The 926,481-nt window shown below is 35.9% G+C and overlaps 2 protein-coding genes across 5 annotated transcripts; one reads left to right on the forward strand and one right to left on the reverse strand.

Annotated features, from left to right (window-relative positions):
• Positions 1 to 4,877: 4,877 nt before the first annotated feature.
• LOC150092573 (uncharacterized) lies at positions 4,878 to 288,188 on the reverse strand. Of its 2 annotated transcripts, XM_090414417.1 has the most exons (15): positions 287,773 to 288,188; positions 219,103 to 221,708; positions 198,173 to 198,268; positions 195,569 to 195,685; positions 193,322 to 193,543; positions 130,835 to 130,969; positions 117,504 to 117,783; positions 108,008 to 108,154; positions 94,241 to 94,354; positions 80,811 to 80,884; positions 62,192 to 62,305; positions 30,497 to 30,612; positions 28,236 to 28,374; positions 16,850 to 16,970; positions 5,539 to 6,240 (listed from the first exon to the last, which is right to left on the reverse strand). In XM_090414417.1, the coding sequence occupies exons 1-15, from the start codon at positions 287,870 to 287,872 to the stop codon at positions 6,149 to 6,151; spliced, it is 4,473 nt and encodes a 1,490-aa protein (XP_090270543.1). In that variant the 5' UTR covers positions 287,873 to 288,188; the 3' UTR covers positions 5,539 to 6,148. The 2 variants fall into 2 exon arrangements, with proteins under 2 accessions (XP_090270544.1, XP_090270543.1); XM_090414418.1 differs by lacking the exons at positions 5,539 to 6,240; positions 16,850 to 16,970 and adding an exon at positions 4,878 to 5,378.
• An 84-nt stretch (positions 288,189 to 288,272) lies between these two features.
• On the forward strand, positions 288,273 to 872,025 carry LOC150092574 (terminal uridylyltransferase 4-like). 3 transcript variants are annotated; one of them, XM_090414413.1, is made up of 25 exons: positions 288,273 to 288,299; positions 335,929 to 336,892; positions 350,925 to 351,073; positions 375,129 to 375,239; positions 406,394 to 406,571; positions 419,638 to 419,790; positions 453,003 to 453,196; positions 506,188 to 506,301; positions 528,965 to 529,027; positions 556,476 to 556,647; positions 575,964 to 576,179; positions 585,359 to 585,822; positions 623,766 to 623,816; positions 637,124 to 637,220; positions 655,623 to 655,709; positions 666,124 to 666,224; positions 675,649 to 675,822; positions 718,334 to 718,423; positions 746,833 to 746,946; positions 756,656 to 756,730; positions 797,773 to 797,950; positions 801,965 to 802,012; positions 826,771 to 826,850; positions 857,023 to 857,221; positions 870,800 to 872,025. In XM_090414413.1, the coding sequence occupies exons 2-25, from the start codon at positions 335,935 to 335,937 to the stop codon at positions 871,333 to 871,335; spliced, it is 4,602 nt and encodes a 1,533-aa protein (XP_090270539.1). In that variant the 5' UTR covers positions 288,273 to 288,299; positions 335,929 to 335,934; the 3' UTR covers positions 871,336 to 872,025. The 3 variants fall into 3 exon arrangements, with proteins under 3 accessions (XP_090270539.1, XP_090270538.1, XP_090270540.1); XM_090414412.1 differs by lacking the exon at positions 288,273 to 288,299 and adding an exon at positions 288,477 to 288,610; XM_090414414.1 differs by lacking the exon at positions 288,273 to 288,299 and adding an exon at positions 288,477 to 288,610 and having other exon boundaries at positions 528,965 to 529,012.
• Positions 872,026 to 926,481: the final 54,456 nt, after the last annotated feature.

Genomic DNA, 926,481 nt, shown 5'->3' on the forward strand with positions numbered 1-926,481 from the left:
TCCCAAGTGTATTTTTTTTAGTAAATTTATTTTTTACATAGTCTGGAAACCCTGCTCTATAGACCAACCGTGGCACTCTTTCAAGGCACTTTGGGCCTCCGATAAGTGAGATGTGCAAGTCATTTCCAACCTAACCTGTTTCCAAAAACAATGGCTAAATTTTGAGAGGATAATAGAGGTGATGTATGATGGTCAGTACTATGTAAAAATACTAACCAAGATTTCAATAAAATAATTTAAAACTCACAATTCTGTTTATCCATTATTTGAAAACAAATTGCCTAGTTTTGTATGTTTTAATTTTTTTATTTAAATTAAAAGAAAATTGTATCAAAGGCTTGAAATGTGGAAAGGCAGCAGGAGTAGATGATATTCGACCAGAAATGCTGAAGTAAAGTGGTATAAGAATCTTACAATGGCTGCACTGCATAGTTCAGAAAGCCTGGACAGAGGGATGAATTCCTGATGATTGGAGTAGAGCTCTCACAATACCCATATATAAAAAGGGAAATAAAACTGAATGTGAGAATTACAGAGGTATTTCCCTACTGAGTGTTCCTGGCAAGATCTATGCAAGTATACTTGAGAAACGGTTGAGAAGAATTGTGAAAGAAAAGCTTGGCGAAGAACAAGCTGGATTCAGGTCAAATAGAGGCTGTCAAAATCAGATCTTCACTTTACGACAAATAGTCAAGAAAGCATGGGAATATAACAGAGATCTGTATTTAAGTTTTGTCGATTTGGAAAAAGCATATGAGAAGGTGTCAAGAGAGAAGCTATTCAATACGCTACAGTTATATGGTGCATTATATCAAGCAATACTTAGTCTTTATTTGACTTGTAAGTCAGCAGTTAGAATTGAAGGAAGTACAGGAAGATGGTTTAATGTTAAATCTGATGTGAGACAAGGATGTACATTATCCCCTCTATTATTCATTATCTATATGGATCACATTATGAAGGAAAGTGGTATTAAATGATATCAAAATTGGAGATGTTAATGTCAGCTCTTTGCTTTATGTGGATGATGTTATACTTCTAAATAAATCTGCTACAAGTCTGCAAGATTCTCTGACTAAATTGAATAGCTGTTGTAATAGATATGGTATGAAGGTCAGCAATAAAAAGACAAAGACAATGAAAATAGGCAGAATCATTGAAAATGTTGACTGTGTTGTGAATGGAGAACCTGTGGAACAAGTAAGACATTTCAGCTACTTAGGCATGATTTTTACTGAAGATGGTAAATTAAATATAGAAATAGACAACAGAATCAGCAAAGCTGGTATGGTGGGAAGTCAATTGAATAAATTCATATGGAATAAGAGAGAAATTAGTCGGAACACCAAATTAGCTGTATACAAGACAGTGTTCAAACCAGTTTTAACTTATGGATCTGAGAGCTGGGTCAGAAGTAAAACACTTGACCCAAGACTAGAGACCGCAGATATGAGTCCTGAGAAGGACTAGAGGTGTGAACAGATGGCATCAATGGCAATATCATATTAAAAACAAGGATATTAGGAAAGAACTTGACATTGTCAGCATACAGGAATGCATTAGCAGAGCTAATCTCAGGTGGTATGGTCACTTAAACAGAATGGGCAAGGATTAGCAAAACAAGTGTTCTCTGCCAGGTTGGCAGCAAAATGACCCAGAGGAAGACCAAGATATAGGTAGATTGATACAGTACAAAGTACCTTAGACGATAGAAATATAAGATCTGATAATGCTGGAGTCTTGACAAGTAACAGACTGATTTGGAGGAAAATTGTAGATAGGAAGTTAGTAATGATGTAAATTTTTCATGTAGTACTATCATATCCTGTACACCCCTTGAGGGTACATGGCAGGAATTTGATGATGATGAAGAAAATTGTGAAAACATGCTGGCAAAGAGGGGTTTCTCAGCATGAAAAGTTTAAGTAGCATTATGGTTTTTCTGTCATTATTTTCATTGGTGCTATTCCACTAAATCTGACATCACCATCTCTATCTCCACTTTCCTCCAAATATGCATAGACACAAATAGCTGTTGGTCAGCATCCATATGCAGTTCAGCTTCAAACTTAACAAGCCACTTTTTCATCCTCCTTTATCATCTGTCCATTATGTGAAACAACCTTTCCTAAACTGTTTCTTTCTAACAAGCAGCATCATCTTCAGTGGTGCAAAGAGCATGTACAGTGGAAACAATACATGCTCTTTGCACCACTGAAGTGATGCTGCATGCTGGAGCTTGCATATTGTGATTCTACCATGGAAACCCATGTTGCGAGCCTCAGTCCTAAATGTTTTTTGTGCAAATTAGTGTTCCAGTTGATGCCCAGAACTTCACGTTCAACATATCGGCTGATGAATGGTGGTTTTTACATATTATCTTTGTAGCACCCTATGGTCACATTCAGTGAGTGTGGTGAGTTGTCCACTGCAGGTAGCACTTACAGTTAATTCCCTGTGCTTCGAAATAGTATGGTATCATTGATTGTTGACCTGGGATGGTTCAATTTGCTGAACAGGCCTACAACATGGCATCCTATCACAATGACTCTTTTAAACTCTGCCAGTTACTTTCTCACAGCCATTTCACCTGGACACAGCAGCACTGATTTGGGAGCATCACATTCCTCCAATTTACACCAGCTCCAATTTATACGTGACTTGTTACATGACACGTGCACCTTGCACATGGATGTGTGTTTGTTGACCTCTTTCCAAGCAGTGTGTATCAGTAGTCCACAATGAATAAGCTGAGGAAGATCTTCGTTGCACACTCCATCTGAGACACATTTCAACCACCCCCTTATTCCGTTAAATAATTTTCATAGATAACTAGCATAATAAGTCTTTTATTTATCTATCTAGATTTAATAACTTAATACAGCTTAGGAACAGTATATATAAAGATCAGATATATAAAAGTTCATATACTGCATATTTCAAATAATACAGTAAGACTAATTACATTTACAATTTACAGCTTTAAAAAAATATATATCTAATGAATGGCCTTGTTTTTCAGCAAGGTACTTTCTCATCTTGGCATATTATTGCAAACTCACACATTTCATAATGTAATGAGATGCAACATTATACAATAAAATGTTATAATGTATGAAACCCTGAATAATTTAATGAGTACCTCCACAGACCTATGTATAAAACCAAGTTCAAATCTTAGTAAACCAGTCTTATATGGATGACAGGATTTTCCCTGAAAAACAGATGACTTGACACGCAAGAGCTATTCTTATTAAAAAATCAAGCTACCTGGCCACAAAGGAAGACAAAACTGGAATAATTTATAACATATGCAATAATTTACAAATTATGGCATATTTATAATGTTCCCTTCATCAAAATGTGGTAATGCATTTGTATAAATTCAGATGTGTATCTATATATGGTAGATGGCTTTTCAATATAACATAACATTACATGTTACTGAATAATTTAATACTCAAAACTCATTCCATTTCAAATTATGTAGCATGTTCAGAAAGATTTCCATCATAAAAAATGGGATCCTAACAAGGAACAAGAAAATTTTAATATGCTTACTTTTTTAGAATGTAGCAATGCAGTTACATCATGTTTAAGATGTTATTTTGTTATATAATTATGTTACTTTGAAGAAGAGAAGTAGACACTGTGTGTTGCATGATAGAATGCTCTGTTTTGATGTGATTGTGTCCACATTATATTTACTGCAGATGTATCCACCGATAAACAGACATTCAATTCAGAAAGGGGACTGATTCAGTTAATTATATGTGGATTTAATGTTTATTAATGCTCAGTCATAATGTTAAAGAGGATAGCTACAGATTATTCATGAAAGCTTTGTGATCCACTATATGGTTAGGAATTTCAGCCCACTTTTGACAAAGACTATCAAGAAGATTTACAGAAGTGTATAGTTAGGTTTGGAGCATGTTTGATAAATAGTTCAACTACAGAAAGTTGCCAAACTGCTACAGGTGCAGGAATGGAATCTAACATGTATAAAACTATTCATGCTGGTCAATGCTTTAAGTCATAGGTGGCCAACAGCAGGCCTGCGGGCCACATGCAGCCCGTAACGTGATTTTGTGCAGTCCGCGACAGGATAAAAACTATATTAAATTATATGTATTATCAATTTAGCTATTAGTTTCGACCGCAGATTTTCTGATTGATATACTAGTTATATTCATTATTTCTGATGACGGAAACAATTTATATTCTCAACACGGAATCAAAATTGCTTTAAAAAGATTACTCAATTTATAAAATCTACTGCTTCTCTGTGCAAGTTGTAATAGTGGGAGTGGTCGATTTCTATGCGCCTCAGAGTAATGCATCACTGAAAGTCACTTGCTTGAGGGAGTTGATGGAGGAGAGCCATGACATTGACTTCAAGTTTTCTGTGCCAATATTAGACCAACTTTTGGAGCAGTTCAGTAAGCGATTTTCTGACTTCAGTGACATGCGGCCACAACTAGCATTATTTAACAACCCAATGAAATGCGACATTTCAGAGCAGCATGCCACTATTCAATTGGAGTTGTGTGACCTTCAAAGTGACCCCTTTTTCCAGTCAAGGGTAGAGATAGGCATCGAATTTTGGAAACTCGTACCAAAGGAAAAATATCCTGCATCGAGTGATTTCAGCTTTAAAATTGCATCTATGTTTGGAAGCACATACATATGTGAATGCATATTTCTCAACTATGAGGGTGGTTAAATCGTCACAAAGAAGCAGACTGACTAACCACCTTCAGGATTTGTTACGAATATCGTCATCATCGTTGAAAATAGACTTTGATGAACTTGTTGCCGCACATGAATGTAAAAAACCAGAAATATGTAATTAAATTTAATTTAACTTATATTTAAATGAATCAAGTATTTTATATTGTTCTCCCAGTAGTAAAATGATTTAACAAATATAGTAATTGAATACATATAACTATTTCCTTGAAAAAATGCAGAGTTTAATTTTATTTAAGTTGTCTAAAAGTGTGTGGCCTGTGACGCTACCACTCATCATTGGCCCTCATATAGAATGAAGTTGGCCACGCCTGCTTTAGTGATCTAAACTATTTCAGGCAATGTTGGGTCACTTGTAGTTCACATCATGATAAGAACACAGAAGAGTTCTCTAAACTTAGACATGCCCATCTTTGGGGAAGAGAGAGAGAATCTGGACTCAACAGAGATGGACACTTCCTTCAAAAGGATGAGGGCTACAGCATATCTCCATTTCTCTGATCATGAACAAGCCTTTAGTACCTTAATTATCTTGTAAAACAAGTGAGCCATCTCTGTTTACTTATTGAAAGGTTATCTATTTCATCTTTATTCAAAATTTCCAACAGCCATCTTGGAGCAGATTCCTAGAAGAAAAAGTGAAATAGACCAATTTCATTTTCCTCTCTGTTATATATTTCTATTAAAAGAATAATAATAAAAACATGATATGCTTTTTTTTTTTTAATTGTCATTAAGATATATTGTGAAATCAATGAGGAAAAAAAAAAAAACAGAACACAGAAATAGCAAAGATGGCTTTTAATACATTTTCTGAACGTTTGAAAATAAATAATCATTTACAGTGAAATGAGTGCAACAGTTTTACTCATGTAGCTATGTACATTTCAATCTTCAGCTGCCTTAACATAACATACTTCATATAAACATTGCCACTGGGACATAACATGTCTTACAGTAAAAAAATAGCAAACAAATGACATATAATACAGGAAAAATAAAACACAAACAAACAGCAACAATGAAAAATTTATATATAATACTCAATAGAATGTATTATGTCAGCCTGCAAACATTTTTCTCGATACTTACTTAAATTCGACATCTCAAGCTCACAGGTGGGAAATAAAACTGACTTGGATTTTCATTGAGCATTTTATACACTGAACAACAAACATGGAGCAAATAATGAGACGGATAAAGGGTTCATTTTTAATTCAATTTTATCAACTTGTGGAAATGCAGTTCAGAGAATATAAAATAGCAATTTTTCCCAGTTGGCATCTCAGTTTTGCTATCATTCACAGGAAACAAAGAGGTTTTTTTTTAAAAAAAAACTTGTTTCTGATGTTCTATCATACTGGGCATCAGCAATTTGCAGGCATAATTGTTTTCATCACCTTTTTGATGCTTTAATATCTTCTTTTACTTTCCACAACATTAATTCCATACATGCCAAAGCATCCTCTTGACTATCATGTCCATCAACTGAAATAAGAGTAAATTAAAAACAGTTCATTTTAATTATTTACCATAGATAAAAAAGAAGAGGAGAGAGAGAGAGAAAATAAAACAAATGAGTTTAGTAAGCACAGATTAGCCATTATATTAATATTTAAGTATAAAATATCAATAATGATCCTAAAACAAATGAAATATACTAGTCACTTAATAAAACCCATTGGCACATCTTGCAATATGCAGCAAATCACTAAAATCCACCTGATGAAAGTATAATTCACAATAACTATTTCAAGCAATGACATGGAATTTTCATATTCTCAAAATGATAATCTTCCTGGTGTATCCTCAAGGGGAAGAACTAAATATTATGTAAGCATAGCAATTGCAAGAGTTCTTACTAGTTTCTGATCAACTAATAAGGAAATTGAGCCAGGAAAATTTAATTTTGTTGATGTTAAACACAATGCTGATGAGTCTGCAATGTGTTTAAATTATGAATTTCAGTATTTAAATGTGTCAATGCTTTCATAAGATATTACCACTTTTGAAATATATGGGTAGTGCTTGGAAGAAACTATTTTAGGCAAGGCCAGATTATTCAGGCTCAAGATTGAACAATCTGGTCTTGCTGAACATGCCATCTCTACTAGGCTACTATGAATTTCTTTCCATCTTTGCTCTATGAATCCTCTGGAATAAGACTACCCTAGACAAGAAAAGATGAGAGATTTGAACATGTGTAAAAATTTGGTATAGCTTCAAAATGACAAAGCATTTTCATCAATTTTTATAGAGGTCAAGTCCTATAAGATTGTTACAAAAATGACCTTGTATGTCTGTATATAGTTAAAGCTAAATGTTAACGTAAATAATCCTAAGGGAATTGATTGTGCTTACTGCTCTAAGAAGGAAATTTCTAGAATGTCATGAACTAAGGCAATACCTTGCCACCAGAAAACTTTTGTATGACAGCTCCTTATAAGGACATATGAAAGTTGTTTGCGAACTCCACTTGTAAACACCTTGAATGTCAGTGTCAAATGGACCGACTACTTCAGACGAGCTTCCGCTGCCCAACGAAATAGGATTAAAGGAGTGCAGTAGGAGAACAAAGAAATGGTCAGTGCTAGTGAAAGATCAAGAGATCAAAAACAGATATCGGTTTTCCATTGGTTGTCTAGTGGAGGTCCATCAGATGTCAGCCATCAAGGACGCGACTCCCTGGAGAAGTCATGCCAGAAGTCTGAAGGGATGATGACAGGAGCCGATCTGCCAGACAGAGACTAGACATGATGACAATCTTCGTCGGGAGCTACTTTTTGAGGAGAGGAAATTTCGAGCTGGAAGGAACTGCTCCATTACGTTAACGCGCACGCACTCCTCATGCTGAAACCTTTTGCCCGAAGTGCCGGAGAGACAGCGTCCCAAAAGCCGTCAGTTGTCGATAATCTAATGCTGGTGTACGAAGGGAGTCAAAACCTGACACGGAAGGAAAAGTCAGAACTCCAATTTGAAGCCAAGGAATAAGTATGCACAGTGGGTAGCAGCCCTAAAGTGAGTTTGACGCTTTTATTCTGTTTTATGAATTATACGAGAACTTTAATAGTGGACTGTTAAGAAGGTGCTGAATTTTGGGCAGAGTTAATGAGTGAATTTTAATGCTTGATAAGTGATTGAAGCTCATGCATGTACTAGTTGAAGGTTAGCAGTTTGATGGCAGTACAATTTCCTAGGATAGTAACGGTTTGTTAATAGTATATTTGCCTAGGATATTAATTGGATGTTAATAGTAGAATTACCTAGGATAGTAATTTAGTATTGGAAAGGAATAAATATTTATGTCATGATAATCTTGAATTGAAAGTGTATTTTAACATGATAGTTTTCTATTAAGAGTTAAACTGAGAATGTCTCTTTAAAAGAATTATAGTGTAAATTGTTTAGTTGTAAATAAAAATGTGTTTTTCAATTGTCAATAGAGTGTCGCCTGAATTTTAATTGTATGATGCACTGTTCCAAAAAAAATTAGAGCCTATTTGTGGGAACCCAAGAGAAAGATAGAGAGATTAATTAGTGGACCATGAATGTAAACTATAGTTAATCGGAGGTAATTTGTGTTTAAAGGGAAAACTACTGGATGCACTTACCATATATTATTGCTAGGAAACGAACATCGGTGGCGCAGCTTATCAAATAAATTTTCCGGTGTTTGAGGAATAAGAAGGGAAGTGAGGAAGGCAGTTAGTAGAAAAAGAGTTTATGCATTAAGGGAAAACATATATAGGAAGAAATAGAAAAAAAACAAAGGCACAGCCGACTGAGAATGTCTCTTTAAACTCTTTATAGTGAATGTCTCTTTACAGAGTAAAGTTAAAGATAGCAAAAGGTAAAGAAAGATAACGGTATACAAGGATAGAATACCGAGATTAAAGGGGATAAATTAAAGAATAATAAGTAGACTCCCCTATTTACACATGCATCAACATCACTGCCAAGATCATTCCCCCATCTCTTGACTTCTGACCAGAAGGAGCACTGTGTGAACATCTGTCAGGATCTTCGTCAAAAGGCCATTGATGACCGAACATTCATCTCAGGGATCATCACAGGGAATGAGACTTGGGTTTATGGCTATAACCTGGAGACAAAACAGCAATCATCACAGTGGACGAGTCCACTGTGATGATTGCTGGAAGTTATCCCACCAAAGAAGGCAAGTCAGCAATAAAGAGTATGTCGATCGTCTTTTTCTACATTAAGGGGAATTTGAGAATTTGTAGCACCCGGTCAGATGGTCAATGTAGAATTCTACTGCAACGTTTTAAGACAGTTGAGAGCAGACATTCATTTCAAAAGACTGGAACTGTGGTGAAACCAAAACTCGTTTCTCCATCACGGTAACAATGGGAGAGTTTTTGTCGGCCAACAGCATGGAAGTCATCCTGCATCCTCCTTATTCACCAGATTTAGACTCTCGTGACTTATTTCTGTTTCCAAAAAATGAAATCGAAGCTTAAAGGGCAGTGGTTCGACACCATTAAGGAGATCCAATACCAATCACGAGTGGTGCTTGATGTGCTTCAACAAAATTACTTCCAGGAAGTGTTTGGAGCATGGCAAAAGTAGTGGGATCCCTGCATGAACATGGAAAGGGGCTATTTTGAAGGGGGTTGAGTACAAATTTAAATTAGGTAAGTTGTGAAGATTTTATTAGCATAATCTCATTTCTTTCTTGATAACACCTTGTACAGTGTATACTGTATATCAATATTTAAATAATATCAGACTGCATTTTGCACTCTTTCTATTGCCCTGACGGCCTATTTTAGTTCTCTTTTTGCTACTTCTTAGCTACGTGTAATTGTTCATGGCTATAAAATAATAACTGACGCATGGCAAAAGTAGTGGGATCCCTGCATGAACATGGAAAGGGGCTATTTTGAAGGGGGTTTGAGTACAAATTTAAATTAGGTAAGTTGTGAAGATTTTATTAGCATAATCTCATTTCTTTTTTGATAACACCTTGTACAGTGTGTACTGTATATCAATATTTAAATAACATCAGACTGCATTTTGCACTCTTTCTATTGCCCCCCCCCCTGCCTATTTTAGTTCTCTTTTTGCTACTTTTTAGCTACGTGTAATTGTTCATGGCTATAAAATAATAACCGAAGCTTTTACTATGGTGAATAATAATATTTGCCATTTAATTTAGTTTTTTCTTCTTATCCACCTGTTGTGTGGCTAGTTTTATATAATAGTTTTCTTTTTCGGGTCAAAGCTGTATAAACTGAGTCGAGACCTCCACATAGTCTTTAAAGGAATGCAGAGAACCAACCTAATATCCAATCCTCACATTCTCTTGGTGACCTAGGTACCTACCTGTATTCTTATCCAAATTGTATTCTTATTGTCTTAAACCACAATACAGCATGATGGTACAACATGCTGTATTGTGGTTTACAATACAGCATGAAATTCTGTCATGCTGGCTGGAGCATCGCCTAGTTAAAATAGGCCATCATTGTTTTCGCAAGGGAACCAGGATGAATCGCAAAAAGTCAGCTACTGGAACAAATCCTAGCACACACCCTAACTCAACATCGACAGAGTTCAAGATCGGTACTATCCACATAAGAAGCCTGAATGGCAAAGAAATGGAGCTAGCTGAGGAATTGGATAAGTACCAGATTGCCATAAAAGGGATGACTGACACAAAGAAACAGTAGTGAATATACTGATTTAAATTTGTCAACAGGTTTGCAAGAAAATATACTGGCCTAGAGATTGGAAAACATCAATATTCATCTCGATTCCCAAAAAATCAAATGGCAGAGATTGTAATAATTTTAGAACCATCGCTTTAATTTCACATGCAAGTAAAGTCATGCTGAAAGTGATCCAACAAAATCTGGTGTGAGACAAGGATGTACATTATCCCCTCTATTATTCATTATCTATATGGATCACATTATAAAGGAAAGTGGTATTAAACATGATATCAAAATTGGAGATGTTAATGTCTTAGCTCTTTGCTTTATGCGGATGATGTTATACTTCTAAATAAATCTGCTACAAGTCTGCAAGATTCTCTGACTAAATTGAATAGCTGTTGTAATAGATATGGTATGAAGGTCAGCAATAAAAAGACAAAGACAATGAAAATAGGCAGAATCATTGAAAATGTCAACTGTGTTGTGAATGGAGAACCTGTGGAACAAGTGAAACATTTCAGCTACTTAGGCATGATTTTTACTGAAGATGGTAAATTAAATATAGAAATAGACAACAGAATCAGCAAAGCTGGTATAGTAGGAAGTCAATTGAATAAATTCATATGGAATAAGAGAGAAATTAGTCGGAACACTAAATTAGCTCTATACAAGACAGTGTTCAAACCAGTTTTAACTTATGGATCTGAGAGCTGGGTCAGAATTAAAGCACTTAACCAAAGACTAGAGACTGCAGATATGAGAGTCCTGAGAAAGATTAGAGGTGTGAACAGATGGCATCAATGGCAATATCATATTAAAAATGAGGATATTAGGAAAGAACTTGACATTGTCAGCATCCAGGAATGCGTTAGCAGAGCTAATCTCAGGTGGTATGGTCACTTAAACAGAATGGGCAAGGAAGGATTAACAAAACAAGTGTTCTCTGCCAGGTTGGCAGGAAAACGACCCAGAGGAAGACCAAGATATAGGTGGATTGATACAGTACAAAGTGCCTTAGACGATAGAAATATAAGATCTGATAATATTGGAGTCTTGACAAGTAACAGACGGATTTGGAGGAAAATTGTAGATAGGAAGTTAGTAATGATGTAATTTTTTTCATGTAGTACTGTCATATCCTGTACATCCCTTGAGGATACATGGCAAGAATTCGATGATGATAGTTGGAGCCACATGTGAACAGAGAAATTCCACAATAACAGGCAGGCTTTAGGAGAGGTAGTGGAACTTGAGACCAAATAACAAATATGAGATGGATTATGGAAAAAAACAAGAGAATTTCAGAAGTTCATCTGTTTTATTGATTATAAGAAAGTTTTTGATTGTGTGGATCACAACAGACTGTGGATTGCAACGAGGTCAATGGGAATACCTGAATATCTAATTATCTTGATAAGAGAGCTGTATGACAACCAAGAAGCTTCAGTTAAAAACAATCTTTGAAGAAAATGACAGTGTTCAAGAGGGAAAAGGGGTGCAGTAGGGTTGTATGCTGTTGCCTACCTTTTTAATATTTATAGTGAATATGTTATGAAGACAAAGTTCCAGCTGTGCAGAAAAATAAATTAAGATATGCAGATGATATTCTGCATATCTTAATTCTGCATAGCGATGTTTTTTCACTGGTGCAGGACACTAGAGTGTACAGAGAATTTGAAATTGGAAGTGATCACCATTTAATCTTGAGCAGGATATCGAAAAGAAGAACATGTAAGAAAGTTTTAAAGCGAATAAAAGTTGAGCAGCTCTCAGACGTGAACTGGAGACTAAAACACACAAACATTATTCAAGAAAAATGAAAGAGCCTTGAGAACAGGAACCAAACCTTGGAGATTCAGTGGTAAGCCCTCAAGAAAACATTGATTGATTCAGTGAGAGAGCCATGCGGTGAGGTTGTCTGCAAGCATAGAAAAATCAAAACTTCATGGTGGGCACAGGAAGTTAAAGAGGCAGTGAAGGAAAAGAAGAAAGCATATCAAAAGTTCATGACAAATAAGTCAGCTTGTGCTCTTAGAGAATACAGAGACAAATGTAAGAAAGCTAAACACTATGTAAAACTAGCTAAACAAGTCATGGGAAGACTTTGGTAAGAACATAGAAAATAACTATCAAGAACATGGCAAGATATTCTGGAGGTTGTTGAAGAAGCTCAGAAATGGAGGAAAGGAGTGCTTTAATAGGAATTAGAGATGATGAAGGTGACATAAAAATTGGAGAAAAAGATATCACAGATATAGAAAGTAATTACTTCGGAAAATTGCTAAATGAAACAAGCAGTGACAGCACATTGGAAAAAAAACACTCAACAGGCATGCAGTCAGGGATACACATCCGTACTTGAAGTAGAAAAGCCATCAAAAGCCTAAAATGTGGAAAGAAAGCAGGAGTAGATGATATGCTCTAGTATGGAGGTATAAAAGTCTTGCAGTTGCTGCATTGCGTAATTCAGAAGGCCTGGACAGAGGGACGAATTCAAGATGATTGGAGAGAGCTTTCATAGTACCAATATACAAAAAGGGAAATAAAACTGAATGTGTGAATTAAAGAAGTATTTCTCTACTGAGTGTTCATGGTATTTTATGCAAATATACTTGAGAAATACTTGAGGTATTTCATGTAAATATAATTGTCCTTGGTGAAGAACAAGCTGGATTCAAGCCAAATAGAGGGTGTCAAGATCAGAATTTCTTTACAACAAATAGTTGAGAAATCATGGGAATATAACAAAAATCTATATTTAAATTTTGTAGCCTGCAAAAGGCATATGACAAGGTGTCACGAGGAAAGTTATTCGACACACTACAGTGATATGGTGTCAATGGGACATTATATCAGCAATACTTTATTTGAGTTGTAAGTCAGCAGTTAGAGTTGAAGTACAAGAAGATTGTTTGATATTAAATCTGGTGTCAAATAAAGATGTATATTAACCCCCTCTGTTATTCATTATCTATATGGATCACATTCTGAAGGAAAGTGGTATTAAACCTGATATCAGAATCGGAGATGTTAATCCCAGTTCTTTATTTTATGCAGGTGATGTTATATGTTTAAATAAATCTAGTACAACTCTGCAAGATTCCCTGACTAAATTGAATAGCTGTTGTGATAAATTTGGTATGAAAATCAGCAGTTAACAAGACAAAGACAATGAAAATAGGCAGAATCATTGAAAATATCAATTGCATTGTGAGTGGAGAACCTATAGAACAAGTAAAACATTTTAGTTACTTAGGTATAATTTTTAATGAATATAGTAAATTAAATATGTAAATAGATAACAGATCAGCAAATTCAGTATGGTAAGAAGTCAAATGAATAAATTTATATGGAATAAGACAGAAATTAGTCAAAACACTAATTTAGCTGTATACAAGCCTGTGTTCAAACCAATTTTAACTTATGGATCCTCGAGCTGGGTTAGAAATAAAACACTTGACCAATGACCACATATATGAGAATCCTGAAAAAGATCAGGGCATGAACAGATAGCATCAATGGCAATATTATATTAAAAATGAGGATATTAAGAAAGAACTTGACATTGTTAGCATCCAGGAATATGTTAGTAGATCTAATCTCAGGTGGTATGGTCACTTAAACAGAATGAGAGAGGAAAGATTAGCAAAACGTGTTCTCGAAAAGGCTGGCAGGAAAAAGACCTAGAGGAAGACCAAGATATAGGTGGATTGATACAGTAAAATGTGCCTTAGAAGACAGAAATATAAGTTCTAATTATATTGGAGCCTTGACAGTTAACAGATTAATTTGGAGGAAAATTATTGATAGGAAGTTAGTGGCGATATAAGTTTTTCATTTTTCATGGTACTATCATAATATCTTGTGCACCCCCCCCCCCCTTGACGGTACATGCCAGGAATCTGATGATGACATTTCCTTTCTGGCAAAAACAAATTATGTCCTCTTTTACAGGATATTTGTGAGTAGAAATCTATTGTATATCAATACCTTAATTTGTGCAGTTAAACAATTTTGATTTCAGATTTACTTCAAAAGTTATTCCATTAATGAGTTAGATTTATTCTAAGAAAATTCCAGTTTTCATAGTCAACTGACTAATGAGGTAATGTGATTTTGCAAAGACATTTTTGTCCATGCCATGAGGAGATAATACTCCACGCAGACTAAACCACCTTCCTACTTAATTGTGTTAATTTCTTTGTGATTAACTCTTACAATCATGAGTTAAGTACAAACGATGACGATACTTGGTACTGTCTGTAAGAAAGACCCCACACAAATAAGGTTTTTTGTTTCTGGTATGAACCTAATTCTAATGTACCGTAATTATGTTTAATCAAAAAATGTGTGTTTGTGTCTATGCATGTTTGTGTGTGTATTGTGGGAGAGAATTAAATAATATATTCTAATAATATAATAAATTTTACTTAAATATAAAGAGCCAATAGGCTTCATTTCGGCGATATAAACATTATTTAAATTAAGGGGATATTAAATCCCACATTGTTTTAAAACCGAATAAGAAACTCAAAGATTGGAATCAGAGAGCTTCATGCCGAATATAGTATAATAAACTATAAAAGTATCGGCGATTACTAGCGTGAGCTAATGCAAGTAGTCTTAGTACGTAGTACAAACTCGGGCAACTCGCAGCAAAGGTGGTAAAGTTCTGATCGCTATTCTTGGTATTTTCCATAATGTAAAAACACATTTCCTAGGAAATGTATGCTGTTATTACATTATAACAGATCTGATCCCACCACAATGTAATAACCGCATACATTTCCTAGGAAATGTGTTTTTACATTATGGAAAATACCAAGAATAGCGATCAGAACTTTACCACCTTTGCTGCAAGTTGCCTGAGTTTGTACTACGTACTAGGACTACTTGCATTAGCTCAAGCTAGTAATCGTCAATACTTTTATAGTTTATTATACTATATTTGGCATGAAACTCTCTGATTTCAATCTTTGAGTTTCTTATTCGGTTTTAAAACAATGTGGGATTTAATATCCCCTTAATTTAAATAATACAGTCTGCAAAAGCTACTTTTTTTTTTTTTAAAACTTTCCTATTTGATTGCTGCTTATGAAAACTAGACAGCAATGGCAAAATTGTGACGCTCTCAGAAGAAAATGGCTTTGTTAAGTGCATTTTGATCTTAGATGAGTAACATGAACAAATCAGTCAATGAAAAGGTCTCCTGAAGAAGTCCCTCCTCAATAGATTTTGGGAATCTTTCCAGTCGTGCACTTTTCCTGTCTTCATGTTCCACAGAGCCTGGTCATCAAGAAGAATTAGGCAAAAGTCTTTCAAATGATTCAAAATAGATAAAATGCAGGCAACAGAGTCAAAAGCCACAATGAGTATATAAAAATAATGAATGTGACCACCTTTAAACCATATAATAGTACAGATAAACTGTTTGGGAAGGTATGCCCTTGCTAAGAATCTGAGAACCACTACTACCAAACTGAGATCTCTATTGATCTCCACTAGGACAAACAAGAATAGAAGAGTTATTATTAGAAGTAGAAAAGGTGGAAAACACTCTACTGGGCAGAAGCCAGTAGAATAGACATTTACTCTATGTTAATGGAGATAATTCAAGATTCCAGGGAGGAAGTAGTTCCCAATTAATCATTCCATAAAAGATAAAACAGAAGAGGGAAAAAACATCATAAACAGGATTGCAGATCTTCACCTTAGATTTAAAAATATGCTACAAACTGAAGTTAATGCACCAACTACAGACTACACAGAGGAAGAAAGACATACATTTTATGAAACACCAGACCAACTACGAAAAAGCACTGACTTTATAATTTTAATGGGAAAGTTTAAAGCTAAATTAGCCAAAAAAGCAATTTACATACAACAGTGATTGGAAAATACAAACTGGGATAAAGGAATGAAACTGGAGAATAATAATGGACAGCTTTTAATGAAACACTATTTATTAACAGAAAATACATTGCCCAAGACAAATACAATACAAGTAGCAATTGACTAGTGAGATCAAAAACTGTAATCAACAAAACATGGAAAATGAAGGAACTGATTAAAAACGACTATCTGCTGACCTAGTTGGCTGAATTGCTAGTGTATCCACTTTCCATCTACAGACTGGATTTGCATCCTATCTAGAGATGGATATTTGTGAATGTCTTTAGGTGAGGGATAAATTTCATTGCTTGGTGTGAGTCACTGCTCTACTTACTGGACGCTTGAAGTGGTCTGAAAAGTTCCATGTTTGGTCTCTAGAGCAGGGCTGGTTTCCTGGTTATATAAAAATAAATATGTAAAATTAATAAAACAGAAAAATCTTTAGTTCACCCACAGTACTAATGAGGTGAACTAACAAATATTATATATCTAAATATACTCAAGAATTAGAAACAGCTGGCACTCACCACTGTTCTGGATAATTTTGTTGAGATATTCTGCCATCAAAGTACGAAGAGCCCGTTTAAATGGCAAGCCCATTTTGTGTGGAAATACAACAGAAGTGTCCACTACTGTGTTATGAATGAGCTGAGAATAAGTATAATAATTATAAATATTCTGATTATCACAATTTTTTTTCACTCTTTCAGAATGAAAAAGAAATTACATCTTATTACAGTAATTTATATTAACATTCTTCTGCTTAATAATAATGATACAATGAGTATGCTTTATGACCACATACGTGAACAGATTTTCTGACTATATGTGATTAGATTTTGAAGAAGTATGACTATTGCAACAAAGCTCAATATATATATATAATTTCTATGCTAATTTAGCCACATCCACACAGCATATCTGGCAGAATTACCACAAATAATCAACTGATGTATTTCAGCAACTAATAGCTTTCACGCACAGATGCAGTTTATTATCAAACGTTAGCTCCACATGCACAGATCTGTCTTTCAGTGGATATATGCAAGAGCTGCTCAGATGGCTAGCCTGATAGACATTAAAATGCCAGATGTTTTGTAGTATGTCCAGTGTGCTGGAATAAAAATCAGATTGTTTGTCAATACATTTAGTTCACTAGAATGGAGTATACTCTGTATACCATAAAAAAAATTTAAAAGGATCATATATGGTGAACTAAAAGCTCAGTAATGGGATCTATCATGCTGAAAGATATAGTCCCTGTATCTATCTGAAGAAATGAATAATTTTGTTAGATCCTGAATAAAGGAATCTTGAAAAGAACTCATTCATTCAGAATCCAACATATTAAAAAAAAAAAAAGAAAAAAAAAGAGAAATACCTGCACATCAGCTAAAATTAAAAGTGAAACTTCTTCACTTTATGTATAAAATTTGCATTCCTTATTTCATGTACGATATATTTAATCTCTTGTGTTCATATTAAGATTTTATTAGAGTATGTTTTATAAGAGGGATAATCTGACTTAATTTAAGCCTCACTTAAGCTGTGTAAAATTAACTGTGAGTCATCAAATAGTTACTAAATAATAATTCTTGGAAGGTATAAAACTACATGTGTACAGCGTAACGCTGGCGGCAGTTGCTTAAGCGGAACGTATATTGATGTGAATTCTGGGAATACAAGAGCATAACAGCATCAGGAAAAAGCAAGGGATGAACCCAAGGGGTGAAAAGATATGGGTCGTGTGCAAAAAGGACTGAGAAAAAAAGAGGGTGCGCTAAGGAGAAATATAAGGGGACGAGCGGCATATCGAAGCCATCTCTTGTCGTATCATTTTCTTGTTTGGTGGCTCGGAAGTTAGTGGGAGTTCGAGTAAATGGGGGATGAAGCATCTGTGTTAAGATAAGATGTTGGACAGCAGACTTTCTTGAAAATGGAGAAGGATTCTATGCAGAGCTGAAGGTAAAAATTTCCAGTCCCAGCAGAATCAAGCCGTCGCTGAGAAGTCCCATTGAGTTGTTCCTGAAACGCAAAGATTTAAGTCCGTTTTCGGCAGAAATAATGAAGATAGCGTAACCCCTATGTTGCCGTATGGACAGCCAATAGAAAAGAAGTAACCAGACGTACACGTGGTGCTGAAAGACGTGGAAAAAGTTCAGTAAGGTAAAATTACTCTAATTTTGTGTATAAAATTCATTAGAAGAGAGAAGATTGTTTACGAATGTGAAATTAAGAATAGTATTCTAAAGAACTCTGTGGACAGTCTCTAATTAGAAAGTTAACCTCCTTTGAGAGAGTAAGAAAAATTGTTTGGAAGAGATCTTTTGTAATTGTATGTGATAGGATTAAGTTAATGAGATCAGAATTGTGGATTTTAGTAACTGAGTAACATTAGAATGTTTGTTTATATTATCTTATGAATAGCATTACAGAAAGGAATTTTAGTTTAACTTCATATAATTTGCTGTCTATCCCAATATGTAGTTATAGTGTTTTGCATGTTTTATGACCTTTAATTAATTTAGAATATGTTAACCTCTTAACTTGAGTTTTCATTTAGTATTGAGCCATAATTGAGTGTATGAATTTTGTATTCTGTTTAGATATTCCAATAAACTTGTCATATTTTCCTAAACCTGAGTCATGCCTGATTACGATTCCAAACTACCACTTATAAAAATAGAACCTATTTTGGCGGGAAGGAATTAGAAAGTGTATATAATTATAGATTTAGGTCACGACTGCAATAATCTAAATCTATACGGGTGTTAAAGTAAGATAATGTGTAAGAAAGCCTCAGAATCTAGTATTGTCTCCCTGATCAAGGATCCTTTTCTGCTATAGGATACTGGCTGGTGCAGCAAAATATAAATTCGCCAGTATCCGAAGAGGGAACAATCCTAGATGTAAGCCTATTAGGCCCGATATCTGACAAAGTAAAATAGCAATAGAATAGAAGTAAAATATAGAGAAAGCCATGACTTAACAATAGAACAGCCGGTAGGATTTTAATTGAGTAAGGTTTTAAATGAGAAAGGATTTAAACGAGAAACAACTAAATAGAATAGATATATATAACATATAAATATTTTACAATTTACATCATATTCAGGTACACTCTGTTGATATGGCTTCTGAGAGGAATGGTCCAATCATGGAATGCTAAGCTGCAGTACATCACAGTCAATTTGGGAGTGTTGTGTGGTTGTTCCATTAAAAATATTGATATTCATCTCCCAAAATTCAATAATTTGATGTATGCTGGCAGAAATGTGAAAGATGACTTCAACAGAGAAGGCAACATGGTCAAGTAACACATATCTATCTGAAAGAACATAACCAAAACTAATGTTTCCTCTAAATTTTGCTGGCCCATTGTGTGCAGGAAAAACGTTTTATGTGAAAGTTTCCAGTTTCAGACTCAGTTTGTGCATTTTAATTAAGACCAGAGAGTTTAACACACTAAAAACAGTAATGTAATATTTCTCATATTAATGACTTTTTTGTGTGTCTGGCTATAATATATAAATTGTGAGCACTAAATAAATTTGCTTAAATCTGGTCATATCACTGCTTGCAGAATTCCAGTGACTGTATTGCCTGGACCAGTGTTTTGCAAACTTTTCTGACCACAAACCATAATAAAAATTTATTTAAGTTAAGGATATTACATCCCATATTGTATCTTAGCTGAATAAGAAACTCAAAGAGTTTCATGCCGAATATAGAAACTATATAAGTTTGGCGATTCCAAGAGTAAGCAAATACCTGGATAGTGCAACACCTGACCCATTTGATAGTGCAAATTAAGGCAACTCATAGTAAGGGTGGAGCAAGCTCTGATCACTATTCTTGGTATTCACCCATAATGTGAACTTAGCTCCTAAGAGCTATATTACTGTTCTACATTATGAGAGAAGGTCACTACCCAGACCAGTTTCAACCTTTATTGAGGTCTCATCAGTGAGTAGGTACACCTAGTTAATACCAAGTTTGTAGCGGACAGAACTTGCATCCCTTCTATAAGAAGGGATGCAAGTTCAATTCTCATAGAAGGGATGTAAGTTCTGTCCGATAATACAAACTTGGTATTAACTAGGTCTACCTACTCACTGATGAGACCTCAAGAAAGGTTGAAACCGGTCTGGGTAGTGACCTTCTCTCATAATGTAGAACAGTAATATAGCTCTTAGGAGCTAAGTTCACATTATGGGTGAATACCAAGAATAGTGATCAGAGCTTGCTCCACCCTTACTATGAGTTGCCTCAATTTGCACTATCAAATGGGTCAGGTGTTGCACTATCCAGGTATTTGCTTATGCTTGGAATCGCTGAACTTTATATAGTTTCTATATTCAGCATGAAACTCTTTGAGTTTCTTATTCGGCTAAGAAACAATATGGGATGTAATATCCCTTAGCTTAAATAAGTTCATGTGGCCGAATTGAAGCCTTTGGCTCTTCATATAATTCATAATAAAAAATACATTTTACATCTCAACCTAACATACACAATATATATGTTAAAGATACCAAGAAATTTTATATACTTGGTTTTAATCCTTTTCCCAAGTAAGCAAAACAAAGTTTTGCACGTGAAATATATTCACGTCTGAGCTTTATATATATATATATATATATAGACTGAGAAGCGATACCCCCTAGGAGACCGAGGTGTTGTACAATACCAGGCAACTCACTGCAAAGATTAAGCAAGTCCCAAGCACATCGCTGCCTTCCAAAAACAGTGTAATATCAACTCATATCAGATATTAAGTTGATAAGACTAATACTGCACTCAGTCAAAAGGCAGTGAAGGAAAAAAGTGGAATATCTTGTTCATTATGTTGAATTTTTTCTTGACAATTATTCATAAGACTATTACACTTTTTTTATAAAATCTTTATCAAGTAGCTTTATTTTTATCCTCTTACATGTTTCGCCAATCTGTTTCTATTGGCATCCTCAGGGAATACAAATCAGTAAGCACAAAATGAAGGTTACAGACTAGGTTATAACCGATGGTTCTAAATCATACAAAAATTGGTATTGTGCATGACAATGTGCGTGTCTCGTTAACGTGATTTATTCGTGATGACTCATGACATAATTATTATGAAAGTTCATTTCTTTGATATTTAATGATCTGATAAAAGTTTTCCAAATTTCTGGTAAAATTAGACCTTGATTCTTGTTTAGGTTTTCAGTTTTACGGACGACTGTAGCTGCTTCTTTAAAGGTTCTTGAATGGTAGTTATCTTCTATGTATGGCATAGGGCTCTTATCCCACTCAATGTGATGGTTAGTAGAGGCAAAGTGGCATGAAAGGCCTGAAATGTCTTGTCTGTTATTTCTGACATATCCTATGTGTTCTTTCTTTCTCGTTTCGAAGCTTCTAGATGTCTGACCTACGTAACTAATACCACATGAGCAAGGAATATTATATACACCAGAGTATTTGTAGAATGGGCGAGGATCTTTCGGTGATCTTAAAAATTTCCGAATAGTATTGATTGGTTTGAATGCCACTCTGATCTTGTATGGTTTTAAAAGGTTAGCTAATTTTTTGGAAAGGTTGTTGACAAAAGGAATTGTAATTGTACTGATGTATTGGACGTCATCACGTTGTCGATGTGGTATATCAGTAAATAGAATCTTGTTATAGAGTCTTTTAGGGTAACCGTTTAAAGAAAGTTCTCTGGATATTGTGGTTAATTCCGTTAGTAGGTCATCCTTGTCTGTTTAAATAGTTACCCTAAAAGACTCTATAACAAGATTCTATTTACTGATATACCACATCGACAACGTGATGACGTCCAATACATCAGTACAATTACAATTCCTTTTGTCAACAACCTTTCCAAAAATTAGCTAACCTTTTAAAACCATACAAGATCAGAGTGACATTCAAACCAATCAATACTATTCGGAAATTTTTAAGATCAATGAAAGATCCTCACCCATTCTACAAATACTCTGGAGTATATAATATTCCTTGCTCATGTGGTATTAGTTATGTAGGTCAGACATCTAGAAGCTTCGAAATAAGAAAGAAAGAACACATAGGATATGTCAGAAATAACAGACAAGACATTTCAGGGCCTTTCATGCCACTTTGCCTCTACTAACCATCACATTGAGTGGAATAAGAGCCTTATGCAATACATAGAAGATAACTACCATTCAAGAACCAGCTACAGTCGTCCATAAAACTGAAAACCTAAACAAGAATCAAGGTCTAATTTTACCAGAAATTTGGAAAACTTTTATCAGATCATTAAATATCAAAGAAATGAACTTTCATAACAATTACGTCATGAGTCATCACGAATAAATCACGTTAACGAGACACGCACATTGTCACACACAATACCAATTTTTGTATGATTTAGAACCATCGGTTACAACCTAGTCTGTAACCTTCATTTTGTGCTTACTGATTTGTATTCCCTGAGGATGCCAATAGAAACAGATTGGCGAAACACGTAGAAGGATAAAAATAAAGCTACTTGATAAAGATTTTATAAAAAAGTGGAATATCTATTCTTATCAGTTTAATATCTCATGTTGCCCCACGGTATTAAACTGATTTTTGAAAGGCTTCAAAATGTGCAACTTACTCCAACTTTCTCCCTGGTATTGCACTACCTCTAGAGAAGAAATGAAAAAAACACACACGAGAAATTGCTATACAGCAATCCCTCGATTAATGCACCTCCGAATAGTGAGCCTCTAAAATTTGATTAGTGTGCCTATATACATCTTAAAAACAAATGTTACAGATTTTAAAAATTTTCTATCATACATTTTTTGTGGCTAACTATTTAAAAAAAACCACTCACCAGGATGAAATAATTTAGTTATCGATTTAAAACATTTTACAAAGTTATTTTTTAATGGCATGCTACACTATTTCCATGTACACTATGTTCCAAATTTACTGACAAAATTTATGTCGTCTGCTAAATGTCATAGCATTTTGCTGATCATATCTCGTGCCTCCTTGGCAATTGTTTTCCTCACTTTTATATTTTAAAGTATTTCCCAACCTTTTGCTCATGAGTAAAAGGTTTAGTGAGCAAAAAAGTGGAAGTGTGAAAATGATCCGAAAAGTAATCTCATTGGAAGAAAAACTTGAAAAAAAAAAAAAAGGAAAAAAAAAAAGAACAAGGCGAGTCCAGAGGGAAGAGTGAGTCCAGAGATAGGACGAGAACACAAAAATGGGTGAATTACAGTATACGAGCAATTTAAGCAAAGCTGCTGAATACAAAGAGAAAGGTAAGGCTACTTCAAGTTCATCATGCATACACTTGAATTCAAAGTATTATACAGTAATTGAATTAGAAAGATTTCTTTCTACATAGATCGAAGATTGCAACCCGAAACAGATCCCGCTAAGCATTGACCTTATTAAATCAAAAGAATTAAGTATCTTTGCAACCCTGAAAGAAAGGGCTATTAATGATGGAAAAGAACAAGAATTCCACACTAGTGCAGGGTGGTTTGAGCATTTCAAAAAGAGAAATAGCTTACACAATCTTCTAATCACAGGAGAGGCTGCAAGTGCAGATAAGGATGTGGTCGACAATTTAGCCTGGTTATAAAGTCACAAAGTCAAATGAAATTACTGCTAGCAATATGCGAGCTGTTTGGAAGCACATTCTTCCACATTGTGCAAATGATTTTAGAGGCTTTTCATATGTATCTAAATTAATTAAATCTCATTCTGAGAAATTGAGTGATTCCGACTTGCTAAATGTAGATGCACAGCAGGAAGATCCTAAAGAATATGAAGAAAATTTAATCACTGACAAGCCCAAAGAGATTTCACAGAAACAATTTGAAAATATTTTCCATACAATCGAAGTTTTTAAACAGCAACACATAGAGGATGACCCTAATGAAGAAAGAAGCAGTAGAAGAGGCAATAGGGCCATACCGTCAGTTGTATGAAAAATAGAAACAGAATGCAACCAGACAACGTTAGCTCAATCCCTTGTTAAGTAGAATAATAAATTTATATTCTGAATATGTTTTATTGTCTTTCAGCTTCATGGTTTTCCTTTAACTATGCCCTGAGATATACCCTAATTCTTTTATGAAAAAAATTAAGAGTCAAAAAAGTAATTTGAGCAACGATTTATATTTTTTCCCATAAGTTATTATATTTGATTAATGTGTCTGTTTTAAAGACACACTAATCGAGGAATTCCTGTATATACTAAAGTAAAAACAAAACTCAAAAAGTTAATATCAAATATGAATAGTATTAACATCATCATCATCATCAAATTCCTGCTATGTACCCTCAAAGGGTGTACAGGATATGATAGTACTACATGAAAAAAAATACATCATTATTAATTTCCTATCTACAATTTTCCTCCAAATCAGTCTGTTACTTGTCAAGACTCCAACATCATCAGATCTTATATTTCTATTGTCTAAGGCACTTTGTACCACATCAATATACCTATATCTTAGTCTTCCTCTGGGGCGTTTTGCTGCCAACCTGGCAGAGAACACTTGTTTTGCCAATCTTTCCTCGCCCATTCTGTTTAAGTGACCATACACCTGAGATTAGCTCTGCTAATGCATTCCTGGATGCTGACAATATCAAGTTCTTTCCTAATATCCTCGTTTTTGATATGATATTGCCATTGATGCCATCTGTTCATGCCCCTAATCTTTCTCAGGACACTCATATCGGCGGTCGCTAGTCTTTGGTCAAATGTTTTACTCCTAACTCAGCTCTCAGATCCATAAGTTAAAACTGGTTTGAACACTGTCTTGTATATACAGCTAATTTAGTGTTCTGACTAATTCCTGTCTTATTCCATATAAAATTATTCAGTTGACTTCCAACCATACCAGATTTGCTGATTCTGCTGCCTATTTCCATATTTAATTTACCATCTTCAGTAAAAATCGTGCATAAGTAGCTGAAATGTTTTACTTGTTCCACAGGTTCTCTATTCACAACACAGTTGACATTTTCAATGATTCATTGCTGACCTATTTTCATTGCTGACCTTCATACTATATCGATTAAAACAGTTATTCAATTTAGTCAGGGGAATCTTGCAAACTTGTAGCAGATTTATTTAGAAGTACAACATCATCTGCATAAAGCAAAGAGCTGACGTTAACATCTCCAATTCTGATATCATGTTTAATACCACTTTAGTTCATAATGTGATCCACATAGACAATGAATAACAGAGGAGATAATGTAATCCTTCTCTCACACCAGATTTAACATTAAACCATCTTCCTGTACTTCCTTCAATTCTAACTGCTGACTTACAACTCAAATAAAGACTAAGTATTGCTTAAGTAATGCCCCACGGACACCGTATAACTGTAGCGTATTGAATAGCTTCTCTCTTGGCACCTTGTCACATGCCTTTTCCAGATTGACAAAACTTAAATACAGTTCTTTGTTATATTCCCATGCTTTCTCGACTATTTGTCGTAAAGTGAAGATCTGATCCTGACAGCCTCTATTTGGCCTGAATCCAGCTTGTTCTTCACCAAGCTTTTCTTCCAAAATTCTTCTCAACCGTTTCTCAAGTATACTACCATAAATCTTGCCAGGAACACTCAGAAGGGAAATACCTCTGTAATTCTCACATTCAGTTTTATTTCCCTTTTTATATATGGGTGCTATTAGAGCTCTACTCCATTCATCGGGAATTCATCCCTCTGTCCAGTCTTTCTGAACTATGCAGTGCAGCCACTGTAAGACTTTTATACCACTATACTTCAGCATTTCTAGTCGAATATCATCTACTCCTGCCTGCCTTTCCACATTTCAAGCCTTTGATGGTTTTTTCTACTTCAAGTATGGATATGTATTCCTGACTGTATGCCTGTTGAGTGATTTTTATCACTGCTTGTTTCATTTGGCAATTTTTCGAAGTAATTACTCCATACTTCTAGAATATCTTTTTCTCTAGTTTTCATTTCACCTTTATCATCTCTAATTCCTTTTACAGCACTCTTTCCTCCATTTCTGAGCTTCTTCAACAACCTCCAGAATATTTTGCCTTCTTGATATTTATTTTCTATGTCCTTGCCAAAGTCCTCCCATGACTTTTGTTTAGCTAGTTTTACACAGTGTTTCGCTTTCTTACATTTCTCTGTGTTCTCTAAGAGCAAAAGCTGACTTATTTGCCAGGAACTTTTGATATGCTTACTTCTTTTCCTTCAGTGTCTCTTTAACTTCCTGTGTCCACCATGGAGTTCTGATTTTTCTATCCTTGCAGACAACCTCACCATATGCCTCTGGCTGAATCAATCAGTGTTTTCTTCAAGGCTTGATACTGAATCTCCAAGGTTTGGTTCCTGTTCTCAAACTCTTTCATTTTTTCTTCAATAATCTTTGTGTATTTTAGTCTACAGTTCAAATCTGAGAGCTGCTCAACTTTTATTCGCTTTAAAACTTTCTTACATGTTATTCTTTTCAATATGAAATTCAATTTTATCCTGCTCAAGACTAAATAGTGATCGCTTGCAATTTCAAATCCTCTGTACACTCTGGTGTCCTGCACCAGGGAGAAAACATCACTATCAACAATAACATAGTCAATGAGACTTTTCTTATTCCTTGCTTCTTCTCTCCATGTGAATTTGTGCATATTTTTATGTTGGAACATGGTGTTATTAATAACCAGTCCATGTCCTGAGCAGAAATCCAACAGGTATTTGCCATTATTATTATTATTAGCTTTGCTCTTTTCTCCAAATTTTCCCAAAATATTTTTGTATGTCTAACAATCATTTCCTACTCTGCCATTTAGATCCCCACCAAGGATCAACTTTTCCTTTTTCATTCTGTCAGTTGCTTTCTCTAAAGCTTCAAAAAATTCTTCCGCTTCTACATTAGTAGAACCTTCTGTGGGACCATAGGCACCAATAAGTCTCACAGTCCAATTCCCCATTCTGATATTTGCTCACACCACTCTACTTGAGACTGCCTGCCATTCAAGAAGATTAGCCTCGTATTTTGTGTTGAATACTATGGCTACTCCTTCTTTTCCTTGATTGTCATTGCCTGAATATAACATTTTGTATTTATTGCTCAGAAAGATCTCACCAGTTTCTTTCATTTTTGTTTCAGTCACCCCTATTATGTCGATCTGGTACTTATCTAATTCCTCAACTAGTTCCATTTCTTTGCCATTCAAGCTTCTTATGTTGATAGTACCGATCTTTAACTCTGGTGATGTTGAGTTGGGGTGTGCTTTCAGATTTGTTCCAGTCGCTGACTTTTCGCTGTTCGCCCTGGTTCCCTGACAAAAACAACGGGGTCCTTGTTTAACTGGGCGACACTCCAGCCGGCTTGAAATTTTGACATGTTGTACCATCATTTTGTATATTGGTTTAAGCCAATAAGAATACAATTTGGTCAGCTAAATTGCAAATTGTCAGTTTATCCTCGTTCGTTCAGTATCCAGGTAGATACCCAACAGGGTGCATCATGAGAAGATGAGGATTGGACATTAGGTCAGAAGCCCTGGTCAGTTCTCAGCATTCCTTTAAAGGCCATGTGGAGGTCTCCTCTCAGTTATACAGCTTTGACCCTTAAGCATCCCTGCTATTATATATAATACAAAAATAAAAGAAAAAAAAGTGATATTCTCAGTTTTATAATAATTTATATGAGCGTATGTACAAAACTTCAGCAGATTCCTACTTTCCCCATAACCTTTTACTAATCTCCCATATAGCATGGATATAATATAAGTTTACCAACCTCTCATGTGCAAGCTAATATTGAAAAACAGCTTCTGACAATTTTTTTAACTGGAGAAACAGTAAATACTTCTTAATTAGCTATTTATATATATAATACAAAGATAAAAAAAAAAAGTGACATTCTCAGTTTTATAATAATTTATGCACTTACTTTTAAAGCTTTAAAATCACTTTCTAAACTATGTCCTATTAAAATAGTTTTGTCATTAAACATATTAAGAAGTACCGCCTGTACATCTCTTAGAGTAGTTGTGATACCTTCTAGATCATCTTCAGTGATGCCACTGAATCTACAATTTAAAAAGAACAATATTATTACAAACAGACATAAAAACAATGGAATAAACTTTCCATATTTTATAAACAAAAAAAGTATTTCGGATTTATCATAGAACTCTGCTTTGGAATCTTTATCAAGAAGTAGTTAATATTTTAAATAATTAAAATATTAAATACTAACAGATTTTAAGTTAACTCAATCAATTTCAGAGTACAGCCAGATAAGGCTCAACATATGTATGTTAAGTTTAGGTGTTGGTGGCTATAATAGTACTTCACAGTATGAACACCAACAGAAGAACAAAATCAATAAAAGGTTCCGATTTATATCTGGAGTATAAGATAACTGCTGCTTGCAGCTTTTTTTTTTTTTTTTTTTTAAACTTAAAATATTGTCTTATAAACTGATATATATGGTAAATTAAAATTGTATAATGCCATGAAAATTGGTTTTCATCATATTCTAATAGTACTAATAAATAAGTCCTAAACAGAGAAAATTGGACAAATGACTAGAAAGCAGGAAGACAGTTTGCACATTACCCCAAGATTCCCCGGAGAGAAGAATGCTCCACTTGAAAAAAAAAAGAAAGCACGAAAAATAACAGAATTAGAAAGGGAGAGATGACTGGAATAGAGGATATTGGACATATGTGGAGCCAAGTAAGAACAACTTCCTCTGTCCAAACCCTGTAGAGACTGTCATAATTCAATTTCAGGCTTAATTTAGTAGAACTTATTACCTGTCTCTCTATTCCAAACTCACAGCCACTGAGATCAAAATTTCTGTCTGATAATCTGCTAGTAATCAGTGGTATAGGCAAATGGTGGATATTTGAGAAATGAGCTGACCTAGCTGCAATATCTATTGTCTAATTTCCATTAATCTCAGCATGGCTTGGAATCCAACAGAAGTGTACATCTAACTGTATCTTCCATAACTGAAAAAGGTAGTGATGGATTTGAGAGAGCACTGACTGTTTCAAGTAGCTCTAGACTTCTTATTGCCAGAAGAGAAATTTGAGCCTTAACATATTATGCACCTTTGGTAACTATATGATCTGATGCATTTTAGTACAAACTCTATTGCATACAGCTGAGCTGTATGCAATAGAGCTTGCACTAAAACACAAATCCTACTAGAATGTTGTTACACTCTAGTAGGATTTGCACAGAGATATAATTAATATTATATTATAATATCCCAATTACATAATGTTTGGAAAGATGGCAAAAAATCCCACTATGCCTTCTGATTCTGAGTCATTTATGTAGACAGGCACAACATCAAAGTACTCTGGTCTGAGAGATGCTAGTAGTCGACAGGAAGGGTGGAAATTTTTGGTAGCCTGCTAAAAGAAAAGCTACATGCTTGCATGTATGACTTCTATGGTGGAAGTGTGTTTGGTCGCATCTGAGCTATATTGTCTACTGCAATCTCTAGAGCTTGTAGAATAGCTTTTATCTCCAAACCAAAAGGTTTTATGGCAGTCTGTCAAGTGTTACAAAGATTCTTCAATTGTGGACAAAAAATATAGTTGGCCACATGGTGATTTGGCAGGAATTTTATTTTTGTTGCATATAACAGATAGCTGTTGGTGTCGAAGTCTTAGTTAACGAGTCCCTAGTTGAACTTCTGGATTAGGATGAAGACCACACCTACAGCAAATTTGTACATAATTAATCTGTACACAAACTGTCATTTCTGTGAAAATCTAGCCCCATTTGCAAGCACCTGTTCAGGGAGCTGGCCAACAGCTTCCTGCAACTGTGAACATATTCCATACTGAAATGCCTCTCCAAATAGCATTCTGTAAGCACTGTACATTAATTCCTTAACTAGGTCCTTTGGAAATTTGTAACACATTTGTGTAATATAATTTATTAGTATGCTGGCAATAAATTTATGTCCACATTTGGCTGTAATCATGAAAATTTTTTCATATACTGGTAAAAAATGTACTTCGTCCTTAGTAAAAGCATAATGACTATTTTTGAATTACTTCAGTTATTGGTCATATCTAGAAATGCATGCTGATCATAAATCAGCATATTAAGATTTCTTTCTCTCTGTACATACTTTAGTTATATCTACAGCAAAAAAAAACAAACATTTTTTATGATTGCACTTACTTTGTATTATAATCTAGAATAGGATTTTCAGGGTTGACTAATGATTCATATACTGACTTGAGATTGGAATCTATAACTGTTACTCTAGACAATTCTATTCCTCCAGTGGTGTAACACTGAAAGACAAAAACAAAAAAAAATTGAAAATAAGTGACTGCATAGTAAAAAAAAAATAAAATAACCTAAGACATAAATATTTATCTATTTACAGCTGAATAATATGGTATTCATTTTAAAAATTTATGGAATTTACAACCGTGTTAAAAAAACTTTTTTTATTATCCCGACGTTTCGATCTTCACATCAAGATCATCATCTGAAGCATACATCAATATACAAGACAAGTTGAGTTACATTATTAACTGTAAGCTAAAGAAACAACGATTTGATCACATGTTATTCTACTGGCATGACCTCTAGTGAAGAAAAAAAAAATTACATGAAGCTAAATTCTATTTATGATGACAGGAATAAACATTCTTTCAGATGGTTTTCTTTCAGAAACAATGATGTCCTATTTTTAGTATTACAATTCTTATTTTTGCTTTTAAGATACTGGATTTTCTACAGTCCTGTTTGTAGTTGTTCTTAGTGAGGAACATTCTGTGGGTCGAATATATACCTTCCATATTTTTGATTGTTTGGGATTTTTAGACAATCATTATTGTTCAGGTTGGGGTGGTTGATAATAATCTCGCATGCTTCCTTAAATTTCCGTTCATACCATGTTTTAGTGCGATGTAGACAGCTAGTGCTTTTCCAGTCAATTCTGTGTAAGGAATTCAGGGCATGATCAGAAAGGCCAGCTTCACCATAATTATTATATTTAATGTGTCGTTTATGTTCTTTTTGTCTGATAGAAATTGTCAGTCCTGTTTCTCCTATATATGGTATGTTGCAAGTACAATAAACCCGATATACTCCAGGGTGGGATAGTGGAGGGAGTGGGTCTTTGGATGCGTTGAGTAAGCTTTTTAATTTTGCAGGAGGTTTAAAGGCGGCTTTGAGGTTGTATTTTTGTAGTACTCTGTTTATTTTGTCTGATGTTCCTTTAATGTATGTATGGAATGGTTATAGTTTTTACTGTAGTCTGGTTTGTCTTTGTTTTTTATTGAGGTTTTGTAGAGAATTTTGTTAATAGTGTTTTGGCTGTATCTGCTTTTTGGAAAGTATTAAAGATAATTTTAAATTCATCTTTTAGTGCCTGTTCGTTGGAACAGATCGTCTGTGTCCTGATTTTTAGCATGTTGATGACACCTAGTTTTTGTGTTGGGTGGTGGTAGGAGTTTATGTGTATATATTGTCCCATATGTGCCGGTTACTGGTAAACAGTGAAGGAAAGATTGCCAGAGGGAAGACGTGTGACAAGTGTATCCAGAAACGGATGTATGCTGTGTTTTTCAATTTCAATTATGGATGCTGTTGGCTAGCCTTAGCTTTTGGACAAAAGAGCTAAGAATTCAAGTTTCCCAAATCTTGGGAACTTTAACATATCCATATTTATTAAAATTAAGCTTGTTTAACAAATCTGCTGCTGGCTCTAAGAAAAGTCTTTCATGCCTATATTTAATGCAGTGAAATATAATAGTTTTTCTCCATTTGATTCTATGCAAGGTATCCAAAGCATAGTCAGCTAGAACACACTGACTATATTTATGGTCAGTGTGTTCTAGATGGTATTTTTTGTGTTCTAGGTGCATGTTTTGCAAATCTCTCAACTATGACAATAAAATAATCTGCAAGAACAGGGAACCTTGTAAAAGGAGAAAGAAGGGGGTGGATTCACAGGAGAGCAGAAAAGGGCATCTAGCTTCAGAAGAGGTTTGAAAGCAGTAGATATTACAATGTTAGAGTTATGGCTATTTTTTCTAAGGTGCCCAAGATATAGAGAATAACAATAGCATTACTATAGTCTGTTGGTAGACTGATGTGAAGAGAAAGGAGGAAAAAACCAATGTGTTAATCTTTTTAACACTGTAACTACTGGATAGGAAGGTCTGGAGATGCAAGTTCAGCTGAAATGAATTCAAAGGTGGAACAGAGGTTGGAAGCTCTGTTGACTAAGGTTTTGATAACACCATACTGTTGAGAAAGGGGAGATGGCAAAGTTAATGTATGTACCTATATGGGTGGATTTTCTGTAAAACCACCCATATAGGTACAGAAAGAAAGGAAGCCATTTGGAAGATGATGAATGATTAGAGTATCTAGAAAAGGCAGCTTATGGTGCCCAGAATCCAGTTCTATGGTGAACTGGATTCTGGGGTGCTGCCTGTTGAAGTGGAAGAGGAAGGAGTCTAATGTAGCTGAGTCATGTGGCCAAACAGGTTTGAGAATGGCAGTCAACATGTGTTTGAAAATGTTCCATAAAGAAATTGGCAAGAGGGGAAGAGCCTATGGCTGTACCCTCTATCTGTTTGCATTGTATCCTTTCAAGTGAAGTAATCAGCATTGATAGCAAAATGAAACAGAACAGTTATATTATTGGGGGGAAGCATTTTTCAGTAAAGATAAAGGGGAATATTGGTAAATAAAGAGCTGACATCAAAGCTAACCACAATATAATTATTTAAAACTAAATTTTGAATTAAAGATTTGAACAGAATGGAATTTTTAATATAAGAAGATGTGTGATCAGTAAGTGTAGTTAAAGATTTAGTTAACTGTTTCATTACCTTAAAAGAGTGGAGTCAATAGTATCCATTTTTATCTTGGGGAGGGAGAGGAGGAGAACTAAATGTTTTTTTTTTAAATATTTCAGAAGGTCAAGAAGGAATTTTTTTAGAAGCCTTTTTAATGTTTTCCCCTGAGAATTAGTAGGATTACAATCCACAGGTTTATAAGTAATTCAGTCACTGAACAACACATGCATTTGTAATTATAATCAGTAGCACCGATGACTACCAGAGCATTATGCTTGTCAGCTCTGGTGGTTATGTTTTTGTCTTTACGTAATTTATGGAGATGATTATGATTTAGGAAATGACTGTGAGACATACAAAAATATTTTGGGAAAATTTGGAGAAAAGAGCAAAGCTAATAATAATGGCAAATATCTGTAGGATTTCTGCTCAGGACATGGACTGGTTATTACTAACACCATGTTCAAACATAAAAATGTGCACAAATTCACATGGAGAGAAGCAGCTAGGAATAAGAAAAGTCTCATTGACTATGTTATTGTTGATAGCGATGTTTTCTCCCTGGTGCAGGACACCAGAGTGTACAGAGATTTGAAATTGGAAGTGATCACTATTTAGTCTTGAGCAGGATAAAATTGAATTTCATATTGAAAAGAATAACATGTAAGAAAATTTTAAAGCGAATAAAAGTTGAGCAGCTCTCAGATGTGAACTGTAGACTAAAATACAGAAAGATAATTGAAAAGAAAATGAAAGAGTTTGAGAAAAGGAATCAAACCTTGGAGATTCAGTGGCAAACTCTGAAGAAAACATTGATTGATTTTGCCAGAGAGGCATGTGGTAAGGTTGTGAGCAATGATAAAAAAATCAGAACTCCCTGGTGGACACAGGAAGTTAAAGAGGCAGTGAAGGAAAAGAAGAAAGCATATCAAAAGTTCCTGGCAAATAAGTCAGCTTTTACTCATACAGAATACAGAGACAAATGTAAGAAAGCTAAACAGTGTGTAAAACTAGCTAAACAAAAGTCATGGGAGGACTTTGGCAAGAATATAGAAAATAAATATCAAGAAGGTGGCAAAATATTCTGGAGGTTGTTGAAGAAGCTTAGGAATGGAGGAAAGAGTGCTGTAAAAGGAGTTAGAGATGATAAAGTTGACATGAAAACAAGAGAAAAAGATATCCTTGAAGTATGGAGTGATCACTTTGAAAAACTGCTAAATGAAACAAGTAGTGATGACAGCACAGTGATAAAAAAACACTGACCAGGCATGCAGTCAGGAATACATATCCATACTTGAAGTAGAAAAAGCCATCAAAGGCTTGAAATGTGGAAAGGCAGCAGGAGTAGATGATATTCGACCAAAAATGCTGAAGTATGGTGGTATAAAAGTCTTACAGTGGCTGCACTGCATAGTTCAGAAAGCCTGGACAGAGGGACGAATTTCCGATGATTGGAGTACAGCTCTCATAGTACTCATATATATAAAAAGGGAAATAAATCTGAATGTGAGAATTACAGAGGTATTTCCCTACTAAGTGTTCCTGGCAAGATCTATGCAAGTATACTTGAGAAATGGTTGAGAAGAATTGTGGAAAAGCTTGGTGAAGAACAAGCTGGATTCAGGCCAAATAGAGGCTGTTAGGATCAGATCTTCTCTTTACGACAAATAGTCGAGAAAGCATGGCAATATAACAAAGATCTGTATTTAAGTTTTGTCGATTTGGAAAAGGCATATGACAAGGTGCCAAGAGAGAAGCTATTCAATACGCTGCAGTTATATGGTGTCAATGGGGCATTATATCAAGCAATACTTAGTCTTTATTTGAGTTGTAAGTCAGCAGTTAGAATTGAAGTACAGGAGGATGGTTTAATGTTAAATCTGGTGTGAGACAAGGATGTACATTATCCCCTCTGTTATTCATTATCTATATGGATCACATTATGAAGGAAAGTGGTATTAAACCTGATATCAAAATTGGAGATGTTAATGTCAGCTCTTTGCTTTATGCGGATGATGTTATACTTCTAAATAAATCCGCTACAAGTCTGCAAGATTCTCTGACTAAATCGAATAGCTGTTGTAATAGATATGGTATGAAGGTCAGCAATAAAAAGACAAAGACAATGAAAATAGGCAGAATCACTGAAAATGTCAACTGTGTTGTGAATGGAGAACCTGTGGAACAAGTAAAACATTTCAGCTACTTAGGCACGATTTTTACTGAAGATGGTAAATTAAATATAGAAATAGACAACAGAATCAGCAAAGCTAGTATGGTGGGAAGTCAATTGAATAAATTCATATGGAATAAGAGAGAAATTAGTCGGAACACTAAATTAGCTGTATACAAGACAGTATTCAAACCAGTTTTAACTTATGGATCTGAGAGCTGGGTCAGAAGTAAAACACTTGACCAAAGACTAGAGACCGCAGATATGAGAGTCTTGAGAAAGATTAGAGGCGTGAACAGATGGCATCAATGGCAATATCATATTAAAAACGAGGATATTAGGAAAGAACTTGACATTGTCAGCATCCAGGAATGCGTTAGCAGAGCTAATCTCAGGTGGTATGGTCACTTAAACAGAATGGGCAAGGAAGGATTAGCAAAACAAGTGTTCTCTGCCAGGTTGGCAGGAAAACGACCCAGAGGAAGACCAAGATATAGGTGGATTGATATGGTACAAAGTGTCTTAGACGATAGAAATATAAGATCTGATAATGTTGGAGTCTTGACAAGTAACAGACTGATTTGGAGGAAAATTGTAGATAGGAAGTTAGTAATGATGTAATTTTTTCATGTAGTACTGTCATATCCTGTACACCCCTTGAGGGTACATGGCAGGAATTTGATGATGATGATGAATTTATGGAGAATATGCGTTTGGCTGCAGGTGAGATTTCTTATAGGCAGTGATGCTTGCATAAGGATGCTGGCTACATTGGCCTGATGCTACTGGTAATACGTAGGAGGCAAGTGACAGAAGTGCAGTTTTACAAGCAGCATGATATCTAAAGATGGAACCTGATGAGACACTACTGCAAAGTTCTGGCTGAGACTAAGGACACTAACAGATGCTTCACCGAGTCTTTTTTGAAGAAAGATTAACAACTTGAAGAGGCTGACTATGTAGCTGAGAAACAGATCTATCATGGTTGTGATACAGTTGTGTTAGAAGAAATGGATGCAAGTTTTTAAATGTCTGGATCTGACAAAAAAAAAAATACCTGTATAAGAGGGACAACCTTCACTTGAATGGATTTGATATCAGTTGTCTAGAAAAATTACTTGCTCAGATGAGCCCTGGTGCAGAGTTGTGGAAACTAGCTCATCATGGGAGGGATGGTGAGAATGTGTGTGAAAGTTTGGCTATGGTATGGCAAACATGATAAAGATATGAATGACATCGAACACAGTTATGCATCTCGTGAAGAGATGGAAATGTAGGCTTTGGACCTTTGAGTGTGTTTGGTGAGGGAAAAGAGAAAGGTGTACAACAAGGCTGAGCAGATTGCATATTTAAGTGTAAAAAAAGGCCATGTGATAATTTGTTATGTCTATACAAAAATGCCAGGAGCATCAGGATTGAAGGGGTTGAGTCCATTGTTTTATTGAATACGTTGTGGTCCTGAAATTGTTGGCATTAGTGAAACCTGGCTATCAGAATCATATATTGTAACTGGGATCGAGTGTAAAGGACATAGTATTTTTATGGATGACAGAAGGGATAGGAAGAAGAGTACTAATAATGATATCAGATGACTTGTCCAGTTAGGGTAGAAACATATGAAAGCAATAATGGTAATTATATCCCATGTAGCAGTGAGTTTGAGGCTATCTGGTGTAAAATGGAGACTAACAGGGTGAAATATATGGTGGGGTGGTGCTAGATACCTGGTGATTCAGTTGCAGAGAATGATGAAACACATCACCAAATTACCCCGATGTGTACCAACTGAGTTTTCTCAAGCAGCATGTGAAAGAAGAAACTCAAAGTCAAAGAGTATTAGATTTGTTCATAGCATCAGAAGAGGTCTCTGTTAAAAATTTGACTACTTTACCACCAGTTGGTGACAGTGATTATGCTGTACTTTCTGGGAGGTTGCTAAATATATTGATGTTCCAATTAGGACAGAGTTACATGCTGAACTATAAAGCTGGAAATTATTGACCAACTTAAAAGAATACCATATTTGGTCCCATGGTATCAGTTACTGAATGAGAAAGACATCAGCAATGAATGGGAATCTTTGAAAAAGTGCTTCAATGAGGCAGTATCTGATTGTATCCCTAGAGTTCAAAGAATAAATAGGATGGGAGTGAAATGGGTGTGCAACCTTATTAAGCAAGAAATTCATAATAATAAGATTATGTGGAAGGAATATAGTGAGAGAAGTTATGAAATATACAAAGCAAAGGCCAGAGAAGTAATGAGTTGTTCAGAAAGCTAAATCAGAGTACGAAAAGAAACTGGCTTAAGCTAAAGGCAACCCTAAAGAATTTTATCATTATGCTGCAAGTAAAAGGGAGAATGAATATGGAAGAATAACTTTAATGAATGCAGATGGTACTCTAGTGTCAGAGGCTAATGACTGTTCATGAAACGAGGTTGAGGAGCTGTTGCATAACATGGATAAGAAGTCAACAATAGAGACAGATGAAATACCAGCATATATGCCAAAAGAATGTTCATCCCAGTTGGTTAGGTCTTAGACATGCTTGTATAACTTGAATCTAAGCTCAAAAAATATACCTTAAAAACAGAGAGAGAGAAAGTATGACAGTTCCACTCTACAATGATGGTGCAAAAACCGATGTGTCTAATTACTGACCTATCAGTATCTCTGGTGTGATCATAAAGATTTTAGAGAAATTGGTAAGAACTTGGATATGGAAATGGGTAGAAAAACAAGCTATACTCTGCAAGGAGCAACATGGGTTTACTGAAGAAAGGTCATGTTTTAGCAGTTTGCTCATATTTTATAACAAAGTTATGGCTGAGGTGGATAAAGAGAATAGATATGATACTGTTGGATTTTACTAAGGCATGGATGATAGGAAACTGCAAGAAAGGCTATTGCATAAACTGAAGAATATGGGTTTGGAATATAAACTTAGATAAGTGGATGGGTGACTGACAGATATCAAAAAGTGGTATAAGGCAGGTGTGAATCTGCCAGATTTAAGGTAACCAGTGGTATACTCTGGAATTCAGTCCTTGGACCACTGTTGTTCAATCTGTACATTAATGACATCAGGAAGGTGGGTGATGTTCAACTGTTTGCTGATGATGATGATGATGTAAAGATAGGCAAGACAATCAGGGATGCTACTGATTACCAGCACTTACAGAATGGTTAAAATAGGCTGAAAATTTGAGCAAATGAAAATGTCTATTACTTTGTTAGACACATGTTATACACTTTGGAGTGATGAGATTTCCAATGGCATATTTTATTAACGATGTTATTTTACAAGAAAATAATGAGGCTAGGGATCTTGGCATAATGGTAGATAGGAATTTGACATTCTAATATAGCAAAAACTGCAAATACAACTCGGAGGATAACTGTGATGTTGAAGCAAACATTGACATGTAGGGATAATGAAGTCATTTTGACCCTTTATCATGATAAGAATACAGGGCACCTGGACTATTGCATGTGTGTAGATTTGGTCTCCTGGGTTCCAAGGGGATAAAGAAGCTATGAATAGGGTGCAAAGAAGAGTTATTATTATTATTATGGCAACTCCAAGGAGTCCCTAGACTCATCAAGGGAGGCCCTGAACATCATGTTCATCAACTATTCAACATTTACACAGTATTTATCATACTTTGCCTCAAACTCATTCACAGTCATAGCACCTACAACAGAGTTTGATAGCTTATTCCACTCATTTACCACTCTAAAAGTAAAGAACACAGCTCTAACACCCTTGCCCAGCTTCCATGGATGGCCCCTAGTCCTCCCACCACCACCAGTCCTGTTCTCAAATATATCCTCTGAATTAATCTTATAGAAACCCTTCAGTAATTTGAATGTCTCAATCATATCACCCCTCTTCTCTGCCTATCAACCAATTTCTGCAACCCACAAATCTTCAACCTGTTCTCATAAGGTTCATTCCATAGCCCTGCTATCATCTTGGTCACTCGCCTCTGGATCCTCTCCACCTCCTCCCCATCAAGAAGAAATCCTGGCGGCCAAATCTGGGCACAGTAGTCAAGATGAGGTCTTATCAAGGCTCGATACAGAGGAATAATAACTTGCTTGTCTCTGCTCGTCAAAGTATTCTTCAGTAACCAAGTGATTTGATGAGCTGATTTAGCCACTTTTGCAATGTGCCCCTTAAACTTTAACTCCCTATCCGCCAACACTCCCAAATCCCTGGCCTCATCGATCTCCTGGAGTACCGTTCCATCAATGTGGTATACTCCATGTGGGGCTATTCCTCTAACAACTGGGATGGTAATAATCTAGCTAACTGGATGGATACATATAACTTGTATTTTGAATTATGATGCCAAGCAAGATGGCACTCTTTACTCAGCCAGATGGAACAGAACCTACACCTAGATCTGCACAGTCACTAAAGACTCCGAAGACCACCCTCTACCATCAACCAGAACCACCCTTAACAGATTCCCTAATAGTCAATATTGTCCTACATTAATAGAGATAGGAACATCAATCCCAGTCATCAGCGGAACACCAATCATTAGATGGAATCTCCGCAGGTCCAACTGGACTGCATTTAAGAAACAAATTGAGCAAACCATTAGAGAAATTCCATCCACTCCTAATTGCTATCCTAGATTTGTTAAACTACTCAAATCTGCAGCTACAGAAAACAATATATATCCCATGTTGGAGTAAAGAAAGTGAGGAACTCCTAGCCAAATATAAGGAATCTGAAGATCCAACTATTGCTAAGGAGCTCGCATCAACCCTGGATAAAAACAGAAAGGAAAGATGGATCTCAACCATCAATGAACTCGATTTCATCACATCTAGTTGGAGAAGCTGGTCACTTCTGAGAAAATTAGGTGGAGCAGAGCTAACAACACACAAAACAACAGAGATAACACCTGATCAAATGGCTAACCATTTATTGAAAACCTCCAAGATTCATCACAGCTCTACCAGGAAAATTGCTGTACAAGCTTCCAGACAAATCCTGAGGATGAACCTGAGTTTCCTGAACTCGTATACCCAGTATCTCGGGAAGAGGTACAAATAGCCTTAAAACTTATCAAGAATGGCAAAGCTGCAGGAGTGGATGGTATACTCCCTGAGTTCCTAAAACATCTTGGTCAACATGGCCAAACATGGCTGGCTGCCCTTTTCTCAGAAATCATCATGACTGGTAAACTACTAAAGCTGTGGAGGGAAGCCAAAATAATTGCCATGCCCAAACCAGGGAAAGATCCAAATGATGTGAAAAACCTGCTCCCTATCTCCTTGCTTTGCACCACCTTTAAGCTCTTTGAAAGAATTCTCCTTAAAAGAATTTCACCACTCATCGAAAGAGCACTTCTGACTGAACAAGCTGGCTTCAGGCCAGGAAGAAGTTGCTATGACCAGGTCCTAGCCCTGACAACTCAAATTGAAGCAGGCTTCCAGAAGAAACTTAAATCTGGAGCCACTTTCATTGACCTAACATCTGCTTATGACACTGTCTGGATCAGGGGCTTCCTCCTAAAACTAGGAAATATTATAAAGTGTAAAAAAACTTTACAACTTTTTGATTCTATTCTCTCCAACAGTAAGATCCGGGTCCATATTGGTGGAAAAAAGAGCAGGCCAGATTCCTTCACAACCGTCTTCCTCAGGGCTCTGTGTTATCCCCTATACTTTTTAACATCTACATGTATGATCTACCTCATATCAGATCAAGCAAATATATGTATGCCGATGACCTAGCGATCTTATATCAATCCACCTCCTTTACCAACGTAGAATCAACCTTGAATACAGACCTGAACACCCTGGAAGAGTACTTTAAGCAGTGGTACTTGAAGCCAAATCCAACAAAAACAGTGTCCTCAGTATTCCACCTGTACAATTCAGAGGCGAAGTGACAACTCAACCTTTCTTTCTGTGGAAAAATGGTAGAATACGGGCCTCGCCCAAAATACCTTGGGGTGAGCCTGGACAGAAGCCTAATCTATAAAAGGCACATCATCAACCTCTCCAATAAAATTAAAACCAGAAATAATATCATTTCAAGGCTTGCTGGAACAACCTGGGGTTATGGTGCAGAAGTTCTAAGGTCGTCTGCACTAGCCCTTGCATTCTCTGCAGCAGAATATTGTGCCTCTGTCTGGGAAAGAAGCGCACACACACACACTAACATTATAGACACCCAGCTAAACTCAACCATGTGCACAATTAGTGGGACAGTGAGAGCACCCCTCTCTCCTGGCTGCCTGTTCTATCTAACATTGCTCCACCACACATACGGAGAAGACAAGCCTCCATTAAGGAATTTAATAAAGCAGCGAGCAACCGACTCCTGCTCCTATATCAGACTCTCATAAACCCACTTAGTCTACGCCTCAAATCTAGAGCCTCTCTGGTACATGGACGAACTCTCTTAAGCTGCACTGCCATCAATATCTGACATATGGAGAGGACACTGGTTCAACAATCTACCAACAAACGGCTTCTTGGTAGAAGTTCCCTGTGCTCTGCAGCCTGGTTTTGATCTTCCTAGGAAGATTTGGTCACCAATAAACAGGATCAGAACTAGTCAGGCAGATGTGGCTACCTTCTACATAAATCTCACACCAAATAGCCTCAAATAAGCTCATTTCACTATCCTGCAATTTAACTTCTATTCTCCTTGGCTGCAGTTCATCAGCTATCATCAATAACACCCCCCCCTTTTATTCTCTCTGTCCCTCCCGAACACACTATACCCTTCACATTCTATCCCGCTAACTATATCATCTTCTGTCAGCCATGTTTCACTAATGCCAATAACCTGTGACAGAGGAGCCAACCAAAGCCAAAAATTCTTCCTTCTTGTTCCTAATACTCCTGGCATTAGTATACATGAAATGCAGAGGTCCATTTGTCCCACCCACCCACCCCTATCTTGATGCATTATACTAACTATCCCATTCTGATCTCTTGTCTTTCGTACTAGCTCAGGCACATCATATACATTCTTACACTCAACTGCCTCACTGATGCCTGCACATCCTCTTCCCCCCCCCACCCTCTTAATGGTTCTAATTTCCCTGATTTTGCACATCCACTTTCACTTCATTCAGCAACACTTTCCAGTCTCCGCACACCAAATCCATTCAGATGCAAGCCATCCATCTTGTACAAATCCTTTCACCCATCAAAGTCACTCCACACGTCCACAAACCCCACACCATATCTTCTGCATAACCTGCGCACAGAGTCATTTGCAATTATGGTCCTCCTAAACTCTTCTCTGTCATACCACAGCAGCAGACTCTCTCACTCTTTTCTTTTTGCTACCTCTAATAATTCCTCTCTCATAGCAATTTTATCTCCTTTCAAATCATTTGTTCCTGCCATGACTATCATTTCTTTCACCCTCTGCTTTTGTACTCTAATACTGTCACATACATCCTTAATTTTCGCACCTGGTAAGTACGATTTCGTCAAACTCTCATCTAATACACCTCTTATTAACGAGTCACTATACAATACTAGTTCCTTCATTTTTCTTACACTCTCAATCGTATGCTTATTTTTCTTTTCACACACTTGTCTCTTTCCGTTAGCTGATGCACTCGATTGCAAAGAGTTTTGCAAACGAGTGCATCAAGAAAAAAATTCCTAATTTTTTTCATCATTCAAACCATTCTCTCTCTCTCTCTGTATAATTATTTTCTTTCTCTCTTTCATCACCGTTCTCAATGCTATCTGGTACATCATCACAATTACCTATCAAACCACTATTTTCTGTTACATTCTGTCTTTCTTCCAAGACAACAATCTCACAACCTGACACATGCTTCAAATTCTCATTTTCCTTACACTTTCGGCACACTCTCCTACCATTATCACTATCTGACCAAACTCCAGTCTCTTTCAGGAAAGCATACATCCCACAGACATTGCACTGTACAAACTCCCTTATGTTAAAATTTTTGAACAAAGACAGCGATGATTTCGTCGCCATTGTCTTCCTTCTCATTGGCGCCATGTGTTACACTATCTGTCGTATCTTCAAAATACTGATTTAAATAATGATGAATAATTTACAGAATAATTTAAATAATAACGAGTTAAAAAGATTTAATCTGGATTATGGAATGTAGATTATGATGACATATTGTGAGGATGCAGACTACAGACTCTGGCTAACAGAAGAAAGAGGAGCGATACGATACAGGTTTTTTAAAGTTATGAATGGTAGGATATCAACTGATGAAATAGAGCCTCTGTAGCTCAGTCAATATAGATGAAGTCCTATGGTTGAAAAGACCTGGATTTGATTCTTGTCTATGACATGAGAAACCTTTATCTGGTCTCTTTCGACTAAAGGTGAGTTAGCCAGTCTCATAGAGGTAGAGCGTTTTTTTTTTTCACCCTGAAACTCTGGATTTTTGTCCCTCAGAACAGCAGGCAAACTGGTCCCATGAACACACACGGATTTACAGTTATAAAAAAAAATATACCTAATCCCTCATTAGGAGGGCTCAACCTGCTTTCCCAAAGGGATGGAGCAGAAAGGGGAGGGAGAGGGAAACCCCACCTGAATAAATAAATAAATCTGACCAAATTTTTCATTATATGGAAGGTGAGGAGAGAACACGTGGACATCTGTGAAATGTAAGTTTTTTTGCAGTTAAGAATGGGGAAAGAGATAGATTTTTCTTTCACAGAGCAGTGAACACATCAAGTGTGAATGAATTTAAGGGAAGGTTTGACTAGTTTGGATGATGCATAATCTTCCTCGACGAGTCCTTGACTCCCTGTAGGTTTCAGATAGTAATAATTATACTTTTTTTGATGTGTTTATCCTTAACTTTTTGAAATTCCTTATGGACAGATTGTTTAAGAAAATGACAATTGGACAATGAATGTGTTTCTCAAAGAACCTTTACATATCAACTTCAGGATTATGATCCTCCAATTCTCAGAAAAAAAAAAAAAAAACATTAAAAAGGCTTCTAAATGGCACCTTTTACTCTCCTGAAACAGTTAAATTGAAACCATTTAGTCCCTCTCTCAGATATCCAGTTCATCTAAAATTCATAAACTTAATAATCTTCACTGTCCCATAGTGCAAGCTACTGATTGCCCACCCTTATAAGTTGGCCAAACAGTCTGTAATTTCTCTTACTGGTCATACTTCATCTTACATTAAAAATTCCACTCAGTTCAAATCTTTAATTCAGAATTTAGTTTTAAATAACAGTGATATCATAGTGAGCTTTGATGTCAGTCCTTTATTTACCAATATCCCACTTTCTGACACTTGACTGAAAAATGCTACCCTCTGAGTTTGTGGTTCACATTCAAAAGCAGTTGAAACTTAAAAATCTTCATTTAATTTTTCAATATGAAATGCATTTTATCCTGCTCAAAACTTCTTCAATCGATAACCAATATGGTGAATCACTATCAACAATAACAATGAACAGGACATTTCTTGTGTGGTTTCTCTACATATGAATTTGTACATATCTTTATTCTTGTATGTTGAAACAAAAATCTAGCAGGTACTTATCATTATAATTGGCTTTAAACTTTTATGTTAGCCATCCTTAGAGAAATGACAAAAATTCTCAAGGGATGTTCAGGCTACTATGACAGCAACAGATCATTAAGATTACATTATTCATAATCTTCTTTCAACAATTTTTGTCCAAATTAGGCTATCACTTGTGAGAACTCCAATACTCATATTCAACATTTGGTTCTTCTGACTCAATCAATCCACCTGGACTTTTGTTTTCCTCTGGGTGTTTTTCCTGCCATCTTGGCATCAAACACCTGTTTTACTAACCTTTCCCCTCTCATTCCATTTAAATGACCATACCACCTTAGATTTGCACTGCTCACTCATTCTTCAATGCAAACAATGTCAAATTTCTTCATAATCTCTTCATTTTTAATATGATTTTGCCATTGATATCATCTGTTTACTCCTGTAATCTTTCTCAGAACTCTCATATCTGTGGTCTCTAATCTTTGATCAAGTGCTTTATTTCTAAACCAACTCTCAGATCCATAATTTAAAATTGGTTTGAACACTGTCTTGTATACTTATAGTTTAGTGTTTTCACTAATTTCACACTTATTCCATTTTTTTCATATCAAATATTTCTAATCATAATCAACTACGGATAAGTAATCTAATGTATTTCTCTATATTATTTTATGATTTTATTTATGTTGGTAGAATGTTATTTATTCCCAATTCACTGTCTGTACAGAACTGCAGTAATTTAACTCCATTTTTATTCTGCACTGGTGCATTAATTTTTTGGCATATTCCTTGTATTATCTGGTTCCCAATTTATGCATTTAAATCCAGCTATAATGTAATTCCTGTTGGCTTTATTTTATCTAGATTTTCTTGTAATTTTTCTAGAATGTATTTATTTCTGTTTCTGGTTTTCCCTCTTCAGGACTATAAAGGCTCTGAAATTTATTATATGCTCTATTATCTTTAATCACATATGAATGATTCTTCCTGATTTTGTTGTCTATTTTCAAATTTAATTTGATATCATCACTAGAAACTGAGCCTAAAGAGTTGAAATATTTTACTTGTTCTATAGGCTTTCTATTCAGAATGAATGTAGTTGAAGTTTCTATGTTCCAGCCTATTTTCATAGTTTTGGTCTTTTTATTGCTGATTTTCATGCCAAATTTGTTACAGCTGTAATTCAGTTTAATTAGAGAATCCCGGAGACTTGGAATGGATCTGTTCACAACATTATCTCAACCTTCTTTCATGTGTGCCCTATTTTTCATTTTTTTAATATTAGTTTTTGTGTGCCACAGAAAAATAAATTAAGATATGCAGATGATAACAATCCTCATAGCAGAAACTAAAGAAGATCTGGAGCAGTTGATTCTATTGATTAAGATGGAAAGTAACAAAGTCGGGGTGCTTAAGGGTCAAAGCTGTATAACTGAGAGGAGACCTTGACATAGCCTTTAAAGGAATGCAGAAAATCGATCAGGGGTTCTGACCTAATGTCCAATCCTAACCTCTTCATGGTGCACCCTGTTAGGTATCAACTGGATACTGAACAAAAGAGGATGGGCTGACAATTTGGGATTTAGCCAACCAAATTGTATTCTTATTGGCTTAAATCACAATATAAAATGATGGTACAATATGACAGAATTTCATGCCAGCTGGGACATTGCCCAGTTAAAATAGGCCCTTGTTTTCATCATAGAACCAGGGTGAACAGAAAAAACTCAGTTACTGGAACAAATCCTAGAACATGCCCCAACTCAACATCGCCAGAGTTCAAGATCAGTACTATCAACATAAGAAGCCTGAATGGCAATGGATCTAGCTGAGGAATTGGATAAGTACCAGATCGACATAAAAGGAATGACTGAAACAAAAAAGACAAAAACTGGTGAGATTTTTCTGAGCAATAAATACAAAATGTTATATTCAGGCAATGACAATCAAGGAAAAGGAGTAGCCATAGTATTGAACACTAAATACAAGGTTAATATTCTTGAATGGCAAGCAATTTCGAGTAGAGTGATGTGGGCAAATATCAGAATGGGGAACTGGACAATGAAACTTATTGGTGCCTATGATCCCACAGGAGGTTCTACTAATGTAGAAGTGGAGGAATTTTTTGAGGCTTTAGAGAAAGCAACTGACACAATGAAAAAGGAAAAGTTGGTCCTTGTTGGGAAACTAAATAGCAAGGTAGGAATTGATTGTCAGACATACAAAAATATTTTGAGAAATTTGAGAAAAGAGCAAAGCTAATAATAAAGGCAAATACCTCTTGGCAATTTCTGCTCAGGACATGGACTGGTTATTACTGACACATTGGTCCAACATAAAAATGTGCACAAATTCACATGGAGAGAAGAGGTAAGGAATAGGAAGTCTCATAGACTATGTTACTATTGATAGTGATGTTTTCTCAGTGATGCAAGACACTAGAGTGTACAGAGGACTTGAAATTGAAAGTAATCACCATTTAGTCTTGAGCAGGGTAAAATTGAATTTCATATTGAAAAGAAGAACATATAAGAACGTTTTAAAGCAAATAAAAGTTAAGCAGCTCTCAGATGTGAACTCTAAACAAAAATACTCACACATTATTCAAGAAAAAATGCAAGAGTTTAAGAACAGGAACCAAACCTTGGAGATTCAGTGGTAAGCCATCAAGAAAACATTGATTGATTCAGCCAGAGAGGCATGCGGTGGGGTTGTCTGCAAGCATAGAAAAATCAAAACTCCATGGTGGGCACTGGAAGTTTAAGAGACAGTGAAGGAAAAAAGAATGCATATCAAAAGTTCCTGGCTAATAAGCCAGCTTGTTTTTAGAGAATACAGAGACAAATGTGAGGAAGCTAAATACTGTGTAAAACTAGCTAAACAAAAGTCATGGGAAGACTTTGGCAAGAACATAGAAAATATATATCAGGAAGGGTGCAAAATATTCTGGAGGCTGTTAAAAAAGCTCAGAAAGGGAAGAAAGAGTGCAGTAAAAGGAATCAAAGATATCATTGATAAAGGGAGTAATTACTTTGAAAAATTGCTAAATGAAACATGCAGTGACAGTACAGTGGTAAAAAACACTCAACAGGCATGCAGTCAGGAATAACATCCATATTTAAGTAGAAAAGTCATCAAAAGCCTAAAATGTAGAAAGGTGGCAGGAGAAGATATGAAATGCTCAAGTATGGAGGTATAAAATTCTTGAAGTGGCTGCAATGCATAATTCAGAAGGCCTTGACAGAGGGAGAAATTCCAGATGATTGGAGTAGAGCATTCCTGGCACCCATATACGAAAAGGGAAATAAAACTGAATGTGTGATTTACAGAGGTATTTCTCTACTGAGTGTTTCTGGTAAGATTTATACAAATATACTTAAGAAATGGTAGAGAAGGATTGTGGAAGCACAGTGAAGAAACCAGCTGGATTCAGGATAAACAGAGGCTGTAAGGTTCAGATTTTCAAGTATGGAGGTATAAAATTCTTGCAACAAATCGTTGAGAAATCATGGGAATATAACAAAAATCTGTATTTAAGTTTTGTAAAATTAAAAATTTTACAAAAATTTTTTTAAATTTTAAACAAAAATTACTTAAAAATATAATTAGCTCTATACAAGAGTGTTCAAACCAATTATAACTTATGGATCTGAGAGCTGGGTTAGAAATAAAACACTTGACCAAAGACTACAGACTACAGATATGAGAGTCCTGAGAAAGATTAGAGGCATGAACAGATGGCATCAATGGTAATTGTCATATTAAAAACGGGGATATTAAGAAAGAACTTGACATTGTTAGCATCCAGAAATGTCTTAGCAGAGCTAATCTCAGGTGGTATGGTCACTTAAACAGAATGGGAGAGGAAAAATTAGCAAAATAAGTGTTCTCTGTCAGGTTGGCAGGAAAAAGACCTAGAGGAAGACCAAGATATAGTAAAACGTGCCTTAGAAGGCAGAAATATAAGATCTGATGATGCTGGAGTCTTGACAGGTAACAGATTGATTTGGAGGAAAATTGTAGATAGGAAGTTAGTAATGACATAAATTTTTCACATAGTGCTATCATATCCTGTACATCCCTTGAAAGCACATGTCAGGAATTTGATGACGATGATGAGTAATATAGTCGGGCTGAATTTAAACATCAGCAAAACAAAGGTGATGGTTTCTGGCAATTTACATGAATTTATAATAGAATTTTTGAAAGTGATGATTTATTGGGGTCCAGAATCAGAAATAATGATAAATATGAAGATGAAATTAAAAAAAGGACAGTCATGGGAAAAAAAAAGCGATGTTATTCCTTATAAAAATTATGAAAGATAAAGGTGTGAATAAGGACACGAACACAATGGTATTTCCAGTAGTGATGTATGGATGTGAAAGCTGGATTATTATGAAGAAAGACAGAAAGCAAATTGATTCATATGGAGAATATTCATATGGGTATGGAGAAGACTATTAAGAATCTCTTGGACTGCAAGAATGACCAATAAGAAGATTTTAGTGAATATAACGACAAAATGCTCCTTGAAAGCAATGATCGCTAAACAGAAGTTGATGTACTTTGGACATATTATGCGAGCTGATGAATCATTGGAAAAGGCAGTTATAATGGGGAAAGATTGAGAGAATGAGAAGAAGAGGAAGACTACAAAAATGTTGGATGGACAACATAAAATAATTTACCAACTTGAATTTACAATTACTGAAAGAAATGACAAGAGGCTGAGAGAGAGAGAGAGAGAGAGAGATAGAGAGCCTTTATTCACAGGATCACCAAGAGTCGAAAACAACTGAATGACACATAATAACAATTTGATGATGATACAAAGCTGGTAATAATATGTATTATCTATGCATGCAATATTCATCATATTCTGGAAAATATTCATAAGTTTTTGATCATCTGCTAAGGGATTCCCAAAGAGGTTCATTGCACAAAAATTTTTGAAGTTAAAAAAAAAAAGACAAGGGTCTGAGTTTAATTTTTTTTATATTACTTCCACACATGAGAAATTTTCCAAACTTACAGCAAATTCATGTAACGTCTTCAGGTGGTAAGAGAGAATTTGCTAATGTTGTTATCAAAGAGTAGGAGGTTGCAGTCTTTGGGAAATACTTCACGAGGGAAGGCTGTTCCAGAGAACAGAGGTAGAAAAAATGAAAAATGAGTGGTAATAGGGTTCAACAGGCTAGCAGTTGAACTGTAAATGGATTTTGGGTAGCTGTTGAACACGACACTGCAGGCTTAGTAGAAATGGGAAGAGGAAGAGACTGGATGCCAGTTGTATGGAACAGTGTTCATGGAAATACTGACAGTAAAAGCTCAATGCATAAACATCCCACCTGTAAAACAGTGGCAGGACAGTCTGTAAGAGAGGGATCATCAATCATCCAAGTGCTCACTTTTTAGGATGAATTAGGAACCTTTACAACAGCTTGAATTTAATTTCAAAAGGGCAGTATTCTAAGGTAGAGCTTGCTTGTTTGTTTTTGAATTTAATGGTGTAAAGATATTGTTAAATTGTGAATGAAACTATGTTGTGTAATTTATTTTTTTTCATTCACATTTAACATTGATTATTATGTATTAATCATGATTTGTATAAAAATTATTTATTATTCCTTAATTTAGGATTACTATTTAAATATTTATTCTAAACTTAACCTACTATTAATTTATTAAATAATAATATGTGTAGAAATTTATGATAACTAAAATATACATTTAAAGTAACGAAAAGTGTATTATAAATAATTGTATACGTAATGAAAGAGCTGATTAAGTAGCTCAAATATTCTGTTTATTCTTATTTGTGAAAATTTAATGTTATGTAATCACTTATGTAAGAGTAGAGCGTTGTATTACATTATTTTTATTATGTATTAATCATGTGGAAGAGCACTGCCAAGCTGAGACAACCTGTAAGAATTACTTCTCTCTCAGACTCAAACTCTGTGGCATATGAAAAGCTTCGAGCAAGAATATACCTACCAGAATTTGGACTGTACGTGTGGCAAGACCTACTTGTTGTCCCCACTACTTCCAATCTAAGTTCTCACATTATCTTGGGAACAAACTTCTTAACAAGATATCAATTTTCTTGTGACTTTTCTAAGAAGGAAATATCCCTGATGAACAAGAGGAGATATACCAGAAGAAATGAAATTCATGATTGTGATAAGACTAAGTATCAAACAAAACAATTTAGATTGCAACTTGAATCAGGACCATCTACTAAGGAAAGGTCGACTGTGAATCAATCATCTAAAAGAGATAGTGATGATAACGCACATGTGCACGTTCAGTCTGACACACCACTTGTCACGGATGAACAACAAGTGGTAGTGACAAAGCCTAAAGCAGAAATTACCACTAATAGTGAGATAACAGTTGAAGTTAATTTTGGTAAAATAAACAATCTGTATAATGGAACAAATCACCAAGTTGTGAAACAGCTAAAACTTGATTCTGGTGATAGAAAACGTGAATTTAATTCAGAAGAGAAAATCTCATACTACAGACATAGAAGACACAAAAAAATTGATAATGATAGTAATGAGAAATTTAATGAGAATGTAAAAGAGAATAAATACACTAAACATAATAAGGAACCAAGTTTCAGTCAAACTAGGTACTACTTGAGGAATCGGAAAGGAAATATGTAATCCAGTCCTTCCGTGAAGGAGCCTAGCATAAAAAAAAAATTTTTTTTCTTATAACAAAAATTTTTTTTTAAAAGGAAGGGTGAGCCTATGTTAAATTGTGAATGAAACTATGTTGTGTAATTTATTTTTTTCATTCACATTTAACATTGATTATTATGTATTAATCATGATTTGTATAAAAATTATTTATTATTCCTTAATTTAGGATTACTATTTAAATATTTATTCTAAACTTAACCTAATATTAATTTATTAAATAATAATATGTGTAGAAATTTATGATAACTAAAATATATATGTAAAGCAACGAAAAGTGTATTATAAATAATTGTATACGTAATGAAAGAGCTGATTAAGCAGCTCAAATATTCTGTTTATTCTTATTTGTGAAAATTTAACGTTATGTAATCACTTATGTAAGAGTAGAGCGTTGTATTACATTAGCGAAATGTTTACGTTCATGCGTTGTCATGGAGACGCATGAAATAAACAAGCACGAGTCGAAGAGTGCGTGACCTTGGAACGAGAAAGGAGGCAATAAGAATTTTATAGAGAGAAAAGGGAAGAGTTTTGCGGAGCCTGAAGGAAAGTAGGATATAAGCAAAGAAGTGAAAGAAAATTAAAAATTCTTTAGGGTAGAAATCCAAGAGCATAGTGTTTAGAAGTAAGCAAGAAACGTAGTGAATCTTATACTCAACTGCAAGTGAAATCAGCTGTTGTTATAGAGGAAAATTGATGTCGTAATCGGATAAATAAAGAACTGGACATTCAATGGGAAATTCTGATTAGTTCCAGTTAATCTAGGATTATGTCTTAATTCTATATTGCCCTGAGAAGAATATAATGAATTTATTTAGTTGCAGAAAAGTAAACAAGGAAGGATATCAGTACCTTATTGCTGTCGTTTAGAGTAGTGAAGCGCGATTAACAGTAGTTCAGTTAAAGCGTTGGAGAATTTTATTTAATGTGTTCCGCTAGCTCAAATAAGTTAATTTATAAGTGTGCTCGCAATAGATTGATGTATTGAAGATTATATCTGGTAAGAGTAGTCATACATGTTTATTTATTCTAACATTAACTATAGCGTATCTCCGAAGTTCAAGGTCCGGAATAAGTTTGCTTGGAATATTGTCTACCTTGATTAGTGCCTGCTGTGAATTTAAACATTAAGTACAACTGATAGATGTGTGCAGACTGATCAAATGAGAAGCTTTATTTTATTAACTTGAGTTAAGAAAGCTTGTAATTTTGAAGCAGTGAATTGTATGTTAAAGTTTAGGACATTGAATTGTACTGATTGACTTAGTGAGATGTATTAAGTTAATTGTATTGTTTCAATTAAAAGTAGAATTCATGTATTTGCTATATATCATATATTAAATGTTTTATTTTGTTAGTCTAAATATTGTGTTTGCCTGAACTCCCTTTTATTGCACCGTTCATAAAAAATTCGAATCTTGCGGGTGCCCCAAGTAGAGTAATAAATAATTCGGCCTAATAAGAAGACTGCTAACTTAATTAAGAATTGATCCTACTATTTTATATAGACTAATCTGGAAATAGGGTGGCACAGTATAATTATAAATTTCCCTACTTTTGGATCGGTGATCAATTCGCAATTAGTTGTTTTATTTATAAGAGTGACTCGAAACAAGATGGTAAATTAGAACACAACATGAAAATAGAACGTCACGACAACATCTATGGTCATGCTGCATCAGAGCACATGCAATAAATAAGCAGCTTATAAAGGTCTAAAAACTAAATATAAAAGTCAATAATAATCATAAATGAAATATTTCTTTAAAATATAATAGTTAATAAATAAGTAAACAGCACAAAATCAGTGATAAAAACATGCAAAAAGTATAAAAAAAAAGAAAAGTATTAAAATTCATAAAATGTACATAAAGCAGAGGTTTTTAAAAGCATATTTACAAGTTAGACTAATAAGTATATTTATGATTTGGAAAAAATTAATACTCAAAAATTAAAACACTAGGTGACAATATTGATGACTGATAAAAACCTGCTTGAGTGTACAAGAGCTCAGACATAAAAGTGGCTAAAATAATGACTGCACTTGGCAAAATGAGGATAGCTGATTAAAATATGAATGATGAACAGTGCAACATCATAAAACTGACAGAGACATGTCATCACCCTTCAATAGGAAGGAATGTGTATGATGGCTATAACCTATGTGGAATCGACCAAGAAAACTTCTTCCATTCGAACCCTGAGAAGGCTTAATTTGCAGAGCTTATTATTGGTCTCTGTTCCAAGATCTGTTGAAAGGTTCCAGATGCAATTCTGATGTAAGGATGAATAGGATCTAGCCATTGCAGTGTACTGTCTCTGGCAGAAGCAATGACTTGGGACCAGTGGCGTAGCTAGAGCTGTTACCACCCGGGGGGGTCCCTGAGTTTGCCACACTGCTCAATACACAGCAAAATACTACAAAAAGTCAAAACGACATATAGGGTAACAAATTAAAACACTACGTTTAGTTTTGAAGTAAAACTTTAATTTCAACATTCTAAAATGTTATTTTTCTTGCTTTTCTGTTAGCAAAATCGATGACATTGGCGAAGCTATTTCATAGTAATGTAGGTAATTCTTAATCAAATTTCATTTAGAAAAACTCCTCTCACAACTAGCAAAACTTACAGCAATTGTGAGGAAAATTCGCAGTAGTATTACAATATTTGGAACTGAGTTCTCGAGACTGTATTTTAGAATTAACTGCAAAAGTTCGAAAAGGTTCAAAGTGCCACCCGGGGGCAGGCCGCCCCCTCCACCCCCCCTAGCTATACCACTGCTTGGAACCCATAATCAAGTTGGATTCAATGCCCTGTACAAACAAAGCAAAGAACATCTGTCAGCAATCAAAAAGGTAGAAGATAGGTTGCATAGTTTGTTCATTGCTTTATAGCATTTGTCTCACGACTGACATATATGAGAGAGGAAAGTGAGTTTGCTATCAAATATTGAGTCCAAGGAACTTAGCTTCAGGTGCAACCGGAATCAATGTTTGAGAATTGTCAGAGTTCTGGATCAGGATGAAGAACATGTCTGCAGCAAAAATGCATAAATTGTCTTCTGCTACTGTGAAAATCTGAGTCCATTTGCAATTGCTCATTTTGAGAGATACTCAATGGCTTGCTACAGCTGTCTTTCTATTACTGTAGAACCCCCCCACACACACACCCCCATCCACGGTCAACCCTGATTCAAAAATATTAAATGGAAAATTCGAGAATTTCTGGTACAAAGGGAATCAATGTTTGAGGATTTGAAAATTTTCACCAGAAAATTCCAGAAAAAAGTGCCTCCATAGTGCAATTGGAAGAACGACAGTATGCTGCACCCTTCGATTAAAAAAGGCCTAAGTTTGATTCTCATAGTGATGGGAGGAATCTTCATATGGGTATTTTCAACTGAAGGTGAGTTAGCCATTTTCATATGGAGGCAGCAGGTTTTTTCTCCAAGAAATTTGGTTTTTCATTCTGCATACATAAAAATCGATCTTCAGGAAACATGCAATTTACAGACAAAAAATACTAATGGTGGTGGGCAGTAAATGGCATTGATGTAGATGATGGAGAGTTGTGGAGGGGGTGTCCTCTCTCGACGAGTCTTTGGACTCCTTGGAGGTGTCATGAAATAATAATAATAAAAATAAACAATTTATAAGTTTTAAATTGCATGCCATTCTGAGTAATGTGATAAAATCTTGTGCCGTCCCACCCGAGATGTGAATCACCCCTTTGTCCAGTATATCCACACTGTATACGCCTGCCTGTTAGTCACTTAGTAGCTGTAAGAAAATATTGAATGGAAAATTCCAGAAATCAACATTTCATAAGTTTTAAATTGCACACCATTCTAAGTGTTCTCAGATCGACTATTGTGGTATCGCAATGCTTGTGTTCAAGCACTCCTTATTTTACTTAATAATGGGCAGGTAGCGTATACAAAGAGAAGGATCTTTCTATTACTAGTGTTTCTATTTATTTATTATTTTATGAAATCAAAAACTTTCATCTTTTCACTTAAAAGGAAGCACTTCGCAGCTTCTCTTTGGCATATCCGAATTGCCAGCATCAATTGCGCTTTGGATATGCAAAGAGAAGCTGCGAAGCTGCTAAGGACAAGTGCTCCTGCGGAGGGAAACTACTGTAATCTCATATTACAGGAATGGCAGAAGATGCTTAAGTTGTCAACATTGAGGGCAATACTTACTATTGGAGTAAGTTGTTCTGTTATCGAGTTGACCTTGATTGCAAAAAGTATGACACTTAAGACTGAGCCTTGTGGGACTCCTTCCTGTTAGTTATACAGTTGGAAGAGAGCAGTTCCCACTCAAACTTGGAAGCTCTGGTTAGAGGGAGATTTTTTTTTTCATAAGTGCCATATGCGTTTTCCATATAAAAAAAAAAAAAAACTGCTATCACATTTTAGGAAGGCATCTCTAATGATTGCCTCAGACCAGAATAGATGATCAGCAGAATAATACTTTGGGAAGTCAGATTGTGTTCTTAAAAAAAAAAAAAAAAAAGCTTCTCTCCAGAAACCAGAAAAAGTTGACAATTTTTTCAAGAATCTTGCACAAGCAGCTGGTCAGAGCAATTTTGTAGCTATCTGAGGAATTTGAATCTTTCCACGACTTAGGAAAGGTGACATCTTTCTGCCAGGTATTTGGAAATATGCTCTCACTGAAAATTCTATCTGACAGCATTTAAGCAAAGCAGCATTCAGTTCTTCTTTGGTAAATGGCCTGTGGTAGATTTGTTACTTTTCTAGCCAAGGAACTTAGGGGTAATAAGAGATGTCGCTGATGTTTCTGGAAAAATTTTCCTAAAAAGGATTTTTTTAGTTTAGTTTTTATAGTTTAGTTGGATTAGCAACTCCACAACCAAATCTGCTCTTCATTTTCTGGATTTTGTTCCCAGACATCTTTAGTGTTGGTTGTTGTTTTTATGCTGAACACATACTGCAGCCAATATTCCCCTTAACTCTAATGCTGAATCTCATATGAGCAAATGAAGTAGAAAGCAGGACATAACTTTCAGGGATATTATAATTGTTTGAAGGCAGAACTGACATATGGGTCTGGATCCCTATTAAGGCTTTTTTACAGCTGCCTTCTTGGCATAAGAGGGTTTATTAGACACTGTCACTTTTGTAGCATCATGCCTTGCTAACTCCTGATAAATAACCCATTGCTCTTTTAGCAATATTTTGGAGATTTTTGGATCTCCTCATCCATCTTACTCCCACTCGTGGGAGTAATCTGAGTGGACTTCATCACAGAACATTTTGGTGTTGATTTTACAATCTTTATTACCATATTGGGCAAAGATTTCAGAACCATGACAGGCAGTTTGAGAATGACCATACTTCTGACATTAAAGCTGCACAAAGGATTTGGGATGTAGAGTCCTTACTGGGCAGCTGAGATATCCAGTTTGACAGATGTTAGTGGTTTTGGTTTGTTGAAAGTAAGATCTGCTTCTAGTGGGAACCAGATGCCCATCCCTACATATCAGGATAAAGAGAAGTGAATATCTCTTTATCGAAAACATTAAGGAGATCCCTCTCTGATATTACACCTCAAAATAAAAAGGTTCTGTGGAGGGCAACTGTAACTGGTATTCTCCCAATAGATGTTGCATCGAGTAATTTTCTGATTGTTGTGATGTGGCTGCTTCAATAAGGATATCTTCTGAATGCAGTTTCTTTACAAGTTTTGGAGATCCTGCTAACCCTTCCAATTCCTTCTGGACGAAAAAGGATGGCATTTTACCAATTGGGCATTCAAGTGTTGAATGTGTGTAATTAATAACAGTGGGGTATTTATTGCAGCATCTGATACCCCCCCCCCCCCTATTGATATGGTTTCTGAGCCTGGTTGGCTGAGAGCCTGATAAACAAGAGGATGAAGAAAAATAAATTTTTAGGAGGAGTTTGGTTTGCTGAAAGTAAGGATGATGCTTCTAGTAAGAACCAGATGCCCATTTCTATATCAGGATTCTTCTTGTGGCTTTCACTGCTCTATCTCGAGAAGTAAAAGCCATAAGCCATACTTTACATTGTATTATTACCATACTCTTCTCTCTTAATTCAAGTTTTTTTACTCTAAAGTGACACCTTTTTGCTTCTTTTTATCATTGGTACTTGCTATTTCACTCTTGCTTTTATTCACAGTCAACTGGGAAGGATAATTTATCATTCATCTTCAAGGCCCACCTTTCCTAACTGGGTTGTGGGGGCAGCAGCTGCAAGAGGAACTTCCAATAGTCATGATCCTCCACCACCAAGCTCAGGTGTTCTGGTGGGACTCCCAAACGTGTCCACCCAAGGTTTTGAATATAATCTATCCAGCGAGTCCTTGGCCTTCCACTCTTTGGCTTGGCAAAGAGGGCCTGCTGGGGGAGCCTCTCTTGTGGCATTCTGACCAGGTGCCCATACCAACATAACTGTGATCTCTCAACACGGAAAAGCAATGGTTGAGTATTGAGGGTTCCCAAATTGCAGAGCTTCTGACTCTGTTGAGTCTTGTCAGCCCTGCAACCTCTCGAAGGAACCTCATTTCAGCTGCTTGGATTCGAGTCCGCATTCTTTTGGTCATTACCCAACTCTCATGACCATAGGTGAGAATGGAGACATAGATTGTATTGAAGACAGCCAGCTTTGCCTTCTAACTTAACTCCTGCTTCAATACTACCGAACGGCCAAGCTCCCACAATATTGCGCTTGCTGAGCCAATCCGAGTATCTAGCTCTTCGTCCCACTTTCCATCACTTGTGAATATGGACTCAAGGTATTTAAACTTCTCCACCTGCCTCAGTGAGGTTGTCTTGAGACCACAAATGTTTCAGTTTTGGCCACACTGATCTTCATTCTGGCTTCTGCACAAACAGCTACAAACTTATCCAGGGTCCACTGGAGGTCATCTGTGGAAGAGTTAAGCAGAACTAGGTCATCTGCAAAAAGCAGATGTCCAAGAACTAGTGACAATTATTTAATTAAACAAGAGTTTTAGATCTCTTTTTAAACTAAGCTTTTATAGACACCTTATTACTGTGTATTTCATATAAATACTTATAAAATGACTATTCAGATATTTAAAATGTAGGAATCCCTTATTTTACACATTTTCTAATAACATACCTTACAAATTAACATAGGTAATAAATGGATAAATTCTGCCATTGTCAGTCCCAAGCCTGGATGAGAAAGGAGGAGGAACAATCTCATGGAAAAAACCTGGGTTCAGCTGGCCCACTTATCAGGGTTATTACGCAAAAGAAAAGAAGCCAACAGCCATTAAATCAGATGAAGACCTTGAGTCTCAATGGTTGACTGAACTTTCTTTAGTGATGTCTGTACTCCAGAGGGGCAGTCACACAGGTGTCTGTCTCCACATTAGGAGTAGCTTCTTAAAAGGCTGGCAGAAGCAGAAAAATGCATTTCCCAAGATGTCTGGTCAGCAAGGGAAATTAGATCATCAACTCCTCCAAATGCCACAAAGAAGAAAGAAAGGCTGTACTGCACAAGACCAAATGGGGCGAAGACTTAATTTGACTACTTCTCAGCAATAACAGTGCTGCTTTAAACCATTCTTGGAGGGCAGAACGTGATGAAGCAGGGAAAACAATTCAACAGGACAATAAATTCACAAACAAGACAAAATACCACAAAAGGAAATACTACTTTATAACTTTAAACATAAAATGTAAAGTCACTTCAAGAAGAGACCCAGAGACCCAATAGAAGACGGACTTGGCTGAGCGCAAATGGGACAACAAAAAATGGAATAAGTTTTATACTTTCTTCAAGCATTCATATCTTCAAAGATGTTAGTGTTTTAAACCACATTGGCATCACCTCTGATCATGGAATGGTGAGACGGAAAATAAAAATACCAGTGAAAGTTAAAGAGAGTTGTATAGCAAAAAAGGAAAAATATTATAAAAGCTGAAGCACTTTAAGGGATACCTTCAAGGTAATAGTGGAAAAGAAACTTAAAAGAAAATATACAAATGATATCAAATACAGGAATAAGCATTGACCAGGAAGAGGAACATAACACCATCAAATTTTATTAAATCAGCACAAAATTTAAAGGAAAACAAAAGGAGCTGGACTAGGAAACTATCAGAAAAAAAAAACAATAAACCTCATTGAAAAGAGAAAACAGTTGATTGCAGAAGGGAAAAGAGGAACTACTGAAATAACAGTATTAATTTTAAGAAATAATCTTTCATCTGGAAGAAAGAATATTATACAAGGGTGGTTCCATAAGTTTCTGGCCTGACTAACTTTTAGAGGTGATAGAAAGAAATCAACTGTCACTTTTCAACATAATCTCCCTTTACTTCAACACACTTTTCACATCTTTGAATTAACATTTCTATGCCTTTGAAAAATAGTCTGCACTTTTGTCTGCAAAATGGCTTAAAACTGCATTTTTTACTTGATTGTCATCTGTAAATTTTCTTCCTCGAAGGTCCTTCTTCAGTTTTGAGACAAAGCAGTAGCCACTGGGTGCTAGATCTGGGCTGCAGGGTGGGTGTTCATTCCCTTGAAAGCCACAGTCCTTACTGCAGCCTTCACAACAATAACTGCATGGACTGGAACATTGCCATGAAGCAGGTAAACACCATGCCTCAGCATTCCTCATCTCTTCTTGTTTATGGTGTTGCACAGTTTGTGCAGGAGTAAAGCATAATATTCTGCATTCATGGTGGTATTCCTTTCCTTGAAGTTAATCAAAAGAATTCCCTGGCAATCCTAAAAGATTGTTGTCATGATCTTCTTGGTGGACTGAGTGGCCTTGGCTTTTCTTGGTAGTGCTTTGCCTTTGTGCCACTCCATAGATTCCCTTTTGGAAAGAGGATCATAATCAAGGACCATGGTTTCATCCCTTGTGACAATGGATTCCAGCAATTCTCTCTGATTTCCTTGGCAAAGCTCTAAAAATTTGTGGGAACAGGTCACACGATACTCCTGAATTGAAGAGAAGTCAGGGCACCCACCATGCACAGACCTTTGTCATGTGAAGCTTCTCATGAATGATACAAAATACAGTTGAGTTGTTATAAAAAGCCCCAACCTTGCTGAGATTTCTTTGTGCGTCAGCCATCTGCCATTGAGCAGTTCCTCCTCAACAAGAGAGAGATTTTCCTCAGTCATCACTTCCACAGGCCGACCATCACAAAGTCATCTTTGATACTCTCTTCCTAGGTGAAACATGAAGGAGAAGCTTCTCCATAAACACAATCCAATTGCCATTCAATTTTTAACATTACAGGCACTTGGCATGCCACATGGCCTAAAATTGCATCTTTCACCTTATTGTCATCTGCAAATTTTCTTCTTCAAAACTCTTCCTTCAGTTTCAAGATAAAGCAGTAGTCACCGAGCGCTACATCTGGGCTGTAGAGTAGGTGTTCAATCTTCTGAAAGCCACAGTCCTTCACTGCAGCTTTCACAACAATAACCATATGGACTGCAGCATTGTCATGAAGCAGACGAACACCATGACTCAGCATTCCTCATCTCTTCTCCTTTATGGTTCGCGCAGGAGTGAAGCATAATTTTCTGCATTCACGGTGGTATTCTTTTCCTTGAAGTCAATCAAGAGAATTCCCTGGCAATCCCAAAAGATTCTTGCCATGATGTTCTTAGTGGACTGAGTGATCTTAATCAAATAAGTGCCTCCAACTAAATGTTGCTGAAGAACTCTTTGAAATTGGAAAAGCATTAAAACAAATGAAAAACAAAGCTGACAGAGAGGATGGTTTAATACCAGAGATTATTAAAGAAGGTAGGATATTCTAAAACAAGAATTGAAATTCCTTTTCAATAAATATTTGAAAAGGATTACATCAAAAAAGATTCCTTTTTTGATGTAGCAAATGCATCAAAAAAGGAGAAACACCCCCAAATATGGAATAATGCAAACATTATTTTACTGCAAAAAAAAAATGAAGTAAATTAAAAAGAAAACTACAGACCAATTAGTTTGTTAACTCATATTCATAAGCTTTTCACTAGAATTATAACCAGTGTATTAGAAACAAGACTTAATTTAATACAACCTTCTGAACAAGCTGGTTTCAGAAAGAACTTCAGTACAATATATTATATTCAATCAATAAGCTTGCTTATTGAAAAATGCAATGATAACCTTCCTCTTTACAAAAGGATAATAGATGGACAAAAGTTTTACTGGAGTGGCAGCTATATGAAAGTAAAAGATCTGTGTGAAGACCTGAAAGAAGATGGTCAGACTATATAAGGAAAACAATTGGAATTCACCTGGCACCAACAAGCTCAGGATAGAAACAGATGGAGAGAACTGGAGGACACCTATAGCTAGAAGTGGCTATAAAAAGGTTTAAAATAAGAATAAATGGATACTGCAATTTGTTTAATATGGGTTGAAAATTCACTTAACACTGTTTTTGCTGAAAGTTGCTTTATAATCTCAAATTATGCACATAACTTGTAAGCAGCCTTAGCTTGTAATTGAAGCTAAGGCTGCTTACAAGTCAATTACAATGGTAACAGCATGAACAACATACATATATATTGTGAGCATAGTAAACATGCCAATGGTTCACTCTTCTATAAAGATTAAACAAAAATATTAAAATACTTACCATTTCACAATCAAGAGAAAACACGCTATAATTGCCATCAAATGGAGGAGTTTTGGGTAGTGTTTTCACAAAGCCTGTATAATTATCTGGGTCATTTCCTTCAAAAACATGGCCCTAAAACAAAATTGTATATTGTATCACATATATATAAGCACATAGACATACAATAATATGTAGAAAGAATAGAGAAATTTAAAATATAACACCTTTATTCTAATATCTGACTACATAATATGCAGTATACTTGTATTATTAAGGGACCAAAATTTCAAGTTACAGCAATATTATGTTTACTGATAAATATCTAAAGCTGAAACACTGAATGCAGCAGGACTGATGACTTTGTACTGCTGTCAAAGAAGGTTACTAATGTCTGTAAGCAAATCTCTAGTTTAAAATATTATAAAAAATTAATTATTATTTTTTTTTAATTTTCTGATCCTGATACAATAAAACATTTTATGGGTGAAAATCTGTGCCTTCTTCTTATAACATGTTATGTAATAATCAGTCGATCTTAATCATTAAATTTGAAATTATGGTTGAAACAAGGATAGTATCTTATGTTAAATGCATATTCTCTTGCCAGTCTGATTTGTAGGATGAAAAATCCACGTTCCCCTGTAATAAAAAATAGATAAATAAAAAGTATCATGCAATTTCTTTTCAGGTTTTTTTTTTTTATAGAAAATGTATGTGTAAGGTTCTCTGCACAAGCAAAGTATTTGATATGAACAGAGATTATGAAAGCTGTTGAATGGAGACATACAGACTACAGAGGAGAGTATACAAAAAAAGCATGAAGGTGATTTATGTCTGTACACACAAATATCAAGAGTATAAGGAACTAAGGGGTTGAGTTTGTTGCTGTAGTGAATATGTTGTGACCTCAGATTATAAGCATTAGTGCCACTTGACTCTAAGAAGCAGATGTTCTAACTAGTACTAAGTGTAAAGATTACAGTATTTTTTTTTGGAAGGAAAGGCAAGAGAGGAGAAGAGGATTGTGATACTAAGGATATCAGATGATTTGATTCCAGTAAGGGTAGACAGCTATGACTGCAATATTAGTAACAGTTTTCCATGTAATAGTGAGTTTGAAGCTTTATGGTGAGTCTAACAAGATCCAATGCATGGTAGGGTGTAGGTACACAACTAGTGGATCAACTGCTAGTGATGAAATGCATCATCAAATAAACCTAATGGATACTAAATGAAAAATCATCATGGATGACTTTAATTATCCAAACACTGATTGGATAGCAATGAAATCTCACAAGACGAAATTCTTGAGCTGCTGAGTGATAACTACTTTAAGTAGTTCTCACATGATGTGACAGAAGGAACTCCTGTCACATGGAAGGAATTCCATTTAGAAGGCAAACTAAATGTGAGTTATGAAAAGGAACTTGGCTCTGCATACTAAACACAACTCAAAATAATTCAATCTTTATGTTGCAAGTAAAAGAAATAATGAATATGAAAAAATAACTCTCATCAATGTAGATGGTATTGCAGGTAGCAGATACAGTAGAGGTTATTCAACTAATGAGTGCCCATTTTGTAAAGAACTGTGAACTAGGTGTATACAACACTGAGCATGATGCTGCTGACAGTGAAGTAAGATATTCAGCTATATGAAGGTGTATGTGTGTGTGTGTGTGTAGGGGGAGGGTTACTAGAGCCATTGCATAACCTGAATATGAATTCAGCAATAGGGACTGATGGGATATCAGCATGGATGTTAAAAGAGTGTCCAGCTGAAAACTGGCTGTCCCTTTGACCTGGCTGTATAATTTGAGTCTAAGCACAGGGTAGATTCCACATGAGTGAAAAAAAACATACAATAATCCCACTGAACAAGGATGGTGCAAAGAGTGATGTATAACTATCAACCTATCAGTATCTCTGGAGTGGTGGTGAAGGTTTTTGGAAAAGTTAGTAAGAGCTCACATACAGAAATGAATGACAGAAAATCTATACTTTGCGCAATGAACAGCATAGGTTTAATAAGGGAAGGTCATGTTTAAGTAACTAGTTCACATTTTGTAATATCATAGCTGAGTTAGATAAGAACAATGAATTTATCACAATACTTTTTTTGACTTTGCTAAAGCTTTTAACAGAATTCGGCATGGAAGATACTCCTGTTAACATTCCTCAAGAATATTTTCTACCATTGTTCAGTCATTGCTTGTTTTATTTAACAGTCTTGCAAAGTTAATTACTCCTCAATCTAAAATATTCTTATCTTCGGTTTTCATGTCATCTTTATCATCTGATTCTTTCTGAAGTCTTTTTTCCCTCCATTTCTTAGCCTTTTCAATAGCCTCCAGAACATTTCGCCACCTTCCTGAAATTTAACTTCTGTATTCTTATTGTTGTTTATATATTTTTACACATAATTAGTTTTCTTACAATTTTTTTGTATGCTTTCTTCCATCAGAAATCTCAGGTCATTTAAATAGAATGGGAGAGGAAAGGTTAGCAAAGCAGTTGTTTAATGCCAGGATGGCAAAAAAGAGACCAAGAAAAAAATCAAGATAGAGATGGATTCATGCAGTTAGAAGACCAAAACATAAGAGATGACAATATTAGTTCCAACAGCTAACAGACTAATTTAAAGAAAAGTTGCTAATAGGTTGACTGATTGATTTATCGTTTAGTGGCTTAAGGACAGTAAAGGTCACACTGTACGATACCAAATGTTACAGCAGTGCACAAAGTATTAACGAATAGTTATAAAGAGATAAATTAGTAATATGTATGTACAAAATATTATTTTTATTATTATTATTATTATGTGACACCTCCAGGGAGTCCAAAGACTCATCGAGGGAGGGCATCTACTCTAAAACTATGTCTCCACCACGCAAATTCACCGACTACAACAAACTGCAACTAGACCAATGCCATCTACCTAGTATAAAATAAAATAAAATAGACAGGCTGTATTTAAATGGGTCCAGTGTTTGACATTTGAACTGAGTGCTGCTTAAGAGAAAGCATTATGCACAGACAGGATAAAGCGAGCATGTAAGGATAGATAGAGCAGCAGGTTGTCAAAGGAGAATATGGGGGGGGGGGGGAGTTAAAGTAATTACAGTGAATCAGATCGATGGATTGCATGAGATGGGGGGGGGTAATTGAGTATAACACAATGGAAGAGGCTAGAACAGGCAGAGAGGTATAGTACAGCAAACAGATGAGGAGGGAGTTATGGTAGGATGGCTTCCAAGAGAATGGGACCAGTCATGTCTGGAGAAGTATAGTGATGGAAAGGAAAAGTTTGCAAGGTCATGGATTAGTAAGATAGTGAAAGGGAATAATGATATGATCATATTTAAATTAAGGGATATTACATCCCATATTGTTTCTTAGCCAAATATAGAAACTATAAAAAGTTCGGCAATTCCAAGCAAAAGCAAATACCTGGATAGCGCAACACCTGACCCATTTGGTAGTGCAAACTGAGGCAACTCACAGTGAGGGTGGAGAAAGCTCCAATCACTATTCTTGGTATTTACCCATAATGTGAACTTAGCTTCTAAGAGCTGTATTACTGCTCTTAGAATTATGACAGAAGTGACCTTCTCTCATATCTACATTATGAGAGAAGGTCACTACCCAGACCGGTTTCAATCTTTATTGAGGTCTCATCAGTGAGTAGGTAGACCTAGTTAACAAGTTTGTAGCGAACAGAACTTACATTCCTTCTATGAGAATTGCTAAGAAGGTATCCTAATAAATTACTAATTATATGAAGAGCCAAAGGCTTCAATTCGGCGACATGAACTTATTTAAGTTAAGGGATATTACATCCTATATTGTTTCTTAGCCGAATATAGAAACTATATAAAGTTCGGCGATTCCAAGCATAAGCAAATACCTGGATATGATCATGATTTATGGTATCGTATATGAACTTATGTTTATATATTAATGGAAGGAGTACTGAAAGAGGAGGTAGCTAAAATTGTCACACTAAATGAGTCAGCATACCCTCATATATTTGATATAAGCAAAACTTGGGCAATGACTCTGCAGTCATTAACAATACTGGAAAATTGCAATACATGTAATGGATTGCAAGAAATTTTGAACAAGACTAAAATAGGCAGAGTTTGACAAATTATGCATCCCAACTCACCATGCAAAAAATGTACTCACCTAAACACTCCTCATTTTTTTAAAAATGGCATGTCCTAATAAGTCAGGAGTTCTATGAAGTGATTAGTGGTGCTGAATCTGTGTTTCCTTAAAATTAAAAATGTTGTGTTTAGAAAAGTTATTTTTTTATAAAAATAACTTATTTTGTCCAGTGTACAGCTACTCATCAGCTGGCAAAATCTACTTGCCACAGGAGAGTGCATGAGTGTATTTGTTAAGCCCTAGTCATAGATATAGTCCTGGAAATGTAGAAAGCAACAATTGTGAGATGTTCAGACAAATTAGTTGAGAAAGTAAAAGGAGGATGATCCTAATGAGGGATTTTAATTACAAGAATGTGGACTGGAAAGAGAAAGAGATTATGTGCAAAAAAACCCAGAATGAATGAACTGGTATGGCTTCTGAGGGAAAACTATCCTACCCAGCATGTGATGTATGCAACGTAAGGTTTTAGAGGCCTGGATAACTGTCACCAACTGGCAACACATACTCACAGGATGTGCTGCAGCTGGTAACGGTTACCTTGAGATACAAAGTCGGAAGGTGGTAACACAGGGAGTATATCTGGAATTATAAATCAGGTGATTGTGGGAAGCTACATAGTCAACTAACATCAATACCACAGTATGATGAGCTATGGAATAAAAGAGACTGAGAGAGTATGAAAATTATTCATTAAGATACATCTGATACAAGAAATGCGTAATTGTTTATTAAGAGTTAGGTGAATAAATGAATGAAGAAATGAACAATGAAATTAGGTCACACATAAGTAAAAGTTATTGTGTAGAGGATAAGAAAGTTCGTAATAAGATGCGCGAGGAGAAAAAAATTATCAGGCTACTCATTAGAAGACAGTGAGTAGCCTGATAAATGCAAATATCAAAAGACATTGGCCAGTTAGGCAAAAATTCAAGGGAATTTTCTAATTCCCTTGAATTTTTTCCCTTAAATTTCCTCATGCTGACCATATAATCTAATATGTGACAAGCAAAAGAAAGAATAATTATGGAAAGTTAACGCTGGCAGATGGTTATGGTAACAAGGCAGCTATGACAAAAGATGTATAGGAATTATTTAATGAGTACTATCAGTGTATATCAGACCAACGTGAATGATAGTATGCAACATGGAAGGAAATGTAAGAAACCACAAGTGAAAGCACCGACGTATAAAGTGTATAAAAAGTAAATGCAGTGTAAGATAAATGTTAATAAGGCTGTGGAAATTAATGACATAACCAGATATCTCATTGTGTAGGCTTCTGTGGAGAAAGGACACATTAGAATAAAGAAAAAGTTCATAAGACTATTACACTTTTTTTATATAACGTTCATCAAGTAGCTTTATTTTATCGTCCTACATGTTTTGCCAATTTTTTTCTATCGGCATCTTCAGGGAATACAAACTAGTAAGCTATATGAAGGTAACAGACTAGGTTATAACTGATGGTTCTAATACATACAAAAAATTAGTATTGAACGAGGCAATGCACGTGTCTCGGGAACGTGATTTATTCGTTATGGCTCATGATGTAATTGTCATGAAAGTTCATTTCTTTGATGTTTAATGATCTGATTAAAGCTTTCCAAATTTCTGGTTAGGTTAGACCTTGATTCTTGTTTAGGTTTTCGGTTTTATGGGCAACTATAGCTGCTTCCTTGAAAGTTCTTGAATGGTAGTTATCTTCTATATAGGGCATAAGGCTCTTATCCCACTCAATGTGATGGTTAGTAGAGGCAAAGTGGCAAGAAAGGTCAATAATAGTCAAGAAAAAATTCCACACAAAGAAAAAGTTTGTTTCACTTCATCAGGAAATAGCATAAATAAATTAAAAAACTAAAAGCAAAGTAATAATGATTCTAATAAAGAATATTTGAAAACATTTAAACAATGGAGAGCATGCATTTGCTGTTAATCTGGCTGTTGGTTCGTGGGTTTCTGGATATATGAAAAGTAAAGGCAGTGCAAGATAAATTAAAAAACGAAAGTTTTTTTTTTAATGTAATGGTGTAGATTTTCATAATATTTTCATTCTTATACAGTGAAAGTAATATTTTATTGCTCAGTGAGTTTCCTAATTTCTGTTTCATAGATAAAAGTGTGTTGTGATGGATCAAGAAAGAAAAGATATCATGCAAAATCATCCCTTGTTTTTTTGTTCCACTGTAGGATACTTCACCATTTCAACTAATCTTTGAATAGTCTTGAGTAAAAGCAGAAATCAATGTGGAGCATTTAAGTTTGTTGCCATTCTACTAGATGTTTTGTATGTGCTGCCAGTCCTGATTTGTGCTTTCTTACAATCTCAACGTTCTTGATCTGTTCCGATGGATCTCTACAGATCTGCCAATTTATAGGTTCACAGACAATTCATCGTGCAAAATATTCACCATGGACAAAATTTGTTGAAAATGTTATTTGCTAGGAAATTGAAAGGATATTGCATTGATACCGATATACGAAAAGTAAATGCAGTGCAAGAAAAATTAAAAAAAAAAAAATACTTTTGATGTATTTATTTAGATTTTAATTAGATTTTCATAATATTTTCATTCTTATACAGTGAAAGTAATATTTTATTGATCAGTAAGTTTCCTAATTTCTGTTTCGTCTTAAAAGGTTGCAATTATTCTTTCTTCCTTAGATACTACAGGTTCTGTTGATGGAATATTAATATTTACAAAACTGGAATAGGGTGGTTTAAGAAGAAATGGCACCGTATTTAAGAATATTTATTCTGTGAACTGCTCACAATTTTTCTGCATACTTAGACACCCATCCAGATGTCTGACATATATACATTTTATCTGAACTAATTCAGAATATGAGGTGTTTCAGCTATTGAATATATGTGTATTTTGAAAATGACTCCATTTTTCCTGCATAGAAAAGACAGATTGTATGTTGTTATCATTTAGAAAGCTAGTTTAAGATCATAGGTGCACTTTTGAGTAATTATATCAAAGAAATTATAATAAAATTACACAAAATGCTATCATAATAATGTAAATCAGCATAAACTAAATTGCCATTTGCGGCTGCAATACTACTCTTTATCTTTCACTCCAATAACAGAATTTTATGACCCTAAGAAATTTTAAATTTTATATTTAATTCTCTTTCTTCTCAGTGAGAGGGTGCAGCACTATGTCTTTCCAGTTCTCTCTGTTGGTGGCTTTCCTTTTTGCTTCGGAATAGCCATGTGATTCTGTCCATGATCTTATATCTTCAAACCATGTCTTTTGTTTATTTTGCCTCTTGATCCTTTTCCCATAATTTTTCCTTCTAAAACTGTTAATATCCTCTGTCCTGCTGAACCTCTCAGTACATGTCCTGCCAATCTCATCTATCTTTCTCTGGGTCATTTCCTGTAATAAAGATCTCCGTGTTCTCATTCTCTGTAGGACATATGTATTTGTTACATGTTTTGTCCATGGGATTTTCAGAGCTCTCCTATAGCACTGCATTTCAAAGGCCATTATCTATTGCCTTATTCTCTTCTTGAATATCAGGTCTCACTTCCATATGTAAAAATTGGCCACACTAATGTTCTTATCATTCTTTTCTTTGTCTCGATACTCACAGAACTTCTGAGCAGATCTTTATTTTTCCAGAATGCATCTTTAGCAATGGCTGTTCTTATTTTTATTTCTTTATCTTGCTTTCCATCTGCAGTAAAGTAGTGCCTAAATATTTGTATTCTGTTGTATGTTCAATTTTCATATTGTTTATGAATATTTCTGGCTCGAATCTGCCTTCTTTTGAGATTTTAATAAATTTTTTTTTTTTTTTTTTGCATTAATATCTAATCCAAATTCTTTACCTTCTTCAATTAGTAGCTGCAGTAATTTGATTAATTTGTTTCTTTCTGTTTTCTGCTATTAGAATGGTATCATCAGCATATCTAAGATTGTTTTATTTTATACCATTGATACTGTTATACCTTGATAAGTTTAGAATGTCATGATTCTACTTATCATTGTATAGCAGAGTATAAACTATATACAATGCTTACTGAAAATACTTGTCATCTACGTAATAGTAATGTGTACTTTAATATCAAGTGTATTAACATGATAAAGAAAGGAAGAAATTGTAAAATATTTAAAGGAAGTGTTATGAACCAGTGTAAAAGGAAAAAGCTTGTTGACTTTAAGACAAGGAAAGAACATTTAAGAACGTATGCTAACGTTATATTGATAATAATACTTAACCTTTGGTCAAATTGTCTTATTTATAAAACAACATAAGAAAAACCAATCAAGAAAGTTTTATGTTTACGTATGCTCTAAGAGAAGAAGGGGGGGGGGGGAAAGCAAATTGTTACCCCATACAGTCCCTTGCTGGCGAGAGCGAGAGAATCGGACGCTGTGATGTCACAAGCATGTTCGTGCCTCGGGTGAACAGCCAAGTTTACGGTAGCGGCCTATAGGAGAGTGGTATAAAAGGGTTCGACCCCCCCGAGGTCTTTTGGTCTTAGTCCTGTGTTCCTGAGTTGTGCCCCTGAGATTCTCGTGGATGACCCGGGTTTTTTTTTACTTCGTGGTCGGCCGCGTATCTAGGTGCCGATTCCATCGCTAGCATGTGGAAGGAACGGTTGTTGGCGAAGATTCTGATTCCAAACTTCCACCAAATAGTAGCAGGCTATACAGCATGAAGTGGTAAGGGCTAAGAATAGTAAAAAATAAGGACTGTAGGAAAGTGATTAATTTGATTTAAAGAAAGTTTTAAATGAATAGGCACTGTATGGTTGAAAATTGTTAAACTTGTCCAAGAATATTATAATAGAAATTTGATCATTGGAGTGAATGCTTAAAGAATAAAATTGTTAATTCTAAAATTAGTGGTGTATAAAGGATATTTTGTATGGAATAATTAAGGTTAATTGAATGGTGCCTGTACGATCCTTTGTGACTAAGAGTGTACGATTTTCCTATAGAACGTGTATGAATTAAGAGCTTAATCTCACATAGAATTATTGTAACAAAGAACAAAGAGGCAATTATTATGAGGACTTTAGGACAAAAGGGAAACAAGTGTGTGGAATATTATGAGTAATCTGATGAAATGTGTATTAGATTAATGTCTGCTTATAATAGGAATTATAAGATTATGTCTAGCGTGAGGATATAAAATTAGGGATTGTTTAATTAAGGTTCACAGTGTTAAATAGTTGTATCAGGAGAGATATATATAAGGCTTATTGAAACTTCGTGTGAATTTCATTTCAGTGACTTAATACTGTTAAACTTGATTTAATTCTTAACCCTTATTGGATGAAAAACTTTCTTTGTGTAAATAGTATTGTATGTCTTATGTTAAATAAATGTTTGCTATTCTTTAATAAAATCCTGTGTCTGTATGGAATTTAATGCACCACTTGTGAAAATAATACGGATCTAAGTGGGGAACTCATTCAGTGTATATTTTCGGTCACGATTGCAATTATTTGTGATACTTTGGCGAAGCTCTCTACCAACTACTTGATTAACAATTAGATTAATCTAAGGGTCCTAAGTGGCGCAGCAAAAAATAAATATTCTTAGGGCTTAACGAGAGGTTGGTTAGGAAGAATCATCCACATAGGTTTTGGCTCGACCCTCAGGCTATTCCTTTGTGAACCAGAGATATCACATGTCACACATAAGAGATCACTTTGAGGTTACACAAACTAACATATAATGAAAATAAGGGACATAACAATACTAATTCCAGTTTTTTGTTTTTCAATCTTTTTCATCAGTGTCTCACTAGATATTAAATAGATTTGGTGAAAGGATACAACCTTGTCTAACTCCTCTTTTTATTTTCACTTCAGAAGTCTCAGAGTTAAACAGCTGCATTTTCTGTTTGGTGTAAATCATTTTTATAATCTTAAGTACATGATCTTCTATGTCTAATTTATCTAATATATTGAACATTTTATTATGTTTTACCTGGTCAAAAGCCTTCTGAAAGTCTATGAAGCATATGTAAATGTTCCAATTTCTTTCAAGTGATCTTTCTATTAGTATTTTTAGTTCCAGGATAGCATTAATGGCTCCCATTCCTCTTCTGAGGCCTTTCTGTCATTCACTCAATTCACTGCTTATGGCTCTTTCAATTTGTTTGTTAACGAAGGTTAAAATAATTTTAGATGCATGGGATATTAGGCTCACAGTTCTGTAATCCTCACAATTTTGTGCATTATGTTTCTTTTGAAATTGGTATACAGATAGATGTTGTAAAAACTTCAGGTAATGGTACTGTTTTATAGATGTCCTGAATGGATTCCACTAAACAGTTATTATTGCCAGTCAAGGCTTTCAGCAGCTAAGCCGGAATATTATCACACCCAGGGGATTTATTATTAGGAAGATTCTTAATTATATGTTCTACCTCCTTTCTTGTGGGTAGAGGTATCTGCTGTTACATTTAACTTAAGGTGAATCATCCAACATGTTACCATTATCATCATCATAGAGATCTGATAAGTACTCCACTCATCTTCCATTTACTTTTCCTTATCAATGAGTATGTTTCCATCTTTGTCCTTGATATTATTAGACAGTGTGCATTTTGTTTTTCCATTAAGTTCTTTCACTTTCAGGAATAGTTCTCTGGTTTTGTTCCTATTTTGTAATTCTTCTGTCTCAGTGCACTGCTTATTTATCCAGTTTTCTTTCAATCTTTTACATAACTGTTTGATTCTTTTATCCAAAGTTTTATATCTTAACCTTTCTTCTTCATTTGCTCCTCTTTTCCATGTTCTTCTTTCATCAATAAGGTTGATTTACCTCTTGAGTTATCCATGGTTTTTTCTTTCTCTTTACTAAATATATATATATACATATATATATATACACACACACACACACACACACACATATATATACATACACGCAGGTAGTCTGAGAAGTTCTCGGCCTAACAATGAAAAACGAATTTATAATTTCAAAATTATTTTTATTTTTCACATAATCTCCCTTAAGACTAATACATTTATTCCAGTGATGCTCCAGCACCATTATCCCATCCCTGTAGTGGTTCTCAGTAAGATCTGCAAAATACTCCTCTATAGCTGCAATCACCTTTTGATTCAAAGAAAAACGTTGACCAGTGAGGAAGAGTTTTAGTTTTGGGAAGAGACAGAAGTCAGAGGGTGCCAAATCTGGGAAATAGGGTGGATGTTCGAAAAATTCACAGTGCAGATCCCTTAATTTTCCCAATGCCAAAGCACTTTTGTGGGCAGGTGCATTGTCCTGATGAAAGACGATTTTTTTCTTCTGCAAACCGGGTCTTTTCTCACGAATTTTTTCATCTAGTTTGGTTAAAAGATCGGAATAATATTCCAGGGCTATTGTTTTACCCTTTTCAAGATAATTAATAAACAAAATGCCTTTAGCATCCCAAAACACCAATGCCATGACCTTTCCTGCTGATGGAACCGACTTTGTCTTCTTTGGCACTGAACAACCGGCTCCTGTCCACTGTTTTGACTGCTGTTTGGATTCTGGTGTGTAATGGTGAATCAAAGTCTCATCCATAGTAATAAATCAATGCACAAAATCAGTTTTATTCTTGTTAAAACGCTCCAAGAACGGTTCAGAGATTTTCATTCGAGTGGGTTTTTGCTCTGCTGTGAGCAAGCATGGCACCCATCTTGCATCAAAGCTTTTTCATTTGCATTTCTTCATGCAAAATATATCCTACATGTTCTTTTGAAATGCCTATAGTCTCAGCAATTTCACACACTTTGACTCGTCGGTCATTCAATATCATATTGTGCACTTGATCAATGATTTCTGGTGTTGTTACACTTTTTGGACGTCCTTCACATGAATCATCTTCAAGGCTGGTATGCAAACATTTAAACTCTGCAGCCCATTTCTTAATTGTCGAAAATGAAGGGGAAGAGTGCCCATAAACTTTTATGAGCTTCAAATGAATTTCCTTTGCCGCTAAACCTTCCTTTACAAAGAATTTTATAACTGTGCGATACTCAGTTTTGTCCATTTCAATGAATACAGACAACACTTTTGCTTCAGACAGCTGTATAAAATAAACTACTTCATAGAATGACTTGCAATTTCATATGGATGCTTATGACAGATATACCAACTTAGAAAAAAAAAATTGTGCCAATAGTGTTGCCATCTATGGTCGAGGCCGAGAACTTTTCAGACCACCCTCGTGTGTATATATACAGTCATCCCTCGATTATGTCAGGGTTCCGTTCCATCTGGCAGGACATAAGTCGACACATTAAATCAACAGAGTTATAGGAGTTAGGGACTTAACCGTAATAATTATATTGTCATTTAAAATTTTAAACCTTATTATAAAACTGTACTATGTGTTACCGTCACTATAAAACAGGAGAATAATCACCCAAATCTTCCTCTACAATCATTACCTTCCCTGTGGAAGGTAATGATTGTAGAGGAAGCCACAGGCTGTGGCTCCTCTGGTAACCTTTTTTTTTTTTTTTGTGATGAAAATGTCCAATGTGCTTTGTTTATTCGTCTTCTTTTCATCATAAATTTGTTCATAGCAAGCAAATGCATCATGTACTTTCATTTCTATTATTAAGTAGCATTCAACATTGGGGTCCATGTCTTCAGCCATTTTGAGAACATCGCTAACTGCAAAGAACATTTCTGCAAGACCCTTCACTGTAAATTATTTAACTACCTCTTCCTGTTTCTCTTTTCCCTCTTCCTTTTCTTGTTTTTCCTCATCTGCAACAGTTTTTCTTCCAGTTCGACCAATTCTTTGTCAGTCAACTCTTCAGAGGAATTTTCTATGAGTTGAATAATGTCGTCATCATTCACTTCGAGATTCAGATTGTTTGTTGGACCCACTATTAGAAACTTCCAAAATCATGCACAAAATTTTTAATGTATCTTTCCATATGCCACTCATACATTGAAAGGTCACTTTGTCCTAAGCCACAGCAATATTTCTAATAGCATGATAAATATTAAACGTTTTCCAGAATTGCATGAGTCTGGACATTTCCTTCAGTAGTAGAAATGGCTTGTGAAAAAGCTCTCCGTAGATAATAAAACTAAAACACTGCGAAAATTCCCTGATCCATTGTTGGAATCAATGAAGTATTGTTACTTCATTGATCACCTAAGAAGTATAAGACAGATGATCTGGAGCAGTATCTAGAATTAATAAAATTTTAAATTCTACATTTTCTTTCACACAATAGCTTTTTATTTCACTCGCATAACAGTTGATTAAGGCATCCTCAGACAATTTTTGTGTCATCCACAACTTCTTATTGCTCTGATAATGAACTAGGAGCATGCTTCCTAATGTTTTTGAAGATTCGTGGATTCTCACTGTGCTATATCACAAATGGTTTCAGTTTATATCCAGCCACATTACTCTTAACAGAATCATAATGCAGGCATTAAGCGCTTTGAAACTAGGTATAGATTTTAGCTTTTTGTGGATGAATGTTCGATTGGGCATTTTTTTCTGAAAGAAGGACATCTCATCCATATTAAATACTTGCTGTGGCAAATAATTTTCGTCCATAATAATTTTATCCAAATTTCTCACAAACTCCTTGGCAGCCTTCTAAGCACTTGTAGATTCCCATACATTTTTACATTATGCAGGGCAAAAAGCTGCTTGAATCTCATGAACCAACCGGAAGAAGTGTTGAATTTGCAGTCGTAATCGGGTCCTATTTTCTTCCTCTTCAACATGTTGAAGAGACTTAGTGCCTTAGCGGTTATGATCATAGTGATAAGGGGTATGCACTTTTGGTTCAGGTCCTCTATCCATGATGCAAGTAGCTTTTCCATATCACCGATAGGACCTTGTCATTGATTTAAAGGAAGCAGATCCTTTCACATCCTCTATGATTTTATCCTTATTTTTCAAAATGGGCGTTTCTGTAGAATGAGACTATCCGAAGTCATGTGTGATCACATTGACGGGCTTACCAGCTTCATGTTGTTTTATAACTTGCAACTTCATTTCAAGATCAATTGCTCGTTTCTTTTTCTGTAATTCTTCACTAAGTTATTTGATTGTGCGTGTAGGGGCCATGATGCACAAAACAACGCGAAATAGTTAAACGATTAATATACAAATAACCCATTTTTCAAAAACAAAATCAACAGAGGAACTGTTGAAGACATGTGCTGACTACCGAGGGAGGTAGCCGCTGAAAGAGCTGTTGCCCCTGTGCGTGCTTTACTTTACGCTCACTTGCGTCTTGTTCGAAAGTACAGCCGAAATTGTTATTTATTCCCTTATGGGATCACGGACGTAAGTCGAAGGATGACTGTATATATATACACATATATGCATGTTCCCAAAGTGAAATATATAATTAGTTTCTTCTCTTATGAACTGTTCAAAAATAAACTGTAACCAGAAATATCATGTTGTTAACAACCGACTAGATAGCATACCTTCTCCCACCAATGAGCTGTGGATTTGAAACTCTCAGTGGGCATGGATGCTTGTAATTATTTTCAGGTAAAAGAATGAATTTTGATGTCTAATGTGAGACCATAGCAGCACTGCTTATTAGAGTTCTGAAGTGTCTTGAATGGTTTCCATGTTTGTCTCTAGAGCAGGATTTTAAGATCATGCTAAAATGAATAAAAATTACAACAAAAAGTAAATAAAAATAGATTTCATTTTATATTTTCGTATCTAATATTGTTGAAGGTGTTTTTTTCCTATTAAAATAAGTCTTGATTATTACAACTGCTGACGGTTGCATTTCTGAAATCTTTAATAATATATATAATAATCGTTTCTAGTTACTAGACAGAAATCCTTAGATATATACTAGATAATCCTAACAAACACCAGGCTGAGAGTTACATGTGATTATTAATCACAATTGTGATCTTAAGATGATACAATTCTCAGAAGTCACACTAAAGAGCTGCAAGTAATAACTAGTTTAAGTCAGAAAATTCCAGTTACATTCTTTTAAATAATTCAGAACAGAAAGGCTGATTTTTCTTTTATAGGTGGATGTAGTAATTTTGTAAATTAATTCTGCTTAATTATCCCAAATCTCACAAAATTTCTGATTCATAATAATCACTTTTTTTATTATCAAAAAATTATAAATTATCTGAAGTGGTTGCTTTGTACCTTTAATGTGATGAATCACCTTTTTGGGAAGAAAACAAAACACAGCTATGTTGCATGGATATTCCACTACTGTTTAAGGGGAGTGATATATATATATATATATTTTATGGCTACTACTGACATGTACTATAGCTGTACAACATTGCACGGGGAGATTGCAAAATTGAAACCATGGAAAAGAATGTTCATTTCAGGATCAGATAACTTTTCTGAGGACTTGTTTATAACTATTTTATTGAGTGGTAATCTATCATTATGGTTGTTTCTTTCAATGATAAGGTTTGAAAGCTTCTACTTCATTCTTTCTTTACTTACAGTACTAATGTGTTCTGATTTTTCATATGAAAGTCTGTCCAACTATTCCAAATGTTTGCAGGAAAAGAAGAAGATAAATCTGTATGAAGACTGTATGTTAGGTTGTCTATTTCTAAAAGCTCATACCTTGTGTGCACTATATGTTCTTTGAGTAATGTGACTTCCATGTATCAGTAAATTCTTAATGCACGCTTAGTAGTGAACTGCCGCACATACAATTTCAAAAAACAAGGGATGACACCATTGTTTCTACACCTTAATAGAAATGTTAATCTATTGCAGAAAAGTCGCTTTATTCCCAATCAACAAAATCTCCAATCATCTGAAACCTCCTAAACCAGCACATTCACCACTTAAAAAACCAGGTGTCTACAAGATCAGTTGCAATTGTGGGTGACACTGACTCTCTATTACCCAAAATCTTTACAGCAGTCCTTCAAGAAATATTTAATAATATAAACTGGACAAACCTTGGTATAAAAATTAATAACAGAAACTTAACACATCTAAGATATGCAGATGATATCATAATTTTTGCAAACACTCCAGAAGACCTTAATATAATGATAGAAGACCTATGACACTACATAGAACAAACATGCAGATCAGAATACATCAAGGACATTGAGAATGAAAGAAAGCACATACAGATACAAAACATCTAGTAGTAATGGTAACAAACTGAAACACTCCACATTGATTACTGCTTTTACTCAAGACCATTCAAAGAATCAGCTGAAATGGTGAAGTATCCTCTGCAGCATAACAAAAAACAAGGGATGATTTTATATTACATCTTGTCTTCCTTAATCCATTATGACATACTTGCATCTACCAGCAGTATATAGCAACTCACGAACCAGCAGCCAGTGTAACAGTGAATGCACACTTTCCATTGTTTAAATGTTTTCAAATATTCTTCACTAGAAATAGAAATGTTAATTATTACTTTGCTTGTAGTTTAATTCATTTGTGTTATTTCCTAATGAAGCGAAGCAGTTTTTTTCATGAAACTAGTCAAATTACAACATAATTTCTTTTTGACTTCTTTGTGAGTGGTTTAATACTGGAAAATAGTAATTCTAATATATCACCAGATATTTTTAGAAAATGTGCAAAAGAGCTATGTCCTTGACCGGGTTGTTGAATGGATGGTATTCCAGCAAGAGGGAGGGAGGGAGGTCTCTAAGAGGGGAAGGAAAACAAAATATTGCTGCTACATCAAAATGATGCTTCCAATTAGACCTATCTGTGTATCTGCACAGATCTGTAAGACAAACAGAAGCAATAAAAAGAAAGATATAGCAAGGTTGGATGGCTTTTGAAAGGATGAAGGGTATCTTCAAGTGATATTCCAATTAGTTTGAAGGGGAAAGCTTTCGATCAGTGTATCTCACCTATAATTACATATGGTAGTTAAGCCTGGAATTTAACTCGAAATGATTCACAAATTGAAAGTTATTCAGAAGAATAGAAAGGAATATGCTCAGTGTGACATTTACAGAATGGATACCCTACCATTTGATAAGATCGAGAACATGTGCACAGGACACCATCAGTTATATTATGCATTCAAAATGGAGATGTGCTGGACATATTGCACGACATAAGAATGCAAGATCACCTAAATTATTGAAAAAGGAAAAGACCAAGGAAGAGATGGCAAGATGAAATTGTTAAGATTGCCAGAATGCAATGGATGAGGAAAGCTGAAAATAGGATGGAAGGGAGAAAATTAGGGAAGACCTTTGTCCATCAGTGGACTGATCCTGGTTGAAGAAGTGTATTTGCAGTTATTAGTGAAAGTACTTGAGTAACTGGCTAGGAATAGAGTATAGGAATGGATCAAGAGATATAGGGCTCTCTCTGGTGGTCAGAACGGATTTGTGTGCGGTAGGCATTGCTTTGCCAATGTACTTGCATTTCATGATAAACTAATAAATATGATGTATAAAGGAGATGCTATATGGCGTTATTCTTGGACTTTGAAAAGAGTATTTAATAAATTACTGCATGGCAAATTGGTGGAAATATTTAGGACAGGGGATGGATAATAAATTGATTAGATGGAGAAAATGGTTATCTTAATGATACCAGCAATTTGTGAAAGAATGCAACGTTCCAGAAGTAAAGTGACACAGGATTCTGTTCTGGGGAGTTTTCATTGTTTAACTTATTTTTTAATGATACTTAATGTTGAGCAAAAGGAGATATTCAATTGTTTGCTGATGATGAAAAGTGATGTTGTTTAGTCTCTCAAGAAAAATTTAAGTAGCTGTTGAACTTTGCTTCAGGAAAAGGATGAAATTTGGCATTTGGAGTGATGGTTGATAGACTCAAAAGTTCATAGGGTGCAGTGCTGCTTAAAGTGGTAAAGACTAGCTAGCATCAGAAAAATACCGACAAGCAGGAATACGTGGGTAGTTATATAACTGTACAAGACATTGGTCAGTCCATGCATGGGCTATTGTGCACAAATTTGGTTCCCTAATTTCCAGTGTGATGAGTGATTAAAGCAATATCAAGACGAGGAGATATTATGAAATGATATGACAGACATTTCAACTTCCAATGGGATTTTGGAGGATCAGTACAAAAGCGATAATACGTGGAGCATGAGAACGATAAGCCTGCTCATTGGCTTGCTAGTATTATTGGTGTAAGAAAACTAATGTTCATGACAAATTTTACTGAACTATAAAAGGCAAACAAAAACTGGATGTTGCATCATTACTGTATGAAATAATGTCAATTAATCCAATCTGACTTTGGATTAATAATGCTTAATGAAAACTGAAGAAAGCTGTGAGTTATGTTCTTACAATCACATTAAGTGAGTATGCCTGCAATCCCTCAAGAGAGTTAAAGAGATCTGTGTACATTCCATACTCTGATGGTATTATAAAGCTTTGCAAAGAAAATATTTCACAAAGTTTTCAAAAGTTTTTCTGATTATAATCCAATGAATTATTATTTAATTATTACTTTTTTTTTTTTTTTTTTTTTTACTTACTGGTGCAAGACAACATCCTTCTGTTTGGGAATCACCTTGACAGCAATTATATCGGGTTTCTAATGTACCAGCAACTGAAATTAAAATAAATAAGCTCTTATTTCCAATCTTGTGCAAATGGAATTGTGGCATTTTTGCAATCCTAATGGTAACTATTCACCTCTTACAAAAAATCAAAAATACTCAAGGCATTATATGCAGAAAATTTTTTAACATACTTTGTGCTGATTTCACAATTCAACAAAAGAAACTATTGATTTTATGGCTTGGATAATACAATTGCAAATAGAAATCTATTTCTGTGTGTTTTTTCAAAATTCAACAAAAAATTATTTATTTTAGGATTTGGATAATAATATTGCAAATAGAAATATATCTGTGTGCATGTATACATATCACACACTTTGATGATTTTTAGACATTTCGTTTATACTTATAGATAATGAGAGGGCCACATGTAGGGTAATATTTACAAGGTACACAGTCAATTTAGTATGTTCAGTTTTAGTTACGTCAAAGAAATAACTGTCTTCTTTCTATTGTGATGTAATAGCTGAGTGTGCAGCATCATTAATGAAACATTTTACAGCATTATCACCCTCCAGATATTGGAATCCTAGAAGTGTCAGAAACAGACATAATAAAAATGTCATTATAAACTTTTATTATTAAACCGAATCGATAGCCAGTTGTACACACTTCATTTCAGAATTATCTTCCTTCTTACCTGAGAATATTTGAAACAGTTTAGACAGGCTCATCTATGAAAAATTGGAACACATATCTACAGTTAGAAAATACTACAGATATGTGTAAGAATGAAGATAAAACTAACAAAACCTGATCAATGAAAAAAAAAAAAAAAAAAAAAAAAAAAAAAAAACAGTGTCAGTGATCACTTATCCTATAACAAAATAGTTGTCAACATGTCTCCCCATGTCTATTATCCAATTCTGAACTCAACATTCTTTCATGAGGTTTCAAATTTTGCATTATCACCAAGCAGGATTCCAAAACTGGATATCATAGCCAATGAAAGGCCTTCACAAAGAGTCCCTAAAGATATAGTAGATTTTTTCTGCCTTCAGCTTCTACACTTCTTCAAGCAAAACCACCCAGTAAAAACAATGCAAAAATAGATTAAATAGTTCTACTAAATATTAGATAGGATAAGAGCATCATTGTTCTGAATTCTGCAGAATACAAAGATGACAGGCAAAATTTTACGGAATGATGTGAACACTAATACTAAACTTGATCACGACCTAATGAATCATTCTCATAATAAGACAAATAATATGATTAAAAAAGACATGCAGAACTGATCCAAAGACCCTTCCCCCAATCCCAAGGAATCATGGTGTTCCAAAAGTACAGAAGCAGGACTCGCCACTAAGACCTACTGTGGATGCAAAGTTTTCTTCAATAACAATACTATCTAAGTATATAGCAAACCTGGTAAGCCCTCACAATGGTAACGCGTCTAATATAAAGAACACGTTGCATTTCATAGAATGCAACAAAAACTTCCAATCAATCTACTTGCAAGCCTAGATACCACTAGCCTTTCACCCATGTTACAAGAGTGAAACTGTACCACTACTACAGGACCTATTTCAACCAGACACCATAGATCTCTTCAAACATTGTGTATTAATGACACATTTTTTAAACTCCAAGAGGAATATTTGGAAAAGGAAGGAAGGGCTGGCAATGGGTTCTTCCTTTTCTCCTCTGCTAGAAAATTTGTTCATGAAGTGGTTTGAAGAGAAAACCTTACAGTACCAAAATATAACCTAAAGTTCGGCTCAGACATGTAAATGGCATTCATCACTTGGCCCAGCTCTATTACCCATTTGTTACATACCTGAATAATATTCAACCTCTTATTAAATTCACTTTTGGAGTGAAAGTGAAATTATTGTTTTTAGACACACTCCTGAGCAGAATATACTCAATTTTTCAGTTTACAGGAAGCCAACAAACACTGGGCATTACTTTCATGCCACTTCTCATTATTTTCTGGCATAAAAAAACATTCATACCCTATGTGATAGAGCTTACAAAATCTCCAATACCACAGACTAAAGAAACCAAGAGTTTGATTTCCTCAGTATCATTCCTGATAAAGAATGGTTACAACAGTTCACTGGTCAACAAAATTCTATATCAACTTCCCACACATTGGATGAACATGAAGCATAAGGTTTCAGAGGAACAGTGATTCTCTGCTAAATACAGTTGCTCACAGATATGGTATTGTGGCTACTATGACAACAGAGCATAAAGGTTCTCTTCTATTCCCTCAACAAGATCTCTAATCTCCTAAAACCTGCAAAGCCTCCCCATTCACCACTAAAAAAAATCTATTGCCGATAAGATCGACTGCAGCAGTGAGTTGTGCTACGCTGGACAGACAAGCAGGTCAAGAGACATGCAAGTTGAAAGTTTTTCTACTTGATTATGCAATAAATAAAGATGCTAAAAAATTATATTCTTGGTTTAATCATTTATTCAAGTGTGGGCAAACAAAGTATGTGCACGAAGTAACTTCATGACTGGGTAACTCGTATACAGAGGCTCATGACTTTACATCACTTGCCTTAGTATCCCATAATGAGGAGCCAGACCCAGAAGTGATACTAAGGTTGAAGTAACACAGAAGTCATATTTCCATATACAAGTATCCCAAAGGTATCACACCTTATTACTAAAATACTCCGAATTAGAGATAGATGTTGAAAGATTTTTTTCACTTGGTTAAACTATAAGTTAAACATGCCGAGAAATTATATTCTTGGTTCAATCCTTTATCCAAGTAGAGCAAACAAAGCTTGTGCGTGTAGTAACTTCACAACTGGGGAACATGTATATAGAGACTAATGACTTTGCATCATTGCCTTACCAGTGGAAAAACTTTCAACATCTATCTCTAATCCAGACTAATTAATAAGGTATATAACTACTTGTATTATGGAAATATGACCTCCGATTTACTTCAACCTTAGTATCACTTCTGGGTCTAATTCCCACTGAGACCTCAATAAAGGTTGATGGGTAGTGACCCTTTCCATAATGCACAGCATTATACATATCCTTATGGATATGTATAATGCATTATGGGATACCAAGGCAAGTGATGTGAAGACATTAACCTCTATAATCGATGTGAACTCATTAGCCTCCATAAGCCTCTATAACCAACCAATTAATTAACAGCTATAAAGAATTACTCTTGATCCACGTGTGTCCAGCTTATTGTTTTACTGGTAAGTGCAGAGAAGTACTGTAAACACATTTCCATATTTATCACAATACAATATTTATGTACAATACTGCATACAGAAATTTTATGTTATCATTTGTACACTGTATTATTTCACCATAAAACAAAGAGAGAAACCAGTAAAAATTATAACAAAACAAAATACATTTTAATATGTGAGCACGATACCTGTTAACATCTGTATGGTTCATATAGTAATTTCTGAATTATGATGGGATCATCAGAATGGAACCCCTTTGTAAGTGAAGGCTGTAATCTCTATGATGATAGGCTGTTAGGTGACAGGCAAAAATGAGGGAAACATGTGACAGAAACATACAACTTACTGAAAAGGTTTTACAAAGTAGAAGAAAAAGAAATTTTCCAATGCATGACATAAGAGAACAAGCAGACAACTGAGGAGTTATGTAATACCATTAGCAAAGGAGTGCAAACACTAGATTTTTTGTTTGGAGAGTGGTGAATGAGTGGAATGCATAGCTGGAAGTGATCTGAGTGCTTTGTTGTCAGTGAATGAGTTCAAAAAGATATACGACAGGCACCATGTGAATAATGCTAGTGTGGATTGGCCACAGTAATTCTTTAGACTCTGAGGATGTTCCCAATGTAGTAATAATATTATCATTAGGATTGCTTTGGTATTTAATGAGAATTTTCGATGTCTTAAGGTTTCTACTTGGTCTCTGAAGAAAACCAACCAGTTCAAAAAATGCTCCTGTCTTTTAAATGGAGCAACCAAGGTAACTCCAATGCCAAGGATTGCATTCACATAAGCTCTCTGGCCAAAATTTTGAAACTTTCGAAGTTTCTACATGTATTCGGCTTTAAAATAAGGTTGGATCTTTAAAATCTCCATTTCTATATAATTATTTCTTTTATTATGAATACCTTTTCTAAATTGTTTATTATTGTTTATTAGTTATTGCTCTTTTAAAGTCCTTTCCTTCATGCTTACATAATCAGCACTCATTATAATAAATTATGGAGACAACTACCATGTTAGAGTAATAATTTCAATTTAATATAAATCTAATCACCATATGTTTTGAACTTCATATAAAGGTTATCATTTGGAGTATGTGCGCACGCACACACACAAAGGGATCAGCTACACTACAATACACATAGTATACTATAGTCACAATATTGTTGGAAGTTTGAGGTTGCACCTGAAAATACCTTCAAGACTGAGGCAAGGTGGTACATCCATAGGCAACTCATAGCAAAGGTGGACCAAACTGTCATCACTCCTAGTCTTAGTATCTCCCATAATGGATCGAAAGATCGAAACCCAGACCGGTTTCGATCTTTATTGAGGTCTCATCAGTGGAAAGCAGACCCAGAAGTGGTGATACTAAGGCAGAAGCAAAGGAGAGGACATATTTACCTATACGAGTTGCCAAAGGGTGTACCACCTTATTATTAAATTACTCTGGATTTAGAGAAAGTTGTTGGAAAGAAAAATGTCTCTAAATCTAGAGTAATTTAATCATAAGGTGGTACACCCTTTGGCAACTTGTATAAGTAAATATGACCTCTCCATTGCTTCTGACTTAGTATCACCACTTCTGGGTCTGCCTCCCGCTGATGAGACCTCAATAAAGGTCGAAACCAGTCTGGGTAGTGACCCTCTCCTTAATGTCCACAGGGAGATGTGCTTTGCATTATGGGAAATACTAAGACAAGGAGTGATGACAGCTTGATCCATCTTTGCTACAAGTTGCCTATGGATGTACCACCTTGCCTCAGTCCTGAAGATATTTTCAGGTGCAAACTTTGCTGACACTTGGATAAAGGATTAAACTAAATTTATTACAGTCACAATAATTTGGTCAGCTGTTTAACATTAATGGCCTGACCTCTGGTGAAAATAACTACTACATCAAATCAAGAGTCCTATTATCTGTTTGGCCAGAGATTACTCACAGATAAATTAAAACCAAAACAGTAGTGATGGTGGCCAACATATGAGAGATTGGAATTTACCATTTCTAAAGTGAGGATTTGCTGGAGAACTGGAAGTTATATGGGCTGATTGTGTGGCATCTATATCCTTAGAATTTTAAGGCTAGCATTATTGTTTAGATTAGGATGGTTGATCAAAATTTCAGAGGTTTTGTTAAATTTTTGTAGGATGTAAGGATCAGGTTCCTATCCAATCCTATTGCTGGCCAGGATGGCTGACTGGTTAACATACCAGCTGTCCAAACAACAGGCTGCAGGTTCAAGTCAAATTCAAATTGTGATTGTCTTTAAGGTGGGAGATGAATTTCATTGCCTGGTGTGAAACCACTATCATGCTTATTGGAGGCTTGAAATGGCTTGAAAAAAGTTCATGTTTGGTCTCTATAGCAGGGTTCCCAGATTATGTGAAAAATAAATTAAAAATATATATAACTGATAAAAATACAGGAAAGAAATCCTTAACCCACCCACAGTGCAAAATGTACTATAGGTTTGCAAATAACCTTTCATCATGGGTGGAGGCAACACACACATATTAAAAAAAATCAATTTGGTGGACATTAATAGTATGATGGAGAAGCCCAATTTACCAAAATTGTTAAATTTGATGCATTGTTTATGTTTTTTGTTACAGGGTGCACTAGATTTAATATACAATGTAGTCTTGGGAGGGGAAGCTACCATAGCTCTTATATCTGTTCTCTTTCAACTAAAGGTGAGTTAACTAGTGTCATAGTTAACTAGTGCACAATCACATCGGTATATAAGCCACCTAATGAAGATTTCGTCTTCAAAGAATTTGCCAACTTTAATGCCCAGAAGATTAAAATAATACTCGGAGACTTTAATTATCAGAGTTTAACATGGGGCTACAAAATGCCTGACAGGAATGGATGTACCTATGGATGTACCACCTTGCTGGGCTGGGCTGAGCTGAGCTGGAAAATTGGGCTAAGAGAGGACTGAAACTTATCCACAATCCCAAGTTAAGACCATCATTCAATAGTGGAAGGTGGAGAAGAGGATATAATCCAGATAACATCTTTATCAGTGAGCAAGTAGCCGTGCAAGATAGTAGAAGAGCCGATACCAAGAGTAGAAGATGACGAAGATAGTAGAAGAGCCGATACCAAGAACTCAGCACAGACCTGTTACTTGTGAAGTCAGAGCCGTTATCAATCCAGAGATAGTACCTTTTAGGCAACTGTTTAATTTTAAAAAAGCAAAATGGAATGGATTTGCGAAGGAACTCGATCAGACAGTAAACACTCTTGAAGCGGATCCAAGTGACTATGAAGAGTTTGTGAATACCATCAAAATAGTATCTCGGTGGCACATACCACGAGGGTGCAGAACTCAATATATCGCTGGGCTTAATGAAAACCAGACGGAACAACTAAAAGAATATAAAATCAGATATGACAAGGATCCTTTCGCTGTAGATACAATTGAGGCAGGCGAAAAACTGATGGACAAACTCATGGAAGGTAGAAAGAGAAGATAGATGAAGCTACTGCAGGATATGGATATGAAACAGAACAGCAGACGAGCATGGAAACTGGTGAAGAATTTAAGCAACGATTCAACTAAAACTCCAGTTTACGTAACAGAGGTCACGCCAAACCAGATCGCTCACCAGCTATTATTGAATGGTAGGACAGATACTGAAAACCAATCTTACGCACATTAAAGAAGATGAGACTAATTCATTAGCCTCTCCGTTCTCCGAAGAAGAACTAAGAAAAGCTATATGTCACCTGAAAGAGAATAGAGCTGCTGGCCCGGACGGCATTCGAACAGAACAGATAAAGCGTTTCGGTCTGGTAACCATCCAACGGCTGGTGAAATTGATGAATATGTGTGTAGAATCTCTTCAGTTGCCCAAATTATGGAGGAAAGCTCAAGTGGTAGCTTTACTTAAACCAGGAAAGGAACCTACAGAGTCGAAGAATTTTTGCCGGAAAGTCCTGCTGCGGCCAAATTCTGAATCTCACGCAGCACATTGAAGATGGTTATGAGAAGAACTTGTGACTGGAGCAGCATATGACACTGTTAATCACAAGAAACTGTCGGTCAAGCTGTACCAAATAACGAAAGATTTTCACCTCATGAATGTAGTTAAAACCATGCTCCAGAATTGACGATTCTATGTAACTTTGCAAGGAAAGAAGAGCAGATGGAGAAATCAGAAGAATGGTTTACCTCAAGGAAGCGTATTGGCCCCGATGCTCTATAATATTTATACTAACAATCAGCCAACCCACCCAAAAGTGAGGAGGTTTATCTATGCTGACGACACAGTTATATGCAGTCAAGCAAGGAATTTTGAAGAAGTTGAGAAGAGGTTGACAGAAGCCTTAGAAATACTCTCCAATTACTATGACACCAATTGCCTGAAGCCTAACCCAAACAAGACTCAGGTATGCGCTTTCCATCTGCACAACAGGGAAGCAAAATGCCAGTAGAACACTGCAGCAATCCCAAATATCTTGGAGTTAAGTTGGATTGTACCTTGTCGTATAAAGGTACATTGCCAGGAACTAAAAGGAAAAATCTATGCAAGAAATAACATCATAAGAAAAATGACCGGCACGACGTGGGGAGCTCAACCAGAGGTACTTCGCTCGATGGCTTTGGCATTGTGTTTTGCTGCAGGGGAGTATGCTGCCCATGCGAAACACGTGGATGTGGCTTTAAATGATACCATCAGGATCATAACCGGATGCCTAAGACCAACCCCAGTCAACAAGCTGTATCCCTTAGCAGGCATAGCGCCACCAGGCATAAGACGTCAAGTGGCTGGTGAGATGGAGAAAAAAAAGCAGATGACGGACGAAAGACATCCAATGTACGGCCATATCATCACGGCTTCTTGACTCAAATTGAGGCATAACTTTATGCAAAGAACTAAATCACTGATCCATAAACCTGAGGAGTGACAGCTTGTTCTATGCAAGGAATTGGTTCAACTTCAAGAAGCCCCCATAATTAAGGAAGAGTTAACCAAGGTATACCACCTACCCTATAGCACCTGGAGGACTCTGAACCATCTTAGAGTGGGAGTGTCCAGATGCAGAAGTAACCAGATCAAATGGGGTTATGCAGATGATGATAGCTGTGACTGCAGAGATGCTCAAACTGTCGAACATCTTTTATGTTGCCCAGATCTAATCGATGTGTGCTCCACAGACAACATTCTGATGGTCAATGACAAGGCAATACAAGCCGCTGTTTTTTGGATGGAGAGGATATGAATGGTGTTCCGGACTCAGAAAGTAAGTAACTAGTGTCATATGGAAATGGAGGGTTCCCTCCAGTAATTTGGGTTTTTCATCCCTCAAAACAGGCAAAACTGGTCTCGTGAACACATGTGGCTACAGTCATAAAATATACTATGGCAAGGAAGGCAATGGGAAACCACCTTGCTCATAATAATCTCCCTAGTATGGTAGCATACAGCTACCCCACCAGTCATGTGGCTGAGGGAATAGGATTGGATAGGGGGGAGAAGGGAAGAGATTTTTGGAAAAATTGAGTATGTTTTTTATAAATTTTGCACGTGGTTTAAAAGTCATATTAAGGTTGTAATGGTGTAATGCAGCTTGTCTCTTTGTATGTGTATACTCCAGATGATCACCTTGATATGAGGGTTGAAACGTAGGGTGATTATTTTGATTTTTATTGAACTGAAGTTAAAACTTTAACAAGGTAGTTAAAGTATTAACTAGTCCACGCTAAACTTTCATACCCTGGCGCTTGGTAGGCTTAGTAATAACTGTGTTGTAAATAGCAGTGCTCTTTATATATTTTGATTAATTTCTACATAAATTAATGGGTGTAATTTGCATAATCAAGTGGGCACCCTTGATTATGCAAATTTTATAAAACACTATTATTGCCATTTTTGAGTGAACAAGCGTATATCAATGATTCATAATCAAGAATGTAAGAATCCAGACTTCTTACTTACTTCAGTAAGAATTTTAATTGATTTTATTTATAAATTTTTTGCAAAACTAATTCAGTACATGGGACAATGTCAGTAGAATATAAAATCAGCAGTTAAAGGGTTAACATATACAGTCAATACTGGAATTATGATATATATGCAACTTATGACCACTTATGATAGGCCATCCATTAAAATGTTCATTGAATACCACCTCATTTCTGCAACCCAGAGACCAGGATGTTACTGCTATCTTCAATGCATGCAATTTAAGAATATATTTTTTTCTTTTACCTGTTGCTGCTACTGAGGGCAAGAAAACCCTTAGACTTTGGAAAGGATTCATGCATTCTGTCACGTCATTCATGGAGTGAGGTGACAGAGATTGTTGAAAAAAATAGTGCTGAAGATCTGGAGGTTGACGCTGAAGATGAACACTATTATTGCCATTTTTGAGTGAACAAGCGTATATCAATGATTCATAATCAAGAATGTAAGAATCCAGACTTCTTACTTACTTCAGTAAGAATTTTAATTGATTTTATTTATAAATTTTTTGCAAAACTAATTCAGTACATGGGACAATGTCAGTAGAATATAAAATCAGCAGTTAAAGGGTTAACATATACAGTCAATACTGGAATTATGATATATATGCAACTTATGACCACTTATGATAGGCCATCCATTAAAATGTTCATTGAATACCACCTCATTTCTGCAACCCAGAGACCAGGATGTTACTGCTATCTTCAATGCATGCAATTTAAGAATATATTTTTTTCTTTTACCTGTTGCTGCTACTGAGGGCAAGAAAACCCTTAGACTTTGGAAAGGATTCATGCATTCTGTCACGTCATTCATGGAGTGAGGTGACAGAGATTGTTGAAAAAAATAGTGCTGAAGATCTGGAGGTTGACGCTGAAGATGAACAGCAGATGGTGGAAACTGTGGAAGAATAGCTCGCAAATGAAGACCTTATAGAACTAGTAGCACAGAACAGTTACAGAAGAAGAGAAAAAAAAGCAGATCATGAAGCCTCCCCCCCCCCAACAAAAGATGTTTACAATAAAAAATTGCAAAAGGCATTTGACTCTATTCATAAGGTAATTCAATTGTATAATGAAATGGACCCTCATAATATAGAGATTTTGCAAAGTAGACAGAATGAAGCAAACTGTGAAAACTAAGTTGGACATAGCATACAAATTTTTAAAGAAGCCCACTCCTGCTGCCATCTCATCCCTGAGGACCAGCCTAGACCTTAGACATGTTATGCATCTGGTGAATCATCCTTAGAATGCTTTGGTACGATTTTTGAATTTGAAGAATTTGCTGTTGTTGTTACTAGCCTGCCTACTCCAATGAATTATCCAATTAATAAAGCAGTAGCTTTTAAGAATTATTCTTGTTTCATGTGTTTCCAGATGATTATTTTAAACTCACAGAAACACTGGACACTTATGATTCATTATTTATTCAAGTACAGCACCATATATACAGAAATATTATAATTTGTACTTTGTGTGCTATGAACAAAGAGTAATTTTTGGTTAAAAATATAACAAAACAAACATACACATTTTAACATGTCCTAAATTGTAAAATGTTCTTCTGGTTCATATCGTGATTTCCGAGTTATGAATGGATCATTAGAAAGGCATTGCATCGTAAACAGAGGAGTGATTGTATTTTACTGACTTATTTTCCGTCAGGAAAGAACTAATATTTTGCACTGGATTAAGACCATTATGTAAGTTTGCTAATGTAATAATCACATATATGCCTTAGGTATTTGTTATTAGATCAGAGTACCTTTTAAGCAATTTTAAACCTTTTAAAGGTGATCAGGAATCTTTTAATGAAAATTATGATTTCTAATCATTTGAATGGTGGAATTAAGGAATGTTGATATTTGCATAGTTAAAGGTAATTAATTATAGTATAACAGCATTTAAACATTTCTTGCTAATGCTGTTATCATACCATCATCTTGTTTTCTGTAATATTATTATGAGCATATTTCTATGTTGTTTTGTCTACATCCTTGATAATTACTATTTTGTTCATCATCCTCAGAAATTTCCTCATAGACATCAAAGGATAGTTTAGGCTACTATAATGCCACCACATGATTAAGTTTACATTATAATTAATCTCCTAGCAACAAATTTCCTCCAAATTAGTATTACAGGTCAGCACTCCAATACTGTAGTATCTAACATTGCATTCTTCTCAGGCACTTCTGACTGAATCAAACCATCTAGAATTTTGTTTTCCTCTGGTTCTTTTTCCTGCCATCTTGGCATCAAACACCTGTTTTGGTAACCTTTCTTCTCCCATTCTCTAAGTGACCATACCAGTGGCAGCCAGTGAAAATTTTAAGTGTGGGTGCTGCATATACAAAATAAGAAAAAAATAATTCATTTTTTCCTAATCAGTAACCAATTTATTAATAAGTAAATTTACATATTACAAAAATTGCTTTATTAAAAATATTTCACCCTCACTACGAACACACACGAATAGTAAAAATTTCGTACACAGAAATAATGCAAGCAAGCATACAACGTATCTGTAGTGACACTGCTCAACAAGCAGTGTCAGTTTCCACATTCCAACACTGCGTTAGATCGCAGTGCATTTGTTTTGTGTAACGATAATTGAGAAAATATAATTTTTTTCATATTTTCAACAGTGACACTTGTCATAATTCAAGCCTTGTATTTATAATAAATAAATAATTATACGCTATTTACAGCATAAAATAAGATTTACCAAAAATATTTCACCCTCACCACGAACACACACGAATAATAAAAGTTTTGTACACAGAAATAACGCATGCAAGGATACAATATACCTGTAGCAACACTACTCAACAAGCAGTGTCAGATTCACTTGTTACGTGCAGTGACAAGTGCAAACGAATATTGGTGAGTCTAGCCAGAACTGACCAAACATGATAATTCCGACACTGTGTTAAATCGCAGTGCATTTGTTTTGTAATCTAAAGCATTAATCGAATAATTCCAATTATTAACTGTTCAATCAATGTCAAAATATAAGCTGTAACCTTTAACATGCTGTATTGCATTTATATAATGTTGTAAGCATTGTTATTATTTATAAACACAAACAAAATTTAATTTTTTCGTTTTTTTCCTCGGGGATGCTGCAGTGTCGCAGTGCTAATGTACAAGCCAACACCGGACCATACCATCTTAGATTAACTGTGTTCACACAATTTTGTTGATGCAGCATCCATCACCACCTGGCATAAAAAGCAGGCATTATCTATTCCCCACATGATAGGGTTTATAGAATTTCTACTAATATAGATAAAAGAAACCAAGTGTTAGAATATCTGTACTCCATCATAGCAAAGAATGGTTACAACAGAACATTAATCAAAAAATTCTTAAATCAACTTCCAAGACAATCAGATGAACAAGTAAACTAAGACTTTAGAGGAGCAGTACTTCTCCCATATATACATTTAGTCAGACAAAATAGCAAGGCAGGCTGGTCAGGAAAGGAACGTCAAAAACAAAAGAAAACACAAAACTGGTAGCACATACAAATGAAACAAAACACGAAATATTCATGTTATTCATGTTCAAATATTTTCATTGTGTATATTCACTGTTATGTTTTTTAGTTTATTCATATAATTTTCCTCATGATGTGAAACAAAAGCTTTTCATGAAACTGAGTAATTAATAAAATTAGTTTACTATTATTTAAATTAAGGGATATTAAATCCCACATTATTTCTATCCTATTTGATTCGTTAATTATGGAGATGGGTCAAAAATATTCCTAGCACAGAAGCCTATTCAACAATAGTGAGTAAGACTGTTTGTTATAATGGTGCTTAACAAAACAAAACATCAAGTATTCATGTTATTCATCAAGTTATTCATCAAGTTATTCATGTTCAAATATTTTCATCATGCATATTCACTGTTATTATGTGTAGTTTAGTTTATTCATGGAATTTTCCTGATGATGGGAAACAAAAGCTTTCACAAAACTAATTGAGTAATCAATAAAATTAGTTTATCCGATCTGATTCTTTAATTATTAAGATGGGGGCAAAAACATTCCTAGCATGTCCTCTGACCACAGAAGCATATGCAACAATAGTGAACAAGAGTGCTCATAATGGTGCTTACTAGAGTGAGATCTGAAAATGTTTAACTAACTTTAAAAATAAGCAAAACTTACTTCTTTTCTTCCATAATCGTCCCCAATGATATTCACATTCTTCTCTTGTAACATAATTGCCTTTATGAGTCACTCGATACTTCTTTTGACAACGACAACATGTTCTTTCAAGTGCTGCAAGTGTAATATGAGTAATTTTAAAATTATTTCTAGCATTAATAGTTTTTATTGATAATTAAAAACTTCTAAATTAAAAAAAAAAAATTATTCCCAAATACTGTCTTTTGAAAGAGAGCAAATTCTCTCCACCACTTAGCTGACGACACTGCATAACATTGTTTACTAGAACAAGTTCCAGATCATTCTCTAATGGAGGAGAGAGATTAGCTGACCTAGTCAGTTTCATCTCATCTCTTCAAAAAAATTTCTCCATCTAATACCTTTGAACTGATCTTTCAAATAAAATATGCACTAAGTTTTCTTAACAGAAACAAACACCTCTAGCAATCTCAGCCTCCTAAAAAAAATTTTTTTTTTTGTACTAGTTACTGCTTCAACGGCTATTTATTATTATTCTTTAGAAACAAATCCTGTTAGGAAGTACTATTCTATTCGTTCTTGAAACTTCTTGGAACAGATGGCTAATGATCTGACATTTGTTACTGAATGTACATCACTTATCTGAGTTGAATCTATAATTCTGCTACGCTATACAAAACTGGTCAAAATATGAGAAAAACTATACTGGTTTTGATAAATTAAGGAACAAAGAGAAAAATCATGAAAACTCAAATATTGTGTCATGAATTTTTGCAATTTGTTGAAAAGCAGTATAAGATTGTGAAAGAAACATCAACAAAAATTGTTACTAAATATTTAATTCAATAACAAATGGATACATGAAGCCAATGACCAAAAATTAGATTGTCAAAGTCGCAATAAGGAATGTGGTAACCCCCTCAACATTTTGTACTGTTTATAATGTGCTCAGGAGTTCAGTTGGTAATAACAACTGCTCCTGCAAAGCTCTCCAAAGTCCCTCAAGGTTTTGGGGAGGGGGATGAGAGAAGCAACATATCTACCTAGAGTACCCCAGACATGTTCAATAGGATTAAGGTCAGGAGACCTAGCTGGCCAATCCATACAAGAGTCTTTTGAGAGGTGACCACACTCCTTGACGATATTAGTCCAAACGCTTCACTCGATGAAGACGAGCATTATCATCCATCCATCTGCTCACTGGGCATCCACAGATGCCGTATGGTCACTCCAATGCTCGGTGATGTGCCACACCATGTCTTGCCATGTAGTCCTGTTGTATGCTTTTCTGGAGGCTTCAACTCTCTGAAGATCAGTCTCTCTCTCTCTCTCTCACACACACCATCCATCCATCTCATTGATGATCTACCTCTTCCACTTTTTCCAGGAACTTTACCTTCTATTACTGTTCTGAGAAGTCCTCTTTCCATCCTTTTAATGTGTCCAAAATATTTTAACTTTCTTCTGTCAATATCCTTAAGGAGCCTTCAAGTTCTATTGATCTTTTCTAACACCCATTCATTTGTACACCTTTCAGTATATGATATTCTCAACAGCCTCCAGCAACACCACATCTGAAAAGCAGCTATCCTTTTCTCATCTCACTTCTTTAGGATCCAAGTCTCTTGGAAAAACAACTGCATCTAAAATCCTCAACTTTGTTCCCATGGATATAGAACCATCCTTCTAGATTTTAGACAAGTCTCTGACTGTTGTTTTAGCCATTCCTAATTTTCTTCTGGGGTCATCTGAACAGCAATTTTTCACATTAATAATTAAGGATAAAACTGCCAAAGTTTTACAACCGCCAGTACCATAAACTCCCAAATCTGCCCAACCTTGGAATACTTTTTTTTTTAATGCCGTACACCAAAAAATTAAAACACAATTCTGACAATCCCAATTTGGCCTGGACTCAGCTACTTCTTCCAACAGTCTCTTTTCCATGATAATTCTTAGCCTCCTTTCAAACATCATCATCAGTGCCAATGAATCCAATGTCCACTGGTGTCTGATGGTTGTTTCACCATTCTTTGCCATTTCTCTCTGTCCATTGCTAAGTGACTCAAATCCTGCAAACTCTCTGCACACTACCCGTTCACATCATCTACCCATTCTTGTCTCGACAGTCCTCTTTTGTTTATGCCATCCACAGTACCAAGCTCCAAGGTTTTGATCTTTCTACTGTTATCCATTCTGCAGATATGTAATAAATAAATCAAAACTCATTATTTTCTTTTGAATTATATTATGTATTATATTCTCTTTGTAGTTTACTTTGATACAGTTCTTCATTTGGTCCCATCCTGTTTGTAGTATCTTTCTATAACATGTTCTTTCAAAAGCCAATATTTGTCTCACAGAGTCATTGACCATTACCGATGTCTCACAACCACAGAGAGCATTTGTGAATATGCATGCTTCCAGCAGTCTCAGATTTATGAAACGCTCACCAATTTATTTATTATTCCATATCTTGTCTATTGTCTGTAGGTTAATGTTTGCTTTTGTTATCCAAGATCTTACCTCTTTTTTTTATAGTCTAAATTGTATGTCATGTTGCTCCCTCCACATGTGAAGTTTCTAACCTCTTCAAGGTCTTGTCTAATGACCATTATTTGCTTTTTTTCATCCTCTTCTCTCCGAATGCAGTGGCGCACTCAGGAATTAATCTTGGAGGGGGCCGAGCACTCAAGATTTAATCTTTGGGGTGGGGGGGGCGCCGAGTTGAGTAGACGATTTGAGAATACACACTACGCATCGCATACGATCTACGACTGAGCATCTGCAATGATCGCTAATTCATAAGTAGTATAGAAATAGAAGACACGACACAACAGAAATTAAAAAAAAATGAATTTTAATTAGGAAAAGATTTTTGGAAATTTTTCTAGTGTTTTTTTCCTTTTTCTTTTGGAGGGGGCCAGGGCCCCTTGGCCCCCACCCTGGGTGTGCCACTGTCCGAATGTAATGCTTTTTGTTTTTTCAATGTTCATTATCAACCCATATCTCTTTCCTTCTTCACTTAACTTCAAACATTGTTCTTTCTAATTCCTCTTCAACTTCTTCAACAATGACTATGTAATCTGCAAATCATAAATTATTTATTTTAGCATCTTGAATTGAAATATCCCTTATATTATTCTTAAGGACATCTGCTGTTCTTTCCCAAAACATTATAAAAATGCCTGGAGATGTTGGATCTCCTTGTCTTGTGTCCCTTGTTATCTGGAACCATCTTGTTTCTGCACAATTTCTCACAGAAGGGTCTGGATTGTCACTGATGTTTTACAATTAACATATCAAGTTCCTATTCACTCCATAAGATTCAAGTGCAGCCCATGCCAATTATTGATCTATACTGTTGAATGCTTTTTGAAAGTCATTGAAAGGAATTTATGCAACTACCTTTCATATGGTATCCTGTCAAATGGTTTGCCAAATTCCAGCAGTATTTGGCAAACCATTTGCCAAATTCCAGCAGTTTATCCATTCCCTTTATTCAATTCAACCATAACATTAATATCCCCTTAATTTAAATAAATTAACCATAACATTATTATAAAATGAGTAAATTACTCGGACGTGACCGCTCTTTAGTAAACATATGCTGTTCCTTGCAAAGTATAGCTTGTCTGTCAATCTATTTCTGCATGCATATTCTTACCAACTTTTCAAAAATCTTTATCACTCCTCTTAGATGCTAGGTGAGTACTCATGAAAAATTAGGGATACACATGGTAGAGTGTATCCGTAATTACTTCATTAAAGTAAAATTGTTACTTCAGATCAAAATAAAATTTGATGTCTTGACCTTTACATCAAGGTCATCCTCAGGAACACACACACATACACAGGATCACAAGTTACATTAGTACATGCTACAGTAGGCTAAGGATAACTGCTTTGGTTAATCACTGACCATTAACCAATGAAGTGAAAAAATAAAATAAAATATTAAAAAAATATTAACACAGTGGCAAAAATACACAAATGCACAACATTTCACAAACAAAATACATCAACAATAAAAATATAGAATATCAGTTTTGACGTAACTACCTTTTTTCCAAATGTCTCAATTGTTGACACTGTTCTTCTCTAACAAGACAAATTTCTTCCTGACATTGATGACTCACTTTGCCCACAAACTCCGGTCCAGTTACTTCATATGCCAAAACTATATCCTCCAACAAAACTTTGTCTATTTTTCTGCTAATTTTTTGCATCATGTCTCAGTTTTTCTAGATATATCAACTTCTTTTAATTCTTGCATCAAATGTCTACTATGTTATAACACAAATATGCTGTCATATACCTATGCTCATTCTAATAATGTATTATGGTGTAGTCCTTTCTTTTATCCACTCAGTCTCTTATCATAGAAAGTGAGTTAATTACAGAGACAAGACCTTCTCTTCACAAAACAATGCTGTCTCCACAGAATATCATATTCCTATCCACACATTCTTGAATTCTATCCTTAAACGTTTCCAATACTTAAAACACCATCATCATCATCAAATTCCCGCATGTACCCTCAAGGGGTGTACAGGATATGATAGTACTACATGAAAAAAAATTACATCATTACTAACTTCCTATCTACAATTTTCCTCCAAATCAGTCTGTTACTTGTCAAGACTCCAACATTATCAGATCTTATATTTCTATCGTCTAAGGCACTTTGTACCGTATCAATCCACCTATATCTTGGTCTTCCTCTGGGTTGTTTTGCTGCCAACCTGGCAGAAAACACTTGTTTTGCTAATCTTTCCTCGCCCATTCTGTTTAAGTGACCATACCACCTGAGATTAGCTCTGCTAACGCATTCCTGGATGATGACAATGTCAAGTTCTTTCCTAATATCCTCGTTTTTAATATGATATTGCCATTGATGCCATCTGTTCATGCCTCTAATCTTTCTCAGGACTCTCATATCTGCGGGCTCTAGTCTTTGGTCAAGTGTTTTACTTCTGACCCAGCTCTCAGATCCATAAGTTAAAACTGGTTTGAACACTGTCTTGTATACAGCTAATTTAGTGTTCTGACTAATTTCTCTCTTATTCCATATGAATTTATTCAATTGACTTCCCACCATACCAGCTTTGCTGATTCTGTTGTCTATTTCTATATTTAATTTACCATCTTCACTAAAAATCGTGCCTAAGCGGCTGAAATGTTTTACTTGTTCCACAGGTTTTCCATTCACAATACAGTTGACATTTTCAATGATTCTGCCTATTTTCATTGTCTTTGTCTTTTTATTGCTGACCTTCAATACCATATCTATTACAACAGCTATTCAATTTAGTCAGAAAATCTTGCAGACTTGTAGCAGATTTAAAAACACCAATCAGAAGATATTAACTGGTCCATAATTTGTAACCTTTGTCTTGAGGCCCTCTTTATGTAATGGTACTGTCCTATTCTCTTTAATCTCCCTTGAGACTCTGTCAGATGAGACTTATACTAAAAAGTCTAGTAAGTGGCAATCTCTTGGATGTTGTAATTTTGTTGTTGTTATGTTCCATTGAGTTGTTTTCGATTCCTGGTGATTCTATGAACATACACTCTCCCTTCAGATCTGTTCCTGGCCATATCTTTCAGAATTTCCAGGTACATTCCAGTTGCTTTTTTAACTCAGGCTGATATCCCATCAATACCATGGCCACATTCACATGGATATTTTGTAATCTCATATCCTACAGTTCAACTCATTCTATTCTCATATTAGTCTGTCACATTTGCCACTGCAATATCATTGCAAGTGATCACTAAATAATTTAACTTATTTCTTCTGTTTCTGACACTTCCTCACCATTAGCTTTCATTAAAGTTATTTTTCCATAATCATTCTTTTTTACATGCATTAAAAAACTTAGTAATTTCTTTTGGCCTACTTAGCTAATTACCTCTTATAACTGTAAACAATTATAAGTGGCACTAGTATCGTCTTGAGTAGTGGAGGCAGTAAACGTGTTGCTCAGCTAAGTTATTTTTTTTTTAGTAGATATTAGTTAAATTATTATTTTAGTAGATATTAGTAATATTCTTTTCAAAATTGGTTTTTGTTATGCACTGATACACAGTGACCATGAGAAAAATGGTGACGAAGACATTGATGTTGCAAGATATCAAAGTGTGTGATTTAGTTCAATATATTGCATGTTTGAGGTATTCGTTGCCGAGAGTGAATGGCTTGTGATAGAAGGGTGAGAATGGAGAGAATGTTTGGCATAAATGTTTTATAAATGAATATCAGAAATGCGAGATGTGAAAGAATGAAGTGACTGATGATAAGGATATAAAGCAGACTGTCAAGTGCTGTGGAGAATGCAGTAGTGGAAGCAGTAAGTGATAGTGCACAAAATATGGCTGAGAGAGTGAATGAAGTGTTGAAAGTAATATGGATGATGCAATGTTAGCAAAAAACGAAATTGCATGCTTACATGGCCTCCTTCACAGGACAAAATGTGAGCATGAGCGACTGGAGAAATGATTGGCGAGTGATACGAAAGGATGGAACATGAAAGAAATGGTGAATGGGAAGAGCATAAAAGTGCGAGAAACTGGGAAAAAAACATTTAGTGTTGTATGGGGGATTCAATGATAAGAGGTTTAATTAATGATAAAGTGACAAAAGCATGTTTTCCAGGTGTAAAGATAAAGGATGTTGGTGAATGAGTTGATTGTATTGGCTGGAACAAATGATTTGAATGGTGAGAAATATGTAATGAGAGAAAATATGAAAGAGTTATTATTGAAAGCGAAAATGAAGAGCAAGAAAGTAAATATTGTCCGTCTGCTGCCTCAGTATGACAGGATAGAACTAAGAAGAATGACCATTATTGCCAATGAGAAGATTGTGCAGTAGGAATGGTGTTCAGTTTATTGACGTATGGAGTGAGTTTGATAGATGAAAAGATTTGTATGTGCCTGACAGACTGCATTTGAATGGTTTTGGATTAGATGTTTGGAGAAAGAGTTGTTTAGTGAGAATGCAGTAGTGCAAAACCAGAGAAACTAAAGATATTAGGGAGGATGAAATCAAGCATGTGTCTGGCCATCCCTGTGATAAATGAGCATAGATACCATAATGATTATGCAATGGGGAATGGGATTTCACAGGGTCTCCAATTTAAATGGGTTGGTAGTGGCATCACACGAGTAACTATAGGTACAAAAAGACATTGAAATGCACGTAAATGAATGGAAGAAGTATCAGGAATAAGGGTAAGGAGTTTAGGGCATTGGTAAGCTCAACTTGGCCAAAAATTATAGGCATCAATGAGATGAAAATGATATAGTTACAGGGATAGAATGTAAAGGGTATGGTATTTTCAATGAGGATAGAAGGCACAGGACAGGAGGTGGGGTATTGCTGACGACAGCTGCAGAATTACAACCAACAAAATTAGAACTTAAAGAGGATATTAAGTCTGAGGGAGATGTTCATTTGAGGCTGTCTGGTGAGGGATAGAGACAAATAGGACAAAATATGTTGTTGGGTGCTGCTATAGACTGGGAGGTCCACAGGAAGATATAGATGCCATGTATCGGCAAATCAGCACAAGTGTAGGCAGAATGATTATTATGGAAGACTAACTATGGGGACATCGACAATGAAAGGGGACATAGCAAGATGGAAGTGAGATTTATACATTTGCTAAGGGATAATTACATGAAATAACATGTTACAGAGGGAACAAGAGTGTTGGATCTGATAACAGCAACAGAAGATGTATTCATAACTCAAGATAGACAGACACTGCCTCCAATTTGGGAGAGTGACTATGCTGTCTTGTTCTGGGAAGTTGACAAACACATGGAGTTCTCTGTCAAGAAGGGGTTTATGTACAACTATAAGGCTGGTGATTATAAGACTCAGGAGTCATATTGGAGCAGTGCCATGGCTTGAGAAGCTATAAAGAAAGAATGTCAGTAGCGCATGACAAGTGGTCAGAGATTACTTGAGGTAACAGTATCAGACTGCATACTAAAGGTCAGGAGGATAAACCAAGTTAGAATTAAGCGGATGAGTAGGGATATAAAGCAACAGATGCGAAAAAAGATAACATTGTGGAGGAAATATAAAGATAATTGTTATCAGCATATTCATGAGCAGTACAAAGTGCAAGCAAGATGGGTGACTAGTATGGTATGGAAAGCTAAATCAGACTAGGAGAGAGAGAATTAACAGACTAAAGTAAACCCAAAAGAGTTATTTCATGTAACAACTATGGTAGAATGACTAAACAATGCTCAAAGTAAGAAGGTGACTGAGCCAAAGGAAATAGTTGAGTTGCTGAGTGATCATTTTGCAAAAGTGTTTCATCCAAGTACAGATTATACAGAGACACATATCAAAATTGAGGTAGGTGTTCAGCATATTAAAAAATATGAATGTGAACACAGCAGTGGGAATGGATGGCATATCAGCCTGTGTACTATGTGAATGTGCAAGAGAAATGGCATTTCTTCTGACGAAGTTGTTCAAGCTAAGTCTTATCTCTGGCAGGATTCCAAAGGAGTGGAAAAAGGGTAAGATGGTACCAATGCATAAAGGTGGCTCCAAGACAAAACAACTAAAGACCAATTAATAGATTGGGAGTTAAAATATTGGAAAAATTGGTGAAAGGTAAAATACAACAGTGGGTGGATAGGGATGCGATACTCTACAGTGGGCAGCATGGCTCTGTAAAGGACAGGTCTTGTCTTAGTAAATTATTCACATTTTATAATAAACTGACAGCAGAATTGGGTAAAAGTAATGGCTACACTATGATACTGCTTGACTTTGATAAGCATTTGTCGGAATACCACATGGAAAACTATTACAAAAACTGGAGAGGATGGGAATGGATATGAGGCTAGTAGCATGGATAGGGGGATGGCTGATGGACAAACACCAGAGTAGTATATGGTGGGGATGGAGTCTAGGAGAATGATGGTGGCTAATGGAGTACCTCAGGGTTCATTACTAGGGCAACTACTGTTTAATTTGTATATTAATGACAAAGGGAAAGATTTAAGAGGGGATATTCAGTTGTTTACTGATGATGCAAAGCTGGGAGAGAGCAATAGTTGAAAAGCAAAAACTTCAGGTTGAAAAGGTTGCATATGGTGTATCGTATTAATGGCATTGGTTTGCAGGATATTGATGAGGCTAGGGACTTGGGGATAATGGTGGACAAAGAGTCAAAGTTAAGAGGGTATATTGCAAAAGTTGATAAAATAGCTCAACGAATTAGTTGGATGTTGAAAAACACACTAACAATTAAGATAAGAAAGTTATTATCCCTCTTTATAAGGCTATGATTCAGCCGTATCTTGACTACACACAGATTTAGTCATCTGGGTTTCTTGGGGACTATGAGGTGGTCAAAAAGATTCAGAGACGAGTGACTAAGATGGTAACAGGTCTGTGGAATACTCTCTATGAGAGTATGTTGAAGGTTAGTGGATTACAAAGTTTAGTTGATAGGTGGAAAGGGGAAGAAATGCTAGAAACTTTTAAGATTTTAAAGGGGTTTTATAAAATTAATGCAAATGAAATTTTTCAACATATGACAAATATGTTAGAGAACTAGGGACCACTGTGGAAGTTGTGTAAGAGTGTGGTTTGTAGGGGTGTGTGGACCAGATTTTTTTTTTGTGAAGAGTGGTGAGTGGAATGGATTGTTTTCTTGCTTGTTTTAGATAACTATAAGCAGATGCATAAATTCCATTTCCTTTTTCCATTTTTTCTCCATAACCGAAGTTCCCTATAATAGTTACTTGTTTTGTGCTCACTGAGCTAATATGGCGATACATCATTCAATTTTTTCAATTTTTTTTTTTTCACCCTACAGCAGCAACAACTATATATTTCGTTCTATTAGCTTTTATCTTATATCACATAGTTTCAACTCCACTGTCTCCCTCAACCCTACCTTCCTGCTGAAATACTTATCTGGTTCCAATTCTTCATATCATTAAATAATCCTCTCCCCCATCACATTCTCCCTAAAAAATGCAGTATCTGTTACATTCTCTTCTGCTATCAACTAAGTTTCACAAATGACTATAATATCTAATGAAGTCAAGCCATCCAATGCCAAAAGCTTCTTACTTTCATTCTTGATGTTTGTGGTATTATAGTTCGCCCACCGATTAGAGATCCTTCGACACTTCTGCGCATCTCAAAAAAAGGAGAATCCATTCCGATAATAGGGTAATCAGTCCGTATTGTGGGATGAGTAGTTTATTATTACCGGTCGGAAAATTAATTTCTCTTTTATGATTACTGTAGTTAACTATGTTGCTTGCATAACAGTTGGAAAAGTTTACCTATAAAGCACATGAATTCGCATGTTGGCGACCGATTTGGAAGTCCTTCATTTCTTTCTCCCCTTCAACATGAATCGACTATTCTTGGAAAGATGCGAAGCAGAGACCTACAAACGGTGGGCGAACTATAGCATACATGTATTGAGATATCTTCTTAGACATGAAGGCACCTTACATCTTTCATTAAGTATCACATTCAATTTTGAGACCTGAGAAACTGCATTCAGTATTTTTTAAAATTTCTCATTTTTTCAACTGATAATCATTTTTTAATCCACAGACATTCCCTACATCACAATCCTGCTTTCAGTACAAACACCTGTAACATAATGGCTTGCCATTTCTGTTTACAACTTGCAAATATACTAAATTTCACATAATGTTAAGTGACAATAAATTCCAGTTTAATATATAGTAATACATAATTGGTAGAATTAAGTTTAAAAAAATTAAAGAAAGAAATTATTACATCCTACAATCACACTACCAAAATAGTTCCAATTTCTCTGACTTTGTACTTGCATTCTCTCACTGAATAAAATTAGGACACACACATCTTACTTTAAATCAAATCAAAGGTCTTTTCATCCATCAAAAACAGCTAAAAACTGGACACCATTCCTTCTACACAGCACCTATATACGTTGGTTATGCATTATTAAAACACTTAAGGAATTGAACAATGTAGTTAAGGATATAAATTAAATTAAACTTTAATAAATATTTTCCGATATTTCGGCAATGTCATGTTGCCATCTTCTAAAGGAACTTACAAAAAAAGTTACGTGCACATAGGCACTACAACACAGAAACTGGGAATGAAGAGATGAAGCTATTGTTCTCCTAACAGTCCTGATGGTGCCCTCTAGCGGGCCAAGTAGGTGTTCTTGGCTGTTGGGCTGAAGGTCTGCTGATGTAGGCCTCCCAAATTTGGGGCAGTCGCATACAACCAAATTTGTTGAGGTTTGGAGAATTTCTTAGGGCTGAGGCTGATTCCATAAAGAGTCTTTCAAATTTGTATTTGCTACGGTGTATCACAGTAGCTTTCTTCCACCGTATTCTGTGGCGCGTATCCAGAGCATGGTCCGCAAGCCCAGAATGACTGTATTTGTGAAAACGGATGTAGTCCTTGTGTTCCGAAATTCTGATATTCGCTGTCCTGCCTGTTTGGCCAAAGTAAGACCGTTTACAACTGCAAGGGATCTGGTAAACACCAGGTAGGTCTAGGGGAAGTGGTTATTGACATAATGGTCAGCTTTGATGTCTCCTCTTTATTTACAAATGTCCCACTCAAGGAAACTTTAGAGCTAATCCAAGCTAAATTTTCTCCCGATATCTCAGCCTTATTTCAGTTCACAATGAACTCAGGCTATTTCGTTTGGCAGGGAAAATTCTACAAACAAATAGAGGGGACAGCCATGGGTTCACCACTCTCCCCACCCTTGGCCAATTTCTTTATGGAGACCTTTGAAGAAAAAGCCTTAGCCTCTGCCCCACAAAAACCAACCATATGGCTTCGCTACGTTGATGATGTGTTCGCTATTTGGCCACATGGCTCTGAAACATTTCTCTCCTTCTTAACACACTTAAACAACCAACACCCCAGAATCAAATTCACTCTGGAAAAAGAGGAAAACAACAGCCTCCCTTTCCTAGACACACTAGTCACCAGCCAGCCTAATGGAACCTTGGTTTTCTCAGTTTACAGAAAACCCACCCATACAGGCAGATACATTCACCAACAATCCCCCCCCCTCACAACAATATGGAGTAGTGAAAACACTATACAACAGGGCCAAACTAATCTGTTCAAATGACTTGGCCCTAAACACTGAACTAAATCATATCCTCAACACTTTCTCAGCCAATGGCTACCCCCCCCCCCCCAAAATCCAAAAAATATTAGAACCTACAAACCACAGATCCCCTCCCCCCCTCCACAACAAGGATTACTCTAAATCCATCACCATTCCCTACATCAGAGATTACCAAAATCTTAAAAAGATTTTTTTAAGATTACCAAAATCTTAAAAAAACATGACCTGACCTCCTGTTACAAACCTTACAGAAAACTGGCATCCCTTATCCGCTCCACTAAAGACCAACCACTTCCCCTAGACCTACCTGGTGTTTACCAGGTCCCTTGCAGTTGTAAACTGTCTTACTTTGGCCAAACAGGCAGGACAGTGAATATCAGAATTTTGGAACATAAGGACTACATCCGTTTTCACAAATACAGTCATTCTGGGCTTGCAGACCATGCTCTGGATACGCGCCACAGAATACGGCGGAAGAAAGCTACAGTGATACACCGTAGCAAATACAAATTTGAAAGACTCTTTATGGAATCAGCCTAAGCCCTAAGAAATTCTCCAAACCTCAACAAATTTGGTTGTATGCGACTGCCCCAAATTTGGGAGGCCTACATCAGCAGACCTTCAGCCCAACAGCCAAGAACACCTACTTGGCCCGCTAGAGGGCACCATCAGGACTGTTAGGAGAACAATAGCTTCATCTCTTCATTCCCAGTTTCTGTGTTGTAGTGACTACGTGCACGTAACTTTTTTTGTAAGTTCCTTTAGAAGATGGCAACATGACGTTGCCGAAATATCGGAAAATATTTATTAAAGTTTAATTTAATTTATATCCTTAACTACGTTGTTCAATTCCTTAAGTGTTTTAATAACTCATTTGTAATCATGGCCCTTCTCAAATACACTCCAATCATACCTTGTCAACAGACTTAAAAAACCTTATTCTTTTAATCTTCCTTTTTGCTTCTTTCAAGTCATTCATATCCCTTTTTATTCCATATTTATCACCTTTTAAATTATTCATTCTGGACCAAAATTATCAATACTTTCATATTACCTCTTTGCATTCTAATGTCATACTGTACATCTTTAATCTTTAAGGAAAGCATGATTTCATTAAACACTATCATCAAGCATACTCTTAATTATATCACCATACATATTGTTTTGCTTTACTCTTCACCCTCCACCTCCTTTTTTTTTTAAAATTTAAAGTCTACTATACCACTTGCCAGATGCTTTTCCAATTGCTAGCCCATGCTGCGTCCTGTGTGAGATGGCTTAAGCATGCTATTTCTTTCATTAAAGCTATCGTGCTATTCTGTAATTTTCTACTACTTCTGTGTTATTCTTTCTTTTGACACACAATTCAATTCTTTGTATTTTGTTCACTTTCACTCATTTCTAATAATCCTCTTTCTGCTCTCTACAACATTTATTTTTTAATCCACAGACATTCCTTACACCACAATCCTGCTTTCAGTACAAACACCTGTAACATAATGGCTTGCCATTTCTGCTTACAACTTGCAAATATACTAAATTTCACATAATGTTAAGTGATAATAAATTCCAGTTTAATATATAGTAATACACAATTGGTAGAATTAAGTTTAAAAAAATTAAATAAAGAAATACTCACAACTTGAATCATCTTGCTTTTTATTGTATATACCCCCAATTACTGCCTTTCCAGGCTTATCAGGATCTGGTTGAGGAAAACCATTTTCCACTAATTCCTTTGGTGACAAAATATAGTTTTTCAGTAGATGCTCATACAATTTTGATCCTAAATGTAAATGTAGTGATAATTAAGTTTTAAAAAAAGCAAACTGTAATCAAATAATATTTTAGAAATAAATTGTTAGTACTCAACTTTAGTTAATAAACCATGAAAAGTATCATGCAAAGTCCTGCAGCACAGTGCTATTTTAAATGAAATTCCTTATATACTAAAGTAAAGCAAAAGAAATTAACATTTATATGGTAAGGAAAAGCAATGCAACATTCTAATTCAGAATTCTTTTAGTTTTATATTTATATTTCTATTCCTTTTTTCATATATCCATTATTACCAGTCATATTGGTAGTGTGTTGACTTATTAGTTATGTTATGCTGATGATGAAATACTAATATCTTCATAATCCACCACCTCGCCTATACCCTGAACGATGACTAACGAATGTATTGAAAAGGCATTTCTTTAAGATTGGCTAAGACATACATAACCAATATGCTTCTAACACTGATGGCAGTAAAGCTTGGGCACTTACAAGACAACACGTAATACATGTGAGACAAAGAGATTTCGAAAGAACTCAAGAATACTTAATTTAATTAAACTTTGTGACTATTCAAAATTTTAGTGCATTCTTCCTCTACTCTAAAAACAAACATTATGAAATCATGTTCTTTTCAAAATTATTGCTTCTCTGATACTTATGTTCCTTTAAACATGTACCACACCAAATTATTTTATTTATTCCATTAAACCACAAGTATGAGTATCTTACAGCACTTACAGTTTGAACAGCAAAAAATAAAATTAATAAATAAATACATTTAAAAAAATAAAAAAATAAATATATATATACAAAGTGTCTCAAAAAATGTATACACACTTTGAATGATCATAAAGTTGGTATTTATTATAATACAGTTAACTTTCACATTGTAAAGTACACTACATAAATGTACTTTTCATCCCTCAACGTCTGTATTCAAACTGATGACTGTCCTGGTCCAGGCACCACTGATAACGTGCAGCAATGGAATTGCAAGCACTGAGAATCATTTCATCTTGTTGCTGAGCGCATTATCTTTCGATTGCTGCTTTCAAGTCATCGACTGTTGCCAGTTTTGAAGTGCAAACTTTATCCTTGATAAATAATCTCCATAAGAAGAAGTCCATTGGCATGAGGTCTGGTGAATGCGGGGGGGGGGGGGGGTATTCTACAGAACCTCTTCTTCCAATCCATCTGTTGGGTAGAGTCTCATCAAGATAGGCCCTCACATCTCGATGGTAGTGTGAGGATGCCTCATCTTGTTGAAAATAGAAGTCCTCATCCTCAAAGTCCTCTTGAATATGTGGCATGACAGCTTCATGCAGCAAGTTCAAGTAATCGGCACCAGTTACAGTACTACCGTCGAAAAAGAACAGTTCAATTAATCCGTGTGCTGATAAGTTGCACCACACCGTCGCTCCTAGAAAATTTACATGATGTTCCTCCATTACATGCATATTCTCAGGTGCACAGTAAGTACAACTGTACCGGTTAATTGACCCATTTAATTTAAATGTGGCCTCATCACTCCATACAATTCGTCTTGGAAATTGTGCATCCTCTTCACATTTTTCCAAGTATCACTCACGAAACTCCATTCTCCTATCCGGATCATCTTCGCTGAGAGCATGTACTCCTCTTGGAATGTAACTTTTCCAATGATTGTGCTTCAACATGCGATGGAGACACTTGATTTTGATACTTCTATCTCACGAGACGCTTGTTGCACAGATTTCCTTGAACTTTGACGATATATTTCAATCAACCTTTCTTCTATTGCGGGCCTCGTAGCTGTTCGTGGTCTTCCTGAACGTTGCTTATGGACATTTTGAACAGTTCCATCTTCTTCAAATTTATCTCTAATTCGAGTGATAGTAAGTCTCGTAGGTGGATCTCGTTAAAATTCTCTTCTAAACTGTCTTTGCACTTCCACTACGTTTTCATACTTCCAGTAGTGTTTTAGGATAAATTTTCTTTCCTCAAAGCTTAGTCTGGTTTCAGTTTTATTTTATTTCAAATACGTTAAACCTGCAAAATAATGAAAATTAAGTGAGTTATCAGCTGTTGAAGTGTGTATATACATTTTTTGGGACACCCCTGTATATATACAGGGTGTTCGGGATAAATTTGACATATTTATAATTAATTATATTTTTCCGTAAGTTACATGTATTAACACACACTTCTCTTCATTTAAAAGTTTGGACCCTTCTTCATTCATATACAAGATGTCAGAAAGGATGGATAGCTGGAACCCACCTGAATCATGGAAGAGAATAACTTGTATCATGATGATTCGTGCCCGCCATCAAAATAAGGATATTACGACTGCTGCCCAATGCTCCCTGAATACAGTAAAAACAATCAGGCATGAACTAGAGACTTGCAATGGTGACTACGAGGATGTAGCAAGAAGAAAGATCCCTAGCAGACGATCTGATTGCGTTCGTACAGCAGAATTCCTCGCAAATCTGCAGGAACAGGTGTTGAAGAACCCTGGCATTGGAATTCGGGCTTTGTTCGTGGAGTTGCTAACTGTAGTCAAGCCCTGGATAACAAGGGTAGCCAATGGTAGGCCGTATGTATGGCAGCAGGATTCGGCCCCTTGCCACACCTCTGGGAAAAGTCAAAAATGGTTGTCTGAAAATTTCTACGACTTCACCAGTCCAAATGTTTGGCCTCCAAACTCCCCAGACCTTAACCCCATGGATTATTTTGTATGGGGCGCAGTTGAAAAAGACACCAATCGCACTTCCAGTAATACAAAAGCCCAGTTAATGGATAAAATTAAAACAGTTTTGGCGGCCCTTCCCAGGGAGACTGTAGCATCAGCTTGTTCGAGGTTCCGAAGCAGAATTGAAGCTGTGATCGATGCTAATGGTGGTTATTTTGAGTAAATCTTGTTGATAGTATTGTAATTAACTCTGCCTGTAATGTTTTTTTGTCAATTCATTAAATTTAATAGATACAAAGAAGATTTTCTTTTTCCTTACGAAACTGTCAAATTTATCCCGAACACCCTGTATATATATATGGTAGAGATATGTGGGCCTTATAATGATGGAAGACATAAAAAGTGCAGTTAGACATTATGGCCAACCGGTTAAAAAGCATGGGCAGATAATTCTTACTTATGCTATCAAGTAATGGAAATATCTGTATAAAATGCTTTTTAACAAGCAAAACTGAATAACTGAAATGATATGTTGAATTGGATTTAAACGGTATTGATGTGAACACAGATTGATAAGAAAATAACTATTTATTAACTTAAAAGCTAATACTTCTCTGGTATTATATCCAGCATCTTCAGAGCACATAAACAAAGTTTGTTACAAATGCGAGATAACCACAATTCGGTGTAACAGTGGGGCTAGTATAAGTAATTGCAGCGTGCAACACGAGACTAAAGTCCTAATACAGTGCCATCTAAGTTATAAAGTCCTACATATAAACTAGCTAAACATTTAGCCAAACTACTAGCCACTTGCACAAACAATTCTCCCTCTTTTGTTAATAATTCTTCCCACCTAAAAAGTATTTTAGAAAACCGCACCTTAAATAGTTCAGACCTAATGGTGAGTTTTGATATCACCTCATTATTCACTAATGTACCATTGACTGAAACACTTAACTTACTAAATTCACAATTACCCCCTGATATATTTCAGCTATTTAAATTCACAGTACAGGCAGGTTATTTTACATGGAAAGGGAAAATATACAAACAATTAGATGGGACAACTATGGGATCCCCCCCTTTCTCCCCCCTTAGCCGACTTCTACATAGAACATTTGGAAAAGCTAGCTATCAGCACAGCCACTCCCAAACCTAGTCTCTGGCTATGCTATGTTGATGATGTGTTTGCTATTTGGCCACATGGCCCAGACACATTGAATACATTTTTAGTGCATCTAAATAGCCAGCACCCTCAACATATGTGACGAACACATAAGCCTATCCACACGTTTAAACTGAAATGATACTTGGGTTGAATAAGTATTAAGATTATTCAGTAAATAAATGAAGAGACTTTTCGAAATGTTCAAAAGAATTAATTCTGTTCCACCATTTTTAAAGGGATTAAGAATCATTATTATTATATGTTTGGGGGTATCCCCATGGAGTAAAAACACTCGTCGTGGGAGACCCACACTAATCATTCACAGAATATCTATCATAACTCTTCTTAAACTCATTCGCTGTCATGGCACTCCCAGCTACTACCTCTGGCAATCCATTCCACTCATTCACCACTCTCCAAGCAAAAAAATAGTCCACAAATTCTAGGGAGTTATCTCTAGAAGTTGTACAAATACCAAAGTCCATATATCCTTACTAACCACACCCAACACCCAACCTTTTCCCACTTGTGTATCCCTTTTAAACCCATTTCTATAAATTGTATCCCTTGTTTTTAAAATAGCTGTTTTTAAATACTGACATTTATTGTTCCATAACTAACGTTTGAATTTTATTTACTTTACTTGTTTTTCCGCCATTACTGATTATTTTTCGTGTACCCCTGAATGGACCAGAATGTACCCCCAGGGATACGTGTACCACCAGTTGGGAACTGATGCTCTAGGGATTAACCCCTAGAAGTTGTGTAAGTGTGATTCTATTAGAGGGACACAAAAGAAATTTTGTATCGCTCTTATAGACTTCCATTAGTAACTTATTCAGTTTCTATCATGTTCCTTCTCCTGGCCTGTCAAATGAACTCAGCAACCCATACAACAAAAAATTTTTCCTTAATTTGATGTTCTGTTTAGAACTAAAAGTAAAATAAATAAAATATAATAAAAAAAAAAAAAACAGTTCACTAAAGTAGCTCACATTCTTAAAGAAATGAGTACACATTTTTTATATATATATATATATATATATATATATATATTTTTAAGGAGAAAAAACATGAGAAATTATATACAGTAATCTATTGATTAGTGCGTCATTTTTTTTCGATACCCAAATTAGATTAGTGCACTTATATACATCTTAAAATTAAATGTTACAGATTTTAAAAATTTTCTATCTATACATTTTTATGGCTAACTATTTTAAAAAATCACTCATGAAAATGAAATAATTTAGTTACTGATTCAAAACATTTTACAAAGCTATTTTTAATGGCATACTACACTACTTCCATGTACACTATGTATACTATGTTTAAAATTTTTACTGCCAAAATTTATGTCGTCTGCTATAGTACGCCCACAGAATCGAGACCCTTCAACACTTCTGTGCATGTAACAAAAAGGAGAATCCATTCTGATAATAGAATAATCAATCTGTTTTCTGGGATGAGTTGTTTATTATTACACGTCGGAAAATTAAATTCTCTTTTATGATCATTGTAGTTTTTAAAGTGGTAACTATTTTGCTTGTATAACAATTGGGAAATTTTATCTATAAATAACGTGATTTTGTGTGTTGGCGACCAATTCGTACGTCCTTTATTTCTTTCTCCCCTTCAATGATAACGTCCAAGAGTTAATTAGATCTTATTCTGAAGAATGATTCCGACCTGCCAGATTTAGATGCACAGCGGGAAGATCCTGAAGAATATGAAGAAAATTTAACCACTGATATTCAGCCAAAAGAGATTTCACAGAAACAATTTGAAAACATTTTTTTTACAAGCGAAGTTTTTAAGCAGTAATGCTTAGAGGCTGACCCCGATGAAGAGAGAAGCAGTAAAATTTGCAGAAGAGGCAATAGGGCCATACCGTCGGTTGTATGAAAAAAAGAAACAAAATGCCCGCCAAACAAAGTTAGCTCAATTCTTTGTTAAAAGTAGAATAATAAAATTTATATTCTGAATATGTTTTATTGTCTTTCAGCTTCATGGTTTTCCTTTAACTAGGCCCTGAGACATGCCTTAATTCTTTTAGAATTAAGCTATGTCTCATGGCCTTGAGCAACTTGAGCAAGTTACTGATCTACCCTTCAGAAAGCCATGCTGTCCTCCGTACAGTATCTCATTTTCATCAATCCATTCCTGTATTTTTCCCTTGAATATTTTCTCCAAGACCTTGACAATGACTCCAGATATGCTGATCGATCGGTAATTTGCAACAGTAGTCTTGAATCCTCCTTTGTGCAGTGGAACTATTTTCCCCTCTTTCCGCACCTTTGGGACTAACCAGACCCGAGACTCAGATTAAACAACATTGTCAAGGGACTGATAATTGTTTAGCCACTTCACGTAAGACCCGTACCTGTATACCATCCAATCCCACAGATGTATTCACATTAAGGTTCTGTAATTAATTATGTTGCAGAAATTAGTTGATAGGTGGAAAAGGGGAGATATGATTGATACATTCAAATTGCTAAAGGGTTTCTATAGGATTAAATCAGAGGATATTTTTGACATCAGGACTGGTGGTGGGAGAAGTAGGGGACACCTATGGAAGCTGGGCAAGAGTGTTAGAGCCGAGTTCTTTACTTTCATCATCAAATTCCTGCCATGTACCCTCAAGGGGTGTACAGGATATAATAGTACTACATGAAAAATTTACATCATTACTAACTTCCTATCTACAATTTTCCTCCAAATCAGTCTGTTACTTGTCAAGACGCCAACATCATCAGATCTTATATTTCTATCGTCTAAGGCACTTTTTACCGTATCAATCCACCTATATCTTGGTCTTCCTCTGGGTCGTTTTCCTGCCAACCTGGCAGAGAACACTTGTTTTGCTAATCTTTCCTCTCCCATTCTGTTTAAGTGACCATACCATCTGAGATTAGCTCTGCTAACGCATTCCTGGATGCTGACAATGTCAAGTTCTTTTCTAATAATCTCGTTTTTAATATGATATTGCCATTGATGCCATCTGTTCACGCCTCTAGTCTTTCTCAGGACTCTCATATCTGCGGTCTCTAGTCTTTGGTCAAGTGTTTTACTTCTGACCCAGCTCTCAGATCCATAAGTTAAAACTGGTTTGAACACTGTCTTGTATACAGATAATTTAGTGTTCCGACTAATTTCTCTTATTTCATATGAATTTATTCAATTGACTTACTACCATACCAGCTTTGTTGATTCTGTTGTCTATTTCCAAATTTAATTTACCATCTTCACTAAAAATCGTGCCTAAGTAGCTGAAATGTTTTACTTGTTCCACAGGTTCTCCATTCACAACACAGTTGACATTTTCAATGATTCTGCCTATTTTCATTGTCTTTGTCATTTTATTGCTGACCTTCATACCATATCTATTACAACAGTTATTCAATTTAGTCAGAGAATCTTGCAGACTTGTAGCGGATTTATTTAGAAGTATAACATTGTCTGCATAAAGCAAAAAGCTGACATTAACATCTCCAATTCTGATATAATGTGATTCATATAGATAATGAATAACAGAGGGGATAATGTACATCCTTGTCTCCCTTGTCATATGCCTTTTCCAAATCGACAAACAGATCTTTGTTATATCCCATGATTTCTCCACTATTTGCCGTAAAGTGAAGATCTGATCCTGACAGCCTCTATTTGACCTGAATCCAGCTTGTTCTTCACCAAGCTTTTCTTCCACAATTCTTCTCAACCGTTTCTCAAGTATACTAGCATAAATCTTGCCAGGAACACTCAGTAGGGAAATACCTCTGTAATTCTCACATTCAGTTTTATTTCTCTTTTTATATGTAGGTGCTATTAGAGCTCTACTCCAATCATCGGGAATTCGTCCCTCTGTCCAGGCTTTCTGAACTATGCAGTGCAGCCACTGTAAGACTTTTATACCACCATACTTCAGCATTTCTGGTCGAATATCATCTACTCCTGCTGCCTTTCCACATTTCAAGTCTTTGATGGCTTTTTCTACTTCAAGTATGGATATGTATTCCTGACTGCATGCCTGGTCAGTGTTTTTTTATCACTGTGCTTAGAGTGATAAATGAATGGAATAAGCTGCCAGTCTGTTGTGGGTGCTATGACGGTGAGTTCAAGGCAAGGTATGATAGATACTGTGAGAATGTCATATAGTTGTGTGAACATGATGTTTAGGGCCTCCCTCAATGAGTCTAAGGACTCCCTAGAGTCGCCCGTAATAATAATAATAATGTCTGTTCAGCCATCTTCTTATCCATATCACTAACTTCAATATCTACTCCAATTTATGTAATAAAGATTTACATGTAGTATTCCTCTACAAAGTAAAGCAGGACCATTGTATACTCATTTTCATTATCCATCTCAACACTTTATCATAAAATGTGAGGAACTGCTACAAGATCTATCCTTCACAAAAGTGTGAAGGATATATCTCTTTTCACATTTCTCTGAGTATTGCCTTTTCTTTTTAAAAAAAAATGTTTTAAGAGGACAATTTTACCACAAGATCAGCTTGAAGAATTTCTAAATGTGAATTTAGAAATACTTCAAGGGTTTGTAAATTCCCAATTATTTTAGGAGTTGGAATTTATTTGTAAAGATTTGAAAACTAGAAAGGCATTTCAGGTTACCAATTTCTCAAAGTCACTTTCTTTTCTTTTGTAATTTTGTAGCATATTTTATATTTGTAACTATTCTTCTGCAGATACATAAATAAAAATGATCCTGTAACCAGTGATGATAAACTATGCAGAGACTTAAAAGCATTCTTTGGGGAAAAGCAAGAACACTAAGAAATCTACATTATTAGAGATAATTTTCTAATTCTAATTTGTGACATATACCATCACTGGATTTATCACTTGAGAATTAACCCTTCATGAATAGATTCCTATCAATTTTCATGGTCTGTTATTTGCTAGGTGTCTAATTTGAGTTTTAATTTTAATATAACACTACTAATAATTCACATTAATTTTTTTTGTTAGTTTTACTTGTTGTGCTAATCTTTCATTTTCCACTCTATTTCAACAGTTATGCTATCTTAAATTAGCTCTAGTTATACATTTTGAACATAAATAATTTCAACTTCTTTTCTGATAATACTGTTCTTCCAATGATGAAATTGCTTACCTTGTCACTTTGTGACTAACAAAGTGACAACTTTCTGAAGCAGCTATTAGTGTAAATTCATGGTGACCTAATTACGCTTCCAGTATTTTCCAAATCTTCTAGGAGGAAAAACAGCCATGTCACTGCCATACCAAACTGGCCAACTCGCACACATTAGAGAGATCCCTTCTTTAAAGGGAATTACTGATTTTCCAGCCAATCTTCATGAGCTGAAATCAGCCTGGCTACTAATTTATTTGATGTATGTTTTTAAGTGAAGTTTTGAGAGATGTTATTCTTAGTCATGTAAAAGTCATTTGTATAATCCTGTATTATTTCATGATGGGAATAAAGTAATGAAAGAGGTTTATGGAAATTAATATTACTTACCTGATAAAATATCTACTGGTGTCTTACAGCGGTTGCGTTCAATACTGAAACTAGTTTTAGTTGCAAGCTTTCCGCCTAGTACATACTCGTGTGAAATTGTTTTAATTTTCTTTGCTGGTTTATCATCATCATCATCATCATCACATGGGTGAATAGAATTTTCTAAGTGGTTTTTATTATGTACTTTCTGCCTGAGACGTTTCAAGGTATTAACAGCAACATTCAAATACACTGTTTTATTAGAGCTGCGACTATAAGCATTTTTTTCTTCCTCTAAAGCCTGAAAACATAAAATGTCACTTTAATTTCATTTTGCATGGAATGATATGAAAATACATATGAATTTAATACCTAATGATTTTCTTTGGCTACAGGCTTAATTCACATCATTAAATAAGGAGATAATGCTATATAAATGATCTTGAATAAAAACAATGCACATTTCCTTTTTTATGCATACATATCCCATTTATCACAAGTGATTCATTCTAGATAAATATCTGATGAATGGAGACTGATATTTATACACATATATAAAACTACATGAATAAATAATATACACATATCTAGTGACACATCCATAAATATTACTACTATTAAACCTCGATGAAGTCAGACTCACCCAACCAGCAATGCACACTGATCAAAGATATTCAGAGACCAAAGACTCCTTTGTAGTAGGTGTGGCTAAATACATAATAACTACAGTCCATATAGGTATAAAAGGAAGTGCACATTATGCAATCTTTATAGAGAAACTAACAATAAAATAGGTAGTACTGAAAAGCTTGGTGACTTTTGATGTGGCATTATTTTATAAGATACAACCATTGCAACAATTCACTTTGGGAAGTTGCTGTCCTGCAAAGAGCAACTGTAAGCAATGTTATTGTGAAGTGGAAATGCCTAGGAGAAACAATGGCAAAATTATGACCTGGAAGGCTACATAAAATTACAGAGATGGAACTGCCGTGTTGAAGAGCATGGCACAAATAATGCATATCCTCACTATTGAGTTCCAAAATGCTTTTGCAAGCAATGCCAGTACCACAGCTGTTTGTCAGGAATGGAAAAACATGGGTTATCGTGGCCATGTAGCCACACACAAACCTAACATCAGCAAGGACAATGTCAAGTGTTGAGTGGAGTGATGTCTCATTGCCAATGGACTCTGGAACATGGAAACATGTAGTCTGTGTGATGAATTATGCATCATCATCTGGTAGTCTGAGTTTGGCAGATGCCAACTGCCAAAATGAGTTGTACCAATGTGAAGATTAGTGGAGGAAGCATTATAGCCAAGGGCTATTTTTCATGGTTCAGTTTGGGCACCCTAGTTCCAGTGACAGGGAATCAATGCTGCAGTCTATAATGACATTCTAAACAATTTTGCTTCCAACTTTATGGAAATAGTTTGGTGAAGGCCCTTTATCAACACAGCAATGCCAAACTGCTGGCCTGAGTGGTTAAGATCCATTCTCCAACCAGTTGTGAGTCTGATTCCCATCATGGGGATCAAGGTTGGTGTAAATATTTTTAGATGGTATATGAATTTCAACATTCAGTGTGTGTGACACTACTAACCTGCTTAATGAAGGTCTGAAGTGGTTTGAAAAAAAAAAAAGTTCAATGTTTGGTCTCTAGAGCAGGGTTTCTGTATAACTTAACATTTAGTCCACTAAATATCTGTTGTTTTATTATCTGAATTGTGCAGTGCTGCTTTCTTACAACTCATTTATTTCAAGACTATTTAAGTGAATTAACAATTAATTGTTTCACATTTTTTTCATCTAATTCTATAGCTTCATCAACATGTTTATCTAACACTTCAGACATCCGTGATTTGTACACTTCTGGTCCACATAACACATCTCCTTTCAGGTGTTTCACAGCAACATTCACATCTCTCTCTCTATGAAATACACAACAAAAGCTTTCACAAAATAACAAAAAGTGGATTTTGCCACTCCATATAACTTTTCTTCTGTTCTGCAATTTCTCTGCCCACCTTAGCTATAGCTGTTGGCAGATACAGTTCTCTAAATGGTATATACTACTATACCTCCATTCTGGACAATATCATACACAATGAATTCAGACACTTCTCTACACAATCATCAATCTAAACTGTAGAGTGTCTAAAGGACTTTTCTTGTTAATAATTTGTCTGATTTTTTGTAAACTGCTAACAAAAACGCAACACTAGAAGGTAAAGATGTAACAAACCATAAAGAAATATTGAGGAAATAATGAAAGGAAAGTTGAAGGGAAAAAACATATGAATAAATCAGGTTTATCTGATAAAGGGAGGAAATAACTTCAACAATAATTGCAATTCCTAAAAGTTAAGGAAAATCATTACTAGCAAACGGAACTTCTAGAGAAAACCTTAATTTACAGACACTTGATCTAATCAAAAAGGAGCCACAGAAGTAACAAAAATAACATAGAATTTGTGGAAAGGCAAAAGTTAGAAAGAAATCAAACACAACATCAGAAAATATAATTTAAGAAAAATTCCAAACATAATAGAAAAAAAAAAAAAAACCCTGAAAATGATCAACGGGATAGAAGGAAAAAATGTATTCCAAAACTGAAAAATAAGTAAGGAATAGCACAGTACAATACAGAAAAAATAATCAAAATATGTACTGAGTTTTATAGCGCCCTATACACAGGCAAGGAAACAGATACAAATCCTCGACTATATTTAGATGAAGCTCAATACAAAACCATCCATCGTGATGGAAGAATCTATGATGGTATGAATAAGAATATATGATGGTATGCTCTCAAGTCAGCAAAGAATAATAAAAAGTTCTGGAGCAGATGGTATTAGATGAGTTGTTTGAGATTATTTCAGAGAACTCATAAAATGAAGAGATTCACAGTTTCAAAAAGCTATATTGGATATGTTCAATCATATTTTAACTACAGAAAAAAATGTTCATTTCAGTGCAGTGGCATAAATCCTTGATTATCTTATGGGCAGGAGATGATATCAATAACTATAAGCCAATCGAATTGTATCATAACTGCACGAAATGTTCATATCCATTATTTTAAATAGGATCAAGATTTTTGGATGATGCAAGATTCTCTACAACAGATTAGATCCATACTAGTAACAAAGTAATTGAAAAAGCAAATGAATATAATATTTCTGTATATTTAGTTTTCATAGATTTTGGAAAAGACTGATTCTTTATATGAGTCAGAAATAAACAGTTTAAAACAACAAGCCATCAACAACAAATATCAGATTATTAAACACTATACATCAAAACTCAGAAGCCAGTATAAAGCTAGGACATTAGGAAAAGGAATAAAGCAAGGAGATCCAATAACACCAAAATTTTCTGCTATACTCAAAGGAATCTTTAAGAACATCTCATGGGAAAACTATGAAATTAGCATCAATGGAAAAATCTCAATCCCTTAACATTTTACAGATTAGAACTGTTCTTTTAGCAAAAATAAAGAAGTTCAAGAAATGCTAAATGACCCCTGCTAGAGAAAACAGGAAAAAAGTTCAAAGATTAGTCTAAAACCAACTTGATGAAAATTCAGATCATACCAAACTAAAATGAACAGATAATAGCACTGAAATTGTGGAGGACTGTATTTACCTTGTTCAACTAAAGATATAGAAATAAGTAGAGGAATCACACAAGGAAACAAAGCATTTTGTCCATATAAAGATAATCTATTAGAAGTTTAACTATATATTTATAAGCTCTTTAATATATATGCATTATTCCAACATTTGCCCATGGAAGTGGGACATGGGTGACAACTAAAAAACAGGAAGACAGGTTGCATGGAGAGAAGGATACTCAACATAACAAAAAAGGGATAGAATAAGAAATACTAGAATTAGAAAGATGAGACTGGAGTAGATGATATGGTGAAATGTTGTAAAGCATGCAACTGGAGATGTGCTGGCCATATTAGTAGAATTCCAGATGAAAGGTGGACAAAATTAAGTGCTGAGTGGATACAAGAGAAGGAAAGATTGTCAAAGAGCTAGATGGAAGGATGATCTACAAAGATTCGATACAAGATGGTGGACATTAGCTAAAAACAGACAAAACTGGGAAGTTAAGGGGGAGGGGGCTATATTTATTTTATTTATTTATCGTATGGCTTGTACACATGGTTAAAAGACAATAAGATATAATACACATGAGTATAGATAAGATACACATACAGGGTGTTCGGGATAAATTTGACATATTTATAATTAATTATATTTTTCCGTAAGTTACATGTATTAACACACACTTCTCTTCATTTAAAAGTTTGGACCCTTCTTCATTCATATACAAGATGTCAGAAAGGATGGATAGCTGGAACCCACCTGAATCATGGAAGAGAATAACTTGTATCATGATGATTCGTGCCCGCCATCAAAATAAGGATATTACGACTGCTGCCCAATGCTCCCTGAATACAGTAAAAACAATCAGGCATGAACTAGAGACTTGCAATGGTGACTACGAGGATGTAGCAAGAAGAAAGATCCCTAGCAGACGATCTGATTGCGTTCGTACAGCAGAATTCCTCGCAAATCTGCAGGAACAGGTGTTGAAGAACCCTGGCATTGGAATTCGGGCTTTGTTCGTGGAGTTGCTAACTGTAGTCAAGCCCTGGATAACAAGGGTAGCCAATGGTAGGCCGTATGTATGGCAGCAGGATTCGGCCCCTTGCCACACCTCTGGGAAAAGTCAAAAATGGTTGTCTGAAAATTTCTACGACTTCACCAGTCCAAATGTTTGGCCTCCAAACTCCCCAGACCTTAACCCCATGGATTATTTTGTATGGGGCGCAGTTGAAAAAGACACCAATCGCACTTCCAGTAATACAAAAGCCCAGTTAATGGATAAAATTAAAACAGTTTTTGCGGCCCTTCCCAGGGAGACTGTAGCATCAGCTTGTTCGAGGTTCCGAAGCAGAATTGAAGCTGTGATCGATGCTAATGGTGGTTATTTTGAGTAAATCTTGTTGATAGTATTGTAATTAACTCTGCCTGTAATGTTTTTTTGTCAATTCATTAAATTTAATAGATACAAAGAAGATTTTCTTTTTCCTTACGAAACTGTCAAATTTATCCCGAACACCCTGTATATGATTAAAAAAAAAAGTCTGCATTCAGGCAAATACAAATTTGAAATTTATGACAAGCATCAGGCAGAAGATTAGTCATATTTTAACATTTAGGTTTTTGATCCAGTTGATCGCCTCTGGGGATAGGTCAAAGATGTCCTTAAAGTCACCTGGATATGCTGTAAACTCGCATTCCTGTACTATATGGTAAATGGTTTGGGTCTTGGCTCCACAGGGACAGTGGGGATTTGGTATCTTACCCCACTTTGAAAGTAAGTCTCCACATACACCATAGCCTGTACGAATCCTGTTAGCAGTCATCCATATATTCCTGGGCAGGTCAAATCCAGATGGTTTTTGGAAGATGTTTATGCGATTGCGAACTTCAGGTGATACTGCTTGGGACCACAGTACATCCCACCTACTCACCATAATGTCATTCTGGCTAAGAAGATTACGGGCGGTTTTTATGGCAGGTCTTCTGGATTTTAGTCTATTCGATAAAGCATCTGGAATAAATTCATGTATTAGGAGATTTTGGTTATTTAAAATTCTTTTATATTCATGAAGCAAGGCTTCCTGTCGTCGCAGAGGGGCTATAACTAGCAATGGATAGAAAGAGGTTAAAGACTGGAAGGACCTATCACAATGAAAATTATGAGGTAATTATGATCCTTCCCATAATGCATAGTATTATACATGTCTGTAAGGATATGTGCTTTGCATTATGGGATACTAAGGCAAGTGATGTGAAGCCATTAGCCTCTACATATGAGCATGTAGCTCTAAAGTTACTTCAGGTGCAAACTTTGTTTGCTTACACTTGGATAAAGGATTAAACCAAGAATATAATTTCTTGGCATCTTTAATTTATGCCCCTTAGCTGCATTCTTCAACAGACAATCCACTAAATTCCATGAAGAAATGACTATCGCTCAAATTTGCATTGGTGGTGAAGACATGTCCACCACTAAAGAAATCCTTGACTCCTTTCAAAAGGACTACAAAAATCTGTTTGAAGACAATAGCACTGTGGAAAATTATAACTCTTGGAACATTAATGGCTTTCCTATTCATATCCAAGATGGCTTTACAGCCTCATTACATCATCTTAAGTTACCACAACCTATAAAGACTGCCAGACAAGAAAATCCCCAGCACCTGATGGTCTAGAGCAGGGTTTCCCAAACTGTGTTCTGCAAAAAGTGAATAAGTGTTCCGTGAAAAATTATCAAAATTAATACGACCCTGGAATGGTTTTAAATGATGCAACAAGTTCAAACATGTTTGAAAATCAGGATTGTGCTATTAAGGCTAGTGCATGCTGGCCTTCACTCAGCTGCTGGCTAACAGCCACCTGTAGTTGTCGACACTTCCGAGCACGAGTGAAGTACAGAGATATCTATTCTAGGAAACGTGCGGTCACAAGTAAAGTCAATGTGATGCAATGCGGCCCAACATGCCTGTAGTGTGCAGTCGCATTTTTGCGATGAGATACAGCCTGCTTCAGCGATAATGTGCGCTTAGCTTTACATTGAATACGAGACCAATGACACTCGATTCTAACCAAGGTGTTCCATTAAAATTTCAGGATTTGTGAAGTGTTCCGTCGTATGAAAAATTTGGGAAATGCTGGTCTAGGGATAGAACTTTACTGTGAGGCCAGGGATTTTATTCTTCCCATTCTAGTTATACTGTTTAATTTATTTCTCTCGTCAGGACACATATCAAGTGAATATGTAGCAAGCCATACCATTCTCACTCCAAAACTGGAGATCACACCTTAATCAGCAGCTGGAGACCTATTTCTCTATCTAATACTGACTATAAGATATTTTCTTTTCTGGCATCCCTTTATGTTCCACATCTTCCAGCAAACTGGTGTAAGTAAAAAGCAGCTATCCATTATAAAGGAGTCTAAGCCAATTCAATTAACTGCCTCATAGTTAATGAGTTCCTGTCAGATCCGGAAAAAATTCGAAAAGGAGTCAAGCAAGGTTGGCCTCTTAGTGCATTGCTCTTTGCATTTGAATCTTTCTTATAGGAAGAAGAAGACAATTCATGTGCTGTGCTAGGAATAACAGTTCCTTCAGCTATGAAGGAAAATAAGGTAATAGCATATGCCAATGATGTAGACAATTTGAAGGATAATGATTCTATATACCGTATTTTCCGGTGTATAAAACGCACCAAAGAAATTTAATACAATTTTCTGGAAAAAACCTCACAGGCTACTTTGACTGCATGTGTACGAATCATTTTTGTTGAAATGGCAATGCCATTTTGCCGATTTTCTTGCACCAATTTCAAAACTTCAGTCTCTAGTTCTGGCCACTTCGCAATTTTTCCACGTTCCGCATGCTTTTCATTACGCAAATTGTACAAGGATAATGATTCTATATACTGTATTTTCTGGTGTATAAGACGCACCAAAGAAATTTAATACAATTTTCTGGAAAAAACCTCACAGGCTATTTTGACTGCATGTGTACGAATCATTTTTGTTGAAATGGCAATGCCATTTTGCCGATTTTCTTGCAACAATTTCAAAACTTCGGTCTCTAGTTCTGACCACTTCGCAATTTTTCCACGTTCCGCATGCTTTTCATTACACAAATTGTACAAAATCTCCTTCTGACCATGCCAAGTTCTAATCATTTTTTCTGTAGGTGGAGGTCCAAAATGTCTTCCAGCTTCCCTATTTCTGTGTTCTTCCGCATATTTTACAACCTGCAATTTGTAACTTGAAGTATATGAATGTCGCCTGTTTTTTTCCATCACTAAAATCTACGGGGAAAACACGTCAACTCAATACTGATAAACAGCGGTAACTGATTACTCGAATAAGATATTATGAAACTTGAATAGGGACTCCCCGTTCTTAGCCAATGATGCACTAGAAGTCACGTGAAGGTCACGCCTCAATTTGATTGCACCATTAACCGCCTACAAAGATCTCGGAACATAAAAGGGAGTGCGTTTTGAAAAGAGGAAACAATCTTTACCTTCATTATATAAGACGCACACCATTTTTAAGATGAATTTTTAAGGTAAAAAAGTGCGTGTTATACACTGGAAAATACGGTATATCTTTTTTGGTATTTTGAAAAATTCAGCAAGATAGTGGATTAACTACTAATGCAGACAAGACAAAATTAAAAGTTTTTGTAAAGTGGGATCTTGGAAGCATTCCTTTTGGACTAACCCCTCATAACACTTGGAATTCATTTCTTCACTTACACAATATTACCAGTTCAAGAACTTATATACAACAATTTTGAAACCTCAGAAGATTGGAAAATAGGGCCATTTTCCTTTTCTTCTCAAGCCATAGTACTCAAAACCTTAATCTTTCCTGCTCAAGTTGTACATAATAAATATTACAGACATCACAGAAGCTGAAGAAAAGCAATTATATAGTAAGCCTGTGCAAATTTCTTTTTGTCAACTATCAAAGAAGCATGGAGGATTCAGGCTTCCATCTCAAAATACTGTTCGCAACACAGCTTCACAAATCCATAAAATATTGCAGACCAATCATACATCTGTAGATCTTCTCCGGCACTATGTGGATTTTCATCTTCTCTTGTTTGGAGTAAATGATTATAAGGTTCAAAAGCTGACATTGTTCCTGAATAATACACGATTCTGTGCTTAACTCTAACACTGGTACAACATTCTGGCATTGACATTCTTTCCATTAAAAAAAAGTAACATTTGGTATAAAGAAATCTTTAATCTCTTTTGCCGCAAATTTCCACAGTTGGGTATTGACAAGACCACTTTGTTTCATAACTTATTGAAGTTTCAAGGATACCCCCTAACAGGAGGGATCATGCTAAGAGAATTACATATGGTCGCTGCCTTCCAATCAATATTATCAAATGGAAGTACTTTAAACCGGAGATCCAATCTATGACATCTGTTACCAATTGGAAACAGTAGAACATGCAATCTAGAACTGCTTTCTTGCCTTGTGTATTTAGATCAGATTATTTTTTTTGCAATACCCACCACCTGATTTTTATGATTAATGAATTAAATTATCATTTATGGAAGATTAGAAAGAAACATGGATTTGAAAACCAGCAATATGGCATCCAAATGCTTTATAATATTGTATTGTGGAAATTTTATTGTTCAATCAGATGACTTTTGTATTTAGAAAGAAGCATTCTAGGAGATGTCAAATTTTTGGCTAGGTAGTGACAAAATGTATGGGCAGTATATCTGTCACTTCTCACTGCATGCACCACAACCCAAAGAAATGCGATTTTACTGTGGATCTCAAATATTCTCCCAGAAAAATATAGTTAAAAAAAATAAACCCATAAAAAAACAAACAAAAAACCCAACCTTAAAAAAGCATCAAAAATTCCAACCAAACAGCCCTCCAACACTAATTCTTACAAAAAAAGTGTCCACATCCATGACGGGAGGAATCTTTATATATATGGACTTTATCAATTGAAGGTGAGTTAGTCGATCTCATATGGAGGCTGCATACGGACAAATCGGCCCTTCAGAACACACGCAATTTACAGACAAAAAATACTAGCTGTGGTGGTGGTGGTGGGCAATAGATGGCGCTGATGTAGATGATTGATAGTAGAGGATCAGTGTAGTGGTGGCAACAGAGAGGTGTACAATAGGTGTCCTTCCACGATGAGTCTGACTCCTTGGAGGTGTCACGAATAATAATAATAATAAAACCCACTTCAACATCTGTGGCCTAAACAGCAACATAAACATTGTGTTCCACCATCTACAGTCATCTAAACCAGAACTACTATTCCTATCAGAACCCCAATTGGCAACCACAACAGCCACTGTCCACCTCAATTGCCCAAAACTACACATTACATAGCTCTTTCTGCTACAAGGACAGTACTTGGACATACTATGCCTAAGACTGCAAACCCTTCAACTGTTTGAACTGCTTTGGCTCAAAATTACTCTACCAAATCAACAATGTTAATCCATTCAGTCTTTGAAAGGGCCAAATACTGCAAATTCGCCTCCTGCCCAAATGACACTCAGTGTCCTTCTGGTCCCTTGTCAAGGCCATTGGGTACAACTTCTGCCCACTCAAGTTTCCACCACTCTCACATCCGGACGGTACTGTAGTTACCTCACCTACAGACAAGGCCAACTTACTGGCTGGCATCGCTTCCAATTCCTGCATTGATCATCCCTCCAATAAACCAGGAATGGCTTCCTTCATGTCTCCCATATTCTTCCACAAAAAAAAATCTGAAGAATCCTTAATAACCTGAACACAAACAAGGCATCTGGTCATGATGGTATCCCATCTATTGTGTTAAAAAATTGTGCCCCAGAACTAACAGTTATTCTGTATCACCTCTTCAATCTATCCTATTCAACTGGCATGTACCTTCTAACATTGAAACAGGTCTGCATCCAGCCCATCCCAAAGACAGGTGATAAAAGTCAACCAACAAATTACTGTCCAATTGCTCTCACTTCTGTTCTCTCTAAAATTATGGAGGTCATCAACAACCAACTCTTGAACCACCTAGAGACATACCAACTAATCAGTGACCAGCAGTATGGATTCCACCACTCGTGATCTACAGCTGATCTACTTGCTTTCACCACCCACCCATGGACTCGGGTGATGAAAAAATTTGGAGAAACTCAAGTGGATGCCCTAGACATTTCAAAGGCATTTGATTGGGTTTGGCACAGAGGCCTACTGCCATCCTATGGTCTGCTTTCCTCACTCTGCAACTGGATCACCAACTTTCTCACTAGTTGCTCACTACATGTCATGGTGGATGGTTTACTCTCCTCCGATTCTCTCACCAATGCAGGAGTATCCAGGGTGCTCTTCTTTCACCCACTCTCTTCCTCTTGTATATAAAAGACCTGCTCTCATGGACGTCCAATCCTATCCATAGCTTTGCTGACAACAGTACACTCCATTCCGCCTTTTCATTCAACAAACCTGTTAGTGCTCAAGTATTAGAATCTTCAAGGTCTACCACAACCATGGACCTGAACAACCTCGTAAACTTCAATGCCACCAAAACTCAGTTCTGTCTGATCTCTTGTAAAAAAGAGCTTGCATTCCCCCCCTTCTTCCAGTAATACTAAGATATCCAAACATGATCAGATTTCTCTTCTTGGAGAGACCTGCACCACTGATCATTCTTGGTGCAACCATATTTCAACTATAGCTTCTGCAGCCACCAAAAACCTTAGTGTACATATTTGCATAAGCCACTACTTCACAGCTGTTAACTCTATATAAAGCCCAAATCGCCAACCATATAATATTGCTCCCATATTTGAGATGGTGCACCAAAATACTATCCAGATGCAATCCAGCTAATTAATAATCCCTCTCTCACAGACATTCAGTGTCTGCCTTGTGCCTCTTCTACAGATACTTTCATAAATGGTCTTCTGCTGAATTGCCAACTATTATTCCTCTACTCTCCTCCCAAATCATAAAAACAAGAGCCACTGCTAATCAACACTCTTTTACAGTCCATCTTGAAGCTCACCGAACCAACTTCACTGCCTCCTCTTTCATTCCATCTACTTCTGTCCTTTGGAACAGACTCCCCCCTCCCCCCACTTTGCCTTGCCCAAATATTACAAATATTACAAAATGAGAACAGATTCCTTCTTTGTTCCATTACTCTTGTCCACATGGCACTAATGTGCCAGGTCTTGTCACCTTTCATGCATGTATCAGATATAAAAAAAAACACAAAATCAATGGATCAACCTAGGTGAAACAGTACTTCCAATCCCAATAAGAGTTCCGTTTGAAAACAATATCCAGTACAGTTTGGTGCAATTTGAGGATGGTACTCAATTTAAACTGGTTCCAGCAGGGTAGTGTTGGCATTCATAGTATATGAATGCCAACCTCTCTTCTTAAACACTTAAGTGAATGTATAAATGCGCGTTATTCTCTACAACCACTAATGAGTGTCCCTTCAACAGGAACGCTGGACCATATAAAAGTAACTTAAGTGCAAAAAATCAGAACAATGGCAATGGAGTTTCTTTTTCTCAGTTCAGAACTGGTATCATTTACTGTCACTGTTCCGACTAATAACTCACTTCTGGTGTGAGTATTGTTTGAACCTGTATTTATGTATATCAAGTTTTATACTTCCAACTGTACAGGTAGCAATTATTTTATCCTTTTAATACCATGCCTAGTATTTTCACACTGAAGATATATGAATGAAATGTAGTGATAATAACTGACAATATTTTGTTCAATAATAATGCTCTTTGAATGTATATTTATCAAGTCATAATAATTAAAAAGTATAATTCAAAAAATAAGAAAAACTTGTTGAGAATTAAGGAATTAGTTACCAAGGTGATAACAGTAAATTTTATTCAAATGAAAATTTAAGTTAGAAATGAGATGTAATAAATTACAGAGGTACCACAAGTGTTCAACAAAATATAAATTAAGCTGGTTCAAATCCAACAAAAGGTATGATGTTTGTAAAGCTCTGATCTCAACAAGTTTGAGTCACAATGACTTTTTTTTTATATAATAAAATAAAATAAATCTTTATGAATCCTTATAATATTTGAGATAATGGAAAAGTGTAGAAAGTTTTTTTTTTTTTACAAAGTATATTATACTTTCTAAAGATATTCTATTCTTGTTTTAATCTTTTACAAAGCATAAGCAAACAAAGTTTGTCAACAGCCTTCTATGCAAGAGAGGTGTGAAGATAATTCAAGTGCAAACTTCATTAGCTTACACTTCGGGATTAAAACAAAAATATAGAATTAAATTTATGAGCAAAGTTTTTTTTTTTAAGAACAGCAAGCCAAATCGTCTTGTACCAAGTTATTTACCACCTTTATGTTCAAAAATGCACATGGGTATATCAAAGTAATAATCCTTTACTTAAATGTGATAAAGGAACTGCTCCAGTGCCAAAACAGCTTTGCTTTTAAATTTAATTTCATTAGGAGAATCAGAAAGTTAGATGACTTTTAAGAATACAGAATTTCTTTTCAGTATAGTATAAATGGAGAAATATGTATATAAAAGCTGAATCTTCAAGGAACCAGTCAAAATTCACATTAGACTGTAGAAAATTAATCTGTAATAACAAAAAAACTAACATATTGATGCCACTGGCATCACAACATACATGCCCTCAACAAAACATGCTACGGAATATTACTAAATATTAAAGGAACAAGTTTCTACATACTGTTTGAAATGCTTTATCTTTGGTTATGCTGAATTTGATGCATTCATCAATGAAAAGATTGAGATATCTTTGACGTATATTGGAAGGAACTTTGCTACCATACTCAGAAGGAATTGTGGGACGTTCACTTAAAACCTGAAAAAAACTGTTATCCTTTAATAACATAAGTAAGAGTGTCTTGTAAAGTGCGATGGATTAGATTAGAAAGTTGCACATATTTAAGATAGGTAAATTTTTCATATAAACATGATAAACTTTCATGAAATTTCTTTTAAAGAAAGACAAACTATTTTTAAGTGATACAAATGGTAATTGCAACTGATATGAATTAAAAGAAACTCATTTACAATACTAAGGATAAAACTGCCTTAATTTTCTGGTAAGGACATAGCCGCATTACAAAAATCTAAACATGTTCCCTCTCAGCATCAATGGCCCTAGGATGCGGATCTCCCTCAACTTTCCCGTCAGGCTTACATAGCAATGAATCTCATAAACACCTGATTTTTTTCATGGGATGATGTGGAGGTTTTGATGGATGTAAGAACCTGGAGATTTCATGCAATGATAAAAAAGCTACTTTAATGTTGTGCTCATAGAGCAGCAGTGCCAATATATCTGGAACATTCTTTATGTAAGGTAGCTATAGTCACATAGAGATTCAAGTTTGGATATAGAGTATCACTCTCTTTGAATAAAAATCCAATTTAAACCAACATCTATGTAAGAACATGTAAGAAACACTCCATCCTGAAGAATTTGAGGTCAGTGTGGACTCCATGCTGAGTCAGACCAGACATGTGAGTTTTCTTACAGTGAATGCAGGACTGATGTTCATGAGGTATCTTCAACAAGAGAATCTTACTGTTTGGCCAAAGCATGAAATAACAATGACAGGAAACTTTATGAACATCTGAGAGGGAAAGTGGAAATGATTTTCCTTAACAAAAAAAGACACAAGATTATATTTTCTCAGGATTCATGAAATCGGTTATGAGATATCAGTAAGAGAACATTGGAACTACGTATAAAGATTCTTAAGATTAAGCTCATATCAATGATATGCTGGATCTTCTTTAAGTTGAAGCTATTCTGTTGTACAATTCTTTTTATAAAGTCCAGTTCATGTTTAAGGTTATCAGGGCTGGAGCAAATGACACATGCACTAATGAGTAGGGTTATAATAATATCATGTTTTTGAGATAAATGATGTGCTGAACTCTGCTGTATGAATCACCTACTGAAAAAACTGACTTTATTATATAAATTAAAGATACCCTAAAAATTATATACTTGGTTTAATCCATTATCCAAGTGTAAGCAAACAAAGCTTGCATCTGAAGTATCTTTCACGACTGGGGCAACTCGTGGCAAAGGTGGTATGACTTCACATCACTTGCCTTAGTATCTAATATTCCATAATGCAAAGCACATCTCCTTGCGGACATGTATAATGCTATGCATTATGGGAAGGATCACTACTCAGACTGGTTTTGACCTTTATTGAGGTCTCATTAGTGGGAGCCAGACCCAGAGGTGAGATACCAAGGTTGAAGTAATGCAGAAGTCATATTTTCCTATTAGGTTAAGGGAGTGAAGTAACGTTTCACGTTTCTTTGTAAAGCAGTTCCATGAGGAATCGACTTTTAAGTTGTTGTGCTTCAGCATCCTCTTCAAATACAGAAGAAACAACGCATATACCTATCCCCCATGCGCAAATGCATAGCTAAAGTGTTAAAACCACTAAATATTTGTGTTGTCTTTTGACCCATCAGAAAAATCTCTACATTCCTCATGTCTCCAAAGGACAAGCTCCCACATCTCAACTTAAAACAGATCGCTGCTCTTGTGGGTTATCATATTTCGGACAAACAGGAAGATCTGCTCTGATCTGGCTAGAAGAACACAAGTCATATATTCAGTACCTTGAACCTGAACAGTCTGAACTTGCAGAGCACGCTTTCAACACTAGACATAGAGTTCAGTGGAAAAAGAGATTCACAAAGGGTGGTTCCTCATGGAATGGCATTACAAAGAAACATGTGAAACGTTACTTTACTCCCCTAACCTAAACAGATAAGATGGTCTATGTCTTTCCCCCTTGTGGGAGATAGAAAAGTTTTGCTGATTTATAGAGTACTAACTTTTGTAATTGTATACACACATATATAAAATTTTTTATTTATTTATTTAATTTAATTTAATTTTTATTTTTTTGGAAATAAATTTAAGAAATTTAACCTTAGTTACTTATGTGGCGCTTCGTGAATATATCAGTTATTGTTTAATTAGCCTTTGTACTTGTACTGATGATGCTTGTGATACTCGGGCAAAAATTCTACTAATAAAGAATATTTTACATGAATTAATTCCGTTATTATAATAGTAAGTAAATCAAGTATATAATTTCTTGGTATCTTTAATTTATAATATAACCAGGTGAAAAACTTTCAACAACTAACTTTATTATATAATACACTTGTTATATGATACCAGATGGCAAGCAGGGGGGGATGTCAAGAAATAGTAACACCTCTTCTTCCATGGTGAATTTGATATTTTGCAGTACAAAAATGTGCAACTGAGATGCATATAAGCCTATATAACTCCAACTTTATATGCAAAGTCCCAAATCCCCTAGATTACTCTAATTTCAGCACCTATTTCAAGAATCCTATGAAAACACAACCTTTGTGCCTACCTTTTTTTTTTTTTCCCCACCCTTTCGGTGAACTGCCCTCCATGTTACCTTCCTAACGCTGTCTACACTCTCCCTCTCTCTTACTATAGACAAACAGTATATTCTGTTAAGAAGACAATTCAGGAACACTGATCCTACACCCATTAAAAGTAATTCCATAATTCTGTTAAAATGCCCTTCTCTTACATAGATGCCAGTTTGAATTAGAGAGCTTATTGTAAGAGTGCTAAATCACTACCACATCATCACACTTGAATATGAAACTGTTTCCTTTGTATTAGTAATTGTGCATATATACATATATTAGTTATTTTTGTCACCTTCAGATCAACTGTAAATACCACTTTAAGCAAGCATATCTTAAAAAAGCATGCTTATTAAAAACTAGCATTATTATTATTATGTTTTAGCTGTCCTAAATATTTAATTATACAAAACTATAGCATACTGGGCTGTGCTTGAATCTCACTATAATATTGGTATTTGTGAAAGTTTTTAGGTGGTAGACTGTTTTCTTTGTCCACTGTGAGATCATTACTTTGAATACTAAATGTCTCAAGTGGCTTGAAAAAGTTTTACATATGGTCATTCGAGAGTTTCTCAGATTATGTAACCTTCATCCAGTCCCATGGCATTAATGTAAGACTAGATTAATGCCATGGGGTTAGGTAAGGGTTTGTATGTTTAGCGGTGAATACTATAGCTATCCTGATGTTTTTTATAACTCTGAAGAAACTAGAGATATCACTATGTGAACCTAGTTGGTGTAAGTTTTTCAAAAATTGAATGATAAATGCACGTAAACACAAGAAAGATATTTAATTAACCAAATATTTTGGTCTGGAAATAGCAGATCATCTTCAGTGGTATTACAAGAACAGTTTTAAAAAATACAAGCTTGAATATTAACAATAGATCGTTAAAAATAGAACACGCCACGTGATGTTATATCACTAAGTATTAAGTATAAAACGGAACATTTTGAAGTAGAGACATGATTGGGAAAAAAAAAAAAAAAAAAAAAAAAAAAAGAATAATCTTGATTAGATTTTCCCAGATTTTTGATATAGATATACAGTCATTACGATTCAGGCCTCCACGCATTCCTTGAACAAACATTCGAACCTATAACGGGATCTATGTAAGAGGCGAGTCCTGGACCAAAAGATGCTGTGGTCAGTTTCAATCCCATGTTGAGCCAACCCAGATCCAGACCCCCCCCCTCTTCATATCTCTATCATAATCTCTTTTTAACCTGCGGTTCCTGTTTGATAATTTTTGTCATCCACTTTACACCAAATTGTGTACTCCTCTTCACTCATGGTATATAGCTTACTATTGCTCCTAATAAATATTCTTTCACAATTTCCCAAGCACTAATGATATCTCACTCTTCCAATTCCTCCCTCCATGGAACTGCCCTAAGCTGATATCGAAGACTATTATTATCGCCTGCCTTATAATTCCTCTCTCTTTGATACTCCTGCATGTCTATTCAACATCCAAGTTAAAACCACATAGTCACTCTCTCCAACTGGATGACATCGCAGTTATTATCAGCTCTTCTGATGATATGACCAAATCCAAAGCTCTTGACCCCGTGTTCCTTCTACTACATGTTGCCTAAGACATTCATCCCTCAAGAATTCTAGAAATTCCATTCCCTTATTACTGCATGCAATTTCCTCTTCCAATTTATACTGCTGTTGTTAAAATCTCCCATAACAATCATTCTTCTTGCACTTGCTCAACTGCCTAAACATCTCCTGCTCCTCACCCTCTATGCTCCCTGGCTTGTAGCAACACTGCACTAAATATCCTGTCTTACCCACCTCTACCTCACACCATATACTTTCAAAACCATTAGTGCCGCTGCCCTCAAATTCTTCCCTCTAAGAGGACATAAGTCATCACTTATCATAATTTTGTTTGGTTAGTATATCATCTTGTCAACCACATCTCAGAGATCACAATAATCTTTGGACTGGCTAATGCTATCAAAGCTACCAATTCAGCTCCTTTATTCCAGATACTCCTAGCATTAGTATAAAGAATAAAAAGGTCCCTGTTTTTTCTATACCTATCATTATCCCCTCAAGACTACACCGGATTCAGCATTACCGAATGTATTCCTCCTTCTTCCAAGCACCTATTCCCACAAGAGGCCACACTTGCTACCATCCACCCTGATAATTCTAGTTTCCCAGCATTGACACACTGACTCAGCTGTCTAACCTACAATTTGAATTATTCCTTCGACACGATGGTGACATTGTCCAATATGTTATTCATGAAATGATGTAAAATCTAGGATCCCTTCCCCTTTATCCTTTCTGCTTTAAGTTTTCCTTGTTCTATTCATTCTTCTGTCTATCACTATCTCTTTTGACTTCTCTGTAGCTTGATTATATATAGTCTATCAAACACTAGCTCACTTTCTAATTCCATTAACCCAGCTAGAAGTATCTGAATGTGATGTTGAAATGCAAATCATACATCAACACTAACCAGAAAAGCATTTCCACTTTAACCCCCCTCTTCTGAACTGTATAAGTTTCCCCTTCTACAGAATGTTTTTCTTTCAATCATTTTCAATCTTTCAACTATGGAACTTCAATGAAAGTGGGTTGACTACCAGGACTTTTCATAGTGAAATTATTATGAACTCACCTGATCAGTTGTGAGTGAGAGTGAGGTACAAGGGCTGTTTGTCCTTCCTGCTCTAATTCAACCTGCTCACCCATTATCAAACCCATGGTTCAATAACAGGTCTACCAAGGGAATCAAACAAAATTTCAATATTATTATTATTTGACACCTCCAAGGAGTCCAAAGACTCATTGAGGGAGGGCACCTGCTCTACAGCTCTGTCTCCACCACCACTAATTTTTCCATAGACAATCACAAACATCCATGCCTACGGCGAGATTCAAACCTGCAGCCCTTTGGTTGGAGAGCAGATATGCTAACCACTTGGCCAATACCACAGGTAACATGAGACAAGAACTCCAGACTCATTCTCAGTCCTAAAGCAAAACTAACCATAACCCATTAATCCAAATCTGACTTTAAAAAGGCCAAATGAAGAATACTAGCCTACTATACAAATAGAAATTTGTATAGTAGGCTAGGTTGGCTGAATTGATGGCATACCCACTCTCCAACCAACAGGCTGAGGGTTCAAAATTCGACCTTGGGCATGGATGTTTGTAAAAAAAAAGCCTGTTTTATACGAGCATGATTATATTGATATTTAAAAAAAAACTGGGCCTTCTGATACCCTGCAAAAGCCACTGAGTTCATCTGATTCCATCTCTTTTTCTTTATCCAGATAGCATCATTGCAATAACACCTGAAGATAAAGAAGACATCAAAACTAGAATAAAGAAGACATCATTCTTCACTTGAAGCTTCAGCAGATGAACAAAGTAAATTACCTCTTAGCATACTGAAAGTTTTTCCACTTAGTTTTTATATTTTAAAGATGCCAAGAAATTTTATTCTTGGTTTCATCCTTTATCCAAGTGTAAGCAAACAAAGTTTGCACATTAAGTAACTTCACGATTGAGCAACTTGTATATACAATCTAATAACTTCACATCACCTGCCTTAGTATCTTATAATACAAGGCACATATCAATACGGACATGTATAATACTATGCATTATGGGAAGGGTCACTACTAAGACCAGTTTTGATCTTTATAATTTCGAGCCTCTACATACAAGCTGCCCAGTTATGAAGTTACTTCACATGCAAACTTTGTTTGCTTACACTTGGGTAAAAGATAAAACCAAGAATATAATTTCTTGGCATCTTTAACTTATAGTTTAACCAAGTGAAAAAAAAACTTTCAACATCTATCTCTGCTCCAGAGTATTTTAGTACTAAGGTGCACACCTTTTGGGTGCTTGTACATGGAAATATGACTTCTTGGTCTGGCCCCCACTGATGAGACCCAGTCTGAGTTGCGGTCCTTCCCATAATGCATTATACATGTCTGTAAGGATACTTGCATAGAATTATGGGATACTAAGGCAATTGATGTGAAGTCATTAGCCTCTACATACGAGTAACCATGAGTTACTTCTTGCGCAAACTTTGTTTGCTTATACTTGAATAAAGGATTAAACCAAGAACATAATTTCTTAGCATCTTTAATTATAGATGTTGAAAGTTTTCCCACTTGGTTATATTATAAATTAAAGGTGCCAAGAAATTATATTTTTGGTTTCATCCTTCATCCAAATGTAAACAAACAAAGTTTGCACCTGAAGTAACTTCAGGACTGGGCAACTCTTATATAGAGGCTAGTGACTTCACATTAATTGCCTTAATATCCCATAATGCAATACACGTATCCTTACAGACAGGTATAAAATCATTAGCCTCTATATATGAGTTATCCTGTCATGAAGTTACTTCATATGCAAACTTTGTTTGCTTAGATTTGGATAAATGATGAAACCAAGAATATAATTTCTTGACATCTTTAATTTATAATATAACAAAGTGGAAAAACTTTCAACATCTCTCTCTAATCCAGAGCATTTTAGTAATATGTTGTGACACCTTTTTTGGCTACTTGTATATAGAAAAAAAAACTTCTGCATTATTTAACCTTTGTATCACTTCTGGGTTTGGCTTCCACTGATGAGACCTAAATAAAAGTCGAAGGTTGATTTTGAAGACATGTCCACCACTCAAGACATCTTTGACTCCTTTCAAAAACACTACAAAAATATGAAAAGCCAAACGGCTATTTTTTCTGGCGAAGTAAAGTTTTCTGGCGATAGTTCTTAGACATGAAACTCTTAGATCGTAGTTTTCGATCTCAGAGTTTCGCATACTGGATGTAAAATAATAAGGGATTTTTATCCCCTTAATTTAACTACAAAAATATGTTTGAAGACAATAATACTGTGCAAAATTATAACTCTTGGAATATTAATGGCTTTTCTGTTCATATCTAAGATGGGCTTGACAGACCTATTACAGCATCTGAAGTTACCCAGCCTATAAAGATTTTCTAGCAGGAAAATCCCCAGGACCTGATGAATTAGGGATAGAACTTTGCCCCTAGGTCTGAGATTTTATTCTTCCCATTCTAGATATACTGGTTAACTCTTTTCTCTCATCAAGTGAATTTGTAGCAAGCCATACCACAATCTCATTCCAAAATCTAATAGAGATCACATTTGGATTTCTCTATCTAATACTGACTACAAGATATTTTTCTGTATTTTTAATAACAGGCTCAAAGTGGAAATGAGATACGTAATTACGTAAAGGTTCTTGAACCTAACAGGAAGTTCACAATACACGTGCTGTGCAAGGAATAACAGTTCCTTCAACTATGAAGGAAAATAAGATATTAGCATATACCAATGATGTAGTGGGCACTCTGAAGGATAATGATTCCATAGAGATCTTTTTGGTATTTTGGAAAAATTCAGCATTATTAGTGGATTAACTACTAATGAAGACAAGTTAATTAAGTTTCTGGAAAGTGGGATCTTGGATGCATTCCTTTTGAACTAATCCCTAAGAGAGAAATCCCTCATTATATAGTAGAATCTGCTTATTGTGATCGTAGATAATATTATCAACTGGCTATTGTTTTCAAAATCCTCAAAAGCCTTTTACATCTCAGAATTCTAAGAAATAAGGGTTAATCAGGAGAAAATTTGATAAAGAACATTTATTGAAATCTGAATGTTTTGTTACTCTTCCTTTAGTGTTATTCTTCTATAAATCTTATATCTTCAAGGCAAATGCAGGTGGGGAAGATTAAGATTGAAAAAAGATTAAGCTTACCCACCTGCATTTAATTTAATTAAATCTTAAATCTTCCAGGCAAATGCAGGGAGGGGTATAAATACAGTCTAATTGTGATTTTGAGTTTATTTTCGTGCTCTCTTTCAGTAAGTGAATTTGACTTTAAGTACACATTAAAACAGCCTTTAGCATTATGGCAGAAGCAAATAAAAAATGTAAAGATTTATCTTTTCAAGAAAAGAAAAGCATTTTGGAGTGCTATGATAAGTTGCCCAAAATGAGTCAACATAGTGAGGCTGTATATTTAAAAATTTATTTAAAATTACACAAATTTTTAATAAATTAAAAATTTGTGTAAGATTTTAAAAAATAAATCAAACATTGAAACTTCCATGAGAACTTGGATCAGAAGAGAGCCCAATCTGGTAAGAATACTCAAGTTGAATCAGCATTAAAAATTTGGTTTAGTAGTGTTCCTGAAAAGAATGCTTCGATTAATGGGCCTTTGCATCAAAGCAGAACTTGCAAAAACAATGGATAAAGAAAATTTCACTGCAACTGATGGATGGTGTAACAGGTGGAAAAAGTGAGAGAATATTGTGTAAAAGTGTATTTATGGTGCAGAAAAAAGTGCTGAGTTTTAATTAGCTGATGCATGGATTAAGACTGATGGCCAAAAATTACTGCTGAATATTCTCCCAAGGATATTTACAATGTAGACAAAACAGGACTATTTTCGTGCAATGCCCGAAAATTTGTTTAAAAATGAAAGTACTAAAGGATTTAAATCTTCAAAAGCACGAGTGACGGTTCTTTGTTGTGCTAATATGAAAGGCGTGAAACAAGAGCTCCTAGTGATTGGAAAAAGTAAAAATCCTTGGTGTTTTAAAGGTGCCAAAAGTTTGCCTGTTGAATACTGTTCTAGCACAAATGCTTGGATGACTAATGACATTTTCAACAATTGGTTAATTATGTGGGATCTTAAAGCAAAAAATGGTCTTGTTAGAAGACAACTTGATTGCAGCCACAAACAATTTATCACTAAAAAACATCAAAGTAATTTTTTTGCCTTCGAACAATACATTGTTAATTCACCATGTGACCAAGGCATCATGCGAGCTTTTAAAGCTTATTATCACAGGGAAGTTCCCGCATTTGCAATTGCATGGAAGCAAGTCTCAGAGAAGAGTATTGAAAACTGCTCACAAAAAGGTGGATTTTTTAAGACAAACTCTGAAATTCCTTCTCCTGAAGAATTTGAATATCTTAGAAATGAAAGTTCATAAAACCCCAGACAGTATGTCAAAAGAAGAATTTGAAAATTAGTTGGATATTGATAACAACATTGAAGTGGTGGCTACAACGACAGTGTTGGAAATATGTCAAGCTGCTTCCAACGAGAACTTCAAACTAATAGAAGAAAGCGAACTTAATACAGGTATAGAAGAACAAATTTTAGAAGCTGCTCCAACCAATGCCTAGATGCAAGAAGCTCTACGATTACTTCGTCGCAGCGTGCAAAATACAATGACAAACTTCAAAAGGCATTATGAATATGAGCAATTTATTCATGAACTATATTCAAAGACACAACAGACAACACTAGATAAGTTTTTAAAATAAATTTTATATTGTTACTGAAATAAGAGCCACCAGGCTCTTAATTTTAAATTTAAGTATATATTAAATATAAATTAAATAATGTTCTTAACAATAAATTGAAATAAATGATGCAATTTTTTTTTATATCCTTTGCTTAATGTTTCAGCCGGTTATTGTTATCGAAAAGCGACTGTCCCAAAAATCACAATAAGCGGCGTCTACTGTACTTGGAATTCCCTGCTCCACTTACCCAAGATTACCAATTCAAGAACTTATATACAAGAACATTGAAACCTTAGAAGACTGGAAAATAGTGCCAGTTTCTTCTTCTTCTAAACTAATAGTAATGAAAACCATAATATAAAACATAAATATTACAGCTCTCGGGGGACCCTGTAAACCCTAGAGTGCGCGTCCCCTGGGTGGCGGATAGGGGAGCCCACCGTGTGTGCGTGCGTGCGTATATGGTGGGATGGTCCGAATATACTGAATAAGGACTCGTGGACCAACAGGGCCATAAGGGCAATCATCTTGATTGTAAGGGAAGCGGCACTCCCATGGATCCCTAGCTGGATCTATCTCCTCTCCTTCTACTACTCTGAGGAAGATCCACTTACTTTAATCTTTCCTATAAGGCCTTTTTAGCCAACTCTTCTTATTTTATGACCCCTATGCTATTAGAGTACTCAAGGGCCACGGGGTCTTTTCATTTCTGGCCTTACAACTATGCCCTCTTTATAAACCTTACTGTAATTCTTCTATAATCTACTCTTTCCCCCTTCAATATACCCTATTCCTCCTATGGGTTTAAATTTGGAAGAAGGCTAGTTCAGAAGCCTCAAGGTAGCAGTCCTACCACTGAACTATTCCATTGTCAGGCTAGTCCCCTGACATGGAGAACATAACTCTATGAGTAAGCTGACAGAAAAAGATAATCGGATCGAATCTATAGGAAACAACCCCGGAATGGAAAAGGTAAAACAAAAATGGAAACGACAAAATATAATACACATAGCAAACTGGAATGTAAGAGAGAGGAATAGAATTAGACCAATTATTAAATGAAAGAAATTTTAAAATAGCAGTAATCACTGAAACAAAAAAAGAAATTAAAAGGAACCATGAGAACTGAAAATTTTAATGTGATATACAGTGGAGTTGACAGAGACCAAAGAGCACAAGCAGGAGTCATGATTTGGATTCATAACTCCCTTTCAAAACAGTTAAAACATTATCAATTATGGAATGAAAGAATAATAGAAGCTAGAATAAAAATAGATAGAGGCTATTTAACAATAATTGGTTTATATGCCCCAGAAGAGGGAAGAAAACAAGATAATATGGATTTTTATAATCAGCTACAAAACATATATAATAAAATAAATAAAAATGATTACGTAATTTTAGCAGGAGACTTAAATGCAAGAATTGGAAACACGAAAATTAATAATAATATACGAATACATGGAGAACATACTCTAAACAGGAATGGTAAAAATTTGATTGACTTTGTAGTTTATAATAACCTAAAAATAATGAATTCCTTCTATAAACATAAAGACATACATAAGTATACTTGGGCAGCAAGAGGATGGAAATCAATATTAGATTACTTTATACTAAATGAAAAGACATCAAAATTTTCACTAGATGTTAGAGTTCACAGAGGATATGAAATAAACAGTGACCACTTCCTTGTTAAAATAAAATTAAGATTACCACCTAAATAGCTACAAGTAACAAGAACAGAATGAAAAATTGAAACATTTGTTTATAAAACTGGACTATTAAATGACATAAATATACAATGGCTATATGAATAAAGAATTAACCAATATCTACACAAAATAAAACAAAATGAAGAAATAGAAATAGAATGGCTTAATATAAAAACAATACTAAATGCAGCAGCAAATGAAAGCTTAGGAAACACCAAAAAATTCAATAAAAGAAAACAACTGAAGATCTGGGATGATACAATGAAAGAAATAATCAAAAAGAAAACAGAAGCCTATCACAAATGGTTAAGCAGTAAAAGATTAGAAGATGAAATAGAATATAAAATAATAAGATCCATAGCTAAAAGAGAAGTCAGAAAAAGATATAGAGAATCATGGAATAAAGTTGTTTCTAATTTAGAACATGATTTATATAAAATAAGATCCAATGTATATAAAATTTTGAAACACTTAAAAATGCAGATACCAAAGAAAAAGTGAAATTAAAACACTGAATTGAAATTAGAAGAATTTCTAAATTACTACACAGAATTATGGACAGACAAATATTTTAAAAAAGACAACTGGCAAACAATTAATGAAAATGAAAAGGAAATAACGAAAGAAGAATTAGAAATCAGCCTGAAAGAAACAAGAAACAGAAAATTACCTGGAGAAGATAAACTGGGTTCAGAACTATATAAATATGCAGGAACTAGAATCAAAGAAAGACTCTTATTATTTTTAAATAAAATTTATTCAACTAGTATCCCCCCAATAGAATAAAAAAAAGTAATTGTGATTCCTATTTTTAAAAAAGGTAATAGAGATGACCCTAAAAACTATAGAGGTATCAGTATACTAAATTCCTGTTACAAAATATATAGCAGAATCCTAAATAGCAAACTAATGAAATATTCTGAAAACTTTATTTTAGAAGAACAGAATGGATTTAGAAAAGGACGATCATGTATAGACCCGCCCTTTTGCCTAAAATTAATAATAGAGAAGAGAAGAGAATAAAATTTAGAAACACATAGTGCATTTATTGACTCTGAAAAAGCATTTGACAAAGTTAAAAGAAACATATTATTTAACATATTAAAAGGCCTAAATCCTTGATATGCATGATGATGATGAAATATGACAGATATCATAGAAGCTGATGAAAAGCAATTATATAGTAGACTGTGCAATTTTTTTGGTCCAGCCAATACCAAAAAGTTAAAAAGGAATTTCTTCAACTATCAAAGAAGCATGGAGGATTTGAGCTTCCAGGCTTAAAATTCTGCTATTTAAGCAACACAGTTTCAAAAATTCATAAAATATTGCAGACCAATCACATATGTGTAGACCGTCTCCTGTACTACCTGGTTTTCATCTCGCCCATTTAGAGTAAATGATTATGAAGGCCCAAAAGCTGATATTGTTCCTGAATAACGCAACATTCTGTGTTTAATGCTAAGACTGCAACAACACTCTGGCAGTGACATTCTTTCCATATTATTGAAGTTCCAAGGTTACCCAAACAGAGGGATCTTGCTTGGAATTTTGCATATGGTCACCTTCCAGTCAATGCCATCGAATGGAAGTACTTTAACATCGAAGATATCCGATCTGTGACATCTAATACTGATTGGAAACAGAGGAACATGCATTCTGCAGCTCCCTCTGGCCTGTGTATTTGGAACAGATTATGTAAAGCGTTTGGGCATTCCATTACTTGCAACAGAATGGGTTAATTTTTTTTGCAGTACCCACTACCTCAGCAATAGGAACAGAATTTCGGTTTTCATGATTAAGGGATTAAAATACGATTTATCATTTAGGTAAATGGTATTAAAATACCAATACAATTAACATTTAGGGTTGCTTAAGGGTCAAAGCTGTATAACTGAGAGGAGACCTCCACATGGCCTCTAAAGGAATGCAAAGAACCGACCAGGGCTTCTGACCTAATGTCTAATCCTAACCTTCTTGTGGTGCACCCTGCTGGGTATCTACTTGGATACTAAACGAACGAGGATGGGCTGGCAATTTGGGATTTAGCCGACCAAATTGTATTCTTATTGGCTTAAACCAATATAGAAAATGATTATACAACATGACAAAATTTCATGCAGGCTGGGGCGTCGCCCAATTAAACAAGCCCTCTCCCCGTTGTTTTTGCCAGGGAACTAGGGCGAACAGCGAAAAGTCATCTACTGGAACAAATCTGTAAGCACACCCCAACTCAACATCACCAGAGTTAAAGATCGGTACTATCAACATAAGAAGCCTGAATGGCAAAGAAATGGAGCTAGCTGAAGAATTAGATAAGTACCAGACCGACATAATAGGGGTGACTGAAACAAAAATACAAAAACTGGTGAGATCTTTCTGAGCAATAAATACAAAATGTTATATTCAGAAAATGACAATCAAGGAAAAGAAGGAGTAGCCATAGTATTCAACACAAAATACGAGGTTAATCTCCTTGAATGGTAGGCAGTCTCAAGTAGAGTGATGTGGGCAAATATCAGAATGGGGAATTGGACAATGAGACTTATTTGTGCCCATGGTCCCACAGAAGGTTCTACTAAGGTAGAAGTGGAGGAATTTTTTGATACTTTAGAAAAAGCAACTGACACAATGAAAAAGGCACAACATACAATAATATTTTGGGAAAATTTGGAGAAAAGAGCAAAGCTAATATAATGGCAAATACCTGTTGGATTTCTGCTCAGGACATGGACTGCTTATTACTAACACCATGTTCTAACATAAAAATGTGCACAAATTCACATGGAGAGAAGAGGCTAGGAATAAGAAAAGTCTCAGTGACTATGTTATTGTTGATAGTGATGTTTTCTCCCTGGTGCAGGACACCAGAGTGTACAGAGGATTTGAAATTGGAAGCGATCACTATTTAGTCTTGAGTAGGATAAAATTGAATTTCATATTGAAAAGAATAACATGTAAGAAAGTTTTAAAGCAAATAAAAGTTGAGCAGCTCTAAAATACACAAAGATTATTAAAGAAAAAATGAAAGCGTTTGAGAACAGGAACCAAACCTTGGAGATTCAGTCGCAAGCCTTGAAGAAAACGCTGATTGATTCAGCCAGAGAGGCATGTGGTGAAGTTGTTTGCAAGGAAAGAAAAATCAGGACTGCATGGTGGACACAGGAAGTTAAACAGGCAGTGAAGGAAAAGAAGAAATCTTCCTGGCAAAGAAGACAGCTTTTGCTCTTAGAGAATACAGAGACAAATGTAAGAAAGCAAAACACTATGTAAAACTAGCTAAACAAAAGTCATGGGAGGACTTTGTTAAGAACATAGAAAATAAATATCAAGAAGGTGGCAAAATATTCTGGAGGTTGTTGAAGCTCAGAAATGAAGGAAAGAGTGCTGTAAAAGAATTAGAGATGATAAAGGTGAAATGAAAACTGGAGAAAAAGATATCCTTGAAGTATGGAGTAATTACTTCGAAAAATTGCTAAATGAAACAAGCAGTGATAGCACAGTAGTAAAAATCACTCAACAGGCATACAGTCAGGAATACATATCCATACTTGAAGTAGAAAAAACCTTCAAAGGCTTGAAATGTGGAAAGGCAGGCAGGAGTAGATGATATTCGACTAGAAATGCTGAAGTATAGTGGTATAAAAGTCTTACAGTGGCTGCAATGCATAGTCAAGAAAGCCTGGACAGAGGGACGAATTCCCGATGATTGGAGTAGAGCTCTAATAGCACCTACATATAAAAAGGGAAATAAAACTGAATGTGAGAATTACAGAGGTATTTCCCTACTGAGTGTTCCTGGCAAGATTTATGCTAGTATACTTGAGAAACGGTTGAGAAGAATTGTGGAAGAAAAGCTTGGTGAAGAACCAGCTGGATTCAGGCCAAATAGAGGCTGTCAGGATCACATCTTCACTTTACAACAAATAGCCGAGAAAGCATTGGAATATAACAAAGATCTGTTTGTCGATTTGGAAAAGGCATATGACAAGGTGCCAAGAGAGAAGCTATTCAATACACTACAGTTATATGGTGTCAATGGGGCATCATATCAAGCAATACTTAGTCTTTATTTGTGTTGTAAGTCAGCAGTTAGAATTGAAGTACAGGAAGATGGTTTAATGTTAAATCTGGTGTGAGACAAGGATGTACATTATACCCTCTGTTATTCATTATCTATATGGATCACATACATTATGAAGGAAAGTGGTATTAAACATGATATCAGAATTGGAGATGTTAATGTCACCTCTTTGCTTTATGCGGATGATGTTATACTTCTAAATAAATCCGCTACAAGTTTGCAAGATCCCCTGACTAAATTGAATAACTGTTGTAATAGATATGGAATGAAGGTCAGCATTAAAAAGACAAAGACAATGAAAATAGGTAGAATTGTTGAAAATGTCAACTGTGTTGTGAACGAGGAACCCATGGAATAAGTTGAGCATTTCAGCTACTTAGGCATGATTTTTACTGAAGATGATAAATTAAATATGGAAATAGACAACAGAATCAACAAAGCTGGTATGGTAGGCAGTCAACTGAATAAATTCATGTGGAATAAGAGAGAAATTAGTCAGAACACTAAATTAGCTGTATACAAGACAGTGTTCAAACCAGTTTTAACTTATGGATCTGAGAGCTGGGTCAGAAGTAAAACACTTGACCAAAGACTAGAGACCACAGATATGAGAGTCCTGAGAAAGATTATAGGTGTGAACAGATGGCATCGATGGCAATATCATATTAAAAACGAGGATATTAGGAAAGAACTTGATATTGTCAGCATCCAGGAATGCGTTAGCAGAGCTAATCTCAGGTGGTATGGTCACTTAAACAGAATGGGCGAGGAAAGATTAGCAAAACAAGTGTTCTCTGCCAGGTTGGCAGGAAAACGACCCAGAGGAAGACCAAGATATAGGTGGATTGATATGGTACAAAGTGCCTTGGACGATAGAAATATAAGATTTGATAATGTTGTGGTCTTGACAAGTAACAGACTGATTTGGAGGAAAATTGTAGATAGGAAGTTAGTAATGATGTAAATTTTTCATGTAGTACTATCATATCCTGTACACCCCTTGTGGGTACATGTCAGGAATTTGATGATGAAATACTATTTATGGAATGTTAGAAAGAAATATGTATTTGAAAACCAGCAATATGACATCGAAATGCTTCATAATATTGTATTGTGAAAATTTTATTGTTCAGTCAGATGATGTTTGTATTTAGAAGCATTCTAGGATATATCAAATTTTTGGCTAGGTGTATCAAATTTTTGGCTATTTTTGCTATGAGAGATTTTTTAAATTGCTCCATCCTCTTATTCAACATGGTCTTTAATTACAGGGATGACTGGAGAGCAATCCCAGAGAGAGAAATCCAACTCAATGTGGTAAACTCAGATAAGACTAACCACCTGGGTATCAGTTATCTTTAAACTTTAGTTTCAACTGGTCTTTCGGGCATTCATCTATATGAGATTGGTGAAAAGGAAAACTGATAGCCTTTGGCTATATGATGATATAAAAGGAGCTGAGGAAGTTTCTCTATCTCTCACACAATCTATCTGTCTTTTCTTTCTCCTAATGCTATCAGGATCTGTTACACCCCTATATTAACTACTCTAGGCCTCTGATGAGCATCTTTTTACTATTTCATCTCAATAAGGGTCGAAAGCAGTCTGGGTAGATCCTTCTCATAATGCCTAGCATTACATCCTTTATTTTAGTAATTATGAACTTTACAATCGTGTTATAAATAACTGTTTTTATTTCACGACGTTTCATTCTTCATATTAATGTCATCATCTGGAGTATATATAAATATACATGGACAAGCTGAGTTACATTTCACACAGTATGCTAAAGAGACAATGATTTGATCAACAGTTATTCTACTAGAATGACCTCTAGTGAAAATATAATATATTAAAAAAAATAGGTAAAATTAAAAAAATAATTATTTAGAAACTACATCAAAGCTAAATTCTTTTTAAGATAACGTAAGAGAAATATTCTTTTATATAGATAGTTTTCTTACAGTAACAATGATGTCCTAATTTAACATGACAATTCTTATATTAGATTTAAGATTCTGGATTATCTACAGTTCTGTTTATGGTTAACTCTTAGGGAGAAAGGTTCTGTGAGTAGAATATGTGCCTTCCATATGCTTGGGATTTTTAGACCATCGTTATTGTTCAGATTAGGATGGTTGATAAGAATCTCACAGGCTTCCTTAAATTTACATTCATACCATGTTTTGGAGTGATGTAAACAACTGATGCTTTTCCAGTCAATTCTATGTAAAGTGTTTAGGGCATGATCATAAAGGCCAGTTCACCATAGTTATTATATTTGATGTGTCGTTTATGTTCCTTTTTTAAATAACGAAACCTGTGGTGCCTTCATAATTAGAAGAAACACACGTATAAACCACAGTGAAAATTATTTAATTGTAAATATTTCATCCTAAGTATCTTAGGACATCATCAGTACAGTATTTAAACAAAAATTAGGAATAACATACAGTTAGGGCACATGATTACAATAGAATCTCATGAAAACGTGCATAACGTGCTAAAGTAGTACCAAAAAAAAAAAAAAAAAACGTTAATTATTTAACACAGTTTTGTATGATAATTTCCCATACTTTAGGAATAGTAAGAACGTCATTACGGTTTAGGTTTGGTCTGTGTAGTAGGGCTTCAGAATTTTCTTTATATAAACGTTCATGTTTAAATATAGATCTATGTAAAAGTTTAGCCTTTTCCCAATGGATCCTATGGTTTGGATTTTCAATTCAGTGTTGAGAGAGGCCAGATTTCTGCGGTTTAAGAAGACGAATGTGGTCTTGATGTTCCGAGATGCGTTTCTGAACAGACCTACCTGTCTGTCCAAAGTAAGATAATTTGCATGAGCATGGAATCTCATAAACACCAGGTAACATCAAGGGTGAGAATTTGTCCTTAGGAGAAGGTAATAAGTTGTAAATTTGGTTGATAGGTTTGTAAGTAGTGGCAAAATTGTATTTCTTCATAATTTTAGAAAGACGTTCTGAGATGCCTTTAACGTAAGGTATGGGAATCCTATGCACTTCTTCCTGTCTAGTTTGATGTATGCAGAAGTGACTGATGATTTTTTGAGTTGTTTTGGGATTATATCCATTTAGGATGGCTGTATTTTTGATAACTTCTAATTCCTGGTTTAAAGATTCTTCAGAGGAGCAGAATTAACTTTCTTCATCATCGCATCAACTTTACGTTAGAAAAAGAATCTCCACAGGGTATCTCTTTTTTGGATTTACACATCAAAAGAAAAGAAGACGGTTCCATCGCCACTTCTGTCTTTCGCAAGCCTACATTCTCAGGTCGCTACATTCACAATTCTTCTGCTCATCATCCATCTCAGAAATCTGGCATTATTAAATCACTAGTTTCCAAAGCACACAAATTCTGCTCCTCTGAAGAATCTTTAAACCAGGAATTAGAAGTTATCAAAAATACAGCCATCCTAAATGGATATAATCCCAAAACAGCTCAAAAAATCAGTCACTTCTGCATACATCAAACTAGACAGGAAGAAGTGCATAGGATTCCCATACCTTACGTTAAAAGCATCCGAGAACGTCTTTCTAAAATTATGAAGAAATACAATTTTGCCACTACTTACAAACATATCAACCAAATTTACAACTTATTACCTTCTCTTAAAGACAAATTCTCACCCTTGATGTTACCTGGTGTTTATGAGATTCCATGCTCATGCAAATTATCTTACTTTGGACAGACAGGTAGGTCTGTTCAGAAACGCATCTCGGAACATCAAGACCACATTCGTCTTCTTAAACTGCAGAAATCTGGCCTCTCTCAACACGGAATTGAAAATCCAAACCATAGGATCCACTGGGAAAAGGCTAAACTTTTACAAAGATCTATATTTAAACATGAACGTTTATACAAAGAAAATTCTGAAGCCCTACTACACAGACCAAACCTAAACCGCAACGACGTTCTTACTATTCCTAAATTATGGGAAATTATCATACAAAACTGTGTTAAATAATTAACGTTTTTTTTTTTTTTTTTTGTACTACTTTAGCACGTTATGCACGTTTTCATGAGATTCTATTGTAATCATGCGCCCTAACTGTATGTTATTCCTAATTTTTGTTTAAATACTGTACTGATGATGTCCTAAGATACTTAGGATGAAATATTTACAATTAAATAATTTTCACTGTGGTTTATACATGTGTTTCTTCTAATTATATTCCTTTTGTCTGACAGGCATTGTGCGTCCTGTTTCCCCTATATATGGTAGATTACTGGTACAATAAATACAGTATACTCCAGGGTGGGCCAGCAAAGGGAGTGGATCATTGGATGAGTTGAGGAAGCTTTTTAATTTTGCAGGCGGTTTAAAGGTGGCTTTAAGGTTGTATTTCTGTAGTATTCTGTTTATTCTGTCTGATGTCAATTTAATGTAAGGAATGATAATAGTTTTATTGTAGTCTGGTTTATCTTTGTTTTTTATTGAGGTCTTATACAGGGTGTTCGGGATAAATTTGACATATTTATAATTAATTATATTTTTCCGTAAGTTACATGTATTAACACACACTTCTCTTCATTTAAAAGTTTGGACCCTTCTTAATTCATATACAAGATGTCAGAAAGGATGGATAGCTGGAACCCACCTGAATCATGGAAGAGAATAACTTGTATCATGATGATTCGTGCCCGCCATCAAAATAAGGATATTACGACTTCTGCCCAATGCTCCCTGAATACAGTAAAAACAATCAGGCATGAACTAGAGACTTGCAATGGTGACTACGAGGATGTAGCAAGAAGAAAGATCCCTAGCAGACGATCTGATTGCGTTCGTACAGCAGAATTCCTCGCAAATCTGCAGGAACAGGTGTTGAAGAACCCTGGCATTGGAATTCGGGCTTTGTTCGTGGAGTTGCTAACTGTAGTCAAGCCCTGGATAACAAGGGTAGCCAATGGTAGGCCGTATGTATGGCAGCAGGATTCGGCCCCTTGCCACACCTCTGGGAAAAGTCAAAAATGGTTGTCTGAAAATTTCTACGACTTCACCAGTCCAAATGTTTGGCCTCCAAACTCCCCAGACCTTAACCCCATGGATTATTTTGTATGGGGCGCAGTTGAAAAAGACACCAATCGCACTTCCAGTAATACAAAAGCCCAGTTAATGGATAAAATTAAAACAGTTTTGGCGGCCCTTCCCAGGGAGACTGTAGCATCAGCTTGTTCGAGGTTCCGAAGCAGAATTGAAGCTGATCGATGCTAATGGTGGTTATTTTGAGTAAATCTTGTTGATAGTATTGTAATTAACTCTGCCTGTAATGTTTTTTTGTCAATTCATTAAATTTAATAGATACAAAGAAGATTTTCTTTTTCCTTACGAAACTGTCAAATTTATCCCGAACACCCTGTAGAGTTACTACATGGCCTGAATACACTGTCAAAAAATTACATCGGCACAATGCTCATTCTCTGAGAATTTACAGTCTACCAAAGATACAAAGATAAAAAAACACACCACTCCAGCCGATAGTCAAAGGTACAGACAGCCCGAATAATCACCTAGCCAAGAAATTAGCGGCAACACTCAAAGAGTTGGTAGGTCATTCCCCCGTCCTATATCAGAAACACACAACATTTCATAAACATAACCAAATACATTACATTAGAAAAAGATGATTTATTAGTGCTTGGACACGTCTCTGCCCTCTTTACGAATGTCTCAATCAACAACACAATCCTTCTTTTACAGGACAAATTCCCTCCAGATATCATGGCACTCTTTGCACATGTATTATGTTCTGGTTATTTTGTATAGCAAAACACTTTCTACCTACAAAAAGAAGGCACAGCCATGGGCTCGCCATTACCTGCCACCCCCATTGTAAACTTTTATATGGAACATTTTGAGCAACATGCTCTAGATTCTTCTCCTTTAAAACCCAAAGTCTAGCTGAGGTACATTGACGGTGTTTTCACGATCTGGCTCCATGGCCGCCAGACACTAGACACTTTCCTTAGCCACCTAAACAACATAAACGCATACAGTTCACAATTGAGATTGAAAAGCAGAACACACTTCCGTTTCTAGATACACTTGTCACACGGCTTCCTTCTGGCAATCTTCCCTTCACTGTTTACCAGAAACTGACACATACTGGCCAATATATACACATAAACTCCTACCACCACCAAACACAGAAACTAGGTGTTATTAATACTCTAAGAAACAGGGCTTTGAAGATTTGTTCCAATGAACAAGCACTTAAAGATGAATTTAAAGTTATCAGCAATACTTTCCTAAAAAATGGTTACAGTCAAAACACTATAAACAAAATTCTCTACAAGACCTCAATAAAAAAACAAAGATAAACTACAATAAAACTATAACCATTCTTTACATTAAAGGGACATCAGATAAAATAAACAGAATACTACAGAAATACAACCTTAAAGCCACCTTTAAACCTCCTGCAAAATTAAAAAGCTTACTCAACTCATCCAAAGACCAACTCCTACTCTGGAGTATACCGTATTTATTGCACCTGCAATCTACCATATATAGAGGAAACAGGATGCACAATTCCTATCAGACAAAAGGAACATAAACGACACATTAAATATAATAACTATGATGAAGCTGGCCTTTCTGATCATGCCCTGAACACTTAACATAAAATTGACTGGAATAGCATCAGTTGTTTACATCACTCCAAAACATGGTATGAATGTAAATTTAAAGAAGCCTGTGAGATTCTTATTAACCACCCTAATCTGAACAATAATGATGGTCTAAAAATCCCAAGAATATGGAAGGCACATATTCTACCCACAGAACCTTTCTCCCTAAGAGTTAACTAAAAACAGGACTGTAGATAATCAGGAATCTTAAATCTAATATAATAATTGTCATGTTAAATTAGGACATCATTGTTACTGTTAGAAAGCTACCTATATGTAAGAATGTTTCTCTTATGTTATCTCAAATAGAATTTAGCTTTGATGTAGTTTCTATATAATTAATTATTTTTTTAATATATTATATTTTCACTAGATGTCATGCTAGTAGAATAACCATTGATCAAATCATTGTCTCTTTAGCATACTGTGTGAAATGTAACTCAGCTTGTCCTTGTATATTTGTAAATACTCCAGATAATGACCTTCATTTGAAGTTCAAAATGTCGGGAAATGAAACGTTGTTTGCTTACACTTGGATAAAGGATGAAACCACGAATATAATTTCTTGGCATCTTTAATTTATCACCTCTTAGCATATCATAGCATTATACATCAGAAAGAGCAAACTTCATCCCAAGTTACTTACAATGTTTCAATTTTGAATTGAGCTCACTTTTCTTATCTTGAACTAACTTAAATATTTAGCTTAATTTGAAATAAACATATTACACCCATAGTCTCATTATGTTTTGAACTGGCCAATAAATCTATCCACAGTTTTGCTGATAATACATTCCGATCCTCCCGTTCATTTGACAAATCTCAAAATACACAAAACACGTCAAGCTTTATGATTTTCCATGACCACCTTAAATACAGACCTCTCCACACATACCATTCTTCAATGGTACAAGGATAAACTTAAATCCTGCTTCCTCCACCACAAAATGTAATGTATTTGTAACCTTCCTTTAGCTTTGATAATAAAGAAATCACTAGACAGGATCAATTTCTTTTTTCAGAACAACATTCCTAACAAAAACACATCACATCAGTTGCTTCATCAGTCTGTAAAAACGAGGTGTGGCCTAGTGAATATCTCTTTTGAATAAAAGTAGCAGATCAGATCAATATTATTCAAAACCTCGAATAGGAGTTAGAGTAGATCAAATTCTGGCACTAATGATTCTTTTAATAAATGCTGTCAGTGACTTTCATCAGTGCATGACTCAAGAACAACTCCTGTGATCACTAATATCCGGCTATATTTTAATGTGCAAACGGTATATGGGGGTACTTTTAACTGAAAAGTTTGAAAATTTGATACTGAATTAAATCTCTCATAACCATTTTTAAATAGCCTAATTACAGAATAAGCATAATAAATCCTTCACTCCCAAAAAGACAATGAAAAACTTGTTCAGATTTCAACAAAAATTTATGAACAGATATTTGTCTTTCCACTGTACATGACTATTTTTGGTCAGCTTTTAGAGCCGGTTGACCTATTTGAAGGCTGTCCTGCTTGATTCACCTCCCCTTTAGGAACATTTTATGGTTTATATATTAATGAACAATGAGACTGAAGAAATCATTCACACTGTTTAACACTAAGGTAAACTAGAGATTGTAGTCACAATGAAATAATTTTAAGTAAATAGATCACCATCAAATTCCTAGCAAATATCCTTTTTGAGGTTACTCATTAGGTACCCTGAAAAAAGTTGTTTATTATTTTAACGGTATAATAGAACACAGAAACTAAGTAAATAATTAATTTATTAACTTGATGCTGATATTTCGCTGGTATTATAACCAGCATCTTCAGAGCACAAAAACACGCGTATTTGTCACAATACGCGAGACTAAAACATCATGGTGTACATTAACAAAATTGTAGCAGCAACACAAAGACTAGAGTCCTGATTTTGGCACCCTCTATCTGAAAAAAAAAAAGAAAAAAGAAAAAGCTATCATATATTGCTAGAGTCCTAGAAAAGTGCTAGTTTTTCCTTAACATGACTGTCTCCCAGATCTTCGGCAAGTTAATACAGCCATATTTGTTGAGATTTGGGGTGTGTTTTAGGGCTTCTGTCGCCTCTAAGAACAATCTCTCTGATTTATATGGGTTTCTGTGTAGTACTTTTGTGTTTTTCCAGTTGATCCTGTGTGCAGGGGTATCCAGAGCATGGTCTGCTAGGCCCGACTTCCCACAATGATATTTCCGGACGTATCGTTTATGTTCGCTGATGCGGATATTCACAGTTCTTCCTGTTTGACCGTAGTAGGCTTGATTGCATGAGCAGGGTACTTGGTAGACTCCTGGATGTGATAAAGGAGGAATGCTGTCCTTGGGTGAGCGGATGAGGGTGGCTAATTTGCTACATGGTCTGAATGTAGTGCGTAGTTTATGTTTAATGAGAATTCTTGAGATCTTTTCGGATGTGCCTTTAATGTAAGGGATGGTGACTGTTTTGTTGTAGTTCTCTGTGGTGGATGGTGGGAGGGGTTTCTTAGGAGTGTTTAGTATTTTGTTTATTTTTTGTGGATTGTAGCCGTTGGCCAAGAAGGTGTGGCGTAAGTGAGTCAGTTCAGCAGTAAGAGCCTTGTCATTTGAACAGATTGCTCTCGCTCTTGAATTACTGAGGTCTGATAATTATATAAATAAGATCGGTATTTAAGTTTTGTAGATCTGTAAAAGGCATGTGACAAGGTCCCAAGAGAAAAGCTGCTCAAAACACTACATTTGCAATGTGTGAATGAGACATTGTATTGATTGGTGCACAATTTAAGCTATAAGTCAGCAGTTAGAATTGAAAGAGGTACAGGAAGATAGTTTGATGTAAATAAAATCAGCTGTGAGAAAAGGGTACTTATCAGGAATTTGAGCCAAACTAATTTGGAGCAGAGCATACCATGATGGTATTACATGAAAAGTTTACATCATTATTAACTTCCCATTGATAATTTGCTTCCAAATTAGAAGTTAGTGCTCTCTGTTTTGTTAATCTTTCCTCTCCCATTCTGTTCGAAGTGACAATACCAGTGAGATTAGTTTTGCTCTCACATCCCTGAAAGCTAACAATGTCAAGTTCCTTTCTAATATCTTCATTTTAAATATGATTCTGCCATTGAAGTCTGTTCATCCACCACTAATCTTTCTCAGAAATCTCATATCCATGGTCTCCAGTCTCTGATCAATGTTTTACTTCTAACCTTGCTCTCAGTTCCACAACATAAAACCTGCTTGAACACTGTCTTGCATGTTGCTAATTTAGTGTTCCAATTTCTCTCTTATTCCATATAAATTTATTAAAATAGTTCTCCATCATACCCAGCTTTGCTTATTCTGCTGTCTATTTTCAAATTTAATTTGCCACCTTCATTAAAAATTATGCCTAAATAGCTGAAATGTTTTACTTGATTTACATTCAGAATGCAGATGAATGTTTTCCATGTTGCTGCCTATTTTCATAGTTTGTCTTTCTTTCTTTCTTCCTTCCTTTTTTTTTTTTTTTTTTTTTTCATGGCATATTTGATAAAGCAGTTATTCAATTTAGTTGAGAAATCCTGCAAATTTGTGCTGGATTCATTTTGATATCAAGGATTACTGGCTTTCTTTTATACTGTGAGCCAAACAGATGATGAATAACAGTGGAAATAGTGTGCACTCTTGTCTCACAGCTGATTTTATTTACATCAAACTATCTTCCTGTACCTCTTTCAATTCTAACTGCTGACTTATAGCTTAAATTGTGCACCAATCAATACAATGTCTCATTCACACATTGCAAATGTAGTGTTTTGAGCAGCTTTTCTCTTGGGACCTTGTCACATGCCTTTTACAGATCTACAAAACTTAAATACCGATCTTGTTTATATAATTATCAGACCTCAGGAATTCAAGGATTTACTGAGTAAGACAATACATCCTTCACACCAGCTGTCATGCCTTCTCTTAAAATTTAATCACACTAGATGTACTCAATACTCCAACAAACTCACTGTGAGAGTAAAATCTTGCTTTCACTCGTTTGTAAACTGCATGCAGACTCGACTTCCATGGATGTGTCTTTCTCCTCTACCCACCTTCCATCAAACAAAACTTTCATCAACTGATATCCTATAACAACCTTTCAGAACTCTATAGCCCTCTATTAAATCATCACTTTTTCTCCTGTTTACGGGTCTGCAGTCCACATAATCTCAATTTGTTCTCATTATCAACATTCCATAACACTGAAATAATTCAGTAATTCTTCTCTGAAACCTTTCCACCGCTTCTTGAATGTCTCAGAATCAGGAGACTAACTAGAAGTGAACTAATACAGCTCATTTTTATAAGCGAATTCCTACCAACTTCTCTAAAATCTTCACTTCTCCACAGATACCGATTGGTCAGCAGTGACATATCCATCTTTGTATCATCCTTGTGCAATGGGATTATCATACATTCTTTCCATTCCTGTGGGATCTTTTCTGAACAGAGACTCAAATTGTACAGACATGTCAAGAACTAACCACTTCTGCTGAACACTCAGCATACATGCTGATATCAGCAGAACTATCTCCTGATGAGTAGCAGCATCGTGCACTGTTACATACACCAAGTTGATAGATCCTAGTGAAGTGAGCATCCATTATTTGAACAAATGTGTCTACTTCTGACACAAGGATCCTGTCTGCTTTCAGTAGTTATTCTTCCACAATCATTCTCACTTTTACTAGCAGCATGACAACAAATTTCTTTTGGGTTGTCTTTATATGGCACAGCCACATTTTTCATACTCTGACATAGCTTTTCTAACACTACTATTAACTTTTTCTGGCTTATGCTTTACATATTTCATAACTACACTCATCCTTATTCTTGCAATATTCCTTACACATTATAATCTTCTTATGGATCTGTAGGTTTAATGAAGTGGCACATCCATTTCACTCCTCTCATTCTATTTGTTCTTTGAAATCTAGAGACATATTCAGATACCAAATTAAGTATCTTTATGAAGCTTCTCAATGCACTGCTGATATTCTTCCCATTCAATAACTGATACTATGGAACATAACGTTCTCCTATGCTTGTCATAATTTCCAACATTTTATGTCAGCATGTAATCTGTCAACTAGAATATTCATATAGCTGCATTCCAGGTCAGTAGAGCATGATCAGTCGCAAATGGTGACAAAACAGCCACATCCTTAACCAAGATCCTGTACTGATGCTATGATCAAACTTCACTTCTTTGGCTTCAAGGTAGTTTCCTCGCATTCTCCTTCATTTCTTATCATGGGCGTTCACTGCTACAAAGGTTTGAATAATTTAAATCACACCTAATGATTGCTTGTTTAGTATCCATTGGGGTAAATTGGCAATGCATTTTTCTTTATCAAACTGAACTACAAAGTTTACAACAACACTCACCATATATTTCATCCTGTTAGCTTCAAAATTTATATCAGACAGTTTGAAATCCACTGCTGCATGAAGTATTATTATTATTATTGCATTCTTGAGTTTCTACTCTAAAAATTAAAGATACCAAGAAATTATATTCATGGTTTCATCCTTTATCCAAGTGTAAGTGAACAAAGTTTGCGCCTGAAGTATTTTCAGGACTGGGGGAACTCTTATATAGAAGATAATGACTTCACATCACTTGCCTTAGTATCCCATAATGCAAAGCACATATCCTTGTGAACATGTATAATGCTAAGAATTATGGGAAGGGCCACTACTGCAAGGACATGTGCTTTGCATTATGGGATACTAAGGCAAGTGACGTGAAATCATTAGCTTCTATATATGAGTTGTCCCAGTACTGAAAATACTTCAGGTGCAAACTTTGTTTGCTTACACTTGGATAAAGGATTAAACAAGTATATAATTTCTTGGTATCATTAATTTATAGTATAACCAAGTGGAAAAAGTTCCAACGAGTTTCTACCTTATCTGAACCATATTAGGTGATATCAATAACCTCCCTACTAGCCAGGATGTATATATATGTCTAGCAAAATCTGGATAAGATGCATACTATCTGTTGAAAGAACATGGATAAGAAGTGCAAATTAGTTATCATATCTATTACAAGGTGTGATAATCCTTCACACTGAGGAGAACATTTAACCCAATTATTTTGCATTCACAGTTGTGTTCCAGTTGCCTATAGGAAGAAAAGAAGTTCCTTCTCATACGCTTAGTAACTGGAGTCGTATTTGCATTAGATAGACTAAATACATACAAATTATTATTTTTTTCTACTTCTTTTATCATATAATTATAGTTTCTAAAGACAAGACAAAATAAGTGATCCTTTCATACTTTTTTCATTTAAATATTACATCACCTTGGAAAACAAATATCATTATCAATTTTTGGTGCTATTTGTGTTTAAATTGCTTAGTCAACAATAAAATTTATTTTTCAAGAACTCAATTAAAAATAATTATTTTTGTCAAACAATTATTTTATAAATTAATGAAAATCTGAATCGTAACATTCCAAAATTTTTAAGTTTAATTTATTTTTGATTCATAATCACAGCTCAAAGAGTACTTCACAGATTGCATGAAGATCTGCACTTCTACAAAACTTTAGAAGTATCAGTTCTTTCAGCTTCAACTTTTTTGGTTTCCTAGAATTGCTCATTACAAATCGAAATAAATGGTTATGAAGTAAATTGTTATATATATATTTTCTGCTAGTTTAGATATTATGCAGCAGTTTTGAAGAGGCGAGAGTTTCACTATAGTTTATCATTCAAAATATATACAGGCAGATAGGTCAAAAATGAAATTCATTTAATTTTTGACCTATCCACCTGTATATATTCTGAATTTATTTTAATTAATAGAATTAAAATTGTATTTTGTCTAAATGGCTAAACTCCCAATCCCCTGCACAACAATACCACTCACATTTTTTGAAATTTGCATTGAAATTGTTTTTAATAAATAAGAATGCAGTCTGCCATTAGCAAAACTTTGCTATCTGTGGACTGCATTCTTATTTATTTTGCTATCGGCAGACATTTCAAATTAAATTTTGAAAAGTCAAAATTTAATTTGACTTTTAAATTTTCATAGCAGTGTGTGCCACAGATGAAAAAAATTTCAAAAAGCACCAAGGATATATTTTTTTTATTACAAAATAGCAAAGTAAAAAAATAATGTCTTTGCATATGCAAAAAAATAAAAATAAGAGCCGAACAGTATGAAAAATTATTTCATACTGTTCAGCTTTTTCCGTCCTTTCTTTATGGCAGAAAATAACATTAACATTCATGTCTAACTTTCATGACATAAAGATGACTTTTTAAAAGTACAGACAATAACAGGTAATCTATTTGTAAAAATTTAGCTCATCATTATTCCATATTATGAATATTCTCATATTATTTCATTATTCTCATATTATGGAATAATTAAATTGCAAAGAAGAATCATTAGTTCGTTTCTTGACGGAAAAAATGAAGTTATAGATTTCAAATAGCGAAATATGAAATACATGCTATGAAAAGTACGAAATACGAAATTAGAAGAAAGTAGATATTTATAATTAAGTTACTGTGAGAAGTCATGGTGGTTGGAGTGGGGGGGGGGAAGGCATTTGTGATTGGAATACTTTGAAACACACATAAAATTTAAATCGATCTATATATGATATGTCTCAGATAATTTCAATATATATTTTATAATGGCTATGAAGCAGATTTAATATTAGTGAAATGAGCATGCTACAAATAATAACAACAACAATAATAGTGTTTCATTTAATTTTTCAACTGCAAATTCATTTGAAATACTACTGAATATAAATTTGTGATTTTTAAAAAAAGTAGCCTCAAAATAAGAATGTAATGCAATTTAACATATTTTTCCATAACTTGTTCATAAAAGCAAAAAGAATTGTTCATAAACAACGGTGTATCTAAATCTGTAAGCATTATGATATGACAATTCCATAAATTGGAATAATGCAAAAAAAAAAGAAAAGTAATGTTCACACCATATTTATTTCAATAAATGTTGCTTCCCAATCCCCAAAATAATTCCCACAAGTGAACATATCTTTTGAAAACAACCAAAATATTTACTTGGAATTTCCTAATAGAGGAAATTCCAGGTAACAGTTCACTCTTCTAAGTCAAGAGGTCATAAAGGTTGCATTGGTAGAGCTTCTGCTACTAATGGCTCACGCAAAAAGTTAAGCAAGTTTGAGCGTGGTTAGCAGTTGGAAGGTGTCGATCGTTCAATACCGTTGGCACACTCTCCCTTGATGAGTCTTTGGACTCATCGAGGTGTCACATAATAATAATAACTTTTATTATTATGTTTGGAGGTGTCACATAATAATAATAACCTGCTACATTTATGTTAATATGTTTCTTATACTTATTTTAGATATTAAGCTAGAAAAAATATCAAGAACATAATAAGTGCACTTGCTTTTCAAAAAACAAAGAAAGAAAACACTAAATTCATCCCGATGAAACAGAAAATACTACGTATTTTTCTTCCGCCTATTATTATTATCTGTTTTTTGTTGTAGCACTAATAACAAAATCATTGCACATTTGAAATACACATTTACTGCTAGTTGATATGTGGAATTTTTGAAATAGTTATACTTTCACTATTCTTATAGAAAGGCTTATATGCTGGTTAAACATGATTATTAAATACTTAAGGAATTGACAGTATATACTAGAAATATAAATTAAATCAAACTTTAAAATATATAGCCCGCTAGGGGGCACCATCAGGACTTCAGGAAAACAATAGCTTCCTTGCTTCGCTTCTCATTTCCTGTTATGTAGTAATTGCTTACATGCATCTTTATCTTAAGTTCTCATGAAGATGGCAATGTGATGTTGCCGAAATATTGGAAAGTATATAATTAAAGTTTGATTTAATTTATATTTCTAGTATACGCTGTCAATTCCTTAAGTATTTAATAATCACTTTCACTATAATTTACATAAAATAGTATGAGAATGTTCCCCAAGTAATTTACGTTTTAACAATTTTTGTAACAAATTTTGTTTATAAAATAAATTATCTGAAGTATGTGTAAGTTTGAATATGTGGATAAATCCCCTAAAAAGTTAAACAATTATGCAACACATATGCACTTTTTTTTTAAAAAAAATTCAAAATATTTTCCCCTAAGATAATTGTATCAAATAATTTATAATTTTTTGATAATAAATATGAAATTATTATAAATTAAGAAATCATTCTGACATAAATATTGTATCATACTGTAAAAGAAATATCAGCAATTCTCTTTAGGGATCTACTAATCAATGACTGAAAACAAAACAAGACATTGCTGTATCATGCACTACTGCTTGAAGCTCATGTGACTGAGGAAGTGCTCTCTTTTTTCTTTCTCAACAGTAACGAGTTTAATCTAAGCGTTTAGCCTTTTCCAACGGTTGACAGAATTATTATTTAGTATTCTAAGACAGCTTATTTCAGAAATGACAACTAGCAGTAATAATAGTAATAATATATGGATTTTTTTTTAAAGAAAAAGAAATAAAGAAAAATGAAAAACACACTATGGAACTTTATTTTTTTATAGCATGCATATAAACAGTTTCATATGGCGAAAATATAGCATAATAAACTTAGAATAATTTCAGCAGACAGCTAAACAACTGTAAACTGTTGAAGAAATAGTCCAGAATTAGAAGTACCTACTTTGACAGATACAACATATTACGTGGGTGGTCTGAAAAGTTCTCGGCCTCGACCATAGATGGCAACACTATCAGCATAATTTTATTTTCTCTTAAGTTGGTACATCTGTCATAAGCATCCATGTGAAACTGTAAGTCATTCTATCAAGTAGTTTGTTTTATACAGCTGTCTGAAGCAAAAGTGTTGTCTGTATCCCTTGAAATGGATAAAATTGGGTATTGTGCAGTTATAAAATTCTTTGTAAAAGAAGGTTTAATGCCAAATTCGAAGTTCATAAACGTTTATGGGCAATCTTCTCCTTCGTTTACGACAATTAAGAAATGGGCTACCAAGTTTAAACATGGCCATACCAGCCTTGAAGATGATCCACGCGAAGAACATCCAAAAAGTGTAACAACACCAGAAATCATTGATCAAGTGTACGATGTGGTATTGGATGACCGGCAAGTCAAAGTGAGTGAAATTGTTGAGACTGCAGGCATTTCAAAAGAACCTGTAGGATATATGAACAGTGCTTGGAATGTTTTAACAAGAATAAAACTGATTTTGTGGGTCGATTTATTACTATGGATGAGACTTGGATTCACCATTACACACCAGAATCCAAACAGCAGTCAAAACAGTGGACAGAAGCTGGTTGTTCAGCACCAAATCCAGTTCCATCAGCAGGAAAGATCATGGAATCAGTTTTGGATGCTAAAGGAATTTTGTTTATTAATTATCTTGAAAAGAGTAAAATAATAACCGGGGAATATTACTCAGATCTTTTAACCAGACTAGACAAAAAAATTCATGAGAAAAGACCTGGTTTGCAGAAGAAAAAAATCATCTTTCATCAGGACAATATACCTGCCCACAAAGGCATTTTGATAATTCGAAAATTAAGGGATCTGCACTATGAATTGTTGGAACATCCACCATATTCCCCAGATTTGGTTCCTTCTGACTTCTATCTCTTCCCAAAACTAAAACTCTTCCTTACTGGTCAGCGTTTTCCTTCAAATCAAGAGTGATTGCAGCTGTAGAGGGGTATTTTGCAGATCTTACTGATATTCACTACAGGGATGGGATAATGGCACTGGAGCATCACTGTAATAAATGTGTTAGTCTTAACCACCTTACCGGCCATTATGGATCAAATACACATCCTCATACGCTTCGTATCCATCATATATTTCAATGTAATATCAATGGTATTACAATTTTAATATGCATTTCGCATCCATGGAAACTTGGAGGTATATACCTGCCCACGTCCTGGCAGGTAGTGTTGTTAAGGAAGATTATATTGAAACATAAAAATAATTTTGAAATTATAAATTCGTTTTTTCATTGTTAGGCCGAGAACTTCTCAGACCACCCTCATATTTCCTTATTTCTTTTGTCAAAACAGTAAGAGATTTTGAATACTGCCTGATAAAACTTTCAAACCAGTAGGAAAAATAGATAGAGTAGTTATTTATAATTCAGTTGCAGGAGTGGAGAAGGGGGTGGGGGATGCAATTGGAGATCTTAAAAAATGAGCATACATTTTGAAACAGTCTGTATAGATTATCTTTCATATATTTTCACCATACCTACAGAGGTTAAGCACTGGATATTAATGTGCATCCTAAAAAAACATATGTTGCTATTTTAAGCAAAAGGTGAAGGCAAATGAGTTCCTGCTGAATCATCATCAAATTCCTGATATATACCCTCAGAGAGTGTACAGGATATGATAGTACTATATGAAAAATTACATCATTACTAACTTCCTATCTACAATTTTCCTCCAAATCAGTCTGTTACCTGTCAAGACTCCAACATTATCAGATCTTATATTTCTATCTTCTAAGGCACTTTATACTGTATCAAACTACCTATATCTTGGTCTTCCTATGGGTCTTTTTCCTGCCAACCTGGCAGAGAACACTTGTTTTACTAATCTTTCTTCTCCCATTCTGTTTAAGTGACCATACCACCTGAGATTAGCTCTGCTAACCCATTCCTAGATGCTGACAATGACAAGTTCTTTCCTAACATCCTCGTTTTTAATATGATATTGCCATTGATGCCATCTGATCATGCCCCTAATCTTTCTCAGGATTCTCATATCTGCGGTCTCTAGTCTTTGGGCAAGTGTTTTACTTCTGACCCAACTCTCAGATCCATAAGTTAAAATTGGCTTGAATACCGTCTTGTATACAGCTAATTTAGTGTTTTGGCTAATTTCTCTGCTATTCCATATAAATTTATTCAGTTGACGTTGACATCCTACCAGCTTTGTTGATTCTGTTGTCTATTTCCATATTTAATTTACCATCATCACTAAAAATTGTGCCTAAGCAGCTGAAATGTTTTACTTGTTCTATAGGTTCTCCATTCACAATGCAGTTATATTTTCAATTTCTGCCTATTTTCATTGTCTTTTTAATGCTGACCTTCATTCCATATCTAGTACAATAGTTATTCACTTTAGTCAGGGAATCTTGCAGACTTGTAGTGGATTTATTTAGAAGTATAACATCATCCGCATAAAACAAAGAGCTGACATTAATATCTCCAATTTTGATCAAATCCGGTTTAATGCCACTTTTCTTCATAATGTGATCCTCATATATAATGAATAACAGAGGAGATAATATACATCCTTGTCTGACATCAGATGTAATATTAAACCATCTTCCTGTGCTTCAATTCTAACTGCTGACTTACAACACAAATAAAGACAAAGTATTGCTTGACATAATGCCCCATTGACACCATATATCTGTAGCGTTTCGAATAGCTTTTCTCTTGGCACCTTGTCATATGCCTTTTCCAGATCTACAAAACTTAAACACAGATCTCTGTTATGTTCCCATGATTTCTCAACTACCTGCCGTAAAGTGAAAATCTGATTCTGACAGCCTCTATTTGGTCTGTATCCAGCTTGTTCTTCACCAAGCTTCTCTAACACAATTCTTCTCAACCGTTTCTCAAGTGTACGTGCATATATCTTACCGGGAACACTCAGTAGAGAATACCTCTGTAATTCTCACATTCAGTTTTATTTCCGTTTTTATATATGGGTACTATGAGAGCTCTACTCCAATCATGTAAAATTCGTCCCTCTGTCCAAGTCTTCTGAACTATGCAGTACAGCCACCAAGACTTTTATACCTCCATACTTGAGCATTTCTGGTTGAATATCATCTACTCCTGCTGCCTTTCTACATTTCAGGTTATTGATGACTTTTTTTTCTACTTCAAGTATTGATATGTATTCCTGACTGCATGCTGGCTGAGTGTTTTTTTACCACTGTGCTGCCACTGCTTGTTTAATTTAGTAATTTATTTAAAGTAATTACTCCATACTTCAAGGCTATCTTTTTCTCCTGTTTTCATGCCACCTTTATCATCTCTAATTCCTTTTACAGCATTCTTTCCTCCATTTCTGAGCTTCTTCAACAACCTCCAGAATATCTTGCCACCTTCTTGATATTTATTTTCTATGTTCTTACCAAAGTCCTCCCATGACTTTTGTTTAGCTAATTTTACAGTGTTTAGCATTCTTACATTTGTCTCTGTATTCTCTAAGAGAACAAGCTGACTTATTTGCCAGGCACTTTTGATATGCTTTCTTCTTTTCTTTCACTGCCTCTTTAACTTCCTGTGTCCACCATTGAGTTCTGATTTTTCTATCCTTGCACACAACCTCACTACATTCCTCTCTGGTTGAATCAATCAATGTTTTCTTCAGAATTTGCCACTGAATCTACAAGATTTAGTTCCTGTTCTCAAACTCATTTTTTTTTTTTTTTAATAATGTTTGTTTATTTTAGTCTACAGTTCACATCTGAGAGCTGCTGAACTTTTATTTGCTTCAAAACTTTCTTACATGTTCTTCTTTTCAATATAAAATTCAATTTTATCTTGCTTAAGATTAAATCATGATCACTTCCAATTTCCAATCCTCTGTACACTCTAGTGTTTTGCACCAGTGAGAAAACATTACTATCAACATAACATAATCAATGAGACTTTTCTTATTTCTTGCCTCTTCTCTCCATGTGAATTTGTGCACATTTGTATGTTGGACCAATGTGTTAGTAGTGTCAGTTGCTTTCTCTAAAGCCTCAAAAATTCCTCCACTTCTAGTAGACTTAGTAGAACCTTCTGTGGGACCATAGGCACAAATAAGTCTCATTGTCCAGTTTCCCAGTTTCATATCTATCCACATCGCTCTACTTGAGACTGCCTGCCAAGAAGATTAGCTTCATATTTAGTGTTGAATACTATCGCTACTCCTTTTCCTTGATTGTCATTGCCTGAATATAACATTTTGTATTTATTGCTCAGAAAGATCTGATGACAGTTTTTGCCTTTTTTGTTTCAGTCACCCCTATTATGTCAATCTGGTATACTTATCCAATTCCTCAGCTAGCTCTATTTCTTTGCCATTCATGTCGATAGTATTTTTACTAAATAGCTTAAGGAAATTACAACGTATACTAGGATATACATTAAAATAAATTTTAATACACTTCCAATATTTCGGCAACGTCACATTGCCATTTTCACAGGAATATTTAATGTATATCCTAGTATACGTTGTAATTTCCTTAAGCTATTTAGTAAAAATGTATAACCAAAGTCTGATCCACGAGAATTATGTTGATAGTACTGATCTTGAACTCTGGTGATGTTGAGCTGGGGTGGGTTTTAGGATTTGTTCCAGTAGCTGACTTTTTGCTGTTTGCCCTGGTTCCCTGGTGAAAACAATGGGAGCCTTGTTTGACCAGGCAACGCCCCAGCTGCCATGAAATTCTGTCATGTTGTACCATCATTTTTTTATATTTTGGTTTAAGCCAATAAGAATACAATTTGGTCGGCTAAATACCAAATTGCCAGCCCATCCTCATTCGTTCAGTATCCAGGTAGATACCTAACAGGGTGCATCATGAGAAGTTGAGGATTGGACATTAGGTCAGAAGCCCTGATAGGTTCTCCGCATTCCTTTAAAGGCTATGTGGAGGTCTCCTCTCAGTTATATAGCTTTGATCCTTAAGCACCCCTAGACGCTTATCATTGAATACAAATTTTTGATATTAAAAAGTCTCACAATGAGAAACATCATTCATAAAAATAAAACAAACAACAAAAATACAATAACTTATTTCTAAAAGTGAAGTGTTGTGATTCATATAATGGTATTTTACAAGTAAAGAAAGCAAAAGTTCATATGTATTTCAATAAATGTTATTTTAAAATATATATATAAACATTTAACATAATCATTTTCAATGTAAGTATTTGAAAATTGTGTGAAATAATTTCTGCCTGCAATAATGTAAACTTAAAATGAAATCACATGCATTATTTTGTTCCACTGAAATAATTTGTCAATTTTAGTACTACTAAAGAAATTCATTACAAAGGCAGATCCATGGTCATTTCAGGATTGATCATTTTTATTTAGGGAAGAGATGCAATAAATAAATTGTGCATAATAATATTTGGTTAACCGATCAAGTGTTGATCAATATTTTAATTAATTAACTGGACCAACTAGTTTCGCCACACTTATCTGTTGGCTTCTTCAGGGCACTAACATATAGGTTTAAACACTCTCACAATTATGCGTAACTGCAAAACTGACAAGAATAAAAACTGACTATAATAATTGTATCGCGTGTACAAGATCAGCTAGCTGTTGCTGAGGAACTTTCTGTAGTTTGTATTAAAGTTCATTTCTTCCGTTTTTAAGGCTCTGATTAGGGTTTTCCATATCTCTGGCAGTATTAGGCCTTGATTTCTGTTAAGGTTCACAGTAGAATGGGCGACTGTGGCTGCTTCTTTGAACATTCTTGAATGGTAATCTTCCTCTAAGTAGGGGGAACAGCTTTTGTCCCACTCGATGACATGGTTAGTTGTGGAGAAATGAGACGATAGCCCAGAAATGTCCTGTCTGTTGTTTTTGACATAGCCAATGTGCTCCTTTTGCCTGATTTAAAACGTTGCCGTGATAACTGCATAATTCCTAAGTTTTTACTTCTTAAACCTCTTTTCAATACTAGACAAGCTAAAAATATTTATTTCAAGACATCGATGCTCCTCATTCGTGAAAGGTTACATCACACAAGATTTGTGCTTAGTCAAATTGACTCACAATGTTATGAACTGTTCATGGATCTATCCAGCTCTTTAGATGAGGAAATTTGGCAAGTGTTAGATAAAATGATCAACACCAGTTTCACCAAAGCTTTTAACAAAAGCAGACAGACCCAGATTAAAAAAATTTAACCACCTCTATACTACCCACAATGAGTCTAAACCGTCTCTACCAGACAACCAAGTTATTCTTAATTTTTCAAACCACATCTTAAAGAAACCTGAAATCGACATTCTCAAAAAGGGTTTCAACTATGCAATAGCTCCACAACAGATTCCCAAGATAGATTTCATCTGTAGTCTAGAAAAAGGAATCTCATTATTACCGCCTCACACAGCAAATGATCTAAGATTAAAAAGTTGCATAATACTTTCCGCGCCCTATTCCACAAAACAAAACTTCTCATCACTGGATAAAAGAACTATTCGTGATTTAAAAAACAACAAAGACATCATAGTACTTAAAGCAGATAAAGGAAACAGTACTGTGATACTGAACTCAAAGGACTATGAAGACAAAGTTAACCATCTACTTTCTGACTTGTCTGTTTACCGTCTTTTAACAAAAGATCCAACATTAAAAAATCACAATGATACCAACAAATTACTACGCAATTTATCTAACTGGCCAACAGACTTGATTAAAAAACTAAAATCGATGCATCCCTTAACTCCGAGACTCTATGGAGTTCCAAAAGTGCACAAAGAGGGTATTCCTTTACGCCCAATCGTTGATGCAATCAACTCGCCCACCTACTTATTGTCAAAGCATCTCTCGAAACTCCTACAGCAATACATCCACAACTCAGAGAGTTACATCAAAAACTCTGGACATTTCGTAGAAAAGCTAAAAAACATCAAGATATCGGATAATGATCTTCTAGCCAGCTTAGATGTCACCTCTCTCTTTACAAACGTTCCCATAGTAGAGGTCATTGACATCTTAAGTACCTTATTCCCACAAGATATAACCGTATTGTTTGCTCACTGCCTAAACTCCAATTATTTTTCTTGGAAAAATAAAATCTATCAACAGTTAACAGGCTTGGCAATGGGAAGCCCACTCTCACCTTCATGTGCTGACCTCTTTATGGAAGACTTAGAAAACAAAATCCTATCACAAATTTTTCCTAGACCTAAAATTTGGTTTAGATACGTGGACGATATCTTCATCATATGGAACAACAACAAAGATGACCTATATGATTTTCTCAAAAAGATCAACGCTTTCCATCATTCTATTAAATTCACTCTGGAACTTGAAAGAGAAAAACAACTTCCGTTTTTAGACATCTTAATCAAAAAACAAACTGATGGCAGTTTAAATCTATCGGTCTACAGAAAACCGACCAATACAGGTCGCTACCTACATTTTAACTCCTCTCACCACATATCACATAAACTCAGCATTATATACATGTTAAAGAAAAGAGCTATTTGCATCTCAACGGACAACAAGACCCTTCAAGATGAGTGAAAATTTATTTCCAACAATCTGTACTTGAACGGCTATCCAAGACGACTAGTCAATAAAATCCTTTTCTCTGAACCACCACAAAGAGAACAAGAAGAGATTCAATATATAAAAACGATAGCAATTCCGTATGTAAGTGGCATCTCCAACAAGCTCGCCAATCTCCTCAAACAACACAAAATAAGAGTAGCATTTCAACCTATAGATACTATTCGTAAACTACTAAGATCTCCAAAAGACAACCATCCTTTCTACAAATATGCTGGAGTCTATAATATTCCATGCTCATGTGGCTCTAATTACATCGGACAGACTTCGAGAAGCCTCGAAATCAGGCAAAAGGAGCACATTGGCTATGTCAAAAACAACAGACAGGACATTTCTGGGCTATCGTCTCATTTCTCCACAACTAACCATGTCATCGAGTGGGACAAAAGCTGTTCCCCCTACTTAGAGGAAGATTACCATTCAAGAATGTTCAAAGAAGCAGCCACAGTCGCCCGTTCTACTGTGAACCTTAACAGAAATCAAGGCCTAATACTGCCAGAGATATGGAAAACCCTAATCAGAGCCTTAAAAACGGAAGAAATGAACTTTAATACAAACTACAGAAAGTTCCTCAGCAACAGCTAGCTGATCTTGTACACGCGATACGTGTTTCACTTACGTTCGATACTATTTCATTTGTAATTATTCTAGTCAGTTTTTATTCTTGTCAGTTTTGCAGTTACGCATAATTGTGAGAGTGTTTAAACCTATATGTTAGTGCCCTGAAGAAGCCAACAGATAAGTGTGGCGAAACTAGTTGGTCCAGTTAATTAATTAAAATATTGATCAACACTTGATCGGTTAACCAAATATTATTATTTACTATTTATGATCAAGAAAACAACCTTCATGATAAATAAATTGTGCAGCAAAAATTGAAATACATAACAAGACCAAACAGATTGCATATATCTAATTATAAGAATAGGCTAGGTGGTAATTTATTATGTCTATACATAAATGCCAGGAGCATTAGAAACAAAGGGGTTGAGTTCGTTGCTTTACTGAATAGGATGTGGCCTAAGATTGTTAGCATTAGTGAAACCTGGCTATCAGAATCAGATATGGTAAGTGGGATCAAGCGTAATGGGTATACTATTTTTAGGAATGACAGAAGAGATAGGAGAGGAGGTGGACTGCTACTAATGATATCAGATGACTTAATTCCAGTTAGGGTAGAAACACAAGAAAACAATGATGGTAACCATGTCCCATGTAGTGGTGAGTTTGAGTCTGTCTGGTGTAAAGTGGAGGTTAACAGAATGAAATATGTGGTGGAGGTGTTGCTACAGGCCTGTTGGCTCAGTTGCATGGGACAAAGAAATGCATCACCAATTTAGTCTTATGGGTACCAAATAAATGATCATTATGGGGGTGACTAATTTTCCAAACATTGATTGGGTAGAAGAGAAATATCATGATAAGAAAGAAGAGGAATTTACTGAATTGTTGTGAGACAATTTTCTCAAGAAGCATGTGAAAGAAGAAACTCGAGGTCAAAGAGTGTTGGATTTGCTCATAGCGTCAGAAGGGGTCTCTGTCAAGAATACGGCTATTTTACTACCAATTGGTGACAGTGATCATACTGTACTTTCTTGGGAAGTATCTAATTGTATTGATGCTCTGTTTTTGCTCTGATTAAAACAGAGCATCATTACATGCTTAACTACAAAGCTGGAAATTATGATCAGCTTAGAAGAATACTATCTTTGTTCCCATGGTATCAGTTACTGAATGGGAAAAACGTAAGCAATGCATGGGAATCTTTGAAAAAGTGCTTAAATGAGACGGTATCTGAATGTATCCCTAGTGTTCGAAGAATAAATAGGTTGGGAGTGAAATGGATGTGCAACCTTTTAAGGAAGAGATCCACAAGAAGAAGATAATGTGGAAAGAATATTTTGAGAATAAGAGCAAGAGGAATTATAAAATATATAAAGCTCAGGACATAAAAGTAACGAGTATTGTGCAGAGAGCTAAATCGGAGTACAAAAAGCTATGCAAGCTAAAGGAAATCCAAAAGAATTTTACCATTATGTTGCAAGAAAAAGAAAGAATGAATGTGGAAGAATAACTTTATTGAATGCAGATAGTACTTCAGTGTCAGAAGCTAATGAGATTCTTCACTTAATGAGTGCTTACTTTGCTAAGATATATCAACCAGGTGTATATAACATGGTGAACAGTGCTACTGCTACATTAGATGAAGAGTTAGAGGTTCATACAGCTTTTGCATAACCTGGATAAGAATTTGTCTACAGAGACAGATGGAATATCAGCCTATTTACTAAAGGAATGTTCAGTCAAATTGGCTATGCCCTTCATGTTTCTACAACTTTAATCTCAGCTCAGAAAATGATACCACAGGAATGAATGATAGTTCCATTACACAAGGGTGGTACAAAAAATGACGCGCCTAACTACTGACCTATCGGTATCTCTGGGGTGGTAGTGTAGATTTTAGAGAAGTTGGTAAGAACTTGCATACAGAAATGGACAGACTAACAAGCTATACTCTGCAAAGAACAGCATGGGTTTAATAAAGGAAGTTCATGTTTTAGCAATTTGTTCATATTTTATAATGTTACAGACGAGCTGGATAAAGGAAATAGATACACTATGAAAATGTTAGATTTTTCTAAGGCATTTGATAGGATATCACACGAAAGGCTGTTGCATAAACTGGAGAATATGGAATTGGAATATAAACTCTTGACTTGGATCAAGGGATGTTTGAAGATAGATCAAAAAGTGGTATACAGAGGGTGTGTATCTGCCAAATTTAAGGTGACCAGTGGAGAACCTCAGGGTTCAGTCCTTGGGCCATTATTGTTTAATCTATACATTAATGACATCAGGCAGGATCTAACATCACATGTGCAATTGTTTGCTGATGATGTGAAGATAGGCAGGGAAATCAAGGATGTTAATGATATTCAGCAATTATAAAATGATTTGAATAGACTTGAAATTTGGGCAAATGAGAATGGCTATCAGTTTCATGTTAGTAGGTGTAAAGTTATGTACTTTGGCGTGATTAGAATTCCAGCAGCATATTATATTAACGGGTTTATGCAACAAGAAACTGAAGAGGCAAGGAATCTTGACATATTGGTAGATAGGAATTTAAAGTTGAAAGGTCACACAGTCTTTCACTATACGTTATTCATCCTTCCTATGCAGGGTCCGCGTGTTACTTAGATGCAACTTCTTGTTAGTACCACTCCCAACCGACCTGTCGCCGGGGAATATATTTTGACTGCAGTAGCATATGTTCACGGGGCCGGTTTGCCTGCTTGCGGGATGAAAAGCACCAGATAAACTGGTGAAAAAACCCTACTGCCCGTGCCCAAGACCGGCTAACTTGGCTATGGGTGAGGAAGATCCTCAAATTCCTCACGTCTTTGACGGGAATCGAACCTGGGACACTCCTTTCCCTGAAGCGCAAAGCCACTAGGCTAACCGCGTGGATACCTCGAAAGGTCACATAGTAAAAGTTGCAAATACAACTCAGAAGATAATTGTGATGTTGAAGCGAACCTTGACATGTAAGGATAAGGAAGTGATTTTGCCTCTTTATAAGGCTTTAATGAGACCACACCTGAATTATTGTGAACAGATTTGGTCTCCCAGGTTCCAAGAGGTTAAAGAAACTGTGGAAAGGGTACAAAGATTATATCAAGATTATGGGATTTAGATTATGAGGACAGATTGCAAGTATGTGGATTGCAGACTGGTTAACAGGAGAAAGAGGGGTGATATGATAGAGGTCTATAAACTTTTGAATGGGTGTTACAGGATATCAACTGATGAAATTTTTGGAAGGTGGGAGAGAACATGAGGGGCATCCATGGAAGTTAAGTTTGTTCACAGTCAAAAAAGGGGTAAGAGCTAGGTTTTTTTCCGAGAGAGCAGGTCAGTTAGCGGAATAATTTGACCTTAGGGGTAAGGTAGTGATTTGGATGATTTATAGATTTATAGTATGAGTCCTTGAGGTCTCATATAATAATAATAATAATAATAATAATAAAAGGACAGTCAAGGAAATTCCAAGTAGACTAATCAAGTGGCACAAAGGTCACTCCTTCATAGTTAATCTGCTTCTCTACAATCACCATTAAGAGATTAATGGCACAGAAGGGTAACTGTGTGATAAAAAGTAGAATGTTGATGTTCTGATCTACGAAAAATGATACGGTGTTCTGACTATTTCATCCACCTTGGTTGGTAGAGAGGTTAACAGGGCTATCTGCTTCTATCACTTCTATAGTTCCTAAAAATACTATACCTTTTACACTCAATTCTAGTTAGTTAATGCGACTTCTGTGAGCCAGGTTTCACTAATCACCACGATCTTAAGTCATAATGTATTTACTAAATCAACAAACTTATACACAAATCCCACAAGCATCAGAAACCTTTTGTTTCTGATGCTTGTGGGATTTGTGTATAGGCATAATAAGTTACCTCCTGACTTTTTATGTATCTTCATGTCTGCAGTGTGTTGGGGCCCTCTTCTTCAGATTCATAACCATGCTCACTGACATTAGTATCACTGTTGTGTTTGTGTACCTTATCTAAACTTACACGTTTTCAGCATTCCTTCAACAATGATTTAGTATTCCTGACTTGCCACATTGGTTTAATTCCAATTTCTCCAGGCTACTAATGCCAATTCATTCAAGTGCATGGCAGCCCTCTTATACAAGTCTTTTTCACTATCAAACTCACTCTACACATCCAAAAACTGAAACCTATTTCTTCTACACAGCTTGTGCATTGAATCATGTGCTATCCTAATCCACATTAACTCAGTACTATTGCATCTTAGTAATGGCACAATTTTCACTCTCACTTTCTCGCTTCTTCTGGCAATCCTTTTATATTCTCTCTCATACTACACATGCCAGCCACTGATTTAGAAACTTTGCAGAAATCAGCAGTTTTCATATAGGCATGTGGCTGTCAATATCAATCCTTTTCAATTTATCACACACAGTTCGTAGAGATATAGGCCTTCATTAAAATGCTTTGATCAACAAGTCTTGTACAGACTAACAGAACTTCTGCAAGAAGTACTTAGTCTGTACAAGCCTTCTCAGACGACGATGATCTCGTTCCTGTCAGACTGTTTTAGGACCACAGTTTTGCCTCTTAGACTAGCAATGAAGATTATTTTTCTACTGATTAAGCACCCAGGATATCTCACCTTTTGAGAAATCAATCAGCTCTGCTGTTTTCAAATTCTGTCAGACTGTTTTAGGACCACAGTTTTGCCTCTTAGACTAGCAATGAAGATTATTTTTCTACTGATTAAGCACCCAGGATATCTCACCTTTTGAGAAATCAATCAGCTCTGCTGTTTTCAAATTGTGGCTACATCCAGATAGGCACCCACAATAATCCCTTTATTGAATTCCAAAAGCTCCCTTGTTTTCCTCCATTGTGATCAACACTATTGCAGATTACTGACCAGCAGCAGTCTTAAATAGTTAGAACATGTTGTGATGAACATGACCAAGTATTTTACAGATACAATGTGTAAGTAATGTTTATGCATATCTGCATAAAGGTAGGTTTCTAAATCAGAAACTTATGAAGTGCGTCAAAGTAATTTAAAAATTACTTTGATGCATTTCATAAAATGCCTTCAGATCTACTTCTTATTTATCATATTTTAAAATTAATGCTGCAATAAAATGCTTTGACAAAAAATTTGATACCATTACTCAATCTACATAATGAACATCGCTGTCCAAACATAAAAAAACAGGCCATAAATTAAGCACCATCTCATGAATTCAACAATGTCACTTACAGATACAATTGCTAAGAAGAGTGAGACACTTTACCTGGGGTCCTGAGTGCACACACACATACCATGCAAGGGCTGATGAACACTATAGAGACCATGTTATGTGTCTACCAAACAAGAAAAGAAAGAAAAACAAATCAAAAGATAAAACCAGAACAAAGAAACAAAACAAACAAAACACACTACAGAAATGGCACCACATGCCCAAAACTAAATTATATTTTGAAGATACATCAAACACTGATTATAAAGTGTGAGATATCTTAAGTTGTAGTTCTCAAACATTCAATGTATACTAGGAAGCAGAATCCAAACACATGCATGATATAATCTATATTCCTGTCTGCTTATTTTAGCTACTTGAATTTCTGTTATTTCTTAGAATTGCAGATACAGATTATGTCATGAGCAGGGAAGCAGAATAGCACAGCATAAGTTTACTATATTATACTTATCAATAATGTGTACTGTCAAGCCTGAGTTTTCCAGAAAGAAGAATCTGAATTCCTATTGGTGCTTTTTCCCTTCTTATTTTCAGGGAATGCTTGGCTCTGTCATTCTAGAGCATACCACAATTACAAGGTATTTAATAAATACCTCTATTTCTTTCAGTTTTCTCACTGCCATACTTAAGGCAAAATATCAGTTTTAAGTCTGAACAATGTATGGTTCTAAAGGAAATGCATTTTTCATGGTGCCTGTTCTGTTGCAAATTGTATGAAAGTACTTTTGTAACTTCAAGTGTAAGAACTATTTTCTATAATCTTGCATTGTTGTCTTTGAAAGTTGTCATTATTAACACATCTTTCAGCTATAGTGAATAAGGCCTGGAGCATTTTTCTTTTCTGCACAATATAATGATCTGCTGAAAATTTTTAAGGTGTTTGGCAATGAGAGTGCATCAACTTTCTCACTTCACATGGTAAACTGAATTTTTTGAAAATATGCTATGAATATGACTCAAACTCTCCAGGTGGATGGCTTCATTTTCTCATAATGCAAATATGTTATCAATATAATTTTGGGATTTTCAGCCTTTTGTCAAAAGTAACTATTCAAATATTGTGAATGGCAGAGAATTACCCAATGCTAGCTGCTTTTAGTTATAAAGCTGTCCATGGAATTCCAAATAACACAAAGAGTTGTAGATTGAAATAGTTTAATGATTTGTGATAAAAAGAAGTTTCCTTCTAGGAGGGCTAGGTCTTCTGATGCAGATATGTGAAATAATTTCGTCAATGTGATTTCACATTTTGAATTTATACTTTTCATACAAGAAAGAAAACATGCAAATAATTCTTGATAAAAGAACTTGTCTGGTTGATAGATGACTGCAATAGCTGTGGCAGAACAAAGAAATCTGTAGGTTGACATATCCCACATTTGTAACTGGATGCAACAGAATTTGCTCTCTAAGTTTCTGGTAGCCTAGAAAACTATGGAACAACCAGATTTATAATAGAGCCTAACACTATCTAGCTATTCTCTAGTGTTTTGGTGCTAATTTCACATAACTTTCTTTTAGCAGAGATCACTTTATATTTCTGATGAGTGTATTATTACTCTTATCTGCATTAGTGACAATAAAAGTTTTGTAGATTCCAAATTGCCTGGTGTTTGATTTTTGAAATGTTCCTATAGAATTCCAGCTTTTTAGCATGCTACTATATTCAAGTAGAGAGTTTGATAAGGAAATTATGTAAAATGCAGGAGAAGTTTTTAAGTTTCAGATTCTATCATTCATGCTAAATTTTGGATATTTCCTAGCAAGGTCATTCATATGTTCTACCAACATATGCTTGAATTTTTTAAAAGATGTGTGGTTTGGGTTTTTCAAAGCTGCAAGTTCAAGATGGCTGAATGTGATAACAAGTGAACTGTGTTTATTAGCTTTGTTATATCTGTCCATCCATATAAAACTTCCAAATGGATAAAATGACTTTGATCAAAAACTTAATAACTGTTAAAATCTGATAATAACTGCAACTTCACATGAAGAGCAAAATACATCGCTGCACAAGTGATGCATGTAGTGGAGTTATTCTTGGGTACCACTGATTTTAATTATACTCTTGTTTTTTTTTTTTTTTTTTTTTTTTTTTTTTTTTTTTTTTTTTTAAGTACCTGTCATTAAGAAATATTTTAATACTGATATACCTGTAACATACCCATCTATTTTAGGCCCTCTTGGTGTTGTCTGTCCCCCCCCCCCCCAACACATTTTGATGAAGGATATTTTGTAGGAAGTTTGGCAGAATACACTTCTCTGAATTTAAAAGCTGCATGCTGGCTTGGCATGGATGGTAAAGACAGTGATATTTTTAAAAAAGGTGTAAGGATGCATAATTATTGCCATTTTACATACAGAAAGATCAGTCCTAAAGAAATAGATCTGGATGAGGTCCACATACTTTCCATGGTGGGCATGTGGCATGAGATACTATTTGATGTGTGTGTCTTCAAGTGAATGTGTTCAAGGAAAGATATGACAAGTATTTCAATCAAATCAAATTGCAAAATAAAATCAGACAGAATGGAGAGTTACATTTATTTAGGATAACCAATCAAAATATAGTGATATATCAGATGAAATAAACAGACAAAAAAAGGCTGCTTTTAACCAGATAAAAAAGCCCATTGCAAACCAAAAAATAGATATCAAAATAAGATCAAAACTTTTAACAGTATTATTCTACCATCAATGACCTACAGTAGTAAAACATGGAACAACAAAAAAAGGAAGAACAAAGCCTAATAACAACACAAAGAAACAGAAGAAAGAAGGCAACAGAAAGAAGAGTCTGTAATATAAGCAAAAAAGATCACATAAGATATGTTGAAATAACGAAAAAAATTGGAATTTAAAGAAATGGAAGAAGCTAACTATAACAAAAAATGGTGAGCAGGACATATAACAGGTATGAAAGAAAACAGATGGACTTCAAGAATAACAGACTGGTATCAGACACACAAATTTAAAACTTGTTGGTAGACCAACGAGTTTTAAATTTTAGTGTAGACCAACTAGAAAATGAAAGGATCCTATATTAAAGTCAACAGGAAGGGGAAATGGAGGCGAGTGGCTCATGATAGAGAAAGAATTGGCATCATAGCAACCTGCAGTTGTGGAGAAACCAAGACTGAAAACACAGGTCCATCAAAAAAAATCATGGAATTGCCTTGATCAAAATGCAGTCAATTTATCTGATAACTGGCAGAACATTTCTACAATTACAGTGATTTTAACAACAATCCTCCACAGCCTCATCATGAAAGATAATACTAATCAAGAATTCCACGACAAAGTTAGTCATGGGACACTTGATCATTTCTGTCCCCTGCTCTATTAATTTTTTTTCCCAGAAGCTTATTGCTCTTGAATGAAATTCTAGACCTCTCAAAAGTCACCAAAAGCAAAGTTAGAGAGAGAGGAAAAAAAGCAACAAGCTGTTGCTTTTCACTCACTCACAAACACATGCACGCTTTGTGTATTATTCTGAGGCATCTTCTGCCTAACTTAAATCAAAATTTATAAGTACTGATTTTTTTTTTCTCACATTTTATGTAATGAATCATTTTTAGCATATCTTGTTTATTGACTGAAAAGATTAACAGAAAGTCAGCAAAATGCTACTTCCCTCCTTCATTCACTAATAGACAGCACAGCTGAGATCCTATTCATCCAATTTTCAGTGAGTCATTCCTATAACTGCAACAGATTAAATGATATTTTAATGATCATATATAGGTGTTACCTCCTACTTCTACTGTACTTTTGACAGTAACAATCTTTGAAATTTGGAGTGGAGACTTCAGGAGGTGATGAATTAATATATTAGTGATAGGTATCACAGTAAGATTCATGTCATGGATTTTTTTTTTTTTTTTTTTTTTTTTAAATTCTGTTTAGAATCATAGGTGAAAACAATTTTATAATCAGAATGTGTTTTATAACATAATATATACATATTCTGTATGTATGAAAATGTTAGGATTTTATTATAGGAAATATTTACTTTCTCTGGAGGGTAGCAGCTCTAATATTAATTAACATAGCTGATTAAATGTTTATCACTTCCCTTGTCAACAAAATTGCAATGCCACCTATATTGAGTTTATGATCACATCACTTCATTCCCACTTGTACAAGCATTATTGGGATTGTTGCATAACATTACCTGAATTTTTCCAAAAGAAAAGAAAAATGCAAAAATCCTTAACTGTAGAAATAGCAACACATGCATTAGAATACAATCACATTCCACAAACAGAAAAAGTAACCATTCTTACCCCCCCCCCCCAATGAAAAGTTAAGAACATCAAAAGCGACTGAAATAAAAACACTGCAACACGATCGATGTCTACTGCCCTACATTATATCTGTGGTTTGGCAGCTACTCCAACAACAAAAAAATCTCCAGCCAATCAAATTGCCTCTACAACATTGACATCGCTTTGCAGGAATCCAACTCCACATCCAAGGCATCACTCCCCATGCAAGATGTAAGTGGTAAGAAGTACGGGATTGCTCTGCAGAATGAAGCAAAGTGGGGACTTTGAGGACTCTGAGCAGATACAGTGGCTGTGAAGGCCTGCAAAGAACCCTGAAAATTGCTGTTATGCAGCAATTTTCAGGGTTCTTCTATTCAGCAATTTTCTAGAAGCTCTTCAATGGATTCATCAACAACCATACAATTTGTTCTTTTTTTCTGATTATGGTTTTCCTGAAATGGCCTTACCCTGTAAACCAGTTTCATCTTTTATCATATATATTTTTGTGTGTGTATTTTGAGGCCTTCACATTAGTCTTGTGAAGGCCTCGTTAAGGGGTCATTATCCTTTACAATTTTTTAGTTCTAGATTTTAATCTTTAAATATTTTGCATTCATAAATTTTATAAGTTTATAGTGTATTTACTATTAATATTATATCATTCGTTATTACTGAAATTATTCTCATCTTCTAATAGTATCCTAATATTTTATGCTTTAAAGCCTTTTATTCATATCGTAGTTTTTAAATTGCATACCATATTAATGATAAGATGAAACTGATCACTAATATATGTCCATCACCTTCTGCAATCTCCACTCCAAATTTCAAAAATCATTATTGCCAGAAGTGCAGCAAAGGTAGGCAATAACACCTATATATGATCATTTCATTAAATCTTTAATTTAAAAAGAGTTGCAGTCAAAAGATATATTTTGATCCAAGAGTGCTCCATAACATAAAAGCTTTGTTTATTTCTTTATATCAAATATTACAACAGGAGTAACATGAATCATAAGTTGAGAGACAATATAAGGTCCTCATTCTTGATGTTTTGTGGTAAACAATGAATAAATTCAAAATTTATTTCTCTCTCTAAAACAACTTCCATTTAACTTAACCTATCCAGGTATTACAGAATTATATTTTCAGAAAGCAAACGCTGCAATATGGGGAAATGATTTGGGTATGTATATATTCTGCTTACGTCATCAAGCATATTTAAAAAATGTAACAACTGTTGTTGTGCTGTTTAAGTAAATTACAACAGTACATGTGTGGCTGTGATATCACAAGCAAATAGCAGAATAATCAACACTAATAGCTGCTGACAATGTAAATAAAGATTCTCCTCTTGTCAGTCTACAATCATCCTGGAATAAAAAAAAAACTGTTTCTTTTTTTATATATACAGGTAGCCCTCAAATAATGTGGTCTACAAATTGTAGTAACCCTTTATCTTTTCATATATTTTTCACCGTGTGACTTAAAAATCAAATTTTATCTTTGTTAAATTTCTGTCTGCCTGTTTATAGTGTATTGTGCATGTAGTTATAAGTAGCGAATTTATATGAGGGGAAATACCCTTTAGCACACATCTAAATTTTTTTTTTTTGTGTAGAGTCAACTGTTTACCATATAAAGTGTTTATTGTTGTGCATGTAGTTATAAATGGTGAATTTATATTAGGGGAAATACCCTTTAACATGCATTTATGACAATTGTTTGCTATATAAAATGCTTATTATTGAAAATTATCTTCGTTTTTTGCCAGGAAAGTGCATTAAAATCATAAGTGTGTTAATCTCAAGCTGAGCACTTTATTTTCTGGGGAGTTACATAAATAATTAATATGCAATGCTTTTTTTTCATGTAAAAATTTATTTTTATAATAATGGCCACTAAAACTGTAACGAAAGGGAAAAAACCAACATTGAAAAGAAAATTCATTTCTCTCAAAGAAAAAATTAAAATCTTGGATTAGTTGAAAAATGAAGAAAAATCAGGAGTTATTGCAAGGACTGTGAATTTAAATGAATCAACAATTCGAACAATCAAACAAAATGAAGAAAATCCGAGAAAGTGTTATTGCTGGGTCAACAGTAAGTGCAAAGCGCATTGCTCATGTACATGATATTCTAATGGAAAAAATGGAGAAATTTCTAATGATCTGGATAGAAGACTGTACTCAATAGAAAATTCCTTTGGATGGAAATCTTATTAAACAAAAAGCTCTCAGTTTCTAAACATTAAACTGCCTGGAGAACCATTAAAAATCATTGAAGAAGTGGAGACCAGGTGAATCTAGGTTATATTGGAAAAATGCCAAAATGCAACTATATTTAGAAAAATGAAAGATCAATTCCTGGATTCAAAGTTTCCAAAGATAGAATTATGCTGTTTTGTAGTAATGCATCAGGTGATTACATGACAAAACCAATTAACTGATCCTCAATTCCTCATGCTATGAAAGGGCACGACAAGTTGGCAGGCCAACAAAAAGGCATGGGTTACAGCTAGTATGTTTGAAAATTGTTTTTTTTTTCAAGTGTTTTGTACCCAATGTAGAAAGTGTTACACAAAGAAAAAGAATATCAACTTCAAAATTCTAATTTTAGATAATACACCAGGCTGCCCAACAAATTTGAGCCATCCGAATATTAAAATAACTTTTTTTGCCATCTAATACTACTTCACTTATTCAATTACTCAACCAAGGAATATTATCAACATTTAATTCATCGAACATTCCAATTAATTTTGGAAAAATTGGAATCTAATCCAAACATGACACTGACTTAAGCATGGAAAGAGTTTTCAATATCGAATTGTGTAAAAATTATTTATCTGTCCATTAAGGAATTACAATCCTCCACACTGAATGCTTGCTGGAAAAAAATATGGCCTGAAGCCATTCTGGAACAAAATTTCGTACCTCCAGTGGATGTCAAGTCGTATAATAGACGTCGCACACATTTTTGGTGGAGAGGGCTTTTGCAATATGGTTGAAAATGAAATTAGTGAATTAACTGATGGGGAAACAGATTTAAATGAGGAGGAACTGGTACAATTAATAGATGACGTCAAACCAAATGGCAAGGAAAGTTCTCTGAAGAATCTGATTGTGTTGAGAATCCATTAAAGAATTCAGTTTAAAGAAATTAGCAGAAGGATTGGATTTGGCAAGAAAGTTAGGAAGTTATTTTATGGAGAATGATCCCTCAATGGAGCGTTCCGGAAAATTCGTGAAACAATTGGATATTTGTTTAACTCCATATTATGAACTTAATAAAAAAATTGCAGAATAGTGCTAAGCAAGGTCTTATTACCAAATTCTTGATAATTAAACCAGCCAAATTATACAATGAGAATTATACAAGTGATGTCCAAGCGATTTCAAGTGATGACGATGTCCAGTCACTCATCAATTAAATATGCACTTTATTTTATTTTGCCAAAAATATGTGTGAATTATGTGTAATGAAGTTTACATACAATTTGTAATTTTTATAATTTTATACTATGTATTTGTTTCAGTTCATTTTCTTAACTTACATGAATTACCTGAATTTCAAAAAAAAAAAAAAAGATTTTGGAATATAACTACCTTTTCTATGTGATCTGAGTCTGGCATAATACAATTTATATAACACAACATTTCTATGGAACCTACAAGGGTTACCTGTAATTTTATACATATATGCACCACACACACACACACACACACACACACACACACACACACACACACACACACACACACACACACACACACACACAAGAGAGATCCCAAGACCTATGCCAAGATAGTAATGGATGGGCAAGTGCTTAAAAGAAGAAAGGAATTTGTCTATGTGTTTCTTGAAAACCTGAGGGTCACTGGGAAAAACATTATGGGGAAGACCTGTTCAAAGAGCAGAGGTAGTGGGAATGAAGGAGATCTTAGGTGTGCCACCTCAAATGTGGGACAATATTCTAAGGTCAGACAGATTTGAGTTTTATAGTCATGAGTTGAGTAGTAGAGAAGTAGTTTAGAAACAAAAAGAATATTACATTTTTGGAGGCAGAAGAGGATATGGAACTGATGTGCTTGTACCAAGACAAGATTGATGTTAAAGTCAACTTAAGAAGAGAAAATTCATCATAGTTGGTGATCAGGATATTGTTAGAAGTGAGGGAAAGTGAAAGTGGTCTTTCTTCCAGGTTATCCTAACCCCCACTTGAGAATGGCAAGAAGATCATTGTCTAAAACATTCGTTAAAGATCTTAAAGCGAGAATTATTTGAGCATTACAAGGTGTGCCACTTCAGCAAAGCTAAATAGCAGTGGATGTCAAAAGGTGGCAATCCATTCACAAAAGGAAGGAGGAATCTTGTAAGATGGTAGTGTGGTAAGAAGGCCACATGATAGACTCAATCAAATGTCTTGCAATTATCAAAAAGTGATATTTGAGTTTCTCCAAACTTTTCTGTGGTTTGTGTTCAAAGTTTGGAGAGGTTGGCTAGCAGATATGTGGATGACGAATGACGAACTCCAAGTAGTGAAGAAGTTGGATGTCGATATTTTTGAGAGCGATTAAAAAGCTTGCTTCCAAGCTGTAACACAGACACTAAATGAATATGATACATTCCTACCAAGAGGTTCAGAGATATCAGAAATATAAAGGATCGGAACCCTGCAGTCTGTTAAAGAATCTTTAGGTGTTGGAACATAAAATTTTGAAGAAGTAACACTTTAATCCTACACATTTTCATATCAACAAAATATCTCATCCATTGCCATCTGTAAAAGACAAACTGTCACCTCTGTCATTAGCTGATGTTTACCAGATCCCTTGTAAATGTCATTTGACATACTTTGGGAAAAAAGAATTCACGAAATCAGTACTAGTTGAATACACGAAGCCTCAAGTTTGGTCTGGTGCAGCATAGTACTGACATTAAACAGTATCCTGTGGGATAAAGCTCGTCTTCTCCATGGAAGCAGTTTTAAATATAAACAGCTTTTCAAAGAAAGTTGTGAAGCCCTTTAACAACGGCCTAACCTGAATCGAAACAACTGTCTTTCCCCCTTTCCAAAGTTTGGAAGATTCTCATTTTATGTAAACATCAAAAATAGTTCTAGAAATTTATGAATATAAATTTCTAGAACGCGACAAATGTTTTTAATTGTATGTACTTGTATTCCTGTTATATTTTCAGTATGAAATATTTATACTTTCATTACAGTCTATTACTCTGGTTATCATACAATTCTGTTGTTTTTAAAATTTACTTACTTTTTCAAAATATCACCGTTCAATAGATTGGATAAGATTTTTTCTCAGAAGTCAAAATATGATACTGAATATGAGTGAACTATAATATTGGGAATTACAAGGCCATTGCATTAATTGTTACTGATACTTTTCTGTACCCTTTTATTTTGTAAGTTGAACCTAATTATTAGTAATGACTGTTGACTCGAATTAACAGTATTTGTGTTTGAACTACATCATGAAATTCTTGAGCAGCTGTAGTTGTAAATGTCACTGATATGTTTATTATTATTATTCAGGCCTCCATGGAATCGAAAGACTCTTCATGGGTATCATACCACTACCTTCTCACTGACCGTTCTTGCTCTCACCACTCTATCCGGCAATGCATTCCATGGTTCAACCATCCTCCAAGCAAAGAAACCTTTGTTATATTATTATTATATCTTTATTATAGAAATTTAAATAACTATTTTAACATATGAAAAGTTCCTTTTCTCTTCATATTAAAACTAAACAAAATGTTTCAATTTTTGAGAGATATCACTTTAGATTTAGAATTATAATGCCAAATCTATTAAGATTCCTAAGTTCCAGAAGCACTAACTACTTCTTGCCATCTCTTTTAATGGCTGAAATAGGAGCATAAACTTTAGAGTTTCTGCAAATCAAGCAAAATGGCCAGAGGAATGGATTTTTCACAGCAAACAATGCAGATATGATTAACTGCCTCTCTGTCATAAGCACAGGTTTATAAGACCTGAGCCTAACATGAAAAGGGAAAATCTGGAATGGGAAGTTTAGAGGCTTAATATAGTCTAGATGAATATTCTGTGGTTACCCAATTAAACAAAATATTCATTTAAGTCTTGTACCTTTCCCCAAGCTCAGTTTTATCGTCTATGTCTTCATTCTTTTCATCATTATCATGTTTCTCATCCTCTATTGTTGTTGGATTGATAACCATTACTCAACTGACTTGTCAGTTTGTGCAGTAGTAGCAATATCATTGCTCAATCAACTAGATTGTCAAACATGCCAAATTGTAATGCCATGGGAGGATCTCCCCCCCTTCCCCCCTCCCCCAAATGTGAGTGAACTATGATATTAGGAATTACAGGGACACTGCATTCTTTCTAATTCTTATAAATATAATGCTGCCAGTGTGAGCCAAGTTCTAATACACATATACTCTAATGCAGATATTACACAAAATTTACAAAACATTTCCTACTGTATCTTAGTGCATTGCAAATTACTTTTGTTCAGTTGCAGCAATTAACAAAATAGTTTATAAAATAATTTACATAGATATTTCTCAACCAAACAAAGTTAACTAAAATTTCGTTTCGTGTTATTAAAAAGCTCTGAATGCAGAAATCACAGTTTCAATCAATTTCATAAAAAAAGTAGATAGTTTTCATGAAATTTAATTAATGACTGGCATATTAAGCATCTGATCTATGTAACTGATCACCTGATCAATTAACACTATTCCTGTGAGTGAACTATAGCTATCATTTTCAAAATGGTGTATGGTCCATAATAAAGCTTAACAGTAAGACTAACACCAAGAGGTAAAATACATTTATTACGCTCACTAATATTTCACTATTTTTCTACCCAACACCATCAGAGCACAATGAAACTGTGACAGGCCCACATCACTAAACCAACTAAGTGTAGAAACAATTCAAAATATAACTGATACCTAATGTCCTTACATGGCATCCTCTGTGGGTCAGATAACTGTGAAGTTAATTCAGAGAAGTATGACTATTAGATCTTAAAATCATAGTCTCCCAGATCTTTGGTAAATTAATGCAACCATACCTGTTGAGGTTGGGAGAGAGTGCTTCATAGCTGATGCTGATTCTAAGAATAGCCTCTCAGATCTGTAATGACTTCTACGTAATAAAGACATTTTTCGCCATCTGATTCTCTATGAAGGAGTATCCAGAACATGGTCTGCCAATCCTGACATGCCATACAGATGTTTCAGATGTAATTTTTATGTTCTTAAAGGTTATATTTATGTTCATATGTTAACTGATCTACCAGTCTGTCCAAAGACTCTTGCAGGCTTCCTGGATGTTCAAGATGTAGTCAATCTTTAGGAGAACATATAAAAGTAGCTAGTGAATGAAAGGTTTGAAAGTGGTATGGAGATCATATTTGCAAAGAACTTTGGCTATTTTTTAGGATGTACCTTTAAAATACGGAATGGGAATGGTTTTACTGTGATTCTGTGTGTTGAGTATAGGAGGGATGGGGGTGCATGTAATATTTTATTGATTTTATATGAGCTGTAGTCATTGGCTAAAAAGGTGTTGCGAAGGTCCCTAAGCTCAGTTTCAAGGGCTGTGTCATTTGAACAAATAGCCCTGGTTCAGCGAGTAAGAGTTTTGAGGATGCCATACTGTTTTGAGAAGAGTGGTGGTATGATTGTTTATGTAAATAAACAATCATACCAGAATCCTACCAGAATGAGTGGGTTTTCTTAGATAGAGAAGGATAATGAGTCATTAGGAATTCGTGTCACTAGTGTATCTAAAAAGGGAAGACTTCTGTTCTTTCTTTTTCTATCATCATCATCAAATTCCTGCCATGTACCCTCAAGGGGTGTACAGGATATGACAGTACTACATGAAAAAATTACATCATTACTAACTTCCTATCCACAATTTTCCTCCAAATCAGTCTGTTACTTGTCAAGACTCCAACATTATCAGATCTTATATTTCTATCGTCTAAGGCACTTTGTACCGTATCAATCCACCTATATCTTGGTCTTCCTCTGGGTCGTTTTCCTGCCAACCTGGCAGAGAACACTTGTTTTGCTAATCTTTCCTCTCCCATTCTATTTAAGTGACCATACCATCTGAGATTAGCTCTGCTAACGCATTCCTGGATGCTGACAATGTCAAGTTCTTTCCTAATATCCTCATTTTTAATATGATATTGCCATTGATGCCATCTGTTCACGCCTCTAATCTTTCTCAGGACTCTCATATCTGCGGTCTCTAGTCTTTGGTCAAGTGTTTTACTTCTGACCCAGCTTTCAGATCCATAAGTTAAAATTGGTTTGAACACAGTCTTGTATACAGCTAATTTAGTGTTCCGACTAATTTCTTTCTTATTCCATATGAATTTATTCAATTGACTTCCCACCATACCAGCTTTGCTGATTCTGTTGTCTATTTCTATATTTAGTTTACCATCTTCAGTAAAAATTGTGCCTAAGTAGCTGAAATGTTTTACTTGTTCCACCGGTTCTCCATTCACAACACAGTTGACATTTTCAATGATTCTGCCTATTTTCATTGTCTTTGTCTTTTTATTGCTGACCTTCATACCATATCTATTACAACAGCTATTCAATTTAGTCAGAGAATCTTGCAGACTTGTAGCGGATTTATTTAGAAGTATAACATCATCCGCATAAAGCAAAGAGCTGACATTAACATCTCCAATTTTGATATCAGGTTTAATGCCACATTCCTTCATAATGTGATCCATATATATAATGAATAACAGAGGGGATAACGTACATCCTTGTCTCACACCAGATTTAACATTAAACCATCTTCCTGTACTTCCTTCAATTCTAACTGCTGACTCACAACTCAAATAAAGACTAAGTATTGCTTGATATAATGCCCCATTGACACCATATAACTGCAGTGTATTGAATAGCTTCTCTCTTGGCACCTTGTCATATGCCTTTTCCAAATCGACAAAACTTAAATACAGATCTTTGTTATATTCCCATGCTTTCTCGACTATTTGTCGTAAAGTGAAGATCTGATCCTGACAGCCTCTATTTGGCCTGAATCCAGCTTGTTCTTCACCAAGCTTTTCTTCCACAATTCCTCTCAACCGTTTCTCAAGTATACTTGCATAGATCTTGCCAGGAACACTCAGTAGGGAAATACCTCTGTAATTCTCACATTCAGTTTTATTTCCCTTTTTATATATGGGTACTATGAGAGATCTACTCCAATCATCGGGAATTCGTCCCTCTGTCCAGGCTTTCTGAACTATGCAGTGCAGCCACTGCAAGACTCTTATACCACCATACTTCAGCATTTCTGGTCGAATATCATCTACTCCTGCTGCCTTTCCACATTTCAAACCTTTGATGGCTTTTTCTACTTCGAGTATGGATATGTATTCCTGACTGCATGCCTGGTCAGTGTTTTTTATCACTGTGCTGTCATCACTGCTTGTTTCATTTAGCAGTTTTTCAAAGTAATTACTCCATACTTCAAGGATATCTTTTTCTCCTGTTTTCATTTCACCTTTATCATCTCTAATTCCTTTTACAGCACTCTTTCCTCCATTCCTAAGCTTCTTCAACAACCTCCAGAATATTTTGCCACCTTCTTGATATTTATTTTCTATATTCTTGCCAAAGTCCTCCCATGACTTTTGTTTAGCTAGTTTTACACACTGTTTAGCTTTCTTACATTTGTCTCTGTATTCTGTAAGAGTAAAAGCTGACTTATTTGCCAGGAACTTTTGATATGCTTTCTTCTTTTCCTTCACTGCCTCTTTAACTTCCTGTGTCCACCAGGGAGTTCTGATTTTTTTATCCTTGCACACAACCTCACCACATGCCTCTCTGGCAGAATCAATCAATGTTTCCTTCAGAGTTTGCCACTGAATCTCCAAGGTTTGATTCCTGTTCTCAAACTCTTTCATTTTCTTTTCAATAATATTTCTGTATTTTAGTCTACAGTTCACATCTGAGAGCTGCTCAACTTTTATTCGCTTTAAAACTTTCTTACATGTTATTCTTTTCAATATGAAATTCAATTTTATCCTGCTCAAGACTAAATAGTGATCACTTCCAATTTCAAATCCTCTGTACACTCTGGTGTCCTGCACCAGGGAGAAAACATCACTATCAACAATAACATAGTCAATGAGACTTTTCTTATTCCTAGCCTCTTCTCTCCATGTGAATTTGTGCACATTTTTATGTTGGAACATGGTGTTAGTAATAACCAGTCCATGTCCTGAGCAGAAATCCAACAGATATTTGCCATTATTATTAGCTTTGCTCTTTTCTCCAAATTTTCCCAAAATATTTTTGTATGTCTCACAATCATTTCCTACTCTACTATTTAGATCCCCAACAAGGACCAACTTTTCCTTTTTCATTGTGTCAGTTGCTTTTTCTAAAGCCTCAAAAAATTCCTCCACTTCTACCTTAGTAGAACCTTCTGTGGGACCATAGGCACAAATAAGTCTCATTGTCCAGTTCCCCATTCTCATATTTGCCCATATTACTCTACTTGAGACTGCCTGCCATTCAAGAAGATTAGCCTCGTATTTTGTGTTGAATACTATGGCTACTCCTTCTTTTCCTTGATTGTCATTGCCTGAATATAACATTTTGTATTTATTGCTCAGAAAGATCTCACCAGTTTTGGTCTTTTTTGTTTCAGTCACCCCTATTATGTCGATCTGGTACTTATCTAATTCCTCAGCTAGCTCCATTTCTTTGCCATTCAGGCTTCTTACGTTGATAGTACCGATCTTTAACTCTGGTGATGTTGAGTTGGGGTTTGTTTTCAGATTTGTTCCAGTAGCTGACTTTTCGCTGTTCGCCCTGGTTCCCTGGCGAAAACAACGGGGGTCTTGTTTAACCGGGCGACGCCCCAGCCGGCATGAAATTTTGTCATGTTGTACCATCATTTTTTATTTTGGTTTAACCAATAAGAATACAATTTGGTCGGCTAAATCCCAAATTGCCAGCCCATCCTCGTTCGTTCAGTATCAAAGTAGATACCCAACAGGGTGCACCACGAGAAGGTGAGGATTGGACATTAGGTCAGAAGCCCTGGTCGGTTCTCCGCATTCCTTTAAAGGCTATGTGGAGGTCTCCTCTCAGTTATACAGCTTTGACCCTTAAGCACCCCTTTCTTTTTCTATTGTGAAGTTAATACTTAATTTGATATACAACTTCCTCTTATAAAGAAGATTCCTACTGGGATAAGGGCATCATGGTGAAACGAAAATGCACAACACATCACAATTTAGACCCTAATATCTTCTGTGAATACATCCTACTATTACTTTAAATGTAAAAGCATGATATTAATGCTGTAAGCTGCATATGTGAGTGCTTCCTTCTTTATACTTTTATATCACAAGAGCACTGTCTGAACTACTGGCTCTTCTCAGTGGTATGTCACACCTAAAAAGTAGCAACTCTGTAGTCAAAGGCTATAAGTGAAATCTAGCAGAACAAGACAGTGGTAGTAATAACAAATTGCATTATATTTCTATCAGAGGAATTAGCCTCATGCTATAGTAAGAATCATATTAACAGCATAATAAAAAGCAAATGTATTCAATAGTGCCTGTTAGTATAACTTTAAAACTGAACTAACAAAAAAAAGATAATTACACGGATTGTTCAGGAAGGTGTCTATTAATTCAGTATTATGACTTCCAATTTTCAGGATTGCAAGCATATACTGAGTTCAAATAATTACTTCATGCTAGTAAAAGATGGATATGGTTAAAGATCTTAGAATCCCAAATGAAATTCATAACTTAAGATATCATAATGGTTTCACTTCTCATATCTTCCTTTGTGGGTTAGCTGAACTTGTGGATTTTATGTAAAGGACTATCCTTAGCGGTCTACTTATGGAATATAGCTTCCTCTTCATTATAACTTTAAGCTTTTATTATGCCCCCATCTCCTCTTGTATCTTGGAAGCTGAATTAAATTGTTTCAATTTCTGGTATACTTCTTCACATGCTTTAGTTTTTGGTTTTAAAATTTCGAGTTTCCTTTCCATGATACTATTTACAGTACTTCTGCTCACAATTGGAGATCTAAATATTCCAAATAACTGGTTTTCAACAGCCAACTACTGAAAACATCAGATTCTAATATCATCTGATCTAAAGAAGGATGGGGATTAACTCTTGATTTTTTTTTAATACGATTAATATGTTTTCAGATTTGGTTAAAAATTAACATGTCTGAATTTAACCAATAAACAATTTCAATTAACTATAAAGAATTTTTTAAACTCTAGATGAGTGTTTAATATTGCATTCTTGCTATGGGTCTTCATCAAGGAATTGGCAAATTAATTATAATTTTATTAAAGAAGTGATTGATACATTGTGAACATTTACATTATCATAATACAATTATTACAATTCTATTATATATTAAGGGTATTTCTGTAAAAATCAAGATGAATACTCACAACAGCAGGAATGTGTGCAATTCGTTTCGTTCCTTTTGCTATAGTAGTAGCTAGTGTAGGTGCTAAAGTAGTAGACTCCTTTCCTTCTGCAACTGTCTTATTATATTCTTTCTGTTTCTGAGCAATTGCAGCTAATAATGATGCATTAGGTACATGGGCAATTCTTCTTTTTCCACTATCAGAATTACTGAAGGGATTAATAAATGCACTGGAGAGTGATATCTATAAAGGGGAAATTAAACTATTTTCAACAACTTTGCTTAGAATTAAAGAGAGCTAATTTCCAGTTAATCTGGCAGATAAATTGTCAGTTATAAATGTATCACAAAGACCTTTAAAAATGGTTGCAACAAATTTTCCCTGAGCATTCCATAGTCAACTTCTGATGGGTCAGAGACAGGTCTAAGCTTTTACAGTATCAGCCAACATGATCATAAACACTGAAGTTTTCAGTATAGTAGTATTAAACTAATGCTAATTTATTTACAAAAGTCTGCTACACATGTGCACAACTATATTACAATGTTAATAATAATAAGCTGGAGTCCAAAACCTAAGGAGATGAACTATTTCTGAAGATTACAACCACAAATTCAGACGAATCAACTTATGACAATTTGTATGACTGATGATTCTGAGTAGAAAGCGGGTACACATGGTAGCACTCAGCAGGATAAAAGGCAAAAGGCTGCACTAAGCAAATTGTGTTTGAAGGAAGCACTTTTCGTGAAGAAATAAAGTTGCAAGCTTGAATGTCTTGTAATGTCTCAAAGACATCATCTAGATGATTTCACGTGGGGAAGAATTATTGGAAAGCTTGAAGAAGGCTGCAGAATTAACAATATTGCCAGAGAGTTTGGAATCTCAAGTAACATTGTAACCTGGCTCTGGGAAGCATTTCAAACCACTGGAATGTGTTCCAGACATTTGCTACGAGGTCACCCTCACTCTACCATGGAGCATGAAGACAGATTTATGGTTAGAACAGCAAAATGTAATCAATGCACCACAGCAGGTCAGATTGCAAGTTGGCCCCATTCAAGTACAGGTATGTGGATATCTCGATAAACCGTGGCAAGACATCTGTGACAAGTAAGCCTATACGGCCAAAAGCCTGTAGGCGTCCATTTATCCACAGCACATCGTACAGCAGGTCTTCAGTGGTGTTGTATCCATAAAAATTAGACAATGCACCAATGGGATAATGTACTTTTTACAGATGAGAGTCATTTTAGTCTTTCCTCCGATTCTAAACGTCACTCAATCTGGTGTAAAAGTGGTACTGGGGGGTCATAGTGTAGGGGAGGCATTATGCTTAATGGACACACCAAGCTATAAGTGCTGGAAAAAAAAGAATATGACTGATGAACGATATTGCAACAAAGTTCTTCAAAATCATGTTTGATTATGCTGTAGGCAAAGAATTCATGGATGACAATGCCACACCACATTGTACATGGGAAGTGGAGTATTTCTGGAGACTGAAGATCGAAGCAAGTGGACAGCATGCTTCCCAGATCTCAACCCCATGGAACATGTTTGGGACACGCTGCTGTTCAAAATTCCCCTCCAGAAAACAAAGAAGGCATTATTATTGCTCTGAAGGAAGAGTGGGCCAGTTTGTTTCCTGAATTACTTGGTGATAACCATAATACAACATTATGAGAGCTGCATCACAGTTCGGAGTGGATATATTCCATACTGAAATGTCTCTCTGCATAGTTTTCTATGTAAGTAGTGTACATTAATTCTTTAACTACAACTCTAACTTAGGAAATTTGTAACTTTTGACAAAAACATATTGCAATTTAATTTGTACAAAATTAAAACACATTTTTTGTGTAATATAAATCAATAGTATGCTGGCAATAAATTTATGCCCACATTTGGCTGTAGTTATGAAAATGTTTTCATATAGAAGTAAAAATGTAGTTCATCTTTAGTTTTTGGACACCAGTGTAAAGTCTTTTTTTTTTTTTTTTTTTCAAAATCTCTCCTCTCTCCCTCTCACACACCCAACTTCTTGATATATACCCCTCAGGAGTAAATGAAAATATTACATGATTATGTTACATTACTAGTTGCATCCTATCAACAGTTTTTTTTTTTTTTAATTAATCTGTTACCTCTCATAATTATATTTATTCAAGAAGAAAAAGAGAACATGATATAGATATTTCTGAAATGGAAAACAAATACATAAAACTTGATGGAAACTACATAAAAGTATAATAAACTTTTTAATACCTTTTTCTGACTTTTAATCTCCTCGTTCAGTTCTGAATGAATCTTCTGTAAACTCAGAAGACGATTATGCATAATCTGACCTGGAGATTTATGAGGATATAATAAGGTAGCTGGTTCCTGCAACATACAGGTAAGAGACAGGGATAAATATATTATATAATATAATATAAAGCAGCTACAAATGAGATTCATAATAAAACATCCAACAATTGAAACAGTGTGAATATTAAAGGAAACAATATGGCACCTACTTTACTCTACCTCAAACTGTTAATTTCAATATGGAAGATACCGAGTTTTATAAGTATTTATAAAGGAACAATTCCAAAATATTCATAAGTTCATTACCATGTTAACCCTTATGTGATCAATGCAACATGTTTGAAAATAACAGCAGAGAGAGAGAGAGAGAAAAACTTTCCATAAAATGAAGAAATAAAATGGAAGTTTTATTAAGAATTACACAGAAATATAGTCTTAATGGCCACTGATATGCTGATACTTTTTAAAGTATTTCTCACATGAATCTCATTAGTAATTAGAAGAGAATTTATTTCAATATATATGTATCTCTTTTGCACAATGTAAGAAATGTGATTTCTTCATACTGAACCAAAGTAATAAGCGTTTTGTTTATGAATACTACTGGAAGGTAGGACTATTTTGTTTCTTTCGTTGAATTCTCTTTGGTTGAAAACAGAAGGATGAATGAGAAAAATTGATATTTCAGTACAATGACATAATTTACCTGTGCTGCTTAATCTGCTCAGATAAATGACAGTGTTGAAAATTTACTTGAAGTTTTGACTGGAATGCAGTTTGATAGCTTACTATGAGTTTGTTAAATTTAGATTAGTGTTTATTTGAGTTCAATGCACAACCACCTTTGTTTACTGTACAGCTGAAACTGAAAGAAATTGTGTGAAAGTGAATGAACATTAATTATAATTTAATGACTCCTGTATATATGTTTACCAATGAGTTGCATATATTATTTATTTTGATATACTTTGAGTGGGAGCCAGACCCAGAGGTGGTGAAACAAAGGTGGAAGCAATGAAGAAGTCATATTTCCATATAAGAGTTGCCAAAAGGTGTCACATCTTATTATTAAAATTCTCTGGATTAGAGATAAGTTGATGGAAGTTTTTTCACTTGGCTATGCTACCAATTATATATTTGGTGTAATCCTTTATCCAAGTGTAAGCAAACAACAACCTCTGGGTCTGGCTCCCACTGATGAGACCTCAATAAAGGTTGAAACCAGTATGGATAGTGACCCTTCCTTAATGCATAGCATTATACATGACTGCAAGGAGATGTGCTTTGCATTATGGGATACTAAGGCAAGTGATGGGAAGTTATGCCACCTTTGCAACAAGTTGCCCCAGTCCTGCAAATACTTTAGGCACAAACTTTGTTTGCTTACACTTGGATAAAGGATTAAGCCAATTATATAATTGGTAGTATAGCCAAGTGAAAAAACTTCCATCAACAATACTAGTTGTGAGACAATAACAGCAATCAACAGCAAAAGAGCAGGTTAAGGGTCAAAGCTATATAACTGGGAGAACTCCACATAGCCTTTAAGGGATGTGGCAAACTAAGTGGTAATTCTGACCTGATGTCCAATTTAACTGGATGAGGTGTGCTGTACCTTTAGTAAGCATCCTCTGGATACTAAATGAACAAGAAAAGATTGGCAATTTAGGACTTAGATGACCAAACTATATTCCATATTGGCATGTTGCCCAGTTAATAACAAAGATAGTATTTGCTGGAAATCCTAAGAAAAAGGATCAAAGTAATCAGGTAAAGCATTCTTGATAGTTAGTTCCCCACATATACACAGTATTTACTAAAAAAAAAACATTGCATGCAGCTATTGTAAATACACAGTATTTACAACAGGTGCATGCAATATTTTTTTTCCCCCTTAAATCGTTTCGGAAAGGCTGTCTTTATAATATTTGTAGATAAAAAAAAAAAAGAGGATATAGTATGGGAATGGATAACTCAGTACCGTTCTAAAAGACATATTCTATGTTAGTAACAATAACATGGTGTGCACTGTGAAATTCATTAAAAAATAATGAAATATGAAATATTCTCTCCGTCAGGTATTCCCATTCAAGTGCTGTTTCCTATCCAGGAGGTTGACTACCATGATGTGACTCATGGTTAACAATGGGCATAACAACATGCCGTGAGCATCCTATCTCTTCCACATACTGTCATAAGTATTCACAGCTGTAAATCTCGTGATATTACAGTGAATAAAAAACGTGAGTTTCCAGGTGAAAAAACCTTTTACCTTCGTATAAGACCAGCTAACTCACCTCTAGTCGAAAGAGACCAGATAAGGTTCCTCGCGTTACAGACAGAAATTGAACCTAGTTCTTTCCAATGAAAGGGCTTCGTCTATACCGACTGAGCTACAGAGGCTTTCCATCAGACATTATCACTATATGAAGAAACATCTCAATGATATTCGTGTATGAGAACCAGAAATCCTCTAACAGACAACAAATCTGATCACACTACAGGAAATTTTATAAAACATTTCATAAAAATACTATTCAAAGAGAAAATAAAGATTCTTACCCTGGTCAGATTTGGTTGATGAGCTATTCTTTTCTTGATCAATGTTTCACAAGTCTTAGTTTCATCAGTCTGCCTTTTTTCTTGAAATTTTATTGCCTGAAAAATAAGCAAATGATATTTATAGGTTAAAGAGAGAGAATCATATATATAAAACTGTCTCTATTTGATGTGTTCCAGATGAAAATTCCATTAAGTAATATATTGTTTTTAGTAATTATAAAGCATAATTTATGCAATACTTTATTTTTGTGTCTATAAGGCATAGATAACATTAATTATCAAACAAAAATAACTAAAATAGAAAATAAACTAACATGGTGATAAAAAGACACTAATTCTTCTAACTATTTAACTCTTGACACTTGGTTAGACTAACATGTTCAAGCTGGACATTATATTGTGTCTTATTTTCACTAGTCAGTCCAAGACACACCTTGGCATGAATACAGAGATTAAAACAATATAGTCTACACAAAAACCTTTTTTGAGTTGGGTCGACATAAAAAAGTCATATCAAGGATTATGATGGATTTAATGATTTTTTTATTTGTGGAAGTTTAGAAAATAGAAGCCATAAATGAATATATTCACTTCTTAACATCTGGTGTTTTTTTTTTGTGAAATTGTTTCGGAAAGGCTGTCTTTATAATATTTATAGATAAAAAAAAAAAAAAAAAAAAAAAGGATATATTATAGGATGGATGACTCGGTAGCATTCTAAAAGATATAATCTATTTTAGTAAAAATAACAGCGTGCACTGTGAAATTCATTAAAATAATGAAATATGAAACAGTACATAGTCTTTACACTCAAATTATTTAGCTCAGGTTGTCTAATTACTAACAAAAAAAAAAAAAAAAAAAAAAAAATCAAGAGGGCGAGAAACTTGGCTGCACAATTTTTCCTCTGGTAAGCTCAGATTCAAACAATAAAACTGAATATTTCAATCGTAAAAGTTACTTATAAAAGTGTCCCTTAATAATTACAGTAACAAACACTAAAATTCACCATAGAAACCGAACAAGACAAATCCATCAACTTCCTAAACCTGACATTAGTCAGAACAAACAACAAAATAGCCATGAAAATATCACAAACCCACATATATAGAAAACTACCTCCATTTTAACTCACACCATCCTTATTCGATTAAAAAATCAGTTATCCTAACACATTTCATGAATGCTTACAAGTTTTCAACTAACCATAATTATCTCAATGCAGAAATAAAGAAGCTAACACAAATTTTTCAAATCGGAATTACCCAACACAACTAATAAATTACGTCAACGAAACAGCAAAAACTAGGCAAAAGAAACTTCACCAACACAAAAAATTATTAAACTGCCATACATCCAGAACACATACAAAGCCTACAAATATTTTCAAACACACTGACAATAAGCTGGTGTTCACCACGAACCAAAAATTGGCAACACTGCTAAAACCTACAAAATTTCTCACACACAAAGAAATATTAGAACACCACAACGTTGTTTGCAAATTTCCTTGGCAAAAAGACTGTGACATCACCTATGCAGGTTCTACTATCAGGTCTTTATGGGCAAGACTACAAGAACAAATCCCTGACTAACATCCCTATTCCCAAACATTTAAACAATAAAAAATGCAACAATGAAAAGAAAAACAGAATACAAAGTACATGCAAAGCAGAAAGAGTAGTCCACGCCCTTGAAAAGAAACATAACCCGCAAATCGACAAGGTCATAATAGATATACAACACAACAAAACAATGCTTAGAATATCGGAAATGATAGATATAAAATATGACGAAAACTCAATAAATGTTCACCGACTCTGCATAATCTCTGAGAGTTGGAAGCCCAATAACATAAAAATTAGGTCACAACTCTGACTAATAGGAGATAACACAAGCACACCAAAGACAGAAACAGCAAGCCAACAAACATGACATAGCCTCCACTTTCCTCATGAGTTCTGAAGATGACACACTGTCAAAACGGTTCCAACCCCGTTACTCCCACCCCTGACCTTTTCCCATCAATTCTTCCTCTTCCCCCAAAAAAGTTTCAATTTGCAGATCCTTCTCTCACCCCCCCCCCCAATAATAATTTATTTACTTTGTGTGTGAACTACAGAAAATGCAAGAGCATACATATAAATGATTAAACGTATACATTTAAAAAAATAGACATTAAAAGAATAGGGATTAAAAGCATACATTAAAAGATAAAAATGCCACTTGCATGAAATATTAAGCAATAACATAAAATGTCAAATTTATTTTGTACCATCATTTTTTAGTTTGGTTTAACCAATAAGAATACATTGGTCGGCTAAATCCCAAATTGCCAGCCCATCCTCGTTCGTTCAGTATCAAAGTAGATACTCAAAAGGGTGCACCACGAGAAGGTGAGGATTGGACATTAGGTCAGAAGCCCTGGTCGGTTCTCCGCATTCCTTTAAAGGCTATGTGGAGGTCTCCTCTCAGTTATACAGCTCTGACCCTTAAGCACCCCAGTACTATCAAAGATTGGTACTATCAACGTAAGAAGCCTGAATGGCAAAGAAATGGAGCTAGCTGAGGAATTAGATAAGTACCAGATTGACATAATAGGGGTGACTGAAACAAAAATGAAAGAAACTGGTGAGATCTTTCTGAGCAATAAATACAAAATGTTATATTCAGGCAATGACAATCAAGGAAAAGAAGGAGTAGCCATAGTATTCAACACAAAATACGAGGCTAATCTTCTTGAATGGCAGTCAGTCTCAAGTAGAGTAATGTGGGCAAATATGAGAATGGGGAACTGGACAATGAGACTTATTTGTGCCTATGGTCCCACAGAAGGTTCTACTATGGTAGAAGTGGAGGAATTTTTTGACACTCTAGAAAAAGCAACTGACACAATGAAAAAGGAAAAGTTGGTCCTTGTTGGGGATCTAAATAGCAGAGTAGGAAATGATTGTGAGACATACAAAAATATTTTGGGAAAATTTGGAGAAAAGAGCAAAGCTAATAATAATGGCAAATATCTGTTGGATTTCTGCTCAGGACATGGACTGGTTATTACTAACACCATGTTACAAAATAAAAATGTGCACAAATTCACATGGAGAAAAGAGGCTAGGAATAAGAAAAGTCTTATTGACTATGTTATTGTTGATAGTGATGTTTTCTCTCTGGTGCAGGACACCAGAGTGCACAGAGGATTTGAAATTGGAAGTGATCACTATTTAGTCTTGAGCAGGATAAAATGAATTTCATATTGAAAAGAATAACATGTAAGAAAGTTTTAAAGCGAATAAAAGTTGAGCAGCTCTCAGATGTGAACTGTAGACTAAAATACAGAAAGATTATTGAAAAGAAAATGAAAGAGTTTGAGAACAGGAATCAAACCTTAGAGATTCAGTGGCAAACTCTGAAGAAAACCCTGATTGATTCAGCCAGTGAGGCATGAGGCGAGGTTGTCTGTAAGGATAAAAAAATCAGAACTCCCTGGTGGACACAGGAAATTAAAGAGGCAGTGAAGGAAAAGAAGAAAGCATATCAAAAGTTCCTGGCAAATAAGTCAGCTTTTACTCTTACAGAATACAGAGACAAATGTAAGAAAGCTAAGCAGTGTGTAAAACAAGCTAAGCAAAAGTCATGGGAGGACTTTGGCAAGAATATAGAAAATAAACATCAAGAAGGTGGCAAAATATTCTGTAGGTTGTTGAAGAAGCTTAGGAATGGAGGAAATAGTGCTGTAAAAGGAGTTAGAGATGATAAAGGTGACATGAAAACAGGAGAAAAAGATATCCTTGAAGTATGGAGTAATTACTTTGAAAAACTGCTAAATGAAACAAGCAGTGATGACAGCACAGTGATAAAAAAACACTGACCAGGCATGCAGTCAGGAATACATATCCATACTTGAAGGAAAAAGCCATCAAAGGCTTGAAATGTGGAAAGACAGCAGGAGTAGATGATATTCAACCAGAAATGCTGAAGTATGGTGGTGTGAGAGTCTTACAGTGGCTGCACTGCATAGTTCAGAAAGCCTGGACAGATGAACGAATTCCCGATGATTGGAGTAGAGCTCTCATAGTACCCATATATAAAAAGGGAAATAAAACTGAATGTGAGAATTACAGAGGTATTTCCCTACTGAGTGTTCCTGCAAGATCTATGCAAGTATACTTGAGAAACGGTTGAGAAGAATTGTGGAAGAAAAGCTTGGTGAAGAACCAGCTGGATTCAGGCCAAATAGAGGCTGTCAGGATCAGATCTTCACTTTACGACAAATAGTCGAGAAAGCATGGGAATATAACAAAGATCTGTATTTAAGTTTTGTCGATTTGGAAAAGGCATATGACAAGGTGCCAAGAGAGAAGCTATTCAATAAGCTACAGTTATATGGTGTCAATGGGGCATTATATCAAGCAATACTTAGTCTTTGAGTTGTAAGTCAGCAGTTAAAATTGAAGGAAGTACAGGAAGATGGTTTAATGTTAAATCTGGTGTGAGACAAGGATATACATTATCCCCTCTGTTATTCATTATTTCCTTCATAATGGATCACATTATGAAGGAAAGTGGTATTAAACCTGATATCAAAATTGGAGATGTTAATGTCACCTCTTTGCTTTATGCGGATGATGTTATACTTCTAAATAAATCCGCTACAAGTCTGCAAGATTCTCTGACTAAATTGAATAACTGTTGTAATAGATATGGTATGCAGGTCAGCAATAAAATGACAAAGACAATGAAAATAGGCAGAATCATTGAAAATGTCAACTGTGTTGTGAATGGAAAACCTGTGGAACAAGTAAAACATTTCAGCTACTTAGGCACAATTTTTACTGAAGATGGTAAATTAAATATAGAAATAGACAACAGAATCAGCAAAGCTGGTATGGTGGGAAGTCAATTGAATAAATTCATATGGAATAAGAGAGAAATTAGTCGGAACACTAAATTAGCTGTATACAAGACAGTGTTCAAACCAGTTTTAACTTATGGATCTGAGAGCTGGGTCAGAAGTAAAACACTTGACCAAAGACTAGAGACCGCAGATATGAGAGTTCAGAGAAAGATTAGAGGCGTGAAATGATGGCATCAATGGCAATATCATATTAAAAATGAGGATATTAGGAAAGAACTTGACATTGTCAGCATCCAGGAATGCGTTAGCAGAGCTAATCTCAGGTGGTATGGTCACTTAAACAGAATGGGCAAGGAAGGATTAGCAAAACAAGTGTTCTCTGCCAGGTTGGCAGGAAAACGACCCAGAGGAAGACCAAGATATAGGTGGATTGATACGGTACAAAGTGCCTTAGACAATAGAAATATAAGATCTGATAATGTTGGAGTCTTGACAAGTAAGAGACTAATTTGGAGGAAAATTGTAGATAGGAAGTTAGTAATGATGTAATTTTTTCATGTAGTACTGTCATATCCTGTACACCCCTTGAGGGTACATGGCAGGAATTTGATGATGATGATAAAATGTCAAATTTCACTCATACAGTGACTAATATATTTTAAAGCTGTTTCATTACACTGCATCTTCTCAGGTACATATATTATTAATGTCAATTAAGCAGCTTTGCAGAAGATGATCCATGGTTTGTGTTTCATCATATGAGCAGCTGTCATTGTCTGTGTAGACCCATCTGGTCATATTCTGCTTTGAATATGGCCAGATGGGGCTACACAGGCCCATTCTGGAACGAAGTCTAGCCAGGAGGAAGAGATTCGTTTAAGTTCAGAGCCTCTGGAGATTGTTCTTGCCACATTGGTGACCTTGTAGCTTTATCGAATCAACCAACAGTTCTACTGAGTGAATAAACTTTTCCTTGATCTTAGCCTCTTATATACCACAACATGTCCATACAAGGGATGCCGTTTATCGTTTAGTTGTTGTTTCTGCTCATATCTACTCTGTGCAGTCCTTCTGATGTGAGGAGGTGCAATATCAGACAGTGAGTGGAGATGGTCAATTTTTGTAGGCTTAAGGCAGCCGGTAATGTGCTGACATGTTTCATTAAGAATCAATTGAGAATTGATTCTCAGAAATGTGTCATCAATAATTTTGATATGTGATAATCTTTCCAAAACAGGGCTAGCATACTTGGCTGTCGAAAAGTAAAGTGCCAGTGCAGAGGTGCGCAGTACTTGTGGATTTGCACCCCACCAAGATGATGTTAATTGGAGCAGAATATTATTATGTGTTTGAGTTTTAGTTGCAGTCTTCTCTATGTGTCGCTTATAATTTAAGGTCCTATCTAGTGTAACACCTAGGTAAGTTGGATTTGGTTAATTGACCAGTTTCACACCATTTCATTCTATATTCAACTCTCTCCTTGCCTCCCTATTATTGAGATGGAAAAGACACATTTTGGTTTTACTGGGATTTCCTTATAGTAAACTGTAAGGGTTTCTAGCTGCTTCTCAATATCATCAAAGGATTTTACTTGATAAGCTATTGCCCAGTCATCTGCATATAAGAAGGTTCTTGACCGTGGGTTTATAGGTTGGTCATGAGTAGATATATATTAAAGAGGAGGGGAGATAGCACACTTCCTTGAGGTAGACCATTTTTCTGGATACACCATCTGCTCTTTTTTCCATGAAAATCAACAAAGAATCTCCTGCTGAACAGTAGTGACCTAAATATCTCCACTAACCGATAGCTGTTTGTCATGCTGTAAATTTTGACTATAAGCTCTCTAAGATTTAGTGTGTCATATGCTGCTGTCAAATCTATAAAGACAGCTCCTGTTGCTTACCTCCTTTCAAAGACGTCCTCAATAAACTATGTTAATTTTAATACTTGTCCAGTGCATGATCTTCCTGGTCTAAATCCTGCCTGTTCTTTTATCAGCACTTTCTCTATTTCTGGACTTAGTCTGTCCAAGATTAACCTCTCATACAACTTCAGTGCTGTGCATAGGAGAGCTATAGGCCTGTGGCTCTTTGGAACCTCAGCAGGTTTACCTGGTTTCAGGATAGGTATTACTTTCATTTGTCTCCATATGCTGGGTATTTTAGCAAATTTCCAACAAAAGTTGAAAAATTCTAACAACCATCTGTTGCCTTTTCTCCCAGATTCCTTAGTATCTTGTTTCTGATATCATCTATACCGGCAGCTTTTCCTGGTTTTAAGGCTTTTAGAGCATTTTCTAGTTCCTCTTTAGTAAATGGTGCTTCGAAGAGATTATTTTCTGAATCCCAAACTTTTTTAATATAATCTTTAGGTATTTTTTCTTCGGTACTTGGTTTACCATTCAGAGATAGCTGAGTTGAAATTTGGTTTGCATTTATATTAACTTCGGTTGCAGCTGTTGAGGGGTCACCAGATAATTTTTTGAGTAAGAGCCAGGCTTTCCTGCTACTGTGCTTCATATCTAAGCTTTTAATTTTCTGCCCATTATTGACTTCTTTTTTCAGACAGTGCTGCTATAAGTTCCTCTCCTGCATCAATTGTTTCTGATGAAAATGGATTTTTATCATATAGGTCACAATATCTTTCATATATTTCCACGTGCTCTGTAAAACCTGGAATGCAATATGTTCTACAACCTCTTGGGATGTGCCTGGTAGCAGACTGTCTAACAGCTTTGATGAACTTTCCATAATTTTCTGGTCTGGGTGAAATGTTGGTCAGGTTTATGTCTAATTCTCTTGAGAACTGTTCCCAGTTAGCGTTTTTTAAAATTAAAGCGTTTTCTAAGTGGGATCTCCTTAAGTTGGAATGGTGGGAAAACTTGCAGCATTATTGGTCCATGTTGTGAACTTGGGATTGGTGCAAGTACCTGTGCACAGATTAGCTATTCTATTACTAACAAATCCAAGGTCAGGGTTATAACCTCTTTTCCATCTTCCACTGTTAAATGATGGCTGTTTAGGATCATGTATAAGATTCATTTGATTACTTTCAGCCCACTGTTCAACTAACTCTCCATCCTCATTTGTTTCACAATAACCCAACTGTGTGCTATGACTGTTAAAGTCACCTATAATAATAGCAGATTTCCTTTGTGTCAAGTACTGTGGCATTTCAAAAGCAAAGGTTATACTAGGTGGCTTACATACTGAGAAAACACTGATGTTATCCAGATCTATTCCAAGGATTTCAATGTTATTTTGTTTGCGATTGGTCATCCTATAACCTGGAGCTCCTGCCGAGCGAAGATAGCACTTCCATACTTTCTATGTGGTATTTCTTTTATGAGCTTCATTCCAGCAATTTTAGATCTGGAGAGGTCCTTTGTCTCCTGTAGACATAAAATATCACATTTTTGTTCTTTACACATTTTTGCAATAAGATCTTCTTTTACAGAGGAGAGGGCCTCTGTAATGTGTGAGATGATTGTCAGGGTTGGTTCCCATAAGGGCCGTTGAGTTTTAGTCATTGTGTCTCTGATAAAGAAGATGCTAGTTGCACTATAAAACTGTATTGCACTATGCTATACTGTAGATCGCTGGTAGCAGAATTCCAGGCTTGTAAACAAGCCGACATAATAATATTATACATATAAAAAAACCCGGTTTTTTTTCAAATAATCCCCCCCCCATTACTTTACCCGTTCCCAAAACTTCCTTCCTTTAATAGCAGATGTATGCATGTTGCTGGGATAAGGAGACAGCCAACAACATCCAAAAAATAATAATATTTGGTTAACCGATCAAGTGTTGATAAATTTTATTAACTGGTTCAGTTAATTAATAAAATTGATCAACACTTGATCGGTTAACCAAATATTATTATTTACTAATTTATGATCAAGAAAACAACCTTCATGATGAACATCCAAAAAAGGTATGTCCGACTTTTCGTCCTATATTATTCTTCATATATTAGTTTTATAACACATCAGTAATGCCCTAAGATTTGAGTAAAGAGCCAATGACATTGTAAAAAAGGGACACTCCAAAATGAAAGTAGGCTATCTTAGCCATAAAAATAATATGTAAAAGTTATGTTATTAGAATAATATTAATTATGCTTTTCAAATATTCTGATTATTATTATTATTTTTTTTTACCATGATTTCATTTTACAAATCTTATATTATTTCAGAATAACTATCTCCACTCTATAAACTCCTGTCCATATTAACTTGCTAAAATTTGAAGAGCAAGAAAGTAAAGATTGTGAGTCTGCTGGCTCAGAATGACAGGACAGAATTGAGAAGGGCCATGACTATCAATGAATCCATGAGAAGATTGTGCAGGACAAATGGTGTGCAGTTTATAAATGGGTGGAGTGAATATGATGGATGTAAGGACTGGTATATGCCTGATTAACTCCACTCAAATGGTTCTGGAGTTAGGTGCTTGGAGAGAGTGTGTTCAGTGAAAGGTTGGAAGTGCAAAACCAGGGAAACTAGAGATATTAGTGAAGAAGTAAAAATGATGCATACATCTGGCCAGCCCTGGGACAAATGAGTGTGAATGCAAGAATGACTGTGTGGAAATAGCTACCCCTTGAATAGATAAGTGTGTGCAGGAATATTATGAAGAGATGGTGAAGTTGCAAAAGTTTGAAATTTGAATGGGTAATTAATGACATTAACTAAGGGTAATTGTGGACACAAGAGGATGCTGAAATGCACGTACATGAATGACCCAAGTATCAGAAATAAAGGAGGAGAGTTTTTAGCATTGGTCAGCTCCACTTAGACAAAAATTTTGGCATCAGCAAGACCTATTTGTCAGAGAATGATGGAGATAGAGGGATAGAATGTATTGTATTTTCAGAGATGATAGAAGAAATAGGGCAGGAGGAGGGGTATTATTAATAATACCTGAAGAACTTCAACCAAAAAAAAAAAAAAAAAAAAAATTGAGGCTGTCTGGTGTGAGACAAAAGACAAATTTGTTGCTGGAATTGACTTATGCAGACCAGAAGAACATGTGAACAACAAGCATCAGCAGATTACCACAATGAGTGCAAGCCAAGCAATTACCATTGGGAAGCTTCAACTATGCCGATATATATTGGAAGGAGATAGCATATAAAGAATCAAAGGCTTTTCCAAAATCTATGAACACTAAATATACAGAAAGATTATATTCATTAGCTTTTTCCATTACTTTGTTACTAGCATGGATCTGATCTGTTGTAGAGAATCTTGCTCTGAACACTGCTTGTTCATATGTCTGGGCATTACCAAAAACCTTGTAATACTATTTAAAATAATGGATATAAACATTTTGTACAATTATGATAGAAATCAATTGGCCTATTATTGATATCTCTGCTGCCCTTTTATGGAATAAGATAATCAAGGATTTAATGCCAACGAACTGAAATTTTTTATGTAGTTAAAATATAATCCTCCCTAAAAATATGCCTCTGTAGCGCAATTGGAAAACAGTATATTGCAGCCTTTGATTGGGAAAAGGACTGAATTCGATTCTCATTGCGAATTAGCAGGGATTTCCCTCCCTGAAATTTGGGATTTTCATCCCACATATGAGAACACACACAATTTGCAGACAAAAAAAAAAAAAATATATATATATATATATATATATATATATTAGTGGCAGTTCAGTATGGTAGGTGATTGTGGTGGAGTCAGAGTTGTAGAAGTAGGTACCCTCCCTTGATGAGTCTTTGGACTCCTTGGAGGTGTCACACAATAATAATTGAACATATCTAATATGGCCTTATGAAACTGTGAACCTCCTAATTTTGTAACTTAAACATACACACATGACCACAGTACTTAAATTATTTAATAAGTAAATATTTCATCTTAAGTATCTTATGACATCATCAGTACAGTAATTTCAAACAAATACTAGGAATAACATACAGTTAGGGCACATGTTTACAATGGAATCCAACTATGCGTGCCATAGCATGATATACAATGAAATTAAAATAAAATAACATACAAATTTATTTTACACAATTAAGGATGGTAATTTCCCAAACTTTAAGGATAGTAAGAACGTCATTATGGTTTAAAATGGGTAAGGCTTCGGCACTTTCTTCAAACGAACGCTCATGTTTATATAAGAATCTATCTAGAAGTTTGGTGTTTTTCCACTGGATCCTATGGTTTGGGTTTTCAACTGCATGATGTGTCAGGCCAGATTTGTGTGGTTTGATAAGACAGATATGGTCTTGATGTTCAGAGATGTGTTTACTAATAGATCTCCCCGCCTGTCCGCAGTAAGACATCTTACAGGAACATCATCAACACCAGGTAGCATCAAAGGTGAGAGTTTATCTTTAGGAGAAGGAAGCAAATTATAGATCTTGTTGATTGGTTTATAGGTGGTAGCAAGTTTGAATTTCTTCATAAGTTTTTGACAGACGTTCGGAGATACCTTTGACATACGGTATGGGAATCCTAGGGCTTGTTCTTCTCTGGTTGATGTGTGGGGAAGTGACTGATGATTTTTTTTCAGTTGTTGTCTGGATGCAATAACAAATTTGAATAATTCAACAATATTGGATAGAAATTTTGGAGTTAACAAGTCTATTGTTTCCTTGTGGGGGATATTAGTGAAGAGGGAGACAATGTCGAAGCTAATTAGCATGTTTGTTTCTGACAGTTGAATGTCTTATTTTTGTGTGAAACTGCGGAATTTTTAATTGATGAGGCTGAGTGATCTATGAGAGGACGGAGAAGGTTAGACAAAAATCTTGATAATTTGTAAGTTGGGCTGCTAACAGAATCCAGAACGGGTCTGAGTGAAACGTTGTTCTTGTGAAGTTTAGGTAAACCATATATTCTAGGAGGCTAGCATGGTATGTTCTGAGTTTGTCTTTTTTATGGTTTCTTTATCTAAGGAAGTGATTTCATCTAGTAACTTGTTGAGTTTCTTGAGCTGTCTTTTTGTAGGATCATAATCAGGTTGGGTGTATGTATTTTGATCAAGAAGTAATAAATTCATTTTACGGTCATATGAATTGGTATCTAAGACAACAGTGGTATTTCCCTTGTCAGCTCTGGTGATGACTATGTTTTAATTTCGTTTTAAGAGCTTTGAATTCTGATGGTGGGATATTCAAGTCTGAAGGTTTGGCATCATAGATTATTTTTGCTATTTCAAAACGAAGCCTGTTGGCTTCCATATTGGACAGATGGCCGATGTTTCTTTCAATGTTGTGTATGAAATCTAGATATGGAATACATTTAGGCAAAATGGTAAACTTATGACCTTGAGCTAATACATTTATTTCATCTTCCGTTAATGGACGTTAGATTGTTAGAACAATCTAAAAAAAATACAAATTACCGACCGAAAAATGGGTTGTCAACTTATCTAACCATTCGTTAACGGAAGATGGTACTAATTTGTATGACCATAAAATGAATTTATTACTTCGAGATCGAAATACATACACCCATCTTGATTATGATCTTACAAAAAGACAGCTCAAGAAACTCAACAGGTTACTAGATTAAACCACTTCCTTAGATAAAGAAACTATAAAAAAACACAGAACATACCATGCTAGGCCTCCATTGTAAGCATGCGTCCTAACTGTATGTTATTCCTAGTACTGTTTGAAATTACTGTACTGACGATGTCCTAAGACACTTAGGAAGAAACATTTACTTGAATTAAGAAACAAATATAAGTGTTAATAAAACATCTTTGTGATAAAAGTGTGTGGTGTTGTTGTTAATACCGTGAAAAATAAGTCATGAATAACCATCAACACCTAAGCTTATCTGTTAGACAGGGTAAATCACTTTCAGCTTTACTCTGAATGCTGCATCACATACCTCCTGTGTTCTTCCTTTAGAAAGTCATCAAAAGAATCCTGAAATTGGCTTCTGGTCATGGTGCATCTCACCTCTTGAGCTGAAGAGGTGAGATACATCAGATCCCTGAACTGATATCTGTACTTTATCATTTCTGTACAATTGCCCTCAACCAGCACTCACCCACACACCATGGATGCAAGTTTGTGTGCTTCCAGTTCCAGAAAAAGACAAGTGTCTGCCATCAAACTAACCAGCTATTGCTCTCATCCATGTTTTCTTAATGGAGAAAGTCATCAACTAACAGCACAGGTGCTAACAGCTTTGTTAGCACCTGTTAAAATGTCAACTAATCAGTGACTACCACCATGTATTCCATCACTCAAGAATCAAGATACATAATAGGTCTGACCTATATCACTTACCTCTGGACATGTTCCGTGGAAAGTTTTTGAGAAACATGTGCTGTTGCACTTCACATTTTCAAAACATTTGATAGGGTTTATCATCAAGGGCTACTCAGCAAACCGCTGTCCCTTCTGCATTTTGTAATTGGACTGGTCATTTTCTCTAGGATTATTCATGATACGTTGTGGAGGGTGAGGGTGTTCTCTCCCTGTTTTCCCACAGGTGTTTCTCAGGCTTCTTGTTTCACTTATCACCTACCATCTTTCTTATATACATAAATGAGCTGCTCCCACTAACCTCTATCTTGTGAACATAACTGGAGGTCAGTAAGAGTGCATAATAACACTCCTCCATTTCATTCATGTGTCAAATCTCGCATTGCTCAAACATCTTAAGCTTCAGGATCATCTATCAGTGCCATAAATACTGATCTCTGTACCATTTTGATTGTCTCATTGTAACTTTTTAAGCTTAAAACTTAGTTTTCTCCCTTTTCATTTGATATTTAAGGCTAAATCTTACATTACCACACCATTTTTGTATTATCCTCAGCCTAAATTTGTCATCTTTCTTTTGCTCAATCATTAATTATTTAAATAAAATAATGACTGAAATTATGGCCTGTACAATTGCACAGTAAAATAAGGATATCTATTAAAGATGTGCTGAAGATTTGGTTTTGCTTCAGTATTTGGGCGATTTGAAAAACATGTTGTTGCTCAAGCATGTTTTTCAGATATTTGGATTTGGCCAAATCAGTAAAAAGATCCACTATTCAGCTGGATGAAGCGGAAAAATTCTTGTTCATGTCAGAACAAACAAAGATTGGGGGAAAATCCTCCCCTTATATTGCATGACCGTTTAAATAGAAGGGGTTTCCAAGGCTAATGAATAAATTTATTCTGCAGTACAATTTCTCAGGAAATTTTCTTTCAGCACTAGTTACCAGCTTATTCCTTGAAAGAGTTTTTTTCATAAGTTGGAAACATTTATGAAGAAACTGGATATATGCTACTCCAAAAAATGTTGAAACATTTATTTTCCTATGTTTTCCCTACGTCATGAAGCTTGTCATAATTTATTGCAGTTTGATTTTGAAAGTGTACAACATTCTCTATGAAATTAAATGCTAATTTTATTATATTGAAATGGAGAATATTATGTATCTATATTTTATAACCAAATGTAGAAAGAAAGTAAAATTATGAAAATTTAACTGTGAGTTTATGAGAACAACATCAGAATTGTTGACTTGGCTGCACTATTTAAACACAAACTCTACCCACAACCCATATATTCATCTTTTAATACTGAGTAAGCTTCATTAGCCTGAAACACCAGATGTCAAATTGACCAAGTTCAAAAAAAATTAAAAGCAGAAGTGAAGGCAAAAACTCATTGAAAACTGTAAGCTATATCAGAAAGTTAAATTCATAAGTGATCTCTAGGTGTTCATAATAAAAAATTAAACTATAGAGCTGAGAAGCTTATATTTGTCTTACATAGATATTATAATAGACAACATTATAGATTCATCTGTGTTTTATAGCAAAACCATGTAAACAAGTAAAAATGTAGAAAAATTTTCTTACTTTCAAAAATTTACTAGAAAGCTTATGAAGAAACTTTCTGGTAATTTTTTTAGAGTTTTAAGTTTCTTTTTACATTTGGCTATAAAATATGGATGAATCCATAAGACACATGCGTATTTAGGTGGGAGGTGAATTCATCATCCAGTGTGTGACCACTGCTCCACTTATTGGAGGCCTGAAAATTGTTTCATGTTTGGTTTCTGAACTAGGTAAAAAATACATTTAAAAATGTAAAAAAAAAAAAAATAAATAAATAAATAAATAAAAAATACACATAATTGACAGTATGTCCACCCATAGTATAAAATGTACTATAGGTGTGCAGATAACTTTTCGTCAGTGGGAGCAACATAAAAAATATCCTCCATTACCATATCTCACTTATTTGAAATTGAAGAATCTCGGCTCTATACTTAAATATTTAAGAGTTATTATATTTATGGGAAAACTCTTCAATTTGGCAACAGGAGATATTAAAGATAAATGTTATTTTGTAGCCGAATATATATATATGTAGAAAGTGTTTTACCTTGGGTATAATAAATGTTAAGAATACCAAGCAATTTTTAAACCTGGTTTTACTCCATTTCCCAAGTAAACAAACAGACAATAAGTCAAGTTTGCGCCTGCAAATGATGCAAGTCTAGCTGATCCTACAGGTAGCGCAAGACCAAGGCAACTCGTGGTAAAGGTGGCATAAGCGCTGATCACTAATCTTAATATTTACCCTTAATGCCAAAATACATCTCCAAGAAGGGGATACATGCATCCCAAAATACAAATAATGCCAAAATACATCTCCAAGAAGGGGATACATGCATCCCCTTCTTGGAGATGTGTTTTGGCATTAAGGGTAAATATTAAGATTAGTGATCAGAGCTTATGCCACCTTTACCACGAGTTGCCTTGGTCTTGCGCTACCTGTAGGATCAGCTAGACTTGCATCATTTGCAGGCGCAAACTTGACTTATTGTCTGTTTGCTTACTTGGGAAATGGAGTAAAACCAGGTTTAAAAATTGCTTGGTATTCTTAACATATATATATATATATATATATATATATAGTAACTTGGAGTTTCCAATAAAGAGAGCTTATGAAAATACAATCCATGGCATCAGAGTTTCCTTATCTTGCACTACTTAAAATGCTTTCTGAGTTTCTTAAATATTGCATGAAATATGGATTTATCTGTTTATTTTATAATACCAAAATGAATACATTTAGCCTCTTCTGTGATAATTACTTATAAACACTGACTGCTATTCACTAATGAAAAATACATGGTAATCCAAATGTTGCATGCATCAAAGTATTTCGATGCTAATTTTTTGTTTTGCCTGTAATGGCACCCTAGGACTATTCTCAAATATTGTGCAATCTATCCACCACATGTTGGGTATTGAGCATCCATTGCATAGTTTTGTTTGAGGAAAGCGAAATGGTACTTTACAAGGAGCAACAAACTATTTTGGAATGTTATTTTGAAAGTTTATTTTTCACTTAGTTAGACTATCATAAATTTAGTTTAATCCTTTATCCAAGTGTGATCAAACAAAGTTTGCGCCTGAAAGTATCTTCAGGACTGGGGTAAGGTGGTACAACACTGGGAAACTCGGTGCAAGGTGGAGCAAGCTCACAACACTCCTATCTCAGTATCTCCCATAATGCAAAAAACATCTCCTTGCAGATATGTATAATGTTATGCATTAAGGGGAGGGCCACTACCCAGACTAGTTTCGACTTTTATTGAGGTCTCTTCAGCGGGAGCCAGGCCCGAGTGGAGATACCAGGCAGAAGCATTAGCAAGGTCATCTCTGCAAAGTGAGGTCAGTTTTGGTTTAACACTGTGTTATGTAAAGGTGTGTGATATTTCATAGTAAATTGTATCTGAGAGATACCGCGACCTCCTATGTCAGTATAGTATTGGTTTAGTTTTTTTTATTTATTACTTACTGTTGAAAATGGCTGGAAAAATATATCGATTGGATAATCCATCAGATGTTGAAGAGATTCAGCGATTTTGTTACTCAAGTCCAATGATGAGAATGATAGAGTCGAATGCGAAAGTGATATTTGATAGTAAATTGTATCTGAGAGATACCACGAACTCCGATGTCAGTATAGTATTGGTTTAGTTGTTTTTTTTTCTTTGTTTAATAATTTCTAGATTGTAACTGAAAATAAATAAACCATCATGTATTACACTTGCAGTGTTTTTTTTTCAAGTTTTATCACATTTTAACACATACTAGTAATGAATGTATCTCTCAGATACAAGCGACTTACGCTGCAATTTTTTCGACCACGACCTCCGCAGAGTTAACAAAATTTATTTGACTTTATGTGATATGATGCTCGAAACAAAATTCTCTTTTAGAAATTACAAAATATAGAAATGTCAAAAGATATATTTTAAGCAAATTTTCAAGAACATTCTCAATGTGAATAGTAAAAGGGAAAATACAATAACAGAAATAACAAATGAAAATTTTAGTGGGTGATAAAATACATGATATTCACTGCAAAATGAGAGCTTATCTTTAAGCATTAGAATTCAAACAAAAGAGACTGAAATGATTATCAACTAATAAAGAATTTCAAATAATCATTATTAGCATCAATTGAACTTTTTCAAACAGACTTAAATCTTCCTGAAAACTGAGAAAGTTCAAGGGTCAATTTTGTTTAAGTTAGAATGATGAATGTGGGCTACATATCTCTATATACAATCTTTATAATAAAAATTAGCTCCTGTGTAAAACCACAGTCTTATTTCAATGAATCCTGTGTCTAGTAGATATGGGGCATAACTAGCAAGACTTGAGTTATCAGAATCAGAAAGCTGAATGTAATCCCAATGTTCTTCTTGATAGACTGACCTATCTGCCCATAAGAGTGGTTACAAAACAAGGAGTTTTGAAAACTTCTGGATAGGAAAGGTGAGGATATTTATCGTTAGGTGAGTGTAAGAATGAATTTAGTTTGTGAAGAAGACATGAAGGTTAATATGGCAAGCTTTCTCAACACACCGTTTATATATGGAATGGAAACACTAGAGACTTCCTCTGAAAAAAAGGTCATAATGTTGGGATTATAGCCATTAGAGATGAAAGACAGTTCTGATTTCAGATGAGAGGAGTATAAGGTGTGTATGCATCAGGTTTTGATGATACCCGACTTCTAAGATGAATAATGATGGTGGGGGGGGGGCGCATTGATCTATCTTGTTTACTTGTTTTCTTCTTTCAGAAGAAAGAGATGGAGGTTAATGTTGGGATTATAGCCATTACAGATGAAAGACAGTTCTGATTTCAGATGAGAGGAGCATAAGGTGTGTATGCATAAGGTTTTGATGATACTTGACTTCTAAGATGAATAATGATGGTGGGTGGGGGCAACTTGTTAACTTGTTTTCTTCTTTCAGAAGAAAGAGATGGAGGTTAATCTGGCAAGCTTCCCTGACACACTGTTTATATAAGAAATGGAAACTCTGAAGACTTCTTCTGACTGAAGGAGGTCAAACTGTTAGGTTATCAGAGCCAAATTAGAGCCATTACAGATGAAAGTATCTGTAATGAAACAGTTCTGTCTTCAGACAAGTTAGTAGAGCATAAGGAATGTGGATAAGCTTTTGATGATGCATACCTTCTAAAACAAGTGATGAGGAGGCAGCATCAATATCTTGCTGTATGTAGAAAGTTTTTTTACCTTGGGTATATATTATGTTAAATTATGTTAAATGCATAGCATCATACATGTCCGCAAAGAAATGTGCTTTGCATTAGGGGAAAATTCTAAGGAAAGTGATCAGAACTTACTCCACCTTTACAACGAGTTGCACTACGTGCAGCCGCTAACTTGACTTACTTAGGAAAAAGGATTAAAAACCTAGCTTATAAAATTGCTTGCTATCTTTAACATATCTTGCTGATTTTGTTTTCTTCTTTCAGAAGAAAAATATGGTTCTCAGAGAGATAACAGTTCTGTGAAAATGTCATTGATATCGAAGCCACATAGAAGGTAGTACGAGCTGTTTTAAATATTCAGTGCATTAGTTAGCTAAGGTGTGTGTGTGTGTGAGAGAGAGAAACCTGTTACTATGCCTTCGATGTGTTTGTCAAATTGATTTTGGCAGGAAAAGTATCCTGTGTTTACAGTGAAGTTGAATAATTTTACAATATCACAAGTGAATAGTGTTGGTAACATATTTGTTAAAAAGGGATATTTATAAAGAGTGAAAGTACATCAAAACTAATTAAAAGTTCTGTTGGTAGTAATGCACATTCAGAAATGTTGCTCTCAAAATCTTCTCAGTTTCTAACAAATGGAGTACTTCCAATAAAATGAAGAGAGAGCTTTTAATAGATGTTTTGAACATTTGTGTGTTAGAATATAAACAGAATCTACAACAGGTCTTAAAGGGACACATTCTTTATGGATCTTCAGAAGACTATAGCCTTGTAACTCATATATCCTCTTATATTATAGGCAGACTGAGAAGTTGGCTCAAATAATGTCTAGAATCAAATACTGCAAGGGATCTGTTAAACTCCAGTGGCTGTATTGGTGGAATCGGATGTAGTCCATGCATTTGGAACTACAAGGGACCTTGCAGTTGTAAACTGTCCGACTGTGGCCAAACAGGTAGGACAGCCAATATCAGGATATCTGAGCACAAGGACTACATCTGGTTCCACCAATACAGCCACTCAGGACTTGCCAACCATGCACTGGACACCCACCACAGAATACACTGGAAGAAGGCCACTTTATTACATTGCAGCAAGTATACAAGTACAGAAGATTATTCCTCGAATCAGCCTCAGCTCTGAAAAACTTCCCAAACCTCAACAAATTTAGGTGCATGAAACTGCCCCAAATTTGGGAAGCTTATATTCTAAGATTGTCAGACCAACGGCCGATCTCAGGGGGCACATTTTAGTACTCTAGGACCAACTTCGGTTGCCTTTCTTCAGCCTCATTTGCTTAGTGCCTTTGTGCACATATCATTGTTTTGTGATCCCTGAAGATCACAATGTAACATTGCCAAAATATAGGTAGTTTTTAAAGTTTTTATGATTAAATAATTTAGTTTACGCTGTCATTTCCTAAAAAATTAGAAGTATCCATTCTACTCCTCACAGTTCTTCCCATTATCTATAAACAACTACACTTCACTTCAAATTACACTTATAAAGAAATTATATCCTTGTTTAATCCTTTATCCAAGCATAATCAACTGGGTGCCAGCCCGATTGGCCAAGTGAGTAGCATATCTGCTCTCCACCCAAAAGGTTGAAGGTTTGAATCCTGCCGTGTGCATAGATATTTGTGATTGTCTGTGAAAATACTAGTGGTGGTGGGCAGTAGATGGCGTTAGTGTAGAGGATATGATTTGCTGTAGTTGGTGGACTGAGTGGTGGAGACAGAGTTGTAGAATAGGTGCCCTCCCTCGATGAGTCTTTGGACTCCTTGGAGGTGTCATGTAATAATAATAATAATAATAATCAAACAATGAATGTGAAGTATCTTCAAGTCTAGGCCACTTATATATAAAGACTGAAGAATTCCCATCAACTGCCATAGTATCCCATAATTCAAAGCACACTTCCTTTCAGAAGTGTACAACACTAAGCAGACCAATTTCAATCTTCATTGAGGCCTCATCAGTGGGAGCCAGACCCAGAAGAGACTATTAAAATACTCTGGTTCAGGGATAGTTGTAGAAAGTTTTCTTCCTTGGTTAGAAATTAAATTACAGGTGCCAAGAAATTATATCCAAGTGTGAGCAAATCAAGATTGCAAGTCATCAGCCTCTGTTTACAATCTCCCTATCCAAAATACAAAATTTATTTAATTTTGTATTTTAGGTTAGGAAGTGGAGAAAGAATTTTTCTCTGTCCAACAAAACTACATGATAATAATAATGTATTAAATTAAAGTTATTATTTATTATTATATCATATTATTATATTTATATTATTATTTTATAATAAACTCTAAAAAAGTTTAACTTAATTTTGAATAAACATTTTATATATCTGAAGCCTATGATGTACAACCTTAACAATGATATGTATCACAACTGAATTTACTTCAAAGATTGATTAAAATCTGACTTTTCTTTCTGAGAATAATTTAAAAAAAATCTTTAACTGAAGGAGGTCATAATAAAAGAAAAAAATATGAAGAATAACTCTTAAGACATTAGCTTAATATTACCTTTTTTATATTTTGTCCTTTACTCGAAATGGCTGATGTTTCATTAAATATTCGCCAGCATTCCTCATAAGTATTATCTTCATCAAGATCACTTTCAACATCTGGAACATCTAATTCATCTGATTCACTAACTGATGTTGAATTTTCTAGATGATTGTCATGTGCACGACAAACAGAATCAGCAATGAATTCACTATTCTCTACAGTATAATCTATGACTTTTTCACTATTTAATTTTGATTCACCTTTTCGGTTCTTAGTTTTAGAAACATTTACCACTTTACACACCTTTGTATCATTTTTTTCTTTTTGCTTTTCTAGAAGTTTTGATTTACTAATTGGATGACTTCTGACTTTATTTGAGGTATAATTTTTTTCATTATCTGTTTTTTTTTTGCTCACATAGTGTTCACTCAAGCATATATCATTCTGAGCAGTTGTTTTAGATGCAGGTTTGGAATCTCTTTCTTCTATTTTGTTAGTTTCTTGATTCTTTCTATCTTTAGTTTTCATTTTCTTATCTTTGTGAACTTTATGTTCACTAGATTTCATTTCTTTTTTATTGATGGATTCCAACTTGGACTTAGGTAATTTTGCAGAAATATCTTTTTTTATTAACAATTTTACGACAGGCTGATCTACTACTGATGACTTCTGTTTATGGTCAGGAGTATTATTTCTGTGCAATGCATTTATGCCTTGGAGACTACCTTTTTTTTCTTTTTGTGGAATAGATAATTTTTGTTTTACACTGTCACTGCTACTTTGCAAATCAATGAACGGTGACACTTTAGAAGAAGAAACCTGATTCTTTCTTTTATTCGATTCATGACTGAAGTTATTATGGGAGTTTTCCTCAGCCAGGGTGAGTTCGAGTTTAATGTTTTTGCTACCATATAGTGCATCTGTTTTTGAGTTACTTTCCTTTTTAAGTTTCTGTGATAACAAACACTTTGAAATATCCTTTAACTTTCCAGTGTCATTTTGATTTGTATAATCAACATCTATCTGTTCACTGTTTTTTACTAAGGAACCATCACCTCTATACTTATGTTCAGAATTACTGGTACTGTTTTTGTGAAGAATATTTTTTCTTGTGCTATTATCTTTCTTCATCTTTTGTGATACCAAACAATTTGCAGAATTTTGTATATGTTCAGAATTGTTCTGATCGTCTATTATAATATTATCAACTGATTTTTGTTCATCATATTGTTTCTGTGAGGCATCAAGATTATCAGATTTTTGTTCTGTATTACAGACTGCTGTCTTATTCACGTTTCTTTTTAAGACATTACCTATTTTAGTTTTTTGATGGAGATTATTTGCTACATTTTCTGTACCTATTTGACTCTCAGGCACATTATTTATAACTTTCTGCTTGTTGGTTTGTTTTGCTAAGGCACAATTATTGCTAAGCTTTTGTTCAGCACTAATGTTTTTATGAAGGCAATGACTTTTTAAATTACCAACATTTCTCTTTTTCTTCAAAGCCATGTCATCTTTCAGAATTCTTCTTTCATTTTCGACTAAACAATCAATAACATTACTATAACTCTCTTGCTTGGCCAATGAACTGCCAACAGTAGAATTCAGGTTATTACTAGAAGACTTGTTTCTAAGAAGAACATCTTTTTCATGGCTAGTTTTCTTTGACTTGTGCTGAACTGGGCATTTTATAATATCTATTATGTTTTCATTAGCATGTTGTTCCTTATTTAACGTGCAGTCAACAACTGTTTCATGCCCTTGATTTATTAACGCATCTTGAGACTTCTGATCAGCAATGCCATTTTTACACGCAATTTTTTTTTTATGGTTACTATTCTGTTCTTCTCGTTGTTGCACCGAACACTTTGTGAAATCAAAAATGTTCTTATTTATTTTCTGTCCTTTTGTGAACAGCTGATTATCTGTATGTCTATCATCCTGTTGTCCCAAGTTGCTATCATCATCATCATCCAGAGTCTCCTGAGAGCTTAAAACCGATTCATTATCACTGTCATCACTGAAGTTAGCAACAATGTCATATAAGTGGTTAACAGGCTGCTTAGAATGATTGCTAAGTTTAACATCAAGTGGTGAAATTTTGTTGGAACTATAGCAGTCATATGTATCTGTTAATGAATTTATAATTGTTTTCTTATAAGTACATTTAACTTCAGTTGGATCATATTCTTCAGTCTTTTTCCGCTTTCGGTTAGCTGCAAGATTAGTAGTAGGATAATAGTCTACATTATTAGCAGTGCCATCATCAGTATGATCACTGTCTTCATAATTCAAAACAAAATCCGACTGCTGCTTATGCAGTTTTTTGAGTTCTGCAATTGGTGTGGGTTTATATTCAGGTATTGCAGATACAAATTTCTTTGAATCTCCATCAATGCTTAATTTACCTTTGGAAGGACACTTGGAAACTGGAGTAGGAATGTAAGCAGAAGAAAACATATCATCTGAAATATCAGATGTACTCATCAGTGTAGCTCGTGTGACATCTGCTTGCACTCGCTGAAGAGCAATATTTACTCTAGCCAGCAATTCCATTTTGTTGTCACTACAAGTTTCCTCTACAGGTGTACGAAGAGCTGGTTGCCCACCTGGTACATCTAAAAATAAATACTTACATTAAAATTATAAGAAATTTTACAATACTTATGGAATGAAAAGAATATCAGGGTTTTATATAACTGTATAATGAGATGGCACTTTCAAAAAAGATTTGTCATCTGTGTATAAAATTTCTTGTATCAATCTTATCCTTTTACCTGCAAGTAAGTTTCTACCATGTACCCTCTTGTCTTGCCTGTCAATTAAACTCTGGAACCCACACAACTTCAATTGAAGTTGTGTGAGTTGCAGAGGGAGGATCCACAGACGTGTCACCAGCTTTATCACTTGTCTCTGAATGCTCTTCACAACATCCTGATCACCAAGAAATCCAGGTGACCAAATCTATGCAAAATAGTCAAGATTTGACTGAATCACATCCTTAAGAAAGATAATAATCTTCCTATCTTTACTTGTTAATGTGTTCAACATACAAGTAATCCTTTGAGCTATTTTGCCAATTTTTACAATATGTTCTCTGAACTTTAAACCTCCATTCACTTACTTCCAGATCCCAAGCCTCATCAGTTTCATGTAATCCAGTACCAGCAATATAATACAAAGTATATAATCTTTTCATCCCAAAGTGCATTACCTTACATTTTGCAACATTAAATTAACAACCGGTCATCTTCCCACACTACAAAATTATTTAAATCATCTTGCAGGATATCTACATCACTTTTATTAACTGTTGCCCTCCCCAGTTTTCTATCATTAGCAAACACTTAAATATCCCCTCCCGAAATCTTTCATCATATCATTAATATACAAATTAAAGAGAGGTGACCCTACTCCAGAACTCTGGAGCACTCCACTAGTCACGCTCATTTACTATGATTTCACTCCACCATACACTAACCTGTGCTGCCTATCTGTCAGCCAACCCCGAAATAAACTATGTCATGATCCATTCCCATTTGCTCCAACTTATATAATAGTTTTCCATGCAGTATTCTGTCAAATGCTGCAAAGTCCAGCATAATCATGGTGTACCCATTTCCCTTATCTAATTCTGCTGCCACTCTAGTATAAAATGTGAGTAAATTATGGAAGAAGTTTTTTCACTTGGCTATGCTACTAATTATATATTGGGTTTTATCCTTTATCCAAGTGTTAGCAAACAAAGTTTGAGCCTGAAGTATTTTCAGGACTGGAACAACTTGTGGTGAAGGTAGTATAAGTTCTCATCACTTGCCTTAGTATCTCTCATAATGCAAAGCACATCTCCTTGCAGACATGTATAATGCTATGCATTAAGGGAAGAACCACTACCCAGACTGGTTTCAACCTTTATTGAGGTCTCATCAGGGGGGAATCAGACCCAGAGGTGGTGATACTAAGGTGGAAGTAATGGAGAAGTCATATTTACTTATAATGTCCTGAAAATACTTTAGGCACAAACTTTGTTTGCTAACACTTGGATAAAGGATAAAACTCAATATATAATTAGTAGCATAGCCAAGTGAAAAAAACTTCCATAATCTTTTCTCTAATCCAGAGAATTTTAATAATAGGGTGTGACACCCTTTGGCAACTCGTATAAGTAAATATGACTTCTCCATTACTTCCACCTTAGTATCACCACCTCTAGGCTCCCACTGATGAGACCTCAATAGTCGAAACTAGTCTTGGTAGTGGCCCTTCCCTTAATGCATAGCATTATACATGTCTGCAAGGAGATGTGCTTTGCATTATGGGAGATACTAAGGCAAGTGATGAGAACTTATATCACCTTTATCACGAGTTGCCCCAATCCTGAAAATACTTCAGGCACAAACTTTGTTTGCTAACGCTTGGATAAAGGACAAAACCCAATACATAAATGTGAATAAATTACTAAGACAGGACCTACCTTTTACATAGCCATGCACCATAAAGAATCATATTCCTATCCACCATATGCTAGATTTTACCTTGAACAAACTTTTCCAATACTTTAACCACCACTCCTGAGATTTTAGCTACTTGTCTTGGAGACACCTTTACATAATAGAACTATCTAACCCTCTTCCCAATCCCTTGGAACCCTGTTAGAGGTTAGACTTAGATTAAAACTGTCAGAGGCACTGCCAGTTCTCTTGCACATTCTCATAGAATATACGAGCTAACATACCATGCAATCTCACCACTGCATTCACATTGTTATTTTTCACTATGTTGAGTTACCTCCAGTTACCTCAATTCTCGCATCGGCTTCTATCACATTAGTAACTGTAAAGTCTTCATCTGGATGATACACACTTGCAAAGTGATCACTTTAACTCAACGTCTTTTCTGATACCTTCCTACCATCAGCAATAAGTTATCCTTCCATAATCAATCTTCCTCTTACTTCCTACATACATGAAAAAAAAAAAAAAAACTCTTTTGGATTTATTTTGGCTGGCTTAGCTAATCATCTCTCATAATCTGTTTTAACCTTCTTACCATACTTGTTGTTCTTTCCTGCACTTATAATGCTTCTGATAATACTGATCACCTTTTCATTGGTATCCCTTTTGCAATGCTTTTTTTCTTTGCAGCTCTTGCTTTATATTGTTACTCATCCACTTAATCCAAACTTGGTTGTTTATCCTCTTTACCCTGTGTATGCAGTGTGATAATGCTTCTTTCAAATAATCCCTGAGTACTTCCCATGCACTATTGATATTCATTCCTTGTAGCTTCTCAAGTCACACTGTCCTAGCTATCACCTAAGTTTGTCATAATTGCCAACTTTGCAGTTCCACATATTTTCTTAACTGAGAATTCCGCATGTTGAGCAACCTTCTCAGAGCAAGAATGCATAGTCACTTTCCCCATTTCGTGGTAGAGTTGCTACTGTAGTTGTATAGTTCTTGTGATGCAATTACTAGATTCAACACTCTCAAACCCCTTCTGCCCTCCATCATGGGGCTGTTTCAGGTAATTATCCTTTAGTAACTATAAATTTCATTTCCATCTTGCCATGTACCTTTCCTCCTTCCAATATCCTCCATAGTTGAAATCTCTCATGGTAGAGAGATTTCAACTCGGCCTGCAATCATTGTGCTAATCTGCCAATGCATGGCATCCACATCTTGGTGGACCTCCTAGGTCTATAACCAGTAACCAACAATATATTTTGTCATACTAGCCTCTATCTCACATCAAACCACCTCAAATTAACAATCTCTCTCAGATCTACAATGCTCCTTAACTTCTAATTTTGTTGGCCAAAGTTCTTCAGCTACTGCTAATAATAGTCCTCCTCCTGAACTATTCCCTCTACCTTCTGTGAAAATACATTATCCCTTACATTCTATCCCTGCAACTATATCATTTTCTGGAAGTTTTTCCACTTGGTTATACTATAAATTAAAGATACCAAAAATTATATACTTGGTTTAATCCTTTATCCAAGTGTAAAGCAAAGTTTGCTTCTGAAGTATTTTCAGGACTGGGGCAACTCGTATATAGAAGCTAATGACCTCACATCACTTGCCTTAGTATCCCATAATGCAAAGCATTATGCTGACATGTATAATGCTACGCATTATGGGAAGGGTCACTAACCAGACCGGTTTCGGCCTTTATCGACCTGGCTTCCAGTGATGAGACTTCAATAAAAGTTGAAACCAGCGAGACCTGGATAGGATACAGAAAATATTTGATAATTATCATTCCTCTTCCAGATTGGAATCTGATGTTAAAAGGATCGGCATACTCTACTTTAAAGGAACATCTGAACAAATGGCAAGGACCCTTCACAGATATAATTTGTACACCAGCCTATAAGTTGTCATCTTTCTTACTACCTAATCAAAGATACATTATCATCTTTATCTTTGAGTTTAACAAATATCCTGTTCTCGCCATTCGCTACTTTGGACAGACTAGCTGTTCTGCTGTTATTAGAATCTAAGAACATCAAGATTATATAAGATTTTTAAATTTTCAAAGTTCAGGCCTTGCTTTCCATGCCATTGACACCAGACACAGAGTTCACTGGAACCATACAAAGATGCTACACTACAGTAGGTTAAAATTTGATTGTCTATTTTTTTTTTTTTGAATCGTGTGAAGCAATACACAACCATATCAATCTTAATCGGCCAGACTCTATGCTATTTCTAAGTTTTGGGAAGTGACTGCTGTTAATTGTTTATATTTATTTATTTATTATTTTTAAATAAAAAATTAATTACAGATCTAATCCCAAGTCTCTGAACTCTAATAACATCTACTCTTACTGGACAGCTGCCACAGGCACATATATTTATGCCTTCTCCCATAATATATTGAGTGAAATATGCAGCAGTAATAAATTATATTTAGGGTTCTCTTACATGTGTGAAGCTGTTATTCAGAAAATATAGTATGCCTAATGTGCATTTCTCTCTATTAAATAACTAGGAGAAGTGCATAAATTCATGTGTAGAGAGCATGCACAAGAAAAGTTACCTAATTATGATAATGTTGATGTAGATTGCATCTAACTTATTTAGGGTACTACAGTGTACAGAGGATTTGAAACAAGATGTGACTACCAGTTTGGGCAGGGAAAAAACTCAGAAAAAGACAAATGTGTACTAGTTTCAAGAAGTATTAGAGTAAAACAACTTTCAGATATGAACTGTACTCGTAGTTGTGGAAAAAATAAGTTTGAAAGTAAGAACCTTATGGAACAAACAGAAGAAATCAATGACTCAGTCAGGAAAGCATAGTAAACAAGAACTGTATGATGAGATAGTAAGATGTCAAAAGATATAATACAGAAATTTCACAGCTGCTAATAATTTAAGAAAATTTCAAAAATTATTAAATTAGGTAAACATGAGAGAAATGACTGAAAATATCCAAGAGAAATGCAATTTTAAATATAATTCAATACTTGAGGTAGAAAAAGCAAATGAGGAAAAAGTGCACCATTTCCATATGGCAGTCATATTTTCTGATCCCTTGCTAAAGTTACTGGATGTCTTTTTTATAACTCAAACTTGAATGGTCTCACTGCATCATAATACAATCAGAAAAGTCAATCCACCTGCTTTTTAACTTTTCTTCCAATTCTTGTTATTATTACTGTTACATTATACCTCCATGGACACATTCCAGTAGGCCATTACACAATTCAGCATTTGTACACACTACCTCCTAAACATTACACAGTATTTTTAGCTATTAAAATATCACCTGCCATTCCTTTTCTTGAATTGATTCACGCTACCTCAGATTTTATTGTCAACATTACAACAGAAACCAAGAGACCAGACCTGTGCATAGTAGTCCAAGTGAGAAAATATCAAGGCCTTGCAAAGAGGAAAAGACTTCCTTATCCTCACACAGCAAAGCATTGTAATTATCCCTGAATTGTATTTACAATCTTTGCTATATGGTCCTTGAACTTCAACTTCCCATTTCCAACATCCTGATCCTGGTCAATTTATTCTAGTATAATCCTACAATATAATATAACAGTGGATATCTCATTTCACTAAATGAGATATCCAGCTACTGCATATCAGCTTCATTCCTGATCACCATGCCTATCTTTGCATCATCAGCAAGCAACTGTATGTCATCTATCAAATCCTTCCAAATGCCATTCAATTCTTCTTCAGCTTCATTCCCACTCAAGCAGGATCACTGCAGCAGATCAAACTTCTCCATTCAGTTCTGTACAAGGCCATTTTTTCCTTTAGTCTGAAGTCTTGGAAATCCCCTTTGTTTAGGTCTCCAATTACTTCTATTGCCTGATGGCTTCATCTCCAGCACTTTCCTTCCCACATAATATGACCAAACCACATCTGCCTTGATACTCGGGTTATTTTCATTGTTTCCTTGGTCAGGTTTTGATTTTTTTGATCTTGTCCAATCTTGTTACACCACTTGCAAGTCTCAGCATTCTCACTTCAGCTATGTCCATTCTCTTCTCCCATTTCTTGGTAATCTGCCCCAGGTTTCATAATCTACATAAGTGCAGGTCTTACTACCATTTATGTAGGTCTTTCCTTTTTAACTTGCTAGACACTTCTGTATCATATCACACAAGATACCTGAAATTTTTTTCCAGTCTATCCGCCCTGATTGAATCCTCCTATTGAATTCTGAGTCCAGGTATTCATCACTTTGGACACATAATTATAGATATGTGAACATAGATACTTGTGGCATGCCTGTGCCCTGCAATGCTATACTTCCTGCTGCTTCACTAAAACACATGTACTGTCTTATTGCTAATAATCCTCAAACCAGTGTCTTCCAACGCTTTCCTCCATTGTTCAAGTCTTTCTTCTGCTTCCAGTTCAGACTTTGTGCAAATTATCACATCATTAGCAAATATTGTCCAGGGTGATTCAGTTCTTACTGAATATGTCAACGCATCCAAGAGCAAAAAATAAGAAGGGGGGCTCAAAGGTGACCCTCGATGAACCCATGACTTTTACTGGGAATGCATAATCCTACCAATATAACATGACTGGATATCTCATAATCATGAGATATCCATCGTGCCTCAGTGGCCTGCTCCACATCTCACCTATGTTTTATGACCATCATACATGTCTTGTACAAGATGTACATGCCTTCCTCGTGCTTCTCCATCTCTCTTTTCTTGGGAATCTATCAAAGGCCTTTTCCAAATCAATAAAGACCAGAAAATGTTCCATGTTACTCTGCCACTACCTTTCTATTTGTTGTTTTAGAGCAAAGATAGTATCAGTGTCATTAACATTGAAGTGAACTGAATAAAAATAGATCAAGAACTAATGACCTAATAAAAATAGACCAAGGACACTGTGGTAACACCACTTGTCACTTTAATTCTTGAAGATTCACACCACACATACAACTGCTTTTTATGTCAATCAACTATTCTCTTATTTATGCTAATATTTTATAATTCAATCTCATATTTTCCAATTCATGCAAATGTCTTCCATGTTATATTCTGTCAAAAGTCTTAGCAAAGTCCACATATATCATGGCATATCCATTCCTCTTGTCTAATTCAATGGTAACTTTATTATAAAGTGTGAGCAAGTTGCTGACTTTTCCTTAGTAAACTCACTGCATTCATAGATTCTCTATCAACACATTTCTGTAGGCAACCCCTCACCAACTTTTTCAAAATTTTCACCACTCCAGAGATACTGATAAGTCAATAGACACACACATTCTTTTGCACCATCCTTATGCAACAGGATTAGCATACATTCTTTCCACTCCTGTAGAATCTTCCCTCTTCTGACACTCAAATTATATAGCCTGGTCAAAGAAGTTTTCATCTTTCATTATCTGTACCTATATCCCAATAGCTATTATTGTCAAACTCTTATTCAGTTTGTGCAGCAATTCTAGTCCCTTCTCATCATACACCAGAGTTTCTTCATTCAGTGAAGAGGCAGCAGTGAGTTCAATGTTGCATGCAGTTGGTTGGCAGCTTTTAGTAAAAATAGGCACTCATTAGGTGAATAGTCTCTTCTGCATGTCACCTGCATACTATTGAATTAAGTAGTTATTCTTTCTTTTACTTGTAGCATAAGATAGAAAATACCAAAAAGTTGGAATAATGCTTTCCTTATTATAGTTTTGAAAAAAGGGAGAGAGAGAAGATATTAAAAATTACTGCCCATTTCAACAATATACAAAAGTTTTACAAAATTCATTACTGTTAAATTGTAAATGAAACTACGTTGTGTAATTTATTTTTTTCATTCACATTTAACATTTAAAAATTATTTATTATTCCTTAATTTAGGATTACTATTTAAATATTTATTCTAAACTTAACCTACTATTAATTCATTAAGCAATAATATGTGCAGAATTTATGATAACTAGAATATATATGATGTAACGAAAAGTATTATTATAATTAATTCTATACGTAATGAAAAAGCTGATTAAGTAGCTCAAATATTCTGTTTATTCTTATTTGTGAAAATTTAACGTTATGTAATCACTCATGTAGTAAAAGAGCATTGTATTACATTAGCGAAATGTTTGCGTTCATTTGTTGTCATGGAGACGCATGAAATAAACAAGCACGAGTCGAAGAGAGCGTGACCTTCGGATTGAAAGGAGAAGAAAAATAATAGAAGATTTTTAATTAGAGAGAAGAGAGGGAGTTTTTGCGGAGCGGGAAGGAAGGTAGGATACAAGCAAAGGAAGTGGAAGAAAATTATAAGTTCTCTAGGGCAGAAATTCATGAGAATAGTGTTTAGAAGTGAGCCAAAACATAGTGAATCATATACTTAGCTGCAAGTGAAGTCAGCTGTGTTGTAAAGGAAAATTAATGCTGTAACCGGATAAATAAAGAACTGGACATTCAATGGAAAATTCTGATTAGTTCCAGTTAGTCTAGGATTACGTCTTAATTCTATGTTGCCCTGAGAAGAATTATATTGAAATTAACTAGTTTGAGAAAAGTAAACAAGGAGAATTATCAGTGCCTTATTAATGTGTTTTTTTTAGAGTAGTGAAGCGCGATTAACAGTAGTTCAGTTAAATCGTTGGAGAATTTTTATTAATGTGTTCCGCTAACGTAAATAAGTTAATTCATAAGTGTGCTCACAATTAATTGATGTATTGAGGATTGTATCTGGTAAGAGTAGTCATACTTGTTTGTTTATTCTAACATTAACATATCTTCGAAGTTCAAAGTCCGAAATAAGATTGCTTGGAATATTGTCTACCTTGATTAGTGCTTCCTGTGAATTTTAAACATTAAGTACAGCTGATAGATATGTGGAGACTGATTAAATAAGAAGTTTCGTTTTATTAACTTGAGTTAAGAAAGCTTGTGATTTTGAAACTGTGAATTGTATGTGAAAGTTTAGAACATTGAATTGGCATGAGTGACTTAGCAAGATGTATTAAGTTGATTGTATTGTTTCATTTTAAAGCAGAATTCTTGTATTTGTTATATATATCATATATTAAATGTTTTATTTTGTTAATCTAAATATTGTGTTTGCCTGAATTCCTTTTTATTGCACCGTTCATAAATATTCGAATCCTGCAGGAACCCCGAGTGGAATAGTAAATAATTCGGCCTAAATAAATGAGGAGACTGCTAACTTAATTAAAAATTGATCCTACTATTTTATATAGACTAATCTAAAAATAGGGTGGCGCAGTATAATTATAAATTTCCCTACTTTTGGATCGGTGAGCAATTTGCAATTAGTTGTTATATTGATAAGAGTGACTTGAACCAAGATGGCGGATTTAGAACATGAAAGTGAGCCTATGTTAAATGTGAATGAAAAAAAAAAAAAAATTACACAACGTAGTTTCATTCACAATTTAACATAGGCTCACCCTTTCTTTGAAAAAATTTTTGTTATAAGAAAAATTTTTCTTTTCACACTAGGCTCCCTCACGGAAGAATTGGATTACATATTTCCCTTTCGATTCCTCCAAGTAGTATCTAGTTTGAATGAAACTTGTTTCTTTATTATGTCTAGTGCATTTATTCTCTTTCACATTCTCATTAAATCTCTTATCACTATCATTATCAATTTCTGCGTGTCTTCTATGTCTGTAGTATGGGATTTTCTCTTCTGAATTAAATTCACGTTTTCTATTACCAGAATTAAGTTTTAGCTGTCTCATAACTTGGTGATTTGTTCCAATATATAGATTGGTCATTTTACCAAAATTGACTTCAACTGTTATTTTACTATTAGTGGCAACTTCTGATTTAGGCTTTGTCACCACTACTTGTTGTTCATCAGTGACAAGTGGTGTGTCAGACTGAATGTGCACAAGAGAGTCATCATCACTATCTCTTTTAGATGATTGATTCACAGCCGACTTTTCTTTAGTAGATGGTCCTAATTCAAATGGCAATCTAAACTGTTCTCTTTGATGCTTAGTCTTATCACAATCAAGAATTTCATTTCTTCTGGTATATCTCCTCTTGTTCATCAGGGATATTTCCTTTTTAGAAAAGTTACAAGAGAATTGATATTTTGCTAAGAAGTTTGTTCCCAAAATAATGTGAGAACTTAGATTGGAAGTAGTGGGGACAACAAGTAAGTCTTGCCACACGTACAGTCCAAATTCTGGTAGGTATATCCTTGCTCGAAGTTTTTCATATGCCACAGTGTTTGAGTCTGAGAGAGAAGTAATCCTTACAGGTTGTCTCAGCTTGGCAGTGCTCTTCCACAGTTTGTTCTTTAAGGTTAGGAAATAATCCATCCTGATGGTAGAGGCATTGCATCCTGTATCTAATAAGATGTCACATTTAGAGCCCAGGATATCACCTCTAATTCTCATCATTCTCTCATTAGATGCTAGATATTTCTGAATTCTGTTATTTCTCCTGTGGGTCACATATCCAAATTTTGAGTTCCATCTGTTGTTATAGTAGTTTTCCTTGTTATGGAAACAGTTCCTGGCATAATGTCCAAGTTTGTTGCAATTATAACATTTAACAGGATTTCTTTGTTTTATATCTGTCTTGGATTGAGGAATAACAGACATTTGTTGTCTAACATTATCTAATCCTCGGATTACTTTATCTAGACTAGTTAAAATAGGTCGACTTTGTTTTTCAACTTCATGTTTGATCATCTCATTAATTTTATTTGTAGTGAAGTTTTGATTTTCTTGAGATCTCAAGGTAACAATCGACAATTGCTTTACAACTTCATCAAGACTATCCATTATTGGCTGATTTAATTTTTTCACTTCCTGGTGAATCAAGGTTTTTACTTCTGTCATTAGTTTCTTGTCCAATTGCTCCTTACTTTCAGTTAGGCAGTTAACATCACTTGAGTTTTCTCCAATATCCCTAGCTTTTCCTTTTTCAACCTTACTTCTCTTTTCTACTTCTGATTGGTTGAAGGAAGAATTAGTCTTATTCACAACATTAACAAGACTTACATTGGTTGAGGGATAAAGGTCTCCCAATATTTGTTCTCTTTCCTTGACAGTTTTGAGACACTCTTCTAAGGTGGAAATTTTCTTCTTATAGGCTGTTTCTCGCAGTTCTTGCCTAAGACCTTGTCGGAATTGTTGGAATACTGCCCAATCCAAGTGAGGTTTATCTTCACTAGTAACATTTAAACTGTTGGCCAATGTTAATAAACGATTGTGAAAATCAGTAACAGTCTCTTTATCCTTTTGAATAATTTTCTGTAATTTCCATAAATTAGGACCTACACTTCTAAGTTTACAAAATTGGGATAACAAAGTTTCCTTAAATTTTGAATACTCAAAAGTTTCCCGAAGTACTGGAGAAGAATATAAGAATGTTTTTGCTTTACCTATTAATTTACTTATAATCAAAACTAGCAATTGAAAATCAGTCCAACTTGCTATTTCTCTAGGTTTTTCAACATAGGTAAAGAAAAATAGTACATCATCCGATTCTTCACCTGAAAATTGGGGAAAAACCTGTTGCGGGTTTACCGTACGAAAGAATTCACTATCATTCATTTCAGAGCTTGATGTAACAGCCATAGTGATTAAGAAATTACTAATTCAATTAATATAATCTTTCTACTTTAAAATAAACTTTTATTTTTGCCTGACTCCAGATTATAACCAGTTCACTGTGATTTATTTAATTTACTTTCTAAAATTTCAGGGAGCATTTCTATGATTGTTATCACTAAAACTAAATTCAATTTCTTAACTTATAGTTGTTAAATTCAATTCCTATCGATTAAATCACATCCCGTTGACTGCGCCATTTGTCGTGATGTTCTATTTTCATGTTATGTTCTAAATCCACCATCTTGGTTCAAGTCACTCTTATCAATATAACAACTAATTGCAAATTGATCACCGATCCAAAAGTAGGGAAATTTATAATTATACTGTGCCACCCTATTCTTAGATTAGTCTATATAAAATAGTAGGATCAATTTTTAATTAAGTTAGCAGTCTCCTCATTTATTTAGGCCGAATTATTTACTATTCCACTCGGGGTTCCTGCAAGATTCGAATATTTATGAACGGTGCAATAAAAAGGAATTCAGGCAAACACAATATTTAGATTAACAAAATAAAACATTTAATATATGATATATATATATATATATATATATATAACAAATACAAGAATTCTGCTTTAAAATGAAACAATACAATCAACTTAATACATCTTGCTAAGTCGCTCATGCCAATTCAATGTTCTAAATTTTCACATACAATTCACAGTTTCAAAATCACAAGCTTTCTTAACTCAAGTTAATAAAACGAAACTTCTTATTTAATCAGTCTCCACATATCTATCAGCTGTACTTAATGTTTAAAATTCACAGGAAGCACTAATCAAGGTAGACAATATTCCAAGCAATCTTATTTCGGACTTTGAACTTCGAAGATATGTTAATGCTAGAATAAACAAACAAGTATGACTACTCTTACCAGATACAATCCTCAATACATCAATTAATTGTGAGCAGACCTATAAATTAACTTATTTACGTTAGCGGAACACATTAATAAAAAATTCTCCAACGATTTAACTGAACTACTGTTAATCGCGCTACACGACTCTAAAAAAGGCACATCAATAAGGCACTGATAATTCTCCTTGTTTACTTTTCTCAAACTAGCTAATTTCAATATAATTCTTCTCAGATCAACATAGAATTAAGACGTAATCCTAGACTAACTGGAACTAATCAGAATTTTTCATTGAATGTCCAGTTCTTTATTTATCCGGTTACGGCATTAATTTTCCTTTACAACACAGCTGACTTCACTTGCAGCTAAGTATATGGTTCACTAAGTTTGGCTCACTTCTAAACACACTATTCTCATGAATTTCTGCCCTAGAGAACTTATAATTTTCTTCCACTTCCTTTGTTTGTATCCTACCTTCCTTTCTGCTCCGCAAAAACTTCCTCTCTTCTCTCTAATTAAAAATCTTCTATTATTTTTCTTCTCCTTTCAGTCCGAAGGTCACGCTCTCTTCGACTCGTGCTTGTTTATTTCATGCGTCTCCATGACAACAAATGAACGCAAACATTTTGCTAATGTAATACAATGCTCTACTACTACATGAGTGATTACATAACGTTAAATTTTCACAAATAAGAATAAACAGAATATTTGAGCTACTTAATCAGTTTTTTCATTACGTATAGAATTAATTATAATAATACTTTTCGTTACATCTTATATATTTTAGTTATTATAAATTCTGCACATATTATTGCTTAATAAATTAATAGTAGGTTAAGTTTAGAATAAATATTTGAATAGTAATCCTAAATTAAGGAATAATAAATAATTTTTATACAAATCATGATTAATACATAATAAGCAATGTTAAATATGAATGAAAAAAAATAAATTACACAACGTAATTCATCTTTCGCTATCTGTACCTATACCTATATCCCAATAGCTATTATTGTCAAACTCGTATTCAGTTTGTGCAGCAATTCTAGTCCCTTCTCATCATACACCAGAGTTTCTTCATTCAGTGAAGAGGCAGCAGTGAGTTCAATGTTGCATGCAGTTGGTTGGCAGCTTTTAGTAAAAATAGGCACTCATTAGGTGAATAGTCTCTTCTGCATGTCACCTGCATACTATTGAATTAAGTAGTTATTCTTTCTTTTACTTGTAGCGTAAGATAGAAAATACCAAAAAGTTGGAATAATGCTTTCCTTATTATAGTTTTGAAAAAAGGGAGAGAGAGAAGATATTAAAAATTACTGCCCATTTCAACAATATACAAAAGTTTTACAAAATTCATTACCAACAGAATAACAAAGCAAACTAGATTTCTACCAACCTCCAGAACAAGCATGATTCAGAAAAGACTACAGCACTATTGATTATATATGTATTAAGACAAATCATTGAAAAGACAAAAGAAGATGCAAAATATCTCATAAGTAAGTTATGTTAACTTTTACATGTTTTTCCAAGGAGACTGCACTTAAAGAAATGTCAATTTCTGTCTGTAATAATCTTGTATTTGCAATAATTTAACCACGGGCCTTTATTAAAATAATGTGGTACACAACATCATTATGTAACCCATGTCCATATATGGCAATTTCAAAAGATGCACAAACTATGACATCATCATGTTCGGATGTCAATACACGATCATACATGGAAGTTTCGAGAGACATATGCCTGTACATGGAAGTCTGGGACTTTATACGGCAAAATGTCGAGAAGGATTGTCTTAGGTTTCTCAATCTTCTCTTACCTGGGTGCGCTGTCAAGTGAGGTCAATTGTTGGTAATCAAAAGAGGAGCGTCTCAAGTCTTAGGATTCTCAATCTTCACTTACCTAGGTCTGCCGCCATGGGAAATATAGTGTCAATCATCAGGATGCCTTGCTGATGACTCAGACAAAGAAGAAACTTAGAGGGGGATTAAGAATGAACCAGCAGAAACAAAGAAAACAAAAGGGGAACTTTCATGTTAATAAAAGATTCATGCTGAAAAAGAATTTAAAGTACTTATATATGTGACATTTCCAAGCAAGACAGTAAATGAAGTGTATCTGTGTGTAGGCGGAATAAGATTGTGTAAATAATATTGAAATAAGCTCACTCTAGGTGCATCTTAATCTCAACTGTGCATAGGTAATTATTGTAAGAGTAAAAAGCTTTTGTTAAAAAGGCTTCTTGCTATTAATATTAAACTTACTATTAAGTTTACAAGGTATGCATTATTTTCAGTTTGTGTATGTATGACTAGCTGGATATTCTAGATTGTGATTTAACTTTAAGGGAAGTAACATAGAACTAAGCATGAATCAGGAAGAAATGAAATTTACAAAGACTTGTAATGCAATTGTATATATATATATATGTTAATGTGGATCCGGATGTGTAAATATTCCTTTTTGATTTAATTAAATGGTTTGTAAACAACACATTGGACTGATTCTGTCAGCGTGCTATCCTGAAAATTTTGAACCTCCATAAGATAAAGTTTAAGTGATCAATAATCAAGCCACGACTAATTAAAAGGTAAAGATTAACATAAGTGGAGAATGCTAACAATGTCTGCTTTGTCTTTAATTTAAAATCTTACAATCTTGCACTCAATACATAATCTAACTGGTGCAGTCGTAAAACAAATTAGACTATAAAGCGTGAGAACATAAGATCTAGTAGAAATAAGTAAATGGCGACAGTCAATAGTTGAGGAAGTCAACCATTCATGATAGTGTTTGAAGTTTCAAGTAAAGAACAACAAAGACACAGGAGGGCTGAGAACTTAATAGAAATACATAATGTTTAACAAACAGGTCTCGCCTTCATTAATTTCGAAAAGGCACTTGATTCCATCTCAATGTTAGCTATTTTAAAAGCTCTAAAAAATCAAGGAATTGAAAAAATTATATTAATATATTTAGTCATGTACATAAATATTCAAACTGTATCTATAAAATCAGGAACAAACAGAAAATTTTCTAAAAATGGAGGTATGGAGATGGCATTTTATCTTTTTTTTTTTCCCCTTTTCTTTTTTACAATAGTACTACAAGAAATTCTTAAAATGGAAAAATATAGTAAATGGGAAAGAATTAAATCATTTACAATTAGTTGATGATGCTATTTTTAGCAAACTCTACAGAACTTCGGAACTTCAATAAATGATCAATGAATTGAATGCAGAAAGTAAAAAGAGAAGATTAAATATAAACAAAGATAAAGCAAAAATAATCTATAATAAATACATAACCTAAAAGCCAGTACATATCGAACACCAAAAAAACTGATGTAGTAACTTCCTATGGCTACCCAGGACAAAAGAACATAGAAGCTGTAAGAAATCCTAAAAGATTTCAACTTAGTGGGATGGCCTTTGGAAAACACTGAAGTACTCAAAGAAAACATTGCAATCTGCCTTAAAAAGAAAAGCATTTGACAACTGTATATGGAAGTGAAAAACGGACTGACGAAAAAACTCCAACAAGTTGAGTAAAATCGAAAGGCCACTGCCTGGTATGACCATTCAAGATAGAAAGCACAATACCAGGATCAAAGTGCAGACTAGGGTGAGACACATAACAGTCATTAAAAGATCCAAATGGCAATGGACAGCAGGTGATGTTGCATGCAAGAGGACACTAAAAAAACTGCACGCTGATACCTGAATTTATACCAGAGATGGAAAGAGAGCTACAAGAAGATAAAAGAGACAGAAGAAGATGAGGCTACTGAGATGGCTGGAACTCAGTGGAACAGAAAATGGCTGATGATATAATTCTTTTGGTTTTTAAGTTTGCAGAGCTAGTTTCTTTTCTTACTCACACTTAGCTTTACATACAACAGTTGTAACTCTTCTGGCATGCTCCTTATAATTTTCATAACTGACCATCCTTATGCACACAGTATTCCTAAAACATCATCTTTTTTGTAGGATCTTTTAATAAGATTGCATATCCATTTCACTTCTTTCTATTTATTCTTCAAATTCTAGGACAACATTAAGATATCTAAATTGTCTCTAGAATACCGATTGCATAGGAAGCATCATTTAAGTAGTTTTTAAACACTTCCCATGCAGCCAATATTCTTCCTATTTAGCAACTGATACCATGGGACAGAAACAAGTACAGGTATCCTTTGATATATGTGACTTTGATTAATGTAGTTTTGATTAGTGCACAAAAAAATTATTGTGACCATAAATTTGATATATGAGGTATCAAATTTGATTAGTGCAGCCCAAAAAGTTTGAAAATAAGCAAAGCGTTAGACTTGGTCAATGAAACCGATCAGATCACGTGGTATGAGTCGTGCTCCAACGTTAGTAACTCACTCTCAGTGCTTCAATTTATCAGCAGAGCATGGCACGTACAGACGTATATGCATATGTATTACAGTGTATGCTTACGGCCTATCCGCATATCACGTAATTTTCAAATTTTGTAAAGCATTACCCTTCGTAACCATGGCCTCGAAAAATAGTAATAAACGAAAACTTATTACTTTGGATACTAAAATTGACATTATTAAAAGGTTTTGCTAACGGGGAAAGCAAAGCAAACATCAGAAGAGCTCTAGGCTTTGGTGAATCAACTATACGAGCCATTTTAAATAAAGCGACTGAGTACTGTATACGAGGCAAAGTGGCATCTGCATCTTTGAGTATGCAGTGTACTAGGAATAGAAGCCCACTAATGATCAAAATGGAAGATTTACTATTTCTTTGGCTAGAAGATTGTAATCAGAAGCGTATTCCCATCGACAGCAATAATCTTAAGCTCAAGGCTTTAAGTCTTTTTTCTACACTTAAAGAAAACAAATATCAAGATGTGACTGCAACATTTTCTGCAAGCAAAGGCTGGTTAGAAAATTTCAAATCTCAATCTGGAATGAAAAATGTAAAATTAACAGGCGAAGCGGCAAGTGCTGATAAAGATGTTGCAGCCAGATATCCAGCTGAATTAAAGAAAATCATCGAAGAAAATGGGTACGACGATCATCAAATATTCAACGTAGACAAAACTGGCCTGTTTTGGAAGAAAATGACAACAAAAACATTTTTAGCAAGAAAAGAACGAACCACACCTGGTTATAAAGCATCCAAAGATCACTTAACACTTTTACTTGGAGGTAATGCCGAAGGCGAGTTCAATTGTTACAGTCTTTAAAAGCCCCAAGGGCTTTTAAAGGCTGTAACAATCCCTTCCAGTAATATGGGAATCAAATAAAAAGGCATTGCTTACCAAACAGTTGTTGAAGAACGGTTCACTTTGCATTTTTGTCCAGCAGTTGAAAAATACTGCAATGAAAATAATTTAGCTTTCAAATTCTTTTAGTATTGGATAATGCCCCTGGACATCCCACCTCACTTAATGAATTAAATAGTAATGTGCAGGTTGTATTTTTACCACCGAATACGACATCTTTGATACAGCCTATGGACAAGGGAGTCATTTCTGCATTCAAGGCTTACTATTAGAACTTTCGCCCGGGCAATTCAAGCTACAACTGGAGACGATCCAATCACTCTAAAGGAATTTTGGAAAAAATATGATATTAAACAAGCAGTTATAAACATTCACAAGTCTTGGGAAGAAGTGACAGCCAACTGTATGAGAGCAGTCTGGAAGAATCTTTTGCCTGAATCTGCAATTAATTTTGGTAGTTCTATTAATCCCATCAACAAAGTTATCGATAATATTGTTTTGATTGGAAGTGCTCTTGGCTTTGAGAATGTCAATTCAGAAAATATTCGGGAATTATTGGAATCACATTCGAAAGACCTAAGTAACGAAGTTCTTAGGTCTTTCGAATCAGTACAGCATGACATGCTTATTATTACTAACCAGGGGCAGAACAGGCAAGTCTATAACTATGCCCCCCCCCTCACCCCAGACACTATCACCAAATCTTGTGCTCTTTGAGCTAGAGTTCCTTCTGTTATATGCTGTAACCTTAAGTTTGGTGCAGTAAGACCTTTGGCATCCATGAGCCAATAAATTCCATACTAACCAAATAGCCTTCTGTTAAATGCTGCTTGAGGAAGTTGCCTCAGAGCAACTAAATAAATTTGGTTTCATGCTTCTCATGAAATTTCACTGCTACCTAATCAATGTTCCAATAATTAAGTCACCTATGGTAATTACTCATTTCATAAATATCATGTTCATTTGGTTATGCATTCAATAGCAACAATCTACTAGGTCTGTAACAACACCCCATTATGTATTTGATCTAGTCAGCTTCCACCTCATACCAGACAGCTTTCAACTCACCACCAAATGGAAAACTGTTAGTGGTATTGCAGTCATAATTTTCTACCCTAACTGGACTCATTATCTGATATTATTAGCTGCACACCCCCCTTTCTCTCCTTTCATGTCTATCCTTTCTTAAAATTCTGTATCCTTTAGCTTTAGGTTCGATACCTGTTAGTACAACTGCCTCTGATAGCCAGGTTTCACTAATGGCTAAAATCTGAAGCCAATATATTCAAACAAGGCAACAGGCTACTCCTTTGTTTCTGATACTCTTGGCATTCATGTACAGGCATCATTAACCTGCATGCTGATGAATGTTTTTTTTTTTTTCTCCCCCCCCCCTTCGACCACTATATACTACATAACATCACATAAAAATTGGATTTAATAAGTTGGAGATTTTGATACAAACTATCAGCCTACTACTTTTGCCACGTTAACTGGCGAAAGTAGTAGATTTCTCTGGCAGCTTCTTCTGGGCCAGAGAAATCTACACATAACAGATCAAAAACAAAAACATGCATAAGTTATGAATTAATACATAACTAAAAGATGAAAAAATATCAAATTCATAGGAACTGTTATACAAATGAGTGGATGTTAGCACTTGGTCAGTCAGTGTTAAGCAGGTGCGTCCAATAATTGGCTGCAAAGGTGAACTCTGATGTGTTGAGAGATCTTAGGAGTGATTTCCAGATATCACATAGAATCATCCCTTGGCTTCTGTCAGAGTGCCCTGTGAGAAGATGACTACTGTGCAGTGGCAGCCCGTGAAATTTTAAGTGGGGATGCTGCCTATACAAAATAATTTTAAAAAAATCATTCTTTTTTTCCTAATTAGTAACCAATTTATTAATAAATAAATCTGTACATTTATTTATTAATAAATTGGTTACTGATTAGGAAAAAAATAATTTTTTAAAAATTATTTTGTATAGGCAGCACCCCCACTTAAAACTTCATGGGCCGCCACTGCTACTGTGCCTTCTTTTATTCCATTCAATGTTGTGGTTAGTGATGGAAAAATGGAAAGCTAACCCAACTTACGTTTCTAAAAAAAATGCAGAAACAACAATATAATTCCAAAGTTTTACTTACCAGAGAACGTTTCCATTCTAGATGGGCCAAACAAATCTACTTGAAAATGTCTTTAGTATTATTATGAGAGAGGATACAATACACAAAGTTCGCCCTAAACCAGGCTGATTCATTATGCCATAATTTAGACTACGTTATTTCAAGCAGCACAGATATTCACCCAAGGTCTCGTTTGGACAATATGATTGATGATACATTTAATAGAACATTCTTAAATAGCAAGAACAGAAATATCAGAAAATTTAACACCCTATATGAAATGAGTTTCAATTCAAGACCTAACCTTCCTGACAATAAAGTTGTTTACAATCTTTCAGATGACAACTTAACATCTGCAGTAGTTAGCATCCTAAAAAAAGGTTTCAATTTTGCAATGTCGAGAAAGCTCTCCATTTTTTCCTTAACCTGTTGCGAATGATATAAGTTTAAAGACTGCAATCCTCTTCTCATCTTCTTGACCTCCAAAAAAGAACATTATCTCCTTAGAAAAAAAGAGCACTGACTAATTTAAAGAAGAACAAGAGATAATTATCCTCAAAGCTAACAAAGGCAATTCTACTGTCATTTAAAATACAAGAGATTATGTATTAAAAATCTCGTTTTTACTTTCTGACACATCCACTGTCAATTAGACTAGGATCCTACTTGGAACCGAGTAGAAACTGAAGTCCATGCATCTGTTAACTCCATGGATCGCCAAAAGTACACAACATCGATATACCTCTTCGTCTGATTGTAGATGGGATAAACTCCCCAACTTATTCTCACGTCTTCTAAAAGCACACATCAGAAATACAGACACATATATCAAAAACACACAAAACTATTGAAAAGCTAAGGACTGTCTCCATATCAAGAACAGACATTCTAGCTAGTTTAGATGTTGTGTCTTTATTTATGAATGTCCCGTGAATGAAGTTATGATTCTCATAGACAATGTTTCTTCAAGACATCGCCAATTTATAGACATTGCCATAATTCGAATTTCTTCAAGTGGAATGGAAAGATCCACAAACAATTTTCAGGTCTTGCAATGGGAAGTCCTCTATCTCCTCCATGTGTGGACTTATTCATGGAAATGTTCGAAAATGGCATCTTATTACATACGGATCCAAAACAGTCAGTGTGGTGGAGATATGTTGACGATATATTTATAATATGAAAACATAGTGAGGTAGAATTATATAATTTCCTAACTTCCATAAATTCGTTTCACCAAAAAATCAACTTCACCTTGGAACTTGAAAATGAAAGGAAATGAACTTTTTCGGACATATTAATTACAAAACAAATGAACGACAGCTTTGGTCTTAATGTATACTGCAAGCCTACACTCACACAGGCCGTTAACTGCATTTCGCCTCATCACACCATGAAGTGATGTGAAGTATCATAAAAATTAAGCATTATACACATGCTAAAAAAAAAGGGCAATCTCTATCATAAGAGACGACATAGTATTAATGGATGAATTAGATTTTATTCTCCAAACATTAACAAACAATGGATATCCGAAAAAAATAACAAAAAGAATACTTTTCTCCAACCCCTCTCCAACAGCAAATCCAAGACACTCATCACAGGACTTCTATTTCCATTCTTTTTGCTGGCACACTTTCACAAAAAATTGGCAATCTGCTAAGGCCTCACGACATTTGAGTTGCCTTTAAACCAATAAAGACAGCACGCAATATGTTACGCTCACCTAAAGACAAAAATTCTTTCAATAAACACCCTGGAGTTTACAATTCCTAGTTATTGCGGCCTGAATTACATCGGACCAACTTCTAAAAGTAAGAAAAAAGGAGCACATCGGAGACGTAAACAACAACAGAGAGGACAATTCTAGTTTAGATTTCCATTTTTCCAACACTAACCACAACATTGAATGGGATAAAAGTACTATGCCATACAAAGAAGAGGATTACAGCTCCTGCAACATAAAAGAAGGCACCCTAAACAGAAGCCAAGGGATGATTCTCTGTGATATCTGGAAACCACTCCTAAGATCTCTCAACACAGAGTTCAACTTTGCAGCCAATTATCGGATGCACCTGCTTAATAAAGACTGACCAAGTGCTAACATCAACACATTTATGTAACGGTTCCTATGAATTTGATATTTTTTTTTTTTCATTTTTCAGTTATGTATTAAGTAACTTAGGTTACTTAATACATAACTGTTACTTTTGGTAAATTAAGCTCGTTTTTGTTTTTAAGCTGTTATATGTAGATTTCTCTGGCCCAGAAGAAGCCGCCAGTTAGCATGGCGAAACTAGTAGGCTAAATATAACTAAAATCTACAATTTGACGTTTCTACCTTTATGTCAAGGTCATCTTCTGGAGCGTACAAATATACACAGGAAACAAGCTACACTACAATCAAACTGGTTCGTTAAAGACACTGACCAACCGCTACCACAATTGTTGGCCTGACCTCTGGTGGAAAAAAAAAAAAATTATACATCAACGCTAGAGTCCTATTATTTGTGTTGTCTACTATATACATATATTAACATTATTCCAGCCAGTTAGAGTGGAATGGTTTCTAATACTAGCGGATTGGCTAGAGTCCTGACTTATGTTGAATCTTTCATATTAGGTTGGCTGAATGTGTGCCATCCAGATCCTTGGAATTTTCATACTATCTTTGTTATTGATATTTGGGTGGTTTATCAGGATTTCGCAGGATTCCTTAAATTTTCTTTCGTACCATGTTTTTGTGCGGTGTAAGGAGCAGGTGCTTTTCCAGTTGATTTGGTGTAAGGTGTTAAGTGCGTGGTCTGAGAGGCCTGCTTCACCATAATGTTTATATTTAATGTGTCCTTTCTTGCGTATAGGGATTGTCCGTCCTGTTTCACCAATGTATGGTAAGTTACAGGTGCAGCGGATGCAATAGACTCCAGGATGTGCTAATGGGAGGAGAGGATCCTTAGAGGAGCTGAATATGGTTTTAAGTTTAGTGGGTGGTTTAAAGGTGGCATTGAGGTTATAATGTTGTAGGATTCTGTTGATTATTTCTGATAACTCTTTAATGTATGGGATGGCTGAGGAATGTGTTTAGCGTTTGTCGCCCGTACGGCCAGATCGTGAACACGTCATCGACGTATCTGAGCCAGACTGTTGGTCTTAGCGTGGCAGAATCAAGAGTGCTTTGCTCAAAGGTTTCCATGTAGAAGTTAGCGATTGGGTGGGGATAATGGTGAGCCCATGGCTGTACCTTCCTATTGTAGGTAGAATTTGTTTTGCCACACGAAGTAACCAGACTTTAGTACGTGGGCAAAGAGGGCCGTAATGTCCAGCGGTCTGCCACGCTACGACCGACAGTCTGGCTCAGATACGTTGACGACGTGTTCGCAATCTGGCCGCACGGGCGACAAACGCTAAACACATTCCTCAGCCACCTAAACAAACAACACGAATGCATACAATTTACCATCGAAATCGAAAACCAAAATTCGCTCCCGTTCCTAGACACACTAGTTACACGTCTTCCTTCAGGCAGTTTATCCTTCACGGTCTACCAAAAACCGACACACACGGGCCAATACATACATGCGAATTCATACCCCCACCCAGCACAAAAATATGGAGTCATTAACACCCTTAAAAACAGAGCCACAACTATTTGCTCTAACCAGCAAGCCCTGAAACAAGAACTAAAAATCATTAGTGACACATTCATAAATAATGGCTATAACAAAATTACTGTCAATAAAATACTCTATAAAACCACAACAAAAATGAATCGAGATTACAGTAAAACCATAGCCATCCCATACATTAAAGGGTTATCAGAAAAAATCAACAGAATCCTACAACATCATAACCTCAATGCCACCTTTAAACCACCCACTAAACTTAAAACCACATTCAGCTCCTCTAAGGATCCTCTCCTCCCATTAGCACATCCTGGAGTCTATTGCATCCGCTTCACCTGTAACTTACTGTACATTGGTGAAACAGGACGGACAATCCCTATACGCAAGAAAGAACACATTAGACACATTAAATATAACCATTATGGTGAAGCAGGCCTCTCAGACCACGCACTTAACACCTTACACCAAATCAACTGGAAAAGCATCTGCTCTTTACACTGCAAAAAAACCTGGTACGAAAGAAAATTTAAGAAATCCTGTGAAATCCTGATAAACCACCCAAATATCAATAACAAAGATGGTATGAAAATTCCAAGGATCTGGATGGCACACATTCAGCCAACCTAATATGAAAGATTCAACATAAGTCAGGACTCTAGCCAATCCGCTAGTATTAGAAATCATTCCACTCCAACTGGCTGGAATAATGTTAATATATGTATATAGTAGACAACACAAATAATAGGACTCTAGCGTTGATGTATAATTTTTTGTTATTTTTATTATTATTTTTTTAATTTTTTTTCCCCACCAGAGGTCAGGCCAACAATTGTGGTAGCGGTTGGTCAGTGTCTTTAACGAACCAGTTTGATTGTAGTATAGCTTGTTTCTTGTGTATATTTATACGCTCCAGAAGATGACCTGGACATAAAGGTAGAAACGTCGAATTGTAGATTTTAGTTATATTAAACTAAAGTTTTTATTCAAACACGGTAGTTGTCTCCATAATTTTCAAAAATGCATTCGGATCACTGTGCAAGCCTAAAAGAAAAGATAGTAGGGTAAAGTTTGTATCAAAATCTCCGACCTATTAAACCCAATTTTTATGTGATCTTATGTACTCTGCATGCTTTTTTGTATATCCACTTCTGAAGCCTGAATGACCTAGCTGGACAACTTGCAGATCTCTGTTATTCTTATTTAATGCTTTACTTTTGCAGACAGGCTTGCAAATAATTAACAAGTCCAAACCAAATGAATTCACAATGGTTCTCTCCTGAACAATTTCCATGCTAATGCACATTCTTATCATTACATCACATTGTTGCACGTATGAATCATAATCCAGTTTCCTTGAATATGTGTTAGGTGTCATATCAATTAATAATTTCTCCAGAGTGTTGATAGCAAACACAATCAAGTGTAGGCTGTCCCTCATATACAAATCCATTCTCTGCTTATACTCACTCTACACATCAATTCATTTGCCACTAGCTTTTTTTAAATTAATTTCAATTATCTCTAGGTAATATACTAACTCCCTTGGGAGAGCATGAAACCCCTAAAAGGCACGTGCCCAAGTGACAGACAGGAGAATGACTTTCAGATATGAGGGGTAGGAAGTAAATGAAATACCTCTCGTGGACGAACAGGCAACAGCAGCATCTGATCCATAACAGGCAGCCACACACAGTGTTTGTTCCCCATGCTAGGCGCAGTTGAAAAAACCATTAAGGTTGATACGAAGAGTGTTGATGCACCAACTGTAAAAACAAAACACAACAGAAATTTGCCGCAATATGGAAATGAAAAGTACAATGTGCTGATTCAGACATATCCCAGATAAAGAAGGTCTGCATACCCAACTGAGTGATCAGGGTTGGATTGACAAGTTAGCTACCAAAAGAAGTGCAATAAAATTAAAACCAACAAGAGATGAGCTATTACTAAGATCCTGGAATGTCCATACTTTATTGGCTCCTGCAAAGCCTGACTTACTTTGCAAGGAGATGGAGCAATACTGTTGATATCCTTTGATTAGCAGAGATGCACTGGACAGAGTCTGGGGAAGATGAGAGATGGAAAAATCATCTGGTCTGGCAATATTATAAAATAAGAAGCAGGAGTTAGATTTCTTCTCATTAAAAGAGGAAGAGAAGTATTATTAGGATACAAATCAGTCACTGAAAGAATAATAATGGCAAGATTTGCAGCAAAACCATTTAACATCACAGCAGTTCAGGTATATTTATCCACTTCAGAAAGTCCTGATGAAAAAATGTAGTTATTCTACAGGAACTTGGAAATAATCTGGAAATCAGTACAAAGAAAAATATACTAATTATTGGAGGAGATCAGAATGCAAAGATTGAAAAGGACAATGAAGGATGGGAAAGAATAATGGCAAATATGGATATGGAGAAAACAAAGAAAGAAGAGAAAAAAATGCTTAAATTTGCTCTGAAGCATATCATGGTAATTTGCAACACGCAACACCAGCAAAAAGACTGGCAGGAAGTGGATATGTCAAACACTAAATGGAAGAACTAAGAACATGCTAGACAAGATACTCATAAGCAAGAAATGGGCCACATCAGGTCAGCAGTATCAATCATTTCAAGGAGCAGACACGGAATCAGGTCATAGATTAATGATTGCAAATATTAAGTTGAAACTCAAGTGAAGGTAGAATATCAGAATCAGAGAGGGATACAAGGACAATGAACGAGGAAATTACAGGGAACATGTATAGGAATGTGCTCGAGGACAAACTGAAATTATTACAGAAAAGAAACTGGAGAACAGAAACAATAAAGTAGTGTCGGCCGGTAAAAATTTCAAGTGGGAGTGCTGCATATAAAACATAAAAAATAAATTCTTTTTTTTTCCTAATCAGTAACCAATTTATTAATAAATAAATTAACATATTAAAAAATTGCTTTATTAAAAATATTTCATCCTCACCACGAACAAACACCAATAATAAAAGTTTCGTATCTTGCAGAAATAACGCGCAAAAGCATACAATACACTGCTCGTTTGGGCAGTGTCGGACTGACTTGTAACGTGCAATCACAAGTGCAAATGAATATCGGCGGCATTGGTTGAATGTGATAATATCGACATGGCATTGGATCACAATGTATTTGTTTCGTAATCTAAAGCGTTAATTGAACAATTCCAATTATTAACTATTCAATCACTGTCGAAACATAAGCTGTAACCTTTAACATGTTGTATTGCATTTATATAAATGTTGTAAGCATTGTTATTATTTATAAACACAAACAAAATTTAGATTTTTCATTTTTTCCCTTTGGGGTGCTGCAGTGTCGCAGTGCTTATGTACGGGTCGCCACTGGTCTGCAATCAAGAAAGCTGTTGGAACATACAGTTACAAACACAGTAAAGCCAAAGAAGAGGTAGATCTCACAGGACACATTAAAGATAATTCAAGAAAAAGGAGAATTAACGATTAGGAGAGAGAGAGATCTCTGTGGAAATGGAAGAATAGTATAGAGCAAAATGCAATGAAGTGTAGAATGTGGTTAAAGACAAATCAAAATGGCTAGACAAATTGTGTCAGGATATCAATAAATGCTATGGTGAATATAGAACAACTGAAGAATATAAGATGATCAGAACAAACACGAAATGGAATTCAAAGCAGAGAATTATAAATAATGAAAATAGTGAAATTATTATTATCTGATACTTCCAGGGAGTGAAGGACTCATCGAGGAAGGCTGTAAATAATCCAAACCAGCTGTCATACCTTTGCTTAAATTCATTCACACTAGATGCACTCACTAACCCTAAGGCAAACTATTCCACTTTCACTCTCTGAGAGAAAAACCTAGCTCTTACCACATTCTTGACTGCGAATAAACTTCTATGGATGTCCCCATGTTCTCTCCCAACCGTCCGTATAATGAAAATTTTCACAGGATATCCTATACCACTCATTCAGAAGTTTATAGATCTCATTAATATAACTCCTCTTGCTCCTGTTAGCCTTTGTTACTCTTCTTTGCACCATTTTCACAGCTCCTTTGTCACCTTGGAACCCAAGAGACTAAATCTGCACACAATAATTCATGTCTTATCAAGGCATTATTAGAGGCAAAAGGACTTCCTTATCCTTAGATGACAAGACTGACTTTAACATCACAATTATCTTCCCCTGTTGTATTTGCAACTTTTGATGTATGACCTTTGAACTTCAAATTCCTATCCACCATTATGCCAAGGGGGTTCCTAGCCTTATCAGTATCTTGTAGCATAATGCTGCTAATATAATATGCCACTGGAATCTCATCATGCCAAGGTGCATAACTTTACACTTTCTTCTTCTTCGCTTCTCAGCCTTTGGTAAGTCCACAGCTGGACAAAGGCGTCTCCCTTTTTTGACCACTTTATCTTCGGCAGTCTTCTTCCACTTCCTGTCAAAGTTTCAAAGGTCATCATTCCATCTAGTCCTTGGCTTTCCTCTGTTTCTTCTTTTGGGTGGTATTCAGTTTGTAAGCGCCTTGGTCCAGCATCCATCCTCTCTTTTCATTACATGACCTGCCCACTTCAATTTTCTGGTCTTAATATGAGTTAGAATGTCATTTATCTTGGTTTGCTCTCTAATCCAAGAGTTTCCTATTTTATCTTTTAAAGAAATCCCTAAGATGTTTCTTTCAAATTTTCTTTGAGCAATCTTCAATTTATTATCCAGTCTGTTTGTTAGGTTCCAGGTCTCAGTATACAATAAGCCATGAATGGTAATAAGCATTGATCAATTATTTTCCTTTTTTAGGCACAATGGGGTACCACTCTTAAGAATGGAACTTAGTTTTCCAAAAGCTGTTCATACCAACTGTATTAGTATATTGATTTCTGATTCAATGCCTTTATCTAAACCAAAGAATGCCATAGATAGATAAACTGATCTACAATATCTAATGGATTATTTCCCAGGGTGATGGGTGATTTTATTGCTGACTTGCTGAACATTAGTTTTCCCAGTATTTATTTTTAGCCCTTTTCTCAGACTTTCTGTATTAAGTTGGTCTTGGAGTTCTTTAGCTGTTTCAGCCATTATCAAAATATCACCTGCATACTAAGTGTGAGCAGTATTTCTCATATATCTTTATACCTTTACTGTTCCAGTTATGAAGAGAGTGTCCCCTTGCCCAGCTCCTCTCTTTTGGTTGAATTTAGATTTCTTGTTCCATATCTTTATAGTTGCAGTAGAATTGTTATAGATATGTTTTAGAAGATTGATATACTGGGGCTCAACACCTTGTTTCTCTAGGGCTGTTAGTAGTTCATTTGTCTTGACTATGTCAAAAGCGTTTTCATAATCTATGAAAGCTAGACAAAGGGGCATGTTGAATTCACTACATTTATCTAATAATTGTCATAGTCTTTGGATACTGTCCACAGTGCTGAAACTGGATCTGAATCCTGTCTGTTCTTATTGATTGATTTTCTAATATGTGCTATTCTGTTTGCTATGATTTTTGTGAGGAGTTTATAGAATGTTGGTAAGAGGCTATTGGATGGTAAATTTTTATTTCTTCCTTGTCTCCATTTTTGTGCAGTAACATTAGGCTGGCGTTGTTCTATTCATCTGGGATTTTTCCTTCTTCTAGACATAGATTGAGAATATTCAGGTTGTAAGGGTATATTATCGCACCTCCATATTTTATTAATTCAATGGTGATACCATCATTGTCTGATGCTTCTTTGTTTTTCATTTGTTTCAGTGTTTCCTTTAGTTCCTTAATTGTTATAACTGAGGTAAGGTTGAAGGGTATCTCTGTGTCGGGTGGGGGGTATTAGTTGGTATTTTTGTCATTTAATTCTCTATAAAATTATGTAATTCTATTGAGTATTTTTGGTACGTCCCTGATGACTGTACAATTTTTGTTTTTGACATCAATGTTATGTGTTTGTCCTGTGTTCATGCTTCTTAAAAATTTCATGTTTTTGTTTTTCTCTTTGTTTCTTTGATTTTTTGCATGTTATATTCATGTATGTTAGATCTTATTTTCTTTCTTAAGGTTTTGAAAATTTCTGTATATTCCATATTTGAAAGTTTGTTTTGATCTTGTTTCATTTTTTTTTCTTTTGTTCAGAAGTTCTATGGTTTTAATTTTTAGCTTGCTTGTCTTGGTACTTTGATGTGAATGTCGCTGCTCTTGAAATTGCTTTAGCTATTTCTGTATTAGCTTTCTCCACGTTCTCTTCAAATAGAATAATATTGTCTAACTCCTTTAACTGTATTCTCTTAGAGAATACAGAGACAAATGTAAGAAAGCTAAACACTGTGTAAAACTAGCTAAACAAAAGTCATGGGAAGAACATAGAAAATAAATATCAATAAATGGCAAAATATTCTGGAGGTTGTTGAAGAAGCTCAGAAATGGAGGAAAGAGTGCTGTAAAAGGAGTTAGGGATGATAAAGGTGACATGAAAACAGGAGAAAAATCCTTGAAGTATGGAGTAATTACTTCGAAAAATTGCTAAATGAAACAAGCAGTGATAGCACAGTGGTAAAAAAACACTCAACAGACATACAGTCAGGAATACATATCCATACTTAAAGAAGAAAAGCCATCAAAAGCTTGAAATGTGGAAAGGCATCAGGAGTAGATTATATTCAACTAGAAATGCTGAAGTATGGTGGTATGAAAGTCTTACAGTGGCTGCACTGCATAGTTCAGAAGGCCTGGACAGAGGGACGAATTCCCAATGATTGGAGTAGAGCTCTCATAGTACCCATATGTAAAAAGGGAAATAAAACTGAATGTGAGAATTATCAGGTATTTCCCTACTGAGTGTTCCTGGTAAGATTTATGCAAGTATACTTGAGAAACGGTTGCATTGTGGAATTGCAATGATATAAAATTATTTTATTTTATTGTGGAATTGTGAAAGAAAAGCTTGGTGAAGAACAAGCTGGATTCAGTCCAAATAGAGGCTGTCAGGATCAGACCATCATTTAATGACAGATAGTTGAGAAATCATGGGAACATAACAAAGATCTGTATTTAAGTTTTGTCGATCTGGAAAAGGCACATGATAAGGTGCCAAGAGAGAAGCTATTCAATAAGCTACAGTTATATGGTGTCAATGGGGCATTATATCAAGCAATACTTAGTCTTTATTTGAGTTGTAAGTCAGCAGTTAGAATTGAAGGAAGTACAGGAAGATGGTTTAATGTTAAACCTCGTGTAAGACAAGGATTATACCCTCTGTTATTCATTATCTATATGGATCACATTATGAAGGAAAATGGTATTAAACATGATATCAAGATTGGAGATGCTAATGTCAGCTCTTTGCTTTATGCGGACGACGTTATATTCTAAATAAATCCGCTACAAGTCTGCAAGATTCCCTGACTAAATTGAATAACTGTTACAATAGATATGGTATGAAGGTCAGCAATAAGACAAAGACAATGAAAATAGGCCGAATCATTGAAAATGTTAACTGCTTTGTGAACAGAGAACCTGTGGAACAAGTAAAACATTTCAGCTATTTAGGCATGATTTTTAATGAGGATGGTAAATTACATATAGAAGTAGACAACAGAATCAACAAAGTTGGTATGGTAGGAAGTCAATTGAATAAATTCATATGGAATAAAAGAGAAATAAGTCAGAACATTAAATTAGCTGTATATAAGTCAGTGTTCAAACCAGTTTTAACTTATGGATCTGAGAGCTGGGTCAGAAGTAAAACACTTGACCAAAGACTAGAGACTGCAGATACAAGAGTCCTGAGAAAGATTAGAGGAGTGAACAGATGGCATATTAAAAACGAGGATATTAGGTAAGAACTCGACATCGTCAGCATCCAGGAATGCGTTAGTAGAGCTAATCTCAGGTGGTATGGTCATTTAAACAAAATGGGCAAGGAAAGATTAGCAAAACAAGTGTTCTCTGCCAGGTTGGCAGGAAAAGGACCCAGAGGAAGACCAAGATATAGGTGGATTGATACCATACAAAGTGTCTTAGATGACACAAATATAAGATCTGATAATGTTGGAGTCTTGACAAGTAACAGACTCATTTGGAGGAAAATTGTAGATAGGAAGTTAGTAATGATGTAAATTTTTCATGTAGTACTATCATATCCTGTACACGCCTTGACGGTACATGGCAGGAATTTGATGATGAACTCCTTTAACAGTTCCATTTGAAACTCTTGTTTGTTTGGAATTGTGTTGCTGTTAATTTGTTTTTTGTGAGCAGCAATCAGTTTCCTTTTTTTATGTCCTCAAGTTCAGCTCTATTTTTACTTTAATCAATCTATGATCACTACATGTTCTGAATTTGGGTATCACTGATATGTTTTTGTTGGTAAGTACATAGTCTATTTCATTTTTTGTTATGCCCTTGGAGCTTCACAAGTTCATTTGCATTTGTCTGGTTTTTTAAAGAAAGTATTCATAATGTAAAGTCTATTACCTAAGGAAAAATATGCTAATAAGTTCCCGCTTTCATTTCTATTACCTAATCCACATTTAACTATTGCGTCCAAAGTATGTCTTGTTTTTCCAATTTTGGCAAATATCATATATTGCTCTTTGTTTTGATCTACTGTTGATTGTAGTTAGTCAATGAACATTTGAATCTCTTCCTTTGTGTAGGTGGATGTAAGAGCATAGACTTTTGCTTATCGTAAGTGTAAGTGTGATGATTCTGTTGGAAATAATTTTAAATTCTTTTATTTTACTTTTTATTCTCTTGTTTATTGTGAACCCTATGCTGACTGTTGCACTTAGGTCCCTTTCTCCATATATATAGAGCAGGTTTCCACTTGTAAGTTCTATCAGGTGCTCTCCTATTTTTTTTTTTGTTTCACTGAGTCCTATGATATCCCAATTTATATTGTTGAGCTCTTCCTCAATCACCACCAGATCTTCCTCTTTCCTAAGGGTTTTGCAGTTATAAGTCCTAATGCAAAGTTTATTGTTGATGATGCGAAGACAGGCAGGGCAATCTGGGATGCTACTGATATCCAGCATTTTGTAAGTGCTGGATATCACATCCCCGATTGTCCTACCTATCTTCGCATCATCATCATCATCAGCAAACAATTGCACATCTCTTATTAGATCCTTCCTAATGTCATTAATGTACAGATTGAACAACAATGGCCCAAGGACTGAACCCTGAGGTACACCACTGGTTACCTTAAATCTGGCAGATTCACACCCACCATATACCACTTCTTGATATCTGTGTGTCAACCCTCCAGTCATCCAGGTCAAGAGTCTATATTCCAATCTCAAATTCACCAGTTTATGCAACAGCTTTTCATGTGGTATGCTATATGCCTTATCAAAATCCAACATTACCATAATGTATCCATTCCTTTTATCCAACTTGGCTGTAACATTGTTATAAAATGAGCAAATTGCTAAAACATGACCTTTTTTTTTTTTTTTTTTTAGTAAATCCATACTACTCCTTGCAGAGTATAGCTTGTTTGTCTACCCATTTCAGTGTGAATTCTTACCAACTTCTCTAAAATCTTCACTAGTTCACAAGAGATCAGTCCTAATACCCACTGACAAAAAAGGACTGCAAAAATTATAGAATAATAGCTCTAATGAGTCATGTGGATAGAGTACTTATATCAATGGGGAAAAATAAGGAAACTAATGGAAGAAAATCTGGAAGATGAGCAAGCAGATTAGAAGAGACAGAAGTACTGTTTACCGAATATTAATGTTAAGAGAGACTGTGTAAAAAGTTCTACATGAAAATGATTATACATGCTTTGTTGACTTTCAGAAACATTCGACAGTATAGATCAGAAAGTGGCATGGGCCGTAATCAAATCTTATGGAGTGCATAAGAACTTGAAATGTCTCTTGCAGAGCATCAATGACAATGCAGTGGCTGCTATGAGAAACTGGAATAATAGGAAGATGGTCCCAATATCCCCAAGTATTTTTATTATGCTTTTTGGAAAGAACAATGGATATCATAAAGGAACAATGGCTAACCACCTTATCCTGTGAACAGTTTGAGGTCCGATGATTAATAAACCCTCGACCACAAGGTAAAAGAGGGTAAAAAGAAGATGAGATGAGAGACAAATTATTTGTTTCTATCGAAACTACTTTATATTATAATCTCTTTTATTTTTTTTTGTTTTGCATTAATTAATTTTTTTTTTTATTTTAGACCCAGAAAACTCGCCATCACAAGCCATCAATTACCATATTTTTCGACAGATAACGTGCACCCCCAACATTTTCATCACTCCTTTTGATGTTAGATAACGTGCATGAGCCAACTAGCAGTAGAGTTAGGAACAGACAAAGAACTGAGGAATCCTTTAAAAGTACATGCGTTGCTAGTAGCAGTGGTCGATTATTCTGTACTTCCTGTTTTAAAATATTTCATAAAGTAAATCATTATTTGTTTATATTTTGTTATTAGATCTGAATTACCCACGGAAGACAGAAGTACTTCTCGGAGAAAATCCTACACAGAGCAGTTCAAGCTTAAAGTAGTAGAAGTAGCAAAGGAAAAAGGGGGTCGTGAAGCAGGTAGATTGTTCAGTGTTAGAGAAAGTAGTGTTCATGAATGGCGAAAGGTTGAAACAGTCCTGAAATGTTTACGTACGAGGAAACGTGCTATGAGGTGAAGGTGCTTGTGGCCAACCATAGGAAAGAAACTGTTTGATTGGGTTGTTAGTGAAAGAGCCAAAAGGTATGAGAATATCTACTGTCCCTGTGTTGCAGAAATCGAAAAGAATTGCACAAAACAATAATATAAAGGATTTCAATGCCTACCCATCTTGGGTTTTTGGTTTTATGAAGAGAAACAATTTAAGTGTGTGCTCCTCCAGTGGTTGGATAAAATTTGCCGTGCGACTGGGAAGCCAAAGTAGCTAAATTTCGTTTGTTTCTGAGAGAAAACTTGTGTGGGGTGATGCTCGTCACTTTGGGAATATGGATGAGGTTCCCATAAGTTTTGACATGCCTAGTTCTAGGACTGTGAATCTGAAGGGAGCAAAAGAGGTTTCAGTTGCTACAACAGGGCACGAAAGGCCTAACTTTATGGTTCTCGGCGTAAGTGCAGATGGTTCCAAACTGCCACTGATGGTGATTTTCAAAAGAAAGACTGTTCCAAGAGGTTGTGATTCCAAAGATATCACTGATGCTAATGATAAAGATTGGATAAATTCCGAGGTTATGAAATTTTGGTTAGAGAATGTCTGGTGAAAGAAAAAATGGCATCTTTTCAACCCAAAATTTTTGTTAGTCTTGGATTCATGTAGGGCACACACGACAGCAGAAGTTAAAACAATTGTAAGTATTCCAAATTGGCAGTCATTCCAGGTGGTTTAACAAAAAAAACTCTAACCCCTTGATCTTGCAGTAAATAACCATTCAAAGACAATATGCAGGCTAAGTGGAAAGACTGGATGATGAATGGCTTCCATGAATATAACAAAACAGAGCAGATGAAAAGAACGTCATATAAAGCTTAGTTACATGGATTGTAGAAAGTTGGGCTGCTGTAAGTGAAAACTTTGTTAGAAGTGGTTTCATTAAAGCACAAGGGAATGCAGTGGTGTGACAATGATTATGAAACTTAAGAAATACCAAACAAAATTTTTAACGCAATTGATTCTTTCAATATTGAGTCTGATGAAGAATTTTTGGGATTTGAATAGTGTAATGTTCAATAAATATTATGTAATACTTCTACCATAGTTTTGTTATTACATTTGATTTACCTCTCATACCTTTCTAATGTATACCGCGCGTGTTCATTTTTAAAGAATTTAAACTTTTTTGTGTAGATAACGCGTGCGTTATCTATCAAAAAATACGGTACTTGTTTTATGACTGAATCACAATTCAATATCCTTTATATTCAATTTTACTCACATCGTTATCTTTACACATTATCTTAAATTTTAATATTCTCCTATTCCATTGTTGTCTATCTTGCAGGATGGAATTTAACCCAACCTTCAATTCTTTCTAAAGTAATGAAGGAAACTAATAATTTAGAAAGAATGCTTTCTGCTGCCTGTAAACCTGAAAAGTAATTGATAGTGCAAATTCCGTCATTATCAATAAGAGGGGATTATTATTATTATTATTATTATTATTATTAAGAGAGACTTCTAGGGAATCGGGGACTTGTCTAAGGAAGCTACATATTACCAGCACCAACTGTCATACCTGTTCCTGAACTCATTCACAGTACATACACTCACCACGTCGAATGAAAATCCTCATTCAGGCATCATTCTATGAGAGAAATCAAGCTCTCACCACCACCACTCCCCTCCTCAACAACATTCATTCTCACTATCAAATGATACCTCTCGTCCTTTGCCCATCCTCCATTATGTTATCCAAATTGCAACAACTGGAAAGTCAGGAGAAACTCAAATGTTTCTTCTTTTTTTTTTTTTGATATTTTGAATGCATTTAATTGGGTATATTATACTTGACAAGGAATTATGTTCTTTTCCTTTATAACCAAGTGGAAAAACTTCCTACGTTTGATTAGATATGGCATAAATGTCTCTTAAACAAGCCCAGAATCTTACTGTCTGCATTCAGCTACTGGATTATTAGATTTTTTTTCTAAAAGTTCCAATTTTATATGAATGTGATTATGGATGAATTTATATCCCAAAACTAAGTACAGAAACTATTACAGGATTGTTCTTTCACTTACTATCTTCCTTCAACACATCAAGGACATTTTCCAAATGAATGCTAATACCATTTAGTCCATTTTATTGATGACAGAATATTGAATTCTTTGCATTTTTGGAAATTATGGAGACAACTACCGTGTTTGAATAAAAACTTTAGTTTAATATAACTAAAATTTACAATTCGACGTTTTGACCTTTATGTCAAGGTCATCTTCTGGAGCGTACAAATATACACAAGAAACAAGCTATACTACAATCATACTGGTTCGTTAAAGACAATGACCAACCGCTACCACAATTGTTGGCCTGACCTCTGGTGGAAAAAAAAAAAAAAAATATATATATATCAACGCTAGAGTCCTATTATTTGTGTTGTCTACTATATACATATATTAACATCATTCCAGCCAGTTGGAGTGGAATGGCTTCTAATACTAGCGGATTGGCTAGAGTCCTGACTTATGTTGAATCTTTCATATTGGGTTGGCTGAATGTGTGCCATCCAGATCCTTGGAATTTTCATACCATCTTTATTGTTGATATTTGGGTGGTTTATCAGGATTTCGCAGGATTCTTTAAATTTTCTTTCGTACCATGTTTTTGTGCGGTGTAAGGAGCAGATGCTTTTCCAGTTGATTTGGTGTAAGGTGTTAAGTGCATGGTCTGAGAGGCCTGCTTCACCATAATGGTTATATTTAATGTGGCTAATGTGTTCTTTCTTGCGTATAGGGATTGTTCGTCCTGTTTCACCAATGTACGGTAAGTTACAGGTGCAGCGGATGCAATAGACTCCAGGATGTGGTAATGGGAGGGGAGGATCCTTAGAGGAGCTGAATATGGTTTTAAGTTTAGTGGGTGGTTTAAAGGTGGCATTGAGGTTATAATGTTGTAGGATTCTGTTGATTTTTTTCTGATAACCCTTTAATGTATGGAATGGCTATGGTTTTACTGTAATCTAGGTACAGCCATGGTGAGCAGATGGCTCTACCTTCCTTTTGTAGGTAGAATATGTTTTGCCACAAGAAGTAACCGGACTTTAGTACATGGGCAAAGAGGGCCGTAATGTTGGGCAGAAATTTGTTCTGTAGTAGGAGAATGGTGTCATTGATGGGGACATTAGTGAAAAGGGCAGAAACGTCAAAACTGACTAATATATAAAAAAAAAAAAAAAAAAAAAAAAAAAAAAAAAAAAAAAAAAACATAACACTCGACAAAGATGACTTATTAGTCAGTTTTGACGTTTCTGCCCTAGACACACTAGTTACACGTCTTCCTTCAGGCAGTCTATCCTTCACGGTCTACCGAAAACCGACACACACGGGCCAATACATACATGCGAATTCATATCACCACCCAGCACAAAAATATGGAGTCATTAACACCCTTAAAAACAGAGCCACAACTATTTGCTCTAACCAGCAAGCCCTGAAACAAGAACTAAAAATCATTAGTGACACATTCATAAATAATGGCTATAACAAAAATACTCTATAAAACCACAACAAAAACGAATCTAGATTACAGTAAAACCATAGCCATCCCATACATTAAAGGGTTATCAGAAAAAAGCAACAGAATCCTACAACATTATAACCTCAATGCCACCTTTAGACCACCCACTAAACTTAAAACCATATTCAGCTCCTCTAAGGATCCTCTCCTCCCATTAGCACATCCTGGAGTCTATTGCATCCGCTGCACCTGTAACTTACCGTATATTGGTGAAACAGGACGGACAATCCCTATACGCAAGAAAGAACACATTAGACACATTAAATATAACCATTATGGTGAAGCAGACCTCTCAGACCACGCACTTAACACCTTACACCAAATCAACTGGAAAAGCACCTGCTCCTTACACCGCACAAAAACATACGAAAGAAAATTTAAAGAATCCTGCGAAATCCTGATAAACCACCCAAATATCAACAATAAAGATGGTATGAAAATTCCAAGGATCTGGATGGCACACATTCAGCCAACCCAATATGAAAGATTCAACATGTCAGGACTCTAGCCAATCCGCTAGTATTAGAAACCATTCCACTCCAACTGGCTGGAATGATGTTAATATATGTATATAGTAGACAACACAAATAATAGGACTCTAGCAATGTCATTGATATAAAGATTAAACAATACAGGTCCTAGTACTGAGCCCTGTGGGACCCCACTTGTAACCCTCTGCTTCCTTGAAACTGCTCCACCATACACAGAGCTCAGTGTTGGGATTGGTCAACTGGATTCAGGATTGGCTGTCTGATACCTATCAGACAGCCAATCCTGAATCCAGTTGACCAATCTGACATCCAGACCCATGTGCTGCAACTTAAATATCAGCTTATCATGTGGCACCCTGTCAAATGCCTTTGCTAAGTCTAAGAAAATGGCAGTATATGCCTTTTTCTCATCTAATGCTCTTGTAACTTTATCATAAAAGGCTAGCATTGCTAAAACAAGAGCGCCCGTTCACAAATCCATGTTGACTCACAGATAACATTACCCTCATCTGCCCAGTGCTGTATACGGTCCCCTCAGTACTTTCTCCAAGATCTTAACTACTGATGACACACAGACTGGTCTATAATTAGACACTTCCAGTCTGTTACCACCCTTATGCAATGGCACTATCTTACCTTCCTTCCATTCTCTGGGCACCTTTGCCGAAGCCAGACTTTCATTGAAAAGCCAGGTTAAAGGCACTGTCAGTTCCCTAGCACATTCTCTCAAAACTAGTGGTGAAATACCATCCAGTCCCAAAGCTTTATTGACATCCAGAGTTCTCAGTATCTGAAACACACTCTCCCCTCTACCTCTAAACCTTGAACCTGCCCTATCCCTCTAGCATTAAAACTGACTCCTCCAGGATGAAATACTTCAATAAAGTGGTCATTGAACAATTCAACTATGTCCTCTGCATCAGTCACTCTATTCCCATTTTTATCCCACAATATCATTCTTCCACAGTCATTTCTCCTCCTACTGGCCACATAGCTAAAAAATTCCCTAGGATTTTCTTTGGATCTTAGGGCCAATCTTCTCTCATATTCCAGTTTAGCTTTTCTTACCATACTAGTCACTCTTCCGGCCTGTGTCTTATATTCTTCATGCATCCTCTCTTCACCTGTCTCCTTATATCTCTTCCATAGCCTCTTTTTCACATGCAATTCCTGTTTAATATTGTTTGTCATCCACTTTACTCCAAATTGTGTCCTCTTCTTCACTCGTGGTATACAACGTACCATTGCTGCTAACAAATATTCTTTCACAATTTCCCACGCACTAACGATATCCCGGCCTTCCAATTCCTCCCTCCATGAAACTTCCCGAAGTTGACGTCTAAGACTATTATAATCACCTGCATTATAATTCCACATAAGTTCCCGTCTCTTTGATACTCCTGCATGTCTATTCATTTTCCAAGTCAAAACCATATGGTCACTCTCTCCAACTGGTGGGAGAGATGTCATCTCAGTTATTATCAACTCTTCTGATGCTATAATCAAATCTAAAACTCTTGAACCTCTTGTTCCCTCTGTTACATGTTGCCTAAGACATTTGTCCCTCAAGAATTCTAGAAATTCCATTCCACTACTGCTACATGCATCTTCCTCTCTCCAATTTATACTACTGTAGTTAAAATCTCCCATAACAATCATTCTTCTTGCACTTGCCAAACTTAGCTGTCTAAACACCTCCTGGTCCCCATCCTCCGTGCTCCTGGGTCTGTAGCAACACCCAACTAAATATCCTGTCTTGCCTACCTCTACCTCACACCATATGCTCTCAAAATCATTTGTCTCACTTCCTTCCAAAGCCTCCACTCTCAGAGGACATAGGTCATCACTTATCATAAGTGGTACCGCACCGCCACACTTTCCCCTCCTATCCTGACGAAAAATGCTATATCCAGCGACTTCTATTCCTGTTATTATATCCTCTTCTGTCAACCATGTCTCAGTGATCCCAATAATTTTTGGCCAGGCTGCTATCTGCACCACCAATTCCTCTCCCTTATTCCGGATACTCCTGGCATTAGTATAAAGCATATAAACGTCATTGTTTCTATACCCAGCATTATCTCTTCTGGACTCCACTGGGCTCAGTGTTACCTGACATCATCTCCCTTCTCCCAAGAGGCCACCCCTGCTATCATCCTCCCTGGGACACACTGACTTGTTCAGAATGCAATCTTTCCAGATGCCTACATCCTTCCTCATTCAAATGTAAACGGTCTCTCGCATACAATTCCTCTCTTTCCTCAAATGCACTCCAAGCATCCACATATACCAGTCCTCTCTTGTCACACATTCTTGCTATTATGGCATTCAATATCACTGCTCTTCTGCTCAGCTCATCATTATCATACATAGGCAACACACACACTATTTTTCCTCTCTCTGTCTTCTTCCATACAGTCTCAAGCAAAAACCTCATTTCTCTCGCTGCCCGACTTACATTACCACTCAAGTCATTCGTTCCTACCATCACAATCATCTCATCCACCCTTTCACCTCTCTTAATTGCCATAGCCATCCTTTCTATTGTTCCTCTTGGCAAACACTCCTCCCGCATCCTATCTTGAACACCACGGATCATTGAGTCACCATACATTATACCTTTTACCATTCCCTCTCTCCTATTGTTTCCATTCTCTCCTCTTCTTTCATTCCCATACGTCTCTCTCATTCCCTCTCCTCTACTGCTATTCTCTCTTCTAGCATTCCCATACCTCTCTCTCCTACTGTTTCCATTCTCTCCTCTTCCAGCACTCCCATACATCTCTCTCTCATTCCCTCTCTCCTGTTTCCATTTTCTCCACTTCTAGCACTTACACATCCCTCTCTCATTCTGTCTCTCCTACTGTTTCCATCCTCTCGTCTTCTAGCATTCCCATACCTCTCTCTCATTCCATCTCTCCTACCGTTTCCATTCTCTCCTCTTCTAGCACTTCCATATCTCTCTCTTTCATTTCGTCTCTCCTACTGTTTCCATCCTCTCGTCTGCTAGCATTCCCATACCTCTCTCTCATTCCCTCTCTTCTACTGTTTCCATTCTCTCCTCTTCTAGCACCCACATACCTCTCACTCATACTCCCTAAATTCTCTCTCTCTCCTACTCTGATTCTCTTTGCATTTATCTCTTCCATTCTCCTAATCTTATCTTTCATACTTCTGCTCTCATTCACAAGACATTCCACCTCCTCTTTCAACTTATCTATCTCCCTCTGCAGGTCAGTCACTCTTAATCTAAATTCACTCTCCCAAACAAAACCATCTCCCTAAACTTTCACAGTCACTCACACCTTCCACACTATCACCTATTATTTTCTCATTCATATATATCTTTTTTTCATTCTCTCCTATCACACTACTTGTCTTCCTACATTCATTCCCCGTTCCTGTAGCAACAAAGTCAGATATTGATATTTCTAATGCACTTATTTCCTCCAACTGCCTGCATTTTGCGCATATACGCTCTCCACTCTCTTTCACAAACCACATATCTAATTCCCGAGATGCATACATGCCACTAAGTCCCTTATGATATTGCTAACAATTGAGTTCTTAAATGGCGAGGACTTGGCGATACGCCACTTGCGACTGCTGCTGAATCCGTCATCATTCCTTACTGCCGATTAGCGTAATCGTTAATTATTCAATTAATAAATTCCGTTAAATAAATAGAAAAAAAAGTACAAACAATTACAAGCAAAACAAAACATTTAAGAACACTAAATAAAATGAAATATAACTAAATACAGTAATGAAAACTTAGCTTCATTTTGTCTTCCACCATTATGCATTCGATTCCAAAGGTAACCAAAATATATTACATCGCGACAGCAACTAACTTCCAAAAAACAACCACTGAAGTACACTCGTATTCAGAGAAACAATTTAGCACTCAAAAACGTAGAAAAACAGAAAAAAAAAAAACCCGAACTATTCATCAATTAAAAATCACTTTCTTCTACATAGCTCAAATTCACCGGCACATGTTACGGCGACGCTAGCGCCTTTCAAGTTAATAAAATTGGTTAAGTTAATAAAATTGATCAACACTTGATCTGTAAACCAAAAATATTATTACTAATTCTCAGGATCAAGAAAATAAACCTTCATTATAATTTCTTTTTATTCATGAATTACACACAAGAGGTGACAGAAGTTATAACATAAGTTGTTGTATGACTACACATACACACGTAACCACAGTAGTAAAATTTTCAATAAGTAAATATTTCGTCCTAAGTATCATAAGACATCTTCAGTACAGTTAATTCAAACAATGCTAGGAATTACTTACAGTTAGGGTGCATGCTTACAATGGAATCCCTCTATGCATGCAGTAGAATGTTGTAGAATTACATTAAAATATATCTGTGTTAAAAAAAAAAAAAAAACATTAAAATGAGATAACACAAATAAATATTATTTTACACAATTTAGGATGACAATTTCCCAGACTTTAGGGATAGCAAGAACGTCCTTATGGTTCAAATTAGGTCTGTGACGTAGAGCTTCAGTACTTGTATACATAAACGTTCATGCTTATATGAAGATCTATGTAGAAGTTTAGTCCTCTTCCAATGGATCCTATGGTTTGGGTTTTCAATTCCGTGTTCGTGCGAGGCCAGATTTCTGCGGTTTGATAAGACAGATATGGTCTTGATGTTCCAAAATGCATTTGCTAATGGATCTACCTGTCTGTCCATAGTAGGACAATTTATAGGAGCATGGGACCTCTTACATGCCAGGTAGCATCAGAGGTGAGAGTTTGTCTTTAGAAGAAGGTAACCAATTGTTATTTCTTCATAATTTTTGAAAGAAGTTCAGAGATGCCTTTGATATAAGGTATGAGAATCCTACGGGTTTGTTCTTGTCAGGGTTGATGTGTGAGGAACTGGCTGATGATTTTTTTGAGTTGTTTTTGGATTGTATCCATTTTGTATGACTGTATTTTTGATTATTTCCAATTCTTGGTCTAAAGATTTTTCGGAGGAGCAGAATCTGTGTGCTCTGGTTACTAATGATTTAATGATGCCAAATTTTTGAGATGGATGATGAGTTGAAGAATTGCAAATGTAGCATCATGAAAAAGTTGGCATACAATAGATAGAGGTGGAGATAGAACCATCTTTTCTTTGGATGTGTACATCCAGGAAGGAGATATCCTGTGGAGATTCTTTTTCTACGATGAATTTGATGCAAGGATGAGGAAGATTGATTTTATCTAGAAACAAGTGTAGTTCTTGTTCAGAATGACCCTCGACAGCAAAAACGTCATCAACATATCGCATTCACATTTTTGGTTTAGGATTAAATGTGAAAATTTTTTCTTCAAGGTGTTCTTGTAAAAGGGTTGGCTAAATTTGGTGATAAGGGAAGACCCCATTGCTGTTCCTTCCTCTAGCTTGTAAATTTTCTCTTTCCAAGTGAAGTATCCAGACATAATAACAAATTTGAATAGTTCGACAAAATTAGATGGAAATTTTTGAGTTAGCAAGTCTATCGTTTCCTTATGGGGGAGTATTAGTGAAGAGGGAGACAATGTCGAAGCTAATTAGCATGTTAGTTTCCAATAGTTGAATGTCTTATTTTTGCATGGAACTCCATAGAAGTTTTAATTAATGAGGCTGAGTGGCCTATGAGAGGACAGAGAAGGTAAGATAAAAATCTTGATAATTTGTAAGTCGGGCTGTAATAGCATCCACGATGGTTCTGAGTGGGACGTTATTCTTGTGAAGTTTAGGTAAGCCGTTGTAAAATTCAATGTAACTTAAAAATAACCAAAGTGCTTTACATCGATTTTTACATAGGTCAAGTTTCACGAGAACTGTAAATAACCTTGTTTGTTTCTATGTATATTTTGCTAAATATTAATTTAGTTAACCCTATGGGATGTGACTGTATTTACTGTTTCAACGTCAAAAACAAAGGCAATGCTTTGTTTTTGACGTTGAAACAAAATCGGAACTTATATAGCTATGTATAAGAGCACAAGAAAGTTGTTTACTATTTTTGTGTATGAGAAAGTTGCTTGTGAGCTCTGCGCATAACACCTTTAAAGTTAGTATCTAAGAGTGCCACTAGGTTTAGAGAAGTTTCTGCAGCCCAAAAGGACAAGCAAAGTATCAAAGAGGTCCGCTAGTTTTAGAGACAAGTTTCCACTGCCCGACAAAATATGATCATAAGAGTGCACGGAGGAAAACAAAGAGCGGGTCGAACTTAAAATAAGATGAAGGAGAAATGCAGATTTTCTTCGGGGTTTACTACCCTCAGTTAAAGATCATGAGATCGCAAAATAAAAGGGAACTGAGCCGAGCATAAGGGCCTTCCAGTCGTCGGCAAAAGAGGCAGTCGGAACCAGAGCAGTGGCAGCGGAGAGGCAAGGCTCCAGTTGCCGAGAGAGGAGTGTCCAGGTCCAGTTGCCGACAGAGGAGAGCTGAGAGAGCAAAGGCGAAGCGCTGTTACCGAAGAGTAACAGCGTTTGAGTTAAAGAGATTATTTAGTGTTGAAGCAAAAGGGTTCTAATTTTATGCTAAAGATTTTTAGATGGGTAGAGAAAGCAATCTCCCTTTTGTTTGATTCATGTATATTTCATATTAATGTAAATAAATGTGCTTTAATTATTTGTTAAAAGAGTGCTGCCTGATCCTTTATTTTACAATGCACTGTTTCTAAAAATAATTGGACTTGTGAGCGGGAAACAACTAAGGCATTAAAAGTGCAGTTTAATTACTTAAGAACCACGACTGCTTATGTAAACATTGTTGAAGGAATTTATGCTAGTAAGAGAGAGAAATCTACCAGAGGCTTTACTGAGTCTTGTGCTGATATTGAAATACTGGATGGCGCAGTCTTAACAAATAAATTTTCCAGTGTTCATAGGCATACGACTAGTAAAATACAAAAGGTGGATAAACATAACATGCAGTAGAGTAAGTGAGAAAGGTTACAAGAGAGAAAGCGCACACTGCTAATTAGCAATAAAGAATAAAAGAAGATATTACAATAATGCAGCAGATAGCTTGTTAACCGTATATTCTAGGAGGCCTAGCATGGTACGTCCTGAGTTTTTTTTTTATTGTTTCTTAATCTAAGGATGTGGTTTCATCTAGTAACTTGTTTAGTTTCTTGAACTGTCTTTTTGTAAGATCATAATCAAGTTGGGTGTAAGTATTATGATCTTGGAGCAGTAAATTCATTTCTCGATTGATCTTGATTATGATCCTACAAAAAGACAGCTCAAGACAAGTTACTAGATGAAACCATTTCCTTAGATCAAGAAACAATAAAAAACTCAGGAGGACATACCATGCTAGGTCTCCTAGAATATAAAGTTTACCTAACCTTTGTCTCCTTCTTCACTAATACTCCCCATAAGGAAACGATAGACTTGCTAACTCAAAAATTTCCACCCGATATCGTCAAACTATTCAAATTTGCTATTACATCTGGATACTTCATTTGGAAAGAGAAAATTTAGAAGATAGAGGAAGGAACAGCAATTTGGTCTCCCTTATCACCAAATTTAGCCAACCTTTTTCTAGAACACCTTGAAGAAAAAATTTTCACATTTAATTCTAAGCCAAAAATCTGGCTACTGTTACGACGTTGCTTTCTCTAAAAATCTGAATGTTTTCCTTAATGTAATTTCCTTCCCAATACTGTGATCTATCCCTTCCAGAATTTTCTAACCTTAAACTCCGAATCACCCTTTTGTAATTTCCCTATGAAAGTGAAAATTAGCCACCAACTAAGAGTGAATTCTCTAGACTTTCTTTCTGGGGCCGTCTCCTTTTCAGACACTGACAAATTTGTTTTTTAAAGCTGCGCCAGTCAGATTCCTAGGACAGAAGAATCCTTGTTCAGAGAGACCTTCCCAGAATCTTAATGCTTATTTTATCTTACTAAAGTTCTACAGCATTTGTAGAATTCTTAGCTTGCAGTCGTGACTCTAATGTTCTAAATTCCCCCTTCTCATTCCCTTTTGCATAGGTTCAGATTTTATGAGTGCGAAGTTGATCTCATGCTCAGACAACACTCACGTTTACATAATGAAACATGTTCATTCGGATCTTAGAGTACTTATTATGAGATTCAAATACACACAAGAATTTAAATTATTAAACACTAAATCAAACTGGCGAATGCAAGTGAACATTCTAATAAATAATCAACAACTCTAGCCTCTAAGTTAATCAATGATACACATAATATTCACAATACAAAATTTCAAAACAGATTCTATCTACAATTCTAGCTCCTCACATTAATTTGGTCTCACACACACACACACATGAGCATAAGTTTTCAGACAACCATCCTAATGAAAACACCAACGAATTGCTAAGCATATTAGTTATTCAAAGTTCCCTAAGTATTTGTCCCTAATTTCCTTTCCACTAGAAACTGATTCACCTTTCCTTCTAATACTATTGGAAAATAAGTAAGAAAGTTCTGTAAGTTACCATCACTGTGTCTGATGTTACCATCAGACACAGTGATGGTGACGTGAGGAGCTTAAGGATCTTCCTCAGACATAGCCAAGTTAGCTGGTCTTGGGAGTGGACAGCAGGGTTTTTTCCGCCAGTTTATCTGGTGTTTTTCATCCAACAAACAGACAAACCAGTCTGAGGACATACAGATTACAGTCAGGAATACCGACCCAGTCATAGGTCTGATTTGTCAGCCTATGCCGGTTCCGGAGCCCGGATAAAATTTAGGGGACTAGATGGTACCGTGAACTCCCGTAAAAATGGGGAACGCAGTATCATCACGGCATTCTTTCTCCTAAGAAGCGCTCTTTTCGGGGAACGTGAGCTCAATTCACCTTCCACGTAAGCCTTCGCACACAGGCATTACGCTAAACTGGGTGGCTAGCATGCAACCCTTGGACTTTTGTTTACACTGAATATACATTTCACATAGAATACATTTTGATTGCTACAACTTACAAAACGAAATTTCTATTTAGACAAACAAAATTAATTTTTCCTTTATACTTCACATTAAAGTTATTCATTTATGCTCCCTTTTTACAATTGTTTCCGTACTATAGTACAAGTATCTCTTAGTTGTTATTTTTTTCTTGTTAAATCTTGAATGAAATAATTTTAATGAAAATTCCTCATTCAAGATCTAACACTACGATATGTTGATGATGTTTTGGCTGTCTGGGGTCATTCTGAACTACACTTGTTTCTAAATAAAATCAACCTTCTCCACCTTTGCCCATTGAGCAAGATGTCTCACTTCCACAGAAGAAGACCTTCAAATAGAGCTTAACTTCCTGAAAAACACCTTCTTAAATAATGGATATTCATCTCGTAACATCACTAAACGTTTGAGACCATGCCAACAACCTCGACAAGAAGATGAATCCAACCCCATCACTCATATACAGTTACCATTTATCAGCTCTCTAACCCCAAAACTATCTAGGATTATGAAGAAATTCAACATAAAGACCAACTATACTACTCTGCCAAAACTTCATTCTTTTCTGAGTCGACCAAAATCAAAACACAACCAACAGCATTTTCCTGGTGTTTATAATGTTATGTGTGACTGTGGTTGACCTTATTTTGGCCAGACAGATAAATCTGTTTCACTTCGTCTTGAAGAACATAGACGTGACATCTCCTACAGTAGAACACGAGTGAGCGCCCTTTCCAGTCATGTTCTCTTCTCCGCAAACTGTAACCTCGAAGAACGGCCACACCAAGTTGATTGAGACCGCACAACCAATTTATATATCTGTAAGGATGAATTTGAAAGATGAATTATAGAATCAAAAGAAATAGTTCTGGACCCTTCACACTTGAACAACAATCTAAGCTACAATTTGCCTGATTCCCATAGCCCAGTAATCCAATACTGGCCCTCTAAAATTAGCTGTCACACACATTCAACTTATGCCAACAGTAGCACGCGGTCACCTATTCAAATATGACTGTTACTATTCTGCTTCTTTTTATTAAGCTGTAAAGTCCATGTTTTTTACCTTGTTATTTTTATAAGTCTTATGTTATTTCTTACTCACCTGAAGAACCTGAACACCGATGAAACCAGTCGTGATTTATTAAAGGATTTTGTTATACTTTCTCGGGTTCTAGTCAGTTAAATTTTAATTTTATAAATGTATACATCCCAAGTCAATCCTAATTACAACAATACACACACACACACACATTTACAATATGATTATACATTTACATTCCAACCAGTTGGTATGGAATGGTTTCTAATACTTGCTAGAAGTTGGATAGAGTCCTGACTTATGTTGGATCTTATATATTAGGTAGGCTGAATGTGTGCCATCCAGATTCTTGGAATGTCCAAGAATCTGGATGGCACACATTCAGCCTACCTAATATATAAGATGCAACATAAGTCAGGACTCTATCCAACTTCTAGCAAGTATTAGAAACCATTCCATACCAACTGGTTGGAATGTAAATGTATAATCATATTGTAAATATATATATCTACTCTATAACATAAAATAAGCCTTTTTTGTAACGTTTTGAAACTAAGGGGCTACACTGAGTGTCGAGTCTTCAAAATTCGAGTCATCAGAATTCAAGAACCGGCCTACCAGTCTGGAACTTGGGGGATTGGGCGGCGTAGGCTCCAGGGGGCAGTACCCCCTTTCAAGTCTTCAAAATTCAAGGAGAACTGGCCTACCAGTCCGGAACTCGAGGGATTGGGTGCCATAGGCTCCAAGGTGCAGACCATCCCATTTGAGTTTTCAAAATTCGAGTCATTAGAATTCAAGGAGAACCGGCCTACCAGTCCAGAACTCATGGGGGGTTGGGTGCAGTAGGCGCCAGGGGGACAGAACCCCCTTTTCGAGTTTTCAAAATTCGAGTCATCAGAATTCAAGGAGAACCGGCCTACCAGTCCGGAACTTGGGGGGTTGGGCATCGTAGGCTCCAGGGGTGGACCGCCCCTTTCGAGTCATCAGAATTCAAGGAGAACCGGCCTACCACTCCTGAACTCGGGGGGGGGGGGGGGGGGGGAGACGAGCAGTAGGCATCAGTGGGGGAAAGCCCCCCCCCCCAGTGTATATATACATAGACTTGGTGTTGTGCCCAATGTAATTCTACAACCAACAGATAATATTAATAATAGGACTCTAGCATTGATGTATATTCTATTTTATTTTATTATTTTTTCACTAGAGGTCAGGCCAACAATTGTTGTAACGGTTGGTCAGTAACTTTAACAAACCAGATAGATTGTAGTGTAGCTTGTTCTCTGTATATAGTGCATATGCTCCAGAAGATGATCTTGATATAAAGGTCAAAATGTCGAATGTAGAGTTTAGTTATATTAAACTAAAGTTTTACTCAAACACGGTAGTTGTCTCCATAATTTTCAAAAATGTAAATGGTTACCTTCTCCTAAAGACAAACTCTCACCTCTGATACTACCTGGCATGTACGAGGTCCCATGCTCCTGTAAATTGTCCTACTATGGACAGACAGGTAGATCCATTAGCAAATGCATTTCGGAACATCAAGACGATATCCATCTTATCAAACTGCAGAAATCTGGCCTCGCACAACAGAATTGAAAATTCAAACCATAGGATCCATTGGAAGAAGACTCAACTTCTACATAGATCTTCCTATAAACATGAACGTCTATATAAAGAAAGTGTTGAAGCCCTACGTCACAGACCTAATTTGAACTGTAAGGACGTTCTTACTATCCATAAAATCTAGGAAATTGTCATCCTAAATTGTATAAAATAATATTGATATATGTTATCTCATTTTAATGTAATTCTACAACATGCTACTGAATGCATAGAGGGATTCCACTGTAAGGATGCACCCTAACTGTAAGTAATTCCTGGTATTGTTTGAATTAACTGTGCTGAAGATGTCCTCCTATACTTAGGACGAAATATTTACTTATTAAAAAATCTTACTACTGTGGTTACGTGTGTATTATTAGTCATGAATGCTCCAGGTTTCATTATACAACTAAGTTGTTGTATGTAAAGTGTAATAATGACTGAGGATGATAAAATCTACAAATATTTTTTGTAAAAAACTGGAAGTTGTAGTCAAGGAGCATTTTGTGAGAAAGACTGATATAGCAAATGGAGGTAAATAGTGCTGAATCCCTACGTCACAGACCGAATTAAAAGAAAAAGAAGAGAAACAAGATGATAATTCTTGTTTTAACAGGTACAATGAAGTGAATGAATGATGAAAGCCAGGTCAGTGAACCAGTATCCATGAAAATACCTGAAGGAAAGACAAATAGCTAAACAGTTTGTGAGTTGGCTGAATTACCCTTCTCTACGTAGCATCAAGAATTTTTTGGGGGAAGTTTTTCATGTCACACCCCCATGCATGGGAATGAAACTGAAAGCTCGGGAAGATGTGAGATTTTTACAATTAGTAGCTAGGCAGGTGAAAAATAACTTCTTGAGAAGAAAAAATACCAACTTTTTTAGAGGCTGAGGAAACAAATGGCAGATCAGGAAGTGAAATCTTCTCCTACCTTTTAGTTTATGTGCTAGGGTAAGGGGTGAAATGAAATCTTTTGCATGAAAGGCAATGGGTCTGTTTTGGTAGCAATGAAGATGATAAGGTCCTCCACACCTAACTGATGAATAGCATGAAGATTGAGTGCAAGACATCAGCACAAGGTTTGTCAAATGAATAGATAAAATGTGTATGATCATCAACAAAACTGTGGACATCATGTTGGAGGCTTAATGGATTTTTTACAACACTCAAAAAGAATTAAAATAGAATTTAATACTTCCTATATTTCTTCCTAGTCACTAGGACATCTATGGGGATTATAAAAACAATTAATGTAACATGCACACAAATATCATACAATACTAAGCCCAACCACATGGGTGACACTAAAGTCCTATCTAGGTGGAGTACCCTCTAAGGGCGGTAGTAGGTGGCCTGGAATGTAAGGTGGGACCTCTGGTGATGAGTGTTTCCCAAATCTTTGAAAGCTTAATGCAACCATATTTATTAAGATTTGGTTGGTTTTTGAGAGTTGCTGCAGCTTCTAAGAAAAGTCTCTCTTTGAGAGAAGCAGCAGCAGCAGCTCTCAAAAACCAACCAAATCTTAATAAATACTTAATAAATAAATATTAAGATTTGGTTGGTTTTTTGAGAGCTGCTGCTGCTTCTCTCAAAGAGACTTTTCTTAGAAGCTGCAGCAGCTCTCAAAAACCAACCAAATCTTAATAAATACGGTTGCATTAAGCTTCCGAAGATTTGGGAAACACTCATCACCAGAGGTCCCACCTTACATTCCAGGCCACCTACTACCGCCCTTAGAGGGCGCTCCACCTGGATAGGACTTTAGTGTCACCCACGTGGTTGGGCTTAGTATTGTATGATATTTGTGTGCATGTTACATTAATTGTTTTTGCAATCCCCGTAGATGTCCTGGTGACTAGGACGAAATATAGGAAGTATTAAATCCTATTTTAATTCTTTTTGAGTGTTGTAAAAAATCCATTAAGTCTCTAACATGATGTCCTCACAGCACTTAAGCCTCTACACATGAAAACTGTGGACACTGTTACTGTTAAGTATAAGAAGATCCTTATATACAGAAGAAAGAGACAATGGTTGTGAAATGAGATTTCACTATGCCTTCACAATGCTCTAATTCTACCCTCTTTCTTCAAAACTATCTCCATATTTTGCAAAAATAAACAATATATGTCACCATCATCATCAACTACTTACTTCAGTCCACTTCTTGAAAAATGCCTCTTAATGCTTCTTCTGTTTTGGCCTAACATACCACCGCTCCACTTGGTTTCTGATATCCAATTCTTGTTAGACATTCTCATCACATGTACTGCCCAGCACCATTTGTTGCCTTTTATTACTAATGCAATGTCCATTACTTTTGTTTGCTCCTCATCCAAGTATTATTCTTTTTATTTAACTAGGCTATTCTCAAATCGGCTCTTTCCACGTTTCTTTATGTTGTTTTCAGTTTCTCTAAGTGTTTTTTAGTCCAACTCCAGGTTTCACTAGAGTTAGACAAGTCACTGTTGGGAGTGAACACTGATTGTAGATCTTGGTAAAATGTTTTTAAATATCGCTATAATTATTAAAAACCTCCCACCCTTCTGTTATTCTAGCTGAAATTTCATTATCAAGTTTATGGTTGTCTGTAATGATTTGTACTAGATATTTGTATGAATTCACTCTTTCAATCTGTTTTCATTCTAGTATTTCTGCTATAAATTATTTTTGACTGATTCATATTTATTTGTAGTCCTATCTCCAGACTTACTGCATTTAATTCAATGATCATGTGTTCTAGTTCTTCAAGGGCTCATGTCAGTGAGTATGGGAGTGGCAATCCCAAGGTAGCTGATGCTGGACCATGCTTTACTTCATTAATATGTATCTGTTGTATTATCCATTCTATATTATATTCTCCCTAGCCCAGATAAAATTGGGGAGTTGGGGAAAGCAATGGTGAACTACCCTATAAAAATTTCACCATGAATACTTTGTGGGCAATGCCTACAAAGTCACCTACGGTTGGAAACGAGTGAAAGGGAAAATCAGATCAGATCAGTTATATTATCAGTATACTGGTCCTTTCCCTTCTTTCTTTTCTTTTTACTCCTTCCAATCAATGCTATTCGAGTATTTGAAGGCCAGGGGTGAATCTTTCCTATTTCATTTTGTCTTATGCAGTGGGAGTCTGCCTTCTCTAATAGGAATTTGCCTCATCTACTAGGATGAAGTTTCAACCCACCTGGCCAACACGGGATGACTGGGACCAAAACCTCCCAGATATTGGAAAGGGCCTCTGAAACCCTACAGTGTTTTTTTTTTCCTCTTCTAGTGACTTCACTTCAAATTTCTAACATGGTTGTGCCTTATAATACATCTCATGCTGCACTGGTTGTCACCTAGAATAATCAGAGCTGCATTCAGGGCTTAGGCAGAGGGTCCTGTTCCAGAAGAATATTACATTTTCCAACAAAAGTCAGTGATATTGTGAATGAGGAATACAGAAGATATGGGATCAATCTTAGATGGGAATTTTACACAGGCACATGGAATTTACTAGGTCTACAGATAGGTCTTGGACAGGTATAAAATTGATATCAGTTACAGAGAAGAGTAGGGATAGAGAAGGTAACATCAAAAGACAGGATGGTAAACTAGTTGTTTATTCAGGAAGTGACTCGAAGCATCACAGGATAGCTGTGACACTGAAGTCAGTTCAAGCAGGAGCCCTTCTTCGTTATAATCCCATTAATGACAGGACATTTTGTATTAGGCTCATGCTACCAATGTGATAGTCATTTATGCACCCCACACAAATAGGCCTGATGAAAAGAGTAAGGAGTTCTATGAAAACCTACAGACTGTTTTGGATTGCCTACCAAGGAGAGATGCACTTTACATCTTAGGGGACTTTAATGCACAAGTGAGAAAGAGTATGAAAGTTAGGCCTGAGCATGGCATGTTTGGTCTGGGTGAATGACTGTTGGAATTTGCCCATGCTAACAGATTAGTTATTACCAATACCTGCTTCCAGAAACACCCACAATGGACCTATACTTGGATTATCTAACATCGATAGGTCAAGGCACCAGACTGATTACATCCTGGATCCCCAATGATGGAAGATGAGCATCTGTGATGTGCATACTTGTCCTGGAGCAGACTGTGGTACAGATTATCAGCTAGTAAGAGCTAGAAGTAAGACTAAGACTCCAAACCTTCCAAGTTAGCCACATTACACTAGATTGGATGTCACAGTAATTCTTAGTGGGTTCACAGAAGAAATATTGGTTTGGGAAAGAGTTAAAGTATAACACAGGATACAGCCAATAAGTACCTCTACCCAACTAGAAGACCAAGAGACCCATAGGTATCACACAACACGGGATCTAATAAAAAGAAGGCAGTTGGAGAACCAAAGACATAGGAACTGAAAAATATAAGAAATTACTGTATTTACTTGAATATAACATGCCCTCGCATATATCTCCCACCCTGATTTTACTTTACGAAAAAATAAATTAAAAAGTTTCACATATACCTGCCACACGAAAAAAAGTTTAAAGCTTTAAGAAATAGATATGGCAGTTTCAGATATTTTGAAATTCAGTTGAAGAGAATTAGCATTTCAACTCAACAATCATGAGCTATAAGATTTCGAAGAAAAAGTGATGGATTTTCATTGCTATGTGATTCAACTTAGGAATAGCAATAACTATATATTATCACAAACAGCCAATGCAGATCAAACGCCTCTCAAGTTTGACATGCCGCACCAAACAACAAAAAGTGACGTAAAAAGTGCGATAATGCATGCAACTGGAAGTGAAAGATCGTAATGCACAATCACGCTGCCAATTACTGCAGATGGAAGAAAGTTGTCTCCTTACATAATATTTAAAAGGAAAACAGTGCCGAAGAGGAGGCTTCCCCCCTGAAATTTAGTAAGAGTTCAAGAAAAAGGGTGGATGGACACTACCATGATTCAAGATGGGATTAGAACAGTTAGGGACAAATAGTCAGGGCCCTTATTTAGATGCCCAGCTCTTCTCGTGTGGGATAGGTTCCTCAGACGCTTATTCAAACAACTTTCGGATGTGAAGACCGATGTATTCATATACCTTGTCTAGAGTTCTTGGATGTATCAGTTAACAAACAATTCAACAACTACATATGAAAATTCTACATAGAGTGGATGGCAGCTGGTGGTTATGGTTTGACTCCAGCAGGGAAGATTAAGAGACCATCATTAATACTGTTGTGCAACTGAATTTTGAGAGCTTCAGACATGATTTTGTCAGAAATAATTGCCAAGAGTTTTTAAACACTGGCAACAGTTAAATAATGCTGATAATTAAATTTAAATGCATTCATTTTATAAATAATGTGAGCAATTAAAAATTATAATCAATACTGAAGATTTAATTATAAAATGTCAATTTAGTTTTTTCTTGAAAATCCCTGGATATATCTCGCACCACAATTTTTTCACTTCAATTTTGGGGGAAAAACTGCGAGTTATATTTGAATAAATATGGTACATAAGTTGTTGAAAGCTTTTTTTTCACTTGGTTTAATCCTTTATCCAAGTGTAAGTAAACAAAGTTTGCATATGAAGTATTTTCAAGACTGGGGCAACTTGTGGTAAAGGTGGTATTACTTCACATCACTTGCCTTAGTATCCCATAATGCAAAGCACATCTCCTTGAGGTTATGTATAATGCTATGCATTATGGGAAGGGTCACTACACAAACCTGGTTCAAGCTTTATTGAGGTATCACCTCTGGGTCTGGCTCCCACTGAAGAGACCTCAATAAAGGTCGAAACAGGTTTGGTTTAGTTTTAGTGACCCTTCCCATAATGCACAGCATTATACATGTCCGCAAGGAGATTATTATTATGTGACACCTCCAGGGAGTCCAAAGACTCGTCGAGGGATGGAACCTACTCTACCACGTGATCCACCAAGTACAACTATCTGCAACTACACCAATGCCACCTACCGCCCATCTCCATCAACACTAGTATTTCCACAGACAATCACAAACATCCATGCCCATGGAAGGATTCGAACCCACAGCCTTTTGGCTGGAGAGCAGATATGCTAACCATTTGGCCAACCAGGTCGGCAAGGAGATGTTCTTTGCATTATGGGATACTAAGGCAAGTGATGTGAAGTCATATCATAACCTTTACCAGGAGTTTCCCCAGTCCTAAAAATACTTCACGCGCAAACCTTGTTTGCTTACGCTTGGATAAAGGATTAAACCAAGTATATAATTTCTTGGTATCTTTAAATTATGGTACATAAAGAAGTCAGAGTTATCAGGGAAGGCAAGAAAAATTTTATATTAATAAATGTGGAGAGATAGAGTTCCAGATGAGGAGGCATAATTATAAAAGGATGTTTCATTTAGTTTGTGACCTGAAGCACAAGTTTAAGCTCAAATTGAATGTCAAATCATCAAAACACAGGAATGAAGCAGTACCAACAGAAGAACTGGAATTCAAAAACAGATGGAAAAAATACTGTAAAGCAGAAAGAAGGAAAATTGGAAGGAGTCCTCTCGTCAGAAAATTTCTGATTTGGAACCTATTCCACTTATGCATTAGGGTGAAAGAGCAGTTAAACAGCTTAACAGCAATAAGAACCTGGGGGGCAGATGGAATTCCAGCAGAGCTAATTAAGGCCACAAGGAATGGAGGGATAAGAGTGTTTCGTAAATTGATTGCAAGGATATGGGAAACAGGTTCATTGTCTACACACTGGAAAAAGTCTGTTTTCATACCATTACATAGGAAGGGAGAATTCTATGTTTAAATTTCTGCAGAATGTTAATTTTAACATTTAATATATTAAAAGAAAGACAAATACTAAATAATATTCTAAAAGCTATCATAAGTACATATGAAAATAATCAAATACAAATAAGATTAAATCATGAACTATCATATATGAGAGAGATAAACCAAGGAATCCAACAGGGATGTCTCCTTTCAGCAACTTTTTAATATTTATCTAAAAGAAATAATAGACTTTGTGTCTATCTAAAAGACTTTGCGATAGTCTAATAGACTTTGTGTTTATCTAAAAGTATGATAGACTTTATGTTTCTTAGGGGGAACCTCCCCTCGATGAGTCTTGACAGACTTTATGTTCTTAGGAAGGACCTCCCACGATGAGTCTTTTGACTCCATGGAGGCCTGAATAATAATAATAATAATAATAATAAAATGGAATAAAAACTTCCATCAAGGTATTAAACTTTCACCTACTATGAACTTAAAATTTGAACTTACACATTCTCCTTTTTGCTGATGACCAAATAATAAATAATTAGAAATTCTGAAGATAACTTACAGAAAGATATTTTAAATTTAAATGAGATAGCCAAAGATTATGAAATTTAATATCGACAGAAAAATAGAAAACAATGGCCTTTAAAGGACAAGATCCAGTAAGAACTAAAATAGTAATAGATACCAGGAGATGTTCAGACAGTTGAGCTTGGCAAGTGCAAGAAGAATGATTGTTATGGAAGATTTTAAGTACAGAAGTATAAATTGGGGAGAGGAGGATGCATGTAGCAATAAGGGAATGGAATTTCTAGAATTCTTGAGGGACAAATGTCTTAGGCAACATGTAATGGAGGGATCAATTTAGGTTTAAGAGTTTGGGATTTGGTCACAGTATCAGAAGAGTTGATAATAACTGAGATGACATCTCTCCCACCAGTTAGAGAGAGTGACCATGTGGTTTTGACTTGGAAGATGAATAAACATGCAAGAAAATCAAAGAAATGGGAATATATGTGGAATTATAAGGCAGGTGATTATAATAGTCTTAGATATAAACTTGGGGAAGTTTCATGGAGTGAAGAATTAGAAGGCTGGGATATCATTAGTGGTTGGGAAATTGTGAAGGAATATTTATAAGCAGCAATAGTAAGCTGTATTCCACAAATGAAGAGGGCACAATTTGATGTAAAGTGGATGACATACAATATTAAACAGAAACTGCATGTGAAAAAGAGGCTATAGAGGAGATATAAAGAGACAGGTGAGGAGCAGATGCATGAAGAATATAAGACACAGGCCAGGAGAGTGACCAGTATGATAAGCAGGCAAAACTGGAATATGAGAAGAGATTGGTCCTAAGATCCAAAGAAAATTCTAGGAAATGTTTTAGCTATGTGGCCAGTAGGATAAGAAATGATTGTGGAAGAATGACATTATAGGATAAAAATGGGAATAGTGACTGATGCAGAGGACATAGTGGAATTTTTCAACGAACACTTTATTGAAGTATTTCATCCTGGAGGAGTAAATTTTAATACTAGAGGGATAGGGCAAGGTTCGAGGTTTAGACATGCAGGAGGAGAGTGTGTTCCAAATACTGAGTACTCTGGATGTCAGTAAAGCTGTGGGACTGGATGGTATTTCACCACGAGTTTTGAGAAAACGAACTGACAGCTCCTTTGACCTGGCTTTTCAATGATAGTCTGGCAATGAGTCTGGGAAAGGTGCCCATGGAATGGAAGGAAGGTAAGATAGTGCCATTGCATAAGGGTAGTAGCAGACCGGAAGTGTCTAATTATAGGCCAGTTTGTGTGTCATTAGTAGCTGTTAAGATCTTGGAGAAATTAGTGAGGGGCTGTATATAGCATTGGGCAGATGAGGGCAATGTTATCTGTGAGAGTCAACAAGGATTTGTTAAGGGGCACTCTTGTTTTAATAATATGCTAGCCTTTTATAATAAAGTTACAAGAGCAGTAGATGAGGGAAAGGCATATACTGCCATTTTCTTTGATTTAGCGAAAGCATTTGACATGGTGCCACATGATAAACTGATATTTAAGTTACAGCACATGGGTTTGGATGTGAGGTTGATCAACTGGATTCAGGATTGGCTGTCCGATCGGTATAAGAGAGTTGTGTATGGTGGGGCAGTTTCAAGGAGGCAGAAGGTTACAAGTGGGGTCCCACAGGGCTCAGTACTGGGACCTATATTGTTTAATCTTTATATTAATGACATTGTCACAGGATTGCAAGGGGATATTCAGTTGTTTGCAGATGATGTGAAGATGGGAAGGGTTATTAGTAATAGTGCAGATGTGGTAGCCCTGTAAGAGGATTTGAATAAACTAGACAGATGGGCAAATGAATGGAGGTGTTGGTTTAATGCAGCAAAATGTAAGGTCTTGAGGTTTGGGACACATCGATGGGATACGGTATACTCTATTGGAGGAGCTATACTGGAGGAAGTAGAGGGAGACAAGAGATCTGGGGGGATGATGATTGAAAGAAACCTGAAATTCAGGGGGCATATTGCAAAAGTGGTGAAGGTAACACAGAGGATTGCTGCAATAATGAGAAGGACGCTGACCTGCAGAGATAAAAGAGTTATTATTCCGTTGTATAAGACCCTGATCAGACCACACTTAGAGACTATTTGGTCCCCACAATTTGAAGGGGATAAATTAACTGTGGAAAGGGTACAAAGGCAGATAACAAAGATGGTCTAAGAAGTATACAATGTTAGTTATGAGGATTGGCTGAGAGAATGTGGACTGCAGAGTTTGGTGGATAGAAGGAGAGGTAATATGATTGAGACTTTTAAACTGTTGAGAGGTAGTTACAGGGTTGACACTGGGGAGTTCTTTTGCTTGGTTGAACAGCAGGAAGAAGTGATGACAAGGGGCCATCCCTGGAAGTTATGAGCAAGAGGGTGAGACGTGGTTTCTTTGCATGCAGGGTGGCTGAACTGTGGGGCGCATTGCCTGATAGAGTGGTGAGAGCGAGAATGGCCAATGAGTTTAAGGAGTGGTATGATAGATTGCGTTTCCTATGAGGAACCTCCTGTGATGAGTCTTGATAGACTGTGTTTCCTAGGAAGGACCTTCTGCAATGAGTCTTTTGACTGCATGGAGGACTGAATAATAATAACAACAAGATTTTAGAACAAGTGAATTCATTTAACTACCTAGGATGTATGATTACATATGAATATGAAAAAGATATTAACCTAAAAACTGCAAAATATTTAAAAATAACAGTTGTAATTAACTCTATATTTAAGCCTAACCTAATACAAAAACAAATCAGACTAAAAGTATACAATATATTAGTCGTATTGCATGGAAATGAAATCTGGACAATAAAACAAAAAGACAAACAAAGAATAATAACAGCTGAAATGAAGTTTATGAGAAAAACTGTAAAGTATACTGTATTTGATCAGAAAAGAAATTATAAAAGAATTAAACCAGGAATCAGTAATAAAAAAAATATAAACATAAATGGTTGGAACATGTTGAAAGAATGAAAACAGAAAGATACCAAAACAAGCCTTAAATTACAAACTATTAGGAAGAGGAAAACCAGGACATCCTCTTAAGAGATTCACTGATGACTTCTAAGGTCGGAACAGGCCACTCTAGGCCTAAATCCTTGTCAAGCATGATGATAACGAATTTCTGCAGCTGTTGCTGTTATTCATGTCAAAGTTTCTTGTTATCTAGGTGATTTTAGTTTGTCTTCACTGATTGTGTAGACTGGGCACTTCTGATAATTGCTGTAAAATATCGGTTGTAAATAATTAATTTAAGCTAGTAAATTATCCATTTACATTCTAGCGTCTATGTAGTTTTATGTTCCAGAAACTCAGACATGAATAAGAAGGGAAATATGAATGATTGCAAGAACTATAGAACTATTAGTTTAATCTTTCATGCAAGCAAGATTTTATTAAAGATCATTTTAAATATGACTGAGGACAAAGGTTGAAGCAGAGATGCCTGAGGAACAAGCAGGTTTTAAGAAAGTTGGGGATACCAGAGATCAGATCCTTTGCCTCAGACAGGTCATAAAAAAGTATAAATTTAGACTCCTTGTAGTATTGTGGTTCACAGACTAAAGCTTTTGACTATGTTCAGCATGTGAAACGGTAGGAAGTAATATAAATAATGGGTTTGACTCAACACGGTATCAGGTTGATAACTAAGTTGTACAGTGAGCAAGAAGCTATAGTAAGAACAGTTTGAGTAACTGATTGGCTTCAGGTTGGAAAGGGAGTTAGACAAGGATGCCTACTTTCTCCTCACCTGTTTAGTATCTATGCTTAGGACATCAATGCATGCAACCCTGAATGACTTGAAGACAGGAATTAGGATAGGAGGTAGACTGATAAGCAATCTAAGGTACACTGATGATGCAATACTCCTTTGTAATGACAAATTTTTGACAAAGCTAACAAGATCAGTAAGACTAGAGGACTTCAGCTCAGTCCAAGCAAGATAAAGATTACAGTTCTCAAAGGAAAAACAAACAGGGAAGCTCCTTAGAAACAAGTGCACCTTAATGGAGAAAGAATTGAGGAAAGTCAGCAAGTTCAAGTACCTGCGATGCATTATTAATGTGAAAAACTGCTATTCAGAAGATGGCAGAAGAAGATTAATAAGAATGGCTAAAGCAACAGTCAGAAACTTGTCTAAAATCTGAAGGATGCATTTATTTCTACAGGAAGAAAGTTGAGGATTTTGGATGCAGCTGTTTTTCCAACAGCATCTTATGAATGTGAGACTTGGAACCTAAAGAAGTTTGATAGGAAAAGGATAGCTGCTTTTGAGATGTGTTACAGAAGGCTGTTGAACATATCATATACTGAAAGACAGACAAATGAATGAGTGCTAGAAAGGATCGGCAAAACTTTAAGGCTCCTTAGGGATAGTGACAGAAGACAGTTGAAATACTTTGGGTGCATTATAGTAATAGAAGGTAAAATTCCTGAAATAAGAGGATATGGTAGACTGTCAATGAGATGGATGGATGGAGTCTGGATTGATTGATCTTCAGAGAGTTGAAGTCTCCAGAGAAGCATTCAACAGGTTCACCTGACAAGGACATCAGATGCTTGGTGATAGGCCACCTGGTGTGGCACATCACTGAGCAATCTGAGTGACCATACAGCATCTGTGGATGTCCAATGAATAGATGGATATGTTCTAGTTCTTTCGGTGATGTTACTATTAGAATGATATCAGCAAATCGTACACTGCTTAAGTATTCTTCATCAATATTCAGTCCTCTTTTCTTCCAGTTCAATTTTCCCATATTCAAAGGCTGTAGCAAATAATTTTTGTGAGATAGTCTCTCTGTGTCTGGCTCCTCTTTTTTATTTCTCTTTATCTTCCATTTAAATATACTACTAATGAACCTCTCATATATATATATATATATATATATATATATATATATATATATATATATACAGGGTGTTCGGGATAAATTTGAGAGTTTCGTAAGGAAAAAGAAAATCTTCTTTGTATCTATTAAATTTAATGAATTGACAAAAAAACATTACAGGCAGAGTTAATTACAATACTATCAACAAGATTTACTCAAAATAACCACCATTAGCATCGATCACAGCTTCAATTCTGCTTCGGAACCTCGAACAAGCTGATGCTACAGTCTCCCTGGGAAGGGCTGCAAAAACTATTTTAATTTTATCCATTAACTGGGCTTTTGTATTACTGGAAGTGCGATTGGTGTCTTTTTCAACTGCGCCCCATACAAAATAATCCATGGGGTTAAGGTCTGGGGAGTTTGGAGGCCAAACATTTGGACTGGTGAAGTCGTAGAAATTTTCAGACAACCATTTTTGACTTTTCCCAGAGGTGTGGCAAGGGGCCGAATCCTGCTGCCATACATACGGCCTACCATTGGCTACCCTTGTTATCCAGGGCTTGACTACAGTTAGCAACTCCACGAACAAAGCCCGAATTCCAATGCCAGGGTTCTTCAACACCTGTTCCTGCAGATTTGCGAGGAATTCTGCTGTACGAACGCAATCAGATCGTCTGCTAGGGATCTTTCTTCTTGCTACATCCTCGTAGTCACCATTGCAAGTCTCTAGTTCATGCCTGATTGTTTTTACTGTATTCAGGGAGCATTGGGCAGCAGTCGTAATATCCTTATTTTGATGGCGGGCACGAATCATCATGATACAAGTTATTCTCTTCCATGATTCAGGTGGGTTCCAGCTATCCATCCTTTCTGACATCTTGTATATGAATGAAGAAGGGTCCAAACTTTTAAATGAAGAGAAGTGTGTGTTAATACATGTAACTTACGGAAAAATATAATTAATTATAAATATGTCAAATTTATCCCGAACACCCTGTATATATAAATTTTACATCTATTGAGTTGAAGGCTTTTTCATAATCTATGAAAAGCAAAGAAACTGGTTATATTATATTCCTTTGTTTTTTCCATTACTTAAGGCTTGTAAATCATCTAAAGTTGAGAAGGATGTTTTAAAACCTGCCTGTTCTTCTGAATGAAGAAAATTTAACATATTGTTTATTCTGCCATCTATAATTTCTTATGTCAGTTTTATCAGCTTTCTTATATAGCAAATAATTTTTCCAGTATTCTGACTTTTAGGGGTTCTTTCTGTTCTTAACAAATATCATATATATATATATACAATTCCACTAGTTTTATATGCAAGAGATTTCAATTTTTTAACATTTTTATTAATATTCCATCAAGTTCAAATGCCTATCCATTTTTCATTTTTGAAAGTTTATGTTTTACTTCATTATCTTTGTATATTCATTATAATTTTCAGTATCCTTTTCTCTACTACTTTCCATTTATTTGTATATCATTCTTGATAAAATTTAGCTATAATCTCCAACATATTTGTTCTGTTTGTAATCAGTATTCCATTTTCATCTTCTACACCTGTCATATAAAGATTACCTGTATTATGAAGAAGTTTTTTTGCTTTCTTTATGCTGTTATCATTTTCATATTAAAATGTCTTATATCCTTTCTTATCTTTCTCCTGAACATTTTGCAAAGTTCAGTATATTCTATGTTTCTTACACCATGTGCATGTTGTTTCATGTTTCTTCTTTATTCTATTATGTGAAAAAATATAGAAGGGTGGTCTGAAAAGTTCTCAGCCTAACAATGAAAAAACGTTATAATTTCAAAATTATTTGTATTTTTCAACATAATCTCCCTTAAGACTAATACATTTATTCCAGTGATGCTCCAGCACCATTATTCCATCCCTGTAATGGCTCGCAGTAAGATCTGCAAAATACCCTTCTACAGCTGCAACCCCTCTTCATTTGAAGAAAACACGCTGACCAGCGAAGAAGGGTCTTAGTTTTGGGGAAGAGATAGAAGTCAGAGGGAGCCAAATCTGGGGAATAAGGTGGATGTTCCAACAATTCATAGTGCAGATCCCTTAATTTTACCATTGCCAAAACACTTTTGCTTCAGACAGCTGTATAAAACAAACTACTTGATAGAATGACTTGCAATTTCACATGGATGCTTATGACAGATGTACCAACTTGGAAAAAAAAAAAAATTGTATATTTTTTTACGATTTTGTTGTGTTGCCATCTATGGTCGAGAACTTTTCAGACCACCCTCATATGTAGCACAGTTTAAATGCCTGAAATGATTTTTGGGGTTTCTGTGAATGGTGTATATGTAACTGGGATTTGCTTGAAACCATTACCAGTAAATTATCTTGTTTCCTATAAATAAAAGAAATTTAATTCAGTTGTTAATAAAAACGTGTTTTACATGGCCTTTTGAAATGTCTTGATTCAGAGTTAAAGCAAAAATATTTACATTAAAAAAAAAATCAAAAGCAATCAAAAGCATTTTTAAAAGGATGTACACTTCTCAAATCACTGATAATTAAAGCTTTTAGTTTTTCTGTCAACTGAAAGGAAGCTTGGCATATTACAATTAATACATAAACTTCAATAGAGTCGGCAATTTCATCATGGGAGGCCTGCTTAACTACCAATATGTTTATCATACTGAATTTTAAAATAATTTATACTCTCCTCACCCAGAAAGCATTGATGCAATGTGTTCCAATCATCCACCACTCTCTAAGTAAACAATCCTTCTTCACCGCACATTCACACCACTTGCAGTGATGGCTCTCATTCTTCCTCTCTCACCTCTGCCTTTTTATAATCCCCTCAATATTAATTGAGCAAAATGCTCTTGCTAATTTAAACATCTCTCAAAGAATATTAATGATGATGGACAGAAGATGGCTTTGTGTGTAGTTGGTGGATTATATACCAGAGGCAGTAAGTTGTGTGTCCTCCTCCTTGACAAGTCCTTGGACTTCACTGGAGGTGTCATGTAATGATAATTAATATCAGCTCTTTCTCTTCAATTCAACAAACTCTGCAAAGTGTTTGAGGGATTTTGCAATCCCTCAAATACTTTGCAAAACTAACACTACAGAGTTCTATTATTTTGGTAATTCATCTCTGGATGCTCTAGCATTTTCACATCACAATGAATACTAGATGAGGATATCTGAACACAACAGTCCATGTGTGATACCAATACCTCATACACTATCTCCTTATCCCTGCTTGTCAATGTATTTCTTATAGTAACAATATGATGTGAAGTCTTTGGAATACTTGCAACATGCCTTCAAAATTTTAACCGACCATTAATCATCACACCCAAGATCCCAATTCTCATCTACTTCCTGAAAAACAGTTCCACCTCCAAAGTGCAGCACCTTACATTGATTATTATTAAAACTACATTCACACTCATATTTCCACACTAAAACTTTATTCAAATCTTTCTGAATGGAATTAACATTAGCAATATTCTTTATAATTCCCTGAAGCTTTGTATTGTCAGGCAAACAATCAAAGATCCAAAGTCAATTCACATGAAATATTAATAAATAAGCACATTAAAGTACACAAGAACAGAATGCTGAGACATGCTAATCGCTACTGAGAATCTTATGTCCATCACCTTCCTCCTTAGGGGCATTGTTCTATCACATATTCCTCTCTAAACAATAAATACTAGAGAATTTCCCTCTCTAAACAATACCAGTAAGTACTGTTTAGAGAGGGAAACCATCTAACCAATCTGTTATTCAATATCATCTTCTGCAGCTATATGCCAAATTGTAGAGTGGCAATCTATCAAATGCCTTTGAAAATTCCAAGAATATCGCATAATATAAACTTCTCTTATCCAATACATTTATCACATCATAAAATGCAAGCTGATTGCTAAAACAAGACTTGCTATTCAGAAACCTATGCTGATCACCATCATCATAGAGAATCCTATGTCAACACAATCCAGTATTCTATTCCAAAACTATTTCTCCAATACTCTGACCAGAAGATTTTATAGCTATCTTACTGAATATTTATTATTAAAGTAATTATTCAGTTTCTGCCTAAGGAAGGATTAAAAAAAATCAAAAACATGTGTACACATTTTCATTTTTTTCAAAACACAGTAATCCCCTTCAAAGAATATACTGCGCACACACACACACTTCTGCAACTCCAAATTTTTATTAATTTATTAAGACTTAAGTAGCATTTAATGTATAATTCAACACAAACTTGTCATTGCTAATTCGTTACCTCGTTTCACATGCCTAAAATGACAGTGAGGTCTTTCACACAGCCCATTGTTGTAGAAAGGGCATGGTACCGATTTAAAATAACCCGAAGATGGCAACATTTTCCCCTTAGAGTGGAAAGCGTGCACTTTTAAAAGCGTATAAACTTCTCCTAAATCATTGGCACTTATAGTTACTTTCTCCGTTCTTCAGCTAACAAGATCTGTATATAATATTCATTTCGGCCCAACTTGCTCTAAGCAGATGAGAAACTTCTTAATTGAAATCTAAAGTTATGATCAATAATCATAAACTGTTTTATCGTATAATATACACAACGTATATGCATTAATCAAAATTCTATACAACTTAATGAATAATTAAACTAAAATATTATTTATTTCACTACTCGATTTTTATATACATCGATACACCTATCAGCAGGCAGACATTTTCAAGTAGTCTCGCACCAGAAACTACAATCTTGTAAAAAAAAAAAAATGTTACGTGGGGGAAAATTATTTATATATGAAAAGAAGGTTCTAACATGTAAGTGATCTAAAATAAGTAATATGAACATTGTAGTTGCTTGATGTAGCCCAAGTTAATTTAGAATATTATCAAAATAACAATTCAACAAATACTCTTGCTCTCATACTGCAAGTTACGTCTTTATAATAATAATAAAAAAAAAAGTTTTGTTTTGTAATGGTTGTTCGAAATATATGCATGATGTAGGCATCGGTCCAAAAGACTTTTAGAATGAATATTTTTTTTTATAGTTTATTTGCTTCGTAAAGCAAAGATTTATAATATTTTTCGTTATAAATATATATAAATCTCTGGCCTTCGTTGCAAAGGTAACGTGTTTTCAATGCCAGTCTGATAACTGCATATATATTTTTGCCTGTAATACACATAACACATTGCTGTTTGTGATATATATATATATATATAGAGAGAGAGAGAGAGAGAGAGAGACTTTTTGTTAAAGTGAATTATATACCTGCAGCGATCGGGTTTGCTCTTCATGTAGAGCAGAATGTTTATAATTATTCCAACCGCCAAAATTTGATTGTAGCTTATAACGGAATAATATTTAACTGTACAACAAGTAAATTAAAACTCATGTTAAAACTTTGTGGTGTAAACACGCGCGCGCCAGTAAAGTGTCTGGTATTATTATCATGCGTTATCACAAAACGGTAGCATCGCTGTCATAAGTGGCTTTCAGTTTTTGTAAGATATGTGTTCACCATCCCCTCTGTAAATCATCCCAATTTCCAGCTTGTGGCGCAAAACATTTATCCCCTTACCCTCAAGTAACATGAAACGCTTTCAGTGATGACCTCTTCATATTCCACCATCTGTTATCTTGTTAAATATCTCTACTCTTATGGCTAATTACATTTACTAGTTTATATCTCCGTCATCTTTTCTCTTGCTTTTATTTGTTATATTCTTCATGTTCCCTTAATCAATATTATAGCTATTATAGAGACTTGATAACACTGGAGGTATTTGCCCTGGACCCTTTTCTGTATATGTTTGTTACCTCAAAACATCTGCATACAGTAGCCAAGTGTAATTTGTATCTGATACAGCAGTTTATCCATCACATTAAGGGTTGGATAACTTAAGATACAATGCATATTATAGTATTAGAAGTTAGCAGAAGGTCACATAATTGAGAGATCATTGTGCTTCTGTGTGTCTACTGAATATTACCAATTATTCATTCAATTATTGCCTTCTGTTTCTTGTTATCAAAACCTTAACACTACACACCTTAACATTTATTGACTCATAATATCAGTCTATTTAAACATTCTCTGGTGCCACATTGCAGAAATTCCTTGTGACACTGTCTCCTCCACAACTCCATTGCCTGCAGCAGTGAACTTCTCAATTTAAACTGGTATTATCAGGACATTTTATCAACATATCAATTAAACAGCAGCAGCTGAAAAATATGTATTTCTTTGGAATTCCACTTAGCTCTGTCTGAAATTTTAGGTTTCATTCAACACACTACTTTATCTTTTAATAAACTATCATTTAATAACTGTTTTCCTGTCCAAATGACAACTGTACGAGGGGGACTGAAAGTTCTGATAAACTCGTATAAGTCATTCTCATTCTCCTTAATTTTATACCAACATTGCTGTACAAGTATTTTTCCTTTTTTTCTAATATTGCTGTAACCATATTTTAATAGTGGAAGCTTTCTACAAAACTGCTAAACCACAGACATATTGACATACTGACATCTGTTGACAACAATATTGTCAACAGATCTAATATGATCTGTTGACAATGTGAGTTCAATATGAACATGTGAGTTCAATATGAACTCGCATGTAAAAGCCCATGCTGTCTCCATAATGATTTTTTCCCCCATTAGTCCTCCTCCTCTATTTATGCCCTAACAAGGTTTTCCAAAATCTTTATCACTCCTCCAGAAACACAAAGTGAACTGTATTTAAAGAATGTGTGTGTGTGTCGGGGGGGGGGGGGAGAAAATGCATGTGTTTAGGCATTTTCCACTCTATATACCAGTTTTAAAGTGAGATGCCATCTTGTTGAATTGTTTCTCAAGCTTTAATATGGTGAAACTAATTGTATGTCTTGTGAAATTTTCTACTTTTTATATAATTTTGGCTAGAGATCATCCCTTGCATAAGAGCAGTTAAATTTTATTTGATTTTATGTTTCTAAAACTTTACATTTTCATCAAATTTGCACTGTATTTTGTTAGTCCTGACTCTGAAATCTCATCCTATTGTGTGTTTCACAGCAATATTTTAATTTTTTTATCCTCTGCATTATTGCAGAGGATAAGATTCTAATAAGGATAAGGAATCAGAACTCCTTACCCTTCTGATTGCAAATATTACATTCTAGAAAGTTATATTTTTAGTTGGGATAGTGCACGATTGTATATTATTATTACTACTGGCACCACTGCAAAATCAGAAGAATCCTTATGGGATGTCTGTACTACCATTATTTTCATGGTACACATCATACCTCCTTAAATTCATTCACTATCTGAACACTCACAACCACGTCTAGCAATACACAGTTTACCAGTTTAAAAATCTAGTCCTTCACACCCTCTACTATCCACACTCTTATACAACTTCCACAGGTGACCTCTGCTTCTCTCCCTACATGTTGTGTTGAAAAATTTCTTTTATATCAATCTCAAACTCCTTTAGTAATTTATAAGTTTCCCTCTTAGAGACAGAAAAGAGTGGCCCCTCTTTTCTGCCTGTCATCTAAACTTTGCAACCTACTCACATATCCCAAATATCCTCATTTAAGCATTCCATATTCCTGCCACTGTCTTGGTCAGTTGTCTCTGGATGACCTATCGCCTTCTCATATTCAGGAAACTCAGATGATCAAATCTGTGCATAGTAGTAAACATGCAGCCATATAGCTTTATAAAGAGGGATAATAACCTCTCTATTTCTACATGTTGAATTAGCATCCAAGTAATCCTTTGAGCTGTTTTACCAACTTTTGCAGTATGCCTTTTGAACCTCAACTCTTTGCCATCACTCCATCTCTAACCTCATCAATTTCTGCAATCCAGTATAATCACTGTAATATGTAGTATGTAATCTTTTCATTCTGAAGTGCATGATATATTTTTTTCACTTTAAATTGACAGCTGTTATCCTTGCCCACACTTCCAGTTTATTTAAATCCTCTTGCAGGATCTTTACATCGCCTTTATTAACTATTGTCCTTCCCAGTTCTGCGGCATCAGCAAACAACTGAATACTCCTCCTTAAATCATGCCCTGTATCATTAATATACAGATTAAAGAGTAATTTGCCTTAGTACAAAGGCAAACTACTCTCTGGTGTCTTTAGGCTATTTCACGGTAATCGTATGAGATGTGACCTACTGCTTAGTATCAAGTATGTACAATTTATATATCAACGAATATACTAATTAAAAGTAATGAAACATTTTATTGTCCTATGTTATTTACATTACACTGTTGGCAGGATTTGTATATATTAATTGCTGAATGTAGCCTTGATGTCTCAAATGAATGCTTCAGATCTGTTTGTTGGGTTAATTCCGTGCCACCAGGTTTCAGTCAGGTACCTTGGCAGAAGGTTGGGGGTTGTCCCATGCATTTTTCTCAACATCTTCAGTTTCAGATCTCCCCACAGCCTTTCGATTAGCTGGGTGAGTGCTCCAGTTATTGGGTCAACAAAGTTTTCAATATAGTTTACAGTTTGGTGTACATAGCCATGAGTTTCTAAGCCTCTGTAAGCCAACCATTCATCAGAATGGAGGGTGATTCCAAGTGCAACTTCCGCCTTGATAATGGAGAGAAGAGTCTGTCTATCTCAACGCCCGATAATCCGATCAGAATGTTTCTGGACCAGCCCAAAAATCCTTGGCCCTTCCATCCTTCTGCCATAATTTCTCCATCCAGGAGGCACTTCCTGAAGGAGAGTTTTCTCGTAACTGCCAACATCTTCCACGTGTGCAGTTTCACAGTCCCTGAGAAGCAATATCTCCGTCGATTGCCTTTTTGCTTTCCTTGCAGCAGAGTTTCATCCATCTGAATAACCGTGCCAGGTCCTCCCATTTTGTCTCTCTTCTCCCAAAGTCGAAAGGGGACATCACGGCAGAGGTTACTACCACTTGGTGGCAGTGACCAGTAAGTTCTTCCACTTGTGCAATAGGCAGGTCGCTACACCACAGAAACGCAACCTCCAAAATACTCCATACAGAAAAGTTGCTGTAAGCTCGGCCATGGCTATCTAAGTAAGTGAAGAAGTTGTTGAAACGACGACCCGATTGTATTGATTAACACCCTTTCCTCTTGCACTTGAACCCAGGATAGCTGGTGATGGTCCCACCTCGCTTTCTCTTCTTTTGAATGACCATCTTTGTCTTTCCACCACATCCCAATCTTGTACACCGAGGTGTAGCAGCTTCATCTTGAAAAACACCCTGTTCTTGAAGCCAGATAACTGCACTCTCCTCACTGTTGATGATTGAGTAAAATACTCGGCTTCACATCTTTACATTTACTATCTATAGAATAGATCCTCGAGTAGCTTTCCCTTATATATATACAGCCAAGTGTATCTCCTCTCATGATGTGACATTTGCTATCATTAGAGTAGATCCTAGAGTAGTAGCTCGCCTTTATATATATATATATATACAGCCAAGTCCATCCCCTCTCACGATGTGTCCTCTCCTACGGTAGGTTACACTTCATACGTGACGTGCATTAATAGATCACATGCCATACAGTATGTCACAAGTAATATTTGATACTAAGAGGTAGGTCACACGTCATACAATTACACATTTCGCTCCCCCTTCCCAATTCATGTCGCCAATTTATATCTATTTCTATTCTACTGAGTTTAACCACCTCACCAGCCATGATGGATCAAATACGCATCTGCATGTGCTTCGTATCCATCATATATTTCAATGTAATATCAATGGTATTACAGTTTTAATATGCACTTTGCATCCACGATAACCTTGACATCTATAGACGTCTTGGCCGGTAGCGTGGTTAATATGTTGTGATAATATAGATGATTAAACTGACTTGTTTTGACACATATGCTAGTGGCTTCTTCTGGGTTAGGAAGAACAAAAAAATACAATAAGATTGTATTTCATGCTTAATAAGATTCATGTATTTACTATATAGCTTTGCTGAAGCTTAGTTACTGTTGTGTGATACACAGTGACTGATCAGTTATCTTGAAGTTTCATTAATACGTATGCAGGAAAAGAGGTCTGGAATATGTGGAACCCTTCAGTATGTTGGAAGAAAAAATAGAACTGTATGCAAGAGATGGATTACATTTGAATGCAGAAGAGCACAGACATTTGGAGAGACTGTTGTTTTCTGAACAAGTGAGTGTGTTGTGACAGGGAGACTAGATTGCACAGGTGGAATGTTGCAGGGATGGGCTCATGTGGAAATAGTGGCTTGAGAAATGACAGGATGTACACTACATTACAGAGCCAGGTGGAGTACGAGGGGAGTAATGATGTCTATAAGAATACTGGCCATACACTGGTTTTTCTGTATACAAATACTAGGAGCATTAAGAATAAATGGAATGAATTTGTGGCATTGACTGACTCAGTCTCCCTTTGGCTGTTGGTATCAGTGAAACTTGGTTAACTAAAGAGGATGTTCTAAGAGGGATAGAAATTGAAGGGTATTATAGCATATGATGAATATATAGATTTTTCGACTAAAAAACGAATGTGATAAATGATAACTAATACTGGGTTTAATATGTTCTGATAATATAGATGATTAAACTGACTTGTTTTGCCACGTATACTAGTGGCTTCTTCTGGGTCAGGAAGAACAAAAAAATACAATAAACACTAAACATGAACCATTACATAACTAAAACTGAATGTGTAGGAACTGTTACACAAAAGTAAAAAAATAGAAACACATAGAAGCTGCCATGTGTCGGGCACTGAAGTTGTCTTCTATGTAAGACATGTAGCTCTTGTTCCATTCGTTATTGTAGTGAGTGTGGGAGAAGTGGAAAGCTAGGCCTGTGAGCTATCTTCTCTGTTTTTTATTAATGTCTCTAATATGTTCTTTTTGTCCAATTTCCAAACTTCTAGATATTTGTCCTATGTAAGCAACCACAAGAACATGCAGCATTGTAAACAAACCCCTTTCAACACACCTGTTTGTTGAAAGGGGTGGGGACTTTAGGTGAACATAACAGAGCTCGTATAATCACAGTGGGCTTGAAAGACACTCTTATGTCATGAGATTTCAGGAGATTGGTGATTTTGAGAGAAAGTTTGCCACTATAAGGGATGAAAACTGAGACTCTGTAGCAATTGTCAGGGATCTGTTGTGGAGCAGTAGAGAATAGTATTCTTTGTACCATTTTCTTACAATATCCATTGCTCACCAATAGTTGTAGTCATAGCATCAGAGGATATAATTGTGACTGAGATGACATAGTTGCCCCCTGTTGGTGAGCATGACCATGAGCATGTAGTCCTGGCTTGGAGGATGAATGCTCATAGGCATGTGGAGGTACCAAAACAGAAGGAAGTTATATGGAATTATAATGCAGGCAACTATCATATAGGATACAGAAGGTAAACATAGTTTATTGTGTTACTCATGATAAGAGATAAATTGTCACTCTCAGAGTAGAGAATCTCAGTGGAAAGACTTTGATAGTGTGAGATAGATGTTTATAAGACAAGATATTTAGGGGGATGTTAGACCAGGAAATATAGATGGTGATAAGCAGGAAATGTTATTGTTGTTATTATCAGAGACTCATAATGGGAGGTACACACTATTGCACACAGCGCTCATCCAACTGTGCCTTAAATTGATTCAGTGTGTGTATGTTCATAACACACTCAGGCAATGCATTCCACTCACCAACCACTCTCCATGCAAAGAATCTGCTCCTCGCAAAGTTGTGTTTTTAGGCAAATTAGTTTGGCAAAGTGAGCGATCATCATGGGGGACCTCAACTACAGAGATATAACCTGGGCAGAGAGAAGATGGCAGAGAAGATGAGAATCATATGTCCAAAGATAAGATCATTCACCTGGAATTGATCTTATCTTTGGACATATGATTAAAAACATGGGAAAAATAGCCAAAAACTGCCTTCTGAAGATATTTAACATAGTATCAGTCAGGAATGAAGGTAAACTACTAAAAATCTGGAAAACATCAGTCATTATACCCTTACTAAAGCCTAACAAAAACCTTAGTGACTGCAATAGCTTTGACTAGCACTCTCTGTAAACTAAATGAAAGAATAATACATACCAGACTCATGAATTGGCTCTTAGAAAACAACAAGATCCACTTCTACCAAACTGCATACAGGTCTCAACACAGTATAGAAGATCAATTATTTTATCTTTGCCAATCAGTCGTAGATGGCTTTCAAGAAAAACCACCAAAGAAGACGACAGCAATATTCTTGGATTTCACAGCTGCTTACGATCGTGTCTGGAGACAAAAATTAATAAAAATTGCATACGATACAGGAATAAGAGGGAATGCATTAATTTGGATTTTAGATTTCATGAAAGGAAGAAAAATGAAAGTAAAAGTTAAGGGATTTATTCCAACATGCATCGAACTTGGGCTGGAGTCCCACAAGGTTCTGTTTTAAGACAAATTCATCTATATGAACAATATCCATCCTCACATAATAAATGACACAAAAATCGCATGCTATACAGATGCTATAGCAATCTGGCATGCAAGCAGTAATCCTCAACAATCTGAAAAAGTCCTAAATAATTCAATAAAAGACTTGGAAAAATGGGCAAAGGAACTTAAACTACAGATAAACCCAGAAAAAAAAAACTGAGCATCTTTTCCACTGATAGAAAAAATAGACACAATTACAACCCACAAATCAAAATATATAATACCAAAATAGAAAAAACAGAGTCTCCAAAATACTTAGGCCTAGCTCTGGATACTGAACTGAGATTTACAACTCATATTACAAATATATCCAATAAAGCTCTTAAAAAGTTTAATATCATCAAAAGGCTTTGTGGAACAAAGTGGGGTGCAAAACCGAAGACAAAACTACATATACGGCACTCATACGACCCACTATGGAATATGCCTCATTAATCTGGGCTCCAGCTTATACTAACTCAAAAGAAAAACTTGACAGAGTGCAATCAGCAGCAAAAATTATCATAGTCTCATCCACAAATAATTTAAAAGCTCAACAAGAGTGTGGGCTTCATATACTAGAAGACAGAAGAAAACTCTCCACAGTTAAATTCATTAACAGATTCAGGAGCCACCAACAGGATCACATCTCACTTAGGACTTTCGATGCCTGAACAAGAAAATCTAGACTAAACAGATCATCTACATTACAATATCATCATGAAATTAGAAAACAGATTGACTTAGAGCACCTATCCATTGAAATAAGCAAAGAGCCGTTCTTTTCCATCTACTAAAAAACACATTTTTGTATAAATATTGATGGCAATGATAAACTTAAATCTCCTCGAACCTTGTTCAAAAAAGGATTCACAGCAAGAAAATAAAAGAAAAGGACTTGATACTATATATCACTTAAACAATCCAAACCATGTCATTGCCTACACTGATGGATAATCTGATGAAGCACTCAACCAAGGAGGTTCAGGGGGGTTTTCTAACTCTACCTGGAGGCGAGGAAATGCAAATCAAAACCACAGCTGGCAGAATAACTTCAAACTTCACTTGTGGATTAACAGCCATACAAACAGCTCTCAAATCCAGTAATAAACATTACAGAAGGAATAACCATCTACAGCGACTCAAAATATGCACTTGAGGCATTAAAAAATGGAAAAACAAAAACTCACACAGGAAATTCATGAACTACTAACAACTTTAAATTTGAAAAATAAGAACTGCACACTGCAATGAATACTAGCCCATGTAAATATTGATGGCAATGAAAGAGCAGACAGACTAGCCAAAGAAGCAAGATACTTACCTCAAAAATTACATCCACTATCACTAACTGATGCTAATGCTGTCACCAAAATAAGATTGGTAAAACAAACTATCAAGAAGAAGAATGAAATCAGTGAAATTAATGAAAATAGAGACATAACCACAGTCATCACCAGACTAAGGATGGGACATTTTAAAGACATGAAAATTCAGCCAGATGGTAGTAGGAGTTATGAAACATGCAAAAACTGTCCAGGAATTGAACTAACACCTGTCCATATTTATTCTTGTCCAGCAATTGCTGCTGCTGCTCCAGAAAATTCACAATAATCCTAGAGAAAAGCTCTACTCCACCAAAGTTAAACAGATTGCCAGAGCAGTTCTACAGATCCACGGTCATATCTAGAAGTTCTTCAGTGGACTCGACAATAACAGAAAGCATTTAGTAATAAGAGAACTGAAATTTTGGATTTCTTGAGGGACAACTCTCTTAGGCAGAATGTGATGGAAGGAAATTGAGGATCAAGAGTTTTGGATTTGGTCATACTGATTGTGACTGACATGACATAGTTGTCCCCCATTGGTGGGAGTGACTTTGTAGTCCTGACTTCGAAGATGAATATTCATAGGCATGTAAAGGTATCAAAACAGAAGGAAGTTATGCAGAGTTAGGCAGGAAACTATCAAAGAGTTAGAAACCAGCTTGCAGCAGTAAATGGATGAAAGAATTTAAAGGAAGGGGAGTCATTGGTGCATGGGGAAATACTTAAGAAAAAATTTAACAGCAATGACATATTGTATACCTCGAAGATTTGAAACAGCTGGAAAGGTGAGCAAATAAATGAGCATATCTGACCCAACTGTATGTAAAGTTTTAAAATTTGGGATCCACAGATGGGATGCTTCATACTCACTTAGTGGAGTTATACTGGAGGAAGCGAGGAATATTGGGGTAATTGTGGATCTAGATTTGGAGACATGATCCAAAGAAAGTATTAGGGAATTTTTTAGCAATGTAGCCAATACGAAGAGAAATGATTGTGGACGAATGACATTGCGGGATAAAAATGGGAATAGAGTGACTGATGCAGAAGACATCGTGGAGTTGTTCAATGAGCACTTTATTGGAATATTTCATCCTAGATGGAGACTCAATGATCCATGATGTGCAAGATAGGATGCCAGAGGAGTGTTTGCCTGGAGGGCGATAGAAAGTGTGGCTATGGCAATTAAGAGGGGTGAAAGGATGACACATTCTGGCTATTATGCTATTCATTATTATTGCTCTTCTGCTCAGCTCATCACTATCACACTTGGGCAGCACACACACACACAATCTTTCCTCTCTGTGTTTTCTTTTGTACAACTTCAAGCAAGAATCCCAGATTCTGAAGTTGTACGACATGATTGTGCATCACAATCATTTCATGGGCATGAATCACTTGAGAGGCAATGTAAATCGGGCAGCGAGAGATCTGAGATTCCTGCTTGAAGTTGTACAAAAGAAAACACAGAGAGGAAAGATTGTGTGTGTGTTGCCCAGGTGTGATAGTGATGAGCTGAGCAGGAGAGCAGTAATACTGAATAGCATAATAGCCAGAATGTGTCAGAAGAGAGGATTGGAATATATGGAAGCTTGGAGGGCATTTGAGGACAGAATGGAAGCAAGAGTTTGCATTTGAATGAGGAAGGATGAAGGCATCTGGAGAGATTGCTGTTTTTTAACAAGTTGGTGTGTTAATGCAGGAAAACTAGAATTCCCAGGGTAGATGGTAGCAGAGGTGACCTCTTGTGGGAATGGGTGCTTGGGAGAAGGGGGATGACATCAGGTAACACTGAGTCCAGTGGGGTCTGGAGAGGATAATGATAAGTATAGAAGCAGTAACATCTTTATGCTTTATACTAATGCCAGAGGTATCTGAAATAAAGGAGATGAATTGGTGGCGCTGATAGCATCAGCCTGGCCAAAGATTATTGGGATCTCGGAGACGTGGTTGATGGAAGTTGATATAATAACAGGAATTGAAGTAGCAGGGTACAGCATTTTTTGGCAGAGAAAGGAAAACGTGGTGGAGTGCTGCTTGTGATAAGTGATGACTTATGTCCTCTAAGATTGGAGGCTTTGGAAGGCAGTGACACTAATGGTTTTAAAAGCATATGGTGTGAGGTAGAAGTGGCCAAGACAGGATATTTAGTAAGGTGTTGCTACAAACCAAGGAGCACAGAGGGTGGGGAGCAGGAGATGTTTAGGCAGTTGAGCTTGGCAAGTGCAAGAAGAATGATTGTTTTGGAGATTTTAACTACAGCAGTATAATCTGGGAAGAGGAAAATACATGTAGTAATAAGGGATTGGAATTTTTAGAATTCTTGAGGGACAAATGTCTTAAGACAACATGTAATAGAGGGAACAGGAGGTTCAAGAGTTTTGGATTTGGTCATGGCATTAGAAGAGCTGATAATAACTGAGATGACATCTCTCCCACCAGTTGGAGAGAGTGGCCGTGTGGTTTTGACTTGGAAGATGAATAGACATGCAGGAGTATCAAAGAAAAGGAATCATATATGGAATTATGTCTTATAATCCCATAATCACCTGTAATTATAAGACTATTATAATTACAGGTGATTATAATAGTCTTAGATATCAACTTGGGGCAGTTCCATTGAGTGCGGAATTGGAAGGCCAGGATATCATTAGTGCTTGGGAAATCGTGAAGGAATATTTGTTAGCAGCAGTAGTAAGCTGTATTCCACAAGTGAAGAAGAGGATACAATTTGGTGTAAAGTAGATGACGAACAATATCAAACATGAACTGCAGGTGAAAAAGAGATTATGGAAGAGATATAAGGAGAGGGGTGGAGAGCAGATGCACAAAGAATATAAGATGCAGGCCAGGAGAGTGACTAGTATGGTGAAGAAGGCAAAACTAGAATATGAGAAGAGATTGGCACTATGATCCAAAGAAAATCCTAGGGAATTTTTAACTATGTGGCCAGTAGGAGGAGAAATGATTATGGAAGAATGACATTGTGGGATAAAAATGGGAATAGAGTGACTGATGCAAAGGACATAGTGGAGTTGTTCAATGAGCACTTTATTGGAGTATTTCACCCTGGAGAAGACTGTTTTAATACTAGAGGGATAGGGCAGGTTCAGTGTTTAGAGGTGCAAGAGGAGAGAGTGTTTCAAATACTGAGTACTCTGGATGTCAGTAAAGCTGTGGGACTGGATGGTATTTCACCATGGGTTTTGAGAGAATGTGCTAAAGAACTGATAGCTCTGTTGACCTGACTATTCAATAAAAGTCTGGCTGCAGGATGTCCTCCCGCGATGAGTCTTCGGACTCCTTGGAGGTATCAGGAATAATAATAATAATAATAATAATAATAATAAACCCAAGGAATGGAAGGAAGGAAGGCAAGATAGTACCATTGCATAAGAGCTGTAGCAGACTGGGAAGTGTCTAATTATAGGCCAGTTTGTGTATCATCAGTAGTTGTTAAGGTCTTTGAGAAATTAGTGAGGGACTGTATACAGCATTGGGCAGACGAGGTTAATGTTTTCTGTGAGAATCAACATTGATTTGTTAAGGGGTACTGTTGCTTTAGTAATATGATTGCCTTTTATAATAAAGTGACAAGAGCAGTTGATGAGAGAAAAGCATATACTTACATTCTTTTTGATTTTGCAAAGGTATTTGACAGGGTGCCACATGATAAGCTGATATTTAAATTGCAGCACATGGGTTTAAATGTCAGGTTAGTCAACTGGATTCAAGATTTGCTGTCTGATAGGTATCAGAGAGTTGTGTATGGTGGGGCAATATCAAGGAGGCAGAAGGTTACAAGTGCGGTTCCACAGGGCTCAGTACTGAGGCCTGTATTGTTCAACATTTATATTAATGACATTGTCAATGGATTGCAAGGGGATATTCAGTTGTTTGTTGATGATGTGAAGCTGGAATGGTTATCAGTAATAGTGCAGATGTAGCAGCCCTGCAAGAGGATTTGAATAAACTAGACACTTTGGGAAAATGAATGGGGGTATCAGTTTAATGCAGCAAAATGTAATGGCTTAAATTTGGGATCCATCAGTGGGAGCCTGCATACTCGATTTGAGTAGCTCTACTGGAGGAAGTAGGGGAGACAAGAGATCTGGGGATGATGATGATTGATAGAAACCGGAAATTCAGGGAGCATATTGCAAAAGTGCTGAAGGTAACCCAGAGGATATCTGCAATACTGAGAAGGACGCTGACCTGCAGAGATAAATGAGTTATTTTTCCATTGTATAAGACTCTGATCAGACCATACTTGGACTATTGCTCTCAAATTTTTTCCCCAGGATTTCAAGTGGATAAATTAACTGTGGAAAGAGTACAGAGGCAGATAGCAAAGACAGTTTCAGGACTGTACAATGCTAGTTATGAGGATCGACCGAGGGAATGTGGACTGCAGAGTTTGGTGGATAGAAGGAGAGGTGATATGATTGAGACTTTTAAATTGTTGAGAGATGGATACAGGGTTGACACCTGGGAGTTCTTTTTACTTGGTTGAACAGCGGGGAGTGATGACAAGGGGCCATCCCAGGAATTTACGAAAGGAAACTGTGAACAAGAGGGTGAGGAGTGGTTTCTTTGCATGGAGGGTGGTTTGAACCGTGGAATGCATTGCCTAATAGAGTGGTGAGAGCAAGAATGGTCAATGAATTTAAGGAGTGGTATGATAGTCTTTTGTGTTTCCTAAGGACCTCCCACGATGAGTTTCTTGACTCCATGGAGGCCTGAATAATAATAATAATAAATAATAATAAATTTGAACTTCCGAGGATATATTGCAAAGGATATGAAGATATCTCAGAGAATTGCAACTATGTTGAGGAGAACATTGACCACGAAAGATATCACTGTGCTGAAGTCCCATTGCATAAAGCTTTGATCAGATCACATCTGGAATTCTCTGCTCAGATCTAGTCACTGAAATTTGAAGCAGACGAAGTACCCTTGGAGAGGGTGCAGAGATGGATACCAAAAATTATATCAGAACTGTACAACATTGATTATGAGGATAGACTGCAAAGTTTGGTGGATAGAAGGCAAAGAGGTGGGGGCAGGATATGATCGAGACATTTAAACTGTTGAAGAGTTATTATTGTATTAACACTGAAGAAATTTTTCATATGGTAAAATGCTAGAAAGAAACAAAGACAAGGGGGCCATCCCTGGAAGTTTCAAAAGCAGTTGGTGAGAAAAGGGTAAGAAGTAGGTTTTGTTCATGGAGAGTGGTAGGAGTGTGAAATGCATTGCCTGAGAGGGTGGTGAATGTGCAGACTGTGGATGATTTTAAGGAGTGGTATGATAGACTTTGTTCACGAGGTAATACTGTGAGTTGTCATGATCACTTTTTATTTTCTCATAACTTCAACCCATCCAGGAATCCTTAGCCTCATCAGTTTCTTTCGTTCACTCTCATCAGTGTAATATACAGCTTGTAATCTTTTCTTTCCAGGCTTCATAATCTTACACTTTTCCTCAATAAACTGGCACTCATTATTTTTTGTCAATTGTTCATTTTGTTTAAGTCATTCTGCATGTTATCCAAAGTCTTCATTAACTATTACTTTACCTAATTTTGCATCATTAGTAAACATGAATATCTAGCCATAAATCCTTTCCTATATCATTAACATGATAATAAGAGCATATGTAGCTCAGTTGGTATAGACGAAGCCCTTTGGTTGGAAACGGCTGGGTTCGATTCCCATAGAAAATGCGAGGAATCTTTATCTAGACTCTTTTGACTAAAGGTGAGTTAGCCAGTCTCATATGGAGGTAGAGGTTTTTTTTTACCCGGAAACTTGGGTTTTTTGTTCCCCAGAACAGGCAAACTGAACACACACGGTTCTACAGTTATGAAATACATACTTAATCCTCATTTGGATGGCTCAACTCATCCTAAGAGAAGGAGGAAATGGAGGCAACCCCTTATGAAATAATGTGATGATAAATAACAAGTCTGGCAGTAAGGTTATACGTTGGCTATTAATAACTGATCTGTATTAAGGAAATTGCAAGTAGACTGATATTATTTACAATAAATATAAATAATATTTTCACTGTTTTTCATGGAATGACTTTGGTAAGAATATAGAAAATTAAAATTAGGAAGATAGCAAAATGTTCTAGAGGCTATTGAAAATGCTTAGAAATGTGAGAAAGTAAAGTGTAAAAGGAATTAGATGATAAAGGTGACATGAAAAACTTAAGCATATCCTAGATGTCTGGAGTAATTACTATGAAAGACTTAAAAGAAACGAGTATTGACAGAATGATACTAGAAAATTTTAAAGAAGAATGTGGTAATGATAGATGATGCAATGAAAAATCTAATGATAAACCAGTGATAATGACCATTTAACTGCTAAAAACTATATTTATGTAAGGTGATGCAGTTTCTATGAACATGTGTGTATATTTGTATGTTAATATAGATTCCTATAAAACAGAATATGATGTAAATGTCCAGTATTACATCTGTTAATTTCTTTTTCTTACTCTATAAATGAAAAAAAAAAAAAAAAAAAAGTAAAACTTTTAAGTGCCTGTTCCCTACAAGAAATAGATTATATATAATATTTGAAATTGAATTGTGTATTATTATTTTTATTATTATTATGATTCAGGCCTCCATGGGGTCAAAAGATTCATTGTGGGAGGCTCGTAGAAAACACAGAGTTTATCATACCACTCATTGACTGTTCATGCTCTCACCACTTTATCAGGCAATGCATTCCACGGTTTTACCACCCTCCATGCAAAGAAACCACTCTTCACCCTCTTGCTCACAACTTCCTTTCGTAATTTCCAGTGATGACCCCCTTGTCCTTGCTCCTTACATCTATTCCACCAAGCGAAAGAATTCCTCACTGTCAGCCCTGTAACCACCTCGCAACAATTTAAAAGTCTCAATCATATCATCTCTCCTCCTTCTGTCCATACTCTGTAGTCCCCATTTCCTCAGTCTGTCTTCATAACTAAAATTGTACAGTCCTGATACTATCTTTGTTATCTGGCTCTGCACCCTTTCTACAGTTAATTTATCCTCTTCAAATCTTGCGGTCCAAATTTAAGAATGGAATGACAACTCTTTTATCTCTGCATGTCAGCATCCTTCTCAGTATTGCAGCAATCCTCTAGGTTATTGTCACCACCTTTGCAATATGATCCCTGAATTTCAGGTTTCTGTCATTCCTCATCCTCATATCCCTTGCTTCCCCAACCTCCTCCAGTATAGTTCCTCCTGCAGAGTATGCAGTCTTCTATCGATGTATCCCAAACTTATTTTAGCTCTTTGTCAGTCATCAAAAAATAACTATCTTTTCAAGAAACTATTATGTATTGCTACAGTATTAACATGGCTCTTCTGTTTACATGTGGTGCAGATGTAATTATATTTATGGTTACTTCTGAGCAGAAGAAATTTGTGGACAAATGGGTTATTCTTAAATAGTGTTGCTCTGTTAAAAGGAATCATATTTTATGAAGTTACAAAATTGATAGATATGATATATCTAGAATTTATATGTGGTCTGAGGTGCAGATGAGGGTTGAGAAAGAACCAGTCTGTTGTCAGTGATGCTGACTCACAAAAGCTGAAGAACTTTCTTAAAAAATTTGGATTTTTTTTTTTTTTTTTTAGATTAGAAACACAGCAGTATTTTTATAAATCTTAAAGATGATGTAAAAATTTTGAAAACTCTTGAACCTGAAGAAAACAAATGATCTGATCTTAACAGTTTTATCTGGAAATTTTAAAGGAAAAAAAAAAAACTTTAGGTGTATAGTTTTTTTTTTTTTTTGCATGATAGAGAAAGAAGGATCTAATATTGGAAATGGAATCTAGAAGCATGTCATCATTTAGCCTCAGAACTCTTATGTGATGTATGAAGTATTGTTAGGAACCTTGATAAAATTTGTAAAAATAATCGCTCTCTTTCTGTTTGTGTGTGTGTGTTTTCATTTAAATCACTTCTTTTTTAAATCCTGAATTTATTATTATTTTTTTTAAATGACATATTTAAAAACAGAAATTCTTCTTAATTTTTGTTTTATGTCAATTGATTGAATGTTTTTTTTTTCACAATTTGTTTCTTTATTGTTATTTATTCTGTTTATAATAATTTGTGCCTTCAATTTTATCCATATATGATGATGACATCAGATAGCTTGCTGATGTTCCCATGAATCTTCTGGTGCTGATGTGTGTGAAGGGCTGATAAGCAGTAATAGTGCTGATGGTGAAAAAGTTGAAAAACATACTGCCTTGATGACTTTTCATGTTTGTTGAGACTAATGTTTTAATAAACACATGCAATGCACCAGAATTACCAAAATTACTGTTTTTCACAATAACTAGATGTTATTTAAAGATAACATTTAGTTATTGTGAAAAATTACTTTAATATTGTGAAAAAAGTAATGTTATTACTTATTAAAGTTCCTTTGTCTTCCATGACTTCTGCAACAGGTTTTCAACTTTCTGTCTGGAGTTGCATCTCTTGAAAGATCTTGAAGGCTGTTGATCTCAGAAGCTTTCTTAATATTGGTGATCCAGTTTATCCTTGGTCTGCCCTTGTCCATTCATGGTTATTGGTGCAAGGACAGCAAATGTCATACTGCAACGAACTAAAGGTTACAGTAGACTCAAGGTAATAATAAATAGTAATGAAAACATTATTACAAAAATATAATATGAAATGGTGGATGGATCTTTTTCTGTGCAGCACTAACTTTGCACTGTTGGCAGAACTGGGTGAGGTGAAATTGGTGCAGATTGTTAATGTGTTAGATGCATTTGAAGGATGGATGGAATTGTATAAAAATGATGAATTTGATTTGGTGGATTAGGTTTGAGTCAGCTGGAGGTTGTTGATAGAAAGGAGTGTAATATGAACAAGAAATCAGAAGAAGTAAAAGGTGATGTGAAAGAGTAAGAGAGTTGAACAGGCGAGATTGAAGTGTTTGTGACTGGAGAGAGGAGCACTGTGAGAGAACATGAATTAAGATAGACAAGGAAATAGAGGTCAATATGCAGAGAGATATGGCATAAGTAGAATGGATTTTGGAGTAATAGTGAAAATGTATATGGGAATAGATCCGAAGATTGGGAAAATATTAACTATGGAATTAACTTAGCATTGACTTCAGCAGGGCACCATCAAGAAACAGACCGTTCTAGAGCAGCAAGTATTCGACAGAATACTTGCTGCTCTAGAACGCACCAAAAATGAATGCAATGATTGCAAAAATTGAAAAGATCTGTTAGGGTAGCAAATGCCAACTGTTCAGAGATTAAGAAGGGACCGCAGATCTGCTGTTCATTTGCTCATCAGAGATTGCTCATACTCACTATAAATAAAGGCTGTCTGGTTGCAAAAGCTGTACACTAGTGTTTGTGTAAGAAGTATGGTTTCCCAACTTGCAAAACTCCTTGAGAACATGAACAGCAGAGAGAGTTGCATCTCTTATGAATGAGAGTAGAAAAAAGATATTGAAAATGAAAATGGAAAGATATTATGAGACTTTCGTTCAAACAGATAATATGCCAGACATTACTATAATTGAAAAACAACACGTGTGGTTTATTGATGTGGCAGTACCAGGGGATAGTAGATTAGAAGGCAAAGTGCATGCAAAATCGACCAGGTAGAGATATGGAGATTGAAATTCAGTGAATTTGGAAAAAAGAGCAACACCAGTTCTCATTGTCATAGGAGTGCTAGGGCCAATAGCAAGAGCATTCATTAAACAACTGGAAAAGCTGAGTCTACCATAACACCATGTCATTCAACTCCAGAAGAACAGCACTATTAGGGAAATCTAACATTTTACAATGTTATTGATTCCTAGACCTTTGGATAAATTTTGAATTGGGAAAATATTAAGATTCGATTATATTGTTACATGTTTCTTGTTATTCTTTCTGTGCGAACTTAGTTAATTGAACATCAAAGTAATAATACTACTGGAATTCCACAGGGCTGTTTTTTCACTTCTCTCTTCTTTCTATACATGAAACCTTTTCATTTGGTGGCAAGCCCAGTCCATAGTTTTGCTGATGACTTTGCATTGCACTGCAGTCCTCTTGTTTTCATTTGCATTTGCATTGTACAAATTGCCAAAACTTCTAGGATATCATTTTCTACAACTCTAAATTGTGGTGTGAAAACCATTCTTCAGTGGGTTCAGTGCTAGTAAAACTCATTTTCATGAAAAAAACATTCTTCATTCTTACCTTTAATAACATTCTATTCTCTAGAGAAGATGAAATTTTTGTTCTTGGGATATATCTTACATCAAATTTTTCATGGTATACAGTTTTTATTGCCTCGTCATCATCATCATAAAATTAGGTTTTTTTTTTTTTCTTATATTCAAGATATTACTTTACCTCTGACCACCCATTAATTCTGTATAAATTGCAAAAATGTCTAGTCAGTGAATTCCTCACATTTGGGGTAGTGCCTCTAAGTGCTCCCTATATACTTGACTCCATGTAGAAGAAAACCAATACTGACTTACTAATGATCCATCATTTACCACTTCATTCTCTTTCACACAGACATTCAGTGTTTTGCTCCTTTCATTTTCTACAGATATTCTATGGTCGTTAGTCACCAAAATTGGCATTAATAATTCTCCCACTCTTTTCTGAATCATTTAAACAGTGTGCAGCATCTATTCAGTATCCCTTCACAGTTTATTTTCATAATCACAGAACAAAGTTTTCTGTTCAATTAAAAAAAAAAAAAAAAAAATAGACGGCTAATATAAAATATTATGTTTTCCATCATGAAGCTTATTTTCTCAATTACTCACCATAGCTGCTGAGATGTTGTTAGAGAATAGGGCACGGGAATGGGGATGCGAATTCAATGTTGAAAAATGTAAGGTTTTAAAATTTGGAAAACAAAGATGGGATGCAGAATTTATGCTTGGTGGGGATATATTGTCAGAGGTGAAGAAAATAAGAGATATTGCAATGATAGTGAATAAGGATCTGACATTTAGGGGACACATTGCCAAAACTGTGAAGACAACAAAGACTAATGGAAATGATGCAGAAGACACTGACTTGTAGAAATAGGGAGATTCTTGTTCCATTGTATAAGGCTTTGATTAGGCCACACATGGACTACTATGCCCAGATTTGGTCACCTGGTTTTCAAAAGGACGAAGAGATGTTGGAAAGGGTCCAGAGGCGACTGACTAAGGTAGTTTCTGATCTCTTGGAATATCGAATATGAGGAAAGATTGAGAAGATGCAATTTACAGAGTCTAGTGGATAGGAGGAAGAGGGGAGATATGATAGAGACCTACAAGTTGGTAAGGGGTTGTTATAGGATCAATGGTGGAGAAGTTCTACAGAGAATAGTGGGAGATCAGGGGAGAACCAGAGGTCATCCCTGGAAACTGTATAAAGAGGGTGTGAGCAGGGGAGTGAGAAGCAAGTTTTTTGCCTGCAGAGTTGTGAATGATTGCAATGCCTTGCCTGAGAGTATGGTGTCTGCAGAGAATTTGAGTGTGTTTAAGGTGCAGTATGATGAGCTGTGTGTATGATAAAAGGGCTTTCTAGATGAGTCTTTGACTCCATGGGGTCTTGGGTAATAATAATATATTGGTAGCAGTATCTGTACTCACTGCTAGTGTGATGCAGTTATCAGTTTTGTAAGCTTATTGTTTTTCTCCCCCCTCCGTCCAGTGAGAGGAGTCTCACAAAGTGACATTTAAGCAAATACAGGTTGAAGTAAAGGCAAGTCACTTTTTCTTTTCTTTTTTTTTTTGTAAATATAGAAGTAAAAATGAGGTCAACAGCTATGATATAAGATATCTTCAGCAATAGGGCCAGATGGGATATCAGCACATGTGCTAAAGGAATGTTTAGATATAAACATTCCTTTAGCACATGTGCTGAAGCCTTGACCCTTGGCATGTTTATATAAATTGAGTCTCAGCTTAGGAAAGATTCCAGAGGAATGGAAAGAATGTATGATAATCCCATCATACAAGGGTGGTACAAAAACCAATGTATGATCTATCACTATCTCTGGAGTGGTGGTGAAGATTTTAGAGAAGTTGATAAGAACTCACATGCAGAAATGGGTTAACAGACAAGCTATACTTTGCAAAGAACAGCATAGGTTTACTAAAAGGAGGTCATGTTTGAGCAGTTTGCTCATATTATTATAATAATGTTATGGTTGAATCAGATAAAGGGAATGGATACACTATGATGCTGTTAGACTTTGCTAAGGCATTTGATAGGATAATACCACATGAAAGGCTATTGCATAAACTAGAGAATATGGGATTGGAATATAAATTATTGACTTGGATAAGTGCGATTGGCTGACAGATAAGTATTTAGAAAGTGGTATATGGTAGGTATGAATCTTCTAGATTTAAGGTAACCAGTGGTGTTCCTAAGGGCCACAGTCCTTGGAGCATTGTTGTTCAATCTGTACATTAATGATATTGGAAAGGACCTGACAGGAGGTGTTCAGTTCTTTGCTGATGATGCAAATATACATTGGGCAATCAGGAATGCTACTGATATACAGTGTTACAGAAATGATCTGAATAACCCAGATTATGAGGACATGTAGATTAAGAGGACAGATTGAGAGTATGTGGACTACAGAAATGGTAAACAGGAGAAAGAAGGATGATATGATAGAGGTCTGTGAACTTCTGAAAGGTTATTATCGACTAATAAAATTTTTCATTATGTGGAAGATGGGGAGAGGACAAGGGACATTCATGGAAGTTGTGTGCTCTTAAGTGTAAAATTATGCACTTTTACATGATGAGATTTCCAATGGCATATTATTTTACTGATGGGATTATGTTACAAGAAATTGCTGAGACCAGGTATCTTGGAGAGTTGTGGTGAATGAGGAAACTGAAGTTCAAATGTCACATTGCAAAATTTTCACATACAACTCAGAGGATAATTGTGACTTTGACATGAACATTGACATTTAAGGATAAGGAGGGCAATTTTGCTCTTTTACAAGGCTGTGTCATGGTGCATTCATATCACAGCCTTGTAAAAGGCTGTGATATGAATGCACCATGACACGGCCACATAAAGATATGAATGCACCATATCTTTATCTCCTCCAAACCAAAGATCTCTTTGGTTTGGAGGAGATAAAGAAGCTGTGGAAAGGGTGCAAAGAAGAGTACCAAAGATGATATCAGGATTATGGAATGTAGATTATGAGGACAGATTGAGAGTATGTGAACTTCAGAAATGGTAAACAGGAGAAAGAAGGATGATATGATAGAGGTCTGTGAACTTCTGAAAGGTTATTATCGACTAATAAAATTTTTCATTATGTGGAAGATGGGGAGAGGACAAGAGGCATCCATGGAGTTGTGTGCTCTTAAGAAAGGAATAAGAGTTAGATTTTTCTCTCGCAGAGCAGTATGTGAGTGGAACAGTTTGCCTGTTGAAGTAGTGATTGCATCCATTGTGAATGAGTTTAAGAGAAGGTATGACATCTGGTTTGGTTGATTTATGCCCCCCCCCCCCCCCCATCAATTATCAGAACAAGTTAAGGGAACATACTGTTCAGTTCTTGACGGATTGGAAAAAGAAGATGAGGAGAGGTAATGTAATTGAGACTACAAGTTGCTGAGAGGAGCCTGTCTGATAGATATAGGAAAGTATTTTGGAGGGCACAATGAATATAGAGGTCATATTCTGTTATGTTATCTTGGAAACTGTTATGAGGGTTATGTAAATATGAGAGTGAAACAATTTTCTTTTTTTTTTATGATTTTAAAATGATAAGCGAGTGGAATGCTTTGCCAGAGTGTAATGAGTGGTGCACCAATATTCAGTGTGTTCTTGTGAGTTATGATAGATATTGTGTAAAGAGATCAGTGCTATACAATAATTCATTTGAATTTATGATGGTCGGAATAATATTCATTGCTGATATATCTATTCTATATATATAAAAAGATAAGCCGAAATTTCAAACGTTTTTATGTCACGTTTTTTATCTCTTCATTGTTTTGAAACGTCTAACAATGTTTTTGCCTTCATGAGACAAACACATTGTTGTCTCATGTCTCGAGTCATCAGAATTGAAGGAGAACCGCCGGCTTACCAGCCTGGAACTCGGGGGGGGGGGCTAGTATCTATATATTTTATTTGAAAGAGAAATATTTAGTTTTCTTCAACCTTTTGGTTCTGTCCACTGCTGGATGAAGGCCCCCCCCCATGGTTTTCCAGACCACTCGGTTTTCTTTCTGTCCCATCCATCTCACTCCTGCAACTTGTTCCAGTTCATCCCTCCACCTTCTTCTCGGTCTTCCTCTTTGTCTTGCTCCATCCATTGGTCTCCACTCTGTTGGTTTTCTAGCCCATCTCCTGTCATTGCATCTGGCAATATGGCCAGCCCATCTCTACTTAATCTGTTTAATGTATATCACAATATCCGTGATACCTGTTTGAGTTCTTATCCAGGTATTTGTCTTCTTATCTCTTAATGTTATTTTTAGCATACTTCTCTCCATGCGATGTTGTGTTGCTTTCAGCTTTTTGTTTAGAGCTTCTGTTAAAGTCCATGTTTCTCCCCCGTATGTTAGGACAGGAAGTATGCACTGGTTGAAAGCTTTCCTTTTTAGACTCATGGAGATGCCACTTCTGAATATGTCTCTCATTTTCCCATAAGCCATCCATCCAAGGTGAATTCTTCATTCAATCTCTTTTCTTTGGCAATCCTCAAAGGATAACAATTGGCCCAAATATACATATGAGGTAACTTATTCTATTTCATGGTTTTCAACTTTGACAGTTCTTTGGTTTATTCATCATTATTTTTGTTTTTTTCTATTTATTTTTAATCCAGTTACTCTGCAGGCTTCATTTAGCTGATTTAGCCTTTCTTCCAGATCTTTAAGATTATTTGCTATTAGGACAACATCAGCTGCAAATTTCGGCTGATGCAACCTTTCTGCATTTATGTTTATTCCTTTTGTTTCCCAATCAAGGCTTCTAAATACTGCTTCTAATGCAACTGTAAATAGAAGAAGTATTTAGAAGCCTTGATTCTAAATACTTCTACTGCAACTGTAAATAGTTTGGGAGATATACACAGTATCACCTTGCCGGATGCCTTTTTGTACTGGAAACTTTTCGCTGTTTTTATATAATTTAATTACAGAAGTTGCATTATTGTAAATATGTTTTAGTGTTTCAATATATAGTTTCTCAGTTCCTTGGGTTTCAAGAGCTTTAAGCATTCAGATGTTTTAACTGAATGAAATGCTTTTTCGTAGTCTATATAGACTAGACATAAGGGTTTATTGTATTCAGTTGATTTTTCATTGAGCTGTCTTAATGTGTGAATATGGTCCAAAGTATTGTAATTCTTCCTAAATCCAGCTTGTTCACAAGATTGCATTCCCTCAAGTTTAGATTTTATTCTATTATTTATAATTTTTGTGAAGACTTTATATATGGTGGGGAGTAGGCTTATAGGTCTGTATTTTTTAATTTCTTCCTTAGAGGTGAATTGTTCATTTATTTATTAGGAATCCTTGAGTTTCTTGCACATTCACAGTGGTAGAGTAAATGTCCATCTTTTAACTGCATGAGAGTTTCTTCTTTCCTTCTTATTTCTGATAGACCCACAACATCCCATTTTATATTTTCCAATTCCTTCATCATTCTTCCATTCTATCATCATCCTGTAGAGATCTGCAGTTATATGTTCCTACTAATATCCTTCTGTCATTGTTCATTGTAGGTGGTCTCATTGTAGATACTGGAAACTAGCATATATTTTGACCTAGACCAGTAAATCAGTATTTATGGTTATTACCTATAGGTATATCGGAGATTTTTCAGCATATGGTAGGTCGTCAGAAAATTTAGAAACAAGGATTCCTTTCTAAATTTTCTGGATTCTTGGATGCTGCTAAGAGTTTGGTAAGCAAAGATGTGAGGCATAGTATTTTATTTTATTTATATATATATTTATTTTTTTTAGTAATAGCAAATTATAAAAATGGAAGAAAACTCATGCTGAAACTTATTTATTTGTAGAATTTTTGCCTAAGTTTGATAGGCATCTTCAGTACAGAATGGCAATCAAACAGTAACAGAAAATTCTAACAAGAACCACCTTAGTAAGTACTTAGTACTAAGTATTTACTAAGTAAATACTAATGTAAGACAACTCAAATGGTCAATAATTTCCTAACTAAATCTATCTGTCTATATATTTAGGAAGGATTAGCAAATTTAAAAAGTACTATCTCCCAGGACAGGTGATAGACAGACCATTTGATCTGTTTAAGTTAGGACAGCAGTGTAATGTTTCTCATTACAACCTTTCATGGCACAGAGTCTGCGCGGTTAGCCTAGTGGCTTTGTGCTTTGCAACCATATGTCTGGGGAAGGAGTGTCCTGGGCTCGATTCCCGTCGCCGATGTGAGAAGCTTAAGGATCTTCCTCAGCCATAGCCAAGTTAGCCGGTCTTGGGCAAGGACAGCTGGACAGCAGGGTCCCCCCCAGTTTATCTGGGGTTTTTCATCCCGCAAGCAGGCAAAGCGCACCGTGAACACACACGTATCTACAGCCAGAAATACTTAAGCCCCATGAGGGGACTCAACTCGCCCTAATAGGGACGGGGGAGGAAACTCCATATGAATAAATAAATAAATGGCACAGAGATACTTGTGCCATCAGAGGTTTCTTCAATTGATATATTTCAGCCTGAATTTTACGGGCCATCATTAGTGGCTATAATAGCTAATTACAAAGTAGAACACGAACAATGGATTGATATTTCACACTTTTCTTTATAAAGATTTAAATCCATGAGCAAATTACTTTTTTTTTTTTTATATATTTTTTTTATTTTATTTTATTTTTTTAAGGGATTCCTGTGTCTAGGTCAAAAAATATGCTATAGAGTCTCCAGTATCTACAATGAGACTACTACAATAAACATTTATGCTTACTGCAAATAGCATGCTCAGCAAGTTGACATTATTAATCTGTTTACACTGAACATAGAGTTTGCTGGAACTAGACACGAATTCCTCATAAAAGTCATCATCATCAAATTCATGCCATGTACCCTCAAGGGGTGTACAGGATATGATAGTACTACATGAAAAAAATTACATCATTATTAACTTTCTATCTACAATTTTCCTCCAAATGAGTCTGTTGCTTGTCAAGACTACAACATTATCAGATCTTATATTTCTATTGTCTAAGGCACTTTGTACCGTATCAATCCACCTATATCTTGGTCTTCCTCTGGGTCATTTTGCTGCCAATATGGCAGAGAACACTTGTTTGGCTAATCTTTCTTTGCCCATTCTGTTTAAGTGACCAAACCACCTGAGATTAGCTCTGCTAACGCATTCCTGGATGCTGACAATGTCAAGTTCTTTCCTAATATCCTCGTTTTTAATATGATATTGCCATTGATGCCATCTGTTCACGCCTCTAATCTTTCTCAGGACTCTCATATCTGCGGTCTCTAGTCTTTGGTCAAGTGTTTTACTTCTGACCCAACTCTCAGATCCATAAGTTAGAACTGGTTTGAACACTGTCTTGTATACAGCTAATTTAGCGTTCTAACTAATTTCTCTTATTTCATATGAATTTATTCAATTGACTTCCCACTATACCAGCTTTGTTGATTCTGTTGTCTATTTCTATATTTAATTTACCATCTTCACTAAAAATCGTGTCTAAGTAGCTGAAATGTTTTACTTGTTCCACAGGTTCTCCATTCACAACACAGTTGACATTTTCAATGATTCTGCCTATTTTCATTGTCTTTGTCTTTTTATTGCTGACCTTCATACCATATCTATTACAACAGTTATTCAATTTAGTCAGAGAATCTTGCTGACGTGTAGCGGATTTATTTAGAAGTATAACATCATCCGCATAAAGCAAAGAGATGACATTAACATCTCCAAATCTGATATCATGTTTAATACCACTTTCCTTCATAATGTGATCCATATAGATAATGAATAACAGAGGGGATAATGTACATCCTTGTCTCACACCACGTTTAACATTAAATCATCTTCCTGTACTTCCTTCAATTCTAACTGCTGACTTACAACTCAAATAAAGACTAAGTATTGCTTGATATAATGCCCATTGACACCATATAACTGTAACGTATTGAATAGCTTCTCTCTTGGCACCTTGTCAAATGCCTTTTCCAAATCGACAAAACTTAAATACAGATCTTTGTTATATTCCCATGCTTTCTCGACTATTTGTCGTAAAGTGAAAATCTGATCCTGACAGCCTCCATTTGGCCTGAATCCAGCTTGTTCTTCACCAAGCTTTTCTTCCACAATTCGTCTCAACCGTTCCTCAAGTATACTTGCATAGATCTTTCCAGGAACACTCAGTAGGGTAATACCTCTGTAATTCTCACATTCAGTTTTATTTCCCTTTTTATATATGGGTACTATGAGAGCTGTACTCCAATCATTGGGAATTCGTCCCTCAGTCCAGGCTTTCTGAACTATGCAGTGCAGCCACTGTAAGACTCTTATACCACCATACTTCAGCATTTCTGATCGAATATCATCTACTCCTGTTGCCTTTCCACATTTCAAGCCTTTCATGGCATTTTCTACTTCAAGTATGGATATGTATTCCTGACTGCATGCCTGGTCAGTGTTTTTTACCACTGTGCTGTCATCACTGCTTGTTCCATTTAGCAGTTTTTCAAAGTAATTACTCCATACTTCAAGGATATCTTTTTCTCCCATTTTCATGTCACCTTTATCATCTCTAATTCCTTTTGCAGCACTCCTCCATTTCTAAGCTTCTTCAACAACCTCCAGAATATTTTGCCACCATCTTGATATTTATTTTCTATATTCTTGCCAAAGTCCTCCCATGACTTTTGTTTAGCTAGTTTTACACAGTGTTTCACTTTCTTACATTTGTCTCTGTATTTTCTAAGAGCACAAGCTGACTTATTTGCCATGAACTTTTGATATGCTTTCTTCTTTTCCTTCACTGCCTCTTTAACTTCTTGTGTCCACCATGGAGTTCTAACTTTTCTATCCTTGCAGACAACTTCACCACATGCCTCTCTAGTGAATCAGTCAGGGATTTCTTCAAAGCTTGCCACTGAATCTCCAAAGTTTGATTCCTGTTCTCAAACTCTTTCATTTTTTCTTCAATAATCTTTGTGTATTTTAGTCTACAGTTCACATCTGAGAGCTGCTCAAGTTTTATTCACTTTAAAACTTTCTTACATGTTATTCTTTTCAATATGAAATTCAATTTTATCCTGCTCAAGACTAAATAGTGATCACTTCCAATTTCAAATCCTCTGTACACTCTGGTGTTCTGCACCAGGGAGAAAACATCACTATTCACAATAACATAGTCAATGAGACTTTTCTTATTCCTTGTCTCTTCTCTCCATGTGAATTTGTGCATATTTTTATGTTGGAACATGGTATTAGTAATAACCAGTCCATGTCCTGAGCAGAAATCCAACATCTATTTGGCATTATTATTAGCTTTACTCTTTTCTCCAAATTTTCCCAAAATATTTCTGTATATCTGACAATCATTTCCTACTCTGCTATTTAGATCCCCAACATGGACCAATTTTCCATTTTCATTGTGTCAGTTGCTTATTCTAAAGTTTCAAAAAATTCCTCCACTTCTACCTTAGTAGAACCTTCTGTGGGACCATAGGCACAAATAAGTCTCATTGTCCAGTTCCCCATTCTCATATTTGACCACATTACTCTACTTGAGACTGACTGCCATTCAAGAAGATTAGCCTCGTATTTTGTGTTGAATACTATGGCTACTCCTTCTTTTCCTTGATTGTCATTGCCTGAATATAACATTTTGTATTTATTGCTCTGAAAGATTTCACCAGTTTTTGTCTTTTTTGTTTCATTCACCCCTATTATGTCGATTTGGTACTAATCTAATTCTTCAGCTAGCTCCATTTCTTTGCCATTCAGGCTTCTTATGTTGATAGTACCGATCTTTAACTCTGGTGATGTTGAGTTGGGGTGTGGTTTCAGATTTGTTTCAGTAGCTGACTTTTAGCTGTTCGCCCTGGTTCCCTGGCGAAAACAATGGGGGCTTTGTTTAACCAGGCGACGCCCCTGCCGGCATGAAATTTTGTCATGTTGTACCATCATTTTTTTATTTTGGTTTAACCAGTAAGAATACAATTGGTTGGCTAAATCCCAAATTGCCAGCCCATACTCATTCGTTCAGTATCCAAGTAGATACCCAACAGGGTGCACCATGAGAAGGTGAGGATTGGACATTAGGTCAGAAGCCTGGCCTAACTTATCTGATGGTCCACGTCTATCTCCTTTATGCGGGATAGTTCTTTTTAAATCTGGTTTGCCTTCCTAACTTTATATATATATATATATATCTGTTCACTACTAGATGAATGCATATCCATGCTTCTACCATTTTAGCTGGTCTACACGCACACATGCACGCACGCATGTATGCGTGCATGCATAATCATTTTTAGTTAGGAAATTATTGACTCATTTGGTTGTCTTACATTACCTACTAAAGTGGTGCTTTTTAGAAATTTCTGTGATTTTTTGATTGCTGTTCTGTAATATTGTACTGCCTATGTGAGTTTTCCTCTGTTTTTATAGTTTGTTATTATTATGCTAACTCGTTCTATTCCAGTGTTTAAACAAATTTTCTTGTAGTCTCTTTTGAATGAGTGGAATAGCTTATGTCATTGAGCTCATAGACTTAGTGAAGTTGCCTGACTTGTAATAAAATGCAAGATAGATCCTCAATTAGAAAGGTGGTGATGTCACACTTCATGATGAAAGTTACTCATCTTCCCTTTGTGTGTTAAGGGAAGATGCTTGCCTGTCACAGACAGGTAACATGGCTTCATACAAACCAAATTAGTCCTTTATGCCTATTGTGCTGACTCTTAATTGTGGCTTGTTTGCTTGTTTTTCTTGCAGGATGAAGAGCTGCCACCTTTGTATAAGATCAGCTAACTCACTTCCTGTTGGGAGGAAAAAGAGGTCCTTATAAAGGTTCTTATTCTTCACATCCCAAATAAGATTTGAATCCAGATCTTTCCAGCCAAGAGGGTATGAATGTAATTGACTGAGCTACGAGGCTCAGGCCATCCAGCAGTTAAACCCGTTATTTGAATGGATAATTAATTTCTTCACAACTGGAATTCATGGAGTAAAAATATTTAAAACTTTGTTTAAAGTTTAGAGACATTACAATGCTTAATTGGATCACACAAAAAACATTAATTTCATAAGGTTATTTTTGGTTATTATTTTGGTTATCATTATTATCAGTCCTCCATGGAGTCAAGAGATTCATTGCAGGAGGTCCCACTCTCACATGCACAGCTTATCCTATTTTGACTTAAATGCATTCACCGTTTCTGCAATCACTACACTTTCAGGCAATGCATTCTAATCCCCCATCACCAACCATGAAATAAATCTACTCCTCACTCCTCTTGCTCCCACTCTTCTTATACAGCTTCCAGGGATGGCCTTGTTTTCTCCTCCTGTCTCTAGACTTTCTATGAATTCTCCTGCTGTTACCCCAGTTCTGAACCCTTGTCCTCACTAACTTCTCCAACACCTTGACCAGACTGATTGGCTTATAATTCAGATCTCTAGTCTTATCAAATCATTTATAAAGTAGAACAGTTTTGTCTTCTTTTCATTCCTTTGGAACTTGGGCCATTCTAAGATCCATGATAAAAAGATAAGTTAAAGCTAATGTTAATTCCCTGGAACATTCCCTCAAGACACACAGTGACATACCATCAAGTCCCATGGCCTTGCTGAGATCAGGTTTACTCAATTCCTCACATACCTTATTTCTACCAATCTCAAGTTCTGCATTATGTCACAATCACAAAGATGGAATACTTTAATGAACTACTCATTTAACAACTGTACTATGTCCTCCTCATTGTTCGTTATTCTCCCATTATCATTGACCAACATCATCCTCCCATAATCATTCGTCCTTCTACTGGCCACATGTCAAAAAACTCCCTATGATTCTTTTAGCCTCATTTGTTAATTGCTGCTCATACAGCAGTGTCTCTTCCCTTACCAAGTGGGTCACCTTCCTTGCTTGCTTTTTGTACTCCTCATGAAACTGATTATTGCCACTCATCTTGTGCTGCCTCCACCATGTCTTTTTCTTCGTGATTGCATTCTTTACCTCTTCAGTCATCCATTTTATACCTACGTTATTTAATCTCCCAACCTTTGGAATACGTTCATTCATTGTCCCTGCGAGATTGTTCCCAAGTAGGGACTAAGCAGCACTGATTTCCTTTTCATTCAATTCCACATTCCATAATATCTCTGTAAGCTACTCCCTAAGTTTGTTATAGTCATCTGCCTTATAGTTCCACATATAACCCTTTCTCACAAAAGTCTTGATATGTCTGGCCACCACTCAAGTGATCACCCAAGTGATCACCTCATGGCTACTTTCACCAACTGGAGGAAGATTTGAAACTTCATTTACAATAATATCTTCTAATGAGATAATCAAATCCAAGAGGACCCTCGATCCACATGCAACCTCTGCTTCATAATGCTTGAGATAGTTGTCCCTCAAACTCAAATTCATTCTCTTTGGTTCCAGACAATGTCTCGTCATTCCAGTCTATATTGGACAGACCAGTTTGCCTAAACTTTTCTTTCTTACTCACTGCCTTCCACATTACCAGTATAGCAACACCCTACTAAACATTTCATCCTGTCTACTTCTACTTCACACCATGCTGTTTCAAAGCCACTGTCACTTGTTGCTCCTTGCATTTCTGCCCTTGATGGGCACAACTCCTCTGCCATCATCAGTAGCGCACTGCTCCTCCATTTTTGCCTTGTCTGTCTTCATGAAAGACTACATATATTTCCATCTCTATTTCTATCAATGCTACAATTTCATTCCCCTGTTTTGAATACGTCCATCATTTGTAAACTTACATGCTAGCTCATTTTTGTTTCTATAACAAGTTCCATTGACCCCACTTCTCAGATATGACTCCTCCACACCTCTCCCCCTCTCTTATCCATTCCTCTCTATCATCACTGATATTACACCCCATCCCAGACCTAAATGTCACCCTCACATTCTTGACTATCTTCATCCTTTCTTGTGTCTTGCACACTCATACAACTATTTCTGGAATCATCTACACTTTTCATGTAGTGTCTCTTTGTCCACTCTGACTCTTCCCTTTTCCCTGTCTGTCTTGTGTTCCTTTGCACTTGTGCCACTCACCTCTCCATTCACAAAATGCTTTACCTTATTCTCCTTTTCTTCCACAAGACCACTTGCTTCCTCAGGTCTTCCATTCATTTCAGTCGTCATAACTTTCTGTTACAGCAACAGTTTCTCCAACTGACTCACGCCAAATCCATTTACATCTTTTTTACACAGCTCTATCTGTCCCTCAGATTCATCTCACACATTCACAAAATAAACTTCTTCTCCTCACACAACTCTGCATTTATAAGTTTTGGCTTGCCTTCTCATAATTATCATACGTGGGCAACATAATGACTACCTTACCTATCACACTGTTATCTTTCACTCTCCTTAACAGCCTCCTGACATACCTCCTTACATTCTCTTTGCTACCAGTCAAATCATTTGTGCCTACTACCGCTACCAACTCTTTTGCTCACAAACTCCTCTTATTCAATGCTTCAATCACCCTGTGCATTCTACCTCCCAGAAAACAAACCTTGTGCACCTTTTCACTCACTCACCACACCATTAATCATTGAATCCCCATATATTGCTACTCTCAAAACATTCAATATTTCTTTCAAATTTTTCATGCCATTTTTCCTTGCATTTCCATGCAAATGTGTAACTCCTCTCAGTTGATTCCTCATATGCTGAATCTCTTTCTTCATCTTTACCAACTCTGCTTTCATCTCTTTCTTCATCTTTATCAACTCTGCTTTCATCTCTTCAATTACTTTCTCCCTGCCATTGCTGTCGCATTTTCACTACCTTGCCACTAACTCTCTGCCAACTACACTCACCATCACTAACTTGCTGCAATCTATGCAAACTACCTTACCCCATTCAGTATCGCTAACTCACTGCAACTTTTTTGCTGTCTTAACGGTTACCATTCAAGCACTCAACCATGCTGTCAGCTCTGCTTACTCCTCTAACTACATTCACAGTCTTGCCCACTGCTACTATCTCATAATCCATAAGCATGCTACACTTCATGCACACCCATGAATGCAAATTTTTAATTGACAAGGAAAATATATATGTATGTAATAAATTTAGTTTAATCCTTTATCCAAGTGTAAGCAAACAAACTTTGCACCTAAAGTGTCTTCAGGACTGATGCAACTCATGGTAACGGTGGACCAAGCTCTCATTTCTACTTGTCTTAGTATCTCCCATAATGCAAAGCACATCTCCTCGCAGACATGTATGATGCTATGCATTAAGGGAAGGACCACTACCCAGACCGGTTTCGACCTTTATTGAGGTCTCATCAGTGGGAGGAAGACCCAGAGGTGATGATACTAAGTTGGAAGCAATGAAGAGGTCATGTTTACCTATATGAGTTGCCAAAAGGTGTCTCACCTTATTATTAAATTACTCTGGATTTAGAGAAAGATGTTGGAAGTTTTTTTTCTCCACTTGGTTAGACTATAATAAATTTAGTTTAATCCTTTATCCAAGTGTAAGCAAACAAAGTTTGCGCCTGAAGTATCTTCAGGACTGAGGCAACTCTTGGTAGAGGTTAATCAAGGTCTCATCACTACTTGTCTTAGTATCTCCCATAATGCAAAGCACATCTCCTTGAAGATATGTATAATACTATGCATTAAGAGCCACTACTCAGACCAATTTTGACCTTTGCTGAATGTTCAAGTATAGGTCAAACTCCAAAAACTCAGCATTGTTCCCCTCAGTAACAGGCTCACCCTGCCACTGAAAAGAACTCTCAAAACTAGTTGGCTCTACACCATGGTAGGCTCACCCGACCACCGAGCAGAGGCGCTCATTTGCTCTTATCTCATCCGAGGGGCAACAGCAACAGCTGTGCCTCAGTTAAAACTTCATGGGCTACACCATTGCCATTCATCACCCAAGCTTCCAACCGGTTTCGACTTTTGTTGAAGTCTCGTCAGTGGGAGCCAGACCCAGAGGTGGTGATACTAAGTTGGAATCAATGGAGAAGTCATATTTACCTATACGAGTTGCCAAAAGGTGTCTCACCTTATTATTAAATTACTCTGGATTTAGAGAAAGATGTTGAAAGTTTTTTTCCTCCACTTGTGGTTAGACTGTAATAAATTTAGTTTAATCCTTTATCCAAGTATAAGCAAACAAAGTTTGCGATAATCTATATTAAGTGGTGATACTAAGTTGCTTCCAACTTAGTATCAACCTTAATGCATAGCATTATACATGTCTGCAAGGAGATGTACTTTGCATTATGGGAGATACTAAGACAAGTAGCGATGAGAGCTTGGTCCACCTTTACCATGAGTTGCCTCAGTCCTGAAGATACTTCAAGCACAAACTTTGTTTGCTTGGATAAAGGATTAAACTAAATTTATTATAATCTAACCAAGTGGAAAAAAAAACTTCCAACATCTTTCTCTAAATCCAGAGTAAATGAATAATAAGGTGAGACAGATTTTGGCAACTAGTATAGCTAAATATGACCTCTCCATTGCTTCCAACTTATTATCACCACCTCTGTGTCTGGCTCTCTCCTTAATGCATAGTGTTATACATGTCTGCGAGGAGATGTGCTTTGCATTATGGGAGATACTAAGACAAGTAGTGATGAGAGCTTGGTCCACCTTTAGCATGAGTTGCCTCCGTCCTGAAGATATTTCAGGTACAAACTTTGTTTGCTTACACTTGGATAAAGGATTAAACTAAATTTATTATAGTCTAACCAAGTGGGGGAAAAACTTTCCAATATATGTATGTGTGTGTGTGTGTGTGTGTATATATATATATATATATATTATTATTGTTATTATTATTATTATTTTGGGCAACTCCAAGGAGTCTACAGACTCATCGAGGGAGGCCCTAACATCATGTCAAGGACAACTATTCGACATTCACACAGTATCTGTCATACCTCGCCTTGAACTCATTCACGGTCATAGCACTCACAACAGTTTCTGACAGCTTATTCCACTCATTCACCACTCTCCAAGTAAAAAACCTAGCTCTAACACCCTTGCAAACTACATTCTTGCCCAGCTTCCATGTATGGCCCTCCTAGTCCTCCCGCCACCAGTCCTATTCCCAAAAATATCTTCTGGATTAATCTTATAGAATCCCTTCAGTAATTTGAATATCTCAATCATATCGCCCCTTTTCTGCCTATCGACCAATTTTTGCAACCCACAAATCTTCAACCTGTTCTCGTAAGGTTCATTCCATAGTCCTGCTATTATTTTGGACACTCGTCTCTGGATCCTCTCCACCTCTTACCCATTGAGAAGAAACCCTGGTGCCCATATCTGGGCACAGTACTCTAGATGGGATCTTATCAAGACTCGATACAGAGAAACAATAACCTGTTTGTCTCTGCTTGTTAAAGTATATTTCAGCAACCAAGTGATTTGATGAGCTGATTTAGCCACTTTTGCAATGTGCTCCCTAAACTTCAATTCCCTATCCACCAACACTCCCAAATCCCTGGCCTCATCAATCTTCTGGAGTACGGTTCCACCAATGTGATATACTGCTGGTATTCTTTTCACCCCAAAATGCATAACCTTACACTTTGCCACATTAAATTGACATCCCTTTTCCATAGCACAGTCCTTCAAACTATCCAAATCATCCTGTAAAATTTTGACATCCTGTGCACTCACAATTGCTCGACCCAACTTTGCATCATCAGCAAACAAGTGAACACTTCCTCTCAGATCCTTTCCTATATCATTGATAAACAAATTGAAAAGTAGTGGTCCAAGAACAGAGCCCTGCAGCACACCACTAGTCACAAGCCGTCTTTTAGACTCCACTCCTGAATAAACCACTCTCTGGTATCTTTCCATCAACCATCCTCCTATCCATCTCACCAACCCTATATCCATCCCCGTCTGTTCCAGTTTACTGATTAGAGTTCCATGTGGTATCAAATGCCTTTGCAAGGTCTTTGACAGGATCACTGTAAACCCATTACCCTTATCCAGTTCAGCGGTCACTGTGTTATAAAACGTGAGCAAGTTACTGAGGCATGATCTACCCTTCACAAAACCATGTTGTCCCCCCATGCAATATCCCATTTTCATCTATCCAATCCTGTATTCTTTTCTTGACTAATTTCTCCAAGATCTTGACAACGATTCCTCATATGCTAATCGGTCTGTAATTTACAACAGATTTTCTCCTCTTTCCACCCACTCGGGACTAACCCAGACGTGAGACTCAAATTAAACAAAATGGTCAAGGGTACTGACAATTCTTTAGCCGCTTCACGTACGACATGAGCTGGTATACCATTCAATCCCACAGACGTATTGACATTGAGGTTATGCAATAGACTACTCACCTCCACTTCATTCACCACAATTCCCATATAATCTATTGGTTCATTCATTTCTGCAATGTCACCACCTGGATGATATATTCTTGCAAAGTGCTCACTCAGTAACTCAACTATATCAACTGATTCAACTACCTCCCCACCATCGGCATTCTTTAAAATCATTCTGCCATATACATTTTTTCTTTTACTTGCAACATATCGAAAAAACTGTTTAGGATTCTCTTTAGCCTGCATGGTCAATGTTCTTTCATAATCCTTTTTTGCTTTTCTTACCACACTCGTTACCCTTCTGGCCTGCGCTTTATACCATTCATGTGCCTGCCGGTCACCTTTCTCCTTAAATTCCCCCCATTGTTGTTTCTTTTTTTGCAGCTCAAGCTTAATGGTGTTATTCATCCATTTAAACCCTAATTGATTTATTATTCAGACTCTAGGTATACAGTCAGCCATTGCTTCATGCAAACACTTCTTAACTGCCTCCCATGCACTATCAACTTCTAGCCCTTGAACTCCTAAGCTTGTCATACTTACCAGCCCGATAATTCCACATGTACCCTGTCTTAATTGTAAATTCCACACCTTTAGCCACCTCCCAAGTCAAGACCCTATGATCACTCTCACCAATTGGTGGCAATGTGGTCATATTTGTTACAGCCAAATCCTCAGATGCAATTACTAGGTCAAGCACTCTCTGACCCCTAGTATTTTCCATTACATGCTGTCGCAGATAGTTATTCCTTAATAACCGCATAAAATCCAATTCCTTCCTCCTGTGTGTCCTCTCCTCACTCCAATCAATGCGACCATAGTTGAAATCTCCCATAATAATTACCCTCCTTCCACTCATTTCTTCTATTTGCTTGTGCATACTATCTCCACCATCTTTTCCATCACCTGGTCTATAGCAGCACCCAATTGTATATTTTGTTCTGCTAGCCACAATCTCACACCAAATGGCCTCAAATGTGCTCTTTTCTCTATCCTGCAATTCATCTTCTATTCTCCTTGGCTGCAGCTCATCAGCTATCATCAACAATACTCCTCCCCCCATTTTATTCTCCCTGTCATTCCTGAACACACTATACCCATCTGCCTGGAGAGAGAGAGAGGTGGAGGTAATTGGAAGGAAAGTGAAAGGTATGATAATTGATTTGAGGGCAATGAATAGAAGATTTTGATACTGAGATTAGTTTAGTTAATGCAACAAGAATTGGAATTGGTAGAAGAAAGAGTCATGTACATATGGAACAATGGGGAGATTGAAGTGACAAGAAGTTGAGATATTAAAAGAACAAGAGAAAGAAAGGTAATGAGACAATGAATTGAAAGTGCAGGTGAAAGGGAAAGCAAGATGAGGGGAAGAAATGAAAGCAATAGAGTAATACGAGAAAGTATGTGAAAATAGAGAGTGAAGGATTCCAGTGTGAGTAGAAATGAAGATGAGAGGTATAACATATGGTGATTGAATGATTTAGGGTGTGTAGAGTAACATGTTTGAAAAGTGCTTTTGTGGTGGAACAATGGAGAGGTGACTTTAGTGATGAAGAGAGGACAGAATTTGGAGAAGGTACTAATGACCTGAGAGGCAGTGTTAATTGGGTGGCAAAAGTTTGAGAACATTGTTGGAGATTGTGCAGCAGAGTGTGAGGGTAGGATAGCGATTGTACTTCCTCACATTGACAATGCAGAGTCAAGTAGAAGAGCAGTGATAGTATTCTAGAATATGCAGGAAGAGGACTAAAATATGTTGATGTTTGGTTTGAATTTGATGCTGGTAGAGTGCTGTATGCAAAAGATGGGTTGCATTATAGGGAAGGACATAAGCATTTGAAGAGGTTGCTGTTTTCTAAGTAAGTGGAAGTGTTTGGACAAATAAACTTGAATTGATAGGGTTGAGAGCAGGAGGGATGGACTTGTGGGGAAGATGTTTCAAGAGACAATGTCGAGTGGATTGAGACTATGGACAATAATAGACGTGGGGCCAAGAGTTCAGACTCAGCTGGCATATATATATAGAGAGAGAGGATTGAGAATGTGGACCTTTTTCTATATACTAATGCCAGAAGCATTAGGAATAAAGGGAATGAGCTACTGGGACTGATTGTTTCAAACTCTCTCAGGATTATTGGTATTAGTGAAACATATTTAATAGAGAATGATGTCCTGACATGAATAAAGGTAGAAGGGTAAACCATTTTCTGGCAGGATAGGTGGAGAGAAATGTGATGCACCCTCTCAGGACGGAGAACTAGAAAGACTCTAATGCACATGGCTTTTTGAGGATACATTATATATATAATATATACAGGGTGTTCGGGATAAATTTGACAGTTTCGTAAGGAAAAAGAAAATCTTCTTTGTATCTATTAAATTTAATGAATTGACAAAAAAACATTACAGGCAGAGTTAATTACAATACTATCAACAAGATTTACTCAAAATAACTACCATTAGCATCGATCACAGCTTCAATTCTGCTTCGGAACCTCGAACAAGCTGATGCTACAGTCTCCCTGGGAAGGGCCGCAAAAACTGTTTTAATTTTATCCATTAACTGGGCTTTTGTATTACTGGAAGTGCGATTGGTGTCTTTTTCAACTGCACCCCATACAAAATAATCCATGGGGTTAAGGTCTGGGGAGTTTGGAGGCCAAACATTTGGACTGGTGAAGTCGTAGAAATTTTCAGACAACCATTTTTGACTTTTCCCAGAGGTGTGGCAAGGGGCCGAATCCTGCTGCCATACATACGGCCTACCATTGGCTACCCTTGTTATCCAGGGCTTGACTACAGTTAGCAACTCCACGAACAAAGCCCGAATTCCAATGCCAGGGTTCTTCAACACCTGTTCCTGCAGATTTGTGAGGAATTCTGCTGTACGAACGCAATCAGATCGTCTGCTAGGGATCTTTCTTCTTGCTACATCCTCGTAGTCACCATTGCAAGTCTCTAGTTCATGCCTGATTGTTTTTACTGTATTCAGGGAGCATTGGGCAGCAGTCGTAATATCCTTATTTTGATGGCGGGCACGAATCATCATGATTCAAGTTATTCTCTTCCATGATTCAGGTGGGTTCCAGCTATCCATCCTTTCTGACATCTTGTATATGAATGAAGAAGGGTCCAGACTTTTAAATGAAGAGAAGTGTGTGTTAATACATGTAACTTACGGAAAAATATAATTAATTATAAATATGTCAAATTTATCCCGAACACCCTGTATATATAGTTGGATGTCGCTATAGGCCTGGGAATGTAGATGGTGACAAATAAGAAGCCATTTTCCAGAAGTATTCTGGCAAAATGGCTTGGTGAGTGGAAAGCAGGTGATCATTATGGGTGATTCAGTTATGGAAATATAGATTGGATAGAGGAAGTAGCTTATGATAATAGGCTACTTTCTCTATCCTAAAATAGCTTTTGAAGTTAATTCTTGAGGGATGAATAATGTCTTCACAGCATGCTAGCATCAAGAGTGTTTGATTTTGTTATAGTGTCAGAGGATTTGATTGTGACTGAAATGTCATACTTGCCTCCATATGGTGAGAGTGACCATGTAGTATTGACTTAGGAATACATAGGCATGCAAAACTCTAAAGGAACTGATGGTGAATTACTTGGGGCATGGACTTAATTCATGTGGTGTTTAGGATTCCTGATAGGTATCCTAAACATTCCTTGAGGATACCTATCAGGAAATTGATATTGTATGATGATGAGCAGGATACCATAAGTATTCAGAATTCTTAAATTATGAGGGGGGTATTGTGCCTTGGCCATCTGTGCAAGAGTTGGATGATGAGTTTATGCCAGTAAGTCAACCCTGTCTCTGGGTAATGTTATAATAGTACTTTCTCCCTGGATGTGAGGGTGGTGGAAACATGGATGAGCAAAAATCGTACCCAATGGCTTTAATGAGTGGACTAGACGGCATTACTGCCATTTGGATGGAAGGCAAGATTGTAGCATTTGGTCCTTTCAGAATCACTATTGTTTATTTATTTATTTATTTTACATTTCTCTTCCTCTAGCTAATTAGGATACTTCTGGTCTATTATTATCAGGTTCACTCCTTGTGTGTTATTTAGCAGCTAGCCTGCAGAACATCAGTTTCTCTTGACATCTTGAATACAGGAGTGTTTAGGACATGTAGTTTCTATGGCATGCCTTTTAAGGGTGTCATAAACACTGCATGTGAGAAGAGGGTGTGAGTACAGAAACTGAAGATGTCACTGAAATCCAAATATGGCAGCATCTACTTAGGACTCCACTAAGCAAGGTGGTGGTGTTTCATCAGTTGATGAAAAACATTTACCAGCTAGAGGTCTATTTGGCATTTTCACCAACTTGGAAGAATATGCCTTTGCAGCAGATACTTGCACTTAAGCAGGTGCTTAAGGGTCAAAGCTGTATAACTGAGAGGAGACCTCCACATACCTTTAAAGGAATGCAGAGAACCGACCAGGGCTTCTGACCTAATGTCCAATCCTCACCTTCTCGTGGTGCACCCTGTTGGGTATCTACTTTGATACTGAACGAACGAGGATGAGCTGACAATTTGGGATTTAGCCGACCAAATTGTATTCTTATTGGTTAAACCAAAATAAAAAATGATGGTACAACATGACAAAATTTCATGCCGGCTGGGGCGTCGCCCGGTTAAACAAGGCCCCCGTTGTTTTCGCCAGGGAACCAGGGCGAACAGCAAAAAGTCAGCTACTGGAACAAATCTGAAAACAAACCCCAACTCAACATCACCAGAGTTAAAGATCGGTACTATCAACGTAAGAAGCCTAAATGGCAAAGAAATGGAGCGAGCTAGCTGAGGAATTAGATAAGTACCAGATCGACATAATAGGGGTGACTGAAACAAAAAAGACAAAAACTGGTGAGATCTTTCTGAGCAATAAATACAAAATGTTATATTCAGGCAATGACAATCAAGGAAAAGAAGGAGTAGCCATAGTATTCAACACAAAATACGAAGCTAATCTTCTTGAATGGCAGTCAGTCTCAAGTAAAGTAATGTGGGCAAATATGAGAATGGGGAACTGGACAATGAGACTTATTTGTGCCTATGGTCCCACAGAAGGTTCTACTAAGGTAGAAGTGGAGGAATTTTTTGAGGCTTTAGAAAAAGCAACTGACACAATGAAAAAGGAAAAGTTGGTCCTTGTTGGGGATCTAAATAGCAGAGTAGGAAATGATTGTGAGACATACAAAAATATTTTGGGAAAATTTGGAGAAAAGAGCAAAGCTAATAATAATGGCAAATATCTGTTGAATTTCTGCTCAGGACATGGACTGGTTATTACTAACACCATGTTCCAACATAAAAATGTGCACAAATTCACATGGAGAGAAGAGGCTAGGAATAAGAAAAGTCTCATTGACTATGTTATTGTTGATAGTGATATTTTCTCCCTGGTGCAGGACACCAGAGTGTACAGAGGATTTGAAATTGGAAGTGATCACTATTTAGTCTTGAGCAGGATAAAATTGAATTTCATATTGAAAAGAATAACATGTAAGAAAGTTTTAAAGCGAATAAAAGTTGAGCAGCTCTCAGATGTGAACTGTAGACTAAAATACAGAAATATTATTGAAAAGAAAATGAAAGAGTTTGAGAACAGGAATCAAACCTTGGAGATTCAGTGGCAAACTCTGAAGGAAACATTGATTGATTCTGCCAGAGAGGCATGTAGTGAGGTTGTGTGCAAGGATAAAAAAATCAGAACTCCCTGGTGGACACAGGAAGTTAAAGAGGCAGTGAAGGAAAAGAAGAAAGCATATCAAAAGTTCCTGGCAAATAAGTCAGCTTTTACTCTTACAGAATACAGAGACAAATGTAAGAAAGCTAAACAGTGTGTAAAACTAGCTAAACAAAAGTCATGGGAGGAGTTTGGCAAGAATATAGAAAATAAATATCAAGAAGGTGGCAAAATATTCTGGAGGTTGTTGAAGAAGCTTAGGAATGGAGGAAAGAGTGCTGTAAAAGGAATTAGAGATGATAAAGGTGAAATGAAAACAGGAGAAAAAGATATCCTTGAAGTATGGAGTAATTACTTTGAAAAACTGCTAAATGAAACAAGCAGTGATGACAGCACAGTGATAAAAAACACTGACCAGGCATGCAGTCAGGAATACATATCCATACTTGAAGTAGAAAAAGCCATCAAAGGCTTGAAATGTGGAAAGGCAGCAGGAGTAGATGATATTCGACCAGAAATGCTGAACTATGGTGGTATAAGAGTCTTACAGTGGCTGCACTGCATAGTTCAGAAAGCCTGGACAGAGGGACGAATTCCCAATGATTGGAGTAGAGCTCTCATAGTACCCATATATAAAAAGGGAAATAAAACGGCATGTGAGAATTACAGAGGTATTTCCCTACTGAGTGTTCTTGGCAAGATCTATGCAAAATTCTCAACCGTTTCTCAAGTATACTTGAGAAACGGTTGAGAAGAATTGTGGAAGAAAAGCTTGGTGTAGAACAAGCTGGATTCAGGCCAAATCGAGGCTGTCAGGATCAGATCTTCACTTTACGACAAATAGTCAAGAAAGCATGGGAATATAACAAAGATCTGTATTTAAGTTTTGTCGATTTGGAAAAGGCATATGACAAGGTGCCAAGAGAGAAGCTATTCAATACGCTGCAGTTATATGGTGTCAATGGGGCATTATATCAAGCAATACTTAGTCTTTATTTGAGTTGTGAGTCAGCAGTTAGAATTGAAGGAAGTACGGGAAGATGGTTTAATGTTAAATCTGGTGTGAGACAAGGATGTACATTATCCCCTCTGTTATTCATTATCTATATGGATCACATTATGAAGGAATGTGGAATTAAACCTGATATCAAAATTGGAGATGTTAATGTCAGCTCTTTGCTTTATGCGGATGATGTTATACTTCTAAATAAATCCGCTACAAGTCTGCAAGATTCTCCGACTAAATTGAATAGCTGTTGTAATAGATATGGTATGAAGGTCAGCAATAAAAAGACAAAGACAATGAAAATAGGCAGAATCATTGAAAATGTCAACTGTGTTGTGAATGGAGAACCTGTGGAACAAGTAAAACATTTCAGCTACTTAGGCACAATTTTTACTGAAGATGGTAAACTAAATATAGAAATAGACAACAGAATCAGCAAAGCTGGTATGGTGGGAAGTCAATTGAATAAATTCATATGGAATAAGAAAGAAATTAGTCGGAACACTAAATTAGCTGTATACAAGACAGTGTTCAAACCAATTTTAACTTATGGATCTGAGAGCTGGGTCAGAAGTAAAACACTTGACCAAAGACTAGAGACCGCAGATATGAGAGTCCTGAGAAAGATTAGAGGCGTGAACAGATGGCATCAATGGCAATATCATATTAAAAATGAGGATATTAGGAAAGAACTTGACATTGTCAGCATCCAGGAATGCATTAGCAGAGCTAATCTCAGATGGTATGGTCACTTAAATAGAATGGGAGAGGAAAGATTAGCAAAACAAGTGTTCTCTGCTAGGTTGGCAGGAAAACAACCCAGAGGAAGACCAAGATATAGGTGGATTGATATGGTACAAAGTGCCTTAGACGATAGAAATATAAGATCTGATAATGTTGGAGTCTTGACAAGTAACAGACTGATTTGGAGGAAAATTGTAGATAGGAAGTTAGTAATGATGTAATTTTTTCATGTAGTACTGTCATATCCTGTACACCCCTTGAGGGTACATGGCAGGAATTTGATGATGATGATGATGATGACTTGCCAAGTATGCCAGAGTCCCATTTGTGTATACAGGCTGCATCAAGGAATGCAAAGTTGATTTGGTTGGGAGTGGCTATATATTGCTTATTGCTAGCTCTTAAGTACACAGTGGATGTGAAAGGGCAGCTCTCTTTGTGGATCTTTGGTACTATATAAACCATGACTAGATTTTTAAGAAAATTACAACATAGACTAATATTAACAACAATAAATTTAATTAAAATTTCCAATATCACAGTCAAGTCAAATTGCCATCATCAGAGAACATAATGCAATATAATATTATACATGCAGGCACTACACTGAGTAATGACACTGAAGTTATAGCAACTTTAAGTAAGCCTAAACACCCCTTAGTTGACTAAAATAGGTGTCCTTGGCTAAAGTACAGAGGATGAGAACTCCCAAATTTGAGTGGGGTTTCATGCTATGAAATTTGTTGAGGTTTGGTTAGTTTTTAAGGCAGAAACAAATTCAAGGAACATTCTCTTATATTTATATTTTCTGTGGTAGAATAGTGGCCTTCTTCCAGCATATCCTGTGGCAGGTGACCAAGGTATGTTCGGTATGTCCTGAGTGGCAGTAGTGGTGGAAATGAATATAGTCCTGATGTTGGCTCTCCTGCCTGTTTGGCCATAGTAGGATAGTTTGAAGAAGCTCTTATCCTCCATACTTCAGCCCAACAGCCAAGGCCACCCATTTTAGCTTATTGGGAGAGGGGGGCACCATTCAGCCTCATTATTAAGTGTAGCACCTGAATGCACATATAATTTTGTATTGTTGACTGCTGAAATATTGAAAATATGAATTAAATTTTTTGTAGCTAATATAGTCTGTGTTGTAATTTCCTTGAAAAAACTACAGTTATGAATAACCCATGTATAAGCCTCCCAACACTGTAAATATGAATAGATTTATTAAAAGTGAGCAATAGATTGTTTCATATACACAAAAGAAACCATACATTGTCAACATAGTTAAAACAGTTAATTCAAACAAGGCAGAATACAAAAAGTTTGCCTGCCTGGTTGGGCGAATGGTTAATGTATCACTCTCCAACCAACAGGCTATGGGTTCAAATTCCACCATTGGCATTGGGGTTTGTGATTGTCTTTAGGTGAAAAATGAATTTCATCCCACAGTGTGAGACTGCCATCTTGTTTATCAGAGGCCAGAAGTGTCTTTAAAGATCCTCCATAGCTCAGTCAGTATAGATAAAGCCCTTTGGTTGGGAAAGAAATTTAGTTGCAGATAAGACCTGGGTTCAACTCCCATCTAGCACATAAAGAACCTTTCTCAGGGCTTTTCAACTGAAGATGAGTTAGCCATTTTCATACTGAGATGACAGTGTTCTTTCCTCATAGAAACTCAGGTTTTTTTTCACACAGCCAATAGAACACATTCAGTTTACAGATGAAGAATATTTATAGTCACAGGAATAACCATGTTATCCTGGAATTATGGTTACAAAATCCAAGGTTACTTGGAAGGTTGTGGGCACAAGGCACTCAACTAAATTTAGTTAAGTGCCTTGTGCTTGTCACATGGAGGGAAGGCCTCAGATAAAAACATTTCAACTGGGGTTGGGGAAGATGTTATACATAAAGAGATAGTGGCAAAACTAACCAGAAGGTCAGTAAACTACAGAACAATGTTATTGATCTTTGGGAGGAAATGTACAAAATTTTTAATAAATGATCTTGGCCATCCAACCTGTGCACTAAATAAACACAAGTAAACTACCTCCAAGGATACACATATCAGTGTCATTTTTAGAGTGGGTCATCTTAAAAGGCAGTCCTCCTTGTAAATCTTCAATAAATTCTATGAACAAAGATTCCTCCCCAAATTAATTTTGTTATAATAATAATTGTATTCTGCTCACAATGCCATCTTATAGAAAGTTAGTTGCTTGATCATTTAGTGGCATTAGGAGTGACTTCTTGATAGGGTGATCATTCCCTTAGCAAGAGAATGATTGTCCAGTTGTAATCATTTCTTTTCATTACCAGTACCTTATATCAATTTTAAAAAAAAATGAAGTTCTGTTTTTTAAGTGAAAGAAGATCCTGGAATTTAGTTGCAGATAAGTTTGGCAGAGGAAGTCATTTCTTAAATAACAAAGAAGCAGCTTCAAAACGATGTCTGTAGACATCATTTTGAAGATGTCAATAGACATTTCCATGAGAACAAGACAAATTTCATTCTTTGTTATGCATAACATCTAGATAAGAATGTAATTTGTCTCAACACAAAATTATGTCATAGGACTAGAATCTTCAGCCAGATAGTGATTCATCAGTTATCTAAATACAGCAGGAAATAAAATTTGCTGATCAGATAATTGTAGGTACAGTTCCATGGTACTATGCTGGGAGTCACATGCATATCCCTTCCATGATCAGTTATTTGAAGGTTGGACAGTTGAGAAATCACTGTATTTCCAATGGAGATAAAAGAAAAACTGTATTGGTTGTGGATAGAGGATTTTAGGAAGAGTCATCAGAAAATAGCCAATTGAAAGAGTAATAGGAAAAGCGCACTCCTTTTACCATTATCAGGATAATTTTCAAATATCATTATGGTGATACACCATTTTGCTAATTGTATATGGAAATATAACTTCTGCCATTGAATTAGTTTTCACTATTTTTACATATCTAGCCTCGACTAATAACTCAACGAAGGTCATCCAGAAGGTGCTTTTTGTGGAGTAGGTGCTTGCTTATCACCAAGGAGACTCATTATCTTGGCATTAGCCAAGAAAGATCCAGTATCAAAGCAATGCAGGTAGGTAGAGCAATGACAGATCTTTTCTGATCATGCATGAAGTTTATAGAACGGTGTGAGAGAGTTAGAGAGAGAGCATTGTTGAACTCTAATAGGTTTCTGGTGGAGAGTTTGAACAAATTTTCGACCTCAGTAAAGGTACAAACTGTGTGGGTAGTGACTCTTTCTATAATGCATTCTATTATATATACTCAAGAAGAGTGGGTGATATGTAATATGGGTTACTAGGACAAAATCATGTGAATCCAAATACTAGATACGAATAGATTAGCTGTGAAGCTACTTCAATGGCTAAACTTTTGCTCATACTTAAGAAAAATTTCTTATCAAATATTAAAAATTGTCATTGATATCAGTATTTCATATAGTTATCAACCTTATCACTAATTCTGATTACATTCTGAGAAAACAGTTTCTTATGTGCTGGCTAAAACGCTAATTAATTAATTTATTTTTAAATTTATTTTAGGTAACTATGGATGAGGAAAAATGCAAAAAAATAGAGGAGAGTCTTAAGAATTTGTTGTTTAATCATGCAAGTCCTGGAAAAACTAAATTATGTACTTCAAAACAGTTTCAGAAATGTGAACAGTTCTGTAAATATTCAAATTTTGAAATGGATTCCACTAAAGATACCAATAAAAGAGAACAGTATGATGATGAATGGCCTGCATTAGGTAGTGATGGTTCAACTTTAAAGCACCAGCCATACCTTAATAAAGGATCCACAAAAAAGCAGTATAGGGAAACTAGGTCAACACAAAAAAAATTTGTTAATGAACAAATGCCTACTGAAAAAAGCAGGTATTCTGGTTCATCACAGCCTGATGCGAAAGTCAGAAGATATCAGAAGAGAAGGAAGTTCCAAGAAAATCAAGGGACTAAATTTGATCCTATAGAAACGATTAGGGATGATGTAAACATGGTTTCAAATTTGAATGTAGCACAGCTATACAAAGAAACTAATGTGAGATCTAAATGTGAAAACCAGCAACTATTAAACAAAACCGTTCTCAGTAATAACATACCAAATGATCATAAATATAGGAACTGTGGAATTAACAGATTAATGTTGCACTCTTCTTACCAAGAAGGGCAGAATCAGTCCATTTCACAAATTAAATCAGAATCAAAAAGAACTGTAAGTTCTACTTTGGAATTTGTTAAAAATTTGGTAGATAATGGCAATGAGTTATTAGATGATAAAACTAATATAGTTTTAAATCAAGTATCACCTCCTGAAAAGCCATTAAAAAAGGATAAGAAAAGAAAAAAAGAGAAAAGGGAAAAAAAGAAAAACAAAGTCAATAGTGAAGTTTTTGAAGAAAAGAGAAATTTTGCAAATAACTTTGATTCATGTGTTACAAAGGAGACATGGCAAACCACTAGCTGCACTTCACAGTTAAGTAGCTTGTCAAAAGTTACACACAAGGGTAAGTAAAATAACTTGATCGTAACAATTTGGTAAAATATTAATGCAAGTCCAGATACTTAGTTATGGTAATATAGCATGTGCACGGGACTTCAAATATATCTATTTTATTTGCTAGTCAGGAAAATTTGCTTATAGTTATCAGTTTTAAAATAGTTTGTATGTTTCTTTTATAGTATAGCTGAGTTATTATAATTCAAATCTTTGTGATATGTGATAACATGAAATAAATGTATTTTCCTATTCAGAATCCATGTCTTTCATGTCAACTTTCTCACTTATGCAAATTTCTGTGCATTAATTATTCACTATGAAGGTGATAAGTTCACTTTATGTGATTTAGCTGAGGTTATTATCATTATTATTTCGAGCGACTCCAGGAGTCCTTAGACTCATCGAGGGAGGCCCTAAACATCATGTCCACACGACTATGCAATTACATTCTCACAGTATCTATCATACCTTGTCTTGAACTCGTTCACTATCATAGCACCTACAACAGACTCTGGCAGCTTATTCCACTCATTTCCACCTCTAAAAGTAAAGAACCCAGCTCTAACACCCCTGCTAACCACATTCTTGCCCAGCTTCTATAGGTGTCCCCTAGTTCTCCCACTACCAGTCCTGATCTCAAAAATATTCTTTGAATTAATCCTATAGAAACCCTTTAGCAATTTGAATGTCTCAATCATATCTCCCCTCTTCTGCCTATCAACCAATTTCTGCAACCCACAAATCTTCAACCTGTTCTCATATGGTTCATTCCATAGACCCGCTATCATCTTAGTCACTCGCCTCTGGATCCTCTCCACCTCCTCCCCGTCAAGAAGGAACCTAGGTGACCAAATCTGGGCACAGTAGTCGAGATGAGGTCTTATCAAGGCTCGGTCCAGAGGTACAATAACTTGCTTGGCTCTGCTCATCAAGGTATTTTTCAACAACTAAGTGAGTTGATGAGCTGATTTAGCTACTTTTGCAATGTGTCACCTAAACTTCATCTCCCTATCCACCAACACTCCCAAGTCCTTGGCCTCGTCAATCACCTGGAGTATTGTTCCATCAATGTGGTATACTGCTGCTAATCTTTTCACCCCAAAATGCATAACCTTACATTTTGTCACATTAAATTGACATCCATTCTCCTTAGCCCAGAACTCCAATCTATCTAAGTCATCCTGCAAGACTTTGACATCTTCTGCATTCACTATAGCCCTACCCAACTTTGCATCATCAGCGAACAAATGAATTGTTCCACTTAGATCCTTCCCTATATCGTTAATGAACAGATTAAACAGCAGTGGTCCAAGAACAGAACCCTGCGGCACACCACTAGTCACAGGTTGTCTTTTTGGACTCTACTCCTGAATAAACTACTCTTTGATATCTCTCCATCAACCACCCACCTATCCATCTCACCAACCCTATATCCATTCCCATATGTTGTAGTTTACAGATTAGAATTCCATGTAGTATCATGTCAAACGCCTTTGCCAGGTCCAGCAGTATCACTGTAAACCCATTACCCTTATCCAGTTCAGCCGTCACCTTGTTATAAAACTTGAGCAAGTTACTGAGGCATGATCTACCCTTCACAAAGCCATGCTGTCTCCCGTACAGTATCTCATTTTCATCAATCCATTCCTGCATTTTTCCCTTGACTACTTTCTCCAAGACCTTAACAACAACTCCTGATGTGCTGATCGGTCAGTAATTTGCAATAGTAGTCTTGGATCCTCCTTAATGCAGTGAAACTATTTTCCCCTCTTTCCACACCTTCGGGACTAAACCAGACCCGAGACTCAGATTAAACAACATGGTCAAGGGCACTGATAATTCCTTAGCCGCTTCACGCAAGACCCGTGCCGGTATACCATCCAATCCCACAGATGTATTTGCATTAAGGTTCTGTAATTGACTATTCACCTCCACTTCATTCATCACAATTCCCGTATAAACTAATGGTTCCTTCATTTTTTCAATGTCACTACCTGGATGATATACTTTTGCAAAGTGCTCGCTCAGTAACTCCACTATATCGACTGATTCAGTGACTTCCTTACCATCGTCATTCCTTAAAATCATTTTACCGTGTACAGTTTTTTTCTTGCTTGCAGCATATTGAAAGAACTGTTTGGGATTCTCTTTAGCTTGCATAACTAGTTTCTTTTCATAATCCACTCTCGCTTTTTTTACCACACTCATTACTCTTCTGGCCTGCACTTTATACCGTTTGTGTGCCTGCAGGTCACCCCTTTCTTTAAATTCCCTCCACAGTTGTTTCTTTTTTTGCAGCTCAAGCTTAATGGTGTTATTCATCCATTTAACCCCTACTTATTTCACTATTCCGATCCTACGTATACAATCAGCCATAACCTCCTGTAAATGCTTCTTGACCCCTTCCTGTGCTCTGTCGATATCCAGCCCTTGCAGTTGTACATGCCATGGCACTGATCCAAGCAATCTCCTAAGCTTGTCATACTTGCTAGCACGGTAATTCAACACATACCCTGTCTTAACCTGGCAACAGACTCACCATTCTAACTCTGTCACTCTTTTCTTTCGCTACCTTTAACAATACTTTCAAGTCCTCTCTAATAAAAAATATATCTCCTTTCAATTCATTCGTACCCACCACAACTATCAGTTCTTTCACCCTCTGTTTTTGCGCTCTAATACTTTCACTTACATCCTTAAATTTCGCACCCGGTAAGTACGATTTAGTTAAACTCCTGTCTATCACTCCTCTTAATAGCGAGTCACCATACAACACTCTTTCCTTCATTTCAGAAACTCTCTCACTCTTACGCTTATTTTTCCTTTCACACACTTGTTTATTTATGTTTGCCGAATCACTCTGGAAAGAGTTTTGCAGGTGCTCTAATTGCTGCTACACATTTTGTATCACTGCACCCAACCTAGCGATCTCACTTCCTACAAATAATTCCTCATTTATTTTATCATTTAAACCATTTTCTCTCTCTGTATAGTTGCTTTCACTCTTTCTTTGATCACCACTCTCATTGCCATCCTGTACATCACAATTCCCTATCAAGCCACTATTTTCACTCACATTCTGGCTTTCTTCAACCATAACTGTCTCACAACCTGACACATACTTCAACTCCTCACTTTGCTTACACTTTCTGCACATCCTCCCACCACTGTCACTTTCAATCCAAACTCCATCCTCATTCGGGAATGCATACATCCCACACATATCACATTGGACAAACTCTCTCTCTCTCTCACATTACAGTTTTTGAACAATGGCGTCGTATTTTTGGATGCCATTATCTTACGTCACATTGGTGCCATATTGAAATCTATGAAACGTATCGTTAAATACTAAATTAAATAACGGAATTCACACCAAAATCACACAGACACAAGCTACCAAAATTAGACAATATTATGTTATGATTTAAACTTATATTCTAATTTACACTCAAAATTATACCTTTCGGGAGCTCTCTGAAAACACTACTGACCGTGTCCAACGCTTTCTTTTTTTTTAGTTCTTTGTATTTCCGCATAAACCTTTTTTTGATTGAAATTTCCAATATTGAACAATCTTCCAAGAGAAGACTACATTGTCACTTTCCCTGATTGGAGGTAGAGTTACTGCTGCAGTTATAGTTGATCTTCTGATGCTGCTACCAGATTCAACACTCTGAAACGCTTAGTCCCTTGCATCAGTTGCTGTTTCAGGTAATTCTCCCTTAATAACTCTATAAATTTCATTTCCATTTTGCCATGTGCCCTTTCCTCCTTCCAATCTGTATCACCATAGTTACAGTGTTCCATGATAATTGCTCTGCCTGCACGTATTGTGCTAATCTGCTGATGTATATTGTCATATCTTCTGGACTCCCCCCCCCCCCCAAAGTCTATAGCAGCAACCAACAATATATTTTGTCCTCTGTCTTACACCAAAAAAAAATTCACATTTGACGTCCGTAGACACCGTTTGGTTACTCCTGTAACTCACCGGGTTTTGGGGATAAACCTTCTCTGCTAGAAAAAGTGGTAAGGTCATAGATGCCCCTCAGATGCCCCTCCACAAAGATTTGGTAGGACAATCACAAACATCCATGCCCATGGTGGAATTCGAATCTGCAGCCTCTTGGCTGGAGAGTGGATACGCTAACACTTGACCAACCAGGTCAACTATCTCACACCAGATACCTTCAAATGAATCATTTCCATCAGATCTATAATCTTTCTTAACTTCTATTTTTGTTTGTTGACGTTCTTCAGCTATCATTAATAATACCTCTCCTCCTACCTTATTTCTTCTATCTTCTCTGAAAATGTAATATCCATTACATTCTCTGACAACCGGGTCTCACTGATGCCAATAATTTTTGGCCAAGTTGAGCTGACCAATGCTTAAAACTCCTCTCCTTTATTTCCAATACTTTTGCATTCATGTACATACATTTCAATATCCTTTGGCCCACAGTTACTTTACATAATGTCATTACCTGCCCGTTCAGATTCGAAACCAGGGAAACTGCACCGAGCTCTTTACAATCATTCTGGTACTCATATTTATCAATCCCAGGAGTGGCTATTTCCACAGTCATTTTTCTGTTCACATTTCATTCTATCACATTTTCTCACAAATTCAATCTTTCCATAGTGGTCATGTTCCAATCTCTCTGAAGGTGAAATATAGGCATCAGTGAGACTTGGTTGACTGAAAATGGCATAGTTACAAGGATGAATGTAAAGGTTATGGTATTTTCAGGGAGGATAGAGGGAACATGACAAGACATTAGGTGTTGCTGATGACAGCTGAAGAATTAGAACTAACAAATTTAGAATTTAAGTTTGAGGAGAATAGTTCATTTAAGGATGTCTGGTGTGAGATAGAGGCAAATAGAACAACACACGTTGTTGTGTGCTGCTATAGACTAGGGGTCTATAGGAAGATACAGATGCCATGAATCGGCAGATTAGCCCAACGAGCATACACCAAATAATTATGGGAGAATTTAACTATTGGGATATCAATTACAGAGAGGAAAGGGGGCAAGACAAGATGGAAGTGGGATATATACAGTTGCTAAGGGATAATTATCTGAAACAACATGTTATAGAGGGGACAAGAGGTTTGAGAGTGAGTCTGATAATAACATCAGGAGATGTATCCATAACGAAGGTAGGCACTCTCCTCCAATTGGGGAGAGTGACCATATGGTCTTGTTCTGGGAAGTTGCCAAACACGTGGAGTTCTCTGTCAAGAAGGGGTTTATGTTCAATTATAAGGCTGGTGGTTATGAGAGACTCAGGATTCATCATGGAACAATGCCATTCCTTGATAAGCTACAAGGAAAGAATGTCAGTAGTGCATGGCAAGTGGTCAGAGATTGCTTGAGGATAGCAGTATCAGACTGCATACCCAAGAATAGGAGGATAAATCAAGTTGGAATTAAGTGGATGAGTAGGGATATATATAGCAAGAGCTGAAAAAAAAAAAAAAAAAGAAACCCATTGTGGAGGAAATAAAAGATAAAAGTGATCAGCATACTCACGAGCAATAAAAAGTGCAAGCAAGAAACAGGCCAAAGTAAACTCAAAAGAGTTTTTTCATTATATAGCAAGTAAGAGGAAAAATTACTGTTGGTTGATGCCTTTAAACAAACTCATTGTTGGCAGGTGAATGAGCCAAAAGAAATAGTTGAGTTGCTGAGTGATCATTTTACAAATTTGTATCGTCCAGGTGGAGATTTCACAGTTGCTGATGTTACAGAGACACGTATCAACATTGAGATGAATGAGCAGGATGTGTTCAGCATATTAAAAAATATGAAAGTTAACATAGCAGTAGGACTAAATGACCTATTAGCCCGTGTACTATGTGTACTATGTAAATGTGCAGTTATCATTGCTTGTGATGAAGTTGTTAAATCTAATTCTCAGCTCTGGCAGAGTTTCAAGGGAATGGAAAGAGGGTAAGATAGTACCATTGCATAAAGGTGGCTCAAAGACAGTGGTATCAAACTACAGAAATTAATATATTGGGAGTGGTTGTTGAAATATTGGAAATGTTGGTGAAAGGTAAAATAGAACAATGGGTGGATAGAGATGCGATACTCTATAGCGGACAGCATGACTTTATAAAGGGTAGATCCTGTCTCAGTAACTTTTTTTTTTTAATGTTGGGTCCATATACGAGAGGGTGGCTGGTCAACCTATAGTATGTTAGTACCGTATATGGGTGGTGGGTTGGGAAAGGAGAAACTTCTTTACATTTGATTTAAAAGCCTGTATGTTGTATTCCTTGGGAAATACCTCAGGGGGAAGACTGTTCCACATTAATGCAGTAGCAGGGATGAAAGAGGAGGAAAAGAAACTTGTTTTGTGGGTTTCAAGGTGTACTGTGAAAGGATGGGTGGCAGCTGTACGTGTTCCAATGAGCTTAGTACAGAGTGAGGGAATTATTGTTTCAGATGAACATTTCCCATGGAATATTTATAGAATATACAAATTGCAGAGACCAAGCGTCTATGTGAAAGTGAGGGGAGCGAGTTGGTGAGAGATGGGTTATTTATCAGTCTAATTGCTCTCCTCTGTATCGAGTCAAGCATTTTGAAGGTGCTTTTAGGAACCCCACTCCAAATGTGAAAGCAGTATTCTGTAACTGGGCGAATTTGCATAATGTTAACAGTTGTTTAGAAGTGAAGTAGCGTCTTGAGCGAAAGAGAAAAAGTTTTTGGAAGCTGAGGATGCAATGGTTGTGATGTGTTTATGCCAGGAGATGCTAGATGTCAGGATAATTCCGAGAAGAGAAATCTCATCTTATCTGGGAATTTGAGTGTTATCAAAAACAATGCTGGGGTAAAATGGTTCTTTTTGTAAGAAATAAGACAGAACTGGGTTTTACTAGCATTGAAGCTGATGAAGTTATCTGAGCCCCATTGGAGGATGGCTTGGAGGTCGGAATTATGGGCTGTGGTGGTTGATGTTCTGTGAGTTAAAGTGAGTTGTGTAGAGTAGGGTTTGTCAAATGAATGGGAGGAGTGCAATGTGCTGTCGTCTGCAAAATTGTGTATTGGGTTTGAGGTCAATTGAAGTAGGTCATTGATATACAGATGGAAGAGGGTCGGTGAGAGAACTGAACCTTGCGGGACCCCAGCATCAGTTGGATGGTGAGAGGATAGGGGAGCCGTCTACCATCACACATAGTGTGCGTCCAGACAGAGAGCTGGCAATCCATCTGCAGAAGTCCTGGGACAGTCCAGATGATGGAAGTTTGCTTAGTAAGCTTTTGAGCTAGACCTGGTCAAAGACTTTAGAGATATCAAGAGCAACTACTTGGGATTCACCAAATTTCTCCATAGCATTTATCCAGCAATGGGTGATGTATGAGAGTAGATCTCCTGTTGATCGGCTTCAATGGAATCCATACTGGTGGTTATTTAATTGCCAGGTACCTTCAAGGTAGTAGATTAGGAGTTGAGAGTTGATGGTTTTCTCCATCACTTTAGATAGGACTGAAGTGAGTGAGATAGGCAGTAGTTAGATGGCAGTGATTTGTCACCCTTTTTAGGAATGGGTTGAATATAGGCCAGTTTCCAGGCTTTGGAATATATATACCAGTGGAGTAAGAAAGTGTGTACAGACAGCATAGGATAGGAATCAGTTCTGGTACACAGACCTTCAGGACAATTGGAGGAATGTCGTCAGGGCCAGGAGACTTTTTTGTGTCTAATTTAGACAACAGGTTTATGATATCTTTTTGGCAAAAGGATACAGGGGGCATTGTATGTTTGGCAGTTGGAATGACTGGAGGGCATTTGGCAGTCAGTTATGTGTGCATTGGAGGCAAAGTGTGAAGCCAGGAGGTTAGCTTTTTCTGTGGATGATGTTACAATTGAGCCACTATGATAGAGGTGGGAATAGTGTAGGGCAAAAGTTACGACCAATTAACATAACATATTAATTGTTATGTTAATTTTACAATAGCTGGACCAAATGGGAATGGATCTGAGGCTAATATCATGGATAGGGGAGTGGCTGACAGATAGACACCAGAGACTAGTATATGGTCGAGTGGAATCTTCGAGAATGTGGAATCGTGGAGTATGGAGTACCTCAGGGTTCGGTACTTAGGCCACTTATCTTTAATTTGTATCAGTGACATAGGGAAAGATTTAAGAGGGGATATTTAGTTGTATGCTGGTGATGCAAATGTGGAGAGAGCTATAGTTAATAAAGGCAATGTAGACATCCTGTAGGATGATTTAAATAAATTGGCATTGTGGACAAAGGATAATGATTGTCAATCTAATGTTGCAAAATGTAAGGTTATGTACTTCGGGTTGATAATGTTGCATATGGTGGATCATATTGATAGTATTGGATTGCAGGTAATTGATGAAGTTAGGGACTTTGGGTAATAGTGGACAAAAAGTTGAAATTCAGAGGACATATTGCAAAAGTTGGTAAAATAGTTCAGAGGATTGCTTGGATGTTGAAAAATATGCTAAGAAGTAAAGATAGGAAAGTTATTATTCCTCTTTATAAAGCTATGATTTGGCCACATCTTGACTCTTGATAGGTTGAAGGTTTGTGGGTTACAAAGTTTAATTGATAGGAAGAAAAGAGAGGACATGATAGAAACTTTTAAGATATTAAAGGGGTTTTATAAAATTGATGCATGTGAAATTTTTCAATATATGACAAATAATTAGAGAACTAGGGACCTTTCATGGAAGTGTGTAAGAGTTTGGTTAGTAGGGATGTGAGGACTAGATTTTTTGCGTGGAGAGTGGTGAGTGAGTGGAATGGATTATGTATCTAAAATGTCGTTTTTACTTTCCGACACATCCACTTACTGTCAATTAGACTAGGACCCTACGTGGGCGAACCTTATAGAAACCAACAATGTTCTGCATAACATGGACACATGGCCAACAGACCTTAAGAAGAAACTGAAGTCAATGCATCCTCTAACTCCACGTTTATATGGATCGCCGAAAGTACACAAAACCGATTGTAGATTGAATAAACTACTGAACTTATTTGTTATCTAAACATCTGACAGTCTTCTAAAAGCACACATTAGAAATACAGACACATATATCAAAAATACACAACACTTTATTGAAAAGCTAAGAAATTTCTAGCTAGTTTAGATGTGTCTTTATTTATGAATGTCCCAGTGAATGAAGTTATGACTCTCATAAACAATCTGTTTCTTCAAGACATTGCCTCAATTCAAATTTCTTCAAGTGGAATGGAAAGTGGGAAGTCCTTTATCTCCTCCATGTGTAGACTTATTCATGGAAATGTTCGAAAATGGCATCTTATTACATACGGATCAATGTTTCCATATTATAAATATGGAAACATTGTGAGGTAGAACTATATGATTTCCTAACTTCCATAAACTCCTTTCACCAAAAAAGTTCACCTTGGAACTTGAAAATGAAAGGAAATTACCTTTTTTGGACATATTAATTACAAAACAAATGCACAATACACTGGTCTAAATGTATACTTCAAGCCGACCCACACATTCTGTTACCTGCATTTTGCCTCATCACACCATATTTCATAAAAATTAAGCATTATGCATATGCTAAAAAACAGGGCAACCTCTATCATAAGAGATGACAGAGTATTAACAGACAAATTAGATTTTATTCTCCAAACATTAAAAAACAATGGATATCCGAAAAAAATAACAAAAAGAATACTTTTCTCCAACCGCTCTCAACAGCAAATCTAAGAAACTCATCACAGGACTTCTATTTCCATTACTTTTGCTGGAACACTTTCACAAAAAATTCCAACCTGCTAAACCCTCATGACATTCTAGTCGCCTTGACAAGAATTCTTTCAATAAACACCCCGGAGTTTACAATTCCTTGTTCTTGCGGCCTGAATTACATCGGACCAACTTCTAGAAGTAAGACAAAAGGAGCACATCGGAGACATAAACAACAACAGAGAGGACAATTCTGGTTTTGCTTTCCATTTTTCCGATACTAACCACAACATGAATGGGAATAAAATACTATGCCATACATAGAAGAGGACTACAGCTCCCGCAACATAAAAGAAGCTGCAGTAGTTATTCGCTCACAAGGTATCCTGAACAGAAACCAATATCTAGTAATCACTCATAAGATCTCTCAACACATCAATGTTCAACTTCGCAGCCAATTATAGGATGCATCTGCTTAACAGTGACTGACCAAGTGCAAATGACTGACTGATCCACATTCCATGTATTTGTGTAACGGTTTTTATGAATTTGATATTTTTTCATCTTTCAGTTATGTATTAATTCGCTTAAGCCCGTTTTTGTTTTTAAGCTGCTATGCATAGATTTATCTGGCCCAGAAGAAGCCACCAGTTAACGTGGCGAAACTAGTAGGCCAATAGTTTGTATCAAAATCTCCGACCTATTAAACCCAATTTTTGTCATCTAATGTAATATATATAGTGGTAAAAAAAAAAAAAAAAACATTTATCAGGAATGGATTACCAGTGGTTGTGAGTTCCCTGCTGGTGAATGGATTTAATTAGAAGTATGATATGATTTGTGTGTATGATGGTTAATTTGGGTCAAATTAACCATCATATGTCACACCTTAAGGATTAAACCAAATATATAATTGGTAGCATAGCCAAGTGAAAAAACTTCCATCAACTATCTCTAATCCAGTGAAATTTAATAATAAGGTGTAACACCTTTTGGCAACTCGTATATGGAAATATGACTTCTCCATTACTTCCACCTTAGTATCACCATCTCTGGGCCTGGCTTCCACTGATGAGACCTTAATAAAGGTCGAAACCGGTCTGGGTAGTGACCCTTCCCTTAATATCCACAAGGAGATGCGCTTTGCATTATGGGATACTAAGACAAGTTATGAGAAGTTATACCACCTTTGCCATGAGTTGCACCAGTCCTGAAAATACTTCAGGTGCAAACTTTGTTTGCTTACACTTAGATGAAGGATTAAACCAAATATATAAATGAAGTAAAAAATTTAGTGACATGGAAGAAAAAGGAAGCAGGATTGAGAAAATGGATGACAGGTGTGGCAGAATGAGAGATAGTGAGACCACAGGAGTGGCAAACAGTGAAATTGCCAGAATGGAAGAGTTGTTAGGAATGAAAAACGAAATGAGAAATGTCTATAGTGATGTTAGATATTTAGTGGAAACAAGTACAAAACAATAGAATGAACGAAAAAAAAAAGAATAAGAGATGATTGACTCAAGAAAAGCATTGTATGGAGATTTTATTGTTAGAGAATTGGTTAATTTTCTCACTAACCAATCAACTGTTTGTTCATAAGGTCTGCTATTCAGACCTCATGCTAAGTCCTACTTGCCCATGTTTATAACCTTTTAGCCCATATATCTTTAAATATTTTACTACTCTTCATGCATCCCTGGTAATCCCATTCCATTGCAAACCATCCCCATACATGCTTTCATCATTGATTCTAGAATCCACTTTCTTTGCACTACGTCTCCCTGACCACCCCAACTCTTTCAAACTTAAATTTCTTTTCACGTTCTTAACTCGCACTACTCTCCTCTCCATTTACAAACACTTCGATGTCACCTTTTTCCATTGCATGCTCTTTCACATCACTTCTGACATCCATTGATGCCTTGTTCACAGCATTAATTTTGCTTTCATCCTATCAGTTATTCTTTTCATTTGATTTAAAATCCATTAAACTTATTCCATCACTTTTATAAAATTCAATTCATGTCTCAAATTCTTTTCACACTTCAACAAACTGTGCCTCTTTGTTATCACTTAGCTCTGCTAGCATACTGTTCATAATTTTGCATGCTGTCTCAATTCATCTGCATCATACCTCAGTAACATAATAACCTCTTCTTCCTGTTTATAACGCTTTTATCCCGCTTTTTAGTGCAGGGTCTGCTACGATTATGCAACTGTGGGAAATCCCAACCAGCTTGTTGCAGAGTCTGGTGTTGGGGGGGGGGTTTGTTCACAGGACTGGTTTGCCTGTTCTGGGGGCAAAAATCCCCATTTCTCCATGTGAGACTGACTAATTCACTTTTAGTTGAAAGAGACCAGATAAAGGTTCCTCACATCTTATATGAGAATCAAACCCAGGTCTTTCCAACCAAAGGGCTTTGTCCAAACTGACTGAGCTATGGAGGTTCCTGAGTAACATAGTAACTACCTTTCAGTAATCACCTGATATCTGTAATCACATTTTTTCTGTGCCCAACCAAATCATTCATTCCTACAACCACTACTAATATCCTCAGTCATGTACCCCTCATATCCAGAGCATCAGTCACCTTGTTCATTATTGCTCCTGGTAAATAGACCTTGTGCACATTCTTATCCAACACAACCTTAGTAATGGAATCTCTACACAGCACCACTCTAGAGTTAATTGCCTTCTCTTTTTCTTCATTGCCTTTCATTTTATTCTTTTTGCCCTCTGCTCTTCATATCCACCAAATATCTAATTTCCTTACGTTATCTCTTTTTTTATTTTAATCATCTCATTCTTCAATTCTTGCATTCCAGCAGTTGTGTTTCTCTTTTACATTGGAAACATGCCCACTTACATTTTCACAATTGCTTTTCCTTTTGCTCTGTCGGTTGCACTTTTTTTTGTTGTTTCAGCATGCTCACTTTTGTTCCTTCAGTCATGCTTTCTTTTCTTCCTGCCATCATGCTTCGTTTTGCTCTTTCACTCTCTTCCATAATCACAATCATAATCTGAGCACTCATTCTCTTGCCGAGAGAATATGAGTGCTTCTGCTGATACCATTCTCAGTCTTATTCTCCTACCTGCCTTCCACAATCTGTCTAATATTCACCTCTCCTTCTCAACTCTCATTAGAAAATTCATTTTTTAAAAACTTTCCTGAACAGTTAGATAGTATCAATGCTTTTATCGTGTTTCAGACTATTTGTATGGTTTTTGTATCTCTAATGATGGAATGAGTTATTCACTCCGAAATATTTGATGTTTTAAATTTGATAGTGAACAAATAGTGAATTTTTACTGTGAACTTATGTGTACTTATACATGTCTGAACTGCAGAGTTCTTTAAAATGCAATGTCGACAAATTAAGTATGGAAATAAATAATGGAATAAATGAGACTGCAGTGGTGTGAAATGATAAATTTATATGAAACAACCATTCAAAGATGAAGCTCGCAGTATAGAAGACAGTGTATTCCTGAAATCATGAATCTTGTATTAGAAGCTTGAGGAAAATCTATAATATTAGAAATCAGTTTGGCATTATTAATATTTGAGAATATGTATACAGAACTAACATACTCAGTTAAATAGAACAGGAGATGATTGATTAGCAAAATTAAGCATGTGAAGCAAAAATAGCAGGAAGAAGACCTGTAAATCAAGATATAATAGTTAAGTTGATGCAGTTAAGAATACTTTAAAAATGAAGATAAGAACTAATATCAAAGATCTGTCACAGTCTGGATAGAAGTTGTTAGGAAAGTAGTCAAGAAATATTGTGTTACACTGTCATTCTATTTGGTACCCCCTTCTTTGGGGGTTTATTCTAGAAACACAATGTGCAGACAACTTAAGAGAGTTTGCTACATCACTAAAGTCCACTGAATTTATTGTATTTTTTGTATTTTATTTTATCAGTGACAGTGATAAATATGGTAATCTGTGTATATGTGTATGAGAGAGAGAGAGAGAAAAATGAAGTGATCTGAATGAATTGAATTAAAAGTTAATTCTCTTTGAACAGTTATGAATTGAACCTATTCCCAAAAGTCAATGACACTTTTCTTTTTGAGTTTAGGACATGCAGGTCTTGAGGAGGAAACAATTCTTAGAAGCTCATAATGGAGCTATAGTGAATTGTTGCTGAATATTGGTATCATCTATTTCTGAACAATTTTTTTATGTTATTATTCAAATGATGTTCATCTCATTTATACTTAAAATTAATGTTGAGTGTCAATATTATTATTATTTTTTAAGTAATTCATAAGATTTGATTCATATTTTCTGTATGCTAGGTTCTGAAAGTCTTCATCTTCAACAGATTTTAAAGAAATCAGTATCTGTAGACGGAGGAATGACAGACATGCAAGATCAACCTCGTGCTGTATGGCACTCTGAAGAAGAATTAGAGCATTTAGACAGAGAATTTATTAGCTATAAAAAGGTTTCTTAATATTGAAATTTTTAAACCATTATAATAGTATTTCTCATTATTTCATCATTATCAAGGTGTTCAGGCTGCTATAATAACACTACTTGATTAAGTTTACATTATTCCCAATCTCCTATCAACAAATTCCCTCCAAATTAGTCTGTTACTTGTCAGCACTAGAATATTGCCATATCTAACATTTTGTTCTTCTATGGTACTTCTGAGTGAATCACTCCACCTAGATCTTGATCTTCTTCTGGATCTTCATAGTGAAGAATTTATGGAGACACAACACACACATGTTAGAATAATTACTTTACTTATCATTAAGAAAGTAACATTTGACTTTTCGACCACTGTATTGAGGTCATCATCAGGAAAACATACATGTGTACAGGATACAAGCTACTTGACAATACACTACACAAAAGCAAGATGGATCTAAATGTTTGTTAATCATTTACCTTAGCTTGACCTCTGGTGGAAAAAAAAAAAGGAAAAGAAAAACAGAACTGAACTACATTAAACAATTTCTAAAATCCTCTCGTATTAAGAATTTCTTCTGTTTGGGGTTGTTCTAGTTGCTATATGGGTTGAAGATGGGTCCTCCACATTCTTGGAATAATTAATCTGTTATTCTTGTTCAGATTTGGATGATGTTTCATCATTTCACAGGCTTCTTTGAAGTTTTTGTCAAACCAGGTTTTGGTGCAGTGTAGGAACTTTGCCTTTCCAGTCAATTCTGTGACATGTTTATGTTTGGAGTGTGTGGTCTGAGAAGTGTTTTTAACCATAGTGGAGGTATTTAATGTGGCATTTGTGTTCATCTTTTCTAATTGGGATGGTGCATCCTGTTTTTTCCCCTATGTAAGGTTGGTTACAGGTACATTGAATTTCATAAACCCCTGAGTGGGCAAGGTATGGAAGAGGATCTTTGGAAGAGCTAAGTAAATTTCTTAATTTTGCAGGGAGTTTGAAAGTTGTCTTAATATTGTATTTAAGTAGTGTTATCTATTTTTTCTGAAATGATCCTAACGTATAGTGTGGCTATGGCATTCTTATAATCTTTTTTTGCAAATCTTTCTAATCTTAAAGCAAAAAATGGCACAAATGATTTGAAAGGTGAGAAATCAGAAATGAGAGAAGATATGAAAGAGTTGTTAGTCAAAGTGAAAATGAAGAGCAAGAAAGTAAAGATTATGAGTCTGCTGCATCAGTATGATTGGACAAACTGAGAAGAAGGCCATAATTGCTAATGATTCAATGAGAAGATTGTACAGGAGAAACGGTATGCAGCTTATTGATATATGGAGTGAGTTTGATGAACGAAAGGACTTGTATATGCCTGATGGACTTAAATGGTTTTGGAGTTAGATCTTTGAAAAAAAAGTGTTGTTTAGTAAGAGTGTGGTAGTGCAAAACCAGGGAAACTAGAGATATACAGTTGATAAGGGATAATTATGTGAAACAACTTGTTATAGAGGAGACAAGGGGTTTGAGGGTGTTGGATCTGATAATAGCATCAGAAGATGTATCTATAACCAAGGTAGATACTCTGCTTCCAATTGGGGAGAGTGACCATGCAGTCTTGTTCTTGGAAGTTGCCAAACACATGGAGTTCTCTGTCAAGAAGGGAGTTTATGTTCAATTATAAGGCTGGTGATTATGAGAGACTCAGAAGTCATCTTGGAACAGTGCCATGCCTTGAGAAGCTACAAGGAAAGAATGTCAGTAGTGCATGGCAAGTGGTCAGAGATTGCTTGAAGATAGCAGTATCAGACTGCATACCCAGGGACAGGATGATCAGCCAAGTTGGAATTAAGTGGATGAGTAGGGATACAAAGCAAGAGCTGCAAAAAAGAAAACATTGTGGAGGAAATATAAAGAAAAACGTGATCAGCATACTCATGAACAGTAGAAAGTGCAAGCAAGAAAGGTGACTAGTATGCTAAAGATTGTCAAATCAGACTATGAGAGAGAATTAGCTAAACAGACCAAAGTAAACCTGAAAGAGTTTTTTTGCTATATAGCAAGTAAGAGGAAAAATTACTATGATAGGATGACTAAACAATGCTCATGATAGGGAGGTGACTGAACTAAAAGAAATAGTTGAATTTCTGAGTGATCATTTTGCAAATGTGTATCATCCAGGTGGTGATTTTACAGTTGCTGATGTTACCAATGTTCCAGAAATGAATATCAACATTGAAGTAGATGAAAAGGTGTTCAGCATATTAAAAAAAAATATGAATATGAACACAGCAGTGGGACTGGATGGAATATAATCTCATGTACTACATGACTGTGCAAGAGAATTGCCATCGCCTCTGATGAAGTTGTACAATCTAAGTCTCAGCTCTGGCAGGGTCCAAGGGATAGGAAGGAGGGTAAGATAGTACCATTGCACAAAGATGGCTCCAAGACAGGTAGCAAACTACAGACCAATTAATATATCAGGAGAGGTTATTAAAATATTGGAAAAGTTGAGGAAAGATAAAATACAACAGTGGGTGAATATGAATGCAATACTCTATAGTGGACATTATTTACTAAGACAGGATCTACCCTTTACAAAAGGTAGATCCTGTCTTAGTAACTTATTTACCTTTCATAATAAAGTGACAACTGAATTGGATAAAGGTAATGGCTACACTATGATGCTGCTCAACTTTACCAAGGCATTTGACAGAATATACTACATGTAAAACTATTACAAAAATTGAAGAGGATGGGAATGGATATGAGGCTAGGCATGGATAGGTAGATGACTGATGGACAGAAACCAGAAAGTAGTATATGGTGGTCTTTCCTCTAAAACGTTCTTCCTCTGTTAGAGGAAAGTAAACTTTCCTCTGAAAGTTTGTCTTTTTGTTGTTTGTTGCTTTTGAATTCGTTGGCTGCTGAGATTATTACTTCCATTAGGTTTCTGCTTATTTTATTTAATTTTCTTCAAATGTATTTATTAAGTCTAGTTTTCGATTGAGTTTTTCTTCGTAATCCTTCATCTTGTTTTCAATAGGTTTTAAGTCAAAACTTCTTGATTTTTTGTTGTTTAGCCATTTTATTCTTTCCAATTTGGGGTTTATTTTAATTTTAGCTCTCACCAGTCGGTGGTCACTTCCTGTTTTTACTTGATTTAGTACTGACGTATCTTGAACTATTTCTTTATTGTTACACAGTGTATAATCTATTTCATTTTTTATTTCTCCGTTTGGACTTCTCCATGTCCATTTTCTTTTGAGGGCTTTCTTAAAAAATTTATTCATAATATAAAGCTTGTTACTGATAGAGAATTCTGTAAGAGCTATTCCTGAGTTGCTGCTTGTACCATATACATATGGTCCTATTGTGTCTATTTGGTGAATGGGATGACCTACTTTGGCGTTAAAATCGCCCATTACTATAGTAAAGTTTTGATTGCTATTTCTTTTTTTATCTAGATATACTATACCCTATATATACTATGTTTTTTCATACCTATCGACAATCAATCAACATTCGAACCTATCGAACCTATTCGAATCAATCGAACCTATGTACGGTTCAACCGAACCTATGTACGTTTGGTTGAACGTACATAGGTGTCTGATACCATCTTGATATGATTCTTCCATTGCATTCTGTTTTTTGCAAGATGGCTCAGTTTGTGTACAAAGTTTCCACTATTTGACAGTGTGATTGTTCCCATTCTTTGTTTGGTCTTTCTCTTTTGTTCTTTCCTTCAGTCATCCCATACATCAGCATATGTCATCCCAGATATCAGCGTTTTTCTCGTAGTTTATTTTCTGGATCAGGTTTTCTTTTGGTTGTATTTGTCTATATATTTCCTCATTGTTCACTTTATGGATCCAGCTTATTCTCAAGGTCTTTCTATAGCACTTCCTCTTGAATGCTAATATCCTCCTTTCAGATTCTCTCAGGGGTACCCAGGCCTCACATCCATAGAGCATGCTGCTGAAGATAGAGGTTTCCACAATACACAGTTTAGTGTGTATCTTTATAGCTCAGCTCTTTGATATTTTGTCCATGGCTTTTAAGATAGCTTTTGCTCTGACTATTCTAAATTTTACCTCTTTTTTTGGGTCCAAGTCATTCGTTATGTGGCATCCAAGACATGCGAAGTGTTCCACATTTTCTAGTTGAAATCCTTCCATGGTAACTTTCTTCAGTAACTCCTGTTGTCCGAATATCATTGTTTTAGTTTTTTCAAAAGTGACATTTAGCCCATATGTTTTCCTTCTGTGTATAGTGTTTGCAGTGTCCGTTCCCGACGTGCTGCGTCCTCTTCAATTAAGACGATGTCATCTGCAAAGTTGTGGTAGTTTATTCTCGTGCCATTTATTGAAATGCTTCCACATTCTTCTTTAATCTTATCTAGTGTTCTTCCCAGATGTGTGATGAAGATTATTGGTGATATTGGGTTCCCTTGTCTTGTGCCTTAACTAGTGGCAATCTCCAGTCACACCTGCTATCCTGACTGTTGCTTATGCTTGGCTGTTTATATCTTTCAACAGGCAGATCAATTTATTGTCCACACCATAGGATTCCAAGACTGCTCATGTTATATTTTGGTCAATATTATCAAAGACTTCTTTGGAAGTCCACAAAACAGCAGTATATCTTTTTGTTCTTTCTTTGAGCTTTCTCTGCTATTAGTCTTAGTGTGAGTATTTGTTGCACTATACTTCGATCGTTTTGAAATCCGGCTTGCTCATCAGGAAGATGCATCTCCATATGACCCTTCAGGCATTCTGTAAGTATTTTCATCAACACTTTGCCAACATGACTCATTAGTACAATAGTTCTGTAATTGGTACATTCTAAAGCACTGCCTTTCTTATGAAGAACAACCAAGACTGATTTTTTTCCACTCTTCTGGGTCATACCCTGGTCTCCATATTGCATTACATAGCTTATGCGTTTCTTTTACAACTAATTCTACCCCATATTTTAGCATCTCGCCCATCATGTTATCATTTCCAAGACACTTGTTCTAGAGATGTTTAATAGCCTTGCTCACCTTCTCTTTCGAGATGTCATTTTCAAAGATCTCTGCTGGTGGAGAGATTGATTTTAGTTTTTTGATTACTTTTATTGCAGTATTATTTAGTTAATTTTTATATAGTTTGCTGCAATATCTTGTCCATCTATGTATGATTTCGGTCTTGTTCATCAATGCTTTATCATCATCTTTGACTGCCACTGATCTTGTTGGCCACTTCCTATTGACATTTCTTATAAGTTATAGATCTCTAGTTTTGTGTTCTCCATAGTACTGTTCAATGTCTTTGTATTGATCCTCCATGTTTTACATGTTTTAACTGCTTTATGAAAGCCATTCATCATATGTAACTGTAGCCTTAGTTTTTATTACACTTTGTAAAAAATTTCTTGAACTTTTCGATATAGGCACTATATGAGTAAGGCATTTCCATCTGGTTATATGTAACATTATGTTTCATCCTCATTGTATGAGAGACTGAATCAGTTTGTGTACTTTTGCACGTGTGTGTGTGAAAGTGGCCACTGTTCTAGGAAATTTTTTTACAAGGAAATACACTTTACCAATATCTAGTGCATAAATCCAAACATAAGTGATGTACACTTTCACTTACAGACTTCTAGTCCAGACCTCCACTTCTTAGCAAAAACACATATTGAATCTTTCAGCAACCACAGTCTGCTTTCACTATCCAAATTACCCCCTACACGATTCCTTTCACCACAAAGGTTTCACCCATACCTTTGTGAGATTCAACATTGCTTGTCAAAGAATATCAAATTTATAATCATCTTTTCACCTGCTCTGGCTTAAGGTTTCCTTGTCATCACCATTTGTCAACATTTATTTGCTGTATTTACTGCTCTCCAAATTTTGGAAACTCTATTCTTCCACACCTCCCAGTAGTACTACTTTCAAAATGTACCATGGTGGTGACCTCTCCTCTTTCTCTTTCTTTAACCCAGAATCTTTGTAAGTTTTCTCTCTCATAGAATTCCTTCCAACATCATGTCCTTTGGCATTACACAGTTACAGAGGGACAACCTCTAGAACTTTTACTTTTCATTTTTGTAGGTAGACTACTGCTTCTGCTCCACTGAACAAAAATCTGCTCTGAGTGAGTCGTAGTAATTCTTATTCTCACCAGCATGAAGGCTTTTCTTCTCTCCCATTTCATCCAGAATTCCCACCCACTTTCTAAGCCATGATTTAACAGTATCAGTGCAATTGAAAAAAAAATTCAGCACACCACAGGTGGCATGCAACAAGAACCTCAGCTTTATCCTCAACTTAGACAAAAGCATGTAATATTGCAAAACAACCATCAGCATATCCAAATCTAAATCTGACTCTATAATGGCCAATATCAGGAAACTCTCCTCCTCTTCAAATGGAAGTTTTGCCTTCTAGGTCCTTGCAAAGGCCACTGAATATAATCTTTGCTTACCTGCACTTCACATCTCTCTCATCTAGATGGTTCCATTGTTACACCACCTAAAGATAAAGCTAACCCCTGTTTCTCCTCCCTTCTGCATAGATAAGTAAGATGAACTGCCTCCTGTCATACAGAAACAATGTGTTATATGTTTCTGTTGGTTTTTCAGAAAGAAAAAAAAAAAAAAGACACCAGAAAGAATACTAAACAGTCTTACGGTTTCTGGTATCTCTCCAGTTGTACTCAAACATTGTGCTCGAGAACTAACACCGTTCCTACATCATCTCTTCAATCTTTTATCTATACTGGCATTTATACCATTGTTTGGAAGCAAGTTTATATCCATTCTGTTCCAAAAGAGTGAGATAAAAGTCTACCTTCAAATTACTGACCAATCTCCCTTACCTCAGTCCTCTTCAGAATAATGGAATGATCAGCAGTCAACTTCTCCACTACCTAGAAGTTCACAAGTTAATCATTGACCATCAGTATAGATTCTGATCTTTGATCTGACTTTTGATCTAATGCTTATTTCTTAACCTATATTGCCCACCCAATGGTAGGCTGATGCCATGGAATGGTTTGGAGAAACATGTACTGTCACTCTTGTCATTTTCTGAGCATTTGATGGTGTTTGGCATTAAAGCCTCCTCAGTAAATTCCATCCTTCATTCTTTCTTCTACCTTCTATCATTGGGTAGCTAGCTTTCTCTGTCATTGTTCACTGTATATCATGGTGGGCAACTCCCTCTCTTTTAACTTCTCCACCAGTACAGGAGTACCACAGAGCTCTGTTCGTTTGCCTACCATCTCTCTATTTCTCATTTGTACATGAATGACCGCTCAATTACCAATAATCTATCCACATCTTTGCTGATACTAGCACACTTCATTCATTCTGTTCATTCAATAAGCCATGCTCTGCTCAAAAATCCCAAGCTTCAAGGTCATCTGCAACCAGTGCTTTAAACAGTGATCATCATATCATCCATTAATGGGGCTAGGATAATTTAGTCAATTTCAGTGGTATGAAAATGCAGTATTACTTTTTCTTCTCACAATAGAGATCTCATCTGACCTGTCCTTATCCTTAGTAATACATAAGTCACTAGGCAAGATCAGATCTCTCTCTTTGGACTGATGTGGCTTCTCCTCCAGCCTGGCACAAGAGTAAGCCTCCTCAACTTCCAAAAAATACTAAACATGGTTTTCTATTCTAGATGCACTTTTTCCCATCCAGCTACCTAATTATACAAATGCCAAATCTGCCCTTATAAAGCCCTTAGAATACTTTGTTTTCTAACAGAGTATTCTAAGGTAACAGAATGTTTGTAACATTCTAAGTAAATAAGTAATTTATTCTAAGTAACAGAATGTTTGGGGTGATGCACCTAAAACCTCCATAAAAATTCGTGATGCTCTCCAGAGAAGAGCAATTTGGTAGTGTTATGTCCCTATCTTACGATTTTGTTTGTCTTACAAACTGCCTTCGTCTATATTCTCCTAACTTCTACTTTCAAGACATCACCAAAATTTCTACTAATATCTGAGCTATTGTTCCCCGTAGTATCCCTAGTATTTGTATTTTAACTGCGCCCTTTGGGATATTTAGTTTAAGATATTTTATACATAAACAGAGAAAAGGAACTCAAATATCTGAAAGTGTAACTATTGCAGTCATGACACTATTTCTTGTTACTCAACATTAATTCCCTACGTGGTTAGGCTCGAATGTTTCTAAGCGGTGCATTGGATTAGCAATATTAGACAACTTTTTTTATCATTAAACAAAAGGTTTATTACTTCTCTAAACATGGTACATATCACAATACTCAACTAAATTACTTATACACTAAAATTAGCTTAATACAAGTAGTTGGGCTATGATTCGACAAAAGTTACTACGATCATGCCGCCACAAAATTTCATACAAAACATGAATTCACTTAACATGGAAAAATTAGATCACCACACGTTATTAGATTATTCAACCTCAAGTACACTAACAAAATCATTAACTACTCTAGCACATACTTATTACAATTCCGATTCTATACACATCACACTAGGCATTCAAATTCCTCAGGCTACTTGATTACTCAGTTTACACTAATCAAACTCACTATTAATAAAACCATTTACTTCATTAACACACAACTATGCCATTAACTTTCCTTTTACAATATAGTAGGCACTCAAGATTCTTAGGATAATTAATTATTCACAAATTATCAACACTAGCTAGCTTACTTTTAACACTCTCTATCAAACTCTAAAGTCCTATTATAATTTCTCCCTAATCACTTTAACAGTTCTGTATTATGACAATGGTACCTATCACAAACACCTTCTAGTTAACATAAGACAAAATTCACAATACCTTTCTTTAGCTTCACTTACGGGCCTTTACCTTCTACTGAACGAACTTGCTTGCATAACTTCTTGCAATTCAGGGCTATATAAACCTCTGCGCCATCGGCTGTACTATCCGAAACGAGGACATCGATATCTTCACAGTTTCCTATGACTCTATGATATATTTCGCTTTCTACATAGGAATACGGGAATAGCTTTCCCGCTCACCTTCGATTCCTTGTGACATGAGGATATAAGCCATATCTCTCCACTCAGGAGCACCGTGAAATCCACTAGAAAACCAAACTAAAACCACCGCGACTATCCAAATGTTTCTTCTCCTCTCACAAAAGGCAAAAAGACCTCAAGCCTTCTTGGCTATCTTCCCCAAAAACCAAAAGAGCCTACTCTTCGAAAAAAGCCTCGGGGTGGGGGGGGGGTTACCAACCCTTTTATAGCTGCTCTCCTAACGGCGCCCTTTCTTACTTCCTTTTTCCCACCTCCTACTTGTTTTCCGTCTGTCTACCAATTGGGTAGCATTTGGCCGCCATACGTCATTTTGATCGGCAACTCGTAACGAAGTTTCTATCCGGGTACGGGCCCTAAGCGATATTCCGTTATTTCTCTTGTTAGCCTCTATCTTAACCCCCTTTTAAACCTTTTCTCAGAATTCTACTTAATGCTTAATCTGTAGCCTCTTACATAGCATATTTCATGACTCATTCTTTTATACTTATGCACTTAACTCTTTCATTCTTAATCGCATTACTATATTAATTCTTAGTTAGCTACTTATTTAATACAAATTCCTTGTTTAGTCATAATACATCTTAATACATTCTTTTCTTTTGTTATCTTAACTAAACAATAGACCTTTACATTTCACTCAATTTATACTGGATGCAAGAATATTTTATTAATTAAATTATCCTTTTTATGCAGGGGTTTTTATTTATGTTATTTATTTTTCATGTTACACCATGATAACTAAGAATACTATATTCTCAAGATATCAGGTGTAACAGTAGATAGATGATCCCTCAACCACTATCTCACAGATGCACTTTTTCAGCTCTGTGCATTTTTACAGTACCTCCATGGACACTGCTCCACCAAACTGACATCTGTCATTCCTTCACTTACCCCTGGGCCTTAAAACATGAGCAGCAGTGACCAACATCCCTTTTCAGTCCAACTGCAAATACACCAAACCTGTTTTTTTTTTACTTACTCCATCCTCTGGAATGGCCTTCCCCCATGAAGTATTTCCTCAATAACTACCCTCCAACTCTTTAAGAAAAATATCATTAGATTTCTTCTTCTTTTGCAACCCACCTTACATCTGACACGTCACTGATGTACTGATGATCATTTACTTCTCATGTATGGAATCATTATAGCATATAAACATAAAAATGCTGCTTCTTTTATGGTCACTGAAATTGTCAGCTTGGTTGGCTGGCTCTCCAACCAGCAAGTTTCAGGTTTGAATCCCATTGGTTACATTGATGTTTGTCATTGTCTTTAGATGGGAGGTAAATTTCATTGCTTAGTGTGAGACCACCATCCAGCTTGCCATCAACTTTTCCAAGCCTGAAGGGGGGGGGGGTTGAAAAAGTTCCATCTTTGGTCTCTAGGGCAGTTTTTTCCCCTAGAGTATTCAAGAATCAACCCCTTAACTTATCCATGCTGTAATATACAATAGGATTACTGCATATATGGGTGGGATTCACATAAAAAATGCATCTTTGTATGTTATGCTTTTTTTTTTAAAAAAGATCGATACTCTTACACATATCTTCGAGTGTTGATTGATGGTTTCTGTGTTGTTGAAGTTTTCTGGATTGTTTGAATGGTTTCCTAGATTACTGTAGTGTGTAATTTCTTTCTTTATTTCTTCTTTTTTATCACTCAACTTGGCATGTACCCCTTCTTCTGGGATTCTGATGATGTACGTTTCTCTGCTGGTATAATGTTGACCATAGGCATCTTAATGTATTTGTTTTTCTGTATAATGTTTTTGTGTGTGTGCATTTTCATTAAAATAATCCTGAAAAAGCAGATGAAAGAGTAGAATGAAATAATGCCAAAAGAAAAAACAACATGTTATTGTGGATATAATTTTTGAACCAAAATTGTGGGTGAAAAATATTCTTTAGAAATAAGATATCTGATTTCTGATAAATACTCCTTGTTTGCATTGTGTACTCATATTTGCACAGAGAACTGTTTCTGTTTATCCCATTATTTTATTATTTTGATAGCTTTTTTTTCCTCTGTGCTCTTCATGCTTTACTTTTTTTCTTCTCTATTTAATAGCCATGTTATTTATCTTGTATATCTGAGAATGCATTCCATTGTTATTTCATTCACTCTATTCAGATATGCTTTAAACTGTTTCCCATGTCCAGGTATACTGCATCAAGCTATCTTCTAAGTTTTTAAGCAAATATCTGCATGTAGTGTACATATACTGCCTTTTAATACACTGCATGTACGATTTTGACCAAAACTTCTACTTTATAGTTGCTCTATTCACAGTTCAGTGTTATTTGTCACACTTTGTTTATGGTCATAGCTTCAGGTGCAATCACCATAATCCAGTATTTTTTCTCTTTGAGTTATTTCCATCATATGCTGCTGAGATAATTATTTGTCAGTAGCTCTGAGAGCCCTTTCCTTGCTATTTTCTTCTTCCATCACATTTACTTCTTTCATCATATAATTCCCTACAGTTAAACTTGCCTATAATGATTGCTCATCTTGTACCCATTATGATATGCAACCTACATAGTATATTGTCCTCATCTTCCAAAGCCCATGATCTATAACATTTATGTATTTTGTTTTAGTTTTCCTACCTGAAGGACTCAGGTAGTCAGCTGTCTCTCTCTGATTTAATTCATCTGCTGTCATTAGTAGTTCTCTCTCTTCCCTCCTTTATTTGTCTGACCTCACTGAACATACTCTGCCCATCATGTTCTGTTCCTGCAGGTATATCCTTTTTTGTTTACCAGAATTCTCTATTGCCATTTATTTTTTGCCACTTCATATATATCACTGACATTCCTCTCCTTTCTGTACTAGGCTTTTAAGTACCTCTGTAGCCATTATGCCCTAATTTGGACTGACAAGTGGGGGATTGTAATGAGTTCTCAACTAGCTTTCTTTACTGTTGAAAAGCTCAATTTTCACATAAAGTGTATCTGAACTCTTTCCCTGCCCAATTTTCAGAGTTAACCATCTCACTCAATTACTTTTTATTATTATTATTATTTTTTTCACATAAGGTGTATCTGAACTCTTTCCCCATTCAATTTTCAGTCAACCCTCCCACACAATTACTTTTTATTATTATTATTTTTTTTATGGTAATTAGAGTTGCATTGATTGATGACTTTCTTGTTCCTGTTGCAGTCACTTATTCATGTGCTCAACCTTAACACTTTCAATCCTGATAGTTTTTTTTTTTTCCCTGATACCTTTTATCTGCAACAGTGACAGTGACTCTGACAGAGCCTCCATAGCTCAGTCGGTTTCAGCAATGCCCGTTCATCGGAAAGATCTGGGTTTGAATCCTATCTAGGATAAGAAGAACCTTTATCGGAACTTTTCAACTCGAGGTGAGTTAGCCAAGTTGCATATGGTGGTGACAAGTTTTTTTCATTTTGCAAAACAGACAAATCAGCCATAAGAATGTACACAATTAATAGACATAATACGCTGGTCTCATAGCCTCTGTTCTTCATCCATAAATCCAAAATAACTAATCTTCATCACATAACAGCAGTTTATAAAGATTTAACTTGGAATTCATTCAAGTCCAACCTATCTTGCAAGTTTTTTATATATATATATATATATATATATATATGAGGGGGTCTAGGGACCTATAGACACATCAGTGCCATATGTGAGGGGCAGAAGAGGACTGAGATAGTAGTTTATTGTTGTATTTTTTTGAAGAGTTGCAGGTTGTAGTTATTTGGGAATACTTCTTGAGGAAGGGGTTGTTCAAGAGGACAGAGATGGACAGAATAAAAGAGGATGACTAGAAGATTTGGTGTGTTTTCAGTTGTGCAGTAAAGGAGTACTGGGAAGCTGCAGCTCTTGTATTAATAGATGCAACAGAAAGTGGAGGAATGATGGTTGTCAATTCACTGCAACAGTGACTGTGGAAGTGCCTGTAAAATAGACAGTGCTGAAATATTGCACATATGAGATAGAGATTGAAGTGAATCTGTGAGAGAGGGATCATCTATAAGCCTAATTGCAAGCCTCTGGATGGCATCAAGGATTTTAAGGGAAGTTTTAAATGCACCATCCCAAATGTGAGTAGTAGTGTAAACATGGACAGATTTGGAATTTGTATGTAGTGAACTGTTGGTTGGGTGTAAAGTAGGCTCTTGAACAAAAGAGAATGCCAAGTTTCTTGGAATCTGAGAAGGCTATTGATGTGATGTGTTTATGCAAGGAAAGACTGGAGGTAAATGTTAGCCCAAGCAAAGAGATCTGATTTTTCTAGTGATTTGTGTATTACTGAGGATAAGGGTAGTCAGCTGGGATAGTCTTTTGTGCAAGAAATGACAAGACCGTGTTTTGATGGCATTGAACATAACAAGGTTGTCCTTGCCTCATTGGAGGATAGTATGTATCCTCCAGTGGGACAAGATCAATGTTTAGGGCACTAGTTGCAGATGATCTTGTAGCCTGGGATGTCAGAGTACTGCATGATTTGTAAGATAAGTAGGATGAGTGGGGAATTATATCATTTGCAAAGCTATGGATGGGATTAGTGGTTATTATGAGTAGATCATTTATCTGCAGGAGAAAAAGAGTAGGTGATAAGACATAGCCTTGAGGCACTCCAGCATTGGTGATGCAGCTTGAAGAGAGGGAGCCATCTACCATGACTCGCAGAGAACTGCCAGAGAGCGAGAGCGAGAGCTACTGAATTATGGACGGTGTAAGGGAGGCCAACGGATGGCAATTTGTTTATTAGGCCTTGATGCCACACACACTGCCGACAAGTTTAGAAATGTCAAGGGCAACATCACAAGTTTCTCCGAACCTTTCCATAGTACGTGTTCTATAGTGGGTGATGTAAACTACTAGGATAGCTGTGGATCTTGAATGGCGGAATCCATACTGGTGGTTGCTGATTAATTCGTGGGCCTCTAAGTAGTGGAGGAGTTGGCTATTGATGACTTTCTCCATTATTTTGGAGTGGACAGAGGTGATGGCAATTAGTCAGTAGTTTGGCAGTAGACTTCTATCACGCTTTTTTGGAATAGCATGGATATGAGATTGCTTTCGTGCATTGGGATAAATACTGGATATGTATAATAAATTATAGAGATGCCATCAGGGCTAGAAGCCTTCTTAGTATCCAAGTTATTCAGCAATTTTCTGATGACTTTTTTGTTGAAAAACTGTAGGAAGTACATGATGCTTGGATTAGGAGGTGAATCACATGTAAATAGGAAGCGATTTCTCTTGGTCATCTATGCAGGAATTTTGAGGAAAAGAGTTATGCCAGGAGGTCAGCTTTATTTTGGGTGAGTAACATTGGTGCAATCAGGTTAAGACAGGTGGAAGTGCAGGAGAACAGAAGTTGTTTCCAACAACCTTAGCAAGCGACCAGAAGGCACAGCTTCCATTTGGATAGGAGTTGAGTTTTCTACTGGAGGCTTTATGAAATCAGATTTGGATCTGCTGATGGCTGATTTGCATATATTGCATTCTTTGGTATAAAGCAGAGTATGAATCTGGAGTTCTTGATGTGAGCTGCATGCGGCATGCTGAATTTTTTTTTTTTTTTTTCCTTTACTGCTTTGGCACATTTTTGGTTGAACCAGGATTTGGAAAGTGGATGTAGATTATGGGTTGAATGGAGAATGAAGGCCTTCATACCAGTAAGGATAATTTCCATGATTCGTTCACAGCAGCTGTTAGGGTCAGGTGAGTGGAAGCAATAGTCAGACCAAGGAAAAGAGGTGTAGAGATTCCAGAGGTTATCCCAGTTTGCTCCTTTCTAGTGCCAGAGGAGGTGAGGTAGGGAGTGGTTGGAGGAGGGGCATTTTCTGAGAGAGGAGACATGTATGAGATTGTGGTCTGAGTTGCCAAGAGGAGAGGTGGCCTCTGTGGTGTATCCGGAAGGAGAGAAATGGTCAAAAAGTGATCCAGAATATTTGAGAGTGAAGAGAGTTATCAGGGATTTGAGTGGGTAGATTACAGTTTGTGTTAGGTCATTACTTATAGCAAAGACTTGCTTCTCATCTTGTTGCCTGGTTGGTGATGTTGGAGTAAGGAAGCCAGTATTTGACCTCACTATTTGGATAGCTGGATTTCAGCTGGTCAAATTTCATTGAAAGGAATGTAAAGACAGGGTGGTTATTAGTGTTCGAAGACCAGTAAATACAACAAATAAAAGTTACTAAATGGGACAAGGAAACCTTGAGCTAGGGAAGGTCAAAAGCAGGGGATTCTAAATGAGCTATTCTCTGGCAGTCTATGTTGGATTTCACAAAGGCACAGATGCCACCTTTGTGGTGAAAAAGAATCATGAAGTGTCTAGTATGGACACTGCAGGCGGACAGTAGTAGATGTAGCTGAAGTCTGGGCTTCTTTCAGAAATAAGATATCTGATAAGAGATCACTTTACTAACATCTATGGCATTAACATAAACAAGTGTTTATGTTAATGCCATAGATGTTAGTAAAGTGAATATGAAAGTGAATATTGAAGAAATTCTGGTATGGTTTATGATGTGACCTTTGATGGGATTAGTTTATGTGGGAGATTTGCATTTATCACAGTGTCACTGTTATTGTTTGTGAAAGTCTTCATATGTTTGACTCTAAGTTGGATTAGATGGAAGGTTATAATGGGGACATGCAATGAGAGAAGATACACTCTTGGACATGATTTCCATACAGAGAGATAAATGTCTCTGTGCTATGATGTGGCCCTGACAAGCCTCCTTCCCCATACCATTACTTGGACTCCCTCCCCTGGCACAGTATATGGCAGCTGGATTATGTACCAGTTGATCAGTAAGCCTCCTGACTCATTACTGACAGGTTCAAACCAATGCACTAACTGGCAGCTGGCCTGCACCACCACCACCACCAATGTTTTAACTACTGTGCTCTCGAAATAGGGGAATTTATGGTCTCTAAATATGTTTGTCATTGCCTTGCTTGCTCTGGAGACCAAATATGGCATTTGCCACTTCAGATGTCCAATAAGCATCACCGGGCTATGAAGAGCATCTACCGTATAGTGTCTAGTTGGTATTTCCATCAACTAAGAACGTATCCCTTTGTAGCAGGAATACCTGCTGGTTTGCCAAGAGTCCCTTTTGTGGAAACAAGCCACACCACAGGAAGGCTGTTGACTTGACAGGGAGAGGCTGTATATTGCACATCCCTGGCCATTAGTTGACCAGGAGTACAGAATGAGTGATATTTCTATCACTCATTCTGTACCCTGGTCAACTCATACTGCATACATTCAGCATGCAGTATCTGAACATACCCCAAATAACCATGTACTGCATACTACTTCTGTGCAAACCTACACATCAAATTATTTGCAACCATTGCTCTTTATTTTAATTCTTTTTATTGTGACATGGCAACAGATTGAAAATTCTGACTCTTTCATGCCTATTTTTTTATCTTCTTGCAATGGTTCCCACTAACATAACCATTTCTTCCACTTGTTTCAATATCTTCCTTGTAATATGTAACATGCCTTTATTACTCACTAACCAACTATACCCTAAATAGTTTGTGCTTGGGAAATGCAAATGTTCTTAATTATTGTGTTATAGGTCCTAAGCTTTCTGCTATCCTGAAAAAACATTGTTAATGAAGAACAGATAGTTTTGACAATAACATCTGCCAAGAATGATTATATATAACAATATTATATAACATATTAAATACCATTTGTGTATGGGCTAAGGATTAGATAATTCAGGAAAACTTGCATTATAAACAAATATATTATGGATTAACATATGTTTTTTTTATTCATCATAACATATTAATAACAATCACATTAATTTAAATGTCTCTGTAAAATTTTCAGCTAAGTTTCATAGCCATTGTCAGTACAATTATAAGAAAAAACATAAAAGAGAACAATAATTCAGTTGAGAGTGTATGATATTATGTGCACTATTGGCCGCAGCACACATAATCAGCTGCTATTAGATCATCATCATAGTTTATTTACAATATGATACAATGTGAAAAGGGAAAAGAGATTTACATTAAAAATTAAAGATTGCAAATTATGGTCTTCCAAGTCTCTATATCTTGAGCTAACTGGTAGATGTCAGATGGAGTTTTACAGTTCAGCCTGTTGATGGTTTCACATATGTATTGGCTAATAGATATGTGATAAATAAAATAATTTAGTTAATAAATTATATTTACAAATTAAGGAACACATGAATGATGAGTATTAGTCAGTACATCTTCCCAAAATTGAGAAAGTTTTAGGCAATCATTTTTCAGGTTTGTTGTGAATGTGTGCTTCACAGCTTTCTTTGCAGTCTTTCCAAAAGAAAATAAAGCTTATATAATAACATTGTTTTGTTCCGCTGAATCTTGTGCTTTGTAGATAATGCGTGGCTTGCTAAACTGGATTTGTTGGGTTCTTTAAGTGAAATGTCTTCTCAAATGTTATGATGAATTCTTCCTCTTATGTCTTGATTTTTAGTACATTTTTTTTTCCCCCTATTGATCCTTTTTTGTTGTTGCTTTTACTTACTGGTTTATTCCCCTCCACATCAGATACTTATTCATAGTTTAGAAGTCTATGAATAAGTATATCCGTGGCCCTTTTCATTCTTCCTGTTTTATGTATAATTTTCTTCTTGTATCCTTTTCTCTAGTTCTTCTCTCTTTTTCTTACTCTCCTATCTTCTGAACCGCCATCACTGAGATCCAATTCTTTAGTGCTGTGTTTGTTGTGTGCTGCCTCCCATCTGGTAAAGGGATCCTGGTAGTCTAACACTGATGGTCCCTTCTTTAGCAGGATGGACAGTCATGAATAGCTGGGTCAGGATCAGCCGACTAGTGTGCTTACATGAAAGGGTCAGTGATGTTATAATAAGTTTCCTTTCCCATGGTTGAGGGATAGAATTCATGGCTTGCTACATTGCTTGTATAGCAAATAAGTAACCCTGACATTCCAGTTCAAAGTACATTTATTTTATTTGCTGGGTGATGGACACATGTTTGGCTGTGTGCAGGCTGCAGATTTCTGCCATGTACCAAAACAAAAATCCCTTAAAGATGAACCTTCATCCTGAAATTTTTTCTGGAGCTCTCAAGATTATACCAAGTACTAATACCATAACATCACAGGATAAAAAAAGAGAAATAAGAAATAGACAATGTCTGGCACACATAATGAAGTGTGTTTATCATCATCCGTATAGCAGATGAAAGGCCAATAAGGAAAATGCCACCCTTCTTTTTCAAAAGGATTTAGCAGAATTGGCTGGATCTTCCAAAAAGTTAATAAAGTACATTTTGGTGATATTCCTGTGGAAATCTCAGGTGAGCAGCACTCAGAATAACTACTGCGAGCAACTTTCTTTCTTTCTTTTTTTTTTTTTTTTTTGGATGCAGGGGGAGGAGAATCTAAATTATGGTATTACCTTATGAAATATTCAACTATTCTAGCTGTGTGATATTTGAATGAAATTTACTCAACATTCCAAATGAGGAGATATGTTCAGAAATTAAAGTTCAAGCAATGATAGGCAGGGCTTGCCTGTGGTGAGTTTTTGCAGACTTGAAAAATGGAGTAGTTTTTATTTAATAACTAAAATAACTTCTTTCTAAATAAAACCCTTTTTTAACTTTATGAAAACACAGAAGATTGTGCATCATATAAAGGACTGTGCTACTAACAAAAATTAATGTTACAAATTATATTTTCCAAAAAAAAAAATCAATTTTTTTATATTTTTTTAATAACTCTTCTTCCTATTCTTATTATTTATTGACTTCTCCTTCTTGGAATGTTTCTAATACAAAGAAATTGTTTTCCAAACAACGATCCAGGCCCACTAATCACTTTATACAACTCCTAGTGACTAATTGGGAAATATCATTAAAATGGTGAAGGATGGGGGTTTTGGACAAGTACGTGTTTTTTCTTTTTTTTTTCCCCCATAGTGAATGGATTTTGCATAATTTGTCAAACTCTGGTGATAGGTATCCTAATACAAAGGGGGTAGTAGTTTTGTTCCAATTAAACTGTCATCCTTATCTGAATGACAATTTAATTGGAACACCCATAAATCTCCAGTCCATCGAAGCAATACTTTTCAACTGTTCTGTTAGGTTCTATCCCTAATCCACTAAGATAAATTAAATGTTAGAAACATGGGAATGCCTGAGGTGCTTGTCATGGTTTTACCTGCCTGGTGTGGTAGTAACGAGCATGATATAAATATTGTTTTGCAAAGAGAGGAGACTCTTGGGCTTACTCTAGCCCATACCAAAGGTGGAAACCTTTGGTATGGACTAGAGTGATACAAAAAGATAGATTGAGCAGAACATCTTATATTAGGATGCTAAGAAGAAGTTACTCACCATAATTCCTGTTCTGAAAGCTGCTTATGTTGAGAAGGTGGCAGTTAAGAAATTATCAAAAGTGACACAAACCCATATGTCTCTCCCACCATGTGATAATTTCAGCATACCCAAACCTTGTGATCATTAATGCGTCTCTTTGGAATGCCTAAGCTGTTATAATTTCACTCCTGAAACATCTGTTAAAGTGATCTTGTTAAATGAGAATCCACTTGCCAAGAAAATCATGGAAAGAGCATCAAAGAAAAACTGCCAGATACTACCTCCACAGAAAAAATTACACTTCTGTATGCACTTAAAACACAAGAACTGACCATGACATATCAGTTAATATATTAAACATTTTTTCCAGATAAAGAGGTGGACACTAGGTATCCATTTTTGCAAAAATTAAATGACAAATACAAGCCTGACAAAGGTAAGCTGTCATTCTCTCCGAAAGTTGATAAGTAGGTGTATTCAAAGCCAAGAATAGGCTAATTCTTAGTGGAGATGTTGTGGATTCTGCCAAAATATGGATGATATCAAGTTCTTTCTGTAGAAACACCTACCCACATTTCTGTCTGAAAACATATTTAAAACCTGGTTAGGATTCCCCTTAAGTGATTAGCAAGGTCAGTTTGAATTAACTCAGAACCTAGTGGTAAATAAATGGCACACAGTATAATAAGAGATCCTACTGAGAGGCAAATGGCTATAACTTATACAGTACTGATAATTTTGGCATGCTGAAAAGGAGTATGGTTGCCCAAAGGGTTGCAACTACACACAAGCAGGTCTTCTGCAAAATGTCAAATTACTTAAGGGGAGTCCTAACCGGGTTGCAGTTGCCTTTGTCCATACTTCTTATGCAACTTTAACAGACATAATGCTTTTTGGGATAGTGCCAAGAATGTGTGAGGCCAAATTGTTAAGTATATGCATGACAATAACAACCTCTCCCTTCTTAATAATGAATACAATATCTTTTTTTTTTTTTTTTTTTCCATATGACTACTAGTCAAATTCTTAGATCTTACAGTCTTCCCCCCTGCCATTCTTCCACTGTAAAAATGTCAAAGAGAACATGTATCAGGGCATTGCTTTCTTGTGATTTCCATTTTATCTTCACAAGAGCCATGATCTTCTTAATGGATACCCAGGTGAACAATTAACAAAGTTGAATAGAATATCTTTTCACATTTTGCATAATTAAATCCTAATTTAATTAGGATTTAATTATGGCAGTCAGTAAAACACCTATCAAGGATGCATTGATACATGTTACAGATTGTATTGTTCAAGCAGCAACAGCTTCAATTCCAAAAAACATAATCTTGATTTCCACTCTATCCAAAACTATGGTAGAACCCTAAGTAACAAGGAGCTAAAAAAGGATCAGAAGATCATGGGATATATTTTGGAGATACTGTACCACAGCAAATCTCAGTTTTTGAACATGCTCTTTGCCAAAGCATGTTACGTTAGATATCTGACATAAACAATCTTTGATTCAGTTTACATCTTTTATCAATCATACAGCCAATACAAAAAGTGGTATGGGGTAAAATCCTGAAAATGAAAGGCAGATATGATATTGAAAGTTTTTTCCACTTGGTTTTACTATAAATTAAAGGTGCCAAGATTTTATATTCTTGGTTTCATCCTTTATCCAAGTGTAAGCAGACAAAGTTTGCATGTGAAGTAACTTCACAACTGGGCTATTTGTATATAGAGGCTAATGACTTTACATCAATTGCCTTAGTATCCCGTAATGCAATGTACATATCATTATCGATATGGATAATGCTATGCATTATGGGAAGTGGCGATACCCAGACCAGTTTCAATCTTTATTGAAGTGGAATAGCATGCTCAAAACTTCTGAAGTTCCAAAAACTTGGAACTAGTGACCTTTAGAAGGCCACCGTCCAATATCTGCAAACTTGTCAGTTCCCCCAAAGGAGGATCACTCTCCAAAGTAGCTGACAACTAATCAGTGCACAAGGGGCCATTGTCTGGAATCTGTCATGCTCTACCTGAGAACCAAGCTGAACTTCAGCCCAGCACAACCAGAAGCAAGTCCACTACTGCACCAAGCCTTCACTCAGTGAAGCAGCAGACAAGCCACCAGAGCACTGGCTTACTGTTCTGTGCTCTCGCAGAATCATGTCCCCCTCAGTGGGAGCCAGATCCGGGAGGAAGATCAAAGTTGAAGTAATGCAGAAGTTATATATTTCCCATGTACAACTAGTCAAAAGGTGTCATAACCTTATTACTAAAATACTCTGGATTAGAGATAGACATTGAAAGTTTTTTCACTTGATTATACTATTAATTAAAGATGCCATTTTGTTCTTTATCCAGATTGCATGCTTAATCTCATAATTTATCAATTTTATTCCTACTTTATTTAGCCTGTTTACCTTTAGAATATGCTCTGACATTGCTGCTGTTAAATATCTCTTGATCAGTATCCATGCAGTATCTGTCTCCTTTCTATCCATCCTTATATCCACTTATTCTTATCTTCCTCAAAGTTTTTCATAATCACCGACTTTGCAGGTCCACATATATTCTTTCCTCACAGAAGTTCTCAAGTGGATAGTTACAATCCAGTTAATTACCTCATGGTCACTCTCACCAACTGGATGAAGATTAGACACTTGTTCATCTACAACCTCTGATTATACAATCAAATCTAAGGCCCTTAATTCTTGTGTGACCTCTTACATATTGTCTAAGGCAGTTGTTCCTTAAGAACTCAGATTCATTCTACTTATTTCCTGATGCTATCTCTTCATTTCAGTGAATATTACCATAAATAAAATCACTCAAAGTGATCACCCTCTCTTGCTGTCTAAACCAATTTGCCTGTAAATTTTTTATCTCCTGCTTCCACATTCTACAGCCTATATCCTCATCTAAAATTTCATCCTGTCAACCTTTATTTCACATTATATTGCTTCAAAGCTACTGCCACTATTTGCCCCTGTATCAGAACCTTGTGGATATAATTCCCCTGCTATTATCAACATCACTCTTCCATCCCTTCTTGCTCTTCCTGTCTCACAAAAAGCATTATACTCTTCCATTTCTTTTCTTGTCAAGATATCATCATCAGCCATTTTCTGTCCACCTCTGGATGAAATTATTTTTGACAGGACTGAATGGATGACCTGAAAGTCATTCATTCAGTCTTCTCTTGAGCTTTTCTGTGCCAGTGAGTGGAAGTCATCTCTTTGGTCTTCTCCTTTAGTTCTCTTTCCATCTCTGGGATACCATTCAGATATCAACTTTATACCTTTTTGAATGTTCCCTCTTGCAATATGATCCTCATTGTTATTCAAGATGTCATTCTCATCTATCCATTTACACTTCCTTCTAACAACAGTCTTTCCATTTGATTTTTGTCAAATCCCTTGAAATGTAACTGTCTCTTTTATGCAATTGCATTTATTCCTGAAATCATTGCACACATTAACAAACTGCATGTACTTCTCTTCACACAGTTCTGCTAGCATGCTCCTTATGATTTTTGCTTCTGATCTCAACTCATTGTCATACATGATCAATAGACCAACTGCCTTCCTACTACACTGTTATCTTTCACTTCCCTAAATAATCTTCTGGAATCCATCTTCTCATTCTTACTATGCCCAACCAATTTATTCCTACCAGGACTAATTCCTTTTTACTTTGCTGACTTATCTGCTGATAAAATTCAGCAGTATTTAGGCTCTTTTGGTATACAAATTAATATCTACCAGATCCATTGAAAAGTACACAAGGAAGCAATTCAAAAGGTATATCGTCTTTGATGCACAAGTCTTATTGTTTTAGCCCGTTACATATACAATATGAGAAGTTATAAATATTCTGCTTGTTTTATTTTTATTAACAGCATAATTGATTCATGAAAACCTAAATAATTGCTTAACATAGTTTAAATTGATCATTTAGTTTTCATCTCATATTGATAGAAAGTGAAGTGGCAATGCCTAATCACAACTTCCTAGCCCATGGAATTGTAAAGCATGCTTAATGTGTTTGAGCAGTATAAATGCATAATTAAACATGTTAAAAATTAATATAATTCATCAAACCCATTAGCTGTTATTTTACTGTGTTATTTATGCAGACTTGTTGAGTGCTTTTTCCAAAATTATTTCTAGTGACCTCTGCATGGTTTTGTTTCCAAATTTGGAAATCTTGTTTTTGTTCCACAGATAATTTTTATAAACGATTGGAGTGACCAGATTTTTATGATAGGAATTTTGGGAGTATAATTTTGGCACTTATTTAATATATAATTAAATAATTTAATATAATTTGGGAGTATAATTTGGCATTATTATGAAATAGCAGCTGAGGAGTAAAAATAAAATATCTTTTGCTTTCTGCTTCTCGATGCTTTCTTTATTGTATGATGGTATTTTAATTTTCAGGAGCTAGCAAGAGAGTAAGTTCGAGCATTATGGTTTTGAAAACACCAAATGACATGTTGCATGCACCATGTCATAATGCTGAATAGGTAACAGGTAAAATTGTCATACATTCTGCACACACACACACACATCCATGAAAACAATAACTTATTGCTGATTAAAACTAATTTTTAAAAAAGTGTGATTATTCAGTGATTCAATAGGTATTTCTGTTTCTTACTTTAGAAACCAAATTCCAGACTATCTTTTGAGTGCCATTTATGTTTATATCGTTGTTATGATATGACAGCTGCTTTGAAGCATGCAAGTTCGACAAATCACAAAGTGAGAAAAGAGGTAAATCCTATTTTAATGCATATATAGAGATATAGATACAGTCATCCCTCAACTTATGTCCGATCGAGTTACGTCTGTTCGAAGATACGGCCATGATCCCATAAAGGAATAAACAACATTTTTTACTATACTTTCAAACATGACGCAAGCGAGCATAAAGCAAACAGGTTTCTATTTAGCAATAATGCATCATGCATAGTGGCAACAGTGCATTATGCAGCAACTTTCCTCGGCAGTCGGCACTTGTCTTCAACAGTTCCTCTGTTGATTTTGTGGAGAAATATGTTATTTGTATATTTATCGTTAAATATTTTGAGATATTTTGTGCAATATGGCCCCTACACACCCATTCAATAAACCTAGTGAAGAATCACAGAAAAAGAGGTGAGCAATTGATCTTGAAACAAAGTTGCAAGTTATAAAGCAACGTTAAGCTGGTGAGCCCATCAGTGTGATTGCACATGACTTCGGATGATCTCATTCTACAGTGACGACCATTTTGAAAAATAAGGATAAAATTGTAGAGGCTGTGAAAGGATCTGCTTTCATTAAATCAGCGATAGTGACGAAGAAACGACAAGGCCCTATCATGAAAATGCTATATAATGCTATATGCTATATATAATATGGAAAAGCTACTTGCATCATGGATAGAGGACCTAAACCAAAAGACTGGATAGAGGACCTGAACTGCATACCCTTTAGCACTAGGACCATAACTGCTAAGGCACTAAGTCTCTTCTCATGAGATTCGAGCATCATTTTGCACTGTATAATGTAAAAATGTATGGTGAATCTCGCAAGTGCCAATGAGAAAGCTGCCAAGGAGTTGGAGAAAGTGGATAAAATTATTACGGAGGAAAATAATTTGTCACAGTAAATATTTAATATGGATGAGATCTCCTTTTTTTGGAAAAAAATGCCCGAGTGGACATTCATCCACAAAAAAGCTAAAATCTATGCCTGGTTTCAAAGCTCTTAAAGACCATATTAAGATTCTGTTAGGGGATAATGTGGCTGGATATAATCTAAAACCATTTGTGATATGGCACAGTGAGAATTCATGAGCCTTCCAAAACATTAGGATGCATACTCTTCCAGTTCATTTATTGGAGTCATAAGAAGTCATGAATGACTCAGATTGCTTGAGGATGCCTTAATCAACTGTTATGTGAGTGAAACGGGAAGCTATTGTGTGAAAGAAAATGTGGAATTTAAAATTTTATTAATTCTAGATAATGCTCCAAGTCATCCATCTTATATCAGTGATCTCACCCCAAGATCAAGGTCATGTTTCTCCCTCCAAATGCTACTTCATTGATCCAACCGATGGATCCAGGAGTTCTTGCCATGTTTAAGGCTTATTATCTGTGTGGAGAACTTTTTCACAAACCATTTCTGCCACTAAAGGAAATTATCAGACTCATGCAATTCTGGAAAGCATTCATTATTTATCCTTTGTTTTAGTCTTACACGATGATCCAAATATATTTTGGAAAATTATGGAAATAACTACTGTGTTTGAGTAAAACTTTAGTTTAATATAAACTAAAATCCACTTTTGACATTTTGATCTTTATATCAAGGTCATCTTCTGGAGCATATGCACTATATACAGAAAACAAGCTACACTACAGTCTACATGGTTTGTTGAAGTTACTGACCAACCTTTACAACAATTATTGGCCTGACCTCTGGCAAAAAAAAAAAATAAAAATAAAAATAAGAAATGAAAAATAAAACTATACATCAACGCTAGAGTCCTATTATTAATATTATCTACTGATTGTAAAATTACATTGGGAGCAACAACAAGTCTGTGTGTGTGTGTGTGTGTGTATATATATATATATATATATAGTAACACCATGATCATACATATACATTCCAACCAGTTGGAATGGAATGATTTCCAATACTGGCTGAAGGTTGCCTAGAGTCCTGATGTACGCTGGATACTACGTATTAGATGGGTTGAATGTGTGCCATCCAGATTCTTGAAATTTTCATGCCGCCATTATTGTTGATATCATTATTTATCATGCTATTAAAAATATTGCTGTGGCTTAGGACGAAGTGACATCTCAATGTATGAATGGCATATGAAAAAAGACATTAAAAAGGTTTGTTCACGATTTTGGAAGTTTTGAAAAAAAAAATGAAGACCTTTGTAAATCGAGTGAAGAAATAGTGAGTCTAGTAAACAATCTGAATCTTGAAGTGAATGATGATGACATTGTTCAAGTCATAGAAAGTGCCCCTGAAGAGTAGACCAACGAAGAATTGGTCGAACTGGAGGAAATAAAATAAATAAATAAATAAATGAAAAATAAAAATATACATCAACGCTAGAGTCCTATTATTAATATTATTTACTGGTTGTCAAATTACATTGGGAGCAATCAATCTGTGTGTGTGTGTGTGTGTGTGTGTGTGTGTGTGTGTGTGTGTGTGTGTGTGTGTGTGTGTGTTTAACACCATGATCATACATATACATTCCAACCAGAAGAGGAAGAATGAGAAAAAAAAAGAGAGAAAAGAGAAACAAGAAGAGGTAGTTAAACAATTCACAGGGAAAGGTCTTGCAGAAATGTTCTCTGCAGTTAGTGATGTTCTCAAAATGGCTGAAGACATGGACCCCAATGTAGATTGCTACTTATTAATAGAAAGGAAAGTACATGATGCATTTGTTTGCTATTAACAAATTTATGATGAAAAGAAGAACAAGAATAAGCAGAGAAGATTAGATATTTTCATCAAAAAACAAAGGTTACAGCAGAAGAGCCAGAACCTGGTCCTTCACATAGGAAGGTATTGAAAACGTGATTGTGGAGGAAGATTTGGGTGATTATTCTCCTGTTTTATAGTGGCAGTAATGCGCAGTACAATTTTATAAGGCTTAAAATTTAAACTGACAGTATACTTGGTTAAGACCATAATCCCTATAACTCTGTTGATTTAATGTATCGACGTACATCCAGCAGGACTTATGTCCTGCTGGATGGAACAGAACCCCGATGTAAGTCGAGGGATGACTGTATATTGATATTAGAATTGAGAAAATCTATAAGGCAGTGATTTCTGAAAACTAATAAAGAATTACATTTTTTTTTTAGTACATCCACATATGTCCACACACATTCTCATGTATTTGTATGTATGTATGTGTGTATTTTGCAAACAAAATGTTTATAGACAAATATGTAGCATAATAGAGATCCTGCAGTCTTTCAGGAAAGTATTTGCTTTTACTTAAATTTTGCAAAAGCATAACTTTATTTCATGCATTTGTTTTAATTGAAAATTAAAAAATGATACAAGATACTCTTGAACTTCTTTGCTATCTAAGCTTCTAGCAAACCTACTGAAACTTGATATCAGGCAAACATCATCTTATGTAAAAAATACCACTACACTTCATAAAAAATATCAAAGGCATCACATTGGCTCTTACTGATTTGCAAGCCTGGATATAGTAAATATTTTCACTAATGTTCCAAGAATAAAAACCATACAGTTATTTCAAGACATCTTTCCTCCATACACAATAGACTTCTTTAAACACCTTATAAACAGTACTTTTTTGAAGTTTGAAAAATATTTTTTTTGAACAGAAAAAAGGGTTAGTTATGGGCTTGCCCCCTCTTTCCTATGTTAGCTGACCTGTTCATGGAGTGGTTTAAAAAAATAGCCCTCCTGTATCAAGAAACACTACCAGAAATTTGCTGAAGATACATCGACAATATTTTTGTCATCTAGCCCAATTCTACTGTATAATTAGAAGATTTCGTTATCTTCCTAAACACTATTCATCCTCACAGTTGAATTAGAAAGAAATAGGTCTTTACCATTTTTGGACACTACTGTGTCCAAAAATGATAAAGTTGTTCAGTTGTTCCTTACATGATAGAGCCTACAGAATTTCCACCACTATAGATAAAAGAAAGCAAGAGCTACAGTATCTTAGATCTATCCTTCCAAAAAATCTCTACAACAGAACATTAATCAAAAATATTCTATTTCAATCTCGGGGAAAAAAAAACGAATACAAAGGAGTAGTGATTCTTCCATGCATTCAATCCCAAATAAAATAGCAGGGTTGCTTTGTCAACAAAACTTAAAATTCACATTCTACCCAATCAACAAAATCTCATGTGAAACCTCCTAAACTTCTACATCTACCGATGTTGAAAGTTTATTTTTCACTTGGTTAGAGTATAATAAATTTAGTTTAATCCTTTATCCAAGTGTGAGCAAACAAAGTTTGCACCTGAAAGTATCTTCAGGACTTGGGTAAGGTGGTACAACACCAGGGTACTCCTATCAAAGGTGGAGCAAGCTACCAACACTCCTATCTCAGTATCTCCCATAATGCAAAACACATCTCCTTGCGGATATGTCTAATGTTATGCATTAAGTTTGATAGGATTGATAGGAGTGTCCTGGTGTTGTACCACCTTACCCCAGTCCTGAAGATACTTTCAGGCGTAAACTTTGTTTGCTCACACTTGGATAAAGGATTAAACTAAATTTATTATACTCTAACCAAGTGAAAAATAAACTTTCAACATCTTTCTCTAAATCCAGAGTAATTTATTAAAAAAAGGGTGGCACACCATTTGGCAATTCCTATAGGTAGAGATGACCTGCTAATGCTTCTGCCTGGTATCTCCACTTGGGCCTGGCTCCCACTGAAGAGACCTCAATAAAGGTCAAAACTAGTCTGGGTTGTGGCCCTTCCCTTAATGCATAACATTAGACATATCCGGAAGGAGATGTGTTTTGCATTATGGGAGATACTGAGATAGGAGTGTTGGTAGCTTGCTCCACCTTTAATAGGAGTGTTCTGGTGTTGTACCACCTTACCCCAGTCCTGAAGATACTTTTAGGCGCAAACTTTGTTTGCTCATACTTGGATAAAGGATTAAACTAAATTTATTATTCTACATCTACCACTCATAAAACCAGATGTCTCTACAAGATTACTTGCAGTTGGGGTCTACACTACATAGGACAGACTCTGGTGAGATATGCTGATTGGAACACTTCAGAGATGTCAAGGATGAAAGAAAGCACAAATCAGGGCTGGCAACACATACAATGGAAACAAAACACCTAGTAGAATGGCAGCAAACTGAAATGCTTCTCATTGATTACCATTTTTACTCAAGAGTGTTCAAAGAATCAGCTGAAATGATGAGACAGTCTCTACTGTATAACAAAAAACAAGGGATGATTTTACACAAGTCTAGCCTTCCTTAATCCATCATGACACACCTGCATCTACCAGTAGTATATTACAGCAGCCCATGAACCAGCATAATGGCAAAGGCACACTTTCCATTGTTTAAACGTTTCCAAATATATTTCGCTAGAAATGTTAATTGTTATTACGTGCTTTCTAGTTTTTAGTTGATTCATGTTATTTCCTGATGAAGTGAAACAAAGTGTTTTTTTTTTTTTTTTTCAAAACCAGTTGAAATAAAAACATAGTTTCTATATGACATCTTTGTTTTTGGTTTTATACTGGAAAAAAATAGTTCTAAAATATGTATATTTGAATATATCCAGTTCTAAGAATGTAGTATCTTAGCTTATCTGTACATAACTGGGTGGAGATTTTCCTGTTGCCTTTTAAGGAATGTAGACTAACCAACTGGGATTCTAACATAATATCTAAGGAAATTACAATGTAAACTAGGATATACATTAAAATAAATTTTAATATACTTCAATATTTCGGCAACGTCACGTTGCCATTTTCAAGGAACTTAAGAACAAGACACGTGCACGCAGGCACAACAAACAGTAAGTGAGGAAGAAGCAGGAAGCTATTATTTCTCCTAAAGTTCTGATGGTGCCCCCCTGGTGGGCTATATTGGTATTCTTGGGCGATTGGGCTGAAGGTCTTCTGATGTAGGTTTCCCAAATTTGAGGCAGTCTCATGCAGCCAAATTTGTTGAGGTTTGGATTGTTTCTTAGGGCTGAAGCTGATTCCATGAAAAGCCTTCCATATTTGTATTTACTACGGTGTATTATAGTGGCTTTCTTCCACCATATTCTATGGCAGGTATCCAGTGCATGGTCAGCAAGACCAGAGTGGCTGAATTGGTGAAACCGGATGTAGTCCTTGTGTTCTGAAATTCTGATATTTGCTGTACTGCCTGTTTGGCCAAAGTAGGATAGCTACAAGGGACCTGGTATACACCAGGCAGGTCTAGGGGGAAGGAGGTTGGTCTTTAGTAGAATGGATAAGGGATGCCAATTTTTTATATGGTCTGTAACAAGACGTTAAGTCATGTTTTTTTTAGGATTTTTGTAATTTTTTCCGAGATGCCTCGGATATAGGGTATGGTGATGGATTTAGAGTAATCTTTGTTGTGAGGGGGGGGGGGAATTGTGGTTTACTGGTTTCAATATTGTTTGGATTTTTTTGGGGGGATAGTGTTGAAAAAGTGTTGAGAATGTGGCTTAGTTTTGTGGTTAAGGCATTGTCATTTGAACAGATAAGTTTAGCCCTGTTGTGTAGTGTCTTAATTACTCCATATTGTTGCGAGGAGGGGTGGTGGGATTGTTGGTGAATGTATCTGCCTGTATGGGTGGGTTTTCTATAGACTGAGAAAACCAAGGTTCCATCAGGCTGGCGGGTGACTAGTGTGTCTAAGAAAGGAAGGCAGTTGTTATTTTCCTCTTCCAGGGTGAATTTGATTCTGGGGTGTTGGTTGTTTAAGTGTATTAGGAAGGAGAGGAATGCATTGGAGCCATGTGGCCAGATAGCGAATATATCATCAACATAGCGAAGCCAAATGGTTGGTTTTTGTGGGGAAGAGTTTAAGGCTTCAAAAGTCTCCATATAATAGTTGGCCAAGGGTGGGGAAAGTGGAGAATCCATGGCTGTCTCTTCTATTTGTTTGTAGAATTTTCCATGCCAAACAAAATAGCCTGAGTTCATTGTGAACTGAAATAGGGCTGTGATATCGGGAGGAAATTTAGCTTGGATTAGCTCTAAGGATTCTTTGAGTAGGATATTTGTGAATAAGGAGGAGACATCAAAACTGACCATTACGTCAGTGTGTTTGAGTGTAAGGTTTTCTATGCTGACTTTGAAGTGGGCTGAGTTTTTTATGTGTGAAGGTGTGTTGCCATTATAGTGTGAGAGAGCTTTGGCCAAATGTTTAGCTAGTTTGTATGTGGGGAATCAATGCCATATACTATGGGACATAATGGCACATTTTCCTTATGTATTTTTGGGAGTCCATAAATATGGGGGGGGGGTATGGTGTTAAATGGTTTTAATTTGTTAGTGATTTCCACAGGCCAAGAAGTGACCTTCTTAAGGAGCCTGTGGAGTTTTCTGATTTGTGAGTTGGTGGGATTGTACTCGATAGGGAGGTAAGTAGCCCGATCTAACAATAGAGGTTTCAGCTTACCTATGTAATCCTTTTGGTTAAGCAATACTGTGGTGTTCCCTTTATCAGCTTTGATGATTATTATTTCCTTGTTTTTCTTTAATTCTCGTAGAGATTTAATTTCCTTACTGGGCATGTTGGCTTTTGGTGGTTTAGGTTTGGTCAGAACACAAGCCACGTCCAGTCTAATATCATTGGCGACATGGTGTGGAAGGTGTCGTATCCCGCATTCAATTCGTATCATATCTTCAGCAGGTATTCTTCTGGGCGCAATGCTGAAGTTGTGGCCATGTGCAAGGACGTTGAGTGCTTCAGGTTTCACACTAAATGACGAAAGGTTGACTACCGTTTCGGTAGGAAGTTGTGGTTTCGAGATCGAGTTCTTTTTTAAATTTTCAAATTTTTTGATGTGTCGATCTCGTACTTTTTAAAATTCTTTCTCCGCTGCAGTGCAGGAGAGGCTATTGAAGAGCTTAGGAATGCAGAAAAGAATACTGTAAAAGAATCAGAGATGCTATAGATGATATTATTTTTATTATTATTACTACTACTACCCAAGACCCCACGGAGTGAAAGACTCATCTGGGAGGTCCTTTTATCATACACGCAGCTCATCATACCGTGCTTTAAACACGCTCAAATTCTCTGCAGACACTGCACTCTCAGGCAAGGCATTCCAATCATTCACAACTCTGCATGAAAAAAAACCTGCTTCTCACTCCCCTTCTCACACCCTCTTTATACAGTTTTCAGAAATGACCTCTAGTTCTCCCCTGATCTCCCACTATTTTCTGTAGAACTTCTCCAACATTGATCCTATAACAACCCCTTACTAACTTGTAGGTCTCTATCATAACTCCCCTCTTCCTCTTCCTTAAGATAACTACCTCCAGACTGCAAATTGCATCTTCTGAATCTTTCCTCATACTCGACATTCCAGAAGTTAGAAACTACCTTAGTCATATGAAAACTGAAAATAAAGATATCTGAGCTGTCTGCAGTAATTATTTTGAAAGATAAACGAAACTAAAAGTGGCAGATTGGTGGTATAAAATGTCCAAGAGGAGTGCACATCAATACTTGAGGTAGAAACAGCCATCAAAAACCTGAAATTTCTGAAGACAGCTGTATCAGACGATATTTGACCAAACACGTTGCCATATGGAGAAATAAAAGTTTTACAGTAGCTGCACTGTATAATTCAGAAGGACATACATCTGAAGGGCTTACCTTCAGATGGCAACTGAAAAAAACAGATGAAAATAAAACTTCAAAACTGTAGCGTTTTGAAGAGACCTTATCATATGTGTTTTTCAGATCTCTTCTTCTTCTTCAGCTTGTCCCACTTAAGTAGGTCACTGTTTGTAGTGAGTCTCCTCTCCTCCACATCCTCCTGTCTTGGGCTGTAACCACATCCAAGTTCTTCATCCTCAAGTCTTCCTCCACCATCTCTTCTTTGGCTGCCCATGCTACCTCCTCCCTTGCACATCCATCTGCATGACCTTTCTTCCCATATACTTGTCCTCCCTCCTCATCACATGACCAAACCATCTAAACCTTGCCTCCTGTATCTTTGCTTCTAAGTTCGTAACTTTCACCTTTCTCCTTGCATGGTCAATTCTCAGACAATCCTTTCTGGTCACACCGCACATCCATCTAAGCAGTCTCATCTCTGCTACCTCCATTCTGCTGATGTTATTTTTCCTCAGGGCCACAGTTTCCATAGCATACGTCATAGCTGGTCTGACTACTGTCCTGTAGATTTTGCCGTTTAGATCGATCAGCACTCTGTTATCACATAGTACTCCAGCCATCTCTCTCCAGTTCTTCCGTCCTGCTTGTATCCTGCATCCCACTTCCTTCTCAGCCTTTCCATCCTCTTTCACTGTTGAACCTAAGTTATCTAAAGTCACTGACCTTCCTGATGACATTTCCTTCCAGCTCCAGATCTGTCTCCTGGCTGCCATCTACTTTGTAACACATATACTCTGTTTTACTTCTGCTCAGTCTCATACCTCTCTCTTCCAGTACTTTCCTCCAACTTTCCAGTTTAGCTGCCACTTCTCTTGGATTCTGCACACAGCACAATGTCATCTGCATACATCACAGTCCAAAGTGCGTCTTCTCTCACCTCCTCCCAGATATTAATCTTAAATAACAAATCCTTGTTATATTCTGAAGATTTCTCAACTGTTTGTCTTAACATGAAAATCTGACAGTCTTGACAACCTCTGTTTTGCCAGAATACAGCTTGTTCTTCACCAGATGAAAACATTTAGGTTGCCATCAGTATAAAGAAATAATTTGGGAGAATCAATACATCTTTCTTAGTTTTCATGTTTTAATATAAACTACTAATGGTTCATCTTCTGCATATTCTATCAGTGTATATTACTTTGGCCACTATATGGCATCCATATCTTCCTGGACCTCTTAGTCTATAGCAGTAACCAAGAATATATTTTGTCCTGTTGGTCTCTATTTCTCACCGGATAGCCTCCTCTGAACCATCTCTGTCAGACCTAAAACCGTCTTTAGCTTATAATTTTGTTGGCTAAAGTTCTTCAGGTATTATCAGCAATACTTGGTGTGATGATTTTTCCAATGTCATTATATTGGTGGGATTATGCAGAAGAAATTGATCAGGATAGGGATCCTTGGAGTTTTAGTAGAGAGGAAGTTGAAATTCAAGTGCCAAAGATTGCAAATACAACTCAGAGGATAATTACACTGCTGAAACGAACTTTGACACAAAGATAAAGAATTTATTTTGCCTCTTTGCAAGGCCTTGATAAAACCTCACTTGGATTACCATGCACAGGTCTGGTCTCCGGGTTTCTGTGCTGATGCTGATAAAGCAAAAAGAATGCAAAGGAGAGTGTTAAAAATTATATCAGGATTGTGGAATACTGATTATGAAGACAGATTGATAATTTGTAGATTGCAGACACTAACGAACAGCAGAAAAGAGGGGTGATATGATTGAAACTTACAAACATCAGAAAGTATTATGCAGAATTTTAGTAGATGGAATTTTTCATTTTAAGGAGGATGGGGAAAGGACATGAGGGCATCCTTGGAAGTTGAGAATGAATTCTGTCAGGAAGGAAAGTGAGGACAAGATTTTTCTCTTATAGAGTGTTGTGTGATTTGAATGGATTACTATTGGATGTGGTGTGTGCAAGTAGTGTGAATGAAATCAAAAACAGGTATTACAGCTGTTGCGGATAGTATGTGGCCTCCCTCGATGAGGTGACTCCCTGGAGATCTCTCTTAATAATAATAATATCTCACAACCTGTCCCATTCCCTCTATCCTCCCTGAAAATACAATACCCTTTACATTCTATCCTTGTAAATATATTGTTTTCTGTCAACCTGGTCAGGTCAAACTGAACAATGCCAAAAACATCTCTCCTTTATTTTTGATACTTCTAGCTTTCTTGCATATGCATTTCAACATCTCTTTGGACCTGTGAAACTGCATTCAGCATTGCATGATAATTTCTATATATACACACATACACATTAGTCTCAAGAATGGCTAACACCCCCCCCCCCCCCCTCTCGACTACATGCTACCTAATACTTCTAGTTTCCCTGATGTTGCACTTCCAATTTATCACTAAACAACACTTTCTTCAAACATCTAACTCCAACCATTCAATTGCAGTCCATCAGGCATATACAATCCTTTCATCCATCAAATTCACTCCATACATCTGTGAACTGTGCACACCATCCCTTATGCACAATCTTCTCATTGGCTCATTCACAATCATGGTCCTTCTTCTTAATTCAGTCCTGTTCGTACCAAGGTAGCAAACTCACAATCTTTACTTTCTCATTCTTATTTTTCGTTTCTGTTAGCAACTGTTACATATTTTCTCTCTTTACATATTTCTCACCTTTCATATCATTTGGGCCTACCAGAACAATAATTTCTTTCACTTCTCTCCCTCTGCAAATTAACAGCTTCATGACATTGATATTCATATCTTAGAAACATGCTTTCATCACATTCTTATTAAATATATCCCCTTATTATTGAATCTGCATACAATATCTTCTCCCTACTCCCAGTTTCTCACACTTTTATACTTTTCCCATTCACTTTTTCTTTCATTCTTCCTCCTGATGTACCATATGATAATTGTTTCTCCAGTAACTCTATTTCACTCCATACATTCAGCCACTTCTTTCATATTCTTATTCATGTTTTGTGCACTGTCTTTCATTCCCTTCTACATTCTCTTCTCTACAACATTTTCACTATCATGCCCTATGTTGTTAATATTAGTTACTGGATTTTCCCTGCTTTCCACATGTCTCACATTTCTAGCACTCATATACAAAATATTTCCAACACACTCTCTCTGCTATTGCTTTTGTACCATAAACCATTTGTGTTCTATGTAATGAGTACATAGAACACAATCCTTCATCATCATCATTTTCCTTATATGTGTCAGTGCCACTAAAAACTCTTTCTAAAGACGGTCGCATATTAAATTCCACAAACAAAAATACTCAATTTTACAGTGTCAAGTAAATAAAATACAATTAGAAATAATTACAAGGATTTATATCAGTTGCTTTAATATCATTTCTGTTCTAGGTGTTTATCAGAACATTCCTGCCCCCCCCCCCCCCATCCTTTATTAAAAAGAATAATATTCACTGAAATAAAAGAATTATCTATAAGCCACATACAGCACTTCTTCTTCTACCGTATGTTCTACGTTAGTGCCACAAGTAGAAAAATACAACCATAACTCTGCATCCTACATTTCCTTAATTTATTCTCATAGTTATCATTTAACAGTTCTTTTCCCCTTCCTTTTCCTATAAATTCCAGTACTACCAACCCAGATCTAAACATATTAGTTAAATATGTCTATATATCAAAGCATTTTGCTCTTATTCCAGTGTATCAATGTCCTTCTCAATTTACTGTTGGCTTTACTGTTTTCATACTGCGTTCACTTATCTTGAACTTCCTGTAAATTATTACTTCTAGAGTCCAAATTTCCTTAAATAATATTGCTATAGAGGCCAAGGTGTAAGAGATAATTTACAAGGAAATTGAATGTGCCAGTTCAGTCTTACAATTGTAAGGTTTGCATCATTATACCCTGTCCATCTTCTCAATTCAAAATGAGCAGGTAGTTTTTAACTACTTTTATCTCTTATTCAGAATATCAATCTATTTGCAAATCTACCTTAACTCTCAGTCATTTCTTTTTATCCTTTCCAACTTTTTTTTATCATCAATAAACACTGCATGTGGCCCTTCAAAATATTGTATCAGTATACTGTTAAACAGCAGTATTCCTAGTCCAAATGTAGACTTTATTGGCATGCCACTGGCTATCCTCTTGCACTGTCTCATAATATGGTGTGTCCATTTTGCTTGTCCAACTGTTTTCACTTTATTTATATTATAAAGTATTATAGAAATAACTCTCCATATGTCATTCTTATCATCATCAAATTCTTGAAATATACCTTCAGGTGGGTTACAGGATGTTATAATAGTACTACATAAAAATATTACTTCCAGTCAACAATTTTCCTCCAAATTAATCTGTTATCTGTGAAGACTCCAACATTACCAGATTTTATCATTTCTGTCTTTTAACGCATTTTTTTTTATCAATCCATCTACCTCTTGGTCTTTTTTTTATACCAACCTGGCAAAGAACACTTCTTTTGCTAATCTTTCATTCTGTTTAAGTGATGATTCCATTTGAGATTAGCTCTGCTAACAATCTCAAGTTCTTTCCTAATATCCTCATTTATAATACGATACTACCATTGATACCATCTGTTCACTTCACTAATCTTTCTCAGAACTTTCACATCAGTGGTCTCCATTCTCTGATCTAGTATTTTATTTCTAACCAAGCTCTCATGATCCATAAATTGAAATTGGTTTGATCACTGTCTTGCATATAGCCAATTTAGTGTTTTGACTAATTTCTTTCTTACTCCATATAAATTTATTCAGCTATCTTGTTACCATACCAGCCTTACTAGTACTGTTTTCTATTTCCATATTTAATTGTGACTAAATAGATTAAATGTTTTACTTATTCTATTGGTTCTCCATTCAGGATACAGTTGATGTTTTTAATGTTTCTGCCTATTTTCATTGTCTTTGTCTTTTTATTGCTGATTTTCCAAATTTAGCATAACTGTTATTCAATTTAGTCACTGAATCTTGCAGACCTGCACTGGATTTATTTAGAAGTATGACATCATCTGCATAAACCAAAGTGCTAAGATTAACATTACCAGTTTGGATATCAGGTTTAATACCACTTTCCTTCATATTGTGATCTGTATAGATAATGAATAACAGTGGAAATAATATGCATCATTTTCACACACCTGGTTTAATATCAACCCATTTTCCTCTACCTCCTCCTATTCTAACCGCTGACTTACAATTCAAATTGAGACTGTATATTGCTTGATATAATGTCCAATTTGTTATTATTATTATTATTTCGTGACACCTCCAAGGAGTCCAAAGACTACTCGAGAGCGGGCACCTGCCCTACAACTCACCATCTTCATCATATACACTATCACCATCTACTGCCTATCACCACTAGTATTTTTTGTCTGTAAATTGTGTGTGTCCTGAAGGCCGATTTTTTCTGTATGCGGAATGAAAAACCCAACTTCCCAAGAGAAAAAACCCTGATACCTCTGTATGAGATAGGCTAACTCGTCTTCAGTTTGAAAAAAACCCATATAAAGATTCCTCCTGTCAAGGCAAGAATTGAACTGTCGCACTTCCAGTTGTGCTATGCAGCCGCTAAACCAAATAACTGTAGTGTTTTGAAGAGCTTTCCTCTTGGCACTCCCCTTGAGAGGTCCCCTCCATCACCTTGAAGGGGAACTGTTCGTAATGGAGGGGACCTCCCAGTGATGGTACTGGCCCTTTTCATTCTTATTCTTTTTCTTTGCTTTTTTTCCCGTATGCTTTGCTCTACTGCTCCTGAGTCTTTTTCACTAGCCTTTTTCCAGACTACCATCTCTAGGATCCAACGCCCTGCCGCCATGCGATCCAATGCCATGTGACCTGTGGACATCCGGAAAGGGGGATCCTGATAGTCTTGCACTACTTTGGCCCCTGCTTTGGCAACATGGGTGGTCCTAGATGGCCCAGCCAGGATCAGTCGGCTAGTGGGCTTGCCTGCAAGGGTCAACGATGTTGCAATAAGTCTCTCACCCCGTGGTCCAGAGTCAGGATCCTAGACCTGCTGCAGTGCCGGTATAGCATCCAGGGTAGCCCTGGCATTCCACTCCTGAGCGCAGTCTTTGCTTGCTGGGTAGTGGGCGTCCATGTGTGGCTCCATGATGGATGGGGAGCTGTGGCGCCAAATTAAAAATTCCTTAAGTATAAATTCTTCATAAATGATGGTACAACATGACAAAATTTCATGGCGGCTGGGGCGTCGCCCGGTTAAACAAGGCCCCTGTTGTTTTCGCCAGGGAACCACGGCGAACAGCAAAAAGTCAACTACTGTAACAAATCTGAAAACACACCCCAATTCAACATCATCAGAGTTAAAGATTGGTACTATCAACATAAGAAGCCTGAATGGCAAAGAAATGGAGCTAGCTGAGGAATTAGATAAGTACCAGATCAACATAATAGGGGTGACTGAAACAAAAAAGACAAAACTGGTGAGGTCTTTCTGAGCAATAATTACAAAATGTTATATTCAGGCAATGACAATCAAGGAAAAGAAGGAGTAGCCATAGTATTCAACACAAAATATGAGGCTAATCTTCTTGAATGGCAGGCAGTCTCAAGTAGAGTAATGTGGGCAAATATAAGAATGGGGAACTGGACAATGAGACTTATTTGTGCCTATAGTCCCAAAGAAGGTTCTACTAAGGTAGAAGTGGAGGAATTTTTTGAGGCTTTAGAAAAAGCAACTGACACAATGAAAAAGGAAAAGTTGGTCCTTGTTGGGGATCTAAATAGCAGAGTAGAAAATGATCGTCAGACATACAAAAATATTTTGGGAAAATTTGGAGAAAAGAGCAAAGCTAATAATAATGGCAAATATCTGTTGCATTTCTGCTCAGGACATGGACTGGTTATTACTAACACCATGTTCCAACTTAAAAATGTGCACAAATTCACATGCAGAGAAGAGGCAAGGAATAAGAAAAGTCTCATTGACTATGTTATTGTTGATAGTGATGTTTTCTCCCTGGTGCAGGACACCAGAGTGTACAGAGGATTTGAAATTGGAAGTGATCATTATTTAGCCTTCAGCAGGATAAAATTGAATTTCATATTGAAAAGAATAACATGTAAGAAAGTTTTAAAGCAAATAAAAGGTGAGCAGCTTTCAGATGTGAAATGTAGACTAAAATACACAAAGATTATTAAAGAAAAAATGAAAGAGTTTGAGAACAGGAACCAAACCTTGGAGATTCAGTGGCAAGCCTTGAAGAAAACTCTGATTGATTCAGCTAGAGAGGCATGTGGTGAAGTTGTCTGCAAGGATAGAAAAATTAGAACTCTATGGTGGACACAGGAAGTTAAAGAGGCAGTGAAAGAAAAGACAAAAGCATATCAAATGCTTCTGGCAAATAAGTCAGCTTGTGCTCTTAGAGAATACAGAGACAAATGTGAGAAGGTGAAACACTGTAAAACTAGCTAAACAAAAGTCATGGGAGGACTTTGGAAAGAACATAGAAAATAAATATCAAGAAGGTGGCAAAATATTCTGGAGGTTGTTAAAGAAGCTTAGGAATGGAGGAAAGAGTGCTGTAAAAGGAGTTAGAGATGATAAAGGTGACATGAAAACTGGAGAAAAAGTTATTCTTGAAGTATGGAGTAATTACTTTGAAAAGCTGCTAAATGAAACAAGCAGTGAGGACAGCACAGTAGTAAAAAAACACTGACCAGGCATGCAGTCAGGAATACATATCCATACTTGAAGTAGAAAACGCCATCAAAGGCTTGAAATGTGGAAAAGCAGCAGGAGTAAATGATATTCAACCAGAAATGCTGAAGTATTATGGTGGTATAAAAGTCTTACAGTGGCTGCACTGCATAGTTCAGAATGCCTGGACAGAGGGACGAATTCCCAATGATTGGAGTAGAGCTCTCATAGTACCCATATATAAAAAGGGAAATAAAACTGAATGTGGGAATTACAGAGGTATTTCCCTACTGAGTGTTACTGGTAAGATATATGCAAGTATACTTGAGAAACGGTTGAGAAGAATTGTGGAAGAAAAGCTTGGTGAAGAACAAGCTGGATTCAGGTCGAATACAGTTTTTTAAGATCAGATCTTCACTTTACGACAAATATTGGAGAAATCATGGGAATATAACAAAGATTTGTATTTAAGTTTTTTTGATTTGGAAAAGGCATATGACAAGGTGCCAAGAGAGATGGTGTCAATGTGACATTATATCAAGCAATACTTTGTCTTTATTTGAGTTGTAAGTCATTAATTAGAATTGAAGGAAGTACAGGAAGATGGTTTAATGTTAAATCTGGTGTGAGACAAGGATGTACATTATCCCCTCTGTTATTCATGATCTATATGGATCACATTATGAAGGAAAGTAGTATTAAACATGATATCAAAATTGGAGATGTTAATGTCAGCTCTTTGCTTTATGCAGATGATGTTATACTTCTAAATAAATCCGCTACTAGTCTGCAAGATTCTCTGACTAAATTGAATAACTGTTGTAATAGATATGGTATGAAGGTCAGCAATAAAATGACAAAGACAATGAAAATAGGCAGAATCATTGATAATGTCAACTGTGTTGTGAATGGGGAACCTGTGGAACAAGTAAAACATTTCAGCTACTTAGGCACAATTTTTCGTGAAGATGGTAAATTAAATATAGAAATAGACAACCGAATCAACAAAGCTGGTATGGTAGGAAGTCAATTGAATAAATTTATATGGAATAAAAGAGAAATTAGTCGGAACACTAAATTAGCTGTATACAAGGCAGTGTTCAAACCAGTTTTAACTTATGGATCTGAGAGCTGGGTCAGAATTATAACACTTGACCAAAGACTAGAGACCGCAGATATGAGAGTCCTGTGAAAGATTAGAGGCGTGAACAGATGGCATCAATTGCAGTATCATATTAAAAACGAGGATATTAAGAAAGAACTTGACATTGTCAGCATCCAGGAATGCGTTAGCAGAGCTAATGTCAGGAGTATGGTCACTTAAACAGAATGGGAGAGGAAAGATTAGCAAAACAAGTGTTCTCTGCCTGGTTGGCAGGAAAACAACCCATAGGAAGACCAAGATATAGGTGAGTTGATACGGTGCAAAGTGCCTTAGACGATAGAAATGTAAGTCTGATAATGTTGGAGTCTTGACAAGTAACAGACTAATTTGGAGGAAAATTGTAGATAAGAAGTTAGTAATGTAAATTTTTCATCTAGTACTATCATATCCTGTACACCCCTTGAGGGTACATGGCAGGAATTTGATGATGATGAATTCTTCATCCTCAAATGTTTCAAGGACCCTAACAAAGTCCCAGCCAAGTACTGATAATATAGACACAGCATATGGAAACAGAAGTAAGAAACAAAAGATATCGGATACTAACATAAATGTACCAACCTTTTTAATCATTCATGCAACAAGTGGAAAACCAGTTGGGAAAATGTGACCCTTCTTTATCCAAAAAAGTTTAGGACTGGCAGGACCTCCCAAAACTGTCAAGAAATTGTGTTCTGGTGATATCCTTGTGGAAACAATGTGCAAACAACATTCCAAGAAACTACTGAGAGCAACGACAATGGGTGGAATACTAATTGCAGTAACACCTCACAGAACATTCAATTCCAGTAGAGGAGTGTTACCAGAATGGGATCTCCTTGATGTTCCTGATGAGGAGATAAGTTCAGAGCTTAAAGAGCAAGGAGTGAACGGGTGTGAGGTGCATCCATATACACAGGGATGGTCGCCTGGTTTCAACCAAGAACATCATCCTTACTTTTGATACACTTAGGCCTCCGACATCTGTAAAAGAGGGTATCTCAGCTGTCCTGTTAGAATGTACACATCTAACCTGCCGAGATGCTTTAAGTGTCAAAGATATGGACATGCCCAAACTGCCTTTTGTGGTTCTATTACCTGTGCCCGATGTGGTAGTAAAGAACATGAAAATTAATCTTGCTATGAAAAAAAAAAAGCTAAATGTGTCAACTGTCATGGAGATCATCCAGCATACTCTCGTGCATGTCAGAAATGGAAAGATGATAAAGTGATACAAAAATTAAAACAGAACAAAACATAACATATCAGGATGCAAAAAGTAAGCTGGCCACCATTACACCTGTTCTACAATCCTCTTATGCTGAAAAAGTAACAATTAAAAAAGTGCCAACAGCAACTGAAATATGTATGTCTATTCCACCATTTGATAATTTCAACCTACCTGAACTTTACGATCGCAAGTGCTTCTCTGTTGAGCGCATTAATCACAAGACCTATGGCCTTACTCCCGAGACAACTTCAAAAATGCTCCCATTCGATAAAAACTCATTTGTCAAAAAATTTATGGTGGAGACTTCACTCAAAGATAAACCACCAGACACTCACACAAAAAATGGGTACCTCGATACCCACGGAAAGCAAACTAAGCATACCAACTGACCCTAACACATTTGATGTTTTGAACACTCTACCAGAGGAAGAGAGGGACACTGGCCATCCATACTTCCCTAAAACAGTGGATAAATCTAAATCTGACAAAGGTAAGCCCTCAACCTCTCGAAAACCAGACAAGTCAATAAAATCAAAACAATAGGAAAATTTTTACAAAGGAACTGTCGTGGGATCCGCCACAATATTGACAATATCAAGATGTTGCAAAAACACAAACCTTTCTGTTTCTGTCTACAGGAAGCTTACTTAAGACTCAATGAGGATCCTACCTTTAGGAATTTCACTGTTGTACGTAAGGATAGAACTGGAGATGGTCCTGCTCATGGAGGAGTAGCTATCCTAGTGGGCAGTCATACTCCTTTCCATCAGGTCCAACTTAATACTTCTCTGGAAGCGGTAGTGATTTGCTTATTGAAGAGAACATATATGGAAGTGATCACTTTCCTGTTCTTTGTACAATGTCTTCACAGGAACCATGTTCACCCACACGGATACCTATATGGAAAATGGACCAGGCTGACTGGAACACTTTCTCTCATCTTGCAAAATTTAATGCTGATGCCATCAGTCAAACACCTATCAATGAAGCTGTAAAATATATAACAGAATGCATTGTCCAGGCAGCAACAACCTCCATCCCAAAAACATCATCTCATGTGGGATTCCTTATTACAGTATGTTCAATTTATTTACCACCAAATGCTGAGTTAAATGAAATTGATCTTGATAACCTTATCTCGCAACTGCCTGAACCCATACTTTTGATGGGCGACTTTAACGGTCACAATACTCTATGGGGTAGTGCCAACATTAATAGACGAGGTCGAATCATTGAAAAAATTCTTGATAATAATAACCTTTCCCTTCTAAATAATAAACTCGATACTTTCTTCCATATGCCTACCCACTCATATTCTGCAATCAATCTTACAATCTGTTCCCCTTCCATTCTTCCACTGCTCATGTGGGACGTTGAAGAGAACATATATGGAAGTGATCACTTTCCTGTTCTTTGTACAATGTCTTCACAGGAACCATGTTCACCCACACGGATACCTATATGGAAAATGGACCAGGCTGACTGGAACACTTTCTCTCATCTTGCAAAATTTAATGCTGATGCCATCAGTCAAACACCTATCGATGAAGCTGTAAAATATATAACAGAATGCATTGTCCAGGCAGTAACAACCTCCATCCCAAAAACATCATCTCAATTTCCAGTCTATCCAAAGTCTTGGTGGAACCCAGAATGTCAGGCAGCCAAAAAAGATCAACACAGAGCATGGAGCATATTTCATAGATACCCCACCACATCAAATTTAGTAACTTTCAAGCATGCTTGGGCCAAAGCACGTTTTGTAAGATGTCAGAGTCAAAAACAATCTTGGATCCAATTTACTACATCAATTAATCAAATGACCAGTCCAAAAATTGTATGGGATAAAATCCGGAAAATGAAAGGCAGATATGGCACACATTGTTTGTCCACCTTAGACTATAATGGAAGTGTTCTTGCTGATCCCAAAGCTATTGCAGATACTTTGAGAGAAACTTTTGCTAAAATCTCAGCAACAGCTTCATATTCTCTGGAATTTTTAATACTGAAAGAGCAGCAAGAGAAACAAAGACTTACTTTTTTCTACCAACATTCTTCAGCCATATAATCAGCCTTTTGTCATGGAGGAACTAAAAAGAGCTCTCCTATAATCTCACCCTAGTGCAGTAGGACCTGATGACATCCATTATGAAATGATAAAACATCTACCATCATCTTCTGTGGATCTTCTTCTCTTATTATACAGTAGAACACTTGCATAGGAAGAGTTTCCAAATTCTTGGCATAAGTCAATTATCATTGCTATCCCGAAACCAGGAAAAGATCCAACACAAGCAAATAATTATCGACCCATTGCTCTGACCAGCTGTCTTTGTAAGATACTAGAGAAAATGGTTAATGCCAGTTCTCTAGTATTTAGAAAGCAACAGTCTTCTTTCCAATACACAATGTGGTTTCCGTAGACATCGATCAACTTTAGACCATTTAGTTCGGTTAGAAACTTGTATAAGAGATGCATTTCTGAAGCGAGAACATCTTGTCTCAGTTTTTTTTGACATGGAAAACGCTTATGACACAACCTGGAGATATGGCATATTAAAAGATGCCTATAACCTAGGTCTCAAAGGACACCTCCATATATTTATTAAAAACTTTCTGTCCAGGCAAACTTTCCAAGTCAGAGTGGGAAGTACTCTATCTCGACCATATCTTCAAGAACAAGGTGTTCCCCAAGTCTCTGTCTTAAGTGTAACCCTTTTTGCTATTAAAATCAACTCAATCACTGAACAGCTTCCTCCCACTCTAGACAATTCTCTATATGTTGATGACTTCACAATTTACTGTCACTCACGTAACATGAGGATAATTGAAAGACAACTTCAGCAGGCAATTGATAGTGTCTCTCTGTGGGCTCTTAATAATGGGTTTAGGTTTTCAACAGAAAAAAGTGTCTGTGTACACTTCTGTTGAAAATGCACTCATCACCCAGATCCTGAACTAAGAATGGGACCTACTGTTATTCCAGTAACTACAGAAACCAACTTCTTGGGACTCATCTTTGACAGAAAACTCACATTTCTAGCACACATTCGTCAACTAAGAGAAAAGTGCAAAAGAACTTTGAACCTCCTTCGCACTCTATCCTCTACTGGGCAGGGTGCTGATTGAGCTTCATTGCTCCATCTTTATTGTGCACTTATACGTTCAAAGCTGGATTATGGGTCCCAAGTCTATGGTTCGGCAAGACAGAGTAACCTACGATGGTTGGATTCCATCCATCATCAGGGTATATGGATAACTACTGGTGCTTTTCGCATCTCACCCATTCCAAGTCTCTATGTAGAAGCAAATGAACCGGCTCTATCACTTTGACAGAAACAGTTATCTCTTAATTATGCCCTGAAAATAAAATCTCTCCCAGATCACCCTACATGGAATAGTATCTTCTCTCTGCATTGGGAAGCTCAATATCACACACATCAAACTGCTACATCCTTTTGGTATGCGTGTTAAAGAAACTGTGCAAGCTGTCAGTATAAATGTTGACAACATTAGCTACACTAAGCATAACAGCATTCCTTCATGGCAGGTTTGCACACCATCCTGCAACCTCTCACTTTGTCAGCAAAAGAAATCTTATAACCCATCATCCATTTACTTGCAGTTGTTTAATGCACACTTTTTACCCATCTATACTGATGGTTCAAGAACTAACACCTCTGTTGGCTATGCTGCTGTGTTTCCTGACATTATTATTTCAAATCAGATCCCACCAGACTGCAGTAATTATACAGCAGAGTTATTATTATTATTACCACGGGCTACTCCAGGAGTCCTTAGACTCATCGAGGGAGGCCCTAAACATCATGTTCACACAGCTGTTCAACATTCTCACAGTATCTATCATACCTTGCCTTGAACTCGTTCACTGTCTTAGCACCCACATGCCATTCAGCTTGCACTTGTGCATATAAAAGAAAACTGCTACCAAAAGTGTATAATTTATACAGACTCATTGAGCTCTTTACAGGCTATCTCCTCTCCTATGTATAATCCTCATCCAGTACTCTATGAAGTGCTACACCTGCTTCACAAAATGAAAATCCTTAATTTCGATGTTCAGTTCTTCTGGATTCCCAGTCACATTGGAATCAAAGGAAATGAGGCTGCAGATGCAGCTGCTAAATCAGCCCATACCTTCTCCACATACTATTTGACAGTTCCATATACAGACTACAGACAACTTATAAGATCAAAGCTAATTGGTCAGTGGGAGTTAACATGGCAAGAAACATCAACAAACAAATTATGTAACATTAAACCTGAAATTAAACTCTGGCATTCTAGTCAACGTACGAAAGAAGGGAGGAGGTTGTCCTTGCTAGACTTTGCATAGGTCACAGTCATGCAATCTCATTTACTGAGAACTGATGACCCTCCCATATGTGAAAAATGCAACACACATCTCACTATTCATCGTATTCTGGTAGATTGTCAAAAATTTACACGAGAGAGGAATGAAATTTTCACCTATCTAACCAAGCCATATACACTCAGGGAAATGCTAGCAGACTCAGGCAAATTACATGATGTTTTTAATTTTTTAGAAAGAATTAATTTGTACAAACACATTTGACCATAAATTTGGTTATATGTAAATACTTTTTTTTTTTTTTTTTGCTTAACTTAACTTTTATACATATATATTATTCATTAGGTTAAATCTGACCAATTATGTATTACCATGGGCCTCGATATTTGTATCACCCTGCTGTAATTTTGTTAATATGTAAATACCATAATGCTAAACTTATGCTGTATAATAATTCCTTTCTGACTCTTTAAGTATTAGTATAATAATGTTTGTTATAATCTTACTAGATGTAGACACTGCTTTCCTTGACTTGTTTTGTATATACATGTTAACCAGGGCCAGATTTAGACTTGCTGAGGCCCTAAGCTATACAAAACCCAGAGGCCCCCTACTGTTTTAAATTACATCAGCTGGTCTTTTTGTTTTTTTATTTGAGGCCCTGGCAGATTGCGAGGTCCTAAGCTGTAGCTTTTTTAGCTTATACGTAAATCCAGCACTGATGTTAACCTATAGTATCTATTTATGTACTGCTGAAACCTCTGCAGTAATTTTGTTTATATGTAGATACTGCATCACTTAACATACATTTTGTGTATACATCTTATTTACTACTTTATTTTTTGAATAATCATGTAGTGCTGTAGGACATCTTACCTATTTGTGTACTTTTTCGTAATTCTGTTTATATGTATTCTAAATTCTGTTTCTACTGCATTGCTAAATTTAATTTTTATCCATGCATATTGTATAATAATTCCTTTTTGCCTATTTTTGTACTGCTATAAAGGCATCTATTATAATTTTACATATAATATATGTAGATACATATAATATATGTAGATATAATATATATTTTACATATATGTAGATACTGCATTCCTTGGCTTAATGTTTCATATATTATGTATTAACTTATATTGTTAACTATTTTTGCACTACTGTAATAACCTCTGACCTTGTGTGTTGCTGTGCCCTCTGCAGCAGTTCCGTTTACCTAGAGATGCTGCTTTGTGAAACTAGATTCTTGTACAGACATATTGTTTACAATTTTCTGTAAATGCTAATGTTGTAACCTTTAGTATGGCACAGTATGACCTTTATCGTTTTTGTAAATAAACTATAAACCAAACCTCTTGGCACTTTGTCATATGCTTTTTTCCAGATCTATCAATCTTAAGTACAAATCCTTATTATATTCTGAAGATTTCTCAACTGTTTGTCTTAATATGAAAATCTGATATTGACAACCTCTGTTTTGCCAGAATGTAGCTTGTTCTTCACCAAGCTTCCCTTCCACAATTTTTCTTGGCCATTTCTCAAGCATACATGCATGAATCTTACCAGGAACACTCAGTAGAAAAATACTTCTGTAATTCTCAAATTGAGTTTTATTTCCTTTTTTTTTTTTTTTGTTGATGGCTGCTGTGAGAATACTTTTATACCCCACCACCACTAGTATTTTTTGTCTGTAAATTGCATGTGTCCTGAAGGCCAATTTTGTCTGTATGCCGGATGAAAATCCCAACTTTCCCAGAGAAAAACCTTGATACCTCTGTATGAGATCGGCTAACTCGCCTTCAGTTGGAAAAACCCCATATAAAGATTCCTCCTGTCAAAGCGAGGTGGGTGTGGGGTGGAAAAAGGGAAAATAGTACCACTGCATAAGGGAGGTTCCAAGACTGCTGTTGAAATTATCGACCGATCAGCATATCAGGAGTCGTTGTCAAGGTTTTGGAGAAAGTAGTCAAGAGAAGAATACAGGAATGGATAGAAGATAACGGGATAATACTGTATGGGGGACAGCATGGTTTTGTGTAGGGTAGATCATGCCTCACTAACTTGCTCACGTTTTATAACACAGTGACGGCTGAGCTGGATAAGGGTAATGGGCTTACAGTCATACTGCTGGACCTTGCTGAGGCCTTTGACAGGATACCACATGGAATTCTAATCAGCAAACTGCAGCATATGGGGATGGATATAGGGTTGGTGAGATGGATAGGAGGGTGGTTGATGGAGAGTTAGGAATAGAGTCCAAAAGACGGCCTTTGACTATTGGTGTGTCGCATGTACTGTTCTTGGACCACTACTATTTAATTTGTTCATTAATGATATTGGAAAGGATCTGAGAGGAACTATTAATTTCTTTGTTGATGATGCAAAGTTGGGTAGAGCAATAGTGAATGCACATGATGTCAAAATTTTGCAAGATGATTTGGAGAGATTGGGGGGCTGGGATAAGGAGAACAGATGTCAATTTAATGTGGCCAAGTGTAAGGTTATGCATTTTGGGGTGAAAAGATTAGCAGCAGTATACCACATTTGTGGAACTGTACTCCAGGAGATTGACAAGGCCAAGGATTGGGGGTGTTGGTGGATAGGGAGTTGAAGTTTAGAGGGCACATTGCAAAAGTAGCTAAATCAGCTCAACAAATCACTTGGTTACTGAAGAATACTTTGACGAGCAGAGGCAAGCAAATTATTGTTCCTCTGTATAGAGCCTTGATAAGACCCCATCTTGACTACTGCCCAGATCTGGGTGGCAGGGTTTCTTCTTGATGGGGAGGAGGTAGAGAGGATCCAGAGGCGAGTGACCAAGATCTATGCAGGTCTATGGAATGAATGAGAACAGGTTGAAGATTTGTGGGTTGCAGACATTGGTTGATAGGCAGAAGAGGGGTGATATGATTGAGACATTCAAATTACTGAATGGTTTCTATAAGATTATTTCAGAGGATATTTTTCAGAACAGGTCTGATGGTGGCAGGACTAGGGGCCATTCATGGAAACTGGGCAAGAGTGTGGTTAGCAAAGATGTTATAACTAGGATTTTTGCATGGAGAGTGGTGAATGAGTGGAATAAGTTGCCAGAATCTGTTGTGAGTGCCATGACTGTGAGTAGGTTCAAGGCAAGGTATGATAAATATTGTATGGAAGCTGAATAGTTTTTGACATGATGTTTAGAGCCTCCTTCGATGAGTCTAAGGACTCCTTGGAGTTGTCTGTAGTAATAATGATAATAATAATACCTCCATATTTGGCATTCTTGGTTGAATATCATCTATTCCAGTTGCCTTTCCACATTTCTGGTTTTTATTACTTTTTCTACCTCAAGTATTGATGTGAATTCCTAGTGATGGTTTTCTACCACTGCTTTGCTGTCACCTCTTGTTTCATTTAGCAGTCTTTCAAAGTTATTACTGTAGACACATAAAACACCTTTATGTTCAATTTTCATATCACTATTATCATCTCTGATTTCTTTTACAGTACTCCTTCCTCCATTTCTAAGCTTTTTCAACAGCATTAAAATATTTTGTCACCTTCCTGATCTTCCCATGACTTTTGTTTAGTGAGTTTTACACAATGCTCCATTTTCGTGCATTTTTCTCTGTATTCCCTGCGAGCACAAGCTGACTTGCTTGCCAGGAACTTTGATATGCTTTCTTCTTTTCCTCGATTACCTGTTTAACTTTGTGATTCCACCATGGAGTTCTAATTTTTCTATCTCATACTTCACCACATGCTTCTCTAGCTAAATCAGTGAATTTTTTCTTCAGGATTTGCTACTGAATTTCCAAGGGTTGGTTCTTGTGTTCTAACTCTTTCATTTGTTCTTGAACGAGTTTGTGTATTTTAGTCTATAGTTCACCTCTGAAATATTCTCAACTTTGATTCATTTAAAACTTTCTCACATATTCTTCTTTTCAATATGAAATCGAATTTTATCCTGCTCAAAACTAAATAGTGATCATCCCGTATTTCAGATCTTCTCTCTATGCTCGTATCCTGAACCAGTGGGGAAACATCTTGCATCTTCTCTCCATGTGAATTTGTGCACATTTTGGTTCTTGTGTTTTAACTCTTTCATTTGTTCTTGAACGAGTTTGTGTATTTTAGTCTATAGTTCACCTCTGAAATATTCTCAACTTTGATTCATTTAAAACTTTCTCACATATTCTTCTTTTCAATATGAAATTGAATTTTATCCTGCTCAAAACTAAATAGTGATCATCCTGTATTTCAGATCTTCTCTCTATGCTCGTATCCTGAACCAGTGGGGAAACATCTTGCATCTTCTCTCCATGTGAATTTGTGCACATTTTTATATTGAAACATGGTGTTAGTAGTAACTAGTCCATTCTGAATAGAAATACAGCAGGCACTTCCATTATTATTAGTTTTGCTCTTTTCTCCAAAGTTTCCCAAAACATTTCCCTACATCTGATAATCATTTCCTGCTCTGCTATTTAGATCTCCGACGAGGACCAACTTTTTTCTTTTTCATTTTGTCAGCTGCCTTCTCTGATTTCTTAAAAAAATTCTTCCATTTGTTCCTTAGTAGAATCCTCTGTGTGACCATAGGCAGAAATAAGTCTCACTGTTCAGTTCCCCAATTCTGATGTTTGTCTATATCACTCCACCTGATGTTGCCTGCCATTTAAGAATATTATCCTCATATTTAATGTTGAAATCTATACTCCTTCTTTTCTTTGATTGTTATTGGTTGAATATAAAGTTTTGCATTTGTTTCTTAGAAAGATCTCATCTGTTTTTGTCTTCTTTGTTTCAGTCACACTATTATACCAATATGGTAACTATCCGATTCTTCTGCTAGTTTGATTTCTTTTCCATCAATGCTTCTTACATTAATAGTACCAATCTTGAACTCTCTCTTGATGTTGAATTGGGATATATTCCTGGATGTGTTCTAGTAGCTGACTTTTCACTATTGCCCTAGTTCTCTGACTAAAACAGTGCGGACCTTGTTTAATTGGGCAACGCCCCAGTTAGATTGAAATTCTATCATGTTTTACCATCGCTTTGCATTATAGTTTAAACCAGTAGGAGTACAATTTGGTCAACTAAATTCCAAACTGCCAGACCATCCTCATTCGTTCAGTATTTAGGTAGATATTGAACATTAGTCACAAGCCTCGGTTAGTTCTCTGCATTCCTTAAAGGGCTACAGCGAGATTTCCTTCCAGTTATACAGCTTTTACCCTTAAGCACCTCCTCTCCACATATATATATATATATATATACAGAATGGCCATAAATTATCTTTCCCTCTTTGGAGTTATCTGTAGCTAAAACTAATACACGGAATGAGACCACATTTTATATTGAGACTTTCGAAGGCATGGGGAGATGAATTCCGCGAAAAAAAGATTTAGTACCAAAAGTTGCTGATAGGGGAAATTTTGGCACTGGCAGAGCCGAAAGCAGTCAGATATTTGCAGTAAATGGTAAAAAGGATTATGCAAATTTTACTGTGCACATGTGACAGCAGTGCCATGAACTCCATTTAAAAAGGGTTGGAAACGTTCGAGCAGTTATTCGAATGGCTGACATATTATGCTCAATATGTGTCCTACCTTGCCTCAGCTTGCTTTACTTGTTAAGTTGTTTTACCTTAAACAGTGCAATGCCGTAGCAGTTCTTCGGGAATTTAGAAGGCTTCATAACCTGCGTACAGGTCGTATGTCAGCTATAGCACTGAGAGCTATGATTAAGATTAAGAAGTTGTTTTAGTTTAATTATTATTATTCTTATTATCATTGTAACCCACATATCCAGCTGGGATGAGTGATACGGCTGTCACTTACACCGTCGAAACGTTGTTATTGCATTTTATCTGCCTTTAATGTAATTATCTGCTTGTTTTCAGCTCCACCAGTGCCAAAATTTCCCCTATCGGCGACTTTTGGTACTAAATCTTTTTTTCGTGGAAATCATCTCCCCATTCCTTCAAAGTCTCAGTATAAAATTTGGTCTCATTCTGTTTATTGGTTTTAACTACAGATGCCTCCAAAAAGGGAAAGTTATTTTATGGCCACCCTGTATATATTATAATAATGTAGGAGATAAAGTGATGATATCACCAGCATGAATAATGGTGTTAAGAACTATGTGTGTGTAGTATTATGTTATTTATTTGTTATTCCTCATTTATAGTTCTAATAAAATCTACCCCAAGATATTGTTATCATTACTCCAGAAATACTAAACAGCCTATAATTCACTGTGCAATCTCTCTGATTTTCTGTGTTATAAAAATGTAGAAGACGGAGGAATGCTATCACAGCACAGAAGTGATGTTGCTGAGAATTATTACCTTCACAGAATGTTATCACACTAGCCAGGTTCTTCTTGGTAAAGTAAACAGAATTTACCAAGGCCTTAGTACCACTTTTATAGAAATATTGAATGACCTATAATATGCTTTCCTTTTTTGACAATATTCTTACTCCCTTTCTACTTCTTTGGCACTCTACTAATGTTGTGGCTTAAACAAATTAATGGCATTACCAATTTGCTTAACACTTGTTAATATTACATCGATTTCAGCCAAACTTGTGTCAGTATTTCAATTGTTCTAGCGTGTGCAATTTATTCACTTCATTCTCTTATATTTTTGTTTCATCACCATCATCGTCATATGTCATATTATTTCTGCCCAGATAATATCTCATGAAATAATTGTTTTGATAATTCGGCTTTTTCTTCTGCTGCGGTCACCTTTCTGCATTCATGCATATTGTTGTTCCATTGCCATCCTTTCTTTTATTTACTATGTAGTAGAACTATATATACTTGGTCAGCTGATTTCTATTCAGAATTAGGTTTTTTCTTCCTTAACACACTATTTAAACTATGCTTTATACTGTTCACCATTAATGACTTTTCTCCTACCATCTCCTCCCTACCTAGTTCTTTATTATATATGTTGCTCTTCAATTTTTACCTAAATTTTGAAATGCAGTACAGCATTGATTGCTCCCCTTTCATCTTCCCTTGACTGATTCCCATCCTTTTTTTTTTTTTTTATTCTTATAGTTCCAAAACCATTATCTTAAACAATTATCTTTTCACCACTCTCAAAATTGAGTGAACATAATCTACTGAATTTCAATTTTATCAAAAGACAGTCCAGTCTTAATTTTTAGTAGAAAGATCTTGCACTATCCCATTTACTTTTGATTAAGTTCAGATTGTCATACAAGATTGTCACTTTTCTCTTCATGTTGACTTTTGCATCTAGCCTATCCTGCTATAAACTCATCACTTATGTAGTTTCTTCAGCCTCAAAAAAAATCTTAATTTTTTTTATTCAAGACAGCACTCTTCTGTAGTATTCCTTGTGTTTTGTAAATTCCAAATTCACTTGACCTTAGAATATTGTTCACACATTTGGGGTTGTGTATTCATATCCTCCCATTTGCATTCAGATGATGGTCTCTCACATAGATGATCCCTTCCTTCCTCCCTCTCTCTCTCTCTATCTATTCATTTTCTCTGAGCTGCTGTGTTTCTGTATAGTTTTTTTAATAGGTACTCCACTGGACACTGCCATTCCTCTGCTCTCCTGTAATCATCTCGTCTACCTTGCCATACTGTTTTCTTGAATATATACACCCCAGCTCTTCATGAGGTGTATTAACAGATTCCGTCTTTCTCCTTAACCACTTATTCAGGCAATGCACTGAGTTATGGGTTTTGTGGTTTCTTATGTATGAGGGCAATATGAAGAAAGAAAGAAAAAGTCTAAGCCTCCGAGTTTTTCGCAGTGACCTTCTGTGTTCATTTATGATTTACCAGTCTAATACGATAAATTGTGTACAATTAATTCTTATTACAGCAAGCTTAAGCTCATAGGGTATAAGAAAACATTTTTGTAATAATGGATGATTTGTTATGGAGATTTTCCTTTTGAATGGTATTAATCTTATTGAGCTTTGACCATGATTTTTCAGCAGTTAGTTATATTTGCCTTTATTTAACAGTATGCTGTTTAGATTAATCTTTCTGAAGCTGCCAATTAATTTTTAGTCACTATTAATTTTTTTTCTCCTTACTAATGCTGTTTACTGTTTGATATTTTAAATATTTTGCAGGATCACTTAGCAGAAATAATGTTGAGGAATTTGCCACCACCTTTGCCAAGCCAATGTGTAGCTGTTAGTAAGTTATTATATAAGGTTGCTGATACATATGGCCTTTCAGATTCAGAAGTAGAACAGAGAAAACAACTAGTATTGGAGTTAAATAATAAATTTCAACCAAATTTGCCTGGTAATTAACAACGATGATTATTATAGCTATAAAAATTTTAGCTTTTATTTTAAATTTGAGCATCTCCATATCATTGTTTTCTTGTTGATAATACACTTTGGTTGGAAAGTTTGAGTTCAGAACCATCCAGGATGCAAAGAATATTTATATTAACTATTGAAAAAGAACTTTTGACTAAAGTGGTTGATAATGAAAATTAAGTTTGTTTGGTGATTAGGTTAAAAATCTGTGATGAAAAGAAGAAACTAGTTTCATCACAGATTACTTGTAGCTTCCTCAGGATAAAATAAGTATGTATATATAAATGTAAGGTTGACATATATAAGGTAACAAGAGAAACTGGCAGGAACCATTGTAGTATAAACAGTTGGAAAAGCATAGAGATAACGAAGTGTGGTATGAGGCACCTGGTTTCTAGCAGTTTTTGGAGATTGCAGATTAGCTGAAAAGTTGAAATCCAAATGTCACTTGGGATCAGTTTTTGATTTCCCTGTGACAAAATGATGGTGGTGGATTCTTTTATCTGATGAGAGCAAGTTTTCTTCTAGATAAGACATAAATGTCTTGTTTTAGTCAGTCAGTGTCATGATGTGTGTGTGGGAAAAATGATAAGGCTAAACCTGATCTTTCTTTTCTATTATGGACCATATTACTGAGTTTTTTTTTTTTATTCTGTTTCTTATCTTGAACCTTCTAGAAGTTTGACCTATGTAAGAAAAACCACAGTTACAAGGAATTCACATTATGGTGGTTTCTGCCAGCTTCTCTTGTTAATTTGCATCTTATATTTGTCAACCTTACATTTGCATTTTTTTAGCCTGAGAAAGTCGCACATAATCTGTGATGAAACTAGTCAGCTTCTTCTCATTTAGTATCTATTTCTAATCTTAAAAGAATTTTCATTATTATTTACAATAACTAGGAGATTTTTCATATGGTAGAATAAGGGGAAGGAACAAGGACAAATGGCCATTCCTGGAATTTGTAAAAGAAAGTAGTGAGTGAAAGGGTAAGAAGTAAGTTTTTTTTTTTTGCATGCAGAGTAGCAGGAGCATGGGAGAATGCATTGCCTAAGAGACAGAGAGTGGTGAAAGTGCAAACAGTGGATGACTTTAGTGATTGTAAGATAGACTTTGTTTTGACTACTGTTCATCTTCCACAATGAGTCTTGTCACTCCATGGAGTTCAAGAAAATTATAATAATAATCAGGGCTCAACAAATTATGCAAAATCCTACTTGACATGAAAAAAAAAAAAATACTCACCCAAGAAACACCCCTTCCGTTTTTTTTCTTCTAATTTAAAAATTTTTGCATTATTTTTCTTCTAGATTGGGCCTTTATTATTATGCATATTCTTCTGTTTTCTTAAAGTTAAAAACAAAACAAAACATTTTGTTTAGAAAGTTAATTTTTATTAAATAAAAAAATATTTTATTTTGTCCAGTCTGTAGCATATTTGTCAAGCTCTGATAATAATAATAACTTTTTAATTGAAGGTAAATAAGCAGTCCTCACCTTCTTGTGGTGCACCCTGTTGGTTATCTACCTGGATACTGAACAAACAAGGATGGGCTGAAAATTTGGGATTTAGCCTACCAAATATTGTATTCTTATTGGCTTAAACCAGTATACAAAATTATGGTACAACATGATAAAATTTCATGCCGGCTTTGGCGTCGTCCGGTTATACAAGGCCCCCATTGTTTTCGCCAGGGAACCAGGGCGAACAGCAAAAAGTCAGCTACTGGAACAAATCTGAAAGCACACCCCAACTCAATATCACCAGAGTTAAAGATTGGTACTATCAACATAAGAAACCTGAATGGCAAAGAAATGGAGCTAGCTGAGGAATTAGATAAGTACCAGATTGACATAATAGGGATGATTGAAATAAAAAAAACAAAAACTGGTGAGATTTTTCTCGGCAATAAATACAAAATGTTATATTCAGGAAATGACATTCAAGGAAAAGAAGGAGTAGCCATAGTATTCAACACTAAATACAAGGTTAATCTTCTTGAATGGCAACTAGTCTCAATCAGAGTGATGTGGGCAAATATCAGAATGGGGAATTGGACAATGAAACTTATTTGTGCCTATGGTCCCACAGAAGGTTATGCTAAGGTAAAAGTGGAGGAATTTTTGATGCTTTAGAGAAAGCAACTGACACAATGAAAAAGGAAAAGTTGGTCCTTGTTGGGGATCTAAATAGCATAGTACGAAATGATAGTCAGACATACAAAAATATTTTGGAAAAATTTGGAGAAAAGAGCAAAGCTAATAATAATGACAAATACCTGTTGGATTTCTGCCAAGGACATCGACTGGTTATTACTAACACCATGTTCCAACATAAAAATGTGCACAAATTCACATGCAGAGAAGAGGCAAGGAATAAGAAAAGTCTCATTGACTATGTTATTGTTGATAGTGATGTTTTCTCCCTGGTGCAGGACACCGGAGTGTACAGAGGATTGGAAATTGGAAGTGATCTTGAGCAGGATAAAATTGAATTTAAAAAGAATAACATATAAGAAAGTTTCAAAGTGAATAAAAGTTGAGCAGCTCTCAGATGTGAACTGTAGACAAAAATACACAAAGATTATCGAAGAAAAATTGAAAGAGTTTGAGAACAGGAACCAAACCTTGGAGATTCAGTGGCAAGCCTTGAAGAAAACCCTGATTGATTCTGCCAGAGAGGCATGTGGTGAGGTTGTGTGCAAGGATTGAAAAATCAACTCCATGGTGAACATAGGAAGTTAAAGAGGCAGTGAAGGAAAATAAGAAAGCATATCAAAAGTTCCTGTCAAATAAGTCAGCTTGTGCTCTTAGAGAATACAGAGACAAATGCAAGAATGCTAAACAAAACTCATGAGAGGACTTCGGCAAGAACATAGAAAATAAATATCAAGAAAGTGGTAAGATATTCTGGAGGTTGTTGTAGAAGCTTAGAAATGGAGGAAAGAGTGCTGTAAAAGGAGTTAGAGATGATAAAGGTGACATGAAAACAGGAGAAAATGATATCCTTGAAGTGTGGTGTAATTGCTTTAAAAAATTGCTAAATGAAACAAGCAGTGATTGCACAGTGGTAAAAAACACTCAACACGCATACAATCAGGAATACATATCCATACTTGAAGTAGAAAAAGCCATGAAAGGCTTAAAATGTGGAAAGTCAGCAGGAGTAGATGATATTCAACCAGAAATACTGAAGTATGGTGGTATAAAAGTCTTACAGTGGCTGCACTGCACAGTTCAGAAGGGCTGTACAGAGGGAAGAATTCCTGATGATTGGAGTAGATCTCTAATAGTACCCATATATAAAAAGGGAAAAAAAACTGAATGTGAGAATTACAGAGGTATTTCTCTACTGAGTGTTCCTGGCAAGATTTAAACCAGTTATACATGACAAACAGTTGAAAATAATTGTGGAAGAAAGCTTGGTGAAGAACAAGCTGGATTCAGGCCAAATAGAGGCTGTCAGGATCAGATCTTCACTTTACGACAAATAGTTGAGAAAGCATGGGAATATAACAAAGATCTGTATTTAAGTTTTGTCGATCTGGAAAAGGCATATGACAAGGTACCAAGAGAGAAGCTATTCAATACGGTACAGTTATATGGTGTCAATGGGGCATTATATCAAGCAATACTTAGTCTTTATTTGAGTTGTAAGTCAGCAGTTAGAATTGAAGGAAGTACAGGAAGATGGTTTAATGTTAAATCTGGTGTGAGACGTGGATGTACATTATCCCCTCTGTAATTCATTATCTATATAGATCACATTATGAAGGAAAGTGATATTAAACCTGATATCAGAATTGGAGATATTAATGTCAGCTCTTTGCTTTATTGCAGATGATGTTATATTTCTAAATAAATCCACTACAAGTTTGCAAGATTCCCTGACTAAATTGAATAACTGTTGTAATAGATATGGCATGAAGGTCAGCAATAAAAAGACAAAGACAATGAAAATAGGTACAGTCGTTGAATATGTCAACTGTGTTGTTTACGGAGAACCTGTGGAACAAGTAAAATATTTCGGCTTCTTAGGCACGATTTTTAGTGAAGATGGTAAATTAAATATAGAAATAGACAACAGAATCAGCAAAGCTGGTATGGTGGGAAGTCAATTGAATAAATTCATATGGAATAAGAGAGAAATTAGTCGGAACACTAAATTAGCTGTATACAAGACAATGTTCAAACTAGTTTTAACTTATGGATCTGAGAGCTGGATTAGAAATCAAACACTTGACCAAAGACTAGAGATCACAGATATGAGAGTCCTGAGAAAGATTAGGGGCATGAACAGATGGCATCAATGGCAATATCATATTAAATACGAGGATATTAGGAAAGAACTAGAAATTGTCAGCATCCAGGAATGCATTAGCAGAGCTAATCTCAGGTGGTATGGTCACTTAAACAGAATGGGCGAGGAAAAATTAGCAGAACAAGTGTTTTCTGCCAGGTTGGCAGGAAAATGACCCAGAGGAACACCAAGATATAAGTGGATTGATACAGTACAGAGTGCCTATAGAAATATTAGATCTGATAATGATGGAATCTTGACAAGTAACAGACTGATTTGGAGGAAAATTGTAGAGAGGAAGTTAGTAATGATATAAATTTTTCATGTAGTACTATTATATTCTGTACACGCCTTGAGGGTACATGTCAGGAATTTGATGATGATGATGATGATGATAACTTGAGCAAACTTTGGACTTTTAATGTTTTCTTCACCAAATGCAAAATATAAATTTTCTGTGTACTTTCAGTCTAATATTACATAAATAATTTTAGAATATTTGTTATTCTAAACTTATTTTATTAGATGTGTTCTAAAATTTAAGTATCACATTAGAAGTGTTTCGGTATCATTTTTAATTTTTAAAATGATGTTATGAGTCCGCGCGGTTAGCCTAGTGGCTATGCGCTTCGCGACCATATGCCTGGGGAAGGAGTGACCTAGGTTCGATTCCCGTCGGTGATGTGAGGAGCTGAAGGATCTTCCTCAGCGATAGCCAAGTTAGCCAGTCTTGGGCGTGGACAGCAGGGTTTTTTCCCCAGTTTATTCTGGGGTTTTTCATCCCGCAAAGCAGGCAAACTGGCCTTGAGAACTCAACACTATAAGCCATAGGATGCACCGGGGCATAGGGCTGACCACTTTATCCTGTAAACGGAGTGAGGTCCAATGATCAATGGACCCTCGACACCGCAAGGTAAAAGAGGGTATAAGGGAGATGAGATGAGAAAATGATGTTAACTAGATATGAAAATACTTCATATACATCACTTATTCTTGTTATACCTCACTTATGCTTTGTAATAATAATAATAATCATCATTATCATCGGAGACCCATCTATCCACACATCTGTCGTACCTATTCTTGAACTCATTGTCATGAGTTACTGAGTCAGTTGCACTCACAATAGACTGCAACCCATTCCACTCATTCACCACTCTTCAACTGAAAAATCTAGTCCTCATACCCTGGTTAACCATTCTCTTAATCAATTTGCAGAGATGTCCTCTTCATCTTCTGTCCCTCTGGTCAGGTGTTGAAATATTTCCTCTGCATCAATCCTGTAAAACCCATTTGGTAACATAAATGTTTTTGCCATATTTCATCTTTTTCACCTATCAACTAACTTTTGCAAGTCACAAACCCTCAATCTATCATCACAGTGAGAATTCCACAGACCACTCACCATGTTTATTTCCCTCTGGATTCAATCAGCTACTTCCTCATTTCCATGAAACTCTGGTGACCAGATCTGAGCACAGTGATCTAGTTGTGGAGCTATCAAGGGCTTATAAAGAGAAATGATAACTTCTTTATCTTTGCTTGTTAGTGTGTTCTTCAATAACCAAGTAATCTTATTGGTTACTTTGGCACCCTTAGCAGTATGCTCTCTAAACCTCAGCTGTCTATCTGCTACCACCCACAAATCCCTAACTTTATCAGTTCCCTAGAATGAAGTTCTGTCAGTGCGGTACACAGCATGTATTCTTTTTTTTTTAATTCCAAAATGCACAACTTTTCACTTTTCCACATTCGACTGTATTCATTATATTTTGCCTATACCATCAGCCTATTTCAACTATTCTGCAAGCTATCTATATAACCTTGATTAACTACTATCATGACCAGTTTTGTATCATAGCAATCAACGAAATATTTCCCTTCAAATTATCTCCTGTGTCATTTATGTGTAAATTAAGCAGTAATTGAATCACGGAGCTTTGTGGCACACTGTTAGTCATCTGCTTTCTCTTTATCATTGCTACTTATCACTGTATTCTGCTACCTCATATATTATTTTTATCTGTCAATCAGCCATTCACTTATCAATATCACCAGTTTCATATTCATCCCCCTTTATTCCAGTTTTCATAACAGAATTCCATGTAGTTTCTTGTCAGACATCTTTGCAAAGTTCAGCAATATCATTGTGTAGTTATTCCATTTATCCAACTCAGGCTGTCACTGTGTTATAAAAAGTTAGTAAATTACTAAGACAGGACTGGTCCTTCACATAGCAATGCTGCCCCTCATAAAGTACCATATTCTTATCCACCCATTTTTGAGTGTCTCTTTGACCAACTTTTCTAATACTTTTACCCCCACTCTCAACATCCTTTGTGCACAGGAATTAGTTTGCACTCTTTCACTCCTTTGGGAGTGTATCAGAAGTTAAACAGCCTAGTCAGAGCATTGCCAGTTACTTTGTGCATTCTTTCTTTTACAACTCAAACTGCTATCTGATCTAATCCACAGCCTTATTTCATTGAGATTCTGTGATATCCTGAGTACATCTAATTCATCCACCTCTGTTCTCACATCAGTTCCTGTTATATCTGCCACAGAAATATCCTCACTTGGATGATAGATTTTTGCAAAGTGGTTACTCAGTAACTCAACTATTTTTCCTGTTTCTGTCACCTCGCTACCATTCTACACTTGTTAAAGTTATTGTTCCATAGTGATTTTTCCTTTTGCTTGTCACTCAGTGAAAGAACTCTTTGGGATTTTTTTTGGCCAGCCTTGGTAATTTCTTCTCATAATCTGATTTTGCATTCTTACTGTGCTGATTACCTTTCTTGTCTGAGCCTTGTACTGTTCGTGAGTTTGCTGAATGCCTTTCTCCTTATATAACCTCCACATCATGTTTTTTTTTTATTTTCTTTTGCAGCTCCTGCTTAATGATACTATTAATCCATTAAACTCTTATCTGTTTAATCTCCTGACTTCAGGTGTACAGTGTGATATTGCTTCTTTCAGATGCCACTTATCTCTTATGCACTGGTAACGTTCTTCCCTTACACATTCTTATTCCATGGAACTGCATCAAGCTGCCACCTTAGCTTGTCATAATCATCTATAAGCATACACTTCTTAACTGAAAATTCTACATACTTCACAACATCCCAAGTCAAGGCTGCATGAGCTTTCTCCCAGGTTAGAAGCACTGTGGCCACCTTAGTTATGGACAGATCTGTTTCTCTGACCAGCCAACACTTTCATACCTTGAGTCCCCTCTATCACATGCTGCTTTAAGTAATTATCTCCTAGTAGATGCACAAATTTCATTTCCTTCCTGCCATGTGATCTTTCTTCCTTTCAGTTGCGATGATCCTGTCATGAAGATACTTCATACACAAATACTGGATATAAATACTTCATGCAGAAATACACAATGACTGGATATAAAATATATCCAGTCTTCATGACTGGATATATTTTATATATTTACCTTTTGGGTGAAGGATTAAACAAGAATGTAATTTATTAGCATTCTTAATTTACTCCATCTAATCTGCGTCTTTGTAGTTGAAGTTCTCCATGATAATTATTCAACCAACACTTATTGTGCTAACTCACTCATGCTCATCTTCCACATGATCCCTGACGCCTCTTTGTCTATAGTAGCAGCCACCTGCATATTTTGGCATGTTGGCCTTCATCAACTTCATAATGTAAATTAAAGAAATATGGTGCAAAATGAAGCATTTCTTTAATTCAGAGTTTAATCATAATTGCTGAAGTTAAGATTCTATAAGGTAAAAAACTATTCTGATTTAGAATTTTTGATTCTAATTGTAGTCTGTACATATTTAGTTATTTATAAAGATTTCAGGTAAGTGACATTAATTTATGCAACATATCTTTTTGAAATTTAAAATTAATTTGGATTTCATTTTTATAATGTTGTATGCATATGTAGTACTGTAAAATTTTGTTAATTATTTAATTTAAGATGTTGGCTGTCTGGCTGCACCTTTGTAAAATATTAATTTATTTACTTTCACTTAACTTTGTCTTAACTTCACTTCACTATGTAAAGACTATCAACTGCCCTTACAAAACTTCTCAAGGTTAATTTTACTGTGACCAATTTCTGTCCCCCCTCCTTGCTATTAAACAAACTTTGTGTTATAAGTAAATGTAATATTTCAGTTCCCCACTCTCATACAAATCAAATTAGAAAATTTATTTAATTTTCGACTGCGCCATCTAATTTGAGTAAATATTGTTCGACAGTTAGGGTGAGGAAAAACAGGAATTAATCACTAAATATATACAAATTTTCTATATGCAAGTTGTGACTATTCGTATCTTATTATGCTTGCATGTTTGCATTTTTTTGGAGATAGTGCACTAGCCAAAAGAACAGATTAGGTAATTACAAAAAAAACATTGATTTTAAGACTAGACACAAGAAGACATCACACTCAAGATATTGTGCAATTATCACTTTTAACCCTTTTACAATTAAGTAATGCAACTTAAATGACAAAACTCATATTGCACACTATTACTGGGTTCAATTGTTGGACATAACTTATGCACGTACTTGGTCACTGCGTAAACAGGTTACTGAAATCCTTCCCTTAAATACTGACGTAACAATTGTCTAACCACATACAATATCATAATAGTACTGCTCCCAATAAATTAACTAAGCACACATTCATTACTTAAATATACAAGTTATATATTTGTGGCTTAGTTCAGTGCTTCCCAAACTTCTGGATGTCAGGGCCCCCTTTGCAAATGTTAAAATATTTCACGGTCCCCCCTCGAAAAAAAATCGTAATAGAGAGATATATTATTATAATATTTATTGTATTTATATTCAATACAAAACATACACAGCGAATATTGTAAAAATCAAATGCATATATTACATTTTTTGCCTCTTACCGTTTGGTTCTGAAGACGATGCAGGCTGTTCTGGTAAAATATGAAATGTTGTCCTTTTTTTTTTTTTGAGTCTGTTTCTGCTTCTGATTGTTCGCGGGATTTTTTTAAAATTTTTTATCAGCCACTTATCCATCTCAGGGTTAAATTTTTTAACGTAGAATAGATCAAATAATATCACCACTTACCGATACTGGCACACCGCAGACTGATAACATGAAATTAGTGAATATTACCTGAATAAGGGAATCCCCGGACCAAGAACATTTTTCTCTTTTGTGACTTTTCTCCCTTTATGGTAATTAAGCCTAACGCGAAACAGACAGCAAAGGCAGGTTATTAAAACGTGCATATGATTGGTGCGGTATTAACAAAAGATCACGCAGCCGAAAGATAAAAGCATAGCTGATAATTGAGTTGAAATGCTAACTCTCTTCAACCGAATTCCATATGGGAAACTGCCATAACATTCATTATATATATATATATTACTTAGTTTTAACACTTTTACGAATTTTAACACGTTCGGTTGAATTTTATTGCTGCCTTGGGAAATCGAACTCACACATATCTAATTAATAACAATAGTTTTTAGTTAAGATACTGCGTTTGTCCATGCAACATATAGTTTTGTTTCAGTCTATATAGCATAGTTTCTGTATGAAGGGACATGTGATTCATTAATTAGTGTGTTTTTATTCCAGTTGTCTCTAATTGCACTATTTGTGCAATTACACAGACTGCTCATACCTTATTCACTGGCATAATAAAAGTACTTGTTTTTCTTGCCTCTGCAGTATAGTGGCTTTTAGGGAGGGGGTGTTGTTTACCACTGCAAGCGAGTAAACGTGTCCCCACATGAACTTGTTTAAGCTTTTTTTCATGTGTGAAGTATATGCAAAACTTTTATTGGTAACAGAAAACTAGCTTGGATGACAGTGATAATATAAAACTAGTTTTGATATGTATATAAAGTCAATATCAACAGTCCCTGATTGATGAAAGGGACAGGAAGATTTGGAGCTTCCCTGGAGAGCTTTCAAAGTAAATACAATTAACCACTGCTTTGAAATGAAACATATAAGCAGTATTTACTAATATTGATTAAGCGCTGAAATACGCAGCACCAATGTGTGAATTTTTCCATTAAAATATAAAAAATAACAAAAAAAGAAATAATAAATAATAAAAGTTAAAATATATTTCTTTTAAAATGAAAAAAATCTACTTAGCCTTAAAACATTTTAAATTTGTTTTCATTATTTCACGGCCCCCAAGGGGGCCACGGCCCACAGTTTGGGAAGCGTTGGCTTAGTTGGCACCTGTTTACAATCGATTTCTTGTAATCATATTCACAATACTGAGATACACTTTTTAACAAATGCAAAAACATTGCGTACTTACAAATCTACCATGAATAAAAGTCCAGACAAATTTGCAGCATACTTCATCAGGGTTTTAGGGTCTTTCTGGTTTAACTTCCTTGCTGTAGACATCACAGGCAGTCTCTTGTAGATCTTTCCTCTGTTGGATATTCAATATGGAATCAGCCGTAGTTACCGCTAGACTTGTGTGTAACTGCTCTTTTTCTGGAGACTGAAACTTGAGAGCCATCGACGTGGAGATCGGTCTGCTGCAATCTGGAAACGAAGATCCTACAGCGCTCGATGGGTAGATAACCCAAGACAGGAGAAGATTCTCAGTGACGGGAAGGAGTAAGCCTCAATGATCACCAGAACAAAAGTCTTGGCGACCAGCAGAAGAAACGTCCCAGCAACAGGAACCAAGAGCCAAGAGCCACAATCTCCTTTTATGCAAAATGTCGCTCTTTGTTCTTTATGCTGTCTTTTCGGGATTAGCCTTTAGCAATGACGTCATTCTGCCCTTTCGGTTGCAAGGTCAACCTTTCGGTTGACCTTGCAACCTTTGGTTGCCGTTTTGCCATCGCTAATCTGGCATAATCCCTACTTTACATTTACAGCTTTAGCTTTACATATCATCAATGTATATGCATTCTTACAGTAACATTTTATTTATTTCATTTCACCTTAAATATTACTAAATGCTGAGAAAATAAAAAAAAAAAAAAAGGGGGGAAAATCGGATGCGAAAATTAAGCAAGAAAAATTTTTCTACATGAGATTTTACAGTACTTTTCATGTTGTTTTGCATTCTTCATGTTTAGTTCCTGTGTATTTTCCTTTGTGTATTTTCATCAATGTATGTTTTTCACCATTTCCTTTGTTTTTTTTTCTGCCCTTGTTTATGTATAGTTCCTGCCATACATAGACATTGTTCTGTGATCAGTGTATGATGTCTTCTCTGTTTCCTTTGTTTGCTGATTGTGATGTCATTTAGTAGGAAATTTAATTTGACTGTTCCCATAAAATAATAATGCATAAAAACTCAGATATATATATATACATGAGTTGCCCAGTCCTGAAAGTACTTCAGGCTAAATCTTTGTTTGCTTACACCGGATAAAGGATTAAACCAAGTGGAAATACTGCAGACCATTCTATAGCTGGTTGCATAACACACATCCCCATATCCTTATTGGTCTTTTCTGTTTGCTACGTTCAACAGCATTGTTCAGTAGAACTGGAATCCATTTCTAATGCTTCTGTAATGTGAGTAGCAGCAGCAACTGCCCATTTATAACTTAACTGCTAACCCACTGAAGCTGTGTTTTCTGTTCATCTTTTTTTTTTTTTTTTTTTTTTAGCCCTTTACCTCTGAAGTATTTCCCAAAGACTACAACCTGTAGCTTTTTAATAAATATCAGTGAATTCCTTTCTCTTAATCCCTGCCTATACATGATATCATTACTAGAGGTTGTGTAAACTCTCTTGTTTGGGTGTTTTTTAATTAATACTATTGCCAAATAACATGACATGGAATTCTAATATTTATTAAACAGAAATCAAGAGTAAAATAAGATAATTATATAATTATACATTTAAACATGTTGAAAATATCTGAATTCAAATTAGTGATGCTTATAATCAACATCACACTACCTGATATTAAATGGTAGGCATAAGCTACCCAGCTTAGGTGCAGTAAAATTTCTATATAAATTAAATAGCTAGTTTGTAAACCAATATAGTATAACAGTATCAGACAAAACCATACAGTGCTTTATTTATAGGCCTATAAATAAAGTTAAAAAAATATCAGTATAGTTATACAATAGGAAAAAATCACATGAGGATATAGGCATTCCAGAATAGTTACACAGCAGCAATCATAATATACAGACCAGCAGATCATTACTTGACAGTTTTGGAGCTGCTTGCTAAATTGGAATTGTTGTAGCTGAGTCTAATAAATGCATTACAAAAAACTATAAACAATACACACATAACATTAAACTCACATTGGATAAAATATACAAGAAAGGAATGAAAAAAATTAAAAGTTGCACAAAAATAAGCCAGAATTCCTGGCTTGTAGAGAACACAATTTTAGACATACAAACAAAGGTTGTTCTGTGGATACAACTTAAGCTGTGTACAGATAACACAGCTTTAGATGCTGAATGCAAAACACTTAGCAGTGCATATTAACTGCATTGCTCTCAAAATTAAATTATGTTGCAATGTTGATTTTCAAAACATTCTTTTGAGAATGTCTTCTGATTTTGTATAAAACACTTCAACATAATCGATTAAGATGCTCTGATGGTGGAGGGTGTTGGGTACATAATCTGATATCCAGTCAGTTAATTTGAAGTTGAAATGTTTTCATTTAATTAACCTGAAAGCTTGAATTTATTGTTTTTGCATTTCAGCGTAATTATTTGCAGGATGTAAAATTTTCGACTTACATTTTTTCACCTATATAGGATGTGAATTTCATATTATTGGATCTTCAGTAACTGGCTTTGGTTTAAAGTCATCAGAAGTGGACGTTGTGCTTAAAGTGCCTTCTGAAATCAGTAATTCTGAAGTTAGTGCATCTGATCTGCTGTCAGACACATTTGAACTGCTAAAGAAAGGTTGGAAACATTAAGTAATCTTGGTTTAGGAGTTTCTAATTAGTCATCTGCATAATATTGTTGATTTTTTTAATTAATTTTTTTATAATTTAATAAATTATCAGTAATAATGCACTTACACAGTTGCCTTTGAAATAATTTTTAGAGTTTTCATTTTGATTACTTTTATTTAAAAAAAAATATTGAGACATTCATTGCAATCTTTTCAACAAGAGGCTTCATTTGAATATGAAAGTTATGTGTGTTTATTCTACTGATACTATGTTTTACTTCTTTTGTATAGACAGTAGTAGTATTTGAGCATATTACTCTGTTTATATATTTTGTCAATAACTACAATAAATATGAAGATTATATATATATATATATATATATATATATTAATGTTCATTATTTACTCGGTAGAACTGTATATAAAAAAGGAAATTAAATGACTTTATACCGAGAATGACAAATTTATTGTTAAGATACAACTAGTTTCGTTGAAATACAACTTCTTCAGGTATCATTGGTAAAGAGTAAAATAAAAATAACAGACACATGAAAAAATACATTAACAGATCTAGTATAGAACAAGTACATTTAAAAGGAATGCGTGCTAGAGTTCCAGCTGAAGTTGATTACGTGTGTGAGTTGGTACTAGTGCGCCAGTATTGGACAGTGGCAATGTGTGCATCAGAAATATTATAGCTAAGGCTGCTTTTACTATGAGATGAATCAAGTGATATTTCTTTAGATTCAATTCTTCTTTCCAGTTCATCATAGCACACATGGATATTACAGGTTTTTTGCCAATCAACGATGTGTTGGTGGCCATCATCTGTGTTGACGGAGAAGAGAACATGGCTAGAGAGAACGCTGGCTCTGGTTCTGTTGTAAGAAATGTCTCTTTGATGTTCCTCCATGCGTAAAAGGATGGATTTAGAAGTTTGGCCGTAATATGGCTTGCCACAATCACACAAAATTTTATAGACTCCTGGATACTGAGTAGGAAGATGTTTCATTTTAGGTCTACTTAGTATGGAGCGAAGTTTAGGGAACGTAAGGAAGCAAGCTCTAATGTTGAATTTCTGAAGCATTTTTGCCAGTTTCAGGGTGAGAGAGCTGATGTATGGTAACGAAATAAAACCTCTTCGTGGAGAAGAATCTTCAAGAGCAGTTGAGTGGTGGACAGAGAGAAATTTATTAATCTTTTTAAGAGAGAATCCATTGTTAATGAAAGACTTTTTAAGAAAATTGAGTTCATATTCAATTTCTGTTTCATCTGTTAATAAAGATCTGGCACAATGTGCCAGGATTGAAATAATACCAAACTTCTGTGGAGGGTAGTGATGGGAAGAAGCATGAAGGTATCTGTCTGTGTGAGTGGGTTTTCTAAAAATGGAGATTTTGATGTTCTCAGCGCATCTCGTAAGTTTTAAGTCCAGAAAGGGAAGACATTCGTCGGATTCTAGTTCACAGGTGAATTGATTTTCTGATGAAACTTGTTGAGGTGGTCCAGAAAAAGGTTGAGGTTGTTGATACCGTGTTCCCAGATGAGAAATACATCGTCAATGTAACGATACCAAACTTAAGGTTTAAGAGGTGAGGAATTAATAGCTTTTTCTTCAAAATCTTTAAGAAATATGTCAGCAATAATCGGAGAGAGCGGGCTGCCCATAGCTAAACCTGAGTTTTGTTTATAAATCTTGTTATCGTATTTGAAGTATCCTGAGTTTACACAGTGAGAAAGTAAGGAGAAAAATTTCTTGGATAGTTTCCTCTGGAGAAGGTATAGAACTTCTTGAGTAGGGACATTCGTGAAGAGGGAAACAATATCGAAACTTGCCATTAAATCTGATGTGTTGAGTTTGATGTCTTTAATTTTTGAGACAAAATCAGCAGAATTTTTTACATGAGAAAAGGAAGTACCACAAAGGTTTTTTAAAAAGGATGTGAGGTATTTTGAGAGGTTGTCAGTAGGGGAGTTTATGCCTTCAATGATAGGTCTAAGAGGAGAGTTTAATTTATGGATCTTAGGGAGTCCATATAACCTAGGGATTAGAGGATGAAATGACCTAAGGGAAAGACGGATGTTTCTAGGTAACTCTGAGGTGGCTTTCAGTAAATTGTTAGTCCTATTGTGCAGTTTTATTAGTAGGATCACTATTTAGTTCAGAGTAAGTGTCAGTGTTTAGTAGTTCTAAAATTTTGTTATGATAATCTGATCTATTTAAGATCACAGTAGCATTCCCTTTGTCTGCAGGGAGAACAATGATGTCGTTATTGTATCTCAAACTTTTAATAGCTGATCTCTCAGAATGAGAAATGTTATCAGAAGGTGGTCTTGCATGATTTATGGTGAAAATAGCTTCCATACGAAGAAGGTTTGCTTCTTGGATTGGTAATAGGAATGCAGCTTTTTCTATCTTTGTTAAGAATAGTTCTTTAGGTATTGAAGTAGGAACTATAACAAAATTGGACCTTTAGCAAGTACACTTTCTTCTGCCATTGAAAGTGGATAGGAAGAATTATTAATAACAACTTTTTTTAAATAGGCAGAATTAAGATTGGAAGTGTGACGATCCTGCATACATTTTAGAGAATTGAATTTTCTGATGAGAATAATTTTGTTAGAGTTCTGGATATTAGAAGCTTTTAGAGCGCAGAAATCTTTTAAATTGTTCCAAGATGAAGAGTCTAGAGAAGTAGATAAACGGACTTCAAGAACGTTCTTCTTAGAAAAATAAGCAGCTAGACTACGTTTTGTATCAAAAATCCATTCCGATAAAAGCTCTAGTTTAGCTCTTTGGAAAATTCTTTGAGCTCTGGCTGTTGTAATGGATTCTTTAAAATTAAGAAATCGGGGAATAATAGAATGGAACTTACATCTTTTGAGAAATACTAGCCTATTAATGAATAATCCAATGGACCTGAGATTTTTCTGATAATCTTTGATAAGCAGATGTACTTCCTCGTCATCAGGAAAATTGATATTAATGTTCATTATTTACTCGGTAGAACTGTATATAAAAAAGGAAATTAAATGACTTTATACTGAGAATGACAAATTTATTGTTAAGATACAACTAGTTTCGTTGAAATGCAACTTCTTCAGGTATCATTGGTAAAGAGTAAAATAAAAATAACAGACACATGAAAAAATACCTTTTCTCATGTAAAAAATTCTGCTGATTTTGTCTCAAAAATTAAAGACATCAAACTCAACACATCAGATTTAATGGCAAGTTTCGATATTGTTTCCCTCTTCACGAATGTCCCTACTCAAGAAGTTCTATACCTTCTCCAGAGGAAACCAGAGGAATGCTAGATTATATGAATCCAATTATATTTAATTGGATTCATTTTCATGCTGGAGATAAATAAGTATAACTATTTTTTTGTTGCTAAAGTATATGTACGAGTAAGCTAAGTTGGAGATTGGTGGCTGCTTTTGATTCAAAGTGCAGCTGTGTAAAATGGTGTGCATGTACTTTGATGTATGGTGTTTTGGGAGAAATTGTTGTTCAGTGAGATAGTGAATTATTATTATTGTTATTATTATTATTACATGACACCTCCAAGGAGTCCAAAGACTCATCAAAGGAGGGCACCCACTCCACAACTCACCATTTCCACCACTCAATGCACCAACTACAGCAAACCACAACTACCATCATCATCTACTACACCAATGCCATCTACTGGCCACCACTACCACTAGTATTTTCAGACAATCACAAACATCCATGCGCATGCCAGGATTTGAACCCACAGCCTTTTGGCTGGAGAGTGGATACACTAACCACTTGGCTAACCAGGCTGGCCGAATATAGATACTTAGAGAAATTATTTTTGGAAAGGTGGTTGAATTAGAGTTGAACACACACTAAGATGAGAAATTGAAATCATCATGAGAAAGAGTAAGAGAGAGAGAGAAAATGAATGAATGATACTATAAAAGGGATAATTCTGAGAATGGTGGGATTAGGTTTCTCGGACAAGAAAACGAATGATTGTAGCAGTGGATAGATTGATGAATTAACTCCTGCCTCTAATAAGAATGAGTTGGTTTTATGAGCTATATGAATGTTCATTAACTTAAATGAGTATTTGGGCTTAGGTACTGGTTTATTACATTCATGTTGCACTTTAATGGAATAACTAACAGCACAAAGAGAAATAATTAAACAATGAGTTTAATCAGTTTTAGTATTTCATCTCAGTAATGTGCATTATTCATCCAGAATATAATGTTAAAATTGTAAATAACACACAATAAACAATAAGTGGAAGAAATGTGATTGAATAAATAAAGACTATAGTCCTATGAGGGGCTTACCTTCTATGGTTTGTTGGCTAGCCTTAGATGTTGGGTAGGAGGCCTAAGAATTAAAGTTTCCCATATTTTGTGGAGTTTAATACAACTATATTTATAAAGATTTAGGCTGGCTTTTTAAGTCTGCTACAGATTCTAGAAGAGCACAAAATATGCATCTTCTGCCACAACTATGGTCAGTCAGGTCTAGGAGACCATGCCTTGGATACCTTGCACAGAATCAGATGGAAGAAAACCACCATGCTCCATAGCAGCAAATACAAACTTGAAAGACTTTTTAGAATTTGCAGCAGAATAACAGTAATTGCCCTAAAACAGATCCTAGAGGCCAGGGCTCAAGAAATACAACTAAAATTTACTAGCTGCATAAAAAAATTTTCTTACCCAAGATATCGATGAATATTCAATGTACAAATATTGCATTAGGTTTAAAAACTAAACATTATTACAAAACAAAGTAATACATTTACATTCTTTCTCACTATACATTACACTTAATTAAACAGAAGTATGCTTTTCTGTAATGTGAGTTTGAAATGTAAGCCATAACTCAGTTTGTAGTTTCTTCAATTTATTGTTTGTAATATAGGGTGAATCTCCATATACAGTAATTTATGTAAATACCCTATCCCCACAGAAGCCTACACAACAAGAAAAGACAAACATTAAAATTTACAAAAAAGAAGAAAGTAGGTAGCACTCAATGTGGAGTGAGCCAGACTCGTGTTTCGCGATGCAATCAGTTGCTTGGTTCGGTCTTTGCCTTGTCTTTGCAAGATAATTGAATTTTCTAAGTAACAGTATTAAAAAGCATTTTCATTATGCAACATTTTCAAGCATTTAATTGCACTGAGCTAAGTGATGTTGTGACTTGTGAAAATAAGCTTAGGAAAATACTTTATTATAATTGTGCACCTACATAAGGGATAAATTGGAAGAATAAGATGTACCAGTATTTAATTAGATTGTGGCAATTTTAATTTTTATTTATAATTTGCAGTTTATTTTGTTAATGAAATCATATTGTGCTGAAGTACAATTACTTTTTTATTTAAATAATAGATTTTCTATTTATATATGGTGTGCATACTGTATATACATATAAAGGTCTTCTACTTTTTCCTCATCTAGCCACTTTCTGTGTACTGCTGGACTAAAACCTCCTCCAAAGCCCTCCATTCGACACTATCATATCTTGCACTTTTCTATGCCACTGAGTTCCACCAATCTCTTTATTCTGATCCTCCCACTGTCTCTTTGGTCCACCTCTAGATATCTCTGAGATACCATTCAGATATCAACTTTGTCTATTTTTAAAAGTTATTTCTTGCAATATGACCTGACTCATGCCATTTGGATCTTTTAATGGTTGTTATAATATCTCTCACCTTAGTCTGAGTTCTGACCCAGGTATTGTGCTTTCTGTCTAGAATTGCAATACTGAGTAATGATCTTTCCATTTTCCTCTGGGTAATCTGGTTCACGGACAATTCATCGAGGGGAAAAATCATCACAAAGAAAATTTCTCACACGATGAATAAATAGATCGTGAAAAAATTCACTGAAAATGTTATTCCATAGAAAATGGAAATGATATTGCATTGATGCTGATATATGAAAAGTAAATTACAGCAAGATAAATTTCACCAATATAATTTTATTATGTATCTATATATTAGTCTGCATGGTTAGCCGAGTGCCTGGTTGTTTTGCAACCACATGCCTGGGAAAGGAGTGTCCTGGGTTCGATTCCTGTCACTGGCATGAGGAGCTTAGGATCGTTCTCAGACATTGCCAAGTTACCCGGTCTTGGGTGACTCCCCAATTTATTTGGGGTTTTTCCTCCCACTAGTAGGCAAACCGACCTTGAGAACATAATGCTTCTACAGACATAGGATACACGGGGAGACATAAGGCTAATCACCTTATCCTCGTATAATGATTCCGGTTATAATTTTGTAAATATTAATATTCCATCAACAGAACCTGTAGTATCAAAGTAAGAAATAATATTTTTATTCTTTCACATTATGATGAAACAGAAATTAGGAAAATCACCGATTAATAAAATATTACTTTCACTGTATAAGAATAAAAATATTATGAAAATCTAAATAAATAATACAGAGATCTTTTCCTCTTTTACGGTGTTGAGGGGTTCTATAATTTTTTCTGCAATCAGTAGATCGTGCGATGAATTTTTCTGCAATGAATTTTCCACATGATGATTTTTCCTTGCGATGAATTGTTGTAAAATAATATTAAGTATTTAATTTTGATGTCGTCTGTTGGCTTTGTAAAATATTAACTTAATTTATTTACTTTGACTTAACTTTACTTTGTTCACTTCACTATTAAGACTATCAGCTGCCTTTACAAAATTACTCAAGGTTAATCTTACTGTGACCAATGTTTCCCCCTCTCTCCCCTGCTATTAAACAAACTTTGTGTTATAAGTATATTTAATGTATGCAGTCCCTACTCTCATACAAATCAAATTAGAAATTTTTTTTTTGACTGCACCATCTAATTTGAGCAAATAATGTTTGAAAGTTAGGGTAATGAAAAACAGGCGTTAAATTTTTCAGGAAATGACAATGTATACTAAAATATTAATTACAAAACTTTAATCAATACCTTCCTATATATCAGTTATGCTACAATGCCATCTTCTGGGATCACAAAACTATGATATGTGCATGCAGGCAACGAGCAAATGAGGCTGAAGAACGCAACTGAAGTCGGTCCTCGAGTCCTGAAGGTGCCCTCTAGCAGGCTAAATTGGGATGTCTTGGCTGTTGCGCAGATCTTAGAATGCAAGCTTCCCAAATTTGGGGCAGTCTCATGCATCCAAATTTGTTGAGGTTTGGAAAGTTTTCTTTTAGAGCTGAGGCTGATTCCAGGAATAATCTTTCATACTTAGATTTGCTGTGGTGTAGGCTTTCTTCCAGCATATTCTGTGGTGGCTGTATTGGTGAAACCAGATGTAGTCTCTTTGTGTTCAGATATCCTGATATTAGCTGTCCTGCCTGTTTGGCCATATTGATTAAAGTTTTTCAATTAATATTTCAGTATATGTTGTTATTTCCTGAAAAATTTAAAAGACATGTATAACTAACGTATAAGTTTATCTACAAGGATGCCTGATGTAAGGTCCATTTTCTTCTTCTTCCTAACATGGATTTTAGGCCAGATGGCCTGTTCCGGTCTCATGCCATCTCTTTCTCGGTCTCTTCCAATTCTTCTTTTTTCACTTATTTTATATTTATATAATATTTTCGGTAGTCTGCTGTTGTCCATTTAAAGGTTCTATCCATTTGGGAGATTTGGGAGTGTTAGAGAGTTAAAGTTTAGGGGTCTCGCAGCAAAAGTGGCTAAAGCAGCTCATCAGATAACTTTGTTACTGAAGAATACCCTGATGAGCAGAGACATGCAAGTTATTATACATCTTTATTGAACCTTGTAAAGAGCCCATCTTGACTGCTGCATGCAGATCTGGTCACCTGGGTTTCATGGCAGTGAGGAAGTGTGAGAGGATCCAGAGACAAGTGACCAAGATGATAGCAGGTCTGTGGAATAAACCCTATGATGATGGGTTGAAGATTTGTGGGTTATAGAAATTGGTTGACAGGTGGTAAAGGGGTGATATGATTGAGTATGCAAATTAATGAAGAGTTTTTAGAATAATACACAGGAAATTTTTCAGAACAGGTCTGGTGGCAAGAGAACTATGGACTACCCTTGTAAACTGAGCAAGGGTGTAAGGACTAGATTTTTTGTTTGGAGAATGGCCCAGTACCTATCACACTATCGTGTGATAGGTACTGGGCAAATGTTGGGTAGTGCTTGGCATGATGTTTAGAGCCTCCCTCGATGAGTAACAACTCCATGGAGTAACCCATAATAATAATAATAATATAAATGTTGAAAGTTTTTTCATTTGGTTATACTGTAAAGTAAAAATGATTTCATCCTTTATCCAATTGTAAGCAAACCAATGTGATGCCAATTTAAATTTAAGATGCCAAGAATATAATTTCTTGGCATCTTAAATTTATAGTATAACCAAGTGAAAAAACTTTCGACATCTATCTCTAATATCCAGAGTATTTTGGTAATAAGGTATGGCACCTTTTGACTACTTGTATATGAAAATATGACTTCTGCATTATTTTAACCTTAGTATCACTTATGGGTCTGGCTCCCACTGATGAGACCTCCATAAAGGTCGAAACTTTCTGGGTATTGGCCCTTCGCATAATGCATAGCATTATGAGAAGGATATGCATTGCATTATTGTATACTAAGGCAACTGATGTCAAGTCATTAGCCTCCATATACAAATAGCCCAGTTGTGAAGTGACTTCATGTGCAAATTTCATATGCTTACACCTGGATAAAGGATGAAACTAAGAATATAATTTCTTGGCATCATATCAGAATAATTCTGTTATAACAATAATGACAGAACAATTGTTGGGGAAAAAAAGATATGGCAAGTTGAGTTTTATTGACCATTTGTTTTTTTGCTGCATTTCACATAGAAAGAAAATAAAGAAGATAAAAGAATGGAAGAAAGTGAAGGTGATTTTCTTGAAGAGTTTCCTGCAACTAAAATTGCAAGTGTTTTTGTGATTCTTTAAAGGGAACTATTTGAATTAAGAATTTCAGATCCAGACGTTTTATTTCCAACTCTCTGGAAATAAACTTCTTTAATAAATTCTATCAAATAACTTTTGATAGAATTACTGAAAAATACCTTGATGAGCAGTGACATGCATGTTTATACATCTTTATTGAGTCTCTGGAATTTCTTTAATAAATTCTGTCAAATAACTTGATGAATGAGATGATGTTTTAAAGGGGGTGGGAGTGTAAATTATGTGATGAAAATAATATTTTTGAATACATTTAGAATGAGGCTCAAAATTTACTCTGATAACTTGCCTGAGTGGATTTCTGGAGTTCCCCTTGAAGTACACGACTAGAATATTGTCCCCTCCCCCATACACAACTTACTGATACCTACCACTCACCCCCTCTCTGATCCAGTGCGCTAATCTAATATTCAACCACATCTGGATTCTAGTTTAACTATTGACCTATCATGTGACAATTTATCAGAAGCCTTTGTAAAATCTAAGTATATTATTGTGTATCCATCTACCTTGTCCAATGCAATTGTAACCTTATTGTAATGAGTAAGCAGATTACTAAAACATGATCTTTCTTTAGCAAATCTGCGCTGTCTGTCAAAGAGGATACCACTGTTGTCACCAATTCTGGATCCTCTCTCTCTCTCTAGCCTTTCCATTAATTTAACCACAACACCTGACATACAGATTGCCTATAATTTGAATCTTGATTTCTGTCACCTACCTTATGAAGTGGTACAATCTTGCCTTTCTTTCATGCCTTTGAAACTTGACTCAGTGTAAGATTCATATTAAATGTGTATGCCAAGGCAGATGTCATCTCACTGGCACATTCCCTCAAAGCATACAGTGATATATCACCAAGTTTTACACCCTAATTAACATCAAGTTTACTCTGTATCCCATATACCTTTTGTTCACTCCTAGTCATTCCCTCCTCCTCCTCTGGTGTTTTCAAACTCCACATCACATCACATTCACATGGATGAAATACCTTTATGAACTGCTCATGTAATATCTCAACTATATTCTCTGCAGCAGTTTTCTTTTACCATTTTTCTGTAGCTTTTGAATTGTTCCAGATTCAGTATTATTTGTATTTATTTAGTTTCTAAGACCCATGTATTCAGAAAATTGTTTCCAGATTCAGTATTATTTGTATCTATTTAGTTTCTAAGACCCATGTATTCAGAAGAATAAATAATAATTTTTATTATATACATATAGATCGACCAGAAACTAACTAATCATTCTCAGTGCATCAGCATAATCACAAAGTGAAGGTAGAAGAAAGAATGGTAACCCTATTTATTCTATTTACAGAGCAGGGTCGTGTGCCAGAATGCCACTTTCTGGATGGTTACAAAATAACATAAGATTACAATTCAGGCCAAGGTTAAATTAATTGATTGAAATATAATTAAATCTAGATAACGAATTGAATGATACAGCATTATATTAGAGAAAAAAGTGTGTGGGGGGGGGGAAACATAGGAGGATACAGTATTGCTTGCAATTTATGAGCATGGGACCCTCGTAAATCTTGACAATAGAGAGGTAGTCATTCCAATTTAAATTGGATAGTCTGTTACCTGTTCATGGTGGAGGTGGTCTCCCAGTAATTGTACTGGCCCTTTTCATTCTACCTCTTTTTTTTTTTTTTTTTTTTTTGCTTTCTTCATTTCTTCAAGTTATTGTCTCCATGGCAAACATGGAGACAATAACTTGTCTCCATGTTTGCCATGCAGTGTGACATCTGGAAAGGGGGGGGGGGGGGAGATCCTGGTAGTCTGGCACTACTTTGTCCTCTGCTTCAGCAGGACAAGTGGTCCTGGATCAATCAACCAGTAGGCTTCCCTGCAAATGTCAGCAGCATTGCAGTAAATCCCTCACCCTATGGTTTGGGATCGGGACCTAAGGCTTGTTGTGGTGCTGATATAGTGTCCAGTGGTAGCCCTTGCATTACACTCCTGAGTGCAGTCATTGCTTGCCATTCACTGGGCATCCATGTGTGGCCCAGTGGTGGGTGGTTAGCTCTGGCACCAAACAAACCCCTTCAACATGAATCCTTCATCCTCAAATGTTTCAGGGAGTCTAACAAAATTTCAGCAATTACTGATTCCATAGATATATCATTTGATGACAGAAGTAAAAAAACAAAAGCCACATGATACCAGTATAATTGTAAAAGTTTTCTGATCATTCATGCAATTGATGAAAAGCCAATAGAGAAAATGTCACTTTCTTTATTCTTCTAAACCTTTTTGAATTTCAGGTTCTTTGAAAACAGTTAGAAAATGATATTCTGGTGATATCCTTATAGAAATGTCATGTCAACAACATTTTGAAAAATTGTTCATAGCAACATCAATGGGTGGAATACCAATTACAGTAACACCTCATGAAACACTCAACTCTTCTAGAGGAGTGATCTCAGAATGAGTGAGAGGTGTGAGACACATCCTGATCCATAGGGATGTATTTGGATCTACCCAGAACATCGCCTGTACTTTTGATACACCTGAGCCTCCTCCTCCATCTGCAGAAGCATAGTATCTCAACTGTCCGGTTATACTCTACATTCCTAATCCACTAATATGCTTTTCAATGTCAAATATGGGCATACCAAAACCACCTATCGTGGCTCTACCATCTGTGCGCAATGTGATATAAAGAGCACGATGACAAATCCTGCTCTGTAAAGAAAGCTAAATGTATGAACTGTGAGGGAAGCTATACAGCCTATTCCTGTGCATGTCAGAGGTAGAATGATGAAAAAGAGACACTAAAGATTAAAGCAGAGCAGGCATATAAGCAAAATATATCAGGATGAAAAAGGAAGTTAGCCACTACAACACCTGTCCTGAAATCCTCTTGTGTTGAGAAGATGGCAGTTTAGAAAATGTCAACAGCAATTCAAACTTGTATGTCTATCCCACCATCTGATAATTTCATCCTACCTGAATTTTATGATGATGATTGCTTCTCTGTTGAGTGCATCAATCTCATGACCTACAGTCTCACTCCAGAAACAACTTCAAAAATGGTTCCATTTGATGGGAACCCACTTGTCAAAAAAATTATCAATCAGCTAATGCCTTTTTATTCCTGTATAGGGAGTAGGCGAGGCCGTTTTACTCCTTTCTAACTTTTGGAGACTGAGTGGGCAGTTCAGTCTCCACTGGTATCCAATCAGAGATAGCTGGCCCAAGGCTATCACTAGTTAAGCGGCATGCAGTGAAGAGAATGGCTCAATAAGTGCTGCCATCTTGTAGTCCCTAACCCTAACACAATATATTTTTAATGTCTGAAATAGTATTGGTTCTGCGGTCAATTTTCTTGCGTTTCTGGGAGAAAAACTCGCTTGCCCGTGCCAGAGATTGACTAACTCGGGAACCAGTCAAAAAAAAGGCTTAGAAGAATTTTCTCTAGTTGCCGACTAGACTCGAAACAAAGTCTTCCTTTGTGTGGTCAAGCGCTGTGGTGTGCAAGCACCACAACCACTGAGCTACACAGGCTCCGTTAAAAAAAATTAAGGTAAGAAAATTACTTAAACCACCAAACATCTACCAAAAAAATGGATACTTTGGTGTCCACTGAAAGTAAATTAACCAACTGAACCTGACACATTGCATGTATGATTTTTTTTTCCAGAGCAAGAGATTGACACTGGCTGTCCATACTTCCTAAAGTCAGTTGATAAATATAAACCTGATAAAATTAAGTCCTTAACCTCCTGGAATTTAAACAAGTCTATGAAATCATGATAATAGGAAAATTTTTACAATGGAACTCTTGTGGTTTTGCCAGAATACCAATGATATCAAAATTTTGCTGCAGAAACACAAGCCTTTCTGTTTCTTGCTGGAAACATATTTAATATCTAGAGCAGGGGTTCTCAACCTTTTCCAGTGGCATACCACTATATTTAATTCAAGAAATTAGATGTACCAGTAAGGCAGTGGCTCATGTACCACCAGTGGTACGCATACCATGGGTTGAGAATCCCTGATCTAGAGGATCCTATCTTAAGGAATTTCGCTGTTGTATGTAAGGACAGAACTGGAGATGGTCCTGCTCGTGATGGAGTAGCTATCTTATTGGGCAATCATACTCCTTTCCATCATGTATATTCTTATTACTGTATTTTCAATTTATTTATCACGAAGTTATGAGATAAATAAAATGATATTTGATAATCTTGCAACTGTCTGAGCCTGTACTTATGGGTGACTTTAATGAGCACAACACTCTTCAGGGTATTTCCCCATAAACGGGCATGGTCATATCATTCAATAGGTCCTTGACAATAATGATCTCTCCCTTTTGAATGTTGTACTCAAAACCTTCTTCCATGTGCCTACTTGCTGATATTGTGCACTAGATTTTACAGTCTGCTCCCTTGCTATTTTGCTCACATGGGATGTTGAAGAGGACATATATGGAAGCAATCATTTTCCTGTTCTTTGCACAATGTCTCCACAGGAACCATGTTCTCCTACATGGATCCCCATGTGGAAAATGGACCAGGCTGATTGAAATGCCTTTTACCATCTTTCCAGATTTAATGCTGCTATAGTCAGTCAAACACCTATCAATGAATCAGTAAAGTATGTAACAAATTGTATTGTCCAGGTAGCGACAGCTTGAATTCCAAAAAAAAAACAAAAAAAAAACATATTGATTTACACTCTATCCAAATCCTTGATAGAATCCAGAGTGCCAGGCAGTCAAAAAAGATCAAGACAAAGTATGAGGTATATTTCTTAGATACTCCACCATATTAAACTTAATAGCTTTTGAAGGTGCTCAGTCCAAAGCATGTTATGCAAGATGTCAGAGTGAAAAACAATCTTGGATCCATTTTACCTCATTAGTACTCAAACATCCAGTGTAAAAATTGTATGGGATAAAATCCAGAAAATGAAAGGTAGATACAGAAAACACCCTTTGTCTACCTTGGACCATAATGAATGTGTTGTTGCTGATCCCAATGCTATTGCAGACACTTTGCGAGAAACTTTTTCCAGAATCTCAGCAACAACTTCATATCCTACCGATTTTTTAATATTGAAGAGCAACAAGAAAATGAATGGCTAAATTTTTCTAGCAATGAGAATGAGCTTCAGCTGTATAATCAGCCATTTGTTAAGGAGCAACTAAAAAGAGACCTTTTTTCTCACCTCAGTGCAGTGGGTCTTGATGATATCCATTAGAATCTCTTCCTTTTGAATGATGGACTCAGTATCTTCTTCCATATGCCTACTATACGATGTTAGTATGATGAGAGACGTTAATTTTCTGTAGATCTCCTTTTTTCTGAATATATAACAGAATACTTGCAGAGGTAGAGTTCATGGACTTTTAGCATGAGTCATTTGTCATCACTGTATGAAAATCAGAAAGGATCCAACACAAGCAAACAGTTATTGACTTATTGCTCTGATCAGTTGCCTTTGTAAGATATTAGACAAAATATTTAATGCCAGACTTCTCTGGAATTTAGAAAGCAAACAATCTTCTCTTCAATACTCAATGTGGTTTTTGAAGACATGGTTCTCCTTTGGACTATTTGGTCCATTTAAAAACTTGTATAAGCGATCCATTCCTGAAACAAGAACATCTAGTTTCAGTATCTTTTGACATGAAAAAAGTTTGACACAGCCTGGGGATATGGCATATTAAAAGAACTCTATTACCTAGGTCTCAGAGGACACCTTCCTGTCTAACCAAGTTGTCTTAGTCAGAGTGGGAAGAACGCTATCTCGGCCCTACCTTCAAGAACAAGGTGTTTCTGAAGGCTCTGTCTTAAGTGGTTTTTACTGTCAAACTTAACTCAATCACTAAACAGAATTCTTCCACTGTAGACATTGTTCTATATGTTCATGAATTCACAATTTACTGTCACGTTCTTGTCACTCATGAGGATAATTGAAGACAACTTCAACAAGCAATTAATAGTGTCTCTCCATGGGCTCTTAGTAATGGTTTCAGGTTTTCAGTAGAAAAAAGTGTATGTGTACATTCTGTGAGAAATGCACACTTCACCCAGATCCTGTGTTAATAATGGCACAAACTGTTATTCCAGTAGCAAGAGAATCCAAGTTCTTGGTACTTGTCTTTGACAGAAATCTTACATTCCTTTCACACATTTATCAACAAAGAGAAAAGTGCTTCAGATCATTGAATCTCTTTTACACTCAATCCTCTACTGAATTGCTTGCTGATCAATCCTCATTGCTTTGTCTTTATTGTGCACTTATACATGCAAAGCTGAATTATTGGTCTCAAGTCTGTGATTCAGCAAGGCAGAGTAGCTTGTGGTTGGATCCCATCCATCATCAGGGTATTAGGATATCTACTGGTGCTATTTGCGTATCGTCAACTTAAAGCTTTTATATAGAAGGAAATAAACCAATTCTATCACTTAGTAGGGAACAGTTTTCTCTTAACTATGCTCAAAAATATAATTTTTTTTCCAGAGCATCCTACGCAGACTAGTCTCTTTTCTCTGCATTGGGGGGGGGGCTCAGTATCACTCACGTCAGACTACCGTATGGTCTTTTGGTATGAGTATTAAAGAGATTATGGAAGCTGTTAGCAGGAACGCTGACAACATTATCTCCACCAAACATAACAACATTCCCCCATGGCAGGTTTGCACTCCATGTAACCTCTCACTTTGTCAACTACAAAGGTCTCATACATCATCACCTGTCTGCCTTCATTTGTTTACTGCACAGAAAGCAGCCTGTTCTGATTTCTTGTTCATATCTACTGCTGGTTCAAGATTAGAGATTTCTGGCTATGCTGTTGGGTTTCTTGACATTACTGTCTCCATCCAGGTTCCACTTGATTGCAGTAATTATACAGCAGAGTTACATGCCACTCAGCTTGTAATGGTGCATATAAAAAAAAAACTGCTTACCAAAACTGGGTAATTTATACATATGCTTTGAGTTCTTTACATGCTGTCACCTCTCTTATGTATAATTCACATCCAGTGCTTTATGTGATGTTACAACAGTTTTACAAAATGAAGATTCTTAATTTTGATGTTTGGTTGTGCTGTTTTCCCAGCCATATTGGAATTAAGACTGCAGATGGCTGCTGAATCAACTAATACTTTTTTTTCCATGCACTTTTTTACAATTCCCTACACAGACTACAAACATTTTATAATATTAAAGCTAATTTCCTAGTGGCAGTCATTATGCCAGGAAGCACTGGCAAACACATTGTATGATATTAAGCCTGAAACTAAGCATTCGCAATTTAGTCATTGTGGAAACAGAAGAGAGGAATTTTTTTTTTTTTTTTCCTAAGCTTTATATAGTAAGTCCGGTGATAAGATTTATATGTTTATTATTCATAGCTGTATTTTTAAAGGAAATTACAACATAGACTACTATATTAACTAAAATAAATTTAATTAGTATTTCCAATATTACAGAAAATTTACACACACACACTGGCACACACCACCACCTGTCTCAACAATATGGAATTATTAAAACTTTATATAACAGAGCTAAATTAATTAGTTCACATAACAGTGCCCTTCTTACTGAACTTGACCATCTTTATAAAACTTCTTAGCCAATGGCTAGAATTCCTGCCATATCCAAAAAATATTAAAATCCCCCCCCCCCCCCAAAAAAAAAATCCTGCACCCTCTCCCCTCTCCAAAAAATAGAGATTTCGCCAAAGCCATCTATTCCATATATCCAAGGCACATCTGAAAAACTAACAAAAATCTTAAAAAAATGCAACTTTTCAACCATGTACAAACCATATAAAAAATTCACATCCCTTATCTGCTCCACCAAAGGCCAACCACGGTCTTTAGATATACCAGATGTTTACCAGGTCCCTTGTAGTTGTAAAGTACCCTATTAAAGCTAATAGGGTAGTTTACCAAATTGGCTAAACAAGCAGACAACAAACATCAGAATTGCTGAACATAAAGACTATCTGTTTCCATCACTAGTGTCACTCATACTTTAGTCACCATACATACAATACACATGAAAAAAGCGACATTTGATCACGGCAAATATAAATATGAAAGACCTTTTCTTGAATCTGCTTCTGCTTTACAAAACTATCCTAACTTCAGCAAATTTGATTGCATGAAACTGCCCCAAATTTGGGAATCTCATTCACTTCAGCCCAGCAACCAAGGAGTGTTGGACTGAATTGAGCCCACTAGACGACACTATTTAGGACTTTATGCCCACTGTCAGTAAAAATGCTTCTTCTTCATTATTTAACATAGTGCATGCATGCATTCACATATCTTATGTGTTTTATTCCCTGATGATGGCAATTTGACTTTGCCGAAATATTGGAAATATTAATTAAATTTATTTTAGTTAATATAGTAGTCTATGTTATAATTTCCTTAAAAAATACAACTCTTCATAAGTCACCCTCATCTTTCACATCCTTATTTACTGAGGGCTGATGACCCACCTATGTGTGAAAAATGCTACACACGTTTTACAGTTTGTCATTCTGGTAGAGTGTCTGTACTTCACACAAGAGAGGAATGAAATTTTTACTTACGTTATTTCCTTGAATACAACTCGCCCTCATGTATATCTCACATCCCTGAATTTAATTTACGAAAAAATAAATTTAACTGTTTCACATATAGTTTTAACATGAAAAAAAAAAGTTTAAAACTTTAAGAAATAGATAGCGAATGTTGTTATGACAGTTTCAAATATTTTGGAATTTGGTAGAAGAGAATCGCCATTTCAACTCAACAATCGTTAGATTGCCTTTGTCGTTGAGTCATGCGATCTTTTGTTAATACTGCACCAATCATATGTATAGAGATGGAGGCAACCAGTAGAGGAAATGCAGGAGTAAGAACATTGACTTCTACTTAAGTTTGAATTTCGTGGGAAGGGGGGGGGGATTAAGATTCCGAGATCATCATTAGAATTGTTGTGCAACTGGATTTTGAGAGCTTGGGACTTGATTTTGCCAGAAATAATTAATTTAATTACAGAAGCATTGTCACAAAATAGTCAAATATATCGCATGATGAAGGTGAGTGGCCGATCACATAAATAATGTTGATAATTAAAATTTAAATGCATTCATTTTATAAATAATGTGAGCAATAAATTATAATGAGTACTGAGGATTTAATTATAAACGGCAATTTAGTTTCTTCCTGAAAAACTTTGGTTTCCAAAAATCCCCACATATATCTCGCGCTGCAACTTTTTAACTTTAATTTTGGGGGAAAACAAGTGTGAGTTATATTCGAGTAAATATGGTATCTGGCTGAGCCATATACACTTGGACAGATTTTATCAGACTTAAACAAATTGCATGACTTTTTTTTAACTTTAACTTACAAAGAATTAATTTATACAAACCCATTTGATTATAACTTCTATTTATATGTAGATACCACATTGCTTAACTTAATTTTTTATGCATACATATTATATATTAATGAATCTCTTTATGACTGTTTGCTGTGGTGTAGTATCACCTTTGTTCTTTGTGAACCTTAAATCAAACCAACCACTCTCTTTAAGTAACCATTCAAACCTAAACCTGCACCTATGTGAAAGGCCAGTTTTGGACCAAAGGATATTGTGGTCGTTGTCCACTCCTTGCTGGCCAAGGCCAGATTTAGCAGGTTTATTGTTGCTGATATAAGATTGGTGTTCTTGTAGACATTTTCAACAGAACATCCTGTTTATCCAAAGTGTGAACAGAGTCACTCCCAGTGCGCTTCGTAAACACCAGAGAGGGAGGGAGAGGGCTGTTTATCTTTCATGGATGTGTGGATGGTAACCAAGAGAAGATTTTGTTGATGAAGTAAAATGTAGGAACTGAATTGTATCTTTTCAGGATCTTAGCAGTCGTCTCAGAGAGGTCTATGGTGTAAGGGTTAGAAACTCGCCATAAAGGTTCAGTGTTGTTTGGGATTGTCTTCTGAGTGCCCAGGATGCATTTAAACTTCCTTGAGGTGAAGCTTATTCTATAGTATGTGCTTCACCTCAAGTACTTTTGTAGTACGATGCATTGGATGGTGCTTAGTTTTTGGGAGAGCTTGGGATTTGAAGATGTCTATTTTTTTATTTTTTTTTTTAGATGGATGATGTGCTGAATCTTGTTGTATGTGAATGCAATTTTATGATGAACAGAAGTACTAAGTATTCCAGAAGGGGTACTCAAAAGGTCTGTAGATTAATTTTCCATCTACAAAAGTCTTTGATGCAGATTGAAGAGAATAGGGATTCCTGAAGATGCTTTAAACAGAAATTAGCCAGTGCAGGTGACAAGGAGCTCCAAATGGTGGTTCCTTCAATCTGTAGAAATGGTTTCTGCAGATGAAATAGCTTGTGTGCATGATAAAGTTGAACAGTGTGACTGTGTCTAAAGGGAACTCCTCTAATAACCGTTGAGATTATCATCCATAAGGTCTGTAGGCTAAAGAGCTAGGTTTTTTTATTTTTGTAAGAAATTCTGATGAACCTTTTGCAGAGGCTCGTGTGGCCAATGTTAGGAATTTAGCTAAGTAATAGGATTAGGGTATCTATGCAGTCAACAGTGGACCTGAGTAGAACTTCCTTATGGATTTTTGGTAGGTAATAAAAATATGGGGTTCTGAAAATGGGTCTTGAATATTTTGATAATGTCTTCATCTCAGCTGATCACTTCGTTGAGTAAGGAATTAAATTTGTGGATTTGGTTTTTGGTAGGGTTCTGAGTATTATCCTGGTAAGTGGGTTCATCTTGTAACAGAAGAGAAATTTTTCAGTTGTACTTGGTGGCATCTATGATCACTACAATTTTAACTTTGTCTTCTTTAGTTATAATGAGCTGGTTTTTATTTTCAAGGATTTTATGGCTTTGATTTCAGCTAGAGATAAATTTGGGAAGGGAAATTTATCTCTGAGTAGTACTGAAGAAACTTCTATTTGGAGTTTATTAGTGTCATCACTTGAGAATGAGGTAAGGTTCCTTTCATTGTTATGGAGGAAATTCAAGTATGGAATTCTTTTAGGCACTATAGCATAATCATGGCCTTTCATGAGTACTCCAGTTTCTGTGGCAGTGACAGAATGTCCAGATATATTGACAACCCAACTGTTCATTGCTGTGTTGACCTTGGTTGGTTTTTGCTTTTGAGCAAGCAAGTCAAACTTACAGGTGAGAACAAGTATTTTTATTGTATGATCATTGGAGAGATTGCCTAGATATTTCTAGAACCCAGTTGAAAAGATCAGTGATTAAGATTGAGGATATTGTCTCTTGAAGAAAGGAGATGTTGTGAATGTTGAAGGCAAAATCACATTTGCTGGCTTGTAATTGATTGCATACAGTCGCATGGCTAGCATTGATGTAAATGCGATGAGTACCCGACAATTTGATAATTCCTTTGATTAACAATCTTTGAGTCGTGGCATTGTTTTAAAATAGAAATCCTTGATTATTGCTTAGCTTGTTAAACAGAAAATTTGACATGTTTACTTGTATTGGTCATTTCTTCCCCTTGAAGGATAATTAAATTAGTTTTAATGGTATTTGTGATGGTATAAAGTTTATTAGACACATGCATTCACAAGAATAAGTAATATATTTTATTATAACAAATATTTTGACCAGAAACTAGCTGGTCATCATCAGTGCATGAGCATAATCACAAGATGAAGGCAGAATAAAGAATGTTAATCCTCTTTACCGAGTTGAGCCATTTGCCAGAATGCCTCCTTGTTGGTGGTTAATTAAAGAAGATTAAATTAAGTGATTGAAATAAAATTAAATGTAGTTAATGAATTGAATGTCACAACATTATATTAGAGCAAAAGAAAGGGGATGGGTACACTATTTCTTGCCATTTAATAAGATGAGACTTTCCCAGATCTTAGCAATAGAGAAGTTATTCCAATTTAATCAACAAACTTAATTCATAGCTCAACAAAGTGATCATTTGGGATGAAGACACTATCAAAATATTCAAGGCCCATTTTGGTAGAACCTGACATTTTTATGGCCCACCAAAAATCCATTAGTAAGGATCACTTAGCTAAATTCCTAACTCGTCTTTTAAGCTTCAGTATTGGCCACACACAAGCCTCTGTGAAAAATCCATTAGAATTTCTGAACAAAAAAAAAAAAAAACCTAACCCTTCAGCTTACAAACCTCATGGTCAGCTTTAATATCCAGTCTTTATTTACCAGTAATCATGTCTGATACCATCTGGCTGATACCCTCCAACTGTTATCTGAAGAGTTAACCTAACCCTGTAGACACAGTTGAACTGTTCAACTTTGTCATACACTCGGGCTATTTCATCTGCAGAAACCATTTCTACAAACAGATTAAAGGAACCTCTATGGCAAGCTCCTAGTCATCTGCACTAGCCAATTTCTACTTAGAGCATCTTGCAGATCCTTAGTCTCTTCAATACAACCTCAACCTTTCTTTTAGGTACAATATATAGACAATGTGTTTGCCATCTGGCCAGACGGAAGTATCTCTGCCTACCTTTTTTTAACCATAATCAACAGCCTTCGCCCATGCATCAGTTTCACCATGAAGAAATAAATGGATGGAAAATTAACCTTTGTGGGCATCCTTCTTTTGATTATTCCCCTTCTCAAATACTTGTTACAACTGTTCACTGTAAACCTACCTACCTTCACAGGCAGCTACATGCCACAGGATCCAGCACATCAATCTCAGAAAATAGGCATCTTCAAATCTTTGCTCAAAAGTAGCACATGTGATCTGCTTCAATTTCCACATCCTCCAACAGGAATTGAACATCATCCAGTGCATCATACTGTAGAATGTGCTTCACCTCAAGGAAGATTAAATGCATGCCGGACACTTACTAGCCAGTCCTTAAAACCCCTGAACCTGTATGGCGAGTGTCTTTCTTACATTACAGACATCTCTGAAATGATTGCTTAGATCCTGAAAAGATACAGCAGTTCCCACATTTTTCACGATCAACAAAATCTTCTCTTGGTTCTCATTCATGAAAAATAAGCTACCTCTCTCCTTCCCTTTGGTTTAACAGGTTTATTGAGTGTCTCCACTCATTCTTTAGACAAACAGGATGTTCTGTTAAAATATGACTACAGGAACACCAATCATATATCACCAGCAATAAACCTGAGAAATATGGCCTTGCTCAGCAAGGAGTGAACACTGACCATAATATCCTCTGGTCCAATACTCATCTTTTACATTAGTGCAGGTTTAATTTTGAACAGTTATTTAAAGAGAGTGCTTGAAGCACTTCTACGTATCCCAAATTTAAATGGGAATGATCTCCTCTCCATAGCTAAGATTTGGAAGGGTCTCATTCCTAATTAACGATAAGCAAGAAAGGCCCCCCTTTTTTCAATTCTCTAATATAATGCTGTGTCATTCACTTTTATTATTGAAATTTAATTTCATTTCACTCACATGATTTAATTAATTTTGTTTTGTAACTGCCCACAGGGTGACATTCTGAAATGTGACTCTGCTCTGTAAATAAGATTAACATTCTTTGTTCTATCTTCGCCTTGTAGCTATGCTGATACACTGATAATGACCAGCTAGTTTGTTGGTCAAAATATTTACTATAATAAAAATCATTGTGTATTCCCATGAATACACACTTCTTAATAAACTTTATTATGTCACAAGTACCACTAAAACTTGTATTTTTGTCTTTCATTTTTAGTGGCCCGTTTTGATAAGTTTTTATTAATTCTTTTTATAATTTTATATGCAGTCTTGTTATCAGTATTTCACATGTAGTATATAACTAAGTGACAATTCATATATAATATTAGTGATATTATATATGAATATTATTCATATAAGTGCCACATATTTGTTGAAAAGGCCCAACAATACCTAAATTTAACCCTGAATACCTAAATCTAGCCCTGAAGTATTCAAAGTTTTTGTAGTATGCTAAACAAAGGTGATATGTAAAAAAAAACTCACATAATTGTGATTTACTTATTATATTAATTTTTTTAAAGTAATATAAATATTGAGTGTGCATTTTTTTCATCAATAGGCTTTAAAATTAACTCTATTTAGATGATAAAGCATTTGTTTTGAAATTTGTATGTTTGCATTTAGTAATGTTATGGACCTAGTATTGCAACAGAAGAATGCCAATAGAGGCGAGAATCTCTTGAGAATCACATTATGTATCAATAATAAGTCAAATGGAAGGCTTATAACATGGGATAATAAAGGTTTCGTTCCCAAGCAAGCAAGATTAATTTAATCAAATATGCACCTATTTTTCATACATATTAAGGCATCAGAGTTGTAAATAAAATATTCAGTAGGTATAAAATAAATAACTATTACATTACTTCTTTATTTTCATGATTAATACATTGTGACCATGGTATCTTTATCGCATCTTCTTTATCCAGCATGCTGAGATTGTGGACTCGTAGAAGGCTGAAGGCTACTTTTACAAGAATCTCTCAATGACAACCTGACTTGCAGTTTTCAACTTCAGTATATAAACTCCTTCTTTTATCTTTGTTTTGAAGATAAATTCATGAAATTCTTCAGTGGCAACATGATCTGCAGTTGCAGACTCTCGATTGTTTTTCATCTTTCATAAGATTGTCATACAAATTTTTTGCCTTCCCTTGTATGACCACCCCAGACAAAGATGTGTTCTGCTGTTTCTGATGCTCGATCCATATAGCTAGCATCCTATCCAATTTATCAATTGCATAATATCAAGATTTCATTCATAATCATGGATAATTGAGTGCTCTGCGAATTGTATCAACCATTATCAATGTAGAGTCGCTCAGTTCCACAGCCTTTTGAATGTTAGTGCTATGTTCACCTCTATCAAACTGATTCAGAATTTCCAACTTCATCTCTGAAGAAGGGATTTCTAAGGTCTTTTCTTCATGTGTTCTTCATTTGCATTCTTCTTTTCACTCTAAGTTTCATTTGTTTTTCTCTTGCCAGACATCTTGCTCAAAGGGTGCAGAAGTTATTTACAGATAAAGACAAATATCGAATAGACTGGTAAGGCAGTAGAGACATAAAATGGACACTGGGCCATTGAACACAGTGAACAGGTGAAGACAAAGCTCATTTGTCGAAGCCTCCGCACCTTGTATAGGAAACAGTGATGGATCTTGTGTACCACAAGAATGAAACTGCATATATGTGAAAATGCGAATAACGAAATCACATATAATGAGTCACCTGTATAAAGAAAACTTGTATATCTTTTAAATAGTCAGCTTGCTTATCTCAATGTTGCAATCCTTAGTGAGTTACTTAGAAATGTCATTTATATACATCTTGTCTATTTGTAATATTTTGCTGAACCATATATCATTTTAACGTATAATCACTGTTCTGGAAGTAGCCTTGTTTTCATCTAAATTTTCCTTTGAATCTCAGTAACAGGTAGGCACACTGATTCTGAGTCTTGTAACAGCTGCTACCTTTACATGTCAAGATTCACTTCAGTATTGCAATTAATCTCTTAGTTGTATCTGCAGTCTTTGCTATATGGTCCTTGAACTTCCTGTCTACTAAAACTCCAAGATTCATATCCTTATCTGTTTCTTCTAGTATAATTCCACCAATAAAATGTGACATTATGTATCTAATCACAATCTAGTCATGATTAACATTGAAATGACAGCCATTTTCAAATGCCCACAATGCCAGCCTGTTCAAATTATTCTGCAAGTACTGCATATCAGCACCACTCCTGATTACCCTACCTATTTTGCATCATCATCATCAGCAAATAGCTGTATGTTGCATAAAATCCTTCCCGGTGTCATTATTGTACAGATTGAATAACAGTGGATTATGAACTGAACCTTGGGGCACAACACTGCTTACCTTGAATCCATTTTGTGATGAAATATTCACAAAATATTAGTGGTTTATATTGCATTTGTGATTTCATTATGTAATTTTACATGTATGGTCATTTAATCATGTCTAACAATTACCATATTAATACATTTTGGAAAATTATGGAGACAACTACAGTGTTTGAGTAAAACTTTAGTTTTATATAAATGAAAATCAACACTCCATGTTTTGACCTTCATATCAAGGTCAACTTCTGGAGCATATACACTATATACAGAGAAACATTCTGCACTACAATCTACATGGTTTGCTAAACTTACTGACCAACCGTTACAACAATCATTGGCCTCACCTCTGGTAAAAAAAAAAAAAAAAAAACCTTTACTACATCAACGATAGAGACCTATTATTATCTACTGGTTACAAAATTACATTGGGCTGGAGAGCAACATGTTTATATATATATATATTAAAAAAATACTATGGCTACTCCTTCTTTTCCTTGATTTTCATTGCCTGAATATACAGAGCAAATATGATGTGAGCAAATATGAGAATGGGGAACTGGACAATGAGACTTATTATGCCTATGGTCCCACAGAAGGCTCTATTAAGGTAGAAGTGGAGGAATTTTTGAGGCTCTAGACAAAACTACTGACACAATAAAATAGGAAAAGTTGATCCTTGTTGGGGATCTAAATAGCTGAATAGGAAGTGATTGTCAGATATACAAAAATATTTTGGAAAAATTTGGAGAAAAGACCATCGCTAATAATAATGGCAAATACCTGTTGGATTTCTGCTCAGGACATGGACTGGTTATTACTAACACCATGTTCCATCATAAAAATGTGCACAAATTCACATGGAGAGAAGAGGCATGGAATAAGCAAAGTCTCATTGACTATGTTATTGTTGATAGTGATGTTTTCTCCCTGGTGCAGGACACCAGAGTATACAGAGGATTTGAAATTGGAAGTGATCACTATTTAGTCTTGAGCAGGATAAAATTGAATTTCATATTGAAACGAATAACACGTAAGAAAGTTTTAAAGCGAATAAAAGTTGAGTAGCTTTCAGATATGAACTGTAGACTAAAATACACAAAGATTATTGGGGAAAAAATGAAAGAGTTTGAGAACAGGAACCAAACCTTGGAGATTCAGTTGCAATCCTTGAAGAAAACCCAGATTGATTCAGCCAGAGAGGCATGTGGTGAGGTTGTGTGCAGGGATAAAAAAATCAGAACTCCATGGTGGACACAGGAAGTTAGAGAGGCAGTGAAGAAAAAGAAGAAAGCATATCAAAAGTTCCTGCAAATAAGTCAGCTTGTGCTCTTAGAGAATACAGAGACAAATGTAATTAAGCAAAACACTGTGTAAAACTAGCTAAGCAAAAGCATGGCAGGACTTTGGCAAGAACATAGAAAATAAATATCAAGAAGGTGGTAAGATATTCTGGAGATTGTTTAAGAAGCTTAGAAATGGAGGAAAGAGTGCTGTAAAAGGAGTTAGAGATGATAAAGGCGACATGAAAACGGGAGAAAAAGATATCCTTGAAGTATGGAGTAATTATTCGAAAAATTGCTAAATGAAACAAGTAGTGATAGCACAGTGGTAAAAAACACTCAAAAGGCATACAGTCAGGAATACATATCCATATTTGAAGTAGAAAAAGCCATCAAAGGCTTGAAATGTGCAAAGGCAGCAGGAGTAAATGATATTCGACCAGAAATGCTGAAGTATGGTTATATAAAAGTCTTACAGTGGCTGCGCAGCATAGTTCAGAAGGCCTGGATAGAGGAACGAATTCCTGATGATTGGAGTAGAGCTTTAATAGTACCCATATATAAAAAGGGAAATAAAACTGAATGTGAGAATTACAGAGGTATTTCCCTACTGAGTGTTCCAAGCAATATTTATGCCAGTATAGTTGAGAAGAATTGTGGAAGAAAAGCTTGGTGAAGAACAAGCTGGATTCAGGCCAAATAAAGGCTGTCATGATCAGATTTGTAGTTTAACAAATAGTTGAGAAATCATGAGAATATAACAAGATCTGTAGTTAAGTTTTGTCGATCTGGAAAAGGCACATGACAAGGTGCCAAGAGAGAAGCTATTCAATATGGTACAGTTATATGGTGTCAATGGGGCATTATATCAAGTAATACTTAGTCTTTATTGGAGTTGCAAATCAGTAGTGAGAATTGAAGGAAGTACAGGAAGATGGTTTAATGTTAAATCTGGTGTGAGACAAGGATGTACATTATCCCCTCTGTTATTCATTATCTATATGGATCACTTTATGAAGGAAATTGGTATTAAACATGATATCAGAATTGGAGATGTTAATGTCAGCTCTTTGCTTTATGCGGACGATGTTATACCTCTAAATAAATCCACTACAAGTTTGCAAGATTCCCTGACTAAATTGAATAACTGTTGTAATAGATATGGTATGAAGGTCAGTAATAAAAAGACAAAGACAATGAAAATAGGTGCAATCGTTGAAAATGTCAACTGTGTTGTTTACGGAGAACCTGTGGAACAAGTAAAACTTTTCAGCTATTTAGGCATGATTTTTAGTGAAGATGGTAAATTAAATATAGAAATAAACAACAGAATCCACAAAGCTGGAATGGTAGGAAATTAATTGAATAAATTCATATGGAACGAGAGAAATTAGTCGGACATATACACGACAGTTTTCAAACCAGCTTTAACTTATGGATCTGAGAGCTGGGTCAGAAGTAAAACACTTGACCAAAGACTAGAGACCGCAGATATAAGAGTCCTGAGAAAGATTATAGGCGTGAACAGATGGCATCAATGGCAATATCATATTAAAAATGAGGATATTAGGAAAGAACTTGATGTTGTCAGCATCCAGGAATGCGTTAGTAGAACTAATCTCAGGTGGTATGGTCACTTAAACAGAATGGGTGAGGAAAGATTAGCAAAACAAGTGTTCTCTGCCAGGTTGGCAGGAAAATGACCCAGAGGAAGACCAAGATATAGGTGGATTGATACTGTACAAAGTGCCTTAGACGATAGAAATATAAGATCTGATAATTATTAAAACACTTAAGGAATTGAACAACGTAGTTAAGGATATAAATTAAATTAAACTTTAATGAATATTTTCCGATATTTCGGCAACGTCACGTTGCCATCTTCTAAAGTAACTTTAGGGAGTCCGTAAATATTTACGGACTCCCTGAAATACACAAAGAAAATGTGCCATTACGTCCCATAGTGGATAGCATTGATTTCCCCACATACAAATTAGCTAAACATTTTGCCAAAGAGCACACACACTATACTAGCAACACACCATCACACATAAAAAAACTCAGCCCATTTCAAAGCCAGCATAGAAAACCTTACACTCCAACATACTGACATAATGGTCAGCTTTAATGTCTCCTCTTTATTTACAAATGTCCCACTCAAGGAAACTTTAGAGCTAATCCAAGTTAAATTTTCTCCTGATATCTCAGCCTTATTTCAGTTCACAATGAACTCAGGCTATTTCGTTTGGCATGGAAAATTCTACAAACAAATAGAGGGGACAGCCATGGGTTCACCACTCTCCCCACCCTTGGCCAATTTCTTTATGGAGACCTTTGAAGAAAAAGCCTTAGCCTCTGCCCCACAAAAACCAACCATATGGCTTCGCTACGTTGATGATGTGTTCGCTATTTGGCCACATGGCTCTGAAACACTTCTCTCCTTCTTAACACACTTAAACAACCAACACCCCACAATCAAATTCATTCTGGAAAAAGAGGAAAACAACAGCCTCCCTTTCCTAGACACACTAGTCATCCACCAGCCTAATGGAACTTTGGTTTTCTCAGTTTACAGAAAACCCACCCATACAGGCAGATACATTCACCAACAATCCCCCCCCTCACAACAATATGGAGTAGTGAAAACACTATACAACAGTGCTAAACTAATCTGTTCAAATGACTTGGCCCTAAACACTGAACTAAATCACATCCTCAACACTTTCTCAGCCAATGGCTACCCCCCCAAAAAAAATCCGAAAAATATTAGAACCTACAAACCACAGATCCCCTCTTCCCCTCCACAACAAGGATTACCCTAAATCCATCACCATTCCCTACATCCGAGGCACCTCAGAAAACATTACCAAAATCTTAAAAAAAACATGACCTGACCTCTGTTACAAACCTTACAGAAAATTGGCATCCCTTATCCGCTCCACTAAAGACCAACCACTTCCCCTAGACCTACCTGGTGTTTACCAGTTCCCTTGCAGTTGTAAACTGTCTTACTTTGGCCAAACAGGCAGGACAGCAAATATCAGAATTTCGGAACACAAGGACTACATCCGTTTTCACAAATACAGTCATTCTGGCCTTGCAGACCATGCTCTGGATACACGCCACAGAATACGGTGGAAGAAAGCTACAGTGATACACCGTAGTAAATACAAATTTGAAAGACTTTATGGAATCAGCCTCGGCCCTAAGAAATTCTCCAAACCTCAACAAATTTGGCTGTATGCGACTGCCCCAAATTTGGGAGGCCTACATCAGCAGACCTTCAGCCCAACGGCCAAGAACACCTACTTAGCCTGCCAGAGGGCACCATCAGGACTGTTAGGAGAACAATAGCTTCATCTCTTCATTCCCAGTTTCTGTGTTGTAGTGCCTACGTGCACGTAACTTTTTTTGTAAGTTCCTTTAGAAGATGGCAACGTGACGTTGCCGAAATATCGGAAAATATTTATTAAAGTTTAATTTAATTTATATCCTTAACTACATTGTTCAGTTCCTTAAGTGTTTTAATAATGCATAACCAACTTATATCTTGACAAGTAACAGACTGATTTGGAAGAAAATTGTAGATAGGAAGTTAGTAATGATGTAAATATTTCATATAGTATTATCATATCCTGTACACCCCTTGAGGGTACATATCAGGAATTTGATGATGATGATGATATTAAAAACATGATTATACATATAAATTTCAACCAGTTGGTATGGAATAGTTTCCAATACTATCTGAAAATTGTTTCAAGTCCTCAAGTATGCTAGGTACTAAGTATTAAGTAGTTGAATATGTGCCATCCAGATTCTTGGAATTTTCATGCCACTATTATTGTTGATGTTGGTGGCATGAAAAAAAGACACATTAAATATAACAGTTGTGGTTAATCAGAATTTCGCAGACTTCTTTAAATTTTCTTTCATACCAGGTTTTTGTATGGTGTAAAGTGCAGGTACTTTTGCAATCGATTTGGCGTAAGGTGTTGAGAGCGTGATCTGGGAGGCCTGCTTCACCACAATTGTTATATTTAATGTCTTTTTTGTTCTTTTTTACGTATCGGGATTGTACGTCCAGTTTCACCAATATAAGGTAAGTTACAGGTGCAGTAGATACAATAAACTCCAGGATGTGCCAATGGGAAGGAGAGGATCCTTAGAGGAGTTAAATATTTTTTTTTGATTTTGTCGGTGGTTTAAAGGTGGCATTGAGATTATAATGGTGTAGGATTCTATTGATTTTTTCTGATAACTCTTTAATGAATGGGGCGGCTGTGGTTTTGCTGTAATATAATTTTTTTTTTTGATGCAGTTTTTTGAAGAACTTTATTAATAGTATTTTTGTTATAGCCATTATTTATAAATGTGTTGCTAATAATTTTTAATTCTTGTTTAAGAGCTTGCTGATTATAGCAAATTGTAATAGCCTGAGTTTTTAAGGGTGTTAATGACTCCATATTTTTGTGATGGGTGGTGGTATGATATAGCATGTATGTATTGGCCAGTATGTGTCGGTTTGCGGTAGACCGTGAAGGATAGATTACCCGAAGGAAGACGTGTGACCAGTGTATCCAGAAATGGGAGTGAGTTCTGATTTTCAATTTCGATAGTAAATTGTGTGCATTCATGTTGTTTGTTCAGGTGGCTAAGGAATGTGTTTAATGTTTGTCGCCCATGTGGCCAGATAACGAAAACATCGTCAATGTATCTAAGCCACACTGTAGGTTTTAGAGTGAAGGTGAAGGAATCGAGCACTTTGCTCAAAAGCTTCCATATAAAAGTTAGCAATTGGGGGCGGGGGGGGGATAGTGGTGAGCCCATGGCCATACTTTCTTTTTGTAGGTAAAATTTATTTTGCTACATGAAGTAACCGGAACTTAGTACGTGGACAAAGAGGGCCGTAATGTCAGGCGGAAATTTGTTCCGTAGGAGAAGAATTGTGTCATTGATTGGGACATTTGTGAAAAGGGCAGAAACGTCGAAACTGACTAATAAATCATCTTTGCTGAGTGTTATGTTTTTAATTTTGTTTATAAAGTGTTGTGTGTTCTTTATATAGCAGGGGGAATGATGTACCAATTCCTTGAGTGTTGACGCTAATTTCTTGGCTAGGTGATAATTAGAACTATCGGCCGAAGAGGAACGTTTTGTTTGTGTACTTTAGGAACACCGTATATTCTGGGAAAATGGGCATAATGGGTTATAAGTTTTTTAACAGGGTCTGACAACCAAGAAGCGACGGACTTAAGTAATTTCCCAGTTTTTTCCTTTATTCTGTTAGTTGGGTTTTAGTTTACAAGCTAATAGGTGCTATTTTCGGAGACTAGTTGATTCATCTGATGGATGGAGGTTGACCTGTCAAGGACAACAGTGGCATTACCTTTATCCTATTTTGTTATAATTATATCTTGATTAGCTTTCAATGACTTGATTACTGCTAGTTCTGTTTTTGTAAGATTGCTATGCAAGGTTTTCTTATTATTCAGAATACTGCTGGTTTCTCTTTAAATTTTATCGGCTATATTAATAGGAAGAGACCTGATGCCTCTTTCTATGTGGTATATGAAATCGAATTTATTAACAGTTTTAGGTTCTATTGTGAAGTTAAGGCCTTTATCAAGTAGTGCAAGTTGGCCGTTATTTAAAGTGTGGCTTGATAAGTTGATCACATGACTTTTGCTTGCAGGTGGTTGGTCACTCCTTGTCTCACTTGTTTGTTGTTCACTGTTGGAGCTGTGTACTGTAGAGGAGATCTCCTGATTGGTTGGATTCGTATGATTGGCAGTCACATTTCGTTGTTTCAAAATGTGAAATTTGGCCTTAAGTTTTTCTTTATTATTTTCTAGGATATATTTAGTTGAATTGTCATAGAATATCTGGATTTATATAACTCAATAGTTCGGATTGCAATTTTGAAATATTGCTATTTTTATATCCGGATTTTGAGTTATTGCTAGATTTTTGTAGGCTGTTTGAATTTGCTCTCTAAGTATTGCCTTCTCTGTGTGAGCATAGATACGAAGTGCTTTAGTGGACGAAAATTTCTTTTTCAGCTTGTTGCAGTTAGGAATAAGATTACTGTCTCTGTATCTCTTTAAAAAGGACAGCCGATTGATCAAAAGGGACACACGTATCTTTAGCTCACCGTACCAGTTGCAATGCTTGTGAGTATCATCTCCATAGATGATGAGAATCCTTTCTTTTAGGCTTACACGGTGATCAGAATACATTTTGGAAAATTATGGAGACAACTACCATGTTTGAGTAAAACTTTAGTTTAATATAAACATAAAGCCACACTCAACGTTTACTACATCAACACTAGAGTCCTATTATTATTATTAACTATTGGTTACAAAATTACATTGGGCTGGAGAGCAGCATGTTTACATATATATATATATATATATATATTATTATTATCTATTGGTTACAAAATTACATTGGGCTGGAGAGCAGCATGTTTATATATATATATTATTATTATCTATTGGTTACAAAATTACATTGGGCTGGAGAGCAGCATGTTTATATATATATATATTATTATTATCTATTGGTTACAAAATTACATTGGGCTGGAGAGCAACATGTTTATATATATATTTTCACCAGAGGTCAGGCCAATAATTGTTGTAACGGTTGGTCTGTAACTTTAGAATGCTCCAGAAGATGACTTTCATATGAAGGTCAAAACGTCGAGTGTTGATTTTGGTTTATATTAAACTAAAGTTTTACTCAAACATGTTAGTTGTCTCCATAATTTTCCAAAATGTATTCTGATCACCGTGTAAGCCTAAAAGAAAGGACTGTCATATTAACAATAACACTGATATTGTGTGTGTGCATATGTGCATGTAATAAAGAGAGAGAGAGAGAGAGATTTGTAGAAGAGTAGGAATAGAACATATGATGTCATATTAATAAACTTCATTGTATTGCTGTATGCTTATTTACTATCTATTTTTCTTTTAGTTATACGGATTTTTATATATAGTCAATATCTATTAGGCTTGTTCAGTGATCAATTTTGATAAATGGTACATTGTGATTTATATTCTTATACTTACTTTTTATTAGATGGAGGTTTCATGAAAGTCCATAGTGAATTCCATGAGAAGATTCCTCGGATTCATTTTAATGTTCACAATATGAAATGTAATATCACTTTAAGTAATGGATTATCTACCCAAACTACAAAACTTTTGGCTTCTTATGCAGCAATTGATAATAGAGTAAAACTGTTAGGTGCTTCTTTTCGTTACTGGGCGAAGGTATGATAATTAAGTTTTCATTTATCCAAAATTCCAAGTAAATATTTAGGTAACTTAATTGTTTTATATATTTTTATTTATTTTCAATCGATAAACTGGAGAATGAGAAAGAAGAAACATGTTGATTCTATTATTCACTTTTATTCCTAAAAGCCATTTATTTATTTTTTATACATAGTAATGATATGGTTAATTTTTTTCCTAATATGTATGCATATATATATAAAGTCGATTCTCACTATAACAAACATCACTGTAATAACTGGATATTGGAAATTCCCTACAAAAGCACTAAAGATATAACACTCTGCTAAAAATAAATATTAGACTTTTTCAATATAAAAAACATTCTTCAGATCCCTATGATTTTATTATAGTGAGAGTTGACTATATATATATTATGAGGACATAATTTAAGAAATGGAGTCAGGTATAAAATATGAGGTAGGTTCTAAAAGTTTCAGGCCTAACATACAAAATTCACGCCAATTTTAAAACGCTGTGCCTGACAGATAGCACTATCTATTGGGAGCTTAATGTAATAGTTTCAACTCTCTACCTGAGACATTCAGTTGGAGGCACTGGTTTAACTAATATGTGGCACACTAAGTGGCTGTAATGTTAAAAATTGAGCTGCACTATGATAAAGTTTTTCACCAAAGAATGGCTTTCTTCAAGTGCTATCAAACAGCAACTGGACGATGTTTATATGAGGAAGCTTCTCCTTCATGTTCCACCATGAAGGAATGGGCTAAACAGTTTTGCCTAGAAAGAGAGAGCATCAAAGGTGATCCTTGTGATGGTTGGCCTGTGGAAGTGATGACTGAGGAAAATGTCTCTCTTGTTGAAGAGGAACTGCTCAGTGACAGACAGCTGAAGCTCAAAGAAATCTCAGCAAGGTTGGGGCTTTTTATAACAACTGTCTTTTGTATTCATGAAAAGCTTCACATGACAAACCTCGGTGCAAGGTGAGTGCCTCGACTTCACTCTTCAATTCAGAAGGAGCATTGGGGAGGGAACCTGTTCCTGCAAGATTTTAGAGCTTTGCCAAGGGACTCAGAGAGAAGTGCCAGAATCCATTGTCACTGGGGATGAAGCCAAGATCCACTTTTCAAAACGGAATCCATAGCGTGGCACAAACCAGGTGAAGCACTGCTGAGAAAAGCCAAGATCACTCAGTCCACTAAGAAGATCATGGCAAAAATCTTTTGGGATAGCTGGGGAATTCTTTTGATTTACTTCCAAAAAAGGAATATCACTGTGAATGCAGAATATTATGCTTCACTCCTACACAAACTGTGCAATGCCATAAAGGAGAAGAGGAGGACTGCTGAATCATGGTGTTCGCTTACTTCACGACAATGCTCCAGTCCATGTAGCTATTGTTGTGAAGGACTGTGGCTTCCAGGAGATTGAACGTCCACCCTATAGCCCATATCTAGCACCCAGTGACTACCTCTTCTCCAAACTGAAGAAAGATCTTTGAGGAAGAAAATTTCCAGATGACAATTAAGTGAAAGATGCAGTTTTAGGCCATTTTGCAGACAAAAGTACAGACTGTTTTTTCAGTGGCATTGCAATGTTAATTCAAAGATATGAAAATGTGTTAAAAATAAAGGGAGATTATGTTGAAAAGTGACACAGTTATTTTTTTCTTTCTCTCACCTCTAAAAGTTAGTCAAGACAGATACTTATGGAAGCACCCTCGTAAACTGGAACTTTGAAATTTTTATGTACAGAAAATCAATAGTGTAACTATAATATGCGTGAATGTAACATTGTAGAAAAATTTCTGTGTGTTTCATAAGTGCTCTCTATCATGGCTCTGCAACACGGGGCTCGCAGGCACCGAAGTGCCTGCGAAGCATATTTAAAGTGCCTGTTACTGTGCCAGATATTGAAGCATCGACAAACCTTCAAATTTTTTAGTTCGCATGCGAATCGCACATCACCAGTTATGGGTTACACACTTCTGTGACTGTAAGCTAGTAGCCTGAATTAGAAATTAGAAATTTATAAATATAAAAAAATTATATAATGTTAAAATCACATCAGAATGATTAAACATTCTGGAATTTAGTTGATAAAAATAGCTATTCCTTATTAAGAAAATGTGCTCTTCTTAAAATATATTTGAAGTATTTGAAATCCAAGCATCAATCATGGCTCAATGATTCTCATTTAGATCACTGACTAAGAACTAGAAATTCCAATTACATGCTACATATAATAAGTTAGCTGAACATCTGTAATGTGAAGTATCATGTTAATGGGTTTTTTTTTTTTTTTTTTTTTTTTGGTTTTTTTGAAGTACATACTTAAATTTGTAAATAGAATTTTGTATTAATAAATTCATTTAAAATAAATGTGTATTGAATGGACTTTAAGCTTACAACTTCCCTTCCAGCAAAATTAAGGTAAAGTGCCCTTTGTCATAAGTCAGCCATTCGGGTGCCCTTTTTAGTGAAAAAGTTGCCAACCTCTGCTCTATACTGTTATAGATCAATACAACCAAACATTATTATCTAACAGGTATCATAGATTCTTTTGCAGTTAAAAATATGAGGAGCATCCAGATAATAGAGTGAAACTGTTTTAAGATCTCTTCAGAATTTACCACCAAATAAGATATAGGAAAGGGGTCATGTATGGTAGCATAGAGTGTCAACATAAAATTGTCAACAGCCAGCCTATTAACTGATTGTTGACTGTTTTACTTTTGTCGCATTATTTTTGGTTTTCTATGAATAATTTATAGTGAGTGCTATGATAGAAAATCCCACCAGTTGTGAGGTTTGTGGTGTGATACAGTTTTTTTTGGCAGAAAACAGTAGTACTGCAGAAATTCACCAATGACTGTGTAAAGTTTATGGGCCTAACATAATGAGTGATAGTAATGTTAGGAGCTTTTTTAAAGACGGGCACAACAATGTTCACAATGAAGGGTGAAGTGGCTGGCAAAGTGTGATGACAGACAGTTTTAATGGAATGAGTGAACACGAAAATTTGTGAGAATCGCCGTTTCACAATTACAGAACTTTCTTTTGAATTCCTGGAAGATTCACGCTCAGTCATTCATGAAATTCCAACAGAAAAGCTGGAGTATAAGAGGATGACTGACATACATAGTAGCAATGATTGGAATTAACACAAAAATTTATGGAGTTGTGCCGAAATGAAGGAGATGAGCTTTTTTTCTTTTATCATGACTATTGACAAAACATGGATTTTATACACAAACATCAAGTCAAAACAATAATCATTGCAATTCATCATCTCCGAATGCAAAATTATGGCTACTCTCCTTTGGAACGTAAAAGGGATCTTGCTCATCGATTTTCTTCAGCAACCACAATTAATGTTGACACGCATATTGTGAAACACTGAAGAAACTCAGACGAGCATTTCAGAACAAAAGACAAGGGATGCTATCATAAGGGATCGTGCTTTTGCATGACAGCGTGCAGGTTCATACTGCTGCTCAAACTATCCAGCAAACTCAGAAGTTTGGGTGGGTACTTTCGACCATCCACCCTGCAACCTCAACCTCATGCCCAGCAACTACCTCTTGTTCCTGCATATGAAGCAGTGGCTCCCCTCTCAGTGATTTGAAGATGAGCAACTGAAGAACTGCATGACTCAGTGGTTGAACTAACTGGCATCAGACTTTTTTTTTTTTTTATGTTGGTATGAAGAAGCTGGTGCCATGATATCAAAAATACCTGGAAGTCATTGGCAACTATGTGGAAAATAAAGTATATATATGTTGGTCTTTTATCATATAATGAAGCTTTTTTTTCTACTCTACCAGATTTTATTTTATTTCAATTCTTGACCAGACCTTACTTTCTGGAATGCATATATAAATTCTGTTTAATACTTTTTTTTTTTTTTAATTTTCCAAATCAAAACAGAACACCTGAGTGTAAACATTTCATTAGGGAGTAGATTTGCTTTTCTTTATCACCACTAGATCAAGTCTCTGCCTCTCTTCTTACACTGGTGTGACAGTCAAAGTCTTACCAGTGTAAGCAGATGGTTCACACCTGTTTATTACCTTACCATTGAGATCTATTATTTATTATTATTGAGATCCTTTTGAATGGGCTTTGAAGCCATCATATACATCTTTAAAATAATAACATAACCTTGTAATATCATTATTCTTCTAGCTTAACTGAATCTCTGAGGTTCTTTGCTGCAAGTACCATCTTTATATATGTGTGTGTGTGTGTGTGTGTGTGTGTGTGTGTGTGTGTGTGTGTGTGTGTGTGTGTGTGTGTGTGTGAGAGAGAGAGAGAGAGAGAGATCCACACATTAAATGCCACAAGACTTAGAACACATTAGTGCTGTGTGTGTGTGGCAAGAGGAGGAATAGAAGAAAGGAGGAATCTTTTCACGTGTTGTTTGAACAGCTGAGGGTTATAATCTTTGGGGAAGGCAGAGTGGGGGAGACTGTTCCAAGAACCAAGAACAGAAGTAGATGGAAGGAAGGGGGAGGCAATGAAACGGTTCAATGAGTTTTGAATGGACTGAAAAGGGTGTTTGTTTGTAGTTGCTCTTGTTTTAATGATTTTGGATGAGAGTGTAGGAATAATAGTGGTCAATTCAGCAGAACACTGTTCATGCAAGTATCTGTAGAAGAGGCACAAGGCAGAAACTGAATATTTGTGTGTGTGAGAGAGAGAGAGCGTGAGAGGGATTGAAGTGGGTTTGTATGAGAGAGGGATCATTAAGCTGGATTGCCCTCTTTTGGATAGAATCGAGCAGTCTTCAAGAGGATTTTTGTGCTTCATCCCAAATATAGTAGCAAAATTTTTACCTTTCTGTAGAGTTAACAGCTGTGAAGTTGTGAAGTAATGTCTTTTGCAAAAAAGTGCACCAAGTTTTTTGGTGACTGCAGAAGTTATAGTTGAAATGTGGTTGTGCCAGGAAAGATTGAAGGTGCAGATCAGTGCAAGTAGAGAAATCTGATCATGTTTGGATATCTCAGTATTGCTGAAGGTAAAGGGGAGGAATGTGAGCTCTTTCTTGTGAGAGATCATGCAGGACTGAGTTTTGGTGGCATTAAAGTTTACAAGGTGGTCCTTGCCCCACTGGGATATAGCTAGGAGATCTGAGTTCAAGTCACTGGTCATGGTAGATCTTGAAGATTCTAATACTCGAGCACTACAAGGTTTTTGAATGAAAAGGAGGAATGGAGTGTACTGTCATAGGCAAAGCTATGGATAGGATTGGAAGTTGGAAAGAGCAGGTCATTTATATGCAAGAGGAAGAGAGTGGGTAGTGGGTGAAAGAACAGAAACTTGGGGTACTCCTGCATTGGAGAAGTTTGAGAAGAGTAAACCGTCCACCATGACACATAGTGAGTAGCCAGTAAGAAAGTTAGTGGCCCAGTTGGAGTGAGCAAGGACAGTTCTTTTACTATGTTATCCTTCATTGTTGTTATGGTCTTTTTTGATGCTGCTTTCCACTAATCCTCATCTTGTATGCTTGTTTAACCCGTATTTCCCCACTCATTCTTTCCACTGGTCCAAGTCATCTCAGTCTGCAGGCTCCGATGGTAGTGATATTTTGAACTGCTATAGTTCTTCATTGTCTTCTTCTCTATTCACTTCCTACAGCTCGAAAAATCTGCATGGCTGAATCTTGGTCTGTTATGCTTTCTTTTCTATACAAAACATTAGGTCTAATGATTGTCATATATGTGTCATATAAAAGAATTGAATGACATAAATCGAGAGAAAGGAAAAAGGTTTAATAGTATTACACTACTAGTTTCGGCTTTTTACAGCCTTCTTCAGGTGGTTTTTATACAAAAAGAAACATTAAACACTGTGAACAGCACAGGAAAGTCACTATACATATTTAACGTGAAAACGTTATAGTTAATGTATTCAAAGCTGTTCCTTCGTTGGCCACATTGTTGGGTGAGTGCATGTGTATAGCATCTCGCGAGTGCCAGTATTTGATCACAGCAGAATGACAGTCTGGGAGGTTGTAACTTAAATTATTATTTAAATGTACAGGGTTGAGGATGATTTCTCTAGATTCTACAGTTTTTCTCTCCAATTCGTCATGGCAACGGAAAATGTTGTTAGATCTATCTCAAAGGATCATATGACTATGGTTTTCATCATTAGAATCAGCCGAAAAAAGGATATGGCTGGATAAAGCACTGGCACGTGTTCTCTTGTAAGCGATGTCCCTCCTGTGCTCCTTCATACACAATTCAATAGACTTGTCCGTCTGGCCAAAGTAAGGAATGTCGCAGTCACACCATATCTTGTACACACCAGGATATTTTAGATTTTTTTGGACGGCTCACTAGAGAGCAGAGTAGATAAAGTTCTAATGTTATATTTTTTGTGAACCTTGGCTAATTTTTGAGAGACTGAGCTTATGTATGGAATAGATATATTGCCTTTAACATTATTCATTTGATTAGTATGGCGACCAGGAGGATCAAAAAGGTATTTTTTAGTAATTTTTTGAGAATAACCATTCAGTCTGAAAGTAGATCTAAGAAAATTGATTTCTTTACGAAGTTCATCTGGGTTGTCAAGAAGAGAGTTAGCTCTATGTCCCAGAGTAGAAATAATTCCAAATTTATGAGGAGAGAAATGATGGGACTGACTATGGAGATATCTATTGGTGTGTGTAGGTTTTCTGTACATCGAAATTTTAAGTTTTCAGAAGAATGGGTCAGTTTTACGTCCAGGAAAGGCAGGGAACCATTAGTTTCAAACTCAGCCGTGAATTGGATATTCGGGTGTTGAATATTGAGATGTTCAAGGAAATCCAGGAGAGAATCACGTCCATGGCTCCAAATGAGGAAAATGTCGTCCATATAATGTTTCCAAATTTTAGGTGCTAAGGAATAGGAAGAGATAGCTTTAACCTCAAAATCTTCCAGATAAATGTGATAAATGGATTTTTGGAAGTGGAGTGAACAAAGTTCTGATATTGTATTTTCTTAGAACTTTTGCTAATTTATGTGAAACTGTACTTATGTAAGGAATAGATATATTGCCTTTGAATCTATTTGTTTCTTCTGAGCGATGTCTAAGAGGATTAAGAAGGAATCTTTCAATGATTCTCTTGGAATATCCATTAACTTTGAAAGAAGTTTTGAGATGGTTTATTTCTGTAAGAAGTTCATTTGGGTCATCCAGAAGAGAACGGGCTCTATGTCCCAAGGTTGAAATTATTCCAAGCTTATGAGGAGGGAAGTGATGGGACTGACTATGCAGATATCTGTTGGTATGTGTGGGCTTTCTATATATTGATATTTTGAGTTTACCAGAAGAGCGGGTCAGTTTGACATCAAGAAAAGGCAGGGAATTATCCGTTTCAAGCTCGGCAGTAAACTTAATACTTTGATGTTGGCTATTGAGAAGAAAAAATTCGCTCAGAAGAAACAAATAGATTCAAAGGCAATATATCTATTCCTTACATAAGTACAGTTTTACATAAATTAGCAAAACTTCTAAGAAAATACAATATCAGAACTTTGTTCCCTCCACTTCCAAAAATCCGTTTCTTAATAAGCCACCTAAAACATTATCATCATCATCTTAAATACCCTGGTGCATATAAAATATTGTGTGATTGTGATATTCCTTATTTTGGGCAGACAGACAAATCTGTTGAATTGCATATGGAAGAACATGAGGGACATTACTTACAAGAGATAGCGAGCTAGTGCATTATCAAGTCATATCCTTTTCTCGGCTAATCCTATTGATGAAAGCCAAAGTCACACAGTCTGCTGGGAAAAATCTACTAACATCTTCCATTGCAATGATGAACTAGAGAGTAAAATCTTTGAATATAGGGAGATCATCTTCAATCCTGTTCATCTAAATAATAACTTGAGCTACAACCTCCCAGATAGTCATTCAGCTGTAATCATGTACTGTCGTTCACGAGACGTTACTAGCATGCATTTTCCCAACAATACAACAAACGAAGGAACAGCTTTAAATACAACCACAATGTTTTAATGTCAGTTATGTATAGAGACTCTCTATGTTGTTCATAGTTTATTTAAGCTTCAGTGTTTTTTCTTTCTTTTATAATGTCGCCTGATGAAGGCTGTTACAAGCTGAAACTAGTCGCGTTTTAATATTAAAACCTTTTTACTTAAATCTCGGTTTTAGTCATTCAGTTCTTTTTAAAAAAATATGTATATTAGCCGAGTCAATGATCATTCTTTCATATATATATATATATATATATAATTTATTTTTTTCTATTTTAACACTGCTTAAGTCAATACTTATGTTCTAGCTTGTATGTGGAGGTTTATTTTTCACTTGGTTAGACTATAATAAATTTAATTTAATCCTTTATCCAAGTGTAAGCAAACAAAGTTTGCGGGTGAAAATATTTTCAGGACTAAGGTAAGGTGGTACATCCCTTGGCAACTTGTAACAAAGGTGGACCAAGCTCTCATCACTCCTTGTATCAGTATCTTCCATAATGCAAAGCACATCTCCTTGTGGACATGTATACTGCTATGCATTAAGGGAAGAGCCACTTCCCAGACCGGTTTTGACCTTTATTTAGGTCTCGTTAATGGGAGACAGACCCAGACTGGTGATACTATGGCAGAAGCAATGGAGAGGTCATATTTACCTATACAAGTTGCCAACCAGTGTACCACCTTATTATTAAATTACTCTGGATTTAGAGATAGATGTTGGAAGTTTATTTTTCACTTCGTTAGACTATAATAAATTTAGTTTAATCCTTTATCCAAGTGTAAGCAAACAAAGTTTGTGCCTGAAAATATCTTCAGGACTGAGGTGAGGCGGTACATCCCTTGGCAACTCATAGCAAAGGTGGACCAAGCTCTCATCACTTCTTGTCTCAGTATCTCCCATAATGCAAAGCACATCTCCTTGTGGACATGTATATTGCTATGCATTAAGGGAAGGGCCACTACCCAGACCAGTTTCGACCTTTATTGAGGTCTCATCAGTGTGCTTTGCATTATGGAAGATACTGAGACAAGGAGTGAAGAGAGCTTGGTCCACCTTTACTACGAGTTAACATCTCCAATTCTGATATCATGTTTAATACCACTTTCCTTTATAATGTGATCCATATAGATAGTGAATAACAGAAGGGATAATGTACATCCTTGTCTCACGCCAGATTTAACATTAAACCATCTTCCAGTAATTCCTTCAATTCTAACTGCTGACTTGCAACTCAAATAAAGACTAAGTATTGTTTGATATAATGCCCCATTGACACTATATAACTGTAGCGTATTGAATAGCTTCTCTCTTGGTACCTTGTCATATGCCTTTTCCAGATCGACAAAACTTAAATACAGATCTTTGTTATATTCCCATGCTTTCTCAACTATTTGTCATAAAGTGAAGATCTGATCCTGACAGCCTCTATTTGGCCTAAATCCAGCTTGTTCTTCACCAAGCTTTTCTTCCACAATTATTTTCAACCGTTTGTCATGTATACTGGCATAAATCTTGCCAGGAAATACCTCTGTAATTCTCACATTCAGTTTTATTTTCCTTTTTATATATGGGTACTATTAAAGCTCTACTCCAATCATTGGGAATTCATCCCTCTGTCCATACCTTCTGAACTATGCAGTGAAGCCACCGTAAGACTTTTATACCACCATACTTCAGCATTTCTGGTTGATTACCATCTATTCCTGCTGCCTTTCCACATTTCACATTTCTTTTTCTACTTCAAGTATGAATATGTATTCCTGACTGTATGCCTGTTGAGTGTTTTTACCACTGTGCTATCACTGCTTGTTTCATTTAGCAATTTTTCGAAGTAATTACTCCATACTTCGAGGATATCTTTCTCTCTTGTTTTCATGTCACGTTTATCCAGTGGTGTAGGTAGGGCTTTTGCCGCCTGGGGTGGTCCCTGAGTTTGCCTCCCCTCTCAGTACACACCAAAAATACTACAAAAAGTCAAAACAACGTATAGGGAAATAAATTAAAACACTATGTTTATTTTTGAAGTAAAACTTTCATTCCAACATTCTAAAATGTTATTTTTCTTGCTTTTCTGTTAGCAAAATCATCGATGACATTGCCGAATTCTATTTCATAGTATTGCAGGTAATTCTTAATAAATTTTATTTAGAAAAACTCCTCTCAGAACTAGCAACACTTACAGCAATTGTGAGGAAAATTCGCAGTAGTATTACAGTATTTGGAAGTGAATTCTCAAGACTGTATTTTAGAATTAACTGCAAAAGTTCAAAAAGGTTCAAAGCACCGCACGTGGCTGACAACCCTCTCCGACCCTCCCTAGCTATGCCTCTGCCTTTATCATCTCTAATTCCTTTTACAGCACTCTTTCCTCCATTTCTAAGCTTCTTCAACAACCTCCAGAATATCTTACCACCTTCTTGATATTTACTTTCTATATTCTTGCTGAAGTCCTTCCATGACTTTTTTTTAGCTAGTTTTACACAGTGTTTAGCTTTCTTACATTTGTCTCTGTATTCTCTAAGAGCACAAGCTGACTTATTTGCCAGGAACTTTTGATATGCTTTCTTCTTTTCCATCACTGCTTCTCTAACTTCCTGTGTTCACCATGGAGTTCTGATTTTTCTATCCTTGCACAACCTCACCACATGCCTCTCTGGCTGAATCAATCAAGGTTTTCTTCAAAGTCTCAAACTCTTTCATTTTTTTTTTTCAATAATCTTTGTGTATTTATTATTTTTGTATTATTATTGTATTAGTTCACATCTGACAGCTGCTCAACTTTTATTCGCTTTAAAACTTTTAAAACAATATGAAAAGAATAACATGCAAGTTATTCTTTTTCATATTGAAAATAATAACTTGCATGTTATTCTTTTCAATATGAAATTCATTTTATCCTTCTCAAGACTAAATAGTGATCACTTCCAATTTCAAATCCTCTGTACACTCTGGTGTTCTGCACCAGAGAGAAAACATCACTATCAACAATAACATAGTCAATAAGACTTTTGTTATTCATTGCCTCTTCTCTCCATGTGAATTTATGCACATTTTTATGTTGGAACATGGTGTTAGTAATAACTAGTCCATGTCCTGAGCAGAAATCCAACAATAATGGCAAGTATTTGCCATTATTATTAGCTTTGCTCTTTTCTCGAAATTTTCCCCAAATATTTTTGTATGTCTGACAATCATTTCCTACTCTGCTGTTTAGATTCCCAACATGGACCAACTTTTCCTTTTTCATTGTGTCAGTTACTTTCTCAAAAGCATCAAAAAATTCTTCCACTTCTATCTTAGTAGAACATTCTGTGCGACCATAGGCACAAATAAGTCTCATTGTCCAATTCCCCATTCTGATATTTGCCCACATCACTCTACTTGAGACTGCCTGCCATTCAAGAAGATTCGCCACATTATTTTGTGTTCAACACATCATTTTGTGTTGAATACTATGGCTGCTCTTTCTTTTCCTTGATTGTCATTGCCTGAATAGATGACATTTTGTATTTATTGCTCATAAAGATCTCACCAGTTTTTGTCTTTTTTGTTTCAGTCACCCCTGTTATGTTGATCTGGTACTTATCTAATTCCTCAGCTAGCTCCATTTTGTTGCCATCCAGGCTTCTTATGTTGATAGTACCGATCTTTAACTCTGGTGATATTGAGTTGAGGTATGCTTTCAGATTTGTTCCAGTAGCTGACTTTTTGCGAACAGGAAAAAGTCAGCTACTTTTTGCTGTTCGAAAAGAACGAGGGCCTTGTTTAACCGGGTGGTGCCCCAGTCGGCATGAAATTTTGATATGTTGTAACATCATTTTGTATATTGGTTTAATCCAATAAGAATACAATTTGGTCTGCTAAATCCCAAATTGCCAGCCCATCCTCTTTCGTTCAATATCCAGGTAGATACCTAACAGGGTGCACCACGATAAGGTGAGGATTGGACATTAGGTCATAAGCAATTGTTGGTTCTCTGCATTCCTTTAAAGGCTATGTGGAGGTCTACTCTCAGTTATACAGCTTTGACCCTTAATCACCCCAACTGCAGTTTTCAGTGGATTAAATTGTGATGTAGTTGAAGCTTAGCATGATATCCCCCCTTTAGATAAATTTATATTTAATGTGTATAGTAATTTTTCTTCTGTTTTTTTTTTTTTTTTTATGATATATTTCTTTTAGTCAGTATTTGCATTTCAGGTATTTTATGTGTTTTACACAATCTGGAAAATACTACGTAAGAAATCTTTATATTGACATGCAATCCTTACATTCCTAATTAAAGGCAACCTATTACTACTACTAATTATTATTATTGCTAGTAGTAGTAATAATGATGGTTATTATTATTCCCCTTCATCATCCTCTCTTATCAACCTAATGGTTGGTGGGATAGCAATGTTATATCACTAGCTAATAGTTATAGAAAAACATGCTTTCCTATTGTCTTTCTTGTCTGATAAACATTTTCTGTCTGTAAATCTTTGTGACCATGGTACTGGGCCAGGATAAAAAACCCTGTCATTTCTGTATGACGCCTGCTCACTTGTTTTCAGTTGAAGAAAGGGCTTTGTTTTTACTGAGTGAACTACAGAGGCTCTATTACTAGTAGTAGTAGAAGTATGTGGCTTCTGCATACACACCAGGTATGGGATGAATTTTATTCAGATTTTGTATTTGAAATTTTTACAAAATTTGTCGAATTATTTCATTTGTCAGTTCAACTATATTCGGGATTAAAGTGGGACAATCTGTTGAAATTACACATTCTAATAACTCTCTGACGTAGCGGAATTCAAAGACGTCTGTACAAAAAGTCTCTGTGGTTCAGTTTTAGTTCCAGCTGGATCACTTTTTTAATAACATTTTCATAAAAAAGTTTTGAAATGATATTAGTAAATCTGCTCTATCTGGATGAAATTTTATGGTTAAGAACTATATTAAAGTTTGTTAGTCAGTTCTGATTTCAATCTGACCATTGTTGTTGTGAAAAAATTTGGTAGAACGAAATTTGTTGTCTAAAGTCGGTTCTCTGCATTCCTTTGAAGGCTATGTGGAGCTCTCCTTTCCTCTCAGTTATATAAGTTTGACCCTTAAGCACCCCATGACAGAATTTAATGCCGGCTGGGTTGCCGCGGTTAAACATTCCCCCCTGTTGTTTTCGCCAGGGAACCAGGGCAAACAGCGAAAAGTCAGCTACTGGAACAAATCTTAAAACTTATCCCAACTCAACATTACCACAGTTCAAGATCAGTACTATCAACATAAGAAGCCTGAATGGCAAAGAAATGGAGCTAGCTGAGGAATTGGATAAGTACCAGATGTCCATAATAGGGGTGACCGAAACAGAAAAGACAAAAACTGGTGAGATCTTTCTGAGCAATAAATACAAAATGTCATCTTTTGACTAAATACGAGGCTAATTTTCTTGAATGGTTAGCAGTCTCAAGTAGAGTGATGTGGGCAAATATGAGAATGATCAACTGGACAATGAGACTTATTTGTGCCTATTGTCCCACAGCAGGTTCTACTAAGGTAGAAGTGGAGGAATTTTTTGAGGCTTTAGAGAAAGCAGCTGACACAATAAAAAAGGAAAAGTTGTTTCTTGTTGGGGGTCTAAATAACAGAGTAGGAAATGCTTGTGAGAAATATGAAAATATTTCGGGAAAATTTGGAGAAAAGAGCGAAGCTATTAATAATGGCAAATACCTGTTGGATTTCTCCTCAAAACAGGGACTGGTTATTTTTAACACAATATTCCAACATAAAAATCTGCATAAATTTACATGGAGAGAAGAGGCAAAGAATAAGAAAAGTCTAATTTACTATATTATTGTTGATAGTGATGTTTTCCCACTGGTGCAGGACACCAGAGTGTACAGAGGATTTGAAATTGGAAGTGATCACCAAAAAAAAAAAAAAAAAAAAGTCTTGAGCAGAGTAAAATTTAATTTCATATTGAAAAGAAGAACACGTAAGAAAGTTTTAAGTAGAATAAAACTTGAGCAGCTCTCAGATGTGAACTGTAGACTAAAAAACACGAATATTATTAAAATAAAAATGAAAGAGTTTGAGAGCAGCAACCAAACCGTGGAGATTCAGTGGCAAGCCCTGAAGAAAACACTGATTGATTTAGCCAGAGAGGCATGTGGTGAGGTTGTGTGCAAGGATAGAAAAATCAGAACTCCATTGTGGACACAGTAAGTTAAAGAGGCAGCGAAGGAAAAGAAGAAAGCATATCAAAAGTTCCTGGCCAATAAGTCAACTTGTGCTCTTAGAAAATACAGAGACAAATTTAAGAAAGCTAAACACTGTATAAAACTGGCTAAACAAAAGTCATGGGAGGACTTTGGCAAGAACATAGAAAATAAATATCAAGAAGGTAACAAGATATTCTGGAGGTTGTGGAAGAAACTCAGAAATGGAGGAAAGAGTGCTGTAAAAGGAATTAGAGATGACAAAAGTGGCATGAAATCAGGAGAAAAAGATATCCTTGAAGTATGAAGTAATTACTTTGAAAAACTGCTAAATGAAACATGCAGTGAATGACAGCACAGTGGTAAAAAACACTGACCAGCATGCGTCAGGAATACATATCCATACTTGAAGTACAAAAAAGCCATTAAAAGCCGGAAACGTGGAAAGGCAGCAGGAGTAGATGATAATCGACCAGAAATGCTCAAGCATGGAGGTATAAAAGTCATCCAGTGGCTGTACTGCAAGTTCAGAAAGCCTGGACAGAAGGACAAATTCCAGGTGATTGGAGTAGAGCTCTCATAGTATTCATGTATAAAATGGGAAATAAAACCGAATGTGAGAATTACAAAGACATTTCATTACTGAGCATTCCTGGTAAGATATATGCAAAGTGCAGGTAACCCTCATGTAACGCGGATGTTAGGTTCCACAAAAATGTCGCGTTATGTGAGAGTCAGATCTCTTAGAAAAAGTAGGGTTTGGTTCAGAAATCTTTTTTTTATTTTTTTTTTTAAGATTATATAAACAATGACATATCCAATAAAAATATATTTTTATTTAATTGAGGTAATTCATGTAAGTTACGAAAACATATAAACTATGAAACAAATACATAGTATAAAATTATAAAAAATTATAAATTGTACGTAAACTTCATTGCACATAATACATAAACGTTTTAGGCAAAATAAAATAAAGTGTATATTTTAATCGTCATCACTCTCTTCAAAACTAACATTTCTTAGATGTTCTTTATTTACCAGGCCAAAACGTCGTCATTACTTGAAATCTCTTGGACATTAGTATAATTCTCATTGCACACTTCGGCTAGTTTAGTTATCAAGAAGTCAGTAATAATACCTTGCTTACCAGTGTGCTGCAATTTTTTATTAAGTTCATAATACGGAGCTAAACAAATATCCAATTGTCTTATGAATTTTCCAGAGCTCTCCGTTGAGAGATCATTATCCATAAAATAACTTTCATGCCAAATCCAATCCTTCTGCTAATTTCTTTAAATTGAATTCTTTAACGGATTCATCACAATCAGAATCTACGCACAACTTTTGGTTCGACGTCATCTATCAATTGTACCATTTCCCTGTCAATTAATTCACTATTGAAGAAATTGGAGCACTTATGAAGAAGTTCACAAAGATTTAGTCTCATGTGCTGATCGAAACCGAATGCATCTTCAGTCTTGTTCAGTTGTTACTTTGGCAGTTTACAGTGGGTGGGTTTATCCCTATTAACAAACGCGATATCGCAAAAGCGCTCTAAGTGGCAATTACTATAAAAAAATATTTTTTTTTTACATAAAAAAGAAAGCATTTTACATATTGTATGTAACTCACGAAAAAATAAAGTGCTCAGCTTGAGATTAACAAACTTATGATTTTTAATGCACTTTCCTGGCAGAAAACGAAGACAATTTTCAACAGTAAATACTTAATACGATAAACAATTGACGTATATGCATGCTAAAGGGTATTTCCCCTAATATAAATTCACTTCTTATAACAATATGCTCAATATGGGCAGACGCAAATTTAACGAAGATAAAATTTGATTTTTAAGTCCCGCATTGAAAAATATATGAAAAGATAAAGGGTTACTAGAGTTTGTAGACCGCCTTATATCGAAACCGCGTTTTATAAGTACTGCATTCAACAAGAGTTACTACAATTTGTAGACAACGTTATATCAAAACCGCATTGTATAAGTACCGCATTATACAAGGGTTACCTGTATACTTGAGAAATGGTCGAGAAGGATTGTGGAAAAGAAGCATGGTGAAGAACAAGCTGGATTCAGGCCGAATAGAGGCTGTCAGGATCAATGTCAGGATTTTTACTTTACGACAGATAGTTGAGAAATCATGGGAATATAACAAAGATCTGTATTTAAGTTTTGTAGATCTGGAAAAGGCATATAACAAGGTGCCAAGAGAGAAGCTATTCCAAACTACAGTTATATGATGTTAATGGGACATTATATTAAGCAATACTTAGTCTTTATTTGATTTGTAAGTCAGTCAGCAGTTAGAATTGAAGGAAGTATTGAAGGAAGATGGTTTAAAGTTAAATCTATTGTCATACAAGGATGTACGTTATCCCCTCTGTTATTCATTATCTGCATGGATCAAATTATGAAGGAAAGTAGGATTAAACCTAATATCAAAATTGGAGGTGTTAATTTCAGCTTTTTGCTTTATGCAGATGATGTTATACTTCTAAACAAGTCTGCAAGATTCTCTGACTAAATTGAATAACTGTTGTAATAGATATGGTATGAAGGACAGAAATAACAAGGCAAAGACAATGAAAATAGGCAGAAGCATTGAAAATATCAACTGCAGTGTAAATGGAGAACCTGTAGAATGCGTAAAACATTTCAGTTACTTATCCATGATTTTTAGTGAAGCTGGTAAGTTAAATATGGAAATTGAAAACAGAATCAACAAAGCTGGTATGGTAGGAAGTCAACTGAATAAAAATATATGGAATAAGAGGGAAATTAGTCAAAATTCTAAATTAACTATATACAAGACAGTTTTTAAACCAATTTTAACTTATTGATCTGAGAGTTGGGTTAGAAGTAAAACACTTCACCAAAGACTAGAGACCGCAGATATGAGAGTCCTGAGAAAGATTAGGGGCATGAACAGATCGCATCAATGGCAATATCATATTAAAAACGAGGATATTAGGAAAGAACTTGGTATTGTCAACATCCAGGAATGCATTAGGAGAGCTAATCTCAGGTGGTATGATCACTTATGCAGAATGGGAGAGGAAAGATTAGCCAAACAAATGTTCTCTGCCAGGTTGGCAGGAAAATGACCCAGAAGACGACAAAGATATAAGTAGATTGATACAGTAAAAAGTGCCTTAGAATACAGAAATATAAGACCTGATAATAATGGAGTATTGACATTTAACAGACTGATTTGGAGGAAAATTGTAGATATGAAGTTAGGAATGATGTAAATTCTTCATGTAGTACTATCATATCCTGTACACCCCTTGAGGGTACATATCATCAATATGATGATGATGTAATCTTCACATTCATTTTTGTTTCCCTTTTATATACATAGAGTAGGTATAGCAAACACCACTATAATGGAACAAAGCACTGTAACAAACTGTAGAAAAGTCCCAATCTGAGATCCATAGAACTAATGCTATTTCACCTTCACCAGTTCAATCAGGGAAAGTTCAAAACTTAGAATTGAATTGGCTAGCAAAAGAGTCACATCTCACATCCCAAAATTTCCATTTTCTGAAAATAGATGCATATATTTTTAGTTGAATCTATCCAGCACAAGAGCAACTTGTGGTATCTGGATTCGCATGCCAGTACATCTGAATGCAGATCATCATGTCTTATTCTCTGATTAATATTTACAATGATTGGCTGCTGAAAAGTACCACAATTGGCAGTAATACTGTGGGAAGCATTCAATAAAATTTGTTTAGGTTATATTATTAATATTATTTTTTGTTGTATAAAAAATGCAGTCTTCTTCTGCTACATTTAACTAGAAAATAAATGTTACATCATAAAACTGGATTTTTTTTACTTTATACAATAAATTTAATGCTGTATTTGTGTTACTGGGGAAAAAAAAAAAAAAAAAAATATATATATATATATATATATATATATATATCAAAATTTATACTAAAGTATAGATCCGAGAAACTGATTCCTTGATTTATGTTTGTGTAACCAGCGAAAACAATAAAATTATGCTTGCTATATATAAAATGTGTATGTGGAGGGAGAGAATTACATAGAGGATAAGTCAAGTTAAACTACCATGCAATAATATACAGAATTTTTAACTGTCATAATTTGACATTGTACATTACCACCGAGTATTTTATAGCCATGATAACATAATCTTCTATTGAAGAGTGATAAGCTTTTTGAGAAAATTAGAGCTCAGCTCAGCTTAGCTTGGTAATCATAGGAAATAGTGTGAAATCATGCACTGATGACAGAGCACAAAGTACAGTAATACCCCCGACTTACGCGAATCCGATTACGCAGTTTTTTATATGTACTTATTCCCGTCACGCCTCACTACTAGCCGTATCTTTCTGTGCCGGCCACATTCGCCAGTGTCACACATGATGTGAACAAGCACTGACGTGTTTCGCACGGTCTCCATTCATACACGATTTTTATAGTCTACAAAATCACATAAAAAATAATAATGTCGTCCAAAAGAAGCAAGTACAATTCTTCTACAGCTAGCAAGAAAAGAAAAACATTGACTTTGGAAACAAAACTCAACATTATTAAGGATTTTGAAGGTGGAATGAAAATTTGTGAGCTATCAAAGAAGTTTGATCTACAAGAATCCACAGTAAGAACAATCATGAAAGATAAAGAAAGAAATCTCGCTGCTGTGAAAAATGCCCAATCATTGAATTCAAGCATAATTTGTAAACGTCATGGAATTATTGGTGAGATGGAAATGATGCTTAAATTATGGTGTGATAATCAAGTGAGAGTAAAAAATTTCCCAGTTGATCAAACGACGATATGTAGCCAAGCCAAGCTGATTTTTGAGAGGCTAAAAGTAGAAGATGGAGAAGCAGCCAAAGAAGAAAATTTCATGGCCAGTAATGGTTCGTTCAACCGATTTAAAACTCGCTGTAACTGGCACAGTATCGCAGAGAGTGGAGAGGTAGCAAGTGCTGATAATGAGGCTTCATCTGCTTTTCCTGAGACACTTAAGGCTATCATCGAGGAAGGTAGCTATAGCAGTCAAACCATATTCAGTATAGACGACACCGGCTTGTTCTGGAAAAAAGATGCCTAAGAGAACTTTCATCGCACGTGAAGAAATGCTTTAAGGCTTCCAAAGACCGGTTGACAGTAATGCTTGGTGGAAATGCAGCTGGTGATTGCAAGTTAAAACCTCTCTTAATTTATTGCTCTGAAAATCCAAGAGCTCTGAAAAAAAAAAATCTAAAGCTGGCTTGCCAGTGATTTGGAAGTCAAATTCTAAAGCTTGGGTGACAGCTTCTATTTTTGAAGACTGGTTTGGTCACCACTTCATACCTGAAATTAAACTTTATTGCCAGTTTAAAAAAATTCCGTTTAAAGTTATGCTCATTATAGATAATGCACCTGATCACCCTCTTGCAACTTTAATTGATTTTGATCCACATGTAAAAGTTGTTTTCTTGCCTCCAAATACAACCAGCTTCCTTCAACCGATGGACCAAGTAGTTATCAAAACATTCAAAGCGTATTACACATAGTTTGCAAGTCTGAATGAAGCTATGAGGCAAAATGAGCAACTGTTTGTTAAAGAGTTTTCGAAACAGTTTAATGTTTTATATGCTGTAAGGATTATCTGAGATTCTTGGGGTGAAATTTCCCAAAAAAACCTTGAATGGTGTCTGAAAAAAACTTTGTCCATCCTTTTTTAAATGCGAAACGGAAATGTTGTCAGAAACTGATCAAGTTGCTGAGGCATTAGAAGAAGTTGTCAACCTTGCCAGGCAATTAGATTTAGAAGTCAACAGTGAAGATGTCAGCGAACTTAGACTCATATAACAAGGAGGTTACAATCGACGAGTTCATAGAGATGCGTAAGCAAAGCGTTACTGAAGAGACCGAAACCTCAGATCCAGTTTTACCAGAAAAGCACATGACAATTGCAAAATTAACAGAAGGTCTCAGCTTAATTAAGAAAGATTTACAGATTTTGGAGGACATAGATTCTAACGAGGAACGAATTGTAGCCACAAGGCAAGGAATAAAAAAATCACTAGCTTGCTATGAAGAAATTTTGCATGACAAGAAAAAGACATTATGCCGTCAGACGAATCTATTAGATTTTATGAAACCATCGACATCGAAATAATTTTCTTTTTTTTGTGTACGAAAAACTACACTTATAATTACTGTATATTTCTATACAAATCTGACAACACACCCCAACTCAACATCACCAGAGTTAAAGATTGGTACTACCAACATAAGACGCCTGAATGGCAAAGAAATGGAGCGAGCTAGCTGAGGAATTAGATAAGTACCAGATTGACATAATAGGGGTGACTGAAACAAAATAGACAAAAACTGGTGAAATCTTTCTGAGCAATAAACACAAAATGTTATATTCAGGAAATGACAATCAAGGAAAAGAAGGAGTAGCCATAGTATTCAACACAAAATACGAGGCTAATCTTCTTGAATGGCAGTCAGTCTCAAGTAGAGTGATGTGGGCAAATATGAGAATGGGAAACTGGACAATAAGATTTATTTGTGCTTATTGTCCCACAGAAGGTTCTACTAAAGTAGAAGTGGAGGAATTTTTTGATGCTTTAGAAAAAGCAACTGACACAATGAAAAAGGAAACATTGGTCCTTGTTGAGGATCTGAATAGCAGAGTAGGAAATGATTGTCAGACATACAAAAATATTTTGGAAAATTTTGGAGAAAAAAGCAAAGCTAATAATAATGGCAAATACCTGTTGGATTTCTGCTCAGGACATGGACTGGTTATTATTAACACCATGTTCCAACATAAAAATGTGCACAAATTCACATGGAAAGAAGAGGTAAGGAATAAGAAAAGTCTCATTGACTATGTTATTGTTGATAAGGATGTTTTCTCATTGGTACAGGAAACCAGAGTGTAGAGAGGATTTGAAATTGGAAGTGATCACTATTTAGTCTTGAGCAGGATAAAATGAATTTCATATTGAAAAGAATAACATGTAAGAAAGTTTTAAAATGAATAAAAGTTGAGCAGCTCTCAGATGTGAACTGTAGACTAACATACACAAAGATTATTGAAGAAAAAATTAAAGAGTTTGAGAATAGAAACCAAACCTTGGAGATTCAGTGGCAAGCCTTCAAATAAGCCCTGATTGATTCAGCCAGAGAGGCATGTGGTGAGGTTGTCTGCAAGGATAGGAAAATCAGGATTCCATGGTGGACACAGGAAGTTGAAGAGGCAGTGAAGGAAAAGAAGAAATCATATCAAAAGTTCCTGGCAAATAATTCAGCTTGTCTCTGTATTCTGTTAGAGAATAGAGACAAATGTAAGCGAAACACAAAAACAAAAGCGAAACACTGTGTAAAACTAGCTAAACAAAAGTCATTGGAGGGCTTTGGCAAGCACATAGAAAATAAATATCAAGATGGTGGTATGATATTCTGGAAGTTGTTGAAGAAGCTTAGAAATGGAGGAAAGAGTGCTGTAAAAGGAGTTAGAGATGATAAAGGTGACATGAAAACAGGAGAAAAAGATATCCTTGAAGTATGGAGTAATTACTTTGAAAAATTGCTAAATGAAATAAGCTGTGATAGCACAGTAGGAAAAAACACTCAACAGGCATACAGTCAGGAACACCTATCCATACTTGAAGTTGAAAAAGCCGTCAAAGGCTTGAAATGTGCAAAGGCAGCAGGAGCAGATGATATTCGACCAGAAATGCTGAAGTATTGTTATATAAGAGTCTTACAGTGGCTGCACTGCATAGTTCAGAAAGCCTGGACAGAGGGATGAATTCCCAGTGATTGGAGTAGGGCTCTAATAGTGCCCATATATAAAAAGGGAAATAAAACTGAATATGAGAATTACAGAGGTATTTCCCTACTAAGTGTTTCTGGCAAGATCTATGCAACTATACTTGAGAAACAGTTGAGAAGAATTGTGGACGAAAAGCTTGGTGAAGAACAAGCTGGATTCAGGCCAAATAGAGGCTGTCAGGATCAGATCTTCACTTTACGAGAAATCGTGGAGAAATCATGGGAATATAACAAAGATCTGTATTTAAGTTTTGTCGATCTGGAAAAGGCATATGACAAGGTGCCAAGAGAGAAGCTGTTCAATATGCTACAGTTGTGTGGTGTCAGTGGGGCATTATATCAAGCAATAATTAGTCTGTATTTGAGTTGTAAGTCGGCAGTTAGAATTGAAGGATGTACAGGAAGATGGTTTAATGTTAAATCTGGTGTCAGACAAACATGTACATTATCCCCTCTGTTATTCATTATCTATATGGATCACATTATGAAGGAAAGTGGTATTAAACATGATATCAGAATTGGTGATGTTAATGTCAGCTCTTTGCTTTTATGTGGACTATGTTATACTTCTGAATAAATCTGCTACAAGTTTGCAAGATTCCCTGACTAAAATGAATAACTGTTGTAATAGATATGGTATGAAGGGCAGCATTAAAATGACCAAGACAATGAAAATAGGCAAAATTATTGTAAATGTCAACTGGGTTTTGAATGGGGAATCTGTGGAACAAGTAAAACATTTCAGCTACTTAGGCATGATTTTTAGTGAAGATGGTAAATAAATATGGAAATAGACAACAGAATCAGCAAAGCTGGTATGGTAGGAAGTCAATTGAATAAATTCATATGGAATAAGAGAGAAATTAGTCGGAACACTAAATTAGCTGTATACAAGACAGTGTTCAAACCAGTTTTAACTTATGGATCTGAGAGCTGGGTCAGAAGTAAAACACTTGACCAAAGACTAGACACCGCAGATATGAGAGTCCTGAGAAAGATTAGAGGCAAGTACGGATGGCATCAATTGCAATATCATATTAAAAACGAGGATATTAGGAAAGAACTTGATATTGTCGTCATTCAAGAATGCATTAGCAGAGCTAATCTCAGGTGGAGATTAGCTCTGCTAATGCTAATTTAATCTCACTTAAACAGAATGGGTGAGGAAAGGTTAGCAAAACAAGTGTTCTCTCACAGGTTTGCAGGAAAACGACCCATAGGAAGACTAAGATATAGGTGGATTGATACTGTACAATGTGCCTTAGATGATAGAAATAGAAGATCTGATAATGATGCTATTGTAGTCTTGACAAGGAATAGACTGATTTGGAGGAAAATTGTAGCTAGGAAGTTAGTAATGATGTAAATTTTTCATGTAGTACTATCATATCCTGTACACCCCTTGAGGGTACATGTCATAAATTTTTGATGATGATGATGATGTATATTTCTTAAAAAATATAGGTGTTTTTGTGAACCTTTGTTCGCAATTGTATGTTTGTATATATAAATTACATGCAAAATTATACGCGAGTTATGTGAATTTGACTTACGCACTTTTCGTTTGTCCCATCAATAGCATAACTTCGGGGGATCACTGTATTGGCAGCAACAGGAGCACACAAAAGGGCAACATGATAATACACAAATTTAAACAATTACTAAAAAACGTATCATAATGAAGATAACTAAAATATTATAAAATTATAAAAATGAAAATCCAGAATTAATGTTTAAGTTTTCTCATGTTAATTAGCTTAAATTAACGTCACTCGCATGAAAATTTCTTGAGAGCCAATCAACTTTGTTATTAGTGGCCTGTTATAAAGATGTAGGGGACACAATTAATGATCAAGTGATGAAACTTGTACAAGCTAGCTGGTATTTTTTCATAATGAATATTAAAGGTAATTATTTTGGATATTATACTAGCATAAACATTTTTGTTGGTATATCTATATATATAACTGTAGCATCATCCTTGGGATCAATGAATCATCTTTGCATGTTTTAGGGAAGAAAAGAATCATGTTAATTTGTTACAGAACCTGTTAACCTATATATAGAAAGTATTTTATTTTCACATTTTTTATTAGTATTATAAAGAAAAAAGTTATTTTGTTACTGTAGCAAAGAATAGCTGGCATTTATTTTAAATTTTGTTTAGCTAGTAGACAAAACGGATCAATTAGTTTCATGGTAAAGCCCTGACATATATGCTCTTTTACTTCAAAGTCAAGAGACCAATGGACAGTAGTTGGCTTCTGTTTGAAATGCACAAGATTTCTTTCCTCACTCTGCGGATAAAAAATACCAGAGTTCGTAAGAAGTTTTTTTTTTTTTTTTCACTTACAAATTACATTAAACTTACCAAGAATTTATATTTTTTGTTTAACCTTTATCCAAGTGTAAGCACAAAAAGTGTACACGTAAAGAATCTTCATAACTAGAGGCTGAGGATTTCACATCAGTTTTCTTAGTATCCCATAATGCAGAGCACACTTCCTTTCAGATATATGTCATGCTATGCATTATTGGAAGTGCACTATTCAGACTGGTTGCGACCTTTATTGAGGTACTGTTAAAGTGCAGGGTACTCCCTCAAAAACTCTGAATGGTCTTATGTTGGAAGTTTAATGGATTTTTTACAACACTCAAAAAGCATTAAAATAGAATTTAATACTTCCTATATTTCGTCCTGGTCACAAGGACATCTACGGGGATTACAAAAACAATTAATGTAACATGCACACAAAAACTTACAATACTAAGCCCAACCACGCGGATGACACTAAAGTCCTATCTAGGTGGAGCGCCCTCTAAGGGCGGTAGTAGGTGGCCTGGAATGTAAGGTGGGACCTCTGGTGATGAGTGTTTCCCAAATATTCGGAAGCTTAATGCAACCATATTTATTAAGATTTGGTTGGTTTCTGAGATCTGCTGCTGCTTCTAAGAAAAGTCTCTCTTTCTTGAATTTGCTGTGGTGGAGCATGGTGGTTTTCTTCCATGATACTCTGTGGGTGGTGTCCAAAACATGGTCAGCCCAGCCTGAATGGCCATAGTTGTGTTTAACGATGTACGACTTGTGTTCCTCCAGGCGGATGGATGCTGATCTGCCTGTCTGTCCAAAGTACGCAGCTTACAGGAACAGGGTACTTTGTACACTCTAGGCAGAGAGAGAGGAGGGAGCTGATCTTTTGTAGCACGGATAAGGGTAGCAAGTTTGCGGTAGGGCTTATATGCTGTGTGTAGGTTATACTTTTTTAGTATCTTGGCTATTTTTTCCAAAGTGCCACGGATGTAGGGTATGGTGATGGCAATTTTAAAATCTTGTTGACGAGAGGGATGGGGAATGGTGGAGGAATTGATTATTTTTTTGATACTGTGTTCGCTGTAGCCATTGGAGAGGAAAGTTCTGTGTATGTGGTTAAGCTCAGTATTGAGGGCGGTTCCACTGGAACAAAGATTGTGGGCTCTCTTGGTAAGAGTTTTAATGATGCCATGTTGTTGCGAGGGGTGGTGGTGGAAGAGTTTGTGAATGTATCTGCCTGTGTGTGTGGGTTTTCTGTATACAGTGAAGGCAAGTGTATCATTATGCAGGCGTGTGACTAAGGTGTCTAGGAAGGGTAAACAATTGTTCTTTTCCTTTTCCATAGTAAACTGGATTCTTGGATGTAGGCTATTGAGATGACTGAGGAAGGAGTCTAACGTGTCTGGGCCATGAGGCCAAATAGAGAACACATCATCTACATATCTTAGCCAGATAGAAGGTTTGAGTAGGGCTGAGTCTATGGCTCGTTTTTCGAAATCTTCCATATAGAAATTGGCAAGGGGGGTTGAGAGGGGGGAACCCATGGCGGTTCCCTCTATCTGCTTGTAGATTTTGTTCTTCCAAGAGAAATACCCAGAGTTGATGGCAAAGGAAAAGAGATCTAAGATGTCAGAGGGAAAAACGTTTTCTAAGAGAGATAAAATGTCAGTTAAGGGAATATTGGTAAACAAAGAGGAGATATCAAAGCTTACTAATATGTCTGTATTATTCAAGGTTAAATTTTCTGTCAGGGCTTTAAAGTGGGTCGAGTTTTTTTATATAGGAAGCGGAATTTCCGGTGAGGGGGGACAGAGAGTTGGCCAGCTGTTTAGACAGTCTGTGACAAGGTGCATTGGTGACATCTACTATAGGTTTTGGACACCACCCACAGAGTATCATGGAAGAAAACCACCATGCTCCACCACAGCAAATTCAAGAAAGAGAGACTTTTCTTATAAGCAGCAGCAGCTCTCAGAAACCAACCAAATCTTAATAAATACGGTTGCATTAAGCTTCCGAAGATTTGGGAAACACTCATCACCAGAGGTCCCACCTTACATTCCAGGCCACCTACTACCGCCCTTAGAGGGCGCTCCACCTGGATAGGACTTTAGTGTCACCCACGTGGTTGGGCTTAGTATTGTATGATATTTGTGTGCATGTTACATTAATTGTTTTTGCAATCCCCGTAGATGTCCTAGTGACTAGGACGATATATAGGAAGTGTTAAATTCTATTTTTATTCTTTTTGAGTGTTGTAAAAAATCCATTAAACCTCCAACATAATGTCCTCACAGCACTTACGCAAGAATTCTGAATGGTCTATAAGATCACTCTAAATCTCGCTTAGTGATCCTAAAGGAACTGTTGAATGAAAGTCAGTAAACCATTTTGTTCACTGCTTCATGTGTTTATATAACTGCACCTATTCAGAACCACATAGGTTATTCTCAGGCTAGGTTCGTGCCCCGATTATAATTTAAATGTTTCTGGTTTCTTCCCAAACTATTTGTTTACTTTGAAAACAATACTAGTTTTCCCCAAAATATTAAAACTCATATATTATCTTCACTTACATTTATCTCTAAAATAAGATCCGTAATATTTCTGCAATATAAAAGAAACAGCGTTTCTTTTATATTGCAAAAATATAGTATGGCCACACTTTGTAGAGCTTTGCTTGGCTTGGTGCCAAGAATAGTCAATTCATGCTGAAGGAGAGAAAGAAATGAAGGACATATGAATTGGTCGCCAACACTCGAAATCACGTGCTTTATACATAAAAGTTTCCAACTGTTATACAAGCAAAATGGTTGCCACTTTAAAAACTACAATGATCATAAAAGAGAAGTTAATTTTCCAACGTGTAATAATAAACAACTCATCCCAGAAGACGGATTGGTTACCCTATTATCGAAATGGATTCTCCTTTTTGTGACATGCACAAGTGTCGAAGGGTCTCGAATCTGTGAACATACTATATCACATATGTAGATTGGTGATTCAGGAAAAAGAAGGAACTCATGATGTATTTCCTGTATATGTGTAACTGTACCTAATGGTGTATACAATACCAAGAGAAGACAGTGTAATTAATTTATTGACTTTTCTAATATTCATTATATTTTAATATATCTGCTAGTCTCAACTTGCCATATAAATCACAGATGGAATTTTTGTGTTCTTCAAGGCAGATGTTAACAAATGTCACAATCTTTCCAAAATACCTAAACTCTAGGCACAAGAAACATTATAACACTCCAGGATGTGCAAAAAGATTAAGTTGATCCTTAGAATGGATGAAGGAAGTTATCTGAGTGAGTAGTTTGAATGTCGCCTGAATATATTCATGGAGAACTTTAGCTATCTTTTACAGTGTACCCCAAATACAAGGGATGAGAATAGTTTTGCTGTGATCGTGTATGTTGGCCACAGGAAGTATTTTATCTAATTAATGGGAATTATAGCCATTAGCTAAAAAGTGTTGTGAAAGTATCCAAGCTCAACTTCAAAGACTGTGTTATTTGAACAAATATCTCTGTCTCTCTGCATGAGTGCTTTGAGGATGCCATACTATTAAGATGGTTGGTGGTTGTGTGATTGCTTATGTAAATCATGCTGGAGGCTTAATGGATTGTATACAGCACTCAGAAAGGATTAAAACAAAATTTAATACTTCTTATATTTTCAGGACATCTATACACAATACTAAGCCAACCATGTGGGTGACTCTAAAGTCCTATCTAAGTGGCGTGCCCTCTTGAGGCGGTTGTAGGTGGCTTGGAATGTAAGGTGGGATCTCTGATGATTAGTGTTTCCCAAATCGTAAGGAATCTTAATGCAACCGTATTTATTTAGATTTGGTTGATTTCTGAGAGCTGCTGTGGATTCTAAAAATAGTCTCTCTTTTTTGAATTTACTGTGGTGGAGCATGGTTGTTTTTTTCCAAGAGATCCTGTGGGTTGTATCCAAGACGGTCATCCAAGCCTGACTGACTATAGTCGTGATTGCAGATGTATGACTTGTGTTCCTCTAGGCGGATGGTTGCTGATCTGCCTATCTGTCCAAAGTACTCCAGCTTACAGGAACAGGGTACTATATAAACTCCAGGCACTGAGAGAGGAGGGAGCTCATCTTTTGTAGAGTGGATAAGGTTATTTTCCACTCTACAAAAGGTTATCTTGGTTATTTTTTTTGATGTGCCACGGATGTAGGGTATGGTGATGGCATTTCTAAACTCTTTCTGAAGAGATGGCCAGGGAATGGGGGAGGAACTGATTATTTTTTTAATACGATGATCGCTGTAGCCATTGGAGAGGAAGATGTTGTGTATGTGGTCGAGCTCAGTTGCAAGGGTGGGCTCTCTTGGTTAGAGTTTTAATAATGCCATATTGTTGAGCGGGGTGGCGTTGGGAGAGTTTGTGAATGTATCTGTCTGTGTGCATAGGTTTTCTGTATACAGTGAAGGAAAGTGTACCATTAGGGAGGCGTGTTGTAAGGAATGCTGTGTTATTGTAATATCTTCTTTTATTCTTATTTTACTAATTAGCAGTGCACTTTTCCTCTCGTAACCTTTCTCCCTTACTCTACTGCATATTATGTTTATCTGCCTTCTGTATTTACTAGTCGTATGCCTATGAACATTGGAAAATTTATCTGTTAGACTGGCCATCCAATATATCAATATTCGGCATAAGACTCAATAAAACGTCCGGTAGATCTCTCTCTCTCTTACTAGCGTAAATTCCTTCGACAAAGTTTACATAAACAGTCGTGATTCTTAAGTAATTAAACTGCGCTTTTAATGCCTTAGTTGTTTTCCACTCACAAGTCATTATCTTTAGAAACAGTGCATTGTAAAATAAAAGATCAGGCAGCACTCTTTTAACAAATAATTAAAACACATTTATTTACATTAGTATTTCATACTAATATAAATACATGAATCAAAAGATAAGGAGATTACTTTCTCTACCCATCTATAAAATCTTTAGCATAAAATTAGAATCCCTTTTACTTCAACACTAAATAATCTCTTTAACTCAAAAACTTATTTACTCTCTGCTTACAAATTCAACTTATTAAACTTCTAGTTTACTTGCAAAGAGGTTAGCAAAGTCTCTACTAAGTTATTTTTACAAATTTGATATCAACTTCTAATATGCCAATTTGACTCCCTTATGGACACTTCTTATTACTATTAAACTAATTCTTAACAGTCCATATATTACATATCTCCTAGATCATCATCATCAAATTCCTGCCATGTACCCTCAAGGGGTGTACAGGATATGATAATACTACTTGAAAAAAATTACATCATTACTAACTTCCTATCTAGAATTTTCCTCCAAATCAGTCTGTTACTTGTCAAGACTCCAACATTATCAGATCTTATATTTCTATCGTCTAAGGCAGTGCTTCAGGGTGTCAGGGCCCCCTTTGCAAAAATTAAAATATTTCACGGCCCCCCTCTAAAAAAATCGTAATAGAGAGATATATTATTATAATATTTATTGTATTTATATTCAATATAAAACATACACAGCGAATATTGCAAAAATCAAATGCATATATTACATTTTTTGCCTCTTACCGTTTGGTTCTGAAGACGATGCGGGCTGTTCTGGAAAATATGAAATACTGTCATTTTTTTTTAGTCTGTTTCTGCGTCTTCTGATTGTTCGCGGGATTTTTATTTTTTATCAGCCACTTATCCATCTCACTTTAATTTTTTACATTTTTTAACGTAGAATAGATCAAATAATATCTATTGGGAAGCGCTGGTCTAAGGCGCTTTGTACCGTATCAATCCACCTATATCTTGGTCTTCCTCTGGGTCGTTTTTCTGCCAACCTGGCAGAGAACACTTGTTTTGCTAATCTTTCCTCGCTAATTCTGTTTAAGTGACCATACCACCTGAGATTAACTCTGCTAACGCATTCCTGGATGCTGACAATGTCAAGTTCTTTCCTAATATCCTCATTTTTAATATGATATTGCCATTGATGCCATCTGTTCATGCCTATAATCTTTCTCAGGACTCTCATATTTGCAGTCTCTAGCTTTGGTCAAGTGTTTTACTTCTGACCCAGCTCTCAGATCCATAAGTTAAAACTGGTTTGAACACTGTCTTGTATACAGCTGATTTAGTGTTCCACTAATTTCTCTCTTATTCCATATAAATTTATTCATTTGACTTCCCACCATACCAGCTTTGCTGATTCTGTTGTCTATTTCTATATTTAATTTACCATCTTCACTAAAAATCATGCCTAAGTAGCTGGAGAAAATGTACAAAAGGATGGAACTTACAGAGGCTCTGTATCGCACATTCAGTCAAGAGTCTTGCACTAAAGTTACTATGACATTTCTTTCATCTCAGATCTTAAGCTTCCTTCAGGAATGTCTTGCTTCAGCGGTATCACATCGGGATATTGGCGAGCTTTTGGACTGCAATCTGTGGTACTCGAATAGCACATGCAAGAGGTTTCAGCATATGGGTAATTTCTTCTCTGGATCCTACTTCGGGAACTTCTGCTTCTAACTGCCGACCGCTGATGACTGTAACTGCCGCCAACGGGCTCTGGCTCTCTTTGGTAACAGCGCTTCGGTGGCTTTGCTCTCTTAGCACTTGGATCTTGGTTCTCCTCTGCCGGGACCTGGACTCCCCTGCTTCGTAACTGGGGCCTTGCCTCTCCTCGTTCTCTCCCTCCACCGATCTGGTTCCGACTGCCTCTCCTCTTGATGATCTGCTCAGTCCTCTTATTTTGCGATTTTGGGACCTTGCACTAAGGGTAGTAAACCCCAAAAAATTCAGCATGACTCTTTCATCTTCTTTTAAGTTTGACCCGCTCTTTGTTCTTTTCCATGCAATCTTTTGATCATATTTTGCCGGGCAGCGGAAACTTCTCCAAAACTAGCGGACCTCTTTGATATTTTCCTTGTCTTGTCAGGCAGTGGAAACTTCTCCAAAACTAGCGGACCTCTTTAATATTTTCCTTGTCTTGTCAGGCAGTGGAAACTTCTCTAAAACTAGTGGATCTCTTTGATATTTTCCTTGTATTGTCGGGCAGTGGAAACTTCTCTAAAACTAGGTTTGAAGGTGTTCATGCGCAGAGCTCGCAAAAAACTTTCTCATACACATAACTGTAAACAAATTTCTTGTGCTCTTACACATAGCTATATACAAAGTTCCGATGGCAAAGCATTGCCTTTGTTTTTGACGTTAAAACAGTAAACAGCCACTTCCTGTAGAGTTAACTACATTAATATTTAGCAAAATATACATAGAAACAAACAAGGTTATTTACAGTTCTCATGGGACTTGACCTGTGTAAAATCGATGTAAAGTGCTTTGGTAATTTTAAGCTACATCGAATTTTAAGGTGTCTAGGAAGGGTAAACTATTGTTCTTTTCCTTTTCTGTCGTAAACTGGATTCTTGGATGTAGGCTGTTCAGGTGACAGAGGAAGGAGTCTAATGCGTCTGGGCCATGAGGCCAAATAGAGAACACTCGTTTTTCAAAATTTTCCATATAAAAATTGATGAGAGGGGGAGGGAACCCATGGGAACCCTCTATCTGCTTGTAGATTTTGTTCTTCCAAGAAAAATAACCAGAATTGATGGCAAAGGAAAAGAGATGTCAGAAGGAAAAACGTTTTCTAAGAGTGTTAAGGTATCAATTAAGGGAATATTGGTAAACAGTGAAGAGATGTCAAATCTTACCAATATGTCTGTGTTATTCTTCCAAGAAAAATAACCAGAATTGATGGCAAAGGAAAGTGATGTCAGAAGGAAAAACGTTTTCTAAGAGTGTTAAGGTATCAATTAAGGGAATGTTGGTAAACAGTGAAGAGATGTCAGATCTTACCAATATGTCTGTGTTATTTAAGGTTAGATTTTCTATTAGGGTTTTAAAATGGGTAGCGTTTTTTATATAGGATGTGGAAAGTCCAGTGAAAGGGGGTTAGAGAGTTAGCCAGCTGTTTTGGCAGTTTATAGCAAGGTGCGTTAGTGGCATCTACAATAGGTCTTAGTGGGGAATTAGGTTTGTGGATTTTTGGTAAACCGTATATTCGGGTGGGGACGGGAACAGAAAGGTTTGAGTTTTTTCGTAATGTCCGGAGGCCAGGAAGACTTTTTTAAGCAAGTTTTTTAATTTTTTAACTTCTGTTTTGGTGGGATCGTGTTCTAGTGGGATGTAGGTAGAGCAATCTCCGAGGATAATCTCCATTTGTCGATTGTATTTCGTGGCATGTCTTGGATACAACCCACAGTATCTCTTGTGAAAAAACAACCATGCTCCACCACAGTAAATTCAAAAAAGAGAGACTATTTGTAGAATCTGCAGCAGCTCTCAGAAATCAACCAAATCTACATAAATACGGTTGCATTAAACTTCCTGCGATTTCGGAAACACTAATCATTGGAGATCCCACCTTACATTCCAGGCCACCTACAACCACCCATAGAGGGCCCTCCACCTAGATAGGACTTTAGAGTCACCCACATGGTTGGCTTAGTATTGTGTGGTATTTGTGTATATGTTACATTCGTTTTTTGTAATCCCTGAAGATGTCTCAGTGACTGAGATGAAATATAGGAAGTTTTAAATTCTGTTTTAATCCTTTCTGAGTGCTGTATACAGTCCATTAAGCCTTCAACGTGATATCCTCACAGCACTTAAGCCTCAACACACGCTTATGTAAATGCCTTCCTAAATGTGTGTGTGTGTGTGTGTGTGTGTGTGTGTGTGTGTGTGTGTGTGTGTGTGTTGTCGATAAACAGAAAAGGATAATGAGCCATTTGGTAGTCGTATTGTTGGTTTATTTTTGGATACTGACTGTTTAGATGTGCTAAAATGCATCCAATGTATCTAAAGCATGAAGCAAAATAGTAAACATATCATAACCTGATATTGGTTTAAATGTAGATGCATTGAGTGCTTGGTCTTAAAAAGTTCCTTATAGAAATTGGTTAATGGAGTGGGGGGGCAGAGGTAAACCCATTGCAGTTCCATTTAGTGTTTGTTGCACACATGCTGCTTGGAAAGAAGTCAACAGACACCATACTGAGAAACAAACAGCCATGGCACCCACTTTAATAAGATGTAAGACCGTCTTTTATTACACTTGACTGCAGCAATCCTACTGGACATACTTTCTACAAGTATACAATATGATCAATGACAATTTTTGACTATTCTTCCTGTAAGCATGTGACGAGGTCCTAGACTGTTGTGCGACGGATGTCCTTTGACCTCACGCTATGCTTCAGTTCATCCCACAGATGTTAAATAGAGTTGAGATCAAGTCTCCCCGGAGACCAATCAAGTGTGGTGACATTCATGTCCACAAACTACTCAGTTGCAGCAGCAGCCTTATGACATGGTACATTGGCTTGTTTAAAAGTGACAATGGATGGTCAGTTCCTTACAAACGCCACCATAAAGTAGGAAGCCTTGCATTGTCCAGAATGTTCATATACCTTTGTTCATTGGTCATTCGCCACACTCACAGCTATTCATCTGCTTGGTGTGGCGAATGCCCAATGAACAAGAGGTATATGAACATTCTGGACAATGCAAGGCTTCCTACTTTATGGTGGCGTTTGTAAGGAAATAGCATGATTTGTTGCTCCATAACATAGCTTTCCAAACTTCCACATCCCACTGTATACACTCTTTGTGCCTCTGAAGGTGACGCTGCATATTGGTTCAGGTATTGCGCGGTTTCATATTCCAGTCCTAACATGGAAACCCATGTTGTGAGCTTCAGTTCTCTGAATGTTTTTGTGCAGATTTGTGTTCCATTCCATGCCCCAAACTCAACATTCAGCATATCAGCCAGCTAAATGGCATTTTTTACGTAACATCCTTCATGGCATCGTATGGTCACATTCAGTGAGTGTGCCTGGTCATCCGCTGTGGGTAGCTAGCACTTGCAGTTGACTTCCTGTGCTTCCATCTAACTATCGTATCACTGATAGGCCTACAACATGACATCCTATCGCAATGTCTCTTTCAAACTCCATAATTTCCCTTCTGCATCATGGGGAACATCATATTCCTCCAATTTATAATGGCTACAAGCATGTGACTAGTTACACGTCATGATGCATCTTACCCATGGGGATATGTGTTGACTTCTTTTCAAGCAGTGTATATATACACATTGTTGTCATAATTACTGTTACAACTTCTGAATACCCCCCCCCCCTACACACACACACACACACACACACACGCAGATTTGCATGAGCCGTGTTCTGTTAGTGGTGCTGTGCACAGCCAACATTTACATGTTTATCAGTAGAGAGAGAGTTGTCTAGCCATATGAGTTAACATGCAGTGGGGAGATTATGAGAACCGTGTAGCTGTCATTACGCTTCACAAGGTTGGAATGCAGCCACCTGTTATTTTCAACAAGTTGAAAACACTTGGCATCAGTAGGATGTTTGTGTATTAGACTATTAACCGTAATAACGATACAGAAGGGACTTCCAAATAATAGGTCGACCATGTTGCATTAGGACACAATTTGTGAGGACTGTGAAGGCATGCCTCTGCCATAATCCAGAAGAATTAATTTACTGATATGTGTGTGTGTACACACACACATATATATATTTTATTTATTTTTTTTTTTTTTTTTTCCTCCCATTAAAGATATACATATAGCTAGCTTTCATTCCAGAATAAATGGTGAATCTGTATAATTCAAGAATGTCAGAGAAGAAATGTAACAATGGTTCATAAAAGTTTAATGGAGTGAAACAGCACTTGGAAAACATTAAAAATAGAATTTAAATCTTTCAGTATTTCATCTTAGTTACGGAGACATCACCAGGGAGTACAATATGAAACTTGCAAAACGCACACAAAGGCAGCACAAAACTAAGTGAAACACGTGGATGAAAGACTAGAGTCTTAACTAGGTGGGGTGCTCTTTATGGACATCTTTTCGTGGCCTTGGATGTAAACTAGGATCTCAATGTTTCCCATATTTTGCAAAGTTTTATGCAACCATATTTATTCAAATTAGGTTTTAGGATAAGCAGCAGATTCTAAAAACAGTCTTTCTCTTCTGAATTTCCTGTAATGCAGCATAATCATCTTTTTTGTATTTGACTCTGTGAGCTGTATACAAAGCATGGTGTGCAAGCCCAGACTGACCATAGTCATGACTGCAGATATATTTTTTATGTTCTTCCATGCGATTGGTAGCTGATTTTCCTGTCTGTCCATAGTAGGCCAACTTGCAGGAAAACAAGGAATTCTATATACACTTTGAACTGAGAGAGAGGAGGGAGTTTTTCGTCATTGGAGTAGATAAGGTTAGCTAGTTTTAAGTGGGGCTTGAAAGTGGTGCAAACATTTTATTTCTTTAAGATTCTAGATATTTTTTCTGATGTGTCTCAGACATAGCGGATGGCGATAGCATCACTAAAATCTTTCTGAAGAGAAGGTCGTGGAATGGGGAAAGGATGGGTATACTTTTGCTTCTGTAGGAACTGTAGCCATTAGATAAAAGAGTGTGGTGTATATGATTGAGTTCTACTGCAAGGGAGGTCTAATTGGAATAAAGGTTATAGGCTCTATGGGTTAGTGTTTTTGTGACACCATATTTGTTGAGATGGGTGGGGGTGATAGAAAAGTTTGTGAATGTATCTACCAGTGTAATGGATTTATTGTATACCTAAAAGGACTGGTTACCATTAAGTAGGTGGGTGATGAAGGTGTTTAGAAGGACTAGACTATTATTAGTTTCCTTTTCTGTTGTAAATTGGATTTTAGGAAGAAGACTATTGAGGTGACAGAGAAAACTGTCTAATGTGTCTGTGCCATGAAACCAAATAAAAAAGCACATAATCTACATATCTTAACCAGATAGAGAGTTTTTGAGTGGCTGAGTCAAGACCTTGACACGCTGATAATGAAAATAGGTAGAAAAACAGTGAAATAATAATATATTCACTAAATTAATGATTAATTTAATCATATTAGTGCAGGTGATTGGAGAGTGACCATCTGATAAGTATCGGCAAGTTGTGTTTGGTCAGTAGTGGTGTTACTCAAGGGTCTGTTTTATGACCTTTGCTATTTAACCTGTATGTTAATGATATTGAAGAAGATTTGAATGGGGATATTCAGTTGTTTCCAGATGATGCAAAGTTGGCAAGAATTATAAGAAGTAGAGCAGATGTTGTGGCTTTACAAGAGGATTTGAATAGACTGAGTGAATGAGTTAGACAGCTCAGTGTTGCAAAGTGTAAGGTTTTAAAATATGAAAACCAAGATGGTGTTTGGAGTATACACTTGGTTTGGATATATTGGAGAAAGTGGGGAAAATAAGAGATCTAGGTGTGATGGTGGATAGCAATCTAAAATTTAGAGGACACATTACTAAAATTTTATGATAATTCTTAATGGTATAACCAACACCAAGAGAAAAAGAATATATTTATTAAACTCATAGAAAGGCTTAGACATTGGTTATACATGTCGTAATTACTAAAGGAATTTACAACGTATAAATGATATAAATTAAAAATTAAACTTTAATCTATATTCCAATATTTTGGCAACGTCATGTTACCATTTTCACAGGAACTTAAAATAAAGACACATACATGCAGGCACTACACACAGTAACTGAGGACGAAGCAGGAAGCTGTTATTTCTCCTAAAAGTCCTGATGGTGCCCCCTAGCGGGCTATGTGCGTATTCTCGGCCATTGGGTTGAAGGTCTTCTGATGTAAGTCTCCCAAATTTGGGGCAGTCTCATGCAACCAAATTTGTTGAGGTTTGGCATGTTTCTTAGGGCTGAGGCTGCCGTGAATAGCCTTTCAAATTTGAATTTACTACGATGTATTATCGTGACTTTCTTCCACCGTATTCTGTGGCGAGTATCCAGAGTCTGCAAGACCAGAGTGGCTGTACTGGTGAAAACGGATGTAGGCCTTGTGTTCTGAAATTCTGATATTCACAGTCCTGCCTGTTTTGCCAAAGGACCTGGTATACACCAGGTAGGTCTAAGGGAGGTGGTTGGTCTTTAGTAGAGCGGATAAGGGATGCCAATTTTTTATATGGTCTGTAACAAGAGGTCAAGTTAAGTTTTTTTTAGTATTTTGGTAATTTTTTCCGAGGTGCCTCGGATGTAGGGAATGGTGATGAATTTAGAATAATCCTTGTTGTGAAGGGTGGGAGGGGGTTGTGGTTAACTGGTGTCAATATTTTTTGGATTTTTTTTGAGGGGTAGACATTGGCTGAGAAAGTTTTGAGGATGTGGTTTAGTTCCATGGTTACGGCATTGTCATTTGAACATATAAGTTTAGCCCTGTTGTGTAGTGTCTTAACTCCATATTGTTGTGAGAGGGGGGGGGGGTGATTGTTGGACAGATAAGTTTAGCCCTGTTGTGTAGTGTCTTAATAACTCCATATTGTTGTGAGGGGGATGATTGTTGGTGAATGCCGTAATATTTACATAATAATTGCCGAATGTCCGTACAACATTTACACAGGAATTAATAAAATAAACTGAATGATATTTTAATACAGAGTCCTATCAGTACCGATACATATTTTAGATTAATTAAACAGACTTCAAGTAATTATATGAATAATAATTTACAAGTAAGAGACTAACAACAAATGATATTTACAAGTCTTGCTTATAACATGGTGGATTATGTTAAATGTGAATGAAGAATTAAAACACAAAATAATTTTATTCACAATTTAACACCACTAATGGGTCATCAGATTCCTCATGCAGGGCTAGCATATCTTCAAGCTCTTTGTCACAGCATGGTGTATAATGGGACCAGAAACCATGGAGGATGGTTGCTGTTTTAACAATTCAACAAATCTAGTATAGTTTTTGGGCACAGGCAGGATGGTATTGATGGTTTGATCAATTTTTTTGCCAAACCCTCTCCAATTGACTTTCCATAAATTTCATTGAGGGATTGGAGCCATTTTAATAAGTGGAAGAGATAAACCTATATGGACTTTTTCAATTGAAGGCGAGTTAGTCGATCTCATACGGAGGTAGCAGGGTTTTTTCTCCTGGAAACTTGGATTTTTCATTCCATACAGACAAATCAGCCCTTCAGAACACATGCAATTTACAGACAAAAAAAATACTAGTTCTGGTGGTGAGCAGTAGATGATTGGTAGTAGAGGTTCAGTGTAGTGGTGAAGATGGAGAGTTGTATAGTAGGTGTCCTCCTACGATGAGTCTTCGGACTCCTTGGAGGTGTCACGAATAATAATTATAATAAACCTATCTCCAGAAGAAAGGGGCAATGTTGGAGAGCAGGTCAGGAGTATATGTCTTTCACCATCTGGCAGAGTGTTAAAGGTTCCTGTTTGTTTAGTGTCGAAGAGCAGGTGAAGGTTGTGAATATCCATCCAGTTAGCCAGTTATACTCTATTAAGGTAAGCAAATTGGTAGCTCCACATGGAGTTGTGCAATTTGAAATCTCCTGCATAGATAACTGGGTGTGGGTGGGTGGGGGCTTGACATCTGGTTTGGCCATGGCTGAGATGTTTGAAGAGTGGCCGAAGTTTGTAGGCATTATAGATTTTAAGATTGACCACCTTTATTCCAGGTCAGGTTAATGGCTGAGTTGAGTAAAGCAGGCCTAGGCACACGTAAGTGGCCAAATCATAACTAGGATGGAACCTCTGGGTCACTAAGATGAGGCCAGAGTCTATTTGGGGTGGTGCAGGCACATGGATCTCTTGAAGTAACAGGACATCGATGTTCTTATTCTGGGATATTTATTCAATGACTTTGGCTTTAGATCTTGAGAAGCATTCAATGTTCAGGGAGCAAATCCTGAGATCTTCCCTCTTCCCAAGCAGGCTACCCTTGTTGTTCCTGGCAACAGTTGAGTCTGCATGGGACAGTATGTAACTGAGTTTAAAAAAAAAAAAAAAAAGTCCAGGAGGAATGGTACCCTTTGGAAGCCAGTTTGGAGACAACTTCATGTGTACCCCAAGATTATGGGCACACTACTAACAGAGGGAAGCTGTTCCTTCCCTCCGCTTCTTGAGAGTAATGTGTATGTGAGTAAATTTTTATTTTTAAACAGAAATATACTTTCCTGTATAGTAGCAGGATTGTTGAATAATCCTGCTACTATACAGGAAAGTATAGTAGCAGGAAGGAATAAGATGAGAAATCTCTATCCAAGAATGATTTCAAGGCTTCAAAGTGGTCTTCATGCTCTATCCTTTTAAAGATTGTATTCTTTGATCAAGAGTGATTAGTGCTATCTTCTTGTATTGGCTGTTTATGATGTAGATGAAGTCTCTGATTAAGTATGCATTGTCGTGTATTGATCTTCCAGGCATCTGAATTTTCTTTGACTAAATGTTCATGTTTGTTTGTACTTCTATATAATTGCTTGGTATTTGTTCATATTATTCTGTGACTAGTGTTCACTCTATGTTATGTAAAAACAAGATTTATTATCTAAGTAGCTTTGTGTTTTGTGATCCTCATATTTACTCACTGACTGATTCATTCCAAGTAAGATAAATGGCATGAACCATTTATTTTACTTGTTATGATCCAGAATAAGCAAAGCTGGTATGGTGGGAAGTCAATTGAATAAATTCATATGGAATAAGAGTGAAATTAGTCGGAACACTAAATTAGCTGTGTACAAGACAGTGTTCAAACCAGTTTTAACTTATGGATCTGAGAGCTGGGTCAGAAGTAAAACACTTGACCAAAGACTAGAGACCACAGATATGAGAGTCCTGAGAAAGATTATAGGTGTGAACAAATGGCATCCATGGCAATATCATATTAAAAACGAGGATATTAGGAAAGAACTTGACATTGTCAGCATCCAGGAATGTGTTAGCAGAGCTAATCTCAGGTGGTATGGTCACTTAAACAGAATGGGCGAGGAAAGATTAGCAAAACAAGTGTTCTCTGCCAGGTTGGCAGCAAAACGACCTTGAGGAAGAACAAGATATAGGTGGATTGATACTGTACAAAGTGCTTTAGACGATAGAAATATAAGATCTGATAATGTTGGAGTCTTGACAAGTAACAGACTGATTTGGAGGAAAATTGTAGATAGGAAATTAATAATGATGTAATTTTTTCATGTAGTACTATCATATTCTGTACACCCCTTGAGGGTACATGGCAGGAATTTGATGATGATGATCCAGGTAGGGAAAAAAAAATGGCATTTGTTTATCTGTAATGGATAGCAATAGGCGGTTGATTTTTAAGGCATATTTAGAAACATTGTTAACATGTGGAATGGTGTGCTCTCCATGCATTGGGGAGATGTAAAGAGAGAGATAGAATGCTTGTCTTGTTTTATTTTATTTCCCCTCCCCTCATGATTCTAGGATTATATCACTTCAGAGACATGATGTTATTGATTTTGATAGATATTCAGTTGAAGCAAATAATCCTTGGAATTAAAGAACTAGTTAGAGTACTTCTTAGTAAAGTTTTGAGAATAATCATATGTGGAGAAGTTGGTACACTTTATATAAATATATGTATAAAGATTCCTGATTATTATTATTATTTTAGCAACTTCTATGGAGTCAGTAGACTCATTGTGGGAGGCCTCCCCCCCCCTCCAATCAACAACACGTCCATCATAATGAACATGGAAGTTATTTACACTCCCTGCATTCACAGTACACTCTGTCAGTGCATTCCACTCACCAACCAACAACTTTGCATATTAAAAATCTGCTCCTCACATCCTTCTTTACCACATCTTCATACAACTTTCAGGAATGGTCTCTCATTCTTTCCATCTTAGCACCCACTATTTTTATAATTCCTTCTGTATTAATTTGCTAGAATTCCTTAACTAACCTCAAGGTCTCTATCATATCTCCTCTTTTCCTCCTATCCACCAAACTCTGTAATCCACATTCCTCCAAACACTTCATAACCAACACACCAGAGTCCTGATATCACTTTTGTTGTTCATCTTTGGACCCTCTCTAGTGTTTCCACATCACACCATGTGTGGTCAGACCATTGCCTTATTTAGAGGCACCACTACCTCCTTATCCCTATCAGTGTACTTTTCATCATAGCAGCAATACAATGTGCAGTTTTTGCAACATGTGCAGTGTGCCCTTGAAACTTTAATCCACTGTCTACCATCACCCCAAGATCCCAAATATCATTCACTTCCTGAAGTACATCTCCACCAATACAGTACATAATGGTATATTTCTGTACCCCAAAGTATAACACTTTGCATGGTGCTCGTGAGTCAAGTGTGGCCGACGTGTGTAAGAAAAGCTCCAGATTGAGATAAGTTATTCTTGGAATAATTAAGTATATATGAGTATTTGTTTGAGTAAGAGCTGCTGTAAAAGTTGTGCTCCACCAGTATTATTAGTCTGGGGGATTTTTTTTTTTTTTTTGCCTAAACTTAATTACGAATTTGTTATTCGACCTGAGTAGTAACCGGCAGAGGAAACATGGCGGCAGCATTGTCATTCTATGACTTTTAATTAGATTTCAGTCATTTCATTAAGTGTGAGGTGTGCTATATGTATTCTTTCGATTACATAAATGATTTGTGGATGTTTAGGGAGGATGGAAGGAGGGTGTGTGCGAAGTGTGACCTGAACAAGGAATTGATGAATGCTAATATAAAATTGACGAGAGAAAGTGTTAGTAGCGAGAATGTCGTGGGGAAAATGAGTGCATGTTCGAAAGAGAAGGATGGTGTGAAAGAGAGCCGAAAAAATGTTAAAAAATCAGTAAAAAAGAAAATGAGTGATTTGAAAACCGTAACGGATGTTAAAAAGGACGAAAGTGAGGCGAGAGTGGCGGAAAGAAACGAAATTGAGAAAACAAATGAAACTAGAAATGGCGTGATGCAGTAATCGAAAGAATGAATGATAGCGAAAGTTGGATGCATGTTGGAGCGAAAGTATGAAAATACAGACGGATGAATGAGAGTGAAAGTGAGAAGAAGGGGTCATGAGTTAGAAAAATAGAAAGATTGAATGATAGAATGTGACGCGAGATTCGGAAGTTGAAATGGATGCGGAATGAAATTAAGAAAATGAGGGTAAAAACTATTAAAACAAATCATGATGGCATGAAAGATGAGCAAGTGGCGTTGTATGGCGACTCCATTATTAAGGGTGTGCTGGATGACAGGATGCACAAGGTATCTTTTTCAGGCGATAAAATGAGTAGAGTGATTGAGGCATTGGATATGAGGAGCAAGCGAGCAAAGGAGTCGATTGTTTTAATAGGTACGAATGATTTGACAGAGGACAAAGAGCACGTCAGAATGGATGTCAAGAAGCCGCCTAGAAGGATAAAAGAGAATAGTGTGACAGGAAGGGTAGTCCACGTGTTGCCTAGGTATGACTGTGGTGAGATGAGGCGGAGAGCAAGGATTATGAATTATATGCTGGCGGAAATGTGTGTGGAGATGAGAGTACAGTTTGTTAATGTTTAGAATGAGTTTGAAGGACGAAGTGAACTGTGTTTGAGAGTCTGATGCTAGAAGGTAGAGAAGTGAGTAGAGAGAATGAATCAGATTAAGTGGGAAGTGATGTGGAAGAGCAGGAGAGCAAGATAGGGGAGATTAAAGAAGTGGTTATGAATGGGGAAGTGAGTGGTATGAGCATAGAAAATGAGAGAATGGGGGGTGCAAGAGAAACAGGGAAGCTCAGGGTGGACAAGGGTACACAGCGTGAGAAAGGTGGATGCTCCAAGTGGAGGTGAGAGCATGTGTAGACAGGAAAGGAATGGGATGACCTGGGATCAAAAGGAAACAATTGGAATCGAAAAGAGTTCTAAAATGAATAAGCAGAAAGGGAAATGGCCCCAGTCGAGCATGGAGAGATCACATCGAGTGAGTGGTATCAGTGGAACTAGATGTAGTTCCAGAAATGAGCTGTTGTGTTTGTATACAAATGCTAGAAGTATAAGAAACAAGGCAGATGAAATGGTTGCACTAATTGCGGCTGTTCACCCAAAGATTGTCGGAATAAGTGAGACATGGTTGGAAGAGGACGACATCCTGACAGGAATAGAGATGGAAGGGTATGATGTGTTTCGTGAGGATAGAAGGGGTAAAAAGGGAGGGGGTGCTATTAATGATAGAGAAAGAGTTATGTCCATACAAAGTAGAGATGCAAGAGGGAAATAGTGCCAATGGTTTTGAGGCGTATGGTGTGAGATAGAGGTGAATGAAATCAAATACTTGGTTGGATGTTGTTATAGACCAGGTAATGTGGATGGTGGTGATAATGAAATGTATAATCAAATTAGCCAAGCAAATAAGAAAAGGGTGATCATTATGGGTGATTTTAATTATGGCAATATAGACTGGAATGATGAGATAGCAACTGGAAGTAAAGAAAATGAGTTTCTTGAGTTTTTGAGGGATAACTACCTCAGACAGTATGTAACAGAGGGCACACGAGGATTGAGGGTCTTTGATTTGGTCATCTCATCAGAGGATGTAATTATAAATGAGGTGTCAAATCATCCACCAATTGGTGGGAGTGACCATGAGGTGATTACCTGGGTGGTTGCCAGCAATGTGAGGACACCTGTGAGAAAAGGGTATATGTGGAACTACAAGGGGGGGGGGGAGTGATTATGACGAGCTCAGGAGACAGCTTGCAGGTATAGCATGGAATGAGGAGTTAGTTGGAAGAGAGATGAATGCAGCTTGCGGGATTTTCAAAAACTCTCTAGTAGATGCAATGTCTAAATGTATTCTAAGGGTGAGAAAGTTTAATAAGGTAGGTGTGAGATGGATGAATAAAGAAATTAAGCATGCGATACAGAGAAAAGGGGCATTGTGGAGGCAGCATAAGAGAAGTGGAAATAACCAATTCCATGATGTCTACGAAGACCATGCAAGGATAGTGACTTGGTTGGTGAGGGTGGCTAAAGAGAGGAATGAACAGCACTTAGCTAATGAAGCCAAAAAGAATCCTAAGGAGTTCTTTCGTTATGTATCCAGCAAAAGAAAGAATGATTATGGAAGGACATTAATTGGAGAAAATGGTATAGACAACTGTGCGGAATGTGTGGTGGAGATACTTAATGAACAGTTCATTAAGGTCTTTCAATCTTGTGAATGTGACTTCATGGAGAAATTGAGAGCAGTAGATGATGGGGAGGAGAGACTGACTGTAAGTGAGCAAGAGGTGTATGGGGAGTTGAGCAAACTAGATGTTAATAAGGCTGTGGGGCTTGATAATATATCACCCAGTGTTCTGAAGCAATGTGCCAGGGAGTTGACGCCTGCCTGACATATTTTTTTTAATACGAGTCTTGCACTCGGTCAAGTTCCTAAGGAGGGCAAGATAGTGCCACTTCATAAATGCGGTGATCAAACTCAAGCATCAAACTATAGGCCTATCTGTGTGTCAGGTGTTGTGGTTAAGTTGTTGGAGAAGCTTGTGAGAACTAGGATCCAGAGTTGGGTTGATGACAATGGTATTATCTTTGATGGACAGCATGGATTTGCTAAATTTTACTAAAACTTGTCATGTTTTAGTAATCTATTTACTTATTATAATAAAGTGACTGCTTCCTTGGACAGAAGAGAAGGATACACAGTAATATGCTTGGATTTCGCAAAGGCTTTTGATAGAGTGCCGCATGATAAGTTGACGGTCAAACTAGAGCAGATGGGGTTGGATATAATATTAGTACATTGGATTGGAGACTGGCTATCTGATAGGTATCAACAAGTTGTGTATGGGGGAAGCGATATCCATGAAAAGGAAAGTCACTAGTGGAGTGCCTCAGGGGATCTGTTTTAGGGCCATTACTGCTTGACTTGTGTATTAATGATATTGGTGAAGATTTGGATGGAGATATTAAGTTGCTTGTGGATTATGCAAAGTTGGGATGAACCATGAAGAGTAGTGAAGATGTGGCCTTACAAGAAGACTTGAATAAATTGAGTGATTGGGCACGGAAACGGGCATGTGAGTTCAATGTTGTAAAATGTAAGGTTTTAAAATTTGGAAAACAAAGATGGGATGCAAAATTTATGCTTGGTGAGTATATATTGTTGGAGGTGGAGGATATAAGAGAACTAGGGGTGATAGTGGATAAGGATCTGAAATTTAGGGGACACATAGCCAAAAATTGTGAAGACAACACAAAAGCTTCTGGGAATGATGCATAGGATGTGTAGAAGTAGGGAGATTCTTGTTCCGTTGTATAAGGCTTTGATTAGGCCACACATGGATTGTTATGCCCAGATTTGATCACCTGGTTTTCAGAAGAATGAAGAGATGTTGGAAAGGGTCCAAAGGCGACTGATTAAGATAGTTTCTGACCTCTGGAATGTCGAGTATTAGGAGAGATTGAGAAGATGTAATTTGCTGAGTCTGGTGGACAGGAGGAAGAGGGGAGATATGATAGAGACCTACAAGTTGGTAAGGGGTTGTTATAGGATCAATGCTGGAGAGGTTCTACAGAAAATAGTGGGAGATTAGGGGAGAACCAGAGGTCATCCCTGGAAACTGTATAAAGAGGGTGTGAGTAGGGGAGTGAGAGGCAGGTTTTTTTTGTGCAGAGTTGTAACTGATTGGAATGCCTTGCCTGAGAGAGTGGTGTCTGCAAGGAGTTTGATTGTGTTTAAGGCACGGTATGATGAGCTGTGTGTGTGGGTGTGTGTGTGTGTGTGAGATAAATGGACCTCCCAGATGAGTCTTTGACTTCATGAGATCTTAGGGTAATAATAATAAAAAATAATAATAATAATAACCCTCTCATCTGTCAAAGTCTATTCATATTTTGCTGTAGATGATTAACATCAGCAGTACTCTTTATAATTTTACCTTACTTTGCATCATTAGCAAATATTTGAAAATCCCCACTGCATCCACATGAAATATCATTAACAAATAAGTTAAACGGTAGGGAACCAAGATCACAACCCCTGAGGCACTCTACTGGTCATCTTCCTTTTCTAAAATACTGCTTCATCATGCATAACTTGCTGGTATATTTCAGAAAGACACTCTTCAATCCAACTAACCAATCTGTTATCTAATCCCATCTTCTTCACCTTATATGCCAATCTGTCATGTTGTAATCTTGAATGTTTTTGCATAGCGCTCAAGAAAATCACTGTATATAAATCTCTTATTCAACACATTTGTCCCATTATAAAATTAAACAGATTACTAAAACATGACCTACTCTCTAAAAATCCATGCTGATTGCCATAGAGAATCTTATGCTCATTGACTTATATTTTAGGTGCACCACCCCATGCATGAGAGCAGTATTCTAATATTTGTTGGATTTGGGATTTGTACAGAGTAAGTAACTGTTCAGCAGGGAAGGTACCATCTTGACTGGAAAAGGATGCCAAGTTTTTGGGAAGCTGTTGATGCTATAGAAGTGATGTGCCAGGTAAGGTTTGAAGTGAGTCAGTCCGAGAAGTTAAATTTAGTCTTGACTGTTGATCTCAGGTCTTCTTTGCTTATCAAAAGTAAGCAGTAAAGATCTGAGGACCTTTTTTTAATGGGAAAACAAAGAAAACTGCATTTTGGAAGCATTGAAGTTGACTATGTTATTATCACTCCATTCATGAGTATTGTGAAGACCACTATTCATATGAAATAAAGCATTTAACTTAAATTTATCAAGTTACTCATAGTTTCTTAAATCAACTTATTAGGCATTATTCAGGTGCTCACCGTATTGGCAACTATAGTTAGGCTAAGTGTTCTGTGTTTTCTGTGACTTAATGTCTTGATTTACAGATTAGAAGTGTATACATACTTGAAACACATACACTATGATTTCTTGCCAAACCACCTCATGAGGGGGATGGGGAGGATATTGTTTTTGTTAACAGGAGCATTGCATTGACATTTGCAATTCTCTTGAAGACATTCTTGGGCAAGTTAAATGAAGCCCCCCTTTGTCTTAATTATTCTAAACTTGAGCCATACATGAAACACATACACATGCACCATACTAGAAACACATACACTATGATTTCTTGCCAAACCACCACATGGGGTGGATGTTGTTTTTCTTAACAGAAGCATTGCATCGACATTCACAATTCTTTTGAAAACATTATTCTTGGATGAGAATAATGAGAATAAATGAACCCTCTGTCTTAATCATGCTAAACTCGAGCCAATTCTTGATAAGAAGATTATCTGTTGACCTTGTAAATCATGACCAGTGGCATATTCTTATTTCAGGGAGTGTGTTGACTAGTTAAGTTTTGATTGATGAATCATTCTCTCCTGTAATGACATTTAAGTTTTGTAGTATCTCTCAGGTTTTCTGCTGATGATTCACTACTTCATTACACCTTGTCCTTTCTAGTCATTAAGCCTAATTCTGGACTAGGTCCTCCTTTCCATCTCTCTTTCTTCAACTCTCTGAAAAGAAAAGGAAAGGGTAGGAAGTCTTCCTTCTCTCTCCCCCCCTACTCTTCTCTGCTCTCATATGAATACTTATATTATTTTAACTTCTATATATGCACACGATCATGATTTATATACTACGGCAATTTTGTTTTTCATTTTCATGTGTGGGACTACAATTGTAGATGATTTTCATTTACTGTAAATGTTGTGAAGCATGGAATTCGTCAATCTTCAGACATATTATCCTTAATGTTTTTAAGAGGTTAGTTGTTACAAAATTTGCCTAGCTTGAAACTGAAATGTTAGATGCTATTTACAGAATACTATAATTAGTACCTCACCATAAGTTGATGTTATTAATAATTTCTGGTAACAATTTTCCTCCAAATTAATGTCCATTATTTGATATTGGCAGATTTTATAATTCAGTCTTCTGAGGCATGTCTAACTGCACCAATCCACCTGTTCTTGAAAAAAGACCTAGGGAGTCTTTTTTCTTGTCATCACATGCCTATTCCTCATCCATTCTATAAAGATGACCATATAATGCTATACCCTACATATATGCACTGAGGTAGCTTTGCATTAGGAACACCCACCTAATAACATGTTGGTTGCCCCCCCCCCCAAAAAAAATCCAAAAAATATTAAAAACCTACAAAGCACAGACCCCCTCCACAACAAGGATTACTCTAAATCCATCATCATTCCCTACATCCGAGGCACCTCAGAAAAAATTACCAAAATCTTAAAAAAACATCACCTGACCTCCTGTTATAGGCCTTACAAAAAATTGGCATCCCTTATCCGCTCCACCAAAGACCAACCACTTCCCCTAGACCTACCTGGTGTATACCAGGTCCCTTGCAGTTGTAAACTGTCTTACTTTGCCCAAACAGGCAGAACAGCTAATATCAGAATTTCTGAACACAAGGACTACATCCACTTTCACAAGTACAGCCATTCTGGTCTTGCAGACCATGCTCTGGATACACGTCACAAAATACGGTGGAAGAAAGCTACAGTAATACACCGTAGCAAATACAAATTCGAAAGACTATTTATGGAATCAGCCTCAGCCCTAAGAAACTCTCCAAACCTCAACAAATTTGGTTGTATGCGACTGCCCAAAATTTGGAAGGCTTACATCAGCAGAGCTTCAGCCCAACGGCCAAGAACATCTACTTAGCCCGCTAGAGTGCACCATCAGGACTTTTAGGAGAACAATAGCTTCATCTCTTCATTCTCAGTTACTGTGTTGTATTGCCTACGTGCACGTGCCTGTTTTTGTAAGTTCCTTTTGAAAATGGCAACATGACGTTGCCGAAATATCGGAAATATTTATTTATTAAAGTGTAATTTAAGTTATATTTATATCTACGTTGTTCAATTCCTTAAGTGATTTAGTAATGCATAACCAACGTATAAGCCTGTCTGCGAGAATAAATAGGTATAGCATTAAATATAATGATATAGTGAATAATTTGAGGAGGAATATCAGTTGTTTACTGATGCTAAACTCTGGAGGGTGATAAATATTAATGAAAATGAACTAGACATCCTGCAGAATGATTTAAATAGATTGGTCTCTAGCAAAGGATTATCACTTTGTTGTTATGGTTAATGTTTTTCACTTTATTAAGTTGAAAAGTGTAAAATTACATGCTTTGAGATGACATGATGCTGTGGATTATATGGATATAACTGGACTGCAGTAGATTGAAATGTCTAGGGATTTGGAAATTATAGTGGACATAGAATCAAGTTCAGACATCATTTTGCAAAAGTGTGCAAAATAACTGTGAGGTGTACATGGATATTGGTGAACATGCTGAAGTAGAGAAATAATGCATGGCACAGAGGAATAAAAGCAGGTCACGAAGACAGTGTCAGATCTGTGGAATGATCCCTGTGAGAATAGGTTGAAGGTGTACGGGTTGCAAAGTTTTGTTGATAGGCAAAAAAAGAGGGACTGATAAAAATATAAGCTGCTAAATGAGTTTTATAAGATTAATACAGAAGAAAATTTTTCCATACATAGTAGTATGGTGAGAGAACAAGGGGATCATCCACTAACCACGCTCTTGCACAGATAGAAGTTGTGTGAGAGCATTGTTGGTAAGGGTGTGTGAACTGGATATTTTGCTTTGAGAGAGGTTGTGAATGCTTTGTCACCATTGGATCTTGAGAGGTATGATAAGTATTTTGTGAATATGGTTGAAGTGGCCTCTTGCAATGAGTCTGTACTGCTCAAACTGCACGAAGATGTGTATATAATAATAATAATAAACTTTTACATTGCACTATCCTGCTTATTAGAGGTCTGAAGAAACTTGAAAAATGTGCCATGTTTTGGTCTGTAGAGCAGGGCGCTTGGATAATCTGATCCATCGCTCATTCATGCTATTAATGCAATAGACTTACTTTTCATTTATCATTAAAAAATAAAATAATAAAATCATCTTCTATTGCATCAGTCTGATGACTGGTAGCTCAGCAGCATTTCCTTCCATTCTTCTCTTCTGTTTTGCTTTCCTCTTTATTTCGTAGTATGTTTTTAGTCCAGTGCTTTGTTTTATTTGATCAAAGTATCTTTTCCTTGCTCTTCCGCTTTCTCTTTTTCCCTTGATTTTGCCTTCTATTATTCTTCTTGTCAGACTTTCATGTCTCATGACTTTCATTTATCATTTAAAAAAAAAAAATCATTGTAATGATTATATCAAAACAGAGGATGAATTGATCAGAGAATTTGAAATTATGAGGGAATAGCTCTTTGATTAGGACAGAATATCATCAAGCAATAGTAAGCATTCCATTTTCATAATTATTATTAAAGAAGGTTTATTATTGTAATTAAAATAAAAAGCTAAAAGGCTAGTTTTCTGGCAATTGAATAGATATTAAATGGATAAATTTTTTGACATTGAAACTCATAGATCGTAGTTATCGATCTTGAGTTTCACTTACTGGCTATATAACAATATAGGATTCTTATCCATTTAATAAGGCTTATTATTGTTATTTTGCTTCTGTTTTGTTTTATTTTTTTATATAAAAGAACTTATCTTATATGACGTGTGCACTATGAAATTGAAAAGTTTATGTTGAGCATTTATCAACAAATAACATAAACATTACTAATCACTAGTGCTTTTGTTGAAAAAATAGGTGCTAGTACTCATTCTTTCCTAGGAAAATAAATTAAAAAGAGTTGAAAAGAAAACTAAAAACTGTTCACTGATATTGTTATTTCGTAGTGTGATAATGTTTTTTAAATAAGAATAGAAAATAAGTATAGCACAGTTTATTAAACATGAATTTATTGTACAGGTATATAAAAAAATAAGTAAAATGAAATGATAATTGAAAATAAGGGGATAAACATCCTTTGTTGTTTTATAGCCAGTAAGCGAAACTAAAGATCGATAACTACGATCTATAAGTTTCATGCCGAAAAACTATCGGTGAAGGCAATTCGAAGTAAAGGTGGAGCAAGCTCCCTCACTATTCTTGATATTTTCTCATAATGTAAAACACAGCTCCTAGGAGATGTAATACTGTCATTACATTATGAGGAGAGATGACTACCCAGACCGGTTTCAACCTTTCTTTTTTTGAGGTCTCATCAGTGAGTAGGCCTGGAAGATATCAAAGCTTAGTGGAAAGAACTTACATACCTTCACTATATGAATGCCATAAAGGTGTAATTATATTTTAGTTAAGATAAAAAGCCAAATGGCTAGTTTTCTGGCACCTTAAGCTGTGTTTTACATTATGAGAAAATATCAAGAATAGTGAGGGAGCTTGCTCCACCTTTATTTCGAATTGCCTTCACCGATAGTTTTTCGGCATGAAACTTATAGATCGTAGTTATCGATCTTTAGTTTCGCTTACTGTCTATAAAACAACAAAGGATGTTTATCTCCTTATTTTCTATATTAAGGTGCCAGAAAACTAGCCATTTGGCTTTTTATCTTAACTGAAATGATAATTTTTTTAATAAAAAAAAAATCAAAAGTTGTATTGAGTTCTCATCCTGCACAATATACCAACTTCTTTCATTACTGTTTGTGTTTATTGCTGAATGACATTTCCTAATCAGCCACAAATCAGCATATTTTGCTGGATGAAAGCATGGCAGCAGCTGTGGATCTACAATTTTAAGAAATGGTATCAAAGAAATTGTTTTGTCATCAATGATGGATGGACAGGATGGGCTAATGAATTAGATTCATTTGTGAAAATCCTTCTTTACACTCATCTATTGAAATTGGTATTGTGTTCAGAACATTCATCAAATGCTTCAGTTTTTCTGAAACTGTCTGTTCAGTTAGGTATTTTCCAAATGTACAAATCATTTAACTCAAGCCTAATTGAAAATCTTCTAACCCTCACCCTGTATAGTGACCCCCCCCCCCCCCAAACCACCACAGACACCATACGGTGTAATTGCACACCAAACAAAAACGTTCTAGCACTGAATGCAGTACATTGTGCTAATGATTTATTTCAGAATAGTATATAAGCAAAATTTATTCATTCATATGTCACTGTGTGCAGAAACCAAGCAGTTTATGTAATGCCAATTTTCAGTAGCATATATTTTTTATGACTTAATGTAACATTATTTTTGAGATTTTATATAATATTAAGATGTTTCAAAAATACTAATTTTTAGAAATAAAGTCTGATAAGAAATTAGAAATTGACATGCCATATTATATTTAATAATTTGTAAAAATGTATCTGCCTGATGTGGAAGTGACATGACATGTAGCGAGTTCCCACCTGATGTGCAATTCACATGAGATACAGCCTGGCATAAATATATTAATATATATATTAACAATTCTAACAATTCTAGTCAGTTAAAATTTATGTCAAACATCTTAACAATACATGTAGTGAAAACTACAATTTTTATTCAATAACTTAACATATTTGAATGCTAGATAAATGTGTTAAAAAAAAAGTGCATACTAAAAATTTCTAAATGTACAGCATCTGTATGTCGTACTTGGCTTAATAAAGGAGTCTCATCACACTACATGTTTTCATGTAGTGTGATGAGACTGAATGTTTTCATTTATTTCATTGTACATATATTTGAGTTGATTTACATTATTAGAAATCAGTTATGCATTTAATGTTATATGATCAACTTAGAATTAAGATTTATCATTTATTTAGAATTTTAAAATTTAGTGATAAAGATCAAATAATATGTGGCATTATTTTTTTTTTTTTTCAGCTCTGTGAAATAGATCAACGGAAAATAGGTACATTGCCATCATTTTGTTATCCAATTATGTTAATATATTTCCTTCAACACCAGCACCCACCAGTGGTTCCTGTTATTCATGAGGTAAAATTTGTAGTATTATCAATATTAATTATTGTTTTTTGTATTATTTACCCCAAGAGCCTGGGGAATCAGAAATGATAGTAAATGTGAAGATGAAATTAAAGGAAGAATAGTCATGAACAAAAAAAACTATGTTAAACCTGACAAAAATTATGAAATATAGAGGTGTGAGTAAGGCCACGGAAGTTAGAATTGTCAAAGCAGTGGTATTTCCATTGGTGATGTATGAATGTGAAAGCTGGACATTAAGACGAAAGACAGAAAGTGAATTGATTCATTTGAATTGTGGGCTTGGAGGAGACTGCTAAGAATCCCATGGAATGTAAGAATGACCAATAAGAAGATTGAGAGAAGGCATTTATATATAATGTGTATATATATATATATATATATATATAATAATAAAAAGGCATTTGTGAAGTCTGGATGATAATGAGTATCTCAAATGTAATTCAAATTGATTTCAAGTTATATATTTTCATATCGATCTTTTTGCTTTACATAAATTGTGTGCTTTCTGTAACCAATGATTGCATTATAAACAACTGTTATACGTATTTTCTGGAACTGAAAATTTCAAAGAGGATCTTATGACAAATGTGTTTAGTTAGCTGCTGTGTTTGGTGCTATGATAAATCTGTTTTCTTGCATGCGCACAGCATAGTCTGTGGAAGGAGAATTTTACCCTAATGGGTAAAATTTCTGTTGTCATTTCTGTTGTCTGTAATTACACTAATTATTGTTAATTATAGTATATACACTGTATTTGTCTTTGTGCTGTAGTGATAAACAAAGCTACTTGTTTTTCTTTCTTCTGCAGTATAGCATCTGGTAAGGTTGGAATGGTTTTCAGAGTATAGGAAATTTTTATTCCGGGCTCTGGAAACAATAGACGAGTAACAAATTATCTTTTCGTGAATAAAAATGAATACGTCTATGTATTATTCTTTCATTATATCAACTATTTTATCTCTGCTTCGGTCACCTTGTTAGCATCAGCATCATTAAGGTTAATCTTCCATACTCATTCATCTTCTTATTTCGCACATAACGAAAAAAACTTTGGAATTTCCCTTCGTCTACTCGGTTAACTTCTCATAATATGAATTTGCCTTCTTTACCATGCTGATCACCTTTCTTGCCTGTTTCTTGTACTATTCATGAGGTAACTGTTCACCTTTCTCCTTCATACATAATGTGGAGTATACCCTCCATATAATCTTTTTTTTGCAGCTCTTGCTTAATGATATTACTCATCCATCTAACTCCTACCCGATTTACCCTCCTGACCTTGGGTATACAGTGTGATATTGCTTCCTTCTGATACTCCTCAACTATCCTCCATGAATGCAACATCCTTCTGTTGCAGATTATTATGCCTTGTTACTGCTTCATGTTGCCTTCTAAGTGTATCATAGTCACCTGCCTTGTAGTTTCACATATTCTCCTTCTTAACCGGAATTTCTATATGTTTTGCTACCTCCTAAGTCAAGACTACATATTCACTTTCCTCAGTGGAGGCAATGTAACCAGGTACCTTAGTTATGGACAGGTCTTCTGATCCAATAACTAGGTCCAACACTGTTGTCCTCTGAGTCCCTTCCATCACATTCTGCTTCAAGTAATTATATCTAAGTAAGTGCATAAATTCCATTTCCTTCCTGCCATGTGTTCTTTCCTACTTCCAATCTGTGTCTCCGAGGTTGAAGTCCCCTATAATAATAATTGCTTGACTTGCACTCGTACTAATCTGCTGATGCATGTCTTCCACATCAGTCCTGGCACCCTCCCGACCTGTATCAACAACCAATTTTATATTTTGCCCTGTTGAATGCTACTCTGTGTTGGCTGCAATTTATCTGCTATCATCAGCAGTACTCCACCCCTTGTCCTGTCTACTCCATTCTCCCTGAAAATACTAAATCCATCACATGCTATCTCTATAGCTATGTCATGTGCTGTTAGTAAGTCTCATATATGCCTGTAATGTTTGGCAAGGTTGCACTAACTTGTTCTAAAAATGTTCTAAAACAAAGATGTATAAGCATATACACATGTATACGAGGGTGGTCAGAAAAGTTCTCAGCTTCCACCATAGATGGCAATACTTTAGGCAAGTTTTTTTTTTCCTAGGTTTGTACATCTGTCATAAGCATCCATGTGAAATTGCAAGTCATTCTATCAACTAGTTTGTTTTATACAGCTGTCTGAAGCAAAAGTTTTGTCTGTATCCCTTGAAATGGATAAAATTGAGTATCATGCGGTTATAAAATTCTTTGTAAAAGAAGGTTTAACACCAAAGGAAATTCATTCAAAGTTTCATTAAAGTTTATGGGCACTCTTCAACTTCATTTTTGACAATTAAGAAATGGACTGCCGAGTTTAAATGCGACCGTACCAGCCTTGAAGAAGAGCCACATTAAGGACGTCCAAAAAGTGTAACAACGCCAGAAATCATTGATCAAGTGCACGATATAGTATTGGATGACCGGCAAGTCAAAGTGTGTGAAATTGCTGAGATTATAGGCATTTCAAAAGGACTTAATAACTTAACATGTATTAAACCAACAGTAATAATTTTAATGAATTAAAGGTACAAATATTCACACTAAAAGTAACAGTACATCATCAGTACAGAACAGACAGTTAAAGGAATGGAATACAAAGTACAGAACAGTCGATAGATTGCCAATTAAATTGTTGCTGCATGCCAGAAGATTGATGGTTGCATAAGATGAATATCTCCCAAACTTTTGCGAGAGAGAGACAGTCATCTCAATTCATATTCAGCCGATGTAAAAGGGCTTCGCAACTTTCTTTAAAAAGGCGTTCATATTTAAACCTGCATCTATGGAGGAAACGAGCTTTATCTCACTGGATAATATGTTTAGTGTCAATGCTATGTTGTGCTAGACCAGACTTATGAGGTTTCGTGTATTCGATATAATACTGATGTTCCTTCATTCTATTTTCCACAGAACGTCCAGTTTGTCCAAAGTATGATAAATTACATTCACATGGTATCTGGTAAACACCATCTAATGATAGAGGTGACAGTTTGTCTTTTGTAGATGGCAATAAGTGAGAAATTTTGTTGATAGGGAAAATATGTGGTAATAAGTTGATACTTCTTAAAAATTCTGCCAATAGGTTCTGAAATACCTGAAATATAAGGGATTGGAATCCTGAGGTGTTGGAACATAGGAGTCAATTATCTGCTGGATTTGATTAGGATTGTAACCCTTAGATTCTGTTAACCTTATGTAATCTTATATTCTATTCTATTAAGGAGGATATCCAAGAATGGTAAACTACCAGATTTTTATTTTTCCATGGTGAACTGAATGTGTGGGTGAAGGCTATTTATCTGTTGTAGAAATGTGGTCAGTTCCTCTTCAGCATGTGGCCAAATAGCAAAGACATTATCGACATAACGAAACCAAAGAGAAGGTTGGGGGTGAATGGATTAAAGTAAGGTGTCTTCCAGATTTTTCAAAAAATAGTTTGTCAAAGGTGGATACAGAGGGCTACCCATGGCAGTACCTTCAACTTGTTTGTAGATCTTGTTTCTTCAGCTGAAATATCCTGAATGTATAACAAATTCAAAAATCTTTGCAATATCTGGAGGGTAATCATCATATAGTAAGTTGACAGTGTCAGCTAATGGAATATTGGTAAAAAGGGAAACAATATCAAAACTGACTAACAAGTCAGACTCTTTGATTTGATCATCCTTGATGATTACCCTCCTTTGATGATATTGCAAAGATTTTTGAATTTGTTATAATTCAGGATATTTCAGCTACAGAAACAAGATCTACAAACAAGTTGAAGGTGCTGCCATGGGTAGCCCTCTGTCTCCACCTTTGGCAAACTATTTTTTGAAACATTTAGAGGACATCTTGTTTTCATCCATTCATCCCCAACCCTCTCTTTGGTTTCATTATGTCGATGATGTCTTTGCTATTTGGCCACATGCTGAAGAGGAACTAACCACATTTCTACAACAGATAAATAGCCTTCACCCATGCATTCAGTTCACCATGGAAAAAGAAAAGTCTGGTAGTTTACCATTCTTGGATATCCTCCTTACATGCACATCCTCTAGTACTTTGTTAACAAGTGTCTATCGAAAACCCACCTTTACTGGCGGGTACATTCATCAAAAGTCTGCTCATCACACCTCTCAAAAATCGGCATCATCAAATCTTTAATTAATAGAGCACATAAAGTGTGCTCCTTCCCATTAAGCTTACGACAAGACCTTTTCACCATAAAAAAAAGTTAATAGAATCTAATGGTTACAATCCTAATCATATCCAGCAGATAATTGACTCCTATGTTCCAACACCTCAGGATTCTTCAACAGACTGCATGGTCCCAATCCCTTATATTTCAGGTATCTCAGAACCTATTGGCAGAATTTTGAAGAAGTATCATCTTATTCCCACATATTTTCCTATCAACAAAATTTCTCACTTGTTGCCATATACAAACGACAAACTGTCACCTCTATCATTAGCTGGTGTTTACCAGATACCATGTGAATGTAATTTATCATACTTTGGACAAACCTTGAGAGGTACCTATGCCATAATTAAAATTATTAACTTAACACGTATTAAACCAACAGTAATAACTTTAATGAATTAAAGGTTCAGATATTTCTTACTGAAAGTAACAGTGCATCATCAATGTAGAACAAGCAGTTAAAGGAATGGAATACAAAGTACAGAACAGTCGATGGATTACCAATTAAATTGTTGCTGCATGCCAGAAGATTAATATTAATAAAATATTATTTTATTAATATTAGTTGTGGGTGCTATGACAGCGAATGAGTTCAAGGCAAAGCATGATAGATACTGTGTGAATGTCGAATAGTTGTGATGGACATGATATTTAGGGCCTCCCTCGATAAGTCTAAGGACTCCTTGGAGTCTAATAATAATAATAAACTGGCCATTCTGTGGAAAAAAGAATGAAGGAACATCAGTATTATATCGAATACATGAAACCTCATAAGTCTGGTCTAGCACAACGTAGCATTGACACTAAACATAATATCCAGTGGGATAAAGCTCGTTTCCTCCACAGATGCAGGTTTAAATATGAACGCCTTTTTAAAGAAAGTTGTGAAGCCCTTTTCCATCGGCTGAATATGAATTGAAATGACTGTCTCTCTCTCCCAAAAGTTTGGGAGATTCTCATCTTATGCAACCATCAATGAAATAGTTTTTAAGAATTTTTTTAATAATATTTTATTAATCTTAATCTTCTGCATGCAGCAACAATTTAATTGGTAATCCAGCGACTTCTGTACTTTGTATTCCATTCCTTTAACTGTTTGTTCTACACTGATGATGTACTGTTACTTTCAGTATGAAATATTTGTACCTTTAATTCATTCAAGTTATTACTGTTGGTTTAATACGTGTTAAGTTAATAATTTTAATTATGCCACAGGTACCTCTAAAGATTTTAAAACAACATGTAGGATATATTTTGCATGAAGAATTGCAAATCAAAAAGTTTTTCGCAAGATGGGTGCCATTCTTCCTCATAGCAGATCAAAAACCCACTTGAATAAAAGCTCTGAACAGTGCTTGGAGCATTTTAACAAGAATAAAACTGATTTTGTGCATCGATTTATTACCATGGATGAGACTAGGATTCACCATTACACACCAGAATCCAAACAACAGTCAAAACAGTGGACAGAAGCCAAGTGTTAAGTGCCAAAGAAGACAAAATCGGTTCCATCAGCAGGAAAGGTCATGGCATCGGTGTTTTGGAATGCTAAAGTCGTTTTGTTTATTAATTATCTTGAAAAGGGTAAAACAATAACCGGGGAATATTATTCCAATTTTTTAACCAGACTAGATGAAAAAATTCATGGGAAAAGACCCAGTTTGCAGAAGAAAAAAATCACCTTTCATGAGGACAATGCACTGCCCACAAAGGTGTTTTGACAATGGGAAAATTAAGGCATCTGCACTGTGAATTGTTGGAACATCCACCCTATTCCCCAGATTTGGCTCCCTTTGACTTCTATCTCTTCTCAAAACTAAACCTCTTTCTCGCTGATCAACGTTTTTCTTCAAATCAAGAGGTGACTGCAGAAGTAGAGTGGTATTTTGCAGATCTTACTGAGAACCACTACAGGGACCAGATAATGGCACTGGAGCTTCGCTGGAATAAATGTATTAGTCTTAAGGGAGATTATATTGAAAAATAAAAATAAATTTGAATTTATGTAAGTTTTTTTCATTGTTAGGCCAGGAACTTTTCAGACCACCCTTCTAGCTTGAAATCAGTTAATTGCTAATTTTAAAAATAAAATTCAGCTGAAAAGTTGCAAATAATATATTATTTAAACTTCATTTAAAGGTGCCCACTTGATGGGAAATGATATATATATACATTAAAGGGAATTAATTGCTGCTGTCAGTGATGTGGACACTGCCCATCATAAATGTATTAAATAAATTTATAGTTATTTCCCTAGATCACACTTTATATAGTAAATTCCCGAACTTTAGTATATAGAGAATATATAGAATATATAGTAAATTCCCGAACTTTAGTATATAGAGAATATATAGAATATATAGTAAATTCCAGAAATGATTAGATATTCACTTTATGACAAATAGTTATGAAGTCATAGTAATTTAACAAAGATCTGTATATAAATATCTGTATTTAGATCTGGAAAAAGCATATGACAAGGTGTCAACAGAGAAGCTATTCAAAACTCTACAGTTGTTATGGTGTCAGTTGGGCAATACTTAGTCTTTATTTGAGTTGTAAGTCAGAAGTTAGAATTGAAGGAAGTACAGGAAGATGGTTTAATGTTAAATCTGGTGTCAGACAATGATGTGCATTATCTCCTCTGTTATTCATTATCTATATGGATCACATTATGAAGGAAAGTGGTATTAAACATGATATCAGAATTGGAGATGTTAATGTCAGCTCTTTGCTTTATACAGATGATGTTATACTTTTAAATAAATCCACTACAAGTGTGCAAGATTCCCTGACTAAATTGAATAACTCTTGTAATAGATATGGTGAAGGTCAGCAATAACAAGTGAAAGACAATGAAAATAGGCTGAACCATTGAAAATATCAACTGCATTGTGAACGGGGAATCTGTGGAACAAGTAAAACATTTCAGCTACTTTAGCCATGATTTTTAGTGAAGATGGTAAATTAAAGATGGAAATAGACAACAGAATCAACAAAGCTGGTATGGTAGGAAGTCAACTGAATAAATTTATATGGAATAAGAGAGAAATTAGTCAAAATTCTAAATTAGCTATATACAAGACAGTGTTCAAACCAAATTTAACTTATGGATCTGAGAGCTGGGTCAGAAGTAAAACACTTGACTAAAGACTAGAGACCACAGATATGAGAGTCCTGAGAAAGATTAGGGGCATGAACAGGTGGCATCAATGACAGTATTATATTAAAAATGAGGATATTAGGAAATAACTTGCCATTGTCAGCATCCAGGAATGTGTTAGCAGAGCTAATCTCGAGTGGTATGGTCACCGCCTGAGCAAAGATTAGCAAAACGAGTATTCTCTGCCAGGTTGGTAGGAAAAAGACCCAGAGGAAGACCAAGATATAGGTGATTGATACAGTAAAAAGTGCTTAAAGAAGATAGAAATATAAGATCTGAAAATGTTGGAGCCTTGACAGGTAACAGATTGATTTGGAGAAAAATTGTAGATAGGAAGTTAGTAATGATGTAAAATTTTCATGTAGTACACCCCTTGAGGGTAAATGTTAGGAATTTGATGATGATGATGATGATGACTGCCTCACATTACCAAAAATCTAGGAGACCCTCTTCAGATCTTAATAAGATCCTATTACTACTCCTAGAGCAGGTGCTAGTTATGATTGTAAGATTCCACCTTATTACACTCAGTTTGTGTTCACCTTCCTGCTAGTATGTCTGTGTGCACGTGCTTAGTGTATTTCCTTGTGCCCATAAAGATGCCCTACTGATCAGTGCAAAATATTTACCTAATAATTTAATAGTTGATAAAATTTAGTTGACTAATTATTATTCCTAGACATGAGTGACATTTGCTAAACATGAGCATGAACTTCAATACCAGATTTCTGTATGTATGTATGTATGTTAATGTTTAATAAGTTCAATTATAACTTGGTAAGATATTTTAGCAATAATACATCCATACATATCTTTTTAATAAGTTGTTAGCTGTTGCAACATTTTATTTGAACTGGTATAGAATATTTTACTCTCTAATTTTGAAGATTAAAATATTGTTTGTGTAATTTAACCCCTTTAGAAAATTCAGGTTAAATATGATAATCTGTTAATCAATAAGATCAAGTTCCCCAAGCTAGAAAGAAGAAATTAAATGTTGATTAATTATAAATATAATTTCTGGAAAATTTCCATGCGACTCCTGTAAACTTGATATTGATACCTATGGCTATTTTGCCTCTTTTCATGAAGAGTACCTCTTGTATTACATCATTGGCTTTTTTACTCCAGTTAAATTAAAACATTGATGATATGTATTTTAAACACATAGCTTAAAGGAACACAGAATCGTTCTCAATTCATAATCGTTTCCATAATAATCACCATTCCCATCATTAACACAGATACGTAACATTGTCGTTCATACACACAGATCGATTCACATGATTTCTTCCATCAGAATTCATTTCCCTGACTCTCTCTGTTAGGTCTTATATTAATTAATAATTTTTCAAGACTCCTGATGCCAAACACAGAGTACAGAAAATCTACTCTAATATACCTGTAAAACTCTAATTTTCTAAGGTAAAAAACACAATAAAACAGATAAAAATCACCAATTTTACATGAGCATTAAATTATGCTGGTCACTCTCAATATATCCTCAATACCTCACAGGACTCATAGTGTGAGGCCACACAACTCACTGGCTGCTCTACTTAATCCTCCAACTACACACAGCTACACTACTTCCATGAACAACATATAATGCCTCTGCTGTCCACCACCACCAATAGTTATTTTTGTCTGTGTTCTCTTTGTCGATTTGCTTTTAGATCTTCTGAGATGCAAAGATTTACATTTACAGCCAGATAAACAAAGATTTTGTTTATCTGTTTGTAAATGACGGTTTATTAATATCTTTCACACTTGTTATTTCCCAAATATAACTTTTTTTTCTTTTTATCATGTAGATTATGTTCTTTATAAGTAAGTCTTAATTTCCTATTATGCAGTATCAACCTGGAATGATCCAGCTGACTGCTATATGAAGTATTTTAAAGTATTCTTTAGCAATGAATATTGTTATTTGCATATGTTCGAATTTGATGTTTGATGTTTTAGAATATTATGGGGACTAAACCTATTCTATCACATAGAACATCATATTGCCCATTTTCTTTTGGAGAAATGATAGTGCTAAGTAAATGCTGAGTGATACTTTGAAAAAGTCCATGAGCAATTTAATTCACATTTAATTAATGTATCTAAAAATTACAAATGACCATCAAATTCCATCTCTGTGGTGAAGTCGTGTCTTGTATGGACACAACTTCACCACAGAGATGGTGGTGGTGAAGTTGTTTCTGTATGGACATTGTTGATTTGTTGTTAAAGTGTAAGTTCACTGTTTCAGTGTGACCAGATTACACATTCTTGATCATTGTATCTGAGCACACTGAAGGCTTTTGCCCAGACGGAATTAAGATATGTTTGAAGCAGATGACCCAGGAGGACACCATGGTGACAAGGAATACAAAGTAAAATATCTGACTGAGTCTTATGAATATTCTTCAAATAACAGCTAATTGTTTTAAAGTATCTGCCAAAGGAATATTAGCATACAACCAAGTGGTGTAGTGATAAATGAAAGCAGATAACTCACATGGGAAATTAGCAATATTGCAGGTTCCTCCAAGGAGTTAAGGATTTATTGAGTGAGGACCTATTCTAGGTCACAATTTTTAAACTACTTTTAAATATTTCTTTGAAATCATTCACCTAAGATGAACAATCACACATCAGATGCCATGCAAAGTAGCTGGACCTCATATGCTTCCTAACTGCATGTTTACTCAACTTTCAGGAATAACTCTGAGTTCTTGCCTAACCATGTATGAACTGTAAATTCTCATGTGTTTATGCTTAAAGTTCCTCTTACCAATTTGTATGTTTCTATCATACAAATTTGAACACTGTCTGATTTAATGCTAGTTTAGTGTTTTGGCTAATTATTCTCTTATTTCATATAAATTTATTCAACTGATCCATAAAGGAACCACAAACATAAAGAGCACTAAAATTATCAGTTTTGAGTGTAGAATCCTACTTTGCTAGCACTTTGGTGTAATGCATGGCATATTATATTTGGTGGGATTTTTGCCAGAAGAAACTGACTGAGCTTATGAATCTTGGAGTTTTAATAGATATAAGTTGAAGTTCAGAGGCCATACAGCAAAAATCACAATTCCAACTGAGATTTTAATTGCAACTGAAATGAACATTGACATGTCAGAATAAGTTAGTCATTTTACCTCTTTATGAAGCTTTGATGCGATCTCATCTAGACTATTGTATGCAAATCTGGCCTCCTTATTTTCAAGGTGATGCAGATATAGTGGAGAGGATGCAAAACAGAGTTAAAAATTATTTCAGGACTGTGGAATTAAATTCTTAGGAGAGATTAAGAATTTTGTCATGTTGTACCAAGTACAGGAAGATGGTTTAATGTTAAATCTGGTGTCAGACAAGGATGTACATTATCTCCTCTGTTATTCATTATCTATATGGATCACATTATGAAGGAAAGTGGTATTAAACATGATATCAAAATTGGAGATGTTAATGTCAGCTCTTTGCTTTATGCAGATGATGTTATACTTCTAAATAAATCTGCTACAAGTCTGCAAGATTCTCTGACTAAATTGAATAGCTGTTGTAATAGATATGGTATGAAGGTCAGCAATAAAAGACAAAGACAATGAAAATAGGCAGAATCATTGAAAATGTCAACTGTGTTGTGAATGGAGAACCTCTGGAACAAGTAAAACATTTCAGCTACTTAGGCACGATTTTTATTGAAAATGGTACTATCAACATAAGAAGCCTGAATGGCAAAGAAATGGAGCTAGCTGAGGAATTAGATAAGTACCAGATCGACATAATAGGAGTGACTGAAACAAAAAAGACAAAAACTACTGAGATCTTTCTGAGCAATAAATACAAAATGTTATATTCAGGCAATGACAATCAAGGAAAAGAATGAGTAGCCATAGTATTCAACACAAAATACGAGGCTAATCTTGAATGGCAGTCAGTCTCAAGTAGAGTAATGTGGGAAAATATGAGACTGGGGAACTGGACAATGAGATTTATTTGGGCCTATGGTACCACAGAAGGCTCTACTAAGGTAGAAGTGGAGGAATTTTTTGAGGCTTTAGAAAAAGCAACTGACACAATGAAAAAGGAAAAGTTATCCTTGTTGGGGATCTAAATAGCAGAGTAGGACATGATTGTGAGACATAGTAAATATTTTGGGAAAATTTGGAGAAAAGAGAAAAGCTAATAATAATGTCAAATATCTGTTGGATTTCTGCTCAGGACATGGACTGGTTATTACTAACACCATGTTCCAACATAAAAATGTACACAAATTCACATGGAGAGAAGAGACAAGGAATAAGAAAAGTCTCATTGACTATGTTATTGTTGATACCTGGTGCAGGACACTAGAGTGTACAGAGGATTTGAAATTGGAAGTGATCACTATTTAGTCTTGAGCAGGATAAAATTGAATTTCATATTGAAAAGAATAACATGTAAGAAAGTTTTAAAGCGAATAAAAGTTGAGCAGCTCTCAGGTGTGAATTGTAGACTAAAATACACAAAGATTATTGAAGAAAAAATGAAAGAGTTTGAGAACAGGAATGAAACCTTGGAGATTCAGTGGCAAACTCTGAAGGAAACATTGATTGATTCTGCTAGAGAGGCATGTGGTGAGGTTGTCTGCAAGGATAAAAAAATCAGAACTCCCTGGTGGACACAGGAAGTTAAAGAGGCAGTGAAGGAAAAGAAGAAAGCATATCAAAAGTTCCTATCAAATAAGTCAGCTTGTTCTCTTAGAGAATACAGAGACAAATGCAAAAATGCTAAACACTGTGTAAAACTAGCTAAACAAAAGTCATGGGAGGACTTTGCCAAGAATATAGAAAATAAATATCAAAAAGGTGGCAAAATATTCTGCAAGTTGTTGAAGAAGCTTAGGAATGGAGGAAAGAGTGCTGTAAAAGGAGTTATAGATGATAAAGGTGACATGAAAATGGGAGAAAAAGATATCCTTGAAGTATGGAGTAATTACTTTGAAAAACTGCTAAATTAAACAAGCAGTGATATCAGTGCGGTGGTAAAAAACACTGACCAGGCATACAGTCAGGAATACATATCCATACTTGAAGTAGAAAAAGCCTTCAAAGGCTTGAAATTTGGAAAGGCAGCGGGAGTAGATGATATTCGACCAGAAATGCTGAAGTATGGTGGTATAAGAGTCTTGACGGTGGCTGCACTACATAGTTCAGAAAGCCTGGACAGATGGACGAATTCCCGATGATTGGAGTAGAGCTCTCATAGTACCCATATATATAAAAAGGGAAATAAAACTGAATGTGAGAATTACAGAGGTATTTCCCTACTGAGTGTTCCTGACAAGATCTATGCAAGTATACTTGAGAAACGGTTGAGAAGAATTGTGGAAGAAAAACTTGGTGAAGAATGAGCTGGATTCAGGCCAAATAGAGGCTGTCAGGATCAGATCTTCACTTTACGACAAATAGTTGAGAAAGCATGGGAATATAACAAAGATCTGTATTTAAGTTTTGTCGATTTGGAAAAGGCATATGACAAGGTGCCAAGAGAGAAGCTATTCAATACGCTACAGTTTTATGGTGTCAATGGGGCATTATATCAAGCAATACGTAGTCTTTATTTGAGTTGTAAGTCAGCAGTTAGAATTGAAGGAAGTACAGGAAGATGGTTTAATATTAACTCTGGTGTGAGACAAGGATGTACATTATCCCCTCTGTTATTCATTATCTATATGGATCACATTATGAAGGAAAGTGGTATTAAACATGATATCAAAATTGGAGATGTTAATGTCAGCTCTTTGCTTTATGCAGATGATGTTATACTTCTAAATAAATCTGCTGCAAGTCTGCAAGATTCTGACTAAATTGAATAGCTGTTGTAATAGATATGGCATGAAGGTCAGCAATAAAAAGACAATGAAAATAAGCCGAATCATTGAAAATGTCAACTGTGTTGTGAATGGAGAACCTGCAGAACAAGTGAAACATTTCAGCTACTTAGGCACGATTTTTACTGAAGATGGTAAATTCAATATAGAAATAGACAACAGAATCAGCAAAGCTGGTATAGTGGGAAGTCAATTGAATAAATTTATGTGGAATAAGAGAGAAATTAGTCGAAATAACTCTAAATTAGCTGCATACAAGATAGTGTTCAAACCAGTTTTAACTTATGGATCTGAGAGCTGTGTCAGAAGTGAAACACTTGACCAAAGACGAGACCACAGATGTGAGAGTCCCGAGAAAGATTATAGGGGTGAACAGATGGCATCAATGGCAATATCATATTAAAAATGAGGATATTAGGAAAGAACTTACATTGTCAGCATCCAGGAATGCGTTAGCAGAGCTAATCTCAGGTGGTATGGTCACCTAAACGGAATGGGCGAAGAAAGATTAGCCAGAAGTGTTCTCAGCCAGGTTGGCAGCAAAATGACCCAGTGGTAGACCAAGATATAGGTGGATTGATATGGTACAAAGTGCCTTAGACGATAGAAATATAAGATCTGATAATGTTGGAATCTTGACAAATAACAGACTGATTTGGAAGAAAATTGTAGATAGGAAGTTAGTAATAATGTAATTTTTTTCATGTAGTACTATCATATCCTGTACACTCCTTGAGGGTATATGACAGGAATTTGATGATGATGATGAGATTAAGAATTTGTGGGTAACAGACATTATCAAACTGGAGAAAGAGGGCTGATATGATTTAGACTTAAAAACTTCTGAAAGCATCACACAGGATACTAGTAGGTCAAATTTTCATTTTATGAACGGTGGAGAAGGAGGATGAGAGGGCATCTGTGGAACTTGGAAATGAATGTAGTCAAGAAAGGGGTGAGAGCTTGATTTTTCTCTCCCACAGCAATCCATTGCCTTTGGAGGTTGTGAGTGCAGATAGCATGATTATTGATATGGATTCGAGATTAGATGTGGCCTCTCTCCGTGAGTCCCCAACGGTCTCTTGTGTTAATGATATAATTTACTCCAGCTGTCCTTTCCACATTTCAAGTTTTAATTGTTTTTCCTATCATAAGTATTGATAGTTATGTTCCTCCATGAATATTTTTTGCCACCATTGAGGATTGAGGCCAAAGTTGAAGCAGAGATGCCCGAGGAACAAGCAGGTTTTAGGAAATGTAGGGAAAGGTAGGGGCACCAGAGATCAGATCCTTTGCCTTAGACAGATCATAGGAAAATATAAAGAATCCAGACTCCCTCTGGTAATGTGTTTCTTAGACTACTCTAAAGCTTTTGACTGTGTTGAGCATGTGAAACTGTGGGAAGTAATGAAAAGAATGGGTTTTCCTCAACACACTATCAGGTTGATAGCCAACTTGTATAAGGAGCAAGAAGCCACAGTAAGAACAGGTGTTGGATTGATTTGACTGGCTTCAAGTTGGAAAAGGAGTTAGACAAGGATGTTTACTTTCTCCTCACTTGTTTAGTATATATGCAGAGGACATCATGCTTGAAGCATTGGATGAGCTCAGGACAGGAATTACGATAGGAGGTAGATTGATCAGTAATCTGAGGTATGCTGATGATACAGTACTCCTTTGTAATGACATGGAAGAACTAGGACTAATTCTTGACAAAGTTAACAAGATCAGTAATAACAGAGGACTTCAACTCAATTCTAGCAAAACAAAGATCATGGTTCTCAAAGGAAAAACAAACAGAGAAGCTCTTGAGAAACAAGTGTATCTTAATGGAGAAAGAATTGAGGAAGTCAGCAAGTTTGAGTACCTGGGATCCATTATTAATCTGAAGAATTGCTGTTCAGAAGATGCCAGAAAAAGGTTAGGAATGGCTAAAACAACAGTCAGGGACCTGTCTAAAATCTGACTGTTGGATCTCTATTTGGACCTCCAATAGATCCATCTCCTTTGTTCCCATGGAGATGGATCTATCTCCATGGGAACAAAGTTGAGGATTTTAGATGCAATTGTTTTTCCAACAGCGACTTATGGATGCGAGACTTGGAACCTAAAGAAGTCAGATAAGAAATGGATATCTGCTTTTGAGATGTGGTGTTACAGAAGGCTGTTGAGGATATCATATACTCAAAGGCATACAAATGAATGGATGCTAGAAAAGATTAATAGAACTTTAAGGCTCCTTAAGGATATTGACAGAAGAAAGTTAAAATATTTTGGACACATAGAAAGGATGGAAGGAGGACTTCTCAGAACAGTAATAGAAGGTAAAGTTCCTGGAAAAAGAGTTAGGGGTAGACCATCAATGAGATGGCGTGTGTGGAGTGACTGATCTTCAGAGAGTTGAGGCTGCCAGAAAAGCAAACAACAGGACTACATGGCAAGGCCTGGTGTAGAACATCATCGAGCATCGGAGTGACCATTCAGCATCTGTAGATGCCCAGTGAACATAGAGAGAGAGAGAGATAGATCTTAGATAGATGCTGGAGAAAGATGATGAAAATTAGTTGGACAGAAAGGGAAAAGTAATGAAGAAGTTCTAAATATAGTTCATGAAGAGCGGTCATTAATGAATCCCATCAATAAGAGAAAAAAAAGCCTAATTGGACTTTGAGTCATGGGAGACTGATTACAGAAATAATTGAGGGGACTATAGAAGGAAAGAGGCCACGAGGCAGACCAAGAATTTCATATATAAATAACATAATGATGCTAACTGGCGCTAAGAGTTATGAAGAGATAAAAAGGAGGTCACAAGACAGGATGTTGTGATGTGCTGCTATAATTACCAATCTTCGGATTGATGCACCAAAGAAGAAGAAGAAGATAGACCAGCTGGCATAAACAAAAATCAAAATTGCTGCTTGTTGTAGATCAAAATAGGACATTAGAAATTAATACCAGACTTATACAAATAATTTGAGAAAAAAAATGTTGAAATGAACAGAGCTAATAATAATGGTATAAGTACCTGCTGGATTTCTATTTGGGATAAGGAACAACAGACACTTTGTTCCAACATGAAGACTTGTCTAAATTCACATGGAGAGAATATGCAAGAAATGAAAATTTCACGTTGATCTTATTATTGTTGAATAGGCTATCTTGAAATAGGTTTATGATAGAAGAGTGTATGGGATTTTGAAATAGGAAATGATTATTATATAGTTTTGAGCAGGAGAAAATGGAGCATTACATTAAACACACACACCAAAGAAAGCTATTCTAATGTGGTATAGTTACTTAAACAGAATCGGAATAGAACAGTTACCAGTATAGATATTTCATTCCAGAATAGCATTAAAACATCCAGTTGCAGATCAAGATTTAGAAGTATATGGAGATTTTTTGGTTGGTTACAAAGTAAGTTATAATAGTGAAGAGATTATGTACATGAAAATTATTTACTGAAGTATAAGGAAACAAGAGTTTTCTCAACAGTATCTTCAGGAATAGGCTACTTGTGATGATGATGGAAAGTTAGTTCATACCAGATTTGCTTAATATTGATAATGCATAGCTTACTTCCTTTCAAATGTGTATATTGTCATGCCTTATGAGAAGTGTCATTGCACAAATTAGTTTGACCTTTATTAGGATCTCAGTAGTGAGAACTAGACGTAAAGTACTGAGAGCTAAATCAATGCAGATGACTTCACATCATATTGCTCTAGTATCCTATAATGCACAGCACACTTCCTTTTAGACATGTATATTGCCATGTATTATAGAAAGGATCATTACTCCTTTCTTTTCAGTATTTATTGAAGTCTCCTCAGTGGAAGCTAGACTCATGGAGATACCAAGAACTAAATCATTGTGAAGAATAGTGACTCATCCCATAACGCATAGCAATACACGAGGTGGTCTGAAACGTTCTTGGCCTAACAATGAAAAAATGAATTTATAATTTCAAAATTATTTTTATTTTTCAACATAATCTCCCTTAAGACTAATACGTTTATTCTAGCAATGTTCCAGCACCATTAGCCTGTCCCTGTAGTGGTTCTCAGTAAGAACTGCAAAATATCCCTCTACAGTTGCAATCAACTCTTGATTTGAAGAAAAACGCTGACCAGCGAGGAAGAGTTTTACTTTGGGGAAGAGAAAGAAGTCAGAGGGAGCCAAATCTGGAGAATAGGGTGGATGTTCCAACAATTCATAGTGCAGATCTCTTAATTTTCCTATTGTCAAAACACCTTTGTGGGCAGGTGCATTGTCCTGATGAAAGGTGATTTTTTTTTTCTGCAAACCGTGTCTTTTCTCACAAATTTTTTCGTCTAGTCTGGTTAAAAGATCGGAATAATATTGTTTTACCCTTTTCAAGATAATTAATAAACAAAATGCCTTTAGCATTCCAAAACACCGATGCCATGACCTTTCCTGCTGATATAACTGACTTTGTCTTCTTTGGCACTGAACAACCGGCTTCTGTCCACTGTTTTGAGGTGTGTAATGGTGAATCCAAGTCTCGTCCATAGTAATAAATTGATGCACAAAATCAGTTTTATTATTGTTAAAATGCTCCAAGCACTGTTCAGAGATTTTCATGCTAGCGTGTTTTTGATCTGTGTGGCACCCATCTTGCACAAAGCTTTTTCATTTGCAATTCTTCATGCAGAATATATCTTACATGTTCTTTTGAAATGCCTATAGTCTTGGCAATTTCGTGCACTTTGACTCGCCAGTCATCCAATACCATATTGTATACTTGATCAATGAATTCTGGTGGTGTTACAATTTTTGGACGTCCTTCACGTGAATCATCTTCAAGGCTGGTATGGCCACATTTAAATTCAGCAGCCTATTTCTTAATTGTCGAAAAAAACAGAAGAGTGCCTATAAACTTTTATGAACTTCGAGTGAATTTCTTTTGGCATTAATTCTTCTTTTACAAAGAATTTTATAACCACACTGTACTCGGTTTTATCCATTTCAAGGGATACAGACAACACTTTTGCTTCAGACAGCTGTATAAAACAAACTAGTTGATAGAATGACTTGCAATTTCACATGGATGCTTATGATAGACGTGCCAACTTAAAAAAAAAAAATCTTGCCGATAGTGTTGCCATCTATGGTCGAGGCCAAGAACTTTTCAGACCACCCTCGTAAATGTTTGAAAGGAAGTCTGCTATTCATCGTGGGATACTAGGGCTCCTTGATGTGAAGTCATCTACCTCCATATATAAGTAGCCGATTTATGAAGATATTTTATAGACAAACTTTTGTTTGCTTATGCTGTGCAAAGGATTAAAAGACAAATATAATGTCTTGGCTATTAAAATTTACTTTCTAATTGAGAGAGAGAGAGAGAAATAAAAATCAACACCTATATCCAATTCAGAGTATACTAATAACATAGTGATACATAATTTTATTACTTATATGTGAAAAATATTGCTTCTTTATTCATTTAGCCCTCAGTATTTATTTCCACAGATCTAGCTTTAACTGTTAAGGTCTCAATGAAGATTGCTTATGGTCTTGATAGTGACTTTTGTTTGTTTCTGCTTGGATAAAAGAAAAAAACAAGAAAATAATTTCTTGTTTTTTGTAATGCATAAGATTGAGATGGATTGATGCAGTTGTTAGTGTCTTAGAAGACTGAAATTAAGAGCTGATAATATTGAAGTCCTGACAAATATCAGATTAATGTGGAAAAAAATTATGTTAGTTAAAAAATTATTATGTTAAATTAGTATTATATAGTTATGATGATGAAAGCATTATTTTGATATGCCCTATATATATATATATATATATATATATATATATTTTTTTTTTTTTTCCAAAGTAGCTGACTTTGGTTAGCTAGAAATTGGGAGGTGTAATTAACTCTACAACGTAGTTCAAAAACAAACCAGACTAAAAGTATACAATACATTAGCCCTACCAGTCCTATTGTATGGAAGTGAAATCTGAACAGTAAAACAAAAAGACAAACAACAGGCCATGCTAGGCCTAAATCCTTGATATGCATGATGATGATGACTTCCTTTGTGCATTATCCATGTATATCAAAACAAATAAGTATGCACGCACAAGACAGTGTGGTTGAAACATTGGGACAGAAGTAGCCTTTTTTTCTTTCTGTTCTCTGTTTAGAAAATATGTGTAAATATTTTCTCCAGTTAGTTGGTCTTGATCTTTAATTACGCCTTGGGTGGTAAGGAAGATAAAGGTTGAAAATAAGTGTCATAGAGCAAATTTTCAGTGTATATTTTTTTCTAGATAAAATAAAACAAAATAAAATGAAGAAATAGAAATAGAATGGCTTAATATAAAAATGATACTAAATGCAGCAGCAAATGAAAGCTTAGGAAAGACCAAAAAATTCAATAAAAGAAAAAAACTGAAGATCTGGGATGATACAATCAAAGAAATAATCAAAGAGCACAAGCAGGAGTCATGATTTGGATTCATAACTCCCTTTCAAAACAGTTAAAACATTATAAATTATGGAAGGAAAGAATAATAGAAGCTAGAATAAAAATAGATATGAGGCTATTTAACAATAATTGGTTTATATGCCCCAGAAGAAGGAAGAGAACAGGATAATATTGATTTTTATAATCAGCTACAAAACATATATAATAAAATAAATAAAAATGATTACATAATTTTAGCAGGAGACTTAAATGCAAGAATTGGAAACACGAAAATTAATAATAATATAGGAATACATGGAGAACACACTCTAAACAGAAATGGTAAAAAATTGATTGACTTTGTAGTTTATAATAACATAAAAATAATGAATTCCTTCTATAAACATAAAGACATACATAAATATACTTGGGCAGCCAGAGGATGGAAATCGATATTAGATTACTTCATATAAAATGAAAAGACATCAAAATTTTCACTAGATGTTAGAGTTCACAGAGGATATGAAATAAGCAGTAACCACTTCCTTGTTAAAATAAAATTAAGATTACCACCTAAATGGCTACAAGTAACAAGAACAGAAAGAAAAATTGAAACATTTGTTTATAAAACTAGACTATTGAATGACACAAATGTACAATGGCTATATGAACAAAGAATTAACCAGTATCTAGATAAAATAAAACAAAATGAAGAAATAGAAATAGAATGGCTTAATATAAAAACGATATTAAATGCAGCAGCAAATGAAAGATTAGGAGAGACCAAAAAATTCAATAAAAGAAAAAAACTGAAGATCTGGGATGATACAATCAAAGAAATAATCAAAAAGAAAACAGAAGCCTATCACAAATGGTTAAGCAGTAAAAGATTAGAAGATGAAATAGAATATAAAAGAATAAGAGCCATAGCTAAAAGAGAAGTCTGAAAAAGACACAGAGAATCATGGAATAAATTTGTTTCTAATTTAGAACATGATTTATATAAAATAAGACCCAGTGTATATAAGATTTTGAAACACCTAAATGCAGATACCAAAGAAAACATAAAATTAAACACTGAATTGAAATTAGAAGAATTTCTAAATTACTACACAGAACTGTGGACAGACAAATATTTTAAAAAAGACAACTGGCAAACAATTAACGAAATGAAAAAGGAAATAACTGAAGAAGAATTAGAAATCAGCCTGAAAGAAACAAGAAAAGGAAAATCACCTGCAGAAGATAAGCTAGGTTCAGAACTATATAAATACGCAGGAACAACAGGAACAAGATTCAAAGGAAGACTCCTATTATTTTTAAATAAAATATACTCAACTGGTATCCCCCCCAATAGAATGGATAAAAGCAATTGTGATTCCTATCTTTAAGAAAGGTAATAGAGATGACCCTAAAAACTATAGAGGTATCAGTATACTAAATTCATGTTACAAAATATATAGCAGAATCTTAAATAACTAACTAATGAAATATTCCGAAAACTTTATTCTAGAGGTACAAAATGGATTTAGAAAAGGACGATCATGTATAGACCCAGCCTTCTGCCTAAAATTAATAATAGAGTAAAGAAGAGAATATAATTTAGAAACACATATTGCATTTATTGACTTTGAAAAAGCATTTGACAAAGTTAAAAGAAACATATTATTTAACATATTAAAAGAAAGACAAATACCAAATAATATCCTAAAAGCTGTCACAAGTACATATGAAAATAATCAAATGCAAATAAGATTAAATCACGAGCTATCATATATAAAAGAGATAAACCAAGGGGTCCGACAGGGATGTCCCCTCTCAGCAACTCTTTTTAATATTTACTTAAATGAAATAATAATAAAATGGAGTAAAAATTTACATCAAGGAATTAAACTTTCACCTACAGTTAACTTAAACACTCCTCTTTGCAGACGACCAAATAATAATTACAAATTCTGAAGATAACTTACAGAAAGCTATTTTAAATCTAAATGAGATATCCAAAGATTATGGTATGATAATATCAATGGAAATATCAAAAACTATGGCCTTTAAAGGACAAGATCCAGCAAGAACTAAAATAGTATTAGATAACAAGATCTTAGAACAGGTGAATTCATTTAACTACCTAGGATGTATGATCACTTATGAAAATGAAAAAGATACAAACATAAAAATTGCAAAATATTTAAAAATAACAGGAGTAATTAACTCTATATTTAAACCAAACCTAGTTCAAAAACAAACCAGGCTAAAAGTATACAATACATTAGACCTACCGGTCTTAATGTATGGAAGCGAAATCTGGACAATAAAACAAAAAGACAAACAAAGATTAACAACAGCAGAAATGACGTTTATGAGAAAAACTGCAAAGTATACCCTATTTGATCACAAAAGAAACTAAGATATTATGAAAGAATTAAACCAAGAACCAGTAATTGAAAAAATTAAAAAATATAAACATAAATGGATGGAACACGTTCAAAGAATGAAAACAGAAAGATTACCAAAACAAGCCTTAAAGTACAAGCCATTAGGAAAAAGAAAAACAGGACGTCCTCTTAAACGATTCACCGATGACTTATAAGGCCGGAACAGGCCATACTAGGCCTAAATCCTTGATACGTATGATGATGATATTTTTTTCTACCATATATTAGAGTCTTGACATTTAACAAGCTGATTTGGAGGAAAATTGTAGATAGGAAGTTAGTAATGATGTAAATTTTTCATGTAGTATTATCATATCCTGTACATCCCTTGAGGGTATATATCTGGAATTTGATGATGATGATGATTTTTTTCTGCCAGAAAAAAATTGCTTTGAAACCTCAACTTTAGATCTGTTTAAAGGTTTAATTATGTAATGCTAAATATTTGTGAAGGAAATTTAGGTTAATTAATCTAAAATGATGCTATAATTTTTTTAATTTTTTTTTTTTTTAGTTCCATTGTGATGGTTTGGAATCTGATAATCATGAATTCCATGATGTGGTAAGGTATTCTAAGGTGCTCACTTGCTAGTGTAAAGTTTGATATTCTTTAATTGTATTTTTGTCTATTATTATTATTTTCTTTTTTTTTAATGTTACATTATGTGAGGGGAGAAAAAGGGTAAAATGTTTGGTATTCAAACTTCTGTTGTGGTTTATGATGAATTCACATCAACACATACTTTTCTATCAGACTAATTTATTATGAATATTAATGTAATTATTAGAGATAGTATAGGAAAGTTATATAGAGAAAAAAAATAAAGTATTTAATATGCAAACACTTTTGTTTTGATGAGTATCTTATCACATTGTTAGAGCTAATGGTCCCTAAAAAGAAACAAGATGAAAATGAAACAAATAATGAAGCCACTCTTGAATCAGCATTTTGATGCTCTTAGGAAACTAAGCAACAGTTTCATCAAAGTTAATAATAAAGCATTGAGACTCAGTACCTTTAATAAATAAATAAAAAGTAATTAGTATATTATTAACAGCATTCATGGTGGCAATTTCCCTAAATTTTGAAGCACATTCAGTTCTCAACTTATGACCACTGGTACTTTTGATGGCTATCCCATTATCACATTCACCAAATATCTCCTCACTCCAGTAATTCATAGACTAGGTTGTTGCTGCCTTTGAGAGATATTTTCACTCTTCTTTACGATCTCAAAAAAAAAGTTTACAGCGAAAAAAATTTCTAGAGGCGTTTGTCTCTATTAATAAGGCAAATCAGTTGTTTGAGGAAATAGACCCCAGCATAGAGTGATTGAGCGAAGTCAACAGAATGATGCAAGCAACTACTTGCTACACAGAAAAGAATAGGCAAACTATACTGATTAAATTGAATGTAATGTACAATTTTTTGAAGAAGCTGACTTTTGCGGTTACATTACCCTCTGGAACCTTCCATGAGTTATGCATCTGCTAAACCATCCTCAGAATACATTGTTGCAATTCCTGAATTTGATGTTGATAAACTAGTTCTACCTGCCTCCTCTAATGAATCAACCAATAAATAAAGCAGCAACTTTGAAGAATTACACTTTCTCCATGTGTTTCTGATTATTTTACTGTAAGTATATGGGAGCACTGTATACTATAATGTTATGTTATAATTTGAACATTGTATTATTTAACTGTAAATCAAAAGTAAAATCAGTTGAAATATAACAAAAAAGACACACCTTTTAGCATTCTCTTGTGTTAATTATTAATATATCTGTATGGTTCTTGTAGTGATTTTCAACTTACTATGGGATTTTTAAAAACGAAAATTGTACCCCTTTGTAAGTTAAGGGCTGACTGTATTTAAACTGTATCCAAGTCCCTGCACTTACTTGATTATTGAATTTTTTTTTTTCTTTCTAATAATATCATATCATACCTTTAGCCTCAGTGGTAAAAAAGAATACATTTCGTAAACATTAATTTTCATTTCATTCCTGTTACATGTACTTGTAGTACAGCATAATGAATATGTATGAGCTACTCGTTCAACAAACCCCACAAAGGCTTTCAGATCCAGTTTACAAATATACATAGCCTCTGCTCCATCCTCAACAGCGTCTATTTCCACCTCCAGTCTATGAAATCCCACCTGCTTTTCTGACAGAAACCCCAATTTCAGACTCTCCCAGCACTACTCATGTGACCTTTCTGAAATACACACACTCTTTGACTGCTTTTGGCTCAAGGTGGTTTGTGGTTACACTCACTCTGACATACAATGCCAGAGAGCATTCAACTTAAAATTTCTTGATCACGACCTAATTTGGCTGTAATCAACCATTTGGAAGTCTTTGAAAGTCTATGGCCTACACTCCTAGCAGTGAGGTTGTCTTCTTTTGCAATCTATTTAGGTAATTCAGACCACAACCTTGTGCTTATCTTTTCTTTCCCCCACCACACACACACATCACTAAAGTAATTCTCTCCGGAATGAAAGCAGATATTCCCCATTCTATGCTTAATCTCCATCCTCTAAATAAGCTCTAATTCTCCAAAAGATTTGCCAAAGTCGTACAAATGAAGAACCAATCATGCTGCAACTGGCCATCCTCAAGAACTCTGCCTTCTCTCACCACTTACACCAAAGCCTGAAACAGGCTGCAAGAAAAAATCATCAATGCATCAAAAAATGATTTCCAAAGAATCAAAAGAAAGAAACTTGCATCATGCCCAAATAGCAGTCACACATTTTGATCTCTGGCCAAAGCAGTTGGCTGCAACTTTTGTCCAACACCACTTCCACGACTCTTGCACCCACATGGGTCTATTGGCCCATCACCCACAGAAAAAGACAATCTCCTAGCATCAGTATTTTCATCAAATGCCTGCATAGATGATTTTGGTAAATGCCCCCCCCCCCCACCCCCACCCCAACCATCCCAAACACCTTACATTTAATGCCTCCTCTGACTCCAGGAAGTGATCAGAAAATTCTATCCAAATTAGATACCATAAATTCCCCTCACTCTGATGGCATTCATGTAGTTATCCTGAAGACGTGCACCAGAGTTGACTCCTATTGTATGTGGCATCTTTTCTATTCTATGTGCTATCATATGCTCTCTTATTCCACTGGCATCCACCCTATACCCTGGAAATTGGCCTATTTCACCCCATTCCCAAGAAGGATGATAGATCCATCAAACTACCACCCGATCTCTCTAACATCAGTCCTCCCTAAAGTAATGGAGTGAACCATTAACCATGAACTTCTATGCTATGTTGAAAGCACGCAAGTAATAAATGACTGCCAGTGCCATTCAACAGGGGATCTGTTCGGCTATGTCATAAACCTCTGTATAAACAATATAGAAAAGTTAGGTGAAACCCAAGTGGTTGCACTAGATCTGCAAGGCTTTTGACTGGGTCTGACATATTGGCCTATTAAGTAAGCTTCCATCATTCAGTCTGTCCCATGATTTCTGCAACTGGATTGCTAGTTTTCTCACTGTATGCAGTCTGTGTGTGATGGTTCCATATCTTCTATGCAACTAATGCTGTGGTCCCACAAAGTTCTGCTGACGACAAGAAGAGAAGGAAGAATGTATACTACATTCCTCCTTCTCACTTGACAAACCTTGCACCAAACAAACCACTATAACCCACAGAGCAACTATCTCTGCAAGTCTAAATTCTGACCTCCAAGCTATTCTTTGATGGGGCTCAGATAACCTTGTCAATTTCAATGCTTGCAAAACACAGGTGTTTGGGTCAGAAGAATGGAATCAATATTAGACCATAGAAAGGAATGGTAGAAATTCCATAGATTCGTACCGACAACATGCTATGTCTCACATAGCATGTTCTCGGTACCAAAGGACACAGGTTTAGAGTGGTTGGAGGAAGGACATTTTCTGTGAGAGAGGTGTCTTGCGAAAGATTGTGATCTGAATCACCGAGAGTAGATATGACCTGTACAGTCTGCCTGGAAAGAGAACTAGTTAAAAGTAGATCAAGAGTATTGGCAGAGTGAAGAGTATTATAAATGCATAAAAAGGCTGTTCATTCATTTATTTATTTTTATTAGATTTATCGTCTTATATATTTCAACTTATAATTTAGCTTGTCTTTCATTGCTGCATGTTTTCTTCTTTGTAGTTGTTCAATGGGTAGTCTTTTATTCATTATTATTTCTTTATAATTGTTATAAAGAAATAATAATGTTTGACTTTACAATTATTATTATTTCTTTATTTAATTAACTCATTTCCCACTCAGAGAGTAGCATGTAACGACATAATCAAATCTTTGAATGGTAGATGCCTCCAATTTGGGCCTTATTCAAAAGCTTTGGAATCAACTAGATATCTTTGTAAAATGTGAAATGTCTCTAATAATGCTGTTCTCTGGAACTCAGATGGCATTATATCTGGAGGGGTCATCCTTTCTAAATTTTTCACAAACACTTTTGGTACTGCCCATGGTGTACTTTTCTGGTATATTATCTTCCAAATGTATTTCTATTTTCATTAACTTTTTTCAACTGCTTGTATTTGTGCCTGGGGGGGGGGGGGTTGTGAATTGAGAAGTCATATTACCTACATAAGCTCCACTGTATATCTTTTGCAACCATTGTTTATAGCCTGTGTAAGCAATTTGCAATCATTGTGGATCAGTTCAATCTTTTGACTTGATTGCATTTGCTTGTATTTCTTGTTCTTGAGTAACAAGTATCAGACGTTGTCTAATGGAGTTCCATTGATGCCATTGCCACGTTAAGTGAATGTTAACTATCTCTTCAATGTCCTTTAATTAAAGTAATATATTGATCCGTGTCTGGATCAACATTAAATATTGATCATGGAGTGGTTTACTTTTCCAACCTTTTGGTGATTTTGCTATATTTTCTTATACTGCTTTTTTGAATCTACTCTATTCACTACTTTTTCTTTGTAGGTTTCATTTAGAATATTTTCTGTGCTTACCTTGAAGCAATCTTTCAGCTTCATCCTATTATTATTAAAAGAAATCTTCAGGTAGCCCAAAGAGTTGTCATGGACAACCCACTCAGCTTAGATACTACTGTGTCATTACCTCTCTTTAAATTCATTCACAGAGCATACACTCAATACATTCAGCACATCTAATGTCTATCATTATCACCACTTACCAAAAGAAAAATCTCTTACACACACACTCCTACTCAGGCTTTGGCTTTGATTCCTTTCTATTACGTTCTATTAATTATTTATTGAAAGACATCTCATGCTCACACACACACACCTTACCTATAAAATCATTTCCCCATCATGTCTATCTCTAACATATCACTTTCCCCTGCCTTTTCATCAACATTTATAGAACACTTTCCCTAAATCTGCTGCCACTCCTCTATCATCTGGTTTATTCCACTCTGCCTCCTCATCTCATCTTTCATAATACTGGACAGCAGACAGAATATTACAGATAAAGTTATAGCAAGTGGCTTAGTGATTTCTTGTTCTTAGCAGTGTCCTTTTCAGCTTTCAGCACTGCTGTTACTGTTATCTTTTGTGTTCTTATTTATATCCTTTTGTACTGTGGTTTCTGAAATTTAATTCTTTCTACCATCATCAGGACTCCTTGACTCATCCATGTAGTGATCAGACTTTTTTTTTGACTGCATTCCATCTGCAAAAGTAATGCCCTGAATGCACTAATAAGGGTTAGATCAGGGGTGGGGAACCCCTCGCCCTTGAGCGAAATTTCGCCTACGAGTCTATTTCAATTCGCCCCTTAAGCTGATGTACTCGTATGTACATGTAAATAAAATTTTATAATGATTTAAATTTATTATATTTAAATTTAAATAATTAAATATACAAAACCAAAAATAGCTATATTACATATAATATGATTGTCATACGTCTGGTAAGATATATATTGCACACTACATATACTATATATAAGTGTTAAAATTTACCAGTCGCCCATGGAAGTTTTTGAATTAGCAATTTTCGCCCTTGATGCTAAAAAGGTTCCCCACCCCTGGGTTAGATAATCAGAAACTCTGATCCAGAGACAATGCTTGAAAGAATTCCATCCAAACATGAAATTTGTTCAAGCCGTGTCTGGATGCTGTCTCCAGTAATCAGAATTATGGCACTGCAAGGGTGATGAAAATCATTTACTACCTAAACACATTCATAACCATAGCGTGTTGATTGCAGAGTGTAGGCGCTATCCATTCAGCTAATGAGTCTAGCAGAATCTGTAATATCTTCAACCCAAAAAATGTATAAATTTGCATATGACACTATTGTTCTATCCATTATCATTTTCCTGTAGCAGCTGTCTGTATTGTCCTATCGGCAATGTGTATGTTGTTCTGAGATGATTCTAAGTTCTGAGATGGTTAATGAATTTCATTTCCAAGTGTGTAACCCACCATTTTCATTACTGAGTGCACCTGATTTGATTTAAAGACATTCTGTATTTGGTCTTATGAACTGGATTTTCACATTATCTATCAGGATAAATATTAATAATATATCTGTACAGGAGATAATGTGTGGAAACTGACCATCTATGAGACAGTGATAAGATAGTCTGTGAGAGGAATTTTGACAGTCAGCTGAACTGTCCTCTTCTGAACAGCATATATAACTTTCAGAGAAGATTTAGGTGTGCCACCCCAAATGTTGGAGCAGTATTTTACGGTTTGCATAGATTTGCAGTTAGCATAGCATTTGTAATAAGTATAAGTGGTTGGACAGATGGAAGGTAACATTTTGAGTGAAAAATAATGCCAAGTTTATGGGAAGCCAGGGATATTATAGAAGTGATGTAATCGTGTGAAAAAAGGCTGATAATGAGAGGATTTAGTCTTAGAAGATACAGTTGGTCTTGGGAACTAAGTTGCAAAAGGCAAGGAGAGATAAACTAAAGTCTTTTTTGCAAGGAGAAAGTCAGAGCTGTGTTTTGGAAGCATTAAAGGTCTAAAGCAGGGGTCGGTGGCCTGCAGGCCACATGTGGCCCAAAAGTGGATTTTTGGCTGCCCATAAAAGGTTGACCATACTTACAAGGCATATGGCCAGTATGTTGAATTATTTAAATAATACATTTTACAATATGAATAATAAATTAAAAATAATTTTATACCTATACTTTGTGATATCGCCCGTGCAACAGATCTTGTTGATTTTCATAAAAATGGCATCGAAATGCGATTATATCTGAACCCTTTTAATGTCGACATTGATGACGTACCAAACCAGCTACAGATGGAAGTTTTGGAATTACAACACAATGAAACATTAAAGAACGCATTTTTGTTAGAAAATATCCAAAAATTTTATCTATGCTTACCAAAAAAATTTGAAGTTTGAATCGTTTTTGCAAAGAAGATGATAGTTGCATTTGGAAGCACATACATTTGCGAATAAGCATTTTCTGCCATGAGTTTTAGAAAAAATAAATTTTCTTCTCAACTGACTGACTGATGAACATTTGCATGCTTCGATTCGAATTTGCACCTCTGGTTATAAAGTGGATATAGATAATTTGGCTAAAGGAAAACAATCACAAAAGTCACCTTAAGCACGGAGACACACATATTGTGATGCATAAACTATATTGCTTTGTTTTTATGTGATAATAATTTTTCACGGAGTTTCATTTTCATGCTTGTTTTATATCTCGTACTTTAAATATTTCTGTGTTTTTTTTTTAAATTGATATAATAAAAATTGATAACTTAAGTATTTTTTTCACTCACTATTTTCTCTTGATTAAATGCTCGCCCGATTATTAAAAATAAAAGTTGGATGTGGCCTGCGAGTCTGAAAAGGTTGCCGATCCCTGGTCTAAATCATTAAATTCAGATCCCTAAAGCATTAAACAGTGTTATTTCCTCATTGAAGAATGGCATGGAAATCAGTGTTTAGGGTATTTATTTTATATGACCTTGAAGCTTGACATGTTTGAGCACCACTGCAAGGTTTGTTATAAGAGCAGAATAGAGAGTGCTATCATCAGCTGAAGTGGATGGAGTATAGTAACAGAGCCCTAAGGAACACCTGCATTAATTGCAAAATTTGAAGAGCGATCACCCTTCATTTGATTCTGCCATCCATTGTATGCAATAAATGGACCAAGGGAAAACTGGCGGTGAAATTAGAAAGGAAACCACAAGATGGCAGTTTTGTGAGACAGTTCTCACCGCATCATACACTACCACCAGAGATCAGCTGTATTCATTCATTGCTAAATGCTAGGAGTGTGAGGTGCTTTCCTTATATCTTCATTCTTAATATGATTCTACCATTAACTGCATATTTTCACTTCCGTACTTTTTCTCAGGACTCTCATATCTGTGACATCCAGTCTTTGATCAGCTGTTTTATTTCTAATTCAGCATTCTGATCCATATGTTAAAATTGGTTCAAACACTGTTTGTAAATGTTATGTTTAGCTTAATGTCACTTATGGTTCATTCTAAGGAAAATCATTAGGGAGGTGAAGCTGTATAAGTTTTGATTTTAATTATAGTAAGTTATTCTATCACCCTATCTTACAGATGGTGGAATTTTTCTTGGTATGTTATTAATTATGGCACCCACTTTTATTCAGCAAAACTATGCAATTTTCACAATTTCAGAGGATTTTAAAATTAATCATATCATATTTCCACATTGTTGCATTTCTTATCTTTTCCATATTTGTAAGTTTTTTTAATTTCTTCTGTGCATTTCCAAGCTAATTTTTGCAAGATGCCATCCATCTGCTTTAGATGTTCCAAGTGCTCATTTTCCCCATTTTTTTACTCTACTTTGTAGTTCCTAAGTCAAATTAATAAGTCTGATTTGTATGTGCTTTATTTGTACATGTAATGGAATATGTATCCCAAAATCACCTTGATCAAAGCATCTCTTGTATAAAAAAATCACCCTGAAGTTTGCAAAAGATTATAAACTGTCAAGAGTCTTTCACATAAAAATTTTATGAGAGATACTCTTCATACATAGCTATAAAGCAAAATTGTTTTCATTCTGTTAGCCAAGACCGGTTTTTTGAAAATGCAGGAGGCTAATTTTTTGTTGCCTCTTTCAGCATATATAATACAACCATTTTATATATTTAGTTTAATCCTTTATCCAAGTGTAAGCAAACAAAGCTTGCGCCTGAAGTATCTTCAGGACTGGGGAAACATATGGCAAAGGTGGACCAAGTTCTCATCACTTTCCTCAGTATCCCATAATTCAAAGCACATCTCCTTGTGGACATGTATACTGCTATGCATTATGGGAAGGGTCACTACCAGACCGGTTTCGACCTTTATTGAATGTTCAAGTACAGGTCAATCTCCAAAAACTCAGCTTTTTTCCCCCTCAGTAACAGGCTCACCCTGCCACTAAGAAGAACTCTCAGCATTGGCTCTACCCATGGCTGGCAAACCCACCACCAAGCAGAGCCGCTCATATGTCATCTGAGGGGTAACAGCAGCAGCCGTGGCTCACTTAACTTCATGGACTACAGCATTGCCATTCATTACCCCCCCCCACCACCACCACCACACACATACCCAGGACTTCAGTGACAGCAACAGCCGATCATCAGTTAAAACTTCATAAAACTTCATGGGCTACAGCATTGCATTCATCACCCAAGCTTCCAACCGCTTTCGACCTTTATTGAGGTCTCGTCAGTGGGAGCCAGACCCAGAGGTGATACCAAGGTTGAAGCAATGCAGAACTGATATTTCCATATGCTAGTTGCCAAAAGGTGTCACACCTTAGTATTGAATTATTCTGGATTAGAGAAAGATGTTGGAAGTTTTTTTTTCACTTGGTTAAACTATAAATTATATATTTAGTTTAGTCCTTTATAGAAGTGTAAGCAAACAAAGTTTGCACCTGAAGCATCTTCAGGACTGGGGCAACTCGTGGCAACACAAGTTGCCTCAATAAAGGTCGAAACCGGTCTGGGTAGTGACCCTTCCCATAATGCATTATGGGATACTAAGGAAAGTGATGAAAACTTGGTCCATCGTTGCCACGAGTTGCCCCAGTCCTGAAGATGCTTCAGCCTCAAACTTTGTTTGCTTACACTTGGATAAAAGATTAAACTAAATATATAATTTATCGTCTAACCAAGTGGGAAAAAACTTTCAGTACAGCCATTTTATCAATATATAATTTAAAACTTCCTGAATAATATGAAGTAAGTCAATTGCAGATGTCAAGAGTTTTTACATGCTTCCAGCATTAATATAAAAGTAGAATAAAACATTTAAAAAAATGTAATTTTTTACATCTATGCCAATAACTTAGTAAAGAAGTGCATCGCAGTTTGAAGTGCTTATAAAATGTTCTATTTAACCAATTTTTACTTAACTAGGTAATAAAAAAATGTGTACTCGCTACTCAAATGCAATTTATTTTTCCAAAGGATATGATCTTATTAATTTTAATAGCATTTCTATAGGAAGTTAATTAATCTTCGAGAATATATAATGGAATACACGAGGGTTTGATCATCTTTTATTTAATTATATTATCAAAAGATGTGATTGTGAATGGATGGCTAATTTTCCTCCATTTGGTCAAGAGAACATGAAGTGATTACCTGGGTTGTAGCCAGTCAGGTGTGAGCTTCTTTGAAGAAGAGATATATGTGGAGCTATACAATACAGATACATGACATTTATATTACTTCAACTGTGGTATCTCTCTGCTGGCTCCCACTGATGAGACTTGAATAAAGGTCAATCCAGTTTGAGTAGTAGCCTTTACCATTAAGGTTTAGCATTATACATACCCGAAAGAAGGATGTGTGCTTTGCATTATGGTATGTATACTATGGCAATTAATTCAAAGTCATTTGCTTCTAGTAGCCTAGTTGTGAAGATACTTCATCTTTAATTTAATTTTTGCAGTGCTGGACATGAGAATTTTAGTTATATAATTCTTGTTCATATCCTACTCCTTCCTTGATTAAATAATTACCGTATCTAATTTTAAAACTAAACATGGATCATGTAACCTTCATTGTCATTATTATTTTATCATTTATTTATCAAAATGCTGTTCTCTTTTGAAAATTAAAGACATGAAATACAAAAAAAATAAATAAATAAAAAATAAAAATAAATCATTATCTGCAATATTTTTTGGACATCTTCATGAAGTCCAAGACTGATTGTGAGAAACTCCTCTGACCATTCACAAATATTTATTCTCTCCTGAAACTCATTTGCTGCTGAATCACTCATAACCATCTCAGATAAAATATTTTATCCATTCACTACCTGACAAGCAAAAAATCTAACTCTAACACCCTTGCCAGCCACACACTGTTATATAACTTTCAGGGATGACCTCCCCACCCCCCCTCATCCTCTCCCTTCCTGCCATGTAAAAAGCATTGCAAAAAAGCATTCCTCTAAAACTGCTTTAATAACTTTTATGGTTGTATCATTTCCCACCTTTTTCACATATCAGATAAGTTTTGATACAACCCATAGGTCTCCAATCTGTTCTTATAAGGAACATTCCAGAAACCTGCTACAATTGTGGGCACTCACCTTTGGATCCTCACAACTTCATTCACAAGGAATACAGATCTGCATAGAGTAGTCTGGATTTTGCATTATTAAGGCCTTGTAAAGGGTAATGAAATTTTCAGATTTTTATTTGCCCCCCCCCCCCCCCCCCCCCCCAAAAAAAAAAACCCTTTTGGTTTCAAATTCAGCTGTTTTTTTTTTTCCTTCAAAATTTGAAGCAGCTGTTTTCATAAAAGAAATGCTTCAATCGTGGTGATTTGGGGCATATATTCTCCACACTACATGCATACATAAAACACACAGAAAATCAATCTTGTGAATCACGAGACTCAATGGACTTGAATACCTTCTTCTTCTTCTATATGCCTACCCACTCATATTCTGCAATTAATCTTACAATCTGCTCCCCTTCCATTCGTCCACTGCTCACATGGGATGTCAAAGAGAACATAGATGGAAAGGAAAGGATGGAAAGGATCCTAGTTGTGAAGATACTTCATCTTTAATTTAATTTTTGCAGTGTTGGACATGAGAATTTTAATTATATAATTCTTGTTCATATCCTACTCCTTCCTTGATTAAATAATTACCGTATCTAATTTTAAAACTAGACATAATTACCGTATCTAATTTTAAAACTTCCTTGATTAAATAATTACCGTATCTAATTTTAAAACTAGACATGGATCATGTAACCTTCATTTTTAGTTATATAATCATCCTGTTTTTTGCACAATGTCTTCACAGGAAGCATGTTCCCATACACAGATTCCCATATGAAAATAGACCAGGCTGAATGAATCACTTTTTTTCATTAGCAAAATTTAATGCTAATACCATTAGTCAAACACCTATCAATGAAGCAGTAAAATATGTAACTGACTGCATTGTTCAGATAGCAACAGTCTGCATTCCAAGAACATCATCTCGAATGCTCTGTCCAAAGCCTCGGTGTGCAGCCCAGAATGCCAGACAGCCAATAAAAAGATTGACACAGATGGGGTATATTTTGTAGATATCCCACCACATCACACTTAATAATAGTTTTATGTGTGCTTGGACCAAAGCATATTATGTGAGGTGTTTAAAAAAAAAAAAAAAAAAAAAAAAACAAGCTTGGATCCAATTTACCTCATCAGTTAATTAAATGACCAATGTAAAAATTGTATGGGATAAAATCTGCAAAATGAAAGTAGATATAGAACACACGCTTTGTCTACTTTAGACCATAATGGAAATGTTATTGCTAATCCCAAAGCTATTAGAGACACTTTGAGAGAAGATTTTGCCAGAATCTCAGCAACAGCTTCCATATCCTCCTGAATTTTTAATACTGAAAGAGCAGCAAGAAAAACAAAGGCTAAATTTTTCTACCAATGGAATTGAACCATACAATCTATAATTTCAAGCCACAGCCTTATCACCACCTTTATGCAGTGGAACAATTTTACCTTCTTTCCACTCCCTTGGAACCTGTGCTGTTGTAAGACTTAATAAACAAGCATGCCAATTCCCTGGAACATTCCCTTAAGATGCATGGTGATATGTCATCAAATCCTATTCCCTTACTTTAGGTTATTTATTTCCTTAAATACCTTCTGCTCACTCACAATTAAGCCATCCTCTCCCATGTCCTCTACACTTAAGTTCCTCATGATTCCACCCTGATCAGGATGAAATACCCTTATAAATTGATCACTGAATATCTCAACAATGTCTTCTGCAGCAGTTACCATTCTACCATTTTTATCTGTTAACATCATCTTACCGTGATCATTCTTCCTTCTATTTGCCAAATATCTTAAAAACTCTCCAGAGTTTTTTTACACCTGATTTGCCAATTTATGCTCATATTGCACCTTTGTTTTTTTTTACTAAGTCACACTCCTGGCTTGTTGTTTATACTCTTCGTGAAACTGATTGTTACCATTATTCATCTTGTACTTCCTCCAAACTACCTTCTTCTTCCAGATTTCATGCTTAAGCCCCTCATTCATCCACTTTATGCCTACTTTATTCAGCCTTTTGGTCTTCGGAATATATTCACGCATTAATGCTGTTATGTATTTCTTTGTCAGTTCATTTATTTCCTTACTGCTCAACTCTTCATTCCATGCTATAGCTCCAGGCCGTCTCCTAAGCTTCATAAACTAGCCTTATAATTCCACATATATCCTCTTCTCACAGAAGTCTGCATATGGGTAGCCACAACCCAAGTGATCACATCATGATCACTCTCACCAACTGGAGGAAAGTGTGAAACCCCACTCTCAATTACATTCTCTGACGATATGATCAGATCTAAAACTCTTGATCCTCGCATCCCCTCGTTTACATGCCGACTGAGATGGTTGTCTCTCAAGAACTCAAGAAATTCATTTTCCTTATTTCCAAATGCTATTTTTTCATTCCAGTCTATACTGCCATAATTGAAATCACCCATAATAATTACCCTTCCTTTGTTCACTCATCCAAGTCGTTTATAAATTTGTTCATCACCACCCTCCACATTCCCTGACCACAAGTAGCAACATCCAATAAATATGTTGTCCTGTCAACTTTCACGTTACACCACACTGCCTCATAACCAGTGCCACTATTTTCCTTTCTCACATCAACCTTATGTGGACTTAATTCCCTACTATCATCAGGGAATTAAACATCACTCCCCCTCCCTTCTTGCCCTTTCAAAAAATACTGTATCCTTCCATTTCTATTCCCGTTACAATATCATCTTCATTCAATTATGTTTCACTTATTCCAGTGATTTTGGGGAAAATAAACTCAGTCACTGAAACAATTTCATCCTCCTTATTTCTGATACTGCTGGCATTTGTAAACAAACACAGCAGTTCATTTTGAGTTCTATAACCAGTCTTACCCATGACACTGGTTGGTTGTGTTTTCCCCACCACACTGCCCTTGCCTTATCACCTTTATCACCACTTACATTTGATCATTCTCAACTTCCTCACCCACTTTGCAATATACGAGGAACGTCCAGAAAGTAAGTTCCATTTTTAAACATTTTCATTGCAGCCCTGCAATCGCAATGGTGCACATGCATGTTGAGTTTGTTGATTCGATAACAAGGTGTTGGTGCCATTTTCATACATTATTGCAGTGTGTACACTTCTTGGTGTATGTTTATAATGTCTAAGAAAATTGATTCGCCCGCTGCATGTAAAATCGACTGCATGAAGTGAATCGGCTGGGCAATGCATTAGAATTCTTGACACACTACCATGAGGAGGTGATGCTTTCCTGAGCAGACTTGTCACCAGGGACAAGACTTGGGTGTCACACGCAACCCCTGAATCCAAACAACAGTCCATGGAGTGGAGGCACACCTCATCACTAATCGAGACGAAATTGAAGACAACGGTTTCCACTCGTAAAATCATGTGCACTGTGTTTTAGGACAGACAAGGAATTTTGCTGGTAGACTTCTTGGGTCAAGGCTCCACACAATCAATGCGGGTATGTACCTCCGAACCCTTAAGAAACTGCGTCGTGCAATCCAGAATAAATGACGTGCCATGCTTACCAGGGGTGTTGTTTTGATTCATGATAATGGCCACCCACACAGGGCCAGCATAACACAACAACTTCTTGCCACCTTCAGTTCGGAACAATTCCATCATTCCCCATATAGTCCTGACCTCGCACCAAGCGACTTTCACCTGTTCAAACATCTGAAATCTTTCCTTGGTGGCTGGCAATTTCATGACAATGAGAAGGTCAAAGAAGCAGTCAATATGTAGTATGCGTCACAGGTGGCAACCTTCTACTATGAAGCTATACAACTCTTGGTGCCCCATTATGATAAGTGCCCGAACAATGCCGGAAATTATGTAGAATAGTGAAAAATCTCTTTAATTTCCAATAAAGTTTTTTTTGTAAGTATATTTTTGTTTCTCTGACAGCCCATTGGAACTTATTTTCTGGAACATCCCTTGTACTTCATCTCGAAATGCACGTTCACTGCAAGTTTCAACATCCACTCTCCCTAAGCCATGTCTTCTGCCCACCTGGGGCTCCTCCCATTTCCCTGTTCCTCTTGCATTCCCTTTCTCTCTTCTTCTTCTCTCACACTACCATCATTTCCACTGCCAAGCACTTCCGTCTCTTCAATACCATTCTCCTCCTCTTTCATTTTATCTCTTACTTTTGACAGAAATACACACACTGTACTTCTATTTAGCAACACTTTCTTCAGTACACTTACTCCAAATCCATTTTAATGCAACCCATCACATCTGTATAATTGCATTCTTCTCTCAAACACATGCCATCCACCCAAAAAATTGTACACCCTTCTCCTCACACAGCTCGGTTAACATACCATTCATGATTCCAGCTCTCTGTCTCAACTCATCATTGTCATACTTTGGCAACATGCTGACAACCTTTCTTGCTACACGATTTTCTTTCACTCTTCTCTATAACTTTCTGATATTTACCCTTCCATACTCCTTATGTCCACTTAAATCATTTGAACCCACAATCACCAATACTTCTCTTGCTCGTTTCCTTCTCATATCTAACACCTGAATTATCCTCCTGGATAGCAGACTTTATGGATTCTGTTATAATATAATTATCTAATTATGGAATCTCCATACACTGCTATCTTGGATTCACTCATCACCTCTTTTAACTATTTTCTTTCATCGTATTCTTTTTCACATTTTCATTAGTTTCTACTAAATGTATATCACTCCACATATTCCTCATTTCTTTTTTAACAGTTGTTTCATCAAATTTTGCAGTCTGGCAATTTCACTCTCTGTTACTTCTGTAGTCTTGCAAGCTCTCATTCCACTGCATTGTACTTCCATTTCCTCATCATACTTTCTTTCTCTTCCTTATCACTAACATTCCCTTCTACATTCTTGCTGAAAAGCAAGAATGTAGAAGTGAACTTTCTCTTCCTCAGTTTCACTAGCCTTCGTTTCATTTCATTTATGCCATCTATTTTCTTTTCAGTCTGTTTCGCATTCATTGCCTTGTGGTCTAATAATATATCGCACTTCCTACAAATCCATATCTTCCCTCATCTTCCATCTATTCTCTCGACAAACACATCTCTTATACTCTGCCATGCATACATGTTACACTTATGACATCAAATCAGTTTCGAAAAGTCTATGTCATTAATGCCACTTGATTTTCGCAGTGCTTGCCTAGTAGCACCAGTTGACAACTACGTGATTGACTTCGTGAGTAGCTAAATAATAAACCATGCAGACACTTCATTCTCAAAAAAATAAATAGTACAACACTAAAATTCAAGAAATATTGTCGATTTTTAATCAAAATACACTTAATTTTTTCGGAGCTCCTTACCAATGCTACACACCTTACAGCCCTCTAGTGCCAATATAAACTTGGAAACCTTGCAAAAGAGACCTATACATTATTTTCCAAGCCACTTCAGTGCTTTAATAAGGGTGGTGGCAAAATCAAGTGTCATATAAAGATATTTACAAGCATCTATATTTCAGCAGAACATGAACCACATCCTACAGGGTACAAAGTCAAGTTGCAGTCTATGTGGCTCTGAAAAACAATAAGTTCTCTATTCGTTATTTTTTTTTTTTACATTTGGAAATATTTCCTACCACTTGGAATATTTGTGAATGTTAATATTTCTAATATTAAATCCTGACCTAACTTGTTAGTGTAATTAAACAAAGTTTATTTGTATTAAATTTATTTAACTTATGTATACAGCAATCTCTCGATTAATGTGCATAATGCCTTCTTTAAAACAGGTGCATTAATTGAACTCACACTAATCGATTATAATAACCTATGGGAAAGAGTATAATTCTTTCCTCAAATTTCTTTTTTAACCCTTATATTTTTTTAATAAAAGAATTAGGGTATATCTCAGGGCCTAGTCAAAGGAAAACCATGAAGCTGAAAGATAATAAAACATAATCAGAATATAAAGTTATTATTCTACTTCTTAACAAAGAATTGAGCTAACACAGTTTTGGCAGACATTCTGTTTCTTTTTTTCATACAACTGACGATTTGGCCCTATTGCCTCTTCTACTGCTTCCCTCTTCATCAGGATGAGCCTCTAAGCATTGCTGATTAAAATCTTCGATTATAAGAAAAATATTTTCAAATTGTTTCTGTGAAATCTCTTTGAGCTTGTCAGTGATTAAATTTTCTTCATATTCTTCAGGATCTTCCCACTGTGCATCTAAATTTAGCAGGTTGGAATCACTCAATTTCTCAGAATTAGATTTAGTTAACTTAGATTCATTTGAAAAGCCTCTAAAATCATTTCCACAATGTGGAGGAATGTGCTTCCGAATGACTTGTATATTGTTAGCAGTAATTTCATCCGACTTTGCGACTTTATAACCAGGCTGAGATTTCCCTGATTTGGCCAGAAAAGTCTTGGAAGGCATTCGCTTCCATAAAAGGCTGATTTCATCGACATTAAATATTTGTTGGTCACAATAGTCCCCTTCTTCCACAATTTTTCTTCAAAATCTCTGGATAATTTACAGCCACTTTCTGCACTTGTAGCTTTGCCTTTGATTAGAACATTATGTAGGCTATTTCTTATGAAATGCTCAAACCACCAAGCACTAGTGGGGAATTCTTCTTTTCCATCATTGATAGCCCTTTCTTTCAAGGTTTCTCAGGGGGAGGGTAAGGCCCCCCCCAAAAAAAAGAAAAGAAAAAGGAAAAAACACTAGAAAATTTTCAAAAAATCTTTTCTCAATTAAAATTATTTTTTTTTATTTATTTTGTGTCGTGTCTTCTATTTCTGTACTACTTATGAATTAGCGGTCACATAAGGTGGGAATACCCTATAGCTGATTGCTGAGAGTTGCCCAGTGCTGTACTACCTTACCCCAGTCCAGTGGTATTTTCAGGCACAAACTTTGTTTGCTCACACTTGGATAAAGGATTAAACTAAATTTATTATACCCTATAGCTCTTGGGAATCATGGCCGCTGTGAACGCAAGGTGAATGAAGTAGTGCTCGGTCTGCCCGAGCACTACTTCATTTGCCCAAGCCGGGCCAGAGAAGATCATGGGTATCATGTATCGGCGATCAGTGCAGATGAAATGCATAGTGTGTATTCTCGAGTCATCTACTCACCCCCCCCAAGATTAAATCTTGAGTGTGCCACTGCATTTGATTGTCTCATTACTGGGGTGTCTAGAAAGGGCAAACTGTTCTTACTTTGTATTTCTGATATGAATTGGATCCTTGGAATGTTAGCTGTTTAAATGGGATAGGAAAGTATAAGGTGTCCTGGCTATACTCCCAAATTGCAAACACATTGTCCACATAGCATAGTGAAATAGTATTCATGACTTATTTTTCACGGTATTAACAACACCACAAACACTTTTATCAACAAAGATGTTTTATTGACGCTTATATTTCGCTGATTTTCAACTCAGCATCATCAGAGCACAACACACATGTAAACGCGACAGTGAGTGAGTGAAACAATATAATTGCAAAAGACAAAAGATCTAAAGTCCTATTTTTGGCGCCCTCTAACGGAAAAAAAAAAAAAAAAACAGCAGTTATCCAGGAGTTTTTCTTAGGGTAACCGTCTCCCAAATTTTTGGCAAATTAATGCAACCATATTTGTTAAGGTTGGGAGAATTCTTCAAAGCCATTGCTGACTCAAAAAGTAATCTTTCAGATCTATAACGACTCCTAAATAGCACATTTGTTTTCCTCCATCTAATCCTGTGTGAAGGAGTGTCCAAAGCATGGTCTGCCAGTCCCGACTTGCCATAGTAATAGTAGCAAATGTATCTTTCATGTTCTTTCAGGCGGATGTTCACTGATCTTCCTGTTTGCCCATAATAGGCCAAGTCACAGTCACATGGAACTTCATACACTCCTGGGTGTGCTAAAGGGTGAAGTTTATCCTTAGGTGAGCGGATCAGAGTTGCCAGCTTGACATGAGGTTTGAAGGTGGTGTGAAGGCCATGTTTCAACAATATGAAAACCTGCCACCAATACTTTGGCTATCTTTTCCGATGTACCTCTGATATAGGGAATAGAAATGGTCATGTTGTATTCTTGTGTATTAGGGAAGGGCAGAGTTTTTTTTTTTTTTTTTTTTTTTTTTTTTTTTTTTTTCTGTTAGAGGGTGCCAAAAATAGGACTTTAGATCTTTTGTCTTTTGCAATTATATTGTTTCAATCATTCACTGTCGCGTTTACATGTGTGTTGTGCTCTGATGATACTGAGTTGAAAATCAGCGAAATATAAGTGTTAATAAAACATCTTTGTTGATAAAAGTGTTTGCGGTGTTGTTAATACTGTGAAAAATAAGTCATGAATAACCATCAACACCTAAGCTTATCTGTTAGATTAGTGAAATAGGGTTTAAGAGTGGAAGAATTTAGGCTATTCTTTTCAAATGTTTCCATGAAAAAGACAAGGGATGAAAGAGTGGAGTCCATATCTGTACTTTTGATTTGTTTGTAGAATTTTTCATGCCAAATAAAATAGCCCAAGTTAATAGTGAACTGAAACAGGGCTAAGATATCAGGAGGAAATTCTACTTGGACAAGTGCCAAGGTGTCCTTAAGTGGGGTATTGAGACTGACCATTAAGTCAGTGTTGTGGAGCATATGATCTTGTATACTAGACTAAAAATTGGCATGTCACGAGGTTCTCTCAAACTGCCTCTCGTGTGGGAAACCCTCATTGGCAGAGTGAGCCCAAGAACGTCCAATCTAAGCCAATAGATGGCATAATTATAGGACTTTATGTCCTCCTGTCTCTCTCTTGTTCCATCTTTGTTACTGAAGTGTGCCTGCATGTACCTGATTAATACCAGTGTATTTTTGCCTGAAGATGCCAATTTAACTAAAGTGAAATATAAAAAGTAATAATCATAAATATTTTTAGTTATTATCTAGTCTACATTGTTAATTTCCTTAAACAACGTGATAATGGAGAATCAACGTATAAGCCTAAGCACAAGGATTACTATTATCCACTGAGATGTATTTGCACGCAAAGCCCACAAGTTGGTAAGTTAAAACTGAAATTAGCGAGAGAGCTCAACAGGTTAGCGTTCCTTAAACAGTGTAGGGATAACAAAGTCATTCCCAATTGTGTAAAATTAAAACACTGGTTCCATTCAAACAAGGAGTGCTGCATTTACAAGTGCACTAGCTCTGTCTTACTATGGGAGCAAACTGGAGCAATGCTCTCTGTGCTTGCTGACACCAACAAAGCTATCCATATACTACAAGAACAGCTCTTCACTATGCTAACTGCTGGATAATTCTCTTAGTGTCTCAAATGCATTGGCTGCAAAAGTAAAAAGTGGCATATCAAAAAGTTCAGAAATCTTACAAAAAATTTACAAGTGCCTCGAAGACCACCCGAAAACAACATGGTTAATCTATCCACCACTACTCTTGAAGCAGATGGCATCAATGCACTCCTGCATCGTCATCGCACCCAGACACGTACCAACCAAAGATCCACATTGAGCATGGAATCTACAACCTTCCAACCCATGAGGCAAACAATTTTAGGCTTGATGTAATCAATGTTCTGTCACAGGTGAAACCTCCTGCAAGCAACACAGAATATAAAGCCCTTCTACATGTCAAAAATAACAAAAAAATAATACTCCTGACAGTGGACAAGGGCAGTGCTATTATCCTTTTAAACTACACAGATTATGATGAAAATATGATGGCCCTTCTTAAAGACCAATCCATCTACACAAAGATTGTAACCATCCATGGACTGCTAAGAAATGTTACTTCTTTGCCAGCAGATGTGGCCAACAAACTAAAACCCTACAATTCCAGACCTCCTCCCATATTTATGGACTTCCAAATATCCATAAAGAGGATGTACCTCTACACCCAGTTGTAGATGGTATAGATACAAACTACCTGAACATTTACCCAAAGTGCTTTCTTTTACTAATGGCAATACATTGTCTATATCAAAAACTCGGCCCACTTTAAGTCCAGTATACAAGACCTCACGCTCTGCAACAGCAACACTGACTTAATGATCAGTTTTGATGTCTCCTCCTTATTCACAAATATCCCACTTAAGAACACCTTGGCGCTTCCAAGCAGAATTTTCTCCCGATATCTCAGCCCTGTTTCAGTTCACTATGAACTTGGGCTATTTTATTTGGCAAGGAAAATTCTACAAACAAATCAAGAGTACAGCCATGGACTCCCTTCTTTCTTAGCCCTTCCTTCTTAGCTTGTTTTACTTTTGCATGGAGACATTTGAAAAGAATACACTGAATTCTTCCACCCTTAAACTATTTGGCTATGCTAAGTGGACAATGTGTTTGCAGTTTGGTAAGAATCCAATTCATATCAGAAATAGAAAGTAACAACAGTCTTCCCTTCCTAGTTACAAGACAATGAAATGGATTTTTGACCTTTACAGTCTACAGAAAACCTGCACACACACACACAAGTAGATGCATCCATCAACGGTCATACTGCTCTCCTCCCAACAATTTGGAGCTATTGAAACTTTAGTCCACTGGGAAAAATTAATTTGCTCAGATAACATTGCACTCAACACAGAAATCACTCATGTAAAAAACATCTTTTTAGCCAATGGTAAACCTGCCACCAAATAAAAAGAATTTTAACATCATGTGCCCACAGTCCCCTTCCAAACATAGATTACAGCAACGTGAACAATGTGTTTGCAATTTAGCAGTATGGCCAGCCAACCGCCAGGACAGCTGAGTTGCCCCAATTCTGAAAATACTTCAGGCACAAAGTTTGTTTGCTTACACTTGGATAAAGGATTAAACTAGGTATATAATTTCTTTGTATCTTTAAATTATAGATTACAGCAAATCCATCACCATCTCCTATATTCGTGGATTGTCAGAAAAGGAGGCCAAGATGTTAAAAAAGCACAGTCTCGTGACCACTTATAAACTTCACAAAAAGCTAGCAATACTTATCCAATTCCCCAAAGACCAGCTACAACCTCTGGATTTACCTGGAGTGGACCAGGTAATCTGCAGCTGCAACCATTCATACTATGGACAAACAAGTAGGACAGCCAACATCCATATATCAGAGCACCAGGATTACACCCATTTTCACCTCTATGGACACTCAGGATTAGCAGATCATGCTGTAGCTACCCAGCACAGGATCGACTGGAAACAAGCCACCTCATTCCTCTGAAGCAAATTTAAATTCAAGAGACTTTTCCTCGAATCTGATAGCGCTTACCAACCAAGGTAATCCAATCTAAACAAATATGGTTGTATCAGACTGCCTCTCATATGAGGAACCCTCACCGGCAAACAGTTAGCCCAACAGTCAAGAACATCCAATCAAAGCTAATAGGTGGAATAATTATAGGACTTCAGGTTTTCCTGTATCTTTATTGTTCCATCTTTGTTACTCAAGTGTGCTTGCGTGCACATGTTTAATATCAGTATATTAATCCCAGAAGATGGCGATTTAACTTTGAAATATAGGAAGTAATAATTAAATATTTTTAGCTATTATCTAGTCTACTTTGTTAACTTTCTTAAACATCTCGATGCTGGAGTATCAGCGTATAAGCATAAACAAAAGGATGTGCCACTGGCAGTCATGCTGAAGGCATGACTTCCAGTGGCACATCCTTCATCAAAGCTGTTGGGTTCTACTTTTGTCAATCTGCTTTCTCCTCTTTCTCACCCTAATTTAGCATTGTATCATCATCTAAAGACAAAGATAATGTCCTGGCTTCATTCTTCTTTTCTAACTTCTCCTTAAATGACCAAGGCAAATAACCTCTTTCTTAGTCTAGAACAATGCATCACATACCTTCTGTCATCTTTGGCCAGGAAGATATCAGAAGAATATTGGTAAAACCGGATACCAAAAAAAAAAAAAAAAAAAAAAAAAGGCAGTTGATTCTGATGGAATCATACCTGTTGTACTCATGAGATGTGCTCCTGAACTAACACTTGTTCTTTATCATGTACAGTCGATATACTAAAATTGTGATAAAATCTACTATCAATCTATCGACCTTTTGCTTCAGTTTTGTTCAATGTAATGGAGAAAATTATCAACAGTCAAGTTAAGAAATATTTTCATGGCTATCATCCATTAGTCCCCCATTTCTTCCAGATCAACAGGACTGCATACTTATCGAACCTGCTAATCCCAGTCACCTTTCATTCCATCCACAGTGGAATGTCCAATTTCAATATAAATTCTTTCTGTAACAAGATCACGAATGTCTGGATCTGAAGAATGAAAACAGTAGTCTGAGAAGACCACGTGGCATTCTTGTTGTGTTAGAGTACATGAAATTGAAAACTGGATTGGATTCTATTTCTCAATTACCAAATGGAGAAGTCACCTGAACAGCATACCTGGGAAGAGAACTAGTTGGATGAGCATGGTAAAGAAACTTATTCTGTAATCCTTACCCAGATACTTATTTTATGTAATTCACTTAATGGAGATCTGAAGTTGCATGAAAAATTTTCATGTTTAGTTTCTAGAGCAGGATTTCCAGATTATATGAAATTATTTTAAAAAATTGACAAAAAACCCTCAGCTCATTTACACTACTTTCATGGGTAGGAGTCGCATAAAAAATTAAGTTTATTTTAATTAAAAATATTAAACAATTAAAGAAATAATTTTTATACTCCATATAATAATGAATCACATCACTACACAAAAAATGCAACAACAAACAAATATTATTATTATTAAGAGAGACCTCCAAGGAGTCAGGGACTCATCGAGGGAGGCCACATACTACATGCACCAGCTATCATACTTATTTTTGAATTCATTCACACTGCTTGCACTTACAACATCCAATGGCAGTCCATTCCAATCACATGCCACCCTATGAGAGTAAAATTTAGCCCTCACCCCCTTCTAGCGGTATTCATTCTCAGTTTCTAAGGATACCCTCTTGTCCTTTATCCACCCTTCATAAATTGAAAAATTCCATCAGCTGAAATGCTGTATGACCCTTTCAGAAGTTTGTAAGTCTCAATCATATCATCCTCTTTCTCCTGTTTGCTAGTGTCTGCAGTCTACAAATTCTCAATCTGTCTTCATAATCAGCATTCCACAATCCTGATATCATTTTTAACACTCTCCTTTGCACTCTCTCCACTATATCAGAATTTCAACAGAAACCTGGAGACCAGACCTGTGCACAATAGTCCAAGTGAGGTCTTTATCAAGGCATTGTAAAGAGGCAAAATGACATCCTTTTCTTTACACGTGAACATTCGATTCAGCATTGCAATTATCTTTTGACTTGTATTTGCAACCTTTGCTACGTGCCCCTGAACTTCAACTTCCTATCTACTAACACTCCAAGATTCCTAGCCTGATCAGTTTCTTCTAGCATAATGCCACCAGTATAATACTATGTTGAATATCTAATCATGACTTCACATTTACTGACATTGAACTGATATCCATTTTCACATGTGGACATGGGAAAATGGTTATTTTCCCATGTGGAAATGGACATGTGGCTGATATGCAGTACAAGTACCGCATATCAGCCACATTCCTGATTACCCTACCTATCTTTGCATCATCAGCAAATAGCTATATGTCACCTATCAAATCCTTTCCAATATCATTAATGTGCAGATTGAATAACAGCAGACCAAGGACTGATCCTTGTGGTTTACTGCTTTTTGATATCTGTCTGTCAACTATCCACTGATCCTAGTCAAGAGTTTATGCTCCAATCTGATATTCTCCAACTTATGCAATAGCATTCAATGCTGTATTCTGTCAAAATTCTTAGCAAAATCCAAAAGTATCATAGTGTATCCATTCCCCTTGTCTTGATGAATGGTAACATTATTATAGAATGTGATCAAGTTGCTAAACTATGACCTTCCTTTAGTAAACAAATGCTGTTTGTTGCAATTAGAGACTCTCTGTCAACCTATTTCTGAATGTGAGTCCCTAACCAACTTTTCCAAAATCTTTATCACCACTCCTGAAATACTGATTGATCGATAGTTGGATACATTGGTCTTTGTACCACTCTTGTCCAAAGGGATTAACATGAATTCTTTCCACTCCTGTGGAATCTTCCCTGTTCTGAGGCTCAAATTATTTAGTCTGGTCAAAGAAATACCAAGTGTTTTGAACATTCTTTTAGCATCTGTGCTGATATCCCATCACTTCCTATTGCAGAATTCTTATTCAGTTTTTGCAACAGTTCTAATACTTCCTCCCCATAACTTGAGTTTCTTCATCCAGTGAAGAGGTAGCAGTGTTTTGTACACCAGGTATATAGCATTTAGCAAAATGGGCACTCAGTGCATTTGGTAGAGTTATTCTTTCATATTCATTCTTCATTTTCCTTTCAGCATAATAATAGAATTCTTTGGGATTGTCTTTAGCTTGTGGTGCCAGTTTCTTTTCATACTCAGACTTAGCTTTCCATACAACATTTATGACTCTCTTGGCCTGCTGGTTATAATTGTCATAATGGACATCACCCTTATGCACATGTTATTCCTTCCACATCATCCTTTTCTTATGAAGCTCTTGTTTATAATTTTACCCATCCATTTGACTCCTGCCCTATTTATTCTTTGCAGTCTCAAGACGCATTCTAATATTGCATTCTGATTTTCCCTTTCAGTCGTTTCCGACCGTAGGTGTCTTTGTAGGCATTGCTCACAAAGTATTCCTGGTGAGATTTTACAGGGCAGTTCACCATTGCTTTCCCCAACCCTCCCAATTTTGTCCGGGCTTGGGTCCGGCATATGGCTGGGACATATTCATGACTGTAATCCATGTGTGTTCACGGGGCTGGTTTGCCTGTTCTGGGGGACGAAAAATCTGAGTTTCCGGGTGAAAAAACCCCCTACCTCCATATGAGATCACTAACTCACCTTTAATTCTTGTAGATAAACATACGTTGGTGATACATAACTGTCAGATTTTTAGGGAAAGACAATGTATACTATAATATTAATTAAAAACTTTAATTAATACTTCCTATATTTCGGTAATGTTACATTACCATCTTCAGGGAACATAAAAATAATGATATGTGCACGTAGGCACTAGTACTAAACATATATGGCTGAAGACAACAACTGAAGTCGGTCGTAGAGTCCTTAATGATGCCACCTAGTGAACTAAATTGGGTAGTAGTCTTGGCTGTTGGGTTCATGTTCTAAAATGCAAGCATTCTTAGAACATCAGCCCAACTACCAAGACTACTACTACCCAATTTAGCCCACTAGGTGACACCATTTTGGACTCTAGGACTGACTTCAGTTGTTGTCTTCAGTCATATTTGTTTAGTATTAGTACCTGCATACACATATCATTATTTTTATGTTTCCTGAAGATGGTAATGTAACATTACCGAAATATAGGAAGTATTAAAGTTTTTTAATTAATATTGTAGTATACGTTGTCTTTCCCTAAAAATCTGACGGTAATTAACTCATCTTTAGTCGAAAGAGACCAGATAAAAGTTCCTCACGTCACTGATGGGAATCGAACCCAGGTCTTTCTGGCCAAAGGGCTTCGTCTATACAGACTGAGCTACAGAGGCTCTGTGCACTGTCAATATCCTTTTCATTCAGCAACTGATACCATTGTACTGAACCCAGTATACTTCTCAGTTTTTCATAATTTTCGGCTTTGTAGTTCAGCATGTAACCTTTTCTGAATGGAACATTCATAAACCTAGCCACTTCCCTAGTTAATACTACATGATCACTGTCACCAACCAGAAGCAGAATAGTTATATCTTTCACTAATCTTTTAATGCTATAATCAAATCTAACACTAAAGAGCCAAAAGACTTCTTTTTTTTTTTTTTTTTGGCGACATAAATTATTTAATTAAGGGGATAAAAAATCCCCTGTTATTTTTAAAGCCAAATTCCCCTTAATTAAACAAATCTAACACTCTTTGTCCTTGAGTTCCTTCTGTCACATGCTCAGTTTTCTTATAATATGGATCAAGAGATGGAAATTGACAAAGAAACAGGAAGCAAATGAAATAGTTTTGAAATAACGTGTTTGCATAAAATATTTAAAATTGTTTTTCCATGATGCATAACAAGTGATGAATTATATAAACAGACAGAGCAATGAAGTATCACTGGTGAAATAAAATGCCACTGATGGAAATGAATGATTTGCTAGGTTCTGGAGAAATGCCAAGGGTATCTTTGACATGGTTATTGAAAGGAAATAAGAAAAAGAGAAGGCTTAAAGTAACTTCTTAAAGAATATCAGAAAAAGATAAAGTTGTTTGTTTTGGAGAGCTATAGAGAAGTAGAATTAAATGCAAAAGACAGTGTTAACTGAAGAAGGTAGGTAGGTATTTAAGTTATTTTTCAACAGTTAGTATTCTTATATAAGGATACATGATGATTATATTGTGTTAAGGTGTCTCATGGCAATATATTTCTTCTTTCTCTTTCCAGATAGGAAAATGGAAATCGGACAACATGGATAGTATAGGAGAACTGTGGATAAAGTTATTCAAATATTACTGTTTTGCTTATCGTTGTGGTGAAGAAGTTGTTAGTATTAGAAATTCTAAACTGATAACAGTTAAGGATAAAAACTGGGGCACAAAATTTTTAGCAATTGAAGGTATTGTTCTGAGAATCTAATGTCAAATATTTTCATTAGGTAAATGACAAATTAATTCTGAAACATATTATTATAATGAAGTATGTAAAATGATTGTGACTTTACAGATGAGTAGGTTAGTTTATAGGAAGAATTTCTGTCGGTTAGCTTGAGTTCACTTTTTTTTTTTTTTTAATATTTACTTTCTTAGATTTAGTTGATGGTGTGTCCTTACATTGAAAGTTTCATGAAACTACTTACAAAAGATATAATGTTTAATGACTGTTCTTTTGTAATGTGAACCCCACTGACAGGAGCTTTTGTAAATGTACCCTACATCTGACTGGGCTACGTATTAGATGATCTGGAATCCATGCTTAAGAATACAAACATAAATTTTTTGAAGCCTCCAATGAGCAGTATAAGGATTTACCACAAGATGTGGAATTCATTTACCACCTAAAGGCCATTCAGAAACACACTGGCAATATTAATTGATCTTACAGCCTGGTTAGCTAAGCAGAAAGATCCACTTAGTCAAAGCCAGGAAACGTATACAGTAGGCCCTTGGTTTAACAAACTAATTGGGGGAAGGAATATCTGCTATTGCCGATGGTTTATTAAATTGAATGTATTTTAAAAACATATATTAATAAAAAACTTACAATATATGGGATGTATTAAAATGATATTGTAATATATAAGTATGAACTAAAATCACTAAAATATATGTTAAAAAAACCATCACTCCCCAAGCCTTTCAGCAGGTGACTTTAACTCAACACTTCTGACAACAATAACACCACTTGAGCACTGCTGAACAAACCACTTGTACACTGCTTTGTCTAGGTTTTTCCTTCAGGTACTTTCATATGTTTTCTACTACCAACTGTAAAAGTAGTCTAAGAACAATCATCTGTGCTGTATTTTAATGTAAACTCCTTAAGCTTTTTTTTTTAATTTATTTTTTTATTTTTGCAAATGTCTGAAACTGATTGCTTTTCAACTTGCACACATAAATCTTACACACATGTGCAATGGTTACACCACTTTCAAGGAATTTCTGATTTTTATGCAACACTCAAATTAACACGTTTACACGTTACTTTTTTATCCTGGCCATAATGATAGACAATATTGCATATTTATTATATGCAAAAATCACATATATCATCATCATCATTAACAACCATGAGTCCAATGCCCCATAGGTGTCTGATGCCATCTTGATATGATTCTTCCATTGCATTCTATTTTGTGCAAGATGACTCAGTTTGTGTATAGCGTTTCTGCACCAGTTGACAATGTCATCGCTCCATTCTCTGTTTTGGTCTTCCTTATTTGTTCTTTCCTTCAATCATCCCAAACAGCAGCATTTTTATTTTTCTCTCATCGTTCATTCTACATATATGGCCAAAGAGACGTAGTTTCCTTTTGATTATTTTCTGGATCAGGTTTTCTTTTGGTTGTATTCGTCTGTAGATTTCCTCATTGTTCACTTTCTGGATCCAGCTTATTCTCAAGATCTTTCTATAGCACTTCCTCTCAAATGCTAATGTCTTCCTTTCAGATTCTCTCAGGAGTACCCAGGCCTCACATTCATAGAGTATGCTGCTGAAGATACACGTTTCTACAATGCGCAGTTTAGTTTGCATCTTTATAGCTTGGCTCTTCCATATTTTGTCCATGGCTTTTAAAATAGTTGTTGCTCTGGCTATTCTAATTTTTATCTCTTTTTTGGGGTCCAAGTCATGCATCATGTGGCATCCAAGATATGTGAAGTGTTCCACATTTTCCAGTTGAAATCTGTCTATGGTTAGTCTGTTCAGTAACTCCTGTTGTCCAAATATCATTGTTTTAGTTTTTTCAAAGTTGACATTTAGTCCATAACTTTTTCCTTCTGTGTATAGTGTTTGCAATGTTTGTTCCAGCCTTGCTGCATCTTTTTCAATCAGGACGATGTCATCTGCAAAGCAAAGGTAGTTTATTCTCATGCTATTTATTGAAATGCCACCACCACCTTCTTTAATCTTATCTAGTGTTTTTCCCAGATGTGTGATGAAGATGATTGGTGATATTGGGTCCCCTTGTCTTATGCCTTGACTAGTGGCAAACCAATCTCCAGTCGCACCTGCTATCCTGATTATGTAGCGCACTGCTATCACATATATATATATAAAACAAAAAAACTTAAACAATGCACAGTGCTAATTACTGCCCCTCTGTTAACCCCCTCCCTCACCTAGATGATGTAATAATCTGATTCCAACACCAGGTGCATGATAAGATATTACTGACTCGTTGACCCAACCTTTCAGTGTGCTTTAATAGTAAATAAAAAAAAAAAGATTCTAAATTTTTCTTCTAAGACAGAAATTTTTTGTCTGCTGAGTTGAATTGATTAAATATGTTGCCTACTGTATCCATTTTCTTTTGTTTTTTTCTCTTTTCTCTGTGCTTCAAAATCTTTCTGGATTTCTTTATATACTTGCATTTTGCAGAACTATTGGTAAATTCCATTTAGACTTTTTATCATTATCAGACTTCTGTGGAGTCAAATGACTCATCGCAGACTTTGCTCCATCACACTTGCACGAGTGCACACACGCACACGCACATGCACACATACACAGCTCATCATACCATGACTTGAATGCATTCACTGTCTCCACATCCATTACACATTCTTGCAATGCATTCCAAGCACAACCCCCCCCCCCCCCCAATTTCTCCCACCTTCCATATACAACTTGCAGGGATGGCTCCTTGTTCTCCCCTGTCACCAACCATTCTGATAAATCTGATCTACATTAATCTGGTAAACCACTTACCAATTTATATGTCTCGATCATGTCCCCTGCCCCTTCTTTCTATCCGCTAGACTGCAAATTGCATTCCTACAGTGTTTATACTCAACATTCTAGAGACCAGAAATCTTAGTCAATTGTCTCTGAATCCTTTTGAAAATCAGGTGACTAAATCTGTGCACACTGATCAATATGCAGTCTGATCAAAGCCTTATACAATGAAATCGCAACATCCTAGACTATTATAGCAAGGCAATATATCAGTCTACTCCACATAGTTCTTCCCAACTTTGCATCATCTGCAAGCAGCTGTATATCACTATTGAAGTCCTTCCGAGTATCATTTGCATACAAATTATACAGCATTGGCCTCAAAACAAACCCTTGAGGCATGCCATCAGTGACTTTATTCATGTAGGATATTGCTCTACAATACACAATTTATTGATATCTGTCAGACAGTCAGTGTCTAATGCAATGCACTAATCTACTCCCTCAGCCCCACTGTTCCAGTTTAATTATCATCTTGTTATGTAGCAATCTACCAAAGGCTTTAGCAAAATCAGAATGTTCTTCTATGTAAGCATCCTCTTCATCCAATGCATCTGCCTCTTTCTTATACAGGGTGGCTCATAAGTTTTGAAGGAGTTTAAACATGTAATAACATTTTTTTTTTATTTACCAATTATGTTTAATGTTTTTTGTTATAATGAAATATAGAACGTAGAGTTTTTTATTGGTTATGAAAAAGCACATCATGTAAATGCTTCCATTTTTGGCTTCAGCAAGACAGGCCCTTTTTATTTCATTTTCCATGATGGCTGTTAATATTTCTGGCTGCAGTACCCTAATTTCTGCACAAATGCTCTTCCATTTGTGCGGAAATTACTTATTTTAATCACAGAACCCTTTTCACCTTCATAAAAAATTTTGGAACCCTGACAATTTTTACTGATTACAAATAAAACAAGTCAAAAATAATTTATTGAAAATACAGAAAAACAGATTAATATAGAAAAGCAAATATTATTAATTCAAACTAGTAATTAATGTGAAGGATTAAACTTTTTCTTTTCTTCAGCTGTTAATTTGTCTTTGGTTTGTTCAAAAAGCTTCAAACTAGCTTCAGACTAAAACTATAAAACCATTATTATACCTATGGCAATGTATGGAGCCAAGACATAGAGATAAATTGCAGCCAGTTAGCGTACGAGTCATTCGAGCAGATAGCAGTCAATCTGGTGTGAGATTGAGGGTAGGACAAAATATAAAATTGGTTGCTGCTGTTGACCTGATTTCCAACTTACTAGCAAAACCCTAGGGTTTCAGCGATAAAATTTGGGGTTCCTGGAATGAAATTAGTTTTTGAGTTCTAATTATTAGTTTAAAATGTGTATGAAAAATATTATTTAAATTAAGTTTCAAAAATTATACAAGTTATGTGTTGCTCTTCCTTCAAGGAAAAAATGTAAATATTTTCAGCACAAAAGTTAAATTACAATCATTATTGTGAAAATAACAATACTGGACCATGGCTGTTGAAAAAATAATATGGATTCATTTCCAACTTTAAATGACATTTTATACAGAAATTGAACTGTGAAATTAATGAGTAAATTTGAAATGAAATTTTTTTATCATCTAAAATCAATAAATGTGGCATTAAATGAATATTTTCCTCTACTAAAAGATGACAATAACTATTGGGTTTTCAATCTTTTCAATATTGGGAAAAAAAAAAAAAAAAACCCAGAGGAACTATCTACTTCAGAATATGAAAATCTCATCGACTTGACATCAAACAGCCAAATAAAAGTTATGATGTTTCATTAAATGAGTTTTGCTGTGACTTAAATATCCAAATGTATTCAAAAAGTCATTTTGTTGTTTGTTGCCGTTTAGTACGTATTTGTGTGAAAACGAATTTTCGCTCTCCACTGTGACAAAAACAAAACACAGAAGAAAGTTGGATGCACTCCTAATATTAGAATTCACCTGTCCATGATTAAACAAAATTTTGAAAGAAAATAAAGTTTAATCCTTCACATTAATTACTAGTTTGAATTAATAATATTTGCTTTTCTATATTAATCTGTTTTTCTGTATTTTCAATAAATTATTTTTGACTTGTTTTATTTGTAATCAGTAAAAATTGTCAGGGTTCCAAAATTTTTTATAAAGGTGAAAAGGGTTCTGTGACTAAAATACCAACCAACAGCCAACTAGGATTGGTTGGCTGTTGGTTGTTATGGTCAAAACAACTAAGGCTATTTTGATGGAAGTTTTTTCAGTTGGCTATGCTACCAATTATATTATTTGGTTTAATCCTTTATCAAGTGTAAACAAACAACGTTTGTGCCTGAAGTATTTTCAGGACTGGGGCAACTCATGGTAAAGGTGGTATAAGTTCTCATCACATGCCTTAGTATATATCTCATAAAGCAAAACACATCTCCTTGCGGATATGTATAATGCTATGCGTTAAGGGAAGGGCCATTATCCAGACCAGCTTTAACCTTTATTGAGGTCTCATCAGTATCTTCACCTTAGTATCTCTAAGGTGAAATAATGTGGAATAGTATTTATTCCACATTATTAAGATACTAAGATGGAAATAATGGAGAAGTCATATTTACCTATACCAGTTGCCAAAAGGTGCCACACCTTATTATTAAAGTTCTCTGGATTAGAGATAAGTTGATGGAATTTTCACTATATTATTTCAGGAAATTATAACATACTAGGATATACATTAAAATAAATTTTAATATATTTCTATATTTCGGCAACGTCACGCTGCCATTTTCAAGAACTTATGTACAAGATACGTGCACGCAGGCACAACAATAAACAATAAATGGAATTTATTGTTTTTGCAACAATAAACAATAAATGGAATTTATTGTTTTTGCTGTGCCTGCGTGCACGTATCTTGTACATAAGTTCTTGAAAATGGCAGCGTGACGTTGCCGAAATATAGAAATATATTAAAATTTATTTTAATGTATATCCTAGTACGTTGTAATTTCCTGAAATAATATAGTGAAAATGCATAACCAACGTCTAAGCCTTTCCACGAGAAGTTGATGGAAGTTTTTTCACTTGGCTATACTACCAATTATATTATTTGCTATAATCCATTATCCAAGTGTAAGCAAATAAAGTTTGCGCTCGAAGTATTTTCAGGACTGGGGCAACTTGCAGTAAATGTGGTATAAGTTCTCATCGCTTGCCTCCACCTTTACCACGAGTTGCCCCAGTGCTAAAAATACTTCAGGTGCAAACTTTGTTTGCTTACACTTGGATAAAGGATTAAACCAAATAATATAACTGAGGCTATTTGATTGGTATATACATAATCGGTTTATGTCAGTTAACTGCATGTGCTCTTCTGGACAGTTTGTTTGTTTTCAAGATCGGGAGGGAAAAAGCTTCTCACAAAAAAAAATAATAATAATAATAAAATTCTGCTACCACCACACTCAAAAATGCTATAAGGAGGGGAAATTTAAGAACCAAACATGTATCAAATTTTGAATATGCTACATGTTAAAAGATTATGGGAATCAATGACATATCACCGTTTGATTTCTTGGTTTGTTGTTTTTTTTATAATCAGTAAAAATTGTCAGCTTTCCAAAATTTTTTACCAAAGTGAAAAGGATTCTGCAAACGAAGTTCATAGTTCATGAACTTCCTTCATTTGCAGGAAGTTGATATTGCATGGGGGATAGTCAAGCATTATCTGGAGGAAGCAGTATTGCACTATATATCAAACGTCAGCAGAGTAAATCTGGTAGGAGTTAGGAGGATAAGGCAAAATTAGATTATGAGAAGAAATTAACTGACTAGGCGAAAGAAAATCCCAGAGTTTTTTTCATTATGTGGCAAGTAGGAGGAGAATGACTATGGAAGCATAACTTTTAATGACTACAGATGGTAGAAAGGTGACAGAAGGTGATGATATTTTTGAGCTACCAAGTGGCATTTTTTGCAAGGATATGTTATCCAAGTGAAGATTTTGTTATGGCAGAGGTGGCACTGACTGATGTGAGAACAGAGATTGGTGATTTGTGAAGGTACTCAGGATATTACAGAAACTGACCTGAAATACAGATGTGGAATTATATGGGATATTGGCTCACATTTTAAGAGAAGGTGCACGGAAATTGGCGACACCTTGGACTAGGCTGTTGAATTTAAGTCTCATCTCTACCAGAGTTCCAAGTTAGTGGAAGAAATAATTCCTTTGCATAAAGGAGGATCTAAGTCTGTGGTAGCATTATAGACCAATCAGTATCTAGTATTGGTGGTGTAAGTACCCGAAAAGTTGGTCAAAAAGAAAATTTAGAAAAAATCAACTAACACCTTTTTGTTCCCATATAGGGAGTAGGCGAGGCTCTATCTAACTTTTGGAGACTGAGTGGGCAGTTCAATCTCCACTGGTAGCCATTCGGAGATAGCTGGTCCAAGGCTATCGCTAATTAATCAGTACGCAGTGAAGAAGACGGCTAATAAGTGTCATCATCTCGTGGTCCCTAACCCTGATACAATATTTTAATGTCTGAAAATAGTGTGGGTTCGATGGCCGATTTTTTTTGCTCAGAGAGTAATAAATGAATTGAATTAGTTTGCCAGAATTAGTTTTCAATGCTTTGTTCATGGTTTCAAGGAGAGGTAAGATAGATATTATTTTGATAGTTTGGGCTTCCCACAATGAGTCTTAGGACTTCATGGAGATGCCTATGCAATAATAATAAAATAATAATAATATTCTATATTGCCCTGTTAAAAGTTTATGGACCTCTGTCATATCACTCCTATTTCTTCTGTCTACCAGTGTTTGCAACCCACATAGTCTTAATCTATTCTCATAATCTACATTCCCTAATCCCAATATCATCATAGGAGACCAAATCTCAGCGGTCCAGCTGCAGTTGTATGAAGGCCTTGTGGAGAAGCAAGATGACTTCCATATCCTTACGTGCCAGCATTTGTTTCAATATCGCAGTTATCCTCTGTGTCGTATTTGCAATTTTTGTTGTGTGACCTTAGAACTTCAACTTTCTATCTACCATAACTCCAAGATCTCTAGCCTTGTCAGTTACACCAAGCACAGTCCCACAAATATTATGCCCTGTTGGATATCTCATCATGCCAAAGCATAACTTTACACTTATTAATATTGATATTCGTTTACTAACAAGCGAGAGCGGTGAGCGCTTCGATTCTGATCTGCGCACCACTTTGAATAATAGGCTATATCTTCGGGAATTTTTCAAATTTCTTGATAAAAAGTTAGGAACAGATTTTTAAAAGTACATACTTTCAGAAAATAATATTAAAAAATCGATTTTTTTGTTCCTCTAAATAGTACTGCCTCCTTAAAACTATCAAAAACTTACAAATTAGCAAAAAGAAAATGCCATAGATGAAAAACCTGATGTGATAGAGAAAAATGGGTTTGATATTTGAAATCCGCGCACCCATATTATTAAAAAACAAGTTTCAGATCATAATCAGCAGGAAAAAAAAATTTTTTTTGTTGGCCAGTGTTATCATTTGCCCACACTTATAGTCTATTCCAATCACTCTGAAAATGTTGTATATCAGGAGCATCTCTGATTTCCCTGTGACTATCTTTGCATCATCAGCAAACAACTCAAGATCTCCTTTCAGCCCCTTTCTGATATTATTAATGTATAGATTAAACAAGAGTGGTGCAAGGACTGGCAGATTAACATCCTTCATATACCACTTTCTGAAACCTGTCCATCAGCCACCCACTTATCCAGTCCAATAGTTATATTCCAATCCCATATTCTCTAGTTTACACAATAGCTTTTTATGTGGTTATCATAGAATTATTAATTATCGTAAATAAAATGTGAAGTATGTTATTGTTTTTGGTTTATGTTTTTATTGAAAAGTTTGAAGAACCTGTAATCACATTAGTGCTGTGAGTTTACTGATATTCTTTTTGAAGAGTTGCAGGTTCTAGTTGTTTTGGAATATTTCATGAAGAAGGCTGTTCTAGAGGACAGAAGTAAATGGAATAAAACATTAAAAAGTGAACCAGGTTCAATGTGTTTGTAGTGACACAGTCAAGGGATGCCGTGCAGCTGCCGCTCTTGTATTAACAGGTGCATAGTAAGCAGAGAAATGATGGTTAATTTGAGTGATCACCATTGAAGTACCTGTGCCAAAACACTACATCTGTGAGAAAGAAGTTGAAGTGGATCTGTAAGAGAGGGATCACCTTTGAGCCAAATTGTGACTTGGACACCTTCAAGAATGTTTAGGCTTCCGTTTGGACAGGAGGAAAATTTTCTACTAGCTTTTTATTTAACCAGATTTTGCTCTGCTTATCACCATTTTGCTTTCATTTCTATGGATTTGTTTAGGGTTAAGAGTTCAGTGGGTGTAAAATAGCTTCTTGAATAAACAGTGCCTAGGTTTTTAGATGCTGAGGAAGCTATTGATGTGATGTGTTAATGCCTGGAGAGACTGGAGATAAATGTTAGCCCAAGCAGAGAGATCTGATCCTGTTTGATGATTTATGTATTGTTGATGGTAAGGGTAGGTGAGCTAAGAACTATTTTGTGAGAACAAAGGCAAGACTGTATTTCTGTCGCATTGAACATGACACGGTTCTGTTCTGTTCACCCAATTAAAGGAGAATATATAGATCAATGTTTAAGTCACCGGTTGTAGATGATCTTGTAGCCTGGGATGTCAGAGTATTACATGGTTTGTCAAATGAGTAGGATAAATGGAGAGTACTATTATCTTCAAAGCTATGAATAGAAATAGTGGTGATTATGACTAGATCATTTATGTATAGGAGAAAGAAAGAAAGGAGATGACAGGAATAGAGCCCTAAATCACTCTGCACTGATGGTGAAGCTCAAAGAGAGGGTGCCATCTTACCATGATATACAGTGAACAACCCAAAAGATAGCTGGCTACCAGGCTACCCAATTACATAGGGTTGCAGGTGGACCAAAGAATGTCAGTTTGCTTTGCAAGCCTTGATGGCAAAAACAGTCAAAGGCTCTGGATATATATGAAGAGCAACAGTCCAAGTTTTTCTAAACCTTTCCATGGCACATATCCAGTGATGTAAACTAAGAAGGCAGCTGTGAATATTCATTGTTAAAATCCATACTGGTGGTCATGTATTGGAAAGGTTGGCTACTGATGGCTACCTCTCCATTATTTTTGAGAGGACTAAGGTGATAACATTTGGTTGGTAGTTTGATGGTAGACTTCTGTCTCCATTTTTTGAAATAGGCTGAATATATGATTGCTTCCATACATTGGGATAGGTACCAGCTATGTATAATAGATTTTAGAGATGATACAGGGTGGGTGTTAGCTCTGGAGCACTGTGTTTGGAACAATTGTAGAGATGCTATTAGTACCAGGAGATCAGTGATCAAGTTATTTAATATTTTTCTTATTCCCCCCCCCCCCCCACCACCACCAACCACCAAAAAAAAAAAAAAAAAGATACAGGAAGCATATGTTGCTTGCATTTCAGTGTGGGAGGAGGCAATTTCCCTTGCCCATCTATGCATGAGTTCAAGGAAAAAAGTCGTGTCATCAGGATTAACGAGAATTGGAAATGCAGGTGAGCAAATGTTGGGTCCAGTGGCCTTAGCAAGGAACCAGAAGCCACAGCTTCCATTTGGACAGAAAGCAAGTTATCTGCTGTTAGCTTTCATGAAATAAGATTTAGATCTGAAAATATCAGCTTATCACGTGTGGTAAGCTGATTTTTTTTTTTTTTTTTTTTTTTTTTTTTTTTTTTTTTTTTTTTTCCTGCTTGCTTTGATAACTTTTTTTTGAATCAGGGCTTGGAAAATGGACTAGGATTTTGGTTGCAATGGGGAATAAAGGTATTCATGCAATTCTGATGAGCATTAGTTAGACCCATTAAAGTAGGTTGGGAGTGGTTTGAAGAGTACTGGCAGGGAGTGAAGGAGGTTATCAGGAATTCCTGTAGGTAGTTCTATGATAGCTCTGACTTCTGTTCTCTCATCCAGCTTGATCATTGGTGTTGGAAAAGGGGATGCATTCGGAATGGATGTTGAAATTGCCTGGGAAGATGTCCTCATGATTGGGTAGCTGGATTTTGATCAAGTGTCGTGGTAAGGAAGTTGAAGATACTTGAAGGATTTTCAGAATTTGGAGACCAGTAAATTCAGCAAATGAATGTTACCAAATAGGGCAAATCAATCTTAAGTCAAAAATGGTCAAAAGCAGGGGATTATAAATAAGTCATTCTCTGGCAATCAGCATCAGCAATATCAGCATAGGTACCATTCTTGTGGCAAAAGGAATCATGAGGTGTGTAATTTGCTCATTGAACGAGGCGAGTAGTGGATGTAGCTTGCAATCTGGGTTCCTGTCGTTTATGTTGTTGTTAATGCCATGGATGTTAGTAAAGTGGATGTGAAAATGAGTTTTTATTGTGAAGATTCTGGTATGATTTGTATGTTGGTATTGATTGTGCTGTATCTTTTTTTTTCATTGGTTCATTAGGAAGATTCATTTTTGTTACTCTGTCACTATCATTGTTTTTAAGATTTATGTGGTGTCTTTGTCATCATAGAATGGTACCTCTGATGGCTTGATATATGAAATAACAGATTTCATATCAAGATATGAAATCTGTTATTTTTGGTTTATGTCATATTACATGAAGTCTATTTAAAACCATCATTACTTTGTTGTTTTTCACATGAGAGGGAGAGCAGCAGTGGCCTCATAAGCCCAAGATTTACTGTGAGAAAATGCACACTGGACTGCTGTGTAGCAGTTTGCACTTAACACATAATTAACAATTTTATTATCCACAGAGTGTGAATTAAACTCTTAATTATGGCTGTCTGACTTATTTTCTTTTATTTATTAATTTTTTATATTTTTATCCTTTAGTGTTACACGGATCAGCATTCATTTTACACAAATTATGGACTCTACAACCATGTTATAAATGATTATTTTAATTTCCTGACATTTCGACCTTCACATTAAGGTCATCATCTGGAGCACACACATACACACACACACATATATATATATATATACACACACACAGAGACAAACTAAATTACATTTCACATAGTATGCTGAAGAGACAATGATTTGATCAACAGTTATTTTATACTGGCCTGACCTCTAGTGAAAATAAAATTACAATAAATTAATGAAAGAAAATATGTTAACTACATCAAAGCTATATTCATTTAAGACAACATCAGAGAAACATTGTTTCATATACATAGTTTTATTACAGTAAAATGATGTCCTAATTTAACATGACAATTGTTATATTAGATTTAGGATCCTGGATATGGCCCTATTTATAATTAACTCTTAGGGAGAAAGGTTAAGTGGGTAGAATATGTGCCTTCCATATGCTTGGAATTTTTAGACCATCATTATTGTTAAGATTAGGGTGATTGATAAGAATCTCACAGGCCTCCTTAAATTTACGTTCAGAATTACAGAAGTGTTTCTCTACTGAGTGTTTCTGGTAAGATTCACGCAAGTATACTTGAGAAACAGTTGAGAAGAATTGTGGAAGAAAAGCTTGGTGAAGAACAAGCTGGATTCAGGCCAAATAGAGACTGTCATGATCAGATTTTTAGTTTTCAACAAAAGTTGAGAAATCATGGGAATATAACAAAGATCTGTATTTAACACATTTGTAGCCAATTACGAGTATACTCGTAGTTGGTATATGAGCCTCACAAGTCAACTACGAATATACTCGTATGATGCTTCCTGCCAGCAACAAGATTACTTGAACTGACCTTGAAGAAGTGAAATTGCTTGGCATGCGGACCGTAGCAGCAAAAGTGTGTATATTCGTAGATGATATATGAGCCTCACAAGCCAACTACAAATATATGAATATACTTGTATGTCTTTGTTGTTTATTTTTTAACAGTATATATTACAACACAGAAAAATAAGTAAATAATTAATTTATTAACTTCTTTTAAACATTTGTCACAATACGCGAGACTATAACAACATGGTGTAATCAACGGACTAGTTAAACAAAATTGTAGCAGCAACACAAACACTAGAGTCCTGATTTTGGCGCCCTCTATCTGAAAAAAAAAAAAATTGCAGCTATCACATAAGACTAGAGTCCTAAACAGAGAAAAAACTGGTACTAGTTTTTTCTTAAGATGACTGTCTCCCAGATTTTAGGCAAATCTATAATTTTGTTTAACTAGTCTGTTGATTACACCATGTTGTTGTTGTAGTCTCGCGTATTGTGACACACTGTGTTTTTTGTGCTCTGAAGATGCTGATTATAACAGCAGCAAAATATCAGCAATAAGTTAATAAATTAATTATTTACTTATTTTTCTGTGTTCTAATATATACCGTTAAAAAATAAACAACATGTACGACGAACACATAAGTCTGTCCACACGATACTCGTATGTCGATTACCGCCGGCATCCAGATTACTCGTACTAACTTTGAAGAAGTGAAATTGCTTGACGTACGGTAACAAACTATGCCTGAGGAGCATAGTTTGTTGGCAGTGAACGTGTTAAGTTTCGTAGACCTGCAAAATGCATATGACAAGGTACCAAGAGTAAAGCTGTTCAAAATGCCACAGTTGTATGGTGTCACTGGGTCATTATATCAAGCAATACTAAGTCTTTGATGTGTAAGTCATCATCAAATTCCTGCCATGTACCCTCAAGGGGGTGTACAGGATATGATAGTACTACATGAAAAAAATACATCATTACTAACTTCCTATCTACAATTTTCCTCCAAATCAGTCTGTTACTTGTCAAGACTCCAACATTATCAGATCTTATATTTCTATCGTCTAAGGCACTTTGTACCGTATCAATCCACCTATATCTTAGTCTTCCTCTGGGTCATTTTGCTGCCAACCTGGCAGAGAACACTTGTTTTGCTAATCTTTCTTCACCCATTTGGTTTAAGTGGCCATACCACCTGAGATTAGCTCTGCTAACGCATTCCTGGATGCTGACAATGTCAAGTTCTTTCCTAATATCCTCGTTTTTATTATGATATTGCCATTGATACCATCTGTTCAGGCCTCTAATCTTTCTCAGGACTCTCACATGGGTCTCTAGTCTTTAGTCAAGTGTTTTACTTCTGACCCAGCTCTCAGATCCATAAGTTAAAACTGGTTTGAACACTGTCTTGTATACAGCTAATTTAGTGTTCCAACTAATTTCTCTCTTATTCCATACGAATTTATTCAATTGACTTCTCACTATACCAGCTTTGTTGATTCTTTTTTTGTCTATTTCTATATTGAATTTACAATCTACAGTAAAAACCGTGCTTGAGTAGCTGAAATGTTTTACTTGTTCCACAGGTTCTTCATTTACAACACAGTTGACATTTTCAGTGATTCTGCCTATTTTCATTGTCTTTGTCTTTTTATTGCTGACCTTCATACCATATATTACAACAGTTATTCAATTTAGTCAGAGAATCTTGCAGACTTGTAGCGGATTTATTTAGAACTATAACATCATCCACATAAAGCAAAGAGCTGACATTAACATCTCCAATTTTGATATCATATTTAATACCACTTTCCTTCATAATGTGATCCATATAGATAATGAATAACAGAGGGGTTAATGTACATCCTTGTCTCACACCAGATTTAACATTAAACCACCTTCCTGTACTTCCTTCAATTCTAACTGCTGACTTACAACTCGAATAAACACTACGTATTGCTTGATAAATGCCTCATTGACACCATATGACTGTAGCGTATTGAATAGCTTCTCTCTTGGCACCTTGTCATATGCCTTTTCCAAATCGACAAAACTTAAATACAGATCTTTGTTATATTCCCATGCTTTCTCAACTATTTGTCGTAAAGTGAAGATCTGATCCTGACAGCCTCTATTTGGCCTGAATCCAGCTCATTCTTCACCAAGTTTTTCTTCCACAATTCTTCTCAACCGTTTCTCAAGTATACTTGCATAGATCTTGTCAGGAACACTCAGTAGGGAAATACCTCTGTAATTCTCACATTCAGTTTTATTTCCCTTTTTATATATATGGGTACTATGAGAGCTCTACTCCAATCATCGGGAATTCATCCATCTGTCCAGGCTTTCTGAACTATGTAGTGCAGCCACCGTCAAGACTCTTATACCACCATACTTCAGCATTTCTGGTCGAATATCATCTACTCCCGCTGCCTTTCCACATTTCAAGCCTTTGAAGGCTTTTTCTACTTCAAGTATGGATATGTATTCCTGACTGTATGCCTGGTCAGTGTTTTTTACCACCGCACTGATATCACTGCTTGTTTAATTTAGCAGTTTTTCAAAGTAATTACTCCATACTTCAAGGATATCTTTTTCTCCCATTTTCATGTCACCTTTATCATCTATAACTCCTTTTACAGCACTCTTTCCTCCATTCCTAAGCTTCTTCAACAATCTCCAGAACAGTGCCACCTTCTTGATATTTATTTTCTATATTTTTGCCAAAGTCCTCCCATGACTTTTGTTTAGCTAGTTTTACACAGTGTTTAGCATGCTTGCATTTGTCTCTGTATTCTTTAAGAGTACAAGCTGACTTATTTGCCAGGAACTTTTGATATGCTTTCTTCTTTTCCTTCACTGCCTCTTTAACTTCCTATGTCCACCATGGAGTTCTAATTTTTCTATCACTGCAGACAACTTCACCAGATGCCTCTCTAACTGAATTAATCAGGGCTTTCTTCAAGGCTTGAAACTGAATCTCCAAGCTTTGGTTCCTGTTCTGAAACTCTTTCATTTTTTCTTCAATAATCTTTGTATATGTTAGTCTGAAGTTCACATCGGAGAGCTGTTCAACTTTTATTCACTTTAAAACTTTCTTACACGTTATTCTTTTCAATATGAAATTCAATTTTATCCTGCTGAAGGCTAAATAATGATCACTTCCAATTTCAAATCCTCTGTACACTCTAGTGTCCTGCACCAGGGAGAAAACATCACTATCAACAATAACATAGTCAATGAGACTTTTCTTATTCCTTGCCTCTTCCCTCCATGTGAATTTGTGCCCGTTTTTATGTTGGAACATGGTGTTAGTAATAACCAGTCATGTCCTGAGCAGAAATCCAACAGATATTTGCCATCATTATTAGCTTTGCTCTTTTCTCCAAATTTTCCCAAAATATTTTTGTATGTCTGACAATCATTTCCTACTCAGCTATTTAGATCCCCAACAAGGACCAACTTTTCCTTTTTCATTGTGTCAGTTGCTTTCTCTAAAGCATCAAAAAATTCCTCCACTTCTACCTTAGTAGAACCTTCTGTGGGACCATAGGCACAAATAAGTCTCATTGTCCAGTTCCCCATTCTCATATTTGCCCACATTACTCTACTTGAGACTGACTGCCATTCAAGAAGATTAGCCTCGTATTTTGTGTTGAATACTATGGCTACTCCTTCTTTTCCTTGGTTGTCATTGCCTGAATATATCATTTTGTATTTATTGCTCAGAAAGATCTCACCAGTTTTTGTCTTTTTTTGTTTCAGTCACCCCTATTATGTCGATCCGGTACTTATCTAATTCCTCAGCTAGTTCCATTTCTTTGCCATTCAGTCTTCTGTTGTTGATAGTACCGATCTTTAACTCTGGTGATGTTGAGTTGGGGTGTGTTTTCAGATTTGTTCCAATAGCTGACTTTTCGCTGTTCACCCCGGTTCTCTGGCGAAAACAACGGTGGACTTGTTTAACCGGGCGACGGCCAGTTAAACAAGCATGAAATTTTGTCATGTTGTACCATTATTTTTTATTTTGGTTTAACCAATAAGAATACAATTTGGTCGGCTAAATTCCAAATTGCCAGCCCATCCTCGTTCATTCAGTATACAAGTAGATACCCAACAGGGTGCACCACGAGAAGGTGAGGATTGATCATTAGGTCAGAAGCCCTGGTCAGTTCTCCGCTAAGTCAGCAGTTATAATTTAAGAAAGTACAGGAAGATGGTTTAATGTTAAATTTGGTGTGAGACAAGGATGTACATTATCCCCCTCTGTTATTTATTATGTTTATGGATCACATTATGAAGAAAAGTGGTATTAAACATGATATCAAAATTGGAGATGTTAATGTCAGCTCTTTGCTGTATGCAGATGATGTTAAACTTCTAAATTAATCTGCTACAAGTCCGCAAGCTTCCCTGTCTAAATTGAATAGATATGATATGAAGGTCAGCAATAAAAAGACAGAGACAATGAAAATAGGCAGAAGCATTGAAAATATCAACTGCATTTTGAATGGAGAACCTATGAACAAGTAAAACATTTCAGCTACTTAGGCACGATTTTTAGTGAAGATGGTAAATTAAATATGGAAATAGACAACAGAATCAATAAAGCTGGTATGGTAGGAAGTCAACTGAATAAATTTATATGGAATAACAGAGAAATTAGTGAAAACAGTAAATTTGAACACTGTCTTGTATACATGACAGTGTTCAAACCAATTTTTACTTATGGATCTGAGAGCTGGGTCAGAAGTAAAACACTTGACCAAAGACTATTGACTGCAGATATGAGAGTCCTGAGAAAGATTAGAGGCATGAACTAATGGCATCAATGGCATTATCATATTAAAGACGAAGATATTAAGAAAGAACTTGACATTGTCAGCATCCAGGAATGCGTTAGCGGAGCTAATCTCAGGTGGTATGGTCAGTTAAGCAGAATGGGCGAGGAAAGATTAGCAAAACAAGTGTTCTCTGCCAGGTTGGCAGGAAGAAGACCAAGATATAGGTGGATTGATATGATAAAAAGTGCCTTAGAAGATAGAAATATTAGATCTGATAATGTTGCAATTTTGACTGGTAACAGACTGAGCAAAATTGTAGATAGGAGGTCAATAATGATGTAAATTTTTTATGTATTACTGTCATATCCTGTACATCCCTTGAGGGTACATTTTGGGAATTTGTTGATGAGTCTTAGCTTAGGAATGGAAGGAATGTATAACAGTTCCATTGTACAAGGATGGTGCAAAAACTGATACATCCCTTGACGGTACATTTCGGGAATTTGATGATGATTCTCAGCTTAGGAATGGAAGGAATGTATAACAGTTCCGTTGTACAAGGATGGTGCAAAAACTGATGTGTGTAACTATCAACCTATCAATATATCTGGTGTGGTAGTGATGATTTTATAGAAGTTGGTAAGAACTCATATGCAGAATTGAGTAAATAAACAAGCTATACCCTGTAAGGAGCAGTATGAATTTACTAAAGGAAAGTCATGTTTTAGTAATTTGTTCATATTTTATAACAAAGTTACTGCCGAGTTGGATAAAGGGAATGGACATACTATGATAATGCTGAATTTTTTTCAGGCATTTGATAGGATATCACATGAATGGATACAAAGAAGAGTATGTGGAAAGGGTACAAAGAAGAGTAAGAAAGATTATAGCCAGATTTTGAGATTTAGATTATGAAAACAGATTGAGTATGTGGATTACAGACTGGTTAACAGGAGAAAGAAGTGATATGATAGGTCTATAAGCTTCTGAATGCATGTCATAGGATGTCTGATGAAATTTTTTGTTATATGGAAAGTTGGCATAGATCACGGAGGCATTCATGGGAAACAAGTTTGATCACAGTCAAGAAAGGGTTAAGAGCTAGGTTTTTCTCTCACAGAGCAGTGAGCAAGTGGAATAGTTTGCCTTTTGTGGGTAATGAGTGCATCTAGTATAAATGAATTTAAGAGAAGGCATGACATCTGGTTTGGATGAATTATATCCTCTCTAGATGAGTCTTTGACTCCCTGGAGGTCTCAGATAATGATGATAATAACATTTTAATGGAAATTTGCAATATCCTTGCAGTAGAATAGATGTTTGAACTTTCTTCGATGCATGTTATATAGCCTTACAAAAGAGATAATCACTTATGTTAAATGATAAATTCATGATAGAAGGAAGACATCTGGAATTTCTTTGGAGGATATTTGGTGTTTTATAGGCAGTATTATAGTATGAAATAAAATTTAACTTCATCTCGTAAGTCAAAAAAAAAAGGGGGGGGGAGAATGCTGTGAGAATTCAAATCCAATGTGCCGTAGAATTGCACAAATATTTTTAAACAGGGGACTAATAAATTTCAAATCTTTTAGTAGTGAATGGTCTCATACATTGTGCTGAAAATCTTCCAAAGAGTAGAGTAGATAAATGAAATTAATCGAAAATAATATATGTGCTGAATAGTTTAGGTACTCTTTTTTTGCTCTTACACATAAACATTTTAGCCTTGATATGCTTGTTCATATAGAAATGCTGTTAAAAATGAAAAGGGCTGCTAAAAATAATCAGATATTTGAGAATTATGTGTGAATAAAAATTGTCATCCCTTGTACTGATTACTTATTATTTTTGTTCATTTTGTGTTACTTTAATTTTTATTGCTGTAATTCAAATTTGGCTTGACTATAATAATATTTTTTAAAAATATTTTGTAGATCCCTACAGCAGGAGAAACCTAGCCAACTCCATCCCCAATCAACAGCTTTTCCGCTACATTACTGATCGCTTTAAGTTATCTTACAAATATTTTGCATTTCCTCAACTTTCATCTGGTGCTGTAAGTTGTATAAATGCATCTAACTTGATAGATTCTGTGAAAGATTCTCTGCATGAAATTAGTAACCTCTCACTTTCTCATGTTGGTGTGCATAGTAAGTTTATTTTTTTAATCTTCATAAGTTTTCATTTTATATGAATGCTAACTTTTATAGACTTTGATTATTCAGATGTTTAAAATTTATCAACACATGGCAGTTTTAAAATGTATCTTAAAATTTTCTTTATTAGAAGGTGAAACTGAATTTCAAATTTTAAAGATCAGAATTAAAATATGGTCAATTGTTTATGTAATTAGAAAAAAGGAAATACTTCCAAATACCTACTTTACAGATTCCCTGGTAAACTTAATATGAGCCTCATTAGTGCATTTTCCAGGCTCTTTCTGAACTGTTGGTTTGTATTGTTACATTTTCTGTATTTGAAATTGGAATTGAAACAAAGAATTCTGATTTTATATATTTATATAATAATGAAGAAGAGTTTCAACCTTTCTAGACTTATTTGTCACAATCTGAGTTAAGTAAAAAACACTCTATATATCAGGGATGGCCAGACTTGCTTAATGTATGAGCCACATAACAGTAAACTTTGGAATGCTTGAGAGCTGAAAGACATGAACAAATATTACATACAGAATTTTATTGTTACATGCACATTTTGTTACAAAAATTTTATATGAATATTGAGAAATACATCTGTGTAATAATGTGAGGAGTTTCTGAAAAGTAAGGTAACACATTTTTTTTTAATCTTAATGGTGAAAGGGAATGAGATAAAACACTATGACAGATAAACCTATTAATAATGTTCAAAAAGACCAACAGTGCAGTGTGGTGCTACTGTCGGCCCACAGCTAATTCCAATTGCAAGGTGGCAGTTACCGTGTAAGTGGGAGTGAGGTCCACAACAGTTATCTGTGAATTTATTCGTTTTTTTTTTTTTTTTTTTTTTTTTTTTTTTTTTTTTTTTTTTTTTTTTCAAGCAAAAGGGGCTTCGCCACATGATATTCACCGAACTGGTTGTTGTGTATGGTGAAAATGTCAAAAAAGAAGCAGGTGTGTTTTTGGTGTATGAATTTATATGGTTAGTTTCTAATTAAGATTAGAAACTGCATTTATTACATCACCAAAATGTTGTGAATAATATTTGTTTTCGCTGCTGTGTGTTTCTATTGTGTGAATAATGATAATAACGATGATGGTTTTTAATTTTATTATTCTCATGCTATTTACATCTATCTAGTATTTTTTTAACATAACGCAGGCCATGGTGACATTGAAGATCGACATTGGGCAGGTAGGTCTTTAGCGAGAAACACAGAAGACATTTCGTACATCAAGGGCATCATTCTTAAAGATTGGCAAGTGAATTTGCATGAGTGGTGAACTTGACTAAGTCCACTGTTTATGAAATAGTTTACAATGTCCTTGATTTACAAAAGGTGTGCTCCCTTCTGGTGCCCCAACAGTTATCAGAGAAGCACAAGGTAACTCTCATCTCTCATAGGTATATGTCTGGAGAATCTGTTGCAATACAGTGACAAAGGTGAGGATTTTCTTACTCTCCTAGTCACAGGAGATGAAACAGGGTTCATCACTTTACCCTGGAGAGCAGACAAGACTCCATAACCTGGAAACATCAATAATCTCCTATGTGCAAAAAATTCAAGACTGTTCTCACTGCCTTAAAAGTCATGTCTAGCATGTTCTGGGATTTTCAAAGCATTCTGTTGGTGGACTTATTGCCAAAGGTAGGAACAATCAGTGCAGAGCTTTATTGTGCAACATTTTCACAAAGAAATAATGCCAGTAAAAATTACTGGTGAGAGGATGTTATCATATCACGAATGTTGTGGTCTTTGTTAGGCTTTATGACCTGACATCATAAGTTGAAAATAATACAGTGAGATTAACATGTTTGCAGTGAGCAGGGACATATCACCTCGGGTGTGGATCTATAAATCGTTGATGTGTTTACATCAGAACCAAAATTATATAGATAGAAGGTGATCTGTATTGGAACTATATTTGAAACCAAAGGGAAAATCTATATTCCACTGTTATATGAAACTTCATTTAAACCAACTAAAAATTATCATCAGCTCGTATTTTGGTAGCTTAGTACTGGAAAAATGACCCTCTGTAGTGGAAAATCTCTTTCCACTAATTGTGTACACACACAATATTGCACTGATGCAAACAGCATTCTTTCCTTACAGATGCCATACTCCACAGTTTCAAGCCAAGCAAACTACAGTAGAAGTTTTATTATAGTATTAAATATGGAATGAAATGAGAAGGGCATCATAAGTCCAAGACAGACTATAATGAAATTTTTGTGTCTATGTTTTGAGGGGGAAAAAATAATAATAAGCAATAATTATTATTCTTATTATTATTATGGGCATCTCCATGTAGTTCAGAACCCTCGTGACCCCTTGTGCTCTTCCATCCAGTCATATATTAAAAATTTTCTTTAGCATTTATTCTACAAAACCAAAAAGGGTTTTACACATTTTTATCATATCTCCTGCTTTTTTGACCATCAGCTAAACTTTGTGATCCACCGAGCTTTGTTGTATCCTCTCCACATTTCACTGTTTTGGTCACCTGCAATGTTCCCTCTAAGCTGCAGATTCACAGAGTGACTGAGTTGCTCCTGCGCATGGTGAATTGTTGTCACACATCTGAAAATTTCTTTTAAACACTGCTCTTTGTATTATATTATATTATATAATACAAAATTTTATATTACAAAAAAGACAGTGCAGTGCAGTCATTAGGTCATGTAACAATATTCTGCTAAGAGCAGTAGTAGGTCCACACAGCTGTAAAAAAAAATTAGAGGACCATTGGTCACCTGTCTGAATGTTCTTCACTTCCACATCTCCAAAAAATCTCTAAAGCAAAATGAATTTATAATATTTAATTTATTTTTTATTTATTTTATTTTTTAGTTTTAGTCTGGTTGTACAAATACAGGAAGATGAATAAAATAACAAAGAATAGAAATAGTTCAAAATCTTGTGTGTGTGTGTAGGGAGGGGGAGTTCTGAACAAACAGAAATTCAAACTTTATATATTAAAAATAATAATAAAAAATCTCTCTCAAGCTGAAAAATTTTAAAAATAGTTAACATCTTTGTTTATGATTTACTTTCTATTTTTGGTATAGTAATTTACACAATGTTTATTTCACATTGTTGCCTTCAAGTTATGGCTCATTCATACAGTTAATAAGGACATTAAGATTCAAACATGGATTAATTTATAATGTGCATCCTTATGTACTATCTAGTGACTTTATTTCATGCTTGAACAGTACTGAAATGGAAATTTTTCAAAATGCTGGAAAGAATGTAAATATTATTATTATCATCATAATCAGACACCTTTAAGCAATCAAGTAATTACAAGGAAGGCAGTACTTCACCTACACTGCTTCACATCTTCTCTTAAACCAGTTCATATTGTTCCACTCACTTACTGCTCTGTGAGAGAAAAAAATCTAGCCTCACTCCCAAGAAATTATATTCTCAGTTTCATCCTTTTTCCAAGTGTAAGCAAATAAAGTTTGTGCGTGAAGTCACTTCACGACTAGGTTACTTGTATATAGAGGCTAATGACTTCATGTCAGTTACCTTAGTATCCCATAATTCAATGCACATATCCTTACAGACATGTATAACATGTTTTTATAAAAGAAGAAGGGTAGAGGGAGAGAAAGATGATGGAATTCTAGCTCTGGAAACAAAACATGGTGTTAACCATGTCAGACTTTTCAGTAAGCAAGATTATAAATTAAAGATACTAAGAAATTATATTCTGGGTTTCATCCTTTATTCAAGTGTAAGCAAAACAAAGTTTGCATGTGAAGTAACTTCAAAACTGGGATACTTATATAGAGAGGCTATCCTCTATATATATAAGTAGAGAAACAAGATAATATCTTGGCATTTTTAATTTATTAGTATAGCCAATTAAAAATACTTTCAACATTTATCTCTTATCCAAAGTATTTTAGTAATAGGGTGTGATACCTTTTGACTACTTGTATATGGGAAATATATATGTATATTGTACATGCTATACATATCCTTGCATTGTACATGTTATACATATCCTTATGGACATATTATATAATATGTTACAATGTTATTATACATGTCAGTAAGGATACGCGCATTGTATTATGAGATACTAAAGCAACTGATGTGAAGTTATTAGCCTCTACATAAAAGTAACCCAGTTGTAAAGTGACTTTATGCTCAAACTTTGTTTGCTTACACTTGGATAAAGGATGAAACTGAGAATATAATTTCTTGCCATCTTTAATTTATAGTATAACCAAGTGAGAAAACTTTCAGCATGTTTCATGTGTAACTCTCTCAGAACCTCACTGCTTTTAGGAAGGGAGCTTCTCAGCTCAGTCTGTATCAATGCTATGAACCCAAGTCTTTCCATCCAAAGGATAGAAGGAACTGGTTTTTCATCCTGAAAATATGTGAACTGGTCTTCACACTTGCAATTCACAGACAATACACCAGCCTTAGCCTTATATATTTAGGCTGTAATTTGAAACAACAGCAGCAGCATTTAGAAAGAAATCTAAACCACGTTTGGTTTCCAGTAAGAATGAATTAATGCTATTTCACAAGGTTTAGTTTACATTCCTCTGGTTAGAGTATATGCATCAGTGCCTGTTTTAGTCTCCAAATTTTATTTTATTTATTTATTTATTTGAAAACCATATCTCTGGGCAGACAGGATTGGTATGACAAAAAAAGATTTTTATGCATCATCAGACCAGTTGCAGTTATTCATTATGTGTATAAATATCAAGTCTAATATGTAATAAAATGGTCAATGAAGATAGCACTGTCAGATGTTTTTTTTTTTTTTCATGTCTTGAAACCTATCATTTTAATATATATTTGATAATTTTTCACCAGTGCACTTTCACAGCATTGAGTTTTAAATTGATTTTGAAAGTTTTTTTTTTTTTTTTTTTTTTTTTTTTTTTTTTTTTTGAGTGTATTGCTCCATTCTAAATAGCACAACAAGTGCACTCATCCCAAAGTAGAATGGAGCATGAGTTGCTACTCATGATTGCAACTCATGTATACTAGACTTACTTATAAGTAGTCTAGTATAAATGTTTGAAAATAAATAATTTATTGTTGCTCAATTGTAAAACATTCACCTCAGCATACTAGTTATCTAAATTTAGTTTAACATATAGCCAGTATTTCAACAATTGAAGCCTGATTCTGTAGAGAAATTATTAAGGGTGAACATCAAGGGAGACTATTCAATATATTTGTAAGCCTTGCTCAACAAATATTTAAAACCCTACTCACCTTGAAAAAAATGCACTTGCTCAAGTCCCCCCCCCCCCCCAATCATATTTTTAATTATATGTCCTTGTATGTCAACAAAAGTACCACAGAATGATTAGAGATGTGGCATCTGTTTCTTAAAGTTAAAAAGATTTTGTTTAGAAAGTTTTTTATTAAATAAAAATAAAATATACACATTTTATTTTGTCCAGTCATTCATGTTATTATGTTAAAAATTAACAGGCTGAAAATGATAATTAAAAAATAAAATTAATTAAATACAACCTATTTAATACTATTTAAATTAAGGGGATATTAAATCCCACATTGTTTTAAAACCGAATGAGAAACTCAGAGATCGGAATCAAAGAGTTTCATGCCAAATATAGTAACCATAAAAGTATCAGCGACTACGTGCGTAAGCTAAAGCACGTAGTTCAAGTATGTAGTACAAACTAGGGCAACTCGTAGCAAAGGTGGAGAAGGTTCTGATCGCTATGCTTAGTATTTTCCATAATGTGATACCCATCTCCTATGAGATGTATGATGTTATACATTATGGTGGGAGGTCACTACCCAGACCGGTTTCGATCTTTATTGAGATCTCATCAGTGAATAGCTAGACCAAAGTATAATACTAAGGGTATAGCGAAAAGAACTTATATACTCAGCCTATTGACTCTTTATTTTAAATAAAACTATTTGATATAGTTCAAGATAACAATTTTCCAAACTTTAGAGATGCTAGGCAGTTGATCACTCATAATTAAATTTAATGAAATAAATACAGCACAGAAAAATAATCAAACCAACAGGTTTAATGATATTATTCTGATATTTTGCCTCTGTTACAGTGACATCTTCTTGAATACAGTACTAAAATAGTAATAACACAAACAAAAACCCACACAGTAATCAGTGGAAGAAATTAGACTGTTTTAAGCCTAAACTTTGATGAGGAGTTGCTGCTAACTAGCCTTAGTTGTTGGGCAGGAGGCATAAGAATTAGCTTCCCAGATCTGGGCAAGTTTAACTTCATATTAATTTAAATTAGATTAATTTTTAATGGAATTCATACCATTATAACATTTATTAAACATCCATATTCACAAGACTATAGTAATATTATTACTGCAAATATTTCAACCAGAAACGAACTGGTAATCACCATACATCAGCATATTCACAAGGTGAATCTATAACAACATAGACAGATGATACCCAAGGAAGCAAAACAATGTTTTGCTTCCTTGGGGGAAAGGATTAAAACCAAGTTTAATTTCTTAATATCTTTAATGTATAGTAGAACCAAGATAATGAACTTTCAACATCTTTCTCTCATCCAGAGATTTTTATTAATAAGGTCTAGCACCTTTTGGCTACTTGTATATAAGATATATATATATATATATATATATATATATATGTGTGTATGAGATATATATATAATTCCCATTATGCATAGTATTTTACATGTCTGTAAGGGTGTGTGTGCTTTGCATTATGGGATTTATACTAAGGCAAGTAACGTGAAGTCAGTAGCTTTGATATTCAGGTAGCTCAGGCATGAATTATATTTCATGTGCAGAACTTTTTTTTTTTTTGCATTGATAAAAGATTAAAACCAAGTATAGGCAGTCCCGGAGTTATGGACAACCCAACTTATGGCATTCCCATACTTACGAACAGGCTTCCAATGCTCCCCATAAGGATAATTAATAATTAAATTAATAATTCGGGAACTAGTTTCTTCAATGTATGTAAACAAAACTGCATTGGCTGAGGGTTCGTTGGCACAGCGTCTTTTTGCTAGCAGCTAGTCTCTTGTCATTGACTTACTAGATTCACATTCACAAGAATTAACCCATGAAGACTTTATTGAGATATGGTATCAGCTGAAAGAAACAGAAGAACATGAAGAATCAGAAGATCCAGAGCCAAGAAAGTTTATGACAAAAGAATTTGCTGAGCCTTTTGTCTCATTGAAGCAAGATTTGCTAAGCTTGTGGAGCAAGATCCTAACATTGAGCGGTTTACAAATTTACTGTACAGTTAGTGAGAACATCAGCTTCTACAAGGCCATTTATGATGAAAAAGAGAAAAAACTGTGCAAACAATCCTAGATACCTTTTTCAAGAACCCGACTTTGGTGGTAAGCTCCCATCCTCTAGCACCAGAATCTGATCCTTATTCTTCAGCACCATCTCCATCATCATCATTAATGTTAGCCTACCTTCTTGCCTCAGAAAATGTCTGCTTCAGTAAGCTAGACATTGATGCAACCTTTAATATTCTTTTTTGAAATTTCTTCTATCTCATATCTAAACGTTTTGTATGAATTTGTTTTTATGTTCCGTTTGTTTGAAAAAGAAAGAGCACAATAGTTTCTGTAACTTATTATTATAGTACAGGGTATTATTGCAACATATGAGCCATTCTAGTATTGTTGTTATTATTATTATTATTACCATATATGCATTGTTCATCAGGAATCCGAGTTACATAAAAATCTGACCTAAAGACATTCTCAGGAATGTATCTCGTCCGTAACCCAGGGACTGCCTATATATAATTTCTTGGCATCTTTAATGTATAGTAGAACCAAGATAAAAAAACCTTCAACAAATAAAATATGGTGAATCCTGCAGTGTAGAATTTTACTGGATTACCTGATTCATATTTATTTATAAAATTTTAATTTTAATTATAATTTTGATTTCATTTCATTTGTACACCAGTTCACTGACAGGGTGTTAAGATCAAAATGACTCACTAATTAATATTAACCCTTTAACTGCTGACTTTATATTCTAGTGACATTGTTCCATATGCTGAATTAATTTTGCGAAAAATTTATAAATAAAATCAATTAAAATTCTTACTGAAGTAAGATGTCCAGACAGCATCATACATTCTTGATATACACTTGTTCACTCACAAAAATGGCAATAATAGTGTTTTATAAAATTTGCATAATCAAGAGGTGTCCACTTGATTATGCAAATTACACACATTAATTTATGTAGAATCACTAGGATCTTCTTCAACTGAAGTACATAATTCACTTAACTCGGACAATTCTTCTCCCGACTCATTTGTTGTTAACAATTCATCAATTTGATCATCAGTAAGATAACGCGGATATTTACTGGTTGCCGCCATATTGTGATATCCCGGAAATCCCCGCAGTCACGTGGTTTATGCATCATGCTGCATATTATTATTATTCGTGACACCTCCAAGGAGTCCGAAGACTCATCGCGGGAGGACACCTACTGTACAACTCTCAGTCTCCATCCGAACCTCTATTACCAATCATCCACATTAACGCCATCTACTGCCCTCCACCACAACTAGTATTTTTTGTCTGTAAATTGCGTGTGTTCTGAAGGGCCAATTTATCTGTATGCAGGCTGAAAAACCCAAGTTTCTGGGAGAAAAAAACCTGCTACCTCCATATGAGATCGGCTAACTCACCTTCAATTGAAAAAGTCCATACATAAAGATTCCTCCCGTCATGACGAGAATCGAACGTAGGCATTTTCCAGTCGAAGGGTGCAATGTACCGTCGTTCTTCCAATTGCACTACGGAGGTGTTTAATATGATTAGTTGCACCAGTTCAAATTTTTCTCTTTAGATGTCATACAAGGACAGAAACCCAAATCAAATAAACTTCAATTGGTTGCCAATAGATGGAGGAATCTACCTGCGAAGTTTGAATATCTTATGACGATTCTTTCCATACTAAAAAATTGTCTGAATATGGGAGGCGTGCCAAACATTCAAATCAAGTTAACTCGATCGTAGCAAGGTCGCCATTTTTTCCCGCGCTTGAGTTAACTCGACCGTAGCAGTTAAAGGGTTAAATCTAATCTGGTGTAATTATTCCTTTCTTTACTGAAAAATTAACATTTTAATATTGAATTTCATAGAACTGACAGCTGCTCCCCATGATGATGACTGGGAAGATGATGGAAATGACGTTATGCTGGACTATCTTGATGATCAAGATCCTGACATAAGTTTTGAATCAGTAGTAAATACTGTTAAAGACTTTTCCTTGAATGATTCAAAAGACAAGGATCACAATGAAGAAGAGGATGAGGAAACTAACAGTTGTGAATTGCTGCCAGACTCATCACTTGATGTAAAATATGTTGTTGAAAGCCCCACTTTTAACGAATCTGTGAAAATTCCATATAACATCTCAAAGTGTCCAACACAAACAATGATTTCATCTGAAAATGCAGGTTTATGTAAAGCTATAGAAGCCTTAAGTATAAAATCAGCCGGAATCAACAAGCAGTGTATTTATATATGGAGAACAAAAGATAGATGTCCAAATAAAAATGATATCATATATAAATTTGAGAAGAATATATTCACACAAGGCCTGGTAAGTCTTAATTTACTATTGATTTTTTTTATATAGTGTCCATTTTGTTAAATGTTTCTCTTGCAGTAAGTCTATTTATTGTATACTCTACAATTTTAAACAGACTGTTCAAATGATGATTAATAACAATTTATAAAAATTCTTAATAAAAATACATTCTGTAATTTTTGTGGTTATAAGATTTTCCTGAAATGTATTGTTGTTTATTCAACTATCAAATAATCAAACCTTCAGTTATTCAATCCTTGGGTATGTTTTGTATGCAAGTTGTTATTTATGATGTAAAGCAAGATACTGAAAGTGTTACAGAGAATGTGGAAGAAGTGAACAGTAGTGTGCGAAATATGACTGGGAGCATGAAAAAGATGGCTGAAGGTAATGTGGATGAAGAGGTTTCAGTGCAGAGAGACATACTGCACTTACACTGATTCCCTCACTGGATGAAACATGAACTCAAGCTACTGGAGAAACAGGGAATAGTATGAAAATGGGAGAAACAGGATGTAAATAGATGGTATTATATGGAGATTTAATGAAAAAGTAATGAAAGCATGCTTCCCAGATGTGAAGATCAGGAATATCAGTTTGCAGGGAGAGAAGTAAACATGTTGATTGTTTTGGACTGGTATGAATTATTTGAAATATGAAAAATGTGCAATGAGAGAAGATATGAAAGAATTACTGATTGAAGTGAAAAAGAATGGTGAGAAATAAACATTGGGAGTGTTGCTGCCTTGGTATGATAGGAGTGATGTGAGATGGGTTGATGAGAAGATTTTTAAGGAGAAATATTCACTTTATAGATGTATGGGATGAATATGATGGATGAAAGGACATGCATATTATGACCTACCCTGGCTACTACTTTAGCAATATGCCCTCTATACCTCAGGATAACACTTTTCCCCATTACGTTGACATCCATTATGTTTTGCCCATACTGTCAGCCTGTTTAAATTATCCTGCAATTCTCAACTATCGCCTAGATTAACTATTTCCTTACCCAACTTCACAACACTAACAAACAACTGAATATCTCCCTTCAGATTATTTCCTATATCATTTATGTACAAATTAAATTTGTCGTATTGGCCTCAGTCTTACACTAGTTTGACTAAAGAACTGCCATCTGCCCAAATGACTCCTCTTGTTGATTGCAGCTCATCTGCCATCATCAGAAGTACTGCACCCCCTGTCCTTTTCATCTCTGTCCTCCCTAAAAATAGTATATCATCGCATACCTTCCTATCTACATCATCTACTGTTAGACAAGTCTCACTAATTCATATAACTTATGACGAAGTAGCACTAACCAATGTCAAAAACACCTGCCTCTTATTCCTGACACGTATAGCATTAGTATATAGTATATAGAAATAGTATATAACTTTTACCAAAGCTTTTGATGGTATTGATAAAGAAACATAATGGTGCATTTGATCGAGTACTACATGATAAACTATTGTTGAAATTGGGGTTGGATAGTCATTTGGTAGCTTGGTTACAAGGCTCATTGACTAATAGGAGCTAGAGAGTTATGTATGGAGGTGCAGTGTCACAAAAAATGAAGGTGACAACTGGGGTTCCACAGGGTTCTGTTTCTGGGACCGCTGCTGTTTAACTTATATATCAATGATATTGTTCATGGTGTGAAAGGAGATATTCAGTTGTTTGCTGAGGATGCTAAATTAGGAAGAGTAATGTCAGGAAATTCTGATGTGTTGTTGTTACAAGAGGATTTGAATAGTTTGGTGCTTGGACTGAAGTATGGGGAAGTTATTTCAATCTTGCTAAGTGTAAAGGTATGCGCTTTGGTCAGAGAAGATGGAATGAGGTTTGCTACATTGGAGGAACTTTGCTTCAGGAGGTGGAGGAAGCAAGGGACCTAGGCATCTTGGTAGATCGGTAACTGAAGTTCAGAGGATACATTGCAAAAGTTGTTCTAGTTACCCCCCCCCCAAAAAAAAAAAAAAAAAAAGAAGAAAACACTGCTATGATGCAAAGAAAGCTGACATGTAAGGGTAAGAAGGAAATAATAAGGTACCAATTAGGTCTCATTTGGATTCCTGTTCACAGATCTGGTCACTTGGTTATATTGATGAAAGGGAAATATTGGAGAGGCTAATAACTAAGACTATCTCAGGATTCTAGAATATTGACATCTAGAATCTGTCCTTATTCTAGAATTTTAGATTCCAAAATAAGGACTGATTGATTGATTATAGTCTTCAGCTTGGCAGATAGGAGGACTGGTGATACGATTGAGATGTATAAGCTGGTGAGAAGATCCTATCAAATAAATACAGGGGAATTATGGCATAGGATAACAGGTTATGTAAGGACTAGAGGTCACACCTTTTGGCTACTTGTATATGGAAATATGACTTCTGCATTGCTTCAACTTTGGTATCACTTATGATTCTGGCTCCCACTGGTGAGACCTCAATAAAGGTTGAAACCGGTCTGGGTAGTGACCCTTGCTATAAAGCATAGCATTATACATGTCCATAAGGATATGTGCTTTGCATTATGGGATGCTAAGGCAACTGATGTTGAAGTCATTAGCCTCTATATACGAGTTGTCCAGTCGTGAAGTTACTTCATGCGCAAACATTGTTTGCTTACACTTGGATAAAGATTAAACAAAGAATATAATTTCTTGACATCTTTAAATTATACAAAATCAGAAGCAGTGTATAAATCAGCTAAAAAGGGCGGTCTTGAAATAAATTTGACTGGAACAAATTTCTTAAATTGAACAGCAAATATTATGTTAAAATTAAAATCAGTCAACATTCAGTGTTAAGAAATTTAAGTACTTCAGAACAAATATATGGATCAGAAATATAGAAAGTCACCAAAAACCAGGATGCTAAATTAAATAGTTTTCAAACAAAATGTTTGCATATAATATAAAAAAAATACTTTGCTCTGAACATATAATTAAGGATGACTTATATAAACTGTCTGAGCAAAAAGTATCACCAGTGAAATAAAAAAATGCAGATGGAAATGGATTCGAAATGTACTAAGAATGGAAAGCAGAGTGTGATTATAAGAATAATTTGACATGGATTCTAGAAGGGGAAAAAAGGAGAAGTCCTAAATTAACTTGGCAAAGAATGACAGAAAAGAAAAGAAGAGTAGCTGGTTGGGAGAGATTAAGAGAAGCAGAATTAGTGGAAAAAGACAAAAATATCTAGACAAAATGGACCGTGCCCTTAGGCAGCCTGGAGCAGTGTCATGACTTTAGAAACTAGAAGGAAAGAATGGCATTAGTGCATGGGAAGTGGTCAGGGATTGTTTGAGAAAAGTATTAGTCACTACTCTACTCTTCCAGTTAGAGTAGTGACCCTAATACAGAGCCATGAGGCACTTCATTTTCTTAAATTTAACTCCACAGTATACTACTCTCTGGTATGAATCACCTTTTACAAAGCATGGCTTTGTAAAAGGTGGTTCAATTTTTACAGCTAGCACAACTGTTATCTGTTGCATTTTCATTAGGACAAAACTTGAAACTTTCAGAAAATTTAAATGATGATATGTTAAATTATAATGCAAAACAACTACATTTTCATTATTAACTTGTTTAGTAAATATATTTTTGCATTCAAATCCATAAGCATCCATATTTGTTAACATATGAAACATTTTGATTTCTTTTTTTTTTTTTTTTTTTTTTTTCTTTTTTTTTTTTTTTTTTGTAGGTGTGAAATAACTAGGTATGGAACTCACCAATTCAGACAGTTTGTTGAATTGCTAAAATTAGCTTTTTGTAATAAAAATTCTTCAAATTTTCTGAAACTCCAAAATAGGCAATGCATGCATCTTATGCATATATGCTTAGTCTAAGAGTTCAACTTTTTTTTTTTTTTGACTCGGGATGTGTCAATTGTGATCACAGTATGTCTTCTTTGCTTGTTTTTCTTCATTTTGGTGCCATCTACATGACATATCTTACTATCTTGTTTAAGTTACAATAAACAGTTGAAGACCAGTCCTTAATCTCTGACTAATTGCAAAAAAAACAAATTTGACTGATAGATAAATACACCAAAAGTGGAAAAAAATTTAGTGGACTTGAAAAAATACATCGAGTGTTCATTTCTGTTTAATGTTTCTGTTATGGTATGACATCTGGTAGTTTCAGTGATTTGCATGCAAATATGTGTTCTTTTCCTTAGTGGAAAATACAAATTTCTTTATTTTCACTTTAGGGTGGGGGAATAACTCCAAAATAGGCAATGCATGCATCTTATGCATATATGCTTAGTCTAAGAGTTCAACCTTTTTTTTTTTTTTTTTGACTCGTCATGTGTCAATTGTGATCACAGAATGTCTTCTTTGCTTGTTTTTCTTCATTTTGGTGCCATCTACATGACATATCTTACTATCTTGTTTAAGTTACAATAAACAGTTCAAGACCAGTCCTTAATCTCTGACTAATTGCAAAAAAAAAACAAATTTGATTGATAGATAAATACACCAAAAGTGGAAAAAAATTTAGTGGACTTGAAAAAATACATCAAGTGTTCATTTCTGTTTAATGTTTCTGTTATGGTATGACATCTGGTAGTTTCAGTGATTCGCATGCAAATATGTGTTCTTTTCCTTAGTGGAAAATACAAATTTCTTTATTTTCACTTTAGGGTGGGGGAATCAGCTGTCTTCTTGAAAAATCACCTTCAAACTGATTTGACCTTGATTTTCTTTTTAATGTTCCAGAAGTAAAATCACTCACTGTGATGCTGATGCCCAATCTATTCTATTTGAGAACTAAAGATCTACTTTGAAAATATCCCGTGTTTTTTCTTCATATGCAAATCATAATGAAAAAGGGATGATAGCTGATATTAGCTTTTAAATCTTGTGTTCAGGTACATGAGTAATGTTATAAATGCAAAGTTCGAATCAATAAAATATGTTATTTCCAATGAGCCTATTTAATCTTTTTAATTAGTTTGTTATTTAGATTCCATTACTAGTTGACACTGTTTCAAACTTTTTCTTCTCCTTAAGAGTAGGTCAGAATGTATTATTATTATTGCTATCATCAAAGATCTTCAGAGAATCAAGGACTTGTTGAGGGAAGCTATACATCAACCAAACCAGATGTCATACCTGCTCTTAAACTCATTCACACTAGATGCACTTGCTACTTCAATGGCAAATTGTTCCACTCACTCAGTGCTCTGTCAGAGAAAAATCTAGCTTTCAACAATTTCTTAACCACATAGAAAGTTGATTTTCAAGGAAGCTCCCCCCCCCCCCCCTTGTCCTCTCCTCACCTGTTATATAATGAAAATTTTCATTCATTAATAATCTATAACAGCCTTCAGAAGTTTATAGAACTTCTCTATCATCCCTCCTTTTCCTGTCTGCAGTCCATATTCTCTCAATCTCTCCTCGTAATCTATATTCCATAATACCAATATTGTCTCTGTTACTCTTTGTGTCCTTTCTACAGCTTCTTTATTCCCTCCAAATTAGAAGACCAAGTTTATGCACAGTAATCAATGTGCAGCCATATGAAAGCCTTGTAAAGAGGCAAAATGACTTCTTTATCCTTATATATCAAGTTTGTTTCAACGTCGCAGTTATCCTCTGAGTCATATGTGCAGTTTTTTTTTTTTTTTTTTTTTTTCATTGTGAGCTTTGAACTTCAGTTTCCTATCCACCATAACTCAAAGATCCCTAGTCTCATCAACTCGTAACATAATCCCGTCAACATAATATGCCATTAAAAATCTCATCATGTAAAATTGCATAACTTTACACTTACTAATACTGAATGGATAGCCATTATCATTTGCCCACTGTTCCAGATTATTCAAATCATTCTGTAAGTGTTGAACAAATTCAACACTTACAGAATCAGGGGTGTCTTTCAAAGTGTTGAAAGGCATCCCTGATTGCCCTGCCTATCTTTGCATCATCAGCAAACAATTGAACATCTCCTGTTAGATCCTTCCCAACAGCATTAATGTATAGATTGAACAACAAATGTCCCAAGGACTGATTCCTGGGGAACACCACTGGTCACCTTAAATCTCATTTTCATACCCACTGGATACCAGTTTGTGATACCTATCCATCAGCCACCTATTTATTCAAGTCATTAGTTTATATTCCATTCCCTTATTTTCTAGCCATGCAACAATCTTTCATGTGGTATCCTATCAAAAGCAAAGGCTAACAGTATCATAGTGTATCAAATTCCTTTATCCAACTTAGCAGTAATACTGTTATAAAATATAAGCGGATTGCTAAAATATTACCTGTATTTTAATAAAACCATGCAGTTCTTTTCTTTGCAAAGTATAGCTTGACTGTATGTGAGTTCTTACCAACTTCTCTAAAATCTTCATCACCACTTCAGAGATACTGATAGGTCATTATTTAGACATGTTGGTTTTTGGAATACACTTGTATAATGGAACTATCATATATTCTTTCCATTCTGCATTGCCTTTCCTGAGCTGATACTAAAGGTAAACAAATAAGACCCATCTTACTCATATTGTTATGATATTCCTTCATCATCTTTTTTTTTTTATGGATCCCTTGCTTTATAGAGAAGTTACACATCTGTTTCACTAATATCCTATTTGTTCTTCGAACTCTAGGGACACGTTTGGATACTTCCTCATTTATGCATCTTTTCAGCACCTCATATGTATTGGTGATATCCTTTCTATTCAATAACTGATATCCTTGAACTAATAATAGTTTTCTCCTGAGTTTTGCATAATTTCAGCATGTAACTTATCCTAATTGGAATATCCATATAGTTATCTACTCCCGGGCAGTATAGCATGATCATTGTCACCAACTGATGGCAAGACATTCACATTCTTAACTGAGATCCCTCTGGATGCTATGATGTAATCTACCTGTTCAACATTAAGTTCCTTTTTTTATGGGCTGCTTGAGAAAATTGTCTCACAACAGTTCAGTAAATTCTCCATTATTAGTTTTCTCTTCAACCTAGTCAGTGTTTGGATATTGTAAGTAACCCATAATAATTACTTGCTTAGTACCCATCACTGTAATTTGGCAGTGCATTTCATTGTCCCCAGCAGTTGATCCACTGTCTTGTCAGGTGTTTTCTTGCTCCAGGAGGTGGATTACCATCTGCCCCCACCATGTTCTGTTCTGTGACTCTCTGCTGCATTCCTATGAGAGATAGGTCTATTCTTCTATATTTTTCATCCACTCCAGTCTTTGTTTTCCTTCCTTCAACAGTTCCTTTGAGAAGTGTCCCTTGTGGGCAGTATGTCTAAGAATATGTCTGAAATAGCTGACTTTTTCTCTTTTTAATTTCTTTTATCAGGCTTCTGTTTTTTCCTACCATCTCTATTTGTCTTACCATGATATCCTCAATTATTTGCAGCATCCAGATTGTCCATGTCTCTACTCCATATAATAATGTGGACCATATGTAACATTTGGAGATTCATAGTCTTGTTTTCAGATTTAATTCTCTAGATGTCAGTAGATTTTCGATATTATTGAAAGTTGACCTTGTGATTTCTATCCTTCTAATTTCATCTTCTGTCCTGCCATTCTCTGTGATCAAGTGTCCGAGATATATGTTTGTTTCCACTTGTTCTAGTGTATTTCCTTTTCTCTTGAAATTATCATGATTTTTGTCTTTTTAAGGTTGAAACTGAGGCCATACTGTTTGCTGCACTTGAGGGTTTCATATATTATTATTATTATTATTATTATAATTATTATTATATTGAAAACCTCCATGGAGTCAAAGACTCATCGTGGGAGGTCCACTGTTATACACACAGTTTATCATACTGTGCCTTAAATATATTCACTGTCTCTGCACTCACCACACTCTCAGGCAAAGCATTCCAATCACTTATCACTCTCCATGCAAAAAACCTGCTCCTCACTCACATCTTCCTTACACAGCTTCCAGGAATGACCTCTTGTTCTCCTGCTATCCTCACCCATTCGGTGCAAAACCTCCCCAACATTAATCTGGTAACAACCTCTTAACAGCTTATATGTCTCAATCATATCCCCCCCCCTCCTCCTCCTATCCACCAATTTCTGCAAATTGCATTTTGTCAATCTGTCTTCATACTCTACATTCCAGAGACCAGAAACCACCTTAGTCAATCGCCTCTGAACTTTTTCCAATGCAATTTCATCTTTTTGAAAACCAGGTGACCAGATCTGTGCACAGTAATCCATATGTGGCCTGATCAAAGCCTTATACAAAGGAACCATAACATCCTTACTTCTACAAGTCAATGTCCTCCGCATCATTCCCATTATCTGCTGTGTTGTCTTCACAATTTTAGTAACATGTCCCCGAAATTTTAGGTCTTTGTCTACAATCACTCCCAGATCTCTCATCTCCTCTACCTCTTCCAAGATATTGTCACCGATTGTGTACTTTACATCCCATCTCTGCTTCCCAAATTTCAAAACCTTACACTTTGAAACATTGAATTGACATCCCCACTCATTTACCCATTCAGCCAGTGTATTCAAGTCCTCCTGCAAAGCTACAGCATCCACAATACTCCTGATAGCTCTCCCCAACTTTGCATCATCTGCAAACTACTGCACATCACTATTCAGACCTCTCCAAATATCATTTACATACAAATTAAACAGCAATGGACCCAAAACATACCCCTTGAGGTACACCACTAGTAACTTTCCTCTTCTGGGATATCGCTCCTCCATAGACAACTCGCTGATACCTATCAGACAGCCAATCTCCAATCCAGCGAATCAATCTACTGTTCAGCCCCATCCATTCCAATTTAATTATCAGCTTGTCATGTGGCAATTTATCAAACGCGTTTGCAAAATCTAAATATACCACTGTATATGCAACACCCTTATCCAATGCATTCATCAGTTTATTATAAAAAGTAAGCAAGTTGCTAAAGCACAATCTTCCTTTAGTAAATCCATGCTGGCCGCCAAAGAGTATTTTTCTGTTGTCAACCCAATTCTGAATCTTATTCCTAACTAACTTCTCTAATACCTTGACCACAACTCCAGACATACTGACTGGTCTATAATTCAAAGCCTTACTCTTATCACCTCCCTTATGAATTGGAACAATTTTACCCTCTTTCCACACTTTTGGAACTTGACCCAGTGAGAGCCAAAAAAGCGGCCAAAAAAAACTCCTTAGGATTTTTTTTTGGCCGCTTTAGCTAACTGCTGCTCAAACTCATTTTTGCTACCCTTATCAAGCTAGTCACCTTCCTCGCCTGCTCTTTGTATTTCTCATGCAACTGGTTGTTATAAATACTAATTTTGTGTTTCTTCCATAATCTTTAAGAATCTTGAGGTCATATTTATTTTCAGCTAGAAGAACTGTGTCATCTGCATAGGTTATTGATTTTTCTGCCCCTACATTGATTCCTTTGAGGTTACTAATTTCATTAAATATTTCTTCTGTGTTAAAGGGAAAATTGGAGACAAGACACAGCCTTGTCTTTTGATTGAATGTTTGCCAGTTCATGTTAATTTCATCAATTGGTCTTCTATTTTTTGTGTGAGTTGTAGTGTCAGACTTGTTAAGGGATTTTGTAAATCCTTTTATAAAGCAGTCTTTAATTTCTCTATTGTTAAGTGAGTCTGAATTATGAGTTTCTCTTATGAATGGTTAGTTTTATATCTTAAGTTTTATTTTGATTTTTGCAGTCACTGGGTTGTGGTCCGATTCTATGCCTGCTCCAGGATATGTTTTTGTTTGCATTATTGCAGTTTGAAATTTTTTGCTTATTATTATATAGTCAATTTGGTTTCTATAGATGTCCACAGGGCTTTTTCATGTATATAGTCTTCTGGGAGGATGTTTAAATAGTGTGTTTGCAATTATTAGGTCATTGGTTTTCACAGAACTGAATCAGTCCTTCACCTTTTTCATTTCTAATTCCAAGCCCTTGGTTTCCCATGCAAAATGAGATTTTTTTCTGAATCTACTTTTGCATTTAGGTTGCCCATCATTATATCAATATCATCTGACTTAGCACTAGAAATTGCAGTTTGTATGTCTGCATAAAACTGTTCCAACTCTTCGCCTGCCTCATAGAGTGTACTGACATTCTACGTCACTATTTTCAAAAGATTGCTCATGGTTTTCAGGCAAGAGACATTTGAGAATATCCTCCTCAGAGGGTTTCAGATACATCTTCACATACTACCTTGGTAGTTCTTGTCTTGCAATTCCCAATTTCAAGCTCTTCTTCCTTATAGTAATAAGAGCTGATGGTTGCAGGGGGTTCAACCATATCTCTATCTTCATATTGTGACATGGTTCATCATGGTTGACTATGGATAAATGTGGTGAGGCTCCAATCTCTTCCATGACGGATGACGGCTGGCCACATCCCTTAGATGTCAGAAGCATGCCCTCGATATGCCACACATCTTGGTGTCATTGATCAGTCTATTTTGATTCTTCTGCCATCTTGGCCATTCAAGACTTCATGCACATAAAGGTTGACATTCCCTATTTACAGCATTCTATATTGTGATACCCCTCACTTAGTTTAGCCCACCATCCGATGCAGTTTACCGTGGTGTGACCATTAGTGTGCACTTCCAACTTCTTGGAGCCATAAGTGAGAGTTGAGTGTGTGTGAGGTCCAGAGTCCTATATCCTGACCCTGAGAACAGCGGCTGACATCGATATTAAGGAGCTGCCTTTCCATACACTCCATTCACCCCAGACCTGAACATACTAAGAAAGTTAAGAAAGAACTTAGAACATTGAAAACAAATGCTCTTGCTTTCTCACAATATGCCTTAATCTTTACTATAGATGAAGAAACAGCTGTCATACAAGATATCAAGCAAGCAAGCCCCAGGCTTCGATGGTATCCATCCTGAATTCCTGATTAATAGCAGGCCAAATACTATAAAATGGCTTTCTGAATTCTTCTCTGAAATATTAATGATTGGCTGACTACCCAGCCAGCTTAAGAAGTCAAAAATAGTTGCTACTCTTAAACCTGGAAAACCACCCCAGGAGGCAAAAAGTTACAGACCTATTGCTTTATTGAGTTGCACCTATAAAATGTTAGAATACCTTCTATACAACAGATTGTCCATACCAATCATGCAGCATATCCCGATTGAACAAACTGGTTTTAGAGGATAAATATGATTGCTGTGACCAAGTGCTTACTTTAACATAATACATAGAAACTGGATTCCAGAAGCAAGAAAAAACATCAGCTGTCTTCTTAGACCTAACTGCAGCCTATGATACAGTTTGGCATGAAGGTCTTATATATAAATTTCTTAGTGTTGTCCCATGTAAAAGGGCTGCGCACTTAATTTTCTCCATGCTTACGGAACGTTTCTTTCAAGTTATATTAGGAAATAAAATGTCCTGACAACGAAAACTTAATAATGATCTTCCATAGGGGTCAGTATTGACACCCCCACTTTATAATCTATACACCTATGACTTGCCCGCTACAATCTCATGCAAGTTCTGTTATGCTGATGACACTGTAATTGCCATTCAACATAAAAACATGAGTCAGGCTAAAGAGTTACTTACAAAAGATTTGAAAATAACAGGTGAATATTACAAAAAAATGGAGATTTCAGTTCAATCCAGACAAAACAGAAGTATCAGACTTTCACCTTAATGGTCACATGGCTGGTGTCACTCTGCATATCTGCTTTGAAGGATGCTTACTACGACACAGTGAGTTTCCAAAGTACTTGGGCATGACCCTGGACCACACGCTCTCTTATAAGCAACATTATACATGGACGGATATGGTATACTTTATACTCAATAACTTAGCAGAAACAAACGTTTCTGCTAAGAACCCGTAACAACATAATAGAAAAACTGATAGGCACAACATGGGGAGCAACAGCTGACAATCTACGGATTACAGCTCTCAAACTAGTTTTCTCAGTTTCTGAATATTGCTCACCAGTGTGGCTAAATAGCACACATGTTAAACTTGTTGATAACCAACTAAATAATACAACGAGATTGATTTCTGGCACAATTAAATCAATGCCCATACACTGGCTTCTGGCTCTTAGCAACGTTGTTCCACTAAGTTTGCACAGAATTAAAGCTTTCTTACCGGAGTATAAAAAAATCTTGGAGAATGCAGCCCTACCAATGCACTTAGATCTCCCAGACTTAAGTGTACAACAATTGAGATCAAGACATCCACCACTACAATTAGCCCAACAACTGCTACAATCTAGCTTCGACCTGAAGGAAAAGTGGCAAGAACAGTTGGAGAGCCAGGCAGATGATATTACAAAATTTTTTCTCAGCAAATTACAAGAAAGTTTTGATGCTTGCTGAAATCTTACACAAAAATCCTGATCTCAGCTTAATAGAATATGAACTGATCATGGTGTATGTGCAGACATGCTTTTTAAATGGGGCAAACGACTGTCCCCACATTGTGATTGTGGAGCTCAAAGAAAAACCTTGGGCCATATTGTGACCCAATGTTATCAGCATATTCAGGAGACAAATCAGACTTTTTAAGTGCTACTAGTGAAGATGTGAACTATGTGACTAATATGGATATAATCTTTTAATTTTATTGAATTTTAAGATGATTTTTAATTTTATATGTTTTTAAATTGACAGTGGGTTGTACTGCATGTTTTATTTATGCCATACTAATAAATAAATAAATAAATAAACCCCAGACTTACTTCACAGACCTAATTGATCCACTAGATCTGTAAAAATACACCACCATTTATTTATGCTGTTAGCCTTGACTTCACACGAAACAGCCTCAAACTCACTGCTACATAGGATGTTATTATTGCCTTCTTGAGTTTCTACCCTAACTGGACACAAATCCTCTGATATCACTAGTAGTAACCTCTCCTCTTCTGTCTTTCCTAAAAATATATCCTTTACACTCAATTACAGTTATTACATCTAACTTTAAAGGCCAAGTTGCACTAATGCCAGTAATATTAGGCCGAGACATATTCAGTAAGGCAGTAAACTCTATCCCTTTGTTTCTAATGCTTCATGTATTTGTGTATAGAGATAACAAGTTACCTTCTGGCTTTTTTGTATACTTACATCTACAGTCTGCTTGGCCCAGTTATTCAAAGAGGTCTGCCAAACCATCAGATTCCTAACCATACTCAGTGATAATCCTATCATCATCACATTTGCATACCACAGATGAACTTACCCTTTTGTCACCATTCCAACCATGATGGTCTAGTTTCCCTGACTGTCTGCATTATGCCTGAACAAATTAATAATTTCTCCAGGCTCCTGATGCCAAATCCATTCAAGTGCAGGCTGTCCCTCTTATACAAATCCATCAGACTCACTCAACACATCCAAAACTTCAAATCCTACTTCTACACAGCCTGCACATTGAATCATATTCTGCACTCCTTAACTCACTTCTGTTGAATCTACATAATAAGCTAACAATTTTCCTCTCTCTCTCTCTCACTTTCTCATTTCTTCCAACAAACCTTTCATATCCTCTATCATTCTATATTTATCACTGCTTAAATCATTATTTTGAACAAGCACTACAGTCTCCTTTATGTTCCTTTTCTTTTTCTCTATTACATATCTTTACTTTATGCTCCCAGTAAGCTCAAGGAAGTGACTCCTTCAGCAAGAACAAGGTGGTTAGAGTATTGCTTATATTCTAACTTACTTTCTTTACTGTTAGGACAATTATTCATTGCTAACTTACCAGCTTCACATGTTTTCCTACTTGTTCAGCTTATTTTTTTTTTTTCTGAGTTATTTTAGTTGTTTCTTGACTTTTTCTAATCCTCTCATTTCATATACAAAGTGATATCAAAAAAGTTTGAAGACTAGATCTGTTTATGAGAAATTACTTTATTTATCTACGTTTACACATTATCACCTTCAAAATAGTCCTCTTGCATATCAATACAGAGCTCCCAGCATTCTTGCCACTTCTGGAATATGTCCTGGAAGTCTTCTTTTCGAAGCATGTCAAGCACCTTCTGCGATTCACGCTGGATCTCCAAATCTCCGCCATGGTGTCAAAACGGTGACCTTTGAGTTGGATCTTCATCTTCGGGAAGAGAGCGAAGACTGCAGGAGCCAAATCTGGCGAGTAGGTTGGGTACAGAAGTGAGATCATGTTGTTTCAGACGAGAAACTCGCTTGTGAAGAGAGCTTGGTGACATGGTGCATTGTCATCATGGAGCATCCAGTTTTTCGTGCGCCACAGATCTGGTTGCTTTTGCCGAATGTCCTCCCTCAGATGCCTTAAAACTTGGCAGTAGAACTGGCTATTGACGGTCTGGCCCCTGAGGACGAATTCTCGATGCACAATGCTGCGAATGTCGAAAAAGACGATGAGCATGCACTTGGTCGAGCTGTGGACCTGCCTCACCTTTTTCAGTCATGGAGATGATGGGCTCTTCCACTGTGAAGACTATTGCTTTGTCTCAGGGTCGTACCCGTACACCCAAGTTTTGTCACCGGTAATGATCCTCGACATGAAGGGTGGGTCATCCACGGCATGCTGACGGAGTTCTTGGTAGACTTCGACGCAGTGTTCCTTCTGCTCCTGGGTCAGCAGCCTGGGGACGAACTTGGCAGCAACACGGCACATGTTAATCACAACTGAGGATTGCCTGGACTGTTCCGTATGACACACCAACAATGGCAGCAATGTTGTGGAGTGTTCTCCGACAATCCTCATGCACAAGTTGCCGAATGGTTTTGACATTTTTGGGGGTTGAGCTCATTGAAGGTCTTCCTGATCTCTCATTGTCTTCCAGTGATGTTCTTCCGCTCTTGAAGCACGCGTGCCACTCAAAACACCTCGAACGACACATTGCAGCATTGCTGTAAACTTGCCGAATCATGTCAGACGTCTCTGTGGCAGATTTGCCCAGTTTCATGCAGAATTTCACGTTTGCTCTAACTTGCTGTCCATGATGAAATCGCAGATGTGGTAATGCAGGTGGTCAGAATAGCATCAGTTGCACAGCTCCCGACGTACACAGGATGATGTCTTTTGGCACACTGACTTATGAAGGTAGGTGCTCCCTGTGGCTGTGCATGCAGCCTTATGCTGCCATGTGTTGTCGTGTTACAACCTAGTCTCGAAACTTTTAGATACCACCTCGTATAAATGTTACCACTCTGCAAGGCACAAGTGAAAATCCTTCCAAGAGTAGATCAATAAAGCAGAACTGATTTGCACACTGTATTCCTGTTTTTATTTCAGCATATGCAAAAGCCTCCTACTGGGACGATTTAAAATAATCCATTTGAGATCTGAAGATGTTCAGTTATATTATTTCTGCAACTTTTGTATTTTTATGTCTATACAAGCCCATGATTCAGAAGCAGTTAAACAAGTAAAGAAATGCATAAGTAATACTTTTTTTTTTATTTGATGCTTTGCATTTAAAGTGCAAAGATGAATATTTTCATCCAAGTTCTTATGATCTTAAATAAAATATTTGATTTGTTTTTTTAGAATATTTTCAGGGGAAAAACAAAAACATATTTTCTCTTGCTGATTCTTAGTACAAACGAAAATAGATGCACTTTATAAGAGATGATTTTGCTGAATAACAACTGAGTAATGGCTGTATTTTTTTTTTTTAATTACTAAAAAAAATTACATTAAAATTACACTAAAAATTGATGTGATAACTCAAACTCACAGCAGCTCACCCTTGACAGAAGTCAAGGGTGAGTTGCTGCAGTTGATTTGATGAGGGGCTGGTGGAGCATGTTGAAAGCTGACAAGGATGTTCAGGCAAAAGAGAAGAAAATCTTGAATTGTATGACATACTCAGATTAACTGATGATGTAATAGCATTTGAAAAATCAGTTTTTGTGGTTTAACTTGGTAACTGGAGACTTAGCATTGAAGTTCTTGATGGATTAAGCCCCCCCCCCCCCATGTGAGGCACCTGGTCATGGTGGAGGGGGGGGAACTCCCATTGATGGTACTGGCCTATTTCAGTCTTATTCTTTTTCTACACTTTTCTTCCCATATTCTTTGCCCTACTTCTCCTGAGTTTTTTGTTTTACTATCCTGCTTTCCAGACCACAATCACTGGCATCCAATGCCTTGTCACCTTTCTTTGCTGTGTGGCACAACCTGAGAACATCATGAAAAGATGATTCTGGTAGTCTCACACTGCTTTGGTAAGACAGTAGGTCCTGTCCAGCCAGGATTAATTGGATAGTGGACTTTCCTGCAAGGGCATTGCAGTGAGTCTCCTTCTCCATGGTTCTAGGATGATGCCTAAGGCTTCTTGTGGTGTTCATATATAGTATCTGGTATAGCCCTGCCATTCCACTCTCAAGGACTGTCATTGTTTGCTAGAGAGTGGGCCTCCATTTTGGGTGGAGAGCTCTGGCACTAAATTAAACTCCTGAGAATAAACACTTCTTCATCCTTTTTTTTTTATATATATATATCAGGGACCATGATAGCCCCCAACAGGTTCAGAAATCATATTATCATCAACAGAAAACCAAGGTAAGAAACATGAGAAGCTGCAATAAATATACCACTGTTTTTAATCTTACATTCAACCGGCAAATGTCTAATTGAAAAAATGCCACCCTTCTTCATCCAGAAGGGTTGGTAGTTCTCCAAAATCTGGACAGAAATTGTTCAGAAGATATCCATACTGAAGCAGCTACAGCAGCACAATCAGAAAATTTACCACATGCAACCTCTATTGGGGAAATGCCAGTTACAGTTACTTCCCACAAAACTTTAAACTTTTCTAGCAGCAGAATATCAGAGTGGGATCTCGTTGATGTTCCCAATGAAGAGGTATGCTCCAAACTCAAGGAACAAGGAGTGATGGTAATAAGAAGAATAATGATACACAGGATGAGCATCTAGTTTCTACCAGAAACACCATTGGCACTTTCAACACCCCAAAACGCCAACATCTGTCAAGCAGGGTACCTCGTTGTTTAGTACAGCTATATATCCCAAATCCCTTGTGGTGCTTTAAATGTCAGAAATATAGTAATTCTCAAACTGTCTATCATGGCTCTTCCACCCATGCCAAATTTGGCAATAAAGATCATGTGAATAAAGACTGTAAGAGCAAAACATCAAAATGCTCTAACTGTGAGAGAGACTTCCAGTCACTGTCACAAGGAACTACATACACTCCAAGGTGTGCTAGATGGTGAAGTTTATCCTTAGCTGAGCAGATCAGAGTTGCTAATTTAACATGAGGTTTGAATGTGGTGTGAAGGCCATGTTTCAGTAGTACTTTGGCTATCTTTTCTGATGTACCTCTGACATAGCGAATAGAAATGGTAATGTTGTGTTCCTGTGTTGTAGCCATTGGCTAAGAAATCCAAAAAAATAAAAACAGAGCAACGCATCACTTATCAGGAGGCAAAGTGGCATCAATATCTGGTAAATCCTCTTATACCTAGAAGGCAGCTGTAAAAAAAAAGTGACAATAATCTAAATCCATATGTCGATCCTGCTTTTTCACATTTCTAACATCCCTGAACGATATAACCTAATTTCCATCTTCTTTCTCCAAATGAAGGAGATCAATTACCAAAGATGGTCCCACTACATGAAAATCAAACTAATATAAAAAGATATTAGAATGTGCACCACAAAGGGTCAAAGACATGTCTCAAGAATCTCTAATAGATGGAACATCTTGATGACATGGATATTTCTGTCCCTACTGAATTAGCTATAGTAACACAATTAGGAAAACTACCTAGTGTTCTAGAAGGGGGTACAATATGAAGAAGAAGAAATTATGGATATTAGCCATCCTCAATTCTCAAAAAAGAAAAAAAAAAAAAAATACAAGACTAGTAAAACAAAACTAGGAAGGCAGATGATGCCACTAATTTAAATTTCAATCTAACAGATAAGCTTAAGTGTTGACGATTACTCGTGACTTATTTTTAATGGTATTAGCAACACCAAACGAACTATTTTTTAAAAAGATGTTTTATTAACTTGCTTATATTTTGCTGAATTTCAAGTCAGCATCATCAGAGCACAACACAGCATGCATATGTGACAGTGAGTAAGTGAAACAATACAATTGTAATGAACAAAAGATCTAAAGTCCTATTTTTGCACCCTTTAATGTTGTAAAAAAAAAATATATATATATAGCTATGTGGGAATTGCTCTTAAGATAACAGTCTCCCAAATTTTTGGCAGATTAATGCAACCATATTTGTTCAGGTTTAGGAGAATTCTTCATAGCCATGGCTGACTCAAAAAAATAATCTTTCTGATCCGTAACAACTTCTAAATAGCACATTAGTTTTCTTCCATCTCATCTCATCCTGTGTGAAGGAGTGTCCCAAGCATGTTCTGCAGTCCTGACTTGCCATAATGATGGTAACGAATGTATTTCTTATGATTTTCCAGACAGATGTTAACAAATCTTCCTGTCTGCCCATAGCAGGCCAAGTCACAGTCACAAGGAACTACATACACTCCAAGGTGTGCTAGATGGTGAAGTTTATCCTTAGCTGAGCAGATCAAAGTTGCTAATTTAACATGAGGTTTGAATGTGGTGTGAAGGCCATGTTTCAGTAGTACTTTGGCTATCTTTTCTGATGTACCTCTGACATAGAGAATAGAAATGGTAATGTTGTGTTCCTGTGTTGTAGCCATTGGCTAAGAAAGTATGGTGCAGGTATTTGAGTTCTGTGAACAGAGCTGCATCATTAGAATAAATGGCTCTAGCTCTGTGTCTAAATGTTTTTAAAATGCCATACTGTTGGACTGGGTGATGATGTGATTGTTTGTGTAGATATCTTCCTATGTGTATTGGCTTTCTGTAAATGAAAAAAGATAGTGATCCATCTGAAAGGTGGGTGACTAATGTGTCAAGAAAAGGTAAACAGTTATTAGATTCCTTTTCTACTGTGAAGTGGATTTTGGGGTGTTGGCTTTTTAGGTAGGAGACAAATGCATCCAAAGTGTCTTGTTCATGGGCAAAATGGCAAACACATCAACATAGCGTAACCACACTAGAGTCAAGTGATATCCTGGATCCAATATATACATCCTATAGTCTGGGATAAAATCAGGAAAATAAAGGTCAGATATACCTCCCCTTGGTTCTCTACCTTTGAACCCAATGGTGCAGTCGCTGATCCAACAGCAGTTGCCAGCATGCTTGGGGATATTTTTTCCAAATACCCCCCCCCCCCTGGCATGTTCCTTGCACAAAAAAAAGTAAAGCAGAAAAACAACAAATCCAGTTTTTTTCAAGTGGCACCAAAGAATACAATAAGCTGTTTACTAAAGAAGAAATGAAAGCTGCTTTGCTTAAAAGATGTCCAACTGCTGTTGGACCAGATAGGATGTTAAAACATCTGTCATCTTCATCCATGAATCAACTGTTGCATTTTTGGAACAGAATTTTCTGTGAGACCATATTTCTGGATACCTGGCATAAGGCAAATTTATAATTGCCTTTCCTAAGCCAGGGAAGAATCCAAAATCCACAAATAAATACTTCCCAGTTTCTCTGATCAGCTACTTGTGGAAGATTCTAGAAAAATGCTTAACTTTCATCTGCTATTCCACTCATCTTGGAATAGAGAGACTAATAAAAAGCTCTTCCGAATTATGGCCGAAATTAAATTATGTCATTTTAGTCTGCTCTGGGTTCAAACAAAGGAAGTTGGACTTGCTCAGCTCTGCATAAGTCATTGTCATCTCACACACTGCTTCCTGTTGAGGAGTGATAATATGCCTGTATGTGAGTTTGGTAATGCCACCCTTGCCATTCATCATATTTTTGTTGATTAGCCTTATTTCATGAATGGGTGTAGTTATAATTTTAGAGATGTATTCATAATGTGTCTGAGCCTTATACACACAGTCAATTTTATCACTCAACAGATGTTTTTTTTTAATTAATTAATTTTTTTTTTAACCATTAACATATTTTATCATATATAGATCATTTCACTGTTTTTATTTATCATTATTGTCATCATCATCATCATCATCATCTTGCTTGTCAAGGATTTAGGCCTAGAGTGGCCTGTTCTGGCCTTAGAAATCATCATTCAATCTCTTAAAAGTTTTTATTTATATGGTTGTTTTTGTATATATCCTTTTAATACTTTGTTTTCCGTTTATGTTTTAGAAACTTTTATACTTTTTCATTGATCATTTTACAACTGCATTTTATCCATTTTTTTATATATATATATTTTTGTGCACCCTTTTGAGAAATGCCTTTATGTACATTTTTATCTATATCCCTTTATATTATATTTTACTAATTTTTAACTTTTATGCTACTGTGATCAATTACTGGTGCTTTATGACCTACAGCCATTCCAAACAACCAACCAATGAAGTAATGAATATGACACTATTGTCAATAGAGACAGAATAAGAAAGTTAGAGGATATATTGCTATACACGTATATTTATCACTATATATTTTGTGAATGAGAGTAGCATAAAAACTAATGTTGATGATGTGCTAAATTCATATATGAATGTGTTTGGAACAGTTTGAAAATGAACAATAACATTATGTACCAAATATCAATAGAGGAATTAATAAAAAGTTATATATATTAATTAGCACTGCAGATGAATAAAAATTAAAGAGAGGGAAGTAGTGACAAGGAAACAAAATGGTTAGAATTTTAATCAGACTGATTTTAAAGTTATTATTATTGACTCAAGACTGTCCTACAAATCTTATCAAGCTGTACTTTATGAGAAAACAATGGAATTGTTTTTTATTCTTAGAGTTAAATATTAAAAACTTAATTTAAAAAATTAAAATGAAGAAACTAATAATGCATCGATGAATTTAGTGTAATTATATTTTGTGAGAGCGAATATGAAAATTATGGGGAGGAGGATATTGCTACTATCAGCAGGCTTAAAAAATTTTATCTAATATTATACTAAAAAGAATCTTACCTTATGCTGAAGAAAATATAGATGAATTTCTAGCAGGATTTCAGAGAAATAGATAGACAGTCGACCAAATTTTTATACTAAGACAGATACTGAAAAAATATGGGAATATAATATACAGGTCCATATTTTATATATAGATTTTAGAAAAGCATATGAGAGCATTTATAGTGAAGGCCTTTTGGACAGTATTAGATGAACCATTGACAGCCAAATCATGGTATTAGCTAATGGAGTTAGATCTGAAGAAAGCAGATGCCCTTCTGCCCATCCTTTTGAATTTAGCCTTAGAGAAATGTATTCAAGAAATTATAAAAGATAAACACAAACAGAACAGTAAGATTAGGATATGCAGATGATATATGACTAGTCGGATAAATGCTGAAAACATCAGAACGTTTAAAAAACTCAAAGTTGCTGCTGAGAAACTTGAATTACAAATCAACCAAGATAAAACTGAAAATTTTATTTTCAGTTTTATCCTGGTTGATTTTTATACAGAAGTGAAAAGAATTATAGGAAGCTGATAAGTGTTCAGCTGTTTGAAACTAGGAAATCAACACAGCAGGAAAAAAATTGTGGAGTTTCTGTGTCTTTAATATTATTATTGTTGTTTACGGATATCTCCATAGAGCAAAGACTCATTGCTGGAAGTGTACAGCCTAATTCACAATATACCTATCGTGCCACCCACAGTCCAACCAGAATTTTGTCGGGGAGCAAAAGCCAACCATTATTCACATGGTATCTATCATAAATCTCCTTAAATTGATTCACTGACAAAGAACTAACAACCAATTGAGGTAGCCCATTCCACTCCTTCACCACCATAGTATTAAAAAATCTAGACCTCACAGCCTTGCTAACTAAAGGTTTATTCAGTGATGACCTCTTGTTCTATTTCCCAACTGCCATATAATGAATAGTTCTCCCACTTCCATTCTATAAAACCCTTTTAGTAACTTGAATGTCTCCGTAATGTCACTTTTTTCTTTCTGTCTGCCAATTTTGTAACCCACAAATCTTCACACTCTCTCTTCATATAGTTCATTCCACAAGCCAAAACCCATCGTAGTTACTTGCAGGTGAATCCTTTCAACCACATCCATATCATCAAGAAATCCAGGCAACCAAATCTGAGCACAGTGGCCCAGATGTGTAGCTATTCAGAGATTTATAAAGAGAAATAATAACTGAAATAAAGAGACAAAAGACTTCACTTTGGCGATACAAAATTATTTAAATCCACCATTATTTCAAAGCCGAATAGAGAAACTACAAGAGTTTTGTGCCGAATATAAAAACTATAAAAGTATGAGACCTCCACATAGCCTTTAGAGGAATGCGAAGAACCGACCAGGGCTTCTGATCTAATGTCCAATCCTCACCTTCTCGTGGTGCACCCTGTTGGGTATCTACCTGATACTGAACGAACAAGGATGGGCTGGCAATTTCGTATTTAGCCGACCAAATTGTATTCTTATTAGTTAAACCAAAATAAAAAATGATGGTTCAATATGACAAAATTTCATGCCGGCTGGGGCGTCGCCAGGTTAAACAAGGCCTCTGTTGTTTTCGCAGGGAACCAGGGCGAACAGCAAAAAGTCAGATACTGGAACAAATCTGAAAACAAACCCCAACTCAACATCACCAGAGTTAAAGATCAGTACTATCAACATAAGAAGCCTGAATGGCAAAGAAATGGAGCTAGCTGAGGAATTAATAAGTACCAGATCAACATAATAGGGATGACTTAAATAGGGGTAGCTGGGGCATCGCCAGGTTAAACAAGGCCCCTGTTCTTTCCGCAGGGAACCAGAGCGAACAGCGAAAAGTCAGCTACTGGAACAAACCCTAAAGCACACCCCAATTCAAAATTATCACCAGAGTTGAAGATCGGTACTATCAACATAAAAAGCCTGAATGGCAAAGAAATTGAGCTAGCTGAGGAATTAGATAAGTACCAGATCGATATAATAGGGGTGACTGAAACTAAAAAAGACAAAAACTGGTGAGATCTTTCTGAGCAATAAATACAAAATGTTATATTCAGGCAATGACAATCAAGGTAAAGAAGGAGTAGCCATAGTATTCAACACTAAATACGAGGCACATCTCCTTGAATGGCAGGCAGTCTCAAGTAGAGTGATGTGGGCAAATATGAGAATGGGGAACTGGACAATGAGACTTATTTGTGCCTATGGTCCCACAGAAGGTTCTACTAAGGTAGAAGTGGAGGAATTTTTTGATGCTTTAGAGAAAGCAACTCACACAATGAAAAAGGAAAAGTTGATCCTTGTTGGGGATCTAAATAGCACAGTAGGAAATGATTGTCAGACATACAAAAATATTTTGGGAAAATTTGGAGAAAAGAGCAGAGCTAATAATAATGGCAAATACCTGTTGGATTTCTGCTCAGGACATGGACTGGTTATTACTAACACCATGTTCCATCATAAAAATGTGCACAAATTCACATGGAGAGAAGAGGCATGGAATAAGCAAAGTCTCATTGACTATGTTATTGTTGATAGTGATGTTTTCTCCCTGGTGCAGGACATCAGAGTGTACAGAGGATTTGAAATTGGAAGCGATCACTATTTAGTCTTGAGCAGGATAAAATTGAATTTCATATTGAAAAGAATAACGTGTAAGAAAGTTTTAAAGCAAATAAAAGTTGAACAGCTCTCCGATGTGAACTTTAGACTAACATATACAAAGATTATTGAAGAAAAAATGAAAGAGTTTGAGAACAGGAACCAAACTTTGGAGATTCAGTGGCAAGCCTTGAAGAAAACGTGGATTGATTCAGCCAGAGAGGCATGTGGTGAGGTTATCTGCAAGGATAGAAAAATCAGGACTCCATGGTGGACACAGGAAGTTAAAGAGGCAGTGAAGGAAAAGAAGAAATCATATCAAAAGTTCCTGGCAAATAAGTCAGCTTTTGCTCTTAGGTAATACAGAGACAAATGTAAGAAAGCAAAACACTATGTAAAATTAGCTAGAAGTCGTGGGAGGACTTTGGCAAGAACATAGAAAATAAATATCAAGAAAGATATTCTGGAGGTTGTTGAAGAAGCTTTGAAATAGAGGAAAGAGTGCTGTAAAAGAAGTTAGAGATGATAAAGGTGACATGAAAACGGGAGAAAAAGATATCCTTGAACTGTGGAGTAATTACTTTGAAAAATTGCTAAATGAAACAAGCAGTGATGATAGCACAGTGGTAAAAAAACACTGACCAGGCATGCAGTCAGGAATACATATCCATACTTGAAGTAAAAAATGTCATGAAAGGCTGGAAATGTGGAAGGCAGCAGGAGTAGATAATATTCGATCAGAAATGCTGAAGTATGGTGGTATAAAAGTCTTACAGTGGCTGTACTGCATAGTTCAGAAAGCCTGGGCAGAGGGACAAATTCCCGATGATTGGAGTAGAGCTCTAATAGTGCGCATATATATAAAAAGGGAAATAAAACTGAATGTGAGAATTACAGAGGTATTTCCCTACTGAGTGTTCCTGACAAGATCTATGCAAGTATACTTGAGAAACAGTTGAGAAGAATTGTGGAAGAAAAACTTGGTGAAGAACAAGCTGGATTCAGGCCAAATAGAGGCTGTCAGGATCATATCTTCACTTTACGACAAATAGTTGAGAAAGCATGGGAATATAACAAAGATCTGTATTTAAGTTTTGTCGATTTGTAAAAGGCAATAGCCAACAGAGAAGATCTGTATGGCTCTCATTATGAAGGAAAGTGGTATTAAACATGATATCAGAATTGGAGATGTTAATGTCAGCTCTTTGATTTATGCAGACGATGTTATACTTCTGAATAAATCCGCTACAAGTTTGCAAGATTAGATTCCCTGACTAAATTGAATAACTGTTGTATAATAGATATGGTATGATGGTCAGCATTAAAATGACAAAGACAATGAAAATAGGTAGAATTGTTGAAAAAGTCAACTGTGTTGTGATCTGGGAACCTGTGGAACAAGTAAAACATTTGCTACTTAGGTACGATTTTTAGTGAAGATGGTAAATTAAATCTGGAAATAGACAACAGAATCAACAAAGCTGGTATAGTAGGAAGTCAATTGGATAAATTCATATGGAATAAGAGAGAAATTAGTCCGAATACTAAATTAGCTGCATACAAGAGTGTTCAAACCAGTTTTAATTTATGGATCTGAGAGCTGGGTCAGAAGTAAAACACTTGACCAAAGACTAGAGACCACAGATATGAGAGTCCTGAGAAAGATTTGAGGCGTGAACAGATGGCATCAATGGCAATATCATATGAAAAAACGAGGATATTAAGAAAGAACTTGACATTGTCAACATCCAAGAATGCGTTAGCAGAGCTAATCTCAGGTGGTATGGTCACTTAAACAGAATGGGCAAGGAAAGATTAGCAAAACAAGTGTTCTCTGCCAGGTTGGCAGGAAGAAGACCAAGATATAGGTGGATTGATATGGTACAATGTGTCTTAGACGATAGAAATATAAGATCTGATAATGATAATATTAGAGTCTTGATAAGTAATAGACTGATTTGGAGGAAAATTGTAGATAGGAAGTTTGTAATTATGTAAATTTTTCATGTAGTATTATCTTATCCTGTACACCCCTTGAGGGCACATGTCAGGAATTTGATGATGATGATAAAAGTTTAGGCCGATCCAAGCGCAAGCAAACCTTTCATGACAGGGGCAACTCATAGTAAAGGTTAGAGTTGAAGTTGCTCTATTGCATTTACCATGAGTTGTCGTCACTGTCATGAAAGGTTTGCATGCACTTGGATCCCCTTTAACTTTTATAGTTTCTATATTCGGCACGAAACTCTTATAGTTTCGCTATTTGGCTTTGAAATAATGTTGGATTCAATATCCACTTAATTTAAATAATTTTGCATTTCCGAAGTGAAGAAGCCTTTTGGCTCTTTATTTCAGTAATTCTTGGTGCTTTTTGTGATGTGACACCTTTTTGGCAACTCTTATGGTAAAGTATAACTTCTGCATCACTTCAACCTGGGTATTTACATCTGGGTCTACCTATCCACTGATGAGACCTCAAGAAACGTCGACACTGGTGTGGGTAGTGACCTTCCCCCCCCCCCCCATAATGTATAGCATCATACATATCCGCAAGGAGATATGCTTTACATTATGGGAAATAATAAGGAAAGTGATCAGAACTTACTCCACCTTTACCAGGAGTTACCCCTGTCATGAAAGGTTTGGCTGTGCTTGGGTCCGCCGAAACTGTTGTAGTTTCTCTATTCAGCATTGAAATAATGTTGCATTATTTCAATATCCATGTAATTTAAAAGAAATAATAACTTTTTTTGTCCATAATAGTCAGCATATTTTTGAGCATGCATGTGATCTTCTAAACTGTTTTGCCAGTTTTTGCATTGTGACCTCAGAACTTTGGTTCCTTATCAACCATGCAGATTCCTGGCCTCATCAGTTTCCAGCAATGAAATCCTATCAATAGAATACACAGACTGAATATTTTTCAATCCAAAGTGAATAACTGTACATGTAGTCACATTAATACAAAATTGCTATTCTTTGATCACAGTGACAGCTTATTCAAATCATCCTGCGGGATCACTGCATCACCTGCATATGCTATATAGCTCTTCCCAACATAGCAGCATCATTATCATCAGCAAACAACTGGATATTACTCTTCAGATTATCTCCATTAACCTTAATGTACAAATTAAACAACAGTAGACCAAGAACAGAGCCTTGTGGCACACCACTGGTCACTTATCATGGAATCTGCTCCTCCATTCACTACTCTATGATATTTGTTTGGCAACTGCCAACTATCGATCTCACCAGTCCAGTATCCATTCCCCTTTGCTTTAGCTTACATAAAACAGATTTAAGTTTTGCATTCTGTCAAATGCTTTTGTAAAGTCTAACAGTAGAATAGTATAGGCATTATCTTTATCCAACTCTAGCATTTCTTTATTATAGAAACAAAGTAAATTGCTAAAGCAATACCTCCCCTTAACAAAGCCATACTAACCTCTAAAAAAATTAAATTATTAGTCACCCAGTGTTGAATTCTGACTTTCAGCAACTTTTCCAAAACTCCCGAGATAGTAAAGGGTCTGTAATTTTCAACTTCTGTTTTGGACCAACCTTTATGCATTGGAACTATCATGTCTGCCTTTCATACACTAGGAATTCTACCTGAGCTGAGACTTAAATTATAAACCCTATTCCAGTGTAATGAAGACTGAAAAGAAATGCAAGACTGAAAGAGTACATGCTTTTAAAAAGAAATAGTCAGGTTTTCAGTACTCACTTAATTTATATAGGATTTGTTCATGGTAAACTGAAATCAAAAACTTTATAATGGCATAGTTGTTCTGAAGTGATAAAACTGTTGATATAGTTTTAGTAGTTTATTCAGTAAAGTTTGTTTTTACTTTCATACAGAAAGTGAATCGAGTTACTGAAATGGTTTCAATGAAGGCAATGTACTCTATGTTTTCTTCAGTATTCTATGATTTGAGATGCAAGAAGTGTTTAATTTTTATTGCTGTCATCTAGAGAGCTGTTTTGGTGTTAGCAAACCTTTTTCCTGTGAACTGAAGAATCAATGAAAGCTATAAGAGGATGTAAGGGAGTCAATTCCAGAAGATTTATTCGTAAAGGATAATATCTGATTGAAAGGAAGTTTTAAACTGGGCATCCTTTCAATCACATCCTAAGTGATTGAAAGGAAGTTTTGCACATTAGAGTAATTTTCTTTTCCTTTTTTGTAATCTGAAGAATACATTGCCACTTGCATACAAGGGTGTGCTGAAAAGTTGTGTAATCACCATGAAGGAATTGAGAAAGAACCATGTAACTTACACATTATTCTATATATTCCTCATGAGTTGTAACAAGTGTTATACACTTGTCACAATGCTGCTGCATCATATGCAATCCTCTGAGAAAAAAGTCTTTCCCTTGTTACACAAACTAGTCCTCAGCTGCAGATATCACTTCATCATCTGTGGTAAATTTTGTTCTTTTTAAGTGCTTCTTTAAATTTAGAAATAGTCAGATGGGCCAGGTCTGGCGAATAGAGTGGGTGAGGCAGATACTGAAAGCCCGTGTTGTGTATTGTCGGTTGGGTTTCATGAACATTGTGAGCAGGTGCAATGTCCTGCAAAAGCAACACACCTTTGCTCAGTTTCCCCACAGCGTTTTTCCTCCAGGACCTCCTTCAATTCCTTCAGACTTGTTGAAATAAACTGCTGCTGTAACAGCTTCACCATTTTTGAGGTACTTGGTAAGGATTACGCCATCCATATCCCAAAAGACAGCAAGGGTTCAGAACTTCTTTGGCTGTGGAAACCTTTTGGTCTCTGGGTCATAGTGATGAAGCCATGTTTTATAAACAGTCACAATACGAACCGAAAATATGAACCTGATTTCTCAAAATGATCCAAAATCCCTTGAGATGACAGCACATTCTATCTTTTGGTCGGTATTCAAACATTTGGGGATCCACTTCACTGAGAGCTTCTGAATATCCAGATGTTAGTGGATAAAGACCCCAACTTGTTCCCTGGATATCCTCGGAGTCTTTGCAATGTTTTTGGCTAGTATTTATCTATCATCAATATCCAACACCTATTTTCAGGTGGGATCGCTGTGGATGGTCTTCCTGACCTGAGGGCATATGCTGTCTTAGGATGCCCAGTTTAAAACTTGGTCACCCATCTGGCAACTGTTGGATATGCTGGGGCACAGTCCTCTACAGTTGCACATAAAGTTTAGTGAATCTCAGTTGCAGACTTTTCTTGTGGCATGAAAAACTTGACGACGGCCTGCACCTCTGTGTCCTTGAATTTCTTCAAATCCTCTCTTATATATCCTAAAAGAAAAAAGAGCGATTATTACAATGTGATGAAACATGGGGTAAACCCCATAAGGATTTTAGGATAGATATGTGCTATCTTGTGGTTATATCAGTTGCTTTAATATCATTTTGTTTTAGGTGTTTATCAGAACTTTTCAGCCTCCCCTCCCTCCTTGAATAGGAGATTTGATGTAGTATACATTTATGTTTTTTTTTTTTGTAAATTAAAGATTTTTATTTTGGTTATAATGTGTCTGAAGACTCAATTTTTTAATGGGTTAATTTTGATGATATTTATGTGAGATTCAGAAATGTGAATCTATGTGCAAGTTTAAGTTATAGGGATTTGTTTTCCTTTAATTTTTAAATTAAAGAGTTAAACCACTCATAGTGGAGGGAGGGATTTTTTAAGTGTATTAATATTATAATATGCACAAAAGAAAGAAAATAAATATACAGGCCCACCACCCCCTCCTCACATACACATCATTTAAATGCATTCAGAAAATATGTGTGTGTGTGTGTGCGCGCGCGTGCGTGCACGCGCACGCACATGCATTGACCACATTCTTAGGCAATGCATTCTACTTATCACCACTATCCGCATGTAAAGCCTGCTCTTTACTTCCTTACTCACATTCTTCTTATACAGTTTCCTCTTCCCCCATTTCCCATTCTCCGAGAAAATTTCTTCAACATTAACCTTGTAACGACCTCTTAGTAAGTTATGTGTCAAATGTCACTATAAAAATAAAGGGAAAACTCACATTAAAACATATTTATTGTAAAATTTGTTTGTAAGTGTCATAGGCACCTTCAGTACTGGATTATAGAACAGCAATCAAACAATAACAGACAACTCTAAAAAGCACCACCTTAGTAGTTAATGTATGATAACTAAAATGGGCAGAAATTTTCTGACTTAAAAACAATAAACTAAAATAAATAAATAAATATAAATAAAGTTAGGAAAGAAAACATTGGATCTGCTTAAGTTAGGACAGTGGAGTAAAGTTTCACACGTTTCTTTATAAGGATGTTCTGTGAGGAAATGACTTTTATGAAGGGCTTTGTCTTGTTCCAGTGAACTCTGTGCTTAGTCCAGATGGCATGCTCATCAAATTCAGACTGTTCAGATTTATGATATTTAATATAAGACTTGTTCTTCTAGATAAATAGAGGAAGATCTTCCACTTTGCCCAAAATAAGATAACTGCAAGATCAAGGATTTTGGTAGATGCCTGACTTGCTGAGCATGCTATCAGCACCAAACGTAGTCATTGGAACAAGACTCCTTTATGGAAGTCGTTTTCTCGTGGAATATTTTTGTAAAGAAATGTGCGAAACTTTACTGCACTGTTCTAACTTAATCAGATCCAATTGTCTATCATGGGAGATAGTACTTTTTAATCTATTAATCTTTATCTAACTTTATTTATTATTTTATTTTACTTTTTTTAAGTTAGGAAATTGTTGATTATTTTAGCTAGCTTATGTTACCTTTTAAGATGGAGCTTTTTTTTAGAATTGTTTAATTGTTGTTCTGTAACTCTGTGCTGAGGATGTCTATGACACTTAGGTGAAACTTTTACAATAAATAAGTTTTAATGTGAGTTTTCCTCTTTTTTTATAGTTATATTATTACCAACTCATGGTGTTACAATATTGAAACAAATCACTAGACTTTACAGAGAGTCTCCTTCTGAACAGTAGATATGGCCAGCTAAGACTAAATACAATAACAATCATATTTTTAAAACATTGTAATATGGCTCAGGTTCTAGTAGCAAGGCTTATACGTTGGTCAAACATAACTGGTAATTAGTTTACGGAATTAACAATGCATATAAAGTATATTAATTAAAGATAACTTTAATAAATAACTTCTATATTTCAGCAACATCACGCTGCCATCTTCAGGAACATAAAGATATGGTATGTGCACGCAGGCACTAACAAAAGCAAATGAGGAAGAAAGCAAGAAACTAATATTGTTTCTAAAGTCCTAATGGTGCCCTCTGGTGAGCTAATTTGGTTGTCGTGGCAGTTGGGCTGAAGTTCTCAAAATGTCGGTCTCCCAAAATTGGGGTAGTTTCATGTACCTAAATTTGTTGAGGTTAGGAACGTTTTTTAGAGCTGCTGAAGATTCCTTGAATAATCTTTCGTATTTAAACTTGGTGATGTGTATTATTTTTGTTTTCTTCCAACGAATTCTATGGTGGGTATCTAAGGCATGGTCAGCCAGCCCAGAGCGGCTGTACTGGTGAAACCGATTGTAGTCTTTGTGTTCTGAAATCCTGATATTTGTTGTTCTGCCTGTTTGGCCAAAGTAGGACAATTTGCAAATTCCGTAAACTAATTACCAGTTATGGCTCAGGTTATTCCTACCTTTTGTAAAATAAAAGAAAACTAAAGGTCACCGTTAAATTATCAACTTTACGAAGCTAAAAAAAAAAAAATCCTTAGCCCTATTAAATAGGGAAATTGATTCTATCAAGTTTGCTATAGTTCTGTATTTGTGGCTGAATTTTTTAATGTTATTCTTTGCCATCATCTTACCAATGTGTTTTTAATTCTACTCATGATAATTAAAGCACGAGTTTGATTCACTTATTAACCACGTTAGAAAAAGCACTCATAATAATTCAGATAGACTTAAATATATCTGACTGGCCACTAACAAAGGTTGAATTTTTTCTTTAATCTAAAGGATATGACATCTCAGATTCTCAAAAAAAAAAAGAAATTAAAAAAGAAAGGTACCTCTTATGGATTTTTTTTTCTGCAGCATAGATAGAGGCCTTCGATCCTTATATCTTAAAACATCTAACAGGACTTCCCACAGCAGATTATATATCAACATTATTCAGCATGAATATGCAAAAATTCTTCTTCTTCCTAATAAGCTTACTTCTCCTAATCTTTCTTTTCTAAATTCAAAGCGCTGAAGTCCTCGGTTGACTGTGTCAAATGTTCCACTCATGATATATATTAAATATACCATAAATATAAAAAAAAAAACACTTTTGATTTTAAAAATAAAATTTGTGATCTTCATCTAGTCCCTTCTGATGTTATCATAAGCTTAAATATTATATCCTTGTTTATTAATATTCCTTTATCAGACACCAACAGATTAGTTTAATCCTTTATCCAAGTGTGAGCAAACAAAGTTTGTGCCTGAAAGTATCTTCAGGACAGGGGTAAGGGTAAGGTGGTGCAACACCAGGGTGACTCCTTGCAAAGGTAGAGCAAGCTGCTATCACTCCTATCTCAGTATCTCCCATAATGCAAAACACATCTCCTTGCGGATATGTCTAATGTTATGAATTAAGGGAAGGGCCACTACCCAGACTAGTTTCGACCTTTATTGAGGTCTCTTCAGTGGGAGCCAGGCCCAAGTGGAGATACCAGCCAGAAGTGTCAGCAAGGTCATCTTTACCTATAGGAGTTGCCAAATGGTGTGCCACCTTTTTAATAAATTACTCTGGATTTAGAGAAAGATGTTGAAAGTTTATTTTTTTTTTTTCACTTGGTTAGAATATAATAAATTTAGTTTAATCCTTTATCCAAGTGTGAGCAAACAAAGTTTGCGCCTGAAAGTATTTTCAGGACAGGGGTAAGGTGGTGCAACACCAGGGCGACTCCTTGCAAAGGTGGAGCAAGATACTATCACTCCTATCTCAGTATCTCCCATAATGCAAAACACATCTCCTTGCAGATATGTCTAATATGTATAACATTAGACATATCTGCAGGGAGATGTGTTTTGCATTATGGGAGATACTGAGATAGGAGTGATGGTAGCTTGCTCCACCTTTGCAAGGAGTCGCTCTGGTGTTGCACCACCTTACCCCTGTCCTGAAGATACTTTCAGGCGCAAACTTTGTTTGCTCACACTTGGATAAAGGATTAAACTAAATTTATTATATTCTAACCAAGTGAAAAAAAAAATAAATAAATAAACTTTCTACTTCAAGAAGTAATTCTTTCAGAAATTGTTGAATTGTTTGATTTCTGGTTATTTCACCTTTAAAAACAAATTTTATCAACAAGCTGAAGGAACTGCTGTCGGAAGTCCTGTTTCTCTTACCATTGCCAACTTTTTCATGGAACACTTTGAACAACGTATCTTTGAAAACCTTTCACCTAGACCTACATTGGTGTATATATGTGGATGATATTGTTTCAATTTGGAATAGCTCTTCCTCTAAGTTACAGCCGTTTCTTTCCAAAGTAAATGCACTTCATCCCTGGATCCAATTGATTTTTTAAAAAAATAATAATAAATAACCAAATAGCCTTTTTAGATCGTCTAGTTCTTCATCATCCAAATGGAAGTTTAAAATTTTCAGTTTTTAGGAGGAAGATTCATGCATGCCATTATATTAATGTTGAATCTCACCACCATGCTAGTCAAAAGGCTGAAACTTTGAAGGCCTTATATTACAGACTTCTGGTACAGCACTGTGCAATTGTGCCTCCAATTATTTTACCAACAAATTGTTCACCCATTGTGGTTGGAAAATTGATGGACTCCTTATATTTGCCATAATTTTATGAAGTTAAGATTAATAAATGTCCCTTCTGATTAAACATTTCTAGCTACCCTATTAAGTAATGTGAGATTAATCATGTAAAATTGAGAAAACTTGTAGGCGTTGTTGACAGAGTAACTGAAAAAATATTTTGGATTCCTCTACCTGGTATCCCTGAGAGGGATCAGTGCATGCTTTCATTAGGAGGTGAATGATTTTCACACATTGGCTAATATTTTATGAAGAGCCCAAAGGGAAATAGATTGCAACAATGATTATAATTGTGTAATAATACTTATACCATTAGAAGTATGATTAGAATTTATTAAAATTTATAAAATTATAATTTGCTCACTGTAACCCAAGCATCATTCAGAATGAGAGCAAAAGAATTTTATAACATTCAAAAAGCCAGCAAAGGTTGGTCGATTGGTATAGCCTCTGCTACTGATGGCTCGCGCAAAAAGTTAAGCAAGTTTGAGCGTGGTTAGTAGGTAGAAGGGGTTCTTTCGTTTGCTGCTGTTGGCACACTTTCCCTTGATGAGTCTTTGGACTCCCTGGAGGTGTCACATAATAATAATAATAATAATAATAATATAAACAGAAGAATGAGTCAGACATGAGTATACTTCCATGTGCCTCAATTGCAGCTGGTTAAACATTAGTAAACATTGTTCAAAGGAACTTAAGGGGTGCTTAAGGGTCAATGCTGTATAACTGAGAGGAGACCTCCACATAGCCTTTAAAGGAATGCTGAGAACCGACCAACATTTCTGACCTAATGTCCAATCCTCACCTTTTCATGGTACACCCTGTTGGGTATCTACCTGTATACTGAACAAACGAGGATGGGCTAGCAATTTGGGATTTAGCCAACCAAATTGTATTCTCATTGGCTTAAACCAAAATACAAAATGATGGTACAACATGGCAGAATTTCATGCTGGCTGGGGTGTCGCCTGGTTAAACAAGGCCCCTGTTCTTTTTGCCAGGGAAAACAGCGAAAAGTCAGCTACTGGAACACATCTGAAAACACACCCCATCTTAAAATCACCAGAGTTAAAGATCGGTACTATCAACATAATGACAAAGAAATGGAGCTGGTTGAGGAATTAGATAAGTTCCAGATCGACATAATAAGGGTGACTGAAACAAAAAAGACAAAAACTGGTGAAATCTTTCTGAGCAATAAATACAAAATGTTATATTCAGGCAATGACAATCAAGGAAAAGAAGGAGTGGCCATAGTATTCAACACTAAATACGAGGCTAATCTTCTTGAATGGCAGGTAATCTCAAGTAGAGTGATGTGGGCAAATATTAAAATGGGGAACTGGACAATGAGACTTATTTGTGCCTATCGTCCCACAGAATGTTCTAATAAGGTAGAAGTGGAGGAATTTTTTGAGGCTTTAGAGAAAGCAACTGACACAATGAAAAAGGAAAAGTTGGTCCTTGTTGGGAATCTAAATAGCAGAGTAGGAAATGATTGTCAGACATAGAAAAACATACAAAAACACCACTATCATCATATCTCTCTGGGTGTGATGATAGTGATGTAAGCAGACCTTATTTGCTTTAATTCTAAGCCTTAGCTGGTGATCATTTTCAGCTTAGTTGGCATAGGTTGCTTCTACATCAGTCCTTAGAGGCATTCACCAAAACTCTAGTTCTTTTTTTTCATTTTTTTCCCCATTTAAAGTTTAAATTGTTTCCAACAGTTCATTAAATATATAGGTTTTTTTTGTGTGTGTGTACCAGCCATAGTTGCTTGTTTCAATTCACTAAAATACTGGCAGCTTAACAAACAAATTAGTTTATTTTGTATTTTCTCTTTATGTTTACAAGCTAATGCTATTAAAAAGGATAGAATAGTTATGAAGTAAATTATGTACATATCAGAAAAGCCTTTAATAGCACTAGTTGAGCCTACTGATCAAAATGTACTAGATGAGTATTGATGACAATTTTTGATATTGTTGATCAGTTTAGGTGTAAAACCTAATTGCACTAATTTTGCAACCTTCCTTTTTTTTTCTAAAAAAAAATTTGTATTTTTATTATTTTTTACATAGTTTAGAAAATCTGCTAGAGCAAATGTGGAACTTTTCTGCCTACATCTGGCCTCCTTTGTGTTTTTGATATCTCTACTCTCTTGTTAGCAAATAGTGCAATGCTGCTTATGTTAATGAGTTGATGTATGAGTGTATGATCTGGACTATTAAAAGATGTTTTTTGTTTCAACTGCTAATTTGTGTGTGCAATATGTAATTTATACATATTTGTATTTTGATGGATAAAAGACACATCCAGATGTGTGTATCTGTAAGTGTGAGTGTTGGTCACTAAAAGAAGAGATATGCAAAATCATAGGAAACTGTTGCCTATGGTGGAAGCATGTGAACCTGTGTGTAGACAACCTTGGGGTAGGTGAATGTGAGAATGGGAAAGATCAATGAATACTGAATTTAGTTTCTCAGATTACTAAATTCTGATACATAATCAGAATATGTATGATTATTACAGAATACGAGATTATTTCTGGGCCTAAAGATATTGTAATTTATGTATGCTAATACAAGACGCATGAGGATAAGGAGGAAGAATTTTTGGCATCAATGAGTTGGATATATCCAAAACTTAACATTGATGAGACTTAATAATAAAATTTGTAGATGGAAATAGAATATGGATATTGTTTTCAAAGAAGATGGAGAGAAAAGGAATGCACGACACAGGTTACTCAGCAGAATATTTGCCACCTAAGAGAGCTGGAAGTTTTATAGAAAATCATTGCAATCATGAGAGGCTGTATATTTCAGGCTCTAATATGTGATACAGAAGGCACAGAACAAAATATATAATTGGTTGCTGCAGGCTAATGGGATTGCAGATGCAGATTAGAAAGAACACATTGGCAGATAATCTCAGTCAATGAGAACAGTGAGTAATCATAAGTAAGATACTAAGCTCTCTAAATATTAGTCAGATTTACTTTTACTTCCACAGTGAAATCTTCTCATATTAAGAACTGGACTTTAGAAACAAAATTTATAATCTTTGTTTGAACCCTTCTCATGTTATCATTAGCTTAGATATTGCTTTTCCCTTTTGCCAACAAAGTGAATATTCTCAAAACGTTCAAGTAACAAATGAAAAAAATTGCGACTACTCTACAATCCAGATTATCTTTGTGATATTGTTATTCACTCCAGATGTTTTATCATTCAAAATAGAACTGTACCCACAAACTGAAAAGACAACTGTCAGAAGTAATTTTTCACTCACACTTGCTAACTGATTTGCTCTTTTGGATCTACTAATTCTTTATCACTCAGATGTCAGTCTTCACTTTCCAGTGTTGCAGAAGAAAATTCAAAAAAGTGTGCTATATTCATGCAAAGTTTCCTATCATTCTTTTCAAAAAACTGTTGATATTAAGACCTTAATACATATGCCTATTTTACGTTATACATACGACATGCTCATATATAAACAGTTGCAGTACATCAAATCAAACTTCTTGACAAATTATTTCAGTGAAGTCTGTATATAAAAAGCTTTCAACAGCTCTAAGATTCCTGCTCAAGAAATTACTACTATTTACTACCCTATGTTTAAAGGCTATCCAAACATATTGCAGAAATTTTATTAAGTCGCCCATCATCTGTATGGTATTTCATTCTGTTGCAAAAATATTCACCTTCTCTTTGACCAAAAGTTCAGCTTTCTTCGCTTAATTGTCCAGGTCTCTGCTAGATCCCTTGCTCTTGTAACATATCTGATTTTAGATTATCTGGTAAACCTGCTTTTATCCATCATTAGGAGCATAAATCTTATATCAAGTATCCAAATCCAATCTAGCTAAGGAGGGAGTCCTGTGGAATAATAACAAAAATCCTGCATAAGAGCAGATTCCTTACGGAATGTCTTTATAAGGAAACGTTTGAAGCATTACTACTTTACTCAAACTTAAATAGATATGATGGGTCATGTTTAGCTCCCTTATGGAAGATTGTACTGTTTCAGCCTGCTAACCTTTCCTTATTAATTTATTTAATTAGAAATTGGTTGACTGTTTGTTATCTTACTAAATCTCTTTAGAACGTTACTGTTAAGTGTATATTTTGCTGTTCCATTTTTCAAGTTATAATGAAGATGTGTTAGATACGTAGGTGAAAATTCTATGATTAAAATTATTTTAATTAATATACGTTATTCATTTCTTTTATCCCCAGCATTATGAACTTTTCAGTTAAGAAAGAGTGTATGTGGAACAGCATAGCAGGCATATGTAAGAAACTTAGAAAAATGACTTGCAGCAATACCATGCTATTTTACTACTCCAAGCCATTTTTCTAAGTTTCTTATAATTTCCTGTTCTGCAAAAAGACTAGTATTAGAAGTGCAAGGGAAATGGTTAATAGATGTGACCATGGACCATTTCTACATTTACTTGAAATATCCATATGTACCTTAAAGTCATCACCCCCCCCACACACACACCCCTCATATATTTTAACACTTGTGGTTTATTTAATATTTATTATTTGCATTTTAATCTTTGTAATTGTTCCAGACACCACCTATTGTGTGCCGTCATTGTCAGAGGCAGGGTCATCTGAAACAGGTAAGATATAACATATAATGTTTAAATTACATAGCAAACATGTAAATGAGGTTATGATTTTGTGAAGTTTTATATTTACACCCTCTGTCCAAAAAGAAACCGAACTTTTGAAGAAAATAAAACACAGACCAATTATAATTATTCAAATAATTTATTTCAATCAATATACTCTCCCTCAGCTTCGAAACAGTGTTTGGCAGAGTCAATTAATTCGTTAAATGAGTTTTTTATATCGGTTTTTGGGATACTGTTGAGGGTTGTGGTTACTGCTGCTTGAACGTTTTCAATGGTGTCGTATTGCTTTCCTTTCATCAGCAAATGAAGTCGGGGAAATAGAAAGAAGTCACAGGGTGCTAAATCAGGTAAATACGGCGAGTGATTCAACACACAAACGTGGACTTTGCTCAAAAACTGTATCACAATGTTCGAACGATGAGATGGTGCATTATCGTACAAAAGTGCCCAGCTGCCTGCATCACGATATTCATGCCATATGCGATGAATTCTTGTTATCAATTGCTTCAAAACTTTAAGATAAACCTCACCGTTGACTGTTTGGACAGGCAGAATGAATTCTTTGTGGATGATGCCCTTGGAATTGTAGAAGCAAATCAGCATTGTCTTTACTTTTGACTTCTCCAAGTGACTTTGTTTTGGATGCTTCTCTTCTGGTGGTCTCCACTCAGCACTGGCACTTTGTTTCAGGCTCACACTCAAAACACTGTGTTTCATCCCCAGTAACAATCGTTTCAAAGTAGTTGGAGTCCTTACAAGCGATTTTAATGAGGTCCTTGCAGTGTTTAATTCAGTAAATTTTTTGGTCATCAGTCAACTTGTGGGGAACAAATCGTGAATTCAATTTACGAAGGCCCAACCTCTTGGTCAAAATGTTGTGCACAGTTGATTTTGAAATTCCTAATTCATCTTCAATCAATCGCATGGATGATTTTGGGTTATCTTTGATGAAATCATGCACTTTTTGGATGTTAACTTTGTTCAGTGTCCATTTTTTGGACGGCCCGGATTTTCGTTGTCCTCAAGCATCTCACGACCACTTTGAAATCGCTTAAACCACTCGGAAACTTGAGTACAGGATAAGCATTCATCACCATATGCTTTTTGAAGCATTTGATGCGTTTCGGTAAAACTTTTACCAAGTTTAACACAAAAGTCAATTGCAGCTCTCTGTTTGAAACTCATTTTCTGAACGTTCGTCAAAACACACTGTTACTCTTGGCACTATAACTTGGCACCTAATGAAACAAATGTCATAAACAGCTCACACAACACTAATGAAGGTTGCTGATTTCGACAACAAAAAGATATAACAGGTGGTGCCACGAGTTTCTTCTATTTTCAAAAAGTTTGGTTTCTTTTTGGACAGATATTTAGATAGATATACAGTATCTTTTATTTTTTTTAAATATAGATGCCAATACCATTCCTTACCAGCAAGAAAAATTGAAAATTAAAAGGATATGAAAAGAAAAATAAATAGTTGATATTGTCACTTCATGTGATGAAGTTTTTTTTTTTTTTTTTTTTTTTTTTTTTTATTTATTTTTTTAATAATAAGAGCAGTATGCACAGTATATTTCATCGACCTCCTCCAGGAAATATACAACTGCAACAGCAACAATACAACTTCACAGGAGTAGCAATAAAATTTCAATTGAAAAAGTGATAGAGAGTCTCCTTGTCTGACAAGGAGACTCTCTATCACCCAAAATCTTTACAGCAGTCCTTCAACAAATATTTCATAATATAAACTGGAAAAATCTTGGTATAAAAATTAATAACAGAAACTCAACACACCTAAGATATGCAGATGATATAATTTTTGCAAACACTCCGAAAGACCTTAATATAATGATAGAAGACCTATATCATGAAAGCAGAAAAGTTGGTCTAAAAATAAACAGAGGAAAAAACTAAAATCTTGTTTACTTATTTTGTAACACCAAAAAACAGCATGAAATTCCTGCCATGTACCCTCAAGGTGTGTACAGGATATGATAGTAGTAGTAGTAGTAGATGAAAAATTTACATCATTACTAACCTCCTATCTAAAATTTTCCTCCAAATTAGTCTGTTACCTGTCAAGACTCCAACATTATCAGATCTTATATTTCTATCTTCTAAGACACTTTTTACCTTTTCAATCCACTAATATCTTGGTCTTCCTCTGGGTCTTTTTCCTGATAACATGGCAGAGAACACTTGTTTTGCTAATCTTTCCTCTCCCATTCTATTTAAGTGACCATACCACCTGAGATTAGCCCTGCTAACACATTCCTGGATGCTAACAATGTTAAGTTCTTTCCCAATATCCTCATTTTTATTAAATATATTGCCATTGATGCAATCTGTTCATACCCCTAAACTTTCTCATGGTGCTCATATCTGCAGTCTCTAGTCATTGGTCAAGTGTTTTACTTCTAACCCAGCTCTAAGATCCATAAGTTAAAATTTGTTTGAATGCATTTAGTGTTTTGACTAATTTCTCTCTTATTCCATATAAATTTATTAAGTTGACTTCCTACTATACCAGCTTTGTTGATTCATTCTATTGTCTGTTTCCATATTTTATTTACCATCTCCACTAAAAATCATGCCTAAGTAGCTGAAATGTTTTACTTGTTCTATAAGTTCTCCATTCACAATGCAGTGGATATTTTCAATGCTTCTGCCTATTTTCATTGTCTTAGTCTTGTTATTGCTGGCCTTCATACCATATCTATTACACCAGTTATTCAATTTAGTCAGGGAATCTTGCAGACTTGTAGCAGATTCATTTAGAAGTATAACGTCATCTACATAAAGCAAAGAGCTCAGATTAACATCTCCAATTTTGATATCAGTTTTAATACCACTTTCCTTCATAATGGGATCCATATAGATAATGAATAACAGAGGGGATGATGTACGTCCTTGTCTCAACCAGATTTAACATTAAATCATCTTCTTGCACTTCCTTCAATTCTAACTGCTGACTTACAACTCAAATAAAGACTGAGTATTGCTTGATATAATGCTCCATTGTCACCATATAACTGTAGCCTATTGAATAGCTTCTCTCTTAGCACCTTGTCATATACCTTTTCCAGATCGACAAAACTTAAATACAGATCTTTGTTATATTCCCATGATTTCTCAACTGTTTGTCGTAAAGTGAAAATTTGATCATGACAGCCATTATTTCCCAGAATCCAACTTGTTCTTCAAGTTTTTCTTCCACAATCCTTGTCAACTGTTTCTCAAGTATACTTACATAAATCTTACCAGGAACACTCAGTAAAGAAATATTTCTGTAATTCTCACATTCAGTTTTATTTCAACTTTTTATATATGGGCTCTCATGTTCTTTTTATGAGAGCTCTACTCCAATCATCTGGAATTCATCCTTCTCTCCAGGTCTTCTGAACTACAGTGCGGCCACTGTAAGACTTTTATACCTCAATACTTGAGCATTTCATACCAAAAAACATAATAATAGTAAACAATTTCTCAGGAACAGTCTCTTCGTATACATACATAGGTCATCTTATTGATCTAAACTGTGGACTCCAAAAGGAAATAAATAGAACTTGTTTGAAATGCATTCAGAAAATTGAAAAGCATTTTCAAAACAATGATGTCCTATGCTTTTTAAAAAGGAAAACATTTAACTAGCGTATTCTTCTAATCATCACGTATGGTTGTAAAACTTGGTCTCTAACAAAAGCACTGGCAAATAAACTACCAACAACTGAAAGAAAAATGGAAGGTTGATGCTAAGCATCACATTAAAAGATAAGAAGTGAAACACCTGGATAAGAACTAGACTCATATCACTGACATTATTCACCACAAGTGACTTCAATGGAAATGGGCCAGACATCTATCCAGAAGAGGAGATGAGTGATGGACCACCGTACTAACGAACTGGATTCCAAAAGAAGGGAAACAAGGTCGAGGATATTCCTAAAATAAAGTGGAGTAATGAATTGTCAAATTTTGTTGGTAAAAATTGGTCAACCCTTGCCAAGAACAGAGAAAGGTGGAAGGAACTGGAGGAAGCTTTCATCCAGCAGTGGACAGAAAATGGCTGAAAAGAAGAAGAAGAAATGTACCATATCAGTGTCTCTGACACATAACTATTTAATAAAGATGCTGGTATGTTGTATGAGCCTCTATAGCTGGGTCAGTATGTGCGAAGCCCTTTGGTTGGAAAGATCTGGGTTCGATTCTTCCATGATATGAAGAACCTTTATCTGGTCTCTTTTGACTAAAGCTTGAATTAGCTGGTCTCATACAGAGGTAGAGGGATAACCTGGAAACTTCGGTTTTTCATCCCTCAGAACAGGCAAAATCACGGCATTACCGTTTCGAAACAAGCACTTTCACCCTACAATACGAACTTGTGAAGAAAGTCCCGTGAACACATGGATTTACAATCATGAATACTTATGATCCAGCCATAGGCCTCATTCATCAGCTATATGCCGGTCCCAAGCCCAGATAAAATAGGGAGTTGGTGAAAGCATTGATGAACTACCCTATAAAACTCTCGCCAGAAACACTTTGTGGCAAGAACACTTGCTAACAAAGTCACAAAGAATCGGACATGACTGTAGGATTAAATCATCATTATACACATATTTCAGGAATTGTGAAGGCAGATTCTTACCTTCAATGCTACTACCTCCCTTCAATATATTGTGATATTTTCCTATAAGTAAGTAGAATTTTATGCCAACAGGATAGAGAATAGGATTTAATTATCATGGATAGTTTCATAAAAAGAAGTTTATAGAGAATGTAATCATTCTGTTACATAAGTCTTTACATGTTACTGTCAATACTGAAATGTTTACAGTTGACACATTGTATTAAAAATTGTGCATAATTTTGGAATATTCAACAAATGAACATATCATATAACATACAAAACAGTACATTGAGAAGTGTTGATATTGCAGACTCTTGTACCATAAAGTATCTAAGTTATCCACAAGAGTGACATCCAAATTACAGGATATTAATTTCTCTAGATCAGCATTTCCCAGATTGTTCTTTCGATGGAACACCTTGGTTATTTTGTAATGTATTAATAATTAATTATGGCATAATCGTAAAGATGGTAAATTAAATATAGTAATAGACAACAGAATTAGCAAAGCTGGTATGGTAGGAAGTCAATTGAATAAATTCATATGGAATAAGAGAGAAATTAGTCGGAACACTAAATTAGCTGTATACAAGACAGTGTTCAAACCAGTTTTAACTTATGGATCTGAGAGCTGAGTCAGAAGTAAAACACTTGACCAAAGACTAGAGACTGCAGATATGAGAGGCCTGAAAAAGATTAGAGGCGTGAACAGATGGCATCAATGGCAATATCATATTGAAAACGAGGATATTAGGAAAGAACTTGATGTTGTCAGCATCCAGGAATGCATTAGCAGAGCTAATCTCAGGTGGTATGGTCACTTAAAACAGAATGAACGAGGAAAGATTAGCAAAACAAGTGTTCTCTACCAGGTTGGCAGGAAAATGACCCAGAGGAAGACCAAGATATAGGTGGATTGATACTGTACAACGTGCCTTAGATGATAGGAATATAAGATCTGATAATGTTGGAGTCTTGACAAGTAACAGACTGATTTGGAGGAAATTTGTAGATAGGAAGTTAGTAACGATGTAAATTTTTCATGTAGTACTATCATATCCTGTACACACCTTGAGGGTACATGGCAGGAATTTGATTGATGATGATGATCATAAAGAGTATTAATACACTTATGTATACGGTGTGACATGTTGACAAATATAAAATTACTTTTAAATCAGTTATCAATCAGTGGACTAATGAAATCTTGTATATTGTAATTTCATCAGGCCAACATCATTAAATTAATTTGTGCTGATTTTCATTGACATATCTCATTCTGATCACGAAAACTTTTAATATTATTATAAGTACTTACGAGTTAATGCAGACTTTTTCTTCTGTGTGCTGGTAGTTTTCCCCTTCTTTTGTACATCCTGGAGATCGTTTTGTAGGCTGGAGGTGGATGAATCACTATCTGTTGCATCACAAACACCTTCAATATGAGATTTCTTAACACCAAAATTAAACAAAGTCCATTGTCTCTTATTCATATTAAAATTTAAATCTGTAGGGCTATTACATTTAAAAAATCACGGCACTACCGTTTCGAAAGCACTCTTTCACCATACAATAACAATCTTGCTAAGAAAGTATTCAGTATTATTAGATTTGAGAACCGGAATTTTCTTTATACTTTTTTGCTGATTGGTCACTAACATTTGCAACACAGGTGTTATTTCGTTCAGTTTTGAGAACAGAGGATACTCCACCCATTGTTGTAATCGGCTTGCAGGCAATTTTTATGACTGGTCATAAACAGCAGTATTCCCCTTCCTGAATGTTGAACGATTTTGATGTGTGAAAATTAACGATAATTCATGAATATTTCCCTGTTTAAAAATATGCGGCTTTTTTACTGACATTTGCAACACAGATGTTATTTTGTTCAGTTTTGAGAACAGAGGCTATGCCGTCCATTGTTGTAATTGGCTTGCAGGCAATTTTTATGACTGGTCATAAACAGAAGTGTTCCCTTTCCCGAATTACTTCTATGTTTATAAATACACGGCTTGGTTACTGACATCACGGAACACTTATTCACTCTCTGCAGAACAAATATGCGGTGTTCTGCAGAAAATGAATAAATGTTCCGTCACTGACATTTGCAACACAGATGTTATTTCGTTCAGTTTTGAGAACAGAGGCTACGCCGTCCATTGTTGTAATCGGCTTGCAGGCAATTTTTATGACTGGTTATAAACCGAGGTGTTCCCTTTCCTGAATTACTTCCATGTTTAAAAATACGCAGCTTGGTTACTGACATCACGGAACACTTATTCACTCTCTACAGAACACTGGTGTTCCACAGAACACAATTTGGGAAACCCTGCTCTAGATCATCATCATCTGAGAGCGATCATATGTGGCTAGTTAACTCTGAAGTCACAGTAACAGTCAGATAAGAAGGTACTCTGCATACCATTAAATGATACCTAATTGGTGACTAGCCATCAGCCACCTATCTACAGTTAAATGGCTGGTAGCTAGTCATGAGAATTCCCACCAAGTATTCTGGAGGATGTTGCATTGTCAGAACGCGACTTCGAATAGAATGGCCTTTTGAATAGCTGTACACATTAACTGCTGAAAATATATAGTCATTTTATTCAGCACAATTTTAACAGCTGTGTTTACATTTCTCCTAAGTCCATATGAGCTGCAACCTTAACTATGAGGAGTCTCCTATTTACAATTTTTCTTCTGGAAAGTGAAAGTCAATTTCAAGTACTTCAAGACAGGCAGAGGGGAGTACTATGGCCTAATCCATTTGTGTTGTTGAATGATATTGGGACATTCTCTATCCAGCCTGATGGATAGGAAAGACTGACCCAGTTCTGTGACCTCTGCATCCTCCTGATCTGACACCTGCTAAACCTCTACTTATAGGAACATTTGAAGAGTATAATTTATGCCACCAGACAGTAATTATTTGGGATTTTGGATCCTTCCCTGGCTTAGGAAAGGCAATAATAATTGCCTTTTGCTAGGTAACTAGGTTATGTCACAGAAATTTATGTTGTACAGGTTCAACAGTTGATCCATGGATGATTGTGACAGATGTGTTACCATCTCTTAATGGATCTTATCTGGTCCGACAGCACTTAACCAAATCAACTTTCACTTCTTTTATGAAATATCCTGTTGTGTTCTTTGCTGTCATTAGAAGAATAGAGAATTTGTTGTTTTTCTGCAGAGTAGGAAATGATTGTCAGACGTACAAAAATATTTTGGGAAAATTTGGAGAAAAGAGCAAAGCTAATAATAATCGCAAATACCTGTTGGATTTCTGCTCAGGACATGGACTGGTTATTACTAACACCATGTTCCAACATAAAAATGTGCACAAATTCACATGGAGAGAAGAAGCAAGGAATAAGAAAAGTCTCATTGACTATGTTATTGTTGATAGTGATGTTTTCTCCCTGGTGCAGGACACTAGAGTGTACAGAGGATTTGAAATTGGAAGTGATCACTCTTTAGTCTTGAGCAGGATAAAATTGAATTTCATATTGAAAAGAATAACATACAAGAAAGTTTTAAAGTGAATAAAAGTTGAGCAGCTGTCAGATATGGACTGCAGACTAAAATACACAAAGATTATTGAAGAAAAAATGAAAGCGTTTGAGAACATGAACCAAACCTTGCAGATTCAGTTGGAAACCTTGAAGAAAATCCTGATTGATTCAGCCAGAGAGGCATGTCGGGAGGCAGTCTGCAAGGATAGAAAACCCAGAATTCCATGGTGGACACAGGAAGTTAAAGAGGCAGTGAAAGAAAAGAAGAAATCATATCAAAAGTTCCTGGCAAATAAGTCAGCTTTTGCTCTTAGGGAATACAGAGACAAATGTAAGAAAGCTAAACACTGTGTAAAACTAGCTAAACAAAAGTCATGGGAAGACTTTGGCAAGAATATAGAAAATAAATATCAAGAAGGTGGCAAAATTTTCTGGAGGTTGTTGAAGAAGCTTAGGAATGGAGGAAAGAGTGCTGTAAAAGGAGTTAGAGATGATAAAGGTGACATGAAAACGGGAGAAAAAGATATCCTTAAAGTATGGAGTAATTACTTTGAAAAACTGCTAAATGAAACAAGCAGTGATGACAGCACAGTGGTAAAAAAACACTGACCAGGCATGCAGTCAGGAATACATATTCATACTTGAAGTAGAAAATGCCATGAAAGGCTTGAAATGTGGAAGGCAGCAGGAGTAGATAATATTCGATCAGAAATGCTGAAGTATGGTGGTATAAAAGTCTTACAGTGGCTCCACTGCATAGTTCAGAAAGCCTGGACAGAGGAACAAATTCCTGATGATTGGAGTAGAGCTCTAATAGTGCCCATATATATAAAAAGGGAAATAAAACTGATTATGAGAATTATAGAGGTATTTCCCTACTGAGTGTTCCTGATAATATCTATACAAGTATACTTGAGAAACGGTTGAGAAGAATTGTGGAAGAAAAACTTGAAGGATAAGCTGGATTCAGGCCAAATTGAGGTTGTCAGGATCAGATCTTCACTTTACGACAAATAGTTGAGAAAGTGAAGAGAACTGGGAATATAACAAAGATCTGTATTTAAGTTTTGTCGATTGGTAAAAGGCAATAGCCAACAGAGAAGCTATTCAATACGCTACAGTTATATGGTGTCAATGGGACTTTATATCAAGCAATACTTAGTCTTTACTTGAGTTGTAAGTCAGCAGTTAGAATTGAAGGAAGTACAGGAAGATGGTTTAATGTTAAATCTGGTATGAGTCAAGGATGTACATTATCCCCTCTGTTATTCATTTTCTATATGGATCACATTATGAAGGAAAGTGGTATTAAACATGATATCAGAATTGGAGATGTTAATGTCAGCTCTTTGCTTTATTTGGACGATGTTATACTTCTAAATAAATCCACTAGAAGTTTGCAAGATTCCCTGACTAAATTGAATAACTGTTGTAATAGATATGATATGAAGGTCAGCATTAAAAAGACAAAGACAATGAAACTAGGTAGAATTGTTGAAAATGTCAACTGTGTTGTGAACGGGGAACCTATGGAACAAGTAAAACATTTCAGCTACTTAGACACAATTTTTAGTGAAGATGGTAAATTAAATATGGAAATAGACAACAGAATCAACAAAGCTGGTATGGTAGGAAGTCAATTGAATAAATTCATATGGAATAAGAGAGAAATTAGTCGGAACACTAAATTAGCTGTATACAAAACAGTGTTCAAACCAGTTTTAACTTATGGATCTGAGAGCTGGGTCAGAAGTAAAATACTTCACCAAAGACTAGAGACCACAGATATGAAAGTCCTGGGAAAGATTAGAGGTGTGAACAGATGGCAACAATCGCAGTATCATATTAAAAACGAGGATATTAGGAAAGAACTTGACATTGTCAGCAACCAGGAATGCGTTAGCAGAGTTAATCTCAGGTGGTATGGTCACTTAAACAGAATGAGCGAGGAAAGATTAGCAAAACAAGTGTTCTTTGCCAGGTTAGCAGGAAAACGACGAAGATATAGATGGATTGATACGGTACAAAGTGCCTTAGATGATAGAAATATAAGATCTCGTAATGTTGGAGTCTTGACAAGTAACAGACTGATTTGGAGAAAAATTGTAGATAGGAAGTTAGTAATGTTGTAAATTTTTCATGTAGTACTATCAATACCTGTACACCCTTTTTGAGGGTATTTGTCAGGAATTTGATTATGATGATTGTTTTTCCACGTCGTATATTTGGATAAGGAACTCGGTGTGTGGGATGGGAAATATAAGATGTTGCTCATATTTTATTATACATCTTCCTTAGGGTGTTGGCTATTGCTGTTGGATCAACAACTGTGCAACCATTATGTTCTAGGATGGAGAGCTGATGGATAATGCATCTTCCTTTCATTTTCTTGATTTTTTTCTCATACCGCTTTGCTGTTGGTGAATCTGGTTATAGAAAACTTATATTGAATATGTTTTCCATATTCAATATATGTTTCCTTCTATTCTAGGATGGAAAGCTGATGGATAGCGTATGTTACTGATTTTCCCTTTCAGTCGTTTCTGACCATAGGTGACTTTGTAGGCATTGCCCACAAACTGTTCGTGGTGCGATTTTTACAGGATAGTTTACCATTGCTTTCCTACCCCCATTTTATCTGGCCTCGGGAACCTGCATATGGCAGGGACGTACTCATGACTGTAATCCATGTGCGTTCACGCGGCTGGTTTGCCTGTTCTGGGTATGAAAAACCTGAGTTTCCGGGTGAAAAAACCCCCAACCTCCGTATGAGACCGGCTAACTCACCTTTAGTCGAAAGAGACCAGATAAAGGTTCCTCACATCACAGATGGGAATCGAACCCAAGGTCTCTCCCACCAAAACGGCTTTGTCTATTCTGACTGAGCTATGGAGGCTCTATGGTGTATCTGCCTTTCATTTTCAGCATACTTCTTTGCTGTTGGTGGATCTGTTTATAGAAGACATATATTAGATCCAGGATGCCTTCTGGCTCTGATGATCGATGTACCTTGCTCGAGTTTGAGAATGTTTGAAAGCAGTTTGGTTTGTTGTGGGGTATCTACAAGAAAATACTCTAATCTTTTTTCTTGGCATCTTTGGTTGCTATTCAATCATTATTCCATCATCGTTTAAAAAAACGTCGAACCTTCTATATGTTTTAGGAATTGCAGTTCTTGTAACTCCTATAATATTCTTTGTTACATGTTTCTCTGCATTGCTGATAGTGTTTGAACTGACTGCTGCAGAATAAAATTCTACTAATGAGGAAAAAGTAGGCCAGTTAGCTTCCTCAATTTTCCATCGTGATAGACATGATCTAGTACATGGTTGAGCATACAGAAAATTGGATGTCACGAGAAAGTAATCGCTCCCAAATAGATTGTCCTCAGTTTGCCACTTCAGCAGTAGTAAAAGGGAGGGTGAACAGATAGTTATGTTAATGGTGGTAAATGTTCAGGTAGCCATATAGAAGGTGTTGTTTCTTGTGTTTAAGAGGAAAGGGCTGTGGAACATATCCTCAACAAGTATTATTCTGATGTTTGTTTGACCATTATCCCACAGAGTGTTCTGTCCATTTAAATCTCCTTTTACAGTAAGGGAGATAGTAACTGCAATATGACATCCTCATCATTATTATTATTATCATCATCTGAGACCATAAGGGAGTCAAGAAGGCTATACATCTAAACTAGCTTAAATTCCTTAAGCTTATTCATACTAGATGCACTCACCACTTCAACAAGCAAACGGCTCCAATCCCACACTGCTCTTCGAGAAAAAAATCTAGCTCTTACTCGTTTCTTAACTGCCAACAAACTGAACTTCAGTGGATGTCCACGAATTCTCTCCCCTCCTTCTATATAATGAAAATTATTGTCAGAAAATATCCTGTAACACCTATTCACAGGTTTATAGACTTCTAGGATATCACCCCTCTTTTTCTGCTAACCAGTCTACTCTTGTAATCCCGATATAATCTTTGTAACTCATCTTAGCGCTCTTCCATCCCTTTGGAACCTAAGAGACCAAATCTGTGCTCAGTAATTCAGGTGCAATCTTATTGAGGCCAAGTAAAGAAACAAAATGACTTCCTTATCTTTATATGTCAGTGAGGCTCTCCATATGAACTTGTGCATGTTTTTATGTTGGAACATATTGTCAATAATGACTAGTCCATATCCTGAATACTCTAACAGATACTTAACATTATTATTAGTCTCGCCCCTTTTTTCTCCAAATTTCCCCAAAACTTTTCTATATGGCTGGTGGGAATTGTTTACTACTCTGCAGTTTAGATATCCATATGAAGGATGTTTCACTGCTCAACCTGATTCCCTGGTGAAAACAGGGGGGGGGGGCTTGTTTAACTGGGTAGTGCCCCAGCCGAAATGAAATCTCATCATGTTGTACCATCATATGCATTTGTGGTTTAAGCTAATAAAAATTACAATTTTGTCAGCTCAGTCCTAAATTGCCAGCCGATCCTCTTTCATTCAGGTCCCAGTAGATACCTGCTAACAGTACTCACCACGTGAAGGTGAGGATTTGACATTAGGTTAGAAGCCCAGTCTGTTTTCTTCATTCCTTAAAGGTGAGGATCTTCTCTCAGTTATCTGGCCTCAATGTTGAGGTGATCCTGTAGGCAGGAATATCATTCTTATTTGTATAACATGTTTCTTTCAGTTAATATGGATTGTAATAAAAAAATTACATTTTTCACTAATGCAGTTGAATGACTTTTAACATTATTCTTAGTCTACTAATAATAATGTTATTAGTAGACTACTAACTAATATTATTTTTATTAGTATGTTTGGTTTGATTTTTTAAATTTTCTTTTATGAAATTTTATAACTATTTAAAGTTCAAATTTGATTTTCCACTCTATTTTTGTGTCTCCCTTTTGATTTTATCAATGGGTATTATCACTTTTTTTATAGTAATTCATAATTTTTTTTACATTTAATATAATCAAGGGAATAATGAAATAAATTCTCTTGGATTAATAACTATCATAGATTTGCATTATTTACTTTCAGCACACACACACACACACACATATATATATATATATATATATTTATTTAAGCAAATATATATATTATTTTATTTTGTTTGATGAATTATATTATTTAGGACTGTTCTGAACTTCAGTTACCAAAACTTTCAGAGTTACCACCAATGAGTAATGAATTTTTGAGACAATTGGATTTAACATGTGAAGATATTATGCGTGAGTATATGTTATTACTGTGTTGGATTCTGATTATGTAGAGATTAGAGTAATTATTATTTGCTTCAGAATCCAACATGATCTTCCATCACTAAGGTTAGACTTGTAAATATTTTTTAATGTATATAACTTATTTTAAAATTTAATATTCATATAACTGCCTTAATTTTGTCTAATATTTAATTATTTAATCAAAGATATATGTATGAATAATGAAAAGACTGTATTAAATATTAATAAGTTATTTTATTTATTGTTATGTCAATATTATAAGAAGTTGTATTTGTAATTTAACTACGCATTTATTGAAATGCAAATATTCTATTTATTCTTGTTGGTGAAAGTTTAACGTTATGTAATAACTGAATCTAGTTGTATAGCCTAATGTAACATTCACGAGAATGTTTACGTTTATCGGTTGTCGTGGAGACGCATGAAATAAACAAGCACGAGTCGAAGAGTACGTGACCTTGGAACCAGAAAGGAGAAAGGAGGCAATAAGAATTATATAGAAAGAAAAGGGAAGAGTTTTGCGGAGCCTGAAGGAAAGTAGGATATAAGCAAGCAAGTGAAAGAAAATTGTAAATTCTTTAGGGCAGAAATTCAAGAGCATAGTGTTTAGAAGTAAGCAAGAAACGTAGTGAATCTTATACTCAGCTGCAAGTGAAATCAGCTGTTGTTATAGAGGAAAACTGATGTCGTAATCGGATAAATAAAGAACTGGACATTCAATGGGAAATTCTGATTAGTTCCAGTTAATCTAGGATTACGTCTTAATTCTATGTTGCCCTGAGAAGAATTATAATGAATTTAACTAGTTGCAGGAAAGTAAACAAGAAAGGATATCAGTACCTTATTGCTGTTTTTTTAGAATAGTGAAGCGCGATTAACAGTAGTTCAGTTAAAGCGTTGGAGAATTTTATTTAATGTGTTCCGCTAGCTCAAATAAGTTAATTCATAAGTGTGCTCGCAATAAATTGATGTATTGAAGATTGTATCTGGTAAGAGTAGTCATACATGTTTGTTTATTCTAACATTAACTATAGCGTATCTTCGAAGTTCAAGGTCCGAAATAAGATTGCTTGGAATAATGTCTACCTTGATTAGTGCCTGCTGTGAATTTAAACATTGAGTACAACTGATAGATGTGTGCAGAATGATCAAATGAAAAGTTTTGTTTTATTAACTTGAATTAAGAAAATTTATAATTTTGAAGCAGAGAATTGTATGTTAAAGTTTAGAACATTGAATTGGAATGAGTGACTTAGCAAGATGTATTAAGTTATTTGTATTGTTTCATTTAAAAGTAGAATTCATGTATTTGCTATATATCGTATATTAAATGTTTTATTTTGTTTATCTAAATATTGTGTTTGCCTGAACTCCCTTTTATTGCACCGTTCATAAATATTCGAATCTTGCAGGAACCCCAAGTATAATAATAAATGATTCGGCCTAATGAGAAGACTGCTAACTTAATTAAGAATTGATCCTACTATTTTATATAGACTAATCTAAAATAGGGTGGCGCAGTATAATTATAAATTTCCCTACTTTTGGATCGGTGATCAATTCGCAATTAGTTATTTTATTTATAAGAGTGACTTTAAACTAGATGGTAAATTAGAACACAACATGAAAATAGAACGTCACAACAACAGTTTACAGTCTGCAGACACATCAGTATTTATATACTTCACTCTCACTGTGGCAAACACCACTATTTTGAACTTGCTCACTATAACAAACCACTTAAGTTCCAATCAAAGCACCATAGTATACTATGTTAAATAAAATCATTATAGCATACTTTTCACTAGAGCAAATTATTCCTGTGGTCCTGATGAGTTTGCTACATTGAGAGTAGACTGAACTTTTATATAGAATCTAAATGATTGAAATAAGATTGCTATTTTATGCCTACTCTTTTAAATAATACAATATGCTTGCATTATGGCAGACCAGCCCTTGCTCAAATGGTTATGAAATTCAGCATGTTTGTCTATTCCAGTTTGGTAATAAATTTCACACTTAGCCACCATAAGTTCACATCAGATGACCAAATACATTTCCATTTAAATTAAACTTTGCCAAGAAATTATATTCTTGTTTACTCCTTTCTTGAAATATGAGTAAACAAAGTTTGCTTGTGACATCTCCAATTGGACATCTCTTCATGACTAGGCACTTGTATATAGAGAATGATGACTTCATATCAGTTGCCTTAGTATCCCATAATGCAAAACACACTCGTTTCAGGAGTGATATTGTGTGCATTTTGAGAAATGTCACTACCCAGAGAGATTTTGACCTTTATTGAGGATTTCATTTTCACTGTCCTCAGGGCTTCTAAAAAAATTATTCCGTCAACATATTGACTCAACCACCCCCATGATGATCATGTGATTACTTCAAGTTTTCATTGTCATCATCTTCCTATCCAGGCTCTAGGCCACATGGCCTGTTCCAGACTCAGTCCATCTTCTTCTTGGTCGTCTCCTATTCCTTGTTCCTCTAGGATTATATATTAAAATCTTTTTTGGTAGCCTTTCTCTCTGCATTCTTGCTATATGGTCTAGCCAGTTTTTCCTATAATTGATCATTGAGTTTGCTATGGGATTGATTTTGAGATTTTTAATTATTTCACTATTATTTCACAAAAAAATCTAGTCCTCACACTTCTACTAACCACGCCTCTATTCAACTTCCAGGGATGACCTCTTGTTCTGGCTTCCCTAGCTAACTGCAGAAATATTTCCCTTGCATCTAGCCTATAAAACCCTTTATGTTTCAATCATATCCTCTCTTTTATTCTTATTCACCAACTTCTGCAATCCACATGCCTTCAATCTGTCCTCATAGGAAACATTCCACAGGCCACTCACCATTTTGGTCACTAACCTCTGAATCCTCTCCATCGCTTCCTCATCCCTCAAGAAACCAAATGGACCAGACTTGAGCACAGTAATCCAGATGTGGGCGTATCATGGCCTTATAAAGAGGAATAAAAACTTTCTTATCTCTACATGTTGAATTTTCTTCAACAGCTAAGTAATCTTATTTGCTACCTTAGCAATCTTAGCAATATGTCCTCTAAACTTTAACTCTCTGACTACCACCATCCCTAAATCTCTAGCTTCATCTATTTCCTGGAGTACAGTGCCATCAATGTGATACATTACTTGTAATCTATTTATCTCAAAATGCATAACTTCACATTTCTCGACATTAAACTGACAATCATTAACTTTTGTTCATACTGTGACAGACTATTTAAATCATCCTGTAGGCTCTCCACATTGACTTGATTAACTATTACTCTAATTTTGCAAACAACAAACATCATCAGCAAACAACTCAATATTTCCTTTCAGATAATGTCAGGATATGATAGTACTACATTAAAAATTTACATCATTACTAACTTCCTATCTACAATTTTCCTCCAAATCAGTCTGTTAGCTTTAATACTTCAACATTATCAGATCTTATATTTCTATCTTCTACGGTATACTTTTTACTGTATCAATCCACCTATATCTTGATCTTCCTCTGGGTCCTTTTCTTGCCAAAATGTCAGAGAACACTTCTTTTGCTAATCTTTCTTATTATTACCATTCTCTATAATTGACCATATCATCTGAGATTAGCTCTGCTAACACATTCCTGGATGCTGACGGAGGCAAGTTCTTTCCTAATATCCTCGTATTAAATATGATATTACCATTGATGCCATCTGTTCATTCCCATAATTTTTCTCAGGATGCTCATATCTGTGATCTCTAGGCTTTGGTCAAGTGTTTTACTTCTCACCCAGCTCTCAGATCCATTGACTTGAATACCGTCCTGTATAATTTAGTGTTTTTGCTAATTTATCTCTTATTCCATATAAATTTATTCAGTCGACTGCCTATCATACCAGCTTTGTTGATTCTGTTATCTATTTCCATATTTAATTTACCATCTTCACTAAAAATCGTGCCTAAGTAGCTGAAATGTTTTACTTGTTCTATAGGTTCTCCATTCACAATGCAGTTGATATTTTCAATGTTTCTGATTATTTTCATTGTCTTTGTCTTTTTAATGCTGACCTTCATACCGTATCTACTACAACAGTTATTCAGTTTAGTCAGGGAATCTTGCAGTCTTGTAGTGGATTTATTTAGAAGTTTAACATTGTCTGCATAAAGCGAAGAGCTGAGATTAACATCTCAAATTTTGATATCATGTTTAATTCCACTTTCCTTCATAACGTGATCCATATGGTAACAGATTGGATAATGTAGATCCTTGTCTGACACCAGATGTAATATTAAACCATCTTCCTGTACTTTCTTCAATTCTAACTGCTGACTTACATCAGATCTTATATTTCTATCTTCTAAGGTACTTTTTAGTGTATCAATCCACCTATATCTTGGTCTTCCTCTGGGTCTTTTTCCTGCCAAAATGTCAGAGAACACCTATTTTGCTAATCTTTCCTCTCCCATTCTCTATAATTGACCATACCATCTAAGATTAGCTCTGCTAACACATTTCTGGATGCTGACAGTGGCAAGTTCTTTAATAATATCCACATTTTTAATATGATATTACCATTGATGACATCTGTTCATTCCCCTAATCATTTACAACTCAAATAAAGACTAAGTATTGCTTGATATAATGCCCAATTGACACCATTTAACTGTAGCATTTTGAATAGCTTAAGTAATTACTCCATACTTCAAGGATATCTTTTTCTCCTGTTTTCTTGTTGCCTATGTCATCTCTAATTCTTTTACAGCACTCTTTCCTCCATTTCTGAGCTTCTTCAACAACCTTCAGAATATCTTGCCAACTTCTTGATATTTATTTTCTATGTTCTTACCCAAGTCCTCGCATGTCTTTTGTTTAGCTAGTTTTACAGAGTGTTTAGCTTTCTTACATACGTCTCTGTATTCTATGAGAGCATAAGCTGACTTGTTTGCTAGGAACTTTTATGCTTTCTTCTTTTCTTTCACTCCCATGACGTGTTTAAGCCTCTTTAACTTTCTGTGTCCACCATGGAGTTCTGATTTTTCTATCCTTACACACAACCTCACCACATGCCTCTCTGGCTGAATCAATCAGTGTTTTCTTCAGGGCTTGCCACTGAATCTACAAGATTTGGTTCCTGTTACCAAACTCTTGCATTTTTTTCTTCAATATGTTTGTGTATTTTAGTCTACATTTCACATCTGAGAACTGCTAAAATTTTATTCACTTTAAAACTGTTATTCTTTTCAATATGAAATTCTGTTTTATCCTGCTCAAGACTAAATGGCGATCACTTCCAATTTCAAATCCTCTGTAAACTCTGGTGTCCTGCACCAGGGATAAAACATCGATATCAACAATAACATAGTCAATGAGACTTTTCTTATTCATTGCCTCTTCTCTCCATGTGAATTTGGGCACATTTTTATTTTGGAACATCATCATCAAATTCCTGAAATGTCTTCTCAAGGGGTGTACTGGATATAATAGTACTACATGAAGAATTTACATCATTAATAACTTCCTATCTATGATTTTCCTCCAAATCAGTCTGTTACTTGTCAAGACTCCAACATTATCAGAATTTATATTTCCATCGTCTAAGGCACCTTTGTACCGTATCAAGCCACCTATATCTTGGTCTTCCTCTGGGTCGTTTTTCTGCCAACCTGGCAGAGAACGCTTGTTTTGCTAATCTTTCCTCGCTCATTCTGTTTAAGTGACCATACCACCAGATATTAGCTCTGCTAACGCATTCCTAGATGCTGACAATGTCAAGTTCTTTCCTAATATCCTCATTTTTAATATGATATTGCCACTGATGCCATCTGTTCACACCTCTAATCTTTCCCAGGACTCTCATATCTGCGGTCTCTAGTCTTTGGTGAAGTGTTTTACTTCTGACCCAGCTCTCAGATACATAAATTAAAACTCGTTTGAACACTCTTGTATGCAGCTAATTTAGAATTTTGACTAATTTCTCTCTTATTCCATATGTATTTATTTAGTTGACTGCCTACCGTACCATCTTTGTTGATTCTGTTGTTTATTTCCAAATTTAATTTACCATCTTCACTAAAAATCGTGCCTAAGTAGCTGAAATGTTTTACTTGTTCCACAGGTTCCCCGTTCACAACACAGTTGACATTTTCAACAATTCTACCTATTTTCATTGTTTTTGTCTTTTTAATGCTGACCTTCATGCCATATCTATTACAACAATTATTCAATTTAGTCAGGGAATCTTGCAAACTTGTAGCAGATTTTTTTAGAAGTATAACATCGTCCCCATAAAGCAAAGAGCTGACATTAGCATCACCAATTCTGATATCATGTTTAATACCACTTTCCTTCATAATGCCCCATTGACACCATATAACTGTAGCGTATTGAATAGCTTCTCTCTTGGCACCTTGTCATATGCCTTTTCCAAATCGACAAAACTTAAATACAGATCTCTGTTATATTCCCATGCTTTCTCGACTATTTGTCGTAAAGTGAAAATCTGATCCTGACAGCCTCTATTTGGCCTGAATCCAGCTTGTTCTTCACCAAGCTTTTCTTCCACAATTCTTCTCAACCGTTTCTCAAGTATACTGGCATAGATCTTGCCAGGAACACTCAGTAGGGAAATACCTCTATAATTCTCACATTCAGTTTTATTTTCCTTTTTATATATGGGTATAATTAGACCTCTACTCCAATCATCGGGAATTCATCCCTCTGTCCAGGTTTTCTGAACTGTGCAGTGCAGCCACTGTAAGACTTTTATACCACCATATTTCAGCATTTCTGGTCAAATATCATCTACTCTCACTGCCTTTCCACATTTAAAGCCTTTGATGTCTTTTTCTACTTCAAGTATGGATATATATTCCTGACTGTATGCCTGTTGAGTGTTTTTTACCATTGTGCTATCACTGCTTGTTTAATTTAGCAATTTTTCGAAGTAATTACTCTATTCTTCAAGGATATCTTTTTGTCCTGTTTTCATGTCACCTTTATCATCTCTAACTCCTTTTACAGCACTCTTTCCTCCATTTCAAAGCTTCTTCAGCAAACTCCAGAATATCTTGCCACCTTCTTGATATTTATTTTCTATATTCTTGCCAAAGTTCTCCCATGACTTTTGTTTAGCTAGTTTTATACAGTATTTCACCTTCTTACATTTGTCCCTGTATTCTCTAAGAGCAAAAGCTGACTTATTTGCCAGGAACTTTTGATATGCTTTCTTCTTTTCCTTCACTGCCTCTTTAACTTCCTGTGTCCACCATGAAGTTCTGACTTTTCTATCCTTGCAGACAACCTCACCACATGCCTCTGGCTGAATCAATGAGGGTTTTCTTCAAGTCTCGCCATTGAACCTCTAAGGTTTGGTTCCTATTCTAAACTCTTTCATTTTTTCTTCAGTAATCTTTGTGTATTTTAGTCTACAGTTCACATCTGAGAGCTGCTCAACTTTTATTCGCTTTAAAACTTTCTTACATGTTATTCTTTTCAATGTAAAATTCAATTTTATCCTTCTCAAGACTAAATAGTGATTACTTCCAATTTCAAATCCTCTGTACACTCTGGTGTCCTGCACCAGGGAGAAAACATCACTATCAACAATTACACAGTCAGTGAGACTTTTCTTATTCCTTGCCTCTTCTCTCCATGTTAACCCCGTGTTAATTCCAACATTTTTATGTTGGAACATGGTGTTAGTAGTAACCAGTCCATGTCCAGAGTAGAAATCCAATAGATATTTGCCATTATTATTAGCTCTGCTCTTTTCTCCAAATTTTCCCAAAATATTTTTGTATGTCTGACAATCGTTTCCTACTCTACTATTTAGATCCCCAACAAGGACCAACTTTTCCTTTTTCATTGTGTCAGTTGATTTTTCTAAAGCATCAAAAAATTCCTCCACTTCTACCTTAGTAGAACCTTTTGTGGGATGATAAGGCACAAATAAGTCTCATTGTCCAATTCCCCATTCTGATATTTGCCCACATCACTCTACTTGAGACTCCCTGCCATTCAAGAAGATTAGCCTCATATTTTGTGTTGAATACTATGGCTACTACTACTTTTCCTTGATTGTCATTTCCTGAATATAACATTTTGTATTTATTGCTCAGAAAGATCTCCCCAGTTTTTGCCTTTTTTGTTTCAGTCACTCCCCTGTTATGTCTATCTGGTACTTATCCAATTCCTCAACTAGTTCCCTTTTTTGCTATTCAGACTTCTTATGTTGATAGTACTGATTTTGAACTCTTGTGGTATTGAGTTGCGGTAGGTTTTAGGATTTGTTTTAGTAGCTGACTTTTCACTGTTTCTCTGGCAAAAACAGAGGCCTTGTTTAACTGGGTGACACCCCAGCCAGCATGAAATTCTGTCATGTTGTACTATCATTTGATATTTTGGTTTAAGCCAATAAGGTCCTCTAAATCCCATATTGTCAGCCCATCCTCTTTCATTCAGTATCCAGTTAGATACCTAACAGGGTGCATCATGAGAAGGTGAGGATTGGACATTATATCAGAAGCCCTGATCTGTTCTCTGTATTCCTTTAAAGGCTGTGTGGTTGTCTCCTCTCAGTTATTTAGTTTTGACACTTAAGCGTCATGTCATATATCATATATGTACAAATTAAACAACAATGGTCCTAGCACTGAACCTTGCAGTACACCACTAGTCACCTGTTTTCACCTCGATTCTGCCCCTCCATATACCACTTTTTGATATGTCCAGCAGCCAGCCTCTTATCCGCTTCACCAGTGTCATGTCCACGCCCATTTGTTCTAATTTGCATAACAGAGTTCCATGTGATATTCTGTCAAGTGGCTTTGCAAAATCATCATGTAGCTATTTCCTTTATTCAACTCAGCTGTTACTCTATTATAAAAAGTTAGTAAATTACTAAGGCATAATCAACCCTTCACAAAGTCATGTTGACTCTCATACAGTGTCATATTTTTATCTACCCATTCTTTTATACCAATTTTTCTAGTACTTTTACCACCATGCCTGAGATACTGATTGGTCTATAATTTGCTACTGCAGTCTTATAATCTTCCTTATGAAATGGAATTATTTTACCCTCTTTCCACTCCCTTGCAACTCTACTAGAGCTGAGACTTAAATTAAAGAGCCTAGTCAAGGGCATTGCCAGTTCTCTTGCACATTCTTACAAAATCCTAGCTGATATCCCATCTAATTCCATAGCTATATTTACCTTGAGATTCTGCAGTATCTTAAGAACCTCCAATTTATCCACCTTTATTCCCACATCAGTGTCTATCACATATGGTAAAGTAACTCAACTATTTGCTGGCGTAAACTTTTGTGGCTAATTGGTTCAAAAGACATATTTCGGTGATTACACCACATTTTTTTATTATTCAGTTCTATAAAACACTGAAATAATAGTTCCCAACAAGTTTCTTAAATCGTAGGATTTACATCTTCAGGGGTAAATAGTATAACTTAAAGTTTAAACAAGAGAATTAATAAATACAAATCATAACCGTCTGGCTATTCATAAAACTCAAATAACAGAATGCAGATATATAACGTTATTCACGTTGAACAATACCGGACGATGTCACGTGTGCTTGTTCTCATTCATACAGTCCGAGCTCAGATTGAGGTAGATTTTTTATTATTTTTATTTTTTATTTTTATGTGGTGTAATCACCGAAATATGTCTTTTGAACCAATTAGCCACAGAAGTTTACGCCTGCAATTACAAACTTACGGTGAGTGCTTTTGGCATAAAGTTATACAAATAGAGGAACTACGCATTAAACATCTCAACTTCATTAATCGTCTAATTTTCCTCATCCGATGCAGAGATAACGAAGTCATCCCGAAATTCATCAAAATCAAACGCATATTCCACACAAACAAGGCCTCCAGAATTTATCATAAAATGGAACTAGCTTTTCTAAGAGAAAAAATTACAGTCACTAGAGCTGAATTAGCATTAATTAGTAATAACACTTTTTCTCTTCATAATGAACTGGCCAGATCTCTTCCATCCTACCTATGGAACAACATCGATAGTGTTACAGTTAACAAAGCAATAGTGATCTCAGAACAGAAGAAACATACATTAATTAATAAGTTCAACGTACTCCTTCAGAAGAAAGAAATACATAAAAAACAACTAGATCAATCAAAAGTAGTTATTAATCTTTCTTTGAGAGTCCTAAAAAAAAAAAAAAAAAGAGGAGAATAATCTTTTACTCAAGGGTTTTAACTTCGCCTTAACCCCACGTTTCCTTCCAAAAATTGATATCATAGCACAAATAGAAAAAGGAATTAGAAATCTACCAGACAACACGGCAGATCTTATCCGTATAGAAAGTACAGCTTTACTATTAAAAAGCAGATTACCTTGTAGGAACCTACCTTACAATGAATACGTTTGCCTTAAAAATTTAAAGGATGACAAAAATATCGACATAATAAAAGCGGATAAAGGCAACGCAACTGTCGTTTTAAATGCTACAGAATATGATAACAAAATGAAAAGTCTCCTGGAAGATACCAACACCTACAAACCCATAGACAGAGACCCGACTTGGCCTACACACAAAAAAACAAACGATCTAATAAAAAAAGTGCCTCTCTGGATGGAAGAACTTAAAAAATGCTTACAATCAAAACATCCTTTGATACCAAGAATATATGGTGTTCCAAAGATCCACAAGACAGATATACCTTTAAGACCAATAGTAGATGGAAGAGATTCACCGACTTCCAACTTGGCAAAATACCTCACCAACATGATCTCACAACATATAGGAAAAACATCTTCCTTCATAAAAAATAGTAAACATTTCATGGAAAAAGTGAAAGATATACATATTGGTCCAACAGACATCTTAGCAAGTCTTGACATTATCAGCTTGTTTACAAACGTCCCGAGACAAGAAATTTTGAATCTCCTAGAAGACCTCTTTCCTCCGGACATCTTGAATCTTTTTAAACGTTGTATAAACAATACTTTTTTCACCTATAAAGATAGAATCTGGGAACAAAAAGAAGGGCTGGCCATAGGTTCATCATTATCACCGGTATTAGCAAACCTATTTATGGAAAAATTGGAAAACAATGCTCTTAAGAATTACCATAAAAAACCAAAAATATGGCTACGCTATGTGGACGATATTTTCATCATATTCAGTGGAACAACAGATGAACTTATCAATTTCAAAGATTATCTCATCAATTTGCACAACACCATAAAATTCGCTTTAGAACAAGAAAAAAATAAAAAACTTCCTTTTCTGGATATTCTATTAGAAGTTAATGAAGAAAGTAAACTCTCCTTCTCAGTATATAGGAAGCCTACAAACACTGGAAGATTTCTAAATGCAACCTCACACCACCATCCTTCACAAAAAATAAGCTTAATTAAAACTCTTCGAGACAGAGCATACAATATCTCCAGCACACAAGAAAGATGTAATGAAGAACTAAAATACTTAACACAAATCCTCCAACAGAATGGATATGAAACAAAAACCATCAAGAGAATCCTTAAAATGCCTCCAGCTAACAACACAATAAAACAGGATTACAAAAATGCAATCTCGCTTCCTTATATCAAAAATGTTACAGACAAGCTAGCCAAATTAATGAACAAACACAACATAAAAGCCTTCCTTCCTATAGAGAAAATCTCAAGATTCCTACATCCACCAAAACCACATCATCATCCTCTTAAAAAACCAGGAGTCTACAAAATCCATTGCTCTTGCGGGATTTGCTACGTAGGACAGACAGGAAGATCTGGAGAAATACGCATGCCTGAACACCAAAAAGATGTACAATACCAAAGAGAACAAAAAACGGGCCTTGCTTTCCATACCACTTCCACTGGACACGATGTCATACATAGAAAACAACAGTTATATAAGAAAATTTAAAGAAGCTGCTAATATGCTAAAAACCCAACCCAATGCAATAAAAATCAAGGTTTAATTCTCCATCAAGTGTGGTCAGTAATAAAAAATCTACCTCAATCTGAGCTCGGACTGTATGAATGAGAACAAACACACGTGACATCGTCTAGTATTGTTCAACGTGAATAACGTTATATATCTGCATTCTGTTATTTGAGTTTTATGAATAGTCAGACGGTTATGATTTGTATTTATTAATTCTCTTGTTTAAACTTTAAGTTATACTATTTACCCCTGAAGATGTAAATCCTACGATTTACGAAACTTGTCAGGAACTATTATTTCAGTGTTTTATAGAACTGAATAATAAAAAAATGTGGTGTAATCACCAAAATATGTCTTTTTTAACTCAACTATTTTATCTGTTTCTGTCTCCTCACCATCATCACTCATTAAGATTAATCTTCCATAGTCATTCTTCCTCTTACTTGCCACATGATGTAAGAACTTTTTGGTATTTCCTTTGGTTTACTCGGCTAGATTCTTCTCATAATCGGATTTTGCCATTCTGGTCACCTTTTTCTTTTTATACCCTCCACTGCATTTCTTTTTCTTCTTATTCTACAGCTCATGCTTAATGATATTACTTATCCATCTAACTCCTATCTGATTAACCCTCCTTATCTTAGGTGTAATTTAATATTGCTTCCTCTAGATGATCCTTAACTATATCCAATGTACTACTACTAGCATCCTTACCCTGCAGTGTTTTATGCCATGCCACTGATTTAAGCTTTTTACTAAGTTTGCCATAATCACCCGTCTTATAGCTCCACATATTGACAGAATATTCCTCATGTTTTACAATCTCCCAAATCAAGACTGCATGGTCACTTTCCCCATTTGGAGGCAGTGTGGTTACCTTGGTTATGGATAGCACTTCTGATCATATGACTAGGTCCAGTGCTCTCCCCACCCCTAGACTCCTCCATCACATGCTGCCTTAAGTAATTATCTCTCTGTATAAATTCTATTTCCTTTCTTCCTTCCAGTCTATATCTCCATAGTTGAAGTCTCCCATAATAATCACTCGACCAGTACTCGTACTAATTTGGTGATGCATATCTTCCAGATCATCTGTGGAACTCCCTGGTCTATAGCAACAACCAATTGTATATTTTGTTTTACTAGCCTTAATCTCATATCAGACTGCTTCAAATAGACAGCCACCCTCCTGCTTATCTCCTATTCTTTTTGGCTGCAATTCATCAGCAGTATTCCTCTCCCCCATCTCCTATGTTTCATGAAAATACTAAACCCTTCACATTCTATCCCTGTAACTACATCATCTGCTCTTAGCCAAGTCTTGCTAATGCCTATAACTCTGGTGAGGTTTCACTAACCAATGCCCAAAACTCCTCCCTCTTTTCCTCTTAATTCTCTCATTATTATATAGAAACTACAGCATCCCTTTAGGCCCCCACCCACCTTTACTTCATGAATTGACTACTCTGTTCAATAATTTTGCTCGAGATTCTAGATTCCTCATTTGATCATTCTCACAGTCACTTGCTTTGTGGGTGCCTTCACACAAATTCACTTAATTTTTTTTTTTTTTTTTTTTTTTTTGCACCTGGAAAAAATGTTTTGTCATACTTTCATTAAGTACTCCCCTAATCATTGAGTCTCTGTACATAACTACCGTGTATATTTTCATGTTTTTAGAATATTTACTATCTTTATAACATTTTAATTGTAATATTTATTGTGATATTGTCATCTCTGGAAGTGAATAAAAGTGTGGTTAGTAGGAGTGTGAGGACTAGATTTTTGGCTTGGAGAGTTGCGAATGAGTGGAATTAGTTGCCAGAGTCAGTTGTGAGTGCTTCATCTGTTAATGGGTTCAGGGAGAGGTATAATAGATTGTGTGGATAGATTGGTTCTCCTGCAATGAGTCATCAGACTTCATGGAGATGCCTGTATAATTATAATAATAATCTCCCTATATTTACTTGTCAATGTGTTTTTCTGCCTCCAAATAGTCATCTGAGCAGTTTTCTAACACTTGCATTATACCTCTAAATTTCACATCCTCGGTGGGCATCAACCCACTATCCCTAGCTTCATCAATATCCTGTAATCTAGTACCATCAATATGATACAGAGTATGTAATATTTTCATCGCAATATGCATTGCCTTACATTTTGCAATCTCAAATTGACAATCATTATTAATCTAACAGATAAGCTACAGTATTGGCGTAATTCATGACTTATTTTTAACGGTATTAACAACAGCAAATGAACTATTTTATAAAACAATGTTTTATTGACTGCTTATATTTTGCTGAATTTCAAATCAGCATCATCAGAGCATAACACAGCATGTATATGCAACACTAAGTGAAAGAATACAGTTATATTGTTTCACTTACCTGAAGCAATTAATGCAATCCCTAAGGAGAGCAAGATTGAAGGATGACAAAAACTGAAATTCTCAAAAATTAGTAAGAGGATATATTTTATTTTAATTTTTCATTTCTTATTTGATTATTTAAATTATATTGATAAAGCAGTCACAGTCACTATAATATAAACACTCATGAACACAAAATAATATTCTTCTATCTAGTTATTTGTTTGCCAGTGACTAAGGATAGTATATTCAGACAGAAGGGTCTTTCACATTTCTTGCACTGTTTTGTAGGCCATTTGTTATTATTATGTTTGTGTTTTGTTTAATTATTAAAAACTATTACATGTTCATATTCTTATCATGATATTTTTAAATATTAAAACAAACATATTCCAACCAAACACAGTTTTTATGACACATATCCTTGAATTTAGAGGTTGAAATATATTGCTTACATATGAGCGCATTATATCTTAATCACATTTCTGGTAACGTTTTTTTAGTAGGGTTTAGTTTTGGTTTGAAAATAAACTTTTGTCTGTGTTTCATATTCAGAGACCTGCTATCTTAAAAAGCCTTTAAAAAACAACAAGTGATTAATTTATTTACCTTGAAAATTTTCTTATGCCTGCACTTATAAAAATTGTAATAGACTGTGTATATATAGAACCAAGCATACTTTTTGTGTTGCATCTACGTAATAAATCTGCTGCATTGTGAATATTGCTATACTATTTGAAACCATTTTTTGTACATAAAATTTCTTTTCACAATTTTTTGGGACTTTTCAGTCTGCATCTACTTTCTAGATGTATCCCTTTACTCTCAAACTTCACCAGAAATGGTTGCAAAAATCATTCACATAGGATGAATATATTCTTGAACATACAAAAAAAAAGAAAAAACATAGTTGTACCATTCTGGTAGATAAACTTATACTTTGGTTTCATGGCTTAAAATTTTCAGAAGGAAAGCAACAACAGTCTCCCTTTCCTAGACGCTCTGATTACATGTCAGCCTGATGGATCCGTTTTCTGTTTACAGAAAACCATCCCATACAGGTAGATGCATTCACCCCCCCCCTCACAACAATATGGAATTATAAAAATCCTATATAACAGGGCAAATTTAATCTGTTCAGATAACAATGCCCTTACTACTGAACTTAATCCTCAACACATTCTTAGCCAATGTCTACAACCCCTAAAAAATCCAGAAAATATTAAAACCAGTTAACCACAATCCCTACCTCCTTCATAACAGAGATTACACTAGATCTATCACCATTCCTTATATCCGGGGCATGTCTGAAAAGCTAACAAAACTCCTAAAAAAATATGATCGGACTACCTGTTACAAACCATATAAGAAATTGGCATTCCTTATCTGCTCCACCAAATACCAGCCACTTCCCCTAGACCTACCTGGAGTATACTAGGTCCCTTGCAGTTGTAAACTGTCCTACTACGGCGAAATAGGCAGGAGAGCTAATATCAGGATATCCGAACACAAAGACTACATCCAGTTTCACTAATACAGCCACTCAGGACTTGCGTACCATGCACTAGATACCCACCACAGAATACGCTGAAAGAAAGCCATTTTACTACACTGCAACAAATATAAATATGAAAGATTATTCCTGGAATCAGCCTCAGCTCTAAAAACTTCACAAACCTCAACAAATTTGGTGCATGAGACTGCACCAAGTTTGGGAAGCTTGCATCCTAAGAACATCAGCCCAACAGCATAGATAACCCAATTTAGTCCGCTCTCTTGGACTCTAGGACCAATGCCAGCTGCTTTCTTCAGCGTCATTTGCACTAACAACATGTTAGTGCCTTCGTGCGCATATCAGCTTTATGTTCCCAGAAGATGGCAGTGTAACATTGCCAAAATATTGGAAGGTATTGATTAAAGTTTTTTAATTAATATTTTAGTATATATTGTCATTTCCTGAAAAATAAAAAGTCAGTTGTACCATTATTTGTCAAATATTCGTACTTTTTTTTTTTCCAGTTAAACTGCATTGTATTACTAGTACAGTGCTTTGTACCTTTTTTTTCTCACCAATTTCACTATCTTACCCTCTTTCCACCACTTGCTTGGAACCCTGCCAGAACTGAGACTTTGATTAAACAATTTCATCAGAGGCAATGACATTTCTCTTGCACATTCACATTGTACATGGGCTGATATGCCATCCAGTCCTACTGCTGTGTTCACATTCATATTTTTTAATATGTTGAATACTTCCTATTCATCTACTTCAATGTTGATTTATGTTTCTCTAACATCAGCAACTATAAAATCACCACTTGGATGATACTCCTGTGCAAAATGATCACTCAGCAACTCAACTATTTCTTTTGGTTCAGTCACAATGAACATTGTTTAAATTCATCATACCATAGTCAATTTCCTCTTACTTGCTACATTATGTTATGGTTCAGTTTAACCACATGTTAAACTGGACATATGGGTCCCTCATATGTTCTGTTTTACATAAACCCACCCACTGTCAGTACCAGGTTATTTTGTACCCTAGGCAAAGTTTACAAGTGCACTCCTTATTTCATAAACTAAAATGTTTCTAATTGACATTAAACAAAATAAAATTGTCTTTCAGGTTAAATTAATAGGTAAATTAATAGGATCTTTTTTATTTTCTTTTTTAATTAATTTGAAAATTCTCTGTTATAATTCATTTTAAAAAAAAAAAGTTATAAAATACCAAAATTTAATATTTTAAAATGTTAACGTTTTAAAATATTTATCTTAACTGAATTTTAAATAGTTCAAATCATTTAGGTAAGGAACAAACAAGAACTAAGTTAAATAGTAAAATAGTGTGATGTGTGAGGGATAAGGAAAAAGAATCTATACCTAAATCATATATCACTATTTAATTTTGATATTTTAGTAAAGTATGAATAAAGCATAGCTTGAAGTTTTGCGCACCTTCATGGCTTGCACCCTAGGCGGTTGCTTAGTTTGCCTAAATGGTAGCGCCGGCCCTGAGCCCACCACACACACACACACACACACACAGGACAATACCTGCATGCCACTTCACACCACCATCCTGCCCAGAAGCATGGAATTTTAAAAACCTTAGCTCCAGGGCAGAGCAAATATTGTCCTCTGGACAAGCATTGCACCTGGAACAACACACTCTACTCACATCAACAAAATGGATACAAAAAAAAGAAAAAAAAAACCTGGCCAAGCTCCTTAAAAAGAACAATAAATTCCCATCCCCAATTAAGACTACACATAGACTACATCTTTACCCTGCATCAAAGGTACAACAAATAAACTGGGTTCCCTCCTGAAATAACACACAATCATAACTTATATATAAACCTCTAAACAAAATTTCTACCTGCCTAACACAAATCAATGATCACCTAGATCCTCTCTATTTCCCAGTCTACTGTATTCCCTGCTAGTGCGGAAGTGAATATTTTGGGCAGACAGGACAAACTACTTTGTCCAGGAGAAAAGAACATAAGAAATACACCTGCAATGAAGAACCAAAAATTGGACTATCTCTACTTACCATAGAGAAAGACATCTTCATAAGATGGAAGAAAGCTAGGCTACTTCACAAACCCCAGTTCAAATTGGAGAAACTGTTCCTGAGGCAGCCGAAGTTCTACAAAATCTGGTTAACTGCAACAGAATGGACGCTATGATTTTAAACACATTTTGGGGAATGGTCCTATCTATCCATCACCACAAAGAGTGCCACTGTTCCCCCCCCCCCCCCTCCACTCACATGACTGTCCTTGTTATCCAGGTCATTTTAGTTCATCTTTACTGATTGTGTAGTTAAATTGCTTTTGATAATGCTAGTTCAAACTAGCAAAACATCAGATGTAAATAATTAATTTAAGCTAACAAATTATTTTACATTCCAGTGTCCACATAGTTTTTTGTTCCAGACACTTCGACATGAATAACATAAAATAATTGTTAAAACTAGAAAATATAATTCATTAAACACTTATAGGCCACTAGCAAATACATTTCTATAATTCTAAAAAGCATTTTCTGTTTATGCTACAGGCGAATTGGCACCTGATCAATCTGAAAAGGAGGAAAGGCATTCTGTTCTAATGGAACTGCAGAGTTATATATCACGGTTTTGTCCAGGTAATAGTTCATATTTAGATCTATATATTTATTATTCATTTTGAGTATTAACTCTTCATTGTTAATTTTTATGTTATCCCACAATCCATAAATGTTTATTCAGAAGGTGTATTTAAATTATATATTAAGTATATCAGTTAATATAATTTTAAATATTGAAAGCATAAAGGTCAAATGAGCAATAGCTATGCTTCATGCACTCTGTTTATGTGAGAAGAACAAAGGGTTTATGCTTCGTGCTGAGATTAGATTATCATTGACAAATACTAGAGTGAGACATGGATAATTTAAATTTTGATACGATTTTTAAATACGGCCATATAATATGCACAGAAATCAGGAAAAGTTATCACTTCGGAAATTATTATTTTTCCAGATTGAACTAAAGAAAGTTTGAAATAACTCATGTTATTTACTTATTTATACACAAGTTCCGATCTCCGACTATAATCATACAATCTGCAAAGGCTCTGGCAGAAAACAGGACATTCAGTAGATTGTCAACAGTGTTTATTTGTGTATATCAGTGTGTTAAACACATCAGTTCATGCACACAAAACGGATGAAACTCGGAAAACAAAATCAGCAACTCGTGATAAATGACAATGTTCAGTTCGATTGTTTGACACAATAACCAATTACGGTCACTGATTTCTGGGTGCTATTGTCTCAGCATACACACTTCCTCACCTTCTGGTTGGTTTAAAACTGCTGGAATGTTAAGAATTTGACCCACTGCATCATCTGTAGGTCTGTTTTAAGGTGTTCGTATTTGTGATCGCACACCCAGGCTATTAATGCAAATGTATTGCCGTGTTTACATGTCATAAAGTGCCCTCTTCATGAAGCATTAGTATATTAAAACAATTCGGGGAATCTTTAACGGGAATAAATGCAAAAATATAATATTCCTATTCTGTGGGTGTGCACCACACCTAGCACACCCTGAATATATGCCCCTGATATATATATACATACATATATATATATATTATGCTGTTATTCAACATCTTCAGGGCACAAAAACAGTTTGTCACAGTACACAAACAGCAACAATCTAGTTAACAGTGGGACCAATTTAAAAAATTGTAACAGATGTGTTGAGATCAATGTTTAAGGTACTGGTTACAGTACCTTAAACATTTATCTTGAAATATTTATTATATATAATATATTACATTATATATATATATGTTAAAGATACCGAGCTATTTTAAACCTGGTTTTACTCCATTTCCCAACTAAGCAAACAGACGAATGTCTATTTGCTTACTTGGGAAATTACTGGCTCCCACTGATGAGACCTTTTGTAAGGTCTCATCAGTGGGAGCCAGGCTACAAATACCAAGATTTTAGTAATACAGAACTTATAAGTATTTTACCAGAACAAGTTACCATAAGGTCAAAACCGGTCTGGGTAGTGGCCCCTTGCCTTTAATACAAAGCATCATACATCTCCTCCAGGAGATGTGCTTTGCATTATGGGTAAATATTAAGATTAGTGATCAGAGCTTAGTCTACTTTTACCATGAGTTACCTTGGTCTTGCACTACCTGCAGGGTCAGCTAGACTTGCATTATGTGCAGGCGCAAACTTGACTTATTTGTCTGTTTGCTTACTTGGGAAATGGAGTAAAACCAGGTTTAAAATAGCTTGGTATCTTTAACATTTATTATACCCATGGTAAAATAATGTCTACACACACACATATATATATATATATATAATGTAATACACCCGATATCACAGTTGTTGAAAAAAGTGAAAACAAGGGTGTTAAGTTTATCGAAATATCAGTACCAGGAGATAATCGGATTGACGACAAAGAAAATGAAAAAAATTACAAAATATCGCGATTTGCAAATCGAAGTTGAACGAATCTGGCAAAAGAAAACGAAAGTTGTTCCCATGAATAAAAGGTGCTTTAGGCGCCATCCCTAAAACATTGAAAAAACATCTAGAAGCACTTGAGTTAGATGGATTAAAAATTGGGCAGCTGCAAAAGGCCGCTTTGTTCGGCACAGCTTTCATTTTCAGAAAGTATTTCCACAACTATAGGCCCTTGGATAGGGCTCGAATTAGTGAAATATGGCCAGCCTTTTCTTTAGACTGAGGAAGCAAATCAAGCTTTGATGAATATTATATATATATATATATATATATATATATATATATAGTAAAACCCCTTTTTTACACTTTTCAGGGGACTGATGGAAAAAAGTGTAAATAGCAGGAAATGTAAAAAAACATTAAAAAAAGGCTTGAAAGATGACTCACTGCTAGTATATGCGAGTCTACATACTAGATTACAAAATTTAGTAACTGAAAATAAATGAATTTACAATTACTTACATTTATCTATTTTAAAAAATCTTTATTGTTGATTGTTTTTGCTTTCCGGGTTTTTTTTTTTTTTTTTTTTTTTTTTTTTTTTTTTTTTTTTTTGCATAGTGCTACATTGCATTGCATTGAGTTCAATGCTTGACCTGTTTTTTACTATCGTGTTCAAAGTGGGCACAGAGAGTGCAAGATCTTTTGCTAAATGCACACGTGTTCTGGCATGCCAATCTACATGTAGCAGAATTGACATCTTTTTTCTTCTACCGAAATACATTTTTTGCCTTTTTTTTCTCCATAATCTACCACCGCAACTTGAAAGCAACTTTCACACGCTAAATTACGTAGCAGAAATTCTGCAATATCAATTCGTACTGTGATTGAAAAATAACGGTATTGCTCATCACTACATTACTTCTGCAAGCCACTGTGAATGCAGAAATGAAACTACAGCCGAAAGCAACACCATCTCGGAACAGAAATGTGCAGATTTCCACAGAAATCAATTCGAAAATCAGTATTGCTACTTGAGAAAATGACGCAAATCATGGGAAATAATATCCACATCAAGTTGTTAATGGCAGGAAAACAATATATCTTAAGAATAGGCATTAAGACGGGACTAACGGAAAATGACGTAAATGGCAGAAAAACATAAATTGTGGGAACGTAAAAATGGGGTTTTACTGTATATATATATATTTACAGAGTAATTGACTCGGTTTAATGACATGTTTAAAATTATTAACTGACTTAAACACTGAATAAAATATAAGAGATTTAATAAGGTTTCACTAACAGTTTCATTGGAAATGCCGACTTAGTCAGGTGAATACAGTACCAGGAAGTAAACAACATCTTAAAAATATATTATACTTTAGACAAACAGAGTTTAGAACAAGTAGTAGTTGTGTTTGAAATTGAGTCCGAGCATTAGTTCTGGCGTGAAGCACTTTGCGTGTGAATGATATCACGAGTATGCCAAAACTGGATTACAGCGTGTGAATCGGATAGGCTGTAACTGAGATTGCCTTTTAGATGGGTAGGGTCAAGAGCTATTTCTTTGGATTCCAAGCTTCATCGGAGCATTTATGGATGTTTGAAGTTAAGTTCCAGTCTATCTGATATTCTTGTTTTTCAGCATTGGTATTGGCAGATGGCTGGATAGGGCACTAGCACGGGTTCTGTTGTAAGAAATGTCATGTTGGTGTTCTTCTGGGCAGAAAGAGATGGACTTTTCTGTCTGGCCATAATATATATATATTTTTTATGTCTAGCCCATACACGAGTGGTTGGGAAAGTAGCAACTTGTTTACATTTGATTTGAAGGACTGTATATTGTATTCCTTGGGAAACACAATAAGGAAAGGACTGTTCCACAATACAGCAGCTGTAGGGATGAAGGAAGAGGAAAAGAAACTTGTTATGTTTTTTTCAAGGTGTACTGTGAAGGAATGTTGAGCAGCAGCAGCTGCACGTGTTCCAACAAGCATAGTACTAAGTGGGGGTATTATTGATGTTATTTCAGATGAACATTTCTCATGAAAATATTTGTAGCATATACATATTGCAGAAACCAAACTTCTGTGCGAAAGTGGGGAGGGGGAGTGAGTTGGTAAGAGACAGGCCATTAATAAGTCTAATTGCTCTCCTCTGTATTGAGTCAAGCATTTTGAGGGAGCTTTTAGGGGCCCCCGCCCCATATGGAAAGTTTTCAATAGCTGGGCTGATTTGTGATTTGTATAATGTTAACTGTTTCAGGGGTGAAGAAGTCTTGAGCGAAAGAGTCATCCTATTTTTTTTGAAGCTGAGAATGCAGTGGTTGTGATGTGTTTATGCCAGGAGAGGCTTGATGTCATGGTAAATCCAAGAAGAGAAATTTCATCTTGTCTGGAAATTTGAGTGTTGTCAAAAAGATTATTGGGAGAACATGATTTTTTTTATGAGAAATAAGACAGAAATGAGTTTTATTAGCATCGAAATTGATGAGGTTATCCGAACCCCATTGGAGGATGACTTGGAGATCAGAATTGAGATCAGTTGTGATCGATGTTCTATAGGTTGAGGTGAGTTGTGTAGAGTAAGGTTTATCAAATGAAAGCAAGGAATTCAATGTTCTGTCATCGGCAAAACTGTGTATTGGGTTGGGGGTCAACTGAAGTAGGTCATTGATATATAGCAGGAAGAGGGTTGGTGAGAGGACAGAACCTTGTGGAATCCCAGCATTAGTTAAATGGTGAGAGGACAAGGAACCATCCACCACCACCACACACAGTGTGCATCCAGACAGAAAGCTGCAGTCCAACTACAGAATTCCTAAGACAGACCAAACGATGGTATTTTGCTTAGTAAACCTTAGTACCAAACCTGGTCAGAAGCTTTGTAGATATCAAGTGCAACCACTTGTGATTCACCAAAACTTCTCCATGGTATTTGTCCAGAGATTGGCGACTTATGTGCATAGATCTGCTATTGATCGGCAGCAATGGAATCCATACTGGCGGTCGTTTATTAGGTGGGTGCCTTCAGGGTAGTGTAGGAGTTGGTGATTTTTTCCATTACTTTAGACAGGACTGAGGTAAGCGAGATAGGGCAGTAGTTGGATGTCAGTGATTTGGTTCCCTTCTTTGGAATGGGTTGAATATAGGCCAAATTCCAGGTTGTGGAATAGATACCAGTGGAGTAAAAGAGTATATGCAGGCAACATAGGATAGGAGTCAGATTTCATGCACAAACTTTCAGGACAATTGGAGGAATACCATCAGGGCCAGGAGACTTTTTTGTATCTAATTTGGACAATATTTTTCTGATCTCTTTTTTGTCAAAAGGATATAGGGGGAATTGTATGTTGGGCATGTGGAATGGTTGGGGGGCATTGACTGTTGTCAGTTATGCATGCATTGGAAGCAATGGAGCCAGAAGATTGGCTTTTTCTATGGGTGATGATGCAATAGAGCCATCTTGGTATGATAGGGGTGGGAATTGTGTTAAGCAGAAGTTTCAGCCAGTTGCTTTGGCGAAAGACCAAAAGGCTCAGCTGCCTTTTGGACAAGCTGCTAGTTTCTTTCCTGCTTTTTGCTCTTTTGATCTCTGTTTTAGTAAGCATTGATTGTTTTTTTGCATCTATTTTGAGCTTCAGTATAATCTCTAAAGGAGGATGGAGTTCTTGGTTTGAGCCAGTTATGGTATATTTGGTTTTTCATTTGTACAGCCTTGCACATCTTTTGGAGAACCAGGGTTTAGTAGGGAATGGCTGTTCAGAGTTGTGTGGGGAATGTATGTTTCCATGCTGGTGAGGTGGTAAGTTCGGTGGATATGTTTGGGTTTGAAAAGTGGGAAGCAGTAGTTCAACCATGGGAATGTGGTATAGAAGTCACGGAAGCTGTCCCACTTGACACTGTTATAATGCCAAACTCTTGTATGGGAGTGGTTATGTAAGCATTGTTGCATGGGAGAGGAGATGAGCACTAGACTGTGGTCAGAATTACCTTGGGGGGGGGCTCACTACTTTCACTGTGTATTCGGAAGGATCATTGGTGAGGAAGAGATCTAGGGTGTTTCCAGAGTGGTTCGGGTTATCTGGTATTCTGATATTTAGTGACAGCAAATGTTTCAGCATCTCTGTCTGCAAGATGGTACAACTGGAGGAGGAAAGCTAGTTATGGACATTAAAATATCCTAGGCAATAGATGGCGAACCTATGGCACGTCAGCTATTTACAGGTGATATCCTTTTATATGCTTATAAATTATTTAACCATTTTTTTCTTAATTGTTACAATACATACAAGTTAAATTTTGTTTTACACCAGAGAGCAGGTGTGAAGGGTTATCTAAAAAAAAAAAAAAAAAAAGCTATGAAGATGTGCATATAATTGGTGTGGTATTAACAGAAGCTCATGCGACCCAAAGACAACCGACAATTGTTGAGTTGAAATGCTAATTCTCTTCAACCGAATTCCATAACATTTGAAAGTGTCATAACAACATTCACTATATATTTCTTAATTTTAGCACATTCACGACGGGATGTCGTTTATCATTCTGACGGAACTTCTCATTACCAGCGGGCTCAACTGACACAAAGTTTCAACCCTTGGTTGAATTTTATTGCTGCTTGTTTGCTTTTGAGCTGGCAGGGGAACTCACACATGCATTATGTGGTATGTTTCAATTCGTGGTAGAATTTTATTTGAAGTTAGCCTTTGTGATCTGTCATAATGACATCCAGAATTTCAAATGCAATAAAACAAACAATTATTTCATGTAATTGAAAAATTGGACAATAGTTTTTAGTTAGATGGTGTGTTTCTGGTGCAACATATGGTTTTGCTTGAGTCTACACAGCATAGTTTCTGTGACAGGAGGACATGTGATTCATTAGTTAGCACCATTTTTATTCCAGCTGTCTGTAATTGCACTGTTTGTTGAGAAATATATTACAGATTGCAAAAGCTTCTGTACCTTATTCAGGGATACAATAAAACTACAGTACTTGTTTTTCTTGCATCTGCAGTATAATGACAGTGAACATGTTTAAACATTTTTCGTGTGCGAGGCATATGCAATATTTTTGAATGTCTTTTTTTGTAAATTAAAATCAGGGGTGCCAGTTATACGCGAGGGTGAGTTATTTTCGAGTAAATATGGTAAGCATTTTGCCGACAAGTTGACATCCTTCTGCTGCTTCCCCTGCTCAGCTAACTTCGTGGTTAGTTACAACGCATAAATATTTTTCTCACTACCGTTTTTTTTTTTCTTTTTTTCGAACCAACATCATTAAAATTAATTTTACACTAAATAATATATAAATTTATATATAAATAAATATTATAAATAAATTAAAATATTATTTATAAAATTATAATTATTTATACAATATTATAAATAAATATATATTATAAATTTATAAATAAATAAATTAAGTTAGATTAATTTTGTATTAATTTTTCCCCTATTAAAAACTGCTCGGCACGTCAGCAACTCGATTGCTAAATTTTTGGCACGTGCACATTAAAAGGTTCGCCACCACTGTCGTAGGCGAATGATTTCACTTTTGGGGAAGTGGGATTGGAGAAAATCAATTTTTAAGGAGAGGAAATTAAAGAGCTCTGAGTGGTTGGTTGTATCTTGGGTCATTCATCCACTGCAATGTAATGGAGGAGGATGTTCTCTTTTCAGATTTTCCTAGTAATGGAGGTATTCTTGAGGGTTGTGTTATTTCACCTATCCTACTTCCTCATATAAATTCCTCAAAAAAAAAAAAAAAAAAAAAATCAATGCCATCATTTTGAATTCTCCGACTTCTAGAAAATGAAAAATCATTAAAAGACGACATTAACAAATTAGCAGAAGTATGCAACATCGATTCTAAATATCATCAGGTGCCATTGTTTTGGAACTATAAATAAAAGTGAGGATGGAACAAACTTTCCACGCCTCGTAAAACTGACTTGTAACACTCTGACAAGCACATCTAAATTAATAACAGCAATCAACAAGAAGCTCAAAAACACTTGCTCCCAATCATGCGTACATGCTTGACCAGACCTAACATTTGTGCAGAGGGAACAAGAACGCCATCTTCGAAGAGAACTTGAAGAAAAACGTCAAAATGGAGACACCAGTTGGATCATCGACTACAAGCAAGTTAAATTGGTGCAAAAATCAAGTGATGCCTCTAGTGGTCACCATGGAAACCAGTATGCAAGCACTGCTTAGGAAATGTGTAAGACCCATGCAGTCAAATATATGCTGCCCAGAACCCTGTATATTCACTTCACCAGCATTCACGACTTTAAACTCCAACCTTAATAGTGTCCACTACCACCTTCAATCTACCAATCCCCAGCTACTCTTTTTGGCAGAAACTCAAATCTCACCTCCCCAACATTTATCTCGACCTTCCAAACTACACACTCTTTAATTCCTTTCGACCCAACAGTGGCATCTGCACATACATCCGCTCTGACATACCCTACCATAGAGCATCTAGAATCGCACAACTTTGACCTTCTTTGGTTGAAAATATCCCTTCCTCCCTCAGTCAAATTCATTCACTGTCTCTATCACTCCCTGAACCAATTAAACCAATTACAGTCATACCCCGACTTACGCAAATCCGGAGTCACGTGGTTTCTTATATTCCCGTCCCGCTTCACGCCTCACCACTAGTCATATCTTTCAGGCGCTGGCGCATTCGCTAGTGTCCCACATGCTGTGAACAAGCACTGGCATGTTTCGCGCAGTCTCCATTCATACATGATTTTTATAGTCTACAAACCTTGCGATTGTTTAATGTTATGTTCTTGATAAAAATTTTATCACATAAAAAATAATAATGTCATCTAAAAGAAGCAAGTCCGATTCTTCTACAGCTAGCAAGAAAAGAAAAATATTGACTTTGGAAATAAAACTCAACATTATTAAGGATTTTGAAGGTGGAATGAAAATTTGTGAGCTTGCAAAGAAGTTCGATCTACAGGAATCCACAGTAAGAACGATCGTAAAAGAAAAGTTTACAGATTTTGGAGGACATAGATACTAATGAGGAACGAATTGTAGCCACAAGGCAAGGAATAAAAAAATCATTACCTTGCTATGAAGAAATTTTGCGTGACAAGAAAAAGACATTATGCCGTCAGATGAATCTATTAGATTTTATGAAACCATCGACATCGAAATAACTTTCTTTTTTTATGTACGAAAAACTACAATTATGATTATATTTCTTAAAAAATATAGCTTTTTGTAAACCTTTGGTCCCAATTGTATGTTTGTATATATAAATTACATGCAAAATTATACCCCAAGTTACATGAATTCGACTTACGCGCTTTTCATTGGTCCCACCTACCGCCTAACTTTGGGGTTTTACTGTACTTCTTTTTCTTTAGTGCCTATTCACATTCTTCATTAAAGAGTTTTTTTTTTGCTTCTCTATTTTATTGTAAATTCCAATTGAGCTTAATGCTAGTTTTATACCATCCTTGATATGATTCCATATGATTTCACTCTTGCCAATCTGAGACAGAATAACTACTTTGTCTCAGGTTAGCAAGATTAATCATGCTTGACCTGGTCAGTGTCTAAAAACATTGAAATTTTCACTTAAAGGCTGGTGATTATGACTGACTCTGGAGGCAGCATGAGTATTGCTGTTGAAATGAGAAATGGCAATGGAAGAATGTTATTAATGCATGGATGTTGTCAAGTGGATATTTGAGTATAGTAGTACTAGATGCCTATATAGTGCCAGGAGATTAAATTAATTGTTAATTAAATGAATGAGTAGCATCATTAAGCAGGAGATACAAAGAAAATGCTGAGTATGATATATAACGAGGTATGATTAGTATGAACTACATATTCATGTGCAGTACCAAACACAAGGAAATATCAAATTATGATAGGAAATTTGCTGAGCAGGTCAGAGTGGATTTCAGTAAGTTCTTTTCAGTACATAATAAATAAAAGGATGAATGATGATGGAAAAGTAAAGTATACTGACAGTAATAAGGTGACAGAACCATAAAAAACAGCTGAATTATTGAGTAATCATGTTTTTGAATATGTGTATGTGTATCATCAGGAAAAGATGCAGTGAGTAATAAGAAGGATTGATATGAGAATAGAGCTAGATGAACTGGGAGTATTTAGGATATTAAGAAATCTCAGTATGAATGCAGCTGTGGGATTGGATGGGATATCAGCTTGTATTACAGGAAAGTGCAAATAGCAGTTTCTGTAACCATGCTGTTTGACTTAATTCTCAGTACTGGCAGAGTTCCAAACAGGATAGTCCTATTACATAAACAAATGTACTTTTTTAAATAAATGTTTGTTTTGAGAACAGAAGTATGCTGTACAGAGCATTTGAAACAATTCTCAGAATTTCAAAAAACATCTCATAACAGACCTCGATCATGCACAGTTTTAATATTAAGCAGTACAATTGCTGAATAAAATAAATGTTATAAAATAAATGTCAAATATGTTTTGAAAAAAAGATTGGGAACTAAATTATAGACTGAATTTCTTATTTTCATTTATATTTTTTTTTTCTTCTCAACTTCCAGATGCTCAACTTGATATGTTTGGTTCCTTTTGCAATGGTTTTGGTTTTACCAATAGTGATATGGATATCTGTTTAACCTTTAAAGGAAATCAAACAGGAAAAGTAAGTCTTTTATCTATATTATAAATATACAAATTTAACAATAAAATTTAGTTAAATGCAAAGAAGAAAACACTTCATCTTTGAAAAAAATTTGCATTTAAATTTATTTGTGATTTTATGTGAAAAAATAATATTTCACTTAATACAAGATTATTAACAAGGCTGCATATTTATTTCCTTCTTACATGTTAAATCTATGGTTTTCATCTTTAATTGCAATCCATTATTTATGATACATTATAATTATCTACCAATGGACTAATAGGCAAAAGCAGGTATCTGACCCCTTGTCGATCCAACCCTGAGCAATCAGGGTTGGTACGGCAAGTTAGCCACCAAAAGAAGTTCAATAAATGTAACACTAGCAAGATGTATGCTGTCATTAGGAACGTGGAACATACTTATGAGCTCCTGGAAAGCTAGACTTGCCTTTGCAAGTAGATGGAGTTATACCATTTTGACATCATCCTCAGATTAGCAGAGAAGTACTAGACATAGTCAGGGAAGATGAAAAGTGAAAGAGTAATCTGGTCTGAAAATAGTTACCAAACATGAATCATGGATTGGATTTCCTCTCAGTCAAAGAGGAAGAAAATTATTAGGATACAAACCAGTAAATGAAAGAATGGTCATATAGCAAGATTTGCTATATGACCATTTAATATCACAGTGGTCCAGGTTTAGTCACCCACTTCAGAAAGTACTGAAGAAGAAGAAATAGAGTTATTCTATAGCAACTTGGAAGCAATATTGAAATCAGTACCTAAGAAGGATATACTGATCATTGGAGGAAGCTGGAAGAATGCCAAAATTGGAACAGACATCGAGGATTAGGAAAAAATAATGGACAAATATAGATAGGGAAAAAGCAGTGAAATTAGATAAAAGAATGCTTCAGCTCGCCTTAACATAACGTGGTTATATGCACTACAAAATTCCAGTCATAAGCAAGAGATGGGCCACATTAGTGTCAAATGTTTCAAAGAGCAGACATGGAATCAGACCATAGTTATGAGATCATAAAGTAATTTCCAGTATCAAGTTCAAGCTCATAGGGCAAGTGTAGGCACAGTTTCAGAGTCATAGAGAGATATAAGGACACTGATTGAGGAAATCACAGGGAAAATGCTCAAGAAAGAACTAGAAGATAGAAACAACAAAGTGGTGTCTGCAAGAGAGCAGGGGACGAAATAGTCCCAGAGACGGAGAAACCAAAGAAGAAGTGATCTCACAGGAGACATTAAAACTAATTCAAGAAAAAAAAAAAAGAGAGTTAAAGACTAGGAGAGAAATTTCTGCGTAAAGGGAAGATCAGTATCAAGTGAAATGCATTGAAGTGAAGAGGGCAGTTAGAAGAGACAAATCACAGTGGTTAGAGGAACAGTGCAAGGATATCAATAAATACTATAGTGAATACAGAACAAGAGAGCTATACACTGTGATCAGAAATATCAGCAAGAAATGAGCAGATAACATAAAATATGAAAAGGGTGAAATTTTGATGAACATGGAAGAAATAAGTTAGAGAGAGATGGACATGGGGAGATGCTGAGGCCCAAAAGAAGTGATGAATTGAAGGAAATATCACATCAGCACAGAGGGATGAGGTTGTAAAGGCAATAAAGCATCTGAAGAACAATAAAAACCCTCCAGGAATGATGAGATCGCTGAGGAAGTAATGATAAATGAACTGTGCTGTTTGTAACATTGCATGGCACAAAAGGAAAGCACCAAAAAGAATGCAAGATCCATTCTCATGCTCATTCACACACACAAAGGAAGCAAAACAGATTGCAAAAACTACAGAACAATTGCTCTGACAAGTCATGTGGAAAAAGCACTAATGGTGATATAACAGAAAGAATAAGGAAACTAATGGAAGAAAATCCAGAAGATGAGCAAGCAGAATTCAGAAGAGACAGGAGTACTATTCACCAATATTATGTTAAGGTTAAATTTGGAAAAAGTTTTACGTAAAAATATTCATAACTGCTTTCTTTTTCAGAAAACCTTTGACAGTGTAGATCCGAAAGTGGCATGGGCTGCACTTGAATCTTATGGAGTGAACAGAAATCCGATATGTTTATTGCAGAATATCAATGATAATACAGAGACCGTTGTGATAACTTGTGGAGAAGCAGAAAGATTGTTCTGGACAACATGAGGTGTGAGACAAGGAAACCCATTATTCACAAGCATCTTCATCATGCTTTTGGAAAGAAGAATGGATGTCATAAAGCAAGATTTCCCAAACTTTTTTTTCCATAGCCCGGTTATTTTAATACTTCATCTTCATGACCCACTAAAATTTTTATGGCCAATAGGTAAAATAAAACAGATTTGAATGTTCATAGAGTTTTCATTTATTATTATTATTATAAAGAAGCATTTACTCTTACAAAAATATAAAGAAATTAAACTAAAGCTAAGTAATTTATTAATAAGAAGTGTGATGCTGTTGTTTGTTAACTAGAAACTTCAGGTTTGGAGGAAAAGATGATAACTTTATTCTTAAATCCAGTTCGACTTCCAACCAATTTCTATATTTATTGTTTAGGCAACCCAGCATTTAGCTTTCGTGACCCACCATTTGGGAAATGCTGTCATAAAGGATAATATAAAGGGAATTTCAGTTCAGAGCACAAAAACCAATAATTTATAATTTGCAGATGATCATTTTGAAGAAGATGAAGAACTAGAAAGATGATTGTTGAAGTTAAGTGAAGAAGAAAATATGGGGTTGATAATGAACAATAAAACTGAAACATTGATGATCAGAGAGATATATATACCTTCACATGCCTAGGGAGCAACAAATGCATGATATAGACTGTAAAAACAGGTATACGATCAACAAAAGTGTAAGCAGTGAGCCTTGCCACAAATCTGAGACTTCTGGAATCGGGCATATTCACAAATGGTTTCTATGGTTGTGAGACATGGTTAATGGTCAAGCACTATGAGATCAATATTGGCATTTGATAGAATATATTATAGAAAGATCTGTGAATTGGATGGATGCAGAGTAGAATGAAGAAGAACGAACCATATTGAAAACTGCAAAGAGAAGCTAATACAGAAAATAATTCGAAGGAAATTTAAACTTTTTTAACATCTGCAGAATGGATAATGGTAGGAATATCAAAATCTTGGGTAGTATGAGGAGAAGAGGATGGCCAAGACCAGAATGGAAGATAAGTAGAAGAAATTAGCCCTCAATGGGTATGGTTGGATAGCTTAGCTGTTTAATGGAAGGCCTAATAATTAAACTTTTCAAATCTTCGAAAGTGTAATATAATCATATTTATTTAGATTAGGCTGGTTTTTTAAATCTGCTTCTGATTCTAAAAAAGAGTCTTTCAAGTTTGTATTTCCTGCGATAAAGCATAGTATTTTTCCATCTGATTCCTGTGCAAGATATGCAAATCATGGTTCAGTTAGACTTGACTGACCAAAGCTGTGATGGCAAATGTGTTTCTTATGTTCACCAAGGTGGATGTTGAGAGACTTCCCGGTTTGACTAAAACATGATAAGTTGCAAGAATGAAAGACCATGTAAACACCTGGAACAGAGAGGGAGAGTAAATGTGTGTGTGTGTGTGTGAGGAGGCATTTTCAGTAAATTTAAAGGGTGTCAGAAAAAGGGATATTTGTAAATAAGGAGGTGATATCAAAGCTTGCTATGATATCATTATTGTTTAAAATTAAATTTTGGATTAAAGATTTGAAATGATTGGAATGTATTATGTAAGATGAAATGTAACCATTAAGTAAAATTAAACCTTTAAGCTAATTGTTTGGCTAATTTAAAGGAGGAGCAGTATTGATTTTGCAAAAGGACAGCAGTTGTATTACCCAGGTCGGCTCTAGTAATGATTATGTTTGGTAATTTTGCAGAATGCATATAGACTTGGCTGTTGTGAAGATTTCCTTTAATTCGTGACTCTTGTGAAAGGATGTTAGCTATGTTTAGCCTGATGTTGTCAGCAATATTAGGAGGCAAGTTTTGGATGCCATGCTCTAAGTATGATTTCTAAAGTGGTAACTTGATACCCAGAGACTGCAACTACTTATAAACTACTGTGTTATGATCCCACCAGTTCTCAGAAAAAAACGTTAAAAAGGTTTCTAAAAATGTCAACAACTTCAGTCTCCTGAAGTTGTTAAAAAACTGAAACATTTTAGTCCCCTCTCTCCATCCCATATTATATGCTACTGACCTCATCTTCTTTAATTAGCCAAACAGTTAACTAAATCTTTAATTTCACTAACTGCCACACTTTATCTTATATAAAACAATCCATTCATTTCGAATCTTTAATCCACAATTTAGTTGTAAAAAATAATGATATCACTGTGGGCTTTGATGTCACCTTAAATTTACTCAAAAATCCATTCCTTCCCCACATTATTGATCTCTTTAATTCTGCTGTCCATACTGGTTACTTTTGGATGGGCGTCTTATATAAATAGATAGATGGCACAATCATGAGTTCTCCCCTATCTCCCTCCTCTGGCCAATTCATGTATGGCGAAGCATTTTTTGAAAAATATATTCTTGGTTATGTGGTTTCTATTTGGTCACATAACTCAGGCACAGACTCTTTCCACCTCAACAGCGGCTTAGAATTTATTCACCATAGAAAAAGAAATGACACTGCCTTGGTTTTCTTCTAAGATATTCTAATCACATGCTGGTCCATTGTCACCTTTTCTTTCTCAGTTTACGGAAAATCCACACATACAACTAGATACATACATAAACTTTCCCACTATCCCCTCCCCCTCTCTCTCAACAGTACAAAGTTATCAGAACCCTTGTCAACAGAGCCTCCAGCTTTTGTTGTACCCAGACTTCCCTCACAACTGAACTCTCCTTTATTCACCAGACCTTTCTGTCCAATGATTACAGTGTCAAAAAAGATCAACAAATTATATCTGTTCCTTCCATCTCCTCACATCCTTCTCAACCTACAGACTACAGTAATGCTATTACTCTTCCCTGTATCCCAGGTACCTCAAAAAAAAAAAAAAGAATTTCAGCTCATATTGGCCATCATCTATACTTCGTCATCATCAAATTTCTGACATGTACCCACAAGGGGTGTACAGTACTGTTGCCAAATGAAAATAAATTACTAAAAATTTAAAAAAAAATAATAAATAAAAAGAGCTAAGAAGGAGTTAAAAATAAAAAGTTGAAGCTAAAATTTTAGAAGTAGTAGCAGATACTTGCATATAAGAGGCTAAAGACATCTTCCAAGTGGTCTTAATTCGCCCACCTCACTTAAATTTTCAGCTTTATTATGTGGCCATCTTTCTAATATTACTCAATGTAGATGCTGGTAAATGATAGTCTGTACTTGTTGTTACACCTGAGGCCATACTTGACTGACAAAATAACTGTCAGCATTGGCATCATGGAACTAAAAATTCATTGAATTTCACATTAGAATTTGGCAGTATTAATAAATTTAGTGCACACTGAGCAATTTCTTTAAATGGATTCATTCCAGATGCATCTTTTTATTCTCATACTTCAGTCCAGAACAGCTCAGTGTTTTCTATATTTGTCCATTTATTTAAGTGGATAGTATTGTACTGGCATTCAGCATCAGCAACATCTTTTTCTGTTTTCAGCATTATTTCTAAGATTTCTAAAAAGAAGAGATCATTCTTAAAATATTTAAGTTTTCAGGCAACCTTTGTTTAAGCTGTTTGAAGAGACCGAGATGAAATGTCTTCCTCTATTTCTAAGATTTTGCTCTTCGTTTTGTGTTATTTTCTTTTGTATCATCAACTTTGAAATTTTTCTTTCAAATCTGTAACCAAGATTTGGTTTGGGATCCAAATAGTCATCAATCTCTGACTGTAGAGGGTGGACTGTGGAATGTGGCAGCACTAACATATTAGCATTAGATCGAATCAAACGAGAAAGGTATTCAAATAATATCATCTTATCTGCATTGTCAGATTCGAAAATTTTGTTAACTTTCTAAACTTGAACTAGAATGGGATGCAAAAATAAAAGATACGACAGATTCCTTTGTACATCTCCCACAAAATTTGAGCTTTGTAACATTTCTCAGTCACACTCACGACTTCGAAGTGAAGTTTTAATTCCAACAACTGGCTGAGATTTCTGTCTGCTGCAGGTTCAATGGAGAGCCACTTCATTGCACAGTCGGTTACAATTTTCAGAGGAGCATAATTTTCGTTGATAGTTTGATAAAGCGCTTTGTATACTGCTTGTCTGGAAGAAGAATGTGAAACCACTTATATGTTTCGGCAACAAAATTCTGATTTTCTTGAGAGAGATTCTGCACAAGTGTCAGACGTTGCTAATTGTAATGAATGGCATGCACATCTAATTAAAATTAAGGAGAAAATATATGCCTTCAGTTGTTTATAAATGCCATTATGAACACCAACCATAACACTGACATTGTCTATATATGGAAATATGATTTCTGCATTGCTTCAGCCTTGGTATCACCTCTGAGTCTGGCTCCCATTGAAGAGACCTCGATAAAGGTCAAAACCGGTCTGGGTAGTGACCCTTCCCATAATGCATAGTATTATACATGTCTGCAAGGAGATACGCTTTGCATTATGGGATACTAAGGCAAGTGATGTGCAGTCAGTCCACCTTTGTCACGAGTTGTCCCAATCCTGAAGATACTTCAGGTGCAAACTTTGTTTGCTTATACTTGGATAAAAGATTAAACTAAATATATAATTTATAGTCTAACGAAATGAAAAATCTGCCAACATTGTCTGCACCAATTGCAATGAGATTTTTAATGTCCCATTTCTTGGTCAAGAGCTCTTTTTTCAGTGCAGCCACAATACCACTAGCATCGCACTTTTCTAGAACCACCATCCTCAGAAATGTATGCATAATTGTGTTGAATTTTTGCTATAATAAATGATGGCCATTCTTAAAATTATTCACTGTGATATCATTCAATCCATCTATTAGAAAGCTTAAATTTTCATCTCCAATGTCTGCAATTAGATCTTCAAAATGCTTACTTAGAATATTCTTTACAATTGCAGAGCACTTGGTTCAGTGCATTTTTACCTTGAGCATAATTTACCTTTGGCATCTTATTGATGTGTAGTTCAGTAGTAGCCACTCTTCTTGAATCATGTTTAGCACTTCATTAGTCTTTCTGTCCAACTTATTCTCATCATTCTTCTCTAGCAAAGTTCAAATGCCTCCAACTTTTTGGTGTCTTGTTTTGTTCAAATCCAAGTCTCACAACCATGTAATGCTGTGCTCCATATGTATGTTTTCACCAGTCTCTCTCTCTCTCTTTTTTTTTTTTAGCTGAATGCTGAGTTCTTTATTAGTAAAAAGTTTCTCCTATTGTAGAATGCCTTTTTGGCCATGCTTATTTTTGCTTTTATATCCTATAGGCTTCTTCCATCTTCTGTGATGAGACTCAAGATATTTAAAGGAAGTTATGTTATATTGGGTTGTTATTTATTTTCATGGGATTTCCTTTACTCATAATTAGTAGTTTAATTTTCTTGTAATTAATTTTTAGGTTGTACTGTATGAAAATATCCATCCATCTTTGTCAGGGTGGATTTCATATTGCCTTCAATATGACTATGCTGATGATACAATAATACTGTATCATTAGCAAATTGTAGCCAGTTAATTTCAGTTCCATTTATCTTGATTCCTATTTCTGTTAGTTCTGTTAATTTGTTAATAATTCTTTAATGTAGAGATTAAACAGTATTGGAAAAAGCGAACACCCTTGTCTCACACCTTTATATTCTTGCTGTTTGTTGTTTCTATTTGGGCTTCTTGGTGTTTGTAGAGATTAAATATGAGCCTTCTATCTCTCCAATCTACCTTTATTGTTGTTAAGATTTGAAACATTTAGTTCTAGTTTAAAACTATGAAAGGCTTTCTTCAGGTCAAGGAAAGCTATCAGAGTATTTTTATTCTTCTCACACGTTCTTTTTATAATTATTCTAAGAACTCGAGTTGCATCTCTTGTCCCTTGTTGTTTCCTGAACCCAAACTGGTCAATGCTGTTATATTCTTTGGCCTCATTTATTATTTTTTTTTTTTTATGTATAACTTTTAGTAATATTTTTGAAGCATGTGATATTAGACTTATTGGTCAATGATTTTCACACTTGTCTGCTTAATTTATTTGAGGAATAGGAATGATAGAGCATTGTGTCAAGTGTTTGGGAATGATTCCTGTTTCATATATATTTCATGTATATCCTTTACTATTTTGAATAAGTATGATTTAGTGTGTTTCCTGAATATTTTATTAATTCTAAGGGAATATTATAAACACCTCGTGCCTTGTTAGAAAACAGTTAATTTAGTTCCCATTCAAATTCATTTTGTAATAGGTTGGGCCAATTTCTTCTGCATTAAGCCTTATTTCATCTTCTATGACCTCATTGTCCAGATCTTTTCTTTTATAGATTTCTTCTAGGTACTCCTTCCATCTTTCAGAAATTAATAACTGTGCTTCTTGTTTTCTTCTGCTATAAAATTTTCTTTTTATGATTTTGTATACTTTATTGATTCGCACAGTCTTCTATTAAATTTTCTATTTCTTTGCACTTCTCTCTATACCATCGTTCGTTTGCTTCTTTGTATTTTCTGTTTGTCATATTTTTAGATGCTTATATTTTTCCTTGCCAGCAAAGGTTGGTCGATTGGTAGAGTCTCTGCTGCTAATGGCTCATGCAGAAAGTTAAGCAAGTCTTAGCACGGTTTGTAGTTGGAAGGGGTTCAGTCGTTCAATGCTGCTGGTACTCTGAGGACTTGCCATTCTCACAGGATTAACTTCGTCCTGTAAACTGCCGTATGTCAGACCTCTGTGACCTCAGGGCACGTGGGGATATGCCATGTTTTTTTCCTTACTTTCTTCATATGGAGTGGTTTTGTATTTTCTTCTTTCGTCTGTTAGATTTAGAATGTCTTGGGTGATCCAAGGTTTTTTTGTTGACCTGTTTTTAACTCCTATGCAGTCATTGGCTGCCTTGATGATTATATTCTTATGATGGGTCCACTTTCCTTCTGTGTTTATCCTATTATTTAATTATTGTTTATTATTTATAGGTTTCCCTATTTATTCGCAACTTATCTCTGTATCCAGAGGTAATTCCCATATCCACAACCTGGGAATGCACTTGGCAGCATGGGACCCATGTCCAATTAAGTTTTAGAATTTTTATGATATATTTTAAATAATTTTATATACATTTCTCATATTTTTATGAATATTATTAACAAATAACAATGCTGTAGTTGTACTCATAGAACTTTGTCTTTTAATATAAAAACTTTGCTTTCGCATAATCTCTACTTAATAGAGGTTTATTTCATTTATTAGAAAACTAAAAATATCATTCACTTGCCTTTTTTTTTCTTTAAAAGAATTTAAATCATGTAGATATAATTGAGTTGATAGCCGAGAAACTGCGAGACCATAAACAGTTCTTCAACGTGTTATCCATTACTAGTGCAAAAGTACCAATTGTCAAGTTTACATACCGAAGATGTTTTGTGAATGATGGACTGGAAGGAGATATTAGCCTTTATAACACTTTGGTAAGTAATAAATATTACACTCTCAAATAATAACTTCATACTAAGAAATTGATTGCAGCGCTATTAGTAGTTCATCTGTAATTATAAGTTACATTATTATTATTACGTGACATCTCTAAGGAATCCAACAACTCATTGTGGGAGTGCATACTACTCCACTACAAGTCACCGTCTGTCTCACTTAATTCTCCAACTACCCTACATTACTGCCATCTACCATGCACCATCAAGAGTATATATTATCTGTAAATTGTGTGTTCTCAGACCAATTTGCTTCTATGCTCAATGAAAAACGCGAGTTTAAAGGAGAAAAAACCCTGCTGCCCCCATATGAGATCAGCTAACTCACCTTCAATTGAAAGAGCCAATATAAATATTCTTCTTGTTGTCATGACAAAAATTGAACTCATTTCTTTTTCAGTTGAAAGACACAATATTTGAATAGCTTTTCTCTCCCAGAATCTTGGGGTATATATATTATTTATTTTATTTTATTATTTTATTTATTTTTATTTTTTGATGCAATGCATTTACTTGGCTATATGATATAATTAAATAAATTTAATGACTAGAAGCCAAGAGATTTCAAAATAGAAAAAATATTATTTATTATTTGAGTGCATAACATGAAAAGAGAAATATAAAAATATACATTATATGAGAAACAACAGCTATAAATTAACTTACAAATGTATTGTTGACATTTGAAGGCATTCTGGATGCCAAACTGTGTTCCTTACTCGGTACAACTAAACCGAAACATGATGACCTAAAGTGTCCGTCTTGGTGTAACTGCAGTGGGTTTACGGAAAAGTGGCCCCTCGCATTTCACCTCCTGAATATAATGAGTAGGTTACAAAAATTGGGGTGGTTAAGGGTCAAAACTGTATAACTGAGAGGAGACCTCCACATAGCCTTTAAAGGAATGCGGAGAACCGACCAGGGCTTCTGACCTAATGTCCAATTCTCACCTTCTCGTGGTGCACCCTGTTGGGTATCTACCTGGATACTGAACGAACAAGGATGGGCTGGCAATTTGGATTTAGCCGACCAAATTGTATTCTTATTGGTTAAACCAAAAATAAAAAATGATGGTACGACATGACAAAATTTCATGCAGGCTGGGGCGTCGACCGGTTAAACAAGGCCCCCGTTGTTTTCGCCAGGGAACCAGGGTGAACAGCGAAAAGTCAGCTACTGGAACAAATCTGAAAACAAACCCCAACATAAGAAGCCTGAATGGCAAAGAAATGGAGCTAGCTGAGGAAGTAGATAAGTACCAGATCGACATAATAGGAGTGACTGAAACAAAAAAGACAAAAACTGGTGAGATCTTTCTGAGCAATAAATACAAAATGTTATATTCAGGAAATGACAATCAAGGAAAAGAAGGAGTAGCCATAGTATTCAACACAAAATACGAGGCTAATCTTCTTGAATGGCAGTCAGTCTCAAGTAGAGTAATGTGGGCAAATATGAGAATGGGGAACTGGACATTGAGACTTATTTGTGCCTATGGTCCCACAGAAGGCTCTATTAAGGTAGAAGTGGAGGAATTTTTTGAGGCTTTAGAAAAAGCAACTGACACAATGAAAAAGGAAAAGTTGATCCTTGTTGGGGATCTAAATAGCAGCGTAGGAAATGATTGTGAAACATACAAAAATATTTTGGGAAAATTTGGAGAAATGAGCAAAGCTAATAATAATGGCAAATATCTGTTGGATTTCTGCTCAGGACACGGACTGGTTATTACTAACACCATGTTCCAACATAAAAATGTGCACAAATTCACATGGAGAGAAGAGGCAAGGAATAAGAAAAGTCTCATTGACTATATTATTGTTGATAGTGATGTTTTCTCCCTGGTGCAGGACACTAGAGTGTACAGAGGATTTGAAATTGGAAGTGATCACTATTTAGTCTTGAGCAGGATAAAATTGAATTTCATATTGAAAAGAATAACATGTAAGAAAGTTTTAAAGCGAATAAAAGTTGAGCAGCTCTCAGATGTGAATTATAGACTAAAATACACAAAGATCATTGAAGAAAAAATGAAAGAGTTTGAGAACAGGAATCAAACCTTGGAGATTCAGTGACAAACTCTGAAGGAAACATTGATTGAGTCTGCTAGAGAGGCATGTGGTGAGGTTGTCTGCAAGCATAAAAAAAAAAATCAGAACTCCCTGGTGGACACAGGAAAATAAAGAAGCAGTGAAGGAAAAGAGAAAGCATATCAAAAGTTCCTGTCAAATAAGTCAGCTTGTTCTATTAGAGAATACAGAGACAAAAGCAAAAATGCTAAACACTAGCTAAACAAAAGTCATGGGAGGACTTTGGCAAGAATATAGAAAATAAATATCAAGAAGGTGGCAAAATATTCTGGACGTTGTTGAAGAAGCTTAGGAATAGAGGAAAGAGTGCTGTAAAAGGAGTTAGAGATGATAAAGGTGACATGAAAACAGGAGAAAAAGATATCCTTGAAGAATGGAGTAATTACTTCGAAAAATTGCTAAATTAAACAAGCAGTGATAGCACAATGGTAAAAAACACTCAACAGGCATACAGTCAGGAATATATATCCATACTTGAAGTAGAAAAAGCCATCAAAGGCTTTAAATGTGGAAAGGCAGTGAGAGTAGATGATATTCGACCAGAAATGCTGAAATATGGTGGTATAAAAGTCTTACAGTGGCTGCACTGCACAGTTCAGAAAACCTGGACAGAGGGATGAATTCCCGATGATTGGAGTAGAGGTCTAATTATACCCATATATAAAAAGGAAAATAAAACTGAATGTGAGAATTATAGAGGTATTTCCCTACTGAGTGTTCCTGGCAAGATCTATGCAAGTATACTTGAGAAACGGTTGAGAAGAATTGTGGAAGAAAAGCTTGGTGAAGAACAAGCTGGATTCAGGCCAAATAGAGGCTGTCAGGATCAGATTTTCACTTTACGACAAATAGTCGAGAAAGCATGGGAATATAACAGAGATCTGTATTTAAGTTTTGTCGATTTGGAAAAGGCATATGACAAGGTGCCAAGAGAGAAGCTATTCAATACGCTACAGTTATATGGTGTCAATGGGGCATTATATCAAGCAATACGTAGTCTTTATTCGAGTTGTAAGTCAACAGTTAGAATTGAAGGAAGTACAAGAAGATGGTTTAATGTTAAATCTGGTGTGAGACAAGGATGTACATTATCCCCTCTGTTATTCATTATCTATATGGATCACATTATGAAGGAAAGTGGTATTAAACATGATATCAAAATTGGAGATGTTAATGTCAGCTCTTTGCTTTATGCAGATGATGTTATACTTCTAAATAAATCTGCCACAAGTCTGCAAGATTCTCTGAATAAATTGAATAGCTGTTGTAATAGATATGGTATGAAGGTCAGCATTAAAAAGACAAAGACAATGAAAATAGGCAGAATCTCTGAAAATGTCAACTGTGTTGTGAATGGAGAACCTGTGGAACAAGTAAAACATTTCAGCAACTTAGGCATGATTTTTACTGAAGATGGTAAATTAGATATAGAAATAGACAACAGAATCAGCAAAGCTGGTATGGTAGGAAGTCATTTGAATAAATTCATATGGAATAAGAGAGAAATTAGCCGGAATTCTAAATTAGCTGTATACAAGACAGTGTTCAAACTAGTTTTAACTTATGGATCTGAGAGCTGGGTCAGAAGTAAAACACTTGACCAAAGACTAGAGACCGCAGACATGAGAGTCCTGAGAAAGATTAGAGGCGTGAACAGATTGCACAATGGCAATATCATATTAAAAACGAGGATATTAGGAATGAACTTGACATTGTCAACATCCAAAAATGCGTTAGCAGAGCTAATCTCAGGTGGTATGGTCACTTAAACAGAATGGGCGAAGAAAGATTAACTAAACAAGTGTTTTCTGCCAGGTTGGCAGGAAAATGACCCAGAGGAAGACCAACATATAGGTGGATTGATAACGTACAAAGTGGCTTAGATGATAGAAATATAAGATCTGATAATGTTGAAGCCTTGACAAGTAACAGACTGATTTGGAGGAAAATTGTAGATAGGAAGTTAGCAATGATGTAATTTTTTTTCATGTAGTACTATCATATCCTGTACACCCCTTGAGGGTACAAGGCAGGAATTTGATGATGATGATGATGGTTACAAAAATGTAAATACAGTTAACTCTCAATAACACAAATTTTTATTGAAGTCCCAGCCCCTTTAGTGGAGATTCAATGTTAAACTCTCTCGATTACTCGAACTGAACTTCCGAAGTAGTATTTCCAAACAAATTTTCAAAATTCATTTGTGTACAAATTGTGACGTAGCTTTTAAACTAATTTCTCTCCTTTTGTATGTCTTCAGGGTTCTCTTTCCATTGTGAAAGGATTAACTGGAACTGTTAAAACTTTCACACCGGAAAGAATACATACTCGACCACGAGGGCAATAGTCACGTGGTTAATAATGGACTTGAGGGGGAGGGAACAGTGACTAATCTTATAGGAGTCATTAGAGTAACAAGTAAATCTTGTTCTGATTTGTCTAAATTCAAACAATAAAAGTTCCTGCATCTGGCTCCCCTCACATTGAAATGTGAGGAGAGCCACACCTAACCAAGCCAGTGGTCTACACACTTCTGCCAAACAAAACTCATGCCACATACGTCAAGTTGCTTCAAGAAGTTAAAAATCTACAACCAGGTCTCCAACCCCAGCGACTTTTGACAGATTTAAAGCAATGTGCCATGCAAGCCTTCCAACAAGAATTTCCTGGTATTGTAAATACTGGTTGTTTTTTTCATCTATCCCAAAGCGTTTGGCGAAAGGTACAGAATGAAGGTTTAAAAGCCTGATACGAACAAGACTATCAATTTGTTCATTGGATCCAAATGATTCCAGCATTGGCATTTATTCCTCCTGCTAGCGTTATTCAAGCATTTAAAGATTTAGTTGAAGAGCTGATAACTTCCCCATTGAAGCTATGGTGATTGCAAACTACTTTGAAGATACATATATTGGAAGGAGACAACGGAGAGGCTGGTAATTACCCATTTTTGCACAATTTCGAAATTATGCAACTAATTGCCGTAATTCAGGCAATCAAAGAAACATAAGTATGCTGCAATTTCTGCTAGAACAAAAGAATAGTCCAAGATTTTCAAAACCTTAATGTGATTGATTACCTTGGAGGCATTGCATACAACTTCGAGTTTTAAACAATAATAATGTGCATTTATTCTATTAAAACAAAATAAATTACAATTATTTAAAAATTAGGTGTATTATTTACATTTTTGTAGCCTACTCATTATCTACAGGGGGGCAAAATGCAAGGGGGACACTTTTCCGGATCCCACTGCAGTGTGCCCTGTTTTGATCAGATGGAGAAATCCATTGAGTCGCATATGGCAGGACATGTGCGAGAATTAAGAACTAATCATGTTCTTAATTCTGCTTGCCCTAATGAGCAAGATTCTGTCATTCATCCAGCGATCTGGAACAAATCGGAAAACATTTTTAGATGATACGATGAACTGGAGAGAAGAATCAACAGAAATTGTCCTCGATCTGGTCCATCTTAATATTAACCTTAGCTGTAACCTGTCTGATTGTCACTCTTCAGCTGCCCAACAATACTATGGTACCCATAGGTTTCTGATCTATAGTATTAATTTGCTATAGGAAAACAAAGTGTTTCTATTTATTTATCGTATGGCTTGTACACATGGTTAAAAGACAATCAGATATAATACACATGAGTATAGATAAGATACACATATATGATTAAAATAAAATAATAATTAAATTAAATTAAAAATAAATAAAAAAAAGTCTACATTCAGGCAAATACAAATATGAAATTTATGACAAGCATCAGACAGAAGATTAGTCATATTTTAACATTTAAGTTTTTGATCCAGTTGATCGCCTCTGGGGATAGGTCAAAGATATCCTTAAAGTCACCTGGATATGCTGTCAGCTTATATGGTAAATGGTTTGGGTCTTGGCTCCACAGGGACAGTGGGGATTTGGTATCTTACCCCATTTGAAATTAAGTCTCCACATATGCCATGGCCTGTATGAATCCTGTTAGCCGTCATCCATATATTCCTGGGCAGGTCAAATCCAGATGGTTTTTGGAAGATGTTTATGTGATTGCGAACTTCAGGTGATACTGCTTGGGACCACAGTACATCCCACCTACTCACCATACTGTCATTCTGGCTAAGAAGATTACGGGCAGTTTTTATGGCAGGTCTTCTGGATTTTAGTCTATTGGATAAAGCATCTGGAATAAATTCGTGTATTGTGAGATTTTGGTTATTTAAAATTGTTTTATATTCACGAAGCAAGGCTTCCTGTCGTCACAGTTCCGGAGGAGCAATATGGCTCAAAGTGGGGAGCTATTGTAAGAGTGTACTCCTAATGCAGCCTGTTATTAAACGCAGAGTGGAGTTAAGTTGAGTATCTAGTTTATTGACATGGTAACTATTGAGCCAGACAGGAGCACCATACTCTGCTGCGCTGTAAACTAGACACATTGCACTGCACCGCAGAGTTGTGGCACTTGAGCCCCATATAGTAGCACAAAGCTTCTGAACTATGTTATTTCTGGTGCAAACATTAGCAGTGATATTAATCATATGCTGTTTATATGTCAGAGTTATTCCCAGATATTTAGGTGTCGGATTAAATGAAATTAATGTTCCATCAGCATGTATCTCTGGTTTTTGATTTACAAGACTATTATTTAGGTGAAAGCAAGAACATTTGGTTTTACCAGAATTTGGTGTTAATCTCCATTTTTTATAGAACTGCCATAAAGCCAACAGATCATTTGTCAATATTTCTTCAATTCTTTTGATAGACTTGTCGCTGATCGCCAAAGCTAGATCATCTGCATAAGCAAACTTTCTGCTGGCTGTTTCAGGAATATCTGCGATGTAAAGGCTAAGATGCAGTGGTGCGAGCACTGAGCCCTGAGGTAACCCATTCTTAAGCACTCTCTGTTTACTGATGCTTCCTCCAGTGACTATCCTGAATTATCGATCACACAGTAAGTTGTTTAGGAAGTGACCCAGTATTTTACATGGGATGACCTTAAAAAATTTATATATGAGTTTCTCCCTCCAAACAGTATCGTAAGCTGCTGTGAAGTCAATAAAGACTGCAGTAGTCTTCAGGCATCTTTGAAATCCTGCTTCAATGTAGGTTGTTAAGCTGAGAACTTGATCTGTGCAACTGCGATCTCTTCTGAACCTTGCTTGTTCTATTGGAACACATTCCAAAATGTTATCACTGATCCTGTTCAATATTAGTGTCTCCAACAATTTGTAGGTTGCACTTAAAAGGGCTATGGGGGGATAACTTTCAGTTTTGTCTGCTGGTTTACCTGGTTTTAACACAGCAATGATTTTTGTTCTTTTAAATTCTGTAGGAACACAGCCACTTTCAAGTATATCGTTAAAGAACTTAGCAAGCCACGATCTTGCATAAGGTCCACAGTGCGTCAGGAATTCATTATGAATATTGTCAAATCTATGAGCCTTCCCCATTTTGATATTTTGAAGCACCAAGGATATTTCCTCACAGGAAAAAGGCAAAGAGAATTGTTGATTCTTTTGAGTTACAGACTTCATAGTCTTTAGTTTGCGTTTTACCTCTTTAGTATGTTTTTTATCTATCGGAGCTCTAGAAAGTGAAACAATATGAGCAGCTATCTGATTCGGATCGACAAGCGGAGATTTCTTTGGTACATAGGGGCTTGAACCAAGCTTTTTAAGTAGCGACCAGGCTTTTCTACTAGAGTGTTTGAAATCCATGTTTTCAGTTATTTGAATCCACTTTTTCCTACGAGACTATGGAGCAATTCTCCTATCTCAGGAGCCTTACTTTCAAGGAATTCACGATACAGGGATTCGCTTTCATTGGTCCATCCAGGCACGTATTCTTTTCGGTAGCCTCAAGGAATATGTATTTTTGCCACCGCTGTAACTACTTCAGTGAACCGTGTATAGTTTTTGTAAGTTGGAAGAATTCTTCTAAGGCGTACGTCTAGATCCTCAGTGAAGTTTTCCCAGTCGGCTTTTTGGAAATTCCATCTTGGTCTAGGAAATGATGTTATCACTGGAATTTGGGCTCCTAATTCCATAAAGATGGGATGGTGTTGGCTATTTGGAAAAACCTCAAGAATATGTCTGAAAGTTTGTAGAGGCCCATTTTCACTATCATTGGAGACGAATGTCAAATCTGGGTTATATTCCTTATTCCAGGCTCTTGATTTAATGGTGTCTTTTTCCTTGGCATCATAAACCAAGTGAGGACAGTGTTGATCTGCCCATTCAGCTAATATTTCCCTGTTTTGATCATTCTGCTCATATTTCCAAGAAGTATGATGACTGTTGAAGTCCCCAGAGTACACTATTGGGTGGGAGTATGTCTGTAGAACATCATTTGGCCAAACAGTTGCAGGTGGTTTATATACATTCACAATCGTAATGTCCGCTATTTTAACAGCAATCTTATGGATTTTGTCATCAGTCGAAGAAGATATCACCACAGAATTCTCAATACCATTTCGGACATTTGTTATGTTGCCGTTGCTATGACTGTAAGTAATCCTGAGAATGTCGTAGCCAGGAATTATTGCTCTAGATTTAACTTGATCTTCAGTTTCGATATGTGATTCTTGAATGAGAAGTAGATCGACGTGTTTTTCTCTTAGAAGTTTAGAAAGACATTGAGATTTTGATTGCCTAAATACCCTCAACATTTAACTGGAAGGTACGAATATTATGTCCAATATTCCTTATCAGCTGGTTCAAAGAAGACCGTTGTGAAGGTTTTGAGTTTCAATGTGTAAGTATGGTCAGGAGATTGCACAATGGTCTGGCCGCCAGTCGCTCTAACTCTTTAGCATCCATCACCCAGGGTGCACCACGAGGAGGCGAGCTAGCATTGTACCCCACAAAGTGTTTCTCTTCAGTTTTATAAAATAACATAAAACTTAAATCCATTCTCTCCCCATCCCCCCACCCCCTCAAAAAAAAAAATTTATGTTGCAATAATTTCAAAGTAGAAATACAAGCACTACCAAGCAAGAGATTGAGAGTGTATGTTAATGCCTTTAATGGGATGACTTGATAGAATTATAACAGTGAGAACTGAGTTGTAATATAAGTAACATAAAATTATCTTAAAGCTGAATATAAAGGGAAGGGAACAAAACAAAAGACTTTTAATAAAAAGATAGTTAGGAATAAGAGAAAAAATTAATAATTCAAGAATGACACTTCATAGTGCTTCCATAATTAGAGTATGATGTATGTAGAGCTTGTTCTTTGGAAAAGAGCATGACCTAGAGTAACCATTAATTTGTGGAATAAACGAGTAGGAGAGTTAGTGTTGACTGTTGACTATGAGAAGATTATTGGGAAAGTAAAAGATAATTATGGGGGTTGTTTAAGGTAATCATTGTGTTACTCAGGAATGTCATGAGTTGGCATAATAATAAAAACTATAAAAATGGTTGAAAACTCAAGTCCCTCTTTATAAGGCCTTGATATGTCCACCACTCGATTACTGTGCTCAGGTCTGGTCTCCTGAGTTTCTTGGTGATGAGGAAGTAGTGGAAAGGATTCAGTGGCAAGTGACCACGATGGTGAGTGGTCTGTGGAATGCACCTTACAAAGATAGATTGTGTGTGGATTGCAGAAGTTAGGCTAAAAGAGAGGATACGATAGAAACGTTTAAGTTACTTACAGGGTTTTATAAGATTGATGCAGACAAAATATTTCAGCACTTGGCTCGGAGGCAGAATAAGAGGTTATCTCAGGAAGTTGAGTACGAGTGTGGTTAGCAGGTGGGGGGAGGGGGGAATGGAAGGTGCCTCCTAGTAAAATGTGTGATTTATGCATTCGGCGTCCACTGGGAAACAGTGTTAACACTGGGTGATCCTTCCACTCCAGAAGCAACTTTTATGCATTTATTATGCCTAGAGCTTATAATTTAATCTAATCTATTTAAAATGACTCTCAGAAGATGGGACAAGATTTTATCAGAGCCTAAAATGACAATAATTTCTGTGAATATAGAGGGTCTATCAATTCATAAAGAAGAACTCTTGCATAAACTTTGTCAAGAACTAAATTGTGATATACTGTGTGTACAGGAAACACACAGATATAAGTCAACGAGGTCTGAAAATTCCAGGAATGAAATTGGCAGTGGAACATCCCCATAGCAAATATGGTAGTGCCTTGAGAATGACGTAGAGATTATCACTGTAAAATTGAGTAATTCTGTAATCTATTCCATCTACAAACCCCCAAATGTAGCTTTATCCTTTAAACCTCCAGCCAGTCTTAACAGCAGAAAGTATCTTTCTTTATTGGTGACTTTAATAGTCACAGTGGTATCCAGGGTTATCCGCAAGTTGATATGAATAGAGAGACTGTGTTGGAACTGAATCATACCAGCTATTCCTTATCCACGATAGTAAACTTCCTCCTTCCTTTTATAGCAGAAGATGGAAGCAGGGCTATAACCCAGATCTCATCTTTGTGAGTAAGAGAGTAGCCCACCATTGCGTAAAAGCCTGTTTGTATGCTTATTCCAAATCCAAAACATCGACCTATAATGTGTCAACTACTAGTAGCAATTCGACCACAGATTGTTTGCTTTAGATGAAGATATAATTTTAAAAAGGCAAACTGGGGAAAAATTTTGCAACCTATTAGATGAGAAAATCATCTAATAAGCTGCGATGTGGCGTTGGAAGATCCAAGGATAATGTAAAAAAGTGGGGACTCTCATGTGAATCATCCCTATGTGAATGCGGGGAGGAGCAAACTATGGCTCACTTCTTGAACTGTAGGTTATGTCTCTTTAGTTGTATAATGGACAATTTGATTAATGCAACACCTAATGCTTGTGATCTGGCCAAATTCTGGGCAAAAATTTGATGGACCTTCTAGTGTACTTGGTGTATTTATTATGTAAATTGTGTTCATTTTTCTTTTCTCTTTAATTCCAATGTGTATTTGATCTGTTGCTTCTGACACAAATAAAGTAAAGGGGTGTGAGGATTACATTTTCACTTGGAGGCATGAATGAATGGAATGGGTTGCTGGTGTCAGCTGTGAGCAGTTTGTCTGTTAATGGGTTCTAGGAGAGGTGTTATAAATATTGTGTGGATGGTTTGGGTCTCCTGCGACGAATCTTCTGAATCCATCAAAGTGCCCATACAATAATAATAATAACCGATTTATTTGTAGAATTTTTGCCTAAATTTTATAGGCATATTCACTGCAGAATTACAGAATGGCAATCAATAAAAATATAATTAAAAAAAAAAAAAATATATATATATATACATACACATATATAAAGTTAGGAGATTTAAAAAGTACTTATAGTATTTATGACGTTTTTATAGCATTTATGAAAAATGCATGTCATCTTCTAGTGAATTGTATGTTTAGTGGAGATAACATGCTCAGAAAGGTCAGACTATTCAGGCGCATGATCTTTAATATACGTTTTATGATCTTCAAGATTTATAAGGAGATCTCCCAGTTTGTCTAGAATAAGATAAGCCACAAGAGCAAGGAATCTGGTAGATGCCTGTAAAAGAAAAATGTGGAAGCTTATATTTAGGAGATGTGAGAAAAGTGGATATTTTTCTGAGGGGGGGGGTAAATGATCACTGGCTTTAAAATTTTTGCTTTGCATTCAGAAATACCTTGCACATAGGAATGAATGCAAGTTATTTCTACTGGCGCTCACACCCTCCACATACTTGACATCAGCCGATCGCACAAGACTAAATCAGGTATTTTCCACTGCATGGCCACTCACAGATCTGATCACTGCTCATTATGCTATTTTAGGGTATACTCTTCTGCAGGAAACTATACCCAATGCTCAGGAAACATGTAATTTTATTTCTACTGGATTAGAAGAGGCGAAAATTCTTTAACTGTTAAATGCTTATGTGATGAAGGAATCATTAAAACCATTTGATAAGGAGGTAAATTTAATATCATATGGAGTAGTATCTGACCAAATTACTGTGACTTTAGCATGCTATATAGATTGTAACATGGCTTGTTTTATGCATATATGTGTATACTATTCATGTTGCAGGTTTAATGTAACATTAAACAAAAACCCCTCCTCTCAACAGTATGGCATTGTTCCAACTCTAACCAAAAGAGCCCATAATCTTTATTCCAGTGGAACATCTCTTTCAACCAAACTCAACCATATACATAGCACCTTCCTTCCCGCAGCACTAGGAAAGGATTAAAAACTAATTTTAATGCTTCCAATATTTCATCTCAGTCACTGAGATATCTTCAGGGATTACAAATAACTCTTGTAACACACACACACACAAAGACAAAACAATACTAAATGAAACACGTGGGTGACTCTAAAGTCCTATCTAGTGCAATGTCAACTCGCTGCTCTCAAAAAGTTACGGAAAGAAAAAAAATTATTGTCATCACTAGAATAGATAAGGGTAATGCCACGGTCATCCTTGATGCCACAGAATATAATCAAAAATGGATATTCTCTGAGATTGCTACCTTCAATTTCCCCCTCCCCTCCAGATCATAATCCACAAAAATACAAGTTTTAAAAAAAATTTAAAAACTGACTTAAAAAAGTATCTTCCTGGCCACTAGACATTACAAGAAACTCAAACCTTCAGTTCTTGTCCCCCCCCCCCTCCCCGAGACCTATAGTAGATGCCACTGATTATCCATGCTACAGATTGTCAAAACACCTGGCTAACTCTCTTACCTCCCCTCTCCTTCATCAGACTTACCACATCCTATATAAAAAAAATACCAATTTTAAAACCTTGATTAAAAATCTAACTTTAAATAATATAGATATATAGCCAGCAAAGGTTGGTCAGTTGGTTGGCCTCTGCTACTAATGGCGCACGAAAAAAGTTAAGCAAGTTTGAGTGCAGCTAGTAGTCGGAAGGGGTTCAATCCTTTGATGCTGTTGGCACACTCTCCCTCGATGAGTCTTTGGACTCCCTGAAGGTGTCACATAATAATAATAATAATATTGAAGCTTTGACATTGCCTCATTGTTTACCAATATTCTCTTAAATGACACCTTAACACTTAAAAAACGTTTTTCCTTCTAATATCTTTGATCTCTTTTCCTTTGCCATCAATTCTGATTATTTTACTTGAAAGAACAAAATTTACAAACAGATAGAGAGAACCACTATGGGCTCCCCCTCTCCACTCTTGCCAATTTTTGCATGGAAAATTTTGAAAAACAAGCCATAGACTCAGTCCCCTCAAAACTTCTATCTGATTAAGATATGTATATGATGTGTTCTCTATTTGGCCTCGTGGCCCAGACACATTAGACTCCTTCCTCTGACACTTCAAGAATCCAGTTTATGGTGGAAAAGGAAAATAACAATAGTTTACCCTTCCTTGACACCTTAGTAACACGCCTTTCTAATGGTAACCTTTCCTTCACTCTATAGAAAACCCATTCACACAGGGAGATACATTTACAAACTTTTCCACCACCACTCCTCTCAACAATATGGCATTATTAAAACTCTAACCAATAGATCCCATAATCTTTGTTCCAGTGGAATCACTCTTTCAACCGAACTCAACCACATAGACAACACCTTCCTTTCCAATGGCTACAGTGATTACAGAATTAAAAAAAAATAATCAGTTACCCACCTCCCCCTCATTCCTCAGCCATCTTCTGAAGGATTTCAGAAACGCTATCACAACCCCCCTACATCCATGGCACAACCAAAAAAAAAAAAAAATTGCAGGTGTTTAAAAAAGTACAACCTCTACACAGCTTTTAAGCCCCACTGCAAACTTGCTATCCTTATCCGTTCTACCAAAGATCATCTCCCTCCTCTCTCAGTGACTGGAGTATATAAAGTTCCCTATTCCTGCAAGCTGGCTTACTTGACAGACAGGTGGATCAGAGACCATCCATTTAGAACAACACAAATCATATATCTGCAATCACAACTATGGTCAATCTGGTCTTGCAGATCATGTATTGGATACAACCTACAGGATCTCCTGGAAGAAAACCATACTCCACCATAGTAAATTCAAAAAGGAAGGACTGTTTTTAGAATCTGCAGCAGCACTCAGAAATCAACCAAATTTAAATAAATATCGATGCATAAAACTTCCTAAAATTTGGGAAACAGTAATTGTCAGAGGTCCCACTTTACATCCTAAGCATCTACAAATGCCCATAGAGGGTGCACTACCTAGGCTTTATAGTCACTCACGTGTTTCATTTCATATTTTGTTGTCTTTATGTGTGTGTGTGTGTTACAAGAGTTATTTGTAATCCCTGAAGATATCTCAGGGACTACTGAGATGAAATATTGGAAGCATTCAGATTAGTCCTTTCCTAGTGCTGTAAATATTCCATTAAACCTCCAACATGATGTCCTCCCAGCATTTGTGCCTTAACACTCAGATGTGTATACTTCAGGTGATGACCTTGATGTGAAGGTCAACACATGGGTGATTATTTTGGTTTATATTAAACTGAAGTTTTGCCATAATTTTTAATAATGTATGCTGATCACTGTTTAATTATGAAGGAAAGGAGAATGATGGTGATGAGCAGAGTACCTCAGAATTCTATAATAGGATCACTACTCTTTAATTTGTATATCAGTTATATAAGGAAAGATTTGAGGGTGGGGGAGGGATATTCAGTTATTTGCTGATGATGATGCCAATTTGGGGGGGGGGGGCATTAGTAGGTGAAGGCAGTGTAGATATCCTGTAGGATTATTTAAGTAAATTAACATTGTGGGTGAAAAATAATGAATGATAATTTAATGTTACAAACTAAGGCTATGCACTTTTGAAAAATGCATAGGTTGAAAAGATTACATACTCTGTATCCTGTTGATGGTACTCATCAGTTTCCTACATCTGGATTGCAGGAAACTGATGAGGCTAGCTGCATGAGAGTAATGGTGGACAGAGTTGAAGTTCAGAGAGCAGATGGCAAAAGTTGGTAAAAGAGATCAAAGGATTACTTCATAAAATACAGAAAAACACACTGACAAGTAAAAATAGAGAAGTTATTATTCCTCTTTATAAGACTATGATTTGGCTGCATCTTGAAGTATTGTGCACAGATTTGGTCACTGAATCCCAACAAAAATGGGTTTTGTTGGGATTGAGACAAGTGACCAAGCTGATGACAGGTCTGTGGAATGCTCCCTATGAGGATAGGTTAAAGGTTTGCAGGTTGCAAAGTTTAGTTGATACATGGAAAAGAAGGGACATGATGAGACTTATAAGTTATTAAAGACTTATAAATTATTAAAGATTCAATATGATCGACCCAAAGGAAATTTTTCAGTGCATGACAAAGAGAGAGAACGATATGATCCTATTCAACTTAGTAAAAGAAATAGATGACTGCACAGTCTTTTAGATCTACTTCTTCATCAACCAGATGGCAGCTTACAATTTTCAGTCTTTAGGATGAAGATTCATACAGGCCACTATATCCATGTTGATTCTTACCACTATCCTAGTCAAAAGGTTAGGACTATTAAGACTATTACATCACACTCATTCTTTATGTTCTTCTAATGATCTTTTATGCAAAGAATTACAACATATTAAATCTACCTTATGGTTTTAATGATTTCTTCATTACAAAAGCATTTAACAGTTTTAGAATATCTGCCTTTTGCAGTCTGGAAGAAATAACTTGCATTTCTGAACGCATATCAAAAATTTTTAAAAGTACAGAATATTTTTGTTTGCCCTTTCTTTATCAGAAAAATTTTCACCTTTCTCACATTTCTTTGGTTTTCCTCTTGGTTTGCAACATGCTTCTTTATAAAGAAATGTGTGAAACATTACTCCTAGCTTAAAGAGATTCGATTCTCTACATCTGTCTCCTTTATAGGAGATAGTACATTTTAAATCTGCTAATCTTTCCAAACTTTATATATTTTTGTTGCTGTTGTTGTTTATTATTTTATTTTATTTATTTTTATTTTTTTCCAGTTAGGAAAATATTTACCATTTGTCTTGCATTACCTCCTATGGTGGCCTTTTAGAAATTTCTTACATACTTATCCTCTTTATGCCCCATGGCACATAAGGCTAAGATCCTCTCTTTCCACAACTTTGTGTCTAGAGCCACTGTTCTTGCTTGTAACCAGTTCGCCCATCCTGCTTCATTTCTCTCCTTCATCATCCTTTGCCATGTGAGCTTTGGTCTTCCTCTCTTACACCTTCCTTCACTTGTCCCAGTCAGAGCCACACTTGGGATGTCATCGTGGTTCATCCTGAATACGTCCTGTCCATTTCTATCCACATAATTTGATATCCTCTTGAATACTTTTTGTGTTAGTTATTTTATATAGTTCTTTATTTGATATTTGATTTGGCCAATAAATTTTTAGAATTATTCTAAGACATTTGGTTTGGAAACTGTTTAACTTTTGTTCTTGCATATTGCTTATTTTCCAAGTTTCTGCTACATAGAGTAGAATGGATCTAACATTACTTAAAAAGATCTTCAGTTTTGTTTTAATCTTGTATGTTGCAGATTTCCATATTGGCTGTAAACTTGTGAAAGCATTGCATGCTTTGGTTATTCTCTATTTAATATCTTCATCTGTGCCACCATTTTGGCTGACTATTGCTCCAAGATATTGAAAGTCTGTCACATCTTTCACTTCGTTATTATCTATCTTTAGAGTTTCTTTATTTTTATTATTAATCCTTATTACTTATGTTTTATTTTAAAGCATACTTGAGATGCATTTTCTCTTAATCTTTCTCTTTTCTGTTGCAAATCATTGAAACGAGAAGAAATCAAAACAATGTCATCTGCATATTCCAGATCTTTGTTAACAAGACATGTTGTCAAATTCCATCTTAAGCCAGCTTTGGTTTTTGTGGTTTTGGTCATAACCTAGTCTATCACTATATATTGAAAAGTAAGCTGGATAGTACACATCCTTGTCAAACTCCAGTTACAATGGGGAAGGCTTCTGTCTCAGAGTTCTGCACCAAAACTTGGGATCTACTGTTTTCATGCATTTGCTTGATAACATTAATTATCTTATTTGGTATACCATAGATGCTTAAGATTTTCTAGACGATTTCTCTATTAATGTAATCGAAGGCTTTGGCAAAATCTATAAAATACAAGTACAAGGAGTGAACAAATTCTAGAGTTTGTTCTATAATGTTTCTCAAAATGAAAATCTGTTGTATTGTCCCAGCTCTGATTCTGAAGCCTGCTTGTTCTTTTCTCAGTATAGCTTCATTTTTCATTCTTTCCATTAATATTCTGCTAAATACCTTTCCTGGTACAGATAGAAGACTAATTCCTCTGCAGTTTTCACATTTTGTTAGGTCTCCTTTTTTGATATTTTCACTATCATTGCTTCTTTCCACTGGTCTGGTATTTTCTCAGTATCCAGAATCAGATTGTATAATTTAGTTAATTCATTTACTGCAGTGCCTTTACTACTTATTGTAATTTAGTGTATATCTTGTCATTTCTACATGCTTTTCCAGACTGTTGTTTCTTTATTGCATTCATTACTTCACTTGAGGTGATTTTTTCAATGCTTACGTTTAGAGTATATCATTTTTTCTGTTCTAAATGTTTTAGAAGTCCACGTGTGTTAACATTTTCACCATCTTCTGTTACACTCAAAGTTTCAAGTTTCACTAAAATACTGTCTTGAGCAGTCTTTTACTTCCTGTTCCTTTGCTAACAACTTTCCATTTTTATCCTTTATGCAAGTTTCCAATTTCTTTTTCTTTCCAGACAATTTTTGCATCATTTCATATACTGTATTAAGTTGTCCCATGTCTGCTGCTCTCTGCACCTCCATTGCCAGGTTTTCTGTGTAAGACCGTTTGTCTTTCTGGCTGATTTCTTTACTTCTTTGTCAAAAGAATTATATTTTTCTTTTTGATAAAGCCTTTTAGACTTTGCACTCTTATACTATTTTTATTCTTTTCCTTTCCTCAACTTTTTCCATTTATCATTTACTCTTTTTTGACAGTCATTTTCTTCTTCATCCATTTGCCCCACTTTTCTGAATCTGTTTCTAATTGATGTGATGAACTGTTCTTTTATTTCTTTGTTATTTAGTTTTGCTATATCATATATATTTCTATTCTTACTTTCATTTCTTTTATTTGCTTTAAGTTTCAATCTTAATTTGGCTACTACTAAGAAATGATCTGATCCAATATCTGTTTCTCTTTTTACCTTCACATCCAGAAGTGATTTTCTGTATATTATTATGTGATCAATTTGATTTATGCTTTTTTTGATATGCGTTCAAAAATGCCTTGCACAAAAGGGATAGGAATGTGAGTTATTTCTTCCAGACTGCAAACGGCAGAGATTCTAAAACTTTTAAATGCTTTTGTAATGAAGAAATCGTTAAAACCATAAGGTTACCTCCAACTATTAGGTCATTTATCTCACAAAATTCGATTAATCTTTCACCATTTTGATTTATTCTACCACAAGTTTCTTTTCCTATTGCTTTACAACTGTCTTGAGTTTTTCTTCCCATTTTTGCATTAAAATCACCCATCATTATAAGAATGTCGTGTTTGGATATTTTATTTATTTTTTTTTTTTTCATTTTTCTCATCATCAGCATCATTTGTAGGTGCAATAAATTTGTATTATTGACATTTTGACATATGTTGAATTGAAATGTGCAGTAATGATTCTGTCATTTACTGGTTCCTATTCAATAAGCCAACTTTTCGCTTTTTTATTTAGTATTAGTGCTACTTATTTAATGTGTCTGTTTTCATGACCAGAGTATAGGACTATGTTTATCTTCAGTTACCATCTGTCCAAAATATCATCTGAGCTCACTATTTTCCAAGATGTCTATATCATAAGCATCCATTTCTGAGATAACCTGTCTTGTTTTTCCAGTTTCAGATAGGATTCTTACATTCCATATTGCATATCTTAAGTTATATTTTGGTGACATCTTTTTCCATCTTAGAGCTTCCACAAGGTGTTGAAAGTTTATTTTTCACTTGGTTAGACTATAATAAATTTAGTTTAATCCTTTATCCAAGTGTGAGCAAACAAAGTTTGTGCCTGAAAATATCTTCAGGACTGGGGTAAGGTAGTACAACATCGGGCAACTCGTAGCAGAGGTGGACCAAGCTAGCATCACTCCTATTTCAGTATCTCCCATAATGCAAAACACTTCTCCTTGCGGATACGTATAATGTTGTTCATTAAGGGAAGGATCACTATCCAGACTAGTTTCGACCTTTATTGAGGTCTCTTCAGTGGAAGCCAGGTCCAGAAGTGGAGATACCAGGCAAAAGCAATGGCAAGGTCATCTTTACCTGTAGGAGTTGCCAAAAGGTGTGCTGTTGGATCCTACTTTCTATTCCGATGTATATTCTAGCTGTTGATTGACTCCGCATTCAAACACAGAGAATAATTATTTTTAACTGCGCCACCCTATGTTCAAATTTTCATGAGCAACGTTGAGGAATCAACCATCAACCAATCTATATTACTACTAACTTAATTTTAGGCAGAGGTTCTCTTTATTATGTAAGGTTCCCGCTTAGATTCGAATTATTTTAATGAGCAGTGCAATGGAAGAAATCAGGCAAATACAAGATTCAATTCAAATAAAAATATTTAATGCAGTGTCACATAAATATACATCAAAGCAAAGATTTCTAGTTGGGAAAATACAGTTAAACAATAATTAAGTTTTCATTGAGATATTAGCAAACTACTCAGCTGAGTATAATAATTACGATTAGAACTTATGCTTACAGATTCTATTCTTCTTATTATCAAGGATTCCTATTACAACTTCACTCTGATCAAAGTTATTATTCAATATAGTTTAAATATCAACTCAGTTTAACTATTCAGAATAGTTATAAAATATAAACCATCAGACATTCATTTGAAGATTTCAAAGTTCTATCAACCTAGCAGAATAGTTCACAGAAATTTCAGTTTCCAATATTACATTAAGTTTTCTTACAACAGGCTTCTCTATATCACACTTTCAGTCTTGAACCATTAATCCAAATGGTACAATATTTGACATATCAAGAGGGAAATGTCTCATTACATCACACATTCGATCTTGAATAGTTACATACAGCAATAAGGATTAAATTATGTTCACTGGAAATAAGTTCATTACTTCACTAGGCAACTCTCAGCAACTCTTTTTAATATCTACTTAAATGAAATAATAATAAAATGGAGTAAAAATTTACATCAAGGAATTAAACTTTCACCTACAGTTAACTTAAACACTCTCCTCTTTGCAGACGACCAAATAATAATTACAAATTCTGAAGATAACTTACAGAAAGCTATTTTAAATCTAAATGAGATATCCAAAGATTATGGTATGATAATATCAACGGAAAAATCAAAAACTATGGCCTTTAAAGGACAAGATCTTAGAACAGGTAAATTCATTTAACTACCTAGGATGTATGATCACTTATGAAAATGAAAAAGATATAAACATAAAAATTGCAAAATATTTAAAAATAACAGGAGTAATTAACTCTATATTTAAACCAAACCTAGTTCAAAAACAAACCAGGCTAAAAGTATACAATACATTAGACCTACCGGTCTTAATGTATGGAAGCGAAATCTGGACAATAAAACAAAAAGACAAACAAAGATTAACAACAGCAGAAATGAAGTTTATGAGAAAAACTGCAAAGTATACCCTATTTGATCACAAAAGAAATGAAGATATTATGAAAGAATTAAACCAAGAACCAGTAATTGAAAAAATTAAAAAATATAAACATAGATGGATGGAACACATTCAAAGAATGAAAACAGAAAGATTACCAAAACAAGCCCTATAAAGTACAAGCCATTAGGAAAAAGAAAACCAGGACGTCATCTTAAACGATTCAACGATGACTTCTAAGGCCGGAACAGACCATACTAGGCCTAAATCCTTGATACGTATGATGATGATGACTTCACTAGGCATAGAAAAGATAATCTTACCGGCATAAGCAGTATAGCTTTTTCACATCAAGAATCCTATGAACACACCTAAATTCTTGTTGACTTTCACTTTGAGACTACACAAACTTAAAGGAATCTTCTGTTTCCATAACTGATTAATAGACTCAGGAGAATATATCCTTTTGCACTGGTTCAACTTAACTTCCAATTTCTTTCTTTTCTTATTCTTATTATCCCTTGTCCTGCATCATTCCACTGCAAGGCAATAGGAAATGATAATGGAATTAGCACTCCGAAAAAGGTAAGTCAAAGTGCAAAGCGATTCCTAGTCCTTCCTATTCCGTTCACGTCATATCAATCGGCCACCTTCCTTGCCTGTTTCCTACTGTGTTGTGTCTCACTTCTTTTTCATGTGCTGCTTATAACATCCTCCTCTCTCCTTTCCCGTCAAAATCTGGTTCTAACTGGTTTAGTTGATATCATACTCGCTTCTTGCATCCTGTACAGTAACACGCGCTAGCTAAAAATAACAAAAATTCTCATAACAACCAATCAGGTGTTATCTTAAGGAATTTCCTGAATACATTAAAATTACACATATTACAGTTTTTAACATTATATTAAAGGAATTAAATTCACAAAATAAATAACATTTTAATACACAGCTTCTCATAACTGCAAACTATCCCAAAAAAATATATAAATAAATAAATATTGATTAACATAACTTGAAAGAAATTACATAAATAGCATATTATGAGCATGAGACTTAGTTTAAAAAAAAAAAACAAATTTTGCTCAGGGAATTTTAGATTATGTTGGACTCTGATTGAAGTATTAATAATTTCCATTTCTCTTCATTCAGAATCCAACAGTGCCACCTTTTTATTAAATTACTCCGGATTTAGAGAAAGATGTTGAAAGTTTATTTCTCACTTAGTTAGGCTATAATAAATTTAGTTTAATTCTTTATCCAAGTGTGAGCGAAGAAAGTTTGCACCTGAAAATATCTTCAGGACTGGGGTAAGGTAGTACAACACCAGGCAACTCGTAGCAAAGGTGGACCAAGCTAACCTCACTCCTATCTCAGTATCTTCCATAATGCAAAACACATCTCCTTGTGGATATGTATAATGTTGTGCATTAAGGGAAGGGCCACTATCCAGACTAGTTTCGACCTTTATTGAGGTCTCTTCAGTGGGAGCCAGGCCTAGAAGTGGAGATACCAGGCAGAAGCAATGGTGAGGTCATCTTTGCCAAAAGGTGTGCCACCTTTTTATTAAATTAACTTTCAACATCTTTCTCTAAATCCAGAGTAATTTAATAAAAAGGTGGCACTCCTTTTGGCAACTCCTATAGATAAAGTTGACCTCGCCATTGCTTCGGCCTGGTATCTCCACTTCTGGGCCTGGCTCCCACTGAAGAGACCTCAGTAAAGGTTGAAACTAGTCTGGGTAGTGGCCCTTCCCTTAATGCACAACATTATACATATCTGCAAGGAGATGTGTTTTGCATTATGGGAGATACTGAGATAGGAGTGATGTTATCTTTGTCCACCTTTGCTGCGAGTTGCCCGGTGTTGCCCTACCTTACCCCAGTCCTGAAGATATTTTCAGGCACAAACTTTGTTTGCTCACACTTGGATAAAGGATTAAACTAAATTTATTATAGCTTCCAAAAGGCTTTCACTCTGAGACTTCATTTTTGCTGTTTTTACTTCCCAGCTGAGATAATCACTGTCTGGTATCTCGCAGAGTATTCTGTTCCTTTCATCAGTTATGGTTTGTTCGGGATTCTTAGTTTCCATAATCATTTAGTTTTTATTGATAAGAGAGATTAGCCCTTTGCCAAACCCTCCTCCTTTCTCAACTGGGCTTGGAACCGGCTGTGGCGGAGTTTTTAGAAATTTCTGTTATTGTTCAGTTGTCATTTTATAGTTCTGTACTGAAGATACCTATGACACTTAGGCAAAAATTTTGCAAATAAATAGTTTTAACTGTTTATTTGTTAAAATTTAAAAGCTTTGGCCTGAGTTTTCCTTCATTTTTATAATATGTTGTTATTATTAGGGGTGAAGATGACTGAACAAGGGTACAAGATGGACAAGAAAATGAGTTGGAAGTTCAGATAAACAGAGGAGATATGGAATAAGAAGAGCGCATACTGGATGAATTGGTGAATGTGTATTTGTGTGTGGTCATTATTTCATTTCATTATTGAAAAAAACAGGAATAGTTTACATTAAAGAGGAGGATAAATGGTCCTGGGAAGTGGCATCTAAATGATGGATTATGTAACTAGATTTTGAGTTATAATTGTTATTTTTTCTCAGGCAACTCTGTAGAGTCAGACTCATCGTTGGAGACTCAATCTAATCGTTGCTCACACAGTACTTATATCTTTCCTTGAACTTATTCACTGATAAAGCACTCATCACCTCTGGCATCCCATTTCACCCATTTACTACCCTCCAAGCAAAAAATATACTATCTTAACATCCTTGCTAACCACGCTCTAATACTATTTCTAGGTATGATCCCTTGTTTTCTCACTTCCTTCCATACATTAAAAATTAAATAAATAAATAGTCTTCGGTGTCAATACTGTAAAATCCTGTTAACAACAACTATAGCAATCCCTCAATTAATCCGCCTAATGCGTTCTTTAAAATAGGCGCATTAATCGAAAATGCACTAATCGAATATAATAACCTATGGGAAAATGTATAATTCGTTCCTCAGATTTCTTTTTTGACCCTTAATTTTTTTATTAAAGAATTAGGGTATGTCTCAGGGCCTAGTTAAAGGAAAACCATGAAACTGAAAGACAATAAAACATATTCAGAATATAAATTTATTATCTGCTTCTTAACAAAGAAATGAGCTAACGTAGTTTGTTGGGTTCTATTTCTTTTTTTCATACAACTGACGGTATGGCCCTATTGCCTCTTCTGCAAATTTTACTCGTTCTCTCTTCACCAGGATCAGTCTCTAAGCATTGCTGCTTAAAAACTTCGATTGTACGAAAACTGATTTCAAATTGTTTCTGTGAAACCTCTTTGGGCTTGTCAGTGATTAAATTTTCTTCATATTGTTCAGAATCTTCCCGCTGTGCATCTAAATGTAGCAGGTTGGAATCACTCAACTTCTCAGAATGAGATTTAATTAACTTGGATTCATTTGAAAAGCCTCTAAAATCATTTGCACAGTGTGGAAGAATGTGCTTCCAAACAGCTCGCATATTGCTAGCAGTAATTTCATTCGACTTTGCGACTTTATAACCAGACTGAGATTTCTCTGATTTGGCTAGAAAAGTCTTAGAAGGCATACGCTTCCAAAAAAAATGCCAATTTCATCGACATTAAATATTTGTTGATCACAATAGTTCCCTTCTTACACAATTTTCTTCAAAATCTCTGGATATCTCCTTATCTGCATTTCCAGCTTCGCCTGTGATTAGAACATTATGTAGGCTATTTCTCTTTTTGAAATGCTCAAATCACCCAGCACTAACGTGGAATTCTTCTTGTTTTCCATCATTGATAGCCCTTTCTTTCCAGGTTACAAAGAGACAATGCTTTTGATTTAATAAGGCCAGTGTTTAGCAGGATCCATTTTTGGTTACAATCTTCGATCCATGTAAAAAAAAAAGTCTCTCTAATTCAGTCATTATAATACTTTGATTTTCAGTGCATGCATGATGAACTTCAAGCAGCCTTACCTTTCTCTTTGTATTCAGCAGTTGATTCATCCATTTTTGTGTTCTTGTCTTATCTTTTCTCTGGACTCGCCTTGTTCATTTTTCTTTATTATTCAAGGTTTTTTTTCCAATCAGATTACTTTTCGAATTGTTTTCACGCTTCTGTTTTTTGCTCACTAATTCTTTTACTCATGATTAAAGGTTAGGAAAATAATTTAGAATAAATAGGTACGGAAAACAATTGCACGAGATATGATCAGCAAAATGCTATGTAAAGCAGACGACATAAATTTTGATGATAAATTTGGAACATTGCGTACATGGAAATAGTGTGGTATGCCATTAAGAAATAACTCCGTAAAATGTTTCAAATCGGTAACTAATTATTTCATCCTGGTGAGTGATTTTTTAAAATAGTTAGCCATAAAAAATGTATAGATCAAAATTTTTTTAAATCTGTAACATTTATTTTTAAGATGTATATAGGCGCACTAATCGGGGGTGCATTAATTGAGGGATTGCTGTAATTATTATTATTTATTACTCCCAAATCACTGGCTTTCTCTCCATGTTTTCCTTTCCATTTCATTTTCATGATTGTAGTTATGATCCTTTCATCCTGAATACAGTGGCCATAGACACTGTGCAAGTTAAAGTGATAACTATTATCCTTTGCTCATACCACCAGTCTGTTTAAATCATTCTGCATTATTTTCATTAACTATATATTTTTCTTTAAACCATTTTATTATTGGTGTACTATTGGTGTACATGTATTATTTGTGTACAAACTAACAGTCATGGACCAAGTACTGAGTTCTGCAGTTCACCACTAGTCACTCCTCTGGAACTCAGCTACCCTCTTATCCAAATTCCACCTTCATATCCATTTAAGATGCATGTTTTGAGGACAGTCTGAAAGTCTATGGGCTTCCTTTAAAGAATAGTTGATAGGTTAAAAAGAGAGGACATATATATAATAGAAATGTATGAGTGTTTCATTGGTGAATGAGTTCAAGAAGAGGTATGAAAGGTATTGTGTGATGAGTCTTTGACTCCATAAAGATACTCAAGAAATATAATTATTATTATTGTTGTTGTTAATTAACAATAATAATAAGAATCCACTTATCATCAGACCAAGATCATTATATAGGGTTATGTTATTTGATAAATGTTGTATTGATTTACTACATAAGACACTGTAGTACTTTCATAGGAAGATAAATATATGGGAGTTATATTTTTGCAAAATTTAGCATTTTGAAAATAATTCAAAAAAGAATATACAGAAAATGTGAAGACACCATCAGTGATACCCAATTCGGCTTTAGAAACGGCTTGGGAACAAGAGAGGCCCTTTTCTGTTCCCAGATCTTATTTCAAAAATGTATTGACCAAAACAAGTTAATATTCATTTGCTTCATCGACTTCGAGAAAGCATTTGACAAAGTCCAACATGCTAAAATGATTGTACTATTAAAAAGAATTGGATTAGATGGTAAAGACATTAGGATCATTGAAAACTTATATTGGAACCAAAAGGCATCTGTTCAAGTTGATGACATTATTACAGCCTCCATTAACATCAAACGAGGAGTAAGGCAAGTGTTGGATTCTGATTATGTAGAGATTAGAGTAATTATTATTTGGTTTAGAATCCAACATGATCTTCCATCACAATGGCTACATTTGTAAATATTATTTAATGTATATAACTTATTTTAAAATTTAATATTCATATAACTACCTTATTGTCTAATATTTAATTATTTAATCAAAGATATATGTATGAATAATGAAAAGACTGTATTAAATATTAATAAGTTATTTTATTTTTGTTATGTCAATATTATAGGAATTTGTATCTGATAAATTAACTGCGCATTAATTGAAATATAAATATTCTTTATTTATTCCTGTTTGTGAAAGTTTAACGTTATGCAATAGCTCAATTTTATTATATTTTGTTTTGTTGTCATGGAGATGCATGTAAGTAAGCGAGCGCGAGAATTGGAACAGAATGTGAAGAGGAGGTTTATTGAAAATGCTGAAAGTTTACTGGAAAGTTAAAGAGATCTCGAGAAGAATTTAGGCGGGAAAAATGGATATAAAAAGGAGGAATGCTGGAAAAAAAGAGATTAGAGCATTAGAGATTTATTAGAGAGAGAAGGATTGGCATTAGGTTGGAATCGGGCATTCGGCAATCACACTGCGATAATAGCGAGTCGGCAAGTCACTCAAGCAACTAAATAAAGTCTACAAGTTGAGAAGCAGTTAGCTAATAAGTTTCTGAATAACAAATAAAGCAATGGAAGATAGCTGAGTGACTACTGAATGACTAGCGATACTTTAGTTGAGATTTATTTTCAGGGCCAACCTTTCAAGGACACACTGAAATGTGAAGCATAGTAAGAAGTAACTAGAGAATAAATAGAGGCAACAGGGTTGTGTTTAATGATAGCGGTGTTTAGAATTATAGTGCCTAAGGAATTATTTGAATGCCGGAGGAATGAACATCTGTACATATAAAACCCCAAGTTAAAGAATTATTGTGTATTGCCCTAATTCAAGAGTAATCAGTAGTGCTTCATACAAGAACATCTGATTATATGTATTGTGCCCATAAATTAATTCAGTTAATGCTAGAAGATTTATCTTAATGAGTGCTGTTTATTGTTAAAAGTGTTTACAGTTATAAAAAGTGTTTGTGTGTATGTTGATGAAGGAAGAAGATTAACGGTAAGATTATTCCAACTTTAATATTTCTGTTCAGAGAAGTGTGTGAGTTTCATCTTAGAATTCCCTGATGTTAACAGTAACTATCATGGAGAATTAAAAGAAGCGTAAAATTAAAGGTGTCTGTTTATGAAGAGGTATTACTGCAATTTTTATTGTATTTGGAACTTAAGGAACTATGAAAAGACTGTGATATGGAGATAACAGATTTATCTTGTCAGAGTTTGATTGTACTTATCAGAGAAGGTGAAGTGATTGTGATATCTTAATTACTGATTTGAAGTTAAGTGTAAAATTTATGATTTTAAAATTAAATGTTTGTTTTTGTTAATGAAAAGTTGTATTTTGCCTGAATCTCTTTTACTGCACCATAAAATCCATAAAATATTCGAACCAAAGCAGGAAAATTAAGTAAGTTAAATATACTCGCCAGTATATATAATAACATCATATAAAGGAGGATAGTTGTGAGTTGGTTTTTCTTCAATTCTTGAACTAATTCAGATATAGAGTGGCGCAGTCTATAAATATAAATTTTCTCTATATTGAATTAGAAATCAACTAGCAACTTATAATTTTGTTTAAGAACATCATAGTGACTAACATGTCTGATCCAAAGTATAAATTAAGAAGTAGGATCCAACACAAGGATGTGTGCTGTCACCTCTTCTTTTTAACATCTACTCCTAAGCCATATTTCAATAAGTCTTGGAAGGAAGAAAGGAAGGGATTAGTGTAAATGGTGAAATCATCAGTAACATCCGACATGCCGATGATACAGCTCTTCTGGCTGACAATATTCAGGATCTTCAAAATCTTTTGGAACTAATACATGCAGAGAGTGAAAAAATGGGATTAAAAATAAATATCACCAAAACTAAACTCATGGTCATAAGTAAGAAACCAATTCTTAATTTAGCACTTTCTTTAAATAGGAAACAAATAGAAAGAGTGGCAAAGTTTAAATATCTCGGATGCTGGTTAAATGAAGATTGCAATCCAGAAATGGAAATAAAAGTTAGAATTGAAATGGCAAGAAAAAATTTTCTCTTGATGAAATCGACACTGTGTAACCGCAGTTTAAACTTAGAGCTTAGAGTACGCATGGTTAAATGCGTACTCTAAGACCACCGTACGTTGGTCTGTACGGTGCAGAAACTTGGACCTTGAAGACAACATCAATAAAAAGACTTGAAGCCTTTGAGATGTGGTTATACAGACGAATGTTAAAAATCCCATGGACAGCAAAAACATCCAATCAGGAAGTACTGGAACAAATGGGGAAATCACGTGAACTTTTAGATACCATAAAAAGAAGGAAAACTACATATCATGGTCACCTACTTTGTAATGAAAAATATAAGATACTTCAATTGATTATAAAAGGAAAGATAAATGGAAGAAGAGGACAAGGAAGACGAAGAAAATCTTGGCTGGCAGATATCAGACAGTGGACTGGTATGAACTCTGAGAGACTGCTCAGAATAGCTGAGAATCGCTCAAAATTTGCCAAGGTGGTCGCCGACCTCTGATAGGAGATGGCACTCAAAGAAGAAAGAACAAGAAGCATTTTGAAAAATTTTCATTTCTTAAAAATGAAACATTTTTTAAGAAATATGTATATGTAAAAATTCTCTTACATTTTAATGTAATATGAAGAGAATATCATGTTACCTTAAAATAATTCAGAAAGTGAATCTAACAATAATTTTTTGAGAATGTTCATTTGAAATAATAGGTTTCCATAATGCTATTTTAATATTCTTGTCATATTCTTCATTCGTTATAATAATGTAGTTCAGGATATCTTTGCATTAATTCTGATTAATCGAGAGGTAACTTAAACTGCCACTCTGGTTGGCAGAGTGGTTAACATACCTACCAGTAGGTTGTTGGTTTGAATCCTGTCATGAACATGGATGTTTTGGAATTATCTTTAGGTGGGAAATGAATTTCATTGCCCTGTGTAAGACCATCGCCCTGCTTATCAGAGGTCTGAAATGACTTGAAAAAGTTTTCCACTTTTCATCTCCAGAGTAGAGTTTCTGAGCTATTCAAAAAAAATAAATAAAAATACAAAACAAATTATAAAAATTAATTAAAAAACAGAAAAAAAATTAGCTCTCACATTACTAATGTACTATAGGCTTATTGCCTTTTGTGAGTAGGAATCATATTATTATTATTATTATTATTATTAAGATAGACCTCCAGGGAGTCAGGGAGTCAGGAACTCATCGAGGGAGGCCACGTACTACACGCACCAGCTATCATACTTATTCTTGAATTCATTCACACTGCTTGCACTCACAACATTCATTCAATGGCAATCCATTCCAATCACATACCACCCTATGAGAGAAAAACTATAGGCCTAAAAGACCTATAAGTTGAATAGTCGCTGAGTAATAGAGACATTTTTCTCTCATATTCCTTCCTATCTTGAATAACTACAGCCTTCCCTTTGTCAGCCAACATGTTCGTTTTGAATGAGAGAAAATTCTTTTTAATGCAAAGCCTCCTCATCCTAATCTTTCTTACTCTGAATTTAAACCACTGAAATCACTGAAGAATAATAATAATTTAATTATTACAAAAGCTGACAAAGGGTAGGCTGTAGTTATTCAAGATACGAAGGAATATGAGAGAAAAATATCTCTATTACTCCACGACTATTCAACTTATAGGCCCCTTACATCGGATCCTACCGGGAGTCAATTGAAGAGACTTAATTCTCTTATAGATAATGTATCTACATGGGATAAAGATCAAAAGAAAAAACTTAAAACATTCTTCGGTCGTCCACCTAGATTGTATGGTCTTCCGAAAGTTCATAAACCAGGCATTTCGTTGAGGCCAGTTGTAGATTGTATAGGTTGTCCTACTTACAAAATTTCAAAATTTTTATCAAATTTACTTACTTCTTCAACTAGAAGAACTGATACTTATATAAAAAATACCTTGGATTTCAAAAATAAAATTTCAGATCTTCATTTGGATGTTTCGGGTATCATGATCAGTTTAGATGTTGTTTCTTTATTTACAAATGTTCCTTTATCGGCAATCCTCTTTCTTCTGCTATTGCTAACTTTTTTATGGAACATTTTGAACAACGTATCTTTGACAACATTACTCCCAGACCTACTCATTGGTTCAGATATGTCGATGACATTTTTGCTATATGAAATGACTCTTCTGATGAACTTCAACAGTTTCTCTCTAAGTTAAATGCACTTCATCCAAGGATCCAGTTTACCCTAGAAATAGAATCAAATAAGCAGTTTGCCTTTTTAGATCTTTTAATTCTTTGCCAACCAGATGGTAATCTTCATTTCTCAGTCTATAGAAAGAAGACTCATACAGGCCATTATATCCATGCTGAATCTCATCACCATCCCAGTCAATAGGGCAGGAACTATTAAAACACTGGTTCATCGGGCCCACTCCTTTTGTTCTTCAGGCAATCTATTAACAAAGAACTGCAATATATTATTTCTTCCTTTCTATCTAATGGATATAAGAATTCCTTCATCAAAAGAGCTTTGAGTAGTTTTAATATGTCTTCCTCTTCAAATACAGAAGAAATAACGTGCATTCCTATCCCTTATGTACAAGGCATTAGTGAACGTATAGCAAAAGGTTTAAAACCACTGAATATTTTTGTTGCCTTTCGGCCCTTTCAGAAAAATCTCCACCTTTCTCACTTCTCCTAAGGACAGGCTTCCACATCTTAATTACCCAGGTGTCTACCAGATTCCTTGCTCTTGTGGATCATCTTATTTTGGACAAACAGGAAGATCTGTCTCCATTCAGCTAGAAGAACACCAGTCTTAATTTGATATTTTAAGGATACTTGTGACATAAAGATTGAATAATATAAGCACGTAAACATAATAAAGATATTTAATTAGCCAAATATTTCGGTCTGAAAATTGCAGACCATCTTCAGTGGCACTACAAGAACAGTTTTAAAAAATACAAGGTGGAATACTAACAATAGATCATTTAAAAATAGAACAAGCCATGTGATGTTATACCACTAAGTATTAAAGGGCATATTATTAAGCAGAGACATGATTGAAATAATTAAATAACATAAAATTAATATGAATTAATGAGTTATCCTGATTAGACTTTCCCAGATTTTTTAAACAGATATACAGTCATTCCGATTCAGGTTAAGAAGATGGAGTAATGCCTCTACGCTTTCTTTGAATAAACGTTCAAATTTATAGAATATAAATTTGAACGTTTATTCTATGTAAGAGAGCGAGTTTTTGACCAAAGGATGTTGTGGTTAGTTTCAATCCCATGCTGAGTCGATCCAGATTTTTCAGGTTTGTTGTGATGAATGGAGGATTTATGTTCTTGGATTCTTTTTTCAAGAGAGTGTCCAGTTTGTCCAAAATAGAAGAGATCACAGTTGCAGGGAATTTGATAAACTCCAGAAGGAGACATAGTTGAGCGTTTGGGAGAAGGAAAATGGGAAGATAATATGTTAATAGGTGAATACGTAGCTGTTAACTCATATTTCTTTAGAATACTTGAGATAGGTTCTGAAATCCCGGAGATGTATGGAATTGGAACTCGACGTATTGAATCTTTGTTGTTTAGTGGTGGATTATAAGAATCGAGAAGATGTTGTGTACTCTTTCAGAAAAGCCATTGAGTTTCATGTGTTGTTGGATAGTAGAAAGTTCTTTCTGTAGAAAATTAGAAGTAGAACAATTAGTTTTGGCTCTTCTAATTAGACATTTTATGATTCTTGTTTTTTGACAAGGATGATGGGCTGATTCTTTAAGAATATACTGACCTGTGAACATTGGTTTCCTGTAAACTGTAGTTGTAAGAGTATTTGAAGGTGACCGGATGAGGAGAACGTCTAAAAATGATAACTGGTTGTTTTTTTCCATTTCCATAGTAAACTTTATACGATGATGTAAGAAATTGATACTGTTTAAAAAAGAAGGTAAGGAGTCTTTGTTGTGAGGCCATATAGTAAAGATGTCATCTATATATCTTACCCAAAAGGATGGTTGAGGGAGAATAGATGAGAAGAGGACTTTTTATAGATGTTCTAAATAAAAGTTGGCTAAAGCAGGAGAGAGAGAGAGAGGACTTCCCATGGCCGTTCCTTCTACTTGGCTGTAAAATTTGTTTTGGCATAAGAAATATCCAGAGTGTATTACGAAATCGAATAGTTTTATAATGTCTTCTGGAAAGATGTCAGCCAGTAATTTTAAAGTCTCCTTGAGAGGTACATTTGTATATAAAGAATCTATATAAAAGCTCACCATAAGATCTGTAGGTTGCAATGCGATATTTTTCAATTTTTATAAGAAATCTGAGGAGTTTTTAAGAAAGGAACTAGAGTTGCCTATGTGAGATTTCAATAATTTAGTTAGATATTTGGCTATACGTAAGTAGGAGAATCAATACAATCTACTATTGGACAAAGAGGAAAGTCAATCTTATGTATTTTAGAAAGACCATAAAATCTAGGAGGTCTTGCAAAATGAGTTTTAAGTCTTTCAATTGTGTCTCTATCTGAACTGATGACTTCATCTAGGAGAGAATTTAATTTCTGTAGTTGTCTGTTGGTTGGATCATAATCAGTTTCTTGATATGTGGAACAATCTTGAAGTAAAAGAGAAAGTTTTCTTCTGTAATTTGCAGAGTCCATAACTACTGTTGCTTTCCCCTTGTCAGCTTTGGTGATAATGAGGTGATTGTTTTTTCTCAAGGACTGTAAAGATTTCATTTCAGAAAGAGATATGTTGGAAGGAGGAAGTTTGGCCTTAAGTAGAGAAGAAGCGACTTCTAGGCAAAGAGCATTAGCTTTATCACTAGTTAAATGATTGAGATTCCGTTCATTGTTAACTAAGAAATCTAGATATGGTATCTTATTAGGAACAATAGAAAAATCGTGTCCTTTTGACAGGATGAGGATTTCACTATCAGTTAGAGGACATCCGAATATATTGACAATCCAATCATCTGGAGTTTTGAATGGCTTGAATTGTTTAGAAGAAAGAGCTTCATATTTGCGGTTTAGATGTTGACTTAGTTTATTATATGCTCATTGAGTAGAACGTTTAGCCACATTTAGAACTATTTGTGAAAGATGTGGATCCAAGTTTGTGGAAATATAGGTGCGAAGATCAGAAATATGATGACTGTTAATAGCAATATCACGTTTAGCAGCTTTAAGTATAATAGCATTGTTTAATAGTTTGTCTTAGACTATTTATGCTGCTGTAACTTTTGCAGTATTTTATTTATATGTAGATACTGCATTGTTAAATGATCTATTGTTGGTATTCCACCTTGTATTTTTTAAAACTGTTCTTGTAGTGCCACTGAAGATGGTCTGCAATTTTCAGACTGAAATATTTGGTCTTATATTCAATACCTTGAACCTGAACAGTCTGGACTTGCAGAACATGCAATCATCACTAGACATAGAGTCCTTCACAAAATTTGGTTCCTCATGGAATGGCTTTATAAAGAAACATGTGAAACTTTACTTCACTCTCCTAACTTAAACAGATCTGATGGTTTACGTCTCTCCTCTATATGGGGAGATAGTACTTTATAAATCAGCTAATCTTTCCTAACTTTTTATTGCATATATATATATATACAGGGTGTTCGGGATAAATTTGACATATTTATAATTAATTATATTTTTCCGTAAGTTACATGTATTAACACACACTTCTCTTCATTTAAATGTTTGGACCCTTCTTCATTCATATACAAGATTTCAGAAAGGATGGATAGCTGGAACCCACCTGAATCATGGAAGAGAATAACTTGTATCATGACGATTCGTGCCCGCCATCAAAATAAGGATATTACGACTGCTGCCCAATGCTCCCTGAATACAGTAAAAACAATCAGGCATGAACTAGAGACTTGCAATGGTGACTACGAGGATGTAGCAAGAAGAAAGATCCCTAGCAGACGATCTGATTGCGTTCGTACAGCAGAATTCCTCGCAAATCTGCAGGAACAGGTGTTGAAGAACCCTGGCATTGGAATTCGGGCTTTGTTCGTGGAGTTGCTAACTGTAGTCAAGCCCTGGATAACAAGGGTAGCCAATGGTAGGCCGTATGTATGGCAGCAGGATTCGGCCCCTTGCCACACCTCTGGGAAAAGTCAAAAATGGTTGTCTGAAAATTTCCACGACTTCACCAGTCCAAATGTTTGGCCTCCAAACTCCCCAGACCTTAACCCCATGGATTATTTTGTATGGGGCGCAGTTGAAAAAGACACCAATCGCACTTCCAGTAATACAAAAGCCCAGTTAATGGATAAAATTAAAACAGTTTTTGCGGCCCTTCCCAGGGAGACTGTAGCATCAGCTTGTTCGAGGTTCCGAAGCAGAATTGAAGCTGTGATCGATGCTAATGGTGGTTATTTTGAGTAAATCTTGTTGATAGTATTGTAATTAACTCTGCCTGTAATGTTTTTTTGTCAATTCATTAAATTTAATAGATACAAAGAAGATTTTCTTTTTCCTTACGAAACTGTCAAATTTATCCCGAACACCCTGTATATATATATATATTTTTTTTTTTTTTTTAGTTAGGAAATTTATTGACCTTTTTAGTTACCTTACAGTAGCTACTTAGGTGGCACTTTTTGGAATTGTCAGTTATTGTTTAATTTTAGCTTAAAATGTACTGAAGATGCCTGTGACATGCAGACAAAAATTATACCATTAAATAATCTTTTTACGTGAGTTTTTATTATTATTATTATTATTCCGGGCAACTTCAAGGAGTCGACAGACTCATCGAGGGAGGCCCTAACATCATGTCAAGAACAACTATTCGACCAATTTCTGCAACCCACAAATCTTCAACCTATTCTCATAAGGTTCATTCCACAGACCTACTATCATCTTGGTCACTCGTCTCTGGATCCTCTCCACTTCCTCCCCATCACGAAGAAACCCTGGTGTCCATAACTGGGCACAGTAGTCCAGATGGGGTCTTATCAAGGCTCGATACAGAGGAACAACAACTTGTTTGTCTCTGCATGTTAAAGTATTTTTCAGAAGCCAAGTGATTTCATGAGCTGATTTAGCCACTTTTGCAATGTGCCCCCTAAACTTCAATTCCCTATCCACCAACACTCCCAAATCCCTGGCCTCATCAATCTCCTGGAGTACGGTTCCACCAATGTGATATACTGCTGCTATTGTTTTCACCCCAAAGTGCATAACCTTACACCTTGCCACATTAAATTGACATCCATTTTTCCTAGTCCAGTCCTCCAAACTATCCAAATCATCCTGTAAAATTTTGACATCCTGTGCACTCACAATTGCTCTGCCCAACTTTGCATCATCAGCAAACAAGTGAACACAATTGCTCTACCCAACTTTGCATCATCAGCAAACAAGTGAACACTTCCTCTCAGATCCTTTCCTATATCATTGATGAACAAATTCAAAAGTAGTGGTCCAAGAACAGAGTCCTGCAGCACACCACTAGTCACAAGCCGTCTTTTAGACTCAACTCCTGAATAAACCACTCTCTGGTATCTCTCCATCAACCACCCTCCTATCCATCTCACCAACCCTATATCCATCCCCATTTGCTCCAGTTTACTGATTAGGGTTCCATGTGGTATCCTGTCAAAGGATACCACATGAAACTTTCTCTACTGGACCTTGCCAAGGTCCAGTAGAATCACTGTAAACCCATTACCTTATCCAGTTCAGCTGTCACTGTGTTATAAAACGTGAGCAAGTTACGGAGGCATGATCTACCCTTCACAAAACCATGTTGTCCCCCATACAATATCCCATTTTCATCTATCCAATCCTGTATTCTTTTCTTGATTAATTTCTCCAAGACCTTGACAATGATTCCTGATATGCTAATCAGTCGGTAATTTACAACAGCAGTCTTGGATCCACCTTTATGTAGTGGAACTATTTTCCCCTCTTTCCAATCCCTCAGGACTAACCCAGACCCGAGACTCAAATTAAACAAAATGGTCAAGGGTACCGACAATTCTTTAGCCGCTTCTCGTATGACACGAGCTGGTAGACCATCCAATCCCACAGATATGTTGACATTGAGGTTATGCAATAGACTACTCACCTCCACTTCATTCACCACAATTCCTGTATAATCTACTGGTTCATTTGTTTCTGCAATGTCACCACCTGGATGATATATTCTTGCAAAGTGCTCACTCAGTAACTCAACTATATCAACTGATTCAGTTACCTCCCTACCATCGGCATTCTTTAAAATCATCCTGCCATATACATTTTTCCTTTTACTTGCAACATATCGAAAAAACTGTTTAGGATTCTCTTTTGACTGCATGGCCAATGCTCTTTCGTAATCCTTTTTTGCTTTTCTTACCACACTTGTTACCCTTCTGGCCTGTGCTTTATACCATTCATGTGCCTGCCGGTCACCTTTCTCCTTAAATTCCCTGCATAGTTGTTTCTTTTTTTGCAGCTCAAGCTTAATGGTGTTATTCATCCATTTAACCCCTACTTGATTTATTATTCGGACTCTAGGTATACAGTCAGCCATTGCTTCATGCAAACACTTCTTAACTGCCTCCCATGCACTATCAACTTCTATCCCTTACAGTTGTACATGCCATGGCACTGAACCAATCAAACTCCTAAGCTTGTCATACTTACCAGCCTGATAATTCCACATGTACCCTGTCTTAATTGTAAATTCCACGCCTTTAGCCACCTCCCAAGTCAAGACTCTATGATCACTCTCACCAGTTGGTGGCAATGTGGTCATATTAGTCACAGCCACATCCTCAGATGCAATTACTAGGTCAAGCACTCTCTGACCCCTAGTATTTTCCATTACATGCTGTCACAGATAGTTATCCCTTAATAACCGCATAAAATCCAATTCCTTCCTCCCTTGTGTCCTCTCCTCACTCCAATCAATGCTACCATAGTTGAAATCTCCCATAATAATCACCCACCTTCCACTCACTTCTTCTATTTGTTTGTGCATACTGTCACCACCATCTTTTCCACCACCTGGTCTATAGCAGCACCCAATTGTATATTTAGTTTTGCTAGCCACAATCTCACACCAAATGGCCTCAAATGTGCTCTTTTCTCTATCCTGCAATTCAACTTCTATTCTCCTTGGCTGCAGCTCATCAGCCATCATCAACAATACTCCTCCCCCCATTTTATTCTCCCTGTCGTTCCTGAACACGCTATACCCATCACGTTCAATCCCACTAGCTTTATCATCTTCTGTCAGCCATGCTTCACTAATGCCAATAACCTGTGGTCTGGAAGTGCCAACCAAGGCCAAAAATTCTTCCTTCTTGTTCCTAATACGCCTAGCATTAGTGTACATGAATTTAAGACCTCCATTAGCCCCATCCCTACCTTGATGCCTTATATTAACTATCCCATTCTGATTTGTTGTCCTTATTTGCTCGGGCATATTATACTTATTCATACATTCAACTGCCTCCCTAAGGTCTGTATATCTACTCCCCCTTCCCTTAATAAATCTAGTTTCCCTGATTTTGCACATTCACTACATTCAGCAACACTTTTTCAAGTCTCCTTACACCGTATCCATTCAAATGCAAGCCATCCATCTTATATAGATCCTTTCGCCCATCGAACTCACTCCACACGTCCACTAATTCCACACCACTCGTCATACATAACCCACGCATAAAGTCATTTGCAATTATGGCCCTCCTTTTAAACACTTCACTGTCATACCGCGGCAAAAGACTAATCATCCTAACTCTCTCACTCTTTTCTTTTGCTACCTCAAACAATTCATTCAGGTCCTCTATCATTTAAATCATTCGTACCTGCCACAACAATCATTTCTTTCTCTCTTTCCTTTTGCTCTCTAATAGACTCAGTTACATCCTTTATTGTCGCACCAGGTTGGTACGATTTTGTCAAATCCTCTGCTAACACACCTTGTATACTAACGAGTCTCCATATACAGCACTCTCTCCTTCATTTTGTTTACGTTCACACTCATACGCTTATTTTTCCTATCATACTTTTTATTATTGGCTGGTTCACTCAGTCGACTTTTGTTCATATGCTCTAGCTACCGTTTTGCCCTTTGTATCGCTCCGCTCAACAACGCGATCTCACTCATTGCATCTATATCGTCTTTTTTATTCTCTGTAAAACCATTAATATGCTCTGAATTAATACTATCATTCACACTTTCTACATTCACGTCCTCACAGTTCTCTGGTACAACCTCGCCATTTCTTGTCATATCACTATTTTTTTCATTCTGAAGTTTGACAAAAATATCACACTCACGACCTGAAATACACTTTAATTCCTCATTCTCCTTACATTTTCTACACACATTCACTCCTTTGTTATCATCTAAACATACTCCCAACCGCACCCCGCAAAACGTACATTTTGCAGATGGTATACTGAATCATCTCCTTTATATTACCGTTATTACCGTTCTTGAATAAAGATGGCGTACCATCATTACTGGCCACCAGTTTCCTTTGTACGGGAGCCATACTTACTTCTAATGTATTTTATCAAATTATAAAATGAAACACCAAAAACACACAAACAGACGCACTAAGATACGCAAGGCAAACAAAACTACTTTATATTCAAGTAAATTTATCAATGATAACTTAAAATAACACTTATCTTATCAGGAGCTCTCAACAAACACAAATGACTACGAATCCCTCTAGCGGCGATCACTTTTCACTCATTATTAATTTTGTATTTTTATTTAAATGGAGATAGTCTTGGTTTTTGTATATGCATGTTGTTTAACAGTTTGTCTTTGACTATTTATATACTGCTGCAACTTTTGCAGTATTTTATTTCTATGTAGATACTGCATTGTTAAACATAATTTTTGTGCATGCATGTTGTTTACTAATTTCTCTTTGACTATGTGCTACTGTAACCTTTACTGTAATTTTATTTATATGTATATACTGCATTGCACATCTTGGTTTTTGTGCATGTGTTGGAACGTCTTACCTAACTGACTGTTCCATTTTTGTTGGTTTGTTAATCTTATCTTTACCTCTTTAAATTCCGTTTTTATTCATTAGTTGTTGATTGATGCTCATCTGAATATAATGAAATTTATATTATACTGCACCACCCTATATTCAGATTAGTCTAAATAATATAGAGGAATCAATCATCAACTATACTTATATTATCACTTTATCTTCAGGCCGAGGTTATTAATAGCTTTTAAGGCTTCCACAAAGGTCCGATTAATTTTATGAAAGGTGCAATGAAAGAAAATCAGGCAAACACCAAGTTTAACTCAACAAAAGAAAACATTTAAGGAGGAATAGTACAACATATACATTCAAGTGTAACTATCTGTAAAAGGTTATCAAATTGAACAATTACAAAATTCATATTCAGATATTAGTAACTTCTTATTTAGGTTTGAGGATTATGGCTAATGTTGACACAATTCATCTATCCAATTAGATGAATTAAATCATAAATATATTGCTCAGTTTAAAGTATTTAGAATAATTACAATCCATTAACTATCAAACATTCATTTTTCAGTTCTTTATGCTCATTCAATCAAGTTGAGAATAGTTCTTAAAAGTTTAACCTTCCAAATGTTACAATAACTAATCTTATGACAGGCTACACTATATTCTTTCTCAGTCAGCTAACACTTAATAGATCAACATAACACTTATTATTTCAGGGGAAAGTACTTCAGTACATCTAACATCCGACCATTAATCTACATAACGTCACAGCTAAGGTCAAAATATATCTCACAGAGTTAACTGTTATAGCTTCACAGGTTATAGAAAGGACAACTCTTACCGGATTACTGCTTTTACACATCGAATTCGCATAGGCACATTTGAAATTCTGGTTGACTTTTACTTTATGGTAACACAATTCAAAGAAGTCTTCCACTATAATAACTGAATTATAGACACAGAAATACACAAGTCTTGATGCACTTGGTTTAAGTTATCTACTAATTCCTTATTTTCTTCTATGTATTAACTTCAGTTCTGCACTATTCTTCCACTAATCATTTGGAATTTATCGTAGTATCAGAACTCCCATAGAAGTAATTCGAAATGCCTATTAATTCCTTGTCCTTTCCTAGTCGATTTACGGCACATATCAACTCCCCTTCTGCCACTCTCTACCGATCTCTATGCTGTCTCTATGGCTTTTCTCTTCTCTTTTTGTTTTCCAATCAACTACCTTCTCTCTTTCCCGCCAAAATCCGGTTTTAACCAGTTCAGTTTATATCATCTGGCTTTTCTCTTTATACACAGTAGCTCACGCTCTCAGCATGAGCTAACTAAAAATAACTCCATTTCTCTGTCAGCAGCCAATCAAATCCAATCAGTAGAATTCCCTAAAATTACTTTCATTTACAGAAATAACAAAAATAAAATATATATCACAGTTCACATAAGGTACATTTAAATTTATACACACACAATTTTTTATAATAATTTCACAGAATAAAGTAAATAAAATGAATGACATTTTTATATAGAGTCTTTTTTATTACAAATACAAATCCTAAGATTATATAATTAATTAATAACAAACAAAACTCAAAGCAATTATATGAATAACATATTATAAGCAAGAGACCAATAACAAATAATATTTACAAGTCTTGCTTATGACATGGTGGATTATGTTGTATATGAATGAAGTATTATAATATATAAAATATCTTCATTCACAATTTAACACATGCATATTGTTTACTAGCTTTTCTTTGACTATTTATGCATTGCCGTAACTTTTGCTGTTCTTGAACCAATTTAACCATAAACTAACTAACCAACCAACCAACCAACCAGTCCACCCTATACTGCCAACATGTCTAGACAAATAGCCCAATGTTTATAATCTGTCAGCATCAGAATAGCCTTCACACCATTTAACCTTGCAAAATCTACATTCCCCCTAAAGACAGTGTTCCATTTTACATACAACCTGTAGTATACAAGATTGTATACTACAGGGTGTTTGTACTCCTGTGTACTGTGTAACACTGTGTACCCATTACCTTGTTCCTGCAGAACAAGGGAAGGGGTACACAGGTCAAACTGGGAGGTTTTGAAATCCATAAAGGATAGCACAATGTGGAAAACAACATGAGAAAAAAGTGGTCTAGTTGTACACAATCACAACTAGACTACCCTTAGCAAATTACCACTCTGAGATAATTCACTCCTGTGGCAAATTAAACAGAAGCCACAAAATCATACTTCGTGACATCTAGAAAGTCCTGAATTTGTGTGTATAACATTCAAGACCTCTGTTTTGCAACCATCATCTACAAATTTTCAAGAACAATATATAGACTGTACATGATGCTTAATGATATATGCGATTGGCTGACTGTTCTCTATCTTTCAATGTGTAAAATATTGACTAGCCGAGGTGTGTTTTGTATGAGGGGAGCTGAAAAGTTCTGATAAAAACCTATAACAAAAATGATACTGAAGCAAGTGATATATCCACAAAAAATAATATTTCTTAAAACAATTTAACCCCCATGTTTCATCAAATTGTAATAATTTGTTCCTTTTCATGTTTCTACCTCAATTCATTCATGGTGATTATCAAAACTTTTCAGCACATCCCGTTTGTTCATCACCTTCTGTATGTTACTTGTAAATCTTCCTGAAGATGCTGTCAGCCAGAAGACAGCAAAACATGTAGAAGAAATATTTAGTTTAAAAATCTATAAGTTTAACCTACAGGTCTAATTATAATATTAGAATTATAAATATTATAATCTTTGAATGTTCTTAGAAAGGGACCATCTTTATGATGCTGAAAATGGAAGTCATTTATGTGATGTGGTTTTTCATCAAAAAAATCTGGTGATGTTAAAAAACTTATGCAATTACTTCACAAAGAGAGACCCTTTCTGTGGTGTATGCTCCATGACTTATGGGCCATCCTTTGGTTTACTGTGTATAACTTTCCTTGTTTATTTTCAGGCTCAGTACAATACCAGAATGCTTAAAGCATACTGTTCAATAGACCGAAGAGTACAGATTTTGGGGTATACAATGAAGTACTTTGCAAAGGTAGGTAGTTTAATTTATTCTTGCTTTCAGAATGCTTATGGTATATAGTATTCTTAACAGTCATTCTTCAGATGGCCCTTTTTCTGAAAATTCACAAAATATATCTTTCTTTTGTAATATTTTATTTTTATGCTTTTACCTACTCATTGTGGAAGAGACTTCTTTAGAAAAAAATATAAATAAGAAGATATAAATATGAGATCTGTTTGTTAGCAAATGGGAGAAAGGAGAGTATGATATGAGGATTTGTTAAAAATGATTGCTGATTAAAAAATAGAGGAGCATGAGGATTTTAATGTGAGATTTGTAATGATGGATATCTAATGATGCGTGAGAGAAATAATGTGAGTATGAATGGAAGTGGTAGAGTGCATGATGGTGATAGATGTGGATGGACATAGTGTGTAAAATAGACAACATGGAAAATTAGTAGAACTAAAAAACAGAAGTATGCAGTCATGGCTTTGACATGTGCTTCATAATATGAAATAATAATTTCAGAGACTAATCAGGAAAGGTAAGAAAGGAGACAATAATATCAGAATAAGAGATGAATGCAAGAAAATAGAAAAGGATAAAAATTTCAGAAAAATAATATGCAAAAAAGAATGTGTTAATGTATGGTGATTCTATATAATCATGGAATCCCTGTACACCACTATCCCTAATGAATATACTAGAAGAAACAACCAAAGCATGTTTTTCCAGGAGTGAAAATTTATTACATGACAGACAAAATGTAATCATTGACAACACATGGAAATTATGATCATATTGTTTATTACAATGCTTTAAGGTATACACAGCACCAAGAGAAAAAATTATAATATATTTATTTAGCTTACTAATATTTCACAGGTTTTCTACACAGCACCAATAGAACTAGTGCCCTAAGAAGGTGCCTTCCAGGGACCAGATAACCATAACATTAGTTTGCAGGTCAGCTTTGTTAAGTTCATGAAGACTTCCTCCCAAATTTTTTGCAAGTTATGGCTGCTGCCATACTTTTTGAGATTTGGAGAGTGCGTCATAGCCAATGTAATTCTAAAAATAGCCTCACAGACCTTTGGGGACTTCTGTGTAGCATGGATGCCTTCTTCCATTTAATACTGTGTGAAGGAATATCTAGAGCATGGCCTAAGATCGTATATAAAATTTTTGTGTTCTTCAAAGCTATCTACTAATCTATCTACTAATGAACCAATCTACTAATATGTCAAAAATAAGCCAAACTGCAGGCATAAAGAATTTTATGCACTGTGGTATGTGCAAGAAGATGAAGCTTATCCTTGGAGAATGGATGAAGGCAGCTAGCTAACTGAGTGGTTTGAAAGTGGCATGGAGATTATATGTGGAGAACTTTAGCTGTCTTTTCTGATGACTCCTCTACATACTAGATTATAGATTGTGATCTTACAAAATTTAAAAAAAAATAAATAAAATGAGAAAAGTATATAAATTATATTTAAAAAGTTATATCTTGGTCCTAAAGAATTACCAAAAATCTAAAACCATATCATATCAAGCCATCTTGGATATATGGGGTTCCTAAAATGCACAAACCTAACCCCCCCCCCCCTCCTCCATCGTGTAGTTAACAACACAGACATTCCCATCTACAAACTGGCCAAACATTTATTGAAATCATTTTCTCTTGTCAAAAAGAACTCTCCCCCATTTATTAAAAATTCTCTTCACTTGAAAACATTAATAAAAAAATCTAATCTTGACAGATTCTGACATCATGTCAATATTACTTAATTGATTGTTAGAGTATGTTTGACAGAGACTCTTTGACTTTATTAAGCCCAATTTTACCACCTGACATTTTTGAATTATTCATATTCACCATTTTATTCTGATTATTTTTCATGGAAAGGAAAAATGTACAAACTGCTAGATGAGACTGCAGTCAGTTTCCTTCTTCCTCCTCCTCCTTCCAGCAAATTTCTGTATGGAACATTTGGAAAATAATTAACAAGCTACATTTATACTAATAGTTCTTCTATATTATGTACGTAATGTGTTTGCTCTTTGGCCTCATGGCCTGGACACATTAAATACATATTTTATACATTTAAACAGCCAGCCATTCAAAAATTCACTTCATGATAGCAAAAGGAAGTCATAATTGTCTCCTTTTTTTTAGACATACTAGTAACACAACTGTCAAATGTTCTGTATGTGTGGGTTTTCTATGTATAGAAAACCACCCACACATATGGGAAGGCATTTTCATAACCAGTCACACCACTACTCATCCCAACAGGCATCCTGAAAACATTCATACACACACAGTGCCAGGGTTATTTATTCAAATGACACAGTCCATAAAACTGAACTCGGTTACCTTCGTGACATTGTTTTAACCACTGGCTACAACCCTTCATAAAATAGATACAAAACTGCATGCACTCCCACATGATCATGCTAAAACTGTTCCCGTACCTTATATACATCAGAAAACATAACTTTAGTTCTCCATAAAAATATTATATTTGTGTCCTTTTCAATCCACTCATTCAGCTAGCTACCTTCATTTGTTTTCCTAATGATCGACTTCAACCTCTTGTACATTCGGGAATGCATAAAGTTCTTTTTACCTGCAGTTCAGCTTACTTTGGAAAGACTGGTAGCTTTGAAGAACACAAATATTACATCTGCAATCATTTATATGGCAAGTTGGGACTAAAAGGCCATGCCCTGGATATTTCTTCACACAGAATTAAATAGTAGAAGACCTATGAAGTCACTGTATAGACTAATTTTAGAATCATCATTGACTCCAACAACCTCAACAATGTATGGCTGTGTTAATTTGATCTGGGAGACAGTCGCTCTGAGACTAAATATAGCCTGACTTTTCCAAACCAACTTCATAGAGGGTATCTTGTTAGTTTAGTTCATTTTCAGTTACAATTTAAATTGTTTCTACAAATTTCTAGTTGAGATTTGAAGATGCCGGGTAGAAAACCAGCCAAATATTAATAAGTTCAACAAATTATCTATTTTTTTATTTTTTTATAACTCTTTGTGTTGTTTATACTGTGAAGCACTCTTATGAATAACCACAATAGCTAAGCTGATTGATGCATACAATTGTGTTGGTTAGTACCATTTGAAAGGAGGTGTAGTATGAGAGACTATGTGAAAGAACTGTTGAATGAGACAAAAAAAAGACTAGGCTGAATGACTAGACTACTATAAATATCTAGGCAGGTTCACAAAAGAACCAAGATTGTTAACCTGCTTAGATATTTATAGCATGAGTGAGCTGGATTGGTGTGGTTTGATCGCAAAGTAATTCAAGGCGCAGTATATTTATGTGTATTTTTATGCTAGAAAAGATGTGTACTTACTAGATATTATTATGCTTAAATGGATGTGGTGTTTGGTGCTTCAAGGAATTGTTTTTCAGTGAAAGAGTAAATAAAGGTAATCACAGATATCAGATATTATTATTATTACTATTATTACGGGCAACTCCAGGGAGTCATTAGACTTGTCGAGGGAGGCCCCAAATCATATTCATCACAACTGTTCGACATTCATACAGTATCTATCATACCTCGCCTTAAACTCATTCGCTGTCACAGCATCCACCACAGACTCAGGGAGCGCATTCCACTCATTCACTACTCTAAAAGTAAAGAACCCAGCTCTAACACCTTTACTAACCACACTTTTACCCAGTTTCCATGGATGTCCCCTAGTCCTCCCACAACCAGCCCTGTTCTCAAAAATATCTTCTGAATTAATTTTATAGAAACCCTTCAGTAATTTGAATGTCTCAATCATATCTCCCCTCCTCTGCCTATCAACCAATTTTTGCAACCCACAAATATCTTCAATCTGTTCTCATAAGGTTCATTCCACAGACCTGTTATCATCTTGGTCACTCGACACTGAATCCTCTACACCTCCTCCCCATCAAGAAGAAACCTAGGTGACCAAATCTGAGCACAGTAGTCTAGATGGGGTCTTATCAAGGCTCGATACAGAGGAACAATAACCTGCTTGTCTCTGCTTGTCAACGTATTCTTCAGCAACCAAGTGATTTGATGAGCTGATTTGGCCACTTTTGCAATGTGTCCCCTAAATTTCAATTCCTTATCCACCAACACTCCTAAATCTCGTGCCTCATCAATTTCCTGGAGCATGGTTCCACCAATGCAGTAAACTGCCACCAATCTTTTCACCCCAAAATGCATAACCTTACATTTTGCCACATTAAATTGACATCCATTCTCCTTAGCCCAGACCTCCAATCTATCCAAATCATCCTGCAAAATTTTGACGTCATCTACATTCACTATTGCCCTACCCAACTTCGCATCATCCGCAAACAAATGAACTGTTTCTCTCAGATCCTTTCCTATATCATTTATGAACAAATTAAACAGCAGTGGTCCAAGAACAGATCCTTGTGGCACACCACTAGTCACAGGCCGTCTTGTGGACTCTACTCCTGAGTAAACCACTCTCTGATATCTCTCTGTCAACCACCCTCCTATCCATCTCACCAACCCTATGTCCATTCCCATATGCTGCAATTTACTGATTAGAATTCCATGTGGTATCCTTTCAAAGGCCTTAGCAAGGTCCAGTAGAATCACTGTGAACCCATTACCCTTATCCAGTTCAGCCGTCACTGTGTTATAATACGTGCGCAAGTTACTGAGGCATGACCTACCCTTCACAAAACCATGCTGTATCCGATACAGTATCCCATTTTCTTCTATCCAATCTTGTATTTTCCACTTGACTATTTTCTCTAAGACCTTGATAATGATTCCTATTATGCTGATTGGCCGGTAATTTTCAACAGCAGCCTTGGAACCATCTTTGTGCAGTGGAACTATTTTCCCCTCTTTCCACCCCCTTGGGACTGACCGAGTCCTGAGGCTCAAATTAAACAAAATGGTCAAGGGCACTGACAATTCTTTGGCTGCTTCACGTACGACACGAGCTGGTATACCATCCAATCCCACAGATGTATTGACATTGAGGTTCTGTAATAGACTAGTTACCTCTAACTTCATTCATCACAATTCTAGTATAAGCTGTTGGTTCTTCCATTCCTGCAAAGTCACCACCTGGATGATATACTCTTACAAAGTGCTCGCTCAGTAATTCCACAATATTGACTGATTCGGTTACCTCCCTACCCTCAGCATTTTTTAAGATCATTCTACCATGAGCATTTTTCCTTTTACTTGCAACATATTGAAAAAACTGTTTGGGATTCTCTTTAGCCTGCGTGGCCAATTTCCTTTCGTAATCTGCTTTTGCTTTTCTTACCACCCTTGTTACCATCCTGGCCTGAGCTTTATATTGTTCCTGCGCTTGATGGTCACCCTTCTCCTTAAATTCCCTCCACAATTGTTTCTTTTTTTGCAGCTCAAGCTTAATAGTGTTATTCATCCATTTAACCCCTACTCGATTTATTATTCGGACTCTTGGTATACAGTCAACCATTGCCTCCTGCAAACAGTTCTTAATCACCTCCCATGCACTATCAACATCCAGTCCTTGCAGTTTTACATGCCATGGCATTGAGCCAAGCACACACCTAAGCTTGTCATACTTACCAGCCCGGTAATTCCACATGTACCCTGTCTTAATTGTAAATTCGACTCCTTTAGCCACCTCCCAAGTCATGACCTTATGGTCACTCTCACCAATTGGTGGCAACATGGTCATGTTCGTTACAGCCACATTCTCAGTTGCAATTACTAGGTCCAGCACTCTCTGCCCCTGGTATTTTCCAATACATGTTGCCGTAGATAGTTGTCCTTTAATAACCACATGAAATTCCTTCCTCCCATGTGCCCTCGCCTCTTTCCAGTCAATGTTACCATAATTGAAATCACCCATAATAATTACCCTCCTTCCACTCATTTCTTCTATTTGCTTATGCATACTATCCCCACCATCCACTCCATCACCCGGTCTACAGCAGCACCCAATTGTATATTTTGTTCTGCTAGATTCTATCTCACACCAAACAGCCTCAAATGGGCTTTTTTTCCCATCCTGCAGTTCAACTTCTATACTCCTTGGCTGAAGCTCATCAGCTATCATCAATAACACTCCTCCCCCCTTTTTATTCACCCTGTCACTCCTGAACACGCTATACCCGTCGCATTCAATCCCACTAGCTTTATCATCTTCTGTCAGCCATGTTTCACTAATACCGACAACCTGTGGCCTGGAAGTGCCAACCATGGCCAAAAACTCTTCCTTCTTGTTCCTAATACTCCTGGCATTAGTGTACATGAATCGCAGAAGCCCATTTGTCCCATCCCTACTTTGATGCCTTATACTAACTATCCCATTCTGATTTGTTGTCCGTCGTACTCGCTCGGGCATAATATACTCATTCATACACTTAACTGCCCCCCTAAAGTCTGCATATCAACCCCCCCTTAATAAATCTAGTTTCCCTGAGTTTGTATATCCACTTCCACATCATTCATCAACACTTTTTCAAGTCTTCGTACACCAACTCCATTCAAATGTAACCCATCCATCTTATATAAGTCCTTTTGCCCATCGAACTCATTCCACACATCCACAAATTCCACACCACTCTCCATGCATAACCCACGCATAAAGTCATTGGCAATTATGGCCCTCCTTCTAAACACTTCGCTGTCTCTTCCGCGGTAAGATACTCACCATCCTAACTCTCTCACTCCGCTCTTTTGCTACCTCAAACAACTCCCTCACATCCTCTATCATTTCCATTTTGTCCTCTTTCAAATCATTCGTTCCTGCCACGATTATCATCTCTTTCACCCTCTGTTTTTGCAGTCGAATAGATTCGCTGACATCCTTTATGTGAAGGACGTCAGATATGAGTGAGTAGTTGCATGAGAGCGTGGACTTATGCACAAATGTGGAATATCAAGATTGTTATGGCAAAGGAAGTGAGAGATGGGGTGTGGGGAGTTAATATTGTGGAATGAATAACCCTGAGTAACATCAAAGACCATAATTCTGCATAAAAAAGGTAATAAAGAAGACATCAGTAACTACAGAGCCATCTGTCTATTAGCACACATATAAAATATTCGCCAGAGTCATCCTAATCCGAATACAAACCTCCGTCAATGAAAATAGCTGCAAAGAACAGGCTGGTTTCATAAAAGGCTTTTCAACAATAGAACATTCAAGCTATTACTCAGCTAACAGAAAGATGCAGAGAATACCAGATCCCACTTTGTCTTCTTTTTATAGATTTTAAAAATGCATTTGACCCTGTTGAGCACAACGCAATATTCCAAGCTTTAATAGAACAAGGTGTAGAAAAAGCATACATCCAAGTCATAAGATATCACCCTTTTCAATCACCCGATTAAAATTAACTTAAGTAGAGGAGTACGTCAGGGTGATGTCTTGTCACCTAATCTGTTCACATCTACTCTGGACAGCATCATCCAAAAAACTGAAATGAAAGATGGAATAAACATTGATGGTGAAATGTTAAATATCCTATTATTCGCCTATGATGTGGTATTAATATCTCACTCACCCAAACTCTTAGAATCAGTGCTGAATAACATAAGCCAAAACTGCCAAAATTGGATTGGAAATACACTCGGACAAAACAAGATGGATGAAAAACAAATACTGTAAAGATCCTACAATCACTCTTTTATCTCACACCATTGAAAAAGCTGAAGAATACATCTACCTCGGCCAGTCCGTAAAAATGAATAATGATATATCAAATGAAATAGCAAGGAGAAAAAGAGCTGCTTGAATAGCCTTCAACAAAATTAAATCAACAATTACCAACCAAAACATTGATATAGCAATAAGAGCCCATCTTTTCAATAGTCATATCTTATCAGCATTAACTTATGGCAGTGAAACATGGGACACAACTTTAAAAGAACAAAGCTTAATAACAACTCAACGTGCAATAGAAAGAAGAATGTGCAATATAAACAAAATAGACCACATAAGACACACAGAAATCAGGAAGAAGTCTGGACTCACGGACATAATAAAAGCAATCTACAACAGCAAAAGAAGATGGGCAGGACATCTCACCAGAATGAGAGGAAACAGATGGACAGTCAGAGTTAAAAACTGGTATTCAAGAGATACCAAAGGAAAACCTGGAAGACCAATGATTAAGAAAGTCGGAAGAAAATGGAGAAGAACGGCCCAAGACAGGAATAGCTGGACTCTTTACGACCTGCAGTCATGGAGAAATCCTGACTGAAATTACAGGTCCATCAAGGTAATAAGCAGGGATTGCACCAGTGGTTAAAGGAATTTGGTTGATGATTCAACTTTTGCTATATATTTGATCAAATCAGCATTGAAGCGCTACTAAACTATTTGTCAACCTGTCAGTTGTTTATCGTGCTTGCATTTTCACTAATTTCAGGAATATATAAAGAGCTATTTGATATTTTGATATTTTGCATAAAATAGGAATAGATAAAAATATTATGAGAATTTTGTTCAGAAAATACAAAACTCAAGAAGCCAGGGTCAGATTTGAAGGAGAGGATACTGAATGGATCATAAGAAAGGGTGTGGCATGTCCCCACTCCTTTTTAATGTCTATAGTGAATGGATGATGAGGGAGGCCTTGGAAGATCTGAAGGATGGAATAAAGATAAACGGACACCTGATAAATAATATGAGATATGCAGATGACATTGTACTTATGAGCGAAACAGAGGAAGGCTTGCAAAGAATTTTGAACAGACTGAATAGGGTTGGAAATGAGAGATATAAAATGAAAATAAACATTGAGAACACCAAAGTGATTTCAAGGAAAGGAAATGATGGAATGGAAATAACTTTGAGCGGACGAAGAATAGAAAATGTAAAAAGTTTTCAATACCTTGGGAGTTGGATAACAGAAGTTAGTTGATCTAATTATGAAATTAAGCACAGAATTAAAAAAGCAAAAGCAGTTTTTCCAAATATATACCGCATATTAGGAAACAGAAATCTGAACAAACAGTTAAAAGTAAGAATCCTCAAGACAATGATCTGGAGTGTGGGGACGTATGGATGTGAGTCTTGGATGATCAATAAGGAGATGAGTGACTGATTGAATGAATTTGAAATGTGGTGCTTGAGAAAAATGGATCGTATCAGCTAGAGTGAAAGAGTGAGCAATGAAGAGGTTCTTAAAAGATCCAAAATGAAAAGAGACTATATGGCTAGTATCCAAAGAAGAAAAATAGTGCAGGACATTTGATGAGGGGTTCTTCTGGATAGCTTCCCAGAATAGTATTGCAGAGGATGGTGGAGGGAAAGAGAGGAAGACCCCACTGCAATGGAAAGACAACATCAAAGATTGGATGGGCAAGAATCTTACAGAAGCAAGAGATAGAGAGACATTCATCAGCTGCAACCCTCTTAAAGAGGAGGCCGCAGGATTAGATTAGATTAGATAAAGAGCTAGGAGAAGAAACTATGTGGATGTTGTTGTTATTATTATTCAGGACCTCCATGGAGTCATAAGACCCATCATCGAAGGTTCAATGGTACAATAAATTTTGTGTTCTTAAAGAACATAAAATTTATCATACCATTCCTTAAACTCATTCACTGCTTGTGCTCTCACTATCCTATCTGGCAATACATTCCATATTCTAACTACCCTCCATGCAAAAAAAAAAAAAAAAAAAAAAAAAAGCCACTCACTCTCTTATACTCACCATTCCTATTTGTAACTTACATAGATGGACCCTGATCCTTGCTCCTTCCTCTTGATCTGTCATATGAAAGCTCTCCAGTGTAAACCTTACAGTTTCCTCTCAGGAGTTTAAATGTCTCAATCATATTCTTCTATCAGTCAAACTCTGCAGTCCACATGTCTTCAGTCTATCCTCATAGTTAACATTGTTCATTGCAGATATCAGTTTTGTCATCTACCTTTCACCAACGTTAATTTATCCCCTTCAAATCCCATCAACAAAATCTGAGCACAGTAATCCAAATGTGGCTGATCAGGGATTTATACAATGGAGGAACCACATCTTTTCTATCTCTGCTGGTCAGCATCCTTCTCAGAATTGCAGCAGTCCTCTGAGTTACCTTCACTACCTTTGCAATATGTCCCCTAAACTTCAAGTGTCTATCAGTCATTGTCCCAAGGTTCCTTTCCTCCTCCAGTTCCTCTATTACAGTTCCTGCAAAATAGTATGCACTTTCTAATTGATGGATCCCAAGCTTCAAGACTTTGCATTTAGTTGCATTAAATGGACATCTCCTATTCATTTGTCCATCTTTCCAGCTTATTCGTAGCCTCCTGAACAGCTACCATATCGGCACTATTACTAATAACTCTTTCCAGCTTCATATCACATGTAAACAATTGAATATCTCCCTGCAATCCATTAGAAATATCATTAATATAAAGGTTAAACAATTTCTTTCCAATACTGAGCCCTGAGGAACCACACTTGTAACCATCTTCTTCCTTAATACTGCTCTCTCATACATAACTCTGATACCTATCACACACCCAGTCCAGTTTACTAACCTGATATCTAAATCCATATACTGTAACTTAAATATCAGCTTATCATATGACACTCTATCAAATGCCTTTGTATAGACTAAAGGCAGTATATGCCTTTACCTCATCAACTGCTCTCGTTACTGTATCAGGCTGTTAGATTACTAAAAAAAAAAAAGCTCCCCTTAACAAATCCATGCTGACCCTCACAGATAACATTACCCTCATCTACCCAGTGCTGTATACAATCTCTTACTAATTTCTCCAAAATCAGGGATATTAGATATGAGTGAGTAGCTGCATGAAAGCGTGGACTTATGCACAAATGTGAAATACCAAGATTGTTATGGCAAAGGAAGTGAGAGTTGGGGGGGGGGGTTGATAGTGTGGAATGAATAACCCAGAGTATAAGCAGGAATTGCACTAGTAGTTAAAGAATTTGGTTCATGATTCAACTACAGAAGAAATATAAGCTGGCCTATAGTTTGACACTTTCATTCTACCACTCTCATTCAATGGGGCAGTCTTGCGCACCATCAGCACCCTTCCCTTATCCAGAGTCAATGGAGCTGTCAGTTCCTTAGCACATTCTCTAAGAACGTGGTGAAATTCTATGCAGTCCCAATGTTTATTGATATCCAGAGAACTTCGTATTTGTAACATACTCTCCTCTTGCACTTCCAAAACTTGAACCTTCCTCATCCCATTAGTAACAAAACCATCTTTTCTAGGATGAAATACCCCATTAAACAACTCCAGTATATTTCCTGCATCAGCCAATCTACTTCCATTTTATTCTAAGTCATTTTTCTGCCATCATTTCTTCTCTGACTTGCCACATACCAAAAGAATGCCTTTAGATTTTCCATTTCTCAGAGCCAATCTCTTCTCATATTTAAGTTTTGCCATAACATGCTCATCGGTTTTCTAACCTGGTTGTTTTTGTTGATTTAAACACAGAATGAGTCTTCCAGATATTTGGAAGTTTTTAACATCCTTTATGTTAGGAATGTTCTGTAAAGCATAGGTCGATTCCCAGAATAGTCTGTTACTTTTGAATTGTCTTTATTAGGGTAACATTTCTCCATCTAACTACATGTAGGGTATTGAGCATGCGGACTGTTAATCCTCCAACAATTATGGGAGGATCGTATTGGTCAGTAATAATGGGAGAATGATAAACACTGAGGAGGAGGATATAGTAGAGGTGTTTAAGGAACAGTTCATTCCATCATTGTGATTGTAAAATAATGCAGAAGTTGAGAGCAGAGGAACCAACGATGGTGAATGAGCAGAAGGTTTATGAGGAATTGAGTAAACTTGATGTCAACGAGGGCATGGGACTTGATGGTATATCACTATGTGAGAATGTTCCAGGGAGTTAACAGCAGCTTTAACTTACATTTTTAACAGGAGCCCTAGATTAGCCCATGTTCCAAAGGTTTGGAAAGATAGCAAAATTGTTCCGATTTATAAAGGGGATGTGATAAGACTAAGGCTTCAAATGATAGGCTAGTCAGCTTGTCTGGAGTTGTGGTCAAGGTTTTGGCAAAGCTACTAAGGACAAGGATTCAGAACTGGATTGACAGCAGAAGAATTCTCTTTAATGGACAGCATGGGTTTGCTAAAGGAAAATCATGTTTTAGCAGTAGGTGACAAATACATTGGACAAGGGGAATGCACAGACAGTAATATATTTAGATTTTGCAATGGCTTTCGATGGATTGACACATGTAAACTAATACTTAAATGGAACATATGCGGTTGGATAGATTAGTGCTTTGGATTGGAAATTGGCTGTATGAAAGGTATCAGCAGGTTATAAGGGAATGATATCTCAGAAGAGGAAAGTCACTAGTGGCATGTCCTAGGGCAGTTTTTTACTATGCAAGCTACTTTTCTATAAAAAGTCATTCGGCAATCTACTCTCTTATATATGAATTATTCCGCGATCTACTCTCTTATATAGATCACATTCTCCCCAACCTGATATCTGATTACGCACAAATAAACAACTGAAAACTTTATTTGTGTATTTAAAAATTTATTTATCACTTTTAATTATTTTAATACAACAACAAAAAAAAAAACAAATATATTGGAATAAAATATTTATTTCTTTATTTTGAAAAACAACAGATTGATTACAAACTCGCAAGTTACAGAAAATGCTGGTTGATTAAAAAAAAAAAAAAAGTTAATGTGAAATTTGGCATTGTTTGGACCTCGCAATATTTTCATAGTCAAGTTGATATGAAGAAGTGGCCAATCGCAGACAATCATCATTTGTAATTTGGTTTCTTAATTGATTTTTTATGACAGTCATATTTGAAAAAGTGGATTCTGACAAGTATTTTTCACCCACTATCAGTTAATATTGGGAAATTTTCATGTGCATACTTCCAGATGACTTCATTGTTTATTAATTTTAAATGTAAACTATTCTGAATGTTTATTATCTCAAGTTCTACTTCAGCTTGGTTTATATCAAACAGCCCACTAATTTTATTTGAAATTTCTGTGATGTTCAAGTTTTCTTGAAATGGATTATTGATAAAAGATACAATCATTTCAGTTTTATTAAAATCTTTAAATCTTGAATTTATTTCTTCCTCAACTAATTCTATTTCACAAATAAATTCTTTTAAATCATAGCGAAGCATTTCTTGATTTTGTTCAAAAAATTTTAATAAATATGGGAGATGTCTAAATTCGTGGTCATTTATATTTTTCTTTAATAAAAGTAAGTATTGTTGGAAAGTTAAAAAGCCAAACGGCTATATTTTCATAGTCAAGTTGATATGAAGAAGTTCTTCGGCGTGAAACTCTTTAATCATAGTTTTTGATTTCAGAGTTTCGCATACTGGCTGTAAAATAATAACGGATTTTTATCCCCTTAATTTAATTGTTGGAAAGTTTTTATTGAACTTGAACATGTCAATGAAATTTTTATCTCTACCTTGTAACTCTGAATGTAAATTGCTTAATTTCGTACAGAAATCTACTAAAAATCATAAATGTAACAGCCATCTTTTATCACTCAATTGTGGATAAATATCTCCTTTTTCACCAAGAAAAATTTTTATATCGTTAATTAAAACAAGAGATCTTTCTAAAAATTGACTTCTGCTGAGCCAGCGAATAAAACTTTTTTAAATATTTTTTTGTTCTTATATTATGTATTTTACACACGTTGTTCTAATATTAACAATGAAGATCATAGAGTTTTTTATATAATGAATAAGTAATATATATATATATATATATATAGAAAGAGAGAGAGAGAGAGAGAGATTATGTATAGATTAATAATAGTAACTAATTGGTACAGTTGTACAGTATATATACATTAGCAAAAAAATTATATATATATTTATAATTTTGCTTTAAAGTGTTTATTTATTTATTTTAATGAATTTAAATGCTGTAGTTATAATAAATGGTTTATATTTGTTTAAGTTAAGGGATATTACATCCCATATCGTTTCTTAGCCGAATAAGAAACTCAAAGAGTTTCATGCCGAATATAGTAGAAACTATATAAAGTTTGGCGATTCCAAGCATAAGCAAATACCTGGATACTGCAACAACTGACCCTTAAGGTAGTGCAAGCTGAGGCAACTCATGTCAAAGGTGGAGCAAGCTCCGATCACTATTCTTGATATTTACCCATAATGTGAACTTAGCTCCTAGGAGCTGTATTACTGTTCTACATTATGAGAGAAGGTCACTACCCAGACCGGTTTCAACCTTTATTGAGGTCTCATCAGTGAGTTAGGTAGACCTAGACTCACTGATGAGCCCAACTTAAAGACAAACGAGCAAATGAGGCCAAAGAGAACTAACGTTGTTCCTAGAGTCCTAAAGGTGCTCCCTAGTGGGCCAAATTGGGTTTACAGAATATAGCCACTTTACTTCTGTAAAGTGGCTATAAGAAAGCCACTTTACTACACTGCAGCAAATATAAATATAAAAGATTGTTCATGGAATCAGCCTCAGCTCTGAAAAACTTCCCAAACCTCAACAAATTTGGGTGCATGAGACTACCCCAAATTTGGGATGCCTGCATCATGAGGACATCAGCCCAACAGCCAAGACAACCCAATTTAGCCCACTAGGAGGAGCCATTAGGACTCTAGGAACATTGTTAGTTACTCTCTTCGGCTTCATTTGTTAGTTCCTATATGCACATATCATAGTTTTATGTTCCCATGAAGATCGCATTGTAACATTGCTGAAATATAGGAAATATTGATTAAAGTTTTCTTTTAATTAATATTTTTTTAGTATACGTTGTAATTTCCTGAAATAATTTAATAGTCATGTATTACCAACGTATAAGTTTATCTACAAGAAAGAATAACTATTCTTCCTCTGGTTGGTGACAGTGACCATGCAGTACTCACTTGGGAAATGACTAAGTTTATGAATGTTCCATTCAGGAAAAGTTACATGCTGAACTACAAAGCAGGAAATTATGTCCACCTGAGGAGTATCCTGAGTTCAGTGGAATGGGATCTGTTGCTGGATGGGAAGATTATCGTCAGTGCATGGGGAGCATTTAAACAATACTTAAGTGATGCGATATCAAAGTGTGTCTCGAGAGTTCAAACAATAAATAGGATAGGAGTCAAATGGATGTGCAATCTTATTAAGCAAGAGATTCATTAGAAAAGGATGATCTGGAAGGAATACTGCGTGCATACGGATGATGTCTGTTATGAAAGTTATAAGCAGCAGGTTAGAATAGTCACAACTCTTGTATGGAAAGCAAAATCTGAGTATGAAAAGAAACTGGCTCTGTGTTCTAAAGACAATCCACAAGAATTCTATCAGTATGCTGCAAGTAAAACAAAGAATGAATATGAAACAATATCTCATCTGAATGCAGATGCCGTGAGGGTTACAGGTGCAGAAGAGGTTGTTCAACTAATGGGTGCCCATTTTTGTTAAACGCTATCAAACTGGTGTATGCAAGATTGAGCTCACTGCTACCTCTTCACTGGATGAAGAAACACAGGTGTATGAGGATAAGCTATTAAAGCTGTTGCTGAAACTGAATAAGAAATCAGCAAAGGGACTGATGGGATATCAGCATGTGTGCTAAAAGAGTGTTCAGCTGAACCGACTGTTTAATATGAGTCTCAAAAACAGGAAAGATTCTGCAGGAATGGAAAGAATGTATGATAATTCCATTGCACAAGGGTTGTGCAAAGACTGATGTATCCAACTATTGACTAATTAGTATCTCAAGGGTGGTGGTGAAGATTTTGGAAAAATCGGTTAGGGCTTGCTTTCAGAAATGGGTTGGCAGTGAATCTCTACTTTGCAATGAGCAACATGGGTTTATTAAGGGAAGGTCATGTTTTAGCAACTTGTTCACATTCTATAATAATGTTACCATTGAACTAGACAAGGGGAATGGATACACCATTATATTGTTGGATTTTGCTAAGGCTTTTGACAGAATACAGCATGTTGACTGTTGCAAAAATTGGAGAATATGAGTTTGGGCTACAGAATATTAGCATGGGTAAGAGGATGGCTTACTGACAGATATTAAAAAGTGGTATATGTGAGATGTGAGTCTGCAAGATTTAAGGTAACTAGTGGTGTACCACAAAGATCAGTGCTTGGTCCACTGATATTCAATATGTTCATTAATGATATTGGGAAGGATTTGACAAGTGACATACAGCTATTTGTTGATGATGCAAAGATAGGTAGGGTATCAGGAATGCTACTGATAATGCAGTACTTGCAGAATGATTTTGAATAGGCTGGAATTGTGGATACAGGAAAATGGATGTCAGTTCAATGTCACTAATGTAAAGTCATTACTTTGCCGTGATTAGATATCCAATGTCGTATTATGTCGGTGGGATTAGGCTAGAAAAAACTGATGAGGCTAGGGATCTTGGACTGTTAATAGATAGGAAGTTGAAGTTCAGGGATCATGTGGCACAAATTGCAAATACAACTGAGAAGATAATTATTAATTAGTTTACGGAATTAACAACGCATATAAAGTATATTAATTAAAGGTAACTTTAATGAATAACTTCTGTATTTCGACAATGTCACATTGCCATCTTCGGGAACATAAAGATATGGTATGTGCATCAGGAACTAACACAAAGCCAATGAGGAAGAAAGCAAGAAACTAATATTGTTCCTAAAGTCCTAATGGTGCCCTCTTGCGGGCTAATTTGGTAGTCTTGGCAGTTGGGCTAAAGTTCTCATAATGAAAGTCTCCCAAATTTGGGGCAGTTTCATGCACCCAAATTTGTTGAGGTTAGGAACGTTTTTTAGAGCTGCTGAAGATTCTTTGAATAATCTTTCGTATTTAAACTTGCGCCGATGGATTATTTTTGTTTTCTTCCAACGAATTTTATGGTGGGTATCTAAGGCATGGTCTGCCAGCCCAGAGCGGCTGTACTGGTGAAACCGGATATAGTCTTGGTGTTCTGAAATCCTGATATTTGTTGTTCTGCCTGTTTGGCCAAATTAGGACAATTTGCAGCTGCAAGGGACGTGGTATACACCAGGTAGGTCTAGGTGAAGTGGTTGGTCTTTGGTAGAGTGGATAAGGGATGCCAACTTTTTATATGGTCTGTAACAGGAAGTAAGGTCATATTTTTTGAGGATATTCGTTATTTTTTCAGAGGTGCCCTTGATGTAGGGGATGGTGATAGACTTGGTGTAATCTTTATTGTGGAGGGGGGTTGTGGTTTACAAGTTTTAGTATTTTTTGGATTTTTTTGGGGTTATAGCCATTGGCTAAGAAAGTGTTGAGGATGTGGTTTAGTTCAATGGTCAGGGCCTTGTCATCTAAGCAGATTAATTTTGCCCTGTTATATAGTGTTTTTATCACCCCATATTGTTGTGAAGGGGGGGGGGGAGATTGCTGGTGAATGTATCTGCCAGTGTGGGTGGGTTTTCTGTAAACAGAGAAAACCAAAGATCCATCAAGCTGGCGGGTGATTAAAGTGTCTAGGAAGGGGAGGGTGTTGTTTTCCTCTTTTTCTAAGGTGAACTGGACTCTGTGATGTTGGTTGTTTAAGTGTGTTAGGAAGGAGTGGAGTGTGTCTGAGCCATGTGGCCAATTAGCAAACACATCATCCACATAACGAAGCCAAATAGTGGGTTTTTGTGGGGCGGAGTTTAAGGCTTTCTCTTCAAATGTCTCCATAAAGAAATTGGCCAAGGGTGGGGAAAGTGGTGAACCCATGGCTGTCCCCTCTATCTGTTTGTAGAACTTTCCTTGCCAAACGAAATAGCCTGAGTTCATTGTGAACTGAAATAGGGCTGAGATATCGGGAGGAAACTTGGCTTGGATGAGCTCAAGGGTTTCTTTGAGTGAGACATTAGTGAATAGGGAGGAGACATCAAAACTGACCATTATGTCAGTGTGTTGGAGTGTGAGGTTTTCTATACTGGCTTTAAAGTGGGCTGAGTTTTTTATGTGTAATGGTGTGTTGCCAGTGTAGTGTGTGAGCGTTTTGGCTACATGTTTTTCTAATTTATATGTGGGGGAAATCAATGCCATCCACTATGGGACGCAATGGCACATTTTGTTTATGTATTTTTGGGAGTCCATATAATCGGGGGAGTCTAGAGTTATAAGGTTTAAGTTTGTTGGTGACTTCCACAGGCCAAGAAGTGACTTTCTTAAGGAGTCTGTGGATAGTTCTAATCTGAGAGCTGGTCGAATTATATTCAGTGGGGAGGTAAGTAGTACGGTCTCGTACTAAAGAATTTAGCTTACCTTTGTAGTCTTTTTGATTGAGTACCACAGTGGCGCTTCCCTTATCAGCTTTGGTGATTACTATGTTTTTGTTGTTTTTCAATTCTTGTAGGGCTGTATATTCGTTTTTGGATAAGTTGGATTTTGGAGGTTTGGTTTTAGTGAGAACACCGACTACATCCAGTCTCACGTTGTTGGCGATATGGTTAGGCAGGTTGCGAATTCCACGCTCTATTTGGATCATGATTTCTTCAGCAGGTATCCTTTTAGGAGCTAGGGCGAAATTGTGACCACGTGAAAGTGCGGTGAGTGCTTCAGGCTTTAAAATTGCCGACGAGAGGTTGACTACAGTGTTGAGTGGTGGCTGGGGTACAGAAGTAGAAGTCTTTGTCAGGTTTTTGTATTTTTTCACGTGCCGACTACGTATTTTTTCGAATTCCTTTCTTGCTGATGTGCATGAGATCTCATGAAGTATAGACCATAGATCAAGGCCGAGTGTATTAGAAAGCTCTTCCTCTAGCGCCCGTAAGGTTTTGTTTTCATCGGCAAGGAGAACGCGCGTCGCGGTAATTTGTTCTCTTAACAGGGTGAAGCTAGTGTGGTTATAAATGCGTAGAGCTTTCACGGAAGTGAAACGGTGCTTCAATTTGACACAATTAGGGATTACTCTGTTATCCCGGCAGCGTTTTAGGAATGTCAGACTATTTATTTGCCTCGATATCTTCAACCCCAATTTGCCGTATTGACGGTCCTTTCGTGCGATTGCATCTCCGTGGATGATCTTGATGCTAGTAGTAAGACTTATACGTTGGTTAGACATAACTGGTAATTAGTTTACGGAATTAACAACGCATATAAAGTATATTAATTAAAGGTAACTTTAATGAATAACTTCTATATTTCAGCAATGTCACATTGCCATCTTCGGGAACATAAAGATGTGGTATGTGCACTCAGGAACTAACACAAAGCAAATGAGGAAGAAAGCAAGAAACTAATATTGTTCCTAAAGTCCTAATGGTGCCCTCTTGTGGGCTAATTTGGTAGTCTTGGCAGTTGGGCTGAAGGTCTCATAATGAAAGTCTCTCAAATTTTGGGCAGTTTCATGCACCCAAATTTGTTTAGGTTAGGAACGTGAGGTTAGGAAAGCCTCCCAAATTTGGGGCAGTTTCATGCACCCAAATGTTCTCACTAAAGCCAAATCTTCAAAATCCAACTTATCCAAAAATGAATATACAGCCCTACAAGAATTGAAAAACAACAAAAAAAAAAATAGTAATCACCAAAGCTGATAAGGGAAGCGCCACTGTGGTACTCAATCAAAAAGACTACAAAGGTAAGCTAAATTCTTTAGTACGAGACCGTACTACTTACCTCCCCATTGAATATAATCCGACCAGCTCTCAGATTAGAACTATCCACAGACTCCTTAAGAAAGTCACTTCTTGGCCTGTGGAAGTCACCAACAAACTTAAACCTTATAACTCTAGACCCCCCCGATTATATGGACTCCCAAAAATACATAAACAAAATGTGCCATTGCGTCCCATAGTGGATGGCATTGATTCCCCCACATATAAATTAGCCAAACATTTAGCCAAAACGCTCACACACTACACTGGCAACACACCATCACACATAAAAAAAACTCGGCCCACTTTAAAGCCAGTACAGAAAACCTCACACTCCAACACACTGACATAATGGTCAGTTTTGATGTCTCCTCCCTAATCACTAATGTCCCACTCAAAGAAACCCTTGAGCTCATCCAAGCCAAGTTTCCTCCTGATATCTCAGCCCTATTTCAGTTCACAATAAACTCAGGCTATTTCGTTTGGCAAGGAAAGTTCTACAAACAGATAGAGGGGACAGCCATGGGTTCACCACTTTCCCCACCCTTGGCCAATTTCTTTATGGAGACATTTGAAGAGAAAGCCTTAAAATCCGCCCCACAAAAACCCACTATTTGGCTTCGTTATGTGGATGATGTGTTTGCTAATTGGCCACATGGCTCAGACACACTCCACTCCTTCCTAACACACTTAAACAACCAACATCCCAGAGTCCAGTTCACCTTAGAAAAAGAGGAAAACAACACCCTCCCCTTCCTAGACACTTTAATCACCCGCCAGCTTGATGGATCTTTGGTTTTCTCTGTTTACAGAAAACCCACCCACACTGGCAGATACATTCACCAGCAATCCCCCCCCCTCACAACAATATGGGGTGATGAAAACACTATATAACAGGGCAAAATTAATCTGCTCAGATGACAAGGCCCTAACCATTGAACTAAACCACATCCTCAACACTTTCTTAGCCAATGGCTATAACCCCAAAAAAATCCAAAAAATACTAAAACCTGTAAACCACAACCCCCCTCCACAATAAAGATTACACCAAGTCTATCACCATCCCCTACATCAAGGGCACCTCTGAAAAAATAACCAATATCCTCAAAAAATATGACCTTACTTCCTGTTACAGACCATATAAAAAGTTGGCATCCCTTATCCACTCTACCAAAGACCAACCACTTCCCCTAGACCTACCTGGTGTATACCACATCCCTTGCAGCTGCAAATTGTCCTAATTTGGCCAAACAGGCAGAACAACAAATATCAGGATTTCAGAACACCAAGACTACATCCAGTTTCACCAGTACAGCCGCTCTGGGCTGGCAGACCATGCCTTAGATACCCACCATAAAATTCGTTGGAAGAAAACAAAAATAATCCATCGCTGCAAGTTTAAATACAAAAGATTATTCAAAGAATCTTCAGCAGCTCTAAAAAACGTTCCTAACCTCAACAAATTTGGGTGCATGAAACTGCCCCAAATTTGGGAGACTTTCATTATGAGAACTTCAGCCCAACTGCCAAGACTACCAAATTAGCCCGCAAGAGGGCACCATTAGGACTTTAGGAACAATATTAGTTTCTTGCTTTCTTCTTCATTTGCTTTGTGTTAGTTCCTGAGTGCACGTACCATATCTTTATGTTCCCGAAGATGGCAATGTGACATTGCCGAAATATAGAAGTTATTCATTAAAGTTACTTTTAATTATTATACTTTATATGCGTTGTTAATTCCGTAAACTAATTACCAGTTATGTCTAACCAACGTATAAGTCTTACTATGAGAAGATAATTGGAATGCTGAAATGGACTTCACATGTAAAAATAAGAATGTCATTTTTCCTCTTTACAAGGCCTTGATAAGATCTCACTTGGACTGTTGTGTGCAGGTCTGGTCTCCTGGTTTCTGTTGTGATTCTGATATATTGGAGAGAGTGCAAAGGAGTGTGTTAAAAATGATAGCAGGATTGTGGAATATTGATTATGAAGACAGATTGAGAATTTTAGATAGACTGCAGACACTAGCAAACAGGAGAAAAAGGGGTGATATGATTGAGACTTACAAACTTCTGAAAAGGTCATACAGGATTTCAGTTTATGGAGGGAAGGAGAAAAGGACAAGAGGACATCCTTGAAGCTAAGAAGGGGTGAGGGCTAGATTTTTCTCTCATTGGGTGGTGCGTGATTGGAATGGATTGCCATTGGATCCCACGTGCTCTGCTGTTTCTTTATTCAAATTCCTTATTGTTGTTCTTTGTTCTAATATGTGTAATAAAACATTTTTGATGTCTTATTAAACCTAAGATGAAATATATGTATAATAAATTAATTTTTCCTGTGGTACATGTGTGATTCTATAGTCATTTAGTATTTTATCTAAACAAAAATAGATAAAAAAGGAAGTGCTCTGCACTTGTGAACTGGCTTACTATGCACATATAGAAAGATCTGTTATCATTGGTGTGCTGGAGATAGCTCATGCGAGCCTGTTGTTAAACCGACAATGGCTATAAATTGTAGAGTAGCATTCACTTCAGTCCACAGTGGCTAACAACCATTGATTGATATGGTTGTATATGGGGAGGGGGAGAGGGGGAGGGGGCTTATTTCAGCACACCCTTTGTGCTTTCTTTCCACAACATCCTTCCCTATGCAACTGCTTGTGTAAGGATTGTCTCCACTGCCAACTTTGCCTGGGCAACTTCTTAACATTCAGGTTTTCAATGTCTGTCAGAAATTTCATATTTCTGAAATTGTTATTAAGCTAATAAGATCATAACCCTAAGAAGAAGTGGCCCAGGCAAAAAATTAAGAAGATGTTTTTATTTTTTTTAATTTTTTATGACCCCACACATGAAAGGTCACAAGATCTATAACACTACAGTACCATGTGTGGGCAAGTGCTAAAAATGCACCCGTTGATATATTTCTTAAAGAGTGGAAAGTTGTACTCAGTTGGAAAAACAGTATGGGAGAAAGATTATTCCAAACAAGAGAGGTGGATAGAATGAAGGAAGCTGACGAGAAGTTAGTTTGTTGCATTTGGAGCTGGACAGCATATTGGTGTTCATCAGTGGCTGCTCTAGTTCTTACATAGAAGAAGGTGCAGGAATGGTAGCAGCCAGTTCAGAGGAGGAATGCCCATGAATGTACCTATAGAAAAGGCACAGCTCTAAAACACCTATAATAAGTGCTGAAGGGAGTCTCTGAGGGAAGGGTCATCTATTAAGTAAATTGTTCTCTTCTGAATATCAAGGAATTCTTAGGGAGGCCTTGGATCTCCAATCCAGATGTGATAATGGAATTCATTTATACTTTTGAAGAGGGGTAATTCTCACAAAGACAGCCACCTCCTTTTTTTTTTCTTTTTCTTTTTTTTTTTTTTTAACTGAGCTAGTTCTTAAAAATTTACCAGGATGCCCCTCGTTGATATCTTTCTCTGAGAACATAAATACACTTTACGCAGCTCTTCACACAGGATTAGATGGAAGAAAACCAAAGTACTAAACAGAAATTGTTTTGAAAGAGAGACTTTTTTGAAATTAACAGCAGCTATAGACATGCCCTTAACCTCAACTTGTACAGGCTATATTAATTTCCAAATATCTCTGAGGAAGTAATTTTAAGGTAGACAATACTATAAAGTTCTCTTTATCCAGAAATAGATGACACCTGACTATAGGTTTATTTTATTTTATTTTATTTAGTTGGCTCTTACAGTTTTATAACTATTTCCACTAATAACTGATGGGTAGTGTTTGCATAGAGGGACAAACTACTTGTGCTCTAGTGATATGTATAAAACCATTGAAATATTAATAGCTAAATAGACAAATAAATATCATTTATTTTGTTGTTTTGATATTATGAATTAAAGTTCAAAATTACTGGTGAACAACCCAACAGCTAAGCTTATCCAAGTGTGAGCAAACAAAGTTTGCGCCTGAAAGTATCTTCAGGACTGGGTTAAGGTGGTACACACCAGGGCAACTCGTTGCAAAGGTGGAGCAAGCTACCAACACTCCTATCCTAGTATCTCCTATAATGCAAAACACATCTCCTTGCGGATATGTCTATTGTTATGCATTAAGGGAATGCATAACAATAGACATATCCGCAAGGAGATGTGTTTTGCATTATAGGAGATACTAGGATAGGAGTGTTGGTAGCTTGCTCCACCTTTGCAACGAGTTGCCCTGGTGTGTACCACCTTAACCCAGTCCTGAAGATACTTTCAGGCGCAAACTTTGTTTGCTCACACTTGGATAAAGGATTAAACTAAATTTATTATACTCTAACCAAGTGGAAAATAAACTTTCAACATCTTTCTCTAAATCCAGAGTAATTTATTAAAAAAGGGTGGCACACCAATTGGCAATTCCTATAGGTGGAGATGACCTGCTAATGCTTCTGCCTGATATCTCGACTTGGGCCTGGCTCCCACTGAAGAGACCTCAATAAAGGTCGAAACCGGTCTGGGTAGTGGCCCTTCCCTTAATGCATAACAATAGACATATCCGTAAGGAGATGTGTTTTGCATTATAGGAGATACTAGGATAGGAGTGGCTCCACCTTTGCAACGAGTTGCCCTGGTGTGTACCACCTTAACCCAGTCCTGAAGATACTTTCAGGCGCAAACTTTGTTTGCTCACTTGGATAAAGGATTAAACTAAATTTATTATACTCTAACCAAGTGGAAAATAAACTTTCAGCTAAGCTTATCTACACACTTGTACATTCCTATACCACTAGTTCAAAATTAGTTCTGTTGTGAGGTTCACAGCTTCTTTCCAGATAACATCTAATGGAATTCCATTAAAATGCTCAACAGTATAGTTGCTGCATTTTAATGGAATTCCATTCAAATTACACAAAAGTACATAAAATTGAAATACTACCAAAGGCACATTAGTTACTTATTTACCTATACAGGCACTATGAACTGTGTCATCTGCTTCTAATGTTCTGAAATGCATTTCTTATATCAAGTAAAGAGTCTTTTAGCTATGTGGGATACTATGCCACATTGGGATTAATGTCGACAAAGCTGAGGTTTTTTTTATTTTTTATGATGATGATGATGATGACGACCCCACACATGAATGGTCACACTACAGTGCTATGTGTGAGCAAGTGCTAAAAATGTAGCCCATTGATATATTTCTTAAAGAGTGGGAAGTTGTACTCAGTTGGAAAAATAGTATGGGAGAAAGATTATTCCAAACAAGAGAGGTAGATAAAATGAAGGAATCTGACGAGATGTTAGTTGCTGCCTTATGACAAGGACACTGCAGCCAGGTTCAGAATGTTACTTCAGATATCATCTGTATCATTTTTATTAATTGACTTAAGGAATTCACAATGTACAATAGATTATAAATTAAATTAAACTTTATATGTTTCCAATATTTCGGCAACGTCACGTTGCCATTTTCAAAGGAACTTACAATAAAGACACGTGCACGCAGCTCCATTAAAGACCAACCACTTCCCCTAGACCTACCTGGTGTATACCAGGTCCCTTGCAGCTGTAAGCTGTCCTACTTTGGCCAAACAGGCAGGACAGCAAATATCAGAATTTCAGAACACAAGGACTATATCCGTTTTCACAGTATAGCCATTCTGGTCTTGTAGACCATGCTCTGGATACACGCCACAGAATACGGTGGAAGAAAGCCACAATAATACACCGTAGCAAGTTCAAGTTTGAAAGACTTTTCATGGAATCAGCCTCAGCTCTAAGAAACATGCCAAACCTCAACAAATTTGGTTGCATGAGACTGCCCCAGTGAGATTGGGAAACATACATAGCCCACTAGGGGACACCATCAGGACTTTTAGGAAAAACGATAGCTTCCTACTTCGTCCTCATTTACTGTATGTAGTGCCTGCGTGCACATGTCTTTATTGTAAGTTCCTTTGAAAATGGCAATGTGACGTTGCTGAAATGTTGGAAATATATATTAAAGTTTAATTTAATTTATATTCTATTGTACGTTGTGAATTCCTTAAGTCAATTAATAATTATGTATAACCAGCATATAAGCCTTTCTATGAGAATTACTATCATCTGTATCATGTCTGCAAATTATTAATTTACTGACTAAAAGTAATTATATACAAGCCAATGTTTTCTTAGCTCAAGTTAGCATTATCAGAGACACTTTAACAATACAGCACTCGGTGAAGACACAAAACAAAATGTCCTTGATAACAAGGAGAGTCATGTACCTGAAGGCAACAGCAGCACTCTCTGTTATTAATGGTGACAGGTAGATTGGGCAGTGTACTAAAATCTATGCAAGATCATGCCATCAGTTCTGTTACAGTAACCTAGATTCTTTAGAATTTGTTCTGCTTCCAGGAACAGTCTCTCCGATTTAAACTGAGATTTGCGAAGCAACGTGGCTTTCTTCCATCTATGATGAGGTCTTTCTCAAAGGCATATTGTGAAAGTCTGCTTTTGAGTTGTACATTCTGACTGTATTTTTTGTTTTTTGCTGACCAAGGTTGTCTGTCTGAAATACTGAGTTTCACACTTGCTGGGTATGCCGTAGATACCTGGAAAAAAGAGAGGGTGATGTTGATCTTAGGAAGGTAGATATCTTGTTTAGAGGCTTGTATGCTGTTCTGATTCTCTGTTGTTTCAGATAATCAACACAGAATCAGAATAAACAGATAAACTGGAGTGAGCCCAGTTTATCTGTTTTACCTTTGATGTAAAGATATGGCACCGTATATGTACTATAGTCTAGTCTGGGAACAGGGTTCTTGAGCTGCTTTAAGAAGGTTTGGTGAGGTTTTTTGTTGTATCCATTTTATTGGAATGATGGGTGAATATATCCTGCTGTTCCTGGTGCAGTGCTAGTCAAGATGAAATTCACTCAGCCCTGGTGGAGGCCAATGTTTTGAGAATTCCAAGTTTCTGGGCAGCATGGTGGCATGAAGTTGCATGTAGATATCTGCCTGTGTATGGGGGGAGGGGAGACTTATGTTTAACTGACCACATACATGAGGGACCCATCTGCTTACCTTGTAACTGAAGTATCCAAGAAAGCTAGAGCTTTTTTTTTTTTCATCCACAGTGAAACTAATTTGAGGTTGGATATTGTTGAATAAAAATTAGAATGGGCCATGCGGCCAAATATCCATCTTCAGATTAGTTTTACTGTGTCTCTTATCTAAGCCTTGTTTTCCTAGAAGTTTTCCAGGGCTGTACACAAAAAGAACTAGGTATGGCAGTTGGTTTTCATCAACATATCTATCTCCTTTTTATGCCAAAGCCATAAGCAGCTGTAAGCAAATTATCAACACATATTGAAAAATTATTTTGAAAGGACTATAGGACAAGAAACTTATATCGTGTCCAGTTGTCAGCCATGCTTTCTGGTTTCTTACAAGAAACCAGTATTGGCCATAACTTTTGTTCTATCCTTCTTCCACCTATTTTTCATCTAGTTGGTTTTGTTGTATTGTTACCTGGAAAAGTCAGTCTCTTGGTTTCTTACTTTTCTTTATATTCTTGCATAGATGACTTTGGTAATTTCTCCCACCCTCAATTCCAAGCACATAATATTCAGTATCCCTTTTGATTTTTGGCTGGATAGACATCAGAAGATTTTGTTCATACTGAATACCTAAAAAAGGTCTCCTGGTCCTGATTACATCTCTTCAGTTGTTTTTTTAGGTTTTTGCTCTAGAATTATCTCTCTGAGAGTATAAAAAAGCAATTCCACATTACTTTTTTATACTCTCATATTTCACTTGAAAGAATTCCCAAGAAGGACAACAAATCTTTGCTATCTAACTATTCAATATTACTCATTTCAGTTCTTTCTAAGAAGCATTCACCATTAGCACTCAGCTTACATTAACCTTCAAGCCTCTGAACTAATAAACAATTGACAGCAGGTACTCTACCTGTGTTCATCAGCAGCAGATCTTGCTTATGTCACTTTGTACAGATTCCATGGAAAAGTTTTCAAATTCACAAAGTGATTGCTCTTAATATCCCTACAGCATTTGATTAGTATTGGATGGCACAAACTCCTGTTAAGCAAGCTCCTCATCAATATGGTATATCTTCTGCAACTGGATTACCATCTTTCTGTCTGTCTGGACAAACATTACATGTGAAGGTGAACTCTTTTAAACCTCATAACTTGTTACTAATGCTCTAGTTCCACAACTCTGTTCTTTTTGTTTCTGTTTTCTTTTTTCATATATCTATAGATTACAAATCCAATACATGATAGTGCACTGCTCTTTTCTTTCCCATTTGACAAACCTTGTAATACACAAATCACAAAAATTTCCAGAATATTAACTTCCACAATTCCAAACTGTTCTTCATTGAAGTGCTGAGAGTCATATTAATTATAATGCTAGTAAAACTCAGTCTTGTTTTGTCTCTCACAAACAAGAATCCCTTTCTTCTAATCTCACATTTGACAACACCCAAATTCCAAGACAAAATAAGATTTCTCTATCCTCCAATTTTTTTTCATATAAACATTTTACTACTGATCACATTAGCAACATCCAAAAATTTGGTTTATGTTTTACTTATAGCATTACTTTATATCTGAATTTTGGTGCCATGATCATTTTAGTGACTTGTTCTGTATTTTTCTCACTCTCTCTATCACTATTAGGAATTATTCAGAGCACAGTATTTCAGTATGTGTAATTTTCTCTTAATAGTGAATAACTAGCTAACTGAATAGATTTATGTTGAGTATGTTGTTAAAATGTACTTTGTTTTATTTTCTGTGACATTAGTTACTGTTCCTTTTTTTAATTCAAGGTTCTTGATATTGGTGATGCTTCTCGTGGCAGTCTATCATCATATGCTTATATCTTGATGGTGATCTACTTTCTTCAGCAAAGAAAGCCACCTGTTATACCTGTTTTACAAGAGGTATACATTTCTTATGTATCCTTTATATCATTGTTAACTAAAGTTTGGTGCACATTCCCCTTATGGCACTCGAGAGGAATTTGGGGAAGAGAAGGATAAAAAGAATAAGTTTTTTTCCCTTATTTTTATAATTTTGTTGCCATATTGTTGCAAATAAATGCAGGTCTATTCTTTAATTAATTTTTCAATAAAAATCTAAAAAATCTAATGAAAGTTTTTAATAAAATATATTTCATAGCATATATTGAATGTCTTATATTAAGACTCCTCTCGATGATGACAATGATCACATTTAAGCAGCATGGTTCGAACTGTCACTAAGTTTCATCATCTCATTAAAATTTTTATTGTCATTATTGAAATTTTAAATTTAATCATTTTTGTTTCTGCTGAATGCATATTTGAATTCATTTAACTAAAAATGTATTTAATAATTTTAAAAAAAATGTTTCACATTTCTAATTTATTATAATGCAAATGATAACTATAGTGGTTATAAGATACCAAAGAGGAAAGCTAGAAATAGGGAAACCTCTCAATAGCGACAGGGACTATCCCTTAGAATCATGATGATGAAATATAAACATAAATAACCTTTATAATTATTTGCGTTTGAATGGAATATTATAACTTTTCTAAAATTGCCTTTTCCTGAGAGGAAGTATGCCAGTGTTAACAAAATCAAAATAGAGGTATGCAGTTACTGAAAGTTTGGGAAACACTTATTTATATGGTTAATTATGGTTTATTTACTTAAGTTTTAAGGAAGTTGCTCGCTTTGTGAATTTCTTTAAATTCAGAAAATTTACATGTGTGTGTGTGTGTGTGTGTGTGTGTGTGTGTGTGTTGTATACATGCACATACACACACATTTGTTATTCTGAAAATCACTACTAGCATTTGAAATATTCACTGGCATTTGTTGCTTGTTGAACACATTCAATACATAACATGTGACTTATGTGAAATGATTTTTACTTTACCAAGTTTAGTTCGGATAATGAAAAATTAAATAGATGGTACTTTGTGTGTTATAGAGTAACTCTGCACTGACTATGGATTCTGGCAGGTGTCATGCCACAATAATAATCAAGTATTGTTTTAGTTAACATAAAAAGCCAAATGGCTAGTTTTCTGGCACCTTAATATAGAAAATAAGGGGATAAAAATCCTATGTCGTTTTATAGCCAGTATGCGGAACTAAAGATTGATAACTACGATCTATAAGTTTCATGCCGAAAAACTATCGGCGAAGGCAATTCAAAGTAAAGGTGGAGCAAGCTCCCTCACTATTCTTGATATTTTCTCATAATGTAAAACACAGTTCCTAGGAGATTGCCTTCGCCGATAGTTTTTCGGCATGAAACTTATAGATCGTAGTTATCGATCTTTAGTTTTGCTTAATGGCTATAAAACAACATAGGATGTTTATCCCCTTATTTTCTATATTAAGGTGCCAGAAAACTTGCCATTTGGCTTTTTATCTTAACTAAAATATAATTACACCTTTATGGCATTTGTATAATGAAGGTATGTAAGTTCTTTTCACTAAGCTTTGATATCTTCCAGGTCTACCTACTCACTGATGAGACCTCAAAAAAGGTTGAAACCGGTCTGAGTAGTGAACCTCTCCTCATAATGTAATGACAGTATTACATCTCCTAGGAGCTGTGTTTTACATTATGAGAAAATATCAAGAATAGTGAGGGAGCTTGCTCCACCTTTACTTTGAATTGCCCTCGCCGATAGTTTTTCGGCATGAAACTTATGGATCGTCGTTATCGATATTTAGTTTCGCTTACTGGCTATAAAACAACATAGGATGTTTATCCCCTTATTTTTCAAGTATTGTTTTGTCCCACAGTAGAGATGTTTCCATTGAAATGAATTGCTGCTGTGGCATTGGTGTATGCTGATTTGATGGTTCTGATGTAGGGCTCCTCCACTTGTTGGTTTTGTAATGCTTTAAGTATTGCACAAGTTTTAAATGAATCAAAAGCTTTCTCATAGTCAATAAAACCAAGACATAGTGGTAATTGATATTCATTACACCGTTCAATAATCTGCTGTACAACTTGAATATGGCCCATTGTACTAAAGCCCCTTCGAAAGCCTGCCTGTTCTTTTGGTTGTGCTAATTCTAGAGTCGCACAAAGCCTATGAGCTAAGACTTTTGTAAATGCTTTGTAGACCACTGATAGGTCAGTAGTTCATCAAGTCTTCTATCACCTTTTTTTTTATGTATCAGAATTAGGGTAGCCTTCTTCGGTGTTGTCGGTACATCATTTTTCTTCAGGCATAAAGTAAATAGTTTTGCTAAGAGTTTGTAGATTATTTCTCCACTTGTTTTTAGAATTCACCTATAACTCCATCCTCACCTGCAGCTTTCCCATTTTGGAAGCTTTGGATGCTCTGCATAACTTCTTCTGATAGAATCTGTGGTACTTCAGCTGTGTCGTAGTTGCCTTCTTCTTCATTTAATTCTCATCATCCTGATATCATATTGAGTAGAATTCTTCAATTCTTTTTGCTATTGCATATCTATCTCTGGTAATGGTCCCGTCTTGTAGTTTGACTGCAATCATCTGTTTGCTGTTTGGCTTTTTTGAGACTATGATTATTTTTAATTGTTTGTTGTATGAATTTACAATTGAATTTTCTTATTTCTTCTGTGATACGTTTTCTGATTGTTTTGCACAATTCAGTGTATTCGATTTTATTCTGTAGGTTAATTGATTGTTTCTTTTCTCTTCGTTTCTTCATAAGCTGTTTTGTTTCTTCAGAGATTTTGTCTTGTTTCTGTTCTGTGGTACTACCTCTTTCAAGTGAGCATTGTAAAAGGTTTTGGATAATAATGTCATTACTATCTGATAGATCAGCAGTGTCATCTATAATAAGATGTTTAAATCTATTGTTTAGTTCGTGTTGGAATGTATCCTTTTTAATGTTGAGTTTGTGTACGTCTATGTTTTGATTTGATTTCTGAAACATTTTTCTTCTTTCTTTTTGTTAGTTTATTTGGATTTTACTGCGTATTATACGATGGTCACTTCCAACTTTATAACACGTTGAAGGTGTTATAAACACCTTCAACGTGTTATAAACGTTGAAGGTGTTTATAACAGAGCAGTCTTGAAGGATGTTTTTCTTATTGCGGAGGATAGTCATTTTCACTAGTTTTTCCATGTCCACTTTCTATGTGTTTTTTTCTTGAAAAAGGAATTCATGATATGCAGGTTTTCTTTTTCTGCAAATTCTATTAACCTTGCTCCTCTGTCATCTCTCATGCCATATCCAAAATTTCCCATTGAGCTTTCATCTAAATGTTGAATACCAATTCTAGCATTAAAGCCTCCCATTACAATTCTGAAATGATGTTTTCCTTTATTGTAGAGTTGGGATACATCGTGATAGAAGGTGTCAGTTTCTTCGTCAGTATGACATTGTTAGTGCATAGACTCGGACGATCTTAAGAGTATATTTTTTTGAGATTTGAACAGCAATACTTGCTATTCGATCAGATACACTCTCAAATTGTATTATGTTGTTCTTCAATTTTTTGTTGATCAAGAATCCAACTCCATTGATTCTTTCCTTATCTTGGCCTCTATAATATAACATGTCTCCATTTTTTAATTGTAGAATTTCTTCACCATTACGTCTGGCTTCGCACAGTTCAAGAATGTTCCATTTTAGTCTCTTTAGCTCTTCAGTTAGTTCAGTTAGCCGTGCTTCACTGCTCAGAGTCCTACAGTTTAATGTTCCAAGGTCTAGCTTCCAATGGCAGCATGATCTGGTTACCTGGGGATTCTTAGCACCCTCTGCCTTCATGTTTAACTGCCTGCTGCCATAGGTAGTAACAATCCGACCTCCTGGGAATGAGGGCCATTTTATTTCTGTCGGATTCATCTTGGAAGGTTAGGCCATAAATTCACCACGCTAGCCAAGTGTGGGTTGGTGAATGGCAATATTTTCACATGGAATCGCCAGTCCCAAAACCACTGGTCCAAGGCTCTTTATTCAATATATTCAGAGCTGCCCTGATATCCAATGAATGCTAGTCAGAGTTCCCCCCCCCCCATCCGCCACCTAGGGGACGTGCTCGGTAGCCTGTGGAAGCGCCGAGTCATATATATATGTGTGTGTGTGTATATATATATATATATATTCTATATTGTTGGTGAAGTCTTCCTGTGACTTTTGTTTAGCTGCTCTTACAGCTTAGCTCTCTTACATTTTTCTCTGTATTCTTTTAGGGCATCTGCCAACTTATTTGCTAAGAACTTTTGGTATGCTTTTTCTTTTTTTTATGGACTGCTTCTTTAACTTCTTGTATTCACTATGGTATTCTTATTTTTCTATCCTTGCAGGCAACTTCATCATATGCTTTCCTAGTTGAATCAATAAATATTTTCTTCAGAGTTTGCTACTGAAACTCCAAGGTTTGGTTCACTTTTTTGAATTGTTTTATTTTTTCTTGGAGTTTAGTCTACAGTTTACCTGTAAAAGCTTCTACTTTAATTCTTGTTAAAACATTTTTACATATTGTTGGTTTTAATGTGATATTAATTTTTATCCTACTTAAAACTAAGCAGTGATCACTTCCAACGTTTCAAAACCCCTCGTATTGCAAAACAATTCAAAGATGTCACTATCAGCAATAATTGTCAATGAAGCTTTTTTTATTATTATTATTTCTTGTGTCTTCTCTCCATATAAACTTGTGCACATCTTTATGTTAGAACATGGTGTTAATAATGATTAGTCTATCCTGAGCAGAAACCCAGCAGGTACTTACCATTATTATTATTTGACACCTCCAGGGAGTCCAAAGACTCATTGAGAGAGGGCACCTGCTCTGCAACTCTATCTCCACCATTCAATCCACCAACTGACTGCAACCACACCACCGCCTTCTACCGCCAATCACTACTATTTCCACAGACAATCAGAAACATCCATTCCCATGGCTGGATTCAAACCTCAGCCCTTTGGCTGGAGAGTGGATGCCCTAACCACTTCACCAGCCAGGCTGGCAATATTAACTGTGCACTTTTCTCCAGATTTTCCTAAAACTTATCTATATGGCTGGTAGAATTCACATCCAGTTCTGTTGTTTAGACCTCCAACAAAAATACTTTTCCATATTCTTTGTGTCAGCTGCCTGCTTTAATGACTCAAAAAATTCTTTCACTTCATTCTTAGGAGAACTTTCTGTAGTTTTCATTGTCTATTTCCTCATTTTGAGGTTTGCCCACATAACTCTATTTGAAATTGTCTTCTTTGTCTCAGTAATGCCAGTCATTTACACATGGTACTTTTCTGGTTCTTCTACAAGTTCAATTTCCTTTCCATTAATACTCCTTAAGTTGATGGTTCCTATTTTAATTTCTTACTGCACAGGGGTTGCTATATTTATTTCATATTGTAATTTATAATAAAATTTAGTATAATATTCTGATTGCTGAGAAGTTTCAAAGCTAAATAACTGCTAGTAAAATTGTAGATAACCTGCATGAAATACAGAGAACTGAATAGAACTTCTGACACAGTATCTAATCCTAAGTGTAAGTCAGGTTGAGAGATTGAAGCTGTAGATATAACAGAGAATATGCGTGAAACAGATGTGATGAATGAAGAGTTGGCCATAAGTGTAATATCATGGTTATGCAGAGTGATACACAGAATGGAACATCTCGTGAGTGGTTCAGCTGAGGACAGAAAGAAAGAAAGAAAAAAAGAAAAGGTGTGAGAAAACAGAATGGAATGCTTGACAAAGAGAGAAGGAACAATTAAGGAGAGTCTTGTACTGTAATTCCATTATAATAGGTGTGCATGGCAAGAGAGCGACAAAATTGTGCTTCTCTAGTGCAAAAAATGAATGATGTTAGCGAAGCTATTAGTATGCAAAAGGGTAAAATGAAAGAAACTTGTTTTGGCTGGAATAAATGATTTGAAAGGAGACAAATAATGTATGAGAAAAGACTGAAAGAGTTAATGAAAGTAGCAAAAGAAAAGAGTAAGAGAATTAAGCTAGTGAGTCTGTTGCTACAGTATTACAGAGTTGAATTGGGAAGGCCATGAGAGAAGACTGAAAGAGTTAATGAAAGTAGCAAAAGAAAAGAGTAAGAGAATTAAGCTAGTGAGTCTGTTGCTACAGTATTACAGAGTTGAATTGGGAAGGCCATGATAGTGGATGAGCAATGCATATGTTATGCAAGAGGAATTAAGTGGAGTTTGTGGATGTGTGGAGTGGATTCCATGGAAAAGGACTTATACAATGCAGAAGGTTTGGATTTGGTTTTCAGAGTATGGAAAAGTGTTGTTGAGTAAAGTGAGATTGGATGTGCAAAATTAGGGAAACTAGAAGTATTTATGCTGGAAGCCGTTGAGTTAGTATACAGATACCAGTGAGGGAGATGAATGTTAGACTTTGCAAAAAATGCCTAAGTTAGTCCTTCTGGTAACAAACCAGAATGAGATAGTAAGTCTAAAGTGTAAGGACAGCAGTGGGCTTAAGGCATTATGTACACTAATCCAGTTGCATTCAGAACAAGGGGAAGGAGTTTTGGACATTGGTTGATTCATCATTGGTGATTGATCTACAATGAACCGCACTACACCAACGGCATCTATTGCCCATCACCACTACTAGATTTTCCATGTATCTCGCTGTGGGCAACATCTAGGCAGGATTCAAACCCACGTCCTTTTAGATGGAGATTTAATTGGAAGATTAGTAGTAGATTCCGAAAAGGGAATCGTAGAACTGTGAATTTTTTAAAGTGGAAGAGTTAAGACTGTCAATAAGCATTAGTGAATAAAAGAAGAAATTGCTATTTATGTTCTAAAGGAATGTTCGAGAAAACTCTGATTAGGAAGTTTCATCTGTCTTAAGGATGCTGGATCTAACTATTATTTCTCCTAAAAAGAGACAGAATTGAGTTAGGAAGAATTAATGTGTGCTACATGAGTAATGAAAAAGGATCCTGTGAAAACGAAGTATAAGTCATATATCTTCGGAAAAGGGCCTTGACAGAAAGAGAAACTGGCTGTGAACATTTTGTCATTGTGAAAACAAAGTGTTAGTTTAGTCTTAAGTGTAAGTTTATTTTTTAAAAGGCCTTCGATCCAATTAAATTTGTAATATTGCTTGAAGTGTATATATATCGTTTTTGTTTTATAAAACGTGTTTATTTTGTATTTTGGTCTTGAATCAGTGATTTTTTTTGATTCTGAAAGAAAGAGTTAAAAGTCATTGCGCCAATCGGAGTGAACCCTTGTGCAATAAATAAATATAATAAAAGCACTCGGAAATTAAAAATAATTTTGAGAAAAAAGAGATAAAATAATTTAAACATCTCTTTCTATTAAATAAACAGTATTTATTTAATAGAAAGCATAATCATCACACATTAGCATAATCATATTGAAAATGGAGATAGAAACAAAACTGACATCATTAGCATACAGGAATGTGTGAGCGGAGCTAATATGGGGTAATATTAATATAGTTACTTAAACAAAAGGGGAGAGGAAAGTTGAGTAAAGCAAATATTTGATGCCAGGATGTCCTACGGGAAGACCACGATATACTGATGAAGCTAGGAGTTGTTTGGAGTTAGTTAGTTGTTACAACTCACAATGTAAGATGTAATAATATTGGAGAAACCTGACAAATAGCATATTGCTATTATTATTATTATTATTATTACATGACACTTCCAGGGAGTCCAAAGACTCATCGAGGGAGGGTACCTACTTTACAACTGTCTCCACCAACTACAATGAACCGCACTACACCAATGGCATCTATTGCCATCACCACTACTAGTATTTCCATGTATCTCGCTGTGGCCAACATCTAGGCAGGATTCGAACCCATAGCCTTTTAGATGGAGAGCAGACAGGTTAACCACTCGGCCAATCAGGCGTGCGCATATTACTTTGAAAGAAAACTATTCCATGGAGTTTAATGTTTAATGTTCTGTAGATAACTAAAGAACATTAAAACACGAACTCTGGAAAATATACCAACAAAGTTAATATACTATTAACATTAATATACACATCACCAGCATCCAATGCCTACATCCCATTCATAAACAGTAACAACAACATAATAGCGAAGGCTAATCCCACTCTTTTCATAAAAGCTAACCCAAGCTTCGAAGTAAGTGGGATAAATTTACCTCATTCATCTACACGTAATCCTCATAATCAAAGACTGCAAATTATGTAGCAAAACAGTCAGTAAGGTGTATAATAATAATGAAGATACTGGTATATGTATGTGTGTGTGTATATATATATATAAGTATATGAATTTGTATCCAAAGGAAAAAATATTGAAAAGAACTAATGTGCCTTAAACTGTGTAGCATCAAGTGTAATATGCATTAATTGTAAATATGTAAATACTCTGTACAATGAAAATAGAAAAATTGTTATTTTATACATAATGTGTAAACATGCAAAAAAAGTCTGTAATAATCATCAATGTTAATATTATAATAATGTATGTTGTAAACAATGGTTGTTATTTAAAAAATATTATGTACGTGCACGTATCTGTTATGAACAACTGTATTCGTGTAATGTATTATAAATATTATATATATATATATATATAAATTATTATTATTATCCATGATTCAAAAATTCCGCGTAGTCTTTATTGTTAATATTAGAAGAACATGTGTTGTAAATATAGATGCAAAAAAGTATTATTATCAAAATTTTAATTGAAATGTGATGTAGAAAATGAATCGCATATGCAGCACTTATTGCTGAATTTTGTAAAAATTGCAAGTTGGAATGTCACTAAAGATTAGATTGTAATTGTGTAAATATTTTAGAAATCAGTTATTACATGACACCTCCAGGGAGTCCAGAGACTCATTTAGGGAGGGTACCTACTTTACAACTGTCTCCACCACTCAATTCACCAACTACAATGAACCGCAACTACACCAATGGCATCTATTGCCCATCACCACTACTAGTATTTCCATGTATCTCACTGTGGGCAACATCTATGTCCACGGCAGGAGTTGAACCTGCAGCCTTTTAGATGGAGAGCACATAGGCTAACCACTTGGCCAATCAGGCCTGTGCATATTAATTTGAAAGAAAACTATTCCATGGAGTTAGTGTAATGCAAACTCAATTATATAGTTTTTATTTATTTTGTATGATGGCTGTAAGCCCCTTTTACAGGGAGGTACAGCACCATCTCAGTCCCCCTTATTTTTTATCATAGCTTGAGACCATCATAGCTGATGAATCAGACCTATGGCTGGAGGGGACTGCCTTAAGTATGACTGACTGTAAACTCTATGTGTTCCCAGGTCGGATTTGCCTATTCTGGGGAATGAAAAACCCGAGTTGCTGGTTGAACAAAAAAATCCTACCACCATATGAGACCAGCTAACTCACCTTTCATCGAAAGAGACCACAAAAAGGCTCACGTCATGGATGGGAATTGAACCCAGGTCTTTCCAACCAAAGGACTTCGTCTATACTGACTGAGCTACAGAGGCTCTAATTATATAATACAGTATTATCATAGTATTACTTGAAGGTTACATTAGTGAAATGGATTTTTACATGCTAATTGAAATTCTTGTCATCATTTAATTTTTCATATATTATGGATGTATAAGAAGTGATTTATTAATAATAATTCTATACATATAAATTTATTTAGCTCTATATTGGAAGGAAGCCTGAAGTAATTGTGGATGACTGGAATGCATGGTTTTATGATGATCTCATAAATTTAGTAAGTAATTCTGTTGTATTTTGCTAAATAGAAATTAAAAAATACCATTAATATTCATTCATTCATCTTCAAGGCCCACCTTTCCTAACTGGGTTGTGGGGGCAGCAGCCGCAAGAGGAACTTCCAATGGTCATGCTCCTCTGCCACCAAGCTCACGTGTTCTAGTGGGACTCCCAGACGTGTCCACCCAAGGTTTTGGATATAATCTATCCAGCGAGTCCTTGGCCTTCCACGTGGCCTCCCACCCTCTGGCTTGGCAAAGAGGGCCTGCTGGGGGAACCTCTCTTGTGGCATTCTGACCAGGTTCCCATACCAACGTAACTGTGATATCTCATCATGGAGAAGCAACGGTTGAGTATGAGGGTTTCCCGAATTGCAGAGCTTCTGACTCTGTTGAGTCTTGTCAGCCCTGCAACCTCTCGAAGGAACCTCATTTCAGCCACTTGGATTCGAGTCTGCATTCTTTTGGTCATTACCCAACTCTCATGACCAAAATGGTGAGCATGGGGACATAGATTGTATTGAAGACAGCCAGCTTTGCCTTCTGGCTTTACTCCCACTTCAATACTACCGAATGGCCAAGCTCCCGCAATATTGCACTTGCTGAGCCAATTCGAGTATCTAGCTCTTCATCCCACTTTCCATCACTCGTGAATATGGACCCAAGGTATTTAAACTTCTCCACCTGCCTAAGTGGGACTCCAATCACATATAGAGTACACTGGGGTGGTTGTCTTGAGACCACAAATATTTCAGTTTTGGCCATACTGATCTTAATTCCGGCTTCTGCACAAACAGCTACAAACCTATCCAGGGTCTGCTGGAGGTCATCTATGGAAGAACTAAGCAAAACTAGGTCATCTTGGTGTCGCACTGATTAGATCGTTGGCTTGTCGAGAGCTCCTGAAAGGATTAGTAGTATTTTGTATTTACATTAGATATTTTACTAGAATTTTAAGTAGTATTGTTTGCTTTTTGTTTCTTGGTGTGTCTGTACAATTTTTGCATGTTTTCTGTTATTTTAATTATTATTTTTAAGAAAAGATAGCGTACACATGGCACCGATAAAGGAAAAAAATGCGACCAGATCGCCATGTTTGTTTAAGAGTTTTGGTGTAAACGAATTTATGCAGTGTGCTGTCTGTGAGATGTATGCCTTACGAAGAGCGGTGGGAGTCTGGTTAGAAAGTGATAGTGGAGTTAATATATGTAGAAAGTGTAAAGAGAATGAGGACTTCAAGCGTGTTTCGTGTGTCAAGAGTGATATCGTTAACGATAGTCAGAATGTAGAAAATGGCGGTGTGCTAGAGAATTGCGTGGTAGTGCCAGATACGTGTGAGAGCATCGCTGAAAGTGTAAATGAAGGTAGAAACACAGACAGAATGGATGATTTGATTGATAATGAAAATGGTGAGATAAATGCGAGTAGCGAAATTGCCCGTTTGAATGGTGCGATACACAGAGCTAAAAGACAACTGGAGCGTATGGAAAAATGTGTGTTGAACGTACCAACAAATAACCGGCAGAAGTCTGTGACGGCAAATAATAGAATGTTCATAAAGGTCAATAAAATGAAGGAACGAGTGCTGTATAGGGATTCGCTATTAAGAGGCGTAATAATTGAGAGTTTAACGAAGTTGTACCAGCCGGGTGCGAACATAAAGAACGTCAGCGAATCTATTCGACTGCAAAAACAGAGGGTGAAAGAGATGATAATCGTGGCAGGAACGAATGATTTGAAAGAGGACAAAATGGAAATGATAGAGGATGTGAGGGAGTTGTTTGAGGTAGCAAAAGAGAGGAGTGAGAGAGTTAGGATGGTGAGTATCTTACTGCGGAAGACAACGAAGTGTTTAGAAGGAGGGCCATAATTGCCAATGACTTTATGCGTGGGTTATGCATGGAGAGTGGTGTGGAATTTGTGGATGTGTGGAATGAGTTCGATGGGCAAAAGGACTTATATAAGATAGATGGGTTACATTTGAATGGAGTTGGTGTACGGAGACTTGAAAAAGTGTTGATGAATGATGTGGAAGTGGATATACAGACTCAGGGAAACTAGATTTATTAAGGGGGGGGGGAGTAGATATGCAGACTTTAGGGGGGGGGCAGTTAAGTGTATGAATGAGTATATTATGCCCGAGCGAGTACGACGGACAACAAATCAGAATGGGATAGTTAGTATAAGGCATCAAAGTAGGGATGGGACAAATGGGCTTCTGCGATTCATGGACACTAATGCCAGGAGTATTGGGAACAAGAAGGAAGAGTTTTTGGCCATGGTTGGCACTTCCAGGCCACAGGTTGTCAGTATTAGTGAAACATGGCTGACAGAAGATGATAAAGCTAGTGGGATTGAATGCGACGGGTATAGCGTGTTCAGGAGTGACAGGGTGAATAAAAAGGGGGGAGGAGTGTTATTGATGATAGCTGATGAGCTTCAGCCAAGGAGTATAGAAGTTGAACTGCAGGATAGGGAAAAAAAGCCCATTTGAGGCTGTTTGGTGTGAGATAGAATCTAGCAGAACAAAATATACAATTGGGTGCTGCTGTAGACCGGGTGATGGAGTGGATGGTGGGAATAGTATGCATAAGCAAATAGAAGAAATGAGTGGAAGGAGGGTAATTATTATGGGTGATTTCAATTATGGTAACATTGACTGGAAAGAGGAGAGGGCATATGAGAGGAAGGAATTTTATGCGGTTATTAAGGGACAACTATCTACGGCAACATGTATTGGAAAATACCAGGGGGAAGAGAGTGCTGGACCTAGTAATTGCAACTGAGAATGTGGCTGTAACGAACATGACCATGTTGCCACCAATTGGTGAGAGTGACCATAAGGTCATGACTTGGGAGGTGGCTAAAGGAGTCGAATTTACAATTAAGACAGGGTACATGTGGAATTACCGGGCTGGTAAGTATGACAAGCTTAGGTGTGTGCTTGGCTCAATGCCATTGCATGTAAAACTGCAAGGACTGGATGTTGATAGTGCATGGGAGGTGATTAAGAACTGTTTGCAGGAGGCAATGGTTGACTGTATACCAAGAGTCCGAATAATAAATCGAGTAGGGGTTATATGGATGAATAACACTATTAAGCTTGAGCTGCAAAAAAAGAAACAATTGTGGAGGGAATTTAAGGAGAAGGGTGACCATCAAGCGCAGGAACAATATAAAGCTCAGGCCAGGATGGTAACAAGGGTGGTAAGAAAAGCAAAAGCAGATTACGAAAGGAAATTGGCCACGCAGGCTAAAGAGAATCCCAAACAGTTTTTTCAATATGTTGCAAGTAAAAGGAAAAATGCTCATGGTAGAATGATCTTAAAAAATGCTGAGGGTAGGGAGGTAACCGAATCGGTCGATATTGTGGAATTACTGAGCGAGCACTTTGCAAGAATATATCATCCAGGTAGTGACTTTGCAGGAATGGAAGAACCAACAGCTTATACTGGAATTGTGATGAATGAAGTAGAGGTAACTAGTCTATTACAGAACCTCAATGTCAATACATCTGTGGGATTGGATGGTATACCAGCTCGTGTCGTACGTGAAGCAGCCAAAGAATTGTCAGTGCCCTTGACCATTTTGTTTAATTTGAGCCTCAGGACTCGGTCAGTCCCAAGGGGGTGGAAAGAGGGGAAAATAGTTCCACTGCACAAAGGTGGTTCCAAGGCTGCTGTTTTAAATTACCGGCCAATCAGCATAACAGGAATCATTATCAAGGTCTTAGAGATAATAGTCAAGAGGAAAATACAAGATTGGATAGAAGAAAATGGGATACTGTATCGGGGACAGCATGGTTTTGTGAAGGGTAGGTCATGCCTCAGTAACTTGCTCACGTATTATAACACAGTGACGGCTGAACTGGATAAGAGTAATGGGTTTATAGTGATTCTACTGGACCTTGCTAAGGCCTTTGACAGGATACCACATGGAATTCTAATCAGTAAATTGCAGCATATGGGAATGGACATAAGGTTGGTGAGATGGATAGGAGGGTGGTTGACGGAGAGATATCAGAGAGTGGTTACTCAGGAGTAGACTCCACACGATGGCCTGTGACTAGTGGTGTGCCACAAGGATCTGTTCTTGGACCACTGCTGTTTAATTTGTTCATAAATGATATAGGAAAGGATCTGAGAGGAACAGTTCATTTGTTTGCGGATGATGCGAAGTTGGGTAGGGCAATAGTGAATGCAGATGACGTCAAAATTTTGCTTGATGATTTGGATAGATTGGAGGTCTGGGCTAAGGAAAATGGATGTCAATTTAATGTAGCAAAATGTAAGGTTATGCATTTTGGGGTGAAAAGATTGGCGGCAGTTTACTGCATTGGTGGAACCGTGCTCCAGGAAATTGATGAGGCACGAGATTTAGGAGTGTTGGTGGATAAGGAATTGAAATTTAGGGGACACATTGCAAAAGTGGCCAAATCAGCTCATCAAATCACTTGGTTGCTGAAGAATACGTTGACAAGCAGAGACAAGCAGGTTATTGTTCCTCTGTATCGAGCCTTGATAAGACCCCATCTAGACTACTGTGCTCAGATTTGGTCACCTAGGTTTCTTCTTGATTGGGAGGAGGTGTAGAGGATTCAGTGTCGAGTGACCAAGATGATAACAGGTCTGTGGAATGAACCTTATGAGAACAGATTGAAGATATTTGTGGGTTGCAAAAATTGGTTGATAGGCAGAGGAGGGGAGATATGATTGAGACATTCAAATTACTGAAGGGTTTCTATAAAATTAATTCAGAAGATATTTTTGAGAACAGGGCTGGTTGTGGGAGGACTAGGGGACATCCATGGAAACTGGGCAAAAGTGTGGTTAGTAACGGTGTTAGAGTTGGGTTCTTTACTTTTAGAGTAGTGAATGAGTGGGATGCGCATCCTGAGTCTGTGGTGGATGCTGTGACAGTGAATGAGTTTAAGGCGAGGTATGATAGATACTGTATGAATGTCGAATAGTTGTGATTAAAATGATTTGGGGCCTCCCTCGATGAGTCTAATGACTCCCTGGAGTTGCCCATAATAATAGTAATAATAGTAATAATCTCCAAAAAGCAGACGTCCAATGCTAAATCTTTCAATTCTGACACACTCACTGCCTCACTTGTGTCTATCAATCCCGTCCATGACTATTATGAAAAAGAGGGGTGACAGAACACACCGTTAGCAGAGGCCAACGGAGACTGTGTAAGGTTCAGACTTTGTGCTGTATACCCTGACACAAAACTCTGGGCATTCGTACATGGGCTTGATAGCAGCTAATAGTTGGCCATCCACTCCATACTCCTGTACTACTTGCCAAAGCTTATCCCAAGGAACCTGGTCATATGCCTTCTCCAAGTCCACAAAACGTGTAGACAGTCTTGGCATATTCCCAAGATTTCTCAACGACTTTCCTTAAAGTGAAGATTTGGTCAGTTGTGCTTCTACTAGGACAAATGCCACATTGTTCTTCCTGGAACTTTGACTCAACTATGCTCCTACACCTTCTTTCCAAGCACCTAGCATATACTTTCCCAGGCGGGCTGAGCAGAAAGATGCCCAATAGTTGCGGCAATCTCTCTGATCTTTCTTCTTGAAGACTGGTATTATTATGCCTGTCTGCCAATGCTTTGGTGCTCGCCCAGATATCCAAGCAGCCTGACACACTCCTGTCAGCCAGAGAACCTGTCTTGATTTAATGCTTTTAGCATTTTGGGCCGAATTTCATCATCACCAGCCTTGCCCAATTTTATTGCTAAATGGACCTCTTCTGCTGTGAGACTAGTCATCACCTTGATCTGCACCTCTTAGATGTCCGCAACTGCTGGGCCACTTGGGTTAAGAAGGCTCTCAAAGTATTCCCTCCATCTGTGGAGGGTATCCTTTTAGGTTGTTAAAAGTGCACCATCAGAGGCTTTAATTGCCCTTGCTGTGTGCTATTTCCTCCCTCGAAGGCAGCAGATGGTCTTCCAGAATACTTTGTTTGCATTTGCATAGGATGAGTCTAATCTTTCTCCAAAGGATTCTCAAGCCTTCTGCTTTGCTGTCTTTACTGCCTCAGTGTACCAGAAACGCATCTCAGGTGACCTGACCCATGCTAGGTAGGCCTCCTTTTTTGCCCAGACAGCTTTTTGGAACTCTTGGTTCTACCAAGGTGTTCTTTTCTCACTGCCCGTTGCTACGCCGAGCCGCTTTCTGCCACAGCATGAGAGTGCAGTGGCGGTGACAGCAGTTCTGAACAGCTGCCACTCCTCCTCAACATCTGCAGTATGCTTGGGAATCTCTTTGAACCTGGAGGAAATGTCATCTGCAAAATTCTTCCTCACTGCCTCATTTTCCAGTGCCTCCCATTTCACGCGGTATAGCTGCTTAGGCTTACCAACGTTGATGGTAGCATCTGGTTTCTGAAGCCATAGAGTGCAGACAACAAGATGGTGATCAGTTGACAGTTCTGCCCCTCTCCTCACACGAAATTCCAGCACTGAGGAAAATAGGTCTGTTGAGACTATAAAGAAGTCAATCAGAGACCTTTGTCCAAGTGTATTTTGTCCCCCTGTACCAGGTATACTTATGGACTTCTCAGTGCTGAAAGAAGGTATTCATTATGGACAAGCTGTTAGTACAGCAGAAGTCCAATAATTTCAACCCATTTGTGTTAAGGTCAGGGTCACCGTTCCTTCCAACCACACCCCTCCATGTCTGGTCATCTGTTCCAACATGTGCATTAAAGTCACCCATTAGCAGGACTGATTCCATGTCTGCCACCCTGTCAAAAGCAGCATCTACTTCCTCTAAGAAGGCAGAGTATTCTGACTCCAGATTAGGTGCATAGGCTTGCATCACAGCCAAGTCGTTTTTTATCTGGAGCCTTAACACACACACATACCCCCTCCCTCAATGGGATCCACTCAGCAACACTGTCTGACAGCTGTGGGGCTTGTGAGTATCCCCACACCTGCCTGAGCAGACATTGTCTGGCTCATGCCAGAGTAGTAGAGCTTCCACCCCTCATCCAGGTCAACAGTTCCAGAGCCTCTCCTCTTGGTTGAAGAAAGCCCGACTAAATCTAGTTGGTAGTGCTTGCTTCCTTGACCAGTTCCTTCTCCTTCCCTATTTTTCGAACGGGTCCCTCTGCCTAAAACCTGAATTGCATCCCTTGGTAACCTGCACGACAGACGATGCTGTATGACCATTGTTTGATGACCTGACCATGTTACAGTGTGTGGTAATGCCCAGTTTGCATAAGACGAAATGACACAGCAGAATAGGAAAGGTTCACCCCTAGCCCTCGAATACTCTAATAGCATTCAGGGGAAGGAGTAAGAAGAGAAGGAAGAAACAGGAGGGAACAGTCTACAGATAATATAACAGATGTATATTACATGAAGTAAGGCATGGTCCAGCATCAGGTACCTTGGGTTTGCCACACCTGTACTCACTAAAGTGTGTTTTATTGGCTTTCTGTGTTTCTTAACGCCTGAAGAAGTTGGCCTTCCGACGAAACATGTTGCATTGTGAATAAATTTAATTGTTTATTCTAACTCTCGGATCTAAGTCAATATATGAAAATATGAATACACACACGCGCACACACACACACACACACACACACACAGGTAATTCTCGCTTTACAAATTCCAGCTTTAAGAATTTTTATCTTTACAAATTTTTTGAATTGGAGCAGCAAAGGATGTAATGATCGTATGAATGTAACAATCAGTTAGAATGAGCCTTGGAGATGCGAGTGTGTTATTCATAGTTTTCTTCAATTACATCTGATTTTTTATTTTATTTTATTTTTAACTATAACCCTTGCAATGTGATTGCGATGTTTAAAGCACATTATTTCAGAGACTTTTGAAATGTCAATAGAAGCAACTGATAAATAAGGAAACTTCTCTATCAAAGAGTTTTGGAAGAGATTCAACATTTTAGATACAATTCGGGCAATGCAGAGCAACTGGCATAAAGTTTCCAAAAAAAAAAAAAACTGTGAAAGGAGTGTGGCATAAACTCTGCCCTCAGTTTAATGATCATTTCGAAGGCTTTGAAGACCCAACACAGATTATGAATTCTGAAACTCAGGCAATCTTATTTATGGCTAACCAGTTGTAAATAGAAGTTTCAGAAGGTGATGTTAATGAGCTGCTTCAATCTCACACTATGGAACTCTCACCCAATGATCTCCTTGAATTAGAGGAACAGGAAAGAGAAGAAGAAGAAGAGAAAGAAGATAACGAATATGAAGCTCCAACTCAGTTTTTCACTTTAAAAGGTCTAGAACAGAGCTTTCCAAACTGTTTGTCACGACACGTTAGTGTGTCGGCTGCAGTATGAAGGTGTGCCGCGTGAACATAAAGCGTTAAACAGAATAATCGCTGAAAATTTCCACAGCAGAATCCATTTCACAAAGTACAGGTACAACTTTTAGTTAGCGCCGTCAAAATTATATATACAAACTATCTTTTAATTATTTTTAACCTTTAAGAATATTTCATATGAATATATTTCGATAAATAATGGAGAATAAATGCAGCCGATAATAAATGTGAGTGTCTTTATCTACTATTCCACCAAATATTGAAAAACTGTGTTCATCCCATGAAGCTCATATATCTCATTAAAATTCTAATATAAACAGGAATAGATTTTTAAATAAACCTTCTAAAAGTTATACAAAATATAACTGTAAAAGTATATACTTAAACTACATCCAATCTGGCCACGTGACCCATGAGAGGAACATCAGACTGAATTACTGTGCTGCAAAATTATGTTTGTCTAAAAAGTGTGTCACCAACATGAAAAGTTTGGAAAGCCCTGGTCTAGAAGAAGCATTTAAACATTCGAAAAAGCTCAAGCAATCTTTGAATCGTAAGATTCAGACTTGTGATTCAAATTTATGATTTAGTAAATTTCTTGCGAAATGAATAATGCTTCTACTTGCTGTCGAGTAGAAGCATTATTTTAAACAAAAAGAAGCTTAAGTCAATGAAGCAGATAACACTCGAGGCCTTCTTTGGAAAAAAAAAAAAAAGAAAAGATGTACCAATTCACCCGGTGATATAGAAATGAGCCAGAGTAGAAAGTATTTTGCTTGGTATCTTTAACATAGAAATGAGCCAATTTTTTTTTTTCAAATAATCTTTTAATTAAAAATTTTTCTTATGTTATTTTTTAAATATGTAAATCTTTGGGCAGACAAGTCTTTTCTTTTCATTTAATATTCATTTTATATTTTATATATTCCTTCCTGTGAACGTAACTCTTGCGTATAGCATTATTTCTAAGGCAAATTAATTCTCACTTTATGAATTCCCAAATTATGAACAGTCACCAGAAACCAATTAATTCGTTATCGTAAAGCGGGAAATACCTGTATGTATATGTGTGTGTGTGTGTGTGTGTGTGTGTGTGTGTGTGTGTGTGTGTGTGTGTGTGTGTGTGTGTATTTATATACACACACACACACACACACACACACACTGAGTGGCTACTTTATTAGGAACACTTTTCCATTTAAGAAAATACACCACTCTTGATGACATTGAGTCCCATGGCTGCAATTTGCTATATAAATCAGGTAGACAGGCATCCAACAGTTTTTTTTTTGATGCACCAGAATGGATAAAGGGCATGTCAGCTGATTATGAGCGCAATGTTGTTTGTTTGTGCCAGACGGCGTGCTAGTGCTGGCATCTCAGAAACGTCTAGTCTTTTTGATCTGTCCTCATGCATCAATGAGCTGTTTCCGTTAACAGGTCTATTGTTGGCTTGAAGTTATCTAGTTATTAAACCACCCCTGGTAAATCCTAAACACTGATGCATGTGAAAAGAGACAGGAGGGCTGTAACCAGTCAAATCACAGCTCAGCACAACAGTGGTAGTGGTCAAAACATCATATCTGAATGCACAGTTCATCATACACTGTCATCGATGGGGGGGGGGGGGGTGGTACAGGAGCAGATGACCATCCCAGGTCCCAGTGCTGAACTAAGACAGGAAGATGTGGATTTAGTGGGCACATGATAACCAACACTCTCAACAGCTCTGATGACTCAAAAAAAATGTTGCCTGGTCTGATGAGTCCCAGTTTGTACTGTATCATGCCAGTGGTAGAACCGCACCTGCCTCAAAGTTACAGACCAATCAGCTTCATCTCAAATCTGGGTAAAATTGCAGAGAAAGTTATTCTTACTAGATTCCAAGCCTCCGTACACAAGTTAAACATTCTTCCTAATGAGCAGTTTGGGTTCTGTCAATTCCATAGTACCACACAACAGATATATAGACTAGTCGAATACATCTCCACGAGATTCAATTGGCATCAATGCACTTGGACTGTTTTTCTTGACATGGCCAGTGCATTTGATAAAATTTGGCATTACAGACTACTACATAAACTGATCTCAACTGGAAATACCATTGGAAATGATTCACTTAATTAAATCATACCTTTTAGACAGGCATATGCAAGTTAAGATCGGCGGTGTGCTATCTACGCAGAAACGCATCTTGGCTGGTGTTCTATTTTCCATATACATGTACGATATCCTGCACAACCCATTGTCATCTGTCATTCTGCGGATGATACAGCGATATTAGTCAGATCTCTACAGCCACATCTTGCCATCATGCAAGAAAACCTACTACTGATTGAAAGGTGGTTCGCCACATGGAGACTTCAAGTGAATCCCCATAAGAGCATAGCCATGCTATTCTCCAGAAGAACCGATGCTTCCTAAAGGGGACATCTTCCTTTTCAACACAAAAATCCTCTAGCAAACAGAGATCAAATACCTTGATGTACTGCTGGACAGAAGGCTGACTTTCAACTGCCATATCAAGACTCAAAGTGTAAAGATATCAAAAGCCATTGCCCAGCTTTATCCTCTGATCAACAGGAACAGTAAGCTAAACACCAGAATCAAATTACTTATCTACAAACTGATGGCTTGTCCTATACTCGCTTACACTTCTCCAGCGTGAAGCCATACTGCTGATACTAATATTCTCAAGTTAGAACGTGTGCAAAATAAATGTCTACAAATAATCCTAAACGCACCATGGTTCGTTTCTTCTACTTCCTGAGTCCACCATGAAGTTCTGATTTTTCTCTCCTTACAACCTTACCACATGTTTCTCTTGCTGAATTAATCAATGTTTTCTTCAGAATTTGCTATTTATGCAGGTAACCCTCGTATAATGCGGATGTTAGGTTCCACAGAAATGCTGCGTTATATAAATCACGTTATACAAGACTCAGATCACACAGAAAAAGTAGGGTTATATTCTGAAATCGTTTTTTTTTTTTTTTAAATTATATAAACAACAATGACATATCTAACAAAAATTATTTTTATTTAATTCAGGTAATTCATGTAAGTTAAGAAAACATATAAAATATGAAACAAAATACATAGTATAAACTTATAAAAATACAAATTCTACTTAAACTTCATTGCACATAATGCATAAATGTTTGAGGCAAAATAAAATAAAGTGCATATTTTAATCTTCAAAACGAACATTTTATAGATGTTCTTTATTTACGAGTGGCCAGACGTCGTCATCACTTGAAATCTCTTGGAGATCATTTGTATAATTCCCATAGCATACTTTGGCTAGTTTATTATCAAGAAGTCAGTAATAAGACCTTCCTTACCAGTATGCTGCAATTTTTTATTAAGTTCATAATATGGAGCTAAACAAATATCAGTTGTCTCCTGAATTTTCCGGAGCGCTCCATCGAGGGATAATTATCCATAAAATAACGTCCTAACTTTCTAGCCAAGTCTACTCCGTCTGCTAATTTCTTTAAACTGGATTCTTTAACAGATTCATCACAATCAGAATCTTCGGCAGAACTTTCCCCGTCATTTGGTTATCTATTAATTGTACCAGTTCCTCTTCATTTAAATCTGTTTCCCCATCAATTAATTCACTAATTTTGTTTTCAACCATATTGCAAAAAGTGACCATTACTATAAAAATAAATTTTTTCCATAAAAAAAGCATTACATATTGTATATAACTCACCAGAAAATAAAGTGCTCAGCTTGAGATTAACACTTATGATTTTTAATGCGCTTTCCTGGCAGAAAACGAAGACAACTTTCAACAATAAACACTTCATACAGTAAACAGTTGATGTACATGCGTGCTAAAATGTGTTCCCCTAATCGCTACTTATAACATCATGCGCAATACGGGCAGATGCAAATTTAATGAATGTAAAATTTGATTTTTAATTCGCACGGTGAAAATTATATGAAAAGATAAAGGGTTATTATATTATTATTATTATTATTATTATTATTGTCTGCGTGGTTAGCCTAGTGGCTATGCGCTTCGCAACCATATGACTGGGGAAGGAGTGTCCCAGGTTCAATTCCTGTCGAAGATGTGAGGAATTTGAGGATCTTCCTCAGCCATAGTCAAGTTAGCTGGTCTTGGGAGCGGGCAGTAGGGTTTTTTCTGCCAGTTTATCTGGCGTTTTTCATCCCGCAAGCAGGCAAACCAGCCCTGTGAACACACGCGGATCTAAAGCCATAAATACTTAATCCCCCCCATGAGGGGCTCAACTCGCCCCAGTAGGGACGTGGGAGAAAAGGGAGGGAACTCCATGCGAATGAATAAATTATTATTATTATATGACACCTTCAGGGAGTTTAAAGACTCATTGAGGGAGAGTGTGCTAACAGCATCGAACGATTGAATCCTTCCAACTACTAACCACGCTCAAACTTGCTTAACTTTTTGTGAGCCATTAGTAGCAGAGGCTTTACCAATCGACCAACCTTTGCCAGCAAAGGTTGGTCGATTTAGTTGACCTAAATCGGTAGAGTCTATTGGTTATATGGCTAAATAAACTTATGATAAATGAATTTCTAGATTTCTGAATGACATGCTCTTGAAGGTATTACTTGCTATGCATGTAAGACAAAAGGGGAAACAGAAACTGGATATTTTGTTTTTTAGAACCAAAAGTGGCCCGAGCCACTTCGTGAATGCAAAGTGTCTATTGAAGTCAATATAACCTCTGGATATTATAGAAAAAAAATGTTACAAATGCGATGTATATTTTTTTGATATATTTGATCTGTGGTGGCCAGTTGAGTGGTTAAACAACCAGGTTAAGGGCATATAAGATCTAACAATATTGGAATCCTGAGATATAGACTAATTTGCAGGAGAATTGTTCAATAGGAGGTTAATAATAATGTATGCTTTTCAAGTAGTACTATCATAGTATCATTGTATATACTGTATACAAGTATGTGGAATCAAGAATTTGATGATGTTAAGGCACCATTTTGGTGCATTCTGTAAAAATATTCTGCAATTCATCATCCATCTCACACCTTATTAATATATTATGTGCTTAACACATCATAAAACTCTCAACTTCTAATCCCAGTATTTGCCTCTTCCCTGAGAGTTGCTTAGTATCGTTTATACAGTAGAACATACTGTAAAAGTACTCATTAAACAATTTTGTTATAGCTTCTGTGTGGTCACTTTGGCATCATCTCCATCAACTAGTGTATGTGTCACTTTTCGTTAATTTTCTTCTCTTGTTTGCCACATAATGAAGGAAATTCTACCCTTGGATAATAATGTAATGGTTTTCTTTTTCTACCCTTGGAAAATAATGTAATGGTTTTCTTTTTCTACCCTTGGAAAATAATGTAATGGTTTTCTTTTTCTTTTTCTTTTTTTTTTTTTTTTGCTTTTCTTTTTCTTTTTTATTTTATTTTTTTGCTTTTCTTTTCTTTCTTTTTTTTTTATGTTTGTCTTCTCTCTTTTTTTTTCCCACATTACTTTTACCATTAAGCATTGACAGAGCAAATATGTTTTAACCAGTTCCTTTGTATCTCATATTTATCTAAACTGACTAAGAAACTTTCCATAAGCATCCACTTTCTGAGTTTTACATATATCTATCATATTTTGATTGAGAAACCTCTGTCTTAGCTCCTTCCAAGTCATTATCTCATGATCACACTCACTCAGTGATTCTTTAGAGAAACTTGTGACATTAAGATTATAATATATAGACATGTTTACACAAGAATATTATATTTTAATTTGCCAAATATTTCAGTCTGAAAATAAGAGACTATCTTCAGTGGCTACATAGGAACCGTTTTTTAACAAGGTGGAATACCAACAATTGATCATTCAAAAGTAGGACGAGCCAAGTATTAAAGAGAGGAAAACATTTTTTTTATCAGAGTAATGATTAAATTAAAGATAGTAATTCACAAATTCATATAATAATCTTAATTTATAAATAACATTAGGCTAATGTTAAAATTAAAGTCTAAATTTTTAAAAAAAAATATATATATATATATACAGTGGTGCCTTGGTTAACGATGGTAATCCTGGATGGATTACCATCGTTATTCAAGGTGCGATTCCCCATAAGATTTAATTGAAAATTGATTAATTTGTTCTGGCTCCTCCCCACAATCGTAATACATATATTAAAAATGCAGATAAAACTCATTTAAAATGTCATAAAAATATGGTAAATATCATTTATTTATTATACAGTATATGTATTTGCTACAAAAAAATTAACATTAATAAAATGAATTGTTCATGAAAACAGTTTTTAATTATCGATCTTCACCAGAACGACAATTGGGCTCACTTTGGAGTTTTTTGACAAATGGACCTGTTAAAAACATGTCTAGGGTTGTTTGCTTCTGCCTCTTTTTTAAAATGTTTCTGAAAACCTGCATGGACTTTTCATTAAATAGATCTGCAGTTCTGACACCTCAGATTTGTTTGGATTCCATTTCGTAGCAACATTTTGAACTTCCTCCTACTTTGCCAAAACATTTTTGATTTCAGCAGTCGTAATTTGTTTTCTTTCTCTCCATCTTCAGATGAAATTTCCATTTCCTTTACTTCATATTGCTGCTCGAAAAGTTCTTTTAGCTCATCAGTAGTCAGTTCTTTGTCATGCATCTCCAATAATTCTTCAACATCTTCTTCCTCTACTTCCAAGTTAAGATCATGAGCAGTTGTCACAATATCCTTTACCAATTTGTGTCCTTCATCTGAAGTTTCTTCATTACCAAAGGAAGGACACAGTTTCCATGCTGCTTTGAGACATTGTTACTTCTTGCTAATCCTTTACAATTAGCCTAATTGCTATGACAATGTTGAATTCTTCCTTCCAAAATTTTCTTAGGATTATGTTGGTAGCCTCACACATTTCAAAGCACCTAGTAAAAAGTGCCCTTGTGTAAAGTTTTTTAAAATTTGCAATTATTAGCTGATCCATAGGTTAAATCAGAGATGTAGTCTTGGGAGGAAGAAAAATCACCTTGATAAAATCTAATTCCTCTCGTAGCTCTTCTTGTATGCCCGTTAGATAGCCAGGTGCACTATCCAAGGTTAAAATGGCTTTTAGAGGCAGATTATTTTGCTCAAGATAGGCTTTGACAGTTGGTCCAAACACTTCGCGAATCCAGTCTCTAAATTCTATTCTTGTGACCCTGGCTTTGCTGTTAGACTTCCACAAAACACCGAGATTGGATTTAGAAACATTGAACTTTTTGAATGCTCGGGGATTCTCTGAGTGGTAGAGTAACGTTGGTTTTACCTTGCAGTCTCCACTTGCATTTGCTGCTAAAAGCAATGTTAACCTATCATTCATTGATTTATGCCCAGGAAGTGTTTTTGCTTCTTTTGTGATAAATGTCCTGTTGTGCATTTTCTTCCAAAATAACCCAGTCTCATCACAATTGAAGGCTTGTTGAAGTAGGTATTCTCCTTCTTCTATAATTCTTGTAAAGCTATTGACAAATTTATTTGCTGCTGCTTTGTCAGCACTAGCTGTCTCTTCGTGTCCGACCACACTATGAATTTCTGCTCTTTTTTAAAGTTGTTAAACCAGCCTCTGCTACCTTTGAAATCATCATCATCTACCTCAGAACTTGATCCTGAAATCTTCTTTTTCCAATCTTAATAAATCTGTTTAGCTTTCTGACAGATTGCATTTTGAGATGTAGTATCGCCCACCATTTCTCTTTCTTTGATCCAAATTAGTAATAGATTTTCCATTTGCTCAAAAAGAAGCACTCTGACATTCAACCTTGAAGTTCCCTTAGCAACCTTAGCTACCATAAGTTCTTCTTTCTTAGCCAAAATGGTTGATATTGTAGAATGACTGGTTTCATATATTCGAGCTAGCTGCATAACTTTCACACCTTCATGATGTTTTGCTATTATTTCTTTCTTCTGTTCAGTAGAGAAAATTTTTCTGTTTTTTTTTCCCTCATTAACTTTCTTTTTGGGACCCATTTTATCACATGGTAAAAAAATTCACTCTATAAAAAAAAAATAAAAAAATATTAAAAAATATATATCCCCAGCAAGTTGGTTGTACAGCAGAGGAGAAAGATGAGTTCTGGAACGTGTTAGATGAAGAAATGAGGGAATTGGAAGAAAATGAGATGATGATTGTCGGAGGAGACTTGAACGGACACATAGGAAGACAGAATAGAGACTGTGAAAGGGTGCACGGTGGCCACGGAGTGGGAATGATGAACCAGGAAGGAGAGAGGGTTGTGGACTTTGCAGTAGCGTTTGATCTGGCAATTGTGAACTCGTTTTTCTACAAGAGGGAAGAACATTTAATAACATTTAGGAGTGGTAACAACAGTTCACAAATTGACTACATTTTGACTAGAAGAAAACATCTTAAGGTTGTGACAAATTGTAAAGTAATTTCAACAGATCAAGTAGCACAGCAACACCGACTGCTGTGCGCAGACTTTAAAATAAGATCGAAGATAAGAACTTCTTGATGCCATGGGATGAAGACAATTAAGTGGTTTCGCTTAAAAGAGGAGAGTGTGAGGAATCGTTTTAGGGAGAGGGTGTTAGAGAGGATTTCGGATGGACTGGAAAGTGTACAAGAGTGGTGGAAACATAATTCAAAAGTAATCTTTTGATTACTTTTGAGCTGTGCAATCGAGGTGCTTGGTGAGACATCTGGAAAGATTAGAGGAAGAAGGGTTGGTGGTGGAATAATAATGTACAAGTGGCAGTGACAGCTAAGAGGAAGGCAAAGCAGAAGTGGGATGAGTCAAGAGTGGAAGAGGATAAAGAGGTGTACAGAGAGAGAAAGCAAGAAGCAAGAGAGTTGTGGCACAGGCGAAGGCCATGGCATATCAAGATCTGTATGATCAATTAGAAACAAAGTAAGGACAGAGAAAAAAAATTTACCAACTAGCGAAATGTAGAAATAAAGAAGCAAAGGACATCTTACATGTGAGGCAGATCAAAGACACTGAAGAAAGAGTATTATGGAGGGATGTGGACATAAGAAACAGATGGAAAATATACTTTGAGGGACTTTTGAATGAGGAAAATGCAAGGACTCACAGAGGAGATGGGCAGCCTTCTGAGAGGATGGTGCAGAATATCAGTAGAGTGGAAGTGACGGAGGCCATGAAGAGGATGAGGAATGGAAAATCGGTGGGCCCCCGACAGAATTCCAGTGGAGGCATGGAAGGCACTGGGGGAAGAGGGAATTGACCTGCTGTGGGACCTGTTCATGAAAGTTTGCCAACAAGAAAATATACCCGAGGAATGGAGGGAGAGTACTCTTGTCCCCATCTACAAGGGTAAAGGGGATGCACAAGACTGTAAAAATTACAGAGGAATAAAGTTGATGTCCCACACAATGAAAATCCTAGAAAGGGTTCTTGATGGTAGATTGAGGAAGGAGGTGGAGATTGTAAAGGAACAATTTGGCTTCATACCTTGTAGATCAACAGATGCTATCTTTGGGTTACGGCAGATGATGGAAAAGTATCGAGAGAAACAAAGGGAGCTACATCTTGCATTTGTTGATCTGGAGAAAGCATACGATAGAGTGCCAAGGCAAAAGTCTGGAGGTGTCTGAGGGAGAAGAAGGTGCCGGAGAAATATGTCAGGTTGTTGCCGGAAATGTACAGAAATGTGAAGACAAGTGTTCGGACCTGTCTGGAACAGACAAAAAGTTTTCAAGTAACAGTTGGCTTGTATCAAGGGTCAGCATTAAGTCCATTTCTGTTTAATATTGTGATGGAGGTGGTAACAGAGGAGGTGAGAGAAGATGCACCTTGGACAATGTTGTGTGCAGATGACATCTTGTTGTGTGCAGATTCAAGAGAAGAAGCAGGAACTAAACTGGAAAGATAGAGAAAAGTACTGGAAGAGAGAGGTATGAGACTGAGCAGAAGTAAGACAGAGTATATGTGTTGCACAGTGGGCAGCGGACAGGAGACAGATCTGGAGCTGGAAGGAAATGTCATCAGGAAGGTGAGAGACTTTAGATACTTGGGTTCAACAGTGGAAGAAGATGGAGGAGCTGAGAAGGAAGTGGGATGCAGGATACAAGCGGGTTGGAGGAACTGGAGGGAGATGGCTGGAGTGTTATGCGATAAGAGGGTGCCGATCAATCTGCAGGGCAAAATCTATAGGACAGTAGTGAGGCCAGCTATGATATATGCTAATAGAAACTGTGGCCCTGAGGAAAAATACATCAGCAGGAGGAGTTAGGTGAGATGAGAATGCTTAGGTGGATGTGCGGTGTGACCAGAAAGGATCGTCTGAGAAATGACTATGTGAGGGGAACAGTGATAGTTACGAACTTAGGAGCGAAAATACAGGAGGCAAGGTTGAGATGGTTTGGTCATGTAATGAGGAGGGAAGAAGGGTCATGCAGATGGATGTGCAAGGAAGGCGGAAGTGTGGGCGGCCAAAGAAGAGATGGAGGGAGCTGGTAGAAGAGGACTTGAGGATGAAGAACTTGGATGTGGTGACAGCCCAAGACAGGAAGGTGTGGAGGAGACTCATTATCAACCCCACTTAAGTGGAAGAAGCTGTAGAAGAAGTAAAAAAATTCACTCTATAAAAAAAAAAGATACGCAAAATACGATATTAATACAAATTATACAACACTATGACAAGGGATACAAAGAACATATCGTCACCCTGAAAATAAAAGTAAAAGTTCAAAAAAAAAACTTTTTGAAATAAAAGTTAACAGTTAAATTCGAAACCTGCAATTTTTGACTTAGTGCATTTTGCTTGTAAGGTGACGATATTAGATACAGCATTTACCATAACATATACTGATTAGCAGCTTATAGATACAACGATTATTATACAGATGAGATTTGATTTTCTCTTTTGATGGTGAACGAAAACTGACACGCACCCGCCGATTTATTGTCTGTATGAACCAACACATAAAAAATAAATGCTAAAATACTCATTTTCATCATAAAATGCATTTATAACCACAAATTTTAAAATAAAGCACAGTACACTACAAGAAAAGAAACAATAAACGGAAAACGTAAACAGGTGGCTATGATGGGTCAAACATATCTTAGCTTCACAGCTATGTCGTGTGGCTGTTCTCTATTCGACAATGTCTTCTCGTGCGTGGCTGAGTGCGATTGATCGGATAGAGGTTCACATAATCGAGAGTAGTTAACCAAGAGATTTTTTTCTTACAGCCACTCATCGTTAACCAAGTAAGTCGTTATCTGAGGCTGTTGTTAACCAAGGCAACACTGTATATTAATGTGTTATCCTGATTAAACTTTCCCCATATTTTTGATAAAGATATGCAGCAGTCATTTCGATTCAAGTTAGGGCATTTAAGTAAGGCGTCAGCACTTTCTTTAAATAAATGTTCAAATTTATAGCGACATCTGTGTAGGACGCAAGTCTTGGACCAGAGGATGTTGTGGCTTGTCTCTATTCCTGAGCCAATCCAGACTTATCGGATTTGTTGTGCTGAATGTATGATTGATGTTCCTGAATTCTTTTTTCTATAGAGCGTCCTATTTGTCCAAAGTAGGACAGATTGTGGTTACAAGGAATTTGATACACACTGGGCAGACACATAGTTGAGCATTTATCTTTAGAAGAGGGGAAATAGGTGGACATTTTGTTAATAGGTATATAAGTGGCTGTTAAATCATATTTCTTCAGAATTCTTGAAATTGGTTCTGAAATCCCGGAAATATAAGGAATTCGAATTCGACGTATTGAATCTGTGTTGTTTTGGATTGGCTTGTAAGAATCGAACAAATGTTGTATACTCTTTTCGGAGAAGCCATTTAATTTCATGTGGTGTTTGATAGTTGAAAGTTCTTTCTGTAATTCATGAGGAGTTGAACAATTAGTTCTAGCTTGTTGGATTAAACATTTTATGATTCCTGTTTTTTGATAAGGAGGATGAGCAGATTGTTTGAGAATATAACGTCCAGTGAAAGTGGGTTTTCTGTAAACTGTCGTTGTCAGAATACTTGAAGTTGAATAGATGAACCTCCTATCCCTCTCATCCATCCTAGGACGGACGAGAGGGATCGGAGGATTGCGAGCACAGTACAGCTGATTTACAAGAATTGATTTACAATATTACGAGAATTGCGAGCACAGTACAGCTGATTTATATTGCAGTGGTGAAAAGAATGTTGGCATATAGCAAATGCTATATGTCCACTATATGCTATATGTGTCAAATGCTTCAAATAAAAGCATTTGACACATGGAAATAAAAGCATAATCATTATTTGATTATGATAATGGTGAAAACAATAGCTGCTGTAGTGCAGTTGGAAGAACAGCGGAACATTTCGCCCTTTGATTGGAAAAGAACTTGGTTCGATTCTCGTTGTAATGAGGGGAATCCTTATATCGGCTTTTTCAATTGAAGGTGAGTTAGCCGATGTCATACAGTGGTAGCAGGGTTTTTCATCCCGCGTACAGATAAATCAGCCTTCAGAACACAATTTACAGACAAAAAATACTGTTGTTGGTGATGATGGACAATAGATGCCGTTGATGATAGTAGTGTCGTAGTTGAAGAATTAAGTAGTAGTGGAGAGGATGAGATATATTTAGCAAAGTAGAGCAGTGTGCCCCCCCACGATGACTCCCTGGAGGTGTCACGTAATAATAATAATAATAATAATAATATTAAAACACTGACTTAGAATAAAAAGATGATTATAGCTCCATATCGCGAGGTTTTGCATAGGCTACATTTAGACTGCAGTGCACAGATTTAGTCAATTGATTTTAAAGGAAATCAATTGCCCTCTAGTTTCTTTGCAAAGACAATTTGGAAAGAAACTAGAAGAAGAGTGATTAAGATAACAGCAGATTTCTGGAACTTTGAACATGAGGAAAGATTAAGAAAATACCATCTTCAGAGCTTGTTGGATAGGCAGAGAAATAATATGGCTGAAAGCACATTGACATGTATGGGGTCCATATAAGGGTTGGGATATAGGCAACCTATGATATTTTTCTTGAAGAGTTGGAGGTTTTAGTTGTCTGAGACTACTTAGTTTATTTAATGATTTTAATAATAAACTAATTAATATTTATTTAACTTATTTGCTGATATTTCACTGCTGTTATATCCATCCTCTTCAGAGCACAAAACACAGTAGTTAACAGTTGGATCATTTTAAAAATTGTAATGGTGACAACACAAGGACCTAAAGTCCAAATTCATGCTTCTATTGTTAGATAAAGAGCGAGTTAACAAGTATTAATTTTAAAAGTGAATCAACATATATTGCGTGAGTAAAGAGTGAGAAAGTAAAAATAGTTAGTATATTACCTAGATATGAGGGAAATGAATTACAGAGAAAGGTTATGATGGCAAATGATTCAATGTATAGGCTGTATAGAGGGAATGGATGTGAGTTTATGAATGTATGGAGTGAGTTTGAGGGAAGATTGGATTTGTATAAGAGGGACGGCCTACAATTGAATACGTTTGGCATCAGGAGTCTTGAAAAATTATTAAATGATATACGACTTAACATCGAATATCAAGGAAACTGAATTCTGATGGGAGTATTTGTGAGAATCTGCGTGTAAAAGCGACAATATTAGATAGCTGTGTTAATGATGGGAATGGTTATCATTATGGAAATAATTATGAAGAGAGAATGATTCTAGTTCAGATCTATTGAGTATGTGTAAAGATGTCTGTATAAGTAATGAACTAGATAAGAACAGAGATCTGCAAGTTCTCGAATTGTGTCATGCAGACCACAGAGAAGTGTATACAAAAGACCATTTAGGCAATTTATTATGTCTGTACTCAAATGCTAGGCGTTTCAGAAACAAAATAGTAGTGTTTATTGCGTTGATTAATATATTGAGGCCTCATATTGTAGGCATTAGTGAAACCTGGCTGTCAGAAGCAGACCTGCTAACTAGGCATCGAGTGCAAAAGGTACAGTATTTTTAGGAAGGATAGATAGGATAAGAGAGGGGGGGCAATGTGCTGCTAATGATATCAGATGACTTGAATACAGTTAGAGTTGAGACCTATGATTGCAATACTAGTAACAGTTTTTCATGTGGCAGTGAGTTTGAAGCCATCTGATGTGAGTCTAACAAGATTAAATACATAGTGGGGTGTTGTTACAGACCTGGTGGATTGGTTGCTAGTAATGAAAAAAATTTAAGCATATGCACTACTGTTTTTGAATTAAATTTCTGTTGTTATTCTATAATTGTACTGATGATGTCTTATGATACATAAGACGAAATATTTACATAATAAAAAAGTTATATGCTGTGACATACATGTTATTCTGTAGTTAATGATCTATACTGATGGTTTGTTGATTAACTGGTGGATCTCTAATTGAGAAGTTGACTGTTGATAACTGTGTTTATTATTTTGGAGAGGATTGCGGTGATTGTGATCAATCGATTGTTGGACAGCTGACTTTTATGTCCCTTTATGGGAATAGTTGATTATATATATATATATATATATATGTGTGTGTGTGTGTGTGTGTGCGTGTGTGTGTGTGTGTGTGTGTGCGCTAGCTTCCATTCAAATGGGATACATGTCAATTGAGTATAAAAGACTGCAGAAATGATATCGGATAAATATTAGTTCTGGTGCCCAGTTTTTGAGTACAATTGGAGAGATTCCATCAGACTGGAATGGAAGACTTGATAATGTGTAAGTTATTTAGTATTCTTCTGTTGCAAAAGAAAACTACAGGATGCCTCTGATGTAGTAGTAGGATTTGCTTTGGTCATCTCTGCAGGAATGTGAGAAGAAGAGCGATACCAGGAACTTGACTCTGGGTGCTTTAATAGTGGTACAATCTGGATGAGAGAAGCAGAAGTCCAGGTAAACAGAATTTGCTTCCAAGAGACCAAAGATCATGACTTTCATTTGCATAGTAGATGAGTTTTCTGCTAATGGCCTTGACAAAGTTAGATTTGTATTTGCTGGTAGTAGTTTTGCCTTCATTATATACACAACTTCATTTGGCGAGTTGGATTGCAATAAGTCAAGCATTACAGATAAGAAGAGAGTGTGTTTTGTGAATTTAGAAAAATCAGAAAACACTATATCATGTTGGAAGCTTAATGGATTTTTTACAACACTCAAAAAGAATTAAAATAGAATTTAATACTTCCTATATTTCGTCCTAGTCACTAGGACATCTACAGGGATTACAAAAACAATTAATGTAACATATACACAAATAACAAACAATACTAAGTCCAACCACGTGGGTGACACTAAAGTCCTATCTAGGTGGAGCGCCCTCTAAGGGCAGTAGTAGGCGGCCTGGAATGTAAGGTGGGACCTCTGGTGATGACTGTTTCCCAAATCTTCGGAAGCTTAATGCAACCGTATTTATTGAGATTTGGTTGGTTTTTGAGAGCTGCTGCTGCTTCTAAGAATAACTGTGTTTATTATTTTGGAGAGGATTGAGGTGATTGTGATCAATCGATTGTTGGACAGCTGACTTTTATATCCCTTTATGGGAATAGTTAAATATATATATATATATATGTGTGTGTGTGTGCTAGCTTCCATTCAAATGGGATACATATCAATTGAGTATAAATTTTCTTAGAACAGCAGCAGCTCTCAAAAACCAACCAAATCTCAATAAATACGGTTGCATTAAGCTTCCGAAGATTTGGGAAACACTTATCACCAGAGTTCCCACCTTACATTCCAGGCCACCTACTACTGCCCTTAGAGGGCGCTCTACCTAGATAGGACTTTAGTGTCACCCACGTGGTTGGGCTTAGTATTGTTTGTTATTTGTGTATATGTTACATTAATTGTTTTTGTAATCCCCATAGATGTCCTAGTGACTAGGATGAAATATAGGAAGTATTAAATTCTATTTTAATTCTTTTTGAGTGTTGTAAAAAATCCATTAAGCCTCCAACATGATGTCCTCACAGCACTTAAGCCTCTACACACGTAGAAAACACTATAACATCTTCTGATCTCCTCTGTATTAAGAGCAGAGGATTCTAAGTTTGTCATTCTCCAGCAAGCATCATAAAGGAATCGTGTAGTGTAATTTAGACAGTAGATGGACTCTAGGAAACCCAAAATTGCAGATTGTATCTGCAGTTTTGGGTTTCTGTTAAGAATAGGAAGTATAGTCTAATTATCTTCTAGCGATGGTGTTTTTATTAGTATTTATTATTATTATTTGGTAACCTTCATGGATTCAACATACTCATCGTGTGAGGCCCACTCAACCAGCAACATGTCTATCATAATGAGCTTTGAAGTTATTTACACTACCTGCACTCAAGCAATGCATTCCACTCACCTGGCTACACATGTTGACAAAAAAAAGTAGAAAGGGAATGGAATTTGCATGCAGTGATTTTGATGTATTTTGTTTGTTTTATAGTTTCCATTGGAGTTGGATTTTGAGGGAGTTTGTTTTTATATTTTTATTATGTTTTTTAATCATAGTGATGCTGTCATTGATGTATATTTCATTTTTTGATTAAGAAGTAGTAGTAGTAGTTGAAAAGAGAGTCGGGACATGCATAGAAAGGAGTTAACCTCTTGGACATGAAACCCATACAGAGAGTAACTAGCTTCCTTGCCATAACATTTCATTGACAGTTCCTTTTCATACCATTATTTGGCTCCCTCCCTCCCCCTCTATCCAAGCATAATTTGACAGGGATTATGCACCAGCTACTGTAAAATCACCTGACTAGTTACTGACAAGTTCAGGCCCATGTAATATGACATCTGGCCTGTGGCATCATTTTACAGCTGTACTCACAAAATGGAGGAAGATTTGGGTCTCTAAATATGATTGGTGGCTTGAATGATATCACTCATTCTGTGGGCGAAGGGAGAAACCAGGACCCTTGCTCGGGAGACCAAATATATCATTAGCCATCTAAGGCCTCTAGTAAGCAGGGTGGTGGTGTTTCATGCCAATGAATGTCATTTACCCTTTGTGTTGTAGTACCTGTCATAATTCATGTTTGCACTCCATGAATGTATGACAATAATAACAATAAAGGTAAAAACTAGCCATCCACTGAACTCAAAGGATTCAGTCAGGGAACTGGCTTGACTATTTTGTACTCTTCTCCATATCTCTGTGATGTAATTGTCATTGCTATAACTTTGAGAATGCTTCAGTAATTGGAGGCAAAATATTGATAAATATACTCACATGGCACTTAATACAAAACTGTGACCAAAATAAGAACGTGTAACCTCACTTTTGTTACACTTTCTTATTTTGTTTGCTGATTTTCCTTTTCAATCGTTTATGACCGTAGATGACTTTGTAGGCTTTGCCCACAAAGTATTCCTGGTAATATTTTTACAGGGTGGTTCACCATTGCTTTCCCCAACCCCCCTATTTTATTCGGGCTCATGACCGGCATATGGCTGGGACATAGTCATGCCTGTAATCTGTGTGTTCATGGGGCTAGTTTGCCTCTTCTGGGGGATGAAAAACCCGAGTTTCCAGGTGAAACCCCCCACCTCCATATGAGACCGGCTAACTCACCTTTAGTCAAAAGAGACTAGATAAAGGTTACTCATGCCACTTACAGGAATGAAACCCAGGACTTTCTGACCACAGGGCTTTGTCTATACTGACTGAGCTATGGAGGCTTGAGGGATTTTTTCCCCTCAGGAGAAATCAGTTTAAGCAAAATAAGACTACATCTAGTTTGGTGAATTGATAAAGTCTGATTTCACTCAACACAGTGTCAGTACAGAATATAGTTTTGAAGAACATCAAGCTCATCCATAGAAGTAGTTTTAGGTATGAATGCCATTTAAGGATCCTTCTGAAATCTATTACATAGATGGATTATCCATTCCATAAGGATGGAAAATTTTTATCTTAAAGAATGAATTAAGTTTATAGTCACAAATCTTATGCATTTTACACATAATTTGAGTTTAGGCAAAAGGAATTCAACAGCAAAGCACATTATCTTTGATGCGCAGAACTTTCCTTAAACACTTAACTAATTCTCTCTTCTTCCCTTCTTTTCAAACTAACTATTTAATTTTTTTATTGATGAGGATGGAATGAATTCATTCCAAAATATCTGATGCTTTAAACAGATGTTTTTAAAAAAATATGTATTACTTAGATAAAAGATCCAGACCAAACATCCAGCTATTCCAAGAGTATATAAATTCTGCGTGTTGGATAAAAAAAATCATATACTCTATTTCATGCAGTTATAGATGAAATCAGTCAGTGAGTGTATGCCTTATCATAACACTTCACACAGCTTAATAAAGACTTTCATGCAAAACATATTTACACATGAGTGTTTAAATAGTAGAAAAGTGTAAAAGCAAATGTATTTATTAATCACTGCAGGTGGGACTTTTTATTTATTTATTTTTTATGTTGAGCCCATACACAAGAAGTTTGTTAATCAACCTATACTATGTTAGTACCATGTATGGGTAGTGGGTTGGGAAAGGAAAAACTTATTTTCATTTGATTTAAATGTCTATATATTGTATTCCTCAAGAAACACATAAAGGGGAAGACAGTTCTACAATACAAGTAGCAGGGATGAAGGAGGAGGAGGAAAAGAAACTTGTTCTATGAATTTCAAGGTGTACTGTGAAAGGTTTATTTCAGATGAACATTTGCCATTGAAATATTTATGGACTACACATATTGCAGAAACCAAATGCATGTGTGAAAGTGGAAGGAGTGAATTGGTAAGAGATATGTTATTAATCAAATCGACCTGCTCAATATTGAGTCAAGCATTTATCAGCCCAACCAAATGTGAGAGCAGCATTCATTAGCTTTGGGGGGGGGGGGGATAGATATGTGATTTGTATAAGGTTTAACAGCTGTTTAGAGATGAAGTAACATCTTGAGTGAAAGAGAAATCCTAGTTTTTTAGAAACTGAGGAGGCAATCAATGGTTGAGATATGCAGAAGTCATATTTTAAACTTTCAATATCTATCTCTAATCTAGAGTATTTTAGTAATTAGGCGTGATACTTTTTGAACACTTGTACTTTTGACTACTTGTATATTGAAACATGACCTCTGGATTTCTTCAACCTTGGTGTTACTTCTGTGTCTGGCTCCCACTTATGAGACCTCAATCAAGGTCGAAACTGGTCTGGGTGGCGGCTTTTCCCATAATGTATAGCATTATACATGTCCATAAGGATAGATGTGTTGCATTATGGGATACTAAGGCAACTGATGTGAAGTCATTATCCTCTATATCCAAGTAGCTCAGTCGTGAAGTTACTTCATGTGCAAACTTTTTTGCTTACACTTGGATAAGGGATGAAACCAGGAATACAATTTCTTGGCATCTGTAATTTATGGGTTAGAAGTCAATTGATCTAGGTCATTGATATATAAAAGGAAGAAGGCTGGTGAGATATAACCCTGACATTAGTCGAATGGTGAGAAGATAAGGAACCACCCTCCATCACACATAGTGAACAGACAGATAGCTGGCACTTGAACTGCAGAAGTCCTGAGATAGACAAAATGATGGGAGTTTGCTGACTAAGGCTTTGTGCAGATCCAGTCAAAAGCTTTGGACTTATCAAGTGCAACCACTTGAGATTCACCAAACTTCCCCATGGCATTTGTCCAGAGATGGATGATATATGTGAGTAGATCTCCTGTTGATTGACAGTAATATAATCTATACTTGTGGTTGTTTATTAGCTAAGTGCCTTTGAGGTAGTGTAGGAGCTGGGAATTGATGGTTCAATCCATTGCTTTAGATAGGACTGAGGTGAGTGAAATAGGATGGTAGTTTAATCACAGTGATTTGTCACCCTTCTTCAGAATTAGTTGAACATAGGCCAATTTCCAGGCTATAGGATAGATACCAGTGGAGTAAGAGAGTATATACAGGCAACATAGAATAGGAGTCAGTTCTACTGCACAACCTTCAGGAGGATTGGAGAAATGCAATCAGGGCCAGGAGACTTTTTTGTGTCTTATTTGGACGATATTTTTCTGATCTCTTTTTGGTGAATGTATATAGGGGGTATTGTGTATTCAGCATTTGATACGGTAGTAGGACATTGACTGGTCAGTTATACATGGCAAATGCATAACTGACCATGGTAAATGTCATTTACCATGGTCATTGGAGGCAAAATGTGAAACCAGTAGATTGGATTTTCTGTGAATAATGATGCAATAGAGCCAACTGGTTATGATGGGGGTGGAATAGTGTTAGGCAAAAGTTACATCCAAATGGTTTGGAAAGAGACCAAACTAGGCCTGCTGTTTGGACAGGCTACAAGTTACTGTTTTTTTGCTCTTTCACTCTGTTTTGGAACCATTGATAGTTTTCTTGCAACTGTTTTGGGCTTGAGTATAAGCGCTAAAGGAAGTTGGAGTTCTTGGTATAAGTTTGTGGTATGCTTGATTTTTTATTTGTACAACCTTATCACATCTTTTGAAGAACCAGGGCTTAGTTAGAGGATGGAAGTTCAGAGTAGTGTATATGTTAGAGTTGGAAAGCTGGAAAGAATAGTCCAACCGTGGGAATAGGCATAGAATCACAGAGGCTGCCCCCACTTGGCACTGTTATAATGCCAAACTACTCATGTATGGGAATGGCTGTATAAGCATTGTTGCATAGAGGAGGAGACAAGCACTAGTTTGTTGTGAGAGTTACCTAGGAGGCCCAGTACATTCACTGTGGATTTGGCAGGGTCACTGGTGAAGAAGAGATCTGGAGTGTTTGGGGAGTGGTTAGGATTATCTGGTATTCTGGTTGGCATGTAAACAATTTGTGTAAGGTCTTTGTTTGATGGCAAATATTTCAGTGTCTCTGCCTTCTAGATCTGTACAACTGTTGAAGAAAAGCTAATTGATGTTGTGGACATTAAAATCTCCAAGGAAGATGATTTCACTGTTAGGGAAGTATGACTGGAGAAAATCATATTTTAAGGAGAGAAAATTAAAGAGCTCAGAGTGCTTGGTGGCATTGGGGGGGGGGGGTGATAGAGACAGCAAATGAATTTGACTAAGTGGGTAAGGGAGATTTTCAACCAAAGAAGGTCAAAGTTTGGCAATTCTAGGTTGGGTGCTCTCTGGCAAGGCATGTCAGAGCAGATATATGTGCAGATGCCACCCTTAAGCTGAAAGGAGTGAAAGAGTTTGAGATGAATAGTGATGGGGGTGAAATTTGAGTTTATGCTGATAAAAGTGGGTAAGGTTTAGTAGACCATGAGATGGCAGTGGACACTATTAAGGTTGGACTTCAGGTCAGAGGTTAGTTAAGTGGATATGCAAGGCTATGTGGGACATATATTTGACCACAAGGGTCTTGCATGTTTCCTGTGTAGTGTCTGCATACTGGTCTCCATGGTGTGGAGACTAGTATGCAGCTACTAGTGGCATCACTTGATTTCTGCACTAGTTTTCCTTGTTTGTAGTTTATAGCCCAACTGCTGTCTCAATTTTGGCATTTTTCTTCAAGGTTTTTGAAATTGACATCCCTGCTCTTTCTGGGTGAAAGTTAAGTCAGATCAACCTTGTATGTGCTATTGAAGCAAGTGTCGTTAAACTTGTTATTAATCATTGTTATTAGTTTAGATGTGCTTGTTAATATGTCACAAGTCACTTTCACAAGGCTTGGAAAATTCGTTCCATCCTTTATTTGTGAGTCCAAAATGATGGCACCTGATGATATTTCTAGAATCAAAGTTTCATTCTCCTGCTAATTTGCTGATATCATGTTTTAGTGGTTCGCCACTTTGCTTTGGAAAGTTCAGAATCACGGCATTGAATTTCATGTTTTCAGCCTCAATCAAGTTGTGTACTATTGATGCAGTTAGATTGCGGTGTTCATTGGCCAGGCAATTGTGTACCTGCACGTTGCAGTGCTGATCATTTAGTAGTTCAAGTTTAGCTTCCAACATTCGAATTTTGGAGGAGAAATATTATCATTAGGTTGGTTGATGATCGACAATGTCATGCTGGCAAGACACTAGGTACTCTTCTTTCATTGGCATTTGTTGCCACCACCTTTGCTTCACACAGTAGGCATAGTGGGTGCCTGCCCATGGCTGATGTTTAATTAAAAAGGTAACTGACTTGATACATTATAAGTACTTATGGATCGTGCAGAAGTAATCGCTTCCTTGCTTTTTTACTTTACTACCTCCTTACTTTATTGCTGTTGTGATTTTCGTTTATTGATTAATTTGAGCGGAAAATACGATAAAATGTGGTAGTACAAGTTTAGTCTTGTGATGAGTCTTTTGACATGAAGGTCAAAACTGAAAGTTGTTAATATAGATGCTGTTTATCTTTACAGTCTTTTGCAAGCCCAATAACATGCAAAAAAATATAGTTGGAATCATTCTTGGAACCATTATCAATAATTATAGAGACACACACACACACACACATTACCATGTTGGAACACTTACTTTAATTAAATTAAAATACAGATCGACGTTTCGATCTTTATATCAAGGTCGTGTTCAGGAATACACACACACACATGATCACAATCTGCCTTGATACATGCTACATTGGGCTAAGAATAACTGTTTAGGTCAACTGCTGACTATAGCCTGACCACTGGTGAAAAAAGTAATAATAAATAAACTAAAATAAAATTAAATAAAAATCCATAATTACATTAATAAAACTACATCAGGAATTACTAGTTGCCTATAGTCCTGTTATTTTAAATTTCTATTTCTGAAACTATAATCTATTGTTATTCATTTAAATCTGTTTTCTTTTTTCAGGTGCTCTGTAGGTTGTAGATGAGCTATCCAAATCCTTGGGAATTTTTGTTGAGATTTGGTTGGTTGATAAACATTTCACAGGCTTCCTTTAATTTACATACTTACCATATTTTGGTCTCATGTAAGGATTGGGTGCCTTTCCAGTCAATCTGGTGCATTTCAAGTTCATGTTCAGAAAGGCCTACTTTTCTGTAACTGAGATTCTTGATGTCTTGTTTATGCCCTTTAGAGTATGATTAGTAGATTAAGTTACTGGTGCTGTAGATCTGGTATACACCTGAATGAGCAAGGAAAGAAAAGGGATCTTTAGAAGAGCTGACTATATTTTTTATTTTCATTAGTGGTTTAAATGTACCCTTAATGTTATGTTTTTGCAGTGTGTTGCTTACTCTTTTGTGCCTTAAACTGTTGAGTTTCAGACTTTGAGGTATCAGTGATTACCTTTGTAAGATAATATTTATAATTATTATGTTACCTTGGTAATATAATTACAAGGTAACATAATAATTATAATTATTATGTTACCTTGTATAATTGTTACATTAATGATTATAATGTTATGTTTATAATGTTATAATCATTAACGTAATGTTAATGATTATAACATTATAATCATTAACATTATAATCATTATTATAACATTATAATTGTTGTTAATAATGTTAATAGTGTTATAATTGTTGTTAATAATTATAATTAATAATTATGTACAGTTCACCCTTGAACAACACAAGTTTGAACTATGGGGGTCCACTTATACTCTGATTTTTTTCAATAAATATATTGAAACACTTTTTGGAGATTTCAAACAATTTAAAAAAAACTCACAAATGAACCACATAACCTAGAAATATAGAAAAAATTAAGAGAAAGTTAGGTTTGTTATGAATGCATAAAATATACACAAATCTATTATAAAAGTTAAAATGTATCAAAATGGATGAATAAAGAGATTAAGCATGTGATACAGAGAAAAAGGGCATTATGGAGGCAGCATAATAGAAGTGGAAATAACCAATTCCATGAAGATTACAAAGACCAGGCAAGGCAGGTGACTTGGTTGGTAAGGGTAGCAAAAGTGAGGTATGAACAGCAGTTAGTTAATGAAGCCAAAAAGAATCCTAAGGAGTTCTTTCGATATGTAGCCAGCAAAAGAAAGAATGATTATGGAAGGATGACATTGATTGGAGAAAATGGTATAAAGACAGCTGTTGCAGAAAATGTAGTGGAGATACTTAATGAACAGTTCATTAAGGTCTTTCAATCTTGTGAATGTGACGTCATGGAGAGATTGAGAGCAGTAGATGATGGGGAGGAGAGACTGACTGTAAGTGAGAAAGAGGTGTATGGGGAGTTGCGAAAACTAGATGTTAATAAGGCTGTGGGGCTTGATAATATATCACCACGTGTTCTGAAGCAATGTGCTAGGGAGTTGACGCCTGTCTGATGAATTTTTTTAATACGACTCTTGCACTGGGTCAAGTTCCTAAATAGTGGAAGGAGGGCAAGATTGTGCCACTTCATAAGAACTCAAACATCAAACTATAGGCCTATCTATGTGTCAGGTGTTGTGGTTAAGTTGTTGGAAAAGCTTGTGAGAACTAAGATCCAGAATTGGATGGACAACAATTGTATTATCTCTGATGGACAGCATGATTTACTAAAGGGAGGTCATGTTTCAGTAATCTACTTACTTATTACAATAAGATGACTGCTTCCTTGGACAGAGGAGAAGGACACATAGTAATATACTTAGATTTTGCAAATGCTTTTGATAGATTACCGCATGATAAGTTGATAGTCAAACTAGAGCGGATGGGGTTGGATATTACATTGGTGCATTGGATTGGAGACTGGCTATCTGATATCTGATAGGTATCAGCAAGTTGTGTATGGGGAGCAATATCAAGGAAAAGGAAAGTCACTAGTGGTGTGTCTCAGGGATCTGTTTTAGGGCCATTACTGTTTAACTTGTATATTAATGATATTGGTGAAGATTTGGATGGAGATATTCAATTGTTTGCAGATGATGCGAAGTTGGGATGAACCATGAAGAGTAGAGAGGATGTTGTTGGCGTACAAGAAGACTTGAATAAATTGAGTGACTGGGCACAGGAATAGAGATGTGAGCTCAGTGTTGCAAAATGTAAGGTTTGCAGTTTGCAGAGTCTGGTGGATAGGAAGAAGAGGGGAGATATGATAGAGACCTACAAGTTAGTAAGGGATTGTTTATAGGAGCAATGTTGGAGAGGTTCTACAGAAAACAGTGGGAGATCAGAGGAGAACCAGAGGTCATCCCCTGGAAACTGTATAAAGAAGATGTGATGAGGGGAGCGAAAAGCAGGTTTTTTCATGCAGAGTTGTGAATGATTGGAATGCCTTGCCTGAGAGTGTGGTGTCTGCAGAGAATTTGAGTGTGTTTAAAGCACAGTATGATGAGCTGTGTGTATGATGAAAGGACCTCCCAGATGAGTCTTTGACTCCATGAGTCTTGGGTAATGATAATAATAATAACTTATGCACACTAATACGTACAGACTGTACATGGTGCCATTCACAGTTGAGAGAAATGTAAACAGATGTAAAGATGTAGTATTAAATCATAACTGCATAAAATTAACAATTATTAATTAATTAGCATAAAATAAAAATTTTATAACCATTCATTCATTAGCATATGGGCTAGGCTACTGTGAAGTAATCATTTCGATTACACTAGGACAGCGTTTCTCAACAATTCTATGGACCACTAAGTTATGGAGACGTAGCTGGGGGGAGTTGGGGGGAGGCAATCTGTCCCGGGTGGCACTTTTTTGGCATTTAAGAAATCTTGCCTCACTGTCTATAAAACAGCAACTGAGTGATGAAATAGATTTCTACAATGTCATCGACGATTTTCAAACAGAAAAGCAAGATAAATAACATTTTAGAATGATGGAATTAAAGTTTTACTTCAAAAATAAGCATAGTGTTTATAATTTATTTTCCTATACGTCGTTTTGACTTTTCGTAATTATTTTAAAAACCTAAATAGGAATTACGAACATTTCGGAAAAACTGTGCCATTTATGACATAATAAATCTAAAAGCATGTTTTGAATACATATGGAAAGATAATTAATTAATTTGGAAGTAAACAATTAAAAGTGTATCATCATCGAACAAAGTTTTAATTTTTATTAAACAAATAAATAATATGACTAATTATTTAAGTTAAGGGATATTACATCCCATATTGTTTCATAGCCGAATAAGAAACTCAGAATTTCGTGCCGAATATAGTAAATATATAAAGTTCGGCGAGTCCAAGCGTAAGCATATACCTGGATAGTGTTACAACTGACCCTTCAGGGAGTGCAACACTGAGGCAACTCATGGTGAGGGTGGAGCAAGCTCCAATCACTATTCTTGATATTTCCCAATAATGTGAAACCCAGCTCCTAGGAGCTGTATTACTGTTCTACATTATGAGTGAGAGAAGGTCACTACCCAGACCAGTATCAGCCTTTATTGAGGTCTCATCAGTGAGTAGGTAGACCTAGAAATACCAAGCTTGTAGCGAACAGAACTTGCATATACCCTTAACTTAAATAAGTTTATATGTCGCCGAATTGAAGCCTTTGGCTCTTCATATTATTAATAATGACTAATTATGCTACTACACACTTTTAATGAAATGGTTGAGCTTCTTGGCCCTTGCAGAGTTGCTGGATATCTGGCTCAATATTGGTCAAATTATGTTGAAGATCGGCGCGCGCGCACACACACACGAAGGCGATTTCTGTATTTTGTTTTTATTTGAAGGAGCAATGAAAATCCTTTCTCACAAAGATAGGTTGTAGAGAACTGTATGATGATTTTCAATGCTTCTTCAGATAATTTGGGAAATATTCACTTCTCACTGAAGGCGAGATCTAAAATCGAGCCAAACTAAGATTGCGGAATTGCATTTTAAGTCCACTGTCACTTGAAAGCTCAATTAACTGTTCTTATTTTCGATAACGAAAGGTCGTTCTCGTGACTGCAAGCCTGAAATGGATCGCGAACCGACAGAAATTTCTTATAAAAGTTATTTGGAAAATATGTTTCAAAATTTTGTTTCAGACTTTTGAGGTGGTCACAAACCCTTTCCAGAAACTTAGAATCAACAAAAATATAATTTTCTACTAAAAAGGATTCCTGTGTTGGAAAGGGTGCAAATTGTCTGTCTTTTACATAATTAATCCATAAAACCAATTTTTTCTTAATGCCTTTATTTTGTCGTAGGCATCAAGAACAGTTAAAGAATTTCCCTGAAGGGAGAGATTTAGTTCATTTAATTTCGAAAAAATGTCTGAAAGATAGGATTGTGTTGATTACTATGTTTTGTCAACAAGGAATGATGCAAAATCAGAATTACATTCATACAAATAATAAAACTTCATAATAAAATTAACTAGCTTTACAGCATTATGTAGCACAATTTTAAATTCTGGTGGCATTCCTTTGGAGGCTAACACTTCCCTATGTATGAAACAATGTACCCAATTCATATCCAGAGCTACTTCCTTGAACATAGAATTAACCCTACTATGCCTGCCTTTAAGGGCATGAGCTCCATCCGAACAGAAGCCTATACATTTTTCCCACTGGATTCCTTTGTGTATTATGTAATTATTGAGAGTGTGAAATATTTCTCCAGTTATTCGGGATGGCAAAGTTCTACAAAACAGAATATCATCATGAATGTTGTTATCATGCGCATATCTTACGTAGCATATTAACTGTGCATCACTTGTAACCTAAGGCATTCTCGTCTATTTGTAATGCATAATAAGGGCTCTTTTTAACTGTTTCAATTAACTGAGATTCTACGTCACCTTCCATATCATCAATTCTGCAACCGACAGTGTCATTTGAAAGAGAGTCAATCAACATCTTTTAGTAACTTGTTGCCAAACATCATTTTTACCACATCTTTTATAGCTGGAAGTAGCAAATTTTCCGCGATAGAATGAGATTTCTCTGTTTTCGCTATGCGCAAACTTAAGAGATAGGATGTTTCCAGTGCCTTGCTATTAATGGAACCCATGACAGAAACTATATCTTTCCCATGATTTAATGTCCCTAAGTATCGCTGAAAAAATTCATTTGGCTTACTTTTCACATCACAATGTTTAGTTTCTAAATGTCGTTGTAGTTTCGCCGGTTTCATGCACTGGTTCGACAACACTTCATAACATAAAACACATTGAGGTTTCGGTTCACTTTCATCTCTACACCAAGTAAACTGAATTCCAAATATTAACTCTTATATTTCCTACTTATTTTTTCTTTGAACTGCTGTTTCTTCTTCTTTAATAGTATCAGATTTACTCGCCATTACAACACTTGTATCACAATTAGGGTTAGCATCACCTGTTTCATTTGCCCTTCTTTTCAAAGTCCTAGTTCTAAGCCACATTTCCATTATTAAAAAACGTTTCTGAAAAATAAATTAATATATACCGTATTTCCTCGAAATAAGCCCTAGCATGATTTTTTAGAATGCTCATTATATAATCCCTACCCCAAAAATAAGTCCCAATTAAGATCGTCATCCAGATGGACGCATTTAGTACATCCATTGCAACACACGATGGACGTATTGAATTAAAAAATAATAATATTGTTATATAATTAAATATAAATAAATAAAATTATTGATATTAATACTTAAAATAAATGATAATATAAATTATAATTTTGAATAAATGTATATTTTTGTACATGAATAAATAAATAAATATAGATTGTTATACATGAAAAAATAAGACATCCCCTGAAAATAAGCCCTAATGCGTGTCTTGGATCAAAAATTAATATAAGACCCGGTCTTATTTTCGGGGAAACACAGTAATACTGTGGTTAACTCAGGACACAACTTATCCAAGTATCACTTAGCACTTCTCAAGATATATTGAGCCTTGGTTGAAGGAGGGAAACCTTCAATAATAAAAATCAGTAAACAACAAGCCATTGGTTGAAATGTGGATAACACATGTTCACTTCAAATCTGACAAAACAACAAGGGAGGCAGAAACAATAAAACCATATTATTGTTCACTTCACCCCTCTTTTATTATTGTCATTCCTCCGCTACAAATTTAGTGGCAGAATGACGAATAATAAAAAGGGTGAAGTGAACAACAATATAGTTTTATTGCTTCCGCCTGTGAACATTCTGACGATATTTGTTGTTGTTTTTTAAGTCTCCATTGGATTTCAATAATTTTTACTTACTTGTTGAAAGTTTATTTTCCACTTGGTTAGAGTATAATAAATTTAGTTTAATCCTTTATCCAAGTGTGAGCAAACAAAGTTTGCGCCTGAAAGTATCTTCAGGACTGGGTTAAGGTGGTACACACCCTTAACCCCTGGTGTGTACCACCTTAACCCAGTCCTGAAGATACTTTCAGGCGCAAACTTTGTTTGCTCACACTTGGATAAAGGATTAAACTAAATTTATTTTACTTACTTATTCAATTTTAATTTGTTTAGATAATTAAAAAATATATATTTATTTAATTAATTTAAGTCTGCCTGCGGACCACCTGTCACATCGTCGCAGACCACAGGTTGAGAAACACTGCACTAGGCTACTATAAGGCAATCATATTGCTGCTGCTTCATTATCAGTACATGAACCATTATACCTATAAATAAATATGATTTTCTTTTTCACATTATCTTTTCATTTTTTATTTCTAGTGTTAGTAATATGTATAACATCTATAGTGTTTTGTATCATATAAGACAATATTGATGTAGGTACTGACAGACAGACAATTCATCTTATAAACAGATGATGCAAACTTACGGTATCGATAAATACAGTACAGTACTGTAAACGTATTCTCTCTTCCTTATGACTTTCTTAATAACATTTTCTTTTTCCTATCTTACTTTATTATAAGAATACAGTATATAATACATATAAAATAATAGAAAATATGTGTTAATTGACTGTTTACGTTATTGGTAAGGCTTCCACTCAACAGTAGGCTATTAATATGCTGATGAGCTGCAGCCAAGGAGAATAGAAGTTGAATTGCAGGTTAGAGAAAAGAGCACATTTGAGGCCATTTGGTGTGAGATTGTGGCTAGCAAAACTAAATATACAATTGGGTGCTGCTATAGACCAGGTGATGGAAAAGATGGTGGTGACAGTATGCACAAACAAATAGAAGAAGTGAGTGGAAGGAGGATGATTATTATGGGAGATTTCAACTATGGTCGCATTGATTGGAGTGAGGAGAGGACACAGGGGAGGAAGGAATTGGATTTTATGCGTTATTAAGGGATAACTATCTGCGACAGCATGTAATGGAAAATACTAGGGGTCAGAGAGTGCTTGACCAAGTCTGAGAATTTGGCTGTAACAAATATGACCACATTGCCACCAATCGGTGAGAGTGATCATAGGGTCTTGACTTGGGAGGTGGCTAAAGGTGTAGAATTTTCAATTAAGACAGGGTACATGTGGAATTATCGGGCTGGAAAGTATGACAAGCTTAGGAGTTTGATTAGTTCAGTGCCATGGCATGTACAACTGCAAGGACTAGAAGTCGATAGTGCATAGGCGGTAGTTAAGAAGTGAAGCAATGGCTGACTGTATACCTAGAATCCGAATAATAAATCAAGTAGGGGTTAAATGGATGAATAACACCATTAAGCTTGAGCTGCAAAAAAGAAACAACTATGGAGGGAATTTAAGGAGAAAGGTGACTGGCAGGCACACGAACGGTATAAAGCGCAGGCCAGAAGGGTAACGAGTGTGATAAGAAAAGCAAAATAGGATTACGAAAGAACATTGGCCATGCAGGCTAAAGAGAATCCTAAACAGTTTTTTAGATATGTAGCTAGTAAAAGGAAAAATGTACATGGCAGAATTATTTTAAAGAATGCCGATGGTAGGGAGGTAACTGAATCAGTTGATATAGTCGAGTTACTGAGTGAGCACTTTGAAGAATATATCATCCAAGTGGTGACATTGCAGAAACGAATGTGCCAGTAGATTATACGGGAATTGTGGTGAATGAAGTTGAGGTGAGTAGTCCATTGCATAACCTCAATGTCAACATATCTGTGGGATTGGATGGTATACCAGCTCGTGTTGTACGAGAAGCAGCTAAAGAATTGTCAGTACCCTTGACCATTTTGTTTAATTTGAGTCTTGGGTCTGGGTTAGTCCCGAGGGGGTTGTTAAGAGGGGAAAATAGTTCCACTGCATAAAGGTGGTTCCAAGACTGCTGTTGTAAATTACCGACCGATTAGCATATCAGGAATCATTGTCAAAGTCCTAGAGAAATTAGTCAAGGAAAGAATACAGGATTGGATAGATGAAAATGGGATATTGTATGGGGGACAACATGGTTTTGTGAATGGTAGATCATGCCTCAGTAACTTACTCACGTTTTATAACACAGTGATGGCTGAACTGGATAGGGGTAATGGGTTTACAGTAATACTACTGGACCTTGCCAAGGCTTTTGATAGGATACCACATAGAACCCTAATCAGTAAACTGGAGCAGATGGGGATAGATATAGGGTTGGTGAGATGGATAGGAGGGTGGTTGAAGGAGAGATACCAGAGAGTGGTTTATTCAGAAGTGGAGTCTAAATGACAGCTTGTGACTAGTGGAGTGCCACAGGGCTCTGTTCTTAGACCACTGCTTTTCAGTTTGTTCATCAATGATATAGGAAAGGATTTGAGAGGAAGTATTCACTTGTTTGCTGATGATGCAAAGTTGGGTAGAGCAATTACGAGTGCACAGGATGTCAAAATTTTACAGGATGATTTGGATAGTTTGGAGGACTGGGCTAGGAAAAATGGATGCCAATTTAATGTGCCAAAGTGTAAGATTATGCACTTTGGGGCGAAAACAATAGCAGCAGTATATCACATTGGTGGAACCGTACTCCAGGAGATTGATGAGGCCAGGGATTTGGGAGTGTTGGTGGATAGGGAATTGAAGTTTAGGGGGCACATTGCAAAAGTGACTAAAACAGCTCACCAAATCACTTGGCTTCTGAAAAATGCTTTAACATGCAGAGACGAACAAGTTGTTGTTCCTCTGTATTGAGCCTTGATAAGACCCCATCTGGACTACTGTGCCCAGTTATGGGCACCAGGGTTTCTTTGTGATGGGGAGGAAGTGGAGAGGATCCAGAGACGAGTGACCAAGATGATAGCAGGTCTGTGGAATGAACCTTATGAGAATAGGTTGAAGATTTGTTGGTTGCAGATTGCAGAAATTGGTCGACAGGCAAAGGAGGGGTGATATGATTGAGACATTCAAATTACTGAAGGGTTTCTATAAGATTGATCCAGAAGACATTTTTGAAAATATGACTGGTGGTGGGAGGACTAGGGGTCATGAATGGAAGCTGGGCAAGAGCGTGGTTGACAAGGGTGTTAGAGCTAGGTTTTTTACTTGGAGAGTAGTGAATGAGTGGAATAAGCTTCCAGAGTCTGTTGTGGGTGCTACGACCGTGAATGAGTTCAAGGCAAGGTATGATTGATACTGTGTGAATGTCGAATAGTTGTTCTTGACATGATGTTAGGGTCTCCCTCGATGAGTCTGTCAACTCCTTGGAGTTGCCCGGAACAACAATAATAATAATAATAGTTAAGATTTTGCAAAGCCAAAAGTTATACATGGATTTTCAACTACACAGGGGATCAGCCTAACCCCCCATGCTGTTCAAGGATCAACTGGATATGCCAACTATGTTGTTCATCTTCTTCTGTGCAGGAAAGTTGAAATCATTAGCAATTACCAATATATCTAGATGCTCTAAATAATTTTAATAATTCTTCATATGCAGTAGTGTTGATGTCTTCTGACTGCTTTTATTATTATCATAATTCCATAATATTACATAAAACATAATATTCATTATTTTAAATGCTGTACCTTTATTCAGCCTTCTGTGTGGCCAGATTACCATAAGAATAAAGAAAGTCCAGGTGAATTATGGCTTGGGTTGTTGAAATTTTATACTGAAGAATTTGACTTTCAGAATTATGTAATATCTATACGACAGAAAGAGCACCTAACTCGATTCAAAAAACTGTGGAACACAAAGGAAATTGCAATTGAAGGTAAGTTTAAGTCATTATGCTGCTCATTTCAAAATTTTCTGAAATATGCTTAAATCACATAATATACAGAAGAGTTTAGATTCCTATTTAAAGTACATTTAATCTATAAAAATAACGTTTTATTTCGTTTAGATATGGTTATTCTTTTTTCTTTGCAGGTTGATCTATACCTTTCTGATTTTTAATCCCTTTCTGATCTCTTTTTTTCCCCTCAGTATTTTAATCTCTTCTTGGAAGAAATCATCTTTGCCATTTTCCCCCTTTTTTTTTTATATTTTTTTTTTTACTCACTATTTTTGCTTCATTATTGGTTAATATTCCCTGTTATTATATGCTAAATCTGCTGTTATCCTTCTGGCTCTGAATAAAGTTAAAGAAATCATCTTTGAGTCTTTTACTCTATGATGATCTGGTGGTGTTGTGAACGACATTGATAAAATTAGAAAACATTATCTTCTGCACTTCTGCCTAGAAAATAAAATAAACTTTTAATAATTATTAAAAGATAATATACATTTCACTGTTTCATCTATTATGCTTCTTTATTCAATTTAACACTTCACTATGCTTGATTAATTGTATTGTTTTAATAAAAAAAATAATTCTTTATTCACATAAACACTTTGCTAACTGAAATATATAAATATATGATGGCTTATTGTTACTATCTTAATAAAAAAAAAAAAAAATATATATATATATATATATATATATATATATATATATAAGTATATTGTAGCTTTCATTTGTGAATTCATAACTAACTGTCACCTTTCCCTTCATGTGCAAAACCTGTTAATTGTGGAGAGGACCTCCCAGTGATGTTACTGGCCTCTTTCATCTTTGTCTATTCTTTTCCTCTCATATTCTTCATTCTACCTCTCCTGAGTCTTTTTTACTGTTTTGTTTTACAGACCATAATCACTATAGTCAAACACCTTGCTGTATGGTTGTTTTGCAGTGCAATTCCTGGATATTCAGAAAGAGGAATCATGTTAGTTTCCACCGCTTTTTCCCCTTGTTAGGGTTATTAGGCTTCTCTGCAAGATTCAATGATATTGCATCAGCAAATCTTCTTCCTACAATACCATTCTTTTTGGATCCATGGACTCCAGGATCCAAGACTTGCTGTGGTGCTGGTGCTGTAGCATTCCGCTTCTGAGTGCAGTCTGAGAATGGTGAGTGAGGAGCCTACCACTGAATTCTCCCTCCTTTTGAAAATGTCTTTCATCCTCAAATTTATCAGGACCGTCAGCAAACTCCAACCCAATACAGAAACTATTTTCACATCAGCTGACAGAAAAAATAAAAAGTAAAAAAATGTTAGAAACTCATATAAATATACCATCTTTTTTTATTATACTTTGACTAGCAAACATTTTATGGCAAAAGTGTCACTCTTCTTTATTCAGGATGGTTTAGAGAGGTTTGCAAATCCCAAAATCTCTAGAAAAAGAAAAGGAAAAAAACTCTGTTCAAGAGACATTCTCATTGAATTACTTAAATATAAAGAGCCAATAGACTTCACTTCGGCGATGTAACATTATTTCATTATCTCCTTAATTTAAATAATTCTCATTGAAACTTCCTTTCCAAACACAATAGGAAGAACTTCATGGAACATCATTTTGGGGGGTACCAGTCATGCTAACTCCCTTCCACTAAAGTCTGAATTTTCTTGAGGAGTAATATCATAGTGAGACCTCCTTGATGTCACCTTTGAGAGGATTAACTCTGAATTAGAAGACCAAGAAATGACAACCACAAGAAGAATTCTTGTATGTGTAGATTCCTAGTACCAACCAGGAATATCACCCTTCACAAAAGTGTGTTCTGTTTTTGAATCTCAATTGTGAACTGTATGCATTTGTGTTGTTTGTTTAGGTGGCTAAGCAAAGTGTCTGGTGGCCATGGGGCCAGATTGCAAAAACATGATCAACTTTGGATTTTAAAGGAGAGGAATCTACAGCAGAATTGCTCAAAATGTTCCATATAAAAGTTAGCAATGGTGGGGGGATAATGGTGAGCTTATGGCTGTGCCTTCTTTTTGTAGGTAGAAAGCGTTTTCCCATACAAAATAACCAGAACGTAATACATGCGCAAAGAGCTCTGTGATATCTGGAGGGAATTTGTTCTGTAAAAGAAGAATTGTCATTGATTGCGACATTCGTAAAGAGGGCAGAGACATCAAAAAACTGACTAATAAATCTTCTTTATCTAATGTAATGTCTTTGATTATGTTTATGAAGTGTTGTGTGTCTCTGATATAGGAGGGAGAATAACCTACCAACTCCTTGAGTGTTGCCGCTAATTTCTTGGCTAGGTGATAATTCGGGCTGTCTATACCTTCGACTATCGGCTGGAGTGGTGTGTTTTGTTTGTGTATCATTGGTAGACCCTAAATCCTTGGGGAATGAGCATAGTGCGGAAGTAATTTTTTGACAGTATCTTTGGGCCATGTAGTAATTGATTTAAGTAGTTTCTCTGTTTTCATTCTATTGGTTGGGTCATAGTTAACAAGTTGGTATGTACTATTGTCCGAGACTAGCAGATTCATGTTTTCTAAATATGTGGTTCGGTTTAGAATAAAGGTGGCACTTCCTTTATCGGCTCTAGTTATTATGATGTTCGGATTTGATTTTAGTGATTTCGCCGCTATTAATTCGTGTTTCGTTAAGTTGCTTTTTATTGTTTTCTTATAATTTATATTTGAAATGTTGGCGGTTTCTAAACGTATTTTATCTGCTATGGTATTTGGGATGAATCTTAAGCCTCTTTCAGTATTACAAATAAAACCAGTTTGTTCATCGATCTGGGTGCTATTGCAAAGTTTAGACCTTTGCTGAGTAGCGAGAGTTCATCTTTGTTTAAGGTGTGGTTGGATAGGTTAACTAAATTATTGTTACCTGCTGGCGATTGGTGGCTCCTGTTGTTTCTTGCTTCTTGTTGGTTGTTAACGTTCACTGCAGAGAAATTCAAATGTGTCCATTGGTTTTGTTGATCTTTTAGTCTATGAAATTTTCTTTCTTAGTTTGAAGGATATGGTTCATCGTGTTGTCCATAATCTTTTGAGGATAATGGTTACAGCCATTATCCTCAAAAGTTAACTATAAATAGGACTGTAGATAATCTAGAATCTTAAATCTAATATAACAATTGTCATGTTAAAAATAGGACATCATTGTTACTGTAAGAAAACTATCTATATGAGAGAATGTTTCTCTTATGTTATCTTAAATAGAATTTGCTTTAATAATTATTTAGCTATTGTAATTTCTAAAATGAATGCTGATCACCATATAACACTAAAAGAAAGGAAAAATCAAGGAGAAAAGGCCATAGGAAAAATCCATGGAAATGGTGGAGAGACCAGATAAAAGAAGATTTAGAAAAAAGAAACTTGAGTATGAACAGCCAGTATTCACAAAGAAAGAACATGGGAAGATAGGAAGAAATAAAAAATTTGATGTGCTTGACTGGATAGTTCTGTTGGAGCAGTACAAATATTAATAAACACACTCTATAAAAAAATCCATAGAGACCTGGAGAAAGTTTTTCATTACATGACTGGTAGAGAAAGAACAAGGGGATCATCCCTGGAAGTTATAAAAAGTGTGAGGATAAGATTTTTTTATAGTGAGTGTTTATTAATATTAATGTTTTTAATGTGCTTGCCTATTTTCAGAGTTTGTTGCTATCTCTAAATTCAAGGAAATATGTAGAATTAAAAAAAAAAAAAAAAAGATTAAAAAAAGGGGGTTGTGGAATGCAGGAATGGCAAGTGCGGAGGATAGAAAAAATCAAAACAGTGTTTCAATTGTAAAGAATTTAGTAAAGGATTTCCTTGAATTTAGAGATAGCAACAGACTTTGAAAACAGCTACCTCCTGAATGAAGAACTTAATGAACAAGTAAAACATTTCATTTATTGAGACAATGCAATTTTTTAGTCAAAAATTCTTTTTTATAGCAGTGACTTATATATTCCTTTTACTATTTTTTTTCTCATTTGCAGATCCTTTTGACTTGAGTCATAACTTGGGAAGTGGACTTTCAAGAAAGAGTAAGACTTATTTTGATTGTTCATATCATAACATTTTCCTGTAAAATCTTGTGGATTTATTTGAAAATGATATATCTTGATAAAAATAATTCATTTATTTGCTACCTATTAGTGCAAATGACGAAATGAATGGTTTTAAACCTTTATTAGTAGCATAGTATTTAGTATTAGTATAGGTTTTTGGTTTGTAGTATGGGTATACTGTACTATAGTACAGTAGTAGATGGATGTAAGTAATCCAGAAACTTTGCTCTGGAGACAGACATGAAATTTCATCAAACCACTTCAGACTTGAAATAAGCAGGATGATCATCTCACAGTGTGATGCAATTTATCTACCACTTGAAAGAATTATTAATATAAAATTTATCCCTTAGTATGTTGATAAGTGTGTGTATGATATTGTCTTTAGGCATACTATTATTTATATACATAATATGGTCAAAATGTTTCTGGATTGTCCTGGAGGTTAAATGTTGTGGTATAATATGTAGATTGCCCTGGCCCTTTCATTATTATTATTACGAGCAACTCCAAGGAGTCCTTAGACTCATCGAGGGAGGCCCTAACATCATGTCAAGAACAACTATTCAACATTCACACAGTATCTATCATACTTCGCCTTGAACACTCATTTACAGTCATGGCACCCACAACAGACTCTGGCAGCTTATTCCACTCCTTCACCACTCTCCAAGTAAAAAACCTAGCTCGAACACCCTTGCTAACGACACTCTTGCCCAGCTTCCGTGGATGGCCCCTAGTCCTCCCACCACCAGTCCTATTCTCAAAAATATCTTCTGAATTAATCTTATAGAAACCCTTCAGTAATTTGAATGTCTCAATCATATCACCCCTTTTCCACCTATCAACCAATATCTGCAACCCACAAATCTTCAACCTGTTCTCATAAGGTTCATTCCACAGACCTGCTATCATCTTGGTCACTCATCTCTGAATCCTCTCCACCTTCTCCCCATCCAGAAGAAACCCCTGGTGCCCAAATATGGGCACAGTAGTCTAGGTCAGTGCTACCCAAACTTATAGATGCCAAGGTCCCCTTTGGAAAAATTAAAATATTTCATGGCTCCCATCAAAAAATAAAATCGTAATACAGACATATATTATTATAATATTTATTGTATTTATATTCAAGATTTTGTGTTTGCAGTCTTTTTTTGTGCTTCTTATCAATACCTTTGAAATGAAACTTATATGAATAAGCATATATTTACTAATATTCATTATGTGCTGAAATGCACAGGAAGCAAAATATGTGAACCAATACCAATTGTGTGATTTTTCCATTAAAATATAAAAAAGAAATAATAAATAATGAAAACTAAATACGTTTCTTTTAAGATTTAAAAAAAAAATCTACTTTGTCTTAAAACATTTTAAATTTGTTGTCATTATTTCACGGCCCCCAAGGGGGCCACGGCCCACAGTTTGAGAAGCGCTGGTCTAGATGGGGTCTTATCGAGGCTCGATACAGAGGAACAATAACCTGTTTGTCTCTGCTCATCAAAGTATTTTTCAGCAACCAAGTGATTTAGCCGCTTTTGATATGTGCCCACTAAACTTCAACTTCCTATCCACCAACACTCCCAAATCCCTGGCCTCGTCAATCTCCTGGAGTACAGTTCCACCAATTTGGTATACTGCTGCTAATCTTTTCACCCCAAAATGCATAACCTTACATTTTGCCACATTAAATTGACATCCATTCTCCTTAGCCCAGTCCTCCAAACTATCCAAATCATCCTGCAAAATTTTGACATCCTGTGCATTCACTATTGCTCTATCCAGCTTTGCATCATCAGCAAACAAATGAACAGTTCTTCTCAGATCGTTAATGAACAAATTAAACAGTAGTGGTCCAAGAACAGAACCCTGCGGCACTCCACTAGTCACAAGCTGTCTTTTGGACTCTACTCCTGAATAAACCACTCTCTGATATCTCTCCATCAACCACTCTCTGATATCTCTCCATCAACCACCCTCCTATCCATCTCACTAACCCTATATCCATCCCCATATGCTACAGTTTACTGATTAGAATTCCATGTGGTATCCTGTCAAAGGCCTTATCGAGGTCCAGTAGAATCACTGTAAACCCATTACCCTTATCCTGTTCAGCCGTCACTATGTTATAATACATGAGCAACTTACAGAAGCATGATCTACCCTTCACAAAACCATGTTGTCCCCGATACAATATCCCATTTTCATCTATCCATTCCTGTATTTTCCTCTTGACTATTTTCTGCAAGACCTTTGCAACGATTCCTGATATGCTGATCAGTCGGTAATTTGCAACAGCAGTCTTAGAACCGCCTTTATGCAATGGAACTATTTTCCCCTCTTTCCACCCCCTCGGGACTAACCCAGACCCGAGACTTAAATGAAACAAAATGGTCAGGGGCATGGACAAATCTTTAGCCGCTTCAGGTACGACACGAGCTGGTATACCATCCAATCCCACAGATGTGTTGACATTAAGGTTTTGTAATAGACTATTCACCTTGGATGAATGGCTTATTGGAAAATGAGAGACATATTCCGAAGTGACATCCCAATGGGTCTAAAAAGGAAAGCTTTCGACCAGTGCATACTTCCTGTCCTAACATATGGAGCAGAAACATGGACTTTAACAGAAGCCCTAAACAAAGAGATGAGAACAACACAACATCTCATGGAAAGAAGTATGCTAAAAATAACATAGAGAGATAGGAAGACAAATATCTGGATAAGATTTTAAACCGGTGTCATGGATATTGTAAAATACATTAAACAGGCTAAGTGCAGATGGGCTGGCCAAATTGCCAGATGCAATGACGGGAGATGGACTAGAAAAACAACAGAGTGGAGACCAATGGATGGAGCAAGATAAAGAGGAAGACCGAGGAGAAGGTGGAGAGATGAACTGGAACAAATTGCAGGAGTGAGATGGATGGGAGAAGCAGAAAACTGAGTGATCTGGAAAATCATGGGGGGGAGACCTTCTTCCAGCAGTGGACAAAACCAGAAGGTTGAAGAAGAACATTCACCTCCACTTCATTCACCACAATTCCCGTATAAGCTGTTGGTTCCTTCATTCCTGCAATGTTACCACCTGAATGATATACTCTTGCAAAGTGCTCGCTCAGTAATTCCACTATATCAATTGATTCGGTTACCTCCCTACCATCGGTATTCTTTAAAATCATTCTGCTGTATACATTTTTTTCTTTTACTTGCAACATATCGAAAAAACTGTTTGAGATTATAGTTCTCCTTTGCTACAATATATTTCTCTCAAGCTGGATCTTCTTATGGGGGTGACTGCTGGTTCTCTCTTTCTCCTCTTGTGATGTATAAAAAAAATTGTATGGTGAATGTATTTGAAACCCCCATGAACATATGTAACAAACCTGTTTTAAAGGTCATAACCAGGCCGCGTAGCTACCTTTCTTAGTGCATAGCAATGTGCACATCCAGAAAAGTGTGTCTCTAGTATTATGAAATACTGAGGCTGGTTGATGTGAAGTCAGCATCCTCTGCTAGTCTCTTAAAGATACCTCATGTACAAACTTTTGTTTACGATTTAATCACCTGTATATGTTGCAGATTCATCACTATTGACAATTATAACTAGAGTAAAACAGTAGTACAGATGATTAACATCAAATGTTAATATTTGTCCATAAAGGTAAAATCTTCTCTATTTTAGACAAAATTTTAAACAAAATTTTCAAAGGGAAAACAGTTCCTTTTGTTTAATGGGATGCCTTATATGAAGATTACAGTTGTTGAACAACTGCTCTGTTTTGTTTTTTCTCCGAAGTTTAAAATATTTTATCATTATAATTATTATTAATAACAGACCTCCATGGAATCAGCAGGCAAATCATGAAAGGTGTCACTCAGCTATGAACATCTATCATATTGCTCTTTAAATTCATTCACACTGTCACGTTCACAGCATATTCTGAAAAGATATTTATTTGCTCGCCAGACTTCATGTAAAAAAAAAAATGTACCTATCTTCACTGTCACCACACACACCTCCAGAAGATGGTTTCTCATTTGTTGCCCCCCCCCCAATACTTCAAAAATAATCCTTTCCATTTTAATCTGGCAAATACTGATGCCTCATCACCAGCTTAAAGTCATTATCAAATAATATCTCTCCTTGCATGTTCACCAGATTTTGTAATTTTTATGGTGGGAGAGTTTATGAATGTATCTGCCTGTGTGATTAAGTTTTCTATATACAGTGAAGGAAAGTGTACCATTAAGAAAGGGTAAACTATTGTTATTTGCCTTTTCCACCATAAACTGGATTTTTGGATGTAAGCTGTTGAGGTGACTGAGGAAGGAGTCTAATGTGTCTGGGCCATGAGGCCAAATAGAGAACACATCATTTATACAGATAGAAGGTTTGAGAGGGGGCTGAGTGTATGGCTCATTTTTCAAAATTTTCCATATAAAAATTGGCAAGAGGGGAGGGGGGGATCAATAGCAGTCCCTCATGTGTTTGTGCAAACTGAGCAAATAATTCCAGATAATGCTTGCCTGTGGCAGTCCATCCTTTGCAGGGATTGTAGAGAGGTGGTTACTATTTGGGTCTGCATAAATTGTACTCATCTTACATGCTACTTTCTCGATTGGTTAGAACAGGGGTTCCCAACCTTTTTGTTTCCTAGAGCACATTCTAAAATTCCAATAGGGCGACAGGCACCATCTATTTTTTCAAGCAATTTTTTTCAATTCGTTTGTTAAATGAATACATACAAAGTTTACAGTATAATCAAATGTTTTATTACGTAAAAGTTTACATTATATAAAAATTTAAATATATATATGTAAGTTAGCGTGATCTTTGGCATTTCATTTCATTGGCCATTGCTTCATAATTAGGAGAATATGATGATATTCCAGTTCTTAAACTGGAATGAACAACTTCGAATGCATGTCTATTTTACATTATATGCATTTAATACTCGTCATGTGTCATTAACGCATGCGTCATATAGCATGCCATGAATTGTTGCGTGATTATTTCAAACTATACGGTGTACGGTTGAACAGCGGCAGGCACACACAAATTGGTAGACTGGCGCTATGGTGCCCGCGGGTATAGGGTTGGGACCCCTGGGTTAGAATATGCATGTATATAATACTATTCTTCAGTTTAACCATTTATCATCTTTTTGTAGCCTATTCTCATTTTTGTCATGGATACAGTCATTGCACCACTTCTACCAATCTTCTGGAGCCTTTTACATTGGGATAGATTTTATCTGAATCCTGTGTTTTTAAATTTTTGCAAAATGTTAATCTTTGTATTTGTTTATGATATTTTTAATTCAAAACCATTATATTAATTTTTTTTTTATTAATCTTTGTACTGGTTATGGGTAGTACTACCCTTACATCACATCCAGACATCTCGTCCAGACTTGATATAGGCCTAAGCCAGCAGTTCCCAAACTTTTTCGATTCTCGGCAGCCTTGCTGAATCCAGGTTTTCCCAAGGCGCCCTATGTCCAATTCTAACAAGTACACTTTGCGAAATAGCAAATAATTTTTTTTAATTAAAGATTTAAATAAAACGTATTTAAGATCACAAAAAAAAAAGTAATTGAACAAATTCAACTAATTATTATTAGTGGGATGGATGAGCCTGTTGATCACCGCACATTTTCTCAAATCTTGGAATCAAACTGGACACAGCCACCCTCATTTCCTTCTCCACATTGATGTTTGCATGATACTTAGTTGTTATCACAGCAACCGCCAAAAATCCAGTTTTGCACAAATAAGAAGTCGCAAATGGAATTAAAATTCTCTGAGCTTTTTCACTCAGAAGGGGATATTCATCTTTTACTGATATCCAAAATTCAGTTAATTCCATGTTGCTAAATTTTGTTTTCAACGTATTGTCACAAAACAACTCAATAAGATTCTCTTCTTCTGCAGCAGTAAATTCAGATGGAGTACTGGCATTAAATGGATCTTGAATCCATGCAAATTTATCGATATTATCATTTTGAAAATATTTCTCAAACAGGTGATAAGCTGTGATAAGTGTTCTTCAAAAATGGATTTCATACCTCAAGAGAAATCAACTCCATTGGAGGTCATAAACTGTTGCAACAGGTTGAAACATTGTCTCCGTCTTCATTCATTTTTCTTTTCCATAGTTTTAGTTTTTTATAAAAGCTGAAATTTCCAAATCTGTGCACAATAATCCACACAAGGCCTTATACAGTGGTATCATAACCTCTCTATTTCTGAATGTCAGGGTCCTCTGCATCATTGCCATTATCCACTACTCCTAGATCTTTCATCTCCTCTACTTCCATTAAAGTTTCCCCACCAAGTGTATACTTTGCATCCTATCATTGCTTTCCAAATCTCAAAATCTTACACAATGTAACATTGAACTGACAGTTCCACTTACCTGCTCTATTCAAGTCAACTTGTATGGTCGTAACATCTGCTTGACTCTGCATTGCTCTCCCCAGTTTTGGATCATCTGCAAATCACTAGTTAAACCCATCCTAATATCATTAACATACAAATTGAACAATGGCCCCAAAACTGACCCCTGTGGCACACCAGTAGCCTTTCTCTTTCAAGATACTGCATCCCTATATACAACCTATCCAACAGCCAGTCACTGATCCAACTCAGAAGTCTGTTATCCAATCCCATTTGTTTCAATTTATTTATGAGCTTGTCATGTTGCAGTCTATCAAAAGCCTTTGCAAAATCTAAGTACATCACTGTATATGCATCTCCCTGTCCAAGGTATTTGACACCTTGTTATAGTACATGTGAAGCATGATCTCCCCTTATCAAACCCATGCTGATAACCACATAGAATACTACTGTTATCAACATATTTCTATATCCTACATCTCACCAATCTGATTTGAGCATACTGATTAAGTCAGTATGCTCAAAGAAATTAGAATAAGTGAAACTTGGTTGTCTGAGGAGGATGTGATGTCTGGAATAGAAATAGAAGGATACAGAATTTTCCAGAGGGATAGAAATGTGAAAAGAGGAGGGGGGGGGAAGAGTGCTCTTAATGATTGCAGAGGAACAGTGTCAGACAAAATGTGGAAGTGCATGATATTTATATTGACAAATTGGTAAAATATTGATAGTGCATGCATAGATTTTGAATTTGTGTGGCGTGAAGTTGAAATAAACAGGCTAGTCACATGCTGCTTAAGATAAATATCTTAAGTAGCATGTGACTGAAGCAACTCGAGACTTTAATGTTTTATAACGTCACATGATAACGTCACAAGATGCAGTTATTAATGAAGAGTTGACACTGCTTGTTGGTGAGAGTGAACATAAGGTACTTAGGTGGGAAGTGATGAAACAAGATAAGGTTACTGCCAAAAATGGATATATGTGTGAAAGAATAAAGAAGGTGATTATAGGAAGCTCTCTAGTTAGTTAGCATCAATACCTTGGGTAGATGAGCTGAGCAGAACAGATGTTGACAATGCATGGAAACTCGCACGGTAGCATCTGACAAAGGCAATGTATAATTGCATACCAAGGATTAAGCAAGTAAATAGAGTAGGAGTGAAATGGATAAACAGTGAAATCAAGCAAGCTGTGCTGAAAAGGAAAATATTATGGAGGAGGTACAAGTCAGTTGGTGGTGAGTGGATCCATGAAGAGTATATAGTGCAGGCTAGAAAGGTAACAAGCATGGTAAAAAAAATAAAAGGTGCAGTATGAAGGGAGATTGGCTGGTCATGCCAAGGTTAATTCAAGGGAACTTTTCCACTATATGACAAGCAAGAGAAAGAATAATTATGGCAGGTCAACACTTGTGGATAGTCTTGGCAGCAGAATAACAGTTGCAAAGGATATAGTGGAATTATTGAACGAGCCCTTTATCCGCATATATCACACTGGCATTAACGATGCAGTGCAATATGTAGAAGGGAGGAAAGTATTAGAAGAATTGGAAGTGAAGGGAGCCTCCGTAGCTCAGTCAGTACAGATGAAGCCCTTTGGTCAGAAGCATAATCACCAATATAATACAACATTGGATATCTAATCATGCTGAAATGAATATCTTTATATTTACTGTCATTGAACTGCCATCCATTTTCTCATACCCACAATTCCAGCCTATTCAAATCATTCTGCAAGTACTGCATATCAGCAAATAGCTGTATGTCACTTGTCAAATCCTTCCCAATATCATTAATGTACAGATTGAATAGCAGTGCACCAAGCACTGATTCTTGTGGTACACCAACGATTACCTTAAATCTTGCAGACTCGCACCCTCCACATACCACTTTTTGATATCTGTCAGTCAGCCATCTTCTTATCCACACTAATATTCTATAATCCAAACCCATATTCTCCAATTTATGCAACAGTCTACCATGCTGTATTCTGTGAAAAGCCTTAGCAAAATCTAAAAAAGTATCATAGTGTATCCATTCCCCTTGTCTAGTTCAATGGTAACATTGTTATGGAATGCAAGCGAGTTGCTAAAACATGACCTTCTCATAGTAAACCCATGTTGCTCATTGCAAAGTAGAGATTCACTGTCAACCCATTTCTGAATGCGAGCCCTAACCAATTTTTCCAAAATCGTCACCACCACCACTCCTGAAATACTAATTGGACGATAGTTGGGTACATTGGTCTTTGCACCACCCTTGTGCAGTGGAATTACCATACATCTTTCCATTCTAGTAGAATCTTCCCTGTTCTGAAACTCATATTAAACAGTCTAGTCAAAGGAATAGCCAGTTCAACTGAACACTCTTTTAGCACATGTTGCTGAATTCTTATTCAGTTTGTACAACAGTTCTAATACTTTTTTCTTCATCTTCATTTTCTTCTAAAACTAATTTCTTCATCCAGTGAAGAGGTAGCAGTGAGCTCAATGTCACAAACACCAGGTTGATAGCTTTTAACAAAATGGGCACTCATTAGTTAAACAACCTCTTCTGCATCTGTAACGCTCACTCCATCTGCATTTAGAAGAGTTATTCTTTCATATTCAGCAGCATATTGATAGAATTCTTGTGGGTTGTTTTTAGCATGCAGAGCCAGTTTCTTTTCATACTTGGACTTTGCTTTCCGTACAACAGTTGTGACTATTCTAGCCTGCCACTTATAATTTTCATAATGGACATCATCCTTATGCACATGGTATTCCTTCCACATCATCATTTTCTTACAAATCTCTTGCTTAATAAGATTACACATCCATTTGACTCCCACCCTATTTATTCTTCTAACTCTTGGGAAACATTTTGATATCGCATCATTTAAGTATTGTTTAAATGCTTCCCATGCATGTCGATATTCTTCCCATCCAACAACCGATCCCATTCCATTGAACTCAGTATACTTCTCAGTTTGTCACAATTTCCTGCTTTTTAGTTCAGCATGTAACCTTTTCTGAATGGAACATTCATAAACTTAGTCGTTTTCCAAGTGAGTACCGCATGATCACTGTCACCAACCAGAGGCAGAACAGTTACATCTTTAACTGAAATGCCCTATGACACTATAATCAATTCTAAAACTCTTTGACCTCGAGCTTCTTCTGTCATATGTTGCTTGAGGAAGTTGTCCTGCAAGCTCAATAAATGCATTTTCATTCTTCTCATGAGATTCTACTGCTACCCAATCAATATTTGGATAATTAAATTCTGCCATTATGATTACTCTTTTCGTGCTCATCTTGTCTATTTGGTAATGCATTTCTTCATCACTAACAACCAATCCTATTCTGTACCAACATCCCACTATGTAATTGATCTTGTTAGGTTCCACCTCACACCAGATGGCTTCAGACTCACTGCCGCATGAAATACTGTTAGGAATAGTAGTACTACAGTCATAGGTCTCTAACTGGATTCAAGTCATCCGATATCATTAGTAGCACAACCCCCTCTTCCCCTATCCTCTCTCTCTCTCCTTCCTAAAAACAGTGTACCCTTTACACTCGATATTAGTTAGTATGTCTGATTCTGATAGCCAGGTCTCGCTAATGTCTACAACCTGAGGTCCCAACATATTGACTAAGGCAACAAACTCTACCCCTTTGTTTCTGATACTCCTAGCATTCTTGTACAGACATAATAATCTACTTGTATGTTCTTTTGTATACTCTTGTCTGCAGTCTGCATGACACAGTTGGGCAACTTGCAGATCTCTATTCTTTTCTAGTTCCTTATACATGTAAACATCTTTGTATACGTTTGATGGGTTCAAACTGGACGAGCACAAAGTTGAAATCATCCTCTCTTAGTCAACATTTCCATGACAGAGACCATTCCCATCTTTAACACAGTTATATAACATTATTGCTCTTACATTCGCGTTCTCACCATTCCTCCTTTTATAATTTAGTTTTTCTGACTCTCTGTGTTAGGTCTCATACCAGTTATTAGTTTTTCTAGACTCCTGATACCAGACACATTCAAGTGTAGGCCGTCCCTCTTACACAAATCCAATCTTTCCTCAAACTCACTCCACACATCCAAAAATTCGCATCCATTCCTTCTATGCAGCCTACACATTGAATCTTTTGTCACTATCACACTTCTTCTTAATTCATTTTTATCATATCGAGGTAAAATACTGACGATTTTCACTTTCTCACTCTTCACTCTCTCTTCTTCCAGCAACCCTTTCATGTCCTCTCTCATATTCAACATACCATTACATTTTATCTGATCATCATAATGCAGTGAAACAGATAATCAATTTGCTTCATCTGTAGAGTGATGAACAGAAAGAAATTGATTATCTGTATGCTCTGATCTTCAAAGCGTGTTAGAAAATTGAATTTTGATTTGTTGGTATAATTCCAAAACGTATAAAATCCATCAACACTGCAATCAAAGAAATCCATTCAAGGCCACTTGAACGTGAGTAATTCATTCCTACACAAAGTATTATATAATGTAGAAAACAGTAGTATTATCAATCCACTGCCTATGACTAACCGCAACTACACCAACGCCATCTACTGCCGACCACCATTGGTATTTCCACACACAATCACAAACATCCATGCCCGAGGTGGGATTCGAACCCACAACCTTTTGGCTGGAGAGCGGATACACTAACCACTCATCCAACCAGGCTGACCTGAAGTATGTACTTCAGGTCAGGCATCATTTTTTTATCCAAGATGAAAATATCAGCATATTTAAGTTTGAGACCAGTTCACAGGTATAGTGCTGATAATGATCTCAAAGGAAGTCTATTGCAGGTAGTGTTTTTAGGAAAATGACCAGTAGAGACATTTTAAAAAAAAATAAAATAATAATAAAGAAAGAAATTAATTTATATAAAAAAATAAATTTCTTCACAATAACTATCTTAAGAAGCATATGATGGAAGCATCATGAGGTTTTTGGTTGTGCTGGATTTGGTGATATTCTCACAGGATGTGGTTGTGAATGAGGTATCAACACTGTTGGTGAGAGTGATATCATGAGGTATTGGTTTGGAAGGCACTCAAATAGGAAAAGGTTTTTATCAAGAAAGTATATACAGTATGTGAAAATATAACGTGGATAAATATGAGAAGCTCCGTATTCAACATCATTACAGTGTTTGATAGTTTTACAGAAAAGATGTTGACAATACATTGGAAAAGATATGCAGTATCCGACACAAACAGTGTGTAACTGCATACCAAGAGTTAAACGAATAGAGTAGGAGCAAAATGGATGAACAGTGAAATCAAGCGAGCAGTGTGGTAAAAAAAAGTTATGGACGAGGTACAAGACAGTTTGTACCTGATGCATGAAGAATATAAATGGCAGGCCTGAAAAGTGACAAGCATGGCTAAAAAAAGAAAAAGTAGAATATGAGAAGAAATTGGCCAGTCAAGTCAAAGATAATCCAAAGGATTATCTGCCATGTGTCAAGTAAGGGAAAAAATAATTATTGCAGATTGACACTGGTGGATAGTTATGGTAGCCAAGCAACCATAGCAAATGATATAGTGGAATTATTTAATAAACAGTTCATCAGTGTTTATATCATACTGGTGTAAATGATGTTGTGCAACATGTGGAAGGGAGGCAAGTATTAGGAGAATTAAAATTGAAAAATCAGAAGTGTATCAAGTGTTGCTTGGGTTAGGTGTTAACCCTCCAACAAGCCATGATGTCTATAGATATCCAGCTAAATCTGGATACGATTCTATAACATCTATTGAATAACATGGATAAGAAGTGCAATTTGATCTCACTATTTCATCCACCTCTGCCAGTAGGGCGGTTAATAAGGCTATGGGAATGGGTGGCATATCACCAAGTATTTTTAAAGAGTTAGCTATGCTCTTGACCTGGTTATTTAATGAGTGGGGAAGGTTTGTAAGGAGTGGATAGAAGGCAAAATGTTACCTCTCCACAAGCATGATTTTAGGACAGAAGTTTCCAATTCTAGACTGGTCTGTGTATCTGCAGTTGTGGTCAAAGTGTTGGAGAAACTGGTTAGGAATTGAATACAGAATTGGGTTGGTAGACATAAGATTCTCTATGATGATGATCAGCATGGGTTTGTGAAGTGCAGGTCTTGTTTTAGCAGTCTGCTTACATTTTATGTAAGGTAACAAATGCATTGGATAAGGTAAATGAACAAAGCCATTTGCTAGATTACCACATGACATTGGTAATAAGCTGCAGAAGATGGAATGGGATAACAGATTGATTAGATGGATTGAAGATTGGCTTTCTGAAAGATACCAGCAATTTGTGTATGATGGAGCAGTGTCTCAGAAAAGGAAGGTGACTGACCAGTGGAATGTCTCAGAGTTCTGTTCTTGGACCCCTGCTGTTTAATTTATTTATTAATACTATTTCATGTGGATTGACTAGGGATCTTCAAATGTTTGCTGATGATGCAGAGTTAGATAGAATTATCAGGAGTATTGCTGATGTTAATTCTCTACAGGAAGATTTGAATTGACATTTTGAGTAGGGTTCTAGTTTCATTATTAATAAATACAAGATGTTACACTTTGGGATGCAGAGATATAAAGCTAACTATTGTATAGGTGGAGCTGTACTTCAAGAAGTGAATGAGATTCAGGATCTAGGGGGTTATGGTACACAGTTAACTAAAGTTCTGAGGGCACATTGCAAGTGTTGCAAAGACTAAACATTGTACTTCTGTTATGATAAAAAGTACATTGATATATAAGGATAAGGAGATGGTGTTGGTTCCTGTCTATAAGGCATTGGTTTGACCACAAATGGACAACAGTCCATTTGTGGTTAGAAACACTAGTGAGGGTCCAAAGACCAAATTGATATCAGAATTCTGGAGTGTTGGTTATCAGAGTGGTTGATGGAACGTGGATAAATATGGTGGATAGGAGGAAAAGAGGAGATATGATAGAGACCTTCAAATTAGTTAAGAGATTCTATCAGATTAATACAGAAGGTATTATAAAAATAGTGGATCTTAAGAAGGAAAGAACAAGATACTATCCCTGGAAATTGTGTAAAGATGTGAAGGAGAGTGTGAGGAGCAAATTTTTTATATGGAGAGTTGGTGACTGGAATACATTGTGAATGCAGGGAGTATAAATAACATCAAATTTCATTATGATAGACACGTTGCTGGTTGAGTGGGCCTATCACTATGAGTCTGACTCTACTATATTAATAATTAAATATAAGAATAAAAGATATAAATTACATTGTGTTGGAGACTTAAACAGCAGAAATTAGATTAATCCCAAATCTACAGAATTTATTTAAGAAAATTTGGAGAAAATGGCAAGGCTAATAGTGGAAGTGTTTGCTAGATTTTAACTAATGACTCTGGTGGCCATTACTAACACCAAACTTAAATATATTCCAGCATAAAGATATGTAAAATTAATGCATTTAGTTTCTCCACACCCATCACACTTCCAGACAGTGCATTCCAACCGCCTACAACTCATGCAGAAAACTTACTCTTCATTCCCCCTTGCTTACCTCCCTATACAGTTTCCAGGGATGGGTCTCTCATTCTCCTTCTGTCTCCACGAATTCTGTGAAAAATCATATCTACAATTATTCCGATAATCCCTTACCAACTTATACATCTCGATCATATCCTCCACTCTTCCCTCCATCCACCAGACTCTGCAATTTTCATTCCTTCAATCTGTCTTCATATTCAACATTCCAGAGATCAGAAACCACATTAGTCAATCATCCCTCAACCCTTTCCAGTATTTCTTCATCCTGTTGAAAACCAGGTGACCAAATCTATGTACAGTAATCAATATGTGATCTAATCAAAGCCTTGTACAGTGGAATCATAACATCCTTACTCCTACATGTCAGTGTTCTCTGCATCATTGTCATAATGCGCTGTGCTATCTTCAAAATTTTAGCAAAAGATCCTTGAAATTATCGGTCACCAACATCCCCAGATCTCATCTCCTCCACCTCCTCTGAGATATCTCCACCAATCTTATACTCTGCATTCTATCTGTGTTTCCCAAACTTTAAAACCTTACATTTTTGATATGCTGAACTGGTGTACCATTTCTTTTCCTGTTCGCAAAGTCTATTCAAGTTCACTTGAAAGGCAACAACTGTTCTAATCCTCATAGTTCTTCCCAACTTTGCATCATCTGCAAGCAATTGTATATCACCATGCAAGCCCTTCCCAGTATCATTTACATACAAATTAATCAGCAGTGACCTCAAAACAGACCTTTGGGACACATTACCAGTAACTATCCTCTTCTGAGATATTTCTCTCCCTTCCAGAACTTGCTGATGCCTTTCAGACATAACCATTCCAGTGCTTGCATGTAACTTGTCATGTGCCAATCTATGAAAGGCTTTAGCAAAATCTAAATATAATACTATGTATATAACCCCTTTGTCCAATGCATCTGCTACCATGTTATAGTAAGTGAGTAGATTGCAAAAATATGATCTCCCATTAGCAAACCCATGCTGTCTATCAAAAATAATGTTGTTGTTGTTGACCTAATTCTGAATCCGAGTCCTTAATAGCCTCTCTCTGATACCTTTACCACAAGTCCAGATAAGTCTTAGTCTTATCATCCCTTTTGTGAACCAGAACAATTTTGCCCTCTTTCCACTTTCTTTAACACTAATGAATTAGATTTTTCGAGTGTTAAAGAGGTAAGTTAAAGCTGTTAATTTTCTGGAACTATCCCTCAAGACATCTGGTGATATACCATCAAGTCCTACAGCCTTATCAACATCAAGTTTACTCAATAACTCTTCCTCCCTTTCCACTGCTCTCCAGGTCTGCATGATGTTACTTCCACAAGGTTGAAATACCTTCATAAATTGCTTATGTAACATCTGTACTATATCTTCTTCACTGGCTATCATTCTATCATTTTTCCCAACCAGTGTCAATCTTATTGACACTGGTTGGCTACGTATTGAAAGAACTCCCTAGGATTTATTTTGGTCTCATTGGCTAACTCCTGCTCATAATGCACTTTTGCTATCCTTTCCAAGTGAATTATCTCCCTTGCTTACTCTTTTTACTCATCAAGCAATGAGATAATCAAATTCAAGACCCTCGATCCCTTTGTGCCCCCTCTCTTACATACTGCTTAAGGTAGTCGTGTTACAAAAAAAAATCAAGAAATTCATTCTCTTTGTCCCAGGTGCTGTCTCCTCCCATCAAGTGCATTATCTTTTATATTCAAAAAGGTTCTCTAACCATTAGATATAAGAAGGCTTTAAATATTCAATTTACTCACCTAACTAGTCATTCCCCCAAACTTATATGTTAACTCAGTGGTTTCTCACAGCCAAGTAACTTGACTTTCTAGAAACCTAATTAATGCTTTGATAGAGATTAGATAATGCTGTTTACACAGTTTTAGTGACTGATCAGTTGTACTAGGGTGGTCTGAAATGTTCTTGGCCTAACAATGAAAAAACGAATTTATAATTTCAATTTTAATTATTTTTATTTTTCAACATAATCTCCCTTAAGACTAATACGTTTATTCCAGCAATGCTCCAGCGCTATTATCCCTTCCCTGTAGTAGTTCTCAGTAAGATCTGCAAAATACCCCTCTACAGCTGAAATCACCTCTTGATTTGAAGAAAAATGCTGACTAGTGAGGAAGAGTTTTAGTTTTGGGAAGAGAGAGAAGTTAGAAGGAGCCAAATCTGAAGAATAGGGTGCATGTTCCAACAATTCATAGTGCAGATTCCTTAATTTTCCCATTGCCAAAACACCTTTGTGGGGAGGTGTATTGTCCTGATGAAACATGATTTTTTTTCTTCTGCATACCGGTCTTTTCTCATGAATTTTTTTGTCTAGTCTGGTTAAAAGATCGGAATAAAATTCTCCAGCTATTGTTTTACCCTTTTCAAGATAATTAATAAACAAAATTCCTTTAGCATCCCAAAACACCAATGCCATGACCTTTCCTGCTAATGGAACCAATTTTGTCTTCTTTGGCGCTGAATAACCATCTTCTGTCCACTGTTTTGACTGTTTGGATTCTGGTGTGTAATGGTGAATCCAAGTCTCATCCATGGTAATAAATTGATGCACAAAATCAGTTTTATTCTTGTTAAAACTCTCCAAGCACTGTTCAGAGATTTTCATGTCAGTGCGTTTTTGATCTGCTGTGAGAAAGCATGGCACCCATCTTGCGCAAAGCTTTTTTCATTTTACAATTCTTCATGCAAAATATATCCTACACATTCTTTTGAAATGTCTGTAGTCTCAGCAATTTCCTGCACTTTGAGATGCACTATACTCGTCGGTCATCCAATACCATATCGTGCATTGATCAATGATTTCTGGTGTTGTTACACTTTTTGGACATCTTTCACGTGGATCATCTTCAAGGCTGGTATGGCCACGTTTAAACTCGACAGCCCATTTCTTAATTGTCGAAAATAAAGGAGAAGAGTGCCCATAAACTTTTATGAACTTTGAATGAATTTTTTTTTGGTGTTAAACCTTCTTTTACAAAGAATTTTATAACTGCACAATACTCAATTTTATGCATTTCAAGGGATACAGACAACACTTTTGGTTCAGACAGCTGTATAAAATGAATGACTTGCAATTTCACATGGATGTTTGATGACAGATATACCAACTTAGAAAAAAAAAATCTTGCCAATAGTGTTGCCATTTATGGTCGAGGCCGAGAATGTTTCAGACCACCCCGGTATGTACTTTCTGCTGATTGGCTTTATCATATCCATCCTTATACAACTTCCAGTCAGTTGAAACTGTATTATAAAGGTGCTTCACATAATAGACTGGATTAGAATCTTCATCCGTTCAACCCAAGGGCATCTTTTTATTAACAAAAGCTGCAGAGGATAACTAGTTGATACCATTAATTTTATTTTAATTTATTCATTTTTTAACCAGAGGTACCAGTTCTTCTATAGTTTTTTATAGTAAACTGTTTGTGTTCTTGTATTTCATTATTATTATTACGATGAGTCTGTTGATGCCATGGAGGTTACCAAATAATAATAATAAGAAGAAGAAGAATAAAATACAAGACCACAAACAGTTCATAACCAGCAGCATGTTTATCATAATGAGCTTTGGAATTATTTAAGCTACCTGCACTCACAACACACTCAGGCTACACACTTCACTCTCTAACAGTTCTTCATATAAAAAAAAAATCTAATCCTCACACTCCTCTTTACCAATCTCCAGGTGATGACCTGGATGGAAAGTTAATAGTAATTAACTTTATGTTTGTGTTAAAAGGAAGAAACAGATGTTTAGAATTATAATTAACTAATTTTTATTTAGTTTTTAAATTATGAACCAGTATTTCATCTTGTCAACAAGACATCTTCATAGACACAAGGATATAAGATATTTATGTGCACATGACACAACATCAGGAATGTGAACATATGCCGAGTTTAAAATTATATAATCCTATATTCCTAACTCTCACCTTTTGTTAGTATAGTGAGAGGATCTTGATCATTCAACTGACAGTTTCATGATAATAGTCCCTGTGATTTGTTAAAAGTGAGGTAGTCGTATTTATTTAGGTTAGGAAAACGTTTTAGAGCTATGACATGTTCCATAAACAGTCTCTCAAATTTATATTCACATCTGTATAACAGAGTCCCCCCCCCCCCACACACACACACACAGAGAGAGAGGCCATGTTGTGGGTTTGAGAACAATGAAATCTAGCACAATATTTTAAAAGTTTTCCATGAAAAGATTGGTAGTAGGAGAGACTGGGTAGTCCACATAACCTTGTCGTCCGTTTGTTTGTAGGGTTGTTTTTTTTTTTTCCATGCCATTCAAAATAACAGAATGCATTGTAAAGCTGAATAAGTTCTGATATTTCTTCTAGAAGTACATTAGCAAAAAAAAGGAAGCTTTACCAATACTGATCAAAATATCACTATTTTCTTTCGAAGATTATGCTGTGCTAGCTGGATTCGAAGTGGATAGAGTTAAAACATCCTTCAACCTTGTAAAAAAATTATTAGTTGGCCTCATCCACTCATGAAAAGATCCTCTCCATTACCTAGATAATTCTACCATCTACAACAGTATTGTGTTACTTCTTCAAATTGATGCATTTTGATCCAACTAAAACAGGGGTTCCCAACCCTATGCCCGTGGGCACCATGGCTCCCGTCGACCAATTTGTGTGTGCCCGCCGCTGTTCAACCGTGTGCCGTATAGTTTGAAATAATCACGCAACAATTCATGGCATGCTATATGATGCATGTGTTAATGACACATGACAAGTATTAAATGCATACAATGTAAAGTAGACACGCATTTGAAGTTGTTCATTCCAGTTTAAGAACTAGAATATCATCATATTCTCCTAATTATGAAGCACTGGCCAATGAAATGCTATGCCAAAGATCACACTAACTTACATATATATAGATTTAAGTTTATAATTTTTATATAATGTAAACTTTTAAGTAATAAAACATTTGATTATACTGTAAACTTTGTATGTATTCATTTAACAAACGAATTCAAAAAATTTGCTTGAAAAATTAGATGGTGCCGGTCGCCCTATTGGTATTTTAGAATGTGCTCTAGGAAACAAAAAGGTTGGGAACCCCTGAACTGGAAGGACACAATTTTTTGCTGGATGAATATAGAAAAAATATCCAGTATCTAATTACAGCTGCTCTGGGAATGCAAACATTGCCCTTAACACAGATTATTTGATTCGGCGGTGGGAAAAAATGTTATACAGATGTAAATATAAATCTAACTGTTTTTGGAATCTTTTTTAAGATCACTGTCTCAGCTCTACAGTGATCTGAACCTAAATAAATATGGCTGCCTAAGTTGACCAAAAATCAGTGGCTGAACAATGAACATCTCCTCACCAGACCCATAGAACAATGTTTCTCAAACGGTATGCCACCAAATTTTGTTAGTAAAAATATTTTCATTCAAATTGCCTGCATGTTTGTTATTTATACGATTATATTTATATAAAAACTTCTGTCATCCTAATATTTATATAACATTGGTTTATTTTGCTGCAAATGCTATACTAAAGCACCACCAATTGACCGTCAGTAATGCGACAATGATTATTTCATCAAGTTCTGCAGGCTATTTGGATTAACGTGATTGCTTATGGTTGTGTGGTGTGAATGCCTAACCTAGAATCATATATAACTAATATAATATATTAATATTCCTCTGCACTTCATTTCACATTGAAAACAAGGCACTTGCATAATAAAATTTAAAATCTCTCAAATTTTTCATTTTTGTCATGTCTTACTATAAAAATATGTATTGTGTAATAAAATTTAATATGCTCAATGTACTGTAAACTGTAAAATATTATAAATTTACAGTTAATTACACCAGAGTCAGTTGCCATGACAGAAATTTGTATTGCCTATGTACCACAGTCTGAAAAAGTTTGAGAACTACTGACAGTAGGATTCTAGGTTACATAATTTGAACTTGGCATGAGCTTGCTGTCATGTCTGCATATATATCACATACACTTGTGTTTTTGTAATTGTCTTGGTGACCATCAGTTAATAATTTAATACCTAAATAAAAGTTAGTTGATTACTATTCCTAAATATCTTTTTCTGCCTTTAAACAAAAGCATGGTATTAATCACCATCTAAGTATTCATACAGTTAATTAAGTGTTTTAATTAAAATTTTTGAACTAATCTTGCACGATATTGGTCATAAGAGTTTTTTTTTTTCATTTTTAAATAATTTTTATTTATTCTTATGGCAAAAAGAATACAATTCAGCTGTTAGTTAATGTCTAGTGCAGAAAGCTGAGTCCAGGGCCTCATCTGTCTCCTCTTGGATGTCTTGGAGGTTACCATGAAATTGGCACCTTGAGCAGTTTCATTCACTATCATTCATAATGTGAGTGATTGTCTGAGCTATGGGGAAACAGTCGCAATAAGGGTGGTCTGACAGTTTCCATTTGTGCACATCTGGTAGGTAGCCACATCTGCCCTGGTTTGCTCTGATCCTGTTGAGAGATGACCAAATCTTCCTAGAAAGAGCAAAACCAGGCTGCACTGCACAGGGATCTTCAATCAGGAAGCCATTTGTTGGTAGATTGTTGGACTGGTGTTTTCTCCATGTGTCAGATGCTGATGGTAAGGCAGCTGAAGAGAGAGACTTTGTTCGTGGACCAGAAAGGGTTTCTTGATTTTAGGTAAAGACTAGGTGGATTTTTGAAAGTCCAATGCAGGATTTTTCCCTCCAGTTCATCTGGGTTTTTTTTATCTTGCAAGCAGGCAAACCGGCCCGTGAACACACATGGATTACAGTCATGAATTTTGCCCTTAGGGGATGAAGCAGAAGAGTTGTGAACTGGCTGCATTAATACACCAGTAACCCCTCATTAGGAGGGGACTCAACCCTTCCTAGGGCAGATGAGAAGGATAACATAGGGTAGTGCAGGGGCAGGAGCAGGTTGCTCATTACTTTATTAAATTCTTTAATCAAGGCTTGCATTCTCCATATATTTGGTGGAGCAATGTTGGATAGCAGGCAGCCAGGGGAGGGGGGGGGTGCTTCTCAGCATCCCATTAATTGTGCGCATGGTAGAGTTTAGCTGGGTATCTATGATGTTAGTATTTGCACTTCTTTCCCATATGGGGGCAAAATATTCTGTTGCAGACAACCTTAGGACTTCTGCCCCACAACCAGCTTGTTCCAGAAAGCCTTGAAATTATATTATTTCTCATTTTAATTTTGTTGGACAGCTTGGTGATGTGCCTTTTATAGATTAGGCTTCTGTCCAGGATCACTCCAAGGTATTTCGGATAAGGCTCATGTTCTACCATCTTGCTGCAGAAAGAGGTTGAGATATCTATTTGCCTCTGCATTGTGTAGGTGGAATATTGCAGACACAGTTTTTGTTGGATTTGGCTTCATGGATCATTGCTTGAAGTACTTTTCCAGGATATTTAGGTCTGTGTTTAAGGTTGTTTCAAGGTTGGCAAAGGAGGTAGACTGGTGTAGGATCGCTAAGTCATTGGCATACATGTATTTGCTTGAGCTGATGTCAGACATAGATGTTGAAGAGTAAAGGGGCTAACATAGAGCCCTATGGGAGACCATTGTGGAGGAATCTGGGCCTGCTCTTTTTTCCACCAATATAGATCCCAATCTTTCTGTTGGAGAGAATGGATTCGAAAAGCTGGAAATTTTTTTTTGTCACCTTATATATTGTGCAGTTTTAGGAGGATGCCCCTAATCCAGACTGTGTCAAAGCTGATGTTAGGTCAATGAAAATGACTCTGGATTTAAGTTTCTTCTAGAAGTCTGCTTCATCAGTGTTGTTCAGGTCACATCAACTCCTTCCTGGCCTGAAGCCAGCTTGTTCATTCAGGAATGCTCTTTTGATGAGTGGTGAAATTCTTTTAAGGAGAATTCTTTCAAAGAGCTTAAAGGTGGACCAAATCAAGGAGATAGACTGTAGAGTCTTGACATTATTTGGATCTTTCCCTGATTTGGGCACAGCAATTATTTTGGCTTCCCTCCATAGTTTTGATAGTTCTCCAGTTATTGTAATTTTTGACAACTGGGCATCCAGTCATGTTTGACCTCATTGGCTGAGATGTTTGAAAAACTCTGAGAGGAGACCATCCATTCCTGCAGCCTTGCCATTCTTGATGAGTATTAAGGTTTTCTGTACCTCTTCCAGAGATACTGGGTGTGCAAGTTTAGGAAGCTTAGGGCTCATCTTCAGGTTTTTTCTGATGGTAGATTACACGGTTATTTTTCTGGTAGAGCTAGGATGTATCTTGGAGGTTTTCAGTAGATGAATAGCCATTTGTTCTGGATTTACCTCTGATGGTTTGTATGTTGTTGGTTCTGCCTCACCTAATTTTCTCAGAAGTTGACCACTTTTTCCGGCTAGTTTTGGTGAAGTTAGTTTCATGGATAGTTGAGATCCATCTATCCTTTCTGTTTTTTGTTGAGCATTGCTATGACCTTAGCATCAGTTGGGTCTTCAGTTTCTTCATATTTGGCTAAAAGTTCTTCAGTTTCCTTGCTCCAGCTTGTTTTCTGTTTTCTGTAGCCTCTGAAAATAGAGACTTTGGCTGCAGTTTTGATTAGTTTAACAAATTTGGAGTAGCTCTTAGGGTAGGTGGTATTACTGTAATGGTTTGTTCAATTTGTTTCTCAAGTGCATCCCAGTTGGATCTGTGAGGATTCCATCTAGCAGTTGCTGTGCCAGTGTGATTGGGATTGATGTACCTGTTTCTATTAGTGTAGGATTGGCTGTTAGGGAATCTGTTGAGATTGTTGGCAGAGGGTGGTCTTCATAGTCTTTAGAGACTATGCACAGATCTGTGGTGTAAGTTCTGTTCCATTTGAAAAGTGCCTTCTTGCTTGGCATCGTAGGTAGAATATAGGTTATGTGTATCCATCCAGTTAACCAGATTATCACCATCTTGGTTGTTAGAGGAATATCCCTACAGATGGTGTGATGAGAGTTAAAGTCACCAACATAGATAGCAGGTGAGGTGGTGGCAGGTCCATCTGGTCAGGCCAGGATTACAGTGGTGGTTTGTAGACATTGTAGATGGTGGTATTTTGAATTTTAATGCCTATGGAGTATTCTGTTTCAGGCAGGTGTTGGATTATATCCTTGAGTCTGGGCCAGATTTAGGTTGCCAGCATGCTTGGGATGGCAGTTATAAGACATGAGAATTAGGCCTGGGATTAAATAATGAATATGATTGGCAAATTGTTTTGCAATATACTTTTGCCTGATAAATATGTTAGGTATTAATGATAAGAAGATGTTTTTATTGGAATGATTATCATTGTTGTCTTCACTAAATCTCTGTGGTGTCAAAAAAACAATGTGGAGTCCTCACTAGCAAATAGAATGCCATCAGATATTATATCTTTTATCTTTAACTTTAAGGCATAATTCAAGGTGTATGTCTGCACCCACCATATTCTTTGGCAAAGCATTCCATTCACCTTTCAATGACCAAACAAAACACCTGTTTCTTGCACACTCATTGTATAACTTCAGGGATTGTCTCTTGCATGTATTTATGCATGGTGTTACTCCTCTTCCTATCCATCATATTGTATAGATAGCATGCCTTAAATTTGTTTTCATGATCATTATTCCAAAGACCTCACACTACCCGAATCACTCTTCTGTGGACTTTTTCCAAATATCTTCTTCTTCTTAAAACTATATGATTGAATCTGGGAGTTTACCACCAGTCAACACAAAGTCATTATACAACTTCTTAAACTCATCCACCATTTTCATTTTCACCATCCTCTCAAGCTATGCATTGAATGCTCTTACCACTCACCATGCAAAAAACTTATTTCTTACCTTTCTACCCACTACTTCCTTTTGAAACTCCCAGGAATAGCCCTTTTCCATGTTCCTTCCTCTTAATCTGATAAGAATCCTTCAACAGCTTAAATGTTTCAGTCACATCCCCCCCCCATACACACACACACCCTTTTTCTTCTATCCATCAATTTCGGCACTCTGCCTGCCTCAGTTTATCTTCATAACCAAAAATGTACAGTTGAGATAACATTTTTGTTGTTCATCTCTGTATCCTCTCTAAGGTTATCTTTTCCCACTTCAAATCCCAGTGACCAGATCTGAGCACAAAAATCCAGATATGATTAACCGATGGGTTAAACAGCAATGATCTTAAAGTAGCCCCCACCCATGCTATAAGGACCTGTTTTATGCCTATACATAATACTAAACCTTTGATTAGGACCTTCTGCATATAACTGAGATTCTATTGTAATTTCTAAGTAAATACTAAAGTATGCCCTCTCCCCTCAGTCTTGTTATCAATCTCATCAGTTACACTTCATATTGTTGGGGTTTTGGTGAGCACTTGTGTGTGTGGTATTGATGTATATATATAGTGATCTCTGAGCTATCTGACCTTCATACATTTGAGCCTTTGATTAACTGAATCTTCAATTATTCGACCAGAAAATGATTTCCTACTGCGGTCATATAATTGAGGATCAGGCTGACCTGTAATTTCAAATCAATCTTGTCACCACCTTCTTCCACTCCACTGTGAAGAATACCCGTTAACTTTTTATAATGTCACTGGTAGGTTTATGGGTTTATAAATCTGTTGACTTACTTTGATTGTTAATACTTTATGAAGAAGCAGTTTGATGCCTTAAATTGACTTAAAAGTGAATGTAATGTTTTCACATTTGCTTATTTTCATTCTTTTATATTAGTGAATCTGTACATCATGAAGGCTTTCATTCGTGGAAGGGAAGTATTTGGTACACCGTGTATACCTATTATTTCACATAAAGTGAGTATCTGTTCTCATTATTGATGATATTACAAAAACTGTTCACATTATTTATTAACATTTACAGTTAGAATGATTGCCAACAATCATTCTAACTGTAAATGCTCTAACATATTGAGTCATCAAGATCAATGTATAATTCTCTCTCTCTCTTATTCTCATTTCCAGTTTTGTTTATGGCACATTGAAGGGAGTTTCATTTTTTATTTTTTTCTACCATACATTTGGAATATATTTAAGACATTCCATCATGTTGTAGAGGTGACTTGTCAACAAAGATGATACAGCCAGATGTGCAGAAAACTTGATACACATATCAGATTTATTGTTATATAACAATGCTACAAACAAGAAATTGGTCTTGTAAAAATGTAAAGAAAATGTATGTGCTTTAAGCAAATCAACAACAAATAGCTCTTCCTTGTAGGTTGAGGCCATAGATTTGAATTGAGCTATGGTATCCTGTTTTTTTTTTTTTTTTTTTTTTTTTTTTTTTTTTTTTTTTTTAATAACTGCCATAATTTGCTGTAAAACTAGATATCACACAAAGTTATTTTATAGTATCTTGTCATTTAACTTTTTGCTATAAATTTTTGTCCTTTTACAGAGTTACTGTTTGCCAAGTTTTTATTGAAAAATTTATAAGAAATAAATACTAACTATTCAGTTATAAATTCATTTATAACTTTCAGTATACAAGTAATAACTTGTGTATTTGAAAGATGTTAGGTATTAAAAATCATCTCTGCTGTATATTGAAAGTCATCACTATTATCATTCTCCCTTTTTGCGTGATTTTTGTTTGCATATTAATAGCACACCCACCCTTACTGCCTGCCTAAATTTAAAAGTGTGGTATCCCAAGCATAAATCATTCTAATGGCCATAAGGATTAAATGTATCAAAAATGTAAGCTCCTCATCCATGTTATTGTGATATTTTCTTTGAAGTTAACAATGAGTAGTTATAAATACTATCAGTTAGTTTGAAATTTCATTGCTCTGTTGATGGAATTAGAAGCAGATCATTCAGCAGAGTTAAAATTGTATTATTTGGACTTAAAGGTAGTCTGAATGTTTCTGCCTGAGGGTGTCCTTGTTTTGAAGTGAATTTCTTGCATGTCATAGTTTTGCTCTTTCTCTCTTCCATTCATATTTGCAATCTGAGTTACTTTTACTTTGTGATGTGTTTTCTATAGGTACCTAGGTATAAAATATTAAGTTAAATCATTTTTTTGTATGAAAGTTTGCCAGATTGAGTGTAGACAGAAATTAAAAATCTTGTCATTTTCATTGTGAATGGGAACATGACTTTTTATTATTATTATTTTATTTTTTTAAATATATGGGAAATGTTTATGTGGAAAGCAATGGACTGACTCTGAAAAGTGATACAGAACAAAGAAATTTGTTAAAAAAAACTCACTACTTCAAAAAAACACCAAAAAGAAGTCGCTCGCAACTTCTTTTTGGTCATAATTTTCACATATGAATTTCATCAAAGAAAATATGGGAGGGGGAGGGCATTCATGCATGACCTTCTAGATTGCAGCATAAGACTTGGTGTAATGAATTATTCATCACACATTAAGAAAATAGTGGATGGGAATGACTGCTGGTTTTGCCACAAAAAATGTAAAATTAATTTCAGTTTTGTATCTGAACTATTTGAAGTTACTTTTATATTGTTTTTTTTTTTCTTCCCTCCGTACCTCTCCACTTATAATTACATTTAAGAAGTGATCCTGGTGTTTAGGCTTATATGTTGATTCTCATGCATCGTGTTGTTTCCTCTCATTTTCCCTCATAATTTTCATATCTGTGATCTCTGGATCAGATACTTCATTTCTAATCTAACTCTCATATCCATATGGTAAAATTGATTTGAACTCTGTCTTGTATTCTGACAGAGTATTTTGATTTTGACTGATTTTTCTTGTTTCATATAAATTTTTTGAGGGACTTCTCATCATGTCAAATGTGTAACCTGTCCTGTGGGATTACTGCAGTTGATGTGTCTTATTTCCCTACCTAATTTTAGAGGATACCACCTGTACAGAATAAAGAATTAGCTTAATATCCATACGTCATCTCCTTAGTGCCTGTAAACTGATCATACAGGCTCTGTCATATCTCTCCTTAACTTCATTCACTAACAAAGCACTCTCCTCCACCCCTGACTACCCATTTTGCTCATTCACAAGTTTTCAATTTGGGGAAGAAAAAAAAAAAAAATTAGAACCCATTGCTGTTTCTGATGTCCTCACTGATGCACTTCTCACTTTTGGAGTGACAGCAGACTTCATATGCCTGCTGTCACCCCAAAATCCCCAGCCTCATGAATTTCTTGCAAGATAGTCCCAGTGTAATGCACAACACATGATATTTTTCAGCCCAAAGTTCATGACCTTACTTTTTGTCACATTGAACTTATAACCATTCTCATTTTCTCAAACTGTCAGTCTATTTAAATCATTTTGCATGATCTCTACATCATACAAAATGATTTATCACTATATATGTATAAATCAAAAAAATAAAATAGTGGTCCAAGCTGAGGTGGCATACCACTAGTTACCTACATCATCATTGATTTTGCACCACCATATACTACTATTTGATGTCTGTCTATCATCCACCCTCTTATCTATCACCAGCTTCATGTCCCTTCCTATTTAATTTGTTTCAGTTTTTGTAATAGATTTCCATGTAGAATCCCGTCATATGTCCTAGAAAAGTCTAGCATTGTCTTGGTGTAGCCATTTCCTTTATTTAATTCAAGTGTCACTTTTTATAGGAAGTAAGTTAATTAGGAAGGCAAGACCACTTCTTCACACAGGGATGCTGTCTACCATACAGTATCATGTTCCTATTTTTTCTATTCTTGAACTTGCATCTTAACCAGCATTTCTGATACATGAACCACTACTCCAGAGATACTGATCAGTCTGTAATATATAGGATGGCCCATAATTCATGGGACATGCTGTAGAAAGGGCCCATCTTTGTGAAGCAACTGTATAAGTTTTCAGCATCACCAGATTTGTTTTTATTAGTTATGAAAACACAAATCTGGTGATGTTAAAAAAATTAACATTTTCAACTTTACAAAGAATGGCCCTCTCTATGGAAAGTTCCATCACTTATGGGCCACTCTGTACTATCAGTGCTGAGATTTAAGCAACCCTTTCTATTATTATGATAATGGAATCCATATAGATTATAAACAACAAGTGGGATAATGTACAACTCAAGCTTATATGGGATATACAGTGGAACTACTTCTAACCACCGATTTGAAACTTTATATTGCTCTATATAATTTCATTTATACCATAAATTTTTAATGTATTGAAGTTTTGTTCTTGGCGCTTTTTCATGTGATTTTCAAGATGAATAAATATGAATAAAGATACTGATCATCATCATAACACTCATTACGATAGACCATATTGGTCTGTTCTGGTCTCATTATCCATGTAATATCCTCTTATGAGGTCTACCTGGCCTTCTCTTTCCAATTGGTTTATAACTTATTATTTGTTTAGGATATCTGTTGTTTGCCATTTGATTTACATGTTCTATTCAATTTTGTTTGTAATTGTGTAGTTTTTCTTCTATTGATTAATTCTTAGTTCTTTTAAAATATCTTTGTTCCTTTTTTGGTCTAATAATGTGTATTTTGCCATTCTTCTCATGAATCTCATTTCACTTGTTTTTATTCTTTGTTTATCTTGTTTGTTTGTTGCCCAAATTTCACTGCCATATAGGCACTGCTAAAGTATTGTATATTTTCAAGCATGTTTCTTTTTGTACACTATTTAGAATGAGTGTTCTATTTATCAGGCCTATAATCTGTAAAAATTTGGTAGTTTTTAATTTTATCTCCTTTTCTCCTTCACATGATATGTCACATCCAAGATAACGGAAAGTATTTATCTGTTCTGTTATTTAATTATTAATAACTATTTTACTTCTAACTGAAGTTTGTCCACAAAATGCCATTGTTTTAGTTTTATCTGTGGATATTTTCATTCCAAACTCTTCTACTATAATGTTTAAATTATATATTGCTCTTTGTAAATAGTCATCCTTTTCTGATATTATTACCTGATCATCTGCAAATAATAAGAGTATTTATTTTGTTATTCTGGGAAATATTTATACCTGGATTGTTTAAGGTGTTCCACTATATTAATATTTCATTAATATAAATATTGAAAAGTCTTGGAGACAGAGGACATCCCTCTTATGGCTTGGTTTATAGATTGTTTTTCAAACATTTTTTTTTCCATTTAATTTTAATTTTATTTCATTATCTTTGTATATATTCAATATTTCATGTATTAAAATACTAGTTATATTTATTTTTTTGCAATACATCAAACAGTATATATCTTTATTCTTTGTCAAATGCTTTTTCATAATCTATAAACAAAATGAGTTTTTAAATTAAATTCTCATCTTTTCTCTATGAGTAGTTTTAAAGAAAAAACTGCATCCATTGTAGAATGTCCTTTTCTAAATCCATTTTGACATTCTAATAATATTTTTTCTGTATATTTTCAATTTTTCATTAAGTATTCTACTGTATATTTTGTAACATGTATTCAATAAACTAATACCTCTGTAATTAGCAGGTTTTGTTTTATCTTCCTTTTTAAATATAGGTATTACTATACTTGTATTCCATTCTATTGGTATTTGTCCATTTGTATATATTTAATTTAAAAATTTTAATCTCTGATAAAATTTTTTCCTAGCAAATTTATACAGTCCAGAGTTTATCCCATCTTCTCCTGCTGATTTGTCATTTTTTTATTTTACTTAGGTTGTCCTTTAATTCTTTCATTGTTATTATGTCATTTAAAGTATTTTGTAAGTTTTTTGTGTAATTTTTTTTATGTTAGTACTATCTGTCCAAAGATCCGTAAAGTAATCCAAGAATTCTTTTTAATCTATTTTACAATTTATATTTGCAATTTCTTTTATATCTGCTTTCATGTGGTTTAGTATTTTATATGCACTGAGTCTTATTTTGTATATGTCGTTTTCTAGATAAGATACACATTTTTACCAGCTTTCTCTGTGTCTCTTTCTGGTTTCTCTTTTGTATATAAAGATACTTAACTGTTATATTCCCATGATTGACTGTTTTTCATAAAGCAAAAATTGTCTCGACAGCTCTTATTTGGACTAAACTCATCTTGTTCCTTTCACTTTTCTGTTCAGTGTTTTTAACCTTTTTCACAGAGTGAGAAGTAAAACTAAATATGAGAATCATAACAGAAATTCCACTTGTGGCACTTCCTCTGAGATTATCACATATAGTTTATTTCACTTTTATCAGCTAGAATGATAAAAGCTCTTCTCCAGTCATCTGGGATTCATGTATTCTGGCAAAACTTTCTAAATTCCGCAGCATAGCTTCTGCAAATTGTTCTATTCTGATGACTTTTCTTATTTCTTTTATATTTATTTTTAATTAATTGCATTACAGTACCCTAATGGTAGGGCAATAACTAGCTGGCATCAATGGCACATGCATGCACACACACATACATAGCGTGCATACCATCGATGCATAATTATATGTCAAAGCCTAACCAACACCTTCTCTAGGTATCCTGTTCATAATTCGCTGATGCATCCTCCATGTGACCAACATTCCTTGAGGAGCTCAGAGGAAAAGTATTTTGTTGTCTCGAGCACTAAGACCTCACCTGTGTATCATTATAGGACTTTACACATGACACACCTCTGTTTGAGATGGTTATAGCAAAAATAGTCCAGCAGCAAGCCATATTCTTCTGAACAATTTCTTTTAATACCCAGATTAGAGGTATAATAGTTTATCTTATCTTCATTCACCTGATTTAGGGTCTCAGTTTGGTCCACAGACTTAGATATCTAGAATGACAACATTATCACCTCTTGATGCCAAAAGATCAGGCTTTCTTATTCCTACCTCATTCCTGATATTTGGCTCCTTTCTCACTACTCATCCTTTCGGTGTTATTTGGTTCTTTATGATGGTACATATTGCATCATGTCTTTTAACTCTAATATTGTGAGTTATAAAACAACATGTGTCATAGTCTCTCTGAATCTGCATCCAGCCCTACACAAGATATCCGTATTATGCTTAATATGGGCTATATGAGCCTTAGTATGAAGGGCATTTATCCTAGCTCTGACCAGATCTATACTCCAATCCAGATAACATTCTTCTTCCTTCATGAACCTGAAGATGTTGAGGTGGAACCTTCTCCAAGTCACTGAAGGGTTTCCTATTGACTGTAAGATAGAAGTCTTTCCCATCTCTTCTTTTCAAAAGCGTTAAAACAATATGCATTCTATATTGAAATTATGAAAAGTCCAATGTAGTGTTTTAGTTAATTCTCTTTGAATCAAAGGAGCTCTAAAGGCAGCTGTGATAAAAGGTGAAGATGAATATTGGAGTTTATTTAACCTTAGATATTTTAAGCAATGAATCTCCATATCAATGCAGGAATTCCTAATCCACCAGATTTAATGACCACATGAAAGTAAGCAACTGGAACATGTGGTAGTCTAAGCCAAGATCTAACTGCCTGATGTACTAGTTTATCTAGTTTGTTCAGGATGATCAGAGTTGATGTTCCTAATACTAAAGAATGGAATAATTTAGGTATCACAATTGATTTAATAATGCAACAATGCATTGCTGAGGCTTCAATGGAGCTTTACAAAGCTTATCCAGAAATATTGAAAGTTGACTTAACTAAGGTTGCCATCCAGCAGCCAAAAACATTAATCCTAAGTACCACTCATCCAAAATACTGATAGGTTTAAGAGGACAGTTGGAAACATTAAAGAAGTAATCCTGGACTTTAATTTTCCTCAGGACATGATGGTATTAGGGTGACAGTAAAAGATTTGTCTTCATTAATAGTAGACCTCTGGGAGTAAAATACTGAACAGCATGGTCTAACAATTAAGACCTGTCTTAATTTCAGCAACAGGTATCAAATCATCTGTAAATGCCATCACATTTATTTGTCATGCATTCAAATTAATAGCAGTATGGTGGCATAGATGAAAGACAGCCATCAATAACAGTAATAAAGATAAATGATTATAAGCAATCTTCTTGTTTAATGCCATGTATAGAAGGAATAGATGATGTTTTATCTCCAATACTAATTGTAACAGATGATTTACTATATAACTGAGAAATCTTTAAAAAATAACAGGACAACCAATCCTTGGAAGTGCTTCAAGAATAGCAGTATGGGAGATTCTTCGAAAGCTTTCTGTAAATCCAGAAAGTGGAACTCACATCGACAAGCTTCAGAAATTAAAATGGTTAATATGATGATATTTTTGGCACATCCATCAGCAGGAATGAAGATTTTTTTTGCGTAATCATGAGAAATATCTTCTGTAAACACATTACCAATATTTTATGGAATAGTGCAAGAAATATAGGAGCTACAGTAATAGGTCTGTGTTGAGACAGATGATTAACATTTGATTTTTTTAGGAACGAAAATAGTCCTTGACTTTTTATGCAATGGGAATATGATTTATAAACAAGAAAGATTTAATATGTCCTTTAGGACCTTGAGAAGAATCCTTTTCAACTTGATCACAGTAAAACCATCATAGCCATCAATCATCAACAAATTCCTACCATGTACCCTCAAGGGGTGTACAGGATATGATAGTACTACATGAAAAATTTACATCATTACTAACTTCCTATCTACAATTTTCCTCCAAATCAGCCTGTTAGCTTTTGGAAACATGCCATGTAATGGGTGTGTGAGTTCACCTCAAACGCAAACAAGCAGCCATAAAATTCAACCAAGGGTTTGAGTCAGTCGGTAATGAGAAGTTCCGTAGGAACGATAAATGACACCCTGTCGTGCATGTGTTAAAACTAATAGTGAATGTTGTTATGACAGTTTTAGATGTTATGGAATTCAGTTGAAGAGAATTAGCATTTCAACTCAACACTTGTTGTTATTCTGAGAATAACAACTGTTATTCTCAAGCTGAGCAGTTTATTTTCTGGTGAGTTACATATATATGTAATGCTTTTTTTTATGTAAAAGTTTATTTGCACGTCTTTATAGCTGCTCTCTCGTGTAAAACAAAATTCAACTTGTACGTATTATAATAATTTTTAAAAAAAAGTTGAATAATTTATAAGCGTATAAAAGGATATCACCTGTAAATTGTTGACGTGCCAGCAAAATTCTCAGATATGCTACCTCTGGCACAAGTGCCATAGGTTTGCCATCTAGGGTTTGCTGTATAAAGTGTTTATTGTTGAAAATTATCTTTGTTTTCTGTCAGGAAAGTGCATTAAAAATCATAAGTGTGTTATTCTCAAGCTCAGCAGTTTATTTTCTGGTGAGTTACATACATATGTAATGGTGTTTTTTTTTTTTTTTTTTATGTAAAAGTTTCTTTTTATTGTAATGGCCACTAAAACTGCAACGAAAGGGAAAAAACCAACATTGAAGAGGAAATTCATTTCTCTCGAAGAAAAAATTAAAATCTTGGATCGGTTGAAAATTGGAGAAAAACCACGATTTGTTGCAAGGATTCTGAATTTAAATGAATCAACAATTTGAACAATCAAACAAAATGAACATAAAATCCGAGAAATTGTTATTGCTGGGTCAATGGTAAGTGCAAAGCGTGTTGCTCATGTACGCGATATTCTAATGGAAAAAATGGAGACATGTCTAATGATTTGGATAGAAGATTGCACTCAAAAGAAAATTCCTTTGGATGGACACCTTATTAAGCAAAAAACCCTCAAAGTTTATAAACATTTAAAAGAACTTGATCAAGATTCTTCAGAAGAAATCTCTCAGCATGGATTTTGTACCAGAAAGGATAGTTTCGAAAACTTTAAAAAGCAGTTTTCTTTGTATAATCTTAAAATCCAGGGAGAATCAGCATCAGCAGACATTGATGCTGCCTGGAAATACCCAGCAGAACTTTTAAAATTCATTGAAAAAGGTGGTTATAGTGCAGACCAGGTGTTCAATGCAGATGAATCTGGGTTATATTGGAAAAATTTCGAATGTTTTGACTCCAGGAGCTGATCTTTCATTTTTCGAAATATAGGAATTCCTATATTTCGAAAAATGAAAGATCAGCTCTCCTGGATTCAAAGTTTCCAAAGATAGAATTACTCTACTGTTTTGTAGTAATGCATCAGGTGATTACATGACAAAACCAATGTTTATTAGCTGATTTGCAAATCCTTGTGCAATGAAAGGGCTCGACAAGTCCACCCCACCTGTTTATTGGCTGGCCAGCAAAAAGGCACGGGTTACAGCTAGCATGTTTGAAAATTGGTTTTTCAAGTGTTTTGTACTCGATGTAGAAAGTTACACAAAGAAAAAGAATATGGTTTTCAAAATTCAAGTAATTTTAGATATCGCACCAGGTCACCCAACAAATTGAAGACATCCGAATATTAAAATAACTTTTTTGCCGCCTAATACTACTTTACTTATTCACCCACTCGACCAAGGAATAATATCAACATTTAAGTCATATTATATTCGGTGAACATTCCAATTAATTTTGGAAAAAATGGAATCTAATCCAAACATGACACTGCCTCAAGCGTGGAAAGAGTCTTCAGTATGAATTGTGTGAAAATTATTTCTCTGTCCATTAAGGAATTACAACCCTTTGCACTGAATGCTTGCTGGAAAAAAATATGGCCTGAAGCATTCTGGAACAAAATTTCATACCTCATACCAGAAGCAATATGATACTTTGATGGTGATACTTTGGCAACTTGTATAGGTATATGAGTTGCTATAGGTAAATATGACTTCTCCATTGCTTCTGCCTTAGTATCACCACTTCTGGGTCTGGCTCCCACTGACGAGACCTCAATAAAGGTCGAAACCAGTCTGGTAGTGGCCCTTCCCTTAATGCATAGCATTATACATGTCTGTAAGTAGATCTACTTTGCATTATGGGGGATACTAAGACAAGGAGTGATGAGAGCTTGGTCCACCTTTACCACGAGCTGCCTTAGTCCTGAAGATACTTCAGGCACAAACTTTGTTTGCTTACACTTGGACAAAGGATTAAACTTAATTTATTATAGTCTAACCAAGTGAAAAAAAACTTCCAACATCTTTCTATAAATCCAGAGTAATTTAATGATAAGGTGGTACACCTTTTGGCAACTCGTATAGGTAAATATGACTTCTCCGTTGCTTCTGCTTTAGTAGCATCACTTCTGGGGTCTGGCTTCCACTGACGAGACCTCAATAAAGGTCGAAACTGGTCTGGTAGTGGCCCTTCCCTTAATGCATAGCATTATACATGTCTGGAAGTAGATCTGCTTTGCATTATGGGAGATACTAAGACAAGGAGTGATGAGAGCTTGGTCCACCTTTACCACGAGTTACCTCACTCCTGAAGATACTTCAGGCGTAAACTTTGTTTGCTTACACTTGGATAAAGGATTAAACTTAATTTATTATAGTCTAACCAATTGGGGGAAAAAACTTCCAATATTAACTGACTATTTTTTTAGATCTGGTCAATTTATAAGCTTTTGTTTAATGTTATTGCTAATTTTGACACTTTATAATAAGTAGTAGAGTTGAAGCATCAATACATTAACTACATATATATTAATGGGTGCTTAATGGGGTGCTTAAGGGTCAAAGCTGTATAACTGAGAGGAGACCTCCACATAGCCTTTAAAGGAATGTGGAGAACCGACCAGGGCTTCTGACCTAATGTCCAATCTTCACCTTCTCGTGGTGCACCCTGTTGGGTATCTACTTTGATACTGAACGAACGAGGATGGGCTGGCAATTTGGGATTTAGCCGACCAAATTGTATTCTTATTGGTTAAACCAAAATAAAAAATGATGGTACAACATGACAAAATTTCATGCCGGCTGGGGCGTCGCCCGGTTAAACAAGGCCCCCGTTGTTTTCGCCAGGGAACCAGGGCGAACAGCGAAAAGTCAGCTACTGGAACAAATCTGAAAACAAACCCCAACTCAACATCACCAGAGTTAAAGATCGGTACTATCAACGTAAGAAGCCTGAATGGCAAAGAAATGGAGCTAGCTGAGGAATTAGATAAGTACCAGATCGACCTAATAGGGGTGACTGAAACAAAAAAGACCAAAACTGGTGAGATCTTTCTGAGCAATAAATACAAAATGTTATATTCAGGCAATGACAATCAAGGAAAAGAAGGAGTAGCCATAGTATTCAACACAAAATACGAGGCTAATCTTCTTGAATGGCAGTCAGTCTCAAGTAGAGTAATGTGGGCAAATATGAGAATGGGGAACTGGACAATGAGACTTATTTGTGCCTATGGTCCCACAGAAGGTTCTACTAAGGTAGAAGTGGAGGAATTTTTTCAGGCTTTAGAAAAAGCACCTGACACAATGAAAAAGGAAAAGTTGGTCCTTGTTGGGGATCTAAATAGTAGAGTAGGAAATGATTGTGAGACATACAAAAATATTTTGGGAAAATTTGGAGAAAAGAGCAAAGCTAATAATAATGGCAAATATCTGTTGGATTTCTGCTCAGGACATGGACTGGTTATTACTAACACCATGTTCCAACATAAAAATGTGCACAAATTCACATGGAGAGAAGAGGCTAGGAATAAGAAAAGTCTCATTGACTATGTTATTGTTGATAGTGATGTTTTCTCCCTGGTGCAGGACACCAGAGTGTACAGAGGATTTGAAATTGGAAGTGATCACTATTTAGTCTTGAGCAGGATAAAATTGAATTTCATATTGAAAAGAATAACATGTAAGAAAGTTTTAAAGCGAATAAAAGTTGAGCAGCTCTCAGATGTGAACTGTAGACTAAAATACAGAAATATTATTGAAAAGAAAATGAAAGAGTTTGAGAACAGGAATGAAACCTTGGAGATTCAGTGGCAAACTCTGAAGGAAACATTGATTGATTCTGCCAGAGAGGCATGTGGTGAGGTTGTGTGCAAGGATAAAAAAATCAGAACTCCCTGGTGGACACAGGAAGTTAAAGAGGCAGTGAAGGAAAAGAAGAAAGCATATCAAAAGTTCCTGGCAAATAAGTCAGCTTTTACTCTTACAGAATACAGAGACAAATGTAAGAAAGCTAAACAGTGTGTAAAACTAGCTAAACAAAAGTCATGGGAGGACTTTGGCAAGAATATAGAAAATAAATATCAAGAAGGTGGCAAAATATTCTGGAGGTTGTTGAAGAAGCTTAGGAATGGAGGAAAGAGTGCTGTAAAAGGAATTAGAGATGATAAAGGTGAAATGAAAACAGGAGAAAAAGATATCCTTGAAGTATGGAGTAATTACTTTGAAAAACTGCTAAATGAAACAAGCAGTGATGACAGCACAGTGATAAAAAACACTGACCAGGCATGCAGTCAGGAATACATATCCATACTTGAAGTAGAAAAAGCCATCAAAGGCTTGAAATGTGGAAAGGCAGCAGGAGTAGATGATATTCGACCAGAAATGCTGAAGTATGGTGGTATAAGAGTCTTACAATGGCTGCACTGCATAGTTCAGAAAGACTGGACAGAGGGACGAATTCCCGATGATTGGAGTAGAGCTCTCATAGTACCCATATATAAAAAGGGAAATAAAACTGAATGTGAGAATTACAGAGGTATTTCCCTACTGAGTGTTCCTGGCAAGATCTATGCAAGTATACTTGAGAAACGGTTGAGAAGAATTGTGGAAGAAAAGCTTGGTGAAGAACAAGCTGGATTCAGGCCAAATAGAGGCTGTCAGGATCAGATCTTCACTTTACGACAAATAGTCGAGAAAGCATGGGAATATAACAAAGATCTGTATTTAAGTTTTGTCGATTTGGAAAAGGCATACGACAAGGTGCCAAGAGAGAAGCTATTCAATACCCTGCAGTTATATGGTGTCAATGGGGCATTATATCAAGCAATACTTAGTCTTTATTTGAGTTGTGAGTCAGCAGTTAAAATTGAAGGAAGTACAGGAAGATGGTTTAATGTTAAATCTGGTGTGAGACAAGGATGTACATTATCCCCTCTGTTATTCATTATCTATATGGATCACATTATGAAGGAATGTGGTATTAAACCTGATATCAAAATTGGAGATGTTAATGTCAGCTCTTTGCTTTATGCAGATGATGTTATACTTCTAAATAAATCCGCTACAAGTCTGCAAGATTCTCTGACTAAATTGAATAGCTGTTGTAATAGATATGGTATGAAGGTCAGCAATAAAAAGACAAAGACAATGAAAATAGGCAGAATCATTGAAAATATCAACTGTGTTGTGAATGGAGAACCTGTGGAACAAGTAAAACATTTCAGCTACTTAGGCACAATTTTTACTGAAGATGGTAAACTAAATATAGAAATAGACAACAGAATCAGCAAAGCTGGTATTGTGGGAAGTCAATTGAATAAATTCATATGGAATAAGAAAGAAATTAGTCAGAACATTAAATTAGCTGTATACAAGACTGTGTTCAAACCAATTTTAACTTATGGATCTGAGAGCTGGGTCAGAAGTAACACACTTGACCAAAGACTAGAGACCGCAGATATGAGAGTCCTGAGAAAGATTAGAGGCGTGAACAGATGGCATCAATGGCAATATCATATTAAAAATGAGGATATTAGGAAAGAACTTGACATTGTCAGCATCCAGGAATGTGTTAGCAGAGCTAATCTCAGATGGTATGGTCACTTAAATAGAATGGGAGAGGAAAGATTAGCAAAACAAGTGTTCTCTGCCAGGTTGGCAGGAAAACGACCCAGAGGAAGACCAAGATATAGGTGGATTGATATGGTACAAAGTGCCTTAGACGATAGAAATATAAGATCTGATAATGTTGGAGTCTTGACAAGTAACAGACTGATTTGGAGGAAAATTGTGGATAGGAAGTTAGTAATGATGTAATTTTTTCATGTAGTACTGTCATATCCTGTACACCCCTTGAGGGTACATGGCAGGAATTTGATGATGATGATGATGATGATGATATTAATGGGTTTATCAGTCTGTGAAGGAAAAAATTGCATTCATTTTATAAGTGATCTAAGACCATTTATTATTACATTTTATTAATAATACCAACTTTTGTTACATTTTTCCTCCTAACACTTATGCAATGAGCAGGAATTGAAGTAAATATCTGAAGATGAATCCTTTTTGATCCTGAGACAATTATTCCAGTCTAATAAAATATTTTTTTTAAACATATTTCTATCCTACTGAAGCAATTGATGTTTAGCTTCTAGGTTTATCTCTGAGAATTTAATCCAGAGAAGAGAATATTATTATTATTATTTTGTTCAATTTGGAACAAAAAATTTTAATCTCAGGAAATAATGTTCCATATGAAAAAACATACATATATTATACTCATTGATTATTTCGAATTAATTTAAGAATTATGACATTGAAAAAAAAAATATTACCCAAAAATGGTATTTATTTATTGTAACTATTAACGGTGAAAAAGAATATTGATAATTGAAATTTAGAGAAATACAAAATGGAAATAAGAAAAGTTTTATTTATAAAGAAGATATAAGTGTCTGGTTTGTCATGGATTTTAAAACCAACTTATTATGACTGTTATTATACAGAGCTGAATAGTTTTGGAATTAAATATATTAAATAAATTAAATATATTACAAACACTATGAAACCCAAGTACTGCACAGACAGAAAACAAACAAACTAAAACTAAATTATAAAGAATATCCCCTAAAAAAATATATATTCTAAGCACTACTATAAATTTAAATATTTTGCCTAACATCATTGGTCATTATTTAATCTATAAATTAAAAGGTTGCCCAAATTTTGTTCTATTCTGTCAGAATTAGTTTTAAGGCTGAAAAGCACCTCTCTGCTTATTTGTGTTACAGGAACACGAATAATTGTTTTTGCAATCCTCCACATTGTAAGGTAGAGGTGACTGATGAAGCTTCTCTTCCACTTCAGTCATCTGGTTTGAAGAATTCTGAATTCTCACAAATTTCCTCACAGTTTCTCTGAGTATGTTTTTTGTTGTCACTGTCTCTTTTCACAATCATGAGAGATAATACAGTTGTACCCTGTGTCTAAATATAAGCCAGACAGAAAGGGCCATAAGTTGTGTAGTGTTAGAAAGAGTTACAGAAAGATAAGTGTTGTTTTGAATAATAATTGGCAATATTTAATGAATTTTAGGGTTTTATTTTTGATACTGAAATGTGTCTGCATGATTTTTGGCATGAATTCTGCAGATTTATTACTTAAAATTGCCTTTTTTAAGTATAACACAATGGCAGTCATGAGGTCAACAACGTAGGCGTTGACCGGTGCATGCTACTAGGTGAACGCTGCAAAAATCAAGTGGCATTAATAATATAAACTTCTTGAAAATGATTAGATGTTGTGAGTGCAATATGTATGCATGGCTGAGTGTAAGAGATGTGTTTGTGGAGAGAGAAAATAAACGAGAAAGTATGGATTTGTCAGAAGTGTGATATATTGTTGGACCACGAGGCAAAGAATGTGAATCTGACCAAAAAGATAGAAGATGGTGTACATGAAAGAAACGAAAATGAAACAAAAGCTAGAGAAGCTGAAGGAATGAAAGAATGCAAGGATGTAGAAGTGAAAGTTAGATAAAGGAGTGAGAGAAAGTATGACTAAGGAAATGGAAATAAGGTGCGACAGAACAAGAGGTAGCAAGACTGCAGGAATGATAGAGAGTGAAATTGTCGGAATGCAAGATTTAATGAAACAGTTATTGAAAATGAAGAATGAAATGAGGAATATGTGGAGTGATGTTAGATATCTAGTGGAAACTAATGAAAGCATTCAAGAGAACAGAATGAAAGAAAAAAGAGTAAAAGAGGTGACAAGTGATTCCAGGACAGAAGTATATGGAGACTCCATAATTAGAGGACTAGTTACTGAGAGAGTTCATAAGGTTTGCTATCCAGGTGGAAGAATGAGTAGGATAATTAAGACGTTGGACATGAAGAAGAAATGAGAAAGAGAGTTAGTCATGACTCTGGGGACAAATGATCTAAGTGGATATAAGAAGGATGTGAGGGCAAATATCAGGAGACTATTGAGAATAGTGAAAGATAACAGTGTAGTAGGAAAGGCTATCAGTGTGTTGCAAGGTATGACGATGATGATTTATGACTGAGAGCCAAAATCATGAATGGTATACTAGCTGAGCATTGTGAGGAGAAGGAAGTGAAGTTTGTGAATTTATGGTTTGTGTTTGAGGGAAGAATGAAATTATGAAATTAAATGGCTTTGAAGTGAGTGTACCTTAGAAAGTGTTGCTGGATGGAAGTACAATGTGTGGAAGTAGTGTGAGATGCATGCATGAGATCAGAAGAAAGAAATGAAGAGAAAAATAAGGAGAGTGGCATTGAATAGACAGAAGTACTTGGCAGTGGAAACAGTAGTGGTGTGAGAGATGGAGAGAAAACGGGAATGCAAGAAGAACAGGGAAAGCTCGGGTGGAGAGGAAGACATGGCATAGGGAGAGTGGATGTGGAAAGTGGCAGTGAATGTGTCTATGAAGATAGAGTATATTGTGATGTGGGTGGGGAAGTTGAGACTGAGCAGATATATGTTGTAAGTGGTGATAAAGGTGATTAGGCAAGTATGGTGGGGAAATCACAACCAACACATGGCTTGGATAGGACTGTTTATAGACCTAAAACTGAACTGCTGTGTTTGTTTACAAATGCCCGAAGTATCAGAAATAAGGGAAATGAAATGGTTTCAGTGATTGAATTTATTCACCACAAAATCATTGGAATAAGTGAAACATGGTTGAATGAAGATGATATTGTAACTGGAATAGAAATGGAAGGATATGGTATTTTTCGTGAGGATAGAAAGGGCAAGAAGGGACAGGGGAGTGCTACTCATGATAGCAGGGGAATTAAGTCCACATAAGGTAGACATGAAAGGGAGAAATAGTGGCAGTGGTTATGAGGCAGTGTGTTGTAATGTAGAGGTAGAGAGGAAGACATATTTAGTTGGATGTTGCTATAGGCCTGGGAATGTGGAGGGTGGTGATGAAGAAATGTATAAACAACTTGGAGTGAACAGCAGAAGGGTAATTATTATGGGTGATTTTAATTATGGTGGTATAGATTGGAATGAAGAGATAGCATTTGGGAATAAGGAAAATGAATTTCTTGAGAGATAACTATCTCAAGCAGCACATAAAGGAGGGCACTCGAGGATCAAGAGTTCTAGATCCGATCATTTCAGCAGGTAATTGTGAGAGGGGTTTCATATGATCACTTCATGATCACTTTCCTCCAATTGGTGAAAGTGATCATGAAGTGATCACCTGTGTTGTGGCTAGTCATATGAGACTTTTGTGAGGAAACAATATATGTAGAATTATAAGCCTGGTGATTATGACATACTTAGGAGACAGCTTGGAGCTATAACATGGAACAAGAAGTTAAGCAGTAAGGAAATAAATTCTGCATGGGAACTGACAAAGAAATGCATAACAGCATGAATGCATTCCGAGGGCCAAAAGGCTGAATAAAGTAGGTGTAAAATAAAGAATATGCAGCTTAGGCATGAAATCTGGAAAAAGGAAGTATTTTGGAGGATGTGCAAAAGTTTTTAGATATATGGCAAGTAGAAGGAAGAATGATTATGGTAAGATGATGTTAATGGATGAAAATGGTAGAATGTTATGTTGCCAAAAACATTGTTGAGGTATTCAGTGATCAGTTTGTAAGGATGTTTTATTCTGATCAGGGTGCAATCATAAGGAACTTAAGTGTAGACATCATAGGAGATGATGGCTTAATTGTGAGTGAGCAGGAGGTATTTCAGGAAATAAATAATGTTCATGTCAATAAGGCAATAAGATTTGATGACATATCATCACACATCTTAAGGGAATGTTCCAGGGAATTCGCAGTAGCGTTGGCATGCTTGTTTAATATGAGCTTACAATAGCAGACTTTCCAGGGGAGTGGAAAGAAGGTAAAATGTTTCCACTGCATAAAGGTGGTGATAAGGCTCTAGCTTGAAATTGTAGGCCAATCTGTATATCTGGAGTTCTGGTGATTTAACTAATGATATGCAGTTGAAGGTACTGGAGAGATTGGTGAGAAGCAGGATACAGAATTGGGTTGAAAGCAGCAGTATTCTTTTTGGTTATCAGCATGGGTTTGTTAAGGGGAAGGGATCATGTTTTACTAACTTACTTATTTACTATAACAAGGTGACAAATACCTTTGACAGGGGAGATGCATATACAGTGGTGTACTTGGATTTTGCAAAAGCTTTTGATAGACTCCAACACAACAAACTATTAAATAAATCGAAACAGATGAGATTGGATAACAGACTTCTCAGTTAGATCGGTGACTTGCTGCCAGATAGGTATCAGAAAGTTGTACATTGGGGTGCAATATCCGATAAGAGGAAGGTCACTAGTGGTGTACCAAAGGGGTCAGTTTTGGTACCATTGTTGTTTAATTTGTATATTAATGATATTTGGATTGATTTAACTAATGATATGCAGTTGTTTGCAGTTGATGCAAAATTGGAGAGCAATGCATTGTGAAGCAGATGTCATGCCTTTGCAGGAGGACTTGAATAGATTACATGAATGGACAGGTAAGTGGAACTCTCAGTTCAGTATTGCAAAGTGTACACTTGGTGGACATGGACCTGAATTCAGGAGCCACATTGTGTACAAGTTGTGAATATGTCACATCAGATAATGGCAATGATGTGGAAGACCCTGACATGCAGAGATAAAGAGGTTATGATGCCATTGTATAAGGTCTTGATCAGGCCTCATATGGATTATTGGGCACAGATTTGGTCACCAGGTTTTCATGGCAATGAGGTTATGTTAAAAAGTGTCCAGAGAAGATTCAGAAAGATAGTCAGTGGCCATTGGAATATGAGGACAGATTGAGAGAATGTAAATTTGCAAAGCCTCATGAATAGGAAGAAGAGGGGGAGGGGAGATATGATTGAGGCATATAAGATAGTCAGGAGTTGTTATCAGGTTAATATGGAAGAGATTTTTCATAGAATGAGAGGGGAGGAGGAGAACAAGACACCATAGCTAAAAACTGTATAAAGAGGGTGTGATCAGAGTGAGGAGCAGATTCTTTGCATGGAGAGTCGTTGGTGAGTGGAATGCATTGCCTGAGTGTGTTGTGAACAGTAGACACATTGAATCATTTTAAGGCATGGTCGGATGAGCATTGTGTGTAATAGTGTGTACCTTCCATGATGAGTCTCCGACTCCATGGAGGCCAGATGTTAATAATAATAATAATATTTAGATTATAAATTAGCTATTAGAAATGGAGGAAATACAGGTTTGGTAAGAATGATGTGGTCTTGATGTGTGGTCATGTGGCAAAGATTATGAAAAAATATCAACTCATTGCTACTTGCAAGCCCATCAACCAAATGCACAACTTTCTACAAAAGACAAACTCTCACCAATGATGCTACCTGGCGTAGACAAAGTACAAGGGACGTCCAGAAAGTAAGTTCCATTTTTAAATGGAACTTACTTTCTGGACGTCCCTTGTACTTTTCACTGCAGCGTTGTGATCGCAATGGTGCGCATGTGTGCTGAGTTTGTTGATTCTTTAGCAAGGCGTTGGTACCATTTTCAACATTCTCGCAGTGTGTATACCTCTTGATATGTGTTTATAATGTATAAGAAAATTGAATCACCCCCTGCATGTGAAATTAGGGTCGGTTATCCATTTCTTGAATGCAAGGAACGTTAAAGCAGCTGAAATTCATTGGCAAATTATTGAAGTTTATGGAGAACATGCAATGAGTGATTCAATGGTGGGAAGATGGGTAAGACTTTTTAATAAAGGAAGGACAGTTGTGTACGATGATGAACGGAGCGGGCGACCATTTTTAGTGACTGACAATTTGGTGCATTCAGTTGAAGAGAAGATTTGACAGAATAGGGGATTCACTATGACATCCGGCATCATAGTGAATCCACACACAGCCAGCATAACACAACTTCTTGCCACCTTCGACTGGGAACAATTCCATCATCCCCCTCCATATAGTCCTGACCTGGCACCAAGCGACTTTCACCTGTTCAAATATCTAAAATCTTTCCTTGGTGGCCGGCAGTTTCAAGACCACAATGAGGTGAAAGAAGCAATCAATATGTGGTTTGCATCACAGGCAGCAACCTTCTATGATGAAGGTATACAATTCTTGGTGTCCCATTATGATAAGTGCCTGAACGATGGCAGAAATTATGTAGTCATGCAGTGAAAGATGTCTACTTAAATTTCCAATAATGTTTTTTTTGTAAGTATATTTTGTTTCCCTGACAGCCCATTGGAACTTACTTTCTGGACGTCCCCTCATACCATGTTCGTGTAACTTGTCTTACTATGGACAAACAAGATGTACAGGGGTGTAGTCGGGCCAAGGCCATGCCCTGGTACTTTTTTAAAGTTATCAAAATTTTTAACTTCATTATTATAAATTATAAGAATTATAATAATGAGACTTATAATGCATTTTCAGCTTTCATTCAAAAAATAGCAGCTTGCCGCTCTTGTCATTTTCGTTTCAGAAAAACAAGGCAATGACCTGTGTCTATGTTTGGTTTCAAAACCAAAGCAAACTGACAATATTGCACCCCCACCCAATGCTACATCACAGTTGGTCGTTTGTCATCCCTACACCCCTAACAAGTTCAATGGACCCGACAAGTTAAAACGTGTAGTGTGCTTTTTGAAACTGTGTCCTCGCTATAGTTTGCTATATGGTGTTGGAGAAAGTATTTTAAACTTCATATTCATCAAAATATGAAGAGAACCAATGAAAACAAATTAACCAATTACTTCTCAAAACTTAAAAAGAATGAAAATTCTAGTATGAGTTCAGAATACGATGCAAAATTTCTGCTGAAAATTAAGAACAATGAGGGTGAGCATGTTCCTTCTTCGATGCTTTCAGGAAAACTGGAAATGCAAGATAATTTGTGCAATGTTGCAAGTCTATCTTCAGCTATCACAGGACATCAAGAACAGGTAATCAATTGACACTAATTCTATAAATGTAGAATACCCAGCAGTATGGTCAGAGCAACAGTGTCTTGAACACAAAGACAAACATAAGTGGCTCATAGCAAAGAATGGATATTTAGGTTGTAGTGATTGTTCATCAGTAGGGTACTTAGGACTTCACAAAACTCGGGGGTTATCTCTCAGTAACGAATGGGTAAATTGCACAATTACATTTAACGGTACAAGAAAAACTCAGCAATTGAAATCCCTAAGAACTAAAACTTCTGCCCATCAGGCATCTATAGCACACAAAAAATGCGAGTCAATTTTAGCCGAGTCAAAAAAATCTGTTAGAAAGTTTAACATTATAACAAAAAGAGCATCATATCAGTGCAACAGAAAAAAATTTTTAACACTGCTTATCACCTGGTTAAGAACGATCGACCATTCAGTGACCATGAAGATTTAATTCAATTGCAAAAGAAAAACGGACTTGATGTTGGGATAACGTTTCATTCACGTTACAGTGCAGCCAAAATAATCAAACATATTGCCTCAGAATTTAAAAAGAGACTGATATCAGAACTTACAAGTGCTGAAAGTTTATTTTTCACTTGGTTAGAGTAGCTTGTTCCACCTTTGCAACGAGTTGTCCTGGTGTTGTACCACCTTACCCCAGTCCTGAAGATACTTTCAGGTGCAAACTTTGTTTGCTCACACTTGGATAAAGGATTAAACTAAATTTATTACAGGTGCTGATCATATAATTTCTATTTTAATAGATGAGTCAACAACATTTGGCAAGCAATCTGCTTTAATAGTCAATATTAAAACTTTATGCCTTATTTAGTCGATCACCAAAAATTATGACAGAGTTACAAACAGTAGCTTCAAACTTGAATGTTCAGTTAACAAAAATTGGAAGAGTCCTAGATTGTCGTTGGGTTGCTAGTAGTTTCAGATCTGTGTCTGCAGTATGGAATGCATATATAGCATTAATTGCTTATTTCAAAGAAGCAGCTTCTGATTCTAAACGAACAGCTATTCTAAAGAAACAGTGCCCTGGCACTGTTTCTTTTAGGACTACACCCTCCGAGATCTATACATAAATGTATCACTGAACATCAAGACCACATCCATTTTATCAAACCTCACAGATCTTGCCTTGTACAACATGGAATCAGAAATGCTAACCACAAGACATAGCAAAACACTAGTCTTCTACATTGATCTATATATAAACATTCATGTTTATATATATAAACATGAATGTTTATATGTAGAAAGTGCTGAAGCCTTACTTCATAGACCTAATTTTAATCGGAATGACTGTCTTACTATTCCAAAAGTTTGTTATCCTCAATTGTATTAAATAAAAATATCTTAGGATTTTAATTTAATTAGTTTTAATATCAGCCCATTAGGTTTAATCCATGAGCAGTGACTGTACATAGAGCGATTCCAATTTAAGCATGCATGCTACTGTTTGTTCATTTCAGTTCAATTTCTATTGCTGTTCAATAATTCTACTTATGATACATAAAACAAAATATTTACATTATACCAAAGTTATTAACTGTGGCATACATGTGATTCTATAGTTATAAAACACTAAATTGGTAGTTTACAAGACACCGTTCAACCTATTTTAAGTTAGTGATCTGAGAGTTGGGTTAGAAATAAAAGCACTTGATCAAAGATAGAGACCACAGATAAGAGAGTTCTGTAATCTCAGTGTTCATCAGAGGCTGTATCGTTATTTTAAATTAGAAATGAACTTGACATTGTTGTCATTCAAGAATGTGTGAGCACAGCTAATCTAAGGTGGTATGGTCACTTAAACAGAATTTTATTTTATATGAAAGATTAGCATAACAGGTTCACTGCCAAGATTGCAGGGAAAAGAACATAAGAAAGACCAGTTTCTAGGTGGATTAATTCAGTCAGATGTCTTATAAGGTCAATATGTTAGATACAACAATAGTTTGTGTGCTGATGAGTAATAGACTAATTTGGAGGAAAATTGTTTGCAGGAAATTAATAAGAATGGAAACTTAATCCTGTGGTGCTGTCATAGTAGCCTGTATACCCCTTGAGGGTACATATCAAGAAATGAATGATGATATATCTTACTTGATAGTGGGTTTTCAACATTCAAGAGATCCTTCAGTATATACTCAGAAGTTCAGCTCTTCCCCATCCCCTCCAAATCCATAGTCTTAAAATTTCTTCCAATTAGGTTTCATCAGTAATGCATAACTTGTAATGCTTTTATCGCAAACATAAACTTTTTCACTTTGCCACAGTTGCCTTTGTAGCCTTGTGGCAGTGTTTCTTGTTCTGTAACATTAGACCACTAGAAGAAAAGTAGTTGTAGGTTGATTCTAGTTGTGAACTAGAATAACTTCTTCTCTACCTTTCTTCAGCTTGTTTCCAAGTTAATCGATTCCCACACAGGAAAGTAGGGTTCTCCCTCTGGAACTCCATTTTTTAACACTGCTTCTCAGGAAAATCTGCAGTAGAACTTGCACTACTTTAAACAATATTGCAAGCATTACAGTTAAGGAACCTTTTATTCTCCAACAGGAGTAGGAAAGGTTGTTTTATATCTAACGAGCTTGTTAAGATCAGTGCGCAGCTAGCCTCCATCACTGATAACCAGCCCCCAAGTATAATCATTGATTTCATAGACATCCAGGAGGACTGTAACAGACAACTGCCACAATCTTGTAGTCCCTAACCACCTAACCATGGCACTATATGTTATTATCTGAAATAATGTGCACCCTGCGGTTGATGCTTGAGTAACAGGGGGAAGGCTTGCCAGTGCAAGGCTTGACTAACTTGGGAACTGACAAAAAAATAAATTATTATTATTATTTTACGCATTTCCATGGAGTCCAGAGACTCATCGCAGGAGACCCAAATCAACCATCATACCACAAATCCTATTATACTTCTCCTTGGATCCATTCACTGTCGGGGTGTAAACGAAATGTTTATTTTCTTATATATATGTAATAACTTTATCTTTACTCTCTTTATTCTTTATAGCTTTACTTTAATGCGCACTATGATTATCCACCTTCGTATTTACTAGTCGAATGCCTATGAATACTGGAAATTTATTTGTCTGACTGCGCCACCATTATATCATTTAATTGGCATAAGACTGAATAAAACTTCTGGTAGATTTCCCTCTCTCTCACGAGTGAAGTTTCTTTTATCAATGTTTACTTTAACAGTCGTGATTCACATGTAACTGAACTGCGTTTTTATTGCCTTAAATTATTTCCCGCTCACAAGTCCGATTTATTTAAGAACAGTGTAGTTGTAAAATAAAAGATCAGGCTTTTAACAAATAATTAAAACACATTTATTTACAAATTATACATGAATTAAACAATAGGGAAATTGCTTTCTCTATCCATTTATAAAATCTTTAGCATAAATTAACGTATTTACTTTAACACTAATTAACTTCTTTAACTCACAATCTTATTTACTCTCTGGTTACAAATTCAACTTATTAAACTTCTAGTTTACTTGCAAAGAGGTTAGCTAACTCTCTGTTAAGTTATCTTTACAATTTTTATATCAACTTCCAATATTCCAATCGATTCTCTTAATGACACTTCTTACTACTATTGAACAATCTCTTAAAAGTCCATCTACAACCTACTATGAGAGGGAATATACAAAAGGTTTGAACTTACAAAAAACTCTGCATCGCACATTCAGTCAAAAGTCTTTCACTACAGTCCTATGGCATTTCTTTCATCTCAGATCTTGAGCTTCCTCAGGAATGTCTGGCTTCAGTAATATCTCATCGGGAAAATAGTGGGCTGCAGACTGCGACTGGCAAAAGGTTGTTCTCCCATGCAAAAAAGAAAATCTTCTGAGCAAAGTTGCTTCGTGTAATTTACATCACCTTATTCCCTCTGCTTGGGCTCGCCATAAGGCCTGGATGACTGGCTTTTCTATCTGCTGTTTCCCAATAGCTCTAACTGCCGCCAACTAACTCTCTTATGGACTCCCGAATCTGTTCCCTCTCTCTGGCGATGACTGGAAGCCTTTCCTTCTTCACCAACGTCTGGAAGCTCCTTGTTGGTTTTGTCTTTCATCCAACCTTATATTTGCTAGTTGTTGGTTGACCCTACATTCAAACATAAAGAAAATTTTTATTATACTGCGCCACTCTATGTTTGAAATCACACAATTATTGTGAAGGAGTCAAGCATCAAATAGCACAACAGCAACGTGAAGTTACTACAGGCCAAAATTTTCTTACTTATACATAGGGTTTCTGCAAGATTCATATTTTAATGAGCGGTGCAATGAAATTGAAATTAGGCAAGCACAAGAATCAAGTTAAACAAGATATCTAATTCTCTCACAAAATTATTCTTACATAAGAAACAAGAATTCTATTGAGATCAATACAATTAGATAATAATTTATGCATTCTATAAAGTATTTAGATTCTACTCAGCTGAGTGCATCATTTACTACTAGAACATATATATAAGGCTTTCACAATTCTCATCCGTTAGGATTTCAACTTTGTTTCACTTTAAGCAACAACAATATTCATCAAAACACTCAAAAAGTAATTCTTTTTAGTCTCATAGAATAATCACAAACTTCAATTTTATCAAACGCTTAGCTGGCATCATCAATATCTATCAGAGGATTAAAATAGTTCTTAAAAGGCTCAGTCTTGCATTTACATATACATTGTGAGATAACACATTCAAACACAAACTAATTCTTCAATGAAGTTTCTCACATTAGTTTCACAAGGAAAATGTTTTATAATATCACTCATTCAAGCTTGACTAGCAGGTTCCAGCAACACGAAATTTGACCAAGTTCTCCAGTCACAAGCAACACTATCACATGTTAGTTATAGAATAGATATTCTTACCAGTATGATCATCATAGATTGCACATTATAGAAAACTCTTACAACACTTCTAGGCACTTGTTAATCTTCCACTATAGGCAACACAAAACTTATAGTATCCCTGAGTTCAATAACTTATTTGTTAAGACTGGAAAATGTATTGTCTTGCTCGTAATAACTTATCTTACGATAAATCTCGATCATTATTATCTCGATTATTATCCTTTCACTTGGGTAAATTCCTTTACAAGGTGACAGAAAACCATAAATAAATATGAGTTTGAAGTAAGATTCATTAAAATCGGAACAAGTTTCAAAATCTTTGTTACGTCATACGATCCCAGGTTAGATCACATCTCACGACCTTTACACACTCTCTCCAATTTCCCTCTGGTTCCTTCTTCCTATAACTCATAAATCCTCTCTCTCTTTCCTGCCCAAACTTGTTTTTCTCCACTCTTTCAGTTTACAATGAAATTCCCACGTGATCGTTGTACAGTTCCCAACGCCAAGGCACTATCTCAAAATAACATAGTTTTCTGACAGCAGCCAATCAAATCACATTAACAGAATCCCTTAGAAATACTTTCACTTTCAGTAACAACAAATAAAATGCATATATTACAGTTCGCTTAGGATACATTTACAAGTTAATATAAAGAATTTATATAAGATAAATAACTAAAAAAATTACAATTATTATTTCAATGAACAAAAAACAGTAAGTGTTTAAATTACAATTTACTTAGGAGTAAACTTAGCTCAGGAAATGTAATTCAAGTTAAATCATGAATGAAGTATTAATAATCATAAAATTCTTCATTCACAATTTAACATCCTCCTTCTGGCGACTGGAACCGGGAAACCCCTTATGCTTGGCTCAGTCCCTTTTATTTTGCGATCTCGTATCCTTGCATTAAGGGTAGTAAACCCCAAAGAATTCGGCATGACTCTTTTATCTTCTTTTAAGTTTAACCCGCTCTTTGTTCTCCTCCATGCAATCTTTTGATCGTATTTTGCCGGGCGCTAGCAGACCTCTTTGATACTTTGCTTCTCCTTTCGGGACCGCGGAAACTTTTCTAAACCTAGCAGCACTCTTACATACTATCTTTAAAGGTGTTAGCAGAGTAAGCAACTCTTATATACAAAACTAGTGAACAACTTTTCATGCACTCTTACACATAATTATATACATATACAAAGTTCCCCTGGGAAAGCATTGCCTTTGTTTTCTATGTTAAAACAGTAAATACATTCACTTCCCACAGGGTTAACTACATCAATATTTTGCAAAATATACATAGAAACAAACAAGGTTATTTACAGTTCTCATGGGACTTCAGCTATGTAAAAAATCGATGTTTATGTGCTTTGGAATTTTTTAATCAACATCGAGTTTTTACAAGGGAACTCACAATCGATTCTGGCAATCCATTCCACTCTCGACGCAAAAAATCTGGTCCACATACCCCTACTACCCACACTCTTACAGAACTTCCACAGATGGCCCCTAGTTCTCTATTTGTCATATATTGAAAATTTTCGTTTGCACCATTTTTATATAACCCTTTTAATATCTTAAAAGTTTCTATCATTTCCCCTTTTTTCTGCCTAGCAACTAAACTTTGTAACCCACAAGCCTTCAACCTATCCCCATAGGGAGTATTCCACAGATCTGTCACCATCTTGGTCACTTGTCTCTGAATCATTTTGACCATCTCATGGAGGCCACAAGAAACCCAGGTGACCAAATCTGTGTGCGGTGGTCAAGATGTGGCCAAATCATAGCCTTATAAAAAGGTATAATAACTTCCTTATTTTTTACTTGTTAGCTTGTTTTTCAACATCCAAGTACCGTATATTCCGGCATATAAGTCGACTTTTCAGCATTGAAAAAAAGGACTAAATTTTTTAGGTTAACTTATACGCCGGGTTAAAAATTGATTGCTTTCCAAGAAAAAACTAGTATGTATCATACTCTGTTAAATTTATTAGCAATATACAAAAAGGGTAAATAAGTAAAAATATTTCAAGTTATATCAAATTTATTTACAGAAAAATTATTTGCATGTTATATAATTATTTATTTACAAAAGAAAATAGGTAGGTAACTACATAATTAAAATTTAATTTTCACTGTCTGAATGTATGAAAAGTTCATTGTACTCTGGTTCTGTAATTTCTTCCGGTATATCGTCACATAAATTGTATTCGTTTTCTCCATCAGATTTAGCATCAATTTCATCATCATTGTAAACAAAATCATCTTCCAAGCCATTAATTTGTTAGATATAGCACATTTTTTAAAAGATTTTATTACTTTATCTGGTTTTATTTCATCCCATGCTTTCGCTACCCATTCACACATAGTTACCAAAGATGCAAGTCGCATTTGTCCTCCTATAGTGTAACTTTTCTCTCCTTCTTGCATCCACGCATTCCACTGTTTTTATTTCTATTTTATTTATTTCATTCCATTAAACTGTCTTTAAATGGTTTGTTTATACAAACATCTAATAGTTGCACTAGTGAAGTTAACCCACTTGGAATCACTGCCATATTGGTATTATTCTCTCTTAATAAAGATTTTGTGCTCTCCTTAAATGGGATTTGAACATGTCCCATACTAAAAGACTGTTTGGATTATTTAATGCACCTTGTCGTGTATTCCAAATATTTTTTATCCACAGCTTAACTCCTGCTTCGTCCATCCAACCATTCTCATGAACATGGACAAAAACGTTTCTTGGAATTTTGATCTTTGTCATTGTTTTTCTTTTAAAAATTATCATAGGTTTTAATGTAGCACCATCAGCCATACAAGCAAGTACAACTGTGAAACGGCTTTTTTCATGTTCAGTTGTTTTTAAAGAAATAGTTTTACTTCCTTTCCATTCTACTGTTCTATTCCCGATCATGTCAAACATAACTGGAGTTTCATCCATATTTCCGATTTGAGACAATAAATAATTTTTTTGCTTTCTTTTAGCAATTATAAATCTTTAAAAACTTAATAACTTGTCATCCATATCCTTTGGCAGCTTCTTTGTGATTTTAGTTTTTAGTCAAATTTTTCCTTTCCATAAACCGGCTACACCAACTCAAGTTTTTACTGTCCTTTTTATTTGCTTTGCCCCACTTCAAAAGCAAATAAACGAATATTATTTCTTGTTATAATGAGTCCATTTTGGTGATTTTCTCGAACCCAATCCGCAACATTATTTTCCGGAATAGGCTACTTACAAATTCCTTTCTGTAATGTGCACTTATTTTTTGGCATTTTCATTATTAAAGTTTCGTTTTTTCTCCAATCGCGAGCTAGTTTTTCGTCTACTCCGAACTGACATGGAGCAACACAGTTAGTAATTTCTTTTGCAAATTTAATCACTTTGCACTTAAAACTAGCATCATATTTCATTCTTTTAAAAGGAGCCATTGCACGTTAGTTCACTATTGGTCAACTGGTCAATACGAAATAAAATTTCTTTTGTCAACTAGGTATTTTATATCTTTTGCTAAAACAAAGAATGGAAGGACTAAAAAGGCACCTATGATCCTAGTGGTTGACGCCTGTATAAAAATTTCACTTAAAAACTGTCATAATTTTTATTTTTAAAGAAATTTTTCGAGTCGACTTATACGACGAGTATACTATAAAAACTCCAAAAATTCCAATATCGACCTGGCGTATAAGGTCGACTTGTACGCCGAAATATACGGTAATTCATTGAACAATTTTACCAACTTTTGCAATATGCCCTCTGAACTTGTTGTTCACCATTATTCCCAAGTCCCTAGCATCAGTAATTTCCTGCAAACCAACTGCTAAATATATATACAGTGTATATATATCCTGAATGAAAATGCCAAAGTCAACACTGTATGATCATTCGCCCTATTCCAAAGTAAAGTAGTACTTTGGTTACAGACAAAACCTTAGATGTTATCACTGTATTGAGCATTCAAACCCTCTGCTCCCTTCATTATATGTTGTTTTAATGATGGAAATATTTTATTGCCAACTTGGATGGCTTGCATACAATCTGTTTTACAGGTCTTACAGTACAAAATTAAATGTCTGTGTTATATCATCTTGTGTATGTCATTTTGTACATCTATTGTGTTATTTTATTTTTATTATTTTTTTATACTTTTGATTTTTTACAAACTGATATAAAAAAGTGACTTTTATTCTAGGAGCATCTCTTTAATAGAACTGTGTTAATGCAAGGTCACAACCCTCCAAATGACAGAGGTTGTCGTGCATGTGGCAGGATAGGTCATATGGTAAAAGACTGTCCAAGAAGACGTGGTAATGAATTAAATTTTAAGGAAAAAAAATGGCGAAAATGGAATGATAAACAAAGAAATTCTAAAGACAGAGACTGGAGAGCAAGTAAGTAATTGTTTCAAATGTTAAATGTTCGAATGTTAAAATAGACACACTATCCATTTATTAGCTGTAAATACATATAGTGAAGTATGTTATTATTATCCTCTGTCTTCCATAGAGTCAAAAACTCAGTGTGGGAAGAATCTTCATTATCACACACAGTAGTTGTTTAACCATGTATTAAACTCCACCTAGCGTACTCTCAGGTTATGCATTCTGCTTACCACTCTCCAAGCATAAAGTCTCTTCTCATTTTCCTAATCACACCCTCATACAATTTCTTTCTAATAAGTACTTAGAAGCTGTTTACTGACCGAAGTACTTACTTAGGTCAGTAAACAAACTTGATTTCATTTACCATGTTGAAAGAGGTCTTAAATCCCTCCCATCCAATATAGCCAATAAAATACAAATGGAAACATCCTACATACCACATTCCGATAAACAGCTAAGTTGCAATTTAACAAAAACAGAAAAATTAGCCCTTAAATCTTTAAGAAATACCAAGACGTCATTATTACCAAAGTGGATAAAGGCAATGGTACCGTTACCTTGATTAGACAGCATACATAGAAAAAATGAACCAAATGGTATCCTGCCACAACAAGTAACAAATGGTTAACTACAACCCTACAAACTGCATCAAAAAGAAAACAACAAAATTAATCAAGTCAGTGATCACATGGCCAGAGGAAACAATTAAAAAACTGATACAGCATTATGCCCGTGCTCCCAGAATCTGCGGCCTGCTAAAGATACAAAACAAACACACCGTGTTGAAAGTTTTTTCACTTGGTTATACTATAAATTAAAGATGCCAAGAAATTATATTCTTGGTTTGCATCTGAATTACTTCATGCATAAACTTAGTTTGCTTACACTTGAATAAAGGATGAAACCATGAACATAATTTCTTGGCATATTTAATTTATGAAAGACTTGGGTTCAAATCCTATCTAGAACATGAAGAACTGTTATGGATGCTTTTCAAGTGAAGATCAGTTAGTTAATATCATATAGAAATGGTAGTTTTTCTTCTTGAAACTTTGGCTTTTTTATTGACAGAACTGTCCAGAAGAACGCATCCACTTAACAGACTTAATATGCTGGTCTTTGCCATAGTTAGTGCTCTAGGTGTAATTCAATACATCCTACCCTACTTCATACAGGGAATCTTTTGAAACTTTGAATACAGCATCCTCTCACACCCAAATTCTGGTTGAATTGTACAGATGGTGTCTTCCAGGCTCTCTGAATCTTTAAGAGTATCCAACCTGTACTCCATTTTATCTTTGAATGGAAAAAAGAAGGAACCTCAAATTTGCTTGTTCCTTATTATAACACACATCACAAGTTTGGAAACTTGCGCCTACTGGCAGATAGCTGTATGCCACAGTTCATCAGCTCCCCAGAAATTGGACATTTTTTAAATTTTACCTCCAGAATAGAGCATATGAAGACCAGTAATGCACCTGGAATAACAGATTCTAAAAGGAATTTTCAAACAAAATGGCTAAAATAAATAAAAAAATACTTTTACCAAAATGAGTGGAAGTAACATCAAACCCAATTATGTATACATCATCTTCCTATCTTATATGCCCGCGCACCCAGAATTTATGGCCTGCCAAAGTACACAAAACAGACACACCATTACGTCCAATTGTGGAAGGAATCGACAGCTCAAATTACCACTTAGCCAAAAAATTAGCGGCCACACTCAAGGAATTGGTTGGTCGTTCCCCTTCCTACATAAAAAATACACAACATTTCATAAGCAAAATTAAAAACATTACACTCAATGACCAAGATCTCTTAGTCAACTTTGACATAACTTCCCTTTTCTCCAATGTCCCAATCAGTGATACTATCTTGCTCTTACAGAACATATTTTCACACGACATCACAGTCCTCTTTGCCCACGTACTCTGCTCTGGATATTTCGTGTGGCAAAACAATTTTTACCTTCAAAAAGAGGGTACAGCCATGGGCTCCCCCCCCCCCCCCAATAGTGAACTTTTATATGGAAGACTTTGAACAATGAGCTCTAGAGTCGGCTTGCCTAAAACCAAAATTTGGCTCAGATATGTCAACGATATTTTTGTCATTTGGCCCCATGGCCACAAAGCACTAAATTCATCCCTTAGCCACCTGAACAAACAACACAAACGCATCCAATTCACCATTGAAATAGAAAAAAACAACTCTCTTCGGTTCCTAGACACACTTGTCACACGTCTTCCTTCAGGCTGTTTCTCCTTCTCAGTTTACCGCAAACCTACATGCACAGGCCAGTATATATACACAAAACTTCTTATCACCACCCAACACAAAAACTAGGGGTCATAAGCACCCTTAAACACAAAGCTCAAACTGTTTGTTCAAATGAACAAGCTCTTACCCATGAATATGAGACCATCAAACATACCTTTATAAAAAATAGATACAGTATAAAAACCATTCACAAGATCCTCCACAAAGATACCACTAATAACAAAAAAAAATTTCAAGAATGCTATTGCTATACCATATGTTAGAGGCATTTCCGAAAAAATAGACAGAACACTACACAAATACAACATCAAAACCACCTTTAAACCCCCGACAAAATTAAGACACCTACTCAGTTCTTCCAAGGATCCTCTGCCACACCTAGCCCACCCAGGGGTTTACAAAATACAATGCACATGTAACATACCATACATAGGGGAAACAGGGCAAACCATCCCAATCAGGAAGGATGAACACAAACAACAATTTGGATAACGACAAACAGAATTGATTTGAAAGGTACCAAGTCCCTACACTGCACCAAAACCTGGCTCGAACGGAAATTCAAGGAAGCATGTGAAATGCTCAAACATGATATGAATCTGAATAAAAATGATGGTTGGTCTAACCATTCCAAGAATGTGGAGGACCCATCTGCAACCTTCATAGCAACCACAAAGAAAAATCTCAACACAAGAAGACTTGAAGTGTTTTTTTTTTTTTTTTTTCCCTGAACATTTAATAGCAACCTTACTGTACAAATCCAGAAGATAATCGTAATATAACAATATGAACTGTATAATTCCAGAAGAATCCTAGTACGGAGTTTATTGTAGTTTTTTTTTTTAATCACTAGAGGGCAGGCTGAGAAAAAAGATTAGTTAACAACTTAGATGTAATTTACCTGTATAGAGTGCAACAGCATGTAGCTTGGTTCTTATACACATGTATCCTTCTGATGATAATCTCAATACAGGGGTCGAAACGTCAAGTTATTATTTTATTATTAATCAGTAAAATAATCTTTTCAACGCGTGTGTTTTGTGTCTCTAAATTCATAAATATGAATTCCTATCTTATATAACACCTGATAAATTAGGCTACCTTCTAAAACATCACAAAATGAGAACAGTTTACAAACCATTCAGTAGAGTTTTAACTTATCTAAGATAAAGAAATACCCACAAGAATCATTATAAGCATTGTCTTGTCGATGTAGAACTCAATATTTCAGACAGACTAGTTATACTACCATAAAAGAAATATATATATATATGTTTATAACCTAAAAGTGGACAATTTCAGCTTACTTAGAAAATTATTACTTTATCAGATGAAAGAATGTGAAGTTATTGCATAAGATATAAGTTTTTAATCATGAAGACTATTTCTGGAAGAGACTGAGTCCAGAAAAACTCTTAATTCTTAAAGAGTGATAGTTTAATTTTTAATAAACTTTAGCCCACTGCCTTAACTCCCATTTAGTGCAGATATTCTAATGACAAAAATTTTTCCCAGAGGACAATGGTAACACTTCTAGCATCAATCACATTCCTATAATGGTACTTTAAGATAGCAGAATGTTTCATTCTTATAAGTTTAGTTTTGTCACAAAAATAAAGTATGACAATTGCATATTTATAGTTTCTTTTTCCTTTCTTTTTTTTTTCTCCAAAATGATGTGGAAGTACATTAGAATTTATTTTATTTCACTTAGAAATAGTTATTTAATTTATATTTTTCTTATTTCAATACATCAGGTCTTAATGGTCTATCAAGACTGTATTTACTTAATAGGCAAAACATGTCCACATATATATAATAGACAAGCTATTCAATGTTTAAATAGTTCAAAATATTTTCTAAAACCTAACACCTAGACGAAGGGATAGACCCTCAGTGAGATAGATGGATGAATGATGTGTTGAGTGATTCATTTTCAGAGAGAGAGTTGATGCCTTCAGAAAAGCATACAACAGGAAAACCTGGTGAGGACTGGTGTGGCACATTACCAAGTAAGAGAGTGACCACACAGCATCTGATGTTGTCCAGTGAATAGATAGATGAATATCATAATTAGCATCTGGGAATCTCCACGAAATCTTAGGACCATCACAGGTAGCAAGTCTTAATCCTTATTCACACAATTACTGACAATACACTTATATCTTTCCATTTCACTTAGTCCTCAAGCAAAAATCATTACTAACCACGAGTAAGAGGGTAGTTGGCAATGAAAGTAAAAAATGATTTTTACTTTCCATGTGTTACATCTTGTTTTCTTGTCATGTATTGAAAAATTTCTTTTGCATCTATCTTTAAATAACCCCTTATATGTTTCTGCACACTGTTCCCTCTCCCCACCACCACCACTTCCTTGCCTATATCAGCCATGTTGCAACCTGCAAACAAACCTTAATTCTATTCTCATTGGTCATATTTCCGTCATCACTGGTCATATCTCCATCTGTTTCATGATTATCCACAAAACAGGTGATTGTAGTGTAGCATATTAGTTCGGATATGATCATTCCAGTATTATAAAAAGAGACACTAACTTCCTTATCTTCCCTACTCATCATTTGTTTCAACATCCAGATGATAATACATGCTGTTTTATCTGCTTTCAGGATATGTTTACTGAAGAACTTTAACTTTCTCTCTCTCTCCACCATCACTTCTGGAGCCTGACCCATTAGTTTCTTGTGGAGCAGTCCCTTCAACATGATACACTGCCTTAACTCCCATTTAGTGCAGATTAATGATAAAAATTTGACCACTAAACATTTCTCAGCTCATGATCATCTACTTACAATCTGCAACATTGAATTGGCAGCATTTATCCTTTGCCCATATTGTCAGCCTGCTTGAGTCCTCCTGTAATTTTTATTCATCATCTTCGTTTAATTTTTGCCCTCATTAAGATAATAAAAATAATGTAGCACAGCTAATAAAATTATGGTACTATCCATTTATGTTGCACTTTAATGGAATAATATACAGCACAAAGAGAAATAATTAAACAATAGGCTTAATTGATTTCAGTATTTTGTCTCAATCACAAAGACATCATCAACAACACAATGTTAAAATTGTAATAACACACAAAAAAAACAATGAGTGGAAGAAATGAGACAGAATACATAAAGATTCAAGTCCTATCAGGGGTGCCCTTCTTGGGTGCTGTTGGCTAGCCTTAGATGTTGGGTGGGAGGCCTAAGAATTAAAATTTCCCAAATTTTGGGAAGTTTAATACAATCATATTTATTATGATTAGTCTGGTATTTTAAGTCTGTTGCAGATTCTAAAAAAGAGTCTTTCAAGTTTGTATTTACTGAAATGGAGGATTTACTGCAGTTTGGATTTACTGCAATGTATCCAAGGCATGGTCTGCTAGACCTGATCAACCATAGTTGTGGCAGGAGATGTATTTTTTTATGTTCTTCTAGGTGGATGTTAGCAGGTCTCCCATTCTGACCATAATATGATAATTTGCAAGAACAAGGAACCTTGTAAATGCCTGGAATAGAGAAGGGAAGCCAATTTCAAATAAAGTTTGAAAGCGGTGCAGAGATTATATTTCTTCAAAGTTCTAGCTATTTTTTCAGAAGTGCCCTGGATATAGGAAATGGCATTACTGTAGTCTTTATGTTGAGAGGGAGGTGGAAGGGAGGTAATTTGTAGATTTTTTTGGCTTTGTAACCATTGGTTACAGTGGCTTCCTGTGATTTACAAATGGTTACAAATGATTAAACCTGTTGTTTAATTATTTCTTTTGTGCTCTATGTTATTCCATTAAAGTGCAGATTGAATGTAAACCAGAACCTAAAGCCTCGATCAGGGGTTCCCAACCTCTTTGTTTCCTAGAGCACATTCTAAAATACCGATAGGGCGACGGGCACCATCTATTTTTTCAAGCAAATTTTTTTAATTCATTTGTTAAATGAATACATACAAAGTTTACATTATATAAAAATTTAAATATATATATGTAAGTTAGTGTGATCTTTGGCACAGCATTTCATTGGCCAGTGCTTCATAATTAGGAGAATACGATGATATTCCAGTTCTTAAACTGGAATGAACAACTTCGAATGCACGTCTACTTTACATTGTATGCATTTAATACTCGTCATGTGTCATTAACGCATGCGTCATATAGCATGCCATAAATTGTTGCATGATTATTTCAAACTATACGGCACACAGTTGAACAGCTGCGGGCACACACAAATTAGTCGACGGGCACCATGGTGCCCGCGGGCATAGGGTTGGAAACCCCTGGCATAGATACTCGCTACAATAGCAAATGAGCCAAATACATGGTTGTGTAGGAAGAGTGTATAAATTCTTCCTGTACAATAAATTCAGTTTATTGTTATCACACTGCAGAACAGCAATAGATTTATAATCTTTACTCTTTCACTCATATTTTCACTTCTTCCAATAGTTTGCTCATTCCATGCTTTTTACCCATCAGATCATTTGCAGTAAAAGTACAAATGATCTGATGGGTAACAGTATCTCTTCTACTTCTTTGTTTACATTTTAACTGCATTACTTACATCTTTATCTTTTCTCCTTAGTAACTCAGTTTTGTCATTGTTCTCATCATGTACACTTCTGATCATGGAATATTATTATTATTATTCAGGCCTCCATGGAGTCAAAAGACTCATCGTGGGATGTCCTTTCTAAGAAACACAAGTCTATCAAGATGCATCGAGGGAGGTTCCTCCTAGGAAACACACAGTCTATCATACCACTCTTTAAACACATTGACTGTTCTCACTCTTACCACTCTATCAGGCAATGCATTCCATGGTTCAACTACCCTCCATGCAAAGAAACCACTCCTCACCCTCTTTCTCACAGCTTCCTTCTGTAATTTCCAGGGATGTCTCCTTTTCATGACTCCCTACTGTTCAACCAAGTGAAAGAACTCCCCAATGTCAACCCTGTAACCACCTCTCAACAGTTTAAAAGTCTCAATCATATCACCTCTCTTTCTATCCACAAAACTCTGCAGTTCACACTCCCTCAGCTGATCTCATAACTAACATTGTACAGTCCTGACACCATCTTTGTTATCTGCCTTTGTACCCTTTCCACAGTTGATTTATCCCCTTCAAATCCTGGGGACCAGATCTGAGAACAATAGTCTCAGTGTGGTCTGATCAGAGTATTATACAACGGAATGATAACTCTTTTATCTCTGTAGGTCAGTGTCCTTCTCATTATTGCAGCAATCCTCTGTGTTACCTTCACTACCTTTGCAATATGTCCCCTAAATTTCAGGTTTCTATCAATCATCAACCCCAGATCTCTTGTCTCCCCTACTTCCAGTTTAACTCCTCCCATAGAGTATGCAGAGTCCCATCGGTGTGTCCCAAACCTCAAGACCTATGTACTACACTATGTTCTTTCTCATGCAGACTCTTTCATGTTTTCCTTTCTTTTCTTTCACACTGTGCCTTTCATTCTCTTCTCTGCAAATACTATTCATCAGACATTTTTCCAGCTACTTATACTCACACTTTGTTCATTGTAAGACTCTGCATAAGTCCATTATTTCTTTCATTATATGCACTTCTGTAGAACATTCACAAGGATGATATGACAGTTTTCCATGGTTGAAACGAACTGAGTTTAGCTTTTCATGAATTAATTAGTTGGTCTCATACAGAGGTTGCAGAGTTTCTTTCCTAGAAACTTGGATTTTTTATACTATAAACAGGTAAAAGGGCTGGAGAACATAGATAATTAAAAGAGAGATATACTGACATCATAACCGTAGTTGCTTTAGCTGTAATGCCAAACAAATCAAGCCTCTTTCTTCACCTCAACATTGCTGTTTTCCTCATTTACCAATGCTTCATTCCTTTCATTTTTCCAGCAGCACATTCTCTCATAATCTGCATTCCGTATATAGAATATGAAACATCTTTTTTTTTTAATTATTATAATTATATTACAATAGTAGGCTTTAGAATTGCCTTGATGTTTAGTTTAGTGCATTATATGACCCAAGGGTCACTAGACTCTAAAAAAAAATTTTTTTTGATGTTTTTTTATGAGTATCCTGATTTATCCAGCAATCATAACAAATATAATATATGAAAGTAGCACTATAAAAGTAATGCTTCTTTTCAGAAAATATAATTCCAATTCCACTGGCACTGAGATTTATAAGGAAAGCTCGTAACATCATTCACAAATGGAAAGCTATTCTTCTGTGAAGTCTTCATCAACTATAATATACATTTGCCAGTCTTCCTGGCTTAGCTGTTGGCATATCCACTCACCAACAAGCTAGGAGTTTGAATTCCACCACGAGCATGGATGTGTTGTGAATGTCTACCACAACACATCCATGACAGATGAATTTCATTACACAGTGTAAGACCACCACCCTGCTTACTTGGAAGCCTGAAGTGACTTGAAAATGTTTTGTGTTTGGTCTCTAGAGCAGAGTTTCTGGAGCATCTAACCTATTCACAGTACTAGGCCAGCATTTCTCAACATTTCTAAGCCCAAGGGCTAGGAAACTGCTTAAAACAATTCTATGGACCACTAAGTTATGTAATTTTTTAAAAAACCTATGTGGGGATTGCCACATAGATTTTCCCAACATTTGGGAAAAACTGTGCCATTTATTATTATTATCCAGGTCTCTATGGAGTCAAAAGACTCATCGTGGGCGGTCGTTTTTAGGAAATACAAAGTCTATCATACCACTCCTTGAACCCATTAACTGTCCCCACTCCAATCTCTCAGGCAATGCATTCCAAGGTTCAACCACCCTTCATGCAAAGAAACCACTCCTCACCCTCTTGCGCACAGCCTCCTTTCGTAACTTCCAGAGATGGCCCCTTGTCATCACTTCTTCCTGCCATTCCACCAAGTGAAAGAACTCTCCAATGTCTACCCTGTAACTACCTCTCAACAGTTTAAAAGTTTCGATCATATCACCTCTCCTTCTTCTATCCACCAAACTCTGCAGTCCACATTTCCTCAGTTGATCCTCATAACTCATATTGTACAGTCCTGAAACCATCTTTGTTATCTGCCTCTGTACCCTTTCCACAGTCAATTTATCCCCTTCAAATCATGGGGACCAAATCTGAGAACAATAGTCTAAGTGTGGTCTGATCAGGGCCTTATACAATGGAATGATAACTCTTTTATCTCTGCAGGTCAGCGTCCTTCTCAGTATTGCAGCAATCCTCTGAGTTACCCTCACCACCTTTGTAATATGCTCCCTGAATTTCAGATTTCTATCAATCATCACCCCCAGATCTGTTGTCTCCTCTACCTCCTCCAGTACAGCTCCTCCAATTGAGTACGCATCCTCCCATCATCCCAAATCTCAAGACTTCACATTTTGCTGCATTGAACTGACAACCCCATTTATTTGCCCATCTGTCTAGTTTATTCAAATCCTCTTGCAGGGCTGCCACATCTGCACTATTACTGATAACCCTTCCCAACTTATTTATATCATAAATCTATAAGCATGTTTTGAATACATATGGAAACATAATTAATTAAATTGGAAGTAAACGATTAGAAGTGTATCATCATTGAACAAAGTTTTAATTTCTATTAAATAAATAAATAATATGATATAATTATGTTACTACTTACTTTTAATGAGATGGTTGAGCTTCTCGGCCCTTGCAGAGTTGCTGGATATCTGTATCAATATTGATCACCTTCAGTCAAGGATCAGCACACACACTAAGACGATTTCTGTATTTTGTTTTTATTTGAAGGCATGATGAAAATCTTTTCTCACAAAGATAGGTTGTGGAAAACTGCATGATGATTTTCAATGCTTCTTCAGATAATTCGGGAAATTCACTTCTCACTGAAGGCAAGATCCAGAATCGAACCAAACCAAGATCATGGAGTTGTATTTTAAGCCCACTGTCACTTGAAAGCTCAATTAACTGTTCTTTTTTCAATAACGAAAGGTCATTCTCGTGACTGTAAGCCTGAAATTGATCGCGAACCCACACAAATTTCTTATAAAAGTTATTCGGAAAATATGTTTCAAAATTCTGTTTCATAGTATTGAGGTGGTCACAAACCCTTTCCAGAAACTCAGAATCAACAAAAATATCATTTTCACTAAAAAGGATTCCAACGTTGGAAAAGGTGCAAATTGTCTGCCGTTTACATGATTAATCCATAACACCAGTTTTTTTTCAAATACCTTTATTTTGTTGTAGGCATCAAGAACACTTAAAGAATTTCCCTTAAGGGAGAGAGTTAGTTCATTTAATTTTGAAAAAATGTCTGAAAGATAACATAGTGTTGATAACCTTGCTTCCTCAACAAGGAGTGATGCAAAATCAGAATTACATTCATTTACGAACAATAAAACTTCGTGCCTTAATTGAAATAACCTTGTACTTTGCCCCTGGAAAGCCAGCGAATTTCAGAATGAAGGAAAAGTATATATATATTCACTGCCCACTTCATCACAGAGTACTGAAAATAACCTGTTATTTAATGGTCAAGCCTTAATAAAATTAACTAGCTTTATGGTTGTATAGCACAGTTTTAAATTCTGGTGGCATTCCTTTGGAGGCTAACGCTTCCCTATGTATGAAACAATGTACCCAATTCATATCCAGAGCTACTTCCTTGACCTTAGAAACAACCCCACTATGCTTGTCGTAAGGGCACGAGCTCCATCCGAACAGAAGCCCATACATTTTTCCCACTGGATCCCTTTGTGTATTTGTAATTATTGAGAGGTGTGAAATATTTCTTTGCCAGTTATTTGAGATGACAAAGTTCTACAAAACAGAATATCATCATGAATGTTGTTATCATGCTCATATCTTACATAGCATATTAACTGCGCATCATTTGTAATATCAGCAGTCTCGTCTATTTGTAACATAATTTATTTATTTATTCATATGGTGTTTCCTCCCTTTTCTCTCCCGTCCCTATTGGAGTGAGTTGAGCCCCCTCATGGGGTGGTAAGTATTTTTGTCTGTAGATCCGTGTGTGTGTTCATGGGCTGTTTTGCCTGCTTGTGGGATGAAAAACCCTAGATAAACTAGGGGGGAAAATCCTGCTGTCCACGCCCAAGACCGGCTAACTTGGCTATGGCTGAAGAAGATCCTTATGCTCCTCGTGTCGCGACGGGAATCGAACCCAGGACACTCCTTCCCCAGGCATATGATTGCGAAGCGCAAAGCCACTAGGCTAACTGCGTTACCTGTAACACATAATAAGAGCTCTTCTTAACTCTTTCAATTAACTGAGATTCTACGTCACCTGCCATATCATTAATTCTTCAACTGACAGTGTCATTTGAAAGAGGAATCAAATCAACATCTTTTAGTAACTTTTTGCCAAACATAGTTTTTACCACATTTATAGCTGGAAGTAGTAAATTATCCCCGATAGAATGACGTTTCCTTGTTTTCACTATGCACAAACTTAAGAGTTAGGATGTTTCCAGTACTTTGCTATTAATCGAACCCATGGGCAACACTATATCTTTCTCGTAATTTAATGTCCCTAAGTGTCGCTGAAAAAATTCAATTGGCTTATTTTTCATATCACTTAGAAACTAAACATCATGATGTGAAAAATAAGCCAATTGGATATTTTCATCAGTTTCACAGGTTTCATGCACTCCTTCAACAACACTTCATAACACAAAACACATTGAGATTTCTGTTCACTTGTATCTCCACACCAAGTAAACCTGAATTCCAAATATCAACTGTTATATTTTATACTGTATTTTTTCTTTGCACTGCTTGTTTCTTCTATTTTAATAGTATCAGATTTACTCCTTGTTAGAACACATGTATCACAATTAAGGTTAGCATCACTTGTTTCATTTGCTTTTCTTTTCAAAGTCCTAGTTCTAAGCCACTTTTCCATTATTAAAAAACATTTCTGAAAAATATATAAATACTGGGGTTAATTCATGACCCACTTTGTCCAAGTATCACTTAGCACTTCTGAAGATATACTGTGCCTTGGTTGAAGGAGAAAAACCTTCAGTAATAAAAATCAATAAAGAACAAACAATTGGTTGAAATAGGATAACACATGTTTATTTCAAATCTGACAAAACAGCAAGGGAAGGCAGAAGCAATAAATTCATATTGTTGTTCACTTCACTCCTCTTTTATTACTTGTCATTCTGCCGCTACAAATTGTTGTAGCGGCAGAATGTCCATTTTATTTCAATAATTTTATTTGGATAATTAAAATATATATGTTTATTTATTTAATTTAAGTCTGTCTGCGGACAACCTGTCCTATTGTCTCCGACCACAGGTTGAGAAACACTGTACTAGACTAATAGCCTTTCATGGGTGAAATTCACATTTAAAAAAAAATAATAATAATAATTTGAAGAGATGCCACTATATACTAATGCTGTAAAACTCCTTTTTTGCATCTAACAAATGTCATCCACATAGTGCATCCTTCAAACGGCTAGAGAGGTGGAAGTAGAAGTGCCATCTCCAGGTCATAAGCAAAACAGGAAGGAACAGTTCATCCCATGCCTGCAGTTGTCTGTGTGACTAAGCATTGTTGTGAAGCAGAAGGATCTCATTCATATTTTTGTTGGCATGAGCTCTCCAGATGCAAAGTTTTAATTTCATTAATGTTTCCATATACTACTCTTGAGTTATTCATGATGTCCCTCTCCAAGAAGTCCACAAACAAAAAATATTCTCTTTATACCAGAACACAGATGCCATGTGTTTAACCACAGATGATTTCTTTGAACTTATTCATGAAAGATGATGTATCACAGGGCTACTCCAGAGACTGTTGAATGATTTCAGCAACCTAATGTTGAACTCACATTTTATCATATGCAATAATGTGTGCATGTGGTGGGGGGAGGGATTATTCTTGCTGGAGTAAGTCCTTGCAGATGAATATTCAGATCTTTTGTTCTTTTCTGATAGGTAATTTAGGGATTCGTTGTGCATAAACTTTAGAAAACCAAAAATCCAAAGTTGGGTACAATGCTTACTGTTTTTTCAGTCACAATTTCCATGTTATAATAGAAAGCAGTATGGAAGTTGGGACTCCATCAAAATTCGCATTGCTGTTGCAAGTCAGGACTTGTTTCCAGATGCGTCTGATATATGCAACTAGTGCAATTGGTATAAGTATGGTAGCTCCATCAAAGGAAAAGTGAAATGTTTCACAGACATATATATATATATATATATATATATATAAAGTAATGTGTAATATAATATAATTTAGTTACTTATTTGCATAGAATGTTTCATGTCCTAAAAATTGCAGGTACAACAAATGCTAGAGAGCATCCACAAAATAGCCCAAGACTGAGACGAGAAAGGAGGCAAACAGAGCCCACTTCAGCTGTAGGAGACAGATTTCTGCATGGTGCAGACCAAGTAAAATCAATGAACATGTTTACTGGTTGGCAGCAAACAAGACATACTGGCCACCAGCTAATTAATCCATCTTCGTTGGCTGTACCGATAGGACATTCATCACAGTCCCAATCTCATATCCCACCTTTTTCCTCTGCAGTTCATGGTAAGACTTCATATTGTCAGACAAATGTGGTACAAAATATTCATCATCAACAAAATACAAAAAATACTCCTCAAACCTCTTGGAATCATCTGCAAAACAGCAACCAGTACAAAAATCAGAAGTGTTCTGGTCATCCTCATTTGGATGGATCATACTTAAGAGCAACGGCTGTTTCAAACCTGTCTGTTAATATGCCAAGAACTTTAGAGCAACAGCAAACTAAGTTGGCAGCAAGAGAAGGAAATTCACATGCTCATACACAACCTTATAGAAAATGATTTTTTTTTTTTAACATAATATGGTTTATGGCAAGCTGCATAGTCATTTAATTTGCACATATAAAAATAAAAAATAAAAAAATTGGTTATGAACTGTTCAAAACATAAATGCAAAATAAATTTTAGCTAATTTTGCATTACTGGATACATCTGTTGATAGTTGCAGTTTGGTGGGAAATAATAGTATGACTTTCACATGGTTGGATTTAAATGAGATTTTTATATTATTATTAAACCTGATTTTATTATAAATGTTGGTTTTTATGATGTATAATTGTTTTAAGGATCTCTGTTGAATATGAACTGCATTATTCATTGACCATAATAATGTGTGTTTATACAATGCACAATATTTTTTTTCATATATCCTTACTCTTTTGAGGGTGGGTAGAGTGTTGCTATAAGACAAATGTAAAATATGTATTTTCTCTTTAATTTTTCTTAAAAGTTGTATTTTCTTAGTTTTAAAGTAGTTTTTGTGCTAAGAATCATCATGCAATTTTGTATTTAAAATAACCTGCTGTATTAATGTGTCACAGCTCCTTGAGCAAATTCATAAAATATGTACATGCATGAAAGAGATTAGTGCTGAACTGTTGAGCATACTTAAAAAATTTTTTGCTTACATTTTTTATTCATTTTTCATATTTTACTAAATTAATGAGTGTATATGTGTGTGTGTACACATGTGTATGTGTGTGTATATATATATATATATATATATATATATATATATGTATGTGTATATATATATATGTATATATGTGTGTGTGTGTGTGTGTGTGTGTGTATATACACACACACACACTGTATATATCATATGCATAAAATGATCTTAAATATGTAAATTTTGCCACAGTTTCAGAAATTATTTACCAACCGACAGTTATTCAGAAATAGAAGACGTCTGCAAAATACTTGATGAAACTGCTATATATTAAAATATAGGTTTAGTATTTTTTTTATATCTGGTGTAACAGCAGATGTTTATATTTTATAATTATAAATTACTAATTGTAGACATCGTTTGCATTTTTAATACTTGAGAATGACATTGCACTATATGTATATACATGTGCTGGAGGCATATGTGACTATGTATTGTGAAGAGTAAACATAAATTTGTATGTTTGTATGTTGTTTCAAAGGAATGAGATATGTGCTCCATATAAGAATATGTATATTATTTTAGATCCAGACTCTGCTCTTGCTAACTGTTAAAGCAGATGCATATTGTTTCTTCCTTAACTGGGTATGCTGAGACACAAGTTTCCCATTTGATATTTCAAAAAACAGAACAGAAAAATTATAAAAATAGATTCATTTTAATCCCTTCATTTCGTTTAATATGCTTCCAATAGATAGTTTATACCTAAAACAAATATACTTTCGGTAGCTATATTGAAAAAGCGACATACACAACATTTTGATTATTTATGTCATTTTTTTGTAAACTAGCTTCCCATTCATGACAAAAGTCTTGCATGGGATGTAAAGTTAAAAACAAAAACTGTGATGCAACTTGTTATGCCTGCTCCAAATAGATGTGCTTTTTTAAAATAAATAAATCTCTTTTCCTTTAAATGAAGAAAAAAAATCCATCCTAACTGACAGGTTACCTAAATCAACTTTTCTGAACTTTTTCTTTTTTGGCAAGAGAAAATATCATAAAAAATAAATAAATTTTCTGAGATTAAATAAGTCTCAGAAAAAAAGTTATTTTTATACTTAATTCAGATGTACTAAACACTTAAAAATGCAAAGTTACATCAGTTAGAATGTTTGATTATAGTGAGGCAAGTGGAATATATTTGTCAGCTGCCTGTGTTCATCATGAGGTCCATTTTTGTTCTAGAAGATAAATGTCAGGTTTCCTGGAGCATTATTAAAAAAAAAAGAAATTTTAAAATTGTCTCATTCATGAAAGGATTTTAATTTTCTGGGTTTGAATTTGATCAACAAGTTCCAAACATGAACAATACCAACTGGATGAAAAGCAGATCAACCTAATCATTAGAGGTTATGCATAAACAAACATAAAGAAAGAAAACAAAATGTATAGTGCTTCTTTGTATTGTTAATTGAAAAGTGAACAGAACCTCAAAGGATTACTTGATTATTAAAAAACATATTTAGGATTAAGAAAGTTATCTCTTCATAAGGTACTGATATGACCTCATCTGCACTACATGCATAAATTTGTCAACTAGGTTTCCTGGGATGTGACAGTAGTGGAGAGGATTCAAAAATCAATAACTAAAAGTACCAAACTGTGTGGAGTGTTCCCTTTGATGACAAACTAGAAATTTATGGGTCACAAAGTAGTTTGCTTGATAAAAAGAAAAGAGAAAATTTAAAGTTACCGAAGGGTTTTATCCTTATCTTATCCTTTATACTTAAAGGCTGAAGAAACCTTTCAGAAGGGAACAAGGCGTTTACCTCATTAAGTTGTGCAAGAAAAAAATTTTTTGCTTGCTCGATGATTAATAAGCAAAACTGGTTCCCAGAAGCAGTCAGGAGTGCTTTATCAGTAAATGAGTTTGAGAATATGACATGCATTGCATGAATGATAATTATTGTGGACCTTACATGATAAGTTTTCAGACTCTTTGAGATGCCTATATATTAATAACAAGAATGCAACGAGATTGTGTGGCCAAAAAACATTGGTCTAATCATTATTTTTGAACAACATTACCAAATTAAATTTTACATCTGTGGCCTCAACATATGTATGTATTTTAAATTATGAATTTAATGTGTTGAGGCTTTAGATGGCCATGATTCTTAGTTTATAAAAGCATGACCTAAAGGGAAGGAAGAAAGAACAGAACCATAGTGCTCCATTACTCACAGTGTTTTCCATGGGTAGGGCAGAAAGCACCTTACTTGCTTGATGAATTGTTAATATGTAAAAATAGTTTTTTTTTGTTTTTGGCAAAAGTCAAAAACAAAAAAAAACGACAACTCAAGATTGCTATCTCGATTCAAGGTTGGTAAATAATTATGTCTTGTTAATTGCACAATATTCTCTTCTCTCAAATAACTTACACATATTTTAAAAATAAAGTTTAGTCAGAAAAGTAGAATGTACAGTTTATTCACAACTTTTCTTTTCTTGTATGCCCCTGTGAAGTCATCATAATATCATGAAGCCCCCTTCCTTATAGTACAGAGACTCATCTGTCAGTGAAGAATAGAATGATGGGATAAATTCTTAGGCATTTGTTAATAGTGTCCTTTAACATCCTTTTGTCCAAAATTGAATAGAAATCTGATAATATTAACTGAATATATTAGTATGAGTGGATTTGCTTATCAGTATAGCAGTTCGGACTTATTAGTTTTAAGGTTTGGAAGAATACTCCAAAATAAACAGAAATTAAATTATTATTCCTTACCTCCATGAAGTCACAAGACCCATTCTGGGAAGTCCACTTTAGACAGCATGAAGATTATCATAACAATCCTTGAATTCATTCACCATGTGCACTTTCACCACCCTCTCAGGCAATGCATTCCATGTTCCTGCTACTCTCAATGCCACTCTCAACTCTTACTTACTACTTCATTTGCAACTTCCAGGAATAGCTCCTTATCCTTTTTTTTCTCGTTATTCTGCCATGTGAAAAATCTCCCCACTGTCAATCTGATAAACACCCTCAATGCCTCGATCATATTGGCCGCTAGAGGGCCATAAGTTGTGTAGTGTCAGAAAGAGCTCTGGAGAAATAGGTTTTATTTTGAATAATAATTGGCAGTGTTTCATAAATTTTAGGGTTTCATTATTTATTTTTGAGAACGAAGTGTGCCTGAGTGATTTTTGGTGTGAATTCTATCAGAAATTATTAGTCTAAAATGCCATTTCAATTATCACGCAATGCCAGTCAGGAGGTCAACCACGCAGGCATCGACTGGTGCTACTAGGTGAATGCCGCAAAAGTCAAGTAGATTTTTCATATAATGTAAGAATGGTCTTACATTTTCATGGAATGTAAGAGATATCTTTGTGGAGAGGGAGAGAATGAACGAAAGACGAGAGATAGTATGGATTTGTCGTAAGGGCGATATATTGTTGGATTATGATACATAGAATGCGAAACTGACTGAAAAGATCGATAGTGTACGTGAAAGAAACAGAAATGAAACGAAAGATAGAGAGGCTGACGGAATGATGAAATGCAAAGATGTAGAAGTTACGGAAAAAGTTGCAAAAAAAACTGAAAGGAAACAAAAGCAAGAGAAACTAAAGGAGTAGAAGAATGCAAAGATGTAGAAGGGAAATGAAAGTTGGAGAAATTGAAGGAGTGAAAGAATACAAAGATGTACCGGCTGAACGAGAGGTAACGAGATAGAGAGTGAAATTGCCAGAATGCAGGATTTAATGAAACAGATATTGGAAATGAAAAATGAAATGAAGAATATGTTGAGTGATGTTAGCGTCTAGTGGAAATTAATGAAAGTGTGCAAGAAAAAAGAATGAAAGAACAAAGAGTAAAAGAAGTGACAAGTGATTCCAGGATAGCAGTATATGGAGACTCCATAATTAGGGGGCTAGTTACTGACAGAGTTCATAAGGTCTGCTATCTGGGTGGGAGAATGAGTACGATAATTAAGGCATTGGACATGAGGAAGAAACGAGTGAGAGAGTTAATTGTGATTGTAGGGACGAATGATCTAACTGGGCATCAGGAGGAGGTGAGGACAAATATCAGGAGACTATTGAGATTACCCAGTATTACCTAATGTATTACCCAGGTGAATCATACCTGGGTAATACATTGACAACCTTTCCTACTACACTGTTATCTTTCACTCTGTTAATCATGAATGGTAAGTTGGTGGAGCTGTGTGAGGAGAAGGGAGTGGAGTTTGTGGATGTATGGCATGTATTTGAGGGAAGAATGAAATTATACAGGCGTGATGGGTTGCATTTAAATGGCTTTGGAGTGAATGTGCTGGAGGAGAAAGTGTTGCTAGATGAAAGTATAGTGTGTGAAAGTACAGTGTGTGATGCGTGCCAGAGATCAGAAGGAAGAGATGAAGAGAAAAATCAGGAGAGTGGTACTGAAGAGACAGCAGTGCTAGAGGTGAGGGAGGAAGAGAGAACGAGAATACAAGAGGAACAGGGAGACATGGTATAGAGGGAGGGAGTGTTGGGGGTGGCGGTGAGTGTGTGTGTGTGTGTGAAGATGGAGTGTATTGCGGTGTGGATGGAGAGGTGGAGACTGGGAAGGTATATGTGGTAAGTGATGATAAAGGTGATTTGGCAGGTGTGGTGGGGAGATCACAACCAACATATGGCTTGGATAGTACTGACTATAGACCTAAAAATGAACAGTTATTATGTTTATTTACAAATGACAGAAGTATCACAAATAAAGGGGATGAAATGGTTTCAGTGATTGAGTTTATTCGCCCCAAATCATTGGAATAAGTGAAACATGGTTAAATGAAGATGATGTAGTAACAGGAATAGAAATGGAAGGGTACAGTAATTTTCATGAGGACAGAAAGGGCAGTAAGGGAGGGGGAGTGCTGCTGATGATTGCAGGGGAATTAAGTCCACATAAGGTAGACATGAAAGGGGGAAATAGTGGCAATGGTTATGAGGCAGTATGGTGTAACGTGAAGGTTGAGAGGAAGACATATTTAGTTGGATGTTGTTATAGGCCTGGGAATGTGGAAGGTGGTGATGAAGAAATGTATAAACAACTTGGATTAGTGAACAAAGGAAGGGTAATTATTATGGGTGATTTTAATTATGGTAGTATAGATTGGAATGAAGAGGTAGCATTTAGGAATGAGGAAAGTGAATTTCTCGAGTTCTTGAGAGATAACTATCTCAGGCAGCACGTAAAAAAAGGCACACATGGATCAAGAGTTCTAGATCTCATCATTTCATCAGAGGATGTAATGGTTAGAGGAGTTTTGCATTTTCCTCCAGTTGGTGAAAATGATCATGAAGTAATCACCTGTGTTGTGGCTAGTCATATGCAGGCTTTTGTGAGGAAAGGATATATGTGGAATTATAAGGCTGGTGATTATAACAAGCTTAGGAGACAACTTGGAGCTATAACATGGAACGAGTTGAGCGGTAAGGAAATAAATGCTGCATGGGAACTTACAAAGAAATACATAACAGCATCAATGTATGAATGTATCCCAAAAGGCTGAATAAGGTTGGTGTAAAATGGATCAATATGGAGCTTAAGCATGAAATCTGGAAAAAGAAAGTCCTTTGGAGTAAGTACAAGATGAATAATGGTAATCAGTCACATGAAGAATATAAAGAACAAGCCAGGAGAGTGACTCAGTTAGTAAGGAAAACAAAAGTTGAGTATGAGCAGAAATTGGCAAATCATGCTAAGAAAAACCCTAGGAAGTTTTTTTAGGTATGTAGCAAGTAGAAGGAAGAATGATCATGGAAAGATGGAGTTAAGGGATGAACGTGCTAGAATGGTAACTGCTGCAGAAGACATTGTTGAGTTATTCAGTGATCAATTTATAAGTGTGTTTCATCCTGATATCAGGGTGGAATCATAAGGAACTTAAGTGTAGAGGACATAGGAGAAGATAGCTTAATTGTGAGTGAGCAGGAGGTATTTGAGGAAATAAATAACCTTGATGTTAATAAGGTGATAGGATTTGATGAAATATCACCATGCATCTTATGGGAATGTTCCAGGGAACCTGTTTAACAAGAGGTTTGCAATAGCACAGGTTCCAAGAGAGTGGAAGGAGGGTAAAATTGTTCCACTGCATAAAGGCAGTGATAAGGCTGTAGCTTCAAATTATAAGCCGATCTGTATATCTGGAGTTGTGGTGAAGGTCCTGGAGAGATTGGTGAGAAGTAGGATACAGAAATGGGTTGATAACAGTGGTATTCTCTGGTTATCAGCACGGGTTTGTTAAGGGGTAATCATATTTCACTAACTTATTTATGTACTATAACAAGGTGACAAATACCTTGGACAGAGGAGATGCATATACAGTGGTGTACTTGGATTTTGCAAAGGCTTTTGATAGACTGCCACATGACAAGCTGTTAATTAAATTGAAGGAGATGGGATTGGATAACAGACTTCTGTGTTGGATCAGTGACTGGCTGTCAGATAGGTATCAGAAAGTTGTATGTATCAGTTTTGGGGCCATTGTTGTTCAATTTGTATGTTAATGATATTGGGTTTGGTTTAACTAGCAATATCCAGCTGTTTGCAGATGATGCAAAAATGGGGAGAGCAATGTACAGTCAGGCTGATGTTAATGCCTTACAAGAGGATTTGAATAGATTGCATGAATGGGCAGGTAAGTGGAACTGTCAGTTCAATGTTGCCAAGTGTAAGGTTTTGAGATTTGGTAAGCAACGATGGGAAGCCAAGTATACACTTGGTGGGGAAACTTTAACAGAAGTAGAGGAGATGAGAGATCTAGGAGTGATGGTGGACAAGAACCTGAAATTCAGGCGTCACATTGCACAAGTTGTGAAGACATCACATCGAATAATGGCAATGATGTGGAGAATCCAGAAAGAGAGAGGTTATAATTCCATTGTATAAGGCCTTGATCAGACCTCATATGGATTGTTAAGGGGAAATCATGTTTCACTAACTTATTTATGTACTATAACAAGGTGACAAATACCTTGGACAGAGGAGATGCATATACAGTGGTGTACTTGGATTTTGCAAAGGCTTTTGATAGACTGCCACATGACAAGCACATGTGCACAGATTTGGTCGCTGGGTTTTCATGATGATGAGGATATGTTGGAAAGGGTACAGGGAAAATTCACAAAGGTGGTCAGTGGTCTTTGGAATGTGGAGTACGAGAACAGATTGAGGGAATGTAAGTTTCAGAGCCTCGTGAATAGGAAGAAGAGGGGGGATATGATCGAGACATATAAACTGGTCAGGGGTTGTTATCAGGTAGACATGGAAGAGATTTTTCATAGAAGTGGAGAAGGAAGTAGAACAAGAGGCCATTGCTGGAGGGTGTGAGCAAAGGAGTGAGAAGTAGGTTCTTTGCATGGAGGGTGGTTGGTGAGTGGAATGCATTGCCTGAGTGTGTTGTGGATGTGGACACATTGAATCAGTTTAAGACGCGGTTGCATGAGTGTTGTATGCAATAGTGATTACCTCCCATGATGAGTCTCTGACTCCATGGAGGTCGGGTGTTGATAATAATAATATCCTCCATCCTTCATCTTCCATTCATCAGATGAAGGATATCATTTTCTATTTACTTCTGCACCCTCTCTCTTATTTCATTTCCTTCAAATCCCAGTGACCAGATCTGAGCATAGTAATCCAGATGTGGTCTGATCAGAACATTTATTCAATGTAAACACCTCCTTTTTATCTCTGTTGGTCAACATCTTCCTTAATATTAAAGTAATTCTTTGGGTTTTCTTTCACAACTTTTGCAATATGTCATCTGAACTTCAAATTTCTATTTATAATTGTCCAGTGTTCCCTGCTTCTTCCACTTCTTTCAGTATAAGTGCACCAAATGAGTATGAAACATTTCACATATGGATCCCAGATTTCAAAATCTTACAATTAGTTATTTAAACTAAAATCCTCATTGATTCACTCACCTCTCCAGCTTATTCAAATCCTTCTGAAGAGCCAAAACATCAGCATTATTACTAATAACCCTCATAAGTTTTACATCACTTACAAACAACTGAATAGCTCCCTGTAGTCCAGTGATAAATCATCATTGACATAAATTGTCCCAGTACTGAACCATATGGAACTCCACTTGTAACGTCCTACTCCATGATACTGCCCCTTCACCCTCTACATACAATCCTCTGATATCTATCAGAAAGCCTGTTACCAATCCAATCCACTATTCTGATATGCCAGCACATATGTTGCAACTTTAAAAACAACTTGTCATGTGGTACCCTGTCAAATGCCTTTGAAAAATTTTAAAAAATAATAATAAGGCAGTGTGTGACTTACTCCTCATGCACTGCTCTTATTACTCTACTGTAAAAGGCAACCAGATTACTAAAATTGTAGTTACCCTTAATAAATCCATTCTTGCCTGCATAAATGATATTGTCCTCAACTGCCCAATTTTCTGTATGAGTTCTTACCAATTTCCCCAAAATCTTAACAACCACAGAATAAAGATCAACTGGTCCATAGTATGATACCACCATTCTACAACCACCCTTATGAGTGAACTTGCTCTGTTACATGGCTTTCAAAAAGCATCCCTTATGTTGAACACATAATAAAATTCCATTTAATTGACCTGCCTTACTGACATATAGAGTGTTCGGTGTTTGGAATACAGCCTTTTTGTTTACTTCTTATCCTTTGCCCCTCCTTATCTCTCTAGAAGTAAAGCTTTATCAGGATAGTGATAATTAATGTCATATGTCTTAGTTACCCAACTAAGTTATTGCTTAGCCAACCAAGACATTGTTATCTGGCAAGGTCCACAATCATTTTTTCTCCTATCGCTGGCCACATAGCAAAAAAAAAAAAAAAAAAAACTCCTTGGGTTCTCCACCATGGATTGCATTGACATTCCTTTCTCATATTCTAAATTTTCTCTCCTTACTATACTAGTCACCTTCCTGGCATCATGCAACTATTCTCCATCTCTGTCTCTTTATGTGCCTTCCCTCCAAAATGTCTTTTCCATGTACAGTTCTTGTTTGATTTGTCTAGTCATCTATTTTACTCCGAATTGCTTTATATTCTTCAATCGGCACTATACAACCTGCAATTGTTGTCAGAAATATCTTTTAAATTATCTTGCATGCACTACTGACCTCTCTTCTTTCAATTCAATTCTTTTATCCATTGCACTGCTCTTTTCATTTGCAGTGGATGAAAGAATTGAATTTGCTATTGCCTACCTTCTTCTCTCTTCCATCATCTATGTGGATGATGATGAGGCCGAATGAACTCTTTCCATTTCCGTCTGTCCCGGGAGAGTCCAAACAATTCTGTCCAGTTTGGTGTCGCTTGTTGTGATTTGGTTTTCAGGTCCTCTTTTATTTTGTCTATCCATCTAATTCTGGGCCATCCTTTGAATCTTTTACCTTCCATCGTTGTATTCAGGGCTTTAGATGGTAGTCTTTCTGTTCCCATTCTGGTCACATTGGCCTAACCATCGCAGTCTTCTTTCTTGGATTTTGTCTATTATTGTTATTTCTTGTTTTAGTCGTTTCCTTATGTCTTCATTTCTTAGTCGATTCAACAGAGATACTCCAAGTAATCTTCTTAGACAACCCATTTCAGTAACTAATAATTTTTTCTCTTCAGCCTTTTTGAGATTCCAGCATTCACTTCCATGGAGGAGCATTGGGAGGACCATTGTTTCATAGATTCTTACTTTTGTTACTTATTTGATGTCTCTTGACTTCCATATTTTATTAAGTTGTCCAAAAGTTTGGGATTCTTGACTGATTCATCTGTTTATATCTTTTATAATTTCACCATTGTACTCAATGACTCCTCCAAGGTAGGTGAAGTTTTCTACCTGCTCCAGATTCTTACTATCAATTTCAATTTTCAGATTGGTGCTTCTTTTTCCTATTTGCATAATTTTTGTTTTTGTCTATATTTATGTTTAATCCAGATTTTATACACGCCTCCTTTATTTTATCAGAAATTTGCTATAGATTTTCTTCTGTGCTTGCAAGTAATGCAATGTCGTCTGCAAATTTTAAATTTGTCACATTTTTCCCATATATTTTGATTCTGGAGTCTTCATTGTTTAAGGACCTGTTCAATCTTACACTGGAAGACAACCGATGTAAGATTGAACAGGTCTGGTGACAGATTGCATCCCTGTCTTACTCCACTCTCTGTGTGGAACCAGTTGGTTAAGGTGTTCTCCATTCGTACTGCACTTTCAGATTTCTCATACAGATTCTTTATTATTCTTATGGTTTTGTTGGGAATTCCAAATTCTTCCATAGTTCTCTTCTACTGATTGAATCAAATGCCTGACAGAAGTCTATGAAATTTATGTAGCAACTTTGGTTGTACTCCAGTGTCTTTTCTATTAGCTGTCTTAAGGTGAATAGTTGATCAATTGTGTTTCGCCCTGGTCTGAAACCTGCTTGTTCTTCTCCTAGTGCCAGTTCTATATATATGGCTTAATTTGTATTTGGAGTACTTTCATAAAAACTTTACTTGGAATACTGAGGAGGCTAATGCCTCTGTAATTATTGCATTCTGTTTTATCTCCTTTTTTGTATATAGGAGTTATGACTGATTTGATCCAATCAGTAGGCACTGATTGTACCAAATTGGATCGTTTTTGTAGATCCTTTCAAATAATGTTTTTAATGGTTCGAAAAGTTGTTCCTTTCCTGCTTTTAAGAATTCTGCATGTATTTGATCAATGCCAGATGCTTTCCTAGTTTTGAGTTTTTCTATGCTGTGTGCTATTATTTCTTTGGTAAAGATATTTGTTTCCTCTTCCATTTCAGTGGCTGGAATCGTAATATCCTGGGAGCTGTTTTTATTATATAAATCTTTGACGTATTCTTCCCATCTGGCCATTCTTTTTGTTTTACTTTCAATTGGTTGTCCCTCTTTGTTTTTGATCATTATAATTTTTGTTCTCTGTGTCTTACTAATTTGGTCTATTTGTTTATATAATCCTTGAAGGTTATTTTCTGTTGAAAGCTTTTCTGCCATTTTGCATTTTTCTTCTAGCCAGTTATTCTTGTCTCTTTTAACTAGCTTTCTAATTTCTCTGGTTAATCTGTTATATTCATTTCTGTTATAGTTCTGTTTTAGTTTCATGCTTTTCCTTTGATCGCTTAACCTTTTTACTTCATTTGAGATCCAATTCTTTTTATTTTCTCTTTCTGTGTAACCTATTGTTTTTTTTCCTTCCGAATTTAATATTATTTCCTAATTATAATGAAGAGCCAAAGGATTTACTTACATTCAAGGGTCAGGTGCTGCACTATCCAGGTATTTGCTTACGCTTGGAATCGCCGAACTTTATATAGTTTCTATATTCGGCTAAGAAAAATATGGGATATAATATCCCTTAACTTAAATAAGTTTATGTCGCTGAATTGAAGCCTTTAACTCTTCATTATAATTAGTAATTTAATAGAACACCTCTTGGCAATTCTCATAGAAGGGATGTAAGTTCTGTTCGCTACAAACTTGGTATTAACTAGGTCTACCTACTCACTGATGAGATCTCAAAAAAGGTCGAAACTGGTCTGGGTAGTGACCCTCTCTCATAATGTTGAACAATAATACAACTCCTAGGAGTTAAGTTCACATTATGGGTAAATATCAAGAATAGTGATCGGAGCTTGCTCCACCCTTTCTATGAGTTGCCTCAGCTTGTACTACCTTCGAGGGTCAAGTGCTGCACTATCCAGGTATTTGCTTAGCTTGGAATCGCCGAACTTTATATACTTTCTATATTCGGCTAAGAAACAATATAGGATATAATAATATCACTTAACTTAAATATTATTTCCTTTAATTTGCACCAATGTTCTTCAATTTTATTTTTATATTATGTTTTGGTAGTTCCTTCAGGTTTTTATCTAGTTCTAGTTGATATTTTCATAGAATATTGTTGTCTTGTAGTTTTTTTACATTCAGTCTGGTTTTGACTCTAAAAGTACTTCCAGATTTTAACTTTATTCTTAGGTTTGCTAATACTAGCTTATGGTCTGATCCACAATCTGCAGAGAAGGATCTGCTATTTAGGATACTTGATTTCCATCTTTGGTTTACAATAATATAGTCTATCATATTCTTGGTTTGTCTGTCTGGTGATATCCATGTCCATTTTCTTTGGGGTTTTGGATGTTTAAAGAGAGTGTTGGTTATTGTTAGGCTATTAGCAGTCTTTCGCCATGTTCATTGCTTTCTCCATACCTGAACTTTCCAATTACTCTTGGCCAGGTATCCCAGTCTTTGCCTACTTTTGCATTTAAGTCCCCCATTACAATTAGGAGATCTTGGCTTGATGTCTGCTGTACTGCTTTTTGCAAATCTATTTAGAACTCCTCAATGTCTTCTTCTGATGATGTCGAAGTTGGTGAGTATACTTGAATAATAGTGATCTGATTGATGTTTTGAATCTTGCTTTAATTATCCTAGGTGAGATAGGATTGTAGGACAATAGAGAGTTTTGAGCCTTTGGTTTTAATATAAGTGCTGCTACTCCTTGGTGTTTGTTGTCCTCCCTGCCTGAAGTTAAGATTTTGTACTGTCCATGGTGGAGTTCTCCTTTTCCAGTCCATCTGGTTTCGCAGAGTCCAATCACTTCCCATCGGTAGTTGTCTAATTCATGTAGTAGTATTTCCAATGCTCCTTCCTGGTGAAGAGTTCTTACATTCCATGTTCTTATGCTTGTTATGTTTTTCCTGTCTATTAGGTGATGTTTTGTTCCAATAGCATATTTTTCGCCTTCACTATCTTAGTTCCCTAATAGTGGGCGCGACCATTGTTTGACTAGGCGACAGTCAAGCTGGCATATATCTTTAGGTTGGTTAGAGTTCATTCGGTTTCAGTGGTTAAGTTTTCGTCAAGTTTCAACCACCACTCCTTGATCTGAATTCAGCTGCTTTTTTTAGTAGATAGTGGAAACTACAGTTTGAGAGGAAAGAGTCACCCCCTTGCCCTTGAGTTGCTCTAATAGCAATGGGGGAAGGAGTAAGAAGTAAGAGAGAGTAGAGGGAAAGAAGAGTAGAAGACCAGTCTCCAGATATGACATACCAAGTGTATATTGTATGAAGTAAGATCAGGTCTAGTTTGGATATCTCGGGTTTGCCATGCCTGTACTCACCAATGTGAGCCCCTGAGAACGTTTTGTTTGCCTACCTTATAATTCCACATAAATTTCTTCTGATGTGTATTTCTGCATACCTATTCATCCTCAAATCAAGGCTACATGGTCACTCCCACCAACTCAGGACAAATATGACATCGGAGTCAGAATCAGATTCCTCTACTTCTATGACAAAGTCCAAAACTCTTGATCCTCACATTCTTCTTTAGCAGCAGCCATTCTGACAGAAATTGTCATGTCAGGCAGATCAAATCTCTCCATTTCTTTCTATCCTTCCAAATTCTTTATTCATGAATACTGTGCTAGTTCAGGTTTCTCTTTTCTATATCTGGTCTCTCCACCTTTTCTGTGGTCTTCCTCTTGATCTCTTCCCAGCAAATTTCATTTCATGCATTCTTTCTAAGTTCGTTCTCATTAGATGTCCAAACCTCTTCAAACAAGAGTTTGTAAGCATTTCCTCAATACTTTTTTACCCTAAATTATTCCTAATGTCCACATTTTCTTATTCTGTCTTTCCTTGTTTTTTTGCCAGTGTTATCCTTAAAACTTTCATTTGAGTTGCATGTATTCTGTTCATGTCTGTTTTTGTTAGTCTCAATGTCTCCACTGCAGAAGTCAAAATGGATAAAAAGTAAGTTTTGTTACTCGCATTTCTTTCACCAAATGCTAAGTCTTTCAAGGAATCCAAAATTCGGTTCCCTTAATACTGTATGCTTCTTTTTCTGCCCAGTGTATAATACTATAGTTGAAGACCAAGAAATGTAGCAGCATCCCACTGAATATCTTGCCATATGCACTTCTACCATTCATTACCATTTCTACCGTTTGGCTTGTTATCTTACACCATATATTCTGAAATCCGTTAATATCATTTCCTCTCTGATTCTCTACTCTGAGGCGACACATTTCATCTCTTACCATGTATAATGCTCTATCGCCCCTTTTATATCCCCTGTTGTACTGAAATGTGCAATACCATTTATTTCGATTCTTTGTCAGAACATCCGCCTCAGTTAGCCAAGTTTCACTGATATCAGTGATCTTTGGAGAGACTGAGTGAATCATTGCCACAAACATATTACCTTTATTCCTATTGCTCCTGGCATTTGTATACAGAAATACCATTGCATTATCAGTATTCACATAGCTCTGCAATATGGGATGCATCATCATCAACAACCATGGGTCCAATGCCCATAGGTTTCTGATGGGCATTGGATATGATTCTTCCATTGCATTCTATTTTGTGCAAGATGTGTACAGAGTTTCTGCACCATTTGACAATGTCATCACCCCATTCTCTGTTTGGTCTTCTTTTTTTGTTCTTTCCTTCAATCATCTGAAACAACAGCATTTTTATTTTCCTCTCATCATTCATTCTACATATATGGCGAAAGAGACGTAGTTTCCTTTTGATTATTTTCTGGATCAGGTTTTCTTTTAGTTGTATTTGTCTGCAGATTTCCTCATTGTTCACTTTCTGAATCCAGCTTATTCTCAAGATATTTCTACAGCACTTCCTCTCAAATGCTAATATCCTCCTTTCAGATTCTCTAAGGAGTACCCAGGCCTCACATCCATAGAGCATGCTGCTGGAGATACAGGTTTCTACAATGTATTTTTTTATATATTTTATAGATTTTAGTTATATTAAACTAAAGTTTTTATTCAAACACGGTAGTTGTCTCCATAATTTTCAAAAATGCATTCGGATCAGCATGTAAGCTTAAAAGAAAGGATTTCTCCAGTGTAGTTTAGTTTGCATCTTTATAGCTCGGCGCTTGCATATTTTGTCCGTGGCTTTTAAAATAGTTGTTGCTCTGGCTATTCTAATTTTTATCTCTTTTTTGGGGTCCAAGTCATGTGACATCCAAGATATGTGAAGTGTTCCACATTTTCCAGTTGAAATCTGTCTATCGTAACTCCTGTTGTCCGAATATCATTGTTTTAGTTTTTTCAAAGTTGACATTAAGTCCATATCTTTTTCCTTCTGTGTATAGTGTTTGCAATGTCTGATCCAGCCCTGCTGCATCTTCTTCAATCAGGACGATGTTATCTGCAAAGCAGAGATAGTTTATTCTCATGGCATTTATTGAAATGCCTCCACCTTCTTCTTTAATCTTATCTAGTGTTCTTCCCAGATGTGTGATGAAGATGATTGGTGATATTGGGTCCCCTTGTCTTGTTCCTTGACTAGTGGCAAACCAATCTCCAGTCTCACCTGCTATTCTGATATTTGGTTGTGCTTGGCTGTTTATATCTTTCAGCAGGCAGATCAATTTATTGTCCACACCATAGGATTCCAAGACAGCCCATGTTATATTTTGGTCAATATTATCAAATGCTTTTTGGAAGTCCACGAAACAGCAGTATATCTTTTTGTTCTTTCTTCGAGCTTTCTCTGCTGTTAGTCTTAGTGCAAGTATTTGTTGCACTGTACTTTGATCTTTTCAAAATCCGGCTTGCTCATCAGGAAGATGTGCCTCCATATGAGGGCATTCTATTAGTATTTTCACCAGCACTTTACCAAGATGACTCATTAATACAATAGTTGTGTAATTGATGCATTCTAAAGCACTGCCTTTCTTATGAAGAACAACCAAGACCAATTTTTTCCACTCTTCGGGGGCATACCCTGATCTCCATATTTCATTATATAGCTTATGTATTTCTTTTACGACTGATTCTCCCCCATATTTTAGTCATCTCCAGGACTCTTGTTGTTCTTGAGATGTTTCATAGCCTTATTCACCTCATCTTCGAAGATGTCATTTTCAAAGATCTCTGCTGGGGGAGAGATTGCTTTTAGTTCTTTGATTACTTCTGCTGCATATTATTTAGTTGATTTTTATATAGTTCTCTGCAATGTCTTGTCCATCTGTGTATGATTTCGGTCTTGTCCATCAATATGGGATACACCTTCTCATTTTTCAAGTCAACCCACACAAGGCCAGCCATGCTACCTTCCACCCTTACCACTCTAGTTTTCCTTCCCCCTAACATATTCACCTAGTAAACAACACTCTCCCGAAATGCCTGCATTCTTCTGTGTTCAAACGTAATCCATATTTTGCATACAAATTTCTTCTGTTCTCAAATGTACTCCAAGCATCTACATACTATATATCTGACCTCTCTTGCAACACATTCACACTATCATTTCATTCATTATTGCTGCTCTTTTCTGCTCTGCATTATCATACCATGACAACACGCTCACTATCTTCCATCTCAAACATTTCTGCTACATGGTTCACACTACATCTCTGATCATTCATACTAACCGATGTTACATTTTGGTCAATATTATCAAATGCTTTTTGGAAGTCCACGAAACAGCAGTATTTCTATCATATCTTCTATGTTTTATGTTTTCATCTCACTCAAGAAATTAATGATATGGAAAGGAAGGAAATCCTCTTTTCTTTTTTGATCTCATGTAATTCTGAAGTCATAAATCCTTTTTTTTATTGTAATCGAAAGATTCTGTTAGTATTTTAAAAATAAAATATTACTTTAAAAAAGAAAAATTTAAGTTGGTTTTATCCTATTATTATAAGCAATTGTGATGCAAATGTAATTTATTTCCGCTTTTATGATACATTTATCTCCATATGCTTTAACATTTCCTTTCATTTCTGATATTTTGTTCATACTAAGCACTGTTCACATTCTAACTCCAAAACCACATTCAGATGCAGACCATTCTGTATACAAGTTCTTTCATCATCATATTCACATGAAATTCTATAAACTGCACACTGTTTCTATTAGCAATCACATCCTTTCTCAATTCAGTACTATAGTGATGGTAGATTCACGATCTTTATTTTCCTCATTCTTCTTGTAGCTTCTTCTAACAATACTTTCATATGTTCTCTAATTGATTTTTCACCTTTCAAATCATTATGCCTATCAAAACAATCCTCTCTGCACATTAACAGCTTCACTAGCATCCTCAATCTTCACATCTGGGAAACATTCTTTTGTCACATTCTCTCATATTTTCATAGAAATTCTCATATTCTACATTATTGTAGAATCTCTATACAATATCGTCTCCTTAATCCCAGCTCTCACTTTTTCATGCTTTCCCATTCAGTTTTTCTTTCATTCTCATGTCTGCTGTGCTGTTAAAGTCCACTTTATCTTATCTGTGCCTTTTGTTATAGTTAACTCTTACTTTATACTCTAGCTTTCTCACTCTCACCCACACTCTGTAATTTACCAAATTTATTTGATTTACGACTGCACCATAATAATAATAATAATAACGGGCAACTCGAAGGAGTCCTTAGACTCATCGAGGGAGGCCCTAACATCATGTCAAGAACAACTATTCAACATTCACACAGTATCTATCATACTTCGCCTTGAACTCATTTACAGTCATGGCACCCACAACAGACTCTGGCAGCTTATTCCACTCATTCACCACTCTCCAAGTAAAAAAACTAGCTCAAACACCCTTGCTAACGACACTCTTGCCCAGCTTCCGTGGATGGCCCCTAGTCCTCCCACCACCAGTCCTATTCTCAAAAATATCTTCTGAATTAATCTTATAGAAACCCTTCAGTAATTTGAATGTCTCAATCATACACCCCTTTTCCGCCTATCAACCAATTTCTGCAATCCACAAATCTTCAGCTTGTTCTCATAAGGTTCATTCCATAGACCTGCTATCATCTTGGTCACTCATCTCTGGATCCTCTCCATCTCCTCCCCATCAAAAAGAAACCCTGGTGCCCATATCTGGGCACAGTAGTCTAGATGGGGTCTTATCAAGGCTCGATACAGAGGAACAATAACCTGTTTGTCTCTGCTTGTTAAAGTATTTTTCAGCAACCAAGTGATTTGATGAGCTGATTTAGCCACTTTTGTGATGTGCCCCCTAAACTTCAACTCCCAAATCCCTGGCCTTGTCAATCTCCTGGAGTACGGTTCCACCAATGTGATGTACTGCTGCTAATCTTTTCACCCCAAAATGCATAACCTTACACTTTGTCACATTAAATTGACATCCATTTTCCTTAGCCCAGTCCTCCAAACTATCCAAATCATGTTGCAAAATTTTGACATCCTGTGCACTCACTATTGCTCTACACAACTTTGCATCATCAGCAAACAAATGAACACTTCCTCTCAGATCCTTTCCTATATCATTAATGAACAAACTGAACAGTAGTGGTCCAAGAACAGAACTCTATGGTACACCACTAGTCACAGACCGTCTTTTGGACTCTACTCTTGAATAAACCACTCTCTAATATCTCTCCACCTCACCAACCCTATATCCATCCCCATATGTTGCAGTTTACCGATTAGAATTCCACGTGGTCTCCTGTCAAAGGCCTTAGCAAGGTCCAGTAGAATCACCGTAAACCCATTACCCTTATCCAGTTCAGCTGTCACTGTGTTATAAAACATGAGCAAGTTAATGAGGCATGATCTACCCTTCACAAAACCATGCTGTCCCCCATACAGTATCCCATTTTCATCTATCCAATCCTGCTCAATTTTTCTCTTGACTAATTTCTCCAAGACATTGATAACGATTCCTGATATGCTGATTGGTCGGTAATTTACAACAGCAGTCTTGGAACCTCCTTTATGCAGTGGAACTATTTTCCCCTCTTTCCACCTCCTCAGGACTAACCCAGACCGGAGACTCAAATTAAACAACATGGTCAAGGGCACTGACAATTCTTTAGCCGCTTCACGTACGACAAGAGCTGGTATACCATCCAATCCCACACATGTATTGACATTGAAGTTTTGTAATAGACTATTCACCTCCACTTCATTCACCACAATTCCCGTATAAGCTATTTGCTCATTCATTCCTGCAATGTCACCACTTGGATGATATGCTCTTGCAAAGTGCTTGCTCAGTAATTCCACTATATCAACTGATTCGGTTACCTCCCTACCATCGGCATTCTTTAAAATTATTCTGCCATATACTTTTTTATTTTACTTGCAACATATCGAAAAAACTGTTTGGGATTCTCTTTAACCTGCATGGCTAATGTTCTTTCATAATCCACTTTTGCTTTTCTTAGCACACTAGTTACTTCTGGCCTGCGCTTTATACCGTTCATGTGCCTGTCAGTCACCTTCCTCCTTAAATTCCCTCCACAGTTGTTTCTTTTTTTGCAGCTCATGCTTAATGGTTGAGCTGCAAAATTGGTTATTCGTCCATTTAACTCCTACTTGATTTATTATCTCGGACTCCAAAATTTACATCAAGGAATTAAACTTTCTCCTACAGTTAACTTAAATACTCCTCTTTGCCGACGACCAAATAATAATTACAAATTCTGAAGATAACTTACAGATAGCTATTTTAGATCTAAATGAGATATCCAAAGGTTATGGTATGATAATATCAGCGGAAAAACCAAAAACTATGGCCTTTAAAGGACAAGATCCAGCAAAAACTAAAATAGTAATAGATAACAAGATCTTAGAACAGGTGAATTCATTTAACTACCTAGGATGTAAGATCACATATGAAAATAAAAAAGGTATAAACGTAAAAATTGCAAAATATTTAAAAATAACAGGTGTAATTAACTCTATATATAAACCAAACCTAGTTCAAAAACAAACCAGGCTAAAAGTATACAATACATTAGACTTACCAGTCTAATGTATTGTATACATTAGACTGGTAGGTCTGAGTAAAGTTAATGTATGGAAGCGAAGTCTGGACAATAAAACAAAAAGACAAACAAAGATTAACAACAGCAGAAATGAAGTTTATGAGAAAAACTGCAAAGTATACCCTGTTTGATCACAAAAGAAATGAAGATATTATGAAAGAATTAAACCAAGAACCAGTAATAGAAAAAATTAAAAAATATAAACATAAATGAATGGAACACGTTCAAAGAATGAAAACAGACAGATTACCAAAACAAGCCTTAAAGTACAAGTCATTAGGAAAAAGAAAACCAGGGCGTCCTCTTAAACGATTCAACGATGACTTTCTAAGGCTGGAACAGGCCGTGCTAGGCCTAAATCCTTGATATGCATGATGATGATGATGATGATGATGACGACTCTAGGTATACAGTCAGCCATTGAATCCTGCAAACACTTCTTAACTGCCTCCCATGCAATATCAACATCCAGCCCTTGCAGTTTTACATGCCATGGCACTGAACCAATCAAACTCCTAAGCTTGTCATACTTACCAGCCTGATAATTCCACATGTACCTTGTCTTAATTGTAAATTCCACACCTTCTGCCACCTCCCAAATCAAGACCCTATGATCACTTTCACCAACTGATGGCAATGTGGTCATATTAGTCACAGCCAAATTCTCAGATGCAATTACTAGGTCAAGCACTCTCTGACCTTTAGTATTTTCCATTACATGCTGTCGCATATAGTTATCCCTTAATAACCGCATAAAATCCAATTCCTTCCTCCCGTGTGTCCTCTCCTCCTTCCAGTCAATGTTACCATAGTTGAAAACTCCCATAATAATTACCCTCCTTCCACTCATTTCTTCTATTTGCTTATGCATACTATCTCCACCATCTATTCCATCACCTGGCCTATAGCAGCACCCAACTGTATATTTTGTTCTGCTAGTCTCAATCTCACACCAAATAGCCTCGAATGTGCTCTTTTTCTCTATCCTGCAGTTCCACTTCTATCCTCCTTGGCTGCAGCTCATCAGCTATCATCAATAACACTCCTCTCCTCATTCTTTTCTCTCTGTCCTTCCTAAACACATGATACCCTTCACATTCTATCCCACTAGCTATATCATATTCTGTCAGCCATGTCTCACTAATGCCAATAACCTGTGGTCTGGAAGCGTGCCAACCAAGGCCAAAAATTCTTTCTTCTTTTTTCTAATACTTCTGGCATTAGTATACATGAATTGCAGAAGCCCATTTGTCCCATCCCTATTTTGATGCCTTGTACTAACTATCCCATTCTGATTTGTTGTCTTTCATACTTGCTTGGGCATATTACACACATTAATACACTCAACTTTCTCCCTAAAGTCTGCATATCTACTCCCCTTCCCCTTAATAACTCTAGTTTCCTTGATTCTACACATCCACTTCATTCAACAACACCTTTTCAAGTCTCCTTACACCAAACTATTCAAATGTAAACTATCCATCTTATGTAAAACCTCTTGCCCATCGAACTCACTCCACACATCCACAAATTCCACACTACTCCTCCTTCTCGTGCATAATCAGCGCATAGAGTCATTAGCAATTTTTGCTCTCCTTCTATACTCTTCACTGTCATACCTGAGCAACAGAGTTAAACTACTCACTGAGTGCAAGTTTGTAAGAAACTTAAATGAAGACAAAGCAGATATTATTCCCCATTAACTTCTGACCTTTGCTTTATATCAGTCATGGCTTAAACTTATCATGTAGCATATCATAAATACCTTTCCTCCAATTGTCACTTTTATGCAGGTTCATAGTTTCTGAAATAGTGCACTGACAACCCAGTCTCAGTGTATTGTTCACAAATTAATTTAATTAAATCAAGCAAACTATTTACACTTCATATAAGCATGGATACAATGAAATTTCAAGCCTTGTTTAATTACAAGTGATTCTAATTTAGGCTTAGTTCTACAATTCTATCTTGAAATCTAAATATAACTTCTTGTACACTTATTAGCCATTCTTACTTATTAAACATTGAACTTGCTAAGTGTATGCTCGATTAACAATAACTTACATTTGCTACTTACAACAGTATGCCTACTATAAAATTACACATTTACTCAACTTTGATCAAAATTATTTATGTTATCACAATTGACTGCAGAGCAAAGACACATAATGTAAATTGTCCGGTAATATTTACATATCTTTCTATGTACTTAAATGGGTTAAACTTTATATACTTCTTTAATTCAGTACAGTCCTTAATTGATTCCTTTGTCTGCACAATCTTTCTTTCTTCTGAGTGTATGGACAGCTGACCTCACTTGGTTGTGGATCCAGGGAAGAGACAGCTAAGAACCCTAAGACCTTCCGACACATGGCAGTGTTCTCAGGAAAAAAGGCCAAAACCCTAAAACACTTCTCTTTCCAATGACCAACAGTAGGCTTTCATATGGTGGTAAACCCAGGGAAGAGAAGGCTGAAGACCCTAAGATGCGAAAACTTATATAGTCCCCGAACTCTGTGTAGTATGCATGCGCGTTGCTTAAGATTTCCATATATTGGAACACACTAACATTGGGACACAAGGACGTCCCACTTCATATAATACATATTTTGTTTAACATAGGTTCATAATAAAATTATCACATACAAAGGATTTTTGGTCATTTTACAAGCAGTAACAAATCAGTATATATATAATTTTCTTTAAACAAAATTTGAAAAATTAACATGATACATTGTTAATCATATGAGATTTTACGGTGCCACATGCCAAACATTTCTCAAGTCACTCAAGCTCACATTTTGTTCAGTGAAAACTGTGTAAGTGTGCTATTTCATTCCTCACTACTGCCTTATCATCCACATTACATTACCTTCAGCTACTTGTTTTGTACTCTCATATTTTTCTGCTCATTTTTTCCTCTATGTTCTCCACGTCACTTTCACTATCATACTCAAAATAAATTAAAGATGTCATAAAATTACTTTACGTGCAAACTTTGTTTGCTTACACTTGGATAAAGGATTAAACCAGCAATAATTTCTTGGCATCTTTAATTTATAGTATAACCAAGTGGAAAAACTTTCAGTATCATGCTTACATTATTAACATTCATCGCTTCATTCTCACTTTTGATGCATCTCCCATTTCTTGCCCTTTGATGCATCTCCCATTTCACAAAACATGTCTGACACAACTCTCTTTTCACTCTTATTTTTATACCATATGGCATTCACTCTTGACTGAGATTTCACGTGAAACTTGTTGATTAAGGAAACCTTGGTAATCATTTTTCTTATACATGTTACAATGCAAAAATACTTTATGAACACACTCGTAATAAAAGTAGTGCAAACAAACACACTCATTCACATAGTCATAAAGTAAGCTGAATATTACCAATAACTGTTGGTATCATCGTATTTTAAATCTGTATGATATGCCACACCATTTTTACCAGCATTTTTGATATTAATGCAGCCCTAAATATTAATATATATTAAATTTAATTCATTAATTAATAAAATAATTACATTTAATTATAGTTGACAGTTTTCTAATTTTAGGCTGGATATATTAAAAGTAAAAGCAAATAAAAGGGAATGATAAAGCCTGGTATACTGCAAATCTGAAAACACGAGCTTATGTAGGTTTTATTTATTCTTTTTTTATTTTTTTTTGGTTAATGAGGGGTTTAAAAAAATTGAATCTTTTGAGAATTATTTTTTTAGTCAATATAAACAAAAAGAAGAATCTTATATGATATTATGTAGAGATTAATTAATATGCATCACATTCAGTGGTGCACCCAGAGGGGAAAGCCAAGGCCCCTTGGCCCCCTCCAAAGGAAAAGGAAAAAAAAACACTAGAAAATTTTCCAAAAATCTTTTCCTAATTAAAATTCCTTTTTTTTTTTTATTTATGTTGTGTTTTGTCTTCTATTTCTATACTACTTATGAATTAGCGATCCTTGCAGATGCTCAGTCATAGATTGTACGCAATGCGTAGTGTGTATTCTCAAATCATCTACTCAACTCCCCCCCCCCCAAAAAAAAAAAAGATTAAATCTTGAGTGCGCTACTGATCACAGTATATAATAATCAGTGATATATCCATTTTTTGGCTTCACTACCCATTCGATTGAACTGGAATTGTCCTCTTCACCTTTTCCGAGATTTAATATTTCTTCTGTTTAGTGTTGTTAAAAAAAATAGTTTAAATTTGGAGTTGAGTACCTTGTGTCATTAATTCACAATACATTGATTCCTCTTTCAGAACAAATGAGTTTATTCTTTCAGTACAACTGAACACTTATATTAGAGTTTTAATTGCATAAACGTTTTGCTCAGTATGAAGCATCTTCAATATGAATTCAAAATTAAACAAGCCACAAGTAATATAATGAAAACTCAACAATGAAAATGTTGAGTGAAGCCATGTGAATAAAGTAATATGGTGTCAACTACTCTTAAGTCCTGATATCTGATTATTCTAAACAACAGCTAACTCTGACCATTTATTGAATTGAGAGTATCATATGTCATGTAACTCACTATACTGTTTTCAATAATGGATGTTAAAGTGCAATTTGGTTTGGCTGCTCTATTTTATTCATATGTGACTGACACGTTCTCATTGTTCAATCTTTGTTGTGTTGCTTGTGCCTTGTTTAATTTTGAATTCATACTGAAACTGTCCTTGACACTCGGCGAAAAAAATTAGGCAATTTAAATTCTAAAGTAAGGATTCAATCATATTAATTTTTATCTGAATATCTACTTTTGTTTCACTTAATCAAAATATTTTTGATTTATATTCTTTGTGTATTTTAGTAGAATCAATAAATATTGCCCTGCCCACCAGTTTGTCATCACTGATCTAGGATATACCATCATTGCTAGTAGTTCATTTTGTCAAGTGTTAATCATAAGCTCTTGATAAAAAAAATTTTGCTTCCTGTTAATTTTATGGCTTACCAGTAAACAGCGAGTTACATGCTGCATAATCCTCTCAGTTCCACAAGAGGTAATGGCAGGACTGTTTAAAATAATAAGATGTTAGGACCAGTGTGAAATTTATAATACTAAAAACTATCTCTCCGTTTATTACTATTGTTATTATTTTTTAGTTATTTATTTTGTTGTTGTTTTGTGCCTGACTATTAGCAAGTTCCTTCAGGCTACAATTTTGGCTGTATAAAGATGAATCTTAAATTAAACTTGCCAAGAAATTATATTCTTGTTTATTCTTTCATTGAACTGTGAGCAAACAAAGTTTGTATGTGAAGTATCTTCAGAACTAGGCTACTTGTATATAGAGAATGATGACTTCACATCAATTGCCTTAATATCCCATCAGACATGCATGATGCTATGCAGTATGGGAAGAGACACTCCCCAACAGATCCAGAAGAGATACTGAGGTTAAATTAATGCAGAATTCATATATTTCCCATATACAAGTAATGAAAAGGGTGTATCACCTTATTATTAAAATACTATTAAAAAAACTATTTCTGGATCAGAAATAATTGTAGAAAGTTTTTTTAACTTGAATATAAATTAAATTAAACTTACCAAGAAATACTAAGGCAATAGATGTGAAGTTATCAGCCTCTGTATACAAGTAGCCTAGTCATGAAGATTATTATTATTATTATCATCTGACCTCCATGAAGTCAGAGACTCATCATGGGAGGTAAACACAGTGGTCATACAACCATGCCTTAAACTGATTCAATGTGTCTACATTCACAACACACTCAGGCAATGCATTCCAATCACCAACCACTCTCCATGCAAGGAACCTGCTCCTGACTCCTGTCCTCACACCCTCCTTATACAGTTTCCAGTGATGGCCTCTTGTTCTACCCCCCTCCCATTCTTATGAAAAATCTCTTCCATGTCAACCTGATAACAACCCCTGACTAGCTTATATGTCTCAATCATACCCCCCCCCCATTCATGAGATACTTCACATATAAACTTTATTTGCTTACACTTGGATATAGTGTTAAAAAAATAATATAGTATATTAAACTTGCCAAGATAGAATTTCTTGGCAAGTTTAATTTAATTTTTAACCAAGTGAAAAAACTTTCTGCAACTATCTCTGATCCAGAGTATTTGAATAATAAGATAATACACCTTTTCACTATTTGTATATGGGGTATATATGATTTCTACAAATCTTGGTATTTCTTGGAGGGGTGTGAGAAGATGGCGGCTTGTGTGTTAGCGTTTTGTGTCGTGTATTATTGATGATCAGTTGTGAATTTGATTGATATGTTTTTAGCGATTTATATTTATGCTTATTCATTAGTAATAGTAGTTAATTCCTTGCTACCATAAACAGTCACTTTATTTTCCATAGTGCTTTATCCAGGAAGTCATTTGTAATTACAAGGGCGATACGCTAGGCCTACAGCTGCTAGTATTGCCTTTGTTTGTTTCTTATAGTGACATTTTATTGCTGGTAGACACCAAGAGTGTCTACGGGATTTGCTAGTGGACCCTCAAAAGTCCACAGGATTATCTTTACCTGCTCGGGACACCTGAGCAATCTCTACTTTTCAATAATTTAAAATGTGTCTTAACACATTTTAAATTATTGAAATGGTAAAACTTCTGAATGAGACCAAATTCGAGGAAGTATACATGGAATTCCTCAGACTAGGAAAGCTGCTGAGTGATAATTGGCCGGGAAAAGTGAAATTGTATGACACGTTTCCCCCCGAATATGTCTCAGACGTCACTGAAGATCATTTAGAATCGGTGCCTTCTACTCCTTCAGACTTTGTAGAAGTGCGTGCACGCAAATTGTGAAGAACAACAGAAGAACTGCACAATGACAATACTGAAATGGAACAGGATTCTCAGGGTTCGGATGCCGCTATTTCTCCAAAGAAACGGTACCTCCGATCATCCTTAGAGAAAAGCATAAGTGGGCAGCTTTAAGATCCGCAATGTCCAATCTGCATATTGGTTTCATTAAGGCCAAAAACATGGATGAAGGAATAAATATCCAGCCAGCAACAGTGACAGACTATAGATGGTTGACCAAAGAACTGGACGACAGAGGCATCCAGTATCATACCTTTGCACTCAGCTCCGAAAAAACTTAAAGTAGTCCTTCGTGGTGTCTGTGAAGACATTGACACAGCAGAAATAACTGCTGACCTAAATTCTCAGGATCTGCCTCCAGTCAAAGTCAGCAGAATGTACAAAGCAGACAAGACTCCCATGCCATTAGTCCTTGTTGAGATTCATAAAATATACAAAGATATCTACAACTTAAAAATAGTCTGTGGTCTCATCGTCACACCGGAACCACTCCTTAAAAGATCATCTTCTGGGCAGTGCCACAGGTGCCAGAAGTTTGGCCATGCCCAGAATCTATGCAGAGCGGAATATAGATGTTTAAAATGTGGAGACAGCCACCCAATCAATACCTACACAAAGCCGAGGACCACCTCGGCCAAATGTGCCAACTACAGTGGCCCTCATCCCGAGACAGAGGCAGTCAATCAGCCCTCCTGCAGTACAAGAACACCAGAGGCCCAGACATCAAAACCAGAGACTCAGCGACCACAGTCGGAGACCTCCAATAATAGAGACACCCAAAAGCAAACAAGAAGTTATGCCGATGTGACCTGTACAATTAGACCAATTCCAGAACAAAACCAACCAACAGCACCTAAAAACCTAACAGCTGTTATTACAGCCTCACTAGCAAACATGCTACAAAATTTCAGCCTATCAAACCCTACTGAAACCTCCACTAAAAGATTTCTTCGTGAAACGCAGGTCATCCTCACAGCTCTCATAAATGAATAGTAACAAACTCATTCCAGCATCTCTTCAGATAGTTGCTTGGAAGGCAAATGGCCTCAAAAACAAAATTCTGGAACTTTGAGACGTCACATATAGGTATCAACCAGATGTTATTTTAATCAGTGAAACTCATTTAAGACCCTCAGACAATCCTACAATAAGGGGCTATCACCTATACAGAAATGACAGACTACTCTACAGAGGCGGCGGCACTGCTATCTTCATTAAAAACTACATTAAGCACCACTCTGTGAGCAGTCCTTCAACCACTAACCTTGAGATCACAGGCGTGGAAGTAGTCACCAGCTCCACTGGCAAACTGAAAATCTACTCAGCTTATAACCCTCCCCAAAAATCTATACTTCACTCTGATCTAAATGCCATCTTATGCATCAAAGAGCCCACCGTTATTGCCAGGGATCTGAATTCCAAGCATCCTGCGTGGAATTGTACAACCACAAACAAGAATGGTTGCATCCTTTCCAATTACTTGGGATCAAGCAACGCTGTTGTGGCAGGCCCCACCGAACCAACTCATCTCAGTACGTTTGGCACCACTGACATCATGGATATAGCTATCCTGCAGGATATCAAACTTCAATACAGCATCATATCTATGGATGAACTATCATCCGATCACAATCCAATTCTACTACAGCTGGGAAATCAAGAATACCTGTGTCCTTCTCACTCCTACATTGCATGGGAAAGACTGGCAGGCACTCAAGGATTATATTGGACCTGTTCCTCACATATGCACAAAAAAAGTAGAAACTGCAGTTACAAATCTCACAACAAATTAATTCTGCTATAAAGGTAGTTTCCTCCTACAAATCTGCCTGCAAGCCAGATCGTTTGCCTGAAGACATCATGAACTTGATCAGAGACAAAAACAGAGCTAGGAAAAGATTCCGTAATGCGTTTGTACCACATGATAAAATAAATCTAAACAGATTAAATGGGGCAGTAAGAGATGCACTCAAAGCTCATAGAGACCAAGTATGGGATGAAAAGTTATCCTCTATTTCACCTACTGATCACTCCATCTGGGTACTACTGAAAAAAATCAAAAACAGACGGATCCCTTTCCCCAATGTTCTCTGACCAGGGACTTGCTCACACAGATGTAGACAAAGCAGAAGTTATAGCATACAACTTAGAGGAGCAATGCAGCCCTTCGTATGGAAACCTTGACTTTGACCACATATATATGATTCACAGCAAGGTCAGACACTCACTCAAACTTCCTATCACCAGCACTGTCCATATTGCACCAACATCACCTGCTGAGATATGACATTATTTAAAAAATTAAAGAAACAAAAAAAGCTGGGCCAGACGGCATTACTAATCAGATGATTAAACTTCTGTCCCGAAAAGCAGTAGTGCACCTGACCAGTATAATAAATGCAGTTTTAAGATTTCGCTATTTTCCTTCCACCTGGAAACTGGCTGACGTAATTCCTATACATAAGCCAGGCAAAGACCGACACCTACCGCAAAATTATCGTCCAATCAGTTTCATCTCAAATCTGGGTAAGGTTGCAGAGAAGGTCATCCTCTCACGACTCCAAACCTCAGTAAATGACCTAAACATCCTCCCTAAAGAACAGTTTGGTTTTAGGCAACACCATAGTACTACCCAGCAAATCCACAGGATTGTGGAATACATCACCACCAGCTACAACTGGCACCAGTGCACAGGTGCTGTTTTCCTAGACTTATCCAAAGCATTTGACAAAATCTGGCATTTTGGACTCCTGCAAAAACTTATCTCAGCCGGTACCTCACTAAAAATGGTTCACTTAATCCATATCTTCAGAATAGATCAATGCAAGTAAAAATCAATGGTTCAACATCCTCCCAGCGTCACATCTTTGCTGGAGTGCCGCAGAGATCTCTACTGCTCCATTGCTGTTCTCTATATGCATGTCAGACATCCTGCACAATCCAATGACTTCCATTTTGGCCCTGTATGCGGACGATATGGCAATACTAACCAGATCCCTCAGACCCCATTTCATTACCAGAAAGCTTCAAGAAAAGATTCTAAAGCTGGAGGGTTGGTTCTCTAAGTGGAGATTGGAAGTCAACTCCCAGAAAGGCTCAGCCGTTCTTTTCTCAAAAAGGCCAATGTCTCCTGTAGGAGATGTGTTACTATTCAATACTAAAATTCCCTGGCAGACAGACAAATTACCTGGGTGTAATTCTCGACAAAAAGCTATCTTTCAATCAGCATACCAAGTCTGCATGCACAAAGGCATCTGAAGCCATAGCTCAGATCTATCCGCTAATTAATAGAAATAGCAAGCTCAGCAACAATTAAATTGCAACTATACCAGATGAAAATTCGTCCTATAACCACCTATACCTCTCTGGCCTGGAGCCACATCTCTAATACTAACATTATCAAAATACAGCGAGTGCAGAACAAGTGCTTGAGAATGATTCTGAACGCCCCGTGGTATGTTAGAAACAATTCCACAGAGACACAAATATTCCCTATATTTTCTCTTTTTTACGATTCTTAGCAACCAAGTTTTTCCTAAAGATGTCCACACATCCCAACGATTTGGTTCAGCAAGCTGCAGCATACGATCCAACGGACATATTCAAATATAGAAGACCAAAAGCTATATTAGCCTCCTTGAGTGATGCATAATCCCCATGCCCATTCAGGGCGAGCAATCTGCTCATAAATTTTACTTTCACCGTAACGACAACAGATAGCGGGGAATATGAAGAGCATCTTGCTTCACCCCTAAAGACATAAATGTCAATTGTCAATTATTTCTTGGAGTTTTGGGTGAAGAGTGTGATGTTTTGATTATGAATTTCGGAATTGTTTTTTTTTTTAATGTAGTTAAAAATAGTTCACACGTATCTTTAGTCAGTGAGTTCAGTAACCAGTATCTGCAAGACTTAATAGTATATAAGTGCTTCTGGTTATTAAAACTAAACACACACAGGTAAGTGAACTGTATTTATAAGAGTGCGTTCCCCTAGGCCTAACCGCCATTGCTGAATTACTGTAAATTACTAAATTCTTCACAATGTGTGAAGAAGAACATGATGCTTATATTAAATCCTCAGCACCATAGGACGTCTGATTAGCATTCTCAAAAAGATATTGAAAAAAAGTTGAAAATGATTGGCCCGGCAGTCTTAATTTCTATTCCTTGCCTACTGAAATTGAAGAGTGTGAAGACACTCCCCAGACTGAGGAGAAACTCGATTTGGTGATTTCTTCTTCTACAGACTGTTGAAATTCGTGCTCACAAGAAACGTAAAACTTCTGCAATTGAACCTCTCATGGATTTAGATATGGAAGAGGACACTCCCAATCTTGATCTCACAGTAACCCCCAAAGAGAGGGTACCTCCGGGAAAAAAGGAAATGGACACAATTGAGGTCCATCATGTCAAACCTACAAATACAGTATGTCTCGGCTAAAAATACGGATGATGGCGTTAGGATTTAGCTTGCTACTGTAACAGACTTTATAAAACTTACAAAACAACTGGAATCAAATAATATCCAATACTATACATTCTCTCTCTGCTCGGAACGAAATTTGAAAGTGGTCCTAAGGGGTCTCTCAGAGGATGTAATCTCTGATGAAATAGAGGCCATACCTCCGCCTCCAGGACCTACCTCCCATCAATGATTAGAGCACACAAAACACCCATGCCTCTAGTTTTAATAGATAGACAAGTCCATAAAAACATCTATGACCTCAAATCAGTATGTGGTCTCCGAATCACCCCAGAGCCTCTGAGAAAGAAGGCTTCAACTGGCCAATGCCAAAGATTCGGTCATGCTCAGAGACTGCAAGGCAGAGTTCAAATGCCTTAAATGTGCAAAAAGCTACCCTATTAATACATGCACAAAACCAAAAACTACTCTGGCAAAATGCGCCAACTGCGGCGGCCCTCGCACTGCCAATTATAGAGGTTGTATCCAAAACCCGAAAAACATACAGTCGAAAGCAGGCAGACTCTTCCTCCCCCAGCAGACCACAACCTCAGTCCCCCAAAGACAACCAAAAACGCTCAGAAATCCATTCTCTGCAACCAGAGATCTCTAAAAGATCATCTCAACAGAATCAGTCAACGATATGCAGACGCAGTTCGTACAAAAAAGTCAACCCAGGAAAAGATTCAACCACTATCTAATTTGACTGCTATCATCACTGCCTCTAGCAAATATGCTGCTGGACTTTAGTAGATCCAATCCCTCACTTTCCTCCACCAAAAGCTTCCTAAAGGATACATAAACTATCATCTCAGCACTCACTAATGAACAATAATAAATTAAAACCAGACTCCCTAGTGATCATCGCGTGGAATGCGAACGGACTGAGGAGTAAGATCTTAGAACTCGAAGACTTCGCCCAAAGAAATCAGCCAGATGTCCTTTTACTAAACGAAACGCACCTAATACCTTCAGACAACCCCAAAATTAGGAGATATCAAATGTACAGAGCAGACAGACTGTCCCACAGAGGAGGCGGCACTGCCATTTTCATTAAAAATTGCATCATTCTATAAATATCCTACCACTAACCTCGAGGTCACCGGCATTGAGATTCTCACGAGTTCTGCTGGCAAACTAAAAATCTTCACAGCATATAATCCACAAAAAATGTTATTGTCCTCTGATTTGAATGCCATATTGGATACCAGTGAGCCTTCCATTCTGGCCGGAGACAAACGCCAAGCATCCAGTCTGGAATAGCCGTTCCACCAACAAAAATGGACACATATAGAAAAATATGATGGATTCAACAACCTGCTTGTAGGTCCCACCTATCACAACACTTATGGTCGGGCTGATGTCTTGGATATAGCCATACTACAGCATATCAGACTCCAATACACTAATGACGATTAATGATCTATCATCTGATCACAAACCAATACTGTTAAAATTGGGAAACTTAGAAAAACTGTCCTCCCCCCCCCTCACTCGTTTATTCCTTGGGAAAGGCTCTCCAAGGTACTCCTGAAATATATTGGTTCTGTACCCATCATAAAATCCAAAGAGGAAATTGAAACAGCTGTAAAAGATCTAACTGAACAGATTAATGCAGCAGTTACTATCTCCGCAGATCCAACCACTTGCCAGAAAATATTATGAATCAGAAAAAAAAAAAAAATCAGCTAACGCCTTTTTATTCCCGTATAAAGGAGTAGGCGAGGCCATTTAGCCCTATCTAACTTTTGGAGACTGAGTGGGCAGTTCAATCTCCACTGGTACCCAATCAGAGAGATGGCCCAAAGCTATCACTAATTGCATTACAAACAGTGACCCCACTTAAGTGGGAGAAGCTGCAGAAGAAGATTAATGGGGGGAGGGGAATTGCAGTAACGCATAGTGAAGGGAAGGTCTTGCCTTAGTGATTCGCTCACTTTTTTTTTAAATAAAGTGATAGTTTAGTTGGATAAAGGAAATTGCTACATGATTCTTCTGGACCTTGCAAAGGCATTTGACGTGATATTGAAAGAATCTGTATATAAATGAGTATATAAAGAAGATTTGGATAGGAGTGTGGACAGACATCAGATAATAGCATATGGAGGAATAGAATCCAGGTAACCAGCAGTTTGCAGCAGGGCTCTGTACTTGGGCTGCTGCTATTTAATCTCTACCTTTGTATATAGGAAATGATTTGATGGAAAATATTCATTTGTTTGCTGATAATATAAATCTGGTTACAAGTACAGTTAATAAAGATGATGTAGAGATCTTACAGAGTGAATTTAAAGTATAAGATTGTGCACTTTGAGACTATTTCATCTCTGTATTTCAAAAATCAAACTGAACTGCAAGAAATTGTTGAAGCTGGCAATGCGAGATGTAACATATATATATAGATAGATACAGAGAAATTCAACTCAGTGTCCACCCCTCCCCCCACATACCATGCCGCCCGGGCGACACTTTTCACGTGAGACAATTTTATTTTTCGACGATTCATTTATTTATCTTAACTTAGTAATTTTTATTACTTATTAATAATTCGTTTTTAACAACTATACATACAATTAAAATAAACATGGCGTTTTAATTTTAATTTACGTCGTTTTGACTTTTTGTAGTATTTTTGGTGTGTATTGAGAGGGATGGCAAAAGCTCTAGCTAGGCCACTGCATAGAGAAATGGCAGGATGTTTCTCACAGGAAGTTGGTCCTTTAAACCCAGGGCCGATTTATCCATTAGGCAATAATAAACGAAAAAAATCAACTAACACCTTTTATTCCCTAATAGGGAGTAGGCGAGGCCTTTATACCCTATCTAGCTTTTGGAGACTGAGTGGGCAGTTCAATCTCCACCGGTAGCCAATCAGAGATAGCTGGCCCATGTTTATCACTAATTATAGCAGCCACCGATGAAGAGGTTGGCAAACAAGTGCTGCCATCTCTTGGTACCTAACCCTAACAAGATATGTCACTGTCTGAAATAATGTTGGTACTACGGTCGATTTTCTTGAGTTTACGGGACGAAAAACCCGAGTTTCCAGGAGGAAAAACCCGCTTGCCTGTGCCAGAGATCGACTAACTCGGGAACAGTCGAAGATAGCCTTAGAAAAAGTTCCTCTTGTCAGCAACTAGACTAGAACCTCAGTCTAACGTCAAGCAGCCAAGTGCAGAGGATGCAAGGATTAACAAAATATTTTACAGGAAGAAAAACAAAAATTTCAAAATAAAGATATTTTATGATTGTTGTGGATTTTCACCTACAAAAATTATAAATAGAAATTGGTTGTATCCGCTCTCCAGTCAAAATGCTGCGGGTTCGAATCTCTCCGTGGGCATAGATGTTTGTGATTGTCTGTGAAAATGCTAGTGGTGGTGGTCGGTGGTAGATGGCGTTGGTGTAGAGGATAAAGGTAGTTGTGGTTGGTGGAGATGGAGAGCTGTAGAGTAGGTACCCTCCCTCCATGAGTCTTTGGACTCCCTGGAGGTGTTATGTAATAATACTAATAAACAATCCTTGAAAACATACACATTATGAATCACATTTTCTTAAAAAAAAAGGATCGCATTTGTTGCATAAAAATCACAAACACACCCACACACACACACACACACATATATATATATATAACAATTTTGACTGAGAAAATCCACAAATGTTTTTTATACGATTTAATGTTAAAAGTCCTCGTTCCCTTTCTGCATTCGTCCCCAAAATTGATAAATTCGAAGTGCAATATATTTGTATTCGTGAAGCTTGTCACCAGATTTCGTTTAATTTGTGCTGACAATAATCTGACACTTTTGTACACTGGAAATAATTTTTAAAATAATAAAAATTCGTCCACAAAAGAATCTTCTAAATCTTGATTATACGTGGGTGGTCTGAAAAGTTCTCGACCACAGCCATAAAGGGCAACACTATCGGCAAGATTTTTTTTTCTAAGTTGGCCCATCTGTCATAAGCATTCATGCGAAATTGCAAGTCATTTTATCAAGTAGTTTTTTTATACAGCTGTCGGAAGCTAAAGTGTTCTCTGTATCCCTTGAAATGGATAAAACTGAATATCATGCAGTTGTAAAATTCTTTGTAAAAGGTTTAACGCCAAAAGAAATTCGAAGTTCATAAAAGTTTATGGGCGCTCTTCTTCATTTTCGACAATTAAGAAATGGGCTCCCGAATTTAAATTCAGCCATACCAGCCTTAAAGATGGTCCAAAAAGTATAACACCACCAGAAATCATTGATCAGTGCACGATATGGTATTGGATGACGGGCGAGTCAAAGCGTGAAATTGCTGAGACTAGGCATTTCAAAAGAAAGTAGAATATATTTTACATAAAGAATTGCAAATGAAAAAGCTTTGCGCAAGATTTGTGCCGCGCAGGTCAAAAATGCACGCATGAGAACCCTTGAACAGTGCTTAGAGCGTTTTAACAGAATAAAACTGATTTTGTGCGTCAATTTATTACTATGGATGAGACTTGGATTCACCATTACACACCAGAATCCAAACAGCAGTCAAAACAGTGGACAGAAGCTGGTTGTTCGGCACCACAGAAGAGAAAGTCGAGGCATTGGTGTTTTAGGATACCAAATGCATTTTGTTTAGCAATTATCTTGAAAAGGATAAAACAATAACCGGGGAATATTATTCCGATCTTTTAACCAGACAAATAAAAAAATTCGTGAGAAAAGACCCAGTTTGCAGAAGAAGAAAAAAAATCATCTTTCATCAGGACAATGCACCTGCCCACAAAGGTGTTTTGGCAGTGGGAAAATTAAGGGATCTGGACTATAAATTGTTGGAGCATCCACTCTATTCCCCAGATTTGTCTCCCTCTGACTTCTATCTCTTCCCAAAACTAAAACTCTTCCTTGCTGGTCAACGTTTTCCTTCGAATCTAGAGGTGATTGCAGCTGTAGAGGGGTATTTTGGATCTTACTGAGAACCACTACAGGGAAGGGATAATGGCGATGGATCATCGCTGAAATAAGCGTATTAGTCTTAAGGGAGATTATGTTGAAAAATAAAAATTTTGAAATTAAAAATTCGTTTTTTCATTGTTAGGCCAAGAACTTTTCAGACCACCCACCATACCGGTATGTGGTCTTTGCTTTGGAAATAATTTCGATTTCTGACATTGATTTATCAAGAAGAAAGTCAAATCTGTCATAAATAGGCAGTTTCTCTTTTATCGAGTTGTTTAACCAATGCTGTAATGCGCCACATAGCACATCAGACTCGGATCGGCGATTTTTAAAAAAAATTAATGCAGTTTATTTTCAAATTACATTAATAATTTTAGACATGGATTTTTTTTTAAAATCATGCAGTTTTGTCATCTAGATTCTAGAATACATTCTTTTTTTTTCTTTCCTTTGTTCCTTTCACCACCTAACCACATCCCATATTAAAATATGAGGGAAGGGCCAAGGAAACGTAAAAATTGTCGACTTCGGTTTTTAACGGATATGCATGCACAATTTGAGGTCGATAGGGCAGTTTTTTGAATGATGTCTTTCTGTCCCTAGTGGTACGTCCGGAGTCGAATACAAGAGTGCCTTGGGCCTACAAAAACCTTAATGCGTTCCTTTTTAAACCTCCAAAACAGCAGAAACAATTTTTACATAGTAGTAGTTCTAGCATTATTCGCTTTGGCCATAGGGCAGTACATCGATAGTACTATACCATTATTAAAAGTTCATCTATCTTTTGCAGAAAATTGCCTTTTGTGCTTCAATGTGGCTGATTCCTAAATAAATATCTCCGTTATACTACAGCCTTGCTCCCAGCAATTTAAAGAACCTTTACTTAAATGAGACGAAAAGATTGAATATACAGGGTGATCATAAAATAACTTTCCCTCTTTGGAGGCATCTGTAGCTAAAACCAATAAACGGAATGAGACCATATTTGATATTGAGACTTTTGAAGGCATGGGGAGATGATTTCCGCGAAAAAAAGATTTAGTACCAAAAAGTGCCGATAGGGGAAATTTTGGCGCTGACGTAGCCGAAAACAAGCTAATAATTACATTAAAAGGATAAAATCGAATAACATTTCGACAGTGTAAGCGACAGCCATGTCACTCATTCCAGCTGGATATGTGGCATGTTACAATGATAATAACAATCATTAAACTAAAACAGCTTGCGAGAGAGAGAGAAATTAATGTAGTAATTGAACTCACAGGAAATAATGTTTTATTCATCAAAATCAGGGTCTCCTGGACCACACACTATTTTCAATGTGCTAACCTTTCTTGAAATTGCATCCGGTGTGCGACATGCTCTACAGCTGAGCATAAGGAGTCGGATTGGATGTTCATAACAGCCCGTTTTATGTTGTCATTCGAAATGTTATTATTCCATTTTATCTGCCTTTAATGTAATTATCCGCTTCTTTTCGGCTCCGCCACTTAAAATTTTCACCGGCCGACACTGTTAGGCACATCGTTTTTCGACATCTGCCTTTAATGTAATTATCCGCTTCTTTTCGGCTCCGCCACTTAAAATTTTAACCGGCCGACACTGTTAGGCACATCGTTTTTCGACAAAGGATGATCCAGCACCTCCTTTAGTCCGGATAACATTATAATAGCATACTTGAAATTTCTGCCACAGATAGCGCTACGTGTGCACAGGCCACGTACATAATTAACTACGTGTGCACAGGCCAGCTTAATTATTTACATCTGCACTGATTTTGAGTGATTCTTAATGTATTTGCTTACATTTAACACTAGTTAGGGGTTCTCGGCCTAACAAAGAAAAAACCAATTTATAATTTCAAAATTATTTTTGTTTTTCAACATAATCTCTCTTAAGACTAATACATTTGTTCCAGCGCCATTATCCCGACCCTGTAGTGGTTCTCATTAAGATTATTATTAATGTGATACCTCCAGGGAGTCCAAAGACTCATCAAGGGGGGAGTGTGTCAGCAGCATCGAACGATTGTACCCCTTATACCGCGCTCAAAGTTGCTTAAGTTTTTGCGAGCCATTATAGCAGAAGCTCTACCAATCGACCAACCTTTGCTGGCAAAACTTGGTGGATTAGTAAAAAAAATTCATTTTAATATAAACCAAAATATTAAACCGATCTTGCCACTTTTATACAAGGTATACTAATCTGACACTAATATGATCAAGATCTGCAAAATACCCCTCTACAGCTATAATTACTTCTTGATTCGAAGAAAACGCTGACCAGCGAGGAAGATTTTTGGTTTTGGGAAGAGATAGAAATCAGAGGCAGCCAAATCTGGAGAATATGGTGGATGTTCTGACAATTCATATGCAGATCCCTTAATTTTCCCATTGCCAAAACACTTTTGTGGGCAGGTGCATTGTCCTGATGAAAGATGATTTTTTTCTTCTGCAACCCGGGCCTTTTCTCGCAAATTTTTTCGTCTAGTCTGGTTAAAAGATCTGAATAATATTCCCTAGTTATTGTTTTACCCTTTTCAAGATAATTAATAAACAAAATTCCTTTTGCATCCCAAAACACCGTTGCCATGACCTTTCCTGTTGATGGAACCAACTTTGTCTTCTTTGGCACTGAACAACCGGCCTCTGTCCACTGTGTTGACTTCTGTTTGGATTCTGGTGTGTAATGGTGAATCCAAGTCTCATCCATAGTAATAAATAGACACACAAAATCAGTTTTGATCTTGTTAAAACGCTCCAAGCACTGTTCAGAGATTTTCATGCGAGCACGTTTTTGATCTGCTGTGAGCAAGCACGGCACCTGTCTTGCTCATTTTCATTTGCCATTCTTCATGCAAAATATATCCTACACGTTCTTTTGAAAAGATGCGTATAGTCTCTGCAATTGCAAGCACCTTGACTCCCTAGTCATCCAATGACATATCGTGCACTTGATTAATGATTTCTGGTGTTACACTTTTTGGACGTCCTTCACTTGGATCATCTTCAAGGCTGGTACGGCTAAGTTTATACTCGGCAGCCGACTTCTTAATTGTCGAAAATGAAGGAGATGAGTGGCCATAAACTTTTATGTACTTGGAATGAATTTCTCTTTCAGACAACAGTTTTGCTTCAGACAACTGTATAAAACTACTCAACAGAATGATTTGCAATCAATTTCACATGAATTCTTATGACAGGTGTACCAACCTAGAAAAAAAAATCGTGCCGATAATGTTGCCATCTATGATCGAGGCCGAGATCTTTTCAGACAACTCTCGTATGTATATATATTATATATATATATATATATATATATATATATATATATATATATATATATATATATATATATACAGATTTTGAGAGCTTGCTGTTGAGATTTTGAGAGCTTGCTGGCCGCCGCTCGAGTCGATTAATAGCATCTGTATCTAAAAGTATGACCAGTGCTCGTGTACGATATGATGTGGTATTGTGATCAAGAAAAATTAATTCTTCGCCTACAGTACGACGGAACAATCGATATGTCGTTTAAAAACTTCGTTTCAATATCGTTCATCAGTCATAGTCTCTTTTCCTAGCACTTGTAGCTCGGTGCGTTCATTAAGCATAATGTTTCCCACACCATGACCCTGGCACAACGATATCTATCTATTCCTTTCAAAAATATTCTCGCGATGGTAAGCAGTACCACTTTCATGCCAGATCAAGTGTCGTCTAGAATCGGAGGAAAGACTAAAACGACTCTCATCTGTAAAAAAGATTATTAGCCCAGTGGTGTCCAATTTTATAAACACAACAATACCGAAAACGTGCTCTAATATGTGTGTGGATGCAGTCGGCAAGCTTTCCGGCGTATAGGCGTACTTGTCGCACATGTTTTGCCACAGTTTGTTGAGATATCAGTGTTCCTGTGCTTGAATTGGGCTTGCAAGCTGACCTGTGATAGTGCCTTATGACCAAAAATCTGTGTTCGTGCGAAGGTGATCTCTTAGCCTCGTACGGAACATATTCCATTGCTTTGAATGCTGCCCATAGCCTATATACAACATAATGTGAGATTCCAAACTCTGGCAATATCAATAACTCTGCGGCATTCTTCAGTCTTCCAAAAAATCTTTGAGACATTACAAGACTTCTGAGTTGCAACTTATTCCTTCAAGAAAATGGCTTCCTTCAAACACAGTTCGCTTATCACAGCTTTTTGCCTTTTATCCTGTTGAGTGCTACCACGTGACAACTTTGCGCTCTCTTCGAAAATTTGAATGGGTACCCGCTTTCAACTCGAAATCGTCAGTTACACAAATTGCCACACGCTGATTCGTTTGAATTGGCGGTTTGTAATATTTTGAAATAGTGTTTCTTCTTAGGTTTTGGTCATTATTGTACAAATGCCAGAAGCATCAGAAACAGATAGGTTTAGTTCATTACTTTATTGAATGCGCTGTGGCCTAAGATTTTTTGGCATTAGTGAAACAGATAATAAAGGTAAAGGTTTGTGTTTTTTGGTTGACGTAAGAGTTAGGAAAGGGGGGGGGGGAATACTATTCATGATAGTACTATTCATACTATTGCTGATAGATGCATTGAGTGAGATCGCGTTGTTGAATAGTGCGATAGAAAGAGCAAAACAGCAGCTAGAGTGCATGAACAAAAGTAGACTGAATGAACCAACCAATAATAAAAGGTATGACAGGAAAAATAGACGTATGAATGTGAACATGAACAAAATGAAGGATAGAGTGCTGTATGGAGACTCGTTAGTACGAGGTGTGTTAGTAGAGGATTTGACAAAATCGTACCAACCTGGTGCGACCATAAAGGACGTAATTGCGTCTATTAGAGAGCAAAAGGAAAGGGTGAAAGAAATGATTGTTGTGGCAGGTACGAATGATTTGAAAGGAGATAAAATGGAAATGATAGAAGACCTGAATGAATTGTTTGAGGTAGCAAGAGAAAAGAGTGAGAGAGTTAGAATGATTAGTCTTTTGCCACGGTATGACAGTGAAATGTTTAAAAGGAGGGCTATAATTGCAAATGACTTTATGCGTGGGTTATGTATGACGAGTGGTGTGGAATTTGTGGATGTGTGGAGTGAGTTTGATGGGCGAAAGGATCTATATAAGATGGATGGCTTGCATTTGAATGGTTACGGTATAAGAAGACTTGAGAAAGTGTTGCTGAATGTAGTGGATGTGCAAATTCAGGGAAACTAGATTTGTTAGGGGGGGGAGTAGAGATACAGTCCTTGTGGAGGCAGTTAAATGTAAGAATGAATATAATATGCCAGAGCAAATAAGGACAACAAATCTGAGTCGGATAGTTAATATAAGGCATCAAGGTAGGGTTGGGGCTAATGGGGGTCTTAAATTCATGTACACTAATACTAGGAGTATTAGCAACAAGAAGGAAGAGTTTTTGGCCATGGTTGGCACTTCCAGATCACAGGTTATAGGTATTAGTGAAACATGGCTGACTGTAGATGATATAACTAGTGGGATTGAATGTGATGGGTATAGTGTGTTCAGGAATGACAGAGAGAATAAAATGGGGGGAGGAGTATTGCTGATGATAGCTGATGAGCTCCAGCCAAGGAGAATAGAAGTTGAATTGCAGGATAGAGAAAAGAGCACATTTGAGGCCATTTGGTGTGAGATTGTGGCTAGCAGAACTAAATATACAATTGGGTGCTGCTATAGACCAGGTGATGGAAAAGATGGTGGTGACAGTATGCACAAGCAAATAGAAGAAATGGGTGGAAGGAGGGTGATTATTATGGGAGATTTCAACTATGGTCGCATTGATTGGAGTGAGGAGATGACACACGGGAGGAAGGAACTGGATTTTATGCGGTTATTAAGGGATAACTATCTGCGACAGCATGTAATGGAAAATACTAGGGGTCAGAGAGTGCTTAACCTAGTAATTACATCTGAGGATTTGGCTGTAACAAATATGACCACATTGCCACCAATCGGTGAGAGTGATCATAGGGTCTTAACTTGGGAGGTGGCTAAAGGTGTAGAATTTTCAATTAAGACAGGGTACATGTGGAATTATCGGGCTGGAAAGTATGACAAGCTTAGGAGTTTGATTGGTTCAGTGCCATGGCATGTACAATTGGAAGAACTAGAAGTTGATAGTGCATGGGAGGTAGTTAAGAAGTGCTTGCATGAAGCAATGGCTGACTGTATACCTAGAGTCCGAATAATAAATCAAGTAGGGGTTAAATGGATGAATAACATCATTAAGCTTGAGTTGCAAAATGAAACAACTATGGAGGGAATTTAAGGAGAAGGGTGACCGGCAGGCACATGAACGGTATAAAGTGCAGGCCAGAAGGGTGACCAGTGTGGTAAGAAAAGCAAAAAAGGATTACGAAAGAACATTGGCCATGCAGGCTAAAGAGAATCCTAAACAGTTTTTTAGATATGTAGCAAGTAAAAGGAAAAATGTACATGGCAGATTGATTTTAAAGAATGCCGATGGTAGGGAGGTAACTGAATCAGTTGAGATAGTTGAGTTACTGAGTGAGCACTTTGCAAAAGTATATCATCCAGGTGGTGACATTGCAGAAACGAATAAACCAGTAGATTATACGGGAATTGTGGTTAATGAAGTGGAGGTGAGTAGTCTATTGCATAACCTCAATGTCAATACATCTGTGGGATTGGATGGTATACCAGCTCGTGTTGTACGAGAAGCAGCTAAAGAATTGTCAGTACCCTTGACCATTTTGTTTAATTTGAGTCTCGGGTCTGGGTTAGTCCCGAGCGGGTGGAAAGAGGGGAAAAGAGTTCCACTGCATAAAGGTGGTTCCAAGACTGCTGTTGTAATTACCGACCGATTAGCATATCGGGAATCATTGTCAAGGTCTTAGAGAAAATAGTCAAGAGGAAAGTACAAGATTGGATAGAAGAAAATGGGATACTGTATCGGGGACAGCATGGTTTTGTGAAGGGTAGGTCATGCCTCAGTAACTTGCTCACGTATTATAACACAGTGACGGCTGAACTGGATAAGGGTAATGGGTTTACGGTGATTCTACTGGACCTTGCCAAGGCCTTTGACAGGATTCCACATGGAATTCTAATCAGTAAATTGCAGCATATGGGAATGGACATAGGGTTGGTGAGATGGATAGGAGGGTGGTTGACGGAGAGATATCATAGAGTGGTTTACTCGGGAGTAGAGTCCACAAGACGGCCTGTGACTAGTGGTGTGCCACAAGGATCTGTTCTTGGACCACTGCTGTTTAATTTTTTCATAAATGATATAGGAAATGATCTGAGAGGAACAGTTCATTTGTTTGCGGATGATGCGAAGTTGGGTAGGGCAATAGTGAATGCAGATGATCTGAGAGGAACAGTTCATTTGTTTGCGGATGATGCGAAGTTGGGTAGGGCAATAGTGAATGCAGATGACGTCAAAATTTTGCAGGATGATTTGGATAGATTGGAGGTCTGGGCTAAGGAGAATGGATGTCAGTTTAATGTGGCAAAATGTAAGGTTATGCATTTTGGGGTGAAAAGATTGGCGGCAGTTTACTGCATTGGTAAAACCGTGCTCCAGGAAATTGATGAGGCACGAGATTTAGGAGTATTGGTAGATAAGGAATTGAAATTTAGGGGACACATTGCAAAAGTGACCAAAACAGCTCATCAAATCACTTGGTTGCTGAAGAATACGTTGACAAGCAGGTTATTGTTCCTCTGTATCGAGCCTTGATAAGACCCCATCTAGACTACTGTGCTCAGATTTGGTCACCTAGGTTTCTTATTGATGGGGAGGAGGTGGAGAGGATCCAGAGGCGAGTGACCAAGATGATAGCAGGTCTGTGGAATGAACCGTATGAGAACAGGTTGAGGATTTGTGGGTTGCAAAAATTGGTTGATAGGCGGAGGAGGGGAGATATGATTGAGACATTCAAATTACTGAAGGGTTTCTATAAAATTAATTCAGAAGATATTTTAGAGAACAGGGCTGGTTGTAGGAGGACTAGGGGACATCCATGGAAACTGGGCAAAAGTGTGGTTAGTAAAGGTGTTAGAGCTGGGCTCTTTACTTTTAAAGTAGTGAAGGAGTGGAATGCGCTCCCTGAGTCTGTGGTGGATGCTGTGACAGTGAATGAGTTTAAGGCGAGGTATGATAGATACTGTATGAATGTCAAATAGTTGTGATGAATATGATTTGGGGTCTCCCTCGATGTGTCTAATGACTCCCTGGAGTTGCCCGTAATAATCGTAATCGTAATGATATGAGACTATTTTCATGCATTACTACCAAGTATGGTAGTAATGCATGAAAACAATAATGGTAATAATGTTCCATGCCCATTAATCTAAAAGGCATAATCTACAGGACAGTAGTGAGACCAGCTATGACGTATGCTATGGAAACTGTTGCCCTGAGGAAAAATAACATCAGTAGGATGGAGGTAGCGGAGATGAGAAATCTAAAGTGGATGTGCGGTGTGACCAGAAAGGATCGTCTGAGAAATGACTATGTAAGGGAAAACGGCGAAAGTTACGAACTTAGGAGCTAAGATACAGGAGGCAAGTTTGAGATGGTTTGTTCATGTGATGAGGGAGGAGAGTATGTGGGAAGAAAGGTCAAGCAGATGGATGTGCAGGGCAGGAGGATGTGCAAGTAGTCAAAGAAGTGATGGAGGGAGATGGTGGTGGAAGAGGACTTGGGGATGAAGAACTTTATTATTATTATTATTACGGGTGACTCCAAGGAGTCCTCAGACTCATTAGATTCATAACTTGGATGTGGTTAGAGCCCAAAACAGGAGGTTGTATAGTAGATTCACCGCAAACACCGGCTCTACTTAAGTGGGACAAGCTGCAGAATGAAGAAGAATGTTCCATGCAGTTTGAGACTATCTGGTGTTAAGTGAAGGTTAACAGGATGGAATATGTGGAGATTTTGCTACAAACGCGGTTGTTCAGTTCCATGGGACGATGTAATACATCGCCAGTTTACCCTGATGGGTGCTAAACGAGTAATTATTATAGGTATGTCGTATTTGACATTGATTGGGTAGAAGAGAAATCACATGATGAGAATGAATCAGAATTCACTGAGTTCTTGGCTACGAAACTTTCTCAAGCAGGATGTAAATGAAGGAACTGGGAGTCAAAAAGTGTTAAATTTCTTCGTAGCATCTTAAGGGGCATCTTTTAAAAATGACTTTCTTTTACTACCAGTTGGTGACAGTAATCATCCCGCACTTTCCTTGAAGGCTGCTAATTATAATGATTTTCCAGTTAGGACAGGTTGCATACTAAAATTCAAAGCTGGAAATTATAACCAACTTAGGAGAATACGAGTATATCACCAATATCTGAGGGAATCTTTGAATTATTTGAATTAGTGATTAATTAAATAAGGCTGTACCTGAATGTATCCCTAGAGTTTAAAGAATTAATAGGATGGTAGTGAAATGAATATGCTGTCTTATTAAGCAATAGATCCATAAGAAGATTATGTGGTTGGAATATCGCCAGAATAAGAGTTAGAAGAGTTATGAAATATAAAGTGCGAAAATAACGAGTATTGTGCAGAAAGCTGATTCGGAGTATGAAAATTATTTGACTCTGTGGGCTAATATCAATCCAAAAGAATTAATGAGTGCTCACTTTGCTCATATATATCAACCACATGTATATGGTATGGTGCACAATGCTGCTATACCTTTAATGAACAGTTACAGGTGCATGTGAATGAGATTCAAGAGCTTTTGCATAACATGGTGAAAAAAATCAGGTATTTTATTCCTATACAGGGAATAGGCGAGGCCAAGGCCATTTTAGCCTTATCTATCTTTTGGAGACTGGGGGGATAGTTCAATATCCATCAGTAGCCAATCAGAGATGGCTGGTCCAAGGCTAACTAATGAAACATGGCATCCGGTGAAGAGAGGTGGTTGACAACATCTCGTATCTCTTTTCCTAACACTACGTTTACTGTCTGAAAATAGTGTGTTACTATCGATTTTCTTGAGTTAAGGGGTCGAAAATCCCGAGTTTCCAGGAGAAAAAAAAAACCGCTTCCCCGTGCCAGAGATCGACTAATTCTGGAACAGGTTTAATAAAAGTTCTTCTAGTCGGCGACTAGAATTGAACTAACAACGCGCTTTCTTTGGGCGATCTAACGTCACAGATCGCACCAGCCACTTCCACTAAGCTACACAGGCACATCTGAATTCAGTGTTAGCAAGTGTGGGACAAATGACATCCAGCATGAATGTTAAGCCAAATTGTCTTGGCCTTTGACGTTGTAGGATATTTGTATTAAAATTCAGATATCCCACAAGTTTAAGATATAGAAATTAATGAATTTTAAGAAGTTAATAATACGGTAGTTGTAAAGCTGTAAATTTGTTTTTTGTATGTTGCAAGCAAGACGATTTGAGATGATATAATAATAAGCTAACGCCTTTTAATCCCTTATAGAGAGTAGGCGAGGCCTTTAAACCCTATCTAGCTTTTGGAGACTGAGTGGGCAGTTCAATCTCCACCGGTAGCAAATCAGAAATAGCTGGCCCATGTCTATCACTAATTATAGGTAGCCACCGATGAACAGACCGGCAAACAAGTGCTGGCATCTCTTGGTACCTAACCCTAACAGGATATGTTACTGTCTGAAATAATGTGGGTTCTACGGTCGATTTTCTTGTGTTTACGGGAGAAAAAACCTTCTCACCCCTGCCAGAGATCGACTAACTCGGGAAAGGGTCGAATAAAAGGCATAGAAAGATTTGAGATATTATTATTTTTTTTTAATCTACTGGTCTTGCTTAGGTTTGATTTATTTATTGAACTGTAATAACTAATTTTAATAAATAAATTTATTAAAATTAGTTATATTAAAGGTTTTGTATTGTTGGCGCTGTTTGTGTGTAAACAGACGTTTACGGAATGTTGTCAATATGAACGCGAAAGTCACCGCTATATTGTCGGAAGTGATAAATAAGCTTACTTCAGTGTAAAAAGATTATGAAATGACGAACTGTTATAACTTGTAGCTGATTCATTATGAGATTGTAATTAAATAAACTTTTCTGTACTTGAAGTAAGTTCGTCGTTTCAAGCCCAACGCTGGAAAGCAGTAGGAATATATAGTGGACTTGAGCGGCAATTTCAGAAACATTTCCGAGCATGCGCGGAAACAAAAAGAACGTCATAGGTGTTCATCTGTCCATGGAGTAAGGAACACAGCAGGAGAAAAGATGTGGAGTTTCTATGTCTTCAACATGCTTATATAATTTGAGTGTCAGCTGAGGAAAGATATCGCACTAATGAAAGGAATGCGTGACAGTTCTGTTATACAAGAGAGGTGAAAAAAACCGATGCTTGTTACTACTGAACTATCAGTGTCTCTGGTTTAGTGTTGAAGATTCTAGAGAATCTCGTAAGAATTCGCACAGAGAAATAGGTAGACAGACAAGATATACTTTGTAAAAAACGGCATGGGTTTACTAAAGGAAGGTGATGTTTTAGACATTTGCTTATATTTTATAAGAATGTTACGGCCGAATTCGGTAAAAATAATGGATACACTATGTGTTACTGCTGGAATTTACTAAGGTATTTACTGAGATACCACATGTTGCATAAACTGGAGGTTTGGAACATTAACTCTTGGCTTGGATAAGTGGATGGTTTTCAGACAGATATCAAAAAGTGTTATACAGTGGCTGTGAATCTTTCAGATTTAAGGTCACCCACAGAGTACCCCAGGATACAGTCCTTGGACCATTGTTGTTCAATCTGTAAATTAATGACATTAGGAAGGATCTAACAGAAGATGTTCAATTATTTGCTGATGATGCGTACATTGGCAGGCCTATCAGGAGTGTTACATTTATACAGCACTTACAGAATTATTTGAATAACCTGGAACAGTGGGCAAAGATAATGGCTATCAATTCAGTGTTAGTAAGTGTAACGTTATGCACTTTGAAGGGAAGAGTTTCCAACGGCATATTATATTAGTGGAGTTATGCTACAGGAAACTAATGAGGCTAAGGATCCTGCCTTAATGGTGCATAGAAATTTGAAGTTCATAGGTGACATAGCAAATGTTGCAAATACAATTCAGAGGAAATTTGTGAGGTTGAAGAGAACCTTGAAATGTAACTATAAGGAAGTGATTTTGTCCTTTACAAGATCTTCGTAAGACTGCACCTGGGATAGTGTGTGCAGATTTAGTCTCCTGGATTGAAAGGGAATAAAGAAGCTGTGGAAAGGGTGCAAAGTAGATTTAAAAGCATTATATCGGGACTATGAAATTTAGGGTAAGCAATTATGCGGACTACACACTGTGGTTAACAGGAGAAAATATTGTGAAATGATTAGAGGTCTACAAACTTCTGAATGGTACTATAGGATATTGTCTGATGAAATTTTTCGTTTTATGGAAGGTTGGAAGAGAACACGGAACCATCCATGGAAATTAAGTTTGTTCGATATTAAGAAAATGGTAAAAGCTATAGTTTTCTCTCATAAAGCAGTGAGTGGAATAGTTTGCCTTTTAAGGCGGTAAGTATGTCTAGTGTGAATGAATTTAAGGTATTTATTTAAGGTATAGGAAAGTATGACAACTGATTTGGGTGAGGTATAGTCTCCTTCAATTACTCTTCATCTCCTTGGAATTCTCAGATAATTATAATAATAATAATAATAATAATAATAATAATAAGTTCCTATGTATGTTACACAATAACTTTACAAACATACTTCTTTTTCCTCACTTTTCTTTTTCTGCTGACATGCATCACAAAAAAGAGCAAGACACTGCTTCGCCTGTGTTATATCTATAATGGTTATTATATTTCTAATAATCTTATTACTACCTGTAATGTTTGTTTTTTGTATTTTATAGTTTATTATATTGTTTATGACGTTACGTTTTTACTATAATGTATTTCTCCTATTACTTTGTTATTCTCGTGGTTGCTTAAACTTGTACACAATGCCCATATGCTAAAAATAAAAAAATTAAAAAAATCAGCTAACGCCTTTTATTCCCTAATAGGGAGTAGGCGAGGCCTTTATACCCTCTCTAGCTTTTGGAGACTGAGTGGGCAGTTCAATCTCCACCGGTAGCCAATCAGAGATAGCTAGCCCATGTCTATCACTAATTATAGCAGCCGCCGATGAAGAGGCTGGCAAACAAGTGCTGCCATCTCTTGGTACCTAACCCTAACAAGGTATGTCACTGTCTGAAATAATGTGGGTACTACGGTCGATTTTCTTGAGTTTACAGGACGAAAAACCCGAGTTTCCGGGAGGAAAAATCCGCTTGCCTGTGCCAGAGATCGACTAACACGGGAACCGGTCGAAGATAGGCTTAGAAAAAGTTCCTCCAGTCAGCGACTAGACTAGAACCTAGGTCTAACTTCAAGCGGCCAAGCGCAGAGGACGCAAGCGCCACTTCCACTGAGCTACACAGGCCTTGCCCATATGCTCTAATCACTAACTCAAGTATAATATTTAACTTTAATCCTTTCGTAATCTACTTAGCTTTACTCCCTCCCCCTTTCAATGCCGTTAAATATACTCTCACTCGTGCTAGTACCATAGACTTAGAAAAAGCCTCTGGCTGGCACCAAATCCTTAATCTACATTGCTATAATTGAAATGTATTAATCCTTAAAAATTTATTTTTTGTTAACGACTGCGCCATTAAGGATAGTGTAAAAGAATTTTCTCTTTCCTTTACACACAAGAAAATAATTTAGCTAATCACGCATAATAACCCTTAAATCAATTTTATATCAAGCAATTCTGAATTACTCAGTCGTGGCTGTTACTTCACTTAGGTCACACAGGTTCGATTGGTTTTTATGAGACAGTGCATTGGCTAACAAAGATCAGGCAAGCTATTAACAAAGCCAAATATGTTTATTTTAACTTAGTCAATTCATATACCAAAGTTATACCAAAGTTATGAGACATATCACGTGCCTGATTCTCCACACATTCATTAAAACAACCCACTTCAAGCATATTTACACTCAACTTATTAGACACGTGGATGGATTTTAGCACTTTAGCACATTTTAGATTTTAGCACATAACTTTACTCTCATTATAAATAATAAAAGGCAAAATTATGCTATACACGTTCTAAGCATTATAGAACATAAGCACTATTCAAGATTACAATATTCTATTATATACATTCAAACTGACTTTCGGCTTTCTGACCTCTTCAACACATTATGCAATTAGTTAAACAGAATGAACATCTAACGTGTGTTGAGGCTTAAGTGTTGTGAATTCATCTTGGAGTTTTAATGGAATATTATCAGCACTGAGAAAGAATTAAAACTAATTTTAACACTTCCAATATTTCGTATCCATCACCGAGACATCTTCCAGGAGTACAAAAAACATTTTGTAACAACACACACAAATACCATACAATATTGAGTGAAACTAAAGTCCTATCTAGGTGGTGCGCCCTCTATGAACATTTACAGGTGGTGGCCTAGAATGTAAAGAGGGATCTCTGATAATTAATGTTTCCCAAATTTTGGGAAGTTTAATGCAACCGCATTTTGTTTAAATTAGGTTGATTCCTGAGTGCAGATGCAGATTTAAAGAACAGTCTTTCTTTTTTGAATTTATTATGATGGAGCATGGTGTTTTATTCCAGGAGATCTTGATTGCAGATATATGACTTGTGTTCTTCTAACCGGATGGTTGCTGATCTGCCTGTCTGTCCGAAGTAAGTCAGTTTACAGGCACAAGGAGTTGACCTGCAATGACCCACAGGTGCAGGTCATTTCCAGTCTTATGGATTGGAATTATATCCACCTTCCAACAGGAAGGGAAATGTTTGAAATGGAGGATGGAATTAATTATGTTGGTCAGATGTACAATAGCTATACGAGGCAGCAGTTTAATCACCTTGTTGGTGATGCCATTAGGTACAGGAGTCTTTTCGTTTTTTTAATTTCTTGATTATATCATATATTTCTCTTGATGTGGGTGCAATTTTATTGGAGCAGGTTACAGAAGATTTTAATGAACATCTGACATGTCGATGGATGTTGTAGATGTGATTGAAGTCTAGATGTTCATATGAGGATTTACATTGCTTGTCTAAGTTTTCTGCAATTGCTTTGGCTTTGTGTACATTGGTGTGGATGAGACCCAGATCTGTTTGGAGATGGGGAAGAGATTTGTTTTTTTTTTTTTTTTGGATCTTTCTGATTAGATTCCAAATGGAGTGATTGTCAGGAGAGATAGAAGTCAATCTTTCTTCCCAAAGTTGACTTCTATGTGCTTTAAGCACATAGAAGTCAACTTTGTGTGTCTCTCACAGGCATCTCTCACTGCAGAATTGAGCTTCTTCAGGATTCGTTTATCTTGTGGTGTGCAGATATTATGAAACCTTTTTCTAGCCTTATTTTTTGCCTTGATCAGGTTCATGATATATTTTCTGCCAAGTGATTGGGCCTGAGGGCAATTGTGGAAGTAGTGACTTGTAAAGCCCGTGTTAACTTGTTGGGTCAGGTGTTTAACGGCTGTTTCAAAATCTTCTTTGGATTTTATAAGCGGAACAGGACCAATATATTTCGGGAGTAATTTGGTCAACCTTTCCCATAATATGAATGAGTGTTGGGGGGAGACAGTTTTTCTTAGTTTACCAACTGTAGCAGTATTGGATTATGATCATTTAGTGACATTAAACTGTACGGGAGCCTCACATTCTGCAGTATGACTATGTCCAAGACATCAGCAGTGTCATACATATTATGATGTTTAGGTTCAGTGGGATCTGCCACAACCGCGTTATTCGATCCTGTATAGTTAGCAAGTATGTGGCCATTCTGTTGGTAGTTCGACTGTTCCAGGTGGGATGCATGGCGTTTAAGACACTGGCAAATATGACAGACTCTCTGATGCCCAAGATTGTGTCCAAATCCGAGGACGGTAATGATTTAATGGAGGATTCTATGTTGCATAGATGACTAATGTAATTCTTGATGAAAATGGCAGTGCGATCGCCTCTGTGGGTCACCTTGTCAGTTCTGTACAGATGATATCCCTTGATTTTGGGGTTGTCCGATGATCACATATGCATTTCACTTATTAAAAATACATCAGGCTGATGTCTTTGGGTGAACTCTTGGAGCTCCAAGTCCTTATTTCTGAGGCCGTTCGCGTTCCACGCGATAATCTGCAGGGAGTCTGGATTTAGTTTATTCCTGTTCATGAATAAGTGCTGTGAATCCATTAGGAGTCTTTTAGTAGAGGATGGTGTGGGGTGGGATCTGCTGAAGTCTAGTGGCATATTTACCAGAGAAGTGATGATAGCTGTCAGGTTTGTGTGGTACTGGCTGATCCTGTTCATGAGTTACCTGTTTAGAGTGGACTACATTCGCATATATCGTTGTTGAGTTGTTCTTTTAAAGTACTCTGACTGTGGCAGATGGTTTCCTAACAATTTTTGCTGGTCATTGAGCGGCTGTGGAGCTGAGGCTTCTGGCATGGATCTACTGGGGGGAAGGAAGTGTTTGTCTGTCTCCAGAATTGGCACATTTAACCAGGGTGGTTTTTGGCTTTGTACAGATATTGGTTGGTTGGTTGGCTATTCCCACATTTTAGTCATCTAAACTCAGCCATACACATTTTCTTGTCATGGCCAAATTTTTGACTTCTGTGGCATTGACCTGTTGAAGCCTTAAGGGTTCTGGACTGATTTTAAGTCCACAGATTGATGCCAGGTGATATTGCTGTAAGCTTGATGGATCTCAACTAATACTTGTGGCATCAGAGCCTTGTGTTTATTCGTCATTCTGCTGACCTTGATAGGTGACAGGTCCTGATGGCATAGATCAGCAGCCACTTGTTTTTGTGGATACATCTTTAGAATTTTCTGTGAGCTGAGCAAGAAGGTGTGAAACTGAATGCCTCTGGTATTCATTTCTCCTGTCAGTTTTCGGTAGTCCATCACTGTGGTGGGCTGTAACTTGATGCCATCGGTGACATTTTTGGCTGTGATATAAGAGATCTTTAGAAGACATGATGGCTCTAAGAGACATCCATCTTTATTTTTCGCGGAGTATGATCGTAGGTACTTTCTCTCTAGTGGAGGCAGAGGTGTCCGAAACTGGACCATCTTCTTCTATTCCATCCTCTTTTGGTGGTTCAGAGGCCGTGGTGTTTTGTTTCTTACTTGCTTGGACCTCTGTGAAGTCTGAAGGAGCAGAGAACACCAAGTCCAACTTCTCTTCTCTTGGATCATTGTCGTTACCCTGCTCGTCGTCCACCGACATAGGGTAAAAATTGAATTCAAATTTTTATAGAATCTTTTTAAGTATGTTTATGGCTAGCCCTCTGTTTAGTGACTGTACCAGGACGTCAGCGTCAACTTCGCACATTTTGAGAAAATGAGGTGTGAAAGCACTGTTTAAGCTTAAATTCCTCGTAAAAGTCCCATAGACCCAAATCAATGGTCTACCCGCAGAGAGAATCCCGCAGCCGCAAAGCACTGCCAGAAAAACCGAGCGTTGGGAAAACGCTCAAAGTAGCAGCAATGATTTAAATTAAACCGGCCCGTGATTTAATGGGGGCTGTGTGATTCAGGACCTGCCTTGTCTTTTACTGTTGGTAGGATGAATGCTAAGAAGAGAAAATATGCCTTGATTAAGGGATTTTGTAGTGCAGTTAAAACTGATTTGGCTTGTTCAATTCCATCTTCTACTGCGCTCAAGATAAAGTATGAAAACAAACATTCCATTGTTCTACTATTCTTTGCACAACATCAGCATTGAGAGTCAACGAATTTTACCCAACCTCAGCAAAGTATGTGGTTTTAAGTTTGATAGTTTTTGAATTTGTTTAAATTCTGTTAATCTTTTCGGTTTCTTTTGTATGAAATTGTAAATATCTGCACATAGTTCTTCTAATGAATTTGGTAGTTTCTTATATGCTTCAGCTGCACATAAATTAAAACTACATATAAATGTTCATTTCATAATTTAAGGCGAGCCTGAATGCCAGAATGTTTTCTCATCATAACTGAAGCATTATCAGCAGCAAAGTCTAATAAGTTTGCAAGAGGCACCTTCAGCTTGTTTAATAATTCTATTAGAGCTTCAAACAAAGCTGCACTTGTTTCGTCACTAACTTCAATGATATTTAAAAACGAATCCTCTTCTGATTTTGTGGAATCATCATAGTAACGAACCGCAACTGCTAGAGATTTATTTGCTGTAATGTCAGTTGACTCATCAATAATTAAAGAAAAATAAGTATTTTGAAGTTTTTTTTGAGACTTCATTGAGTGAATCTACAGCCAAAACATTTTTTTTATGAGACAGTTACATTTAGTGCGTTCACACTGTATTTTCTTAGCAATTTCACTATCAGGGGCAATTGTTTTCAATAGAGTTGGAAGCGTA

Source organism: Typopeltis vanoorti, chromosome 25, assembly GCF_054136105.1.
Source record: "Typopeltis vanoorti isolate ZY-2024b chromosome 25, IOZ_Tvanoo_1.0, whole genome shotgun sequence".
In the NCBI taxonomy this organism is placed as follows: domain Eukaryota; kingdom Metazoa; phylum Arthropoda; class Arachnida; order Uropygi; family Thelyphonidae; genus Typopeltis; species Typopeltis vanoorti.

Excerpts from the sequence above, each read along its gene's own strand:
- LOC150092574 (XM_090414413.1), top strand. The coding sequence starts at position 335,935 with ATGGATGAGGAAAAATGCAAAAAAATAGAGGAGAGTCTTAAGAATTTG. Across the intron at positions 529,028-556,475 it reads ATGTGGTAAGGTATTCTAAG|ATAGGAAAATGGAAATCGGA; the intron begins GTGCTCACTTGC and ends TTCTCTTTCCAG. Across the intron at positions 585,823-623,765 it reads ATATATTCACACAAGGCCTG|ACACCACCTATTGTGTGCCG; the intron begins GTAAGTCTTAAT and ends TAATTGTTCCAG.
- LOC150092573 (XM_090414417.1), bottom strand. The coding sequence starts at position 287,872 with ATGTTGCCATCTTCGGGTTATTTTAAATCGGTACCATGCCCTTTCTAC. Across the intron at positions 195,686-198,172 it reads ATCAACCAAATCTGACCAGG|GAACCAGCTACCTTATTATA; the intron begins GTAAGAATCTTT and ends TGTATGTTGCAG. Across the intron at positions 62,306-80,810 it reads AAGGATGTTGTCTTGCACCA|GGCCATGTTTTTGAAGGAAA; the intron begins GTAAGTAAAAAA and ends ATTTTGTTTTAG.